At 42.3% G+C, this 1,108,443-nt stretch overlaps 3 protein-coding genes and 1 pseudogene across 7 annotated transcripts; 2 read left to right on the top strand and 2 right to left on the bottom strand.

Moving 5' to 3' along the window:
• The first annotated feature begins 41,224 nt into the window (after positions 1-41,224).
• LOC126184679 (UPF0587 protein v1g245604) lies at positions 41,225-172,426 on the top strand. 3 transcript variants are annotated; one of them, XM_049927168.1, is made up of 6 exons: positions 41,225-41,382; positions 71,933-71,987; positions 99,360-99,443; positions 126,114-126,252; positions 165,129-165,235; positions 172,243-172,425. In XM_049927168.1, exons 2-6 carry the CDS (start codon positions 71,982-71,984, stop codon positions 172,375-172,377), a joined length of 471 nt encoding a protein of 156 aa, XP_049783125.1. In that variant the 5' UTR covers positions 41,225-41,382; positions 71,933-71,981; the 3' UTR covers positions 172,378-172,425. The 3 variants fall into 3 exon arrangements, with proteins under 3 accessions (XP_049783125.1, XP_049783127.1, XP_049783126.1); XM_049927170.1 differs by lacking the exon at positions 99,360-99,443 and having other exon boundaries at positions 71,933-71,984; positions 172,243-172,426; XM_049927169.1 differs by lacking the exon at positions 99,360-99,443 and having other exon boundaries at positions 172,243-172,426.
• Positions 172,427-274,946: 102,520 nt separating this feature from the next.
• LOC126183357 (importin-9) lies at positions 274,947-423,745 on the bottom strand. The gene is made up of 19 exons (XM_049925268.1): positions 423,652-423,745; positions 422,676-422,810; positions 373,531-373,736; positions 373,092-373,322; positions 372,812-373,019; positions 369,275-369,433; positions 368,941-369,092; positions 356,656-356,754; positions 342,114-342,363; positions 341,659-341,806; positions 323,037-323,196; positions 317,978-318,056; positions 314,038-314,175; positions 312,434-312,573; positions 298,020-298,295; positions 297,350-297,516; positions 281,270-281,522; positions 278,386-278,476; positions 274,947-278,092 (listed from the first exon to the last, which is right to left on the bottom strand). Exons 2-19 carry the CDS (start codon positions 422,806-422,808, stop codon positions 277,908-277,910), a joined length of 3,075 nt encoding a protein of 1,024 aa, XP_049781225.1. The 5' UTR covers positions 422,809-422,810; positions 423,652-423,745; the 3' UTR covers positions 274,947-277,907.
• Positions 423,746-547,977: 124,232 nt separating this feature from the next.
• LOC126184933 (glycine receptor subunit alpha-2) lies at positions 547,978-1,024,904 on the bottom strand. 3 transcript variants are annotated; one of them, XM_049927604.1, is made up of 13 exons: positions 1,024,846-1,024,904; positions 941,450-941,536; positions 819,479-819,544; positions 732,531-732,681; positions 732,351-732,433; positions 718,299-718,442; positions 714,014-714,096; positions 706,180-706,314; positions 692,461-692,561; positions 669,735-669,895; positions 616,785-616,905; positions 606,376-606,477; positions 547,978-552,264 (listed from the first exon to the last, which is right to left on the bottom strand). In XM_049927604.1, the coding sequence occupies exons 2-13, from the start codon at positions 941,530-941,532 to the stop codon at positions 552,094-552,096; spliced, it is 1,401 nt and encodes a 466-aa protein (XP_049783561.1). In that variant the 5' UTR covers positions 941,533-941,536; positions 1,024,846-1,024,904; the 3' UTR covers positions 547,978-552,093. The 3 variants fall into 3 exon arrangements, with proteins under 3 accessions (XP_049783561.1, XP_049783564.1, XP_049783563.1); XM_049927607.1 differs by lacking the exon at positions 606,376-606,477; XM_049927606.1 differs by lacking the exon at positions 819,479-819,544.
• LOC126185902 (5S ribosomal RNA) lies at positions 765,377-765,494 on the top strand (annotated as a pseudogene).
• Positions 1,024,905-1,108,443: the final 83,539 nt, after the last annotated feature.

Below are 1,108,443 nucleotides of genomic sequence, written 5' to 3'. Positions count from 1 at the left end.
TCATTACGTTTGTGTGGGTGCGTTGGCATGAAGACATGGCGCGAGCGCTCTAGCCAATCACAGCGCTCGTGAATGGGGAGACTGGATGGAAGCGAGTTTGGGTCAAGAGTTGAGGGGAGTACGGTGCGGGACGCGACGAATGCACGGTTGCAGGAGAGACTTGGAGTGTGGAGCTGTTTGCGGTTGGTCACGGCAGATAGAAAAACTATAGAGTGCCGACTTGTGCACTTGTGAGATTTCCGTGGCTTCTACAGTGGAGACGTAGTGTGCATTTAGAAGTGAATATCTAGCGAACTACGTTGTCGTTCATACCTAATTATGTGTAGTAGGAATCTATTGTTTCCCTGTTATTTAACTCATATTTTATTTAATTGCTGGACCATCGACACCAATAAGTGTTTTGCAGAAATATACCGCATTCTCACAAGTACTTCTACTATCGTACTCATCATTTAAAGTCATTGAGATAGTACCTGCAGAATTTACTTAATTGCAATCTTTCGTTTATAAATTTATATGTTACTTTCATAATTCGCAATTTCTGAGTGATAGAAACCTTCAACCATTCGATTAATGAGTGTATTCTTATCATATACTGTAGACTCAGCAATAATTGGCCTCTAATGCGGCAACTACGTATCCCAGCCCCTAGATAACGAAACCAGCGAAAACTTTTAATATTTCAACTCTGAGTCGGAGGGTGCATAGTAATTTGAAAGCCAGCAAACCAGTCCGTCACAGGCCAAGCATTATGAGCAGGTGCTCGATCGCATTGAAAGATGCAATCGCCATTCCCGAATTGCTCTTCAACAGTGCGAAGCAAGAAGGTGCTTAAAACATCAATGTAGGCCTGTGCTGTGATAGTGCCACACAAAACAACACGAGGTGCAAGCCCCCTCAATGAAAAACACGATCACAGCATAACAAAACCGCCTCCGAATTTTACTGTTGGCTCTACACACGCTGGCAGATGACGTTCACCTGGCATTCGCCACAACCACACCCTGCAATCGGATCGCCACATTGTGTACCGTGATTCGTCACTCCATACAACGTTTTTCCACTGTTCAATCGTCCAGTGTTTATGCTAATTGCTCCAAGAAAGGTGTCGTTTGACATTTACCAGCGTGATGTGTGGCTTATGAGTAGCCGCTCGGCCATGAAATCCAAGTTTTCTCAACTCCTGCCTAACTGTCATAGTACTTGCAGTGGATCCTGATGCAGTGTGATGGTCTGGATAGATGTCTGCCTATTACACATTACAACCCTCTTCAACTGTCGGCTGTCTTTGTCAGTCAACAGACGAAGTCGGCGTGCACAATTTTATGCTGTATGTATCCCTTCACGTTTCCACTTCACTATCACATCGGAAACAATGGACCTAGGGTTGTTTGGGAGTGTGGAATTCTCGCATATGGACGTATGACACAAGTGACACCCAATCACCTGACGACGTTCGAGGTCCCTGAGTTTCGCAGAGCGTCCCATTCTGCTCTCTCATGATGTCTAATGACAACTGAGAATGCTGATATGGAGCACCTGGCATTAGGTGGCAGCACAATGCACCTAATATGAAAAACGTATGTTTTTGGGGGATCCGGATACTTTTGATCACATAGTGTATTTTATTCTGAAGTGACATTTTGTTGTAGTCGTGACTTTCGCTGAACGTTTTTGTACATCCTACTTTCATTGATCAGTTGACAAATTTCTTGCTAGCCAATGATTCTCCACAGGTACCTTTCTTGTAGCTATATTCTTCTGTTCATCTCTTGACACTAGAATTTTTAGATATTTGTGATATGGTCCCATAAAGTCACGAAAACTTATTATGTTAAGACAATGAGAAAAACCATATGGCAAATCAAGAATGAGCAAGAGAATATTGTGCTTGGAAATCTAAGAGATCAATTTAATTCAGAAATAGACAGAATAGAGATACTGTACGTTAACAGATGCGACTGAGTGACTGGAGTTATGCAAAGCAAAAGAAGCTCGATTACAAAAGAAAAGGTGTTGTGTTATGGGATTTATAAGGGCTACAGTGGATGACTAAGAATCAGAGTAACATTTGATGATTTATAAAAATCTAGTTTTACAGACAGAAGTTATCTCAATTCTAATTAATTTATTTAGTCATATATTGTGCTTCTAAGTGCCTCCATTGAGGAGAGCATTCATGCATGTAGAATGCGTTATTCCACATTAATATGTTCACTGCAGGCTTAACTCTGAGCTATTAACCTAGGTGACGGTAATTTGTAAGCGTGCATGTGGCATGATCCGAAGTTACACTCAAGAAAAATTTTGAAGTTAGTGTTCTGTACTTATGTAATACTAACAACCAATTTAACACACATTAGCGTCAGTAGCCCTTGAAATATGTGATAAACTTATAAGTGTCACAAGCATTACTTCAAACAATCTCAACAGCACCTCTGGTTCATTACCAATGCAGTGAAAGTACAATGTAAACAATAAGCAAACGCATATTGTTGGCGATGATGTCCGCCTGCTTACCTGAGTGGTAATGTGCTTGCCTTCCATGCAGCCGGCACAGGTTCGATTCCCAGCTGGATTGGAGATTTTCTCTGTTAGTGGACTGGGTGTTGTGTTGTCATCATTATCATTTCATCCTCATCACCGGCACGCGAGTTGACCATTGTGGTGTCGACTGAAATAAGACTTGCTTTCGCTGGCTGAACTTCCTCAGATGGGGCCTCCCAGCAAACAATGCTACACGATCATTTCTTTTTTTTTTTTTTTGTTTGGCAATGATGAAAACATTTTGCTTTGAAATGAACAACTGGCGAGTGGAGATGCAACAGGTTCTAAATGTTGAATTTCACATTTATCTGGAGAATAAAAATCAATACATCTTCTTTTTGTACATAGCTTACTGGTATCCCAAAAACTGAGGAAGTGTTCTGATACCACAGTATTATGCTGCCTACCTCATTACTGCAAATATTATTGAGACAAATTACAAATAAATAATTTTATAATTCGCTACCATATTTTAAGTCGTATTTTGCCAGTTTGATTCTGAATTTTGCTAATTTTGATGAAGGATCACTTACATGCACCTGCCTTTTCAACGGCTTGTGATCACCACACACAATAAATTTTCTTCTGCACACATAAGGTCGGTAGTGCTTTTTTGCCCATGCTATGGCTAGAAATTCTTACGTGAACGTACTATGTTCTATCTTGGTATGGTTCAATGTCCTGGATGCGAAGTGATAAATCTGTCCTAGTTCTTCTTGACTCAGAAGGGTACCAATCGCTTCCTTGCTCGCATCTGTGGTGATTATCATTTGCTTCTAGAAATCAGGATACTGTAAAATCGGTGAGTTTCCTATTTTGTCTTTAAATTACTGGAAGGCTACTTCCTGCTGTACTGACCACTCATAGTTCACTCCCGTCTTCACCAATTTATTACATATTTTTGATTATATGACTACAGACTCCTCCCATGAACCATGGACCTTGCCGTTGGTGGGGAGGCTTGTGTGCCTCAGCGATACAGATAGCCGTACCGTAGGTGCAACCACAATGGAGGGGTATCTGTTGAGAGGCCAGACAAACGTGTGGTTACTGAAGAGGGGCAGCAGCCTTTTCAGTAGTTGCAGGGGCAACAGTCTGGATGATTGACTGATCTGGCCTTGTAACACTAACCAAAACGGCCTTGCTGTGCTGATACAGCGAACGGTTGAAAGCAAGGTGAAACTACAACCGTAATTTTTCCCGAGGGCATGCAGCTCTACTGTATGGTTAATGATGATGGCATCCTCTTGGGTAAAATATGCCGGAGGTAAAATAGTCCCCCATTTGGATCTCCGGGCAGGGACTACTCAAGAGGACGTCGTTATTACGAAAAAGAAAACTGGCATTCTATGGATCAGAGCGTGGAATGTCACATCCCTTAATTGGGCAGGTAAGTTAGAAAATTTAAAAAGGGAAATGGATAGGTTAAAGTTAGATATAGTGGGAATTAGTGACGTTCGTTGGCAGGAGGAACAAGACTTTTGGTCAGGCGAATACAGGGTTATAAATACAAAATCAAATAGGGGTAATGCAGGAGTAGGTTTAATAATAAATTAGAAAATAGGAATGCGGGTAAGCTACTACAAACAGCATAGTGAACGCATTATTGTGGCCAAGATAGACACGAAGCCCACGCCTACTACAGCAGTACAAGTTTATATGCCAACTAGCTCTGCAGATGACGAAGAAACTGATGAAATGTATGATGAAATAAAAGAAATTATTCAAATAGTGAAGGGAGACGAAAATTTAATAGTCATGGGTGGCTGGAATTCGGTAGTAGGAAAAGGGAGAGAAGGAAATGTAGTAGATGAATATGGATTGGGGGTAAGAAATGAAAGAGGAAGGCGCCTGGTACAATTTTGCACAGGGCACAATTTAATCATAGCTAACACTTGGTTCAAGAATCATAAAAGAAGGTTGTATACATGGAAGAAGCCGGGAGATACTAACAGGTTTCAGATAGATTATATAATGGTAAGACAGAGATTTAGGAACCAGGTTTTAAATTGTAAGACATTTCCAGGGGAAGAGGTGGACTCCGACCACAGTCTATTGGTTATGAACTGTAGATTAAAACTGAAGAAACTGCAAAAAGGTGGGAATTTAAGAGATGGGACCTGGATAAACTGGCTAAACCAGAGGTTGTACAGAGTTTCAGGGAGAGCATCAGGCAACAATTGACAGGAATGGGGGAAAGAAATGCAGTAGAAGAAGAATGGGTAGCTTTGAGAGATGAAGTAGTGAAGGCAGCACAGGATCACATAGGTAAAAAGACGAGGGCAAGTAGAAATCCTTGGGTAACAGAAGAAATATTGAATTTAATTGATGAACGGAGAAAATATAAAAATGCAGTAAATGAAGCAGGCAAAAAGGAATACAAACGTCTCAAAAATGAGATTGACAGGAAGTGCAAAATGGGTAAGCAGGGATGGCTAGAGGACAAATGTAAGGATGTAGAGGCTTATCTCTCTAGGGGTAAGATAGATGCTGCCTACAGGAAAATTAAAGAGACCTTTGGAGAAAAGAGAGCCGCTTGTATGAATATCAAGAGATCAGGTGGAAACCCAGTTCTAAGCAAAGAAAGGAAAGCTGTAAGGTGGAAGGAGTATATAGATGGTCCATACAAGGGCGATGTATTTGAGGACAATATTATGGAAATGGAAGAGGATGTAGATGAAGCTGAAATGGGAGATATGATACTGCGTGAAGAGTTTGACGGAGCACTGAAATACCTAAGTCGAAACAAGGCCCTGGCAGTAGATAACATTCCATTAGAACTACTGACAGCCTTGGGAGAGCCAGTCCTAACAAAACTCTACCATCTGGTGAGCAAGATGTATGAGACAGGCGAAATACCCTCAGACTTCAAGAAGAATATAATAATTCCAATCCCAAAGAAAGCAGGTGTTGACAGACATGGAAATTACCGAACTATCAGTTTAATAAGTCACGGCTGCAAAATACTAACGCGAATTCTTTACAGACGAATGGAAAAACTAGTAGAAACCGACCTCCGGGAAGATCAATTTGGATTCCATAGAAATATTGTAACACGTGAGGCAATACTGACCCTATGACTTATCTTGGAAGCTAGATTAAGGAAAGGCAAACCTACGTTTCTAGCATTTGTAGACTTAGAGAAAGCTTTTGACAATGTTGACTGGAATACTCTCTTTCAGATTCTGAAATTGGCAGGGATAAAATATGGGGAACGAAATGCTATAAACAATTTGTACAGAAACCAAATGGCAGTTATAAGAGTTGGGGGGCATGAAAGGGAAGCAGTGGTTGGGAAGGGAGTGAGACAGGTTTGTAGCCTCTCCCCTATGTTATTCAATCTGTATATTGAGCAAGCAGTAAAGGAAACAAAAGAAAAATTCGGAATAGGTATTAAAATCCATGGAGAAGAAATAAAAACCTTGAGGTTCGCCGATGACATTGTAATTCTGTCAGAGACAGCAAAGGACTTGGAAGAGCAGTTGAACGGAATGGATAGCGTCTTGAAAGGAGGATATAAGATGAACATCAACAAAAGCAAAACGAGGATAATGGAATGTAGTCGAATTAAGTCTGGAGATGCTGAGGGTATTAGATTAGGAAATGAGACACTTAAAGTAGCAAAGGAGTTTTGCTATTTGGTGAGCAAAATAACTGATGGTGGTCGAAGTAGAGAGGATATAAAATGCAGACTTCCAATGCCAAGGAAAACGTTTCTGAAGAAGAGAAATTTGTTAACATCGAGTATAGATTTAAGTGTCAGGGGCCGGCCACGGTGGTCTAGCGGTTCTAGACGCTCAGTCCGGAACCGCGCGACTGCTACGGTCGCAGGTTCGAATCCTGCCTCGTGCATGGATGTGTGTGATGTCCTTAGGTTAGTCAGGTTTAAGTAGTTCTAAGTTCTAGGGGACTGATGACCACAGATGTTAAGTCCCATAGTGCTCAGAGCCATTTTTTAAGTGTCAGGAAGTCATTTCTGAAAGTATTTGTATGGAGTGTAGTCATGTATGGAAGTGAAACATGGACGATAAATAGTTTGGACAAGAAGAGAATAGAAGCTTTCGAAATGTGGTGCTACAGAAGAATGCTGAAGATTAGATGGGTAGATCACATAACTAATGAGGAGGTATTGAATAGGATTGGGGAGAAGATAAGTTTGTGGCTCAACTTGACTAGAAGAAGGGATCGATTGGTAGGACATGTTCTGAGGCGTCAAGGGATCACCAATTTAGCATTGGAGGGCAGCGTGGAGGGTAAAAATCGTAGAGGGAGACAAAGAGATGAATACACCAAGCAGATTCAAAAGGATATAGGTTGCAGTTGGTACTGGGAGATGAAGAAGCTTGCACAGGATAGAGTAGCATGGAGAGCTGCATTAAACCAGTCTCAGGACTGAAGACCACAACAACAACATGACTACAGAAATATATCAGTTTATTTAGTAGAATTCTAGTCAACGAAAACCATTTCTCATTATGCAAGTGAATAACAAAATTAATTTCAAGATAAAGATACTTTCAGTACTGATTTCTGTACATTACACAACTTAATTCCTGAATCAGATGCTGCAAAGTTTACTGCAAAGCACCCTGTGCTATTGAGGAAGAAATGGCGACATCATCAATAGATCTTTCTGTTTTGCAACTGATAAACATGAGTGATCTTCCAGATGAATAATGGCATCCCATACATGTTCCATGGTGTTTTTGTTGACATTTCTTCGTTCTTCTGTTTGAGTGCAAGTTTTTTTATACAGCTATCTGAGATGGATGTGTATGAGAGACTTCCCCACACTGCACTTGGGATCTTACAATCCTGCATTGATTACAATGATTCAGCTACTTCTTTAAAATCAAAGGAGTCAGTTGTACACGCAGCAATTACACGGACTGGGTTGACGGCTTCAACTGAATCAATGATCTTGTGTAAATATTGCAGCACAAAGGCCTTGCACATCTTTCTTCATTTCTCAGTAAGTAGTAAGTGGGTAGGATGAGCGCACTAGGACGTACTTCACTGATAAAACTCAATACACCCACGGACAATAAATATAAAAATTAAATAAATAAAAATAAATATAAAAATTTACTCTCATAATGAACTACTTTATATCTTAGCTAATAATTACCCTCTTCAAAAAATTGAAAACCCCATTAAATTTTAATCTATTGTAAGACGTATATTTCTACTGTCTATTGTCTAACCAAAATTTATGAAAGATGTTTATATTTTATTAATAGGATTAAGTAGGAATAATTAATATTTGTCATGTTGTAAATAATTGTGGTAGCAGGTAATGTCTGTACCAAAGTATTGTTGGCAAGAGAGACCGCACATTGATATAATTTTAAAAAGGGCGGGAGAGACCGCGTATGGATACATTTTAAGAAAAGAGCGAGAAAGACCGCGCATTGATACATTTTGTAATGGTAGCAGGGATTCTCTGCACCAGAAAGCATTGTTGGCAGGGGAGACCGCACTTTAGCGTTCGTAGGAAGTCAGTAGTAAGCGAGAACTGAAGCGAGTCGGTAGCAGGTCTGAAGCGAGAGTTTGAGAGGAGCGGTGTGCCTGCCAGCCACTAGCTATGATTTACAAGAGATTATAAACGGATGTACAGAGCCATCAGCTAACTATTATAATAAGAGGAATTAATATTATGGAATTAATTTTTTGGAGAAATGGAAGACCACTGAAGGTATGTTTGCGCATTGCTAGTTGTAAGATTATTGTAAAAAGTAAGTCTCATTTGAACGTTTGTAAAATCATTTTATTCAGAATACAATTAACTTTTGCCATCAATATTGCATTTCTAATTATAATCTATCCCAAACACCATCAACGTAAAAAACTTTGCAAAATTTTTATTGTTGTCAAGAAAAAGTTTAACTATGAATTACATAACTTCAGTCAAATTAATTAATGAATAACGTCAGCTTTGCTATTAAAGAATAACGTCAGCTTTGGTAATAAATACAGCCACTTATTATGAAAGCCCACCACCAGCTAATAGAGTATAGTAAAACAGAGTAAGTATATTCATGTCGCAGTTCAATGTAATAGTCAGATGGCGATCCACTAACAGTAGAAAAGGTAAGGAACAGTTTTTGGTTTTTGCAGGTAACAACTGAGGACCACGGTGATGACACATTCTATGTTTCGTCGAAATAATCAGCAAATCACTTTTAATAAGCAGCATTTAAATTTGTATGCGAAGATTGAGAAAGAGAATTAATTTCAAAGGGAAGATTTCATTTGTTATTATTAAGCAAGAGATAGAAATCCTAAGGGAAAGTTATTGTAGAAGGGAAGGTTGAGTAACAAAGGAGATATAGAGGAGACGGGAAGGTTTCACTATGTAAATATGACTAACGTGTTTGGTGAATTTAAATGTCACATTTTTGTTGATAGAAAAAATAAATCAAGAGAGAAACAAGTTGAATGTAATATTTGCAAAGAATACTTTAAATCATCTTTAAATATAGAACATTTCAGTAGTCAGGACCACACTGATAGTATTAATGAATTAAAGCAAATTTATGGGGAAGAAGGATATAAAAGAATATTTATAGTTATGATGAAACTGATATAGAAATATGGAAAGAAATAGAAAATTAAGATTCTCTCTTTTTATGACTGTAAAACACAGTTCATTTAATTTGCTAATAAATAAATTACCAAAAATATTACTAAATTACATTAGGGCCTATTCATTATTTTTAAAAGTTTCTCTCTTAATAAATAGTGATATGGAAGATAGAGAATACAATAAAAATCAACTAATAAATTTATATTATTGGTATAAGAAATGTGGTATTGATTTTATGTATATACTACAAGAGATAGAAAAAGTTGTTTTAATATCCATAAGGCAGCATATGATAATTTTGTAAAACTACTTTTTTATCATACCGAAATGAGAATTCTTTCCTAACCTGTTTGTTGACTAGATTTTTACAACCAATATCTATAGCAATCTGATTGTATTCTAATTTTATGTTTTCTTTCACTTAACTCTTGATTAACCTTATCATATTTTTGTCATTCAGCTTTTGAATATTCTTATAATTTAAAGTGATTCCCTTTATGTTCATCTCTGTATTTTATGGTTTTTCTCTTAACAATAACCTTTCGGGCCAGTTGAAGCCCAATCTGTATTCCAGTTATTTCCTAATTCATCAGTCCATTCGCCTAACAGAGAATCTGTTTCCACAGTAATTCCACCATTATCAGTATATACTATACCATATGTATCAAAATATGTAACAGATTCTCCTAAAGTATCTAACATATCATATAATGTAAGCCTTGCATTTGATGTAGTGAATGCAGCTGTAAAAATATTTGTAGCTGTATTATTTTCCATATAATAATCCTTGAAATTCAGCTTCATCTGAACCAATTTCACAATATATATAAATCACCTAGTAGATAGTGTCGGAAGTTCCATGTGGCTTGTCGTGGATGATGCTGTAGTATACCGAGAAGTTGCAGCATTAGAAAATTGCAGCCAAACGCAGGAAGATCTGCAGCAGATAGGGACTTGGTACAGGGAGTGGCAACTGACCCTTAACATAGACAAATGTAATGTTTTACGAATACATAGTAAGAAGGATCCTTTATTGTATGATTATACAGTATGATAGTGGAACAAACACTGGTAGCAGTTACTTCTGTAAAATATCTGGGTGTATGCATACATAACGATTTAAAGTGGAATGATAATATAAAATTAATTGTTGGTAAGGTGGGTGCCAGGTTGAGATTCATTGGGAGAGTGCTTAGAAAATGTAGTCCATCAACAATATAGTCCATCGGCTTACAAAACACTCGTTCGACCTATTCCTGAGTATCAGTGTGGGATTCGTATCAGGTCAGGTTGACAGAGGAGATAGAGAAGATCCAAAGAAGAGCGGCGCGTTTCGTCACAAGGTTATTTGGTAAGCGTGATAGTGTTACGGAGATGTTCAGCAAACTCAAGTGGCAGACTCTGCAAGAGAGGCGCTCTGCATCGCGGTGTACCTTGCTCGCCACGTTTCGAAATGGTGTGTTTCTGGATGAGGTATCGAATATATTGCTTCCCCCTACCTATACCTCCCGAGGAGATCACGAATGTAAAATTAGAGACATTCGAGCGCGCACGGACGCTTTCAGATAGTCGTTCTTCCCGCGAACCATACGCGACTTGAACAGAAAAGGGAGGTAATGAAAGTGGCACATGAAGTGCCCTCCGCCACACACCGTTGTGTGCCTTGCGGAGTATAAATGTAGAAGAAGATGTAGATCAACCATATTGTCATTAATAAAATTGATATCTATATTATATAATCAATCATCCACTAGTACCTCATAAAATCGCTGTAAATCTGTTACATATTCTGCTTGAATCATATTTTGATTTTGCCCCAATTTCCCCCATAATGAATTAAGACATATCTTCGTAACATCTCATTTTCCTGGATTTTCGGTTATTCTATCAGAATCTAAGTCAATATCTAATTCCTCTTTAACTGTTTGATATACTTTCCATCAGTTTCAAAATCATTTAGGCTGGTATCAAATTTTGTTTTCATAAAATCTTCGGTATAATTTTTAAACAACATGTTGCTTTTGTTTCAAAACCCCATATTTCATAGATATCTAAAATTTTATGTCCTTCCTCTACAGCTTTCTTCACTTCATCAGCATCCAAGTTTCAATAAAACCTCTTTCCTGATCATTGTGACTGAATTTTTTTTCTTGAGTACATTTGACACACAAAGCAAACAAGCGCTTTTCGTTTATTCTTACTGGAAAAACAGAATGATACAATCCTTTAAGTGACACTATTTTACATTTTATTATACCATACCATTTTTAGTTTAACATCTCCATCTACATATTTTCCTCAGAAGATGTTTGAGATAGAAGTCATAAAATAACATAATATGATAAAGACAACAAACGTCGATATATTTGATTTTTGTGCTGAAACCATCAGCTATAACTCTTAATTTTATCGCATTTGTTTGGCCATCATAAATTGCATCTCTTGGATTCCATGGTTTGAAAACTTATGGTAACTTTTTCAGTTTTTTAGACTTCTTATACTCTGAGGTGGTCAATCACATTCCCACATCTCCACTAAATTATATCCTTCATTTCCTATTTCAGCACTTCTTTTAAAAGTCTTTTGATAAAGGTCACTCATTGTTTCTTTATTTTTATTGTCAGTGCTCTCACTTTTAAAACATTTTTTTACAATTATGCCAAAAACAACCGTGATATTAACAAACAGTATTTGTTTCTTTATGAAATCCATCAACTTTTGCTACAGCTGTTTTTAGTTCTCCGCCATTAAGAGTATATGACATCTTACTGTAGTTTAAACTGTTTAACCAAACTATGGATTCTATACTATAATTTTCTTTTTTTCTTTATCCGATACAGTGGTTGTATTACAGGTAAATATTTAAACCTATAAATACTCATACAAACACCAGCTATTGTTAAATTACTGAATGGATCAATATCTCTAGAAAGTATTTTCTTAATTCCAAACAACCTCTTCTCAAAATATCTACATCAGAATTAAAGTACTCATTAATTTCTTTCTTCATTTTTAACTCTGAAGTTATGCCATTTGACAAACATTTTCCTATCTTTCGGCATCATAGCATTAACACAATTATATAGAGTATCTGGAATTGCTCGTATATAATTTTCATTTTCCTGTGTATTGAACAAATGTGGGAATTAGCTTTTCTTCAATTATTTCAAAATCAAATGTTTTTGGATAACTACTAAGAGGTCCTTGTTTAAAATTACTGCTATCTATAGTTTCGGCGGTAGCTCCGAGGATATATGGTCTCCCAAAAGTGCACAAAGAAGGGATGCAACCCATAGTTAGCAACATAGGTGCACCGACGTATCTTTTGGAACAGCACTTAGCGGGCGTGCTAAGACCTTATGTGGGGAAATGTGCGCACCATATCCGGAACTCCACGGACTTCATTGGCCGCCTGAAGGAGATGACAGTACAAGAATCAGACAGAATGGTCAGCTTCGATGTCGTCTCATTATTCACATGTGTCCCGCTGGAAGAGTCTCTCAACTTAATCAGTGAGAAATTCGGGCCTGAACTGACACAACTGTTCAGGCACGTGTTAACATCTACATACTTTGTCTTCAATGGTCAATACTATGAGCAGACCGACGGAGTAGCCATGGTGAGCCCGCTCTCCCCAGTGATGGCCAACCTGTTCATTGAGAGTTTCGAAGAGGAAGCACTGGAAGCTGCCGAACAGAAACCTGTATGCTTCTTTTGCTACGTGGACGACACGTTCGTCATCTGGCCACATGGACAGGAACTCCTACAGGTTTTTCTACAACATCTGAATTCGTTGCACAGTAGCATTCGGTTCACCATGGAGACCGAGAAAGATGGAAAACTACCCTTTCTTGATGTCCTAGTGGAACGTAGGTCTGACAGCTCACTGGATCACAGTGTGTACCGGAAGCCTACACACACTGACCTGTATCTACATGCCTCCAGCTGCCACCATCCGGCGCATCTTAATGAAATGCTCAACACCTTGGTACATAGAGCACACTCGATCTCTGATGAACGGAACTTTCCAACGGAACTCAAACATCTGGAGTCCGTGTTCCGAAAGAATGGGTATGGAAACCGACAAATCCAAAGGGCCTTCCGACAACAGAAGTGCAGCAAGAACCGAGATGAAGAACAGGCTCTGGCCTTTCTGCCGTTTGCTGGCAACATGTCGTCAAAAATAGGGAGACTGTTAAGGCGACACAAGATTGACACAGTCTTCCGACCACCAGCAAAGTTTCGTGACCTACTAGGAACGGCAAAAGATGACGTAGGGCTTAAGAATGCAGGCGTATACAAAATCCCGTGCTGCTGTGGCAAATCCTACATCGGCCAAACAGTTCGCACAGTCGAGGACCGATGCAAGAAACACGAACGTCACACCCGCTTACGCCAACCCAGCCATTCGGCCCTAGCAGAACATTGCATTGAAACGGGACGCACAGCGAATTTCGGAAAGACAAAAATCCTGACGGCCACAAGTGCCTACTGGGACAGTATCTACAAGGAGGCCATAGAAATTCGAGTAACAGATAACCTTATCAACAAGGACACCGGGTTTCAACTTAGCAAGGCCTGGAAACCATTATTAAACACCATCAAGGAGCTACGGCGAGAACGGACGCGGGATCCTTCCGCCACGGAGGACGGAGATGAACTGCGCCTACCATCGGACGTGGCTTCAGCTACCCCCACACCTCCCACCACGTGGCGCCTCGCTGGCCGTCCGTGCCGGAGTACAACTCGGGACACCGCGGGCATAAATACCACAGACACAGCGCAGACAGATCATTCCATCAGCACCACCTGATGATGGCGGAACGGTTATTCGCCGAAATATCGTGGAACTTCGATGATCGGATCCGGCTGGACACCCGAGAACCTTGGATACAGCGCATTCGCCGGGAGAGCCTCAGATCACACAAGAATGACACAGTTGATGAAAAAATGAGCAGAAAAAATATTTATGAACGTGCCCACTATAGAATTCGAATATATGTAATATATTTTTATTCGATATAAATGGAGTCAATCATAGGTCTTGCCAATAATAAGTTTGCATACAATGGTAAGCAAACATTTGTGATTATTGATGAAAATAATAATCCTTGGTTTGAAGCTAATGGTGTTGCTGAAATATTAGAGTATAAAGACACTGACTACGTGATTAGACAACATGTTGATAAAGAAGATAGAATTATATTTGAAAATTTAAACCCCAAAGCCACCTTGGCACTAAGAGGTAATGAAAAATCATCAATATTTCTCAATGGAACTGGTTTATATTCTTTAATTTTTAAATGGCAAAGCAAGAAGCAAAAGCATGCAGAAAATGGGTTACACGTGAAGTTTTACCAACAATTCATTAACATGGTGAATATAAGAATTGAAAAGAAATCAAATAAATTATTTACAAGAAAAATTGGATGAAAAAACCAATATAAAATTTGGAAGAAATAGTTAATATGGCTTTAGATGTGAGAAACAGAAGAAACAGAGAAATAAATGTCCTGTTATTTAATGTTGTTCCTCTAACTGAAGACCATAACTTAAGAATAATTTTTTTAAATTATTCTATAATCGAATGTGGTTATACTTACTATGTCATTAGAACACAAGGAAAAATTGGCAAAAATAATTTGCACACTATTCAAAATAGATATCCAAATTGTGAAAAGTGTTAAAACTGAATTATGTGCCTAATTCAATAAATTTATACCAAAGAATGAAAGAAACTTTAAGAATTGCTTGTCAACGCAATTATTTTAATATTTTGGATGACTATACACAAGAAGAATTTATTAATGACATAACATACAAAAAATTATGCATCACCTCAGTTCAAAGAGTTCTGAAACCTGTACAGTTGTACCACCATACAGCGAGACCTTCAGAGGTGGTGGTCCAAATTGTTGTACACACTGCTACCAGTAGCATGTCCACTTGCATTGACGTCTGCCTGTATTCGTCATGGCGTATTATCCACAAGGTCACCAAGCCACTGTTGGTCCAGATTGTCCCACACCTCAACGGCGATTCGGCGTACATCCCTCAGAGTGGTTGATGGTTCATGTCGTCCATAAACAGCCCTTTTCAATCTATCCCAGGCATGTACGATAGGATTCATGTATGGAGAAAATGCTGCCCAATCTAGTCGAGCGATGTTGTTATCCTGAAGGAATTCATTCACAAGATGTGCAAGACGGGGGTCGAGATGTCGTCCATTAAGACGAATGCCTCACCAATATGCTGCCAATATGGTTGCACTATCAATTGGAGGACGGCATTCATGTATTGCACAGTCGTTACGGCTCCTTCCACGACCACCAGCGGCGTATGTCGGCCCCACATAATGGCTTCCCAAAACAATAGGGAACTTCCACTTTGCTGCACTCACTGGACAGTGTGTCTAAAGTGTTAATCCTGACAGGGTTGCCTCCAAACACGTCTCCTACGATTGTCTGGTTGAAGGCATATTCGACATTCATTGGTGAAGAGAACATGGTGCCAATCCTGAGCGGTCCATTCTGTATGTTGTTGGGCCCATCTGTACCGCATTGCATTGTGTCAAGGTTGCAAAGATGGACCTCGCCATGGATGTCGGGAGTGAAGTTGCGCATCATGCAGCCTATTGTGCACAATTTGAGTCGTAACACGACCTTGGCTCTATATCCTTTTTCAAAAAGTCCTTTTAGTTTAATGATTCTAACTTGCTCTCCATTTTTCAATTCTGAGTCAGCTAAAGCAGACTGTGACATCGATTATCATTAGACACAACAGTAGCAGTTTTATAATTTTTTCAGTAACTTTCAATTATTTCATTTTTATTGTTGAATTTTTGTATTCTTGTATTCATAAACTAATTTCGAAACTAAAACATCCCATTTATAATATCCTTGAAGAGATAATTTCTTCCACATCTTTTCTTTATGTGTTCTGTTAAATCCTTCAGCAACAGATGATTTTAATTCTATAAAAGTTGAATAATGTTTAATATTATATTTTTGATTAGTTCTTTAAATTCTTTGTTTAAGAACTCTTTACAGTTATCTGTTTGAAAGGTTTTTTGGTTTTCTCGCTTTGGTGAGTGCAGTCTTGAGACTTCGTCTTGACTCAAATATTTTTTCTGAAGAATCAACGATATTTTTACTTGTTTTATCTGTAACTGGAGTAGCCCAAGCAAATTTGGGAAAAACCTCTATAACAGTTAATGAATATTTACATCCTTTGTTTATTTTTGAAATTCCTTTTGATTTTTCAGATTCCATTTCGACTAAATCATCTTGCCAAAAATCATCTATTCCAAAAGAAATGACATTTTTTCTCTTAAATTTTTTTCTTTGGTTTATGTAATTCATTAATAATTTCTTCACAAATATTAGAACGAGTGAGCAAATCACTCACTCCTTCACCTATAATTTTTTTATGAATTCAAACTTCTTACTTTTGTATACTTTGAAAAGACCTTCGATTCTGTCTTCCATACTCAGTTGTTAATCTGTGTGGAGTATGTGTTTGAGTAAATTTGTTACACTTCAAACAGTAGGTATGTTCATCCATTTATATAGATAATTTTTTTTAAATTTTTAATTTTAATAGGTTCATCCCAAAGATATCAGCACTTATGGACCTTTATCAATGCTCATGTCTAAACTATTATTAATTTGCGAATCTAGTGACTTAAGTTTCCTTTCTAGTGATCCTCTGTTGTTTAATGCTTGATGACGACTTGTTATCATGATATTTATTTCTTTATTACGATATTCTATGATACTGCGAAAAATACCATTTCTTTCCTTTAAATCTGTGGGAAACTTACTATATTCACTTGTTGAAATGAGGCCTTTAGTTCTTCTTTATTTACATAATTATTGAATTGTGTTACAAAAACATGCATATTAAGCTTTTGAAACAAGATCTGATATTTCCTTTTCTAAGTACTGTTTGGTAACTTCATCATAATCACTTATTGGATCTTTTACATCTACTATTCTGCTACCTTTAAAACCAATATACACTTCAGTTAATTTAAAAATGACACATACTTCTCTATAAAACTGTTTAGTTAAATTTCCTATTTTTGATTCTACATCAATTCCTTTAATTGATGCTAATTCTTCATTATTTTGTTTATTTATCTGGCAGCTATCAAAGCAGCCTTTAGATTGCGATTTATTTCCAAAAATGTCTATTTATTAAATTCAAAATATCATTAGACTTGTATATATCTGAGAGCAACTTCAACACAAATTTGCACAAATGGGCCCATATTACTTCATTAAAATTCTGAATTCGTTGTCCATTATACTATAGTTTTACTCACACTTTAACCAATTCTTTCGGAATATTTCCACAAAATGAATGAAATACAATTTTTTATCATTTTCTTATAATAACAAATGCAGTGACTACCAATATGTCAGACGTATCTAAATTTAGTATTAGACATTCATATTTTGTAGATTAAGTCATGATAATTCATCAATCACATTTACTCCACGAAAGTACTTAATTTTTGATTGATTATAAGTTTCTGTATATCAAAATCTGATAATGGTTTATTGTATTTTCTAAATATTTTTTTGTATTTTTTATGCCTTTTCCTTTTTCTCTCCATTGTTTTATTATGTCTTTTCTGTTCTTCCAATGCTGCCTCAGATTTTTTCTTGTTTATTTTTTTCATTTGGGATGGTGCTGAACCACCAGCAAGTGAAGCAATAGTTGTTAGATATGGTAATGCAATCAATACTATCGGAAGAAATCCACCTTTGTATTGTGTTAGTCCTTTACCTTCTTTCTTTTTGTTAGATTTTCGACAGTTTTTATCACAACAGGTACACCTAAAGCTATGAATAAACTATGGCAAGTTTTTCTCTCAATCTTTTTTTTACATGAATTAAAAAGTGATCAACACTGTGTAGTTTAACATTATTAGCTTGAATTTTATTGATTTGGGCTTAATTTTGCCACTAGGTAGCAAAGTGTAATCAATACTAAAATTATACATTTATATAGATAAAAAATTATAAGGATTAATACTTTTACACTCCCCAACCATTGTCATCCATTCCTAATCCAATTCCTAATTTTCACTTTCGAACATTATTTCTCTAACCACAGTTGCAGCAATTTTTCTCCTAAAGAAGCATCAGAAACATGCATTCTTTCTTTTGCAGCTAACAGAAGTTCTTTATCTGCATCGAGTCTTTTTTTCTGAATCTTTGCCATCTCTGTAAGTAATGTCATATTTTTTACACCCTTCATCTAGTGGAATTATCATTTTATCACCACATGCCAGTCATTTTTCTAGATTAGTAAAAGGTCCACAGTACAAATATCCTGGTAGATGCATCTTTGACATTGGTAAATTATTTAAAACCCAATTGACTAAACCTTTACTATACTTATCGCTTTTCCAAAATGAGTGTGGAACATTATTCAGAATTTAGATCAAATACGTAATTCTTTTTGGACTGTTGGTGATGAAATAACTAAGTTTATTTGTCACCATTTGCACGATTAGCACTTTTTCATTGTGGTAATTTTTATCCAGCTAAATCTTGTCTATGAATTACTGCTAATCTGTGAATTAATTGATGGACATCATTGATCCAGACATATTCACTGGTTTTTCTGAATATTTTTAATTAAACCTTCATCTGTTTTCTCATTTATACTTGAGTTTAATTCTGTCCCTAATTTCGGAAAATAGGCACCAACAATTTCTTTTATCAAACCACTATATTTAATACCTCTACTAGATTTTATTTTCTTTGGATTCTTTTAAGAATATAATGTCCCAAATGGTATAGTATATCTGCATAATTAGATAAATGGACAGCATTAAAATTTTTACCCTTATCTTTCACAGTAATCTGTTTCCTAGCTAAAGGATTCATCTGTCGCTGTACCTTAATATGTCCTATCACCAATTCCTAATTTATCCCCCATGAAGTCGACTGGTGATTTCCCAACAAATTTAAATGTGCCAGCAGGTCTTAATCCGAAAACTGCATCTTCACCATGCTTGATATATTCTAGGATTCTTTCACTTATATTTATTTTTCTAGCATCACTCCCCTTTATAGCACCATTAGTTTTTCTCTCTTCTTAATATTTCGTTAATAAATCTTGTACTTCTGATTTGCTTAAAGTATAGTCATGCTGTAGACTTTCGTGTTGATGAATATCATTAAATTCTTCTAAATGGTGGTGAGCATAATGAACCATTTGTTTTTCAACTTGCTTTTGAACCATTAGCAAGTATCTGTCGATTCCTTGTTTTACTTGTTCAGTAGCATAAATAACTGATTGAGCTTGTTTTTAAAATTTTTCATATTCCATTCTTGATTGGTTTTTCCATTATTTAAATTCCTCTTTTAATTGTTTCTTTACTTTTGTATTTTGTCTAGCTTTTTTAACAACTTCTGTGTGCATTTGGCAAACATTTATTAGACATGAAAAAAATTTAAAATAAACATTTTTAACATTAAGTATTTTGTGTTTTTTTTAAGTTTACTTTATGTCTAATGTTCATGACATTGTACAATAGATCTAAAAAATTTAAAAGAAAACGCATCTGATTATACATTTATCAAAGAAATGACCACCACATCATCTGCACTATCTGTAGCTTTGTAACTAGGACATGGGCGATTAGTATAATGTTTGTCAGTTTGGTTCTGTTTTTTCATATTCGATTATAAAATCAAGAGCTTCTTCAAATTCAATCATATGTTCATGTCAAATATCGTCACCATGGTTTAGCAGATGTGCAGGTCATCTTTTAAAGTACTCATTTAATAAGAATAAGAAAACCTTAACAAATCATAAGAAAGATTGGATTTTACAGCTGCACTAGCCCTCATTGTGTTTCCTTGTCATGTCTAGCATAAAAAAATCTGAACTGATCTTTCCAACATTTGCTACACATAGTCAGACTTTAAATCTCCACAAACAAAGTCATGATAGATGTGATGTAAATTTATATTATCCCATCTGAAAATATTTAAAAATTTAGATTATCTCTGACTAGTTGTTTTGATATTGATGAATATTCCTTTATATCTCCCTATAGTAAAATATTCGCTGAGTATATCTTACTTTTCAAGTATGAGGTCATCAAAAACTAGAACAGAATTATATTTACATTTGTCTACCAGCATAATTTCATCAGTATTTTCAATAAAAGTAGCAATTTTTTCGTTATGCTTATCTTCTATTTTGTCACATCTTTTTATAAATTCTCGATATTTCACCTGATCCAAACCTTTAGAATAAATGTACAAATGATTAATTGTTTTCCAGTTCAACCATTCTCTACCCAGAAAATAGTTGTCACTAATTAATGCAGTTTCTTCACAGCCACTTGTTCCTGTTATTGGACATTGAATAGAATTTGGTAAAAGCTTACTATGTTTATTGTTTGGTTTCTTCTCTCGAATTATTATTTTCATTCCCTGTCAGGTTTCATTTAATAACATAAAAATTTATTGATAAATGAGTAGATTATTACAATTGAGTGGTAAGTGTTCTGTCCTCAAAAAAAGGTAGACTATACCTATAAAAGACACCATTAGTAATGTTGCACAGGTTGGTTTTCATTCACTTTTGTAACCCCAAATATTACATCGAAAAATAATAAACTTTAATTAATGGAGAAACAATAGAGTTTCCTGTAGGTCAGAACAGTTTTGAAAACTTAGAAAAGTTTATTCATTCGAAAAATCCAAATATTCATATTACGGCAGATGAAATTTTAATTAGAATTGTGTTCAAAAGTGATTTAAAGTTATACATGGTTATAAAAGATAGTATTGATAGTATATTACAATTTAGTAACCAGATTCTTGGAGCTAATGAAAAGGCTGTTGCTAATAATGTACCTAAAATTATTCCATCTGAATTAATAAATATAAATTTTAATCCAGCTGATGGAATGTTCTTAAAACATAATGATCACTTTCACAGTGAAACTAATACTACTGCATCATTCAAGCCTAAAGTAAAATTTGGTTTACGAATAAGTCATGAACCATGTTATCCTGTATATATTCCGATTTTTCATCCTATTCAAGATTTAGAAACAATTATAACCAATGAAAATGACAATTTGACTGACTAATAATGCTTATGTAACAGTTCCTTTTTAGAAAAAACTTTACCAATATTATTCCCTGTGAATGAGAAGACCAAAAAAATTCAAATCACCCCAACAAGAACACGTAGATTAATGTAAATATTGGAGAAGTTGGGTTCATCCTAATCATACTCAGTCATACATGAGGTTTAGAATTATTGGAACCTATGGTACAGGTTATCCAACATATGACAGAAAATCCAATAAAAAATAAATTGATAACTAAGTGGCAATTTCATTGAGAGCATCACCATAAAGAAAGGAAAGAATAATTTATGTAGAATGGAACATCCATCCATTTTTTCCGCTATCGCTGTATGACTGCCTTTGACAGTAATTCGTGAGTTAATCCTTAATAGTGGAAAGATAAAAAGTAAGAATAATGAATTACTTTTTACACAAGATTTGTTTGGAGGTTTTTCAGAGATTACAAAGAAATAATGTGGGAAGGAGATTTAAAAGTAATTTTTGCTTGGAGTCAAAGTATTTGAAATGTTACTCTTACATGGGTTGATAAAACGATATTGGAGCTAAAATAAAAGATATTTCTCCAAAAGAAGGCAACATATTCACTGGTGCTAGAAGATGAAACAAAAAAATCCAAAAATTCGAATTTCTTCCTTTGAATCTCAAACAGTCGAAATTGCCAAATTATATGGAAAAAGAAATATTGAACTAGATATTATCAATTATTATAATTCCTCAGAATTTGATACCCCTTATTTTATTTTTGTTGTGTTTCAAACTAATAGAAAAAATATTCAGCTAATTGATTCTTCTTTATTTGATCATTAGGGAATATCTGTATAAAGAATAGACGAAATGTGGAATCTAGATCCACCAAACAATTATCTGAAAGTGTATGATACTTTGCTGGATTTTAAGAGAGTGGCTCAAATGAATTGTTATGTTAATGTAAATCCCTTCAGCTTTATTTAAAATTATCTTATGCATCTCATAAACATATCTAGAAGAATGAATGTGTTAGCCACATGGAAAACTACAATCAAATTAGTTGCCTCTTTTAATAACAAAATTCAGAAAGAATGAATTGCCTTCATAGTCATGTATAGCAAGAAAAATTTAACATATAATTCTTAGCATAGACTTTTTAATCTTATTGTAATTTTACTCTATATAATTGGAAGCTATGATGAAAAGCTTAATAATGCAAGCAATTCTAATTTGTTTAAAAATAGTAATGAGCTAAAAGTAAATGAATTGTATTACATTATGGGCTGGGAGTATTTAAAGACGAGATATGGGGAGAAAATTTGTATGGAACTTGATAGTAAATTTAAAATTATATTAGCAAACAGATATAATATATTAATTACTCGTTGCAGTATTCACTTTTTTGAAGAAGGTCATGTTAAGCTAAGATATAAAGGAATGAAGAAACTTAAAAATAATGATAATGAACTTCACAATCAGGAATTCTTTATGTCAGTAAATGTTTATATTTATTTTTATCATTTAATGTTTATTTTTATTAATTTAATTTTTAAATTTATTTTTTGTGGGTGGATTGAGTTTTCTCAGTGAAATACGTCCTAGTGCACTCAACTTACCCACTTACGTGTGTTATCTCTTCAAACCATCCAAGGTTAAATGGAAGTTTGAACACATCTGGAACCACTGCTTAGCACAAAGACCAAGCGCCAAATACAGCTCTCTGGAAACATTGACAATGTCAGCTATAAATCAAAATACCAGATAATCATGTGTAATTTACATTATTTCAAACATAATCCATAATAGTTTGGAATCTCTATGGTAATAGGGGGTTCCACTACACTTGCTCTGTTAAGTGCTCTTTTTATTTTGCTTTTTACCTTCAGTTGGTTCCTACTTTTTCACAATGTGTGTTTTATTATGAGATCTCATTCTCATATCCCTTTGAATTCCCACTAGAGGAAGTAGTCCCTGTATTGTTTTAATTCTATAATCATGCACCATCATTTTACTCCCCAAGTATATGTTGTGTAGGTAATGGAAATTGAAAAGAAGCATGTCCGTTATGTGCAGGTAAGGTTTTTTTGTATGTAGTTTTCCATTCACTGAAATAATGCGACAGTATGTGGTACTATCTATCAATCTCACACATTCGCATTGTATTAGTTGATGGGCAGTGGTTTTGAGACTATTTGCTGCTGTGAATTCGACACTTCTGACAATGTACTATAAACGGCTATGCAAATGTAACTAACCTCTCATCTATACTTGCTAAAAACGAATAATTGCTTTTACTTCACTCAGTTTTACAGGTATAGCTTCTTTAGGGATAAAAAATAGTACAGTGTAACTGGCTGGGAGACCCTGAAGCACAAATTTAGTCCCCTAATTGGAAATCTGTTTCCTATCATTCCCACCCACAGACACCTTTCCTTCATGAACTGTGACTTAAAGTTTGTGGGGATCTCACTACTGATGTATAATACACTGAAGAGCCACAGAAAATAGTGCACCTGCCTAATATCGTGTAGAGTCCCCACGAGCACACAGAAATGCCACAACACAACGTGGCATGGACTCGACTATTGTCTAAAGTACTGCTTGAGGAAATTGACACCATGAATCCTGCAGAGCTGTCCATAAATCCGTAAGAGTGTGAGGGGTGGAGATCTCTTCTGAACAGTACATTGTAAGGCATCCCAGATATTCTTGATAATGTTCATGTCCGGGGAATCTGATGGACAACAGAAGTGTTTAAACTCAGAAGAGTGTTCCTGGAGCCACTCTGTAGCAATTCTGGACGTGTGGGGTGTCGCATGGTCTGGCTGGAATTGCTTAAGTCCGTCAGAATGCACAAGGGACATGAATGGATTCCGGTGATCAGCCAAGACGCTTCCATACGTGTCACCTCTCAGAGTCGTATCAAGACATATCAGGGGTACCATATCACTCCAACTGGACATGCCCTACACCATTACAGAAACCTTCAACAACTTTAACAGTCCCCTGCTGATATTCAGAGTCCATGGATTCATGAGGTTTTCTCTATACCTGTACACGTCCATCTGCTTGACACAATTTGAAACAAGAGTGGTCTGATCAAGGAACATGTTTCCAGTCATCAACAGTGCAATGTCGGTGTTGATGAGCGCAGGCGAGGCATAAACCTTTGTGTCATTCAGTCATCAAGTGTACACGAGTGAACCTTCGGCTCTGAAAGCCCATATCGATAATGTTTCGTTGAATGGTTCGCATGCTGGCACTTGTTGACGGCTCAGCATTGAAATCTGCATCAATTTGCGGAAGGGTTGCACTTCTGTCAGATTGAACGATTCTCTTCAGTCGTCATTGGTCCCATTCTAGCAGGATTTTTTTCCGACAGCAGCAATTTCTGAGATTTGATGTTTTATCAGACTCTTGATATTCACAGTACACTCGTGAAATGCTCATGGGAAAATCTCCACTTCATCGCTACCTCGGAGATGCTGTGTCCCATCGCTTACACGCTGACTGTAACACCACGTTCAAACGCACTTAAATCATGATAACCTGCTAGTGTTGCAGCAGTAACCGATCTAACAACTGCGCCAGACACTTATTTTCCTGTATAGGCGTCGCCGACCGCAGCGCCATATTCTGTCTGTTTACATTTCTCTGCATTTGAATATGCATGCCTATATTAGTTTCTTTGGCGCTTCAGTGTATTAGAAAACAAGAGTCTTTGGCAGCAGTTTTAGCCTCCGACAGGGAGAATATCTGTGACTCGCTCAGTTCGTTGTTAAGAACTGCATCATGCACACACATTTCTTTGTATGTCCATGTTTAGTAGTAAAGTGTACGTTAATTGTATTTACCAGCGTTCTGCTTCTTCCTGTCAGCATTCCCACCTGGAATTTCCACACTGGCGTCCTGAAACAAACAGCAGCAAATGTTTTAATGTAATAAGTGTACTTCATAGTATTGTGTTTGCTTCGATAATGGAGCTGTCCTATGGTGATCACATTTACTTGGACACTTGGATATAACGCTGAATCTCACGGTGACTCTCACAATGTTAATTGCCACCCATAATGGCAGACATTATGCATGAAACACGAAATTGACGTTCTAACATGTTACACCATCGACTACAATGAACAATGTGCGCACAAACAATATGTAACTACTTTCGACCTCCTTGGGAATTTCGCTGATGAGTTCAATCTTTCCTCACACCAACAGGACAATATTCCGTCAACTACATCAGGTCTAGAAAGCATCATTTCATGTGGTTTTACCAGTCCATCCGTGTCAGGCACAAGAAAGTCAGATGGGCTATACCAAAGATTCTTGGGTTGCCATCCACATTGCGTGTGGTCCCAGGGATCTAATCCACCATCACTTTCAGACCACACGCTTCTCCACATCAACGAGAAAATTTCTGTGCAGCGTCTGTACAACTGAGTTTTCACCCTCAATTACTGTCCTTCGAATCGGAACACCCAGCAATATGGTTCACAATCATCGACTTCATACTATGCAACTGCAGCATATTAAATGATACTTCTAAATTCATGGCCGTATCAAGCAACATCGGGGAGCACGCCCATGTCAGCAGTGATGTCATACAAGCACCTTCAGCCTATGATGAATTTGATGCTGTGAAGGCAGCATCATTCCACTGATCCAGCAAGACACTATAGCTGTGATAAGTAATTTACAATACCGTACAACAGGACACCAGCTGAGTTTTGGAGACCTCTCCCTACATCAATCAACTCTACTCTTATGTCGGACATCATGCTACAGGCGCTTTGGCTCATCAAACTTCCTCCTCAGATACAAGATCTTGAACGAAAGTGAAATGATGAGATTCAGATTGGTCCTGGCTGACAGACTATGTGATCCTACAGCAATGGCAATACTCTGATATGACAGATAACAATGACCACCACCAGTACATTCCTGGTGGGACATGCTGCCCAAAGCCACGAGAAGCCAACTCGACCTGAGCGATTATGTAGACTTACAAGAGAGACATCTCTAGCCCCCACTGTGAACTTTGGCCAGCTGTGGCAGCATTGCCCATGACTGACAATAGCAATCCTCACATAGATGAGCCGACATCATTGCAGTTATGTTGCTTTCACGCTCGCTTGGGCCACTACTCCATATCATACAAGCACACAAACACAAGACATGGTCTGCAACAGGTGCTTCGCATTACTGCTCTCACTTAAGTATCGCTACAACTACAACATGTCACCCAAACTGGTTTTGCCCCATTTATGAGTGACAACTGTATGTGTTAGACGACTCAACAGATCAATATTTCCTCGTCAACACTGGCTCAGTAGTGGGGAGCATTTACAGAGAGGCACCAACAATGGAGTATATGACACCTACAGTCCAACTAAGCACATCACCTGATACACTCAAACTCTTTGGAGCTATCATGTGCACTGTGGGCCTTGGTGTGCATGACAAAATTTCAATAGCAGTTTCTGGTCACTGATGTTCAAGAACCGATCTTGGGTGCGGTTTTCTCTGCCAATTTAATCTCTCCCCAGGCCTAACACGAGGTATTCTCAAGCAATCTAGCAGTAGAAAGTTGGTACTACGTATCACTGACAGCACACCACCACATCCATAGGTAGTTCCAGAGGAGACTATTCTGAGAGTACTTCTCTCAGTCTCTACACATAACACCCATCTGCAACCACTTAATGACCATCACGCTTTAGAATATGAAATACTAAAGTAGATTGCAAATTAGGAAGAAGCGAAATACGTGAAGCTTAGGTGAACTGCACACCAAAATACTTTCATTGGGAGGTGAACTGTATGCTGTGCATTCTCACCTGCAGCACTTAAACTGGGAACAGCATCACTGTATCTAAATACCCAATGTGAACGAGACAGTACTTGCCATGACACCAGTGAATGACACAGATATACTGTTGGCACATACCTAAGCTCATGACTTGTCACAAATACAGGTCAGAATGGTGAACTTTTCTAACAGTGTGCATGCATCTCCGACATATCTTCCCCCCTCTCACATGTACATGAGACAACATGTGTGGTACTTAAAGAGAAAGGCATTACCTGGACACTGTGGTGAAAATTAATACTACACCATGTCTGCCAGTCTGTCACAAAGTATGGGGAGTTAAAACTGCGATCGACGAATTGTTCCAAGCTTTTGGCATAGTCAATCAGTCTCAGAGCTCACTGGGTTCGCCCATACACTTAGTTCCCAAGAAAGATTGAACATATAAATTCTGTATGATTATTGGGTCCTCAACACTCACACAGTAGCTGATAGTTACCAGACATGAAATACACAAGACTTTACTGACCCTTAGCATTTGCTTCTGTGTTTAGTATTCTAGACTGTAAAAAAACTTACCTGCAAATTCCCATAGCTACTATGAACATATCAAAAACAGTGATAAAAACAGCGTTTAGGCTCTATGAATTTTTGTTCATCCCTTACAATCTGAAAAACGCAGCCCAAACGCGACAACACTTCGCTGATAACATTCTCTTTAAATTTTCGTTCTGTTATGCATACCTGAAAGACATTTTAGTATTTTGGCGTCTCTGCAAGGACACAAAGTACATCTTCCTCACTTTTATCACCAGTGTAGTGATATATGACAACAAGTGCCAACTTCTACAATTAGAAGTAAAGTTTCTGGGACACTCTGTTACTCGAAATCGGATCTGACCAGTGACACAAAGCACGGAACTTATCCATCAGCTTACACAGTCAAGGAATTGTCATCAGATATGGCGATTTATTGGCATGATTAAATTAATTTCTACAGATGTCTCTTGCATAAAACGGCATCCATACAGGCATACTGACAGACGTGTTGTTTAGGAAAAACACATGCAGCAAGTAAGCTCTCACTTGGACCCCTGAAATGCAACAAGGATTCGATCAAATTTAGCTTATATCATGCTACAACGTTAGCTTAGCCAACCACTACAGCTTCCTTTCAATTAATCTGACATGAGTGACACTGCAGTCAGAGTTCCGCTTTAACAGATAGTGGCAGGTGAATAACAACGATTATGCTTCTTTTCACAGAAGATAACTGAGTCTCAACGTAAGTGCTCAGTTTATGATAGACAACTGCTCGCTGTGTTAAGGTAGTGTCGCACTTCAAGGATGACATCAAGGGTAGACTACCCACCACTTACATGGACCACTCACCACCGAAAGATTCCATACATAATCCACCAACATTCTGTTCACCACACTTTCCACCTCCTTAATTATGTTGCACAACTTACTGCTGACTTTCAGCATCTCAGGGGCACAGGTAATGCCATGGCTGATTACCTATTTTGAATAAATGCGCTATCAGTTGGCATCAAGTGCAACCATTTCCTCAAGATTCAAAATCGGGATACATAAATCTGCAATTTCCTACCAGATACCACGACTGGTTTGAAGTTTGAGCAGCACACTATCCCTTGATCCTTAACACATGTCTGGTGTGATGTGTAAAAACATTGCCTCCACCCACTAGTCCCACTCACTATGAGGAATCATAATATCGATAGTTTGCGTAGGCAGTCAGAACCAGGACACCTACTACTAAACTTGTTATGGACCGATTTGCTGGACAGATGTGAAGCGAGACTACAAGTCATGCATGCAAAACTACATGGCTTGCCAGTGTTGCAAGACTGGTCGACATACACATCCAAAATGTGGGCGAAATGAAATACCCTAAGGATATGTACATCTTGTCAACTATGACTTGGTCATCTCCCTACCATAGTCAGAGGATTTCCAGTATATTCTATCTGCAATCAATCGCATCACAGGCTGGGTTGCAGCAGCATCCTTGATAGACATAATGGCGGACACCGGTGAGAGAGCATTTGTACAACTGTTGATCTTGAGTTTTGGTAGCCCAGCATTCATCACTGCCAACGAAGGCCATGAATTTGAGTCCACATTATCCTCTGAACTATATAACATTTGCGGCGTCCAGGGCTTCCACAAGCTACCATTGATAGAGAAATGGTTTGGTGGAACGCTGGCACTCAACATTCAAAGCAGCACTTACGTGTCGTGGGGTTTCAGTGGACAAAGGCCTTACCCAGGATTCTTTCAGCTGTGCATTCCACATTCAAAGAAGATCTCCATGCCTCTTTGGTAGAGATTTTATATGGAAAGCTGTTTATAAGCCGATTGCGTCTCCCCAGTACAACCACCAACATTTATGGAGCTACCAGCGCTAATCCAGAGACTACGAATACTGTCACTCAAATCTCACAGCATAATACTAATTTTCGTTCACAACGCTTTGGTAGACTGTCAGTACATCATGTTACACGATGATACGATGAGACTAGCAATGCAACCACTATATTGTGGCCCACATCAGGTATTGAAATGGAGAGACAACACTTTGATATTTTAGTACACAGGGAAGCCACTGACACAAATTAAGAGACTCAACTTTTTTCGTGCCACAAAAAGTTCAACTTAATTCAACTTTCTTACGCCACTTTCCATCCACCACAGCTCCCAGGTGGCTCCATTTCGAAACACAAGCATTCTCACAGCCGGAAAGCAAATAATAATGTTGCCATATTTAACGAAAATATTGGTGGATTAAAGAAAAAAGTAGATTCTCACAAAGGTAAAGTAAAAAATAATGTTACCATTTTTCACCAAAATATTCCAGGATTGAAGAGTAAATTAGATGAGCTCCTGGTTTGTTTAGATGACATTGAATCTGATAATGTAATAGATATACTATGTGTGTCTGAGCATCACATTGTGTCTGATATGGAAAAGGTAAATATCAGTGGTTATAAACTAGCTGCACATATGAGTAGAGAGAATAAGGTGAGAGGAGGAGTTGCCATATATGTCAAAAGTTATCACTGTGTAAAAAGCTTAGATACAAAAAAGTTTAGTCTAGAGCAACATATAGAAGCATGTGCCTGTCTACTTAAACTGAAGGAGGGCTCTTTTATAATTGTAACAGTATATAGGTCCCCTTCAGGAAACTTTCATTTGTTCCATGTTGTGCTATCTGTCAGATAGGGGAAAGCAAATTATTATTTGTGGGGACTTCAGTCTTGATTCACTGAAGGAGGGTAATAGGAAGAATGACCTGGAAGTTTTGCTTGGTTCTTTCAATTTGACATCTGTCATTAATTTTCCTACTCGAGTAGTAAAGGACAGCAGCACATTGATAGATAACACTTTTTTAGACCAAGATAAGTTTAAAAACATAAATTCTTGTCCTGCTGGAAATGGCCTTTCTGATCATGGTGCTCAGCTAGTTACAGTATATGACATAGCTCCATTCAGTAATTCAAAACTACCCTCCAAAGTTGTATGTTCAATTAATGACTCAACAATTAGAAATTTCAGAGAAAATCTTCGTCAGTTAGACTGGGATGAGGTGTACAACGATTCCGATGCTAATTTAAAATACAACATATTTCATGATACACTTGTAAGAGAATTTGAAAACTGTTTCCCCAAGAAAGTAGTTAAATCTAATTATAAGAAACCATGCAAAAACTATGCCTTACTAAAAGAATAAAAATATCTTGTAAGCACAAAAGGGAACTGTATCTAACAACAGGAAAGAGTAATGACCCAGAAACAGCCAAATATTATAAACACTACTGTGCTACATTAAGAAAAGTTATTAAAAAGTCCAGAAGCATGTGCATCATGTCTGAGATTAATACCTCTGATAACAAAATCAAAACAATTTGGAATATTATTACAAGGGAGACAGAGCAACCAACAGTACAGGACGATGGCATTGCCATCAAAGCGAATGAAAACTTGGCAAACAACATTTTCAATAACCATTTTTTAAATGTTGTAGAGAAAATAGGATCTAAATGTTCATTAGAAGAAGCAAGGCAGTTAATGGAAGAGGCCTTACCCACACCATTTGATACAATTGAAATTCCACCCACCTCTCCTTCTGAAATTAGGAATATAATAAACTCTCTCAAGAATGAAAGCTCACATGGAATTAATGGCATTTCCAGCAGGATAATAAAAGCTTGTTCCCAAGAGGTAAATGAGATTCTTAGCCACATACGTAATAGCTCTCTGAAGCAGGGTATTTTCACAGATAGACTGAAGTATGCCATTGTTAAACCACTGTATAAAAAAGCGGATACATCTGATGTCAGTAACTACCGCCCAATCTCTCTTCTGACTGCCTTATCCAAAATTCTTGAAAAACTAATGTATTGTAGAGTAGCTTCACACCTTTGTAAAAATCAAGTTTTAACAAAATGTCAGTTTGGTTTCCAGAAAGGTTTTTCAACGGAAAATGCTATATATGCTTTCACTAATGAAATATTAAATGCTCTGAGTAACCGGAACTCACCTGTTGGGATTTTTTGTAATCTCCCAAAGGCTTTTGATTGTGTAAATCATGGAATACTTCTAGATAAGCTCAAGTACTGTGGTATGAATGGGACAGCGCTCAAATGGTTTAAATCATACCTAACTGGAAGAGCGCAGAAAGTTGAAATAATCAGTTCACATAATATGCAAAAAACTGCTGATTTCTCAAACTGGGGAACAATCAAGAATTGGGTGCTGCAAGGTTCCATCTTTGGTCCTTCGCTGTTCTTAGCATATGTTAATGACTTGCCATTCTATATTTACGAAGATGCAAAGCTGGTACTTTTTGCCGATGATACAAGTATAGCTATCACACCCAACAGACAAGAATTAACTGGTGAAATTGTAAATGATGTTTTTCAGAAAGTCATTAAGTGGTTCTCTGCAAATGGGCTCTCATTAAACTTTGACAAAACACAGTATATGCAGTTCCACACAGTAAATGGAATGACCCCATTAATAAATGTAGATTTCGATCAGAAATCGGGAGCTAAGGTAGAATATTCGAAATTTCTAGGTGAATGCATTGATGAGGGATTGAACTGGAAAAAACACACGGAGGATCTGCTGAAATGTTTGAGTTCAGCTACTTATGGTTGGTTGGTTGTTTGGGGAAGGAGACCAGACAGCGTGGTCATCGGTCTCATCGGATTAGGGAAGGATGGGGAAGGAAGTCGGCCGTGCCCTTTCAGAGGAACCATCCCGGCATTTGCCTGGAGTGATTTAGGGAAATCACGGAAAACCTAAATCAGGATGGCCAAACGTGGGATTGAACCATCGTCCTCCCGAATCCAGCTACTTATGCTATTAGAGTCATTGCAAATATTCGCGATATACATCTTAGTAAATTAGCTTACCACGCCTATTTTCACTCTCTGCTTTCTTATGACATCATATTCTGGGGTAACTCATCATTGGGTAAAAGAGTGTTCATTGCACAAAGGCGTGTAATCAGAGTAATTGCTGGAGCTCATTCAAGATCATCCTGCAGACACTTATTTAGAGAGTTAGAGATGTTCACTGTAGCCTCACAATATATATATATATATATATATATATATATATATATATATATATATATATATCATGGAGTAAATGTGCTGTGCTCCATTCGATTTCGGTGTTTTCATTTTATTACCGAAAAATGTCAAAGCAGTTGTCGGCAGGTACGCTTACGCAGATTTTGAAATTACAAGAACAACAACCTGTGTTTAATTTTCTGTAGCTGTATGAGTGTGTGTGTGTGTGTGTGTGTGTGTGTGTGTGTGTGTGTGTGTGTGTGTGTATGAGAGAGAGAGAGAGAGAGAGAGGGAGTGTATGTATGTATGTGTATATCTTTGCAAACCAATAATGTAGGCCTATACCATAATCCTGAAACATGTTTTGATGAATAAATAAATAAACTTAACATGTTACAAAAAAGCAAGTCGTGTAAAATTCGCGATTTGTGAGACCAAGCACTATATAAATTGTGAATTATGTATGGGAAATAGTCCAGGACTGTGATATGACTGTTAAACTGAAAATTAGTTGTTAGGTATGCCTACATTAAAAACTATATTAAGCTTCTTGGAAGACTGGCATGTCTGCAGATGATATTTTAATTCCAGCTGTTGTTTAGTTTGCCATACCAGACAGCATTTTCGTCTCTGAGTGTTATTTCTTTTGTACATGTGTTTATGGCTCTTGATATACCCATGCACTAAAAATATTTTCGGGTATAACGTTTGGCTTCGTCTTTCTTGTATTTAACTCTTGTCACAGCTCCAATGGCATAACCTGTACTATAACATTAAAACCCACTCATATATTTTCAGTTGATACCATGTTGAAAGTTGTCCAACGACACAGAATTTGTGTCATACTGTGTGGATGGTAGCTGAAAGTGCCACCACAGTAAGCCACAAGCATTGGCGTCGCATCTGTTGCATGCATGAGCCTGACTTCACTTTCAGATGTACTTTCTGGGCACTGTAATTTGTTTCCAGCATCTCCCATAAAATCTTGAAAATCTTTTCGGAACCCGTACATATACTATGGTGATGATGAATTCCCCAGTTGCTGATACCTTGGGTAATTTGTAATTTAGTGTGAACTTAAGACCAAAACGACCTCCAAGAATGAACCAAATTTTTTCTACTCCAGAGCAGGAAAATTTGCAGTATAGTAGGGCTACTTTCAACAAATGTGCAGACAACCAACCGCTCTACAAGCAACATGGTGAAACAAATTGTCTTCCTGCTCCCACACAGGATAAATGACCATCAGAATAGTGTTCTGGGAAGTAGTTGGGATGTACCTGCAGCTGGGAAAAAATATGAAGTAAAAATTTAGAAACGAATATAAATTTTTCTACTATAAGAATTTTACATCAAAATGTGCAGCATGTATAAAGCAAAAAGATGAGACTGAAGTCCCAGTAGCAACAGAATCACCATACACTTTTATTGTCGCAGAGCATGGGTTAAAAGAAAATGAAATTTTTGTTTACAACATAGAGTGCTGTGATAGGGCTATGAAAGTGGTAGTACTTCTGTAGATGTCAACATGAAGGTGTAGGAGTTGCAGAATATGTTACAATGCAGTGAGGGATTGCATACCATGGACAATAGACAACTGTACAGAAATGCTATTTGAATCAGTATCAGTACAACGTTCAAAGGTGGAAAAGCGTTTCATATTAGGGATATATATGTATATATCCCTATATATATAACAGCCTTGTCTCGCAGAACTTCTTGCTCTTTTAGAGAACAATTTACCTGACTGTTCTGTGATATATATATATATATATATATATATATATATATATATATATATATATATATATATATATATATCATAGAACAGTCAGGTAAATAGTTTTCTAAAAGAGCAAGAAGTTCTGCAAGACAAGGCTGTTAGGCAATTTGTATATATAATAGTTGCAAGTGATTTAAATATTAACTATCTGAAATAAAGCTGTTATTCAAGGAGTTTTAGTAATTTAATCTGTCCCCAGTAGCTGAGTGATCAGCGCGACAGAATGTCAATCATAAGGGCCCTGGTTCGATTTCCGGCTGGGTCGGAGATTTTCTCCGTATGGGGACTGGGTGTTGTGTTGTCCTAATCATCACCATTTCATCCCCATCGACGTGCAAGTCGCCGACACGGCGTCAAATTGAAAGACTTGCACCCGGCGAATGGTCTACCTGACGGAAGGCCCTAGTCACACGACATTTACACCACAGTAATTTAATCAATACTTACGATCTAAGTCTAGTAGTAAATAGCTCCACAAGGTGCAGTAAAGACACAGAGACATTAATAGATCATGTAATTACTAATATTCCACAATACAGACAAAAGTACAGGTCACAAACTCAGCATTTGCTGAACACCCTGAGGTATTAATAGTGATATCAGATGAGACAAAAAAAGCTTTGTGTTCTGCCTTATGGCAGGTCTTGCACAGGGGAAGCCTCATCAGGGAGGTCCACTGCATCAGCGTCTTGGGAAGTGATTCCAGCGGTGGTTTCCCATTGCCTTCCACTGATGGTGATGAAATGATAATGAGGACAACACAACAACCAGTCCCTGAGTGAATAAAATCTACGACCTAGCCGGGAATCGAACACGTGGCCCCTTGGCGATGAGATAGCAATGTCAGAAAATATCTTTTAAAAAATGTGATAAACAAAGCAAGAAAATCTATGGAGGCTACAAAGATTAATGCAATGTAAAGACTGAAGGTATATATACCAAACAGCAAACGTAAATAAGGAATGGGAATGATTCTCCAAAACATTATCCTACTGCATAGATCTTGCATGTCCATTAGTATGTAGGAATACAAATGTTAAGTGCAGTAGAAATTGGGTCACACCAAATGTAAAAAAAAAGAGGGAAGAGCTAAAAACTACGTATGAAAATCTTAGATGACTCCAATGCAAGCACAGTGTTATGCCTATATGGACAAGAAAAGAACATATAAGAAAATAATAAAGACACCTGATCTAATTACTACATAAGCAAAATAAAAACTTCTAATAACGTCACAAAGATAATATGGTCGCACATAAAGACACAGAGGGCGTAGGTATGAAAAACAGTGGGAACATAACTACAAAGAAAAATGGAAAAGAAATCAGGGACCTTAAAGAAGTCAGTAATCTTTTAAACCGACATTATGCTGTGGTAGTGGACAAAATCCATACTATGAACTGCTAATGAGATAAAAAGATTCTTCCTTCTGCCAATAAATGAACTGGAATTAGTAAAAACAGTACATGGATTAAAAACGAAAAAATATTGAGGGACTAGATGCTATATCTACTAGACTAATTAAATGCTGCCTGCGGTAGATGGTAAAGGCTCTGTTTCTCTCGTAAACTTAGCCATGGAAGAAGGAATTTCCAGTGTGTTTAAAAAGAGTAAGTGAACTCTATTCTCAAAGGAGGCAGCAAGGAAGATCCAGGTAATTACCAACCAATGATTATTACACCTGTCTGATCTAAAATAATAGAATGTATAATTAAAGATAGAATAGTAAATTTTATAGAAAAATGCAATACTTTGAATGATGCTCAGCAATGGTATAGAAAGGGGTCCATCCACAAATACAGCAATAGCTGAATTTGTAGAATGTGTAACTAAGGCACTATATAAATAAAAGAACCATTGTGGTAGGTTTCTCAGCCTTTCAAAAGCTTTTGACTGTGAGTGCCACAATACATTATTAAAAAAGCTTAAGTGTTATAAGTTTTCTGATATAAAGCAGAAAGCAGTTGATATCACAAAATCATTCATGGAAAATAGAGAACAGAGGGCAGATATAAAACAAAATGTCAACTATACTATTACAAATGTCTACCCAGGTTTTGAGTTCGTTAAATATGAAGTGTATGAAGGACCAGTGCTGGACCCACTACTTTTTATTTTACATGTGAATGATATATAAGTAGTGTTTCAGCAGATAACTTAAAGAAGCAAGCTACTCTAAATATGGAAAATGGAAACAACTGTTTCAGAGGAAGTAATCTTTTTACAGACACAAATAAAACCACTTGGATCTAAAAGAGACAGAAACTTATAAATTCCTGGGTGTGACAGTGGATAGGTACTTGACGTAGGAGAAGCATGTAAATAATATTTGTCGAACTTCAAGTATATTTATTACGAGAAAAATGTTAACGTTAATAGCCTGCTGTTGCTACCGAGCAGTTCTAGGCGATTCAGACTGGAACCGCGAGACCACAACAGTCGCAGGTTCGAATCCTGCCTCATGCATGGTTGTGTGTAATGTCCTTAGGTTAGTTAGGTTTAAGTAGTTCTAAGTTCTAGGGGACTGATGACCTCAGATGTTAAGTCCCATAGTGCTCAGTGCCATTTGAACGATTTGTTAATGTTAATAAACATTCAAACACTGGAAACAATGTACTATAGGATAATCCATTCGCAAATTTCATATTGTATCCTGGCCTGGGGAAATTCTGCATATGTACACATACAAAGAGTAGTAAAGCGACAAAAGAAGGCTGTAAGGTGAATAACAAATTTATCACCTAGATATCCCTGCAGAAATAAATACAGGGAACTAAATGTATTAACAGTAGAGTTACTATACATGAACGAAACAATTATTTGTGTAAAAAATAAGCATGCTGCAATGTTGAACAGAGATATGCATAACTATAAAACAAGAAACAAATATGATTATCATACTAAAGGAAGCCATTTCGAATTAACTGACAAAGAGGCTGTAAAAGCAGGATGTCTTACATACAACAGTTTACCAAATTATATAAAAATAATTGAAAACAGGTCTATTTTCAAAAGTACACTAAAATATCACTTGATTTAAACTTGTCCATGCGGTGTTAAATGATTCCTTGAAGCAAAAAAGTAATGTAACGTCTCATATGTAACTCTGAAAACATGTAGAAACTAATTTTAATCTTTAGTAATTATATATATATATATAAGCTTGTACATTATGAATTACCTCGAAGGAAACGGTGTATTGACACACAGTCAACAAGGGTTTAGAAAACATCGTTCCTGTGAAACACAACTAGCTCTTTATTCACATGAAGTGCTGAGTGCTATTGACAAGGGATTTCAGATCGATTCCATATTCCTAGATTTCCCGAAGGCTTTTGACACCGTACTACACAAGCGGCTCATAGTAAAATTGCCTGCTTATGGAATATCGTCTCAGTTATGTGACTGGATTTGCGATTTCCTGTCAGAGAGGTCACAGTTCGTAGTAACTGATGGAAAGTCATCGAGTAAAACAGAAGTGACTCCAGGCATACCCTTTGCTGTTCCTTACCTATATAAACGATTTGGGAGACAATCTGAGCTGTCATCTTCGGTTGTTTGCAGATGACGCCGTCGTTTACCGACTAATAAGTCATCAGAAGATCAAAACAAACTGCAAATCGATTTAGAAAAAATATCTGAATGGTGCGAAAAGTGGCAGTTGACCCTAAATAACGAAAAGTGTGAGGTCATTCACATGAGTGCTAAAAGGAAGTCGTTAAACTTCGGTTACACGATAAATCAGTCTAATCTAAAAGCCCTAAAGTCAACTAAATATCTAGGTATTACAATTACGAACAACTTAAAGTGGGAAGAACACAAAGAAAATGTTGTTTGGACGGCTAACCATATGCTGCGTTTCATTGGGAGGAGACTTAGAAAATCTAACAGACCTACTAAGGAGACTGCATACACTACGCTTGTCCATCCTCTTAGAATACTGCTGCATGGCGTGGGATCCTTACCAGGTAGGACTGACGGAGTACATCGAAAAAGGTCAAAGAAAGGCAGCACTTTTTGTATTATCGCGAAATATGGGAGAGAGTTCCACAGAAATAATACAGGATTTGGGCTGGAAAACATTAAAAGAAAGGCGTTTTTCGTTGCGCAGAATCTTCTCACGTAATTCCAATCACCAACTTTCTCCTCCAAATGCGAAAATGTTTTGTTGACACCGACCTACATAGGGTGGAACGATCACCACGAAAAAATGAGGGAAATCTGAGCTCGTACAGAAAGATATACGTGTTCATTCTTTCCGCGCGCTGTACAAAATTGGAATAATAGAGAATTGTGGAAGTGGTTCGATGAATCCTCTGCCAGGCACTAAAATGTGATTTGCAGAGTATTCATGTAGATGTAGATCTAGATGCTATTTTTGATGATACTGATATATGCATGTAGTTATGTATTTTTGAAACTTGTGATTTTTCAAAAATCATGTAAACTTGTCCAATAACATTGTACAGAATGGTTCACAGACATAAATAAATAAATAAATGAAAATATAACAGCTTTGCTCATTTATGTATCTGTCATCTACATGTACAAGGAAATGAAGGTTAAAAGGAAATTGAAACCATATTTATTCATTCAAATTTTTTACAAATAACACTTTATCCTTCATTGATAACTCTTGTGTTAGCTTATTTGAGACCCCCAAATGATATCTATGTGTAATCCACTTCAACATCCAGTATGTTTGAAACCATTTTTTTTGGCAATATTTCTATGATGTCTTGAGCTACAATCTGAGCAACAACATTGACACACACATGTAAATTTCAGATGGTACCACCTTGAATACAGTACCAGGTAAAAATCTGGTCGCCGATGTGCAAACTCATCTGATAAATCTCAGTTGACACCATATTAAAAACCGTACCACTAGAATTTTGATAGGACCGTGTGCAACAAGGAGCACACGGCACCACTGCCGCCATACCACTTGCTGTGGTGTGACTTCAATTACATGTTTAAACCCAGCCTAATGTCACAGTCGCGACTCTCACTGCTGTAAAAGTTGTTACCGTTTGACAGCTGGAGCGAGTGGCGAGAAAGGAGAACTTCAGATACGTCGTAAGAGTAGTGTTTCTTTTGCATCCCTTTCCTACGTGATTTACGAAATATTTGATTTATTTTTTTTCCTCCAAGTGTTTGTGTAATATCAGAAGGCATATATGATTCTAAAATGAGCGCAAGTAGGGATAAACCTCATGAATCCAGTGGCAAGTTACAGTACATTCGTGAAGTAACACTTGTGATGTTGGATAGAACTGCAGCTTACCACGTTGATATTAACGGAATATAAACACATAGATTCACACATAAGAAGCACAAACATGTACCTCTACATGCAGAAGGGATCGACGCCTCGTTTATCGTTCCATACTACTACGTTTTAGTCATTGTCACCTGTTGCCACAAGTACGACCTTCATCTTTATATTATTCTAAGTGGGACGAGCAACTGCCAAATACTGGGAGAAATATACTGTGAGTGTAAACCCCAAGTCCTCAAAGCCAATAAGACTGTCAGAAGTGCTATAAAATGTTAAATTTTCCATCAGAGATTTTTCATTGAATGACATATGCATTAGTTTATCAGTATCGGAGAAATTCTGTACCTTCTGCATTAAAAGATTGTCACTTATATTACATTTTATTTGTATGTCTTCCACATACGTTTGTAATGTACACACTGATGGAAACATAAAATATTCTGACAAAACCTTTATGCCTGACTGCTGTAATATAATAAATTTAGAGCAAACAGCTTAATTTTGTCTCTCCATCTTGCAGATGGCATGCTAATCTGGCTTAATAACAAGCCAAGGGCACCTTTCTTCAAATATTGGGATCCTATAGTCTTCAAAATTTGTTCGTAATTCTTCGGTTGATCCTTCTGATACAGTTTCTGTTGCTGTCCGTACTTAAAATGATAGTCACTTTCCTTGTCCCATTACAGTTTTGCACGAAGTCTAGCGATCTGCAAATTCTGATACTCCACTCGCGTTTTCTAAACACAGACAACTGCTTAATTTTAGCACTTCATCTTCAAAGCAGGCCTGTGTTGACGACTAGATGAACCTGGCACAGATATATGGAGAGTTGAACATTCTGTTTTTGTGCCTTAGGAGTGTTTTACACCTTTAGACGAATTATCGAACCTTTGTGTAAGTCTCCTCTTCATCGTCAGTTGAGGTGGCGTATTTGGAATGTCAAACAATGTGGTTAACTGCATTCCGCACGAGTTTATTATTGTCTGCGTTCACGAGCTGGTTTTGTTCGATGTGTAGCGGACAAAACTTAACATTATTATATAGGTAAGCATGGCCTTTTCCATAAGATCTTCTCCTCTGCTATTCACTAGCTGTTTTATAGTCCTAAAATGAAACATTTATCATCAATATACATGTAATTTGCAAGCGAATTCTGACGATGCAGTTTAGTGACATGATGCTATATACGTCTCAGGGTCCTTAGGATAAGTATAAAAAGACAGATGTGGTATCTTCTTTTTGTTATTGCTGCAATTTATTGCGCTACGGTACGCTCCTGTTCGTAAAAACCATTGTACAAACTAAAATAAACAAGTATTATTCGCTAAAGTTTTCACTATCGCACCGAACTCAACAGTTTAACTTACTGGCCGCTTGGAGCGCTTTTAGCGCAGTAAGCAACAAAATCGAGGCGAAGTGTCGCGACTGTTATGTCATCAAACTGTGCTAAAGTTAAGTGGCGCCACTTTAGTTAATGTGGGGAAAGCGGCATTTCTTTCGGGAATCGAAATATGATGATCTTTGACCAAGACGCTCAGTGTGACGGCACGGCAGTTGGCCACAGTTTGGCAGAGGAAGAGGTTGTGTGTATTTGAGTGGCTTAGTTGCCGGCGTCCCAAGCTTAGTAAAATCGCTCATTTTAGATGTGACAACCTTCTTACGTGCTTGTAAAGGTTAGTACTAACTGTTTTGCAAAGTTTATAGTGTCAACTGTAGTTGCTTTTTGTTTATGTGATTTGATGTAGTGTTGCATGCTATGGGTAGAGTGCATTTAGTGGGTTTCACGCAAAGAATCGTTGTATTGGTTACTTGTAATCGTTTGGTGTGTCAGATATTGTTGAATTTGTTCCTATGTGTTTTACTTGAAGAACATATGTCATTAAAGTTTGTTGCGATACTCTCTTCTGTTGTGAATAATACTATTTCGTTTTGTTGCCAGTGACTGCATATATCAAAAGTTCCTTGCGTATAACGTATGTCGTACACTGTAAGTGTGGAAGTTGTACCAGCTATTCTGTATGCTTTCTTGGTACAAGATGTCTTATGTGGATGACTAGTCAGAAAATTTGCTACTACTATCTAACTAAAATCCAATCTTTGCAGCAAATCGTGTCCCGATTGATGTTTTTAGTATGGTGTGAGTGTTTACGCGCATGACAATTTTTTGATTGTATACAGAAGAGGGTGTTTTTCATGAATTTGTTGGTTGCGTCATTAGTTCAGTTAATGATTAATTAAGGTGGTTTGCTATTGTTGAATTTGCCGTTGTTATATAACTAAAGTTTTCAACACTAGTTTTTGGAACGAGTTGGGGTTTCTTGATATTTCTAGACTTAGGTCACGTCAAGTTATCGATACCAATTTTTGGAGACAATTAAGGATTGGTGAACTTGTAAGCTACATTGGTCAAGTGAAATTTAAATACTAGTTTTTTTTTATGTGTGGAACTAGTTCGTTGTATTCTGTACTTCATCTATGTAGATAAAGTGAAATTACCGATACCAGTTCGTGTAGATTGGGATGTGGTGGTATAGTAGAGTTCAGTTTATCTACTTAAGGCAGTTGAAGTTGATGATAAAAATATTGTGAGTTTCGTGTAGTCCTGGCTTACTAGATTTTTCCTTAAGTTAGTGTTCGAGTATGTACTATGAATTAGAATTGCTGTATGTTTTGCTTGTCCCCACTCAAAATTCCGGATTCACCTGGTGGTCCCGTTCGTTTCGTGTTGTTCTGTGGATTATTTTGTATAATGGCATTTTCCCCACCTGCTCCTTGAATGTGTGACAACATGGTCACCATATTGCATCAGGGCGAATTGGCAATGTCTGCCACCTTGATGACAGTGGTCAAAGCTGTCGTACGGTATCGGGTGTTTAAGTTTTATCATCTGGTGTGACGATAGTTGTTGGCACTTCCCTGTATGCAGTAGAACATGTGAGTTACTGTATACAGTCTAAGCGCATTTGTGCACCACATTTGGTAAACCCAATGCAAAACCTGACACTTAGTGAGTGCACTGTGCAAGTACTGAACATCTGCAATATACGAGTACTGGTGGCCAACCATCAGAAGTGTATTTCAAGCAGCTGCAGGCGCAACTACAATGCCAGTACCAGCTGCTGAATGTACAGCTACAAGAGCAGTGGCAACTGGTGTACCACCAGCAAGATCTCCTCTGGGCGTAAGAGCAACAGCAAGTGGTGTTGGTTGCTGCGTTACACACAGGGTATACCAAAGTAGGCAGCAGATAGCACCTGAGAAGTACTACGCTGAAATTTCCTCAGGGCAGCAAACTTGTTTATAACTAAGCCATCAACAAAGTGTCACAATAGATGTGGGACCAGTCCCCGTAACAATTGACGGCACAAGTCTGCCACTGCCTGTGTGTAATGATAATGTCAGTGAGATGAAGTCACATTATGTGTGGCATCCAAGTGCGGAAGTGCAGTTTCTCTCTTTTAGGACCCAACTTACATGGACAGACTGCCCAGCCCTATGGTTAAATGCCACAAACCATTTCATCTCAACTGGTCACTGGCATAATACAGATGCAAGGAAATAAATCCACACTACAATAATCTTAGACAGCTGGACTGCCCTTTAAGGGAGTGATGTGGTCACGAAACTTCCCAGGCACAGACTTATACCAAGGGCAAAGAGAAGTGAAGTGACCTCATGACATTTTCGCTAATGCATATACAACGGGTAAATTATCTACCATACAAGGAGCTGGGAGATAGAAAATCCTCTTCATTGCTGTGTCGCTTTTTGGAGTGTTCAAAAATGTCTGATGAAGCTGTTTGCCCCCTGTGGCTGCCATGTGTGCCAGAAATGCACCACACGTTGCTGTCAGAGATTTGAGAACAGAAGTTTTTTGACCCATGACCCTGCTGTCAGCCCCCTCCCCATTGATACACACCAAAATCTACCAACTGAAGTTTAACAAGATTGTGGAAACAGGTCTTTTAAACATAATATTTAAGCCTTTCAAAGTGGGATGAATATTTCTACCTTAGATGTTTTGGAAGCAATGGATGTCAATGTAGATAACTGTAGGAAAAGGAAAAGAGATCCCCCCCCCCAAGGGCAAGCATGCCTTCAACAGCAACTTGACAAACAGTGGCAACATCCCTCCATAACAACCTACAGCTGGTGACATATCTGAACCTACACTTATGGAAAGCTTCTAAATGGCAATTTATTGTTATTGAATCCACCCACTCTATTATGGGCCTGTGGTTTCTTCCTATGACTTCTAGTTTCAGTTGTGGCGCAGTTATCCTGGGCTAACTCAGTGCAGGGTTCTGACTGTATTTTGTCACAGGACCACCTTTACTCTTGCTCTTCTTCACAGTATTTGTCACTATAATCAGTGGGTGTTCTAAGCCCCCCCCCCCCACACACCACTCAACAGTGCACCATATATGTACTACAGCAACCCCTCATGTCTTCCACCACAGAGCCATGCTCCTGACAAACATCAGTCCACCAATGTAGAATTCAGGGCTCGACAGAAGCGTCCGATCCCATGCATCTGCTTTGACCCGTGGCGTAAGGGTGTTGTCGTGTGTGACATCATGATGGCGCGGAGTTAGGTTTGTGAGTGTGGCGTGTTTGTAGATGTCGTCGTGTTGTGGTTTGTTGTGCTCTCTGGTGGTATGTTCAAGGTTTTCGTTTGTGTGGTGTAATGGGCTCAGTTTGCTTTCGCTCATTATTCAGAATTGTTCGAGTGTCGGCTGTGTTTGTGGTGTAATTCATTTCAGTGAGTTAACGATTTTGTGTGAAGGTTAATTTAGTGTTGTTCTCTGTACATTGTGTGGTAATTTTAGTAAAATTAATCTGTTGTTGTTTATGTTCACGAATGGATATGACGGATAAAATTAACAGTGCGCTGGTCAAGGGAAGTGTTTGATCCCAATGTGTGGCTGTGTATGTTGATATTGGTATCGAGAGATGTTTTTGAGCTATATAGGCCAAGGGAAGTGTTTGATCCTAACTTATGGGATCGGGAGCTGCTGTTGAGCTATATAGGTCAAGGGAAGTGTCCGATTCCAGATGATATTTTGTTTAGTGGTATTTGTGGAGTTTTGTGATGATGGTTTTTTATCATCGTTTTGTATGGTTTGTATGGGGGTGGGTGTCTAAATTTGTTTATATTTAGTTTGCCCCCACCCAAAAACACCCCATTTCCTGTGCTTGTCCCATTAGTGTCATTAGGCTTTTTGTGGAAAGTGTGTGTGTTCGTTTTTCGATGTATTTTCGTTCTCATAATTTGTACGTACCGACTTTATATGCGCCATATTGGAATCGTGGTTTATGGTCGTTTCGGCCATATTTGTGACGTCATGGGTCAAAGCAGACGTGCGGGATCAGACGCTTCCATATTTCCGAATTCAGCACAGTGGTCCAGGCAGCCATAGCATGACCATGTGAAAGCACATGGATGTCTCATTTGTAATTTGAAGCAAAGGTACCAGTCAGTGGGCAGACGTTGTTGTTATAGAGCACCGAATGCTCAAACACTTCGTAGCCTCTGTCTATGAGACACATTGGAGATTTTGTGTGTTATCTTTCTGTGCATATCTTTTTTCTCCGTGTTGGGCCTTGTCAGTGGCTATGACCAGATCCCAGTGGCTCCAGAGGACATACACTGAATGGTTATAACTACACCTGTTCGTACATGTCATACAGGCTGCATAATGCAACACCCTTTCCTAATGATGTGCTAAGGGCCTAGACTTCTGTTCCACATACATTGATGATGTACTGATGCCATCACCTTGGCCAGATCAACACAAATGTTGTATCTGAGTTGTTTTCTGCCACTTTATCAACTATGGAACTTCTCTGAATCCCACCAACCGTGCTGTTAGTGTTACAGAAACAATGTTTGTCAAATTTAAGATATCTGCTGCTAGCACATGCTCACCTCCAGAATAGTCATCGCCCTGAGTATGTATTTGGTTTCAACCTCAGTGCCAGAACTGCTTCCACCCCTAGACTTGATAAACTTTTACCATTGCTATATACCTCATGCTGTTGAAGTTCAGATGCCACACTACACAGCCCCTGATGGTCACACAGCTTTTGGTTTCACATGTCTCACACGGAATCATGATTCACAGGAGATGTTCAAAGCATGCCATGTAAGTACAACATAGGGTCTGCTGCTCACATCTTCTCCTTGTATTTTTGGAGTGCCAGATTGCAGATGCTTCAGCTCATTCTGTGAGTATGGTTTTGCGGCAGCATGGTCCTCCAAAAATGCTGGCAGTATAATGGTGCTTTTGGCCACCAATCTATACTGAGCTCCTAGCTGCCTATGGAGCCAGAAAATATTTCAGGCTGAAGTTCTCCACTATATACACCAACCATTGTCTGGTGATATTTGATTTTTTATAGCCCTTTAACAGCCATCAATCAGACCAGTTGAACCATCTGAATTTCATTACACATTTCACCACTGGCATTAGGCATGTCATTATTGCTGGAAATGTTTGCTAAACTCTTGTCAAGTTGGCAGCACATCTTAACCAATAGAACTCAATGGCCTCTCCGTGGTGCAGTGCAAGGGTCATGCTGCAAGGACCATCAGCCCTTCAATTGTAGTGAGTGCCACTGCCAGCTGCTGATGTAGCTGTGTGCTGCAATGAAGCTGCAGCCACCAATGGTTGTATTTAGCCACATCCGTATGTCACTGTGTATATGAGGTGTTGTATGGAAATAGTCATCTAAGCATATGCACTACAAGGGAACTGGTGAGAACACTTAGTATTGTGTGGTGTGCAGGAAGACTGCCACCATGGACCCTGTAGAGCATTCCCTGCAAAAAGTGCAAAGCAATGTCATGTATAGCCACCTCTTGGCAACTTGGTTACTACTGGCAGGTTTCGTACACCTGCATCTAGATATTGTCTACACCCTGCTTGTTTCTCTTAACTTCTTCACAGTGATGGACTGTCTTATTGGGTGGCTAGAACACTAAAAGCACAGGCAGTGGAGAGGATGACCCATGTCTCTTTATGTTCATTTGCATAGCACATTTCAGTTGTCTGGATCAGGTGACATCCGTCAAAGGTCAGCAATATTACATAGGGGTTTTCCATACTGTGGTGCAACTGTAAAGCATTCTCCTTGGAAAAATGACCACATCATATAGCATCTCATGGAATGGTAAAGAAAACTTTATTGTTCACTTAAAGGTGAGTTTACGCTTGTGCAACTTTTTGTGCCCACTAAATGCATGCAGCTGTTGCATGAAGAGCTAAGGAGGCACATACACTGGTGCAAAGTCACACATGCCTCTGATTTGTGTGCATCAGCCACTGTGCACTGGTGCAGGAGTTCCCCCATCCTAGATGTGGAGACAGGTGCAACAGTTGGGTGAATGTCTGCTGTTCTCCCTGTTCGGTGTTTTGTTTTACTACATCCTACAGTTAAAATTGATTTTTGCATGCATTCAAATTTGCCGTTGCTTTAGCACTTTGGCAAAGTGGTGTAATGGGAAACACGTGGAATTTGAACAGCATTATTGTGTATTTCCTTTTTTCTGATTGGTTGATTCCATGGATTGTAAAGACAGAGTGAAGCTAATTAACTGTCCAGTTTCTCACAAATAACCAGAATGTAACAAAGGCAAACCAGAACAAAAGAAACTTTTGTCCATCCTACTGATGAAAATGTGTTAAAAGGAGTGATTCTGGGGTCTTTGATGTGCCGAAGCTGTCTTGGTTGCTTTACAAGTTGCTTTCATTTAGTATTAATTTTTATTGGAGAGACCAAATAAAATAACACAGAAATCTCTACTGGAAGTATGCATTCATAAAATCCTTTGATTTGCAAATGTAAGTGTAAATACAACATCTAGTATCTGGCATTTCTTCATTGACCAGTAGCCAGTCCTTGTCTGTTGCAGATCCATATACTGCAGAAACTACTTCCCTCTATGTTCCACAAATTTCATCTATCATCACCTCTGGCTTCGCCAGAAAATTGAATTCATCACAGCAACAATAAAATGCCATGATGTTTCAGACTCTTTCTAATGCCTCAGTCTATGAGCTCGGGTTGATAGAAGAGTCTGATCCCACACTTCAGCTTTGACTCGTGACGTAAGGGTGTTGTCGTGTGTGACGTCATGACAGCGCGGAGTTTGGTTTGTGAGTGTGGTGTGTTTGTAGATGTCGTCGTGTTGTGGCTTGTTGTGCTCTCTGGTGGTATGTTCAAGGTTTTCGTTTGTGTGGTGTAATGGGCTTAGTTTGCTTTTGCTCATTATCCAGAATTTTTCGAGTGTCGGCTGTGTTTGTAGTGGAATTTGTTTCAGTGAGTTAACGATTTTGTGTGAAAGTTAATTTAGTGTTGTTCGCTGTACATCGTGTGGTAATTTTAGTAAAATTAATCGGTTGTTGTTTTTGTTCAGGAATGGATATGACGGATAAAATTAACAGAGTGCAGGTCAAGGGAAGTGTTTGATCCCAATGTGTGGCTGTGTATGTTGATATTGGTATCGGGAGATGTTTTTGAGCTATATAGGCCAACGGAAGTGTTTGATCCTAATGTATGGGATCGGGAGCTGCTGTTGAGCTATATAGGTCAAAGGCAGTATCCGATGCCAGATGATATTTTGTTTAGTGGTATTTGGGGAGTTTTGTGATGTCGGTTTCTTCTTTTTTGTCGTTTTGTGTGGTTTTGTATGGAGGTGGGTGTCTAAATTTGTTTATATTTAGTTTGCCCCCCCCCCTGCCGCCAAAAAAAAACACCCCATTTCCCACTCTTGTCCCGTTAGTGTCATTAGGCTTTTTGTGGAAAGTGTGTGTGTTCGTTTTTCGATGTATTTTCGTCCTCATAATGTGTACGTACTGACTTTATATGCGCCATATTGGAATCGTGGTTTATGGTCGTTTCCGCCATATTTGTGACTTCATGGGTCAAAGCAGACGTGCGGGATCGGACGCATCCGTATTTCCATGAGCTCTCAAAGTGCACCAAAAATACATATTCATAATATAAACAGAAGGTCATTATAACCATTTTTATTTGATGCTTGTTATTTTTCCCTCAATATAAAGTTATCTCCTGTTCAGAATTCATTATGATTCACATTTTAGGGAAATAAAATACACACAATGGCATATTCTTGAGGTATTCATTGTAAATGTTAAGTATATAGCAAGTGTTTCCCCAGAGTAAGCCGTATGTTTGCTAGTCCTCTCGCGGCTTTTAGGCAGTGTTCACATTGGCAGCTGGGCTGTGCCTTGCTGGCAACATTCAAGATGTTTACTATTTCTGATGTGATGTGAGGTGGCAGCCAGAGCAAGCTGATGAAGCTACACTTCAGCTTCTGCAGTAGACATTAGATGTCTCCAATCTGTTCTTATCAAAAGTGTCACTGCACAGGGGATTTTTTTATGAATGGTGGGGAAAAATTACAAGTATTGTACTGATACATGCAAAGTTTTTTATTATTAAAATAACATGTACATAGTCCATCTATTTTCATAGACTTGTAGCAATATGAAACTAAAGAGCGATATTTTCTTATGTCCTTTTATTATTTCAGTTAAAATGGTGAAATCAAAATGGGAAAAGTCTCAGATAAAAAAAAAAAAATAAAAAAAAAACCCCTTGCTAAAGTGAGATTAGCTGGTCCAGGGGGAACATCCATCAAAATGCAGTACCACTTGGCCTTGGCTGCACTAAACGAATTTCTTAAGACATTTTAATGCCAAGACCTCCTGTGTGCATAGTTACGTGTCAGTGGAAAGAGAACTAGTGAGCCAAATGGGATTATCTCAAGAAATTTCGCTTTTTAATCTGTCTTTCACAAAAGGGTCATTCTGAGAAGTCATTATTAGCTCCAGTCAATGAACCATTACCACTATCGTGTATCACATAATTATAAAAGAAGAAAAGATACTTGTAGCAGCTCAGGTATGAATTGGCTTTGGAGGCACACAGACTCCATCCAATATGATGACTCTTGTTCCTTTCCGAGGAGTCTCGGGAGTGCAGTGAATGCCCTCCTCCTTCAAGGACATTTGTAAAATTTAAAATACAAGCACTTATGTATAATGAATGGGACAGTTCTGTGAAAAGTTTTCCTTCAAAACAGTGTGTACTAATTCCTCTTGCTTTGTCATACACAATTGTTCTTTTGCTCTTGTACTCCTACGAAAATTTATGGTTTTGGAATTTTTCTTGATTGTGCTGCAGCAGATAGTGAGGTATACTACAGTTCAATGTGTAATATGGATAACTTTTTCACAAAAGTTGTTTAGTTCATGTCAGGGAAAAACATAGGTAAATGTTGGTTAGTGTTCATGAGATGAGTCCCTAACCCAATAAAACACTGAAGTCATTTTTCTGTAAGATGGGTCAAACTGGCCAGCAGTGAAGAGGTGGCTGCGCCTTTGTATCTGCTACTGTGTATGTCAGCTGTCTAAGGGTGGGAATACACCTCATGGTTTCATTTCTACTGGTTTGAACTGAATGAGAGTACAGTCCTAAACCTGAAAAAAATTTGCAGTGTGAGATCAGGTGATCCAAAGAGAAGGCCATTGAAAGTAAGTTCCACTAGGCCTTGGTTTCATCATGGATTTTCTACAAAAGTATTTTTTCTAAGAGCTGTGTACAGTTCTGTGAAGTTGAGATAGGTAATTCTCCAACTGATGGTATTGCATTCTCCCAGAAATACAAAAGCGAAGATATTGGAGAGAAAAACTTTGTGTATTTATCACTTTAGATGTAGAAGCAGCTGTAAATGTACTTCTGTTTCTGACATCTGTGTTTTTCATTCCAGCTAGAAAGCAATTAAATAGAATCTCAGGTTTTTATTATAGTCAACCCACGCCACAATCTCATCATACATTAATTTATTCTCTTCTAGTTTCATATATGAAATGTACATTCCACTTAATTCTAAGCTGTGGGCAAAAATTGCTTGTTTGCTATTTATGATGTGAGGTGTGGGCTGCTGTATGACCATAGTAGATGACTGCAATGTGATCAGTAGCTGCCAAGGGAAAAATTAATCTGTGTCTTCTGAACACAGATGGTTAAAATTGTATGCTAAACCTGCACAAATTGTCACCTTGCACTCCCAGCATTGATGCCCTTCAGTAACTCACATATACTTGTGAAAGAAAACAGTGTCACCACCATTTCAAACACACTTCTGTACTTTTAGCTGTATTTCACTTGCTGTAATGTGTGGGCTAAAAGTAGTGAACAGTAGGCTACATGCTATCACACTTTACCAATACAAGATTTGTAAATCAAGTACACGTGCTTGACAAATAGCATCATTTCATAATGACCATTACGAATTATAAAAAGGTAACTAGTTTAAGAAGCTAAGATCCCAAACTACCACATGTGAAAAAATCAGATTTTTAAACCAAATACTTTCCTCAAAATCGATTGAGAAATGTTATGCAGCTAAAAAATGGGGTCAACGGAAGCATCCGATTCCACCTGTCAGCTTTGACTCGTTACGTATGGCTGTTGTGGTGTGCGACATCACGACAGCGCGGAGTTTAGTTTGTGAGAGTGGCGTGTTTGTAGGTGTCGTTTTGATGTGATCGGTGGTGCTATCAGGTGGTGTGTTTGTGTGTTAGGTGATGTTTTTGGTTTAGTTTGCGTGTTTATAGGTGGTGTATTGTTGCGGTTGGTGGTTCTCTCTGGTGGTGTGTTTATGGGTAGCGTGTTATGTGGCGTATGGATTTCATTTGCGTGGTAGCATCGCACGTGTGTGGAATAGGTGGTGGCTGTGCTTTCAGTGGAATATTTTTCAGTGAGTTAACGAATTTGGTTTTGTTATGTCGACATTAATGTACTTTTTTTCTGTTCATCGTATGTTAATTTTGGTAAATTGCTTTATGTCTTTAGTAGGTATGGATATGACTGACAAGGTCAACAGTTTTTGGTTGTCGGTGATGATGTGGGACAGTGCGTTGTCTCTAATAAAATTTCTTCAGCTATTCGGCCTGTTGGCTGATGTGAAGTGTTCAGTGTCTCGTGAGGAAATGAGGCTTATTAAAGTTCCTGCATCTCGGACCAGGGACGGCTATATGTGGAGATGTAAGGATAACAGCTCAAGGGAAGTTTTTGATTCCAATTTTGATTTTCTAGATGTTTTTTTTTGTATAGGTTTAAGTGTGGTGATGGTGAAAATCTTATGTTACTTACTGTTTTTATAGAAAATTGGGAAAGGGTTTTCCTCCCTCCTTCAAGCAGTTGCGTGTCCTGGCCCAGTGCTAAAAACACTCAGGTGTGAATGGGATCACTTGGGCGCATGTGATGAGAAAGAGGTATGCACCTACATACTTGCCTCTAATTGCACAGGCACATGGTGACTAGGCACAAGTTACACAGATGTAAGTGCATCTTAAGCCTGGTATTATGCCTTGCAACTGGGTCTTGGGTTTACACACTCATTACTATTGCTGGGAACTCCATAGTGCAATGGAGGACTGTGAATGGTCTGTAGAAGGGTTAACTTTCAGCAAGTCCTTGTGATTGTTGAGTGAATTCTTCCTGCTGTCTGCCACACCTGGCCTGCACAACAACTGGGTTCATAACAAACCTGCAGATGATGATGGAATAATTGGGACCAACATTTGCCTTGCACCACTAGCAAACAAGCAACATTTATTTTTACAGACCCATCCATAATTAAACATTTTTGTGCCATGTAAAGTTTCAGAGCTGCCTTACCAAGACCCTTGCCTAGTTGCAGAATGGAGGGTGAAAACACTGATTTTCCAAGTAAAACTGACAAAGAGAATCCATGTTTTGCTCAGGGTAATCCAGCATATCTAAGTGCTGAAGATGCTGCTAAATCACTGGCTGCTACCACACAGGTCCTTGTTCATCTCCTCAACTTGGCCCACAACTACTAAAAACCCACACAGAGTAGCCATAGCAAACAACCAGAGAAAAGGGCTTAACTATGACATTGCAATCCAGTATGGATCTGCAGGCAGTAACGGAACATAAAATATATATATGATTTCAGAGACCCAAACTTCAACAGTAGGAAACCAGCAACACTGGGGCATAATTTTACCAAGTACTATGGGTGACTACCTGCAGGAAGAACTCTGCAGTATCACAACAGCATAGAATCTTCGAACCAAAAACTGTATGGAGTAGTTCACCTAGCGCCACCTGTATTTATCCCTGATCCAAAACACAGAAACTTTGCTTAACCTCATAAATTCCCTGCAAACATTAGTACTTGACATACTTTGCCAGCAGACGTATGACTGGAGGAACTTTATTTTTGTCACCATATCACCTCTGGTGGTGTGCAATGGTCTACTAGTGATTTTCCTTTTCAGATTCATTACTAATAACAGAAGAAAAGCAGAAATAGATTTTGCATTAATAACCTGCCAAACTAATAATCCCAAAGCTGAAAACAAATCTGTGACCAAAAAACTACTGAAACAACTCACTAACAAAGCTCCAAACACACAATTCCAACATGAATTACAGAAGTAGTATAAAACACCTGGCAGATAACACTTCACTGCACCAAACAGTTGAAAGCAACTTCAAAACATCAACATTCAACACTAGCTCGCACCAACACACATGACAGAATGCTCTGTTCAGACACAATCCGTTTCACATATGCTGCGCAACCATGATGTCACATGTATTGTTAACATCACAAGTTAAAGTTGGCAACCAGTACCACACATTTTGGTTGACCCAGCTAGGTGCAGGCTGGCATTCTTACCATAGCCAAGTAGGACCAGTACTTCCTAATAAATTCCTTACCCAATGTTTCCAGTTCCTTGTTTAAGAGTATGAAGTGCCAGGAGGTAAGTGTACTTCGAGGAAATTGTCTCTTATATTATTCGTGAATTGTATAAATGATCTGACATACAGTGTCATTAGCAGGTGATGCAGTTGTATACAGGTAAGTTACATCATCAGAAAATGTTGTGAAATTTACATGACTGACAGATGCTAGCTTGAACTGATCCTCAATGTGAGAAAATTTAATTTACTGCATATAAACATACAAAATATGTTCAGTTAAAGCTTCCTGATTGAGAGGTCATGCTCAGTATATAAAACTATTCCCCCACATTTAGTCTCTGTGGGAGGCGTCTTTGGAGATAAAACTGCAACTGTCGAAGATGTCTTGCAGTCAGAGACGAAACATCAGGGAATAGTTTCATATATCGACAACTGCCTTTCAGCCATGTTTTAAGTTTTAACTGAAGGAAACATCAGCCATGGAAGCATACAGTTGATGAAACAACCTTACTTACTCTTTTGGAAATTTCAAGAAATTGCCCCCCCCCCCCCCCCCCCACTGCTCCCTTAGCAGCAGTGGTATCAGTTGAGTGACCCAAGACAGGTGTCAACAATGGTCTCCTCACTGCCAATGTTGTTGACCTATCTGTAATATAGGGACAAGGGCGCATCTGATTTATATGGTGCTGTGCAACTCCCAATAGTAAGAATATTGTCCCTCTGGTCGTGACCTACAGCTAGAAAGTTCTTATAATTCTCCAAAAGTGGCAGCAGCAATTCTGGGACCAAACAGAGGAGCTGCACTGCCAAATTTGACTGGTGTTTGCAATACATTTATATTGGACTTTTGTGGTTAAATAATATTTCACAAAGGGTGCTCAGAAATGATCACTACTGAATTGCAACACATATTGTGCCTCAGTCACCTTATAAAGAAATTTACAAAGTCTGCAGCTTGTGGTCTCACGGTAGCGTTCTCGCTTCCCAAGCATGGGGTCCTGGGTTCGATTCCCAGTGGGGTCAGGGATTTTCACCTATCCCAAGATGACTGGGTGTTGTGTCGTCGTCGGCGTCGTCCTCCTCCTCCTCCTCCTCCTCCTCCTCATCATCATCATCATCCGTCCCCATTACAGTCGGAGGAAGGCAACGGCGAACCACCTCCATTAGGACCTTTCCTAGTCCGACGGTATGGGTCTCCTGCATCGTTCCCCTACGCTCTGTCCAGAAGCTTGGGACGTCATTTCCATTCACTCCAGATTAACCGTGTATCTGTGAGAGACGCCTGTGTGTGCAGGGGGTGTCAGGTGGCTGGTTTTTATTTGTGGACTTACGTGCCATGTCACATCTGTAAAATGTATGGACCAGGATGTTCATGACAGCTAGCCATATACAATGTACAAAGATATGGAAAATCAACACAAATGTGATAATTGGACTGCTGTCTGGGATGCGCAACTTGTGCAGAACTGGGAAATAGAGGGTTCACATCATGACATTGTTAGTTACTGGAAAATACAGGCATATACATTTCTCTGCAAACTGTAGTGGATGGGAGTGAGGAATAACAACTTCCATTGGAACATAAATGACAACTCCAATATCCCTCTTAGGAGAGGAAGAAGGGAGGAAAGTACATTGATGAATATGTGAGAGACAGTAGAGGAAGAAAGGTCCACGAATAGGCGGTGCCTTGGTCAAAAACCTGAAGGCTAGTAATAACAAGCACAGGTCACAGCAGCAGTACAAAATGTTAACTGTGGTAGTTGTATCCGCACTGTGGCATAATAAACTGTATGTCCATTGAGTAATGAAGACAATGGGTTGCTACTCAAGGTGAGAATAGTGAGACTTCTGTAACTTACGGACACTGTGTGTGTGTGTGTGTGTGTGTGTGTGTGTGTGTGTGTGTGTGTGGTGTGTGTGTGTGTGTGTGTGTGTGTGTGTGTGTGTCAGCCCACACAAGTACGTCATACTTGAGTGCATCTTCATATTTAAAAGTGACTGAAGCTCCAGCGCTCGCTCTGTTCTTTTAAAGCAGCAGACCACGCTACTGCACATGTGGCCACTGATACACAGGCCACCAGAGACGTTGATTGACAGCAAAGAGGTACAACATACGCGTGAAATTAGATCTATGGCTGCATGGTCCATCCACATGGTGATATTGATGTATCACTGTGAGATGCACCATCGGGATGACTTTGTGAGTTTGACGGAAAGTGCTGGAATCCATGATTTGTCCAAGCTGAGGCCCCTATCTCTATTAATTATATTCATCGCAAACTGAATTTCAGTTGCATCTTTCGCTACCGAGTGCCAGAAAGATGAAGTAGAGGCTGAAATTTTGACATTACCATACACCATAGTGTCCAGTGTCAACACAGAGCTCTGCCACTGCCGATTTATTAGGTTGTAAGAGCCAGATGTACCTGCGGTGCTCTGTGCCTATCTCATGGACTGTGTGTCGTCTGTCTGGTGTATGAACAGCCACATTCAGAGGGGATTTTGTAAACTCCAGACTTCTGAAGCACCAAATCATCTTTAACAGAACCCAGGAGGGTGAAAAATCATTTTCGCTTTGTGTTTTATGAGAATCCATCCTATTTTTGATGATAGGCTTCCAATGTATGGCCATAAAGTCATGGATTTAAAACGTTCTCTCTTCTGCATTCCTTATACCCTCTGCTGGTTTCATTTGCAGTGTGTTACATATCTACTGTGGAGAGTACCCATTGGCCTTAAAAAGTCTTCTAAAGTGTAGGAGCTCATACTCCAGACTGCTTTCATCAGCAATGTACCAGAGTTCTGAGAACACTCATCGTCTGCATAGGATGGTGGCGACTATTTGCACATAAATATAAATGTTGGGCCAGTATCTGATATACTGCATGTCCCAAGTGCTATCATCTTTGCATCCTACCAAAGCATCCAAAAATATGAATGCACTCAGCATTCTCGATTTCCATCATGAACTGAATTTGTCTATGGATGGAATTGTGATGATTTAAAAATTCTTTTAATTTATCTTCACCATGGGGTCACACTACAAATGTGTCATCAAAATAACTCCTAAATACTGTGGGCTTCAAGCTGCAGATGCCAGCGCCTTCTCCTCACTGCAGATGCCAGCGCCTTCTCCTCAAAGTCCTCCATAAAAAAGATACCCACCAAGGGCGACAAAGGACTTCCCATGGTGACACCATCAGTCTGCTCATAAAATTAGTTATAAAGTTAAAAAATATGTCGAGGTCAAAACATGTTGAAACAAAGCCGAAATCTCTCTATCAAAGATTTGCCAATGAGAAATTGTGATACTGAAAGAGGAACCTTTGTTAACGACGACACTACATCGGAACTGACTAGTGTACCAGAACTGTTCAGTTTGAGTGATTTTAGTTTGCCAATGAAGTCCATGGAGTTATGTATGTCATGAGCGCATATTCCTACCAGAGGCCTCAATAATGAGGATAAGTGTTTGGCACAGTCGTAGGTTGGCGAGCCAGTGTTGCTCACTATTAGATGCAGAGGAACACCATTCACATGGATCTTTGGAAGTCCATAAGGCATCGGAGTAACTGCACCACTTGGTTTTGAATCTTTGCACAACTTCTGGTGGAAAGGGTGAGTTGTTCGGGAGTGAATTCGTCTTCCTTACCACCTGGTTGGTGGGGTATTTACTGATCTTGATGTATGTGCTGTCACTCAGTAAATAGTTCATTTTATCACGATAGTCATCACGATGCACAAAAACAGTGGCATTACCTTTATCAGCTGGAAGAACTAGTTTCGGTATCCTAGCAGAGGTTATGTAATGCAGCCCCCTCTACCACAGATATGTTACCCTTTTGTGAGTGAACCTTCATAACTGCAAGTCAAATTTCACATCTTATTTCTTCTCCCGATTCCACAGAAAAAGGTCAAACAGCTTCTTCAACGGCACTGACGAATGCAGGTATTGGTAAACACTTTGACGTGGGTGCGAAGTTCAGTCCTTTACTTAAAACCGTCATTGTAGCATCATCTAAATCTTTATCCGTCATATTAATGACGGAGTGTCGAATAATAATTTCTTGCTGTGAAGACATCTCGTGCCGGCTAAAGTTTGCCGTCTGTCTCGATGTGGCTACGTCACGAACCCAGTCTGACTCGGCCCACATTATACCATCAATCCAGGTCCACGAGTTGTAGGGTAACTCCACAGATACCTTCAGATGCAGGCTGTAAAGTTCTTCAGAAGCCAGGTCCAGTTTTTGGTGGGTAAAGTGGATCCTCTCCTTACCGATAGCAGCACCAGCTTAAAATCCTACTTACGACAGTCAACCTAAATAAAATGTACTAACCTGGCTAACTTTGGAACTATGCCATGGTCATTGCACCTTAATAAGAAACTTAGAGTTCAGTAACCTCGCTCTCAACTGTCTTAACTTATCCAATCGGTGAACACGTAAAACCATCTCCTCTCCGAAGAGGCACTTCATGTGCATCTCCATAGTTTCGCAGCGCAGTGTCTGTTCCATAAAATTTTAGGCATGCAGCTACATAAACTACTACTACTACTACTACTACTACTACTACTTCTTCTTCTTCTTCTTCTTCTTCTTCTTCTTCTTCTAATATTTCAGCTGTATATTGTCCAGTCTTCTTCAGAGTGAGCCGAGGTGACTGATGCTCCAGCACTTGGTCCATCCTCTTAAATCGAGATGGTGGTTCTTCCAACTGATAAAGGTAATGCCACTGTTTTAATGTCTCATGATGACCGTCATGATAAAATGAATCGTTTACTGAGTGATAGCACATACCTCGAGATCAGTAAAGACTCCACTAACCAGGTGGTAAGGAAGACTGCTTCGCTTCTTTCCACCAGATGTGTGTGAAGACTGAAACCGAGTGGTGCGGTTCCTCCGAGGCTTTACGGGCTTCCCAAGATCCGTAAGAATGGTGTTCACCTGTGTCTGATAGCGAGTAACACTGGCTCTCCGACCTACGACTGTGACCTAGTGCCGTTATTAAGGCCTCTTGTGGGGAAAATGTGCTCATTGCATACGAACTCTGAGGACTTCATTGGCAAGCTAAAATCACTCAAACTGAACAGTTCTGATATGTTAGTCAGTTTTGATGTAGTGTCGTTGTTCACAAAGGATCCTCTTTCGGAATCATTCTCATTGGCAAAACCTTTGATAGAAAGATTTCAGCTTTGTTTGAACACGTTTTGACCTCGACATATTTTTTACTCGATAACAAATTTTATGAACGTACTGACGGTGTCACCGTGGGTAGTCCTTTGTTGCCCTCCGTGGGCGTATTTTTTATGGAGGACTTTGAGGAGAAGGTGCAGGAATCTGCAGCTTGAAGTCACAGTATTTTGGAGTTATTTTGATGACATATTTGTAATGTGCCCCCATAGTGAAGATAAATTAAAAGAACTTTAAATCATCCCAATTCCATCCCTAGACAAATTCAGTTCACGATGGAAATCAAAAAAGATGGGTGCATTCCATTTTTGGATGTTTTGGCAGGACACAAAGATGATTGCACTTTGGGACGTGCAGTATATCGGAAATTTACCCATTCGGATTTATATTTACGTGCAAATAGCTGCTACCGTGCTTCGCAGACGACGAGTGTTCTCGGAACTCTGGTACACAGAGCAGATGTCATTGCTGATGAAAGCAGTCTGGAGGGCGAGCTTCTACACTTGAGAAGTGTTTTTGAAGCAAACGGGTACTCTCCACAGCAGATATGTGAGGCACTCAAATGAAACCAGCAGTGGGCATAAGGAATGCAGAAAAAGATACAGAAAGTTTTAAATCTGTGGCTTTATGGCCATATGTTGGAAAATAGGATGGATTCTCAGCTAACACAAGGTGAAAGTAATTTTTTGCCCACCGCCAAAGACGACAGCACTCCTGGGTTCTGTTAAAGATGATTTGGTGCTTCGGAATCCTGGGGTTTAAAAGATTCCCTGTGAGTGTTGCTGTTAATTCATCGGACAGACGACACACAGTCCCAGAGAGATGCTCAGAGCACTGCAGGTACATCTGGCTCTTACAACCTAATAAACTGGTAGTGGCAGAGCACTGGATACTCTGTGGTGATATGATATGTCAAAATTTTAGCCTTGACTTCATCTTTCTGGCACTCAGTAGTGAAAGATACAACTGAAGTTTGGTTGGTGACGAATTTAATTAATAGAGATAGGGGCTTCAGCTTCGACAAATCATGAAATCCAGCACTTTCTGTCATAAACTTGCAAAGACATCGTGATGTTGCAGACCACAGTGATACATCAATATCACTGCGTGGATGGACCATGCAGCCATAGATCTAATTTCACGCATATGTTGTACCTCTTTGCTGACGATCAACTTCTCTGGCGGCTTGTGTATCAATGTGTAGTAGCACGGTCCGCTTGTTTAAAAGGACAGAGTAAGTGCTGGAGCATCTGTCACCTTGGCTCACTCTGAAGATGGCTGGACGATATGCAGTTGAAATATTAGAAGAAGTGAAATTTATGTGGCTGCACACTCAAAGTTTTATGGAACATGTCATACTTGCTTTAATACCCAATTAACTTCTTTCTTTGTGTAGTGTACACTTGACCTAGTCAGCAGAGCCCAGCAACACGAGCTCACAGCACATCTAAAGAAAACTACCGCAGCATTGATAAGACTCTCTAGGCCGTTCAGCAGATATGGGCATTGGTGGTCTATAGTGGGAAACAGTACACAATCTGCAATGGCTGTGCTTCCACTATAAGAACAAGGCTGGTATTTTTCATCACTTAACCAAGCATACAAAGGAATCAAGACTGGCTTCTGAATGTATTAAACGTGTTTGCGTGGTTATGTCATAAGCTATGACGTACTGGTGACTTCACCCTGTGCTTTAATGGCTGCTTGCTGAGCATCCTGGAAATGTTAAATGACACCTAGCCAATACATTAGCTGCCCAGTGGATTTTCTTGTTGATCTGACTGCAGTTTAATTAACCACCTGGGTGGTAGTGACTTGCCACTTATTTTGCTTTACATAAACTGTTTGTGGTGCTAAATAAGCACCTGAACGAACTCAAATACCAGTGGCTGGACTGTGGGCTCATCCTTGCCACCAACATTCTGTTACTCGCTCTTAACTTGTTTTAGTGAAGCTTTTGGAAGCAGAGGGGGGCAGCTGTTAGTTAACGGATTAACTGGTAAGTAAATCACAGCTCCCAGCTAGTGTTTTTCCTGTGGTCATCTACAGTGCTATCATAGGAGGTGATGAGAAAATGAATCAGATGTTTGTTTGAAGAGACAACAGACACAGTTTGACACTGTGTTGTAATATATTTTGTCATGTAGAGAAGAAGGTACATTAAAGTTTATCAATGTTCATGAATCTTGCAGAGTTCTTTATCTGAGAATATTACTGCATTTGTGATTGGAAAGTGAACTTTTTTTTAACTTGAAGGAAGACAGCTTCTGAGCCAAGATTGTATTTGCAATGCTTTTATTTATGATGACTGGTTTTGGTAAAACTGTTACCATCATCTGATCTGTGAATAATGTACGTACGTGTAAAATATTAAATTATGGAAAATAACATACAGTGTCATAAATATAATACATAGGGTGAATTATTATCAAATATTTCTTGGTAAAGGATAGTGCAAGTACCCGATAGAGCTATAAATGTAATCCATATATTAATTAACTGGATAACTGATGTAAGATGCATTGGCATGTCAAAGTTACAACCAGTATTTAAAAATGAGCCAAATGCATCCATGCCATATTAAAAGTCAGAGTACATCACTGATACAAGAATGCCACTGAACTGACATGTGGTGAAAGTTACTAGAAAACATGTTCACATTTATTGCTGCTAGAGATCACTTCTGTATTCATATCATTGTCAACTGCAGATATAAACATGTAATTTTAATAAAACGTGGTAACTGGTACACAATTATAAAATTATAGTAGTAGGTAAAAGCTAAAATATTTAACAATATTAGCGAATAGGTGTTAGTAGACACCACACTCGAGGCTGTAGCTATTAGAATCCAGGTGTCTGCTTTGGGAATGGTTTGCTGCTTATAAGGCTGGTATTACACTATCAAATTTCTTTGTCAAATATCCTTGTCAAAGAAATTTGATGGTTTAATAGGGAACTTTGTCAAATGTCGTCAGATATTTGATCAAATCTAGGGCCTCGCTGTAGATTTGATCAAAGAAGTCGCTTGTCTTCTGATCACTGCTGTGTGACAGGTTACTAAGTGGAGTGCTAGCATCGCTGCAGCGTTCTGTCATCTGTAGTGTTTTATAAACATTGCCATTAAATACAGTTGGTGTGTACTGACAACTACAAAATTAATAGAGATGTATGAAGCTGATGAGGCACTTTACAACGTGAGGCACCTTGAATAAAAAATAGATTAAGAAGATTGGAGACCTAACCTAATGAGACCTAACCTAACCTAAATCTCTCCTGTAGCAAGAAATAGGAGTGTTACAGTGAACCTGTCTTCTGCAGATATAGCAGTTCTTAAGTGAGTATTGTGCTTTGTGATATGGGGATACACTTCACTGAGCACACACAGAAATGTATGCTCATCCATTCTTAAGTAATTGATGTACGACTTGACGTCCTCCACAATAAGCTCACATAACAAGTTTTCTTGAATGCTTTTATCGTGTTGTCGTAAAACCCACGGCTTCATCCAGGTATGTTTCCTTTTTTCCCCCCCACTTCTCTTCCGCATGTGCGTACAGTGCAATTGTGGTACATGCAACTGCTGCAGTTAATAACAAGTTGTTGTTGTCAGCCATTCATCTTGAACTTTGATGAAAAATATGATGGCAGTGTAATACCCCTTTTTAGCGCCACGTCAAAGATCTTTGTCAAATATATATGACGAATATTTTATCACATCTTTGATCAAATCTTTTACAAAGAAAGTTGATAGTGTAATACCAGCTTAAGCTGCTTATGAACTTACAAGCCAGTTTCACAATATCCCCAAAATAGGACACTGAAGACATAGTACAAGAAACAGTGAATGTGACTACCCCTACAGTGCATAAAGTGATATCCTACTCATCTAGACCATGTTGATCCAAGACTGTACTGTGGTGATCTCAAGAAATAGCCAAGGCTATCAAAAACAAAGAACGTTCTGTGAGTAGTCTGATTTTTGTATAAATGACTGAGTAAAAGCGCGTTATTTAATGAAACGACAGAAACTGGACTGTTAGGAACAGTATACTGCTTCAGTGAATATGTACAACAGATGCCCAGGTGTTGGATCGTTTCCAATCTGGAATGTCTGGAGTTCTAGGCTGAAGAGTACTTCATACCAATCTTTTCTATATGGCCAAATTACTGGGAATATTCTATGCTGAAATGGCAGCTTCAAACAATTTTCACCCAATTTTACTCAACATATTTTAACCAAACATAGTATACAATCTTTTAACGTTTGACTGGTAAGACCAGTTTTACAGATTGGGAATTCAACAGTTCGTTAGCACAATGCAGGAATACCTCCCCAGGTGCAGAACCCATAAATAATGAAATGCTTCATGACCTTAGTGACTTTAGCAAAGTATCCTTTTGATGTTGAACGAGATTTGGGATGTGGGAGTTATACCTATGCAATGATAGAAAGTGGGAACAAGAAATTTGAGTTTTGAATGTCCAGATCCACAACCCCCTGTTGGACTTTTTTACTGCCAGTGATGCTTTTGCACATTGGCACCTCCACTTCCACATGGTGTCACCACATCTTATCTACATTACATGGGTGGGGCATCTGAGGTAACTTTCCACAGATATGAGTCTTGTTAAATGGAATACCTGCTGTTGTGGGACCAAATGTATCAGTGGCCTTGTATGTCACTGTCTTCTGCCTGTACTCACAAAACTTCATCTTTGATTGGCCATTCAGAAGACATGGATATGGGCCTATAATGATTGTGGGTATAGTTTTTAGCCTAGAAGTGTTAAATGATGATTGCTTTTTAGAAATGCTATTGGACTGTGAACTAACATGGTTACCTCACAAAGCACCTCAGGACCACCTGTATATGAAAATTAAACTCCGAACACTCCCTCAGAAAAACTTCTTGGGAGTGAGATCAACAGATTCTAGTATTATTTTTTATTTTAATCCAGTGAGAGTCACTTATGGGTCAGTGTAGGGTTACTAGACCCTGAGCACTGTAGTGGAGTCAGAATTGTGATTGGTGCTTTCTGCACGAACCCCAATTGTTGATGTCGTTTTAGCAACAGGCAGCCAATGTTTAAAGATATGCCACCAACCATTCCTAATTAATTATCCATGTTAGACAATGTTTCTCCAGAACCCCAAAATTCATTCCTAATTAATTGTGTGAAAACTGGACAGCAACTGTAAATGATATGCGTTTGGAGATCTTGTTCCCCATGACAATGTGCCTGCCTACACCCATAGAGGGCACACATCCTCCCCTGTGTTTTATTCCATGGACTGTAGTAAGAATAGATCTTCTATGTGGTGTCTAGGATCTCACAGACTCTAATATTCATTTCCATATGTTCTGTTTACTGTGAACATTTGGACTGAAGTGTCTGATAACCATTTTCTAAGACTTCTACTTTTGCAAGCATGCTTATCATTAGTCTGTAGTTTGCTGCACATGTTAAACTTCTGAATGCATTACTGCTTGACATTCACAAACACCTCTGGTTCTAGCATGATTGTACATTCCGGTGTTGATGTGTGGTTACAGATAACAGTTGACTTCAAGGTGCTCTGAATATGTTGAGCAGGATCTACTGCACGACAGGTGCATTAGTCTGATTTAACACCCCAGTGAAATTTTTCCATAGGTGATTTGTTACTTCAGTTTCCACTAGATCTGAGCTGATGGAACAATCCAGTGATTGTTCAAAGCATGAAATTAAATCCTGCCATGCTCAACAGCCTTGGATGGTCATTTTCCAGGAGGTACTGAGCAGGGCTAGACATTGTGGCATTTTTGTTTTCAAATGTTACATAATTAAGATTCCATTTTACAAAAAAGTAGTCAATAATTGAATTACTTAAAAGAAACATATCATAGACTCTGTACTTAATTTATGTTTGTGCTTACAGCTATATTTCTCCAGAAATTTGTATCGGAGTGAGGGATGGGCCAAGCATGACTTATGTAGTGCCATGTTTTGGATGGGAATGGGGTTTGTTGGAGGGAAAAGCAATAGATATTTTCAACTTAGAATAACAGGACAAATCAAACTGATTTGGTTCAGTTTATTCACAAAAAGAAAAGAAGTAAATGCATTTTAATGTTAAATCATGACTATAAACAGTAACCTACAAATCTTTTAGTGAAGACTTCTTTCTGGTGAAGTCATCAATAGTGCCATCACAATTTAATCATATTTGTAATTTCACGGACTAATGACCACAGCAGTTGAGTCCCATAGTGCTCAGAGCCATTTTGTAATTTCACATTCAATTTTCAGTACAAATAATACATAGTCGTCTTTACAAAACATTAATTTAGAGATAATTTTTAATTTTTTTCGGTCCTCCACACAGAAAATGATGTTTTCTCTAAAAGTTAGATATTGCCATTGACAGGTGCATTTTGAATGCAACCATAACATTCCAATATAATTGGTTTAGTTCTTTTTGTAGCCGAAATGACAAAAGCTTCAGTGGTGTTGGTTTCTCATCTTTGTTAATAGCACCTCCCAAATAAAATGCATTGCCAAAACATTCACTTCCTATGTGCATTTCCAAATAAGCTAAATACACACTTTGTATATGGCTTGCCTTCCATATTTTCAAAATGGCAGGCTTTTTTGTGACGAAGCGTCCTCGAAAAGTCGATTGCCAATCCAGGTCTTTTGGGTTCCCTTTCCTCTCGGTGCCATAGGCCCAGGCGTAACTACCCTGTGTGTAAACCCTGGTACTGAGTGTGTAATGAGACTGAAGACAAACTGTTTGCACACCTGTTGTAAACTTTTTTGGCCATGATTTTAATGAAATGTAATTCAAGTAAATTTCTTCTTGGTGTTTATTCTCAGAATCTCACAAATGTCACATGTATACGACTCCTAAACACCAGCTTCTAGTGACTTCTGCATAAGTAGTTTTTCTTACAGCTGTGTCCTGTGTCCTGTGTCCTTCAGTTTATATTGCTACTGATTCTGGCTTATATGGTTCAGTATTTGAGCACCTGTGAGAAGAGTGGTGTAGTCAACTTCCCCTAACTGGTCTTCCGCAGATTTTCTAGAGTCTTTAAATAAACGTTTGTTTCATAATCCTGTATCAGCTCCTATTCCAAACTAAGAAAAGTGAGCTGCTTCAAGCTGGATAAGCCCAAGCAATTGCCTCAGCAGCCAGGTGTCTTATGAGCCCATGAGCTTTTGTTGTAAGGATCCAGAAAATCTGAGGAAATATATTTCATGGAAGCTGATTGCACTTTGATTATGTAGCTGGTTCATGGGAAATGAATCAGATTACCCCAAAACCAGCATTATATGACTGGAACAACAGAATAATACAGCTGAAAGGAGAGTTGAAACTTCTTTGCAGATTAAGACTGTATGCCAGGCTGGTATTCGCACATGGGACCTTAGCTTTCACAGCCAGTTCTCGAGACCCCAAGATTTAGTCCTGGTGCAGCACACAGCTGTAATCTGGCAGGAAGCTTCAAATTGATGTACACACTGCTGCAGAGTGAAAACTGATTCTGGAAAGGAAAATTGTTTGTACAGTAACAAAATAGTGTGTTATATGTGGTTTATCATTCCTCAGTTTGCTGATGAGGTTCTGAAAAACCTGTTTACTTGCTGATAAAACATACAAAGCAGCAACATTAATAATAAGACCTGTAACTTTTCTGCCAGACATTTTTTCTATGAGGGGCAGTCAAATGAAAGCAAGACAGAAGGGAAAAAAGTAAGTCAATTGTTTATTACAAAGTCATGCCGGGAGGTAATGCCTGCAAACTTTATGTAAAAGCTCTTGGAGCTTTTTAAAGAAAACAAACACAATTAACATTCTACATCTTTATTCTTCATGTCTCCATATTTGCAGCCCTCTGATGCTAGAGGGCTCCAAATTTTATTGTTACAAGGCAGTCTGTAACTTAACTACATAGGCGTGCACCTCATTGTCTGAAGCAAATTGATGGCCATGAATGTCTTTCTTCAGGGCTCCAAAAATATGAAAATTGCATGGGGAGAGATTGGGACTGTATGGAGGTTGTGGAAGGGCTTCCCAGCGAAACTTCTGTGACAGTGGAAACAACCTTGGTGTTGTGTGTTGCTTGACCATGGCACTTAGTCCAGTCAGCGAAGGGAAACTTTTGTGCAATAATAGGAGGAAGTGTCAACATCACAATAAACATCTCCGCTGCTGCTGCTGCTGGTGGCGGTGTGTTTGTGTTTGTGTTTGTGTTTGTGTTTGTGTGGGTGGGTGGGTGGAGGGGGTGGGGGTGTTTAAAGGATTCTGTTTTATGTTTCACTTGAAAATAACGGCTGCTTGTGAACATGATTCCCAGTATAAAATTAAACTACATTAAATTTATTACAAAGAGGGTCCTATTAATTTTTTCTCTAGGACTAATAATTTTCACATTGCAGGTAGTGGAAAAATCATATATTATTAAAAATAGTGTTTGTTAAATGAAATGAGTTAAGAATAAATCTTAAATGTGTGTACCACATATTAAGTGCAGTGGAGCTGTGTTAAGGGATAGATTGTATTCTGGGGATGGAGGTAGAAGCATCAGGGAAGGTAGATTGCTGGCTTTTGCTCATGCACTCCCCTCCTTCATAGGTCTGTAAAATGAAGAGCAAGCAGGTGATTACAGACGCAACTACAAGGTGTTTCACAAAGTTATACTGACCCTCCACAGTGCACTTCATGAATAACTGGTGATGCAGTGCACAGAGTTCTCCGAGGAGGGGAGGGGGGGTTGTTAATTGCATTAGCACTGCAAGGAATACCAATGAGTTACTAATAATACTACTGTAGGAAATGCATGTGGACAGAATCTTCATAAACCTTTCCACACTGTTCTACACTGCTAGTGGGGAAATTGAGTCTGAGTCATCATTCTCCCACCACGAGTGCTGCTCACTTTTCATTTTGCAGACAGGCTATTCCACCCCAGCATTTCTTGCTAGTTCTCTTATGTGAATAGACAAAATAACTTCATTGAGCTCATGTTTACATAGTAGGGTTATTTTCAATTTATTGGATGAGAACTTATTTGCAGTCATTAAGTGAGCTTTCATATAGAATACATTTCTATAAACAGTGGCTGAGAAGTGTGTAACTTGTAGGTGTGGTGATGTCAGTGACCTTTGTAGTGTTGGCGGGAAAGGTATCATAGTCATTTAGTTGTTGAGTTAATGAATGACAAAAAACTTACTGCACGTCTTTCAACTGGTACTCTGCATAAATATCTTCCATTCAGGAAGCGCTGGCACTTGTAGAGTGGGCTGCAAGGAGTAGAGCCCCATACCACACAACCGCAGTGTATCTTTCAAGGTTGCTGTGAATATGTCTGATGGTATACGACTCTTTAGAACAGTAATCTGCTGTAATGCATTGCTTGACTTCTGTTGCAGAGGGAGACAATTTAAGCCTCTGGGCCTCTTCAGATGTTGGAAGAGCTTATACCAGGGTGACACATTCCATACCCTCAAGCAGTGCAAAGTATTCCGGACAGTGGTAGTGGAATCAATAAAATCAACATTGTCAAATACGTTTTAACAGCATGTTTCACTTAGGACAGGCTCTTCAGTATGGCAGTCAGTTAATGGCTCCAACTGTTAAAACATTTTTACGTAATAGCTCAGTTAACAACTGCAAATAAGTACTCACTTAATAATCTGAAAACAACTCCACTGTATGACCAGCTCAGTGATGTTATTTTGTCTACTTAAATAAGAGAACTGGACAGAAAATGACGGGGAGGTATAGTCTATCTGTAAAATGAAAACTGAGCAGCTCTCATAATGGGGAACTCACCTTTTACAGAAGAATGCTGCAGCTGCTGTACAAGGTGACTAAAAATCATTTTCGCTACTAGCAGTGTAGATCAGTGCGTAGAGTTTCACATAGATTCTGTCCATATGCGTTTCTTGCATTAGTATTAGTAACTTAAATCTGTATTCCATATAGTGTTAAGGACTTTAAGATACTTCCATCCCACCTACCGAAGTGGCACAGTGGTTAGCACACTGGACTCACATTTGGGAGGACGACAGTTGAAACCCGCATCTGGCCATCCTGATTTAGGGTTTCCGTGATTTCGCTAATTCGCTCCAGGAAAATGTCTGGATGGTCCATTTGAAAGGCCATGGGTGACTTCCTTCCCCATCTTTCCCAAATCCAATGGGACCAATGACCTCGTTGCTTGGTCCGCTCCACCCCTCAACCCCCTCCCCTGGGCATGTCTGCACACTCCATCGCCAGTGATTCATAAGGCGTGTTGTGGAGGATTCGTATAACTTTGTGAAGCACCTTGTAGTTGCTTATTGTGATGTCAGTGTGTAGAATCACATGATTGCTCTTCAGTGTGCATGACTGCAATCCGTTGACCTACCTTCCCTGACACTTCTACCCACCCTCCCTCCCTGCCCCTGCCTCCTCCACCCTGTTACACACTGAGAATAGAATTAATCCCTTAGTACGGCTTTACTGCACTTAGACATGATACACACATTTAAGATACTTCATTGTAAACATTGTTATACCATTAATACACTATTTTTAATAATCTGCAATTTTTCCATCACCTGCAATGCGGGAACTATTAGTCCTAGAGAAAAAAAAATGAGTTGGACCTTTTTTGTAGGGAATTTAATGTAATTTAATTTTGTACTGCTAAACATTTTCTCTATAAGCTGCAGTTATGAAGGTATTAAAGAAAAACATAGTGACCTTTAAATGGCCCCCACCACCATGCATGCATCCTTGCGGTGGGGATGTTTAATATGTTGTTGACATTACATACTACCACTGTACAAAATTTTGTGAGTAGGCGATTTTTTATCCCTTTTAGACCTTCATTTGGTCTTCATTGTCTAGGCTGTTAGAAAAGTGTCAGGTGCATGACATATTTTTCAGAACCAATGCTAGTTGGCATGGTGGTGGTCGTCCTGTTCAAATTATCTCATTACCTTTGAGCTCAGAATATGTTCTAAGATTCTTCAGCAGACAGAGGTCAAAAATATTGTACAAGAATTTTGTATATCGTTTCCGCAATCCTCCTTATGGGTGGATGTGATCTCTTCCAACTACTAGGCACTGTTATTTATTAGAGAAATCTGTGGTTGATCATAGTTAAAAGTGGGACTAATGCAGCCTTAAATTTTTTATAGACAGGGATTCTATCAAGTCCTAGAACATTATTTATTTTCAGCTGTTTCTTGACACTGCTGATACAAATAACTATTTCACTCATCTTTCCTGTAGTGTGAGAATTAAACTGAGGCAGTGCTCCTAGTTCCTTTGTAAAGATACATTTTCAAATGAAGTTAGCTGCTTTTGCTTTGGTACCCTAAATTTTCAGTTCCTGTCATCCTTGTGTATATGGACACCAAATCTTGTACTACTGACAGCCTTAATGTGTGACCAGAATTTACTTGGGTTTTGTGAGAAGGCTTCTGTAAGATTCTGCTACAATTGTTATTGAAGGCTTCATGCATTGACCTATTGACAGGCAAGTCTGTTTTGAGTGCCTCACTATCTGTAGCCCTATGCTTTATTTTACGCCTGTTATGCAGTAGTTTGTTTCCTTAGAAGTTTGTCTGCAGTGACTGTATACTGTGGAGAAACCTTCCCGTTATAAACTGTTCTACTAAGTACGTATCTATCCAGTGTATGGTCAACTATTGTTTTTAACTGGAGCCATTGTTTCTCTACATGCTTCTGTCTTGGACTGAAAGTTTGAAATTCTTCTTTGAGATATGAGATTGCTGCCTTTTTTGGAGTTTACTGAGCATACACAACTCTCTACATGTTTAGTTACTCTTTTGTACTTTGGTAATCATTGGTGCTACAACTGTCTCAATGTCATTGCAAACATCCTGCAAGAGGTCAGGTCTGTGTGTTGCCATTAGATCTAATATATTTCCGTAGTTTGTGGGGTTCTGAACCATCACTTCTAGGTAGTTTTCAGTGAAGGCATTTAGTAATGCCTCACAGGGTGTCTTGTCATGCTCACCACTAAAATTACTCCGATTGATTGTTGAACTATTAAAGTCTCCTCTGCTGAATACATTATGATTTGGAAACTTACACACTAGTAAACCGAGGTTACCTCTGAACTTTTCAGTTGCATCAGGATGTGAGTCTGGTGGTTGATAGAATCCATTGCCCGCCCGTGATACTGAATCTTGTCCAGACAATCTTGCATGCAGCTTCAATTTATGTCTCAGTGGATTTGAGTTAATTGTAGTCCACATATTTAATACATGTAAAATACATGTCCAACTAAACAGGGCTGAACAGACGGAAAAGCAGCAGAATTTTGAGAATAGCATTTTTTAAAAAATATTTACTGACTTAGATGTTCATTATCTTGTTAAGTATAAATAAAATAAACAAAATAGGGCCATTATTAATTTTTTTTGCTGTGTAGCAACACTATTGCATTCATTGACTTATTGAATATTTCAGGTTTTCCTTCATGTAGGCATGTATGGAACGTGAAAATTATTGGGTATCCATATGTGCTTTGTTGCTTGATGATGGTTTCTTAACTTAATATCAGTTTTCTGTAACAATTAATGATGCCTATGTCAGTACTGTAAACAGCACTGTCAGTACAAAGAATAGAAGAATGAAGGAGTAGGAGGAGGAGAAGGTTGGAAGAAAAAAAATGGTGCCGTATGTGGAATTTTCTGTTTTCATGGGCAACAAAGTTGTGCAGCAAAAGTACAGAAATGTTACCAGGAGTTTTGAATTACTTTATTACAATGTCATTTTATTGGCTGTGATGTCTACATATTCCTTCTACAAACATGGCAAAGCAGTTATGCAGATTCTTAGTTTGACTCATTGTGCAGTGTCCATATATTCCAGATGTAATCCCTTCAGGGTTACAATGATTAATGTACTCTGAAGAATCAGCAATTTTTTACATGCACATTGTATGTCAAATATATACTGGAGGATAAGCCAAGAATGTCTGAATACAGTACATACACTATAATATAAATACGAAACAACAAATATCATATCAAGAACTTGTATCGTTGCACACTTCCGTCCATGTCAAATTCAAAATTTGGCAACTGATAAAGAATCACTGTGGAAGTGTTCATAAATCTAATGTAGGTTGGTATTTTTAAATATAAATTTGTTCCTTGAGGGCATTGTGTGTGTGTGTGTGTGTGTGTGTGTGTGTGTGTGTGTGTGTGTGTGTGTGTGTGTGTGTACTACATCTATTTTTCTTTGTTTCAGATATTAAGATAATTCACCCCAAAGGCAGATATATATATTCTGAAGCAAAATGGTGGTAAGTACTAAAGAGCATGATTTTCATTTGTAAACATAATATAGGTAGCTAGTTGTCTGTGTAAGAGTGATATGTTTGTTAGAAGTTTGTGCTGTTGTGGTCTGCACCTTCCTGCACTCCAACAATCATCAAATTTTGCACTATGCACTTCAGTGTATAATGAACTCAAAATCTCTTCTCCCTCCTAGGACCCCTCTCCCCAGTGTGTCTCATTCCAGAAGACTCTCACCAGCACCTGGCTACGAGGTGCACCATCTATGTGCCCCCAAGGTCATCTGCTATCTTTCGGTTCCTGATCTTGCAGAAGCCTGTACTCCCCCTGTGCCCTGCTCTCCTCTACCTCAGAAGCTGAAGAAGCAGTAACATAGATCCCAAGACAAAGTGCCCCCAGTGGTGCCATCTCCCCCCACACAACCTGGGTCTGACATCTTGTTTATGGATGTCACCCCATCCTTGTCGGTGACAACAACTGACCAAGTGACCTGACCTCCTCCTCGGCTTCTCCATGTCTGCCTTGGACTCGCGCCACATGATCATCCAGTGGAACTGCAACGGATGCTACCGTCATCTACTAGAAATGCAACATCTTGTCTCCTCTTATTCTGCCTTCTGTCTCATTCTTCAAGAAATGCATTTCCGTGATGGCCACTCTCCAACTTTACATGGTTATCGGGCGTTCTGTTGGAACCGTGCTGTACCTGGAATAGCATGTGATGGCGTCTGCTCTTTGGTCCGCTCCAATGTCATTAGTGACTGGATCCCCCTGCGTACCACCTTGGAAGTAATAGAAGTTAGAGTGCAAACGACTCCAGCAATCACCATTTGCAATGTCTACCTCCATCCAGGTAGGCCACTTGATTATTTGCACTATCTACCGTAATCCAGCAACTCCCGCCCCGTTTCTCCTCCATGGGGACTTCAATGCCCACCAACCACTGTGGGGGAGTGTCACTTCAATGGGTAGGGGTATGCTAACCGACCATCTTACCACGGACCTCGATTTGTCTCCCTTCAATGATGGTTCCCCTACCCACTTCAGTACCGCTCATGGCACCTTCTTTGCTGTCAACCTCACGACCTCCTCCCCTGCCCTTGTGGCTTCCTTACATTGGTCATCCCATGATGATCTTTGTGACAGTGACCATTTTCCAGTGATACTATCGTTCCCCTGCTGCCCAGCAGACAGGCCCCCACGTTGGGCATTCTGCAGGGCCAATTGGCCTTTATACATGTCTGCTGTCCACTTTGACACCTCCCTCTCGAAATCCATTGATACAGTTGTGCAAGGCATCTCTGCTGCTCTTCCTCATGCTGCTTGCACTGCTGTCCCTCTATCCACAGGGCTCCCTGGTACCAAGGATGTCACCATCACTGTCACTGTCCCAGACTGCCAGTGGGTGCTGCAGCGATTTGACACCCTTCCCAGACCAACCTCCTCACATTTAAGTGTCTCCGTACTAAGGCGTGTTACCTCATTAAGTGGAGTAAAAACGAATGCTGGGAATGCTATGTTTCCTCCCTGGGGATGTATCCCTCTTCATCGCAGGTTTGGTCAAAGCTCCATAGCGTTTTGGGCCACCAGCAACAGTCAACTGTCCAGAGTCTGTGAACCTCTAAGGTGCTCTGTGCACTGATCCATTGGTCCTCGCGGAACACCTTGTGACACACTTTATGACGGCAACATCGTCTGCTTCCTACCCTCCTACCTTTCTTCAGCAGAAATGCAGAGTTTGAGCAGACCCCCCCCCCCCCCCCTCCATTTCTCCTGCACCATGTTGAACCCTATAATGCACCTTTCGCTGAATGGGATTTGGTGCAGGGTCTTAGCTCTTCACAAGACACAGCCACAGGGCCAGATTCCATTCACAATCAGATAATCCAACATTTGGACGTTCCCCAGAGGCAGCAGCTCCTCAGGGTCTTCAACCAAATCTGGCTCACAGGTGCTTTTCAATCACAATGGTGAGACAGTATAGCTATCCACATCCTTAAGCCCGGGAAAAACCCAACATCTTGAGACAGCTACCACCTCATTAGCCTTACGAATGTACTTCGTAAACTGCTCGAAAGGGTGGTCAACTTCATCTTATGTTGGGTACTGGAATCTTGGGGCGTTTTGTCTTCGTATCAGTGTGGCTTCTGGACAGTGCGATCTCCAACTGACCATAAACTCAGATTGAAATCAGCCATCTGACAGGCTTTTACTTGCTGCTGGCACCTTGTCGTAGTTTTCTTTGACCTACATAAGGCGTATGGCACGTGGCTTGGTGCCATCACATTTTAGTTACCCTCCATGACTGGGGCTTCTGTGCTCCCCTTCAGATTTTTATCCGCAGGTTTTTATCTTACCGGCTATTCTGGGTTCGAGTTGGCTCTTCACTCAGTGCCCCTCAGATTCAGGAGAATGGTATGTCACAGGGTTCTGTGCAAAGTGTCACACTCTTCCTCATTGCCATCAATGGGCTAGTGACCTTCGTTGGGCCTCTGGTTACCCCCGCATTGTACGTAGACAATTTTTGCATCTGGTGCAGCTCCTACTTGGTAGCGTCTGCTGAGCATGAGCTCAAAGGTGCCATCCGACGGGCCTCTGCGTGGGCCACTGCCCATGGTTTCCAGTTTTGTCCCTCCAAAATGTGGGTAATGCATTCATGTTGTCGACCCACATTACACACCGATCCAGAACTTTATTTAGGCAACCAGCTCCTCGATGTTGTAGCACAGTCCCATTTCTTGGGCCTTATTTTTGATAACAAGCTGATATGGCTGCCCCAAATTTGCCACCTAAAGGCTACATGCATGTGGAAGCTTAATGCTCTCCGCCTCCTGGCCCCCACATCTTGGGGGTGCAGACTGTTCCACTCTTCTCCATCTGGTCTTGTCCAGACTGGATTATGGTAGTCAGGTTTATGGCTCAGCAGCTCCTTCCACTTTCAAATGCCTTGACCCTGTCCAGCATTGTGGGGTGCGTCTGGCTATTGGTGCCTTTCGCACTAGGCCTGTTGATAGTCTCCTCACAGAAGCATTGATTCCCCCTCTACACATCCGATGGAGCCAACTCCTTGTCTCTTACGCAATCGCCATATGCCAGTTCCTTGACCATTCTGTGTACCCTGTGCTCTTCACCAATGAGAGATTTCTCCCTCCTCCTAGACGATGGATTAGGTCTGATCTATTCCAGGGTCCTAATGTCTCTGTTGCTCCTATGGTTTACCGGCATCTTATATGTGCCATCCTTGCAGAGTTCCAGGGTGCCACTATCTTTTACTCTTTTACACTGATGGTTCTAAGACTAATGATAAGGTGGGATACACTTTCATGTCTCCTACTGGCTTCGAGCACCATTTGTTGCCAGGATCATGTAGTGTGTTCACAGCTAAGCTTCTAGCCATTTCCAGGGCTCTCCTTTTTGTTTCTCAGGCCTCCCTCCACAGTGTTTTAATTTGTTCCGACTTCACTGGCAGCCTGAAGGCTATCAATCGATGCTATTCTTGTCACCCTTTGGTCTCTGCTATCCATGACCACCTCTCTCCCCTTGAACGTGCTGCCTGTTCAGTCATCTTTCTCTGGGTCCCAAGTCGTGGACATCCCACGACCGTTTGGCCAGACAAGCAGATACTTACTCCTTTTCCTTTCATGATTCCAGCTGCGGAGCTGCGGATATGCGGATCTACATCAAATCTCTCTTTGCCCAACAGTGGAATGCCATCTGGAGCACTAGTGCTCATAGTAATAAACTCTGCACAATCAAGGAGTCTACTGCAGTTTGGCACTCTTCTTTCCTCTCCTATTGGAAGGAGTCCACTGTTTTAAGCCGTTTACACATTCGTCATACCCGGCTCACCCATTGTTTCCTCCTACGGAACGACCCACCCCCACAATGTGGTTGTGGCACTAGACTGACGATATCTCACATATTGGTGGCATGTCCCCTTCTTTCAGCCCTTCGTGTTGAGTTTAGTCTTCCTACTTCCTTTAGTTTAATATTACCAGACGAACCACGGATGGTTGACCTGGTCCTCAGTTTACTATGTGAAAGTGGTTTTTATTTCCAGATACAAGGTTCTCCTTTAGTTTTGGAGCAGGGGCAGGTTGGTTGTGGTTGGGGGTTGGGACTTCTTTTGCAGTCTTCACAGTCTGTGCCCCATGACTGCTCCCCCCCCCCCCCTCCCTCCCCCCCCATCCTTTTCCAGTTTTTAGATTTGGTCTCAGCTTTCATGCTTTTACTGTGTGTGTTTAATGCTCATTATTTTATAATATGACTCCCCTGACTGAATCCGTCCAATTTTTGCAGACTCTTTCTTCTGTAACTCACCTTGGATTCACAGGACTGATGACCTCACCGTTCGGTCCCATACCCCTTTCAATTAATCAATCAAAATCTCTTCATATCATTAAAATAAACATCATATTTGCTTCTGAATCACAAAATATGGTAACTGTGACACAGGACTCAAAATGCTGGACTTGGTACTAGATGTCATGTTGTGTAACTTGTAATATACCACTTCAGTGCTGCATATTGAATGACTTGTCGTTAGACCATACATGTGACATTATGAAGTGAAGTGCGATGCATTAATGGACTTATTCACATACTGAGATACAACATTTTGTCTTGATGCTGGCTTCTTGTGTTTTTCAGAGACGTGATAATGTGTGTAGGCTGGGCCAGAATGTAGAAAATTAACTGATGTAAGGATTGTGAATGTGTGGTCAATCTTAAGTTAGGAAATGAAGTAAAACAACTAAAGCTTTTAAAGATTTATGTTATAACTCTTTGTGCATTGTGACACAATTTAGCTAATAACTCAAAGAATATGCCTGCTTTCTGCAGCCTCACAAAATGACTTGACCACCATTTACAACACCATTCTGCCAATCACAACCTCCTGCCAAGTCTGTTCGTGATCAAGAAGTACATAGATACTATACAAAGCAAGAAGTTTACATCCTTGTCAGAGACAGCGCTAGTACATATTTAACAAAATGTAATAGAATTGAATCTACAAAATTGTTGGTTAAAAACTACAGCTTTGTTTTAAAGACATGGAATATAAATATTTAATTTTAGTTGACATAGTTTTTGTATGAGCTTTTCTTTTTGTAAGTGGAGATATTGATACTCTATGGTTTTGTAAGATTCACAATGTATCTTAGGCTCAATTACATTACATAATGTATCCAGAATTCCATACAAATATTTGTGGGTGAGAGTGCTGTGATGTAAGAGGCCATTACTAAAAAAATTTTGTTTTTTGTTGGTGCAAAATAAATTAGAAATGTTGTCAAAACTAAGTGTTGCAAATGTTTACAGAGTGAATGGTGTTATCTTATAGCCTTGACTAACAGTCAGTTCTTTAGACTTCTCTTTTACCAGTAGTCATGGTCCATACTGGGGTACCCATTCTCTTTATCAGTCCACCATTGTATCTATCTGCTCAAGTAGGAATTAGCAGTCTTTCACTTCATTGTATCATTATCAGCTTGTCCTACAACATTTTTGTGGTATCTATAACACAGAACCAGGTTCTCCTCACACAGGACAAAACAGGTACATACTAAACAAACGACTGAGCTGGAAGTATAAGAATTAGTAGACAAATGGGTCAAAAAAAGTCGGGTAAAATTTCTCAGCAACAAAATAAGATCATCAGCAGTTATTTGAGAAACTGTTTTTTTATGTGAAGTCATGTGATTGAGAACATGTTCAAATAACAACCAAACAACCATAACAGTATATACATAAAATAAGAGAGAGCCAACCACTCACCTAAAGTAGATCACTGTCAAGTGCAAACATTCACAAACACAAGCAACCAAACACACATTCCCATGGCCACAGCAAGACTGGTCAGTCTGTTCATTTGCTAGAAAAAGAACTAGTACTTGAAAGATAGCGTGAATGCAGTTTTGTATTATGTGTTTCTGTGCTCCACACATCAATCTGCTATGAGTGAGTGGTTGCATTTCTTTTATTTTACACATTGCTCCAGTCAGGAATTTCCATTATTGTTATAAGTGTACATACATTTATATACAAGAAAATATCATCATGGAATATAAATTGTTGTTTATACCACTGTATAAACGGAGAGTCATAACAGTATACTAAAATATGTAAGTAACACATCATCTAATCATTTGTGTGTTTCACAGCATGTGTGTGTCTTTTTCATATGAAGTAAACTGAGACAAGATTTTCATACGTACTTTCTCAGCAATATCTACCTTCTCACCCCCCCCCCCCCCCCTTCCCAATACATTTTCCATAGAGTTTTGATATTACAGTAGACCATCATTATTTTGAAATCAGATAAACTGAGAACTTGGTTGACCCATACTAACTGTTTGGTCCTTGCTGAATTACATCGAAAAATACATCATTTAAACTGAATTTCAGGTAATTTGTACTACAAACTAAAATTTCCATGTCTGATATGCTGTGCTGTAATTTCGCAACAATGGGCGGATCGCTTGATTGCTGCTCATCTGTCACTTCCACAGCAGAAGATGCAAGGGCAGGGGAAGAGAGGGGTTGGTCAGCAGACAGCATGCAGCACGTGACATGCAACAATCCAGAGCAATCTGTGTGTCTGCTTGTGAAGAGTGAATGTGGTTTTTTTCCCCATCATTTACAGTACAGTGCTGAAACAGAAACGAGCTTGTAGTGGTCTGACATTAAAACAAGAGGAACAAGTTCTACATATGGTTGACCATGAAGAGACGACAGGTTGCAGAACAGTTCCAGATCCTGAAGTGTGCTCTCTCATCAATAATAAATTCAAGACAGAAAATAGCGGGAAATTGGGCAAGCTGTTCATTTAGTAACACTAGCAAGCACATGAGGCCAACCAAACCTGAAGTGGAGGATTCACTGTTTGAATGGTTCCAACACATGCCCTCACTTCAAATTCTATTTTACACCCCCATACTTAAAGAAAAGGCTCATGAAATCAACCAGAAAAAGGAAATTTCTGGGTTTGTGTGTTCTGAGGACTGGTTGTCGCATTTCCAGAGGCAGCATAAAATCAGTACTGTCAGTGTCCGTGGGGAGGCACATAGAGTAAACTTGGAAGATGCCAATGAGTTGTGGTGCGAATTTCAAGCTCTGTCATATGTATTACCCAAGGAATGTGGTTGATATGAATGAAGCTGGAGTTTTCTATAACTTGGTGCCTGGAAAAAGTCAAGGAAAACACAGTGAAGAGAGGCTGATGGTGGTCTTGTGTTGCAAATTCAGATGATACTAATTAGCTCAAACTAATAGTGATTGGAAAATACAGAAATCCGCATGTTGAAAACATCAGGCTATTCAGTCTGCCATGTCACTATGAGAATAACAAAGCTTGGATATGCAATCTCTCTTCCGTAGCTGTCTCCTGAAGGTTCAGTAACAAATGGCTGCAAGAAAGAGAGATATTTTGATAACTTTGGAACACTCTTTGGCACATCAAGTCAGTGACCAGGAACTTCCAAATATAGAAGTTGTCTTCTTACCAGTTAACACCACGAGGTGTCTGGAGCCATAGGTTAAGGGAATAATCACCTGAATGATGAGTAATTACGGATGTCAATGTGCTAAAGCTGCCAGCAGTGCCATCAAACTACCCAAGCTATCTCCAACATATCAGCTATATGGGATGAAGTTACAACAGACATTACTACTAACTAGAATGAGATTTTCACTCTGCAGCGGAGTGTGTGCTGATATGAAACTTCCTGGCAGATTAAAAGTGTGTTGGACCAAGACTCAAACTCGCGACCTTTGCCTTTCGCGGGCAAGTGCTCTACCACTTGAGCTACCCAAGCACGACTCATGCCCCGTCCTCACAACTTTACTTCTGCCAGTACCTCGCCTCCTACCTTCCAAACTTTTCTGCCAGGAAGTTTCATATCAGCATACACTCCAGTGCAGAGTGAAAATCTCATTCTGGAAAAATCCCCAAGGCTGTGGCTAAGCCATATCTTCGCAATATCCTTTCTTTCAGGAGTGCTAGTTCTGCAAGGTTCGCAGGAGAGCTTCTGTAAAGTTTGGAAGGTAGGAGGCGAGATACTGGCGGAAGTAAAGCTGTGAGGATGGGGCGTGAGTCGTGCTTGGGTAGCTCAGTTGGTAGAGCACTTGCCCGCGAAAGGCAAAGGTCCCGAGTTCGAGTTTCGGTCCAGCACATAGTTTTAATCTGCCAGGAAGTTTCATGACTAACTGTTTTAAGAAGTCCTGCGCAGCAACTGATAATGCCGGCGAAACTGAAGAGGAAGCTGACGATCCAACATCTGAACATACTCATAATGCAGAAACAATTTCATGTTCTGATGCTGCTCTTCTGAATGCTTACACCCGGTGAGTGTCCACTTGTCCTGACAACACTGAAGAATGGACACAGGAAGACAACATCTGTGTTGCTGAAGAACCCAACATCGGTTCTGTTGCTTATGTGCAGAATTTAATGATAATGCTTTACTGTCGTCTTCTGAGGAGAGACGTGAAGGTATGGCACTGCAACCCGGCATTGAAGTTGCAGTTGCTGTTCTCAAAAGATTGGCTGCCCTTTCTTATGTATCCATGGCAATTTAGACTGCTTTTTGTGTGGTATCTTGAGAGAATACCATATTATTTTGACCAACTGTTCAACAAACAATTAATGATTTTGTTTTCAAATTAATGTATAGAAGTAATTGTCAAGACTTTGCTGTAAACTAAAACATGTTCTGATCAAAACTTAGTGCTGTAAACAACAGTACATTAAAGTGTTTCTTAAGATTCACACTAATTCAGTGGGCACAATATTGCTCCACAATATGTATGTAATTGTATTATTGTGAGGGACACACAAATTTGACCTCCCCCCCCACACACACACAACAATTAAACAAAGGCCAGAAATACTGTTGCACATACACAGTATAGTTATTTTTATTTTTCGTAGAAGTCCTGCAGATAGTGCATCCTTATTTGTTGCTACCCATAACAAGATAAAATGAACTCAACAGCCATATATTTTTACAGAAAACCTCATTAATTCAAACTTTGTTAAACTGAATTGAATATTTTTCAGTCCCTTGAAATTGGGTTAAATGAAGGTCTGCTGAGATATAGCTTTAACACACATATTGTAATACATGTAACTAAATCCTAAGTATGTGTCTAAATGAATTGTCCCCCCTGTGGGTCCAGGGGTTAGAATAGGCCCGAGGTATTCCTGTGTGTCGTAAGAAGCGACTAAAAGGAGTTCCACACGTTTCGGACACCATGTGATGGTCCCCTGTAGGGTATGACCTCCATTCTTCAAAATTTTCCCGAAGAGTGAGCCAATTGGGGAAGGGAGCCTTACAAGGTCCATTGTGTCCATCGTGCATGGAGATCCTTAGCCCACTTTCTCATCCTCGCATTTCAGTCCCGCTCATTCTCATCTCTTGGGCGAGGACACCTTCCTTGGTGCGTTATCCACCAAGCACTATGCAGTGTCACTATATGCATGGACAATGACCATGGATTTATTTGCCCCTGATGCCCAGCACGGTAGCCAGTCCGTTGTGGTGGGGCTGCCATGTACCCTGTTGCTTGTAGCCCCCTGACCACACAGGCATTGCTCTGCTGATGCTTGCGCCGTTAACTCCCCACGTATGCCAAGGGCTAGATGCCCATCCGCCTGGAGCATCGGGACTCCTGGCAAAGGCCATCCTGCCAGGTGGCCTTCGCTGCAGCTGGGTGGCCGCCGTGGGGAGGGCCCCTGGTTGGAGTGGGTGGCATCAGGGCGGATGACACGTGATGAAGTGTAGTCCATCACCAGCAGTCTCTAAGCGATCACGAGCTCAATTTAACGCGCAGAAGTATGACCCCAAATCGTTCCCCTCCCTGGCCACACCATGGCAGGAACATCAGGCTAAGGATGGCAGTGGATCTTATTCGCCCCGGTACCTTGTATGCTCGAGAGCTGATGTGGAATCTTTCATTTTTGTTGAGCATTTAGAGGACAAGTTTGGTGAGGTGGAGGGCTTGTCCAAAATGATATCTGGGTCAGTCTTGATCCAAACAGCATCCTCTGCTCAGTCATGGATGTTACTCACTTGTGACAAGCTGAGGGTGTTTCTGTAACCATCATGCCCCATAAGAGCTTAAATACGCTTCAGGGTATCATATTTCACAGGGACCTTCTTTTGCAGTCTGATGATGAGCTGTGCGCCAATTTAGAGTGGCGAGGTGTACTTTTCGTGCGGCGAGTCCACCAGGGTGCGAGGGATTATGAGGTTGCCACTGGTGCCTCATCTTGGCCTTAGAGGGTGATACATTGGCCTAGAAGGTCAACGTGATGGTCTACCGCTGTGATGTAAAGCCCTATATCCCTCCCCAATGCGGTGCTTTAAGTGCTGGAAGTTCGGCCATATGTCTTCCCACTGTACTTCCAGCGTCACGTGTCGAGATTGTGGACGCTCATCACATCCCAATACACCATGTACCCTGCCTCCCATCTGGGTCAGCTGTGGAGAGCACCATTCGCCTTGCTCGCCAGACTGCAGGATTCTCCAGACAGAAAGGAAAATCATGGAGTACAAGACCCTGGCAGACTGACCTACACTGAGGCTAAGAAAAAATTTGAACGCCTCCATTCTGTGCGTATGACAACGTCTTACACCGCTGCTACAACAGTTCTGGCACCATCAGCTCCGCCAACCCAGGTCACCTCTCAGAGCTGGAACAACACACCTGCCCACTTGATGGTGGGGGGCATTTCCGTCCCTGTTGCTCCTGCACCACCTACTTCGGGAGCAACACCCCCCCCCCCCCCCCCCCCCCGCCCCCCAACCATCTAAGCCGGAGAAGCGTAAACCTTCTTCGGCTTCTCTCGCTAGGAATGGGTCCCTCGGGTCACTCACTTCCCAGGTTTCTTCTAGTGGGAAAGACGACACCCGCCAGTGGCTGAAGAGACCAAAAGCAGCTGGTCATAGCGCTTCACGCTCATCCTCAGTCCCGGAGACTGAGCTAGTGAAGTAGTCCTAGCTAGGGAAACCCAAGGAGCAGTGAGAGAAATCCAAAAAGAAAACCCCTAAGACCAAGGAAATAGCGGTGGCACCCACACCACTGCTACCTACAAGATCTGCGGCTGAGGGTGGGGTGGAGATTTTGGCGTCTGCTGAGGACCTAGATTTCGTTAGACCCTCAGACACAATGGATATAGACTGCTCAGGCAATAAATCAGTGGCAGCAGGTGACTCAGAGGCGTAAACTGCCTCATTGAATGTTCCATGCCTTCCCAGTCTCACGATGCCTTCTTCCAGTGGAATTGTGGCGGTTTTTTCCTCTGCCTGGCTGAGCTACGATAACTGTTAACTTTTACACCTACTATCTGCATTGCCCTCCAGGAAACGTGGTTCCCAGCACTGCAGACCCCTGCCCTCCGTGGCTATAAGGGATATTACAGGAACCGTAGCGACTATAATCGAGGGTCAGGTGGAATTTGTGTTTTATCTCCTGAACTCGGTCTGTAGTGAACCTGTGCCCCTTCAAACCCCTCTTGAAGGTGTGGCTGCCAGAATAAGGAAGATGCAGGAAATAACTGTCTGCAATGTATATCTTCCTCCAGATGGTGCAGTACCCATGAATGTATTAGCTGCACTGATTGATCAACTCCCTAAACCTTTCCTACTTCTGGGAGATTTTAATGCCCATAACCCCCTTGTGGGATGGTACAATGCTTACTGGCCGAGGCAGAGATGTCGAAACTTGACTGTCACAATTCTGCAGCTTAAATACTGGCGCCGCCACACATTTCAGTGTGGCTTATGGTAGTTACTCGGCCATTGATTTATCAATTTCCAGCCCAGGACTTCTCCCATCTATCCACTGGAGAGCACATGACGACCTGTGTGGTAGTGACCACTTCCCCATCTTCCTGTCACTGCCCCAGTGTCATGCACACAGACACCTGCCCCGATGGGCTTTGAACAAGTCGGACTGGGGAACTTCCACCTCTGCTGTCACTGATGAATCTCTCCCACACTGTAACATCGATGTGATGGTTGAGCAGCTGACTAGCACTATTGTTTCTGCAGCAGGAAAAGCGATCTCTTGCTCTTTAGGATGCCTGAGGCGTAAGGCAATCCCTTGGTGGTCGCCGGAAGTCGCAGAAGCAATTACAGAGTGTCGGCGAGCTCTACAGCGGCATAAGTGGCACCCTTCCCTGGAGCACCTCATAGCCTTTAAATGGCTCTGTGCCCATGTTCGCTACCTAATCAAACAAAGGAAAAAGGAGTGTTGGGAGAGATATGTCTCCACCATTGGGTGCCACACGTCACCTTCCCAAGTCTGGGCAAAGATCAGACTTCTTTTCTGGTACCTGGCCCCAACAGTTGTCTCTGGTATTATCATAAATGGCAAGTTATGTACTGACGCAATCGCGATTGCCGACCACTTTGTTCGAACCTCTGTGACGTAGAATTACCCCCAGCCTTTCACACACTCAAAACAGTCGCTGGAAGAGAATGTCTTCTCATTCACTACATGCTGCAGTGAATCCTGTAACGCCCCATTTACAGAGTGGGAGCTCCTCTGTGCCCTTGCACATTGCCCAGACATAGCTCCTGGGCCTGATCGGATCCACAGCCAGATGATTAAACATCTCTCATCCGACTACAAGCGACATCTTCTCATCATCTTCAACTGGATCTGTTGCGATGGTATCTTTCCATCGCAATGTCAGGAGAACACCATCATTCCGTTACTCAAACCCAGTAAAAACCCGCTTGATGTGAATAGCTATCGCCAACATTCTTTATAAGCTGCTGGAACGTATGGTATGTCGGCGGTTGGGTTGGGTCCTGGAGTCACGTGGGGTGCTGGCTCCATGTCAGGGCGGCTCCCGCCAGGGTCGCTCTGCCACTGATAATCTTGTGTCCATCGAGTCTGCCATCCGAACAGCCTTTTCCAGACAGCAACACCTGATTGCCACATTGTATGAGTAAGGTCTCTGGGGACCTCTCCCAAGTTTTATCCAAAACTTCCTGTCGCTCCGTACTTTCCGTGTCTAAATTGGTGACTCCCATAGTTCCATCCATATCCAGGAGAATGGAGTCCTGCAGAGCTCTGTATTGAGTGTGTGTCTATTTTTATTGGCCATTAACGGTCTAGCACCAGCTGTAGGGCCGTCTGTCCCACTTTCTCTGTATGCAGACGACTTCTGCATTTTGTACTGCTGCTCCAGTACTGTTGTTGCTGAGCGGCATCTCCAGGTAGCCGTCCACAAGGTGCAGTCATGGGCTCTAACCCATGGCTTCCAGTTTTCAGCTGGAAAGTCGTGTTTCATGCAGTTCTGTCGGTGTTGTACCATTCATCCGGAACCTGCACTTTACCTTGATGATGATCCCCTCACTGTAGTGGAGACATATCAATTCCTACAACTGGTTTTCGATGCTAGAGTGACTTGGCTCCCTCATTTTCATCAGCTTAAGCAGAAGTGCTGGCAGCACCTCAGTGCCCTCCGTTGCCTGAGCGATACCATTTGGGGTGCAGATCGCTGTATGCTGCTGCAGCAGCTCTACAGAGCCCTTGTCCAATCTCGAATTGACTATGGGAGTGTGCAGTGGCTGCAGTGTTTTCACTCCAGAGCTACCGGCCATATCTCGTGCTCTTGAGTACATCTGCTCATGCCCTGGCGAGTCATTTCTCCTGTGTTCTGACTCATTGAGCAGCCTACAAGCTATCGACCAGTGCTACCCTTGCCACCCTCTGGTAGCATCCATTCAGGATTCCATCTATGCCCTGGAACAGACCTGCTGTCCATGGTGTTTGTGTGGACCCCAGGACACATCGGAATCCCCGGCAACGAACTTGCCGACAGGCTGGCCTAACAGGCAACGTGGAATCTGCTTCCGGAGATAGGCATCTCCGAAGCTGACCTGCGTTCAGTCTTACACCGCAGGGTTTTGCGGCTTTGGGAGACAGAATGCCATAACAGTACGCACAACAAACTGCGTATCATTAAGGAGACTATGAATGTGTGGAAGTCTTCCATGCAGGCCTCTCGCAGGGAATTAGTTGTCATCTGCTGGCTCTGCATTGGCCATATGTGGCTAACGCATGGTTACCTGCTACATCGCGAGGGCCCACCTCAGTGTTGCTTTGACTCCCAAATGACAGTCATCCACCTCTTGCTGGACTGCCCACTTTTAGCCGCTCTGCAGCAGACTTTTAACTTTCCCAGCACCCTGCCTTCGGTGTTGGGCAACAATGCCTCCACATCAGCTTTAGTTTTACGTTTTATGTATGAGCGTGGGTTTTATACTTTTATGTAGGTTTAAGCACGCGTCCTTCGTCTCTCTGTGTCCTCCACCCTAATGCTTTTAGGGTGGAGGTTTTAATGTGTTGCAGAGTGGCTGGCTTTCCCTTTTTATTCTCGTGGTTGGCCAGCCACTGTAATCTGCTTTCATGTTTTACTCTCTTTTGTTTCTAGCGTCTCTCTGTTGTTTTCTTGTCCTCTTTTGTTCCTTTTAGTGTTCGTTGCCTTCCCTTCATTGTTGTGGCTTTTCCTTTCTTTCAGTTTTGTGTTATATGTTTTGTCCGTTTTATTCTCACACTTGTGGCATTGTTTTATTAGGAACAAGGGACCGATGACCTCGTAGTTTGGTCCTTTCTCCCACCTTTAAACCACCCAACCCACCATGAAAGTGGTTTCTACTCTTCTCTCTGATGTAGGGCGCATTTGCCTCATCAGCCATTTGAGAGATTGGAGGGATGCCCCGTTGCCTGCTGCAACCCAGGGGGCACATGGCTGCCTGTGCTCAGTGGTCCGACCTGGCTCCTGCCCATCCCACCTTTTTAATTCTTATTCTTTTATGTCTGATGTTGGTTTACCTTCCCGTCGTCATTGTTCTGTTTTGTGAGATTTTATCTTGTCCATGTAGCTAGTTTTCTTGTAGTAATGGGGGTGTGCAAGCACTAGTCAGAAGCAGATGATGTCTCTCCAGTCACATAATGTTTTCAGGGGCCTTGAGCTGCTTTCTGGCTGGGGCAATTCTCCCACCTTCACCCTTTCACTGATCTCTCCCTTCTACTTGCTTCTGTCTCTTGGTTTTCTTGATTTTCAGATGCAGTCAGGTTAATCACAATTTGTCTTTTGTGTTCTTCCTCTCTGGGGACTATTCCCAGCTTGATACAGATGACCTCATAGTTTGATCTCTTTAACCCCATCAACCAGTCCATCCATCCATCCAGTTTTTTAGAATATTCAGTGCTTACTGAGCCATTCTTCTAAAGGTACTAAAATTTTGTTAAGTATTACTACAACTAAATCGTCTGTGTATCTTTGGCAAAAGTAACCTCTAGTTTTTACTCTCTGAGTTCACTCACCACTAGGTTCCACAGTAGTGAGGACAAAACCCCTCCTTACAGACACCTTGTTGTTGCATTGATCAGTTTTTGCATTCATCATGGTAGCTTTTACCTTTCGTTTATTCATCATGGTCTTCGTCCACCTGCATATATGGTGGTCTTAATGCCATGCTCTTTTGCGGCTCAAACCATGGACTCAGAGGTTGTATTGTTAAAAGCTCACTCAATATACAGGAAGATGAAGAGAGCAATTTCCAGACAGTGTAGAGCTATTTCCAACTTCCCAACTAGTTACTACCCACCTTCCGCACGGAGCATGCCCATATCTCACCACTGACTTCTAGTATCAGTCGCACGCAGCTGACGTCAACGAGTGTATGGGCCTGAAGATGACATTGTTACAACGTTGAAACTAGTTGCCAAAATAAAATTGAAACCTTAAATACAGCTGGAGGAATTTCTTAATTTTTAATATAAATTTTACCAGCTGACGTCCCACTGTTCTCCATTTCAACTATGGATGTACGAAGATCCCAACAAGTTGGTGAGGGGCTGTTTGACATGATTTGCTTGGGTGATATGGATGTTGGTTTTCATGTAGAGGAATTTGTTAACCTCCTTTCCATAACGTGCACAGTAATCAATATTTTTTAATGTCCTTTGGAGGAAGGAGGACAGTCTGATCAGTCTCATATCCTTAGCCTTGGTATGGTCAGTTCTCCGTGGCTTCAGAATGGAACCTTCACTTTCCTCCAAGTAATAGGGGTGACTGTTGGTGCTGCTAGGCTGACTAAATAATCTGCATATGAATCTAATTAATCCCTCCCCTGCCTGTTGCAGTAGAGTCAAAAAGATCCATTCTGGGCCTGGTGACTTGAACAGATGAGAGCAACACATTCTCTGGCAGATGCCCAGTTCTCCCTTTGGTTACCAGTAAACCAGAACCTCCCAAGGACTGAATCTTGGTCTGTTAGCTGGCAGTGTGCATTGTGAGAAGGTGGTCTTGAGGAGCATACCCAGTGTCTCACATGCTGTCCTTGTATCCCCATCATCCTGTCTGGATTAGTTGTTATTTGAGGGAGGATTTTATGAAGTCGTGCAAGTAGATGTACCTTCCATCTCGTCACAGAATGCCTCTCAGGATGATAAGTTTGCTTGCTTAATTGCAAGGTTGTATTTGGTAAGGGCCTCCCAATATTTTGCCCTTTGTCCTATCCTACTTGCAACATTGATGGTCAATTGTATAAATATTGCTGACTGGAGACCAAATATGACATTAGATCAGAAATTGAACTGTGTTTGGGACTCAGCTCCATTATATAACACTAAAGTTGGATCCAGTGAAGCAGAGTCAGATTTGATCTTAAGTAGCACATAACATGCTTGGCAACACAGCTAAATTTGGCTATTGACACAATTATTGAGCTTCAATAGCAGATGTTTATTGTACATTGCAAATATGCAGCATTTATTATCAAAGGTGTCATGCTGTAACTATGGGAGCAAGTAAACAGAAAGAGAAGCAATCATCAAACTTTTCCCAATATGAGAGAGATTTGCTGCTGGAAATTGTGTTGGGCCAGTATAAAGATATAACTGAGTTGGGGGGGGGGGGGGGGGGGAGGCAGACCAGGTAGTCACTGTGGCCAACAAGGTAAAGGTGTGGAGAGAAGTTGCTGTTGACTTTCTCTCATAAGGCCGATACCTTTTGGACAGCTCTGCAATCTGTTGCTATGTCTGCTGTAAACAGATCACCAACCATTATTTCAAAGGTTCCTGTGGCATAAAATCTTAAGGTTAACTGCAGTATGCACATAGCAGTCAGTGGTTGGTTGGTTTTATCAGATTGCCGGCTGGAGTGGCCGAGCGGTTCTAGATGCTTCAGTCTGGAACCGCGCGACCGCTACGGTCGCAGATTCAAAACCTGCCTCGAGCATGGATGTGTGTGATGTCCTTAGGTTAGTTAGGTTTAAGTAGTTCTAAGTTCTAGGGGACTGATGACCTCAGATGTTAAGTCCCGTAGTGCTCAGAGCCATTTTTTTGGTTTTATCAGATAGTCTCTGAGCTTTAGTTGCAACTGCTCTAGAGCACTTTTCTCCAAACAAAACCTCAGCTTAAATGCCTTGTTATTTAAGTCCAAGAGTGGGTTCACCCTTTCACGGAACATGCAGGGAGCTCGTCATCATCATTCTCTGCGGACACATCTAGATGCTCACATATTTGTAAAGTAAAAGAAAGGAAACAATGTAAGTCACATTGAATAGTGTTACTGCACACAGAATTTTGTCCAACAGTGGTCCAGAATGCTTGGAAAATGGAGTTTGATATGATTTCAGTGGTATGGGATAGCATGGTAATGTTGTTATCATTATCTGTACAACCAGTAATGTATAGAAAGTAGTAAAAAATTTCAAGAATTGACATGGGTTCCTGATTTTCTGCACTGCATTCCGCAACCCAACCGCTGAGCCACCAAAATTAATGAAACAGAGTTATGTGGGTAGTTTATTTCAAAATACTTACATTTTATTTATCAGTGCACGTGGAATTGTAACAATTTAAAGACATATTCAGTACTAAAAATTTAATGCGAATTACATAGTTACTGCTACTCGTGCCAAAAGAGAATATATATAGGTGCTGTTGAATCATTATCGACTGCTGTCAAAATTCCCATAGTTAACTGTTGGCCGCAAATATTTTTGAATTTTCTTTTCTTACTCTGCTGGTAAATGCCTGTAAAATGCCTTTGAACTAATTACATAAATTATGAGTTGTCTCCCAAGAGGTGTTAAGAGATTATTTCAATTGGTATCTGCTAAAAACGGATGACATGAATCATAGCACCACTACACTGTAAACTGGCGGCAATTGGAGCTGAACCAGACTTTGAGCCACAAAATTTCACCAGTCAGCTGTGATCCAACTTCACAGTGATATGATCTAGAATTAACATTTATTCAATGAAGATTTCCAGGTTAACCTTGATCTAAGGTCATAAATGTTTTAACCTATTTTTAAATGCTTTATACAATTGGCCCTGAAAGGAGTTTTCTTATCTGCTTCCTTTACAATACCAGATTACTGTCCGACCAAGATATGTTCCCTTTTGTGCTGTATCCAAGATCTACTGGATTTCTTATGAGAGTTCTGACTTCAGATAAGCGCGAGTTCAGTTTTTCCTATATGAGTCTGTTTTCCTAGGATTCATCAACCTAAAACTTAATACACACATGATTAGATAAGGATGGCCCCAATGCCACTTGCTGTTGACTGATGCAATTATCCTTTAAGGTGAATCCAAAAGGTACATCAATTACTTCTTCCCTTCATGTATTCCTGAAGTGGATTTTCTACCTCGTAGTCAAGATATCAGAGTTGCTCTTGAATAGATAGTCAAATAAGTACTTACCTTTGCTGTTGGTGAATGAAATTCCATTCTTGACATAAATGCAAGTTCTGGAGCTTTTTCCCCCCAGCATAAATCAACTTACTTCCAGTTCCATTGAGACCTAATACTCCCCTTGATGGGTGTATATAGGGTTCCTGAATCAGGGCCAAGACCACCACCTTCCTAGAAGATGACTGGGCAGCAGTTGGCCCTGCAGGTTTGTCTGCACCAACTTGCCATCATGATCACTTTTGATGTCACTAAATATCCTGATGGTAACATGCGAGAACTCTACATACAGTTGTAGGTGCTGTTCTCGCATTGCACTCTGAGATTCTTCACCGACTTCCACCACAAAGGTTTGGCTGTCAGATACATCCTTGATTAGCCTAAAGTTCTCTATCAAGACCTGGTTCTGTGCTTGTACTGTCTTGCACAGAGTCTTTGGGGGAGCATCCTTAAGAAGTTCCGGTACCAAAATTGATACCTTTCCAGTCCTGAAAAGTTCAGCTACCTCCCTGACCAGCAGCTTCAGTCCTCCCACCGAGGTATCTTAGGCACCAAATCCTTAAGCCAATCCACTGCTCGCACCCCCTCACAGAGAAATATTAGAGCACCTATTTCCAGATAGACCCTCCTGAATTTGAATCCTGGTCTTGTCATCCTTCTCAGAGTCGTCTGAACTGTAGTTGCTCCTGCTGTGAGATGACAATGACCAGTGGATATCCCTATTTGATAACTACCATCCTGAAAAATGTAAATGCAGTGCTGTGGTTCTGTTTCCTTATTTTTTGCTTCAGTTTTTTCTGGATCCAATTATCCTGAGAAGTGGGAGTATTAGCCGACTCCCTTGTTCTCTTGTTCACTGTCTTGGAAGTAGAAAGGGGTGTGTGTAACCCCCTTCATTCTGAGACAGATTTCTGTTGTAGGGCTTAGGTCCAAGACTTTTTAATTCCCTCCACTTATCTTTAGGAATCCATCCTTTGCCTTGCTGTTCTTTTTGTTTTGCTCTCTGGGACTCACTACCTTAATGTAGCACTGACCTTGCAATGTGGAGAGGCTCGGATGTTCGTGTGATGCTGAGAGTTATTCCAGATCTAGTATGAACCAGATGTAGTGTGTCCCACAATGCCCTCTCTCTTCTACTTCAATTCCCACAGTTCTTCCCTAATTCGCCAGGTACCCCACCCAAGGTGCGATCCATGCAGCCTTGAACTCTGTTGGCCTCTGTGTTGTTAGCCTGATACATCCCCAATTCTTGCAGGATCAAAAAAGAGAAAACAGGAAACAAAACAAAAACTGAGGGACTTGACGAGCCCCCCAACGCTCAAGGATTTGGTTTTGAACTGACGAAAGCTGTTTCTGCAACTGGATCAGATGACAGATCAGTGCAAGAAGAGGAAATCATCACTGAGATGTTGGACCAGCTCAGGATCAAATAGTTGTTTGGGGTTCAGAGGACAAAACTTCTCAGATAAAAAAAGTTCCACTTAATACAGCATTATCAGCTGTGGCTGTTCAAATATGGACAATTATGGATTTCAAACTCCATAGTGCTTACATCCTTCCAGACAGGGAACTGATATATCAAGAGATATTTGGCCAAAGTCAATAAAATGGAGGGTACATGACGACCTCTGTGAGAGTGATTATTTCCAGATTGTCATGACCCTTCCTCATTGCTATCCAACAGAGTGCCTTTGATGATGAGTCCTCAAGAAATCCAGTTCGCACACTTACAGTGATGGTCTATTATCCCATGCTACTCCATTAAAGAATAGTGATGATTTATTGCAGGACACTACTTCAACACTAAAAACAGTAGAATTGACAATTCCCCTTTCTTTGAAAAAATCTCGTCAGAAAACATTCCCATGGTTCACACAGGAAACTGTTAAGGCAATCAAGGATAACATGTGGGTGCTCCAATTACATAAGTGTCACCTGTCGGTGGAAAATCTTATGCCTTTAAAAGCCTCTGTCCTAGGCACGTTAACTTATTAAACTCCAGAAGAAAGAATATTGGGAAAGGTTTATTGCTACCATAGGGCTTCTTGAAAGTGATGGGCCCAGTTGTGCCGTATTAGCTAGCAACCAGTAGTTCCCAGTATCCTCTCATAGAGCAATATCCATTCTGACTGTACTGTTATTGCAGAGCAGTTCGTGGTACGTGTCATTGAAGCTTCTGCATCCAACAGCTATGCCTCACTCCTCCATCTACGCAAAAGACAGGTAGAGGATAAGAACCTGCCCTACCCTACAATACAGGAGAAAGAAGTCACCGGGGTCTGTGCTAAGTGTGACCATTTGTATGTTGATGATTAATGGGCTTGTAGAGGCTGTGGGCCCTATGATCTCACCATACTTACATGTGGATAACTTGTGTGTTTACTGCAGTTTTTCAATCATCAGTACTGTATTGGTGAACACCAGTTGCAAGGTACCATCAGTCAAGTGCAGTCTTGGGCTCTCACCCTTGGTTCCAGTTTTCCACTGTGAGGACATGTGTTACACACTTACACTGACTTGGAATTGTTCATCCAAATCTGGAACTTTACCTTCGTAATGAACTGCTCAACGTAGTAAAGTCATAATATTTTTTTTCCAAGTTTTCTTGGAGGCTGGGTTGATTTGGCTGCCACATATATGAGGTGCATTCAAGTTCTAAGGCCTCCGATTTTTTTTCTCTGGACTGGAAAGAGATAGAAACATGCGCATTGTTTTAAAATGAGGCCGCGTTCATTGTCAATACGTCCCAGAGATGGCAGCAACGTACAGCAGATGGAATATTACCGCCAGCGGCGAGAATGAGAACTGTTTTAAATACTTAAAATGGCGACGTTTTCCTTACTTGAACAGCATGCAATCATTCGTTTTCTGAATTTGCGTTGTGTGAAACCAATTGAAATTCATCGACAGTTGAAGGAGACATGTGGTGATGGAGTTATGGATGTGTCGAAAGTGCATTCGTGGGTGCGACAGTTTAATGAAGGCAGAACATCGTGTGACAACAAACCGAAACAACCTCGGGCTCGCACAAGCCGGTCTGACGACATGATCGAGAAAGTGGAGAGAATTGTTTTGGGGGATCTCCGAATGACTGTTGAACAGATCGCCTCCAGAGTTGGCATTTCTGTGGGTTCTGTGCTCACAATCCTGCATGACGACCTGAAAATGCAAAAAGTGTCATCCAGGTGGGTGCCACAAATGCTGGCGGAAGACCACATGGCTGCCTGTGTGGCATGTTGCCAAGCAATGTTGAGGCGCAACGACAGCATGAATGGGACTTTCTTTTTGTCGGTTGTGACAATGGATGAGATGTGGATGCTATTTTTCAATCCAGAAACAAAGCGCCAGTCAGCTCAATGGAAGCACACAGATTCACCGCCACCAAAAAAATTTCGGGTAACCACCAGTGCTGAAAAAATGGTGTCCATGTTCTGGGACAGCAAGGGCGTAATCCTTACCCATTGCGTTCCAAAGGGCACTACGGTAACAGGTGCATCCTACGAAAATGTTTTGAAGAACAAATTCCTTCCTGCACTGCAACAAAAACATCAGGGAAGGGCTGCGCGTGTGTTGTTTCACCAAGACAATGCACCCGCACATCGAGCTAATGTTACTCAACAGTTTCTTCGTGATAACTTTGAAGTGATTCCTCATGCTCCCTACTCACCTGACCTGGCTCCTAGTGACTTTTGGCTTTTTCCAACAATGAAAGACACTCTCCGTGGCCGCACACTCACCAGCCGTGCTGCTATTGCGTCAGCGATTTTCCAGTGGTCAAAACAGACTCCTAAAGAAGCCTTCGCCGCTGCGATGGAATCATGGTGTCAGCGTTGTGAAAAATGTGTACGTCTGCAGGGCGATTACTTCGAGAAGTAACGCCAGTTTCATCGATTTCGGGTGAGTAGTTAATTAGAAAAAAAATCGGAGGCCTTAGAACTTGAATGCACCTCATATTCATCAGCTTAAAAATAAACTCAACCCATTTCACTGTCTCAGTCCCATCTCCTGAGGTGCAGCTCCATCCTCTTGCATGTCTACACAACATTATTCGTATCCCTACTGGATTATAGGCTTCTGGATTACAGGACAGTGGTCTTCTCAACATTACAGGCTAATGGACGTGATCTACAACTGCAGGATCTGGCTAAGATGAATCCTATGGGCAGCCTTTCTGTCAACACAGATCCATCCCTTATGGATCAGATGTCACCAATTAGTAATAAATTATGCCATATGTGACCATAGCTACCCTGAACACTCTGATCACCATATTCCTCTTGCTGACTGGGGGATTCACCTCTCACAAGGGTGGACCAGGCCTGGTGTTCTAACAGCAGTTTGTTTGGAGTCGTTTTGCTCTGACCTATACCTCTCTCCATTGAACCCTTTCATCAGGTTACCTTTTGTGAAAACCCTTTTCCTCCTCTGTGGTGTGTACCTCATCCAAAGATCCCTCTGGATATTTCCATTGCACAAAAATAAATGTTTGATTCCCTCAATGTTTCGGTGTTTGTTTTGAAAACCCTTCCCCTCCACTGTGGTGTGTACCTCATCCAAAGATCCCTCTGGATATTTCCATTGCACAAAAATAAATGTTAGATTCCCTCAATGTTTCGGTGTTTCTCTCAGTTCTTGGTGACAGACATCTATATTGACAGCTTAGAAAATGCCGATCACATTTGCTATACCTGGACACATTTTGGGTTCATGAATAATGCACACAACATTGTTTTCTTCTCCTCGAAGCCTTCAGTTATTAAAAGGAAAAACGTACTGATGGCCTTCATGTGTAGTCTCTTTTGACCCCACTAACAATTAATCAATTAATTAATCAAGCTGTATGCTTGGAATGCAGTAGTGTTTTTACAGCAGAATTAGAGGCCATTATCCAAGCTCTTCATTACATTTGTACTTGCATTTGCGAAAATTTCCTATCTGTAGTGACACTCTAAGCAGCCTGCAGGCCATAAGCCAATGGTATCTTGAGAACTCGTAGAGTTTTGACCGAATATTATCTTCTTTCCTGCTTACATGTCTACATGTTACTACAAGCTCAGTTATATTAATCTGCCCCCCCCCCCTGTCCCCCCATGTAGGGATTCTGGGACATGTCTTTTAGATCAGTTAGGGAAGGAAGATACTGAGATGGAAATTGTGGAGATTGGGATACCGGGAGCTGACGTGGTTGACTTGCTATGGCCGCTACAAACAAGCTAGGTACCATAAAAGGATTTTTGATTGCATAGTTATCTTCCCTTTGCTATTCTGGAAGGGAATCTACTGGCATCGTGGTGCCCCTCTTGTTGCTGGCCCACATCCTGTTAGTGCCCCAACTTCACTGATTTGCTGCAAACACTGAAGCTTGACAACTCTTTGTCTTTACTTATAGGTAGCGATGTTCAAGTGGCAGATCTGATATGTTTTATTTGAGAGAGTTGTTTATATGAGCTCATTCAAACTTGCCACCATGGTCTCTTTTTCCTTTTTTCCTGATTCTGTGATGTGAACATTCAGCCAGTATCATACTGTGACTGCCAGACAGGTGCAGAAGTTAAACTCCTGCCATAGACTAAATGAGGGCGTGGGGAGTTCTCTAACTGTTTCAGACCAGCACATCTTTCTTTATCTTTTGATATTTTCTGTCCTTCTCTCTACTTTTTACCAGGCTCTCTGCTTCAGATGATGCCCCAAAGATCAAATTGGCAGGCCATCGTTTTCTTCTCCTCGAAGCCTTTAGCCTTCAATTATTAAAAGGAAAAATGTACTGATGGCCTTCATGTGTAGTCTCTTTTGACCCCACTAAAAATTAATTAATTAATCAAGCTATATGCTTTGAGTGCACCCCTGTTGCAGATGCCATTTTTAAGGCTATGCATAGCAGTGCCACCTGTCGAAACTTGATGAAACCATAGGAGCTGAAGTAGGAATATTCCATGATGTCCCACAACAAATTCTTCTTTTTTCAACTAAAATTATCATAGAAAAAAATTGTTGCATCATTTATTGAACACCCCTCATAGTCAAGTTTGGTCTGCCCCATAGTAGTTATAAGTAAGTTTCTGGCATTTAGTTTGCTTCTGGGTAGTTTGCCAACTGTGTAAATTCATTTTAATATACGGGTGGATCATACTTTCTTCTCTTTTTTTAGCATGTTTTATGCACACACATAATCTGAGTCTAGCAAATAATTTTAATATCATGTTACCTGTTAATAAAAAGTACAGCTTTCACCAACCCAAAGGTTGGTTATAGTGCCACAGTGCTTTACTAGATGTGATCTTATTGGAAATGGTATTCCTTAGCCTTCCTCCAACTCTTGAGTTGTCTAACCCAGCCAGGTACAGGGAGACATACAGTTGAAGGTTGAGTCCAAACCACAGTGTAACTCAACATTTTCATATTAAGAAATACTGCCAGAAGTGAAAGAAATGATACATGACAAAATCCTAGGAATATCTGGGAACTGAACCAGAGGCCTGTGGATCGATAATGTGATCCTTAACCACTGGCCCACCAAACCTTAGTTTTTCTGTTTAAACCTGTCTCACTCAAAAGCAAAACACACACACACACACACACACACACACACACACACACACACACACACATATTTGGGCCACCCAGAAATCAAGTTTTCTTTTCTATTTTAGTTAACATTCTTATTCTTTCTCCAGGTGAATGTGAGGTTCGGTGTGCGACAAAGTTTCCCAGTGCCCAAAAGGTGGTGCTGATTGAAATTTATCAGCAGCTGTGTCAATTGTTCTGGTAAATGTAGTGAATAAACGAACAATACATCACTGGTGTAGGCAATTTTCTGTAGGTTGTCAGTGTCCACTTGAAAAGGGCTGTGGATGACTGTCCCTCATCAATGACGACCTTGCGAAGCTGGTGTGACAGCATGTTATGAAGAATGCTCACTCCACTAATATGGATATTGCCAGCCTTTTTGTGCAGGTATTGTGGTCCTTGTTAGATGAACTTGTCCCTAAGGTGCCAGATGACGCCAGTGATTTCCTCAACAGGATTGTCATGGGTGATGAGGTGTTGGTTGCTCATTTTATGCCAAAAACATAGAGGCAGTTGATGCCTTGGTGTCACAGTGGGTCTCCAGTTAACATGAAGTTCAAATAGACTGTCAGTGTGGAAAGTGATATGCCTGGTGCTCTGGGACAGGAAGGGCATTTTGCTCATTGCCTTCTGCCCAGTGTTGAAACAGTGAACACTAACCATTTTGCAAAACATTGCAGAAATTGCAGTGGGCTATTCAGAATGGGAGGCATGGAATGCTCAGCGCAGATGTCGTGTTGATCCACGAAAATGCTCGCCTACATACAGCTCGTCACGTGACAGTTGTCCTAAAGAAGTTTGTCTGGGAGCTGTCCAATTATCTACCATACAGTCCTGATATTGATCCCAGCATTTCCATCTTTCCTTGCACCTCAAGGACTTCTGTCCTCTTTGTCAGCATTTTTGCAATGCCAAAGAGATGAAAACATCTGTGAAACATTGGTTCCATTCGTAGTCAGCAGACTTCAAACAGGAATACGAAAGTTGATCCCACAATGACAAATGTCTTAGATCTGCTGGTGGTTGTGTTGAGAGAATACCTCAAATATGCTATATCTGTTGCCAGTGAAGTTTTACTAGTAGCTAGGTTGGAAACTTAATTTCTCTATGACCCTCATATATGCTGGTAGGTGAGAGGGAGATGTTCACTTTATGACAGTGTCTCAAGTGAAAAAGGACCAACAGGAATAATAAGGAAATAGCTTACATTCACCATAATTCTGGATCGAGAATGTCTTACAATGATAGGATGAGAAGAAACATGTCCATGGGGGAAGGGTGTAATGGTGTCTCCTTAGAGGTGACTTTCCATTGAGGCTGTCACTACTCTACCTGCCCACTTACTGTCTTCACAGTTTTTCCTGCCTAATCATAGTTTTGAATTGTGAACCAAAGAACCTCAGAAACTGTAAATTCAAGAATGAAATTACAGTGAAATCCAGACTGTTAGCTGCTTACAGGTGTTGATAAATATCAACGTGGGCAGTTGAAAATGTATACCTCAACTGGCACTCAAACCCAGGATCTCTTGCTTGCATGGCAGATGCTCTATCCAACTGAGCTATCAAGGACACAGAGGATAGTGCGACTGCAGGGACTTATCTCTGGCATGCTCCCCATGAGACCCCCATTTCCAACTTACTGTCCACTATACTCATTACTCGCAGCAGTCTGTCTACCGATTCCCATAAGAGTTTGAGCAATGTAAGTGGATCCACACTGAGAAAGATCGTTGGCCAGTAAGCATTATCTATATGAAGATGGTATCTACTTTATATTCTGTTAACTTGTTGTGTTTCAGAGATTGGTAATTTGGTGCTTTTCAAATATATACATAAAATTTAATTCTTGAATTGCGTGTATTTGTTCATAGTAAGGTACTCCGTGTCGGGGTTTTAAACAAGTGGGAATTTTCTATATGAAAGCTCACAAAATTGTAGAGATGGTAGTGCAGTAATCACTTTCCTTTTATTAAGAAAGAAAAGCAGTGTTAAGTTCTAAGATATTAATGTTAAAAAAATTTTCTTCATTGTGATATAACAATTGTACCTAGTCTTATTCTAATAAATTTCATCTTTTGCAGAGATTTAGTGTATATGTTAAAGCTGAAACTGAGAATGTGGAGACTTTGTTTTTCAATCCAGATGAGTATGTCTGGAATATAATGGTAAGTTTTTTTAAATATCTACACATCAATTATAGTTTACTTTGTAGAAGACCAGGGAATCAACATGTGTTCACTTGGTGTATCATAATTGAAAGTCCTGTGTGAAATATAAATAATGGAAGGAATAAAGGAAACAGCTTTTGATAGGATAGGATATGCCTTTGACAAGACTGGAATAGAATGTGCTTGGTGGGAATGTAGGACAGATTTCACACATAGGTTGTCCACAGAAATATGACTTATGTGGCAAGGAGTTAGGTTAGGTATGGCATAAGAATGGACCAGGATAGATTTTAGATTGGGTGGATTACAGAATAACACTTTAGAAAAAGTGGGAAGTTTAGTGGTAAGGATGTTCCTCACTTTAGGCATGAATATAGGTATTTGAAGCCCTAGTGAAGGATATCCCACTCTGGAGTTACACGGATAATGAGGGGAGGTGCTGCTTTGCTGCTGATTCATGGAGCTGGAGATACGAAAAGGGGCATGTGTGAATATGGCATGGGAGATCTGCTTGGGGACAAGGTTTCAAGGGTAATGCCTGTTTGTGATGACCTTCAGCATACTGGGTCAGGATTTTGCTTGTCATATCGCATGTGCAATATATAGTGCCCAGATGGTAATGGGAGAAACTTTGAAGTGTGGAAGGGATGGCCACTATCAAAATGAAGGCACTGTTGATGAAGTGTAGAAGGGATGGCCACTATCAAAATGGAGGCACTGTTGATGGTCAGTGAGCTAGATGTGGCAGTGATATTTATGGAATCATCAGTGAGGTATAGGTCATTGTTCAGGGAGATGACCCACAGGGCTGAGGAGGATTGCGTAAAGTGAGTGGGGGAGAAGGTGTTGAGGCTGTGGAGGAATGAGTCTCTTGGCCCTGCTTCCATACCATGAAGAAATCATTGTATCTGAACCATACAAGGGACTTAGGATCATGAGTGGGTAGGAAGGTATCCTCTAGATGGCCTACAAATAGGTTGCAATGCTTGTTCGCATGGCAGTGCCATGGGTTTGTGTATCTTCCCCTCAAAAGAGAAGCAGTTAGAAGTAAGAAAGTAGTGTGCCAGGTGTATAAGGGAGGAGGTGGTGGCTTAGGAGGTGGTAGAATGTTGGGAGAGATTGTGTTAGAGAACAGCAAGCACATAGGTATCTGGGATGTTGGTGTGTATGGAAGGATCGACACTGAGGTGTAGGGGTGTCAGATGGTAATAGGAATGATTGAGAGGCAATCATGGAAGTGGTTTGTCTATGGGAAGCCAGGCTGGAGGCAAGGAGTTAAGTACTCAACTACAATGAAGCATCCAGGATGGCTTGTATGTGGAAGAGTCAGACGTTGATGGATACTTTCTGTTAGGTAATCACAACAGTTCCTCATGTCAGTGATGAATCCTTTGTCTGCAGAGAGGATGACCAAATCAGGGTCTATCTTTAGATTGTTAATGGCTTTTCTTTCTTTAAAAAAGAGGTTTATGTTTCTGGGAAAGGATTTAGGAAGGAGGATGAGGCCATGTTGTAGGTAAGGAATTCCTATAAGGTAACCAGGGAGTGTGGAGGATCACAAGTGGGTTGAGTTATTAACTTAGAGAGCAAGTCTTAACCTTGGCTTTTTGTCAATTTTTGTTGGAGATTTGATGGTGAGGTCTTTGGTTAGGAGTGTCCTATTTCTATCCCACCACAGGCATATCCTACCCTATCAGAGGCAATGCCACATCTGAAAGCAATCACATCATATACCACCTCAATTGTAACTTTTGCTCAACCTTTCATAAAAACCTGAAAGAATAACTACTGTCAAAATGGAGTCAAGAGCAGAGTTGGCCACCCTGTGGTAGAGCATAATATGCATAAGTTGAGTGTCGTCCTTCTCCTCCTAGACTATTCCTCAATGCTATTGTCCGCAGCTCATGCTCTCGCGGTCGCATTCTTGCTTCCTGAACACGGGGTCCTGGGTTCGATTCCCGGTGGGGTCAGGGATTTTCACCTGCCTCGAGATGAGTTGGTGTTCGCGTTGTCCGCATCCTTTCATAATCATTCCTGAAAGTGGCAAGTTTGGACTGAGCAAAGGTTGGGAATTTGTACGGGAGCTGATAACCGCGCAGCTGAGTGCCCCACAAACCCATCATCATCATCATCATCATCATCATCATCATCCATGCTATTGTCTGTTACTTGCAACTCCCGTGGTAGTTTACTTGAATGTGAAAGTTGCAAAAGTGTGGTGAAAAAAATTAAAACATCAATTATTCCCTAATTTTGTAGCGTTTTTGACACTGTTCATATGACATTAGTAAAATGAATGGTACGAGGGTGAGTTAAATGAAAACCTTAAATATTTTTTTAAATATTATTTATTGTGCAGAAGTGGTACAAAGCTGTATCACTTTTCAACATAATCTCCCCCACGCTCAATGCAAGTCCCCCAGCATTTAAAAAGTGCATAACTTCCTTTAGAAAAAAATCCTTTTGGTAGTCCGTGCAACCACTCATGCACCACGTGGTGTACCTCTTCATCAGAACGGAACTTCTTTTCTCCCATTGTGTCTTCGAGTGGTCCAAACATATGGAAATCACTTGGGGCAAGGTCTGGTGAGTATGGTGGATGAGGAAGACACTCAAAACGCAGGTCTGTGATTGTTGCAACTGTTGTATGGGCAGTGTGGGGCCTTGCATTGTCATGTTGCAAAAGGACACCTGCTGACAGCAATCCACGTCGCTTTGATTTGATTGCAGGCTGCAGATGATTTTTTAGGGGATCTGTGTATGATGCACTGGTGACAGTGGTCCCTCAGGGCATGTAATGCTCCAAAATGACACCTTTTTCGTCCCAAAAGAGTCAGCATAACCTTCCTTACTGATGGTTCTCTGTCTCTCTCTCTCTCTCTCTTTTTCTCTCTTTTTCTGGTTGGTGGAAGTGAACCTAGTTTTCGTTCCCAGTAATGATTCTTGCAAGGAATCCATCACCTTCTCGTTCAAAGTGCCGAAGTAGTTCTTCACAAGCATCAACACGTTGTTCTCTCATTTCAGGCGTCAGTTGCCATCGAACCCATCTTGCAGACACTTTGTGAAACTGGAGCACATCATGCACAATGTGGTGTGCTGACCCATGACTAATCTGTAAACATGCTGCAATGTCATTCAGTGTCACTCGGCGGTTTTCCTTCACTATGGCTTCAACTGCTGCAATGTTCTGTAGAGTCACAACTTGTTGTGCCTGACCTGGATGAGCAGCATCTTCCACTGAAGTCACACCATTTGCAAACTTCCTACTCCGCTGCTGTGACAAACATGCATCACCGTACTGAAACTTCATTCATTGATGAATTTCAGTAGGTTTCATTACGCAAAAATGGAATAACAGAGTGCCGTTCTTCCCTGGTGCAAGTCGCAAGTGGGGTGGCCATCTTTATACTGGTGCTGCGACAGTATGTGTGCATGTGCACTATGCTGTCACCTGGAGGCCATTCTGCACGCTGTTTGTAGCACGCTTACGAACTTAAGAGTCAATGGCACGAAATTTCGATTTATTACAAATTTAAGGTTTTCATTTGATTCACCCTCATAGCAAGTATCATAATACGTTGTTGACAGTAACAAATAAAAATGCTCACATCGATATTCACCAAAAAGTTATCTCTGTATTGTTACCGCAAACTAGGTTACACATAAATAGGTTTGTTGGAATGACCAAGAATCTGAGTCCTATCATTACTCTATACTACCTTGTGATGTATCATTTCTGGGCCACACCTATCGGCTAGTGCTGGTCACTATTGTGAATGCCAGTGCTGGTTTTCATGTTTCTGGGGACAAGGGCTAGTCTCCAATCTGGACATAAGCCGGTCTTGCCTTAATCCAGCTAATCCAGAAAATGGCCGATTGAAGTGCCTACATTATGTTGTTGGAGGCTGATTGACCAAAGGATCTGCACATTAAAATAATTTTGTGGAGTGGTTTTGTAGCTCATGAAATACTCAGCTGGCGGCCCTCGCAAGGGTAGGATGAGCTGTGGGGCCATGTGGAGGTGGTATTGAGGTTTTCAAATTTTTACACAAATGAAGTTGGGAGGGAATGATCCTCAGCATTTGATATGATTGTTTTCCTGTTTTTGTGAGAATGGAAGCAACTTAATGCTGACAATTTGCTAGGTGGACACAAGTCTCATATTAGAATATGGAGACATCAGTTAGCTGGAGATACTGTTTGATAACATTGAGGTGCACTTTGCGAGGTCTCACAGAAGATGATAAATTCCATTTATTCCAGTGGAAACTTGTGGTGTTTTGGTGTGTGTCGTTCTTTCTTTTAATGTTAGACTGTTATCCAGTTTTGTTCGTGGATGACATATTATAAATCGGTTGTAGACAGTGCAGTGACTGTGGTGCTAGCTTTCCAATCAAGTGGTCAGATCTGAGATGGATTGCTACAGGGCGTTGATTAGTGATATAAAAAAAATGGATCATGTTAACTGTGTTTCATGGGTAGAAAGTCTGGCAACTCTTATTTAGCATGATAGAACGTGTGTGTGTGTGTGTGTGTGTGTGTGTGTGTGTTGGGGGGGGGGGGGGGTGGACAGTGAACAGATATAATGTGTGTCTGCCAAGAAATATTTAAGAGGGAATCTATGGAGAAATACATGGTGTGATTCATCTCACATGCCACATGGCACTAAGAGAAGAACCAGTTTTGCTGATAGGTTTGGAAGATCGCAGCTGGGAAGAAACCCAAAGCAATGAATATAGTGGCGAATGACCCCTGAAAAGATGGGCTAATTTCACCCAGAACTGGAAATAATAAATCGAGAGTACTAGTAATTACAGTCCTATTGCTTTTAGTTACAATTAAATGTATTTTGACAGTTAATGGTATTACTAAGACTTCAAGCATTAATATTTTAAGAAGTTGATATGCTGTCCTGTGTAGCTCTGTGTAAACTGCTTCTGAATGACATGGCTGAAAATAGACTAATTGTATTGTGGTTTGAGAGATATAATTGGAGGAAGGAAGCATGAAAATGGTGTTCTTCCTTGATGGAAAGCAGTCTCAAACCTGAGCCAAGGCAGTATTTGAAGAGTAGATATATACCAACAGTCAAGTTTATACTATTTCTTACCTTTAGTCATGTGTCTCTTTTTAATGTTGTCACCTTTTTAAGTTTTTGCATCTTTTTCACCCTTTTTTTGCTATTTTGGGAAGAAAATAAGTTATTTACTTTTGTTTCCAAGTTTCTGTATTTGTGTTCATTCATTTAACTTTTTGAAATACTCCAGTGATGAAAGTAGTTAAAATCTAACATTGCAGGCCTTCTGAAATTTGTGATAGTGTTCCTTTTTGATTTTCGAGGTTTTTTTATATTTTGTGCAACTGTTGTTATTCTCAAACAACAATGGAAATTACTGTACAAGTAATATTTAAAATAAAGGAAAGGCAACTACTAACCTATAGCTGACTGATGTGCGGCACATAGAAATATGCAACAGAAAACAGTATTTTTGATCTCTTCAAAGTTCTTGTTCTTGCTCTTTTTCTAGTGGAAGTACATACATTTACACACTCTGCTACACAGATACACTCAGAGCATGGCCACGGGTATGTATATTTGGGAGTGTGTGGTTGTGTGCGCACATGTGTGCTTTTACTAAAGAAAGAGCAAGAGCTCAAAAATATTATAAACACTGTTTCTGTTGTGTGTTTCTATGCACCTCACATCAGTCAGCCGTAGGTGAGTGGTTGCCTTTCCTTTATTTTTATTTTTTTATTTTTTTTTATTTTTTATTTTTTTTTAGATTCTAATTTTGCTGTGGTTATGAAACTGCTGCTGTTATACTCTGTTCTGTTTTGAAAATGAAACTTTTTGTGGTGGGAAAATACAAATTCTTTAGTTACTGGTACCTGAATTTATGCCTATATGTCGATGATCAATCTGTGTGCTTGAAATATGTGTAAAGTTGGCAGAATGTCACGCCAACCGTGTTTTAATTAAACAATGTAAAACCTTCATGTATTTTAGCTACAAAGTTTTTAAAAAACCTATGACGAAATAAATTATGTCCTGTTCCTCCATCCATCTAACATTAACAGTAGGTTTTGTAAGAAATTATAGTATGTTCCATAATTGTAAAACGAGTGCATAACTCGATGCTAACTAGTACAGTCACTGGATTGCAATGGCTCTGTACTCAGAACAGAAATCATATCTGTAATCCATTTATGCACCAAAACGACTACCAGTAGCGTGTAAACACTAGTTCACTGCTGTTGTTTAGTGCAAAAGTTACTAGTGATGGTGGAACGAACGTATGTATGTACAGACCTTGCTGTTTTACGATATATGGACATACATACTACTTAGCAGCGTTACAAATGTATATAACAGCAAATGATGACACACAAATCTGTCAGCTTGTATAAAGTAGACATGGCTTAAAGCCAAAACAAGTAAGTAAACATGGTTACATAGCTGCAGTTTTCGTTTTGTGTAATCGGCTGGATGTCAAAATACACAACGATTTTTGTGAAATATTGTATAAACATTTTGTATTTCAGCTGCACTTGTTATGGCCTAATGCCAAAATTGCAATAGTGGAAATAAAAAGTTTGAGTCACTGGTGTAAACATGTCTTTGAAGTAATGCAACACATTTCTTTCTGAAAGCAGGTGAGTTTTATTCAGGATTATGCCAGCTTACATGGGAACAGCCTACTGGTCAACATTGGAGCCAATATCTTACTGCATTAATAACCTCCCCATTATCCACATATTACTTCTCACAGAGTGCAACCATCATTGGCATTGGAGGAAGCGAGCTCCAGGCTGTAGAGAGGATGAGAAAGAACAGTCCAGTGAAGTTTTGTGAGCTCCTCCCGAATGTACAGACTTGTGTAAGGCCTTGCATTGCCAAGGAGAAACAGACATTTGTTTGCATTTTTGTGGTGACAAACACGCTGAAGTCATTCTTCAGTTTCCTGAGGGTAGCACAATGCACTTCACAAATGATAGTACCCACACATTCCACATTGTAGGAGTCACAGCTGTGCCAGGTGGGGTTGGCCGGTACACATGAGATCAGACAAGTTTGCACGGCCTTGTTGCTATGATGGCATGTGCTTCCCCCAATGATTCACCATGCTTTTGTTCACTGCCAGGTCTCTGTAGACATTCTGTAGGTGCCTGTGAATATCTGCTATGCTACAGTTCTCCACCATAAGAAACTTGGTGACAGCTCTCTGCTAGGAAAACACCTCCATTAAAGACACCATTTTGAAGGCTACATATAGTGCTGCCACCTGTCGGAAACTATTGGGGCTGAAGCGGGAATATTCCACCATGTCCCGCAGCAGATTCTACATTTTTCAACCAAAATTGGCTGAGAAAAAGATGTGTTGCATTACTTATTGAGTGCCCCTCTTACAATAAACAGAAAAAAGCAAAATTCATAAACTGTTCTAACTACATACAATATGTACGGTATATAGAAAATAATGGAGAATGTATCATTGAAACCTCATTACAGTGAGCAACCAGTCGAATGCAGTGTGAACACACACTGTTTCATCAAACGTACTGTTCATTCTGTGACACGACATTTAAAGACAGAAGCTAGTATCCATTTGCAAGAGTGGTCAATGGCACATGCATTTACATTTGTCATATCAAACGGAATTAAACATAATATTCAATAAAGAGTGTTAAAAACTAAAGTTATGGGTGATGTCAGCAACTGAATGGTCATAAAATATGGGAAGAGTATTGGAGAAGGTAAATAACTTAGTCTAAATGAGCAAGCAGGAAGCATAACTAAAGGTTAAAGGTGTACATCAATAAATTGTGAAATCACTTTGAAAAATATAAGATGCAAGGTAAAAAAGACAGTGGGAACATTGCAGTGCCAACAAGTTGACAGTGGCCAGTAGGATTCAGTTTCTTCAGGCATGTTCTAATTTCCTAGTGTCCTTCTCAGTTACTGATGTTTCGTGGAAGAGTGAATGTGGGCCATGAAGAAGCGGTCTCAGTGTCCTTCCAGTTTCGTATGAGAGAATATGATTTCTGATCACTCTTATTTCTGTATTCTGCTGCATAACAATTCAACACATATCAGCATTTTATCTCATTAAAGCAACTTCCCAGAATGTTAATAATTCTGACAAAAATTCACACTGTTGATTTAAAATCTGTTCTGGAGAGCTCTTTTCATTGCTGAAGATTTCCACTATCTCTAGCAAGTCAAGTAGTCTTCAATTAATTGCCACATATAGCACTTCCATATTCTGTTTTACATCTATATGCTTTAATTCAGGAGCTTGTGTTTTGGTCCAATGTTATTGACAGAGAGATTCTCAAGGTAGTGTTTACTTGAAAGCCTATTCTAACATTTTATTTTTTTGAAATAGTGCTTAACTTTTTGTGGCATTTTACCAGTATACATCATAGCAACATGCTTAGTTTTTGTTTCTTGGTTCCCATTTGTGAAATATTTACCTCAGTTTTTTCATTGTGATTCATTTATTTTTTAAAATATTTCCGTAAGTGTTAGTGACAGTGGAGATTTTGTAATGGTTCACTACAGCTATTTGTTTAAGTATAGCAAGTTCTTTATTTAATTTTGTTGTAATGGTGGGCATGCTAGGCGGCAAATCGTGGAGCTGACAGATGTTCATTTGTAGTGCTGAGAATGCCATCAGTGGGCATTTATTATAACACTGGTGCATGTGGGTTTTATGTAAAATCTGAAAACATTTATTTTTTTGGTTACAACCAAGTACAGGCTTTTAACAGTTACCACGCTCTTGTTCAAGAGTGAAGTTGATTTTAGGGTGCATAGAGCTCAAAGAGTGTATAATGTTATCTATGTCTGCTTCATTGCCTTTAAAGAGGAGAATTGCATTATCTATATATTCTCTATTATAAACAGGTTTCCTTTGTAAGTTATGCTAGCAGTTTTGAAAAACTCTCTTCTCCAGATAGCTGATGACTATTTTTGCTATTGTGCTGCTAAACTGTTTTCCGTTGTGAGACCCTCTTTCTTCTGATAGTTTTTTCCCATTATAGGTAAAATAATTGAAAGATAAAACCAGTTTTAAAATCTTAACTAGTTCAATTATTTCTTCACTATTCTTTTTCTGTGTGTTGATGGACTTCTTTTTATAATTTGAATAGTTTTTTGACTGGTACATTTTTGTAAAATTAGCAATGTGCAAAGATGCTAACATTGCATCATTTTGAATTTTATGTTCTCCATTGATTTATTAAACTTAAAGCTGTTTTCTTTCTTTTATGCTGAAAGATGGCTGATATGTGTGTTTACTTTTTAGCTTGTTTTTCAAAAGCCTGTTAAGTTTACAACATGGATATGTGATGTTATTCACTATATGATGAACAGATTTCTCTGGATTATGGATTTAAACATGAAACTTCCAGTCTGGAATCTGAAGGTTCATTACTGGAGTGTCCACATTTTCAGATTATGAAAGTAAAATGTTTGTTCTAGCTAAGTTTTTCTTAAGTCATTGTTTAATTTTTGTTTTGGATCTCTCTTTAACTTCAATAATGCCATTTTCAATGAACATTTTTATGTTTTCTGTGTGTATTTACTATCATAAACAATAAGTCGTGTTGCCTTCCTTGGCTATAGTGTTGATAGCTTTCTCTCTTCCTAGATTTTTATTAGGATTATTTAATGTATACATATAGTTACTTCTCAAGATGTTCATGTCGTGTTGTACTGTTTAGAATGTTTTTAACTTTGACTGCTGTTTTAGTTAAATTTATTCACCTTTGATCCATCTATGGCAACTTTTGTTTCTGATGATATCACTCTTTGTTTCTATTCAGTTTGGGAGTGATAATATATTGAAGACATTGACAGTGTCTGATAATTGCTCATTAATTTAATTTTTGTAACATTAACAACTCTGTCATTAAACTGATATTGATCGGTGTCATATTCATAAATTTTTTCCATTTGTCTAATAAAAAACTTTTGGTCAGAAGTGCTTCTATTTGGCTGAAAACTACCTTGGTATTTCCTGAGGATATTTTCAGCAAATTTTATTATCCTTTCATTCAGCACCCTGGAAAGTATCTTGTAGGCTGTATTCAATAAAGTTATGCCTATATAATTTTCACAAGGTAACTCTTCTCCTTTGTTACACATAGGGCATATTATTCAAGTTTTCCAGCTCGCAGGCATCCTTTCATTTTCCCACATTTTACTTATTATTGCATGTATTTCACATATTATGGGATGACTGCCGAATTTTATAAGTTTTGAACCTACCTCATCTTCACCAGGGACACAGTTATTTTTCAATTTGTGTATCACCAACTCCACCTCCTGCATTGTTGGTCTTGTTGCTTCTTCTTTCATCTTCTCTTGCCTCTATGTTCTCCTCCTTTTCTTGTGGATTTTCTGAATCCATGTCTGAGCTGGTATTGAGCACATCTTCAAAATATTCTGTCCCTCTCTGGAATATTTTTTGTTTGTCTCTGATTACCTTTACCATTTCTAATTTTACATTCATTTTGTGGTAGTTGAACATTTTTTCTCATCTCTCCTATTGCACAATAATTTTTTCTCATTTCATTCTGTTCCTTTAGTTCTTCTATTTCTTGAAATTTTGCTTCCAGCTGTTTATTTATCTTTTTCTTATGTATCCAGTGAGCATTAGGCATTAATTCTTTATACACATCCACATTTCTTCTTGTCTCTCTCAGTAGCATTCTCTGTCTTTCTGCTTTATATGTTCTGTTGCTAATCTACATTCATCATCAATACCTTTCCTTTCTTATCACAGTTATTTCTTCTGCTGCCTCTTTTGCCAATCTCTGGATCCTGTTTCATCTAATCTGATTTCCCACTGTTTCCTTGCTTTTTAATTTTTATAGCCTTTCTCAGCTTTTACAGCATAGTGGTCTGAATCACAGTTTGGATCCCCACAGCTCTATGTATTTATGACTGATGTGGCACTAACACATGATGTATTTGGTTCACTACTCCACTTATACTTGACATCCATGTTCCAAGATGAATTCTGTTACGTGGAAAACAGGTACTCATGATGACTAAATTATTTCTAGCAGAAAACTGACATAACATATCTTCACTCTCGTTTCTTTCTTCTTGTAATGTGTATCTCTCTGAGACTCTTCCACATTCATTTTGCCCAAAATGTGCATTAGTGTGTCCAAAAACTGGCAGTAGGTTGTAGTTTCATACTTTACTACTTGTACTTCTTAAGGTCTTCATAAGTCTTCTTTTATTCCTTCTTCTACTACCTCTGTTGGTGTGTAAGCTGTTGTTATATTCCTGAATATCCCATTTATTCTCTGTCTATTGAGTCTTTCATTTATAGATTTAAACTTCAAAATAATCTCTTTTATTGTTATAAAGCCTGTTCCAGATTGACATATATTTTTTTTGGTCCACTATACAGGTAAGAATACAGAGGTGTATCTTATCTGTCCTTGCACTTGCCATCTCACTTCTTGTAGTGTCACAATAGTGTACATAAAGTTCATGATCTCTTCAGCTATTTCTCCCATTTTTTTAGGTTTCAACATTGTTTGTATATTGCTAGTTGTTACAGCCAACCTTCTGTCCTATCTCTTTGCCGAAGTCACATTCTGTATGTTCCACCCATTATCCGAGGCTGTTGTTGTGGTTCCATTTATATATATATATATATATATATATATATATAAAGAAAGATGATGAGACTTACCAAACAAAAGCGCTGGCAGGTAGATAGACACACAAACATACACACAAAATTCTTGCTTTCGCAACCAACGGTTGCCTCATCAGGAAAGAGGGAAGGAGAGGGAAAGACAAAAGGATTTGGGTTTTAAGGGAGAGGGTAAGGAGCCATTCCAATCCCGGGAGAGGAAAGACTTACCTTAGGGGGAAAAAAGGACAGGTATACACTCGCGCGCGCGCGCGCACACACACACACATATCCATCCGCATATACACAGACACAAGCAGACATTGAAAAATTTTGGCCTTTACAAATGTCTGCTTGTGCCTGTGTATATGCGGATGGATATGTGTGTGTGTGCGAGTGTATACCTGTCCTTTTTTCCCCCTAAGGTAAGTCTTTCCGCTCCCGGGATTGGAATGACTCCTTACCCTCTCCCTTAAAACCCATATCCTTTTGTCTTTCCCTCTCCTTCCCTCTTTCCTGACGAGGCAACCGTTGGTTGCGAAAGCTAGAATTTTGTGTGTATGTTTGTGTTTGTTTGTGTGTCTATCGACCTGCCAGCGCTTTTGTTTGGTAAGTCTCATCATCTTTCTTTTTAAATATATTTTTCCCACGTGGAATGTTTCCCTCTATTATATATATATATATATATATATATATATATATATATATATATATATATATATATATATATAATTTTTTTTTTTACTGTATGGGGTTGTTGTCTAACTTTCCCTTCAGTTATTACTACAGACTCATAAACTTATACAACTGGTAAATTTGAGCCACTGTAAATTCTTTTACATACAAAAATTAAATAATAGCATGCATATTACAAATGGTGGGAGCAATGATTTTTTAAAGTCGTGTGTCGTACTGCTGCTGACTCAAAACTGTTTCTTCATAAACAATCAATAGATGACACTGCACTCGTGCACCTTTGTTCTGAGCTGCCTTCATTTAAATACAAGCAAATGATCTTTCCGTTTTGAATATGCCTCATATTACCAGGAAATTAAAATACCCAGACCGAGAAAGGTGTAGCCTATGATATATATACTGAAGAGCCAAAGAAACAGGTGCACCTGCGCCTAATATTGTGTAGGACCCCCGCAAGCATGTGGAAGTGCCAGAGTATGACATGGCATGGACTTGACTAATGTCTGTAGTAGTGCCGAAGGGAATTGACACCACGAATCTCGTGCGGCTGTCCATAAATCTGTAAGAGTACAACAGGGCGGAGATCTGTTCGGAACAGCACATTGCAAGGCATCCCAGAATGCTCAATAATGTTCATGTCTGGGAAGTTGAGAGCCCAGCAGAAGAGTTTAAACTTGGAAGACTGTTCCTGGAGCCACTCTGTAGCAATTAGGGTCGTGTAGAGAGTTGCACTGTCCTGCTGGAATTGCCCAAGTCTGTCAGAATTCGCAATGGACAGGAATGGATGCAGCATCATAATTCACGATAGGAGATGAGATTAGTTGTAGCTCATATGTGAAATGACCCTCTTGTCCCAGGATAAAGTATTTGGATGTCTTCTCTTCATTAACTGTTGTCATTTTTTTGTTTTTTCTTAACTTAAGTATATTGCCAGAAAAGCTTATTTAGGAGATGCTGTTCTTCTTTCTTTGGCACTATCAGCAATTACATTGTAAACATCAAGTAGATATACTTTTATTTCTTTAGATTATTATAGTGTTGAAAACAGTGTTTCTTAGAATGCTTTCATTAGCAGTACCCCCAAAACAGAACACCACAAATGAAAAAACAACGCAGCACTAATTTCAAAATGTAGACACCCACAGAAATTTCATCACCCACAAGTAACACACAATTTCTAATCAGGAAAGTCTACTGTGCAGAGAGACCATGCACAGTCACTAAAAAGCAATCTGAAAAAGCCATGAACCAATTGAGACCAGTGAACGTGTTCATTGCTAACATTAAAGAAACAGCACTTGTCACTAGAGCATGTAAAAAGGAACAAAAACTGCCAGTAGTAATGTCATCCTGAAGGAGAACATCCTTTCAGTGTATAATAAACAGGTGATAACTATGAAGTACTTGCAGTGATTATTATATAACCACCATTGATGCTTTGTTGATTAAAGCAAATGTGTCTGATGAATGAATTGCTTTTCAACTTACAGTACACTTAAGACAAACCAAAATGATAATACGAAGTTCACCAAGCTGGACATTGGGCAGATTTTTTATGCAGCGCATCACAGGAGGCGTAGTTTGTTTTTAATTTAGCTCCTGATGGTTTCATACTAACGATTCCTCTAGGCCAGTGGTTTTCAAACTTTTTCAGTCCATGGTTCCCTTGACCTGAATATAAACACCAGTGGCTCCTTTCACAGATGACACCCAACTTCAAATATGGGGGTAAATAAACTTAAGTTTAGAAAAATGTGAATAAGATTAGTTATTTGTTTATTAGCTGTTGACAGAACACATTTTAATATTATTACATCTTATACTTGCAACAAAATCAATGGGAAGAATGAGCCTGCTTCTTCATCATCAGTTTCTCAAATTTCAACCCAAGCTTGGAAATTGCAACTTATATATTTTTGGCACATTCATTTGTGATCTGTATTATGTGGTGACAACTGTCAATGTGGAAAAACCTACACCACATAAGTAGGATGTTACATGTTGTTTCTTTACTCAGGAAATAAACAAACAAAATCACTATTTTTATGAAACCCGTGTGACACCCCTACTGTGAGGTCGTGATTCCCCTGGGAGATGTGACACACAGTCTGAAAACCCCTGCTCTAGGCTATCAGAATGTTTATATGAGAATTGTTGAAATTTAATTGTTAGAACAGACTTGCAGCTGAACATGGCTCAGTGGGCAACACTGATATTAATTTCATCCCATCTTCTGACATACAGAATGAATTCTCAGTGGCTCTGATTGTTGTGTTGCATGCCTCGTTAAATTCACAAGGTGTTCAGGTGCACTCTGCAGTGGAGTGTGCACTGATATGAAACTTCCTGGCAGATTATAACTGTGGGCCAGACTAAGACTTTAACTCAGAACCTTTGCCGTTCGTGGGCAAGTGCTATAGCAGCTGGGCTACGCAAGCATGACTCATGACCCGTCTTCACAGCTTCACTTCTGTCAGTACCTCGTCTCCTACTTTCCAAACATCACAGAAGGTCTCCTATGAAACTTGCAGAACTAGCACTCCTGGAAGAATGTATACTGTGGAGACATGGCTTTGCCACAGTCTGGGGGATGTTTCCAACTGGTCCAACAGTTTGGCACTGGCCATTCATTATAGTTGATAGCTGGTAGGTTGTCATACCAATGTAAGATAGTCCTGTGATAGGACTGGAGTAGGTGGTGCTGGGTTGGTGCACTGGGCAGGCACTGCATCTGGGTCTTCCACATGGTTATAATTCCTGTGGCAGGGGACTGGGGGAGGGATGGACTAGGACGTTGTAGAGGTTGGGTGGGCAGTGGAACACCACTTTAGGAGGGGTTTGAAAGTGTCATCGGTAGGATGTACCTCATTTCAGGGCATAATGATAATCAAAGCCCTGACAAAGGGTGTGGTCCAGTTCTTCCACTCCAGGGTGGTGGTGGGGGACAAGGAGGGTGCCTGTTTGTCGTTAGTTCTTGGGATGGATGTGAGGATTTTGTGTGTGTGTGTGGGGGGGAGATATGGCACGAGAGATCTGTTTGTGAATTAGGACTGGAGGGTATTGCCTGTGTGCAAAGGCCATTGTGGGGCCTTTGGAATACTGAGAGAGGGAGTACTCATATACTGCAGATATGTCTATCATCGCTCTATGGGCTTCATCTTTTGATGTGGAAGGTTTGGCAGCTGTCAAAGTGCAGTTACTGTTAGTAATTGGTGGGTCTGATGTGGACCAAGGTGTGAACGGAGCTATCTGTAGTTTCAGCTGCTGGTTCCACTGATTTAACTGAAAATGGGAGACATTTTCATTATGTTGGGGTTCTGATGCCTTTGTGAGGTATGCAAGTGCCAAAATATAGGGCATTTCTCGCTTTTGGATAGCCCTCTAAACTGATCAAAATCTCAGACTTGTCGACTGGGAGTTCCTCATGTTACATATTATACAGAATATGATTCATACATCTCCTGTCAGCCCCACATCAGTACCTTGTGTGTCAATGGCCTTGTTGTGGTGGATGAACTGGTTCCTGTCAGATCAGCAAAGTTTAGCAATGTTGAGTGTGGCCAGTACTTGGATGGGTGATTGTGCGGGTATGTCACACGCTGTCAACCATTTTCCCTTTTGCTTTATAGCTGAAGGGAGAGGAGGGGTGGTGGTGCAAGGTCTATAATCACCAGTCCTTGCGTTATGTCCTGGATAAAACTCTAAAATCTCTCCACTGTGTCTCGTGAAATGAGGGCATGCGAAATGTTGGTGATCCATCCATCCTGTTAGGGATGTTAAGCTTGGTGGCCCCCTCTGTGCTATTTGAGAGTAGTAGTCTATTTGACAGCTCTTCAACATATAACACTCATACTTCATGAAGGAAAGGTGCTTAAGAGTACGAATGGTAGAAAACACCTTGCCAACACAGGCGCTTGAAGCTGCTCTTTGGGGTCTCCCAGCCTGTCATGCCAAATGACTTTTCTTCAGTATTTTGTGAGAGTTTTGACAGTGAAAGCTAATAATCATATCATGTTTTGGGGAGAGGTTGGGTGGTATGATAACACTGTTCTTAAAAAGAATTCTATTTCTGATAAAAAATATTGTGATCCTAGTTGTATTTTGAGTGCTGAATTGAAAAATGTTTTTGGTTTTTTTCTGTCAGGGATAGTTTATGAGTAATCACAATTTTATTTCTCTTTTCAGTTTCTGATATAGTGCAGCAAACGTGAGGTGAAATTCGACAAAGAAATGCACATCTTTATGATGTTATAAGTTCATCACATTAATGGAGGGTGGGATCTAACATATAACACAGTAACCTTTGTGTATACACTCTGAAGCATTTATTTGACATGATAATTTACAGAAAATTGACAAACAATGAGCCACTGCCTTGTAATGCACATCACTTTTTTCTCTTGTATTGTGAATCTTTCTTCTCTCAAATGATATTCCAGCAATAATCTGCTAACGTAGAAGGTACCCACTTCCCTTCATAGCGCCTTTCTATGGTAGAAATGTCTTTATGGAATCTTTCCCCATGTTCATCCGATACGTCACTACAACTCTCTGTGAAGTAGTCCAGATGAGAGTCCATCATATGTACCTTCAAAGACATATTGCACCTCAAATCCTGATATGCTTTGGTCATATCCTTCACCATTGCTTTGTAGTTAGTAGCTTTTCTTCTTACAAGGAAGTTTTCCGACACCATCTTGGAACAGTTCCATGCAGTTTTTTCTTTATCAGTTAAACGTGCTTCAAAATTTGCATCTTTCTGCAGCTCCCTGATTTGTGGGCCTTCAAGTACACCTTCCTTTATTTTTGCAGCTGAAAGACGGGAGAATTTGGTAGCTAGATATGCAGACCCACAGCCTGTTGGATCCATGGCCTTCACGAATTGTTTCATCAGGCCAAGTTTTATGTGAAGCGGTGGAAGTAGTATATATTCAGGAGCTATCAGACTTTCACGTTGTACATTCTTTTTGCCAACTTTCCATCTTCGCCTAGGCCATTTCTTTTTGACGTAGTGAGAATTTCAGTCTCGACTATCCCAATCGCAAAGAAAACAGGCATACTTTGTGTAGCCTTGTTGCATCCCCAGTACCATAGCAATTACCTTGAAATCTGCACATATTTTCCATTTGTGTTCAATGTATTTTAATGAATTTAGCATCCTTTGTACGAATTCATAATTCTTTTTTGTAAAACTAGCGTAAGCTACTGGAACAGAGGGTATTTTATTTCCGTTATGGAGCAAAACACACTTCAGACTTGTTTCTGATGCATCTATGAAAAGTCTCCACTCCTGTTACATATAAGTGAAGTTCAGCACTTCCATCAGGCCAGCAATGTCATTGCAAAATGTCAGTGCTTCGTCAGTTGAAAAATAAGAAATAAAGGCATGTTCTCTGTGCCCGAACACACTGATTTTAGTACTTTGGTGCAGTAGATTATACTCTGGTAATCTTGAACCAAGCAGCAGCGCCTTTTGTTTACTTAGTCCTAGATCACGTACTAAATCATTTAAATCTGCCTGTGTAAACAAATGTGGCGATGACTCACTTGTGCAGTGATATAAAGAATCATCATCTGTGATTTCTTCAGTACTATTTATTTCACTGTCACTCGGAATTTGACCTCGAGCTCTTGAAGGTACTAGAAGGTTGTCGGAAAGCTGCACTGGCATTCTCACTGAAGGCAGATCTGGGTAAACAATGTGCCTCTTCGATGTTTTGTTTGTAAAACCCTGAATTTTTGTTAGACAGAGATAACAATCAGTAACATGGTCCTTAGGCTCCCTCCACACCATGGGAACAGCAAACAATGCCACATTCTCTTTACCTTTCCACCACTGAATTAGTTTGCAGTAACATGTAGCCCAACAGAAATGTGGTGCCCATTCTTTATCTTGGTCTCCTACCTCTACTCCAAAGTAATGTTTGTATGCTTTCTTTATGACTGAAGAAATTTTCTTCCTATTTCTGGCAAAAGTGAACTTCCCACAGATGTAGCAGAAGTTGTCCGGCTTATATCGACATCCACGATGACGTGGCATTTCTGCAAATTTAAAAATACCACTTTGGTAATACACCTGTATTAAATTAATAGTAGGGAACTAGAGGAAAGCTGATGGGTAAAAACAAGCAGTCGTTTTACCTTCAGCACCAGGCTCAACCAGTTTACACACAGGAACTAAAAAATTCAACCATGCTCGGAAATATGACAGACAGTTACTTGTCAGCCAAAACACCTACTCGTTAAGACTGACACAAATTACGGCTAACACCACTGTTGTAAACTCGATGCACCTGCCCCTAGGAGGCGTGAAGCTTTACTGCCGACGCAGCGAACGGCTGTCGCCGTTCGAGTTAATGAGATGTTTCAGGTGGTCTTAATGACATAGGTGTGGCGGGGGATAACCTAATGATGTCTGATTCTTCCCACCTGCTGTTGCACAAGAAATTATCACGTTCTATCACTACTGGATGCGGCAACATACCCGTATTTCTCTATAACGTCTCTGTGTTTTCCATGAATTGTGAATATACATATATATACATATTACATAAACAGTATCCCTGACAACGATATTTTGTTTACATATTTGAATTTCCCACGGTAAAATGGCCTAGAAGCACATACTTTAATATCAGAAATAGAACCAATGTTGAACAGTGTAATTAGAAGAAGCTGGTCTTATCTGTTGGAGGTATCAGAATCCAGTAAATAACTAGCAGTTGTTACTTGTTAAAGTGAAAATAAATGATGTTTCTGTGGGAACTGGCAGATTTCATTTTCTCTGGTTGTTGGATTTTTTGTTTTTGAACTGTGATCCTGAAATTATTCTGTACTGAGAGTTTTAACCATTACAGGGCATCAGATGGGGGTGTTCATTGGAAACTGGTAGTGATGTGTGTGTTTCCGCTTCAATGGTAGGGAATTGGATCTTAACAAAATCAGCTTGCTACACAGCTGATTGTGGCATAGAAGTGATCTTTTGTTGTCATTTCACAGATGAAAACAAGGGTGGTGACCTTTATTTAAAGTAAAGTATTTGTAAATGCTGGTATGTTGGAATAGGCCACCATAATAAATTCCATGCATCTTTGTACCAAAATGTTAATCCATGACATAAACAATACTGTTGATAGATATTAGTATTTGTCACAAGCTGCAGAATGTCAATAACCTGAGGAAATGAGACTGATCTGGAATGTGATCTGCTATATAAATTTTGTGGGATGAACTGTGACACAATGCTGTTTCTTTGTGCAGACTGTGTTAGGTTTAAGTTTTCAAACAGTGAAGGTCCCGAGTTCGAGTCTCGGCCCGGCACACAGTTTTAATCTGACAGGAAAGTTTCAAAACACTGAAGTTGTTGGTGAACACCATCCTAGTTAGGCCAAAGATGATGGAAGGAGTCTGGCTGTTGTTAAAGGAACAATGCCGACATTCACTTCTGACCATCAGGCGAAACCTAAATAATCCTGCATCATGATGTGTAAACTTTGAATTTACATTACTCCCACCCCTCAATTAAATATGAGTCTTCAGTCTTATCTTCTTTTACTTGTGCCTTTGTCCCGTATCCACATTGGGTCAGCATGGTTTACTATTGGATTTGGCATGCTTAATGTAAGGGATGCCCTTCCTGTCAACACCTCGTTACTCACCCTCCTCCCCTTTCCCTCCACCTCTCTGGGACAGAATATGTGTACCTCAACTGTCTGCTTGTAGTGTTATTTATTTGACAGTGAGTACACATATTTTAAATATACACAAATCATGTAACTGAGGTGGGACTTCGGTACCAGCCCATTATTCATCTAGTTGGATGTGAGGAACTGGATCCTAAAACTGGATCCATACTGGCCAGCACACTGTCTCTCGTTGTAAATCTGCTGTGCAGATTTGATCTGGGTCCACTGCACCTCCCTGTCCCAGAAGAGGTGCAATAACATGCATAGCTATTCAGGTGGTGCAAGTCTTCTGTTCTGTCATTATTGAAGTTTCTCTGTATAATGGCTTATGAGAAATTAAGTGGCATCCTTTTAGTTACTATATGATTGATAATACGGTTTTCAATTTGAACAGCAGAAAGTTGTCTCCCTTCAACCTTATGAATTATTACAATGTGTGACAACAAATTTTCCAGCAAGGTGAGGTTTTTCATTGGTAAAGTGGTGGAGTGACAGACACGAGTACAACCATTAAAGTTTCACTACATTAATACTAGCTTCCTTCTGGTGAAGATTGGGGTAAGTAAGCATAAAAAGCCACAGAAAATCTATTCCTTGCTCCGTTTCAGTTCTGGCTTAGGCCCTGCCTTGGATGACATCACTCTTGATCAAACTTAAAACACGCAGAAAAATAGTTATCAGTGTACTGGAGACAAAGCATACCATATTTTACAGACTATAAGATGCACTTGAATTTTTAAGCAATTTTTTGAAAACGGTACCAATTTTATCATTTTTGTTATTAGACTACAAAGGCAGAATAAAAAAATCATAGTTTATAAAAGCAAAATGATCTTTAAAAACCACAAAAATCATCTGAACTCCTCCTCCTCCTCCTCCTCTTCCTCCTCCTCCTCCATCATCATTGTTGTGCCCTACATATATGAGGCACTGAGAGCACAAGTCGACCAAACCCGGGGAATTCAATATGGAGGAAATAGGCCTAATAAAAAGGACTCTCAAAGAATGTTTTTCCGTGATGCACTGCAGCCTTTTAACATGCATATGATGTAACTGTGGTTTTATTGAACAATATTCTGATATAGATACATTGCAAATGTTAATTATATAGTAGAATATTAGAAGTTTTGTTTTGGCTTAGTCCATTTTTGCTCTGAGCAGTTCAACATTCTCAATGACAGGTCCGTTAGTACGCTGATTATTCGTGCTGTTCATTGCACAAAGTCCATCACAGATTGCATGTGACAATAGGATACATTATTATTATTATTATTCTTTCTTTCTTTCTTTCTTTTCTCAGACATTATGTCTGGTCAAAAATGGAAAGTGACGCGGACCTTGATCAAGCGTGACTTCCTTTTAACTGTACGGTATATGTTATATTGCATTTAGGAACTTTCGGGTAGTTGAACATGTATCAATAATTACAGATTTCTGTAGTTGTATATATAAGTTTGGATGTAGTTGTATTGCATTGATGTACTGGTGGATATTGTGTGGTATGACTCCTGTAGTTGATAGTATAATTGGTATAATGTCAACTTTATCCTGATGCCACATGTCCTTGACTTCCTCAGCCAGTTGGATGTATTTTTCAATTTTTTCTCCTGTTTTATTATTATTATTATTATTATTATTATTATTATTATTATTATTATTATTATTATTATTATAATACATTGTATGCATTACATGTAACATTTTACGTTAGTAATTTTAAGTGCTATGTTGCATTTCAAAATCACCCACGGGGAATGTTTGTACAGCGTTTGATGACACTTTTAAATTTTTGTAAAATCATGATGATGTGGAGGTACATACGGAAGCAAACTGAGCAAATCCTTCTTTTTTGCTTCTGTCATCACATGTCCATTAGGATAAAGCAGTTCAAGATTGCTGATGCATGTGGATGTTCGTTCGGCCCCATCAATTTCCTGAAATGGCTCTTGGCTTGGGTTAGAGTATTTATACCATATTTTGAATCCGTTGGTTGCTTCAAACCACATCCACTGTGTGTTCAACCATTGTACTTTATAATTGCCACAAGATATTTTTCAATTCGTGACGTTTCTTTTGAGCTGTTTTGTTGAAAAGAAACACTCCGCATTCATATTGATTACCTTGAACGAATTCCTATTTGTATCACTCACTACCACATCATTCCAGTGTTCAGGAAGGTAAATATTAGGAAAATACTTTTTTCATTTCTGAATCGAGCAAAAAACCTGATCATAGGGCAGGTACGAGTGTCCGCTAACTGAAAGTTTATGGTATATTTCTTTCACAGAGAACTCTGAGCTGGTTACAATGTATTGTTACAGTACAGCAATTTTTACGTTTCTATTCTGGTCTCCACACTGATCAGAGTACATAATTAGTTTTTTAGTTCTGACAAAATTGCGTATGAAATACGGCAAACAAGAACCAATTTCTTGTGGCCCTCTTGACGCAATGGATTCATTCGACAGAAACATGTATGCATCATCATTGTGCATATTGTGGATGGCAAAGCAATATGTCCACAGCTGACGTTTGTAATAGCAAACTCCAGTTGAGATGAGCGGTGTAGGAAAATTTTTCATCAGATCAAATGTTATCACTGTAACGTTACCATCTGATTTGCTAAGCAAAGGATCACTCTGTAAACCTGCCCATGCATATTCACCTTTTGCTGATGGAATTCATGTTCTGCAATTGACTTCATTCTCTACATATCATTATCAGCAGCTGTTATTTTTACCTGCAAAGCATCACATGTTCGATAACGAGTTGGACACTGGTGGATGAAATGACAAATTGCAGTTTTCATAAAAAAATTTGCGGAAAATAAAATGGGAAACGGGCATTTGCTCCTCTGCACAGTACAGTGAATACATGATTGATAAATACATGATTGATAAATACATGATTGATAAATACATGATTGATAAATTTAAATCTGGTCCTAAATACTTTCTACCGTTATTTTTATGATGCGCATAATGGCTTTCATAAGTGGGAAATTTTTCTGTGAAATGTTTTACTACATCAACTTTGTGGGGAGGTGTTTTATTACCGGGTTCAGCTTTACCTCTACCATCGCAAGGAGGGGTTGCTTTTCCCCTTTTATTCTTGAGTACCCTATCAATTCTTCCAGCAGATATGGCTAAAGTGTTCTGAAAGAATCTTTTGCACACCCCAGTTTCACACCCATTTGAATTGAGCAAGTAATACAATTTTGTCTTCTCCCTGGGTGAATGTTGCTGACCTACGTAAGACCATGCTTTATCAACAACTTTAATCATGGTAAACAGGAAAGCCGACTGCAGGTCATGGCTGCCTAAATTATAAAACTCATTGAATACTTGTTCCTGCCGTTCTTCGTTGATGTTTTTGTGGCACTCATACCAGCACGAACACTCGCTGATTGTCCACAAGTCCTTTCAAGGTACAAGGTTACCCTTACGGTTGGCATACTCTTGACCTAGTGCTCTCCATTCTTTCCCAACGTTACGAAGCCATTTATCTTCGTTTCTAAGGTGCATCTTTCCTCGGCTCCATACCATGGCATCGTCGTTTGTCTCTGGCACGTCCTCTGAAAAAGTTGTTGCTGCAGCCGTGCTCGCTCAAGCTTCTCCTGGTGCTACCCTATCGAATGCAAACATCTCTGTAATAAAAATATCCACCCCTCAATGTAATATTAACTACATGACAGTAATGGTCAACGTGGGCATTGGTATCCACAGGCGAATCAATTGTGCAACACGACTCAGCGGGTGATAAAACATTGTTGTAACACACAACATTAAAAGTGATTGTTACTCGAGTACACAATATAGCAATAAATAAAGTATTGTTTGTATTTCATTGTGTTTTTGTATCGAAAATAACTTGCATTTTGTGAGCAGTCGCCGTTTGAGACACCTCTGTATATCTTCGCGTATTGAACACATTAGTGTACATTCGACAACGTTATCTGCAAACAAAAGAAAGGAACACAACAACAACTAACCTTGCAGTTGCTCATCAAGACTTTTTGCAGGGGCTTCCATGCTGAACAACTGGCATGCTCTACCACGTTGTTCCACACTGAATACACAAGTCCTTCGTTCGCTGGTGTCGCTTGCAGTGACAGTGGACAGAGAGCACAGAGCACAAATGCGCTATTACACATAGTCCACTCCTGCTCTCAACAGTGTCTATCTGCAGTTGAGTGCAACAGCAATGTGTATGTTGCTAAATGAGACAACCCTTCAGATAAACAAACAGATCAACAGGCATTGCATAATAATCGTATACTGTTAGCACATCATGTCAGTTCCTCAAATGCACAAAAAGTGAGGGTTAGTCTGCTTGTGCTCTCAGTGCCTCATATAAGATGGTCTTCACTGACATCGAGAGCGTTACTTGTGCCGTGCTTCTTGAAAGATTTAACAATAATGTCTCCTCTCACTCTAGACCATGACAGTTTTATCCACTGACACACTTCTTTGATTGTAGTTAATTTTAAAGCTCCCTTCAGTGTGACTTCATGTTTGGTTTCATGAATCATCCATTTGTTCCATTCCTCTCTCATGTACACTTTAAATGATTTATTTATTGAGACATCAAGAGGTTACAATTGTGAAGTAAGTTCTTCTGAAATAACAGCAAGCTCTTTATTTCCCTGTCTCAGTTTCTCTTTCACAGAATTTTTCAAATGATCAGTAGACTGATCTAGCACAAGAAGTGAACTCTTCTTCAATAAAGCACCTATCCATTTCTCCCACACTCTGTTAATCCATAATTTTATACCAGCCTCGTCCATCCAACCCTTCTCATGTATGTGAACACCATCACCTTGTGGTATTTGAGAAGGTTTTGGTATTGTTGAAAATGATCATTGGATTGAGTTTAATGCCATCAGCACAACATGAAAGGACAACAATGTAGTGAATTTTTTATGTCCACATGTTTGTATAGTTACAGTTTTAGCACTTTTATTGGCAACAGTTTTGTTGCTTGGCACATCAAATGTCAGAGGAGTTTCGTCCATTTTCGCTGTTTAGCATAGTTACACACTGGTTTTCTTTCGATTTTGAATAATAAAGCAATGAAAAGATAATATTTTCTCTTCATACTCTTGTTGCATTTTCTGAGATATTTTGGCTTTCATTCGCATGCTAAATCCATGGCGCTACATAAACCCCTGTAGCTAGAGCCAACTCTACCATTAAAGTCTGTTAAGTTCCACTGTAGCAGTAGCTTATGAATGTGTATTTGAATCATTTTTATTAATTCCAATGCCATATTGGCAGTTTTCTTGAATCCATTTCCGTGTGTCTTCTTTCAGTTTTGGCCATTTTGCATTCAGTTCTCTATTTGCACATTTACTCTCTCTCTCTCTCTCTCTCTCTCTCTCTCTCTCTCTCTCTCTCTCTCTCTCTCTCCACTAGCCTGTCAGTCTGTCAGTTGTGAGTGGTTTTTTCTGTTGGTGGGGCCCGAAATGCCACTCAGCTGCTGTTTCCATGATCTTCTACGTATGCTATTACTTTCAGTTTATAGCCTGCACCATATGAATACCTTTTATTTTTTTTCCATCACGAAACTAGCTACTAACAAAAATATTGTACTGTTCCTGATAGCACATAAGACAAATCACTTTTAATTCAAATTCAGTGGCACCTTAAACTGCAGTGACGCATCATAGGCTAGGCAGTGTTCTGGGTTTGTGGTGGTGGAGTGGGAGGAAGTCAGTGTTAGCAAGCTTGTAAATCCCGCAACTCGTGTTCGTTGAATTGGTGCTCTGCTGCTGCCAGTTGAATCCAATGTTGCCAGATAGAGATAGGTTTCCTGCAGCATGGAATATATGGCCATTTTTAAGACTGGTGGGAATTTTAAATCAAACACTGGACATTTTTGTTTTAATTTCGAATATAAGATGCACCTGAATTTTGAAGGCAATTTTTCGAAGGAAAAGGGTGCATCTTATAGTCCGTAAAATATGATAGTTTCCAAGTATCTACATAACTGACTTTTTTTAACTCGCGCTGTCATTGTATTACTTAATATTTTATGACTTAACAAGATGTTAGACTTTTTAATTGGAAACAAGAATGTATGAGGGATTAAAAACACATGAGTACCTCTTATCTGACAAAGCTTCATTTCTGTACATCATGTGGATCGTATTCTGTGGTCAACTACAGTTTGTGTCTATACAGTACCTTCTGTGGACAACATTGTGTTATGTTAACAAGTCTGGATTTTGTGTTTATTATGTAAGTGGAACTGACACAATTTTAAATGGCATTCTTTCTGCTGTAAGACATATAAAGAACTTTGTTTATATTGCCATTATATAATTTCCAATGCTAATGAAGGTAGTCACAAATAAATAAATTGGTGATTTAATATCCATTTCTTTTATACATGGGTGCTGTGTCTGTTAACATATGAAACTTCATTTTACTGTTTTCTTACTTTGGACACGTTTTGTTACATACATTATTAAACAGGACAACATAAGCACAGAGTTATGCTCCCTCAACTAGGAAACCATTCTTGTTACTGGTAGAGTTATATTACTACATAGTAATTTTTAAAATAATTTTCTAAGTGGATGAACCACTCTTCTTACGGTAGTAACTTCCAATTGTGTATTTCAGGTGAAGTGTGCTAATTGTAAAGAAGTATACGACAGCTGGCAGACATTATGTAAAAGTGTAACCAAACCACTACGTGTTGGAAGAGGATATGTTCACTACTCATCCAAGTGTAAATTTTGCAAGATGGAGAATAGTATCAGTAAGTGAGAGTATTCTGTTTCCAAGATAGCCATAAGAACAGTGTTCAGTGTCGTAGTGACTCTACAAGCTTTGGATTATTGTTAAATATGCAGTACTGTCATTAAGCACATACACAAATCCACAACACTATCCTAGCTTTCGAAATTAATGGTTCCATTCTTGGGTAGAGGAGAGTGAGATAGGTTGGGGAAGATGACACAGGAACGGCATGTCACTCAGACTTTCTGAGCCTATGGGACCTGCATTTTTGTCTTAACCTTCACCAAACAATTATTCTCTCCTCCCTGAGAATGAAACTATAAGTTCCAAAAGCTAAGATAGTGTGGTGTGTTTTTATAGTGCCTATTGGCAGTACTGATATTTTACCTCTGAAGGTAAGCAATGGCTGCCAGTTCTGTCTAGTAATGTTACAAGTAAATTTATTACTGTCTCCATGTGTGTCCCTTGTACTTTTAGATTAAAATCAGTTATGGAGTTTCTGAACAGATGAATAACAATTGCAGCACTTTGGTTTCTTATGATGTTAGTGCAATTGAGATGTTACACTCTAACCTTCCTTCTTGATTAATTTTGTTGGTTAATAATCCAAGACTCATAATTCTAGTGGAAATCTGGAATAGTGAAGGAAGGTTAAATATGGTGTATATTTGTGAGCCAGAGACAGTGAGAGGAAGAAGACAATGTGACTCTAATCATGAGACTTGGAAAAAATTATGGATTGAAGACAATATCTACCTTCACGAACTGGGAAAATGTCTGTGTAAAAGTCTGCCTGAACTGTTGAGGTTATCTATTAATCCAAAATAAAGTTACCACTCATTGAAGTCTGAAACAATGTACTCAAGCAAAGAATGTCTGCTGGTGTCACAACTCCTATTTTCTTGACACTGACATTTACTTCAGCTCTTAAACACCTGTTATACAGGTAAATACATTTGCACAAACTGAAACAAAGGAAGCTGGTACCAATACTTCTGAGTTTACTTCTGACAAAATTGTTGTCACAAAACTAATGGTAATAACTGCTAATGAAAATGTCTGCTAGTCTTTGTAATCCAACAGACAAACAGTTGTGCACTGCATCTCAACCAGCACAATCTATTTTCTCCATGAAAATGGAGAGATACAGGTAAGATTAAAAAGAAAGCAAATATCATAACATTCATGGTCTCTGACATAGAAAACTCTAGGATTTTCAAAGTGCTGATGACAGAATTACACAACTCGTTGACTTCGTATCGAATTGGAAGCAGTTGCCGTCCAGGTTCAATCGGACTCTGCGGTTATGGTTTACAGTCTCTATCTCCCTCATGACAGGACACCTACACCCGCTGCCCTGACTTCTCTCCTTCAGTGTCTACTCCCTACCTTCCTCCGCATCAGGATTTTAACACCCATCACCCCTTGTGGGGCAGTGCTTTATGTAGTTGGTGTGTAATTGTAAGCCAGTTTCTTGCAGACCACAACCTGCGCCTTCGGAATTATGGTTCCCCTATCTACTTAAGTGCCACTTACGGCACTTTCTCTGCCATAGATATTTTGCTCACTTCCCCTTCGGTTCTCCCTTCATTACACTGGTTACCCCAGTATGACCTCTGCTATAGTGAGCACTTCCCATTAATTCTCTGCACTATGACCTCTGTGATAGTGAGCACTTCCCATTAATTCTCTTGTTCCCTTCTCACCTCCTGATGGCCAGGTTATCATGCTGGGCTTTCCATTGCACTGTGATTCACTCCTATATATTTCCCACGTCATGTTTACCCACTCCTTGTCAGGTTCTATTGATGAATTCATCTGTGACATGCCTGATACAATTATTCGCACCACTGGCATTGCTGTCCCCCCACTCATCAGGCCCCTTTTGCTGCCAGCCAGTCCTGTGGTGGAGCATGGCCACAGCCATTGTCATCCGTGATCGCCATCAGGTTTGGCAGTGCCTTAAGGGACACCTGCCTGCTGCCTGTCTTATTACCTTTAAATGTCTTCACAGTGAAGCTTTTTAATCAAACAGAGCAAGGGTGTGTGTTGGGAATACTTTCTCCTCCCTTGGTTGTTCTGTCCCTTTGTCACGGGTATGGGCTACGATCCGCAATCTCCGAGGTTGCCAATGACACATCTTCCACCCTTGTCCTTGCTCTTTCGGGTGGCCTTTGTATGGGTCCATTGGTTCTCGCGAAACACTTGAGACCCATTTTGTCCAGCCACCGTCGTCCTCTGGAAACAGCAAGCTGAAGCTTCCCACTTTTGTTTCACCCCTTGTAACGCAGAATTCTACAATGAACCTTTTACCGAATGGGAACTTCTTCTGGTCCTCTCCTCTTTCCACGATTCTGCCACTGGCCCCAATTCCGTCCATAACCAGTGCCTCAACACCTCAATCCTCCACAACAACAATATCTCCCCTGGGTGTTCAACTATATTTGGCTCCAAGGCATTCCCCCCACCCTCAGTGGAGAGGCAGTATTGTGGTTCATGTCCTTAAGTCTGGTAAGGATCCATTGTCTCTTCATAGTTACTGGCCAGTTGCAAGTTTCATAAGGTCTGCGACAGCTTGGCACCATCAAATCTTTCTTACACTTAAGGAATGGGGTCTTCGAGGCCCCATCCCAATTTTTATTTGCCAGTTCTTCTCCCATTCAGAGTTCGGGATTAAGTGTCCTCCTTCTTCTCATCACTATTAATGGACTCATGGCCTCTGTCAGACAGTGGGTCACCCCTGCTCTGTGTATGGATGATTTCTGTATCTGGGCTAGTTCCTACTCGGTGACCTCTGTTTAGCAACTGCTCCAGGTTTTCATCATGCTTCTGTGAGGAAATACTAACCTGGTTTTTATCATGTTTCTGTGAGGAAATACTAACCTGGTTTTCAATCCCCCCTCCACCAAATCGTGGATGGTGCATTCCTGCTACCGTACTATGGTCCATTCTGTCCGGAGCTCTACCGCAACACCCAACGCCTGACCGTGGTCCCTTAGTTTTGTCTCTTGGGTCTTCTTTTTCATAAGAAGCTTACTTGGGTGCCCCCCATATCTGCTTCTGAAGATTGGCTGTCTCCATAAACTCAATGATGATCACTTCCTTGCCCACAACTTTTGTGGTTTGGATCATTCGACTCTTCTCTGCCTTTATCAGGCCTTAGTTCTGTCCTGTCTGTACTATGGTTGTGAAGTTTATGGCTTAGCTGTCCCTTCCACACAGCCCCTTTTGAACCTCATCCACCATCACGGTATCAGTTTACCCACCAGTGCCTCTCGCACTAGTGCTGTCGACAGTCCTCTGGTTGATGCTGGGATACCCAACCCCAACCCCTTCAGTTCATATGTTCCAGCTCCTGGCTTCCTATGTCTATGTCTATGCCTATGCCTATACTCTTTCCCTGATCACCCCTCTTATCCTATATTTTTCGCACTTTGGGAGGTGGATCACCAACTTCCCACCTTTGGGTGGCTTTACTAGTTGGGTTCCACTTCTCTTATCTCTGCCGCAATTTCCATCTTGCTTCTTTGTCCCATTCCTTATGTTTTCTCCCAGACACCCTCTCTTGGTTAATTCCTTAGCTGTGGATTCAGATGGATCTCTTCCTGGATCCGAAAGCCTCCATCGCTTAGGTAATGTTCCTTTGTTTGTTCCACCCTCTCCTACGGAAGTTTCAGGATGCGATTGTTTTTTACATTGATGGCTCTAAATCCACCAATGATGTAGGGTATGCCTGTTGGCATGGAACACAGTCTCTTGCTTGCCACGTGTAGGGTGTTTGCTTTGAAACTGATGGCCATCTATTTTGGCATCTACTTTATTAAATGGTCCTCCCTTACCCTAGTTTTTCCATTGTACGGACTCAGTGAGTGAACTTCAGGCGATTGCCCAGTGTTTTTCCCATCACCCCTTGGTCTGTGTCATCCATGACCTCACCTGTCTGGACCCTGCTGCTTGTCCAGTTGATTTCCTTTGGGTTCCCAGCCACGTGGGTATCCCAGATAATGAGCTTGCTGATTGTCTGGCTGGGAGGCAGCCACCTACCCCTCATTCTCTGCAACACTTACAGGGGTGGCTTTGTTGTTTCACATCAAATTCCTTCTGGCTCAGTCGTGGGGCACTATTGGAGGACCATGCCCTGTCTAATAAACTTTGTGCGTTCCAGGGGATTCCCACCCCATAGTGTTCTTCACTCTGCCTCTCCCATTGGGAACCTACAATCCTCTGCCTTCCCTTCTTTTTATTGGCCATACCTGGTGGACCCTTGGTTTTCACCCTGTAATGAGCCCCTGCTCCCCCTCCCCTCGTTTGTAGTTGCAGGGCGCGCCTCACTGTGATCCATATTTCACTGGACTGCCCCTGCCTTTTGGCCCTTTGCTTAAAGCATGCCCTCCCAACTTACTTGTACTGTGTTTTAGTGGACGATCCTCGCATGGTTTACATCCATTCTCAGTTTTCTTCATGAGTGGTTTGTCCTTCCAGATTTAAACACCTGAATTTCCTTCCAGAATTGGAGGCCCTCGGTTAGCATTTCCATTGGTTTGGGAGGACTTTGGCCTGTCCTCTATGCCAGTGAAGTTTTCTCCCAATGTTTTGTCGTCTTTTTTGCCTTTTTGTTTCCCCTTTTCTTGTGTCTTGGGTCGACGGCAGTTCTGGTGCCCAACATGTGTAGTGCCTTTGGGGTGCCCCGTTCTCTCTCTCTCTCTCCCCCCCCCTCTCCCCCCTCTCCCCCCTCTCCCCCCTCTCCCCCCCTCTCCCCCCCTCTCCCCCCCTCTCCCCTCTCTCCCCCCCTCTCCCCCTCTCTCCCCCCTCTCTCCCCCCTCTCTCCCCCCTCTCTCCCCCCCTCTCTCTCCCCCCTCTCTCTCTCCCCCCCCTCTCTCCCCCCCTCTCTCTCCCCCCTCTCTCTCCCCCCTCTCTCTCCCCCCTCTCTCTCCCCCCTCTCTCCCCCCCTCTCTCTCCCCCCTCTCTCTCCCCCCTCTCTCCCCCCCTCTCCCCCCCTCTCCCCCCTCTCTCTCCCCCCTCTCTCCCCCCTCTCTCCCCCCCTCTCTCTCCCCCCCCTCTCTCTCCCCTCTCTCTCCCCCCTCTCTCTCCCCCCTCTCTCTCCCCCCTCTCCCCTCTCCCCTCTCCCCCTTTCCCCCTCTCTCTCCCCCCTCTCTCTCCCCCCTCTCTCTCCCCCCTCTCTCTCCCCCCTCTCTCCCCCCTCTCTCTCCCCCCTCTCTCTCCCCCCTCTCTCTCCCCCCTCTCTCCCCCCTCTCCCCCTCTCTCTCCCCCCTCTCTCTCCCCCCTCTCTCTCCCCCCTCTCTCCCCCCTCTCTCTCCCCCCTCTCTCTCCCCCCTCTCTCCCCCCTCTCTCTCCCCCCTCTCTCTCCCCCCTCTCTCCCCCCTCTCTCCCCCCTCTCTCCCCCCCCTCTCTCCCCCCTCTCTCCCCTCCAGCCACCACAACATTCCTTTTGTCTATTTTTTCCTTTCCCATCGACTGGACTGTGCTGTTAGTGTTGTTCTTTCCTTTGCAAGCTGATACTCAAGCTGCTATTGGTTTATTTATCAACTATAGTTTTTGTTTTGAAGTTGAAGTTGTGTGTGAATTTGTGATTGAGATAACAAAAGCGAATTTTCAGACTGTGATTGTGATTTATTGGCCAATTCTACTGTACAATTCTACTGTACAGTGTAAGCATGTTGGCTGTATTTACAAATACTGTGTATGACTTTTCTAATGGAAACTGTAGTCTCCCCCTAAAATGAATTAGACGATAAGGTTCACTCAAATTTATGGCTATTGGATGAATGTAAGAAGGGTTAGGCACAGCAGTTATTCAGGAAGTTATTGTCTTAGCCGTGTGTCTAGACCAAATTATGCACTGCTTCTTTGGTGATTATCTTGAAATAAGTTTTTCAATCAAGTATAGTTTTGTTAATTCACTTGCAGGTAGTTTATAGTTTCTAATCAGATTCTTATTGAACAACCCTCAGCTTGCTTATTACAGATCCTCTTACTTTACAAAATACAGCCTCGACTATTTCATAGCAGACACTTATGCTTTTTCTTTTCACTTTTAAGCATTACATAGTACAGGATTAAACATTCAAAGTCCAAAAAAATGCTTCAAACGGTTTCTCATTGGTAGGTGTTGGAAAATCCTTAATTTATTCTATCTTTGCAGGGTCAGGAAGATCCCATCAAGTGTGATTGTGTATCCCAGAAACTTTGTAAGAATTCATTCAAATTAAGATGTACTTGAATTCAAAGTTTAACCAGCTACTAAATTTTTGGAAAATTTCTCAAAGTTCCTTTTAGGGTTCCTCCCACATCTTTCTGGCTACCAATATGCCATCCACTTACATACATTATAATTTTACTCAATAATTCTCCTCCCGACACACTGTCCAAAGTTCGATGTAAAGCTGACAGAGAGATTGTTAATCTGAATGGATATCTACGGTACCTACAGCATCTGCCTTCACTCAAGAAACTGGTATATTGATGAGATTCTAGCTCATAAAATTTTGACAGTCATAATTTGGTGAAAATGATGACCCTTTTCTCCTGGGTCCTATTCTGAACTGCTGCTTATTTCCCCATGCAGCATTAAGCTTATGTGTCTCTTGATTTGGCAGTCTTTGTTCATCATATTGTTCTTCACCATGAATTGGTCTGTTATCATTTTTATGATCTCACCAAGATTTTCATTGAAATTCATTGTTTCTGTTATCATTAACCTTAGGTTTCCGTGGTCTTCACACAGTTTTAGAGCACAACTTTCAGTTTAGTAACAAATTAAGTTTGTGGCCATCAAGGTCCCTGGACGCTACACCTTTAGTCTTTCAACCATCTACCATACTACCACGTAAAATGTTTACTATTCCTCCTGAAGCCCTCTGATAGCATGAAAGTAATAGTCTTAATCACTCTTTTTAGATATATAAAGCTAAACCATATTTACAATATCTCAACATCTACTGTATTCTTTGAGTGCAATGAGGATTTGCATAACTTTCATCATTCTCATTCTCATCAGGGAGGCATATTTTTACCAGAATAATTAGTTCTGATGTCCCTGACATGTTGACATTGTGGCAAAGACTATTTTATTCAGAGACAAGAACATAACACTAAGACAAAACAAATGAGTTAGCAGATAGACTTTCTAGTGATACAAATGGCTATAGTTAATTAAAAAGTGTAACATGTTAAATCTAAATTGAGAATTACTTCTTTCGTCCATTTAGCATGACAAATTTCATTACATTGCACATTAACTTATCAAGGACAATAATTATGAGTTCAACTTACGTTGCAGTGTGCTCCCTGCCGCCGTTGGATAAGCAGCTGCAGTAGCAAGTCATGTACTTCTAGCTCACTCATTTGTTACAAAGTTTAATTCTTAATTTCTGTGCGTGTTTTTGGTACTTGCGTTGTTTAATTCATAAATTTCGGGCGTATTATAGTATTTGAGAGTTGTAGCATCGCGTTTTAGTACCTGAATAGTGTAAAATCACGTAGTCTCCTACCGCCGCCGATCAGTGTGTCAGCAGTGCGCATGTAGCAGCATTTACTGCATTTACTAGGCAATCTTGTATTTAAATAACCGTTTAAATTTTGTGTCGATTCATTTGCGCTCTCTGTAGATTAGTTCAGACGTTCTTTGCACAACAGTTTTTAGCATGGATAGGGACTGCAACTGCTGTGTTCGGATGCAGGCTGAGTTGGCATCCCTTCGCTCCCAGCTTCAGGCAGTGCTGGCTTCGGTCACACAGCCTGAGGCTGTTGCCAATGGGCATCACTGTGGGGGTCCGGATGGGGGTTTGTCAGGGACAGCCAGCTCGTCCCACGCATCCCCCGATCGGACTACGACTGTGGTTGCCTGGGATACTGCCCACATTGAGGCTGATCGCTCACCTGTGGTAGAGTGGGAGGTCGTCTCAAGGTGTGGCAGGGGGCGAAAGACATTCCGGAGGGCTGAATGGAAGGCCTCTCCAGTTTGTCTGACGAACCGGTTTCAGGCTCTGTCTCAGGCTGATACTGATCTTCGGCCTGACATGGCTGCTTGTCCTGTTCCAGAGGTTGCCCCTCAGTCTGCAAGATCCGGGCGGTCGCAGAGGGTGGGCTTACTGGTAGTTGGGAGCTCCAACGTCAGGCGTGTAATGGGGCCCTTAGGGATATGGCAGCAAGAGAGGGGAAGAGAACCAATGTGCACTCTGTGTGCATACCGGGGGGAGTCATTCCAGATGTGGAAAGGGTTCTTCCGGATGCCATGAAGGGTACAGGGTGCACCCATCTGCAGGTGGTCGCTCATGTCGGCACCAATGATGTGTGTCGCTATGGATCGGAGGAAATCCTCTCTGGCTTCCGGCGGCTATCTGATTTGGTGAAGACTGCCAGTCTCGCTAGCGGGATGAAAGCAGAGCTCACCATCTGCAGCATCGTCGACAGGACTGACTGCGGACCTTTGGAACAGAGCCGAGTGGAGGGTCTGAATCAGAGGTTGAGACGGTTATGCGATGGTGTGGGCTGCAGATTCCTCGACTTGCGCCATAGGGTGGTGGGGTTTCGGGTTCCGCTGGATAGGTCAGGAGTCCACTACACGCAACAAGCGGCTACACTGGTAGCAGGGGTTATGTGGCGTGGGCTGGGCGGTTTTTTAGGGTAGATGGCCTCGGGCAAGTACAGAAAGGGCAACAGCCTCAACGGGTGTGGGGCAAAGTCAGGACATGCAGGGACCAAGCAGCAATCGGTATTTTAATTGTAAACTGTCGAAGCTGCATTGGTAAAGTACCGGAACTTCAAGCGCAGATAGAAAGCACCGAAACTGAAATCGTTATAGGTACAGAAAGCTGGTTGAAGCCAGAGATAAATTCTGCTGAAATTTTTACAAAGGTACAGACGGTGTTTAGAAAGGATAGATTGCATGCAACCGGTGGTGGAGTGTTCGTCGCTGTTAGTAGTAGTTTTTCCTGTAGTGAAGTAGAAGTGGATAGTTCCTGTGAATTATTATGGGTGGAGGTTACGCTCAACAACCGAGCTAGGTTAATAATTGGCTCCTTTTACCGACCTCCCAACTCAGCAGCATCTTGGGATGAAACACTTTCCCCACTACCTCATCTGTACTAGGACGTACAGTACACATTCACCACCACAAAGCCATTGTTTTTTGTAGAGAAAATTGACGACAAGTTTGGCGAAGTGAAGTCTTTCAGTAAGATGCGGCCGGGCTCTCTGCTGATTCAAGTTTCTTCTGCCGCCCAGTCTGCAGCTCTTAGTGCTTGTGATCGACTTTGCAATGCCCTGGTGCCTTTTATCTCCCCTCCAATCTCTGACTATGGTCCAGTGAGTGATTTTTCATAGGGACCTCATTCCGCAAACTGGTGAACTCCGGGCTAAACTGGAACATTTTGTTTGATGTGGGGAGAGGGTTCTCAAAGACAACCGCACTGATCTCGACACCTCCATTCTGGCTTTTGAGGGGCATACCCTCCTAGAGAAGGTCAAAGTTGTTTGCTACAGATGTGACATGAAGCTGTACGTCCCACCACCCATTGAGGGGCTTCCGGTGCTTGCGTTTTGGGTGTATGTATTCACTCTGTATGGCAGACCCTCTGTGTGGTGATTGTGGAAACCCACTTCATGAGGGAAGCCTCTGTGTTCTGCCACCTGTGTGTGTCAATTGTCATGACCGCCACACCCCTCGCTCGCCAGATTGCGGGGCTTACGAGAGAGAAAAGAAGATATATGAGTACAAGTCCCAGCATCGCCTGGCTTATGCTGAGGGTTGCCAAAAATATGAGACACTCCATCCAGTGTCACTTTCTTCAACTTTTGCCTCTGTTACATCCTTTCCCATTCCTACCTCTTCCTTACCCCAGTCCCATCCCCCTCTCCTGTCCCCCTCCCCTTCCCCCTCCCATACAGTTCCCTCCAGGAGCCACCCCCTCTCCCTGGCTGAAGAAGTACCCCCCTTCTTCGGTACCTACTGGTGATGGTCCCCCCCCCCCCCCCCAGGACCCCTTTTCTCGGCATCTCTCAGGCCAGAACTTACTACCACAGCTCGGCCATGAGACACACCATCTGTGCGCCCCAAGATCATCCGCTCTCTTTTGGTTCCGTATCTTGTGGACGCCTGTACTCCTTCTGTGCCCTGCCCTCCTCCACCTCCAAATGAGAAGAAGAAGAAACTTAAGTCCCAAGACAAGGCCACTCCCCCTTCTGCAGTGCTTCGGAAGGTGCCATCTCCCCCATCACAACCTTTGTCTGTCATCTTATTTATGGATCACCCCATCCTTGGAGGTGATGACCACTGACCGAGTGACATGACCGCCTCTGCTTCTTTGTCTAACCTGAACTCTCACCAGACAATAATCCAGTGGAATTCCAACGGATACTATCATCACCTATCGGAAATACAGTGTCTTGTTTCCTCGTATTCTGCGTTCTGTCTTGCTCTTCAAGAAATGCACTTCCATGATGACCACTCTCCAACATTTTGTGGTTATCAGGCATTTTGTCAGAACTTTTCTGGCCCCTACATTGCATCGGGGGGGGGGGGGGGGGGGGAGTGTGTGTGTGTGTGTGTGTGTGTGTGTGTGTGTGTGTGTACGCGCGCGCACTTTGGTTTGCTCCGATGTCATTAGTAACTGGATTTCCCTTCATACCAATCTGGAAGCAATAGTGGTTTGAGTGCAAACGACACTGGCAAAGACCATTTGCAATGTCTACCTCCATCCAGGTAAGCCACTTCGTTATGCTGAACTGTCTACCGTTATACAGAAACTCCTGCCCCGTTTCTCCTCATCGGGGACTTCAGTTCCCTCCATCCCCTGTGGGGCAGTGCCACTTCAGCAGGTAGGGGTCTCCTAATTGACCAACTTATTACAGATTTCAATTTGTGTCTCCTCAATAATGGTTCCCCTACCTTCTTGAGTGCTGCTCATGGCACTTTTACTGCTATCAGTCATTGAGTTTTGTGACAGTGACCACTTTCCCGTGATTCTGTCATTCCTCTACCACACCCAGGCCCCATCTTGGGCATTCTGCAGGGCCAGTTGGCCTTTATATAAGTTTGCTGTGCATTTTGAAACATCCCTCACAAATTGCATTGATGCGGTCGTGCAGGGTGCTCCTGCCACTATTCTTCATGCTGCTGGCACTGCTGTCACTGCTGTCCCCATATCCACAGGTGGTCCCCCTCATCGTTGGGTGTACCGTGGTGAACCAAGAACATAGCAGTTGATGTCCAGTACTGCCAACAGGGGCTGTTGCAATTTAAATGACACCCTTCACAGACCAACCTTCTCACTTTTAAGCATCTCCATGCTAAGGCTCGTTACCTTACTAAGCAGAGTAAAAAGCAATGCTGGGAGCACTATGTTTCCACACTGGGGATGTATGCCTCTTCATCGCAGGTTTGGCCCAAGCTCCGTAGCCTTCTAGGTCACCAGCGACAGTCAGCTGTCGAGACTGGTGCGCTGTGCACTGATCCATTGGTCATTGCAGAACACCCCGTGACACACTTTGCGACAGCTTCGTTGTCCTCTTCCTATCCCGCTGCCTTTCTCTAGCAGAAACGCCAAGTTGAACAGACCCCCCCCCCCTCCTTGTTTCAACCTGCACCATGCTGAACCCTATAATGAACCCTACATTGAATGGGAATTCTTGCAGGCTCAAACCTCTCCACATGACACAGCCCCGGGCCCGGATTCCATCCACAAACAGGTGATTCAACACTTGGATGTTACCCAAAGGCAGCACCTACTACCCCCTGCGGGTCCGGGGTTTAGAATAGTCCCAAGGTATTCCTGCCTGTCCTAAGAGGTGACTAAAAGGAGTCTCTCATATTTCGGCCTTTATGTGATGGTCCCCTGGAGGGTTTGACCTGCATTTTTTAAAATTTTCGTGCAGAGCAAGCCAATTGGGGAAGGGCACCTTACATGGTGCATCGTGTCCATCATGCACTGACACCTATCGCATCCTTCGTCAATGTGGATCTGCACTTATGCCCATTCTCCAATTGTTGGGCGAGGTCACCCTCCTGTGCAGTATCGTTTTCTACACTGATGATAATAGTGGACTTCAAAAATGGCTCTGAGCACTATGGGACTCAACTGCTGTGGTCATAAGTCAATAGTGGACTTGTTTGCTTGGTTGCACTTGAGAAAGTGAAAAGGCGAGGTGTACATTTCATTCAGTGTGTCCACCCGGGTCCAAGGGATAATCAGATTGCCACTGGTGCCTTCATCTTGGCATTCGAGGGTGATAAATTACCCAAGGTCAAGGTGATGGTCTACTTCTGTGATGTAAAACCCTATATCCCTCCCCCAGTGCGGTGCTTTAAATGATGGAAGTTTGGTCATATGTCTTTCCGCTGTACTTCTAGCGTCACATTTGGAGATTGTGGACGCCCATAACATCCCAATACTCCATGTGCCCCTCCTCCCATCTGTGTCAACTGTGGGGAGCTTGCCAGACTGCAAGATTCTCCAGAAAGAAAGGAAAATCATGGAGTACAAGACCCTAGACCGACTGACCTAGAATGAGGCTAATAGGAAATTTGAATGCTTACATCCTGTATGCATGACAGCGTCTTACGCTGCCACTACAACAGTTCTAGCCCCATCAGCTCCGCCAACCCTAGTCACCTCTCAGAGCCAGAAGACTACACCTGCCACCTTGGTGGTGAGGGGCAGTTCGCTCCTTGTTGCTCCTGCACCACCTAGTTCAGGAGCAACAACCCCCAACCATCGGGGACGTCCGTCCCCACTTCTAAGCCGGAGAAGCATACAACTTCCTCGGCTGCTCTCGCTAGGAAGGGGTCCCTTTGGTCACTCCCTTCCCAGGTTTTTGCTAGTGGGAGAGATGACACCCGCCATTGGCAGAAGAGCCCAAAAGCAGCTGATCGGAGGGCTTCACACTCATCCTCAGTCCCAGAGACTGAATTGGTGAAGTCCTCCCAGCCAGGGAAACCCAAGGAACAGCGAGAGAGATCCAAAAAGGAAGGTCCCCAAGACCAAAGGAATTGCAGTGGCACCCGCACCATAGCTACCTACAAGCTCTGCGGTTAAGAATGGGGTGGAGAGTTGGGTGTCCGCTGAGGACCTAGATCTCGCCAGACCCTCAGACACAATGGATATAGACTGCTCAGGCAAAAAGTATTGTGTCAGCAGGTGACCCTGAGGCGTAAACTGCCTCACTGAATGTTCCATGCCTCCCCAGTCTCACGATGACGTCATCCTCCTACCTACCTACACCTACATTCCTACCTACATTTATACTCCGCAGGCCACCCAACGGTGTGTGGCGGAGGGCACTTCACATGCCACTGTCATTACCTCCCTTTCCTGTTCCAGTCGCGTATGGTTCGGGGGAAGAACGACTGCCAGAAAGCCTCCATGGGCGCTCGAATCTTTCTAATTCCCCACTTCCCCATCTTCCTGCCACTGGCCTGGCATCAAGCCCATGACGCCTGCCCAGATGGGCTTTAAAGAAGGCGGACTAGCAAAGTTTCACCTCCGCTGTCACCGCTGAATCTCCCCTACACAGTATCGTCAATGTGATGGTTGAGCAGCTGACTAGCACAGTTGTTTCTGGTGCAGAAAATGCGATCCCTCTCTCTTTATCGTACCCCCGGTGAAAGACAGTCCCTTGGTGGTCGCTGGAAGTCACTGAGGCAATTAAGGAGCGTCTGCGAGCTCTACAGTGGTATAAGCGGCACCCTTCACTGGAGCACCTCATAGCCTTTAAACGACTCCGTGCTCGCATTCGCCAACTTATCAAATGACAGAAGCAGTTGTGTTGGGAGAGATATGTCTCGACCATTGGGTGCCATACATTACCTTCCCAAGTCTGGGGAAAAGATCAAACATCTTTTCAGGTAGAAGACCCCAACAGGTGTTCCCGGTTTTAACATAAATGGCGTGTTATCTACTGAAGCAAAAGCCATTGCTGAGCACTGTGCTTGAGCCTCTGTGTTGGAGAATTACCCCCGAGCCTTTCACACTCTCAGCCGGTGGCTGGAAGGGACAGTCCTCTCGTTTACTACATGCCACAGTGAACCCTATAATGCCGCATTTACAGAGTGGGAGCTCCTCAGTGCCCTTGCATATTGCCCTGACACAGCTCCTAGACCAGATTGGATCGACAGTTAGATTATTAAACATCTCTCATCTGATTACAAGGGAAAACTCATCATCATCTTCAACCGGATGTGGTGCAATGGTGTCTTTCCATCGCAGTGGCGGGAGAGCACCATCATTCCAGTGCTCAAACCTGGTAAAAAGCCAATTCATGTGGATAGCTATCGGCCCATCAGCCTCACCAACGTTCTTTGTAAGCTGCTGGAACATATAGTGTGTCGGCGGTTGGGTTGGGTCGGGTCCTGGAGTCACGTGGCCTACTGGCTCCATATCAGAGTGGCTTCCGCCAGGGTCGCTCTACCACTGATGGTCTTGTGTCTCTAGAGTCTGCCATTCGAACAGCCTTTTCCAGAGGCCAACACCTAGTTGCTGTCTCTTTTTGATTTACGAAAAGTGTATCACATGACCTGGCGACATCATATCCTTGCCACATTATACAGGTGGGATCTTTGAGGCCCACTCCCCATTTTTATCCAGAACTTCCTGTCGCTTCATACTTTCCGTATCCAAGTTGGTGCCTCCCATAGTTTCCCCCCATATCCAGGAGACTAGGGTTACTTAGGGCTCTGTATTGAGTGTGTGTCTATTTTTAGTGGCCATTAATGGTCTAGTAGCAGCTGTAGGGCCATCAGTCTCATCATCTCTGTATGCAGACAACTTCTACATTTCATAGTACTCCACCAGTACTGGTGTTACCGAGCAGTGCCTGCTGGGAGCCATCCACAAGGCGCAGTCTTGGGCTCTACCCCACGGTTTCCAGTTTTCGGCTGCAAAGTAATGTGTTATGCACTTTTGTCGGCATCGTACCATTCATTCAGAACAAGAACTTTACCTTAATGATGATCCTCTCACTGTAGTGAAGGCCTATTGATTCTCAGGACTGGTTTTACATGCCCGATTGACTTGACTTCCTCACCTTCGTCAGCTTAAGTGGAAGTGCTGGCAGCACCTCCACTGCCACTTCCTTTCGATTCTTGACAAGTACCGAGGCAACAGAGTTGTTTACACCGACAGCTCGATGACTGATGCTCACATCGGCTTTGCGTGTGTCCATGGAGGACATAATGAACAGCATTCCTTGCCCGATGGCTACAGTGTTTTCACTGCCGAGCTGGTGGCTATATCTCATGCTCTTGAGCACATCCGTTCATGCCATGGGGAGGCGTTTCTTCTGTGTACTGACCCCTTGAGCTACCTACAAGCCTCGACCAGTGCTACCATCATCCTCCTTTGATAGTGACCATCCAGGATTCCATCTATGCCCTGGAACAGTCCAGTCATTCAGTGCTGTTTATCTGGACCCCAGGTCACGTCGGAATCCCAGGCAACAAACTTGTTGACAGGCTGGCCGAACAGGCTACACGGGAACCACTTATGGAGATTGGTTTCTCTGCAACTGACTTGCATTCAGTACTATGCTGCAAGGTTTTGTGGCTTTGGGAAACGAAATGGCATAACCTCAGCATGCACAAACTGTGTGCCATTAAAGAGACTACGAATGTGTGGCAGTCCCCCGTGCAGGCCTCTCACAGGGACTCTGTGGTTCTCTGCCGGATCCGCATTGGCCACGCTTGGGTGACACACGGCTACCTCCTGCGCAATGATGACCCACCTCAGTGTTGGTGCATTACCCGGCTGACAGTGGCCCATATCTTGGTGAGCTGTCCTTTTTTGGCTGCCCTGCGATGGATTCTACAGTTACCGTACTTGTTGCCATTAATTTTAGTTGACAACGCCTCATCGGCTAATTTAGTTTTACGTTTTATACATGACAGTGGGTTTTATCATTCTATATAAGTTTTAGGGCATGTTGTTTGTCCCTTTGTGTTCTCCACTGTAATGCTTTTGGGGTGGATGTTTTAATGTGTCACAGAGTGGCTGGCTTTTCCTTTTTATTCTTGTGGTCGGCCAGCCACGGTCGTCTGCTCTCTTGCTTTTACCCCTTCTACCTGTTTCTTGCTTATCACTGTGGTTTTCTTTTCCTGTTTATGTCCATAGTAGTGTTCGGTTGCCCTTCCGTCGTTCTTCTGGTTCTTCCTTTCTCTTGTGATTGTGCTGTACGTCTCCTTTCTTTTCTTCTTTCCCTTGTGTAATTATTTTACTGGGAACAAGGGACCGATGACCTCGCAGTTTGGTCCCTTCCCCCGTCTTTTCAACCAACCAACCAACCTATCCCAAAGATGTCTTTCTCAAAAGGAAGGAATGCAATTGCCCTTTCTCCATATGGGAGTTGGGAAGGACAACATCCAGTATGCAGCATATTAGCATGTTAAAAATAAGTGAGGGGAAAAGAATGTAGGCATTGTTATGGTATGAAGTTTTGTCAGTTACAATAATACTTTCTGGTGACAAGTTAGGAATTATTTGCTTCATAATCAAGTTGAAAAAAGTTCATAATTCAGTTGGTCATAAATTGACCATGTACTGGTTAAAAACTCTGTAGTATTTCAAGTATTCGCCTCAATAATTCTGTAATTTCCACTGTCATGGTGGCTTCAATGTTGAGATTCTGCCATATTTTCTGAAAGTAACATTGCTGTCATCTTATGTTTAATAGATAAGGGAGAAACCTCTCTGCCTTACTTCTATTAATTTTATTGCTGTAATCAAGTATTTGCATTGTAAGTCGATTATACCAGTTTCCTCTACTACCATTTTTCATTAATTTCCACATCTCCTTCAGAGAAATCCCTTTCATGCAGTATCTTGTATAAAACATAACTCCGCTAAGGACTGGAGTCTGTTTTACAGCAAGAAGTAATTTTTGTGGATCACAGTCTCTTCATTAGGACTTGAGATAGTACCCAACAGTTCCTTTTATGTAAACTCTGTAGCACAAAGTACTAATTACATTAGAAATAATCGTATGCTCTCATTAGTACAACTAATTCATTATATGCACTGGTTGACAATAAAAGTTAAGCACCAAGAGGAGGAGGAGGAAAAGAAATGAAACTTCATGGGTTAAGAGGGCATGCGATATTATTTCCGTGATTACAAAATCAAACCAAAAGTACAAGAACTTGGCAGTATGAGCCCACTAATTAGTATGATGTTTCACCGGTTCTGGCCTTGATGCAGACACTGATTTGGCTGGGAAGGGTATCCTAAAGCAACTTTATCCTCTCCTGAGGAAAGCTGGCCCACAAATGTTGTAACTGGTCCTTGATATCCTGGATACTGGCACAGGGACAAGGTTGATGTCTGAGTTTGTCTCACACAAGTACCATTGGGAACAGATCTTGAGGCTCTTATTGGCAAGTGAGTCCCTCAGCATCATGCAGACAGTGCACAGAAACAAGTGTTACTTGTGGGCAAGCACTGTGCAGCTCGAAAATGTCACCACGATATTGTTGCACGAGGTGTAACACATGAGGATACAGGCTATCCATGGCATATCTTTATGCTTTTGTTCTGAGTAGTACAGAACTGTGACTGATGCAAACATGATGAGAGATGCCATTCATCAGCAGTCTATGCTTTCTGGTCACATCATTACTCCAAACTCAGCCTGTTGTGCTGTGGTGTAGCAGCAGCCTGCACTTGGGATGGTGATTCCCTAGTTCGGCTGCTGCTATTTTCCAAGCACTGGTGCAGCATGACACACAATGTTGCATCCATTACGGGTTCTCGGCTGGCAGGCACAGATGTGAAGAGACTACGATTTGCTTGGTGCATAATACGGCAATTGTCCCATGTGGTGGTCAGATGGGATCAGCTGGTACCTTGATGACAAATATGCCTACCCTCATGTTCCCATTCAGTACAACTTCAGGCCCTACTGTGTCTGGTAACAACACTAAATACGAACAAAACTATTACACGCTGGTGGCCATACTGTGTGTCCCAGAGAATTTCATTTACACACCGCCTGATGGTGCATTCATATACGAAGTTGACATCTGTGCACATGTTTTGGGGTGCATCACTTTTTTTGTCAGGCATTGTATATAAATGGAAGTAGCTGATTCCAGAAAGTAATGTAACAAGGACAAAAATATGATCCTATATAAATTGCCACATACTGCACTACTGATAGAAAGGGAAACAAATTCTTAACATGGCTGTATGGCAGCCATAGCATTTTTCTGGCAAAGGCCACATGTCTCAACATGATTGATGGTCATTCTTCATTTTACAGACATACTATATCACACTACCTGTTCTGTTCTAGTTACAGAATATCCTTCTTTTTAATTAATGTGCCAAACAAAATTACACAGTGGTTAAGGCTCTGGGCTCATATTTAGGAGCAGCAGGATTCAAACTTGGGTCCGGCTTGGTGCGGTGCACGCCATGTGATTGGTGGCAGTGTTAAACAGCAAGGGATGCCACACAGTCAAGAGCAGCTGGCCACAGCAACTTCTGTTGCTGTGTCACTTGTTACACTATGAAAATGGCCAAAACTGCAGTAGCAGCTTGATGGTGTTGTGAGATTGTTGTGGTAGTAGATGATTTGGTAGCATCATGCTGGATGCTATATCTTTGTGTGAGCAATCCGGTCTGTTTGCATACTGTAATTTAATTTTGTATTTTTGTTATAAGGTACAGCTTTTGTGCAGAAATGAGTAGCTTTGATGAGAGGACCAACTGTTTCTCATATTAACACTATGAAATTGCAGCTGCAAAGAAAAGAGGATGTTGTATCCATGACATCAATAAAAAGAGAAAGCTTAGGGAATATCATTGCATGTGTGTTGAACTAGTCTGTTATGAAGATAGGTTTTTGAGTATGCCTGCAACATCATGAGAATGTTTTGAGGATATGATATTGTTACAATATGCACTGGTGTGCAAGACTTCAGGACAAAACTAAGTTTCACATGATATATGTCACTCCCAACTATCATAGCTTGATGGTGAATATGGTCCATACATTGAAAGAACTGCTATAGTCTAGTAAAGAAGGCAACTGTAAGAAAAAACAGACAAACAGAAATGACCCTTTTATTCAAAGACAATAATTCCACTGAAGTCACTGCAATTCGTGATGGTCCCCTGGACATTACAAAAGATGGGACATGTTACTTGATAGGATGTTTGGTTACCACAGACAGCAGTACATGCTCTGCAATGTGCTGAATGCTGGTGACAAGGTTGGTGAAGAGTTCTTGTAGTAGGATGTTCCATTTCACCACCAGTGCAGTTGAGAGTGGCTTGATGGTTGTTGTTACATGAAGATGTGGTGAAAAGTGTGTCCACAACACATCCCACCAGACGTGTGCATTGAGCGTGTGCAATCCACCCAGGGCCGTAGCCATGACTGTTAGGCCTGCCTCGACTTGCAGTGCCAGGTCAGATGGTGGAGCTGCACTGAGACCCACTGGGCCATTTAGTGCTCTGCCAGAGCCCCCCCTCTGCCCAGATGCCCATATAGCTCACTGCTCGTCAAGTCCTGCACCTTCTAGGCACTACACTGTTGTGGGCACAAAACGAAATCTGTGAGGCCCATTTGCAAGCACATTTTTTTACTTCACACACATTATTCACCAATACAGTATTTCACCTCTGGTCTTATATTAAGTTACCTAATGGCTGTAACATAAGGAACAAGATGATTCCTTAAATCACCTCTGTTGCTTGTAATTGGTGAAGCAATATATTGTTATGTGTGTGTGAAAAAACTCTGTACTTTACAATACTGTGAAAATAGTTAATTTTTAAAAATGCGATCCTACTAATTAGCAAACTTTTTGCAATATTAAATGAAGAAATGGCAAGTATTTCAAAGTTTATATTGACACACACAGAAGTTAGAAGGTATGAAAAATTATATACCATTTTCTTAAAAGGGTCCAGCTATTTTAAGATTTATGGTTATATCAGTTTGATTGTACCAATGTATCAAACCTTTATTTTACTAACAGAGATTATACATCTCAACACGACTGTAACATGCCGCCACATGTGCATAATGTTCATTAACCACAGAAACAATTTGATGGAAAATCTAGAACTGAATATAATTATGCATGTAAAGACAAATCATTACTTGTCAAATAGAAAAGGTCCTGAGCCCATTACTCTGACCTCAGCCTTCACAGTTCAGTTATTAGCATCTCTGGGCTCAGATGCTGTGATTTTCTCCACTGACATACCTGTGTGTCACTTCTGTTTGTTATGTTTAATCTGCCCTAATTAAGACTAAAGGTGACCATTCTGTTTTGCAAAGAATCAGTGGTGTTTGTATGATGCCATCTACGAGTATCTTAAAAACCATAGAACCATTTAACAGCAACTATTTCATTCTCACGAACTGCAGTTAATCATGTTCAGTTTACTGTACTGTTAAACTTGTTATTGTTTAGGCTAACAAGGAGACCACCAACAAAATTAGCTTTTTGTAAAATATATATTTTTTAAATTTATGGCATGTGAAGTTCAGAACTCAAATATCCATTAACCAAAGCTATTCAGTGCAGCTGTCAAAAATTCTCGTGAAAATAGAGTTTGAAGTTTACTGGCTATCTATAATATCCATACGTAAAATCATTAATTTGACAAGTAGTTTGGCTCTGTGGCATGGTGCTCACCTGATACTTGCGTAGCCTGGATTTGATTCCTGGCAGATTTAAATTTTTAAATGAAGCTGCATGTTCCTTAACATTTCCATGAAGTGTAAAATACACAGAGGGAAAAAATTGAATTTTTTTTTCATTTAAACAATCTTGATTAAGAATCTTCTGTAAAAGATTGGTAATTGAGAATTTATATTTGCAATGAAAACTGCATTTTTGTGTGTGATATGTCATTAGAAATAAGATGATGTACATTTTTTAAAAAGACAGTTAAAAGTATTAATTAATACATATTTGATGAATTTTATATTTGAATGATGTAGGAATTGAAACTGAAGGGAGAAAATGAAAAAAAGCATGCAAAAAAAAAAAAAAAAGACACACGATCCAGCGATTACCTGTCTTGAGTGGTACCAGTTTTTTTCCATCATTATTTTATATTTCACAGAAATGCTTGTAGAACATGCAGCTTTGTTTAAAAATTTGAAGCCCCAGGGAAATGAAGCCATATCCCCTCCATGCAGTATGTGAGCGTTCTACCACAGAGCCACACTGCTTTTGAAATTAACCACCTTACTTAAGCAGGTTGAAAATGGTCGGAAAACTTCTAAGTCTAGCTCCTCAAGAATTTGTGAGAGTTTTATCGCAATTGATATACGAGTTCTTAACTTCACATACCATAAATATAAAAGGATACAAAAATCAGATTGTCATGCCGTCTTCTTGTAAGATTAGTTTACCTGTCTACACTGAGACTATTCTGTGTCCCATGTGAGTGGAAGGAATGAATCTGAGACCTACTAAAACGATTAGGTGCTTCATCATTAGTACTTCTGAAATCAAACACACCAGTGACAGCCTTAAACATAGAATCTTAGGTTGATGCATAATTTCATAGCATTTTTGTTTTAAATGTTGGTATTCTGGTTGCTGTGGGTTTGTTTATCATTCATTGCCTCTATCTGAGTTTACATATTGTCATTTGGAGATAGTGAGTGGAGCTGTGGATGCTGGAAAAGGGAGTGCCAGGTGAAAAAATTGGAACATTTCTGACATATTCTTCTGCTTGAGTTCAATAGAGGGGTGACAGCAGCAGAGCAGCCAGAAACATTTGCGCTATGGATTGGGATAATGCCATTGGACAGATCACGGCAAGAAAATGGTTTTCTCATTTTGAGGAGGATCATTTTGACTTTAGTGACTCTCCATGTTCAGGAAGACCTTTACGGATTGATGGTGATCATTTAAATGCATTAATCCACAAGGAGCCATGTCAGTGTACTCGAGAACTGGCACATGATAAACTGTGATCATTCCACCATTGTGCAACATTAGCATGCAGTGTGAAAGGTTCAAAAATCAGGTGTATGGTCTAAGCCAAAATCACAAAAATCAGCGGGTGGCCATATATGCATCTCTGGTTGCTCATCACCAGTTGGCTTGTGAACAACACTGACCATTCCTATACTATATTTTCACCGGTGTCAAGAAATGCTGTCTTCATGCTAACATAAGGAAAAGAAAGGAATGATTGAACCCAAACAAAGCTGAAGCTCACTGTACAAAGACCTGCATACATCCACAAAAGATAATGTTATGCATCTGGTGGAACAGCGACAGTGTGATGTTCTACGAATTGCTTCCCCAAGGTATAACCATCACTGTTGATATTCATTGTCAACAACTGAGACATCTTGCATACACAGTCTAAGAAAAATGAGCAGGAAGACTGGGTGAAGTGATGCTATCCATGATAATGCCCCGCATTCTCCTAGACTGACAAAAAACAGTAAACAGGAGTTGGGTTAGGAAGTTATTCTGCGCCCTCCATATTCACCTGATCCTGTGACCTCAGATTTTCAGCTTTTCCATACTCTGTCAAATAACCTTCAAGGAACTTCCTTTCCAAATGATAACACTGGCCCACAAAAAAACAGATTTTGAATGTTGCCTGCACTTCATGAGTCAATTCTGTCAATTCTTACTAATTTTGGGTTGAGCAAAACAAATATGATAATGAAAAACATTTTCCTTGGCTCTAGTTTCTGTGGTACAGTCTAGGTGGAAGATTTCACATTAAAGGATTAAGAGAAAAAGATACTTTTTAATTACATAGGCAAATAACATTGAAAGTGTATTTGAATTTTTAAAAATGGTAGTTACATTTTAAGAGTTCTAAATTGCTGTAAGAATACCTCACAGATGGTTCGGTGTGAAGAGAATCATGCGGTGGCTGCATGAGATCCTCATCTTTTAGCTTGCATCTTGTAATGGAGTTGTGGAGCATCCCTACTCAAAGACCAACAGTAACTCGCAAGCATTGCTTCATTCCAGTGGTCCCGATATCTTTGTTCCACAACAGAAATGTCCTAATGGAATCTTTCTCCATGTTCATCACTGACAGCTCCACAACTAGGAGGGAAAAAGTCTAGGTGGAAGTGGAGAAAATGAAGGGACATGTTGCATCCAAGGTTATGTTATTTTTGCAGGAGCACTGTCAGCAACTGAGCGTAGTTGTTGCCTAAAAATCCACAAACAATTCTCTGGAAGGTTTCCCAAGCTTCCTTTTCTTTCCTTCCAAAATTTTGTCAAATACAGGATCCTTTACAAGTTCTTGAATTTGTAGCCCAATAAAAATACCTATCTTCACTTAATTTTGGAAATTCCTCTCTTGTGTACTTATAGGCCCGTCCTCCTTGGTTCATACCTTCGACAAAATTTTTCATCAAACCCGGCTTGATATGCAGGGGTGGAAGAACAATATCTTTTGCGTCCACAAGAGGTTTGGCAGTGACATTTTTCTCACTAGGGTTAAGATTTCTTGCAGGCGAGTTTGCTTTAATATAACATGATTTCCTATCCATGCTGCCTCACATACATAAAAAGCTCAATGTTTTGTGTACCCCAGTTGCATTCCTAAGAGTATGGCAGTGACTTTTAGATCACCACAAATTTTCCATTTGTGTTCATGATATTGGGTTGAGTCCAAGAGGGCTGTCATATTTGCCTGTGTCTCCTTCATGTGAACTGCATGACCAACAGGAATAGAAGGAAGATTGCTGTTGTGAAGTAACACAGCTTTCAAACCCAGCTGGGAGAAGTCTATGAATAACTTCCATTCAGTTGGATCGTGGTTCAAATTCAAAAATCTCATCAAGCCATTAATGTCACAGCAAACAACAAGATTGTTTTTATTCTCCAGAAAGGAAGCAGTTTCATGTGACAGTTTTCTGTACTGTGAGACTGTGGCATCACTTTCGAGAAGATTCCATTGCTGTTGTCAAGACCCAAGAATTTCTGCCTTCTCCTTTGACAGATGAAGGTCTCTAATGAGATCACTCAATCCTTTTCCCTCAAAATGAGGGTCACGGGATGTGGGAGGCTTGTTTCATTTTTCTTCTTCTTGTTGTTGTTCCACACTGTCTTCATTTTCTACTTCGAACACACAATTTTTGGGTGGAGTGGGAACTGGTAAACTATCTGAATGTAGAGAGGGTCAATTAGCAGATCAAAAATTCAGATACTGAACTGTTCTTCTTTTCTCCCTAGACAATCCCACTTTAATAGGTGGAGTCGTGCAGAAATAGCAGTCATCTGCATAGTTTGTAGGCTCCCACCAAACCATAGCTGCAGCAAAAGCCATAGATTGTTTCTTATTTTTCAGCCAATCTTGCAGTGAAACTGAACATGCGTTGCAATATATATGTGGAGCCCAGGACTGATCCTGTTCCCCTACTTTCATAGTGAAATAATGATGATAGGCGATCTTCACAAGAGGCATCAGATTGCGTTTCTGTGAGGAAAACCACAAATGTAACAAAAATTACTCACCTTACTTACACATTTTCATGGCATTTTTACGAATTTTAGACTACAAAAGCACTCTCGAACCAGAAATTCTGCATTAGTTATATCAGAAACAATATGATACTCACAGTCATAGCAACAGTATCAATGTTTATGACTTATAAACAGATTCAGAGCGTTTGCATTGTATTGGACAGGTGTGCCAGCTCCGAATACACAATTTCCCACAAACTGAAAATGTTGACTATAAAAATGAAATGTCACTTTATCTTCAAAGCAAGAACTAATCTGTCATTTTTATGGTGATTTGTTTTTAATTCAGCAGATGGAAATATGTGAGAATTAACTATTTTTCAGCCCAAAACATTTTCATTGTTGGCCAGTGTAATTTGGTCCAAACATAGCTTGCCTCGAAACCATGAGATTTCTACAGTCTCAGAATGGAAGTGTTACCCCAGCATTGGTAGCTGTTGTGAATAGTGAAGGAGAGTATATTATTGATGATTAAAGTCTCTTTTATGTGTCTCTGTTGTGTATATTAAACTTATGGAAAAGTGCTACAAAATTATGCACCAACCCAATATTATCTAGAACAGTTGAAGTTTAAATTTCATGTGAGATGGGTCTGTCACATTTTGTCTGTAGTGAAGCAGTGAAAAGCCTGGAAAAAGAAACTATGGGAGCGTACAGTAACAGTATTAAAGAAAAATTAGCATGTCCAAAAGGAAAGGAATAGATATTTAAAAACTACTTAGAATTCAGAATTCTGATTGCACAAGCTGCAAAATACAGAGAATACTAAGAAAACTTCAGAGCCCTACTTATTTGACTTTTTCAAGATAGTTTCTGTTACACCACATATGTCTCTTCATCATTGAAAACCACCCATCAAACACTTTCTGTAAAGTGTCTTCTGACAGCTAAGCTTTTCACCATTAGGAAATCATTATTCATTGAGGTGGTTCAGATCTCCACTTGTGCACCCTGAGTTAGATTTTCCACTTTGTTTGGCCATTGCTGATTCCTTCCACCATATTTGGCAATCCGAGCTAGTTTTCTGTGTATAAGGAATTTGCTGTCAGTGGGATACTGAACCAAAACCATGCGTATTCCTGTAGAAAATTCCTATCCTTCAAGCTGAGTCATCATATGTGAAAAAGCATGGCAAACTTGCATGTGGAGAGAGAGAGAGAGAGAGAGAGAGAGAGAGAGAGAGAGAGAGAGAGAAAGTCAAAAATTGTAATGTTTAATTCAGGATGGAAGATCAGGCTCTAGTGTTTCATCTAAGACAAGCTCATTAGAGATGGTGCACAAGCCCAAATTAGATAATTATGGATCAACACCCACATTTCCTGTATTGTAGAGTTCCTGAAGTCTCGCATCAGTTGGCATAAACTGGATTTCTACTTCTCTCTCTCTCTCTCTTCTTTTTTTAGTTCCTCTTGGAGTTTTTATACATTGCACCCATTGTTGCAAACAGTACTGTGTGACTGAGCCCTGGTTGTGAGGCCAGAAAAAGAAGTCTGGGCAGGAGCCTCAGACATCAACATAAACAGCAGACGTTAGTTTCATGTGTGCTGCTGTGTTGTCACCACGTTTTTCCACATTGTTGAACCCAATCTCCCCATTGTGCATGTATGTACAGTAAAATCCTGGATCTAACCAGTCTGCCTGTCTAAGAGCATAAGTGCTTTTATTACAAACCTACTTCATTTGGATGGAGTAAATTGTTAAAAAAAAGTAATCACCCTTTGAACTACAATAGCCTTTTTTCGCTGGAAACCTCTGTGGAACACAATGTTTATTGCTACTATTACTAATTTTGAACAGACTTTAACCTTCAACACTGGCAGAACCTTGTCACTGAAGAGATTCATTCTGAAGATTATCACAGAATGCTATTGGAACATAATTAAGTCATAATATTAAGTATTAAGTTTTACACTTTGTAGTGCTTTGAGAATTTCGGAGTAAATTCTAAAAACACTTGTCTTTCCTTAGTCTTGAACACCTGATATTTGAAGTATGAGTGTGGAATAGTGGAAAAGTATCTACCACGCCACCAGTTTCTGTGGCTATGAGAAGACTCTAAGCATGGCAGTCGATCAGCGCCAACAAGTGTTTGCTGCTCGCACCATAGAAGCTGTATACAAAGTACAAGGAGCAATTACTTGTTATTTCTTGGTGGTGGAATAATTGTAATTGTTATAGACAAATGAAACAGAATTTGACTAACGACTCTTACTTAATCCTTGGTGTAGACTTGCTAGAAGCAAGACCTGTCTTTGATATTATAACTACACTTAATAGAGTGTAATGATTAACGACTCAGTTGACTTGCAAGAGTTTGAATGCTTATGTGATACTTGTGACGTTGTTCTGTGTGGAAATGAAAATATACCAGAACTGAACTCAAAGTATTATGAGAGTACCAAATTATTTCAAGAGCAGAGAGAGAGAGAGAGAGAGAGAGAGAGAGAGAGAGAGAATGAGAGAATGAATTGTTTAAACTCCTCTATCCAGCATTAGTTTTTCGGAGAAGAAAGTTGTGTAAATCGATGCAGCCGACTACCCAGAGAAGAGGGTTGGCTAAACATTTCAATTAAATCAACTGTCGTGAGAGTGGTATGAAGTTAGCAATCCAGTCTTGCATCACTTCTCGTGTCACCAAAACCGATTAGAACATGGCGAACAACATGGACAGGACACAAAGAAAGAGGAATTTTGAAACGAAATCAAGATAAGAAGATATTGTAAGTTGTCGTAGCAACCAGTAGTAACAAGACAGGGAAGTTGTTTCGCAGAGTCGGATTCTGCCTGAACGGTAAAAAGGATGAAAATTAATAAATACCATACAAGAGAAGGCGTAAGGAAGCTCTGAACATATTAGACCAAGAAGAGATACAACGAGATCTATTCGACAAGAAAGATCCAGTGTTGAGAGTAAGCAGCCCTCACACACATCGCGGGGAAGTGGACGTGGAAACTAGCCAACAACCAACGACACCGGCTCCAGCTGCCGATCACCAGTGCAGATTCTACATCTGCTAACTGACACAGATGCTGAAACCAACCTTCGACACTGCCAGCACCTGTGCTGTTCACCAGTGCAGATTACGCATCCGCTCACAAACGCAACTAGAACTCCATGCCACTTGAGCTCAAAGCAATAATTGTTTGAGTGTAAAGTTAAAGAAAGTGTTGAATAATTGAACTCTATTATGGATCAAGAACAGCAACTGGCTTCAGAACCAACCACAGCTATTAAAGTGAGTAGGGAAATGCTAGATTGGTCTGAAGTATTGAATTTAATTAAAACCAAGTGGGCAGATTCAGCAGCTGCAAATGCTCAAATGGCTACTTTAAGTGAAAAATTACATGCACAAGGTGAAGTTTTAAATTCTAAGTTGGATGCCTTAAATGATAAAGTGGAAAGTTTGTAATTAGATTTAAAGAATGAGTTAAGTAATTCCTTAACTATCCAGATGAATCAAATGTTTACTGACCGTAGCCAAAAGCAGCATGACCAATTTCAGAAGTTGGCTCAGAAGTTAGACTTTGATATTTATGGCAAATGTAATAATGTAGAAGCTGAACTTGGTGATAAGTTAGGATCCTTTCAAAGTGTATGCAGTGTTACATTTGATGCTGTAAAGCAGAGGTTGCATACCTTAAAAGAAAATGTGGAAAAAAGATAAATTAATACCTTTAGTCCAATCGCAAATCGCATGTGTTAGTACCCGACTGGATACCATGGAACGTGACTTTAAGGAGAAACTAGTCACTTCAGACTTAATAAATATAAGTAATCTGGAGGAACAGGTACAGGAAATAATCGACTGAAAAGTGGCTGCGAGGGTAACCTCTGAATAAGTTTCTCAAAATTTAGCTTCAGAACTTAATGATACTAAGAGAAATGTAGATTAACTATGTGAAGAATTCAAATTTATCCAGAATAGAGTAGAAAATAGAATAACTTTACCTGATGTTGTGTTATCGAGTAAAATGGTAATTGTTTTGCTGTGGGGAGACTTTCACACAAAATTTAATTTAGAAGTATTCGTCCGTAAGTAATCGAGTGAGGTTAATGTCAGATCCATGGGATCCGGGTGGAGTCACAACTGTCCATTCTGTGTTAACGAGCAGAGTGACGACCATCGGATCCCTAGTAGTTTTCGGTGTTTCTTCTGTGATAAAATTTTTCTGCACCGAATTCCCCCTACTTCTTACACTATCCCCCTACTTCTTACACTATCCTATTATCCATCGCTTACAGTTAATAGAGAAACATACCAGTGTGTAATTGTGATAATGTCACCCAAAACTGCTCCTGGTATGTGACTGAGTCGTCCTTGGTTGTTTGAGGATTGTGCCTGCTAAGTATTTTGAAGAAGTCATCCTCAGTTGTTAGAGGATTGTGCCCACTAAGAAAAGTGATTAAGTCATCCTCGGTTGTTTGAGAGTTGTGCCTGCTAGGAAATTTTGTGGCATTATCCATCCTCAGTTATATCAGGGGCACCCCTGCCTGTCTTCATGACTCATCCCACGACATGAGATGGGAATGGGTGCGCACATTGCCCCTGAGGTAAGATAGACTAAATTTGTCTAGCCAGCCAGTCTCTCCTGCCATCCATGTATAGTTAGGTCTTATTTTTGCCTAAGCTATTCTTTGAAAATAATCTCTTCTCCACTTTCTCTGTGCAAACCTCGGTGTAGGGGTCCTAAGAAACTGCAAAGGATATTAGATTAACAGAAGAAGTGATATTATATGAATAATTAAATAATTGTGATAATGTGATACATAATTTTATACTTAATACAGAATATTTTTTACATTTTATGAGATGTAATGCAGATGGGAGGGTTTGTATCGATTTTGAAAGGGGTGGGTAATGTAGGTACAGACATAACTAACACTAAACTCACACCACACCTTTCAAACAACCCTCGCAGATAAGTGTGACCGATTCTTCACCATTTGCCGTTCCGTAAGTGTTGCTAAGATTTTCTTCGGTGACCTCAAGGGTGAAGGTGGGAATGTCCGTTCTGTAGGAGATGATTTAACACCATACCTCCTCTGGCTTCTCACTAAAGTACCGATGAGGTAGGGATCCATGGGAAGGGTTTCCTGTCTTTGGGGCTATCTTCTTTCACTTCTTCAATCTTAGCAACCATTTCTACTTTTTCCTTTCTTACTTCTCATTTAAGTACCTTCCTATCTTTCCCGCTTTTCATATTAAACACTTCTGTCGCTGAAGGCCTTCTTGGTTTCCGAGGTTTCCAATAACCTACAACTTATTTCATATAAGCAGGCCGAAGAATCAGGATACATAGACACATTTACGCATACACACAATGAAACACGAAGACACAAACAATAAAAGGACAGATTGAAATGATGTAAGAACTGCCAAGGGTTGTAGGGGGAAAGCTATGTGTACATTAGAGATACATGCACACATTGTTCATGGTGACGGTTCTATGTCATACTGTATACATCTACTATGAAAAGTCTGTACCAGATATACATGAGGAGGAGGCTCAAAAGACATGAACACATTGTTGGTTCTACATCGCGTATCTGTATGTAAAGAAATATATTTAGATATGTAAAGACTACGATGATTTTATATCGTACATATACATAGATATGTAAGAAAGATAAACTACACATCAAGTACACCTGAGAAGGAAGCATGAGTAAATTAAGGAGAGCATAAGCTGGAGAGGAATAGATTGTGATAATTAGTAAGGATTGTCAGAGTAACAAATATTCTGATGACTTGTAGGATAGTGGGACTCTTATAACTTAAGTAAGCATATTGTAGATTGAATAATGTATGTAGGCATGAAGTATATGCTGGAAACATAGAAGTGATAAGTGAAGGGCAACTCTAGGGTATGAAATGAAGTATTAAGGAGTGAGTGTGAAAAGTGAAGTAGATTTTCAAATTTTCCAGAGAATATTTAATGATAGTGTACATAAAGATGCATACTAGGGCAATGAACCATGAGGCCTACTCAGGAAGGATAAAGGGGCACACCCAGTATTTATTGAATATAAAAGGCAGATAGGCGGACTGAAGGAAGGCTGACCTATACTGTGAAGACAGGGTCACCAAGAAGGGGATTGACCTGTACCATAGTAGAACAGGAAATTAGAGGGGCGTACCTACCGATACGGAAGGAGGGGGGACTCCCATAAGGTCAACCCATATGTAAGGTATAGGTACTGGCCCGAAAGGGAAAAATTACAGTATTGTGACAGAATTCACAGAATTTGATACGAATTATTCTGGTAAGTTTGGATTCTATAGACCACTAGCATTATTAGGTTTTAGGTGTGTCAAAAACAGTTTTATTTTGCCCAAAGTTCCTCCAGGCTACAGACTGATATAAATAATGGTACTTGTACGTACTGAGAAAACATAGTACGAAGTTTTAGAATAAAGGATGAAATATTCAGGTGTCCATGACACCCGGAGTTTATGATTGGAGTTAAGGTCAGTGTCCTCACAGTTCACAAGTAAAAGTAATACGGAATGACAGAAATATGCATATAAATCTATGTAGAAATTGAATATTTTTAAAATGTAGATTGTTATGATGTATGATATTAAGGTTCATATTGATTATGTATAAAATATCGCTTGTTCAGGCTGAGGGGAGGGATATGTAGCGCTTCGAGAATTTCGGAGTAAATTCTAGGAACATCTACATCTACATCTACATCTACATACATACTCCGCAATCCACCATACGGTGGGTACCTCGTACCACAACTAGCGTCTTCTCTCCCTGTTCCACTCCCAAACAGAATGAGGGAAAAATGACTGCCTATATGCCTCTGTATGAGCCCTAATCTCTCTTATCTTATCTTTGTGGTCTTTCCGCGAAATGTAAGTTGGCGGCAGTTAAATTGTACTTCAGTCAGCCTCAAATGCTGGTTCTCTAAATTTCCTCAGTAGTGATTCACGAAAAGAACACCTCTTTTCCTCTAGAGACTCCCACCCGAGTTCCTGAAGCTTTTCCGTAACACTCGCATGATGATCAAACCTACCAGTAACAAATCTAGCAGCCCGCCTCTGAATTGCTTCTATGTCCTCCCTCAATCTGACCTGATAGGGATCCCAAATGCCCGAGCAGTACTCAAGAATAGGTCGTATTAGTGTTTTATAAGCGGTCTCCTTTACAGATGAACCACATCTTCCCAAAATTCTACCAATGAACCGAAGTCGACTATCCGCCTTCCCCACAACTGCCATTACACGATTGTCCCATTTCATATCGCTCTGCATTCTTACACCCAAATATTTAATCGACATGACTATGTCAAGCGCTACACTACTAATGAAGTATTCAAACATTACAGGATTCTTTTTCCTATTCATCTGCATTAATTTAACATTTATCTATATTTAGAGTTAGCTACCATTCTTTACACCAATCACAAATCCTGTCCAAGTCATCTTGTATCCTCCTCCAGTCACTCAACAACGACACCTTCCCGTACACCACAGTGCCATCAGCAAACAGCCGCACATTGCTATCCACCCTATCCAAAAGATCATTTACGTAGATAGAAAACAACAGCAGACCTACCACACTTCCCTGCGGCACTCCAGATGATACCCTCACCTCCAATGAACACTCACCATTGAGGACAACGTACTGGGTTCTATTACTTAAGAAGTCTTCGAGCCACTCACATACTTGGGAACCAATCCTATATGCTCGTACCTTCGTTAGGAGTCTGCAGTGGGGCACCGAGTCAAACGCTTTCTGGAAGTCAAGGAGTATGGCATCCGTCTGATACTCTTCATCCATGGTTCACAAGATATCATGTGAAAAAAGGGCGAGTTGTGTTTCGCAGGAGCGATGCTTTCTAAAGCCGTGCTGATACATGGACAGCAACTTCTCTGTCTCAAGGAAATTCATTATATTCGAACTGAGAATATGTTCGAGAATCCTGCAACAAATCGATGTTAAGGATATTGGTCTGTAATATTGAGGATCCGTCCTTCTACCCTTCTTATATACAGGTGTCACCTGCGCTTTTTTCCAGTCGCTCGGGACTTTACGTTGGGCGAGAGATTCACGATAAATACAAGCTAAGTAAGGAGCCAATGCAGTAGAGTACTCTCTGTAAAACTGAATTGGAATCCCATCAGGACCTGGCAATTTATTTATTTTCAACCTATTCAGCTGCTTCATGACCCCAGGGATGTCTATCACTATGTCCTCCATACGGGAATCTGTACGAGACTCAAACGGCGGTATGTTTGTACGATCCTCCTGTGTGAAAGATTTCTCAAATGCTAAATTTAAATTTTCAATTTTCGTTTTGCTGTCTTCCGTTGCCAGGCCAGATTGATCAGTGAGTGACTGGATGGAAGCCTTCGACCCACTTACTGATTTTACGTAAGACCAGAATTTCCTAGGGTTTTCAGCAAGATCTTTTGCTAAGGTATGACGGTGGTAGTGGTTGAATGCTTCGCGCATCGCTCTTTTTACAGCAGCACGAATCTCTGCTAACTTTTGCATGTCCTCATTCTCCCGATCTTTCTTGTACCATGAGTGCAACTGCCTTTGCTACCTGAGCATTCTCCGAATTGCGCTGTTCAACCACAGGGAACGATGCTGCAAATAAGAGAGCTCTACTTGCTCCCCACGTGTGAGGCCAGTGGTCTTCACCAAATCCGCCAGCCGCCTGTACAAACTGAGGATCGCCTCAGAACCCAAGCGACAGGCATCATTGGTGCCGACGTGAGCAATTACTTGCAGATGACTCCACCCCGTATGCTCGATAGCCGCAGGCAAGGCCGCCTCCACATCTTGGATGAGGCCCCCCGGCAGACAAACCGAGTGCACGTTGGATTCCTTTCCATCCCTGTACGCTATTTCCCTGAGGGGCTCCATCACCCGCGTAATGTTGGAGCTCCCAATAACCAGCAAGCCCTTGCCCCCGTGTGCATGCTCGGGCCCTGCTGAAGGAGCGGCCACCTGCCCACTGACAGGATGAATGTGCAAGGCCAGCCGGAGCGACGCGAACACGTTGCAGTCCGCCACTCACCCTGAGGTGAGGGCGGCCCCAACGTGCCGGGTACACTAGAAGGTGCCTCGGCGGCTGAGTCAGCGGACGCACCAAGCGACACCTGGGGTGTCTCTAGCGACGCGCCAGACCCTCCGCCGTCACTGCACCTCGAGGCAGCAGCCTGAATGCGGCTGACCGTGGCCAACATCACGCTCAGCTCCTCGCAAACAGTGGCCAGTTCCTCCTGCGCCCGCTCGCAGCATGCACACACCCTATCCATCCTTCTGCTGATATCTAACGACTCCGCGAATTTATACTCTACAGCTATCAATAAGCAATATTACTCCTCTAACATATGAGAATATGCAAGGATTTTGTGTAATTAAATATGCAAGCTCACAAACACTCGGGAAGAAATTAAGAATCAAACTACAAAACAAATATGAAAGCTAAATATGCGACTCACTACTGCACTGCTGCTGCACTGATACTTCACCAGCGGCTGTCTTTCCTTCATCTTGAACACCTGATATTTGAAGTATGAGTGTGGAATAGTGGAAAAGAATCTACTGCCCCACCAGTTTGTGTGTACAGGTGGGAAGTTGGCTATGAGAAAACTGTAAGCGGGGCGGTTGATCGATGCCTGCAAGTGTTTGCTGCTTGCACCATAGAAGCTGTATGCAAAGTAGGAGTAATTAGTGTTATTCCTTGGTGATGGAATAATTGTAATCATTATAGACAAATGAGACAGGACTTGACTAGTGACTCTTACTTAATCCTTGGTGTATACTTGCTAGAAGCAAGACCTGTCTTTGATATTGTAACTATACGGTGCATGGTGGAGGGTACCATGTACCACTACTAGTTGTTTCCTTTCCTGTTCCACTCACAAATAGTGAGGAAAAAATAGATTCTAATGGTTAACGACACAGTTGACTTGCAAGAGTTTGAATGCGTATGTGAAACTTGTGACGTTGTTCTTTGTGGAAATGAAAATATACCAGAACTGAACTCAAAGTATTATGTGAGTACCAAATTATTTCAAGAGCAGAGAGATTGAGAGAGTCATTTAAATTCCTCTAACCAGCATTCTTTCTTCGGAGAAGAAAGTTGTGGAAATCGATGCAGCCGATTACCCACAGAAGAGGATCAGCTAAACATTTCAAGAAAATCAATTTACATGAGAGCAGTGTGAAGTTAGCAATCCAGTCTCTTGTTGCCAAAACCATTAGAACTTTTCATTAGAGAACTCGTCAGTTCTTGCCTGTTTATGTTTGTGTATATAGAAAATCAGTTGGTTTCATTACTATAAATGTCATCAAGTTTTATATTAAACATGTTATGATACAGGACAGAATTCATGCACTTTTATCTGGTTGGCACTTTTATACTGCTGTCAGATCATCAAATACATGGATCATCAAATAAATGGACTAAAATTGCATTGATCTCCATATAACATATTGCTATAGGGTACTTCTTTCCGTATTTCCAAAGACTTACTGTTTAAGTTTATTTGGATTCTAATGAGCTTTCAATTACATTTGATATATCTCTACATCTACATAGATACTCTGCATGCAAGCCACCATATGGTGCACGGTGGAGGGTACCATGTACCACTACTAGTTGTTTCCTTTCCTGTTCCACTCACAAATAGTGAGGAAGAAACGACTGTCTACATGACTCCATATGAGCCTTGTCATTTTCTTTCCTGTTCCACTCGCAAATAGAGTGAGGAAAAAACGACTGTCTATATGCCGTCATATGAGCCTTAATTTCTTATATCTTATCTTTGTGGTTTATACGCAATGTATGTTGGCGGCAGTAGAATCATTCAGCAGTCAGCTTCAAATACCAGTTCTGTAAATTTTCTCAATAGTGTTTCTCGAAAAGAACACTGCCTTCCCTCCAGGGATTCCCATTTGAATTCCTGAAGCATCTCCATCACACTTACGTGTTGTTTGAACCTACCAGTGCCAAGTCTAGCAGCCTGCCTCTGAATTCCTTTGATATCTTCCTTCAATCTGACCTGGTATGGATCCCAAACACTCGAGCAGTACTGAAGAGTAGGTCACACCAGTGTCATATATACGGTCTCCTTAACAGGTGAACCACTCTTTCCTAAAATTCTCCCAATAAATCAAAGTCGACCATTCATCTCCCCACCTCAGTTCTCACATGCTCGTTCCATCTTGCATCGCTTTGTAAAGTTATGCCCAGATATTTAAACAACTTGACTGTGTCAAGCAGGACACTAATAATACTGTACCTGAACATTACGTGTTTGATCTTTCTACTCACCCACATTAATTTACATTGTTCCACATTTAGGACTAGCTGTCATTAATCACCCCAACTGGAAATTTTGTCGAAAGCATTTTTGTTTGAAGGATAGACCAGTTTATTATGTGTGATGTTGTAAACAGTACAGGACTGCTACTCTGACGTTTAGAAGAGGAACCATCACAATTATTGTTGATGCCAAAAATTCTATCTTGATATCATCTGCATAGGAGGTACATAAATTTTATCTGTTTTTAACTTTTCTGATGTTAATTTCATGTACTGAAACACTGCATGACCAGGGAGGTTTGCTCCTTAGTTTGGTCCTCTGGAACTAGCCATGTAAAATAAAATAAAAGGTGAAAGAAATGTCCTGCATCAAAGATTTCCTCCTTATGACACTTCATTAATGAAATATAAATGTTCTTTATCTATGTAGAACATCACAATGAAGGCAGTTACTCTGGTAGACTGGTCTCTTGTTTGTGTTCCTTACGTTCCATGAAGAATCTTTTTAAAAACTGCAGTGGGCTAAGTGTAATACTAGCTTTAAAATGTTTGTGGTGTGTGAACATTGCTTTGAGGAGGGGTGAAAGAGGGGATCTCTCTTAGTGGTCATCTAACCACACAGGTCGAATGACTCTAAGATTCTTTTTATGATACAGTGAAACGTGGATGAGAGCGTTAAAGGGACTGAGATTTATTTTTCCTCACTTATATTTGGAAGTGAATTTGGACATAGATTAATGAAAACCTCTAAGTGTCTTAGTAAAGCTTAAAGGAGAAACATGAAGAGAGTATGTGTTTAAATGTAAAATACTGTAATAACTTATATGTAAGATGGTGTGCTTACTGTTAGAACTCTGTCAGCTTCCTATGCTTCTTTGTTTTGATATATCTGTATATTTGTAGGCTCTTCCCCTCTAAATGTGAATGTTTTATCTTACCTGGGAGCTAGTTGAAAAAGTTTGCCATCCAGACATTAAGTGTTGTCTGCATTGCAGGAGTGTACACTTTCTAAAGGCACTGGCTGGTCTTCACTTAACTGAGTACACATGCCATTCATGTGTTTCAATTTCACATGGGTTCTTTTTTTTTTTTTTTTTTAAGCAATGTATGTGCGCCCCCCCCCCCCCCTCCCCCTACTTTTCCCTGTAAACCGACCATTATTAGCTATAAAATTTGATACTCCCTGTTTTGTGAATTGTTAAGTTTTTCATCTGTGAGCAGGAATATTTTTATGAATTTTTTTTTCCAGTTTCAAGATACTTCTCAACATTAGGATATTTACTAACAGTCTCTAAGTATTTCGGTGTCCCTCGGAGAACCAAGACTTCATGGAACCTTTGTCTTTTACAGTCTTATAAAAGGTGGTTTGAGGCAAACCAAACTTTCCTAGTAACTCACTGTGCAGCTACACATCTTCAAATACATGCACATTTTATCACATAACAAAGGTAGTTTACTGTTTTGCTCAGACATCTTCAGATGAAACACACCTTCTTTACTAATTGACACTTGTCAACCAATTTGTCATTGTTTTCTGAAACGCTGACATAATGCAAAGATAAAAATGTTCTGCATAATGTTGCAAAGCAATGTGAAATGGAACAAGTGTGTAAGAACAGATGCAGGAAAGGCGAATGATCCACTTCAGTTTATTGAGAGAATTCTAGGAAAATGTAGTTTATCTGTAAAGAAGACTGCATACAGAACACTTCTGGAACTCATTTTTGAGAACAGCTAGATTGTTTGGGATCCCCAATAGGTCTGAGTAAAGGAAGACATTGAAGAAATTCAGATTTAAGCTGCTAGATTTTTACTGGTAAGTTCAATCAACATGTGAATATTACAGAATGCTCTACGAAATCAAGGGGAAACCTCTGAAGGGAAGAGGGCATTCTTTTTGTGAAACACTGTTGAGGAAGTTTAGAGAACCAGCATTTGTGACACTGCAGAATGATCCTACTGCCACCAACACATCTTATGTCAGGACTGCAAAGACAAGTTAACAGGAATCAAGGCTCATACAAAAGTGTACACAGCCATTTTTCACTCACTCTATTTGCAAGTGGAACAGGAAAGCGAGTGACTAACAGTGGTATGGGATACCCTCTGCAGTGCATCATATGGTGGCTGGCTGGATGGATGGATGTATGTAGATGTATGCAGAAACTAAAATTTATGTGTCTTTGTGTAACCTATCCAAGAACAATAGATTGCATTTCATAGTATGTGTACAAATAATCAATCACCTGCTTTATCCACATACTTATAATTTATCCAAATTTGTAGATATATAACAATGATAAGCTCAAAATTACAAATGAAGCATGTGTATGGATAAAGTTGGTGTCTTCCCACATTTCCTGAAAGTCACTCTTAATAATACAGGTTGAAGGACAGGTGATATCACTTGCAGAGATCTTTGTATTCCCTCTTAAAGGATTCAGGGGGTGATAATGATGGGACCCATTATTATAAGTGGGAGCAGAGTTTTCTCACATATCCTAGTTTGACTGTGTGTGTTTGCAAAAACTTTAGTTTCTATATTTGTGTGTAAATTAACATATTCACAGTGGCACTGCAAATTGTGTTTACTGCTGTGGGGTGGAACGTATAATCATACTTTCCTCCATCTGGCAATGCTACTTTTCCTGTTTCTTGCCATGGGGCAGTGGTCTTATTGAAACACTCAAGACTACTATTTCAGTATATTGAACTTATATTTTTAATCCAATGAGAGATCATATAATTTTACACTAAATTAATCAGAAATTATGTGACATCTCATTTGTTCAGAAAGTTCTCCATTGAAGGATCAAAAAAAAATTTTATTCAAACTTGTTTGTTGTGCCTAGCTGATAGGTAATACACCTGTTGTTGTATTGCTGGTAGCACAGTTAGTGGAATTGAGCATGAGCAACAGGAAGAGCTAGTGTGAGCCACCAGTGCTACTACACTCCAGTGTGAACGTGTTAATGCACAAATGATTTGTTAAGCTTATTTGTTCTGTAACACGTAGTTTAGGACTTGGATGGGTGGCCTCTGTGTATTATACCTGAATTATAAATCTGTCTCTGATTTCAATACTTAAATTGCATTTTTTTCTCTTTTGATTCAGTTATTATGGAGGACTCCATGAAGCCATATGATGGAAACAGAAATGATTTCCAGCCTATTGCTACGTTTGAGTGTCGTGGGATTGAATTGATTGGCATTAGACCAGGTGTAAGTACTTTTATTTAATTAAGTGCTAAGTTTAATGGGAGTAAATACGGTGCAGTTGTTAAAGAAAGCTACTCACTGTGTGGGGGGAAACGCTGAACAGTAGTACACCTGGCCCCCTCTTCAGTCCCACTTCTCCACCCTCACAGTGGTGCTGCATGCCAACTGGACTTTAAGAGGAAAGCAAGTTCAGCTACTTGTTCACTTCTCTATCTAATGTCTATATTGTGAGGGGTTCTCTGTACCTTTATATCACACACAGAATGTTCTATAACCGTGAAAATGACTACAAGGAATTCCTGAAAATTTCTTCAGTTCAGAGAATTGATATATCTTTCTGATTTTTTCACATACTGTATTGATTCATAGTACGGCGTACTTGTAAACTCCATGAAACATTCTGAAAAATGAGTACAGATCAATGGACAAGAACAATGTAACAAATGATACAGTATTTGAAAGATAAAGTCTCAAAGTTTTTTTTTTACACCCTTCATCACACAGCACACATCTAATCTGTAGTCCAGTTATGCCCATCCCTGACTCAGCATATAAAAAATGACAGTAAGAACAGCTGCTGCAATGTGGCGCCGGCCGGAGTGGCCGAGCGGTTCTAGGTGCTACAGTCTGGAACCGCACGACCGCTACGGTCGCAGGTTTGAATCCTGCCTCGGGTATGGATGTGCGTGATGTTCTTAGGTTAGTTAGGTTTAAATAGTTCTAAGTTCTAGGGGACTGATGACCTCAGAAGTTAGGTCCCATAGTGCTCAGAGCCATTTTTTGCAATGTGGTGTTGCAGGTCTAAGAGTTTCTGTGGTAGATGACCTGCAATTTATACAGCTTAATTCTTCAGGATTTTCCAGACTATTGGTTGGTGGATTTTCAGTTCTACACTAGCTCAATAGTAAAGTTTCTGTAACTTCACGACATCACATCCCACACACGGTCCGTTGTCTATTCTGACAAGCATGCTCGGCCTGAATTTTTTGTGTCACACAACCAGCTATCATCTTCGATATTCTTGTAGTACTTCACAATGCTATTTTAAACTGGTGGTGTCTTGTGAAACTTGCCATGAAAAACTCTTTACATATTCACTACCAATTGGCAGTGGGTAAATTCTAGCACACAGGAAGCTCTCCCTGCGTGGCTCACTGATATTTTCAGCAACTGTGCGTGGTGGAGCCCGTGCCAGGAGCTTTCCAAACTAACTTGCCATCACTGTGTTTGTCTTTCACATGCTGTATCATATACTGTGTTAAGTTTTACCATTTACCTATTCCAATTTTTAAAAATGTTTCATGGACTTCATGTACCTTGTATTTTATTACCCTATGGAAAAATTAAAATGAATGCATGCCTAAATACCCAACAGAATGACTGTTGTTTGCCTCAAAATTTACAGTGTTTTTGTATTTAAAGTTGAAGTTATATGATAGAGGAACAAAGAAAAATAAAAAGATTTTTGTTTTGTTTTCAACTTTATATATAAGGAATGAATGGGAAATTATTTTATCATCCAATAGTATCCATTTGACACCATGCTGGACAATATGGGGCGTCCCAAGAGAAATGGTCAGTATGCAGGGATATGACAGGAACGATCATTCAAAGCAAAAAAGTCTGGATGCTAAAAGCCATACCTCAAGATACATGAGCTCTTCGTCATCCTCAATACTGTAAAACAAACCTCTTCTACTGCAAGCTCTTTGCTTTCCATATTTTGAGAGGTGGTAGTATGGACCAAAACAAGGAAAAAAAGTCCAGTAAACATGGGCTAGAAAGTGCGTACCTTAAGAGCTATAAGGCATGCATTTGATAGTCCATCTTTAGTAGATTGTTTTCCTCTGAATGATATTTCCTGTCATCTCACTGAATATTGACCATTCCCCCTGGAACAATGGTTTCTCACCTAGATATGAGAAGAATAGAACTTTTCTGAGCTGTATATAACAAAACAAGACATCTGTAAATGAATTCCTTCAATATAAAAGTTTTAATATAAGAGTAATAGGTATTATAAAAATTGTTGGACTTCATAGTTTTTGAAAGTGGATATTGGGAAATATTAAGGTTACTGTAGATGAAGGCATGCTAAGTATTTGGGAACAAAGTATGTGGTGTGAAGAATCTCAAAATAAGATATGTGAAATGAAAGACATTGTTTTTACAGGCAGCTTTAGGTTGTGCAGTGGTTGCACTGAGAGATGTGACATTTTGGCAGCACCTTAAGAAATGTCTAGTGTCCTCATTTACCCTCTGGGATAGCCCTGGCTCATGGGTCTTGCTCCCCCCGCCTCCCCAGGGGGCTCACAACTCTTTTGTGAGTATGTGCTTGGCTACCATGGAACCCCAGCCTTCGCAGCATTACTTCGTTTCTGTGCATTCCTTCTCGGCCACAAAGCCCTTCGTCGTTGTGGAGAACATAGAAGACAATTTTGGGGGAATGGCAGCCATGTCTAAAATGAAAAGTGGGTCAGTTTTGATCAAAACAGTATCTCCTTCCCAGCCATGAGTGCTGCTCACTCGTAACAAGCTGAGTGACGTACCGGTGACTGTCACTCCTCATAATAGTCTAAATATGATTCAGGGCGTCATTTTCCACAGAGACTTCCTCGAGCAATCTGACGATTGCTACGCACCAAGTTGGAGTGATGGGGTATACAATTCGTACATCGTGTCCATCATAGGGGGCAAAGGACAGTAGGGTTGCTACTGGTGCCTTCAGGTGGGCCTTTGAAGGTGATTCATTTTCTGAATAGGTTGATGTAATGGTATACCAATCCTGTGGGGTCCTGCCCACTTGTCTTGTATAGGGTGACTAAAGGATCCTTTGTTCCCAGATTGCTATACAACAATTCAAACAAATAACATTAATAGTTATATTTCAATAATTTGACAATACTTAGCTTTGTATTTAGAACAACTGTCGCAAGTGATGGGTGACATGCAAACAGTAATGTTCTTCACTATAGACAAAGTCCAAACAAGCAATGGATATGGATGACTAATAACTGATATTGTAGCACTCTCTGCTAGTCTGTGGTAATACTGTCTGTGGTAATAATGTCCGGCCTAGGCTGGCAGGAGCGACGCTTATATTCACTTCAGCTAGATGCCGCTCTTATCGTGGTGACATCCTGGTCAGCACGCTATTGGCCGTCGTCGTCTCACCGCCTTCTCTGGTCTTGCATTCTTCTTCCCTGTTCCGGCACTTGTGGTTACGCTAGAACAAATGCAATCTGAAACTGTATGTTAACCCCCCCCCCCCCCCCCCCATGTGGTGCTTCAAGTGTTTGAAGTTCAAGTGTATGTCTTTGTGTTGCAACCCTAGCCACCATCTGTAGAGATTGTGGGCGACTTCTGCTTGAGAATGCTCCTTTCTCAGCCATTAATCTTTCCCTCTGCTGCCCTTGTCTTCTCCCCCCATCCACAATGACCTGTGTGGTAGTGACCACTTCTGATCTTCCTGTCACTCCCATGGACACCTGCCCAGATGGACTCTCAACAGTCACTGCTTTCGCTTCTGCTGTTGCCCTTGGCTCCCTGCTGCATGGAGATAATTTTTTGGACTGCTGATTCAGCAATTCCCTGCTCCTCGGGACCGCCCTGATGGAAGACAGTACCTTAGTGGTCATCAGAAATCGTAGATTCCATTAGACATAGGCGGGCTCTCTAGTGCCATTAACGGCACCCATCGATGGAGCATGTCATTGCCTTTAAGCGGCTCTGTGCCCGAGTCTGCCACCTAGTAAAGCAACGGAAGTGAGAATTCTGGGAACTGTAAGTTTCAACCATCAGACCCTGTAGCTCTCCTTTGTAGGTTCGGCCAAAGATCAACTGTGTCTACAGATACCAGACACCTGCAGATGTGCCTGGTATCCCCTTGAATGGCACTGTCTACACTGACACAGATGCCGTCACCAAAAATTTTGCTCTGCATTATGCTCAAGCCTCTGCATCTGAGAATTATCAACCTGCCTTTGATGTCCTGAAACAGTGGGTGGAGCGAAAGTAATTGCCTTTTACTACACACCACCAAGAGTCAAATAATGCTCCATTCAGCAAGTTGGAATTCGTCAGTCTTCTAGTACACTGCCCTGATACAGCCCCACAGCCCCAGGGCCACATCGAATCCACAACCAAATTCTGAAGCACCTATTAGTCTATTGTCAGCATCAAATTCCTGCTATCTTTAACTGTGTCTGGAGCAAGGGCGAGTTCCCATCACAGTGGTGAGAAAGCATCATCATCTCAGTACTGAAACTGGGCAAGCACCCTCGAGAGAGGGACAGTTATTGTCCTTTTAGTCTCACCAATATTCCCTGGAAGTTTCTTGAACATGTGATGAGCCGGCGGCTGTATTGTCTTCTTGCATCTAGGGGTTTTCTGGCTCAATCCCAGGGTGGTTTTCACCAAGGTCGTTGCAGTACTGATAATCTGATTTATGTATAGTCTGCCATCTGAATAGCTTTTGCCCGACATCAGCACCTTATAGCTGTCTTCTTTGAAATGCAATAAAGGCTTATGACACCACATGGTGATACCACATCCTCGCTACCTCAAATAAGTGAGATCTCCAGAGTCAGCTCTGGATTTTTATACAAAACTTCTTGTCTCATCATATTTTCTGTGTTCAGGTTGGTGCCTCCCACCGTCCTCCCCGTATCCAAGAGACTGGGTCCTGCAGGGCTCTGTACTAAGTGCCCCTCTTTGTAATAACAATCAATGGTCTAACAGTAGCTGCTGACTCCTCACTGCCACCCTCCCTGTACACTGATGACTTTTGACTCTGCTATTGCTCCTCTAACATGGGTGTTGCTAAACATTGACTGCAAGGTGCCATACAAAAGATGCAGGCATGGTCCTCCACCCATGGCTTTTGATTTTCAGCTGCCAAGACTCATGCCATGTGCTTCTGTCAGTATCTTACCTTTCACTGACAACCAGAACTTTACCTTGACAACCAACTTCTCAGTGTGGTGGGGACCGACTGCTTTTTAGGACTGGTCTTCAATGCTCGGTTGACGTAGGTTCCCCACATTCACCAGCTTAAGCAAAAGTTTTTTCTGCACCTTAGTACACTTCGCTGTCTGAGTGACACCAGCTGGGGTGCAGATTGCACTACCCATCTGCAGCTTTACAAAACCCTGATACAATGCCATCTTCATCCTGGGAGTGTGGTATTACAGTTTGGTATCACCCTCAGCATTGTAGATACTATATCAGATACGCCACTGTGGGGTTAGACTTACAGAAGGTGTCTTTTGAACTATTCCTGCGAACAGCTTACATGTGGAGGCTGGGTACTCTTCAATGGTTTGTCAATTATGCTACACATGTTCACAGCTCCCCTAAACATCTTAAATACCATCTGCTGTTTACAAACACAGAAATCCGTCTCCCGCAACAGCAGCCTAGATGAGGGATTATGATTGCAACCTGTCTCTGGTACCTCCTCACTGAATTCCAGTTGTTTTTTCTACCACTTCTCCTCCAGCCACATACATGTACACCTTGATGGTGCATCCCTTGGCCAAAGCTTTGTCTTGACCTATCACAAGGTCCAATCGGTCTTACGCCATCAAGTTTTAGGGATCTGGTATGTGGAATGGCACACTCTGACTTCACCAAACTAACTATGGGTGATAAAGGAGACTACGAATCTGCGGAGGTCCTCCATGCAGGCCCCTCACTAGGACTCTATCATCCTTTGCCGGCTCTGCATCAGCCACACTTGGCTGCCACATGTCCATGTCCTCCACTGTGAGGACCCACCCGCTTGGTTGTTGTGGTTACTGTTTGATGATTGTTCACATTTTGCTGACTGTCCCAACCTAGGTGCCCTGCGGCGGATGCTTAATCTCCCTGACTTGCTACTGCTGGTGTTAGGAAACAATGCCTCAGTGCTTACTCACGAAAGGGGCTTTTACCAGTCTGTTTAAGGGAGGGCCACATAGCTTTATCAGCCCATTGGCAGATCACTTTGTTGCCTCCTCTGCCCAGACTAGGCTGCAGGTCTTCGGGCATCGTAGTCCACCCTGGCCCTTGTGCATCTTTTATCTATCTGTGGTTCTCATGCTCTGTCTGCATTGCTAGTCTGTTCTAGACAATTTTTGAGTGGGGTGTGTCTGGTAAGTTGCAGGGAGGGGGGTGGGGTGTATTTCCCCTCATTGCACTCTTTCAGGGCTTGTGGCTGCTCTGCACTTGGGGCACCTTGCTTGCCTTTTTTGCTATATCTCCCTTTCGTCTTTTTTGCCCCTTATCTCGTCTACCGTGTTCTGAGACATCGACGGATCACCAATTTAGTATTGGAGGGCAGCGTGGAGGGTAAAAATTGTAGAGGGAGACCAAGAGATGAATACACTAAGCAGATTCAGAAGGATGTAGGCTGCAGTAGGTACTGGGAGATGAAGAAGCTTGCACAGGATAGAGTAGCATGGAGAGCTGCATCAAACCAGTCTCAGGACTGAAGACCACAACAACAACAACAACAACAACAACAACAACAACATCTCGTCTTTGTTGATCTTTGGTAGACCTTGGAATTTTCTTCCCGTGCGCTTTGTGCAGTAGGCCATCTCTAATGTACAGTTATGTAGACTTGTCTGTTCGAGGAAAAAGGGACTGATGACCTAGTGGTTTGGTCCCTTTAACCAACCAACCATGGGCCATGAAGAATATAATTTGCAAGGTTGTACTTGAACGATGTCTCAGAGTCGTACATTGGTGGTGGTAAGCACCCCTTAAGATGTTGAATTCCACTTGTGGGAGTTAATGTAAAAAACCATTGGGTTGTATAAAGTCATCCATTACTCTTAAGTGAGGCCTTCTGCTGTGTAGTTGCACAAAAAACCACTGTTATATTCATCTGAACATCATAGTAAATGAAAAATTCACAGTGAACATTAGCAGTCTTTGTATACACCGAACTTTTGTTGCCATATAATAAATTATGATACTGACATTTTTGTTGGAAAAATACTAATACATTGTGTGTTAACTTTCAGGGTGGTTGGATTGTAACAACAAAGAGGAATAATAGCACTTTTACTGATATCAATCTTGATGAAGATTATGTAGAATACAATGAAGAAGGTGTTTTAAGTATTTTGGATTTTGAGTGCCAAGTTAGAAGATCCTGAGTGAAATAAGTGTGTTATTATTGTACTGTGTTCAAATAAATTCTTAATATGTATTAAAAAACATTGATTTATCGTTTGTGTAGAGGAGATGTTGAGTCGCAGACAGGCACGGTGAAAAGACAGCTATACATTTAACCTTTCAGCCAAAAGGCCTCCTCCTAAAATAGGAAATATACACACAGGCCGTACTGTGACTGTGCCTGGTGAGAGCAGCAATCTGGCATGAGTAGTGGGGATAAGGAGGTGGCATCGAGTGATGGATAGCAGGATAGGTGTGGGGGAAAGGTGCAGGGCTGCTTGTGGAAGTATTCAGCAGCGTGGTGGGAACAAAGTGGGACTGATAGGTGCAGTCGGGACATTTGGGAGGGGCTGAGGGGTGAGGGTGGGAATGGAGAGAAAAGTATAGAAGGGGGAAAAACTAGTGTGTGCATTGGCATCATAGGAGGTTCTGTAGTTCTGGAATTGGAGCAGGGAAGGGGATAGATTGATGGAGGACAGGGACTAACGAAGGTTGAGGCCAGTGGTGTTACAAGAACATGGGAGATACTGCAGGGAGCACTCGCACCTGCACAGTTCAGAAAAGCTGGTGGTGGTAGGAATAATGGCACAGGCTGTGAAACAATAATTGAAGTGATGCACATCATGCTGGGCAGCATGCTTAACAACCAGGTGATCCAACTGTCTCCTGGTCACAGTTACGCAGTAGCCATTAATGTGGGCATACAGCTTGTTAGTTGTCATGCCCACGTAGAATGGCATAGTGGTTGCAACTTAGTTGTTGTTTCTTTACCACACAGTGCCCTGCTCATCTGTCGATGCCACCTGCCTTACACTGACATCCCCAATGCACATGTTCTTGCTGCTATTGAACTGTACCTTTCCCAATGCCCAACTGAGTCCAAACCTATGACCTCCTTCCTGGTCACCATGATCAACTAACTATATTCTCACCCACAGTTAATTCTCCTTTGAAGGCAATGCCTGCAAACAAATCTGTGGCACAGCAAAGTGCAGGTGCATGGCACCATTCTATGCCAACCTGTTCATGTGCCATCAAGGGGAATCCTTCCTCACCATCCAGAAGCCCAAACTCCTCACCTAGTTCAGATTAACTGATGACAGCTTGATGATATGGACCAAAGATGAGAATACCCTATCCACATTGCTCCAGGACCTCAACACCTTCTCCCCCATTTGCTTCCTCTGGTGCTCCTCAGTAAGCCATCTTCCTCAATGTTGACGACTGCCTCAAAGATGGCTACATCAGTAGCTCTGTCCCTATCAAACCTACCAACTGCCAGCAATACCTCCACTTTGACAGCTGCCACCCATTCTATATGAAGTCTCTTCTGTACAGGCAAGTCACCCATGGTCATCACATCTGTAATGATGAGCAGTCCCTCTCCAGATATACTAAGGTTCACATTGAGACATTCACAGATCGAAATTACTCTCTCAACCTTGTACAGAAACAGATCTCCCATGCATTGCCTGTCTAGTTGCCTCCCACATACCCACTGTCTGGCCACAAGCAGCACTTCTCTTGTGACTCAGTATCACCCAGGACTGGAGCGACTGAATCACATTCTCTGCCAGAGTTTAGACTACCTTTCGTCATGCCCTGAAATGAGGAATATCCTTCCCATCCCTCTCACAGTGGTATTCTGCCGCTTGCCAAACCTACGCAATATTCTTGTCCACCCCTACTCCAACCCTGCTCCCAACCCCATGCCTCATATCCCTGCAATGGACCTAGATGGAAGATTTGTCCCATACATTCTCCCACCACCACATACTCCAGTCTGGTCACAGACATCTCCTATCCCATCAAAGGCAGCACTACTTGTGGAAGTAGTCAACCAACAAGTTAAGTTTTCTGTCTGAATGGCCACCACCAGACTGTGGTGAAGATATAGCTGGTTCACCGAGTTTCTGAGCATGCTGCCCAACATGATGCACTTCACTTCAATGACTGCTTTACAACCTGTGCCATCTGAATCCTATCCTCCTACCAATATTAGGTTCTGAATCTGCTAGGTGGGAACTGTCCTTACAGTATATGGTACTTTCCCGTAACACTCCTGGCCTCAGCCTTCACTAGTCACTGTCCTTCACCTGCCTATCCCCAGCTGCAGCACTACACAGCCTCTTATTCCACCAACACATGTACTAGTCTTTTTCCCCTTTTTTCTTTTTCGGGAGACAGTGGCCATGTGCTTGTGTGAATGTGTGCGTCTTTCTATTTCAGAAGAAGGCTTTCTGACCAAAAGTGTAAATATATAGTAGTTTTTAGTGGTGAGTAACAATCTACCCTTTTTTGTAATATTATTGTTATTCCATCCTGGACTTCCCTTTTTTTAATTCATTCTTCACATGACTAGTTGCTGAAGATCTCAGATGTGCAGGAAACTTTGGTTCCTACATCATCACAAGCATTTAAAAATAATTTAGATAAAATATTCTATTCAGTTCGAACCTAAATATTAGTTAACATTACCTGAATTTTCCATTGTTGCTTGGCAGAACGTGAGAATATTCTTAGTGTTGTCAAAATTTGTTTTATTTTGTCATGAGCCCGCTTCCAGCATCTCCATCATCAGGTGGCAACTGTTGTCACCTGAAAATGGTCCTCCGGAACCGCGGGACTGCTACGGTCGCAGGTTTGAATCGTGCCTCGGGCATGTGTGTGTGTGATGTCCTTAGGTTAGTTAGGTTTAAGTAGTTCTAAGTTCTAGGGGACTTATGACCTAAGATGTTGAGTCCCATAGTGCTCAGAGCCATTTGAACCATTTGAAGATGGTCCAAGAAGCTGAAAGCCAGTTCGTAGCAAAATAAAAATAATTTTGCAGAACTGTAGGCAAGTGTTTTCTTTTTAATATCATATAAATTTTAGTATTTGTTAAAGTAGTATGCAATCCTCCCCTAATGTTCTGATTTCGTAGCCCAGCAACCACTTACTTACCAGAAAGAATTTTGCTCTGTAGCTGAGTGTATGCTGAATTGAATCTTTCTTTCAGATTAAAACTGTGTGCCAGATATGGGCTCGAACCCGAGATCTCTGCCTCCTGTGGGCAAGTGCTGTATTGAATGAGCTATACAAACACGACTCACGATCTACCCTAACAGCTTTACTTCTGCCTGTAGCTCATCTCCTACCTTCCAAACTTCATAGAAGTTATCCTGCATACCACTTATTTATCTCCACTACTATTTGTTACTATGGAAGAAATGTCAAAAAATTGTCCACACACCTATAACATATCTCCAATTCATACTTCATGTTGTTAGCAAATAAATACTTACTTCCTCACTACAGATTCTTAAAGCAAAAATGGACATGTATTGGAACGACAAAGATTCAGCTTCTATTGACAAATGTGATGCTGTACAAACACAAAATTATGATCCAGTACATACACTCTCAAAGTGTGCCCTGTACTCGGGAAAGGAAATTAAACTGACACCTACAAGGAGATACATCAGTAGATTCATTGCATTTATTATATCAATTTTTATCTGATCACATCAACCAAGTAACTAACCTATTACCCACTTAGATGCGCTTATGAGCCTGTCTGGGTCTCGGCTAGGTACAGCAGAGGACTGGAGGACCAAGAGCGCCCTGTTTGACTTGGCTAGCATGGGCACAGAGGGTGAGCTGTGCCAGATAAGGACAGGTACAATGCAGAAGGTGGGAGGGACGTGCACGCTGGTGGCAAAGTGACACTTTCCAACCACTGAAAATACCTTGGAGATATATGAGAAATACCAAAAACTTAATATAATGGGGACTCAAAGTATATGAGGGTATCAAATTGTGCATCTTAACTTCAAACCCCCCCACCCTTTCCCACGGGGCTCACATCTCTTTCGTGAGTACAGGCTTGGCACCATGGGCCCCTAGTCCTTGCAAGCCCAACTTTCCTTTTTTTGCTGCAATTCTGCCTTTCCATTGAATGGTCTTCTTAGTGATAGTTGTACTTGGATCTGGTTTGTGATGTTGGACACTAGCTTTCTTCGCTTCTGGTACTCTACAAATTTTCATTGCTAACTATATGGTTCCCTTGTTGTGTTTGACTTTCTAATCCTTTTCTAAATTTTACAGAAATGCAAATCATGCAGGGAAAGTCCCCAGTGTGGCGTAAATTCCTCCTTTTGTGCCTTTCTCTGTTTGCACCCATCCTTTCTCGCAAAAGTGCTATGCTCAAAACCCAGCATGGTAGCCATTCTGTTTTGGGGACGGGTGGGGGGTTGCATGTACTTGTTCATTGGTAGCCCTGTGACCACGCAGGGACCACACTGTTGGTGTCTGAGTTGGAAACTCCCCACACAAGCCTAGGAGTATGTGCCTGTCATGGCTGGGGCACAGGGACCACGGGCAATGGTTTACTGGCCAGGTAATGGTTGCTGTGGCTGGGTGGTGCTCACGGGGAGAGCCCCTGTTCAGAGTGGGTGGTACCATGAAGGAACAGTCGCACATGAAGTGAATTAAACTTAACTTTCTCTGGTGTTCACAAGGCCCCAGCAGTCTTTTCAGATGGAAGAGAGTATTACAATGCAGAGAGATATGACCCCATGATATTTCCTTCCGTGGCTACAGTGGGAAGAGGGACAAACCAGATGTATGGGAGTGAAAGAATTCACCTAGTACTTGGTACGTACTCAGACCAATTAGTATAGTTTTACTGCAGTGGAACCTTTGTTTGTCATCGAAAACATTGAAGACAGATTTGAGGAAGTTGAGTCTCTATAAAAAATGCAATATGGTTCACTGTTAAGTAAAACTTCCTTAGCTGACCAATCTACAGCTCTTCTAGCATGTGATTGTCTAGGTGACATACCTGTGACCATTGCACCACACAAATCTTTAAACATGGTTCAAGGAATCATCTTCCACAGAGATCTTATGCTCCAAACAGACAAGGAGCTCAACTAATCTCCAGCAGCTAGGCATACATTTTAGCAGTCATGTACAAAAAGGACTCAGTGATACAGGTGCCTTTATCTTATGATTTGAAGGGAATGTCCTCTCAGAGAAAGTTAAGATCACTGTGTAAAAGTGTGATGTGGAAACATATGTCACACCATCCATCAGGTGCTTTGGATGTTTATGCATATGTCATCCCATTGCACGATGGACACAAAATGCAGCAACTGTAGATGATCACTCTGTGAAGGTGGTCCCTGTGAACATCGACCTGCGTTCAACTGCGTGGAACATCAGCCTCAACATTCATCAATTTTCTCGGTTTTCAAGAGATAAAAGAAGATCCAGGAATACAAATCTGTAGACCACCTGTCATACTGAGGCATGTAAGAATCATGAACGCCCACATCCTATCTCTCCCCCCCCCCCCCCCCCCCACACACACACACACACACACACACACACACCTCAATCTTTCCCAACCCAGATGTCCCACCACCCTCCTCTCCCATTGTTCCTGCAGTGCCTTCTTTGGGAACCACTTTCTGCAACCGGCAGGGGAAGCGTTCTCCTTTATTGTTTACTGGTCACTGTCAGGATATCTCTCACTCTCTGGCAACACCGGACTGCATGCCCAGTGCCAAACAGTGGATAAAGGTAAGGTGACCATATTTTCTAGACTCAAATTCGGGACATTAACATATATCCTAGGCCCAAATCCCAGGACACATTAAAAATTTTGCAAAATAGGCTATATTTATTTATTTATTTATTATATGAGAAGAAGGCTTCAATTAAATGTAATAAATACAAAATATCAATTAAGTTTGTTACAAAGAAAAGCACATTTACATTGTATTAATACCTTCTAAGATGAATGAGTGTGATCAGGGCAACTGTATTTATCAGTGCTATGAATTTTCTTTATCAAGTCTGTAGTTTTCAACAACATATGAAAAAACTCGACACAAGTTTCATCATAATTTATTCTACTTACTAACATTGCTTTCATGGTTTCTACACCCAACTGTGTTTTGTCACTTGTCCATATATTGTTCATGTGGGAAAATACCCTTTCAGTAGCAGCATTAGTTCCAGGAAGGCAGAAAAGAAACTCCACTAGCTTGAGTACATTTGAGAATGGCACATGATTCTGGCTGAAATGAGAAATCATCTCAACCCATCTTTGACCTGGAACAGTGTTGTTAGCAGTCCATTCAATGATTTTCTCAGTGGTTACAAACTGTTTGACACTGACATACTCATCATACATTACATTTTCTGCAAACTGAACATATGGCACAGTTTCGCTAACTAGAGAAGAAGTTCTTTCAATGTCATCCCATACAGGTATTTGATTCAAGGTAACCCAATTGTAGCAGTCCAAGTTCTGGAAACTTTTTTCAGTCCACTTTTTTAAGTAGGATAGAGCAGTTTCATAGAAAAATAATACAGCACCATGAAAACTCTTTACCTCTGCTGGAAGCAGACCTACCTCTGTTTCAAGAGTTTCAAGAATTGTTTAACTCTTGAGGGAAGGAACTGGTCTTCAATTTTGGACTGCAATGTAGTTTTCAACTTACTAATACAGTCAGCCACTTCAAATATGGTGACATGAAATGATGAAGCCTGACTGTGAACAAAGTGTAGCCGTAGTTCAGACAAAGGATTTTCAAAGAAGTTTTGAAGTAACAATGGACACTTTTTTTCAGATTGGAAGTATGATTTTAGTGGTTTAAACATTTTGATGACTCGTTCAACAGCAGGCAACGGTGCCAACCATCTTGTTTGAGCATAACCCAAAATCATTGCAAAATCTGTTTCAACAAAGCTGCAAAAATCCTTCAGAGTTTCAACTCTCACAGTGTATGATTTGAAATACACAAATATTTTGGAAACTACTATTTCTATATCTACAGGCAAAATATCAGTAGCTGCTCGAACAGTATTATGCAGTATATGAGCAGCACAACCAACCCCTATCAGTCTATGACCGAGTTCCACTTGTAGTTTAGTAAAAACATTATTCTGACCTTTTGTTTCAGCACCTCCAAAATTGTAATTAGTGTTATCAGCACACAGTCCAACAACTTTTTCTTCTGGGCTGTTTTTTCTGAGGCAGTCTGTTAAATAGCCACTCACAATAGTAGATGTTTCCTCAGGCAACGATTCTTTCTGCAATTGTTCATTGAAGGAGCACTTGCACTTCTTTGAACTCATTCTTGCGAAGAAGTATTGTTATTGTTATTGATGAGGAAAAACAACTAAACTTATCAAACGTAATATAACATAACACGACGTGACACAAAATTCAATCTGATATAATATGGCGCACACAGATGACAAGTGGTAGTATTCTAGAGACCAGCATACACTGCATTGGCGACGTCAAAGTCAATGAGAGTGTATATTACTTTTCGTCTGCTCGAGTTACTTTGTATTTCGTCTGTATGTTTGCCATAAAACCTCCTCTGCCTCTTCCGTGGCTATCAGAAAATATGCAGATTTCTTCCTTCTTCTGTTCGAGTTATGGTTAGAACCATTTCGACCGCGTGAACGCGTTCAAGTGCGACTTTTTCCCAGTTGCCGTGGTATCTGACTGCTCATTAGTTGTTCAAACTGCGGCCAACACGTGTTTGCACAGTAGAAACAGTTTAACGGTTTCGACAATTTGTCGTACCCTCTTGTCAAAAAATTTCCCACCATAACTAAAACTAATAATAAAATATAATGATACAGGTGAAATGATGTCTAATTCGGGACAAATTGGGTCATGATTGTTAGTTTCGGGACAAACAGGTGTCCTGAATTACCTTTGAAAAAATTCAGGACACACACACAAAAATCGGGACTGTCCCGAAAAAAATGGGACGGATGGTCACCTTACTAAGGGAGGCACAGCCTGCGAGTCCCTGGGCTGTCTGCTCTTAATCTGTAACTGTGCTCAGTGTAGATAGTTCCTTGAATGAACCTTGCCCATCAATGGTTATGAAGAAACAGTAGAGTAAGAATTGGGATGAGGTGCCAGATCCCCCCACACTGTCAGATTCTGAGCTGATGTTTGTGGATGTGGTTCCATCCCTACTGGTGACAGGCAGTGACCCTGCAGCCTGACCGGTCCTCCTGGGCCCTTCATGCTTAACTTGGCTACCAGTCATGTGACCATTCAGTGGAATTGTAACATGTACTACTGTGACCTGCCAGAACACCACCATCTTCTCTTCTCTTCTTCTGTGGTTTGCAATGCTCTCCAAGAAACACACTGCACTGGTGACCATCCTCCAACACTCCATGGTTAGCATCTATTCTGTCAGAACTGTGCTGGTCCCAAGAGGGCATCAGAAGGGATCTGTGCTTCGGTTCATACAGATATCAGCGAATGCGTTCCCCTTCTTACCTCATTGGAGGCAATAGCAGTGTGGGTGCAAACCACCTCAGTGATTACCATTTGCAACATTTACTTACCTTCAGGCAGGCCACTTACTTACATAGAACTGACCGCATTAACTTGTAACCCACCTCCCCCCGTCTTTTTTTTTTCTCCTGCTTGGGGACTTCACTGAACACCACACCTGTGTGAAATACCACTTTGTTTGGTAGGGGTCTTCTAGTTGACCAGTTTCTCATAGACCACGATCTGTGCCTCCTCAGTGATGGTTCTACTACCCATTTCAGTGCCACCTGTGGCACATTTTCAACTGTTGATCTAACAATCTCTTCCCCTAATCGTATGGGTTTGCTACATTGGTCACTGTATGATGACCTTTGTGACTGTGACCACTTTCTGGTGATGCTGTCATTTCCTTGCCACGATCAGATAGACCAACTACCACATTGACCTCTTCACAGAACCAGCCGGCCTCTGCTGCTGCTACATTCACCACGTCTCTGGTGGACTGTGTTGATGAGGTTGTGCAAGGTGTCTCATACTTGGTAATCCACACTGCTGGGATTGCTATTCCTCTTTCTACAGGTTGCCCCACTGTCAGCCACTGCCATGGTGCACCAAGGATATTGCAGTAGCTATTAAGGATTACCAACAAGCCCTGCAATGATTCAAATGACATCCTTTGCAGACTGACCTTATCACTTTCAGGTGACTTTGTGCTAAGGCATAGTTTGTCTAATCAAAAGCAGTAAGAAAGACTGCTAGGGGGCACTATGTCTCCTGCCTGAGGACACACGCCTCTTCATCTCAGGTGTGCTACAAGCACTGTGGTCTTATGGGCTGTCAGTATTCCACAGCTGTTTTGGGTCTTGTGCTACAGGGTGGTCTTCGTACCGATTCTTCAGTTCTTGCAGAACACCTTGCGACCCACTTTGTGACAGCATTGGTGTCCTCTTCCTATCCAGTTACCTTTGCACTGCAAAAACAACAAGTTGAAGACATTCACTGGAAATTTCTTTAATCTTTTGCCTTGTCCCATGACACAGTCCCAATTCCTGATTCAATTCGCAATCAGATGGTCCATCTCCTGAATGTTCCCAAAAGGTAACATCCCCTCAGTGTCTTAAACTGCCTTTGGTTCCAAGGTCAAGATACCTTCCCCTTGGAATGAAGACATAGCATAGTTGTCCCAGTCCTTAAGCCAGGCAAGCACCCAATGTCTCCCAACAGTTACTGGCCGAATAGCCTGACCAAGATACTCTGTAAGCTGCGTGAAAGTATGGTTGCCCACAGATTATGCTTGATTCTTGAGTCACAGGCCCTTTTTCCTCCATGACCAGTGTGATTTCGGAGACAGCCATCTGCTTAAGTTGGAAACGGCAATCTGACATTGCACTCTGTTTTTACGTGCATAAGGCATTTGACACTACCTGGTTACTCACTGTCCGTGACTGTGACTTTTGAGGCCCTCTGCCAGTTTTTATCCCTCTGGTAGTTCCAGGTTAGTCGGCACTTCACTCTGCTCCCCACGGGTCCAAGAAAACAGCATTCCACAGGGCTCTGTGTTGAGTGTCACTCTCTTCCTCATCCCCATCGGTGTGCTAGTGACACCTGTTTAGCCATTGGTCACCCTTATATTGTCTGTTGATTTTTGGATTTAGTACAGCTCCCCCTTAGTAGCCTCTGCTGAACACCAGTTTCAACTTGCCATCCAGTGGGCCTCTGCATGGGCTCTTTCCCTGGTTTCCAGTTCTCTTCTACAAAAACACAGGTCATGTATTGTTGCCATTGTACTATGGTTCATCCTGACCTGGAGCTGCACTTAGGTATCCAACAATGTTGTAGCACAATCCCATTTCTAGGGCCTGCTTTTTTAAAAAGCTGATTTGGCTGCCCCATATTTGTCACCCAAACACTAGCAGCATACAGAAGCCTAATGTTCTCTGCTTATTTGCCCACTCGTTGTGGGGCACAGATTGTGCTACTCTTAGCCTTAGTTACCAGTCCCTGGTTTCGTCCTGACTGGACTCTGGTTGCCAAGTTTGTGGGTCAGTGGCTCATTAAGTTTTAAAACTGTTAGACCCAGTCCACTGTTGTGGCATGCATCTTGCTACTGGTGCCTTTCTAGTAAGTCCCATAGACACTCTCTGCCAAAGCATCTGTCTTCCCTCTTCAGATTCAATGGTACCAGCTCTTGGTCTCCTTTGCAATTGACATTTGACAGTTCCGTGATCATCCCACATATCCCGTTCTCTTCACACACAAAGGGTGTTGTCCTCCTGATCCCCACCCTCTGTGGTATTAGCAGTTGGAATTTGCCTCATTTAAGGTCTCTGTCTCCCCTCCCTGGACTGTGCTCTCCGAGTTTTCTTGTGCACTCCCCCTTGGATGGTGCCCAGGCCACATACTAGGATCAATCTCTTCTAAGGTTCTACAGTGTGTCACCCCCATGATCTTTCTGCATCTGTTATGTACAGTTCTTAAAGAGTTCCAGGTTGCTATCATCTCTCACACACGGCTGTAAAACTGTGGTATGCTTTTACATCTGCCGGGTTTCGGAAACATGTAGTGTCTAGACAGCAAAACTGACAGCCGTTAACAGAGCCCTCCATTTTATTAAACAGGCCTCCCTTAACTGCGTTTTAATATGTAGGACTCAATGAGCAGTCTCCAGGCTATTGACCAATGCTATTCTTGCCACCTTTTGGTCTCCACTATTCATGACCTTTACACTAACCTTTGTCATGCTCCATGCTCAGTTGTCTTTTTTCTGGGTTCCAAATCATGTGAGTATTCTGGGGAATGAACTGGCTGACCATCTGACTAGAGGAGCACTTACTTGCTCCCTGTTCATGTTGCCGAATCCAAGTGTGGACTTGAGGATGACCATGAGATCACTGCTCACTTGGAAATGGATCACCATCTGATGAGCTACTGCCCCATCTAGTAAATTCAGCACAATCAAGCAGCATGATGCTCTTCCTTCCACTTCTTCCAGAAGGAATCCACAGACCTATGTCATCTCTGCATCTGTCATACCAGGTTAACCTACAGTTTTCTTTTGTGTAATGAGCCATCCCCACATTGTACTTGTGGATTCTTACAAACAGTAGCTCACATCTGGGTGGAATGCCCCCCACCTTTCGGCCATCTATGTCAAGTGTCAACTTGTGGATACTTTGCCTCTCATAATGGGGAATGATTCACAAATGGTTGAACTTGTTCTCATTTTTCTCTGTGAATGTCCTTCATCTTGATTTTATTATTGACAGTACAAATGATGGCCATTATATTTTTAACCTTATCGCTTTTACTGTTATGAATCTCCTGACTGGATCAGAAAACAATTTTAGTGGACGACTCTACTTTCGGGTGCATAACTCGTGGTTTGAGGGACTGATGACCTTGTCGTTCAGTTCCTTACCTCCCCCAACTAACCAACCAACCTTGACTTCATGAGCTCTTTGCAGCATTGCACTTCACTACATGACCTAGAGTTCACAAGTAACACAGCATTTTGTAAACTATGATTTAACACACACCTTAGTTAAACTACTGGCAGACCAATGCAGCCACATCTTGGGTGGGTCAAAATGTAGCTTATAAATGCTATAAACACATAATAACTTGGTTATGCAAAAACATAAATAGTACCAGAGTAATGACATCTTTAATCAATACAATTTCATCAAATGAACTAGAGCTCAGAGTCGGTATGTGTTCCCTTATATTTTTCGCATTTCGTGAATTATGGTTTGTTTTAGCTCTAAATTACATTCATGTGCTGAAAAGGTAGACTGAGCCAGGCCATTATGTAAATTGGCCATGATTCAAATCTGATATGTGCTACCTATGAACTGAGTGAAACACAAGAAAGAGTAGAAGTTTGTGTACCTTTCGGATTGTGTAGTTGGAGTGATATGAGACCCCTGATAAGTCTAGATAAGACTCTGACAGGTGACACATAAGCATCCTGTCTGATCACCTGCATCCATTCATGTCCATTGTGCAGTCCGACGGACTTGGGCAATTACAGCAGGACAATGCAACACCCCACACGTACAGAATTGTTACGAGGGGATCCAGGAATGAACATTATTGAGCATATATTGGATGCCTTGCCATGTGCTGTTCAGAAGAGATCTCCACCCCCAAGTACTCTTACGGATTTATGGACAGCCCTGTAGGATTCATGGTGCCAATTTCCTCCAGTACTACTTCAGACATTAGTCAAGTCCATTCCATATCATGTTGCGGCACTTCTGTGTGATCACGAGGGCCCTACATGATGTTTAGTAGGTGCACCAGTTTCTTTGGCTCTTCAGTGTATTTCTTTGGTCTGTTCATTTTAAAGTAGTGCATGATGCCACCATCCACTGTTTTTATCAATAACTGCTGCAATATTCATGTTTGAATGATATGGAAGGTGGGGGAGTAATCAACATGAGAATACGCTTTCGTTTGATCTATATTATTGTATGAAATATGTGTACTTGTTGATGGTGATCATTTTAACAACAGTTCTGTAACCAATCATGAATATGATTAGTGTGGTCTGGTCTCCGCAGTTTAAAGTAGGTGGTGCTGAAGCACCTTGGGGTCATACGTTTTTGACCAGCAGTCATCCTGGCCAGCCACAGTGACAGTCAAAGTGACAAGGTTAAAGCAGCAGTCAGTCATTAGTCGGGAAGGATGAGTACCTTATGTTGTATTCATTTGCTACAGTGATGATTATACAGTACACTCGGGTGACTAAAGTCATAGGATACCTCCTAATATCATGTCAGACCACCTTTTGCCCACCATAGTGCAGCAACTTGATGTGGCATGAACTTAAGTCATTGGAAGTCCCTTGCAGAAATATTGAGCCCTGTTGTCTCTATAGCTGTCCATAACTGTGAAAGTGTTGCTGTTGCAGGATTTTGTGCATGTATTGACTTCTTGATTATGTCCTATAAATGTTTAATGGAATTCATGTTGGGTGATCTGGGTAGCCGATGATTTGCTCAAATTGTCCAGAATGTTCTTCAAATCAGTCACAAACAATTGTGGTCCAGTGACATGACATTGTTGTTTGGGAACATGAAGTCCATCATGGCTGCAGATGGTTTCCAAGGAGTGGAACATACAGTAACTATTTCCAGTCAGCTGGACCAGGGGACGCAGTCCATTCAGTGAAAGAATGTATTAAAATCAAAGGTAAAAATGTTAACACAGAATACAGTTTTTCAGTTGACTCTGTTAATAATGTACGAGGTGTGTTAGGAGAAAAGAAACTGGATATAAATGTTATAAGCATATGGATGTTAATTCTTGTTGGACTGAGTCAGAAGTAGTTGATCTGATACCAGTAGTAGTGAACTGGTTTTTAAAACAGAGCAAATAGGGAAGGATGAGATAAACAATGTGACAGGTTGGTTTGCTGAGAAAATTGCTTATGTAAATACTGATACATTTGGTGATACTGTGATAGAATATCAGATTGAATAGTGCAAGGGTTTTGAAACTGGCAATAAAATAATGGAGCTGGAATTAGTTAAAAATAATTTAAATAAGTTGACACTATGTACTCAGGTAGGCAGTGTTCAATTCATCTACTTACTATGTTTAACAGAATGGTGTTTTCGAGTAAGGCAATATTTAAAGACCTTATGGGTGGTGTTCTGTAACTGCAATTGCCTTGAAAAGTAATTATGGGATTTCAGCCAGTGATGCAAAACTGGGCTGGGAACCAGAGGGTAAAACAAAAACAAATGCTTAAAAGCCTCCAGAGGGCTTCTATTCCACATGAGTACATGTTTGGCAAGCACGGAGCCTCAAGCTGGTAGTGATTACTATTTTCCTGAATCACAGCCTACTTCTACCAATGTTGTTGTGGTTGTGGAATTTTGGAACACATATTATGTTAGAGTGTAATGACTTTTTCTGGAGACTAGAAATCTACTCTGTAGGAATCAGCATGGGTTTCGAGAAAGACGATCGTGTGAAATTCAGCTTGCGCTATTCTTCCACGAGACTCAGAGGGCCATAGACACGGGTTCCCAGGTAGACGCCGTGTTTCTTGACTTCCGCAAGGCATTTGATACAGTTCCCCACAGTCGTTTAATGAACGAAGTAAGAGCATATGGACTATCAGACCAATTGTGTCATTGTATTTAAGTGTTCCTAGATAACAGAATGCAGCTTGTCATTCTCAACGGAGAGAAGTCTTCCGAAGTGTGCCGCAGGGTAGTGTTGTAGGACCATTGCTATGCACTATATATATAAATGATCTTGTGGATAACATCGGAAGTTCACTGAGGCTTTTTGCGGATGATGCTGTAGTATATCAAGAGGTTGTAACAATGGAAAATTGTACGGAAATGCAGGAGGATCTATAACGAATTGATGCATGGTGCAGGGAATGGCAATTGAATCTCAATGTAGACAAGTGTAATGTGCTGTGAATACATAGAAAGAAAGATCCTTTATTGTTTAGCTATAATATAGCAGGTCAGCAGCTGGAAGCAGTTAATTCCATAAATTATCTGGCTGTAGGCATTAGGAGTGATTTAAAATGGAACGACCATATAAAATTAATCGTCAGTAAATCAGATGCCAGACTGAGATTCATTGGAAGAATCCTAAGGAAATGCAGTCCGAAAACAAAGGAAGTAGGTTACAGTACACTTATTCGCCCATTGCTTGAATACTGCTCACCAGTGTGGGATTCGTACCAGATAGGGTTGATAGAAGAGATAGAGAAGATCCAACGGAGAGCAGTGCGCTTCTTTACAGGATCATTTAGTAATCATGAAAGCGTTATGGAGATTATAGATAAACTCCAGCGGAAGACTCTGCAGGAGAGATGCTCAGTAGCTTGGTACGGGCTTTTGTTTAAGCTTTGAGAACAAACCTTCACCGAGGAGTCAAACAGTATATTGCTTCCTTCTATGTATATCTTGAGAAGAGACCATGAGGATAAAATCAGATTTATTAGAGCCCACACAGAGGCATACTGACAATCTTTCTTTCCACGAACAATACGAGACTGGAATGGAAGGGAGAACCGATAGAGGTACTCAAGGTACCCTCCGCCACACACTGTCAGGTGTCTTGCGGAGTATGGATGTAGATGTAGATGTTTATTATGAATATTCTCTGACTAGTATAAATCTTTAACCCAAAAATACCTGATTATGACAGCAACCTATAAGGGTCAGTCAAATGAAAATGAGGTGGGGTGGGGGGGAAGTAAGTGAAATCTGTTATTTCAAAAATAATCACCATAACTATCGATATGTTTATCCCACTGCAAGACAAGATGGTCAGAGCATTCATGGAAATGTATGCAGTTGCCTACAAAAATGGGATTGTACTGAGGCATGCACCTCTTCATCCGGAGCAAATTGATGTCCATGAATGTGGCTTCAGATGGAGAAGTGCGTGCCTGGGTACAATCGTGGTTATACTATGAGGAAGTCATGTAATAGTTTTCAATGTTGGGGACTGGTTACAGACATGGCCAATGGATGATTAGAAGGAATAAGAAGGTAAATTTGTGTAAATGTAAAAGTAAAGTATGATAGGATGATTATCTCAGCAAAATATATATATGTAATAATTATGAATGAGATACATCAAAGGGAAGTTCTCTAGATGTGTAACTAATGTACAATATAAGAGTATGCAATTATGGGGGTGAATTAAGATTTCAGGCCACTAGCAAGTTAGTAAAGCTAAACATAAACAAAAAACAAACACTGTCCAAACAGGCCTTGAAGAGCCAACAGTACTGACTGGGTGCTGTATCATCCCCATCCCTTAGGAATTACTAGATGCAGATACAGAGGGGCATATGGTCAGCACACCGCTCTCCTGGTCGTTGTTAGTTTCTGTGAATGGTGCCGCTACTTCTCCGTTGAGTAGCTTGTCAATTGGCTGAGTGCACCCCGCTTGCCGACAGCACTCGGTAGACCTAGACAGTGACCTATCCAAACGTTAGCGAAACCCAACAGCACTTAAGTGATCTGAAAACATAAACAAGAAGACAGTTGGAAAGACGCTGACGAAAAATAAATCACAACACCAAAAAAAGTAATATAAGAGTGATGAAATTCCAGGAATACTTTTGTCTAGGTAACATATTTAAGTGATTAACATTGCAAGATCACATGTTAAAGTAAGCGCAAGATAAGCCATTGCAAATGTGAAATGTTGGTTCATTAATAAATGGTGTAACTGCCAGAGTGTTGAATACAAGCGTGCAATCATGCATGCATTGTGTTGTACAGGTGCCAGATGTCAGTTTGTGGGATGGAGTTCCACACCTGTTGCATTTGGTCGGTCAGTACAGAGACGGTTAATATTGGCAGTGGATGATGCTGGAGTCGTCTGATGATGTCCTATATGTACTTGATTGGAGACAGATCTGGTGATCGAGCAGGCCAAGACAACATGTCGACACTATGAAAGCACGTTGTTACAACTGCAGTATGTGGGCTGGCGTTATTCTGTTGGAAACACCCCCTGGAATCCTATTCAGGAATGGCAGCGTGACAGGTCAAATCACCAGAGTAACATAAATTTTGCAGTCAGGGTGCGTCGGATAACCACGAGAGTGCTCCTGGTGTCATACGAAATCACACGCCAGACCATAATTCCAGGTGCAGATGCAGTGTGTCTTGCATGCAGACAGGTCGGTTGTAGGCACTCAACTGGCCTCCTCCTAACCAACACACAACCGTCACTGGCACCGAGGCAGAACCAGCTTTCATCAGAAAACAAAAAAACCTCCACCCTACCCACCAATGAGCTCTCCTTGACTCTACTGAAGTTGCAAATGGTGGTGGTTTGGGGGCGGTGAGTGCATGCTACTACAGGTCATATGGCTCGGAATTGTCCTTGAGGTAACCGACTTGCAACAATTCTTTGTGTCACTATGGTGCTAATTGATGCCCAAATTGCTGCTACAGATGAAGTACGATGCGCCAGATTCATACGCCGAACGTGATGGTCTTACCTCTCGGTAGTGCCACATGACCGTCAAGAGCCCAGTCTTCTTGCGACTGTACAATCTCGTGACCACTGCTGCCATCAGTCATGTACAGGTGCTACATACCTGCGAAGTCTTTCTACAGTATCGCAGAATGCAAACCTGATTTGCATTCTCGTAATGGCGTTACTACGAGGTGCATTCAAGTTCTAAGGCCACCGATTGTTTTTCTAATTAAGTACTCACCCGAAATCGATGAAACTGGCGTTACTTCTCGACGTAATCGCCCTGCAGACGTACAAATTTTTCTCAACGCTGACGCCAGGAATTTGTTCTTCAAAACATTTTCGTAGGATGCACCTGTTACCGTAGTGCCCTTTGGAACGCAATGGGTAAGAATTACGCCCTCGCTGTCCCAGAACATGGACACAATCATTTTTTCAGCACTGGCGGTTACCCGAAATTGTTTTGCTGGCGGTGAATCTGTGTGCTTCCATTGAGCTGACTGGCGCTTTGTTTCTGGATTGAAAAATGGCATCCACGTCTCATCCATTGTCACAACCGACAAAAAGAAAGTCCCATTCATGCTGTCGTTGTGCGTCAACATTGCTTGGCAACATGCCACACGGGCAGCCATGTGGTCTTCCGTCAGCATTTGTGGCACGTCGTCATGCAGTATTGTGTGCACAGAACCCACAGAAATGCCAACTCTGGAGGCGATCTGTTCAACAGTCATTCGGCGATCCCCCAAAACAATTCTCTCCACTTTCTTGATCATGTCGTCAGACCGGCTTGTACGAGCCCGAGGTTGTTTCGGTTTGTTGTCACACGATGTTCTGCCTTCATTAAACTGTCGCACCCACGAATGCACTTTCGACACATCCATAACTCCATCACCACATGTCTCCTTCAACTGTCGATGAATTTCAATTGGTTTCACACCACGCAAATTCAGAAAACGAATGATTGCACGCTGTTCAAGTAAGGAAAACGTCGCCATTTTAAGTATTTAAAACAGTTCTCATTCTCGCCGCTGGCGGTAAAATTCCATCTGCCGTACGGTGCTGCCATCTCTGGGACGTATTGACAATGAACACGGCCTCATTTTAAAACAATGCGCATGTTTCTATCTCTTTCCAGTCCGGAGAAAAAAAATTGGAGGCCTTAGAACTTGAATGCACCTCGTAGCGCCACTCTTATGTGACTGGCACAAAATCTGAATAGACGTCATCTTTCTGATGTAGAAACACGCCTACCAATTTTCGTTTATGTCGCACAACTCCTCCTTGGTGTTGTGATTTCTTTGTCCGTCAGTGTATAAGTGCACTGCTAAAGTCTTCATAGTTGCTTAAGGTAAAATTAAAAGATCTCAGTAAAGCAAAATGGATGAAATAACTTTGAACGCAAGCAAAAATGTGACAAAAGAAAAAAAAAGGTAGACTGAGAAAGTGGCAACAACTTGGAGAACACGATGTGTTTGTAGCACTCCAAATGTAAAACATTATTTTCAGTGTTTTTTTGTCGTATATTTGATGTGTGCCTAAGTGTTTCTTTCATTTACGTTAATAATATGCATCGCTTACAAAATAATGAGATGTCGTAAACATCGTTATCAATGCAAATGGAGTCCATAGTAATATTATCGGCACTTTAAGAACTTGTATTACGAAATTATAGCACGAAAAAAGTGAACTGAACATGCTAAAATTTCCGCGTGGTTGTGCGACCCTTACGGAAAAAGTAGGACAAATGTGAAATCCAATACCAGCAAGAAAAAAGAGCTAAATCGAAAAACTCTGAAAGTAATAAGCTTTGTTCACGAAAACTAATTTCAGGTACTTTCCATTGCCGATTGTGGAAGTGCAGTATGCAGTTCTTGTGAACAATATAAAAAGGAAAAGGACAATGTGAATAAGGCAGGAGAAGAAAATTTATCGATGCTGCCAAACAAGAAATCATGCATGAATATGTCCAGTGCAAATTTGGTGACCCAGAGATGTAATGAAGTGAAGTGTTCAATGAAACAATACAAAACGACCCTTTAACTATGAAGTCCAATAATAGCAAAATGTTCGTACTTTCAGACAGCCATGGCTGTGGGCTTGCAAATAAACTAAAAGAAAAAACTAATATATATATTCGTGTGGCATAATGAAACCAGGAAATGTTTTCCATTTGCAGAGGTAAAATATCTACACGATAAAGACATTGTCGTACTTCTGGGAGGCTGAAACGATGTATATCAAAATGAAACTCCGAGTACGCGTAATCTTAGGTCAGGTTCACACACAAATGGCGTGGCGCTGTAGTCCAGTCAAATGGTGATCAAAAAGACCAAACAGTAGAAAGTTTGTGGCATCGTGTGTGCCATATTTTAAATATGTGCGAGGATACTAAAGCGATTTTGTGTATATTTTGCAACGATGATACTATGGCTCTATTATATTAAGACGTGTTACAAAAACAGATCCGAGATTGGTAATTGCTGACCGAAACCGGTAGTCTAAGGGCCAAACATTTTGTGATTGTTGATAGAAATGAAAGAAATTTATTTTTTGTAGAAGCCATTTTTTTTGACAAACTTTCTATATTTTTCGAGGATGCTGATCCACATTTTTAAATCCCACCAAAATTTCGGCCCGGAATTATATTGAAACAGAAAAACCACTATTAAATGAAACTTTCTTGTGTTTTATGCTTATAACTAGGAAACAACGCACTTTTCGGCAAAGCTGAGTAGTTCTAAAAGTTAAGAGGATAAAATTTCGCACAAAGTATATCTTTGTGACTTTTTCTAGACCATTGGCATGTAGTGCGTGTTGAAGTTAAGATTTCAAAGCTGAGGAGGTGGGCACCTAAGGACTTATCCACTATCCCCGAGCCCTTATTGTACTTTGTTGCACAACCATTGCCGATTTCCATCTTCCAGTAGCGTGACGATGTTAATGGAGTGAGGAGTGGTTGGTTGTTGATACTTGCTGTGCTGGAGAGGTAAGAAGTTTGAGAGATGCCAATGACCTCTCCCCCTCCTGAGAGGGGGAAGGGAAATCCTGTGTGTCGGTCCCTAGTTCTTTACTCACACGAATGTGTATAGATGATGCTGTCGTTTATCGTCTAGTAAAGTCATCAGAAGATCGAAACAAATTGCAAAACGATTTAGAAAACTATATGTATGGTGCGAGAATTAACAATGGACCCTAATAATGAAAAACGTGAGGTTATCCACAAGAGTGCTAAAAGGAATCCGTTAAATTTCGGTTACAAATCAATCAAATCTAAAGGCCATAAATTAGATTCAGTTTTCGTTCCATGGGCCCAAAACATGAGGTGTGGATGTGGAACATGCCAGAAAGTATAACATAAAACATTTGAATATAATATTTACTACCCTGATCATTTGTCAGGAGATGGTCGAAATAGGTGAATACTATGTGGTAGACTGGAACTGCTAATATTTACAGTATTAGCACGCTGTCAGAATGAAACATTGTTATGCACTATTAACAAATTTATCGTACACAATATACCTAATCTTGACTGTTGTGATCAAGTGCTGTCAAAACTGAAATCGAACAGATAGTTTTACTTAGACTGGCTTAACAGTCTCTGTTACGATATTCATCTATGGAGCAGGAGGAGTTGCCTATCAAAAAGTCTTTCAAACTCTGTTTAAACCGTGCTTTATCTGAAACCAAGTTTTAATGGTTGCTGGCAATTTATAGAAAATGTGTGTTCCTGAATATTGGACCCCTTTTTGGACAAAGGTAAGTGTTTTTAGGTCTTTGTGTAGACTGGTCTTATTCCTAGTATTGATACTATGTATTGAGCTATTGGTTGGAAATAGAGATGTATTACTTGCCACAAATTTCATTAAGGAATAAATATACTGAGGTGCAGCGGTTTGAATACAAAGGTTCTCGAACAGGTTTCTACATGATCATCTTGAATTTATACCACAAATGATTCTTACCACATGCTTTCGCACCCTAAAAAGTTTTGCTCGTTTTGATGCGTTGCTCCAGAATATGATCCCATATTACATAACAGAAGGAAAGTAGGTAAGTTTTTTATATTTATATCTCCAACATTTGACATCATTCCTATGGCAAATACAGACTTGTTTAGGCACTTCAACAATTTTGTGATATGCCCCTCTGAACTGAATTTATTATCGAGTTGTAATCCCAGAAGTTTAACACTGTCAACCTCTTCGATCTGCATGTCTTCATATTCTATACACATGCTGGAAGTAAATCTCTTAAGGCGGGTCCACACTGAGCGCGCCGCGCCGCTGCAGCCCGCGCACTGCTGTAGCACAGAAGAATGCGCCGTCCGCGCCGCGCACTGTGGTTTCAGTTGGAGCGCGTGCACGTTTGAAGATGGAGCGAGCCAAGATTGTGAGTGCCGCATTTACTGTGCTGTACCATCAGTTAAGGAAGAAGAGGAAGAATCGTCGTCATTGGGTAACCCCAGTGTTAAAGAGTAGGGCATTGTACGGTGGAAATGATCTTTTCAGCGAACTACTTGCAGGCGACAGTGGACACTTCGACAGCTTTTATCGAATGTCTTTCGAAGACTTCGAATATCTGTTGAAAGTGATCGAACCAGACATAATGAAGAAAGACACACATTGTAGACGTGCTATATCTACCAATAACTTTGCGCTTTCTGGCAACTGGAGATTCAAAGTCTGATGTATCTGTTCAAAATATCTAAACAAAGTATATCAACGATTGTCATCGAAGTTTGCACCGCTCTCAATAATGCACTGAAACCCTTTGTGAAGGTAAGAAGTTGTTATTGTTCATTGTCGTTAAATGAAACCATCCTTTTCAAAGGATTTGTAGTTATTTGCATAGAGTTGTTACCTGTCCGAAGTCAAATGTGTACAAGGCAAAAGAGGTTGAGGGCTGATACCATTACATCAAAGAAAGTTCCTTACAAACAATTATTTATTGACTGCAGTTTTGTTATTCGTTACAAACTTATGTACGTAAATATCCGCATACAAATAAAAATGTCCGAACACGTTATTGTTAACAGAATGTGCTTAATGAAATTTATTTATGAAGCACTACAAAAAAGTATGTGATGGAGGTTCTTGAAGCAGAGCTGAATCTGGTAGACGGAGCGAGATAGTCATGTTGTTCATCGCTGCTGCTTCTACATCTACATCTACATTTATACTCCGCAAGCCACCCAACGGTGTGTGGCGGAGGGCACTTTACGTGCCACTGTCATTATCTCCCTTTCCTGTTCCAGTCGCGTATGGTTCGCGGGAAGAACGACTGTCTGAAAGCCTCTGTGCGCGCTCTAATCTCTCTAATTTTACATTCGTGATCTCCTCGGGAGGTATAAGTAGGGGGAAGCAATATATTCGATACCTCATCCAGAAACGCACCCTCTCGAAACCTGGCGAGCAAGCTACACCGCGATGCAGAGCGCCTCTCTTGCAGAGTCTGCCACTTGAGTTTGTTAAACATCTCCGTAACGCTATCACGGTTACCAAATAACCCTGTGACGAAACGCGCCGCTCTTCTTTGGATCTTCTCTATCTCCTCCGTCAACCCGATCTGGTACGGATCCCACACTGATGAGCAATACTCAAGTATAGGTCGAACGAGTGTTTTGTAAGCCACCTCCTTTGTTGATGTACTACATTTTCTAAGGACTCTCCCAATGAATCTCAACCTGGCACCCACCTTACCAACAATTAATTTTATATGATCATTCCACTTCAAATCGTTCCGCACGCATACTCCCAGATATTTTACAGAAGTAACTGCTACCAGTGTTTGTTCCGCTATCATATAATCATACAATAAAGGATCCTTCTTTCTATGTATTCGCAATACATTACATTTGTCTATGTTAAGGGTCAGTTGCCACTCCCTGCAACAAGTGCCTATCCGCTGCAGATCTTCCTGCATTTCGCTACAATTTTCTAATGCTGCAACTTCTCTGTATACTACAGCATCATCCGCGAAAAGCCGCATGGAACTTCCGACACTATCTACTAGGTCATTTATATATATTGTGAAAAGCAATGGTCCCATAACACTCCCCTGTGGCACGCCAGAGGTTACTTTAACGTCTGTAGATGTCTCTCCATTGAGAACAACATGCTGTGTTCTGTTTGCTAAAAACTCTTCAATCCAGCCACACAGCTGGTCTGATATTCCGTAGGCTCTTACTTTGTTTATCAGGCGACAGTGCGGAACTGTATCGAACGCGTTCCGGAAGTCAAGGAAAATGGCATCTACCTGGGAGCCTGTATCTAATATTTTCTGGGTTTCATGAACAAATAAAGCGAGTTGGGTTTCACACGATCGCTGTTTCCGGAATCCATGTTGATTCCTACATAGTAGATTCTGAGTTTCCAAAAACGACATGATACTCGAGCAAAAGACATGTTCTAAAATTCTACAACAGATCGACGTCAGAGAGATAGGTCTATAGTTTTGCGCATCTGCTCGACGACCCTTCTTGAAGACTGGGACTACCTGTGCTCTTTTCCAATCATTTGGAACCTTCTGTCCCTCTAGAGACTTGCGGTACACGGCTGTTAGAAGGGGGGCAAGTTCTTTCGCGTACTCTGTGTAGAATCGAATTGGTATCCCGTCAGGTCCAGTGGACTTTCCTCTGTTGAGTGATTCCAGTTGCTTTTCTATTCCTTGGACACTTACTTCAATGTCAGCCATTTTTTCGTTGGTGCGAGGATTTAGAGAAGGAACTGCAGTGCGGTCTTCCTCTGTGAAACAGCTTTGGAAAAAGGTGTTTAGTATTTCAGCTTTACGCTTGTCATCCTCTGTTTCAATGCCATCATCATCCCGGAGTGTCTGGACATGATGTTTCGAGCCACTTACTGATTTAACGTAAGACCAGAACTTCCTAGGATTTTCTGTCAAGTCGGTACCTAGTATTTTACTTTCGAATTCACTGAACGCTTCACGCATAGCCCTCCTTACGCTAACTTTGACATCGTTTAGCTTCTGTTTGTCTGAGAGGTTTTGGCTGCGTTTAAACTTGGAGTGAAGCTCTCTTTGCTTTCGCAGTAGTTTCCTAACTTTGTTGTTGTACCACGGTGGGTTTTTCCCGTCCCTCACAGTTTTGCTCGGCACGTACCTGTCTAAAACGCATTTTACGATTGCCTTGAACTTTTTCCATAAACACTCAACATTGTCAGTGTCGGAACAGAAATTTTCGTTTTGATCTGTTAGGTAGTCTGAAATCTGCCTTCTATTACTCTTGCTAAACAGATAAACCTTCCTCCCTTTTTTTATATTCCTATTAACTTCCATATTCAGGGATGCTGCAACGGCCTTATGATCACTGATTCCCTGTTCTGCACTTACAGAGTCGAAAAGTTCGGGTCTGTTTGTTACCAGTAGGTCCAAGATGTTATCTCCACGAGTCGGTTCTCTGTTTAATTGCTCGAGGTAATTTTCGGATAGTGCACTCAGTATAATGTCACTCGATGCTCTGTCCCTACCACCCGTCCTAAACATCTGAGTGTCCCAGTCTATATCTGGTAAATTGAAATCTCCACCTAAGACCATAACATGCTGAGAAAATTTATGTGAAATGTATTCCAAATTTTCTCTCAGTTCTGCCACTAATGCTGCTGAGTCGGGGGGTCGGTAAAAGGAGCCAATTATTAACCTAGCTCGGTTGTTGAGTGTAACCTCCACCCATAATAATTCACAGGAACTATCCACTTCTACTTCACTACAGGATAAACTACTACTAACAGCGACGAACACTCCACCACCGGTTGCATGCAATCTATCCTTGGTTGAGTAGGGACAACCGTTTGATGAGAAACGAGCACAGGTGACTGGGAGTGACTCGAAGGAGAAGTTGCGGAATAGAACTGCATTGGGGAGAGGAGTGGGTGGGGAACAGGACTGCTTTGGGGAGAACTATCTGATGTCAGATGATGTGCATACAAATCAGTCTCGGCATCGAAAATCAAATTGTTTATTCTGTGCATTAGCACTGATCGCCTGCGGATGTCAAATTTGCGGAGCTTCATTGCAATATGTTCCCCGAATATGGAACACTCGTTGGGACATACATTTCTCACACTTTCCAAAATGCCATAGGCCTTCATTAGCATTGGATCTTCTTTCTTCTTATGTTTACTGGCCGGTTTTTTTTGGGGACTGGAAAACCTTTCCCCTGTGCGCCATTCCTCCTCCTTTGTTAATAGGAGGTGACTCGCCAGGAAGCTCCAGAGTAGTGTCATTTAGATGTAATACTACTTCGGCGACATTTACCATAGAATCCTGTTGGCTTTATTCATCACCAGAACTCTGAAATGAAACATTAGGCTATAATGTATTAGGTTTGACAGTAAATGCCACAGCCAGAATTCTATTTCATTATGGTACAGTACGAAGTAATTTCTTTTCCTTTAATTCACTTATACGGCTAAATCGATTCTACAAGTAGCAATATTTCTTGGCGAACTCGGAAATTCCACTAGTGTGACAAGTACGGTTAAATTTGTGAACAATGGTCGATGGATTGATATCGGATGTTTTCTGAAGGCAGACATGATGCCATTGATTGTTAACAAACTCTTATTGCAATGTCACGACTGCAGTTTCGCCCGTAAGCCATCGTTAAGTTGAATTTCGAAATATGTTAAGTTATATCATTGTAACCGGCATGCACTTGTTCTGAGCATAAAATATTGCAATACGAATTTCATATATGGAATGAAAATTCTATGCAAAATGCAGGAATATGGCTTAACGCCCAAACTGCAGTTGTGACATGTTGTTGTTGTCTTCAGTCCTGAGACTGGTTTGATACAGCTCTCCATGCTACTCTATCCTGTGCAAGCTTCTTCATCTCCCAGTACCTACTGCAACCTACATCCTTCTGAATCTGCTTAGTGTATTCATCTCTTGGTCTCCCTCTACGATTTTTACCCTCCGCGCTGCCCTCCAATGCAAAATTTGTGATCCCATGATGCCTCAGAACATGTCCTACCAACCAGTCCCTTCTTCTTGTCAAGTTGTCACAAACTCCTCTTCTCCCCAATTCTATTCAATACCTCATTAGTTATGTGATCTACCCATCTAATCTTCAGCATTCTTCTGTAGCACCACATTTCGAAAGCTTCTATTCTCTTCTTGTCCAAACTATTTATCGTCCATGTTTCACTTCCATATATGGCTACACTCCATACAAATACTTTCAGAAACGACTTCCTGACACTTAAATCTATACTCGATGTTAACAAATTTCTCTTCTTCAGAAACGCTTTCCTTGCCATTGCCAGTCTACATTTTATATCCTCTCTACTTCGACCATCAGTTATTTTGTTCCCCAAATAGCAAAACTCCTTTACTACTTTGTGTCTCATTTCCTAATCTAATTCCATCAGCATCACCCGAATTAATTCGACTACATTCCATTATACTCGTTTTGCTTTTGTTGATGTTCATCTTATATCCTCCTTTCAAGACACTGTCCATTCCGTTCAACTGCTCTTCCAAGTCCTTTGCTGTCTCTGCCAGAATTACAATGTCATCGGCGAACCTCCTAGTTTTTATTTCTTCTCCATGGACTTTAATACCTACTCCGAATTTTTCTTTTGTTTCCTTTACTGCTTGCTCAATATAGAGATTGGATAACATTGGGGAGAGGCTAAAACCCTGTCTCACTCCCTTTGCAGCCGCTGCTTCCCTTTCATGCCCCTCGACTCATAACTGCCATCAGGTTTCTGTACAAATTGTAAATAGCCTTTCGCTCCCTGTATTTTACCCCTGCCACCTCTAGAATTTGAAAGAGATTATTCCAGTCAACATTATCAAAAACTTTCTCTACGTCTACAAATGCTAGAAATGTAGGTTTGCCTTTCCTTAATCAATTTTCTGAGATAAGTCATAGGGTCAGTATTGCCTCACGTGTTCCAACATTTCTGCGGAATCCAAACTGATCTTCCCCGAAGTCGGCTTCTACCAGTTTTTCCATTCGTCTGTAAATAATTCGTGTTTGTATTTTGCAGCTGTGACTTATTAAAGTGATAGTTCGGTAATTTTCACATCTGTCAACACCTGCTTTCTTTGGGATTGGAATTATTATATTCTTATATTTTGACTAAAGTTCAGTCTTGATCACACCATTTATGTTTTAATGATATAGGTAACCGGTTTCGGTTCTTTCTACAAAACCATCATCAGACCTGTGGATAAATTTTAAGAAATACTAGATACCAATCTTTAAATAAATGAAAGTGTCTAATGATGTCAAAATTTAACATAAAATAAAATTAATTATACCCATGGCTCCCTTAGGATGGTAGAGGGAGCTCTCCTCGCTGCTACGCAGTCAACTGATGGTTATGAGTGCTGAGCACGAGCTTAAATATGCAGAGGCTCCGCCTACTTCCTGTCACACTACTTCACAACTGCCAATCAGCGTTCATAATATGACGCCATCGACAAAGTATAAAAGTAGGAAATACACTAATAACATAAAATTGATTCATTTAAATGTCTGATTAACAGATAGTCAGTATGTGTACAGCTTATTTATATTTTGGATAAAAACAGTGAACTACGACGTGTAATAGTTGTGCCCTCTATGGGCAACCTTAATACTATTACAGTGTCAGTTACATCAAAGATGTGAAAGTCCTTGGCATTGTGGTATATATCGATTATACCGAGTCGCCTACATCACAATTGCATCTTTGTTGGATGCTGCAGAATCGTCTTATTTTAACTGTAGTTTTTATAGCAATATTCTTTATAGCAGTAGGGTAGCAGGCAAGAGTACGTTCCACATTATGTATATCTGAATAACTAATGAGACTGCTGATTAAATTTTTGAAAGTCGTCGATCTAAAAGTTTTTATAATAATCAATGTCAATTTAATAATTTTTTTATGTTGTGCAGCATATTTTACATACATTGCTTTTGCCATGGGTATAACCAGTCTTATATTTTTAAAAAACAAAAGAGTAGATGCTTTTATTATAAAATTTCGTCAAAAAAGTCGTAATAATATTTTTCGCGAAAATCTAATTGTTGATTGAGCAGCATTGATGATTTGGTTTTCAAATGCGCATATATCTCAATTTATTCTAGGATATTCACAAGTAAGCCTTTATTTGCATAATGAAGAACTTGTAAATTCTGCTCTACTGTCCCCTCAGCATGATTATTGAATACTATATGATGGCCGAATACAGACTTTGTTCGTGAGGTACCCGACGTATGTTCTTTGTACCTTACTGCAAAATTTCGACCTGTTTGGCTGATATATATTTTCTCACAGTCTCTACATTGGATCTTGTACACTCCTGATCTGGTAGATTTTCCATTATCTTTACTTACGGTATGTCTTAATTTTTGTTGTAAAGTATTGTCAGTTGTAAATGCTATTGTTATTCTAGAATTTTTGAATAAATTAGTAATTCTATCTTATATGTTTCTCATATATGTCATCTTCATATACACTCCTCAAAATGGAAAAAAGAACACATTGACACCGGTGTGTCAGACCCACCATACTTGCTCCGGACACTGCGAGAGGGCTGTACAAGCAATGATCACATGCACGGCACAGCGGACACACCAGGAACCGCGGTGTTAGCCGTCGAATGGCGCTAGCTGCGCAGCATTTGTGCACCGCCGCCGTCAGTGTCAGCCAGTTTGCCGTGGCATATGGAGCTCCATCGCAGTCTTTATCACTGGTAGCATGCCGCGACAGCGTGGACGTGAACCGTATGTGCAGTTGACGGACTTTGAGCGAGGGCGTATAGTGGGCATGCGGGAGGCCGGGTGGACGTACCGCCGAATTGCTCAACACGTGGGGCGTGAGGTCTCCACAGTACATCGATGTTGTCGCCAGTGGTCGGCGGAAGGTGCACGTGCCCGTCGACCTGGGACCGGACCGCAGCGACGCACGGATGCACGCTAAGACCGTAGGATCCTACGCAGTGCCGTAGGGGACCGCACCGCCACTTCCCAGCAAATTAGGGACACTGTTGCTCCTGGGGTATCGGCGAGGACCATTCGCAACCGTCTCCATGAAGCTGGGCTGCGGTCCCGCACACCGTTAGGCCGTCTTCCGCTCACGCCCCAACATCGTGCAGCCCGCCTCCAGAGGTGTCGCGACAGGCGTGAATGGAGGGACGAATGGAGACGTGTCGTCTTCAGCAATGAGAGTCGCTTCTGCCTTGGTGCCAATGATGGTCGTATGCGTGTTTGGCGCCGTGCAGGTGAGCGCCACAATCAGGACTGCATACGACTGAGGCACACAGGGCCAACACCCGGCCTCATGGTGTGGGGAGCGATCTCCTACACTGGCCGTACACCACTGGTGATCGTCGAGGGGACACTGAATAGTGCACGGTACATCCAAACCGTCATCGAACCCATCGTTCTACCATTCCTAGACCGGCAAGGGAACTTGCTGTTCCAACAGGACAATGCACGTCCGCATGTATCCCGTGCCACCCAACGTGCTCTAGAAGGTGTAAGTCAACTACCCTGGCCAGCAAGATCTCCGGATCTGTCCCCCATTGAGCATGTTTGGGACTGGATGAAGCGTCGTCTCACGCGGTCTGCATGTCCAGCACGAACGCTGGTCCAACTGAGGCGCCAGGTGGAAATGGCACGGCAAGCCGTTCCACAGGACTACATCCAGCATCTCTACGATCGTCTCCATGGGAGAATAGCAGCCTGCATTGCTGCGAAAGGTGGATATACACTGTACTAGTGCCGACATTGTGCATGCTCTGTTGCCTGTGTCTATGTGCCTGTGGTTCTGTCAGTGTGATCATGTGATGTATCTGACCCCAGGAATGTGTCAATGAAGTTTCCCCTTCCTGGGACAATGAATTCACGGTGTTCTTATTTCCAGGAGTGTATTTTGGATTACCTGTTATGGAGTACTTTGTGATTGTTGTACTTTATTAAAAATGATATCTACCTGTCGTGTGTCGAAAGAGATGGTTTTTGCAATTTGTTTTAAGATGGTCATTTCCTTTTTCATCTCATTAGCTTCTAGCGGTAATTTTAGTAATCGGTGTATCATAGACTTAAAAAATGCTTTTTTATACTTGTCAGGATGACATGATGTGGCATTAATAACAACATCAGTGGTTGTAGGTTTCCTGTATATGGTGAATAAATGTTTCCCATTGTTAATAGTTATAGTGAGATCTAGGTAGTTAACAGATTTTCGATTTTCATGCTCAGAGGTTGTACAGAGTTTCAGGGAGAGCATAAGGGAACAACTGACAGGAACGGGGGAAAGAAATACAGTAGAAGAAGAATGGGTAGCTTTGACGGATGAAGTAGTGAAGGCAGCAGAGGATCAAGTAGGTAAAAAGACGAGGGCTAGTAGAAATCCTTGGGTAACAGAAGAAATATTGAATTTAATTGATGAAAGGAGAAAATATAAAAATGCAGTAAATGAAGCAGGCAAAAAGGAATACAAACGTCTCAAAAATGAGATCGACAGGAAGTGCAAAATGGCTAAGCAGGGATGGCTAGAGGACAAATGTAAGGATGTAGAGGCTTATCTCACAATGGGGGTAAGATAGATACTGCCTACAGGAAAATTAAGGAGACCTTTGGAGATAAGAGAACCACTTGTATGAACATCAAGAGTTCAGATGGAAACCCAGTTCTAAGCAAAGAAGGGAAAGCAGAAAGGTGGAACGAGTATATAGAGCGTCTGTACAAGGGCGATTTACTTGAGGACAATATTATGGAAATGGAAGAGGATGTAGATGAAGATGAAATGGGAGATACGATACTGCGTGAAGAGTTTGACAGAGCACTGAAATACCTGAGTCGAAACAATGCCCCCGGAGTAGACAACATTCCATTGGAACTACTGACGGCCTTGGGAGAGCCAGTCCTGACAAAACTACCGTCTGGTGAGCAAGATGTATGAGACAGGCGAAATACCCTCAGACTTCAAGAAGAATATAATAATTCCAACCTCAAAGAAAGCAGGTGTTGACACATGTGAAAATTACCGAACAATCAGTTTAATAAGCCACAGCTGCAAAATACTAGCACGAATTCTTTACAGACGAATGGAAAAACTGGTAGAAGCCGACCTCGGGGAAGATCAGTTTGGATTCCATAGAAATACTGGAATACGTGGGGCAATACTGACATTACGACTTATCTTAGAAGAAAGATTAAGGAAAGGCAAACCTACGTTTGTAGCATTTGTAGACTTAGAGAAAGCTTTTGACAATGTTAACTGGAATACTCTCTTTCAAATTGTAAAGGTGGCAGGGATAAAATACAGGGAGCGAAAGGCTATTTACAATTTGTACAGAAACCCGATGGCAGTTATAAGAGTCAAGGGACATGAAAGGGAAGCAGTGGTTGGGAAGGGAGTAAGACAGGGTTGTAGCCTCTCCCTGATGTTATTCAATCTGTATATTGAGCAAGCAGTAAAGGAAACAAAAGAAAAATTCGGAGTATGTATTAAAATCCATGGAGAAGAAATAAAAACTTTGAGGTTCGCCGATGACATTGTAATTCTGTCAGAGACAGCAAAGGACTTGGAAGAGCAGTTGAAGGGAATGGATGGTGTCTTGAAGGGAGGATATAAGATAAACATCAACAAAAGCAAAACGAGGATAATGGAATGTAGTCGAATTAAGTCGGATGATGTTGAGGGTATCAGATTAGGAAATGAGACACTCAAAGTAGTAAAGGAGTTTTGCTATTTGGGGAGCAAAATAACTGATGATGGTCGAAGTAGAGAGGATATAAAATGTAGACTGGCAATGGCAAGGAAAGCGTTTCTGAAGAAGAGAAATTTGTTAACATCGAGTATAGATTTAAGTGTCAGGAAGTCATTTCTGAAAGTATTTGTATGGAGTGTAGCCATGTATGGAAGTGAAACATGGACGATAAATAGTTTGGACAAGAAGAGAATAGAAGCTTTCGAAATGTGGTGCTACAGAAGAATGCTCAAGATTAGATGGGTAGATCACATAACTAATGAGGAAGTATTGAATAGGATTTGGGAGAAGAGAAGTTTGTGGCACAACTTGACCAGAAGAAGGGATCGGTTGGTAGGACATGTTCTGAGGCATCAAGGGATCACCAATTTAGTATTGGAGGGCAGCATGGAGGGTAAAAATCGTAGGGGGAGACCAAGAGATAAATACACTAAGCAGATTCATAAGGATATAGGTTGCAGTAGGTACTGGGAGATGAAGAAGCTTGCACAGGATAGAGTAGCATGGAGAGCCGCATCAAACCAGTCTCAGGATTGAAGACCACAACAACAACAACAACAACAACAACAACAACATTGTATGCATGTATATCTTCATTTTTTAATAAGATATGTGAGTATCTATCAATATATTGTTTGATGAAAACTGATGTTTCGTAGATAAAAATGCAAGGAAGAGGAAGAACTGACAGTTTTTTTGAATATGGGTCTGCATGATATCTTATTGTTTACCCCTTCAATAATTCTTAATATTCTCTTTTGCATCCTGAAAAGTTTAATATTTGATGTTGCATTGTCCCAGAAGATTATGTCATATTTAATTACAGAATGCACGTAGGAGTAGTATACATTTAACAGGCTGGCTTTTCTGCAACAAGTTTTTAAGATCCTTATCATGTAGCAGGTTTTGCTTAGTTTTCTTTGCAAATATTCAATGTGTACGTCCCACTTTGTGTTGTTCTGGAGCCAGAGTCCCAGAAATTTTGTGCTGTCTACACTTTCAAGAACTCTATCTGTATGTTATGTTTGTATGTTTGGCTGGTGTCTTCCTTTTAGATTACAGAAGTTCAGGGCTACTGTCTTTTCTTTGCTTATAATTAGCTTGTTGTAGCTGAACCACTATTCTACACTGTTCATTGTTTGGTTAGCGGCGTCTTTTAGTTTTTCTTCTGTTTTACCACTAATGGAAATGAGCGTTTGGCGTCATTGGCCGGGAGGCCCCTCGCGGGGCAGGTCCGGCCGCCTTGGCGCAGGTCTTATTACATTCGGCGCCACATTGGGCGACCTGCACGCCAGATGGGGATGAAATGATGATGAACACAACACAACACCCAGTCCCTGAGCGGAGAAAATCTCCGACCCAGCCGGGAATCGAACCCAGGCCCGGAGGACGGCAATCCGTCACGCTGACCACTCAGCTACTGGGGCGGACTTTACCACTAATAAGGAAGGTTGTATCGTCTGCGAATTGGAGGGTAGTTTGGCAATACTTGTTGTACATAATATCATTGACATAGAGGAGAAACAGAATGGATCCTAATACTGATCCTTGAGGGGCGCCATCTTTCACATTTTCACATCCTGACTAGTAGTAGCTGATTTTGTTATGGTCAGTATATTGCATTTCAACCACCTGTTTGCGACCACATAGGTATGTTCTGAGCCACTCATTGGCTATACCTCTAATTCCTAATTGGTCAAGCTTCTGCAGTAGGGCATGATGGTCAATGACGTCAAAAGCTTTGGATAAATCAAAACATATGCACATCACTAACCCACTTGCATCCAGTTTAGTATAGATTTCGTTGAGAAATTCAAATATAGCACTTTCAGTCGAATAGCCTTTCCTGAAGGCACGCTGTAAGGGAGAGAGAATTTTATTTTTATTTAGGAAATCAGACAATCTCTTATAAAAAAAATTCTAATATTTTTGAAAATACAGGCAGTAGGACTATTGGTCTATAATTTGAAACACATTCTGGATTTCCTTTTTTAAGCAGTGGTTTCAGTTTTGCTGTTTTTAAGCATGAAGGGAAGGTTCCTGATACCAGTGAGCTGTTGCACAGGTGTGTCAAGGGTTCAGCTAAGGTAAGACAGCATTTTTTAATAACTGCATCTGGTATTCCATCGATTCCACATGAGTGCCCTGTTTTCAAGGTTTTGATAACTGATAAAATTTCTTCAGTATTTGTGGGTGAAAGGAACAATGATGTAGACACATTTCTCACAGTACTGGATGATGGAGGTGATATTTTGTTGTGTTCTTCCAGTCCACTCAGCAACTGTTCACTTACGTTTGCAAAATATTTGTTGTAGGTCACTGCAATTTTTGTTGGGCAAGAAATCATTTGTCCTTCATAACATAAGCTTATATTTTTATATTGTTTAGTTTCACTTGTTGTTTGATTTTTTATAACTTCGCATATAGCTTTAGATTTGTTTTTTGAATTTTCAATGTATTTGTCATTTGCCATTGATTTAGCTTTCCTCACAACATTTTTGAGGATGCTCTTGTAATTCTTCAGGTGCAAATTAAATTCATGAGGCATGTTCTGTGTCTTTCCTATATTGTGTAACCTTCTTTTCTCTGCACAAGAGTTTCTAATACCTGTTGTAATCCATTTGTTCTTTTTGAAGTTACGTTGAAATTTTTGTTTTTTTAATGGAAATGCAGCTTCAAAGTATGACATGAAGATTTCCATGAATTTTTCAAACTTTTTGTTAGTGTTTTCACAAGTATACACTTCATACCAGGTTTCTTCACTTAGTGTCTGTATAAAAATGTTTGTTTGTTTGTTAGTGAATCTTCTTGTTTCTTTTGCAAGTTCCTCCTTCTCATTTGTTTCACTTGGGGTGTGTAAAGCAATAAACTGTACATAGTGAACACTGAAGCCAGTATTAAGATTTCTGGCACAGAAATTGTGATTTACATTTGTGTTTATAAATATCTGATCAATTATTGAGCTAGTTGTTGGTGTAATTCTTGTAGGAGAATCTATGATGGTTTTTATGTTATATGTTTCCAGTAGGGCCATTAAGCTATGCTGGTCTTTTGAGAGTTCTTGAAAATCAATATTAAAATCTCCACATATGATCACTGCTTTGCTGAAGTTTTTTATAGTATTTAAAGGTGCTTCTAATTGAGGACAGAAATCATTTAAGTTCCCATCAGGGCTCCTATATACACAGATGATTATTAATTTTAATACAGAGAGTTCCACTGCGGACACTTCAAAAACTTTCTCTTCAGCTAACAGTTCAATGGGTTTTATGTTGCAATAATCAATGCCACTTTTAACAAATATACATGATCCTCCATGACTGAATGTAATTCTAGAGAATGATGATGAAAGATTGAAGTATGCAAGTTTTGTGACTGACATTGCATCTTTAGGCAGCCAGTGTTCAGTTATACACATTACAGAAGCATTATTTAGCTCATCAGTATATAACATTTCAAGTTCACTTAATTTGTTTAGCAATAATTCTGATGAATCAGCATGAAATTAAAAGATTTATTAGGCTTTGGCACATTGTTAGACTTTGGCATATTTAATTGATCACTTACCTTTATCTTGTCAATAGAAAATCATTCAGGTGAGCTGGAAGTACTGCTTTTCTTTTCCGGACTGCACTTATTCTTCTACTATCATCTGCAGCAGAATTTTCTTCTGTGTCTGGCTCCTCTGGTAGTTGTTCAGCTGCTCCGGTTGTTGATTCTGCTGCTGATCCTACTGTTGATAATATTGCTGCTGGTGTTAGAGCTGTGACTGCAGTTGGAGCTGTTACTGCATTCATTGTTGTTGCTGTGCCTGAATATTGGAGGCACCTTGTTTCTTCTTTTGTTGTTGTTGATGTTGGTGAGTGAGGTCTTGCTGGCATTGTTTCCTTCGAATATTGGGGGGAGGGTGGAATCCAGGATGATTTTGCTTTTGACTGTTTGATGCCTCTTGTTGATAATTTCTTTAATTTTTCCGACGAGAAGTTTCTTCCCCATGTTGTTGACGTGCAATCCATGTAATGTGTTGAATCTGCGTCCAATATCGTTAATATTTAGGAGTTCTACATTTCTGAAATGTTTGCAAAGTAATGAAATTTGTTGATTGGCATTGATTATTTCTTTATTTACGCATGACCAAGTCATTAAGTCGTGCTGATGTGGGATGTTCAGCACTAAAACATTTGTATGTGTCAGCTGCCATCAGCACCTTTTTAGTTCTTGTTTTGCTTTGTGAGTTTCGTTTTTGTACACGTCATTTGACCCACCAAATAGCACAACAAAGTCTTCAGAGGATAAGTCAGCAACGTCTGTGGATCGTACATGCTTGCAAACTTCCGACATAGAAGCACCAGGCTTTACGTAAGCGATTGTTTGAACACTGGACTTACCGTTCAGAGGGCGAGTAAATCCACTACCATGATTGTCTGCCATCACAACTACTTTTCTTCGTTTAGGTTTCTCTGCGTGTTTAGAAGGGCAGCTGGCGTTATAGCCAAAAAATTTAGTATCGGCGCTGGACAAACACTTGATATTTAAGTCACGCAAGTGTTCAGGTCTTTCAGTCTCATTTTCTTTCATAACAGTAATTGAGTTGTTAGGCATTCTTTTGGATGTATCACTCCGTGTATTTGTAGTTTCATATTCACATCGGAAATTAGTTTTATCACATACACTATGTGTCTTTATCTTGCACAGTTGATTGTAGAGTGAATCTGTTTGTAAACACGATATTAGGTTCATACAATAAGCTTCGTTGAGAATGAGGTACTTTGTTTTTCACTTTGCCTGGAATTTCGAGTTTATTGTGAGGAAAGTTTGCTGTAGGTTCACACTTTCTCGATGTACGTTTTTTTAATTCGCTCATCAGAATATTAATGATTAGTTGCAGATTACTTACACAATCATTTAACTTTCTGACTTCATCACTACAATTCGTGCACACACTGTTTTTATCGGTATAATTTTCACTTTTTTCGCATGAACACTATGTATATCATCACTAGCCGCCATCTTATATTTAGTGCAGTCAGTAGGGTACTAGCAAATACAGAAAAAAGGGAGTTCACCCATCATTATGAGCTGCTTCTGCTCAATCAGTTGCGCATTTTTATATGAAAGATAACATACTAAAAAACTTTTATTTTTTTATTTGATCCTTTTTTTACAACCTTCACATCACAGTTTAGTAAAGGGTCACCATCAATCTTGCAATCTCTATGCAGTTGAAAATGCTTGTCTCAATAGCTGTGCGTGGAAATACACTCATCATTCTGAAACACTGGTGGTAGCTTATGAAATTTGTGTGTAATATTACATAAAGTAGGCATCAGTTCTTTAGGAAACAGGTAGTAATCCAGTCCATCCAATTTATAGCACTCGTCCATAAGTTTCTTAGAAATTTCAAGAATCACCTTTCAACATATTTAGATCCAAGCCATTTGAATATGTAACATGTGTCAGCACCCTCCATCTTATCAAATCCGTAGTCTTTTAGCTGCATCTTCATCACATATTCTGATACAATTTGTTCAAGAATATATAGAATGACTGCACTCAGCAGGTTCACTGAATGTCCTGCAAACATCATTCTCCATTAACAGTGACTGGGCGAGATGCATTCATTAGCACACTAGACTCGCATTTGGAGGATGACAGTTCAAACCCGCGTCCGGCCATCCAGATTTGTTTTCTGTGATTTCTCTAAATCGTTTCAGGCAAATGCCAGGATGGTTCCTTTGAAAGGGTACAGCTGAATTCCTTCCCCACCCTTGACACCATCTGAGTTAGTGCTCCACCTCTAATGATCTCGATGTCGATGGGACGTTAAATCCAACTTCCTTTCAATTAACTGCGTGAATGGTTGACTCCAGTGTGCTGAAAGATGCTTCAGTGCTGAGAATTTGCAGTATAGATTTATCGCTTGTGTGTAAATTGGCGACTAAAACGATTATTCTCTTCCTATCGGATTAAGTCTCCAGTATCATGACCTTATTGATTGTTTGTCATTTGATGAACTGATTGTGATGCTCTCTGCGTGGTTCGTTTTAACTGCGTGTAATCAAAGATGTTATAGTTTACAGTTTTTGCAGTGTGTCACATTCTGCTGCGAATGTTGTATACGTTAATGGCGGCAAAATAGCTCTGTATCGGACGAGTAACAACCCTTAAAAGGGAGATGATGTTGAACCACTCGTCTCGGCTATCCTCTTCGATGCAGGCGATAAGTAAGTATTAGTCAGAATGGGGCTAGTAAAAAAAAAAGAGTGTGACCAGTGGCGGCTGCTGTACAACAGCACAAGAGCACCCTAAATTTTGACACCTTGCGGATTTATTGATTATTTTTCTTTGAATGGTGTTATACAATGTAGCTGCTGTAATCTGAAATACATGGCACTAAATCTACCGTGCTGTACTGTATGTTGTTCCTCTAGACTCGGTGAAACTTGGCATCTGGGTCTTGAGTACACCTTCACTTATGTATGTTTTAAGGAGCTTCTGCGCATGTGCAAGTGGCGTGACGTAATTGCCTTACGGGCCAAATAAATACGGATTTGATAAACAATGTGCACGGTTCACGGCGTGCACTGCTACCCCTTACCACTCAACTACAAGTTTACTTCAATGCCACAGGGTGGCAGCACACTTTTATCTATCTTCGCTTGGCATAAATCTTGCTAGGTGGTAGCATACTCTACAGATACGAGAATTCAGTCACTGTATAGTAAAATCAGATCGGACATCAGTATATGTAATAGTTATACTGATAGAAAAACCTATTTTATCGGAATCTGAATGAGACATAGTACGTTAAGTTTTGGATTTTATCATAGAGCAATCCATCTGAAGCGCTGAGAACCATAAAGCACATCATCGTCGATTGTGAGACTCTAGCATTTCTTGATGCTTCTGACATCTGTTAATCCTATGGTGAGTGAGTTTTATCTATGGTTCAAATGGCTCCGAGCACTATGGGACTTAACAGCTATGGTCATCAGTCCCCTAGAACTTAGAACTACTTAAACCTAACTAACCTAAGGACATCACACAACACCCAGGCATCACGAGGCAGAGAAAATCCCTGACCCCGCCGGGAATCGAACCCGGGAACCCGGGCGCGGGAAGCGAGAACGCTACCGCACGACCACGAGCTGCGGCCGAGTTTTATCTATACTGTAGGCCCACGTTGTATGTATATCTGAACATTTACAAAAAGCTGTCACACTGGTTTCTCTGATATTAACTTAAATATGGGGGTTCGAAGACGGCGTGCCTTTAAACCCTTATGGCTCTCAGCGTATCATTTGTATTTTAGTCAAGTGACCTTGTTGGCACATAGCACTACTTGAATTTAACCATTTCCGCAAACGGCGGTTTGTATTTGGAGTTGGTTGTCTACTGTGCAGGAATCGGCTTTCCTTTGGAGTGTCGACATGAACTCTGTTGAAACTGTATTAAGGGCTAATAGAAAAGAAAATTACCAGGAAAAGTTAGCTGCAAGTAAACTAGTGCATCTCAGACCAGATCTGTTGTCTGAAAAAGTGACGAAATCAAATAAGCATGAGTACAAACGAACATTTATCAAAGAAGTGTAAATAAGCGCAAGTTGTTATGCGTGTGCAACGTAAGAGTGCCTGATTTTTCAGCCCAGATGTTAATTCGTTAGCTAATATATGAACTGGGGATCTTGTACATTGGTCCCAAAAAATAAAAAGGCACGAAAACTGCCACTTACACAAAAATGCGAAACGAGATAGTAGCGAAACCTTAAACAGTATTTCGTTCTTGCCGTAAACTGTACTTAAATATGTGCAAGGCAGCAAAATTCCACAAAAAAATTCTTCCTTTTTTCAGACAAGTTATGCATGTTATTATTATTATTGTTTTATTATTGACAGCGGCTGAAGTTGCATAAATATGTTGATAAGCATACCAGTTAAACAGTAGATGCTATTAATTTCGCGCTCTCATATTTATCTGAATTTAAAAGTTTGTGAATCCCCAGAATGTATACCTACAGCCGACACTGACTGTGACTACACATGTATGAATATAAGGCACATTTCTTTGTCTTCCTGCAGGTGAGCCAAAACCATCAGATCTTACAATTACGTTATACGTCACCTACAGTTTAAAGAGTAAGAGCAGTATGTGTTTTATTCCTGTCTATAAAACCTTCTGTATGCCAACGTAATCCTGTAGCCATAGCCAGTGGACAAAACATCCTCGTCACAACGACTTCGCAGTAACCAAGTGGCCCTATAATGATACTGAGAGGAAGAAAATGAAGAAGAAGAAGAAGAAGAAGAAGAAGAAGAAAGGGTCACTCCTTTCCAGTTTCTAATTACTGACTCTTCAGATTGTGGAAAAACTACTTTGCTTTTCTATAACTGCTAACCCCCTCTGAGGGAGTCCACTTCGAGCATGTACAAATATTTTCAAAAACATCATATCATCCCAGATATCAACTATTGCAACAGATTCTACACAACATCGTTGGAGTAATGTAGCAGACATTCAGTGAAAGCAGGTATGTTCCCCCACCTGTAAAGGACAAACCATACACCGCTTTCATATTTGACGATGTCGCACTGGGGAGCCAGGATGAGATCTGAAAATACACTCCTGGAAATTGAAATAAGAACACCGTGAATTCATTGTCCCAGGAAGGGGAAACTTTATTGACACATTCCTGGGGTCAGATACATCACATGATCACACTGACAGAACCACAGGCACATAGACACAGGCAACAGAGCATGCACAATGTCGGCACTAGTACAGTGTATATCCACCTTTCGCAGCAATGCAGGCTGCTATTCTCCCATGGAGACGATCGTAGAGATGCTGGATGTAGTCCTGTGGAACGGCTTGCCATGCCATTTCCACCTGGCGCCTCAATTGGACCAGCGTTCGTGCTGGACGTGCAGACCGCGTGAGACGACGCTTCATCCAGTCCCAAACATGCTCAATGGGGGACAGATCCGGAGATCTTGCTGGCCAGGGTAGTTGACTTACACCTTCTAGAGCACGTTGGGTGGCACGGGATACATGCGGACGTGCATTGTCCTGTTGGAACATCAAGTTCCCTTGCCGGTCTAGGAATGGTAGAACGATGGGTTCGATGACGGTTTGGATGTACCGTGCACTATTCAGTGTCCCCTCGACGATCACCAGTGGTGTACGGCCAGTGTAGGAGATCGCTCCCCACACCATGATGCCGGGTGTTGGCCCTGTGTGCCTCGGTCGTATGCAGTCCTGATTGTGGCGCTCACCTGCACGGCGCCAAACACGCATACGACCATCATTGGCACCAAGGCAGAAGCGACTCTCATCGCTGAAGACGACACGTCTCCATTCGTCCCTCCATTCACGCCTGTCGCGACACCACTGGAGGCGGGCTGCACGATGTTATGGCGTGAGCGGAAGACGGCCTAACGGTGTGCGGGACCGTAGCCCAGCTTCATGGAGACGGTTGCGAATGGTCCTCGCCGATACCCCAGGAGCAACAGTGTCCCTAATTTGCTGGGAAGTGGCGGTGCGGTCCCCTACGGCACTGCGTAGGATCCTACGGTCTTGGCGTGCATCCGTGCGTCGCTGCGGTCCGGTCCCAGGTCGACGGGCACGTGCACCTTCCGCCGACCACTGGCAACAACATTGATGTACTGTGGAGACCTCACGCCCCACGTGTTGAGCAATTCGGCGGTACGTCCACCCGGCCTCCCGCATGCCCACTATACGCCCTCGCTCAAAGTCCGTCAACTGCACATACGGTTCACGTCCACGCTGTCGCGGCATGCTACCAGTGTTAAAGACTGCGATGGAGCTCCGTATGCCACGGCAAACTGGCTGACACTGACGGCGGCGGTGCACAAATGCTGCGCAGCTAGCGCCATTCGACGGCCAACACCGCGGTTCCTGGTGTGTCCGCTGTGCCGTGCGGGGATCATTGCTTGTACAGCCCTCTCGCAGTGTCCGGAGCAAGTATGGTGGGTCTGACACACCGGTGTCAATGTGTTCTGTTTTCCATTTCCAGGAGTGTAGTAAAGCCAATCAATGCCCTTAAATAGTACAAGGAGTCCCTTTACCAGTTTTCTGTTAGACACAATTTCTTCAGGTCTAGTTGTACCGAAAACTCTGTATCTCTTGCTCTCCTGTGCCATGCATGCGAAGATTAGATATGATGCAGTTTCTTCACCCCCATCACAGATCCTACATTTATGATCTTCTTCCATTATACCCCTTTGTATATAGGTGTTTTTTGAAATTCCCATGGCCGGTAATCAGTCCAGTCATGAGTTTAATCTCTTTCCTGTTCAATCCCAAGATTGCAGAGCTTCTTTTAAACAAAGCTTAGGCATAATTACCTTACCATGTTTTTGTTTATAGACCTTTGTCCAGTAATCTTATGTTCTGTTTACTAAGCCAGTCCTGTAGTTCTAGTCTGATCATATCCTTGGTAACTGTCACGACAGGTTCCGGTTCAATGAATGGAGTCGTTGACCCAATCCTGGCCAATCTGTCGGCTTGTTCATTGTCACAGATCCCTGAGCGGCCAGGGACCCACACTATTGCTTCCCCCTAGCTCCACCAGAGCCCTGTGGAATTTTGCAACAATTTTAGATCTCGTTGAAAGAGCTGCCAATGATTTGAGGGCCGCCTGGCTGTCTGAAGAGATGTAGTTGCTACAGTCCTTGTAGCACCTACACATATTCTCTTCACACATGCCCTGATTGCAGTAATTTCAGCTTGGAATACCGATGACAGTTTTCCTAGAGAAAACCCCGTACATCCCTATCCCAGCACTTTGGTCTGATTTCAACCCATCGGTGAACCAAAAAATGTCCCCAGTATGGTGTTGAACTGTTTTTTCCCACTGCTCCCTGATTCCAATTATTATATTGTAAGGATTATTGAAGCAGTTGGATGTTATTATATAGTCAGCTGGCATTTCCCCAGCCATTCCTATATTTACCTCATTGACTATCTTAGTGTGTGGTTCTGAATATCCCTATGAGATCCAGTTTTAAGTCTGTATGGACCAGCTGCTGTCTCTGTCTTGACTCAAAGGTGTAGTGGAGGCATGTCCAGCATGGTTTCCATCCCAGTGGTAGGTGTGCTACTAATTCCGCCTGTTATGGCTAAGCAGGCCAGTCTCTGCACCTTAGCAAGCACCTTAGCTGCAACCTGGTGTTGTACCTTCTTTCAACAAACTACGGCCCTGTAGGAAATCCTAGGCCTAAGCACCATGGTGTATCTGGGACTTAGGTCCCAGTTTTTGTCACAAGCCCTTCTGGTACTCACTAGAGTACCTTTCGCCTTGGAGCAGATGCTCTTATGTGAGGGGACCATGTTAGTTTCTCATGTAAGGTTGCCCCTAGGTATTTCACTATCCATTTCACAGGTAGAGTTTCATCAAAGAACTTTAGATTCCATCTTGAGTGTTGGATATGCCTCTTTGTGAGTGGGACCACAACAATCTTCTTAGGATTAACTCTTAGATCCTGTTTAATGCACCAGTCTTGCACAATGTCCAATGCACCATGTGCCATATTTCTAACTGTGTCAGTAAATTTGCGTCTCCTTGGCAAAAGCATTGTCTGGAATTTAGTTCCTTAATGAGATAGTTCACCACTAGATCCTACAATAAAGGGAACAGAACTCCTCCTTGTGCACAATGTCTAATGATGTTAATTACCTTTTCATTCATCATGGTAGCCTCTACCTTCCTTCCACTAAGCGTGGCCCTAGTCCACTTACATATAGTGGTCTCTAGGTCATGCACCTCAGCTGCCCTTACCATGGAATCGAAGGTTGTGTTACTGAAGGCCCCCTCGATGTCCAGGAAGATGCATAGGGCTATTTCTTGAAAGTGAAGTGCTTTCTCCACCCTCCCAACGAGTTGATGGAGAGGGAGAGCTGTCTCACATGATTTACCTGGTTGATATGTATGTTGGTTTGAATATAGAGGGGCCCTAATTAGCCTCCTCTCCCCAACATACATATTAATCGGTTTTTCCAATGTTTTAAGAATGAAGGAGGACAGACTGATTGGTCTCATATCCTTGGCCTTGGTACGATCTATTCTGCCTGGGTTTGGAATGAAGACAACCTTCACTGCCCTCCAGACATTGGGAATGGTTCGTACTGCTAGGCCAACCCTGAATAGCCTACATAGGACTCTTACGAGATGTTCTCCTGCCTGTTGCAGGAGAGCTGGAAAGACTACACATTCTGGTCTGTGTTATCTGCTAGAGCAGGGCTTCACAACATACGCGCTCGCGGAGCAAGCTGTGAGCAGCAAGGTGCGAGCATGGAGCAGCGCGAGCACGCTACCCCCACTACCGGACCAGAGCGGAGAGTCACGTGGGGCACACAACAGCTACCACCAGTCAATGTAAATCCGCGGCCACCTGCAGGGATATCACTCACGTATTATTACTGCGACAAATGAAACAAATAAAGGAGAATGGACAAAATCACAAGAAAAAATTTACCCAAAGAGCTTCGCATAACCATGGAACAGATTTTGACACATTTTGGGAGCGATATTCCAAGATCAGCAGCACAACCAGAAACGATCTCAAAAAAAAAGTGGACGATGCTTTCTATGCAGTCGAAAAGAAGACCGGAAAAGTTCCTTTGGATGCTGTGTCTGTTCAAAACCAGTGTGCAAGGACCATCGGAAAAATATTTGCCAAAGTTGCCATAACAGTTTAGTTTGAAAACGTTTGGTATATTCAAAATATCATCAAATTTTGAAAATAATTTATAAAATCTGTGTTTCCTTTCACTTGAGGAACTATTTTTTCGTAGTTGTTAGCTTTATACTTTTTACCAGTTTACATGTTATTTCCTTCAGTGATTCTTATGCCTTTTGATTTATTCTACTGTGTTTTGCAATGTCATAACACAAAGGGTAACTGAATGCAACAAATAAGTGCAGTGTCATATTTCTGTATATGACAACCATTCTACAATAAAATGCATTGATATTATAGTTATGATTTGCTTTGTCATATTATAAAACATAACTATACTTTGTAATAAATGTTTCATATTGTGTGATTATTACTTTATGTTACTCCAAACCTCTTTTGTGAAACAAATAATTCAGAAAAATGTGGGGTAAATTTTTACCCCACCTTGTTATTTATGCCTTGGGATTAGCACCTTGTTACTCTAAGGGTTAAATCCTCGATAAGGAATCCACTAGAGTTTGAGGAAGTAGCAGAGGCTGTTACCTCTGCCATAGTGACCTCATACCAGGACAACTGCACAATCACCAAGGAGTGCACAAATAGGGCTGTGCCCTGGTGGAACAATAACTTGGAAACGCAAAGAAAACAGAGACAAAGACTGTTTAACCTTGCGACCTGTAAAGGACAATGGGCGAAATATCGTGAGGCCCTTGTCAACTACAACACTGCAATTAGACAAGATCAACCAGCCCGAATGTCAATGACTTGAGAAAATTGCTTCGGCTGTTTGGGCCGCCATTATCCTTATACAAGACATACGCATTTATTCCTAATGCATCTAAAAGCCCATACATGTATCGCATTGTCCAGCACCTGGTTTTTCGTGCTGTGGTCTTGTTGTGGCATATTAAATCAAATACATCGACTCCCACTTTGTTATCATTGTAGAAAAGTACTATGTTCCATTTCTTTGTCTTCTCATCTATTTTACCTATCTCATGCATCGTTGATAAGAGAATAGCGCTTTTATTTGTCTTTGGAATGTATGACTCCAACATTTTTTCTCTCCTGTAAATGAATACAGATGAAGAAACTGGCCTATTCTTGGTTTGAAGCAGGGATTCAGGTATTTCTGGTTTATTCTTGCATAAGGTGCCAACCTTTGTCAACTTTTTGTCAGCCAGTTTGTCGGCTACTTCACAAGAAGCAAACCAGTTGTCCATTGTAATGTTTCAGTTGGTTCCATATACAGGTTCACATAATTTCATCACATAATATGTAGGAACTGAAACACATTTGTTCCTAGTCTCTTTCCCCAAATATGGAATTCCTGCATAAAAAATCATATGTCTTCGCTTCATATAATGAAATTATCTTTAGCCCATATTTGTCCAGCTTGCTTGGCAGATACATTTTGAATGGGCATCTGCCCCAGAAGTTAAGAAGTTTCTCGTCAATGGTTAGCAGGGCAGAGGGAGTGTACAATTATTGACTATATTTGTCAAACATACGCCATAAATCACGAAAGGCAGCTAACTTGTCTGCCGTTCTTCTTTGCAGTCTGGTATGTTGGTCATCAACTCTTAGATTATTGATCAAATTACTCGAATCGGTATTTTGTCATAACTCCTCGGAAAAATTCGGACCCGTATACTACAGACCACGCATCAGTACAATTCAGATGCGCATTTTTTAGAGCTCCACTCATAAAAAGTATACCAAATGAAGCTTTTATTTCGTTTTGGTTGGTATCTCCAATATACCACTGCGGTATGTGAATTTTTCCCTTGAAGTAGCAATTTTTTAGTTTGTGTACGTAACTATTAGTGAAACTATGTCACTAGTAAACAACAGTTCAAATAATTTCAGGGGAGACGTTTTGTTTATCGCCTTGCCTAGTGCACCAAGTGCATGTACCACTATATTCTTTGCTAGCACTCTCGACGCTTTTGTGTGAAAGGGATATGTGTTCCAACAATACCCATATTCCCCATATAAAATTGTCCTTCCTTCGTCTGATGAATCAACCTCAAATGGCGGTACATCGAATTCGTCATCCTCCTGGTCATCTGTGATATGACCGTCTTCAGGTTCACTCACGTTTTCGTCTGATTCACTGTAATGTACTGTACGTTTTCAGCCTCTTGACGCTCAAATTCTTTTATTATTTCATCTGGAGTTCTTAACAGTTCATGATAAGACATTTTCTACGCCTGCAAAATAAAGTACCACCTACTTTATAAACAATAAAATTTTACGTAAATAACAAGGTGGAGGTGATTTTTTACCCTGAACGCAAAATTTCACACTTTACCTGTTAAAGGAGCATGGAAAATAAAGCCTGAGAGATTATAGCCTCCTCAACGTGAACAACAATACTGTCTGGAAAGGTAAACAATGACTCCTGTCCGAGAAGCCAGTGGTACCAACATAGGATAAAAAATTATATCGACTGTGGTAATTTTTTACCCCACCTTGTTATTCTATGGTTAATTTCTGATAAGCTTATGACAAGGTCCCTCCTGTATGTCTCCCAGTCTGTTTTCCTGGGATTTTGATACGAATTTCCGATTTTTTATTCACATAAATGCTAGTATTGGTATGTTGAAGCATCAAAGTCACGCAATTCGTGATATACCAAGTCATTTTCTCTGTTTTAATGTTATAATATCTAGATTTAATAGTCTACTTTCAATTTGGTAAAGATTATACCACAATCCTGGTAACTTTGTACTGGTACAATGTTACCCTATGTTTGGCTAGAATCTGCAACTAGCTATCTCGATAAAGTAAAGAATAATTAGAATTCAAATTGCATCGTTGTAAACTCAAAGAATTATTTAACTGTTTGCAAATGAAACATTACACAGAAGCACATTATTTGTACTTACAATCACAAATTAAAAACACTGTGTCAGGAGTTCTCTTCGCAGCCAACATATTCAAAGAATAACAAGAAGCCAAAGAGCTTATAGGAAAGTGGAAAGACAGTCGAAATACGAACTAGAAATCCCAGAGGTAAAAACAGCGCTAATTTTGGTGTATAAGAACGCCAGTAGATGGCACACCAAGCATTTAAAACAAAAGTAGGAAGTGCTTCAAAGATACCCTGACTGGTAAAAAGTTACCCTGATTGACTGTAACACATGCTCCCCATCACTGGACAGAACTTCGAAAACCATTCCCGTCGAAAAGTCATATAACACGATGCACCACTCTCCGACAGCCATACCATATCTGACTGATCACGTTTAAATCACTTAGCCTATGTCTCTCTTGACTTTCTGACAACTCGACACAGTTATCTGCTGACACAATAAATGCACACCCGGATTTATTTTCGCCAGTCTTACGTTTCTCTGTCTCTCTCGCTTTCTCTTCCGGCACTCACGAGCTATAAGACCAAGCTCCTTGCAGTAAAAACACTCGGTACCTGATCTTGTTTTTCGTTCTTGTGAACTTTTGTTTTTGTCAGAATATCTTGCTTTTTCCTTTTGTCTGTTGATGGACATCACTGCAAATGCACCAATTTCTTCATCACTCATATTCAACTGGGGCTCTTCTTTGATGAGACGTTCCATCAAACTTTACACGTTTTGTTGTCTAGCTGGCACATTGTCCCAAGCTGTTTTAAAAGCGTTATATTTCGATGGTAATGACGCACTGACTTTCGCCACTACAGCTACATCTGAAACCTTTTCGTCAACATTTCTGAGTTGTAATGCTAAATTTTCAACTTAAGATACACGTGCAACTACAGAATCATTTGCATTCATCCGATATTCGTGAAAGCGTTGAATTATTGTAAGTTTGCTGGCTTCTGACCGTTGCTCATACTGATCTCAACTTGTTCCACATTTCGTGGGCTGTCTCACAAACCAACAGACTTCGCATTTGTGTATCGTCTACTGATGCGAAAATCAGAAACATACCTTTTGCATTTTCTTTTGTCCATGCTTTCAAGGCGGAATCGTCGTCTTTGTTAGGTTGATCTCGAGTACCAATTACAACATCGAAAATTCCGTAAGCATTTATGATTGCAGTTATCTGGAATTGCCATGTCTGTTAATTTTTCGCGTCCAGCTTTGAGATGTATTTTGAAAACACTTCAGCCATTGCAGATTTCTTTTCTCTTATTATCTTCCGAACACGTCACAGTCGGGATACCGAAAGTTTATATGAAATAACAACTTTCCTCACACAAACCAAGTGATGCCTTCGTCCATAATCTGATGCGGATAGTAGAGGTTTCTCAGTGATCTCCATACTAAGAGAGTAGTAGAGAGATCACTTAGGTTTGCTAAAGCTGCGTATGAACTTACTTTATTAATTAAAAAACTTGCTTTCTTTACAACGGCCGACTTTTCTCATGCATCAAAACAAGAATACTACTACTGCAGAGAAGACAAACAGCTGCGCTCACATAAATAAACTCTATGCACTTGTGGTCAGAATGTGAGCATAAACAGAACAAGAACTGCAAAGACACGCAAATGAAATTATGCAAAACATTTCCAACACATCTTCATGCACTTCTTACGAGCTCTCCTCCTTTCTAGATGCAGTCAATACTCAGAATGATGGTCCATGCTAGGCCAGGACGCCATTTTCGTCTACTGAGCTGCAGGGGTAGACGCCAATAATCGATCTGTTTCTTATATAATAGTAGTTCTTCTATTTTTTCTTGTCTCTAAATACTATCAATAACAGTGAAGCCATTGAAGGAGAATGGGGCCAAGCTAGGACTCCAGTCTCTTGCATCAGTTCACAGATCTGGATCCCCCCATCATAGACGAGTAGATACGTGAGTAGCGCTTCTTCTTCTTCTTCTTCTTCTTCTTCTTCTCCTTCTGCTGCAACACCTTTTCGTTGTACTTACATGCAGTGCTAATGACGTTCTATAATAGTAATAGTAATAATGATAATGATGATGGTGGTGGTGGTGATGATCTTGAAATGTTGATAAGAAGCAGCCACAGGCACGAGAACGATGCAAGATAACGATATATATGATGCAGATCGATGTATGAGTAACCACCACAAATCATTACTGCCATATGATTTGTTTCCTCATTCCTGACATCTTTACACACACAAGATACTTACCATTGTCCTTATATATTTTTTTCCTTACAGGATATCTGAAGGTCCCACCCAGAGGTAGGCTTCATCTAAAAACACCACTGCCTAACCCACCATTAATGCATGAAGCACAACCACCACCACCACCACCACCACCACCACCACCACTACATGTAAGGCCTTCATGGCTTGAGTACCCACGTATGGGCCTGGCGTGTTCTCACTCCGGTCGTCTATAACACCATCACCACGACTGGGTCAGTCATGCCTGCAGTCATCAGGATCAGGGCCATCTATGGCGCCATCCCCTCACCTGCAAAAGTCTAGTAATAAACACCAGCTGGCTAGTAGCTGCTCCTTCGCCAGTTGCTGGATGAGGTCAGTTGTATGCCAGCATTATGCTACTCGAAACGGAAACTCCCCATTGCATCACCCTCAGATTTAGTGCCATCCAAAGGCAGGCTAAGGGTGTGCACTGTGCAGACTCCATGGCTCTCATACTGATGATTACTTTGAGTGTCCCCTACCTGATGAGGATTCTTCTCGTTCTCCACATGTGGTGCACTGGATGAGCAGTCAGTTGCAAGACCATGAGCCACACACTATCTCACAGCTTACAACTGGTCTGTCACATGATGATACCAACGACTCATTTGTGAGGATGGCATCGATACTCACCCATACTGACACTATTTCCCTGTGTGATTGAGTGTGGTGTTTATTTACAAATAGTGTGTGTGTGTGTGTGGGGGGGGGGGATTATTTCTTCACCTGCTGCTAGCCGTTCCAGTATTATTAGTGTGTATACAGGGTGTCCCATTTATTTTGACCACCCTAAATAACTGTTTGTGCAGATACAAATTACAAAATGTTTCAAGCTAATGTTCTTCAGCCATCAGGGCGATATCAGTCAGCAGGACTGCCTTCATTGTAGCTTTGTTTTTGTTTTTTTAATGGCACCCTGTATTTTTTATTTGGTAATTCATTTCCTCTCCTAAAGACCTTTTCAAAAATGTGTCACAGTGTACCATTCACTAAAACACAACGTTATTAATTACATAACAGAACAATGAATCTGAGCCTGGGATCACAAACTCGTCCACTTGCTGAAGCTGTCAGAAAACAAATTAAAACCAAGTAAAAACATAACACAAAATTGACTATGACTCTCCTGTACCATTGCCCAGGAACAGAACATTCAAAGGTGCTCGAAGTGGTGACCCTGGATACCAATACACTGGTGCACTCGTTGAATGAAAAAATTATTTACCACTTCCAGTGTTGCCTGCTGAAGAGAATTACAAACAAGCACGATACATTCCTGCATGTCTTCTGGAGTTGTTGCAATATTGCGACAGACAATGTCTTTAATGCATCCCCAAAGAAAAAAGTCCAGAGGATTTAAATCAAGAGACCTATCAGGCCAAGTAGCTGTTCCTTCTTGACTAATCCATCTGGCAGGATACCTTCGGTCCAGAACATGATTTGCAGGAAAGGCATTACGTGTTGGACATCCATCATGTTGATACTACATAAGCATTCTGGTTCTTAGCAGCACTTCATCCAGAACAGGAGAAAGAATTCGTCTGAGGAAGTTGGCATACGCTGTGTCGTTTAGACTATCATTCATGAAATAGGGGACAATAATTGTAGTACCAAGCATCCCACACCAGATGTTAACTCTCCATTGACAATGATGTTCCACCTGTCTAAGCCATCATGGGTTGTCCCTGGACCAATAATGCATATTCCTTGTATTTACATGTCCTTTGTTTGAGAAGGAACATTCATCGGTAAATAGAACATTGGAGAAGAAGTTCGGGTAGGCGAGGATTTTCTGTTGTGCCCACTGACAGACCTGTACACGATTCTGGAAATCATTCTCATGCAATTCTTGATGTAGATGTACATGGTAAGGATGGAACCGGTGATGTGTAAGAATACGATATACACTGGTTTTAGGAATGCCAATCTCGTGTTTAAGCTGTCATGTGCTCACATGTTGATTCATTGCAACGGAAGCGAGAACAGGAGAACACTATCTTCGGCAACTTCGTTTGTGCGAGTGCTGCGACGATTCCATTGTCGTTGGATGAAACTTCCCATTTCTTGAAGTGCAACAACAAGACGAGACAACATCCATTGGGAAGGTGGGTTCTTCTCAGGATATTGCTCTGTACAGTTCCGCTAGCTGCGTAACAACAACAATAATACAAGAAATGTTACGTCAATGTAGTTTGTCGGAAGGACAGCCTTTACTGTATGCCTACTCTACACAACAGTATTTAAAAGGCCTAAACTACTGTACTAAATGTACCCATACATAAGAAAACAGTATTGCGATTACTGTTCTGCTAATTTACATTCCCCATAGATGTGTAGCATTTCTACCTTCTCTTCCTTGGTGTACATTCTGCTCACACAACTCTTCAACTGACGATGGTGACGAAATGATGGGTGTGCATTCTGCTTATCTTTACATTTGTCCTCTGTCAACGTCAGCACATGGATGTGTTCCATTATCCCAAGTACCTGCACTAAGTGCTGGGAGTGTCAATGTCAAAGTTGTGTTATGTAATTAATAACGTTGTGTTTCAGTAAATAGTACACTGTGATACACTTTTGAATAGGTCTTTAGGAGAAGAAATGAATTTCTGAATAAAAAATACAAGGTGCCATTTTAAAAAGTCATCGCACTGATCATATCTTTATTAAAAAAAAAAACAAAGCTACAACGAAGACAGTCATGCTGATTGATGTCCCACTGACGCCTATGGAACATTTGCTTGAAACATTTTGTAATTTGCATCTGGACAAACAGTTATTTAGGGTGGTCAAGATAAATGGGACACCCTGTACATAATTTCTTCACTCATCTCGCAGAACTTTTCTATGACAGAACATTACAAAGAATCGGTAATATTGCACCAGTGAAAAAATTCTCTCTAATATTGTGAAAGATGACAACTGTATCACAAAAAAAAGAAAAATAAAACAAAAAATTACCATGGGAAATGTAGTTTCCAGTTATATGAAATGTAACTAGCGATTATGAAAAATGTGTCTCTTGTCAATACTATCTGTCTCTGTAACTTCTAGTCACTATGAAAAAGAATTTCTACTCAATGCTTTGTATCGATCTTTGTGCGTAAGAGAATTATTACATACACACTGACAAAAAAAAATAGCAACACCAAGAAGGTGTTGTGTGATATAAACAAAAGTTGGTTGCATGTTTCTACATCTGAAAAACATGAAGTCTGCTCAGCTTTTGCACCAGTTATATAAGTATGGAGTTAGTAGTGCCACTGTAAGGATGCAAATCAGGTTTACTTTAAATACATGCTGTTACCTTTGACATTCGACGTGGTGAGTTAATGACAGTCAAGAATGCCTTTAAGATTATGGAGACAACATTATCAACACCTTTCTGAGTTTGAACAAAGTTGTGCAGTAGGGCTATGAGAAGCTGGATGAGTATTCAGTGATGTTCTACATCTACATCTACATCCATACTCCGCAAGCCACCTGACGAGTGTGGCGGAGGGTACCCTGAGTACCTCTGTCGGTTCTCCCTTCTATTCCAGTCTCTTATTGTTCGTGGAAAGAAGGATTGTCGGTATGCTTCTGTGTGGGCTCTATTCTCTCTGATTTTATCCTCATGGTCTCATCGCGAGATATACGTAGGAGGGAGCAATATACTGCTTGACTCTTCGGTGAAGGTATGTTCTCGAAACTTTAACAAAAGCCCGTACCGAGCTACTGAGCATCTCTCCTGCAGAGTCTTCCACTGGAGTTTATCTATCATCTCCGTAACGCTTTCGCGATTACTAAATGATCCTGTAACGAAGCGCGCTGCTCTCCGTTGCATCTTCTCTATCTCTTCTATCAACCCTATCTGGTACGGATCCCACACTGCTGAGCTGTATTCAAGCAGTGGGCGAACAAGCGTACTGTAACCTACTTCCTTTGTTTTCGGATTGCATTTCCTTAGTATTCTTCCAATGAATCTCAGTCTCGCATCTGCTTTACCGACGATCAACTTTATATCATCATTCCATTTTAAATAATTCCTAATGCGCACTCCCAGATAATTTATGGAATTAACTGCTTCCAGTTGCTGACTTACTATTTTGTAGCTAAATGATAAGGGATCTATCTTTCTATGTATTCGCAGCACATTACACTTGTCTACATTGAGATTCAATTGCCATTCCCTGCACCATGCGTCAATTCGTTGCAGATCCTCCTGCATTTAAGTACTATTTTCCATTCTTACAACCTCTCGATATACCACAGCATCATCTGCAAAAAGCCTCAGTGAACTTCCGATGTCATCCACAAGGTCATTTATGTATATTGTGAATAGCAACGGTCCTATGACACTCCCCTGCGGCACACCTGAAATCACTCTTACTTCGGAAGACTTCTCTCCATTGAGAATGACATGCTGCGTTCTGTTATCTAGGAACTCTTCAATCCAATCACACAATTGGTCTGATAGTCCATATGCTCTTACTTTGTTCATTAAACGACTGTGGGGAACTGTATCGAATGCCTTGCGGAAGTCAAGAAACACGGCATCTACCTGTGAACCCGTGTCTATGGCCCTCTGAGTCTCGTGGACGAATAGCGCGAGCTGGGTTTCACACGACCGTCTTTTTCGAAACCAATGCTGATTCCTACAGAGTAGATTTCTAGTCTCCGGAAAAGTCATTATACTCGAACATAATACGTGTTCCAAAATTCTACAACTGATCGACGTTAGAGATATAGGTCTATAGTTCTGCACATCTGTTCGACGTCCCTTCTTGAAAACGGGGATGACCTGTGCCCTTTTCCAATCCTTTGGAACGCTACGCTCATCTAGAGACCTACGGTACACCGCTGCAAGGAGGGGGGGGCGAGTTCCTTCGCGTACTCTGTGTAAAATCGAACTGGTATTCTTTTGAGCGATTTTAATAGTTTCTCTATCCATCTGTCGTCTATTTCGATATCTAGCATTTTGTCATCTGTACGACAATCTAGAGAAGGAACTACGGTGCAGTCTTCCTCTGTGAAACAGCTTTGGAAAAAGACATTTAGTATGTCGGCCTTTAGTCTGTCATTCTCTGTTGCAGTACCATTTTGGTCACAGAGTGTCTGGACATTTTGTTTTGATCCACCTACCGCTTTGACATAAGACCAAAATTTCTTAGGATTTTCTGCCAAGTCAGTACATAGAACTTTACTTTCGAATTCACTGAACGCCTCTCGCGTAGCCCTCCTCACACTACATTTCGCTTCGCGTAATTTTTGTTTGTCTGCAAGGCTTTGGCTAGGTTTATGTTTGCTGTGAAGTTCCCTTTGCTTCCGCAGCAGTTTTCTAACTCGGTTGTTGTACCACGGTGGCTCTTTTCCATCTCTTACGATCTTGCTTGGCACATACTCATCTAACGCATATTGTACGATGGTTTTGAACTTTGTCCACTGATCCTCAACACTATCTGTACTTGAGACAAAACTTTTGTGTTGAGCCAACAGGTACTCTGAAATCTGCTTTTTGTCACTTTTGCTAAACAGAAAAATCTTCCTACCTTTTTTAACATTTCTATTTACGGCTGAAATCATCGAGGCCGTAACTGCTTTATGATCGCTGATTCCCTTTTCTGCGTTAACTGTTTCAAAAAGTTCGGGTCTGTTTGTCACCAGAAGGTCTAATATGTTATCGCCACGAGTCGGTTTTCTGTTTAATGCTCAAGGTAGTTTTCAGATAAAGCACTTAAAAAAATTTCACTGGATTCTTTGTCCCTGCCACCCGTTATGAACGTTTGAGTCTCCCAGTCTATATCCGGCAAATTAAAATCTCCACCCAGGACTATAACATGGTGGGGAAATCTACTCGAAATATTTTCCAAATTATCCTTCAGGTGTTCAGCCACAACAGCTGCTGAGCCAGGGGGCCTATAGAGACATCCAATTACCATGTCTGAGTCTGCTTTAACCGTGACATTCACCCAAATTATTTCACATTTCGGATCTCCGTCAATTTCCTTCGATACTATTGCACTTCTTATCGCTATAAACACGCCTGCCCCTTCACTGTCCAGCCTGTCTCTGCGGTATACATTCCAATCCGAGTTTAGGATTTCATTACTGTTTACGTCTAGTTTCAGCCAACTTTCTGTCAAAAAAAATGGTTCAAATGGTTCTCAGCACTATGGGACTCAACTTCTGAGGTCATTAGTCCCCTAGAACTTAGAACTAGTTAAACCTAACTAACCTAAGGACATCACAAACATCCATGCCCGCGGCAGGATTCGAACCTGCGACCGTAGCAGTCTTGCGGTTCCAGACTGCAGCGCCTTTAACCGCACGGCCACTTCGGCCGGCTCAACTTTCTGTCCCTAGTACTATATGGGCGTTGTGATCGTTTATTAATGAGCAGTTCTGGGACCTTTCTATAGACGCTCCTGCAGTTTACTATTAGCACATTAATATTGTTATTCTCTGTTGCATTTTGCCTACTCCTACCTTGCCGCGTCTCAGGAGGCGTCTTGTCGGGCCTAGGGAGGGAATTCTCTAACCTTAAAAACCCCCATGTGCACTCCACACGTACTCCGCTACCGTTGTAGCCGCTTCTGGCGTGTAGTCCACGCCTGACCTATTCAGGGGGACCCTACATATCTCCACCCGATAGCGGAGGTTGAGAAATTTGTACCCCAGATCTCCGCAGAGTCGTCTGAGCCTCTGGTTTAAGCATTCTACTCGGCTCCAAACCAGAGGACCGCGATCGGTTCTGGGAACGATACTACAAATGGTTAGCACTGATTCCACCCCGCGAGCGAGGCTTTCCGCCTTCACCAATTCCGCCAACCGTCTGTACGAACTGAGGATGACCTCTGAACCCAGACGCCAGGAGTCATTGGTGCCGACATGAGCAACAATTTGCAGTCGGGTGCACCCAGTGCTCTCTATCGCCGCCGGCAGGGCCTCCTCCACATCTCGGATGAGAGCTCCCGGCAAGCAGACGGAGTGAACACTGGCCTTCTTCCCCGACCTTTCCGCTATTTCCCTAAGGGGCTCCATCACCCGCCTAACGTTGGAGCTCCCAATAACTAATAAACCCCTCCCCCCGTGTGCCTGCTCGGACCTTGCTGAAGGAGCAGCCACATGTCCACTCACAGGCAGAGCGGGCGATGCCACACGGCCAGCCTCCACATTTACCCTCCGCCTCATGCTCCGCGAAAGCCGCTGAACCCGCTACTCCCCTTGGGGAGAGGGTGGCCCAACCGCGCTCGGTACCTGCGAAGATGTCTCGACAGCAGGGACAGTGAGTGAAGCATGTAACACCTGGGGTGTACCATGCGACGCACCAGACTCCCCACTGCCGCTACACTCCGAGGCAGCAGCCTGAAGACGGCTGACCGCGGCCATCAACACGTTCAGCTGTTCGCGAACAGTGGCCAGCTCCTCCTGCGTCTGTATACAGCAGTCACACATCCTATCCATCCTAAGAAATCAATTTACTGTATAGAGTTAATCAACTTTTAACTAGACTCCTAATTCACTAAAGGCAGCTGATAGTTGACTAAACTGTGGTTACTAGACACTTCTTGTAGAATACAATGAAAATAGCACTACCTGTCTCTGGACTGTATTCAAAACTAACACTAGCACTACTGGCACTGTGGCTCACTAAAGGGACTCTCTCTGACTGTATTCAAAACAAACACGAAATCTATGGAACACTATTGCCGGCCGCGGTGGCCGTGCGGTTCTAGGCGCTCCAGTCTGGAGCCGCGCTGTTGCTACGGTCGCAGGTACGAATCCTGCCTCGGGCATGGGTGTAAGTGATGTCCTTAGGTTAGTTAGGTTTAAGTAGTTCTAAGTCTAGGGGACTGATGACCACAGCAGTTGAGTCCCATAGTGCTCAGAGCCATTTGAACCATTTTTGAACACTATTACTAGCACTCGACAATTAAAGCTTCCTAAAAGCAAAAACACACGGAAGAAGAAGTGACAAGTAAGACAAATACAGGTAATACTTAAATTAAGGTAGCTCGCTGCACAGCAGATGTGAAGCAGACGGCAGTTACGACGACACTGAAAGACTTGGCAGGAATTGTTTTGTGTGTTGCAATTTGTTTTCTGTCACTGTATTTCTAGTAAATAAACCAGGAAATTATTGTCAAATACATAATTCTCTTTTGCTCTTTTCATTTATAAAAAAAACTATCATATATTTCTTGGGTAGTACCACTGCATGTAAAATTGCATAGCCATTATAGAGAGTAGATTCAGTTGGTAATGGAGGCACACGCATTTTCTATCTTAGTGCAAGTACACACACTACTGACCGAGCTGCAACAGCATTGCATCTTTACTTGAATGAAAAAAAAATACAAATAATGTTTTTACAGGTTATTTACACTCCTGGAAATGGAAAAAAGAACACATTGACACCGGTGTGTCAGACCCACCATACTTGCTCCGGACACTGCGAGAGGGCTGTACAAGCAATGATCACACGCACGGCACAGCGCACACACCAAGAACCGCGGTGTTGGCCGTCGAATGGCGCTAGCTGCGCAGCATTTGTGCACCGCCGCCGTCAGTGTCAGCCAGTTTGCCGTGGCATACGGAGCTCCATCGCAGTCTTTAACACTGGTAGCATGCCGCGACAGCGCGGACGTGAACCGTATGTGCAGTTGACGGACTTTGAGCGAGGGCGTATAGTGGGCATGCGGGAGGCCGGGTGGACGTACCGCCGAATTGCTCAACACATGGGGCGTGAGGTCTCCACAGTACATCGATGTTGTCGCCAGTGGTCGGCGGAAGGTGCACGTGCCCGTCGACCTGGGACCGGACCGCAGCGACGCACGGATGCACGCCAAGACCGTAGCATCCTACGCAGTGCCGTAGGGGACCGCAGCGCCACTTCCCAGCAAATTAGGGACACTGTTGCTCCTGGGGTATCGGCGAGGATCATTCGCAACCGTCTCCATGAAGCTGGGCTACGGTCCCGCACACCGTTAGGCCGTCTTCCGCTCACGCCCCAACATCGTGCAGCCCGCCTCCAGTGGTGTCGCGACAGGCGTGAATGGAGGGACGAATGGAGACGTGTCGTCTTCAGCGATGAGAGTCGCTTCTGCCTTGGTGCCAATGATGGTCGTATGCGTGTTTGGCGCCGTGCAGGTGAGCGCCACAATCAGGACTGCATACGACCGAGGCACACAGGGCCAACACCCGGCATCATGGTGTGGGGAGCGATCTCCTACACTGGCCGTACACCACTGGTGATCGTCGAGGGGACACTGAATAGTGCACGGTACATCCAAACCGTCATCGAACCCATCGTTCTACCATTCCTAGACCGGCAAGGGAACTTGCTGTTCCAACAGGACAATGCACGTCCACATGTATCCCGTGCCACCCAACGTGCTCTAGAAGGTGTAAGTCAACTACCCTGGCCAGCAAGATCTCCGGATCTGTCCCCCATTGAGCATGTTTGGGACTGGATGAAGCGTCGTCTCACGCGGTCTGCACGTCCAGCACGAACGCTGGTCCAACTGAGGCGCCAGGTGGAAATGGCATGGCAAGCCGTTCCACAGGACTACATCCAGCATCTCTACGATCGTCTCCATGGGAGAATAGCAGCCTGCATTGCTGCGAAAGGTGGATATACACTGTACTAGTGCCGACATTGTGCATGCTCTGTTGCCTGTGTCTATGTGCCTGTGGTTCTGTCAGTGTGATCATGTGATGTATCTGACCCCAGGAATGTGTCAATAAAGTTTCCCCTTCCTGGGACAATGAATTCACGGTGTTCTTATTTCAATTTCCAGGAGTGTATTTTCTCTTTTAATTTTGGATAATGTTGTGGGGAAGATAAACATATATACAATGAAGCAACAAAGAAATTAGTATAGGCATGCGTATTCAAATAAAGAGATACGTAAACAGGCTGCAGTTGGCAATGCCTATTGTAACGGAACATATTAAAGGCTTTACTTTACCAAAGTATGCGATACCCTCCAAATTCAACCAGTTTAACGAGTATTTATGATTATAGAAAAGTTATTGTGTATGTTAACAATGATTGCATAACATGTCTGCATAAACAGTCAATCCATTAAATAATACTGAATAACTGACCCACACAAAAGTTTATATCACTTGATCACTGATACAGCAAATGTCATCATGTAGAAACACTAAGTTCATCTTAAATAATTAATATGAAGTACGAAAAATAGTGGCCAACTTAGGTATTTCGTATCTCCTTAAATAAAAATCACCCAGTGAAACCTATTTGTTCACTAGGAGCAGTTTCACTCAGTATTCACGAAATCAATCCTGTTTTAGACGAAAACCAATGTAATTCTTAATAATTCATGTTATTTACTTATTTATGCAAATTAGAGAAGTCAATTGACAAACTTCTAAAAAACGGCCTTTTTGTAACAAAGAATTATTCTGTCAAGTCCACAAATCTGTCTGTCATTTTAATAACATGTTCAATTATGTCACTCGATGCAAATTAATAACTTTTCTGCACAAATTATGATAACAGATGTACATGTGACTTGTAAACTATATCTCTTTTTAGTAGTTCTTTGACAATGTTATAAATACAAGCAGCAAGAATGGTCGGGAGGCAGTCGGAATGTCACTTTGGTAAAGTGTGTTTGTGTGTTATTGTTTGAGGTGGATAAACAATGCAAAGAACATGTAACGGAAGTACTACTTTGTGTTGAGTCATGGTCTTTGGTGGACAGTGGAATTAAGATGGCCACCGGAGTAATAAATATTTGAAGTTTACATATTTGTTGGTTTCGCTCGTTCTTTATCATCAAAAGCACATAAAAAACACGGGACCTCATGTTTATAACCCTAGACAACCAGATGTAGAGCCAGCATCAGCATCGAGAGACAGCAGCGATCCAGCAAGTATCAGCGATTACTACAACACAATGCATTTTAATGGCGCCAACCTAACATCAAGTGCTAACAAGCTCCGTAAATGGGAATGAAATAGTGCGATTATAGCAATTAGCAATATCTACGACCAGGCAACCATTACACTCTGTAAGACAACAAGTGTCTGGCACAGTTGTTAGATCAGTTACTGCTGCTACAATGGAAAGTTATCAAGATTTAAGTGCGTTTGAAAGCGGTATTACAGTCAGAGCACTAGCGATGGGACACAGCATCTCCGAGGTAGTGATGAAGTGGGAATTTTCCCATATGACCATTTCACGATTGTTCCAGGAATATCAGGAATCAGGTAAAACATCAAATCTCCGACACTGCTGCAGCCGGAAAAAGATCCTGCAAGAATGGGACCAATGACAACTGAAGAGAATTGTTCATCATGACGAAGTGCAACTCTTCCACAAATTGCTGCAGATTTCAATGCTGGGCCATCAGCAAGTGTCAGCATGCGAACCATTCAACGAAACATCATCGGTATGGGCTTTCAGAGCCAAAGGCCCACATATGTACCCTTGATGACTGCACAACACAAAACTTTATGCCTCACCTGGGCCCGTCAACGCCGGCATTGGACTGTTGATGACTGGAAACGTGATGCCTAATTGTACAATTCTCATGTCAAATTGTGTGCATGTATGGAGACAACCTCATGAATCCATGGACCCGGCATGTCCACAGGGGACTGTTCAAGCTGGTGGAGTCTCTGTAATGGTGTGGGGGTTGTGCAGTTGGAGTGATATGGTACCCCTGATATGTCTAGATACAACACTGACAGGTGACACATATGTAAGCATCCAGTCTCATCACCTGCATCCATTCATGTCCATTGTGCATTCTGATGGACTTGGGCAATTCCAGCAGGACAACGCAACACCCTACACATCCATAATTGCTACAGAGTGGCTCTAGGAACACTCTTCTGAGTTTAAACACTTTGGCCACCAAACTCCCCAGACATGAACATTATTGAGCACATCTGGGATGCCTTGCAACATGCTGTTCAGAAGGGATCTCGTTCCCCTCATACTCTTACAGATTTATGGACAGCCCTGCAGGATTCATGGAGTCATTTCCCTCCAGCACTTCTCCAGACATTAGCCGAGTCCATGACACATAGTGTTGCAGCACTTTTACGTGCCTGCGGTGGCCCTACACAATATTAGGCAGGTGTACCAATTTCTTTGGTTCTTCAGTGTATGAATGAATGCATGACTTTGCCTACATCAGGTAGTGGTGACTGACCATAGATTCTCCATACAGCACCACAACACATATCAAAGTTTTTTGTGAGTATATCCTAATCCGCAAACATAATCCCATGAACCAACACGGCCCAGGCAACTGAATTGCTGAACTGGCACAAACTAAGTTTCTGAATGTCATTGCCTGTAAATGGGTGTACTCTAACCTATCCTCATCATTGATAATTTTAATACTTTCGAGATAGTCATCAACACACACTGAGTGACAATGCAGTAACACAGGGGATACAGTCTGATTGGCAAATAGAGAAACTGTCTTTGAGAAATTCTCTCGTAACTGCCACCACTCATATGACAAAAAAAATAACATTCTTGACACTAAACCGAACATTTTTTAACACAATTAGAGTATGAAAATAATGACCTGACAACATGTACACAACTATATGTCTACTACCGCTCACATGATATTGTCCATAACAGCGAGTAGTAGCACTTTAATGTGTGTATTATGTCACTGTAGCTGCACAGGTGGTGGTACACAAATAGGTGATAGTGGTAACTCAGCCATAGAAGAAAAGTTATTTTATACTATCTGATGATAGTGGAACACTCCTGATGCTGCTGTGGTGGAGGCTCAAAGCTGAATGAAACAGGCTTGGGAACCTGTAGTCAACCAAATCAGGTAAATCAGGTAAATTCAGTGGAAAGCTGAATGGCTCCCATAAATCAGGTTTGTCAACTGCATTATCGTCAGCAGTCCAAGGAATTGTAGGGAAAAATTTCAAAAAAATTACCAAAAATAGCAAAACAACAATAACAACAGTAACAATTCGAAAGTAAAGTTCTATGTACTGACTTGGCAGAAAACCCTAAGAAATTTTGGTCTTACGTCAAAGCGGCAGGTGGATAAAAAAAAATGTCCAGACACACTGTGACCAAAATGGTACTGAAACAGAGGATGACAGACTAACGGCCGAAATACTAAATGTCTTTTTCCAAAGCTGTTTCACAGAGGAAGATTGCACAGTAGTTCCTTCCCTAGATTGTCACACAGATGACAAAATGGTAGATATCGCAATAGACGACAGAGGGATAGAGAAACTATTAAAATCGCTCAAAAGAGGAAAGGTCGCTGGACCTGATGGAATACCAGTTCGATTTTACACAGAGTACACGGAGAAACTTGCCCCCCTTCTTGCAGTGGTGTACCGTAGGTCTCTAGAAGAGCACAGCGTTCCAAAGGATTGGAAAAGGGCACAGGTCATCCCCGTTTTCAAGAAGGGACGTCGAACAGATGTGCAGAACTATAGACCTATATCTCTAACGACGATCAGTTGTAGAATTTTGGAACACGTATTGTGTTCGAGTATAATGACTTCTCTCGAGACTAGAAATCTACTCTGTAGGAATCTGCATGGGTTTCGAAGAAGACGATCGTGTGAAACCCAGCTCGTGCTATTCGTCCACGAGACTCAGAGGGCCATAGACACGGGTTCCCAGGTAAATGCTGTGTCTCTTGACTTCCTCAAGGCATTCGATACAGTTCCCCACAGTCGTTTAATGAACACAGTAAGAGCATATGGACTATCAGACCAATTGTGTGATTGGAGTGAAGAGTTCCTTGATAACAGAACGCAGCATGTCATTCTCAATGGAGAGAAGTCTTCCGAAGTAAGAGTGATTTCAGGTGCGCTGCAGGGGACTGTTGTAGGACCGTTGCTATTCACAATATACATAAATGACCTTGTGGATAACATAGGAAGTTCACTGAGGCTTTTTGCGGATAATGCTGTGGTATATCGAGAGGTTGTAACAATGGAAAATAGTACTTAAATGCAGGAGGACCTGCAACGAATTGACACATGGTGCAGGGAATGGCAATTGAATCTCAATGTAGACAAGTGTAATGTGCTGCGAATACACAGAAAGAAAGATCCCTTATCATTTAGCTACAATATAGCAGGTCGTCAACTGGAAGCAGTTAATTCTGTGAATTATCTGGGAGTAGGTACTAGGAGTAATTTAAAATGGAATGATCATATAAAGTTGATCGTCGGTAAAGTAGATTCCAGACAGATTCATTGGAAGAATCCTAAGGAAATGCAATTCGAAAACAAAAGAAGTAGGTTACAGTACACTTGTTCGCCCACTGCTTGAATATTGTTCACTAGTGTGGGATCCGTACCAGATAGGGTTGATAGAAGAAATAGAGAAGATCCAACGGAGAGCAGCGCGTTTCGTTACAGGATCATTTAGTAATTGCGAAAGCTTTACAGAGATGATAGACAAACTCCAGTGGAAGACTTCGCAGGAGAGACGCTCAGTAGCTCGGTATGGGCTTTTGTTGAAGTTTCGAGAACATACCTTCACTGAGGAGTCAAGCAGTATATTGCTCCCTCTTACGTATATCTCGCGAAGAGACCATGAGGATAAAATCAGAGAGATTAGAGCCCACACAGAGGCATACAGAAAATCTTTCTTTCCACAAACAAAACAAGACTGGAATAGAAGGGAGAACCGATAAAGGTACTCAAAGTATCCTCCGCCACACACCATCGGGACTAGGGCCTCCCGTTTGGTAGACCGTTCGCCAGGTGCAAATCTTTTGATTTGACGCTACTTCGGCGACTTGCGCGTTGATGTGGATGAAATGATGATGATTAGGACAACACAACACCCAGTCCCTGAGTGGAGAAAATCTCCGACCCAGCTGGGAATCGAACCTGGGCTCTTAGGATATTCTGTTGCGCTGACCACTCAGCTACCGGGGATGTACAGCTGGAGGGATTAACAATTACATTTGTATGAAACAGGCGATGTCTGCGATTTCTTTGTGAAACAGTTTGCTTTGTTTTATGCTCTTCAGTGGTGGTGGATGGTTTTTTACAATTCATAGTGGTCGCAATGTTGCTCCAATGAAGTGCAGAATAGAGATTACAGTCTCAAGATGATGTGAAGGAGCAGCGAAGGCAGTGGTGGGGGCATCATTTTTTTGCATTGAAAATAACCATCACTAAAAATTACAGTTATCACTTTATGCTTAGCATTGAACACCGGAATAAACATGCCAGCATCCTGGACATATTTACCATAATGCACCATGACAGTCCCTGACTATTAATTATAAACAAAACAAGCCTAAGTGGGCAGTTTGTTTACATATGGGCCATTAAATTAGGCTAGCCCAAGTGGCTGGTTTGATTACTTAAGAGAAAAATGCAACCCCCCCCCCCCCCAATTGTAGGAGAATTGGTACACACACATTATTTGTATTCATTCATATATATATATATAGAAGAAAAGTTGTTAATAAAAATCTCCAAGTTATTGACTGGTTTGCATGAAATTTTTACACGGTACTGATGGATAAAAAATAATTACTGCAGAGTAGGGAATATTTCAATAATACATAGGTGTAGGTAACTTATTTAAGTGATTAACATTGCAAGAACACAGGTTAATGTAAGTGCGAGATAAGCCACTGCAAATGTGAAATGCTAGTATGTTAATAACCAGTGTAACTGCCAGAATGTGAAATTTAAGCACGCAAACGTGCATGCATTGTGTTGTACAGGTGCTGGATGTGAGTCTGTGGGATGGAGTTCCATGTCTGCTGCACTTGGTCGGTCAATACGGAGACAGTTAATGTTGTCGTCTGATGATGTCCAATATGTGCTTGATTGGAGACAGATATGGTGATTCAACAGGCCAAGGCAACATGTCGATACTCTGTAGAGCATGTTGGGTCTCAACAGTAGTATGTGGGCCAATGTTATCCTGTTGGGAAACATCCCTTGGAATGCTGCTCGCGAATGGGAGCACAACAGGTCGAATCACCGGACTGACTAATAGTTTTGCAGTCACGTTGTGTGGGATAACCAAGAGAGTGCTCCTGCTGTCATACAGACTCACACACCAGATCATAACTCCATGTGCACGGCCAGTGTGTCTAGCACGCAGATATGTCGGTTGCCGGCCCTCAACTGGCCTCATCCTAACCGACACACATCCATCACTGCCGTCAAGGAGAACCCGCTTTCATCAGAAAGCTCAACAGACCTCTCATCTGCTCTTCAATAAGGTCTTCCTTGACACCATTGAAGTCACAAATGGTGGTGGTTTGGAGTCAGTGGAATGCACGCTACAGGGTGTATAGCTCAGAACTTTCCTTGAAGTAACCTTTTTGTAACAATTCATTGTGTCACTTCAGTGTGTCACTTCAGTGCCAAATACTGCTGGAATCACTGTTACAGATTCTAACAACCCTACCACAACAAAGGTCAGCATTTAATAAAGATTGTGGTGTTGCTCACGCTGCTAAATACTGCATTTTCGGGCAACATCAGTCATTATGTGGCCAGTGTCATTAGAGCACAGTTAATAAAGTCATTTCATGTAATAATAAAAAAACTAGGCACTCATCTTTTTGTGTTTCCCACGCTGGTCTCGTCGTAAAATCGTGGCTCAATTGTTGAAAATCTAGGTGGTTACGATTCCGAGCTCGGATGCAAAGAGGCCTAGGTTTTATTCTACTACATTCAAAAGTTTTGTAGATGCGCTTCACAAACCGTCCTCGAAGATTACACTTTTGCTGGACAACGGTGATGTAAAAAAAATAATCAGCACTCCGAAATTAAGTTACACTTCCTTTTAATTGCAATATCACGTAAACACAAAACATCACTTCACAATATAGAACATAATTGAAAACATCTTTCTCACAGTCACTGTTAAAGTTCACATTTTATAAGCAGACTACAATACGTGTCTTTCCAACATGACGTCCAAGACTCGACCTTCTCAAGGTCCGACTCTCTAACAAGTTAACAATTAACTAGACTTGGCCACTGTTTCTATGTTTCGATACAGTGTAGCGATACGTGAAACTGTTTCAGTGTTTCAGTGTTTCAGAATGGCTACGGTTCACTGTTTCGAAACAGTGGTGTTTCATTCCACCCCTGTGTCGGATAACTGGACCAGATTCGATCTCGAGCCAGACACAGAAACTGTATCGTCGTTTCAAAATAAGGCTGTTTCAGTCCACCTGTGCTTGGAACGGACTAATTGTATCGAAACAGTGATGTTTCATTCCCCTCTGTGTCGGACGAGATTCGGGCTCGGCACAGGTACTGACACACATTTAACATACCACTTCATGAAACACTTTCAAGAGTGTCGATATCTTTTTGACAAGCAATAGTATGAAGCTTAAGATATCCGAAAATAAAGCTTCGTTTCTAGCTGACTGTGATATTCCTCCCTGCCGCCGTTGGATAAGCAGCTGCAGCAGCAAGTCGTATACTCCTAGCTCACTCATTTGTTACATAGTTTAATTCTTAATTTCTTTGCGTGTTTTTGGTACTTGCATTGTTTAATTCATAAATTTCGGGCGTATTATAGTATTTGAGAGTTGTAGCATCGCGTTTTAGTACCCGAATAGTATAAAATCACGTAGTCTCCTTCCGCCGCCAAGCAGTGTGTCAGCATTACTGCATTTACTAGGCAATCTTGTATTTTAATAACCGTTTAAATTTTGTGTCGTTTTGTTTGCGCTCTCTGTAGATTAGTTCAGACGTTCTTTGCACAACAGTTTTTAGCATGGATAGGGACTGCAACTGCTGTGTTCGGATGCAGGCTGAGTTGGCATCCCTTCGCTCCCAGCTTCAGGCAGTGTTGGCTTCGGTCACACAGCTTGAAGCTGTTGCCAATGGGAATCACTGTGGGGGTCCGGATGGGGGTTTGTCGGGGACGACCAGCTCGTCCCACGCATTCCCCGATCGGACTACGACTGTGGTTGCCCGGGATACTGCCCGCATTGAGGCTGATCCCTCACCTGTGGTAGAGTGGGAGGTCGTCTCAAGGTGTGGCAGGGGGCGAAAGACATTCCGGAGGGCTGAACGGAAGGCCTCTCCAGTATGTCTGACGAACCGGTTTCAGGCTCTGTCTCAGGCTGATACTGATCTTCGGCCTGACATGGCTGCTTGTCCTGTTCCAGAGGTTGCCCCTCAGTCTGCAAGATCCGGGCAGTCGCAGAGGGTGGGCTTACTGGTAGTTGGGAGCTCCAACGTCAGGCGCGTAATGGGGCCCCTTAGGGATATGGCAGCAAGGGAGGGGAAGAAAACCAAAGTGCACTCCGTGTGCATACCGGGGGGAGTCATTCCAGATGAGGAAAGGGTCCTTCCGGATGCCATGAAGGGTACAGGGTGCACCCATCTGCAGGTGGTCGCTCATGTCGGCACCAATGATGTGTGTCGCTATGGATCGGAGGAAATCCTCTCTGGCTTCCGGCGGCTATCTGATTTGGTGAAGACTGCCAGTCTCGCTAGCGGGATGAAAGCAGAGCTCACCATCTGCAGCATCGTCGACAGGACTGACTGCGGACCTTTGGTACAGAGCCGAGTGGAGGGTCTGAATCAGAGGCTGAGACGGTTCTGCGACCGTGTGGGCTGCAGATTCCTCAACTTGCGCCATAGGGTGGTGGGGTTTCGGGTTCCGCTGGATAGGTCAGGAGTCCACTACACGCAACAAGCGGCTACACGGGTAGCAGGGGTTGTGTGGCGTGGGCTGGGCGGTTTTTTAGGTTAGATGGCCTCGGGCAAGTACAGAAAGGACAACAGCCTCAATGGGTGCGGGGCAAAGTCAGGACATGCGGGGACCAAGCAGCAATCGGTATTGTAATTGTAAACTGTCGAAGCTGCGTTGGTAAAGTACCGGAACTTCAAGCGCTGATAGAAAGCACCGAAGCTGAAATCGTTATAGGTACAGAAAGCCAGAGATAAATTCTGCCGAAATTTTTACAAAGGTACAGACGGTGTTTAGAAAGGATAGATTGCATGCAACCGGTGGTGGAGTGTTCGTCGCTGTTAGTAGTAGTTTTTCCTGTAGTGAAGTAGAAGTGGATAGTTCCTGTGAATTATTATGGGTGGAGGTTACACTCAACAACCGAGCTAGGTTAATAATTGGCTCCTTTTACCGCCCGCCCCCCCCCACCGACTCAGCAGCATTAGTGGAAGAACAACTGAGAGAAAATATGGAATACATTTCACATAAATTTTCTCAGCATGTTATGGTCTTAGGTGGAGATTTCAATTTACCAGATATAGACTGGGACACTCAGATGTTTAGGACGGGTGGTAGGGACAGAGCATCGAGTGACATTATACTGAGTGCACTATCCGAAAATTTCCTCGAGCAATTAAACAGAGAACCGACTCGTGGAGATAACATTTTGGATCTACTGATAACAAACAGACCCGAAATTTTCGACTCTGTAAGTGCAGAACAGGGAATCAGTGATCATAAGGCCATTGCAGCATCCCTGAATATGGAAGTTAATAGGAATATAAAAAAAGGGAGGAAGGTTTATCTGTTTAGCAAGAGTAATAGAAGGCAGATTTCAGACTACCTAACAGATCAAAACGAAAATTTCTGTTCCGACACTGACAATGTTGAATGTTTATGGAAAAAGTTCAAGGCAATCGTAAAATGCGTTTTAGACAGGTACGTGCCGAGTAAAACTGTGAGGGACGGGAAAAACCCACCGTGGTACAACAACAAAGTTAGGAAACTACTGCGAAAGCAAAGAGAGCTTCACTCCAAGTTTAAACGCAGCCAAAACCTCTCAGACAAACAGAAGCTAAACGATGTCAAAGTTAGCGTAAGGAGGGCTATGCGAGAAGCGTTCAGTGAATTCGAAAGTAAAATACTATGTACCGACTTGACAGAAAATCCTAGGAAGTTCTGGTCTTATGTTAAATCAGTAAGTGGCTCGAAACATCATGTCCAGACACTCCGGGATGATGATGGCATTGAAACAGAGGATGACACGCGTAAAGCTGAAATACTAAACACCTTTTTCCAAAGCTGTTTCACAGAGGAAGACTGCACTGCAGTTCCTTCTCTAAATCCTCGCACAAACGAAAAAATGGCTGACATCGAAATAAGTGTCCAAGGAATAGAAAAGCAGCTGGAATCACTCAACAGAGGAAAGTCCACTGGACCTGACGGGATACCAATTCAATTCTACACAGAGTACGCGAAAGAACTTGCCCCCCTTCTAACAGCCGTGTACCGCAAGTCTCTAGAGGAACAGAAGGTTCCAAATGATTGGAAAAGAGCACAGGTAGTCCCAGTCTTCAAGAAGGGTCGTCGAGCAGATGCGCAAAACTATAGACCTATATCTCTGACGTCGATCTGTTGTAGAATTTTAGAACATGTGTTTTGCTCGAGTATCATGTCGTTTTTGGAAACTCAGAATCTACTATGTAGGAATCAACATAGATTCCGGAAACAGCGATCGTGTGAGACCCAACTCGCTTTATTTGTTTATGAGGCCCAGAAAATATTAGATACAGGCTCCCAGGTAGATGCTATTTTTCTTGACTTCCGGAAGGCGTTCGATACAGTTCCGCCGTCGCATGATAAACAAAGTAAGAGCCTACGGAATATCAGACCAACTGTGTGGCTGGATTGAAGAGTTTTTAGCAAACAGAACACAGCATGTTGTTATCAACGGAGAGACGTCTACAGATATTAAAGTAACGTCTGGCGTGCCACAGGGGAGTGTTATGGGACCATTGCTTTTCACAATATATATAAATGACCTAGTAGATAGTGTCGGAAGTTCCATGCGGCTTTTCGCCGATGATGCTGTAGTATACAGAGAAGTTGCAGCATTAGTAAATTGTAGCGAAATGCAGGAAGATCTGCAGCGGATAGGCACTTGGTGCAGGGAGTGGCAACTGACCCTTAACATAGACAAATGTAATGTATTTCGAATACATAGTAAGAAGGATCCTTTATTGTATGATTATATGATAGCGGAACAAACACTGGTAGCAGTTACTTCTGCAAAATATCTGGGAGTATGCGTGCGGAACGATTTGAAGTGGAATGATCATATAAAATTAATTGTTGGTAAGGCGGGTACCAGGTTGAGATTCATTGGGAGAGTCCTTAGAGAATGTAGTCCATCAACAAAGGAGGTGGCTTACAAAACACTCGTTCGACCTATACTTGAGTATTGCTCATCAGTGTGGGATCCGTACCAGATCGGGTTGACGGAGGAGATAGAGAAGATCCAAAGAAGAGCGGCGCGTTTCGTCACAGGGTTATTTGGTAACCGTGATAGCGTTACGGAGATGTTTAACAAACTCAAGTGGCAGACTCTGCAAGAGAGGCGCTCTGCATCGCGGTGTAGCTTGCTCGCCAGGTTTCGAGAGCGTGCGTTTCTGGATGAGGTATCGAATATATTGCTTCCCCCTACTTATACCTCCCGAGGAGATCACGAATGTAAAATTAGAGAGATTAGAGCGCGCACGGAGGCTTTCAGACAGTCGTTCTTCCCTCGAACCATACGCGACTGGAACAGGAAAGGGAGGTAATGACAGTGGCACGTAAAGTGCCCTCCGCCACACACCGTTGGGTGGCTTGCGGAGTATAAATGTAGATGTAGATTCCAAATGGCGTTAACATCTGCTTTAACACTAACCAAACAATAAAGCAACGCATACTATTCACATTCAAAATAATAAATGTGTGAGTGGTTCAAGTTCAAGTTCAAATGGCTCTGAGCACTATGGGACTTAACTTCTGAGGTCATCAGTCCCCTAGAACTTAGAACTACTTAAACCTACCTAACCTAAGTACATCACACACATCCATACCCGAGACAGGATTCGAACCTGTGACCGTAGCGGTCGCGCAGTTCCTGACTGTAGCGCCTAGAACCGCTCAGCCACTCCGTCCGGCTAATAAATATGTGAAAATCATTCAGTTAAATTAGACTTTTTGATAACATACGCTTCTCTGTTCATGTACAGTAATCATATTAAGAAACGTAAGTCTACAACATTCTGAATAAAAAAAAAGGCGTAGAGTGACAGTTATTAGACATATACATAAATTTGATGTAGGTATAATTGCAAGCAATCTGTTTGACATATCACTGATAGTCTAATGGTGAACGGGAAGGACTAGTAAGCATGGTGAATTTATAGTAACGGTTCGAAACACCTTGAAAGACAATTATTTTCTGCTATATTTTGTTATTTATTCGAATTATTTGGCGTTATTTGTGAGTCTATAGTCACTGTGCCTATTATCCTCAATGATTCCCTTTGTGTGCGTGGAAATTAGCAGGATGGGTATATTACCCATACTAACGGAATGTGGGAATCCCAGTAGCATATCCGTTGTTTCTGCGGTTAGCGGTTTGCTCCCACCTCTCGTCCGTGGTGGCTCTTCTGTCTTCTGCTATGGCTGTCCACAGCCAATTGAAAAGTATGAAAGTCACACGACACGAAAGCAGCGCATTTGCTGCAGGAAATACGAAACTGCCAAGACGCCTAAGTGATAATTTCATACTTTCTGCGATATTATTAGCGCTTTCGCACCTCATTTGTGTTTATGTGGACATACTTATACAGTAGACAGTCAACATGATAAAATGTGTAGGTTTATTAGATTACAAAACACAAATTGTTTCACTGTTTCGAAACAGCGTATCGAAACATTACATTGTACTGTTTCATTTGTTTCGAAACAGTTACGTGTTTCAGTTTGCCCACCTCTACAACTAACTAATAATCGCTTACGCGCCCAAAAATCAGAAGTACGTCAAAGATCATAGTGACAAAAGAAAAAATACATATAAGAATAATATCATCGCAATATAAACATATCGACGTATCAAAAATGAAATCAAATCTGAATGTCGTCTCAGAAATATGTCAACTACTTTGCAGAAACACAGTAGAATATAGCTGGTATGGAGAGGTTCAGGTGAGGTGCCGTAATGGTTGCGTAATTCGAGTACCATTACAAGATGGAGTGTGATGCATCAGACCCATATGCCGAACACGGTGGTCTTCCCTCTCGGCAGTGCCACAGTCTTCTTGCGACCATACATTCTTGTGACCACAATTGCCAACAATGATGTACAGTGGCTACATTCCTGCCAAGTCTTTCTGCAATATCGAAGAAGGAACACCCGGCTTCTTGTAGCCCTATTACACGACCTCATTCGAACTCAGTGAGGTGCTGATAATGGCATCTTTGTTGTCTCGAAAGAGCTCTCGACTAACTGTAATCACTACATCGGTTCTCAAAGGTAACTAACGTTCACAACTGTTACGGCACGTATTTAAAGCAAACTTGATTTGCATTGTCGTAATGGTGTTATTAGTGCCCTCTTGTGTAACTGGGGTGAAATCTGAATAGACATCTTTCAGATGTAGAAACGTGCCTACCAGCTTTCGTTCACGTTGCATAACCCCTTCTTTGGTGTTGTGATTTTTTTTCCCCATCGGTGTATCTTCACACGGACATAGGCTAATTATTGCTTAAACAACAACGTATAGATTTTCTGTTAAAACTGACGGCGACTAAGGAAATGCTGTGCTGTTAAAATTCATTTTCTTTCTTGCAGTCAATTTTTACTACAGTAAAAGGGCTTTTCGATCATTGGAAACATTGTTTCTCCCATATATATTCTTTCTCCTTATATATAATTGTAAGCAAAGACTGTCTGAGAAGTGATGTGCTGTTTTGTATTCTTCCTTACACTCTGTTTTAACAAAAAACAGGAAAGTTGTCTTTATGGCTTATCGGCTTATAGTCAGAATATTACTTCACAATCTGAATCGTCTAAAACTTTGTAATCCTGCCCATTTGCGGATTACTACTATGTGGCATACTATCACTGAATCTACTAGCCTCATAGAGCCAGCAGAAAGAGAAGTCTCTTATGTTCCCATATAACAGTGTTCTGAACCAATTTACCTGTTATTTTAATTCACTTAGAGAGAGAGAGAGAGAGAGAGAGAGTTGTTCATTACCCTTCAGTATAAGATTCTGCCTGTAGCTTTCATACACTCTTCACCTTGTGGCCATTCAGACTCATTTGGATTTCTACCAATAGGCAAGAATAGGCAGTCACATAGGGTGACAATGTTTTAGGGGCACGAAAGGGCAGAAAAAATTAATTTCTAATCAAACAGTGAAAAAATTGAGCAAATGAGGAGAAAAAGTGAAAAATAGGAGAAATTAAAACACCAAATTGTTTTCAAAAGCATGCAGAACTGTTTCTTGGATAGTCTTCACTTACTTTGACAATAGTAGTCATTGCCTCTACCTACCTTCAGACTAAAGCAGCTACTGCTGCTCTACTGGGGCAGCTAATAAAGGTTGTAGAAATCTCAACAGAATATGCACACAAGGCATCATTTATTTATTTAATTGCAATAAAGTGGATGCTGAAAAATTTGAGATTTATTCCTCATTCTAAAAATATTTCAATGAAAACAGAAACGAAATAATACCATGATTATCCAGATGACCTAGTTTGATGCTTTCCCATGATTCCCATCAGTACAGCATAATTTCTAAATTGAAGGAAAAATTTATTCACACCAGAATATTGTCCATTTTCTTGCAATTAAATAAAATAAGTAATTGAGGCCAAAATTAGTTTGACTGGTCTATTCAGTTGAGTTATAGTTTAAAAATGTTCAGCACGTTCTTCTATTTCAGTTATTTTGGAAAATTTCAAAATGGAGGACAAAAAATAAGAAACTGAGGAAATTTGTTGTCCTCAATCAGTTTTAAAGGTATTGATGACAAAGCATGAAAACTGAGGACTAGCTGCAGAAAATGAGGACATCCAGTCATTTTAGTTTGATAATTAAAATGTAGTAGGAGATCTGGATTGTGGTGGTGGTGGTTGTTGTTGTTTGCGGATGGATATTGGGGAGACTCATGATAGTAAAAATACGATGGGGCATCATTTTCAGTTCTCGCCTAGGGTGGCAAAACACCCAGCAACATCCCCTGACAATATACAATCTTTTGCGCCACCCATGTAAGAGGTCTGAATCATTAATGAGAGTCTAGGCGTTTTATTAGCCTATCAGTTTACATTTCAATCTCTTTGCTAAAGAATTCAATTGCACTGCGAGTAACTGGGAATACATTGGTAGTACCTGCATACTTCAACCTCAAAGCATATTACAGAAACTTTTCCATTTCCCATAACTGTTAAATTGCTTCAATTAGATGTTGAACCATCCAGCCCACTTAACCCCCTAATCTAAGTAACTTTGATCATGGACTATTTGAATTTGTGACAATCACAGAATATCTCATTTGGCATCATCAAGGACTGCACTAAACCACACTTGTGTCATTGGTAATTGAGATTTACCTACAAACTTATCTAAGCATTTCATCATCTGAACTAATTACTTCATATCATGTACTCATCCGAGCTGCCCTATTTATACCAAGCCTGATCTATTACCTGAAGGTTCAATCTCTCTAAATTCTATTTATAGCCACCTCACAGTCATGGTGGATTATTCATGTCATATGATTAATGAACATCTCATATGAATTCATTCATCTTATTCAAACCCAGAAATGACATGCATAATATATGACACCACATCTGATGTGTTATTGTGTCTACTAGGCAGTCCAGCCATTTCTTTAAGAGCGCAGATTGTTCTATAACATAGATAATGTGTTTCCTTATAAAACTTGGCTGACCTCACATCACACTGAATAACTGTTATCACTGTACTTCTTATGTACAACTGCGCTGGTAAGCAGAAAAAACATCCATTTTATCCTACAATCTCTGACTCAATCCTGCATGCTGAGGAACCGATCAGGACCAGTATGCAATGTCCCCGGCTTGTTTAAGCCTCTGGTGTTTTTGCATTGACATGCTTATCCCTCAACCTGCCATATTACTCTGACTGGTTTGTGGTTTGTTGTTTAATGATTCACAGTGTGATATCATCACATCCACTTTCAAGCTACCAGCACAGCTAGAATACAATTTCAATGAAAGGCTTGAACTTTTTGTGTTACATTCACTGAAACTACCCTTGGGTGTACACACTCCTGACATCTGGTCGATGCCACTCAGTTGTACTGATGACCACCTGCTGCAATGGACAGAGACTCTCATTGTTCATGAAAAAGGAGAGATCAGTATGGATCATGCTACTGTGTATATTCATTAATATACAGCATGGTTATGAATAAACTTCTGCTACTTGGCCCTGGTGTAAAATGATTGATTGTAGGACTGAAACATTTGTGTGGACATGTGGAAGAGTAATAATGAATACATCATTGAAAGACACAATTTAATTTCCACATGAGGGGGTTACATTTATTAATTGCATACCAAGTATTGGAGGGCAGCGTGGAGGGTAAAAATCGTAGGGGGAGACCAATAGATGAATACACTAAGCAGATTCAGAAAGATGTAGGTTGCAGTAGGTACTGGGAGATGAAGAAGCTTGCACAGGATAGAGTAGCATGGAGAGCTGCATCAAACCAGTCTCAGGACTGAAGACCACAACAACAACAACCAAGTTTACATTCCAGGTTACAAACATTGCTCAATGTGATGACCACCTGCATCCGCATCTGCCTGGAACTGCACTCAAGATTGTTCTACTACCAGCTGAAACACCTGAGGTGGGAAACTGGCTATATCATCAACCTCCAACATGTATTAGTGTCCCATTGATGAATCCTCTCCTCCAGTAACTGCCAGAAATAATTCGGGTTCACACTGTTTAGAATGATCAACCAATGATTCAGTTTTCTTCAAATATGTTACGTAGTAAATGAGTGACCTCACAAGCAATTTGAGATGGAGTTCCATCATGCATCAAATCAAAGGAGCCAAAGTATGTCTCTCCTGTAGAGCTGGAATCACATGTTGGTGAACCATATCATAGTAATGTGTGCTGTTCACACTTCATGTCTTTGGTCATTGGGGTCTGAGTTTCTCAAAGAAAAACGGACTAATCATGAACTGCGCCATAATGCCACACCACACAGTGATGCGTTCACTACGCAGGGGAATTTCACAAACGCTCCTCGGTGGTGACAATCGCCAAATGTGACAATTATGAGTGTTCACTGCCCCAGTGAGTGTAAAGTGTGGTACACAAAATGTTCCACGCCCATGTCACAGATGAAACGTCTAAAATTTTTGTTGCACATTGAGAAGGAAACCTATAAAATGGCAATAATTGACTCATTAACACAATCACTCTATCTCACAGGCCTTAATACAATAGAAGGGGGGGGGGTTGAAAGGTGATATTCTTGGGATTAAAACAGAAGTAAAACCACAGAAGAGATCAAAGAAAGAAAAGCACAGGGAAATATGACTGGCTGACCTGTCAAAAAAACATGGATGAGTCAGTGAGCCAGTCACCCTGTTAACACATTAAGAATGTCTCCCTAAAATTCTCGGAGACAAGTTGGACACATCACAAAATCTTAAAACTCTAACCACATTCATTTCAGTTTCACTTAAAGCAGAGGGCAGATCTACTGGAAAATCTGCTGCTGCCCTCTGATCCAAAAATAAAACACAGTCTAGTAAAATGTGGCACTGTTATCTGTACACCACAAGCACCCCACATTGGAGGATCCTCTCAGAGCCTGAAGCCATGCTCCAGAGGACTGTGGCCTAAGCAGGACCTCATCGCGTCTTTGTGGCTGAAAAGCAGGACACCATTGCTGAACAGCAGGCTTTACTAGATGCAGCTTAGTATCAGCCACTTCCAGCCACTCACCTTCCCATCAATGGATCACTCTGTTCCTCAACAGTGAGACAGGTGTGTGCAGGGGGATGGCACACTGAACTAATTGAGGATCAAGAGACACCTCCTTGGCTGCTACATCCACCCTTTTATTCCCAGCAAGATCCATGTGCCCTGGCACTCAGGAGGAGGACACTTCCTTCCCCAGTTGTCATAGCTGCAGGAGGGCATCCTGGAGATCCTGAACTAGTTCATCAGCTGGATACAAGCACTGTCGAGACTGCAGGGCATTCAGGGAATTAGAACAGATGAGGAATTTAGCAGGCACGGCATACCTCACATGCTCCGGCGCCCTCAAGATTGCTGATAGTTGAGCTCAAATACAGTGGACTCTGGAATCAAGCAGATCGTGAGGACATGATCTGGAAAAGCAACAGAGCAAGCAATGGAGTCACCATTTTTAGATCCATCCATGAAGACAACAACGTAGCTGTGCTCATTTAAAAATGCCTAAAAATATTGCATTAAAAACAGAAGCAGGAGTGGGCCTCTGCAGTAACTAGGGCAGCAGTCAGTTAAAATCCTGGATTTGATCCTGTACATGCCCCACACCAAGGGAATCCAGCACACATTTTACATGGCTCCCAAATGACCTCATTGCTCATGGATGATTTATAAAGAGGCATTCCATAGCTGAACAAGCAATGGTATGCATGCTGGGGAAGTGGGAGTAGTGAGGAGTTTACACATCTGATACATCGTGAGAAACTGCCGCCAGATGGTAAGTGACGGTTCACCAGCCTCAGCACAGAGACTATGTATGGGACTGGTGCTGCAAGCGGCCATGGACAGCCTGATCCCCTCGTGGTGGATGGTGTCAATGACTCAGGTACAAAGCCAGGTGCGCGGGTGACCAAATGAGAGCCAGGTGCGCAGGTGACCAAATGAGAGCCAGGTGCGCAGGTGACCAAATGAGAGCCAGGTGCGCAGGTGACCAAATGAGAGCCAGGTGCGCAGGTGACCAAATGAGAGCCAGGTGCGCAGGTGACCAAATGAGAGCCAGGTGCGCAGGTGACCAAATGAGAGCCAGGTGCGCAGGTGACCAAATGAGAGCCAGGTGCGCAGGTGACCAAATGAGAGCCAGGTGCGCAGGTGACCAAATGAGAGCCAGGTGCGCAGGTGACCAAATGAGAGCCAGGTGCGCAGGTGACCAAATGAGAGCCAGGTGCGCAGGTGACCAAATGAGAGCCAGGTGCGCAGGTGACCAAATGAGAGCCAGGTGCGCAGGTGACCAAATGAGAGCCAGGTGCGCAGGTGACCAAATGAGAGCCAGGTGCGCAGGTGACCAAATGAGAGCCAGGTGCGCAGGTGACCAAATGAGAGCCAGGTGCGCAGGTGACCAAATGAGAGCCAGGTGCGCAGGTGACCAAATGAGAGCCAGGTGCGCAGGTGACCAAATGAGAGCCAGGTGCGCAGGTGACCAAATGAGAGCCAGGTGCGCAGGTGACCAAATGAGAGCCAGGTGCGCAGGTGACCAAATGAGAGCCAGGTGCGCAGGTGACCAAATGAGAGCCAGGTGCGCAGGTGACCAAATGAGAGCCAGGTGCGCAGGTGACCAAATGAGAGCCAGGTGCGCAGGTGACCAAATGAGAGCCAGGTGCGCAGGTGACCAAATGAGAGCCAGGTGCGCAGGTGACCAAATGAGAGCCAGGTGCGCAGGTGACCAAATGAGAGCCAGGTGCGCAGGTGACCAAATGAGAGCCAGGTGCGCAGGTGACCAAATGAGAGCCAGGTGCGCAGGTGACCAAATGAGAGCCAGGTGCGCAGGTGACCAAATGAGAGCCAGGTGCGCAGGTGACCAAATGAGAGCCAGGTGCGCAGGTGACCAAATGAGAGCCAGGTGCGCAGGTGACCAAATGAGAGCCAGGTGCGCAGGTGACCAAATGAGAGCCAGGTGCGCAGGTGACCAAATGAGAGCCAGGTGCGCAGGTGACCAAATGAGAGCCAGGTGCGCAGGTGACCAAATGAGAGCCAGGTGCGCAGGTGACCAAATGAGAGCCAGGTGCGCAGGTGACCAAATGAGAGCCAGGTGCGCAGGTGACCAAATGAGAGCCAGGTGCGCAGGTGACCAAATGAGAGCCAGGTGCGCAGGTGACCAAATGAGAGCCAGGTGCGCAGGTGACCAAATGAGAGCCAGGTGCGCAGGTGACCAAATGAGAGCCAGGTGCGCAGGTGACCAAATGAGAGCCAGGTGCGCAGGTGACCAAATGAGAGCCAGGTGCGCAGGTGACCAAATGAGAGCCAGGTACGCAGGTGACCAAATGAGAGCCAGGTACGCAGGTGACCAAATGAGAGCCAGGTACGCAGGTGACCAAATGAGAGCCAGGTACGCAGGTGACCAAATGAGAGCCAGGTACGCAGGTGACCAAATGAGAGCCAGGTACGCAGGTGACCAAATGAGAGCCAGGTACGCAGGTGACCAAATGAGAGCCAGGTACGCAGGTGACCAAATGAGAGCCAGGTACGCAGGTGACCAAATGAGAGCCAGGTACGCAGGTGACCAAATGAGAGCCAGGTACGCAGGTGACCAAATGAGAGCCAGGTACGCAGGTGACCAAATGAGAGCCAGGTACGCAGGTGACCAAATGAGAGCCAGGTACGCAGGTGACCAAATGAGAGCCAGGTACGCAGGTGACCAAATGAGAGCCAGGTACGCAGGTGACCAAATGAGAGCCAGGTACGCAGGTGACCAAATGAGAGCCAGGTACGCAGGTGACCAAATGAGAGCCAGGTACGCAGGTGACCAAATGAGAGCCAGGTACGCAGGTGACCAAATGAGAGCCAGGTACGCAGGTGACCAAATGAGAGCCAGGTACGCAGGTGACCAAATGAGAGCCAGGTACGCAGGTGACCAAATGAGAGCCAGGTACGCAGGTGACCAAATGAGAGCCAGGTACGCAGGTGACCAAATGAGAGCCAGGTACGCAGGTGACCAAATGAGAGCCAGGTACGCAGGTGACCAAATGAGAGCCAGGTACGCAGGTGACCAAATGAGAGCCAGGTACGCAGGTGACCAAATGAGAGCCAGGTACGCAGGTGACCAAATGAGAGCCAGGTACGCAGGTGACCAAATGAGAGCCAGGTACGCAGGTGACCAAATGAGAGCCAGGTACGCAGGTGACCAAATGAGAGCCAGGTACGCAGGTGACCAAATGAGAGCCAGGTACGCAGGTGACCAAATGAGAGCCAGGTACGCAGGTGACCAAATGAGAGCCAGGTACGCAGGTGACCAAATGAGAGCCAGGTACGCAGGTGACCAAATGAGAGCCAGGTACGCAGGTGACCAAATGAGAGCCAGGTACGCAGGTGACCAAATGAGAGCCAGGTACGCAGGTGACCAAATGAGAGCCAGGTACGCAGGTGACCAAATGAGAGCCAGGTACGCAGGTGACCAAATGAGAGCCAGGTACGCAGGTGACCAAATGAGAGCCAGGTACGCAGGTGACCAAATGAGAGCCAGGTACGCAGGTGACCAAATGAGAGCCAGGTACGCAGGTGACCAAATGAGAGCCAGGTACGCAGGTGACCAAATGAGAGCCAGGTACGCAGGTGACCAAATGAGAGCCAGGTACGCAGGTGACCAAATGAGAGCCAGGTACGCAGGTGACCAAATGAGAGCCAGGTACGCAGGTGACCAAATGAGAGCCAGGTACGGAGGTGACCAAATGAGAGCCAGGTACGGAGGTGACCAAATGAGAGCCAGGTACGGAGGTGACCAAATGAGAGCCAGGTACGGAGGTGACCAAATGAAAGCCAGGTACGGAGGTGACCAAATGAAAGCCAGGTACGGAGGTGACCAAATGAAAGCCAGGTACGGAGGTGACCAAATGAAAGCCAGGTACGTAGGTGACCAAATGAAAGCCCCATAAAACTGGAGCAGGTGCTTCCTGTCTGCTCCCCAAGACCTGTGGCTATGACACTTAAAAATGTTCAGTGCCTTCTGGGCCCTTGCCTTGAGGTCCTTCATGTGTGGTAACCATGACAGCTTGGAGTTGAAACTGAGGCCCAAAAACCACACAGAGTCTTTAAAAGGGAGAATAGTGTTCCACACCTGCAATTCAGGTAAATTAAAAATATGACAAAAACGATTAAAATAAACACACATGCACACCCACCCACACACTCTTCTCTGCAGAAAATGTAAAACCAGTCTTTGCAGCCCACTCCACCATCCTCTGCAGTGTAAGTTGCAACCATCAAGGTTGCTGTTGCAATACTGGATGATCAAAAGAAAGCTGCAAAATCGTCCATAAATAAGGAGCATTGTACAGGACTCCTTCCACAGGCGTGATAGTGTTGATGGCTGTGGAAAAGAGGCTAAAACTTAAAAAACTGTCCTAAGGAACATCATTCTCCTGCTCGAAACTATGTGACAGCACATCAACTCAGAACTGAAAAAGGTGCTGTGATAAAAAGGACCAAATAAAGAAGGGAAGAGAGCCACAGAAGCTCCACTGGTGGACCTGCCTTAGAACAAGGTGTCTCCAAATAGTATTGTACGCCTTATTGATATAAAAAAATATACCTACTCTGTCCTTCCCATTAGCGTTCTGCCACAGCGGAGAGATGGCAACAAAAGGGGGTGGGGGTCACTTGAGGGACTCACTGGTTCCCTCAGACGAATGTAAACATCCATACCGATGATGGTATGATCAATGATCATTGTCAGATCCATCAAACAGTGACAAGTTCACATGGGCTGATGGCTACAGAGCGGATCACTTTGGCCATTCGGTCTTTATCCCCAGCTTGGATTTTGGGGACGGTGGCAAGGCTGATGTCTCACAAACACTCTGCTGGATCTATTCCAATGTCTGCAGTGATGGTTTGCTATCTATGCTGACATTATGTTCGGTAACTTTCAGTGATAGGATGACCGGCAGTGCAGGCTGGCAGCTGCATTTACAAATGCAGGTAGATGAGCCCTGCTCAACCGTCATAGTCTGGGTGCTAACAATGATCCTATGGACACGCTGCTTCAACACTGATGCAAAAGGCTTGACAAAACTTGGTTGTTAAGTGGCCTTGAATTCCTTCTTCGCATCAGAGTCTGAAACATGTTGTATGGCTAATTTCCTGAATCTTCTTTTCTTCAGCAAAGACAGGAGCATCTCTGTTCCCAACCAGATTGGCCTGGGAGCAATTAATACACCTAGGTGGGGCAGTGCATTGAAAGCCTAGTTTGTGTGCCATGTTGCGCACATGTAGCCCGACTGTTACAACCGATAGTGGTGTGTGACCGAAGTGTTGGCACTTGAAGCAGCGCATTGGATTCGGGACATAAGGTCTAACCCTAAGGTGGAGAATCCTGCTGGAATACACCCCAACAACTTCGGCATATTGAATGTGAGAACAAATGATGTTGACGATTAGGACTTCAGTCGCTCTTGCTCTTTCCCATTCCTGTTGCAATTTTTTGTATGCATATCCACAATATCCTGGAATTTTATAACACCTTTAATGCTATCTAACCCAGTGTTCAACTCACTGTTGATGGGATATTCTCCAATAAGCTTAGCAGTGAACAGCTCCTGTACTTGGGGAGCCCTCAGTCTCCAGCAGAAGTGGGTCATTCCACAGCCTCTTGATGGATTTGAGTTGCCCTGCAAGTCCTTCAAGCTCTTTGTGGATATAAGAAGGCGATAATTTCTGAAAAGCACTGTCTACATGTTTCATGACAAAAATGTTATCTACCACAGGTTGTGGCCTATAACTATGATTACTATCATTGGCACTCAGAGATGACTCAGGTGGACTAGCCACACAAGGGCTCTTATGATTGTGGGTGTTAATACAACCCAACAGCCCACCTGAACTGCTACGATTAGAAACATGGGATTTAGACTTCATGGTGTTCCCATGAGCAGCTAGGGAAGAAAGTCCACCCAGACAGAGTCCCACTTGCCTGGGTAAGCGTTATACAACTGAGGTGCAGCAGGTTCCTCCTCAACAGCAATGTATCTCATCAGACTTCTTTTTTATAGAAGTTTTAGCATGCTCGCAATCTGGGTGGTTAATATTCTGTGACACACAACATTCCACCACTGCGACCATACGGTGGTCACTGGAGCATGCCCAAAACTTACAGCAACAGAGGACTGGCGGTGCTCACCAGTCCCCAGCTCAGGAACCCCAGTGTTGTCAAACCTGTACTCAGCAAACAAATGCTGAGCCTGAGGGGTTATTCAACAATTCGTGGTGCAATTGGCCATTGGGCTCTCCCAGGAGCAGTTTCCAAATCACTAATTAATTCAAACTTTTGAATTACACTCCTGGAAATTGAAATAAGAACACCGTGAATTCATTGTCCCAGGAAGGGGAAACTTTATTGACACATTCCTGGGGTCAGATACATCACATGATCACACTGACAGAACCACAGGCACATAGACACAGGCAACAGAGCATGCACAATGTCGGCACTAGTACAGTGTATATCCACCTTTCGCAGCAATGCAGGCTGCTATTCTCCCATGGAGACGATCGTAGAGATGCTGGATGTAGTCCTGTGGAACGGCTTGCCATGCCATTTCCACCTGGCGCCTCAGTTGGACCAGCGTTCGTGCTGGACGTGCAGACCGCGTGAGACGACGCTTCATCCAGTCCCAAACATGCTCAATGGGGGACAGATCCGGAGATCTTGCTGGCCAGGGTAGTTGACTTACACCTTCTAGAGCACGTTGGGTGGCACGGGATACATGCGGACGTGCATTGTCCTGTTGGAACAGCAAGTTCCCTTGCCGGTCTAGGAATGGTAGAACGATGGGTTCGATGACGGTTTGGATGTACCGTGCACTATTCAGTGTCCCCTCGACGATCACCAGTGGTGTACGGCCAGTGTAGGAGATCACTCCCCACACCATGATGCCGGGTGTTGGCCCCGTGTGCCTCGGTCGTATGCAGTCCTGATTGTGGCGGTCACCTGCACGGCGACAAACACGCATACGACCATCATTGGCACCAAGGCAGAAGCGACTCTCATCGCTGAAGACGACACGTCTCCATTCGTCCCTCCATTCACGCCTGTCGCGACACCACTGGAGGCGGGCTGCACGATGTTTGGGCGTGAGCGGAAGACCGCCTAACGGTGTGCGGGACCGTAGCCCAGCTTCATGGAGACGGTTGCGAATGGTCCTCGCCGATACCCCAGGAGCAACAGTGTCCCTAATTTGCTGGGAAGTGGCGGTGCGGTCCCCTACGGCACTGCGTAGGATCCTACGGTCTTGGCGTGCATCCGTGCGTCGCTGCGGTCCGGTCCCAGGTCGACGGGCACGTGCACCTTCCGCCGACCACTGGCGACAACATCGATGTACTGTGGAGACCTCACGCCCCATGTGTTGAGCAATTCGGCGGTACGTCCACCCGGCCTCCCGCATGCCCACTATACGCCCTCGCTCAAAGTCCGTCAACTGCACATACGGTTCACGTCCGCGCTGTCGCGGCATGCTACCAGTGTTAAAGACTGCGATGGAGCTCCGTATGCCACGGCAAACTGGCTGACAGTGACGGCGGCGGTGCACAAATGCTGCGCAGCTAGCGCCATTCGACGGCCAACACCGCGGTTCCTGGTGTGTCCGCTGTGCCGTGCGTGTGATCGTTGCTTGTACAGCCCTCTCGCAGTGTCCGGAGCAAGTATGGTGGGTCTGACACACCGGTGTCAATGTGTTCTTTTTTCCATTTCCAGGAGTGTATATTCAACACCAGTCTGGAAAGAGAATCTCTCTGTATTTCTTTAACGTGTCAATACTCGTGAAGAGCAGCAGCATTATTGCTGTTATTTTGGTTAAACAGCTTTACAAGTAAAGCCCTGCTCACCTTGTCCACCCATATTGACTGCAACTGTGATAGACATTGAAGCTTGTGTTTCAACCCTACCTCCTCATACCAGTGCTGGCACCTAATTGCACCAATACTACTAAAAAAGTAAATCTCGCATTGAACAGTCTGTACATCATTCATGTGAAGTAAGGTTAAATAGTTTTCTGTCTATAGTGGCTCAAGTAGTGGAAATTTAATTATAATCACCCTGTGCATTTTGACTAATGCTACCTAGCTCCACTTTTTCCTGAAGTAGCATTATGGCCCCTGTATTGGAAGGGCTGCTGTAAGTGGTTCAATAGGTTGTCTAAGGAAGTTGTACCCGAGTCTCAGCCACCAGGCAATTACAACCAGAGATGGACAATTAAAGGGAATAAGGCGTGGACCCTACCTTAGTTTTTCATGTTTAGCTGTAGTTTTTACCTATACAACTCTTTACAACAAAAGCAGACAGTGTTCCTACAGAAGTTGAATCTGAGTGCACCTCTTGTTAAAACTAGGACTGTATACACAGGTATACCTGTGAATGTGCTTGTGAATGTGAACTACTCTCTGCTGAAATGTTGATATCTGCACCAAAAACATTTACCTCGAACTTAAGCTGTAGTCTGTAACTTAACTGCTGTTATACTTGGAGTAATGTTTCTTTACGTAAATGACTAAATGTTAGTGTGTGTCTTGGGAAATACTACTAGACGGTAGATTATTTTGAGAAGCGATTAATGCAATACACTTTTTAAAAAATCACAATGTAACCATTTACATATACTTGTGGACATTGTTTAACACTTTCGCTGCGGCTGACGCTTGTAAGCATCACAAGAAGCCATGAGCCAGTGTGGTTGATGCTGATAAGCGTCTGCGCTCACTGTCTTGTTACTCAGTCTAGTTGCAGCGTCTAAGCTAGCATCAAAGCGTGTATACTTTTGTTTTGTGTGGTCAGTTATCGAACGTATATTGTTCATAATGGCGGTTATTGGACATTCCAATGTGAAAAGGAGCAGGAAAAGTGTTTCGCTTACTAATTTTTACACATTCGGGCGTCTATGATAAATGTAAACGGCTAATTCTATCACACCGGGAGCAAACATGCTATTAAATTGACGACCTCTATCAGTCAATCTTCAAAATGCGCATTTGAAGTAAATATAATTTCACATGAATCCAGTTTCCTTATTCCTTTCTTTGTTTCTTAAGAATATGCGTTTTGGAATACAAATTGTATTTTTTGTTACACTATCAACAAATCACGAGCATTTGAATGACGGCTGTGACCCCTACAGGTGTCAGGTAGCAAACAGACTTTAAAACATAACCAAAATACAGTCGAAGCTTATTCGAAGTAATGCATCTAATGTGTCATCATTAAGTCGGTATAGAACATGATCCTACAGATCTTACAAGGTCGTGACGTCAGCATGTAGCTCAGGTGTGCTTAGGAGTGTCGGCTCCGAGCGGTACCTGCCGTTTCAGTGTGTTACCAGCCCGCACTCGCACTTGCCGTGCCGCACTGCAGAGTTGCGCACCTGCACCAATGCCGCAGCGAAAGTGTTAATGATCAGTTTCTAGCTTAGGAGGCTTTCAGCCATATGGTAACAGACAATAACAGCAAAGACCTAGAGGTAGATAACTGTACTACTTATTAGTTCCACCCTCTTATTTTTAAAGTAACCATCAAAATGTAGCCACCGAATAACAGACCTTTTTCTAAATACAGTCCCTTGTTATTGTTTAAACACTCCAACTGGGCCCCACAATTTATGCCCACCAGAAGTGTTGCAGTTCCTGTGTCAGCCAATTTCTGAGGGAAGATCAGCTTGGCAAGGATCCCCTTACTGCCAGTGTCCGTGAATCCGTCTTGCCACAGCCGGTGGCCCCACAATACTCTGCCCTTGTTAGCCCAAACATATTGTAAGGCAATAACTGCAAGTAAAACTACCCTGTAACTACCACTGTCCCCTGAAGTATTCAAATGAGTATTGGAATATAATGCCCCTGCACACAATAATTGAGACAAAAACCACTTTCCCTTAACTAGTAAGGTCCCTTTCGTAGCACTACCTGTCCAAAGGAGCTTTCAATAAATCAGTTTTACAAAAGTGAATGCTCTACTCCTGCAGGAGGGGGGAGGGTTGCGCAGGAACCACCATTTTGGTGGGAGTAGAAATGAATAATTTAAAATCCGTTATTTTTTAAATTTTAAACTATGTTTTGAACTGATTGCTGTGAAGATCATTCACAGCTTGCCCATAGTTTCAGCACATGCTGCTGGCTGTAAGCATGGTTCCCGCAGTTGCAGACTGCTGACAGAGGGATGCCTTGGCATTGTGTTGGTCGCTGTCTTTGACCAATAGGAGTGAGGAGGAATCACATGGGATCTTTGAAATGGGTGGCTGAGAGCCATGGTAGAGACACCTTGCTCTCTCAGCTACTGACTTCGGAACTGCTAACATGTTTCTCTCCTGCTCTCCTACATTCCACTTCAAACAGAGAGAGACTTTTATAGGTGCACCGTCTGTATCCCTTTATGATGAATAAATACTGTATAGGATTTTCATCTGAGTTTTGTTGTCTCATTTGGAAATACAACTGCCCTGGATGCCCACCTGCTTGCTAGTCCATGTTCCTGCCTGAACAGTGTTTTAAATGTCCCTGGTCTGCTGCAATATGTGTGTGAAATCGCTGATGCAAGGAATAGTGAGAGTATTAAGAGAATCCTCCAATATCATTGCAAATACTGCAACAATGCAATTTTTAATAGCTTTCTGTCATCGTAATTTGAATTTACCTCGAGAGAGAGAGAGAGAGAGAGAGAGAGAGAGAGAGAGAGAGAGAGAGAGAGAGAAAGAGAAAGAGCCAGTGGGTGTCAATTTAGCCCAGCCTGTCAACGATAATGCCTTCACATCCCTCAGCTCAACATGCTCACCAGCAGATAATACCTTCACACTCCATCCAGTGACCACGAAAGAATTGAGCAGATTTTCTAGCCACAAGCAAGTAACAAGCCAGGCAACCATCATGTCAGTACCATTTCTGTTTATTTCCGGTAGTACTTTCCAAAGCAGGGCTGGTAGAACTTTGGTAGGAAATTGTGCATATTCTTTACCTGTTAATGTTTCTTCAAAGTAGTAAGAGCCGATCATGTTGTTCAAACAATCCTGCACCAAACATTCACACTCTACTGCCTCTGATGTTCAATTCACCCTGGGCAATATGGATCCTCACAGACTGAATAACACACACTAACATTCAAAGAATGCAAAGTCCAAGAGGGGACAGGTAAGTGTGGAGGACAGGGAATAGCGGCGGTTGAGGACAGGGAGGGTTATGGCAATGCAGCATATGTTGCAGGGAGAGTTCCTACCTGTGCAATTCAGAAGAGCTGGTGTAGGTATGTAGACTCCAAATGGTTCAAACTGAAGCATCAAACGAAGTGGAGCACATTGTGTTTTGCAGCATGTTCAGCAACTGTCTCTTCACTTCAGTTTGGCAGTATCTATTCATGTGGGCAGACAGCTTGTTACTTGTCATACCCATGTAGAAATTAGCACAGTGGTTGCAGTTTAGTTGTAGATCACACGGATGGCCGGCTGGATCAATGGGATCAAAGGGTTCTTAATCCTTTGCTGTCAAGCTGAGCTTAGCCTCTTGAGAGGAAGTAAACAGAAGGCAGATCCCAATGGACTTGACTGTATCCAAGAATCGTGAAAACCAGGAGATAGAAGCATGTAAAAGAGAGAGTGTGGTAAAAAGGGTGAATGGGGGAGAGTTGCCTCACCCTGGAGGCAGCTGGACATCTCTGGGACACATTATGCGACTGGAGAGACACCCTCTACTTATGACCAATACATCCACATTCTCCATTACCGTAAGGAAACTAACTACACAGACAACATGAAATCTCAGAAAAGAGGACAATGACAAGTCTGTCAACCAACGATAACTGTAAAAGAACAAGAAGAATTAAAAAGGTGGCAAGGGTAGGAGCTAGGCCAGACACTAAGCATGGGCACCCATGGGCCCCACAGGTTGGGCAGGCGATGTATCACCTCACCAATCCCTCAATTGGTTGACAAAACCAATGTGCCCTGCTGCTGAGAGAAATAGAAACCATCTTCACAGATAAAACATAAAACCAGATCATCAACTTTGATATCGTGTCAACAGGTTTATGGTTCACTATCAGGTGCCCAAATAATGGCAGTCCAGTAGAAAGTGGGCTACCATCAGAATGGTACCGCGCTCACAGTGAGGTAGACTCTCACATAGAATGTGACCATGGTACAGCCAACTGTGGCCAATGCGAAGTTGACAGAAAGGTAGATTCCCTGCAACTTGCATGAAGGGAAGACTGCTACATGGTCATGGTTCCCTTTACTGCTAGCAGTTTGTTCAGGAAAACCAGAGCATACAAAAATCCATGTTCAAAGCCTCCAACAATTGACAGCGTGAAGGGTACCAAAGGTCTGGTTCTGGTACTTCCATCTCTAAAGTTGCAATTCTTGGATCCCAACATGATCTGGGGTCCAAAGATGACTAACCATCCAGAAGATCCTGGATGGTCACAACTAATGGGTGTAAGAGCTACTTTCCAGTGCAAAAAACGTAACTGAAAGGTCAAGCAAAGGCCACCAGTTCTGCAGTGAATACACTGCATACATCTGGCAGGGAGTGTAGTTCATTGCACCTTGAATCTTTTTTTTTTTTTGTTATGGTTTTAGGGCGCAAAACTGCTAGGGTCATTAACACCCGGTCTATGACTTAGGAAACAGTAAAAAAACGAAAAAGGAAACTAGCAGCAATGGGAACAAAAGTCATAAAATTGGAGAAACAAAGCAGAAGGAAGGCTTAAAAATTCACTACAGAAGGGGGTTGGTTGTCCCAAAAAAAACTTCAAATAACTGACGACATTTCACTGGCACGAATGAACTCTAGAACGCGATCGAACGATCGCGTGTCAACTGCTAAAATTGACGATATATCAGGCGACAGCTGTAGACGGGCGCGTAATGGAGTAAAATAGGGGCACTCAATTAAAAGGTGTCTTACCGTCCACAACTGAGAGCAGTGGGGACAGAGTGGGGGAGGATCGCCGCTTAAAAGATGTCTATGGCTAAAAAGACAGTACCCTATCCGGAGTCTAGTTAAAATTACCTCCTCCCGACGACACGTTCGGGAGGAAGAGGTCCAAGTACAAGGAAGAGTTTTCACGTCCCGCAATTTATTTTGGGGAAGTGTCGACCAGTGCGCGTGCCATAAATGAACAACACGACGACATAAAACGCGCCGTAGATCGGCGACGGGAATCGATGGAATAGCTGGCCGAAGAAGAGAGACTGCAGCCTTGGCTGCAATATCGGCCGCCTCATTTCCGCAGATACCAACGTGTCCCGGGAGCCAGAGGAATGCCACCGAGACGCCCCCCAGGTGGAGCAAGCGCAGACAGTCCTAAATCTGGTGGACCAGAGGGTGAACAGGGTAAAGAGCTTGGAGACTGAGGAGAGAGCTGAGAGAATCGGAGCAGATAACGTACTGTATCCGCTGATGGCGGCGGATGTAGTGGACAGCCCGGAGAACAGCATTCAGCTCCGCAGTATAGACCGAACACTGGTCGGGAAGCCGAAAGTGATTTGGGGTGTCGCCAACAACATAGGCACTCCCTACACCTAACAGTGTTTTCGAGCCATCGGTGTAAATAAATGTGGCTTCCGTCATTTGTGCACATAGAGCAGCAAATGCCCGACAATAAACAAGTGAAGGGGTACCATCCTTGGGAAATCGACAAAGGTCACAGAGCAGGTAGATCCGGGGACGGAGCCAAGGCGGTGCTGTACCCCAAGTTGTCAAGAAGGTTGTAGGAAAGCGGAAGGAAAGAGAATGGAGCAGTCGACGGAAGCGGACTCCCGGTGGTAGTAGGGAGGAGGAGCGGCCTGCATACCCTACATCAAAGGAGGCGTCGAAAAATATGTCATGGGCTGGATTAGCAGGCATGGAAGACAGATGGCTGGCATAACGGCTCAGAAGGACTGCTCGCCGATTTGACAGCGGAGGTTCAGCAGTCTCAGCATAAAGGCTTTCCACAGGGCTGGTGTAAAAAGCTCCAGACACTAAACGTAATCCACGGTGGTGGATAGAGTCGAGACGTCGAAGAATAGACGGCCGAGCAGAGGAGTAGACTATGCTTCCATAGTCCAATTTCGAGCTCACTAAGGCGCGATAGAGGCGGAGAAGGACCACTCGGTCCGCTCCCGAGGACGTACCATTCAGGACACGGAGGGTGTTGAGGGATCGCAGACAGCGAGCCGAAAGATACGAAATGTGGGAGGACCAGCATAGTTTTTTGTCAAACATGAGACCCAAGAATTTAGCGACGTCCGAAAATGGAAGGTTGACAGGTCCTAGATGTAAGGAGGGTGGAAGAAACTCCTTACGTCGCCAAAAATTAACACAAACGGTCTTACTGGAAGAAAAACGGAAGCCGGTTTCGATGCTCCAAGAGTGGAGGCGATCGAGACATCCTTGAAGACGTCGTTCAAGAAAGTTGGTCCGTTGAGAGCTGTAGTAGATCGCAAAATCGTCCACAAAGAGGGAGCCCGAGACATCAGGAAGGAGACAATCCATAATTGGATTGATGGCAATGGCAAACAGTACAACACTCAGCACGGAGCCCTGGGGTACCCCGTTTTCTTGGGAGAAAGTACGGGAGAGAGTAGTGTTCACCCGCACCCTAAATGTGCGCTCTGCCATAAATTCGTGAAGAAAAAGGGGCAGCCGACCTCGAAAGCCCTAAGAGAACAGTGTGCGGAGGATACCTGTCCTCCAACAGGTATCGTATGCACTCTCCAGATCAAATATATTGCTACTGTTTGGCTTTTCCGGAGAAAATTATTCATGATATAAGTGGAGACAGCAACAAGATGGTCAACGGCAGAACGATGCTTTCGGAATCCGCATTGGGCAGGTGTTAAAAGACTGCGGGACTCCAGCCACCACGCTAGACGGTAATTCACCATACGCTCCAAAACTTTACAGACACTACTCGTGAGAGAAAAGGGGCGATAGCTAGAGGGGAGATTTTTTTATTGTTTTTGGTTTTAGGGCGTAAAACTTCTATGGTCATTAGCGCCCAGCCCATGACTTAAGACAGTAAAAAACCGAAATTGAAAACCAGCAGCAATGGGAACAAAGTCATAAAATTGGAGAAACTAAAAATAGAAGAAATGCTTAAAAATCCACTACAGAAAGGGGGTGGTTGTCCCCAAAAAAAGCTTCAAATGACTGACGTCATTTCACTGTCACTAATAAACTGGAGAACGCGGTGGGCTGAGCGCGTGTCATCTGCTAAAAATCAATGATAGATCAGGCGATGGCTGTAGACGGGAGCGTAACGGATTAAAATAGGGGCATTCAATTAAAAGGTGTCTTACCGTCCACAGCTGAAAGCAGTGGGGACAGAGTGGGGGAGGATCGCCGCTTAAAAGATGTCGATGGCTAAAAAGACAGTGCCCTATCCGGAGTCTAGCTAAAATTACCTCCTCCCGCCGACGCGTTCGGGAGGAAGAGGTCCAAGCGCAAGGAAGGGCTTTCACTTCCCGCAATTTATTACGGGAAAGTGTTGACCAATGCGCATGCCATAAATGAGCAACTTTGCGACATAAACCGCTCTGTAGATCGGTGAAGGGAAGCGACTGAATAGCTGGCCGAGGAAGAGAGACTGCAGCCTTGGCCGCTATATCGGCCGCCTCATTCCCACAGATACCAGCGTGTCCCGGGAGCCAGAGGAACGCCACCGAGACGCCCCCCAGGTGGAGCAAGCGCAGACAGTTCTGAATCCGGTGGACCAGAGGGTGCACAGGATAAAGAGCTTGGAGACTGAGGAGAGAGCTGAGAGAATCTGAGCAGATAACGTACTGTATCCGCTGATGGCGGCGGATGTAGTGGACAGCCCGGAGAACAGTGTAAAGCTCCGCAGTATAAACCGAACACTGGTCGGGAAGCCGAAAGCGATTTGGGGTGTCGCCAACAATATAGGCACTCCCTACACCTAACGATGTTTTCAAGCCGTCAGTGTAAATAAATGTGGCGTCCGTCTTTTGTGCACATAGAGCAGCAAATGCCCGACGATAAACAAGTGTAGGGGTACCATTCTTGGGAAATTGACAAAGGTCACGGAGCAGGCAGATCCAGGGACAGAGCCAAGGCGGTGCTGTACCCCAAGTTGTCAAGAATGTTTTACGAAAGCGGAAGGAAAGAGAATGGAGCAGTTGACGGAAGCGGACTCCCGGGGGTAGTAGGGAGGAGGAGCGGCCTGCATACCCTCCATCAAAGGAGGCGTCGAAAAAAAGGTCATGGGCTGGATTAGCAGGCATGCAAGACAGATGGCTAGCATAACGACTCAGGAGGACTGCTTGCCGATTGGACAGCGGAGGTTCAGCAGTCTCAGCATAAAGGCTTTCCACAGGGCTAGTGTAAAAAGCTCCAGACACTAAACATAATCCATGGTGGTGGATAGAGTCGAGACGCCGAAGAATAGACGGCCGAGCAGAGGAGTAGACTATGCTTCCATAATCCAATTTCGAGCGCACTAAGGCGCGATAGAGGCGGAGAAGGACCACTCGGTCCGCTCCCCAGGAGGTACCATTCAGGACACTGAGGGTGTTAAGCGATCGCAGACAGCGAGCCGAAAGATAGGAAACGTGGGAGGACCAGCACAGTTTTCTGTCAAACATAAGACCCAAGAATTTAGCGACGTCTGAAAACGGAAGGTTGACAGGACTTAGATGTAAGGAGGGCGGAAGAAACTCCTTACGTCGCCAAAAATTGACACAAACGGTCTTACTGGGTGAGAAACGGAAGCCGGTTTCGATGCTCCACGAGTGGAGGCGATCGAGACATCCTTGAAGACGTCGTTCAAGAAGGCTGGTCCGTTGAGAGCTGTAGTAGATCGCAAAATCGTCCACAAAGAGGGAGCCCGAGACATCAGGAAGGAGACAATCCATAATTGGATTTATGGCGATGGCAAACAGTACAACACTCAGCACGGATCCCTGGGGTACCCTGTTTTCTTGGGAGAAAGTACAGGAGAGAGTAGTGTTCACCCGCACCCTAAAAGTGCGCTCTGCCATAAATTCGCGAAGAAAAAGGGGCAGCCGGCCTCGAAAGCCCCAAGAGAACACTGTGCAGAGGATGCCTGTCCTCCAACAGGTATCGTATGCTCTCTCCAGATCAAAAAATATTGCTACCGTTTGGCGTTTCCGGAGAAAATTGTTCATGATATAAGTGGAGAGAGCAACAAGATGGTCAACTGCAGAACGATGCTTCCGAAATCCGCATTGGGCTGGTGTTAAAAGACTGCGGGATTCCAGCCACCAAGCTAAACGGTAATTCACCATACGCTCCAAAACCTTACAGACACTACTCGTGAGAGAAATGGGGCGATAGCTAGAGGGGAGATGTTTGTCCTTTCCAGGTTTCGGAACGGGAACGACAACAGCTTCCCGCCACCGTCTGGGAAAGGTACTGTCGGTCCAAATTCGATTATAAAGGCGAAGGAGGTAACGCAGACTATGGGTTGATAAATGCAGCAACATTTGGACATGGATACCATCCGGTCCTGGGGCGGAGGAGCGAGAAGAAGAGAGGGCATGTTGGAGTTCCCGCATGGAGAAAACAGTATTTTAGCTTTCGTGATTTTGAGAGGAGAAAGCAAGATGTCGCACTTCCGCTGCACGTTTCTTCGGGAGAAACGCTGGCGGGTAATTGGAAGAGCTCGAAATCTCAGCAAAGTGCTGACCCAACGAGATAGAAATTGCGACGGGGTCCACTATGGTATCATGCGCGATAGTGAGCCCAGAGACCGGGGAGAAACTAGGCGCGCCTGAGAACCGTCGAAGCCGACTCCAAACTTCCGAGGAGGGAGTGAAGGTGTTAAATGAGCTAATAAAGAATTTCCAGCTTGCCTTCTTGCTATCGCGGATGACGCGACGGCATCGCGCACGGAGTAGGATGGTGACGGAAAATGCGAAGAGCACGTCGCCGCTCACGTATTGCGTCACGGCATGCCTCGTTCCACCAAGGAACTGGGGGGCGCCGGGGCAATTCGGAGGTGCGTGGTATTGAACGTTCCGCAGCTGTAAGAATAACGTCGGTAATATGTGTGACCTCATCGTCGACGCTGGGAAAGGGACGATCATCGAATGTCGCTAGAGACGAAAAAAGTGTCCAATCGGCTTGGGCAAATTTCCAGCGTCGCGAGTGCATATATGGCAGTGGAGGCTGCAGTCTAAGGACACATGGAAAGTGGTCACTCGAGTGTGTATCATCAAGGGCGAACGATTCGAAGCGCCGAGCCAGCGGAACAGTACCAACCGCAAGGTCCAAATGAGATAAATGTGTCGTGGAGGCAGACAAAAATGTAGGGACCCCAGTGTTGAGGCAAACTAGATCCGCTTGGTGGAAGACGTTTAGCAATAGTGAGCCACGTGGACAAGGATGTGGAGATCCCCGAAGCGGGTGGTGGGCATTGATGTCCCCAACCAGCAAATAGGGGGGTGGAAGCTGACCAAGAGGATGAAGGAGATCAGCTCGTGCCATTGGTGTGGACGATGGAATGTATACAGTACAAAGAGAGAACGTGTATCCGGAAAGGGAAAGACGGACGGCGACAGCTTGGAAGGAAGTGTTTAAGGGGATTGGGTGATAATGGAGAGTATCATGGAGAAGAATCATGAGTCCTCCATGGGCTGGAGTGCCTGCAACAGAGGGGAGATCATATCGGACGGACTGAAAATGAGGGAGAACAAAGCGGTCATGGGGACGCAGCTTTGTTTCCTGAAGACAGAAGATGACCGGCGAGTAGGATCGTAAGAGGATCGACAATTCATCCCTATTGGCTCGAATGCCGTGGATATTCCAGTGGATAATGGACATGGGGTGAACAGAAAATGGAGGAATGTGACCGAAGTTGCTGTCAACTCAAAGACTGCTCGGAGCTAGCGACCGACAGCATGGAATGGCATTCAGCCTAAGGCAGAAGATCCTGATCCATAGGTTGGTCAGGAGCAGCTCCTGCCACCAGCGATCGGCCGGTTGACCGGCCACCAGCAGTGCGCCTCGGCGACACAGAAGACGGCCGAGGGCGATTTCCGCCAGGTGGTGCTGTAGATGGGACACGCCTTGGCAGAGAAGGAGAGGAACTGGGTTTCTTTTGAGCTTTCTTAGAAGTATGATGTTTAGATGAAGGAGGAACTGATGGTTGGGAAGTTGCGGTACGTAAAAACTCTTCACGAGTATGCTCTTTTTTGGAAGGCTTGGTGTCTGACTTTTGGGCTCGAGATTTAGCAGAACCCGATGAAGGGTGAGCCATAGAGTGGGCAGGCGAAAGTGGTGAGGTTGAACGGGCGATCTTTGCGCTGGCCGATCTGACGACCGTGGTACTAAAGGTGAGGTCGCAAGTCTGCGTGGCCGCCTCCTTTGTTGGCCGAGGAGAAGCAAGGACAGTGCTGTATTTTCCTGTCTGGGGCACGGTGGGCTGTCGACTGGCGAATAATTTTCGAGCACCAAAGGTCGACACCTTTTCCTTCGCTCTTCTTTCCTGGATGAGCTTTTCGTCCTTAAAAACGGGGCAATCTCGAGAGGAAGCAGCGTGGTCACCCATACAGTTGATGCAGCGAGGGGATGGAGGTGGACAAGCACCCTCATGGGCATCCTTGCCACACGTAACACATTTGGCCGGATTGGAACAGGACTGGCTGGTGTGATTGAACTGCTGACACCGATAGCAACGCGTAGGGTTTGGGACATAAGGGCGAACGGAAATTATCTCATAACCTGCTTTGATTTTCGATGGGAGTTGAACTTTGTCAAATGTCAAGAAGACAGTGCGGGTTGGAATGATGTTCGTGTCAACCCTTTTCATAACTCTATGAACAGCCGTTACGCCCTCGTCAGACAGGTAGTGCTGAATTTCTTCGTCAGATAATCCATCGAGGGAGCGTGTATAAACGACTCCATGCGAGGAATTTAAAGTGCAGTGCGCTTCAACCCGGACAGGGAAGGTGTGGAGCAGTGAAGCACGCAGCAATTTTTGTGCCTGGAGGGCACTGACTGTTTATAACAACAAGGTGCCATTCCGTAATCTGGAACAAGACTTTACAGGACCTGCAATTGCGTCAACACCTTTCTGAATAATGAAAGGGTTGACCGTGGAGAAGTCGTGACCTTCGTCAGACCGAGAAACAACAAGGAACTGTGGCAACGATGGAAGAACCATCTGTGGCTGAGACTCAGTATACTTACGCTTGTGAGCAGACATAGTGGAAGGTGAGGAAACGATTGCGGAAGAACCCCCCATGATTACCGGCGTCTCCGATGGCGCGCTCCTCCCTTGTGGGGGCCCTCTCTGAGGGCACTCCCGCCTTAGGTGATTGTTCACACCTCAGGTCACACCTCCCGACAAACTGACGGAGGGACCAATCGGCACTTTCGGAAGGTATCAGCTCGGGTAATCACCCCTCCCTGGGCCTGGCCGTTACCAGGGGGTACGTACGTGTCCTACCTGTCTACCCGGGGCGGGGAATTACGCGTTACCCCGTCACCAGCTACGCACAAAAATGCATGGGTCGGCCTTCAGACACGCACAGGGAGGAAGAAAGAGAAAGGAAAGGAAAGAGAAGAAGTCTCAAACGCCGCAGTGGAGAAAAGGGTAAAGAGAAGAGGTAAGGAAAAGAGAAGGACAAAGGAAGGAAGAAGACATACAAGCAAAGAAGGCGAAGAATGCGTTACATTTTCGAGCGTCCGTCTCCGGACGTAGGCACAAACCATACTCCCAGATGGGGAGAAAGGGAAGGAAAGAGCCAGAGGTGAGGGGAGGAGGGGCGAAGATAGGGGATGGGGGAGGATGCGGAAAGGGAAGGTATGCAGCCCAGAAAGGAAGGAAGGCCACATTAGCTCGGGGTCCCGTGCTCGCTACGCACGTATCCACGAAACAGTTGTGGACCCCCTGGGGGGCACCTTGAATCTGTGTGGGCAAAACCAGTTCATCTGTTGACTGTACAGCTGTCAATGTGTAACACTTCTGAACCTGGAAATGCATAAAGGAGGTAGAGACAGATCCAAGGGCAGAGTACACACCATGCTGACATACAAGATTGCTCTCTGACGAAAAGTGACAATGGGGGAAATGCTTCAGAGCAGAGAGAATGTATGCGGACTGTGAGAGTGAGAGTCCAGTCCTGTGCCTCTATTGTGGGAGGTGCATCTCCTTATCAGGAAACTTACACAGTAGTTTGGATCCTCAGGGGAGCAGTGAATGCGTATTACATGGTTGAGGAGCATTTGTTGGCACCTGACTTGTAGTGGGGTTCTAGCCTCCATGCGTAGGCTGTTCACAAGGCTCGACCAAAAGCCTCCCTGTCGCCTGTCAGACCCCACAGTGATGTATCAAGCCCAGCATCTACAATGCTGAAGGAATGCCGAGCCATGTACCAGGCTCCAGATCAGAACTTTGTAAAGTCACAAGTGTAGATCAGTCTGCACCCCTAGCTAGTGTCACTAAGGTAGTGTGACCAGCATGTTCACTTAAGCTGGCACTGATGGGGAAGCCATGTCAATTGAGCATTGAAGACCAGCCCCAAAAAGGGCTAACACCCTGCCACATTGAGCAATTGATCATTGAGGTAGAGCTCAGATTGCTGATGGATAGTACAACCTTGACAGAAGCATGTCTTGGTGGCTGAAAACCAGAAGCAATGGGTGAGAGCCCAAGACTAGGCCTTTTGTATGGCATCCTGTCTTAGGCATTCAGAAACACACTCCAGGACCAATAGTAAATGCAAAAATAGTCAGCATACCTGTAGAGTGACACTGTAGACCCCACAGCTGCAACTAGACCATTGATAACCACTAGAGAAAGATGGACAGTCAGTACTGAGCATTGTAGGACTCCAATATCCTGTATCTGGGGATACTCCAGGAAGTAACAACTTGAAGATGGAAAGTACAGTGTGACAATAAGTTCAGGGCAGAAATCAGGAGTGGCCCCCCAGAAACCCCCACCCGTATAGGGTAATGAAAGTGTGATGATACCATGTGGCATCTTGCAAGTGGTAGAAGACAGAAATAAAACAATATAAGGCGAAAAGTGATGAAATGGCAAACCAAACAGTCAGCAGTAGAGTGAGGCTGGTAGAAACTGTCCTTGGACTGAGCAAAAGACTCCAAGACTCAAGGTACAAACCAAACTGCCAGCTCACTATACATTCGAGCAACTTACATTTAACATTAATGAGACTAATTGGGTGATAGCTGTTCACCTCTAGGGCGTGTTTACCCTATTTCAGTACCAGGATGATCTCTCACCTTCTCGCCATTAAGATGAGAGCTCATCCTCACTTCAGATACAGTTAAAAATGACAAGGATATGACATGGGAAATCCATCTATAGGTGTTTGAGCATTCGTTTGTGGATGTAATCAGACATGGGAGACGTGTTACGGTAAAGGACTAGGAGAACGACTATTTCCGTCACTGCAGGGGGCATTATACATATTAGGTAGCATGTAGTGAAAGGTACATGAATTAGCTCCACCTGTATAGGAGGACAGTATAAAGGCTGACGACACTCAGGCACGGAGGCTCAAGCAAAATGTTTGGAGAGGATTTGGGTCAGTGCAGACACCACCATTCAGGGAGTCACCATGTGCTGAGGGTGTCAGCAGAGGAAAAGGTATGCTAGTCAGCAATGTTGAGAGCTCATATGGGTGAACACCCAGCCAAGTGATACTGAGGGAGGATAGGACAATCTGAAAATGATCACTGTCACACAGGTCATCATGGACTTTCCAACACACAGATAGAAGACCTGGGCTGCAAAGGGAAAGATAAATGAATCAATAAGAGCTCTGTGCCACAATGAAGTACGTAAAAATGAGGAAGGGTGCAGGGGAGTTTAAAAATCATTGCAGACAATGCATCCTGAGGCACTTCACTACCTGCAGGTAGACACACATTACAGGCGGTAAAATCCACAAAATGTGCCAGCCTCCAAAGCCATATCAAGTGACGTGTTCACAGGAGGCGAAGTCCAGAGCATACATGCAAAAACTGAGTGTCATAGTCAGCTAGATTCTTAAAATAGCCCCAACAGCTGTGGAGGATAGTGGTTCACAATGCTGGAAACCAGTCATTACAGTAGCTGAACATGCAGGGGCTGGTGATACGGGGACAATGGAACCTCTGTCTTTGAATTCGTCTTTTGTCCCTCTTCGACGATTTCTATGTATGCAAGGGCTTCTCCACCCTAGTTTCAGTGACAAAGGAGGAACACGAAGCTCTACGACCAGCAACCTATGGCTCATTCCACCACTGACTTTTAAAGATCAACAGAATCCTAGGAGGGGAGCATTCCAATGGAACCCTTCCTGATAATATGAGCACTGATGGGAGGCTGAACATATGGTTTCAGGTCTCACTGATACAGCCAGCATCACAGGGTAAGATTTGCTTTCAAAGGCCAAGATGAAGGCCCCAGTATCAACCCTATTACCATTTGGTCCCTGCTGGACTTGGATGAAATTCACACCCCTTCACTTCAAATTTGCACATAACTTGTCGTCAGTCTGTAAGAGGTGGTTGTATGGCAGACAATACCTTTACCATACTGAGGCTGTTACGGGGGTGACAGCTACAAGAGTGTCACCCAGACAGGCAAGCAGTACCCGTGACTGAGCGGGGATGCTTTACTAATCAGAATGGAGCCACTTTTGCTTTGAAATTGCTGCTACTTCCCAAATCTCTCCTTCAGGTGTTCAACAAAGAAAATATGCTTTGTGATCAAAAAGCAATCCGAGTCATTTCTAGAGCAAACTAAGTATTGTGGGGAGTACTTCTCCCTTGCCCCTTAATCTTATGTTCTGTCCACAGCATAGCCAGGGAAGGAAACATGGGAGAGGGGTGGGGATCGTATCTCTCCACAGGCACCAATACTGTGATCCCTGTGGGGTCATGGCGCTACCACTGCACAGGTACTTGAGGAACCTAGAAGTTAAGAGCAAATAAATATGAAGTTTAAGGGTTGCCAGTGACAGTGTGTCACTGAGAGCAAAAGATTTGGAATACTAGTTTAATGGAATGGACAGTGTTTCAAAAAAGTTGTCCACAAAACTAAAACACAGATAAATATACTCAATGCAGAGGGAAAAATATGAAATAAAAAACTGTAGAATAAATGAGAATGACCAGAGAGAATGGATAATGAAATTTTGTTGAAACATTTGTAAGGGCATGTGAAAGAGAAATTATGAATAAACCAATGAAAGAAATACATTTAAATTTCAATACAAGGGGGTAACATTTGTTAACTGCATACCATATTTACAATTCAGGTTACAATCCATTGCCCAGAGTGATGACCATTTGCATCCATGACAGCCTGGAGCTGCAGTAGAGACACCATTTCACAGCTCTTTTCAAACGGTGAACCATGGGGTTGTTCAGCTGGAGTGACACCGCTTGTGCACTCCTTGAAGATTGCACATTGCATCCAGCATTCTCAGCCCTGGCAATAGTAACGTGAACAATCTGTAATGCAATTGGCAGGTACAGAAGTGAACTGTGGCTGCGAACTACTTTCTGATTGTGTGTGCGAGGCACCGATTTTAATTCTCTGTCTTATAGTTTTGTTTGTATAGTTAACGTAGGAGCATGTCCAACAGCCAAACTTCATTTGCACTCTGCTACTACAAATTTGTGTGACTTCTGTTCAAATCATCAGCCTCTTACATCCGTACACCCATTAATAGCTTATGTCGAGTTTTCTATTTTGCACTTACCAGACTTCATGGGTTTATTATGCACAGTAGTTCTGTTTCAGAACATTAGCATAAACCATGAACTTCATACAAAAATTCTCACACCCCCATTAGGGATAAAGAGCTGAGAATGTCTTGCCAAAAACCACCGTTGAATACTAATTAACAAGCATTGGTGGAAATGGAATACAAGTCAAATTACTCTTCAGAATATGTTTTATTAATCTGCACATGAATATTAACACACGTGTTGTACCTATGCAAAATAGTTATGGAAATTAATATAGGAGAGGGTCTAAATATGAATGAAAAATGTCAGCTCTTTAAAAAGTTAATAAACTTTATTTTACTTTATGAAACTGAATATTAAAGCAAGACATAAGTGAATATAGTCTTTTAAAGTCACTGTATTACATATATGTGTGTATATATATATGTATATATATATATTCTAAAAAAATATTTGTTAAATCTCTTATAAACTGCTCTGGCTTTTCGATGACTCACATTTTCCTATAGACTAAATTATTCTTCGATTTACTCTCACAAAAATCTGATTACAATATATAATATGTCTGCATTATCATTTTTAAACACTTAACAGATTGCAAAGAGATTTCTTCATTAGAAGGCTTCAGGAACTTAACAAAAATTCAACCAGTATTCTGATAAATATAAAGGACACTGTGCCCTAATTCCTTCTCTGAAGGATTTTTTTTTTACATACCAGTATACCATTTAAAGTAAGTTTTAAGTATTGCTTTTCTTGGCTGCACATCAAACATAGTTAATGGTCTGACAACAGAAATGTGTAATACCATAAATCTGAAGTCAACTAATCTAATATCACATCAGATTACACCTCTTTATTAAATGGTCATGAAAGTAATAGAACCACAATGATAAATTATTCTTAAGTTCTCTACAAAGTGGGCCAAGAATGGTACAACAGTTACATTATAACCCTGAAGTCTGGTTTTCAAATGATATTTGGCCGTAGCACTTGGTTCAAAAGTTTAACGATCCTCTTCCTAACTCAAAAATATTAGAAACATTGAGCAAACCATGTAAAAAATATCAGGTAGTGCTCAAAAGTATTGAGAATTATTTTATTGCAAAACCAAATTGGACGAGTCTTTCCTCTCTATCACGGACTTTGCTTTTTGCTATTTCCCTGTATTTGTCAGATTGAAAATAAAAGAGGTAAGGGCACATTTATAGTCAAATTATGAGCCATCAGTTGAGACACATGAAAAGCAAATAGTGTCATCGTGTTTGCTCAATACTGCTTTGCCCGAGGCCCACGAACTTAGTGACGTCCAGCAGCAAGGGCATAATCAGTATCTTTACTAGGTTTGAACATGACAGCACTTAGGCACAGTCTTATTCAGTGTAGAATGCCCTTGCCTTCCTCTGACCTTTTAACCAACTCACCCAGCCAGTTGTGGGGAGGTAGGAAGCATTACAAATTCATGGAGCTATGAGCCCCAGTTCAACTGCAACTGACAACTTATTGCCAGATATGAAAGAAGCATTAAATAACAGAAAAAAATTCTAGGATCTAACACCAGACCTTTGGATTTGTAGGCTGGCACTTACAGAACCAAAGAAATGTTTAATTTTATGCAGAAGTTGCCAAATATTTTTAAAAAATCATTTTTCTTTATTTGGTTTATGGTGCACTGCCTAAGACAACAAGTGATACAACCACTCACATTTGATAACGATCGGGAAATGTGTTAATTATTGTAAGCTGCCATGATGATGATCATCATCACCCATCTGGGATGATCTAAAGAAGTCTGAAAAGATGGGAAAACATCAGACCAATCATAGCAGAAATTTATAATAGTAGTCCACATTCAGTCATGCAAAACAAAATGAGGACACGAGATTATTAAGATTAGCACCAAATGTGGCATACAGGAGATGAGATTTTTTTAAAAATTTTTGCTTATTCTGTAACTTTGCACAAGATGACATCCTAATATTGGTTATAAATAGCTTCATTTAAACTTACCTTCAGCATGAGCTGAAGGTTAAATTTTCACCGATTTTCAAACTAACATTAGTAAACTTCAGATTGTACAATTTTATGTCATTCCACTATTGCATTTGTTAAAGCTTACTACCTCTTACAATTTACGGATTGTAAACATTCAGCATCAAAAAGAGGCTGTTCTGATACCACACAAAATGGTCACCCTAAAATCTGGTACCACTTTAATTGCATATAAAAGCAAATCCTGAAAACCAACCATAGGATTACATTTCCTGTAACGTTTCAGATGTTGCAAACCAAAGGGAGATTATACAGTAAGATTAAGAGGCTCTAACGAACATACTGTTTAACTGCTTACTGCATGGTACATTAATTCACTAATTGTAATGATTTCATACACATGATACAAAAAAAGGAAGGAAAGTAATGGCATAAAATTGAGGTAAATTATAAATGCTCAGCATTTATGAACTGGGAAGACAAAACCACTCCCTCCCTCCACTACTTTATTCTGAACTCTTACACATTTAATCTCTCCTTTCTACTTGATTCTATAGACTGGGATAAATTTAGTTCATAAAAACAGAAACAAGCAACACACACACACACACACACACACACACACACACACACACACACACACACACACTTATGTTAAGGTATTGTCAACAATGAAATAATTACACCTAAGAACAGTTACACAAAGTCAATTCAGCCTTGTGTTCAGGAACCACCCCAGTACAGAGATTGAGGCATTTAGAACAACCATACAAAACTAAAGTTGTGATGGTTACATTAACATGTCAAGTGATTGATAACTGCAGCATCTTTCAAGTTGATTTAATACTGTAGTTTTCACATAACAGATGAAAAGGCCTCAATATTATCACTTTTGATGTCAGGACAACACCCTATTCAAGGCACCAGTCCTACACTAGCAATTATTTCTTACTTCAAAGCAGTCTCCATTTAATCCAACATTCAATATGCAGCATTGCTTGCCTTAGACATAATTTACAATTTAAAGAACTCACCAGTGCCTTAACAACCAGCATGCAATCATACAAAAATCCACATTTTCACCTTAACAACAGACAAATACAATTGTCATAAAAACTTATACAAAACACTACTTATACAAATGTTTTACAAAAGATTAAATTCATTTCAAAAATGTTTTCCAATTATGTCAGATAATGCAAGTGACTAGTAATATACTAGCAACTCCGAGGCACTCAATATATGCAAAATAATGCACATTTCTACTGTGATTGTGGTATATTAAGGCGATGTACTGACACTCTTCAGAATTTTTAGCTCATTTTCATTCAGGTGTTGTGAAAATACATGGAAGTACGGTTGATGTCCAAGGGAAATTAAGATGCCTGTGAGATGTCTTGTTAAGTCCACACGATATAGTGGGTCATTCAGTATATCAGGATCATCACAATCTGAATCTTCTGGTCCTGAGAGAAAAATAATAGTATGATCAGAATAGGTTTTTTCTTAAAATTCATCAATGAGTATGCTACTAATCATACAAAAATGGTTATAGGCATATGCTCTTTGTTTAAGGAAATTAACACAGTACAATGGTCATGAGTAAGTTATAAAACCACTACCTTTCTTTTAGATCCAAACCTTAAATTACTGAAGAGAAACCAAGAATTTACATCTTAACATTGAACGTTAACACTTTAGACTCCATCTTAACTTCACACACACACACACACACACACACACACACACACACACGTACCATCCGGAGAAGAATCCTCAAATGATTGAGACTGTTTGTCTTCACTGCCTCCTTGCTCGAATCCACTGTCATCTTCCCATTCTTCATCCGTCTAAAACAGTAATAGTAATAATAATAATAATAATAATAATAATAATAATAATTAAAAAATTAACAGTAGGCAAACTTATTTCTAAACTAAAACTTAGTAGGTGACAGCATGAGAAATGTTCATGTTCCTCTCAAACAAAATTTTACAAAAAGCCATATTGTTGCAATGCTTGGAAATAAAGCTATACACAGTATTAACCTATATAACTTTTACAACTGACTGCAGAAGAGAGGCCACGAAACAAAGAAGAAAATGTGTACCATTATTTATTCTTATTGAACAAAAGATTTGTCAGTACAGTTTGCACTCATACATGAATCTTTCAGCCTTTACAGGTGGATCACTGCATCTTCGCGAGAATAAATAAGTAGTGATCAGTGAAACATTCATGTCAATGGACACTGTATGTAAACATGCATAGATGTATGGATGTGACAGGGTAGCAAGAAAGAACAATAGAGTCTGGTCATGTCCATGGTCCTATGATGTTTGAAGTTGCTGAATTTGGTGGTGTTTTGTGGCGGACTGTTCAATGTGCCTACCAGCAGTGGTTTAACCCACGTGGACACAGAACACATCAAAATTGTGGTTGGAAAAAGATCCTGGCAGGTGCTGGAGACACATTTCACTTCTTGGGAATCAAAATTGCTTCCAAACCCAACTGAAATTGCTGCAGGCGGTGCATGAAAGTTAGCACAAGAACATTGCAATGCAAACTGCATGCAATGAATGTTTGGACTGTTACCATGAAGGCCAATGTTCACACAGGCCCATAAAGGTGTCAATCTTCAATGTGACAGAAATCATAGAACAATAACATTAGCTCACTGGCAGAACATAGTGTCATCTGACAAATCACATTTTTGCCTATATTCAAATGATGCACGTCATCGTGTGCACTGAAGGTGAAGTAGTGATGTTTGGTTTGAGGGGCACTCAACTGCGTGGTCATCAGCACCCGTACAAAGTCCCAATTTTTTCGTAGTCCAATGTAGCCACTTACACTAATGATGATGATGAAATGATGAGGACAACACAAACACCCAATCTCCAGGCAGAGAAAATCCCAACCCAGCCAGGAAATGAACCCAGGACCCCGTGATCCAGAGGTAGCAATGCTAGCCACTAGACCACGAGCTGCGGACTGAAGCTGAAGTGAAGCATTTTATCCTAAATGTGTGCAAGGTCAGGTTCAAGGTGGAGATGGGTCTGAAGTTTTGGGGGAAGTTTTGGGGGAAGTTTTTCTTATTCTAAATTGAGTCCATTCATTGAAATGATCACTAACATGAATGAGCATGTTTGAAAAGCAACACTGGGTCATTTGTCAACATCTGCATGATGAGTAGGCTATTGACACACCTATTTTTCAAGACAACAGCAAAGTTCATTGGGCTCAAAAAACTTTACTTTTATCTGAACACTCCCTCCCCTACCCTACTACATTTTGATATGCCTGCATCATCACCTGATTGTGGCTGGATTGAAGAGTTTTTAGCAAACAGAACACAGCATCATGTTCTCAATGGAGAGACGTCTACAGACAAAGTAACCTCTGGCGTACCACAGGGGAGTGTTATGAGACCATTGCTTTTCACAATATATATAAATGACCTGGTAGATAGTGTCTGATGTTCCATGCGGCTTTTCGCAGATGATGCTGTAGTATACAGAGAAGTTGCAGCATTAGAAAATTGCAGCGAAATGCAGGAAGATCTGCAGCGGATAGGCACTTGGTGCAGGGAGTGGCAACTGACCCTTAATATACACACAAACATAATGTATTGCGAATACATAGAAAGAAGGATCCTTTATTGTATGATTATATGACAGCGGAACACACACTGGTAGCAATTACTTCTGTAAAATATCTGGGAGTATGCATGCGGAACGATTTGAAGTGGAATGATCATATAAAATTAATTGTTGGTAAGGCGGATGCCAGGTTGAGATTCATTGGGAGAGTCCTTAGAAAATGTAGTCCATCAACAAAGGAGGTGGCTTACAAAACACTCGTTCGACCTATACTTGAGTATTGCTCATCAGTGTGGGATCCGTACCAGGTCGGGTTGACAGAGGAGATAGAGAAGATCCAAAGAAGAGCGGCGCGTTTCGTCACAGGGTTACTTGTTAAACATGATAGTGTTACGGAGATGTTTAGCAAACTCAAGTGGCAGACTCTGCAAGAGAGGCGCTCTGCATCGCGGTATAGCTTGCTGTCCACGTTTCGAGAGGGTGCGTTTCTGGATGAGGTATCAAATATATTGCTCCCCCTACTTATACCTCCCGAGGAGATCACGAATGTAAAATTAGAGAGATTCGAGCGCACACGGAGGCTTTCCGGCAGTCGTTCTTCCCACGAACCATACGCGACTGGAACAGGAAAGGGAAGTAATGACAGTGGCACTTAAAGTGCCCTACGCCACACACCGTTGGGTGGCTTGCGGAGTATAAATATAGATGTAGACTAACCACATAGAAAATCTGTAGGTCATGTTGGAACAACAAGTAAAATGCTGACATCAGCATCACCACAGTTTGATGGCACTTTGTGATGAAATCCTCAGCAAATGGTTTAAGCACATACCTGTGCAACCTTCTGGAAACCCTGACTTCCTGTTAGGTTATCAAGTCGAGGGGTGGAATTTCATGGTATTAAATGATACCTGTAATGATTCCTCAAGGGGTGACTAATTTTTTGTCTGGTGCACTTAACATGCTGTTAAGCAATTTTAAAAATTATATACACATTCCTTATTTCTACGTATGTCTTATCAGATAGAAACTTATACGTACCTCGTCATCAATTTCTGTCCTTGCAGCTTTGCTCTCCATTACATTGCTCACTTCATTCAACAAAATCTTAAAAATCTTTACAAGCAATGGTACAGATGTCCATTCGTTGAAATTGTTCTGCGCTTGTGACCTTGTTTTAACACCACCCAAATCATTTTGTACATATATCTGGTCACCTTTCACAATTATAGAGTTAAGCCGATCATCATTGTGGGAAACTCCATATTCCAAGAGTTTGCAAAGGGCTAGTGCACTGCAACATCAAACATGCTTAAAGATTATGGGATCTTTCAAAGTAAATTAAGTGACTGGAATTTTAAATATATTCTTAAATAACAAAATGAGGAAGTTCATCAGGAAGTGCTAGTGAGTATTTTCTAATCCAAATTCTAAGGAGGCAAAATAAATTTGAATATGAATGTCAAATCAGATTCAAAAGGTGAAATAACTACACTGTTGCCAATTATATCCATACGGACCACTTCAATCGTAGAAGATAACTTTTACAGTACAGCGGAGACCATAAAATACAGTCAAACTGCTTGTTGCCCAGAAGGAAACACAAAGGAAATGAATACCAAGGTTATAAACAGTGAAAGTGTGGCTGTGCAACACAAACACATAGTGGGCGATTATGAAATGGTAGTGGGGAAAAGACGTAAATGTGGAGGAGAACAAAGAATAAAGTGGTGGAAACTGAAAGAAGAGGTGTTGCGAGAAAAATTCAAGTAATCACTATTAAGAGATGAAATTACTGGAGGATGTACAGGAGTGGTGGAGTTATAATAGCAATGTAATTACAAAAGCTGGAAAAGATATGCTGGGTGTAACAGGAAAGGGACCACAAGAAGATAAGGAGACATGGTGGTAAAATGAGGAGGTTCAGAAAGTGGTAAAAGTGAAGAAAGATGCAAAAAACCAATGGGACTTAACAGGAAGACAGGAGGATAGGGAAGCCTACAAGACTGCAAAAAAGATGGCAAAAAGAACAGTGGCAAAAGCAAAGGCTGAGGCAATGGAAAGAGCTGGAAATAAGACAGGACAGCAGGCAACTCCTATGGACTGCTAAAGCAAGAGAAGGCAACCAAGGACATAAGCTCAATGAGGCAGATCAATGGTGTATCAGGTGTAGTATTACACGACCATGAGAAAATCCTGAATAGGTGGTGGGAGTACTTTGAAAGTCTATTTAATTAGGAATATAGTATGAGAGAAGTATGAGGATGGAGATATAAATGAGGGAATGACCCAAAGTAGGGAAGAAGTTGAACACGTGATGAAGAAAATGAAAAATGGGAAGGCCCTAAGGGGCATACCAAATCCCAAAAGAAGCATGGAAAAGTCTGGGAGAACAGGGAACTGATATTCTCTGGGGGATGTAATCCAAAAGTTCTGGAAAGGGGGAAAGAATTCTGCGTACTTTGAGAAGCAGTATACTGGTTCCCATATATAAGGGGATATCCAAAACTGTGGCAATTATAGAGGGATAAAACAGATGTACCACACAATGGAGATCTGGGCAAGGATAATTGAGAAGAGGTCGCATCTAGAAAGTGAAGTATGTGAAGAACTGTTTGGATTTATGCTGGGAAGAGAAACAACTGATGCAATATTTGCACGAAGGCAACTGATGGAGAGGCACAGAAGTACAAGCCAAGATCCATATGGCCTTTATCGATCTTGATAAGGCATATGACAGAGTGCCGAGGCAAAAGATGTGGAGAAGTCTGAGAAGTAAATGCTTGCCAGAAAAATATATCATGGTGGTAGAAGACATGTATGAAGGTGCAATGACATGTCAGGAGCAGTGCAGGTGCAACAAAGGCATTTCCAGTGAGAGTAGGACTACATCAGGGATCTGCTCTCAGCCCATTTCTCTTTGACCTTGTCATGGATGTACTCGTCAAAGATGTTAAGAAAGAGGTATCCTGGAGCATGATGTTTGCCGATGATGATTTAATCTGTATACACACCCAGGAGGCACTTCAAGACAAGCTTGAACAGTGGAGAAAAGCTCTAGAGGAAAAGGGAATGAGAATTAACAGGGTGAAAACAGGGTATATGTGTACAAAGGATGCCAAAGATCTATATCTTAACCTGCAAGGAGAACTGACACTGGTCAAGAAATTTAAATACCTAGGCTCTTACTTGCAAAGTGATGGAGGACTGGAGGCCGAAATACAGCACAGGATAAATAGTGGATGGATGAACTGCAGGAAACTGAGCGGAGTATTTTACAAGTCTGTGGTGAGTCCTGCGATGCTGTATAGCGCAGAAACTTTGCCAATTATAAAAGCCCAAGAGAAAAAGATGGAAGTGGCAGAAATGAGAATGTTAAGGTGGATGAGTGGGGTGACACGAAAGGATAGACTAAGGAATGAGAACATCAGGGGAACAGTGAAAGTGGGGCCCATCGGGAAGAAGATCCAAGAAAGTAGGCTAAGATGGTATGGACATGTGCAGAGACGGGGGGAGTACTACGTGGGGAGGAGAGTTAAAGACCGAGAAATCCAAGGATCAAGAGGAAGAGGAAGACCAAAACTGAGATGGAAAGACAAGGTAGCAGGGGACCCACGGGAGAAAGGATGGCTCAGAGAAGCACTGGATAGGCAGTTATGAAAGAGAAGGATCCAGCAAAGCAACGCCGACCCCACGTAACGTGAGAAATGGCCGAGATGATTGACTTTTTATAAGTGCTGATTTAAAACATTTTCTGGACATAACAACTGATAAATTCATCAATAGTTATTACTATTCTGATACAACTAGCAAATCACAATTTGGAAAAACTATGTGCTCACAATAAAGGGCACATCTGTACTTTAATGCAAGTGCTAATCAGAGCGCTTGACAACTACCCTCCGCTGGCTTATTAACTGTCAAGGAAATTATAGTGATTCAAAAATAGGGTCCTGAAGGATATATAACATGTTAAACATGAACTCTCAAGGCTGTTCAGGAACAAAATACTGTTGCTGATTTTCAAAAGAAATTATCAATTCTTGAAAGCTTAAACAGTGCTAGATAAAGAAAAAAAAAATTTCAGAGAAAGAACCATTACAGGTTTTCAGAAAGCAAATATTCCACTGAAATGATGGTAACCAGCATACCACACAAGAACTGGAGGATTCTTGAGTCAAGATGTACCGCGTGTGACAACTCTAGGGAGAAAAATTAGCTGTTAATTTTATTTTAGAAATTTTTAAGTGTTTTGTATTTGAGATTAAGGTTAGGCTGCATTTTGGAAACTACATGGGAGGCAACCCTCAAGGTCAGTCCATTAATTTTTTTGTCTAAGTTTCTGAGCCAGAGTATCGCAGTGTTTTGCAATAATACAGAATTTAACTGCAGACTATTTTATACAGTATTAGGGAATTCTTGCTTTGAAATGTAACAATGGGTACTCAGCCATAGGCTGCTTATGCTAATTTTATACTATGCTTATTTCAGGGGACAACAAAATAATAGTAACAAATACTAAATGACAGTGAATAGCACATAACTATAGCTGACAAGCCAAGGATATCTGAGCAGTCTGGTGCTCAGAATCTGTAATTACCATGTTTCTCTCTCTGTCAGCCGGACAAGGTAATTACTTCTCCCATGTGGATTTGAACTTGCTACTTTGAAGTCTAGTGCCAATGCACAAGCATAAATTAGCTATCTTAGCTACAAAGGTAAGCTGCATAGTGCTAGATACATAACACAATCACAAGTAGCCATATAATGCTATGAAAGTTTTTGGGAGGCTGTGCTGCATATATGACTGTTACAAAAATTGTTGGTGATCCAATGAGTCACACCTAGTTTTGTGCACATGAGCTCAGCTTGGCTGGCATATGTTTGATAACAGTCATATTTTTAAACTTCTTGGCAGATTAAAACTGTGTGCTGGACCGAGATTCGAACATGGGACCTTTGCCTTTCGCAGGGAAGTGCTCTACCAACTAGCTACTCTGCCTGGCACACAGTTTTAATCTGCCAGGAAGTTTCATATCAGTACACACACTGCTCCAGAGTGAAAATTTCATTCTGAGAACAGTCATATTTGATTGAAATGAAGTTTTAACAATGGTGAAGTCTGCCATCAATCAAGAAGCTTAACTACAAATACGTTGATTTTTTAATAAAAGAACAGAAATTTAAAGGAAGCAAAAAGTCTTCTATTATCTGTAAATATTTGCATAATTGGTGATTACTTTCACTACGTTGCAAGCTTCTGCAAGTTGGTAAAATTGAAAGATGGTAGTAACTATAGTGTGAATTTCACAAAATGTTTAGAAGACACATAACTAGTTTTTATACAGCACCGTTTTTAAGAAAGGCCATCCCAGTCAGCTTATCTAATTTAACTTTAGGATTCAAATTTCTAAACCTCCACCAGCTATACTCACAACTAGAAAAAGTAATTTTAGAATTTTCTGTGGAAGACAATATTTATAACAAAAAGAAATGAGTAATGCAGCTAACCTGCTCGAAGTGAAGTAGTTATCCAGATAATCAAAAATAAAAATCTTAAGACAACCAAGGCTGTAGCTCAGCCATTTTATCTAACAAATTTAATTTTGAACAGCAGTATTAAAAGGAGTATAAATTGAGACATATTCTTCCAGTTATATGACAAAATAATGCCGAGAATGTAAACCTACTTCAAATCTATACTGATTGTACTTTCATTTCTGTCATGCCACAATTGTTAATCAGGTACATTTAGTCAACAAAAAAATTATTCTGAAGATGCTGCACCAACTCTAATGAAGCTCAGTACTTGGCAGTTATTGTGGAACACATGAAGGAGCTTTTTTCTAGATGATAAAAGAAACAAATTCCTTCACAAATCTTATGCAATGACCACCATGAAAAAGTGGACAAAAAAAGCCTTGGAATTGGTACCTTTCCAATGAAGCATCTGTGAATGAAATAAGAAATGGGAGTGAGGTGCAGCCCACATGTGGTTAAGAAATTTTATGACTTATCACATTACACACCTATTGATTTTCTTTGAAACTGTGCAAACACGCCAAGAGTGTATGTTACTGCCACCTCTAATGGCAGCATCTTTGCTGTTGTGATTGGTCTCAGTCACGACACACACCCTGTTGCAACTGCAATGCAGCTGCTATGGTGAACTAAAACCATGTTGTAACATATTGAGAAAGTCACTAAAAAGCAATAATGATTCATGTTGAACACAATGTCGACAACAAAGGCATTAGAGATGGAATCAAACTCTAATTGGGGAAGTAAACTGGCCAACTCAAAGGAATGATCCCAGCAGTTGCCTTAAACAATTTAGGAAAAAATCACAGATAGCCGAAATGTGAGTGGCCAGAATGGGATCTTAACTGCAGTCCTTTCTCACAAGACTCCAGTGTCTTGCCACTGCATCACCTTCTTTAATAACAAGATCTTCAGAGATAGTGCATAAGCTCTGACAGAACAAGGATGAGGCAGTAAACTGGTTGCTGTCTCTCAATGGGATCACCCGGCCATTCACCAAAGTTATTCAGAGTTACAACTGGAAACACAAATATGGATTCTTACAAAGAGGATTGAACCTTTGTCCTCCAAACTTACTCAGTAATGCAACTGCTGTGTAAATTGCAAAAAGAAATCACTTTTTCAATGCAATTCACTGTACACTGACTGTTGTAAACCAATCCTGAATTTAGATTTTTTCGTACGTAACTAATTTTATTTTCTGTGTAGCAAGAGCACTGGCTTAAAATTCAGACAACTTAGTTACATTTGGAGAGATGATCATTATATAATACTAAATTTAATTCACCCGAGTAAGAGAAATTACCGATTTTACTAACACTAGCCCCAGACAGTTTTGATCAACTACAAAATGTGTTGGGGTAGGAGGTCAGAATGTCCTGCAGAAATCTGTGATACATCAGCCACATTATTCTTGGAGAATGCTCGTCTGCACCAATTAGAAATAGAAAGGTTATTGTGATAATAATAAAATAATGCATAAGCATCCATGGTAAGGTCCCATTTGACTTCATAATGCAGAGATATTACAACAGGAAATTGGTTGAAACCAGAAGTGAACAACAACAAAATCCTAAATTGTGACTGGAATATGTATCTTAAGGATAGGTTTGTCACCAATGGTAGTGGCGTATTTATAGCAGTAAAGACTTTGATACTATCAAACGTGGGTCAACAAGAATGGTAATTTGATGCTTTTACAGACAGCCTGGACCAGGAGCTGTAGCAGTAGACTGCTTCAGAAAGAGCTTGCAGAATATTATTGTTAATTTTTTCTGATTATGCTGTTTTAATGGGGGGGGGGGGGGGGGTGACCTCAACATGCCAGGCATAGACAGGTAGTCATACTATCAAAACTGGTGTCAAGGACAGGGTTTCCTGTGACATTTTCAATGTCCTGCCCAAAAATTACTTCAAACAGATGGACATATAATAACTCCTGAAGGTAACTCATAGAACACCTAACAGTAAACGTACCTGAAGTTCTCGAATTCATTAATATGGAGGAGGCTATCAGTGATCATAAGACAGTGTAGCATTTAATCATAAGGCAGTGTAGCATTTATGATTACAGATACTACAAGTAATGTCAAGAAAATTAAGAAAATATACAAATTGCAGAGTACCCAAGTAGTCAGCATTAAATATTAAGTGAGGAGGATATGGAGCAGTATGTTCTAAGCAACGTTTTGAAGGATGGGAGAGACCCATTCTGGTTTACCAGCTGTGTTAGAGAACTGCTACATAAAGAGCTTAGTCATGGATTCACAGGAAGTCACATTCTGGCTTGACAAACCAAAGCTGAACAAAGTGAAAATTAACCTAAGGAGAGCAATAAGAGAAGCATTCAAGGACTTTGCAAGTAAAATTTTGTCAATCAATCTGACTAAAAACCCTATGACATATCATTTTCCCCTCAGACACCAGGCAAGTGACTCAATTAAAATGCCTCCCCGTAAGGAAATGTACATAATGAATGTACGGGTGCAGGTTGTAGACACAGTTGACGACATGAGGAAGCATGAGTTTGGCCAGGGGATGTGCTCAGATAGCAAAATGATAAGGTGACCACTCACAATAAGTGGGAAATCTGAGGTCAAGTCCTGGTCAAGCACAAATTTTCATTGTCATTCCATTACAAAACTGATGGTTGTCCATATTTCAATTGAGAGTGCATTTCATGTAAAAACCTCAAGAGGTTTTGGGCTTATGTAAAATCAGTAAGCAGTTCGAAATCACCTATTCTGTGCCCATAATGGACAGAAAGACAATTCGGTCTTACAAAATTGTTTCACCACCAAAGATCTTAATATGGTTCTTCCTTCTAATCACTGGCAGATATTGGGAACTGATTGAACACTAGATAATAGCTAAAACTGCTTTGAAGTGGATAGGCATCAGGAAGATACCTGTAAGATTCTACAGAGCTCATGCAAAAGAATCTCTTTTCGAACTTTTGGAGCATATTTCACGATCAAGAACTTGACATTTTTGAAGAATGAAAATCTCCTATATAAAAATCAACATGGATTCCACAGGCAGAGATCTTCTGAAACTCAGTTTGCTCTCTTCATCCATGTGATCCATAATGCTGTAAGCATTAGTGCTTAGGTTGATGCCATGTTCCTCGAATTCAGACAGGTACTGGACACCATCCTGCACAACTGGTTAATTACAAAAAAGTATGGGCTAATTGACTATTAGACCAGTTTTATGACAGAATTGAAAGTTCCCTTCCAGACAGAACTTAAAACCTCATTCTTAATGGAACAAAAATGTAATTTCCAGACTATCCCAAAGAAGTATGACAGATAAATTACTGTTTACAATGAGAGGCAGCCAGCAGGGTAGGCAGCCAGTCGGTCTGTCAAGTCAGTGAGCAAGGTAGGTAGGTCGGTATGTAGGTTTAAAAGGGGGGGGGGGGGGGCAAACTGCTATGTCATTGGTCCCTTGTCCCAATTAAAAGAACTCCACAAGGGTGGGAGTAAAATAATTGAGACATACAAAACATAGCTGGAAGAAAGTAGAAAACCACGAGATTGACAGAAGGGCAACAAACACTAAAATGGACAAAATCGGACAAGAAAACCACAGAGACGCAAGAAACATGTAGAAGAGATCAAAACAAGAGAGCAGATTACCATGGCTGGCTGAACACAAGAATAAAGAGAAGACAGCCACTCTCAAACACATTAAAACCTCCACCCTATAAGTGCTAGGGTGGAGGGCACAGAGGGATAAAGGACATATGCTAAAACTTAGATCAAATGATAAAACCCACCCTCACGAATAAAACGTGAAACTAAAGCCAGTGTTGAGGCATTGTTTTCCCCCCAACACCGAAGGTATGGGGGCTGGGAAAGTTAGAAGTCCACAGAAGAGCGGCTGAAAGTAGGCAGTCCAGCAAGAGGTGGACGACCGTCATTTGTGAGCCACAGTGACATCGAGGTGGATCCTCACGACGAAGGAGGTAATCATGCATTAGCCACCTATGGCCAATGTGGAGCCGGCAGATGACAACAGATTCCCTGAGAGAGGCCTTCATGGAAGACTTCCACACATTCATAGTCTCCTTAATGACACGCAGTTTGTTGTGCGGACTGTTAGGCCATTCCATCTCCCAAAGCCGAAAAACCCTGCGGCATAAGACAGAACATAGGTCAGTTTTAGAAATGCCCATCTCCAGAAGCAGTTTCCTCATAGCCTGTTTGGGCAGCCTGTCGGCAAGTTCATTGCCTGGGATTACGACATGTCCTGGATGTCCTCACAAACACCACTGAATGACTGGACTGTTCCCAGGCATAAACAGACTCCTGAATGGATGCTACCAAAGGATGGCGAGGTTAATAGCTTGTAGCCTGCTCCAGGAGTCAGTACATAGGAGACTCGCCAGGGCATGAGCGGATGTGCTCAAGATCACGCGATATGGCCGCCAGCTCTGCAGTGAAAACTTTGCAGCCATCTGGCAAAGAGTGCTGTTCAATATGTCCTCCGTGGACATGCCAAAGCCTACGCGACCATCAACCATCACGCTATCTGTGTAAACCACTTCAGAGGCCCGATACATGTCGAGAATCTAGAGGAAGTGGTAGAGAGCCGCAGGGTTAACTGAGTCCTTCGGGCCATGCGAAAGGTCCAGAAGAATCTACGGCCTAGGTGTATACCATGGAGGTGTACGTGAATGGACTTCAAGGAGATGCGGTAATGGTAAGGACTCCAGTTCAGACAGAAGGGACAGGACGCAAACTGCAATCGTAAGCCCTGACTTGGGCCATGGGAGATGAACCGCCGTGGTTGGGAAAAGGAGACTGTAATTCGGATGTGCAGGAGAACTACAAACGTGTGCAACGTAACTGGTGAGCAGTTGTGCACACCTAACCTAACTTACAATGGAGGGACTCCTGCCTCCACCAGGACACTGGTCACCGGACTCTTTCTAAAAGCTCCCGTCGCTAGGCGAACACCGCAGTGGTGCACTGTGTCAAGTACACACAACGCTGAGGGTGCTGCTGAACTGTAAACCGGACTCCATAGTCAAGGCAGGATTGAACAAGAGCCCCATAAAGCAGCAGCAGCAGCATAGAGCAATCTGCACCCCAGTTGGTGTTGAGGGCGTGGATAGCATTGAGGTGCTGCCAGCACTTTTGCTTAAGCTGATGAAGGTGAGGTAGCCAAGCCAATCGGGCATCGAAAATCAGTCCTAAGAATAGGTATGTCTCCACTACAGTGAGTGGATCATCATTAAGTTAAAAGTTCTGGTTCTGGATGAACAGTGCGATGCCGACGGCAATACATGGGACACGACTTCGCGGCTGAAAACTGGAGACCATGGGCTAGACTACATGACTGTGCCTTGTAAATGGCTCCCTGTAGGTGCTGCTCTGCAACACCAGTACTAGAGGAGCAGTACAAAATGCAGAAGTTATCCACATAAAGAGAAGGTGAGACCAGCAGCCCTACAGCTGCTGCTAGACCATTAATAGCCACTAAAAATAGAAAGATACTCAATACGGAGCCTTGCGGAGTATGGGGGAACTATGGGATGCACTAACTTGGACACAAAGTATGGAGCAACAGGAAGTTCTGAATACAAATCAGCAGTGGTCTCAGAGACCCGACTCATACTACACTCCTGGAAATGGAAAAAAGAACACATTGACACCAGTGTGTCAGGCCCACCATACTTGCTCCGGACACTGCGAGAGGGCTGTACAAGCAATGATCACACGCACGGCACAGCGCACACACCAGGAACCGCGGTGTTGGCCGTCGAATGGCGCTAGCTGCGCAGCATTTGTGCACCCCCGCCGTCAGTGTCAGCCAGTTTGCCGTGGCATACGGAGCTCCATCGCAGTCTTTAACACTGGTAGCATGCCGCGACAGCATGGACGTGAACCGTATGTGCAGTTGACGGACTTTGAGCGAGGGCGTATAGTGGGCATGCGGGAGGCCGGGAGGACGTACCGCCGAATTGCTCAACACGTGGGGCGTGAGGTCTCCACAGTACATCGATGTTGTCGCCAGTGGTCGGCGGAAGGTGCACGTGCCCGTCGACCTGGGACCGGACCGCAGCGACGCACGGATGCACGCCAAGACCGTAGAATCCTACGCAGTGCCGTAGGGGACCGCACCGCCACTTCCCAGCAAATTAGGGACACTGTTGCTCCTGGGGTATCGGCGAGGACCATTCGCAACCGTCTCCATGAAGCTGGGCTACGGTCCCGCACACCGTTAGGCGGTCTTCCGCTCACGCCCCAACATCGTGCGCCCGCCTCCAGTGGTGTCGCGACAGGCGTGAATGGAGGGACGAATGGAGACGTGTCGTCTTCAGCGATGAGAGTCGCTTCTGCCTTGGTGCCAATGATGGTCGTATGCGTGTTTGGCGCCGTGCAGGTGAGCGCCACAATCAGGACTGCATACGACTGAGGCACACAGGGCCAACACCCGGCATCATGGTGTGGGGAGCGATCTCCTACACTGGCCGTACACCACTGGTGATCGTCGAGGGGACACTGAATAGTGCACGGTACATCCAAACCGTCATCGAACCCATCGTTCTACCATTCCTAGACCGGCAAGGGAACTTGCTGTTCCAACAGGACAATGCACGTCTGCATGTATCCCGTGCCACCCAACGTGCTCTAGAAGGTGTAAGTCAACTACCCTGGCCAGCAAGATCTCCGGATCTGTCCCCCATTGAGCATGTTTGGGACTGGATGAAGCGTCGTCTCACGCGGTCTGCACGTCCAGCACGAACGCTGGTCCAACTGAGGCGCCAGATGGAAATGGCATGGCAAGCCATTCTACAGGACTACATCCAACATCTCTACGATCGTCTCCATGGGAGAATAGCAGCCTGCATTGCTGCAAAAGGTGGATATACACTGTACTAGTGCCGACATTGTGCATGCTCTGTTGCCTGTGTCTATGTGCCTGTGGTTCTGTCAGTGTGATCATGTGATATATCTGACCCCAGGAATGTGTCAATAAAGTTTCCCCTTCCTGGGACAATGAATTCACGGTGTTCTTATTTCAATTTCCAGGAGTGTATGTGGCAAGGATATGATGTCACCAGTTTGTCTCTTATGCTTTATGTAAATAAAGAAAGACGGCAACCAGATGCTGGCTCTGGAAAAGGCTGTTCAGATGGCAGACTCAAGGGAGACAAGATAATCAGTGGTAGAGCGACCCTGGCAGAAGTCGTCCTGACACTCAAGTTGTCCACGTGACTCCAGGACCCAAACCAACTGATGACACACCATACGTTTCAGCAGCTTACAAAGAAAGTTGTTGAGGCTGATGGGCCGGTAGCTATCCACATCAAGTGGGTTTTGACTGGGTTTGAACACCGGAATGATGGTGCTCTCCCACCACTATGACGGAAAGACTCCATCGCACCAGGTCCGGTTGAACATGGCGAGAAGATGTCGCTTGTCAGACAAGATATGTTTAATCATCTGACTGTGGATCCAATCTGGCCCAGGAGCTGAGTCGGGGGCAATGTGCAAAGATGCTGAGGAGCTCACACTCTGTAAATGGGGCGTCATAGGGTTCACTGTGGCATGTAATGAACAAGAGGACTTTCCTCTCCATCCGCTATTTGAGGGCGAGAAGGAGTGGAGGGTAATTCTGCGATGCAGAGGCTCTAGCAGATTGCTCAGCAATTGCGTTTGTATCTTTAGATAACATGCCATTGATGTTAATGCCAGGGACATCTGTTGGGGTCTGGTACCCAAAGAGATCTGATCTTTGTCCAGACTTGGGAAAGTGACGTATGGCACCCAATAGTCGACACGTCGTCTTTTTATAAGCTGGCGAACGCGGGCATGAAGCCGCTTAAAGGCTATTACGTGCTCTAGAGAAGGGTGCCGCTTGTGTTGCTGTAAAGCTTGCAGACACTAATTGCCTCAGCGACTTCCGGCGACCACCAAGAGTGACTTTCGCCAGGGGCACCCTAAAGAACGAGCGATCACGATTTCCGCTGCAGAAACTATCGTCGTAGTGACCTGCTAAACATCGATGGCACCATGTGGGGGAGGTTCAGCAGTGACAGCAGAGGTGAAGGCTTAACCAGTCTGCCTTGTTTAAAGCCCATCTGGGTAGGCATCCATGGGTGTGACACGGGGGGAGTGACAGGAAGATGGGGAAGTGGTCACTACCCCACAGGTCGTTATGTGCTCTCCAGTGGACAGATGAGAGAAGGCCAGGAATGCAAACAGAGCTCAATGGCTGAATATGTGCCACGTGCCACACTGAAATGTGTGGGGGCATCTATTTAAGAGGCAGAGGTCAAGTCATGAGAGTAAATTTTTGACCTCCCTACTTCGGCCAATAAGCAGGACGCCACTCCACAAGGCGTTGTGTGTGTTAAAATCTCACAAAAGTAGGAAAGGTTTAGGGAGTTGGTTGATCAGTGCTGCCAATACGTTCAGGGAAGTGCACCATCTGGAGGAAGATATACATTGCAGACAGTTACTTCCTGCATTGTCCTTATCCTGACAGCCACAGCTTCAAGATGGGTTTGAAGGGGCACAGGTTCACTACATACTGAGTTCAGGACAGATGCAAACTCCACCTGACACTATTAGTTGCTATGGTTCCTGTAATATCCCTTACAGCCATGGAGGGCAGGGGTCCGCATTGCCGGGAATCAGGTTTCCTAGAGAGCACTGCAGAAAGCAGGTGTGAAGCTTAACAGTTGCCATATCTCAGCCAGTTGGTGGAAATCACTGCCACAATTCCACTGGAGGATTATGTGATCGTGAGACTGGGAACGCACGAAACACTCAATGAGGCGGTCTACACCTCAGGGTCACCAGCTGCTACCAGATGAGTACCTGTGTGATAGACATCCATTGTGTCTGAGGGCCCAGTGAGATCTAGGTCCTCAGCAGACGCCAGAATCTCCACCTCATGCTCTGACACACAGCTTGTAGGTAGTGGTGGTGTGGGTGCCACACAGTGCCTTGGTTCTTGGGGATCCTTCTTTTTAGGTTCATCTCGCTGCTCCATAGGTTTGTCCAGCTGGGAGGGCTTCACTGATTCAGTCTCAGAGACTTAAGAGGACCATGAAGCCCCACAACCAGCAACCTGTGGCTGCTTCAGCCACTAGCGGGTGTCAGCTTTGCCACTGGTAGGAACCTGGGAAAGGAGTGGCTGAAGGGATCCCTTCCTGGTGAGAGGAGCCGAAGAATATTTATACTTCAACTGAGAAGTGGGGACTGAAATCCCCAATGGTTTATGGGGTGGGGGGTGCTGCTCCTGAAGTAGGTTGTGCAGGAGCAACAGAGAGAGAAGTGCCCCCACCATCAAGGGGGCAGATGGAATCTGACAGCTCAGAGTCGACTGTATGCGGCAGAATGTAAGAGGGTAGAACCACTGTCACAGCAGCAGCGTAGGTTGACTTCATATGCACAGGATGTAGCCTCTCATTTTCTCATAGCCTCTGTGTAGGTCAGTCGGTCCAGGGTATTTTATTCCCTTATTTTTCTTTCTTTCTGGAGAATCCTACAGTCTGGAAAGCAAGGTGAATGGTGCTCTCCGCAGTTGACACAGATGGGAGGCGGGGCACGGGAGTATTGGGATGTGAAGGATATCCACAATACTGACAGTTGACGCTGGAAATACAGCGGGAAGACATATGGCCAAACTTGCAGCACTTCAAGCACCACATCAGGGGAGGCTTCATGTCTCAGTGGTAGATCATCACCCTGACCACCTTGGGTAATGTATCACCCTCGAAGGCCAAGATGACGGCACCGGTGGTTACCTGATTATCCCTTGGACGCTGGTGGACGCGCCAGGCAAAACTGACACTTTGCCACTCTAAATTGGCTTGCAGCTCATTGTCAGACTGCAAAAGAAGATCCCTGTGAAATATGATACCCTGGACCATATTTAAGCTCTTATGGGACATGATGGAAACACAAACATTCCCAGCTTGTAACAGGCGAGTAGTGCCTGTGACTAGGCAGAGGATGCTGTTTTGATCAAGACTGATCTTGACTGCATTTTGGACAAGCCCTCCACCTCCCCGAACTTGTTCTCTAAATGCTCCACAAAAAACTGATGTTTCATTGACAAGAAAAATTCCCCATCAACTTTCATACATATGAGGTACCGGGATGAATAAGCTTTGTTGCCATCCTTAGCCTGGCATTCCTCCCATGGTGCGCCCAGGGAGAGTGGGCGGGACGGGGTGAATGATTTCGGTTGTATTTCTTAGCATTGAAATTAGACCCTGACCGCTTAGAGACTGCTGGTGTTTGACCACCAGCAAGAGATTACGTACTACACTTAATGGCGTGTCACTCATCCTGATGCCACCCACTCCAACCAGGAGTCTTCCCCACGGGCACCACCCAGCCGCAGTAAAGGCCACCTGGCAGGATGGCCATTGCCAGGAGTCCCGATGCCACAGGGTGACAGGCATCTACTCCTTGACATACGTGGGGAGTTAACGGCACAGGCATCAGTGGAGCCATACCTGTGTAGTCAGGGGGCTACAACCAACTGGGTACATGGCGGCCCCATCACAATGGACTGTCTACCGTGCGGGATATCAGGTGCAAATGAGCTAAGAAATCGTCCATCATCATTGACAGCGCGGAATGCAATACTGCACAGAGGATGGAGGAAACCGCACCCAGGAGGGTGACCTCACTGAACAGCTGGGTAATGAGCAGAAGTGCAGATCCACATTGATGAAGGAAGCGAGGTCTCAGGGCATAATGGACACTATGCTTCACGTAAGGCGCCCTTTCCCAATTGGCTCGCTCTTCAGGAAAATTTTGAAAAATGGTGGTCAGAGCCTACAGGGAACCATCACAGAAAGGCCAAAATGGGAGACACTCCTTTTACTCACCTCTTACAACAGGCAGGAATACCTTGGCCCTATTCTAACCCCCAGACCTACAGGGGGCAAGGTAGGAATGTAGTCAGCGAGGTAGGGAGAGATCCAATGAGAAGTGGTGCGTTTCATCACAAGATCGTTTAATAAGTGCGAGTGTATTATGAAGATACTGAACACTAACTCCAGTGGCAGATGTTACAAGAGAAGTGTTGGTGCACCACAGAGGGGTTAGTATTGAATTTACGACAGTACATTTGGGGAAGAGTCTGACAACACATCTCTTTATCCCTCCCACAGACATCTTGAAAAAATGACCAAATGAGAAAATCTGAGAAGTTAAGGCTAATTCAGAGGCTTACCGACAGTCAGTCTTCTCACATGCCAATCGTGAGTGGAATAGGGAAAGAGGTAACAGACAGTAGTACCAGAAATACCCTCCAATATGCAGTCAGGTCACTTGCACATTATAGAAGTAGAATGGAACTGTAACACATCTAACATGGCAGCAATATGGTAACTGATCAGAAAGAAGACTTTCCTGTTTGAAAAATCTGATTAAATTATGCCCTTGCTTCCCTAGCTTATTTTATGAAACTTGAGCATAGTCTTCAGCAGTTAATTCTATGATGTTTTTCCTTTTTCACTGTGGTGCTTCACTTCTACAAACTTTTCGACTTATACTGTATTATGCAACTATTAACAAGACTAAACTAAGCACAATGTATTACCTCACTTTCACCTCATAGTCCCCACAGAAGTAACTGTGGCGGTAACTCCATTCTTCCAGCACATAATGTAATGCAGATTGTCCAGTTGGGCCAGGAACAGATGATAAAAAATTTAACACTGGTTCCAACTGATGATGGATGAGTTGTGCATATACCATAATAAGGCTCTGTAATGTAATTACCAAACATCAATAAGAGAGAGAGAGAGAGAGAGAGAGAGAGAGAGAGAGAGAGAGACAGACTTCCACTAAGGTACTTAAATTCATTCTATTAGTAGTTTCCTCATTACCTTTATTGCCAACTGAAATACGAGTTCTACACAATTTTGCTTGCCAAGGTGCAAGATATTAAACAAATAAGATTTAAATCCTTTGCGAAAACTATGCAATCTGTCATACTAACCCAATTAAGTTTGTCTTGTTGAATTGAGTGTAGCATGGGAAGCAAGAACTTTCTGGCAGGGTTTTATTTGAGAAAGACCTTTGCAGTACAACTTGTCAAACAGAACATCAATAACTAAGTAATGACCAAACCTTAGGGGAACTTGTCCCCTGCTATTGAAGTAACCCTTCATGTTTGCCTTTTTTCATTGCTTCTGGGGAAAGGCACCAGGTTGGTCATAGCAAAATACAATTTATGCTTATTAAAATGCTAGAACATTCATTCTTACCTGTATAACTGTTATTGATTCTGCTCTCTGCATTTTACTTAGGACAGCCTTCAAAATCAAATCTAGGTTTTCACCCAGAATATTTCCTGCTTTTGATATCAGAGTCACAACAAACTTTCCAACAGATGTTGCTGTGAACTCTGTAGAAGCAGGATTCAACAAAACAGCTGCTGTCTGTAGAAGGTAACCCAATCCAGTTTGCCCATCTGCATCTTGGTAATTGAAGACTTGATCAGGAGAGACAGATACATATGCCCTCAAACATTCTCCTCCATTCTGGAACAAAAGAAGCCAAAGTTCTTTAGTCCTTTAGTCTCTATAGCTCAGAGCCATCGACAACAGACTTATTTCATCCTTTTAAAAGCTTTGTACGTCTTATGAAGCACTTAAGGGAAGGTTTGCTAAAAATATGAGGTTAACTGACTGCCAATGGGGGAAAAAGGCACAAAATTAACAACAAAAACATGTACACTCATTAGCAAAACTGCTACTTTTCAGAGCCAGAGATTTCTTTGTAATATGAAAGTTATCTCAGAAAATAACTAGGAATTATTAATTCATCTAGCACGTAGATCACGGGTGATGCCACTGCAAGGCAAATGGGACTATGTAGTCAGGGCAACTACAACTCCAAAAAATGCATTCTGGAAATTAGGAAACTGCTTCAGCTGTATGGAAATTCTTTTTATTGGATTCTCACCAATTTTAGTAGCATTACAACCACATGTTCAGGTGAACATCTGGGTGTAAACACAATCATTATATTTACCCACCAACATAAGCATATAATGTTAAACAAGGGTCATAAGATTGGCAACTCTGGGGACATATGGAAGACCCAACATTCATCATCCTCTCCTCCCTACTGGGAAGCCTTGGTGCTTTTTAACTGTTTCTATTGCATGCGGTTGCATGGATATTTAGAATAAAAACTCAGAATTGTGAACAGTTCTCCAGTGGTGAACATGTTAGTTCACCACTGAAGTTTGCAACAACTGATGAGAAAAAGTTGACGTGTGTAAGTTAAGGGAAAAATGCACTGAAAATTGAAGAATAGATGATACCAGTGATTAGCAACAAAGGAAACTTGTATAAACTTTGCAATATGATCCAGATAACACCTCTGAGGCAGCTTTAATGAGCAGTAGAGATATGCATGTAGTTAATACCACCTCATCCAACCATTAATATTAATTAGTTATTATTCATCTTCAGCAGAAACTATACACCCCATTCTAGTATGCCCAGTAATGAAATATACTTGAGCATTAGGTATCAAACACAGATTATGGGTGTAAGTGAGAAAACAGAAGCCAGTGGAAATAAGAGACTATAGAGATAAAACTAAAAAGCTGCCTGTGGAAAAACAAATGGCAAGTGAAAATAGAAAGGAGATGGGATGAATTGAGGGGGTCGGCACAACAGTGGTCTAGCCCTTTCCAATACAGAAAATGAGATATTGGTGCCATCTGTTGTCTAGTGAGGTGAACTACCTTTCTATCATGTAGCATACACCAATATCACATCTTATATATTATTTAAAAGTCACCAATTTCTTCACTCTAACAAACTTATGTTTTGTTTGAGTGCAACATTGGTCCAACCTCAAACAGCCAATGAGAGGTCAGTATCTGGATCACATGTAATAACATTAACTTTGGCTGACATTAAGGGCGAGAGTGATTTCTCAAGCAATGAAAATAATGAAGAAACAGTGGAAAACTGTGGAAGGAAAAGGGCAAGGCATTTACATTCCTGGGACAGGAATGTAAAGACGAGGAAAAGAAATGCAGGAGAAGAATATGTACGGAGAACAGGCAAGAAAGTCCATCAACGTAAACAAGGCCCACCATGAGGTCGTCAATGTAAGTGTTATGCACATTTCAATGATTAACAATGATTAACAATGCGAAACAGTGTTCAAAAGGTTTTGGAATATGTGTGACTTTAGTTTACACAATGCATATATTGGTGGATGTGTGAAAGTAAACCTAGCAAAGAAAAGATATGGTGCAAGTGGAAATGAGAGCAAGAGACAACACACCCGTGATTGTTATATTTCGTTAGAGGGTAGTGATAAAAGAGTTTGCAAACAGGCATTCATATCTTTGGAATCAGTAATGGTAGACTTTCGAGGGCAGTTTCACAAAGACAGACTGAGGGAACACCAAAACAAGATGGTCACGGAAGACATGGAAATAGACCCAACAAAACTAGTGATCATCAGTCCAATTTAGTTGTAAATCATATTAATAGTTTTCCATTGCGTGGAAATCATTATTCGAGAGCTTCTGCTCCAAACAAAGTATTTGCCTGAAGGTCTTAATGCAGCTATGATGTATAAACTTTATGTTACTTTGATGAAACAGGAACATAATCCTGAAGATATTGTTAATGAGTATATTTACAGGGATATTTTAAATACAAAATTCAACTTCTCTTTTCCTCACCATCTACTGACACATGCAAGGTGTGCGATTCATTGCACTTAAAACTTTCACATGTGCAGGAAGATGTTGAAAAAGATAGCGTCCAAAAAGACATTTGTATCAATTAAAAGTGAAACAGGCATATAATAATCTAAAAACTGATACAGCTTATTCTAAAGACCACAGTTCTGTGACAGTGATAGCATTCGATTTACAACAAGCTCTTTCTACTCCCCTTCTACACACTAGTGGATTTTTCAACAAGAGACAGTTGTGGACTTATAACTTTTGTGTGCATGATTGTACTTCAGATGATGTGCACATGTATGTATGGCAAGAACATATTGCAGGACGGGGTGCTAATGAAATAATATAATGTTTAATTAAATATGCTTCTAACAATCTTCAAAATATTGATAAATTAATCGTGTATTCTAATAACTGTTTTGCTCAAAATAAGAATATATCCTTAGTATGCTTTTGATTGCAACTTATTCACAGACAATATGTTAAGGAAATAGTTCACAAGTATCTAGTATCAGGTCATAGCTATCTACCCTGTGATAGGGACTTTGGGCTCGCAGAGAAGAGAGAGAGATTGAAAAGATGTGTGTGTATACACCTGCTTGGTGGGTAGATCTTATAAAAAAATATACTAGGATAGGTAAAAGAAAATTTATTGTAACTGAACTGCAACAGGTTGACTTCATAAGTTCAAAGCCTTTAACTGATAATCATAAATTTACTGAGGATAAAGAACCTGTTGCTTTCAATCTCATTTCAATGCTGAAAGTCTCTGTTGAACAACCACGGAAATATTGTGTCAGGTATTGTTATTCAGATACTATAGAGCAAGGTGCTTGTATGAATATCGTTAAAGGACAAAGGAGAAAGAGGGTTGGGTTGTTTGGGGGAAGAGACCAAACAGCGAGGTCATCGGTCTCATCAGATTAGGGAAGGACGGGGAAGGAAGTCGGCCGTGCCCTTTCAAAGGAACCATACCGGCATTTGCCTATAGTGATTTAGGGAAATCACAGAAAACCTAAATCTGGATGGCCAGATGAGGGATTGAACCGTCGTCCTCCCGAATGCGAGTCCAGTGTGCTAACCACTGTGCCACCTCTCTCGGTGGAAAGGAGAAAGAATAAACACACCCTTAACTACAACATGTTCAGCTAGTACCAAAATATTCCCAACCCAGGCCAATAAACCCAAAGAAACAAATATATTAATGACCTTTTGAAATCTGTTCCATCCATTCACCGTTCATTTTATAGTAGTCTGGTATCTCAAAATAGAACTGAGGAAGATGAAAATATGCAACATATTGTGGAGAATGACAGTGAAGACATTTTTGATTATGTCTAGTAGGCCTACTGTGCAAGCTTGCTAAACACATACTGAAGAAGAAGAAGAAAGCTCTTGCTTGTAATGATAAGTTTATAATCTAATTATTTTACTGACATAACCACTTTGTGTAATGTATTGTTACTTTAAATTCATATTAAAACTTTTAAAACAACTACAGGGTTATTACAAATGATTGAAGCGATTTCACAGCTCTACAATAACTTTATTATTTGAGATATTTTCACAATGCTTTGCACACACATACAAAAACGCAAAAAGTTTTTTTAGGCAATCACAAATGTTCGATATGTGTCCCTTTAGTGATTCGGCAGACATCAAGCCGATAATCAAGTTCCTCCCAGACTCGGCGCAGCATGTCCCCATCAATGAGTTCGAAAACATCGTTGATGCGAGCTCGCAGTTCTGGCACGTTTCTTGGTAGAGGAGGTTTAAACACTGAATCTTTCACATAACCCCACAGAAAGAAATCGCATGGGATTAAGTCGGGAGAGCATGGAGACCATGACATGAATTGCTGATCATGATCTCCACCACGACCGATCCATCGGTTTTCCAATCTCCTGTTTAAGAAATGCCGAACATCATGATGTAAGTGCGGTGGGGCATCATCCTGTTGAAAGAGGAAGTCGGCGCTGTCGGTCTCCAGTTGTGGCATGAGCCAATTTTCCGCGGGCTACGCGTGAAACTTGCCTGCACGCGTTCAACCATTTCTTCACTCACTGCAGGCCGACCCGTTGATTTCCCCTTACAGAGGCATCCAGAAGCTTTAAACTGCGCATACCATCGCCGAATGGAGTCGACAGTTGGTGGATCTTTGTTGAACTTCGTCCTGAAGTGTCGCTGCACTGTTATGACTGATTTGAGTGCATTTCAAGCACGACGTACGCTTTCTCTGCTCCTGTCGCCATTTTGTCTCACTGCACTCTCGAGCACTCTGGCGGCAGAAACCTGAAGTGCGGCTTCAGCCGAACAAAACTTTATGAGTTTTTCTACGTATCTCTAGTGTGTCGTGGCCATATGTCCATGAATGGAGCTACAGTGAATTTATGAAATCGCTTCAATCATTTGTAATAGCCCTGTATTAGGATGAACATATGATTAATTACATTACATTACATTTATTCAAATAACATTTTCTCTTCTTTCTCATGTACACAAAAATGTCGGTGCAACAGTGGTCTAACCAAGAAAACTAGTTGCAGGTGCTTCATACAAACTGCACTATTTCTAAAACTAATTCACAAAAGACTTTATAACATTGCGGTTAAGTTAACCAATCATCATGGAATACACCACTACCAAAAAAATTGGGATTTCCAAATTCCAAGAAAAACTTCAATTTTATAAATTTGACCTTCTGTTTATTTCTTGAAAAAGTGGCTTAGACCACTGTTGCGCTGACCCCTCAATTGCTAAAGTTAAGGTTAACACTCTCCCCGTACACATTTTTGCTGCTGAAGACTCCCACAACTAGCAACTGCATAAAATTAAGCATATGGTAACTACTTCCTCATAGTAATTTTATACTCTACAACTATTACTTGAAATGCACACCAAAATACATGGATATTTGCACTAGAAACAGGATTGTTAAGCCAATGTTGTCAGAAAAGGAGCATGGATGGGGAGGGGGATCTCAGGACAAAGTTCTTAGTGTAGTTCTGATGCACTGATATTTTCATCATCTGGACAACCAGAGGGGTTGAACGCTAAAATACAAAGGAATTCAAACAATAATCACAGACTGGATTCACCTGTGTGCCACCTTCCTTAAGCCTGTTTTACACTAGACATAAGACACTCACAAGAAAGTAGTCCACTGCAGCACTCCATGCAATAGAACGTCCAACCACCAAAGTGTTTATACGGCAAGTGTGTCACGTCGTCTGCTTTACGTGTTTGCTGTGTTTGTTGACAACTTCCAGCACGTGAATTGATGGCTTTAGTTCACTTTCGAGACTGTCTGGTATTTTATGTCTAAGGAAACTACATTTATTTGCACTTTAGACAGTCACTATGATGCTGCATTTAATTGTTTTCATGCAGTTTGTATGGAACTATAAGTTGCTCACATTTGTAAATGGCCTCAAAGCTGTTTAAATACTTTCAGAAGACAAGGCTCAGAAAGGATTGAAGAAGATATCACCTTGGCTCTTATTAGCATAGTTGCGGCTTTCACCATAAAGAAAAAATCTGAAGAAAAATGCGGCAAAAAATAGAAGCTGCTGGGACCAGGAAAAGGACTGCTATTCCTTATTGATGAAGGAGCTGAGGCTGGAGGATCCACTACTGTATAAAATTTTGTAAGAATGGATGCAGCTTGTTTTGACAAGCTGTCATTCGTCATTGAGCCAAATATTCACCTGAGATACAGCATTAGGAGGGAAGCAATTTCGCCATGCAGATTGGCAAGACTAATTTTGTGTGTGTATTTTTTTTCATACGATTGTTTGATCAGTTATATTAACTGAAAATTTTCATATTTTATTCCTTTCTGGGTTAACAGTTACATTGTTATTCCTGGCAACTGGCAAATCTTACAAGAGCTTTTAGTTTGAGCATCGTACGTCAGTTTCGAGTCTGTCTAACCCGATAATAGACATATTCCTCAAAGAGTTACGGATTTCACGGCATAAGTATTTGAAAGCACTTGTTTCCTGTAACTTTCACTTCTTTCTTGCGGACTCCAACAACTGAGGAGTTGCTTATAATAGCAGCAACTTTTTATAAATTGTTTAACTGAGATAAAGCTTCAAATAATACTTACTGAAAATTGCAGATATTTCACGCATTAATTTTTGTGAGATGAAGAACATGCTGCACTACGTTTCACTGATCGGGAGCAAGATACACAATACACATAGAACATTGCCCCATTTGTCAACTGTGCTCCCCACTCTGTGTCTGCGTATGGGCAAAGCACCTACATTTGCATGAGAATAGGATCCATCCTATTCCGCCTTCTAGCAATTGTACGCGTAAATGTTGTGCAAAGAGTCTCATATACGTGGTAGGTGCCAGCAGAAATGGTGCATCACAGGTAATCTTGCAAGCTCACATGCCCCGTGTAGAATGGGCTTTAGTGTTACCAATCTTCCAGATGGTCAACTCTATACTACAGCCCATATCGGACCAATCAACTAATAGCAGTACTAGCACATCAACTGCACCTGTGCTTTCCTTGCTAAATTAAAACTCCCCCACATGGGGCACATGCGTCTCTTCAGGTGCATATTCATTGTGGAAATAAATTCCTCATACCACACACAACTTATTTACTACTGGATGCTCCTGAAAATAAGTGTCACACAGCAGTTTCCTTCCATAGTATATGTGTAACTCCTACATCATGATTTATTTTCTGAAATCTGTATCCAGAACAGCAATTTTTTTTATTGTTCCCAACTGTATCCTGGTCAGAGCCTGTACTGCTGCACTATCCACTTTTGTGGTGTATGGTTAATTTCCTTAGGACTGCCCTTTTTGGACCATGATTCACTTACCATATCTACTGTGGCTCTGCAAATAAGGTCTTTTTTAACAACTGGAGCCTAAAATGTTGCAACTGCTGTCATATCCAGCTGATTTATATACTATCTGTGAATTAAATACTGTTAACACAAAATTCTTTATTGCACACTGTATTCTGAACATTCCCACCTGAAATGCCCACAAGAATTTAAAGAACTTTTTTGCAACTTTTATGTGGTTCCCACCACCAACCCCCCCCCCCCCCCCCCAACGATCTTTGTCAGCTTCGGTTTTCCTCCCCCGTTTTCAGCAGTTTTCACTTTGCACATATTTTTCTCTTCTACTCATAGCAGTTTCATGCAACTGCTTTCCCTGCTACTGCTGCAATAGTTCAAATCAGTTACACAAAACTTTCCTGTGAAGCACCTGACTTGGGCCTGGTTAATTTATATACTAAATATTTTGAAGAGTACATTTCACGCACAACTATTCTATGTTTACTTTTTCAGTAAGTGAGTAAGACTTTGCTGATTTGGCCTCACTGTCTTAGCACCTCAATAGCTTTGAGATTACACGGACAGCACTCAAATATTACATAACCACTGCAGAAATTGAGACTGAAAATGCCTTTTACACATGATAAATAAATAGATTGCTGAGTATACCATTTCATTTACAAGAAATGGTGCCCTGAATTTCAAAAAGACACACTCTACTAGTACATCCCAAGGTTTCCTCGAATCATTCAAATACAGAGCTTTCAATACACACTAAAATCCGAGCTCATACATGATTATAAAGCTAATGAAAGCTACGATTTGGATTATATATTCTAAATACCATATTATATGAGGCCACTGAAAATTTTTTAATCATAATGTGTATTAGTTTATATTTAAGTTTGATGGAACTAATTTTCAAGCACCACGGAGAACTGATTTAGGTAAGCTGGGTTGGTTTTCCACAGATCACTACAAATCTTTCTGTGGCAAGGTGGTCTGGAAGTTGAAGGTAAGGGTGAGGATCCCACTGAGCCTAATAATTCTAATTGGAAGGTTCACTGCACTGACATGCAAGCTGCTGCTGCTGTAGCTCCACATCTACACACTTTAATGAAGCTGACAGCCACAATATATTCATTTATTATTTTCATACAATATATCATCAAGCTACCAAAACATCTATGAACAGTATACAAAGATCTGAAAACTGTAAATGAACTAATAAGATAAACTCCTAATGAAGGCACACAGTACATGACAAACTCAATTCACACTCTGCAGTAGTGCTGGTGCGATGCAACTGGAATCGTTATCACCTGGGTGGTTGTTGGTTTTTCCTATTGTACGAAAAATGTCTTCTAATATAAGTAGTTGGATTCAGGAAGACAGTATCGTAAGGAACAAAGTCTGAGGAATAAGATAGTTGAGTTTGTCAAAAATTAAACAGTGTGCATTGTCGAAAGGCATACCATGATGCAGCAACTACTTTTATATGATGCTTGGCTTCACAAAGTGGTCCTTTTTTGAAGATAAACATGTCCTGGTAAAAATGTTGATTTACTGTCTGTCCTTAACACAGAAGTCTTACCAGGAATCACATTTGTCTAATTTTTTTTTAATGATCATAATGTGCATATGATTTGCTCATTTTCACTTTTTTTCATTTTGTTGGAGTTAGTGTGGCGCTCCTCATCTTGGTGGATTTTCCCTCCAAATCACAACACAAAACCCTGTTTAATTACTATTAATGTGTTTTTCTTAGATGAGGAATACTTTAATCTGTGCAAGAAGATGGAGACATGTTACAAAAGATAGTGTTCCATCCTCAGTTGATTTACTGAAATATCAACAACGCTGTAAGTAATCCACTTGTTCCCAAGCATTCTTATAGTTACACACAGCACACAAAATTTGATTCCTAACATTTGGATATGTCATTCTGGTGCTATGTGGTTTATCTTAAACTGATGCTCCTGATGCTGAAAATTCCTTGAAACATCAAAATACTTCAACCTTTGACAAAATGCCCACTACAAGTGCCTGCACCCTTTCTCAAAGGCCTCGGCAGCAAACACACACCTCACAAAACACAGAAATTGCTAGCAGAACAAATTACTATATAATGTGATCTAGATCATATTGTTACAATAGTAAGTTGAGACTAAACCACAGCCAATGATAAGGCCAGTATTTCTGTTACGTCATTGTGTTCTTCCACTACCTGCTTTATTACTAAGCATTTGTCAACAAATGCTTTTTCTTAATCTCATTTCCTTCCCATATTCATCTGATGTAAAATTCCAGAAAATACTTTATGTACTGTATTCAGTAATGTGAATCACCTGTGAGCTCCATTTACTACAACTGGATTTCTTCAATAACATATTTGCCATAATGTTAGAACACTTCTGCTTTTCTGGCACATTGTATAAACACAGACGTCTCATATGACAATTCACTTGCTTATTGCAGTAACATGTATGGCTTTTCTACACTCCTGGAAATGGAAAAAAGAACATATTGACACCGGTGTGTCAGACCCACCATACTTGCTCCGGACACTGCGAGAGGGCTGTACAAGCAATGATCACACGCACGGCACAGCGGACACACCAGGAACCGCGGTGTTGGCCGTCGAATGGCGCTAGCTGCACAGCATTTGTGCACCGCCGCCGTCAGTGTCAGCCAGTTTGCCGTGGCATACGGAGCTCCATCGCAGTCTTTAACACTGGTAGCATGCCGCGACAGCGTGGACGTGAACCGTATGTGCAGTTGACGGACTTTGAGTGAGGGCGTATAGTGGGCATGCGGGAAGCCGGGTGGACGTACCGCCGAATTGCTCAACACGTGGGGCGTGAGGTCTCCACAGTACATCGATGTTGTCGCCAGTGGTCGGCGGAAGGTGCACGTGCCCGTCGACCTGGGACCGGACCGCAGCGACGCACGGATGCACGCCAAGACCGTAGGATCCTACGCAGTGCCGTAGGGGACCGCACCGCCACTTCCCAGCAAATTAGGGACACTGTTGCTCCTGGGGTATCGGCGAGGACCATTCGCAACCGTCTCCATGAAGCTGGGCTAATGTCCCGCACACCGTTAGGCCGTCTTCCGCTCACGCCCCAACATCGTGCAGCCTGCCTCCAGTGGTGTCGCGACAGGCGTGAATGGAGGGACGAATGGAGACGTGTCGTCTTCAGCGATGAGAGTCGCTTCTGCCTTGGTGCCAATGATGGTCGTATGCGTGTTTGGCGCCGTGCAGGTGAGCGCCACAATCAGGACTGCATACGACCGAGGCACACAGGGCCAACACCCGGCATCATGGTGTGGGGAGCGATCTCCTACACTGGCCGTACACCACTGGTGATCGTCGAGGGGACACTGAATAGTGCACGGTACATCCAAACCGTCATCGAACCCATCGTTCTACCATTCCTAGACCGGCAAGGGAACTTGCTGTTCCAACAGGACAATGCATGTCCGCATGTATCCCGTGCCACCCAACGTGCTCTAGAAGGTGTAAGTCAACTACCCTGGCCAGCAAGATCTCCGGATCTGTCCCCCATTGAGCATGTTTGGGACTGGATGAAGCGTCGTCTCACGCGGTCTGCACGTCCAGCACGAACGCTGGTCCAACTGAGGCGCCAGGTGGAAATGGCATGGCAAGCCGTTCCACAGAACTACATCCAGCATCTCTACGATCGTCTCCATGGGAGAATAGCAGCCTGCATTGCTGCGAAAGGTGGATATACACTGTACTAGTGCCGACATTGTGCATGCTCTGTTGCCTGTGTCTATGTGCCTGTGGTTCTGTCAGTGTGATCATGTGATGTATCTGACCCCAGGAATGTGTCAATAAATTTTCCCCTTCCTGGGACAATGAATTCACGGTGTTCTTATTTCAATTTCCAGGAGTGTATTTACAAAAGTCTTTAACAGCTACTACTCAACACCATGCGCACACACAAAATCCATCTCCGGTTCTACAAGAAGCCTTTCACTTCACAAACAGTAATTATCAATTTTTGTTGCCAAGCATTACCTTTATTCTGTATTGAATCTTGTTTTCTATAAATGTCATCTTTACGTCAATTTCACATGCTTCTTGGTGAACTGATTTCATTGATCACTTAGCAATCTCTTCTGTTGCCAGAGATCGTATTCCAGCTACCTTATTTGGCTTTTCGAGTTACCCTAAATCATTTAAGTCTGATATGAGGATGGTTCCTTTGCTTTGGCCACAGCCAATTCCTTCCCCATTCTGCCATCAACACAAACTCATGCTCATGAACTTTGATTTCAATTACTCTCAATTCTTCAAGAATTGAAAACCAACATGCTTGGTGTCATTTCTATCTGTACCTAAGATCAAATTCTTAGTCCTGCTCTTCTTCGCACAACTACATAGATACTTTTTTGATTAACGTTTTCTAAACTGTCCCACAAATCTTCAACATTTTCAGCAGTTATTTTATATAATATTTTGATGAAGTCTTTGACACTGTCAGTATTTGCAGGGCCAGTTTAAGGCACAAGTGATAAGTTACCACTTGAGATGCCCACCAACTTGAGAGGAGTGCTGAAGTGCAAGGTGTGTGTACTGTGCATATCACAATTAGTAGTGAAAACTGTTCCAGGTGAAAGTGAAGGAGGAAGATGCTAAACAAGGTGCTTCAGTGGAATAATGTTCTTTAACTGGTCCTGCCTGTTTTGCGACTAGCCTTGCAGAAGTTTAACATTTGCCCCTTCCCTGCCCTGCCCCAGTTGCTGTAATTTGGGTTTCTTTCTCAATTTTGAATAGATACTTATTTGTAATATTACCAGGAAATGACAATTTCTATGACAATCATCATACCATTATGTCTTTTACACATTGTTCTTCTTTAAAATAGTTTTATGACTATCAAACACATGTAATACCAAACATCAATTGTTTGTGATTCTTGAGTTTCTCCCGGCGTATTTGATAATCAAAATATCCATGGGTGTGCTGCCGGTCTATAGTGTCCAACAGGCATAATATTTCGGCGATCATACATGTCGTCATCAGGTGAACTGACGGACTGAGGTACTGTGAACGTGCTGGCACGGAGATCCGTACGCTATGGCTGCTAAGAGGGAACTGGGTTCGGTCGCAGTGGCGGCCGATTTAAATACCCTCCGCCCACGGCGCGCTCCCTCCGCTGTCCGCGCCGCAGTCGCGCGGTGGAACAGATTGTGACGGCGTCTGAGATGACGTCGGTGTGATGGCTCTGTCCGCCGTGGTCGTCACAACTATACGTTTGCTCGATTTACTCTTTATTAACCCACTCGCTGGTTCCCAAGCCTTGCTAAGATTATAGCCACAGTCACGGTTTATGAGGTCATCATTGGTGCGAATTTCGATGGCCTCTCTAACAACGCTGTCCCAGTATCTCGACGTCTGTACCAGAATCCTCGTGCGGTCATACTCCATGGCGTGATTTTCCGACAAACAATGTTCAGCGACCGCCGACTTGCTCGGATACATCAGTCGAGTGTGCCTCTGGTGTTCACGGCATCGATCCTCGACGGTACGCATCGTCTGACCAATATACGACTTGCCACATCGACACGGAATCTTTTACACGCTGGCCTTCCTCAAACTGAGGTCATCTTTGGCGCTCCCCACCAGTGCACGAGTTTTATTTGGACGACAAAACACAGTTCCGACCCGGTGTTTCTTCAGAATGCGGCCAATTTTCCCCGAGAGTGCGCCTGTGTATGGAATAAATGCAGTGCCTACCTCCTCCCTCGTGACTTCATCCATCTCAACAGGCTGTGCTGCAGTGGTTGGGCGGAGAGCACGTTGAATCTGCCACTCTGAGTACCCATTTTTTCGAAATACAGTTCTTGCTTTTTCCGTTACGTGGACGACATGTTCGTCATCTGGCCACATGGTATGGATAAACTCCTTGACTTCCTTACACATCTAAACTCCATACACCCCAACATCAAATTCACTATGGAGACTGAAACTGAGGGTAAATTACCTTTCCTTGACGTCTTTGTCAAGAGAAGGGCTAACGGCACCCTAGGTCATGGGGTGTATCGGAAGACAACGCACACTGATCTGTATTTGCACGCAGACAGCTGCCACCACCCTGGCACTAATGTATTTCATTATGTTCCAATTTTTAGTCAGGCACTGGTTGTGATGTTGCAGATTTTCTTCCACCAGTTTTTGTCTCTGTAGTTGGAATAGAAGCACATACAAAATTGACACATCAAAATTGTACCTCGCTCACTATAGTTTCACGAGATAAAGACTTTAGTATTACATGATTTTGTCACTCCATGCACAACCTTCAGCATGTAAATGCTGATTGTCAGTCTGGCTGCATCACCACTGAGTTATATTTGTATGTTTAATTACAACTCAGCTAAAATCATGTGCAGTCGTTAAGTAAGTCAGTCAGCGAATAACAAAGTTCTACGATAGCAGTATGTCAGACCATTTGTGTAAATTTCCAACTGAACATTTATTGAGTATGGACAATATATTATTATTGTCACTTGTTTTATTATGTTAGACTCAAAGTCTAGGAGACTTACAGAATGTTTGTTTTAACACCCCTATTTGAGCAGTGAAGAAGTACAGAGCTGATAACTAGTTCAGTGGTTGTACGAAAAGTTATTTAAAAATACTCCAACCTCCCAGCAATCAACAACTGGGCACTGGAAGACTATTTATGAGGCTCTTGTTCAAACAGTAAACTTACATCCTAAGCTGTGGTTAAGTCATATCTAGCCAAACTACGTATATAGGAAAGGCAAGCAGATATCCTGTTAAGATGTGTCACGGGTTATGTCTCGATAACAATCACAGATACCGCCCACGAAATCCAGTAAAATAATGATACTTTTCATAAACTATAATTTAAAAAAATCTAACAAAAACCAGCATTTAGTATCATTTGGAGGCACCACTGCTCAAATAAAATGTTGTACAAGTCATATGTGAGATGATAAACAATGAAATATGTACATAAGCATTACATAATAACAGAAAAGGCCATCACAATTTAAACAGATCCTGCACTGCCAGTGCAATATTTATGGCAATGCCATCGTTTTAAACAATATTTTAAGTTGCAGTCAAACAACCTCTGACCATCACACTGACCTGCATTATTGAATGATCACTGGTTTTTAAGATGCACTGTGCAGCAGCAGGAAAAGCTGTGTTTATTAATGCATCACTCAATGGTGGCTTTGAGTTCCTTACAATAGTCTGCAATGCATCCAAAGCATTTGCTGCAAGTCCTATAAAAGAATAGGCATTTCAAATGGTAAAAATGCAGTGTCCTTATTCTATCACTCATCCTCTACTTAAAATAAGGGAAAGACAACCACTCACCAATAACAGACCAATGCATGGAGCAGAGACTTAACATGAACCAGCAGTCACACTAGCTTTCAAGCTCTTTCTCCTCTTCAAGTGAAAGTGCGCACACACACACACACACACACACACACACACACACACACACACACACACAGGCTATTAATACTCTATTATCAAGTATTTATTAAGAAATCCATCATAGCTGCAGTACACATTTGGCAACTAGTTTGGAACCAGATGGTTCGCTCTCAAGCCTGGTCTACTGAGGCTACACTGTAAAGTGTCTGATCATAATAAGTAACATCACTGGCAATACATGCTTTATAAAATATTCACAGATGACTGTCACAATCAACATGTGCATATATTAAAGTTATGAAATATTGTTAACTCCATAACAGAATTAAGTTGTCCATTTTACGATGGACAAGCAGTTATTGGAAATTTATGAAAGGCATTGCAAATTAACAGGATGAGAGCTGTTCCTATAGAAATTTTGTTTGTATAGTGAATTTATTAAAGAGAGGCAATCTGTCCCCTCTTTCAGTGATTAAGCACATTACTACAAAAATACAACAAAGCAAAACTGTCATTGATAGCTTTCATCTCACATACAATGAAACATTATAATCTGCACACAAAGTAACCTTCAATGTGCATCACTATCCACTTCATTAAAATCAAATTTATTTCTTTGACAGAGTGAAGAATACATGCAGTACAGCACGTATTACTGACTTGACGGAAGACTGGACTACCAATATGTACTGAAATTGACAACTGTCAGAATGAGTTACCAAATTTGCATAAGAAACTATTGAAGGAAAAGCCATCTTTAAATCTATGCTTATTAGTAGTAACCATTAATTCATGAACAACCATCGAAGTCAGAAATTAATTTTCACATCTAGAATTATGTTCTCCTTGGCAGTGATAAAACAGAAGGGAATATCACAGACGTAACTCTGGAAATATTCAGCACAGGGCAAGGCAGGATGCTGCATAGCTGCAGCCCAGATGCAGGATACTTGCTGCAGGTGGACATTAGGCAGTAATGGCATAGCACTCTTTTAGGCATGGGCCAGTCAAGTCTTCTGGCAACCACAGGGTTCATTTGTTTGTCAGGACAAGATTTTATAAGCAAAAGGTTATGCAGAAAATAACCAAAACATTTTCTCACAATGGAAAAAAGAAACCATAACAGTATCTGAATTTTCCGTTATTGCTCGACAGAACTTAACACTGTATAGGAAACACTTTCCAGGTGATCTGAAAAAAATATTGTTTATGTATTATGCACATCAGGAAAGTCCTTCATATTTAATATTAAACTAAAAACTACATTTAAAGAAAATGATACCCAAGATTTTTTATGCACTCACCTGCAACTATCTTCTCCTGTGGTGCATTTAAAATGCTGACTAATGTAGGCACAAATCTTTGTTCCAATTTCACCAAGCTATCTGGACTCATTGAAAGTTCCCTGAATATATCTAAAGCCACATTAACTATTGAATGATCTGCAATTAGAAATGTAAATATAAACAACACATTTGAGTGGAAACAATGAGAATAAAGTTTGAACAGACCGATAGGGTGGCAATCTCTTAAATCAGACATGGGCCCCATAAAATGTAAGATTCCTGGCATATAATTTAACCCTTTGAGTACCAGTGGCTTCTGCCTGAAACCACCATTTTATTGCAAGACAGATGCATCTAGTGGTACACTAGAAATACTACTAGTTTAAAGCAATAAAGTAATAGCACAGTCTCTGATACACAACTGTAGGATATTGTTAAGTGTTTTTATTTTTAGTGGCCATAATGGGGAGGCAATTAACAGTGAATGCAAGTCTATTTAAAGTTATTGTAATGCACAGCTGACTTAGTACTACTGCTGTTACAAGTGGTTTTGAAACTAAACCACTGGATTAGTATGTACTTTTGATAAAGTTATTAAATTTTAGGCCTATTGTGGCTTGTTATTTAGGATTATAATTTGTTTTAGGCATTAAGAGTTATGGAATTTTCAAATGTGGGATTGTGTTGGGGAGAAATGCAAAACTGCTTTCAAATATAGCTCAGGAAATGAGAAGTGGCTGAAAACCATGTCCCAGTGGTTCCAAAATGAAACCACAACCTTGAAATAATTGTTTCCTTTTTGACAATTTCTCCTTTTGTTTATTGCTTACTACGATGATAAAGGCAAAATAAAAATTTGTATTTTTAAAAAACAGAACATTTGAACATTGTTACAAAATGCGCTGGATGGACACAATAGTATTCCGTATCTGAATGTAGACCCCAGAAACCACTTTACAGCGTGTGATGGAGGATACTTCTGGAACTACTGGGAACAAAGTAACGGAAGCTGCGTTGAGATTTCATGTTGCCATGTGTTGTTTACCGTTTACACCATACGAAAGACAACAGAAATTTGCATTGTGTGGAGCCAGAGTTGGCTGAGATGTGGAGTGGCATTCTGTGGCACTCAGCAATGAGCCTCGATTCTCTTTGTGGTAGACAGATCAATGCAAACGTATCAGTAGAAAACCTAGTAAAAGGTCACAGAAAACAGCATCTTTCATTACCCATACCTATCCAACTGCTGGAATCACGATATTTGGAATTATTGGATAAGACAACAAGACTGATTTGGTTACTGTTGAAGGGAGGCTGAATGTTTGCAGGCATGTGGTAAGAATGATAAATCTTATCATACACTTCACAACTGCAATACCACATGCCATATTCTGTCATGGTAGTTCACACCACCAATGCCTAGAGGAATAAATGGCTCCTTGATTGGCCTGTCCGGTCTTCTGTCAGCTACAGAGCATGACTGGCACGCAATGGAAATATATCTACTTTCCTAGCAGCTTTCAACCAGAAATGTTTATGAACAGACACAGCAAGTGTTTCAGGCTTGATAACAAATTTCTTAAGATTTTATTTTGACTTAACTCGTATGACAACAAATACAAGCATATTTTTGTGCCCATAGGGGTCACACCTCATATTGATGATTAAAATCATTTCTGAATGGAATGGGAATGTAATCATTTGGTACCCGTTATGGTAGGCTGTTCAAATGCTGCTCCCATGGGGCAAGAACACCCCTACCAACCTCTTATTGCACTTGTGAATAGGCACATGTACTGCAGACTACCTGTCAGAGGGCCTGACTGCACATGCTTCAGCTGCTTGGCCATCTCTCCCCATGTGCTCAGCCAAGGGAATATAATCTACTACTCTATGGCCCAGCTGCAAGACTGACTGCGTGTCAGCTGTTTGCTCACCTCTGCCAACTTGTGCCTGTGCCCATGCCCATGCCCATGCCCAGCTGCTCCTGGCTGCACATGTGAGCTGGAACGGTCTGCATTGTGGGAAGAATCTGTATCAAGCTTGACAAATATCAGACTTTGCTTCATAGTGTAACACTTTCCATGTCCTTTAGTGTATTATGATTGGGGTGTAGTTATCACTTGCAATGTATAATGGTGAAGTATTATTATAAGATGGTAAAACATCTAATGACATGTGGAACACCATCTTCTCTGTGCTTCAGTAAGTTGAAAATTATTGTATGCTTTATGCCAACCTTTTTTTAGCTATGATCTTCAAACAAATAAGCTCTGTGTTTATTCACTGCTACACATATTACCAAAGCAAAAAATGCTCCTTAAATGGATCACTGACTTTCATTTGAGACCGTATGGTGAATAACTTCAACTCTTACTCAAATACAGCTGTAGACATGTTTTCCTGTTACCACATTTTCATGTTGTGAAAATAATATTGTTAATATTTGTGACTTATGCTACTTTTGCATGTAAATGATTTTAGTGTAATTTTTTAAGTTCTGACCTTTAATTACAAGTGATCGCTACATGATATCAAATTGTTGGATTTTTCTAAGCCAGCTTTGTAAATTCTTGGCAACAATGAAGAAGTGACAAATACCTAAACTAATCGTGAAAATAGTATGACAGGTTTATTATGTAATGGTCTTATTTTCACAATATACAGCATAACAAAAACAATGTTATGTCAGAGTCCCCAGGGTGGATCATCTTTCATATCACCACTTCCAGTGTGTCCAACTACAACAACACGGAAATATCAAAAATGGACTAAGACTAGAATTGGTTTCATTACGATGTTGCTCAGAATTTTGCAACAGCTGTAAGCACAAGAGGAAGAATGGCATCATAATCTACCACCACCACCACCACCACCACCACCACCACCACCACCACCAATAATAATAATAATAATAATAATAATAATAATATCATTCCTTAGCAGTTTGAATATGGGAGAGAAGTTATGCAAATCAGCACAGATTTACAATACATTGCTTGTGTGAAACTCAGCTTACCCTTTTCTCACACAATATCCTGTGAACCACAGATGCAGGACAACAGGCAGATTTCATAGCCCTTGATTTCCCGAAAGCATTTGACACAGTGCCCCATGGAAGCCTCTTTAAGGGCACAGGGCACGGATTAGGTTCCCTGATACGTGAATGGCCTGAAGACTTCTCACATGGTAAAACCCAGTATGTTGTTCTCACAGGAAGTGTTCATTGGATACAAGGTTATTGTTAGAAGTGCCCAGGGAAGTGTGATAGGACCGCTAGTTCTCAATATACATATAATAGCGAACCCAGCAATGCTTCACAATTGCTAAATATGTATGGGAATTGGATATAAATCCGTATCTCCTCCTCCGCCCCTCTCTGAGCTTCGCCTTGTTCCCTTCTATTTTCTAATCTCCTCCTCCCTCTCCATCTCCATCTCTTTCATCCATTCCAATCCCTCCCCCCCCCCCCCCCCTCCGTCCCCTGCCCTTGAGCCTTGTATGTTGCTGTTGCAAACAAAACCTTGAAATCACCTGTGTCCAGCCAAATGTTTATTAGAGTAACGCGTAAAATTCTGAAGTAAACCAGTCGAGAACTTTGATATGTTTGCTAATGTGGTTTTCTCTTTATATAGTAAATACATATTTATACAGCAGATACATTAAAACATATGTAAACTAAATGTCTGTCTGAATGTTTCTAAGACTATGATGTAAAAACTAAGTTATCACACATGGTCTCCCCCCCTTACACACACACAAACACACACACACACAAAAACACAAAGGAAAAACTACATGACAATTTTTGTTAGTGTGCATATTGAATCTGTTAAACGACTTCATACTGTTTTTAACAGTTTTTTTTATGACTCAGTTTACATGTAAATATTCTCAGGTGTAACTACATGATTATTTTAAATACAGTAAATAATATACATTGAACTACTGTACTCACCAGAATTGTATTTCAGGAAAACTGCTATAGCCAGTGAAATAATTTTTCCACAACATGACACAGTAAACACTGGATCAATCTGCAAAATTACAACTGATTAAGTTAATATTCTCTACCTACATCTAATATGTATGTATCTATGGATAACTGAGTCCTTAAATTTCAAACAGCAGATTAGAGTAACTTGTAGCATTTGGCTACTCTAATGTAACTATTCATTAAAACAGTATATTATACCTGAAGACAATATGGATGAAATTCCACAACATGAACAAAAATGTATGCCTTTCAATAAAAATCTTATTTCTTCTATGACAAAAGAAAACACAAACACTGTGACACCATTTACACTGGTGCACTGACTTGCAGGAAGGAGCTAGCTATCACTGGACAATTGTCAATGGCTTGGTGCAATCATTCAAATACAAGGAAGAAGAGCTGTTGTGACTAAATGGGCAATTAGTTTCATTCTGTCATCTGATATTTCACTGACACCCAACAGAACAGCAAATAACACAATGTGTGACTATCTTCACATAACAAACCTCTAGGTATTATGACAATTACCCCACTGTCCACTAGGTCATCAATTAACAGAACAGTGATACTGTATTTAGCACAAAAAATGTGACTTGTGGACCTATATAGTGCTGCAAGAAGGGAATGTCTTATTTGACCAAAAGTTTTTCATATGTGAGAAACAATTTCATGTAACTTCTACATGAGTTTCAACTTTTATTCTATTGGTTTCTGGAGAAATCATCTTAAAGACTTGCCAACTGACAAGCAGACATGTTGGGTTGGGACATATGACAGTAACTTCCTACCCTATCTTCGCAGCCATTTGTGCAGTGCAATTAAGGATAACAGCTGGGGAATGGCATTCACCTACATAGCACCACACACTCTTTGATCAGGGCACTTCATATTTCAGAAAGATGGTAATTTGTTTTCAAAGGAACACTACTACCTATATCAAAATGCTTATTATAGCTGGAGGCATGAATTTTTTGATATTAGTAAAAGCATATGCTGGCCGCTTTTATGTCAAATTTCCTACTGATTTTATGAAGCAGTTTTTCATTTGGCCTTACAAAGCTGAGTAAACCCAAATCCAGACCTTTCCACCACAGAAAAGATGACACCACCAGGACCCCATTGTTAGTAGCCAGTATTGCTAACCCTTAGATCATGAAGGCAGCCTACTGCGGAAAATTTTTGGGGCAGACAGTACAACAGCATACCATCACTCTTTAAAGTGTCATGTGCTTTATAGGTTGTGTTCTCTTATGCTGACATCAAATGTCGTCGTCTTGTGGTGTCTATGACCTAAAAAACACACACACACACACACACACACACACACACACACTATATAAATAAATTTATGAAAGCCTATAATTCAACACCTTTCAAAATGACAAAAAACAATAGGTTATTAAGAAATGTTTGCCAATGGTACATGATACATGAGGTTCAGACTGTATTCTAACCGTAATTATGTACTTATTAAATGGCCATACAAGAGGGCTGTATAACACCAGTAAGTACTAATAATACATGTATTCTTGTTTACATGTCACTAATCTGCATTTCTTGCAAATTGCATATCATCTGTACACTGTTTTCACAATGGTGCTATTTTCACTAAACCATATACTGCATCTAACTTCCAACACAGGTCTTATCAGCATACACAATAAACTGGTCACCCTCAGGATACAACACACTAACAGTACGAGACTCAACCTCTTTTTGTGCTGATTCCATACAGTCAATTGGCACCACACATATTTCACAGACATTACTTGCAGAAGCAGTGCACAGTCACATGGCAGCACTGATAAAAGTTTTATATCACATACAGGGCTCCAAAGCAACCAATGTAATCTTTCACTGAAGTGACTAATAATTTGTCCAGTGAACATATGTTTCACTCCTCTTCAATGCAAATGACATTGTTTATCTCCTAAATAAATCTAGAGACTGCCATTCCAACAAGAGATCATGAGAGACAATCTTTGTTGAGAACAAATTTAAAATATTTTAAAAGCAGTTTAGCAGCACACAAACTATGCTATGGGAGAACAAAATGTATACATACAGCACCAAGACAAACTTCTAGGTAGCCTCTCCATCACCCAAAGATAGTTGGGTATTTGACTTAGTTTTTGCAGCAGCTTAACTGATGTTTGGTTTGTTGCCTTTCAGTACCTCCAGACACTAAAGTCTGTGAGCCATTTACATTTAAACTACTAAGCACTTTAGCCAAACAAGTCTGAAAGCATTCCAATACAGTAAGCCTCATTATGTTTCACTTGACACTCCTTATGTTAAGACTGAAGCATTTTTTAACACTGGACTTCACACAATATGGCAAAACAGTCAATTTCAAGGATAAAAGAGTGGGAGAAATGTGGGGTGGGGTGTTTCTATGAATGACTTCCTTATCACATTCAGATTTTCAGTAACTTGAGGTAATAAAAGTGTGGCCTCTGAGGATCCAGTTGTTCTGTTCAACACCACAATGAATATGAAGCAGAGTTGCAGAAGAATGTACAGTACAAATGTAGTTCAGCAGCTATCTGTGTGCATCTGCCTCTCCAGTCCCTAGACATGAGAGACCATAAGAGCATTATTACACAAGCTTGCAGCACACCCACTCAATTTTTTTTTTTTCACATGGTTTTGTTTAATTGCGAACAATGCACCTCAAGTTGCAGAAAATCTTGCATCAAACAGGGTCCAAGCCACAGAGGATTTAACTTTGTCACCTGATACTTCACTGCTGAGGCACTGCACCACACTGACACACACGAGGACTTAACTAATGAACAATGACAAGACAACTATGTAATCTACTGAAACTTTAAGCTTTACAGTCATAGCACAGTGATACCTCTAGGTACAGTACAGCATTTTATAATACCCAAGTAAAGCCCACACAAAGGGCAACAAAGTCTCCTGAAAGATCTCTTCATTTAAAGCCACCAGGTTCTTCATCGGTACCATTTTTGATGAAGATACAAATGCCGCAGTTGCACAGAAGTTTCTCAACTGAGAGCAACAAAAACACTTGAGGGTCATGCTCGTGCGGAAATTTGAGGATGGAGGTATTCCAAACACTACATGCAGAAGATGTGGATAAATTCACTGTGCATATTAGTATTTCCCAAGTTTATGAGTCTGACAATGTGACAATCTTCAGTGAGGGAATTTATGTGCTTGTTCTCTTTACTGGTCAAGGGGACAACTACAACATACATCCACAAACCAGGACGAGGGAAATCAGCAGCAGAGTGATACTCTAGTAGTTCTTCCAATTTCAATCCCACATTTGCCCTTTTTGACCATGCCTGCACAGTATGTGACGTCACATACTCTTTTTTGGCCAAGAAACAGGGAAATTACTAAATCTTACAGAGCACAGCCACACCTCAAACTGCAAGGTGTTGAATTTGTTAAACCCTCAGTGTCTCAAGACGTAAAAGTACAGGCAGGAGCTGATGTTGGCACTGGGGAATTCAAATTGTGCAACTTTGGATGACCTCAGGTATGACCTTTTTTTAAAGTCTACAAATCTTTCAAACCTGAAAGGCTAACCACCAACATCAGACGCAGCAAGGTGGCATTATTGCGATCCTACCATGAAGTGCAATCTTGGTCGGGAAAGAAAAGGGATCCATGCCAGTAGGGCTGCAAGAGAAACTTCTCATGGTTCTTTCCCACGACGATGACAAAGGATGTGGTACCACGCACGCTACTCAAGATGGTTTCCAGTGCATGCAAAACAGGATGAACAGCAGTATGTGGATGTTGCAAATCTGAACTGAACTGCTCCTTGATTTGCAGACAGTGTTGTGGGTTATCTTGCGAGAATGTCCCAGAAATTCAGCTCAAAGAGGATGAGGAAGAGGAAGAGATTGAAGATGTGTTTGAGGATGAGGAAATTGGTGAAGGTACCACAGTGGATCCTGAAGGTCGGACGCTGGTCTGGAGCCTGCCACAGTGTCCCAAACAACTTCAATGGAATTTAAATTTGATAAAATTTATAATTTCCAATATTTAAATTGTGTTTTTATATTAGCATGCCATTTTATTTGTTCATTAGTATAGATTTTTATATTATTCATACGTAAATACATATTAGCCCTTACTATGTACTTCATTTTTATTTTAGCAACCCACTCTTACCAATTAATGGATTAAAACACACATAATGAAGAAAATTAGAAATATACAAATAGAATACACGAATGTGGTCATGAAAGAGTCATCTTCCCACTGGAAATTTTATTTCACTGAATAACTTATAAAAAAAGAATGACCAACCAACAAAATGGAATTACTTTAGCTTTCAAGTTTATGAGCACCTAATAGTGCCTGAAACGGGAAAAAACAGATGCTTTTGTAACATGAAATTTTATGCTGTGCAACTTCGGTAACCTCTTATTCTTCATTTGGACTAGCCTTTTTGTTTTACAGGTGTTTGAACAGACTTTTTAATGAAGATGGTAAAAATGAATGAAATTTGAAAACTGATTGTCACCAAATGGCTGCACCAATTCTGACATTTAAGGAGGTCATTTGATGCAAAATTTATGGCTCTTTCATTTTGGTAATAGCAAAATTTTCAATAGGATGCATAATTTCCAAGTAATAGGCGAAAACCTGGAAACTGCCAAAATTTATTTTTTCTTTATTTATCAACAAAAAGTTATCCTGAGGGTTTTGGAGGTCGAGAACTTGCATTCTAAATACTCTCCACTGCATGCACAGGATAAAAAATAAAATCATCAACCTCATTTTTGCAAGCAAAAAGTACCCCATTACTGGACTAAAAATCTATGACTACTGTTTATATGAAGAGAGACTATTCTCTCACAGCCCCTATCAAAACAGCAATGAGAGAAAAATATAAACAGTGTCCCCATATTCATTAACAATTTTTTAAAACACACAATAGGAAGTGTTACTTTTTACATTTACGAATATTTGGTAATTTGAAAGTGAAGAAGGTTTTTGAAACAGTTTTGGAATAATAATCCCATTAACTTACTGAGAGAACTGTTGAAATTGTTTCCAATACCAAACACAGGAATTCAGTTGTATACTGGTTCACCATTACCAAAAGCCCATCCATAACTGCAGGCAAGACTGCTTTAAGACAATTAATATTCTGAGAATTCTTCAGATGTGTGCAGAACCCGTATACTGCCCTGAAATGAAAAATTAGGGTAGTAATCAACTGAGTTTTTATTTTAAAATACTTAATGACATACGCCTAAATTAATACACAATAACTGCACACGATTAGAAGTCCACATTCAGGCCATACATACAGTCATCAAAACAATAGGCATGTCCAATTCACCAATAGTTAATATAGCAAGTGATCATCTTTCATTTGCCCCTTATGCAAAATGTATGTTGGCAACAGGAGGATTGTTCTGCAGCCAGCTTCAAATGCCAGTTCTCTAAATTCTCAATACTGTTACTTGAAAAGAACATCGATCACCTTCCCTATAGAGATCCTTGAGTTCCCGAAGCATCAAAGTAACACCTGCATGTTGTTTGAACAACCAGCAACAAATATGGCAGCCCATCTCTGAACTGCTTCAATGTCTTCCTTTAATCTGACCTGGTACAGATCCCGAACACACTAGCAGCACTCAAGAACAGGTTGCAGAATCATTCTAAATGTGGTCACCTTCACAGATGAACCACATTTTCATAAAATTCTTATAATAAACTGAAGTTGGCCATTCGCCCTCCCTACCACAAGCCTCACATGCTCTATCCATTTTGTATCACTTTGCAACATTACACCCAGATATTAAAATGACATCTGAATATTATGGGTTTGTTTTTCCTACTAATTCACAGTAACTTATAATTTTTTTTTTACATTTAGAGCTAGCTGCCATTTATCACACTACCTAGAAATTTTATCTAAGTTGTCTTGTATCCCCCTGCAGTCACTTAGCACCACAATCTTCCTGTATAGCAGAGCATGATCAGCAAACTGCTGCAGACTGCCACTCACCCTGTTCGTCAGATCATTTTTTGTATATGGAGAACAACAGTGATTCTACCCCACTTCCCTGGGGTACTCACGATGACCATCATCCTCATCATCCTCATCATCCTCATGAGGAGAATGCACTGGGTTCTATTACCTAAGCAGTCTTCGAGCCACTCACATATCTGGGAACCTATTCCGTATGCTTGTACTTTCATTAACAGTCTGCAGTGGGATACCGTGCCAAACACTTTTCTGAAATCTAGTAGTATGGAATCTGCCTGCTGCTCTTCATCCATGGTTCACAGTGGATCTTTTGAGATAAGGGCAAGCTGGGTTTCACATGGGCAATGCTTTCTAAAACCCTGCCGATTCTTGGATGTATGACTTTTGGTCTCTAGGAAATTTATTATATTCAAACTCTGAATATGCTCTAGAATTCTGCAGCCGACAGGTTCGTTCTTTTACCCTTCTTATATAAAGGAGTCATTGAGCCTTTATTCCAGTCACTTGGGACTTTGCACTGGGTGAGACATTCACAATAAATGCAAGCTAAGTAAGGGGCCAAAGCTGTGGGGCACTCTTCGTAAAACTGAACTGAGATTCCATCCAGACCTGGAGACTTCCGTTTTCAACTCCTTCAATTTTTTCTCTACGTCAGCTATGCTTCTTGTTATATTGTACATTTGGGACTGTGCGATGGTCAAATGACAATGTGTTTGTATAATTCTCCTGCATGACCAATTTTATAATACAGAATTTAGAACTTTGGTTTTCATTTTGCTATTTTCAAATGCCACACCAGACTTTTCAACGAGTGACTGGATGGAAGCCTTAGACCCACTTAGCAATTTTACAGAAGACCAGAATTTTCTCAGGTTCTTGGCCCGATCTTTTGCTACAGTATGACTGTGGTGGTAGTTGTATGCTTTGCACATAGATCTTTTCACAGATGCACAAATCTCTACCAACCTTCGCCTGTCTTCATTTGCATGTTCTTTTGTGAATCAATTGTACAAGAACCTTTGCTTCCTCAGCATTTTCTGGAACTATATACTAAGCCACATGCTAGGTTAGAGGGTCTCGGAAAACAAAAAGGTCTTCAGTCTCAAAGGATGCAGGTTGAACACAGGAAGAACATAGATCCAGGAGCCATTGGTGTAACAGTTGTAAACTGTCGTCGCTGTGTTGAGAAAGTACCAGAGCTTCAAATACTAATAGGAAGCACCAATTCTCAAATCGCTATAGGTACTGAAGGCTGGCTAAAGCCGGAGATAACTTTAGCCAAAATTTTTGCAAAGAATCACACTGTGTTCAGGAAGGATACACTAAACACAGTTGGTCGTGGCATGTTTGTTGCTATTAGAAGTAGTTTATCTTTTAACAAAACTGAAGTAGATAGTTCCTGCAAGTTAGTATGGGCTGAGGTCATTCTTAGCAAACAAAATAAAATAATTGGATCCTCCTGCCGAGCTCCCAAATCAAGATGATACAACTGGTGAAAGGTTCAATGAAAACCAGAGTTTAATTTCAAACACATACCCAACTCATACAATTATAATTAGTGGTGACTTTCAATTTACCCTTGATATATTGGTGAAAATACATGTTTAAATCTGGAGGTACACACAAGACAACATCCAAAATTGTTCTACACAGTCTCTGGAAATTATTTCAAGCAGTTAGTTCATGAGCCCACGTGAATAGTAAACGGTTGTGAAAATACACTTGACCTCTTAGAAACAAATAATTCTGAGGTAATAATGAGCATATAAAAAAATATATTAAAAAAATAAAAATAATAAAAATTCTGCTTGACACCTTCCTGAGAGACAATCTCCACTTGTTCCAAATTAACAATGCAAGTGTTGCCCAGGTGTGGCTTGAATGCAAAGAAATAGTATCGACAGCAATTGAGAGATTTATACCAAATAACTTAAATGACAGAGCTGATCCCCTTGGTACACAAAATGTGTCAGAACACTAGCAGAAACGAAAAAAGCATGTCAAATTTAAATGACTGCAAAATCTCCAAAACTGGTGCTCTTTCACAGAAGCTTGAAATTCAGTACGGACATCAGTGTGAGATACTTATAACAGCTTCCACAACGAAACTTTTTGAAACCTGGCAGAAAATACAAAGAGATTCTTATTGTATGTAAAGTATGACAATGGCAAGACCCAATCAATGCCTTCTCTACACAATAGCAATGGAAATACTATTGATGACAGTGCTGCTAAAGCACAGTTACTAAACACAGCTTTCCAAAATTCCTTCACCACAAAAGATAAAGTAAATATTCTAGAATTAGAACCAAGAACAGCTGACAACATGAATAACTTAGAAGCAGATACCCTCTGAGAAATGAAGCAACTTCAATCACTTAATGAAAGCAAGTCTTCTAGTCCAGACTGTATACCAAATAGGTTCCTTTCAGTGTACACTGATGCAATAACTCCATACTCATTATATACAATTGCTCACTAGACAAAAGATTCATACCCAAAGACTGAAAGTTGCACACATTACACCAATATTCAAGAAAGACAGTATGAGTAAGCCACTACATTACAGGCCCATATAATTAATGTCGATATTCAGCAGGATTTTGGAGCATATATTGTGTTCGAACATGATAAATTACCTTGAAGAGAACCATCTACTGACACACAGTCAACAATGATTTATAAACATTGTTGTTAAACGACTAGCTCTTTAGTCACGTGAAATGTTGGGTGCTACTGACATGGGATTTCAAATTAATTCAATCTTTCTAGATTTCCAGAGAGACCCTGTACCACGCAAGTTGTTTGTATTGAAACTGTGGGCTTATAAACTGAAGTGCCAAAGAAACTGGTACACCTGCCTAATAGCATGTAGGTCCCCCACACACAAGAGCCGCAACACGACATGGCACGAACTCTACTAATGCCTGCAGTAGCGCTGGAGGGGACTGACACCATGAATCCTGCAAGGCTGTCAATAAATGCATAAGAGTATGATGGGATGGAGATCTTTTCTGAACAGCGCATTGCAAGGCATCCAAGATATGCTCAATAATGTTCATGTCTGGGGAGTTTGGTGGCCAGAAGAGTGTTCCTGGAGTTACTCTGAAGCAATTCAGGATGTGTGGGGTGTCTGTCCTGCTGGAATTGCCCAAGTCCACTGAAATGAACAATGGACATGAATGGATGCAGGTGGTCGGACAGGTCACTTATGTACGTGTCATCTGTCATAGTCTGATCTAGATGTATCGGGGATCCCATATCACTTCAACTGCACATGCCCCACACCATTACAGAGCATCTACCAGCTTGAAGTAATATGTTTCCAGTCATCAACAGTTCAATGTCAGTGTTGACGGGCCCAGGTGAGGTGTCAAGCTTTGTGTCGTGCAGTCCTCAAGGGTACACGAGTGGGCCTTCGTCTCCGAAAGCCATGAAATGCTTGTATGGGTAAATCCCCACTTCACTGCTACCTCGGAGATGCTGTGTCCCATCACTCATGCGCTGACTACACCACCACATTTAAACTCGCGAATCTTGATAACCTGTAATTGTAGCAGCAGAAACCTAACAACTGTACCAGACACTTGTTGTCTTATGTATGTGTTGCTGACCGCAGCACTGTATTCTGCCTGTTTATATAACTATGTATTTGAATATTCTTGACTATACCAGTTTCTTTGGCATTTCAGTGTATAATAATATCTCAGTCATGTGACTGGATTTGTCATTTCCTCTCAGAGGTGTCACAGTGCGTAGTAATTGACGGACAGTCATCAAGTAGAACAGAAGTGGTGTCTGGCATTCCCCAAGGTGGAGTTTTAGGCCCTCTGTTGTTCCATATCTATATGAACAATTTAGGAGACACACTGAGCAGCTGTCTTAGTTTGGTTGCAGATGATGATATTTATTGTCTACTAAAGTCATAAGAAGATCAAAATTACAAGATCATTGAGAAAACATACAGTAAAATCCCACTTTTACACTTTTCAAGTGACTTTAAGAAAATGCTGTATGATGAAGGAAAATGTAAAATGTGGGAAATTATGTTTTAAGCTGTAGAAGTTACATATAGGATACCCCCTTGCACTTTACATATGATGTGTACATAACAGGCATCAAAAGACTTGTCGGGGACTTTATTACCTACTAAAGGTTTATTATCTAATAAAAATGGCTGATGTAAATGGAACTGGTAACTGTCTGGGAAGTAGGAACATTTGATCCAATTTCATGTCAATCTATGGTTTTGAAAGTCCGCAGCTGTCGTTCATTATTTAAATAATGAAATACCGCACTAGTTACATTTTTTCATGCTTAGCACGACACTTTTAGGATTTCTTTTTCTTGCTGTCACGTGCAAATACATACATTGTGTGGTGTCTGAATATGTGTTATTCTGCATCTCTTCCACTGTAGTCTTCTTTTTGAGGTTATTAGGTACTGTGCCTCGTCAGTTGTGTAGGAACATTTAAGGCAACTTTATTTATAAACAATATTTTTAGCAAGCTGGTAGCATCATAAATATAATTAATTTACAATCCACTTGTACACCTCTTTCTAATGCTGAGGACTTTTACTATAACAGTGTAATGCACCTGCCCTCTTTAAATTTCTGAGGGAGAGCAACTTTAACAACCAATTTTGGGGTTGTCAGAAGGTAACAAACACAACATACAGTAATCTGAATAGGACTGCATATCAATTCTGCATAGAACTGTTATCTGCAGTGATTCCAGTGTGTTTCCATTTCACTGTTCAGACAACATGGGCTCTGACTAGAGTTTCTACAGAATAGGGAATAAACCGAACAGACACTGCCAAGGACATCCTGCTTTCAAACTAAGGTAAGTACATGCACACACAACATATGTAATATCAGTCTTCCAGAAGCAGTAGGATGGACAGTTCACTACAAGTTCCATTATTTTGGCTCATGTTAGAATGCTGAACAGCTTTGGAAACAGGTACAACTCCACCAACCTAAGATGTAACTTCAAACTGAATGGAAGTTGAGAGACTGGCACCCTTAGTGGATTGGAGTAAGGGCACTACGATATGTAACACATTCATTTGCAGAATTTGGCAACTGAAGTTAATTTTTGACCAATTAAATTCATCTACAGATATTCTTTCTTTAGGAAAGTAATCTGAATGGTATAGTTCGAAAGTAAACCATTTGCCACAGTTGCCCTATTCGGTGTGTAAAATTACAACATTATGAACAGTAACTCATCACTAGCATTCTGTTACACAACAATGAAGCATGAAAACATTACAAGATGTGTAATGAATTGCTAGAAACACTTTAGAACATACAACTGTATCAACACATTCTTTGTGTGGTTATTTATATGCACTGCTCCATCTGTAGAATTAACTTAAGTCCTATTATCTTGTCAATTATACTTCCTGCTATACTGAAAAACCTTTTGGTATTAATGGCTTGTGGACTGTGTCACCGAGTTAGGTTTGACAAGTTCCCTTACTGGAAATACATCTACATCGTGCTCCACAAGCCACCTAACGGGGATGTGGTGGAGAGTACTTCTGATACCACTAACCTACCATGTTCCGCGCATAAGTGGCATGTCGGAATAATGATTGTCAGTAAGCCTATGTTTCTTGAATGTTCTTGTCATTTAGCAAGATGCACGAGGGAGTAAGTAATACGTCGTCGGATTCTTCCCAGGAAGTTCTCTTGAAATTTCAATAGTAGACTGTGATGCACAATGTGTCTCTTGTATTGTCTGTCAGAGTTTGTTGAACATCAATGCACTTCTGCCAACTAAATGATCCCATGACGAAACTTGCCACTCTTTCACTGGATCTTTTCTATCCCTTCTATCAGTCGTACCTGGTGAGGTTCCATACTGATGAGCAGTACTCAAGAACTGGTTGAACAAGTGTCTTGGTAAGACACTTCCTTTGTGGATGAGTTACATTTTCTTAAGATTCTTCCTATAAATGTCTGGCATCTGTTTTTCCTACTACTTAATTTACGTGGTAATTCCACAGAAGATCACTAGAGATAGTTTCTCCAAGATGTTTTACAGTAGATACTGTTCCCAGCCATTTTCCATCAATAATTTAGTTGTATAGTAGTGGATGTCTTTTCCTATGTATATGCAATATGTTAAATTTACTTTTGTCAAGGTTCAACTGCCAGTCCCTTCACCATTCATCAATCCTCTACAGGTCATTGTGCAAATCTGTACTGGGGTCATTGAGCAAATCTTTACTGTCTTCTGGCATTGCTACTTTCTTAGTGCTGCATCATATACTAACAGTTTAAGAGCTTCTTATGCTTTCTACTAGAGAATTTACATATCGTAAACAGTAACAAGCCTATCTTATTTGGTTGGGATACTCCAGAAATTACCTTTATATCTGTAAATTTTGTTCCGTTAAGAGCCACATATTGAGTTATTAAGAGCCACATATTGAGTTATTAAGAGCCACATATTGAGTTATTAAGAGCCACATATTGAGTTATTAAGAGCCACATATTGAGTTATTAAGAGCCACATATTGAGTTATTAAGAGCCACATATTGAGTTATTAAGAGCCACATATTGAGTTATTAAGAGCCACATATTGAGTTATTAAGAGCCACATATTGAGTTATTAAGAGCCACATATTGAGTTATTAAGAGCCACATATTGAGTTATTAAGAGCCACATATTGAGTTATTAAGAGCCACATATTGAGTTATTAAGAGCCACATATTGAGTTATTAAGAGCCACATATTGAGTTATTAAGAGCCACATATTGAGTTATTAAGAGCCACATATTGAGTTATTAAGAGCCACATATTGAGTTATTAAGAGCCACATATTGAGTTATTAAGAGCCACATATTGAGTTATTAAGAGCCACATATTGAGTTATTAAGAGCCACATATTGAGTTATTAAGAGCCACATATTGAGTTCTATCTGCAAGGAAGTCTTGAATCCAGTCACAAATCTGGTCCAATACTCAGTATGCTCTCATTCTTTTCAGTAATTGCTAGTGCAGGAGAGTGTTTAATGCCTTCATGAAGGCAAGGATCATGACATCAACTTTAGTGCTTTGCCTACAGCACTATGGATCACATGGACAAACAGAGCAAGCCAAGTTTCACAGGATTACTGCCTGTGGAATGTAAATGTATTTTTTATAGAGGAGATTTCCATTCTCCAAAAGTATCAATTCTTGGAGTGTGAAACATGTTCTACAATCTTACAGCAGGTTGACAAAACTATAGGCCTTTACGTGCATCACTCACAGCTCTTTTTGACAGTGGCAATGACCTGCACTTTTTTCTATTTGCTAGGTACCCTTCATTGCTCCACTACCATCTCAATGTCCATATGACTGATTGATTGTTTTGTTTTAGGGTGCAAAAAACAAGTGAAGTCATACACGCCCAAGTCAAAACTAAGTAAAACTTAGGAGACATCTAAAGAAGGCACATGGAAAAAGGGCTAAAGAACACCATAAAAAATGGAGATCCAAAACTAAAAATTAAATGGCCTTCACCATATTGCTTCAGTGGATAAAAAGTAAAATGCAGGCTACAGCCCATGTGTCATTTGCTAAAATATCTCAAATCAGATGGCAAACCCAAGATGGAACGCAAATTATTTAAAAAAAGGGCATTCCAGCAGGTAGTGGCAGACAGTCAAAATTTAGGCACAATGCATACAAAGTGGTGGGGCAGCGTGTCGGGTTCCTTTCAGAGTAGGCAGACAATACCACCTTTCTTAGCAATCATACAACCGCTCACTTGACGAGAGGTCTGTTCCTAAAGACTGGAAAAGTAGCACAGGTCACACCAATATTCTAGAAAGTAAATAGGAGTAACCTATTGAATTACACACATATATCACTGACCTCAATTTGCAGCAGGATTTTAAGCGTTTACTGTACTCTAACATTATGAATCACCTTGAAGAAAATGACTAATTGATACATAACCAACACGGATTCAGAAAATATCGTTTTTGTGCAATACAGCTAGCTCTTTATTCCCATGAAGTAATGAGTGCTGTCGACAAAGGATCTCTGAGCGATTCCATATTCCTAGATTTCCAGAAGGCTTTTGATCCTGTTCCTCACAAGCGACTATTAATGAAATTGCGTGCATGTGGAGTATCGTCTCAGTTGTGTCACTGGATTCACGATTTCCTCTCTGAGAGGTCAGTTCGTAGTGATAGATGGTAAATCGAGTAGAACAGAAGTGATATCTGGTGCTCTGCAAGGTAGTGTCATAGGCCCTCTGCTGTTCCTGATTTACATAAATGATCTAGCCAATAATCTGAGTGGCCCCCTTATATTGTTTGCAGATGATACAGTAATTTACCGTCTAGTAAAATCAGACGATCAATTCCAATTACAAAATGATCTCGAGAGAATTTCTGTATGGTGCGAAAAGTGGCAATTAGAAATAAACAAAAGTGCGAGGTCATCCACATGGGTACTAAAAGAAATCCAATAAATTTTGGATATACAATAAATCGCACAAATCTAAGAGCTGTCAATTCAACTAAATACCAAGGAATTACAATTACGAGCAACTTAAGTTGGAAAGACCACATATATAATATTGTGGGGAAGGTGAAACAAAGACTGCACTTTGTTGGCAGAACACTTAGATGTGACAAACCCATTAAAGAGACAGCCTACATTACACTTTTCCGTCCTCTGCTGGAATATTGCTGCACGGTATGGGATCCTTACCAGGTAGGATTGACGGAGGACATAAAAAAGGTGCATAGAAGGGCAGCTCGTTTTGTGTTATCGCACAATAGGGGTGAGAGAGTCACTGATATGATATGCGAGTTGGGGTGGTAGTCACTGAAATAAAGGCGGTTTTATTTGCGGCGAGAGCTATTTACGAAATTTCAATCACCAACTTTCTCTGCCGAATGTGTAACCCACCTACGTAGGGAGAAATAATGATCATAAGAGAAATCGGAGCGCGGACAGAAAGATTTAGGTGATCCTTTTTCCCACGCGCCATTCGAGAGTGGAATGGTAGAGTGCCAGGCACTCACGTGTGAATTGCAGAGTAACCCTGTAGATGTAGATCTGCTGCACTAACGGATGAGCAGTGTACAGCGCACAGATACTTTGGAGGGCACTGACAGTCTGAGCAAATCACACAACTGGGAAGACTGTCACCGGATGTACTCCATGGCCTAATACAAGGCAAAAAGCTCGGCTGTGAATACTGAGGAGTGGGCCAGGAACTGATATCAAAAGACACAGGTGCCAATGATGAATGCACACCCGACTCCACTGTCAGTCCGAGAGCCATCAGTGTATACAAAGGTACTATCGGGTAAGGAATGCTGTTCAACATGGCAGCCGTGAATGTAAGCAAAGCCAATGCGACCATCGAGCCGTCTGTGTAAACAACTTCAGAGCCCCGGAACACGTCAACAATCGAGAGGAAGTGACAGCGAAGAGCTGCTGGGTTAACAGAGTCCTTAGGGTCATGTGAAAGGTCCAGGCAAAGCTACGGAAAAGGCGTACACCATGGAGGCATACGTGAACGGACTGCAAGTAGAGGTGGCAAAGGGAAGGACTCCAGTTCGGAGACAATGGCCTGCAAACAAACTGCAATCGTTAGCCCTGACCTGGGCCGCTGATGTGGGAAATGTACTGCCGCAGGTGGGAAAAGGAGACTGTAATTCGAATGCTCAGGAGAACAACGAATGTGTCTTGCATAACTAGTGAACAGTTGTGCACGTCTGACCTGCAATGGAGGGACCCCAGCCTCCCCAAGTACACTAGTCACTGGACTCATCCTCAAAGCTCCTGTCTCTAGTCTAACCCCGCAGTGGTGCACAGGGTCGAGTAAATGCAACACAGAGCACTGCCCAACCATAAACCACACTCATATAGTCAATTTGGGATTGGACAAGGGCTCTGTAGAACCGCAGCAGCACAGAGCAATCTGCACCCCAATTGGTGTCGCTCAGGCAACAGAGGGCATTGAAGTGCTGTCAGCACTTCTGCTTAAGCTGATGAAGATGAGGAAGCCAAGTCAATTGTGCATCGAAAACCAATCCTAAGAATCAATATGTCTCCACTACAGTGAGTGGATCGTCACGAGAAAGTTATGGGTCCGGATGAATGGTACGAAGCCAACAGAAGTGGATGACACACAACTCTGCGGCTGAAGATTGGAAGCCATGTGCTAGAGCCCATGACAGCACCTTGTGGATGGCTTACTGTAGGCGATGCTCAGCAACACCAGTACTGGAGCAGCAGTACGAAATTAAGAAGTCGTCCGCATATAGAGAAGGTGAGACAGAGGGCATGACAGCTGCTGCTAGACCATTAATGGCCACTAAAAATAGACACACACACACTCAGTACAAAGCTCTACAGGACTCCATTCTCATGGATATGGATGGAACTATGGAAGGCATCGCCTCTGACACGGAGAGTACGGAGCGACAGGAAGTTTTGGATTTTAATCAGGAGCGGGCTTCAGAGAGCCCACTTATACAATGTGGCAAGGATATGATGTCACCAGGTTGTGTCGTATGCTTTATGTAAGTAAAAAAGACGGTAACCACGTGTTGCTGCCTGTAAAACGCTGTTCGGATGGCAGACTCAAGTGACAAGAATATCAGTGGTGAGCGACCCTGGCAGAAGCCGCCCTGAAATGGAGCCAGTAGGCCATGTGACTCCAACACCCAACCCAACCGCCGACATACCATACATTCCAGCAGCTTTCAAAGAATGTTGGTAAGGCTGATGGGCTGATAGCTATCCACATGAAGTGGGTTTTAACAGGTTTGAGCACTGGAAAGATGGTGCTCTCCCACCACTGCGATGCGAAGATGCAATCGTGCCAGATTTGGTTAAAGATGAGAAGATGTCACTTGTAGTCAGATGAGAGATGTTTAATCATCTGGCTGTGGATCCGATCAGGCCCAGGAGCTGTGTCAGGGCAATATGCAAGGGCACTGAGGAGCTCCCATTCTGTAAATGGGGCATTATAGGATTCACTGTGGCATGTAGTGAATGAGAGGACATTCCCTTCCAGCCGCCGTTTGAGAGTGCCAAAGGCTGGGGGTTAATTCTCCAACGCAGAGGCTCGAGCAAAGTGCTCAGCTAAGTGCTCGGCAATTGCGTTTCCGTCGGTAGATAACACGCCATTTATGTTAACACCGGGAACAGCTTTTGGGGTCTGGTACCTGAAAAGATGTTTGATCTTTGTCCAGACTTGGGAACGTGACATATTGCACCCCATGGTAGACATGTATCTCTCTCAACACTCCTGCTTCTGTTGTTGGCGAACATTGGCATGGAGCCATTTAAAGGCTATTACATGCTCTACGGAAGGGTGCCACTTGTGTCGCTGCAGAGCTAGCTGATGCTCTAATTGCCTCAGCAACTTCGGCAACCAGCAAGGGACTTCCTTACGCCTTGGGCGCCCTAAAGAGCGAGGGAATGTGATTCCTGCTGCAGAAACAATTGTCACCCGCTCAACCACCACATTGACGTTACCGTGTGGGGGAGATTCAACAGTGACTGCAGAGGTTGAAGTTTCCCAGTCCGACTTGTTTAAAGCCCATATGGGCAGGCGTCCATTGGCCTAATGCCGGGGCAGTGACCAGAAGATGGGGAAGTGGTCACTACCACACAGGTCGTCATGTGCTCTCCTGTGGATAGATGGGAGAAGTCCTGGGCTGCAAACTGATAACTCAATGGCCGAGCAACTACCATGAGCCACACAGAGATGTGTCACAGCCCCAGTAAGTAACAGGCAGAGGTCGAATTGTGACAGTAAAGTTTCGACATTTCTGCCTCTAAGCATGGTACCACTTCACAAGGGACTATGGGCATTAAAATCTCCCAGATGTAGGAAAGGTTTAGGGAGTTGATCAATCAGTGCAGCTAATACATTCAGGGGTACTGCACCCTCTGAAGGAAGATATACATTGCAGACAGGTATTTCCTGCATCTTCCTTATTCTGAGAGCCACACCTTTGAGAGGGGTTTGAAGTGGCACAGGTTCACTACAGACCGAACTTAGAACATAAACACAAACTCCACTGACACTTTATTATAGTCTTTACGGTTCCTGTAATATCCCTTGTAACCGCATAGGGCACGTGTCCGCATTGCCGGGAACCTCGTTTCCTGGAGGGCAATGCAGACAGCAGGTGTAATGCTTGACAGTTGCTGTAGCTCAGCCAGGTAGTGGAAAAAACCACTGCAATTCCACTGGAGGATGACAATGTCCTGAGACTGGGAAGGCATGGAACATTCAGTGAGGCAGTTCACACCTCAGGGTCACCTGCTGCTACCAACTTATTGCCTGAGCAGGCTATATCCATTGTGTCCACGGGTCTGGCAAGATCTAGGTCCTGAACAGATACCAGAGCTTGTAGGTGCCACCACAACTTCTTTGGTCTTAGCAGTCTTCTTTTTCGATTTCTCTCTCTCTTCTCCTTGGGTTTCCCTGACTGGGAGGACTTCACTGGCTCAGCCTCCAGGACTGAGGATGAGTGTGAAGCCCTACAACCAGCTGCTGAAGACGACTTACGCTTCTCCGTCTAAGAAGTGGGGGACGGACGTCCCCGATGGTTTGGGGGGGGGGGGGGGGGGAGGGTGTTGCTCCCGAAGTAGGTGGTGCAGAAGCAACAGGGAGAGAAATGCCCCCCCCCAATCAAGGGGGCAGGTGTAGTAGTCTTCTGGCTCTGAGAGGTGACTGGGGTTGGCAGAACTGATGGTGCCAGAACTGTTGTAGTGGCAGCGTAATAAAATGTCCTATGTACTTTATGTATGGGTTCAAATTTTCTCTTAGCCTCAGTGTAGGTCAGTCAGTTCAGGGTCTTTTACTACATGATTTTCTTTTCTTTCTGGAGAATCCTGCAGCCTGGCAGGCAAGGTGAATGGTGGTCTCCACAGTTGACACAGATGAGAGGGGGGCACATGGAGTATTGGGATGTGATGGGCATCCACAATCTTTACTTGTGACGCTGGAAGTACAGCGGGAAGACTTCCAGTGCTTAAAGCACCGCATCGGGGTAGGGATATAGGGCTTGACGTCACAGTGGTAGACCATCAACTTTACCTCCTCAGGTAATGTCTCACCCTCTAAAGGTCAAGATGAAGGAACCAGTGGCGACATGATTATCCATCGGAACCCGGTGGACACAGCAGACGAAATGTACACCTCGCCACTCTAAATTGTCGCTCAGCTCATTGTCAGACTGCAAAAGAAGTTCCCTGTGAAATATGATACCCTGGACCATATTTTAGCTCTTCTGGGCCATGATGGTTACAGACACATCCCCCTGCTTGTCGCAAGCGAGTCATGTCCGTGACTGGGCAGAGGATGCTGTTTTGATCAAGACTGACCCAGATCTCATTTTGGACAAGCCCTCCACCTCCCCGAACTTGTCCTCTAAATGCTCAACATAAAACTGATGCTTCATTGTCATGAAAGATTCTGCACCAGCTCTCGAGCATACAAGGTACCAGGGCGAATAAGATCCGCTGCCATCCTTAGCCTGACGTTCCTCCCATGGTGTGGCCAGATGGGTAACGATTTGGGGTCATATTTTTGTGCATTGATTGAGCTCGTAAATGCTTAGAGACTGCTGGTGGTTCACCACCAGCAAGAGATGATGAAGCATACTTCATCGCATGTCATGCTCCCTGATGCCACCCACTCCAACCAGGGGCCCTCCCCACGAGTGCTACTCAGCTGCAGCAAAGGCCACTTTTCAGGATGGCCATCGCTGGAAGTCCCAATGCCCCAGGGAGATGAGCATCTGCCCCTTGGCATACGTGGCGAGTTAATAGCACAGGCATCATCAGCAGAGCGATCCCTGTGTGGTCAGGGGGGCTACAACCTACAGGGTACATGGTGGCACCACCACAACAGACTTGCTATCACACTGGATATCAGGTGCAAAGAAATCCATGGTCATTATCGACGCATATAGCGACACTGCATAGTGCATGGTGGAAAAAACACCCAGAAAGGTGTCCTTGCCCATGAGATGGAGAACGGGCAGGACTGGAATGCGATGACAAGAAAGTGGACTAAAGATCTCTATGCACGATGGACACGATGCACCATGTAAGACGTCTTTCCAAATTGGCTCACTCCTCAGGAAAATTTTGAAAAATGGAGGTCAAACGCTACAGAGGACCATCATATAAAGGTCGTGACGTGTGAAATTCCTTTTGGTAGCCTCTTACGTCAGGCAGCAATACCTCGGGCCTATTCTGACCCCTGGACCCACAGTGGGGGTGAATCCCGGTCTCAAGTTTTTATAGCATGACTCTTCCAATCTATGCCTGGCATGTTGAAGTCACCCCCTATTAAAACAGCATGACAAGGAAAATTATTAATGATGATCTATAAGTTCTCTCTCAAGCAACTATATAAGCCAACACAAAACAGCTTAAGAGGAAACATTATCTCTTCTGCAAACATCAGAAGTAATAAAACAGTTCCCAACCCAGAATAAATCAATTCCACTATTGCTGCTACAAATGGCAAGAATCTTCAACACACACTTTTGAAGCAAAAGTTGCATTTACAAAAATATTCATGCATTGGAACTAGAGTGAATTGTGAGAAGTACAAATCACTAGACGCTGATGCAAAACTGTTGTGTGTCAAGGAAAGTGCCTATTGTAATAAGAACAGACAACAGAAATATACACTCTTGATTTCAGCAATATAAGCTGCACATTTGAAAGTATTTCTTTATGATGAAATGGTAGCTTACAGCACTGAATCAGCGAGATTCAGCTGTTTCTTCACCAATTCTCTGTGTCCACTTACAATAAGCAGTCCGTACTAACAAAGCCCTGCAAAGAGAAAATAACTCTACTTGGCTCTTGAGTAATTTAGTAGACACTTATCTTAACAGTTAAATACACAGGTATAGTTTACTTTTCACCACATCATGCATTCTATGACCAGAGGTTGGCAGTAACAAGGGACTGTCCTGCCAATCCACTACTGGCTCATAGCCTCACCCTTTGCTGCACGCCCAAGTAGTGTCATCACCGAGCTGGCCTGAGAATATGCCACAATGACACCAGCAAATCTAATTGTGGCATTCACTCTTGAGCCTTTGCGGGTTTACTAGTTTGACACAGTAAGATTGTTTATGATGAATGTGCCTGTGTGACAGACTAGTGTCCAATACCATTTGCACTTGCATAAGAAAGCCAAGTAAACAATCTTTCTTACATATTTAGTGTGCTTCTAATTATTTTGCTATGTATCAGCACCCACTTATTACTAGGCATCTGGTCCTGGATGTACAACAACTGTCAATGAGACTACCCACAGGTATTCCAACTTTGGCCAGCACTTGCCTGTATTTTTTACTTTTCTGGTGTTAATTCAGTTTTTCAGCCACTCTGGACACTTTACATCGTAACTTTTGTGTTTAGTTACCATGGCTAGTTCTCCACAAGAACTGTTCATTACACAGATTGTTCAGTTTCAGACACAGCAGAGGCAGATTTTTGACGGAAATGACAAGACTGCTCACAGTGCAAGCTAACAAGTCACCTCCCGCAGCACAACTTGGAAATTTATGGTAAGGTCTTACAGGACCAAACTGCTGAGGTCATTGGTCCCTAAGCTTGCGCACTACTTAATCTAACTTAAACTTATGCAAAGGACAACACCCATGCCCATGCCAGAGAAAGGACTCTAACCTTTGACAGGGGGAGCCACACAGACCGTGACGACACCTTGGACCGCATGGCAACCCCATGCGGCCTCGCAGCACAGCCACAGCCACAGCCAGTAGCAGCACATCACATTGAAACTAAGAACAAGCAACCTTATTTTCTTGCAACAGTATGTGTCACTGTGCAGGCTTGCCAGCGAAATTTTCCCCACGTCCCACCCTCAAAGCATTCCTTGTGAGAATTACAAGCTGTGCTGCACAAATACTTTGATGAACAGATTTGGCATGGATTCTTTTGATTTGTTTGGTTTGCACATTCAAGACAATGTTCTCTCAGAACACTCTTGTGCCTATGGACAAGGTAGCTGAATTGTGTTGTGAATTTAGTGACTTTCAAGATGACCAAGGCAAATTTACTAACTTTGAGGTTCACATTACCATGAAAGACACACACACACACACACACACACACACACACACACACACACACACACACACACACACAACCGTCTTGCCAAGCATGGCCCATCCCTCACACTATCAGATCAGAACTCTTATCTTGGCAGAACATGTGATTTCCCCTGTAATAGCCAGCCAGTGGGCTTCACCTTAGTCATAATAAGGGAACCTTCAGGCAGGTTATGATTATGTGAAGATTTCAATGCAACAGTGTAAATCCATGGCTTGAGGACAAACTGTGTAGTTCATTTCATTTCCAAGACTGATCTTCATGATGCTTATTTGCAGCTTCCTTTGGATGAACAGCCCCAACAAGTTTTTGTTGTCAGCACCCATGTGGGGTTACTTTCTTTGAGGATGTTCTTCAGCAGTGCATCTGCAACTGCAATTTTTCCATATTATTCTTAAAGCCTTGAGCCAGACACTGAGCTCTAAAACAATGAAGGTGGCTGGCTATATGTGTGCTACTGTGAGTGGTCAACAACAGTGAAATTGCGAATAAGTAACAAGATGCTCAAATTCCACATCTCATAACAGAACATGGAAGTCTGAGGCTTGCTCACTCCGTAAAGCCGTACGAGTGACGATCTGTGAAAGATCTTATGACAGTACAATGCTGGTGCACATCTAACTGTTTTGGAGCACACTGTTCAGCACAAATTGTTCAACATGGGGCTCTGCAACAGATAGCCTGGGTGTTCCAACGATTACCCCACAAAATGGTCAATTACGACTACAGTGAGCATGGGATCAGATATCTGACTGAGTCATTGGAAACTTATCACCTCACTGGATGAGTCTTGTTTCTTGTTGCACCAGGTTAATGGTAGTGTTCAGACACTGTCATCCAAGTGAAAAGCTGCACCTCACCATAGACAGGCTAATGGGGCAGTTTTACGCTATTGGGGTATGTTCCCAAGTCTTCCATAGAACCTGCGGTAGCAAACAAAGGCACAATAACAGCTGTGGACACTACGAACATTATAGAGGACTACCTGAATGCCTTTACGCTTAAAGGCTTCCTCAACAGTGATGGCTTCTTCCAGGAAGACAACTGTGTGTCAAGGTCAAAATGGAGCAATAATGGATGGGGAGCATGATGGAGAACACATGATGATTTTACCACCAAATTCACCTGATTTGAACCCAATGACACACATCTACAAAGTATCTGGCACCAGCTCTGTGCGCTATAACAGTATCAATAACCAACATCGCCATATTTTGGAACCGGGTGACCACCAAAACCCGAAGAACTATGTTGTACCTGTATATTTAACGAAGAGGTGATATTTGCCAGCTGACTCACCCTCTGGCAGTGTCCAGCAATGTTATTTTTGCTGTGTTCAAGCAGGTACAATTAAAAAACTTGTAGTGGCATGCGATCACTGCAATGTTCAGAGTGTTAAGTGTCTTACACAGTTAACACTCAAGACATGTAATAATCACCTTTAGTATGTCAAGCATTAGACAGCTAGACATGACAAAGGACACAGCTACACATATTTATAACTTACCTGACAGCAGATATTCTTATTTGATGTGCCTGATTAGCCTGTAAACCATTGACAGTAGCTTGTAAGAACTGCTCAAGCAGAGTTGGTGACATCAATTTGGCATACGAACTTCCAACACACAGGCACCGCCCCAGCAGGTATGGAGAACCTAAAGAAATAAGCAGTCTTCATAAGACCATGGCATATGTGTCATCATAAATCAAGTGGTAACAAAAAATTTACTATTATACACAGTTGTGTTCAAAGAGGAATAGGTGCTACTGATGTACAGTTTTAATGAGGTTCTTTGATAGCCCTGAAAAAGGCACCAACTGTTTTATTGTGGTGGTGATAGAGAGTCTGATCAAGGTGAAAGGAGTATCTGGTGATGCTTTGTGAACATAGGCTATAACAGCAACTCCGACAAAACAGAAGTGCCAAGATTTTGAAATGTTAAACTATGTTAATGAACTTACCAGTTTGATTCATATCAGCAACGACGACGTTTTGTAAGAACCCACTGAAGTCAAAATGCAACTCTTCACCATGTTCCAGTTGCTCCATGACCGTTTCATGAGCTACTTCCAATGCACACATGCAAGCCTCATGGCTTTTCCACCAGCTGGAACTGTCCGTATTTCTTTCAGTCTCCAATGCTTGTAAATGTTTGGTCATAGCATGACTCAGTGCTCCAATACTTTTGGCTTCAAATTCTTCAAATATTGACTAGAAAATTGCAACAAGAAATATTAAACTCAAAGACTGCAACAAGAAATATTAAACTCAAAGACTGCAATAAAACAAAAGGAAAGGTATCAGTAGCTGATAGCTTGCATAACGGAAAGTAAACTACAGCAATGTTGAATTTGCATTTCACCCTACAACACAGGAAACTCTTATGTAAGTAGAACGCTGAATTCAAGCCATTTTCAAGTTTGCAATATTATGAGAAGGATAATTGCTACTCATCACATAGCATAGATACTGTGTTGTAGATAGGCACAACAAAAATACTGTCAGAAAGTGCAATTTTGGACAAAGACATCGTTGGTTGAAAGCTCACTTTCTGGCAGTCTTTTTGTTGTGTCTATTTGTGACTCAGCATCTCCACTATATGGTGAGTAGCAACTTTCTTTTTCGTCATACTGTTACATTCCATCCTGGATTTTCAATTGTTTCATTTACAGGTTTAATCAAAGGAGTAACAGCTACCCTATTACTAAAAAGGCAGCTTAAAAATGATAATCCAGTTATTCATTTACCATCACTTCTTACAAAAATTGTAATCCATGTCCTCAAGTAAGGGATGATACAAAATTTCATCTTTTGACTATGGGAGTCAATCTGAGTACACTAAAAAGAACTGCAATACATACTTTCTAACCACTGCATACACATTTAAACACTGGGAGTAGGAGATTTTTAAACACTCCCCAAAAAAATAATTTACTTAAAGATTGTGTAATTGTTTATCTTATACCCAGTTTAATTCTTGATTTATTCTTCGCCCTCTCTTCTCAAAATTCCCATCATGCATTTCTTCATTACTTGCTGAGAAACCTTCCATTTTTAATGGCATTTTTGCAGTGAAGTTTCATATATCATGGAGAGGGACTGATAATATACACTAATTGTAAACTTTCTATTTCCAACATTGGAAACAGTTATGAGGCCTATTCCACAGCCCAAAACAACCCAAGGTGATTTTCACTGTTATGTTTATTTCTTTTACTGTACATCCAGTTGTTTTCTTCAGATGCCTTACACAGAAGGAGTCAAAGTGAAACAACTTTATTGTTAATTTGCACAACTTTTTTCAGTAGGTTATTTATGCATTAAGGTCTTGTTGAAAGTGAATTTCCAGTGTAATTTCAAACTTGCTCTACTAAGTTGCTGTAATTCCAATTACTGTTCAATTTCACATTTGGTATGCAAATAATTTTGCATGTTACTTTTATACTACTTCTCTTCTAGCTATAATTTATTTCCTTTAAATTGTCATTGCCAAATGCCTTTCCTTTCTTCATATCCTGACTGGATATATGCAATTCATCAGAATTTATTTTCAGAATTTTGGTTTTTAACTAGATGTTTCTTATGTATCTCGAGCTACAGACACTTCACTTCACAAAATCTTCGGACATGTGTAATTTTCCGACTTATCATAAAATAAATTAACTGAAAAAGCGTCATCAACCCAACAAGTTTCGTTTCTCAATTTCCCTCCAAGAATAGTTTAATTTGGCATATTTTGCTTTGTTTCTGTAATTTTTTCTGCAAACCTCTTACCTGATCCATGATAGTTGTCTTTTCCACACAAGATTTCTCTCTTGCCTTCTGCATACTCAAAACAACTGTGTGTTCACATAAAAAACCTTTGTTAAATAACAAATGATACAAAAGAACCAAAGATGCTGAACTTTGTTTAGTACAGTATACCCTTTCTTCTAAAAGTAATTCATGATCTACATTTCTTATTTCCTGTCTGAGGAGTTCTTTTGCAAGTTGGCATCTGTTTTTAATCTACACCTAATGAATCTATGGTTAGTACATTCTCTTTACTTTAACTGACCTACTTGAAATGACTAACTGAGGTACTGGGTATTAAATAAATGGAGATAATGCAGTTTTCAGTCCAAAGATTGGTTTGATGCTGCTCTCTACGTTACTCTATCCTTTGCAAGCCTCCATCTCTAACTACTTCAACCTACATCTTTCTGAATCTTCTCACTGTATTATTCTACTTGTCTCCCTCTATTATTTTTAACCCCCCCCCCCCCCACACACAAACTTCTCTCCAGTAATAAATTGGTGATCCCTTGGTATCTCAGAGTGTATACAACCAACGAATCCCTTCTTCTGATCAAGTTGTACCACAAATTTCTTTGCTCCTATTTCTATTCAGTACCTCATTAACTATGTGATCTACCTCCCTAATCTTTAGCATTCTTCTGTAGCACCATACTTCGAAAGCTTCTATTCTCTTCTAGTCTTAAACTGTTCATCGCTAATGTTTCACTTCCACACACACACACACACACACACACACACACACACACACACACACACACACACACCAAAAAAAGTTTTGCATCATCCCAGTTCCTATAACTTAGGAAGACAGATGTTGACTGTGGATATTTTATTACAGACACACTCCCTTTGCCTGTTCAGAGATGTCACTAAATCCATATAAAGATGTAAACAACCATGCATGAGCAGCGACAGAGGGAAGGGGTCCGACAGCTGTTCCGTTCCAGTCATTCCACCACGCAGGAGGTACATGGCTCGTGTTGTCTGTAGTTCAACCATGCCTAGACAGTCAGTAACGCAGTTCGATCGCACACACTTTGTTACTTTGTGCCAGGAAGAGCTCTGAACAAGGGAAGTGTCCAGGCATCTGAGCGAAAAAAAGCGATGGTGTACGGACGTGGAGGAGATATAGAGAGAGACAGGAACTGTGGATGATATGCCTCACTCAGGCCACCCAAGGGCTACTACTGCAGTGGATGACCGCTACCTACAGATTATGGCTCAGAGGAACACTGACAGCAATGCCGCCATGTTGAATAATGCTTTTTGTGCAGCCACAGGATGTTGTGTTATGACTCAAACTGTGCGCAATAGGCTGCATGATGGCGGGCGAAGTTCACTCCCGACGTCCATGACGAAGCCCACCTTTGCAACCACGACACCATGCAGCGCGGTACAGATGGGCCCAACAACATGCCGAATGGACCGCTCAGGATTGGCAACACGATCTCTTCACCAATGAGTGAGTGTTGCATATGCCTTCAACCAGACAATCATCGGAGACATGTTTGGAGGGAACCTGGTCAGGCTGAACACCTTAAAGACACTGTCCAATGAGTGCAGGAAGGTGGAGGTTCCCTACTGTTTTGGGGTGGCACTATATGGGGCTGATGTACGCCACTGGTGGTCATTAAAGGCACTGTAACAGCTGTATGATACGTGAATGCCATCCTCCGACCAATAGTGCAACCATATTGGCAGCATAATGGCGAAGCATTGGTCTTCATGGATGACAATTCACACCCCCATCGTGCACATCTTGTGAATGACTTCCTTCAGGAAGTCACATCGCTCGACTAGAGTGGCCCGCATGTTCTACCCTATCAAGCATGCCTGGCATAGATTGAACAGGGCTGTTCATGGACGACGTGACCCAGCAGCCACTGAGGGATCTACACCAAATAGCCACTGAGGAGTGGAACAATTTGGTTGGTTGGGTGGTTGGTTGGTTGGTTGGTTGGTTTGTTTGTTTTTGTTAGTTTGGTCCCTTCTGCCCTCTTTTAAACAAAGAGGTCATCGGTCCCTTGTTCCTAACAAAACAATGCCACAAGTGTGAGAATAAAACGGACGAAACATATAACAAAACGGAAAGAAAGGAAAAGCCACAGGAACGAAGGGAAGGCAACGAACACTAAAAGGAACATAAGGGGACAAGAAAACAACAGACACTAGAAACAAAAGAGTAAAGCATGAAATCCGATTACAGTGGCTGGCCAATCATGAGAATAAAAAGGGAAAGCTAGCCACTCTGCAACACATTAAAACCTCCACCCTAAAAGCACTAGGGTGGAGGACACAGTGACAAAGCACATGCACTAAAACCTACATAGAAATATAAAACCCACTCTCACAGATAAAACGTAAAACTAAAGCTGCTGTGGAGGCATATTTGCCCAACACCGAAGGCAGGGTGCTGAGAAAGTTAAAAGTCTACCACAGAGCGGCTAAAACTGGGCAGCCCAGCAAGAGGTGGACGACTGATTTCGGATCCACAGCGACACTGAGGTAGGTCCTCGCAACGGAGTAGGTTACCATGCATTGGCCACGTATGGCCAACGTGGCGCCAGCAGAGGACAACTGATTCCCTGCGAGGGGCCTACATGGAAGACTTCCACACATTCATAGCCTCCTCAGTGACACGCAGTATGTTGTGCGTGCTGTTACGCCATTCTGTCTCCCAAAGCCGGAAAACCTTGGGGTGTAAGACAGAATGCAGGTCAACTTCGGAGATGCCTATCTCCAGAAATGGTTTCCACGTCACCTGTTCGCCAGCCTGTTGGCAAGTTTGCTGCCGAGGATTCCAACGTGTCCTGGGGTCCACACAAACACCAAGGAGCGGCGGGACTGTTCCAGGGCATAGATGGACTCCTGAATGGAGTCTACCACAGGGTGGTGAGGGTAGCACTGGTCGATAGTTCATAGGCTGCTCAGTCAGTACACAGGAGAAATGACTTCCCAGGGCATAAGCTGATGTACTCATGAGCACGAGATATGGCCATCAGTTCTGCAGTGGAAACACTACAGTCAACTGGCAAGGAGTACTACTCAATATGTCCTCCATTAACATATGCGAAGCCTATGCGACTATCAGCCATTGAGCCATGAGTGTAAACCACTTCAGAGCCCCGGAACACTTCAACACTCAAGAAGAAGCGACAGCGGAGAGCTGCAGGGTTAATGGAGTCCTTAGGGCCACACGAAAGGTCCAGGCAAAGCTGCGGACAAGGCGTACACCATGGAGGCATATGTGAACGGACCACAAGTAGAGGTAGTAAAGGGAAGGACTCCAGATTGGAGAGGAGGGACCGCACGCGAACCGCAATCGTTAGCCCCGACGCAGAGATGGATTGCAGCGGGCCGGAAAAGGAGACAGTAATTCGGATGCTCAGGGGAACTATGACTGACTGTGTGCTGTGTAACTGGCGAGCAGTTGACCAAGTCTGATCTGCAGTGGAGGGACACCAGCCTCCACCAGTACACTGGTCACCAGACTCGCCTAAAAGCTCCTGTCGCTAATCAGACCCTACAATGGTGCACAGGGTCAAGTAAATGCTATGCTGAAGGCGATGCCGAACCATAAACCACACTCCCATAGTCAATTCGGGATTGGATAAGGGCTCTGTAGAGCTGCAGCAGCGGACAGCGATCTGCTCCCCAACTGGTGTTGCTCAGGCAATGGAGGGCATTGAGGTGCTGCCAGCACTTCTGTTTAAGCTGACAAAGATGAGGGAGCCAAGTCAATGGAGCGTCTAAAACCAGCCCTAGGAATTTGTGTGTCTCCACTACAGTGAGTGGATCATCATTAACGTGAAGCGCGGGTTCTGGATGAATGGTACGACACTGACAGAAGTGCACAACACACAACTTTGTGGCTGAAAACTGGAAGCCGTGAGCTAGAGCCCCGGACTGCACCTTGTGGATGGCTCCCTGGAGGCGACGCTCAGCAACAGCAGCACTGGAGCAGCAGCACAAAATGCAGAAGTTGTCTGCATGCAGAGAAGGTGGGACAGACGTCCCTACAGCTGCTGCTAGACTGTTAATGGCCACTAAAAATAGTGAGACACTCAATACAGAGCAATGTGGGACTCCATTCTCCTGGATATGGCTGGAACTATGGGAGTCACCAACTTGGACATGGAAAATACAGTGACAGGAAGTTTTGGATAAAAATTTGGAGTGGTTCCCGGAGACCCCACTCACACAATGTGGCAAGCATGTGATGTCGCCAAGTTGTGTCGTATGCTTTAAGTAAGTCAAAAAAGACGGCAATGAGGAGTTGTCATCTGGAAAAGGCTGTTCAGATGGCAGACACTATAGACAAGTTTGTTTGTGGTAGAGCGACCTTGGCAGAAGCCGCCCTGACATGGAGCCAGCAAGCTGTATGACTCCATGACCCAACCCAACAGCCGAAATACCATACGTTCCAGCAGCTTATAAGGAATGTTGGTGAGGCTGATGGGCCAACAGGTATCCACATCAAGTGGGTTTTTACCGGGTTTGAGCACCGGGAAGATGGTGCTCTCCTGCCACTGCGATGGGAAGATGCAATCGTGCCAGATTTGGTTGAAGATGAGATGATGTCACTTGTAGTCAGATGAGAGATGTTTAAATCATCTGGTTGTGGATGCGATCATGCCCAGGAGCTCCCACTCAGTAAATGGGGTGTTATAGGGTTCACTGTGGCATGTAGTGAATGAGAGGACTTTCCTTTCCATCCACTATTGGAGGGTGAGAAAGGCTGTGGGGTAGTTCTCCGACACAGAGGCTCTAGCATAGCGCTCAGCAATCGCGTTTGCATCTGTACATAGCTCGTCGTTTATGGTAACACGGGGGACAGCTGTTGGGGCCTGGTACCCGAAAAGACATTTGGTTCTTGCCCAGACTTTGGACGGTGACGTGTTGCACCCAATGGTGGAGACATATCTCTCTTAAAACTCTTTTTTCCTTTGTTTGATAAGGTAGCAAACATGGGCACGGAGCCATTTAAAGGCTATGTGGCGCTCCAGGCAAAAGTGGCACTTATATCGCTTTAGAGCTCGCTGACGCTTCTTAATTGCTTCAGCAACTTCCAGCTACCACCAAGAGACTGCCTTATGCCTCGGGCACCCTAAAGAGCGAAGGATCGCCTTTCCTGCTGCAGAAACAATTGTAGTCACCTGCTCAACCATCACATCGATGTTACCGTGTGGGGGAGATTTAACAGTGACAGCAGAGGCCAAAATTTCCCAATCCGACTTGTTTAAAGCCCATATGGGAAGGTGTCCATGGGCCTAATGCCGCGGCAGTGACCGGAAGATGGGAAAGCTGTCACTACCACACAGGTCGTCACGTGCTCTCCAGTAGATAGATGAGAGAAGTCCTGGGCTGCAAATTGATAAATCAAAGACTGAGTAACTACCATGGGCCACACTGAAATGTGTGGCGGCCCCAGTATTTAAGAAGCAGAGTTCGAACTGAGACAGTAAATTTTCCACATCTCTGCATCGGCCAGTAACCACAGTGCCACCCTACAATGTGTTATGAGCGTTACCATCTCCCAGAAGTAGGAAAAGTTTAGGAAGTTGATCGATCAGTGCAGCTTATTCACTCAGAGGCACTGTACCATCTGGAGGAATAAATGCATTGCAGATAGTTATTTCCTGCATCGTCCGTATTCCGACAGTCACAGCTTCAAGAGGGGTTTGAAGGGGCACATGTTCACTACAGACAGAGTTTCGGTCATAAACACAAACTCCACCTGACACTTAAGAGTCGCTATGGATCCTGTAATATCCCTTATAACCGCATAGGGCAGGTGTCCGCATTGCTGGGAACCTCGTTTCCTGGAGGGCGATGCAGATAGCAGGTGTAAAGCTTAGCCAGGTGGTGGAAGAAACTGCCGCAATTCCACTGGAGGATGACATCTTAGACTGTCAAGGCATGAAACATTCAATGAGGCAATTTACACCTCAGAGTCAACTGCTGCCACCAACTTATTGCCTGAGCAGTCTATATGCATTGTGTCTGAGGGTCTGGCGGGATCTAGGTCGTCAGCGGACACCAAAATCTTGACCCCATCCTCAGGCGCAGAGCTTGTTGCTAGCAGTGGTGTGGGTGCCACTGCAATTTCCCTTGTCTTAGGTGTTTTCTTTTTGGATTTCTCTCGCGGCTCCTTGTGTTTCCCTGGCTGAGAGGACTTCACTGGCTCAGTTTCTGGGACTGAGGATGAGCGTGAAGCTCTCCGACCAGCTGCTTTTGAGCTCTTCAGCCATCTTTTCCACTGGCAGAAACCTGGGAAGAGAGTGACCCAAGGGAACCCTTCCTAGCGAGAGAATCCGAAAACGACCTACACTTCTCCAGCTTAGAAGTGGGGATGAACGTTCCTGATGGTTGGGGTGGGGCTTGCTCCTGAAGTAGGTGGTTGGGAGCAACAGCGAGGGAAATGCCCCCTACCACCAAGTGGGCAAGTGTAGTATTCCAGCTCTCTGAGGTGACCTGGGTTGGCAGAGCTGATGGTGCCAGAACTGTTGTAGCGACAGCGGAAGACGATGTCATACACGCAGGATGCAGGCATTCAAATTTTCTCTCAGCCTAAGTGCAGGTCAGTCGGTCCAGGGTCTTTTACTCCATGATTTTCCTTTCTTTCTGGAGAATCCTGCAGTCAGGCGAGCAAGGCAAATGATGCTCTCCACAGCTGACACAGATGGGAGATGGGGCACACGGAGTATTAGGATGTGATGGGCACCTGCTATCTCGGCATGTGATGCTGGAAGTACAGTGGGAAGACATACGACCGAACTTCCAGTACTTAAAGCACCACATCGGGGAGGGCTATAGGGCTTTAGATCACAGCGTTAGACCATCATCTTGATGGACAAGCCCTCCAACTCCTCTAACTTGTCCTCTGAATGCTCAGTTAAAAACTGATGCTTCATTGTTATGAAAGTTTACCAATCAGCTCTCTAACATACCGAGGTGAATAAGATCCGCTGCCATCCTTAGCCTGATGTTTCTCCCATGGTGGGGCCACAGATGGGAACGATTTGGGGTCTTACTTCTGTGCGTTGAATTGAGTTCATGATTGCTTAGAGACTGCTGGTGTTTTATCACCAGCAAGAGATGGACTATGCTTCATCGCGTGTCATCCACTCTGATGCCACCCACTCCGACCAGGGGCCTTCCCCACAAGTGCCACCCAGCCGCAGCAAAGACCACCTGGCAGGATGGCCATTGCTGAGAGTCCCAATGCCCCCGGTGGATGGGCATCTACCCCTTGGCATATATGGGGAGTTAACGGCGCAGGCATCAGCAGAGCTGATCCCTGTGTGGTCAGGGGGCTACAATCAACAGGGTACAAGGAGGCCCCACCACAACAGACTGTCTACCGTGCTGGATATCAGGTGCAAAGAAATCCAGGGTCACCATCGACACAGAAAACAACACTGCATAGGGCATGGTGGGAAACTCACACAGGAAGGGGCCTCGCCCAAGTGATGGAGAATGGGCAGGACTGCAACGCTACGACGAGAAAGTGGGCTACAGATCTCAATGCACGATGGACACGATGCACCATGTAAAGCACCCTTCCCCAATTGGCTCGCTCTTCGGGAAAATTTTGAAGAAAGGAGGTCAAACCCTACAGGGGACCATCACAAAGGCCAAAACATGTGAAACTCCTTTTAGTTGCCTCGTACGACAGGCAGGAATATCTCTGGCCTATTCTAACCCCCAGACCCACAAAGGGGTGGAACAATCTGAACCCATTGTGCCTCTAAGTTGTGGATAGTATGCCATGACGATGGCATGCACAATGCAAGAGGACGTGCTACTGGTTATTAGAGGTACTAGTGTGTACATCAATTTGAGCCACCAGCTCTGAAGGTCTCACTGTATGGTGGTACAACATGCAATGTGTGGTTTTCATGAGCAATTAAAAGGGCAGAAATGATGTTTATGTTGATCTCTATTCCAATTTTCTGTACAGATTCCGGAACTCTCAGAACCGAGGTGACAAAACTTTTTAATAATGTTAACAAATTTCTCAGTTTCTGAAATGTTTTTCTTGCCATAGTCAATCTACGTTTTGTATCTTCTACTTCGGTCATCAGTTATTTTCCTGCCCAAATAGAAAACTCATCTACTACTTTAAGTGTCAATTCCTTATTTAACTCCCTCAGTGTGTCACTTGACTTAATTTGACTACATTCAATTATCCTGATTTTGCTTTCGTTGATATCTTCTATCTTCTTTTCAAGACACTGTGCATCCCATTCAACTGCTCTTTCAAGTCCTTAGCTATCTGACAATTACAATGTCATTACAAAACTTAAGTTTTTATCTCTTTTTCCCTGCACTTAAATTCCTACCCCAAAATTTTCTTTGATTTCCCTTTACTGCTTGCTCGATGTACACACTGAATAAAATCAGGAATAGACTACAAGCCTGTCTCCGTTCTCAACCACTATTATTCTTTCATGCCCCTCAACTGTGGTAGCTGCTGTCTGATTTCTGTGTAAGTTGTACATAGACTTACTTACTTTGTATTTTACCCCTGCTACCCTCTGAATTTTGAACAGTATTCCAGTCAATATTGTCAAAGTTTTCTGTAAGTCTACAAATGCTATTAATGTAGGTTTGCCTTTCCTTAACCTATCTTCTATGAGAAGTCTAAGTATTGTGTCTCACGTTCCTACATTTCTCTGGAATCCAAACTGTTCTTTCCCGTAGACTACCATTTTTTCCGTTGTTCTGTAAAGAATTTGAGTTAACATTTCACCACAACCGTGACTTATTGAACTGATAGTTCAGCAATATTCTCACCTGTCAGTACCTGCTTTCATTGAGATTGGAATTATATTCTCCTTGAAGTCTGAGGGTATTCCACCTGCCTCATACATCTTCCAAGAGTTTTGTCAAGGCTGACTCTCCGAACATTGTCAACAGTTCTGAAGGAATATTGTCTACTCCCGGGGACTCGTTTCCACTTATTGCGAGAATAGTTTGACAGAACTCTGAATTACCTATCTTATCTCCCATCTCATCTTTATCAATATCATTCATTTCTGTGATACTGCCATCTAGTATGTCTCCCTTGAGTATACCCTCTATATACTCCTTCAGGTTTTCCTTCTTTCCTTAGGACTGGATTTGCATCTGAACACACTATATTCATATAGGTGGTTATTTTTTCTCCAATTGCAAATGTACGCGTGTTTGCCATTCTGGAAGGAGGCCTTTTGGCTGAAAGTTTAAATGTAAAGTAGTCTTTTCATTACACATTTTTGTGACTCAAAGAGTCCCCTCTGTGGTGAGTAGTGATTTCTCCTTTTTGTAATATTGTTATTCTAGCCAGAACTTTCTACTGTTTGATTTTATTTGGAAAATTATGTGAAGGTCAGTGCTGTGATGAAACAAAGAAAGTTGCTGATTCCATGCACAAGTACAAGCTGCAAGTGAAGATTAGTTTCCAAAGGCAATTCTTCAGACACAAAATGTGATATACTGAAACACAAAGGTCCAAATTTTAAGAAGGTAAGAGGTTTGTGATCAGAGATTTTATGAAAGGAATCTGATTTTAAATGATAATGTAAGTTAAGTACGAATCTACAGATTTTGCTTTTAGGCCTTAACACCACATGGAGTTACTGGTGGCTATAATCATTTAAAGAAACTTACCTAAATGTAGTTACAAAAGAACAAGGAAACTTTGTGATACTAATTTTAATTACCATGGAAACTAACAACTTGCCGAACTATACAGTCAGCAATCAAATTTTCTCTCTCTATAAATAACATGAATGATTATCATGTAATGTTGACATATGAGATGTGTTCAAAAAGAAACCGAACTTTTGCTATATCAGCTTTATTGCTTATTGTACAACTTTTTAAGCACTGTCCCCTTCAAAATAGTCCCTCTACTGTCAATACACCATTCTCATTGTCGCTTCATTTTGGAACATCTCCTGGAACACATTTTGTGGGATGGCACGCAGGTTTCTCATTGTGTTGTCCTGTATCTCCTCTATGGTTTGGAAACTGTCCTTTTGACGCGCTTTTCAGTTTGAGAAACAGGAAAAGTCTGTTGGGGGCTAGGTCAGGAAAATACAGTGAACGGGGCACAACAGGAATGTGGTTTTTGCTAGATAGCTGCAGACAAGGAGTGACGCGTGAGCTGGTGCATTGTCATGATACAACATCCAACTCTGGGTTTCCCATAATTCAGGCCTCTTCCTGCAGAGCATTCCTCATGTGCACAAGGATTCGCTGGTAGACTTACTTCCTGGTTTACCATTTGACCATGTGGCACACATTCAAGATGAATAATACCTTTGTAGTAAAAAACACAACCATCACCACCTTTATCTTTGACCAAATAATGCGTGATTTTTCGGACGAGGTGGCCCTTTGTCCACCCACTGCAACGACTGCATCTTCGTTTCAGCATCATAGTCTTACACCCATGTCTCATCACCTGTTATGTTCTTAATAAAGTTTTCATTGTCATTAACAGCAGAAACCAGTTCCTCACACATTTCAACATGGGTCTGTTTCTGATCTTCAGTCAACAAACGTGGTACAAATTTTGCACTGACGTGACATCAAGTTTTTCACTCAAAATTTGATGGCATGGTCCTATGCTGATGTCCACCACCTGAGCAACTTCCCAAACAGTTAAATGACTATTCCTGTGAATTGCAGCATGAAAGCTATCCAGATGGTCATCCTCTGTTGAATTTGAAGGACGTCCAGACTTTGAATCGTCACAGACTGACATTCTGCATTGTTGAAAACTTTTAAGCCATTCGTAGCATTGCATGTGTCTCTCACAGTCTTCTCCATATGCTTGGCTAAGCATTAGAGATGTCTCTTGTGAAAAGTCCTTCATTGCACTAATCTGACAAGCAGGCTGCACATGTGCTTACTTCAGCAGCCGAGGTTCACTTGTCCGAGCGACACGAGGCAAATGGCAGTTTGCTTTCTAAACCTGCCGCTAGGTGCGCTCAGCAGCCACAGTACACTCTTTTGGTTGGCGCGCTGTTTCTTTTGTGCAGCTATGGCCAGAAGGTAGAAGTTAAGGGACTGATGGACAAATTGGGTAGTAGGCACTGGCACTTCTTAAGCAGACAGTTCTTGAGGCAGGTTTATGACACTGCTCACAGGTGAGGAAGCAAGACCTGGTGGGCACTATAAACAAGTGTGGAGACTTGAGTAATCAGACAACACAGGGCACTGACATGCTATGAAAACCCCCATACACTTCAGTTACAACAGCTCCTAGCAACCTGTATGCGGGGCTGAAACGGGCTGGAACAGGAACACTGCACTTCTCCCCTACTTAGGGACTGCATCATAGACATAGGAGGAGTATGGATAAGGGACCCCAAAGGCTCAAGGCAAGCAGTCGTGTAGCCATTCTGCCTGGAACCAGAGAGAATGACTTAAGTTGCAGGTCAACCATGATGACTACCTGGAGATGGATTTCGGCAGTCAACTGGCCCATTGAATCAACCATCAAGTTCCACACTACAGACATGTCACAGCCGTGGTGAGGTGGGTCCAAAACTCTGCACTGCATGGATGCGTGAGCGGCCAGCCTTCACACTCTGGGTGAGATCGTGTGATGGACTGCAAGATGCCATCCACAAGGGCAGATGCATGACTCAAATGCCGTGTGTGGTTTACTGGAGCTGCTGAGGCCCAACTACAATGACTGCTTCTGGCTGTTATCCTTCGGCACTCTACATGGAGATCACAAGCTGTGCTTGAGAGAACAGCCAGCTGTGCTCAAGAGGACAGGTGCAGAGCTTCCAACTGTGCCGACACATGCTGCTGGCCACACTGCCTGGGTGAGGACAGAAGTCGTTATGTCACGGGAACAGAGTGGCTTTCCTTTTTTTCCTCTACACAGCTGACACATAGTAGCTAACAAGGTAATTCCCTAGTATAAAGTGTAATATATACCAATAACACAATGGAATTCTTATATGTTCTAAACTTATACATGTAATCTGTTATAAAAAATAGATACTACTTCAAATAAAAATAAATGCCACATTTTGAAGTCTACTTTTAACACTATCACCACAAATCTCTTAACTAACATGTCAGGTTTAATATTTACTGTTATTGTTGCCCAAACAATGTGAGAAAATTCAATGTTGACTGAATCTGTTTCATTTTTTACAACAGACTGGTGAGAAATTCATTAATTTAAATACAGGGTTATTCATCGGTACCTGTGGGGCTTCAGAAATCGACACTGCACAAAAATCACAAAACTTACAGATAGTAAATGGTTGTAGTCTCTGTCCAAGTTTTTAATCATTACAGGTGCTTAATGTGGGCACCATTTGACACCTAAATGGTTTATACGAGGCAGAAAACCTTGGGTGTGAAACTCTGAAGTTGCTGCTGCACAGGCAGGAATTATGACAGCAGCCCATTTTGGAAATCTGTTCACTCAGTTGCCAGTCTGCAAATGTGAATTCATTTGATGCATCAATATGAAGCAGATGATTTGTCTACATGTTCTGACATGCCTACACCCTAATGGTTCACTTTAATTACACCATGGTGTGTCTCATGACTAAACTTGGAAAGATATTCTATCCATTGATAAGAGTATTTTTTGTATGTGTCAGTTTTCGAGCAGTTGTCTCCTGAAACCCAGAGGTACTTGTGAAGTACTAATACTTTTGCACAACATTGAAACACCAAACTCACCCGTAGCAGATCCTTAGCTAATATCCGCACAGAGAATGTATAAGTGTGCTCATCCTCTTCATCGATATATCGCTCTGGCTTTTCAGTCCATCTCTTTGCCTGAATAAAGGGAAACATAAAACATCATATTTTCAAGCTTTTTTAGTAATTGATCTGGGTGTTCCATTGCTCCATAAGTGTGAGCTAGTCATTTTGATGTAGAACAAGTCAATACATATCACTACAGATACATATACAATGTGAAGATAGAACAGCGCAGTAGTAGAAATAGACATTATGAAAAATAGCACATTCCTAATGATTTTTCTTTTATCTTGTATTAAAATATAAGCAGATATTGAAAAAATTAAAGACCACCACCTCATATCCCTCATGTCAATGCTGCCCCTAATCTTAATTCTAATTCACTTCCATATGAAGTTTGTTTTACTGTGTCTTGTTAGTGAAACATTTCAGGGAAAAAAATGGTTTGGGAGTTATCTGTCTAGCATGGAAATGGACCATGGGGCAGTTTCAGTACAAAAATAGAACATTGTAAGGTGTTTACAATCCTGCATTAAAAAAATTACGCTTCTTTTACCCATTGTTTCAGGTTTTTGGTTCTTAAAATGGACTATTTTTTCCTTTATTTCTTCTAACATGTTTTGAATATCCTGTTTTGACTAAGTTCGCAACAGATACTCAGATGTGTAACACCTTTCAAAAGTGTTATAGTCCACATGCCTTCTATTGTTCACGAGTTGTCTTTTGCATTCTGTATTTGAATGAAAATAGGGAGAAAAAATGTTTCTGAAGAGGTAAACTAGCAAGTTATCAGGTTAACGAAGGCAAAGGAAACAGATTCCTATGAGATTAGGCGCATATGAAATAGGAGTTCATCAAACGATAAAATGTTATAATGAGTCTGCAACCTGTTCAGAGCAAGCTACACAAGATGGACAACATTTAGGCAGGATTGTAATTTACTTCAAATTTAACATCACGGTAGAAATGCCAGTGCCATATTGGCAGAATTTAAAGCATCCTTTAGTGGCATTACAATCACAACTCTCCCTGTTAATAACAGGTTAAATCAAGCTGGTCTAAAATCCCATGCAGTACACAAGCCATTACAGAGTGATTGTCACAAGAAAAGGTTTCAGATTTTGTAAAGAGATTAGGATGTACTGCAGATTTATGGGAATAAGCTGTGTTTTCTAATGAATGCCACTTAACTTTCCTCCTTGACACTAAGTTCTTATCAGAAGGACAATGGCAAATTTCTTCCTCCTTATGTTGCTCCAGCTGTGCAGCAAGGTGGTGAAGCTTTCACAATCTGGGGGTGTATAAATACCTGAAGGGCCAGGATATTGTAGGGTAGTAGATGACTGAATGAACAGTGTCAGATATTGTGAAGTCTTTAAGAAGGTTATGGTGCCATCTGCTGGGAGTCTGCTAAGTGAAAGCCTTTTTTAAAAAAGGCATTAAGATGCTGAGCTGCTTCCAAGGCCACCACACAGCTCTGACCTCACCATGGACTACCATATTGCCACACACTAAACCAAAAACTTAAATGATTTGAAATTGGCAGTCCATACACTGTGGAATCAAGTTTCTACGTAAAAGAGCAGGAAACTCATTTGGTCTATGCCAGACAGGGTTAGGGCTTGCTACAGGGCCTGTAAAGTACTAGAAACAACATAACACTTCTCAATGTATGATAAGTGTGTGTGTGTGTGTGTGTGTGTGTGTGTGGGGGGGGGGGGGGGGGGGGCGGGGGTTAACATTTTCAACATCCATTTTTTATAGTTCCTATTTAAGAACATTAGTATTCTGTCAGAAGTTTCCAATAACCATTTGTATAAAAAATCATTACATAAGAGACACAAAAACCTTTATCTTTCTTGATCTGAAGATTTGTTATGAGCTATTTACTCAGAAGGAAGATTAAACACTGTCCTGCAGATGGTGACATTAGAAACAGATATGAAACAAAGGTGATTTAGCAAATACCAACATTCAATTTTAAGTTATTTAGAGAATCAGAAAACTGAAATCTATATGGCTTGTTGGGACTTGGAGCCTGATCTTCCCAAATGAGAATCAACAGCTGCAAGTGTGCCACATCTGATGTGTTTGGAACATGTTGGTTGCATAAAGCTGTTAACTGTAAGGTTGGATTGACCACCACTGTAGCTCCCTAGCCATGGTTCTATTTGAATTAGTATGTCCTTTTCCTCCATTCCCTGAACTACACTCCTGGAAATTGAAATAAGAACACCGTGAATTCATTGTCCCAGGAAGGGGAAACTTTATTGACACATTCCTGGGGTCAGATACATCACATGATCACACTGACAGAACCACAGGCACATAGACACAGGCAACAGAGCATGCACAATGTCGGCACTAGTACAGTGTATATCCACCTTTCGCAGCAATGCAGGCTGCTATTCTCCCATGGAGACGATCGTAGAGATGCTGGATGTAGTCCTGTGGAACGGCTTGCCATGCCATTTCCACCTGGCGCCTCAGTTGGACCAGCGTTCGTGCTGGACGTGCAGACCGCGTGAGACGACGCTTCATCCAGTCCCAAACATGCTCAATGGGGGACAGATCCGGAGATCTTGCTGGCCAGGGTAGTTGACTTACACCTTCTAGAGCACGTTGGGTGGCACGGGATACAAGCAGACGTGCATTGTCCTGTTGGAACAGCAAGTTCCCTTGCCGGTCTAGGAATGGTAGAACGATGGGTTCGATGACGGTTTGGATGTACCGTGCACTATTCAGTGTCCCCTCGACGATCACCAGTGGTGTACGGCCAGTGTAGGAGATCGCTCCCCACACCATGATGCCGGGTGTTGGCCCTGTGTGCCTCGGTCGTATGCAGTCCTGATTGTGGCGCTCACCTGCACGGCGCCAAACACGCATACGACCATCATTGGCACCAAGGCAGAAGCGACTCTCATCGCTGAAGACGACACGTCTCCATTCGTCCCTCCATTCACGCCTGTCGCGACACCACTGGAGGCAGGCTGCACGATGTTGGGGCGTGAGCGGAAGACGGCCTAACGGTGTGCGGGACCATAGCCCAGCTTCATGGAGACGGTTGCGAATGGTCCTCGCCGATACCCCAGGAGCAACAGTGTCCCTAATTTGCTGGGAAGTGGCGGTGCGGTCCCCTACGGCACTGCGTAGGATCCTACGGTCTTGGCGTGCATCCGTGCGTCGCTGCGGTCCGGTCCGGTCCCAGGTCGACGGGCACGTGCACCTTCCGCCGACCACTGGCGACAACATCGATGTACTGTGGAGACCTCACGCCCCACGTGTTGAGCAATTCGGCGGTACGCCCACCCGGCCTCCCGCATGCCCACTATATGCCCTCGCTCAAAGTCCGTCAACTGCACATACGGTTCACGTCCACACTGTCGCGGCAAACTGGCTGACACTGACGGCGGCGTTGCACAAATGCTGCGCAGCTAGCGCCATTCGACGGCCAACACCGCAGTTCCTGGTGTGTCCGCTGTGCCGTGCGTGTGATCATTGCTTGTACAGCCCTCTCGCAGTGTCCGGAGCAAGTATGGTGGGTCTGACACACCGGTGTCAATGTGTTCTTTTTTCCATTTCCAGGAGTGTAGTTGATCTAGTTACAGAGGAACTAAAGTTTAACGTGACACCAATCCATGGTGCAACTTCGCATTTTTCACATATACAGATTATTGCCATAGGCAGAAAGAGTGATAAGATGTGGAAAAAATTCAAGGTTCGAATTTGGGTTTATTATCTGGTACTTTTATACTTTTATAAGTTGGTTCACTTCTAAAAGTCTTATCCAGCACACATTTTAGTCTACTGGTTGTCCTGAATTATAGTAGCAGATGTACAGGAAATGGATATTTTAGGTTCTATGGTATATATTTCATAAGCTGTGTGAAACTGCTAAAAATTAAACATTTCTTTAAAGTACAGAGTGCCCATAACTGAACACTGTGGAAAAAGAACATATTGTTCAAGATTACATCAAATTTGAGATGCATATTATTGACACAGATGGGAAACGTCATGGAGGTGAAGAGAGAGAGAGAGAGAGAGAGAGAGAGAGAGAGAGAGAGAGAGGGGGGGGGGTGGGATGGGCAGGGTGCTGTGAAAGTTAAAAATCTGCCACAGAGCGGCTAAAAGTGGGCAGTCCAGCAAGAGGTGGACGACTGTCATTTGGGAGCCACCGCGACACTGAGGTGGGTCCTCACGATGGAGTAGGTATCCATGCGTTAGCCACGTACAGCCACCTCTGAGCCCGGATCCAGCAGAGGACAACTGATTACCTGCGAGAGGCCCGCATGGAAGACTTCCACACATTCATAGTCACCTTAATGACACACAGTTTGTTATGCGTGCTGTTATGCCATTCCGTCTCCCAAAGCCGGAAAACCCTGGGGTGTAAGACAGAATGCAGGTCAGCTTCGGAGATGCCTATCTCCGGAAGCTGTTTCTGCATCACCTGTTTGGCCAGCCTGCCGGCAAAGTTCGTTGCCGGGGATTCCTACATGTCCTGGGGCCCCACACAAACACCACGGAGTGGCAGGACTGTTCCAGGGCATAGATGGACTCCTGAATGGACGCTACCAGAGGGTGGCAAGGGTAGCACTGATCGATAGCTTGTAGGCTACTCAGTGAGTCAGTACACAGGAGAAATGACTCACCAGGGCATGGGTGGATGTACTCAAGAGCACGAGATATAGCCACTAGCTCTGCAGTGAAAACACTGCTGCCAACTGGCAAGGAGTGCTGCTCAATATGTCCTCCATGAACATATGCGAAGCCTACGTAACCATCAGCCATTGAGCCGTCAGTGTAAATCACTTCAAAGCCCCGGAACATGTCAAGAATCGAGAGGAAGTGACAGCAGAAAGCAGCAGGGCTAACTGAGTGCTTAGGGCCATGAAAACAGTACAGAAAAAGCTGTGGCTGAGGCGTATGAATGGGCCACAAGCAAAGGTGGTAATTTGTTAATTTTTTTGTTCCATAACATTTCCCTCTGCATCAATAATGTGCTGCTCAAATTTGATATTATTCAATGTAGTGGTTCTCTTTGTACAGTGTTTTAAATTGAACTTTAATTATGGACACCATTTAAGTTCACAGCCGGAAAGTAGTTTCTGGTGAACTTTCAATTTGGAATTTAAGAAGCCCATCAATAACCTAATAAACAGTACAATGAGAATTTTGGTACAGTTTACTTAGTGTACATATTACAGGTATCTGGCACTACTTGGTACTTCTCTGGTTTATTAGGTCCATTTCAATTATGCTTGGTTTTTCTTTGAGTTACTCAGCATGGCACAAAATTTTCTTTAACAGTGCAATGTGATACCATTTTGTCCAGCATTTTTTTATTAGCCACAACTTTATTCTGTTCATGGTGGCAGTGATTTATCCCTAGCTCCTTGCTTGCAGTATAAAGGAGGTTCAAATGTCTTGTGGCTGTTGCCATGGGACATTCAAAAATAGGCAGCTAGCAACCTATTAAAATAAATGGTCATCAGTTCTACTTTGGAGACAAGGATGAGAATTCTCAATTTTTATTATGCATTTGCACAATGCCTGGGCACTGTGAATTTGCTACAGAACAACTTTACAATACCATGCAGAAAGGCTTTAAAGATTTTTTTGCACTGAAAGAGCAAAAAAATTACAATGATTAGCAGACAATTTGCACGAGATTCATTAATTTGTACATCCTTCGTGCTAAATTTGCATACTATGAAGTAGTTGGTATGAATAGTAAATTTTCTAACGTTGCACAGGTTATTACACTGCTGCTTTCAACAGTTTTTGATGGATCTGACTGAAGACTATGGAGACATTCCATGATGATGATGGAGCACTGAACAGCATTGTCATCAGCACCCTGTGAGGTGTCAGCAAACCCACTGTGGGGAGAAGGATACAGGGGAAGGAACGATGCCTTCCGCTGCAGTTGGAGTTACTTTAGGGATGAGCCCTGACAATTCAATTCACAGAGGTTCAAAACTCTGTGTTACACTGGTGTCTGAGGACGATGGGTAAATCTCCAACCAAACTGAGGGCTGCTCTGGTGTCAGTATATATGAAACACACATAGCTAGAACATACTAGACAATCTGGTACACTACAAACTTCACAGTGGTTTATTTCCTACTGTAGGAGGAAACCGCAGGCAACGTCCTACTGGAAGTCTGGTATGCAGCACTCCCTTTCATCGATGTGGTTAGCATTAAGCCCACTATGTCTGCATTGTCTGACTGCAGTATTTTTGTTAGCCAGTTCAATCATATGGTTTCCCACTTCCACATGATTCTGTCAGGCAATGAGTTGACAATGAGGCAGCACAAACTACAACAATGATCCTAAACACTTCTTTGAGAGTTGTCAACTATATCATTTCTGTGTATCCCGAAGTGTCCTGGTACCCAGCAAAAGACCACCTCCTTGCCTCACTGCTGGATGCACTGATACATGTCCCAGATGATCTGAATCATCTGTCTACTGGGTAGATTTCTGCTTTTAGTCCACAGAGTCAAATCTGACAAACACTGTATTGTCAAAAACCAATCAGGGAACACAGCTGAACAACCAATTGTAGCTGGGAGCCACCCATGCATATAATGATTAAACTGTTTTAAATACTTAAAACTGAAGAAACATTTATAAAAATGTAACCTGCGGTGAATATTTTTGTGCTTTGTCAACCTTAATATCACTCTGGACTTTTGATAACACCATGGCAGAAGTTTGTTCCATACCTGGCTGCATATTCGGAGGTCTGATACATCCAGACCCATAAGACAATCTGTAGCACATATCAGAAATGGCTTTGTCATATGCAACCAAATGGTGAATAGACAAAGTTTGAGTGAATTGCCACACTAAATGCCAATGGCAGACAGTGTAAATATTTTCAGCACCTGTCAAGGAGGCACTACCAAATTTGTAGTGGTGGTACACCATCCTCTGCACACAGCCTTGAACTGGGGTGGTTTGACAGGTTCCAGTTGATATCTTAATGTCCTCATGGTAGGTGATGTATAACATCTTTAAGTAGGACACACATGCTGATTCACAAACCACATTGCTGTAATGTAACTGCATAAACCCTACAAAACCACAAGAGACAGGACATGCCAACTCCCCACTTTTTGTTCACAGGTCTTTCAGGTGTGGTAGTCAGGTTAATTTTATGTCCAACAGACTGCCCACAACACACACACTGCCCTTAAAATTTAAAATATTGTCCCCCACTGTGAGCTCTGGTTGATTAAAACATCGACGTGTATGGTTAAAATTGACTCCAGTAGTCTCTCCGGTGAGAACTTAAAAACCAGTTTTATTCGTCAAATTTCCAGCCTCCTGATGGTCAACTGTAGTTGCCTCAATCATAAGATCGAAGGAAAAGTAGAATATTGCAAAGTTGTCCATAAACAAAGAACAGTGTTCCTGGCTGCAAAGATGTTGCCAGTGAGAGCTTCTCAAGCAGTGTCACACTGAGTATACTGTCTTGGGGTGGCACCATTCTTCTGAGCAATCAGACAGACAATGAATCAACAAAAGAGCAAAAAACGCGTTTCCCCTATGTAGGACTCAATGAGAAGTGGCAGACCTCCATGTAGTAACCAATCGAGAAGCTGGAACAGAACGTTTTTATCCCCAAGTGGCGTCCTTTTTTCAAGGACAAAAACACACTGACTAAATGGTTCCATCATAAGGAAGACTCCTGTACAGCTATCTCCAGTAGAACTAGAGTGTCAATGGTAAAACAGTAATCCCTGAAATCACACAGAGCAGCACTGATTATCTTGGAATTCGAGGAGCCAGAAGAGGCGGCAGTTATCATGCACTCTACAGTCTTAACCATACCGCTAGTAAGAGCTACACTCCAGTAACAGTTGGTATGATCCTTGCCTGGATTCCGTAAGGGAACTAATACTACCTCCTAAGTGATGGGATACTGGCCTTCGAACCACATCTGATTGACACAATATAGAAGCTGACCTTTGGTTCGAGAGCACAGACTATGTAGCATGGCATTCTAAATCTGATCTGGTCCTTGAGCAATGTGTCTGATTGCAGAAAGATCTGATACCAATTCCTACAAAGATGATTGTGAATCTTATTACATAAGAAGCAGGGCCTTCCCAGCTAGTTCTGGTGAATGCCTGGAACTAAGGTGTTTGTCAAAATGGTGCAGTGATGTTGAAAGTGTGCAGCTAAAACTTGAGACGTGTGTCAAGCCAAGTCCACCAAAGTTGCAAGGGGAGGTGTACTGCCTTGGCTGAAATCATCCTTGTTTCCTAAACTTGTTTAGTGGAAGCCGACTGATTAACGGTAGTTATGAATTCCTTCCCTTTATTACTCACCATACATTTGCTCTTGCAGTTCTGAGGACACTAATATTTTCTGCTTTTGGATGGTGTTTGAATTTCCACACAGCTGCACACCTAGCTTGGGTCAACGAGTGGTATTCTTCATTCCACCAACAGCAGGTCATCGTCTGAGGTGGTTGCTAGACTGGGGAACGCACTTTGTGGATCACAGGTAGTACATTCCACTATCTTAGTGTGTTCTACTGTCCCCTGGGCACTTCCCTGTTTGAAGACAACCTTCTTGCTGCTTTGCATCTAACTTGCCATTTGAAGCATCCACCTTTCAGTTCCCTGTCAATTATTCAGCAAGTGCATCCACACTAGAAACTGGAATACAAATCTATGGCCACTTCCCACTAAACAAACTGCAAAAGAATAGGAGAGCAGAATCAAAAGTCAATTGCTGAAGATGACCCTGCAGCTATAGAAAAATGTGTCATCTGACTAGAGTTCAAAGGCTTAATACCTTCTAGTCACTCAATGATTCAACCCACGGTGCATGTGGTAGTCTAGCCCCACAGCACACTGTGTGCACTGAAGTTGCCCATTATGAAGAATGGGCAAGAATTGCCTGGAAAAGCTCTGTTGGTGCATTTCATCCAGCAGATTGTGGGGTGGAGGGTATGAAGATCATACTGAATCTAGCAGTTGCGAGGACTTTAAACTGCAACTGCTTGTATGTCTGTGGAAAGAGGAACTGTACAGGAGTGATATCTGTAATCCTTTAGCATAGCCACCCCACCCATTGCCCTGTATCTGGTAAGATCATCCTTTCTGTGGGGGTGATAGCCCCTTAACATAAATGTGTCTGACCTTACAATTCATCTTTTAACATATGCAGAACAGTCTATTCAGGGCCAAGAGCTGTAATTTTTTCCAAATGTGATCAGAAACCATTTAATTTCCACTGCAGTAAAGTAGTCCCTGTGGGAGTCACTGATCAGTGACAGTTGCCCTAGCCTTCTACCTCGGCAATTGTGATTTACCCACTGTGTCAGCAATAACAGACAGGGCCTAGCCTAGTTCTCTGGATATCAATACTCTTAACATTAAAATCACCACTGGCAAGAGGGTGGCCACAGCCTAGATGGTTTAACTGCAACTTTCTTCAGTTTCTAACAGCTTTTTGTTTGGCATTTTTCCTCACCTTTGGAGGTACTGGTTGCACAGGTAGAGAGGATGGGTTACTGGACCTCTGATGGTGTGTGTTGGCATATGAATGAGGTCTGACTTCCTTTGCTAACTACCAAATGGTCTGAGCTGTGCACCTTTTCCCCACCACACAGGTACATTGCCAAGTCCATCCATTCATGCTCTGCTCCTAGGTCTGGATGTGTGTGTGGAGGCATCACTTTTGGTGACTGGCTTCTTAAGGACTAACACCAAAGAAATAGCCTCACCATGCGGAATGTGAAATTTCAGTTCCCGAGTCTTTTTCCCATTATAAACTCTGTGCTTCCTGCTCTACACTGGGTAATAAACAGAGCAGTTTATACATTTTAGAGGGAGTGTGGAATAGACACCTGATACTTAATGCCTGCAAGTACCATTACATGCCATAGTGGTATGACCAAATCTTTGACATTTAAAGCATTGCATTTGATTTGGGACAAATGGTCGAACTTTATGACAGATACAGCCTACAAGAACATGTTTGGGTAATTCAAGTGTTGAAGGTCAAAATGACATTTGCAGTTCTTTTCTATGCACTATTTACTTTCCTCAAAGTTTTGCACTTCCATGACACCCATGTTTTCCATTCTTCACACAATTATTCAGGGTGTATTTCGATTATATTGGAGCAAGTAAATTATTAAACCTATGCTGAAATTAAAGATGTTAGGCATTTTGGTTACTACAGAGTAATCATGTAATTCTTGGATCAGAGAAGTTTTGCCACTTACATGGCTCTCAACTACCAATGTTCCATTACACAGTTGTTTAATACTTTTTAAGGATCCAGTACTACCCTCCAACCTATTTTGGCCATATACAGGGTAGATGTTTCCAAAGACTCCCTCTTCTCTTGACAACTGACAGTATTATGGCAGACTGGTGCCAAATTACTATAATTTTGAAACTTCTCAGGCAGACTGACTATCTGAGCTCTGTTGGGTGGATGTAGATACTACCAGAGTGTGTACTAGAGATTGTTTTACCTCAACAGCCACCCACTCCATCACATAGCACACGTTTAGACTGAGGTGCTTTTTAGATACGTACCTTCCTCGTGGTCTAGGCAGTGAAGCCAACAGCCCCATTATCAGAAGAACAGAACGTTCCACTGTTGAACCTAATGATAGTCCCTGAAGTATACCCAGAGCTTATGGTAGAAGAGGTCTGGCAGCACTGGCAAGCCCCCAGCTCTGCAAACCAGAGTTCGCAATGCCTAGGGGAGGGGAAGTTGTTTTTGATCCGAGTTCTACACCATTTGCTGTTTCATTTTGCTACTGTCCCTTTGCATTTGTAAATTTAACTGATTGATCTGCAATGTAATTTTTATTTACAAAACATTCTATGTTAAAGCTATCCACGAGTTCTAAAAAGCTACCCTCTAGAAAGGCTTCTGCCTTTCCATAATGAGGCTGCACACGTGATATTAACCTTTCCATCAGCATGTGTGTGAAAGTTTTTTTTTCCTTTCTGAATACAAACCTTCATACAACATGACTACATGGCAACCTAAATGACAAAAGGCAAAACCGACTGTGCCTACCTGTGGGCCACCAGTACATGGCAGGTATAAATTTTGTCTTCAGCAACCCAAAAACTGTTACCCTGCTTTCACATTTTGCAAGTGTCTCTGAAAAAACGTAAAATGCAGGGAAATTGTAGCATATGGGCTATAATCCTTTAAGGAGTAAAAGTTACGTACATGATCCTCCTTGCATTTTTGTGGTTTATTTGTAATATAAGTATGCAACACACAATAAAATATTGTCAGGAACTTGGTTCTTATCCTATAATGGTTGCCTAAATTTGGTACGATCTTCAGCCGCTTACACTGAACAATTTGGTGTGCACAATATTGTTGGAGTAATGCTTTGTTTTTTATTTTTGTAAGCATATTCTCTAATACCAACAGTCATAAACTATATATTATTACTTTTCATAGTGAGTTTTACAGAGTTTCAGATTTTCTACTGTAGTATAATATGAAACCATGCCAGATGTACACTGCTCGAAGTTCCCTGCCTTGCCATCTAATGTGGCATGTTCGCAGTTTCCCCTCTTTCCACTTTCACACCTTCGTGTGGTTGCGGGGGCAGTGTGCAGTTAGGAGGGAGAGTGCTTCCCACATGTGCAGTTTAAAGCTCCAACTGGTTTCTACAATTTTCAATTTCTACTGAAAATTTAACTTTCTCATTTTACTGCTCATAATCACACAATTTTACAGTATAGAATTAAACACTTCTTTAAACAAGTGAAAATCGGCACTTTGTTAACATTTTCTCAACCAACAACTTAATGAAACTCATTCAGAAAGCAAAGGAAGAACTTCAAACACTCAAAACATGTTAGGAATTTAGTTATTGGTGGGTTTCTGTTTCTAATTTTATTCTTATTCCTCGAAAACAAATTTTTTCTTAAACCGGCATATGTTAAAACGAGATTTTCATAATATTGTTCTTATGTTAATGTCATTGGGAACAACAGAAATATCCATTAAAATGGATTCATTAACACGCATTTTTATTGTATTCACCACTGAAGCTGTAGCAAATATGAAGTCTGAACAAACAATATTACCTCCAAACCACTAAAATAAAAGTGGTTTCACACACCACATCTAAATCCAATTTATCTGTAGTTTATTTAAGCTTTTTGATTATTTTTATTTACAGGATTATACAACTTATAAAATGGAAACATATTGCACTGTTACAAATATTACAGCTATTCTTACCTGCTCATCAGTTATTTGTGTAAAGAGTATTAAATAGTAAATTAAATCTGCAAGAGCTGCCTTTACAGTGTCAGTGAACATCGAAATATCAGTGAGCATATCAATTAGCTCAAATGTGGAAAATATAACTGCATCAAATCCTATGCATTCTCCTGCAATTACAAAATTTATTATATTTAAATAATTAAATCAAATAATGATCAAAGCATTAACCAATACCACCACCAGCATTTTATATTACATTATCTTCAAAATGTCTTATTTATGAAACGGTAACTTATCAGATCTCTTACATTAAGTTAACTATGCTGAATAGCATATAGAAGTCACAAACCATCAGAGTCAACTGGTTCTTCCTTGAAATCCGAACAGGTGACGTAATCGCTTTTATACACATCAGCAGCCTGAATGAGTGTCTGCCATATGGGAGGAAGAATCTGTGGCATACAAGGAGCCATCTGCTTAGGCAGATGCTGCACAAGGAAGGTAATTGCTGGAAAGAAAGTTTTGCTTATAAAACCCTGAACCCATTTATTTCAAATTAATATTCATAGGAATTAAATTTAACAGACATACATACACCATTTCACACAAGTTGATGAGAAATGCACCTGATGTAGAACTATACTTCAAGAACCTCTATGACGACGACGATTATTATGATTTGGTTTGGTGGCACTCAACTGCGCGGTTATCAGCGCCCGTACAAATTCCCAGCCTTTGCTCAGCCCAATCTCACCACTTTCATGAATGAGGATGAAATGATGAGGACAACACAAACACCCAGTCATCTCGAAGCAGGTGAAAATCCCTGGCCCCGTCGGGAATTGAACCCGGGACCCCTTGCTCGGAAAGCGAGAACACGACCGCGAAGAACCTTGAAAACTTATACTTTTAAGACTTTTAGAGGGGAGTGAGCATGTAATATTTTGAATATGAATCTATGTTCAGAAACTTAGTTTCTGTTCTACGACTGTTTCAATTCAGATGTTTAACTCTTCCACTTCTGCTTGCGGAATTGTGTTAGACATGTCACAATACAAATATTAGGTAACAATTCAAAACGGAACTTAACAAAACATCTGTTCTCACATTTGTTTGTATTTACACTTAAACATTACGTGTTTACATTATTCCAAAACAAGGAACCAGCATACTGTACATACAGAACAGTACTGATGCTTTACAACCACAGCTTCATGTAGTTACCTCCAACATTGTTACAGACATTGTACCTGTGAAGCATATTCTGGAACACACACTCCACCCCATCTGGTCTCTCTTCAATTTCTAGTGTAGTGGCCAGAACTCATACCAGCAGATCTTCCTGTCTGCTATAGGAATCTTAAATTTTCCATAGGACGACATGACTGATGTATACGTCTTCCTGTCTATTCTACCGCATATCAGAACAAACAAACTACTCTGACTTTTTTCTGCCTCTGCAGATGTGGACACATTACACATCTGAATTGAAACTGTTGTAGAATGGAAACAAATTTCCAGACATTGGTTCCGATTCAAAGTATTATGTACTCATTCCTTTCCACAAGTCCTAGAAGTTTTGTAATTCGAATTTCTGAACACCCTGTACGAATGTATGAAGTCACAGGAAAGAAAAGAAACATGTACAAAATCTTACAAATAGCATCCCCACATTCACTTCAGTGAATCATCATGAACCTATTATAAATTGAACAAGATTTAAAATTATTGGACTGGGTATCCTGTGTAATCCAAGTTATGTTTTCTGAAACTGGAGTGGAGTATTTTAATGGTGCCAAAAAACAACTGACAAAGGTTCATTATTTAACTTTTAGAGAAGACATGCACAAACGTCTCTTCTCAAAGTTAAATAATGAACTTTTGTCAGTTGTTTTTTGACCATTACAATACTTCACTACGTGTGTGTGTGTGTGTGTGTGTGTGTGTGTGTGTGTAACTTTAAAGACTAAGTCCCACCCCACATCTACCAGTCTTACAAATTTAGAAGGGAGGAATGTCATGATTAACAGTACCTTCATGGTATTCCCTTTGTTTGCCTATTTGCAAAGCAGATGTTTTCAGACACAGGTGGCAAAAATAAAACTAGCGTACTTTGCTTCTCATTCCACAATGTCATACAGCATCATTTTATGGGGTAACTCTCCAAGCTTAAGGTTCTAGAACCTAAAAACATTAAGTGCAAACTATTTATGGTCTGAACCGAAGAATGTGCTGTGGAGACCTGTTAAAGAAACAAGGGATACTACTGCTTTCCAATATATTTTTCCTTAATGAAACTTGCCATTAAAAAATTTGGCTTTCTCGAACCAACAGCTCAGTTTATGGACTCAATACCAAAAATAAGAAAAATCTTCACAAAGCTCTAAAGTCACTTTGGCCCAGGAAAGTGTCCATTGTTCAGGAACACAGATTTTTAACAACTTGCCAGAAGCCACAGAATGTTGGAAGATCATGGATGGACTGTACCAGTATTCTGAGAAGGAAAGTTTCTACTCACCATATGGCGGAGATGCCGAGTCGCAGATAGGCACAACAAATAGATTTTCACACTTAAAGCTTTCGGCCAATGGCTTTTGTAAAAACAAAAACACACACACACACACACACACACACACACAAAAAACACACACACACACACACACACACACACACACACACACACAAAAAACACACACACACACACACACACACACACACAAAAAACACACACACACACACACACACACACACACACAAAAAACACACACACACACACACACACACAAAAAACACACACACACACACACACACACAAAAAACACACACACACACACACACACACAAAAAACACACACACACACACACACACACAAAAAACACACACACACAAAAAACACACACACACAAAAAACACACACACACAAAAAACACACACACACAAAAAACACACACACACAAAAAACACACACACACAAAAAAAACACACACACACAAAAAAAAAACACACACACACACACAAAAAAACACACACACACACACAAAAAAACACACACACACACACAAAAAAACACACACACACACACAAAAAAACACACACACACACACAAAAAAACACACACACACACACAAAAAAACACACACACACACACAAAAAAACACACACACACACAAAAAAACACACACACACACAAAAAAACACACACACACACAAAAAAACACACACACACACAAAAAAACACACACACACACAAAAAAACACACACACACACAAAAACACACACACACACACACAAAAACACACACAAAAAAACACACACAAAAACACACACACACAAAAACACACACACACACACACAAAAACACACACACACACACACAAAAACACACACACACACACACAAAAACACACACACACACACACAAAAACACACACACACACACACACAAAAACACACACACACACACACACACACACAAAAACACACACAAAAACACACACACACACACACAAAAACACACACACACACACACAAAAACACACACACACACACACACACAAAAACACACACACACACAAAAACACACACACACACACAAAAACACACACACAAAAACACACACACACACACACACACACACACACACACACACACACACACACACACACCTCTGCTGTCTCAGGCAACTGAAGCCACATTGGTTTCAGTTTTGTGCGTGCATGTGTGAGAGTATTGTTGGCAACGGCCATTGGCCGAAAGCTTTAAGCATGAAAATCTTTGTTGCAGGTGAGCAGCAACTTTCCTTCTCAGAATATTGTTACTATTGTTAGAAAAGGAACATTTACCAGCATCGTAAATTTGGAAACTAACATTTAATTTAGGTATACCTTTAATCACATCTGCTTTCAGTCCGGGATCTACAAAAGGCCCATAGTCAGTCTGGAGGGTTTCTGTGAATTTGTTGATATAGAGTGGTAGTACAGGCTGTAAAAGTGATTTTGACAATCCTTTATGATATTCTGATGTGGCACATATCATGTACGTGCAGTTTGAAAATATGCGAACTGCTCTTGACCTGGTTCTAGTGTTGTACCTCTGAAAGGTAAAACATCAGTTAGAATTTGATTTAAAGTACACACTGGCTACCAAACTCTAAAAACTACAAACCTGTTCATCTGAAAAAATGCGGTACATTTCAGACAACATTATAGGAGCAATTTGGGGTAATTGGCTATCTGACAGGTCATTTGCAAATTCATTTAGCACTTTCATAGCACCATGTACTGCCCAATCATCTCCTGACAAATAACTTATGAGCAACTCAAAAAGTTCCGGCCACTTCTCTGGCCAGTCCCACTGTGCTATGGCAGCTACAGCATATGCAACAGCACCATGAACCTGGAAATATCAATAAGCACTCTTTCAGTAAGCATAATTTAAAGAACATTGTGTGTGGCTTTTTAATTTTAGCGCATTGTGCACAGTATATAGGAAATAGTAGGGACACCAATGAAGGGAGTGAAAATTTTTTAAACTTCAGATATGAAATTTATCTAACTCAGTTTCTTAATGATGGCAGGACAGTTTCACTAGCAAATTATCTTACCTTGCTGCAAGGCTCCTTAAGGCCTTCAGGAAGTGCATGTCTAATAACAGCTTTTGCTTTCTCTGGAGTTTCTGGACAACGAAATTTTTCTGACAAATGACACCAATGTTCTTCAACATATTGTTTGAGCAATACCGAAGAAAGCTGCCTTATAGCTATATTAAGGTTCTTTTCCACAATAAATTCAGTGAGGTGAACACCAAACTCTGGAAAAATCAAACAGTTATTATTAAAAAGATTGAAAGCAAGCAAAACTTATTTCACAGGAGAGGAAAACAACTAAACAGGAAAATGTAATATTCAGAAATTAAGGCTGCAGAGCCTTTTGAGTATCATAGTTAAAAAGCTGATTCTAGTCTAACACTAATATGCAGACTTTACTCTCATCATTTCAGTCTAATCTCTACAGGTGTACACAAAGCAAAATCTGAATTTGGATTAATATGAGCAGAGTGGTTGGTTTTCAGTAACTATATGTATCTGCAGCCAAACCATGTAACATGACTGGAGGCACATAACTGAAATTTGACATAATTCCACATTGATCACTGATCTGGCTACAATCCTGACACCTCCCTGACATCTCCATAATTTGTTAACTACAGTGTTTCCAAAATATTCTTATACTAATTGAACTACATTATTTCACTAGCTCCATAATAGAAGAAAAAATAATGCAAGACATAAAGGTAACTATTACCATACGGTTGGGGCACTGAGTGGTCAGCATGAGCACAATACTGAAAACACAGCTGAGCTTTTGAGGACAACACTATTCAAAATCTCAGCTATGTTACCAGTCTTATGTGCCTTTTCAGTATGCTACATAACTATATATGGTGAGTTACCTTCACTCCTTGCATAATTTGAACGAAGTGATGGTACTGATCCCCCATGGTACACAAAACGGGTCAGATCACGGTTGCAGAAACAGCGAAGAAACGTGTAAAATTTGAAAGAACGCAAAATCCCCAAGACTGGCAAAGTTTTGCAGAAGTCGAAATATACCACGTACTGCAAAGCGAGATGCTTTCAATAATTTTTTTACAACGAAACTGTCTCGAAATCTGGCAAAAAACCCGTAAGAGATACCAGTGGCAAGACGACAATACCTTCACTGCACGATAACAACGGGGAAGTCATTGATGATAGTGCCACTAAAGCAGAGTTATTAAACACGATTTTCCAAAACTCCTTCACCAAAGAAGACAAAGTAAATATTCCTGAATTCCAATCAAGAACAACTGCCACAATGAGAAACATAGAAATAGATATCATCGGTGTCGCAAAGCGGCTTAAATCACTTAATAAAAGCAAGACTTCTGGTCCAGATTGTATAACAGTCAGGTTCCTCTCCGAGTATGCTGATACAATAGCTCCATATTCCCAATTATATACAGCCACTCGCTCACAGAAAGATCCATACCTAAAGACTGGAAAATTGCTGAAGTCACACCAACATCCAAAACGGGGGTCCCTTACTGTTCTTAATATATATTAACAACTTACCACTATGTTCACGAAGATGCAAAGCTAGTTCTTTTTGCTGATGATGCAAGAATTAGCAGAGGAAATTACAAATAAAGTCTTTAAGAAAATTATTAAGTGGTTCTCTGCAAATGGACTCACTCAATTTTGAGAAAACACAGTTTGTAAAATTCTGTACAGTAAATGACATAACACCATTGATAAATATAGACTATGAACGGAAGTCTGTTGCTAAGGCAGATAACTCAAAATTTCTGGGTGAGTGCATTTACGAGAAATTGAACTGGAAGAATACATAAATGATCTGCTGAATCTGATAGGTTCAGCTACTTATGCTATTAGGGTTATTGCAAATTTTTGTGGTAAACATATCAGTAAATTAGCCTACTATGTCTATTTTCATTCACTGCTTTCATCTGGCATCATATTTTGGGGCAATTTGTCTTTAAGAGAGAAAGTATTCATTGCCGAAAAGCGTGTAATCAAAATAATAGCTGGAGCCCACCCAAGATCACCTTGCAGACATTTATTTAAGGAACCCGGGATATTCACAGCACCTTCGCGATACATATATTCACTTATGAAATTTGTCATTAGTAACATCCCAATTCAAAAATAATAGTGAAGTGCATAGCTACAACACTAGAAGAAATGATGATAGTCACTATTCTGGATTAAATCTCACTCTGACACAGAAAGAGGTGAATTATACTGCCACTGAAAAAACTGGTCATTTTCCAAATAGTATTAAAAGTGACAGATAGCCAACCAAAATTACAAGCAAATTAAAATTTCTGAATGACAACTACTCCTACATGAATTGTTAGATTTGAAGTAGTAATTGAATATTTTGTGTAAAGAAAACATGTTAAAGTGACACGTTCCACATCACGAACAAACTGCGTGCCTATGGAATATTGCCTCAGTTGTGCGACTGGATTCATGATTTCCAGGCAGAAGGGTCACGGTTCTTCGTAACAGATGGGAAGTCATCAAGTAAAACAGAAATAATATCCGGCGTTCCCCGAGGAAGTGTTACAGGCCCTCTATTGTTCCTGATCTATATTGACGACATAGGAGATAATCTCAGTAGCCATCTTACGAGGGGCGTTTGAAAAATCCGTGCAAAGTCCGAGAGATGGCACCACCGGCACGTATCGAGGTCATGTTTAGTTAGTAGCATCTTTGGAAAGAACGCACACAAAGTTTCAGCCATATTGGTTCTTTGTGTTTGGCATTCCAGCGAACCAAGGAAGTCCAGCGAACCAAGGAAGTCCAGCGAACCAAGGAAGTCCAGCGAACCAAGGAAGTCCAGCGAACCAAGGAAGTCCAGCGAACCAAGGAAGTCCAGCGAACCAAGGAAGTCCAGCGAACCAAGGAAGTCCAGCGAACCAAGGAAGTCCAGCGAACCAAGGAAGTCCAGCGAACCAAGGAAGTCCAGCGAACCAAGGAAGTCCAGCGAACCAAGGAAGTCCAGCGAACCAAGGAAGTCCAGCGAACCAAGGAAGTCCAGCGAACCAAGGAAGTCCAGCGAACCAAGGAAGTCCAGCGAACCAAGGAAGTCCAGCGAACCAAGGAAGTCCAGCGAACCAAGGAAGTCCAGCGAACCAAGGAAGTCCAGCGAACCAAGGAAGTCCAGCGAACCAAGGAAGTCCAGCGAACCAAGGAAGTCCAGCGAACCAAGGAAGTCCAGCGAACCAAGGAAGTCCAGCGAACCAAGGAAGTCCAGCGAACCAAGGAAGTCCAGCGAACCAAGGAAGTCCAGCGAACCAAGGAAGTCCAGCGAACCAAGGAAGTCCAGCGAACCAAGGAAGTCCAGCGAACCAAGGAAGTCCAGCGAACCAAGGAAGTCCAGCGAACCAAGGAAGTCCAGCGAACCAAGGAAGTCCAGCGAACCAAGGAAGTCCAGCGAACCAAGGAAGTCCAGCGATTGTCAAAAAATAGACAAAGAAGAATTTCATGCGGCGATTAAACATTACTCTATGAAAGACAAAATGCCTCAGGAGACTAAAGAGAAGCTTGATAAATATTACGGTGACTGCACCTTCGATTAGAAAAGTTTAGAAGTCGTTTTAAAGTTTTCAGAGTGGCCGTATGGACACAAGTGATGCTGAACTTTCTGGACACCCTGTGGAGGTTACGACTCCAGAAATCATTGATAAAATACATGATACAGTGATGGATGACAGAAGAATGAAGGTGCATGAGATTGCTAACACTGGGCAACTCAAATGAACAGATACATAATATTTTGCATAAACATTTGGACATGAGAAAGCTATCTGCAAGATGGGTTCCACGATTGCTCACACTTGACCAAAAACTGAATCGTGTGAAGTGTTACAAGGGTGGTTTGCAGCTGTTCACAAAGAATCTGCAGGAATTTAAGCGTCATTTCATCACTGTGGATGAAACATGGATACATTACTATAATCCTGAGACCAAACAACAATCTAAAATAGGTTATCAAGGGAGAATCTGCATCAAAAACGGCGAAGACCAGTCCTTCAGCTGCAAAGGTTATGGCGACTGTCTTTTGGGATTCGCAAGGGATAATCCTCATCCACTATCCGGAAAAGGGTAAAACTATTACAGGTGCATATTATTCATCGTTATTTGACCATTTGAAAACTGAGCTGGAGTGGGGGGGGGGGGGGGGGGGGAGCAGGGGCAGGTGTATGCCAGCAATTGGACCGCAAAAAGTCCTTTTCCATCACGACAATGCACCAGCACACCCCTCAGCAGTTGTGGTTGCAAAATTAATGAAAATAGGATTCCAACTTCACATCCTCCCTATTCTCCAGACTTTGCTCCCTCTGTTCCCCAATTTGAAGAAATGGCTAGTGGAACAAAGATTTCATTCAAAAGAGGAGGTGATTGCAGCAACTAATAGCTATTTTGCAGACTTGGACAATTCCTATTATTCGGAAGGGATCAACAAATTAGAACAGCGTCGAGACGAAGTAAGTCTGAAAGGAGACTATGTCGAAGAATAAAAAAAAGGTTTACCCCAAACACATAAGTAGTTTTTATTTTTGCAGGGACTTTTCAAATGCCCCTCATAGATGGTTTGCAGATGATGCTATCATTTACCATCTTGTAAAGTCATCAGATGACCAAAACGAATTGCAAAATGATTTAGATAAGATATCTGTATGGTGCGAAAAGTGGCAATTGACCATGAATAAAGGAAAGTGCGAAGTTATTCACGAGTACTAGAAGAAATCTGCTAAATTTCAATTATGAGATAAGACATACAAATCTGAAGGCTGTGAATTCAACCAAATACTTAGGGATTACAATTACCCTAAATTGGAACTATGACATAGATAATGTTGTGGGTAGAGCCAACCAAAGACTGATCCATTGGCAGAACACTTAGAAGGTGCAACAGGTCTACTAAATAAACTGCTTACACCACGCTTGTCCACCCTATTCTGAAGTATTGCTGTGATGTGTGGGATCCACATCAGATGGGACTGACAGATGACATCAAGAAAGTACAAAGAAGGGCAGCTCGTTTTTATTATCGCGATGTAGGGGAGATAGTGCCACAGACATGACATGTGAATTGGAGTGGCAATAATTAAAACAAAGCCATTTTTTGTTGCGATGGGAACTTCTTGTGAAATTTCAATCACCAGTTTTCTCCTCCGATTGCGAAAACATTGTTGACACCCACCTACATAGTGAGAAAGGATCACGATAAAATAAGAGAAATCAGGGCTCACACAGAAAAATTTAAGTGCTCGTTTATCCCCGTTCTGTGTGAGATTGGAATGGTAGGGAGACAGCTTGAAGGTGTTCATTGAACCCTCTGCCAGGCACTTTATTGTGAATAGCAGAGTAATCACGTAGATGTAGGTAACACTGTGGGGTCATGTATCTCTGCATTTTCATATTCTTTTCCATCTGAAGAGACTGCTGAGGCCTTGTGCCCATCAGCAGATGAATATAATTCACTTCATGTGCAAATCTTCTGTGATAGTACCTCTTACTCCAAACAGGCTCTCCTCCATGTGCACCACTCAGCCACAGCAACAATTACTTGGCCACTAAACTGGTCCTGGAGTCACCATTCCCCAGCCACAATGGATAAATACTCCATGGCTTGCATGAGGAGTTTCCAGCTCATGAACCAAATTGCAAGCCCTGCATGGTCCTGGAGCTACCACCGTGCACGAATTTGACGATGCCCCCAGTGGAATGGCTACCATTCTGGGTTTTGGGCATAATACCTTTCCAAGATTGGAAGGGTACATAGAGGAAAGACACAGAAGGCGGAATATATGACACTGGGTAACCTCCTCCTACACAACCCACACTTCCGTAAAAATTTGGAGGAGGAGTAGCAGGTAAAACCCAAGACAGGGACCAATAGTTAAGAATGAAAAGTTGTAGGAAACTGGAAGGGAAGGAAACGAATCTGTAGTATCACAAACCAGATCCAAGCACAATCAGTATCAAGAAGATAATCCAACAGGAAGGCAGAGAGGGAAAAAGAATAGGAAGGCAGATTTGCAGTACAGGAAGGGAAGTAGTGCAGCAAGGTCTGGAGCTGCATGTAGCCAACCACATACATACAAAGAGACACGAGACCCTGTGGGGGAGGGTTTCAACGATGGGGAAGGGACTCAGTTGTTCTTTTCTGGTACTTGCCTGGAGCAATTTACAGAAATCACAGAAAACCTAATTCTGAATGACCAGACACCCGGGTCACAGTCACAGTTGGGTCTCAGCAGAATGACACTGTTGGGATAAGCATCAGAACAGAATCCCGAAAATTCAGATTTTTTTAAATTTTAATCAATGTGGTCTCAGTTGCAATCAACAGATACATTTGTTCTTCAACACAGAAACTGAATATTTAGGACATGTCAATGAAAAAACACACACACACACACACACACACACACACACACACACACACACACACACACTGGTGCCACCTGGGAATTATTTCCTCACGAAAATTTACACTAACTACAGCTAGTTCTTGGAAAACTGATTATGTTAAATTCATTCCAAACACAATGCGAATTACTGCTTCTGTGTGCTGCCTCTGGTGTAAAAATGTTCCTTTCCAACGGACTGGGGAATGGCAACCCACTACTTCAAAGGTTGAAAAATGCATGATTAGTCAACCACATTTTACTCATCGCGATCTGCACAAGCCAGTAGTGCTTTCAGTCAATTCATTGTAACATGGCATTGTGGCAGTCTTATCTCACAAGGCTGTAAACAATGAATGCCCCACAGCATGTGTGTCAAAAATGTTTAACAACCAAGTCAACAAGTCAGCTGGAAAAGGAAGCTTTAGTCTCCATATACAGTATCATGAAATTTCATCAATATCTGCATGCCACAAAATTTTTTCTTGTGACTTATAAGCCATTAAATGTCCTTTTCGTCAGGCTAAAGATGTTCCTGATAATACCCCACAGAAGCTACATTATTTCTTTCGAATTACCATTACGAAATACTTTAGTGTCCTACAGCACAGCATGCAAAAACAGACTGCCTCACTTATCCATGGACAATGATGGTGAATTAGATGCATCAAAAACTTCTTGTCTTCAAACTGAGCAGTGATTCACAGGCTCTTCAAATGTTTCCCATTGTTTATTGGCAGATCTCACAAACAACTGAATAGTTCAATAACCACAATTGCTCAAGTACTGCCATTCAGATGGATTCAGATTTATTAGTATGAAAATACCATGGGCAACACAACATTTCTCAAGAGAATGTATTCCTGCAGCCTTGCAGCAAAAGTTGTGTGTCTTTTACACAGACACTGGGGAATAGTTTAAACTAAGCAGCTAGTGCACCAGTATTGCAGATGGTTCAATTTTGATAAGTAGATTGAACAGTTGACTGCCTGCTCCCATGCATGCACAACGAGGCAGCTGTGCACCAATGATTTTGTATTTGGCCTCTATCTGACATCCTTGGAAATGCATCCCTGGATTGCATGTCTTATGCTGAGGCTCACCAAAAGTATGATACACTTCATCCAGTGTCACTATCTTCAACTTTTGCCTCTGTTACTTCGTTTCATCTTCCTACCTCTTCCTTACCGAGCCCCATTCCCCTCTCCCCTTTCTGGAAGACACCAAACCTAATGATTGTCTATACAGCTCCATTTTCTCCTCAACTGAATAGTGAGCTCACACTTTCAGATAGCCACACTTCGTGCATTGCATCTGAGGAAGAAATGCTTTTTTTTTTCTCTCCTTCTCAGCACCTTTCGCACTATACCTTTTCATGACACTTTGCCAGCAGAACTGTTACTCAGTCACTATCACTGCACTTTGCTGCTTGGCAGCACATTTTACATGGTTTGGTTGGTTGGTGTAGGATATAAAGGGACCAAACTACAAAGTCATCAGGCCCGTTTTCCTCATGCAAACACATCTTAAGGTGAAACAATTCCCAAAAGGAGTTGGGGAAAGTAAAACGGCGTAAAACTAGAAGGGAACCACACCAAAAGAAAAAGCGAAGGAAGTGAACGAACCGGGGAAAATGTATAGTGAAAGAAAAAGCAGAGGACGGTATTAAAATCATAGAGAAGATGGGCTGGACTGGCTAATCACAAGAGTAAAAAAGGATGAGCCAGCCACTCTGCAACACACTAAAATCTCCAGCCTAAACAATAACGCAAGATGGACACACATACGGAAAAGACGAACACCAAGGCAAACAAAATGCAAAGAAAGAGTGACAGAGGTAAAATCGAGGGAGGTTGCAGGCCTGGAAGGATGGCCAGCTGCCCACTCTCTGATTGTACAATAAAAAAACCCTCACAAAACAAAATTAAATCTGTTGTTGAGACATTGTCACCCAACACTGTAGGTATGTTTGTTGCTGAGAAGGTTGGAAGTCCACCACAGAGCAGCTAAAATTGGGCAATCCAATATGAGGTGGACAACAGTCATATGGGAGCCACAGTAACATCGAGGTGGGGCTTCGCGACAGAGGCGGTGACCATGTGCTAGCCAAGTATGTCCAATGCAGACCCGGCAGTCCCTGCAATTGGCTGGCATGGACGACCACCACATGTACGTTGTCTCCTTAATAACAAAGTTTATTCAGTGTACTGAGGGTGCACCATTCAGTATCCCAGATTCCGAAAACTTTATGGTGGAAAACCGATCGGAGATCAGTCTCGGGCAGGCCAATTCCCAGAGTTGGTTTACCAAAAGCCTATTTGGCCAGGCTGCCGGCAAGTTCATTGCCCAGTATCCAGACATGTCCTGGGGTCCAGAGAAAGGTCACTGAACGTCCACTGTTGCCAAGGGCACATACAGACTCCTGGATAGTCGTTACCAAAGTATGTCTGAGGGAAGCACTGGTAGAGAGCTTGTAGGCTCATTAAGGAGTCACTACAAATGACTAAGGACTCACCAGCACAGGAGTGGATATGCTTAAGAGCCCTCCTGAGAAGCCAAAGAAGGGGGAGGGGCTCCCAGATGGGAGGTCATGGGAACTGCAGGGGATGGGGAGGGGGAGGGGAGAGGGGAATGGGGCTCGGGTAAGGAAGAGGTAGGAGGAAGAAACTAAGTAACAGAGGCAAAAGTTGAAGATAGTGATACTGGATGGAGTGTGTCATACTTTTGGCAAGCCTCAGCATAAGGCAGGCAATCCAGGGACTTGTATTCTTGGATCTTCTTTTCTCTCTTGTAAGCTGGGAAATCTGGTGAGTGAGGGGAGCGGCAGTCAGCACAATTGACGCGCACAGGAGACAGAACACAAGGGCTTCCCCCATGGAGTGGGTGTCCACAGTCACCACACAGAGGGTCTGCCATGTAGCGGGAAGACATGCCCAAAACCCAATACCAAAAGCATCACATAGGTGGATGGATGGAGAGGTTTGTATGGGCACACGACAGTAAGGTCTTCAGCAACCGTGCAAAAACAGACTGAGACGGGTGTCAGGAAAACACCCAGATCAAGAAGAAAAAACAGAACATAAAGCACAGGGAATTAAGGTTGGAAAACTACGTGCATACTCACACCAAAGCATGGGATGAAGCACTGCATCAGTAGCAAAACAAATAGCACAGGAAGAAAGTGGTAGAAGTAGCTAAAACAACATGTGCCTGGCTGACCGCAAGGAAAAAAGGGAGGAGCCAGCCACTCTGCAACACACTAAAACCTCCAGCCTAAAAGTTTAGGTCAGATTCCACACACATCATGAAACTTTAAAACCCCAGATACACTGGTCTCATCAGCTAAAATAGAGAGCAGATCCTCAATTTTTGTTTCTGCACTTGCATCACAGTATAAAACACACTCTGTTAAAATGTGGCAGAGATTTGCACACCACAAGCATCATAAAACGGGCGATCCTCCTGCCGTAATAGAATGCTATGAATGAGAGGACAGTGCCCAACCTGAAGACACGTGTGAGCCACTTCATCCTGTCCGAGCAACTGGCAGGAGGAATGCCACAGCTGAGTTGATGACTTCACCAACAGCAGCCTACTGGTTGTCACCGCCAACCACTCTTCCTCCCACAACTGAATGCACTTCCTGTGGAGTGCAGAAACAACAGCCTGCAAGGGAACAGGGCTGTGCCACATCCTGCTCTCTACAGGCTTCCTTGGCAGCCAATCAGCCTGTTCATTGCCTCATATTCCAACATGACCTGGCATCCAGCAGAATGGCACCTGCATACCCCACCATTGGAGCAAGTATACTTGGTCATATATCAGCTGGACCAACTCCTCAGCTGGGTACAGATGTAACAATTTTAAGGCACTAAGGTAATCGGAGCAGATGAGTAACAGATTGCCCTGAATACAATACAACTGCTCCAGTGCCTTCGAGATCATGTGACGCTCCACTGCGAAAACAGTATATTCGTCGAGCAGGTGAATCCTGGTGACATGATCAGGGAACACTACAGAACAGCCAAGGGAATTCCCTTGTTTGGAGCCATCAGTGTAAACGACTGTTAAACTGTGATGCACATCTAAAATGTAAAAAACAGATTGGAACGTAAAATCTGGCGTACTATCTTTCTTAAAATCAGCAAAATCTAAAATAAGTCTGGATCTCTGGAGGAGCCAAGGTGGAAATGTGCTTCAACCTTGACGGGAAACATCAAGACCAGCCATATCCATCTCAAGAAGTCAATCCTGTGCGCAAATCCCATAGGACTCATTGCTCGTTGCCAGTTATGAAAAAGCCATGCCAGTGGAAGCTGAGCAATGGTATGGTATGGTCTGCAGGTGTGGACATATGCCTGGCACACTAAGTAGCTGTCGCCTTACATGAAGTGGCAGTTCACCAACCTCTGCACAGAGGCTTGGTATGGAGCTTGTTTTGAATGCCCCAGTGGCCAAACAAATGCCTTCATGGTGCAACACATCCAACATCTTTAAATAAGAAGGTCTTGCAGACCCATACACTATGCACCCATAAATGCCCTGTTAAACTGGATCAGATCAGTCCGGTCTGCTCCCTGTGTACTGTGGCTAAGGTCCCCAAGATGTGGTAACCATGAAAGCTTAGGAGTCTAATACGAGGCCCAAAAACCTCACTGTGTCTTTAAAAGTAAGGACAGTGTCCCTCATCCTCAACCCAGGAAAGATTAAAATTGAATGAGAATGGTGAAAAAGAACACACATGGACTTCTTGGTGGAAAACTGAAAACCACACTTCTGCACCCATTCATCCAAATGTCTAAGAGTGAGTTGCAATTGACACATTGTTGTGAGGCTTGAAGAAGAGCAAAACATAGAAGTCATCCACAAACAAAGAACACTGGACAGGACTTTTCACTATGGACATAATGCTAGTAGTAACCATGGCAAAGACAGTCACAGTTAAAACAATACCTTGAGGGACACCGTTCTCCTGCTCAAAGTGATCAGACAGGATGTCACCAACTATCTAAAATATTGTAATGAAAGGGAGTACTGAATAAAAATGGGAAGACAACCACGGAAACTCCATTCATGAAGTGCTCCAGGATGCCTCTAAGTAGTATCATAGGCCTTCTCTATGTCAAAAAATACATTGAGAAGGTGATGCCAGTGTAAAAGCTTGTTGTATAGCCACCTCCAGGAGGGCAAGGTAATCAAAGGTGGAGCAAAACCACCTGAACCCACACTGAAAGCGACTAAGGAGTTGCCGACACTAAGATCCAGACAAGGCTGTGGTTGACCATCTGCTCCTAGGTCTTCCCCATAAAACTATTGGGGGAAACGCTATGGTAACTACTTGGGCATGTGCAGTCATCTGCAGGTTTTAAAAGGGGAATTAAAACGGCCTCAAACCATGAGTCAGGAAAGTGAACAGACGCCCAACTGGCATTAAAAAGTGCGAGGAAGATACCTGTTCCACCTTATGAGGTGCTGCAGCATATTGTAATGGATTCTCTGATGACCAGGGGATGTGTCATGAGCCACAGACAATGCAGAATCCAGCTCCCACATAGGTTTTTTTTTTTTAGGGCACAAAACTTCTATGGTCATTAGCGCCCAGCCCGTGACTCAAGACAGTAAAAAACCGAAATTGAAAACCAGCAGCAATGGAAACAAAGTCATAAAATTGGAGAAACTAAAAATAGAAGAAATGCTTAAAAATCCACTACAGAAAGGGGGTGGTTGTCCCCAAAAAAAGCTTCAAATGACTGACGTCATTTCACTGTCACTAATAAACTGGAGAACGCGGTCGGCTGAGCGCGTGTCATCTGCTAAAAATCGATGATAGATCAGGCGATGGCTGTAGACGGGAGCATAACGGATTAAAATAGGGGCATTCAATTAAAAGGTGTCTTACCGTCCACAACTGAAAGCAGTGGGGACAGAGTGGGGGAGGATCGCCGCTTAAAAGATGTCGATGGCTAAAAAGACAGTGCCCTATCCGGAGTCTAGCTAAAATTACCTCCTCCCGACGACTCGTTCGGGAGGAAGAGGTCCAAGCGCAAGGAAGGGCTTGCACTTCCCGCAATTTATTACGGGAAAGTGTTGACCAATGCGCATGCCATAAATGAGCAACTTTGCGACATAAACCGCTCCGTAGATCGGTGAAGGGAAGCGAATGAATAGCTGGCCGAGGAAGAGAGACTGCAGCCTTGGCCGCTATATCGGCCGCCTCATTCCCACAGATACCAGCGTGTCCCGGGAGCCAGAGGAACGCCACCGAGACGCCCCCCAGGTGGAGCAAGCGCAGACAGTTCTGAATCCGGTGGACCAGAGGGTGCACAGGATAAAGAGCTTGGAGACTGAGGAGAGAGCTGAGAGAATCTGAGCAGATAACGTACTGTATCCGCTGATGGCAGCGGATGTAGTGGACAGCCCGGAGAACAGCGTGAAGCTCCGCAGTATAAACCGAACACTGGTCGGGAAGCCGAAAGCGATTTGGGGTGTCGCCAACAATATAGGCACTCCCTACACCTAACGATGTTTTCAAGCCGTCGGTGTAAATAAATGTGGCGTCCGTCTTTTGTGCACATAGAGCAGCAAATGCCCGACGATAAACAAGTGTAGGGGTATCATTCTTGGGAAATTGACAAAGGTCACGGAGCAGGCAGATCCGGGGACAGAGCCAAGGCGGTGCTGTACCCCAAGTTGTCAAGAATGTTTTACGAAAGCGGAAGGAAAGAGAATGGAGCAGTTGACGGAAGCGGACTCCCGGGGGTAGTAGGGAGGAGGAGCGGCCTGCATACCCTCCATCAAAGGAGGCGTCGAAAAAAAGGTCATGGGCTGGATTAGCAGGCATGCAAGACAGATGGCTAGCATAACGACTCAGGAGGACTGCTTGCCGATTGGACAGCGGAGGTTCAGCAGTCTCAGCATAAAGGCTTTCCACAGGGCTAGTGTAAAAAGCTCCAGACACTAAACGTAATCCACGGTGGTGGATAGAGTCGAGACGCCGAAGAATAGACGGCCGAGCAGAGGAGTAGACTATGCTTCCATAATCCAATTTCGAGCGCACTAAGGCGCGACAGAGGCGGAGAAGGACCACTCGGTCCGCTCCCCAGGAGGTACCATTCAGGACACTGAGGGTGTTAAGCGATCGCAGACAGCGAGCCGAAAGATAGGAAACGTGGGAGGACCAGCACAGTTCTCTGTCAAACATAAGACCCAAGAATTTAGCGACGTCTGAAAACGGAAGGTTGACAGGACCTAGATGTAAGGAGGGCGGAAGAAACTCATTACGTCACCAAAAATTGACACAAACGGTCTTACTGGGTGAGAAACAGAAGCCGGTTTCGATGCTCCACGAGTGGAGGCGATCGAGACATCCTTGAAGACGTCGTTCAAGAAGGCTGGTCCGTTGAGAGCTGTAGTAGATCGCAAAATCGTCCACAAAGAGGGAGCCCGAGACATCAGGAAGGAGACAATCCATAATTGGATTTATGGCGATGGCAAACAGTACAACACTCAGCACGGATCCCTGGGGTACCCTGTTTTCTTGGGAGAAAGTACGGGAGAGAGTAGTGTTCACCCGCACCCTAAAAGTGCGCTCTGCCATAAATTCGCGAAGAAAAAGGGGCAGCCGGCCTCGAAAGCCCCAAGAGAACAGTGTGCGGAGGATGCCTGTCCTCCAACAGGTATTGTATGCTCTCTCCAGATCAAAAAATATTGCTACCGTTTGGCGTTTCCGGAGAAAATTGTTCATGATATAAGTGGAGAGAGCAACAAGATGGTCAACTGCAGAACGATGCTTCCGAAATCCGCATTGGGCTGGTGTTAAAAGACTGCGGGATTCCAGCCACCAAGCTAAACGGTAATTCACCATACGCTCCAAAACCTTACAGACACTACTCGTGAGAGAAATGGGGCGATAGCTAGAGGGGAGATGTTTGTCCTTTCCAGGTTTCGGAACGGGAACGACAACAGCTTCCCGCCACCGTCTGGGAAAGGTACTGTCGGTCCAAATTCGATTATAAAGGCGAAGGAGGTAACGCAGACTATGGGTTGATAAATGCAGCAACATTTGGACATGGATACCATCCGGTCCTGGGGCGGAGGAGCGAGAAGAAGAGAGGGCATGTTGGAGTTCCCGCATGGAGAAAACAGTATTTTAGCTTTCATGATTTTGAGAGGAGAAAGCAAGATGTCGCACTTCCGCTGCACGTTTCTTCGGGAGAAACGCTGGCGGGTAATTGGAAGAGCTCGAAATCTCAGCAAAGTGCTGACCCAACGAGTTAGAAATTGCGACGGGGTCCACTATGGTATCATGCGCTATAGTGAGCCCAGAGACCGAGGAGAAACTAGGCGTGCCTGAGAACCATCGAAGCCGACTCCAAACTTCCGAGGAGGGAGTGAAGGTGTTAAATGAGCTAATAAAGAATTTCCAGCTTGCCTTCTTGCTATCGCGGATGACGCGACGGCATTGCGCACGGAGCTGCTTATAGCGGATACAGTTGGCCAAAGTAGGATGGTGACGGAAAATGCGAAGAGCACGTCGCCGCTCACGTATTGCGTCACGGCATGCCTCGTTCCACCAAGGAACTGGAGGGCGCTGGGGCAATTCGGAGGTGCGTGGTATTGAACGTTCCGCAGCTGTAAGAATAACATCGGTAACGTGTGTGACCTCATCGTCAACGCTGGGAAAGTGACGGTCATCCAATGTCGCTAGAGACGAAAAAAGTGTCCCATCGGCTTGGGCAAATTTCCAGCGTCGCGAGTGCATATATGGCAGTGGAGGCTGCAGTCTAAGGACACATGGAAAGTGGTCACTCGAGTGTGTATCATCAAGGGCGAACCATTCGAAGCGCCGAGCTAGTGGAACAGTACCGACCGCAAGGTCCAAATAAGAGAAATTTGTCGTGGAGGCAGACAAAAATGTGGGGACCCCAGTGTTGAGGCAAACTAGATCCGCTTGGTGGAAGACGTCTAGCAATAGAGAGCCACGTGGACAAGGATGTGGAGATCCCCAAAGCGGGTGGTGGGCATTGAAGTCCCGAACCAGCAAATAGAGGGGTGGAAGCTGACCAAGAAGATGAAGGAGATCAACTCGTGCCATTGGTGTGGATGATGGAATGTATACAGTACAAAGAGAGAACGTGTATCCAGAAAGGGAAAGACGGACGGCGACAGCTTGGAAGGAACTGTTTAAGGGGATTGGGTGACAATGGAGAGTATCATGGAGAAGAATCATGAGTCCTCCATGGGCTGGAGTGCCTTCAACAGAGGGGAGGTCATATCGGATGGACTGAAAATGAGGGAGAACAAAGCTGTCATGGGGACGGAGCTTTGTTTCCTGAAGACAGAAGATGACCGGCGAGTAAGATCGTAAGAGGACCGACAATTCATCCCGATTGGCTCGAATGCCGCGGATATTCCAGTGGATAATGGACATAGGGTGAACAGAAAATGGAGGAATGTGACCAAGGGTGCTGTCAACACGACTGCTCAGAGCTTGCAACCAACAGCATGGAATGGCATTCAGCCGAAGGCAGAAGATCTTGATCCATAGGTTGGTCAGGAGCAGCCCCTGCCACCAGCGATTGGCCGGTTGACCGGCCACCAGCAGTGCGCCTCGGCGACACAGAAGACAGCCGAGGGCGATTTCCGCCAGGTGGTGCTGTAGATGGGACACGCCTTGGCGGAGAAGGAGAGGAACTGGGTTTCTTTGTAGCCTTCTTGGAAGTATGATGTTTAGATGAAGGAGGAACTGATGGTTGTGAAGTTGCGGTACGTAAAAACTCTTCACGAGTATGCTCTTTTTTCGAAGACTTGGCGTCTGACTTGTGGGCTCAAGATTTAGCAGAACCCGATGAAGGGTGAGCCATGGAGTGGGCAGGCGAAAGTGGTGAGGTTGAACGGGCGATCTTTGCGCTGGCCGATCTGACGACCGTGGTACTAAAGGTGAGGTCGCAAGTCTGCGTGGCCGCCTCCTTTGTTGGCCGAGGAGAAGCAAGGACAGTGCTGTATTTTCTTGTCTGGGGCACAGTGGGCTGTCGACTGGCGAATAATTTTCGAGCACCAAAGGTCGACACCTTTTCCTTTGCTCTTCTTTCCTGGATGAGCTTTTCGTCCTTAAAAACGGGGCAATCTCGAGAGGAAGCAGCGTGGTCACCCATACAGTTGATGCAGCGAGGGGATGGAGGTGGACAAGCACCCTCATGGGCATCCTTGCCACACGTAACACATTTGGCCGGATTGGAACAGTACTGGCTGGTGTGATTGAACTGCTGACATCGATAGCAACGCGTAGGGTTTGGGACGTAAGGGCAAACGGAAATTATCTCATAGCCTGCTTTGATTTTCGATGGGAGTTGAACTTTGTCAAATGTCAAGAAGACAGTGCGGGTTGGAATGATGTTCGTGTCAACCCTTTTCATAACTCTATGAACAGCCGTTACGCCCTGGTCAGACAGGTAGTGCTGAATTTCTTCGTCAGACAAACCATCGAGGGAGCGTGTTTTTTTTTTGGTTTTAGGGCGCAGAACTTCAATGGTCATTAGCGCCCTGACTACTCTAAGAATGCACCGCGAGGCACAAGTTGACAACAACAACTAAAAGGGAAAACACAATGAAAGACAGACTGACAGGCATAGGATTAAAAAACAACATCATCAAATGTCCTTAGCGAGGTTTGTCAAATTGATAAAACAAAGAACACGAGCAGCTGCTCGTGGGTCATCCGCTAAAATGGCATCGAAAGTATTAGGCAGGTTAAGATCGAGGCGCAGTGTGTTAAGATCTGGACAGGACATTAAAATGTGTCTAACCGTCAGCAAGTGCCCACATGGGCAGAACGGCGCCTGCGCAGCCGTCAGCAGATGGTGATGGCTGAACCGGCAGTGTCCAATTCTTAATCGGGCTAAAACGACCTCCTCCCGCCGAGAAGGGCGTGAGGAGGACGTCCAAGCCACGGGAAGAGGTTTTAAGGCCCGAAGCTTGTTGTCTGTAAGTGCAGCCCAATCGGCATGCCACAGCGACACAATGCGCCGACAAATGACCCTGCTAAAATCGGACGAAGGGACACAACAAGAAGCTGTCCGAGGCTGGAGGACCGCAGCCTTGGCCGCGGCATCTGCAGCTTCGTTCCCAGGGATACCGACATGGCCAGGAACCCACATAAAGCTAACCGGAAAACCGACATCCACCAGCTGCTGAAGAGAGCGTTGGATCCGGTGTACGAAAGGGTGAACCGGGTACGGATCACTGAGGCTCTGGATGGCGCTCAGGGAATCTGAGCAGATGACATAAGCAGAATGTCGGTGGCGGCAGATTTAAAGAACAGCCTGGTAGAGGGCAAAGAGCTCAGCTGTGAAGACCGAACAATGGCCATGGAGCCGGTATTTGAAACTGTGCCCCGACAATAAAGGAACACCCGACCCCGTCATTGGTCTTAGAGCCATCTGTATACATGAAAGTCATGTTGATGAACTTCGAACGAAGTTCCAAAAAACGGGAGTGGTAGACCGAACCGGGGGTGACCTCTTTTGGGAACGAGCTGAGGTCAAGGTGAACGCGGACCTGAGCCTGGAGCCAAGGTGGCGTGCGGCTCTCGCCCACTCGAAAGGTTGCAGGGAGTGAAAAATTAAGGTGTTGAAGGAGGCGACGAAAGCGAACGCCAGGGGGTAGCAGGGCAGAGACATACAACCCGTATTGACGGTCAAGAGCGGCGTCAAAAAAGGAACGATAAGACGGATGGTCGGGCATTGACAGTAGCCGACAGGCATACCGACAAAGCAGTATATCGCGCCGGTAGGTGAGTGGCAATTCGCCAGCGTCAGCATGAAGACTCTCTACGGGACTGGTATAAAATGCTCCGATCGCAAGTCGTAAACCCCGATGTTGTATGGAGTTGAGGCGGCGTAAGATGGATGGCCGTGCAGAGGAGTATACGAAGCTCCCATAATCCAGCTTGGAGCGGACGATCGACCGATATAGAAGAAGGACGGTTCGATCCGCTCCCCACGACATACCACTGAGAACACTGAGGACATTTAAGGAACAGGTACAACGGGCGGCCAAATATGACACATGTGGAGACCAGCTAAGTTTCCTGTCAAATGTAAGGCCTAAAAATTTGGTTGTCTCCACGATTGGGAGAGCAACGGGACCGAGTCGTAAGGACGGTGGGAGAAACTCTTTGTAGCGCCAGAAGTTAATACAGACCGTCTTCTCAGCAGAAAAACGGAAGCCATTGGCGACACCCCAGGAGTAAAGACGGTCAAGAGAACGCTGAAGACAGCGCTCCAGGACACGTGTACACTGCGCGCTGCAATAGATGGTAAAATCGTCCACAAAAAGGGAGCCTGATACATCAGCTGGGAGGCAATCCATTATTGGATTGATCGCGATGGCGAAGAGAGCGACGCTCAAAACTGAGCCCTGTGGCACCCTATTCTCCTGGCGAAAGGTGTCTGACAGGACAGAACCCACACGTACCCTGAACTGTCGATCCATTAAAAAGGAACGAATAAAAAGAGGCAAGAAGTTATTCATAATGAAGGTCGACAATGTAACCAGATGGTCAACAGCAGAGCGGCGCCTACGAAATCCACATTGTACATTGGTAAGTAGGCGTCGAGACTCGAGCAGCCAAACCAATCTAGAGTTAACCATTCGCTCCATCACTTTACAGACACAGCTGGTAAGCGAGATAGGTTGATAACTGGAAGGCAAGTGCTTGTCCTTCCCCGGCTTAGGAATCGGGACAACAATAGACTCGCGCCAGCATGCGGGAACATGTCCCTCAATCCAGATGCGATTGTATGTACGAAGAAGAAAACCTTTACCCGCAGGAGAAAGGTTCTTCAGCATCTGAATATGAATAGAATCAGGCCCTGGAGCGGAGGACCGTGATCGGCCGAGTGCGGTTTCGAGTTCCCACATGGTGAATGGGGCATTATAACTTTCACAATTCGAGGAGCAGTAGTCAGGTGGCCTAGCCTCCTCTGCCTGTTTGCGGGGGAGGAAGGCAGGGTGGTAATGAGCGGAGCTCGAAACCTCTGCGAAAAAGCGGCCGAAGGCATTGGAGACAGCCTCAGGGGCCACAAGGACTTCATTCGCGATCTTCAAGCCAGAAACTGGGGAGTGGACCTTAGTGCCAGATAGCCGGCGCAGGCTACCCCAGACAACAGAAGGAGTAAAACTGTTGAAGGTGCTTGTGAAAGCAGCCCTGCTGGCTTTCTTGCTTTCTTTAATAATACGACGACACTGAGCATGTAATCGTTTATAATTAATACAATTCGCCACTGTAGGGTGGCGTTTAAAGGTGCGTAAAGCACGTCGACAAGCACGTAAAGCGTCTCTACATGCTGCGGTCCACCAGGGGACCGGTACGCGACTGGGGCACACAACTGTGTAGTCATCAGCACCCATACAAAGTCCCAATTCTTAAACAGTCCATTTTTTCACAATCCAATCTAGCCACTGTCACAAATGCTGATCATGTGATGGCAACACATACCCAGTGCCCGGGCAGAGAAAGCCCCCTACCCGGCCGGGAATCAAACCCGGGACCCCGAGATCCAGCAACACTAGCCACTAAACCACAACCTGCAGACATTGTGGGGCAAGATGATTGCTCCACGCATACCTCTTACTCCATCAGCTCTGGGGAAAGAGTCAGATGAAGCATCAGGTAAAATCACATTGACATGGTCACATGGTTAACCACTTTACCTGCTGTTGCTGCTTAATAGGAGCCTTTCGCAGTTTTGTGGGCTTTGGTGGAGCCGATGGAGTGGTAATGGCCATGCTGGGCTTCTGAACAGCCTCGGCTATTGGAGGTGCCAAGGGCTCGCCCAAGTTGGCCACAGTACCTTTGCTGTTCGTGTAAATCCTACACACTGCAACATTTGCTGCCTTGCAATTGCACTGACATGTAGGTGTTAGTACCAACACTTGTCACCTTCGTCTGCATGGAGGCATCTGCTTTTGTAGTAGGCTTCTGAACCATTGACACAAAAGATGTAGCAAATGTGGGAGGCTGCATGGACTTTTAGATCTTTTCGGTCTCACCATTGGGAATATGCTTGGTTGTTTTTATTTCCTGTACTTGTGTTCCTCTAAAAAGATTCGGCAGTCCCTACTCCAAACAGGGTGGTCTCTAGAGGAATTGATACATTTGGCTGGAGACGAGCAACAAACTCTATGATGAGCGGCCTCGAGCAGTTGCTTTGCCTTTTCATCTTAAGGTGGCATGCCCAAAATGCCAGCATTTAAAACAGCACATTGGGGTTGGGAAATAAAGCCTCACGTTAAGGCAAAGGAAGACAGCCTTAACATGCTCAGGAAGTTTTGTGCTACTGAAGGTCAGGATGAAGGAGTCAAATTTGATAAGATTGCAATCAACTGTCTTCATGATATGTTGCACATCAACTATACCTTCCAGAGCCCACTCACATTGCAATCCCTCCTTGGGAATGTCGACTAGATCCCTGCATGTGACAACACCTTTGCTATAATGCACTTCAGTGTCTACTGCATATTCCCAAGGTATTAAGCAGTTTGGAGGTTAGCTGCTTGCCGGGAATTTGAAGTTTCCATTAGCAGGGTCCCATTGCACAAGCACTTGACCCATTTTAAGGAGCCACAGATTCCCTCAAAATCTTTTTGTAAATAGAAGGGCGAAACCATCTGAAAACTTCCCTTCCTTCATTTCACTATGAGAAACATTCTGAGGACCAGCATGTATTCTGTTACTAGAGACTGTACTTTTGAATAAGTGCCGGATTCAGGGGGACTGACTACACGAGCCCTCTTATTAGACTGGGTGTTAGTACCTTCCAGTGGCCCACCCTTTCCACTGGGAGGAGGAGAGGAAGATTTTGGAGGATACATTTTCGTCCCACTAGCAGCTAGGGAAGCGAGGGTACACTCAGAGCCCCATGTGCCTGAGTAAGCCTTACACAACTGAGGTGCAGCAGGTTCCCCAGAGGTCCACCTTAACAGCCATACGTCTCATCAGCATGCAGCCCACCTTGAGACGGATTCTTTTTACAGAGGTTTATTCCATCCTCACGATCCGGGCAGTCAAGCCAAAACCTCAGTTCCGTAAGAGACAACGTTCCACAGCCGCACCACATGGTGGTCACTGAAGTGTGCCTAGAGCTTACGATGAAGGGGGACTGGCAGCACTTACCAGTACCCAGCTCAGTAACCCCAGGGTCGCCAAGCCCATACCCATAAAATGAATGCCGAGCGCCTGAGCGTCACATAGGTGGCAGGACATATCACTTCACATAACATCTGTAGCACATAACCTTGACCTTATCTGGGCGCGTATCTCCTCTAATGCCAGAATGAAGGTGCCGGTATCAGTGTGATTGTCTTTGCGACCCTTCTGCACACGTCGAACAAAATGAACACCACGCCACTACAGATTAGCCCAGAATTCCTAATCAGTTTGCAGGATGAGATCCCAATGAAATGACTTCCTGGACCATATTCAGATGTTGGTGCGGAGTAATAGACAGTGGGACATTGCCAAGACAATCACAGGCACGAAGAGCTGCGGATTGGGTGGCAGAAGCAGCTTATTATTAACAGGGAGACCGACAGCAAAGTCCTTTATATTTTACACAAAAAAGGCTTTGTGGCAGTGAATGTATCCCCATCCGTCTTAGTACAGATGAGTTAGTGGGGAAAGTTTCAAGATAGCAAACCTGGCCCTCCTCCCATGGTGGGGAAGGGGCATTCAATGATCCTTCACCATTCGAAAAGATGGCCATTTGAGAATGGCCAAATTTTTTCCAGCATGATACACTTCATGCGCCAAGTATCCGCCCTGACATCACCCACTCCAACCAGGGGCTCTCCCCATAGGCACGACCCTCCCACAGCAAGGGCCATCTGGCATAGCGGTGGTTGCTGGGATTTCTGATGCTCCAAGAAGGCAAGCAACCACTACTGGGAGGGAACAGCTCAGTTATCAGTAGTGTGATTCCTGTGATGTCATGGGGCTCAGCCATATGAGTACATAACAGCCCCACCACACGGACTGGCTACACGTGCTTGTGACATAGCAGTGTGGAAGGGTGCTACAGCAAGGGAAGGGAGAGGGGAAAAGGGGGAGTTGAATCCACACTAAGTGCTAGGGAGGGAGTTCTTCCCCAAATAACTCACACTAAAAACAGGAAATTTTGAAGCCGAGGTCAAACCTCAAGCAGGGACCTAAATGCCAAAAGGGATGAAAGAACAGGCAGAAGGAAAAAAAACTGCAAGCAATACAGGAAACGAGGTGGTTAGCCAGGTTGACAAAAATCAGGACACAGATAGGGGAAGGAGGTGGCAACAGGGAAGAAATGAGGGTTGGTTTAAAAAGGGGAGGGGGGGGGGGGGGAAGGGGACCAAACTGCAAGGTCATAGGTTCCTTGTTCCCAGTAAAATAATTTTACAATAGAAAGAAGAAAAATATTCACAGCGCAATAACAAATGAAAAGAAGAACCAGAAGGACAACCAACAATATTATGGACAAAAACTGGAAAAGAAAACTATAGAGAGAAGCAAGAAACACGAAGGGGTAAAAACAAGAGAGCAGATGACCGTGGCTGGCTGACCATGAGAATAAAAATGAAAAGCCAGATGCACTGTGACACATTAAAACATCCAGCCTAAAAGCATTAGAGTGGAGAACACAAAGGGACAAAGGACATGCCCTAAAACTTACATAGAATGATAAAACCCACTGTCACATATAAAACGTAAAACTAAATTAGTTGATGAGACGTTGTTAGCTAAAATTAATGGCAACAAGTCCAGTAACTGAAGAGTCCGTCACAGGGCAGCCAAAGGACAGCTCACCAAGATATGGGCCACTGTCAGCCGGGCACCACACCAACACTGAGGTGGGTCATCACAGCACAGGAGGTAGCTGCTGCAAGAGGCCCACATGGAGGACTTCCACAAATTCGTAGTCTCCTTAATGGCACACAGTTTGTTGTGCATGCTGAGGTTATGCCATTTTGTCTCCCAAAGCCACAAAACCTTGTGGCATAGTACTGAACACAGGTCAGATGCAGAGAAGCTGATCTCCATAAGCAGTTTCCGCGTAGCCTGTCGGCAAGTTCGTTGCCTGGGATTCTGACAAGGCTTGGGTTCAACGCAAACACCACTGAATGACCGGATCATTCCAGGGCATAGATGGACTCCTGGATAGCCGCTATCAAAGGATGACAAGGGTAGCACTGGTCAAGAGCTTGTAGGTTGCTCAAGGAGTCCGTACACAGCAGAAACGATTCCCGGGGCATGTACGGATATACTGCAGTGCACGAGAGACTGCCACCAGCTCTGCAGTGAATACACTGCAGCCATCGGGCAAGGAATGCTGTTCCAACTGGCCTCTGTGGACGTAAACGAAGACAACATGACCATCAGCCATCGAGCTGTCTCTGTAGACCACTACATTGCCTCTGTACTTGTCAAGAATTGAGAGGAAGTGACAGCGGAGAGCGGCGGGGTTAACGGAGTCCTTAGGGCCATGTGAAAGGTCCAGACGAAGCTGCGGCCTAGGTGTACACCATGGAGGTGTATGTGATTGGACCTGAAGTATAGGTGGTAAAGGCAAGGACTCCAGTTCAGAAAGAAGAACTGCAATTGGAAGCCCTGACCTGGGCCACCGATACGGGAGACGAACGGCTGTGGGTGAGGAAAAGGAGACTGATTCTGATGTGCAGAACTACAAACATGTGCTACATAACTTGCCAGCAGTTGTGCATGCCTAACCTGCAATGGAGGCACTCTGGTTTCCACAAGGACGCTGGTCACTGGACTCGTCCTAAAAGCTCCTGCCACTAGGCGAACACCACAGTGGTTCACTGGGTCGAGTAAATGAAACGCTGAGGGTGCCACCAAACCATAAAGCAGACTCCCATACTCAAGGCAGAATGGAACAAGGGCTCTGTAGAGCTGCAGCAGCGTAGATCGATCTGCACCCCAGTTGGTGTTGCTCAGGCAGTGGAGGGTACTGAGGTGCTGCCAGCACTTCCGCGTAAGCTGACAAAGGTGAGGAAGCCAAGTCACTCGGACATCGAAGACCAGACCTAAGAATCAATATGTCTACACTACAGAGAGTGGATCATCATTAAGGTAAAATTCTGGTTCTGGATGAACGGTACAACGCCGACAGAAGTGCATAACAGAACGACTTTGCAACCGAAAACTGGAAACCATGGGCTAGAGCTCATGACTGCACCTTGTGAATGGCTCCCTGTAGGCACTGCTCGGCAACACCACTACTGGTGGAGCACTATGAAATGCAGACGTCACCTGCATACAGTGAAGTTGAGACGAACAGCCCTACAGCTGCTGCTAGAACATTTATGGGCACTAGACAGAGAGACTAAATACAGAAACTTGCATGACCTCATTCTCCTGGATATGGCGGGGAACTATGGGAGGCACCAACTTAGACATGGAAAGTACGAAGCAACAGGAAATTCTGGATAAAAATCAGGAGTGGGCCTCAGACCCCATTCGTATAATGTGGCAAGGATATGTCACCAGGTCGTGTCATCGCTTTTCGTAAATCAAGAAGGACGGCGACCAGGTGTTGGCATCTGGAAAAGGCTATTTGGATGGCAGACTCTAGGGACATAAAATTATCTGTGGTAGAGCGACCCTGGCGGAAGCCTCCCTGACATGTACCCGACCCACACCAACCGCCGACACACCATACATTCCAGCAGCTTACGAAGAATGTTGGTGAGGCTGATAGCTATCCACATCAAGTGGGTTCTTACTGGGTTTGAGCAACAGCATGATAGTGCTCTCCCGCCATTGCGATGGAAAGATGCCATCGCACCATATCCAGCTGAAGATGAGGAGATTTCACTTGTAGGCAGATAAGAGATGTTTAATCATCTGGCTGTGGATCCGATCTGGTCCAGGAGCTGTGTCAGGGCAATGTGCAAGGGCACTGAGGAGCACCCACTCTGTAAATGGGGCGTTATAGGTTTCATTGTGGCTTGTAGTAAATTAAGACTTTCCCTTCCAGCCACCATTTGAGTGTGTGAAAGGCTGCGGGGTTATTCTCCGACAAGGGCTGGAGCATAGTGCTCAGCAATTGCGTTTGCGTCAGTAGGTAATACGCTGTTTATGTTAACACCGGGAACACCTGTTGGGGTCTAGTACCTGGAAAGACGTTTGATCTTTGCCCAGACTTGGAAAGGTGACGTATGGCACCCAATGGCCGAGGCCAGCACTCCTGCTTCCGTCGTTTGATAAGTTGGCGAACGCGGGCACTGAGTCATTTAAAGGCTATGAGGTGCTCTAGGGAAGGGTGCCACTTATGCCGCTGTAGAGCTCGCCCACACTCCTTAATTGCTTCAGCAACTTCTAGCTACCACCAAGAGACTGTATTTCACCCGGGGGAGGGGGGCACCCTAAAGAGCGAGGAATCTTGTTTTATGCCAAAGAAACGATTGTTGTAATCACCTGCTCCATCATCACATCCATGTTCCCGTGTGGGTGAGATTCAACGGTGACAGTGGAGGTGAAAGTTTCCCAGCCTGCCTTCTTTAAAGCCCATCTGGGCAGGCGTCCATGGGCTTGACACCGGGGCAGTGACAGGAAGATGGGGAAGTGGTCAATACCACACAGGTCGTTATGTGCTCTCCAGTGGATAGATGGGAGAAGTCCTGGGTTGCAAATTGATAAATCAATGGCCACATAACTACCTTGAGCCACATTGGAATGTGTGGCAGCCCCAGTATTTAAGAGGCAGAGGTCTAACTGAGACGGCAAAGTTTCAACATCTCTGCCAGTAAGCACAGTGCCACCCCCCACAAGGAGTTACGGACGTTAGAATCTCCCTAAAGTAGGAAAGGTTTAGGGAGTTGATCAATCAGTGCAGTTAATACATTCAGGTATACTACACTATCTGGAGGAAGATATACATTGCGGATAGTGATTTCCTGCGTCGTCCGTATTCCGACAGCCACAGCTTCAAGAGGGGTTTGATGGGGCACATATTCACTACAGACCGAGTTTAGGACATAAACGCAAACTCCACCTGACACTTTATTATAGTCACTACGGTTCCTGCAATACCCCTTATAGCTGCAGTGGGCAGGGGGCCGCATTGCCAAGAACCAGGTTTCCTGGAGGACAAGTCACCTGCTGTCACCGACTTTTTGCCTGAGCAGTCTATATCCATTTTGTCTGAGGGTCAGGCAAGATCTAGGTCATCGATGGATGCCAGAATCTCCACCTCGTCCACAGACACAGAGTTTGTAAATAGCAGTGGTGTGGGTGCCACCGCAACACCCTTGGTCTTGGGGACCTTTTTTTTTGATTTCTCTCGCTGTTGGTTGGTTGTTTGAGGTTTAAGGGACCAAACAGCAAGGTCATCAGTCCCTTGTTTCAAATGTGGTCCATTCCGCTAATGTGACATCTCAGGAAAGTCAGAACAATAAAAGGGAACAGGCTAAAAACGTAAAGGGGCAGTCATGTTGTCAATGGTAAAAACAAAACGAGGGAAGTCAGCAAGAGAACGAACCCAACACTATGCTGAAGCAGCATAGGCAAGACCACCTGTGACTTGAAAGGTACAACCGCTAGAATGTAGAAAGTACGTATGGGAATACAAGACTAACCAAGCCTTTAAAACAAAAAGGTAAAAACAGAGTAAAAGGGGAAGAAAAGAGGATTTCGGTCAGGGAGGTGAATCGGGAATATCCGAACACTGCTGACAGTGGGAGACACCCAAACACTCATCGCCCTGCCCCAATACCAGAGAGAGATGAAAAACCTTAAAACTGAGAATAAAAACCACTTTCCCGGAGGAAACCGAGAACCAGAGAGACCATCCGGGAATCGTCAGCCAACATCTAAGGTAAAGTGTGGGGGAGTCTGTACTTAGCACGCAGAGCCAAAAGAAGGGGGCATTCAACCAAAATGTGGGCTACCGACTGGAAGGCTCCACAACCACAAAGTGGGGGTGGCTCATCATGCAAAAGAAAACCATGGGTCAGCCTGCTATGGCCAATGCAGAGACGACACAGTGTGGTCGAGTCCTTTCTGGAGACGCGAAAGGAAGAACGCCACGGGCCTGGTGTCACCTTAATTGCACGAAGTTTATTGGACAGGGGAGTAGCCTCTCAAGAATTGGCCCATGACTGTGCGAAATGGAATTTGATGTGAAGCCGTAAATCCGCTGTAGGAGGGGTTACAGAAAACGAGGGTAAGTGACTGCTCCCCCAGCCAAACGATCAGCGAGTTCATTACCCGGGATACCCACATGGCCACGGACCCAAAGGAAGTCAATGGAACAAGCAGCACGGTGAATATCAGCGAGATGGTCATGGATGGCAGAGACCAAGGGATGGTGCGAAAAACACCGGTCAATAGCAAGAAGGCCACTCATCGAGTCCGTACATAACAAAACGCGGTTGTGTTGGGACTGTTTAATAAAGGTAAGAGCCTGGGTAATTGCCATCAATTCCGCAGTAAACACCCCACATGTAGGTGGCAGCAGATGATTTTCCGTTCCGACAGAGGACGTGAAGGCATACCCCACATGATCAGCAGATTTAGAGCCATCAGTGTAAAAAACAACAGCATCCCGAAACTCCCATAAAATTTGGCGGAAAAAGGAACGGAATACCACCGGGGGGATGGAATCTTTCGGACCTCGGCGGAGATCCATCCGAATTCGAGGCCGAGGAACTAACCAAGGGGGGGTGGAGGGGAGGGAGCGAGGAAGGCAGGACAAAGAAGGAAGCTGAAAATCACGGCAAAGAGACGCAAGGCGGAGCCCAACCGGTAAACCCGCCAGAGGGCGGGAGTCAGGTGGGCGACGTCCATGGTCTGGGAACAGGATAGAATAGGAAGGATGAGTGGGAGAGGAACGGATAGTGAGTGCATTAGACACCAGAAGCTGGGACCACCGAACAGAAAGGGGGGGATCCCAGCTTCAACCAGGAGACTATCAACAGGGCTAGTAGGGAAGGCACCGGTGGCCAAACGGATACCACGATGGTGGACTGGATCCAGCACGTGCAGTGTGGAAGGAGCAGCTGAACCATAAACCTGACAACCATAGTCCAAGTGAGACAGAACTAGAACACGATAAAGACAGAGAAGGAAGGAATGGTCTGCACCCCAAGAGGAGTGGGCAAGGAAGCGAAGGATATTGAGTTTACGGACACATCCTACCTTCAGATGTCTGATATGGGGCAGCCAAGTGAGCTTTTTTCAAAAAGAAGACCCAGGAAACGAAACTGTGGGACCACAGGCAATCGGTGGGCATCGAGATAGAGCTCTGGATCAGGGTGGATCGTAGTACGGCGACAGAAGTGGACCACCCACGATTTTAGAGGAGATAATTGGAACCCACGTGAGAGGGTACATGCAGAGGCACGCCGTATAGCTACCTGGAGCTGCCGCTCTGCAGATGCCATCGAAGAGGAACTAACCCAAATTTAGAAATCATCCACATACAGGGCAGGGGCGACCAAAGGACCAACAGAGGCCACAAGTCCATCGATAGCAATGAGGAAAAGGACACTCAAGACAGAACCCTGTGGAATGCCTGTCTCCTGGGTCCGTGGAGAACTAAAAACAGTACCAACTCTAACTCTGAATGACCGATGGAACAGGAACTGGCGGATAAAAATCGGGAGTGGGCCCCGAAGACACCACTGATGAAGGGTAAGTAAGATGTTATGGCACCAGGCCGTGTCATAGGCCTCGCGAAGGTCAAAAAACACTGCAACCAAATGGCGGACCTGGGAAAAAGCCTGCCGAACTGCGGATTCCAAGCGAAGTAAATGATCGATTGGAGACCGTCCCTTTCGAAAGCCACACTGGTAAGGGGACAATAGATCCCGAGATTCAAGAACCCAATTGAGCCGACGGGCTACTACCCATTCAAGTATCTTACAAACAACACTGGTCAAACTAATTGGCCGATAGCTGTCAACAGATAGGGGGTTCTTACCAGGCTTAAGGACAGGAACCACGATGCTATCCCTCCACTGAGAAGGGAAGTCACCCTGGAGCCAGATACAGTTAAACACCTGAAGATGATGTTGCCGTTGTGGAGCACTGAGATGTTGAAGCAGTTGGTTATGAATGGAATCTGGGCCGGGGCCGTATCATGAGAAGAAGAAAGTGCAGAAAGAAATTTCCATTCAGTAAAAGGTTCATTGTAAGATTCTGACTCACAAGGGGTAAAACATAAGGTGGAAGCTTCAGCCCACTGTTTCAGGTGAAGGAAAGCAGCTGGATAGGAGGCTGATGCTGAGGCCACTGCAAAATGAGTCGCAAGATGTTCTGCAAGAACTAATGGGTCTGTACAAGGGCCATCTGGGAGGTGAAGGCCTAGGAGGGTGGGCTGCCAATGGCAACCTTGGAGAGAGCGAAGTGTAGCCCATACCCGTGACAGAGGGACAGTAGAACCAAGGGAAGAAACAAATCGTTCCCAACATATCTGCTTGCTCTGTTTGATTAAATAACGGGCTTTAGCGTGGAGGCGTTTAAAGGTAGTAAGGCTGGCTACGGATGGGTGCCTCTTAAAGTGTTGCAAAGCTCGACAGCTCACGGATGGCAATGGCAATGGTCGTACTCCACCATGGGACTTGCTGGCGACAAAATGGTCCAGATGAGTGCGGGACAGCAAGGTTAGCAGCGCGAACAATCGCGTCAGACACGTCACGTAGGACGTCATCAATACAACCCGACAAAGAGGGAGAAAACACGACCTGTGCAGTGTATAGAGGCCAATCGGTGCGTTGGAAAGACCTACGAGGTAACCTGTCCATCGGGGAGCGGGAAGGGAGCGAGATAATCAACAGGAAATGGTCACTCCCCAAGGTCGTCGTGTGGCGACCAGTGTAATGAAGGGAGGAGAGATGGAGAAGAAAGAAAGATCAATGGCAGAAAAGGTACCATGACCAGCACTGAAATGAGTAGGGAAGCCATCATTAAGAAGGCACAAGTCGTGGTCTGCAATAAACAGGTCTATGAGAAGACCTCGTCTAGATGGAAAGGCACTGCCCCACAAGGGATGATGAGCATTAAAATCACCAAGGAGGAGGAAGGGAGGAGGAAGTTGCTGAAGAAGGGCAGTTAAGGCAGCAGGTGTAAAAGTCCTGTCAGGAGGGAGATAAAGATTGCAAACTGTGACCGCAGAGTCTAGGTGTACCCTAACAGCAACCGCTTTCAATCTAGTTTGGAGAGGAATCCACGTGCTAGCAATGTCTGTACGGACCAACGTACAAACACCACCAGAAGCCCGCAGGGGTCAGACCCGATTTCGACAGAAAACACGGAACCCACGGAGGGTCGGTGAGTAAGAATCAGTAAAATGAGATTCCTGGAGAACCACACAAGCTGCAGAGTAAGACGAAAGAAGGGATTTCAATTCCGGAAGGTGACGATAGTATCCATTACAATTCCATTGCAGAACCACAGAACGATGATTTAAATGGGAGCTGAACACGCTAAAGCCAGTCATACCGCCGGGTCCCCACCCATCACCGACAAGGAGGGGGGCGACATCCATGAACGACAGGTCAGAATCCGGTTGTGAAGTCGGGGAAGGGACCTCGGGTGACACCAGAGGCTCTGTCCCGGGACTTATGTTTCTTCTTCTTTTCAGACTGAGATCGAGGACGGCTGTGTGGCATAAAGGAGCCAGCTGCAGCAAGATCAGGAACAGAAAGAGACCAGGCAACCTGGAGGCCGACAGACCGCGGCTCTCGCAGTCGTCGCACGGCAGCAGACCTTTGGCCTGGAAGGTACCAGGAAGGGGCATCCCGGGAGAAGTGCCCTTGACCGGCAGACGCTGAAGGAGTGGGACACTTCTCCGGCTGGGGAGGGGGAGCAGCGCCCAGAGGAGAAGGTGTGGAAGCCGCAGGGGAGGGGGGGAGGAGAGGGGTCTGGGATGGGGTAAGGAAGGCGGAGGAAGGGGTGAAGATGTAACCAAGGGGTAACTAGATGTCATGGACACAGCGTGAAGACGTGTATATTTCTTACGGGCCTCTGTGTAGGTTAAACGATCGAGGGACTTATACTCCTGTATCTTCTTTTCCTTCTTATTTATATACTGGGCAATCTGGTGAACGTGGAGAATGACTACCATGACAATTTACACACACAGGAGGGGAAACACAGGGACTCCCCTCATGGAATGGACGTCCATAGTCACCACAGAGGGGCCTGTGAACAGCAGAAAGACTTGTGTCCAAAACGCAAGCACTTAAAACACATCATAAGAGATGGGATGTATGGCTTCACATCACATCGATAAACCATAATCTTAACTTTCTCAGGGAGGGTATCCCCTTCAAACGCCAGGATAAAGGCACCAGTATCAATGCAATTGTCTTTAGGACCTTCTGGACACGCCGAACAAAGTGAACACCCCACTGTCCGAGATTGTCCCGAAGTTCATCATCAGTTTGAAGGTCCCTGTGAAAAATCACACCTTTTACCATATTTAGAGACTGGTGGGGGGTAATGGACACAGGAATTGTGCCAAGATGGGTACAGGCACGAAGGGCCACAGATTGGGCAGCTGAAGCAGTTTTGATCAGCAACGAACCCGACCGCATCTTGCCCAGGGAGTCCACTTCGCCGAACTTTTCTTCAATGTGTTCCACAAAGAATAAAGGTTTGGTATTGGTGAAAGTATCTCCATCAGTCCTGGTGCAAACTAGATAACGGGGGAAAGGTTTCGTCCCTAGCCAACGGGCGTGACCCTCTTCCCACGGGGTAGCCATGGAAGGGAAGGCCGAAGGGGCAAGAGAAGAAGCACTTGAAGAATCAGTTCCACGCAGAGAGATGGCCGCAGAAGAACGGCCAGAGTTCTGGACCCGTATGCGTTTCATTTGCATAGCGTCCGCCCTGATACCACCCACTCCGATCAGGGGCTCTCCTCATGGGCGCCACCCAGCCACAGCAAGGGCCGTCTGGCACGGCAGCCATTGCCGGGAGTTCCGATGCTCCAGGATGACGAGCAACCACTCCAAGACATGCGTGAGGAGGTCACAGCTCAGTTGATCCCTGTGTGTTCAGGGGGCTCAACCAAAAGGGTACATAGCAACCCCACCACATGGGCTGGCTACCGTGCTGGCTATGCACCCTAGCATCAGACAACGACGTGAAAGAAAAGGTGGCATGTACTAGGAGGGCGCACGTCGGAGACACTAGGTAAGGTCCTCTTCCCCAAATGGCTCACACTACGGAGGAGAAATTTTGTAATGGAGGTCAAACCCCAGAGGGGGACCAAGGAATGCCGAAAGGAGGAGATGATTACGCAACAAAGCCGGATTGTAAAACCAACAGAACCAGGAGGATAGCGGGGGCCAACATAAGCAAGGACACCAAGAGAGTGAGGGGAAAGGGTGACGGGAAAGGAGCAAGGAGGGGAAAGGAGGGGAAGGGGAAGGAAATGCAGCCCTGCGGAGAAAGAAGGCAGCAATAGCTCAGAGCCCCGTGCTCGCCACGCACGTATCCACTAAAGAGTTGTGGACCTCCTGGGGGGGTCTCTCGCTGTTCCTTGGGTCTCCCTGGCTCAGATGACTTCACTGATTCAGTCTGCGGGACTGAGGATGAGTGTGAAACCCTGCAACCAACTGCTTTTCGGCCCTTCAGCCACTGGCAGTTGTCATCTTTCCCACTAGCAGAAATCTGGGAAGAGTGACTCATGGGACCCCTTCCTAGCGAGAGCAGCCCAAGAAGTTCTACGCATCTCCGGCTTACAAGTGGGGATGGATATCCGGACGGTTGGAAGGGTATTGCTCCTGAAGTAGGTGGTGCAGGAGCAACAGGGAGGGAAGTGCCCTCCACCATCAAGGGAGCAGGTGTAGTTCTCTGGCTCTGAGAGGTGACTGGGGTTGGCGGAGCTGATGGGGGCTAGAACTACTGTTGAGGAGACGTTACGACGATGTCATGCATACAGGATGTAGGTGTTCAAATTTCCTCTTTGCCTCAGTGTATGTCAGTCTGTCGAGAGCCTTGTACTCCATGATTTTCCTTTCTGGAGAATTCTGCAGTCTGGCGAACAAGGCGAATGGTGCTCTCCACTGTTGACACAGATGGGAGGCAGGGCACGTGGAGTATTGGGATGTGATGGGTATCCGTAATCTCGGCATGTGACACTAGGTACAGCGGGAAGACATATGGCCGAACTTCCAGCACTTAAAGCACTGCATTGTGAGAGGGATATAGGGTTTTACATCACAGCAGTAGACCATCACCTTGACCTTCTCGGGCAATGTATCACCCTCAAAGGCCAAGATGAAGGCACCGGTGGCAACCTGATTATCCCTCAGCCCCCTGGTGGACATGCCAAATGAAGTGTACACCTTGCCATTCTAAATTGGCATGCAGCTCACAGTCAGACTGCAAAAGAAGGTCCCTGTAATATATGATACCATGGACCATATTTTAACTCTTATGGGGCATGATGGTTACAGAAACATCCCCCAGCTTGTCCCAAATGAGTAAAGCCTGTGACTGGGCAGAGGATACTGTTTGGATAAATACTGACCCAGATCTCATTTCAGACAAGCCCTTCACCTCCCAAAACTTGTCCTCTAAATGCTCAACAAAAAACTGAGGTTTCCAAAATGAGATTTTCACTCTGCAGCAGAGTGTGCGCTGATATGAAACTTCCTGGCAGATTAAAACTGTGTGCCCGACTGAGACTCGAACTCGGGACCTTTGCCTTTCGCAGGCAAGTGCTCTACCAACTGAGCTACCGAAGCTCAGATGGTAGAGCACTTGCCCGCGAAAGGCAAAGGTCCCGAGTTCGAGTCTCGGTCGGGCACACAGTTTTAATCTGCCAGGAAGTTTCAAAAAACTGAGGCTTCATCGTCATGAAAGTTTCCCCATCAGCTCTCTAACATGAAAGGAATTGGGGTGAGTAAGAGCCGCTGCCATCCTTTGCCTGACATTCCTCCCATGGTGTGGCCTGGGAGAGCAACGATTTGGGGTCGTACTTCTGTGCATTGAATTGAGAGTGTGAATGCTTAGAGGCTGCTGGTGTTTGAACAACAGCAAGAGATAATGTACTATGCTTCATCGCATGTCATTCGCCCTAATGCCACCCATTCCGACCAGAGGCCCTCCCCACGGGTGCCACCCAGCCGCAGCAAAGGCCACCTGGCTGGACGGCCATTGTCAGGTCTGATGATCCAGAGGGATGGGCTTCTACTCCTCAGCATACATGGGGAGTTAATGGCACAGGCATCAGCAGAGCGATCCCTGTGTGGTCAGGGGCTACAACCAACAGGGTACATGGCGGCCCCACCACAACGGACAGGCTACAGTGCTGTTAATCAGGTGCAACCAAGCAAACAAGTCCACTGTCATCATCAGAGTAGATAACTATACTTCACAGTTGATGGAAAAATATGCACCCAGGAGGGTGACCTTGCCCAACAGCTGGAGAATGAGCAGAAGTGCAGATCCATGTCAAAGGATGATACGTGTCAGCACATGATGGACACAATGCACCATGTAAGCCGCCCTTCCGTAATTGGCTCACTCTTTGGGAAAATTTTGAAAAATGGAGGTCAAACCCTACAGCGGATCATCACAAAGGACAAAACGTGAGAGACTCCTTTTAGTAGCCTCTTACGACAGGCAGGAATACCTCCGGCCTATTCTAACCCCCGGACCCACAGGGGGGTGAAGGAGCGAGGATAGGGAGGGAAGGCAGGGTGAAGGTTGGTTGGTGGGATTTAAGGGACCAGACTACTAGGGCAATCAGTCAGATCCAGGTGTGAAGGATGGGGTCCAGCAACCACAATGCAGAAGGGGATGTCTAACTGTAAGCCAGGCTACCACGATCTAGATGGGACTGAATTAACACCTGGTACAGCCGTAGAAGGGTAGATCGATCGGCACCCCAGCTGGTGTGACTCAAGCAACTAAGAGCGTTAAGATGCCGCCAGCACGTTTAAGCTGCCAAATGAGGCAGCCAAGTCAACCGGGTATTGAAAACCAATCCCAAAAACCAATGCGTCTCCACCACAGCAAGAGGTTCGCCGTCAAGATAAAGCCATGGTTCAGGGTGAACAGTACGTCGCCAGCAGAAATGCGCAACGCAGGTCTTGGCAGCCGAAAACTGGAAGCCATGTGCTACAGCCCAAGACTGCACCTTTCGGATAGGACCCTGCAGCTGCCATTGAGCAGCTGCAATGCCAGTGGAGCTATAGTATAGGCAGAAGTAGTCAGCATACAAGTAAGATGAGACAGACGTTCCCACTGCCGCAGCGAGCCCATTAATTGTAATCAAAAAGAGGCAGACACTTAAGGCAGATCCTTGCAGTACCCCATTCTCCTGAACTCAGGTGGAACTATGAGATGCCACAACTTGCACAGGGAAGGAACAAAGCAACAGAATTTTGTATGAAAATTGGGAGTGGATCCCGAAGACCCCAACCATGAAGCGTAGAGAGGATGTGATGTCGACATGTCGTATCGTATACCTTCTGCACGTCAAAAAAGGTCGCGACCAGATGCTGACAACGGGCAAAGGCCGTACGGACGGCAGACTCCAGGCACACCAGATTATCGGCAGCAGAGCGGCCCTTACAGAATCCACCCTGAGATGGAGCCAGAAGGCCCCGAGACTCAAATAGCCAGCTCAACCTCTGGCTCACCACGCATTCAAGCAATTTGCAAAGAACGTTGGTGAGGTTAATGTGGCGGTAGCTGTCCACCTCCAGTGGGTTCTTGCAAAGTTTCACTACGGGGATTATGACACTTTCCCGCCATTGCGACAGGAACTGACCCTCAACCCAGATGTGGTTGAAAAGGTCTAGGAGGCGTCGCTGGCAATCCACCGAGAGGCGTTTGAGCATCTGACAGTGGATGCGATCTGGCCTGGGAGCCGTATCAGGGCAAGCGGCTAGGGCACTTTGGAATTCCCACTCACTGAACGGAGCATTGTACGATTCAGGGTGGTGCATGTGAAATGAAAGGCTCCGACGTTCCAACCGCTCTTTCAGGGAGTGGAAGGCCAGTGGGTAATTTGCAGAAGCGGAACTCTGAGCAAAATTCTCCGCTAAGCGGTTTGCTAAATTGTGTCGGAGTCAGTACAGACTGCTCCGTTCAGTGAAAGTGCAAGTACGCTGACGGGGGCCTGATAGCCATAGAGTCGCCTATCTTGGCCCAGACCTGCAATGGAGAGGTACGGATGCCAATGGTAGACACATATCTTTCCCAGCACACCTGCTTGTGTTGGCGAATGAGGCAGCAGACTCGCATACGGTGTTACAATGAGGGATGCTGCTTGTGACGCTGTAGTGCCCGCCTCAACAATCTCTGTGACCACCAAGGCAGTCATCTGCCAAGGAGACCCAAAAGAACACGGAATGGCAGATTCTGCAGCAGTAATGATGCCGGTGGTGACCGAGTGAACCACCACAACAATGGCGTCATTTGAAAGAGACTCAATAGTGGCAATGGAGGTGAACAAGTCCCAGTCAGCATTATTCATAGCCCATCTGCAGGGGTGCCCAGAGGAGTGACTCTGTGGCAGTGACAGAAAGATCGGAAATTGGTCACTACCGCCCAAGTTGTCACGCACACTCCATTGGACAGACGGTAATAGGCTAGGACTGCAGATCGCAAGGTCGATGGCCGAGTACGTGCCATGCGCCACACTGAAATGTGTGAAGGCACCATTACTTAAAAGAGGAAGGTCAAACTGTGCCAATACTTGCTCAACGATGCTGCCTCGGCCTGTTGCCACCAAGCCACCCCACAGAGGGTTATGGGCGCTGAAGTCGCCCAGTAACAGAAAAGGTGGCGGCAATTGGGCCATCAGCGCAGCCAAGACATGCTGTGGGACATCACCATCCAGTGGAAGAGAGACTGCAGACAGTAACAGCCTGAGGCGTCCACACCCGAACAGCGACAGCCTCTAAAGGTGTTTATGAAGGGACAGTCTCTTTGTAAAGGGAGTGAAGGATTTAGATGCAGACATCACCAGATACCCTCTCATAAGCTGCCCAGTTCCTATAATAACCCCGATAGCCACGAAGTACCGGGGTTCGCATCGCTGGAAACCAAGTTTCCTGAAGAGCAATGCAGAGGAAAGTGTGAAGGCTGATAAGTTGTCGGAGCTCAGCAAGATGGTGGAAAAAACCGCTGCTGTGTCACCTGCTGCCACTGTGAGTACCTGCGAGAGTGATATCCATTGCGTCAGAGTCCAGCGAGATCTAGGTCCTCAGTGGATGCCAGAATCTCTACCTCGCCCTCAGATGCAGAGCTTGCAGGTTGCGGTGGTGGGTGCCATCACAAGTTCCTTCGTCTTAGAGGTCTTCTTGGACTTTTCTCACTGTTCCTTGGGTTTCACTGGCTGGGAGGGCTTCACCAATTCAGTCTCTGGGATGGAGGAGGATCACGAAGCCCTACGACCAGCTGCTTGTGGACACTTATGCCACTGCCGGGCATCATCCTTTCCACTTGTTGAAACCTGGGAAGGGAGGGACCCAAGGGACCCCTTGTGAGTGCAAGGAGCCAAAGAAGTTAGACGCTTCTCTGGCTTACAAGCGGGGACGGAAGTCCCTGGTGGGTGGGTAGGTAGGGGGTGTTGCTCTCGAGGTAGGTGGCACAGCAGCAACATGGAGGGTAGAGACCCCCATGGGCAAGGGGGCATGTGGAGTTGTACAGCTCGGTGAGCCGACTGGAATTCATTGAACTGATGGGGCTATTATGGCTGTCATAGCTGCAGCATATGAGGAAGCCATTCTCTGTAAGATCCTACAGTCTGGCGAACAAAGTGAATGACGCTATCTGCAGTTGACACAGATGGAAGGCAGGGCACATGGAGTATTGGAATGTGATGGGCACCCGCAACCTTGACATGTGATGCTGGAAGTACAGTGGGAAGACATATGGCCGAACTTCCAACACTTGAAGCACCGCATCGGGGGAGGGATATAGGGCTTGACATTGCAGCAGTAGACAATCACCTTGACCTTCTCCGGTGATTTATCACCCTCTAAGGCCAAGATGAAGGCACCGGTAGCAATCTGATTATTCTCCGGACCCCGATGAACGCGCCGGACTAAATGAATACCTTGACACTACATTGGTGTGCAGCTCTTCATCAGACTGCAAAAGAAGGTCCCTATGGAAAATAAAAAAATAAAATAAAATAAACTCTTATGGGGTGTGATGGTAACTGAAATATACCCAAACTTGTCACAAGCAAGTAACTTTTGCGACTGGGCAGAGGGTGCCGTTTTTATCAATACTGACCCAGAGCACATTTTGGACAAGCCCTCCGCCTCCCCAAACTTGTCCTCTTAATGTTCTACAAAGAAATGAGGCTTTGTTGACATGAAAGACTCCCTATCAGCTCTCGTACAAACTAGGAACTGGGGCGAATAAATTTCACTGCCATCCTGAGCCTTATGCTCCTCCCACAGTGTGGCCAGGGAGGGGAACGATTTGGGATTGTGTTTCTGAGCGTAGAATTGAGCCTGAGAATGCTTAGAGATTGCCGACAGCTGGCCACCAGCAAGAGATGATGTACCACGCTTCATTGCGTCTCATCCACCCTGATGCCACCCACTCCGACCAAGGGCCCTCCCCACAGGCACCACCCAGTCTCAGCAAGGGCCACCTGGCAGGATGGCCATTGCTGGGAGTCCCGACGCCCCAGGGAGAGAGGCATCTACTCCTTTGCATACTTGGGGAGTTAACGGCACAGGCATCAGGAGAGCGATCCCTGTGTTGTCAGGTGACTACAACCAACAGGGTGCATGGCAGCCCCACCACAACGGACTGGCTACCGTGCTGGATATCAGGTGCACGGAAGTCCATGGTCATCTCCGCAAAAAGCGAAACTGCACAGTGCATGGTGGAAATCACACCCAGGAATGTATCCTTGTCCAAAAGATGGAGAACAAGCAGGATGGCAATGCGATGACAAGAAAGCTGGCTAAAGGCCTCAATGCACCATGTAAGGCGCCCTTCCCCAAGTGGCTCACTCTTTGGAAGAATTTGGAAATATGGAGGTCAAACCCAAGAGGGGACCATCACATATAGGCTGAAATGTTCGAGACTTTTTAGTTCAGTTGTATTGGCCCCACACTATCTTAAAGTAATCAGACTGAAGCATTCATTTTGGTTTACTTCAGCATGTAACTACACCCATACAAACATCGTTGAGTGGCATATTTTGCAAGTTATTACAAATTACTTAAGTCAACTTCAAAAGATAAAACTTTTCTTCTAATATGTGTAAAATTTGAGGGGGGAAATATTTTCAGTGATTTAAGTTTACTTAAATATCTTCACTGATTAAACAGTACTGACAACTCACTCTCAGAGCTAAAAATGGATGACTGATGTGGGACGAAATGCTCAATGGCAGTTATTTTATGCAATTGTAAATTTGTTTTATTGTGCTGCATGACAATACAAATAATGTTAATAGCTTTAAATCAAAATATAAGAAGATTATTGCTAAAATAAATTGACTAAATGTTTGTCTCTGTTCCGATAATAATGTTTCTAAAGCTCATTTTACAAGTAATGTTATTGTCAAAATCAACAACTTGTTATGCGTGCTTGGAAATAAGGTGTAAACCATTATTCTATTCTCTTGTTCACACTTAAGGGGAAGGTCTCCAATTCAGAATTCTTCCTACTTGGAATGTAAAATGGTTTCAAAATGTGGCACAGTGAAATTTATGCAAGACCTTGAGCAAACTGTTGTATCCTGTTAGCAGAGGCATGTAACAAAAGTCAGTGCCATGTATGAAAGTTACAACTGAGTGACTGGGAACATCAAGGTGTATGCTTACAGCATTGCAACACATTGTACCAGTTTCCTTCAAAATCCTGCTCAGCTACTTTGTTGAAGCTCTCCCCATCTGAAGTACACAGCAGAATTATTCTATGCACTTCCTTTGCTCTAAATGATTTTCTATTTTGGCAAAATTAGTATAAATTCATGGGATGGGGAGACTGCACAATGACAGGAGCTTTTCACACATCAGTCTCTGCTTGTAGCCCACAAATCCACTTATGCTTCCCTGGTACTTTAAAACTTTCCACTTAATCACCACCACACAGCATTGCATTAAATTTTTTTACATCTCCTCCACCCCCCACACCGTTAAACCATCTGAAAACTCTAGTGATTTCATATTTTCTGGCCCTATCCTCACTGCCACTATCTCATCCATAATAGTGATGAAAAGTAAGGGGGATATGGCACTTTTGCTTCAGCCCACTTTTTCTGTTCAAACTTCTTACTTTTACACAGCTTACACTTTCCTGGTACATTTACTTTATTCTCCTCACATTCAGCCCTTTACTGAAGCACTTCTCAGGTCTTGCTTCTTTATCATACAACTTAGTGTATGGGAACTCCATTACTAAGTCCATACCATATTCAGTGTCTCCTGTAGATGCCTTACACTAAAAAGAAAATAGATCTTCTGTTGACATTCCCAGTCTAAACTCATACTGTTACTCTCATTTCTCCTCCTACTCTGTTCCATACCCTTTTCCAGAATCTTCTCAAATGCCTTGGCAGCTTAACAGTTTCCTGCAATGTTTCTTAAAAATTGGCAGTATGATTTCTATAATCCACTCTACAGATGTGTATTCTTTTTATACTGTTCTGATGGCCAATAGAGCCACTTCGATCCAACAATGCAAAGTGCTCTCACCATCTCCATACTTACCTTCTCCAGTCCATGTGCTTTCCCTCTCTACCCTCTATCACATCTTCCACTTCTGCCCAGGTTATGTTTGTGTCAACTTTGTCTACATTTCCTGGCTCCTCACTTTCCTCTTCGATTATTGCCATTGGTGTTTAGCAACTCTTCAAAATATTTCTTCCACACCCTATTTATCTCCTGTACATTTTTAACTTCCTTTCATTCTTTATGTATCATCCTGGCATTTTCAATCATAACTTTCTTCTTAACCTTTACCATTCCTTTACTCCCCTCACTGTCATTTTTGTTTACTCTTCAGTTCATTCCCTGTTCTCTCCTGCTAAAACTCTCAGACAGTATTCCTTTCTTGCTTCCTCTGTTTTCAGCCAGTGTATTCCTTTCCTGCTTCCTCTGTTATCTCCTGAAACTATAAACAGAAAGCTTCTTTTCTTTGTAACTTCCCCTTCTTATCATTCAATGAAAGTTATTATTTTCACCTTTTCACTGGTTCACCTAAACACTTTCTGCTGCCACTGCCATCACTGTTTTGAACTTCCCATTCCTCCTCTACAGAGTTCATTTCATCCCTTGGTACATTGCTCTTATTTTTTGAAAGTTTGCTTTATATTTTTCTTCCTCCAAGTTTGTGACAATTACCCTCCTTTCCTGCCTTTTATTAACATCCATATAATAAAGATGCAGGTACTTTTAACTTCTAAATAGGTTATTAAAATGCGAGCCCTGTTGTAAATTCTCATTGTTATCCTCGTGAAGAGAGCCATTTTATTTGGTCAAGTGGCGACTGTTCACGTGTGTCATAACTTTCATTGTGCAATATAGCAGGGCAGGCCAGCCCAATAGTACAAATGGCCAATAAGGTGATTTGAAGGTGAGGTAAGCACCCTGGAGATTACTTTTACAGCTCCAGTGGTAGTACACAAGCTTGAAAGAAAAGGCTTAGTTTTACAGCCAGACCACCATCTCTGATGGATAAGAGGAATCAGTGTCCTAAAATAGTGCTACTTATTTCATTTAATGCAACACAATCCTCTTGGAAAATAAAAGATTGTTTGGACTTGACCTTTAGGGGCAATTTGTGAACAACTTCTTAAATGGAGGGAAAAAACAGTGTGGAGAGGAAAGGTAACCTCAAATGCCCAATGTGTCTTAAGCTCCCATCCACCCACACTATGAGATGGTACCAGTTGACAGATGTTGGCTGTCAGAATAACACTCGATTTTTCTTCCTCTTAGGCTAACCACTTTCAGATGAGGCATAAGTAGGCACAGTTGGAACCTGTCACTTGTCAACTACACTGATAATGAATGAGAAACACACTTTCATTCCTTGCAGATCTATCTGTAATAGCTTGACAGCTGAGAGATCAGGATAAAGCACCCTGAACTGATTGTACAAGTGGTGTACCCTGGTTAAAGCTAACAATTACTATGTTTTCCCTCAATGAGCTCTTATTTAAATCATGGCAGCAACTTAATGAGAGAATGTGCTATGGAAAATCTACGAACACTACCACAAACTTTGTGACAATACAAGACAGCACATAGCCCATACTTAAAAGACAACATAAGAAAATTAAAGTGCCTTTACAGTTACAGAAGGATCTATTTAGATACATTGAAATGAATGCTTAAATACAACACACTTCTACAATACTTCCCACTTGATACTATCTGGTTTAACTAGCTTTAAATGCTAGATGTAACCAGCACCACAATTTTTGCCAGGGCTTGGTTAAGTCATTTAGGGAAAGAGAGGAACTGACATAGCAGAGGTAACATTTGCGTGTACAGTTGATTGAGCCAGTTTTAGTCAGCATCTGCTATGGGGATCTCTGTTAAGGACATATTTTTTGCCACAGAAGGGAATGCTAATATGGACATCAGTTATTTCTGAGCATACATTTTCTTTTGCTGATGTGAGTTTTATCTGTTGTTTTCCTCAATGGTAGTCAATTCCAAACTGGATGATTGCCAAAATAGTTAAAACTTCTTTCCCTTTCATGCAAGAAATTTTAAACACAATTCTTATAATTTCACTTATGTAGGAGGAAACAATATAACAACTGTGTTGCACACCATAGCAAAATGTTTTGATATAATGTTTACAGATAATATAATAATGGCAACATTAACACAACCAACAAATGCTTACACAATTTTCAGAAGTAATATAAATTCCTTCAATATACACTGGTGTCCAAAACTGAAGTAACCTCAGGGCACCTATCAAACAGGGTAGTGTCTGCCAGGTAGTCCTACATCAATAACTGCTGCATACACAATCACAGACAATGCGTTATCACACTGAGAAGATGTCTAAAACACTCTGCAGTTGAGTGCCATAAGAAGGATGGAAGGAGGACAGTCACAAACTGATGTGGCCTGATGACTTAATAAGGATCATTCTGCTGTTTCTCGAATGTGGTGACAGTTTAGAGAGAAACTGTATCCTGAAGACCATGTCAGGGCTCACCACATGTGATGTCAGAAATATGTAAGGGCACAGAAGTACCACCTTTAGTACTGCACGGCAACTGGCATCTGACCTCACAGCATCCACTGGACATCTTGTCGAGGCAATCTGTGTACAGAAGACTTCATCAGAGTGCCTTTTATTGTCCGAGACCTGCTGTATGTGTACCTCTGATGCATCTTCACAGAAGGGTACATCTAGAGTGGAGTCATCAATGGTGCCCCTGGACAGCCTAAAAGTGGGCCAACGTTCTTTTTTTGAGACCCAAAAATTATGGGAAGAGAACAATATCAAGGAGGATCCCTAATGATGTGGGCAAAGATTATGTTAACCTCTCTTAAAACCTCTTAATGAAATTGTACGGGTGAATAAGCGAGTTAACTGCTGTCAGGTATCGTGATGAGATCTTGGGACCTCATGTATGGTGATTGTGAGGTGCTGTGGACCCAGACTTTGTACTTAAGGACAATAATGCTCAATCTAATACAGCATGGGTGCTTGATGCTTTCTTGGAAACTGAAGATATTGCATGTACTGTGAAGCCTGCTCACTCTCACGATTTCCATCCCATCAAGCATGTCTGGGATGCACTAGGGAGACTGGTGCATCACATCAGCATCCACCAACCACTAAGATTTGCAAGCAGCTCTGCAGGAAGACTGTGCATTATTGCTACAACAAATGATTGGTGACATTCACCATATGCCCAATCACTGTCTGGCACGTGTCTGCCAAATCTGTGACCTTAGAAAAACATTTTTGTCTACCATTACGCATGTTGCAAATGTTTACATTCTGTATTCTTTATACTGTTCCTACTGTACTATCACCTGTTAACACCATTTTGTGGCAAAATAAATACAACCTTGAAAAATCTCAGTTTACTGCACTAATTTTCAACACCAGTGTATTTATCAGCAACTTATCTGTTATTGCTCACAAATACGCAGCCTATAACAGCTGCATAACATTTTTGTTTAACAATTTGACACATATTGTTTACATTCTATATAGCCTAGAGAAGTAGCACATCACCAGAGACTGAAAAAGTAGTAAGCAATCTTCAATTTGACTAACATGCACCTTATTTATACAGCACATCTGAACCAAAATCAAAATCTCTGCAAAGTAAAACCGACATCCAACCAACGATTTACGCCAACTCTGAGCAGCTGTGAATGACGAAGCTGCTCATAGAGAGCAAAGGTAGTGCTGTTACGTAGTATATAAATTCAGCACTTTTTTATAAAACAAATATGTTTAGCAGAGCAATATTCTAAATGCTCACTGAGCTGTAAACACAATGGGTCAACATTATGTACTGGATGCCTCCTTGCATTTTTCAATGTAGCATGGATGTAAACATTAGGCTTCACTGCCAGTCAATTTACCACAACCAGATTTCCTCATTTCACATTTGTCAGATTCACCAACTCACAATAGAAAATATGAACACCAATTTGCCTGTGTCTTAGTGTCAAGCAGGTGAAGCTTGCACTAACAAGGGAACCTCCCCATCGCACCCCCCTCAGATTTAGTTATAATTTGGCACAGTGGATAGGCATTGAGAAACTGAACACAGATCAATTGAGTAAACAGGAAGAAGTTGTGTGGAACTATGAAAAAAATAAGCAAAATATAAAAACTGAGTAGTCCATGCGCAATATAGGCAACATCAAGGGTATTGTGTGCTCAGTAGCGCCGTGGTCACGTGGTTAGCGTGAGCAGCTGTGGAACGTAAGGTCGTTGGTTCAAATATTCCCTCGAGTGAAAAGTTTAATTTTTTATTTTGAGACAACTATCAAAGTTCAGGTACTCGCACATAATCAACTTCGCTCTCCAAAATTCCAGGACATGTTCAGATTTGCTTGGACATATGCAGGATTTGACAGTCTACATACGGAAAAATTTGAAAACGTTAAAAACATATGTTTTGACAGAGCATAGGGAAAACTGTGCGACTGTGAAACTGTTGCATTTATTTGTTGCAGTTTATGTGACAAACTATTATGTTTTCATCACTTTTTTGGGAGTGATTATCACATCCACAAGAATACCTAAATCGGGCAAGGTAGAAGAAACTTTTTACCCATTCGCCAAGTGTACAAATTAGGTGGGTCGACAACATATTCCTGTCATGTGACGCACATGCCGTCACCAGTGTCGTATAGAATATACCAGAAGTCTTTTCCTGTGGAGGAATCGGTTGACATATGACCTTGCGATCAAATGTTTTCTGTTCCCATTGGAGAGGTACGTCCTTTCGTCTACTAATCGCACGGTTTTGCGGTGCGGTCACAAAACACTGACACTAAACTTATTACAGTGAACAGAGACGTCAATGAATGAACGGACGGATCATAACTTTGCGAAAATAAAGAAAGTAAAAACTTTCACACGAGAGAAGACTTGAACCAAAGACCTTTCATTCCGCAGCTGCTCACGCTAACCACGGGACCACGGCGCTACGGAGCCACAGTATCCTTGATGTTGCCTATCTTGCTCATGAACTACTCAGTTTGTATATTTTGCTTATCTTTTTCATAGTTCCACACAACTTCTTCCTGTTTTCTTGATTGATCTGTGTTCAGTTTCTCAAGGCCTATCCACTGTGCCAACTTATAATTAAATCTGAGGGGTTGCGATGGGGAGGTTCCCTTGTAAGGAACACATCTAACAGGTGGTAACAAGTGTTATGCACAAGAATCTCGTGCAAATCAAAGACTAGGCTATATACTAGTGAAAACAAACAAAATGTTTTAAATTGAAACCATCACGTCATCATGAATAAAAAACATAACAGAATCAGGTCGACGGAAGTGTCCAATCCCATGCGTTGGCTTTGACCCGTGACTTAAGGGTGTTGTGTGTGACATGACGACACAGAGTTTGGTTTGTGAGTGTACGTGTTTGTAGATATCTTGTTGTGGTTTGTTGTGCTCTGGTGGTATGTTCAGGGTTTTCGTTTGTGTGGTGTAATTGGCTCAGTTTGCTTTTGCTCATTATCCAGAATTGTTCGAGTGTCTGGCTGTGTTTGTAGTGGAATTCGTTTCAGCGAGTTAACGATTTTGTGTGAAGGTTAATTTAGTGTTCGTTGTAGATTGTGTGGTAATTTTAGTAAAATTAATCTTTTTTTTTTCAGGAATGGATATGACTGATAAAATTAACAGTGCGCAGGTCAAGGGAAGTGTTCGATCCCAATGTGTGGCTGTGTATGTTGATATTGGTATCGGGAGATGTTATTGAGCTATATAGGACAAGGGAAGTGTCAGATTCCAGATGATATTGTGTTTAGTGTGTTTGGGGAGTTTTGTGATGTCTTGTTTTTTTCGTCGTTTTGTGTGGTTTTGTATGGGGGTGGGTGTCTAAATTTGTTTATATTTAGTTTGCCCCCACCCAAAAACACCCCATTTCCCACACTTGTCCCATTAGTGTCATTAGGCTTTTTTGTGGAAATTGTGTGCGTTTGTTTTTCGATGTATTTTCGTCCTCAATGTGTACATACAGACTTTATATGCGCCATATTCGACCGTGGTTTATGGTCGTTTCTGCCATATTTGTGACGTCATGGGTCAAAGCAGACGGGCGGGATCAGACGCTTCCGTATTTCCACAGAATCATTTACACCAAACATACACATCAAAAACTGCGAACAACCACCATCAAAATACATAAAATCCCAAGACAGGAAAGGAGCATCTCATCCACATACCACAAGTGCCCTTTCGGTGAAACTGTCTGGCCTAGTGCTTCCACACGCTCTTCACAGGCTAAGTACTGATAATGTTTCGTGCTGGCATCGACGATCTCTTCATAATTATGTTGTACAGAGGGAGGCGATATTTTAATTTTAACTACTGACAACACCTTTCACACGATTGTTTTGTTTATCTCCACTGCAGGATTTCATTTTAGTAAGTGACCGGAAGTTTTTGTGCTAGTAATACTTTGGAAATTTTCATGGTTACTTAAAGCTATACGTGTGTTTTTCTTCTATCTCAGTTATGGTGCTAAGTTTTTTGCTAATGAAGGTGTCTTCCTGTTCAGGTGTATTTTTGCTTCTGATGACTGTATATTTAGATATACCAAAACCGTGGTCAAGGATTTCAATAAATCATTATCCTGCAACTGTTTGGCTGTTATTTATCATGAAGACTCAACAGTTGTTGCTTCAGCCATGTTTAAAATTTTGAAATGCTGTAGCAGAATTGTTTTTCCTGACATCAAATTCTTTGGTTTCACAAACTAACAGACACAGTTCCAAACTCGAGAATGTAGACCTCTGGTAATGCTATAGGTGTCTGTTAATCTTTGTTTTGAAATGAAAGTACAAAAAATTATGGAAGTCGTAGCAGTTCAAGCCAAGCTTTCATAATCTGCAAATAAAGTAAACTGATTTTTAACTGTGGCATTAAAAACACTAATACTCCCTGCCACCCTTTGGTTACTTAGAACTACTTCATTGGCTACACAATGATATATTGCCAACCTATGCAAAATAGGGGAGTTAAGGTTGGACACACAATGCCTTTATTCTAGATTTAAACCCAAATTGTTCAGGAACAGTTATTGGATAATTGACTTCCAAGACTTTTCTGAAACGGCAAGTCAGTGTTCAATTGCGAAATTAAAGTGCATTTATAAAAAGTGTAATGTCACTTCTGTATTTGTTATACAGACTTTTCCTTTGCTGGTCATTACCACACTGGCTGGACAGCCTAAGAGGTAAATGCTAAACTACAAACCCAATGCTCAAGAGTTGGTGCTCTTATTTTTTTGCCTCTAATCCCTTATTTCACCTCAGGCAATGAATTGTCCATGTGAAAAATGTGGAGTTGCACCATGGCTCTGAGTTCCACATTAAAATATAGGCCCTCCTATAACAGCTAGGTCAGTAACGTTGGAAGGCAAGATGCATACCCCCCCTGACAGGACCGTGAATAGTCAAGCAATGTTGTGTTCAGGCCAACTTTCAGGTCGGTAGCTTTTACTACTACATTCCGTTGAGCACAAACTTAATTTCGACAGTTCATTAAACCTAACCAACTTCAAAATACAAGTCTTTTTCCTATTTTAAATACAAAGGTTTCAGCACTTATTAGACCTTATGAGTTTCATGTCATTTCTTAATATAGTTCATTTAAAATTTGATAAATTATGGTTTGACAACATGACATGAGCTAGTGTCATACTTCCCTCACGTCACACAAAATGCATTTCCTTGACATTTTCTATAAGCCATTATCTGTTTTACTTGGGATTTATTGTTACACACTAACAAAATGAACATGAGAAAATTTTTCGGACAACATTAAAATAACTGACACTGCTCCACCTCTTTAAAACAAATTGACTGACATTAATACATGTTGAAACTTTAACAACTTGGCAGACACATTTTAACTTTGCTCTATAAAATCACCTTCCTAACCTTTCATCTAAGAATGATAAGATCTGAGTGACAAACTGATGGCTCTAAAATGTTCCCAAACAACTAATTTTTTAGTCCTGTGGAAACAGGACAATCTAAAATTGTAAACATCACAGCACAGAATTCCTATGAACAAAAACTGCTACCCAGCAATTAACTATTTTACCTTCTGTTACTTCTAGGGCTTGTATCCTGTCTTCTGCAGCAGTTCTTACTTCTTGGTGTGGTGAAAGTATCCCCATAAGTGTATCATACAGGGCTTCTCTCAAAGACTTATTTGTTTCTGGACTGGCTGCCATCTCTTAAAGAAATTAACATCCATTAATAATTTCCGTTATTAATGACTGTACTCTACACACATTATTTCAATGAAAATTCTTAATGATAAGAGACAAACTGAACACAGTTTCATTCTTATTTTAAGCTATTACAGGCTGCAATATATATGGCAATGAATACAGGACTACTATTCTGAAATGCAGATGAATACCAAGATTTCAACGATCCATCCTCAAAGTCTATTCATTTCATTTCAATAACATGTGTACTAGATCACCCAAACTTTTTTCACACTCATAATTCTCTTCCCCCTTTTTACACAGCCAGCAACACTGAGGTACTACTTTGCACTCTTTCTGACTGTATAACCACTGAAGGTATCGCTTAATTTAGGAAGTTTTTGGATACAAATTTCATTTCCGATCGCAAGATAAAAACAATACACTGTAAACACTTTTGAGAAACAATTTCCATCTTAAATACTGTCAGACTCTAAAATAAACATTTCCGATCTAACACACTGGGGCAGCTATGCATTCATAAATAAGCAAGTTAGTTAGCCGACTGACAAATATCGAGCATAGCAGGCTTCTCGATGTTGCACAGCAGAGCATAAACGTTTACAACTGCATATCGGGTATATTTAATACTACAGCTATTTTCTAAAGTTTTGCTCCTTCGCGGTCATATGCTGAATTGCATATACTATCAGTAAAATTAGAAATACATTTTGGCGCCAACAAACAGAGTTCCGAGTTACTCTAATGTCGCGTACGAAATCAGCATATACGCTGATCACGCCACACCAGTAATTTCCATTTTCACAAACAATCGTAACTAACATACCAAACTTACTAAAGTACCTTTTTCTTTCCTCACACACCACGCGCACTTCCAACATTAAACAGCAAACAATCTTTCCCATACACTCAGACAGCGAATTTGGGTATACTCAGTTTGGCCAACATTCCAACATTCAATTTGCAAACTCACCGCAGTAGGCAGAGAGAGAGAGAGAGAGAGAGAGAGAGAGAGAGTTGCATGTTGTATGCACAAAAATAGTTACTGCTTACCGCTGTAATAATTAAGTTCACAAAATTGTGTTATTTTTTATCTATATTTGCAATTACGCAATTATATTTTGTATGATGAAACTTAAGTTATTGTTGTCTCCCTGCTGAGCAGTGATGACATGCTAGAAGAAGTGAAACCTACTACTCCCCATATTATAATACCGTTACTGGTAGTTAATATTCTGTGTCAAACTTAAATTAAGCAACAGCTCTTTCAACAGCAGCTCCGTTTCGATGATTTTTCCCCGTGGGAGTTGTAGCGTTGCTAGAGTTGTAACCACTCGTGAGCTCCGCGTTACTGTGTTACTCTTCTTTTTGATTAATGTACAGTCTGTCATTCATCCGGCTGCCGAAATACGTACTTTCACTGTAAAATTTTAGAAATCAAGTTGACAACGTCATGAATGGCACGATAATCTGATGCATAAACAGGAATAATGGTCCCACTACACTTCATCTTTGTTACGCCAAAGATTAATTGGGTCATTATTGGAATGTGTAACAGTTACCTGAGTAGCAAAATGTCACGTTGGCATAGCTCCCAACCGTATGGACATGTACCTACCCGTAGAGACGTTTGATTACTTTTCATAACATCTTGGGAAAAGTGTACAAATTAAAAATAACTGCACAGCCGATGTCAACAATAGTTAACCATTCCCTTCAAGAAGGTTATTTTCCAGACATACTTAAGAACGTATGGGAAACTATCGTCTAATGTCTCTTCTTCCATAACTATCAAAAATATTTGAAAAGGTAGTCACCATACAAATTCAAAATTTCATAAAAAATTAAAATAATTTCAAAAAATCATTATGGATTTCAAAAAGGCAAAACTACAGTATCCGCTGTAAACCATTTTGTAGGTAAAAGCAGCTTCTCTCTAGACAACAGACTGCATGCCACACGAATATTTTGTGGCCTATCCAAGGCCTTTGATAGTGTGAACCAATCCTTGCTACTTCGTAAACTGGAAAAATATGGAATTAGGGGCATTGTGTCAGAATAGTTTAAGCTCTACCTAACCAACTACGACAAAGAGTGGTTATATCCTCAAACAGAGGAACTTATACTTCAAAATGGAAAACCATTTCACAAGAAGTACCCCAAGGTTCTGTCTTAAGCCCTGTACAGACGAGGACATATCTTGTGCCACTAATGGGGCAATTAGATCATACAACTTCCTGTTCCAAGAGATGGCATGCCATCTAGCAGCTGCGTTTGTCCACACAATGACTGCAGATGGCGCAACAATATTTTAGAAAACGGCTGATGACCTGTGAATGGCAACTGTTGCTTATACAGTCACTAGCGCAGTAATATCTCGGTGACATCGGCGAAGAAATTTACTTTGGCATAATAGAAGATGATTGAGTAGACCTTGGATTTTCAGATCTGTCGACGGTGGTCCGGAATTGCACAGCCTATTACGCAGTGAACTGAGGTTGGAGGACAGGGAATCATACAAAAATTTTCTGAGAATGGGCGAGACGAAATTTTCGAAATTGCTTCGTTTAGTAGCTCCAAGAATAACGAAGCAAAACACAGCTATGCGAGACTGTATCTCAACTTCAAAGAGGTGAGTAGGTTCGTTTATATAAACCTACTAGGCTGCTGTATGTACAGTGCATACTTGTAAGCTCCAACTAATTCCATAAGTTCTAACACTGAGGTTTATGGCTACTGGAGATAGCTACAGAAGCCTAACGTTTTCATTCACAATACCTGTAAGCATGATATCCTCAATTATTCCTGAAACTTGTGACCCAATTTACCAGTGCTTGAAGGATTCATACATGAAGGTACGTTGATTTTGTTAAATTTCATGAGAACATGACCAAAATAAGTAAATGTAATAAAATTTTGGTCAGATGTGTTACTCTCAGAAAGAAAAATTTTTTGGGGGGTGAGTGTATTCTGGGTGCCTCTGCCACAACTTTTTGATGTAGTTTTATTTGTTATGTTTTGTTAGTGGGCAAACCCCTAGCATTCTATTTATTCTGCTAAATTCATTAGAAATAGCAACAAATTCTTTAAAGTGGAATTCTTAACCATTTTCAAAAAAATATGTGTTTCTGATCCAAACTTCATCTATACCAATGTACAGGCATTGTCACACATTTTTATAGTTTCATAGTTTGGCAATTATATTCGAAAAGTACCCCTACATTGTAAAGTGTATGTTCAAAATTGTTTCTCCCCTGCCTGCGGAATTTTCAGACAAAATTAGTGCACTTCATAATGCATAATTTTCAGTTGTTAGGGGAAAATGTGTGCAAAACATAGTGATTTCAGACTTTAAGATCATAATTGTGTATGGAAGTCACATTGACACATTCACATAACATTTTCTGTCTTACAGGTGCCAGTGAATGGAAACAAATATCAAAACAGTTCCAAGACATGTGCAACTTTTCAAATTGTCTTGGCACTTTAGATGGGGAGCATGTGGAATTCCAACCACCATGATGTATGGGATCATTTTACTACAATTACAAAGGAGGTAACAGCATTGTGTTACTGGCACTTGTTGATGCACAGTATAAATTTGCATATGTGAATGTAGGCTGCAATCGGAGGGTTAGTGATGAAGGGGAGTTCCAGAATAGTTCCTTCTGTGAAATTCTTACTGGTGCTGAAAATTTAATGAACATTCCTACACCAGAGATATTATCAGGAACTCCAACTGCAATGCCTTATATAGTCATAGCTGATGAAGCTTTTCACTTATCAGAGCATATAATGAAGCGATATAAGAGAAATCTCACACAGCAACAGAAAATATTTAGTTACTGTTTGAGAAGGGCAAGAAGAACTTCTGAAAATGATTTTGGAATATTGAGCAATAGGTTCAGAATTCTCCTTCAGAAAACGGAGCTACCTGTTGAAATTGTACAGAAAATCACATTGTCTATTTGTATGCAACATAATTTTCTTACTGGACATGTGAGAAGAATTATGTTGGACAACTGAAAAAGAAAGAAGACACAAATCACTGTCATCATTCTAGGAGAATGGCAACAAAACAATCTGAGGGGTATAGGAAGATGAGGTCAACACAGGTCAGTTAAAGAAGCTAGGAAAGTGAGAGACACTCTTCAGGAATATTTCAATGCTACTAGGTATGTACAGTGGCAGTGGGAATCTGTAAAAGAAATTCAGTACTGATAAAGCACCAAATATTGAAAGTAAGTAATGCTAATTATGACAAAAAAGTTAACATGGTATGCAGGACAGTGTATGATATGTATAAATTAACTTAGTTGGTATTAGCAATATATTTTGTAATTTCAGTTCGCTATAATTACAATCCACATTCAAAGTAAAGCACTGCATTTAACTTGTATGTTATAGATACTGAGCAATTACATTTTGATGAAAATAAAAAAATAAACATACTTGTTACTCAAAGAAATAAGCAGTCTTTTAACTCAAATAAAGAAATAAACAGTTTTGTTACTCAAAATAAACAAAGAAAAAGTCTTGTTACTCATTATTGCCCAGGTCTACCTCTTGTACAGCACAATGTATATTAAATATCTCTCTCTTAGTTTCCACCACCAGAGCTTTACTTTTTATTTGACATAGAGAAGCAGTTACATATGAACCAAATACTTCAACAACAGTGGGAGCAGTTTTTGGTTTATTTATGCTGGTCAGCATATTATCTGCTCCTTTGAAAATAGCATTTTCTTATTCATTGTGAGCACTTTTCCTTTTATCTGTTGTCTCTATGGCATATTTTATGGACCTTTCTCAAAGTCCCTGTTTTCAGCTGTCTATAATTGAAAAATCTTCAACAAAATCAATGAGAGACTTTAGTACCTCACTGACAAGACATTCATCCTGAAAAATGATGATAACAATTGTACACAGCTTGCAGTGTGTACTTTATATTTTTTGTGGTCGGATATTTATGGCCAATATGAGACACTGTGAAAGGGCATGGGCCATGAACTCAGCTTCACAACGTATTTAATTTTAAGTTACAAATGAGAAAAAATAAGGATATTACTGGGGTTCAAATCCACAATATTCGAACTGTAAAGTAAACACATCAGACAAGTAAGCTATTCATATGCATTGCATATTTGTTAGTATAATGTATCATGTGAAGTTTGCTGAGACAAACCAGTTATCAGTTAATTTTTTTACTTACTGTACTAACCGCAGAGGAAGTTGAAGGGTAAAAAATTGCTTGCTGTGACATAATTGTTTTTAGTGTAGTCTGTGCTTTCTTGTGCAAATTCAGCACTGCAAGTTTCTTTCCTTGCAAAAAAAAAGTTTCTTAAAATACCGACCATTGTTTCCTACACGCCAGCAGATCACATACCACTCTTTGTTGAGGCTCTTATTTTATTGAGTTCTGACACAAATGTCATATGTAAACTTCACTATAATTTCAGCATGAGACAGAAACCTAACCTCCTTCAATGAATCAACTATTTTGTCGAGTGAGTATTTCCTGGCGTGTTTGTTATGGTATGTGGGTGATTCTGTGTCATAAAGATATGTTTCATGTCTGTATGGCTGAATAAGAATTTCTATAGCTTCCTTAGACCACTCCATTATCACAAAGTGCACTACTGACAGGAAAAACAAACAGACATATGCACTCAAATGGCAGCCATATGGTGTGGAACATAGCTTTGTTAGGTTGCATGCCATTTACTAGCAGTGTGATGGCATGCCACCAGATGGCACGCAAGGTAACCATTCACATGAAGCAATTTACTAGCTATGCTAGTGATGGCGTAAGAAATGTCTCCGTCTGTACAGGGCTTTAGGTCCCATTCTGTTCCTGTTTTACATAAATGATCTACCACTTAACATTGAGTGTCAATAAGTTTCATTTGCAGATGACACGTCTGTAATCATTGAAAGTAACAGTATTGACCAAATTCCTCAAACTGTAGGAAATACTTTTGAAAAATTAGATTCCTGGTTTGATTTACATGGGTTAAAATTATACATGGAAAAGATTTGGCCAATGCAATTTAAAACAAAACAAGTAGTATTAAATGATATTCAAGTCAATTACAGGAACCAGGATTTGCAGGAAGCTAGCTGTGTGAAATTCCTAGGAATGCAACTGGATAAAAATCTATCATGGGGCTCGCATATACAGTACCTCACAAATAAATTAAATAGGTTAGAATTTTCAATGAGAAGTGGACATCACACTGTGAGTGAAGTGAATGTGGAGCACATACAAGAGACATTCATAAGGAGCTCAAAGAAGTCAGTGCTGCATGCATCCTGTGAACTCTAAATGGCTCCAATGACAATGTGGAAAGTCCTGCAACAGAAGCTGTCTATGAAACCATTCAAATTGGAGCTAGTGCAGAAGCTCAATGATGACAACAAAGACAAGCGTTTTGAGTTTTGTTTGCAGTTGCAACAATTGAATGTGGATGGGGATGGTATTGTTGATCACTTAATTTTTAGTGACAAAGCCACTTTTCACATTAATGAAAGTGAACAGGCAGTCGAATCTGGGGTACAAAGCATCCACCCAAATGCACTGAATTTGAGCATGATTCTCCAGAGGTAAATGTTTTTTGTGCCTTGTCATGTCCAAAACTGTACAGGCAATTCTTCTTCTTTGATAGCAGTGTCACTGGATATTCCTACTTCGACATGTTGCAGCAATGGCTGATGCCTCAAATGCAGTTCATGACAAGTATGAGGTGTGAGCTATATAGGTTCTTGTTACAACACTGACAAGGGAATGACCCAATCTGACCTGTTGGAACCTGCCCTGAGGTTTTTTTTATACAGGGAGAATACACCAGAAGAAACACTATGTCAATATTTTAACAGCTAACACAAATGGTAAATATTTTTTTAAAAATGTTGAAAATAGCTAAATTCATACCTTGTCAGATAGCTCAGTAATGTACATACCTGCAGCAGACAACCCATGTGCAACACTGCAAGAACATATAGTTGATTGACAGTGCATTGGTAAACAGGTAGCATGACACAATGCTATCTTTATTTCCAACGTGAATTTCAGTTTCCATTGATAGTTTCACTGACATGGCTGCTTACAGCTACTGTTTGCTAGAATTTGCAGTTTATTTAATATCCATAATAATTATCAGTGCCTCTGCAGTATTGCTAGGTGTTCGTTTGACTGATTGATTTATTCATCTGTAGAAAAATATACATTGTACAGATGTTGTCAAATGTCCAGTGTTTGCAATTCTAATTCTAGTTGACGAACTTCATTCCTTATGTGATTGTATATTTTGATGAAATACTGTTAAACATTTAGTTCCACTTACCATGGTGGTTTCGTCCTCTTTGTGCCTGATATTAAATAGTCATTCAGATGAGATGAAGGCACTATTTTCGCCTGCCTGTTACACTACACAGTTCACTTGCAGTTGTTTCCTCTTCTTTTGTCGTTGGTGTTTCTGTGTAATCTGCTGCTGTTGTTGCTGTGAGTGTAGATGGGCTTACAGTTGTTTCCCCTTCTTCTGCTGGAGGTGCTTCATGGTGCTCTACTCCTGTTGTTGTTGTTGTTGTGAATGCAGATGAGTATGCAGTGACAGCTTTCCCGTCCTCTGGATCAGCTGGTAAAGAAGAATTCTGCAGGCCTATGATGGCCTCAGCTCCTTGGCTGTGTACAATGCTTTGCATGTATTTTTTTCTGATGGCAGTGCAACATTGTCACAGTTCTCATTTCTGTGGTGAATACCTCCAGGAACACTTTAATTCTCTGACTGAGTAATGATTTGCTTCTTCTATACAGATGCATGCCATGTGCTATAAAGTGTTTTCTTCCCAGGTCATGTACGCTGAGGAAAGAAGCATTTGGATTGGACTGACAGATCTGTCTGCAAGTCATGTTGGCCTTTTGGATCTCTTTGTTTGTAACAGAAGATGTCATAAGATCATGCCTATGTGGTATGCCTATCACAATCCCTTTTTGATTGTCTATTTTACTCAATATGTCACTTAGAATTGTGGTTGCTATTTTGAGCACGTTTTTGTACACTTCATTTGCGTCACCTAGAATCACTAGTCACTGACTTTGTAATACACTACTTTTGTTATTGTAGTCCTTCAAGATTTCCTGCAAACCAGCTCCAGGTTTCATAAAGCTAGTAATACACTGAAGAGCCTAATACAGTGTAGGTCCCCACTGAGCACACAGAAGAGCTGCAACATGGTGTGGAATGGACTTGACTGATGTCTGAAGTAGTGGTGGAGGGAACTGACACCATGAATCCTGCAGGGCTATCCATAAATCCGTAAGAGTACGAAGGGGTGGGGATCTCTTCTGAACAGCTTGTTGCAAGGCATCCCAGATAAACTCATTAATTTTCATGTCTGGGGAGTTTTGTGGCCTGCAGAAGTGTTTAAACTCAGAAGAGTGTTCCTGGAGACACTCTGTAGCAATTATGGACGTGTGGGATGTTGCATTGTCCTGCTGGAATTGCCCAAGTCCGTCGGAATACACAATGGACATGAATGGATGCAGGTGATCAAACAGCATGCTTTCGTGTGTGTCACCTGTCAGAGTTGTATCTTGACACGTCAGGGGTACCATATCACTCCAACTGCACACGCCACACACCATTAGAGCCTCCACCAGCTTGAATAGTCCCATGCTGAGATGCAGGGTCCATGGATTCATGAGGTTTTCTCCATACCCATACACGTCCATCCGCTTAACACAATTTGAAATGAGACTTGTCTGACCAGGTAACATATTTCCAGTATCAACAGCCCAATGTCGACGTTGACGGGCCTAGGTGAGGCGTAAAGCTTTGTGTCATGCAGTCATCAAGGGTACACGAGTGGGTCTTAGGCTCCAAAAGCCAATATTAATTATATTTCGTTGAATGGTTCGAACGCTGACGCTTGTTGATGGCCGAGCACTGAAATCTGCAGCAATTTGCGGAAGGGTTGCACTTCTGTCAGGTTGAACGCTTCTCTTCAGTCGTCGTTGGTTCCGTTCATACAAGATTTTTTTCCGGCTACAGTGCTGTTGGAGATTTGATGTTTTACCGGATTCCTGATATTCACAGTACACTCGCGAAATGGTCGTATGGGAAAATCCACACTTAATCACTACCTTGGAGATGCTGTGTCTCATCGCTCGTGCGCCGACTGTAGCACCACGTTCAGAGTCACTTAAATCGTGATAACGTGCCACTGTACAAGCAGCAACGGATGTAACTACTGCGTCAGACGCTTGTCGTCTTATTAGACGTTGCCGACCACGTCGCCGTATTCTACCTGTTTCCATATCTCTGTATTTGAATATGCATGCCTATACCAGTTTCTTTGGCGCTTCAGCGTAATTGCATCTTGCTGGTAGCCAAGCATTACTGCAATTGAGTGTCAGCAAACAGAACTGTATTAGTATTATTTTTTGTCATTTGAGTGTTGTTGTTCGACGGTTTGTTTATCTTTCCTTCACGACAGTCGGATTCTAACGTACTGTGACCCAGCTGGTGCTTAAACGGTTTTGTTTTTTGCGACACAGTTTGATGCGCTTTATCTGATTCACAAACCCCAACAGTTTTAGGTTCGTCGACTAAATATAAGTTTCGGGCTCTGTTTCCTGAAAGCAGTTTCAGGCTTCTGAAATAGTTTAATATTTTGTATGTTTTGGCTGACTGTAAATCTGGGTATGTCTTCGATCTTGATGTGGTGATTTGCATCAGTATCTTACCATATTTTCGAGCCACGTGATGTGTTCTTTTGTTGTTTTCAAGTCTTCTTGCAATTCTTCTAGCACTTTTAAGTTCATGGTTACACATTTCAGTCGCGACTAAACGACCGTTGTACTTCGTACCACACGCACACGAGATATTTTGTTGGTCTATTTTAGCGAAGCAATGCGAGTGATACCATTTCTGCATAACTGTGAGTATTCTGACGCCACTTGACATGATTTTCTTGCATAGCATGCTAAATAATCTTTATTTATTCTATACGCGCCGCCATCTTGTTAACAATGGAGCTAAAAGTGAACTAATTTTCTTTGTGTCTTCTTCGTATATGTTTGCTAATAGCGCCTGTTTTCGTGCAGTTTCAAGAGTTTCACAGTAATGTGGTATCTATTTAATGTTTTCAACATCACAAAGATAAAATAGGAAGTGTGTATTTACATTTAGCGGCGTGCGGTTGCAGCTGTAGCGGTTCTTAAGTTCTGACAGATTTGTTAGATTAGATTAGATTAGATTTACTTTCATTCCAATTGATCCGTAGTGAGGAGGTCGTCCAGGATGTGGAACATGTCAAAAAAACAATACATGACAAATATTTACAACTAAAACAAATAAGCTAATGTAGCATTCCACAGGTCCCAAGTGGAATGATCGTCATTTTTTAATGAACACTAAGAGTCGTTTTACAATTACTAATGCACTGAATTTAAAATAAAAAAGTTATTTATTTATTTATAAGGTAATAAACATGTAATACAACTACTGTAATACTTATTTACAATAAACACATTACTGCACTGAAATGGTGCAGAAGTTAGATTATACTTACACACACACACACACACACACACACACACACACACGCACGCACACAGACACAGACACACAAATTTTCAGTGAACACATTACTGCACTGAAATTGTGCAGAAGTTATGTTGTACTTATATACAAATTAGTTGGTTTTACTAAGAAATTCATCAATGGAGTAGAAGGAGTTGGCCACCAATAAATCCTTTAGGCTTCTCTTAATCTGAATTTCATTGGTTGTTAAGCTTTTTATGGCTGCTGGCAAGTTATTGAAAATGTGTGTTCCTGAATAATGCACACCTTTTTGTACAAGACTAAGTGACTTTAAATCCTTGTGAAGATTATTCTTATTTCTAGTATTGATTCCATGAATTGAGCTGTTGGTTTGAAAAAGTGATATATTTTTAATGACAAATTTCATTAAGGAATAAATATATTGGGAAGCTGTAGTTAGTATCCCTAGTTCCCTAAACAGGCTTCTGCAGGATGTTCTTGAGTTCACACCACATATAACTCTTACTGCACGTTTTTGTGCCCGGAAAACTTTAGCTTGGCTTGATGAATTACCCCAAAAAATAATCCCATATAACATTATGGAATGAAAGTGAGCATAGTATGCCAGCTTTTTCATTTTTATATCCCCTATGTCTGACAAAATTCGCATTGCAAACAGAGATTTGTTAAGACGCTTCAGCAGTTCTGTGGTGTGCTCCTCCCAGTTGAATTTATTATCAAGCTGTAATCCCAAGAATTTAACACTGTCCACTTCTTCTATCTTCTTGTCATCGTATGTTAGACATATACTCTTGGGACACCCCTTACAAGTTCTGAACTGCATTTAGTGTGTTTTTTCAAAGTTTAGTGACAAAGAATTGGCTAGGAACCAGTGATTAATGTCCACAAATATTTTATTGGCTGATCTTTCTAAGACTACACTTGATTTGCTATTTATTGCAATGTTTGTATCATCGGCAAACAAAACAAACTTGGCATCTGGTAATGTTACTGATGAAAGGTCATTGATATACACAAGAAAAAGTAAGGGCCCCAAAATGGAACCTTGTGGGACCCCACATGTAATTAGTTCTTTGTTTCCTGCCAGAGATATAAGATTTGAACCATTTTGCAGCATTTCCTGTTGCGCTATAATATTCTAGTTTACTTAAAAGGATATTGTGATTTACACAGTCAAATGCCTTTGACAGATCACAAAATATACCAGTTGCCTGCAATTTTTTGTCTAATGAATTAAGCACATTTTCACTGTAAGTGTAGATAGCCTTCTCAATATCAGAACCTTTTAGAAATCCAAACTGTGACTTTGACAGTATGTTATTTGAGATAAGATGGTTATAAAGACGACTGTACATTACTTTTTCGAAAATTTTTGAGAATGCTGGCAACAGTGAAATTGGATGGAAATTTGATGCTATTTCTTTATCTCCCTTCTTAAACAGTGGCTTAACTTCAGCATATTTCAGCCATTCAGGAAATATTCCACTGATAAACGACTGGTTACACAAATAGCTTAATATGTTACTTAGCTCAGAATCACATTCTTTAATTAACTTTGTTGATATTTCATCATACCCACTAGAAGTTTTTGATTTTAAAGATTTTATGATGGACATTATTTCTGTTGGGGTAGTGAGGGTCAAATTCATATTATGGAAGTTACTTGAAATGTCTGGTCTAAGGTAATCCATAGCAGCATCTACCGAACCTGACAACCCCATCTTTTCAGTAACAGCTATAAAATGTTTGTTAAAAAGTTCTGCAACACTATACACATCTGTCACCAATGTATCATTTACTCTTAATGCTATTTGTTCCTCCTCATATCTGGTTCTACCGGTCTCCTCCTTCACTATATCCCACATTGTCTTTATTTTGTTATCTGATATGACTATCTTTTCCTTGTAATATATTTGCTTTGACATCCGTATTACAGTCTTTAATATTTTGCAGTATTTCTTATAATGTGCTATAGCATCAACATTGGAAATGTTTCGGATTGACAGATACAGTTTTGTTTTTGTTTTACAAGATACCCCTACTCCTCGAGTAATCCAGGGCTTCTTTGTAGACTTTGCTCTAACCTTGGTAAGTTTTGGGGGAAAGCAGTGTTCGAATAAGGTAAGCACTTTATTAGCAAAAATGTTATATTTTTCATTCATGCCATGAGCACTGTAAACATCAGTCCAGTGAATATCTCTGAGGAGTGTCCTAAAATAATCAATTTTTGGCTTACTGATTACCCTCTTGAGCTCAGATTTAACAGATTTTATATCCTGTTCAGTATTAACATTTAACAGAAGTAACTGCATGTCATGGTCTGAGAGGCCATTGACTATTGGTTTTGTAATATAATTTTGTTCATTGGACTTTTCTATAAAGATATTATCAATGGCTGTTTGTGAGCAAGTGGCTATCCTAGTGGGGAACTTTACTGTGGGAATTAAGTTGAATGATAGTGTTACTAACTCAAATAAGTTCTTATTGGGAGAGTCTTTAAGGAAATCTACATTGAAATCACCAGCAACCACTATTTCTTTGTTTTTGGTTGTTAAATGGGCCAGTACAGATTCAAGGTGGTTTACAAACAGATTAAAGTTACCTGCAGGTGCTCGATATACACTTAATATTATGAAAGATTTTTTGTGAAAATCTAATTCTGTTGCACATGCTTCCATATGCTGTTCTAGGCAAAATTTATGAATGTCTATGTTCTTAAATTTATGACAGTTCCTGATGAATGTGGCAACTCCTCCTTTCTCCATTTCTGATCTACAAAAGTGAGATGCTAACCTAAACCCTGTAACACTTAAAAGTTCTATACCAGTGGTCACATGATGTTCAGAGATGCAGATTATGTCAGCTGGGTTTGAAGACTCTAATTCATCTATGCAGATAGTTAATTCATTAATTTTATTTCTCAGTCCTCGATTTTATGCAATATTTTGATGCAATAAAGATAGCTGACATTTCACACTGACTGAGTTAAAATTGGGTGGAGTTAAAATATCTGCTGACAGTTGAAAATTCTTAGCCAATGGCTGTTTATGCTGATGTAATAAGGTGGAATTATGTTTTTTGATTTCTTTCTCAAACTGAAGGTTTGTCTCAGTTCTAACCTCTCTTAAAATTTGCTTTCTTTCTGTCCTCCCTACCCTAAAAAAGGGTCTTTTCTGAATCCTATAACCACTGGTATTTTACCACTCATGACAGTGCCTCCCCCCTTTAACTTTCCTGCTATTTCCCCAGCCAATTTACCCTTCCCCTTCCTGTTGAGGTGAAGGCCATGCTTAGTATAATCCCACCTACTGAGAGAATCAACATGAACCACACCAATATGTGACCCCGCACCCGACATGAGCAGCCGTTCCAGCTCCAAATTAACTCTCTTGACAGAAGAGTTCAAATGAGGTCGGTCATGGCGCCCAAGAACAGATACAAACTCAACACTAGTATACTTCGATGCTGATGCAATCTTCGCCAGGTCACACTCTATACTGTACCCAGGATCTCTGGCAGTACTGTTACCTGCCCCACCCACTATAACCACGGTGTCTTCCTTAGTGAAATCTTTGCAAAGTGATCCTAAATCCTCTGTCACCTGCTCCAGACCAGCACTAGGTTTAAAAAAATTGGTGACCTGGTATTCTGATCCTAGTACATCCTGCAAAAGTTGGCCAACCCCTCTTCCATGGGAACTACCTAACAACAACACTTTCTTTCTCTTTACTGATTTCCCTACATTCTTACTTTTCAATTTGCTGCTGAAAGTTTGTTGTGCCCTGTCTACACCTGCAACTGCTTGAGGCTCGCCAGCTTCTAACTGAAGCAACAGGTCAAATCTATTTTCCACATTCACCATAAAGCTGTCAGACAAAGTTCTAGGCCTGTTCCTCCTGTTGCCTGTTGCCACTTCCCACCTCTCTTTACCCTTCTCCCTCCTTAACCTGTCAAGATCTCCCCTGGCCTTGTCTAACTCAGCCTGAAGGGCGGCAATTTTCCCCTCCTGCTCCAGTATCTTCCTATCTCTACTACAAATCCTACAAAACCATTGATGAGTCTCATTTACTTCCCCTATTCCCACGCCACTACAGTCACCCACATGGAAAAAACTACAGCACCCATCACACCAAAGCCCCGACCTAACAATTCTACGGCAAGTCAAGCACTTTTCACTCATGATAAGCGTAATAGTTTATTAAGAATAAGTCAGTTAAATTACAGATAAACACGAAAATATGGTTACACAAATTTGGCCTACACGCAACTGTGTGTAAACAAAAACAAAAGTGCAAAGTTTCTGAAACAACAAGTTAAACTTTACGCTACTTTCCGGAAATGCTAGTTAAATAATGAAGAGGTACGCTAAGTTAAATTGCTGGAGAGAGCAAGGAACAACTAAACGAAATTCTATAGATTTGCTGCAGCAGAAAGTAAACAGAAAATACGACTGTACGGTCTTTTCGCGTTTTCTGCTATATTACGTAAAGAAAAATGAAACCTTTAATGGTACACTTAAACGGCACACTAATACACTTATTTACCACGTAATCAGTACTAATCTATATGTTTTATAATCTAAAATAAGTTATCTTTACGAGAACACCAAAACTCGCGCTAGTCGCCTGGCTGCAGGGCTGCCAACTCCACTTTGTACACTGTTATTCATTTATTAAATTTAGTAGTTTTCAACGGTGTATCGTGCTGTTTCTGTCGAAATAACGATTTAATAGACTTTGGGAAACTTTCACTCGCTGTGTGTTTTTAGAGATGTTTGTGCGCTGAAGTCATTTATTAAATTTTTAGTATGGCACTTTTCAGCAGACGTTTCTTTTTGTTTATAGTGAAATATTTCAGTAAAACTTTCGTTCGCTATGTTTAATTTCGTTGAGTGTTCAATTTTTTGCTTGAGTTTTTGGTTTTAGATAATAAATTGTGTGAAGTTGTTGTGGTATTGTTATTAGTTGTGGTTTAGTAGTATTAATAAAAGTCTTTTGTTGCTTAGTAGAGAGCGAAATTCAGTAACTGTTTAAATTTTACCATGAGTGAGAAGCGTAGGCTTTGTCGTAGGTGTCCGCCGCTCGTGGTCTCGCGGTAGCGTTCTCGCTTCCCGAGCACGGGGTCCCGGGTTCGATTCCCGGCGGGGTCAGGGATTTTCACCTGCCTCGAGATGACTGGGTGTTTGTGTTGTCCTCATCATTTCATCATCATCCAGGAAAGTGGCGAAATTGGACTGAGCAAAGGTTGGGAAATTGTACGGGCGCTGATAACCACGCAGTTGAGCGCCCCACAAACCAAACATCATCATCATCTTTGTCGTAGGTTTGTGAGTACTATGTTACGGTGTGAGATTTGTTCAAAGTATTTTCATTGGGGGCAATATAGTGGGGAAGCCAGAGGACATTCTATCGAGATCCCCTCCTGGAAATGTAGAATTTGTAAAAGAAATAAGTTGATAGAGGAGCAGTAGCATAAGATCTGTGCCCTTCAGGTGCAGTTACAAGACGCAAAGGAGGAACTAGACAGGTTGAGGACGTTGAAGGGCAATGGGGAATGGGAACTGGCAGTTGGTAAGAATGCACCTAGGAGGAGGAGATATGCAGACAGTTGTACTTTATGTATAACTAATAGATTTGACCAGCTGCCAGAGTTGAGTGGAATGGAGCCTCTTGTAGCTGTAGGTGTAGGAAACATGCAGCAGTCCTCAGCAGTTAGGAGGCCTAAGTCAGTTGCAAATTCTAACAGAAAGAAAAAGGTTCAGGTGCTAGGTAGTTCACATGGTAGAGCTGTGGACCTGCAGTTGCAGGAAGTTTTGGGGACTGAGTACCAGGTCACCAGCACTGTGAAGCCCAGTGTAGGATTGGCTCAGGTGACTGACAGCATGAGGGATTTATGTAGAAATTTTATGAGAGAGGATCAGGTAGTGACTGTGGGTGGAGCTAGGAATAGCCTTGATAGGGATGGAGAGTATGATGTAGGTGGTGACCTGGTAAAGATAGCTACTCAAACTGGTGGCATTAATGTGCACTTCGTGCAACTGTTTCAGTGTCATGACTGGCCACATCTTGATGCTGCTGTTAGATGTGTTAACATGATGCTGGAGAAGGTACTGGTGACGGAGGACATGGGTCACATTGTAGTGGTGCCAGCTGAGTCTATCAATAGATCGAGTTACACTAGGCATGGCAAGCACCTCAATAGGTGTGGGAAGGGGAGGCTGGCAAAGATTATAGGTGACAGTGCAGTGAGTGGTGGTGGGATCACTCATGGAAATATTCCTGTAGTAGTTGGTGTTAGAACAGCACCTTTTTTTAGATAGAAGTCAGGTGATAGGTATCCCTGCTTAAAGAAAGTCCCTCTAACAAAGGAATCACCTTCAGAGGTGGCCAGGTATCCAAGTAGTAAAGGAATTAGCATATTTTATCAAAATATAAGAGGTATTAGAGATAAAGTTAGTGAACTGCTTATAGGGCTAGATGCTGACTCTGACATTATTGGTATATTGGAGCATCACTTAAATAATTTGACGATTCAGAGGCTTCCTTTACCAGGATACAGATTAGCTTGCTGTTTTTCAAAGAGTTCTTTGCGAAGTGGGGGTGTGGCCAAGAGTGTAAAAAAAGTGTTCCATTTGATTCCGTAAGCATATCAAGGAACTGCACTGAACAAGTATTTGAATGTTGTGCAGGGGCAGTTGAATTTAGTGAAACTAAACTTCCAAATGTTGTTGTATATAGACCCCCTAACTCTGACTTCAGAGAATTCATGCTCAATCTAGGGAGGGTTGTTGGTTCACTTTATAGAAAGTACCAAAAATTAATTATATGTGGTGACTTCAATATTAATTTTGTATGTGATTGTGCATGGAAAAGGATGTTTGAAGATCTCCTAAATTCACATGATCTGATGCAGACTGTGTTTTTCCAACCAGGGTGCAGGGGAATAGCAGCACAGCCATAGACAATATTTTTATTCATTCTTCATTGCTAGATGGACATTCTGTTAGTAAAAGGGTGAATGGCCCTTCAGACTGTGGTGCACAAATTTTAAAACAAAGGTTTTTGTACTCAAACAAATTTTATATATAATTACAAACTATGTACAAAGGCTAATCCAACTGCAACTCTTGTTAAGGAACAAGAGTGGCAGGATGTTTACAGTGTTGATAACATAGATGACAAATATATTGCTTTCCTTAACACATTTCTCATGAACTTTGGAAGGTGCTTTCCATTAGGACGATTTAAACAGGGTACTAGCAGTAAAAGGCAGCCTGGGTGGTTGACTAGTGGGACAAGGATATCATGCAGACCAAAGTGAGAATTATATCAAAATGTTAGAAGTAGTCGCATTCAAGCTACAGTAGCCTATTCAAACAGTATTGTAAGGTACTTAAAATGTTATTAGGAAGGCAAAGAGTATGTGGCATGCAAATAGAATAGCTAATGCACAGGATAAATTTAAAGCCATGTGGTCAGTTGTGAAGGAAGTGTCTGGTCAGCAGCACAAGTCCGATGGTTTAAAGTCAGTTCGCAGTAAAAATATTTCTCTTACTGATAAATCAGATACATGTACAGTATTAAACAATCATTTTCTGAGCATTACTGGTGATCGAAATAAAAACTAAGTTTCTATATGGAATCATATAACTCTCTTGAAAAATGCGTTTCTGAGATTGATGTGTGAAATATTCCTCTGTGATTCTGGCAAGGGGGGAGATTGAGTCAACAATTAAATCACTGAAGACTAAGGACTCTCATGGATATGTTGGAATGCCTAGCAGAATATTAAAGTACTGTGCTGTACATGTTAGTCCAGTACTTACTCATATTTGCAATTTTTCCTTTAAGGGGGGACATGGACAAAATTGGTCAAAAATGACAAAAAATTTTTGCCACTAGCTAGTTCTGTAGCATGTTAGAAATACTGTCTCCAATTTTCACAGACTAATTCGAACGACAAATGATAAAAAAAGCTGTGGTGTTTGAATTGCTGCACAGCGCCACACCCACTTTTCTAGACGACACTCTTCTTGTTTATGATGTTTTATTACTTCCTGCTGTCATAAAAGGATCGGAAGAGTATAGAACCATGGAGGTAAAAATAAAGGCAGATGGCGCTATGTATCCCAGCCGTACTATGTTTTGAAGGCATGGGGGTGTGAATCGCCGCCATGACACTCTGACCCAAACATTGCCATTGTGCTGCATTTACAGCCGCTAATTGCACAATATACGTATGTAACGTCATCAAATTGGTTGTTTCAAAGGTATTGTTTAAAATAAAATCTCATAAAGGTGAAATCTCACGTTTCTTCTGATTAAAAATAATTTTTAGTGCAATATTACGAATAGCTAGTATATGCCAGTCTTGAATGTAAACGATACAAATTTCTTAATTTAGTAATAAACGTGCATCACAAACTTGGGTTCTTTCTTTGTTATTCTTACTATCATCTGTTACAACAATCCGATTGGACGAATCAGTTGCAGATTTACGAGAAGTGACAATGTCTTTTCCAATTTTCGTGACATACAAACCAATATGTCCAATTGTTTTTCAGAATGATGTATTGTAGCAGCTATTTACTAATGTGTAACAGACTGATTGCAGTTCTGACCACCACACATATTTCAAGAGGTAACCAAATGACCTGTCTTTGTTGTTAATTATTTAAACAATGAAGAAGCCGATAAAAAAGCCTGATAAAACGCCTCACTGTGAGTTAATGTTTAGCCAACGACTTGTCACATTGTGCACAACTTCATTCTATTGTCAAACGGAATAGAACTGTGGAGAATCCCAAGAAATATAAATTAGGAGTTTGTTATCCACAAACAAAGGTACCTTCAGTTTGGATGATATTGACCCTGAGGAAGAAAATAAAACTCTTTTCCATACAATTCATATACACATCAACAAATGCCCACGTTTCTTCTCTTAAGGTCTATGCACCAGCTCTAGTAAGAGGCTAGTGCACTTTTTTTTGGTAACCAACAAATCAATTGCGGCAGTAGCACTTGCTAAATGACATGTCTGTTAGGCAAGGCTGTATAACAGTGCTCCAATTTCCATCTGTTATGGGAGTCTAGTTATTGTTTCCTTACCTTAGTTTCCAATTTCTTATTTTCGTATGAAAGAGAGTTCTTAACAGGACAACAGTGTCCCAATGTTTTTAGGTAACTTAAGTATAAACCATTTTACATTGAGCTTTGTTTACATCGTTCCGTATTTTATAATTTTCAGTCTTTTAAATCCAATCCTTTCTTGTCAAGCTGACAGGTATTTATTGTGGTACAAAATGAAATGATGAAGGTATTAAGACAGGAATTATGGACCAAAACCTTATATCAGAGTTTGAGAAGTGTGGAATGTCTCAATAAGTAAGCAGAACCTTTGTTGCTTGCCAATGACAAAGTTTTGTTAACATTGAAACAAGGTTTTGTTTTGAAATCACTGTCCTAATAAAATTGTAGGCTATATATTCCTTATTCATTCATAAAAGTGTGGTAACTGGGAATGAAATAAAGCATAAACATTAGGTACTATATTCAGAATTTTATTCCAGCAAAAAAGATTATCTTTTCTGTTGTTATACACTTTTGTTGAATTGCTTGTTATTAGTAAACAATTATTACAATGTGACTGTTTTCAGTTAACTGCCTTTTTGCAAGATTGTGGAATTTAAAAACAACACAGTTTTCTGTATAAAAATATTATAAAATACTCCTCAACACTTAAATGTACTGAAAAATGTATGTCCATTATGAATCAGATTTCACCAGACAATAGAACTGAAACAATTACAGATGGGACTATGTAAGTAAACCATTTGTGCCCAAAGCTGTCTTGAGCCTGGGAGTTTTTCAATCCTAACTGGAAACAGTATTAGTGAAACTAAGCATCAAAAACCCAGTTGCATGAGCACTGCTACACAAGACCCTATTTAGATACTGGTAATTACACTGTGCTTACCTGATATTCCTCTGAAAAACCTTCAATGCTCTCAGCAGTATAGTGCCACAAAAACAAGATTAATCAAACCACCTTCAGAGAGACAGTGGAAAGGTAATTAGGCTACTAACAAAGAGATACAAAATATGGAATGTTCCAACACTTCTGCAAAACAACACTACTTGATTCCAATATCAGAAGCACAGAAAAAAGTTAAGTTCTCGCATGTAGCCACAGTTGCTATTGTTTATGATCATACATCAGTTACAATTTCATCTCATTGGAGTTATTTCTTTTCTTTTCTGATTCTGTTTTACAGTTGTCAAAAAGTGATTAAATATGTATGTGATTTTTTAAATATTTGATTAGAACTACTGTTTAAGACGCATTTTACATTATGATACATAATAATGTACATTGGCGTCTGTGAAGAAGATAGAAATTACGTACTTGCACCATTTATATTTTCCAAATTTTATTTACACAATACACCCAAAAATAGACTTAAGGGATTTATTTATCATTAAAATAAAGCTTTTCTGAATATACACTTCAGTTTTGACTTTTATAACGATGTGTCTGCCGAATATGAGGTGTGCAAACGTAGAAATTGCGCTCAAGCTCAGATTTTTTTTATCTTTGCAAATCCATGACTCAAAAGATTTTCCTTGTTTTCATGGCACCTGCCCTACGTTTGCTTTTGTTTTTCTGTATTTTGTAAATACAGTGTAAGGACTGGAATAGAAAGTGGTCATGTCCTTAAATATCCCTGAACATTCTGGTATAGTTTACCATTCTTTAACTGTTGTAGGCAGTCTCATTAATGTACATGTAATGAAGACTGTAATTATGCTACTTAGTATTAGAATGTTATGTTATGCAGGGATGTTTTGAAATCCAAGTAATATGCAGTAACTTGCCTAATGATATGTTGTGGTAGCTGCAGTGTATGTGGATTACATTATTCACTTCTGCTTGTGTTATTATGATTATAAATTTTGAAACTGTGTTTTGTGTGTAAGGCATGAATACTGTTCTGATAGGTGTCTCAGATTTTGTGCTGTATTAATATAATTAAGAAGCCAAAGAATTAGCTGACTACTTTACAATGGTACTTTAAAGTTAAGTGGTATATCATTTGTAGAATAACAAGTTTCACTTTCATCTTATTCTTTATCATTTTTGCATAAGTGGAAAACTGAGGAGATTTACTTTCCATTTTGGCTAATGTTTCCAGGTATACTGCAGTTGTTTTACATATTCCTACTTTCATCTTAGCATAATTAATGGGTCACATAATAGAATGAAAAATATAAATCCACAGTCACAAAGATAACTTTTATTACATATTTGCTTATCTGGTTTCAGAAGATCATGCCAAAGACAAATGGAAATTCATGAGAGACTGTTTCCCAAGATAACTGAAGTACAAACCAATATCATCAGGTGATGCAGCTAATGCGTGGAGTAGCAAGTGGTGTTATTTCCAGGCGTTAATGTTTCTGATGGACACAATGACACCAAGAGAGGCTGGAACAAATGTGGCACTTGAACGTCAACAATCACTGTCAATCACTGTACCAGAAACTGATCTTGGTGAAAGTATAGTTTTCGATGGCCACGTTAATTGTGTTGTGACCTAGGAGTTCCTGCCTAGCACAGAAGACCATATCTCTCTTCATGCCACATTACCATCTCCACCATCACTGACATGGTCAGCAAAGAGAAGACAGTCTGCTAGTTTTGAGAGAGAACTGCTTGAAATGGAAGCGAAAAAGATCAAAATTTTGGAGTCACAACCCGAATGTGAGGACAGGAAGTTTTTGTTTTCATTTGTACCTTATTGAACCACTAGAAAAATTAGAAGCAATGGGGCAGATAATTGATGTACTGAGAAGCAAAATTTCAAATAAAAAATAATACAAACAAGTGTCTGTAACCATATCTTGTATCCTGCCATTCTGGTTGCAGTGATTCAAGGCTGTGGATAGTAAGTACCAGTACAGTTTTTATTAGTGACATGTATCTGTTTTTAAATTGAGTGATTAATTTATACCACTTACCATTATAGCCTTTTTGTTTGCATTTTCATAGATGTGTACAAGCTCCTATTAGTAAGCATTCTCAGAATTTTGTTATGTGCTGTTGAAACAACGAGATACAGATCAAGTAGTATGAGACATACTTTAGTACTTTAGTGCCAGGAGTTATCCATTGTTTATCTTTCTGTTCTGTATTGCCCTTGTTTTGTTGTTAAAAAACGAGATTGGAGTTGTTCCTGGAATATATTTAAGAAAGAGTTAAAGTTACCATTAACATGCTTTATAAATTTCATCACTACATATTTCCATAACTTCTCTCTATGGTGATAGCCACTGTAAATGATACTGTTATATAACAGTTTTGGTATGATCAGTGCCTAAGTGGCCAGTAACTTTTATTGATAGCATTTGAATATCATCCTCAGATAAATGATTGACTATAGGTTTTACAGCTAAATAACTGAATGTTGTTGGATTTGAAACCAAATTGTCAGTAGCTGTTTCACAGTCTCATTCAATCATCATACAGAATGACACTGGGGAAAATAATACAAAGATGGACATGAACATTCTCATGAAATAAAAGCACTAACAGCTTTCTTCATTGATAAATATGTTTATGAAGATATATATTTATGCACTAGTTAGTAATGAAAACATTCAAGTATTATTTAAATGAAGTTTAATCCAAATTTCCATTTTGTACACTATTAAAATAATTACAAAATTCATTTCCAATGTTTGTTGCCTCTTGACATGAAGAATTTAACCTCACTGAGCTACAAATATTTGTTCCCACTTTTGACTTAGTGACTGTGTTAAATGTGGGGTCAACACCTTCTTTGTCAATAGTAATATTATGCAGAATAGTTGCTGCTTTCACAATGGCTACTGCATTGCCCACATCCGTTTCTATTGGTTTCAACAAGATTCTCCATTTTGAGGAGAGAATTCCAAATGAGCATTCAACAACTCTCCTTGCTCTTGAAAGCCTTTCATTAAAGACTGCCTTTTCAGCAGTTAAATTTCTTCCTGGGTATGGTATCATTAAGTATGACCCCAGTGGGAACGCTTCATCTCCAACAAACACATGTGGCACTTTCACATTCGAATTTGGCAGGAATGATTCCCCAGGCAAAATTATTTCATTTGATTCAATTGTCCTATGGAGTACTGAATTACTGAATAATCCAGCATCACTGTCTCTTCCGTATGCACCAACATCAAATACAGCAAATCTATATTTGGCATCCGTTACTGACAGCAGAACTACTGAAAAGTAATTTTTATAATTTTCCCAAATGTGGGGGACTGCGAATTCTGATGTATTTCCCATCTATACTGCCAATGCAATTTGCAAACTGCCATTTTTCCAGAAAGTCCTTTGCAGTATTGGCAAAATACTCTTCTGTTGGTTGTGGCATATGTAATGGTTGGAAATAAAACCACAGAGCTCTTGAGACTTCCTTCACAATATTTGCCACTGTTGTTTTGCCAACCGTAAAGGAATAGGAGAGATGGCGAAATGACACTCCCACTACATAATACCTGAAGGAAGAATAAATTTTTGTTTGTATACAGTTTTTGCTTTGCAAAAGTAGTATGTCTTAAATTGGAACAGGTAATCTATAATAATAGATTTCTCTACAGACACTTATTTCCTGTCAGCAAAAGGGTAATAAACTAGTATCATAAAGAGAAAAAGATGGGTGACTGGTGAGGTACACCAAACAACAAATAAATTGAATATGTATTAAGACCTTTCTAAGCAAAGAAACACTGATGCATATTATACTTTGTACAAAATAAAAGACAGATGACTGCAGTTTCAGCAGAGAAACAAAAACATTATTCATTAACATGGCAGTAGACAAAGGAGATAATTTCTCAAAAAGACTTACATTCCTTTATAAATGAAAAGTGAAAAAGTAACAAAAAGGGCAGAGGATAGCAAAAGTGATGTAGATCTTGTAGAAACAGCAAGTATCTTTAACAGATATTTTGTAACTGCAGCAGATGATTTGATAAAGTAAAGTAAGAGGGAGCACTACTAACTATTGAGTCTGTAAACTAGTATCTAGTACAAAACTATAATTTTTTAAATCAATGTGTGCATGTAGTGTTCAAAACTAAAAACGTGGAATGTATATATTAAATTCAATGGACACAGTTAAAGAAATAAAAAGCACAATTTTTTTATGAACTGTTATAGACAAGCATCTGATAGGGGAAGGACATATGTACTCTGTAAAAAGATAAACACACAATGGAAATTCCTGAATGGAATAATACATAAAATAATGGCTGATGGGTGGAGGATAGACACATACAAGGGAAAACAGTCTATGCCCCACACCTCAGTCATCTGTAGGAGAATGGTTGCCTTTCTTTATTTCATGTAAGGCAAAGACGCAGAGTTTCATGTAGAAAACAGTATACATTGTGGATGATAAAAGTTCTCAGGACAATGTACAGTGGACCTTTATTCCCACATCTGTCCTAGTCAGTTCACATATGAGGAAGTGTACAAGATACATGCTTACAAAGATTTAAAACTCAGAAAAGAGCAGTGAGGTGTATATACATAAAAATCAGAATATTTGTGCAATGAGAGTAAGTGATAAACTACTCCTACATAAAAATGTAGGCCTATGACTACATAAGAGGAAAGGAAAATTATTACGTAAGACAGCAAAATCTCAAACTGACAGCGACTTTTCCAGATTAAGCAAGAAAAAGTTTTTTTTATTAAGCTATCAAATCAATCAAGGAAGGAAAAGATTGAATTTTTTAACTGATTTAACTTTTATGGTGTGATAGAAAATGTGTAGTAACCTCATATGTGCCTGTAAAAAATAATCCTCTATTCTTCATTATACAGTGTGAGTCACCTAACATTACCGCTGGATATATTTCGTAAACCACATCAAATACTGACGAATCGATTCCACAGACCGAACGTGAGGAGAGGGGCTAGTGTAATTGGTTAATAAAAAGCATAAAAAATGCACGGAAGTATGTTTTTTAACACAAACCTAGGTTTTTTTAAATGGAACCCCGTTAGTTTTGTTAGCACATCTGAACATATAAACAAATACGTAATCAGTGCCGTTTGTTGCATTGTAAAATGTTAATTACATCCGGAGATATTGTAACCTAAAGTTGACGCTTGAGTACCACTCCTCCGCTGTTCGATCGTGTGTACCGGAGAGCACCGAATTACGTAGGGATCCAAAGGGAACGGTGATGGACCTTAGGTACAGAAGAGACTGGAACAGCACGTTACGTCCACATGCTAAGACCTTTCTATTGGTCTTTTTGACTGACGCACATGTACATTACCATGAGGGGTTTGGTACACGTACACACGTGGTTTCCGTTTTCAATTACGGAGTGGAATAGAGTGTGTCCCGACATGTCAGGCCAATAGATGTTCAATGTGGTGGCCATTATTTGCTGCACACAATTGCAATCTCTGGCGTAATGAATGTCGTACACGCCGCAGTACATCTGGTGTAATGTCGCCGCAGGCTGCCACAATACGTTGTTTCATATCCTCTGGGGTTGTAAGCACATCACGGTACACATTCTCCTTTAACGTACCCCACAGAAAGAAGTCCAGAGGTGTAAGATGAGGAGAACGGGCTGGCCAATTTATGCGTCCTCCACGTCCTATGAAACGCCCATCGAACATCCTGTCAAGGGTCAGCCTAGTGTTAATTGCGGAATGTGCAGGTGCACCATCATGCTGATACCACATACGTCGACGCGTTTCCAGTGGGACATTTTCGAGCAACGTTGGCAGATCATTCTGTAGAAACGCGATGTATGTTGCAGCTGTTTCGGCCCCTGCAATGAAGTGAGGACCAATGAGGTGGTCGCCAATGATTCCGCACCATACATTTACAGTCCACGGTCGCTGTCGCTCTACCTGTCTGAGCCAGCGAGGATTGTCCACGGACTAGTAATGCATGTTCCGTAGATTCACTGCCCAATGGTTTGTGAAACCCGCTTCATCGGTAAACAGGTAGAACTGCAACGCACTCTCTGTTAATGCCCATTGACAGAATTGTGCTCGATGATTAAAGTCATCAACATATAATTGCTGATGCAGCGACATATGAAACGGGTGAAAGCGGTGACGATGCAGTATGCGCATGGCACTGCTTTGACTCAGTCCACCGGCTCTCGCAATGTCCCGTGTACTCATGTGTGGATTCATGGCAACAGCAGATAACACACCAACTGCACCAGCTTCTTCTGTGACGGGCCTGTTACGGACACGTTTGCGTGCTACGACCATACCTGTTGCATACAGTTGGCGGTAGATGTTTTGCAATGTGCGGCACGTTGGATGCTCTCTGTCCGGGTACCGTTCTGCATACACCCTGCAGGCTTCCGCTGCATTTCGTCGACACTCGCCATAGATGAGTACCATCTCCGCCTTTTCAGAGTTCGAATACAACATGGTCACAATTCCTACAACACTACACTATCACAGACGTCTGGTAACACGGTGTACTACAATTGATCTGCGTGCGGAGACGAATGCAGAATAACAATAGCAGCGAGCGCTACATGCGGACACTGCGACAGCTAGACCAAACCACAATAGTGCACTACAGCCACACTCGTAAACATGGTCGTCATCGTAAACATGTCCCTGCAGATGCACACAACTGAACGTAGGAGGTTTCAAGCGTCAACTTTAGGTTACAATATCTCCGGATGTAATTAACATTTTACAATGCAACAAACGGCACTGATTACGTATTTGTTTATATGTTCAGATGTGCTAACAAAACTAACGTGGTTCCATTTAAAAAACTTAGGTTTGTGTTAAAAAACATACTTCCGTGCATTTTTGTATGGTTTGTATTAAACAATTACACTAGCCCCTCTCCTCACGTTCGGTCTGTGGAATCGGTTCGTCAGTATTTGATGTGGTTTACGAAATATATCCAGCGGTAACGTTAGGTGACTCACCCTGTATATAAACTGTAAAGTAACATGGTAAATGCAGTCAGAACAGAGATGTTCATCTGTCTTAATCTGTGTACCTATAAACTTGTATAACACATCCTACAAATTGGTTCAAATGGCTCTGAGCACTATGGGACTTAACATCTATGGTCATCAGTCCCCTAGAACTTAGAACTACTGAAACCTAACTAACCTAAGGACATCACGCAACACCCAGTCATCACGAGGCAGAGAAAATCCCAGACCCCGCCGGGAATCGAACCCGGGAACCCGGGCGTGGGAAGCGAGAACGCTATCGCACGACCACGAGCTGCGGACACACATCCTACACTCTTAACAGAAAATTGTAAGCTAGTGTCCACCGGCAGCACTGATTTGAAAGAAGTAAATCAGTAAAAAAACGTAAAGCAGAAATCTAATGCTACACAGCTCATGTTACATTTTGAAAGCACATACTAGTATGTGGTAGTAACTTACCTTAGTGCAATTATCAGCCTTTCTGCCATGCTTATTGGTCGCTGAAAGGTGGTGGTTGCATGCGAAATACACATCTTTAAACCACTGACGAGCTAATCGGAGGAATTTATGTTCATTCTCGTATATTCAAAAAAATTGTTTGGTGACCGTCGTAACTCACGATGTAAATGATGGGATTCGCCATGGAGACTCCTCGTTTTGTAGATTTCATGTACAGCGCTCCTTTGACGTCTTAATTTCCTAATTACAATTAATTTTGCTGCTGTACTTTCGAGGAACAACATCATTGTACGATTTGTGGGCGTCATGTTTCGGAAATAGCTGATGGAAGCTTGCGGCAAACGTCGCTCGCACGCAGGACATCCTAGCATGTCGCGCGAAGTAGCGAGTAGTAGCAGGAATGTCGCGAATCCGGCTGTCGCGCGCTGTCGGACGCTTCTGTCGCTCACGTAGGACACGGCCTTAGTAGATTCTTGTATGCTGCAACAAACTGGTGAGCAGTGGAGTTGTTATTACAACCACCACGACTTCGGATGGCACTAAAAAACATTTCCATGTGGTCCTGATAACATTTGCACAGAAGTAGGAACTTCAGTAGAGTAGCATCAGTTTGTGTTCTCACTAAATTGATATATATGTGTAAAACACTGGATATAAACACCAGGAATCCAATAAATCCTGTCTTTCTATTTGAGTCAACAATTTTGACTGACTGAGGATTTGGACCAACGGTGAGTTCCTTGATGTACCTCTGTGCCTTTAAAAGAAATCCTTCTACAGCACTAAAATTTGCTGTATTTAATGCCAGCTTGAAACCACTTTGTAAAAGTGTTCTGGAATTGCAGACACCAAAGAGATAGTTGAAAATGCGTATAAATGTTGCCTGTTCAAAACCCAGGAGTTTCATATCACAATAGTACTGCATGACATCTGTCACGGAATTGCTAAGCAGCTGAGTAGCCAGTTCCACATTGATTTTATTTAAAAAAAAATTAAGGTGACTGGCAATAATGTTGTTGCTGAGGTAGAACCCTTCCGTGACCTGCAATTTATGTAACATTTCCAAAAAGTGCCAAGAAATGACACCACCTTGCTCATCCCAAAGAAAAATTTTATCTCCTAAAGCATTGCTCACAAGTTTCAACATATATGGAGGGTCTAGGAAAAATGACATCTCATGATCATTCCCTTCAACTGAAAAAGTACTTCTCAAAGTTTCACAGTTGAGACTGCAGCCTAAATGTCTAGCCACTGACAAATTGCTAACTGGACCATCACATGTGAGTGAAACAACTTTCACACCACTTGAATTGGCAAGATCAATGCACTGTCTACCTACCTCGGCTTTTTGCTCACCAGTTATACCAGCAGTCTAGAAATACCCAACTGGGAGCTTCCAAGAAGCATTAATAGCCACAAGCATGAGTACAAATGCTTCTTTGGCAATGGGCAAATTATCTATGTCTACAGATAGCCCCATGTCAATATAACCACAATACCATGTACCATCAAATTCTACATGTTGCCTGATAGCAATTTCATCAACTACCAAGCTACATAGAGTCGGAAACTTTGTTTTGGAGTGACAAGTCTTTGCCTTAATTACCTTAAACGCCTCAGATGTGAGTCCAGACGCTCCTCCTACACACTGGTACCACTTCGTCAACGTTCTGTGGTGTGGCAAACATGTATTAAAACAGCACCTAACATAATTATACACCCTGTGGGAATAAAAATGCAGCGTCAAGGCAAAGGAGCGCATTTCTGGGCTGTATGTCCTAGGTACAGCCTGTGCATTAGCTTTCGCAGTTTGCTGCTGCAGCAAGTCTCTCTGCATTCCAGGTATGCTTTCTAGTATATTTAGCGAACTTTCATCCATAAGATGCTTGTCTTTCAGAACCTTAATGACAGCATTCAAAGAAGCCACTTTCTTCTTAAGTCGTCGCTTAGACTGCTGAAGAGTTTTAATTTGTTTTTTGTACTGTTCAGTTTTTGTTATGAGGTGTTCACCGTTCCTCTTCAGTTCAGCACTTTCAGAGGATGCCTGACTAAGTTCTTGTGGTCCTGCAGTGTACTTAGGAACAGGAGCAGGAACTACTTCATTCTGCACTCTACTGACGGTAGCCAAAGCTGAAGATGGAAAGGAAGAGCTCTCCTTCCACACTGGTGGTCTCCCTAAATAAAATAAACAGATGGAAAACATTAAGAACTGTGTTCTTTTTTAAATAGATTGTTGAAGGTGTTACAGTCTTTGTCATGAACAACATGTTACAGTCCACTAAATACTCCTATTCTTTGTCCTTTCCAGAAATATAAATTCTGAAACTTCCTGGCAGATTAAAACTGTGTGCCCGACCGAGACTCGAACTCGGGACCTTTGCCTTTCGCGGGCAAGTGCTCTACCAACTGAGCTACCGAAGCACGACTCACGCCCGGTCTCACAGCTTTACTTCTGCCAGTATCTCGTCTCCTACCTTCCAAACTTTACAGAAGCTCTCCTGCGAACCTTGCAGAACTAGCACTCCTGAAAGAAAGGATATTGCGGAGACATGGCTTAGCCACAGCCTGGGGGAGATTTCCAGAATGAGATTTTCACTCTGCAGCGGAGTGTGCGCTGATATGAAACTTCCTGGCAGATTAAAACTGTGTGCCCGACCGAGACTCGAACTCGGGACCTTTGCCTTTCGCGGGCAAGTGCTCTACCAACTGAGCTACCGAAGCACGACTCACGCCCGGTCTCACAGCTTTACTTCTGCCAGTATCTCGTCTCCTACCTTCCAAACTTTACAGAAGCTCTCCTGCGAACCTTGCAGAACTAGCACTCCTGAAAGAAAGGATATTGCGGAGACATGGCTTAGCCACAGCCTGGGGGAGATTTCCAGAATGAGATTTTCACTCTGCAGCGGAGTGTGCGCTGATATGAAACTTCCTGGCAGATTAAAACTGTGTGCCCGACCGAGACTCGAACTCGGGACCTTTGCCTTTCGCGGGCAAGTGCTGCAGAGTGAAAATCTCATTCTGGAAATCTCCCCCAGGCTGTGGCTAAGCCATGTCTCCGCAATATCCTTTCTTTCAGGAGTGCTAGTTCTGCAAGGTTCGCAGGAGAGCTTCTGTAAAGTTTGGAAGGTAGGAGACGAGATACTGGCAGAAGTAAAGCTGTGAGACCGGGCGTGAGTCGTGCTTCGGTAGCTCAGTTGGTAGAGCACTTGCCCGCGAAAGGCAAAGGTCCCGAGTTCGAGTCTCGGTCGGGCACACAGTTTTAATCTGCCAGGAAGTTTCATATCAGCGCACACTCCGCTGCAGAGTGAAAATCTCATTCTGAATATAAATTCTATTTTTCAGCATCTATTTATCTTGTTTATAAAATGCTCATCACTCTATCAAAAACCATTGTTGTGTTCAGCAGACAATTTGAGATTCCTCCTATGCGCGAAGCTACAGTTAATACACACTTAATGAAAAAATGTAAACTCTGAAAGTGTAAAATATTTCTACTGGGGTGTCTTGTTTAACTATCACACTGTTTTGCTGTTGGTACTGTCAGTTAACAAGCTGTTAATACAACTCGTCCAACAGTTGATGATATAAAATTGTGCATTATATCTAAATTTGCGTTAGTGGTTGGTGCATATCCAATGTTCCACAGTAGTGTATAATGTTAACAAGAAGGTAGTGCCAAAGCTTTTTAATCAGTAATGATATTTTTCAGTGGAGAATGTCAATTAATAGTGCATCAAACAAAAGAAATGTTCATTTGCTGCGCTTATCCCACATACACAGTCGTATTTAACACAGCCAAAGTGTTAATTTCTGTGACTTGACTAAATAATTATACCAGACAAACTTGTTCACCGTAAGTAGTCTCATAATCTAAATGGTGAACCTGAATTTTCTCCTCAAATATTATCTTGTGTGTGAAGGCTGATGCTCGTCAAAAAGGAGTTTCATAAATTAATTTCTACATGACAGTGTGGAGAACCAGATTATCTCTTTATAGCATACTGTGTAGATGCAGAAACTCTTCAGTGTTCCAGGAACTCCCCTCTTAAATTCTGTACACAGTATGAAATCATCCCTAGGCAAAAGCTATGTGTAAGGCGCTAATGAGGTGGAAAGTGAAATTAATTTATTCAAAGGACCTGAAGGAATCCTCCCACAATCAACATAGATAAGCAAACTTCTGCTGTATCAATTACTCCTAGAACATAACTACCATTAAGTAGCAAAGACAGTGCAATAAAAATGATGTGCAACACAGTACACCAGACAAAGTGAGATGCTCACAAACTACTGCCTTAAATCTTCACATAACTGATAAAATTTACTTCATATGTGTATTCAATTACTTCCGGAGTTATGACTGAATAATTGATACTGAAAACTAAGTTAGCTATACCCTCACTCCAAGGCCCCATAAATATACAGGGTGGTCCATTGATATTGACCGTGCCAAATATCTCACGAAATAAGCATCAAACGAAAAAACTACAAAGAACGAAACTCGTCTAGCTTGAAGGGGGAAACCAGATGGCGCTATGGTTGGTCCGCTAGATGACGCTGCCATAGGTCAAACGGATATCAACTGCGTTTTTTTAAAAATAGGAACCCCCATTTTTTATTACATAGTCGCGTAGTACGTAAAGAAATATGAATGTTTTAGTTGGACCACTTTTTTCACTTTGTGATATATGGCACTGTAATAGTCTCAAACGTATAAGTACGTGATATCACGTAACATTCCGCCAGTGTGGACGGTATTTGCTTCGTGATATATTACCTGTGTTAAAATGGACCATTTACCAATTGCGGAAAAGTTCGATATCGTGTTGATCAAAATGCCCAACGGGCGTGTGCTATGTATGCTGCTCGGTATCCTGGACGACATCATCCAAGTGTCCGGACCGTTTGCCGGATAGTTACGTTATTTAAGAAAACAGGAAGTGTTCAGCCACATGTGAAACGTCAACCACGACCTGCAACAAATGATGATGCCCAAGTAGGTGTTTTAGCTGCTGTCGCGGCTAATCCGCACATCAGTAGCAGACAAATTGCGCGAGAATCGGGAATCTCAAAAACGTCGGTGTCGAGAATGCTACATCAACATCGATTGCACCCGTACCATATTTCTATGCACCAGGAATTACATGGCGACGACTTTGAACGTCGTGTACAATTCTGCCACTGATCGCAAAAGAAATTACGGGACGGTGACAAATTTTTTGCACGCGTTCTATTTAGCGACGAAGTGTCATTCACCAACAGCGGTAACGTAAACCGGCATAATATGCACTATTGGGCAACGGAAACTTCACGATGGCGACAAGTGGAACATCAGCGACCTTGGCGGGTAAATGTATGGTGCAGCATTATGGGAGGAAGGATAATTGGCCCCCATTTTATTGATGGCAATCCAAATGGTGCAATGTATGCTGATTTCCTACGTAATGTTCTACCGATGTTACTACAAGATGTTTCACTGCATTACAGACTGGCGATGTACTTCCAACATGATGGATATCCGGCACATAGCTCGCGTGCAGTTGAAGCGGTATTGAATAGCATGTTTCATGACAAGTGGATTGGTTGTCGAAGCACCATACCATGGCCCGCACGTTCACCGGATCTGACGTCCACGGATTTCTTTCTGTGGGGAAAGTTGAAGGATATTTGCTATCGTGATCCACCAACAACGCCTGACAACATGCATCACCGCATTGTCAATGCTTGTGCGAACATTACAGAAGGCGAACTACTTGCTGTTGAGAGGAATGTCGTTACACGTATTGCCAAATGCATTGAGGTTGATGGACATCATTTTGAGCATTTATTGCATTAATGTGGTATTTACAGGTAATCACGCTGTAACAGCATGCGTTCTCAGAAATGAGAAGTTCACAAAGGTACATGTATCACATTGGAACAACGGAAATAAAATGTTCAAACGTACCTATGTTCTGTATTTTAATTTAAAAAACCTACCTGTTACCAACTGTTTGTCTAATATTGTGAGCCATATGTTTGTGACTATGACAGCGCCATCTATCACAAAGCGAAAAAAGTGGTCCAACTAAAACATTCATATTTCTTTACATACTACACGAATATGTAATAAAAATGGGGGTTCCTATTTAAAAAAACGCAGTTGATATCTGTTTGACCTATGGCAGCGCTGTGGTTGGCCCATTAGATTAGCGGGCCAACCACAGCGCCATCTGGTTTCCCCCTTTAAGCTAGACAAGTTTCGTTCTATGTTGTTTTTCGTTTGACGCTTATTTCGTGAGATATTTGGAACGGTAACTATGAATGGACCACCCTGTATAATGTTTGTGGTACGTACAGGAACATTTCAGTTATGTTACACTACTGTGAAACACTGTTCAATAACACCAATATCTAAAGAAATACATATATTGGTAAATCTACACAGTGTCCTGTTTAGGCCTATACTTTACGCCAGTTAAATTAATGTTAGCTTTTAATTTGGTACATGATGAAGACAGAAAGTGAATGACTCAGCACTTCAATTATCAGTGATACGTATGTATTATACTGAAACGTGAACTTGAAGTCAAAGAATTTAGATCTTTGAATTAACATACCTTTTGCAAATGTTTTAGGTGTGTAGGAAAAACTGATGGTACAGCATTTTATTTGAACTGTACGGTTGAAAGAAAAGTTCAGTCAATGTCCTCTTATCGAAAATGCTGAAAACTTATAGTGCTCCATTTAGACGCACAGCAATTCTTCCTCCTCATGGTATTCTCCCACAGAGCTTTCCGACTTCCATTTTTAGGAAATCTAAAATCATAAAAGAGAAAAATACGCTATAGTACAAGTAAAGAGGTTGTAAATGTTCGTTCACGATGAAGTTGTAATCACACTTATCGATATAACTTACACATGAAATGTTATTCCCTTCAGTTTTGCGTCACGATCAGAACGATTCGTACACCTGAACACCACACAAGTCACCATAATAGCGCAAAATCCTTCCTAAAACGAGCGACAAGCCTATGCACACAAGCTTACAGCAGCAATGTTTTGGTCGGATTAAGATGGCTACCCTCAGCTTGACATAGCTTCGCAGCTGTGACGTCGCGGCGTCTTTCTTTATTCTTACCATGGAGGAAGAATAAGGGGAGATGGCGCTACAGACTTACGCTGTAAGTTGTTTTGAAGCCAGTGGGCGGGGCCTGCCGCCATCTTGAATCCCCCAAAACATTAGCAGACGAGTGTTTACAATTGCTTCTTGTTCGTTATTTCTGTCTTGTGCACGCGATATTTATTTTATATAGTAAATGTTACACTGTTTTAGTGAACAACACAGCATAAGGAACGCAACTTCATACGTTTTTCTGGTCTTAAATGCGTATTCGATACAGTACTACGACACGAAAACATGACGCTTCTGGTCTCAGTACTGTAATTCCTTTTTGTTTATACACTTCGAATAACCGAGAAGAGAAGTATGTGCTATGAATAGCGTGCTTTCTTAATCCATTTCTATTCACTTTCATTGTGTTTGTGTCGATAATTGATAGAGCCAGAACTCCAAAAGCAATTATTGATAGTTTAGAGGCACCGATTTGCATTCGTTGCATTTTCAAGTCGAATGCAAATTTTAAATGTTCAAGTTTGCAAGAAACTTACCTTATTTCCTTTGGTGTCCCATAGATGTCTGCAGGGATGATATAAACAAGACAGCTGTCATGTCAACAAAGTGAAAGATTCGTTAAATTACGAAGTAAAAGAACGGAATTTAAGATTGTCAGGCCCATTGTAGTTTACATATCTGCTTTGTTCATAAACTGTACCTACCAAGTGACATTCAGTGTGGCAAATAACAGCAATTTACAGGGTAACACGACAACACAGTGATTAATATAATGATCTAAATAGCCTGGACTTAGATAGGAAATTTGCTTTAACAAATATATATTTAACCACTGTAACAGGTGTTTCGCACATTTTACTTAAGATTTAACTAACTACATGTAGTTACATTACTTTTATATTAAATTATCGAATTTTAAAACATTAGTCCCCATTTCCAGGATATTTCTTGCCAGGACTTTTCCGTTACTTGGGAATAACGAAACAATGAAAACCAAGTGTATTGCTCACCTCCAGATAGTTCTTCGTGTTGGATTGATAGGAAATCTTAAGTCTAATCACAGAAATAAAACCATACTGTATAACTTACAGTGCATCAGAATTTCAAGTATATATAAGAAAATAGCGCTTAAATAAGTCCACTTACGAATGAAACATGATTTGTTTAAACTTTAGACTACAATCAGAACGATTAGTACACCCATAAGCGACACAAGCTGGCGTTTTTTATCAAAACACTTCACAATTACACGGAATCAAACCACCAGAAGCGAATGTTTTGGGGTAGGTAACATGGCGGATCTTCACTTGGGTTGGCTTCAAGTTTGTGACGTCATGACAACTCCTCTTATTTTTACCTCCATGATTCTTACCTCCATGTATAGAACGGAGGATGCTAAGTTCACCGGACTTGGATACGATGTGACGTCATTATGACGTATACACGCTACATCGAAAACGATAGAAACCGTATATCGACTTTCGAGAGGTTGTGACAGGGTAGCGCTGTGCTCTGCACCATTCGTTGAAATGTGTTTTGCGTTCCTTGCGTTTAAATCGTGTATTGTACTGTGTTTGTGTCCTGTGCGTTGTTTTTCGTTTGCTCGTCTCTAATTATGTGTTCAGAATTCGAGAGACTAATGAGAGAAATCTGAAAGAGTTCAGCATCGATGACGACGGGCAATTGCGTGGTTACTGTGAATCTCAAGCAGAAATTGATGTACTTCTGACCCAGCTGAAGTGCGTCGGTTATTTGTACTCGGTGAGAAGAAGCACTCAGCAGCCAAAATCTTTAGATGCGTCAAGACACTAACCTTTCGTTAAGATTACATTGAGAAATCCACTTCCCCTCGTATTTCATCTCCGGTCGACGATTTTTCTTCAACAATGCCTCATATTTTTCTTTTTAAGTTCTAAATTCAATCATTCTACACACCAGTCATTACTGGACACTAAGGTACCTGTCTCTGCAGTCCGAGTGTAAAATTACTTGTAATTATGGTTGATAAAAGACTATCTTGGGATGGACATATAAATTACTTAGCTAACAAACTCGCACGAGTTCTGTTTCAGCTATATAAATTAAGAAAAAAAAAGTCAGCAAGAGTATGCTGCTACAATCTAATATGTACTGACAAGACCAATTCGATGAAACCATACTAAAATATTGATAATAAATAAATATTATTTTCGGCGTAAGCGTTCAATACAACAATCACACAATCTAATCTGGTCAGGACATAAGAAGACTTCAATTTTTTACGAAACGTGTTGTCCGTGGTGTTTTCAAGGCCACAGTCAGGAATATTTCTATTAATATCCAGCTCTTTTACTTTTATTTTGGCGAAATACATACACGCTGTCACACTCAGCTGTTATCAGAATCGCACATGTCAAAACAAACCACTAGCTGACGACAGTTTAGAATCTCGAACGTTCGTAAAAGTCGATAGGTGTGTTAATCGTCATAATGACGTCACATCATATCCAGGTTGGGTGAACTTAGCATCCTCTGTATAGAACGTTGTGTACCCGTTTACATCGTGTTATCATTGCCTTCCGCTAGCTATCTTTGGCAGCTGTTATTGTCTGTGGTGCAGAAATATAAACATTTCGGTTATGATGTTAGTGTTGAGAATTAAGACCGAGTTCAATTTTTTGTATGATTTACCGTTTAAAATACCAAGATATAAGGGTAAAGATTTTAAGAAAGTGTCGAAAGCTCGCCATTTACGTGTGAAAAAAAAGTTTCAGGAAGTGAGTGAAGATAATTCAGCCGAAGATAATTGTGAAGCTAAGACAACAAGCAGTTCACAGAAGAAATGGTTTTAGAAATGATTTAGAAATTATGTGTTCTATTATAAGAAATTAGCGTGCATGTGGTAACTGAGACAATAAATCTTTAAGATTATATGACAGCAATGACAGAGATGGTATTGTGTGTAATATGCACTACTTTTTCGCCAACTGTCAAACTGACATTCAATTCAAAACATCAACTGTTAAGAATTCGGTGTATGGACCCCACATAATATTCTGCTATGGGATGAGGTGTGTTGGTGTTGGAAGGGAAGGTAGCAATTTGTTTTGTGCAATAATGAATATGCTATCTCTGTCTGCTTTGTACTCAACACTAAACAATCATTATCTGAACGCCTTGGAAACAGAAAGCAATAACAGTTTGTCAGCAGCAGTGAAGCAGGCAGTTTTATTTAACGAATACATCCAGACAGACGTAAATGACCCTTTGTCTTCTACAGATCTATGCATTTCATGTGATAACACATGGATGAAAAGGCGCCACACCTCCCTACACGGTGTTTCATCAGTTATAAGTTTCAACATGCGAAAAGTTATGGATTTGCCGGTGATGTCCAAATATTGTACTATTTGTGCACGGAAGAAGACGTTAGACAATAATGAAAAATAGAGACAATGGCAAATAAAACAGAAAATAATTTGTAGCAAGAATTATGATGGTTCTAGTGGTGGCATGGAGCCAGCAGGAATGAAATTAGTATTTCATCAGTGCAAAATGAGGCAAGTAGTTAGATATTTGAAATATATTGGTGATGGAGATTTTAGTGCTTTGAAATCTGTTGTAGAAAGTAAGCCATATGGAAATGTATGCAACACTGAAAATCTAGAGTGTGTGGAGCACATTCAGAAGAGGATGGGCAGGAGACTTCTGAAACTGAAAAAAGAACAAAAAGGTGTAAAACTCAAAGATGCAAAGCCACTGGGTGGGCCACAAAGCCTGACTGACAAAGAGATCCACAATTTGTAAATATATTATGGCAAAGCAATAAGGCAAAACACTGGAGATTTGGAGGTAATGCAGAAGGCAGTGTGGGTAATATTTTTTCACAAGTTGTCAATTGATGAGAAACCAGTAGATGAATTGTGTGATATATCCTGGCGCAAAAATAAGCAGGCAGAAGCGAAAAACAAAACCTATGCACATAAACACATTCTTCTTGAAGTGGTCTTAAACACTATAAAGTCAACATACCAGTTTCTAGCTCATCCAGATTTGTAAAAGTAATGTACCCATGGTGGAACACAAAACCTGAATGAGAGCTTCAACAGTCTCATTTGGAAGAGATGCCAAAAAAAAAGCTCATCTACTGTTGTTGAAATTGCCACATATGATACATGTCTGTTGTTTAATTGTGGAAGAACTAGAAGAGTAAGGGCCTTTAGTGGACAAGGATTTGTTGCAGGTTGCTTCATCGAGAAGCTATTGAAGAAGATAGATACTGCACATGTTGCATGTTCGGAACTGTCTGTGAAGGATATAGCCAAAAGAGCGCGCCAGAAACATCAGATAAAAACGAAACAGGTACACGAAGAGCAAGAAGACCAAATGTATGGTTATGGTCAACATTAAGGTGCTAGTTTATGGTGTAAACCCTTGTAAAATATTTTATGTGCATTTCCAGGAACTTTCATTTTTCAGTGTTTAAGGAACATTTTCCCATGAACCATTGGAGACAGAAAAGTGAAATTTTCTGCAGGCTTTGTGCATAGTATAACACAACTTCCTGTGGTACAAGTTTTTTCTAAGTGTATTTCTATCAGAATTATTTACTTTTCTGTGAAACTGAAGTTGCTTTTTTCCATTTTTTAAAATAAATTGTAAGAGCTCTAAAAGTGATATTAGAAGACTGTTCCACACTTTTGCTTATTTGATTACTGAGAATTACCTACCACAATATGAAAGTTGTAAGTAAAGTAATTTTTGTGAAAATGTTCCTTATGTGAAGCATATGTTGCGGAAATTTCCAACAATGCCATGATCAAATTTTTTGGGAAAAATATTTGAAAAATTTCAGAATGTAACCCATAACATAATTATCTCACGTGCACAATTTTTGTCTATTATCTTTCAAACACAAAAAACTATGTCAGATAATGTAAACATGTCCATTTTCTCTTATGTATCCCCTTAAGGGGCTCCGGAACGCCCTATACTTGCAATGTTAAAATAACGCTTATAAATTACATCTTTCTTCACAAAGTATTTCAGGTAGGAAGTTGAACTATTTACAGATTATTTATTGGAATATGGGCTACAACTTAACACAGGGATTTTACAAAATTTTAGTTCAGTTATTAAAGATGATTTTTTTTCAATTGTAATGAAAATTCACAACATTTTTTTGCAATTTTTTATTTATATATTCAAAAATATACAGTTTTTTGGAAAAAGGCTATGTTAAATTATGCAGAAGGTACTGTGTAACATTTACTGGAAGTTTGAAACAAATAAATTTGGAAGATCCTTAGAAAACATGTAATTAGTATGAGAAAATAAAAGTTTTGGGAATCGAGCGACAAAGATTGGATTAACTTTTTAGTGCATTCCAGGTCCATAGGATGGATTATCTTCATCCTCTGCAAACTCCTCCTCCAGCTTCCTCTTGTTCCTCCTCCTGTTTACTCTTGCTTGTATTTCTAGACTCTTTACAGCCCTGTCTGCAGCCCGAAGGCATTCCTTGTCTAAAGCAAGTATCGCTTGTACCATGTTAGAACCTATCTTCATTCCCATACTTCTAAATACCTTGCACCTTACAATGTTGCCGTCATTGAAAGTCGAAACAGCATCATACACACCAAAGTGAAGTGTTTCTATTCCAACAAATACAGCCTTGGGGATTCTCGACCATATAATACTATTTACACTTTCATTGGGGTTTTGAGGTTTTCTGTGAATACACTTTTTCAACAGTTCAGGTGCTGCTAAGTCTCTGAAAATAGGTTTTATCACCTCCATTATTGCATGAGGCAGACTATGCTTATGAGTGTACACTTCACCAGTTAGCAATCCTTTGTTATATTTACACCAACTGTCTTCTTCTTTGGGACACAAGCTATGTTGGGGATTTTCATTGGTTGAAGAAGTATGAAAAGACTTTTAAGAAAAGGAGAAATGTTGGAAAGCCTTCAGAGGATTTCTAATAACTTTACTTTTACTCATTATTATACTTCAACAAAACAGAGACTCAAGAAATAGAATTAATTACGAATATTTTCGAGATAACGACAGAGTAAATAAACATGAAACAATCGTCAATCACACCAGCGATGTATATTGAACCATCACAGGTTAGCCACAACACATACTTTATCTCACATCACTAAAATGTACCTGATGAACACGGACGTTAATAATAACACCATTTGACAGCAGTTTAACAGCGCCACAGTGGGTCACGCCCATGTAGAACACATTTCAAAAAAAAAAATTAAAAATAGTTGTAGTCTTCGGAATTGAATAAATTATACAGGGTGATTCAAAAAGAATACCACAACTTTAGGAATTTAAAACTCTGCAACGACAAAAGGCAGAGCTAAGCACTATCTGTCGTCGAATTAAGGGAGCTATAAAGTTTCATTTAGTTGTACATTTGTTCGCTTGAGACGCTGTTGACTAGGCGTCAGCGTCAGTTGATGCTAAGATGGCGACCACTCAACAGAAAGCTTTTTGTGCTATTGAGTACGGCAGAAGTGAATCGACGACACTTGTTCAGCGTGCATTTCGAACGAAGTATGTTGTTAAACCTCCTGATATGTGGTGTATTAAACGTTGGTATAAACAGTTTACAGAGAATGGGTGTTTGTGCAAAGGGAAAAGTTCTGGACGGCCGAGAACGAGTGATGAAAATGTAGCACGCATCCAGCAAGCATTTGTTCGCAGCCCATGAAAATTGACTCGCAGAGCTAGCAGAGAGCTGCAAATTCCACAATCAACTGTATGGAGAGTCCCACGAAAAAGGTTAGTTATGAAACCTTATCGTCTGAAATTGGTTCAAGCACTGTCTGCAGCTGATTAGATTAAAAGAATCGATTTCTGTGATTTTATCCTTGCTCAAATGGAAACAGATGAATCTTTCGTTTCAAAGATTGTGTTTAGTGATGAAGCAACTTTCCACACTAACGGGAAAGTCAACTGTCACAATGTCTGTATATGGGGCACTGAGAATCCGCGGGAAACAACTCAGTATGAACGTGACTCGCCTAAGGTGAACGTTTTCTGTGCCATTTCAGCCAATAAAGTTTTTGGTCCCTTTTTCTTCGAAGGTGCTACTGTAACTGGACTACAGTATCTGGAGATGTTAGAGAATTGGCTGTTCCCTCAGCTCGAACAAGAAGCACAACAATTCATATTTCAGCAGGATGGAGCGTCACCACATTGGCACTTATCTGTCCGTAACTACCTGAACGTCAACTACCCGAGGCGATGGATCGGCCGCCAGGCAGCCCGTGACAGAGCACTTCATCACTGGCCTCCAAGAAGCCCTGATCTTACCCCCTGCGATTTTTTCTTATGGGGGTATGTTAAGGATATGGTGTTTCGGCCACCTCTCCCAGCCACCATTGATGATTTGGAACGAGAAATAACAGCAGCTATCCAAACTGTTACGCCTGATATGCTACAGAGAGTGTGGAACGAGTTGCCGTATCGGGTTGATATTACTCGAGTGTCTGGAGGGGGCCATATTGAACATCTATGAACTTGTTTTTGAGTGAAAAAAAACCTTTTTAAATACTCTTTGTAATGATGTATAACAGAAGGTTATATTATGTTTCTTTCATTAAATACACATTTTTAAAGTTGTGGTATTCTTTTTGAATCACCCTGTATATCTATTAAAAGGTAATAGTCTGCAGATTCAGAAAACGCAAAAAAGTAAAAATTGAACTTTTCATGATTTTGAGCCTTTCCGGAGCCACTTAAAGATGGTCAGTTTCCCGGAGGAGTAAAGGACTCTTTAGAAAAGCCACATTATGAAAAGGGAGAAAGGGATAATGTAGACAATTTTAGACATATTTCTATGCCATCAGTGTCTGCTAAGGTTATTGAAGAGCTGTGTGTGTAAGGATAATACATCATTTCATTTCACATAATTTGCTGTCAAATGTACAGTTTGGCTTTAGAAGTGATTTAACAAGTGAAAATGCTATATTCTCTTTTCTCTGTGAGGTACTGGATGGATTAAACAAAAGGTTTCGAACGCTAGGCATCTTTTTTGATTCAAATAAGGCATTTGACTGTGCTGATCACAAAATATTGCTCCAGAAGTAGTACCACTATGGAATAGGGGGAGTAGCCCACAATGGGTTTACCTATTACTTTAAAGACAGGCAGCAAAAGTCATTATTTGCAGTGTTTAGAATGACTGTAAAGTGGGATCTGAGTGGGACAAGATCAAGTGGGTGGTGCCCCAGGGATCAATGCTGGGGCCACTCCTGTTCCTTCTTTATATAAATGATATGCCCTCTAGTACTAGAGGCAATCGTAAAATATTTCTATTTGCTGATGACAGTAGCTTGGTAGTAAAGGACGTTGTGTGCAACGTTGACACTGTTTCAAATAGTGCAGTTCATGACATAAATTCATGACTTGTAGAAAAAAAACTAATTCTAAATCAAGTAAGACTCAGCTCTTTACAGTTAACAACAGAGTTCAACGAAGCACGGCATTCACAGAATGGGCATATGATTAGTGAAACTGAACAATTCAAATTACTAGGTCTTCAGAGAGATAGTGAACTATCATGGAAAGTCCACATTCAGAATCTTGTTCAAATACGTAAAGCTGCGATTTTTACTATTCAAACAATATCTGAAGTAAGTGATAGTTTGACATGAAAAGTAGTCTACTTGGCTTATTTTCATTCGCTTATGATGTATGGTATTATATTTTGGAGTAACTCTTCCTACTCTCAAAGCATATGTTTGGTTCAGTAGCAGGCAGTTTGGGCAATAAGTGGTGAGAGTTCGTGACACTCTTGTCGAACCCCGTTCATTAGTGTGGGTTTTCCGACATTGGTCTCTCAAGATATATGTTCTTTACTGTCATTTCTTGTTATCAATATCAGCTTATTCCCAAGAATAAGCAGCTTTCACACCAGGCAGAATTCTAATCTGTATCTGGATTGCTCTTCCTTGACCCTTGCACAGAAAGGTGTGCATTTTCAATAAGCTACCACAAGAATTAAGAAATCTTAGCAGTAGTCCAAGCTTTCAAATCAAGACTGAAGAGTTTACTCATGGGTCACACCTTCTATTTCATCAAGGAGTTTCTTGAAAAATTTAGCTGATTCCTGTGTTATACTGTTCATTGTGATTGCATAAACATATAGCTTGTCTTTTTTGGATTTGTAATTATTTTATTTACCTGTTACTACTTTTATGTTGTAATTTCTTGTCCTGACACATTCCATGACTGTGGAGATTTGCTCCTCAATTTGATCCTGCAGAACAAGACATGTAAAATAAAACATAAAAAAGAACGTGGCATGCAGTCGAAATCACCTACTTCTCCTGAAGACCTACATATGTGTTATTTATTAGTTAATTTCTGAGACATTCATTCGAATGATGTTCACATTTCCTTAGAAAACATGGAAACATTAGAAGAAAGAGGAAGTAACTCTAATGGTGCCATGAATTGTGGTTCAAACTATGATTGTTGAGCTAATTAATGTCAAGGGAAAAAATGCAGTACGTTCCTAGCCCAAAGAAAACATTGGCAGGAATGCTATAAGTAATACTATTACTATTTCAACATAGTTCATCGCTAATGGACAGACAGATTGCAATACATCTTAGCGATTATACATGAAAACCACCACTAAAACGGACAAAATGCGTTACACAACAGTAATGCTGAAAGCAATAGTTACAAACAACACTTAACAGCTCTTAAATGTTTCCAGTTTGTGGGTTCACACGTGATGGTATTGTATTGACCAGTCTACATTTCCACTTGTAGAGAATAATTCAGTTACAGAATATAGTTGCTGCTGGTTGAGGACAGGCATCAGCTGTGAACATCCTCAGTGGCAATATGTGAACATCAGGTGATAGGTGGTTGAAATTCGTCAGGTCTGCTTGTGAAAACTGTCTAGTGTCTTACTTGGTCTTTGAAATATCGATGTTGGCCTTATTTTCTGAGTCGTATTTGTGAATCTCTTTTCTCTTGTGGAACGATCCTTGTGTTTCATTTACACTGACGAGAGAGTTGGAAACGTACTGGCTAAATATTGTCTTTATTCCCAACTGCTTGAAAATAGGTCTGCAGTGGTCAAATTTCTTGCTGGAAGATACTATTTTTATGGCCTTCTTATGTAGGAGCAATATGTTTTTATTTCCAGTGGAGCGTCCTCACAGCAGCAATCCATATGTGATGTGGCTGTGGAAAAATGCAAAATATTTTGTGACGTAGAAGAAGGTGTAATTAGATGAATGGCGAACACTAACTTCACTTAACGAAGGTTTATTCAGCACTTGCACATACAAGAACCCGGAACGAAGTGGCTCCAGCCAAAACACATATGGTATATTTACTGTGACAGAACATTCTAGTACAAGGATTCTTGACATATGTGGATACTTCTAGAATGTACTCGAACAGAAAATAGAAATTAAAATTGTACAGTCCAGGTCAGTTTTGAACTCACCATCCTACCTGTAATAGTCCAGTACCATAACCATAACACCACAACTTCTTCTGCAACATTGTTCCCTTAATACGAGAACAGCATCTCACTGTTACGTCCTAGTCTGGGAACGAGTCATCAGTTCATTCCGGCTTTCGCTGTCGCTGCGGTCGGACGTGCTAGCTGCTTGCTCCGCATCGTCGGTGTCCTTGCCAGTGTTTACTGTATGCCGTTGTGTGTTTCTGTGTTCCGAGTTATTCACGTGTATTGTACTTTTTTGTGGTCATCCTTTTCGTCAGCAACTTGCCGATTTTGTACGGGATTCGGGCTTGATCGGATTCCCTACAGCTGCAGCGCCATGTCTACCACCATCCGGAAAAACAGCCTGGTTTTTGGCTTTGACAGGGATACTCGCCGAGTTCAACCGACCGCCCTCGAGATTCATGACTGGCTAACCGAGGTAATAGGTATCACTTATGATTTTATGCACACCACCCAGCTAGATTCTGATCGTTATTGCGTGTTTGTCAAGTTTCTCAGTCCAGTAGCAGTTGATCGACTTATTGAAAAAATCGGCAAACAAGTCCCTTTTGTTCATCGCGACGGCACCACTAGTATGGTTACTGTAACACGTGCCGATACCTCAATTCAGACAGTTAGAGTACTTAACTTGCCCATAGAGATTGACAATGCTAAAATTAAAGATGCACTTTCTGGGTTTGGTGAGGTTAAAGAAATTGTCAACGAAAAGTGGTCGTCTCGCTACAAATTACAATGTTTCAATGGGATTAGATCAGTGGACATGGAAGTAAAAATGAACATTCCTTCTCACATCGCGGTCGATGGTTATAAGGCTCACATTATATATTCTGGTCAGGCCCTCAACTGCCATTATCTGCAATGAATTAGGCCATATTCGCCAGGACTGCTCCCGCCGAGTTTTTGTCTTGAAAAATAGTCTCCAGCCGCGGCGTAGATTGACACTTAACGAGGTAATGGCAGTAGATTATTCTGGTTCTTCTGCACACCCTGATATTGATGCTCCCCAGGCAACTACCTCCGAGACCCCGCCTATAACCGCTGATGCGTTTCCACCACTCGTAGGACGGCAAACTGCTGCGCCAGTTTGTCTTGAAAGTGAATCTCAGCAAAAGAAAAGGCTGCTGGAACATAGTGATGAGCATTCAGATGAGGAAGTATCTCACAAGACTCCTGCAGCCCGGAAACCAAAACCATCAATCACGGAGGATTTAGTACCAGATGATGTTATGCGGGTCGACTTTGAAAAATGGTTCAAATGGCTCTGAGCACTATGGGACTTAACAGCTGTGGTCATCAGTCCCCTAGAACTTAGAACTACTTAAACCTAACTAACCTAAGGACATCCATGCCCGAGGCAGGATTCGAACCTGCGACCGTAGCAGTCGCGCGATTCCGGACTGCGCGCCTAGAACCGCGAGACCACCGCGGCCGGCTCGACTTTGTAGCCAGTGCGGATGGACTTGAGGGGATGCCGTATTCTGAGACCCACGTCATGAACAGGAACCTCCAATTTTGCGTGCCGCGCCCGAAATATTAGTTATGAAATTGTGAGGGAAGGATTCGGTGATGACAACAGCAAAGAACTCGGCGAAGCCCATCCCCCACAGTAGTAATTTCGCTGGTACAAGGTTTGTTCCGTGCTGTCCTCTTATCCGGTTATGGTTCGCAGCATTCACTGTGTCGTTTTTGCTCCAACCGACCTGTGATTCGCAGTGTATCACTTGTTATGGTCTTTACTTAGCTTCCTGATCCAATAATCCTCCCATGGCTGCTCACATTATACCTTTTTTAATCCTGCAGACGGCACTCTTGAGCTCCATGCCATCGTTTTGTTATACTTTTACATCTCATTATATGTATGCTACAGGCCTACACTATCACTTCCCTCAATATCAATAGGATTACGTCCGAGTTAAAACTTGCTTTATTAAAACAATTTTTGTTTGACTCTGGTACGGATATTGCCATTTTACGAGAGGTCGCAACATGGCAAATTAACATTCTCGGCTATGTTGCAATAATCAATTTCGCTCCCGAATTGAGTGCTGGCACAGCGATTTTAGTCAGGGAAGGAATACCTCTAACCGATGTCGAAAAGTTATACTTTGGACGGGGGATAGGCGTGAATATCATGGGCGTCAGTGTAATCAATCTGTATGCACCATCTGGAAGTTTTTTTAAGGAGGATATCATTTATTTATTGCGGAGAGACTCTCCGAACTTGATCATTGCAGGCGATTTTATTTGTGTATTACACCATAAAGATCAATCCCCAAATTTTAATTATTCCCATGAATTAAACTTTCTTGTCTCCCAAATGAAATTGAGCGACGCGTGGGAAGTTAAGCATCCCACGCTTGTGAAATACACGCACATTTCACATAATTCCAGCAGCAGGATTGATAGAATCTATATGTCGAGTCACATAGTAAAGAATTTGCTACAAGTGGAAATAATTCCAGTCAGCTTTTCTGACCACTGTAGTGTGAGTGCCTGCATACTCTTAGACCGGCAACCAACTCACTGGTTTAGGATTCAGTGGAGCATGAATGTCGGCCTTTTAACAGACGAAGAGCTCGAGGCCGAATTAAAGACAGCTTGGGAATTTTGCTTGCGCTCTGTACACAACTTTCTGAGTGTTTTGGAGTGGTGGACCCGCAAGGCGAAACCCAAATTACGGAAAGTAATTATATCTTACAATATAGAGAGATCGCGGGCAGTTCATCGTACAGTGGAATTTTACTACATGGTTTTACGGGACTTGTATGATCAGGCAGATGGCTCAGACAGACGATTGTCCGACATCAAGAAAATTAAAGCGACATTATTAAGCGTAATGAGAAAACAACTGGAGGGTCTTAAAATTAAGTCAAAAGCCAGATATGTCAGCGAGGACGAAACGGCTGCGTTATATCATCTGATTAAACACCGCAAGAACCGACGACGGATGTTCATGGACGAACTTAGATTAGAAAACGGTACTGTCCTCACTGTGCAAAACGAGATAATCAGAGAAATCCACAGGTATTACAGTGCCCTGTATGAGGCAGAAGCAACGCACGAGGACGACAATGTCAGCTTATTTTCGGCTTTTAGTCCAGATGACGTCTTTGAAATAATTCGCGGCTCCCCTAAAAGGAAATCGCCGGGCCCTGATGGTCTTCCGATCGAATTCTATCAACGATATTGGAGTATCATAGGTGATAAGTTGACACAAGCCGTTAACGACGTCCTGCGGGGAACGTTTGTACCACCAGAACTTAAAGAATGTAAAATCGTGTTGATTCCTAAAAATAAGGGATGTAAAAAGATTAACAACTTCCTGCCGATTTCTCTTCTTAATTCAGATTATAAGATTATTGCGAGAGCTTTAAACAAACGAATGATGCCGTTGACCGCAAACATAATTGGGCAACAGCAAACTTGTGGTTATAGGCGATCAATATTTCAGACTACAGCACAATATAGAGATATCGTCGCTCTGTCGTCAGCCAGCACCATTAATTGCGGCCTCCTTTTTGTCCATTTTTATAAAGCATTTGACCGTTTCAGCCATAAATACCTCTTCGAAACGATGCGGAGGCTTCCGGCAGGACTCCATCGCTGTCGTGCGCAATATGATCACTGGTCTGGCCGCCACGATCTCCGTCAACTGCCAGCTCACAAGACCAATTACCATCGCAAGGGGTGTCCCCCCAAGGAAGCCCCCTTTCCATGTTGCTCCTTGTCATCTCACTAGAACCATTGCTGCGGCTAGTACAAGAGCACATGACAGGCATAACGATCGCCGGGAAGCAAACTGCAGTTGGTGAATATGCTGATGATGTCGGCATCGTTGTGAGGAACAGGGAAGATGTAATTCAACTGGAGGCAGACCTCAGAAGCTATTGTTCCGCTTCTGGAGCAAAAATGAATGAAACTAAAAGCAAATTTATCCGTATAAGGAGACTTGACGGTGTCGGCCTAGAATGGGCTAACCATGTTACGGAACACAAATCTCTTGGGACGATACTGACGGTCCTCCCACAAAGGATGATAACGGCAAATTGGCGGGATGTCTCGCTCAAAGTCAAGGGTGCTTTAATAGATAACGTCCATCGCAGCATGGACCAATTTCAGAGGGTTAAATTTATAAATACATGTATCTTGTCGAGAGCATATTATGTGGCACAGGTCTTTCCACTCCTTACCGTCATAGCCAAACAGATAATGAGAAAGTTGACCAGTTTTCTGTGGCGGGGGGAAATATTTCGAGTTGACGTGAAGACTGTGACTCTCGACCCTCTGCATGGCGGTATGGGTCTAACCGACCAGAACGCCAAAGCAACGGCTTTGTACATTAAACGGATGACATCCTTAATCCAAAGCTACTCTGACACCTTTACGGCTAAGTTGTTTGAGGCAGTCGCACCGAAAAGCGTAGAACCGCCGATCAATGTGCAGACGATCGACTACCAGCTCTCCCACATCCGCACGTATTATCTGGAAAAGAACTACTTGAGTGAGGTCCTTCTCCAACATCGTCCCTTAACTGCCAATAACATTCTGCAGCACGGGAAACAATATGAGGGCAAGAACAAAATCGAACAAAAGCATACTGGTGTCAATTGGGATGTCCTGTGGGCGAACATCAGCAGCAGTGTACTTCTGTCCTTGGTCAGGTAGACGTGGTACAAAACGGTCAACAACATTATCAGCACAAATGAGCGCCTGCATGCGATTGGGCTAAGCGATACAGCCCATTGTCCAGATTGTCACCAAGTGGATACTGTTCTCCACAGATATACTTGCAGTCACCGCATGCGCAGTGGGCAATGGGTTCGTCAACAAGTCGCCCTTATAACTAGGACTTCTGAAAATAACATAAACACGAACTTACTGCACAGACCAGACGTCAAATATTTTCCGCCAACTAAAAATAATGCCGTCATGTGGCTGTTGGGTCACTATAAAAGTCATGTATTCAATCGGCTGACGGGCGACGATTACAGCGAATTTCTGTTACACATGGAAACGGAATATCTTAAAATTAAAAACTACGCGGATCACCGTCGCAAGTACGGTAATATGCTCCATATTGCATTCAATAGAACAGGGATTGGATAGCTCTTCGAGCTCTCAAACCTTAGCCCGTTTATGTATCAAGCGAATAGCCTGGCTCAAACAATCAATGTTCCTTTACAGTCAATGTGAGTGGTACCGGGTATGGGGGCGGCACCGTGGCCAGGCCTCAGACTAATTGACCCCTGACCTACTTACCGCCACCTGCCTGCCACACTCGTCGCGCGGACATTGTAGTGGCTTCAGCACTTATATAAGGAACAATAAAAAAGAAAAAAAGAAAGAAAAAAATTGAGCTACATGAAATTATTATTATTATTATTGTCATTATTACTGTTATTATTATTGATGCAGGATAAAAAAAAGGCGAGGTGGCAAAGCGGTTCTAAGCGCAAAAAAAAAAAAAAAAGTTCCGCATACTCCAACTCCCGATGACTGATGTTCTCCCTTGCGGTGATCTTCTTAAAACTTCCTTTGCCACTACGCTCTTCGTCACCTTTCTGCTTGTTGCCCGTCGCTGGAGCTTCGAATTTACCCTGGGTTGCAGGATTCTTATAGGGCTTCATTCGAGGATCGTGGACCGTATCTCTGATCTTTCATCGTATTGTGTCACAGTCGAAATCTTCAACTTCATAAGTAACATCAGACAACTTCTTATAACCCTATAAGGTCCAAAGCAACGCCTGAGGAGCTTCTCAGAGAGACCAACCTCCCAAACAGGAGTGAAGATCCAGACGAGGTCACTAGGCTGGTAGACAATAGGGTGGTGGCTCGCGTCATACTTTCGGCGATCGTTTTCGTGAGCCTGCAGAATGCGGAGTCGAGCTATCCGCCGAGCTTCCTCAGCTCTGGTTAACACCTGGCCGATGTAGTCGTCGTCCAATTCATCAGGATGTAACGGAAACACAGTGTCCATCGTCGTAGTCACCTCACACCCATGCACCAGGAAAAATAGCGTAAATACTGTGGTGTTTTGTTTGGCGGTGTTGTAGGCAAACATCACGAAAGATAGTACGTCATCCCAGTTGTTCTGCTCAACATTGACGAACACTGCTCACATGTTGGCCAAGGTCTTATTAAGGAGTTCAGTAAGCCCGTTAGTCTGCGGATGGTAGGCAGTCGTCATGTGATGAGTAATGTCGCACTGACACTTTATCTCTGTCACGAGATTCGATTGAAAAACTTTCCCTCGATCCGTAATTAGCGACCTTGGGCACCGTGTGTTAATACAATGTCTTCCACGTTGAATTTGGCTACCTCGAATGCTTCGGCTGTTTTCACGGCTTTGGTAATGGCATAGAGTGTCAGATAGTCAGTGCAAACAATAATCCATCTGTTGCCACTATCAGACGTTGGAAATCGTCCGAGGATGTCAGTTCCGACACGCTGGTGGAACTGGTATGAGTTGGCCAGGTGGTTTCTGAGGAACTGCCTTTCTCCTCTGGCAATCTCGATAGTGTGACACATAGTGACAAAAAAATGTTCAAATGTCTCTGAGCACTATGGGACTTAACTGCTACGGTCATCAGTCCCCTAGAACTTAGAACTACTTAAACCTAACTAACCTAAGGACAGCACACAACACCCAGCCATCACGAGGCAGAGAAAATCCCTGACCCCGCCGGGAATCGAACCCGGGAACCCGGGCGTGGGAAGCGAGAACGCTACCGCATGACCACGAGATGCGGGCACACATAGTGACAGACACTCCTAAATAAACCTGGCCAGAAAAATATCTTGTGGATCCTATCATATGTCTTAATAAATCCTAAATGTCCGGCCTCAGGTGTGTCATGGAATTTCTGTAGAACATCTAACGGCATGTGTTTAGGAATCACTGGTAGCCACCTCTTTCCAAACGGATCAAAGTTTTTCTTGCAAAGTAATCCATTAACTAGCTTAAATTGTCCTTCCACATCATCGAAAGCCATCGATGCCAGCACCTCCAAAAACTTGTATTGTTTGCTACTGGCATCGATGGCTTTACGCACCACTACACCTCATCCTTTCCTTGACTGATTCACAAAGTTGACATCCAACTGGACCATCAAACTTTGATGAAGATAGTGACTGTCTCGCTGCACTCCAGGATCTCTCTGCTGAGCAAAAGAAGGGCCCCAAGATACTCAAATTATGCTTGCCTTAAATCGGCCAGAGCATGTGAAAGGACAATTTAAGGTACTTAATGGATAAATTTGCAAGAAAAACTTTCCCTCGATCCGTAATTAACGAATTTGGGGCACCGTATATTAATACAATGTCTTCCATGATGAATTTGGCTACCTCGAATGCTTCGGCTGTTTTCACGGCTTTTGTAATGGCATAGCGTGTCAGATAACAGTGCAAAACAATAATCCATCTATTGCCACTAGAAGACGTTGGAAATCGTCTGAGGAGGTCAATTTCAACTGGCTGGAAAGGCATTTCGGCTGGTGGAATTGGTTTGAGTCGGCCAGTTGGTTTCTGAGGAACTGCCTTTCTCCTCTGGCACTTTTGACAGTGCGACACATAGTGACGGACACTCCCTATGAATTTTCCACCAGGACGGAAAACTAGGCCACGCACCCAGTTTGCGTGACCTAGTGAAGAGACAAATACCTAACTGACAGTCGAAGTTTTGAACTCACCACCCTCCCTACAATAGTCCAGTATCATAACCACTACACCACAGCTTCTTCTGCGACAATATTATGATTATGTAGTAATCTGTTATCAGACATTTGAACTTCTTGAGATGATAAATTACCCTTGAGAACTTAGAACACACACATGCAGTGTGTTTGATCCTCATTAGCTTATTGTCAGTTGTAATTCTCAGCAGTTTGAAAGTATTAACATTTGCTATGGCTCCACAGTCACCAAGGTTGCTTAATATTTTCTGGTTGTTACCTTAATATAATTTAATTTTATTTGCTTCAAACCACTTTTTGACTATTTCAAGCAAAATATCCATATCCTTTAGTCCTCAGCAGGGTTTCTACCCTTAATCATTAATGTTGGATCATCTGCAAAGAGCTGGCTATGACCATCACACCATAAGTAATTGAGAAATGTTATTTATAATCCGTCTTGATTGCAAAAAAATGTTTATTCACATGACTGGTTTCAGTTCCTCTAGAACCATCTTCAGACCTGTAACGATAATGATACTAATTTACTATTTCACAAATGCAAACCTTTTTCATCTTATCCAATCAACATCACATTTACTAGCACGTACCTGCAATTTGTGCTACACTTTCAAAATAATTTTTATCTCCTTTGTATAATAAAATAGAGTCGTCACTATATCTCATGTAATATACAATTTTCTCAGCGATATCAGGATTTTCATCAAACAATTCGTTTTCCAAGTGATTTACAAAAATGTCAGCCAGCGTCCCAGCTAAACTGTTCCGCATTGCCAACCCGTCTTCTGTTGATAAATTTTACCATTGAAAGTAACGCAATTGAACGATAAGACTTGTTCCAACATTTCCACTAGTTCAGTCACTTCCCCCAATGCCAATTTACCATGAGTGAGGAGATTGTTCTTAATGATCTCAATCGTTTCTTTTACGGGAATGTTTATGTGCAGATTGGTAATATGCAATGAAGCTAGTGACGCATCCTGAGGTATAACTATGTCTGTAATTTCGTCGGCAAATTCATAGCTGTTTCTAATGTTAAAAGTCGACGATATGTATATGCTGCCTTCAATCTGTTATTTAGCTCTTTATTTAATTTATAAACTGGGCTACAGGTATTACTGACGATTGGGCGAATCGATTTTTCAACCTTATGGAGCTTTATTTGTGACCTTAATTGGGGGATTTGACGATTCATTACTTTCAATTTAATCTTTTCCTCCTCCGTGAAGAGAAACACACTGTTATCTATTTGTTTCCTTATGTCTGTTTGAAATTTCCTGGTTGGATCTTTCTTGATCTCTACTATTCCGTTCTCCACAAGGAACTTTTGGTTTTCTCTATATAGTCTGTATCATGCATTAAAACCATAGTGCAGCCCTTATCTGCCATTGTGACGATATCCTTATGTGATTCTAACTTCTTATTCAAGCTCTTAAGAGTTAATGGTTCGTTTCTGTTCTTGTGAGCAGAATGCATTTAATCTATAATCGACTTCTTTACTTTAACTGCCGTGTTGGTCTGTTCGTATCTGTTCATATTTTCGATCTCACATGCATCTTTCACTTCTGCGACAGACTTTTTTATTGTATTTTAGTTAACTGCTGGATTTAGGTTATACTGCAGCCCTTTATTTAAAAGATTCTGCTCATCCTTTGTTAATTTTGTCTCAGTTAAGTTCACGACCCTCTCATAAAAGGTATGCAACTTTTTACGCGCCGTTTCGTAATCAATATTAAAATTTACACCTAGGTTAAAAAGCTTCTTCTGATGTCTGTTTAGAGTTAATTCTCACTCTCTGTCAATTCTGTTTTCAATCTCTCTGCATACATATGTGAACTGTAGTGGAGATAAAATGTTACCTAGAATCAAGTGAAGATTAAAAGCTTCCCTATTTAACTTGTCTTTCATTTTATATGCTTCTACAATTTGACTTTTAACCCATAATACTCCATTTTTACGTTCTGCTATTTGTGCTATGTATGACATATTCCTGATTTTTACTTTTGCGTAGTTAGGAGTAATCCCTGCATCTAAGCACGTTTTGTTAAATTTTATTTTCAAGTTTTCTTTCATTATCCTTGTCCTAATACTAAGAACTTCGTAATGTATCCCAAAGCCTGACGTGACACAAACTTCGCAAAAACAGACATAATGTCTGATGGGATAACCGCAATCGCTGGTTTTTCCGATGTTATTTATAATCTGTCTTGATTGCAAAAAATGTTTATTCACATGATCGGTTTCGGTTCCTCTAGAACCATCTTCAGATCTGTAACGATAATGGTACTAATTTACTATTTCACAAATCCAAACCTTTTTCATCTTATCCAACCAACATCAAATTTACCAGAACGTACCTGCAATTTCGGTTACAGGAGTAACCCGTCGATACACAGCAAACTTCACATGCTGCATCACATAAAATTGGTTGGCAGAATGCATGTCATTTATATTAATTATAAAATTATTACCGACAGGTGGCGTCTGGTACATTTGTTACATTACATATGCGCATAGTGTAGTAAGTAGATTTTTGTAATTTACTTTTATCTCTAAAAATACTTAATTAAAATCTGTAGATGTCAAGGTTAAAAACTGTGCTTGTCAATATTAAAATACACAGTAAAATTATCCTTTTTATACGATCTAAAAACAAAGGGCGATCTCTATATCCATGGCGCTGGTGTAGACTTCTTTTCCTCCATGGTTTGCTTCGGTGGTTTCCGCCATTTCGGTGTTGTGCCGCGATCCGCCCAGTCGTCTGACTTCCATCGCCGTGGGCAAGAGGGTCGCGCAGGAGGCCCCCGTCAACGACGCCAGGCGCTGCACGCATCTTACAGCTTCCCCACCATGCACCATCTCACAACCCTCGGCCTAGACCTCCACACGCAACAGTTGTCATCTCAGTAAGTCGTCATAAATACTAAAATAGGCGTTACGACTGACATTCGACAATGAGCGAAGTATTGGAAATACACCCTGCTCATGGTTGTGGCTCTGGAAATAGAAATATCGGTACCCATTCTTATGACTTGACATACTCTTCCCTTGCTATCACATCCATACCATCCTTATGACTGGACATAGTCATTTCCTTTGCACATATCGGAACACAAACACATACTTTATAAGCCTGATGCTCAAATGCGAACCTATCACGCACCCCCTACTACTAAGTATAATAATTCGTCAGTAACTGATCGCTGGCGATAAGAAATAATACTGAGAGAAAATCAGCCATGGGTGTACATGTCTCATAAGTTTTTCTTGTGAGTGCTACCACCGTGTCTTAGAAAGAGAGGTTTAATCGTCTTACAAACTGCCAGATGTTAAAAAACCCGATCCCAACAACTACTGTAGGTTACTGTCAGAAGCGGTCTTGGTTCTACAGGTGCATACAAGTATCCATGTTAAAAGCTATATCCGCTTTACAAATCGAGGTATGACATTACCTCTGAATGAAGTGGTTTTATGTCCAGACAAATACCATGTCGGCGATCGTTAGAGTGTATAGTATCAGACCAACAGTGCGCTTACACGTCGCCGACGGTGCAACCTCGTAATAAAATTACCCAATTTAAAAAGTGATTCATCTAAGGAACATGGTATGAAACCGGTATTTGCAAATCCCTCATGCCATTGCTGCTAGATATTTCTACAGTATTTGTAAAGCATTCTGTCCCATTTCAGAGGTTCGGTGATATATCCACTGGGCTATAGGCGATGGTTGATTGAGAAGGATTACAAACAGTAGATGGTGTGCTGATTGAGGTCGTAAGAAATGTAGACTAACTTTTCAGATCTCTAAGGCAACGCTATCCGCTAGAACTGCTGTCTGGGATTTGGAATCAAGTCTTTCCATTCAACCAAATACCTGCGTTCGATTCTATGGAGAAGTCACTTAATGATTACAGCCACAAGTGAATCATATTTCTGGCCTCTCATATCTCGAAACAAGTCACCTTTCTCGAACCTGTCTGCTACAGTAAAATTCCAATGTGGTTTAGGCAGTCGCTACACATCCTGTGTCTGCTGCCATTTCCGCAGGTTTGCGCATGCGATTGTTCCAGTTTAAGTCAGAACTGGGTAGAAGTAAGAAAAAGCCATATTCATCACGTCATGCAACCCATGTAGAAACAGAGCGACCTGAGTTAGTGCGAGAGGACTGTGTTTTGACCATTCAGGGGAAATGGGCGCATTGTGGCACGCCCCCAAACTAGATACAGATACTACAGATCAACTCCCATTCACATCTATCTCCCCAGCATGCTACCTTCGTTATTCTGCACCATCCATTGGAGAAAAACTATGAACTATAAAAGTTCAACTAACTTCATCCAATGGGGAACTAGGTCACATTTGTAACGCATCTCTCTCCTCCCATATATCGTAAACAAATACCGCATGCGTGCAGGTATCGAGCACATGTGACGATCCTAGATGCCCCCCTGTGGCCCTGTCTCGTTGTCTGAAACATTATTTTCTAACACGCTTTGTACACTGCCAAACATTTTATTTTTATGCCATGACTTCAAGGTCTGTGTCAAGTTCTAAACTGACATTAAGACGTTCAGATCTACAGCATCTCACAGACAACAAGGACATCACCCCAAGTACAGTTATCCAAGACATTGCACTGTGATGCGGTTGACGTCATTCAAGATGGGTGCTGTGACGTCAGCTCATGAGGCGAATACCGTTACCCAAGACGGCGGGAAAGCGCCACACCCCCCTGCCAAGCCCCCCTTGTGGGAAGTTTGAATTTTGGAGGAAAGATAGGTCAACTGGGCTACATCTACATTTAAACTCATCTGTCATAGTAATGGAATAGCTGATGGTTCTGCGTTCCATTTCGACTGATTCTTCATATTGCGCTCATGTACGCGATTACTGTTTTGGTGCTAGTAACACCCAGAAGGTATCACCCATGCATAAAACTCTTTTCCCAACTCAAACAAGCGTTGTCAGTCAGTCATTATATGATAACCAACAGCCTTGCAATGGATGGATGGGATGGAAAAGACACCGCCGCTGTACTGTAATAATAAGCATCGCAGTTGATAGTGCAAACGATTTTATGTGACAGCATGTTTCCCCAATTTCAGTATCATAGCTAAACCACCCCTTCTCTACTTTGTGCGTATCATTGCGAATGCAGATAGATGACTGTGCAGTACATCCGTTCATTGTTAATTCTCGAACACATAAATCATCAAAGCATACCAGACAGTACTCTACATATTTCTAAGACTTCAAGCAGAGTACATAATTTACGATCCATCTATATGTGCATGGGAGTCGTAGAGCATTCTCGCAGTCTTAGGAAAAAATTAGAGACTGAAATGCCTCCCCGCACTGTCTTTGACCAGCCCACCCTGCAGCACCGTTAACAATTCAATATGGAGCTGACCAGAAATAGACCGCTACATTCCATGTCTCGTGAATGAAAGGAGCTTACCGAGTCCTAACCCATTCAAGTGCACAAGATTTCCCCAGATGCACCCATGTCGAGAAGATTAGCACACCTTATCTGTGTACAGTGACAGATTTGAAAGTGTTGTGATGAAATAGCACAGGGTTAAGAAGAACAGGAAGCGGGTGAGTTTTATGCATGACGGAGCGCCAGACGGATGGAGTTCGAAGCATTTTACGTAAATCAACTATGCTATCAACTCTAAAGTACGGTTGTAGAGTCCAGTATTAGTACCTGGAAGGTAGTGGTAAGAGAGAACATAAACACCTGCACTCCTAAGGCTACAATGTTCTGCACTTAAAACAGGCTATAATGTTAGATCGCTTGAAAAATGGTTCAAATGGCTCTGAGCACTATGGGACTTAACTGCTACGGTCATCAGTCCCCTAGAACTTAGAACTACTTAAACCTAACTAACCTAAGGACAGCACACAACACCCAGCCATCACGAGGCAGAGAAAATCCCTGACCCCGCCGGGAATCGAACCCGGGAACCCGGGCGTGGGAAGCGAGAACGCTACCGCACGACCACGAGATGCGGGCAGATCGCTTGAGTTTCCGACCTATCAGTCATGTGGAATGCAGCGTTATGAATATTCCAATGTAAGAAATATATTTCCAGCGCATGACATACATCTTTCTTGCAGGTTTATCTACAATAAACTATGCTAACAAACTGTAAAACACTAGCTCTGTGTGATACATGGGCAATATAGCTTTCCAGATATGTATACCATCCACTGTCCACATCCGATCACGGTTCAGAAATTATACTATGCCCACATCAGTTCTATATAAAATGGTTGTCAATAACTCAGAATACCTCTTACAAGGAAACAGATAAACGCATAGCAGCGGTGTCCAACATGTGAAATTACAAGTCTTGCCGCCACTAACTCTGTAAACAGCACATCTGTCAAGCAGATGCATACACAGCGATTGCAGTGTATCACAAACACTTATCACTAACTTAGTTATGAAACTGAAGTATCGATTTTACACTTAACATGCGACTGGGGAATGGGCTACATCGCATTAATCTTCGTTCGTTTAGAGGAATGTGTCATGGTTCATCACACGTGAGATGGAAGTCCTCTGATGACTGAGAGGTTTACTGTTTACGATCGCAAGTAGACAGTGCTCTAAGACCCACACAAAAGAAGTGGTTATACACTCCTGGAAATTGAAATAAGAACACCGTGAATTCATTGTCCCAGGAAGGGGAAACTTTATTGACACATTCCTGGGGTCAGATACATCACATGATCACACTGACAGAACCACAGGCACATAGACACAGGCAACAGAGCATGCACAATGTCGGCACTAGTACAGTGTATATCCACCTTTCGCAGCAATGCAGGCTGCTATTCTCCCATGGAGACGATCGTAGAGATGCTGGATGTAGTCCTGTGGAACGGCTTGCCATGCCATTTCCACCTGGCGCCTCAGTTGGACCAGCGTTCGTGCTGGACGTGCAGACCGCGTGAGACGACGCTTCATCCAGTCCCAAACATGCTCAATGGGGGACAGATCCGGAGATCTTGCTGGCCAGGGTAGTTGACTTACACCTTCTAGAGCACGTTGGGTGGCACGGGATACATGCGGACGTGCATTGTCCTGTTGGAACAGCAAGTTCCCTTGCCGGTCTAGGAATGGTAGAACGATGGGTGCGATGACGGTTTGGATGTACCGTGCACTATGCTTTCATTATGAGTTTGCGAAAACTCATTTTGCAGATCCTAAATTACTTTATATTGATACAGATAGTTTCATCTATTGGGTGAAAAACTGCAATCCATATGAAGTAATGAGGTAACATGATAATGAATTCGACATGTCCTCATACACTGCCAATAATCTGTATAGTATTGTTCCACAGAACAAGAAGGTTATCAACCTTATGAAAGACGAGGTGAATGGATTGCCATTTGTTGAGTTTGTAGGTCTGTGATCAAAAATGTATGTGTATCACACACTGGAAGGTGTCATCCAGAGAGAAGCTAAGAGTGTGTGGCGTATGGCATGGAGAGCCCTCTCTATTGAAGACTGTTTGCAGTGCCTATATAGCAGTGTTCATGGTACTGCACTGCAGCTGCCACTGCAGTCTAAAATCGGCCTGTCGCATCATGACAAAAGAGGGTCATTTGTGATGACGGGATCAAACTCTCCTGTACTCACACTACTCACTTATAAGGTGTGGGGACTCTGATGGTGTAAGAGGGAGAGAATGAGTGAGAGTGAGAGTGTCTGCAGAGTAGTAGAATGACCCTTTTATTATAGTCTAAGTAAATTTGTGTGTGTGTGTGTGTGGTGTAAATATTTATTTACGTGTACTATGTACATGTTTATTACACACACTCACCATGTATGGAAAAATAAGAAAAAAATGATGTCTATGAACACCATGTGTGTGAAAAAAAGTAAAAAAAGTTAAAAAAAGCATAAACGAAGGTCACAAAGGTGGCATGAACTTCCATTTACTGGAGGTGTTCCATATATATATAGAACTGATGTGGGCATAGCATAATTTCCGAACCGTGATTGGATGTGGACAGTGGATGGTTTACATCTCTAGAAAGCTATATTGCCCGTGTATCACACAGTTAAAAAAGCATAAACGAATGTATATTTATATTTATTAAAAAATATAAACAAAAGATATTTGTACATTTATTTATTCATATGCAATGTATGTGCAGATATACACTCCTGGAAATGGAAAAAAGAACACATTGACACCGGTGTGTCAGACCCACCATACTTGCTCCGGACACTGCGAGAGGGCTGTACAAGCAATGATCACACGCACGGCATAGCGGACACACCAGGAACCACGGTGTTGGCCGTCGAATGGCGCTAGCTGCGCAGCATTTGTGCACCGCCGCCGTCAGTGTCAGCCAGTTTGCCGTGGCATACGGAGCTCCATCGCAGTCTTTAACACTGGTAGCATGCCGCGACAGCGTGGACGTGAACCGTATGTGCAGTTGACGGACTTTGAGCGAGGGCGTATAGTGGGCATGCGGGAGGCCGGGTGGACGTACCGCCGAATTGCTCAACACGTGGGGCGTGAGGTCTCCACAGTACATCGATGTTGTCGCCAGTGGTCGGCGGAAGATGCACGTGCCCGTTGACCTGGGACCGGACCGCAGCGACGCACGGATGCACGCCAAGACCGTAGGATCCTACGCAGTGCCGTAGGGGACCGCACCGCCACTTCCCAGCAAATTAGGGACACTGTTGCTCCTGGGGTATCGGCGAGGACCATTCGCAACCGTCTCCATGAAGCTGGGCTACGGTCCCGCACACCGTTAGGCCGTCTTCCGCTCACGCCCCAACATCGTGCAGCCCGCCTCCAGTGGTGTCGCGACAGGCATGAATGGAGGGACGAATGGAGACGTGTCGTCTTCAGCGATGAGAGTCGCTTCTGCCTTGGTGCCAATGATGGTCGTATGCGTGTTTGGCGCCGTGCAGGTGAGCGCCACAATCAGGACTGCATACGACCGAGGCACACAGGGCCAACACCCGGCATCATGGTGTGGGGAGCGATCTCCTACACTGGCTGTACACCACTGGTGATCGTCGAGGGGACACTGAATAGTGCACGGTACATCCAAACCGTCATCGAACCCATCGTTCTACCATTCCTAGACCGGCAAGGGAACTTGCTGTTCCAACAGGACAATGCACGTCCGCATGTATCCCGTGCCACCCAACGTGCTCTAGAAGGTGTAAGTCAACTACCCTGGCCAGCAAGATCTCCGGATCTGTCCCCCATTGAGCATGTTTGGGACTGGATGAAGCGTCGTCTCACGCGGTCTGCACGTCCAGCACGAACGCTGGTCCAACTGAGGCGCCAGGTGGAAATGGCATGGCAAGCCGTTCCACAGGACTACATCCAGCATCTCTACGATCGTCTCCATGGGAGAATAGCAGCCTGCATTGCTGCGAAAGGTGGATATACACTGTACTAGTGCCGACATTGTGCATGCTCTGTTGCCTGTGTCTATGTGCCTGTGGTTCTGTCAGTGTGATCATGTGATGTATCTGACCCCAGGAATGTGTCAATAAAGTTTCCCCTTCCTGGGACAATGAATTCACGGTGTTCTTATTTCAATTTCCAGGAGTGTATATACATATGGCGAGTCACTAACTATTGCCACCAAGAATAACTCCGAAAGTACGATAGGAGCTGAAAAGTTTGTGGGACAAAAGTTGCATGGGACAACAAGGCCATAATATGACGTTAGTTTTTTGTTGCTAGGTGGGGTCAAGTCAGAGTTTTGAAGGTCAACTTTGTTTTTTTTCAATGGGCTGCTATAGTTTGGTACTTATTTTCTGATAGCGGCTATCGAGACGAATCCAATGATGTGTAATTGTAAGGTCTTTAAAGGTCAACGAAGGTCACAAAGGTGGCATGAACTTCCATTTACTGGAGGTGTTCCAAGTGATGACCATTGGTATCAATGCAGTGCTGCAATCTTCTTATCATGGATTGAGTAGTATTCCTTATCACATCGGCACTTATCGAAGCACATGCTCTGAGAATTCTCTCTCGCATATCTTCAGGTGTATTTGCAACGTCTTTATAAACAATGTCTTTTACGAATCCCCACAAGAAAAAATCCAGAGACGTCAAGTCCGGCGAACGAGTCAGCCACGACACATCTCTTTTGCATCCAATCCAACGATTTGGGTATTTTCTCTCAAACTCATTACTAGCCACAAGCGAAAAATGTGCCGGACAGCCGGCCGTGGTGGCCAAGCGGTTAAAGGCGCTACAGTCTGGAACCGCGCGGCCGCTACGGTCGCAGGTTCGAATCCTGCCTCGGGCATGGATGTGTGTGACGTCCTTAGGTTAGTTAGGTTTAAGTAGTTGTAAGTTCTAGGGGACTGATGACCTTAGCAGTTAAGTCCCATAGTGCTCAGAGCCATTTGAACCATTTGTGCCAGACACCCATCGTGTTGATACCACATTCTGTTCCTTGTTCCTAAAGGTATTTCTTCCAATAACAGACCTAATGTTTCTTGCAGGAATTTGATGTACTTCCTACCATTAAGATTGCCTTCAGTGAAATAAGGGCCTATAATTCTGTCCTTGGAGGGCAACTTGCCACAGCCAACATGGATTTTCTGTTGCCCAATAATGCATGTTATGCAAATTAACATTTCCATGGTTTGTGAATGTAGCCTCGTCAGTAAATAAAATCAAATTAATAAAAGTAATCCCTCTGAATCTGAAGTTGAACCTATCGGCAGAATTCAATGCGACGCATACAATCCGTAGCAGTTAATTCTTAGTGGAGATTGATATGGTAAGAATGATATGTATAACGATGCAGAACGTGAGTAACACTACTCTGGCTCATGCCAGTTTCACTTGCGATTTGACTCGAACTAGCACAAGGATCTCGAACCACAGTAGCATGACTCACAATTTCCGTTTCCTCGTTAGCAACTTTCCTTTGTCGGATATGTTTCCGATGCGTTACAGATCCAGTTGTTCTCAATTTATCATACACATATATAAATGTATGACGTGTAGGGCGAGTGTGTTGAGGATATCTTTCAGCGTATAAGTCTCTAGCTCTCACTGAATTTCCTTGGCATTCTCCATAAATGAGAAGTATATTGACTTGTTCTTCGGAGGAATACATCATTCATATTGCGAAACCGTCGAATGGTGTTTACATGTCAATGGATGCTCCGTATTCGGCGAATATTTCCTACTTGCACGATATACGAGAGAGAACTGTCAGAGTATGTCCTTCGGTAAGTGCCAATGTGATAAGGAATACCACTCAATCCATGATAAGAAGATTGCAGAACTGCACTGATACCAATGGTCATCACTTCGAACACCTTCTGTAAATGGACGGTCATGCCACGTTTTTGACCTTTGTTGACCTTCAAAGACAGTGGATGGTTTACGTCTCTAGAAAGCTATATTGCCCGTGTATCACACAGTTAAAAAAGCAAAAAAGAATGTGTATTTATATTTATTGAAAAATATAAACAAAAGATATTTGTACATTTATTTATTCATATGCAATGTATGTGCAGATATATATACATATGGCGAGTCACTAACTATTGCCACCAAGAATAACTCCGAAAGTACGATAGGAGCTGAAAAGTTTGTGGGACAAAAGTTGCATGGGACAACAGGGCCATAATATTACGCATCATTGGATTAGTCTCGATAGCCGCTATCGGAAAATAAGTACCAAACTATAGCATTCCATTTAAAAAAACGACGTTGACCTTCATATCTCTGTCGCGACCTCACATAGCAACAAAAAACTAACGTCATATTATGTCCCCCGTTGTCCCATGCAACATTTGTCCCACAAACTTTTCAGCTACTATCATGCTTTCGGAGTTATTCTAGGTGGCAATAGTTGGTGACTCACTCTATATATATGCACCATGTGCGTCTTGTAAATAGAACAGTTCTTACGTTTTTCACATGCCGCTAACCACCCAAGCCAGTTTAGTTTTTAAGTGTATATATCCACATAGCTCACAGTCCATCAAATTATTGTAAAAATCTTTGCTTTTGCAGCTGTGGAAATTAGTTTCTAAGTGCAAACAGTTCATCAGAATTATTACAAAAGCTATGCTCCTGGGACTGAGGAATTTAGTAGCAGTAAAAGTACCTTCACATTAGTTTTTAGCATAGATTTACATATCTGGAAAAACTGGAAAGATTCTCATTCACTGCTACCGGAAAAAAATTGTACAAAAAATTCTCAACCAGTGTTACCATTATAGTACATAAGTTAAAAGTATCTCTGCATTGGAATAACAGAGTCAAATTGCACCGCAAGGACTATATTGTACCTCAAGAACTGAACTGTACCTCAAGAACTAAACTATAGTCGGAGGAACTGAATTGTAATCTCCAGCTCTATGTACATTCTACTTGTGTGAACTGAATAAACGAAAAAATTCGTTATCATACGTCTTTGTTATTGTTGTTGTTATGTATAAAAACCTATCCCCAATTGCATTATATATGTATATACAAAGGCTGTACATGGCAAAAATGACATTAGCTTTTCTGAAGATTAGTACTACGAAGGAGGTGATGTTTAAGATGGAAGGTAACAAAATATATGGAATGGTTGCATGGTATTACGCCTTTCGTGAAGCACGAATTGACTTATTGGATCAGGAGGCATGTGACCATTTCCGTTTCCAAAGACATAGCAAACATGTCTAAAATTATATCTCCTGTGTTTGAAGAAAACCGCATACATAGTATGTTGCTAAACTGAACTAAACTCCATCTGAACAGGCCTTGGAAGGTGCAATGGTACCGCGTCATGCACAGACCACAGGCATCACTGGATGCAGATATGGAGGGCATGTGGTCAGTACACCGCTCTCCTGGCCGTATGTCAGTTTACGAGACCAGAGCCGCTACTTCTCAATCAAGTAGCCCCTCAGTCTGCCTCACAAGGGCTGAGTGCAGCCCGCTTGCCAACAGCAGTCGGAAGACCGGATGGTCACCCATCCGAGTGCTAGCCCAGCCCGACAGAACTTAACTTCGGTGATATGATGGGAGCCGGTGTTACCACTGTGACAAGGCCTTTGGCATGTGGGTAAAACTGTATACTATCTAAGGGGGTACAGGGAGGGAAAAAAGTACACAGAGGTTGTGAGGTAAAAACTCATTTATATCTCATCCAACTTAAAACTAATTTTACATTTTCATAAGCAGGCCAGTAATACTATTTTCAATCATCTTCTTCTTGAGTCAACGGAGAGCAGGACACCCATAGAACCACAGATCTTGACTAACAGGAAACTTGAAGATTCGATGCATCCATGAGATCTTTTGCTTCCCCTTCATGTAGAAGATGGTATCCGTGTGGTCCAATAATCTAAGTGAAGTCACCATATCTTTATAGGGTATGCCAGGATCATCCTAGTGAATTCCATGTAGAAATGTGTTAACCACTTTGCACTCTTCCGTGTTTTAGCTCACTTCACATACTTGAATGATGTCAGTGATGCAATATTCACTGAGAATGTCTCTATTATTCCGGCATATTTGTGTGTGCTATGAATGCAACATCTTTAAATATGAACTGTCTATGCTCATCATCATAGAAACCCTGAGCATCTGCAACGAACTTCACACCTTGAGATACCATCGTGGAATGCTGTGGGTATGGCGCAATGCCTGTCCATATATATAGCTCATTGTACAACACCAGTGAGAGTGCAGTAGTTGATCACATCGACATGTAGAACTAGAGAATATGCTGCAGTGTGTTCTGGGAAATTTGCTGAAGGTTCAAATTTAATTCGAACATCTATATGTCCAGATTTAATTATCTCGTTCTTTTTTTCAGCAGTCTATCACGATGATTGGCGCCAGTTTCTTGAATTTCCGTGGACAGAATAGATATGCCTCCTTTTCACAGTATGAAGCACAGAACCACGTATACATGTCATATGCTAGACTATATTCATTTTCATTCCATTGCAGGTGTAAATTATCATATGGGTAGAATTCAGAGTTCAGGTAGACTCCTGCATTAGTGAACTTGCAGTTGTCGAATATAATGCGATTATTTCCCTTATTCCCTCTTCTTTTGGTCTGAAACGCAAGTATGATGAATCTATGCATCTATAGTTAAGAGTACGTTTTGATACACCAAATTTGTCTGCTTGCAGTCGGTAGCACTCGAAAATCTTCCATGAATGAAAAGATAGCGGTAAAAATACACTGGCATTCAGAACTTTTAAAAGCATGAAACGCTTCTCATCCAATACTAAGACGAGTGGCATTTTCCATATTTGTTCATTGATGGTGATCTCGTTCTCCTCTTGAGCTCCTTGAATGTATGAGTTGCACTCCATATCAGAATAAATTCCTGTTTAGCATTCAGAGAAATTTTTCGCGTGTGCTCGAAATATCCCATAAGCAATTTTAAAGGGATACACACCGTAAATCTATTGTACACTTCCATTGTTCTAACCGCTGGCTCGTCAGTGAACCATCCAGCATTTTCCAAATCTTTCAAATCCGAGGTAGAAGCAGAGACATACGTTTTAAGAGTTCACGCTATGCCTAAATTGCGTGTACGGTCTATATCGACCCTGTTAAGTTAATACCGTATCTCATCAAACAGGAATGCTAAAGCATTACATGTAAGGGTCGATGCGATTGTAGTAGTGCCATCCCTTTTCGTAAATGATCCATCAAGATATATAAAACTCTTGCATGGGAGGGTAACACGTTGTGTTCTTTGGTTTTATACTTCACATCCATCCCGTTCTCGTTGACAATACAGGGCTGCTGTGATCCCCTGACTGGTCGAAGCTCGCCGCCACCGCTTCTGGGTTTCTGCAGGTTCCAGATAGCTGCTGGTTCCGCTTTAGATGTAGCCGTACAATGATTTCCTCGCAGCGAAAATCGGCAAGTTGATTATACTGGTCCACAATACGCAGTTCCAGATAGTCCAAAGCCTGGACTATTACTGGGAGGTAAATAGCGTTGACAGGGGTCTCAACGATCTTATACCCTGTTTCCACTTGTGGGAATAACTCGTAAATTGCATGAATCAGTCTGTTGTTGATATAGGGGTCTGTTGCAATGTTACACTCAACAGGGATTGTACTGACAGGGAGTATATCCACTGACTGGTCGTATCTGTAGAATTTATTAGGATGCTTCTTCAAAACCTCTCCTTTTGTGGAACCTGGTGACCGTCCTATTGCTCCTTTCTGGTTAAAGTAAATCGTTGAACTAGCTGTCTTTATTTCAGATTTAAATGTATTGATGTTTGCACTTAGTGCAATCCCTTTTCCAGACCGTTTTAAAACTTCATTTAAATCGTCAATATCGTATGCACCCGGTTCTATTTCCACAATTTCTTTTTCACCATTAATTTCCAGATGATAATTATTCGGAAAACTGTTGTAAGTCTCCAGTCCAGTCAGCGCAATTCCCCACTCACCGTTGCTTAAATCATTGGGTGGGAAGTAATTCTCACGTAATACTGACGATTGTTCTTTTAAAGACAGAGTATACGACATTGTATCTGAACCGCGACTGATGGGTGGATGCTAATGCGTCTCCTTATATGTATGCTTCTTCCTAAATGTTACGAATGACATGATGCGCAGATGCTCGGGTTTTAAAGTCTTGGTAGCGATGAAAATTGTAGAACACACTTTTCTGTCGCTGAAGTATAGTTGTAAAGCTTCAGACGGTTGCAAGTCTCCAAATGAGTAGAAATGGTAGACGTTATTTGCATTTTTCTCAACGTACGCTACCCAGTGGATTCCTGGTCCCTGTGCGGCTGGTCCCGGCGCAGGTTCGTGTCCTCCCTCGGGCATGGGTGTGTGTGTTTGTCCTTAGGATAATTTAGGTTAAGTAGTGCGTAAGCTTAGGGACTGATGACCTTAGCAGTTAAGTCCCACAAGATTTCACACACATTTGAACATTTTTGATTCCTGGTCTTCTAGCAACGTATAAATTCACAATTCCACATTCTCAAGATTTCCACCTACACCATGTCATCAAAAGCATCCGGACACCCCCAAAACATACGTTTTTCATATTAGGTGCATTGTGCTGACACCTACTGCCAGGTATTCCATATCAGCGACCTCAGTAGTCATTAGACATCGCGAGAGAGCAGAATGGGGCGCTCCACGGAACTCACGGACTTCGAACGTGGTCAGGTGATTGGGCGTCACTTGTGTCATACGTCTGTACGCGAAATTTCCACACTCCTAAACATTCCTAGGTCCACTGTTTCCGATGTGATAGTGAAATGAAAACGTGAGGGGATACGTATAGCACAGAAGTGTACAGGCCAACCTCGTCTGTTGGCTGACAAAGACCGCCGACAGTTGAAGAGGGTCGTAATGTGTAATAGTCAGACCTCTATCCAGAACATCCCACAGGAATTCCAAACTGCATCAGGATCCACTGCAACTACTATGACAGTTAGGTGGTAGGTGAGAAAACTTGGATTTCATGGTCGAGCGGCTCCTCATAAGCCACACATCACGCCGGTAAATGCCAAACGACGCCTCGCTTGGTGTAAGGAACGTAAACATTGGACGATTGAACAGTGGAAAAACCTTGTGTGGAGAGACGAATCACGGCACACAATATGGCGATCCAATGGCAGGGTGTGAGTATGGCGAATGCCCGGTGAACGTCATCTGCCAGCGTGTGTAGTGCCAACAGTAAAATTCGGAACCAGTGGTGTTATGGTGTGGTCGTGTTTTTCAACCTACCTAGTATAGACTGAGATGTCTATGGATTCATTACAGGTGGTACAGACAAGCCGTCGTGTGAATTACTTTTGAACACATTATCCGAAAACTGTCGTGAGCAGCTAAATCGACAGCCAACGCGTAATGGAAATATTTTAGATCTGACCTCATCGACGGTGTCAGTGTTGAGACAGGGATTAGTGATCATGATGTTGTCATTACGACTATGGTTACGAAAGTTAAAAAGTCGCTCAAGAAGGCTAGGAGAGTATTCTTACTAGAAAGAGCAGATAAGCAGTTAGCATCCTACTTAGTAAATAAATCGACTTTATTTACTTCCGGTACGATGGACGTGGAAGAATTATGGGCAAATTTTAAACACATTGTAAATCACGCATTGGACAAGTATGTGCCGAAAAAGTGGGTTACGGACGGAAAAGACCCACCGTGGTTCAACAGCGCAGTTCGGAGAATGCTCAGGAAGCAAAGGCAGTTGCACTCGAGGTACAAGAAAGATCGGGAGAATGAGGACAGGCAAAAGTCAGTAGAAATTCATGCTGCTGTAAAAAGAGCGATGCGCGAAGCATTCAACCACTACCACCGTCATACCTTAGCAAAAGATCTTGCTGAAAACCCAAGGAAATTCTGGTCTTACGTAAAATCGGTAAGCGTTTCGAAGGCTTCCATCCAGTCACTCACTGATCAGTCTGGCCTGGCGACGGAGGACAGTAAAACGAAAGCTGAAGTTTTAAATTTAACAATTGAGTAATCTTTCACGCAGGAGGATCGTACAAACATACCGCCGTTTGAGTCCCGTACAGATTCCCGTATGGAGGACATAGTGATAGACATCCCTGGGGTTGTGAAGCAGCTGAATGGGTTGAAAATAAATAAATCACCAGGTCCTGATGGGATTCCAATTCGGTTTTGCAGAGAGTATTCTACTGCATTGGCTCCTTACTTAGCTTGCATTTATCGCGAATCTCTCGCCCAACGTAAAGTCCCAAGTGACTGGAAAAAAGCGCAGGTGACACCTGTATATAAGAAGGGTAGAAGGACGGATCCTCAAAATTACAGACCAATATCCTTAACATCGGTTTGTTGCAGGATTCTCGAACATATTCTCAGTTCGAATATAATGAATTTCCTTGAGACAGAGAAGTTGCTGTCCATGCATCAGCACGGCTTTAGAAAGCATCGCTCCTGCGAAACGCAACTCGCCCTTTTTTCACATGATATCTCGCGAACCATGGATGAAGGGTATCAGACGGATGCCATATTCCTTGACTTCCGGAAAGCGTTTGACTCGGTGTCCCAGTGCAGACTCCTAACTAAGGTACGAGCATATGGGATTGGTTCCCAAGTATGTGAGAAGCTCGAAGACTTCTTAAGTTATAGAACCCAGTACGTTGTCCTCGATGGTGAGTGTTCATCGGAGGTGAGGGTATCATCTGGAGTGCCCCAGGGAAGTGTGGTAGGTCCGCTGCTGTTTTCTATCTACATTAATGATCTTTTGGAGAGGGTGAATGGCAATGTGCAGCTGTTTGCTGATGATGCTGTGGTGTACGGGAAGGTGTCGTCGTTGAGTGACTGTAGGAGCATACAAGATGACTTGGACAGGATTTGTGATTGGTGTAAAGAATGGCAGCTAACTCTAAATATAGATAAATGTAAATTAATGCAGGTGAATAGGAAAAAGAATCCTGTAATGTTTGAATACTCCATTAGTAGTGTAGCGCTTGACACAGTCACGTCGATTAAATATTTGGGCGTAACATTGTAGAGCGATATGAAGTGGGACAAGCATGTAATGGCAATTGTGGGGAAGGCGGATAGTCGTCTTCGGTTCTTTGGTAGAATTTTGGGAGGATGTGGTTCATCTGTGAAGGAGACCGCTTATAAAACACTAATACGACCTATTCTTGAGTACTGCTCGAGCGTTTGGGATCCCTATCAGGTGGGATTGAGGGAGGACATAGAAGCAATTCAGAGGCGGGCTGCTAGATTTGTTACTGGTAGGTTTTATCATCACGCGAGTGTTACGGAAATGCTTCAGGAACTCGGGTGGGTGTCTCCAGAGGAAAGGAGGCCGTTCTTTTCGTGAATCGCTACTGAGGAAATAAGAGAGATTAGGGCTCGTACAGAGGCATATAGGCAGTCATTTTTCCCTTGTTCTGTTTGGCAGTGGAACAGGGAGAGAAGATGCTAGTTGTGGTACGAGGTAGCCTCCGCCACGCACCGTATGGTGGATTGCGGAGTATGTATGTAGATGTAGATGTAGAGGGGGCTTGCACCCCTTATTGTTTTGTCTGCACTATCACAACACAGGCCTGAATTGATGTTTTAAGCACCTTCTTGCTTCCCATTGTTGAAGAGCAATTTGGGGATCGCGATTACATCATTCAACACGATCGAGCTCCTGTTTATAATGCACGGCCTGTGGTGGAGTGGTTACACGACAATAACATCCCTGTAATGGACTGTCCTGCACAGAATACTGACCTGAATCCTATAGAACACCTTTGGGATATTTTGAACGTCGACTTCGTGCTAGGCCTCATCGACTGACATCGATACCTCTCCTCAGTGCAGCACTCCGCGAAGAATGGACTGCCATTCCCCAAGAAACACTCCAGCACCTGACTGAAAGTATGCCTGCAAGAGTGGAAGCTGTCATCAAGGCTAAGGGTGGGCCAACACCATCTTGAATTCCAGCGTTACCGATGGAGGAAGCTACGAACTCGTAAGTCATTTTCAGCCAGGTGTCCTTATACTTTTGATCACATAGTGTAGTCTTTGGTAATGTATCCGGCATAAACACACCACGAAATTTTGGAATGCTGAATATTTTCCTGACAAACTCAGATGTATCTGTAAGCGGTCTGTCCTGTAGAATAGCAAACTGTTTGTTTTTGTTATTTATGAAGAGGCCTAGTCCTTGCCTGCATGATTTCAGATGTAGTCCTTTTCCGATGTCTCCTGATTCCATACAGTCTTCTTGCTTGCTCTAGCTGTTCCTGAGAGTTCAGTGCGATCTTCCCTGTTCTGCAATAGCCGCAGCACCACCAGCCAATGAACCCACCGCTGAGAGACCTGCGAGGGCAGGAATGGGAAAGGGGATAATGCCACTGATGTCTTGGGCATCGACAGAACCCTGGATGATTTAACTGGTCCTTTATGCTTCAGGGAACTTTTAGCTGTCAGGATACAGTTTTTTAAACACCCCTTATTCTCATTCTTCTTTCTCTTCTTCATCGTTGTCTTCTTCTTCTTCAGTGCACAACGTGCAGGCAGGGGCTCCGACTTATACAGGGCTATTACAAATGATTGAAGCGATTTCATAAATTCACTGTAGCTCCATTCATTGACATATGGTCACGACACACTACAGATACGTAGAAAAACTCATAAAGTTTTGTTCGGCTGAAGCCGCACTTCAGGTTTCTGCCGCCAGGCCAGGAAGCGGGAGAATACAAGGTCTACCTGTCAGGAGTCAAAGCAGGAATAGCACAATGGGGTGTAGGGCTTTACATGGCCTCCACGCTCTCCCGACTTAACCCCATGCGATTTCTTTCTGTGGGGTTATGTGAAAGATTCAGTGTTTAATCCTCCTCTACCAAGAAACGTGCCAGAACTGCGAGCTCGCATCAACGATCCTTTCGAACTCATTGATGGGGACATGCTGCGCCGAGTGTGGGAGGAACTTGATTATCGGCTTGATGTCTGTCGAATCACTAAAGTGGCACAAATCGAACATTTGTGAATGCCTAAAAAAACTTTTTGAGTTTTTGTATGTGTGTGCAAAGCATTGTGAAAATATCTCAAATAATAAAGTTATTGTAGAGCTGTGAAATCGCTTCAATCATTTGTAATAACCCTGTAAAAAATATTGGGGGGGGGGGGGGCATTACTGGGGGTCTCGTCCCTGGAAATTTTCTACATTTTAGTTGAAAAAAAAGTGGGCTTTAAAGTTTTTTTAAAGCATTTTAGAGTCCTATGATCAACATTTGAACCTCGAAAACTGGACTCACGATAACTCGACACTCCGGGAAGCCTGATACATTTTTTGCCTTTGAAAAAAGAAACAAAACACAATCATGCACGGTATTCTTGTAAAAAGCTAATTTAATTTACAGTAACAATCATGCTTATAGACTATTACAGAGCAGTGAATATATAGTACTGAAAAGACTGAAATTATATTCAAATCAATCCTAAACTATCATTAAAAGAATAAAACATAAACTACTGCTGTCGCACAATAATATCACTTTGATTAATAAGTGAAACAACTAATTGAAGCTTACTTTGAATAAGGCTCAGGGTACATTATATACACTACTGGCCATTAAAATTGCTACACCAAGAAGAAATGCAGATGATAAACGGGTATTCATTGAACAAATATATTATACTAGAACTGACATGTGATTACATATTCACAGAATTTGGGTGCATAGATCCTGAGAAATCAGTACCCAGAACAACCACCTCTGGCCGTAATAACGTCCTTGATACGCCTGGGCATTGAGTCAAACAGAGCTTGGATGGCGTGTACAGGTACAGCTGCCCATGCAGCTTCAACACGATACCACAGTTCATCAAGAGTAGTGACTGGCGTATTGTGACGAGCCAGTTGCTCGGCCACCATTGACCAGACGTTTTCAGTTGGTGAGAGATCTGGAGAATGTGCTGGCCAGCGCAGCAGTCGAACGTTTTCTGTATCCAGAAAGGCCCATACAGGACCTGCAACATGTGGTCGTGCATTATCCCGTTGAAATGTAGGGTTTCGCAGGGATCGAATGAAGGGTAGAGCCACGGGTCGTAACACATCTGAAATGCAACGTCCACTGTTCAAAGTGCCGTCAATGTGAACAAGAGGTGACCGAGACGTGTAACCAATGGCACCCCATACCATCACGCCGGGTGATACACCAGTATGACGATGACGAATACACGCTTCCAATGTGTGTTTACCGCGATGTCGCCAAACACGGATGCGACCATCATGATACTGTAAACAGAATCACGTTTTGCCATTCGTGCACCCAGGTTCGTCGCTGAGTACACCATCGCAGGCGCTCCTGCCTGTGATGCAGCGTCAAGGGTAACTGCAGCCATGGTCTCCGAGCTGACAGTCCATGCTGCTGCAGACGTCGTCTAACTGTTCGTGCAGATGGTTGTTGCAAACGTCCCCATCTGTTGACTCAGGGATCGAGACGTGGCTGCAAGATCCGTTACAGCCATACGAATAACATGCCTGTCACCTCGACTGTTAGTGATACGAGGCCGTTGGGGTCCAGCACGGCGTTCCGTATTACCCTCTGAACCCACCGATTCTATATTCTGCTAACAGTCATTGGATCTCGAACAACGCGAGCAGCAATGTCGCGACACGATAAACCGCAATCGCGATAGGCTCCAATCCGACCTTTATCAAAGTCGGAAACGTGATGGTACGCATTTCTCATCCTTACACGAGGCATCACAACAATGTTTCACCAGGCAACGCCAGTCAACTGCTGTTTGTGTATGAGAAAACGTTTGGAGACTTTCCACATGTCAGCACGTTGTAGTTGTCGTCACCGGCGCCAACCTTGTGTGAATGCTCTGAAAAGCTAATCATTTGCATATCACAGCATCTTCTTCCTGTCGGTTAAATTTCGCGTCTGTAGCACGTCAACTTCGTGGTGTAGCAATTTTAATGGCCAGTAGTGTAAAAACAATATCTGAAAGTTATGCTTTAATAGAGTTAATAAAATTAATACAGTATACCTAATACTTCCCCCCCCCCCCCCCCCCCATGAACCATGGACCTGCCGTTGGTGGGCCTCAGCGATACAGATAGCCGTACCGTAGGTGCAACCACAACGGAGGGGCATCTGTTGAGAGGCCAGACAAACGTGTGGTTCCTGAAGAGGGGCAGCAGCCTTTTCAGTAGTTGCAAGGGCGACAGTCTGGATGACTGACAATGGTTCAAATGGCTCTGAGCACTATGGAACTTACCTTCTGAGATCATCAGTCCCCTAGAACTTAGAACTACTTAAACCTAACTAACCTAAGGACATCACACTCATCCATGCCCGAAGCAGGATTCGAACCTGCGACCGTAGCGGTCACGCGGTTCCAGACTGTAGCGCCTAGAAGCGCTTGGCCACACCGGCCGGCCTGACTGACTGATCTGGCTTTGTAACACTAACCAAAACGGCCTTGCTGTGCTGGTACTGCGAACGGCTGAACGCAAGGGGAAACTACAGCCGTAATTTTTCCCGAGGGCATGCAGCTTTACTGTATGGTTAAATGATGATGGCGTCGTCTTGGGTAAAATATTCCGGAGGTAAAATAGTCCCCCATTCGGATTTCCGGGCGGGGACTACTCAAGAGGATGTTATTATCAGGAGAAAGAAAACTGGCGTTCCACGGATCGGAGCGTGGAATGTCAGATCCCTTAATCGGGCAGGTAGGTTAGAAAATTTAAAAAGGGAAATGGATAGGTTAAAGTTAGATATAGTGGGAATTAGTGAAGTTCGGTGGCAGGAGGAACAAGACTTCTGGTCAGGTGACTACAGGGTTATAAACACAAAATCAAATAGGGGTAATGAAGGGGTAGGTTTAATAATGAATAAAAAATAGGAATGCGGCTAAGCTGCTACAAAAAGCATAGTGAACGCATTATTGTGGCCAAGATAGACTCGAAGCCCACGCCTACTACAGTAGTACAAGTTTATATGCAAACTAGCTCTGCAGATGATGAAGAAATTGATGAAATGTATGATGAAATAAAAGAAATTATTCAGATAGTGAAGAGAGGCGAAAATTTAATAGTCATGGGTGACTAGAATTCGTCAGTAGGAAAAGGGAGAGATGGTTCAAATGGCTCTGAGCACTATGGGACTCAACTGCTGTGGTCATAAGTCCCCTAGAACTTAGAACTACTTAAACCTAACTAACCTAAGGACAGCACACAACACCCAGCCATCACGAGGCAGAGAAAATCCCTGACCCCGCCGGGAATCGAACCCGGGAACCCGGGCGTGGGAAGCGAGAACGCTACCGCACGACCACGAGATGCGGGCAAAAAGGGAGAGAAGGAAACGTAGTAGATGAATATGGATTGGGGCTAAGAAATGAAAGAGGAAGCCGTCTGGTAGAGTTTTGCACAGAGCACAACTTAATCATAGCTAACACTTGGTTCAAGAATCATAAAAGAATGTTGTATACATGGAAGAAGCCTGGAGATACTGACAGGTTTCAGATAGATTACATAATGGTAAGACAGAGATTTAGGAACCAGGTTTTAAATTGTAAGACATTTCCAGGGGCAGATGTGGACTCTCACCACAATCTATTGGTTATGAACTGTAGATTAAAACTGAAGAAAAGGTGGGAATTTAAGGAGATGGGACCTGGATAAACTGACTAAACCAGAGGTTGTACAGAGTTTCAGGGAGAGCATAAGGGAACAATTGACAAGGAGGGGGAAAGAAATACAGTAGAAGAAGAATGGGTAGCTTTGAGGGATGAAGTAGTGAAGGCAGCAGAGGATCAAGTAGGTAAAAAGACGAGGGCTAGTAGAAATCCTTGGGTAACAGAAGAGATACTGAATTTAATTGATGAAAGGAGAAAATACAGAAATGCAGCAAGTGAAGCAGGCAAAGAGGAATACAAACGACTCAAAAATGAGATCGACAGGAAGTGCAAAATGGCTAAGCAGGGATGGCTAGAGGACAAATGTAACGATGTAGAGGCTTATCTCATTAGGGGTAAGATAGATACTGCCTACAGGAAAATTAAAGAGACCTTTGGCGAAAAGAGAACCACTTGTATGAATATCAAGAGCTCAGATGGAAACCCAGTTCTAAGCAAAGAAGGGAAAGCAGAAAGGTGGAAGGAGTATATAGAGGGTCTATACAAGGGCGATGTACTTGAGGACAATATTATGGAAATGGAAGAGGATGTAGATGAAGATGAATTGGGCGATATGATACTGCGTGAAGAGTTTGACAGGGCACTGAAAGACCTGAGTCGAAACAAGGCCCCGGGAGTAGACAACATTCCATTAGAAATACTGACAGCCTTGGGAGAGCCAGTCCTGACAAAACTCTACCATCTGGTGAGCAAGATGTATGATACAGGCGAAATGCCCTCAGACTTCAAGAAGAATATAATAATTCCAATCCCAAAGAAAGCAGGTGTTGACAGATGTGAAAATTACCGAACTATCAGTTTAATAAGTCACGGCTGCAAAATACTAACGCGAATTCTTTACAGACGAATGGAAAAACTAGTAGAAGCCGACCTCAGGGAAGATCAGTTTGGATTCCGTAGAAATGTTGGAACACGTGAGGCAATACTGACCCTACGACTTATCTTGGACGCCAGATTAAGGAAAGCCAAACCTACGTTTCTGGCATTTGTAGACTTAGAGAAAGCTTTTGACAATGTTGACTGGAATACTCTCTTTCAAATTCTGAAGGTGGCAGGGGTAAAATACAGGGAGCGAAAAGCTTTTTACAATCTGTACAGAAACCAGATGGCAGTTATAAGAGTCGAGGGACATGAAAGGGAAGCAGTGGTTGGGAAAGGAGTAAGACAGGGTTGTAGCCTCTCCCCGATGTTATTCAATCTCTATATTGAGCAAGCAGTGAAGGAAACAAAAGAAAAATTCGGAGTAGGTATTAAAATCCATGGAGAAGAAATAAAAACTTTGAGGTTCGCCGATGACATTGTAATTCTGTCAGAGACAGCAAAGGACTTGGAAGAGCAGTTGAACGGAATGGACAGTGTCTTGAAAGGAGGGTATAAGATGAACATCAACTAAAGCAAAACAAGGATAATGGAATGTAGTCGAATTAAGTAGGGTGATGCTGAAGGAATTAGATTAAGGAATGAGACACTTAAAGTAGTAAAGGAGTTTTGCTATTTGGGGAGCAAAATAACTGATGATGGTCGAATTAGAGAGGATATAAAATGTAGACTGGCAACGGCAAGGAAAGCATTTCTGAAGTAGAGAAATTTGTTAACATCGAGCATAGAGTTAAGTGTCAGGAAGTCGTTTCTGAAAGTATTTGTATGGAGTGTAGCCATGTATGGAAGTGAAACATGGACGATAAATAGTTTGGACAGGAAGAGAATAGAAGCTTTCGAAGTGTGGTGCTACAGAAGAATGCTTAAGATTAGATGGGTAGATCACATAACTAATGAGGACGTACTGAATAGGATTGGGGAGAAGAGAAGTTTGTGGCACAACTTGACTAGAAGAAGGGATCGGTTGGTAGGACATGTTATGAGGCATCAAGGGATCACCAATTTAGTATTGGAGGGAAGCGTGGAGGGTAAAAATCGTAGAGGGAGACCAAGAGATGAATACACTAAGCAGATTCAGAAGGATGAAGGCAAAGGTAGGTACTGGGAGATGAAGAAGCTTGCACAGGATAGAGTAGCATGGAGGGCTGCATCAAACCAATCTCAGGACTGAAGACCACAACAACAACAACAACAACAACCTAATACTTTCAGTCAAAAAGTATGTAAATAGCGGGTTTTAATTGCGTCTTACATCCTAAAAATGTATAAGTATTTGAAAATAACTAATACAGTACTATAGTAATATATTAATACAGTACTAAACTAGCACTAATATTTCGAAACTGAAAATTTAACATTATGTATGTATTTAATTCTCTAATTTATAAAGATTGTTAATGTTTTTAAGACCAGTTGTTTTTTATTAGTGATATCGGCTAACGTATTCAAATGTGAGCGCAGTCTCTCGATGTCTAGGTCATTTTTGAAAAACTCAGTTGATTTTTCCAAATATGTTTCACCTCTGTTTACTAAAAACAGGCAGTCTTGTTCAACTGCAATGACCTGTGTGAGTCCAGTTGAAGCAAACCACTCAGTAATGCAATACTGCACCGTTTCACAAACTTCAATGTCAATAGCTTTGTAGTATTCCTCTGGGGTTTTGAAACTGTGCCGTGAGCTGGCTTCGTTGTTTTCATACTTCTTTGGTATATTTTGATTTCGAGGAAACAAAGGATCATCAACTTGTGAAGGTTTTTCTTTTAAACACAATTCCCAAAGGTGTTCAAAACTATCACACCTTCCATTCAATATACAAAGCAAGTCCTCATATACTTTTTTCCAGATCAGCAACATTTAGATGAGGGCACTGAATGTTTTTTCATTGACATCCTCTACTGGGTCCATTGCATGGCAATAAAGAAGATGATTACTCTGATATTCTCATTTAAGTGCTTGGCAGAGGGTTCATCGAACCACAATCATACTCTCTCTCTACCATTGCACTCCCGAACAGCGCGCGGGGAAAACGAACACCTAAACCTTTCTGTTGGAGCTCCGATTTCTCTTATTTTATTTTGATGATCATTCCTACCTATGTAGGTTGGGCTCAACAAAATATTTTCGCATTCGGAAGAGAAAATTGGTGACTGAAATTTCGTAAATAGATCTCGCCGCGACGAAAAAGTCTTTGCTTTAATGACTTCCGTCCCAACTCGCGTATCATATCTGCCACACTCTCTCCCCTATTACGTGATAATACAAAACGAGCTGCCCTTTTTTGCACCCTGTCGATGTCCTCCGTCAATTCCACCTGGTAAGGATCCCACACTGCGCAGCAATATTCTAACAGAGGACGAACGAGTGTAGTGTAAGCTGTCTCTTTAGTGGACTTGTTGCATCTTCTAAGTGTCCTGCCAATGAAATGCAACCTTTGGCTCGCCTTCCTCACAATATTATCTATGTGGTCTTTCCAGCTGAAGTTGTTCGCCATTTTAACACCCAGGTACTTAGTTGAATTGACAGCCTTGAGAATTGTACTATTTATCGAGTAATCGAATTCCAACGGATTTCTTTTGGAACTCATGTGGATCACCTCACACTTCTCGTTATTTAGCGTCAACTGCCACCTGCCACACCATACAGCAATCTTTCCTAAATCACTTTGCAACTGATACTGGTCTTCGGATGACCTTACTAGACGGTAAATTACAGCATCATCTGCGGACAACCTAAGAGAACTGCTCAGATTGTCACCCAGGTCAGGTCGTTGGCGCTCTCACAGCGTATGCTTCTGGAAAGTCCCATCCTTTTGTTGAATTCCCTTACAGTGTTTATTAAGTCCTTGGCTAAAGCCATAATATCCCTGATAGACGTACGATGGCAGAGACTGTCTACAGCTGCCAAATCTAAACTGTGAGCAGTGCAGTGCACATAACGTGCTTTTGGTTGTACATCCAAAACTAACTTTTTCAGTCCTTTGAACTTACCTCTCATATTCTAGGCACCATCATAGCACTGTCCTCTTAAGTTATCCATTGATAAATCAAGATAAGCAAAAACCTCTTTTAAAATACTAAACAGAGTTTATGATTCAGTGTTGGGGGTCTCGTATAAGCCAATAAAGCCTTCGTTGATGATTAAGGAATCATCGACAGTTCGAATACAAAAGACACTTGTTCGTGAATTGAAGAATCAATTGTTTCGTCAACCATAATAGAAAAATGTTCAGTCTTCTTGATATAAGCCAATACCTTCCTCAACACAGACTTTCCTAGTAGAGCACTGATATCGTTTTGAATATCGTGGGACGTCCACTTATACCCTGAACGCCCTAACCAATCTTTAAACTCAGGTATGTCATTCTTTCGGAGTTCCACAATTGAAAAATATTTGAGTTTACATCTTCGTGCCCTCTAATTGCTAGTCCTTGCCGACATAGAAATTGCATGGTAATAAAAATTGTCTCAACAGCTAAACGGCCTTTCTTCATATCACTATCTAACTGTTCATTCAACTGGGATGCCACACTTTGATTAGTGATAGAATTTAGTTTCAGAACACCTTCTTTAAGCGTAAACGTATTTTCATGAAGACAGAAGTTTTCCAAAGCCTTTTTCCAGTTAGAAAACCCCACGGAAGTATATGCATCTTATTTCTTTGAAGAAAATTCTAATAGATTTTTAGCACCTCCGTCTTTGTAGGTTTTGCAAAAACTTTTTCGGTAGATGCTTCATATTCTAGCCATTTATATTTGATCAACCAAGACTTCTGAAATGATCTTCCCTTACCGGTTGTCCAGGTTTCAGCTGTGAACGGTTCTCGCCTGAAAACAATGAAGCAATTGACGACACAATAATTGTTGGAAGTTGACTTGCAGTACCATCAACTTCCAAGCGCGCCTTTATTATAACAAATTTATCCATTGCAATCTTAATTCACAATACAATAAGAGACTAAAGTAAATAAATATAGTATAGTTATATAAAATAGTCCACTAGACACTAAAGTCAGAACAATAAACACGTCTGCAGCATGCACAGAACCAAACTATCCACACTGAATGACTGCGACAGCAGTGTGGGCTTTATACAGGCGCGGCGTGGTAATGTGTTGAAGCGTCAAGGCGATGCGAGGTGGAGGGTTCCAGGCGCTTCTGCTCCAGTCTTTTTGATGTCGCAGCGGCCGCAGTGCTGGCCCACCTGCGCCAGACTTGACCCAAAGGTCCGCACACCGGGACAACTTCTAAGCGTGTCTGCTGCACCGTAACACTATCATGATTCACACCACTCGTTTTCAGTTAACCTGCTTACTACCATAATAATTATTTGTTTTAACTCATTACGGAATGTATTTTATAAAGGTAACTATCGTCTAATAAGGAAAATAAAAAACTCCAATATCATTTTGTGATTTTACAAAGTATAATATAACTAATAATTTTCTTAAATAGTTGGGCGGGGGGTCAGTCCCCCCGAAATGAATTTTTGAGTGGGCGTGGCCCCCTCAGGCCCCATGGAGTCGGCGCATGTGCGTGCAGGATTCATAATTTGCTTGAAATTCATTCATCATTCCTAAGCCCAATTTAATTTTACCATGCATGGTTTTATCAACTACAAATGCAGCAATGAGCTGTTTTATTCCATTATCCTTTATTCTGCATATCGCCTTGGCTTTATCAACTAAGATTCAAGATGCAGCGTGACGTTTTGGGAGATCTTTACGTTTGTCAAAAAAAAAAATGGTTCAAATGGCTCTGAGCACTATGGGACTCAACATCTTAGGTCATAAGTCCCCTAGAACTTAGAACTACTTAAACCTAACTAACCTAAGGACATCACACACACCCATGCCCGAGGCAGGATTCGAACCTGCGACCGTAGCAGTCCCGCGGTTCCGGACTGCAGCACCAGAACCGCTAGTCCACCGCGGCCGGCTTTACGTTTGTCGTATGCAGTGTCGTGTTCCCAATACGCCTAGTCAGGCAGGTTAATCCCCTTATCACCACGGGCCAAACGTGTCTGAAGCTTTGAACCACGTCCATAGTAGTTATATCCCAGAATGTGCAATTCCACTGGCAGTTTGTCTAGAATACCACCGCCTCCTATAATGCTTCTCGTATCATGCATTTTATGCTACTGTGCTAGTTGTGCTCTGTGCACTCGATTATGTAACAAATCATCAGCATCAGTCCAGCTGTTTAGTGTCGCGGGAAAATCAAGCCATTTTACTAGCGCTCTATTTGCCCGACGTCTTATGACTCTCTCCACAAGAAACACGTGTAGTTCTAAGCTATTCTGCATTTTATTGGTGTAAAAGCATCCCAAGATTTCAGTGCCATTGCTATCCTTCAAGATGTAAGTTCTGGGATTTCTTCTCTGCACCTTTGGAACTGTAAATATCTCTGTTGACCAGTTTGGTACGTTTGATTTCTCAAATGCTGTCTTTTGTTTTGAGATATGTACGCAATCACCTACCTTAAATTTCTGTTTACGTGGATTCAGCATTTTAATACGATATACACCATATATATGAGACCATTACCACAAACAATGATTGCTCTCATTTTTATTGTGCTATGTTTTGCTCGATTATACTGTGCAATTATTTCTGGGAGGATATCTGTCCATTTGTATGAGCCACAAAGATTAAAATGCATCCACATTCGACCTTTTATTGTTCTGTTTAGGCGTTCCACGATACTCGCCTTCAGGTGGGTGAAACCTGTGTAGTGATGTATTTCACACCGTTGCATCACAGCCTTGAAAGACCTATTGTAAAGCTCTCCATCGTGATCGGTTTGGAGGTTTTCAGGGCATCGATTCGTCCCTGTCAGCAACAAACGCTCAAACACATCCACGACGGTTCACCCCGTTTTTGTTTTAACAGCTCAAGCACAGACAAATCTGAACTATATACACTCCTGGAAATGGAAAAAAGAACACATTGACACCGGTGTGTCAGACCCACCATACTTGCTCCGGACACTGCGAGAGGGCTGTACAAGCAATGATCACACGCACGGCACAGCGGACACACCAGGAACCGCGGTGTTGGCCGTCGAATGGCGCTAGCTGCGCAGCATTTGTGCACCGCCGCCGTCAGTGTCAGCCAGTTTGCCGTGGCATACGGAGCTCCATCGCAGTCTTTAACACTGGTAGCATGCCGCGACAGCGTGGACGTGAACCGTATGTGCAGTTGACGGACTTTGAGCGAGGGCGTATAGTGGGCATGCGGGAGGCCGGGTGGACGTACCGCCGAATTGCTCAACACGTGGGGCGTGAGGTCTCCACAGTACATCGATGTTGTCGCCAGTGGTCGGCGGAAGGTGCACGTGCCCGTCGACCTGGGACCGGACCGCAGCGACGCACGGATGCACGCCAAGACCGTAGGATCCTACGCAGTGCCGTAGGGGACCGCACCGCCACTTCCCAGCAAATTAGGGACACTGTTACTCCTGGGGTATCGGCGAGGACCATTCGCAACCGTCTCCATGAAGCTGGGCTACGGTCCCGCACACCGTTAGGCCGTCTTCCGCTCACGCCCTAACATCGTGCAGCCCGCCTCCAGTGGTGTCGCGACAGGCGTGAATGGAGGGACGAATGGAGACGTGTCGTCTTCAGCGATGAGAGTCGCTTCTGCCTTGGTGCCAATGATGGTCGTAGGCGTGTTTGGCGCCGTGCAGGTGAGCGCCACAATCAGGACTGCATACGACCGAGGCACACATGGCCAACACCCGGCATCATGGTGTGGGGAGCGATCTCCTACACTGGCCGTACAGCACTGGTGATCGTCGAGGGGACACTGAATAGTGCACGGTACATCCAAACCGTCATCGAACCCATCGTTCTACCATTCCTAGACCGGCAAGGGAACTTGCTGTTCCAACAGGACAATGCACGTCCGCATGTATCCCATGCCACCCAACGTGCTCTAGAAGGTGTAAGTCAACTACCCTGGCCAGCAAGATCTCCGGATCTGTCCCCCATTGAGCATGTTTGGGACTGGATGAAGTGTCGTCTCACGCGGTCTGCACGTCCAGCACGAACGCTGGTCCAACTGAGGCGCCAGGTGGAAATGGCATGGCAAGCCGTTCCACAGGACTACATCCAGCATCTCTACGATCGTCTCCATGGGAGAATAGCAGCCTGCATTGCTGCGAAAGGTGGATATAGACTGTACTAGTGCCGACATTGTGCATGCTCTGTTGCCTGTGTCTATGTGCCTGTGGTTCTGTCAGTGTGATCATGTGATGTATCTGACCCCAGGAATGTGTCAATAAAGTTTCCCCTTCCTGGGACAATGAATTCACGGTGTTCTTATTTCAATTTCCAGGAGTGTATAAGTTACGATTAAAATATATTTGAATCCAATATTCTCATGTGAATATTCCCTCATATCTATAAGATCAACCTACCATAGGTCATCCATACCTTTAACCATAACATGCCCACGAGGGTATGTTCTGCGTGCTGGTTTGTGCAGTTCTCGAAATACTGTCTCCATAGTGATTCAGTTATGCCTCTCTCTCTAAACGCTGAAATTATTGAGACAACCTCATTCAAATGAGCCGTATTCCCACAGCAGCTGATGCCATGAGCAGTCGTTGTCGATCTATTATCTCATTTGCCGGCCGCGGTGGTCTAGCGGTTCTAGGCGCGCAGTCCGGAACCGCGCGACTGCTACGGTCGCAGGTTCGAATCCTGCCTCGGGCATGGATGTGTGTGATGTCCTTAGGTTAGTTAGGTTTAAGTAGTGCTAAGTTCTAGGGGACTGATGACCACAGATGTTAAGTCCCATAGTGCTCAGAGCCATTTGAACCATTTGAATTTATTATCTCATTTGGGTCGTCTTAGTATACAGGGTATCTTGACCACCCTAGATAACTGTTTGTCCAGATACAAATTACAAAATGTTTCGAGCAAATGTTTTTTAGCCGTCAGGCGGACGTCAATCAGCATGATTGCCTTCGCTGTAGCTTTTTTTTTTTTTTTTACAAAGATATGAACAGCGGTTTGACTTTTTTAAATGGCACCCAGTATTTTTTATTCGATAATTAATTTCCTCTCCTAAAGGCATATTCAAAAATGTATCACAGTGTACCATTCACTGAAACACAACGTTATTAACTACATAACACAACATTGATATTGACGCTCCCAGCGCTAAGTGCAGGTACTCGGGGTAACGGAACACATCTACTTGCTGACGTTGACAGAGGAGAAATGTAAACATAAGTAGAATGCACACCCGTCATTACGTCAACCATCGTCAATTGAAGAGTTGTGTGACTAGAATGTACACCAACGGAGAGAAGGTAGAAATGCTACTCATCGATGGGGTATCCGCAGCTCGTGGTCATGCGGTAGCGTTCTTGCTTCCCACACCCGGGTTGCCTGGTTCGATTCCCGGCGGGGTCAGGAATTTTCTCTGCCTCGTGATAACCGGGTGTTGTGTGCTGTCCTTAGGTTAGATGGGTTTAAGTAGCTCTAAGTTCTAGGGGACTGATGACCATAGATGTTAAGTCCCATAGTGCTCAGAGCCATTTGAACAATTTTTTTAATGGGGAATGTAACTTAGCAGAACAGTAATTGCAGTACTGTTTTCTTATGTACAGGGACATTTAGTACAGTAACTTAGTCCTTTTAAATACTGTTGTGTAGAGTAGGCATACAGTAAGCCCTGTCCTTCCTAAAAACTGCATCGAATAACGTTTCTTTTATTGTTGTTGTTGCTGAAGGTAGGCGAAATGCTACGCAGGCACCGCAACTCTACAGAGAGCGATATCCTGACAAGAACCCACCTTCCCGACGGATGTTTTCTCGTCGTGTTGCGACGCTTCAGGAAACGGGAAGTTTCAACTCACGACAACGCAATCGCCGTAACACTCGCACAGACGAAGCTGGCGAAGTTACTGTTCTCCCTTCCGTTGCTATGAATCCACATGTGAGCAAACGACAGCTTGAACACGAGATTGGCATTCCTAAAACCAGTCTACATCGTATTCTTACACGTCACTGGTTCCATCCTAACCATGTACACCTACATCAAAAATTGTTTGGAAATGATTTCCAGAATCGTGTACAGTTCTGTCAGTGGGCACAGCAGCAAATCCTCGCCAACCCGAACTTCTTCTCCAGTGGTCAATTGACCGATGAATGTTCCTTCTCAAACAAAGGACAGGTAAATACAAGGAACATACATTATTGGTCTAGCGATAACCCACGATGGCTTAGACCGGTCGGACATCAGCGTCAATGGAGAGTTAACGTCAGGTTTGGGATGCTTGGTAGTACAGTTATTGGCCCTTGTTTCGTCAATGGTAGTCTAAATGCCACAGCATATTCCGACTTCCTCAGACGAATTCTTTCTCCTCTTCTGGATGAAGTGCCGCTAAGAACCAGAATGCTTATGTGCTATCAACACGATGGATGTCCAGCACATGATGCCTTGCGTGCAAGTAGTGTTCTGAAGCGAAGGTATCGTACCAGATGGATTAGTCGAGGAGTAACAGTTACTTGGCCTGCTAGGTCTCCTCTAGACTTTTTTTCTTTGGGGATGCATTAAATACGTTGTCTATACCGATATTCCAACAACTCCAGAGGAAATGCAGGAACGTATCGTGCTTGCTTGTAATTCTCTTCAGCAGGCAACACTGGAAGCACTAAATAATTCTTTCATTCAACGGGTGCACCAGTGTATAGGTGTCCAGGGTCACCACTATGAGCAGCTTTGAATTTTCTACTCCTGAGCAATGGTACAGGAGAGTCAAAGTCAATTTCGTGTTATGTTTTTACTTGGTTTCATTTATTTTCCGACAACTCCAGTAAGTGGACGAGTTTGTGATTCCGGGCTCAAAGTCAAGGTTGCGTTTCAGTGAATGGTACACTGTGATACATTTTTGAATAGGTCATTAGGAGGGGAAATGAATTATCGAATAAAAAATACAAGGCCCCATTTAAAAAAGTCATACCGCTGCTCATATCTTTGTAAAAAACAAAGCTACAACGAAGGCAATCATGCTGATTGATGTTACCCTGACGGCTACAGAACATTGATTGAAACATTTTGTAAGATGCATCTCGACAAACAGTTATTTAGGGTGGTCAAGATAAATGGGACACCCTGTATATATTGAGGAGACTGAATGCTGACTCTTTCACGCTGAATGTCAATACCATCACTGCTATACCGAGAGTCTGTCTAATAATAATGGTTTTATAATGTCTCTGTATTTCGCACTGTGTTGGTTTCCTGCTTTCCTGCATACACTGGTCAATTGTAGTGTGTCACCATGCATCTCGAGATCTTTGGGTGAAAATATTACTGATTTTGAGGGTTTTAGGAAAATGAGATTCAGTTGACCTGGTGTTCTTTGCAGTTCCCTATCTCCTGTCTGTATTGTTTTTTCATTTAAAGTTATAGGCTGTGTGTCCAACATGTGTGGTTTTTCGCCACTGGCACCGAATGTTTTGTTAATTCTAGCATTGTTGTGATGGTTAATGAAACCGGCAATAGAATCATCGTCGTCGTTGTGTAATTTTGCAGAGAGTTCATCGAGAGATTCAGTAACTGGTTTAAACTTTCTCTCAGTGTCTGCTCTCGATCCAAATGTCCTAACCTCAGCAACCGTAACTTCTCTCGAACGGCCTTCCATGCAGCGATGACCTTATGCTTAGTTGACATCTTGCTATACAGGGTGAGTCACCTAATGTTACCGCTGGATATATTTCGTAAACCACATAAAATACTAACGAACCGATTCCACAGACCGAACGTGAGGAGAGGGGCTAGTGTAACTGTTTAATACAAACCATACAAAAATGCACGGAAGTATGTTTTTTAACACAAACCTACGTTTTTTTAAATGGAACCACATTAGTTTTGTTAGCACATCTGAACATATAAACAAATACGTAATAGGTGCCGTTTGTTGCATTGTAAAATGTTAATTACATCCGGAGATATTGTAACCTAAAGTTGACGCTTGAAACCTTCGACGTTCAGTTGCGTGTTGTAACAAACACGGGCCACGGTCGGCGAGCAGCATCTGCAGGGACATGTTTACGATGACGACCGTGTTTACGAGTGTGGCTGTAGTGCACTGTTGTGGTTTGGTCTAGCTGTCGCAGTGTCCGCATGTAGCGCTTGCTACTATTGTTATTCTGCATTCGTCTCCGCACGCAGACCAACTGTAGTACACCGTGTTACCAGACGTCTGTGATAGTGTAGTGTTGTAGGAACTGTGACCATGGTATATTCGAACTCTGAAAAGGCGGAGATGATACTCATCTACGGCGAGTGTCGACGAAATGCAGCTGAAGCCTGCAGGGTGTATGCAGAACGGTACCCGGATAGAGAGCATCCAACGTGCCGCACATTGCAAAACATCTACCGCCAACTGTACGCAGCAGGTATGGTCGTAGCACGCAAACGGGTCCGTAACAGGCCCGTCACAGGAGAAGCGGGTGCAGTTGATGTGTTAGCTGCTGTTGCTATGAGCCCACACATGAGTACACGGGACATTGCGAGAGCCGGTGGACTTGCGTTGCAGTTCTACCTGTTTACCGATGAAGCGGGTTTCACAAACCACGGGGCAGTGAATCTACGGAACATGCATTACTGGTCCGTGGACAATCCTCGCTGGCTCAGACAGGTAGAGCGACAGCGACCGTGGACTGTAAATGTATGGTGCGGAATCATTGGCGACCACCTCATTGGTCCTCACTTCATTGCAGGGGCCGAAACAGCTGCAACATACATCCCGTTTCTACAGAATGATCTGCCAACGTTGCTCGAAAATGTCCCACTGGAAACGCGTCGACGTATGTGGTATCAGCATGATGGTGCACCTGCACATTCCGCAATTAACACTAGGCTGACCCTTGACAGGATGTTCGACGGGCGTTTCATAGGACGTGGAGGACGCATAAATTGGCCAGCCCGTTCTCCTGATCTTACACCTCTGGACTTCTTTCTGTGGGGTACGTTAAAGGAGAATGTGTACCGTGATGTGCCTACAACCCCAGAGGATATGAAACAACGTATTTTGGCAGCCTGCGGCGACATTACACCAGATGTACTGCAGCGTGTACGACATTCATTACGCCAGAGATTGCAATTGTGAGCAGCAAATGATGGCCACCACATTGAACATCTATTGGCCTGACATGTCGGGACACACTCTATTCCACCCCGTAATTGAAAACGGAAACCACGTGTGTACGTGTACCTCACCCCTCATGGTAATGTACATGTGCGTCAGTGAAAAAGACCAATAAAAAGGTGTTAGCATGTGGATGTAATGTGCTGTTCCAGTCTCTTCTGTACCTAAGGTCTATCACCGTTCCCTTTGGATCCCTACGTAATTCCGTGCTCTCCGATACACACGATCGAACAGCGGAGGAGTGGTACTCAAGCGTCAACTTTAGGTTACAATATCTCCGGATGTAATTAACATTTTACAATGGAACAAACGGCACTGATTATGTATTTGTTTATATGTTCAGATATGCTAACAAAACTAACGGGGTTCCATTTAAAAAAACATAGGTTTATGTTAAAAAACACACTTCCATGCATTTTTTTGTGGTTTGTATTAACCAGTTACACTAGCCCCTCTCCTCACGTTCGGTCTGTGGAATCGATTCGTCAGTATTTTATGTGGTTTACGAAATATATCCAGCGGTAATGTTAGGTGACTCACCCTGTATACTAAGCGGGGTGGTTCACAGGCTGCACGTTACATACATTTCACTCAATCTTTACAGTTAAGTCATATACTTTCTTTTCAGTTCCATCAAGTTCTACAGCTAAGTCGTCTACTTTCTTTCTCTGAATGACGCGGGTATACGTCTCTAGTTCCTAAAGCCTAGCATCTAATTCATTGATCAGTCTCAGAAGGGTCTCAGCATACGTCTCTAGCTCTTTGCATTTACGTTCGAGAGACTGAAATTTTCCATCTATGTACAGACACATTCTTTGTCTATGCACACCTATCCTCTCATACTGAATGCCTGGCATACATGCGAACTTGTTCATGGTGTGATATACACTGACATACTCATCACTTTTTTCTGGAATTTCCGTCTACACCTACCGTCGTTCAGTTTTCTTGACTTATCATCCCTCACCAACTGTTTCAGAATTCTGCTATATGTCTGATTTAAATAAAATAAGTCGATACCCATATGGCGACCAAAATAGAAAGATCGTAGAATTTGATATTGGTTTTCCATAGCAACATCATCGAATACGAAGACCGTGTTTGGCTTTACTTTTTTTGGTGTGGAATTTGATTGCTTTGACTGAATGTCATGTATGTTACACCATCATCACCCAGCAGTACCTTTTGCAGTAGCTGGTACTTGTGTTGAAACAGCATTTTTGAAAATACACAAACATGCTCAAAACGGTCTCCATCCTGGAGTGTTAGTAGTGTCAGGAGAACATTTGTCTTGCTGCAGTTGGATGGGCTACAATTATCGCTCTAATGTTATCAGGGAGGAGTGCCACGTTCTTCTTCTTCTTCTTCTGGTCTTGTTCTGCACCATTACAGGGCCAGTCATTTACACCAAGTCATGATGCTTCACCCACCTGGCCATGATACAACTACATGTGGCTTTGGTGTGCAACGGTCTTTTATAGGAAAAATGAACGCTTGTGACAATAATAACTTTAGCGTAATCATCTTACCGAGAGAGCTATAATGGCTATACCTTACCTTATATAATGATGGGGTGGCTAAATAAGACAAACAACAAAGATTTGTGATTATATCTATTTTATTTACTTTTCAGCAATGATACATAGGCTGCTTTACATCAACAACAACCAAACAACTGATTCATTTCTTACAGTATTTCCCAAATAACTGTTTCTTGTATGCAGTAAATTTCTCTCCAACTGACGGTTGTTCCTTTAGCTTCTGTTGACACTGTATGGATGCACTGTTCTTAATCATCTGCATGCACACTACATGTACGGAGACAGTTCACAGTGTCTTTATACACAGCTTGAACAAATGGTAGCCCACAGTTCAGTCTTTCCAGCACAAGGGATATGCACCATCCATAGACTGAACAAGTTTGCAGCGGTGGAGTGTTGCAGATAAATTGATCGACCTCCATATCTCACGATGAGTGTCACACCATCATACAATGATGTTATAGAAAGCATCAGACCAGCGCAGTAAATGTCCAGAGATGGAGAATACTTGGAGGTTATCTGTTGGTCGATGTAGTGTTCTGCATAACACAGTTCATCCCATTCCAGCTCCATAAACCGCACTTTAACGATTCTCAATTAATTTTCAATCTCTAACACAACACACCAGACACTGTCCACTGATGCTTCTATGCCAATATTTAAGCGCTTTGAACTACTAGCTGTTAAATTATAAGTTGAAGTGAAAAGCGGTAGAGCACTGAGAGAGATGGGCAGCTTGTCACCCACCATATCAACACTCTGTTCTTACAGCAACACTGGAATATTCTGGGATGGTGCATACATGGAGACCAGTACTGACACGGAAAGCGTGGTGTAAGGCCCCGAGCACCGTTCTCCTGAGAATCAGGGACTGGCTGGGTGTCTAAATCACTGAGTGAGATGGATAATAGCAGCTTGTTGTCCTGCTCCGACATGCTGTTCAGGATCCACAGCGCTGCTACTGATGCTGATCCTGACAGGCCAGAGTTCGGTGCTAGTAACTACTAGCCGATGGTGGCTGCTGCTGGTCTAGACACCCCAGAGGCCGCTGAAGAAAGAAGAAGAAACAATAAGAATCCACAGACAACGACATGGAGTTGAACAAAGAAAGGGAACTTGACAAAGAAGACGAGGAGGAGGAAGAGGAGGAGGAGGAACCGCTACGTACGGTAGTTGAAGCAACAACAAGTAATGCACACTTACTTTTCTGCTTCTTCCCAGATGCACAGGCGGATGAGGGTCTCGACTGCTCTTACTGACGCTTCATAGTTCTTCTACTTCCAAAGACTGTCTGTGACCGTGAATGGTGAGCTATTGCACCCGTCCTATATTCCCGACGTCACGATCACGTGACAGGAAATTAATTACTCAATCAATTTATTGACTTCAGCAGTATTTCTGGCTCGATTCTAAGTCAGACATTTGCTCTGAGAGGAGATCTCACGTGTGGTGGTATCCGCATAGGGGTGGCTTGGGGGTTTACCAGGTGAACGCTGATTTGTTTGCAGTTCGGTCCCACCGCGACCGACGACGTGTGCAGGCCCGGCAGTGGCAGCTACAGGATGAGTCCGCTTGAGAGGGGAAGGTAGTGAGAGAGCGAGAGAGCATGTGCTTTGACAGGAATTTATCGGGTATCAAACGTCAAAGGGTTGGTGCCACCTGGCGCTTTTGTTCGGGCATTGGCGCGACACCTGGTCTGTCAGTCGCGGGGCCCGAGCGGACACCACTTGGACACCAGCGAGTGTAGCGGCCGCTGACAGACGCATTACTTTGAGGGACGCCGTGGAGCAAGCCCGTGTTCTTTGCGGGCCAGCAGGCGGCTTACGGTGGATGGCCCATGCTTCGTGATCGAAAGATTTTTAACAGTGTAATTACGTTTCATGACGATATTCCTTGCACGATGAGAATAAAAAAAACAGTCGATTTAATTACTTCTTTTCGATGTATTTTACAAGACCTGCATCTTCCCAAACAGCAGAGAATGATGACCAAGAGAGATTCAACCCCTGCAAAATGAGTTTCTTATAAATAAACAATATACCCTCTTCTAAGTAGTTAAATTTCCTGTCATGAGATCCTTCTCCTCCAGCCCAGACCCAACAATTTCCGGATGGGGGGGGGGGGGAAGGAGTGGAGGGGGAGAGGTGAGGGGAGGGATGGGGGATTTACCAGAGGGGGAGTGCGGTTAATTAATTGATCAATTTAATTCGTTAGTCAATCAAATTTGTAGAGTGAGAGGAGGCTATTCGAATAACTCAGGCCTGAAAGTGTATCTGTATCAGTGAGGGGGAGGGGGGAGGGTTGGAGGTTTCCTGAGGGATTGGGAGGAGGAGCGGTAGGGAGAGAGATGGGGGGGGGGAGCTTTCTCAGAAGGACGAATTGTTCCCAGAGGTCATAACCCTCTTAGCAGAACAATAGGCCATGTCAATCAAGAGACAACAGTAGGCTTGCCTCTGAATGGTACTTGCCACTGAATGTAGGCAACCTGCACTAACAAATCCTTTAGTTGACGCCATATGGATGTACTTGGCACAGAGTACACTGGAGCACATTGTAAATACTGTTTGTTATACTTAAAAAGGACTTAAATAGTCTTGCACTGGGTCAGACCCACGATCCATTCTGTAGTTGTACATCGTAGCCTCCAGCATGGTAAAACATTGGACTTTAGTCAAGGAGTACGTTAAAGCTCCTCATAGTCGCATGTCTGGACACTTTGTAAAAGCTAAAGCAGTGGTGGCTGCTGTGTAAGAGCAAAAGGGCATGTGAACTCCCTAACTTTTGACACATTGCGGATTTTTTTTTTTTGTATGCTGTTAAATGTAACTTAGATGCGGTAATCTGAAACACATGGCACCAAATCTACCACGCTATGCCACATTGCTACTCTAGACTTCGTGAAACTTGGCATCAGGGTGATGAGCACACTTTTAGTTGTGCTCACTTTTAGGAGCTTTTGCCCATGTGCAACTCACATGATATAATTGCCTTATAGGCCAAACACTACGGATTTGATAAATAATGTGAACAGTCACCTCGTGCACAGCTAGCCCTTGCCACTTAACTGCAAGTTTACGTCAAAGCCACCAGGTGGTAGCACACTGCAGCAGATTTTATCCCAGTTCACTTGGCATAAATCCCACTAGACAGTAGCACACTCCTCACGTATGCCAATTCACTCACTATACAGGGTGAAGGGAAATTCGCTCACTCGGGCTTCCCAGCGCAACTCCTCACATGCCAGCAACAAAAAAATGTCACAAAATTTCGTCTGGAGAGTACATCAGGCAGAAAAAGGGCATTAAAGAGTGGCAATCTGGCAACACTGTAACCACATATATATATATAAACTATTTCTGTCATGAGAAGGTACTTCTGCCGTACGATTGGTGCACGGGATAAAGTTTTGGGTTATCACTCAGGAGGTCGATGGTTCGATCCTGGGTGGCGGCGCATTTTTTTATTTGCTTATTTCATTCTGACATTTCATGCTGTAATATACACCGTTTCTTAAGTCACATGTATCATAAATGTACAAAATTCTAAAACGCTGAACATTACAAATATGTTGTTAGACAAATAAGATATAGACAGTTGAAACAAATGACCTGTCATAAGACAGAATAACTACAAAAACAATATCAATTTATAAATGCTAAAGATGATAGCATAGTACAATAACACAACATCTACTTGTCATTTATATTACATGTAATATGAGCGCTGAGATGTCGCACATTAGCAACCAGTGACAATAATAATGTCCACATTAATGACCTTATGACCATTACAACAGAAATACGTTGTCCTCAGGACAACGGATGCTCAAAGTGACCTCCCTGCACGTCCAAACATCGCACAAGCCGCTGGAACATACAGCTCTGGATCCTTCACAACAAAGCTGCGACCACAGTAACAAGAGCAGCAGGAACACGTGGTACCAATTCCTCCACATCTGTCGGCGGGGTAGAGTACATATGCTCCTTCAGGTGTCCCCACAGGAAGAAATCCAGGGGATTTATGTCAGGTGAACACGGTGCTCATACAACTGGACCTCCACGTCCGAGCCATTTCCCTAGAAGTGTTCAGTCCAAATACTATTGCACATTAATTCCAAAGTGTGGAGGTGAACCATCAAGTTGGAACCATATCCCCTGCTGAGCATGTAATGGAACATCTTGCAGTGCATCAGACAGAGAGTTTGAGAGGATTGCATAATAGCTTCGTGCAGTCAACCAGACAGGCAACATGAAGGGGCCTAAACACCTGTCGCCCAATATTCTGACCCAGACCTTGATACCAAAGTGAACTTGATATCAAGGGTCGCAGGTAATGTACAGGTTAACCTCACACCAACGGTGGCATTGTGCAAACTGAAGACACCCTCACGAGTGAATGCTGGTTCTTCTGACCATAGTACGGTGTTCATGAAGTCAGTTTTGTCTATGTTGGAATCATTCAGAGAATTGCATCTGCTGATGGTGATCCGCAGGATGCAGGTGTTTGCATGAAAGCATAACGATAGGGGGCAGCCTATGCTCGTGCAGTACATTAACGATCGTGCATTCCGATACACGCAGCTGCCTTGCTATGCTGTGTGTACTTTGCTGAGGTTCTTGGTCTATGACCTCCAGAATAGCTCCCTCAGTAGCTGGAGTACGGCGAGTCCGTGGACGGAGAGGACGTGACTCATGAAGGTGCAGCTCCAGACGACGAAACACATTTTTATCTGGATGGCGTCGATGAGGATATCTAGCAGCACACTAATCTGATGCTCTATTCTATTCTCTCTAAGCAATAAATCAAAATTTTAGTTCACAAATTCACTGCCATTGTCAGATCTAATTGATTTTATCTTTGCACCAATTCTTTTTCCTACCCAAGTTTTAAACTTACAGAAAAATTCAAATGTTTGATCTTTACTCTTGAGGAAGTAACAGAATGTCCTTCTGGAATAATTATCCACTAGTACCTACATGTACTTAGCCATACCATGTGACATTTGCTCCATGGGGCCACATAAATCCGTATGCACAAGGCCGAGCAACTCAGATGCCCGTTGCCCTCCAGTCTTAGGAAATGGGCATTTCGACATCTTACCTAGTACACAGGATTTGCACTTGTCAAGAGTTTCAGAGACACAACACTCCAACTTTATGCCACCACTCTGTAAACATAGCTTAAGTCCAGTGGCAACTCTAACATGACCAAGTCTACGGTGCGATAAGTCTTCAAGATTACTAAAATTTTTAACAGCGAAAGCATCCTCATCTGTCAACACAGGTTCAACTTTTTTTTAGTTTATAAATGCCATTTGACTCTGATCCAGAACAGAGTGTCTCACCACTTTTGATAATCTTACATCCATCTTTGTCAAAAACAACATTTATGCCTTTCTCGACTAAAGCAGAAACTGACAACAAATCAATCGCTAAGCCAGGGACAAGAATAACATTCCGTATTGGGGTTATATCTGGTGAATTGACAATAACATCACCTTTCCCTTCGCTCACTAATTGAACATTCTCAGCACATTTCACAATCTTTTGTTTGCTATTTTCAATTTCAAAATCTTTAAGCCCTTCCTTTCTTGATGTCATGTGTGACGAAGTTCCGGAATCAATGATCCTCGCATTTTGGTTAAAATCTGACATACCAAGCGCACAAAACAATGACTTTTCTGTTCCCTTTGATTCTTTCTTTGACGATTCTTGCTTCTGAGGACATTCAGGCTTGAAGTGAACGTACTACCAGCAAATGAAACATTTGACTTTCTTCTTTTTCTTGCTTGTCTTTTGAGAAACCTTGTTGTTATTTCATATAATTCTTTCTAAATAAGACACTATCACTGACATCTTTGTCCAACTTAAGGTATTCTTCCACACTACCATTCAGTAACTTTGCTTTGATATTTTCTGATGTGAAATTTTCGTCCGTTGTACTGGACTCTATATCCATCCGGTATGGTAAACAAACTTTTGGTAAACCTTTAAGTATAATCAGTCCAATTAGCCCATTATCAACTGGTTTGCCCATGCTCTGCAGTTTGTTGGCTACATCCAAAATGTGAGTAACGTAATTTTGAATATTTCCTTCGCATTTGGACGATGTAGTATCCGGCAGAACATCCCAGAGATTCATCCATCTGGTTTTATTCTTACCAGCAAGCAAGTTTATAGTATCCCAAGCTTCCTTTGCATTTGTTACGTTTTCCACGTGTGCATACAGAGATTTATCCACATGCAAAACAATACGTGTCCACCAATCTATATCCTCTGCATTTCTAGCAGTACTTGCACCTATGGTATAATCAAATATTTTCTCACACATAAGAATGAGTTTCATTGCGAACTTCCACGTGTTATAATCATCCTTGTTTCTCAGTTTGTCTCCCAATGGAGTATTGGTTTTTGTCAAACTTACATTTGAAGCCATTTTCAGACACTAGAATACGTGACTGATTTCTTCTGAAAAACGAGAGTCCAAATGCTGATGTAATAGACAAAACACAAATCAAAACAAGTATCATACACTACGTGGATACATAACCTAACACATTTCTTCAGTTATTTATCTTCCTACCCACACAACAGAGATAGTTCACTCCACAGATTTACCATTCTGGACCCATAACCTGTTAGCAAAACAAGGTTAGGCAATGAGAAAGATAAGTAACAGATTGTTTATAATACACTACTGGCCATTAAAAGTGCTACACCACGAAGATGACGTGCTACAGACGCGAAATTTAACCGACAGGAAGAAGATGCTGTGATATGCAAATGATTAGCTTTTCAGAGCATTCACACAAGGTTGGCGCCGGTGGCGACACCTACAACGTGCTGACATGAGAAAAGTTTCCAACCGATTTCTCATACACAAACAGCAGTTGACCGGCGTTGCCCAGTGAAATGCTGTTGTGATGCCTTGTGTAAGGAGGAGAGATGCGTACCATCACGTTTCCGACTTTGATAAAGGTCGGATTGTAGCCTATCGCGATTGTGGTTTATCGTATCGCGACATTGCTGCTCGCGTTGGTCGAGATCCAATGACTGTTAGCAGAATATGGAATCGGTGGGTTCAGGAGGGTAATACGGAACACCGTGATGGATCCCAACAGTCTCATATCACTAGCAGTCGAGATGACAGGCACCTTATCCGCATGGCTGTAGCGGATCGTACAACCACGTCTCGATCCCTGAGTCAACAGATGGGGACGTTCGCAAGACAACAACCATCTGCACGAACAGTTCGACGACGTTTGCAGCAGCATGGACTATCAGCTTGGAGACCATGGCTGCAGGTTACCCTTGACGGTGCATCACAAAAAGTGTTCAAATGTGTGTGAAATCTTATGGGACTTAACTGCTAAGGTTATCAGTCCCTAAGCTTACACACTACTTAACCTAAATTATCCTAAGGACAAACACACACACCCACTCAAACCTCCACCAAGACTGGCCGCACAGCCCAGGATTGCAGCGCCTTAGACCGCTTGGCTAAACCCTCGCGGCGCTGCATCACACACAGGAGCGCCTGCGATGGTGTACTCAACGACGAACCTGGGTGCACGAATCGCAAAACGTCATTTTTTCGGGTGAATCCAGGTTCTGTTTACAGTATCATGATGGTCACATCCGAGTTTGGTGACATCACGGTGAACGCACACTGGAAGCGTGTATTCGTCATCCCCATACTGGTGTATCATCCGGCGTGACGGTATGTGGTGCCATTGGTTACACATCTCGGTCATCTCTTGTTCGCATTGACGGCACTTTGAACAGTGGACGTTACATTTCAGATGCGTTACGACCCGTGGATCTACCCTTCATTCAAACCCTGTGAAACCCTAAATTTCAGCAGGATAATGCACGACCGCATGTTGCAGGTCCTGTACGAGCCTTTCTGGATACAAAAAATGTTCGACTGCTGCCCTGGCTTGAAAACGTCTGGTCAATGGTGGCCAATCAACTGGCTCGTCACAATACGCCAGCCACTACTCTTGATGAACTGTGGTATTGTGTTGAAGCTGCATGGGCAGCTGTACCTGTACACGCCATCCAAGCTCTGTTTGACTCAATGCCCAGGCGTATCAAGGCCGTTATTACGGCCAGAGGTGGTTGTTCTGCGTACTGATTTCTCAGGATCTATGCACCCAAACTGCGTGAAAATCTAATCACATGTCAGTTCTCGTATAATATATTTGTCCAATAAATACCCGTTTATCATCTGCATTTCTTCTTGGAGTAGCAATTTTAATGGTCAGTAGTGTACTGACCATGCTCTGATAACAACACATAACATGTACCGCACTTGAGAGAGAGAACATCGAGAGCAAAGATAGGCTACTCGTCATACTCGACATATACAAACAAAAGAACCAAGGGGCCAGATTACCAACATAACACAGATGTCTGCCTATTACACATTACGACCCTCTTCAACTGTCAGCGGTCTCTGTCAGTCAACAGGTGAGGTCGTCTTGTATGATTTTGCGCACTACGTGTCCTTTCACATATCCACTTCACTATCACATCGGAAACAGTGGCATGTTTAGGAGTGTGGAAACCTCACGTACAGATGTATGACACAAGTGACACCAAATGGGTAAAAATGTGGTTGATAGTTTTGAAAACAATTTAGAGATAGCTGCAGTCCAAAAATTTACAAACACAGAATGGTAAGGAATTTTATAATAAAGATTTTGAAGAATTGATGACAATACAGAATATTTATCGTTATTCAACTTTTACAGAATTAAAAGCAGCTGTCATTGAATGATGTAATAGAACACTCAAAGAAAAGATGTGGAAGAAATTTGGTTTTCAAGGAAATTATAAATAGATTGATTTAGTTTCAAAATTAGTTTATGGATACAACAATACAATACATCCAACAATAATAACGACAAAAATTGTAAAGCATGTCTAATGAAGAATCGATATTTAAAAATGGAGGTAAAGTTAGAATCAGTAAACTTAAAGGACTTTTTGCAAAAGTATATACTTCTAATGGATCAATAGAAATTTTTGAAACTGAACCTCTTATTCATTCCAATCCAGTCACATGCAAATTGAAAAATATCAAAGGACATTTTTATGATCGAGAACTATAGATGACAAAATATCCCAAAAATGGTTCAAATGGCTCTGAGCACTATGGAACTTGACTTCTGAGGTCATCAGTCCCCTAGAACTTAGAACTACTTAAACCTAACTAACCCAAGGACAACACACACATCTATGCCCAAGGCAGGATTCGAACCTGTGACCGTAGCGGTCGCAAGGTACCAGACTGTAACGCCTAGAACCGCTCAGCCACTGCAGCCGGCCAAAATATCCAGATGAATATCTTGTTGAAAAAGTATTGAGAATGAAAGGAGATAAAGTTTATGTTACATGGTTGGGATTTGATAACATTTGGGTACATAAAGACAAAATTATCCCATAAAAATTTTTCGATATAAATGGCAACATTTCTTTCTAACCATATGTTATCGTAATGACGAACATCGATGTATACATAAATCAGTTAACTGGTCAGAATGTGACTTATTTGTATTATGTGAAAGGTAATGAAATTTGTATTGTTTATGAATACTTGAGAAAACAGATTACCAATACTTAAAAGTTTTTAAAAATTCAGTGACGAATTTCCTTGGAATTACAACTGAGAAAAAAGTTTGATATTTTTGAAGGGGACGAAAGGAAGGGATTTATTTCTGAAACAGTTCATCATCAAAGTTAAAGTCGAGTAATCTCTTAAGCCTTTCCTCCTCCTGCAATATTAATTTTATTAATTCTGATTTTTGAATACTCTGTTGAGTGGTACTTAAGTAAATAAATTAGTGAAATCAAAGTGAACTAGAAATTAGAATATAAATGGAAAACTTGGTTTAGTTTGGAGAATCACATACTGGCACACAGCCGGCCGAAGAGCAGAGACAATGACCGTGAAGTCAGCAAGTTCCACATAAGCGGGCGCTGTCGATTCAACCGTCAGGGCATCGCCCGACCGGCTCACGTGTTTCTCAGTGGTCGCATGTGAGCAAAGGCCCTCACCTACATCCCAAGAGCCAATGACCGACGTTAAGAAGATTCTTCGAGAAGCTTTTCAACGTGACAGAAGAGGCAATGACCGGCTCACGTGTTTCTCAGTTGTCGTATGTGAGCAAAGGCCCTCGCCTACATTCCAAGAGCCAATGACCGACGTTAAGAAGAATCTTCGAGAATCTTTTCAACGTGACAGAAGAGGCAATGGCCGTGAAGTCGTTCACCTCCAGTAAACTGAAGTGAATAAATACGCGAGACGCAGTGGGCCCGAGAGATGTAGATGAAGATGTAGATGAAGACGAGAGGAAGACGAAGGCGAAGACGGAGACGGAGACGGAGACGAGCGACGAAGAAGACGAAGAAGAAGCGTAGCAGTTGTTTTAAGTTAGTTTCGGTGCTAAAGATCGTCAGGCAAGAAGAGACTACATCATGCACAGACGCACCGAGTCCGCCGCTGTAATAGAATAGCAAGCAGCAGCCTCAGTGCCAGAAGAAGAAGTTAAAAGGTATTTTGAAGTCTGATTTTACATACCCGGGTGACTCGTGAGGACGGGAAGGAGACGGCCTCACTTCAGCAGTCACCTGTGAGCTGGGATAAAGACCTGACAGCCGAAGACTGGCAAGCGGGAGTCCGTGGTTCGAGTCCGGGACACTGGTCTTCCCCCGCCGCGCCGCTCTGCTGGACGACGCACAACACACGCGGCCGCTTAGAGAAGAGAAACACTGGGACGCCACATTCAAGGTATCACCACCCGATGCACGACGTCGCTCGCAATAATTAAACAGGCCACCTCGCGCTGCGCGTCTCCGGTCAGCTGGGCGAGACGGCGACACGAGATACACACCGCTACGCGTAATCAGACGCCGCCGCCGCCGCTGCCGCAGCAGAAGGCTACGCAAACGACACGGCTGCCGCTCTCCGAACCAGAACGTCCAGTAAGATAACAGTTGTACGAAACTTTCAATAAAAGTTATCTTATGTATAAAATGATGTTTCATTCGACCTCATACCCGAGCCAAGGAAGAACCCACCCTGCCCACATTTTGTAAGAGAGAAAAGTTTATTTATTTAATATTTTCACCCAGACAGAATGCTTGAGAATGCTCATCCTGACAATTGACAGCATCAAAAGAGAAAACCCAGTTACATTGAGTGACAGAAGTGTCACATTTAGTAACACAGTTGTTACATTTGGTGTCAGAGAAAACCCCTTGGCTCAATATGAGGTGTGAATGACAGTCACTAACGGTCCACAGTTAGTATTGTTTAATGTGTGAAAGGATAGAGGTTTGCATAGCAGTCGTAATATTTTCTTTATTTAGAAGTGTATTCTCTCTCATAATTTTAAGAGTTTGTCGAAAATATTTAAACTTCTTTTTCATTCAGTGTGGTAAGATTGTGTAACTAACAGTTTGTAAAATGATGACACGAAATCGTACAAAGTCAGAGTCAGCACCACAAGCGGTTTCTACTGAGGAAGCTATTCAGAGCTTAGTTAATCAAATAGCACAGCTTAAAAATGATAATAATGCATTATTTAAACAGTTGTGTGAGGTTAGGCAAACCAGTTCAGCCCCTCCTACCCTAGATTCCTCAGCAGCAGCCTTGGTAACTCCTTTTTCAGGTAAACCTGGCGAAGACATAACAGCCTTTTTTGATGATTTAGTAGCAGCTGCAAAGTTAGGATCATGGTCAGATGAACAGCTCTTACAAATGACAAAGTTAAGATTGCTAGGAGAGGCTAAAGCACACGTATTATACCATGAAGAATTACGGAATGCTCCAACATTTGAGGAATTGATGAAAGGATTACTTAAACGTTTTCAAAAACAGAACAGCTGTAGATTTTATAGGGAACAGTTAAACACTATCACTCAGAGGCAAAACGAGTCATTAGAAAGCTTTGTAGATAGGATTAGAAAAGTTAATATTAACACCTATCAGTTGACAACTAGTGATGAAGCAAATAAAGTTATTTTACAAGAAGCAGAAGATAGAGCTCTAGATACATTTTTACGTGGGTTACCTCCTGAAACGTCCCGTCGTGTCAGGGCAGAGTTTCCTAAGAATTTAGCAGAAGCTGTATCTGTGGCGACAGCTTTTGAAGAAATTGACATTGCCACCAGATACAAGGAGAAGCGAAATGTATTTTCAGCAGGAGTACGATGTTTTAGGTGCAATCGACAGGGCCATATAGCAAAAAACTGCAGACAACCTAAATGCACTAATTGTCAAAGAATAGGTCACACATTCAAGGAATGCAGGTCTAAGAAAGTTTTTGGAAATAGAAATCAGTTAAACTCAAACGGGAATGTCGGAACCGCCGCCAGGCGTTCCCAGTAAAATTTCATGCCATTAAGGCGAATGTGAAGGCGGAATGCTGGTTATCTGCTACCATACGGGATAAAGAGGCAAGGATACTGGTGGATACAGGCGCAAACGTATCAATAGTGAGTAATGAATGTATTGGAGAAAAGAAATATGACCCTCCAAGGTATAGATTGAGTGGAGTAGGAGGAGGTACAGTGAAGTCATTAGGATGTACATCATTGATTTTCTATATTCACGGTGTACAATTTCAAGAAGATGTAGAAGTGGTAACAAAGATAACTGACGGGTACGACGCGATCCTAGGGTTGGATTTCCTGAATAAACATCACGCTAAAATTGACCTCAGACAGCAAACTGTAGAACTTAGCGGAATAGTATTTCAGCTAGGTGACACCGCTGCAAAGGGCCCTCTGCCGCAAGATTTCCCTAACCGGAAGGCGAAATCAACTACACTGCGTGCAACGTCCTTGAAGGTTGATTCGCGGGATCAGATACCATCTGGCTCAGGAAAACTTCTCTGGATGACCGTTGACCCCGAGGTACCTACAGATACAATATGTCTAATAGAGCCACTGGAGGAAAATGAGGAATTAGATGTATCACATTGTTTTGTACGTAGAAGTGTTGTACGGGTTCAAGACGTTGAGGGAGAAAGAAAAGTACCGGTACATATTGACAATTTCGGAGTGGAGGACAAAGAGTTGCAAAAGGGAATATTAGTAGCTACAGTCAGTACTTTTGAAGAAGAAGATTTTATTTGGTCAGATATTAATGATGGTCAGAAACCAGACGCCTATAAAACCGCATTGCGCCAGAAGATTGAGCATTTGAAAGGAAAGGATAGAGACACGATAGAAGCAGTTTTAGTTGAGTTTCAAGACTTATTTAATGCAGAAGGTCCACTTCCAGCAACAGATATCACACAGCATAGGATCCCAACAGGACATAGCCCCCCAGTTTATAGAAAGCCTTATAGAGTTGCGCATCACTTACTGCCAGTACTGGATGAATTTTTAGAACAGCACCTAAAAGATGGAATCATAGAATATTCTGATTCGCCTTATAATTCAAATATTGTAATTATTCCAAAGAAGTCTCCCGACGGTACGAAACGATATAGATTTTGTTGTGACTACAGACACCTTAACAAACAAACAATCTCAGATGTTTATCCTCTTCCAAACATTACAGATATCATTGACAGTTTAGGTAACAGTAAATACTTTTCAACAATCGATTTACGTAGCGGATATCATCAATTGGAAGTTGCACCTGAAGATAGGCATAAAACAGCATTTTCTACCCCTGCAGGCCACTGGCAATTTAAAAGAATGCCTTTCGGTTTGAAAAATGCACCAGCAACTTTTCAAAGACTACTCGATGGAGTATTGCGAGGACTAAAAACTCAGCAATGTTGTGTATATCTAGACGATATTATTGTATTCTCCAAAGACATTAATGAACATGCTGTGCGTCTGCGTAATGTTTTTCAGAGACTTAGAAAAGCTAAATTAACATTAAATATGGAAAAATGTAGTTTTGCATTGACAGAGGTTACATACCTAGGGCATGTCATTAGTGAAAAAGGAATTAGAACAGATCCTCGATTAATTTCGGCAGTTAAGGACTTCCCAACACCACAACGCGTTAAGGAGGTACAAAGTTTCATTGGTCTCGCATCGTATTACCGAAAATATGTTCAAAATTTTGCTGAAATTGCCCGACCCTTAACCCAATTATTGAAAAAGGGTGCAAAATTTCATTGGTCTGAAGATTGTGAATCAGCATTTCAAACCCTTAAAGATAAGCTAACACACAGTCCAGTATTAGCCTACCCAGATTATAACAAAGAATTTATTTTATCCTGTGACGCAAGTGGTCATTCAGTAGGAGTTGTTTTGAGTCAGAATATTAATGGCGCGGAACACCCCATAGCCTACGCTTCGAGACAACTAACAACAGCAGAAAGAAATTATTCCACAACAGAGAAAGAATTGTTAAGTGTTATTTATGGTATCAAATACTTTAAATGCTACTTGTATGGTAGGAAATTCAAGGTCATTACAGACCACGCAGCTTTAAAATGGTTGCTTGGGTTAAAGGATCCATCTAGTCGTCTCACGCGTTGGGCCCTATGTCTTTCCGAAATGGATTTCGAAGTTATCCACAAACCAGGCAAAAAACACACGAATGCAGATTGTCTAAGTCGGAAAATAGCACTTTTGGAAGCAACAGGCCGAGATACTGAGGACTGGAGAAAGGCACAAAATGAGGATACAGAATGCAAAAAATACGCAACTCAAAAACAATTTTGCTTTGAAGATGGTGTATTATGCCGTAAAACAAAACTTGGACCGCGAATTGTTGTTCCCCAACACCTTAGACAAGAAATAATGGCAGAGGCCCACGACCATATCCTTGCAGGACACGGTGGACAGCGGACAACCGAAAGACGTGTAGCAGAGCGATTTTGGTGGCAAACCAGAAAGCAGGATGTTGCGCAGTACGTTCGTAATTGCATTGCGTGCGCACAACGAGCTGAACTTTCTCGTTCAAAAATACCCTTACAGAGGCTCCCCGAGGCTTCATGTCCATTTCAAATCTGCGGAGTAGATCTCTACGGGCCATTTCATAAAACACCTGCTGGTAATAAATATGTTCTTACGATTATAGATCACTTTTCACGCTATCTAGCTATGGTGAGTCTCCCAGATCAGCAAGCAAATACAGTTGCCCAAGCTTTAGTTAACAACTGGATACTTAAATTTGGCGTACCTGAAGCTATTATCACAGATCAGGGATCTAATTTTATGTCTGAACTAATGAAACAGCTATGCCACTTACTAAAAATACGCAAATTACGCACAACTCCGTTACACCCTCAGTGCAACGGACGCACAGAAAGAGTTCATCGGACAATTGGCAAGATGCTTAGTTATTATATTAACGAACAACATTCTAATTGGGATACGTATTTACCAATAATCGTGTCGGTATACAACGCCAAAACGCATGAAGCAACTGGCATGTCACCTTATGAAGTGGTTTATGGGAGAAAAATGCCGTCCCCTTTTGATGTAATCAGGCAGAAAAACGGAAAAGTCGGAGAAACAGTAAGAGATTTCAGTCGAATGATGAAAGATGTATGGAAAAAGGTTCAAAAATCTAATACAAAGGCTTTGGAACGACAGGAAAGATTAGGTAATGCCCAAGCTAAATATCCAAATTACAAAATCGGTCAGTGGGTTATGCTTTCAGCTCCATACGTTGCGAAAGGAAAAACAAAGAAATTTGTAACAAACTACAGAGGTCCTTATCAAATTATTGAGATCACGTCACCAGTCAACGTTAAATTGCAACTGCCCACCAGAACTACTGTTGTGCATGTAAGTCGTTTAAAACCTTTTAAGGGCGCTCCAGATGTAATTCCTTCAACAATAGTGTCTGCTTTCCCGAAGGGTGGAGGAAGTACCCGAAAAGGAAAAAGAGTGGCCACGCCAGCACAACATACAGACATGGCACCATACGAGTACAATCTTCGACCAAGAGTGCGCATGTCCTAGTGGAATCTCAGTAGACTGTGGATAGTATACATATGTAAATAATTAATAAATGATAATGGTTTATTTTTTAAGAAAATAAAAGTTGAACGTAGATTGATGTAGATCTTGTAGTTAACAAAGTATTTCTTCTTTTTCTTGTTTTTGTTTTTACTAGGTTCGTAGGTCCATAACGATGTTGTTTGCTTTTTCAGAAAACGCCATGCAAGCATTTCCTGCACAAAACCTATCCTACCTCAATGACTCCCTTGACAGTTCCCTTCTGAAGCCATTAGATACGTTCATAAACTCACAGCAAGACAAAATTGATGCCAATGTTATGATGCAACATGTCTTAAAATTAAAAGGTGAACACAAAACAAAAATTATAATGCTAGGAACGGGTATATCTGGAACCTTTGTGTTGGTGTTTCTGCTTTGTACAGTTCTCTTTTATTTCAGACGAAAACATAAGTCAAATAATAATATACCACTTCATCAAATCCCTGTTAACTGGATACCACACTCTTAACTGATGTACTTCAATGGCTACTTTTGAGCATTAGTGTATTAATTTTGTTTATTGTACTTCATTCTTCACTAAACAGTCTCTTGTTAAAATAAACAATACTGTAGAATAGATATTCTTGCATTAGTATAGCGTAGATTAAACAGCTGTTGCTATGTAATTTTCTAAGTGAAAAATCTATTTTTTGTTTATTCATTCTCATCAAGATTTGTTACACTTATTATAACCATTTATGTGTGAACTATGTGATTCATGAGCGCACAGGGCTTTTATAAAGTGATACAGAATTTTCAACATACTTAATGTGACGCATGTGTAAGTCGAGAGTTTTCAGTGCTTGTGTTTTTTTTCCGTGTGAAGAGTGGAGGAATGTTGAGTAGTAAATTCGAGGGCGAATTTCTCCGAAGGGTGGAGGAATGTTGAGTGGTACTTAAGTAAATAAATTAGTGAAATCAAAGTGAACTAGAAATTAGAATATAAATGGAAAACTTGGTTTAGTTTGGAGAATCACATACTGGCACACAGCCGGCCGAAGAGCAGAGACAATGACCGTGAAGTCAGCAAGTTCCACATAAGCGGGCGCTGTCGATTCAACCGTCAGGGCATCGCCCGACCGGCTCACGTGTTTCTCAGTGGTCGCATGTGAGCAAAGGCCCTCACCTACATCCCAAGAGCCAATGACCGACGTTAAGAAGATTCTTCGAGAAGCTTTTCAACGTGACAGAAGAGGCAATGACCGGCTCACGTGTTTCTCAGTTGTCGTATGTGAGCAAAGGCCCTCGCCTACATTCCAAGAGCCAATGACCGACGTTAAGAAGAATCTTCGAGAATCTTTTCAACGTGACAGAAGAGGCAATGGCCGTGAAGTCGTTCACCTCCAGTAAACTGAAGTGAATAAATACGCGAGACGCAGTGGGCCCGAGAGATGTAGATGAAGATGTAGATGAAGACGAGAGGAAGACGAAGGCGAAGACGGAGACGGAGACGGAGACGAGCGACGAAGAAGACGAAGAAGAAGCGTAGCAGTTGTTTTAAGTTAGTTTCGGTGCTAAAGATCGTCAGGCAAGAAGAGACTACATCATGCACAGACGCACCGAGTCCGCCGCTGTAATAGAATAGCAAGCAGCAGCCTCAGTGCCAGAAGAAGAAGTTAAAAGGTATTTTGAAGTCTGATTTTACATACCCGGGTGACTCGTGAGGACGGGAAGGAGACGGCCTCACTTCAGCAGTCACCTGTGAGCTGGGATAAAGACCTGACAGCCGAAGACTGGCAAGCGGGAGTCCGTGGTTCGAGTCCGGGACACTGGTCTTCCCCCGCCGCGCCGCTCTGCTGGACGACGCACAACACACGCGGCCGCTTAGAGAAGAGAAACACTGGGACGCCACATTCAAGGTATCACCACCCGATGCACGACGTCGCTCGCAATAATTAAACAGGCCACCTCGCGCTGCGCGTCTCCGGTCAGCTGGGCGAGACGGCGACACGAGATACACACCGCTACGCGTAATCAGACGCCGCCGCCGCCGCTGCCGCAGCAGAAGGCTACGCAAACGACACGGCTGCCGCTCTCCGAACCAGAACGTCCAGTAAGATAACAGTTGTACGAAACTTTCAATAAAAGTTATCTTATGTATAAAATGATGTTTCATTCGACCTCATACCCGAGCCAAGGAAGAACCCACCCTGCCCACATTTTGTAAGAGAGAAAAGTTTATTTATTTAATATTTTCACCCAGACAGAATGCTTGAGAATGCTCATCCTGACAATTGACAGCATCAAAAGAGAAAACCCAGTTACATTTGATGTCAGAAGCCGTAGTAACTGTTACAACTCTTACTACCATTAATATACGAATTCCACAAATTTTATATACTTTTGCTATTTGTTTTAATTTGACAACTTTCTTCATCTCTGACTCTTTTTCTAATACCAATTTATGGTTTTTTATTAAATCCATTAGTTCCTCGCTACGATAGTTATGGTTTTTTCCTATCTTTAAAGTCTTTGCAACAGCCCAAAGTTGTTTTACATTTGACACTTCTATTTCCAAATTTTTAGTATATACAAGTTTCTTTGACTAGTTATGAGTTTGTAAGAAACCTCTTATGTTTAAATCTTTTGCTACTTCACACAATTCTAAATATTCTTTCTTTAAAAGTTCTTGGTCCTGTACAGATTTAATATTACAGCTCAATTTGGTGAAGATGTATTATATCATGAATCAATTCTTCTTGTCTATAGTCATCCAAAATACTAAAATATTTCAGATGTCAGATGATCCTCAAATTTTCTTTCATTCATTGGTATAAATTTATTGAGTTTGGATCATACTTAAATCTTAACAGTTCTTCACAGTTAGGATGACTATCTACAATTCCTTAAACTGTCTTTGTAAATTTCTTCTTTGTATTCTAATGATGTAATAATCATATTCACAGTCATCATCTAATAATTTTAAAAGAACAAACATATATCTCAAATTAATATCTTGAGTTGGTGTATCTACATTTATTTTATTTTTCTCATTACTTTATTGTTGTATTTGTTGATTTTGTTGTCCAGATTCGATGGCTAGTTGTTTAGCTTGAATAGTTTCACACTCTTTTCTATATTTACTAATAATAGAGAAGAAGATATGCTGTGAAAACTCCAGTAGATAATTTTATAATGAAGAATGCTTACAAAGTCACCGAGAAGTTTGTTATAGTATTATTATAGTCCAAGTTGTCCAAATTGTAATGAAGAAGGTTGTTATATAAATTGAGAATTCCAAGATTATTAGACAGGGTGTCCCATTTATCTTGACCTCCCTAAATAACTGTGTGTCCAGATATAAATTACAAAATGTTTCAAGCAGGCATTATTTAGCCATCAGGGGACATCAATCATGATGATTGCCTTCATTGTAGCTTTGTTTTTTCAAAGATGTTAGCAGTGGTATGACTTTTTTTAAATGGCACCCTGTATTTTTTATTCAATAATTCATATCCTCTCCTAAAATCATATTCAAAAATGTATCACAATGTAACATTCACTTAAACACAACATTATTAATTACATAACACAGCACTGACGATGAGGCTCCCAGCTTAACACAGCACTGACGATGATGGTCCCACCGCGTAGTACATGTACTCGGGGTAATGGAATACATACACGTGCAGAAGTTGACAGAGGACAAATGTAAACATAAGTAGAATGCACACCCATCATTACGTCAACCATCATCAGTTGAAGAATTGTGTGAGTAGAATGTACACCAACGAAGAGTAGGTAGAAATGCTACTCATCTATGGGGAATGTATCTTAGCGGAACAGTAATTGCAGTACTGTTTTCTTATGTACAGGTACATTTTATACAGTAATTTAGTCCTTGTAAATACTGTTGTGTGGGGTAGGCATACAGTAAACGCTGTCCTTCATAAAAACTGCATCGAATAACGTTTCTTTTATTGTTGTTGTTGCTATAGGTAGGCGAAATGCTACGCAGGCAGCGGAACTGTACAGTTAGCGATATCCTGACATGAACCCACCTTCCCGACGGATGTTTTCTCGTCTTGATGCGGCGCTTCAGGAAACGGGAAGTTTCAACTCACGACAACGCAATCGTCATATCACTCGCACAGACGAAGCTGAAAAAGTTACTGTTCTCGATTCCGTTGCTATGAATCCACATGTGAGCAAACGACAGCTTCAGCACTAGATTGGCATTCCTAAAACAAGTCTACATTGTATTCTTACACGTCACCGGTTCCATCCTTACCATGTACACCTACATCAAAAATTGTTTGGAAATGATTTCTAGAATCGTATACAGTTCTGTCAGTGGGCACAGCAGCAAATCCTTGCCAACCCGAATTTCTTCTCCAATGTTCTATTTACCGATGAATGTTCCTTCTCAAACAAAGGACAGGCAAATACAAGGAACATACATTATTGGTCCAGCGACAACCCCCGATTGCTTAGACAGGTGGAACGTCAGGATCAATGGAGAGTTAACTTCTGGTGTGGGATGCTTGGTACTACAATTATTGGCGCTTATTTCATCAATGGTAGTCTAAATGGCACAGCGTATGCCAATTTCCTAAGACGAATTCTTCCTCTTCTTCTGGATGAAGTGCCGCTAAGAACCAGAATGCTTATGTGGTATCAACACGATGAACGTCCAGCACATAAAGCCTTGTGTAGGCGTCGTGTTCTGAACCAAAGGTATCCTGCTAGATGGATTGGTCAAGGAGTAACAGTTACTTGGCCTGTTAGGTCTCCTGATTTAAATCTTCGGGACTTTTTTCTTTGGGGAAGCATGAAAGACGTTGTCTATAGCGAAATTCCAACAACTCCAGAGGACATGCAGGAAAGTATCGTGCTTGCTTGTAATTCTCTTCAGCAGGCAACACTAGAAGCAGTAAACAATTCTTTCATTCAATGAGTGCACCAGTTTATTGGTGCCCAGGGTCACCACTCTGAGCACCTTTGATTGTTCAACTCTTGGGCAATGATACAGGAGAGTCAAAGTGAATTTTGTGCTATGTTTTTACTTGGTGTCATTTGTTTTCTGACAACTCCAGCAAGTGGACGAGTTTGTGATCCCGGGCTCAAATTCAATGTTGTGTTATGTAATTAATAACGTTGTGATTCAGTGAATGGTACTCTGTGATACATTTTTAACAGGTCTTTTGGAGAGGAAATGAATTACCAGATAAAAAATACGGGATGCCATTTAAAAAAGTCATACCACTGTTCATATCTTTGTAAAAAACAATGCTACAACAAAGGCAATCATGCTGATTGGTGACCTCCTGATGGCTAAAGAATATTTGCTTTAAAAATTTTGTAATCTACATCTGGACAAACAGTTATTTAGGGCGGTCAAGATAAATAGGACACACTGTATATTCCAATGCTGGGAATGTGTAAAAATAGTTGCTGTCAAACTGTTTGAGTGTTGTGAATAAGGATTCCCTATGAGAGTGAATTGTATGTGTACAAAAAGATACATGTTGTTTAATTATGAAGCCCAACAAGGAACTGGTATGCATATTCCTAACCTCATAATAGCTCACAATGTTAAAGGAGATATGGTTTAAAAATTTAAGACAAATGATGGATTGTGTACGTGGATGATATCTGAAAAAGACAGGAATTATACATTCATAGCTTGCCATGCTAATGAATGTGATTCACAATTCATTTGGAAGAACTGTGTTGAAAATATAATAAAACCCTATACTGTCTACACAGGAACTAAGCTGATGTAATTGGTGGTAAAACAATTAGGTTAAAAAATTATAGATAGCAGTAATTTTGTGCAAGGTCCACTTAGTAGTGTTCCAAAAACATTTGATTTGAAAGAATTGAAGAAAGGATATTTTCCACATTTGTTCAATACACCAGAAAACGAAAATTACATAGGATCAATTCCAGATACTCGATATTATTGTGCTGACACTATGAAATTGAAGGCACTTCTCAAATAGCATAGACCTAGAGTTAAAAAAGTTGTGTGACCAATATGAAGAAATAAATTAATGAGTACTGTAATTCTGATGCAGATATATTCAGAAGAGGGAGTTTGGAATTTAGAAAACAATTTCTTGAGATAGCTAATATTGAGCCAGTCTGCAACTTTTTCCAGCTGCAGGTGTTTGTATTGCTATTTGCAGATCTAAATATTTATCTGAAAATACAATCGCTGTATTGGGTAAAATCAAAAAGAAAATTATAATAACGTATCTGTAGATTAGTTTATCAGTCTAAACGATCATAACATCTTGCATGCTCTTAATGATCGAGAATTAAAAATAGCTGGAGCAAAATTAGATGGATCTGATAAAGAGACTAGTACTGTTTATCAATACCATGCTTATTTTTTGTATAGTTCTAAAAACTGTTTTGAAAGTGAGACAATTAACAATAAAAATAAATAAACAATGGATGACCTTTATCAAAAAACTTTAACAAGAAGTACAGAAATACGAAGTTCAGGATATAATTTAGTGCAGATGTGGATATGTGATTGGCTTAACTCTCTAGACTATACGAAGCTTAAAATATTTAAACAGTTACCAGAAGTTGTTGAACCACTGAATCCAAAAGATGCTTTTTATGGTGGCCAAACAAATGCAATAAAATTATGAGCTAAAGCAGATGACGTTGACACAAACATAAAATATATTGTCATATTTAGTCTTTATCCTACTGTGCAATTTTATGATGTTTGTCCCGAACAACATCTGAGAAAAATATATAGATCAAGATGTTATTATAAAAATTGGTATGGGTTAATAAAATTTAAAGGAGTGGCACCTAAAGGACTGTATCACCCTGTTTTACCGGCAAGAATATATGAAAAACTGTTGTTTCCTTTTTGCGTCAAATCTGCTCAATTAGAAGTAAATAAATGCGATCACAATGATGAGGAAAGAAGTTTTATTGCAACTTGGACAACAGATGAAGTAAAGAAAGCTGTAGAAAAATCATATAAAATTTAAGATGTCTGGAAGTATGGAATTTTAAAACTAAAAGCAAAATGTTGTTTAAAAATTATGTGGAAGATTTTATGAAAATGAAATTAGAAGCAGTCCACATGATTTTGAAACTGATGAAGAGTATATGAAAACAGTTAAAAAGGGATTAAATATTGACTTCGATCATGATAGAATAATGGAAAATCTAAGAAATCGAGCTGATAGTAAGACACGTCCTAATTCATTATGGCGAAAACTTGAACGTAGGCAAAATATGAGTGAAACAAAATATGTAACAGATTTACAGCAATTTTATGAGATACTATTGGATAATCGATTAGATAATACAGTTATCAATTTTAAACATGTCAATATGATTCAGATGAAGTTCAGTTTCAAGGATTATAATGTAGAAAATAATACAACTACAAATACTTTTATAGCTGCATTCACTACACCAGATGCAAGGCTTAGATTTATGATATGTCAGATAAACTAAGAGGATTTGTTATAAATTTTGATACAGATAGTATATATTGATAATGGTGAAAATTCTGTGGAAACAGGTTGTATGTTAGGCAAATGGACTGATGAATTAGGAAATAACTTGGCTTCAACTGGCCTGAAAAGTTATTATTAGGAGAAAAAGATAAGAAAAAACAGAGATGAAAGTAAAGGGATTCACATTAAATTATAATAATATTCAAAAGCTGAACAGCACATCTATGATAAGGTTAATTGCGAGTGAAATGAAGAAAAAGATACAATTACAATACAGTCAAATGGCTAGAGACATTGATACTAAAAGTATAGCTAACAAAAAGACTAAGAAAGAATTCTTATGTCAGTATGATAAAAGGGTAGTTCCAGAAAATTATGATACACCGACTTATGGATATTGAAATAACTTTCCTATCTCTTGTAATGTACAAACAAAATCCATACCACATTTCTTATACCAATGATATAAATTAATTAATTGTTTTTTATTGTTTTCTCATTTACTAGTTATTAAGTGCGAAACTTTTAGAAATAATGAATAAGTTTTAATACGATTTTGTAAAATTTTTGGTAAATCATATATTGACAAATAGTAATGCACCTATTTGTTTTACAGTCATAAAAAAAGAATTTGAGTTTTCTATTTCCTATTCTTCATCTTTATAAATTTGCTTTAATATATTCATACTGTCAGTATGGTCCTGAATTCACAAATATTCTATAATTAAAAATGATTTAAAATGTTCATTGCACATTAGTCATATTTATATAGATTAAAAATGTAATGGGACTTTTAATTTTTTGAAGATAGTAATATAAAGGAATGAAGAAACTTGAAAATAATGATAACGAATTCTACGATGTGGAGTTCATTACATGAGTAAATTTTATATTTATTTTTATTGATGTAATTTTTATATTTATTTTGTGGTTGGATGGGGATTGCTTATTAAATAATCTCCAAGTGCGCTCAACCTACCCACTTACTACTACTAACTAACTGACAAGCGTTACATTCAACATTTCAGTGATATGTTCATCTTCAACGATGATAAAGCAAGAGCACATTGTTTCCACCTTATTTAGTCCTTCAAATCCTACATGTATAGAATATATACAAGGATATTGGACATGGTTACGTGTTTACAAGATAAAATACAGTTTGTGCTGTATTCCTAAGGACTAAATAGTGAAGTAATTTACCAAACTTTAGAGGCAACATACAAAGTAGAATACTCATAATGCATAAATATACCTTTAGTTTGCTTATGGATTTAATATGGTTAGGCAGATTATTGTAAATTTTTATCCCGGTATGTAGAGTGCCTTTTTGGCACAACAATGTTCTCACCTGTCTCATATGAAGGTCAGATTTTTGCCTTGTATTGTATGATTGCATATATCCATTTTTTAATAAGATATCTGGGTGTCTGTCAATATATTGTTTGATGAAAACTCATGTTTCATAGATAAAAAAGCAATGAAGAGGAAGAACTGACAGTTTTTTGAAAACGGGTCTGCATGATTTCGTAGTGTTTATCCCTTCAATAATTCTTAGTATTCTTTTTTTCATGCGGAAAAGTTTAATATTTGCTGTTGTATTTCCCCAGAAGATTATGCAATATGTAATTACAGAATACACATAGGAAAAGTATACATTTAACAGGCTGGCTTTGCTGCAACGAGGTTTTAAGATGCTTATCATGTAACAGGTTTTGCTTAGTTTTCTTTGCAAATATTCAATGTGTACCTTGCATTTTGTGTTGTTCTGGAGCCAGAGTTCCAGAAATTTTGTGCTGTCAACACTTTCAAGAACTCGGTCCCTAGGCTCTATTTGTATGTTTGGGTGGCGTCTTCATTTTAGATTATAGAACTTCACTGCTACTGTCTTTTCTTTGTTTATAATTAGCTTGTTAAAGCTGAACCACTGTTCTACACTGTTAATTGTTTGGATAGCGGAGTCTTTTAGTTTCTCTTTTCTTGTATGACTAATAAGGAAGCTTGTATTGTCTGAAAATTGGAGGGTAGTTTGGCAATACTTGTTGCAGATAAGATCATTGACATAGAGGAGAAACAGAATGGGTCCTATTACTGATCCTTGAGGGACGCCATATTTTACATATTCCCATCCTGAATAGTAGTAGCTGATCTTGTTATGGTCAGTATATTGCACTTCAACCACCCGTTTGCGACCACGTACGTATGTCCTGAGCCACTCATTGGATATACCTCTAATTCCTAATTGGTCAAGCTTCTGCAGTAGAGCATTATGGTCAATGACGTTAAAAGCTTTGGATAAATCAAGACATATGCCCATCACAAACTCACTCACATCCAGTTTAGTATAGATTTCATTAAGACATTCAAATATTGCACTTTCAGTTGAATAGCTTTCCTGAAACCATGCTGTGAGGGAGAGAGAATTTTATTTTAATTTAGGAAATAAGATAATCTCTTATAAAAAAAATTCTAAAATTTTTGAAAATACAGGCAGTAGGGCTATTGGTCTATAATTTGAAACATCTTCTGGATTTCCTTTTTTGAGCAGCGGTTTTAGTTTTTCTGTTTTTAAGCATGAAGGGAAGGTTCCTGATGCCAGTGAGCTGTTGCACAAGTGTGTCAAGGGTTCGTCTAACACAAGACAGCATTTTTTAATAATTGTATCTTGTATTCCATCAATCCCACATGAGTACTCTGTTCTTCCAAGAGGCAGGAATCAATGAAATTGAATGACTTGCAGTATCTGGTAACATTAATTCAAATGAACATGCTTGAAACCATTTGTAACAAGCACTACATCATCGTCCCATATTGAGTGGCCTCAAGAGAGCTGTTGTGATGGAGTGGAGCAGACTTGAGCAGCAATGTCATGACTACCTTGTGGATAGCATACTAAGTTGGGATCCAAACATATTACAATACATGGGGTGAGGCAATGCCCTATTGGATGTTACATAGCAGAGGATATTTTAAAACAGATTGCCTGTCTTCTGGTTGTTAGCTCTTTTTCCCATATTATGTACATTTTTTAATGTGTGTTCTATAATTTCCTGCTTCCCTTGAATCTAAGCATACTCTACTGTTACAGATATATTGGTGGTACAAAACTTTTCTTGATTAGTTTAGTGATACAATTAACAATTTTTATACCGTGTAAGTTATTCAGTTTTGTTTATGTGTTAGTTCACAGTTTTCAATAAACCACTTGAAAACTCAGTGCATAAAATTATTTAACTATGTACTCCAAGAATGACTGGTGCTTTAAATATAAACATTGTCCCTGAAAGTAGAAACAGTTTTGTAACACCAGGATCCCTAAGTTCCTTTAATTTATGGATGGAACAATACTCAACACCATCAGTGGACCTGTTCTTTGGATGGACAATTGCTATATTTTTGTTTGGTTGATAGCTGCTGCCATCTAGCTATGCTGACATACCAGTTGATAAACATGACACCATATTAATTGGAAAATTATGGGTTACAGTGAAGACATGATGTAAATGCATGAAGAAAATTGTGTTATTTGATGTAGCATCAGGTTCAAATTGGATAGTGTGTGGTCATAATATTGATTATTCCAGGGATACTTGGCTTATACCATTGGTTCATGAACCTTATGTACTTTTCATAGATATATTTAGATTTGTATTATTTGCTCTAACTACCACTGAACCACAGCTAGCTTCACTGGTCCATTCATGGAAAAACCATAAAATTACTTAAGCATGTCATCTGTACAAACAATATTCGAATTTATTTATTTTACTGGCAATAAATGCATGTAAGAGGCTGTTCCTGTCCCTGTGATAGGAACATAAAATATCATTTAAAATATAAATATCGCATGTTATAAATAATAACTGCAATTAAATATTTAACAAATGATATTATATTATTCTAGTACATTAAAATTATTCAAGCAAATTTAGTTAAAACAGTGTTAATTATATTTAGCACTACAATATTGATGACACCTGTACTTTTTAAATATGTTGGAACTTAGCAGTTGTATATTTAAATCGAAATAGTTTTCAAGTTTACCCAATAGAAACTCACTACAATTTTCAAGGCCTTGAAACTCATTTCATATGTAGCCTTTATTTTATGATTATTTAAAGTATATTTAAACTATTGTTTTGCAGTTTTCAAGATGCTGAAATACGAAATATGAAAAATGGAAGGCACAGAAAATGTAGTGAGCACTTGATATTGTGCAAAATGGTGATCTCCATTTGGATGCTGCTGCAAAGTGATATTTTGTTTCCAAAGCAACTAGTAAATGTCATCTGGATGGGAAAAATATGATTTGCTGTGGAGGATAAAAAAGTAATTGGAAACATTAGTGACCGGTCTTCTGAAGTGGAACAAGAAATATGTCAATATTTGACGCAATTACAAGAGTGTATATTTGTTACCCCACCTAAGAACTTATGAATGTTAGAATTTGAAGTTGCCAATAGAAACAATATACTGCACAGGTTCAACCATGAGGAAAAGATGGCTATCATGAAATTGTACTACAGTTGTATGAAGATGGATAAAGAATTCTCGTTGAGACAACCATAGGCCACATCCATGACTCATGCCACTGGATTCAAGTAAGTGAGAGCTGCAAATCTTTTTGAGATGCTAACAAACATAGTCGATGAGAACATGTTGAAGCACCTGCAAATTTTAGTGTTGATGAAACTTGACACCATACAGAAAACGGCAAGGAAAGTAATTGCTAAGAGGAGGAAACAACAAGTTGGATTCATCTCAAGTGGAGAGCATGGTGTTACAACAACTGATATTTGCTGCATCGATGCTGCTGGACAATACATATCACCGATCCTGATCTTCATGGGTGCTTTTGTGGACCTCCTGGCGCAGTCATTGCTTTCAGTGCATATAGTGGATGCCTAAGCAATGAATGGTTTGCGAAGTACCTGGAACATGCTATTGCAGAATATCTTTGAGGGAGCTTAAGGTTCATCTTATCCTGATGGTCCTTTAAGCACTGCATCTAGCTCAGAAGAATGGAGAGATCATGTTTGTCTTCCCTGACACACAATGTATAGACTCCAGCCTTTCTACAAACCTTTAAGCAGTTACTACATAGAGGAAAATGGAAAAATGGCTATGGACACATCCAGGATATCCAGTGACCCAGTTCCAAGTTTCAGCACTTTTTGGAAAAGCATATGTGAGGGTAACAACTGTAGAGGTGGCAGTTAATGGATTTGCTCATTCTGGTTTCTGACTGGTAGACAGAGATGTCTTTAAGGATCATCACTTTTCCACCTGTAATGCAGTACATTCCAGTCCATCCAATGAAGAGTTTCTAGTAGTGAGAGAGACAATACAACCACTGCCAACAGTGATGGAATGGGCATTAGGTTCAACATCATGCTTATAAACCTCAGCAAGACCACCAACAAACACAAAGGACATTGAAAAAAATACTGCTGGACCCAGTCACTTGGCTGTTCCTTTGGCAGACATTTCTGTTATTTCCAAAGCTGCCACGTCATTAAAGGCCACGCCAAGAAAGGCACACAAAAAGCAGTAATATTAACAAGTTCTTCATACAAGTATAAAATAGGACATACCACTAAACCTCCCTCTCACCTAATGATAAAGCTACCAATAGTGAGTCAAAAGAAACAGGTGAAAAGCAACAACACCAATGCCTGGTCTGTGAACTATGTCAAAATCAATCCATGGAAGATATGATTCAGTTAATGGCATGTAGCAAGTGGCTGCATGAAGACTGTGCCAGAGTGAGGAAGAATACTAAAATATGTTTTTGTTTTAATTGCAAATAGACTGTATCCATGTGTTATGGAAAAGAACTTAAACTAACTTATAGCTTGTACACAATTATACACAATAGCAATTATGTTATAAAGTAGCCTAAATTTCACTTAACTGCATAATAATGTCTGTTTAGAATTGTACTGCACTTCAATACTGATCTAATATAGTTCTCTTTATGTTCAGAATCAACATTTTCCCTTCATATTAAAATTAATTTGCACTTAGTCATCCTTTTATCTTCTTAATTATACTGTGTTTCCACATTCAAATCCACATAGCCATTGTATTCTCAAATAAGAGGTGTTTAATCATAAATTTTGGATATGCATCTAATGGTCTGTTAATGGAATTCAACTGGTCCATTGATGGAAACGGGTATCAATGAATGGACCTTTACAGAGAATAATTTAGCATTTTTTTTTCTGATGGTGTTAATGGTATTTACGGAATAACTATTATACATAACAATGAAGGTTACCTGAAAAATTCTGACGTTAAGTTTCACAATATTTGAAGCATTGGATTTTCTTCAGTTTGAGACAGAAGTTAACTGGTCTACTGATGATGTGGCAATGCAGTACAGTGCTTATGTGTCCACCATCCAGCTGTTTCAACAGATGTCAACAGCAAACCCCTGATTGGGCCATGACCAAAACTGGACCCAAGAGTTGGGGTCTCTCTACGCCTTGCTGCAGCTTGGGGTCTTTCCCAGAAAGGTATGCAGGGCAAAAGTGCCTCTGATCAGCACTTCCTGTGTGGATGCTGAGTGACACTTCTCTGTTTAAATGAGACAACATATCCTGAATGTTAATTCCAAATTGTTTGGTGTTACAAGAATGAACATTTGGTGGCTCCAGATAGGTGTGAGTGAAGCAAAGACAATGCTGGTGAGTCAGTACTGTATACTTTGGCCAAACTGTAAATGCTGCCACCTGCAAGCCTTATCAATAGCTAATTGCAGAGTACTACATTTACTCTTTATACAAACCAGGTTTTGCAGCTGATCCATACTCACTGGCAGCAACTTCATTTTCACAGCATACTTCCTCCGCCTCTGAGAATCACTTGTATTAATGTCTATGACCCGATGGACGATGCCTTACTTGCATTGCAATTATTATAGAGTAAATTCATACATGGCTTGTCCTTTTACCTGACTCTTTCTTTTGTGCCTCATGTACGTTATGGTATTAGTGTTTAACTGTATCTTCACAGACAATATGCCATTTCCCTTGTCACTGTAATGAGAGTATTTAATTGTATTGTTTGTGACGTGCGTCATTAAGCTTAGAGAAAATTCATCTGTGGTCATTTCATCCATCCCCTCTTGTATTACAAATGGACGATAGTGTTCTTCTGTCATGATAATGCTGCATGTGTTCATTCTGATCATAACTGTACCCCAAATTTGTCTAAATTATACAGACCAGCATGAGTGTGTTGTGTGTTCACAAGTTATAGATTACTTAGTGCTTTGTTGATAGGGTCATGTCTGATAAACGGTGTCCACACCTCAAACTACGAGTAGCCACTGTGCGTCACCTACCACAACTTATTTTCAGTTTGGCATCTGCCCTCTTTATTCCAAGTACAGACAGCCCCATGTAATACTACTTTATTTATTAATTTTATCCATCTTTCAGCATTAACAAGCAATCGATGTCATCAGAAGAATTACAGCTATTTATACATTATGTTTTACATAAAAAATTATTACATGGTAAAAATATAGCAGTGTTGTACACTATCAGCTTATAACTGCCTCTACACTCATATCTATACATAACAGTAAGGCTTTTTGCTGTGTTTCTGTAGTTGTGTCCAGTTCCAGTAAGGGAACTGTGATAGCATTTCTATGTCTATTATTATATTCTGCAGACCCAGTCCTGAGTGTGCCATTGTACAACACAAGTTGAGCTCACATATAGCAAAACAGTGAGGAACATATATCCCACAATGGCAACCTTACCCTACTCTCAGTTTATTTAATTAATTCCTACAAGTCCCCAAATTTCTACTTCATGTTTGAGGTAGCTTGTTAAGAACTTCTTTTCTGTAATAGAAAGTGGTAAATTCGAGACAGATATGTGTATTTCCTACCAGTTAAGTATCTTTATTCATTATGACACACTAGTGTATTAAGTAGTTGATATGAAGACAATTTTTATTTTTAGAGGAATTCCTGTAATACCAATGTAAGTATATTACAGTCCCTGAACAGTAATTACTATGATAAAACAATCTAATTACTTACTTTACAAGAATAATTACACTGATGACTATTAAAATTGTAACACCTGGAGGGGTATCCAGTAACAAAATTTTCCCTTATTGTGTGTATACATTGTAGGCAGAAGAATAAATGATTAAATCTGTAGGTAATATGGATGTATACAGGGTACAAAATTCGATACACAGAGCTTCCATCTTCACAGCAACAATGAATCTATCCTGGATGGGCAGTGAGTCAACCAGAACTTAGACAACAAATACGGATATGTCATTCTGTGCTGCAACCCTGTACCAGAATTCATCACTTTTAGTGGCTGGCAAAAGCAACAGATGAGCTCCTTCTTTACTAAGGTGTGTCAGAACAGCTGAGGCAACCCCACAGTTTTGTGTTATCTTAATACTTCTTGGCAGATTAAAGCTGCGTGTCAGACCAGAACGTGAGCCCAGAATCTTTTCATTTAGTGGGCAAATGCTCCACCAACTGAGAAATCCAGGCACGATTTTCAACCTGCTCTCACAGTTCTATTGTTGCCAGTACCTCGCTGCATCCATTCAAACTTCACAGAAGATTTTCTACACCTCTGATGGGACTAGCACTCTTGTAGGAAAGAGTACTGTGGAGAAATAGTTTAGTCACAACCTAGGAGAACAAATTTTTACTCTGCAGTAGAGTGTGTGCTGATTTAAAACCTTGTGGCAGATTATAAGTGTGTCTGGAAAAAATCCCCTAGGCTATGGCTAAGCCATTTCTATACAGTATCCCTTCTTTGAAGAGAGTTAGTACTGCAAGATATGTGGTATAATTTTGTGAAGTTTGGAAGGTAGGAGAGAGGTATTAGCATAAGTAGATCTGTGAGGGCAGGTCATGAGTCAGGAGAGCATTTCCAGAGTAAGGGTATGCGATGCAGCTATATGATCCTGCATGACCAAAGCATCTATATATCTGTCTATTACTTGCTGGCAATATGGCAATGAGTATATTTGTCTTGAACCCACATTCAGCTGCCAGTTGTGGAATCCTGACCAATGTGAGCAACAATATCATGGAATGATAAACTGCAGTCTTTGTCGGCCATGACACTGCTGCTATTAAATTCCAGCATGAGTAGGCAGATGTTTCTCCTTATTGCATATGCAGTTTCTGAATTAGAAACACACTGCATAATCTTTCCTTCTACACTGAATGTAGGTGGTGTTACCCCTATATACTTTGTGAAGTTCATTGAGACAATAATCATTTGCATGCCAAAGCAGGTAATAGACTTCATGCCAATTTGATGTTTTTTGCATGTCACCTTGATGGTGTTGCAATTTCAATGACCAGAAGTGTATTTTACTCATTGTTGGCCCATTTTCCATTAGTATTGCCTCATAAGACAGTATGGACTGTGAAAATACAAGCTATAATAATAGTGTTGTCTTAACATCAATAAAAAACATTTATAAATACAGATTAAGAAAACGTTATTGTGATGTAGCCCATCATCTACCTGAATAGTAACAGGTTATTTATCTCTAGAACTGTAACTTATCATTCATTTTGATTTGTGTGATATGAGTAGGGGACTGGGGATGGGGTAAGAGAAGGTATCACATGCACAACAGCTTTTTAGTTTTCGTAGCAGATGTTAATCATCCACACAGTGAAAATACTTGGTAAGCTCACAGAAAATGACATAACATGTCTTGTTAATCACTACCAAAAACTTCATAAACAACATGAAATGAAGTTTCTCTGTAGAGATTTCCCTATATCCAAGAAACAGAGAGGTTGTGGGTCTCTGTATATAAGTTATGTGCTTCTAGCCAATGTCATACACAAATAATAACAGTGTATAATTTGTTCTTCCAGAAAATAAATTTTAGTCATTGACAACATATATAAAAAAAGTACTCTTGTAGGTAAGGAAAAATTCATTAAATGTGACTTCTGCTGGTTTCAATTTATTATCATCTAGCTTGTACATACTTTCAGTTTATATTTATCTGTCTCACAGCTGCTGTTTCAGAAGATCATCTTGTTTTCGCTGCTATCTTTCTTTTTCTACTCAGCAATCCCCTGCATTTCTTTGATATATGAAAAGCATAATTTTTTATAATTTCTGCATAGCATACTTTTCAATAGTACATTTATTGTACTGTTTGCAATGATGCTTTCTACTTTTTAATTTAGCAAGATAGCTTCAGAAAATGTTTCTCATAATAAGCGAAAAAATAGAAATTATACATTTCTCATTTAGCACAAATTTTAAAACTTTTGTAACAAGCTTGATGTACAACATTGTTAAAGTCAGTTTTCATATTAACTGTAACTGTAAACATAACAGTCATATTGTGGAAAAAAAGACTTGAAAGTAAATGATATTAATGTAGTGACTTATGGTAAAGGTTAATTTGTTAACTGTGAAATAAATTAAATTTTCAGTGTTGCAGCTGATATCATTTGTACAGTCTTGGAGGAATATTATCTTGGAACACTTCTGTATGGATTCCAAATATCAAAGAGGAAATTTTATCACCATCACTATATTTATCTTTCCAGAAATTCTGAAAGTATGTTTATATATTTTGGATAAGATGTTTATTTACATAGAAATGATTGAGGAGGGATAAAGGTGAAGGAGTACACTGTTATTTGAAAGTGAATACAGAATTCTCTATTGCGAATTCTGACAACCAATGTTTTGAGCCTGTTCAATTTCTTTGAAGCACATGTGATATTTGTTTGAAGTTACAATTAGTCCAGTAAAAGTAAAGATACAAAGAGAAGAGAAGAATACGTGTGGCTTATTTAAACTGTGTAAGTGCTTTTGTGCATTGGATTGAACCATGACATCACATTGCGTAAAAGGATGGGAATTAATTATGTTGTGACTGGGATTGAGGGAATTATGTTAGGATACGGAATGCAGCTCATGTGTGTTGAAGAAAAGACTTGGTTGCCACCAAACTGTTATTTATAGTCCTTTATCTGATGGAGGGAAATTGTGTGTGCAGAATGAAAACTATAAATTATTTGTAGTTACAAGCAACAGTTAAAAATAAAGGATGATAATTTTTCATCAAAAGCCATTAATAATTTAAAGCATTTCTATTCATGTACATGTTTACACAGAAATTTTTATAACAAGTAATTTTTATAAGCAGTAAACTGGAAACATTTATTCAAGTTAAAAACTCTATATAACTTGGCAGACAGTTTCAGTAGTATTTAAGAATATTTTTCATTACAGTTTTTTTTTTAACTTCCTTCACCTTACGTGGTGTTGAGAGTTCTGTGTTGTCAAGTGTAAGAATATTTATTATTTTTATTGGCAACTGAGAGAACTGAATACAGTTCTGTACTGAACAAATGCAAAAGAAAAGATTAAATTAGTTACTCTTGTCTGATTTTTCAAGCTTACAAAATATGGTGACTGAGATGTAATCACTTTAATGCTTCTGCTGCAAGTACTTTGGTCTTTCAAAATATGAAGATCACTCATGAATAATGACACTTCTGTTGCATTAGCATTTACTGCAAAATTAGAAAAAAAATACTCAGGAACATTGAGTAAATTTTTAGAATGTGCATTATTATAACTCATTTCAAAGACATTTCAATGATAGAAAAAGTAGAGTTCATTTTAAAATTAAGCAAAATTCCCACACAATTATTGGAAAAATCCATACACACTGCCAGTCACATAGCATACTTTAAGATAAAAAATTCACTAACTGACTTGTAACACGATTTAAATATTTATACTTGGTATCACATTTTACAACAAAAGTTTTATATGACAAGGAAATTGCTCAGTTTTTGTGCTTGTAAAATAATATTGATTTGGATAGACTTGGATTTCCTGTTGTCTGTGGCCTTAATACTATGTCTTGACTGGAATTCAGCCTTCCCAGGAGTTAAACTACTGCTGCTTTTCTGTCTGAGTGCTTTAGCTGAATCAGATATGTTTGTAGAGGATTAGATAAAAGAGAAACATACATGGCTATGAGATCAATAACAGGCAATTTTCAGTATGGGACACACAATCTATATGGTCTGTAAAACTGAAGTAACATTTTATGTTCAAGTTTATGACTATTTTGCTGTACCACACTGTACTGCATTCATGTACATGTCCATTAAAATCAAGGTGATCTACGGAACTGTATTCTAATACCAAATAAGTTTTGTCAACCAATGAATTTTTCTAATGTGAAATATGAGCTCCAGGGAATGATGAATGGAATTTTCAAATTCATGTTACCTTACAGATAGCTTTAGTTCATTTATGAAGCGATACACATACAATGTATTTACCAAACACATTTTTCCAATGTTATAATTTCCACTCAGTGCTTTCTGTACAATATTTATGACACACTATCAACATGTACTGAAAACAATTCTACCTTACTAACATTTTAATCTGAAGATTTATATTTGCATAACAACTTATTCACATCTTTTGCTTGAGAATGTATACACTGGTTGATGTCCCATTCACATCTGTAATAGTAGCATCCATGACTCTTTTGTCCTTCCAAACCTAACTGTGGAGAAAGGACTGTCTAAAACACAAGTTATTTATTCACTTTCCTTTTTGATTACCAGCACAGAAAATGTGATGAAATTTGTTGATGATTTATTTTTTTATGAAATACAGTAATACCTTGAAGTCTATCACAAAGGCAACAGTCAGTCAAAATGTTCTGTCTCTCTGTGATTTAATGAGTATTTATTAGTGATTGATGAAAATGGTCACCATGAGCAGAATTTGGAAATACTCATAAGATTTTTATTATCTTTGAATCACCTATGCAACATTATATAAAATTATTCCAAAATGTTCTCCCTCTTTTTGATTTAGATAATGTCCACTAATAACTGGGGAGAATAATCTGTCTATGACAATGCTGGAAATACTAAATAAGAAAATTTTTTCACCAGGAAATTTTATATTAAAAATGCTCCTTACGCAGAATAAATATTTTTAAACATATATAAACAAGAAGACACACCAAACAACAAAATTTTGGAATGTTTTTTGTGACATTAATTGCAATTGTAAGTTGCAAACAGTTACCTACAGGGCCTATAACACTTGTAGCATGTGACATTGTACAGACTGCTACTATACAATAAATTTATGACCTCTTTTTCGTGTAGCTTCTTAGGAACTTAGTATTAAACATCCCATATTTTCTTTAAATTATGACATTTAGGTCCACTTATCCACTAAAATGGTCATTATGACTATTGTACCAGAGAACACTTACATTCCAACTATATTTTAACATTTTATTTATAGAAGTTTTTGTATCTCAAATACAGTTTCATTCCATCAGGTGCATTCTAGTAATCTGTACTAACATTCACATATAGCTAGTTGTGCATTTTTTATGAGTTCTGATTTATGTTATGAAGATATCTGTCACATAGCACCAGTATTAGCAAAAGTTAGTTGCGACAGAAAATTCTTGCAATCTGTGTGGTTAGTACAGGATTTACAAAAAGCATATTTGGTTGTATCACTGCATTGCAGTTCTTGTGATTGAACTAACCTCAGATTATACATTCATTAATTATTCATCTGATGTCTTGCAATTACATTTACTCACATTAACCAGACTGAAATTGAAGAAAAATTACTATTTGCAGTGCCAGAGCAGAAAGTTACTTCCATGTATAAATAGAAGCTTCTAAAAAATTTCTGACACTACATGATATGCACATTAGCTCTTTCCATTTTTTGGAGACTTGCTTTAACAAATCATATTTTAAATTGAAAATCAATAGACAGTTACAAGAACTCAGCAAACATAACCCAGTAAGTGCAATTTAAAATTGCAAACAGCAGAGGGAAAAATACTCGTGAGAATCGATCAATGTTGATGGCTCTAATCCTGTTCCTTTGAGCTGGAGATGGTCTTGGAGGTGCAGGTGGTTGCCCAGTCAAAAGCCGGGCATTCTCCTGTAACAAAAATGACCCTTTTGTTGAAATAACACTGCTACCAAAATTTCAGAGAAAGAAATTGACTATTTATTTTCTGTCATTCCCACTATTTTTTATAAGCTGTTTACTAAATGCTAAGTGAAGGGAACTTTGAAGATCATGGGAAAGTTTTGCTGCCCTACTTGTAGCTCTCACGTCAGAATAGGTGCAGATAATGTTCTACTTTTCATACACAAGTGGCAGCAAACTGGTGAGCTAGTAGCATAATACATAACTAATGATGTTCATTTATATATCACAGATTCCATCAAAGAACCTATATGGTGTATTGCTTGCACCTGAAATCAGTAGGCACTAAGGGAGAGGCTGCAAACGTATTTTTCTTTTGCTTTCTGTTTAAGAATGAATTAGTTACCAAAGCTATGGTAAGTCAATGTGACTTTCTTGTACTACTTTTCACTTCACTGGATATATTTAGGTATTTGTACTTGTTCAATTTTCTTGATATAGTTAAAGCAGCTGTCGAGAATGAACAAGAAACTGAATTTAGCAGAATCTCCTATAATCTTATCAAATCACTTGGATTTATAGTGCAGCAGTTTCAAGACAGTTGCTGTATTTCTAAAGGCTCATAATTTCAGTTCTGTCATAACCAGATTATATAATATACTAAACTTTCCAGAAAACTGTGGAGTGACAAAGGAGAATCTGATCAGTGTATCAAGGATAACACATAATAGTTCTCTTCTGAGTTCTATGTTTGAATGATAATGCTCAGATGCAATGGAACCTGGTAATACTGATTGTATATGTTGCAATCTTCTTTTTTGTTATCATTTTCATGGTCTGCTAATGATGAATAATTGCCCATCCATGGCTTTGCAGTTATTGTAAGTTTAATTTTGTGGTGAGGTGGTTGTCTTATTATCAGAAATGTCAATTATCCTAAGGGAGGAAACTTTTGTGTGCCATGTGCATCATTCATTTAAATGTTGCTCTTCAGAGATGGAGATGATGGAGATGGCAAATGGCTCAAACCTTGCCTAGACAAGTATGAAAAGCCTCCTTACATCTCTTAACTGAGGCTTTCTTACAGGCTTGAAAAACCCAAAAAACCTTGGTCAGAATGAGGATGTTGGAGGTCATACTCATCAGTGTATCTTACTGCTCCCTTGTATTCTAAAACTGCTGATAACTTTATTAACTACAACTCAGAGTATAACATCAGCACGGCCTTGGACCCAGCTCCCCACGTGCTTAAAGAAAAGTGGAAGTTAAAAATAAAGTTTGATTAACAAATTGCAAAGGTTGACCAGGAAGATGGATATGGGAATTGTGGTGTCACCGCCAGACACCACACTTGGTAGGTGGTAGCAGTCCGTTAGTAGACGTCGGTCCCGCGTGTCGCCACTGTCAGTGATTGCAGACCGAGCGCCACCACATGGCAGGTCTAGTCTAGAGAGACTCCCTAGCAATCGCCCCAGTTGTACAGCCGACATTGCTAGTGATGGTTCACTGTCTACCTACGCTCTCATTTGCAGAGATGACAGTTTAGCATAGCCATCAGCTACGTCATTTGCTATGACCTAGCAAAGTGCCATATTCAGTCACTATCATTACTAATGTATTCTGAACAGATAATATTGTGACTCATGTACCGTCAAGAGCGTTTGTCATGTTCCAGACCTCATGTCAGTATAGTTCTTCCCTCCTCACACCAGCCTGCGTGAGCTGAAATGCGTGCATTTCGGCCTCCTCTAGTAACACGGTGTTGGCTCTTCTGCCAACACAACAGGAATGTCAGAACCATGGTGTGAGCCTAGAACAGATTGTTTGAAATACTACTGTGGTGCTATGTAGGATTGAGGTTAACAACAACTGTGGTTCTTCCAAGTTTGTTAGTAAATATAACCTTATAAAATTTTCAGGCAACTTGTATTCTCTAATCTTAATACACTGCCAGAAAAAAATAAAATAAAAAATAAAATAGTACACTTGGAAAGGCAACATCAATTTTGATCTGATGATGGCATATGCCACCTTGGGGATAGTAGATGTACCAATAGTGGTTTCGTTTCAACATTGTCCACCAACAGATAACACAGTGACATAGCTGCAAGAGTGTCACATGTGTCTAACCATCAATAGCAAATGCTTACAGCCAGATGGCTAAGTGTGGTGCAAAAATATGAAGCAAGCAGGCAACCTTGGCACAGGGATGCACTTGTGCTTGCCACAGCCAACTGAGCGAGTTTGAAAATGGTCAAATTGTAGCCTTCCAAGTGGTAGGATAGTCCTATTGGAGAATTGTCACACAAGTTAGAGGCACTGCATCAGTTGTGCGGTGATGTTGACAACAGTGACCATGTGGTTCTGGATGTCCATGCAACACAGACAACTGCCAGGATTGTCATACTGTAAGGACAGCAGCGGCAGATAGTACAGCTACCACAGCACAGATAAAAGGGCTTGTGAGTCCAGACATGTCAACATGAATTGTTGCAAACTGGTTATTAACAATGGAACCACGAGTAAGCACAGCTCTATCCCACCTTCCACTTGTGCCACAGCACTGATGTGCACGGCTCAAATGGTGCCATCAAAAAATCACTAGGAAGATGGAATGGTGCACCGTGGTCTTCAGCGATGAAAGCACATTCTGCCTGCATGCAGAAGATGGTTCTTGGTGCGTACGATGTAGACCTGTCGAGTGCTGTTTCATAGAGTGCATTTGTCCAAGACACACTGGCCCAACCCTAGGTCTTATGGTCTGGAATATGACAAGCTGCAACTCTCATTCACTTTTGGTGTTTCTGGGGCGGACGATAACCAGCACTCAGTACATGCAGAACACTGTTAGACCAATTCTTTTGCTGTTCTTGCAACAGAAAAGTGATGTGTTGTTCCAGCAGCATAATTCTCATCGACGCACTGCCTGCGAAACTCAACATGCTCTGCAAGATGTGTGGAAACTTCTCTGGCCAGCACAATTACTGGGCTTGTCTGAAATCAAGCAGGTGTGGGATACAGTGTGACGAGAAGGGTCTCGTGTGAGTCATCAACTAAAAACCTTACAGAACTACACGAACAGGTCAAGCAGGCTCGGTGTAATGTATACCAGGACAATATTTGCCATCTGTACGGTCAACAGGATGCCAGAGTTGGTGTCTGCATTGCTGCCTGTGGAGGCTAACCCACATTCTAATATAGGTGTTTCAGCATGGACTGATACCTGGTACCTCAGAATCTCTTGTGCTATTGCTCTGTAAATGTGATAATTTCATATACTGCATATGCACTAAAGCAAGAATAAATATGGAATGAATTGGAGACCTCTAAATGGGTGTGCTAACTTTTTTTCACGGCAGTGTAGAAATCTCATTTTCTGTACTAAAAGCTTCAGTTCTGAAAGGGAAATAGTAATATTTTAGCTTAATGGGTTAAAAGAGAATCAGCAGGCTTATTTTAAAGCCATTTGTTTACTGTTCTGTGGAACATCATACCAGTCACATTGTAGCCCCACCGTGAACGCTGTTCTCAATCGTGAGATGAATTAGTTGATGATTGTAAGCTGCTGTAAATTGTCCTAATGACTGTGAAATGATTGAGAACTGTGGTGACTGGGTGCTTTGGGAGAGAAAGAGAGCAACTGAGAGTTGTATGCCAGAGATACCAAAGGTACCTGTCCTCTCCTGTGGATCATGTCTCCGCTACAGAAAGTGTGGGATCTGTCACTACTTGTCCACTTGACTATGAGTGGCATGCCAGTGCTAAGGCTATGTGCTCTGTATAGGGGAGACAGGAAGTAGGGAGGATTCAGGACATTATACCGATTCCTCAACCAACAAGATTGAGGTGCTGTCTTTCACTGAAACTGAAACAGACCCAATGAGACTCACTTCACCTATTGAGAAACGTGCTGTGGCTTGTGTCAGAAGTGGGCAAATGCAGAAGGATAGGGGTTTATTAATCATCGGCAGTTGAAAAGTATGGCAAATATTGGTAACCCTTAGGAAAATTGCAGGAAGGAATGAGAAGGAACTACAGGTGCTCTCAATATGTATGTCTGGGGCCTCATTCAGTGGGTTGAAGTGGCTATTCCAGCAGCTGTTGAGGGACTGGGGTGTAACCAACTACAGACTGAGGTACACACTGGTCACGTGGGCTTGGAGATCACATTTGGATCAATCCAGTACAGGCAGAGAAGGCCAGCTATGCATAGTGGAGTTTCAATTAAACTCACAATTTGCAGCATTGTCCCCAGGACTGATCATGGCCCCCTTGTTCCGAGCTGAGTGGAAGGATTGAACCAGAGACTTTGAAGGTTTTGTGGCAAGCGAGGCTGTGACTACCTGTGATTGCACAATAGGGGTGAGAACCGTAGGGTCCACCCAAATGGGTCAGGTGTGCACATATCAGAAGCTGCTACACAGGTGGCTGGCTGCTGCGTGTGGGGTACACACAGTTGTTTTTTTTTTTTTTTTTTTTTTGACATCAACTCTTCATCCAGTCCAGATAACAATAGCTGTAGGGGACCTGGAAGTGTCAGTATAAAATCCAAAGAAATGACCCCTATATGCAGGAGGATTAAAATGATAGTGATTAACTGCCAATGCATTCACAAGAAAGTTCCCAAGTTTGAAGTGCTCCTAAAAAGCTATTGAGCTTACATTATACTAGGCACGGAAAGCTGGTTTGCAGTGAGATATCATTAAATGTGGAGAATTGTGACAGATTTTCAGCTTTTCAGAAAATTTCCCCATTAATTTTACTTCCATGCTTCATGAAACTTTAAATACAACATCACCTAACACTGTGTTATAATGTACTTGGGCTCAGTTTTTGGAAAATTTTGGTTAAAAACATATCTGTGGTTTTAAAGACAGTTAATTGTGCTTTAATCTTCATCTAGTGCATTATGGAAGTGGAATGGGGCAGAGATTTGGCTTTTTGCCACTTTTGGGGAAATAACACTACAGGGTAGAGTAAGTAGAAAAATTGTTAGGTGTAGGCTATCATACACAAAGTTTTCCTGGTTTATGTTAACAACAGGACATTTTCTCAAAAGGAGAGAATTTTAATGCACTGTAACATGAAAAAATACCATGCTAACTTCCACTTATCAAACTTTTGTTGTTGTCAATGTTCTCTGACAATGTCGTGAACAGAAATCTTCCTCTTCTTATGCCTTGATACACATCAGTCCCCCATACAATATTATTGTACAGAACATCCTGGATACCAATTGTACAGAACATCCTGGATGCCAGAAGCCTGAGAAAAATGGTACATTGTCACTTCTTCCCTTCCTTTTTTCTTAGAAAATTTACTTTCATTGTCTTATCCTGTGGTGTTCTGATCATCTATTCTCCATAAAGTTTTGTATTTTGATCATTCTCTGTCTTCAGTATATGGCATTAGCATCTACCTGATTTTGATGAGTAAGGCTCTTCTAGATACACCCAGGCAAGTCACAGACTCCAGCTAATTCTCTCAAAATCGCATCCCATTGCAACATCACTGTTCCATTAGTGAGAAGGCTATCCAGCCCTCTACCCAACACTGGCTATGTAAAGAACTATCACAATGAGAAAAAAATAGCACATTAAATCACAAGTAGAAATTCACCACCATGCAGATGCTTATATCTAGATACTTTTACGAGTGGTACTGCTTCTATTCATTTGTGGTCAGTGGTATAATGGAACAGTAGCAGGTGTCTCTGGCTATTTTAAATTCAATAGTTACATTTATCTGTATCAGTTCCAACTCACACCAGTGTTCAGTCCTCTTCAAATCACCATAGCCTATTCATTTCACAATCCTTCTATATACAGGAACCTATATCTAAACACATATTCACAAACCACTGTACATTTCATGGTATGGACTATGTCATAGCAGTAGTATTGATTTATTTGTTCCTACTCCATACATATGGGTAAAGACAGAGTACTAACAAATGTCTGTATGCCTCTGAATCTACCCTGATATCATCTATGATCCCTACACCAGATATAGGACTTTGAATGGTCAAGGAAACCTTACTGCTACATCTTTAGTATATGAGGACTGCTAAAAGAAATTCAGGGACATAACACCCACAATTCATTGATACTGAAGCATTGTTTACAAATATCTCCTTGTACATATCTTAATCTCCTTTATCATAATCCTGTGATCACTACCCTAGAAATATGACAGTGTAATGGTGTCACAGTCTTTTTACACAGGATAGTGTTTTGTGAGACATGCATAATCTTTTTTTCAGATGGGGCGTACCTCCATAGTATGATTCTAACAGTGTCATAGAGATTCCAATACACTATTCATTCAATCATTTATACTGGTGCAGTAGCCTGACCCCTCTGCACACAGTTCAGAGCTATTGCAAGGGTAGGACAAGATTCTGGTTTCAATCACAGCATTATTAATTTTTCTCCCACACTCTATTCAAGACTGATCTGACCCTGATATAGTACCCCATCTAGAGCAGAGTATATCCACATGAGCAACACACATATGCATAGTGGTAGTTGTTTGTTTAGGAGTAGTCCTAGTACTTACAACTTATCTGATTACTGTACATCAGGAGCCAGATAACCAACAAGTACAAGCTAGACCAAATCAGTGTTGATGTTTCCTTCAACAACAGCAGTCACCTTAGTGCCTCTTACACTTCAGTGTGAATTGTAACGCCACAGTCTCTAGGTGACATGCCAATGGTATTTGCAGCCACTTGCCACCTACACTGTCACTTATTAGTGGGTGGATTACACCCCCTTAAAAACCCATGCAAATGTATTTGAGTGTTAGTTCTTAGTGTATAGGTCACTTCCCTTAAGATTTCACTAAATAAATATGAGATCTCCACATGTATTTTAGTTCAGCTCACTCCAGGTGGTTACTGCTAGGCATTTTACTGCAGTTAATGCTTCTGATAACTGTGTATGGGGTTTCTAACATCATTAATGTGCAATAGATTTAATTACATGCAGGTCACGACCAGTCTCACCACGGGTCTACCTGCCTTCTTCCAGATAATGCCACAAGCCACTGTACAGTGCCTGGCAGAGGGTGCATCACACCAATATTATCGATAATGCTTCCATCCTCTCTCATGCACTGATTGAGGAAAAAAAAAAAAAAAAAAAATTATTGTCTGTATACTTCCCTATGTACCCTGATACACCCTTACATTTCCAGGAGAAATACATTGTCTTTTCCAGAGATTTTGTTTTTCCTTTACATATTTGAATGGGGTATGCCAGCCTGTATGATACTAGCACCATCCATAGTGGAAGTATTGAGATGGAAATGTGCTATTTGCGATTTTGGTCACTCTGCCATTCTAAGATATTAACAAAAGTTCAATGCAAGATTGTGTACCTACTCTGACACGTTTTGGATGCAATAAATGTGGAATTCAAAACATACCAAAAACAATCATTTGTGAAATACTGACGTATAGTTTCCTGATGTCTGTGAGGCCTAGATGTTTCTAGAAACATCCCCCAGGCTCTGGCTAAGCCATGTCTCTGCAATATCCTTTCTTCCAGGAGTGCTAGTTCTGCAAGGTTCGCAGGAGAGCTTCTGTGAAGTTTGGAACGTAGGAGACGAGGTACTGGCGGAATTAAAGCTGTGAGGATGGGGCGTGACTCGTGCTTGGGTAGCTCAGTTGGTAGAGCACTTGCCTGCGAAAGGCAAAGGTCCCGAGTTCGAATGTTGGTGTGACACACAGTTTTAATCTGCCATGCCTGCAGAGTTGGAATTGTTTAGTCCTTTCATTGCTTTAGCTACTTCATCTTGTGAAACAGAACCAATGTACATTGATCCTCTACATGCACTTATTTTGTATTCATTTGCCTGGGTGCTCTTAAATTTTTATTGTAATGTACTATCAGCAACACCTGTGAAAAATTGTTAAATGTGTTGGCTACTTCTAAGGGGTTTGTTTCTCTTTTATTTTTTTGTGATAGTGTTATATTTTTGCAAGATTGTCTGTATTCTCCAGATCCTTTTTTGTATAACACTCCACATAGCCTTTGATTTATTAGCTGAATTATAAATGTATTCATCATTGTGCATTTTTTGCTGCTTTTATTACATTTCTTAATATTTTGGAGTATTTTTATGGTATGTACATACTTCGGGTGAGGAAATTTTTGAGTTACATATTTCATGAAGTAGGTGTTGTTTTCTTCTGTCACGAAACTCTTATTCCCCTTGTGATCCAACTTTTTGTTCTAGAGTTGCCCCATATTGTTACAGTGTTCAGTGGGAATGCAATTTGGAAGAAATTGGTTAATGCTTCAATGAAAGTGTAGAAATTTTCGTTTATATCGTTCATTTTCACAACTTCTGACCATTTTTCTTTCTGCAATAAAAAGCTGCTGAAGTAGTACATTATCCTGATTATAACTTCTACACGAGCTTCTTAAAGACATGCTTTTATGTTTAATATTTGAGCAAGATGATCACTAAAACCCACACTGAACATTTTTACTGAAGTCTTGTGTAGCCTAAACTGTTCTTGTCTAGAAATTGATCTAGAGCTGTTTGGCAAATTTCTATTACGGTACTCGTGTAGCTCATACTTCAGCCTCTAAATTATAGGATGTTGCAAGGTTCAAAAGGGTCTCTCTGTTTCCATGATTTGTGAGGAAATTGATATTGAAGTCACCACAGATTATCAAACCACAACCCATTTTATTTGCTTTATTTAATAATGACTCCATTCTGTTTAAGAAAGGTTCAAAATTTCCAGATGGTGATCGGTAAACAGTAATTTGTATAGCTGCAATTTGTATAGCTGCAATTTCATAATCCTTTTCGACATTTGTTCTAGTTAAGTCAGGTAGGATGATAAAATTTACATTTTCCTTTGTGTAGATTGCCACCCCACCCTGCTTCCTGCAGTAGTAAGAAGCCAAAATGAATTTGTTTATCTTCGTATTCTGGATTAACTCTGGGTTAAGCCAGTCCTCAGAAATGCGTAACACTGAGATATCTTCATGCTCATCTGTTAACAGTACGTTAATTTCATCGATCGTATTACGCAGGGACTGCACATTATGGTGATAAATATTTAGATCGGGCGTATTCACGATTTGATAATTGAGAGTCAAATTTACCGCGCCACATACCTTCAGTTTAAATTAGGATCGTCAGTAGTGTTGTATTTTCGTTCTTCTTCCTTGTTAATCTTGTTTTCCTCGCCGTTGTTGGAAGGATGTACAGGAAACTGATAGACTGTTCTATTCCTTAGAAGTCTTTCCTTAATTACTTCACTACCGCAATCACAAACAAACATTTTCCCTTCATAGTTCAAATGCATTCCATGCTTCGTGTACCGATTTCGATGCAGGTTACTTATATCCAGTACATCGCGCTTAGCGTATTGTGAACACAGTTTCCTTATTTTAATGTTTCTTTTCCGAATTTCTTTGTTTACACACGAACTATAAATTAGATCGTGCCTATGAGGCAGTATGGTAACTACTGTACTCCTGCATTTGTTAGCTTGTAAAAAATTTTGCAGCGTTTTCACGCAAACCTCTGCTTCATTTTTTGCCACATCTTTTTATCCCATTGTACAGACGATAAAGTCATTTTACTGCATAAATTTCGTCTGAGAGTTAGTGTGTGCAACATTTCAACATCCCGCCCTGGTTTCGCTACACTACGGTAGTCATTGCTATGTCGCGATTTTTCTCACAGCACATGCTGGATAGATTTCAGCCATGACCGTCTGTTAGTAATAGTACATTACTCTTTTCTCCTGATGATCCGTGTTCGTTGTTGAGATTTTTTGCAAAAAACACTATTCATTTCCAGGTCACTGAGTTTTACAGGTTCACAATCGTTTGGAGAGGGAGGATGCTAAGTTCACCCAACCTGGATATGATGTGACGTCATTATGACGTATATACGCTTTAGTCGATTAACACACCTATCGACGTTTACGAACGCTCGAGATTCTAAACTGTCGTCAGCTAGTGGTTTGTTTTGACACGTTCGATTCTGATAACAGCTCAGTGTGGCAGCGTATATGTATTTCGCCACAATAAAAGAGCTGGATATTAATAGAAATATTCCTGACCGTGGCCTTGAAAACACCAAGGACAACACGTTTCGTAAAAAAGTGAAGTCTTCTTATGTCCCGACCAGATTAGATTGTGTGATTGTTGTATTGAATGCTTACGCCGAAAATAATATTTATTTATTATCAATATTTTAGTATGGTTTCATCGAATTGGTCTTGTCAGTACATATTAGATTGTAGCAGCATACTCTTGCTGACTTTTTTTTTCTTAATTTATATAGCTGAAAGAGAACTCGTGCAAGTTTGTTAGTTAAGTAATTTATATGTCCATCCCAAGATAGTCTTTTATCAACCATAATTCCAAGTAATTTTACACTCGGACCGCAGAGACAGGTACCTTAGTGTCCAGTAATGACTGGTGTGTAGAATGATTGAATTTCGAACTTAAAAAGAAAAATATGAGGCATTGTTGAAGAAAAATCGTCAACCGGAGATTAAATACGAGGGGAAGTGGATTTCTCAATGTAATCTTAACGAAAGGTTAGTGTCTTGACACATCTAAAGATTTTGGCTGCTGAGTGCTTCTTCTCACCGAGTAAGAATAACCGACGCACTTCAGCTGGGTCAGAAGTACATCAATTTCTGCTTGAGATTCACAATAACCACGCAATTGTCGGTCGTCATCGATGCTGAACTCTTTTCAGCTTTTCTCTCATTAGTCTCTCGAATGCTAAACACATAATTAGAGACGAGCAACGAAAAACAACGCACAGGACACACACACAGTACAATACACGATTTGAACGCAAAACACATTTAAACGAATGGCGCAGAGCACAACCTCTCGAAAGTTCACAAAAGTCGAATAGTCGATATACGGTTTCTATCGTTTTCGATGTAGCGTGTATACGTCATAATGACGTCACATCGTATCCAAGTCCGGTGAACTTAGCATCCTCCTTTGGAGAGTCGTTATCACTGTCACTTGTTACCAAAACATGATATTTGTTTTTATCGGTAAAATAACAGTCTTAGCAAAGGTTGTTGTTCTCTCTGCAGTTGGAAAACTATCTTTATACGACACCTTCATCCACTCCGACGACTTATTACGTTTGACTTGCATCACTTCACTTATAGTGTTGGCTTCGATGGTAGATCCTGATTTTCTTTCTTGAGTGGATCAATATCGTCTTAAAGCACTGACTATGAATTGTAAGCTTGCAATTCGTTCTTTTAGCGTTGTTATTTCAGCGTTACAATTCTTACAAACTCCCTTTTTTAACTATTTCTCACGTTAGAATCACACACTTCTACACTCGCGGTCATCTTGTCAGCAGCCAACCCTAACAGACATTTGGAAATTGTTACACACATCTGCTTGCATTGCTCTGCTGAATGAATGGATATTTTCATTCATCATAAGCAAATTACATTTCAAAATCAGGAGGCAATCTACGTATATGCAAGCATATGGCATAGAAAACTGTAGTTTTAATGGACAGTTTGTTAATGGGGGGGAGGGAGTACCACACTCAGCATCATTGTACATTAATAACCATGACAGACCCATGAAAGACCTTTGTAAACTATATTTCACACATCAGATTCAATTGTTTCACTAGATGGCTGGGTATTTTGAGAGTAAGCGAATTACATTTTAAAATGAGAAGGGGGCTGTCTGCATGTACATGACATGGGAAACTGTAGTTTTAATGAACCATTTGTTAATGGTGGTGGTGGCGGTGGGGGGGAGGGGGGAGTACCACACACAGCATCACTGTACTTAAATAGCCTTCACAAATGCCTGAAAACTGTGCGACTGTGTTTAACTGTTTTTTGTATGTTTCGAATTCCACATTTATTACTTCCAAAACCTACTGGAATAGGTATACCATCTTGCATTGAACTTTCATAGATCTTAGAATGATTAAATGAGTGAAATCACAAACAGCACATACTCCCATTATCTTAAGCAAGATAATACCACAGATCTACTACTCTCCACTGTAACACATAGTGCTTCCTGCAGACCACGTATCCTCACAACAATCAGATACTTTAGAAATATGATCTGTGAGGACACTCAAGCTGTTGATTTTAATGTAGCAACACCAAAATGGTTCAAATGGCTCTGAGCACTATGGGACTTAACATCTGTTCAAATGGCTCTGAGCACTATGGGACTTAACATCTGTCCCCTAGAACTTAGAACTAATTAAACCTAACTAACCCAAGGACAACACGCACATCCATGCCCGAGGCAGGATTCGAACCTGCGACCGTAGCGGTCGCGCGGTTCCACACTGAAGCGCCTAGAACCGCTCGGCCACCATGGCCGGCCACGCATTAACCCATTTGTGGTTAAATGATACTTTACACTTTAATATCAATTCGACAGCTCAATATTACATAGTCACTGCCTACCAATCGTGTGAGTCCACATCTGTTTGTGTTATGTCGCTGATCTGCAAAGCAAAAGCATCATGTGGATGCTGCTAGAATAATGTAGGTTGGCATACCCCATTCGAACATGTAATGGACAAAAAAATCTCTGAGAAAGACGACATATTTCTCGTGGAATCATAAGTGTATATTAGAGTGCACTGGGAGGTATATAGGCAATCTTTATTTTTACTTGACAAGCGTGTGAGAGAGGGATGGAAGCATAATCGATAATATTGGTGCGGTGTACCTCCCCTCCCCCCCCCCATGCACTGTACAGTTGACCTGAACGTAATTAAATCTATTGCACATTAATAATACTAGAAATCCCGTGCACTGTCCTCGGAAGCATTAACTGCAGTAAATTGCATAGCAGTAACCATCTGGAGTGAGCTGAAGTAGAATGCATACTGTGGTCTCAAATTCATTTGCTGGAATCTTAAGCGAAGTAACCCAGACATTAAGAACTAACAGATTGGTGAGCTAACGCAGAAGAATAAGTCAGGCTCAAATGCATTTGCATGGATTTTTAAGGGGGTGTAATCCACCCATTAAGAAATGACCATGCAGGAGGAGAGTGGTTGCAAATCCCATTGGAGTGTCACCTACAGACTGTTGCATTACAAATCGGATTGAAATGTAAGAGGAGTTAAGATGGCTGCTGTTGCTGGAACATCAACACCGATTTGGTCCATCTTGTACCTGTTGACTCATTGGTTAATTAGCTCTCGATGTACGATAGTCGGATAAGTGTGTAAGTAGTGGGTTTGATTCCAGATAAATAACTACCACTATGCACATGCGTATTGCTCATGTGGATATATTCTGCTCTAGATGAGGTACTGTATCATGATCGATCCACTCTCGAATAGCGCGTGGGAGTAAAATGAATAGTGCCGTGATTAAATCCCAAACCTATCCCAGTACTTGCAGTGGCACTGAACCATGTGTGGAGGTGCGGGGCTGTTGCACCAATGTAAATTATTCAATGGATAATGTACTGGAAGCTCTGTGCTACTGTTAGAATCGTATTATGGAAGTATTGGCCATTGGAAAAAAACAATGTATTTCTCACAAAACACTATCCTGTCAACAAAGACGCTAACACCATCACGCTATAGTATTTCTAGCGTTGTGATCATAGGAGCATGATAAAGGAGATTAGAACACATACGGGGAGATATTTATCGATAAACTGTGGGTATTATGTCTCTGAATTTCTTTGTGCAGTTCTCGTATACTAAAGGTGTAGAAGACTTCCTTTGCCATTAAAAATCCTATAGCGATCATAGACGAGATTAAGATATATGCAGTGGTGTACAGACATTCATGTTTTCTAGATCATTACGCATGTAAGTGTGAATAGGAATGAAAAAATCGATAATACTGCTACGACATAGTCCACATGATGCACTGTACAGTAGTTTCTGGAATACGTATTCAGATGTAGGCTCCTATCGATAGAAGGTTTGTGAGACGGGTAGGCCATGGTAATCTGCAGAGGATTGAGGACTGGTGTGAGTTGGAGCTGATGTAGATAAATATAATTATTGAAATTGATATAGGCAAACATACCTCCTACTGTTCTATTATGCCGCTGACGAATTGTGAAAACTATCTGGACGTAAGTAGCTGCATGGTGGTGAATTTCTCCGTGTACGTTAGCGTGCAATTTTTCTCGTTGTGATAGCTCTCTACGTAGCCAGTGACGGGTTGAGGGCTAGACAGCCTTCTAACTAATGGAACAGTGCTGTAGCAACGTGACGGGATTTCGAGAGAATTGGCAGGGGTCTGTGATTTGGCTGGGGCTCTCTAGCCAGGCTTACTCGTCAAAATCAGGTCGATTTATGTCATACAGTGAAGACTAGAAAATTCGTGAGAATATGGGTGTAAGCGATACTCTGACAAAAGGGAAGTCGATGATCTCGTTACCGCTTCTTGTAAGTGTTGCGAGCGAACACATTACTCCCTCCCACATATTTCTCGCGAAGTGCCTACAGTGAGAGAAGTAGCGGCTGTACATGAACCGAGTGACGAATTTATCGAGGAAGTACAAAAATGTTCATGGAAAGAGACGAATACAGCTATATAAGTGCCTTAGGGATAAAGTAAATGGGAAGTGCAGGTGATATAGTAGCAGGAAACAATGTGAAGAAATCTAGAAAGAAACGATCATCGGAGGCGCTGACTCAGCTTATAGAAAAGTCAAAACAATCTTCGATGAAGCTGAAAGCAAGGTTAGTATCATTAAGAATGCAATGGGCATCTCACTGTTTAACGCAGAGGAAAGGGCGAATAGGTGAAAAGAGTACATTGAAGGGCTCAATGAGGGGAAGGACTTATGTGATGACGTGTTAGAAGAAGAAACATAAGGGACAGATAAAATTAAATCAGAGTTTCTAAAATCATTGTCCGCCTGCTTAGCTGGGTGGTAACGTGCTTGCCTCCCGGGCAGCGGGCCCGGGTCGATTTCCGGCCGGGTTGGAGATTTTCTCCCCTGAGGACTGGGTGTTGTGTTGTCCTCGTCATCATGTCATCCTTATTACCGGTGCGCAAGTCGCCCAATGCGGCGTCGACTAAAATAAGACTTGCCGAACTTCCCCAGATGGGACCTCCCGGCCAACGATGCTATACGCTCATTTCCATTTCTAAAATCATTAGGGGAAAAGGCGCCTAAAAGACTTCAAGTTGGTGTGCAGAATCTATGAGACTGGCGGCGAACAATCAGACTTTCGGAAAAATATCATCCACACAATTCCGAATACAGAAAGTGCAGACAGGTGTTAAATCAGTTTAACATCTCATGCATCTACACTGCTGACGAGCTTAATATATAGAAGAATGGAAAACGAAAATTGACGATCTGTGGCAACATGATTTCGATAATTCAGGACAAATTAGGTTATAGAGTCGGAAGAGGAGTACTGCCTCGCACGTAGGCGCAGAGGGGCATCGCATCGGCACGCAACCAGTCGCAACAGCCTACGCACAGTGCCTCTGTACTTACTTCCGCTGTGTGCGGAGGGTGGGGGAGGGCATTGTTCCTGCGAGTAGCTGTCGATCGAGGTGGTGCGACGTCACATTACACGCACATGTCTTGGGACACGCGATGCTTTGCAATGAAGACGCAGGGTGTTCCGCAGTGTGATAGGGGTTACTGTGCAGCGTATGGAAATTTTAATGTTTTTTTACATTTTTTAAAGAGCCACTGCGCTATGTTGTGCTTGTTTAAATATAGACACTGAAATTATTCGAATACCTTCCCAGCAGTTAACTCGCTCCAGTACTACATTGCGAACTATTAGTGACAGTTAGATGTGGCAGTTGGCTTCAGAAACATAAGACTCCGCCGGTCTAAAGCAGGCTTCGCGTTACTAAAATTCAGAACAGTGACACCAACTGGAGAGAAATACGGCTGTACGATAGGCACATCCAAAAAACACATAGGCGTGCTCTCTTCCGGCCTGGTGCGGGCCTCGCTACTTCATATACCCTTCTCTGTAGAAGCGTTCACGCCAAATTTTTTTTTTTTTTTTTTTTTTTTTTTTTTTTTACAGTTCCAGTACAGAGGGTACGGCGTTTAAATCCGGTCAAATGAAACTTTTTTAAAAGTAAATTTTCTGAAACAAAATACAAATGACAATGAAAATCCTTTTACATATAAATAGTTGTATCATTCAAGAGTAACATTACTCGATGTAACCCCATTCAGTCGCAATGACCTCTTCCAATCTTGTCCTGAAGCGATTGCACTCACTCCTTAAAACAGCGCTGTCCATTTTCGCGAATGCTGCTTCGACAGGGTGCATAGAGATGCGACATTAGGGTGCCTCGTCTTATTGGTAACTCTTTCGACTATGCTCCAAACATAGTACTGGAGGGGGTTCAAATCCGGGCTATTCGTGGACAGGAACTCCTTTCACCTTTTCTGAGAGCCAGTTTTGGTCTAAATGGCTCGTATGAGATCCTCCTCTGCCATCCGACGCATTGTTCACTCTCTGACATTCAATACTGACGCCAATTTCCTCAGCGATTGCCCCGGGTCCTCCGAAATCAGCTCCTGAGCCTTTTCGATGATTGCCGCTGTTCGTGACACGTGCTTTCTCGAATGAAGTTTCCTCGCCGGGTCAGCGGAACCTTCCCCAGACTTCTCCGAAGCACTATCTTGGCCACAATATCGTAAACCGTTAATCTCGGGTATCCGAAGAATCAAACTATTTTAGTGGGCGGCTCTTTGGTTGTACTCCATACTTATCCGTAACATCTCCGCCATTTTGAGGTTCTCATCGTGCACTAGATGCCTATGGCTTTCAAGAACGCCGATCGCGACCTCCTGTGGAACTACGCTATGGCGGGAAATTCAAACTGAAATTTGCCCGGATTTACGGGCCGCACCCTGTAATTGTGTAGTGTAAGGGGAACAGATAGTTGCATCATGCATAAAAAGTGCATAGGGATAAGTTCGTTTTTGAGCGAAACTTAGGTCTGGTGTGTATTTTCTTGTTCAATAAAAGTTTTTTAACGCTGAATATCATTGTAATTTATTAGATTACCGTGATGTGGTGATTGTTTGACCGATATTTTTACGTGTGTCTTCCTGCAAAATGTAGCCATTTGTGGGGTACTAGAAAGAAATTACTTAAACATTTAAAGCCACTCATGTTTATGTGCGTTTCCCAAAAATCGATAAAATGGCAGCGAAAACCATATTCATGTGCGTTATCTTAAAAAAAATCAGAGTATTTACATGTATCTTCCTAAAAAGTGGGGGAAAATAGTAGCAAAATCCTTATTTATGTGTATTTTCTTACAAAGTGGGGGGAATCAGTAAACGAGGAATGAAATGTGTGTGTTCTTAAAAAAATCGGTAAAAATTGGTCACGAAACTGTAAATAGCGTGGGATCCACATTAAGAATGACGCTAAGGACCAATGGTGATGGGGAAACGACCGATAGCAGCGAAGTTGGTGTGATGGGGGCATCATTTCTTCAGATCATAAATTATCATCACTAAAATGACAGTTACTACTTTAAGCTAAATGTATTGAACATTCAAGTAAAGATGAACCAACTAGGCAGCCATCTTGCCCATAAATTACGGTAATTATGATGACAGTTCAAAAAATTTCAAAGTTGTGGTAAGATCCTATGGGACCAAACTGCTGAGGTCATCGATCCCTAAGTTTACACACCACTTAATCTAACTTCAACGAACTTACGCTAAGGACAACAAACACACTAACGCCCGAGGGAGGTCTCGAACCTCCGATGGGGGGGAGCCGCGCGAACCGTGACAAGGTGCCCCAGACCGTCCGGCGTATCATGACAGTTATTGACCATTACATTACAAATAAGCAAAACATATGGCCAAGTGAACAGTTTATTTACATAAAGGTCATTAAATTATGCTAGTGCAAGTGACTGGTTTGTTTACTTATGAGAATACTGGGGTCTTTATGCTGAAACCCGTCTTTGCCCATTACTAGTGATACAAACATTAGTATCAGAGGTGTTGTAAAGCAGCTAAAATCGCTGAAATTGAACAAAAATCTAGTGCACGATGGAATCTCTGTCAGGTTCTGTAACGAATTAGTAGCTGAATTAGTGTCTCTTTAACTATTATCTACCGTAGATCCGTCGGACAGAAAAGCGCGCCCAGTAATTGGAACAAAGCACACCAGTCTACAAGAAGGACAGAAGAAGTGATTCACAAAAGTATCGTCTGATACCCTTGACATCCATCCATAGTAGAATCTCAGAACACATTATGAGCTGATACGTAATGAGGTATCACGAAAAAATTGGCCACCTCCATGACAACCATCATGGATTCCAAAAACATTGATCACGTGAAACCCAAGTTGCATTTTTCTCACATGACATCTTGAAAGCCATGACTCAAGGCTGTCAGGAACATGCAGTATTTCTCTATTTCCGAAAATCCTCGAAAACTTCAGTAACACATTTATGATTATTATCAGAAGTGCGATGCAGTATCAAACGAAATTTGTAACTGGATTGAAAATTTCTTAGCGGGGAGTACGCAGCCTGTTATCTTGGATGGAGAGTCATCGAAAGATGTAGAAATACACTGTGCGGTCAAAAGTATCCGGACACCTCCAACAACAAACGTTTTCCACATTAGGTGCATTGTGCTGCCACCTGCTGCCAGGTACTCCATATCAGCGACCTCAGTAGTCATTAGGTATCGTGAGTGAGCAGAATGGGGCGCTCTGCTCAACTCAAGGACTTCGAACGTGGTCAGGTGACTGGATGTCACACTTTCTCCGACGTGATAGTGAAGCGGAGATGTGAAGGGACACGTACATCAGAAAAGCGTACAGGCCGACCTCGTCTGTTGACTGACAAAGACCGCCGACTGTTGAAAAGGGTCGTAATGTATAATAGGCAGGCGTCTATCCAGACCATGACACAGGAATTCCAAACTGCATCAAGATCCACCACAAGTACTATGACAGTTAGGCGGGAGGTGAGAAAACTTGGATTTCATGGTCGAGCGGCCGCTCATTAGCCATACATTACGCCGGTAAATGCCAAACGACGCCTCGCTTGGTGTAAGGAACGTAAACATTGGACGATTGAACAGTGGAAAAACCTTGTGTGGAGAGGCGAATCACAGCACACAATATGGCGATCCGATGGCAGGGTGTGAGCATGGCGAATGCCCGGTGAACGTCATCTGCCAGCGTGTGTAGTGCCAACAGTAAAATCGGAAGGCGGTGGTGTTATGGTGTGGTCGTGTTTTTCATGGAGGTGGCTTGCACCCCTTGTTGTTTTGCGTGGCACTATCACAGCACAGGCCTACATTGATGTTTTAAGCACCATCTTGCTTCCCACTATTGAAGAGCAATTCGGGGATGGCGACTGCATCTTTCAACACGATCGGTTACCCGTTCATAATGCACGGTCTGTGGCGGAGTGGTTACTCGACAATAACATCCCTGTGATGGACTGGTCTGAACAGAGTCCTGACCTGAATCCTATAGAACACCTTTGGGATTGTTAGGAACGCCGACTTCGTTCCAGGCCTCACCGACCGCCGGCCGGAGTTGCCGAGCGGTTCTAGGCGCTACAGTCTGGAGCCGCGCGACCGCTATGGTCGCAGGTTCGAATCCTGCCTTGGGCATGGGTGTGTGTGATGTCCTTAGGTTAGTTAGGTTTAAGTAGTTCTAAGATCTAGGGGACTGATGGCCTCAGAAGTTAAGTCCCATAGTGCTCAGAGCCATTTGCACCTCACAAACCGACATCGATACTTCTCCTCAGTGCAGCACTCCGTGAAGAATGGGCTGCCATTCCTCAAGAATCCTTCCAGCACCTGATTGAAAGTAAGTCATTTTCAGCCAGGTGTCAGGATGCTTTTGATCACACAGTGTACCTTGGGTGTACCGCAGGGAATGGTACTGGGACGCTTGCTGTTTATGCTGAATCGTGATGACCTTGCAGACAGTATTAGTAGTACTTTTCGCAGATGATGAAGTGCAATCTGAAGAAAGCTGGACAAATATTCAGTCAGATTTTTATAATATTGCAACTTGCTGTAAATGTACAAAAATATAAAATTGTGAACTTTGAAAACGAAAAGCATAGTATTCTGTGATTAAAGTATCAAAGAGTCACAACTGGCAGCGGTCAACTCATAAAAATAGCTGGCTATAAAAATTTGAAACTGAGCGATCTCATAGGTTTAGTCATAAGTAAAGCAGGTGACAGATTGCGGTTCATTGGTAGAATACTAATGAAATGCAATCATTCTACAAGGCAGATTGTTTAACAATCACCCATGCGACCCATCGTAGAATATTGGTCCTGTGTGTGGGACTCGTACCAAATAGGTGTAACAAGAGATATAAAGAATTAATTTGGCAGACACTTGAAGATAAATGCAAACTCCTCTGAGAAATCCTAAATTCAGAGGTTTAAGGACCAGCTTTAAATGATGGCCGTAGGAATATGCTGCAACCCTTTACGTATCACGCCCATAGGGATCGTGACGTCAAGATTAGATTAATCAAAAAGTAATTTAGAGTGTCATTCTTTCCGCGCTCCAGAAGTAAACTGAATACGAAGAAACTCGAATAACTGGTACAGTGGGAAGCACTCTCTCCCATGGACTTCACAGTAGTTCGCGGAGTATGGATGTAGATACTGATGTAGAACTGTCTGCTCCAGCCTCCTGGCATCAGTTAATCAGTCATTCCGATGATACAATTCGGATCTGTTCACGGTTAATAGAGATTATATGTAGGAATTAAGTTTCACGAACGGAAACGAATGAAATCCATGAAAATGCAATGATATGAAATGAAATCAGCAAGGGCCATTCAGAAATGCAGTAATTGGAGTGTAATGGATATCTTGTGTCTGCTGAAAATTAGTGCCAGGCTATGATACAAATCCAGATTTCTTCTGTTCCCTCTCTGACTCAACGTAGCTTTGTCTAAGGAATAATCATGCATTGCGCTGCAGTTGGAATTGGCACAACTGCTAGGACGTCAAATGACGAGATGAACATCTAGAAAAGTATCGTATTTATTTACATGACATAGTAGTAATTTCTCCACACTATCTGATCAAAAGTATGAGAACACCCCTGTGTAATGCGGTATCGACCATTAGATGTCACGAGAGGTAAACCTGCCAGTATAAAGGGAGGAGCGGAGTATTCTGTTGTCGGTAGAGAAGCAGTGACAGCAGAATAGATCAGTCGGGAGAGCTCAGTGGCTTGGAACGTGGACCAGTCATTCGGTGTTGCTGTGTACCTACGACGAGAGCGCAGCAAGCGCCATAATCCGATTTCCCAGGAACTTCGCTCAGTGGAAGAAGAGTAAAATTAAGCGAACACGTGTTTCGTCTTATCCATAGATACTCGACCATTTCTGAAAAAACGACGGCCAAAGTTTTCGAGGTATTTTGGAGACATTTTCTGTGCCTTTTACAGTGCGATACCCTCAGAGGAAATGGTGTCTTAGTGGCTAACGACGCAGCTTATTAATTTTGCGCTCCGTGCTCGAAACCCGATTATTGTTTTTATTTACTTTATTTTATTTTTATTACATTCGTTTATGTATCCATAGCTGTAGAATGTGACTACACGAATGTTTCTTATCAAATTACGGGAGACAAGGGTGTTATATTAACTTTAAAATTACAACTGGATTTCACAATAAGTGACATACATTTCTTATACAGTGAAGAGTCAAAGAAACTGATACACCTGCCTAATATTGTGTAGGGCCCAAGGGAGCACGCAGAACTTCCGCAAAACGACGTGGCATGGACTCGACTAATGTCTGAAGCAGTTCTGGAGGGAACTGAAGCCATGAATCCAGCAGGGCTGTCTATAAATTCGTATGAGTACGAGGGGGTGGAGGTCTCTTCATAACAGCATTTACAAGGCATCCCAGATATGATCAATAATGTTCGTGTCTGGGGAGTTTGGTGGCCAGCGGAAGTGTTTAAACTCAGAAGAGTGTTCCTGGAGCCACTCTGTAATAATTATGGACATGTGGGTGTCGCATCGTCGTGCTGGAATTGTCCAACTTCGTCGAAATGCACAATGGACATGAATGAATGCAAGCGATCAGACAGGGTGCTTAAGTACGTGTCACCTGTCAGAGTCTCATCTAGACGTATTAGTCCCATATCACTCCAATTGCACCCACCCCACATCATTACAGAGCCTCCACCAGTTTGAACAGTCCCCTACTGACATGCAGAGTCCATGGATTCCTAAGGTTGTCTCCATACCAGTACACGTCCATCCGCTCGATACAATTTGAAACGAGACTCGTCCAACCAGGCAACATGTTTCCAGTCATCAACAGTCCGATATCGGTGTCGATGGGCCCAGGCGAGGCGTAAAGCTCTGTGTCGTGCAGTCGTCAAGAGTACGCAAGTGGGTCTTTGGCTCCGAAAGCCCATATCGATGATGTTTCGTTGAATGGTTCGCACGCTGACACTTGTTCATGGCCCAGCAATGAAATCTGCAGCCATTTGCGGAAGGGTTGCTCTTCCGTCGCGCTGAACGACTCTCTTCAGTCGTCGTTGGCCCCTTTCTTGCAGGATATTTTTCCAGCCGTAGCGATGTCAGAGATTTGATGTTTTATCGGATTCCTGATATTCACGTTAAACTCGTGAAATGGTCATACGGGAAAATCCCCACTTCATCGCTACCTCGAAGATGCTGTGTCCCTTTTCTTTTTGTGGCATGTTGTGTCCAAATAGTGCTCGCCTTGGGCGATTTTTTCTTCTGGAATGGCAAACTGTGAGAACTGGTTTCACTTTATTGTGTATTCGCTTGCAAAGGGACTGGGTTGTCTGTGGGTCCTTGAGTCCTTTCAGGGTGCTGGTTAGGTAGTCGTACGAGTGATTGGCAGCAACTATTTACATGTAAAACACCGAATAACTGAAGATTGCATCATCTTCGATGGTCCTGTGGGGGTGCATTAATGGCTCGAGGCACTTTGTATTTGTGCCAGTGTTGTGGTAGGGCTGGCCTACATTCGCAAGTTGGTGGACATTTCCCCGATACTCGTCTAATTTGTGAAAAAGACGAGTTGCACGGTCTTTTATCTTCTTAACGACGTATTTTTCTCCAGTCAGCTCTTGTGTTTCTCTCGTCCTGGCCCACCGTGGGTAGCCTAGGCTCCACATCAAAAACCTGTTTTGTAGTGGTTACAAACTGCGTATATTAGTCATATGTTGTTTCCCAAGACGTCGAACCGTACAGCAGGGAAGGTTGCACCGTTGCTCTATACAGTTTTAATTTCGTTGACGGGTTTAGATTCATGCTCGTGAAAAACGGCGTGAGTGCTCGGAGCATCTTCATAGTATTCAGTTTTCTATCTTGCGTATATGGGGGTAAGAGTCATCCCTTTATCCAGTATCACTCCTAGATATTTCGTCGCCGTAGTACAGGGTATTGGCTGTCCATTGATGGCAAGTCGCGTGCTTAGTTCCGGCCGTTTCTTCGTAAACAGTACTGCTGCAGTTTGGCTATAACACCACATTCAAACTCACTTAAATCTTGATAACCTACTATTTTTGCAGCAGTAACCGATCTAACTACTGCGCCAGACACTTGTTGTCTTATATACACCATGTGATCAAAAGTATCCGGGCACCTGGCGGAAAATGACTTACAAGCTCGTGGCGACCTCCATCGGTAATGCTGGAATTCAATATGGTGTTGGCCCACCATTAGCCTTGATGACAGCTTCCACCCTCGCAGGCATACTTTCAGTCAGGTGCTGGAAGGTTTCTTGGGGAATGGCAGCCCATTCTTCATGGAGTGCTGCACTGAAGAGGTATCGATGTCGGTCGGTAAGGCCTGGCACGAAGTCGGCGTTCCAAAACATCCCAAAGGTGTTCTATAGGATTCAGGTCAGGATTCCGTGCAGGTCAGTCCATTACAGGGATGTTATTGTCGTGTAACCACTCCGCTACAGGCCGTACATTATGAACAGGTCTTCGATCGTGTTGAAAGATGCAGTCGCCATCCCCGAATTACTCTTCAACAGTGGAAAGCAAGATGGTGCTTAAAACATCAATGTAGGCCTGTGCTGTGATAGTGCCACCTAAAACAACAAGGGGTGCAAGCCCCCTCCATGAAAAACACGACCACACCATAACACCACCGCCTCTGAATTTTACTGTTGGCACTACACACGCTAGCAGATGTTCACCGGGCATTCGCCATACTCACACCCTGCCATCGGATCGGCACATTGTGTGCCGTGATTGGTCAGTCCACACAAGATTTTTCCATTGTTCAATCGTCCAATGTTTACCTTCCTTACGCCAAACGAGGCGTCGTTTGTCTTTTACCGGCGTAATGTATGGCTTATGAGCAGCCGCTCGACCATGAAATCCAAGTTTTCTCACCTCCCGTCTAACTGTCATAGTTCTTGCGGTGGATCCTGATGCAGTTTGGAATTCCTGTGTGATGGTCTGGATAGATGTCCGCCTATTACACATTACGACCCTCTTCAACTGTCGGCGGTCTCTGTCAGTCAACAGACGAGGTCAGCCTGTACGCTTTTGTGATGTGTGTGTCCCTTCACATCTCCGCTTCACTATCACGTCGGAAACAGTGGGCCTAGGGATGTTTAGGAGTGTGGAAATCTCGCGTACAGACGTTTGACACAAGTGACAGACAATCACCTGACCACGTTCGACCGCTACGGTCGCAGGTTCGAATCCTGCCTCGGGCAAGGATGTGTGTGATGTCCTTAGGTTAGTTCGGTTTAAGTAGTTCTAAGTTCTAGGGGACTGATGACCACAGATGTTGAGTCCCATAGTGCTCAGAGCCATTTGAACCAACCACGTTCGAAGTCCTTGAGTTCCGCGGAGCACCCCATTCTGCTCTCTCACGATGTCTAATGACTACTGAGGTCGGTGATATGGAGTACCTGGCAGTAGGTGGCAGCATAATGCACCTAATATGAAAAACGTACGTTTTTGGTGGTGTCCGAATACTTTTAAACATATAGTGTAGGCGTTGCCGAAGGGAGTGCCGTATTCTGCCTGTTAAAATACATATCTCAGTATTTGAATACGCATGCCTATACCAGTTTCTTTGGCGTTTCAGTGTATAAGATATGTGTGAATGATGTTTTGAGGGGTTACAACTTTTTGAATTCTCATAGTCTGATATTTCATTTTCATACTAATTCTTATTTAATTCTTAAATTTAATTCACCTGTTTAATCTTCGGGAAGATTTGGTGCATTCGCTTGGGTGATACCGATCTTAGAAACATTCGAAATACAGATATTGAAAACACCACGAGCATCGCGCGAAGGCAGGTTTGCCGCAGTGAAATTTCTTCATATGAATTTCTCTCGCGAAAGAAATGTCGTTAACACTGGCGAAAATTTCGCGTATTGGAAATAATTTCGCGCCAAACCATGGATAATGGATCACTTTTCCGAAAGCTGGCGCTTGTAATTGACTATGAATCAAGATTCACTACAGGAATTTCACCGAGAATCATTTCGAATAATTTTCTCATTTTTAAAAATTCATTCATCTGTTATACAACTAGTTGACGAATAAGGTCAACGTTATATCAATATACACTGGAAAACGTTCGTATAGTAATCTTTTACAGACGTGGATATGTAAATGAAAAACAAAAATAAAAGTCATAATGAGGTTCCGAACACGGGGCGCAAAAATCAAGAAGCCGCGACGCTAACCACTGCGTCAGCGTTTCGTCTGACGATATCGAGTGGCAAAATGCACATAAAAGACCTGGAAAGTAACTTTGACCGTCGCTTTTTCAGAAACGGTCGAGTATCTGCAGATAAAGAGAGACATGTGTCTGCTTATTTTGACCCCTCTTCCACTGTGCGAAGTTTCTGGGGAGGCCATACCGAGTTCTGGTCTATTGCCGCCTAGATGGTGCTCACAGTATGGGACCGATAGAGAGCCTATACACATATAGGCTCTATAGGGACCGATGTTTCTTTCAATTACACAACTGTCAAAGCGTTAGATCCAACCGGCGTTAGTGATATCAGCTGCGCTGATACCTGGAACAATCTTCCTCTTCGCGGATACGATTATTTCCGGTAATAGCGGGGTAACAGCGACGCGCGGCCTCTTTCATCCGTTCACGTTGATTTGAGTTCCAATTCACATCTAACACAGTTCACGTCGAGTCACGTCTGATTGCCTACAAACCTACAGTTCCAGTCTACATCAGCCGACGTTGTCTTCATTTACCACCAACTAACAAGCCCCTAATTACGAGTAGTCATTGGACTGTTCAGCAGAAAGTGTCTATTAAAATTATTAGTCAGAAACGGAGCAGAGTACTGTCAAATACAGCAGTCCTGTTAACACGTTGAGATTACATAGTTATCATCAAAGTGTTGGGGTAGTCACTGTGTTACACTTTGAATATGGAGCCAGGCGTCTGTCAATGCTCAAAACTGAGTATTACTTACATAAACATTAAAAATGTTCATTATTTGACTTATTTTGTGTATGTTTTCGAGCCATGTGTTTACGTTAAGTTGTAAAGCGTGCTGGTCAGCCACCTTGCACAGCAAGTAAATATCTGTAGCTGCAAGTTCGCTTCCTGCTACCTGTGATGCTGGGCGTCACAAGGTTGTGATGAATACAACATCATGATTGGCGACGAGGCCACACAAGCCCACAGAATTATGACTGACGACGAGGAAAAAGCAGTAGCATTGCAAAAATCATGACTGGCGGCGAGGTAAAAACTGCGTTGTACACAGACGCTTACATAGCAAACTGGAAAATCTAGATTTCTAACGCTTTCTGCGACTGCTTTAATAATGAATTGTTTGTGTGGCAACGTTTTCATTGCGTGGCTCTTCGACAATTTTTTTGAAAATAAATGAACTGATAAATGGCTCTAAGCACTATGGGACTTAACATCTGAGGTCATCAGTCCCCTAGACTTAGAACTATTTAAATCTAACGCCATCACACACATCCATGCCCGAGGCAGGGTTCGAATCTGCGACCGTAGCAGCAGCGCGGTTCCGGACTGAAACGCCTAGAACAGCTCGGTCAGCACGGACGGCTTAAATGAATTGATAATCCCATTCTCTTTCCAGGAGGAATTTACAGAATTTTGTATACTGTTCTGAGTTAAATTTTTCAGATATAGCATAACTTCAAGGAGGTTAGCTGGAACCCATCGTCATTTTACTGCAGCAATTTTCCAGCGCTTAGGAAATCCTTGTGGCACGCATGCCCACACTGGAAGAGAATACGGAAACTTGTCAAGGACAAAGTAAGCTGCCGACGTCACTCTCTGCAGCGTTCGACCAGAAATTACAAAATTGGTTCAAATGGCTCTGAGCACTATAGGACTTAACTTCTGAGGTCATCGGTCCCCTAGAAGTTAGAACTACTTAAACATAACTAACTTAAGGACATCACACACATCCATGCCCGAGGCAGGATTCGAACCTGCAAACGTAGCGGTCGCGCGGTTCCAGACTGTAGCGCCTAGAACCGCTCCCAGAAATTACAGAATTACGTTGCAAGACTTGGGCAACATTGCGTCTCACACCGCGTATCAGGTGATGTAGAATGTAACACGTTTCTTATTGCCATTTCTGGCTATGATATTTATAAACTGGTCCAGAATTTATTTTCGGTGAGTATCCCAGTGCCTCTTCCCTATTCTAAAATAAGAATGAATTTGAAACATACTTCGAGTCACAGGTGCATGTTGCTACAGCCTGATCTAAATTTTTCGATGTTTTAAGAAACACATTTGAGGCTATAAAGAGCACTAGCAGGGCCTAGCTAGTGAGTGTAAATTCCAGTTCGAAAATAATCAATGTAAAAAGTCATGTGCAGATTCTCTAATTCGAGATATGCTAATCGTGCACTCGCCAGAAAATAAATTAAAGAAAGACCTCGTTAGATTACCTCATCGGACTTTGGACGGCTGTCCGTCATTACTTTGGGCACACGAACATACATAATATCGGCTGACGTGATATAGTGCAACGATGCTGATGTCTTTACATGGGTTCACAACTGCCACGGTCACGCCATCAGCGTGGCTATACGCAGAAAACACAGGGCGTACAGACACAAGCGTTCGTAAACAGGCCTAGCAATGCAAAAGCAAAATACTGTGCGTGCTATGGAGTTAACCTCGCGCGAGAAAGTTGTGTCTTCCGAAATGATAAATGCAATTACAGTCTGTAAATTGATGATGGATGGAGGAGAAAGGAAATGAAAGGGATAGAACTATTGATGTCAGTTGCAATGGGAATTTATGTGAAATCAGTGCCAACGAGTGAAAATGCGTGTTAGACTGGGATTCGAACTTGGGATCTGCCACTTACTATGCAGTTACGTTAACCAGCGCGCCACCGAGACACAGTGTTCGGCGCCTTTGCGCGGACCATCTGGACACGCCTCCACACTCCCACCTAGCGCCACCCATCCACGGTTCTCGTCCATGTCATCCATGCACGCTTCTTTGAGATTCCCGCAGGAGGTCGAAATTATTTGTGCTTCCGCACTGAAGGTGGTGGATTCATTGCCCATCGTGGCGAACCAATTATATGAATGCGTAGTGTCTGTCCCTTCAGAGACGTCCGAAAGAACAGGCACCACGCATTCATACAATGCAATTTTTGTCATTAGACAGGGCACACAGCAGCAATCTGCAGTACAAAGCACTTAAGTCAACAAAATCACTCAGTAATACAAAAGTGATATAGAATAAAAATTCGAATGGTGTTTACAACAGCCGGCCGTGGTGGCCAAGCGGTTAAAGGCGCTACAGTCTGGAACCGCGCGGTCGCTACGGTCGCAGGTTCGAATCCTGCCTCGGGCATGGATGTGTGTGATGTCCTTAGGTTAGTTAGGTTTAAGTAGTTCTAAGTTCTAGGGGACTGATGACCTTAGAAGTTAAGTCCCATAGTGCTCAGAGCCATTTGAACCATTTTCTTTGTTCACAACAAAACTGAATGCAATCTTTTCAGTGCATGAGAAAGTTTTAACTGTAAGATTTAAATTAACAAAGCGCCATATAACAAATTGACATGGTCATCAGGTTACCCTCCATTCAGAGGCTGTTTTACGCAGCGACTGTTATTGATTTGTAAATAATAGATATCAGCCATGAGTCGTCCTTTCGAAATTTTATTGGCAGATCTAGATTTCAGCTAGAAACTAGCCATTCTCAATGCACCATCATTTTTGATCAATATATGTAATGCTTGTTGGTCAATAAACTGATACCACAGGCCGAAAAAGATTCCGCTGCGTACGCGCCCCTGAAAAAAATAATACCTGGAGGTATCATATATGATACCTGGGGACTGAAGAGGATGAAGTTGATCGTCGGTAAAGCAGATGTCAGACTGAGATTCAGTGGAAGAATCCTAAGGAAATGCAATCCGAAAACAAAGAAAGTAGGTTACAGTACACTTGTTCGTCCACTGCTTGAATACTGCTCACCAGTGTGGGATCCGTACCAGATAGGGTTGATAGAAGAGATAGAGAAGATCCAACGGAGAGCAGTGCGCTTCGTTACAGGATCATTTAGTAATCGCGAAAGCGTTCCGGAGATGATAGATAAACTCCAGTGGAAGACTCTGCAGGAGAGACGCTCAGTAGCTCGGTACGGGCTTTTGTTGAAGTTTCGAAAACATACCTTCACCGAGCAGTCAAGCAGTATATTGCTCCCTCCTACGTATATCTCGCGAAGAGACCATGAGGATAAAATCAGAGAGATTAGAGCCCACACAGAGGTATACCGACAATCTTTCTTTCCACGAACAATACGAGACTGGAATAGAAGGGACAACCGAAGAGGTACTCAAAGTACCCTCCGCCACACACCGTGAGATGGCTTGTGAAGTATGGATGTAGATGTAGATGTAGACTGTTCAGTAAGTCACTACATATTAAAATGCTGTCAAATAAATAAAACAGAGGGCTCTGTTAATCGCCCAAGGTCGAGTATCAGGGGTTTGATGCCCCTCGTATGCAAAAAGAATGGGATACATTGAATGATCAGGGAATTATTGAATGGCAGTCGTATAGGAGACCAAGAGTTTGTTCTGTCAGAACCGAAGAGATGGGTCCCCTCTTCAGTAAGAAACTCGGGACTAGTCTGGAAGGTATCAGTGGCCAGTCACACGCCATGATAACGGACTGGATATAACACTATCAAAGCTGAAGGTGACTCTGAACCATAAATATGGCAACCACAGTCTAGCTGGTACAAGACCAAGGGCCTGATGATAATGGAGGAGAGTAGTGTGCTCAGCGCCCAAGAGGTGTGGGTAAGAAAGCAGACAGTGGCATGCTTCAGCATGCAGCTAGTCTTTAGTTGGCGAATATGGGGCAGCCAAGTCAGCTTTTTATCAAAAACGGGTCCCAAAAAACAGGGCTGTTCAATAGAGTCCAAATGGTTGGTACTCAAGTACAGATCTGAGTCAGGATGGACAGTATTATGGCAACAGACATGCATGACCCACGTTTTTAGAGGGAGAATTGGAAACCATGGGAACGTGTCCAGCAGGAGGCCCTCTGGAAGGCATCTTGGAGCTGGCATTAGCTGGCCACACACGAACGGATTTCCGCAGTGGGTTCGTTCGTGTGTGGTGGCTAATTGGCCAATTTTCGTAATTTAACCGCGGACCCAGGACTGCCGTGTAAGATCGACTGGCCGGGGGCCACAGGCGACGGATTTCAGGAGTGAATACTACAAGTACCTTGCACAATGCGGAGTTTTATATGCATTTTATTTGTTGCAGTACATTTTCACACTTTGAAAGTAGTTTATATCTTAGAGAGAAAGTATGAACGATGCTAGGACGGAAATTGTGGCAGTAGCGGGCTGTATGGGCCATGAAAAGTACAAGCAACATTTGATTGGCGCTCACTATAATGTTAGTTTATACAACTCATCCCACCCTCCATTTTATGCATCTTTTAAAAAGCTTACATCTTGCTGAGATTATTTCTAAAATTACTGAAGGTATTTTAAATACGTCTTTGCAACTGCAACAAAATGCGTATTTTTGTCACCAAATAAATTTCGTTTTACTGAAATAAAGCATATTTAGTGATCTGTATTGAAACGCATTTACATTCTGGCTTGCTTTCTGCATCTAAAAATAGTTCGTTACAAAAGATGTTAATGTTAATTAGGATATATTATGCCCGGTTTTTGCTCACATGAGGAAAAGCCGCCTGCTTGCACGTTCGTTAGGTATTCCCTTGTTTGGTACAGTTCTTTTTATAACACTTCGTTCCATAGATGGAATATTGTCCAGAAATGTTTCAACCCTCTGTTTGTACGCCCTGTTTTTTTTACATTCTTATTTGTGTAATGTTCCGTGTCAATTTTCACAAACAAGATATTTCACGCTAAAATTATATAAGGTTTTCAGCGTGGTCACTGGTCCATCTATACTTGCAGCAACTAAAACTTGTTGTCACTTGAAAAATGGTTCAAATGGCTCTGAGCGCTATGGGACTCAACATCTGAGGTCATAAGTCCCCTAGAACTTAGAACTACTTAAACCTAACTAACCTAAGGACATCACACACACCCATGCCCGAGGCAGGACTCGAACCTGCGACCGTAGCAGTCCCGCGGTTCCGGACTGCAGCGCCAGAACCGCTAGACCACCGCGGCCGGCTCTCACTTGAAAATAACTCACTCATTAGTGGCGAATTTCGAGTATCCCCTACATTTTTCTGGTTGTCATGTTAAAAGTGGATTTTTTTGGGACAACAAGGCGGAGTTTACACAAAGTCACCTCGCTAACATCGTGAAGCACCTGCAATTGCGATATAATCTTGAAACAGTGGTTTATTAAACGAGGAGCCTAGGACAAAACGGATTAAAAACTTACGAAAAAGCACATTCTTGGTTTGAAAATAAACGTTTAATTTTTTCACTAATCTTGTTGCAAAGCCACTCTAGCTCACAATTCACCAGGTATCCACGACTCTTAAAAAATTGTATCATTCCATTGCAAAAGTCCGCAGTCACTCGTATATCGCGGCAGATACGAAAGTTCCGCTTGTTTTCTATATGGAAAAACACTCTTCTCTTTGCGTGCTATCATTTTCCAAAATCTTTGTCGATATCTCAAATCATTTGTAAGATATGTGTGTGTTAGCAGTTTTTCATTCTAGATATATCACTGGCGCGAGCGATCGCAAATGTAACCTCCTCCAAGTCTAAAGGAAAATTCGGTATTTTAGCTTAAGTTCATATGCAGCAAATTCATACCACCCCTATTCTTCATTGCAAACTTTTCGACTTTCAGGCAATGGGTTACTTTTAAGCGAAATATCGCAATAACCATGATAATTACCGAAATGATTGGCATTTCATCATGAAACTGACATATAAAGCTTTAAGGATGAAAAAAACAACTGTTTTTACCAAATAGTTTCTTTAAAATTGTGTGAGAGAGACTGCAGGGAAGCCGAAGCGAGCGCGCTGTTCTGCTGGAGCAGTGCGCCACCCAATGGCTCGCTGAAAAACAAGGACGTGGCTGAACGAGACTCATCGCAGAAATCCGCTGATGTGTGTACTCAGAACTGTAGGTAACGGTCTTAAGGTTGTGCCTCCACTAATGCACATGGGGTGACTGCAGGTCTTCCAGAATCCACCGGAAATGTCCGTGGCCCGTCGCTAGAATCCGCAGTGGGTGAACAAGTGTACTGCAACCTACTTTCTTTGTTTTCGGATTGCATTTCCTTAGGATTCTTCCAATGAATCTCAGTCTGACATCTGCTTTTACCGCTTGTGTATGACCAGCTGCAAGCGGATCTTGAGCACCTTGAGTGGGGGCACCACCGTGAGACCGTTACCGACAGTTCTGTAAACTGCCGATCTGGCCTCACACAGGTACACACACGAGCGGATTTCTGCGCCGGGCCTCCTTTAAGAAGTCTGTGAGTTTTCGGCAAGCCGCTGGTTGACGCGTTACTCGGGAAAAACAGCGTCCTCATGTCGGCTATCTCGCAGTCTTTCTCACACGATTTTAAAGAAACTATTCGGTAAAAAAATGATTTTTATGTTAGTTATAGCGATGTTTAAGATTCGTCGATAGCTGGTGATTGGGAATTAGTTTGGCTTTGCAACAAGGTACATGAAGAAATTACAAGTTTATTTTTATTAGAGAAAGTGCTTTTTCGTAAGCTTTTGACCTGATTTGTTCTTAGTTCATCGTTAGTAAACCACTGTTCCAGGATTCTGTCGCAATTGCAACTACATTACGAAACAAGAGAACTATAGGAGATACCCGAAATTATCCACTGATGACCGAGTGGTTTTCAAGTGACAGTAAGTTTTAGATGCTGCAAGTATAGGTGGACCAATGACCACATCGAAAAGCTTATACAACTATAACTCGAACTACCTTGTTTGTGAAAACTGACACACGAATATTACACAAACAGGAACGCAAAAATAGGGTGTACAAAGAGAGGGTTGAAACATTTCCAGACAGTATTTCAGCTGTGGAACAAAGTGTTATAAACAGAACAGGGACAAACGAGGAAATACCTCAAAAACGGGCAAGCAGACGGCGTTTTCCGATATGAGCGAAAACCGGGCATAATGTATCTAACTAACATCAACATCTTTATTAATGAACTTTTTTAGATGCAGAAACCAAGCCAGAATGTAAATCTGTTTCAGTACAGACCACTAACGATGTTTTATTTCGATAAAATGAAACATGTTTGGTGAGAAAAAGACGCATTTTGTTGCAGTTGCAAAGTCGAATTTAAAATACCTTCAGTAATTTCAGAAATATTCTCAGACAGCTGTAGGCGTCGTAAAAGATGCGTAAAAGAGTGAGGGGGATGAGTGGTATAAACCGACACTATACTGAGCGCCAATAAAATGTTGCTTGTACTATGTTCATTATTGTAGACTTTTACCCATAACTGTGTTATGTCCATTACTTTACACATATTACGAATTACTGTACTTTACAAAGGATGCCCTCTTCCTAGCATAGTAAATCTTCATTATTCTCAGACGAATGCCAACGATTCTGAATCCTATCCGTACATCTAAAATGTTACCGTTCAGTAATCCATTTTTCACCCATTTTGTGCGATTTTTCTTTCGAGAGGCACTTGAGTATATAGCGTACAAGCTACGGTGTACAGCTGGTGTCTGATGTTCCAGCCACCGAACATTGCCCTGTGAGCTGCCGCCGTGCAGACGCCTGCAGCTGACTCGGCTCCACTGCACTGCGACATCGGCTCCGGTAACTATGGTGCTACGATCATCGAACACAACCGGCACTATCTCGCAACCGTGAATCCACGTGACGCCGGCCACTTCCTGATATCGATGTGCCAGTCGGCCTTTAGAGAACCGCCGCCTGCAGCTCTCTGCAGTCTGAATTCGAGTCTCACGGCGAGTCGGAACGATCCCGTGAATCTGAGAAAAATGACGAGTCTCCGATGCAGCGCAACAGGACCAAGACAGCGCTAGCACAACCACCAATTGTGACTGTGTCCGATTCCGGCCATACATGTGCCAGGGTAACCTATGGTGACTGACTGTGTGTCTTCTCTCGCAGTTTTCTGGAACTGAATTGATTGAGTGACAGTTCTTCTCATAGATAAGGACGATCTCTCACATTCCTTTCATGGAGGATCTGTTTTCTGTTATTCATGTTTTCTTGTTGCTTTCTTACAGAAATAAACTTCTATTGTTCAGTCTTCTTATTTTCAGCGTGCATCTACCCACAATCGTATACTTTAGTTGGCGTCAATAAGCTTTTCATACCTCTCGTGCCTTCGGAACTTCGTTCCAATATCTGTGCTCCACCAGGTTGCCCTCTCTCTGCATTTGTGTGCCTCTACGCACCCTTACCGACAATCTCCTGGTCTCATTTCCCGTACTCTATTCTCATGGCTTCTTTTGCCCCAGACCTTTCGCTTCTGCATTTTGTCCAATTACGGAGTCGTGAGCTACTTTGTTTGGGCCAACAATTCGCTCATTTCCTTCAGTGCATCTTGGGGGCGATTCCCCCACGTGCTACTGCTGGGACAACACGGCTTCTGTTTCACACTCGGCAATTCCTTTGCACCTCAGCGTTCCTCCGACGGCGCCTTGCCTATTCAACCCTGGCCAGGTGCAGGTTGCCACACCTCTACCCCTGCATCCTTCAGACTTTGACGCGGCCTTGGACTCTCGGCCCACCTTCCTGGCGGCACTAGGCCGCCTCATACACAGTTCCATTATTTTCATTGTTTCGCTCCTGGCCACCTCGTACCCTGGTCCCTCTGGGCCCTGGCCATTCGGCCTTTCGCATTCGCGCGTCCTGCGGTACTCTCTCGGACTCGTCCACCACGGCACTTTCTACCGTGGCCCCTGTGGTCCTGGCGTCTGCAGCTCCGCCATCTGCATCTCCTCTGTCCGCTCTGGCGCCCCTCGACGTGGCGCCTCCACCCAGTGTGGCGCCACTGGTTCTCGTTAATACCGTGCCCTTGCCACCCGGTCGTCTCTGCTACCGCTTCCGGTATCACCGGCTCCACCACAGTACCTGTCCCAGCCGATGTACCCCTCCATTCGACCCGCTCCTGGCATTCCGGTGTCCTCGGCACTTGCCCATTCCATATTCTTCCTTGCACCTTCTGTTGATGCCACGACTCACCCTTTTTCTATTTGCACAGCTCTGGGCCTGTCTCCTGTTGCTTTGTCTGTCGTCCCACCCTTGGTAGGGCCCTATCCGGTGCCGCCCCTGCTGATCTCCGCTCTCGGCTGTGGCCATCTCCGGCGGCCTCGCGGACTTCCCTGGCAGGGCTCTACCGTGCCTCGTCCTGCCACCTTCGGCGGCCTGGGTGCACCTCTCGATGACCGCTCTGCAAATTTTTCTCTTTGCAGGCCTCCTCCCGAACGACTTTCATCTGCTCAACGCCACACACCTTGCAGTCCCACTGCTGACGCCGGCGTCGCATTCCACGCTCGCTGCTCGCCTGCTGTGCACTACGCGTCAGCCACTTGCCCACCCGTGCCATCTCTGCGTGCACACTGCGCACTCCCTGTCCTCATTCCTCTCTGCTGGCCTGGTTTCATCCACATCCTCTGCGGCCTGTTTCCACCCTCGCATGTCTGCTTTCTCTGAAGCACTGGGTTTTCTTCCCAAAAGGACCTTTGCAGCGCACCACCCGCCCTCATCTTGACGCCAATCTGCGCCGTTCGACCCTGGTCGTGGTCCCGGCCGTGGCACCAGCCATCTCCTCCATCCTCCAGGATTATCTCTTCGCAGCAGCGCACTGGACTCATCTCTTTGCCTCACCCTAATTCTCCAGTCCACTTCTTGCAGGCACATGCGCAGTCTCCTTCATGTTGAAGAGAAGTACCATGTCCTTGGCTGTCAAACGCCACAACAACCACCTACCTTCAGAGGGAAGCGGAATGCTAAGTCGTTTCTCTCGCCCCCATGACGGCCACCATCTACGCATTGAGATGCCTTTGCCATCTCCCGCCGAAGGAAAGAGGGATACAGTGTATGGCTAGTGCCTGATGTTCCAGCCGCACACCACACAAGTCCTGTGGATTGCTGCCCTTTCAGACGCCTGCATCTGACGCAGCTCCACTGCATTGCAACATCTGCTGCGGTAACGTGGGCGCTACGATCACCAGGCACAGCCGACACTATCTAGCATCCACAAAGCCATGTGACGCCGGCCAATTCCAGGTATCCATATCCCTGCCGGCTTTCTAAGATCGCCGTCCGAAGATCTCCAGCAGTCTGAATCCGAGTCTCACGCCGAGTCTGAACTTGACCATGAAGCTGAGTGAAACAACGAGTCTTCGATACGGTGCAACAGGACCAAGACAATGCCAGTGCAACCACCGGTTGTGACGGCTACCAATTCTCATCGTGCCTATGGCACTGTAACCTATGGTAACAGACTGCGTGCCTTTTCTTACAATATTCTCATAGATCAGGACGATCTCTTTCATAGAGATACCGTTTTTTGTTGTTCAGGTTTTCTTGTTGGGATCTTATAAAAATAACCTTCTTCTGTTCAGTGCTAGCTTGGCATCTTTTGTTCTCTGTGCACACTATTCCCCAATGGGATACTTTACAAACAGCCAGTGACTACCACAATATTCTTTCTAACACCGTCCATACTTTTTATGAAAGACATAGACTACTGTCAAAGTGCGAAAATGTTATAGAATGAAGTAAATGCTATAAAACGCCGCACAGTGCAACGTACTTGCAGTTATAGACAGTCGCAACTTCTGAAACCCGTCGCCAGTAGCCTCTGGCCTGTCAGGTATGCACCACAGTCCTGGGTCCGCAGTTAAATCACGAAAATCCACACATTCCCTCCCCCGCCACCCCCACCCCCTCCACACACAAGAGAATGGACTCAGCCTGTGGACAGGTCGGATAGTCCGAATCCGATGTGTGGGGAGTGCACGTTTGTGAGAAACCACGGGTCCCAGATCGGCAGGCCAGATCCGCCAGAGATACCCGTGGCACTGGCCCGCAGTCGTGCCCGTCGCGGAAATCCGCTTTTGCGTGTCTTTTGACTGCATGTGTGCTCAACGGCGAGGTTATCAGCACCATGATAACATTCGGTACAGGGCCCTGTGGGCGGCCATTCTCTTGGACTCGTGGAGAGCTGAGTAAAGTTCCAACTCTAACCCGGAATAACCCGTGGGATACAAACTGACGAATAAAAATTTGTAGGGGACTTCGAAGGGGGCATGGACGATAAGTAAAATTTGATGGCACCAAACAGTGTCGTATGTCTTAAGTAAATCAAAGCAGACTGCAATGAGGTGTTGAAGTTTAGAAAAAGCCTAACGGATTGTCATTTTCAACTTAACCAGGTTGGGTAACCAGGATTTCAAGCAGTTTGGAGAGCACGTTGGTGAGGCTGATCGCTCGGTAGCTATCGAGAGACGTTGGGGCTTTGCCTGGGATAAGGATTGGGACGATGATACTATCTCGCCATTGCGAAAGGAAGACACCGTCGAAACAAATATGGCTGAAGACCCTGAGTGGATGTAGCCTTCGAGTAACATGCAGGTGTTGGATTATCTGACTACGAATTGAACCACGACCTGGGGCTGCATCGTGAGATGAGGCAAGAACTGAAGCAGTTCTCTGTCAGTGAAATGTTCATTGTATAACTCGGCTTCGCGGAGGCTGAAACGTAGGGGGATGTCTTTAATTTGTATTTCTGCAGTAGAAACATACACAGGTAAGGAGAGGAAGCCCATGCTGTCCCAAAGTCTGTCGCAAGGTGTTCGACTATTGGTGACGAGTTTACGAAGTGGAAACGTGAAAGAACAACCACAGCTAAACCGAGGCCAGGCAGTGCGAAGGTTGTAAAAACTCGTATGAAATCAGCAGAAGGAATCACTCGTGAATTTCAAAGTGTGAACAGCAGTCCAGATAGCACTATGACAGTGCGTAAGGATTTCAAAAGAAAGGGATACAGTGGTCGAGCAGCTCTTCGTAAGCAACACATTTATGATGTCAGTGCCACTGACGCGTGAGGTGGAGTAGCGAACAACGCCACTGGACAGTGGATGACTGCGAACGAATGATTTAAAATGATGAATCACGCTATAGCCTCTGGCAATCCGGTTGAGGAGCTGTGGTTTGGCGAATTCCTGGAGACGTCACCTGCCATCACCTCTAGTGACAATAGTGAACACTACATCTACATCTACATGGATACTCTGCAAATCACATTTAAGTGCCTGGCAGTGGGTTCATCGAACCACCTTCACAATTCTCTATTATTCCAATCTCGTATAGCGCGCGGAAGGAATGAACGCCTATATCTTTCCCTGCGAGCTCCGCTTTCCCTTATTTTGTCGTAGTGATCGTTCCTCCCTATGTAGGTCGGTGTCAACAAAATATTTTCGCATTCGGAGGAGAAAGTTGGTTATTGGAATTTCATTAGAAGATTCCGTCGCAACGAAAAACGCCTTTCGTTTAATGATGTTCAGCCCAAACCTGTATCATTTCTGTTACACTCTCTCCCATATTTCGCGATAATACAAAACGTGCTGCTCTTCTTTGAACTTTTTCGATGTACTCCGTCAGTTCTATGTGGTAATGATCCCACACCGCGCAGCAGTATCCTAAAAGAAGACAGACAAGCGTAGTGTAGGCAGTCTCCTTAGTAGATCTGTTACATTTTCTAAGTGTCCTGCCAATAAAATGCAGTCTTTGGTTAGCCTTCCCCACAACATTTTCTATGTGTTCTTTCCAATTGAAGTTGTTCGTAATTGTAATACCTAGGTATTTAGTTGATTTTACGGCTTTTAGATTATACCGATTTATCGTGTAACCGAAGTTTAACGAATTCCTTTTAGCACTTACGTGGATGACCTCACACTTTTCCTTCTTTAGGGTCAACTGCCAATTTTCGCACCATTCAGATATCTCTTCTAAATCGTTTTGCAATTTGCTTTGATCTTCTCATGACTTTATTAGTCGATAAACGACAGCGTCATCTACAAACAACCTAAGACGGCTTCTCAGATTGTCTCCCAAATTGTTTATACAGATAAGGAAGCAAAGGGCCTATAACACTACCTTGGGGAACGCCAGAAATCACTTCTGTTTTACTCGTTGATTTTCCGTCAATTACTACGAACTGTGCCGACGAAGTGGCCGTGCGGTTCTAGGCGCTGCAGTCTGGAACCGCGAGACCGCTACGGTCGCAGGTTCGAATCCTGCCTCGGGCATGGATGTGTGTGATGTTCTTAGGTTAGTTAGGTTTAACTAGTTGTAAGTTATAGGGGACTAATGACCTCAGAAGTTGAGTCCCATAGTGCTCAGAGCCATTTTTGAACTACGAACTGTGACCTCTCTGACAGGAAATCACAAATCCAGTCACACAACTGAGCACGCAATTTCACTACAAGCCGTTTGTGTTTTACAGTGTCAAAAGCCTTCCTGAAATCCAGAAATACGGAATCGATCTGAAATCCCTTGTCAATAGGACTCAACACTTCATGTGAATAAAGAGCTAGTTGTGTTTCACAGGAACGATGTTTTCTAAACTCATGATGACTGTGTGTCAATAGACAGTTTTCTTCGAGGTAATCCATAATGTTTGAACACAATATATGTTCCAAAATCCTGCTGCATATTGACGTTAACGATATGGGCCTGTAATTTAGTGGATTACTCCTACTACATTTCTTGAATATTGGTGTGACCTGTGCAACTTTCCAGTCTTTGGGTACGGATCTGTCGCCGAGCTGACGGTTGTATATGATTGTTCAGTATGGAGCTAATCCATCAACATACTACGAAAGGAACCTAATTGGTATACAGTCTGGACCAGAAGACTTGCTTTTGTTAAGTGATTTAAGTTGCTTCAATACTCTGAGGATATTTGCTTCTACGTTACTCATGTTGACAGCTGTTCTCGATTCGAATCCTGGAATATTTACTTCGTCTTCTTTTGTGAAGGCATTTCGGAAGGCTGCGTTTAGTCATTCTCCTTTGGCAGCACTGACTTCGATAGTATCTCCATTGCTATCGCGCAGAGAAAGCATTGATTGTTTCTTGCTGGTAAGATGCTTCACATACGACCAGAATCTCTTTGGATTTTCTGACAGGTTTCGAGACAAAGTTTCGTTGTGAAAACTGTTATAAGCATCTCGCATTGAAGTCCGCGCTAAATTTCGAGCTTCTGTAAGAGATCGCCAATCTTGGGGATTTTGCGTCAGTTTAAATTTGGCATGTTTGTTTCGTTGTTTCTGCAACAGTGTTCTAACCCGTGTTGTGTACCAAGGAAGATCAGCCCCGTCGTTTGTTAATTTATTTGAGATAAATCTCTCAACAGGTGCCGATACTATTTCTTTGAATTCAAGCCACATCTGGTCTACACTCATCTCGCTACGACAACCCTGTGTTCATAGTGGCAGGTCCGCCTCTCATTACATCTGCTGGTCAGTTATGTACTTCATAGAGGTGTGAGAATATTTATAATCGGATAGTGTAGTCCACTCATTCGCTGACCAAGAAAGGGTCTCGGTGCAAAGTTTTGAAGTTCTGAAAATTTCTTTTGAGTTTTTCCAAGAAGTACGAAAATATTCAAAGAATTAGTTTTCTTCTGAGTTATTCGACACAACTTAATAAAGATGAATTTCCGAGCAGCATAAATCTATGCTAAACCACGGAAGACTAAATTCTATACAATTTCTATCCTAATGATTTTCTACGTTGCAAACCGCTATGACGCGCATGGGAGAGGATACTTTTTTTGATACAAGACTTTGACTTTACAGTGTGATAAGCTTAACGAAATACGATCAACTCAATAAGAGTGGACAAGCAGTTTGGTACAGATGTTGAAGCTCTGCGCAACCGCGCAGAAACCGGCATGCAGCAATATTTTGGGCAGCATCACAAACGAAGACACACATCTACAGCTAACACCAGTGTGGAATACTTCCAACTGTATGACTTATTAGGATTTTTTGCCATTCTATTTATTATAGGAAGTGTGGAAAAAGAGGTGCCTAAAATGCCTCTGAGGACATCGTAATTATTTATGAATGAAGGAGGAAGTATTCCTATGCTTCGCGAATAGATCTTTTTACAAACGAGCGAATTTCTACTTACTTCTGTCTCTCGACATTTACGCATTCTTTCTTGAACTGAGCATGCAACACTCTCTGTTTCCTCAGCATTTTTGTTATTGAACGACGCTAGGTCTTTTCCGTTCTTAATCCAATAACTCGGTACATACCTCTCCCATTAAGAAAGATATCCATATTGGAGTTCCGTCTCGGAAATGTTGCCTTCCTAGGGAACGAAAAAGTCACCCTTCCAAGTTCCACGTCATAGGTGCGCATGTCTTCATATACCTCAAATGACTCTTGGTGCAGCGATACAGTTGCACACCAAAAAACACACGACAAAAGTTTACTCCTACAAATAATGGTTAACACCTCGAAGGGTGTTCAGTTGTAATGTGTGGCGCAGATCGCTGCTTGGCGGCAGAAGTAGTAAGTTGTCACTGGAACTAGTTCCAACCTATGAGATCTAACGATAGGTGGCAATCGTTGAGTAAGTGTTGTGCAACAGCCTTCAATCAGTTAATTTCATAACAACTACAGGACAGAAGCGTGAACATCTCTACAATTCGCTGTTACGAAATTCAGCTTATTATTGTCGGCAGTTAATGAGGTTGTCTTTCAATTTCTTCATAGTAAACAATGAGTTGCTAGTGAGCAGTGGTACATGTAGTTTACTTAGGATTTTGTGTACTGTGGGATGTAAAAGCATAGTGAACAGAATGAAAACAATGACTCATATTCATAAGTTTTTTATACTTCATAAACGAATGAAAACCGAAAATGGAAGTGAAGGTACCGAAAAATAAACTACCTGCAATGAAATATCACAAGAAGAGGGTTAAGTCAAACTCAGATATCTCTATAAAAAAACTACCAGTCATTGGACTGATGGAGAAAATATAGACCTAGCCAGTACCGCTGTTAGCTTCAAGAGCTTTGATGAAAAGTATAGTAACCTCCTGGTCAGTATTTCCGATGTCGGAAATTACGTTGAAAGAAAAGGAGTTTGATAATTTCCTAGGTATAAGATTTTATCGAGTCTATGGCAACCTGACCAAAATTATAATTTCAAGGATGACGGAGATAGCGTAAAGCGAAGATTTTGATAGGACTGGATGTCATTATATCCATCGCTGGTTTATTCCAACGCAGTTACGGGCGCGCTTGCTAAGTTGCGTGAGATTATCTGCTCATGTATAACTCACGGGAGTCATGATGCATTCATAAGCCGTCCATTTACCAATTTCAAAGAGTTTCACTTATCTGTAAAAATGAATATTAATTCCGAATGGCATAACGCTGCAGTTGAAAAGTCAAGTAACTTTGTTAATATTATAACAAACCGAACTAAGAGTGCACAACAACTAATCAGTTCTCATTGATTCTCTTGCGAAATTGCCGGCCGCAGTGGCCGTGCGGTTAAAGGCGCTGCAGTCTGGAACCGCAAGACCGCTACGGTCGCAGGTTCGAATCCTGCCTCGGGCATGGATGTTTGTGATGTCCTTAGGTTAGTTAGGTTTAACTAGTTCTAAGTTCTAGGGGACTAATGACCTCAGCAGTTGAGTCCCATAGTGCTCAGAGCCATTTTGAACCTCTTGCGAAATTAGTTCGACCTATTCGCACTAAGTTGAAATCAGTTGTTTCTTGCATATTGTTTCGTGCATTACATCACTTGCCTTTCAGAGGAAAAACAAATTCAAATGCTGTTTTTAATAATTTATTGCAGGTTAGCAAAGTCAGCTGACGAAACGTTACGACAACATTTTGAAAGTGCCCCTAAAATGCAATCTATATTTCTTTTCGAATCAAAAATGATTTATATTCTGAAACAAACTGTACTGTTCTACGTTATTCATTATCCTACATGTTGTACGTGAGCTTGAACACGATGTAGTTCCCACATAAATCGACTTGAAAATCAAAGTTGAAATTTGTGGCAATGTTCCAAAAGTGCAATATGTGGGAAATGTTGTGCGTAAGAAATTTTTGATGACAGGAAAAGAATTAACTGAAAGAATACGACTTACGATGCCACCAACCGGAAATAACTTAAATGATAGAAAAATGTGAAAACTGGAAATCAAAAAACGGGTTTCACTATAATTATACTGTCACCTTGTCTAAGTTTATAACATTGATCAGGTACTAAAAGTGCACTGTAGCAATCGATAGGAGAAAATGACCAGATCACAATGTCCTCAAAATTTCTAAATCACGTGTATGGTGAAAATGTTTTGCCCCTACGGACATAAAAACCAGCGGGCGACACTAAATGTTTGGAGAATAAAAGTGCAGGAAGATATCTTTTTGGAAATCAGACTGGGTTGGTCTTGCATTTAACTTTTTACTTTCCTCGGGAATAATAACGACAACTGGAAATTTTCTCTGGACGAACTGATGAATAAGATTGAAAGTGGCTATCGTCCAAACATAAAGCCTGTTAAAGCTCAGTTGCTTAGAATGCATGGAAGCAGTATACTGAATTCTACGAATATAAATAAGGCGCCAGTTCTGTGTATCAAAAGCACAGGCTACAAAAGCATCGGATTCCAGGTACTCGCCAACAATTCACAGTGGGAGGAACGTTTTCAAACAGTTCAGACAGTAGCTGCGACTAACGCCAAAGCCATAATTTATGGTTCCATACGTTACTAATAAATAATACCCATCATCGGATCGTTTTCTGAAAGTTCGCAGGGAGCTCATTCCAGACACTCCTTGTGCTTTCGTTAATAGCGTTGTATTGAGAAAAAACCGTGGGGACATTAAAAATGGAAGAAAAAGTCGATAGCTATTGGACATAATATTCTTTCTCCACAGAATATAGGTTTGGCATTACATATCTACAAAAAATGTAGTTCCTGAAAGTAAATTGATGTACTGGCCTTGACGTTCCTAGGATTTAGTTCAACTTACAAAGGAACTTCACACTGAGACGTCACCCATCATGAATCTCCCGCTGAACCTTCAAGACCAACACTTCTCTCAATGCAGATTTTATTGCTCGGAAATTTTATGTGCACAACATGGTTACGCTATCGGAAGCATTATTTGTAACAGTCTCAAAAGTATGATTGCTTCAAGATCAAAATATTCATTGAGCAAGAGACGTACAGCAAGCACAATTCATGGAACTTACGGAGTTGTTACGCAAAAATTTTCTGAGCAGAAAATGATGTGGAATTAGCAGTAATTGAACTACAAGACGATTGTAGTATTTATCCATCTTCAGATGCTACTGTTCCTTCGGAGTGTGACTTTTTGTGGCTTTGCAGTAAGAGCAAATACCTACCTGTGTGACAGATTCGTAGAGGAAATCAATGACGCTCTTCCTTGAGAAATAAACTTTGCAGGTTGCCAGCAGTTCATAAATGCTTATTCCAGTAACTACGACACATTAGTGACTGGTTTGTTGTATGTGTGGAAAAGACTGAAGAACTGCATCAGAGAATTTGTGTGGTAACATTTGATGGGCATTATACTTAAATTCCAGAGATATTCTTGCAAGTTGATACTGAGAAACCAAATTTTCAAATATTGTCTTAAGACTAGAAGGATTCCATCTCTGAATTTCTTTCATAGTAGTAACAACAATCATAATGGAGAAAGTGACCATTATACTTAAATGCCAGAGATATTCTTGCAAGTTGATATTGAGAAACCAAATTTTCAAATGTTGTCATAAGACTAGATGGATTCCATCTCTGAATTTCTTTCATGGTAGTAACAACTTTCATAATGGAGGAAGTGACCTGAAGAAACTGTTCAGTACCGATTACATCTTTTGAATACGTCTGGAGGAAGACGACCCTAGGGTGCTTTGCCATTCCATCTAGAAACTACTTTAATTTAAATATTTAGTTGCTATAATTTTGTATTTCTTCTTCACACAAAAAATAAAGTTATTAGTACATTATATAGATACATTTCATTTCGTATGTTATCCCTACAACTTTTTCCAATACTGGTACCTCATTTATCTTTGAGAAATTATTATTTTTTAAATGGTAAAGCCAGTCAATGAGTGAATTAAGTAGCGAGGAACAAGGTAAGCACTATTTTTATTGGATAAACGCCAAATTACAGTTTATCTTGCAACCAGAGCTATACTGAGGTGATCCTGTGTCTTTAGCAGAACTGAAAGCTGCCACCCTTAGGCCAACACCTCCCTTCCCTCACCCATAAAACTATTGTTCTGCAATTTTTAATGAAGAATATTGCACCAACAAATTAAATGTAGCATTGTAAAAAATAAACTACAAACTTAATAGACATTCTAAAATGTTTTAAATAAACAAAACTTCTATTTTGTTGTTTATGGTAGCTATTGTACATTAGTTTTAGTGTATTTGCTCCTCACTGATTATTACTAGCGTATAAGTTATTAGTTCGGAAAAGAGTAAAAAGGCTATGATTAACAGTAGAGAAAATATCCATTTACAGAAATGATTCTTATATTAAGTTTACTTTGTATTTCCTTGCTTTGAGCGAAGCCAGTACATTGACTATGTCATGGAAATCATGTTTTTTTACCTGTGACGTAGCCTGTGTATAAGGCAGATAAATCTGACACTGTGCTTTAACCAATACTCTACGTTAAGCAATTTTTTATCATTTTAATTCGCTGAAACGGCGTTCAAAATATGCTGCAGTCACTGGTATTGTCACAAATATACCCAAAGCTATGTTTAAATAACCTATACTTTCAAGAAACCATCAAAATGTCAAATGGGATGTCGTGAGCTTCTTTTATTCGGATATTTCATTTAGAAATTGAAAGCAGCTATTTCGGTAAATATCTCCACTAAAACAATGTTTGTTTTATACTTGGCGCCAAAATCAGCTGCCCATTTTTAAGCTAAGGTACGGAGCTTTCATTTCTGAGGGTTCCTGTCAAGAAGTTAATGTCAGATGACATGTCATGATACATTTGAGACCTGCTTTTCATTTCGTTCATTACTCTACAAAAATTTTAAACTACTCTAGCTCAAACCGTTTCTTAGCACGGATCAAGCGTCCCTCTCATGCAGCCATCTGCCCCGTCAGCTTCTTCCTCGTTGCACCCTTTTAACAGTGAAACTGCTTTGATAGATATAGAATCACAAACATTTGCCTGTGTTGGTGTGTTTCTGCACTCTTTCTTCACGGTGTTGTTTAATTTTTTTTCCAGACCAGACAGAAAATTCGATGTTATATCATGGACCTCAGTAGCATTCCTCCCTTGCAATGATATGCTACTACAGTCGAATTTTACTAGCACCCTACATCAGACCACAGCTCTAAGAGGCAGACAAATTCGTAATCAACTTCTCTGAGAAGTGTCATAGCACCTGTTGCTGTTTCAGCGGTGTATTTGTATCTGTTGGTCACATGCTGTAACATCTTGTTTAGCTAACGTACTATTGTAATTACACTACTGGCCATTAAAATTGCTACACCAAGAAGAAATGCAGATGATAAACGGGTATTCATTGGACAAATATACTAGAACTGACATGTGATTACATTTTCACACAATTTGGGTGCATAGATCCTGAGAAATCAGTACCCAGAATAACCACCTCTGGCCGTAATAACGGCCTTGATAGGCATGGGCATTGAGTCAAATAGAGTTTGGATGGTGTGTACAGGTACAGCTGCCCATGCAGCTTCAACACGATACCACAGTTTATCAAGAGTAATGACTGGCGTATTGTCACGAGCCAGTTGCTCGGCCACCATTGACCACACATTTTCAATTGGTGAGAGATCTGGAGAATGTGCTGGCCAGGCCAGCAGTCGAACATTTTCTATATCCAGAAAGGCCCGTATAGGACCTGCAACATGCGGTCGTGCATTATCCTGCTGAAATGTAGGGTTCCGCTGGGATCGAATGAAGGGTAGAGCCACGGGTCGTAACACATCTGAAATGTAACATCCACTGTTCAAAGTGCCGTCAATGCGAACAAGAGGTGACCGAGACGTGTAACCAATGGCACCCCATACCATCACGCTGGGTGATACGCCACTATGGCGATGACGAATACACGCTTCCAATGTGCGTTCACCGCGATGTCGCCAAACACGGATGATACCATCATGATGCTCTAAACGGAACCTGGATTCATCCGAAAAAATGACGTTTCGCTATTCGTGCACCCAGGTTCGTCGTTGAGTACACCATCGCAGGCGCTCCTGTCTCTGATGCAGCGTCAAGGGTGACCGAAGCCATGGTCTCCGAGCTGATAGTCCATGCTGCTGTAAACGTCGTCGAACTGTTCGTGCAGATGGTTGTTGTCTTGATAACGTCCCCATCTGTTGACTCAGGGATCGAGACGGGGCTGCACGATCCGTTACAGCCATGCGGATAAGATACCTGTCATCTCGACTGCTAGTGATACGAGGCCGTTGGGATCCAGCACGGCGTTCCGTATTACCCTCCTGAACCCACCGATTGCATATTCTGCTAACAGTCATTGGATCTCGACCAACACGAGCAGCAATGTCGCGATACGATAAACCGCAATCGCGATAGGCTACAATCCGACCTTTATCAAAGTCGGAAACGTGATGGTACGCATTTCTCCTCCTTACACGAGGCATCACAACAACGTTTCAACAGGCAACGACCGTCAACTGCTGTTTGTGTATGAGAAATTGGTTGGCAACTTTCCTCATATCAGCACGTTGTAGGTGTCGCCACTGGCGCCAACCTTGTGTGAATGCTCTGAAAAGCTAATCATTTGCATATCACAGCATCTTCTTCCTGTCGGTTAAATTTCGCGTCTGTAGCACGTCATCTTCGTGGTGTAGCGATTTTAATGGCAAGTAGTCTAAAAACAAGAATGATGAAAATTCCTGACTTAACCACAGGGTAATTTTTCTGCATAAGCTGTATGTAACGTAAGAGAGTATTGAAGGATTGCACAGTATAGTTAAATACTGAAGCCACTAAAGGTATCACTTACAGTCAGTCGTCTGGTAATCTCTTAGCTCCTTCCTCATCCGAATCCGAGAAATACATTTCAGTTCTGGAAGAGTCACCTGCTACGTTGTTAATGAGCCTACCAACATCAGAATTCACGGAGCCAACCAGGCGCAGCATTTTCTCTTCTTGTTTTATGACGAGCCGTTCTATATCCCAGCAAAAGTAAAAATGTAGCATTTGTATGATGTGCTCGATGCTGTGAAAATGATTGTTTTTCGTTTCTATGATACGTATCTACCTCTGCTGTACAAAACGATGGACAGAGTCCAAATAAAGAGGATTTGGTTTTTCATTTTTGCCTTAAAAATTAAAGTGTTATGTTTTCTTAATTTAAACAACTTTTATGAACACTCTTTCATAATACATCGATAATTATCATCATCTGTAGTATATACATCGCTGGGAAAACTTCCAAGCCGATTGTCTTCGTAAATTTATGAAAAACATTAAAAACAGCCTATTTATCGGCACTTTTTAACCGTGTTCCACGTTCGTGTTCCACTACGGAACAGAAAGTAGCCTCAGCCATTTTTATACTGCGCATTAACAGCGTGACAATCAGAGCTCAACGTTGCAGAGGCTGTGACTGTACACGATTTTTGAAATAAAAACTACGAAGCTAAAGCGTGATTAAGAAAAACGTTGATGGCAGTTAACACATTTGAATATCTTAAAGTTTCATTTAACATAACTTAGTGATAAGATACACTCCTGGAAATGGAAAAAAGAACACATTGACACCGGTGTGTCAGACCCACCATACTTGCTCCGGACACTGCGAGAGGGCTGTACAAGCAATGATCACACGCACGGCACAGCGGACACACCAGGAACCGCGGTGTTGGCCGTCGAATGGCGCTAGCTGCGCAGCATTTGTGCACCGCCGCCGTCAGTGTCAGCCAGTTTGCCGTGGCATACGGAGCTCCATCGCAGTCTTTAACACTGGTAGCATGCCGCGACAGCGTGGACGTGAACCGTATGTGCAGTTGACGGACTTTGAGCGAGGGCGTATAGTGGGCATGCGGGAGGCCGGGTGGACGTACCGCCGAATTGCTCAACACGTGGGGCGTGAGGTCTCCACAGTACATCGATGTTGTCGCCAGTGGTCGGCGGAAGGTGCACGTGCCCGTCGACCTGGGACCGGACCGCAGCGACGCACGGATGCACGCCAAGACCGTAGGATCCTACGCAGTGCCGTAGGGGACCGCACCGCCACTTCCCAGCAAATTAGGGACACTGTTGCTCCTGGGGTATCGGCGAGGACCATTCGCAACCGTCTCCATGAAGCTGGGCTACGGTCCCGCACACCGTGAGGCCGTATTCCGCTCACGCCCCAACATCGTGCAGCCCGCCTCCAGTGGTGTCGCGACAGGCGTGAATGGAGGGACGAATGGAGACGTGTCGTCTTCAGCGATGAGAGTCGCTTCTGCCTTGGTGCCAATGATGGTCGTATGCGTGTTTGGCGCCGTGCAGGTGAGCGCCACAATCAGGACTGCATACGACCGAGGCACACAGGGCCAACACCCGGCATCATGGTGTGGGGAGCGATCTCCTACACTAGCCGTACACCACTGGTGATCGTCGAGGGGACACTGAATAGTGCACGGTACATCCAAACCGTCATCAAACCCATCGTTCTACCATTCCTAGACCGGTAAGGGAACTTGCTGTTCCAACAGGACAATGCACGTCCGCATGTATCCCGTGCCACCCAACGTGCTCTAGAAGGTGTAAGTCAACTACCACGGCCAGCAAGATCTCCGGATCTGTCCCCCATTGAGCATGTTTGGGACTGGATGAAGCGTCGTCTCACGCGGTCTGCACGTTCAGCACGAACGCTGGTCCAACTGAGGCGCCAGGTGGAAATGGCATGGCAAGCCGTTCCACAGGACTACATCCAGCATCTCTACGATCGTCTCCATGGGAGAATAGCAGCCTGCATTGCTGCGAAAGGTGGATATACACTGTACTAGTGCCGACATTGTGCATGCTCTGTTGCCTGTGTCTATGTGCCTGTGGTTCTGTCAGTGTGATCATGTGATGTATCTGACCCCAGGAATGTGTCAATAAGGTTTCCCCTTCCTGGGACAATGAATTCACGATGTTCTTATTTCAATTTCCAGGAGTGTATGTAATACACAAGTAGTACCTATTTCCAAGAGTGTAAAAACACCTTCTGACCAATCTTTGCGTTTGTGTTTGTTTACTTATGATGAATGGATTATAGATGTGTCTCTTCTGCTGGCGTTCTCTGTCTGCCCGTGTCTTAAAAAACTCTTCCAGCGGCGACAGTGGAAGACTGTCGGTACACTCTTTCTTCAGACAATTTTTTTGTTTCGTTAGTGGCACGTGTCGTTATTTTACTTCTTTCAAAATGATATAACTTACAGAGTCATCAGAAACGGATACATTTATTGTCAGAAACAGAGCTTGGGCAGTTTATGAAACATCAGATGCAGAGTAACAATTAAGCAGTGTGTCTGAAACTTGTGTAGATACAGAGTAACTATCAAATAGTTCCTGTCATCCGCCGTTTGCTCCGCGCCATGATGCAGTAACAAGAACACTAGAGTGAGCCTGTATAATGAAGAATACTTAAAACTAGGGTTCATATGGTGTGGAGATGAAGGACGTCCTATGCCGGAGGGTGTGATATGTGAAGAAGAGCTTCCCAATGCAAGCATGGTACCGAATAAAGTGCTACGCCATATTTCAACAAAACACAAACATTTTCAGGGAAAAACTTTTGATTTTTTCAAAAAACTTCTAAGACAAAAGGATCAGCAGAGTTACTTGGTTATCAAGAAATTTAAAACCTCTGATAAAACTCATGAAGCTGGTTATCTCGTAACTGAGATTACTGCAAATAAAGCGCTGCCTCCTGTAATTGCGGAGAAAGCCATCATTCCACCTTGCTGTGCTATAGTGAAAACAATGTTTGGTCCTGAGTATGAACGTAATGTGAAAAAAATTCCCTTGGTGATATTACATTTGGAAGACCTATTCAGCGTATGTCTGAAAACATTGAACAATCTGTTAAAACTCGAGTTGATGAAACAAATTTAATGTTTACAATTCAGCTGGATGAACCTACCGATGTAGGTGGCTCAGCTCAGCTTGTTTTTGTAATGAATTTTCACTGATGATGAAAAAATAGCTGAACAGTATCCCTGTTGCAAGGTAATTCACTTAACCACCAAAGAGAAAGACATTTTTTAAGTAAGAAAACAGCGAATTTGTGATGGAAGAATTGTGTCGGCATATGTATAGATGGAGAACATCCAATGAACAGGTTCCATAAAAGAATCCATCACGCTTGCGAAACAACGAAACGAAAACTTGATTATTGCGCACTGCTTTGCACATAGTGAAGAGCTCATAGCAAAAACAATTGGAAAGGATTTGAGATCACTTATGGACAAGACTGTTAAAATGATGAATTGCGTTAAGGGCAGGCATCTCAAGTCAAGATTTTCTCCTCAAATATGTGAGGCGCTAGGAACACAACAATGTAACCTCCATCTTCATACAGAATTCTGCTGGTTATCCAGAGTGGGTATACTCAGTCTTGCGTATGAACTTAAGAAGGGAATGCTGAAATTATTTGAACAAGAATACAAAACTGACTTTTTGGATGCAATAAAGGACGAGCTCTGGAACACAAAGCTAGCTTTCTTTTCTGATTTATTTGAAATACTCAATAAGGCAAATGCTAGTCAACAAGGTAAGAGTGCAAATCTCCTTACCGCCACAAATAAAACTGCATCCTTAAAAGATAAAGTTGAGGTATGTCTGAGAAAAGCAAATGTAAACACTTTTTAAATGCTTCCATTGACATTTAAACATGCAGTTAGTAACAAAATATAACCACTGATTCACGATCATTTAGTGCAATTGAAAGAGTGGGTGATATGTCGCAACACAAGATATAAACCAGTATGACTGGATAAGAGATCCTTTCACGCATTTGTATATTTGGGAACATAACTTGTTGATTTATGCAACTTCTGGATTTCTAATCAGCAAGAATACCCTCATCTAATTAAAAGAGCATGCATTGTTTTGCTACGGTTTTCTACAACATATTCGTGTGAAAGTGTATTTTTTGTTATGACTAATATAAAAACAGGTAATGGTAGAAGTTTGAGAAAGTTAGATACGGAACTCGGTGTGTATTTTTCCTACACCAGAGCTAATATAAGATAGATTTGTAATGCTCTTCAAGCCCACGTGATGCAGTAAATTCATAATAGTATTGCAAAGGTTTGTATCTGTGAAAATGTGTCTAATGTCTAATTACACTGCTTTTAGATATAAAATATAAAAATTGATGTTGTTGATAATTCTTCCGGGTTATATGGCCGTGGTCCATGGAATTCTTCTATTCCTAACGTTTCGTCCAATACTACGTTGGACATCTTCAGAGGTATCGCTGGTCCTGCTGAGTCCTGCCGACTGACTCAGCGGGACCAGCGATACCTCTGAAGATGTCCAACGTAGTATTGGACGAAACGTTAGGAATAGAAGAATTCCATGGACCACGGCCATATAACCCGGAAGAATTATCAACAACAGTACTATCCGGTTGTGAAAGCCTTCATTGTATGAATAAAAATTGATATTCCTTTGTACTAACATTTGCTACAATAGAGTCTCTTTTATTAATATTAGTAAAAGGGTAGTTCGTGAAATTGTATGTATTAGAAAAAGAAGAAGAGACGCTAGCTCCAAGCGTAAGTAGCCTCACATGACATTAGTTGAGACTTGACAGCTAGCGTCTTCTCTTTTTCCAAGTGTTGTCCTGTTGTCACAGGAGTTAGTTTTGAAGCCTAAATAGCCTCAGCTGACATTTTTTGAGACTTAAAAGCTAGTTTATGAACTAAAATACATTTCAGGAAAATAAAGCTTGACTCACTGTAATTTCTGCTACATTATTTCCTATTTATTTACATCGCAGTGGCAACGTTCAACAAGGTGCACAACTGTCAATATAAACTTACAGTATATGCAGTGATCTTCTTGTGCTGTTCTTGATGTCCGCCTAGGTCAAGACTCAATGTTCTCTGTGACTGCCACGTTCCAGGCTGTGTTTGGCGTAGTGGACATTTCTCATTCTGTTCACGCCAACGGATTGAGCAAATGTGCGCTACAGCAGTCCCCCTACTTATCACGCTGCTAAAAAAATTCGTTATTACAATTTGATGTTATTGACATCACCCACGTTTCTGGTTATCCGTACAGGTTACCTGCACAGGTTTACTTACACAGTTGTGGCGTACATATGCTACGGAAACCGTGGAATGGGAATTTTCCAAATTCAGTTGCGTCCATAGCATCAACTGAGGAAAACTTGTTAGCTGTAGCAGGGTTTTTACTTGCTATTTTCTCCAATTTTGTGTAAGCTGCTTCACGCTTTGGTACTCCTTACTTTTTACATGCGATAAATAAGGTTCCTCACTGGTGTTGTTCCTTTTAAGATTTGACATGTGGACAAATGAGCACACTACCCCCAAAACAAATGACACTACTAACTGCACTACAGATTAGCACAACGAAAACAACAACAGAACTCACATTTGAACTTCTGACGTGCTGACGCGAAGACGTAGGGCGAACTGAGAGCTCTAGACCTGAAACTTGGGCAGGCGACTCGCAGCCCCGCTCCGGTCTGGACACCTGCACATGTACAAAGAATCGCATTTCGATTCTTCTGTGGTCGACTGTACAGTCGTGTACGCCTGCACACTTTTGTTGGTAGACACGCTCCGGTTCACCTTTACAGGTATACCGGAACGTGTGGGGGGACCTTAAGACCGCTTAACACTAGGCCACTAATTTAGTGAAGCGGCGAGTGACTTAAGGCTGATTCACGCTAGGCCAATAATTTGGTCAAATGACGAGTGATATAGTAAGTGAAAATATCTTAACAACATTATTTAGTAACGGTGGTAAGTGAAACGGTTTGAATAGTAGCATGTCAAGTAGCTCCCCCCATCCCAGCTCACTTACCACTAGCCCGCCGCTGGACACGTCTGAAAACAGTCTGTTTAGTACGCCGCATAACTGTCTACGTTTGTTCCGCTCTCTCCTTTCAATTATCTGTTTCTAGTGGATCAGCAACATGACTCGTTGGAGTGACGATACAGCGATTAAATTTGTTTCTCTTTACATACAACTGGAGTGCTTGTGGCACGTGAAATGTCCACTATACCAAATTGCACTGTGGTGACAAAAGTCATGGGATATCTCCTAATATCGTGTCGGACTTCCTTTTGCCAGGCATAATGCAGCTACTCGACTTGGACTCAACAAGTCGTTGGAAGTCCCAGCAGAAATACTGACCCATGCTGCTTCTACTGCCGTCCATAATTGAGAAAATCGAAGCAGGATAGTGTGCACGAACTGACCTCACAGTTATGTCCCATAAATATTCGATGGGATTTATGTTGGGAGATCTGAGTGGCAAATCATTCGCTCGAATTGTCCAGAATGTCCTTCAAACCAATTGCGAACAATTGTGGCCAATGACATGGCGCATTGTCTACCACGAACATTCTGTCGTTTAGAAACATGAAGACGAACATAAACATTTCGAGTCAGTGATCGGTTCAGGTGGACCAAAGGACATAGTAAATTCTATGTAAACCCAGCCCACACCATTATGGAGCCACCACCAGCTTGTACAGTGCCTTGTTGACAACTTGGCTCCTTGGCTTCGTGGGGTCTGCGCCACACTCGAATCTTACCATCAGATCTTACCAACTGAAATCAGGACTTATCTGACCAGATCACTGTTTTCCAGTCTAGGGTCCAACCGATATGTTCACGGGCCAACGAGAGGCGTTGCAGGCGAAGCGTGCTTTTAACAAGGACACTCGCGTCGTCTGTCCATTGCCATAGCCCATTAAAATTAAATTTCGCTGCACTGCCCTAACATACATTCGTCGTACGTCCCACACAAATTTCTGCCGCTGTTTCACGCAGTGTTGTTTGTCCGTTAACACTGGCAATTCTATGCAAACGCTGCTGCTCTCGGTCGTTAAGTGAAGGCCATCAGTCACTGTGTTGTCCGTGGTAAGAGGTAATGCCTGAAATTTTGTATTCTCGGCACATTATTGACACTGTCGATCTCGGAATATTGAATTCCCAATCAATTTTCGAAATGGAATGTCCCATGATTCTATCTCCAACTACCACTGAGCATTGAAAGTTTATTAACTCCCATTGTGCGGCCATCATCACTTCGGAAATCTTTATGCATGAATCACCAGACTACAAATGACAGCTCCGCCAATGCACTGCCCTTTTATACCTTGTGTACGCGATACTACACTGTATTTGTACCTCTGTATTTGTGCGCCGGCTGCGGTGGCCGAGCGGTTCTAGGCGCTTCAGTCCGGAACCGCGCGACTGCTACGGTCGCAGGTTCGAATCCTGCCTCGGGCATGGATGTGTGTGATGTCTTTAGGTTAGTTAGGTTTAAGTAGTTTTAAGTTCTAGGGGACTGATGACCTCATATGTGAAGTCCCATAGTGCTCAGAGCCATTTGAACCATTTTTTGTATTTGTGCATATCGTCAACCCGTGACTTTTGTCGTCTCAGTGTAAAATAGCCAACGCAGCCGCAATCACAGAGATGGGAAAGACGATGGGAGTAGCAGGGTTTCAGGAGAAGGAGATTGATCAGGAAATTAAAAGAAAATCAAAATCATCAGGCCAGTACTCAATTTCGAGCTCTTTCAGGAGCACATTGAATGCTCCGTGCCTCTTCAGCCAATCCATTTTCGTATCCACATTCTCTTTCTCTTCCTTATAGTTTCAATTTATTCTTCCACCTCTTCCAGTATAGCCATTTCTATAAGATGTTTAGCTTAGTTAGCCCTCTCTCTCCGAATAATGTTGCAATTCACACTCTACACCTTCCTACGCTTGACTACCAACTAAATCATGTGTGAACTTGAAATTTAGCCGTCACGTAGGGCTACTAAATCACTTGGTAAGTGACTAAATTACGGCCTAGTGTAAACCAGCCTTGTTAGTGACTTTGTTGAACTAGAGAACTGCAAGCAGGGAGAGTGCGTTCACAGACGGTTCCGTTGGTGGTCAAATGTCACTTGCTGTAGAGAATGATTCGCAGATCGATTGTAAATTATTAACACATACTGAAGCACAGCTTACGCTAGAAGAAGTGAAAGAAGAGATTAAAAATGTAAAGAAGAAAAAATCAGCACTAAAATTGGTTGGTCGAAGACATTTGCGTGGAGCTTCCATTGGGACAATGCACATTCCACAAGCACGTCTGTTTAACCTAAACAGTAACAGACTTAACCGTCGTAACATCACTTCAACGAGTCATGCTACCGGTCCACTACAAAACTATGACTGAAAAGAGAGAGAGAGAGAGTGGAATGAAAGTGCACAAACAATTCATTTCACTAAGCAGATGGTGTTCACACCTGTCCAAGAGCGTGCCAATAATTCAGTTGCGGCGGATGAAGTTTTTCGACTTGCTACTATCCAACTTACTGGACCAGTCCTTCTAAACCATTTTACTAAGCTACGAAACTGAGCAACGTTGTAGACACACGATTACGATTACTGGCCCAGTGTAAACCAGTCTTTAGAGACGCGACTCTGGCGATGGTTCCTCACGACACAAGCAGTAAAACGGTCACCATGTAGAATTAATCATCGTCAGAAGCCCCAAAGCCATGACAACCATGCTTCTTGCGTGGCTAGTAGCAACGGGCTGTACTGTCAAACTGAACCGGAGGAAATCTATATTTATACTGTCAATAAGTTGTCACCGTCAGAAAGGTCACATTGACAGCTCCTGGATAAATAATCATCAAATGAATGTTCGAATTGGTGATGTTTAAGTATAAAAGTTTGATATTCGAATGCTGTAGATCTACTGCGGTGACAGCCAAAGTCTTCTGTAGAGAACTACATCGGGCAGTAAGTCTGTAGCCGGTGCTAGTGTTCACTTGTACAGAAGCATTAAGCTTCAGATTTGCAAATATTGTTTCAGAGTATCAATATTCGTATGCAGTTGAGAAAGACGCAGTGACAACAGTAGTGTCGCTATTATATTGCTTAAATAGCAGACACTGTTACCCAGTCAACTATTTCATAAATAGAACTGCACTCCCCATTCTGCATACGTTTCATTGTATCATTCTAAGACCTTGAATCTTTATGTTTCCGTGCAGAAATGAACATAATAAATAGAATATAGCAGGTGAAAATACTTGTGGCCCATGTAAACACTCTGTACAAACGTGTATTGGAATAATTCAAACCACTTATAATGGCTCTTATAAACCACGTTGCAGGTTGCCCGCCACAAGAGTGTTATCACAGATCCCAGGTGGGCGGGGTTCTGCTTTAATTCATTATACAGTATCCAGAATCGCTCGTCACAATGCATCTGAGTTCATCTAAGAACATTACATCTACATCTACATCTACATCTACATTTATACTCCGCAAGCCACCCAACGGTGTGTGGCGGAGGGCACTTTACGTGCCACTGTCATTACCTCCCTTTCCTGTTCCAGTCGCGTATGATTCGCGGGAAGAACGACTGCCGGAAAGCCTCCGTGCGCGCTCGAATCTCTCTAATTTTACATTCGTGATCTCCTCGGGAGGTATAAGTAGGGGAAAGCAATATATTCGATACCTCATCCAGAAACGCACCCTCTCGACACCTGGCGAGCAAGCTACACCGCGATGCAGAGCGCCTCTCTTGCAGTGTCTGCCACTTGAATTCGCTAAACATCTCCGTAACGCTATCACGCGTACCAAATAACCCTGTGACGAAACGCGCCGCTCTTCTTTGTATCTTCTCTACCTCCTCCGTCAAGCCGACCTACTGTGCCTCATTGCAGTTTGTTGCTCAATTCACGACTGCAGTGTAGCACGGTTACCTCATGGACTTTGCCCAAGACGAAGTCCACCGCTCTACAGTCATTATGAAATGCTTTGTGGGAAACGTGGGTACATGGATGCACTACTGACAACGCAGATCTGAAGAAATCTGTGCATGAGCTTTCACAAGCTGCAACATTTTCGCAAATAAAACAGTGACCCGTATATAGAATAAATTTCCTTTACTTTCGTCTATAGTCACAAAATTTTTTTGTCATCAGATTATCTGTTTCGGTCTATAATGACCATCTTCAGATCTGCAGCAAAATATGGGAAACATAAATACATTAGCAGATTGTCTACAGCTCAAAACAATAAACAGACCATAATAAAAAGTACTACTGACATACATATGCATTTGTGCACCATTAAGTATGAAGAGGCATACCTGTTTTATAAAACAATATCCTAATGTACTGCAGCCATAGTGGCATCGTCAAATGTTAAATGAAAAGACCGCACCAGCATCGTAAAAATATATAAATAACAGCATATGCACGAGTCATGTTGTCAGCAGCACCACTGTTCAAAACAAACTGCCGTACAGTAGCCACAAGATGTTTGTGTTGTAGGTTCACCAGATGTCGCTACCGTAGGTATACACAAGTCTTCAATGATTAATTGAATAGCGTAAAATAGTAAAGGGGGGATACAATCGGTAAAATCTGTAATGGGCTTAAAAGGTATAAGAGGCATTACAGTAATAAAAATAGAACACGACAAAAGTTAGATTGTTAAAAAGAGGAAGAGTTGTTTATATATATTTGACGATGCTGGTGCTGATTTTGCATTTAACATTTGACGATGCCACTATAGCTGCAGGACATTAGGACATTGTTTTTATAAAACAGGTATGCCTCTTCATACTTAAAGGCGCACAAATGCATATGTGTCAGTAGTACTTTTTATTCTAGTCTATTTATTGTTTTAAGCTGTAGACAATCAGCTAATGTATTTATGTTTCCCATATTTTGCTGCAGATCTGAAGATGGTCATTATAGACCGAAACAGGTAATTTGTTGACAAAATATTTTGTGACCATAGATGTAAAGTAAAGGGATCAGTTCTTTTTCGCTAGTTGCAGTATGTACTGATCTACAGCTTTTGTGATGTGCACGCTCGCCTAACAACTGTTCCTGTCGTAACATCACCTTCCATCAGTTTTGACATCATTGCTTTCAACTCTGAAAACTACCACGGAATGTGTGGCAGATGATACATTTTGTACCAAATTCATTCTCCCTCGCAATCCGTTTGCAAACTGTCGACATCCCTCTGAATTAACTCGAATTTTCAAAACATTTCCATTGTGGTAATTACGTTACAGGAAGAGGGAGCTCCATCATCTAACACAAGTTGTCCGGAGATCGAGTGGCAGCTTTGAACTTATATGCACTGCTTTCGGTGTAAGTAGAAGGTTTAGACCTTTAGGACTGTGCTCAGGATACTATGTGGAAAACGCTCGAAAAAGTCAGAAAGCTTGTCACGAGAGACTGATATCAAAATAAAGAGAATCAAGCCTAAAGGTGGACTGAAAAAAAAAGTTTTCCGTGAAGATTATAAGTGGAAGATAAGGGAGACTTGGGAGCGTATGGCAATATACTCATGGGCAGCTATCCTCCAGTCCATCCACAAATGGTACGAGGAAGGGAAGAATTAAAAACTATGTGATGTATCGTCAACTGTATACTGTATAGAGGGTCGAGGTTTGTACCGCCTCAACTGAAACGAAGGAACTACCGTATTTGCGTAGCGTATTGATGCGAGACTATCTTTCGACCTTGAAATGCGTCTTATCTCTGTGAGGAATTTCATCAAAATCAGTCAGCTCAGAGGCAGTGGGTGAGCAGTTTACGACAGACGTATTCTTGCGGTCTTCCGGAAGACAAATACTGCGGAACTCCTGCGCAGTCACCTAGAAAACGACATGCAGATTCTTTCTGAACAGTGCAAGGAATGAATGGTAAAGTATGGCGACTGAAACGGATCCTACTCTGAAGTCGACCTCCATTGACGGGACATATTTGGATGGTACACAAATCTGCAGTATCGCTGTTGTGTGTGTAAGACCTCATACAGGACTTTTCCGGGAACGCAAGAACGTGTCTCTAGTACACTCTTCGTCCACTTTCAGTTGATGAAACTTGTCCAGGGTAAGGACAAAACTCAATGCTGAACTAATACATTACGAGAATTAGTTCGTTAGCAATGGAAGCAGTCTAGTTTCACTTATATCGAGGTAGTATACAGTGTGCAAAATTGTTGATCATTTAGAGGAGAAAAAAAGAAAAAAATTTGTGTGTGACAAAAATATTACAGGTGCACCGTTTTCCCGCTAGGAGTCCTTGAGGGGTTTGACGCTGGGCTTCCCTTACGGTAACCTTCACAGTTGTTTTCACTGCTTAGCATGCTGCATGTTGACGGCTACAGGTTGACGTAGTTATTCCGCCATCAACAGAGATTTGCCGTAAATGTATGGGTTGCCTTGTTCACGATCACCTGATTGGGCTGTATCTTCTGCCTTACACACACAGTGGAGAAATTGCTGTATCTTTCTCAGTGAAACACAGGTGCTACTGTAAATGTTGGAGAATGTCCCGTTAGCAGTCAGGCAACGACTATGGTTCCAGTATTAAGGGGCCCCATCACACTTTGGGTTGATGTCTGAGAAATTTTAGACAATGTTTTCCCCAACTGTTGTATTGGGAGGGGTGGGACAGTAACGTCGTCAACACGTTCTCCCGGTCTCATTCCTACGGATTTCTTTTTGTGGGGATAGATGAAGTGTTTGGTGTACGAGACACCAGCAGACACTCCAGGAGAGGAGGAGGGGTGGTGGTGTGAAGCTCCTTATCACCAGACATTGTGCCAATGTCCCGGATTAAATACCCAATCTCTCCGGAGTCTCTCATGGAGTGAGGGCGTGTGGCACTTCGATAGGAGTAGGCCACGAGCCGGCACAGAGTTTCACGGTCTCCCATCTCTCATCATCACACTACTTAAACGTGACATCACACTACACCCAACACACATTACAGTCATGTACAGTATCAGGTGCACTTAACACACAAATCTCACCCTTCGCGTAGCAAAGGTGCCAGCGTGCGCGAAGGACAGGGAAAACGTGTCCGAAAGAATAGACCCCAGTTTGATCCAGCAGACACTTTGCAAGCGGGCATTGATTGAAATCAATGAGGAAAGTTGAAAATTTGCGCCGGACCGGGATTCGAACCTAGGTCTCCTGCGTACAAGGCTGACACTGTCATCACTAAGCTATGCGGATACAGTGGACAGTGCAAGTGCACGGACTACACTGGCGTGTCTCCCGTCAGACCCTAATTCTCAACTAAACCATACAAAACGAACGTAATGTCCCTTGCCCATTATCCTCACTACTCGCAGTATTTCGCTAATTCTCGCAACAGTTCGAGCCTGGTATAAGGGTGAGGCATTTAAGGTGTCGTGGCCATTTTGCTCCGAAACGAATGGGAAAATCGAAAATGTTTTCCTACAAAATTTGCTCTACTTATAAGGGGACACCAGAAAGTAACCGTAATTCTTCCTGAAAATGCCATTCTCAATGTTTTTCAGGGTCAAATTACTTTTTTTAAATGGGATGGTGTATTTTCTTCCACGGAAATGCAAAGGGCATCCAATTTTGAGTATAAAGTTGTAGTACATTTATCTGCTAGGTGTTATAGGTGATCTGATATTGGACAAATAAGATAACAAGTGGTTTTCACACACTATGATTTCTCTCGCTCTATTTTTATTCTGTTATTGTATTCAATGAAGGGAATTTATTTGTTTATGTAATCTGGTTTGTTGATCTTTTCCTTGTATTCCCATAAGAAAAATGGTTCAAATGGCTCTGAGCACTATGGGACTTAACTTCTGAGGTCATCAGTCCCCTAGAACTTAGAACTACTTAAACCTAACTAACCTAAGGACATCACACACATCCATGCCCAAGGCAGGATTCGAACCTGCGACCGTAGTGGTCGCGCGGTTCCGGACTGTAGCGCCTCGAACCGCTCGGCCACTCCGGCCGGCTGTTCCCATAAGAATACTCATTTCTTTACAGGTTTGTTGACATCAGTACGAGTTTATCCAGTGCCAATTTAAACCTCATAAGAACATAACCTACTATTCTCAGCGAACTCCACTTCGTTTTGTAATCATGTACGTTCGATACACCTTTAATGAGAGAATCTATATGATTTACATGTATGGTGAAGCTCGTAAGAACTCTAAAGTAGCTTTCAACTTATACGGAGAATGATATCCTGGGACGAGACAGCCATCTCTAAGAAATTTTCAACGACTTGCGAACTTATTCATTGAATTGGAAGGTGTCGCACCAAGAAAACATAATGAAGAAACTGCTACTGCGGAAAATTCGGACGTCGCTGTTTTAGCTGCAGTTGCCGCTAATCCTCACGTAAGTTTCTGTCAATTGGAACGTGATTCGAGAATTTCGCGTAGGAGTGCTCTTTGAATACTTAAGTGTAATAAATTCCATCCATATCATTTAGTCTTCATCAGGTCCTTCATGAGGTTAATTTCCAGAAGGGTGTGGAATTTTGCCACTGAGTTCTATTAAAAATTAAAAATGGTTCGTTTTCAGACATTTTATCTTCTGACGAGGCAACATTCCCTAACGGGAATTTGAGCGTCAAAGGCAGCGGACCGTGAATTTTCGGTGTGGAATTCTGGGATTAGGTATCATTGGACCATGCTTCATTGAAGGTAAACTAAATAACTGGAAATACGGGAAGTTTTTGCACCAAGAACTTCCAGTGTTGTTTGAAGATGTGCCCCTTGTGAAACGGTATGCCATGTGGTATCAACACCATGTTTACCCATCCCATTAATTAGCTATAACTAGAGAAATACTAAACAGAGGTTATGCTGATCGATGGATAGGACGCAGAGGGCCTGTCCATTGGCTTGTTCGCTCGCAGGATCTCACGTCTCCAGATTTTTTTCTTATGGGGATACATTAAGGACAAAGTGTATCGAGATATGACAACCACACAGGAAAATATATGTCAACAAATTAGGATTGTCTGTGTAGGAATCAGTAAAGAAATATTGAGGCGTTTTCAACTGTCTTTTGAATCGTGTTTTCAGCAATTCATTGAAGTTAATGGCCGCAACTTTGTGCATTTACTAAACTGAAATTGTTTCTAATGTGAACATGAATTATGTTTGTGCGATGTACAAGTACTGTACGTATTGTATGTAAATGGATGTCAGTAAAGTCAAAGTTTGTGAAAACCATTTGCTGTCATATTTGTCCAATATAACATCACCTGTCTCCCCTAGTGGATAAATGTACTAACTTTTATACTCAACATTGAATGCCCTCTCCATTTCCGTGGAAGAAAAAACACCATTCCACTTAAAAAAAGTAGTTTTACCCCAAAAAACATTGAGAATGGTATTTTAAGGACGAGTTATGGTCACTCTCTTATGTCATCTTATGAGTACTGCAAATTTTTTGTGAAAACATTTTTGAGTTTCCCCTTCGTTTTGGAGCAACGTGGGCACGGCACTATAAATGCCACACCCTGTATGTGTATATGGTGTCTGCTCTTTTGGAAACGGGAAACGATGCACCTGTGACATTTTTATCACATAAAAAAGTTTCTTTCTGTCTCCTATAAAGATTCTAAAATATTTTACGCCTTATATGGCGGTGCAGATATAAAGACACTGTTTACTACCTGACGCTCACGGACTGAATGATACAATAGGCTGCAGCACTACAACTTGATGATTGCTTTCTCTGTCTCTGAGCTCCGTCAATAATCCTGCAGACATAAACGCGGTATGAGAAAAAAAGAACAGTCGAAGGCAGAGGGTGTGAATTTACCTTTTATTGGCGCTTTATCTGTTGCAAATGCTTTGCAAAGAGAATATCATTACTCTGAAGACTGTTGAACAGTTCGTGTTAAATTATAGGCAAAGCAAAAATGGCAAGCACATGTCAAGCGTCGAGATTCTGGGGATAAATAGACATGTGATCATTGAGAGCACAAGGGAACGTACCTTCGCTGCCAAGTCAAAAATTTTCTCTGCCTTGGCAGCTTCTGCTTGAGCCTTCGGACCGTCCGAGTCACCGAGTACTATATTGACGAGGCAGTACTCCATCAGCGCCATGAACACGAACCTACAACAAAACAGACATTTTCATGGAACAGACATGCATAATTATGGATATTACACTCTGAAAATCAGTTTTACAGGCTTTTGATTAAAGCAACAAAAATAACAACACATTATTATGTGTAAATTAACATAGCAAATAAGTGAAATAAATTTTGTTGAAGCAAGTAGTATTATTACCAGGCTGTTGGAGAAGATTTCCTTGTATGCTAAATGTTAACACGTCTGGTATCGCTACATACTTTGTCAGGTTGTGATGACATAATTTGTGATCCGCTGTCTCACAACGTGAGAGAATGCTATTCCATGCTACAGCATGTCATCATATATATATATATATATATATATATATATATATATATATATACAGGGTGTTTAAAAATGACCGGTATATTTGAAACGGCAATAAAAACTAAACGAGCAGCGATAGAAATACACGGTTTGTTGCAATATGCTTGGGACAACAGTACATTTTCAGGCAGACAAACTTTCGAAATTACAGTAGTTACAATTTTCAACAACAGATGGCGCTGCGGTCTGGGAAACTCTATAGTACGATATTTTCCACATATCCACCATGCGTAGCAATAATATGGCGTAGTCTCTGAATGAAATTACCCGAAACCTTCGACAACGTGTCTGGCGGAATGGCTTCACATGCAGATGAGATGTACTGCTTTAGCTGTTCAATTGTTTCCGGATTCTGGCGGTACACCTGGTCTTTCAAGTGTCCCCACAGAAAGAAGTCACAGGGGTTCATGTCTGGCGAATAGGGAGGCCAATCCACGCCGCCTCCTGTATGTTTCGGATAGCCCAAAGCAATCACACGATCATCGAAATATTCATTCAGGAAATTAAAGACGTCGGCCGTGCGATGTGGCCGGGCACCATCTTGCATAAACCACGAGGTGTTCGCAGTGTCGTCTAAGGCAGTTTGTACCGCCACAAATTCACGAAGAATGTCCAGATAGCGTGATGCAGTAATCGTTTCGGATCTGAAAAATGGGCCAATGATTCCTTTGGAAGAAATGGCGGCCCAGACCAGTACTTTTTGAGGATGCAGGGACGATGGGACTGCAACATGGGGCTTTTCGGTTCCCCATATGCACCAGTTCCGTTTATTGACGAAGCCGTCCAGGTAAAAATAAGCTTCGTCAGTAAACCAAATGCTGCCCACATGCATATCGCCGTCATCAATCCTGTGCACTGTATCGTTAGCGAATGTCTCTCGTGCAGCAATGGTAGCGGCTCTGAGGGGTTGCCGCATTTGAATTTTGTATGGATAGAGGTGTAAACTCTGGCGCATGAGACGATACGTGGACGTTGGCGTCATTTGGACCGCAGCTGCAACACGGCGAACGGAAACCCGAGGCCGCTCTTGGATCACCTGTTGCACTAGCTGCGCGTTGCCCTCTGTGGTTGCCGTACGCGGTCGCCCTACCTTTCCAGCACGTTCATCCGTCACGTTCCCAGTCCGTTGAAATTTTTCAAACAGATCCTTTATTGTATCGCTTTTCGGTCCTTTGGTTACATTAAACCTCCGTTGAAAACTTCGTCTTGTTGCAACAACACTGTGTTCTAGGCGTTGGAATTCCAACACCAGAAAAATCCTCTGTTCTAAGGAATAAACCATGTTGTCTACAGCACACTTGCACGTTGTGAACAGCACACGCTTACAGCAGAAAGACGACGTACAGAATGGCGCACCCACAGACTGCGTTGTCTTCTATATCTTTCACATCACTTGCAGCGCCATCTGTTGTTGAAAATTGTAACTACTGTAATTTCGAAAGTTTGTCCGCCTGAAAATGTACTGTTGTCCCAAGCATATTGCAACAAACGGTGTAGTTCTATCGCTGATCGTTTAGTTTTTATTGCCGTTTCAAATATACCGGTTATTTTTGAAACACCCTGTATATACATGCCGACATATATATATATATATATATATATATATATATATATATATATATATATATTCCTGGAAATGGAAAAAAGAACACACTGACACCGGTGTGTCAGACCCACCATACTTGCTCCGGACACTGCGAGAGGGCTGTACAAGCAATGATCACACGCACGGCACAGCGGACACACCAGGAACCGCGGTGTTGGCCGTCGAATGGCGCTAGCTGCGCAGCATTTGTGCACCGCCGCCGTCAGTGTCAGCCAGTTTGCCGTGCCATACGGAGCTCCATCGCAGTCTTTGCCGCGACAGCGTGGACGTGAACCATATGTGCAGTTGACGGACTTTGAGCGAGGACGTATAGTGGGCATGCGGGAGGCCGGGTGGACGTACCGCCGAATTGCTCAACACGTGGGGCGTGACGTCTCCACAGTACATCGATGTTGTCGCCAGTGGTCGGCGGAAGGTGCACGTGCCCGTCGACCTGGGACCGGACCGCAGTGACGCACGGATGCACGCCAAGACCGTAGGATCCTACGCAGTGCCGTAGGGGACCGCACCGCCACTTCCCAGCAAATTAGGGACACTGTTGCTCCTGGGGTATCGGCGAGGACCATTCGCAACCGTCTCCATGAAGCTGGGCTACGGTCCCGCACACCGTTAGGCCGTCTTCCGCTCACGCCCCAACATCGTGCAGCCCGCCTCCAGTGGTGTCGCGACAGGCGTGAATGGAGGGACGAATGGAGACGTGTCGTCTTCAGCGATGAGAGTCGCTTCTGCCTTGGTGCCAATGATGGTCGTATGCGTGTTTGGCGCCGTGCAGGTGAGCGCCACAATCAGGACTGCATACGACCGAGGCACACAGGGCCAACACCCGGCATCATGGTGTGGGGAGCGATCTCCTACACTGGCCGTACACCACTGGTGATCGTCGAGGGGACACTGAATAGTGCACGGTACAGCCAAACCGTCATCGAACCCATCGTTCTACCATTCCTAGACCGGCAAGGGAACTTGCTGTTCCAACAGGACAATGCACGTCCGCATGTATCCCGTGCCACCCAACGTGCTCTAGAAGGTGTAAGTCAACTACCCTGGCCAGCAAGATCTCCGGATCTGTTCCCCATTGAGCATGTTTGGGACTGGACGAAGCGTCGTCTCACGCGGTCTGCACGTCCAGCACGAACGCTGGTCCAACTGAGGCGCCAGGTGGAAATGGCATGGCAAGCCGTTCCACAGGACTACATCCAGCATCTCTACGATCGTCTCCATGGGAGAATAGCAGCATGCATTGCTGCGAAAGGTGAGTATACACTGTACTAGTGCCGACATTGTGCATGCTCTGTTGCCTGTGTCTGTGTGCCTGTGGTTCTGTCAGTGTGATCATGTGATGTATCTGACCCCAGGAATGTGTCAATAAAGTTTCCCCTTCCTGGGACAATGAATTCACGGTGTTCTTATTTCAATTTCCAGGAGTATATATATATATATATATGCCGAAATAAGAAACAGTCTATTTTACGTTTCCACCTGACACGAACTGCTAACAAAAACAACTTAGCAATGACAATTAAACCACCAATCATAATTTTATCCACTGATGTTATGACACAATGTCACGGTTTTTGCAAGCTAACGAGCAGGAGCTGACCGTTGTCTTAGCTTTTGTTATGCACAGAAAATTTTGTTTAGGACTGACACACCGGGAATCGAATACTGAGCATTCAGAAAACAAGTCCAGCGCTATTTTAAGACACCTTGTATCGCCCTATTTGCAACAATACGATGACGCCGTTTTTACCACCGACTGGTATGTGTGAGTAGCTTCTACTTCGACACTTGTGTTGTGCTTTGGTGCTCACTTAAAACGTTAATTCCGGGCGGCCTGTTCGCTCTGAGCTGCAACTGGTGTTCAGTAACGTGTTTAGTAAATGTTGATCAACCATTGCTCACGGGAGTTATGGCTCCGCAGATTGTTGCACGATATCCTCATCGTTGTAGTTTTGTCTTGTCAAATTATTGTAAACTACCATCATTTTCGGAATTTTATCTTTACGTTCTTCACAGATATAGGCCTATTTCTACGTTCCGGTATGAGTAACGGTACCTATGTCATTACAGTCATTCTTTCTTCTGCTTGTTGCTTTCGAATTCCTCAATTTTTCCTGTTGGTTAGTTTTGGCGGAACAGATAAGCGCTCGTAACAGTTACTATCATGCCCCAAATCTGCTGTCATCTATTATGCTTACATACGAGGGTAAGTCAATTATTATCCGCATTTTAGTTATATTTTTGTTTATTTTGGTAGTACTGTCGTTTTACTTTGATGACGCATTGCTTTGTTTATTTGTTGTTATATCTTTGCAATTTTCAAGCTGCTACGTTAGTTTCGTTATCGCTGCCGTGCTGTTAATCATGGCTGCTCCGTTGTCTATTTGCACCAAAGAAGAGCAACATTCAGTGATCCGTTTTTTGTGGTCGGAAGGCGTATCAGGGGCCGAAATTCATCGAACTCTTTCGGTACAGTACGGGAACAGTGTTTTGCCTCAACGGAGTGCTACGAATGGTTTGAAAAATTCCGAAATGGTGGCACAAGTGTTACGCACGATGAAGGAGCCGTAGGACCGTTTACCGCCACAAATGAAGAAACCATTGAGCGTTCATGTGAAATGATTCTCTTAGACGATTAACTATTGACGAAGTGGCACATCGTCTGCAAATTAGTCACGGTTCTGCCTACGAAATCATCCACAACAGACTAGGGTTTCATAAAATTAGTGCAAGATGGGTCCCAAAACAACTCACACAGTTGCATAAACAAACGCTCTTGGACATCTGCAAAAAACATTTGGATCGCTATGGTAACGAAGGGGACGACTTCTTAGAAAGGATCATTACCGGTGACGAAACATGGATCTACCATTACGAGCCGGAGAGTAAACAGTAGAGTATGGAATGGAAACATCCAAATTCGCCGTGCAAGAAGACGTTCAAGACCCAACCGTCTGCAGAAAAACAGATGCTTACGGTTTTTTGGGACGCACAAGGTCCAGTACTGGAACATTATGGAGAAAGGGGCACAACAATAAACAGTGTACATTATAGTGAGATGCTTACTGCTAGGCTCAAGCCTGCAATTCGAAGGAAACGCCGAGGATTGCTGTCAAAAGGTGTTGTGTTGTTGCACGACAATGCCTGTCTGCATACTGCTGTCCCCACTGCTGAAACGCTTCAGAAACTCAAATTTAAAGTACTGTATCATCCTCCATATAGTCCCGATCTTGCCCCTTTTGACTATCACTTGTTTGGTCCACTCAAAAAGGCATTAAGGGGCCGTCAATTTGCCTCGGACGAAGCAGCGAAAGAAGCTGTGAATTCCTGGCTCGCATCTCAACCGAGAACCTTAGAACCTTTGATGAGGGCATCAGGAAGCTTGTACAACGATGGACCAAGTGCGTTGAAACGCAAGGAGACTATGTCGAAACATGATGTTCCTGTAAATTTCCTACTTGATTACAATAAAATTTTATAGCTACTTTGCGGATAATAATTGATTTTCCCTCGTACATTTAGTGCCCCCTTCTTGTCCACTCTGAACGCTGAATCTCCTGTACTTTATTCAAGTTCCCTTTGCATGTCTTCATATTTGTCGGTGTTCTGGACAAACCGAGGACCACGAGTACTGGCACTGTTCTTTGTGAAATAATGATCCTCAGATGAACTCCTCTCTGCATTCTACATAGTGCTCTTATGTGTATGCACTGTTTAATTTGCACGCATACACAGTTGTTCCGAAACCTCTTGATACGCTGGGCCTCATCGATCGCCGTGTCATCCCCTGCACTGGATGGATGGATGTGGTATGGAGGGACATATGGTCAACACATCGCGCTTCCGGTCGTTGTCGTGTTCCTTGATCTTACAACCACTACTAATCGGTTAAATAGCTCCCCAATTGTCCTCACGAGGCAGAGTGCACCTCGTACCAGTCCTCCCACCATGGAATTCGAATGCAGGTCACCCAGGTATGGCAGTCAGCCGCGCTGACCATTCAGTAACGGAGGTGGACAATCTGGTGGCAGCACGAGTTTTATAGAACTCGATGGTAGCAATTTTCTAATCTGAGTAGATGCTTTTGAGCAGATATTTTCTATGCGTGTCTCGAACATGGTGATATCGAGGACTCCCTACCAAGGGCACTGGCGAAGAGAGAGTGTGCAAACTGGCAAAAATAAATAAATAAATAAATAGAAGGTAAGAAACACGGCTTAGAACTAACCGAAAGAGGTACGTGAGTGATCCTCCCTCTCGTGTTTTAACTTCTTTCCCTTGGACGCGCTTTTGTCACAGTCATTGTGTCCAGACAGCATCAGAAAGAAACGGCTACTACCCAACAAACGTCTATCACTACCAGGGATTTTATGTGGCAGCACTGCGCTTGGTTCACACAGTTGCCGCCTACGCAACTAGCTCATGTTCATCAATTGCGATATTGCTCTTATGAGGGCGATCTGAAATGTAATGTTCCCGAACTTTTTATGTGAAACCTATTAAAATATTTTACATAAAATAAATAAACTTTATTAACAATCTTCAACTTTATTCTTTGTGTATATATATTTATTTCTCAACAGAATAACTCTGGCAGACGGCTGCCAATGAGGGACCAGTTTGTTGATATCTTCACTGAAGAAAGTTCGACTTTTTTGATGCAGCCACAACCTCACCTTTGCTTGTACCACTTCAATACTATAAAAGTGAAGTTGTCGAACGTGTTCATTGAGTTTCGGAAAAATGAAAATCAGAAGGGGCCAAGTCAGGACTGTATAGTGGATGATCGATGCCAGTGAACCCAAGGCACTGGAATGTTGCAGATGTCGCAGCGATCGTGTGTGTTCCGATGTCTGGCATTGTCATGCTGTAGGACAGGGTGTTCCATATGTGGACGATCTCTTCTGTGGGAAGAAACTCGATTACAGCATGCTGTTTCCCACGCACCGACATATTACACGCTACAAACCGGAGCCCTCTAGTGGCAGAGGGTTGCACCTTGCGTCAGGGAAGCGGGAAAGTCGACCTAGTAATATGTGTGACATGTAATACCCAAGCCTGTCTTAAGAACAGAATGAAAAATTCAGAGGCGTTACTTTCCAGCAGGACCTGGTACTTTGCTACAGTATCGTAGGATCTCAATGGTCGGCGAGCGGCTGCTGAAGCAAATACGCTATTTGACTGAAGGCTTTCGATTTCTGCCGACCGAGGATTGGAGCCAGACTCTCCCGGCTAGATTTCTTCAAATTGTTGGATAGAACAATGAGTGGAATGGAAAACAGATCTCACATCTAACGCACCCTTTCGTCTCACTTTAATTTCCTGTCAGGAAATGGCTTAAATGAGAGCTCTTTGTGTTATCTTGAAAAACATGCAGTTGATTTTGGTGTCAAATGCAGCAGAGATATTGATACAGCGGAGCTAGTTAAACATAGCTGCCTTAAAATTCCAAGTGGAAAAGTCGATGAGTATTTATGCGACTACCGATTTGGATATTTTGAAGGTTCTTTAGAAGTATGAGTTAAGATATGAACAGTTAAAGATCTTCAGGGATATTTGTAACAATGCCTGTGACTGTAGCATGCTGTGAACGAATTTTCAGAAAATTAAATGTAAGATACTACTTAAGGTCGTATTGTGATGGGTTGTGACGACACAGTTAAATTGAAATTGCAATGTCTAACAAATGTTAAGGAAACCTCTATAACTATGTCAATAAGCACAAGTATAATGTCTGCGATAAATGTTCGTTGGAAGGAGAGAGTATTCTGTGAAACATTAATAAATTTGTGAAAAATAAAATACAGAATTGAATGTAAGTTATAAATGAACAGACTTTAACATTCTAAGGGTGTTAGAACATGTACTTAATTTAAACAAAATGAAATCATAAAGGTAGGGAATCCACTACGGATTTTCGACCGCCAGTCTTTTGGATGACTTTGGGGCGAGCACCACATGGGAGGAAAATAATAGGAAACCAGAGGCAGTTGCAGCTGAGCATTGATAGTGTACGTATTTGTATCGTGGCGTACCATGTCGGGCGATGTGAGCCTTAAGCAATAGCAATTTGTAGTGAAAGTGCTTAATATTTGGAGTGGCAGTGATTTATAGCTCCTTAAGTCGCCTCCAGTTTATTTTGTGTCAGATTGCAAGAACATCCGACTGGTTTTATGTGATGGAATATAGAGTCGATAATGCAGCAAGTTAACATGGTTACCACAAGTGTGTGGTAGTTAAAAATTAACTCCATCACTGGAGACGTGAAGAGCCTATCCAAATTTTCACACAGCAAGCAACAAATTCAACACCGATACGACTGCAACAAACAAGACAAGTCATTTTCGTATTAACAGCCTTAAGTAGTGCATCAGAATATCAGAATGTTACAGTCAACCCCATGGTTTGCCAAAGCTCTAATATGATTTTATTAAAAGTATTTGTTAGAATCATTGTCCCAAAGTTACATACCGATCCAAAGTCCCCTGTCCGTTTTGTTAAGTATAAATTTTGTGTCACTCTGTATGGTCAAAACATCTTAGTTAATTAATTTTGGTGTTATGACAATCTTGCAGTGTGATACAAAAGTAACTTCCAAGAATAACTGTTTACTTTCAGTTTGAAGACACAAGAAGTGTGGTCGCTTTGATATGTCATTGTAATGTTCAGTTTAAAGAGAGTTCTTAGCGTTAAATTTGCTTTTTTAGAATATTAACTTTACGTAATTATTTAAAGTAAAGATGGCAGCCATTGAGCCATGTAAAAATGTCAATCTGCATCGATCTTGGTTCCAAGTAAAATTGTTATCACGAAAGTCATTAACATAAATTTACTTCTGGTACATTTAAAGAAATATAGACTGAAATAAAGTATTGAAATTGCTACTTCAGGCCTGGCGACCAAAAAAATCTTCGTAGATATAGTTTTCTTTCAGTAGATCTGTTGTACGGTAAGGCTACATAGCTGCAAGCTGTTTGCTACAGGGGTGTGGATAAAACCAAATCCAAGTAGGTCATTATAAAGTGTTGAATGTGCAACAACTTGTGTGGTGTACCAGTCCCGAAAATCGAACCTCATTATCCACACCTCGCTTTGGAGAGAAGTTTAAAACATAACTGGATACCTTGCTAACAATAGTAGTCTATCAGGTAACATTTGTCAAAATTCGTGTTAGAGATTGTTGTTAATGTTAGTAAAAACAGTGTAATGTTGTGCAGTTTTAATGAAAATGCTCTAGTGGGTGAACTAAAAGCTGTATTTTTCTGAGAAACGACATGTATTCAGCGCAGGAAGTATGAAGGTCTTTCTTTTTTGTTAGGTGGTCCCGGTTGGTAGCGGCACAGAGTAACATATTTTTTGTCTGTGGTAGCGGTACACGCCCGAGGTGTCGTAAACCCGACCGCTAACCGGATTCACTTTCCGTAGCCCGCCCGACGCCATATTTCCACTTCTGGGGAGTTACAAAAATTATTCTGCACATTATTACTTCAATTTTAAGCAATATCAGCGGGTCATACAGCTAAATATTGTCATGTTCACAGTTAAAAAGCATTCCTTTTCCCTGTTACGTAACGTTAAAAACGGTTTGAACTCACGCGATTCTGACATTGAAAATACAAAGGTGAACCGATCACATGTGGAATCGACTGGTTCGGTTACAGGGTGAAGGCAGACTCAAATTCGCTGTCTTGTCGACAGAGTATGACACAGCTGCTAAACTTGGCTTCAACAAGAATCAATGAATTTGCTTCGCTCAACGCAAGGAAATGCAAAGTAAAATTATAATAAAAACCCAGCTACAGTAAAGGAGTATTTTCCCAACTCTTAATTATAGCCCTTTTTCTTTTATTTCTAATTGGTAATTTATGCAATATTAATACTTCATGGAGTACCAATAAATGTGGCCTTCATTAAATATCATACTAAAACCAGTGTACAGCAGTTGTCATAAAAAATAAGATCTAGATTTTGTTTTACTTTTAAATTTTTAGAATGTCTGTATAACTTGTAATTTATTTATTACAATGGTACATTTACTTCGTTATATGTAATATTGTATATCAACATAGTTCATTTAAGTAATATTTTCAATGGTACTTCATTTTGAATAGAACTATTAACAAAATTATAAAAAAAACCGAATCTGTGTAAAAAGTTTACAGAAATGAAGTTTTTCAGGTGAGGACGGGTGAGGGTTGCAGCTCTGGCGGGTATTCCTAGGGCACAGGATCACGATGATATGTGCCTTCAAGTTTTAACCCCATCTACAAAGATAGCCACATGCATATGCATTCTCTTCCTGATGACTGCAATTCTGTAGTTGTGTTTCTTGATTTCTGTGTTTCTTTCCCTATGTAATACAATATATAAAGCAGTACTAGAAGCCTATAAGCTCAAAAAAAGGCCAGACCTTAAATAAATAGAATGTTTAACTGTTAATGGAGATATTGACGTAATGATAAAAACCAATATGTTCAGTTATATGTATGGCACAACATACATATTGCTAAGAGACAAGACAAGAAAGAACACAACGATAAATATTCAAAATAATGCCAGTCTCGATCCTGCTATTCTGACATGAAACATGGATACTTACAAAAAGTGAGGTACAGATGGTGCAGTCCACTAAAGGAATTAAAACTATAAAGAATACTGATATAAGAGAAACTCAGACCTTAACTGCAATTGGGTACTGAAGTAAATCCAGTGGTGACAAGTGAAAATTTCTCTCAGACCTGAACTTGAAGTCGAATTTACCGCTTTACATGAGTGGTCACCTTAACTGTCTCAGCTATTCGAGCACACATTCCGTCCAACCCAAATTCTCAATTTGTCTTACACTCGACATGTAGTCTCCACTGTCCATTATCCTCACTGTTTGTAACTTCATCTGATTCCTACAAGTGTTTGAATATAGTGTGCATCCATACTGAAAGTATAAATATTTTACATCAGATTGTTATCGTATGGTGTCTGTTCTTTCGGACATGTCTGAAAGAATACTGTTTAATGTAAGGGAGTACAGAAAACATTGAAAGGAACTCGTTTAATGCATTGGTGGAAAGTTCTCGGCTTACTAGCCGGGTGGCAGTGTTCAGATACCATGACATTTCGAGGAGTCATACTCATCATCTTGTGGTGAACTATCGAGCGTTTTTTTTAACTTTTCATTTCCACATCTTAGGTAGGCAGCGGACTTTTTGAAGGCATACGGTTTTCCCTTTCCAGCCAAAGATATCCCTATATTTATGTTAGTGGAGCGTCCACCTCCCTCTACCTGAGTGTGGGCGTCAGGGTCTTGTCCATGTGACGGGCATGGAGGGGTGCAAAATGGCTCTGAGCACTATGGGACTCAACATCTGTGGTCATCAGTCCCCTAGAACTTAGAACTACTTAAACCTAACTAACCTAAGGACATCACACACATCCATGCCCGAGGCAGGATTCGAACCTGCGACCGTAGCGGTCATGCGGTTCCAGACTAACGCGCCTAGAACCGCCGGCCGGAGGGGTGCACTCGAACCTCCTGATCTACCTTGCGTGCTGGCCTCTGCTGGGCGCCCTCACGACATGTAGCGGCTAACGCGGAACAATAAGCCGGACTTTTTTCGATAACCTTCGTTCGTACTGACAAGAGGCGCATGGATCCTTATTTCTATGGCTACCTTATTAATGCTTTAACAAACGCCACTTGCTCAGCCCAGAAAATTAGTGTTTTCAAAATCAAGAGTATGTTCATCATTTACGCTCTGCTCTGCCACTTCTAATTTCTCTGTATGTCCAAGATGTACCCACCTGGTGTGTTTCTAGCAATTTTTATGGAGTACTTCCTTCAGACACTGTAGCTTGGTTGGGAGGCTTTCCGTATCAGAGATGAAGCGCCCTATGTACCAGAGTGGTTAGCACTGTATGCCTCTGTGCCGGATGGTGGCAGCTCGCTGCAAGCAGGTTCAGGTCTGTACGGGTCTTCTTCCTATAAATTGAATTACCTATCGCACCATCAGCCTTCTGCCTTATTAATAAATCCAAGAAAGGAAGACATCCATTCTCTCTTAGCTACATCATGGAAGTAATATTTTGATCGGTGCAGCCCCTGTTTTACATTTTCTCAGATCACAAAAGTATCATTTACATAGTGGAATAAGTGCTGGGGCTTAGGTGGGCTGTTCGAAGCGCCAACTCCACAAAGTATTCTATGTAGAGGATTTGAATCTCAAAGGCCAGTGAGGACCTCATTGCTACTCTATTTATTTGTTCATAACACTCCTCCTTGCCCTTGAAATTGAAGGAGGTAGTAGTGAGTACATGTTCAAGGGGTTTTACTGTTTGCAGTTCGAAGTGATGAGTGAGAAGTGACAAGGAGTCTTGAAGAGGTACTTTTTGAAGAATGATATAACACTGAAGCTCAAAAGCAGGTCGTATTTCTGTAGTTACATGCATTTAAGTGCTGTCATGAAACAAACCAAGTTCATCGCATGGTGACTGCAGTGTCCCACAAGTGTAGCTACTTATTAGGCTAGTCCATACGCCAGTGAGTTAATGGTATTGACATTTGGTCGCAAAGGTACCCCATCCTTGTGGATTTTGGGAAGTCTATACAGGTGTGGTGTGGCTGCTGCCCTAGGATACAGTCACCTCCTCATTTCCTTTGGTGGATTTGAACTTACGCAAAGCAACTGTTTTCTTTGCCATCGTCTTTGCTGGGTCCTTCTGTGCTTTTTGTAGGGTGGTTCTTGTAACAGCTGGCTAATTTTATCCTGGTAGTCGTCAGTACGCATTAGTACTATAGCATTATCTTTGTCTACAGACAGCTACGGAGCATCTCTTACTCCTGGAAGTGCAGAGGTGCTGTATGCGTGAATGTAGACTTTGAAGTCATTAAATAACACAAATCGGCTAATATAAGATTCAAGTTCAATGTGTGATGCTGCTCAGAGGAAGAGTCTGTATACTACATCCATTAAGGAAGGTTGGGCATCCCGTCGACATCGAGGTCATTAGCAATAGAGCACAAGCTCGGATGGTGTCAAGGATAGGAAAGGAAATCGGCCTTGCCGTTTCAAAGGAACCATCCTGGTATTTGCCGGGAGTAATTTAGGGAAATCACGGAAAATCTAAATCCGGCGGGCTGACGCAGATTTCAACGGCCAACCTCCCAAATGCGAGTCCAGTGACATATCTGTCAATTCGATCTGGTAAGAGTCTTAGGCTGATGAGCAAATCACATATTTTTTACGTAACATATCGAAAATCCTAAAAAGGTTATGCAAATAATAAGTAATTATAGAGTCGATGGGTATTTTTTACAACAGTATATTGACATTAGCATTGCATTTTGGAGCTGTGACTCACTTCAAAATATTACGGTATCTCTAGTAGCGTTAGAGTAGCACCTAACACACAAATCGAAAACATCAAAGTGAACAAGTCACATCACAGGATATTTTTTCCATAATGTCAATATATATTGTAATTTTTTTTTAGGAGTCATGACTGGAAATGGGTCTATGATCACATGATCAACTTATAATACACACACGGCAGTTTGTAAGGCTAGAGATATAGTTGAATGTATTTGTGGTGTCACCGCCAGACACCACACTTGCTAGGTGGTAGCTTTAAATCGGCCGCGGTCCATTAGTACATGTCGGACCCGCGTGTCGCCACTGTCAGTAACTGCAGACCGAGCGCCACCACACGGCAGGTCTAGAGAGGCGGACTAGCACTCGCCCCAGTTCTACGACGACTTTGCTAGCGACTACACTGACGAAGCCTTTCTCTCATTTGCCGAGAGACAGTTAGAATAGCCTTCAGCTAAGTCCATGACTACGACCTAGCAAGGCGCCATTAACCATATCTGGAGAGAGTCTCACTTGTATTAACAATAGCGATGTACCACAATGATGAAATAAAGTTAAGTATAACCTCAGCTACGCACTTTTCATTATAGCATTAATTACGTATCCTGTTCCAGAATTCACGCCAGTCGGCGTGAGTTGACGTGTGCCCTTTCGGTATCTCCGTCTTGTGTCTAGACTGTCTTGTCTAGACACAACATAAACTGGCGACGAGGATCAAAACGGATCTTGTTCTTTATACTTGCTCTGATTTGCTTGTGTCATGGCTTCGCCACAATCTCCAGATGTACTGTCCGAATTTTATCGCTTGCAGAATCAGCAGACGCAGGCGTTATTGGATGCCCTTGGACAGCTCGTCCAGGGTCAACGTGCGCTGCAAAACAATGCGGCCGCCGCCGCTTCATCGCTACCGCAGCCACAACACGCAGTTGCACCCCCGTTCCGTAATTTTCGTCCCGCCGACGAAAGCTGGACGGAGTGGTCACGCCAATTTGGATTCCATCTCGCAGCCTACAGAATTCAAGGTAATGAGCGGCAGTCGTTTTTGCTTTCGTCTGTAGGTGTGTCCACCTACCGTGTGATAGTGAAATTGTTTCCCCGACGCGACGTAGCAACTCTGTCCTACGAAGAAATTTTGTCTGCTTTAGATGCCTATTTCAAAGAAACAGTAAATGTCGTTGCAAAAAGGTATACGTTCTTTCGTACAAAACGTATGGCCGGTCAAACTAATCGGGAGTGGGTTGCAACTTTGCAAGGCCTTACTAGGGATTGTGCTTTTGAATGTGACTGTGGACTCCTTTATTCCGATACTATGGTGCGTGATGCAATTGCACAGAACGTTTCTGATGTTCGTATACGGGAACAGATTTTGAAACTAGTCAATCCCTCCCTTCAACGAGTGATAGACATATTGGATAGGCAAGACACACTTGACTTTGCTCAGGAATCATTTGCAACTTTGCCAGCTGTGTGTCGCATTAACCGGGCCGCCGGGCGCGCTGCACGGAACTGTAAACAGCCTTCGCGCACGTCCGCACCGCCTCGTGTGCCGCGCAAGCGAGCAAATGCAGTGCTGAAATCATGCCCGCGGTGTGCAACTAGACATTCGCGTGAAAATTGCCCATCACGCCAAGCTATTTGCTTTTTCTGTAATAAGAAAGGACATGTTCAAAGTGTTTGCCAGAAAATGCTTAGATCGGACACTACCAACCATTCCAGGCCCTTTGCTTCGTGCCAGAATCGAACCAAGGACACTCAGGCTCGGGAACCTTCGCCCATGGACATTCATGTAGTTAATGCCACTCCGCCCAGTGTTCCTCTCTCTAACTGTGACTGTGTTCGTCCCACAAAAAGTGTGCGTCGACGCCGACGGCAATCCCGTCACGTCGCAAGTGATTCTGTCCCAGTGTCTGTTCAAGTTGCACAAAACAGTCGCTCTTGTCGTCAGCAGGACAATAAACTTTTTGTAGATTTGGACTTTGCCGGACAAGTGATACCGTTCCAGCTCGATACCGGAGCTGCAGTTCCATTGCTCAATCGCGCCACGTACAAACAACTGGGCGCCCCTCCGTTGCGTGCCGCAAATGTTCAGTTACGTAGTTATTCAGGACAGCATATCCCTGTGTTAGGACAGTGCAGCCTTCTTGCAACATACAAGGGACAAACAAAACTTGTGTCATTTTACATTCTTCGTTCTTCTTCTGCAGTGAACTTGTTTGGTTTAGATTTATTTCAGTAATTTTCCTTTTGTTGTCCGGATGTCTTCCACGACGTCGTCTGCCACCATCCAAGCGTTGTCCGCTATCTTTTGCATTGAAGGTCTTACACAGACTATTGTTTCCGACAATGGCCCACAATTCGTGTCCGCGGAATTTCAGTCACTCTGCAAGGCCAATAGTATTCAACATCTGACATCCGCGCCGTTTTCGCCTCAGTCAAACGGTGCCGCTGAACGTTTGGTCCGGACTTTCAAGTCACAGATGTTGAAGTTGCAGGAGTCGCATTCTCGGCAGAACGCGTTGTTGCTCTTTTTGTCTTCGTATCGCTCTCAGCCCCGAGATGGTCGCTCGCCGGCTGGTCGCTCCATGGTCGTCCTCATCGAACCTTGATGTCTTTGCTGCATCCGCCGCATCAGGTTCCTGTGCAGCGGCAGACTACTGCTTTTGCTCCAGGCGACGTTGTATGCTATCGCAACTATCGCGGTTTACGGCGTTGGCTCGCAGGGCGCATTCTTCGCTGCCTCGGCCGCGCGATGTATTTGGTTTTGGGGGCCTCTGGTGAGGTGCGTCGGCATCTCAATCAGCTGCGCCTCTGTCGTCGCCTGGGTTCTGCCGCTCCCCGTCTGCTTTCAGCGACGGTGCCGTCCGGTCAGCGCCCTGGGGACCCATCTACTGGCTCGCCTCATCCCCAGGTGTTACCGACGATGCCTTCCATTTTGCCCCGTGGCGACGAGCCGCCGCCGACGCCGCCCGCAGTGGACGCTTCGCTGCAGCCGCCAACCGCCTCCCTGGGTCACGCGCCGCCGATCGCTTCCCGTGACCAGCTGTACTCCGCCATGGAACTCTTGCCCGCTCCGGACCGCATGGAGACATCGCGCGTCGGCTACCCCGACGCAATGGAGGTCGACCCTTCGGCCCCTCCTGTCTCATTACGGGCGCATACGCCGCATGTTGACGTGCACCCTGGACTAGTTTTCCAGGCGTTTCCTAGCTCCCCTCGGACCGAATGGCCGGGTGCGGGTGGCACAGTCTCGCCTGTTGTAAGGGTCCCCACCTCATCGCATACGTCCACATGGGGCCCTCCCCACGACGGGCGGAAGCCTTATAACACGACCGTTCGCCGATTTGCGGGGGAGGAGTGTGGTGTCACCGCCAGACACCACACTTGCTAGGTGGTAGCTTTAAATCGGCCGCGGCCCATTAGTACATGTCGGACCCGCGTGTCGCCACTGTCAGTAACTGCAGACCGAGCGCCACCACACGGCAGGTCTAGAGAGGCGGACTAGCACTCGCCCCAGTTGTACGACGACTTTGCTAGCGACTACACTGACGAAGCCTTTCTCTCATTTGCCGAGAGACAGTTAGAATAGCCTTCAGCTAAGTCCATGACTACGACCTAGCAAGGCGCCATTAACCATATCTGGAGAGAGTCTCACTTGTATTAACAATAGCGATGTACCACAATGATGGAATAAAGTTAAGTATAACCTCAGTACGTACTTTTCATTATAGCATTAATTACGTATCCTGTTCCAGAATTCGCGCCAGTCGGCGTGAGTTGACGTGTGCCCTTTCGGTATCTCCGCCTTGTGTCTAGACTGTCTTGTCTAGACACAACAGTATTAGTCTGCTATCTTGCAACTCAGTCTCCATCCCATCCTTAAGGGGAGTACGTACGTCCTATACCCACAGTGTTAAATTTCCAATATTGATGACCCATTATCTCAGAACCTGTGACAGATAGAGACCTGAAATTTTTGGGATGTATAGTATCACTCTTTTTCTGATTACTGAAGCAGAATCAAAATGTGCAAAATGGCTCTGAGCACTATGGGACTTAACATCTGTGGTCATCAGTCCCCTAGAACTTACAACAACTTAAACCTAACTAACCTAAGGACATCACACACATCCATGCCCGAGGCAGGATTCGAACCTGCGACCGTAGCGGTCACGTGGTTCCAGACTGAAGCGCCTAGAACCGCATGGCCACACTGGCCGGCTCAAAATGTACAGAGAAATAATTAGCTAGTTATGATTTTTTAAAAATGTTGTTCAATATTTTCTTTTAAAAGTCCACTTTTTCTTCCGTAAGTAAAAAACCGTTAGAGGTAGAGATGTTTTGGGAGGTTCAGTAGCTGCAGTATACTAAGTGGTAACATAGTGTAAAATTAGAGATATGTATCTGTAATAGTTCCTGAGATAATGGGTCAAATAATTTTAAAAATGTCATTTCCGGCAAATCAAGTTCAAACACTTTATTTGAGATTAACTTACACATGGAGGCATGCCAGCTTCTAGAAACAGCCAGGTCCATAATCAGCATTATCTGGATCCTGTTCTTGACTATCCTGCAAACCTAGAAGCTTCCTTCTTTTCCTGCCTCTTGCTTGTTTAGTCATTTCCTCTGCTGCACGCTCGGCTTTCATGATCCTAAGCCGATCCATTCGCTGAAACGCTTGCAGTGTGTTGGCACCTGGAGTGATACCAAGTTCCTCTAGTACCCCAATTTTTCCCTTTATACCATCATTAAACGTTATCACAGCATCACAAACACCCAAGCATAGAGTTTTCCTTCCTACAAAGACATTTTTTGGTTCAAAATGGCTCTGAGCACTATGGGACTTAACTGCTAAGGTCATCAGTCCCCTAGAACTTAGAACTACTTAAACCTAACTAACTTAAGGACGTCACACACATCCATGTCCGAGGCAGGATTCGAACCTGCGACCGAAGCGGTCGCGCGGTTCCAGACTGTAGCGCCTAGAACCGCTCGGCCACTCCGGACGGCGTTTTTTTTTTTTTTTTTGGATATGCGGGTCCAAATTACATTATTGAAAGACTCATTCGGGTTTTGTGTTCGACCATGAAGACATCTGGAAAGAAGGTCAGGATGAGCTAATTCTCTGTATATTGGTTTAATAGCTTCCATCACTGCAGGTGGTATGCTATTTTTGCGCCTAAATTGTTCCTCGCTACCCGCTGCCTGAGCTTTGCGGTACTTGCACCATGAATCAGCACCAGGTGGACAAAGACCATGTATAGGTGTATCATGAGTGGAAGATTTGTGGTAGAATGTAGCCCACACTGCTCGTTTCATCCCTTGTAGGTCATGAGTATTGTTTCGTATTGCCATTCCATAATAATGCTGGAGTTCATCAATGTTTTTGTCTGTAATACTTCCTTTACCATTTAGAGTCTTTCCATCTGATAACTTCTCTTTTCCTTTTGTCTGCTTCAATTTTCGGAGTCGTGTTCCCATCCGTTTTTGAACGTGGCCCACACATTCAATCTTAACAAACTACTTAATACCATAAGGTTGGCTTTCCACTACTGATTTGTAAGCTTTTGAATCACCATCCCCCAAGTACTCAGTGTAACACATACCTCTCTCCTGTTGTGAACGTCTGAACATAGAAACAACTGCAGTAGCCTCCATACCTTCACTAATTCCCTCGTAATTCTTACCACAATTTGTTTTATAGCTTTCACTTGTTTCATCAACTGATTTACACTGATGACAGTATTCAGTTAGCACTTCAATGTCTAAAACTTTACTTGTGTCAACACTAGTGACAATTGCAACTGCATTTTTTGATGTGTGACCTCTCTTCTGCCATGTGCCATCAACTACCACAGATAAGTCTGTTGCATTATTTAATTCTGCTGCTTCTTTAGCAGCAGCTTTCATAGAAGCAACAGCAACAGATTTGACACAGTCACCAATTACTTCTGTGTACTTACTTGATCTGGTTGGTGGGATTGGCAAATTCAGGGTTGCACATAATACTTCAGGTGCAGTCAATCCTTTCAATCCACCTCATTCCATACAGGAATCTAACATTGCTCTCAAACATGTCATTCTTGCACTTTTCAGAAGTCCAAAATGATGTCGAGATCCTGCAAACTTCGCACTGAATATCAAGTATGTTAGCCAATCCAGTCCTTGCAGATGAGCCCTCAGAGATGCTAATTTGCCCACCACAAACCTTACATGACACAGCATCTTTCAAAACTTGTCCTAACACACTCAAATCTAAAAGAACATTACCTAAACTATTTTGATCTTTGCCAATAAATAAATCCTCATGGTCTCCAAGTTTCCTCTTCGAAGCACTAGTAGGTGCGTCCTTATCACGGGTCTGTGAAAAATCTATTTTAGGATGAACACTGGATTCAGATTTTGTGATATGCTGATTTCCATGGAAACGTTGCTTCTTAAAACAATAACACACCAAACCACTATGTTTTCAGTTCAAAACTTATGAAACACGACAACCACAAAGTAAATAAACAAAATGCATGTGCTATACCGCCATTTCTGTTTACACAGTGCATCCAACCTCTTAACAAGAACATTAACATGATTTCAAGGAATAAATAGCTGAAAACCACAGCCTTCTAAACTGAATAGTTCAAGAGATAGAGATACTTACGCAAGTCAGTGCATAACGACCGGATAGTTTTACACATGCACTGTTAACTTTGAAATGATAAAAACTACACTTCCAATTGGAATTTTTCGACAAATAGTGCATCAAATTATTAGGGAGAGATCAAATATTAATGAGAGATAATAATCCGAAAATGTCACTTTTTGACCAATTCCGCCATACGTACTCCCCTTAAACATCTTGAACTTCGCACTTCCCAATGAATTTTTCTTCCACCATACGATGAGAATTACGAAATACTGCACATCCCCTTTTGAGATAATTATTACGCTTATGATCGGTAAATGTTAATTTGTCATACATCCTTCAACAAAGCACCGGAAAATCCGAATCAATAATCGGAATGTGATATGAAAGTGGTAAATAATTATTGATCAGATCGACTCAGGTAGGCGATGCATCACTTTCGGTTTGAAGTGCGTACTGCTATATGTATTAGCCAGGAATTTGTAACGATGGATGTGTAACCATGCTCTTCTGCACATTCCTTGTGCTTTATCTCCACTATAATAACATCATCTTACATCTGAAGGCTGCACAAATTAATAAACTCTTATGGAAGGGGTACTCTCGTTACTGCAGGGACGTCTGAAAATTCAAAATGTCTTATGTAAGTGATAAATAACTACAGATTAGATCGATCATCAGGGGTATTATTATGACTGCATATTGACATCAGCGCTACGTATAGTTTCAGGCAGTTGATCCAGTTTAACGACTGCTAGTTCCACATTATAGCAAAAATGTATATTTCCATTTTTAAATAATCCGCAGCGTCAACACTCACCAAGTAAAAATTCTCCTAGCGTTGCTAAGAAGCACAGTGTAAACAATTTCTCTCATAAATGGTACAGGATAGGAAATGGTAGAGAGAGAAATTCTCTTTATTTGAATGTGTGTGAAATATTATGGGACTTAACTGCTAAGGTCATCAGTCCCTAAGCTTACAAACTACTTAACCTAAATTATCCTAAGGACAAACACACACGCCCATGCCCGAGGGAGGACTCGAACCTCCGCCGGGACCAGCCGCACAGTCCGTGGCTGCAGCGCCTGAGACCGTTCGGCTAATCCCGCGCGGCTCTCTTTATTTATTTAAAAAATGAATGCACTTATAGTCATCTCCGTACACCTCTACAACTTGGCTGTCGAGAACCAAATGCCAGCAGCATCGGCGTGAGCTTAAGTGAGATACCAAATATTTCTGTCGTACTTGCTCACCCACAGGTACAGTAAATAATGCAGACAGCTGGACATAACCAACAGAGAATGCGGGAACAGCCTGGTTAACAGCAGCATACCAGAAAAACTTCTGGGAAGGTGATGTTTTTCCAGGATAATAACTGTAAATAATAAAAACATGCTTCCTAGTCTTGATTTGATAGGAAGTATCCACCCACAGTAATGTGGCTGATGAATTGGTTCGAAAAACAGTCAGCCACTCCCTTCCATCATTAAGAAATGCTCTGTTAGAACTGTGTTCTTGTAATGCGTATGCACCCCATGTTGTTGTTGTGGTCTTCAGTCCGAAGACTGGTTTGATGCAGCTCTCCATGCTACTCTATACTGTGCGAACCTGTTCATCTCCGAATAACTACTGCAACCTACATCCTTCTGAACCTGCTTGCTGTATTCATCTCTTGGTCTCCCTCTACGACTTTTTACCTTCCACACTTCATTCCAATACTAAGCTGGTGGTCCCATGATGTCTCAGAATGTGTCCTATCAACCCATCCCTTCTTTTCATCAAGTTGTGCAACACATTTCTTGCCTCCAAAACCTATTCAATACCTCATTAGTCATGTGATCTACCCATCTAATCTTCAACATTCTTTTGTAGCACCACATTTCGAAACCCTCAATTCTCTTTTTGTCTAAATCGTTTATTGGCCACATTTCACTTCCATATATGGCTACACTTCAGGCAAATACTTTAGAAAAAATTACTAACACTTAAATCTGTATTCGATGTTAGCAAATTTCTCTTCTTTATGAATGGGTTTCTTTCCATTGCCAGTCTACATCTTGTATCCTCTCTACTTCGGCCATCATCAGTTATTTTGCTGTCGAAATAGCAAAAGTCATCCACTACTTTTAGTGTCTTGTTCCTAATCTAATTCCATCAACACTGCCGGCCGATGTGGCCGTGCGGTTAAAGGCGCTGCAGTCTGGAACCGCAAGACCGCTACGGTCGCAGGTTCGAATCCTGCCTCGGGCATGGATGTTTGTGATGTCCTTAGGTTAGTTAGGTTTAACTAGTTCTAAGTTCTAGGGGACTAATGACCTCAGCAGTTGAGTCCCATAGTGCTCAGAGCCATTCCATCAACACTGCATGATTTAACACAACTACATTCAATCGCCATTGTTTATGCTCATCTAATAACCACCTTTCAAAACACTATCCATTCTGCTCATACTCTTCCAAGGCCTTTGCTGCCTCTGGCAGAATTGCAAGTCATCACAAAACTTCAAATTTTTCACTTCTTCTAGCTGAAATTTATTTTCTTCTCCAAATTTTTGTTTGGTTTTCTCTACTGCTTGATCAGTTTGTGGACTGAGTAATATCAGGAATAGGCTACAACACTGTCTCACTCCCTTCTCAACCACTGCTTCCCTTTCATGACCCTCGGCTCTTATAACTGCTGTCTCGTTTCTCTATAAGTTATAAATAGCCTTCAAAATGGTTCAAATGGCTCTGAGCACTATGGGACTTAACATCTGAGGCCATCAGTCCCCTAGAACTTAGAACTACTTAAATCTAACTGACCTAAGGACATCACACACATCCATGCCCGAGGCAGGATTCGAACCTGCGACTGTAGCAGTCGCGCGGTTCCGGACTGAAGCGCCTAGAACCGCTCGGCCACCGTGGCTGGCAAATAGCCTTCCACTCCCTGAGTTTTACCCCTGCTACCTTCAGGATTTCAAAGGGAGCATTCCAGTCAACATTGTCAAAAGCTTTCTCTAAGTCTACAAACGCTGTAAACGTAGCTTCGCCTTTCCTTAACCTAAATTCTAAGGTAAGTCATAGGGTCAGTACTGTCTTGAGTGTTCCTTCATTTCTCCGTAACCCAAACTGATCTTCCCTGAGATTGGCTTCTACCAGTTTTTTCATTCTTCTGTAAATAATTTGTGCTAGTATGTTGCAACCATCACTTGTTAAACTGATAGTTTGGTAGTATTCACACCTGTCAGCAGCTGCTTTCTTTGGAATTGGAATTATTACATTCTTATTAAATTTGAGGATATTTCGTCTGTCTCATACATCTTGCTCACCAGATGGAAGAGTTTTGTCGTGGAAGGCTCCCCCCCCCCCCCCAGTCCTGATGGAATATCGTCTGTTCCTGGGGCCTTGTTTCCGTTTAGATCTTTCAGAGCTCTGTCAAATTCTTCTCCCATCTCATCTTCATCTACGTCCACTTCCCTTTCTATGATATTGCTTGCAAGTTTATCTCCCGTGTGTAGACCCTCTATACACTCCTTCCACCTTCCAGCTTTCCCTTCTTTGCTTAGGACTGGTTTTCCATCTGAGCTCATGATATTCATTCAGCTGCTTGTCTGTTCCCCAAAGGCTTCTTTAATTTTCCTGTAGGCGGTATCTATTTTTTCCGTAGTGAAATATGCTTCTAAAGTCATACATTTGCCCTCTAACCATTCGTGCTTAGCCATTTTGCGCTTCCTGTCAGTATCATTTTTTAAAAGGTTGTATTCTGTTTCGCCTGCTTCATTTATTTCATTTTTGTATTTTGTACTTTCATCAATTAAATTCAGTATCTCTTGTGTTATCCATGGATTTCTACTAGCCCTTGTCTTTTTACCTATTTGAACCTCTACTGTCTTCACTATTTCATCTCTTAAAGCTATCAATTCGTCTTCTACTGTATTCCTTTCCACTCCTCTAGCTCACTGTTGCCTAACTGTCTCTCTGAAACTGTCAGCAACCTCAGCATTCCATACTGATTTAGAAATGTATTATGCTTACAGTGAATACAAAACCATCCAGGAGAGCAACACAGAATTCCAGAATACTACTGTCAGTAATCCTGTTTGGTAGAATTCTCCAGAAGACACGGGTTTAGCTCCCATGCCACTCTGTCTTAGTGATTGTAAATGTGTAGAACAAACACTGGAAGGCGTTCTAGCGGGGCAGCATGATCAGAATGTCCACCACCAACAACTGCTTTTTATTGACGATGATTCGTGATACAAGTAGCAAAAACCTTCAGTTAAAGGTGATGATGGCAACACTCCTAGTTACGTGATATTCTGGTCATACTTCCTAAATGTGATTGGACTTGCAATCCAATCACGCTATTTCGTGTGCACTGCGACATGGAAACCACAGGGCCATTGGGTGGGGTGTGGGTTGAGCAAGACAAGCAACATGCATGTGTTTTGTTTGTGTGCACAGTGTTACTCTACGCTTCAAAAATATATACTTAGCGGCAAGTATTTATTAAAGTATGAGCCCAGATGTCGACAAAGCAATGCAAAATGCCACTCGCAAATGAACAGTACAGCCCAAACCTGACAACCATATGGAAGAACATGACAATGCTACCCTAGCATAGAGAGTTATCATAATGTATAGATTGTATTGAGTATTGTGTGTATTTAAATGGGGGACCTAGAAATGATGGAGAGGATTCGTCCCACCATAGCCCTCATTGGTTCACAACTCCACAACATTCCACAGCAGTCCACCCACCCCACCGCCGCCCCACATCAAACCCAGGGATATTGTGCGGTTCGGCCCCCAGTGCGCCGCACCCCCTCCCCTCCCCTTTTGGGAACGTCTCATACCAGACGAGTGTAACCCCAAATGTTTGCGTGGTAGAGTAATTATGGTGTACGCATATGTGGAGACGGTGTTTGCGCAGCAGTTGCTGACATAGTGATGTATAGGTTACTTTGATATGATTTTAAGTAGAACTAAGACTTGTATTTTGATAAAATAATACACACAGTCTAGACCTAGGGCCTTAGTCCTGCTCTTGTGCACTCTCTGTAGTAGTAAACATCTCAGATTATATCATTTTACTCAAGCACACCGACAGAAGAAGTTTGCATAATGTATTTCCACGTTAAATAATTAAGCTTACAGAGATAGGTAACATTTTGCGTTAGACACCCACATATGAAAAACAATGTAGTTAATTATCTGTGTAGGTCACAAACGCCTGTAAGCAACGATAAAAGATGGTATGACTTTCGGTCATATCCTCTAAGTGTGGATGTACTTACACTGTTTTATGTGTATGTGGCGACATGGATACCACAAGGGGCCAAGCCTAGGGTGGATGTGATTTTTTTCTGATTGCCTGGTGTTATTCAACACACCATAATGCATACTGACGGACAAAAGTCAATTTAACACCGCACAGGTCTATGATGACACATCTTCGACTGCCTTTCTCCACTCGGCGTTAACTTTCCTCCAAAACACTCAATTGTATGTTGTGAATGCAGTAAATGTCCCACAACTGATACTTCCGGAGACAACAATAAAATTGGTTAAGAGTTTTTTTTTCTTAACAGTTATTTCTGGGCACATCTTACCATTCAAAGCCCTTAGAAGGTTTTGAGACGGTCTCTGACCACTCTGTATATACTCCGGATTATTTCCATATCTATTTATAGGGCTTTTGGTGATGTTGTAAACTTCTGTTGCAAGAGTTTATTTTGTGTTACATGGACTTTTATTCTTCCTGGGAGCACTGGCAGATCTCACCCACCATCAGTGAGCTAGTAGGATTGTGTCTGTCACTAAAGTTTTCCCAATATTCCCAGTATCTTCCGCACGTAGGGGGGAGTATAGAGGTTTCATCGCATTGCGCCACTTGTGCCCAAGTTTGAAGGAGACTCTGGACTAATTTTACCAATGGACACATAAGGATTGGTATCACTTCCTACTTGGAGGTTTTACGTGTCTTCTGCCTATGTGACACATTCACTAATAATAACGCAATAGTTGATATCTTGTTGTGGCAGATTATAGGGCTTGTTATTCTGCTTGGGAACTCTGGCTGACCGAGTCTGATCCTATCCATGCATACGCGCAAGTTTTGAAAGCAAGATGGCTGGGAAGCTGGATTCTGATTGGTCCATAGAGCGAAAGGAGGGAGGCAATGAATCTTATCTGCAATGCAGCCCACATATTTGCACCGACGTGTTGGGACCTGGTTGCCGTTACTACCGTGGCAGGGAGGGCCCTCGCTAAATGATTGATATAGCACAGGTGACTTTTGCGCCAGTCCCTGCCGCCGTTGGATAAGCTGCTGCAGCAGCAAGTCGTATACTCCTAGCTCACTCATTTGTTACATAGTTTAATTCTTAACTTCTTTGCGTGTTTTTGGTACTTGCATTGTTTAATTAATAAATTTCGGGCGTATTATAGTATTTGAGAGTTGTAGCATCGCGTTTTAGTACCTGAATAGTGTAAAATCGCGCAGTCTCCTTCCGCCGCCGAGCAGTGTGTCAGCAGTGCGCAAGTAGCAGCATTACTGCATTTACTAGGCAATCTTGTATTTTAATAACCGTTTAAATTTTGTGTCGATTTGTTTGCGCTCTCAGTAGATTAGTTCAGACGTTCTTTGCACAACAGTTTTTAGCATGGATAGGGACTGCAACTGCTGTGTTCGGATGCAGGCTGAGTTGGCATCCCTTCGCTCCCAGCTTCAGGCAGTGTTGGCTTCGGTCACACAGCTTGAGGCTGTTGCCAATGGGCATCACTGTGGGGGTCCGGATGGGGGTTTGCCGGGGACGGCCAGCTCGTCCCACGCATCCCCCGATCGGACTACGACTGTGGTTGCCCAGGATACTGCCCGCATTGAGGCTGATTCCTCACCTGTGGTAGAGTGGGAGGTCGTCTCAAGGTGTGGCAGGGGGCGAAAGACATTCCGGAGGGCTCAACGGAAGGCCTCTCCAGTTTGCCTGAGGAACCAGTTTCAGGCTCTGTCTCAGGCTGATACTGATCTTCAGCCTGACACGGCTGCTTGTCCTGTTCCAGAGGTTGCCCCTCAGTCTGCAAGATCCGGGCGGTCGCAGAGGGTGGGCTTACTGGTAAATGGGAGCTCCAACGTCAGGCGAGTAATGGGGCTACTTAGGGATATGGCAGCAAGAGAGGGGAAGAAAACCAATGTGCACTCCGTGTGCATACCGGGGGGAGTCATTCCAGATGTGGAAAGGGTCCTTCCGGATGCCATGAAGGGTACAGGGTGCACCCATCTGCAGGTGGTCGCTCATGTCGGCACCAATGATGTGTGTCGCTATGGATCGGTGGAAATCCTCTCTGGCTTCCGGCGGCTATCTGATTTGGTGAAGACTGCCAGTCTCGCTAGCGGGATGAAAGCAGAGCTCACCATCTGCAGCATCGTCGACAGGACTGACTGCGGACCTTTGGTACAGAGCCGAGTGGAGGGTCTGAATCAGAGGCTGAGACGGTTCTGCGACCGTGTGGGCTGCAGATTCCTCGACTTGCGCCACAGGGTGGTGGGGTTTCGGGTTCCGCTGGATAGGTCAGGAGTCCACTACACGCAACAAGCGGCTACACGGGTAGCAGGGGTTGTGTGGCGTGGGCTGGGCGGTTTTTTAGGTTAGATGGCCTTGGGCAAGTACAGAAAGGGCAACAGCCTCAACGGGTGTGGGGCAAAGTCAGGACATGCGGGGACCAAGCAGCAATCGGTATTGTAATTGTAAACTGTCGAAGCTGCGTTGGTAAAGTACCGGAACTTCAAGCGCTGATAGAAAGCACTGAAGCTGAAATCGTTATAGGTACAGAAAGCTGGCTGAAGCCAGAGATAAATTCTGCTGAAATTTTTACAAAGGCACAGACGGTGTTTAGAAAGGATAGATTGCATGCAACCGGTGGTGGAGTGTTCGTCGCTGTTAGTATTAGTATATCCTGTAGTGAAGTAGAAGTGGATAGTTCCTGTGAATTATTATGGGTGGAGGGTACACTCAACAACCGAGCTAGGTTAATAATTGGCTCCTTTTACCGACCTCCCGACTCAGCAGCATTAGTGGCAGAACAACTGAGAGAAAATTTGGAATACATTTCACATAAATTTTCTCAGCATGTTATAGTCTTAGGAGGAGATTTCAATTTACCAGATATAGAATGGGACACTCAGATGTTTAGGACGGGTGGTAGGGACAGAGCATCGAGTGACATTATACTGAGTGCACTATCCGAAAATTACCTCGAGCAATTAAACAGAGAACCGACTCGTGGGGATAACATCTTGGACCTACTGATAACAAACAGACCCGAACTTTTCGACTCTGTATGTGCAGAACAGGGAATCAGTGTTCATAAGGCCGTTGCAGCATCCCTGAATATGGAAGTTAATAGGAATACAAAAAAAGGGAGGAAGGTTTATCTGTTTAGCAAGAGTAATAGAAGGCAGATTTCAGACTACCTAACAGATCAAAACGAAAATTACTGTTCCGACACTGACAATGTTGAGTGTTTATGGAAAAAGTTCAAGGCAATCGTAAAATGCGTTTTAGACAGGTACGTGCCGAGTAAAACTGTGAGGGACGGGAAAAACCCACCGTGGTACAACAACAAAGTTAGGAAACTACTGCGAAAGCAAAGAGAGCTTCACTGCAAGTTTAAACGCAGCCAAAACCTCTCAGACAAACAGAAGTTAAACGATGTCAAAGTTAGCGTAAGGAGGGCTATGCGTGAAGCGTTCAGTGAATTCGAAAGTAAAATTCTATGTACCGATTTGACAGAAAATCCTAGGAAGTTCTGGTCTTACGTTAAATCAGTAAGTGGCTCGAAACAGCATATCCAGAAACTCTGGGATGATGAAGGCATTGAAACAGAGGATGACACGCGTAAAGCTGAAATACTAAACACCTTTTTCCAAAGCTGTTTCACAGAGGAGGACCGCACTGCAGTTCCTTCTCTAAATCCTCGCAAAAACGAAAAAATGGCTGACATCGAAATAAGTGTCCAAGGAATAGAAAAGCAACTGGAAACACTCAACAGAGGAAAGTCCACTGGACCTTACGGGATACCAATTCGATTCTACACAGAGTACGCGAAAGAACTTGCCCCCCTTCTAACAGCCGTGTACCGCAAGTCTCTAGAGGAACGGAAGGTACCAAATAATTGGAAAAGAGCACAGGTAGTCCCAGTATTCAAGAAGGGTCGTCGAGCTGATGCGCAAAACTATAGACCTATATGTCTGACGTCGATCTGTTGTAGAATTTTAGAACATGTTTTTTGCTCGAGTATCATGTCGTTTTTGGAAATCCAGAATCTACTATGTAGGAATCAACATGGATTCCGGAAACAGCGATCGTGTGAGACCCAACTCGCTTTATTTGTTCATGAGACCCAGAAAATATTAGATACAGGCTCCCAGGTAGATGCTATTTTTCTTGACTTCCGGAAGGCGTTCGATACAGTTACGCACTGTCGCCTGATAAACAAAGTAAGAGCCTACGGAATATCAGACCAGGTGTGTGGCTGGATTGAAGAGCTTTTAGCAAACAGAACACAGCATGTTGTTATCAATGGAGAGACGTCTACAGACGTTAAAGTAACCTCTGGCGTGCCACAGGGGAGTGTTATGGGACCATTGCTTTTCACAATATATATAAATGACCTAGTAGATAGTGTCGGAAGTTCCATGCGGCTTTTCGCGGATGATGCTGTAGTATACAGAGAAGTTGCAGCATTAGAAAATTGTAGCGAAATGCAGGAAGAACTGCAGCGGATAGGCACTTGGTGCAGGGAGTGGCAACTGACCCTTAACATTACAAATGTAATGTACTGCGAATACATAGAAAGAAGGATCCTTTATTGTATGAATATATGATAGCGGAACAAACACTGGTAGCAGTTACATCTGTAAAATATCTGGGAGTATGCGTGCGGAACGATTTGAAGTGGAATGATCATATAAAATTAATTGTTGGTAAGGCGGGTACCAGGTTGAGATTCATTGGGAGAGTCCTTAGAAAATGTAGTCCATCAACAAAGGAAGTGGCTTACAAAAACACTCGTTCGACCTATACTTGAGTATTGCTCATCAGTGTGGGATCCGTACCAGATCGGGTTGACGGAGGAGATAGAGAAGATCCAAAGAAGAGCGGCGCGTTTCGTCACAGGGTTATTTGGTAACCGTGATAGCGTTACGGAGATGTTTAACAAACTCAAGTGGCAGACTCTGCAAGAGAGGCGCTCTGCATCGCGGTGTAGCTTGCTCGCCAGGTTTCGAGAGGGTGCGTTTCTGGATGAGGTATCGAATATATTGCTTCCCCCTACTTATACCTCCCGAGGAGATCACGAATGTAAAATTAGAGAGATTAGAGCGCGCACGGAGGCTTTCAGACAGTCGTTTTTCCCGCGAACCATACGCGACTGGAAGAGGAAAGGGAGGTAATGACAGTGGCACGTAAAGTGCCCTCCGCTACACACCGTTGGGTGGCTTGTGGAGTATAAATGTAGATGTAAATGTAGATGTAGAATCAGGTCGGTCGCGTCTGAGATGATTACTCCTGAAATAATGCAATTTCTGGGCCATTACTGGGTTGGTGCAGTGTATTCACGTTCATACTGCAAGCATTGGTGGTCGAAGTGTGCTCAATCTTGCATGAGACTTACTTTTCGCTGGGGAGGGGGGGGGGGGGTGCTTCGAGATATTGGTCATCTCTTGAGGTGCGTATTTTATAGCGCTGTGCAAATTCTTATACACATATGATACACCTTTGACTGGAAATCGGTAGACTTCATAATTTTGCTATGAAATCATAAATTTACCACGATGTCATTATTTCCAACCACAGCTCGTTTTAACGCTTAAACTATGACATCAGACAATCTAGTAATGCAGAGGGAGCTCAGCAAAGGTTTACCTATCGTGGTGTGGCGTATCTTATATGTACGGTACCTTTGGTTGGAAATCGGTAAAACAGGTGCTTATAGAATTCGCTGTGATGTCATTAATTTTGTGGAATACGTCGCGATGTCATTATTTCTACCAACAGTGAAAAGTGTTCATTTCTAACACATACACTGTGATTTCACATGGACACCAGTAACGTACAGGATGATTATAATTAAAGTTTCGTTACTTCAGCAGGTGTAGATGGTAAAATATTTACCGAACAGGCACTCAACTTTGTTATTCAGACGGTATGTCACAGGATTTGCGTTGTTATTAGTGTTATTATCATGATTTGCTGTTAAATGCTGGTACTGATGCGGCGGTGTAAGACTGAAAAACAAGCATCAGTGTCCATTATAGTTGCAGACAGTCAATATGGGTCTTGACAAGGAGAGTGGGGCTTTACTCATAAAGCTGTTTTATGAAAACAACAGCAATAGTGCTGCTGCTCTTCACGAGTGTCGACGCATTAAAGGAATATGTAGAGGACTTCTTTCCCCACCAAGGTTAAAGAACATGACCTTGATCAATTGCCAGTGGTTCCCAGGGCGAGGAGAGCGGGGAGAGGGGGGGGGGGGTAACCTCGAATGTAAGTTGTCAAAGTGTGTATGTATCCTGACAATGGAAGTCCCTGTAAGTGACCCTGAGATAAGATTGTTATCTGCACTTCAGTGACCACTGAATAACTACTCATGTCTACACACGGGTCACGCATTTCCCATAAATTACAGGCCGGTGGTTTACAGGCTCGAAGCTAGTGCCTGATAGCATCTGAGATTCGTTTTATTGGGTTCAGATAAGATGAATTTGGAGGCGATGTCAACTGCATTTCACCTATCATGTTCCTCAAACCACTGTAGCACGATCCTGGACTGTGACGTGGACAGTTATCTTGGTGAACGGCGTCATCGCCATTGGGGAAGACATCAAGAATGATGGGATGCAGATGATCTGTAATAATGTTCATGTTGTCCTCAGTTGTCATCATGCATTTGATCACTATCGCATGTTCCATGAAAGATCAGGTGAATGATGTCAACAGCATAATACTGCCCCAAAGAACTTGTCTCTGTGGTACCGTGTATGTTCTGAGCAGCTGTTCCCCTGGATGATGACGTACACCATCGACCTGATGTAACAACAGACGTGGTTCATCACACCAGGTGACATACTTCCGTTGATCAAGAGGCCAATCTCGATGATCGGTACCTAATGCAATCATACTTGATGATGTCATTGTGTACACGTGTACTGCTGCGGAACCCCATTCTCAACAGTGCAGGCTGGACAGTGTGCTCCAGAACTCTTGTACCTGCATCAGAATTGTACTCTGCTGTCAGATGTGCCACAGGTCACTGGATATCTTATTTTACAAAGCAGGCAAGCCTCCGACCCCTATGTTATGTGATGAGGCGTGGAAGTCCCACATCTTGTCGGCCACTTGTGGTGTCCTTCAAACACTTTCCAAAGATGCTCACTACAGCTGCACGTGAACAGCCGACTAGCTTCAGCGTTACTGAAATGCTTATTCTCAGGCACTAAGCCCTAACAATTTGCTCACTGTCAGAGTCGCTTATGCCAGCGAGTTCCCCAATTAGCGACCCATATCGTCTGTAGAACGATCTCTGATTCATGTCTGTTCCAGTTACATATCTTCCTTTTCGCGTCACGTGCACGCAACGTCACCAGGCAGCATTCAGTTCTGCGGTGGGCAGAGGTCATAATGTTTTGGCTCATCAGTGTGTGTGTGTGTGTTTTTATGAACTGCTTTGTAAAATAAGATATCTGATGATCTGTGGCAGATCTGACGACAGAATACAATTCTGATGCAGGTACAAGAGGTTTGGATCACAGACAACAGACGTTTGTAAATGATGAAGTTATCTATAACGACGCACTGCCTGACGAAAGCTGCAGCCCAGTCAAATCTGATCATATTTCAAACTGCCGCAAACATAGTCCAGTTGCATTAAATATTCAGAGTAAAACTGTGCTCTTCAAAAGACGCAGAACATAGTATCTTATAAGTGCAATATCAATGAGTTACTAACAGCACCAGTCAAATTTTGGTTGCAACAATTTGTAGTGATGTGACAAAGATCGACAACATAGGTTCAGTTGTAGGGAAAGCAGGTGGCGGAGCTTCGTGGCTGATTGGTGGGATACTGGAAACATGTGGTAAGTCTACAAAGAAGACCGCTTGCAGAACACTTGTGCAGTCAGTCCTAGAATATTGCTGAAGTGTGAGGCATCCATCCCAAACAGAACTAAGAAGAGAACACCGAACGTATACAAAGAAGAACAACAAGAATGGTGACATGTGTGTTTCTCTTTTGGGAGAGCTTAACGGAAATACTGAAAAACGTCAGTAGGAAGATGTTTGAAGATATATTGGAAAGTATCCCGCAAAAACTTACTTTCAAAGTTTAAAGAACAAACTCAGTAAGGAATCAAGGAATGAATTACAACCCACGCCAAGAGAAGGTTATACTGCTTAAATGGCGCACTGAGGCGTTTAAGCAATCTTTCTTCCCTCCCCCTGTAAGTGAATGGAACTGCAAGAAGCCCTAATAAGAGGGACAATCGGAAGTTTCCATGCACTTCACAGTGCCTGGTAGAAATGACTTTAGACAGATGGAGACGTAGACAGTGGTGACAGACTGTGGCATGGACTCTAAAAGAGTAGTAGAGCAAAGCCATTTCTGGGACAATTTTGATAACAAATTGATACCAAATTAATTAAGCAAATTAAATAATTTATCAATTATCAATTAATTACCTCCACCCCCTGATGACATCATGGATTTTCCCTGATCAACATGTGGGTCCCTTCCACTTCCTAGGTTCAGAGACCAACTGACCTAGTTCACAACACACCAGAGTATGCTGTTTGTCACCCTCACTGCACCCTGCTTCTACTCCACCTCTCCTCCTCCACTTGCGACGGTGCTTCAGTCTGTGTTAACCTGCCAGATAGGACAGATCTAAGTCTTTATTTTGTATGATGTGTTCAATGGACGAGATTTCTGTGTCAGACAAGGAAGAGTTTGTAATCATGCAGCTGAGGACTGTCTCTATACCTACCTGCACTATGCTGGGAAAGCAATGATACTGGACAACATACAAAGAAGACGAATACGCTTCATGAGATAATGAAGGTGCAGCGGCATGTAGGTAAGTTATACTTTGCTACTCATTCTGATAAAAGTTTGTGCTGGAATGGAGACCATTCTAGACAAGTCCAGTCAGTCTTCTGAAGTACAAGAGGTGAGATGCTCTTTCATTCCAGCACAAACAGACATGTGTACAATTGCAGAGATGCTGGGGATGAGCAGGAATGATTTTAGTAAGTGTACTACTTGCAAGCAAGCAGCTGACGACTTTGATCATAGCTACCTACATGAAGATTGGAAAGATAGGATAATGGATGAGCCTAAGAAGGATAACACTTTTCAGCAAATAATGGTGATGCAATGGGATGAGGTGAAGATGCATTTCGCAACTCATACAGGTTACTGCTTGTTCTTGAATTATTTATCTTTTTTGAAATGCTAGGACAGGACGATGATGTGCTGTTTTCTAAACCACTCAGTGATCAATTCATCCAGCCTGTCTCTGACCCAAAGAAGCATGCAGGTGGCCCTACCCTACACAGTGCAGGTCAGCACTGGCTGCCAACATATAAGTCATTTCAGAAGAGTCTGATGCCACAACAAGAAGAACAAGGTGGAGATATTTTAGATGAGAAGCTACCAGTTCCACCTAGAACTCTAATGCTTTTTGCTTCCACATAAAATTTAATATGTACAGGTTCAAAATGTTTAAATATTGGTATACCAGCAGCTGTACAAGCCAATGACTGATGTGTGTTATAAGAAATTGAAAATGTCTATAAAAATGTTAAAGTGCATTTTACTGAGCAAGAAAGGGATGAAATGGAATGTGCTGAAGCCTATATCAATCAGCAAATGACCACCGAGTATTATCCAGCTCATACCCCACCAGAAATTAAGTGTGGTTCTCTGACTCCTTGAATTACAACAGTGTACAATAACTCAACAGTCCATGTGAAAGCAGGGAACATAATTACTATCTGCGACCCTCAACCATTACAAACATGTTCGGTCTAGGGATGGCATTATCATGTGTGTTGGAAAGACTGAACAGATGACTGCATTGTGTTAAAAGTGTGTATAAAGACATTGTTGACTATCTCTGAGTGAATAATGTGCATGCTGACAATTTACACCAATGTATCAATATAATGCCAAAAGAAACTAAAGGACAACCAATAAGTTTAAGAGAAATTCAAGCTGAATCCCACACATACAAGAAACCGCTAATTGGTCAATTCTGTACACAGCCAACACAAAGAAAGAACTTGTTTATTTTTCAGACGTGCTGCATGGGATGTGCGCGCACACACACACACACACACACACACACACACACACAAACACACACGCACACACACACGCACACACACACACACACACATACTGAAGAGCCAAAGAAACTAATATACCTGGTTAATATTGTGTGGGGCCCTTACAAGAATGCAGAAGTGCCGCAACACGATGTGGCATGGACTCAACTAATGTCAGGAGTAGTGCTGGAGGGAATTGTCACCATTCATCCTTAAGGCTGTCCATAAATCAGTAAGAGTATGAGGGGGTGGAAATCTCTTCTGAAAAGCACATTGCAAGGCATCCCCAGTATGCTCAATAATGCTTCAAGTCTCGGGAATTTGGTGGCCAGCGGAAGTGTTTAAACTCAGAAGAGTGTTGCTGGAGCCGGTCTGTAGCCATTCTGGATGTGTGGGGTGTCGCATTGTCCTGCTGGATTTCCCCAAGTTCGTCGGAATGCACAATGGACATGAATGGATGCAAGTGATCAGATCAGATGCTTACATACTTGTCACCTGTCATAGTCCTATCTAGACATATTAGGAGTCCCATATCACTCCAGCTACACCATTAAAGCGCCTTCACCAACTTGAAAAGTCCAGTGCTGACATGCAGGGTCCATGGATTGATGAGGTTGTCTCCATACCTGTACAGGTCCATCCACTCGATATAATTTGAACGAGACTCGTCTGACCAGGCAACATGTTTCCAGTCATCAACAGTCCAATATCAGTGTTGATGGGCCCAAGCGAGGCATAAATATCCATGTCATGCAGTCATCAAGGATACATGAGAGGGCCTTTGGCTCTGAAAGCCCATATCAATTATGTTTCGTTGAATACTATGCAAGCTGACACTTGTTGATGGCCCAGCATTGAAGTCTGCAGCAATTTGGGAATGGTTGCACTTCTGTAATGTTGAACGATTCTCTTCAGTCATCGTTGGTCTCACTCTTGCAGGAAGTTTTCCTGTCCGCAGTGAAGTCGGATATCTGATGTTTTATCGGATTCCTGAAATTCACGGTACACTCTTGAAATGATCATGCGGGAAAATCCCTACTTTATCACTACCTTTTATATGCTGTGTTCCATCGCTCATGTGCCGACTATAACACCACACTGAAACTCATTCAAATCTTAATAAGCTGCCATTGTACCAGTGAGAGGTGGCATGAGCCCCCTCTCATATTTCTATCTTACGGTTTTCCTCTCTAATTGCATGCAGTGAAAAGTCGCTATTACCTCACACGCAGACTTCCCACGGAGCGTCTCTCGTCACCCGGGTGGTCCGGTGACAGGCGGGCTCTGCTGATCTGGAAAGCGTTAAGCCGACGGGTGTGAGGAAGTCGAGTGAATGCTTTGCAGGCGCCGACATTGTCAAAAGACACGCCCGGAGGGGTCTGAAGTAGCGGCTGGGCTAGAGGTTCCGTTACTTCGCAGAAACTTAGCGAAAACACTTTCTGGCGGGCTACCAGCGAGGCGTGGGAATGACTTGTGTACCCAGGTAGTTGTGGCGGGAAAATTCCCGCGCTTTCTGCAAAATAGTAACTGTGATTGGCTTGCTCAGGGCATAGCTCCGTGACGTAGCAAAATCAGCGCAGAAATTGGCGCCAAGAATCTCCATTGGTGGAATGGTAGTGCTCCGGCAATAGAGTGGAATTTTCCGCCGGTTTTCGAGTTGCTGATTGGAACGTTTAACCACGGCCACTGTCGTGGGGGCGGGAATGTTGTGTGTTCGGCCTGTACGGGTGCTCTAAGTAGTCGGCTCTCGCCTTTCGGTCGAGGACGTCGAAGCAACCAGCCATCGCCTCCGGTACGCCAGATCGTGTTCTGGCAGTTAAGAAGACAGTTTGGTAATGTTTGTCCGCAGCACCGGCAGATAGGCATTTTCCTAGGTGATAATCAGAGCTCAGCAGAGCGCGCCTGTTCGTCTTTTTCTAACTTTGTTCTGTCTTGAGTAGCAGCAATTAATGTTGTGTTAGCTGTGTGTCTCTCTTAAGATTTGAGTGGCAAGGAATTGGCTCCACATACCACTTCGTCTTAAACCTCACAATCTAGTTTAGGGACAACTTCACCTTCATAGCGTTTGTTTGAGTATCCAATTTGAGCCAATTTGATGTATTATAAATGTTTCACGTGTTTTTGTTTATTATTTTGTGTTTAGTCTTAATAAATCATATTGTTATTTTGGACAGAACTTTCATTCTGTTAATCGGTAGAGCAACCCATCATTTCTCACTACGTTAATGAAACCTTCCTTTATTTAACTTATTTATCAAATTAAATTATTGCAGGTGTCAAACTCTTTTCTACTACACTTGCAGGGTTGATTACAGTCAGTTCGCGTATATTTTTAATCCATGTGCAACAGCAAAAGTCGGAGTTAGAATAGGGGGGCTTAGAGCATCATTTACATATGGAGATTCTATAAGAATTTAGTGTTAAATACACTGATTGCCCCGGCACCTTGCATAAAATGGCGACCCTTAGCCTCGGATCTTTCCTGTGAATCGCTGATAAGCAAGTATTATTAGTAGTAGGGACACTCAGTTTTTTTTGCTTAATTTTTTATTGATTAATACCCAAGTTTTTTTTCTGGTAGTTCCGCGTTTAGTTTTAAGTAGCGGCGCATGATTACAGTTTTAGTTTTCAGTGTATATATTTGTTTGATCATTGTTTTATGTGTTTCTTTGATGTGGTGTCCGCACCACATCACATTTCGTCGGGTTTGTGTGCACTTTCTGTACCATAACAAATCGTGCATGTAATTACAGCGTTGGAATGGCCTTGTAGAAATTTTATGTCTATGTGGAAAAATATATGAAGTAGATTATTTTTATTGTGCATCGTAGATAAATTCGTTTTTGATGAATGATCACGAGAAGTAAGGCACGACTATTATCCAGCGAAGCTAAAACAAAAGAGGATAGCATAATGGATAAGGGGCAATTTACTGACGGGGATAGGTTCGGAGATGAGAGGGGTACATTTTTAGCAGGACAGGACGACAGGGTCATTGATGAGGACGGTGATTTGGACGCGATATTAGAGCAACATCGTGGCCGTGATTATGATAGTGAGGTAGAGGATGAAACAGAGACAGGCACACAGGTCGACACGGTAGCAGAAGTTTATAGTCAAACGAACGAGAGCAGACAGAGGCCAGCTCGGTCACCTCAGAGCTATAGCGCCCAGGTGTCCAGAGTTACATCGCCCATGTGTGACGAGGATCAAAAAGATGACATTAACCCCATACTGAGTTTCCTACGGTCAATGAAAGAAGAAGCTGACGAACAGCGCAAGAAGGACACTCAAGCAATAATTTCGCATATGGGGGAAATTCTTGGGGAATTACAAACAATAAAGAAAGAATGTGGAGAAGCAAAACAAATGTCAATAGTAGCACAAAAAGTAGCAGGCCTAGCCAAAACGGCAGCAACAGGGGCAATGAAAATCGCAAAAGCAACTTCTCAACTCGCAGGGCGCTTGCGACGTGCGACACAAGCCCACTCAAAATCCCTAGCAGTCTTAAAAACTCAAGGTAAAGTTGCGGTTATTAACATCACGAAACGAATGAAAGAAGTAGAGTGTCGGATAGCAAAACTAGAGCGAAACGGGCACACGAGCACCGCGCGTTCGGATACGAATGATGGAGTACACAGAATTGCTTCTCCGAGGAAAAGCCCGCCGTGCTCTAGCCCAGTGACAGAGTGCGGAACTAACAATGCACACGCAGAAAGAGCGAGTAATAGCTCCAATAATTGTAGCCCACTTAGGAGAGTGAATTCGGAGTGCCACTTCCACTGTGATACAGAGGTAGCACATCACAGTTATCAGCAAGCTAGATCAGGACACTCAGAAGACGTGCAGGTATCGGAAACGAGTGACAACACCAGTGCGAGGATCGGTCAGGATTTTGATTAGAATCACTTCCTGTCGATACTAAAATTCCAGAAGTTCAAAGATAATGGAGGGTCGATGCATCCGAAGAGCTGGGTGATGCAGTTTACAAATTCATTACCGTCGTCATGGCCAACCCAGGCAAAATTAGAATTCATGTGTGGACAAATCGAAGGCCAAGCCGCGGAAAAGATGCGGGGTGTGGCAGCGACGTGTCGGACTTATGAGGAATTTGTTGGTGCATTCCTACGGACCTACTGGTCAAGGGAAACGCAAGACAGGATTAAAGAGGAAATAATATTTTGTCCTGAACTGGAAGTGTCCGGGCATAGGAGCGCAACCAAATTATTTGATGATTTACTCAAGAAGAATCAGTTTTTAGATAGTTCATATAGCAACGGAGATAATCATTAAAGTTTGCTTTTCCAAATTGCCAGTTAGGTATCAACAGACACTTGTCGGGAAGTGTGGATCTGACATAGAAGCATTCAAGAGTCTATTGCGCGAACTCGAAGTAGTCTTCGATAAACAAGACGCAAAGGACAGGAAGAAGGCACAAAATAACAAATACCACGGGACAGCAAGGGAAAACGACAACAGATCGCATAATCGCACTGGTCAGTTAGGAAACCAGGGTTACGGAAACCAAGGTTACGCTATTCAAGGTTATGGAAACCAGAGACACGGAAACCAGAACGTCAGGGAACAGGATCAATCTAGACAAGGAATCTGGGACAGGAGGAATAACGAACGGCAAAGCGACCGTAATTGGAGAGAGCGAAACCAAGGACAACAGGAGAACCAGGAGATTCAAATTAGACCTGCAAATCCTAATGCACGTCAGAGGAGGGGGAGTCTGACAAGGGATTGGCGCTAGTCCATAGGACTCCACCACATCTCTCACACAAAGAAGTTCGTGGAATAATAGTAGTTTAAGTGGTGTACATAATAGAATAGGCAAATATATGAACCTTTCTTCGGGGAACAATAATCGTTGCAGTAATAGATTAAGATTGTTAACGTATTAACACGCTGCGTTTTCTCGCATAAGAATTTACTGCTGCAAACTTTTTGTTTTGTTTATGTTCGCGACTTCCAATGTCGATGGAGTAGGAGACACTACCATTTCATGAGCAATGTTTTTGTCCTTTCCTGTCTGGTGTCCATGTTGAGGGATAATGATGGGTGAGGAGATGTCGCACAAACGGGCGCATACAAGAACGTGCTCTTAGAAGCGTTCTGAGAAGTCGTGATACGCTCCATAGCGGCCACAACCAGTTCGTGAGACGTTCATACCAATGCTTGCAGGCTCGCGTCAGTGCACTGCAAGATTGTGGTATATTGCGTGATTTCGAGGATGAATATGGGCAGTATAGTTTTTACAGTGATGCGCCAGCATCGTTGTCTTGCAAGTGGGGGTGAACCTGTGAGCGTTTGACTCCAATGGTGCCCTAGGGCCTAGACGGTAGAAATGCGGGCATAAAGCCTACCATGCCAATGTGCTGGTTGGGGATTTAGCGTGCTGCTTGTGACTGTCACAGATGAATAACCAAGGAATTATACTTGGAAATTCGTGACATACTGTGTAGCTGGTGTGTGGTGAGCGACGGAATCCTCAACAGGAACCAGTCCTGGCTTGGTCATATTACATTGCCTCTGGAAAGGTGTGCTCTGATCGCGAATACTGCATAACATAGAAAAAGAAGTTGCAACTATAAATTTATTGTCTTGTATAGCCATAGCTAACCCAGTCTCTGGAGTTTCAGTGAGTCGTAGTGAGAACTCGGAGGCCAAGTCGTAAGGCGCGCACATCACTGTCGTCAATAGCGGCGAGCAGCGAGACATCTCAGCATAACAGGAATTATGTAAGAGTGTTGTACAAGGTAAAAAAAATAGAGAGAGTACCATATACTAGGATAAATTAAACTTTAGGACTTTACAATAACTAGATCCTTAATATTGTGACGGTTTTCTACCACAAGTGTTTGGCGTGCGCCTGTTGGGATGCTATTTTTCAGGTCACCAAACCACAGACCCGAGATGGAGGGGCGACGAGCGAGAGAAATTAGAATAGTTGCATGTTCTTTATAGCACAGTAAAACTTAGACCTGCATAACAACATAATTTAATTAAAAGACATAGAATGTAGATCGTTGGCAAATGGTAGTTAATTCTTGAGCATGTCTACTGTCGAGCTACACTCCTGGAAATGGAAAAAAGAACACATTGACACCGGTGTGTCAGACCCACCATACTTGCTCCGGACACTGCGAGAGGGCTGTACAAACAATGATCACACGCACGGCACAGCGGACACACCAGGAACCGCGGTGTTGGCCGTCGAATGGCGCTAGCTGCGCAGCATTTGTGCACCGCCGCCGTCAGTGTCAGCCAGTTTGCCGTGACATACGGAGCTCCATCGCAGTCTTTAATACTGGTAGCATGCCGCGACAGCGTGGACGTGAACCGTACGTGCAGTTGACGGACTTTGAGCGAGGGCGTATAGTGGGCATGCGGGAGGCCGGGTGGACGTACCGCCGAATTGCTCAACACGTGGGGCGTGACGTCTCCACAGTACATCGATGTTGTCGCCAGTGGTCGGCGGAAGGTGCACGTGCCCGTCGACCTGGGACCGGACCGCAGCGACGCACGGATGCACGCCAAGACCGTAGGATCCTACGCAGTGCCGTAGGGGACCGCACCGCCACTTCCCAGCAAATTAGGGACACTGTTGCTCCTGGGGTATCGGCGAGGACCATTCGCAACCGTCTCCATGAAGCTGGGCTACGGTCCCGCACACCGTTAGGCCGTCTTCCGCTCACGCCCCAACATTGTGCAGCCCGCCTCCAGTGGTGTCGCGACAGGCGTGAATGGAGGGACGAATGGAGACGTGTCGTCTTCAGCGATGAGAGTCGCTTCTGCCTTGGTGCCAATGATGGTCGTATGCGTGGTTGGCGCCGTGCAGGTGAGCGCCACAATCAGGACTGCATATGACCGAGGCACACAGGGCCAACACCCGGCATCATGGTGTGGGGAGCGATCTCCTACACTGGCCGTACACCACTGGTGATCGTCGAGGGGACACTGAATAGTGCACGGTACATCCTAACTGTCATCGAACCCATCGTTCTACCATTCCTAAACCGGCAAGGGAACTTGCTGTTCCAACAGGATAGTGCACATCCGCATGTATCCCGTGCCACCCAACGTGCTCTAGAAGGTGTAAGTCAACTACCCTGGCCAGCAAAATCTCCGGATCTGTCCTCCATTGAGCATGTTTGGGACTGGATGAAGCGTCGTCTCACACGGTCTGCACGTCCAGCACGAACGCTGGTCCAACTGAGGCGCCAGGTGGAAATGGCATGGCAAGCCGTTCCACAGGACTACATCCAGCATCTCTACGATCGTCTCCATGGGAGAATAGCAGCCTGCATTGCTGCGAAAGGTGGATATACACTGTACTAGTGCCGACATTGTGCATGCTATGTTGCCTGTGTCTAGGTGCCTGTGGTTCTGTCAGTGTGATCATGTGATGTATCTGACCCCAGGAATGTGTCAATAAAGTTTCACCTGCCTGGGACAATGAATTCACGGTGTTCTTATTTCAATTTCCAGGAGTGTATATAATTCATAGTAATATTAGTGTGGGCCCGCACATTTAGTTGCTCATCCAATATAGCGTCACACACCATCTACAGTAGTGAGATCGGTCTCTACACTAAATATCAAGATAGATTATTTCCATGTATAGATTAGATACACCAAGATTTGGTTATAATGATAGCCGTAGATTGATAACTATAAAATTAAAATAAGAGTGTCTGAAATGACAGACCATAAATGTATCGTTATGTAAATTTATTATAACATAGAAGGTCATGGGAAAAAGTTAGGCATAAGATTTTTGTCAGAACTGTGCAGATGACGGGAATCGTGGCAATGCAGAGGCCAGGCGGAACAAAAACAAGAGGTCATCGGCTACCTGCAAGAAGGAGAGCGTCAGCGCGCCACCTGACGCGAAGGGTGCGAGAGCATCCGGTCCTACAAGCTGACAGTCACCGGGCCGTATACCTGAGGGATTAGGCGGCAGACAGCCCTCGCCGGGCCACAAGCGAAAGGGAGGCTGGCCGTTGACACTGACACGCTACCCACACGCGACAGCCTGCTAGCACTCCGGACGCGGCAGCCGTTTGGAGGGATTCCCTGCGGCAGACCACGTTGTCGTGAGTACACGAAGAAGATCACGTATCGTGTCAGAACCTGCGCCTCATGTGCCTCAGGACAGAAAGAGACGCTATATACTCACCTGTTTGGGTTTTTACAACTCACTAGCATTGGCCGATCTGCATACACAAAGCAGTATCGTGCCACACTAACAAATGTATGGTCTCATTTCTAACTTCTCCTCTCTATTAGAGAGCAGTTTTAGCAATCATCGCTCCTAGTTCGATCCTGTATGGATGACCTCACACACTTGTGGAGTCACTCCACGTGCCATCATCCCTCATCGAACTGCAATATTGGGAAATGTAAAGTACTGTCCAGCGAGAGAAGAGACCTAGACTAGTGATGTATCCCAACAAGTAGACCTCAGAGACAATTAATCGACGTGAGGAGAGCCTATCACTGTGTCTTCCTACCGTACTGCCGTGATCATATGCGTAGGTCTTGGTGCAATCTCAACAGAGTACTGCAGATGCTCCAGCACACCCTATTGCCGTTGCAACAACGTAGCAACAACATCCGACGTTTAGCCCTATGTGATGTCAGTACTGTGGAATTTGTGAAGTGCTTCGAATATTTCTAACAATGTGATTTAGTGCCTCATTCTCAGCACAGTCGTGAACTTTGTGCAATGTGCACACACAACTTGATGCCCCATGAACCTTGTTTTTTTTCTTAAATTTCTTTCTCTAGTGTTGTTTTTGTAATGTATGTTATACCTTGTATGTGTTTGTGTTTTACACTGTAATTCTTATTACAAATTACTGTATTGTTCTCCACACCATGTTTTTTTTGTATTTTGTATTTATTGTTGTGTGTATGGAAACAGTGTGCCTGAAGTCCCCATAAACTGAAGCAGATACCACCACTGACATTGTGAATGGACCATCAGTTCAGGGAACATTTTGTAAAGGTTATTCTTGCTGCAGGGAGACAGAATGAATCGGAGGTTGTAATTAGATTCTGAAAGCTCACAAAGAGATTGTTAACTTAAATAGTATCATGTGTGAGTGAGTTCAGGTTAGTTTAATGATTAAAATTGTTGTAACATTTTGGGCATTTAATTGTGGAGCACTCCAACTCTGATTGTAAAGAAAATTGCTCCATATTTGGCTCACATGCCCGGGCCATATTTAGAGAGTGAATGTCTGTGTGAATCGGTGTTTGGAAGGGGCTCCCTGGGTATGGATGTGTGATGTGAGTGTTAGTGTTCCATATTAAGAAGGTGAAGCTGGCTACATCATAAATAATCCTCCATCTATGAGCTGCATTTTTCAGTTGCAGTGATTTTCTTTATAGAGTGCAGTATGTGCAGCCAGTTTGCGAGATTGTTCTTGGGCGATTGACTCACTACCTTGCTCCTAAGTGAGCCAACCGCTCACCAATTACAATCTAAAATGGCTATGAGAGGTGGCATGAGCCCCCTCTCATTTTTCTATCTTACGGTTTTCCTCTCTAATTGCATGCAGTGAAAAGTCGCTATTCCCTCACACGTGGACTTCCCACGCAGCGTCTCTCGTCACCCGGGTGGACCGGTGACAGGCGGGCTCTGCTGATCTGGAAAGCGTTAAGCCGACGGGTGTGAGGAAGTCGAGTGAATGCTTTGCAGGCGCCGACATTGTCAAGAGACATGCCCGGAGGGGTCTGAAGTAGCGGCTGGGCTAGAGGTTCCATTACTTCGCAGAAACTTAGCGAAAACACTTTCTGGCGGGCTACCAGCGAGGCGTGGGAATGACTTGTGTACCCAGGCAGTTGTGGCGGGAAAATTCCCGCGCTTTCTGCAAAATAGTAACTGTGATTGGCTTGCTCAGGGCATAGCTCCGTGACGTAGCAAAATCAGCGCAGAAATTGGCGCCAAGAATCTCCATTGGTGGAATGGTAGTGCTCCGGCAATAGAGTGGAATTTTCCGCCGGTTTTCGAGTTGCTGATTGGAACGTTTAACCACGGCCACTGTCGTGGGGGCGGGAATGTTGTGTGTTCGGCCTGTATGGGTGCTCTAAGTAGTCGGCTCTCGCCTTTCGGTCGAGGACGTCGAAGCAACCAGCCATCGCCTCCGGTACGCCAGATCGTGTTCTGGCAGTTAAGAAGACAGTTTGGTAATGTTTGTCCAGAACACCGGCAGATAGGCATTTTCCTAGGTGATAATCAGAGCTCAGCAGAGCGCGCCTGTTCGTCTTTTTCTAACTTTGTTCTGTCTTGAGTAGCAGCAATTAATGTTGTGTTAGCTGTGTGTCTCTCTTAAGATTTGAGTGGCAAGGAATTGGCTCCACATACCACTTCGTCTTAAACCTCACAATCTAGTTTAGGGACAACTTCACCTTCATAGCGTTTGTTTGAGTATCCAATTTGAGCCAATTTGATGTATTATAAATGTTTCATGTGTTTTTGTTTATTATTTTGTGTTTAGTCTTAATAAATCATATTGTTATTTTGGACAGAACTTTCATTCTGTTAATCGGTAGAGCAACCCATCATTTCTCACTACGTTAATGAAACCTTCCTTTATTTAACTTATTTATCAAATTAAATTATTGCAGGTGTCAAACTCTTTTCTACTACACTTGCAGGGTTGATTACAGTCAGTTCGCGTATATTTTTAATCCATGTGCAACAGCAAAAGTCGGAGTTAGAATAGGGGGGCTTAGAGCATCATTTACATATGGAGATTCTATAAGAATTTAGTGTTAAATACACTGATTGCCCCGGCACCTCGCAGCGGCAGTAAAAGATCTAACAACTGCGCCAGATACTTGTTGTCTTTTACAGGCGTTGTCGACCACAGTGCGTTTTCTGCCTGATGTAACAATATTATGACAAGGATAGTTGCTACTCACCATATAGTGGAGATGCTGAGTTGCAGAAATGCACAACAAGAAGACTGGCACAAAATAAACTTTCAGCCAACAAAGCCTTTGTCAACAGTAGATGACAGACATACACATGCACTCATGCAACTCACACGCATGGTCATGTTCGTGTTATTTCTTACTTCATACCCCTGTCATTATGACGTAATCACGGTAGCTCAGTCAGTAAGACGATTGTGCTATAGTGGCTACACATATTATTAACATTATTACCCGTCCTTTTTTCCCCCTAAGGTAAGTCTTTCCACTCCCGGGATTGGAATGACTCCTTACGCTCTCCCTTAAAACCCAAATCCTTTCGTCTTTCCCTCTCCTTCCCTCTTTCCTGACGAGGCAACCGTTGGTTGCGAAAGCTAGAATTTTGTGTGTATGTTTGTGTTTGTTTGTGTGTCTATCGACGTGCCAGCGCTTTCGTTTGCTAAGTCAAATCATCTTTATATATATATATATATATATATATATATATATATATATATATATATATATATATATAGAGAGAGAGAGAGAGAGAGAGAGAGAGAGAGAGAGAAAGAAAGAGAGAGAGAAACTCCTGGAAGTTCTGTCCAGACCAAATGTCATCCAGTTTTCTTGATTTATCAATAACAAGAAACTTGTACACCTGTACTGTGTGTGATTCCAGCAATCTGCGCATATCTTTACAAAATCATTGAATGACATGTCAGTATCAACATGCGCCTGGTAGATGTGTTTTAAATTCAAATCGTCTTGGTTGAAAGCTATAATAATATTTGCAGTATCTGTTACCAACTCATTCAGGACTCTGGACTATGTCTGACTCAGACAACCTACGTCAACACCCATATGATGACCAAAACAGAAATATCATAGAATTTGATCTTGGTTTTCCACAAATCATTGTCAAATGCAAACACTTTGTTTGGCTTTACTTTTTCTGGTGGGGCGATTTGACTGCTTTGACTGAATCTTGTGTATATTACACCATCTACACCATGCAGTATCTTTTGCAGTAGCTGGTATTTTGGTTGGAAAATTGTTTTTGAAAACAAACAAACACGCTCAAAACAAGAGTCCATCTGGATGTATTAACAGCGACAAATGTACATTTGTTTTATCAAAGTAGTATGGACAAACAGTTATAGCTCTTATGTCATCAGGAAAGAGTCTTCCATTCTTCTTGTTCTTCTTCCAGTCTTCTTCCGCACAATCACAGGACCAGTCACTTATAACAAAGTCCTGATGCTTCACCCACTATACCATGATACCAACAATATAAGGTTTGCGTTGCCATAGGCTTTTATAGAAAAATGAACACTTATAATAATAATACGTGTAGTCACTGCAGAACAATACAGGGTGGTCAGAAAATGTGTGAAATGCTTGTAGGGATGTTACAGGGCAGGTTGTACTGAGACATAAATGTTAAGAAAGAAATTCGATACGTTGCTCCGTTTCCGAGTTATTTAGCATAGAATTTAGCCAATCGGGGCGTCGCGCGCTCGCATTCAAGCGGCCTGCCAGGGGCGGTGTTGCCCAACGAGTGCTTTGTCTCGTTAGCTGAAACCTGAATTTACTCACGCGACGATCTGTTTGGCTAACTTCAATCCTAAATAACTCGGAAACGGCGCAACGTATCGAATTTCTTTCTTAACATTTATGTCTCAGTACAACCTGCCCTCTAACATCCCTACAAGCATTTCACACATTTTCTGACCACCCTGTATATATAATTCAAAAATAATACATTGCGTGCAATACATCTGAAAAATTAACAGGTTCTTTCTTTGTGTTCACCATGTATAGAACTGACCTATTAACGGTTTCTTGCACATGTGGAATTCAGCTTGAATTTCTCTTAAACTTATTGGTTGTCCTTTAGTTTCTTTTGGCACTATATTGATACATTGGTGTAAATCGTCAGCATGCCTATTATTCATTCAGGGATGGTCTACAATGTATTTATACACACTTTTAACACAATGCAGCCATCTGTACAGTCTTTCGAACACACATGATAATACCCTCCCTAGACTGGACATGTTTGTAGTGGTGGAATGTCACAGATAAACGACTGAGTTCCATGATTTCTCATGGAGTGCTGAGTCATCATACACTGTTGTAATTAAAGGAGTTAGAAAATCACAGTTAATATCTGGTGGGGCACGAGGTGGATAATAATCGGTGGTCATTTGCTGATTGATATAGGCTTCAGTACATTTCATTTCATCACATTTGTGCCCAGTAAAGCGCACTTTCATATTTTTAGATACATTTTCAATTTCTAATAACACACCAGTCATTGGCTTGTACAGCTGCTAGTGTACTAATATTTAAAAGTTTTGAACATATAGATATTAAATTGCATATGGAAGCAAAAAGCATTAAAGTGCTAGGTGGAACTGGTAGCTTCTCATCTACAATATCTCCACATTGTTGTTCGTGGCATCAGACTCTTCTGAGATGGCTCATATGTTGGCAGCCAATACTGACCTGCACTGTGTAGGGTAGGCCCACCTGCACGCTTCTTTGAGTCAGAGACAGTCTGGATGTATTCATCACTGAGTGGTTTACACAACAGCACATCATTGTCCTGTCCTAGCATTTCAAAAAAGATGTGTAATTAAAGAACAAGCAGTAACCTGTATTAGTTGCGAAATGCATCTTCACCTCATCCCATTGCATCACCATTATTTACTGAAAAGTGTTCTTCTTCTTGTACTCATCCATATCTTATCTTTCCAATCTTCATGTAGGTGGCTATGGATGTATTCCTCAGCTGCATGCTTGCATATCGTACACTTATTAAAATCATTCCTGCTCATCCCCAGCATCTCCGCAATTATACACATGGATGCTTGTGCTGGAGTGGATGAGTGTCTTGCCTCTTGTTGTTTGGTCGGTTGATTTGAGGGGAGGGACCTGAACAGTGAGGTCATCAGTCCCTTTGGATTAGGGAAGGATGGGGAAGGAAGTCAGCTGTGCTCTTTCAAAGGAACCATCCCAGCATTTGCTTGAGGTGATTTAGGGAAATGACGGAAAACCTATATCAGGATTGCCAGATGTGGGTTTGAACCATCATGCTCCCAAATGTGAATCCAGTGTGCTAACCACTGCGCCACCTCACTTGGTCTTGTGTTTCAGAAGACTGAATGGACTTTTCTTGAATGGTCTAGAGTTCCAGCACACTCATTTATCAGCATGAGTTGCGAAGTATAACTTACCTTCAACCTGCTGCATCTTCATTATCTCATGAAGCGTATCTGTCTTCTTCATACATTCATCCAGTATCATCGCTTTCCAAGCATAGTGCAACTAGTTATGGACACAGTCCTCAGCTACATGATTACAGCTGATATAGCTGTTAAACTCTTTCTTGTCCAACACAGAAATCTCGTCCACTGAATATATCATATTCCGCTGCATGTCTGTTGAGGTAATAGGGATACATAAATGTTGACAGCTGTTTTTGATGCCTTCCTGGAAACGAGAACCATCTGCCTCTAAATTGGGATGGATCTGCGTTACAGGATGACAGAAAGTAGATGGAGTAAACGGTTGAGAAGGACTGTAACGAGGTATGATTTAATGGTAGACTGATGATGCATTCTAGAGAAAGATATATGTTGCTGCATATCATTTATCGCGCATTAAACCATTTTTTTCCATTGGTCTCTTGGGGTGAATCAGTTGTTTTGTATAATCTGCATTCGACTTGTATACAACTGCATGTTCTGTTTATTACTTAGCGCACTATCTGCTGTGATCATCAACAGCATACCTCTCAATACCACAGTCAGCAGATGACTTCCAACGCATATGTGATGAATCACGTCCACCAAACTGATGGGAAACCTATTTCGGCACCCTGCTCTAGACGAATTAAGATGTATGCGAAGTATTCCATTCCCTTGGCACACCTTGGACATAAACAGAGTCTTCGGCTTCATAACTGCTGTGATTCTATGTTAGTGACAGGGATTTGTGAGTTACTGCAGTCTCTATGTATACATTTGCTCGACGGATGTTGTGTGTGGAAGAGACTGTGTTCTGTTCACGGAGTTAGAGCAGGATGGCATGTAATTTCACATGTCAAAGACCGGTGCTATGCACTTGTCTGTTTCCTAATAAGACGTCTGTGTTTCGTGCATTTTCCGTTACTGATGATCAATTTATAGGACTGATGTGAGCATAGCATAGTTTTCAAACCATAATCAGATGTGAACAGCGGGCGCTATATACCTCTGGAAAAATTCATAGTTCGTGGATCACAAAGAATCTATATTTTTTCCATTGGTGTAGTAGGTAGTAGTTTTATTATCATAAAGTTTCTCAACATAGTGAGTGGGATAGAAAACTCGCAGGGTGAATGCATGTCAGGTGTTGGAAATAAACTTTCTGCATTGGACTATTAACAGTGTTTCAGTCCAAGCGACTAATGTATCAGGAATGACACTGCTTTAACATTATATAATGCTAAGTGCAGAACAATGTAGCCTTAGGAGTGTGTGTTTATGTTCTACAATCATTTCTATCTTCTCAGCACCTTAATGGTCTGTAATCCAAACACTACAACAATTCTATAGAATTGATAGCACAAGTGATTTACGTAAAATGTTTCACATTCCCTCTGTCTGGAGCTCCATTATTCCTAGATCATATATCTCCACAACACTCTCAAATGTATCAGGCTCACATCTACTATACACCAATAAGGAGTGATAAACTCATCAGCATGCAAGCAACTAGAGAGGTCGTGTGTAATTGGACAGGTGATGTGAATAAGCTTTTTACGAAACAGTCTTCGCAGAACGGCAGTTACAGTATTGAAATGAGAATGCCAGTTTACCTCACTAGCGTCGGCAGTACAAACTTGGAACATGCGATAGCAAAATATCCAAGTGTATTGATTACGTGGAACTCAGATCGTTCTATGGCACAGTACGAGTCATTTTTGCTCATATTAACATCTAAACAAGTACAGTCATGTCAAAGTATATTTGGATTTGTGACAATCTATACAAACTTAGACGATGGTAGATAATGACCAAAGCTGATGCCAGGCGACACATCATCGTTTCGCCTCATGTCAATAAGTAGGATGCTGTGACTGTTCCATTGCTGACTGTCTCAGAATTATGATTTTATCGTCGCTGATGACCACCTGGTCGTGATGTTTGGGTTTGGTTGTTTTTGTGTCGTGGAGAATATGGGGTTATTAATTGCCAGCGGATCCTAAACTATCCTGGTGTTGTGGTTTACGTCCCACGAGGCAGGTAGCGTAAATCATACGCCGCACAGCACAGCAGAATTGTGGCAGCTTAGAATTGTGAATTCGCATATGAGAAACTTTTTCTTTAATAATGACATGTTGAGAGGAAGGAGTTACGTTTGCGCGAGCTCCGTGAATCCTGATTCAAGCAATACTATTGTACACCTACAAAACAGGAGGACACTGGGGCTCAATAATATATTAGGACTTTACCGGATTTGTCTGCTGTTCATTTACAGGCGTTGTTGTCTTACAGTAATCCATTATCAGAGTTCATACGTTTAGAGACCAGTGTACTAGCAGCTGCACTGCAGGTAAGGTCAGGTAGGTTCAACAGCTCGAGGTTTTGCGGCTCGACCTCGAAGAGGTAGGACTAATAGGTATGTCTTTGATATAGATGAATCACACACTACTGTTAGGCTTCTTGTTACTGATACGGGTAGGTGGTTTGTGGTACGTTGTTGGTTGGGGTTAGATTTCAGTTATTTTCTCTCAATGTAAAGCAAAGTATTTTGATTCGATTAGCACCAAAAAGGTAAAATCAACTTAACACCAAATCAGCGTGTCCCGCAGCTCTGTAAACTTAAACTTCTTTTGTGGTTAAACTTTTTTTCTTACTTTTCTATGAGAGAAGCCATACTTCCATTTCACAGAGGATCGTTTTGACTCAGGTTGGTAGTCGTGAACCCATTACTCACCCACGGTAAATATTCGCTTTAGGAACTCGTCTCCTTCTTAATTGTAATGCATGAGGTACTCCATAACTGAGCCCACTCTGTTCCATTTGTACTCTGGGGTCGACCCAACGTTTACAAACACTACGAAAATTCAACTTCTTACGAATGAAGATTTATGCAGTTCCATGAGAGGAACGCAGGGCACACACCTGTTATCGATTGCCACACGACGATATCCACGGATCTTTCTTCCACGTGTTGCAATGAGACATCACTGGAAACCTCAACGGGGGGAACAGGATGCTCCTTATTTGCGAATCTTTATCGTCCTTTGTTGAATTCCTGTGTCCAATTCAACACAACTGTCTGTGAAAAACAGTTCTTGTCAAATACAGGACGAATTTCAAGAAGGCAGTCCCTGTGGCTAGTCCCTCAGCTCACAAACGTCGCACAGCTGCACGTTGTTCTAGTGGGGTACACTCCTTGAGCACTCCTGCCATCTTATCCAACCACAGGAGTGAAAGTTGTAAAACGGTAAACGGTATTCTGGAGTGAGTGACTTAGTTACTGACTCACCGTCGCGTATACTTAAATTTGTAAGGTAGCTTGCTACGTACACGGTGCACGCTGACATGAAGGCGTCGACTGCCTTGAGGTAGGACACAGGAGGCAGCGCCGCCTGCGACTTGGCGTGCTGCGTCGACAGCGTCAGCAGTGACGTCACTCCCAGCGTCACTCTGGCTGGTGCAGCCTCGGGCTTGATCCAGAACGACACCCACTGGAACAGACAAACAGCACACCATTACCTCTCAAATACAGCCCTAGAGTGATTGCAGAACAGGTTATCTATCAATTAGCTGATATCTTTTGTAATTGTTTAATAATGTGGTCACAATGTAGAATATCAGAGCTTACGGAAAGACAGGTATACCAGATTAAATTAAGCAACAAATTCAGCAGAAAATTAAGATCATAAGGACGTAGACAAAAGTCATTAGACCAAATTCAAAAGGTGTTGCTGATATGAGAAAGGGAAATTAAAATAATCTGAAATGGAACAAGGCAGTTATTGAAGATAAGGTGAGAGTTTTAAGCAAACTATAACAGGAACATGGCATAATGCGAGAACGCATATAATAAAAATATGGTACAGGAACTATTAAAATAATAAGCGTACAAACAAGAAGAAACAAACTTATCATGTGTAGATATCAGATTTCGTCAGCTGAGATGGCAGATGGCAAAGTAAATAACCACAGAGAGATAACTGTACATGCATTCAAAGATTTATTTAAATGTCTATCCGATTTAAGAAATGAATGGTTCAAATGGCTTTGAGCACTATGGGACTCAACTTCTGAGGTCATTAGTCCCCTAGAACTTAGAACTAGTTAAACCTAACTAACCTAAGGACATCACACACATCCATTACCGACGCAGGATTCGAACCTGCGACCATAGCGGTCTCGCGGTTCCAGACTGCAGCGCCTAGAACCCCACGAAGAAATGAATCAAAAACATGGATGATTAATAATGAATATAATAGCATTCTGGAAGTAACTCCAGATTACTTCTTCAAAAGCCACTCCAGTTATGAAGAGTGGAAAGGCACAAGGATGTGATGATGTTTCAATAGAAATAATTAAAGTGCAGGAAAATTGATATAAAGACAACTTGGAATATTTTTTACAGAATTTTTGCAGAGTAAAAAATATCCCCGAAGCCATAACTATACTGTAAGTACTCTGCTTCACAAGGCAGATGACGGGCATGACTTGACAGAAACTACAAACCTGTCGGCCTCTTCCCCTCATACATAATATAGTCGGTAAAAATATCCCAACCACGTAGAGAAATGATTTTAATTAGGCAAATCTACAAACTGGGTTTACAAGTGAATATAGTACACTGCACAATTTGCAGTTAGTGAACGCCCGAGATTCACTGATTTTTGAGAAAGCTTCCGAGAAATATCAACAATAGTTTGCACCACCATCCCAATAGGCACAAAATACTTATTCAACCTAATTAATATCAAGCTTCCATCAGATATTATAAAAATGGTAACAAATTCAAAAGTAAAACAGGAGTCTCAACGTAAGAGATTGCATATCAGCATATCTACTCTCAGCTGACCTATGAGAAGTCTTCAGATCCCTAAATTCGGAAAAAGAAGCTAGAGCACATGTAAATTTAACATAAAATCTGGCGGACGAAGAGTATTAGGAGCTACTGAACCTCAACCAATGTTTAGCGGAGATTTTTAATCAGAAGAAAAAAAATTTGCAAAGACAGTGTTAACAATAATAGAATATCTGACAGCGAAAAGGCTAAATATTTTGAACAGTGCCGTACCCGATTTCGTCCTTCAGAACTTGTGAACTCATGGCAGAGTATTTATCAAAATCTCAGCTGGAAGGAAGGCAGTTATATATATGACAGAACTGAATAACATTGAATGAAACTACGCGAGCCAACCGGTAAACTGAACGCAACCTGCCTTGGTTTGCTACCAAACTGCTGTAGCACCCATCATTCTCTGAAATGCTATTTTGCAATAATACTAACTCCGTAATTATGTTCCCATTATGCCCTCTCCTGTTGTTAGCGCTATATTAGTCTCAACAGTAGTTATCAATAGATTTTAGTTACTACTGACGTCTCTATTTTTCTTTTGTCCTAAAATTCTTTACTTGTAGCACCACTGTGATTATTGCTCTTTTCATTGTTTACATTACTTATGCATCTTCGTGATATATTTATGTTCATATATAATTAGAAAACTTAAGCCAGTGTAATTACAGTAATTTATAATTGAACTGTAGCTTTCTATGCTAATCTTGCAGTTATCAAGTTTCTGTATTTATGCTGGCAACATCGGCCCGGCCGATGATCCCACTTTTTCTTTCCACTAACTCCTCACCACGAATATTCCTTCTCCATTTCCCGTACCACTATAACACAAAAAACCTGAAATCTGAGATCTGTTGTCCTTCAGCTATAGTAAATTAGAAACATCGAGGACGCACGAAATCCTCGTCACTTCTGAACTATGCCGCCTGTGAGAAAAGCAGGTTTGACTTTACCTGTATGTAGTGGGAACATGTCAGACTGGCTTCTGCAGGCCTCCTGGTACCACCATGCATCAAAGCTGCTAGTAGCCCATTCTGATATGTAATCAGTGACCGCACATTACGAAAAACCGAGCTTTCTTTTGCATCAGCTAACCTGTCAAGCAGTCCTTCTTTCCAAAACGCTGTAAGACGTCATGGTCTCCTGGCCTTCATTGCTTACATATTCCGCTCTCACAATCATATACCGCACATCAAGACGCTTCATTCAAACCGAAACTCGATAAGATAAAGTCAATGTTGTATGAATTCATGTAAACGATATGCAAATAACAAGTAAGCGCACCGTGGTTGAAATACTCGAGGCTGGCGTACGCGCATACATTCCAGACACGACGGTCACAGGAGCTTTTAGTTTGGGAGAGGCAAACACCGCACACCAGGACGCCGGTCCCTTCAGAGGTTTTCAAAGGGAGGTATCTACGTCGGCCGGCGGCCGCCTGAGGAGCGGACAGCGTGTGCCTGTGTGAAAGGAAGAACGACCCCGTGTTTGGCTTAAAAGCAAATTCCGCTACATTGTGTGGGAGCGCCCAGCCTACGCATTCTTTACACATAGCACGCAGTTTCAGAGATTTTCACAGGGAGACAGCAAACGCCAAATGCCGATACTACAGATTTCCGGACTGGTCGCCTTAAAAGAAACGTCATTCTCCCGTTTTAGAAGAGCAATACTGATTGGCAGACGATATTTCTGACGCCTTGGACTGAAGGAGTAATGGAAGAGACCGAAAGATACACCCCTTCACGTCTGGCGTGGAGAGGGGCAGTTCCGTTGTCGCTCTTGGAGCGAGAACACGTAACTAGAGCATGCACGCTGGTACGTGTACTCAAAGAGCGAGGAACAAGTCTCTCCTCAGTACTTCACTGGGAGAGCACCACTGTCGAGAGGGAATCGTAGTGCGACTCTGTATTGAGTCCTTGCTATTAAGCATTGTTCACTGTGTTGGCTGCCACACTTATTGTGCAGTGTGAATGGACAGAGTTATAGTTAAACTCCTGCGAGCGGATTTTTTAGTGGCATCGTGGTGGACTGGTTATCTGACTGGTGTACCATGCCAGTAGTTAGACTAGGGGCGAATAGGAGTCCTTGACTTCATCAAGGTGCAGGGAGAGTTTGATTGGCGAAGGTCAATCCAGATAGAACAAGAGTTATCTTATTTGTCAGCAGCGAGCGGTGCAGACAGCAGTCATCACAGCTTACGGTATTGTGCGCTACAGCTCTTGCGAGCCCCATATTTCCTCCACAACAGTACCCATCACTGCATTTCACACGCGACAGCCTCAACCATACCTAGCAACATTCTAACAGATAATTATTCAAGTTGAGTAGGTGCGGCTCTCAGCCATTCTGCCAAGTCAATAACAATCTTAAACTTTGTATAGAAATTTCATTAGCGAATCCTTTCCTTGAGAGGTAACTTCACATTCCGAAAAGAACCAGGATATAACTTATTCAATTCATAACTAAAAGTGCCGTTGTGATTCCTCAGAATATTTGGAAAAATAAATAATAATTTTCGTTAGTCTCATGTTTTTCTTACACTAACTAGCACTACTCCAGTACCGAAGTATCCCACTGGTTATGTAAGAAATTTTGTGAATTTTTGTGTCATTTCCTTACAGTGGACGACTCCAGAAGATATTTATTGCTGAAAGTTTTTCAGGCATTTCTCTTCAGAACATTAGGAGCGTCTGTCTGACTTCTGTAGTAGTGTGGGGGTGGAAATTGCATCTTGCAGGAGCCACAGGGTATAGGGTACATCTCAGATTAATCCGTTGCACAGAACGACAGAATAGCAACCCCACGCTCACAATGTGACTGAAACATATTATCTGCATGTGTTGATTTTCTGGGATACACGTTTCTTAGGACTGACAGGCCAACCCAGCATGCTGGGAATGTCAATGTGTAAATAAGATTTGACCTGACAGACAATGTCTTAAGCACATTGAACTGCAACAAAGAAATGCAGGTGACAAAAGCCTCCAGGGACTCAAGTGCTCAGCTGGTGTCACTTATACAGACCCGTCACATTAATGTGACCACCACTCAAAAGCCTGAACAACCGATTTTTGCAATACGGACGAGCAAGAAGACAGTGAACGAGGTTCTGGAAGGTACTGACAGTGGCCTGAAGCCATGCCTGCTCCAGTGCCGTGGCCAGCTGCGCTATGTTCCACAGTTGAGGATGCGTGGTGCGAACACCCCTATCGAGGTGGTCCCGTAGACTATCCAGCCCAATTAGTGGCCAGAGAAGTACATCCCGATGCTCTTCGAGCCACGCATGTACACTGCAACCTGTGTTACATGTTGCATAGTTCTGCTGGTAGGTGCCATTGCGCTGAGGAGAAAACAGACTGAATGTAGGAGTGGACGTGGTTCCCAAGGATAGATGCATACTTATGTTAATCCATTCTGCCTTCCAGAAAGACGAGATCACCCAGGGAATGCCATGACGACATCCCCCAGACCATAACACTTTCTCTTCCGGGCTGGACCCTTCCAGCGGTTGTTGCAGGGCCGTGCACGCCAACAGCCATCTGTTCGATGGGGCGCAAAACGTGATTCATCTCAAAAGGGTACCTGTCGCCACTCAGTGGACGTCCACTTGCGGTACTGGCGTGCAACTTCCAGTTTTCATCGCCGATGAACAGCAGTCAGCATGAGTACATGAACCAGGCGCCTGCTGCGGAGGCCCATATTCGCCAACAGCAGCTGAATGGTCATTCAGGAGACACTGTTGGAAGCCCCTTGATTCATCTGGGCGGCCATTGGGTCAACAGTTGCGCGTCTATTCAACCGTACACATCTGCCCAGCCGTTGTTAATCCCTGGTTCACCACAGTTGCTCGGCAACAGTTTTTGATGGTGCGATTTTGTCATGCACGAAATGTTTAAACCCTTGACGCGGAAGCCAATGATCATGCCGTTTTGGACGTCAGACATATAGCTCCGTTTCTGCATTACAATGACTGCACTGTTTTTCGGAGTCCTCCGACATGCTTTATACACCCTTCACTGCTAGTGCTGCCATCTGTCGTCTGTGAGTGGTTATTGCACATTGACGTCGAACTTAGCCGGTGGTCACATTAATGTGACCGGACTGTCTATAACCGGCCGCGGTGTCCGAGCGGTTCTAGACGATTCACTCCGGAACCGCGCGACTGCTAAGGTCGCAGGTTCAAATCCTGCCTCGGGCATGGATGTGTGTAATGTCCTTAGGTTAGTTAGGTTTAAGTAGTTCTAAGTTCTAGGGAACTGATGACCTCAGATGTTAAGTCCCATAGTGCTCAGAGCCATTTGAACTGTCGCCATTTGGACTGTCTATAAGCCTCCATGAATCAGCACAATGTCTTTCTTTCAGTCGGAATTTCTTTAACTTCAGTGTCAACACGAGCTTATCATTCTTATGGGAAGGTTGTTGAGAGACAATCTATCCACAACGAACCTAAGAAGATGATTCAGTTCCAACAACTTGACTATTTGACACAGGAATCACGCATCTAAACTGTTGCAAATAACTGTTTGGTACGCTGACCTAGGTTTCGACACCTCGAAGGATTTCTTCATCAGAATGAAATTTTAAGAAACCGTAAAGTTAATTCGAGAAGGCAATGGCCAAAGCTCAGAGCAGATATCCAGTCACAAATTAAAATTAAACACGTTCCAGTCATCGACATGTATACCTTGTTAGGAATAACATGAACCTGAGTATTCTCCTACTACAAACCATACACATCCGCAGAGCACAGACACTCTCTTACAGACGTAATCTGAACGAGAAAGATTGATAAAGTAAGAGATATAGGACAAATCTCCGCTCGAGGCCTCTCAGCCCATAATGTAATAATTTTGGTCTACTCCTCACAGCCCTCAAAGTTCAAATTGCGTAACATAACTTGTAGGAACATTAAGCATACATTTTGTGACACTCTAATAACTGATTGTTCAGAAATTCAGAAATCCAGTGGCGTCAAATAATCAGAGCGCCTACAATTGATGGCATAATTCATGAACCTAGTGATAAGCTCATAACTCTCATCGACAAACACGTACCAGTATGTACAATATGTGTAAAAAAAAAACTCCTGCTCCTTGGTTGACAACTGACGTATGTCAAATGATGAACAACAGGAATGTTGCTCATGGGCGTTTCAAAGTAAATTCGAGACCGGAACGCTAAAAAAACTGGGAAGCACGGTAAAGCAGTGTCAAAAAGCAGGTACGCACGTCCCTTATGTGTGGCGATACAGTACCCACGATTCTATCTCCATCGTTCGTGTGTGGGAAACAGAAAAAATTTCTCAGGTATCAGCTGACAAACTGAATGCATTTTTCTCATCGTCAGTCAGTCCTTACGCTGTAAAGAAATATCGTGAGCAAGAATCCCCAAACTATATAACTTCCACAACACTAATCGTGAGGCCATAACGTTGACACTCGAGACTTCAGCAAAGCATCTGACACCAACTGTGACAAACTGTTCACAAAAATTGGACAGCTAAGATTTTAAGATAGTGCGCTGAAGTAGTTTGGAAGTTATTTGGAAAATGCACATTAATGTGTTGTCTGTGGGTGTGAAAAGTTGTCTTGGAAGTATATTCTCCCAGGAATGCCACAGGGGTCAATCCAAAGTTCACAATTGTTTTGCTTATATTTCACTGATATCTCGTTGGTTCAGAACACCTGCAAATATCATTTCTATGCCGACGACCTCCGGCTTTACATAAGTGGCAAACCTGAAGACATCAGTACTATGATCATCTAGATGAATTATGATTTCTCTTCAATATCAAGATGGAAACAAAACCTGGGACTTAAACTAAATGCGAAATGTGCCAAGTAGTTTTAGCACCCCATCAAAAATTGAGTATTTCTGAATTCCGTGAACTATTTGCTCCTCTTCTTTTAGATGAAATTTCAATACCTTGTCATATAGTGAAGACGTTTTGTGTAATTTTAGATGAGAATTTCAACTTGGCAGAAAATGCGGCCACTGCATGCAAAACGTCTTCCGCTTGATTCTATGTCCTTAAAAGTTTTAGAATATCTCTCCACATTCTGTGAAACGTAAATTTGTGCAATCACTCGTTCTACCGTAACTTCACTGTTGCGGTATAACACAATACTACAGAATGGCGAGAACATCAGACAGTTACTACTAATCGTGTATGCTTGTGACTAGGTTATCAGTGCGGCCTCTAGATTTAAAGGGAAACATATCTAAAGAAAGCAGGATTTAAGGGACGCAATTTAAAGGGCAGTGGGATAGTAAGATCCCATTCGTATCACTAGTGTCAGGTTACTCACATCGTCAATTTATATTCAAGGTGATCCCCACTCCCTTCCCTCTGGTAAACCATCGTGAATTGATCAAGGTCACCCAGGGGAACCTCTCACACACCTTAGGCAGTTGTGTTGCTTATATTCAGGGTCATGATGTAACTTGATACTGGCCATGTGATACAAAATTTGCGGGAAACCTCTCCTATTTCCCTATCTCTCTCAACTAATAGGAGCTGGAAACCTAATGGACCACTGAGGTTCGAGCTCCTCCTACCAGTTATCAACTCTATAACTAAATAAACTGTGTAGCCTCGTCAGTCGAGGTCTGTGCATCATGTGGAGAGTTTTGGGTTTGTTATATAAACATCCTTTAATGAAAGGAATGGTAATAAGAACAATGATATAACAGTAAACTTTATGGTTTAGTATTAACAATTTATTTTTCTGCAATACAATTTTATAATAATATGTTGTTATTTATTAAAATTTTTTTTTATTTTACTTACAAAGCTATCTGTTTCTAAATTATTTTAATACAGTTTCTGATAACATACCTCAAAGTGGTTCTTTTGGAAAGCTATTTTTTGTTATAAACAATAATTTTAATTTATTTGTTAATGTATTTACAAAGCCATTTTACTTAGATATATATACATTGGTTTTATTTGCAAAGCTATTTTTTCTGATGGCTTATGACTATCAGGTACAAGAACTGAAATAATATGTTTTCCATTTTGGTTCTATATACAATATTTACATTTTATTTCAATATATAGGGTATTTACATTTATGATGAATTGTTTCTATATACAGTATATATATGTGAAACGGGGACTAGCAGCAGCAGCAGCAGCAGCAGCAGCAGGCGAAGGGAAAATCCTCACACACACACACACACACACACACACACAGAGAGAGAGAGAGAGAGAGAGAGAGAGAGAGCTATGACAAGCTGTTCATCCAATTATTCTGCACTCACTCCCATATACACATAAACTACAGGGTGTTCCATTTATCTGATGACCGCCTGTGCGGTGTAGTAGATGCTGGGCGGCGAGCGCTCCATTGCCTGGCGATCAGATGCCGTAACGTCTGTCTACTGCTACGGTATGACATGACTACATTTAAAATATAAACAAAAAAAATTGTACTCATTCATGTCACGCAAGGAGATGCAGGAACTGTCTGCCATTATTTGGAACGCATTTCTGACATATACTCAAGAAATTATTAATCACACGATGTAATTCTCTCAGAGATATGGAATTAATTGATTCACAAATATTATCCTTGAGTTCCTCTGTCGTGTGATGATTTGTTGCGTACACTTTGTCCTTCAGTGTACCTCACAAATAAAAATCACACTGAGTTAAATCAGGACTTCTAGTGGACTGGATATTGTTACTAATCACACTTTCATTGGACACATCGAGAACTGCGTGCAGAGAAACATTGGTCGTATGAGCCCTTGACGAATCCGGCTGAAAAAATGCTAAGCTTTTTTTCTCTTTCACTCAGTTCATTAAAAAACTATCGCAAAATGTTTCGCACGTATCTTTCACTTGTAACTGTCTCATTAAAAAAATTGGACCTATTATTCTATCACCACTAGCTGCGCACCACACCCCTATTTTCTGATCATGAAGAGTTTCCTCATGAAGCACAACAGGTCTATCTGCGCTCCAATGTCGACAGCTTTGGGAAATAACATACCCGTGTAAATGGAACCAAGCCTCATCTGAAAGTAGAATGAGGTAAGGATCCATTTCACCGTCATACAAAACTTAACCGTCGCAGAACTTAACCCTGTGCGAATGATCACCAGGTCGAAGTTCTTGTACTGCTGGTACTTTATAGGGCCGTAGCCCAAGCAACTTAACACCTCTTTCTACAGAGGTGCTTGATATTTGTGTTTGCTGCGAAAGATGTCTAAGATATTTTTCAGAAGAATTTTCCAGGCGGTATGCTCTGTCATCGAGGCGGCCTTCTGTGCGCACTGTTCGTCGTTGTCTACACTGCTTCTCTTGAACACTTCCCGTTTCACGAAATTTATTCACTAATTTGTGAACTGAATCATGACTCGGAACTCTAACACCTAGAAACCTCTGTTCAAACATTCTCTGAGCAGCACGAGTGGACTCTGTGCACACATATGAATCATAAACAAACACTTGTGGTGGAATTTAATATTCGTTCCTGTCATTGTTGCATTCGCAAACTTCACTGTTGCACTCGTGATGCCTGTTTCACTGCTCGAATGACACTGGCTGACAAGGCGCGTATGTCTGTACGGCCTTCAGAGCAAAACCCACAAAAAAGAGGGGTATAGTGCTGTGTCGCGGGACCCATTCGACCGACAGGCTCGGCTTCCGTGGCCAGGCTGCAATACCTTGGGCAGGCAGTCATCAGATAAATGGAACACCCTGTATTTACAAATAAATACACACCAAACAATAGCGTAAGCATTGGAGAGCGCCGATCCCAGCCCTCCATACGGATCATTTATTGCCACGATCGGACAGCCCTACTTTCAGCTAAGTGCAGTATTGCCTCATCAGGTCTCGATTGAAAGATTACCTGGCGCACCATATGTGGAGCTGCGTCATCACCATTGAGTAGTTACGTCTTGTAGTCCTCGATGGTGAGGGATTATGAGGCCGTACAATGCACACCCTTCGCCCACCTCTGGGTATGGGTACATCTTCGATGTGAGCCACACGAACTCCACAATCTGTGAACCATTCGCCTCGTCTTTCAATAGGGCGATAACCTTCTTGTTTCATGGTATTATTCCAAAATTATTATCGGCCACATATCATGACGTGTCAAATTCTTCGTGTTTGTACCTAATTATGTCATACAGATTACAGCCTTCACCAAACAGAGAAACTGTCTTTATTCATACACAGTAGCTTGGGATCTGCGAAGTTTGGATTCACAAAATCGTAGTGCAATTGGTACACATGGAGTTTGGAGGGATCCAGAAAACACATAACGATACAGACAGGCTTTGTGAACAGCATGAAACGTTAGCCATCTCGACAGCGACTAGTCCTTCATTTAAGAAGGTGCCCCATTTGAAATTAGGTCTTATGACATAATCTCTTGCACCATAACTCCACCCATCCCACCAGTGCACTGAATGAATGTCGAGGTACCATCTAACATTTTCCATGGTTTTTCCGTAAATTGAATTATTCATTAACTTGTAAAAACCTTTTTGAAAATGACATGTTGCGAGTGCGCTCTGTTTGGTAGACGGTGTTTACATCAATGTACTCTTTCAACCAGCAATGCTGCATGAACGAGAACCCATGGGTGACACTAACAAGTTCCATCCCCAAACTGAGACACTGATGGAGTAGTCTGTAGAGGTGAATATAACGATACTTATTCTCCAGCCTTGTCAGCAGTTTCGGTATAGGACCATTTCGCAAGACTAGATGCTCCAGACACATCGGCAAGCCGCTGTGCTCGTCAGGTAAATGAGTGCGATATGCCAGTTCTACTTCCAGAACATATCCCTCACCAGCATCCGCAGCGACATCATGGATCTTTTCCTTCAGTCTGGTGATTTCTTCTGGACATCCACCGGAGCTCTCCAGATGGCAGACTTTGTTCTGTGGCATAATGATAGGGGTTGTTTACATCCAGGTGAAGGATGTAACTTATATCGTCAGATGGCCTGTACACCCTCCTCAATAATTCATGACGTTATTTATCTTTGGGTACCTGTGCACGCACTGAAAAAGTCAGACGCAAATGCCACATTATAAGAAGAGCGGCATATCGGCATTGGTCAGCAATTAAGTGCTGACCCAAGTTATTCTTGACATTGTGCTGTATCTGTGGTAGCAGAGACAAAACGCGAACGATATTCCTGAATTTGTTTTTAGTGGGGAAAATCAATAAACAAGATCATTGCTGATGTCGACAAAGTAGTCGAGACAAAAAAACAATGTAAGCAAGAAACGAAGTATGGATCCCGCTTTGGATCTTATAACAGAAGAATAACAAAATAAAATGTTTTCCTCAGAAGTCTATCGCTCGAGAAACTGCACCAAACAAAAGGCGGAAACAAAACAACTAGAGATTGGCGGGCACAGAATTACCAAACAGTTGTCCATGGAGGTCAGACCACTATCGCACGACACTCTCGAGTCACAGTCCGAAGCTACCACTCCTGACGATTACCAACAGATTACCAACAGACGAGGCGGGTGGATGTTGCTGCCGGAATGGCAGATCCCTACAAGTCTGGGCGACGTGCCAAAAGTGCCTCCTGGCCGGCGGTGCGCCGGCTTATAAGGCCGGTTAGCGGATGGATCTTCTGGGACTATTTTCTATCACTTGAGTGCTGTGGGAAAATAGTCTGATTGCTGATTGCGACCTCTGGCGCTGCGATGCTCGGTTAGCGGGCCATGGCGGCCGTTGGTTGCGACACGAGGCTGTGTTTTCGTCTCCCGCAGTGGCCTCAGTCGTACCATAAACTCTGCTCTGGTTTCACTCATTGTGATTAAGGCATCCCGCATCTCTGTTCTGTCATGCGGGACGCCGATGTCGCAAGCGGACGCGATACACGCTGCACTTTGTTTCCCACCAAAGCCCTGGTTCAGTGAAGTAGAAGGCAGGTTCCAAATAGTATGTGCACACGCATAAGCTCCCGAATTTCTCTAAAAATGTCTACGAGCTGGAATAGACAATTGTTCAAGCGTAATCTAGCATATTCTCCTAAGTTATGGATGCTGAATTCCTGCCAAACATTCACTGCGTGCTCACTCTCCGCAGCTGTTACGGCAGTGCTTGTTAGTTTACTGAGGAATGCGGTTATGTTGGGCATTGTGGTTTCGTGGCATCTCTCAATCGAATCCTGTTATTTTTATGGAAACACCCCCTTCTTCATTACAAGGTGAAACTCTGCATTATCAGGATATGCAGCTCTGGTGATATGCATGTTCTCGTGATGCATCGTCTCAGCAAGTTTCTGAAGAGAAGCATGCATGAAGCAAAGCGAATCCAGGAAGCAGACTTATTCTTGAAATGATTCTCTTGGAAAATGAAACGTGCTTTTCTACTACGTCAGGAATGACACTGACTTTATCATCCTTCAAACCGAAATCACCGAAGTGCTGTACGAGAAAGTAAGCATCATACTCACCAGAATTGTGCAAGAAGATAGGTATGTGGCAAGGCAGTGGTGCGGTGCAGAACTTTTCTGTTAGATGACAATCATTTCTACATCGAGTTTCCACTTCACTATCCAATGGCAGTCCACAAATATGACACTCAACTACCTGCTCATACAAGGCATCATTCTCTTGTGACACAGTCATAAGAACGTTGTTGTGATAAATTATATCAGCTTCCCACACAAGTTTTTGGAGCTCACCCGATTATTCCTAACATGTGATTGGAATCTATTGCAGCTGGAGTCATACGAGCAATGCAACTTGATATGGTGCCACATATTATAGGTACCAATCCATGAAAGTACTATAGAGGCCTTCACAACACGACACAGAATGTAGGAGGCACTCAAGGTCTGTATAAATTGTGAATGGACATCGCTCTTAGTGGTGGGTGTTCTTAAGCTTCAAGAACTTGTTAGCTTTGGTAGGCGTTTCCAGACACACTGGTTCTTGGTTTGAGCAGTCAATGAGGCATCTTTCAAGATACAAACACTTGGTGAATGAGCTGAGGCATCTACAGTAGAAATACCTTGCCCCTTGATTTTTTTACATTTGGGCGGAAATTAGGTGGACGTGCTTTTGATCCACTAATGGTGTGTCTTGTCACACAGGGAAAAGAACAACAAATCTTAATGTTTGGTGCACTGATCAGCTGATTTGTAAAATTAGAGGCATCCAGCTACTTATTGCTTAACTTCTTTGTTCTGAATAGTGTACTCATAGTCATATTCTGTCTTGCTATTATTAGTTCCCAGGATGTAAACGTGAACGAATAATCAGGGTTCCGCATCACGAACTTTGGTAGGTCCTAGAGGTTTGGTGGGAATGAGATGTCCTGACAATTGTATTGTCTGCGGGCATTGCATGTCTTGTAAGTACTAAGAAGCACTGCATTTGTAGGGTAATTTCTATTGCAAGTAGAGGTGACCATGCAAAGCAATATTCATCCCTCTCATTTAAATTGTGGTCGTTAATGCATGCTTTTATAGCGGCAATATCTTTTGGAAGAGGTATGAAACTGGACCTCCAATTATGTGGACGGCTTGTCAGAAGTTCCAAACACTTTGTGAGTGAATAACCTCACGATATCACATGAGTTCCCCTCCAAATAATGGCGCTGCTCATCTCTTCAGTAGCATCACTGCCTTCTTATGGGGTGGTCAGTCAGCTCACACTATAGAGCTATGTAGCACTCAATAGCAGGATTGTGCAGGTATTTGACAGTTTTGGGGAGCAGAGCATCCTTTCCAAAACCCCATTACAGCCGTCAAGAAAAGTGGCAGGATCTCAGTGACCCAGATTCGAGTTATCAATGCAGGTCTGTGCGACTGTGTCCCCAAAAGAACCAGCAACCACAGAGTAGTCAAATATGGCTGTGGGACTTACATGTTGATCCATAACACAGTGGGAAAGGATTCTGCTGCTGCTATGTAATATTGAAGTGGTATTCTATGTCCTATAGGTCCATGACAACTGGTAGATGGTCCAGGGCATGGTTGTGTTGGCAAATGAGCAGTCGTCGCGACAGCAATAATGATGAACCAAGCTGGGTGGTGCATGTAGGCATGGCAAATACACCATAGGTGAATTGGGACTGGGTGACGAACGCATAATCATCTTGTCGGGTTATGGAATACTTGTTGTTGCAGGTGCATCTCTGACTCTAGACATATCCATCACATCTGCAATAGAAGAAAAAGAAGGAGAAGTCAGTTATCAGGATGAAGCTATGACACACAAAAACATGAAAGATAAATCATTTTAAATACATACCTGTAGGATCAGTGGACTCAAATCTGGGTTACTTATTAGTCCCTGATGAACCATCATTTCCAATATAGCATTTCATTTCTGCTGATTCTATCAGTGCTGTTGTTGCTGCTGGCAAGTCTCAGACTGGAATGACTTCTCACACTGAAAAGACTTGTATTGATAGCCAAATACCACAGTCCTTTATTTATTTCAGCCAATGGAAAACAAGTATTCATGTCTCTAGTTTAGTGGTTTTAGGGATGATGTTGACTGCTTGTGGATGTGCGCAGGCCTCCGATATTTGACACCAGTTTCGCCAGTGTTTTTAATTATAGAATTATATTTCCATGCAGATGCATACACTGGCCTATCATACAAGCTTCACTCCCGCCATTCAAGAAATAAGAAGAATTCACTGTCACACTGAGACTACCTGTGCACCATGACCAGTATCAGCAGCACACTACCAATGCATTGGACGCCGCTCTCAGAGACTAATACAAACATTTTAGTAACAACCTTTAGCAGGTGTTCGCTAGTGCAGAAACCATCGATGTAACCACCAGTTGTCGCACAGAGTCTGTCAGGTGCAGCTTCCACAGTAATATTAATAATTGTAATGGATGGTGGTGACAATAACGTCTCGGTAAGGATTCATGAGAGCCTTGCAGACTGTCCAGTAGCACTGGGCAGCCGATATCATGCAGAGCCAACATACAGCTCAGTGGACGTTATCTGGCGATAAAGGAACATAACTGTATCGAGACGTTAATAGTCTCTGACGTGTGTTTAAAAAAATATAATAAAAACCCGAATGTTTTTATCAATAGCAGTCTGAAAGGGGCGTTTAAAAATCGTTCAGTGGTATTTTATGTGCACGAGTTCATGTAACTGATTTCCTCTTGAAACAATGAAAATTGTTGACACATGGAGAGTATTCTGCGCTATATCTCCATATGTCAAAATCAGTTTAGTTGATTATCCATATCGGTACAAAAAACGTATGAGTAAAGACTCTGTGTGTATGTGTGTGTGTGTGTGTGTGTGTCATGTAGTTTTTCGCTCCAGCCTGCTTCATCTACGATGTATTCGCCATGCCTCATGATATGATATTACAAGACATCACTGCAAATAATGATGTGATGAGATGCTCGTGGTCTTATTTAGGCACCGCTATTTTAGAAGCTTACTATACAACTATAGATGTCTGCACATTTCATTTATTTATTATGCATGATACTTATTAATTTTTTCTGTCATTGCAGATGAGATGGGGGCTGTACGAAGACATGGGCTTGTACCTGCAGCAGCTGACCTGACTGTGATGCATTTGACGCCCCAGATCGGTTTGTCGGCAATGTATGCGCCACACCCGCAAACACCACCATTGCAAGGTCCATCATGATCATCAGTGTGGTACAGGCTGATGACACAAGCTCATTTGTCGAAGCAGCCATGCCCTGGACCATCTCACAATTGTCATGAGCCTACACAACATCAGATATCACTTCAACATCGTTCTGGACTTAGCAGCCGCAGTACCCCAGTCCACTATGCTACAGATCACCACATAAGTCCTGCAGCTGCACTGGACAGCTCTGTGGTTGCTGGTTCTTTTGGGGACAGCATCTCACAAACCTGCATTGATAACTCAAATGTGGGCTACTGAGATCCTGCCACTTTTCTCAATGCGTGCCAGGACATTTTGGAAAGGACGTTCTACAGAATTGTCAATGACCTGCAGTACCCCATCATGTCATGTCACACCCCACTGAAAGAGAGCAATGATGCTCAAAAGGAGAAGAGCGCTGCCAAATTTGGGAAGGAACTCGTATGACATCACGGGGTATTCAATTGTAGACTGGTTCAGAACTTTTGTCAAGAGTGTAATACACGGTCCTTTTTCCAATATGCAGGAAAGAGACTTCATTCTTGGGGGTTCTTGGGGTTAGGTAAGAGACTCAGGCATGTACTCTACCTTCGTATATACTTGCATGTCTATGATACAACTAAGGGTGGGCCCAGTTTCAAACCTATTGCAAAAGATATTGCCACTAAAAAGCATGCAGTAATGTCAAGAACCTAGATGAGAGTGATGAATATTGCTTTGCATGGTCACTTCTGGCTTGCAATAGCAATTGCTTTACGAATGGAGTGCTTCTGAGTACTTAAATACAGCTAATCCCCAAAGGCATTACAATTTCCAAAGCATCTCATTCCCTGAAAAACTCCAAGACCTACCAAAATTCGAAGGCAGAACTGTGATTATTCGATTCGCGATTACACCCTGGAAGTTGATGTTAGCAAGCCAGAAGATTACCATAAGCACAATGTGCAGAACAAAGATGGTAAGAATTAAGTAGTTGCACGTCTATAGTTTTTCAAATTAGCTAACAGTGCCCCAAACACATAGGTTTGTTGCTCTTCTCTGAGTGTGACAAGACACACTACATGTGAGTCAAAAGCATGTCTGCTTAGTTTCTACCTAAATGTAAAAAAATAAGGGCAAGATACTTTGCCATAGATGCCTCAACTCGTTTACCAAGAGTGAGTATCTTGCTAGACATCTCACTGACTGCTTGAGCCAGGAACCGGTGAATGTGGAAATGCCTACCAAAGCTATAAAGCTTGTAAACCTTTAATATGCCCACCGCCAGGCGCAATGACTTGTACACAGACTTTGAGTACCACCTCCGGTGGTACATTGTGGAAGCGATTCCTCTGCTTCCATACCACCTTCACAGATTGGCTCATACAATACAGGGCATCATATCAAGTTATATGTTTACATGAATCCAGTTGTAACAAATTCTACTATATGTTTGGGACAATCCTTCTAGATGGTTTCTCACTGAGCTCGAAAATCTTGCATGGAAATTTGAGGGGATTTATCACAACAACATTCCTGTAACCTACTCACAGGAGAATGATGCCTTGTATGAGCAGACAGCTGAGTGTTATCTTTGTTGCCTGTCAGTGGATAGAGAAATGGAAACTCCATGTAGATACTATTGTCATCTAACAGGAAAGTTCTTCACCGCAGCCCCTAATGCATGCAACTTGAAGCACAACTGCTATGGCATATATCCACCTTCTTTCACAATTTGGGTGGGTATGATGTGTACTCTCTCACTCAACACCTGGGTGATTTCGGTTTGAAGGATGATAAAGCAGTGTTATTCCTAACATCGTTGAAAAGTAAATTTCTTTTGCCAGGAGAATCATTCCAAGAATAACTCTGCTTCCTGGATTCGCTTTGCTTCATATATGCTCCTCTTCAGAAACTTGATGAGATGATGCTTCGCGAGAACATGCTTATCGCCACAGTCATATATCCCAATAATTTTTCTATACAAATACCAGGATTCGAAGGAGAGACTACAAAAAACACATTAACTGACATAACCTCTTTCTCCAGTAAACTAATGGGCATTGCCATAATGGATGTGAAGCATGAGCACACAGTGAATGTTTGGCAGAAGTCTGGTAGCCCTACTGTAGGAGAATATGCTAGATTATGCATGAAAATGGATCTACACCAGCTCTTCAGAAATTCAGGAGTTAATGCCTGTGCACATATTATCTGGATCCTGCTTTCTGTTCCACTGCACCCGTGTTTTCATGGGGCACTATGTTAAGAACACTTGTCAGTACTGAATCGTTGAGTGATGCTGACATACTGCTCTTCTTTGTACTTAGGATTTGTGACAGACTTTGCCAGTGTGTGCACAGGTACACCAAGGTAGATAACATCACGTATTAGCGAGGAGGGTGTACGGACCATCTGATGATTTAAGTTACATCCTTCGATTGAAAGGGTGGGTAGACGTATGGCATACAACAAAGGCTACCATCTGGAGGGTTCCGATGGATGTCCAAAGAGGAGATCACCAGACTGAAGGGGTAGATCAATGATGAGGCTGTGCATGCTAGTAAGAGATATGTTCTGGAAGTAGAACTGGCATAGTCTGCCCAGTTGCATGACGAACACAGTGACTTGCCGATATGTTCCATGAAATGGTTCCATCCCAAAACTGTTGACAATGTTGGGGACTTAGAACTAACATGTCCTCCACACAAGAAAACACTATCATTATCTCAGGTTGGGGATGGAAATTTTTAGTGCCACCCATGGAATCTCCTAAAAGCAGGAATGCTGGTTGAAAGGGTGTATTGATGTTAACACCATAAAGTAGTCTCTGGTGACAGGTGACTTTGAAAAAGATTTTTAAAGTTAATGAACAATTCATTTTATACTCACACTATTCATTGGTGTGATTGACTGTGTGGGTGTGTATTTATTTGTGACCATTTGATATGTATATGTGAGTGTGTGCAGAACAGGTGGATGAAATGCTCACCATAGTTGTGTGTGTGCGAGCCTGAATACCTGCTTGGACGCCATGTGTTTATATGTTGTGTGTGTATGGAATATATATATATATATATATATATATATATATATATATATATATATATATATATAGCTTAATTTGGCGTAACGAAAGAATTGGTGCACATTTTCTGTCGATTTGATGCGTCTTTCTCGGATAATTCTAAATAAATCAAAAGTTCTTCCAGAATTTTACTTTTTTCGAGTTCGGTGCCATCTGTCAATCGTTTAAAAAATGTTTTAGACAAAACTTGTTTGCTTTTTTATGAATAATCCGAACCTGTAATAAAAAATGGGTGTTTCCATTTAAGATTTAAAAGTTGCCCCCCGCCCAACCCAAGGGGGTGGGGGTTGGAAGTCACGTGTAGTATCATTTGATATCTCCCTTTGAGCTTACGAACTTGTCTTACGCACTACGTTTACCCGATGTGTAGTTTTTTGTCGTACCCACTATTTTTACTCGATGTATAGTTTTAGAGATAATCTCATCCGAAACTTCAGATGTACCACCCTGTACACTGTTACTCCCTGTTTCACATGTATATTCTGTATACAGAAACAAATTATCAGAAATGAAATACTAGAAAATCAAAATAATGCATGTAGAAAGAAAGTGTAAATAATGTATGTGGAACAAAAATGGAATATGTAGTATTTAAGTTCTTGTATCTGATAGCCATAAGTCATCAGAAATTATAATAGCTTTTCAAATAAAACCAGTGTGTATATATGTAAGAAAAAGAAATGGTTGTGTAAATACATCAAATGCAAAAATTGAAAATTATCGTACATATGAAAAAATAGCTCTTTAGAAATACCGCTGTGAGATTTGTTGTCAGAAACAAACAGCTCGTAAGCAAAATAAAAAAAATGTTAATAAATAAAAACATATTATTATAAAATTGTTAATAGTAAACCATAAAGTTTACTGTTACATTATTTTTCTTATTTCCAAACCCTTTCACTATAGAATTATTGTTGATATAACTAATCCGAAACCTCTTCCCATGATGCACAGACCTTTGACTGAGGAGAATACACAGTTGAGCTAGTTATGGAGAATACTAAGGAGGAGGAGTGGGAGCTCGAATCTTATTGGTCCATTAGGTTTCCCACAATTTTATTGTGCTCCCGTTGATTGAGAGGGATAGGGGAATGGGAGAGGTTTTCACGCCAGTTTTATGTCACACGACCAGTACCGAGTTACGTCATGACCCTGAATATAAGTAGCACAATTGGTTGAGAAGTGTGGGTGTTCCCTGGGTGTCCTTTATCAATTCCCAATGGTTCGCCTATGGGAGGGGAATGGTGGGTCACCTTGAATATAAGTCGGCCAAGTGTGTAACCTAACACTGGATGTGTAATCTATCACCCCTTATCTTATCGCTGATAAGAATGGAATGTGCTCATACTGGCCTTTTAATGTTATGCCCCCTTAGCATTTTCCATGTGTGTTGTGAGTTGGCATACCGAGAGATGCTCAGCCTGAAAAAAAAAAAAAAAAAAAAAAAAAAAAAAAAAAAAAACTGATGCTCCGATAACCCAGAACCACTTTTATTCAGAAATCACTGGCCGAAGTAAACATGTACAACTTGGTAATAAGTTGGAAAAAATCGAAATGGTTTCTGAGGCTTTCTTGTGTGCAGCCTCTCTCTTCCACTGCTTGTTCCTTCTTCCTTCATGTTTCTGTCCAAGACGACCAGTGGCATAAATCTAAGCTAAACGCGTAAACGCATTCATGAGTAATTGGCCGCAGAGCTCTCTCTCTATCTATCTCTCTTTTCCCTCTCTCCAATATAGCAGCAATCTCAAATTAAGTTACTCATATACTCGTAAAATCAGCAGATTTCAGTCGTTACTTTTCATAACGTCTATCTAATGATAGTATACATCGTCTTATGTACATTGGTCCTTAAGACTTATGGACTAAAATAACTTTCGTATGATCTGTCACTGCCAAGCCACATACTGAATGAAACTTAGATCATACGTAGCCAAAACTACCGCAGTATAGCACAGAATGTAACTGAAAGAAATATGGAGAACGAGCATGCTAGATCATTTTCCAAATATCCTCTCATCCCAGACACCTCTTCACCTGAGCAGTTCAATGTGGTGACGCATTGTCATGCACAAAAACGAAATCAGGACTGAATGCACCCCTGAAAAGACGCACATGGGAAGGAGTATAATGTCACGATAACGTTGACCAGTGAGAGTTCCGTGTTCAAGGTTTGGAGGTCAGTAGGGGCGTACAACTGTGTAACAATATGTCTCCTCACATCATAACACCTGAACCACCAAAACGATTATGTTCGACATTGTTGGATGTACCCTCACATGGCGAGAGATGGGAACAGGTAATCACATAATGCAGGTGCATTTGGCTGAGCCTTGAGTTTTGTAGATGACAATGCGTGATTGCTTGGAACATCGCAGGTGGAGGAACTTTTGGATCAAGAGCATGTTCGGCAAATGGATTAGCCTGCCTGGTGCCCGAATTTAAACCCCATCGATCACATGACGGGTGTGTTTGGGAGACATATTGCAACATGTCTACATGCACTAGTGACCATCCAGAAGCTGTCAACAGCGCTGGTGGAACCCCTTCTGCAAGAACTCCTTAGAAAACTTGTGCCAGCATAGAGTGAACGTTGAAGGGCGTGCGTTGCCGTCCATGGTGATTTACACCCTATTAAGAATTAGATCCTGCCTTGCAAGGTCCTGGGAACCATTCTGAATTGCGGTGACTTGAGTGTAATTGTTGTCTTTGAATAAAAGTGTAATTTCTGTTTGTCTCATTGCGTATTTATTTTCCATTTTTTTCTGTACTTGGGTGTAGCAGTTATTCCTATGCATGGCCTACGTTTCATTGAACTATGTCACTTGGCAATGACACATCATGGGAAGTTACTTTCATCCTTAAGTTTTGCACACCAGCATATATAATAAATAACAGTTTTCAATTCGCTTCAAACTGAAAGAACTTCTGGGAAATTAGGTATTTTTAAACAACACAATCAAATCTCAAACAATCATGTATTTAAATTTATCTGTCATTTATATTCCTTCAGTAGACTGTGGCTATCAGCGGCCATGATACTGCTCTCGAGCCCTTGAATAAAACAAGTAAAATACACAAAACTACTTTGATCAGATTAAACATAATAATTTGAAGTCTGAAGAGATGTTCATGATTTGTGTGCTTTTGTATCCTATGAGGACGACGGTGCTATGGATTTCTCGTAACATTGTAGGTAAGGGAGATGGATGCAGGTGCAACTGGGGAGGAAGCAACATGAAAAAAAGAAAGCACGATGAATACTGGGAAGGGTCAAGAGATGAGAGGTAGGTGATATGAGATGGATAGGCTCGCAGTTATGTTGGGAAAAGCTAGACTGGAGCCGTTATTTGAACTGAAGGTGTACAGTAGATTATAACTGACAGGATTAGTAGATTTCAGAAATAATATCATAGTCTGAGAAGGAAAAACGATTGAAATTGCTCTGGGAAAGGACATGTAGTATGTGAAGATGTAACTCGATGCTAGAGTCGCATCAGTAGACAAGCAATTACAGCGTTTCATACTTACAGACATAATGACAATCAGGCAGGTTGGGATATACGTGTGGAATAGGTAGTATCCCAGGCGACGTTTGAGCACGAATACAACCTCCAGACAGGTGAAGTTACCTGAAATCAAACAAGATAGTTCTGCGATAGCTGTTTTTATATTTCTATTATGGGAATACGCACACGAAACGCTAAGTTGCGTAATAAAAATGGCGCCAGTAGCATATACATTGGTTAGAATTTTCCTTAGTAGTAAGCTCAACAAAAGTAGCATCAAGCAAATGTATAAGCTCCTGCATGGCAACAAAAATCTGTAAGGAGAGGTGGACAGAGTTCTGTTATTCCACCTCTGCATCATCACAGAATGAAGATCCAGTCTTGTGCTGTATGTTTTGTCACTGCAGCAAATCTATGACTGGAAACCAATGCTCACAGTTGGTATGATGTCTGTGGCAGCTGCAGCTCATCCATGTCAGACACATCATTTTGTAACACCAAAAAGTTACAGCTGTTGACACTATCGTGATATAAAACAGCCGAGAGATTCTGGATGACACTGCAGCAATAGTAAACTTTATCCACGGCTCAGCACACAAGATTATACATGATGTGCTCCAGTTTCACTTTGTGTCTACACCTTCACTTGAACGTCACCAACTTGACCTCATACATTGATCAGCCAGAACGTTATGAGACCGACCTACTATCGATAGAAACCCGTCCAGGATATAGCACCGTCATCTGGCGAGGAATGACTGCTAGTCAGACACACCCACGGTGTATGTAGTATCAGTGAGGGTCCTGCCCATGTGTAGAATGGGGGAGGTACGTGATCTATCTGAGTTTGACCGAAGTCAGATTGTGACGGCCTGTAGGTTCGGCATGAGCATTTCGGAAACTGCACGGCTTGTCTTGTGTTCGAGGAGTGCTGTGGTGAATGTCTTCAACACGTAGCGAAACTAAGGTGAAACCAATTCTAGACTTCGTGGTGCTGGGCAGCCATCCTTCATTACAGATGTCGGACGTAGTAGGCTGAGCAGACTGGTACAACAGGACAGGGGGCGAAGTGTGGCAGGGCTAACATCTGACTGTAATGTCAGGCAGAATACAAGTGTGTCTGAACACTCAGTGCACCTAACACTCCTAACGATGGGCCTCCACAGCTGATGACCCATGCATGTGCCAATTTTAACACCACAAGATCAGCAACTACGACTGAAATGGACAAGCGACCATCGGCAATGGACGTTGGTGCACTGGCAGAGCGTTGCATGGTCTCATTAATCCCTTTACCTTCTTCATCGTACTGATAGGAGGGCACGAAACCGTCGTCTTCCAGGAACGGCCGTATGATACTTGTACTGCAGGACAAAGACAAGCTGGCGGCGACTCGATTATGCTCGGGGACATTCATGTAGGCATCCGTGGGTCTAGTGGAGCTTGTGAAAGGCACAACGGCTGCCAAAGAGTATCGCACACTGGCTACAGGCCACGAAAACCCTTTCATGAGGATCATGTTTCCTCACAGCAGTGACGTGTTGCAACAAGATAATGCGCTATGCCACAAAGGCCAGGAGTGTGATGGAGGAACAGAGTGGCGAATCGTAACATAAAAATGTTCTAAGCAAAAATATGTGTGATACCAGCCATAGATTAAAGATTGTATACTTTGACACCATGATCAAAGCATGTTACCAATATCAAAACAGTATTTCACAAAACTTTTACTCACTGTGCAGTATTACATGCTCGGACATTAAGCAGCTGCAGTGGGATGAAGCGAGTGTAATCCAATGCGTGCGCGTACTTAAAAGCTACACTGTGATAGAAAGTGTCTGGCCACCTAACTGAAAATGACTTACAAGTTCATGAGCCCCCCCCCTCCCCCCCCCCCTCCCCATCGGTGATGCTGAAATTCAATATGGTTTTGGCCCACTCTTAGCCTTGATGACAACTTCCACTCTCGCAGGCATACACTCAATCAGGTGCTGGAAGGTTTGCCGGCCACTACGGCTGAGCGGTTCTAGGCGCTTCAGTGCGGAACCGCACTGCTACTACGGCAGCAGGTTCGAATCCTACCTCGGGCCGGGCATGGATGTGTGTGATGTCCTTAGGTTAGTTGGGTTTAAGTAGTTCTAAGTCTAGGGGACTGATGGCCTCAGATGTTAAGTCCCATAGTGCTTAGAGCCATTTGAATTTTGCTGGAAGATTTCATGGGTAATGGCAGACCATTCTTCACGGAGTGCTGCGCTGAGAAGAGGTATCGACGTCGGTCGGTGAGGCCTGGCACGAAGTCTGCGTTCCAAAACATCCCAAAGGTGACCTATAGGATTCAGGTCAGGACTCTGTGCAGGCCAGTCCATTGCAGGGATGTTATTGTCGTGTAACCACTCCGCTACAATCAGTGCATTATGAACAGGTGCTTGATCGTGTTGAAAGATCAGTGGGAAGCGAGAATGTGTTTAAAACATCAATGTAGGCCTGTGCTGTAATAGTGCCACGCAAAACAAAAAGGGGTGCAAGCGCTTTCCGTGAAAAGTACGACCATACTATAACGCCATCGTCTCCGAATTTTACTGTTGGCACTACACACGCTGGCAGATGACGTTCAACGGGCATTCGCCATACTTACACTGCCATCGGATAGCCACATTGTGTACCGTGATTCGTCACTCCACACAATGTTCAATTATCCAGTGCTTACGCTTCTTACACCAAGCGTCGTTTGGCATTTACCAGCCGCTCGACCATGAAAGCCGAGTTTTCTCACCTGCGTAACTGTCATAGTACTTGCAGTGGATCCTGATGCAGTTTGGGATTCCTGTGTGTTAGTTTAGATAGATGTCTGCCTATTACACAGTACGACCCTCTTCAACTTTCGGCGGTCTCTTTCAGTCAACAGACGAGGTCGGCCTGTACGCTTTTGTGCAGTACGTTTCCCTTCACGTTTCCACTTCACTATCACATCGGAAACAGTAGACCTAGGGATTTTAGGAGTATGAAAATATCGCTTACAGACTTGTGACACAAGTGACACCCAATCACTTGACCACGTTCGAACTCCATGAGTTCTGCGGAGCGCCCCATTCTCCTCTCTCACGATGTATTATGACTACTGAGGTCGCTGTAGCTGGCAGTAGGTGGTAGCGCAATGCACCTAATATGAAGAACGTATGTTTTTGGGGGTGTCTGGATACTTTTGATCACATAGTGTATATGTTCTGAAGGTCAAAACTGCGCACTGTCAGAGTTATGCCGCAAATTTTCGAGCGGGATCTATTACCTTACAGTTTCACATTTTCTCCTCAAAATATGAGGTCACGTTTGTAGTGGCATTTACTTAGCACTTATGTATGTTTGATAGTTTTCTCCACAGTTGTAGATATATTTCTCGAGAAGAGAGCACAATTTTAGTAGTTCTAACTAGTTTTGGTCTAAAAAGACTAGTTTTACATACAAAATAAAATGTTAGATCTGAAGTAGGTCTTATTAGAACAAAACTAGTGACAACTATGAAAACTATGTAGTTCTGAAGGTGAAAAGTTAAGCATAATTTTATTATTACATATTTTTTTATTAATTATGTAGTTGCTCACAGAATGGTGCTTCTGAAAGGCAGGCCACATCTAGAAACATCTTTTAGATTTTAATTGTCACACTTTTGTAATATTATTAGTATTCAGAAAAATTATTTACTGTCGCAGGAAGAAATGATACTTTTGCTATTAAAATTTTGAAACCGTGAGGGCACGCTGCAACAAAAGACAGGTTAACGTAAAGTGTACTACGTGCTTGGATATGGAAATAATAAGCATTTCAGCACAATTACACCAAGTAGTTAAGAGCAATACCATCTACATACTGCACACAACCTGCTCCAAAGAACCGGAACACCCTTATGTAATACGGAACTGATCACTAGATGTCAACAGAGGAGGACTCGCCATTATAATTGGAGGCGAGGAGTACTTTATTGTCAGAAGAGAAGCAGTAAGAGCGGAAACGGCTGTCAGGAGAACTCACTGACATCTAATGTGGGCTAGTCATTAGATTTTACCTGAGTAACAAATGCATCAGGGGTATTTCAGCCCTTATAAAGCTGCCCAAATCGACTGTTGGTGATGTGACTGAAGTGGAAAAGCGAAGAAACAACAACAGCTAAACAAAGAGAAGACGGACCTCATGTACTAAAGGACACAGGCCTTCGGGCATTGTAAAAAGCGCTAGAAGCCGGCCTCTGTGACCGAGTGGTTCTAGGCGCTTCAGCCCGGAACCGCGCTGCTGCTACGGTCGCAGGTTCGAATCCTGCCTCGGGCATGGATGTGTGTAATGTCCTTAGGTTAGTTAGGTTTAAGCAGCTTTAGGGAATGGTGACCTCAGATGTTAAGTCCCATAGTGCTTGAGCCATTTTAACCATTTGAAACGCTAGAAATCCGCAGAAGGAATCACTCATGAGTTCCGAAGTGTCGCCAGCACTCCTACTAGCACAATGTCTGTGGGTAAGGAGTTAAAAATAATGGCGTATAGTGGTCGAGCATCTCCTCAAAAGCCACAATTTTCTGTAGTCATTGGTAAGTGATGCTTAGCTAGTGTAAAGAGCGATGCCACTAGACAATGCATGACTGGAAACGATTGATTTGGAGTGATGAATCACGCTATACTCTCTGGGAATCCGATGGAAGTGTTTGGCTTTGGCGAATGCCTGGAGAACGTTACCTGCCTATAGGGAAATACGGAGGAGGTAGTATTACGACACGGGAGTGTTTTCGTGGTTAGGATGTGCTCCTCTTATTGTGCTTAAGAAAATGCTAAATGCAGAAAGATATAGACACATTTACAGGATCGTATACTATGTACAGCAGAGAAACAGTTCAGAGACGTTGATTGACTGTATCGGAATTACAATGCATCGCGTCATAAAGTAGCATCTGTGAGGCAAAGGTTTGTGGACAATAACATTCCTGAAATCGACTGGAGTGTCCAGAGTCCCGACCCCCGTCCAATGGAACACCATTGGGATGAATTAGAAAGTCGACTGCACTGCAGATCCCAGCGTCCAAAATCTCTACCTACTCTGGTTGCGGCACTTGTGGAATAATGGGCTGCCATTGCTCGACACACATTCAGACAGCTCACAGGAAGTGTTACCAGCAGAGTTCAAGTCGTCATAAGGGCGAAGGGTAGACACACCTCATATAACTGTCCAGTAATAGGTGTCCACACAGACATTCAGATGGTTTATATAAGGAAAGATTACGCAGCGGAGTTCTCATTCTGTAATGGCATTTGAATGTTGTTTTTTGACAGAAGAGCTTGTTATTCTTTATGTAAGAAACAGAAACGACGACCAACACGTGTCAAGAATCAAGAGCGTCAGTATGCTTTGTCATTTCGGAATGTTACTGCTCGAATTGGTCGGTGCTCCATATGAATGTGGAACGATAGGTACAGGAAGGCCATATGCAACGCCATGCAGTATCTCAATGGTCCCACACGACTAGCTTCAAAGAGGGCAGGCAGATTATTTGCTTGGCTCTACAGCATCATTCCGCTACCTCCATACCCCGAGTCAGGGAACGGGTTTGTTTACAGTAAGTCAAGTATGCTAATGGACAGATTAACGCCGATCATGGCTACGACTTCCCTTGACACTGTAGTAGCGAGGCGGTCGACTGGTGCCCTGACCAGAACGTTCTCCAGACCTCACAGTTATTTAAAATGTATATTATCATCGATGGCCGAGAAACTGGCAAACCATCACTCGCCAACTCCTACAGTTGACGAACTCTGTCATGTAGTTGAAGCAGTAAGAAACGAATTACCCATGTGTGCCAGCCGAGCTCGGTTCGACTTGATGCCCAGCCGGGACAGAGCCATTGTTGCTGCCCTGTGTATGAAATATTGCTCATTGTATCCCTCAACATAACAGTTTTAATCGTGTACTTATCCTACAACACTACATACACGCAATAAGTAAAATGTTCTTATTTTCTATTCTTCCTGGTTTTGTAATTTTAAGGGCTAGCAGTGTGCGTATTAGTTCTTTTGTACGACAACACTTTCATCGGAGTTGGCCAAATAGATGATGAATGTGAGATTCTAACGAATGCTAAGTCAACCACAGAATACTTCATTGGAAATGCTCGTAAGCATTTTGTAGTCCCATCTTTGTAAAGATACTACATTTCCACATTCATAGAAATGTTGTTATTTCCAAAATGATGTAAAGATATTTGGTATGTATATAGATGATATAAAGATTGAAAAAGCGCAAAATGGCTAAACAGGAATGGCTAGAGGACAAATGTAAGGCATTAGAAATATGTTTCACTAGGGGAAAGATATATACCACCTACAGGAAAATTAAATTAGCCTTTGGAGAAAAGAGAGCCAGCTGTATGAATATCAAGAGCTCAGATGGAAAACCAGTACTAAGCAAGGAATGGGAAGGTGAAAGCTGGAAGGAGTATACAGAGGATCTACACAAGGGAGATGAAATTGAAGGCAGTGTTATAGAAATAGAAAAGGATGTAGATGAAGATGTGATGGGAGATATACTGCGAGAAGAATTTGACAGAACACCGAAAGACTTAAGTCGAAACAAGGACCCCGCAATAGATGACATTCCCTTAGAACTACTGTTATCTTTGAGAAAGCCTGCCATGAAAAAACTATTCCATCTGGTGTGCAAGGTATACGAGGCAGGCAAAATACCCTCAGACTTGAAGAAGATCGTATTAATTTCAGTTGCAAAGGAAACAGATGCTGACATGTGTGAATAATACCGAAATAACAGTTTAGTACGTTACAGCTGCAAAATACTAACAGAAATTTCTTTATAGAGGAATGGAGAAATTGGTTGAAGATGACCTTGGGGAAAATCAGTTTGGATTCCCAAAAAAATGTAGGAACATGCGAGGCAGTACTGATCCTACACCTTTTCTTAGAAGGTAGGTTAAGGAAAGGCGAACCCTCACTTACAGCATTTGTAGACTTGGAGAAGGCTTTTGGCAATGTTGACTGGAATACTCTTTTTGAAATTCTGAAGGTAGTAGGGGTAAAAGGGAGGGAGCGAAAGGCTATTTACAACTTGTACAGGAACGAGACGACAATTACAAGAGTCGAAGGGCATGAGAAGGAAGCATTGGATGAGAAAGCAGTGAGAAAATGTTGTAACCTATCCTCGATATTACTCGATCTATACATTGATCAAGCAGTAAAGGGAACCAAAACAATTTGGAGAAGGAATTAAAGTACATCTGGAAGAAATAAAAACTTTGAGGTTTGCTGATGACATCGTAATTCTGTCAAAGGCTTTTAGGACTTGGAAGATCAGATGAATGGAAAGGATAGTGTTTTGAAGGGAGGATATTAAATGAACATCAACAAAAGCAAACAGGGATAATGGGGTGCAGCTGTATTAAATCAACTGAAGAAATAACGTTGGCAAACAAGATAAAAAAAGTAGTGGATGAGTTTTGCTATTTGGGCGGCAAAATAACTGATGATGACCGACATACAGAGGATGTAAAATGTAGACTGGCAATCACAACAAAAGCGTCACTGAAGAAGAGAAATTTGTAATATCGAATATAGATTTAAGTCTTATGAAGTTTTTTGTGAAGGTATTTGTCTGGAATGTAGCCATGTATGGAAGAGAAATATGGATAATAAATAGTTTAAACAAAAAGCGAATAGAGGCTTTTGAAATGTGGTGCTACAGAAAAAATGCTGAAGATCAAATGGGCGTTACTAATGAGTAGGTACTGAATAGTAATGAGGAGACAAGAAATTTGTGGCACAACTTGGTCAAAAGAAGGGATAGTTTGATAGGACACATTCTGATACTCCTACGGAACACTAATTTAGTATTCGAGGGAAGTGTGGGGAGCAAAAATAGTAGACGAAGACCGAAAGGTCAATACAGTAAGTAGATTCAGAAGGAAGTTGGTTGCAGTCATTATTCAGAGATGAAAAGGCTTGCACAGGAAAGAGTAGCATGAAGAGCTGCATCAAACCAGTCTTGAAACTGAAGACCAGAAGAACAACATAAACATATTACATTATTATGTATACACAGATATTATTTGCCAATTTCTGTAGATATCGGATGTGTTCGTGCATTGTAAAATTGCTTGAGCTGTTAAATTCTTGCTTCTTTAGGATAAAATAAACTTTTGAAATTGCTGAAAAAGCCGGCAGGAGTGGCCGAGCGGTTCTAGGCACTACAGTCTGGAACGGCGTGAGCGCTACGGTCGCAGGTTCGAATCCTGCCTCGGGCATGGATGTGTGTGATGTCCTTAGGTTAGTTAGGGTAAGTAGTTCTAAGTTCTAGGGGACTGATGACCTCGGATGTTAAGTCCCATAGTGCTCAGAGCCATTTTTTTTTTACGAAAAAACTGTGGCTGTTATAGTGTCTGTGGAGAACTTTTCTCTGTATAGCAATGTTTCTGGCTGTTCTAGCAAATCAAATTTTATATCATAATTTTCTCTATGGAGTCCAGTTAAGCTGTTGGCGATGTTTCCATTGTTGATGTCAGCCTGTATTTTGTTGTACATTTTGTTAATCGAGTTTACTGAGTACCTATTAGTCATTGCAGTTGGTTTGATGGTGCCAATTTCCTGTTCCTGAATAGACATGCGCTAATGAATGAAATTCACAACTGCCTAACTGTACCCCACACAGAAAATAATGGTAGAAAACTTGATCTGCTAGAACAACCAGATATACTGCTTCACAGAGAAAAATTTCACCAGAATATGTTAAGCGAACAAACTGATTTGATAGTCATATTTTTGCAGCAAAAATTTGTTTCTTCCTAAGAAAGCAAAAATTTAACAGTTGAAACCATTTTGCGATTTACAGTCACATCTAATACCTAGAGGAAAAATTTATTTGGTAAATGACATTTTGGTATAAATAATAATGAATTACCTTTATAATATCTTAGAAGTAACAACACCTGCATAAAAGTGGAAATCTAGCACCTTTACATTTACATATTCTTTGTATTGTTTCAATTTTGTTGAAAAAGCACTGTGAGACTAAAAGTGTTTATATGTATGTAAATATGTTTACACATACCATGCCTAAAACTGCGTAACTACTGCTGGAAACAGGAGGTAATACTTGTTTCTGGCTTAGGTTTGTGAAACTTGTAATCTCAGTGTGTCACCTTGTAATATACCAGAAGGAACATGTTTTGAAAAGTAATAAACAGAGTCCGCCAGAAAAATGTATACACACTTTAAGGAACGAAAAGTATTACTTGTGTGTTTATTTTACATTTAATAATTGATCAGACATGTTGTACAACCTCCAGTTTAGCACATGGCTACTTTAAATGTTCCAAATGTTCACCGTTGGCAGCTATACACATAACAGAACGACGAACGGTCTCCGCAACTACATCAGTCAATGTGACTGTGGCGATGGCTGCACATGTCGCTGTAATCTCCTGGTGAAGTTCCTCCAGCGTGCATAGCTTACGTCGATAGACGTTATCTTTCCCAGTTCCCCAAAAGCAAAAGTCCATAGGTGTTAGATCTGGCGAACGTGGAGGGAACTCAATGGGCCCTCTTCGTCCAATCCAATGCCCTGGAAAATTGTCATCCAGGAAAGCTCATATGGCTAGGTGGTAGTGTGGTGGCGCCCTGTCCTGTTGGTAGAAGACCTCTTCATCAGCTCTATAAAGCACACGTATACCTGGCAAAATTGATGTGCAGAACATTTCCAGGTAAACTTCTCCAGTGACAGTAGTATCAAAGAAAGAGGCTCCTACTAAGCCCCTAGATGACAGTCCACACCACACATGAACTCCTGGTAGATTGACCTCTTTATCCACATAAACATGCGGATTTTCTAGTGCCCAGTACAACCTGTTATGCCGATTAACCGTTACATTAAGTTTAAATTGTGCATTGTCACTCCACACTACCTTCGCCACAAATTGTTCGTCATCAGTACCATTTGCAAAATCGCATTTGGCTATCAGGATTGTTATCATTAGGTCGTGTCCTATGTGAGTGACAGAAGCGACCGACAGTGAGCGACTTCTGGATACGCGACACTCCAGCGACAAGCAGCAGCATCGGGTGAAAAGCTCGGATGTACTGGGTGCGAGCGACCTTGTCGAGCTACAAGATGGCTGCTAAGAGCCAACCAGCTGTTTCTATAAAACGGCGCCCCTAAACTGTACAATACTGTAGTTGGAGAGCAAGGCTACAAAATTAGGTTTACTTAAGAAAATAAAGCAAAAAGGAATGCTGTGCATGAAATTTACAAAGGTAGCAATCTCCATGGAGAATTTCGTAATTCATATCATCAGTTACGAAGATCACCAAACAAATTCTTCGAATACACGTGAATGAGCAGAGGAGCATTCGATTATCGCATCAATAAATTAAAGACGAATGGTTTTTTACACGATCAAGAACTTTTAACAGCCAATAAATGCTGAAGAATGACTGACTACGTTAAATACAGAGCTTGAGAACAGCATAAAACAAAAAATAAGGTCCTGGGATCGATCCCAGGCATGTATCACATTTTAACTGACTCAGTTACAATTCTGTATACTAAGTTTTATGTATACTGTTTATACTGCATCGACAAGTATATTTTTAAGGTCTTGCCAAAGTACTTGATCTGTAAGTGTGTACACACCTATCCCAGTATATCACACACATTAAATTCCTAATAAATTGCAGAGAACCGTGAAATTTTACAGATATTTGATGATTAAATTAATCTAAATAGTCTGTGAAAGTAAGGCATACAAAATATTTGAAAAGAAAGTCAAACGTTTTGTGAAATGATTTGTCTCGAAGTATGAAATAAAAAGTGTTAGGGAAACGTTTGGTGCACCTCATTGTCTATTCAAAGACACGTAGAACGTTTCTCTGATCTACTTATTTCTTTTACACAAATCATTTCATAAAATATTCGACCGATTACTTTCACTTTTTATTTTCACGTTTTATTCAGAAAGCATGATCTTACTGACTCCTCGTTTGCCTTCCTAACGTCTTCTGTTCTCGAAAATCCTTACTTTGGTACTTGATTCGAAGGAAGCCTTTTTGACATTTAAATACCGCACCAATGTATCTTTTTATGTGCAAAACAGCTAGGCCTTGAACACATGAAATTTTTGACACTTCATTTACATAGCTTGTCAACAGTTTTTTGTGAAATATTTCAATTTTTCTTCAACTCATTAATTAAGTTTTCGTTAATTATTCTTATTATTTCCAAGCAGTTAAATATTTTCACTAGATCTCACGCTGGTCTTTTTGATACCCCATTTATCTGTTCCTCTCTGTTTGTTTGGCTATGAAAATTCGGACAATACCTCATGTTATAATTTGTAGGGAGTCTTGTTTTCACTCTGCTCACGCGTTTACAAAAACTTGTCGAGTGTTAATCATACTATAAAATAGTCCTTTATGCGTGCTGTCATTTCCAAAAATTGTCGTTTCGATATCTTGAACCGATTATGAGATACGACGATTTTTACGACCACTTAGTTCCCGAAGCGCAGGAAAGGTTCGGACGCACCGCGAGAGACCTGTCCGCGGATATACTCGTAAGAAGCAATATCTCAAGAATGAAAAGAGATAAAACATCATGGCAGATTAAAACTGTGAGCCCGACCGAGACTCGATCTCGGGACACTTTGCCTTTCGCGGGCAAGTGCTCTACCATCTGAGCTACCGAAGCACGACTCACGCCCGGTCCTCACAGCTTTACTTCTGCCAGTATCCCGTCTCCTACCTTCCAAACTTTACAGAAGCTCTCCTGCGAACCTTGCAGAACTAGCACTCCTGAAAGAAAGGATATTGCGGTGACATGGCTTAGCCACAGCCTGGGGGAGGTTTCCAGAATGAGATTTTCACTCTGCAGCGGAGTGTGCGCTGATATGAAACTTCCTGGCAGATTAAAACTGTGTGCCGGACCGAGAGTCGAACTCGGGACTCGAACTCAGTTGGTGAGCACTTGCCCGCGAAAGGCAAACGTTTGAAAATATCACGTGTTCCATGGTAGAAGACCTTCCGTTTCAAAGTAAAAGAAGGCGCATGGTTGACGAAGTATGGCTTAAACTTTCACAAGCTATGCAATTAATGTTAAAAATATCCAGAATTTTACTCACCAAAAGAATCTGTAACTGAAGAGTTAACAATATCCTTCATATAGTTTTAATATATTATACTGTACTTAAATTTGTAGAACACGTAATATTAACAAACACTGCTCACGACTTCATATCTCAGAACAACAAAAACAACAGAAAATACGGGAACTGCTACTGTGGTCGCTAGTGCTTATTCCTTCATGTGATGCTAATATCGCTCACTGGATTGTAATACCGATCAGGAAACATGATATATTCCTCAGTACACTTTCTTCCATATACAGAACTTTCCCCTACTGTTTTCTCGTAGCATATCAGGGTACTGTAACCTTTTGCTAGATCATTGATGTGGGCTTGAATTGCCTCCAAACCGTTCTGAACTTCGTATTCTTGCAGCACCATAATTTATAACTCATGTTATTCTTCCTAATATTATTGCAGTTTAATCGTCGGCTGAAACGTTTATCATGGCGACTGTTTGACCATAACTTGTGCTAGTCTCTTATGGCTTTTCGATATCTTCCCAGCTGAAACCAACTTTCTTTCTTAGCGTTTTTTCCATTGTATGGGTTCTGTGATTTATCATCATATGGAAAATTTATCTTATTTATAATTTGTAAAAGGATACTACGCATTAAACTATACGAACATGGACATCTCTGCTCCATTCTGTACATATGTTAAGCTCCTATGAAAATAAGTGCCCCGGTAAGGCATACACAACCAGTTCAGGACACAGACTGTAAAAAATAAATGACATGGCAGAAAGCAGCGTTAGTTAGATGAAAATATTAATCCTTACATCCCTCTGTTAATTTGCTCCGCATGCGAGCGTCTGTGTAAAGAAAGCGCGATAAAATCATTTGTCTTTGAAAAAACCTAAGAGATATAATGCACATGTAAAACAGGACTTTGGCATAGGTCATTCCAGGATTCTTGCAGTGCACCACTCTGAAACCTATATCCTCAACTCAGCTGATTCTTACATATTCGCGCTGAAGAATATTCGTTCAGAAATGCCTGCGCATTTCATATCAAACTGTATTGAGCTCAAACGTGACTTAAAGAGGGATACAAACTCTATATTCAAAGGAAAGAACGAAAATAAATAAAGGTAGACAAAGATGCTTAAATATAAACTAAATTTCGCCTTTAGGAACACAAACTATTCCTTTAGAAGGTAGAGAGAAGAATGAACTGATGAGGTAATGGGTAACAGCGGTGAAAAGAGAGAGAATTCACCCGACGTTCCCCTCCCCCCAGAAAACACATTTCAAATACGAAAGGAAAGGTGTTGAAATAACGCCAAGATTTTATAAAAAAATTGTTACTCTTGCAACAGAACATCATTATGATAACGAAACAGAAAAACCGATGAGAAAATTGGGGATAACATTTAATATTAAACAATCACAAATATATCATCTATTATTACTATTCAAACAAAACTGAGCATATCTACAGAAAACTCTTTATCGATGGAATTTTGTAGCTGATGATCAACTACCTTCTCTAAGCATATGACGGGGACTTATAACTATTGGGAATGATATGAACCACAAACAAACCAGCAAATTTAGCAGAGTGTAACATGATGGGTTGCATACCTGTGGAGTAAACTTGAGTACAGTCTGCAGTGGAATTTTTTACTAGCTGCAGCTGGGGAAGTTCTATGTTCTCATCAACTACTAAAGGAACGTCAGGGTCCCACTGGAATATCATGTCGTCTGTAGTATGGGATACTGAAAAGAAAAACACAGAATTAAATATACATATGGTGCAATTAATGCGCTGCAGAGCAATAAATCAGTATTGAAGGCAACGCCAGTTTTGAGTGACTTGATATGTATCTTCATCGTTTTTACATATTAGGAATGACATTTGCGTGTGTGACGTATTTATCGGAACACAGATATTTTATTTTCATACATTTCACACATTTACTTGATGAAACAGGTGCATTTGGCACAGCATATTGTCATCTGTTACCAAAACCAGGAAGTAAGTATAAATAAAAATTTGCCTTTGAAATGCGTAATTATTTCGTTCCGTTTCATGACATTATAGTTTGCAGCCAATCTATAACTTCAGATTATGGCTTCGAACATTATGTTAGGCTTCGTCCAATACAGTTTAGTTAAATAATTATAATAGAATAACATTACGAATAACAATAATAATCATAATCATAATAATAATCATAATGTCACTTGAATTTTGGGCTAATGAAAATCATTACTGAAACATGAAGTGTGTACCTCCTGCAAGACAGCAACCTGCAAACCTACAACACAACGTTCTGCCGGTGCCTACGCTTCAGGCATCGCTCGCCACGACAGGCACAAGCGCCTGCGCTCGTTCCGCATGTGGGTAAATGTTCCGGACAACAAGATCAACAACATCAGTAACATACCGATCTGTTGTTCCCGGAGTCTCTGGCAGCACCAATTCCGCTGGCAGCACACAGTGCTTCCATGACCATGGCGCTACAACCGCGGGCACTGTTTCCCTGCAACATGTCACGTGCTAGCTACTAGCTCGCGCCGTATCCGTAAGTCACGACAGTATTGAGGCTGGCGCCCAACAACGGATTGGCAGTCTCGTGTCAGCTGTCGAGTCAATTATTCCTTTCAACTTCCTGGGCGAGGCGACGGATGCAGCTGCAGCCCACGGATCAGAAGCTCTCTAACGAATCATCATTGGCTAGTCGCCGAGAAATGTCTATATTCGAGTCCCTATAGATATTAGGTCAGCGACTTGACACTGGTCAGCCAGAATATTATGACCCCGACTTATTATCGATGTAAACCAGTCCAGGTGATAGCAGTGTCACTTGACTGCTACTCAGACACACCCACAGTGTACGTAGTATCAGTGAACGTGCTGTCCGTGTGTAGAATGGCGAAGGTACGTGATCTATTTGAGTTTGACTGAGGGCAGATCGTGATGGTCTAGAGGTTGGGCACGAGCTTTTCAAACTGCTCGATTTGTTGGGTGTCCGAGGGGTGCTGTGGTGAGTGTCTTCAGCATGTAGCAAGATCAAAGTGAAACCACGTCCAGAAGTCGTGGGCGTAGGCGGCCACCCCTCATTACAGATGTCAGAAGTAGTAGGCTGGGCAGACTGGTAAAACAGGACAGGCAGCGAACTGTGGCAGAACTAACATCAGACTTTAATGCTGGTCAGAGTACAAGTGTGTCTGAACACACAGTCCATCGAACACTCGTAAAGATGGGTCTTCGCAGCTGACGACCAATGCGTGTGCCAATGTTCACACCACACCATTGGCAACTATGACTGAACTGGGCATGTGACCATTGCCAATGGATGTTGGTGCGATGTCAGAGCATTGCGTGGTCTCATGAATCCCACTACTTTCTTCATCATGTCAATGGGAGAGCGCGGATCTGTCGTCTTCCAGGAAAACAGCTCCGTGACACCTGTAGTGTTGGCTAGAGAAACCGGTGGCAGCTCCATTATACTCTGGGGAACATTCACATGGGCACCCATGGGCCCAGTGGGGCTTGCACAAGGCACATGATGGCCTAGGAGTATCGTACACTGGTTGCAGACCACATACACGCCTTCATGATGATCATATTTCCTGATGGCAGTGGCATTTTTAACAAAATAATGCGCCATGACACCAGGTCAGGAGTGTGATAAAGTGGCTCGAGGATCACAGTGGGGAGTTCAGTGGGGAGTTCCAATTGATGTGCTGGCCACTGCACCTCGCCATATCTCAGTTGATCGAACACATCTGGGATATGACTGAATGTGGTCTCAGAGCTCATTGCCCCCCCTCCCAGCGACCTATCAAAGTCTCACTCCTTCCATGCCATCACACACCACCACTGTTACCATTTTATAACATTTTTGACAACCTTTGACTATATATTCTTTACTAAATTTTCTTTCAGATATGCCATCTTTTTGTATGTTGTATTGCATGTAACATTTATGATTTTTAGTACCTACTTCTAGACCACAGTTTCTATATATTTCAAAGTTATATGTATGTACTTTTGATGCCAAACAAATCTTTTACATTCTTCACATTTATAAGCTATTCACAAAATCCTTAGTGGTTGTTTAAGTACTCTTTGTTATAACAACATCTATTACATTTTTCACAATATATCTTATTTTCCATAGCATTGTGTTCTGTACCCTTTGAGTAATGTACATACTTTTATTTCTATCTTGCATTTATTTACCTTCTTGTTTTAATGCTGACATACTGTTAATTACATGAAAATGGTTGCAATTTTTATAAAGATATATTTCATTGCTTTCTCAGGAACCACTAAAAATAACTGAATAACATTTACTTGAATATCGAATAGTTGCTCAACGTTTTTAATATCGTTCAGAGTAAATATTTCTTCTTTGTACTCAGCTAATTGCTTCCATAATATCCTGGTTAACGTTTTTTGTAATTTGTTCTTTCTCCTTCCCTAATTTTCTTAATTTCACAAGTATATAGTTCTCTGTTTAAGATAAAATCTGTGCAATATATTAATGTAACTAGTATTACTCTAGGACAACACATGTTATCACTATTATTTTTTTTGTGTGCTAACACTGAAATTCATATTTGTGTGCGTCATTTTCTTAATTAAATGTAAATTCAAGTACTTATTTATGATATTCCTTTCTTTCCTCTACACCTCACCTGTCTAAAGCGTAATTAAGTTGTATTGATGCTATGTATCTCTTTATGATTATCTTCTATAGCACTATCATAAATTGCATTTCATTTATTGAATTGTGTTAGAATACTTTTGTATTCAGCATTTAGTTCTTCTTTGTTGACATAGTTGCTGAGCTGTGTTACAGTTCTTGTGTATTCAGGTTTTGTAACAAGACTAGCTAACTAATTTTCTAAATATTGTTTGGTTACTGCATCATAGCCATTTACAGGATTCATATCTACCAGTCTTGTGCATTTAAAATCAATATAACATTTAAATGGTTTCAAAATATCACTTATTTAATTTTGAAATTGCTTGATTACACTCTGTTTATACATCTACTAACGATTTTAATCCTGTGCACATATTATAAACATCAGTTCCATTATTGTTGAATTTTTAATCATTTTTGTTTTGTTTTTTATAATTTTTCTTCTCTGATATTTCACTGAAAATTTTCGGTTTTTGATTCCTATTCTTTTTTGATTTTTTCTAGCTTTATTTGCTCATAGATATTGGAGCTATCAATAGGCTGTGCCTTAGTTCCAAAAATATTCATTCATTAGATTCAAAATATTGGTATTATAATTATTTGACAACAGTATTAAAACAAATACACACAAATGGCCATGAATTACTTCATTTATGTTATATTCATTGTCTATTGCAGTATAGTTCACTTGAGCATAAATATTTAACCACTTCTTTAGGAATATATCCTCCAAATGAATCAAGCACAAATTTTTTATCTTTATTTTTGTAAAAACAGATCCAGTGTGAGGCAGCATGATCAGATGTGTCTAAATTAACTATTCTAGGTTCATATTTTCAAGGGTGATTAGCGACAGCTGAAGTAGTCTTATGACTACATCCAGGTAATTCATAAATCATAAAAAAACCACGAAAGTATTTGATTTTTAATTGTTTGGCAAGTTCTTCTGTATCAAAATTACTTAACGCATTAGGATACAACTGGATTATTTTTTGCAATTTTTTTTCCAGTGACAGCTTTCTTTTCCATTGCTAAATTAAGTCGTTTTTGTTTTTCGAACTCTGCATCACCTTTCTCTTGTCAATTACTGCTTCTACAATACCAGCTTTTCCACCAGCTAGCAAACCAATAGTTGGAAGATATGGTAATGCTGCCAATAATAAAGGAGGAAATTCTCCTTCATGGATTTTTAGCTCTGAACTTCCTTTCTTTTTTCTTAGGTATTCGATAACAAGTATACCTAATGTTATGAGTAAATTACTGCCAGTTTTTATCTCTCTTTCTTTTTTGTGCATCAGTTAAAAAATTACCAGTACTATGTAACTGATCATTATTGAGTTGAATTTTAATTGATTTTGGTTTGGTTTTGCCACTATGTAATAAAATATAATCAATGCTGAAGTTATTTATTTATACATAATGTACCACTCAAACCTCCCTCATTTCAATAAATCAGGAGAGAAAAACCACAGTAGATACGACAGTGAAAATGCACCACATTGTAGAGCATCTCAAAGAATTTATATTCCAGCGTCAGAAGTGCTAAGTATTGTCGTCAGAGTGCAACATGGTCGCATGAAGTGAAAAAGGCGACTCCACAGCAGCACATGCAAGCAGTAGTGTGGTTTGCAGAAGCAAAATCGCCGATTACTGTGCAAAGCAATTATCGTCGTTTGTATGAATGTGAACCACCTGATGTGAAAGCAATTAAGGAATGGAATAGGAAGTTTCTGGCAACAGGAAATGTTCTGAAACATTTTGGCAGTGCACGTTACTGAATTTTAGAAGAGACAGTGTAGTACATCAGACATACGTTTCTTAGAAGCCATTGTAAGTCAATTCATCAAGCATCTAGGCAACTTGATGTACCTTGATCAACATTGCATCGTGTAGTTCACCAGCCTCTTCGTATGTGTGCTTACAAAGTGGAAATTCTGCAACATCTGACACTGAACGACAAACCTCGCCAACAACAATTTGCTGCGGATAGGCTGTACTGTATTGATATGGATGCCAGCTTCCTGAGATGTTTATTCTCAGATGAGGCAACCTTTCATCTATAAGGAAGGACTAATAGGCATAATGCTGGGATTTGGGGTTTGCAAAATCTGCACGTTGTCATTGAACATGTTCGTGATAGCTCCAAACTAAACGTCTGGTATGGGGTAATGCACAAATGGTTCAAAGGGCTCTGAGCACTATGCGACTTAACTTATGAGGTCGTCAGTCGCCTAGAACTTAGAACTAATTAAACCTAACTAACCTAAGGACATCACACACATCCATGCCCGAGGCAGGATTCGAACCTGCGACCGTAGCGGTCACGCGGTTCCAGACTGAAGCGCCTAGAACCGCACGGCCAAACAGGCCGGTGGTAATGCACAACAGGATACATGGACCATTCTTCTTTGCGGAACAAACTGTGAATGGGTCAGTGTATCTGGACATGTTGAAGCAGTTTGTGTACCCTGAGATACAAGACTTGCAACCCAACATCATTTTTCAACAAGATGGAGCTCCGCTGCATTGGTCAACAGCTGTTCGCAATTTCCTAATTGTTGGATCGGACACGGAGGACCCATTGGGTGGCCACCACGTTCTTCCAACATTACACCGCTTGATTTCTTCATGTGGTGATACGTGAAGGACCACGTGTCTGCGACCAAAGTGGATGATATTCCTACGTTGCGACATCATATCAGGAATACCATTGCAACAATAATAGAGGAAATGTTACAAAGAACTTGGCAAGAAATTGAATATCTACTCGATATTCTTTGTGCTACAATTGGTTCACATGTAGAGGTGTATTGATGATAAATAAATAAATGTTTGGAGATGCTCTACAATGTGGTGCATTTTTAGTTGTCATACCTACTGTGTATTTTTTTTTTTTCATGGGCCTTTGAAATCAGGGAAGTTTAAGTGGGACACCCTGCACAGATAAAAAAATTTATAAGGATTAATATTTTTATAGTCCCCAGCTATTATCATTAACATCCAAACACACACATAATTTTCTCTTTCCATGTACTATTCCTCTAATTCCGTCTGGATTGTTGATACTAAAATTACTAAATTTTTTAACACTTGTGTTATTTCCAGTTTTTCATAATGATAGTTTTTATTTCCAGCTAGCTGTTCTTCATAAATAACTGCTAATCTATAGATTAAACCTCTAACATCATTCATCCAAATATATTCAACTGGTTTTCCTGTTTTTCGTCTTCACCATTTTTCTCGGGTGAAATTGATTCTGAATGTCTTAATTTCTGAAAATGAACATAACGAATTTCCATTATCACACTTTTACATTTATTACCTCTAATTGATTTTATTTTGTTTCGATTATTATCAGAATGTAATGCACCTGAATGACACAAAGAATCTGCGTAATCTGATATATCTCACCCGTCAAATTTTTCACCCATATCGTCCACAGTAATTTGGTTCTTAGTTAAAAGATTCATCAGTCCATCTGTTTCTCCATATTCTTTTTCACCAATTTTTAATTTATTTCCTTTGAATTCTACGGGTAAAGAACCAACAAATTTAAATGTACCTATAGGTCTTAATCGAAAATCTTCCTCCTGAGAAAAGTCTTAGCACAGGTGGTCTGTTATTGTTTTCTCTGTCTTTCGGACAATGTGTGAGGTGGATAATTGTATCATGTGAATTTTTCTGATGAATACTTTAATAATGTAATATTACGTTATTTCTGAAGGAAGGGAGAACGTAGAGCTTAGTGATAGCACACAACCCAAAATGGTGCCGCGTGGTCATCAGTCTCAACGATCTCGCCAGTCGGATAACACCGTCAACAAGTGTTTTATGATTCCTTCTGTTAGAGAGCGTGAAAAGCTTCAGAAATTAATACGGAACAATAGTCCTCAATCCAAATACGAATCAGTCATATCTAGTTAAAAAGTAACTGTAAGTCAGTAACAACTGCTGCGAAGCAGTTCTGTTAACTTGCAAAATTTAATGACACAAGTTAGCTGCTAACTCTTTTTCGTTGCATCGACGGCAGGAACCCGACAACTTTGTTTATTCGGGATAGATAAGGAGCTTTCAAAAATTATCCAAGACCTGCGAGTGGTTATTACTATTAGTTTACGGAATGACTACGTCAGGGCGAGATTATTACAGAGGATGTACAGATACTGGAAAAGGAATCGTATTGGAGGTTTTTTCCAGAATTTACTGAATTTGGTCCAAGGAGATTCCTGGGAACCTAAATCAGGATACCCGAACAAGGCTCTTAACTAACTGAAGAGCCAATTTATCGTCTACAAGCCAATGTTTTGTCGATGTCTTACCGAAATGGAGACTTTTTGACTAAATTCGAACATAAATTGTGAAAGGAAAAGTGAGTGAGTTATTGCCAATAATCCTCTTAGTGGTGTTTATATTTCGGCTGCAGCTGGTAGTTAAAAGAAGAGTATTCTAGTCTTCTTCTTCACTAATTTGTCAAGTTCGCGGATACGTACTGTCCCTGTAGTGAAGACGTTCACAAAATCTTAAAATGCACCCTCAAAACTCAGAATTACCAGTATTCTATGCTTGTAAATGCTTTAAATAAGATTTATGTGCAGGAGTATGGAGAAGTTGTGATCTTATGCATAAGTCTGACAGGTTATTTCTCGTCTTGGAAATCAAATAAGCTATATTTGAATCTCCACGTGAACATGTTTGCTACTCAAGTCAGTTTATGTAGTGTCATATATCACAAATATAAGTATAACGTATCAACTTACAACTTTCCATTTGCAGCTTACATTCTTGAGTGTCGTGCGGGTAAATCATAAAATTCATTGCACAGGACAATGTTAACGTTAACCTGAAAATGAATGAAAATGAATTAGTACTGTGAGTCAACACGATGTAGTGATAGAAAGCAGTGAAACATGATGTTAACAAAAAATTTCGGCATACTTAATATGGCAACTTTTAAGTTCTTTTACTGCTATGTGTATAATATATATACACAACAGTAAACAAATCGATATATTTTCGTGTTTCAAGAAAGAATGTGATAAAATTAACGAAATTACAAGAGGACCCACGTTATGCAACAAATGGAGTTAACTTGTTGTGTACAACTGTACCGACTTTCGTTTACCTATTTAGAATACATAAGATTTACAACTACAAACGGAAATCAAAACAAATAATTGTACCACAGAGGAAAGCTCAATTGGAAAATCTTCAGTCTAGCATCTGAACAATTTAGCAAAATACAGTTCTTATAAAACAAACTTAGCAACTATTGGCACTGGATTCGTTATCTGCTTGTATTCGGAGTTATCAGACTTCCTTAAGCAAACTGATTTTACTTTAAGTCACCTGTTTCTCAATCTTTGCGTCTTCTATGCTGAGTATGTACACATGTGCAGATACGAAATACATTAAAAAGACGTCACGTAACGTGCTTTTGATTTAGTTACTGATGAACAAATATTGCGTTTTGTAGCGCTGCTGAAATGAGGAGTTTTCCATTTTTGTTGCCGTACCTTTCACTATATCTACTTCTATTCCTTTGATATATTTCTGTGTGATCGCCATTTAAGCTGTTCATATCGGTATCTGCCTGTCTGGGAGTTGCCTCACGTATTAACGTCTACATCACGATCTTCTTGCGTGTTCAGCACAGTTATGTGGCTCTTTCATCGACTGTCTCAGATCCTAAGGGTTCTGTAGACAGCACTGATAACTATTTATATATTCGTTGTAACATTTTTATTGTGTATAATTCTCAATGTGTAAGAATTCTGCATGACGAATAACGAAGTAATTATAATTGGTTCTTTATCCACTAAGAATACAGGTAGACATAATCTTTAAGGTGCTTTCAAGACGACGAACACACACAGTAGTTTGTTCCGCATCGTTATTAAGAGACAAATTGGAGAAGAAACTCATAAGACGTATGCTTGATTTTTAAATGAATTCCCTGCTGCCCCTTCCCCCAGGAACCGCGGACCTTGCCGTGGTAGGGTGGCTTGCGTGGCTCAGCGATGCAGATAGCAGAACTGCAGGTGCAACCACAACGGATAGGTATCTACTGAGAGGCCAGACAGAAGTGTGGTTCCTAAAGAGGGGCAGCAGACTTTTCAGTAGTTGCAGGGGAGCAGTCTGGATGACTGACTGATATGGCCTTGTAACAGTAACCAACATGGCATTGCAGCTGTGCTTGTGGTACTGCGAAAGCAAGGGGCAGCGGGCTTTTCAGTAGTTGGCTGCAGAGGCAGCACTCTGGATGACTGACTGATCCGGCCATGCGACATCAACCAAATGGCTTTGCTGTGCTGTACTACAAACTGCTGAAAGCAAGGGGAAAATACAGCTCTTAATTTGAGAGCATGCAGCTCTATTATGTGATTAAAGGATGATGGCACCCTCTTGAGTAAAATATTCCGGAAGTGAAATAATCCCCCATTCGTATCTCTCAGGGGGCGGGGGGACTCTACTCAGGAGGATATCGTCATCAGGAAAAAGAAACTGTAAATCTACGGACCGGATTAGTTGAATGTTAGACCCCCTACTTTGGGCCGATAGGTTTGAAAATTGAAGAATGGAGATAGATAGGCTGATGAGATTTGTAAGGTTCGACTGTAGGACGAAAACGACATCTGGTCAGGTGAGTAGTGGGATATAAATGTAAAATCAAATAGGGTAATGTAGGAGTGGGTCTAATAGTGAATAAGAAAATAGGAATGCGGGTAAGCCACTACGGACAGCATAGTGAAGCATTATCATATCCAAGATTGACGTGAAGCGAACACTCACCACAGTAGTATAAGTTTATATGCCAGCTAGCTCCTCAGATAAAAGAAATTATTCAAATAGTTAAAGAAGGGGAAAATTTACACTACTGGCCATTAAAATTGCTACACCAAAAAGAAATTCAGATGATAAACAGGTATTCAATGGACAAATATATTATATTAGAACTGACATGTGATTATATTTTCGGGCAATTTGGGTGCATAGATCCTGAGAAATCAGTACCCAGAACAACCACCTCTGGCCGTAATAACGGCCTTGATACGCCTGGGCATTGAGTCAAACAGAGCTTGGATGGCGTGTACAGGTACAGCTGCCCATGCAGCTTCAACACGATACCACAGATCATCAAGTGTAGTGACTGGCGTATTGTGACGAGCCAGTTGCTCGGCCACCATTGACCAGACGTTTTCAATTGGTGAAAGATCTGGAGAAAGTGCTGTCCAGGGCAGCAGTCGAACATTTTCTGTATCCAGAAAGGCCCGTACAGGACCTGCAAAGGCGGTCGTGCATTATCCTGATGAAATGTAGGGTTTTGCAGGGCTCGAATGAAGGGTCATAACACATCTGAGCCACGGGTCCTAACACAGCTGAAATGTAATGCCCACTGTTCAAAGTGCCGCCAATGCGAACAAAAGGTGACTGAGACGTGTAACCAATGGCACCCCATACCATCACGCTGGGTGATACGCCAGTATGGCGATGATGAATACACGCTTCCAATGTGCGTTCACCGCGATGTCGCCAAACACGGATGCGACCATCATGATGCTGTAAACAGAACCTGGATTCATTCGAAAAAATGACGTTTCGCTATTCGTGCACCCAGGTTCGTCGTTGAATACACCATCGCAGGCGCTCCTGTCTCTGATGCAGCGTCAAGGGTAACCGCAGCCAAGGTTTCCGAGTTGATAGTCCATGCTGCTGTAAACGTCGTCGAACTGTTCGTGCAGATGGTTGTTGTCTTGATAACGTCCCCATCTGTTGACTCAGGGATCGAGACGTGGCTGCACGATCCGTTACAGCCATGCGGTTAAGATGCCTGTCATCTCGACTGCTAGTGATACGAGGCCGTTGGGATCCATCACGGCGTTCTGTACTACCCTCCTGAACCCACCGATTCCATATTATGCTAACAGTCATTGGATCTCGACCAACTCGAGCAGCAATGTCGCGATACGATAAACCGCAATCGCGATAGGCTACAATCCGACCTTTATCAAAGTCGGAAAGAAGATGGTACGCATTTCTCCTCCTTACACGAGACATCACAACAACGTTTCACCAGGCGACGCCGGTCAGCTGCTGTTTGTGTATGAGAAATCGGTTGGAAACTTTCCTCATGTCAGCATGTTTTAGGCGCCAACCTAATGTGAATGATCTGAAGCTACTCAGAGCTACTGTTATACTTGGGAGAGCCAATCACAAAAAAAGCTACTTACCTAGTATGCAAAATGTATGAGACAGGCGAAATACCCGAAGATTTAAGAAGAACGTAATCATTCCAATTCCAAACAAAGCAGGCGCTGACAGGTGTGAATATTACCGAAACATCAGTTTAATAAGTCATGGCTGCAAAATACTAACACGAATTATCTACATAAGAATAGAAAAACTGCTAGAAGCTGACCTCGGGAAAGATCAGTTTAGCTCCTGGAGAAATGAAGAAACACGAGAAGCAATACTGACCCTACGACTTATATTAGAAGATAGGTTAAATAAAGGCAAACCTCCGTATATAGCTTTTACAGATTTGGAGAAAGATTTTGACATGTCGATGGGGATACACTCTTTGGAATTCTGAAGGTAGCGAAAAGTTGTACACAACCTGTACAGAAAGCAGACGGCAGTTAGAAGAGTCGAGGGGGTGTGAAAGAAAAGCAAGAAAAGCAGGGGTTGGGAATGGAGTGAGACAGGGTTGTAGCCTCGTTAAAACTTATTAAAGAATCATACCTTCGTATAATTTTATTATAATTTTTAAAGTAGACTAATTCGACGACGATCTTGTAAAAAGTTGTATGTACACTTAAGCAAAAATAGTCCGTAATTTATATGATGACGGTCAACACAAAAAAATTATTTTTAAATATTGAGTGCAAACTGATATCAAAAATAATTTTTATTATATGTACTCTGTAGATGATGCAGTAACATCGTTCGAGCAAAAACATCGTAAATTACAAACTAATTAATAATTACTTTCATGGCTAGAGAAATATTTAAAAGTGTGAAAGGAAGAACTAAACTGTCACTCACTTTACCATGTAGAGAATAGTTTTGTCTTTATACAACCACATATAGTGATTAGGAATAGTCATTGTCTGGAACGTAACAGCTTTTGCGTTTTTGAAGAAAGAGTCTGGCCTCCACATGTTTTTCAGCCAGTCAACTTCCAGTAACCTGAAAAAAAATCAGAAATAATTGATTATGGGTTTCATGTTATAGTGGCGTAAATATTAGATTAATCTGATTCTTCTTGTGTGAAAATGTGTCAGATAGCCTCTCCAGGCCGGCCGGGGTGGCCGAGAGGTTCTAGACGCTACAGTCTGGAACCGCGCGACCGCTGCGGTCGCAGGTTCGAATCCTGCCTCGGGCATGGATGTGTGTGATGTCCTTAGGTTAGTTAGGTTTAAGTAGTTCTAAGTTCTAGGAGACTGATGACCTCAGATGTTGTCCCATAGTGCTCAGAGCCATTTGAACCATTTAGCCGCTCCACGGTGAAACGCATATTGCAAAGAAGCTGACGACAGAAGTGGGACAGTCAAATAAATTAAGAGTCGATTATGCTGAGATGGCAAATAATACGGCGTAATTTCCTCCTTCTCGATGATTGTAGGGTGCTGGATCCCCTGCAGAACAATCTCTGAACATGCAGAAATTTATGTGTATTTTAAAAAAAAGCATATACGTCAAAGTCGTATTGATATTTTAACAGAGTGGCCCAAATGACGGTTCTGTCGCAGTGCTCATCCACTCACGCAATAAGATTTAATATTTAATTTGCTTATCATATTTAAGTTCGTTTATTCTTGAATGAATTTTTCACTTTGCAGCGAAGTGTATTCTGATGTGAAACGTCCTGGCAGCATGTATGGTAGGAGATGAAGTACTGGCGGAAGTAAGGCTGTGAGAAAGGGTTGTCAGTCGTGCTTGGGTAGCTCAGTCGGTTGAGTAACTGCCCCTGAAACACAGACATCCCGAGTTCAAGTCTCGGTCGGATGCAGAGTTTCAATATACCAGGAAGTTTCTTGGTTATTGTTATTTGCATGTGTTAACTTATTCTAAAGTATTACGAAAGTATGATACTCTGAGAAGGAAATTGTTGTGGCACCAGGTCGCAACTTCAGTAAGATAGACTTCTCTCCAGCAACTGCGGGCAAACGCGACAATCTGCAGACCCAGGCGAAGGGAGTCCGCCAACGAATTCCAACGGACAGCTGCAGAGATGGTTAGCAGTGCGGAACTACTCGTGTTTCTCGTCACGCGTGACGTGGAACAAATAGTGTGGAGATGATAATTGCTGCGCGCTAGGATATATAATGAGGTGACAGAAGCCATGGAACAGCGATATTCACATATACAGATGGCGGCAGTATCGCGTACACGAAGTATAAAGGGTCAGTGTATTGGCGGAGCTGTTATTTGTACTCCGGCGGTTCATGTGAAAAGGTTTCCGACGTGATTTTGGCCCCACGGCGGGAATTAACAGGTTCGAACGCGGAATGGTAGTTGGAGATAGCCGCATGAGAAATCGTTAGAGAATTCAGTACTCCGAGTTCCACAGTGTCAAGAGTGTACCGAGAATAGCAAATTCCAGGCATTACCTGTCACCATGGACAACACAGTGGCCGACGGCCTTCACTTAACGACCGAGAACAGCGGCGTTTGCGCAGAGTTGTCAGTGCTAACAGACAAGCAATTCTGCGTAAGAAACAGCAGTTATCAATGTAGGACTTACGACGAACGTTTCCGGTGGACAGTGCGGCGAAATTTGGTGTTAATGGGCTGTGGCAAGTGTCGACCGACTCGAGTGTCTTTGCTAACAGCACGATATCGCCTACAGCGCCTCTTATTGGCTCGTGACCAAATCGTTTGGACCCTTGACGACTGGAAAACCGTGGCCTGGTCAGATGAGTCTCGATTTCAGTTGGTAAGAGCTGATGGCAGGGTTCAAATTTAACGCAGATCCCACGAAGTCATTGACCCAAGTCGTCAACAAGGCACTGTGTACACCGGTGGGGGCTCCATAATGGTGGGGGCAGTGTTTGCATGTAATGGACTGGGTCCTCTGGTGCAACTGAACCTATCATTGACTGGAAATGTTCGGCTATCAGGAGACCATCTGAACCCATTCATAGACTCCATGTTCTGAAACATGTCGCCAGGCCACAACTGTTCGCGATTGGTTTGAAGTACATTCTGGACAATTCGAGCGAATTGTTTGGCCACCCAGATCGCCTAACATGAATTCCATCGGACGTTTATGGGACGTAATCAAGAGGTCAGCTCGTACACAGTAACCTGCACCAGCAACACTTTCGCAATTATGGACGGCTACAGAGGCAGCATAGCTCAATATTTTTGCAGGGGACTTCCAACGACTTGTTAAGTCCGTGACACGTCGAATTGCCCCCGTGACGTTTTCAACAAGAGCCGGTTCCAGTTCTAGTCACAGTCATCGCTACAGCGCCAGTCACTGTAGTTCTTCGACATTGTCTATGCCGGATCGAGGACTGTGTTGTGTATCATTTACTCTGGGCCGCAGAACACGACTGTCACAGCCTATGAATATTGTAGAACGATCTTTTGGAGTTAAGTATTTGTATGTCACTGAAAAAATGTGTGTTTTGGGAACAGAACTGTAATCATTATCGTAGTTATGTTTACAGGTATGCGTACCCGATTTTTGGTTGGGAGTAGCTCTTCTGTTTACATTGTGTTTGTTGTTAACGTCTTACTTTGGCGATGAAGTGTAGCTACAAAAGAAATAATTATTTAATATTTTTGTTTCGTTACAAACTCTCTGGGGCTTCGTTTTCGTATTTAATTAGTGGGTGAAACCGTATGTTGTACCTGCTGTTTATAACACAATGTATATCCCACTATGAAACTTCCTGGCACATAAAAATGGGTGCCAGACCGAGACATGAACTCGGGGCCATTGCCTTTCACAGGCAAGTGCTCAACCGGGTCGTCAGTAGTGTCTGGGTAGTTCAGTCGGTGGAGCACTTGCTCACGATAGGCAAAGGTCCTCAGTTCGACTCTCGGTCTGGTACACAGCTAAAATCTGCCAGGAAGTTTCATATCAGCGCACACTCCGCTGCAGAGTGAAAATTCCAGTCCGTATACTGCAATAGGACCAAATTGTGCAATAGTGTTTCATTTTGCCAAAAATCTACCACTAGCCAAGTTACTGATATCTGTTGTTAACAGCTTTTTGTATGTGTCAATAGACAAAGTAACTCTCGTGGCGTATTTAATTATACAGTACTGAGTACAGAAAGGATCGTTAGCTTGCAATTGTTGAGCGCGGGTACTAGAATTCTTGGGCATGGGTGCACCGGCACTGGTAATTGCTGATTCTTACGGATGAACGAAGATAATAGTGGAATGAAGCCTAAGGGTGAAGAAGCTGATCAATTCCTATCTGAGAGTGAGCCAGAAGTTTGGATACTGGATAAGGGCAACGACCTGAGTAGACATCACGGTAATGAACAGAAAAAAGATTCGGGTAAAATAGGCGTTGTTGACGATAACGTTATGATACAGATATGGCAACAAGATTTAGCGGGCATTACTGGAAAGGAAATATATAATCGTAAGGCTGAAATGACAAGTATGGCCCGAAAGTTGTCTAATTTTAGGTCAGAACTTAAAACTCAAATGAAAATGAGTATAAACGAAGAGACTAAAGGCAAATGGAAACTACTAGACAAGGTAAAACAGGATCTGAATAGGTAGGGAGGAGAATGTGATCAAAAAATAGTCTGTCAAAGAAAAGACTTGGTGTTTCTTCCTTGTGCTGTTTGTATCTGCATTTCTTTTGCAGTCAAAACTAGGAAGGAAGTGGGAGAGAAAATTAGCATTTAGCTGTTGAAATTTGTTCCCGAGATGTATTGGGGGTATTGGGGGTACATGTACGTGCGGCGCTCAGAGGACGTTCCTAAGTTGCCCATAGTCCTGTTTCTGTCTTTTCCGAGTAGCAGTGTCTTACCTTCAGATGTTCTGTAGGCTACTGTTAGTACGTAAGGAAGAGCTTTAAACTGGACTATGGATTGCTGCAGCCAACGTACCACGTACCTATGCACTACAGACCGACTGTGGCTTTGGATGACCAAGAAATAATTGAGCCCACTATTTAGTTTGCTACTCGTATCACTTACAGTGAGTCTATGGAATAATTTGTTTATGTATCTTGTGGTTGTGTTTCCGTACTACTGTGATACGTGGACACCACCGTCCGAGTTTCATTGTCTGATAATGACAAGTAGGTCTCTGACGAGAGAAACTAATTAATGGTAAATAAGGATAGACTTGCACTTCAATGATAATGTTAAGCCACGTATGGGTTCGGGTGTAGTAAGAACTGCTCTCCGTTTGTGGTAAAGTATAGGGGGCGATCAAAAAGTTTCCGTTCGAAGGCCGTACAGTTGAGAATCGGTACGCTAGTCAGGCTAATTCACCTTGAGCATTGGGGCAATCATCTCACCGACGCATCAGGCTGACGATACCCGTTAGTTAAAACACCGCGTCCAGTTGCGTGAAGAAGTCCTTAACTGCCTGCTGCACATCCTCGTCCGACGTGAATCGTCGACTTTTCAACCCGTTTTTTAAGGGACTGAAGGCGTGATAATCTCTCACGGGCATTCATCAGGACTGTAGGGCGGGTGCTCGGTTGTCTCCCGCATGAGTTGGCGTAACTTCTGCTTACGACATTTGCGATATGAGGACGTGAGTTATAATGAATCAGTAGTATCCCTTTTCGAACTTCTCCCGGGTGATGATTTTCAACAGCCGTGTTGCCTCATTCTCCGATGAACGTCTGTCGGTGTTTGTGCTTCGGTAGCCTAGTAAATAATAGGAGCACGTTGCTCCTGTTTGCACGCATCTGGTAATATCGTCACCATAGTTCACGTTTCCGCATTTACCGCACGCTCGTCGAAAAGACACAAATGCTACACTAATCCCTTGCCTAAATGTCGGTGCTTATATACCCGCATCGGAGTTGACCTACGCTGCAGATGGGCTGCAGCAACGACCTCAAGCGGAAACTTTCTGACTGCCCCGTATAATACGGTAAATAAGGAGACCAATGATTTATTAAGTTTTTTTGTTTGTTAGTGTGGATGGGGAGTGAAATGAGAGGTGAATGATGTACTTGGTGACGTGAGTATGGAATGCATGAACTCAAAATAGTCATGTGTAGAGATATGGGCGTTTTGGAGGAATACATATTGGCACGGAGGAATCGTATGCGTGATTGGTGAATAGTAAGTGCTGAAACGCATATGTAGGGATGCTGTGTGTGCTTGACAACTTCAAGGGAATGAGTTTTTAATGTCAAGATCGCGAGAATGGTGGGAGTGTAACACAAACAATGGTATGGTTGGCACAATCGGAATCTGTGGGTGCAGACGACGAATTACTTCTCTTGAGCGCTGAATAAATGTTGCTCGTTTCTAGTGCTGCATGGCAGGAAGCAAACAGTATATGACGCTAGATAGAATAGGCAGAGAGATGGCCGCATATGGAGGGATTGTATGAGGCATGCGGTGATTCAAAAAAGCCACGACAGGAATGGTATGTTGTTTCAAGCGAAATGGCTAGGGCTATGAAAAGCTGTAAATTCAAAGATGGAAACCGAATCGGAAAAAGAGGTTCATTAGAGGTCTTCCCATGACCCAGAATGTTTTAAGATGAATTGACTGGATCTTCCCATTTGTTCAAAAATGGTTCAAATGGCTCTGAGTAATATGGGACTTAACATCTATGGTCATCAGTCCCCTAGAACTTAGAACTACTTAAACCTAACTAACCTAAGAACATCACACACATCCATGCCCGAGGCAGGATTCGAACCTGCGACCGTAGCAGTCGCGCGGCTCCGGACTGAGCGCCGAGAACCGCTAGACCACCGCGGCCGGCCTTCCCATTTGTGCTAGTCATAAAAAATACGTATATTTTAAGCACGCCGGAGCCGGAATCGAAGTATCCGTGTTTTGTGCTTTGCTCAGCCACAGCATTGGTGACACGGAATGAAAATTGTGACATGGTATTGAACTGAATCCATCGGTTAGTTTCATGTAACTTCATTCATTTTGTCGCTTGCGTGTCATATTTGTTGCGCCTTTATCGAATCTGCCATACCAGTTTTTACTCTGGCGAGACTGCACTAAATTTTGGAGAAAAGATGGAAAAAGTTATTTGTTTTCTTTCGTTTATCGGAATGGATACTACACTGTTCTTTATCCTGCATTCCATGAGTTTATGTCGTTGAATGATTGTGAAGGGGGAAAAAATAGGAGACAGAGAAGGGAATGGGCCTGACAAGGAGGGAAGAGCTAGGCACGGAGCTAGAGAATTGGTTGTTCATTTTAAACTCAACGAATCTCTCCCTCCTCTATTCGAAAAGAGGAACCGTTCTCTAGCTAGCGTCAGTTTAAACACGCCACAGAAGAGAGCAGGCGCTGACAAGGATGTAACAGATAGGTATAGGGTGACAGAGATGGTTGGACATTTCAACTCGACGGATCTCTCCCCGCCACCTTTTAATGCAGAGGAGCCGTTTCGCTAAGGACGGTTGTTATCAAACATTCCTGGCTGGGCTCGGTAAGTGTACAGAACTGCTTCTCTGAGCAGTCCTGTTTGGTCTTAGGAGGAAGGTATCAGAGTGTTAATTTTGTGATTTACCATTTTAATTTCGTTTCACTTCAGACTAATGATAACAGAGAAGTATTTGCTGATATTTAATCCATTTTGACGGCATTTTCGTGCGATTAGGAGAATGTAGTGAGGTAACCTATGATCATCGAAGTAGTCCATCGTAAGTGGGTAACTCTTTTGAACTTACTTATTGTCTGAGATCCTTCATTGCAACTTGTGTCAAATTAATCAATCTTGCGTATGAAAAGGCTTAGGCTGATTTCCTTGCGGTGGGTCTTCTGTTGCTCGCTGTAACGAGTTTCCGTGCTGGCGTCAATAACCAGTGTTTATTGGTGATTCTCACGCTACTACTTACAGCGACGATACAGTGCACGGAGCTCGGGATATTGGACAGAATGTGTCCCTATAGGATGGGAGAATTTCGGTACAACAGTAATTTTTCCAAATTTTTAAGAGTTTCGTGGGACTCCAGGTTTTCCTTCAAGTAGCGGACCCTCCCCACTACGTCATCACTGTACGTGGTCCACATACATTAATGTGACCACCTGTCAAGAGCCTGCGCTACATTTTGCATCGAGGACGTGCAGGAACGTGCGGACGTTCTGGAAGGCACCTACATGGATGTGTAGCTATACCGACCCCAGTGCCGTGGCGAGCTGCGGTAGGTTTCTCAGTGAAGATCCATGGGCGAACAGCCGGATGAATATGGTCTCACAGATTCTCGATTGGGTATAAAAACCAGAGAGTTTGGTGGCCAGGGGAGTACGGTAATTCATCCTGGTGCTCTTCGAACCACGCACTTACACTGCGAGCTGTGTGACACAGTGCATTGCCTGCTGGTAAATGCCGTCGTGCTGACGAAGGAGCAAACTGCATGAAGGGGTGGACATGGTCCCCAAGGATAGACACGTACTTGTTTTGTTCCACTGTAGCGTTCAGAATGACGAGGCCACCCATGGAATGCCACGAAAACATTCCCAAGACCATAACGCTCCCTCCTCTGGCCTGTACCCTTCCGACTATTGCTGCAGGGCTTTACACGGTACTGCCATCTGTCCAGAGGAGTATAAAACGTGATTCAGCTAAGAAGGCCACTTTTTGCCACCCAGCGGATGTCCAGTTGCGGTACTGGCGTGCAGATTCCAGCCTTCATCGCAGATGTACCGCTGTCAATATAGGTGCACGCATCAGGCGCGTGCTGCACATGCCTGTACACAGCAACGTTCGCTGATCGGCTGTTGGGGAGACTCTGTTAGTAGCCCCTTGGTTCATCTGGGCTATCAGCTACTCAAGAGTTGCACGTCTGTTTGCCCGCACACATCTCCTCAGCTGTTGTTCGCCCCTGTCATCTATGGCGCGTGGCCGAGCGGTTTTAGGCTCTTCAGTCCGGAACCGCGGGACTGCTACGGTCCTTTACAGCTATATTCCTTTATATTTCTGCCTCTGTTGCACTGACAATTTGGGTTACTGGTGACTAGTTTTGAACGTCTCAGTTCATTATCGAAATGATTAATAAAATAATTTTTTTACCTTTGGAACTGTTTGCAGCTGTTCAAAATGATGAACAAATGTTATTCCAGTAATCATTTCAGAATACCCAGGTATTGGTTCGATAGTGAACGGACACGATCGAAGCTAGTCACCATTATTACAAATTGTCAAGGTGACAGAGACAGAAAAATTAAGGTCGAATGCAGTTGCCACTGCTTTTTGATGTAGAAAACAGCCAAAGTTACAAGATTCAGTTCTTTTGTTTAATTAATGGCTAGTTTCAGGTTACCTGAACCCATTTACAAATCATCCAAACAGACAAAATGGTATATTTCGTAACAGCATGCAAATCATGTTAACATTGTACATACACGTACCTCAGAGTCTTGTGCATCAAATTCGTTAACCCAAGTTGCTTTCTCGTTATTAACCCAGCATGCTCGAAATCCATGCTGATACTTTTGCCAGTGCATTGTTGAAACTCTGCACCTTTACAGTCACTTAACCTAATTTAACTATTCATCTCCAGTGTTATGGCAGCAGTCAGAATACAGGCAACAGTTAATACAATTCTCTTTGTTATTATAAGTCATTTCATATCTGAAGACATGAAAAAAATATTGAAATCCACAAGCTGTGGTATAAGGTGATTTGTACACGAACTTGTAATTATTAATTCACATAATTATTGAATTTAATCTAATTGCTCCCACCCAGTAGCTAAGATTATTAGAAATGCCCTCCTGATTGTCGTAATGTACAGCTCCACAGTAACACGTAATTCAGTCTCAGGTACCTGCGACAAAAATTTTAGTTTGCACTGTCTTGTCATGTACTGTACATGACAAGACAGTGCAAACTAAAATTTTTGTCGCAGGTACCTGAGACTGAATTACGTGTTACTGTGGAGCTGTACATTACGACAATCAGGAGGGCATTTCTAATAATCTTAGCTACTGGGTGGGAGCAATTAGATTAAATTCAATAATTATGTGAATTAATAATTACAAGTTCGTGTACAAATCACCTTATACCACAGCTTGTGGATTTCAATATTTTTTTCATGTCTTCAGATATGAAATGACTTATAATAACAAAGAGAATTGTATTAACTGTTGCCTGTATTCTGACTGCTGCCATAACACTGGAGATGAATAGTTAAATTAGGTTAAGTGACTGTAAAGGTGCAGAGTTTCAACAATGCACTGGCAAAAGTATCAGCATGGATTTCGAGCATGCTGGGTTAATAACGAGAAAGCAACTTGGGTTATCGAATTTGATGCACAAGACTCTGAGGTACGTATATGTACAATGTTAACATGATTTGCATGCTGTTACGAAATATACCATTTTGTCTGTTTGGATGATTTGTAAATGGGTTCAGGTAACCTGAAACTAGCCTTTAATTAAACAAAAGAACTGAATCTTGTAACTTTGGCTATTTTCTACATCAAAAAGCAGTGGCAACTGCATTCGACCTTAATTTTTCTGTCTCTGTCACCTTGACAATTTGTAATAATGGTGACTAGCTTCGATCGTGTCCGTTCACTATCGAACCAATACCTGGGTATTCTGAAATGATTACTGGAATAACATTTGTTCATCACTTTGAACAGCTGCAAACAGTTCCAAAGGTAAAAAAATTATTTTATTAATCATTTCGATAATGAACTGAGACGTTCAAAACCAGTCACCAGTAACCTAAATTGTCAGTGCAACAGAGGCAGAAATATAAAGGAGTATAGCTGTAAAGGAATAAGAAATAATATTTCTACCTTTTCCAATGTCAGCTGGGCTACGCTGCAGCGCTCATCAGCGCATTCTATATGATTTTATATTCAAATGTGTTTTTTGATATTTAAGTTTGTTTATTCTTATTTGCATATGTTAATTTGTTGTAAGGCATTACGGAGTATGATACTCTGTCAAGGAAATAATTATTCCATATTTATATTTTGTTAGAAACTCTCTGGAGCTTGGCCTTTGTATTTAATTGGAGGCTAAAACTGTATGAATATATTGTGCCTGCTCTTTAGAATGGAATATTTGCTACAAAATCTCAAAAAAGGGTAGTACTGATACATTTAAACAGAAGGCTACTACTGAACATTTTATTTAAGCATGCTGTTAATATCCTTTTGTATGTATCAATAGTCTAAATTGTTAGCGTGGCATATTTATTTACACGGGAAGGAACAGAGAGGAGACTGTTAGCTTGCAACAGCCATTTTATGCATTTTCCTTAATGACTCCATACCCACTGTATGAGAGTACGGAAGCAATGGAGCAGTGCTGTACGTCTCTTGTCTGTAATAAATGACAATGAAGGGACAGAAATGGAGCCCCGTATGGAGGGTGAAATAACGTGAGGATCCCAGTCAATAAGAGGCCTCTCTGACTGAATAGCGCTTTGCCGACTTCCTCTGATCATTTAAAATCCACGTAAGTAATCGAATATGAATCAGCTACATATAAAGTGCTAAAATTAACACTGAGATATTTGAGAAATTTTTATGTGCGTAAACCTGCTACTCGAAATGTTGGCGAAGAAAGCGAACGTCACAGGAACGTGTGCCCCCTGATATCTCGACGATGAAATATACAAGTGGTTCCAAGTTTTTAATACCCATCTGAAAGATTCCTGACCTTCGTGGTGATATTAACGAAATTCATGCATCCTCAGAGTTTAGCTGTTCATAGGGTACTGTCTGAAGTGAAAATAGAATATATTTACCTAAAGAAAGTCGTTAATGGCCTCAACTGCATTAGTAAATTTATGTAACTTTTTTTAAAATTTTAATGCTGTCAGCTTCCGTAGATCTACACTCATGCTTGAAGTAGTATCACAAAGTACAATATTAAAATTTCGGGAAGTGAAACGGCTGTAAAAAGTCTTTCTCCTGTAAAAGTTTCAATTGATAACAAAATAACAGATTATGAGAAACATAAGCGAATTCTTGAATGTTAAATCAATAAGAAGTGGTGAATTTCAGTCAGACCACTACACTTATCCTCCTAAAATTAAGCTAAACTTTGTACCTAATGAAAGCCAAATAAAATTGAAAATTGTGAGAATATGTGACATAGGGATCCAGAGAGTAGTATAAGGAATAATACATAAATTGAACTTCGAAATTAAAATAAACCAACCTGGTAACTGTTATGAATGCTACAGACAGACTTCCTTATACTGTTCAAGAATGTTTTACGAGTGGCATTACAGAAGTTTTCTCTTGGCTTGTTACTGATTTATTGTATTTCCTAGAAGACTAAACTGAGAACGTCTAGGGAAAAAATCCTTCATTTGACCTCCCACAAAATGTACTGGTTATAATTTGTAGATTTGTCTGCTTTCAAGATGACAAATGTACTTTCAAGATGGCGAGGTACGGGCATACATTTGGTTCCATGTTAGGGAGCGCATAACTGATGTACACTGAAGTTATTGAATGACTGGTACAAGCCTACTTCGTGAAAGACAGTTCGTGTTCGGGATCGCAAATAAATAAAATTTTTAATATCTGACGATGACATTATAATCCTGAAAAGACGGCAAAGGGCTTGAAAGAGCAGGTGGACGGAATGGATAGTATTTTGAAAAAAGGTAGTGAGACGAACATCAATAAAGAATCAATTTAAATTAGGGGACGTCAACGGAGTTAGATTAGGAAATAAGTCACTAAGAATAGTATATCAATTTACCTATTTGAACAGCAAAATAAATGACATTAATCGAAGCAAAGGGGTATAAAATAAAGATTGGCAATGACAAGAAAAACTTTTCGAAAAATGAGAAACATGTTAACATTTAAATTTAAATGTAAGTATATTTTCGGAGCGTATACTGACGGAAATAAATAGCAGCACCAAGAAGGAGTTGCGTGACATAAACTGAAGTTGGTAGGCGTGCTTTTACATGTGAAAGATGATGTCTATTTCAGTTTCGCGCCAGTCGCATAAGAGTGGCGCTAGTAGCTCCTCTATGAGGATGCAAGTCAGGTTGGCTTTAAATGCAACGTTCGTGAGCGTTAATTACCTTTGAGACTGGACGTGCTGAGTTGATATTACTCAAGAATGTCTTTAAGACAAATACGCCGTTATCAACACCTCTTTGAGTTTAAACAAGGTCGTGTAATGGGGCTACGAGAAGCTGGATATTCCATCTGCGATACTGCAAAATGACTTGGCAAGACCGTAGCCACAAATTAATTTTTTGTGTTGCGATTTTTTTTCCGTCAGTGTATACTATTGATTTAGCAGCCATTATTACTTACAGTCCCGGGTTTTCTCAGACGATGTGGTTATCTATGAGGAAGTTTTACTTCATTAAAAATGTAGCAATACCCAGTAAAAATTGACAAAATATTAGCCTGGTGCAATTAGACTAGATATTAAACTCGTGCACTTCACGAAACGTAAAGGCTTCCGCTACGCAATTAATGATCACAACTAGAGGCAGTCATGTCATACTATTAACAAAATATAAGAAAGTTAAGCTGAACTATCACAAAGCTAAGTTGTAGGGAAAAAATTGCTTCGATTTATCTGTAGGGTACCGGGAAACAGTTCGTCTGCAGATCACTTTCAAAAAATGTATTACAGCTCACAGTGGAATATCATGTGGTATCCATATCATGTCGGACTAACAGAAGATATATAAAGAAGGACGAAATTCTGAAGAAATTCTTATATAGGAATCACTCTATGAAATCTTAGAAAATTCCAAGAATCAGTTGTGAAGGCGGAAACTATGAATATTCTCCAGCTGCATACCTACTGATGCCGTTGATACACCAAAGAAAAAAAAGTAGACTATAAAGAGCATGCAGTAGGAAGAAACCGTAACATGTGGTATCTTTGCGACACAATTTACAGTGATTCGCAGAAAGTATATGCAGATGTAGACTTCGACCGACTTCTTGTACGTTTTGGCTGTCTGTCCCTGTAGACACGACATTACGAGATTCAGAAAGAAATGAATAGTTTAGACCGTTATTTCTAATGCCAAAATCCACCTACCACGCTCCCAGAGAACTGATGTGTCATGTATATCAAGATAATATTACTCGCTAAGGAACGACTAAGACTACGGTTAACTGCATAAAACTGCGTAGCTAATACCTCTTAAAACCCTCTGAAAGTCTGTAGCTTTGTTTAATATCAGACATTTACACTTATTTAATTCCACTTGATTTCACTTAGTTTTTGGTGTGTTATTACTGCTATTGAAACCACAGGCGTAATACAACGCTGCGTTTTAAACCTTTTTCAAGTTCGATTTACGTAAAGTGAAACTGAAAAGTAATTTTATTTTTAATAAACCCGCCCGCATCTCGTGGTCGTGCGGTAGCGTTCTCGTTTCCCACGCCCGGGTTCCCGGGTTCGATTCCCGGCGGGGTCAGGGATTTTCTCTGCCTCGTGATGGCTGGGTGTTGTGTGCTGTCCTTAGGTTAGTTAGGTTTAAGTAGTTCTAAGTTCTAGGGGACTTATGACCACAGCAGTTGAGTCCCATAGTGCTCAGAGCCATTTGAACCATTTTTTTAATAAACCCAACTAAGCTTCTGCAGGTAACATGAAAGTGTTGAATAACCGTCTAACATATCGTCTAATTAACGGTAAATATCAGTTTTCCTGTCATGTTTCTGTATTATTCCGAAACAGATACAAAATCAAGCTGAAACCTTTAAGTTTCCTTTTTGCACATGACCTGAAAACACATATCCTTACAATTTTCTCTGTGCACTAACACTTGGAGCTATAATTATATGGCAACTGCAGGGCTGGTTGATAAATACTATAATGTATGACATCAGTTAACTGTGCTTCTGTGGACATTACAGGCTATTCTTAATCACGAAAGATTAGTGCAAAATGAGCAATAATTGAATAACTAAAATACTGGTGCACAAGTAAGAAGATAAATAAGACGTATACCTGTATTCTGATGTCATGTTCTCTGGTAAGCGTAAGCGGAAATCTTTCCATGTCTGAGCAAAAAATATGTCCGCCGCATACGTCTGAAACACACAGTATGTAAGTGCTTCAAAGTCAGTATAAAATATTTACGTCACAGAAAGATGTGAGGTATGTATACAAAAGAGATTTCTTAATTACCATAGCATTTTCGTCAATGGAATCCAGACCCATGACTGTAACGTGAAAATAAACGACTGTTGGGCTTCCATCCTTCTTCGGTGGTCGCATCTTATCGTACAGTTTCGGATCTTCTGGGAGAATGTCGTTAAATGTGAGGCTTGTTGACATTCTGAAAAATTAGGACACATTTATTCAAGCATTCTTCTAACTGTGGTATCATAACAAACAGTAATTTTCGTGAGCACAGGAAATTTGGAATTGCGTAAGGAAATTAGGATATCAGCGCTAAAAAGCTTAAATGTAATTATAGACTCTTTTCAGGGAATCACAGACCATGAGATTTAATTTATATTACATTACATCAGATCACCACACAGCCGGTTATATCATCTATTTAACACATTTTCTTCTTAAATATCCTAATCTATATCACATTTTTTCACTAGATTCAGTTGGAGATAGATGGACGTAAATCGAATGTACGCTATTCAAAGAATTCATCCCGCCATGTTCTGGAGCAATTTAGGGAAACAACGAAGAACCTAGAGAAGAAGAGCTGACGAGCATATGAACAGTGATCCTCTCAAATGTGGGAAAAAGGAAGATTATGGTTTCATATCCCGTCGAAGATGACGTAAGTAGAGACGGGGCTCCGTGGGTGAGCACGCGAGAGACACTATTCAGTCGAATGCCATCTTCCAGAATGCATTGTTCAGCATCATACCCTATGGAGCAGCATTAGGTGCCATAGTTAGTGGCGGCTGGAGATTGTAGAACCCGAAATGGTTCCCTTCTTTCAACGTATGCTTGGAACGTTCATGGAGGTACAGTCATGGAAATAAGTATTCATACAGAAGGTGGTGACAAAATACGATGGTGTGTTCAGATAGTAAATCATCCACAGCGCCTTACGAATAAGTACGATGAAGCCGGCCGCGGTGGTCTAGCGGTTCTAAGCGCTCAGTCCGGAACCGCGGGACTGCTACGGTCGCAGGTTCGAATCCTGCCTCGGGCATGGATGTGTGTGATGTCCTTAGGTTAGTTAGGTTTAAGTAGTTCTAAGTTCTAGGGGACTGATGACCACAGATGTTAAGTCCCATAGTGCTCAGAACCATTTGAACCATTTTTGAAGTACGATGATGTAGCGTCAGATAACCATGTTCTTGGTGATGAAGCTTCCCATATGCCATGAATCTATTCTGGGAAAATAAAAAATGTTACATTCCGCACGGCCTACGACAGGGCAAAATGTATTCATACAGCGGACTACTTTCAACCAAACAAACGGCTGACGCAGCCCCGGAGTGCATGCCACACTTGTGTAGTCGTGTGGCGGCCGTGAAGCAACAGCCCGTCGGCCGGGGTACCGTGGAACAGCAGAATGGGCCGCAAGGGGAAGGAAACTACCATTGAGGAACGAAACATCGTTGTCGCCTAATATCTTCGACACAAGTCGTATGCCGAAATCGCGAACATCATAGGACAAAGCCGAGCGACTGTGAAGTCTATTATTAAGCGATATAGGGGCAGACATGTAGTAATAAACAGTGAACGACACGGTCGTCCACAGAAGCTTACAACAAGAGAGACCAGAATGCTACTAATAATCATCAAGAAAAACCCGAAAACGACAGCGTCGGCACTACCCGCATATGTACATGACCACTTCCGAAAGGACATCACTCCAAGGGCAGTTCGTACCTTTCTCAATCGTTCGGGCTACAGAGCCAGGGTCCCGAGACGAAACCTCTACATCAGCAAAAAGAACAGGCAGTGGCGGATGGAATTCGCGAAACAGCATGTATCCAAGACAGCAGACTTCTGGGATACTGTATTGTTTAGTGATGGAAGCAAATTTAATATCGTGCACACTGATGGTAGGATCTTGGTCTCGGGAAGACCGTATACAGACCTCGACCGAAACAACATTCAACCCACGATGAAGCACGGAGGTGGTGGAGTTATGGTATGGGGCTGTATGTCAGCCTCCGGTGTCGGAAAATTAGTGTTTGTGGAAGGTACCATCGACAGGTTTGTGTATATGAACATTCTCAAACGGAACTTACAACAGAGTGTTGACGCCTTGGGTCTTCCTAGAAATTATTACTTCCAACGGGACAATGATCCCAAACATACGGCGCAAATTGTCCGGATGTGGTTGCTCTACAACACTCCACACTCTCTTAAAACACCAGCTCAGAGTCCGCACCTGAATCTCATCGAACACTTGTGGAGTGAGCTGGAAACACGAGTGAGAAAACACGATATCTGTAGTAAGGCCTCTTTGAAAGAGGCACTCCTTCGAGAATGGGAAGGTATCATGTCGGAAACTACAAGAAAATTGGTCCATTCCATGCCACGGAGGTTGCGAGATGTAATACATCGGAAGGGTATGCATACGAAGTATTAAACATGTTCTGGCTTTGTTAGAAGTGTCATTTTCTGTTGGTGTATGAATACTTAATTCCCAGCGCAGTAGAGAACTTGGCAGACGTTTTTGTATTTTGTTTTGTAAAGGGTTGCTCATTCTCGTTCTATATACCAGCATAGCTCCATTGGCGACTGGCCAATGTGTATAGTGCATATCCAATTAGTGTTTTTGGTTTCGTATTGTCAAGCACATGTCAAATATATTTCACATATATTTAATATATTTCACATGTATTTGTACACATACACTCCTGGAAATTGAAATAAGAACACCGTGAATTCATTGTCCCAGGAAGGGGAAACTTTATTGATACATTCCTGGGGTCAGATACATCACATGATCACACTGACAGAACCACAGGCACATAGACACAAGCAACAGAGCATGCACAATGTCGGCACTAGTACAGTGTATATCCAACTTTCGCAGCAATGCAGGCTGCTATTCTCCCATGGAGACGATCGTAGAGATGCTGGATGTAGTCCTGTGGAACGGCTTGCCATGCCATTTCCACCTGGCGCCTCAGTTGGACCAGCGTTCGTGCTGGACGTGCAGACCGCGTGAGACGACGCTTCATCCAGTCCCAAACATGCTCAATGGGGGACAGATCCGGAGATCTTGCTGGCCAGGGTAGTTGACTTACACCTTCTAGAGCACGTTGGGTGGCACGGAATACATGCGGACGTGCATTGTCCTGTTGGAACAGCAAGTTCCCTTGCCGGTCTAGGAATGGTAGAACGATGGGTTCGATGACGATTTGGATGTACCGTGCACTATTCAGTGTCCCCTCGACGATCACCAGTGGTGTACGGCCAGTGTAGGAGATCGCTCCCCACACCATGATGCCTAGTGTTGGCCCTGTGTGCCTCGGTCGTATGCAGTCCTGATTGTGGCGCTCACCTGCACGGCGCCATACACGCATACGACCATCATTGGCACCAAGGCAGAAGCGACTCTCATCGCTGAAGACGACACGTCTCCATTCGTCCCTCCATTCACGCCTGTCGCGACACCACTGGAGGCGGGCTGCACGATGTTGGGGCGTGAGCGGAAGACGGCCTAACGGTGTGCGGGACCGTAGCCCAGCTTCATGGAGACGGTTGCGAATGGTCCTCGCCGATACCCCAGGAGCAACAGTGTCCCTAATTTGCTGGGAAGTGGCGTTGCGGTCCCCTACGGCACTGCGTAGGATCCTACGGTCTTGGCGTGCATCCGTGCGTCGCTGCGGTCCGGTCCCAGGTCGATGGGCACGTGCACCTTCCGCCGACCACTGGCGACAGCATCGATGTACTGTGGAGACCTCACGCCCCACGTGTTGAGCAATTCGGCGGTACGTCCACCCGGCCTCCCGCATGCCCACTATACGCCCTCGCTCAAAGTCCGTCAACTGCACATACGGTTCACGTCCACGCTGTCGCGGCATGCTACCAGTGTTAAAGACTGCGATGGAGCTCCGTATGCCACGGCAAACTGGCTGACACTGACGGCGGCGGTGCACAAATGCTGCGCAGCTAGCGCCATTCGACGGCCAACACCGCGGTTCCTGGTGTGTCCGCTGTGCCGTGCTTGTACAGCCCTCTCGCAGTGTCCGGAGCAAGTATGGTGGGTCTGACACACCGGTGTCAGTGTGTTCTTTTTTCCATTTCCAGGAGTGTAGTTCAAATGGCTCTAAGCACTATGGGACTTAACATCTGAGGTCATCAGTCCCCTAGACTTAGAACTACTTAAACCTAACTAACCTAAGGACATCACACACAACCATGCCCGAGGCAGGATTCGAACCTGCACTCATAGCAGCAGCGCGGTTCCGGACTGAAGCGCCTAGAGCCGCTCGGTCACAGCGGCTGGCCCTAGAGTTTCCTGTTATCATTGATAACTGTGAAAGTTGTTTATGAGAAGCAGAAACATGTTTTATGTAAGCTCGACGACGTATTGAAGCGACGTTTGATATGCTTTGGTTTTACGGTTTTCTTTAAACTTTTTTTTTTTAGGATACTGCGTTTTCTAACACTACATGATAAATCTAATTTTTTTTACTACAACAGCCCTCTATTTCACGTCACAAATCAACAATACTCGAATAAAACTTGAGTTAAACATTGACAGTTTCCATTTTCCTATAAATACTGTTTATTTTTAAGTAACAGATAGGAGGATGAGTATGTAGAACAAAAATGTTCCTAAGGTTACATGCCCCTTTATGTACTCTCACTTAATTTCTAGACGGTTCACCGTTTCTAGATTCTAGGGAAATCTAGTAAGACACTGATAAAAAACAAAAATAAAGCGATCGAAATGAGGTAACGACCGATAAGTATGCAACACCTAACGAACAGGTAATACAGTTAAGATCTTAACTGACCCACTATACTAACAAAACTACCGTAGTATATGCTCACTTATAACAGTGTATGGTAGACTGCGGCAGTTTTACAACTCCAAGGAAAATAAAGCTGATGTAGAATGAATGTCGAAAATTCGTGGGAAGGTATTGTGATACGAGTCGGTTGTGGCCTGATGAAGGCTATACAGTGCCTTTGCCTTCCTACAGTCCTGGTAGACGTGAGTTTCTGAGGAACCACGTTAAAATCGCTTGCTGTGTGGCTCACAGAGACGACGAGACATCCTTCGTCAAAAATTTGTGGTCATCCTGTAGGGTGGTTTACACGTTTCGTAACACCGTCTCTGCAATACTGAAAATCCACGCTAGACGTGGCTGACCTCAGAAACCCTAATTACTGTGTAATCTCCGATACGCTATGACCCATGAGTTTAGCATCGATTACCAGCCCACGTCCAAAGTTTGTGAACTCGTGACGTGCCGCCTTGTTCACTGCGCAACTGTCTGCAACAGACTGCTCAGATATCGTGTCTGAACTCGCGCCATGCACAACGTCTATTCGCAAATTTCGGGTGTCTTACACGGGACAACTTTCTCCTGACTTTTGACCTCTTAGTTTATTTCCCAAAGCGATGCAACTCATCCGTGCGGTTTAATGATGCTAACATCAACCTGTGTATAATATTCCGGCGGTAAAATAGCCCCCGATGGGGACTACTCAGGAAGATTTTGTCATAAGAGAAAACAAATCTGGCGCTCTACAGAACTGACCGCGAACTCTTTGATCCTTATCGTATACATAGCATAGAGAACTTGAAAAGGGAAATGGATTATGTGAAGTTTGGTATTTCTGGAATCACTAAAATGCAGTGGCAGGATGAACAGAATTTTTGGTCTCGTGAGTAAATGGTATCAACACAAAATGAAATAAGGGTTATGTAGGAGCAGGTCTAAGATGAACTGGAAAATGGGAACGAGGAGGGTGAACCACTATGAACGGCGTGATGAGCGGATCATCGCAGACAAGATAAACACAAAGCCACAACCCATCCCAGTATTAGAAGTACGAATGATAGTCATAAGATTTCAGTTATCAGCTCAAAAAAATAAAGTTAGGCAATTAATGTTTTGTCTGTTTGCAGATATATGTACGCGGTCCTCGTACACACTGAAAACAGTGCGTCACAATATTGTTGCACGCCGCTAAACGAGTAGCTACTCTACCTGCAAACAGACAAAAATTAATTACGGCGCTGTTGACCTCACCGTTCAGTGCCCTATAACACCAATCGTATCACAAATTAATTACGGAACTTTATTTTTCGAAGTGATAATTAAAACTGTATGGCCACTTCTCATACACATGCCTAGTAGCTCCACAGCTGCTGCTGCTGCTGATGATGATGATGAGACTGAAAAACGTGTGATGTAATGAAGGAAGTTATTCAGTGAATTAAGAGAGATGAAAATTTAAATATGGTGACGGGTTGGAACTCGATAGTAGGAAAAAGGAACAGGTAAAATACTAGGTGAATGTGGACTGCAAAAAAGGATTGAAAGGGGAAGCCGCTTAGTAGAAGTTTGCACAGAGGATGACTTTGTCATTGCGAAAAATTGGTTTAAGATTATTATGATGTAAGGTTGTATGCGTGGAAGGCACCTGGGGACACTAGCAGGTTTCAGAGAGTTTGTACAGGGTGTTTCAAAGTTCTAGGTGTTATAGAGGGGACGTAATGGGGAAGGTTAAGATATTCATGTCTGGAAATGCACGATTTGTATGTAACTTACGTTGGAAGGTCCGATCGCTTTCAAATATCCTGTTTCATGGTACACACGGAGCGAAGACAATGAGCTGTGACGTGTGCTCTACAGACACCCATGGTACGGGCAATGTTTCGTGACGAGGGACGCCCTCTTTACAGTCGAAGTTGCTGCTCGTCCTTGGAGTCAGGACGCCCTCTTTACAGTCGAAGTTGCTGCTCGTCCTTGGAGTCAGTCAGCCTTCCAGTTTCTCGCAGGCGTTGTTGTAGTCGAACGTAAATGATATGTGATGTCACAATTACAACACGGACTGACGGTGGTGCTATCTTCACAGTTCGTGGGCGTACCGCGAAGCGGTAAATTTGAAAGTGATCAGATCTTTAAACTTATTTTGCATCCAAACGGCACATTTCTGGGCATGGAGTCATAACAACACCTTATCTACCAAGTCCCCTGTACAACCTCTAGAAGCTTGTAATAAGAATGCTGAAGTACTCTGTATAACTTATAGGCCGTGTTTTAAATATGCCAAACTTTTGCAGGAGGAGATATGGACTCTTAACATAATTTGCTAGTTGCGAAACTGGAGAAACGTAGGATATTAAGGAGATGGGAGAGGGGTAAGTTGAAACAACGAGAGGTTGTTGAGAGTTTCAAAGAGAGCAGCCTTACGCAACAACTGACAGAGATAGAGAAAATAAATACATCAGAAGACAAAAGGTTAGCTCTGATAAATGAAATAGTGAAGACAGTAAAGTATCAAACAGGCTCAAAGACAAGCCATAATTTGAATTTTTGGATAACACAGGAGATATTAAATTTAACTGAAGAAAGGAGTAAATTTAAAAATGCAGTACACGAAGCAGGCGAAAAGAAACACAGGCGTATAAATAATGAATCTGGCACAAGACGTAAATTGGACAACAGGAGAGGACATAGTTGAAATGTGAAGCTGTAGTAACAAGCAGGTCTTTAGTAATGATGGACGTCAAGCGTAAGAAAACTAAGCAGATCAGTGTGTCTCCGGTATTTATTGTTATTTAAATGAAGGAAGTATTACACGCAACATAAACTACAGTCTAAGAAACGCATTCTCTGCCTCGTGATGGCTGGGTGTTGTGTGCTGTCCTTAGGTTAGTTAGGTTTAAGTAGTTCTAACTTCTAGGGGACTTATGACCACAGCAGTTGAGTCCCATAGTGCTCAGAGCCATTTGAACCATTTTTAAGAAACACACACACACACACACAGACGGTGCAGCACAAAGGAATTATCCACATGGGACGGAAATCGGTAGATATGATGTACATGTACAGATCATTAGAGTTTCAACAATTTCGGAAAAATTGGATGGTTTATTTTAGATAAAGAGCCCGACGAATTGAGCAAGTCAATAAAGTGTTGGTCCACCTCTGGCCCTTCTGCAAGTAGTTATTCGACTTGGCATTGATTGACAGACTTGTTGGATGTTCTTCTGAGGGATATCGTTGCAAATTTTGTCCAACTGACGCGTTAGATAGTAAAATCCCACGTTGGTTGGAGGGTCTTGCCCATAACGCTCCGAACGTTCTCATTTGGGGAGAGATCCGGAACCTTGCTGGCCAAGGTAGGGTTTGACAAGTATGAAGGCGAACAGCGGCTTGACGTGAAGGGCAACAAAACGGGGCGTAGAATGTCGTCGATGTAGCACGATGTTGTAAGGGTGCCGAGGATGATAACCCAAGGGTTCCTGCTATGAAATGAAATGGCACCCCATCGGGTATTCCACTGCTGTTAATAATTGGTTCCTTTTACCTTTTACTGCCCCCCCCCCAACCGACTCAGATGATCCAGCTGCTGAACAGTTCAAAGACTACTTAAGTCTCGTTTCAAATAGGTGCCCCACTCATACAATTACAGTTGGTGGTGTCTTCAATCTAGCGAGACTGAATAGTACAACACCCAAACCACCAAAAATAAAGGCAAAATACATCTATTTAAAAAAGCAGATAAAAATTACTTGGCGCCTTCCTAAGAGACAGTTTCCACTCCTTACAGTTTGAATATGTAAGCGTAGACCAGATCTGGTTTGGATTCAGAGAAATAGTATGGACTGCAGTTGAGAAATACAGGGTGTCCGAAAAGTCTTTCCCTGATTACATAAATTGATAACTCAGGCTAGAAGTATGATACAAATACGAAACTTGTGTTGAATTGTTTACAACTATCAAAGTTTTTTTCCTGTTTTAGGTTCGCAGTACGTAAGTAGTGGATGAGGTGCAGTGCCCAAGAAGCCATGTTAACCAATCAGGAGAAGGCACAGTGTGTCCTGTGGTACCATGAGACACGATCACCAGCCACAGTGCAGAGACACTTCCAGACAACATTTGGAAGGAATCCACCTGATGTCAAGAGCATTAAAGCCTGATATGAGAAGTTCAAGAACACAGAATCGGTTGCTGACCTTCCGAGGTCTGGTCGACCAAGAACCTCAGCAGACAGGGTGGAAGCTGTAAGGCAGTCTTTTCTGCGAAGTCCGAAGAAATCGGTGCGCAGGGCCTCACGTGAATTACAGATGCCAAAAAGCTATCCCCATGACATTTTACACAAACGTTTATTGTTTCGTGCATACAAAGTGCAAATCGTTCAGGCCTTGTTGCCCAATGACTACACGTCGCTATGACTTTGCGGTCGAAATGCTATCACGTATTCAGGGCGATGATGGTTATCTCAGTTGAATTGCCTATTCCGTCGAAGCGACCTTTTTTGTCACTGGAGTAGTGAATCGCCATAATGTGCGCATTTGGGGTTCACAACCCCCTGGCGAGGTCATGGAATGCACCAGAGGCAGTCCAAAGGTGAATGTTTTTGTGCGTGCTATTGCACGATCGAATTATCGGGCCATTCTTCTTCGCTGAGGCTACCATCACATCTGCAGTGTATCTGGACATGTTGCAACTGTATGCTGTTCCTCAGCTGCTACAGTATCACCCCGATGTCTTGTTTCAGCAAGACGGTTCACCGCCTCATTGGGGTTTGGACGCCCGTGCCTATCTCGGTATGACCTTTCCTGGACGATGGATTGGTCGTGATGGGCCAACGGTTTGGCCTCCACGCTCTCCTGACATAACCCCATTAGACTTCTTATGTCAAGGACGAGGTCTACCGAACACGTGTACCAGATTTTGAAACCCTGCGGAAACGGATAACCACAGTCGTTGAATCGATCCCTCCAGTGATGTTGGCTAATCTGTGGACGGAAATTGAATATCGCCTAGATGTGCTACGTGCTACCAAGGGCGCTCATGTGGAAGTTTTCTGATGTGTGAAAAAAACTTTGATGGTTTGTAAACAATTAGACACCAATTTCATATCTGTATCTTACTTCTAGCCTGAGTTATCAATTTATATAATCAGGGAAAGACTTTTCGGACATCCTTTATATACCAAATAAATTATTAAGATATGATACTGATCCCCCGTGGTATACAAAACAGGTCAGAACACTGTTGCAGAAGCAACGAAAAAAGCATGTCAAATTTACAAGAACGCAAAATACCCAATATTGGCAAAGTTTTACAGAAGTTCGAAATTTAGCGTAACCTTCAATGCAAGATGCTTTTAATAGCTTCCATAACGAAACTCTGTCTTATAATCTGGCAGAAAGCCAGAAGAGATTCTGGTCGTATGTAAAGTACACCAGCGGCAAGACACAATCAATACCTCCACTCCGCGATAACAATGGTGATGTTACGATTGACAGTGCCCTTAAAGAAGAGTTATTCAACACGATTTTCTGAAATTCTTTCATCAAAGAAGACGAAGTAAATATTCCAGAATTCGAATCAAGAACTACTGCCCACATAAATAATTTACAAGTAGATATGCTCGGTGTAGTGAAGCAGCTTAAATCACTTAATTAAGGCGAGGTGTCCTGCCCAGATTCTATACTAGTCAGATTCCTTTCATAGTATGCTGATACAATAGCTCCATACTTACCAACCATATAAAACCGCTCCGTCATCGAAAAATCCGTACGTAAAGACTGGATAGTAGCACAAGTCACACCAGTACACAAGAAAGGAAATAGAAGTGCTCCGCTGAATTACAGACCCATATCGCTAACGTCGATTTGAAGTACAGTTTTGTAACTAAGTACACTGCGCTTGAACATTATGAATAACCTCGAAGAAAACGATTTATTGACAAGTAGCCAATATGGAGTCAGAAAATATCGTTCTTGTGAAACAAAATTAACTCTTTATTCTCGCGAAGTAATGAGTGCTATCGACATGGGATGTCACATTGATAACACATTTTTAGATTTTCAGTAGACTTTTGGGACCGTAACTCACAAGCGACTTCTAATCCAATTGCGTGCCTTTGAAGTATAGTATCAGCTGTGCGACTGGATTCGTGATTTACTATCAGAAAGCTCACAGTTCGTAGGAACTGACAGGAAGTCACCGAGCAAAACAGAAGTAATATCTGGGGTTCCCAAAGAAAGTGTTATAGGCCTCTGCTGTTTCTAATCTACATAGACGAATTAGGAGACAATCTTGGCAGCCTTTTGAGGTTGTAAAGTCGTCAGATGATCACAACAAATTGCAAGACGATTTAGACAAGATATCTGTATGGCCGAAAAGTGGCAGTTGACTATAAATAATGAAAAGTATGAAGTCACCTTCTTGAGTAGTAAAAGGAATCTGCTACATTTCGGTTACACGATAAATCACACAAACGTAAAGGCTGTAAATTCATTAAATACTTAGGGATTAACGTTACGCATAACTTAAATTGGAAAGGTGACATAATTAATGTTGTGGGGGAAAGCTGACCAAAGACTGCGAGTTATTGCCAGAACACTTAGAAAATGCAACAGGTCTAGCAAAGAGACGCCTACACTACGCTCATCCGCTCTCTTCTGGAGTACTACTATGGATGTGGAATCCACATCATATAGGATCGCCGGAGACATCGAAAAAGCTCGGAGACGGGTAACTTGTTTTGTATTATCCCGATATAGCGGAGAGAGGAGGATCTGCAAGGAATTGACGTATGGTTCAGGAAATGGCAATTGAATCTCAATGTAGACAAGTGTAATGTGCTGCGAATACATAGAAAGAAAGATCCTTTATCATTTAGCTACAATATAGCAGGTCATCAACTGAAATAAGTTAATTCCACAAATTATCTGGGAGTAGGCATTAGGAGTGATTTAAAATGGAATTACCATATAAAATTAATCGTCGGTAAAGCAGATGCCAGACTGAGATTCATTTGAAGAATCCTAAGGAAATGCAATCCGGAAACAAAGGAAGTAGGTTACAGCACACTTGTTCCATTAAGTTTCGGGTGTGCAGCCGCAAGAAATCTCCTTCTTCTTCTAATATTTCGGCTGTATAACATTCAGCCATCTTCAGAGTGAGCCGCAAGACTGCCGCTCCAGTTTTTTTTCTTTATTGTTATTTTTAAACCTGTTTACAGGCAGGCCAGCAGCAGCATACTACGCTGCTCTTTGGCCTCAGAGAAACACAAAACATACAAATGAAGACATTTAGAGAAAAAAACATGATGGACATAGAAACGGAGACAAACACTTTTTAAAATACATGGGGCCGTTCACGGGCGTAGAGTCCAAGATAAAATTTGGTCAGACACCTGGACACATACACAGACGAAGAGTGTCACACGTGAACGTAGGTGCACAAAACGAATAACACTGAACCACTGCACAAAACGACGGCACACACAGAAACACGAGGCGTTGATCTCCGGCGAGCGAAAGTTCACTAACCGTGTATGAGTCCGGGGACCTGCCAAGGGAGGGAGGGTGCCTAAAGGAAAGGACACAGGAAGTGTGGGGGGGGGGGGAGGATCAAAGTTGATAGGAGGGGTAGATGGAGGGGAGGAGGACATCATCAGGGAGGTGGAGCTGGCGGAAGCCACATTGGGAGAGGGTAAGGAGGGTGGAGAGATGGAGACCGGGCGGGACGTGGGAATACAGGCGCGGCAGCGGGCGGGGGTGGGAGAGGATGGGTGATACAAGCGGGTGAGGAGGATCGAGTTTGCAGGAGGTGTACAGGATCCGTATCCTTTCAAGGAAAAGGAGGAGGTGGGGGAAGGGGATGAGATCGTACAGGATCCGCGTGGGGGAGGGAAGACGGATGCGATAGGCGAGGCGGAGAGCATGCCGTTCAAGGATTTGGAGGGATTTATAAAATGTAGGGGGGGGGCGGAGATCCAGTCTGGATAGGGCGGATGAGAGATTTATAGGTGTGGAGGATGGTGGAGGCGTCCAGACCCCACGTGCGGCCGGAAAGGAGCTTGAGGAGACGGAGTCGGGAGCATGCCTTGACTTGGATTGTCCGGAGATGGGGAGTCCAGGAGAGGCGACGGTCGAGGATGACGCCAAGGTACTTAAGGGTGGGAGTGAGGGCAATAGGATGGCCATAGATGGTGAGATAGAAATCAAGGAGGCGGAAGGAAGGAGTGGTTTTGCCTACAATGATCGCCTGGGTTTTGGAGGGATTGACCTTGAGCAACCACTGGTTGCACCAAGCGGTGAACTAGTCAAGATGGGATTGGAGAAGGTGTTGGGAGCGCTGCAGGGTGGGGGCAAGGGCAAGGAAGGCGGTGGCATCGGCAAACTGGAGAAGGTGGACGGGGGGTGACGGCGGCGGCATGTCCGCCGTGTACAAAAGGTACAGAAGGGGGGAGAGGACGGAGCCTTGGGGCACACCGGCAGAGGGGAAAAAGGTGTAGGAATCCGTGTTATGGATGGTGACTTAGGAAGGACGGTGGAAGAGAAAAGAGCCCATCAGACAGACGTAGTTAACGGGAAGGGTGAAGGTTTGGAGCTTGAAGAGGAGACCGGAATGCCATACGCGGTCATAAGCACGTTCGAGGTCCAGGGAGAGGAAGATTGTGGAGCGATGGGAATTAAGCTGGTCGGAAAGGAGATGCGTGAGGTGAAGCAGAAGGTCGTCGGAAGAGAAGGACGGCCGAAAGCCACACTGGGTAATGGGAAGGAGGCGGTGTTGGCAGAGATGCTGGTGGATGCGTCGGGTGAGGATAGATTCCAGGACCTTGCTGAAGAACGAGGTAAGGCTTATGGGACGGTAGGAGGGGACGGCGGACGGCGGTTTGCCAGGTTTAAGGAACATCAGGATACGGGAGGTTTTCCACAGGTCGGGGTAGTAACCGGTGGACAGGACTACATTGTAGAGCCTGGCCAGAGAGGAGAGGAAAGAGACAGGAGCTTCACGAAGGTGACGGTAGGTGACATGATCGTGACCAGGAGCGGTGTTGCGTTTTGTGCGGAGTGTAGAAATAAGATCCTGTGTAGTGATAGGGGCATTGAGTTCCGTGTGTGCAATGTTGTCCAAGTACTGGAAACCAGGTGCGTGGGGAAGGACAGAGGTGTCAGTTCGATCGCGGACATCCGGGAAGAGGGAGTAATCGAACTGGGGATCATCGGGAATGGAAAACACATCAGAGAGGTAGGAGACAAAGTGATTGGTCTTACTAAGGGTGTCAGGGAAGGGGTGATCATCATGGAGAAGAGGATAGTAGGCGGAGAGTTTAGTTCTGGTAAGGCGACGGAAGGCTGACCAGAACTTGGACGAGTAGATAGGTAGGGTAGCATTTAAACAGGTGCATGTCTGTCACCAGCCCCAGCGTTTCTTAGCTGCGAGTAAATTACGAATGTGTCGCTGGAGTTGCCAGTGGCGTCGTAGTGTGTCCAGGTCACGCGAGTGGAGGAAGGCACGGTAGAGACGGTAGGATTCACTCAGGAGGAGGACGGCCTGTGGGGGTAAGGGAGGACGGTGGGGGTGGATGGCGACAGTAGGGACGTGGGCCTCCACGGCCTCAGACAAGGTCTGCTGGAGAAAGGAGGCAGCATGGGTTACATCATCAGGGTGGTGGTAGGTGAAGGGGTGGCTATCGACCTGGGTGGAGAGGGTATCCTGGTAGGCATTCCAGTTGGCACAGGAATAGTCACAGATGTACTTAGGGGGAGGGTCATTACGAGGGTCGGGGCGGGAGCGACGACCGTCGGAAACGGTGAGGAGGACAGGGAGATGGTCGCTACCAACAGGCTCCAGGACATCCACCGTTATGCAGCCAAGGAGGTTGGGGGAGGAAAGGATAACATCGGGAGTGGAGTTGGATTCGGGATGGGTGTGCTGGGGGATGGGGATGAGGTTGCCTTGAAGGGAGGAGAGGATCCGATGCCACCGCCGTAACTGGGCGGCGGAACGACTATGGATGTTGAGGTCGGTGGCGATCACGTAGGAGGAGAAGGTACGGTCGATGTGGGAGAGGAAGTCGAAGGGAATAGGGGCGTTAGGGCGGACATAGATGGTGGCGCAGGTGACGGTAAGGCCGGGGAAGAAGAGACTAAGAATCAGGTGTTTGGCGGGGTCGAGAAGGAGAGGTTGGAGCCGAACGGGGATCTGGCGGTGGTGACCAATGGCAACTCCGCCACGCGCAATCTGGAGGGGATTATTGGAGCAGTGAAGGAGGTAGGGCGAAGTGTGGATGGTGTGGTGGGGTTGGAGGAAGGTTTCATTGAGGAGGAAGGCATCCACACGGTGGGTGGCAAGGGTGTGTAGGAAGAGGTTCTTGTTGGCGGGAAGGGAGCGGATGTTGTTGAAAAGGATACGGTGTTGTCGCGCCATGACAGGGAAGGGTGCCAAGACGGGAGAAGGTGAAATGGGCCTGGTTGTTGGAGTAGGTGGCATACATTTTTAAGTGGAAAATGGAACGGGCAGCGAGGGAGACCTGTTGCAGGGTGTGAGGGCGCTGGAAAGGGTGGACGTTTTGTAGGACAATGGTGAGGAACCTGATGATGTCCTCAGGGGGGGGGAATTGCGAGGAGGGGTGGGGGCGTCCAGAGGATGGACAGGGACGGTGAGTTCAGGAGTGGTCGGAGGGGTCAGGCTTTACATTTTTGGGAGTAGGTGGGATGGGGGAGTTTGCAGGTATTGCAGGAGGGAGGGATTGAAGGTTAGGGCACTGCCGGAGGAAGTGCGCTTGCCTACAATGCGGGCAGGTGGAGTCTCGCGGCACTCAGCTGTTCGGTGTGCGTTTTAGTGCAGACACCTCTGGCAGTGCAGGGATTGAGGAGGGGAACGGGAGGGATCGACCTTATAGCGCTGGTTGAAGAGGAGGGCACCCTCCTTCAGGAGACGGTCAATGGAGGGGGCGTCCTCGGAGAAAACCCGCATAAGTCAGGTGGGGCCGGCCGAGTTGAAAGTGCAGCGGACCGCCCGCACCTCCAGCATGGGATGCGCCTTGAGCTCCGCCAACACCTCCTCCTCCGTGATCGATGGACTGAGCCGAGTGATCACGGTGGTGAGGGTCGGCGGGCGACGTGGGAGTTGGGGTTGGTGGGTAGGAGATGGAGAAGGAGCAGGTGTGAGGGAGGCGTTGGGGCCAAAACGGGTGATGGGGAGGCGGGAGAGGATGTCAATATGGAGTGTTGGGCTGGGGGAGGAGATGAGAATGGAATCCTGTCTGGGAGTGAGGAGAGAGATGGGGGCACCAGGGAAGTGTTGGCGGAGGAGGAGGGAGAGATTCCGGGCCTTGAGAAGGGAAGGATCGGGATGGGAGAGGAGGTATTTGTATAAAGAGGGGGGGGAGGAGGAGGAGGCGGCGGAGGGAGCAGCGCCAGGCGGGGAGACATCCATGGCAACCTGGGGGGGGGGGGAAGGAGGACGGGGCGGGACCTTTTTGGGAGCGGAGGAGGTGGTGGTGCCACTAGGGCGTTTAACGGCGGCAGAAGGGTGGGTGGTGACATGAGGGACAGGAGCTATAGGGAGGTGGTGGGAAGGGGCAGGTCCCGGCGTGGACGCAGCAGTCGGCGCCGGAGATGGTGACGGTGAAGGCGACGGCGACGGCGATGGTGGTGGCGGTGAAGGCGAAGGCGGTGGGGGAGAGTTGGGCATGGGCAGTGGCCCGACGGGCCACCACCCTAGCTGGAGCTGCAGTGACAGGCTGGGGGAGTGGGGGGAAAGGATCAGAGGGAGAGGAGCGGGAGGAAGAAGCTGGAGAGGGGGCGACAAAGAGCGAGGGCGAAGGGGGAGTGAGAAGAGGAGGGATGGGAAGAAGGGGGTGTGACTGGGCACATCATGTGATGGTGGTGGTGGCGGCGGAGGGGGAAGTATAAACTATGGCTGTGGTGGTAGTGGTAGTGGAGGTGGGGGCTGACATGACGACAGGGAGAAACAAAAATGCGCAGGACGAAAGGAAAGGATAAAACTGAGGACAGACGAAGACGAAGGAAGACGAAGACGAAGACGGATGAAGACGAAGACGGATGAAGACCAGAGTCCCACGCTGCTGGCGCTGGCGTTGACGCTGACGCTGACGCCGACGACGGCTGGCAGGAATGCCGCACCTGCTGCTGCTGCCGCGGACGGGGCCGGGGCCGGGGCCGCCGCTGCTGCTGCTGGAGGGTTGGCTGGAGGGCTGGCTGGCTGGCTGGACTGCTGCTGCTGCTGCTGGAGGGTAGGCTGGCTGGACCGCTGCTGCTGGAGGGCTGGCTGGCTGCTGCCGGCTGGACCGCTGCTGCCGCCCGGGACCGCTGCTGCTGCTGCTGCTGCACGGCTGCACTGCTGCTGCTCGGCGGGCTGGCTGGCTGGCTGGCACCTGAAAACCTAGCGCTTCGATTAGTGCTGGAACGGCACAATCGAAGGGCGGTATCCTTGCGGAGTACCGCCGGAGATGCCGCTCCAGTGATCGCTTCGTCCCTTTATACTGTTGTACCGCGCGACTGCGCATACGGCCACAGATGCAAATGCGCCAGAGACGTTGGTCGGCGGCAGAGACGTGCATAATGCGCGAGTTGTATCTATGACTCTGCAGTTGATCTTTGTTGGCATATCGATATATCACGGTGAGCTGCACTGTGACGACGTCCTTGCGAGTTTATCACAGCAAGTGCCGGATTCCAGGATTTATCAAGATTGAAACCACTATCTCTATTAATTAAGTTCGTCGTCAAGCGAATTTCAATTGCCTCCTTTACTATCGAGTCCCAAAAGGACGATGTAGTTGCCAAAATTTCGACGTTGTCATACAACATACTGTGACCATTATCAATACAGTGCTCTGCCACTGCCGACTTGTTAGGTTGTAAAAGTCGTGTGTACCTCTGGTGTTCTGTACATCTTTCTTGGACAGTACGAGTTGTTTGTCCGATGTAAGAAAGGCCACATTCACATGGAATTTTGTAAACTCCAGATTTTCGGAGCAGCAAATCATCTTTGACGGAGCCCACGAGTGCAGCTGTCTTAGGTGGAGGACGGAAAATCACTTTTACTTTGTGTCTACCGAGAGTGCGTCCTATTTTTGATGAGAGGCTACCCACATATGGCAGGAAGGCCATCGATTTAAAGGTTTCTTCGTCTTCTTCTGCTTTCTTTGTGGCCTCTTTCGATTTCATTTTCAACGCCCTCTGTATTTGTTGTGGAGAGTACCCATTGTCTTCAAACACTCTTTGTAAGTTGGAAAGTTCATCTTGCAGACTGCTTTCGTCAGAAATAATATGCGCTCTGTGAGTCAAAGTTCGGAGAACACTCATTGTCTGGGCAGGATGGTGGCAGCTATTTGCACGTAAATACAGATCGGTGTGTGTCGACTTCCTATACACTTCATGTCCCAAAGTGCCATCCTCTCTGCGCCGAACCAAAACATCCAAGAATGGAAGGCATCCCTCCTTTTCAGTTTCCATTATGAACTTTATTTGATCGTGGAGGGAGTTCAGATGTCTTAAGAAGTCTTGCAAGTTGTCTTCACCATGGGGCCAAACTACAAAGGTATCATCAACATACCTCCAACATACCGTGGGTTTCAAGTCAGCAGATTCAAGCGCCTTCTCCTCGAAGTCCTCCATAAATAAATTGGCCACCAGAGGAGATAAGGGACTACCCATGGCGACTCCGTCCGTCTGTTCAAAAAATTCGTTGTTAAATAAGAAATATGTGGAGGTCAGAACATGTTTAAATAAAGCTGAAATCTCTTTGTCTCGGGACAAATACCATGATAAAATGTACAATTTATTGAGTGATAGCATGTACCGGAAGATCAGGAGGGATCCCACTAATCGAATGGCGAAGAAAACTGTTTCGCTTCTGAATGATTCTCCCTTTCCACCAGAAGTTGTTCGGAGATTGAAACCAAGTGGTCCGGTGCTTCCTAGACTTTATGGTCTACCAAAGGTCCACAAGAAAGATGTTCCTCTACGCCCCATAGTGAGTAACATAGGCTCTCCGACCTATGACGTTGCCAAACATCTGGCATCATTGTCGAGGCCTCTTGTGGGAAAATGTACTCACCACATAAGAAAGTCGGCTGACTTCATTAGTAAACTGAAATCATTGAAAATGAACCCGTCTGATATATTAGTTAGTTCTGATGTGGTGGCTTTATTTACAAAGGTTCCCCTTCCAGAATCTCTACAACTTATTGAAAGAAGTTTTGACAAAGAGATTTCAGCTTTATTTAAACATGTTCTGAACTCCAGATATTTCTTATTTAACTTAGTGGAACAGTCTTTGCGCCGCCAAAACCTGAAGATTCACATACAGTACACTTGTTCGCCCACTGCTTGAATACTGCTCACCGGTGTGGGATCCGTACCAGATAGGGTTGATAGAAGAGATAGAGAAGATCCAACGGAGAGCAGCGTGCTTCGTTACAGGATCATTTAGTAATCGCGAAAGCGTTACGGAGATGATAGATAAACTCCAGTGGAAGACTCTGCAAGAGAGACGCCCGGTAGCTCGGTACGGGCTTTTGTTGAAGTTTCGAGAACATACCTTCACCGAGGAGTCAAGCAGTATATTGCTCCCTCCTACGTATATCTCGCGAAGAGACCACGAGGGTAAAATCAGAGACATTAGAGCCAACACAGAGGCATACCGAAAATCTTTCTTTACATGAACAATACGAGACTGGAATAGAAGGGAGAACCGATAGAGGTACTCAAGGTACCCTCCGCTACACACCGTCAGGTGGCTTGAGGAGCATGGATATAGATGTAGAGTGTCAAGGATATGATACGCGAGTTGGGGTGGTAATCATTACAAAAAAGGCGTTTTTGCCTCCGACAAGATCTTCTCATGAAATTTCAATTACCTACCTTCTATTCACAGTGTGAAAATATTTTGTCATCATCCATCTCCATGGGGAGAAATGATCATCATAATAAATTAAGAGAAATAAGTGCTCGTACAGAAAGATTTAAGTATTAGCTTATCCCGCGCGCTGTTCAAGAGTGGAATAGTAAAGAAATAGCTTGATGATGATGATGATGATGATGTTTGGTTTGTGGGGCGCTCAACTGCGTGGTTATCAGCGCCCGTACAATTTCCCAACCTTTGCTCAGTCCAATTTCACCACTTTCTTGGATGATGATGAAATGATGAGGACAACACAAACACCCAGTCATCTCGAGGCAGGTGAAAATCCCTGACCCCGCCGGGAATCGAACCCGGGGAAATAGCTTGAAGATGGTTCGACGAACCCTTGCCAGGCATTTAATTGTGAAATCCAAAGTAATCATGTAGATGTAGATGTAGGTGTAAATAAAACCCAGTCAGTGATAAGAGTCACATATGCCAGATGAAACTGTGTGAGCAAGTGGTAACTGAATAAAAAGATCTCTAGATCTTTTAGGAAAAAATGCCTCACATTGTAATTGTTCTAATTAATCACACAACTGCGTTCCCCATAGCCCCATCAAAGAAGAGAGTGTGCAACCGCTATGGCCCCCCTCCATGGTACTGTATGTGTATTTATAACGACTGCTGGCGTGCAACTCCGAAAACCACCTCTCCTGTAATACACGATACGCTACACTCTAAGTGGATTTATAAGTCTCATTTGTCTACAGTATCTCTTTGCAGTACCTGACTTAGCTTCCAAATTCCACTAACCTCAGCTACCTGTATCAAAGAACACAGTTTTTCCTGAGCTAGAATACATCGCTAGATTCATCAATACCCTCCCATTACCATCTCATTCTGTATTTATGCAGGTAGTATCAACAACCGCTCATTTTTGTGCGGTGTGTGTTCCAAATGGGCCGTCTATGCTGATTTAATAGCTTCATACTTAGCAATTACTTACAATCACGCGCTCTACAAAAGATCCGCACCTAAAGACTAGAAGGTTACACAGGCCTCACCAATACCCAAGAGAGTAAATAGGAGTAATACACTGGATCATAGAACCCTTTCACTGACGTCGTTTTGAAGTAGAATTTTGAACATTTACTGTGTTGGAGCACTGCGAATTACCTCGAAGAAAACGAGCTATTGACACATAGTCAGCACGGATTCAGAAAATGTCGTTCTTATTAAACACAACTAGTTGTTCATTCTTATGAAGGAACTGATGACGTCGATAGCGGATCTCAGATTGATTCCATATTTATGTATAAACGATTTAGGAGACACTCTGTGCAGCCCTTTAGACTGTTTGCAGATGGTGCTATCGTTTACCGTCTAGTTCAAAAATATGTGTGAAATCTTATGGGACTTAACTGCTAAGGTCATAAGTCCCTAAACTTACACACTACTTAACCTAAATTATCCTAAGGACAAACACACACAACCATGCCCGAGGGAGGACTCGAACCTCCGCCGCGACCAGCCGTACAGTCCATGACTGCAACGCCTCAGACCGCTCGGCTAAACCCTCGAGGCTTTTCATCTAGTAAAGCCATCATAATATCATGATTTACGTGGAGGATATAATTAAACTTCCGCTACGTGAGACACCTGTATAGGAACGATGTTCAGACTGTGTGCTGCAAGATTCGCGTTGTTAATAATGTTAGTGTCAAGACTTGCCATTAGGCGCCGGTACTGGTACGGCGACGTAGGGATGAAACCAGAGTGCAGGCAGTCAACATGGGTCTGGAAAAGCTGAGCAGGACTATATTCGAAGCCGGCCGGTGTGGCCGAGCGGTTCTAGGCGCTTCAGTCTGGAACCGCGCGCCTGCAACGGTCGCAGGTTCGAATCCTGCCTCGGGCATGGATGTGTGTGATGTCCTTAGGTTAGTTAGGTTTAAGTAGTTCTAAGTTCTAGGGGACTAATGACCTCAGTTGTTAAGTCCCATAGTGCTCAGAGCCATTTGAACTATATTCGTAAAGCCATTTCAACAAAACAACAGCAATAGTGATGCGCTCTTCGCGAGTGTAGGCGCATTAAAGGAATACGGAGAGGTTCTCTTTCCGCACCGGAGTTGAAGAACGTGATTCGGACGTTAGAATTAACTAGCGATTGGGGAACTGCTCTTTGGAGAAGCTGACGGCCAACTGCGCCATAAATTTTGGAAGAAGTTACTGTTTCCATGACTGAGAACTGTGGACGCAACGTGTGATCTTCAAGCAGTGACGAGCTGTGTCACGACAGCCGGCCGGAGTGGCCAAGCGGTTCTAGGCGCTACAGTCCGGAACCGCGAGACCGCTACGGTCGCAGGTTCGAATCCTGCCTCGGGCATGGATGTGTGTGATGTTCTCAGGTTAGTTAGGTTTAAGTAGTTCTAAGTTCTAGGGGACTAATGACCTCAGTTGTTAAGTCCCATAGTGCTCAGAGCCATTTGAACTATATTCGTAAAGCCGTTTCGTCAAAACAACAGCAATAGTGATGCGCTCTTCGCGAGTGTAGACGCATTAAAGGAATACGGAGAGGTTCTCTTTCCGCACCGGAGTTGAAGAACGTGATTCGGACGTTAGAATTAACTAGCGATTAGGGAACTGCTCTTTGGAGAAGCTGACGGCCAACTGTGCCATAAATTTTGGAAGAAGTTACTGTTTCCTTGACAGAACTGTGGACGCAACGTGCGATCTTCAAGCAGTGACGAGCTGTGTCACGACAGCAGGCCGGTTGGCCGAGCGGTTCTGGCGCTACAGTCTGGAAGCGCGCGACCGCTAGCTAGGTCGCAGGTTCGAATCCTGCCTCGGGCATGGATGTGTGTGATGTCCTCAGGTTAGTTAGGTTTAAGTAGTTCTAAGTTCTAGGGGACTGATGACCTTAGAAGTTAAGTCCCATAATGCTCAGAGCCATTTGAACTTTTTTTTTTGTGTCACGACAGCTGACCATTTCACGGTCCATCTTTTCGGAAAGTCCTGCGAACGATTGTGAACCGGTATCTCTAGTACGGTTCCACGCTGTCTTGAATGCAGTTCGTCGTCACACTGAGCACCGTTAGTAGCCTGGAATGTAAACATGGAATATAAGTCATCCAAATGAGTACTTAAGAAATCCCTTAAATTTCGCTTGCACGATAATTAATACAAATTAAACTCAATACCTAGAGAATAAAATAATGAATAATTTAAATTGGAACCATGGCATAGAAAATGTTACAGAGAAGGCGAACCAAAGTTTGCGTTTTATTGGCAGAACAGTTAGAGGATTCAAGATATCTACTAATGAGATTGCCTACGCTACACTTGTCCGTCGCTTGCTAGAGTACCGCTGCGCGGTGTGGGATCCTTGCCATATAGGATTACAGGACGTCGAAAACGTTCAAAGAACGGAACTTCGTTTTCTATTATCACGAAACGAGGAAGAGAGTATCAGGGAGATAATACACGAGTTGGGGTGGCAATCATTAAAACATAGACGTTTTTCGTTGCAGCGTGATCTTTTCACGAAATTTCATTCACAAAATTTCTCCTCTGTATAAGAAAATATTTTGTTGACATACACCTACATAGGGAGAAATAATCATCGTAATAAAGTAAGAGAAATCAAACCTCGCACGGAAAGATTTAAACGTCCAGTTTTCCCGCTTACTGTTCCAGAGTGGGACGGTAGAGGAATAGTCTGAAGATGCTTCGATGAACACTCTGCCAAACACTTAAGTGCCAACTGCACAGCAGTCATGTAGATGCAGATTTGATGGGGAACTGTAATGTTAATTTGAAATTTGTCCAAAGTAGTATGTAGAGCGTTGTGATCAACCAAACTATACTCTGGGTGCCTTGTTCATCCCTATTTAGAATACTGTTTACTTAATTCATTGCTAATATCACATCATATGTGTACGTCCTTTATTTCAAATCATTGAACAATCTCTTTTACAGGTTGTGTGTAAGACGACAACGAAGTTACAACTCTTTTAATGCGTCTTGCTGTCAAGTTGACATCACAGCAGCTGAGAAGAGTGCTCCACCTACCATCTTCTAAGGATGCCATGAGTCATATGATCGTCATGTGATATGACCGAAACGGGTAACGTATGTTCTTGTAGAATATCGCGAACGGTCGCATTACCAGTTGACTATCCGTGCACGACGCACAGCCACCCCCAATCTTCCATATGTCGTCAACCATGCGTCTATGATCCGTACTCGTGAATCCAATATATATATTCCCGTACAGGTCAGACGTTTACTTGAAATTTGTTGTTCTTATTCGCAAATGCGAATACATTTAATGTATTCTATAACGGCTGTAGTCGCCGCAGTGCATGTTCCTTTTGACAAGCGTGTATGTCCAAAGGAACTTTACATTGTAATCAAAATAACACAGGCACTGCAATATCGTATAATGCTTCAGGATGCCGGAGTTAGAGGGACAACGCCTGCCGCTAGCCCACCCTCTCATCAGCAAACATGTGTGTGTATGTGTATGTCTGTGTGTGTGTGTGTGTGTGTGTGTGTGTGCGCGCTCCACAGCGTGCAGCGATAATGACGCGGGTGTGGTCGCGTTCGACGCCGCCTAACTTCCTGACTGCTATCCAGCGCCGGCCGCAGTGGCCGAGCGGTTCTAGGCGTTTCAGTCTGAAACCGCGCGACCGCTACGGTCGCAGGTTCGAATCCTGCCTCGGGCATGGGTGTGTGATGTGATGTCCTTAAGTTATTTAGGTTTAAGTAGTTCTAAGTTCTAGGGGACTGATGACCTCAGATGTTAAGTCCCATAGCGCTCAGAGCCATCTGAAACATTTTCTGTCAAGTCTATTGCGTGGAGCTAAGTGAGCGTTATGACACTGTACATTGTCGCGTTTGCTGCCGAAGATATCTGTAACTTTGACGTTCTGTAGCGAAGTTAGATGAGGTCTCCAGACATGGATGCCTATCCTCAGTTTCCTCCTCAAGGCACCATTTACAACACTTTGAAGCTGGGCGGTTTATTTCTACTAGTCCATATATGGAGAGTGATCGTAGTGCGTATTCTAAGATAGAATGTTGTGACGTTTCAGGAAGAAAAGAAGATTCCCTCGAAAAATCACTACAGGCTCACCAAAAACAACTTGTGGGGAATGCAGCTTGCTATTTACTTAAACACGATATCTTGGAGACAGAAGATGTGTGCGGATAGGTAGATTCCACGTTGTCTTTTGTGTTTTAAGCTTCTCTTTCGCAGTCATCATAATACAAATAATATTTGTTATATACCGTCTCTCACGACTGTGATAAAAGACTTCTTTCGACCATACGGGTTTTGCTTTATTTCGAACTATCTCCAGCGGTCATCGTAACATTATGATTTTTCTTAGAAATCTGTTCGTCAAGATAGAAAACAGTTCCCATGTTTTGAATTACTACTATCGAATAGTATTAAATCACAATTACTCTTCACGATTTTTTGTTTCGTACTTCATTCTTAATGTTCTTCTATACGCAGGTGTTGGATTTTTAGCATACTGCACTTCACTGACACTAAATACATTATCGTTTCACGTTGTGTAGATTCGCTTTTGCGAGCTGTAGAAAACCAAAAACCGCAAAAGACGGTATATAACCCATAGGGTGGCCACAGAGTACCTTTACCATCTATAATCACCAGCATAAACAACTAAAATTAAATAAATAACATGAACAACAGTTTTTAGAGCCGTATTCTTGAAATATGAACCATTACTTGTCCAAAGTAGTACTATGTGCACCGTCGCTCACATGTGGCGACGTGCCTCGCACGTACTTTGAGTGCATCGTGGCTGCTACGGGCACCATAGGCTTCAAGCACATAGCAAATTGTTCTCACTGCTCGGATGAGTATTTGCCTGTATTCAAAATGTGAGACTTCGTGTCATTTACTGTGCCTCAAATGAAAATAGTTTTATGTAAGTGAAACGAAGATACATCCGATTCTGAAATTAGTTTTTCGGATATTTAATTTTTTCTATGAAAAAGAGCACTATTTTTGATTAGCATTTTTTCTTTGGTACGCAGTCTATTTCATTCGATTTCAAGAAAATTATTTGGTAAAAAAATTATCCTTTTGCTTATTAAAGTCTCGCATTGCCGCTGTAACTTTATCTTTTTTGTAATTGACATCAATCATAGAAAATAGATAACACAGTGCTGTCTGTAATAATGTTACTTTATGACGTGCCATCATATTTTAATCTTGTCACAATTTTGATTTCTTGGAAATTATCGTTTTCTGTGGTAGCTTATTAAATTGTGACAAAATTAAAATATGGCATTTTAATCTTGCCACAACTTTTGATTTTCTGTGGTAGCTTATTAAACTGTGGCAAGATTAAAATATCACAATTTAATCTTGTCACAATTTTTGATCTTCTTTACAATTATGGTTCCCTGTGGTAACATGTCAGAGCATGTATGACATTTGATACACCTGTGATAATTTTCCTGCCGTTGATGATGGTTCAACGGGTAGCAAAATAAAGTAACATTATTATAGACAGCATGGTGTTACGCATTTTCTAAAATTTTTACATGCTGTTGACCACCGCCTATGGAAGATAGTCACAATTAGTACGATCTCCGAAATTAAGTAACCCACCGTGTGTCTTTCGAAGGATTTGCAGCGAAATTAATGGATTTTTTTCAGCGGAATTCTATTTGGTTATGTCAGTTCAATACAAAATATAAATGACTACTAATGTTTTTTTTTTAAATAGTTTTCAATGCAACTTCCTTTTTTAAAAAATAAACAACCAACTGAAATCTGTTGCCGAAGTTCACGTAATAAGAAGCAGCTGGAAACAGACGGAAACAAATACACAATCAGAAATGAGCACTTTTACTAGAACAACCAGACATGATCCCAGGACTCAGTTCTGCTGGGGGTCTCAGTGTCCTCGTGATGTAAGGTGATTTTCAAAATACATTTTATCTTTGGCCACTGTGGTGGGGGAAGGGACTGAAACTGTTACATACGACCCCACCAAGTTCTTTTATTGTGTTCAGTTCGTAGTCTACTTCCAGTTTAGCTCATCCATTTCGAAAGCAGCTTTCACCCCTCCCTACGTCCTCTCCCAACAAATACAACAACAAATACTTTAGTTTTAACATCCCGTAGATGCCTAGGATTTTGGTAGTAACAATGTATATGAATTTTCATTTAATAATATTGATGATGATGATGAGGTCCCATACACTGAGGAGCGTAGGGGACGATGCAGGAGGCCCGCACCTCTGTACTAGGCAAGGTCCTAGTTAATATTAATTTCTCTAAATCAGTGCTTACTAGTCCATGTGGCTATAGAGTAACCTCAGAGAAATTGATGTCAGAGAAATACATCATTTTGAATGCGTATGTCCCGAGATTTAGGAAACATATCTGCTGCAACTGATGTAAGAACTACAACACAAACAAACTTCAACAACTCTGACAACTTTTTAATATACGCGATGTAAAATCAAATCGTGCTCTCTTCATTATTAGAACTTCACTCATTATTGTGAATGATACAGCAAAACTGCACGCGATGGTCATCCAAGTGTGTAAATTGGGTAAAATGTTGTTTGCTTCTGCCTTTTTCACCTACTTTTGGGTAAGGTGAATCTTCCTTTTTTTCTTCAGTGGAACGTCTTGGCTTTCTGTCTTGCCTTTAGCTGTCTGGAGTGTTTTTTATAGCCGGTCCATCTGTCAGGAATGAACCTGCAAAGTGGAATTACTTGCCATTTTCGAGACCGTTAGTTTTCATGCTATATTATCCACCATAAACTGACTAAAAAGCTGGGAAATTGACGTATTTAAAAATATGAATAGTTTCAGTAGGTCTGTGCCTGAGGACAAATAGCCAACGACTGTTTTCGTTCTGGTCTCGACTGCTGCCCACACAGGGCGATCCGCAACGTGAAACAGAAACTCTCGTTCCCGCATGTGATATTCAAATACTCGGGTTAGTTCTCGAGAGAACTGGAGACACGTTGCAATCGAGAACTTGCCATTTTTCGGTCATCGAATTGCCCAGCACAAGTCTAAGGTGACTTCAGGTGTGTATTTCCTGCCAGCTATCAGTCACTGCGCATTTCTACGGTTTCCAGTGGAAAGTGAGCTGATCATACTCTGGCTCGGTTGGCATCGAATTACACATCCCTTTTTGAGCGTGGACCGAACAGGAAAAAATAGAGGACTTGCCGCCTCTCGGTCGTCGGATTGCCCAGCATAAGCCTAAGGCGACCCCAGCTGTGTATTTCTCTCCAGCTATCTGTCACTGTGCCATTCTGCGGCTTCCCGTGGAGAGTGAGCTGATCGCAGTCTGGCTCGGTTGACAGCGAATTAGCCGACCGTTCTGGAGCGCGGCCCGAACAGGAGCGCCGGCGGCGAGCGCGGGGAGATGGCCGCGATACGGCACGCGCGCTCGAGAGCCGACGCCTGCGTCACAGCTTTCTTATTCACACGTCCCCCGCATGGCGAGCAAGCCGCCCTTTCGTCTCGAGATGCCGCGGCTGGCCACTGCGGGAGAGCGTACTCGAGTGCGTGCCGCAGTGCAGCTCTGGCCAGGACTCCACCACCCTGCAGCAGCCATTGCGACGTTCCTTCTGGGAAAACAACCGTATTAGAAAGTCGCTACGAATGCAAAGAGAGCTTCACTTAATCGAAGTCAAAGCATAGTTGACAAACAAAAGCTAAACCGAGCGAAAATGAGTTAAAGGAGAGCAATGCGAGAAACGTTCAGTGAATCTGAAAGTAGAAAGTGAATTCCTCCGGCCCACATTGTTTACGAATTTGGTCCCTTTGGGAGTATGCTGATAAAATAAATCTATTTCTAGCATTCATATACAACCGCTCGCTCGACGAAAGGTCTGCACCTAAAGACTGAGAAATTGCACAGGTTACAACAATACGCAAGAAGGGAAATAGAAGCAATCCGTTGAATTGCAGAGCCATATTACTGGCATTGATTTGCAGTCTGATTTTCGAACATATACACATGAATTTCCTTGGGCATAGTCAGCACGGATTTAGAAAATATTATTCTCATAAAGTAATGAGTGATATCGACAGGGGATCTCAAAGTGATTCCATATTTCTAGATTTGCTGAATATTGTGCTATCAGAATAGAGCAACGAATACTACAATTAGAAGCTTTGTATCACCAACGGAGACAACTACAAAAATATGCTCGGAGATTGTCGAAACTTCCTAAGTGAAAGGAAACAAGACTTTTTTTTCAAAATCTTCACGACATAGCACACATCATTGACTTGAAGATCTTTACAGTCGAAAAAGATAACCAGTTTTTGATCAATTGAAACGAGAACCAAGGTTCCCGCATGAAATCAATCTTTTGTTATTTGAGAAAGAGAAACTTCTGAGCGAACATTGGCAACCATTAACAGACCAGAGTGAAGCGAATATGAAAGTCAACATTTCATTAAACACGTGTTAATGTACTTAAAATGCAAATTTCATATGCCTATGTACCTGAAAATAAAATAAAATTAAAGTTAACTACTAGTTTAAACGAATATAAAAGTCAAAAATTCTTTAAACACCTATTACTGTACTTAAAAGGCAAATTTTATATGCATATGTATCTGAAAATAAAAGAGAATTGAAGTTCACTAGTAGTTTAAGGCTGATCCATCATCAAGGTGGATGGCGAAAGCCATATGTGTATTGAAAAGTTTGTGTTCCGTGATAAAGTTGAATTACGACCACAGGAAGGGTCTGCAGTTTGTTCTGTTCGTATTTTTCTTACCAGTATGTAAATCTAAGCATGATCTTGTGCCGCTTGAGAAGCCAAACCATCATATTTGGATTTCAGAATTCTTTCGAAACTTTCTATACGTATATCAGATCATCGATAGTGATACACCACGTGTGACTTTACAGAAACTGAAAAATCATTTATGGTTCCCGTATCCCGTTCTGACGCCTCGCTATTCTGAATCAAAGACGAAAAAATCAACCTTTGAATCAAAACCGAAAAAAAGTCACTACAATGAATCATTAAGCAGAATCAAAATACGAAAACATGTAAGGCTTCAAGTATGAATCGATCAAATTCAAAAAAGTATGACTAATATGACTTAACAGTTCCTTTCTAAGACAGTAAGAGTATCTTTAAACATATCATATTTGACTGACAAGTTCCTTAAGACAGGTTCTTCACAGTGACGTAAAAATGAAATCTCATGAACACTCTACACCTAGTTAGTAAACTAAAGGTTGTAATTTATCCAGCTCAGACAGGAGTCAGGCTCATGGAACACTGCAATAAATAATTAAAAAAACGGGTAACGGAAATTATAAATATTTCAGATAAGGTTCCTGGGCAAAAAGAGATTTAATTGAAGAACAAAGAGTAATTTTCTCGTCATATGTGCCTCAAATGGTAAGTAAATAGTACATTTATAGGCTGTATCATTAAAGGTAATGCAGCAATACGGTATTAATAATTAAGTTGCAAGAAAAAATATTTCGTTAAAAAGCTACTTCCGAACAATTGTTTTTAGATAAAAAATAAATACGGTATCCTGTCACTCTACGATTTTTTAAATGGAGAGGTACCGAAATACTGCACAACTCTTGTTTTTGTACTAAGATATCAAACTAGGTGGTACCACAAAGAAAAGAACCAACTTGAAAAATAAAAGCCTAAGTGTCATGTTATATTTTTGGAAGAAATGCGAAAATCGTTAAGTTTTATATAAACTTTCTTGCTCTAAAATTAAAAAATTATTAATTGTTATCTTAAACACTAGTTATTAAATCAGGCAGATGACAATCTATTAAAAAAAAGCAGTAATTGCTCATTTAATTGGTCAAAGAAAAGAAAACACCTTGCCTAGTGATAAAAATATGTACTACAGTTGACCAAAACAACGAAGAGATAAGCAGATATCTTTTTCTGTTGCCTGAAAAATATTTATATATTATACACAACTTAATTTTTATGTAAGTTATACAATTATAAAAGAGTTAAACTCCGGATGGCTTCCCAAAAAAGAACGAAACTGGCCGAGTTAGTCAGAGGCAGGAACGAGGAACTGAGCAGTTAGACCGAGGAAGGAGACCGGGGTGGGAACGAGACCGGCCAAAGTGAACTGTAAACGACCATTCCCGCGAAAGAGACCGACCGCGACTGCCGTGAACTGAGAACAATCGTAGGACCAATGGAGGTATGATGTCGAACCAGGAAGGAGGCGCTCGTGGCTGCGCAAAGCATGTAATCGGAACCGCATTGTCTCCCTAGCACGTAGGCAGATGCAGCAGTCTTCTTCCGAGACATTTTGAAAGCGGGGGACAACACAAAGATCCAATGAATACACTAAAGAGATAGATACCCACCTCTCACAATATTGGGCGTTTTATATGTATCCCTTCCGGCAATGCACTTTCTGCAAAAGGCATTGTGCGTTGGCCATCGAGTTCGTGGAAGGCAAGTGGAATAAGGAGAAACATGACGGTCGTGAAAGCTGCAACTTGGGAGTTCTGAAAAAGACAGCTAAGAAATGGCGGTCACTGACTGCTGTCCAAAATTTTTTCGAGAGATGACCCTGTATTGGTAGTTAAAAACACGAGGCTCTGGCGTATGCCTGCTTCCCTGTGATTCTCGGAATGGTGCAAACAGGACAGCGAACGATTAAGGGACGATTTTTATGCTGTGCACAGAGGAGGAATTTAACAACGTGTAAGAATTACACTATTGGATAGCGCCAAGCTAACTTTGTGCTCATCGGTTGGCGATGTTTGGAAAATTTGTGGTAAGGTTTTATGGGAGCAAACTACTTAGGTCATCGGTCCCTAAGCCTACACACTACTGAAGCTAACTTAAACTAATTTATGGAGAAAACACACACCCATGCCCGAGGGAGGACTCGAACCCCCGACGGGAGGAGCCGCACGGACCGTGGCAAGGCGCCCAAGACCGCGCGGCTACCCCGCACGGGTTGGCGATGTTGTTTCGACGACGACTCAGAGCAAAAATGGCTCTGAGCACTATGCGACTTAACTTATGAGGTCATCGGTCTCCTAGAACTTAGAACTAATTAAACCTAACTAACCTAAAGGCATCACACACATCCGTGCCCGAGGCAGGATTCGAACCTGCGACCGTAGCGCGACTCAGAGCAGAGCAAGCTGGGAGACTGATGCTTTTCATTGTCATGAAAGAACTCAGCCGAGTAGCAGGCAATCATTTTCGTATCAGCATCCTGACAGCAGATTTCATTGTGGTAGGAAACTTCATCCCAACGGCGCTCTGGTAACAGACGCCTTTGCGCAGACGTCCTTAGTGGCAGACTTACACACAGACAGAGTGAGTTCATTTGTAGAGCAAACTGGGGCGAAACATCCATCTGCAACACTCAGTATACTCGTCTACATGGAGATAAGTGAGAATATCTAGAAGCATTGGCTGGTTAGGGCTGAACTAAGTTAAATGTTTCACCCGCTTCATTAAAATTCATATGGCCTTTCACGGAAATTGGAAATTTGTGGTAAGTTCCTATGGGACCCAATTCGGAACCACGCTACTGCAGGTTCGAATCCTGCCTCGGGCATGGATGTGTGTGTTGTCCTTAGGTTAGTTAGGTTTAAGTAGTTCTAAGTCTAGGGGACTGATGACTTCAGATGCTAAGTCCCATAGTGCTTACAGCCATTTGAACCATTTTTCCTATGGGACCAAACTGCTGGGGTCATCGGTAGCTAGGCTTACACACTACTTAAACTAACTCATGCTAAGGACAATACACAGCCATGTTCGAGGGAGGGATCGAACCTCCGACGGGGGGAGCAGCGCGAACCGTGGCAAGGCGGCTAAGACCATGCGACTGGCTTTTCATGACTAAGCGGACAGGCACGGTTGCATGTGATCTCATTTTATATTTCTGTCACAACAATCCAACATTGGTTTCATTTCGCGGCTATCTTGCGCGGTATTAGTACTTCAGGAAGTTGATTTTCATTGAACCCGTTTTCTTCTTAAATTGTCTTTTTCATGCCTTTCTTTGCCCTTGATAATTATTTTCATGTCTCACTTCGATGTTTTGTTGTGTGCTCCCTTAGAAATCTTGCAATGTCCTTTATCGGTTTGTGCAAACTAAGAATCGTTAAAAGTATTGGAATTTATCTGGACCAAGCTTTTGATTTGTAATTAGTAACTACCTTTCACGCAGTTGGCAACGGCCTTACCACAGTGGATACACCGGTTCCCATCAGATCACCGAAGTTTAGCGCTTTCGGGCGTGGCCGGCACTAGGATGGGTGACCATCTGGGCCGTCATGCGCAGTTGCCATATTTCTGGGTGCACTCATCCTCGTGATGCCAATTGAGGAGCTACTCGACCGATAAGTAGCGGCTACGGTCAAAGAAAACCGTCATAACGACTGGGAGAGCAGTGTGCTGACCAGACGCTCCTCCTATCCTCATCCTCAGTTGAGGAGGGCACAAACCGGTATTTCGCAATGATCACTTAACACACACGTTCGTCTACGTCGTGACTTAGCAGATGATGTTCTTCCACTTTCCCTCTATACGGCATAAATCTTTGATACGGTGCCTCTTGAAACACTTTGGGTATCTTGGTTACGAAAGCACCCACCTTACGAATACCAACAATTTGACCACGTTCGAAGCATTCACTTACCTCCTGCATAATGCAGTCGCAACTACACAGAACACTGTCCCAGTCACGACTGGCACTTGTAATGTGTTGAGCAAAGGGCACAGGCTCCATTCGTGGTCAAATACAACAGCGTAACATGCAGGCTTGGATATCATCTGCATTTATGATCAAGCGTCCATTCCTCGCCGTATTTCCACATTTTTGTGCTACCCCTGTAGTTTGCGTGTCACACGATAAATAATAAATAACGAATGGTGTCAGCTTTTCTATTTTTCTAACGGTAACGAAACCGAGAGCTAAACTCGATATGAAAGTCTTAGTCGTTACATACACAATCGCGTAACATAGACAGGTGGCTTATGGCTTTCGACTTCTAAACGTCATCTTAAGGCAGCTAGATAGTCAAGCATCGAAGACATGACGATATGCAGCACGAGATCAGACATGCCTACCTGAGCTGAGACGTTGCAGTTAGACTGTCTCAAGTCGAAATCCATCGTAATTATGTCTATATAACGTGTGAGTGAGACCGAAATAAACAAAGCTTTGATGAAACGCAAACGATGTAACTGTTGATAACACAAGTTCAGCTCTCGAAACAGAAGTTGAATAGATAAACATAACATGTGACTATACATACGGTTACTTGAACTGATAAAAAGGTCTCAGACCCCACTGAAAACCCCGTCTAGACGCTGCAAGTGAATCAATTCCACTCTTAGCCATAACATACCGTGGATTCAGCACAGATACGAGGGCGTGGTGGAAAGTAATGATTCCGAAATTTCTTTATGTGAAAACTCTTACAGCTTTTTAAACAAAAGAAATGTCATTAACATTCTACATCTTTATTCTTCATGACTTAATATTTATTTCTCAACATAGTCACCCTGGCGACGAACACGTTTAACCCAACGAGAAAGCTGTGGCCGAGCGGTTCTAGGTGCTTCAGTCCGGAACCGCACCGCTGCTCCGGTTGCAGGTTCGAATCCTGCCTCGGGCATGGCTGTGTGTGAAGTCCTTAGGTTATAGGTTTAAGTAGTTCTAAGTCTAGGGGACTGATGACCTCAGATGTTAGAGCCTACGAGAAACTAGTTTGTTGATACCGTCACTGTAGAATGTTTGACGTTGTTGACCGAGTCACAACCTCACCTCTGATTGTACCGCCTCATCACTACCAAAGTGAAGTCCTCGAAGTTGTTTCTTAAGTTTTGAAACCGGATGGGGCGAAGTCGGGGCTGTGTGAGGATGATCTATGACAGTGAACCCAAGTCGTCGGATTGCAGCGGATGTGGCAGCGCTCGTGTGTTGTATGGCAATGTCGAGCTGAAGGAGTGGGCGCTCCTTGTTGCACGAACGTTGCGAACTCGAAACTTGGTTACAATACTCTACCCCTCACGCACCGACATAGTTACGTTACACATCGCCATGTTACACGGTACAATTCGGAGCCCTCTACTGGCAGAGGGCTGCAAATATGTAGATATGAAGAATAAAGATGCAGAATGTTAATGACGTATGTTTTATTTAAAGAGCTGTAAGAGTTTTCACACCAGAATTCGAAGACATTACTTTTCAGCATGCTCTCGTATGTGCCACTCAAGTTATACATTAATGATTCAGCGGATAGTATTAATTGCAATCTCAGTTTATTTCGCAGATTATGAAGTTATCATGAGAAAATTATATTCTATAAAAATTGCAGTAATACACTACTGGCCATTAAAATTGCTACACCACGAAGATGACGTGCTACAGACGCGAAATTTAACCAGCAGGAAGAAGATGCTGTGATATGCAAATGATTAGCTTTTCAGAGCATTCACACAAGGTTGGCGCCGATGGCGACACCTACAACGTGCTGACACGAGGAAAGTTTCCAACCGTTTCCTCATACACAAACAGCAGGTGACCGGCGTTGCCTGGTGAAACGTTGTTGTGATGCCTCGTGTAAGGAGGAGAAATGAGTACCATCACGTTTCCGACTTTGATAAATGTCCGATTGTAGCCTATCGCGATTGCGGTTTATCGTATCGCGACATTGCTGCTCGCGTTGGTCGAGATCCAATGACTGTTAGCAGAATATGGAATCGGTGGGTTCAGGAGGATAATATGGAACGCCGTGCTGGATCCCAACGGCCGCGTATCACTACCAGTCGAGATGACAGGTATCTTATCCGCATGGCTGTAACGGATCGTGCAGCCACGTCTCGATCCCTGAGTCAACAGATGAGGACGTTCGCAAGACAAAAACCATCTGCACGAACACTTCGACGACGTTTGCAGCAGCATGGACTACCAGCTCGGATACCATGGCTGCGGTTACCCTTGACGCCGCATCACAGATAGGATGTGTACTCAACGACGAATCTGGGTGCACGAATGGCAAAATGTCATTTTTTCGGATGAATCCAGGTTCTGTTTACAGCATCATGACGGTCGCATCCGCGTTTGGCGACTTCGCGGTGAACGCACATTGGAAGCGTGTATTCGTCATCGCCATACTGGCGTATCACCCGGCGTGATGGTATGGGGTGCCATTGGTTACAAGTCTCGGTCACCTCTTGTTCGCATTGATGGCACTTTGAACAGTGGACGTTACATTTCAGATGTGTTACGACCCGTGGCTCTACGCTTCATTCGATCCCTGCGAAACCCTACATTTGAGCAGGATAATGCACGACTGCATGTTGCAGGTCCTGTACGGGCCTTTCTGGATACAGAAAAAGTTCGACTGCTGCCCTGGCCAGCACATTCTCCAGATCTCTCTCCAACTGAAAACGTCTGGTCAATGGTGGCCGAGCGACTGGCTCGTCACAATGCGCCAGTCACTACTCTTAATGAACTGTGGTATCGTATTGAAGCTGCAAGGGCAGCTGTACCTGTACACGCCATCCAAGCTCTGTTTGACTTAATGCCCAGGCGTATCAAGGCCGTTATTACGGCCAGAGGTGGTTGTTCCAGGTACTGATTTCTCAGGATCTATGCACCCAAAATGCGTGAAAATGTTATCACATGTCAGTTCTAGTATAATATATTTGTCCAATGAATACCCGTTTATCATCTGCATTTCTTCTTGGTGTAGCATTTTTAATGGCCAGTAGTGTATATTCTGGGTCGCTGCATGACAGAAACTGGGCGGGTCACCATGTAGCGGGTGGAAACCAAGATCGATGGACATAAATGTAGTAGGGAGCGAACATTCCAACTACAAGTAACGGGACCTCCAAGCAAAACCTGGCAAGGTGCTCGTACTATGGGACAATGAAGAGTAGTGCAATTCTTGAAACGTGCAAACGTGGCGGTCTTTGTCTTCAGTATCAGCTACAGTTAGCATTTCATACGAATATTTGAAAATATGTTTATAGATAAGTGGAACGACTACATAAGCAGAATGGTACATAAAGAAAAGAGCAGACAGTGGTTATTGGTAGGCTATTGCAGTTTGTGCACAAAAGAGATTGCATACAAACCATTAGTATGACCTATACATGAATATGGGACCCGTACCAGTTCTGATTATTAACGGACATTGAGCGTATACAAAGAAGAGAGATCGAGTGATGACAGGCGGGTATAATGGCGAGACAGTAAAACAGAAATGTTACAGATTGCTAACTGACCGGCTCTCGATGAAACACGATATAAAAAGTAAGCAAATAACTGGTCGCCCAGAGGTTTACAAGGATTCACTCTTCCCATGCGCAATCCGTGAATGGGACGCTAAGAAACCTTAATACATGGTGCCCTCCGCCACACACTTCATAAATTTTGCTGAATAATGATGTGTATGTATTTTTTCGAACTATCAGTTTAATAAGTCACAGCTGCAAAATACTAACGCGAATTCTTTACAGACGAATGGAAAAACTGGTAGAAGCCGACCTCTGGGAAGATCAGTTTGGATTCCGTAGAAATGTTGGAACACGTGAGGCAATACTGACCTTACGACTTATCTTAGAAGAAAGATTAAGAAAAGGCAAACCTACGTTTCTAGCATTTGTAGACTTAGAGAAAGCTATTGACAATGTTAATTGGAATACTCTCTTTCAAATTCTGAAGGTGGCAGGGGTAAAATACAGGGAGCGAAAGGCTATTTACAGTTTGTACAGAAACCAGATGGCAGTTATAAGAGTCGAGGGGCATGAAAGGGAAGCAGTGGTTGGGAAAGGAGTAAGACAGGGTTGTAGCCTCTCCCCGATGTTATTCAATCTGTATATTGAGCAAGCAGTAAAGGAAACAAAAGAAAAATTCGGAGTAGGTATTAAAATTCATGGAGAAGAAGTAAAAACTTTGAGGTTCGCCGATGACATTGTAATTCTGTCAGAGACAGCAAAGGACTTGGAAGAGCAATTGAACGGAATGGACAGTGTCTTGAAAGGAGGATATAAGATGAACATCAACAAAAGCAAAACGAGGATAATGGAATGTAGTCAAATTAAGTCGGGTGATGCTGAGGGAATTAGATTAGGAAATGAGACACTTAAAGTAGTAAAGGAGTTTTGCTATTTGGGGAGTAAAATAACCGATGATGGTCGAAGTAGAGGGGATATAAAATGTAGACTGGCAATTGCAAGGAAAGCGTTTCTCAAGAAGAGGAATTTGTTAACATTGAGTATAGATTTAAGTGTCAGGAAGTCATTTCTGAAAGTATTTGTATGGAGTGTAGCCATGTATGGAAGTGAAACATGGACGATAACTAGTTTGGACAAGAAGAGAATAGAAGCTTTCGAAATGTGGTGCTACAGAAGAATGCTGAAGACAAAGTGGGTAGATCACGTAACTAATGAGGAAGTATTGAATAGGATTGGGGAGAAGAGAAGTTTGTGGCACAACTTGACTAGAAGAAGGGATCGGTTGGTAGGACATGTTTTGAGGCTCAAGGGATCACCAATTTTGTATTGGAGGGCAGTGTGGAGGGTAAAAATCGTAGAGGGAAACCAAGAGATGAATACACTAAGCAGATTCAGAAGGATGTAGGTTGCAGTACATACTGGGAGATGAAGAAGCTTGCACAGGATAGAGTAGCATGGAGAGCTGCATCAAACCAGTCTCAGGACTGAAGACCACAACAACAACAACATGTATTTTTTATTTTTTTATTTTGCATCCCTCAGCGAAGTGTAGCTGTTTTTCGGGACTGTGATTCCCGTAATTTGAAGCATCTACATTGTAACTAAATATTGTCACAACTTTTGTGGCAGCCAGGTATACTCGTTAATTATTTGTAATTTTTTGTTTTATGCTATCAGTCACATTTTAAGCTCATCACCAGGTTTTTATGCACACAGATGTTACTTAAAGATAAAATATCTTAGAATAATTTGACTTATAACTGTTTCGTTTACTGTTCTGCTGCTGGAATATTTGGGAGACGGGAGGGCTGTGGGTGGCCAGAAAGCGATGATCAGTGTTGTCCTTTGCTGGCATGGAGTCGTGCCTCCTTGTTATGATTGCCATCACAGCTTGTGCAGGATTCAGATCTTTTTGCATCAGTTGTTATGGTTTGAGAACCGTATGATACTCTTTTTACTTACCGGTTGTTCACTTACGATTTTTGACACCCAAAGCTTCATCTGCATCGTTGGTACACTTGCGGACCTGTTGTTTAACATTACAGAACTGCACTGCTTAATCTAATACTGTTTTTTGACATCGTTCGCTGTGGAGAACTTTCTCCTTAGATGTAAACAGTATAATTTTAAATAGAATATGTTGGCCTTGTAGCGTGTGGATGACTGTCGATAGTCGTTTCCAGCGATATTCGCGATACTGACAATCTGGTAGTCGTTTCTTTCACGCTGGCGCATCTGAAATCTGTTGAATGAGGACTAGTTTAAGGCAAAACATGCTTGAAGCGCGTTGCACTATGTCAAGTTAAACATAAAATAAATACATGTGACTGGTAGTGGAAAAATACAAATAATCATTCCACACAGTCACGGTTCGTAAACGTAGCCAGTACCGCTACAATGAATCACATACTCTCGGGCTATGTCGAACAGTAGCTCTTCTCAGAATACACCGAATAGAATCGTGAGGTGTAATAACTATTCCGTGCGATGTCATAAGAACAATGACGAATGTATAGTAAAAGCCAGAAAAGAATTTTCGAGCATCGCGATGCGGTGGGCGTGCAGCGCCGGGGTTGTCTGCAGGGCAGCCGGCTATTTATATTTTGTGCTGAGGCAGGGCGATGGCGATGCCAGCGGGGGCAGTCTTGTCACGAGGGATCCTCGACGCCCACGGCTCTCCACTTCGCGGGGCCTCGGCATAAGTCATCGCCAGTCGGTTGCCAGGGAGCAGTGACGCCTGCAAGACGGCCCAAACCATCATATGCTCGGGAAATAGCAACAATTTTATGTCAAGTGAACTGCGAGGAGAAACAAAAACTTTGAGTTTTTTCCAATGTCATTGCAGTTCTGTCAGAGCTCTTGGTAGAACTGCTAAACTGAATAGATACTGCCTTGAAAAAAATATTGTAAGATTAACATCAACAAAAGCAAAGCAAGGCTAAAAAACTGTAGTCGATTTCAATCAGGCGATGCTGACGATGGTATATTAGGAAATGATAAAATAAAAGTAGTAGATGAGTTTTGCTACCTGGGCAGCAAAATAAGTGATGACGGTCGAAGTAGAGAGCGTATAAAATGTAGCAAGAAAAAAATTTCTGAAAAAGAGAAATTTGTTAATATCTAATACAAATTTAAGTGTTAGGAAGTCTTTACTGAAGGTATTTGTCCGGGGTACAGAAGTTAAACGTGGACGGTAAGCAGTTCCAACAAGAAGGGAACGGAAGCTTTTGAAATGTGATGCTACAAAAGAATCTGAAGATTATATGGGTAGATCGAATAACTAATGAGAAGATATTGACTCTAACTGGAGAAAAACGAAATTTGTCGCGCAGTTTGACTAAAGGAAGGGATCGATTCTTAGGATCCATCATGAGGCATCAAAGAAGCAGAGGAGAAATGGTCCTATCGGAGCACAAAAAATATAAATATGCTCCTGTTTCAAAACTTCTGACAGAAACGTCAAGTGATAGAAGCAGTTTTCCGCTGATTCCCTTCTTTTTCCTGCTACAATATGGCATGTCACTCATATGAAAAGAACTTAATGCTTCAGCATAATTTTGATAATTTACTTATGTGAAAATGATATAATGCAAAACTAATTTTACACTAAAGACCGGATTTTACGTGCAGAAAAATTTCGCACGTGCTTCAATACTACAACATAGGCTGCCTAAAATCCTTCTAATGATAACGGAGACACTTTGCAGCATATTTCCCCGTACTACGTCACTTTATAAACTACGTTCTCGCCTCACGCCGGATTTTACGTGCGCGTTTTACGTGTTCAAGTAGGGTAATTTTGAAGCTATGTACCTCGGAAAGGAATTAAGATATAACGAAAATTTTCAGGGTTATTCGAGATGTAGATCTTGGGAATATATCGTAAAAATTTCAGCCATTTGCTGTGCATATCCGTTTTGGAATCCGTGGCTCGGTTTTGAAACTCAAAAACCATGTTTTTGGGGTGTTTTTTGATAACGAATAAATATTTTTGAAAACGGAAAGATGTCAGTTTGAGATAAATGCCTAGAGGGTATACTGTTAAAATCTAAGTAGTTTGCTGCTGTTAGTTATTGGGATATCCGCTGCGGACGGCAAAAATACAGTGAAAAACGCTTTTTTCGGATTGACTCAGGAACCACCTATGAACTAAATGATGCCTCCATAAGCCCCTTAGATCACATCTAATGCAAAACGAACGAACCGATTTGCTCAGTTTGCTTAAGTTGGAGGAATTTTCAAACTTGGAGCCTATACTGTAGGACAGTTATAGTACGACGATTGTTCTGTTGGATATACAAGTGGTCCCTTGGCCAAGAGTTATCCAAAACGCTTGACTCGACCGTCCAGTCACCAATACAACACTAGGTATGAGTTCCGGGAAAACTCCGCTTTTATGCGGGGTGTTGTGGAACATATTGGTAGCGTCTCCAGTCACATGCGTACCGATAATCAGTAAGAAAGTGCAGCGGGCAAAAATTGTTGTGGACGTTCTAGGAATGAATAAAGTGAGCAGGTTCAAATGGTATTGTTATTCAGTAGTGAAGAGGCTTGCACAGGGTAGAGTAGCATGGGGAGCTGCATCAAACCAGCCTTCGGACTGAAAATCACAAGCAGCTGCAGCAGCAAGTCGTATACTCCTAGCTCACTCATTTGTTACATAGTTTAATTCTTAATTTCTTTGCGTGTTTTTGGTACTTGCATTGTTTAATTCATAAATTTCGGGCGTATTATAGTATTTGAGAGTTGTAGCATCGCGTTTTAGTACCTGAATAGTGTAAATTCGCGTAGTCTCCTTCCGCCGCCGAGCAGTGTGTCAGCAGTGCACAAGTGGCAGCATTACTGCATTTACTAGGCAATTTCGTATTTTAATAACTGTTTAAATTTTGTGTCGATTTGTTTGCGCTCTCTGTAGATTACTTCAGACGTTCTTTGCACAACAGTTTTTAGCATGGATAGGGACTGCAACTGCTGTGTTCGGATGCAGGCTGAGTTGGCATCCCTTCGCTCCCAGCTTCAGGCAGTGTTGGCTTCGGTCACACAGCTTGAGGCTGTTGCCAATGGGCATCACTGTGGGGGTCCGGATGGGGGTTTGTCGGGGACGGCCAGCTCGTCCCACGCATCCCCCGATCGGGCTACGGCTGTGGTTGCCCGAGATACTGCCCGCATTGAGGCTGATCCCTCACCTGTGGTAGAGTGGGAGGTCGTCTCAAGGTGTGGCAGGGGGCGAAAGACATTCCAGAGGGCTGAACGGAAGGCCTCTCCAGTTTGTCTGACGAACCAGTTTCAGGCTCTGTCTCAGGCTGATACTGATCTTCGGCCTGACACGGCTGCTTATCCTGTTGCAGAGGTTGCCCCTCAGTCTGCAAGATCCGGGCAGTCGCAGAGGGTGGGCTTACTGGTAGTTGGGAGCTCCAACGTCAGGCGCGTAATGGGGCCCCTTAGGGATATGGCAGCAAGGGAGGGGAAGAAAACCAAAGTGCACTCCGTGTGCATAACGGGGGGAGTCATTCCAGATGTGGAAAGGGTCCTTCCGGATGCCATGAAGGGTACAGGGTGCACCCATCTGCAGGTGGTCGCTCATGTCGGCACCAATGATGTGTGTCGCTATGGATCGGAGGAAATCCTCTCTGGCTTCCGGCGGCTATCTGATTTGGTGAAGACTGCCAGTCTCGCTAGCGGGATGAAAGCAGAGCTCACCATCTGCAGCATCGTCGACAGGACTGACTGCGGACCTTTAGTACAGAGCCGAGTGGAGGGTCTGAATCAGAGGCTGAGACGGTTCTGCGACCGTGTGGGCTGCAGATTCCTCGACTTGCGCCATAGGGTGGTGGGGTTTCGGGTTCCGCTGGATAGGTCAGGAGTCCACTACACGCAACAAGCGGCTACACGGGTAGCAGAGGTTGTGTGGCGTGGGCTGGGCGTTTTTTTAGGTTAGATGGCCTTGGGCAAGTACAGAAAGGGCAACAGCCTCAACGGGTGCGGGGCAAAGTCAGGACATGCGGGGACCAAGCAGCAATCGGTATTGTAATTGTAAACTGTCGAAGCTGCGTTGGTAAAGTACCGGAACTTCAAGCGCTGATAGAAAGCACCGAAGCTGAAATCGTTATAGGTACAGAAAGCTGGCTGAAGCCAGAGATAAATTCTGCCGAAATTTTTACAAACGTACAGACGGTGTTTAGAAAGGATAGATTGCATGCAACCGGTGGTGGAGTGTTCGTCGCTGTTAGTAGTAGTTTATCCTGTAGTGAAGTAGAAGTGGATAGTTCCTGTGAATTATTATGGGTGGAGGTTACACTCAACAACCGAGCTAGGTTAATAATTGGCTCCTTTTACCGACCCCCCGACTCAGCAGCATTAGTGGCAGAACAACTGAGAGAAAATTTGAAATACATTTCACATAAATTTTCTCAGCATGTTATAGTCTTAGGTGGAGATTTCAATTTACCAGATATAGACTGGGACACTCAGATGTTTAGGACGGGTGGTAGGGACAGAGCATCGAGTGACATTATACTGAGTGCACTATCCGAAAATTACTTCGAGCAATTAAACAGAGAACCGACTCGTGGAGATAACATCTTGGACCTACTGATAACAAACAGACCCGAACTTTTCGACTCTGTAAGTGCAGAACTGGGAATAAGTGATCATAAGGCCGTTGCAGCATCCTTGAATATGGAAGTTAATAGGAATATAAAAAAAGGGAGGAAGGTTTATCTGTTTAGCAAGAGTAATAGAAGGCAGATTTCAGACTACCTAACAGATCAAAACGAAAATTTCTGTTCCGACACTGACAATGTTGAGTGTTTATGGAAAAAGTTCAAGGCAATCGTAAAATGCGTTTTAGACAGGTACGTGCCGAGTAAAACTGTGAGGGACGGGAAAAACCCACCGTGGTACAACAACAAAGTTAGGAAACTACTGCGAAAGCAAAGAGAGCTTCACTCCAAGTTTAAACGCAGCCAAAACCTCTCAGACAAACAGAAGCTAAACGATGTCAAAGTTAGCGTAAGGAGGGCTATGCGTGAAGCGTTCAGTGAATTCGAAAGTAAAATACTAGGTACCGACTTGACAGAAAATCCTAGGAAGTTCTGGTCTTACGTTAAATCAGTAAGTGGCTCGAAACATCATGTCCAGACACTCCGGGATGATGATGGCATTGAAACAGAGGATGACAAGCGTAAAGCTGAAATACTAAACACCTTTTTCCAAAGCTGTTTCACAGAGGAAGACCGTCCGCCGCTCGTGGTCTCGCGGTAGCGTTCTCGCTTCCCGAGCACGGGGTCCCGGGTTCGATTCCCGGCGGGGTCAGGGATTTTCACCTGCCTCGAGATGACTGGGTGTTTGTGTTGTCCTCATCATTTCATCATCATCCAGGAAAGTGGCGAAATTGGACTGAGCAAAGATTGGGTAATTGTACGGGCGCTGATAACCACGCAGTTGAGCGCCCCACAAACCAAACATCATCACAGAGGAAGACCGCACTGCGGTTCCTTCTCTAAATCCTCGCACAAACGAAAAAATGGCTGACATCGAAATAAGTGTCCAAGGAATAGAAAAGCAACTGGAATCACTCAACAGAGGAAAGTCCACTGGACCTTACGGGATACCAATTCGATTCTACACAGAGTACGCGAAAGAACTTGCCCCCCTTCTAACAGCCGTGTACCGCAAGTCTCTAGAGGAACGGAAGGTTCCAAATGATTGGAAAAGAGCACAGGTAGTCCCAGTCTTCAAGAAGGGTCGTCGAGCAGATGCGCAAAACTGTAGACCTATATCTCTGACGTCGGTCTGTTGTAGAATTTTAGAACATGTTTTTTGCTCGAATATCATGTCGTTTTTGGAAACTCAGAATCTACTATGTAGGAATCAACATGGATTCCGGAAACAGCGATCGTGTGAGACCCAACTCGCTTTATTTGTACATGAGACCCAGAAAATATTAGATACAGGCTCCCAGGTAGATGCTATTTTCCTTGACTTCCGGAAGGCATTCGATACAGTTCCGCACTGTCGCCTGATAAACAAAGTAAGAGCCTACGGAATATCAGACCAGCTGTGTGGCTGGATTGAAGAGTTCTTAGCAAACAGAACACAGCATGTTGTTATCAACGGAGAGACGTCTACAGACGTTAAAGTAACCTCTGGCGTGCCACAGGGGAGTGTTATGGGACCATTGCTTTTCACAATATATATAAATGACCTAGTAGATAGTGTCGGAAGTTCCATGCGGCTTTTCGCGGATGATGCTGTAGTATACAGAGAAGTTGCAGCATTAGAAAATTGTAGCGAAATGCAGGAAGATCTGCAGCGGATAGGCACTTGGTGCAGGGAGTGGCAACTGACCCTTAACATAGACAAATGTAATGTATTGCGAATACATAGAAAGAAGGATCCTTTATTGTATGATTATATGATAGCGGAACAAACACTGGTAGCAGTTACTTCTGTAAAATATCTGGGAGTATGCGTGCGGAACGATTTGAAGTGGAATGATCATATAAAACTAATTGTTGGTAAGGCGGGTACCAGGTTGAGATTCATTGGAAGAGTCCTTAGAAAATGTAGTCCATCAACAAAGGAGGTGGCTTACAAAACACTCGTTCGACCTATACTTGAGTATTGCTCATCAGTGTGGGATCCGTACCAGATCGGGTTGACGGAGGAGATAGAGAAGATTCAAAGAAGAGCGGCGCGTTTCGTCACAGGGTTATTTGGTAACCGTGATAGCGTTACGGAGATGTTTAACAAACTCAAGTGGCAGACTCTGCAAGAGAGGCGCTCTGCATCGCGGTGTAGCTTGCTCGCCAGGTTTCGAGAGGGTGCGTTTCTGGATGAGGTATCGAATATATTGCTTCCCCCTACTTATATCTCCCGAGGAGATCACGAATGTAAAATTAGAGAGATTAGAACGCGCACAGAGGCTTTCAGACAGTCGTTCTTCCCGCGAACCATACGCGACTGGAACAGGAAAGGGAGGTAATGACAGTGGCACGTAAAGTGCCCTCCACCACACACCGTTGGGTGGCTTGCGGAGTATAAATGTAGATGTAGATGTAGAACATCAGAATTAGATTCGTTGAAATGAAATAAGTAGATAATGGGAATGAAATTACGAGGAGATGTAGTGACATGAAATATCAGCGAATAGCGGACAGAAATGCTGAATTCGCATGGTAATAAGTATGTTGTGACTAACGAAAGTTGCTGTCAGTCCGGTATTCAAACTCGGATTTTATGTTTTTCAAGAGCAGTCGACTAAATTGTTAGGCTGTCTGAGCAGGCTGACTATACCTTTATTGTCACTGATGTTTCCGAATATTACAGCCTGAGACTTTCTAACGGGTTCTGTAAGAATAGCAGCACTGAGAGATGGAATCGCAGGATTATGGTTTACCATGACACGTAATACTATGTATCGATAGAATTATATTTGCTGATAAGCGGAAAGCAGCAAATTCTGGTACTTGTCCTGATCTGGCACAAATTTTCGTTACTCAGATCATTATCATTACCCTTCGTGTTCAAACTGCCTTACAGGTTACGCTGATATAATTTCATATCACTGTATCTTCATTGATTCTACATCTACATCCATACTCCGCAAGCCACCTGACGGTGTGTGGCGGAGGGTACCATGAGCACCTCTATCGGTTCTCCCTTCTACTCCAGCCTCGTATTGTTCGTGGAAAGAAAGATTGTCGGTATGTCTCTGTGTGGGCTCTAATCTCTCTGATTTTATACTCATGGTCTCTTCGCGAGATATACGTAGGAGGGAGCAATATACTGCTTGACTCCTCGGTGAAGGTATGTTCTCGAAATTTCAACAAAAGCCCGTACCGAGCTACTGAGCGTCTCTCATGCAGTCTTCCATTGGAGTTTATCTATCATCTCAGTAACGCTTTCGCGATTACTAAGTGATCCTGTAACGAAGCGCGCTGCTCTCCGTTGGATCTTCTCTATCTCTTCTATCAACCCTATCTGGTACGGGTCCCACACCGGTGAGCAGTATTCAAGCAGTGGGCGAACAAGTGTACTGTCACCTACTTCCTTTGTTTTCGGATTGCATTTCCTTAGGAATCTTCTAATGAATCTCAGTCTGGCATCTCCTTTACCGAAGATTAATTTTATATGGTCATTCCATTTTAAATCACTCCTAATGCCTACTCCCAGGTAATTTATGGAATTAACTGCTTCCAGTTGCTGACCTGCTATATTGTAGCTAAATGATAAAGGATCATCCCCATCATCTATTCATTTCAGCGAATCTAATTTAGTTGACCTATAATATTACTTGCAACATAGTAGGCGAAGTTCTCCACATTATGTTTCATCGTAAAAAGAGCGTTTCAGGATGAAACGCTACATCATGTGTAGACAGCAATAGCCAGTTGCTTTACTGACGTAGAACAAAGTTAGCTGAATTTATCTACCGTTACTTGCTAATGTTTCAGTACGAGTTTGTACACACCTGTGATATTGTCACGTCACCTTCACATCTAATTGCCGCAACAATGTTCTCCGTCTTCTTTCCAAGATCGTTCATAATTCGCCTTGTTTATTCTCCACTAAAACCGAGATGAGCACGGAGATTATTACGCTCCGGCTGTCAAATATGTGTGATTTTTGAACCCAATATTTTATTTTATAGATTCACGTTTTCTCCATCCCGTTTTCACCTGCACTAATCTTATGTTTCAGCCTTGCCCTGGTCTGTTATCCGTTATGAGGAAAGCGGGATTTTATGAAACAAAATGTCAAGATTGTGAGATGAAATATGTGGGTCAGACAGGAAAGAACTTTATACTATGGTTTAAAGAACATAATAATAAGGATAATTGTTTGTTGCCAGTAGTAAAGCACCTTAAGAATGAGCTGCATTCGTTAGGAAATATCACGGAGGCTTGAATATATTACATTTGGAAGAAAAAGGTTGACTGTTGTAAAATTTGGAGGAAACAGGGCTACTTTGCACTTTAAGAGGGGGGCGTGTCAACATATCAAACGAAAATTAGGCATTTCTTGGCCTATTTCAGCAATATTCTCGTGAAAAGTATCCACTAGCCTGACCTCATTACTAGTTACTGTTTTAATGTTTCCTGCTGGTAATTATCAGTGGATGCCAAAAGTAGCAACGAAGGAGAAAGGCCGGCCGGAGTGGCCGAGAAGTTCTAGGTGCTACAGTCTGGAACCGTGCGAGCGCCACGGTCGCAGGTTCGAATCCTGCCTCGGGCATGGACGTGTGTGATATCCTTAGGTTAGTTAGGTTTAAGTAGTTCTAAGTTCTAGGGGACTGATGACCTCAGAAGTTAAGTCCCATAGTGCTCAGAGCCATTTGAACCATTTTTTGAAGGAGAAAGAAAGTGTTTATGTTTTGTTATGACCTGATTTTGGTGTCGATAGCAGAACTGTTCGTGGCTATGATGCATAGGTAATAAGAACGTACAATCTTTGGTAGGTGATTGGGAGCTGACTTTAGGCTACAGTCGTAGTTCAGCGAGAGTGTTATGAGCCACCGTGAGATGCACACGAAAGAGTCTTACTGTATATGTTTGATAGTTTATGTTTGCCGCTTGCTTATTATACTGCACTGCAAAACTTAAGAATTAGATAGGTAAAGAAACATAACGTATTTACAAGTCGGTAGCAAAGACTGAAAGTGGGGAAGAATGTTGCCAGAAGCTGCACAGTCGTCCACTGTTGCGCCAAATGAGGCTGGCTGTGCAACCTGAGGCAGTTGAAGGAGCGGAAAAAGACAGTATGTGTCAATCAGGGAGCATTTACGATGCACTCTGGTGGTATTCTGCATTACAACATTGCCCGCATACATCATCTGGATGACCTCACACGCGAAAGAAACATCGGGAAACTGGAAGTGCGACAAGTGTAGCCCAGGAGTTCGGTATTATTCACATGGGGAGCGTTCTGAACCAGAGGCACTGCTGCCCGAAGGAGAGGAGATGGTCGGTAACGGACAGCTACTGCAAAATTTGTGCTTAATAGGAGAACAGCTTGGACTCTCTGAAGTAGAAAAATATTACACGCAACTATTAATTCCTTTCAAAGGTAGTATTCTCACGCCCGTCTCCACATATTTCGTATTTTATTCTGCAGCACACGTTAAAAAAAATTCTGAAACAAATTTTCCAAAAGAAACTGTTAAAGAAAAATATTTAAGAGTAATCATGTTTTCGTTAGTAATGCACACATCTTCTGTAAGAGTGACGTGTTTTTATTTAGAACTACTGAGCCAAACATGATGTAAGTAAACAGATACTGAAAATTAGCTTTTCTTAAGAATGCATCTGGCAGCAGTTGGGTATTTTTCTGCTCTCCATAGATGACTTATAAAATAAATAGTTTCTCGGTTCCATCTTTTGCGAGAATTTTGTTGTATCTTGGTTGAGAGTCATACCTCTTTTTGCACACAATAACTTTATTCTTTATTTTTCAGTTCCACTTTCGTAACCAGGGTTATCCTTGCATTTAGCAGGGTCTTTGCCAAGGAAGTCACTTCTGGTAGTAAATATCCTACTGAAATTTTTTGTAACAGGAGTTACAAAAGATGAGAACTCGCTGTTTATAGAGTAATAAATGTCACATTGAAGGTAACTGTACATATGTGATTGATTTTTTACTTCTCCCTCCTCTTCACTTTTGTCTCCTCGCAGCGTAACTTCCACCGTATTTGTCTTAACTGCTGTTGGAACATCGTCATAAAATGAGGATGGAGTCACAATTTTAGGATCTAAGTACTAGAGATAGATAGAAATTTTTTCGTAGCAGCCTTATTGATTTCTAGTTCACTATTCCGATATTGTATTAGTTCACCCTTGAATATAATACCGTGATACGGTGCTTCAGTTGTTTCTGATGATAGATGTCGGGCAAGAATGTAGGAGGTATTTGGAAAGTAAGGTCCGATCGGTCCCACAATGGAAACCACAGTGAAAATCAAAATTATTTTATTTACATAAGTAAGCTACACCTCCCAGCTACTTCTCCACACAGACACCGCTCTGACTGAGACATTTATAGTAGTAATACATCAATTTTCTAGTACCCTCGTCACAGAAGCAGCCGCCTGTACTTCCTGCAAATTCTCTACGCTGATCTGCAGCTTGTTGTCTTTGCCAAAATGTTGTCTCCATAGCCAGCGGCTCGTGTGAAGAGAGATGAAACCCAGAGGGAGCCAAGTCCAGGCTTTAAGGTGGGTGATCAAACACCTCCCATCGAAAATGCTGCAGTAGTCTCCTCATAGTCCCCGCAATGGGCGGCCGTGGATTGTCATGAAAAAGGAAAGAAGGGATTAAGTTGTGTGGGCTGCATGAAGTCAGGTGAAATCTCTCATTCTTGGCGGGAAACATTTTTAGGCATCTTTACGTGCTCTCTGTACGCTCAGAATTTCACCAAAAGAGCGACGTGACGCGATCGATGGTCATGCTAGAGACACTGTCCAACACATCTGTGCAAAGCTTCATCGGATTTTCACTGTGGTTTCCATTACGCGATCGACAGGAGCTTACTTTCCGAACTGCCTTCGTACATTTGAGCAAGGAAAGTATCTATCGTGGTTAAAGAGTTTTACTCTCCACGATATAATTGAAATTGATCTTGAAAGAGATCTTGAATGTGGAACTGCCATTGTCTCCCACAAAACATAACTTACTACTGATGGTATACGGAACGATATTCTTATCGCCGGAATGCCGCCAGTTAATTCCAAATGCTCTCGGTAATAAACTCGCTGTTATTTCTACATGGAAGGGCTGTATTCAAGAAATCCGGGATCGTCAGTGACATAACTGCTACCAGTTATGTGAACCTTCTCGTCGAATGTCATCAATGTTTCCATAAACTATGTGAAAAGCGCCGTGTCTAGACCATAAATTACACTCTGTGGGAGGGTCAAGCTCCATAAATTTAAATGTGATGACACCAATAGGTCACAATTAAAGTATTTTTCTAGAAATACAGGCACTGTTTAGTACAACAGGATTGCTTGCTGCTGTATCAGAAAAAAATACGTCCGAACGGGCCTCGGAAGGCCCAACGGTGCCGACCGAACGCCGTGTCGTCTTCAGCCGATAGGAGTAACTGGATGTGAATATGGAGGGGGCCTGTGGTCAGCACAGCGCCCCCGGTCGTTGTTAGTTTCTGTGACCGGAGCCTCGACTTTCCAGTCAAGTAGCTCCTCAATTGGCTTCACAAGGACGGAGTGCGACCCGCTTGCCAACAGTGCTCGTTAGATACGAACGGTCACCTATCCCCGTACCAGCCAAGCCCGACAGCGCTGAACTTCGGTGATCTGACGGGAACTGGTGTTATCACTGCGGCAAAGTCGTCTGAGTTATAACTAAGAGTGTAAGTTGCATCGTCTATACCCCAGGCCTCCAGTGCTTGGTTAAAAGGCATAGCTTGCAGCTATCCTGAAGACGTGATTTTGGGAGCTCGCAGTACATCTACGTCTACATGATTACCCTGCAGTTCACAATCAGATGCGTGGTACAGAGTTCATTGAACTACTTTCAAGCTGTTTCTCTAACATCCCACTTTCGAAAAATGAGCGGGAAAAACGGACACTTACATCTTTTTGTGCGAGCTCTGATTTCTTCTATTTCATTATGATAATCATTCCTCCCTATGCAGATAGGCGCCAACAAAATATTTTCACGCTGTGAGGAGAAAGTTGGTGATTGAAATTTCTTGAGAAGGTCCTTTGTTGTAATGGTTGACACCCCAATTCACGTATCATATCCGTGGCACCCTCTCCCCTAGTTCACGAGCTGACCTTCTTTGAAATTTTTCGATGTTCTCCGTCATTTCTATCTGCTGCAGACCCATACCGCACAGCAATACTGCAGAAGAGGGCGAATAAGCGTAGTATAAGCAGTCTCTTTAGCAAAACTGTTGCATTTTCTAAGTGTTCGGCCAATAAATCGTAGTCTTTGGTTTGATTTCCCCAGAATATGTATGTGATATTTCCAGTTTAAGTTGTTCCGTAATTGTAATCCCTAAGTATTAAGTTGAGTTTACAGTATTTAGATTTGTGTATTTTATCCCGTAGCCGAAATTTAGCGGTTTCCTGTTAGTACTCATGTGGATGACTTAACACTTTTCATTATTTAGAATCAGTTACCACTTTTCACACCATACGGATATGTTGTCTAAATCCTTTTTAAATTGGTTTTGATCATCAGACAACTTTATAAGACGGCAAGTGACAGCATAATCTGCAAAAAATCGTTTATGTTAATCGGGAACAGCAGAGGGACTATAACACTTCCTTGGGAAACGCCGGAAATTACTTCTGTTTTCCTCGACGACTTTCCGTCAGCTACTACGTACTGTGATCTTTCTGGCATGAAATTACGAATCCCGTCGCACAGCTGAGACGATACTACCTAGGCACGCAAATTGATTAGAAATCGCTTGTGAGGAACGGTGTCAAAATTTTTTTGGAAATCTAAAAATATGGATTCAATTTGACATCCCCTGTTGACAGCACTCATTACTTCGTGAAAGTAAAGAACTAGTTGTATTTCACAAGAACGATATTGGTTGTCTGCCAATAAATCGTTTTCATCGAGGTAACTCATGGTATATGTTCCAAAATCCTAGTGCAAATCGAAGTTAGCGATATGGGTATGTAATTCAGCGGATTAATCATATTTCCCTTCTTGGGCATTGATGTGACTTGTGCAATTTTCCAGTCTTTAGGTACGGATCTCTCGACGAGCGATCGGTTGTATTTGAGTGTTAAGTATGGAGCTATCGTATCAGCATACTTTGAAAGGAACCAGACTAATATACAATCTGGTCCGGAAGCTTTATTAAACGATTCCAGCTGCTTCTCTATACCGAAGGTATCCATTTCTAAGTTACTCATGTTGCATTTGTTCTTGATCCTGATTTTTTTATTGCCTTGACAAGTTACTACTATTGCTTGTCTATCATGCTTAGCAACACGTGTGAATTCTGAGAGCAACTTCCCATCCCAGCTCAGTTCTAATCCTTGATAGCCATTAATGTCGATTTGGCGCCTTATTTCTCTGTGTAGCTTGTATCTATATTTTTTCTTCGTTTATTTTTTTTTAGGCTTTGTAAAGTTCGATTTATTACCTGGTGTTCAGTATCACATCTGAAAGCTTCTGCAGCAGCCATTCGTATGTAAACCTCATTTCTATCACTGATTTTGCGTCTATTATCAATCTCAGAGTTACCGGGAGTAAAAATATGCAAAGCAAACTGTAGTTGCTGCGGTTATTGCCGTTGCCGACCTCTTCTGAATGACATCAAACGAGATTTGATTGTCTTCAGCAGCATCACTGTTTTCAAAGGTTGATGCTGAATGATCTGATTTTGATACACCAAGTTGATGAGTGATAAACGTTGTTCCATTACCTCATGAATCTTCTCTCTTCAGTTGAATTTCATTGGAACTGGCTTGAGTGATCTATCATCCTTGAGCTTTGGTTTTCGATGCACACCAATCATGTATACTGGTCACCTATTTTGTCACTGAATCATTAGGAAATAGGATATTCTTCCTCTTTTTTTCTCAATGAACTGTGTCACAAATATCGTCTATCACTAGCACAAAAATATCTCCTTTTTCCGTTTGTCTTGTCCGAAACTCTAGTAAAATATTTCTGTAACGCTTTTCATTCATCAAAGAGTTTGAAAAATTTATCAAAGCTGTAGTCTGTTCCTCTAGTATGAAAGCGTATTTTTTTTACTAATAAATGGCAACTTTTCTGTTCACCCAATGAAATAACTCTTTTGCAGATCTAACAAAAAAGAAATGGAGTAAAATTCACTGAAAGATGATTTTTGTGCTGTTTTTGCGGCCGTTCGAATCGTGCGACGTCCGGGAACTTGCAGCACGGAATCGGCGCTACTATCGACATGAATGGAGTAAACTTTCGTCTACTGACTACCAGATTAAATCTCCACGCCTTCTATTATGTTTGCTGGTGATGCGCAGGAAGGAATATTGTCAGTAACCGACTATACACGTCTTAATTTCACTAATTTTTCCTTTGTGGTCACTACACAAAGTACATGTAGGAAGAAGCAATCTGTTACTCTACTCTTATTAGAAGGCGGGCTCTCGAGATATTGAGACTATGTCCGTGGTGCGTAACACATTTCTCGTAGAGTCTCCCAACGTATCGAAATATTTCAAGTACTTTCGCTTCGAGGAAAGTAAAAACTATTTTGCATTATTACCCGTGTTGCACGTGTTTTTAATTCAAGCATGTGGTAAGGAACGTGCACGTTGCAGGCGTTAATCTTGACGAGAATAGAAAAACGCCTAAGGAATGCACTCGACGCCAGTATAACATGCCGACGTGCTGTGTGTACCCATCATCTGGATACGTGCGGACAGCGCAAGAACACATCATTAATGGGACAAGTTCCGGGTGAGGTGAGTCTTATATGTAGTTTCCACTACTGCTATACATTATACAAACAGAACAGTGGCACTTTTATACTTGGCAGTAGTAAAATTATAGTTTTTCAGAACTCTTGAAGCCTTTACCTATAAATCCACACGCTTGATGTAATTGATTTGACAACGAAATCTACAAGCGTTCTGCTACAGAAAGTACAATATTTTTGTCAGTTGGGAATGTTGTACATGTGTTGAACAATGATTGATCTGTAGTAATCTACGATACATTGGATGGAGCATTTATAGTCTTCTGAAACGAGAGGAGCGTCTCCTTTAAGGGTGCTCCTCTTGGGAAGAAGGCGCTAACTCTGGCCGGCCCCTGGAGACGGTGTTGCGTCGACATCGGCTGCGCGACTTCTTGTACTCGGTGACGTCACAGAGCAATTATCGCGGCGCTTAGGAGCGCCAAGTCGATAACAGCCTGCCCTGCCACGTTTTCTTTCCTGGGTGGTTTTCTATCAAACGGACGACACTTTATCAGTGCTATGATATGGCTAACAATGCCCGAGAGAAAGTTTTCTTATTTTGCTGACTACCGGAAGCACTCTCAAATAAATTCGAGTCATCTTTAAGAAGGAATTTAAGTTCATCGCTCGAGTTTGACTCCATCGTATGACAGTTCACAACGATAGTGCAAATAATATGTTTGATAATAACAGTCATCATCATCACTCCCCCGATCCGCCCAGACCGCTTCCCGAAGTCGGATAAGTGCACCCACCCCAGATCGAATCTGGCCGGCGCCATGGGGCGACAGCCGATGTGCTTGCCAGTCTGTATGTGGTTTTAGGCAGTTTCTCACCTCCTATTTGGTGAATACTGGGCTAATACCCAAGTCCCATCTCATTTACACGATTCGCAAACATTTAGAAAACATTCTCACACCCTTCACGTGAGAGAAAACTAAATGCAAACAATTTGGGTACACAATTTCCGTCCCAGAGAGGGGGGGGGGGGGGGGGGAAGGGATGGGGGATGGGGGCAGGGAGGGCATCCGGCCACCCTTTTCCGCTAAAATTGCCGACCCAAGAATAACATACCGACTCCATCAAAATATAGGAAAAAATCAGAAAAAAGATCGTCATCAATGCACTATTAGACGAGGCTTTCATATTGACTTTTCCATGCACCACCATCATCAGTTATACGCATCGTGTATATTTTCTTATATCACCCAACCACGTTCCATTAAGTCGCACCGAGAGAGACAACGAACTCCAATTCAGGAGTTTCTTCCCAGCACTGCCTGATATTAATCATGAATTTGATGTGTCATTTGATATATCTGTGGAAGAATAACCTACCGAGATATTGAGATTCTTCAGTGTGTGGTTAAATGATCGACCTTTTTTCTTTATTTTATAACGAAGAAGGTAATAAAAAAGTTACAAAGATATTCGGAAAGTTTCCCCTGATGTATGACTCACTACATAAGCTCACTGAACAAAATATAGGTTGCCCGCTAAAAAGAGCACACCGGTAATTATCGAGCGCTCTACATGGTGTAATGTAAAGGTGGTACCAGGCAGTCATCTGATTGCTGACGAAAGTCATCGCAAAGAAGTGGTGTGTGTGTGTGTGTGTGTGTGTGTGTGTGTGTGCCAGGCCCTTGAGGAGTCGACATGGAAAGCGACGGAATGGCAGAAAGAAATGTATGATACTTCACAGGAATGCAATTAGACTTTATTTTTCTATTTTTACGCCACTTAATGATGCCACTATGTCGTTGTCAACAAAGGATTGTGCACTTGACAGCACAAAACGTGGTAGTGACCGAAATTTGAATTACACGCCTGTTACCCAGGAACAAATCACATTAAAGGGTGTACAACACTCTCCATAAAAGTAAAAGACACTTGTAATTGTGCACATCAAATGAATTCGCAATTGCGAGTAAAGACTACCATCAGCTGTAGAACACAATGACGACAGTGAAAATTTGTTGCGGATCGGAACTCGAAGGCGGATTTCCCGCTCATCGCGATCTGTCGCCTTACCATTTGGCTATCCGTGCACGACTCACCAACCGACACAAACTTCCATATGTCGTCAATCATATGTCTACGACCTGTACTCGGACATCCGTTATGTATGTTCCCGTACAGATCAGACGTTGTCCTTAAAAGTCGCTTGCCCAGTACCAGCAGGTAAATACGATATTGCAGTGCCTGTGTAGGAACTTTGCATCGCAATCAGAATAACACAGGCACTGCAATATCGCCCTTGCAATTGTGAGTGTAGTAGAGGGACACTCAGCACAAAGCACGCACCCCCTTAAAAAACACAAGAAAATCCACTCTGTATTATTTCTAGGATTTCAGAAGCCGAAAAGGCACTTGAAGTCGTGAAAGGGAATCAAGGGCGAAGAAACAGTGAGAATTTCCTGAACATCGCAGCAGATAGTATAGGGAATTGGTAATTTAGTGGCGTACACAACAGACTGCTAAGTAGCTGTATGACGGCGGGATTCGGAACTAATACGATTTTCTGCAATTATTTTTATGTCTTACTGCGCTAATTTGTTTAATCTATAGAAAACGCAGAATTAACAGAACGAGCATTTCACAGTTCGGTCCTCAATAGGGCACAGATCGTGTGGCTTCTTCACCTCTTAATAACCCGTCCAAAGGCCTTCAATAACCATCCGCATACTGCAAGAAAGGAAGTTTACGAGGTGAATAACAACTCACTCATATTCTGCCACTTCCTCCCAGGCAGCTAGGGTGACGTGCCAAGCGTTATTGCCGGTTATTGGTGCTTTGTCAGTCCAATTTTCTCGCGTGGTCCTTTTTGTATCCGCTTATTCGTTTTCAAGGGCTGAGGTTTGGTGCAGAAGGAGGTAAGTCATGAAAATAAATCTCGTTCTGTTGCAGCTAAGCTGACATGAGACCGATCCTACTAAAAACAGATTAATCCCTCAGGATGTAGCACCGATAATGTGAGAATAATGGCCAGCATCAAACAGGATGTCTAAAACATGTCTATCCTGTGAAGCATTCCAAGACCACGGAACACATCCAGCCCCAAGCCGCTATAGACACACGGCCACTGCGAGATTTCTCGCGGTTATACGAGTTCGTGTTGAAAGGAACACGATTCAGCCTATATATTGGTACTTGACCATAATTCACCGTGGAAACTACTAGTTGGTCGGAAAATATTACATTCCGCCATTCGTGATGTATACACGGCCTGACAAAAAAGTAAAGTACCCAGAAGGGAAAGATGAGACTGGGAGCCCACTAATCAATATGACGTTATACCCCATCTGTCCTTGATGCATATGCGCTCATTCGGTTGGGAATGGAGTCATAAAGCCTTTGTATCGTCCCCTGAGGGACGATGGCGCTCAACTGTTGTTAGAGGCTGTTGATACCCGGACAGCGCTGACGTCCGAGCTGGTCCCACACATATTCCATCGGGGATAGATCTGGGGATCTTGCTGGCCACGGGAGTTTCTCAACATCACGCTGACAGTTCATAGAGATACGTGTCTTATGTGGACGAACATTTTCCTGTTGAAAAATGGCACGTCAATACTGTCGTATAAGAGGTAACGCATGAGGATACAGGATGTCCGTGGCGTACCGTTGTGTCCTCTGAGTTTCTTCAATCCCTATCAGCAGTGGCCTCAAGTCATACGCGATGGCCCCCGACATCATGACGCCAGGAGTAGCCCCGCTGTGACTCTCCAAAACATTAAGAGATTGAGATCCTCCCTAAGTAGACGCCATACTCGCCGACGATGGTACTCTGGAGTAGAGCACAGCCACGACTGATCGCTGAACAGAATGCGACGCCATTCGTGCTTCCCTTTCACGGCACCACTGAAAACGCAACCGTTTTTATTATGGTGTTAAAGGCAGACGACGCGTGGGACGGTAATTCCCTCGTCCAGCTGGTGCTAGTCTCTGACCAACGGTGGTGGAGGTCACGGAATATTGTTTTTGTATGATAGGAGCAGACGTTACAGAGCGGAACATTGATGACCAATATTCCTGTCCTCGTGTTTCCATGCAGTCCAGCATCGACCCACTAGCACATCCAAAGGCTCCACAAATCTGGATAATGCTCGATTCGACTAGCCAGTCGAGTGGAGACCCACAATGAGGCCCGTTTCAAAATCTGTCAGGTGATGATAACTTTATCTCATCTGTCCTTCACAGTCATCAGTCAACATCTGACGTTGTTCACGCCAATTATATACCCTAGAAGGGCTGGTAACACGAAAAACAGTAATGTATTATGGCGAAGCCGACCTCTGGGGCCGAGCGGTTCTAGGCGCTTTAGTACGGAACCGCGCTGCTGCTCCGGTCGCATGTTCGAATCCTGCCTCGGGCATGGATGTGTGTGATGTCCTTAGGTTAGTTAGGGCTAAATAGTTCTAAGTCTAGGGGACTGATGACCTCAGATGTTAAGTCTCATACTGCTTAGAGCCATTTTTGAGCACTCTGGCGGCTCTTCTACCGGTCAGACAATTGCACCTAGGATCGTTTACGTTTCCGCCGAAGATGTGCAAGTGCACGAAGTTATTATGCATTGACAGGCGACCATGTCGACGCCCAAGTCGCCGAAGTGGCGTCAAATCGAAAGACTTGCATCCGGAAAATGGACTACCCGACGGGAGGCCCTAGTCACACGACATTTACTTTTATTTAGCCGATCATGTATTCTGGGTGCTTCACTTTTTCTGTCAGGTAATGTGCTTTTCTTAGCAAACGCTAATCGGTTGAGTCGATGATGATCACGGAGCTTCCAGTGTGACGGCCGCACAGCTGCTTTGCAGTTCATCCTCCAGAAGCCGGCGCCGATCCGAGTCAACCGACCTGGGAAACGCAATAGCATGTCCCAATTGCACCGTGTTAAAAAGACTTTTTCATAATATAATAATGAGTTCATTGTCTTGGACTTGTGCTACACGCTAAAGTCCAGTTTCAACACACCTGCTGGACTCTCCAGTATCACGATATCGTTATATTCATCGTTGCGCAGCGTATCCAAGAACGCCACACGGTGCCCCAACCTCCGACTGTGCCAAATTCCCTTCTTCCACAAGAGCGATAACGCGGTCACGACAACTTGTTGACGATGAGGCACAGCTCGTGCATAAAGTGACTGGAAGCAAAGCGAGGTGGTTCATGTATCTGACCTTGAATCGTATACTGTCAATGAATATTATGAAACGAATATTGGGATGACAATAACTCGCCGAATTCGATTGTGAGTCAGTGTTGCACAATACTACCACCACATGCGCGGGTTATGTCTGACATGATAAGTCACTCCAGAAAGATGTTTCTCTGCTATAAAGGCGAACCTACAAGGACGTTAGGCAATTTAATGTCTCTGTATGATTTCATGCAGGGTTTATGACTTTAGGCCTTAGTTCTCGAAAAAGGTCGAGGTCAACCGTCATCAAGTTTGACCGCTTTACTGGATTAGAATGTGGAGCTCGAGCAGCGGTTACTTTTGGGTTCACATTGCCGCGCTAAAGCTTTTTCATTTTCGCATGGATAATTAAAAGTGTTTAATAAACACGGAGAAAACTTTGCGCAATATTTATAAGAATAATATAATAATATAGGTAACAACAAAAGCATGTGAGGTATAGTGAATCATAATGCATATCGTTTTGTATTATCACTCAGGCAGTCTCATACCATTAACTAATTACACATAGACATATTTTCAGGAACATGATCCAATTTTTTATCACGCAAAATAAATGAGTGCACACAGAGCTGTCTTTCATTCAATAAGCATGGTTTCCAGAACGAATTTTCACTCCGCAGTGGGTGTAAGCTGATTTGAAAACTCCTGGCAGAGTAAAACTGTGTGCCGGACCGGGACTCGAACCTGGGACTTTTGACCTTCACGGCTGTACTATTCAAGCACGAATCACGAGCTAAATCTCTGCAGTAAACTTCAGTTGGTAATAGTGAATACACCGTTCAACAAGCACAAGAGGAGGAGGTCTGCTTGAAATATGTCGGAGACATTGGAAATTACCAGCTCGGATACATCATGGGGAGAGACAGAATACGAAATAAGACACTGGATTTTAAGGTGTACCAAGAAGTGCATATAGACTCAGGCCACAATTTAGAAATGATAAGGAGTAGACTGAAGTTTAAGAGAATCGTCGGAAGAATCACCTTGGAAAGAAGTGGGATCTTGAAGAAATGAGGAACGATCATATACGTTTGATGTTGTCTGTGGCTGTAGATACTGCGATAATGAATGATACAGAAGGCAGGCAAGATAGGGGGATGGGCATATCTAAAAAAAGGCACTCATAGGTTTTGGTCAGGTAAACATAAATAGAAGGAAGATAACTATGAAGAAACCTTGGCTAACAGTAGAAATACTTCAATTGATCTGTGAAAGAAGGTGTTACATAACTGGTTAGTCACATGTCACTAAGCGATGATAAATAAATTCGTTACTGTTGTATTATCCTAAATTTTCTGGATCGAGGAACAGGGTTCTAGAGTTTGGAGTTCAAGCCAGTAAAATTCTCTTTTCCTGGAACTTGGTGAGAGAGGCCAGCTACAGGCCTTAGGCATTGGGTGGTCCAGTAGCGGATATGTGGGAGGTTTCCCCGAATTCTCCCGAGGATGGTGTAGCCATATGAGAAGGATGCTACAGGTAATCGTGACCCCAGGCCAGGGTACCGCAAAGGTCCTTTTCGGAGCTGTGCAAACTAAGATCCTTGGGGGGGGGGGGGGGGCTTAGCCAACGCCATTTTGCCATGCACAGCTTGGGAAACGAGCTGCGTCAGAGGCCCGTCCAGTGCCAACTTCTGGTCGTTTTACAGCAATAAGATAAGCACTAGTTGAGAAATTCTGCTGGCCTTCCTTGCATTTTGGAAGGTGTGAGAAAATTCTCTCTTGTCACGCTGGCAAAACTCGTGAAGCCTCCCCTCCAACCGGTGGCATTTAGGAGCGGTGAGGAGGGGGAGGAGGGGGGGGGGGGGTACGACATAGACAGAACACAACACTTGTTGGTGTTCGGGATCGCGGTGCGACTGTTCGTCGCAGAGATATCGAGAGGTGTCTGGCCCCAGCCTGACACTTCTTTCGCTGCTTTTTGTGTAAGTGTCGTGTTTAGCATTTGCGCTGTTTTCCCCCTGTGCATCTCACACTTTGCGAGTTTATTCCACAGCGTGAGGGTTTTTTTTATACTGGGATCGTGATTCGATCTTCACCAGCATTATTGCATTGCGAGCTACTCAGACTTCGAAAGTTCATTTGCTCGTTAAGCAGACGTCTTCCACATACCATTCAGGTGCTTTCTGTATTTACAGAGTGCTTTCGGAACAGAGAGACTTTTGTCTCCTTATTGATTAATGTAATTTTTTGTAATTCCACACTCATTAATTTTTTTCCTTGATAACGATACTTGTAACTGTAGTTTACCTCGATCTGCGGAACATTTTTGAAGATCAATAAACAATATCATCATCTTTATCCTACAATTGTCTGATGAGGCGACCCTTTAATCTTAATAAGTATCGTCAGTCGGTTTTATATGACTGAACTGTAGTCTTGCTGTGTCGATGTTCCGGTGTAAAACAGGTGCTGTTACCATGAACATTTTTGTTTAACCAGTAAAGTTACTTGCTCCATTTAATTTTTATGATTTTTTTATATTTTATTTTTGGTAATTATACTTCACTTGCGCTTACAATTAGCAGCAGTGAGTGATTATCATTGTCAATATCGTTCTGTTGTTTTGTGACCTACAAGGCGTAGAACTACTTGTTGAGTTAATCCTGTTTTGAGTTCACTAGTTCGGCTGGCAGCTATCTTGCACTTACTATTGCCGAACCCCGGTCGACTCACACGCACCAGCCATAACATTACAACATATAACAGCAATATTACAAAGTAATTATAAAAATTCCGTGGAAAATACACGAATACACAATGTAAACGTCTTACGAAAGACATAAATATGGAATGAAGGGAAACAAAGGCGAATTGGCTGCATGTAAAATGTGAAGAAAGCGAAAAAGAAATGGTCGTCGGAAGGACAGATTCAGCATACAGAAATGTCAAAAATCTTTCGGTAAATTACAACCAAATATTTGAATATTAATAGTGTACGAGTAATTTCGCTGTTAAATGTAGACGAGAGAGCTGGTAGGTGGAAACAATACCCTGAAGGCCTTTACTAGGGGGAAAACTATTTTCTAACGTGATAAAAAAAGAAATTAAAGTTGATTTGAAAGAAATAGGGGATCCAATTTTACAGTGAGAGTTCAACAAAGCTTTGGAAGGCTTGAAATCAAATAAAGCAGATGATATGGATAACATTCCTTCAGAATTTCTAAAATCATTCGGGGAAATGGCAAGTTGGTATTTAGAATCTATGAGACTGAAGGCAAACTATCAGACTCTCTGAAAAATATCACCCACACAATTCTGATGAGCAGGGGCAGATAAGTGAGGCAATTATCGCACAATCAGCTTAACACCTGTTGACAAGAATAACATACGGGAGAGCGGAAAAGAAAACTGAGGAGGTCTTAGGTGGCGATTTATTTGGCTTTGGAAAAGGTAAAGGCACCAGAGAGGCAGTTCTAAGGTGGTGCTTGATAATGAAAATAAGACTTAAGAAAAATCAAAACACTTCCAAAGAATCTGTCGACCTAGAAAAGGCGTTCTACAATACAAAATGGTGCAAACGTTCCAAATTCTCAGAAAAATAGGTGTGAGTTATGGAGGGAGACGAGTACTATACAATATGTGTAAGAACGAAGAAGGAACAATAAGAATGGAAGTCCAAATACGAAGTGCTCTGTTTAAAAAGGGAATAAGAAATGAGTGCAGTCTTTCCCCCCTTCGATGCAATCTTTACATCGAAGAAACAATAACGAAAATAAGAGATACATTCACGACTAGAATTAAAATTCGGGGTGAAAGAATATCGACGATAAGATTCGCTAATGACATACTTACCTTCAGTGAAACTGAGGTAGATAAGGGGCATAACTAGGCTGGGGTAATGTCTTGGGCTCGCGAGAATAAGGGGCCTACTGGAGACCAAAGGGAATAAAGGAAAAAAACAATAAGGACATATTAAAATGAACAATCGGGAAAAATAAGTAAATTCGATCAATAAAGTGACCCCTGTTTTGTTCGGTCCTAGTACTGGTCGACATGAGCAGATCACATACCACTTATACTGAACATGACAGATTTTCCCACTATAATGGCGTTCGAAATTCTGATAGAAATTGCTTCGTAAATTGCCCAAATGTTGCGTGGTTGATGAGAGGGACCTATGGTCGAAATTGACAGCGATACAGACCGTTCATCCAAAAAGTTCCGAGAGTGATTGTATTTTTGGCGTATTAGCGACGTCAGCGATTTAGCTACCGTGACGCCTTGAACTAAAAACTGTAAACAACAGATGTGCATTAGACTTTCGCTTGTGAGCAGGCAGTGTTGACTAGTGGACGTGCAACTGTAGCATGTCTACATCGCTGTGTCACAAATCTCAATGGAGCAATATGTCTAAAGCAAGTATTCAAGACAATCTCCAGGATGTTTTGAAGGATAGAAAAGGGTATGTAAAGTCTGCCCCACTCGTCTTAACTCCCATTCCAAAACAACGGCGCGTTAACGCTTGTCGTGATTTGAATGAAATGCAAAATGCAGACATTTAATTTGTGGAAAAATCATCATGGGTATTATTAATGCTCACCTACCACACAACGACAAAGTACAGAAATTTACATCACAGGTCGACAAATTGACGACGTAACCGACATTCAAGCCAATGTGAAGCGTGACTTGAACAACATCCCGAAGGAGGACTTTTCTGACAGTTTCATATTGTTGTATGAACGTTTTGTGCATTGTATGCAAGTGGGGTGATACTATGTAGAACACCTGAAGTACACCACTGGCCATTAAAATTGCTACACTAAGAAGAAATGCAGATGATAAACGGGTATTCATTAGACAAATATATTATACCAGAACTGACATGTGATTATATTTTCACGCAATTTGGGTGCACAGGTCCTGAGAAATCAGTACCCAGAACAACCACCTTTGGCCGTAATAACGGCCTTGATACGCCTGAGCATTGAGTCAAACAGAGCTTGGATGGCGTGTACAGGTACAGCTGCCCATGCAGCTTCAACACGATACCACAGTTCATCAAAAGTAGTGACTGGCGTATTGTGACGAGCCAGTTGCTCGGCCACCATTGACCAGACGTTTTCAGTTGGTGAAAGATCTGGAGAATGTGCTGGCCGGGGCAGCAGTCAAACATTTCTGTATCCAGAGAGGCCCGTACAGGACCTACAACATGCGGTCGTGCATTATCCTGCTCAAATGTAGGGTTTCGCAGAGATAGAATGAAGGGTAGAGCCACGGGTCGTAACACATCTGAAATGTAACGACCACTGTTCAAAGTGTCGTCAATGCGAACAAGAGGTGACCGAGACGTGTAACCAATGGCACCCTATACCATCGCGCCGGGTGATACGCCAGTATGGCGATGACGAATACACGCTTCCAATGTGCGTTCACCGCGATGTCGCCAAACACGGATGCGACCGTCATGATGCTGCAAACAGAACCTGGATTCATCCGAAAAAATGACGTTTTGCCATTCGTGCACCCAGGTTCGTCGTTGAGTACACCATCGCAGGCGCTCCTATCTGTGGTGCAGCGTCAAGGGTAACTGCAGCCATGGTCTCTGAGCTGATAGTCCATGCTGCTGCAAACGTCGTCGAACTGTTCGTGCAGATGGTTGTTGTCTTGCAAACGTCCCCATCTGTTGACTCAGGGATCGAGACGTGGCTGCACGATCCGTTACAGCCGTGCGGATAAGATGCCTGTCTTCTCGAAAAAATGGTTCAAATGGCTCTGAGCACTATGGGACTTAACATCTTAGGTCATCAGTCCCCTAGAACTTAGAACTACTTAAACCTAACTAACCTAAGGACATCACACAACACCCAGCCATCACGAGGCAGAGAAAATCCCTGACCCCGCCGGGAATCGAACCCGGGAACCCGGGCGTGGGAAGCGAGAACGCTACCGCCCTGTCTTCTCGACTGCTAGTGATACGCGGCCGTTGGGATCCAGCACGGCGTTCCGTATTACCCTCCTGAACCCACCGATTCCATATTCTGCTAACAGTCATTGGATCTCGACCAACGCGCGCAGCAATGTCGCGATACGATAAACCGCAATCGCGATAGGCTACAATCCGACCTTTATCAAAGTCGGAAACGTAAGGTACGCATTTCTCCTCCTTACACGAGGCATCACAACAACGTTTCACGAGGCAACGCTGGCCAACTGCTGTTTGTGTATGAGAAAACGGTTGGAAACGTTCCTCATGTCTGCACGTTGTAGGTGTCGCCACCGGCGCCAACCTTATGTGAATGCTCTGAAAAGCTAATCACTTGTATATCACAGCATCTTCTTTCTGTCGGTTAAATGTCGCGTCTGTTGCACGTCATCTTCGTGGTGTAGCAATTTTAATGGCCAGTAGTGTATTAAAACCACCATCTTTACTTTTCTCTGTTTTGTTTATCTAGTCTCGAAATTTTTAGGACTGACGCTCCTGTTTGGGGCCCTTAATGAACACGTCTTCAACGGAATTATTCGTGTGCCAGACCAATAGGCACACAACGGCGAAACAGGTCATGTGCAAATGATACTTACAGCTATATGTTACATACCATCGAAATGAAACACAGAGTTACGCATTGACGCCTAGAGTGTCACGCCTACTATGCACAGTAACGTTACGTCGCCGAAATTGGCAGCGACCTTTACCAATTCAGTAATAGAGGAAAGAGAAGCCAAGAAAATGTGGATTCACCGAACTGGGCGTGAGGATAGAACTTCTTTGACATAGAGACGATAAATTTAATTATTTGTCAGAATAAGCAACTATTTCAAATAGCAATTCATTTTGTTAATCGATAAACTTTGGAAGATGTGTGCGATGTAAAAGGCAAAAAAGTTTTCAGAGAAAAACTGATCCTAATGCGTGAAATTCCTCTATCATCCGTTACAAATTCTTACAAGAATGTATTATTTCTTATGATGTACGCATGGAAAACGAGTGTTTCAAGACAGCAAGGTCATATGTTCGACTAGTCGAACATTATCTATACAGGCATATACAGAAGTGCGCTTGACACGGAAACTTCGTGAATAGGTAATATGTAGTAGTGCGAGGCTCCCCTAAATACAAGATTTATAAAATTGAGGCTACTGTAAGTTAAACTACTTCAGACAAATGGAGTTAAATAGTCTGGATGACTGTTTGTAAAATCATATTCCTCTGAATATGCATATTCATTACACTTATACGCCTGTAATAATTTATTTTGTGCGTCTGCAAAAAGGTGCAGTCAATTTTACGACTGTGTTTTGGGAGCCAGAGACTGGCAGAACGCAAATGTTTGTTGACGGCTTACCCGCTGGCTGCTCTCGTTGCGCCGTACATTTACTGTATTTCATGGTTTTCTTGAGATGTTATTGACTAGTGACAGACACATTGATGTTTTCAGAAATCGTCTCTCGAGTTGATGCTAAGCAGCGGCATGGGCCATAACAGGGACGCCCGTATTGTTTGGAACTGCGTCACATTGCGATATATTGTTTACTCTTACAGGGCATGTGGAAAATAATCTTCGCATAACTAAAGAAACTATCCAACAACAACAAGTGTTAACAGCACTGATCTACCCTGACATATGTACAACCTACAGCAGTTGCAAAACTAGAGCGTTCTTTTTCCAAGCTAAAAATATGTAAAAAAATAATTTCTGTTGCCTGCGGTCCACAGTCAACACGAATTTCTTGGACATCGTCTTTCCACCATTGAGTGTAACGATTTATTTTCCAGTAGAGTTAACGGCGGAGAGATAATGTTCTTCAAAACATTTAAGAAACACTTACGTTTCACATAGAATAACAGTTATCTGCATAGGAGAAGGGCGGCACGTATAGTCACAGGACTGATTGAATGGAGAGCCAACGTAACAAAAATAATGAAAAACTTTAACTGACAAAAGTCAAAGCAAGAAACCCTTCATCTCGCAAGAATATGCAGCGAGGGACTACGTGTGGACGATGTTTTGTTGGCTTGAGAATGAGCTGCCGCCAGGACGAGGAGGAGGGTCTCCGTTTTAAGAACTTTCCCGGGGACTCCCATAACTGCAGTAGCAGAAACGACTGACAAAGTGTACCCTGAAACATTCAATTCCACATATGCAAGAGGAAGAAAATCAAATCACACAACGATCCGTGACAGGAAACTACACATGACACGGACAGTCAGTTGGCGAATTAACATGCTATGGGCTGGGATACACGTGAGAGTTTTTTCAGACAGTAGTCACAGAAATCTTCACGAGAGGTGAATTTTCGCTGGTAGTTACTGTATGATAGTTCCTTGCGAGTAATTCCCGTAAGTGTCTGAGAGTTTTGCGAGAGCAGACCAAGCGGTAATACACAGCAGGCTAAGAGTGTCTGGGCGAACTGAGTGATCACTCTTCGCGACATTTTTCTGTCGTAGTTCTGTGCGTGAAAGAAGAGGTTGCGATGAAAGATCGTCGGGGTGCAACCGCACTTCTGATTCTTTTTGTGGCAAAGAAAAACATAAACGACCGTGTTCGTGTTGAATAATAGAGCGGATTAGGCGGCGAGATGAATTTGGAATATGCAAGAATCTCATTGTATTGCCTGTGATGGAAAGTCCACAACAATATCGAAAGTTTACGAGAATGACAGAAGTGGGGATGGAAGTAATACTCTTTTATAGTTGGACGCAAAATTGCCACTCTAGATAATATTATGAGTAAATCCATTAATGTTAAAGACAGACTGCTGCTGACACAAATATTTCTAGTACCGACTACGTTTGCTCTCCTTAAAATTGGATAAATTAGAAAGTACTATGATATAACATTACATCAATTTCATCTTGATACAATAGAAGTTCAGAAGCCTAATAGGGCGGGTGTGTGATAAATGAAGCATTTCCAGACATACATTTATTTGAGCGTTTTTATTTGTATTGACTTAAGGAAACATTCGTAAATTCCTGAAGGTCTGTTCTTCAGCACCCAGTATAATAATGAGTAAATACCACGTCATATAAAGTTATAGATACAGCTGTATCATTTGAAGTTAAATGGCAATTTTCCGAATACCAAAACTGTGACTTTCACAAATAATTTCTCTTGTTCCTCTATTTAAATTAATCTGTGTTATAAAACTGCTTTGGCTGATTTCTTGTGTTGTGGTTTTCTAGTAAATTTCTTCTGTGGAGGCGTTGAAAATTATAGCCATTTCAGCCGACAAAATTTGTTTCTTATCTCAATTCCTGTAGTCCAGTAATAGTACGTTCCATAACGCAGGCATTTCCTCCTACAAACTAATTAAATGCACAACTTCGTCCTGAGTCTACTTTCTGGCAGCTTTGTTCTTTACTTTTTTCGCCGACACATCGCTGACATTCACTCACGGCGCATATGCATCGCGACAGCAGTCTAGTCTCAACTGTCCCGCCAGTACCGGTATACATTCATAGAGGGCGTAGCTGCCGTGTCAACGCGGCGCTGTGCACAGCGGGCTAGTGTGTCATCCACACTCACATATTAATGTAGGATCGAGTGTCTCCAGTGATAATTTTTTATTTCACTTGTTAATTCTATATAATATGTCTATGATGTTTTTATATGTTATTTGCTGCGTAGCATTGTTGAAGTCTAGAACTTTCGAAATTGGCTAACTGGTCGTGCTGTTCGTTTATGAGGTAAAACGGGTGATATCTTCGCTCGGAAACATGCCACGGCCACATATTATGGCTCGAAACACGTAGTTTCGTGCGTACTTTTATTTAATGTGTGCTTGAGTACGGCAAAATATATTACCAGGGTGTTGTAGTGTACAAACTGTGGAATACGGCACAAATCCGGGACGCAGTATGACCGCTTGGCACTCTCCGAGTACTGTCAACGCTCCTGACAATGCAGGTGTAGTTTTTCTTGTCTGAGAGTTAAGGCGAGCAGCTCTCGAGAGATGGAGGCTACCGTCTAACGAGAGGTGTACATTCGCAGAGAGCTGCTGCCTGAGCTCCCTCCACACTCTCGGAGACTGCCGCTGACACGTATTACTCGCAAAAGCTCTCTCAGTGTGAACTACTCTCACGTATGTACCTTGCTTAACATTAGTGCATTCCGCGGTGGAAAGTTATCGTAGGGACTGATTAATACCATAATATATGTTTAGAGGAAAGCATCTCACTGTCTGAGACGTCTCAGTGATGTTTAGACCAATCCTTGGAAACGTTAGTAGCCATCCGATACGAAGCAACATCTCGTGTTACTGGAGGAAGGAGATTCCCCTCTCCCCCCTCCCCCACAAAGAAGTCGGAGCGTGAAAGAGAGACGTTGGAGACATTACGAGGGCGACAGACTCAGGTAGATCATATCTGAGCGACCGATCGAGGGAAGAGTTGACGGTCGTCAAAGTGCGTCACGAACCGCTTGGTGCCTGCTGACGCAGACAATGGGCACCGACGTTGCAAGACTTCCGTCCATTCTAGTAATGTTGGGTCGACAGAGGTATTGTTGTCATCTGTGTTGTATCGCAGAACTTGGACAGTATACTAAGGAAAACATACAGGGTGAAATACAGAGCAGACAAATGAAAACCCAACAGGATTTGATGAACAACGAAAGAATTTTGCAGATTGGTATAGAAAATAAAAAACTGTAATAGGGATACACCTTGGCGGTTCTTTGTGGAAGTTAGCGGCCAGTTCTTCCCCGCTTTTGCTCAACTAAAGTAGATTGTCTTATAATAATGTCACATTCGGATAACGTTAAATCGTAACAAAACGACAATAGAAGAGAAACTGTGGTGCGTACTTCACTGAATTTGAGTCTAGCTTTTGAACTAAGCAGTACGAAACCAAGTATTTACCTTAAAACGGTCTGACACAGGCTGCTGAAAAGAACATTCCCTGATCATTGCGTCAGATACGGCAAGGGGTCTTAATTCTTCATCTACTACTTCTTAACCCAACAGTTTTGGGATTAACTTATATGAGACTGCTTTTGGTTCATCCTGGGATTCTTTCTTTTTGTGGAAATAGCTTTGCAAACAATGCACTCCGTCACTTGTAACACATACAAGCATCTTAGACTCTTTTTACTTACCATGTGACAATATCTCACTCAAAGGCATACAAGTCCAAAACGTTGGAGCTACGAAAGTAACTTTTGTCTATCATCAACCGTTTCAGTGAAACTATAAGACGCACATTAAACACCATTTAGAAAATTTTTTTGACGGTGTTGAGTAATGCACTCTCTGGAACTCTAAAGATTGGATTTGACTGGGTTCAGTTCTCGTTCCATAGACCCAAAAATGAGATGATTCTCGAGGGTATCGAACACGTCAGAAAGTATAACATAAAAAACATAGAAGATTAGAACATAATACTCACTTCCCTGATCATTTGTCAGGAGATGTATTCACATATCTTAATGTGAATACATTACAGTAAACTGAGATAAATAACAGCAAGCGGAAGTCTATCAGTAAATTGAACAGAAATGAGACTGGCGTTATAAGAGTCGAAGGAGATGAAAACGAGGCAATAATTCAGATAGGAGTCAGGCAGGATTGTAGCTTATCCTCCACGTTACTCAGTGTGTTCACAGAATAAGCAATAAAGGAATCAAATGAGAAATTAGAAACAGGTATTGAAATTCACGGGGAATATATAAAAACTTTAAGGATGGCCGTTGACACATCAAGGAGACGACAAAGGACTCACAAGGTAAGTTGAGTGAAGCGGATAGTCTGTGATTTGAACATCAACAAAATTAAAACGAGGTTCATGAACTGTAGTCAAATGAAATCATGTGATGGTGAACGAATTACTTGTAGACCAGGAAATGAAAGGCTAAAAGTAATAGACGAATTTTGCAATTTGAGCATCGAAATAACTGACGATGCCTGAAGTAGAGATAACGTAAGAAGTTTTTCGGAAATAGCAAAAAATTGTTCAAATGGCTCTGAGCGCTGTGGGACTTAACATCTGAGGTCATCAGTCCCCTAGAAGTTAGAACGACTTGTTGTTGTTGTTGTTGTTGTTGTGGTCTTCAGTCCTGAGACTGGTTTGATGCAGCTCTCCATGCTACTCTATCCTGTGCAAGCTCCTTCATCTCCCAGCACCTACTGCGACCTACATCCTTCTGAATCTGCTTCGTGTATTCATCTCTTGGTCTCCCTCTACGATTTTTAACCTCCACGCTGCCCTCCAGAACTAAATTGGTGATCCCTTGATGCCTCAGAACATGTCCTACCAACCGATCCCTTCTTCTAGACAAGTTGTGCCACAAATTTCTCTTCTTCCCAATTCTATTCAATTCCACCTCATTAGTTATGTGATCTACCCATCTAATCTTCAGCATTCTTCTGTAGCACCACATTTCGAAAGCTTCTATTCTCTTCTTGTCCAAACTATTTATCGTCCGTGTTTCACTTCAAAAATGGCTCTGAGCACTATGGGACTCAACTGCTGTGGTCATAAGTCCCCTAGAACTTAGAACTACTTAAACCTAACTAACCTAAGGACAGCACACAACACCCAGCCATCACGAGGCAGAGAAAATCCCTGACCCCGCCGGGAATCGAACCCGGGCGTGGGAAGCGAGAACGCTACCGGACGACCACGAGATGCGGGCTGTTTCACTTCCATACATGGCTACACTCCATACAAATACTTTCAGAAACGGCTTCCTGACACTTAAATCTATACTCGATGTTGACAAATTTCTCTTCTTCAGAAACGCTTTCCTTGCCAGTCTACATTTTATATCCTCTCTACTTCGACTATCATCAGTTATTTTGCTCCCCAAATAGCGAAACTCCTTTACTACTTTAAGTGTCTCATTTCCTAATCTAATCCCCGCAGCATCATCCGACTTAATTCGACTACATTCCATTATCCTTGTTTTACTTTTGTTGATGTTCATCTTATACCCTCCTTTCAAGACACTGTCCATTCCGTTCAACTGCTCTTCCAAGTCCTTTGCTGTTTCGCACAGAATTACAATGTCATCGGCGAACCTCAAAGTTTTTATTTCTTCTGCATGGATTTTAATACCTACTCCGAACTTTTCTTTCGTTTCCTTTACTGCTTGCTCAATATACAGATTGAATAGCATCGGGGAGAGGCTACAACCCTGTCCCACTCCCTTCCCAACCACTGCTTCCCTTCCATGTCCCTCTACTCTTATAACTGCCATCTGCTTTCTGTACAAATTGTAAATAGCCTTTCGCTCCCTGTATTTTACCCCTGCCATCTTCAGAATTTGAAAGAGAGTATTCCAGTCAATATTGTCAAAAGCTTTCTCTAAGTTTGCAAATGCTAGAAACGTAGGTTTGCCTTTCCTTAATCTTTCTTCTAAGATAAGTCGTAGTGTCAGTATTGCCTCACGTGTTCCAGCATTTCTACGGAATCCAAACTGATCTTCGCCGAGCTCGGCTTCTACCAGTTTTTCCATTCGTCTGTAAAGAATTCGCGTTAGTATTTTGCAGCTGTGACTTATTAAACTGATAGTTCGGTAATTTTCACATCTGTCAACACCTGCTTTCTTTGGGATTGGAATTATTATATTCTTCTTGAACTCTGAGGGAATTTCGCCTGTCTCATACATCTTGCTCACCAGATAGTAGAGTTTTGTCAGGACTGGCTCTCCCAAGGCTGTCAGTAGTTGTAATGGAATGTTGTCTACTCCCGGGGCCTTGTTTCGACTTAGGTCTTTCAGTGCTCTGTCAAACTCTTCGCGCAGTATCATATCTCCCATTTCATCTTCATCTACCTCCTCTTCCATTTCCATAATATTGTCCTCGAGAACATCGTCCCTGTATAGACCCTCTATATACTCCTTCCACCTTTCTGTTTCCCTTCTTTGCTTAGAACTGGGTTTCCATCTGAGCTCTTGATATTCATGCAAGTGGCTCTCTTTTCTCCAAAAGTCTCTTAATTTTCCTGTAAGCAGTATCTATCTTACCCCTCAGGAGATAAGCCTCTACATCCTTACATTTGTCCTCTAGCCATCCCTGCTTAGCCATTTTACACTTCCTGTCGATCTCATTTTTGAGACGTTTGTATTCATTTTTGCCTGCTTCACTTGCTGCATTTTTGTATTTTCTCCTTTCATCAATTAAATTCAGTATCTCTTCTGTTACCCAAGGATTTCTACTAGCCCTCGTCTTTTTACCTACTTGATCCTCTGCTGCCTTTACTATTTCATTCTTCAAAGCTACCCATTCTTCTTCTACTGTATTTCTTTCCCCCATTCCTGTCAATTGTTCCCTTATGCTCTGCCTGAAACTCTGTACAACCTCTGGTTCTTTCAGTTTATCCAGGTCCCATCTCCTTAAATTCCCACCTTTTTGCAGTTTCTTCAGTTTTAATCTACAGTTCACAACCAATAGATTGTGGTCAGAGTCCACATCTGCCCCTGAAATGTCTTACAATTTAAAATCTGGTTCCTAAATCTCTGTCTTACCATTATATAATCTATCTGAAACCTTATAGTATCTCCAGGGTTCTTCCATGTATACAACCTTCTTTCATGCTTCTTGAACCAAGTGTTAGCTATGATTAAGTTATGCTCTGTGCAAAATTCTATCAGGCGGCTTCCTCTTTCATTTCTTAGCCCCAATCCATATTCACCTACTACGTTTCCTTCTCTTCCTTTTCCTACTGTCGAACTCCAGTCACCCATGACTATTAAATTTTCGTCTCCCTTCACTACCTGAATAATTTCTTTTATCTCATCATACATTTCATCAATTTCTTCATCATCTGCACAGCTAGTTGGCATATAAACTTGTACTACTGTAGTAGGTGTGGGCTTCGTGTCTATCTTGGCCAAAATAATGCGTTCACTATGCTGTTTGTAGTAGCTTACCCGCATTCCTATTCTTTTTATTCATTATTAAACCCACTCCTGCATAACACCGATTTCATTTTGTATTTATAACCCTGTATTCACCTGACCAAAAGTCTTGTTCCTCCTGCCACCGAACTTCACTAATTCCCACTATATCTAACTTTAACCTATCCATTTCCCTTTTTAAATTTTCTAACCTACCTGCCCGATTAAGGGATCTGACATTCCACGCTCCGATCCGTAGAACGCCAGTTTTCTTTCTCCTGATAACGATGTCCTCTTGAGTGGTCCCCTCCCGGAGATCCGAATGGGGGACTATTTTACCTCCGGACTATTTTACCCAAGAGGACGCCATCATCATTTAATCATACAGTAAAGCTGCATGCCCTCGGAAAAATTACGGCCGTAATTTCCCCTTGCTTGTAGCCGTTCGCAGTACCAAAACAGCAAGGCCCTTTTGGTTAGTGTTACAGGGCCAGATCAGTCAATCATCCAGACTGTTGCCCCTGCAACTACTGAAAAGGCTGCTGCCCCTCTTCAGGAACCACACGTTTGTCTGGCCTCTCAACAGATACCCCTCCGTTGTGGTTGCACCTACAGTACGGCTATCTGTATCGTTGAGGCACGCAAGGCTCCCCACCAACGGGAAGGTCCGTGTTTCATGGGGGGGGGGGGGGGGGGTAGAACGACTTAAACCTAACTAACCTAAGGACATACACATCCATGTCCGAGGCAGGACTCGAACCTGCGACCGTAGCAGTCGCGCGGTTCCGGACTGAAGCACCTAGAACCACTCGAGCACAGCGGCCGGCCGCGTAAATAGCGAGTAAACATTTTTTTTCCGCTAAAGATATTGACATCGAATGCTGAAAACAGTCTTACATGAAAGTGAAAAGTGAAGCTGAATATTAGGTTTGTATACCGAGTAAATAATGACGAGTCATACGAGACGTGAAAAAACAATAAATTTGGTGATGGAGGAAAGCGTAAGAAGCAAAAATTGTAGATAGAGACGCCAAGGCCTACACCAGTAAGCAGGTCCAAATGGATGTAGGATGCCGTAATTGTGCAGATAAGAAGAGACTTGTACAAGATAGCTGCATCAAACCGGTCTATGAACTGCTGACGACAACTCTCGAAAAGTGTCCCAAAACTTTAGGCTTCAAATGGAGGCTTCAAATGGTTCTGAGCACTATGTGACTTAACATCTTAGGTCATCAGTCCCCTAGAACTTAGAACTACTTAAACCTAACTAACCTAAGGACATCACACACATCCATGCCCGAGGCAGGATTCGAACGTGCGACCGTAGCAGTCCCGCGGTTCCGGATTGCAGCGCCTAGAACCGCACGGCCAAAACTTTAGGAATAAAGTTATATAAACTTTTGAATATTTTGGAGTGCGCTATTCTGAGATAGAGAATCGTCGATCATCAATGAATATTTCAGCAGAAAAGGTCTCTAGTGAGCAACGCGCGTCTGTAAACTGATTAAGTTTCATAATAAACAGCTACCTCCTACATCGATGATGCTGACGTTGCCTTAGACAGTAATAAACGGTCATCTTTGATGCATCCACGGTGGAGATCACGACTCATCACATTTGACGACTGGTTGTTGAAGACGGAGCATTATTCGTTAAAGCAACCGCTGCGATGGCAGCAGTCGGGCAGCACTATACTTCAAATCTTCCGCTTGCAGTAATGTTTTTCAACATTCGTGGATGATATGACCCTAATCCTACTGACGAATCGAAAAGAAAATGATGTTAGAGAAACATAATGGTAAAACTGGATGGGAACATTAAAGTAATTCAGCAAGATTATAATATTTAAGAGGTTAGAATCAAACATTAATATAATTTGTCTTAGTAACTTAAAAAAAGATTTAGATATATTTCTATTACAGGGATGCTAGCTATAGACAGAATGAAAAGCACTACATTTTAAGTATGTTTTGTGAATTCATTGCGCAAAATTAGCATGAAAATAATCGTAAAACAACATTTAACATGCAGTTATCACAGCCATTTACACAGTACAGTTGCACTCGAATTACAGTCTACCAGTGTTGAGTCAAGATTCGAAAAAACTTCCGTAGCCTATTAACTAGACTGGGCGACTTCGTGAGATTTTCACACTTTTCACCTAAAAGCTGAGAGCAATTTTTAGGGCATTATTTTGTTTCTGGATATTTGAACCGCTGTTTGTGAAAACTGCACAAAAACAACATCCCAGCACATCAGTTTAGTGTATGTGTGCCAGGTTTCTGGAGATGATGAATTCTGTGAAGATGTCTCAGACTTCAAGATTACTTCTTGAGACATGCTGTAAGTTTATAGAGGCAAAGACGGCATTGTACGAGTATGACAGCATGACTGTAGCGATGTGCTCACCTTCAACAGAAGCGAGATTAAAACCTCTGTCCAGCCATTGAGATTTAGATTTTTCATGATTTTCCATAACATCTGAGGCTAGTGCCGGCATTGTTTTATTGGAATTGACGCGTCTTTTTTCTTTTTTTTTTTTTCCTTGATATTCTGTCCGAGACTGATGTTCTTCCCCATCGGCCTCGTCGTCGAGGGGAAATTAAAACCCAATATTCCTTCTTCCTTCGTTGGGCTGCGAGTAGATGGTTTATTACACTGCCAGAATGACAAATTTATTGTGAAACATAGAGCCATAGAGCCCTGTAAACACCGACAATAGTCTACAGAACTCGCATTCATACCAACGAAAGGCAGTATCGCAACTTTTAGTATCTGACCACTAATGAACATTCAGCGGAATTTGCATTTCTTCAGCGGCAATTGAACAAAATTACAGGTCACAGAATGCTCACATACAGTATTCGACGCCGAGTCCCACGAAGAGACTTCTCTGTTGGTCTTTCTATTATTTTTGTCCCATGTTTCGTCCTTGTGCAGAACTAGTAGAGAAAAAAGCCTCTATAGCCTGAATGTCCTTGACTTCATTATTTCTGGGTGCTGCAATTTCCACAAAGAGCAATATAACTACAAAAATTATTTTGGTTGAAGCATTAGGAAATAGAAGACAATAATTTCGTTTAACAATTTAAAATATTTGTTTAGGACAAATTATTGCCGATTTATTGTGCAGGTTGTACTAAATAGTGAAAGGCGTCCGGATTTTACGGACCTTACATGAGCTTGATCCATAATGACAGGACGATACAGTATGATATCCTCAGAAAATAATAATTACATTATATCAATAAAAGGCAATTGCAATTAATCTCATGTACCGAAAACTAACAAAACAATCTCTACCAACATGGACAATGGCATGGAAAAAACAAGTTAAAGTGAAATGCATTTTGGAGACGAACTGAGCAGGTGGTTAATGATCTCGTAAATTAGCAAGAGAACGGCGAGCTTCATCACAGGAAGGGATAAGGCCAGAACAATACATTATTCCTTTTAACGTAAATACGGCCGGGACCGAAGGTAAGTGGCTGCACGTCATTAACAGGGCTAGGCTGATACCCAGGAAGAAAATAAAAATGTATTCACCTCCAGCGAGATGGTGATTGGCTGAAGCCATACTTGGCGACGCAGACGCGACACAGTGGGGAGATCCCCATTATATAAAAGCATTTTGAGACCTTAAGGCTCTATCTCTCTCTCTGTCTCGTCTTGCGGCAGACCGCACAAGTGTGTTGAAATAAGCGAGGGCATTGAGAGCTTTGCTTTCTGCAAAGTGAGGACGATGCGCTTCACGTATTGTGGTGACAGATAGCAAAGCGGTAGTTAATTATTCCTGCAGGAATTTTTGCGGCCAAAGAAATTGTGGACGTCGCTCCAACCCATAGCGAGTGTGCAACAGCCATTATTTCGGCTATGGAAAGATTAACGTTCTACAGAACGCAGGAAAGTTGCGACTGAGCGAATTCAGTCAAGCCAAGAGTAGAGAATTAACGTTTCAGAAACAGCACGGAGACAACGCCGTTGCAGATGCTGCTTGGTAAAGTACCATCGCGGACAGGTCACTGTTAATGTTGAGTCTAGATTTTGCTCACTCCAACTTGCGTATGCTTTGACCATTGAATATCAAAAGCTAGAATACTAACCTGCCCTCACATTGCCACCCCAAAACACCAGTTAACCTCCACCTTGCTGGACTCGCTGGACAGTGTGTGTAAGGCGTTCAATCTGACCGGGTTGCCTCCAAACACGTATCTTATGATTGTTTGGTTGAAGGCATATGTGACACTCATTGGTGAAGAAATGGTTCAAATGGCTCTGAGCACTATGGGACTCAACATCTGAGGTCATAAGTCCCCTAAAACTTAGAACTACTTAAACCTAACTAACCTAAGGACACCACACACATCCATGCCCGAGGCAGGATTCGAACCTGCGACCGTATCGGTCACGCGGTTCCAGACTGTAGCGCCTAGAACCGCTCGGCCAGATCGGCCGGCCATTGGTGAAGAGAACGTGATGCAAATCCTGAGCAGTCCATTCGGAATGTTGCTGGGCCCATCTGTACCACGCTGCATGGTGTCGTGGTTACAAAGATGGACCTCGCCACAGACGTCGGTAGTGACGTTGCACGTCACGCAGCCTATTGTGCACAGTTTGAGTGATAACACGACGTCCTGTGGCTGCACGAAAAGCATTATTCAACATGGTGGCGTTGCTGTCAGGATTTCTCCAAGCCATAATCCGTAGGTAACGGTCATCCACATGCAGTAGTAGCCCTTGGGCGGCCTGAGTGAGGCATATCATCGACATTTCCCGTCTCTTTGTATCTCCTCCATGTCTGAACAACATCACACCTGGACACTTCCCTTGTAGAGAGCCCTTCGTGGCACAAAGTAACAATGTGGATGCTATCAAACCGTGGTATTGACTATCTAGGCATGGTTGAACTACAGACAACGCGAGCCGTGTACCTCCTTCCTGGTGGAATGACTGGAACTGATTGGCTGTCGGACCCCTTCTGTCTGATAGGTGCTGCTCGTACATGGTTGCTTACATATTTGGGTGGGTTTAGCGACATCTCTGAACAGTCAAAGGGACTGTGTCTGTGATACAATATCCCCAGTCAACGTCTATCTTCAGGAGTTCTGGGAACTGGGGTGATGCAAAACTTTTTTTGGTGTGTGTATGTGATTCTCATTAAGAGTCACTGGTGTGTTGCTGTCCAGCGCTATCTGTTGGCCAATTTTTGACTCTTCTTTGTTTCAATAAAAGTCCATATAATTTTAGGTATGGGTGTCAGTTTTTACCTCTGTGCCTACATTAATCCGTCAATTAGTGAATTTTGAAAAATTAATGGACTCTTGGGTCAGCCTATACATTAGAATTTAGTTCTATATAACAGTGTCTCCTAGATGAGTGATCAGCGCGTCTGCTGTGCGGAGGACCCTGTTTCAGTTCCCGGTACTGCCAGGACAATTTTCCTGAAGGAAGAATTGGAATGGGGTGCACTCAGCCACATGGCGTCAATTGAGGGGAAGTTTGAATGAGATATAGCGGGTCTAAGGCCTGGTAAGCTAACATTGGTCGGGAGAGCGATGTAATGATCCCATGCCTCTCCAAATAGCAACCAAATGACGCTATATGGCACAGGATAACACAGAGGCTTGTCAGCACAACGTAGTCATCTGGACCTGATCGCTAATCTGCTTTATTATTATGCACTGTATCAACCTTCAGGATCACATTTACTTCAGGTGCTTTTACATTGGTTTCGGACAACAGCTTCCAGGGAAAGTAACTTGCAGTTAAAGACAAAATATGTTGATCTGATACGATTGTCGTATCTCCGACCTTTGTATCTGCAAAGTGAGTGTACTAATGTATGCAAACTTAGCTTACCACTTAGCGCCCAAATGGACAAAACATCTGAACTGTCTTCTCAAGCCCAGGGTGTAAAACAGACATTCTAAGTAAATATGACCCTGGCCCTGTAAGGCAGCCAATATCAGGTGCGGTTCGTAACAAAAATCGTTAGAAATGCTGCTGTCACGTACCTAGAATGCATGAATGAATTGGTCATGGAAGGCGCCATAACGGCTGTACGGTACGTGAATGCCATCCTCCGACCGATAGTGCAACCATATCGGCAGCATATTGGTGAGGCATTCGTCTTCATGGACGACAATCGCACCCCCTTCGTGCACATCTTGGGAATGACTTCCTTCAGGATAACGACATCGCTCGACTAGAGTGGCCAGCATGTTCTCCAGACATGAACCCTAATGAACATGCCCGGGTCCGCAGCTCGTGGTCGTGCGGTAGCGTTCCCGCACCCGGGTTTCCGGGTTCGATTCCCGGCGGGGTCAGGGTTTTTCTCTGCCTCGTGATGACTGGGTGTTGTGTGCTGTCCTTAGGTTAGTTAGGTTTAAGTAGTTCTAAGTTCTAGGGGACTGATGACCTTAGATGTTAAGTCCCATAGTGCTCAGAGCCATTTGAACCATTTTTGAACATGCCTGGGATAGATTGAAAAGGGCTGTTTATGGACGACGTGACCCACCAACCACTCTGAGGGATCTACGCCGAATCGCCGTTGAGGAGTGGAACAATCTGGACCAACAGTGCTTTGATGAAATTGTGGATAGTATGCCACGAAGAATACAGGCAGGCGTCAATGCAAGAGGACGTACTATTGGGTATTAGAGGTACTGGTGTGTACAGCAATCTGGACCACCACCTGTGAAGATCACGCTCTATGGTGGAACAACATGCAATGTGTGATTTTCATGAGCAATAAAAAGGGCGGAAATGATGTTTATGTTGATCTCTATTCCAAATTTCTGTACAGGTTCCAGAACTGCCGGAACTGAGGTGAAGCAAAACTTTTTTTGATGTCTGCATAAAATTAACAGTAGTGAGAGGGGGAATCATATCATCCCTAGCTTGGCTGATAAACACCCGCTGGAAGGTACGACTTTTATGCAGGATGGTGCTCCATGTCATATTGCTACACGTGTGAAAGATCCCTTGCACACATCGTTTGATGAGGATCGCGTGCTGAACCGCCACGTCCGTCGTGCTTGGCCTCCCAGTTCCCCAGGCTCAATCAGTGTGATTATTGGTCTTGGAGTTACCTGAAGTCGCAAGCTCACCGCGATCATTCGACCTCATTAGAGATGCTCAAAGACAATATCTCACCATACTTACTGATATTCTGCACAGTACTGTTCAGATCATTGTCCCTCAATTGCAGGTGTTGCTGATGAATGACGGACGACATGTTGAGTATTTATTGTAAAGAACATTGTCTTTTCTAAAAATCAATCGTTATGCTACTTATTGTATCATATGAAGCACCTGCAGCCTGCACTTTTTTGGTTTCAAAAAAAACCCATGTCATTTCAAGCATGTGAGTCAATTTTTACCTCCCTACCTACCTCGTACATTATTCCGTGAAGTACTGAATTTTAAAAGTATAACGAACTTTTGGATCATTCGAATGTTGACCTATAGAATCGCGTTTCAAGATCTTCGTAAATATCATCAACACCCATATCTACATGTTCTATAAAGGCAATAGCACGGAATACTTTTGTGAAAAAGAGAAATATATTAACTTCGAATATAAATTGAAATATTACGTATTTTTGTGAAAGTATGTCTGGAGTGTAGCTTTGTGTGGAAGTTAACCATGAACATAAACAGTTCAGACAAGAGGACATAGAGGTTTTAATAATCTGCGGTTATAGAAGAATGTTGGGGATTAGACGGGTAGATCGGGTAACCACTGAAGAGGAACAGAATCTAGTTGAGAAGGAAAGATCTTTGTGATGCAACTTGGTCGAAAGTAGGGATAGATTGATAGGACACTTCCTGAGGCATCGATGATTAGTGAATCTGGTTATGGAGGGAAGTGTGAAGGGTAAAAATTGTAGAGAGAGGCAAGTGAAACATAAACGATAAACAGTTCAGACTAGAGGTCCTGATGGCTGTAGGTAGCAGAGATGAAGAGGTTAGCAGAACAGACTAGTACAGAGTGCCGCATCAAACCAGTTTGCGGACTTAAGACTACAGTAGCTACAAATCCATACTTACGGTCTACCGGTAGGTAGTTGGCGCCGCCAGATCGTCGAAGACTGCTCTCTATAAAGATGAGAATAATTTATAAATATTTCCGAAGGGCAAGTCTACGTTACATGATGAATGAATGACTAAAAACACTATTGACAGCATCGGTGTGGTAAAGCTGGTGCCCAAATTGGCCAATAAACGTACCACATCTTCGTGTTTTTATGCCTTTAATGCCAGATCAGTTGTTCTGAGGCAGTCTATTTTACCGTCGAATGGTTTTGTGGTGGTGCAGCGAGGGCAACATCAGCGAAACGGTGAGGAACGCCTGTCGCAAGACTGCTTTCGTTGCCTGGAGCTCTATGGCTGACAACCCTGTGTCCGGACTTTGGTCGGCCTTTGTTTCTCATTCGGGCTCTGACCTAGCCGTATCTGAACTCCACTGCGCGTTTCATTTCAATGCTCACGCTACTGGTTACTGTATTTGCAGTGTGGTTTCGGCCTGAACAACGAGGCTGACGACAATTCGCTTCTAGAGCCCACATGACCATTTAACAGACCTCTGCTAGTTCACGTGAGCTCCGCAGCTCGCTCGATTAGGCCACGTTCCAAGAATACGTCGATTGGCAGTAGCATGGGTGCATTGATCATGTGAACTAAGCAACTGAATTTACTCTGTATGCGTACAAACAAATACACTTGGTTTTCATATTTTTGTGTTGAGGATAAATTAAAAATTAAAAATATTTCCCATCCCCTGGTTGTGACCAATGTTTTCCGCAAGATTCCCTTAGTTCTCAGACCAATGCCAGAATTAGAAATCCCTTCCCAAAATAGACTCTAAGACACAAAAAAACGACACATCACGAAAGAATTATCCAAGTGGGACGGAAATCAGTAGAAATGATGTACATGTACAGACAAAGAAATGACTACAATGTCAGAAAAACTGGATGATTTATTCAAGAGAAAGAGTTTCACAAACTGAGCAACTCAATAATGTATTGATCCAACTCATCTCCTTTAGCAAGCAGGTATTTGGCTTGGCATTGATTGACAGAATTGTTGGATATTCTCCAGAGGGATATCGTAGCAAATTTTGTCCTGTTGACGCGTTAGATCGTCAAAATCTCGAGCTGGTTGGAGGGCCCTGCACATAATACATCAAACATTCTAATTTGGGGAGAAATCTGGCGACCTTGCTGACCAAGGTAGAGTTTGGCAAGAATGAAGACAAGCAAGAGAAACCCCTGCCATGTGAGCGCGCATTATAGTCTGAAATATAAGTCTGCGATGGCTAGCCATGTAGGTCACGAAATGGGGCATAAAGTAAAGTCGACGTACCGCTGTGCTGTAAAGGTGCTGCGGACGACAAACAAAGGACGAAAGGGAATTGCACCTCAGACCATCACTCCTGGTTGTCAAGCCGTATAGCGGGCGATAGGTTGGAATCCCACCATTGTCCGATAACCAGGAGTGATGGTGTGCGGTGTCATTTCTTTGCATAGTAGAACCCTTCTGGTTGTCATATGCGGTACCCTTACTGCACAGCGGTACGTCGACGATACTCTATGCCCCGTTTCGTTGACCTTCATGGCTAGTCATCCTGGAATTACATTTCAGCAAGATAAAATCCGCTCGCTCACGGCGGATCTTTCCCCAGTTGAGAACGTTTGGAGCATTATGGGCAGGACCTTCCCACCCAATTGTTATTTTGACGATCTAACGCGCCACTCGGGCAGAATTTGGCACGATATCGCTCAAACGAACGTCTAAAATCTCTATCAGTCAATTCCACCAGCCGAATAACTGCCTGCAAAAGAGCCAGACGTGGACCAATGCGTTATTTACTTGTTGACATTATGAAGCTCTTTTTTTTGAATAAATCATCCAATTTCTCGGAAATTGTAATAATTTATTTTTATATGTACATCACATCTACCGATTTCGGATAATTTCTTCGTGGTGCGTTTTTTTTTTATTTTTTTTTTTAAAGAATGTAGTACCTTTTGCGGTTCTTCTGTCTCTGTTTGGATGAAAAGACCGTGGCTCGACGATGAGTCAGCACTGAAACAGCTGGCTCTACCTTTAAGGGTAGAGAATGAAAAATGTATAGGCGGTCTCTGCGTGCGATAAACCAGATCGACGAGAGTTAAGAATGTCTTGTTGCCTTCGTGATGAAGAAGCTCTACGCACACCGTGGGAATTGCTGGACCATCGATTTGGATTTCGGTGGGACTTCTCTGTGACTGCTACTAGAAATCCTCTTGCGGCGTGATAGATGACTTCGCTTGGTATCTGCACTTCTCTCTCTGTGCTTCGATAATGGACTCTAACGTTACGCCCTCGGCGGGCGGTGATTGTGTACTCTTACATCTTCTGTGAACTGATCCGAGAGTACTTGCACTACGTCTCGCTGTTATTTTCGCACAATGTGTGTGTGTGTGTGTGTGTGTGTGTGTGTGTGTGTGTGTGTGTGTTTTATTGAAATGAATTTTTCTCCATACAACAACGTCTACAATCAGATGATAAATGATTCCGCAGGTGTTATCAAGCAGAAATTAATCATAAGTCGTACTGACAGCGGTTCTCACATTGACGATAATGACGAACCAAAAGCAGCTTTGATCTCTGTCGGTGGTTGGAACTGTAATATGCGATGAGGTCAAGCAGAATATTATGACTACAATGTTTAGGAGACAGCGTTCACAATAATACACCGCAGTTGAAAAGTCTAATAACGAACCATTCACATGATATTCTATTCCTTCTACAGTCTCCTTTAAAACAATGAATTTTCCAGTCCGTGCCATCGAACCGATCATGCAAGTGGCATCCCTTGTGTTTGGGAGTTTCCTCGAGATAAATGTTAGAAAAGAAAGGGAACGGATGGAGTATATTTGGCGGCCACGTGAGCACTGGAGGTTTACTGCTCTCCCTGTAGCTTCACTTCACGTCCGAAACATCAAAGTGACAAATTCTGGCAATGAGTGAATTTATTGTGCGGTGCACAGAAACGTCTGGATGGGAAGATTAGAATAACCGAGCAGCTCAAATAATTGCGATAACGAATCCAGTTCAGTTAACAAGATAAAGAGGCGTACTAAATCACAATTCAGATGTGAATTCAGCAGTATTCAGTATTTGCGGGCCATAGTGAACAACACAAGGAGTCGGAAGCATTCAAGAAAGGTGGATCCGAAGGAAAATTGTCGGACCCGAGAGGACGACAGATGGCGCGTAAAGGAAAACGAAATATGATGACTTTTCAGACATACTAAAAATGTTATAGTTACAACCGGAAAATCAAGGTCGAAATTTGCAAGACATTTTGCAAGAATGAACGAAAACAGATTGGTCGAAAATATTTTTCAGTAAACAGTAAAAAATGTAAATGTTGTGTGACTAGGTCCTCCCGGCGGATAGACCGTTCGCCAGGTGCAAGTCTTTCGATTTGACGCCACTTAGGCGACTTGCGTGTCGATGGGGATGAAATGATGATGATTAGGACAAAACAACACCCATTCCCTGAATGGAGAAAATCTCTGACCCAGCCGGGAATCGAACCCGAGCACTTAGGATTGACATTCCGTCGCGCTGACCACTATTTTTTTCAGTATAGTTCGTTGCGTTTCGTCTGTGCGGACGTCACATGGCGTCCGTTCAAGTTGATCCCTTTACTCACTTTTTTTTTATTACACAGGACAATCGGCCCTCTTACCGAACACGCTGAGCTACCGTGCCGGCACCACTCAGCTACCGGGGGCGGACTACTGAACAATAGTATTAATAGCAGACGCAAAGAGGGTAAAAGTGGTTCAGAAGCAAATTTATCGCGAGAGGAGTAAATAAAAAATCAACCATAGATACAGTGTCACGTTGAGCTTTGTGAGCAGCCTGCCATAAAACCGAACATTAATACATAGCTAGTCCTCCACTGGCAACTATAACACCGCGTGTATCATTTACAACACCAAAGAAACGTGTTGTTAGTATCAAACCCAGTGTGTGGTGAAGTATATCTCCCTTCAGATTTTTCGGTTCTTTGGCGGGTTCTGAGCTACGAGCGTAAATACCTACCGATATTACGTATTTTCATTAAGTGTTTCGCAATTATAGTTTTCAGCATTTTCCTCAGCAAACAGAATGTAACTAACGGTACCGATTTTCTTCTACCTGGCACCCTGTGTTAAGAAAACGCAAATAAACACCACTTTTGATACAAATATTTCATTATCGGTGCTAAATTGTATCCAAAAATATTCTTATAGTAATTCTGTTTACATTTAAAGCTGGAAACCATGCAGCAATACTTGGGGTTTAGAAAACACGTTTCAAAAAGCGCTTACTGAAACCACAGGAAGCACATGCCTAGGCAGCTGAACGAATCTTTAATAAATAAACGACATATCAATGGAGACTGCAGTGATACAGTGGCCATGGAGATGAAACTTACGTCATTTCTGCGACTTTTAACACAGATTACATTGGCTTCATCGACACACCAGAAGGCGAAACATGACCACTGTAACACGCCTTCAAACATAAAATCAACTACTTTTACTGTGCACCAAGTTACAGTGATGGATTAATTGGTCTAAGCAATGCATTTGACATGCAGACGTAAAATATGAAAGAGTACCTCTTCGTCTGCGGGGCCGAGGTTCTGTTGCACAGTATTGGACACTTCTTTGGGCAAGAAGGCGATCTGTACCGGGGGAATACAAAAATACGTATCAGGAATTCGCTCTCGCATATTCAGTATATCTGACACTAAGTACAGTGTGGTACATACAATGTGCAACAGCTACTGACATTGAAATAGTGCTATTAGGTCTGGTTAAGAAACATAAAATGCCCTATAGAATATGTCGTATGCAGTAGTGGAGAACGTGTTGATAGCGAAAGCCCTTAAATTGAAGTCATAATTTGGAGACTTCTGCACAAGTGAAAGTCTATTATAACAAACGATAGTATCATCTGGATTATCTACGAGTTACTGACCCACAAATCTCAGAACCTCGCATTGCTTGATGGGTTGCCTTTCTCCTCCACATAGATGCTCTTATAAATCTACATACGGCAGTTCCCTGGTACCACACGTATGCCTAATCGAATTACGATAATTTTAACGATACTCCATTTGCTGTTAGTATAAGTGTGTGAATTAACTGCTGCGCAGTGTTTTGTCTTAATCAGGTGTTATTTCGATAGAGAAAATGAATGACAAGGTATCATAACTCTCCCTTTCGGTTTCCGTAATTACCCAAATTTTCGAAACAGCCCGACACGAGTTTCACCTCTTTTAGTGTGTCGTGTGTGTGTGTGTGTGTGTGTGTGTGTGTCAGAGAGAGAGAGAGAGAGAGAGAGAGAGAGAGAGAGAGAGAGAAATTATCACAAATGTGACGGTTGCCTGTGTAATATCGGTCCACAATAGAAGAGTAGTAGTGAAGACGTAGCGTACCAGGCTTGAAAAGCTTGGAGTAATAAGAGTATGTTTCTGAAATTTTAAACGTAATGTAGCAGAAAACTTGTAGTGTTAAAATAATAGCTCCAATGGTCATGCAGCACAATTATGTATGTAATTGTTACCTAACTGCGAGCACATACGTACGAAAATTACGACTTTACTTGCCAGTTTATAATCCTATTTGTAGGAGTAATATTATTACCTTTACAAATAAGTAAAAGAAAACTTTAGATGGTTGATGAACGCAGCTATGAACGAGAGTTGATTGGGATTTCAGTACAGCACAGACAAAAGATACAACAAAGCGAAGCAGGAACAATTTTGCAACGACCTAATTTACTGACGAGAATAGTTAGTTTTACTGAAGCTGCAGGAACGTAGTAAAAGTAGAGTTTAATTTATAAAATCTTTTGGGAAAAGTTAAAGCTGAAACTGCTCGTATAGTGTAATGAGCAGCGTGCTGTTTTGTGAGACAGGTAGGTGAGCAAGACCCGAATGAAATCCACGCGACGTATTAACAAACGGTGGTGATTAACATCGGCCTCTCTCAGTGTGGCCTATAGGTGGTTTCCCGCGCTCGTATGGGCAAATGCTTGGCTGGTCTCTAAATTCCGCTTCAGAGAATATGATACAAAAGTATTTAAAATACGACAAAACACAGAACAAAATTTACACTATTCAAGAACAGATGGCACATGCAATCTTTCGTTAGGTTACCTTGACAGCTGATGTGTTAGAAACGGCAATCGGCCAACCAGTTAAATAACATTTTTTTTTTTAAATTGAGAAAGCTCGAAAGAACAGACACCGTACTAGAAGGGACTGACGTCAGGGAAAAGAAAAGTGGAGGGGACGGTAACTAAGGACGAACAGGGACACCAATTCCAGGACGTCAATGTAATTCAAAAGTGTGCAAGAGGAATGTCAGATATGCGCCGAAGAAATTATTATTTTTTGTTTTCAACAGCGAAATCGTATATTATGAAGAGCTTATGACAGCATTATTCATTTACTCAAATCTGTGAGCAAGAACAGAACTGTTTAAAAAGTACAGGCACTCAGGAAGTTGTGATTCTTCAGTTTCTCCCGGCGTATTTCTTGCTCGAACAGTCCACGGGTGTACTGCCGGTCCATAGCGTCCAGTATTACGACTGTATGGACCGGCAGTACACCCGTTGACTGTTCTAACTCAGAAAGTTGATTATCATCATCAATAATAATAAAATTAATAATTATTGTTGGATATTGAGGTTAAACAGGATGAGACTGCGTCTCTTGCTACAACATTAGGAGAGAATTTTACTTGCTAACGGCTGATTGATTAATAGACACGATTTTGTGTAAATTAATTTATTTTCAGTTTTGTTTAAAAACAACTTAACTCGTTCAACATAGGAAAGGTAACATGACATAATGAGCTGAACAGTAGATTCTGTATTGAATTTTATGAGGTTCTGGTCCTCTCTGCGAGCATTAGTTTAGCTTGCGTCGCTGAAACAACGGAGTGAGGCACGTGACAGGGGTAAGAAACAGTCGTTCTTGTCTAAGAGAAAAGTCGAAATGTCGAGACTCAGAACAACAGAGCTATCTCATTGACGTCAGTTTGTTGAAGAACTGTGGAACATATATTATGTTACCATGCGATGACTTTTCTGGACACTGAACAACATCTGTCTAGGAATCAACTTAGTTTCCGCAAACACCATTCATGCGAAACCATCTTGCTCTGTTCAGTCAATACATTCAGAATCAATGTATAGCCGCCCTCCGGTTGAGCAGTTTCTCGATTTCCGTGAAACTTTCGATACAGTTTCGCACCAAGACTTAATAAACAAAGTACGCGCATTTGGAACGTCCGAATAGATCATCATCATCATCAGTTTCCTGCTATATTAGCAGGTCCTTTGTCTCTCCATTTTCTGCGATCCATTGCTTCCTTCTTAAGGCTGCTGTATGTCGTACCGTCCATCATGTCATCCAGTATCTGAAGTCTCTTCCTTTCTACATAACCTTCTAAAATTGTTTTTATGATTATTACTCTATTTCAAAGCTTCCCGTGTACGTCACCAGTTGTTATTGTTTAGATATGTGGTCTGGACTAAGCAAGGATTGTAGCCTGTTGGAGCTCTCGCATATAACATCTAAATTTATATTAGACTAGTGAACCTGGAAATGCTTGGCAGTTGCTAAACGTTTATAGGAATTCTGTGTTGCTCGGAAGTACGATGCAATTTTCTTAGGATCTGCATGCATGCGCGAAGAAACACGCATTGCGGTAACTACAGGCATCACGAAATACAAGAAATGTATTCGCAATTGCGAGTATGGACAACCATCAGCTGTATAAAGGAATGACGACAACGAAAATTTGTGCCAAACCGGGACTCGAACCCGGATTTTCCGCTTATCGCGAACGGTTGCCTTACATGCTATCCGAGCACAAGTCGCGGGCAGAGCCAAACTTACATACGTCGTGAATCATGTGACTACAACCTGCACTCTACATTCATTATGTATAATCCCGTACAGTGGAGGCATTTTAATTGAAAGTCGCTTGCCCGGCGTCGGCGGATAAAAACGATATTGCAGTACCTATGTTGTTCAAAAGTACGATGCAAAGTTCCTCCGGACGTATATACAATATTGTATTTATCCGCCGACTCCGGGCAAGTGACTTTCAATTAAAATGACCCCCTGCACGGAATATACATAACGAGTACAGGTTGTAGACACGTGACTGACGACATACGGAAGTCAGGATCTGGCTGCCAGACGAGTTCGGAGAGCCTAATGGCTAAGGCTACCACTCGTGATTAGCGGGAAATTCGGGTTCGAGTCCCTGTCCGGAACAAATTTTCGTTGTCGTCATTACATCATTTCATGTGTGGGAATTGGATATACGTCCCAATCTTCTCCCTCCTGTCTCTGTCCATCTCCTTCTCGCCCTCACTCAGTTCATCATCTCCTCCCCCCCCCCCCCTCTCCTCTCACTGTCCATCTCCTGCTCTTCCCTCTTTGTCTCCACCTCCATCTCACCACTCTCTCTGTCCATATGTCAATTTCCTCTCCCCTCCCTCCACCTCTGTTCACCTCCTCTTTCCCCCTCTCTCTGACCGTGAGCCTTGTTTATTGTTATTTCCAACGAATCCTTGATTGCGAAACGAAGTCACTTAAATACTGATGGGACTGTTATTAATAGTCGATCGGCCTGTCGATTGTTTTTTCGTTCAGTTGTTTTTTTTTTTTTTTCAGTCGAATGAAACGACCGAATGAAATTAGTCGCAGCGACCGTGTCAGTTATATGAATGTTTCCCTCACTCACCGTGTTTGAGTGGTTTTATTCAGTGTGAGACAACCGACTGAAACAAGTCTCCGTCGGATTTTGCCGTTATATGATGCTTCCACTCACTCGCCGGGTTTGAGCGATTTTATTTAGATACTTTTTCAGTCTTTTCGATTATACATGAAAGATAACTATGGTTGACAACTTTTTCGAGACGAGTAAGTACCTTATTTCAAGGAAATGTGAATAAAAAGTATATTTCTAAAAATAAAATACATCCAAAATGTTTGTACTATATTTATTTACTGAAATACGAATTTTCGTGCTTGTGACATCAAATATCAATTTTTTGTTCGTTTTAAAAGTTTAATATCTGCTACTGCACTGTAAATTTACAAAAAGTGAACAATCACTTTTTAACATGTTTTTATTAGATCGGTCTATTGTCTGTTTTTTTTCGGTACATATTTTGCAATTGACTTTAAACTAGTTTCCCAATAAGTTAGAGACTTGAAACTTTCTACATAGCTCAGAACACGATGATACTGTAATATTAACCTGCTTTCGAGTCTCGTGTGTGGGGAAAATACTTTGTTTTTCGGTCGGCCTGTCTGTTCGACACATATTTTGCAACTGATTTTGAACTAGCTTCCCCATAATCTATATACTTGAAACTTTCAACTCAGTTCAGAACTTGATGACAATCCAATATTAGCTCGCTTTTTTTTTCTAGTGTGTCACGGAAAGTAGGTGCTTGGTGTCCCATGCTTTTTGTTCCAGTCACGAATGTTTCGGACTTAAGAACGGTTGCTGCTAAACTACCTTGTCAGCTCGATTCTTTCTGGTTTTTACATTCACCGTCTTCTCGTGAGATATGCCTAAAAGGAAGCAATATATTGATTGACTCATTTGAAGAGAAACTGAAATAAACCTGAAGTTTACCGTATGTCCGGCTGTAATCTCATGAAAATTTCATGCACACAAGAATAAAAGGCAAAAAATAACTATTTAAATAGAAAAACTTTTTAATATTCTCGGTTTTAAAACAGACTAATAAATATTAAATAATCTTTCCTAGCCTCATACAGATTCCTAACGCTATACAGATAGTCTTGAAAATTTGTGCCTGTAAATTTTTAATAGCTATGACACTAGCTGTAAAACTGAAAACGTGGAGCGTACGTATGTAGCTGGTGACGCAATTTTCTGTACAAAATATTTGCTCTCCAGGCAAATAAAAGACTGAATATTAAAATGTTTTTGCATTTGTGGATATCATCACACACTGCCTATAAAACGGAATGCAGACTGTCGCTAAAGCAAGGCTACGTTCCTTTCTCCTTTATATATCCTTAAGGGAATCATTTACGCTCGCCTTTGTACCCCTAACTAGGGCTGCAATACGTCCGGATTTCCCCGTATTGGTCCTGCGTAGAGAGTCGTGCTGGAGAGATTTTTAGACAACTGTTCGGGGTAAACCTGGATCTTTTTTCGTGCCTGTGGAAATTCGATTGATTCGAAATAAACATTAATTACAAGTAATTAAAGGAAGACATAACTATAGATAGTTTCTTCGTTTTATCCTATAAAAACGCAGCGGCAAGCACGCTTAGCCGCTCTCCCATGCTCCAAAATTGTCTTTACATCTTTGATCACGTATATTTTAGAAATGGGAATAGGTAGAAATGTCCGGTTTGCGGCATAATGTTCACACACACATAAAGCTGTTTTTTTCTTATTTTCCCACGTTAGTTATTGACTGATCACCCTCCAGCAGTCGACACAGTGTGTGGAATGGTTTGTAGAGACCATATCTGACACACAGGTCCTGCGGAACCCCATTACGTTTCTTTTCTTCGGGTGGGACTTGTACGAACTGTGAGCTCGCATCAGAGCAGCAATAGCACACTTTAAGGAGGACATCCTAGACCAGAAATGGAACTGGACTATCGCTTAGATCACCTGTGTGCCACAGACGGCGCACGCATTTAATCTGACCACCCGTCACCCCGTCCCCCCTTTATTTGTGACAGTCACGATTCTTCTAGCTCTGTTCTGAATTAATTCGAGACACCTATTTGTCCCGGATTTAACAATTATGAAACGATGTACCTCTAACTGTATCTTCAGTTCACCTGTATCGATATTCTGTTACTGAAAGAGTATTTTCCTAAATGAGTAATGTATGGAGCAGTGACAAAACACAGTTTGTTGTAGATACTATGAAAGCAATGTAAGTGACTAGAGTAAATTATTATGAAATTTGAGTTGAATGTTTTCATAAGGCTGTTGACGAATACAGACATGCTGAAGAAAATTTGTTGTTGTGGTCTTCAGTCCAAAGACTGGTTTGATGCAGCTCTCCATGCTACTCTATCCTGTGCAAGCTTCTTCATCTCCCAGTACCTACTGCAACCTACATCCTTCTGAATCTGCTTAGTGTATTCATCTCTTGGTCTCCCTCTACGATTTTTAGCCCCCACTCTGCCCTCCAATACTAAATTGGTGATCCCTCGATGCCTCAGAACATGTCCTACCAACCGATCCCTTCATCTACTCAAGCTCTTCTGCCCTCTTCTATTCAATACATCCTTATTAGTTATGTGATCTACCATCTAATCTTTATCATTCTTCTGTAGCACCACATTTCGAAAGCATCTATTCTCTTCTTGTCTGAACTATTTACCGTCCACGTTTCACTTCCATACATGGTTACACTCCATACAAATACTTTCAGAAACGGCTTCCTGACACTTAAATCTATACTCGATGTTAACAAATTTATCTTCTTCAGAAACGCTTTCCTTGTCATTACCAGTCTATATTTTATATCCTCTCTACTTCGGCCATCATCAGTTATTTTGCTCCCGAAATAGCAAAACTCATTTACTACTTTAAGTGTCTCATTTCCTAATATAATTCACTCAGCATCACACGATTTAATTCTATCCTCGTTTTGCTTTTGTTGATGTTCATCTTATATCCTCCTTTCAAGACACTGTCCATTCCGTTCAACTGCTCTTCCAGGACCTTTGCTGTTTCTCACAGAATTACAACGTCATCGGCGAAACTGAAAGTTTTTATTTCTTCTCCATGAATTTTAATTCCTACTCCGAATTTTTCTTTCGTTTCCTTTACTGCTTGCTCAATATACAGATTGAATAACATCGGGGACAGGCTACAATCCTGTCTCACTCCCTTCCCAACCACTGCTTCCCTTTCATGCCACTCGACTCTTATAACGGCCATCTGGTTTCTCTACAAATTGTAAATAGCCTTTCGCTCTCTGTATTTTACCCCTACCACTTTCAGAATTTGAAAGAGAGTATTCCAATAAACATTGTCAAAAGCTTTCTGTAAGTCTACAAATGCTAGAAACGTAGATTTGCCTTTCCTTAATCTATCTTCTAAGATAAGTTGTAGGGTCAGTATTGCCTCACGTGTTCCAATATTTCTCACGGGATCCAAACTGATCTTCACCGAGGTCGGCTACTACCAGTTTTTCCATTCGTCTGCAAAGAAGTCGTGTTAGTATTTTGCAGCCGTGACTTATTAAACTAATAGTTCGGTAATTTTCACATCTGTCAACACCTGCTTTCTTTGGGATTGGAATTATTATATTCTTCTTGAAGTTTGAGGGTCTATGGCGTATCTCATACATCTTGCTCGCCAGATGGTAGAGTTTTGTCAGGGCTGGCTCTCCCAAGGCTGTCAGTAGTTGTAATGGAATGTTGTCTACTCCCGGGGCCTTGTTTCGACTCAGGTCTTTCAGTGCTCTGTCAAACTCTTCACGCAGTATCATAAATCCAATTTCATCTTCATCTATATCCTCTTCTATTTCCATAATATTATCCTTAAGTACATCTCCCTTGTATAGACTCTCTATATACTCCTTCCACCTTTCTGCTTTCCCTTCTTTGCTTAGAACTGGGTTTCCATCTGAGCTCTTGATATTCATACAAGTGGTTCTCTTTTATCCAATTTTAACTTTCCTGTAGGCACTATGTATCTTACCCCTAGTGATATATGCTTCTACATCCTTACATTTGTTCTCTAGCCATCCCTGCTTAGCCATTTTGCTCTTCCTGTCGATCTCATTTTTGAGACGTCTGTATTCCTTTTCGCCTGCTTCATTTACTGCATTTTTATGTTTTCTCCTTTCATCAATTAAATTGAATATATCATCTGTTACCCAAGGATTTCTACTAGCCCTCGTCTTTTTACCTACTTGATCCTCTGTTGCCGTCACTATTTCATCTCTCAAAGTTACCCATTCTTCTTCTTCTTCTGTATTTCTTTCCCCCATTCAATTGTTCTCTAATGCTCTCCCTGAAACTCTCTACAACCACTGGTTCTGTCAGTTTATCCAGGTCCCATCTACTTAAATTCCCACCTTTTTGTAGTTTCTTCAGTTTTAGTCTACACTTCATAGCCAATAGATTGTCGTCAGCGTCCACATCTGCCCCTGGAAATGTCTTACAATTTAAAACCTGCTTCCTAAATCTCTGTCTTACCATTATATAATCTATCTGAAACTTTCCAGTATCTTCGGGTCTCTTCCATGTATACAACCTTCTATCATGATTCTTAAACCAAGTGTTAGCTATGATTAAGTTGTGCTCTGTGCAAAATTCTACCAGGCGGCTTCCTCTTTCATTCCTTACCCCCATTCCAAATTCACCTACTACGTTTTCTTCTCTTCCTTTTCCTACTGCCTAATTCCAGTCACCCATGACTATTAAATTTTCGTCTCGCTTCACTATCTGAATAATTTCTTTTATCTCATTATACATTGCATCACTCTCTTCGTCATCTGCACAGCTAGTTGGCATATAAACTTGTACTACTGTTGTAGAAGTGGGCTTCGTATCTATCTTGGCCACAATAATGCGTTCACTATGCTGTTTGTAGTAGCTTACCCGCATTCCTATTCTTTTTATTCATTATTAAACCCACTCCTGCATAACACCGATTTCATTTTGTATTTATAACCCTGTATTAACCTGACCAGAAGTCTTGTTCCTCCTGCCATCGAACTTCACTAATTCCCACTATATCTAACCTTAACCTCTCCATTTCCATTTTTAAATTTTCTAACCTACCTGCCCGATTAAGGGATCTGACATTCCACGCTCCGATCCGTAGAACGCCAGTTTTCTTTCTCCTGATAACGTTGTCCTCTTGAGTAGTCCCCGCCCGAAGATCCGAATGGGGGACTATTTTACCTCCGGAATATTTTACCCAAGAGGACGCCATCATCATTTAACCATACAGTAAAGCTGCATGCACTCGGGAAAAATTACGGCTTTAGTTTCCTCTTGCTTTCAGCCGTTCGCAGTTCCAGCACAGCAAGGCCGTTTTGGTTAGTTTTACAAGGCCAGATCAGTCAATCATCCAGATTGCCCCTGCAACTACTGAAAAGGCTGCTGCCCCTCTTCAGGAACCACAACCACACGTGTGTCTGGCCTCTCAACAGATACCCCTCCGTTATGGTTGCACCTTCTGTACGGCTATCTTATCGCTGAGGCACGCAAGCCTCCCCACCAACGGCAAGGTCCATGGTTCATGGGGCGAGGGAAGAAAATGTACAGCATTGATATACACTGTATGCCTGCTCGCACTCTTTTATCTTTGAAGGTACTAATGAAGTATAAATTAATGTACTTTTTGTAACAAGTTAAGGAGACAGTTTGCATTTATCACGTTCAGTTCAGACTCTTTTTGCATTATCAAACTTTTTAATGTGTCCCGAATCTGGCTCTAGAAAATATGGTCACCGTAACACACTAAACTCTGTTAAGTGGCTACTAGAACCTTAGTACGTATGAATATTATCCTGTAAACCGCACTTTTATTCTATCCCCATTTATGAAATACAATGAAGCACCAAAGAAACTAAGTGTCTGGCGAAGTGTTGTTAGATCAGTTACTGCTGCTGCAATGGCAGGTAATCCAGATTTAAGTAAGTTTGAACGTGGTGTCACAGTCGGCGTACGAGAGACGGGACACAGCATCTCAGAGGTAGCTATGAAGTGGGGATTTTCCTGGACGACCATTTCACGAGTCTACTGTGAATATCAGGAATTCGGTAAAATATCAAATCTCTGACATCGCTGCTACGGGAGAAACGATGATTGAAGAGAATCGTTCAACGCGACAGAAGTGCAACCCTTCCGCAAATTGCTGCAGATTTAATTGCTGGGCCATCGACAAGTGTCAGCGTGCGAACCATTCAACGAAACATTATCGTTCTGGGCTATCGGAGCCGAAGGCCTACTCGTGTACCCTTGATGATTGCACGACACAAAGCGGGTATGGAGACAGCCTCATGGAACCATGAACCCTTCATGTCAGCAGGGGACTGTTCAAGCTGGTGGAGGCTCTGCAATGGTGTGAGGCGTGTGCAGTTGAAGTGATATGGGACCCTTGATACGTTTAGATACGACTCTGACAGGTGACACATACGCAAGCATCCTGTCTGATCACCTGCATCCACTCATGCCCATTGTGAATTCCGACGGACTTGGGCAATTCCAGCAGGACAATGCAACACCCCACACGTCCCGAATTGCTACAGTGTGGCTCCAGGATCACTGTTCTGAGTTTAAACACCTCCGCTGGCTACCAAACACCCCAGACATGAACATTATTGAGGATATCTGGGATGCCTTGCAACGTGCTGTTCAGAAGAGATCTCCACCGCCTCGTACTCTCAAAGATTTATGGGCAGCCCTGCAGGATTCATGGTGTCAGTTTCCTCCAGAACTACTTCAGACATTAGTCGAGTCCATGCGACGTCGTGTTGCGGCACTTCTGCGTGCATGCGGGGGCCCTACACGATATTAGACAGGAGTACCTGTTTCTTTGGCTCTTCGGTGTAGAATCGATGGGTTAGTTTGCTCCTCTTTGAACTAAAATGTACAGCAGACCCCATTAACGGCAAATAGTTCTCGTGGCAGAAATAAGGCTCAAGTCATATCCGTCTACAAGACTGGTATAAAAAATGCCACCCAAAAAATTACCATTTACCATTTTTTATATATTCCTGTTATAGAACCTTAGACCATATTAAGAGCTCAAAGATTGTTAAGTATCTCCAACAGAGTGACCTCCTCCGTGCCTACCACCATGGATTCCGTGAACATCGGTCATGACGTTATGAAATCCATGGATCACTTCTGTCATATTGATGCAGTAATTCTTCACTTATGAAAAGTATTTGTCTCCGTACTACGCGCCCAACCACGAAAGGAAGACCATATGGTGTACCAAACCAAGTCTGTGACGGGATTGAGGACTTCTTGATACGCAGGACGTAGCATGTTATGTTGGAAGGATTGTCATTACCAGATGTAGAAATAAATTCAAGAGTGCACCAGGAAATCGTGTTGGAATCCTTGCTGTCGATGTTCTGTCTTACTGACCTGGCTAACAATATTCGTAGTAATATCGGAGAACGTAAATGAAAATGATGCATAAATCTACAAGAGGTTAAAAAGTATTCCATATTTTGAGAGGTGGTAGTACGGACCAAACCAAAGAAAGTCAATTAAACATGGGCGTCAAATGCATACCTTATGAGTCTTGAGCACCTGTATTTCTTCGCTACTGTGAAACACATTTGTTCTACTGCAGCTCTTCCCTATTATACATGGCCAATAGAATGCAGCAAGTAGATGAGTGCACATTATTATTTTCTGGATTTTTTTTAACATACAGAATATGGACTCGACGGTTGCTTCCATTTGACAAAACATAACGGATGATAATGTTACCATTTCCCTTTTGGAATAATAGGCTTCCATTATGCTGGTAATCGCAAAGATAAAACTACAATGTATAAGAGTTTCACAAGCGTAAGATCTAAAGTATGCGCAGCACTTGCAGAGAACTGTGAACCTAGTTAACAGTAACAACACTAACATTGTTGGACAGTAACAGAGGAACATATTCTCATTTTTACTGCCGTTCAGTAGGTATTTCGTATCAGCAAAGAGCTTGCAGTAGCAGAGATTCATAGCTCTTAAGATTTGCATTTTAGAGATTATATTTACTACTAATTTTTGTCATGTTTTGGTCCATATTACTATCTCTCAAAACATGGAATACTTTCTTTACACGCCATATAGTGAAGTACTATATGAAAAAGCTGCACAAATGTTCAGTTGGATCTTGATAATATTTCGAAGTGGATTAGCAACTTGCTTTAAATGATCAGAAACGTAAAACTGTGCGCGTTAGCGGAGATCGAGCACCTGTTGCAAGCGTTATTAAATGCAGTTTGTGTCGAATAACTGTTACTGATTCTCATTATATTACAGACAACTCACGTGGATAAATTTTAAACAGCCGGCCGGAGTGGCCGTGCGGTTATAGGCGCTACAGTCTGGAACCGCGTGACCGCTACGGTCGCAGGTTCGAATCCTGCCTCGGGCATGGATGTGTGTGATGTCCTTAGGTTAGTTAGGTTTAAGTAGTTCTAAGTTCTAGGGGACTGATGACCACAGTAGTTAAGTCCCATAGTGCTCAGAGCCATTTGAACCATTTTTTTTGATAAATTTTAAACAAGGATTTCAAAAACGTATGTTTTTAACAAACATAACAGTCGTCTGCGTGTGAACTATTGTTTCGTAATGTTTACTCGCTGCTAGCGTCCTGAACTGAATTTCAAATCTCTCAGGCCATGTGACGTTGTTAATGGCGATCCTGCCTTCGGGGAGAGCCCTTAGTGCTATTTGAGAGCATTAGGCTATATGCAGACGCCGTGCTTCCCCGCACTAGAGATACCATTTTATAACTGTTCGCAGCACTTTCCGAATGGTGGACCATGGAATGTTCAGCCGTTGTGACACAGCTCGTGCCCTGCTTAAAGCTTGCACTTTGCGTCTAACATTCTCAGTTATGGCAATAGCAACTTCTTGAACAATTTTAGGAGCAGTTGGCTATGGGTAAGCCCAGGAGCATTTCCCAAGTTGCGAGTTAATTGGAACCTCCAAATCATGTTCTTCAACCCCAGTGCGGGAAGAGGACCTCTCAGTATTCCTTTAATGCGTCGATACTCGCGAAGATCAGCAGAATTGTTGCTGTTGTTTTGACAAAACAGCTTTACGAGTAAAGCCCTGCTCACTTTGTCGAGAGGAATGTTAACTGTCTGCAACTGTAACATACTTATACATTGAGGCTTGTGTTTCAGCCCTATGTCACTATATCCGTACCGTCGTCTGACGGCAATCCATGACAGTAACACTGTTAACAACACAGATCCTGCAGCGCACAGTCTGAACACCATTCCTATAAAGCTGGGTACCCATACCGTAAATAGTTTTTCGTCTGCACTGGCTCAGACAGCGAAAGTTTAATTATAACCACCCTGTATTATTGTGGAACATCATTGCTATGCATTTCAGTTTTTAATATTCTATTTTCGTCCAACTACCGACGAAATATTCCGTAAATGTTATAAGAACGTACTTATTGATAGGATGCACTTATGTCTGTGATACGTCTCTTGCAACAGGGGCTCGGATACGGGAGTCAGAAAAACTTTCTAGTGTGTGTTTACCATTTCGGTGGACCAAAGCAAAACGTCAAATGTTAATTGGAAGCTAACCAGAAATGTTGAAACGTAACAGTATACTAGCAGGAATTTAGAAGGCCTAAAGGACAGAAGGTACGTAAAATATTTTACATACTTTATATGGTCGTAACTAATTCGGAGACTGAGACTTTATGGATAAGAACACAAATATCTGCGTCAGACTAATTTGGAAGTAAAGTACCTCGTATTGTAAGACTTTTTTCATTAGATTCAGTCGTATTGGTAACATTCCCTACTGTTCTTCGAATATACACAATTTAAAACCGCTGAAAAGTAGCGATTGTCGTTTTTATGAATACGACTAAGTTGAAAAGCTAGCTTGAAAAACTGAAAACTCACAAACACACACATACCCATATATATATTTTAATATGTGTGTCTCCTAATTTTCCTTAAAGACAAACAGGTCTGATTTCCCAGAAAGATATTCAACAGATTTTTAGCGCGCAGATCATAAAGGATTATGAAAACACATACTAGAACTGAAGTATAGAAATTCTTTGTTGCTGTTATGTGGAATGCTCATCAGTGCAGTTTAATTTAGTTGTCGCCGCTCTCAAAGATCATGAATACAGCTTGAACTACATATGATTTGGAGGTAAGAGTTTTGTTTTTCTTGAATTTTCGGAGTACTGCCAATGGTCATGTCATTCTAATAAAATGGCACACTCCGTATAATCAATACATTCCCATTTATAATGACATTAGCGAGTAAGGGCCTCTGATGATTCTAAACAGCACTGAATTCCCATAGATACTTGCATCGGAATAAGTTGCTCTGATTGCAAATCTCCTAAATAAAATGGAAGTTCAGTTCTTTATTGCGACATCTTAACCGATAGGCTGTATGATTCTTTGGAAACACTGGTGAACAATACACTAAAATCAAATATTTGTTTTACTTTGCACAGTTTATTAAGATGTATATCAGAGACCCTCGAAATGAAACAGTGCCTTGTGTAGATAGCATCTTTAAAGATGTACGACGTATATCTGAAAATTTTTTAGGCCTATAAGTAAAATGTAACTGTTAACGAATCCATTAATTTACACAGAAAACTAAGCGTGACTGTTCAGGTTCAACATTCCGTTCAGTATAGGAGGAGAGTTATAAATTTCTGTTAGTGTCCTCGAGTGTAACGGTTACTTAAATTTCCTTTTTATCCTTCCGATTCAATTTACTGCTTGCAACGATGATATATGAAGAGCCTACGGGAGAAAAAAACGAGGTGAGTCACATTATGTACATTTTTCAGGACAGGAAATTTAAGCTTTCCAGATTACCAAAAAAACTTAGAAAACTCCAGTCGAGTGTAACAAATAAATTATGATGCGAAGTACATTAGAGAAAAATAACCATACACGATAAAAAAGACAAAATATGCAAAGAAAGTATAGTGTTGCCACGAAAAGAAGGTGGTAAGTCCATCACTTTGGTTGGCTTTCGTCCCTTCTTTGTGTTTTTTTAGCTTTGTAAGTTTCTTTTTGTTCGTATTTGATTTGAATATGTTACGTGGTAGATAGGAATAGAAATTTCTTACGTCTTGACAACAAAACTATTTAAGTTCTTGAAGATGTGCATATTTCTCATAATATATTGGGTGGAGCTCTCAAAATATACCCCTATCATTAATTATTTGCAAAACAATCTTGATTTACTTTACAAAAAGTTTCATATTACAAAACACGTATCATTACATGCTCGATGAGCTATAAGAGTTCGTCATGTCCCTGCGGTTGATACTCATGCTCAACATCTAATTGTGTACCACCAGAACGTTCCAAATCTGTTAGTGTACAGGCTCTATTGTAAGTAATCCTGTATTTGAACAGCTTATCTTTCTTTAAAAACAGAACTTCTCTGAGCTGTCGCGTCTTGAAAGGACACTTCGGTTTGTAACAGGCTTTTAATAATGTCGCCAATGTCGTATGATTCCTTGTTGAACAGGGATACCTTTGTTAAGCCTTTTGTTATTCACTCTTTCAGTTTCAAAAGCATTAACCCAGACTTCTGGTAACTATGCATTAGTTTTATTTCTTATCAAATCAAAGTTTTTATCACATTCCATGTAAGAGTTTCCTCTTATTGGAAATGCCGTTTCGACACTATCTAATCTCTTAATGGTATGAACGACATAGTGAAGGTATAAGACTATCGCTTCGTTCTTATTCTTTCCTGAACACGAATCACAGAATATTTCAAGAACCCTTACTTTTTGATCAAGGATTTCACTCACAAAATTGTGTAAAAACTAATAACTTCATTCATCCCTTTTTTTCTCTACACCTCCAGTGTATGAATAAAATATTGATCACTGTTGGACATTTGAAGAGTGTTGAAAATGTAAAACGATAAGTGATGCTTGTAATAGACATTATTAGTGCCGATGTTTGGAAAGGTTAGGTTCTTTTGATAGTCCATGAATATTACTTCATTTTTTATCTTTTTACTTTCTTGCCTCACTTATCACATTCTTGAATAAAAATAAAACAGCCCTTAGCTCGACAACCTAGTCTTCTGTACTAAGTACTTAAATTTTATTTTTCACTTTTAACTTGTTTTGCAGAGATATTTTGTGAAAGCTTTTTATTCAAACCTTTTAACTCCGCTTGGAATTTGTCACATGTTAAGTACGTATCAGTGAGTTGATATCCAAATGATAAGTTGATTTTCCTGTTAAATATTTTCCGGTATGTCTCATATGCAACAGGATGTCCGGGGTATTTCACTTTGTATAAGTCATTGTATTTTTTTTATTGCTAACTCTTCTGGAATGTGAATTATATCTTTTCCTTGCCATTGTGGCTCTTTGTTCCCTTAAGGGGAGCTAATTGGTTTATAAAGGCTGTCTCGTTTTCTTTGGATAGTTTCCATGGTCAGTTAGCATGCATGCCTCTTTTGTCTTTGCGAGATATTGCAGCATCCATCATACTCGGCTGCATAGTCTGCTGTCTGCGCTTTGTCATTCCACGTAAAACAATGAAGGTCGCTTGAGCAATAGGAATTTCACTAATGGCATTATTTAATTTGATTCTTACAATGTATCGGAAAGAGATATCTCTGGCAGTGGAATCGGCATACCTTGGTTTTCTAAGAGTAATTACTGTCACAGAAATTAAGCTGGTAAAGCGGGGAGACTGATCATTCTAGTTACCTAAGAAATTAAAATTCTTGATAAGCTTTTCTCTTTCGTAGAGTCTGATTTGTCTGAAACACTCACACAATGAGCACTTGCAATTACTGCCTAACTCACAAGACAGTTGCCCTGAGGTCCCTACAAACATTAATCATTCTGTAATAACTTTTTCTCTTTTCAACTGATTGATTCACAGATTGCTTGTCACCTTCTTCTTGTGATGATCCCCACATTTTAAAAATCATAAGAGGATCACCGATTACGTTTGCAGTCACAACCAACTAACTTAACAGGTGCAATGTATGCAGTGGAAGCATATCTTGGACTTGTCCTATTCTTTCTGTGAGAAGACCGACTTAGAACGTTCTTTCTGTTACCACTAAAATTGAAACCATTTGTTTCTCGGTCACAATGTGCGTTTAACTCATTTCCTAATTAAATGGACTTAACTCCGTGGTGTCTCCATTTGTGCATTTATGTGGGATTGTCTGCGTGGAAGGAAATTGTTGTTTCTTTATTTCACTGAAATTCTTCAAATTTTAAGGATTTAGATTAAATAGGCCCTTATAGTCAGTATTCCTCGTTAAAATGGAGCACTTAAATCAACACACGAAATTTCGTACGCTCCAAAGATAAATGTATGTCCGTGGTATGCATGATGTACTGGGAGCAGGGAGGTAAGTGAAAAGGTAACCAGGAAATGCTACGTTATATGCAAACGGAGTTTTTTTGCCGAGCGTGCATAGTCATGTCATCAGCTTACTGAAACCCATTCTTTGGGATATTGCATGTTAACCTTGTAAACTGAAACCTTAAGCTACTCAACATGAATTAACAATGCATCATTTTCTCAGTTAGTTTTTGTATGGCAATAAATATTCTGTACTATTAATTCTCATCAAATTCACCATAATCTGTAAGCAAACTCCTATTTCTGTTAATCTACGGTCCTTTCTTAAATATTTCATATCTACGTCTATAGTTGCAAATATTCTGTAATCAGTGGTTCTAGCCTACAAAGATCCAACTGTAGCATTCTCTTATCTTCTAGGACGTCGCTCCGAAGAACAAAGAAAGTATTACAAAATTTTATCGTAGCTGTGCAGTATTTTTCTGTTTCATTTCAGTTTATGTCTAAAACCAACTTTCTTAACTTTCCTAACCTTTCGGTACCGAGTTTTTTTTACTAACAACACTCGAAGACGATTTGCAGCAGCAAATATAACACTGGTATCTGACTACCAGAGAGTTCTAGCTGACATATGCCAATGTTACATTACGGTACTTTCAACAACAGTATCACAATTTAATTGTGAAGGACTATGTTACATCAAATTCTGGAGTCATACGTAAGTATTTTTTTCTCTTGAGAGTTTTAGCAGCTTCTCGAATAGCACCTGTCTGAGTATTAAATAATACTTTGCCTTAAAAAAATAAAAAAAAATGAATACTAGTGTTCTCACTGCGCAAAGCCTGCCCACACAATTCATGGCAACATTTGATAGAGCTGTTATGTAAATATGTATTTCGATATCACTTTTAAAAGAAAACTCTGTTATGCTTTCGGTAAAAATTTGTGAATTGGTCTTTGCCGTGCAAATCTTTCAGATACCGTTAAGAAAACACTAGTAAAATATGAAAGAGGATGACACAAAAAAAAAATTATGAACCTAGCGCGCAAGTTCCGAAACTCTAGAAGTCTAGCTCTTTTTATAGATGACACCTGGATTTATTCCAAATAGTTAATCTATAATCTCAGGTGAACATTCATATTAATTGTGTTTTCGGTATTTGTGATAATTTTCTACAGTTAAACCTGATCAAACGTTCATATTGAACTGCCATAAGACCAGCTCATTACTTTTAGAAACTGTCTACTTACTGCAAGTAATAATTTACGCGTCCCATTCATAGTTTTCCGAGAAAGACTCAGTTGGAGGCAGACTAAACGTATCCTCCAAAATATTTTCCTTCTCGGGAGTAAACAACAGTGACACTAATAATAGCAGGAAAAGCGTTACGATGCAGATGTCATGCTATTAAAAATTCCTATTTTATATGAACCAAGTGGTACCGAGGTGTGTATATGGCACATGTTATTGAATGTGTGTCCCCCCTCCCTCCACGAATCTGACACGAACAGTAGCGTGTGTATCTGTATGTCATGTCCAAATGGAGAAGAATTAGAATGGGGAGATCTGTGGAGAGAAGAATATGATGAGGAGAGCAAGAGGACTGAGAAATGACTGAGAGATAAAAAAAAAAATTGAAAAAAAGTCAAATCTTTTGTGAAATGATTTGTCTAAAAGTACGTAATAAAACAGATTAGAGAGGCATTTGACGCGCCTATGAAAGATGCTCGAAATCATGTACAGCTTCTAAGATGCTCATACCACTGAGAGAAATTCCACCAAACAAGTGTCTTCGAGTACTCTGCAAAATTCTAAGATTTTAAGTTAAACACTGAACTTTAATTTCTCAATCGGCACCTCATATGTTGTACATGATTTAGAGCATAATTCAAATTCCCATCAAATGCTTCTCTAATCTGTTTTATTTCTTACATTTAGACAAACCATTTCACAAAAGATTTGACCATTTTTATTATTTTTTTATTTGACGTTTTGTACAGAAAACATGAAATGTAATATATTTAAACATCGATTGGTATGTTATTATTATTAATAGTATATAGATCACGAGAAAGCAGAAATGTTTCAAATGATGCTGTAATTTGATAATTTTCGACACTCCATTTATACAGTTATCAGCAGCTGTTTGTGAAGAATTTCATTTTTCCCCGAAAGCATTAATTAAGTATTTCTTAATTACCCTGATTATCTTCAAGCAATTAATTCTCTTTTGCAATAATAGGCCTTACGTTGGTCAATTTGATACCTCAATTTGTCAATTTCACACTCTTTGTTTGGCTACGAAAATTCGAACAAAAGGCTATTATGTTACTTCCTCAATGACTAATTAAGTTATTCTTAACGGCTGTGATTACTTTGAAGCAATTAAATATTATTTTGCAAAACTAAACTTTAGACTGGTCCATTTGGTACCAAACTTGTCCATTTCCCACCATTTCGTTTGGCTACGATAATTCGGACAAAAATCCGTTGAGTGAACATTTGAGCAGAAATAGGGGCAAGATAGAATTTACAGTACTATATAAAGTGAAGTCTGTAATAAATCGAGTACTTGCAGAAGACTTATCTGTACTGATGTCAATAGTTAATGACCGATTTGTTCAAAATTATAGGACATTTAACAGTAATGAGAGCTAACAATACGGCGAGTAAAAACTAGTGCTTGTGCAAACAACAGATGTATAAGAGGGTCGGTGTCGGTGCACTGTATTAAAGAAGCGACTGCTTACCTCGGAGATGGCATGGTGAACGACTGCAATCGGTGCAGGGGTATCAGCAGCCACAAACTGTTGCGTTATCTCCTTTGTTTCCTATTTCGAAAGCTGTATCGCTTCCCTCGTTTTATCTAAGGTGCATCTCTAGTAATACTAACAAGACTGTGCAAACTCAACAATTCTCAGCAGGAGTGAAGAGAAATGTTGACTGTGAAGGATTGTGTGCCACATGCCACGCCAAGGTGCTTCATGCAATTCACTAAATCTCAAGTCGTTGCTACTGAATCCGATCTATGGTATTTCCCTTCATCGGTGAACCCCAAACCTAAGTAAGTTTGTTGCTGAAAATCAATATAAGCGTTCTTACATTCCTTTATACACAACTGAGTAATGGAATCAGAGATAGCATCTGAGTTGGGGAGCAGGCGCTTCGATTGCCCCAGGGAATGAAAGACTTGTTTAGTGGAATACACGGTAGGATTCGCGCGATGAGTGCACAGTAGTAAGCCGCGACGCTGATTTCATAGTCAACTCTGCCACCACCCAATAGCTCGCCCTTTCTGTGCCTATTGTGTTGTCATTGCGATTTTGAGTGAATACAGAGTTATTTAAGTGAGTGTGAGTTCTTATTGATGATTGACGATTAAGTGCAGAGTTACACTACAGTTATCAGTGAATTAAGGAGTTTTGAGAATACAGGGTGCAGCGCTTAAATCCGCACAATTTCAATTTGAATTTCCCGCCATACCGTAGTACCGCCGGAGGTCGCGATTGCCATTCTTGAAAGCCATAGGCTAGAGATCCTGTACAGGCTTTCTACCATAGACGTCTAGTAAACAGTCAGAACCTCAAAATGGCCGAAATGTTACGGACAAGTGCGGAGTACAACCAGGGAACCGCGATTACCGAAAACCTTCGCGCTGGGCGTTCGCCCGCTGAAATAGTTCGATTGTTCGAGTATCCGAGATCAAGTGTTTACGATATTGTGGTCAAGTATAATACTTCGGAGAAGTCTGGGGAAGGTTCCGCTAATCCGGCGGGGAAACTCATTCGAGTAAACGCGTGTCACGAACTGCGGCAGTCATCGAAAAGGCTTAGGCGCTGATTTCGGAGGATTCGTGGCACGGCTGGTCCCCGCGGAGTATCGAGTCCTGGTGTGTGTGTTTGTCCTCAGGATAATTTAGGTTAACTAGTGTGTAATCTTAGGGACTGATGACCTTAGCAGTTAAGTCCTATAAGATTTCACACACATTTGAACATTTGATTCGGGGCAGTCGCTGAGGAAACTGGCATCAGTATTGAATGTCAGCGAGCGAATAATGCATCGGATGGCAGAGGAGGACCTAATACGAACCATTTAGTCTAAAAATGGCTCTAGAATAACGTTAACATGTTCTGGTCAAAGTAGTTGTGGCCCTCTAATAGAATAGCCTGGATTGAACCCCCTCGACTACTATGTTTGGAGCGTAGTCGAAAGAGTTACCAATAAGACGAAGCACCCTAATGTCGCATCTCTACTCACCGCTATCGAAGCATCATTCGCAAACATGGACAACGCTGTTTTAACGAGTGCGTGCGAACGCTTCAGGACAAGACTGGAAGCGGTAATTGCGGCTGAAGGGGGTTCCACTACTTATATGTAAAAGGATTTTCATTTGTGTTTCGTTTTAATAAATTTGCTTTTAAAGAAAGTTTCATTTGTCCTGATTTAAGCGCCGCACCCTGTATGTTTTGAATTGTTTACAGTGAAAAATAATGATCTGTTGCTTGATCGCATGTTGTACTTACCACTACAGACAACTAAATTGAGATGACAAAAATCATGGGATACCGATATGCACATATACAGATGGCGGTAGTATTGAGACAAGAGGGTATAAAAGGACAATGCATTAGCGGAGCTGTCATTTATACTCAGGTGACTACTGTGAAAAGGTTTCCGAGGTTATTATGGCCGCACGACGGGAATTAACAAACTATGAGCACGGAATGGTAGTTGGAGTTAGAAGCATGAGACATTCCATTTCGGAAATCGTTAGAGAATTCAATATTCCGAGATTCACAGCGTCAAGAGTCCTCAGCGGTTAGGAGGCCTAGGTTAGTTGCAAAGTCTAACAGAAAGAAGAAGGTTCTGCTGCTAGGTAGTTCGCACGTTAGAGGTGTGGGCCAGCAGTTGCAGGAAGTGTTGGGGAGTGAGTATCAGGTCACCAGCATTGTGAAGCCTAGTGCAGGGTTGGCTCAGGTGACTGACGGCATAAGGGAGTTATGTAGGAATTTTACAAAGGAGGATCAGGTAATGATAGTGGGTGGAGCAGGGAACAGTCTTGATAGGGACGGGGAATATGATGTACGTGGTGACCTGGTAAAGACAGCTACTCAAACTGGTGGCACTAATGTGCATTTCGTGCAACTGTTTCAGCGTCATGATCGGCCTCATCTTAATGCGGCTGTTAGGTGCGTTAACATGGGGCTGAAGAGGGCGCTGATGGCAGAGGGCATATAAGGGCTTATAAGTGAGTTGCATCATTTTTAGATTAAAGTCAGTTGATAGGTATACCTGCTTAAAGTAAGTCCCTCTAATTAAGGGCTCACCTTCAGAAGATGTCATGTTTCCAAGTAGAGAAGGAATTAGCATATTTCATCAAAATATAAGAGGTATTAAGATAAAATTAGTGAACTGCTTACAGATGTTGGCTCTGAAATTACTGGTATGTCGGAGAACCAGTTAAATAATTTGACAATTCAGAGGCTTCCTTTACCAGGATACAGATTAGCTGGCTGTTTTTCAAGGAGTTCCTTGCGGGATGGGGGAGTGGCAATGTACGTAAAATACAGTATTCCTTTTGAGTCCATAGACCTATCACGGCACCGCACCGTACAGATATTTGAATGTTGTACAGGGGCAGTTGAATTTAGCGAAACTAAACTTGTATTTATTGTTGTTTATAGGTCCCCTAACTCTGACTTCAGAACATTTCTGCTCAAGCTAGAGAGGGCTCTTGATTCACTTTGTAGGAAGTACCAGATATTAGTTATATGTGGCGACTTCAGTATAAATTTTGTGTATGATGGTGCAAGATAAAGGATGTAGATAGATCTCCTAAATTCATATGCTCTCATGCAGACTGTGTTTTTTCCAACTAGGGTGCAGGGGGACAGTAGCACAGCCATAGACAATATTTTCATTACTAGATGGGCATTCTGCTAGTAAAAGGGTGAATGGCCTTTCAGACCATGATGCACAAATTTTAACACTAAAAGGCTTTTGTACTCAAACAAATGCCACATATAATTATGTAGAAAGTTAATCCAACAGCAATAGAGATTTTTTTAAACCTTTTCAAGGAACAAGAGTGGCAGGATGTTTATAGTGCCGAGAACATAGATGATAAATATTTGTTAGTGAAGAATTCCCGGGGAACACCAATCCACACCCGCTTGTTGCTGCGCGTTTTGCTCTATGTCCTACTGTACGTACCATCTTTAGTCCGATCCCGATAGATTAATGCCTGCAGCATCCCTTGTGTATGTCACGTATGTCAATCTGATTAAGAGATCCGTCTCGTACTCTATACCCTGATATATTAACAGTGTAATCACGCAATTTCGTCATGAGTAAACGTTTCCCACACTTCTTCGCCGTTTCCTTGTCCTATTATTTTTAATGGAATCCGTAAGGAGAACACAATGATCATCAGATCCATAGAAGATGATAAGTAAAAGAATACTCGCTCCTAACTTCGTAACTATTATTTGAACTACTCACGTCGTTATTTTCTAATTGAGCCCGTATGCCTATCGTATATACAATCAGATCCTGAAGTCGTTATCCGTTGCGCTACAGATATTCGTGTACAATCATTTTATCGGCCTACACCTGCAAAATAATGCATTAAAGTCTTATCGACGGGCATATGAGCCAGCGAAGAGCGCACGCGTGAGACAGTACTGGCCACAACCGCAGGGCGGCAGGGCATAGCTAGTACTTACGTTTAGCAAGTGTCCCTGGGATTAATTTCTAATCCAATAAGAGGGCTCACATACGAAGGGAGTCTTTCAATGTCATAGTTCCTTAAAGAAAAACCGCTGGAAACGACTGCACGCAAGTTTCATCTCATTCTACAGGACCACATTCTTGTAAGAAATCATCTGTGTAAAAGATTAGATGACGCATCGTGTTTCGTGGTGGAAGGAAACGCTCAGTAAGTTGCTATCTTGACAACTGTGCAATACTGCCGAGGGGGTGGCGTAGCTGTCACTCGCATATGGTAGGAGCTAGCTTAACATCGGCAGCCCAGTTTCCGTGGTTCCTCTAAACTGCTTCCGGTATGATACCTTTGAAAATGTCAAAGCAGAATTACAAGGTTTTAAGTCCCATCTTTGTCTAAGCCGACATTATGCTCCATCTCTAATGAGGACAAACCAAATCTACCTTCCCTCTGTCCTTCCTTGTATTCTATTCTTACTGCCAATTGTTACGTCTGCCACAGATGGCCCCTTCCTGGCCGACTACACTCAAGACACCCCTGTGTACCATATAACATACACAAGCACTTGCAGGCGCAACCAAGAGGAAAACAATTCTTCAAACCAAACAGAACTTGGTAGAGACTACTGCGAACCTTTTTCTGCAGAGGTCGCCTCACAGATACCGGGAAAGTTGGAGTACTCTGCCGGCCTTCGCCGGCTTTATAAGGCCAGTGCAGCAGCAGTATAGCCAGTTCCTCGCCAAGCTAGGATCAGCTCCGACGGATCTCACCGACACTCTTGATGAATAGTCGTCTAGAAATTATTTGTTTTTGTGTGTGTATAGTGATCGTTCGAGAAGTGTACTTCAGTTTCAATAAACGCCATTATACTGAGTGTTCTGCAATACTGAGAATTCTCGAGTGTGTTTTGAAAAATTGTTTTCCTCTTGGTTGCGCCTGCAAGTGATTGTGTATGTTATATGGTACACAGGGGTGTCTTGAGTAGTCTGCCTGGCAGGGGCCGTCTGTGGCAGACGTAACACCAATCAAACTTGAGATTGTAACTACAGATTTTCGAGCAGATTATATACCGAGTTGTGTCTGCTTGAAAACAGGAGACCACGTGTTATAACCCTAAAATAATGGGATCTTCAACAAGAAACCGGTGACTGTTTTCTCCACTTTGTTATTTGCATAACTGAATATTCACCTCTACGATCTTCTGCAAATGATAAGCTCTTGCAGCCGTAGGATAATAAATATCGTTAAGATGCCTGAGAAACTTGCAAGCTATGGTTTGACAAACGGTTTATGAGTATGATGAGATGCACAGATTGTAGTATAGCTGCTTTATTGAAAATTTTTCCAAGCAGTGAAACATATTGTGGCTTAATGGGGATGTTCATGGAAAGCACGCACTATATAAAATATCCACGAAATCCACAATATTGAATGAAATTTTGTATCACGCTTTATATGAAAGTAACACATTTACTGTTAAGTTCCTTGAATTATATATATTTAACCTTTTTGTGTTGTTGTTGTGATCTTCAGTCCAAAGACTGGTTTGATGCAGCTCTCCGTGCTTCTCCTTCCTGTGCGAGCCTCTTCATCTCTGAGTTAACTACTGCACTCTACATCCTTCTGAATTTGCCTGCTGTATTAATCCCTTGGTCTTCCTCTACGATTTTTAACCCCCAATCTTCCCTCCAGGACCAAATTGGTGATACCTTGATGCCTCAGAACGTGTCCTACCAACCAATACCTTCTTCTAGTCAGGTTGTGCCACAAACTTCTCTTCTCCGAAACTGTATTCAGTACCTTCTCATTAGTTACGTGATCCTCCCATGTAATCTTCAGCATTCTTCTGTAGCGCCACATTTCGAAAACTTCGATTCTCTTCTTGTCTAAACTGTTTAGCGTCCATATTTCACTTCCACATATGGCTACACTCTATACAAATACTTTTCGAAAAGACTTCCTGACACTTAAATCTATACTCGATGTTAACAGATTTCTCATCTTCAGGAACGCTTTCCTTGCCATTGCCAGTCTACATTTTATATCCTCCCTACTTCTACCATAATCAGTTATTTTGCTGCCCAAACAGCAAAACTCATCTACTGCTTTAAGTGTCTCATTTCCTAATCTAATTCCCTCTGTATCTCCTGATTTAATTCGACTGCATGCCCTTATCCTCGTTTCGCTATTGTTGATATTCATTTTATGTCCTTCTCTAAAGACACTGTCCATCCTGTCCAACTGATCTTCCAAGTCCCTTGCTGTTTCTGACAGAATTACAGTGTCTCCGACAAAACTCAAAGTTTTTATTTCTTCTCCCTGGACTTTTAATTCCTACTCCAAGTTTTTCTTTTTTTTTTTCCTTTACTGCTTGCTCAATGTACAGGTTGAATAACATGCGGTATAGGCTACAGCCCTGTCTCACACGCTTCTCAACCACTGATTCCCTTTCCTGCCCCTCGACTCTTACAACTGCTGTCTGGTTTCTGTATAAATTGTAAATAGCCTTTCGCTCCCTGTATTTCACCCCTGCCATCTTCGGAAATTGAAAGAGAGTATTACAGGCGACATTGTCAAAAACTTTATCTAAATCTACAAATGCTATAAACGTAAGTTTCCCTTTCCTTGACATATCTTCTATGAGAAGTCGTTCTACGGAATCCAAACTGATCTTGCCCGAGGTCGGCTCCTGCTAGTTTTTGAATTATTCTGTAACGAATTCGTGATAGTATTTGGCAACCGTGGCTTGTTAAACTCATAGTTCGACGATTTTCACACCTGTCATTACACGATTTCTTTAGAACTGGAATTATTATACTCTTCTTGAAGTCTGAGAGTTTTTCAAAAAATGGCTCTGAGCACTATGGGACTTAACATCTATGGTCATCAGTCCCCTAGAACTTAGAACTACTTAAACCTAACTAACCTAAGGACAGCACACAACACCCAGCCATCACGAGGCAGAGAAAATCCCCGACCCCGCCGGGAATCGAACCCGGGAACCCGGGCGTGGGAAGCGAGAGAGAGTTTTTCGTCTTGTCTTATACATCTTCCTCACCAGATGGAGAATTTTGTCATGGCTGGCTCTTCCAAGGCTATCAGTAGTTGTAACGGAATATTGTCTACTCCTGGCTCCTTGTTTCTACTTAGATCTGTCAGTAATTTGCCAAATTCTTCACGCAGTATCATGTCTCTTATCTCATCTTCACATACGTCCTCTACCACTTCCATATTATTGCCCTTCCTTGTATAGACTCTCTGTATACTACTACTACCTTTCTGCTTTCTCTTCTTTGCTTAGGACTGGTTTTTCATTTGATCTCTTGATATTCATACAGATGGTTCTCTTTTCCCCAAAGGTGTCTTTAATTTTCCTGTAGGCAGCATCTATCTTACCCCAAGTGGTATATGCTTCTACATCCTTACATTTGTTCTCAAGCCATTCCTGCTTAATCATTTTGCACTTCCTGTCGATCTTTTTTTATGGAATGTAAAAATTTTATTTCCGGGAAATAATACAGGGTGAACATAAAGTCCGTGAACACTTTCAATTATTTATTGCACAACAACCAAACATTGTACAGGTATCATACACATGTCATTTTGAAGAGAAACTCTGAAAATTTTTTTCATGTATACCGCCATAGGGTAGTTTGGTAATTTGCCAATAGTCAGCGCTAATCGTAAACACGGCGAGTTCAGGTGCGGATCGAGCTTTCTGTGTGTTGGAGTTCTACAAAAACAAGTGTGCTACAGCTGTTCAGCGAATGTTTAGAACCATGTACGGTAAGAAACCACTAGCAAGGAAGGCCACTTACCACTGGCACAACAAATTCGTTACGATGGGTTGCTTGTGCCCGGCAGAGAGAAGCGGATGTCCCAGTGTGGGTGACGTGAATGTAAAGCTCGTACGAGAGACATTCATAAGGAGTCCAAAGAAATCGGTGCGTCGTGCATCCCGTGAACTCGAAATGACTCCAGTGACAGCGTGGAAAGTCCTGCAACAGAAGCTGTCTACGAAACCATTTCCATCTTGAAGTTCGTGGGTACCTGAACACGGAGCTGCCGCATCGATGGATCGGTCGTGCTACAGAAGGGAACAGCTGTTTCATGAAATGGCCTCCCCGATCACCAGATCTCACTCCTTGTGACTTTTTTCTGTGGGCACACATTAAAGATGTACCGTCTCTACTACGTGATGTAGCAGAGCTCCGGGAGAGAATACGGGGAACGACTGCCACAGTCGACGATGCCATGCGGTGAAGGGTATGGCAAGAATTCGATTACCGTATTGACGTCTGCCGGGTCACTCATGGTTCGCATATTGAATGTTTGTAAAAAAAAAAAAAAAAAAAAAAAAAAAAACTTTCAGAGTTTCTCTTCAAAATGCAGTATGTGTGATATCTGTACAATGTTTAGTTCTAGTGCAATAAATAACTGAAAGTGTTCCCGGACTTTTTTTACATCCTGGTACCTATTTGTCAGAAACTGTGAAGGGAATTCTATAAAATTTTCTCTGTTTAACGTCTGGTCATATAATAAGCTTCTCTGACGGGCATTTTTCAATATGTCAAATAGGAGAATTTTAATATTTTTTAATTATAATTCTGTAAGTATAATGCAAAATTCGTGCAAAATTCCAAGAACATTGCCATATATTTCAGCTTACATTCAGAATTTCAAAATTTACTCTTGAGATAATATTTACGGGCTTATAGAAATAAGTGCACAGAATTTCATAATTACGGGTTTCAGAAATTCTGAGAAGAAGACACATAAACTTTAAAAAACATATTTTTCAGGAAATGCAATCTAAATTTCAACTTAACGCTTTTTCTTTTGTCACTTCTTCGGAAGGCCCCAGATTTGTACTCAGGGTCCTCTTTCCCTTCAAGGCCTCTCTGCTGGTTTCTTGTTTTCTGTCTTCAATTGCAGAAAGGCACTGTAAATGTATTTTTCTCAAGATGTCTTGAATGAAATTGCCTATCTTAAAGCTCATTCTTTCTAACACATTCATCCTCCTTACGTTTCCTTCATTATATACAAGAACTTCATCGTAAGTTGCAATTCCGACAACTGTAGCAGATGAAAATGTTGTTTTACGACATTGTTTCCATACGAGTGAATTTAGAGACTCATTTGGATATTGCCATGAACACACTTTTTTAGAAGGCACAGATGATCTACAAAACCAAAGAGTTTATGTCACACCCTTCTAGATGTATCCTGTGCAAGTTTGCTTGAAAGTGATCCACGGAATTGTTCTTCACTGACCTAGTGTTGAAGTGTTTCTTCAAAAAGTGGGCGTGGCAGTAAGGTCGTGTCAAGCATTTAATTATTCTTTAGGCACTTCGGATGCCATTTCATTATTTAAACTTTGCAAACTTATTGTCCATGAGTTCTCCTAACACATGAGAAATAAATTGAAAATTGACATTTTTGGTCAATTTCAACGTAGATGTAGGATTATTTTACAGAAATTCAGTTAGTTACTAAACGCAGTTTTTATTTGGTATCAGACGATCTTTCCCCCGACTCAAATCTCATCGAGCACTTTGCTGATACGTTGGGGGGGGGGGGGGACGAGTTGCAGTACCTCCACATACACCACCTACCATCCAGCAGTTGTCAACAACGCTAGTAGAGGAATGGATCGCCCTACGACGAGAGCTCTTTACCAACCTTGTGGCCGGCCGCGGTGGCCGAGCAGTTCTAGGCGCTTCAGTCCGGAACCTCGCTGCTGCTACGGTCGCAGGTTCGAATCGTGCTTCGAGCATGGTTGTGTGTGATGTCCTTAGGTTAGTTAGGTTTAATTAGTTCTAAGTCTAGGGGACTGATGACCTCAGATGTTAAGTCCCATAGTGCTTCGAGCCATTTGAACCATTTGAAACTCTTTCGTTCGTGATAATGTTTTCAACTGTCGCAATAGTGTCTGGCGTGATGAAAATCCATACTCAACGCTCATCTCAGATAGAAGTAATTGTACAAGATCAGTTAATAGAGCTTAATCTGTTGCCATCCTGTTTGAAATACACTCCTGGAAATTGAAATAAGAACACCGTGAATTCATTGTCCCAGGAAGGGGAAACTTTATTGACACATTCCTGGGGTCAGATACATCACATGATCACACTGACAGAACCACAGGCACATAGACACAGGCAACAGAGCATGCACAATGTCGGCACTACTACAGTGTATATCCACCTTTCGCAGCAATGCAGGCTGCTATTCTCCCATGGAGACGATCGTAGAGATGCTGGATGTAGTCCTGTGGAACGGCTTGCCATGCCATTTCCACCTGGCGCCTCAGTTGGACCAGCGTTCGTGCTGGACGTGCAGACCGCGTGAGACGACGCTTCATCCAGTCCCAAACATGCTCAATGGGGGACAGATCCGGAGATCTTGCTGGCCAGGGTAGTTGACTTACACCTTCTAGAGTACGTTGGGTGGCACGGGATACATGCGGACGTGCATTGTCCTGTTGGAACAGCAAGTTCCCTTGCCGGTGTAGGAATGGTAGAACGATGGGTTCGATGACGGTTTGGATGTACCGTGCACTATTCAGTGTCCCCTCGACGATCACCAGTGGTGTACGGTCAGTGTAGGAGATCGCTCCCCACACCATGATGCCGGGTGTTGGCCCTGTGTGCCTCGGTCGTATGCAGTCCTGATTGTGGCGCTCACCTGCACGGCGCCAAACACGCATACGACCATCATTGGCACCAGGGCAGAAGCGACTCTCATCGCTGAAGACGACACGTCTCCATTCGTCCCTCCATTCACGCCTGTCGCGACACCACTGGAGGCGGGCTGCACGATGTTGGGGCGTGAGCGGAAGACGGCCTAACGGTGTGTGGGACCGTAGCCCAGCTTCATGGAGACGGTTGCGAATGGTCCTCGCCGATACCCCAGGAGCAACAGTGTCCCTAATTTGCTGGGAAGTGGCGGTGCGGTCCCCTACGGCACTGCGTAGGATCCTACGGTCTTGGCGTGCATCCGTGCGTCGCTGCGGTCCGGTCCCAGGTCGACGGGCACGTGCACCTTCCGCCGACCACTGGCGACAACATCGATGTACTGTGGAGACCTCACGCCCCACGTGTTGGAGCAATTCGGCGGTACGTCCACCCGGCCTCCCACATGCCCACTATACGCCCTCGCTCAAAGTCCGTCAACTGCACATACGGTTCACGTCCACGCTGTCGCGGCATGCTACCAGTGTTAAAGACTGCGATGGAGCTCCGTATGCCACGGCAAACTGGCTGACACTGACGGCGGCGGTGCACAAATGCTGCGCAGCTAGCGCCATTCGACGGCCAACACCGCGGTTCCTGGTGTGTCCGCTGTGCCGTGCGTGTGATCATTGCTTGTACAGCCCTCTCGCAGTGTCCGGAGCAAGTATGGTGGGTCTGACACACCGGTGTCAATGTGTTCTTTTTTCCATTTCCAGGAGTGTATGCGCGTTACATGTTATTCATTCGAGATGTGCAGCCGCAGTTGTTGAAGACTGCACTTCTGTGGGCACAATGACAACAGATTATCTCATCGTTGTGTTGGAAGGCCAGGTCCTGTCCCATAGCCAGCGCGATCGTCGAATCTCACTCCAGTTGATTTTTTCCTGGCGATCACATGAAGTCTTTGGTATGTGAAATCCCAATAGAAAGTAAAGAGTAGCTGTTGGTACTGTCTTAGCTGCCTATCTTGTTGTTCAGGAGACAACAGGGATATCTGAGAGCGGCAAAATTTTATGAGTTGGTATAACGCGTGTGTTGAGAGTGGCAGTCGTCTCTGAAAGAGATGTACTGCATTAGAACATTACTAGCTGCTATAGTGTGTGCTTCAGTTTTCTTAGGTCTGTCCATATTCGTTCCTTTTAATGTGTGTCAGGGCGCTGATGACCTCGATGTGGATCGCCCATAAACCCCAACACACACACACACACACACACACACACACACACACACACACACTAGCTGCTATAAACAAACACTGCATGGAGTTAGAACTCTTCTGTTGAAGAATACTACGCATATTGGTAAATTCACACTGAAGAATGAGAGAAACTGTTGTAGAAGGTCGCTGTCATGCCTCCAGAAGCGACTTACTGGACTATTTTTACGGTGGGAGACTTAACATTTGTATTTCCAACAGTAGTTCGTTAACAGAGGATACGATTTTACCACATTCAGTAGGAGCAATGGAAATCTGTTACTGCAAGGTAGCTCAGAAATTAGTGCCCAAGTCCATCGCTAAGAAACAGTAAAGACTGCCTTGCAGTTAGAAGCGGCCATGTCGTGCATCAAGGTAACTCGTTACAGTGGTTTTAAGAGTTGCTCCGGAGTGGGTTAGCGAGAAACTCGTGCCTCGAGTACAACAGCTCGTGTGCGATGCTACTCGAACATACGATATGTGACCAAAAATATCCGTAATCCCTTATTTAATGCGGAAATGACCAACAGATATCAGGAAAGGTGAACCCGCCAGTATAAAAGGAGGCAGAGGGTATTGTGTTGTCAGTAGATAAGCAGTAATTGAGAATAGGTCGGTCAGGAAAGGTCAGTGTCGTCAAAGTGGACAAATGGTTCAAATGGCTCTGAGCACTATGGGACTTAACATCTATGGTCATCAGTCCCCTAGAACTTAGAACGACTTACATCTAACTAACCTAAGGACAGCACACAACACCCAGTCATCACGAGGCAGAGAAAATCCCTGACCCCACCGGGAATCGAACCCGGGAACCCGGGCGTGGGAAGCGAGAACGCTACCGCACGACCAAAGTGGACAAGTCATTAGATGTCGCCTGAGGAACAAATCCGTCAGGTATACACTACTGGCCATTAAAATTGTTACACCACGAAGATGAAGTGCTGCAGACGCGAAATTTAACCGACAGGAAGAGGATGCTGTGATATGCAAATGATTAGCTTTTCGGAGCATTCACACAAGGTTGGCGCCGGTGGCGATACCTACAACGTGCTGACACGAGGAAAGTTTCCAACCGATTTCTCATACACAAACAGCAGTTGACCGGCGTTGCCTGGTGAAACGCTGTTGTGATGCCTCGTGTTAGGAGGAGAAATGCGTACCATTGGGTTTCCGACTTTGATAAAGGTCGGATTGTAGCCTATCGCGATTGCGGTTTATCGTATCGCGACATTGCTGCTCGCGTTGGTCGAGATCCAATGACTGTTAGCAGAATATGCAATCGGTGGGTTCAGGAGGGTAATACGGAACGCCGTGCTGGATCCCAACGGCCTCGTATCACTAACAGTCGAGATGACAGGTATCTTATCCGCATGGCTGTAACGGATCGTGCAGCCCCGTCTCGATCCCTGAGTCAACGGATGGCGACGTTTGCAAGACAACAACCATCGACGACGTTTGCAGCAGCATGGACTATCAGCTCGGAGACCATGGCTGCGGTTACCCTTGACGCTGCATAACAGACAGGAGCGCCTGCGATGGTGTACTCAACGACGAACCTGGGTGCTCGAATGGCAAAGCGTCATTTTTTCGGATGAATCCAGGCTCTGTGTACAGCATCATGATGGTCGCATCCGCGTTCGGCGACATCGCAGTGAAAGAACATTGGAAGCGTGTATTCGTCATCGCCATATTGGCGTATCACGCGGCGTGATGGTATGGGGTGCCACTGGTTACACGTCTCGGTCACCTCTCGTTCGCATTGACGGCACTTTGAACAGAGGACGTTACATTTCAGATGTGCTACGACCCGTGGCTCTACCCTTCATTCGATCCCTGCGAAACCCTATATTTCAGCAGGATAAAGCACGACCGCATGTTGCAGGTCCTGTACGAGCCTTTGTGGATACTGAAAATGCGCGACTGCTGCCCTGGCCAGCACATTCTCCAGATCTCTCACCAATTGAGAACGTCTGGTCAATGGCGGCCGAGCAACTGGCTCGTCACAATACGCCAGTCACTATTCTTGATGAACTGTGGTATCGTGTTGAAGCTGCATGAGCAGCTGTACCTGTACACGCCATCCTAGCTCTGTTTGACTCAATGCGCAGGCGTATCAAGACCGTTATTACGGCCAGAGGTGGTTGTTCTGGGTACTGATTTCTCAGGATCTATGCACCCAAACTGCGTGAAAATGTAATCACATGTCAGTTCTAGTATAATATATTTGTGCAATGAATACCCGTTTGTCATCTGCATTTCTTCTTGGTGTAGCAATTTTAATGGCCAGTAGTGTATTTCAAGCCGCCCATATCGACTGTTAGTGATCTGACTGTGAAGTGGGAAGTTGAATGAACAACCTCAGCTACACCAAGACCGAGCAGACATCGTGTACTGACGGACAGGGACCGACGAGTACTGTGGAGGGTGGTTGAAAAGATCGCATGAAATCAGCAAATGGAATCGTTCGTGAGTTGGTAAGTGCTACCAGCAGTCCAGCTAGCACACTGACTGTGCTGAGAGAGTTAAATAGAATGCGATACAACAGTGGAACGGCTCCTCATAAACCACACGTTGGTGCGACCCTTGAGATCGTGTAAGTAGCGACACATTGGAAGTGGATAACTGAAAGCATGTGATTTTCAGCAAAAAATCACAATCCGATGGAAGGATTTGCTTTTGTCGACTGCCTGGAGAATATTACCTGCCATCATGCGTAGTGTCAACAGTGAGGTACAAAGGAGGTGGTGTTGCGGTATGGTGCTGTTTTTCGTGGTTGAGATAGGGTCCCGTTACTGCACTAAGAAAACACTAAATGCGGAAGGTTAATAACACATTTTACACCAATGTGTACTACTAGCAGCAGAGGAACAGTTACGAGACGACAACTGATTGCATCAGCATTCAACGCATCCTGTCATAAGCATCATCTGTGAGGCAATGTGGACAATAATATTCATGAAATGTACAGGCCTGCTCAGTGTCCCGACCTGGACTCAGTGGAACACCTATGGGACCCCAGCGGCCGTCACTACCTGCTCTAGTTTCGTCTACTGAGGATCGTTGAGCTGCCATTCCTGCAGTCAGACAACGCAATTAAAGTGTCTCCCAACAGAGCTGATGCTGTCATAAAGGCGAACGGTGGATAAGCCCAATATTAACGTCCACTAAAAGGTGTCCTGACACTTTTGATCCTATAGGGCACTCATAATGGAACAGAAATCGGTGAAGTGTGATAATGAACGATCTGCAATGAAAACCGCGAGCATGATAAGTACACGTTTAAGGAACATATTATTTCACCATCATAATGCTTCGATCTTTGTATTTTCTTCTCATCTTACTTACAAACATCGCAGTATTAGAAAACAGCCGCACTTCGTTCGTTGATTACATGCTTAGAAGAAAAATTGTTGGGTGCTATAATCATACTTAACTTCAGAAGTTATTTCATCGATGCTCATTGGTATAAATTATATTCCTTAAGGCGCGATATACGAGTAACGCTTCCCATCCCGCTCTTTGGTACGGGACGTAACCCGCTGTACTACCAGTATCTCTGTCAACCTTTGTATGGAATTAAAAATTGTATTAATAAATTAGTATATTTATTCCCATAATGGGCCTATATGATACTTGATGGACAGCTACATCTGTAAATAAGAAACGTTATTCAAATTTTTGGATGAAATGAATGGATAACTTTCAGAAATTATCAAAATTTATTTTACGCTCCAGCTACCATTTTAACTTCTTCAACACGACATCTGGCGATGTTCTCAAATTCTCGTCCGTAATTGAGCTTTTTAGCTTCATGTAGAACTGAGATAACTCAAATCAGACGATGGGTGAAAGAATTTTTTTCACGACACTGTTCAGAAACTACGAGTCAGGCAGCAGCCGCCGGCCGAGCAACAGCAACAAACAGGTAAGCTACCGATTTTGTGACATTTTCTGAGTTTCTAACCGGGAGTGAATAATGTAGTTTCATATGTGTGCTTTGGTAGTTGAGTTCTTGAATGTCTGTGTGTTAATTTAATATTTACTGTACTTCAGACTATGCTGATGCAGTAGCTCCATACTTAACAATCACATACAACCTCTAGCTCGACGAAAGATCCGTACCCAAAGACGGGGATGTTGCACAGGTCACAATAGTATTCAAGAAAGGTGGTGGGAGTAATCCACTAAGTTACAGGCCCATATGATTAACTTCGATATGCAACAGGATTTTAGAATACATACTGTGTTCGAACATTATAATTTACCTAGAACACAACGGTCTAGTGGCACATAGTTAACACTGATTTAGAAAATATCGTTCTTGCAAAACACAACTAGCTCTTTACTCACACGAAGTGTTGAGTACTATCGACAAGGTATTTCAATTTGATTTCGTGTTTCTAGACGTCCAGAAGGCTTGTAATCAAATTGCGTGTTTGTAAGAATATCGTCTAAGTTATGCGACTGATTTCCTTCAGAGAGGTCACAGTTCATAGTAAATGAAGAAAAGACATCGATTAAAACAATCAATTTCTGGCTTTCCCCAAGGTAGTGTTATGGGCCTTCTGCTGTTCCTTATCTATGTAAACGATTTATGAGAGAATCTGAGCAACCGTCTTAGGATGCTTGTAGGTGATGCTGTCTTTTGCCGTCTAGTAAAGTCATCAAAAGATCAAAACTAATTGTAAAAGGATTTAGATAAGATACCTGCATAGTGTGAAAATTGTCAATTGACACTAAATAATTTAAAGTGTGAGGTCATCCACATGAGTGCTAAAAGGAATCCGTTAACTTCCGTTACAAGGTAAATCAGTCAGATCCAAAGGCCGTAAATTCAACTAAATACCTAGGAATTACAATTACGAACAACTTAAATTGGAAAGGAAACATAGAAAATGTTGTGGGGAAGGTGAAACAAAGACTGGGTTTTATTGGCAGAACACTTAGAAGATGCAACAGATTACCAAAGAAACTGCCTACTCCAAGCTTGTACGTCCTCTTTTGGAGTACTACTGCACAGTGTGCGATCCTTACCACACATGATTAACGGAGTACATCGAGAACGTTCAAAGAAGAGTGGCACTATCGAGAAATAGGGGAGAGAGTGTCACGGACATGATACAGGATTTGGGCTGGAAATCATGAAAACAAAGGCGTTTTTCGTTGTGGTGGGATCCTCTCACGAAATTTCAATCACCAACTTTCTCCTCCGAATGCGAAAATATTTTGCTGACGTCGACCTACTTAGGGAGAAACAATTACCACAATAAAACATGAGAAATCTTAGCTCGCACGGAAAGATGTAGGTGCTCGTTTTTTCCGTGTGCTGTTCGAGAGTGGAATAATGGAGAATTAATGTGAAATCGATGAACCTTCTGCCAGGCACTTAAGTGTGATTTGCAGAATAGCCGTGTAGATTTAGATGTAGGTGTGAAAATAAACTTAGGCGCCCTCAATTCAAATGGTTGTAAGGGCGAACCAGGATAACTTAACAAAAATTAAAAAACGTGGCTTGGGAACCTCGTTTGTCTAACGTCACTTGACGTAACCTTCCAATAAAGTTAAACAACTAGTAGTTTGAAATTATCCTGGCTGGAACTGCTCCGCTATATTACGGTTCTGTACATTACATTGTACGCCCCCTTTGTTAACTTTCGTTGGACGTCCTCCTTCGTCATCGTAGTAGTGAGACAAACAGCACTCGATTGTCAACGAACCTTACGAGTACAGTGGCAGATCGCAGACCCATGGCGCCTCATATCAGTCGCCGGCTATAGACCTATTTCACCTCGTGGCTGTGAGTATTCAACACGGTGGCGTCGACCGTAGGGGCGCGTCTGAAGGTTGAGATGAACGGCTCTATTTAGAACGAAACTAAAAATATTTGTGAGGCATTTCACATTTCTTTTACTTTCAAATTTTTGCGAAAGATGTATTTATAAGCGGCGATCAAAAAGGTTCCGTTCAAAGCGCGTACAATCCAGAATCGGCATGCCAATCAGGCAAAATCACCGTGAGCATTGTAACCATCATCCTACCAATGCACCAGGTTGAAGTTACCCGTTTGGTAAAACACCGAGCCCCACTACGTGAAGAACTCCGTAACTGCCCGATACACTTCCTCGTCCGACAGAAATCGTCGATCCAGCAAGGCCTTTTTTAAGGGACTGAAGACGTGATAATCGCATGGGAAAGATCAGGAGCGGGTGCTCTAGTGTTTCCCACTTAAGCTGGCGGTGACACTGTCCTCGCAGATTGACTGCCGTCTTGTATCGAATAGTGATCAGCGTTGAACTTGGCACACCATTCCACAACGATGGTTTTCGACAGACATGCTTCTCCATACACATTCTTCATTCTCCAAAGGATGTCTACAGGATGTCTCTCCTAAGAGTCGCCAGGCGCATTTTCTCTGGTTTTTCGGAACATATTTGCAATTTCGTTTTTGCACTGTGTAGCTGAAGTGTCGGTTTATTTCCTGTAACAAACAAAATGATTTCTAAAGCGGGTTTTTGCGCGCCCAATTGAAAGAGCGCTTCAAAATTAGTCTAGTCCGATACTCGTTTTATCGATATGCTTTATCAGGGAAGAATAACCAGTACTCTAACAGCGACAGCACAGCCCAGGTCCGCGCTGACTGTTACCGCCAAGCGTCCAGCGCTACTGAGTTGCTGCTGGATTGCTGTTTATTCTTCGTGTTCTCCCATCTCTGTTGACACATATCGGTAAAACGAATGTCGTACTAGACTAATTTGGGAGTGCTGTCTCGAACGGGCGCATAAAATTCAGATTTAAAAATAGTATTGTTTGTAATGGGAAGCAAATCGAGGCTTTATGTTGTTTCTGGGTGTCGCACGAAAGAAGTGACGTGCCATAATTGTTTGGGCTGTCTCCAGTTTCGCAACGCAAAACGAAATTGCAAATATCTGCTGAAACATCAGAGAAAACGAGCTTGGCTATCCGGAGGAGAAACACCCGGTATACCCGCATCGGAGTCGCCCTACGCTGCAGCAACGCCCTCTGACGGAAACTTTTGATTGCCCATTATATTTTATGTTTAGCGATACCGAGTTTTGACTATTATATGACCAGTGTCTTTATTGAGCCCTCCGTATTCTTAATGTAGATTCACCGCTCTGCACATAGGTGTAATTCAATAGAACAGCGTTTCCAGCAGACAGATACTGAAGACACCGCTATTCGTTAGCCACAAGAGGTGCCGTAACAGAGTGTGTGAGCGCGTCACAAGCATTGTTCGCAAATTGCGGCGTAATGAGCCTCCAGCAGAACACCGCCACGACAATAGCGAGCAACTGCTGGCAAACTTTTAATAGCCGCCACCACGCGCTGTTTGACGTGAATTGTGACTCGCCACTGGGAGAACCGTTTAAAGTCGGTCTACTTCTGTAGCAGGCGTCCAAGTCGCTGCTGATAGCTCTACACTAGAAGTCATTGGTTGGAACGTAACGGTAAGTAGCTGACGCTGTAGATTGTCATTGTAGACAGAATAATCAGTGCAGTTGTGGAAAGTGCCGTTGTTTTGTCGTTTCATTATCCTCGTGAAAGCTTAGAGGGCTGGAAGAAGTAAGTCACTGCTGGGCCATTCATCTGACAGTGTTCCCCGAAGCGAGGTACTCCCTATACGTCCTCGACGTGAAAATCCCAGCGGACATAGTCTTACCGCTGCTGGGCTTAGTACTGCAACGAATATATGGAGTCCAGCTGATTTTCGTCCCGCTGCACATGACTTTTTTGGCTGCACATACTGGCGTACATGCTTCATAAGTCGTACTGTTTCCATTTGAAGACTCCGCTGGTCTTTGTCATTGCGATTCGTACTTTGATGGCAGGCTATACTTGGCGCCTGAAGATGACGCTTTTTGGCGTCGAAACTGGTAGCATGTTTCCAGAATTGGGCTGTCTCCAGTTTCGCAACGCAAAACGAAATTGCAAATATCTGCTGAAACATCAGAGAAAACGCGCTTGGCTATTCTGAGGAGAGACACCCGGTATACTCGTATCGGAGTCGCGCTACGCTGCGTATACGCTGCAGCATGTTATGTATAAACGACGCTGGATTATAGTACAGCTGTTGGTTTCATCATTATTCTAGTACTTCATTTCCGGCTAATGCCCCACTGTCCTGGATGGATTACCAGAGGTATAGTGTCTCATGTCTCGATCTAGCTGCGATCAAATGTGGTGATACCATTGTTCGTGGTAGTCTTAAGGTGACAGCCAGTCACAACACTCGGTGTATGTACCAGTTACTAACTTCTTCCCATTCCCAAAATCAGAAAGGCTTAAAACGGAAGTGTTAGAAGAGGTGAAACAAAAACTGTCGAACACACGACGCACTGTTTCGTAAAAGAAACACTCTGATCTAACCGACAATGAATATGACATTCACATAGTAAGACTCAATCACTCGATCACGACGAAACTACAGAAAGAGAAAAGAAAAAAGGAATAGCACTCACATGTCAAGAAAAGGAAAAGCAAATAAACCAAATAAACTAAACTTATACATACAATACAGAACAATAAATGTATTCCAGTCACACTTATACAGCGAGGTGACAAAAGTTACGGGATACCTCGTAATATCGTGACGGATCTTCTTTTGCCCAGCGTAGTGAAGCAACTCGACGTGGCATGGACTCAACAAACTGTTGAAAGTTTCCTGCAGAAATATTAAGCCATGCTGCCTCTACAGCCTTCCATAATTGTGAAAGTGTTGCCGGTACAGGATTTTGTGCACGGACCGACAACTCTATTATGTCCCATAAACGTTCGGTGTGATTCATCATTGGCGATCTGGGCGGCCAAATCATTCGCTCGAATTGTCCAGAATGTTCTTCATACCAATCGTGAACAGTTGTGAGCAGGTGACATTTCATCTATAGAACTACAATCGTTCTTCGGGAACATGAAGCCAATGAATGGCTCCAAATGATCTCCAAGTAGCTGCACAGAACCATTTCCAGTCAATGATCAGTTCAGTTCGACCAAAGATCCCAGTCCGTTTCATGTAAACACAGCCCACACCATTATGGAGCCAACACCAGCTTGCACAGTGCCTCATTGACAACTTGGGTCCATGGTTTTGTGGAGTATGCGCCACACACGAAACCTAAAATCATCTCTTACCAGATGAAATCGGCACTAATCTGATCAGGCTACGGTTTTCCAGTCGTCTAGGGTCTAAATGATATGGTCACGAGCCCAGACGATGCGCTGCAGGCGATGTCGTGCTGTTTGCAAAGCCCTTCACGTCGGTTGTCTGCCGCCATCCATTAACGCCAAATTTCACCGGATTGTCCTAAAGGATTCGATCATAGTACGTCCCACATTGATGTCCGAGGTTATTTCAGGCATTGTTGCTTGTCTGTTGGCACTGACAACTCTACGCAAACGCCGCTGCTCTCGGTCGTTAAATGTAGGCCGTCGGCCACTGCGTTGTTCGTGGTGAGAGGTAACGTCTGAAATTTGGTACTCTCGGCACACGCTTGACACTGTGGATCTCGGAATATTGAATTCACTAACGATTTCTGAAATGGAATGTCCTATACGTTTAGGTCTAACTACAATTCCGCGTTCAGTCTGTCAGTTCCCGTCGTGCAGCCTCAATCACGTCGGAAAGCACTTCACATGACAGGTGAGTACAAATGACAGCTCCTCCAATGCACTGCCCTTTTATACCTTGTTTACGCTATACTAGTGCCATCTGTATATGTGCATATCGCTATCCCATGACTTTTGTCAAATGGTTCAAATGGCTCTGAGAACTATGGGACTCAACTGCTGTGGTCATAAGTCCCCTAGAACTTAGAACTACTTAAACCTAACTAACCTAAGGACAGCACACAACACCCAGCCATCACGAGGCAGAGAAAATCCCTGACCCCGCCGGGAATCGAACCCGGGAACCCGGGCGTGGGATGACTTTTGTCACCTCAGTATACACAGCAAAAGCAAAACAAGAAAACCAGCAGTCATATACTATTGAAACATGAGAAGAAATTCACTGTACTTGGGAATGACAGGAAAAAATTTAGAAGAACGATACAGAAATATATATGGATGCGAAAAGTGGCAATGATGAGAATTGTGAGGTCATTCATGTGATTTCTAAAAGGAATCCGGTAAACTCCGGTTACACGGCGAGGCACACGAATTGAAAGGCTGTCAGAGCAACTATAACTAAATACCTACGGATTGCAATAACGAACAACTTAAATTGGAACGATAAAATAGACAACCTTCTAGGGAAGGAGAACCAAAGACTGCCTTTTATCGACAGGACGCTTAGAAGATGCAACTGGACTATCAGACCAATTGTGTGTTTGGATTGAAGAGTTCCTAGATAGCAGAACGCAGCATGTCATTCTCAATTCAGAGAAGTCTTCCGAAGTGGGAGTGAATTCAGGTGTGCCGCAGAGAAGTGTCGTAGGACCGTTGTTATTCACAATATACATAAATGACCTTGTGGATGACATCGGAAGTTCACTGAGGCTTTTTGCGGATGATGCTGTGGTATATAGAGACGTTGTAACAATGGAAAATTGTACTGAAATGCAGGAGGATCTGCAGCGAATTGACGCATGGTACAGGGAATGGCAATTCAATCTCAATGTAGACAAGTGTAATGTGCTGCGAATACAAAGAAAGAAGGATTCTTTATCATTTAGCTACAATATAGCAGGTCAGCAACTGGAAGCAGTTAATTCCATAAATTATCTGGGAGTACGCATTAAGAGTGATTTAAAATGGAATGATCATATAAAGTTGATCGTCGGTAAAGCAGATGCCAGACTGAGATTCATTGGAAGAATCATAAGGAAATGCAATCCGAAAACGAAGGAAGTAGGTTACAGTACGCTTGTTCGCCCACTGCTTGAATACTGCTCAGCAGTGTGGGATCCGTACCAGATAGGGTTGATAGAAGAGATAGAGAAGATCCAACGGACAGCAGCGCGCTTCGTTACAGGATCATTTAGTAATCGCGAAAGCGTTACGGAGACGATCGATAAACTCCAGTGGAAGACTCTGCAGGAGAGACGCTCAGTAGCTCGGTACGGGCTTTTGTTGAAGTTTCGAGAACATACCTTCACCGAGGAGTCAAGCAGTATATTGCTCCCTCGTACGTATATCTCGCGAAGAGACCATGAGGATAAAATCAGAGATATTAGAGCCCACACAGAGGCATATCGACAATCCTTCTTTCCACGAACAATACGAGACTGGAATAGAAGGGAGAACCGATAGAGGTACTCAAGGTACCCTCCGCCACACACCGTCAGGTGGCTTGCGGAGTATGGATGTAGAAGTCCAGTAAGGAGATTGCCTACGCTCAGCTTGCTGGTCCTCTGGAGATTTGTGGTAAGTTCCTGTGGGACCAAACTGCTGAGGTCATCGGTCCCTAGGCTTACACACCACTTAATGTAACTTAAACTCACTTACGCTAAGGACAACACACGCACTCATGCCAGAGGGAGGACTCGAACCTCCAACTGGGAGAGCCATGCGAACCGTGGCAAGGCGCCCAAGAGCGTGCGGCTACCTAGCGCGGCTTGGTCCTCTGTAACAGTATTTCTGTGTAGTGTGGGATCCTTACCAGAAATAAATGACAAAGAACATTGAAAAAGCTCAAAGAAGCGCAACTCGTTCTGTATTACCGGGAAATAGGGGAGGGAGTGTCACGGACTGCTACGCGAGTTGGGGAGGCAGCGAGATCTCTTCACGAAATTTTAATCTCCAACTTCCGCCTTCGAACGCGAAAATAATTTGTTGACCTCCACCTGCAGAAGGAGAAATGGTCATCGTAATAAAATAAGAGACATCAGAGCTCGCACGGAAAGATTTAAGTGTTCGTTTTTTCTGCTCGAGAGTGGAACGGTAGAGGAGTAGTGTGAGAGTGGTTCGATGAGCCCTCTGCCAAAGAAATGCAGAGTGGTCATGTAGATAAGAATGTATCTACAAAAAATTTAATAAAGTATGGCCATATGCCACCAAATACAGACAAAATATGGAAGTCAACAAAGAAGCAACCGTAACAGAAAGGTATTCACAGAAGAACGTCTCTTGCACTGAATAAGAAAATATGAGGACATCAAAATTAATACAAGTAATAACTATTCACCATGTTTACCACAGAAACAATAACAATCTGAGAAACTGAACAAAGGAATACTGCAACAGTATTCAAGGCTCTTCACCATCTCCCAAAACAACACGCACACACACACACACACACACACACACACACACACACACACACACAGAGATTATGATAAAAATGTTATCGATTTACTTTCCCCCAGGTCCTCGTTTTGAGTGTCTGCCCCAACCAAGTGCAGACATACGCACACCAACACGATACACAAAATAAACTGAAATGAGTATAGCCACCAGAGCATTAACAAAAGACTACAGACGGATGTACCACAGCAATTAACAGCGCTACAGAAAGAACACAAGCGTTTAAAGACGGACTAGTAAAAGTAAATTGACAATATTGCAGTGTCCAAGACAGGTCACACTGGATGGTGCAGAACAACAAAATACAGTTCCACCGAGAACCAGACGTGAAGAAAGGATCACACGAAATCATAAGGGGAAACAACAAATGTTAAAAACTTCGAATAACTTGTCTCCTAAAAAGTAGTTTATGACCTTGTTGTGTGAAGAATATAATTATACAGCTTGTTATTTAGTTTATGGGTTGAAATGTTTGGTAACCTTGTGCGATATTTGGATACCTTGGCATTTTACAACGGCTTAAAAACTGTATGTGCGAACAGCCAGAAAGCGATGGAGAACGTGCTGTTCCTGATCCTCAGTCCGCAGGTCCACTACCCAGCTCGCCGCAACTGAAAGAAAATTTTCCGGCTCTCTAAGAATAAGGCAAAGCAGTCAGTAACCACGGCGATAAGTAAAAGTCTACTGTCGTTTAACTGATAACTATATTGTGCCTAAGTTTTACAACCACAAGCATCAGTTTTGAGAATCATTAAAAGATTGTCTTATCGTACTCAGCACTCAACACAGTAAAGAGACGATTTATACTCTTTATTCCTAATTGCGTAAAGTTAATTGCTCTGCTTAAAAAGTTGAGAATACTCTCGAACACTTGCTACGCGGTTTTCTATGATGTAGTGGGTGGCACACAAAACAGAACACTAGAAAGAAACACGGGCTTTCCAGAAAAATTCTTAATCCAAATAAGTTCATTTTGACAGAGTTTCACAAGATATATCACTCGAAAAAAACACAATAATGTCAGTCATTTTCAAAGCCATACGAGGCTGTCGTGGACAAAATCAAGGCCAATTCTGTAGCGGAGCGTGGCACCTTTCCGTATGACTGATAACAATTGAATAACCATTTGGTGCAGACACCTTGTTCTTTATACACGATCGGTGTGGACGACGAAGGAAGCACTCGCTCGAAAATCATTTCCAGCTTTGGCAGCAGTACCGAGTCAGCGCCCTTTATGGTTAGAAAATTATTTATATCGTTTTTAGTTGAAAAACTAACAACAATCCCTATTTCTCTCTAAGTCGGTCTAATTAGCCTGATAACTCTTAAATTTTGAACTTCAGAATACTTCAAACGGAACCGAGGGTTGATGGTGCCCTCTGAACTATCTCCCTTTTAATGTTTGCACCATTGTAACATTGCAATATTACTTTGAAACTTGGTACAGCTTCATTATTACATATATGAGATATAGTGCTGTCGTTCATACAGTGTAGGCTTTCACGACCGGTATTATATGATACAGGCTCTTTGTTAGCAGCTCACGGCATGCTACGCTCTGTTGGTCCTTGTCCGAGAGACTAGGAAAAATCAATAATTTATTCGCCACAGTAGCACCTGATTGGTTCCCGACACCCTGACAACAGAAAACTAAACTGCGACATAGAAATGGATTTAAAATGTACACTGCTGGTCATTAAAACTACAACACCGTGAAGATGATAAGGAAATCATTATATATCAGCACAACTGCACAAAGTAGTTAGGAATACTCTACATTCTGTACATAAGGAAAGACTACTGTTCGCGCAATCCAAGCTGACACTCAGTGCGGTGGCTGATTGAGGCGACCGTGAAGGCATTTCCCATTTACAATCGTTGCCTCATTAACTGCGCCAACTGTCAGCTTGGACTCCGCATGTAATATGCAGTGTAGTTCTCATTCGTAGCGGGGCGACCAAACTTGGAGCTTCCCACGAAGCGGCAGCAGGAACAGGGGCGCCATCAGTGGTGCGCCCAACATTAACACTGAACGCAGAGGTGATTCCACGTCGTTTTTGAGACACATTCCGGTTCTAATCACATCATCGGGACGCACGTAGCAGTCTGTGAAGGCTCTGAGGAGTAAAAACGTTGCAAAACTGCATTCCTGGTTCTCATTTGGATCCAGCGCTTGGTACTTTGTATACGGTACCATTGGGTATACAACACTGTCACATCTGGTTCGCTTAGCCCGTAATTTGGCCAGCAGACGTTACATTTCTGGCACGTTAAGGTTGGTGGCTTTGCCCTATCTTCAAGTCTCCATGACATTATCTTTCAACAAGATCACGCAAACTGCATTTTGCCGGTGCTCTTCTGTCCTACCTCGATGTACTGTAGAGGGTGTTCGATTGTTGTCCTGGCAGCATCTTCTCCATATCTCTCAGCCACTGAAAACATGTCATGGGTTTCAGATACTGGCACGTTATCACGCTGTAGCTAATACAGTACAACTCTGACATACAGTTGAAGCAATTTGGAATGGTACACCTGCATACGTCATCCAAGCTCACTTCAGTTTATTGTCCAGCCAGGTTAGAGTTTTTTTTATTTATTTCTTTGGCCTCCATGGTACGTACTCCTTTTAGGTGTCTAAAATACATGGTTGCAATGTATACTGAATTGTACGAAGAGATCATCTAAATGCATGTTTACTGATATAAGAGCTAAATTTGTTATAATTTTTTCCGTTAAAAATTGTTGACAAATATATTTAGAAGTAAATCAGATAGTTTGATTTAACAGTTCACTCCGTGGCTGAAATTTAATCATAATAAAGCCACAAAAATGAAATCTATATACCATTAAAACCTACCCATTTTCCCAATATTCTTAAGAAAATAGATATAGTTTACATAATGTTCCGACTCAGAATCACACTCACGTACCGGAGAACCGTAAATGTTGGTTAGATGTAGATGGAGAGGAAAGAAGGTGTAGCTGAAGCGGAGTTGAATGATGGTGGAAATCATTGATCGGTCCAAATGTGTTCTCGTAAGCCACAGCGCTGTGGCAATTCGAGGTTGTAACACCAAATAATAACCACCTTCGTTTGTTGGGACACGGTCCACAGATCTTGTCATTAATATTCTCCGTGGCTCTTGACCTTACGTTAGTAGGCTGAATACGGTGATTTCAAATCACGGGCAGTGCCTATAGGTGCAGCTTACATCGCTAATACGTGAACTTCCTCCTTATAGTGGATGCTAGAGTGTGAATACAGCCACTACAAATGGATTGTCTTGCCGCGCGAACAGGACAGGCGCTGGTGCGCGCGAAAGTTTTTAAAGTTGTACTTTCAGAACGTCATTACTGCGTGCTATTAGAATAATGGCCGAAATTTTCGCGCTGTTCCTGTTACTGGGTCTCATATTTTGCTTGTGTGCTTTTTTCTCCTTAAAATATGAGGTAAGCTTGGTGATGTTTCCCTGTTAGAACATTTCCACGTTGCCTGCATTTATCCAAAACAAGAAAGCAGGCTAATAAAGCTACTGCTCTAGCTGTAGCCTAATTCCTTATTTTTTTAATTGCAGACAGCCCGAAGACGTTCTAAGTTGCAGGACACGGGCTTTCCTCCCGGTACTGCAGGAGACTTTTGATGCGAGGACTGAATGCGGTGCACTCCGCCTCGTGATGCTGCTCGATCGCTGCACCAAGTCTGCTAATCCGACACTGGCCGGGAGAGCGGTGTGCTCACACCACGCCCCTCCGTACCGGATCCACGTGACCCCATTGGTTGATAGATGACACGCCAGTGGGTCGGGCTCTGATATACTGTCTGTGGCCAGAACGGATGTGCTTTCTTTCCTTTCCCTTGTCGACGCATCTGTTTTCGTTTGGTGGTCAAAAAAAGTTCACTCATATGTGGTAGTACAAAGTTTATTTAACAAGAGAGAATACGTCTTCTCCAACGTGGGTTTTGTTACAACGTAAGAATTAATCACTAAGTAATACACTACTGGCCATTAAAATTGCTACACCAAGAAGAAATGCAGATGATGAATGGGTATTAATTGGACAAATATATTATACTAGAACTGACAAGTATTACATTTTCAAGCAATTTGGGTGCATAGATCCCGAGAAATCAGTACCCAGAACAACCATCTCTGGCCGTAATAACGGCCTTGATACGCCTGGGCATTGAGTCAAACAGAGCTTGGATGGCGTGTACAGGTACAGCTGCCCATGCAGCTTCAACACGATACCACAGCTCATCAAGAGTAGTGACTGGCGTATTGTGACGAGCCAGTTGCTCGGCCACCATTGACCAGCCGTTTTCAATTGGTGAGAGATCTGGAGAATATGCTGGCCAGGGCAGCAGTCGAGCATTTTCTGTATCCACTAAGGCCCGTACAGGACCTGCAACATGCGGTCGTGCATTATCCTGCTGAAACATAGGGTTTCGCAGGGATCGAACGAAGGGTAGAGCCACGGGTCGTAACACATCTGAAATGTAACGTCCACTGTTCAAAGTGCCGTCAATGCGAACAAGAGGTGACCGAGACGTGTAACCAGTGGTACCCCATACCATCACGCCGGGTGATACGCCAGTATGGCGATGACGCATACGGGCTTCCAATGTGCGTTCACCGCGATGTCGCCAAACACGGATGCGACCATTATGCTGCTGTAAACAGAACCTGGATTCATCCGAAAAAATGACGTTTTGCCATTCGTGCACCCAGGTTCGTCGTTGAGTACACCATCGCAGGCGCTCCTGTCTGTGATGCAGCGTCAAGGGTAACCGCAGCCATGGTCTCCAAGCTGATAGTCCATGCTGCTGCAAACGTCGTCGAACTGTTCGTGCAGGTGGTTGTTGTCTTGCAAACGTCCCCATACTCAGGGATCGAGACGTGGCTGCACGATCCGTTACAGCCATGCGGATAAGATGCCTGTCATCTCGACTGGTAGTGATATGAGGCCGTTGGGATCCAGCACGGCGTTCCTTATTACCCTCCTGAACCCACCGATTCCATATTCTGCCAACAGTCACTGGATCTCGACCAACGCGAGCAGCAATGTCGCCATACGATAAACCGCAATCGCGATAGGCTACAATCCGACCTTTATCAAAGTCGGAAACGTTATGGTACTTATTTCTCCTCCTTACACGAGACATCACAACAACGTTTCACCAGGCATCGCCGGTCAACTGCTGTTTGTGTATGAGAAATCGGCTGGAAAATTTCCTCATGTCAGCACGTTGTAGATGTCGCCACCGGCGCCAACCTTGTGTGAATGTTCTGAAAAGCTAATCATTTGCACATCAGAGCATCTTCTTCCTGTCGGTTAAATTTCGTGTCTGTAGCAGGTCATCTTCGTGGTGCAGCAATTTCAATGGCCAGTAGTGTAAATATACTGCACACTACGCTATACAGAGTTTAAGTCCAGATGGGACAGATCAAAGTTAAAGCTTTTGTACTCGTAGACACGGTACGTATGGGTTATGTTGTTTGCTACCTGGGTAGGCGCAAGGCTTGCCCAGGGCGTCATCTTACCGCGATGATTCCATGCAACCGACTGGCACATACACACTGCTTCACTGCCATGACTTGCTTCACTGGTGGAGGTTCACATGGCCTCCTGGTACCAGTTCTATCCTATCTTGAGCGCTCCGAAGCGACCAGTGTGCTCTCTTAACCAATTATTAATACTTTGCCCAATGATAATTTTTGATGAGTATTGTGTTGATAAAGCATGAAGTAATGGCTTAATTCGAATCATATCAATCGTTTGTGGAAATGATGAGCTTTTTGCAAAAATATCCGGAAAATATTCTAAATGTGGGGGTAGAAGTTGGTAGCAGGCTAGTTTTACTCGATTTACGCCAACTTCACCGTTAGTGGAGATGAGGCTGTGCTAGCAGCGTTGCTTCTGTGAGTCAATACATTTCCATTTGTTTGTTGCCCCACAAGAGTTGTTTAATGTACGTCTCGTTTCAAGCGGTCTCGAGTACCACATGAAAACGAATGAGAACATCATTTTGACTTCTTCGACCGTTTCTGGAAACGTCCATGTTAAATAGTGTTTCCCATCACACATCAGAACACATTAGAGTGGTGGACGCATCACACCTGAGAGCTGGAACCCCTCACTGAATCATAACGTAACTAGCCAGAGCACCTCTCAGCTGGGATGTCTTTCCTGTCGCCACCTTTCAACATCATCACCTGACATTTTCCTTGATAATACCATCAAGATTGAGCTGCGTTGCCTCCTGTCGTCCGACCACTCGCCATTGGGCCGTTGAAATATTCGTACGAACTTTCAAGTCGCACATGATGAAGCTTGTTTGAAAAGTAGGATAAAGACAAACCGAATGAGGCATCAGTGTTTTAATCACAGTGGACTTGTATTCGAGAGGCTGGAAGCAAATACTGGGAGGGTTTCCACTATAAAGCTTGCCCCATTCTAGTTATACCAGGAATGTAAATATGTAAATGTCTGTATATGTGAATTTCTTTTTTTTGTTTTTTGTTGCTCTTAAATTTTAATACCAAGATATATCCTTTTAAAAAAAGATCTACAGATGAATAAACACACCAGTGCTACGGCTACAACGATTACAGTGCTTGATTAATCTTCGTCTCTTAGTACAGAGACACTCCACGTGATGCGAACATTAACGTCAGTTTTAAAGCCATTTGTGCATGCACAAGCCTAGGTTCGACAACAGTCGAATGATCTGGAGCTCATTTCAGAGTAAAAGTGTGGAACAAAGACACGTGTTACAGCACTAGTCATACAGCAGTTTGGCAATGTCATGTTTCAAACTGAATGTTCAGCTAGAGATGTAACACGACATAAAAATCAAATCATGCCACACTGCAGTCACATGCATATAGGCAGAACTCGTAGTCTGTTTTCTCATACAGAATCAGAAGACCTACACTGAAGGCCAAAGAACCTGGTACACTTGTCTAATATCACGCAGGGGCCCCGCGAGCACGCAGAAGTGCCGCAACAATGACGTGACATGGCCTCGACTAATGTCTGAAGTAGTGCTGGAGGGAACTGACACCATAGATCCTGCACGGCTGTCCATAAATCCGTAAGAGTACAATGGAGTGGAGATCTCTTCTGAACAGCACGTTGCAAGGTATCCCAGTTATCCTCAATTATGTTTATGTCTGAGGAGTTTGATGGCCAGTGGAAGAGTTTAAACTCAGAAGAGTGTTCCTGGAGCCACACTGTAGAAATTGTCCTGCTGGAATTGCCCAAGTCCGTCGGAATGCACAATGAACATGAATGGATGCAGACGGTCAGACAGGATGCTTACGTGCGTGTCACGTATCAGAGTCGTATCTAGACGTATCAGGGGTCCCATATCACTCCAACTGCACACGCCCCGTACCATTACGGAGCCTCTTCCAGCTTGAACAGTCCCCTGCTGACATGCAGGTTGTCTCAACACCTGTACACGTCCATCAGCTCGATACAATTTGAAATGAGACTCGTCTGACCAGGCAACATGTTTCCAGTCATCAACAGTCCGATGTCGGAGTTGATGGGCCCGGGCGAGGCGTAAAGCTTTGTGTCGTGCAGTCGTCAAGGGTACTCGAATGGACCTTCGGCTCCGAAAGCTCATAGCAGCGATATTTCATTGGATAGTGCGCACACTGACACTTATCAATGGCCCAGCATTGAAATCTATAGCAATTTGCCGAAGGGTTGCACATCTGTCACGTTGAACGGTTCTCTTCAGTCGTCGTTGGTCCCGTTCTTCTTCCGGCCGCAGCGATGTCGGAGATTTGATGCTTTACCGGATTCCTGGTATTTACGGTACACTCGTGATGCGGTCCCGCGGGAAAATTCCCACTTCGCCGCTATCTCGCAGGTGCTGTGTCCTATCGCTCGTGCGCCGACTATAACACCGGGTTCAAACTCACTTAAATCTTAATAATCTGCCACTGTAGCAGCAGTAACCGATGTAACAAGTGCGCTAAACACTTGTTGTCTTATGTAGGCGTAGCCGACAGCAGCGCCGCATTCTGCCTGTTTACATATTTCTGTATTTGAATACGCATCCCTATACTAGTTTCTTTGGAACTTCAGTGTATATGCAACTAGATATCTGACGTAGGCGGATGTTGACCCCTCCAGTACCTCCAGCACTGGGCCCTGCTGCATCCAACCAGCGACGAGCAGATGGACGTCGACATCGCACCTCCAACCTCAGACCAGCCTACAGTCATCGAAATGAGAAACATTTGACCAGTCACCCCCTTAGTGTGATTCTGCATGTGTTCGCACGGTGCCACAGGAGAATACCAGGGGAGCAACATACAAGCACCCACCAAATACAAACGCCGACAAGCAAGGAAGCAGAATGCTAATGAAGCCAGCCAGCTCCATCCTCTTCCTCCCCCACCGCCACCCTCCAGCCGACAGAGGAGGGATGTTGTGTACACGGCTCCAGATGTACACAGCAGCACTACAAGAGACTGCCACCACACAGGCGCAACCACTCGCCTGACGCCTCAGTTCCGAGCAGCAGCCTCCAGATAGCACTCGCTCTTCAGGACCACTTCTGATTGCACTACCACGTCCATCAGCGCATCGTATTCGTCGGCAAATAGTGCTGCCAGCTACCAGAGAGCGCTTGTAACCAGGGATTAGATTACTTCTGCCTAGTACTGTCGGACATGGAAATCCTTCAACGACAGGCAGAAAAGACTACGCTCTGCAGGTACTCTCCCAGTTTTAATCCTACAGTCATACAATACAGTTCGGTTCCTGCAGCCAATATAGTACTGTTCCATTCATAAGACTACATTCGCTATTTGCAGAGCAGTAGATACAGTTGAATAAGTGTCTGCATAATTACTTAAATCCTACACTGTCAAGATATATCCAAGTTATTTAGATTTCATTGTATTAGGTTGGTTGGTTGATTCAGGGGAGAGGACTAAACAGCGAGGTCACCGGTCCCATTGGATTGGGAAAGGATGGGGAAGGAAGTCGGCCGTGCCCGTTCCAAGGAACCATCCCGGCATTTGCCTGAAGCGATTTAGGAAAATCCGGGAAGACCTTGTCAGTTACAACATCCCAGAATTAGCGACGAGGAATTAAATTACATACTACTAACAAAAATTTCGCCAGTTCTCAACACTGACGATGAGAAAAACTGGAAACTGATAACAAAATTTAGGTCAGTACCCAACATTGGCAACGAGTTAAGTCAAGATTAACGATACATTTGTCAGTTTCTAGTATTGATAACAACGCAGAGCAAATCGGCAGTGTGTTCTAGTCAACAAGGGCGACGAGCGCAAAGAACTAATACTGGAGAAAAGATTCAGTTACAGAGAAGAGATTTTTATTCTCTCTTTTTTTATTGTTTTCTGGGTGCATGATTCATTTCATTGATTTTTATGCCAACACTGCGTGGTCTGTTATTATGTGCATATTACATCTTAAGATTGCGAATCAGTTCCCTTTTCAAGAAGATTTTTCTCAATTTTGTAAACCGTTATGAGCACATTTTTTATGCATGGCCTAACCGGAACTCAATGTTCTACAGTCATGCTACATTTGCTATAACCATTGACAACTCAGGTGGCTTTCTTAGATTAGATGAAAGTAAGGATGAAGGGCAGAAACAACCACTGCCATTCAAAATGTTGCGTCTGTCCTTCCCGACATACAATTAGAAAGTTGAGGCCTGAAAAAACCATGTTCAGGGTCTGGAGCAGCACTTCCTCACACCGAAAATAACAGGTGAAATGGAACGAAAATAGTTTTTATTAGTATATTCGTGTCCCTCTCTATTTCAGTTTCTCTAGAATTTGCCACCTACTTGTGAAGCTGTACTTCAAACCCATTCCGATATTAAAGAAAACTCGTGGACTATTTTGACTGCCAAATCCATGTCGCTGCTGTTATAGAATTTTCCGTCTTTCAGGAAGTCATATAAGAGCAGTAAAGTATGCATTATTCAATTACAGGGCCTCACTAGGGAATGTAAATTTCATTTTGAAAATGACCAATGTAAAAAATCTTATGCTGTTTCACTAATTCACGATTTTCTTATCTTGAAGTCCTCTGACAATAAATTAAAGAAGGGTTTGCTTAGTCTAACAAACCTATCTTTACAAGATTGACTGCCGTTAATTTGGTCATACATATAAACGCAGTCCGAAGATGCTGACTTACATTTATCAGCCAGAACATTATGAGCACCGACCTACTATCAATACAAACCAGTCCAGGCGGTAGCAGCGTCACCTGCCGAAAAATGACTGCTAATTAGACACACGCACCGTGCATATAATATCAGTGAGTGTGAGTGTAGAAAATGGGGTAGGCGTGCTATCTATCTGAGTGTGACCGAGGGCGTACTGCATGAGCATTTCGGAAACTGCACGACCTGTCGGGTGTTCGAGCAGAGCTGTGGTGAGTGTCGCCAATACAAGGTGAAACAAAGTCCAGACGTCGTGTGATTGGGTGGCCAATCTTCATTACAGATATGGGACGTCGTAGGCCGGACAGAGTGGTAAAATAGAACAGGCGGCGAAATGTGGCGGAACTAACACCAGACTTTAATGCTGGGTAGAAAACCAGTGTGTCTGAACACACAGTGCACCGAACACTCCTAACGATAGACCTCCGCAGCCGATGACCCATGCATGTGTCGATGTTAACAACATGACATCGACAACTACGACACTTTCTTCATCACGCCGATGGGCGAGCGCGAATACGTCGTCTTCCAGGTGAATAGCTCCTTGACGACAGTACTACAGGATGGAGACAAGCTGGCAGCGGCTCCATTTTGCTCTGGGGAACATTCACTTGAGCATCCACGGGCCCAGTGGAGTTCGTAAAAGGCACCATGATGGCCACGGAGTATCGTATACTGCTGGCAGACCACATACATCCCTTCATGACGATCACGTTCCCGACGGCAATGGCATTTCTCAACAAGCTAATGCGCCATATCACAAGGCCACGAGTATCATGAAGCGGTCATTCGTTAACAGTCTCCAATGTGATACGGTGTCAAAAGCTTTTCGGAAATATAGAAATATGGAATCTGCCTTTTGCCCTTCATCTAAAGCTCGCAGTATATCATGTGAGAAAATGGCAAGCTGAGTTTTGTACGAGAGATGCTTTCTAAAACCGTGCTGATTCGTGGACTTAGGCTTCTCGGTCTCCAGAAGGTTTATTATATTCGAACTGAGATGTGTTCAATGGTTCTGTAGCAAACTGGTGTTAGGGATATCGGTCTGTAATTCTGTTGGTCCGTTCTTTTACCTAGGAATGTTTCCTTGTAAGCTATGTGGCAAATATATCGTCGATCGTCTGGGTGTAAAAACTTCTTTGAGGTATGAGACGCGGTAGTAATCTTTGGCAGCGGGTTTCCGCCAGGAGCTAAACGAGCAGGAGTGATGCTTGGCCATCCGACCTTCTGGTTACATTCACATCACCCGACATGCAGGCCTGAAGATTGCTATGTAGTTGCAAGAATCACACAAAAAGCTGATCTGCGTAAGTAGGCCCACCCTCTGAACATCAAGCAGATTCTTGATTTGCTTACGAGATGTTATTTCACTATACTCCGGCCAAATCGTTGACGACGATACTTGCGTATACCATGGATTTTTGTGCCTTGTCTTCAATCAACGTGTCATGCACATTGTCGCTACAGCCACAGCAGCTCCCATCAGTAAGAGAAAAAGAAGGATAAAAAGAAGTTTTACTAACGTACCGGATAAACACCACCAACATTTTTACAATTCTGTACACTGTGATCGCGAGATGTAAATCAAGTCCCGCCAGACACATACAGCTATATAAACAACATACTATCAGTAATTAGCCCAACATTTTCGCAATCTGACATTCTGTGATCGCAGGATGTACGTGCAACTCCCTCCACATCCCTACCTCTATACATACAACATACTGTAATATTAGCCTAATGTTAACTGTCTACTTAACGAGGGATACGACATGAATTTGTTACAGATGTCAGATACACATACTGCGTAGGTTTCAGTTTCAGTGCTGCTCATACTGGGGTTCATCGAACCATCTTGGAATTCCTTGTATGCTCTACTAATTGGGTTGGGACAATTGTTAAGACGAGGAATGTCCATCACTCTCGAAGCGTGATGACTCCAGGAAATCATCATGACTCCAAAAACCATCATTGTTTGCCGTTTAGTCAAAATTACGGCCTCGGTGATGGGATGTATACGTATGGGAGTATTCCTGCACCCCTAGAGTTTCTGATGGACGGCGTCAGCGATGTCTCTGAAGCTGTTGACACCCCAATTGGCATTCCGATCATCCACCGCATCCATGTCGTTGGTATAAAAAGTTTCTCCAGTTCCACTGTCACATTTACAGCTTCCAGTTGTTCAGATGCCACATGATCAATTTTTGCCAATTTCTCAGAAACTGAGCATGGTTTTCAGTATATCAGGCACCTGTACATTTGTTCCAGTGTATTACTACATGTTTTGGAGTCTGCCGCCACATACAGCTTTAAGGCGTTTCAAGATACCTGTACTGGTGTTTATCTGGTGCATCTGAAGTCTTCACGCACATTGTGGAGCAGTTCAAGTACCCTGTGGACAGTGTTACCATTTCCAGTCTCTCTGTCATGCATCTAAATCTGTCACATGAGATGTGACATTCAGTAACTTCAATGATTCTCACCAGCTCGACTCTTATGAGGCCAGTATGACCCAGCATTGTAACTGACTAATTAACATGAATATCACATATGCTTTGCAATTTTGTTTCAGCTTTGTTACGATTACGTGATAATTAAGAGTGTAAACTTCGTACACTTTGCTAGGAGTGGAAAGTATTTGATTTCTCGCCAGAGCGTAGTGGATCCGGTGCGCTCAGCAGTCCTTTACGGCTAGCAGAAGGCTTTTCATGATATGTCAAAAACAGGGAAAGAGCGTCTCCTGGTTGGAAGACAGTTTTCGCGGAAATGGCCTAGTTTTCCGAAATTATTATTGTGGTTAGCCCCTAGCTCTAATCCGTTTGCCTCGGGCCTGTTTAGCCAGTCGACACAGCTTTCCCCTGAGAGTGATTGAGTGTGGTATCTGCCTTTCTGTCTGCACGTCAAAGAGGAATCATCTACCGGCGATTCCCTGTGGTTAGAAAATTCGTTGCCACCCTCTAAAATCACGTACAATCCAATCTAAAGTAATGCTACCACCAACATACAAGGTATAGACTGTGTTGATCAATGGAGACAGGTTGTTCGAAACCAGTACCAACCTCATGAATCGTAATAACGAATTTTGCAAGGTTTGATTGGGAAGTTTCTGCTGTTTTCCCCTATTTTTATGTAGAAAAGGAAATATTCGTTCGTCAGATCGCAGCAGCATTCAATCTACCCTTCAAGTGAAGCTTGGGAATTGCGGAGAGCCCAGGAGAGAATTTGTGTTGGAGAGGATTGGCCTCCGGCCTCTCGTGTGGTGCTAATTTGTGCCCTCTCGCTGTACTTGGAGAATGTAAATTTCACTCTGTCAACAGCGTAATCCATCCTCTGAGGAGCTCACATTTAACTCATTTCGTTATGCATCTTGAATGCTCAGTTATCTATTATAAATATTTGTCTCATTTATCTTGCTTTTTGGAGCTGCCCGGATGTGGAAGTCTTCATTTTTGCTTTGTGCAGTCTTTGAATTAAATGTGAGTTTAAATGTGAGTCCCACGGAGTTGAGAGCCATTTTATTTTAGTTTGCTGCAATTTTTAGAACTTTGCTCTGTGTTATTCATTGTCACTTGATTAGGTTAAATAGAAGTTTTATATTCTCGATCTGACTTACATTCTGAGATCCATGTTATACTACAACTTCCCTTTGTTTAGGCGACCCTTAAATTGTAAATATAGCAACCTGCGTTCCTAGGATGTGGAGAGTTTCCGTTGTGTGCAGTAGTCAAGCTTTATTTTTAAAGATAGAAGAGATACGGAGCCGGTAAAGACTGTCAAACGATCGCATATTTTTAGCAGGAGTAGTTGGTGTGCGAGCTACTGAGTCTTATTTCGACCTCTTCCAATTCTATTAATGGCGTCGCTGTTCATATTAATTTTGAAATGCGTCCCATGTAGGAACATCTTGCATGCTTAGCATTTAATATCAGCAGGCACTAAATCAGCTATTTATACGCCGGTATACGGCTCCTTTACAAAACGATCCATGTAATTTTAAACCGTTACATTCACTGAACATATTTCCAAACTGATCAGAAGTGCCTCGATTGTTAACGTCCTGTAAGGTCCTAGTTGGATTATTTTAGTAACTAGTATTTTTCTATAACCCTTCATTCTAGAAGCAGACTTCCCTGATGAGCTAAACGAGGGTTAAACTCCTCGCTATGGATTAAAGGAAAACATAAAAATAATTTACTTATCCCTAATTTTGTCTTAGATTATGTAATTAATACCGACCAAACCGGCTGCCAGTACCTATAGACGTACAACAGATCTCTCGCGGATCAAGGAGCAAAAATCTGTTTCAATAAGATCAGTCATTCCTTCACGGGACACTATACTGTAACTGTGTCAAGAAAAATATTCCCTTACATCTTCTTAAGTATGCAATAATCAGCCAGGAAATTTGGTCATATTGTTCAAAAAAGTACTGATAATCTGATTCACAAATTAAAAAAATGTAATGATGAGCTGCACGAAATCAGAGGAGTACACGAAAGTGCTGTACGAATTGTTTTTAAAATCTGTCATTCTTGCGTAAGTGAGAGGAAAAAAGTTTCTTCAGATTATTGTTTCGGGGGGAGGGCGGACTGATCAGATACTTTATGATAAAATCCTTGTAGTATGCACCTGCACAGTAAAAATTATCCCATCCGAATGTACTCCACTGTGCCAAACTCATGTCGCTAATTTTTACAGACAGATAAAAATTTTCAAAGATAATAGGAAATAGTCCCGACTTGCTACAGACTAATAGAAAAAACGCTTGGAGGGAAGATTCCGTACAGATACATTCCTTAAATTTTGGCACAATTTAATTCACCTGCTCTCACAGGCATGCTCAAGTACATGTGGTTAGCATCGAAGGTGATCGAAGAAAGAACAATCATTTTGAATCCAAACGAACTGTGTTTCCAGTATCGCTTCTGAGAAATCTACACACATCAAAAAAGTTTTGCATCACCTCGGTTCCGAGAGTTCCGGAACCTGTACAGAAAACTGGAATGAGATCAACATAAATATCATTTCTGCCCTTTTTATTGCTCATGAAAACCACACATTGCATGTTGTACCACCGTACAGCTAGAACTTCAGAGGTGATGGTCCAGATTGCTGTACACACCGGTACCTCTAATACCCAATAGCACGCCCTCTAGCATTGATGCATGTCTGTATTCGTCGTGGCATACTATCCACAAGTTCATCAAGGCACTGCTGGTCCAGATTGTCCCACTCCTTAACGGTGATTCGGCGTAGATCCCTCAGAGTAGTTGGTGGGTTATGTGGTGTCACCGCCAGACACCACACTTGCTAGGTGGTAGCCTTTAAATCGGCCGCGGTCCGTTAGTATACGTCGGACCCGCGTGTCGCCACTATCAGTGATTGCAGACCGAGCGCCGCCACACGGCAGGTCCAGAGAGACTTCCTAGCACTCGCCCCAGTTGTACAGCCGACTTTGCTAGCGATAGTTCACTGACAAAATACGCTCTCATTTGCCGAGACGATAGTTAGCATAGCCTTCAGCTACGTCATTTGCTACGACCTAGCAAGGCGCCATTACCAGTTACTATTGATGCTGTAAAACATGTACCGTCAAGAGCGATGTTCACCTATTGTGGATTAAAGTTAAGTATTCTACCAGTTACCTCCTTTTTTTCTGAAGTCTAAAATCCGTGTCCTGTTCCAGACCTCACGCCAGCCTGCGTGAGCTTAAACGCGTGCCTTTCGGCTTCCTGTCATAGTGGGTTGGCTGTCTTGCCAATCCACAACAGGTTACGTCGTCCATAAACAGCCCTTTTCAATCTGTCACAGGCATGTTCGATATGGTTCATGTCTGGAGAACATGCTGGGCACTCTAGTCGAACGATGTTGTTATCCTGAAGGAAGTCATTCGCAAGTTATGCTGTCGATATGGTTGCACTACTCGTCGGAGGATGGCATTCACGTATCGTACAGCCGTTACGGCGCCTTCCATGACCACCAGTGGCGTACGTGGGCCCCACATAATGCCACCCCAAAACAGCAGGGAACCTACACCTTGCTGCACTCGCTGGACAGTGTTTGTAAGGCGTTCAGCCTGACTGGGTTGCCTCCAAACACGTCACCGACTATTGTCTGGTTGAACGCATATGCGACACTCATCGGTGAAGAGAATGTGATGCCAATTCTGAGTGGTCCATTCGGCATGTTGTTGGCCCATCTGTACCATCTCTGAACAGTCAAAGGGACTGTCTGTGATACAATGTCCAGAGTCAACGTCTATCTTCAGGAGTTCTGAGAACCAGGGAGATGCAAAACATTTTTTGATGTGTCTATGTGGCTGCAAGGTTGTTGTGTTGTTGTCTTCAGTCCTGAGACTGGTTTGATGCAGCTCTCCATGCTACTCTATCCTGTGCAAGCTGCTTCATCTCCCAGTACCTACTGCAACCTACATCCTTCTGACTCTGCTTAGTGTATTCATCTCTTGGTCTCCCTCTACGATTTTTACCCTCCACGCTGCCCTCCAATGCTACATTTGTGATCCCTTGATGCCTCAGAACATGTCCTACCAACCGGTCCCTTCTTCTTGTCAAGTTGTGCCACAAACTCCTCTTCTCCCCAATTCTATTCATACCTCCTCATTAGTTGTGTGATCTACCCATCTAATCTTCAGCATTCTTCTGTAGCACCACATTTCGAAAGCTTCTGTTCTCTTCTTGTCCAAACTATTTATCGTCCATGTTTCACATCCATACATGGCTACACTCCATACAAATACTTTCAGAAACGACTTCCTGACACTTAAATCTATACTCGATGTTAACAAATTTCTCTTCTTCTGAAACGCTTTCCTTGCCATTGCCAGTCTACATTTTATATCCTCTCTACTTCGACCATCGTCAGTTATTTTGCTCCCCAAATAGCAAAACTCCTTTACTACTTTAAGTGTCTCGTTTCCTAATCTAATTCCCTCAGCATCACCCGACTTAATTCGACTACATTCCATTATCCTCGTTTTGTTGTTGTTGATGTTTATCTCATATCCTCCTTTCAAGACACTGTCCATTCCGTTCAACTGCTCTTCCAAGTCCTTTGCTGTCTCTGACAGAATTACAATGTCATTGGCAAACCTCAAAGTTTTTATTTCTTCTCCGTGGATTTTAATACCTACTCCGAATTTTTCTTTCGTTTCCTTTACTGCTTGCTCAACATACATATTGAATAACATCGGGGACAGGCTACAACCCTGTCTAACTCCCTTCCCAACCGCTGCTTCCCTTTCATCCCCCTTGACTCTTGTAACTGCCATCTGGTTCCTGTATAAATTGTAAATAGCCTTTCGCTCCCTGTATTTTACCCCTGCCACCTTCAGAATTTGAAAGAGAGTATTCCAGTCAACATTGTCAAAAGCTTTCTCTATGTCTACAAATGCTAGAAATGTAGGTTTGCCTTTCCTTAATCTATTTTCTAAGATATGTCGTAGGGTCAGTATTGCCTCACGTGTTCCAACATTTCTGCGGAATCCAAACTGATCTTCGCCGAGCTCGGCTTCTACCAGTTTTTCCATTCTTCTGTAAAGAATTCGCGTTAGTATTTTGCAGCTTTGAGTTATTAAACTGATAGTTCGGTAATTTTCACATCTGTCAACATCTGCTTTCTTTGGGATTGGAATTATTATATTCTTGTTGAAGTCTGAGGGTATTTCACCTGTCTCATGCATCTTGCTCACCAGATGGTAGAGTTTTGTCAGGACTGGCTCTCCCAAGGCCGTCAGTAGTTCCGATGGAATGTTGTCTACTCCCGGGGCCTTGTTTCGACTCAGGTCTTTCAGTGCTCTGTCAAACCCTTCACGCAGTATCATATCTCCCATTTCATCTTCATCTACCTCCTCTTCCATTTCCATAATATTGTCCTCAAGTACCTCGCCCTTGTATAGACCCTCTATATACTCCTTCCACCTTTCTGCTTTCCCTTCTTTGCTTAGAACTGGGTTTCCATCTGAGCTCTTGATATTCATACAAGTGGCTCTGTTTTCTCCAAAGGTCTGTTTAATTTTCCTGTAGGCAGTATCTATGTTACCCCTCAGGAGATAAGCCTCTACATCCTTACATTTGTCCTCTAGCCATCCCTGCTTAGCCATTTTACACTTCCTGTCGATCTCATTTTTGAGACGTTTGTATTCCTTTTTGCCTGCTTCGTTTACTGTGTTTTTATATTTTGTCCTTTCATCAATTAAATTCAATATTTCTTCTGTTACCCAAGGATTTCTACTAGCCCTTGTCTTTTTACCTACTTGATCCTCTGCTGCCTTCACTATTTCATCCCTCAAAGCTACCCATTCTTTTTCTACCGTATTTCTTTCCCACATTCCTGTCAATTGTTCCCTTACGTTCACCCTCACACTCTCTAGAACCTCTGGTTCTTTCAGTTTATCCAGGTCCCATCTCCTTAAATTCCCACCTTTTTGCAGTTTCTTCAGTTTTAATCTACAGTTCATAACCAACAGATTGAGGTCAGAATCCACATCTGCCCCTGGAAATGTCTTACAATTTAAAACCTGGTTCCATTATATAATCTATCTGATACCTTCTAGTATCTCCAGGATTCTTCCATGTATACAACCTTCTTTTATGATTCTTGAACCAAGTGATAGCTATGATTAAGTTATGCTCTGTGCAAAATTCTAGCAGACGGCTGCCTCTTTCATTTCTCTCCCCCAATCCATATTCACCCACTATGTTTCCTTCTCTCCCTTTTCCTACTCTCGAATTCCAGTCACCCAAGACTATTAAATTTTCGTTTCCCTTCACTACCTGAATAATTTCTTTTATCTCATCATACATTTCATCAATTTCTTCATCATCTGCAGAGTTAGTTGGCATATAAACTTGTACTACTGCAGTAGGCATGGGCTTCGTGTCTATCTTGGCCACAATAATGCGTTCACTATGCTGTTGGTAGTAGCTTACCCGCACTCCTATTTTTTTATTCATTATTAAACCTACTCCTGCATTACCCCCATATGATTTTGTATTTATCACCCTGAATTCACCTGACCAAAAGTCTTGTTCCTCCTGCCACCGAACTTCACTAATTCCCACTATATCTAACTTCAACCTATCCATTTAGCTTTCATTAAATGTGCGTGGTGCTTTACGAATTTGTGTTTCATTTGTTTCTACAACAAATACCATCCAGAATTCCATTCTAGCACAGAAAGCGATAAAAGCGATAGTAAGACGAAACTTTAATCTATTCTGTTACAAACGGACTATACATTTGAAGAAAGTTTGCTGTAGTCATTGCTTTATTAATGACATTACTACGGAGAAAATACATCGTGATATCGGATTTTTCACATGCAATGATTTCACAAAAAAAGTATTACACAACAAAATTCGGAAGAATTGTGCTTGTCTTTAATAGCCACACATAAAAAAGTATGCCGTTCGCAAGCCTGAAAGAAGAAGTAGTGAGTGTGAACTTGGTTACAGAGGGAAGTGGTGGCCAAGCTCACAACACAGAACACTGTACGGTAAAGGTACTTAATGTTTGGGTCCTTTCTTTTCCCTCCCGTGGCCTCATGGCACGTGACACAATTGTATTGCTGGAGTGCTACAAGCACCCAGCGTTAATTTGCGCCACACAAAGGAAAGGGCTGCCCGCAGTCGTGAAAGGGAGAAAGGAGGACGGCGCTGTGGTTGCAACTGTTTAATTAACGAGACGACTTCAACGTGTCACTCGTTGACAAATTATAAAAGTACTCGTTTCCAGTGCTGTTGCGTCCCGATTTGCAGGACAGGATTTATTCTTATATCTGAGCACCTACCTTTCCTTGTATGTCATAGGGGCCCTTAACCAAACAAAGACCTTTTTTTTATCATCTGACAATTCATAAATTTCATTTCAAAGTAGAATAACGCCTGTTTTCAAACGCTTATTCTTCATTACCTCGCTGGATGCAACCTGGCAGCTCGTGAGTATACATTCTGGGTGTTCACAAATTTTTAGATTCAGGTAAATTTGAGGCTGTGAAATTAATGGCATCTGCTATACAACAGTTATAGTTATCAACAAGTTTACAGCCACTGCGAATAATAATAACAACAGAAATAATAATAATAATAATATAATCCATAACTTATCTGACAAAAGAAAGCATTGTTTTTTTGGAATTTTGTTGTTTTGTACACAATCAAGCACAGTTTACGGAAATAACGAAATAATGTTAAGCTTTCGCAACTTCCCATTTCGCTTTTTTGTGTAAATGGGAGTTTTTGTGCTTGTCCATTTTTTCAGACAATTGTGCGAGATCCCTAACAGATGTATTAGTTCAAGAATTTACCTCTAGACTGAAAATCAAATATTGTTTCGCTGCACCTGCATAACGACTTGTACTAACTGTACACTTACTCGTTAAATGTTCGGTTGTAGTCGCGCTTAGTTGGTTTCGTCACTCTATAAATCAAAGGATCTGTTCTCATAGGCCCTAGTTCCTTTGCGGCTAAATTTTCCTGGTAATTTATTTTTCTGTTCCCAGAATGAGATTTTCACTCTGTAGCGGATTGTACACTGACATGAAACTTCTTGGCAGATTAAAGCTGTGTTGCGGACAGAGATTCTAACTTGGGACCTTTGCTTTTCGCGGGCAAGTGCTCTACCGACTGAGCTACTCAAGCACAACTCACGATCCGTTCTTCACAGCTCTACCTTTCTGTTAGTATTTAAAATAGATTAAACATAGTTCATCTTTACTCTGCACACGAAAGCCGGTTCCCGCACAGTTAACTACCAACGCCAGACACAAAGTGCCATTTGTGGAAATGATTTAACTCAAGCAGTAATGTCTACCAACATGGTCACTTGACTAGAATACAAAAACCATAATAGCCTAAAGCACACCGCTGTCGATCACAAATTTAAGTGAATTTCAGAGAAACTAATTATACAGCTTTTTTTTAATTTTCAGATATACAAGGCCTATAGTACAGATAAAACTGGCTCACCATAAGATCAATAGATTTCAGAAGCATGAATAAAAGCTACTATCTCACAATCGATGGTAATGGTCTTTCGGCTCTTATGATTCTCAGCGCCTCAAATGGATTACTGTGTGATAAACTTCGTAACTTAATATACTATAGCCCATTCAGAAACCCACAAAATAAGGTTACTGTCAGTACAGCTTTAACATATACCGACGCCCGATTTAATTTTACCACAGCATACAGTGAGTGAATCAGCATACCTCAGGAGTGTGCTATCACCTAGCAGGATTTATACCGAGCGAAAGGGGATAAAAGTCTGCGGCAGTCTGCTACCACGTGGTGACACTGACGTAAACTTCCAGTTGAGTGGTAAGGTCTAACTGTGCACATCGTGAACCATTCACGTTGTTCATCAAATTCGTATGGTTTTGGCCCGTAAAGCAATTACGTCACGAGAGTTGCGCATGCGAAAAAGGTTCCTTAAATCGTGCGCAACTGAAGGTGTGCTCGTGAAACTGATGCCAAGTTTCACGGAGGCTAGAGAAATAGTAGCGCGATAGATTTAAGTTCCGTATCTTTCATATTGATGTTAAGTATAAAATTAACAGCATTGGAAGAAAAATAACCAATAAATCCGCAAGATGTAGCAAGTTAACGTGTTCACGTGCTCCTACACAGCAGATACCACTGTATATACTGTATACAGAGCGAGTCACCTAACGTTACCGCTGGATATATTTCGTAAACCACATCAAATACTGACGAACCGATTCGACAGACCGAACGTGAGGAGAGGGGCTAGGGTAATTGTTTAATACAAACCATAAAAAAATGCACGGAAGTACGTTTTTTAACACAAACCTACGTTTTTTAAATGGAACCACGTTAGTTTTGTTAGCCCATCTGAACATATAAACAAATACGTAATCAGTGCCGTTTGTTGCATTGTAAAATGTTAATTACATCCGGAGATATTGTAACCTAAAGTTGACGCTTGAAACCTCCGACGTTCAGTTGCGTGTTGTAACAAACACGGGCCACGGTCGGCGAGCAGCATCTCCAGGGACATGTTTACGATGACGACCGTGTTTACGAGTGTGGCTGTAGTGCACTGTTGTGGTTTGGTCTAGCTGTCGCGGTGTCCGCATGTAGCGCTTGCTGCTATTGTTATTCTGCATTCGTCTCCGCGCGCAGACCAACTGTAGTACACCTTGTTACCAGACGTCTGTGATAGTGTAGTGTTGTAGGAAATGTGACCATGGTGTATTCGAACTCTGAAAAGGCGGAAATGATACTCATCTATGGCGAGTGTCGACGAAATGCAGCTGAAGCCTGCAGGGTGTATGCAGAACGGTACCCGGACGGAGAGCATCCAACGTGCCGCACATTGCAAAACATCTACCGCCAACTGTATGCAACAGGTATGGTCGTAGCACGCAAACGGGTCCGTAACAGGCCCGTCACAGGAGAAGCGGGTGCAGTTGGTGTGTTATCTGCGGTTGCCATGAACCCACACATGAGTACACGGGACATTGCGAGAGCCGGTGGACTGAGTCAAAGTAGTGTCATGCGCATACTGCATCGTCACCGCTTTCACCCGTTTCATGTGTCGCTACATCAGCAATTACATGGTGATGATTTTAATCATCGAGTGCAATTCTGTCAATGGGCATTAACAGAGAATGCGTTGCAGTTCTAACTGTTTACCGATGAAGCGGGTTTCACAAACCACGGGGCAGTGAATCTACGGAACATGCATTACTGGTCCGTGGACAATCCTCGCTGGCTCAGACAGGTAGAGCGACAGCGACCGTGGACTGTAAATGTATGGTGCGGAATCATTGGCGACCACCTCATTGGTCCTCACTTCATTGCAGGGGCCCAAACAGCTGCAACATACATCGCGTTTCTGCAGAATGATCTGCCAACGCTGCTCGAAAATGTCCCACTGGAAACGCGTCGACGTATGTGGTATCAGCATGATGGTGCACCTGCACATTCCGCAATTAACACTAGGCTGACCCTTGAGAGGATGTTCGACGGGCGTTTCATAGGACGTGGAGGACGCATAAATTGGCCAGCCCGTTGTCCTGATCTTACACCTCTGGAGTTCTTTCTGTGGGGTACGTTAAAGGAGAATGTGTACCGTGATGTGCCTACAACCCCAGAAGATATGAAACAACGTATTGTGGCAGCCTGCGGCGACATTACACCAGATGTACTGCGGCGTGTACGATATTCATTACGCCAGAGATTGCAATTGTGTGCAGCAAATGATGGCCACCACATTGAACATCTATTGGCCTGACATGTCGGGACACACACTATTCCACTCCGTAATTGAAAACGGAAACCACGTGGTAATGTACACGTGCGTCAGTGAAAAATACCAATAAAAAGGTGTTAGCGTGTGGACGTAATGTGCTGTTCCAGTCTCTTCTGTACCTAAGGTCCATCACCGTTCCCTTTGGATCCCTACGTAATTCGGTGCTCTCCGATACACACGATCGAACAGCGGTGGAGTGGTACTCAAGCGTCAACTTTAGGTTACAATATCTCCGGATGTAATTAACATTTTACAATGCAACAAACGGCACTGATTACGTATTTGTTTATATGTTCAGATGTGCTAACAAAACTAACGTGGTTCCATTTAAAAAAACGTAGGTTTGTGTTAAAAAACATACTGCCGTGCATTTTTTTATGGTTTGTATTAACCAATTACACTAGCCCCTCTCCTCACGTTCGGTCTGTGGAATCGATTCGTCAGTATTTGATGTGGTTTACGAAATATATCCAGCGGTAATGTTATGTGACTCACCGTGTATAGTGCTCCAGGAGCATTCTTCTGAGTTTAAAACATGTCTGCTGGCCACCAAGCTCTTCACTGTATATATATATATATATTACACTTTCTTCTACGTGACTATATATATATAATTATATATACAGGGTGTTACAGAAAGGTACGGCCAAACTTTCAGGAATCATTCCTCACGCACAAAGAAAGAAAATATGTTATGTGGACATGTGTCCGGAAACGCTTACTTTCCACGTTAGAGCTCATTTTATTACTTCTCTTCAAATCACATTAATCATGGAATGGAAACACACAGCAACAGAACGTACCAGCGTGACTTCACTTTGTTACAGGAAATGTTCAAAATGTCCTCCGTTAGCGAGGATACATGCATCCATCCTCCGTCGCATGGAATCCCTGATGCGCTGATGCAGCCCTGGAGAATGGCGTATTGTATCACTGCCGTCCACAATACGAGCACGAAGAGTCTCTACATTTGGTACCGGGGTTGCGTAGACAAGAGCTTTCAAATGCCCCCATAAATGAAAGTCAAGAGGGTTGAGGTCAGGAGAGCGTGGAGGCCATGGAATTGGTCCGCCTCTACCAATCCATCGGTCACCGAATCTTTTGTTGAGAAGCGTACGAACACTTCGACTGAAATGTGCAGGAGCTCCATCGTGCATGAACCACATGTTGTTTCGTACTTGTAAAGGCTCATGTTCTAGCAGCACAGGTAGAGTATCCCGTATGAAATCATGATAACGTGCTTCATTGAGCGTAGGTGGAAGAACATGGGGCCCAATCAAGACATCACCAACAATGCCTGCCCAAACGTTCACAGAAAATCTGTGTTGATGACGTGATTGCACAATTGCGTGCGGATTCTCGTCAGCCCACACATGTTGTTTGTGAAAATTTACAATTTGATCACGTTGGAATGAAGCCTCATCCGTAAAGAGAACATTGCACTGAAATGAGAATTGACACATTGTTGGATGAATCATTCGCAGAAGTGTACCCGTGGAGGCCAATCAGCTGCTGATAGTGCCTGCACACGCTGTACATTGTACGGAAACAACTGGTTCTCCCGTAGCCTCCATACAGTGACGTGGTCAATGTTACCTTGTACAGCAGCATCTTGTCTGACGCTGACATTAGGGTTATCGTCAACTGCACGAAGAATTGCCTCGTCCATTGCAGGTGTCCTCGTCGTTCTAGGTCTTCCCAGTCGCGAGTCGTAGGCTGGAATGTTCCGTGCTCCCTAAGACGCCGATCAATTGCTTCGAACGTCTTCCTGTCGGGACACCTTCGTTCTGGTAATGTGTCTCGATACAAACGTACCACGCCACGGCTATTGCCCCGTGCTAATCCATACATCAAATGGGCATCTGCCATCTCCGCATTTGTAAACATTGCACTGACTGCAAAACCACGTTCGTGATGAACACTAACCTGATGATGCTACGTACTGATGTGCTTGATGCTAGTACTGTAGAACAATGAGTCGCATGTCAACACAAGCACCGAAGTCAACATTACCTTCCTTCAATTGGGCCAACTGGCGGTGAATCGAGGAAGTAGAGTACATACTGACGAAACTAAAATGAGCTCTAACATGGAAATTAAGCGTTTCCAGACACATGTCCACATAACATCTTTTCTTTATTTGCGTGTGAGGAATGTTTCCTGAAAGTTTGGCCGTACCTTTTTGTAACACCCTGTATATATATATATATATATATATATATATATATATATATATATATATATATATATATAGTCACGTAGAAGAAAGTGTATGTCGAACAGACACTTCATTTAATGAAGGTTTATTCAGCACTTGCACATACAAGAGCGCGGAGCGAACTGCCTCCGGCCAGAACACATACAGTCTATACACAGCTACAGAACATTCCAGTACAATGATGCTTGACATTTGTGGATACTTCTAGAATGTACTCGAACCGAATATAGAAATTAAAACTGTACAGTCCAGGTGAGTTTTGAACTCACGACCCTCCACGCAATAGGTTTAGTATCAGAACCACTACACCGCGACGCTACTCAGCTTCTTCTACGACACTGCTCCCTCCATAAGAGAACAGCGTCTCGGTGTTACGTTCTCCTAGTCCGGGAACGAGTCATCGGACCTGTATATTCCAACTTCCGATGACTGATGCTCGCCCTGGCGGTGATCTTCTTAGGACTTCTTTTGCCGCTACGCTCTTCGTCACCTTTCCGCTTGTTTCCTGTCGCTGGAGCTTCGAATTTACCCTGGGCGGCAGGATCCTTGTAGGGCTTCATTCGGAGGAGGTGGACCGTATCTCTGATCTTTCGTCGTCTTGCGTCGGGGTCGAAATCTCCAACTTCATAAGTAACATCAGACAACTGTCTTACAACCTTATAAGGTCCAAAGTAGCCCCTGAGGAGCTTCTGAGAGAGGCCAACCTTCCGAACACGAGTGAAGATCCAGACGAGGTCTCCAGGCTGGTAGACAACAGGGCGGTGGCTCGCGTCATACCTCCGGCGATCGTTTTCTAGAGCCTGCAGCGTGCTGAGTCTAGCGAACTGCCGAGCTTCCTCAGCTCTGATTAACACCTGGGCAATGTAGTCGTCGTCCACGTCATCACGATGTAACGGAAACACAGTGTCCATCGTCGTAGTCGCCTGACGCCCATGCTCCAGGAAAAAGGACGTAAATCCCGTGGTGTCTTGTTTGGCGGTGTTGTAGGCAAACGTCACGAAAGGTAGAACCTCATTCCAGTTGCTTTGCTCAACACTGACGAACATTGATAGCACGTCGGCCAAGGTCTTATTAAGGCGTTCAGTAAAACCGTTAGTTTGCGGATGGTAGGCAGTCGTCATGTGATGAGTAATTTTTCACCGACGGGTTATCTCTGTCACAAGATTCGACTGAAAAACTTTCCCTCGATCTGTAATTAACGACCTTGGGACACCATGTTTTAATACAATGTCTTCCACGATGAATTTGGCTACCTCGGATGAGTCGGCTGTTTTCACGGTTTTTGTAATGGCATAGCGTGTCAGATAATCAGTGAAACCAATAATCCATCTATTGCCACTAGCAGACGTTGGAAATCGTCCGAGGAGGTCTATCCCAACTCGCTTGAAAGGCATTTCGGCTGGTGAATTTGGTATGAGTCGCCCAGGTGGTTTCTGAGGGACTGCCTTCCTCCTCTGGCACTCTCGACAGTGCGACACATAGTGTCGGACACTCCTAAATAAACCTGGCCAGAAAAATCTCTTGCAGATTCTATCGTGTGTCTTAATAAATCCTAAATGTCCGGCCTCAGGTGTGTCTTGGAATTTCTGTAGGACATCTAAGCGCATGTGTTTAGGAATCACTGGTAGCCACCACTTTCCAAACGGATCAAAGTTTTTCTTGCAAAGTAATCCACTAACTACATTAAATTGTCCTCTCACATCCTCTGACCGATTTAAGGCAAGCATAGATACCTTGGCGTCCTTCTGCTCAGCAGAGAGATCCTGGAGTGCAGCGAGACAGTCACTATTTTCATCAAAGTCTTGATGGTTTTGCACAGGGTTTCTTGAGAGACAGTCGACATCTTGGTGTTTTCTTCCACTTTTGTACACTATGGTAATGTCATACTCTTGAAGACGTAGTGCCCACCTGGCGAGTCGTCCTGTTGGATCCTTAAGACCTGTCAGCCCACAAAGTGAATGATGGTCTGTAAAAACTGTGAATGGCCTTCCATAGAGATATTGTCGAAATTTGCACATGGCCCGGATCACAGTACGACATTCTCTTTCTGTAGTTGAGTAGTTTCTCTCGGCTTTTGTAAGTGTCCTAGAAGCATAGGCTATAACCTTCTCTTTTCCATCCGAAATTTGCACCAGAACAGCACCGATCCGATACCCACTGGCATCTGTGTGTAGTTCTGTAGGTGCTCTCTCATCATACACACCAAGTACAGCGTCAGCCGTCAGAGATTTTCGCAGCACATCGAAAGAATCTTGTAGAGCACCATCCGAGATAAATTTAGCATCAGCTTTTAGCAACTCATGGAGTGACCTGGCTTTGATACAAAAGTCTTTGATAAAACGAAGGTAATAAGAACATAATACGAGGAAACTGCTAACATCTCTAATACTTTTGGGAATAGGAAATCCGTTTTACTCGTAGATCTCACTTTTTCTGGGTCTGGTCGCACACCTTCGTTTGACACAAGGTGTCCAAGTATTTTGATTTCTTTTGCTCCAAAGAGACACTTTATTGGATTAAGTTTCAGTCCGCCTTGTTGGAGACACTTAAAAACGGCCCTCAGTCTTTTTATATGTTCATCAAATGTCTTTGAGAACACTGTAATGTCATCTAAATAACAAAGACACATCGTCCACTTCAGGTGACGTAGAAGATTATCCATCACCCGTTCAAAAGTTGCTGGTGCATTACACAAACCAAAATTAGACAAATCGACGGTGAAGCACCGGATTCCTTCCTTAAACTCATATAGGGCCTCAGGGGTAATGAATGCAGTTTTCTCACGATCAGCCTTATCTATTTCGATTTGCCAGTATCCCGAGTACATGTCCATGGTTGAGAAAAACGTAGCCCCCTTCAGACAATCTAGTGTATCGTCAATTCATGGAATAGGGTAAACGTCCTTTTTAGTTATCTTATTAAGTTTCCTATAATCAACACAAAAGCGCCAACTGCCATCCTTCTTCCTGACGAGGACGACTGGTGACGACCATGGGCTCTGCGAAGGCTGAATGATGTCATTCTTCATCATTTTCTCTACCTCGTCGCGAATTATTCGACGTTCCGTTGCTGACACACAGTATGCTCTCTGGCTTCTTGGTTGATAGTCTCTAGTGCTAATCCGGTGCTTCACCGTCGATTTGTCTAATTTTCTCTTCACCTGTGGATTGAAGCATTCAGAGAACTCTTGAAAAATGGCAAGTAGGTTCTTCTGTTATTCCTTAGTGAGATCTGGTGATTTGTCTCATAGTGGTAGCGCTAATTTTGCCCACAGACTCGGCATTTGAGGTTTCTATGCCGCTCAGCTGTTCTTTAATTAACGGCTTAGTGTTTGCTATGCACATGCATCTTGGAAGGATCTGCGGTTCTCAGCGACAGTTACCTATCCACAATTCACCGAATCCGTTCTTAAACGAGACGACAGAGGCTGGGAAGACCAAGTTATTCTTCAGTGGTATGCTTCCCTTAAATTCCACTAAGAGATCCATGGGTTGATGCATGGCATGATACGTGACAGTTACCTTTCTAGCGCTGACTGCAAGAATGATCACTTCATTCAGCACACATATTCTCCACACTCTCGGATGCGCATCTTCCTGCGCACAGTATCTCATCTCGTCTAGCATAATCTTCGAGCGACCACAATCCATTATTGCCTGAGAAGCTTTCAAAAAGTCCCATCCGAGAATGACGTCATGACTACACTCTTGTAAGACGATGAATTCTAAAGGCTGTGTATGGCCACTTATACCCACACGAATGGTACCTCTTCCTGTAGATTTGACATATTTCCCATTAGCCACCTTCAGCAGGGATGTTTTGCTGTGGACGAATACCGTTTTCTGCAACTGGCGACGGTACTTCTCCGAAATTACTGAATATGATGCTCCAGAGTCCACAAGAGCTTGGGCTGGTCGGCCATCCATGAAGATATCGACGTAGTTTCCTGTCATTTTTGTAGTGATCGACGACGGAGGTTTTTCTCTTCGGCGGCCTCACCTCCAAGGAAGGTCGCACCCTTTAGTTTTCCAGGTTGCGGCGGCTAGGTGATCGGCTGGAGCTTCTAAACGGCGATGGAGACCTTGATCGGCGTGTTGGGGAGCGTCCTCTCCAGCTGCTAGCTTGTGGCGGTGGTGACCTACGTTGTCCTGCACCCACATCTTCTTGTTCATCTTCGTCGTCCCGGAGTTGGCGTCGGCTAAGGTCGGTCTGCTGTTTTCTGGTGTGGGCGTCATCAAATATCCGCCGCCTTTCTTGACAATAGGGCACCACGTGACCCGGTCGTCCGCAGTGGAAACATACTGGTTGGTTATCCTGGGTTCTCCAGACGTCAGTCTTCCTTGGTCCCCAAACAGGTTCCTCATGCGGCATTGCAGGAACGGAACTACGCCTGGGTCTCGACTTTTTCACCGTTTTAAAGGGAAATGAAGGACGAGAGATTGGGTTCAATGTCTGTTCCACTGCCTCCCTTATGACCCCTTTGCTCGCCGTGCAAATCAAGTGCCTTCTGAACTTCCTCTCTGACTATCTGACGAAGAACACATGTGAAATCAGTTGCTTCCTCCATCACAGACATCGATACGACATTTGGGAGCCGTTCAAACTTCTTGCGTGTAATTCTTTTTTGATGCATTTTATGAAGTCGTCTGCTGTCGAAACGTGATACATGTCCTTAGCAACACCCTTCATGAGACGTGCAACCTTGTCTTCCTCCTCCATTCTAGGATCCAGTATTTTACACAGCTCCAAGACGTCTTGAATGTAGGATGCTGTAGTTTCTCATGGGCGCTGTGCCCTGCACTTTAGTTTATCTTCAGCCTTGTGTGTCGCTGAAATACTTGCGCAGTTCCGCCTGGAATACTTCCCAGCTCGTGAACTTCTCCTCGTTGTTCTCATACCATTGCTTGGCAGTGCTCTCCAAGTAGAAAAATACGTTAGCCAAACAAACGGTGTCATCCCATTCCTTAAATTTGGCTATACGCTCATATACCTTCAGCCGCTTGTTTGGATCTTGGCCATCGTCACCAGAGAACCCGGAAGGATGTCTCATGTGGTAGCACACAGTTGCTATCATCGTAACGTCCTCTTCTTCTTCTGTCTCCGATAGATTGCGATCTGTTGAATATGGCTCGAACTCGGGTTTCTCGCCATGTAAACGGCGATTCTTCAGTGGCCCGATGGGAGCCACTGTGTCGTCGATGATGATGATGATGATGATGAAGTCGCATACTCCGTTACAGAGCGTAGGGGAACGATGCGGGAGGCCCACACCGCCGTACTAGGCAAGGTCCTAGTGGAGGTGGTTTGCCATTGCCTTCCTCCTACCGTAATGGGGATGAATGATGATGATGAAGACGATACAACAACACGTGTAGTCGATAATGTGCGCTATTACAAGTTCCAATACCCAGTGTCTCCTCCAGAATAATGTAACGTAGAGCCGGCCGAAGTGGCCGCGCGGTTCTGACGCTGCAGTCTGGAACCGCGAGACCGCTACGGTCGCAGGTTCGAATCCTGCCTCTGGCATGGATGTGTGTGATGTCCTTAGGTTAGTTAGGTTTAACTAGTTCTAAGTTCCAGGGGACTAATGACCTCAGCAGTTGAGTCCCATAGTGCTCAGAGCCATTTGAACCATTTTTTTTGTAACGTAGAAGAAGGTGCAATTAGAGGAATGACGCACTCTAACTGTACTAAACGAAGGCTTATTCGGCACTTGCACATACAAGAGCGCGGAGCGAACTGCCTCCGGCCAGAACACATACAGTATATATATAGCTACAGAACGTTCCAGTACAATGATGCGTGACATTTGTGTATATTTCTAGAATGTACTCGAACCGAATATAGAAATTAAAATTGTGCAGTACAGATGAGATATGGACATGAATGGATGCAGATGATCAAACAGGATGTTTACGTTCGTGTTACCTGTCAGAGTCGTATCTAGACGTTTCAGGGGTCCCCTATCACTCCAACTGTACACGCCCCACGCCATTACCGAGTCTCCTCCACCTTGAACAGTCCCCTGGTGACATGCATGGTCCATGGATTCATGAGGTTGTCTTAATTCATGTACAAATCCATCCGCTCGATACAATTTGAAACGAGACTCGTCCGACCAGGCAACATGTTTCCAGTCATCAATAGTCCAATGTCGGTGTTGCCGGGCCCAGGAGGGACGTAAAGTTTTGTGTCGTGCAGTCATCAATTGTGCACAAGTGGGCCTTCGGCTCCGAAAGTCCATATCGATGATATTTCATTGAATGGTTCGCATGCTGACACTTGTTGATGGCCCAGAATTGAAATCTGTAGCATTTTCCAGAAGGGTTGCACTTCTGTCACGTTGAGCGATTCTCTTCAGTCGTCGTTGGTTCCGTTCTTGCAGGATCTTTTTCCGGCCGCAGCGATGTCGGAGATTTGATGTTTTACCGTATTCCCGATATTCACGGTACAATCGTGAAATGGTCCTACGGGAAAATCCGCACTTCATCGCTACCTCTGAGATGCTGTGTTCCATCGCACGAGCGCCGACTGTAACACCACGTTCAAATTCACTTCAGTCTTGATAACCTGCCATTATAGCAACAGTAACCGATCTAACAATTGCGCCAGACGCTTGTTGTCTTATATAGGCGTTGCCGACCGCAGCGCCGTCTTCTGTTTGCTTACAAATCGCTGTATTTGAATAAACGTGCCTATACCAGTTTCTTTGGCGCTTCAGTATATCAAACAAAAGTTTTGCATCACTCCAGTTCCCAGAACTCCTGAAGATAGACGTGGACTGTGGTTATTGTATCACAGACGAAGCCCCTTTGACTGTACATAGATATCACTAAACTCGCACAAAGATGTAAAAAACCATGCATGAGCAGCGCCTATTAGACGGACGGGGTCCAACAGCCGATCAGTTCCAGTCATTCCACCAGGAAAGAGGTACACGGCTCGTGTTGTCTGTAGTTCAACCATGCCTAGACGGTCAATACCGCGGTTCGATCACGTCCACATTGTTACTTTGTGCCAGGAATGGTTCTCAACAAGGGAAGTGTCCAGGCGTCTAGGAGTGAACCAAAGCGATGTCGTTCGGACGTGGAGGAGACACAGAGAGACAGGAACTGTCGATGACATGCCTCGCTCAGGCCGCCAAAGGCTACTACTGCACTGCATGACCGCCACCTATGGATTATGGATCGGAGGAACCCTGACAACAACGCCACCAAGCTGAATAATGCTTTTCGTGCAGCCACAGGACGTCGTGTTACGACTCAAACTGTGCGCAATATGCTGCATGACGTGCAACTTCACTCCCGACGTCCGTGGCGAGGTTTATCTTTGCAACCACGACACCATGCAGCGTGGTACAGATGGGCCCAAAAACACGCCGAATGGACCGCTCAGAATTGGCATCACGTTCTCTTCACCGATGAGTGTTGCATATGCCTTCAACCAGACAATCGTCGGAGACCTGTTTGGAGGCAACCCGGTCACGACGAATACAGGCATGCATCAATGAAAGAGGACGTGCTATTGGGTATTAGAGGTGCCGGTGTGTACAGCAATCTGGATCACCATCTTTGAAGATCTCACTGTATGGTAGTGCAACACGCAATGTGTGTTTTTCATGAGCAATAAAAAGTTCAGAAATGATGTTCATGTCGATCTCTGTTCCAGTTTTCTGTACGGGTTCCGGAACTCTCGGAACCGAGGTGATGCGAATTTTTTTTGATGTATATGTATCTATTTGAATACCCTATATTAAAAAAAGTGTCGAATACTTTGAGAGGTGGTAATACTCATGGTGTAACGTTTATTGCCTGACTTAAAAGTCAGAAATGAAATTCGTTCTGATGTGGAGCTAAAATTAGTTATTGATACAGTAAGTTGCTGTTTGAATAGTATTCAAAAAATTTTCGACTGCTTTGAGAGGTGGTAATACTCATTGAAACTAGAAAAATAAGTTCAATATGCATGGGTCCGGAAGATCGTCAGAATAGCAGAACTGGCGGAAGAGGCAGGCTTTTATATAAAAGCACAAGACAAGAGTCTGTTCCCATAGTGGGCGGCTACAAAAGACGCCTGTTCCACATGTTGGTGGTGGTGGCGGCGCCATTTATAATTCTACGTTAAATGCTTGAATTTAAATCATGGAAACGTTCAACTAACTTTCCCCAAATTAAACTTTAACCTAAGATACGATGGTAAATTTCAAAAGGAAAACTACTCAACAAAGTAAGCAATCTTCCATAGCCAGGCATGGTGGTGCAACTAGGCCTTTGAATTCTGGAGAACCTAGAACCTCACGTAAGGAAGAGTTTGAGCTTCCTAGAATTTCTTCAAAGATTAGACCTAAGAAAAAACACATTGGGCATCTGAACATCAACACACTTATGAAAGCTAGAAAATTAAAATACCTAACTAACCCCTTCAATAAACGCAACATACTTATACTAGCACTTCAAGAAACAAGGTATCTACAGGAAAATAGAGTTGCGTCAGGTGGACACAGAATTTGCAAAAGAAAACCAGCTATTAGATATTCCAAAAATATGACTACGCAAGGGACGGCATTTATGGGCAAACAGCAACTTACTGTATCAATAACTAATTTTAGCTCCCCGTCAATATGAATTTCATTTCTGATTTTTAAGTCAGGCAATAAACGCTACACCATTGCACACTGAAGCGCCAAAGAAACTGGTATAGGCATGCGTAATCAAATACAGAAATATGAAAACAGACAGAAGACGGCGCTGCGGTCACGAACGCCTATGTAAGACAACAAGGATCTGGTGCAGTTGTTAGATCGGTTGTTGCTGCTACAATGGCAGGTTAACAAAATTTAAGTGAGTCAAACGTGGTGTTATAGTCGACGCACGTGCGATGGAACACAGCATCTCGGGGGTGTCGATGTAGTGGGAATTTTTCCGTACGACCGTTTCATGAGTGTATCGTGAATATCAGGAATCCGGTAAAACATTAAATCTCCGACATCGCTGCGGCCGGAAAGAGATCCTGCAAGAACGAGACCAACGACGACTGGAGAGAATCGTTCAAAGTGACAGAAGTCATGTTCAAATGTGTGTGAAACCTTATGGAACTTAACTGCTAAGGTCATCAGTCCCTAAGCTTACACACTACTTCACCTAAATTATCCTAAGGACAAACACACACACCCATGCCCGAGGGAGGACTCGAACCTCCGCCGGGACCAGCCGCACAGTCCATGACTGCAGCACCTGAGACCGCTCGGCTAATCCCGCGCGGCGCAACCCTTCTATAGATTGCTACAGATTTCAGTGCTCGGCCATCAACAAGCGTCAGCGGGCGAACCATTCAACGAAACATCATCGATATGGGCTTTCGGAGCCGAGAGGCCGCTCTTGTACCCTTGATGACTGCACGACACAAAGCTTTACGTCTCGCCTTCGCCTGGGAGTGGATGGACGTATACGTGTATGGAGACAACCTCATGAATCCATGGACGTTGCATGTCAGCAGGGGACTATTTAAGCTTGTGGAGACTCTGTAATGGTGTGGAACGTGTGCAGCTGGAGTGATATGGGACCCCTGATACTTCTAGATACGACTCTGACAGTTGATACGTACGTAAGCATCATGTCTGATTACCTGCATCCATTCATGCCCATTGTGCATTCCGACGGACTTGGGCAATTCCAGCAGGACAATGCAACACCCCACACGTCCAGCATTGCAACAGAGTTCTCTAGGAACACTCTTATGAGTTTAAACACTTCCGCTGGCCACCACATTCCCCAGGCATGAACATTCTTAAGCATATCTGGGATGCTTTGCAGCGTGCGGTTCAGAAGAGATCTCCACCCTGTCGTACTTTTATGGATCTATGAACAGCCCTGCAGCATTCATGGTGTCAGTTCTGTCCAGCACTACTTCAGAAATTCGTCGAGTCCATGCCACGTCGTGTTTTGGCACTTCTGCGTGCTCGCGGGGACCCTGTACTCGATATTACGCAGGTGTACCAGTTTCTTTGGCTCCTCAGTGTAAATGCACATGCACCTATCACCAACATAATAGAATAAACGTTGAAGAAGTGGAAGCTTTTTGGGAAATGCTAGAATGCGAAACATCCAAACTACCAAAAGAAAATATAATTTTAGTGGGATACTTTAATACAGAAGTTGGTAAAGAAAGAAAATTTAAATCAGTAGTTGGAGACTATCGAGCACATGAAAGAACAAAGAGAAATGAGGAAATGCTCATAGACTTTTGTAAATAATTTAACCTAAAATAATGACTACTTTTCTCAGGAAACTTGAAAGAAAGAAAAAAAATTGTGGGTATCACCTAATCCAGATCAAGGTGAACATCAAATACTCTATATGGCAATAACTACTGGGTATCACAAAGAAATATTGCATGTCAGAGTTAGGAAGGGCCTAAACATAGCCTGAGAATATTATCTAGCAGAAATAAAGACCAAATTTCAACCGAACAAACCTAAACCGAAACGAAAAAGATTTCCAAGAGTAAACACTAAATTTCTCACGCAAAATGGGGATAAATTCTGTGATATATTAAACACACGAAAAATGGGAGATAGGGAAGAAATTAAAGAAACAATGATAGCGTGAGTTAAAGAAATGGGACAACCACGAAGAATACCAAGTCACAGATGGTGGAATATGTTATGCGATGAAGCAATTGACAATCGATTGAGTGCATGGCAAAAATGAAATAGCAATAAGAAACGTGAGCATTGGGAGGACTTTAAAGATGAAACGAAAAAACGGCGAAAATCATCAGATCAGTGAAAAAAGTATGACAAATACAGACAAAAAGAAATAGATTCAGACTTTAAACGGAACAACACTAAGGACTTCTATAAAACTTTCAAAGATGTTTTGACAGAATTCCGGTCACCAAGCTTACATTTTAAAGATAAAAATGGAAACATGGGTTTAAGCAATAAAGAGAACTGTTAACTTTTAGCTGAATACTTTGAAAATCTATTAAATTGTGAAGAGTCTATTGACAGATTACAATTTCAAAAACCGCAAAATGAAAACCACCATCGGAGCCACCTGCAATATAGAAATATGAAAGATTATCAAGTCGCTGAAGAATAACAAGGCACCAGGAGAGGATAGTATAGTAGCAGGAATGTGGAAACTTGGGGGCTTATCCGCATGTCAGAAAATTCACAAGATAATTAACAACATTTGGACAAAAGGAATCATACCCAACGACTGGGAACAAGCACTGATCCATCCTCTCTACAGGAAATGAGATAGGACAGACACCAGTAACGTAGAAAATACTATCTAAAGCACTTCTAAGTAGATTAGAGGAACAAGTGGGATCTGATACAGGAGAGTACCAAGCAGGTTTTAGGACAGGTAGATCATGTGCAGAACAGATCGTTATTTAAAATCCATTTTGAGAGGGAGAGCTATACAAAAGAAGAACGCAGTAGTTACTTTCATAGACTTCAAGAAGGTTTACGACAAACACTAATTCAGATACTTTACGAATCAGGGATGGATGAAAATACCGGAAGACTTTTTGAACAAACGCTCACGGATACAACATCGAGAATTATCGAAATCTCTAAACCGTTCAAAATCAAAACAGGAGTTCGACAAGAAGACGGATTGTCTCCGATTCTCTTTAAGCTGGTTTTAGATAAAATAGTAAAAAATATGGGAAAACACATTAGAAAACAGAGGCATAAAAGGTATAAATACGAGACACGGAAGAACAAATCTGAAGTAAAACGCGACTGTTACGCATGATTTAGTCAACGATATTGCTGAAAAGACTGGTCTCAAAACATCTTATGAAAAAAGCCGACTATGTAGAACACAAACACAACAGGGAAAAACTTATGAAAAAAAGTGTGGAAAAATTAAAAGAGCTGAGAAATTTAAATACCTCGGGGGAATCAATCCAAGTCATCGCACTGGATAACACAACAAATATACAAAGAGTAAAAAAGCTAGAATTTGCGTACAAATTAACACGAAACTACTATAATAAGGAATATGTATTAGACATTATAAATCAATTGTTAGGACAAAATCAACAGGTGGAGCATAGTGCCTAGCATTAAATAAGAAAGGCGAACTAAGAGTTAGAAAAAAGAGAGAGGAAAATACTAAGAGAATTTCTAAGTTCTGGGGCAAACAATGAAAATATATGGATTAAAAGGGGAAGTAAAGATTTATATAAAAACACAGAAAAAAATCACAGATACTATGAGGAAGGGACGACTAAAGCTGTATGGACGTTTAAAAAGAATAGAAGAACCATGGATTACAAAGAACATTTTTAATTACGGCAATAAACTGAAGAAAACTGTATAATGGAGATAAGCAGTGAAGAAAGACACAAACAAAATATGTGTTGTAGAAGAAATACTATGTGACAAGAATCGCTTCCGCAACCTATGAAGAAGATAAATCAAAACCCCAACCGAAGAGAGTGTGGACAGACGATCAGAGACAAGCGTTTGGAGAGGGAATGAAGAAGTATTGGGAAGAACGGGAGAAAAAGAAACACAATAAGTCTTAAGTTATATGCGATCCATTCCCGGCCATATATATATATATATATATATATATATATATATATATATATATATATATATATATATATATATATATATAATCTACAGCTAGATATGTACTTCCATTTTCACATTTTCAATTTAGTTTGTTTATATATAACTAGCTGACAAACCTGGCATTGCCCGGGTACTCATTTTGTCGATTTTTTAAATCAGAAAAGGAAAGAAAAACGGACTGTGTTTGTAGTGTAATACCGAAAAAATTCGTTTCCATGTATTCGTGAAAACACCTTCGAATTATGAAACGGTTTCTGCGCGAATGCTTCTTGTGTCTACAACGCAATTTTGTAAACGTCTGAGTGGAAGCGCCTCCTCATAGCTCTACAGACGGCTATTATTTTCGCGTGCATCCGTCTGCGATACTCAGTTGAAAGCTATCAAAAGCGCTTCCAGGTGTCAGGCATTTCCTTAACTTGACTCGATTATAGGAGCGTCTAAGTAGTAAAGAATAAAATTATTAAAAATTCATGCGGCATTCGGTATTTTTTCACGCATCTCAGTGTTACTACGACACATCTCTTGAACTACACTCCTGGAAATGGAAAAAAGAACACATTGACACCGGTGTGTCAGACCCACCATACTTGCTCCGGACACTGCGAGAGGGCTGTACAAGCAATGATCACACGCACGGCACAGCGGACACACCAGGAACCGCGGTGTTGGCCGTCGAATGGCGCTAGCTGCGCAGCATTTGTGCACCGCCGCCGTCAGTGTCAGCCAGTTTGCCGTGGCATACGGAGCTCCATCGCAGTCTTTAACACTGGTAGCATGCCGCGACAGCGTGGACGTGAACCGTATGTGCAGCTGACGGACTTTGAGCGAGGGCGTATAGTGGGCATGCGGGAGGCCGGGTGGACGTACCGCCGAATTACTCAACACGTGGGGCGTGAGGTCTCCACAGTACATCGATGTTGTCGCCAGTGGTCGGCGGAAGGTGCACGTGCCCGTCGACCTGGGACCGGACCGCAGCGACGCACGGATGCACGCCAAGACCGTAGGATCCTACGCAGTGCCGTAGGCGACCACACCGCCACTTCCCAGCAAATTAGGGACACTGTTGCTCCTGGGGTATCGGCGAGGACCATTCGCAACCGTCTCCATGAAGCTGGGCTACGGTCCCGCACACCGTTAGGCCGTCTTCCGCTCACGCCCCAACATCGTGCAGCCCGCCTCCAGTGGTGTCGCGACAGGCGTGAATGGAGGGACGAATGGAGACGTGTCGTCTTCAGCGATGAGAGTCGCTTCTGCCTTGGTGCCAATGATGGTCGTATGCGTGTTTGGTGCCGTGCAGGTGAGCGCCACAATCAGGACTGCATACGACCGAAGCACACAGGGCCAACACCCGGCATCATGGTGTGGGGAGCGATCTCCTACACTGGCCGTACACCACTGGTGATCGTCGAGGGGACACTGAATAGTGCACGGTACATCCAAACCGTCATCGAACCCATAGTTCTACCATTCCTAGACCGGCAAGGGAACTTGCTGTTCCAACAGGACAATGCACGTCCGCATGTATCCCGTGCCACCCAACGTGCTCTAGAAGGTGTAAGTCAACTACCCTGGCCAGCAAGATCTCCGGATCTGTCCCCCATTGAGCATGTTTGGGACTGGATGAAGCGTCGTCTCACGCGGTCTGCACGTCCAGCACGAACGCTGGTCCAACTGAGGCGCCAGGTGGAAATGGCATGGCAAGCCGTTCCACAGGACTACATCCAGCATCTCTACGATCGTCTCCATGGGAGAACAGCAGCCTGCATTGCTGCGAAAGGTGGATATACACTGTACTAGTGCCGACATTGTGCATGCTCTGTTGCCTGTGTCTATGTGCCTGTGGTTCTGTCAGTGTGATCATGTGATGTATCTGACACCAGGAATGTGTCAATAAAGTTTCCCCTTCCTGGGACAATGAATTCACGGTGTTCTTATTTCAATTTCCAGGAGTGTATGTGTCGCACAGTTATATATTCGTGTAGGTACGTTCAGTGGCATATGTGGATACTATCTGCGAAATATGTTGTGAATAGAGTAAAAACTACAATAGGTGGGTGATTATTACCCTCTCCCCCCCCCCCCCGCGATTGTAGCCTGGCGGTAAGGAAGGGATATGTAAACCAAGTTTGGCTGAAATCGGTCCAGAGGTTTAGGAGGAGATATGGAACATACACAATACGCACATACGTAAACTTATTTTTATAAATGTGGCATTTTGTTTATATTACTCTCCTCCGTAGCCTAGGTCGCTAACGGCCACCTGTGCGGTGGCGCTCGACTCAGTGGTAAACTGGTTTGACTCCTGCTCGAGGAAGAAATTTTTGTTGCCACCATTTGGCCGGTAAGAGGGCGAGAGAGGGTGGCGTGAAGTAGCCGAACTGCAGACCGTCCTGCATTATATTCCATACCTCTCTCGTGAAGTGAGAGCACTGGTGATCATGATCCGTCCGTCATATGGGGATGTTAAGCTCGACAATCCTTTTGGCACTATTTGAGAGGAGTAGGCTATGTGCAGCCACTATTTTTTCACTCTCTCCCTTTTCTCGTCATTATCATACAACACAAACACCAAACCATATGCACGTCCATTACAGTCACCCATTGTTGTTGTTGTGGTCTTCAGTCCGAAGACTGGTTTGATGCAGCTCTCCATGCCACTCTATCCTGGGCAAGTCTCTTCATCTCCGAATAACTACTGCAACCTACATCTTACTGAATCTGCTTACTGTATTCACATCTTTGTCTCCCTCTACGATTTTTAGCCCCCACGCTTACCTCCAATACTAAATTGGTGCTCCCTTGATGTCCCGAAAGTGTCCTATCAACCGAACTCTTCTTTTGGTCAAGCTGTGCCACAAATTTCTTGTCTCCCCGGTTCTATTCAGTACCTACTCGTAATTATGCGATCTACCCATCTAATCTTCAGTATTCTTCTGTTGCACCACATTTCAAAAGCTTCTATTCTGTTCTTGTGTAAGCTGTTTATCGTCCATGTTTCACATCCATACATGGTTACACTCCGTACAAATACTTTTGGAAAAGAATTCCTTGCACTTCAATCAGTACTTGATGTTAAAAAATTTCTCTTCTTCAGAAACGCTTTTCTTATCATTACCAGTCTGCATTTTATATCCTCTCTACTTCGGCCATCATCAGTTATTTTACAGCTCAAATAGTAAAACTCATGTACTGGTTTAAGTGTCTCTTTTCTTAATCTAATTTCATCGGCGTTACCTGATTTAATTCGACTACATTCCATCATTCTTGTTCCGCTGTTGTTGATGTTCATCTTATATCCTCCTTTCAAGACACCATCAACTCCATTCAACTGCCCTTCCAAGTCCTTTGCTGTCTCTGATAGAATTACAATGTCATCGGCAAACCTTGAAGTTTTTATTTCTTCTCCCTGGGCTTTAATTTCTACTGCAAATTTTTCTTTTGTTTCCTTTACTGCTTGGTTAACGTACAGATTGAATAATATCGGAGATAGGCTACTACCCTGTCTCACTCCCTTCTCAACAACTGCTTTCCTTTTATGTCCCTCGACCCTTGTAACTGCCATCTGGTTTCTGCACAAGTTGTAAATAACCTTCCACCCCCTGTATTTTACCCCTTCCCTTAAGATTTCAAAGAAAGTATTCCAGTCAACATTGTGAAAAGCTTTCTCTATCTACAACTGCTATAAACATAGGTCTGTCTTTCCTCAAGCTATCTTCTAAGAGTTGTCGTAACGTCAGTACTGCCTCGCGTGATCCTACATTTCTCTTGAATCTAGACTGATCGTCCCAGAGGTCGGATTCTACCAGTTGTTTCATTCATCTGTAAAGAATTCGTGTTAGTATTTTGCAACCATGACTTATTAACTGAGGAATTATTATGTTCTTTATTAAATCTGAGGGTATTTCGCCTGACCCGTACATCTTGCTCACCAGATAGAAGCGTTTTGACATTTGACATGGCTGTTTCTCCCAAAGCTATCAGTAGTCCTTACGGAATCTCGTCTGCTCCCGGGGCCTTGTTTCGATTTAGGTCTTTCAGCGCTCTGTCAAATTCTTCACGCAGTATCATATCTCCCATCTCATCTTCATCTACGTTCTCTTCCATTTCTATAATATTGCCCTCAAGTACATCTCTGTTGTATAGACCCTCTATATACTTCTTCCAGCTTTCAGATTTCCCTTCTTTGCTTAGGACTAGTTTTCCATCCGAGCTCTTGATATTCATAAAGGTGGTACTCTTTTCTCCAAACGTCTCTTTAATTTTCCTGTAGGTGGTATCTATCTTTCACCTAGTGATATATGCTTCAAAATCCTTACATTTGGTCTCTAGTCACCGGCGCGTAGCCATTTTGCACTTCCTGTCAGTCTCATTTTTTAGACGTTTGTGTTCTCTTTCGCCTGCTATGTTTACCGCATTTTTGTATTTTTTCTGTTCATCAATTACATTCAATATCTCTTGTGCTTCCCAAGAATTTCTTCTAGCCCTCGTCTTTTTACCTATTTGATTCTCTGCAGCCATCACTATTTCATCTCTCAAAGCTGTCAATTCTTCTTCTACTGTACTCCTTTCGCCTGTTTCCTAATGTTCCTTCTGAAACTCTTAACAATCTCTGTTTCTTTCAATTCATCTGGGTCCTATATCCTTAATTTCCTGCATTTTTTCAATCTCAACCGTTTTAATCTATAGTTCATTACCAATAAATTGTGGTCAGAGTCCACAGCTGCCCCTGGAAATGTCTTACAATTTAAAATCTTGTTCCAAAATCGATGTCTTGCCACTATATAACCAATCTGAAACCTGCCGGTGTCTCCAGGTCTCTTCCACGTATACAGCCTTCTTTCATGATTATTAAACCAAGTGTTAGCCATTATTAAATTATGCTGTGCACAAATTTTACCAATCGGCTCCCTCTTTCGTTCCTTTCCCCCAGTCCTTATTCACCTACGATCTTTCCTTTTCTTCCATTTCCTACTATCGAATTCCAGTCCCTCATGACTAATAAATTTTCGTCTCCCTTAACTATGTGAATAATTTTTTTATCTGATCATACATTTCTTCAGTCTCTTCATCATCTGTGGAGCTAGTTGGCATATAAATTTGTACTATTGCGGTGGGTGATACCTTTGTGTCTATCTTGGCTACAATAATGCGTTCAAAATGCTGTTAATAGTTGCTCATCCGCGTTCCTATTTTCTTATTCATTATTAAACCTACTCCTCAATTACCCCTTTTTGATTTTATGTTTATAACCCTGTATTCACCTGACCAGAAGTTCTGTTCCTCCTGCCACCGAACTTCACTAATTCCCAGTATATCCAGCTTTAACCTATCCATTTCCTTTTTTAAATTTTCTAACCTACCTGCTCGATTAAGGTATCTGACATTCCACGCTCCGACCTGTAGAGCGCGTTTTCTTTCACCTGATAATGACATCCCCCTAAGTAGTTCCCGCCAGGGGATCAGAATGGTGGACTATTTTACCTCCGGAATATTTTACCCAAGAGGATGCCGTCATCATCATTTGACCATACAGTAGAGCTGCATGCCCTTGGGAAAAAATCACAGCCGTAGTTTCCCCTTGCTTTCAGCCATTCGCATTACCAGCACAGCAGTGCTGTTTTGATTGATGTTACAATGCCAGATCGGTCAATCATCCAGACTATTGCCCCTGCGACTACTGAAAAGGCTGCTGCCCCTCTTGAGGAACCACACGTTTGTTTGGCCTCAAAAGGTACCCCTCCGTTGTGGTTGCACCTACGGTATGGCTATCTGTATCGCTGAGGCACGCAAGCCTCCCAACCAGCGACCAGCGACAAGGTCCATGGTTCAGGGGGGGGAGGGGAGAAGGGGGGGGGAGGGTACAATCAACTACGCTCCACAAATACACATAAGACGCAACTCTCAAATATCCGCAGATGCCCCATTTCGTCTAGTGTAAACATACCCTGCACGAAAACAACTCTACAATCTACCTGAGGGGTAGTCGTTTGGCAAGCTGGATGCACCCCTTCACTCAGACTTCGACATACTCGTACTCATCATCGGCGCATACCAACGTGTTCTGTGAATCATTGGCCGAACACTCATTTTCCTATTTCTTTTTTTTTCTTTATTGTTATTTCATCCCCCTCCCCCACATGGGCGGTGAATGGGCTGTCAGAGGTTACAATTCACCATTCTTCAAAAAAAAAAATTTAAAAAATTTAAAACATATTAAAAATTTTACACAGCCTTAGAAAAATGGATGTTTTCACAAATACAGATGCACAGTTGCATAAGGTAAAAGATAAAAAGCAGGACATTGAGTAACCGAGCTGTATAAACAGATGAATGAAGTGATGAGTTTATGTAGAGTGGCAGGGATAGGAGTATCATGGGGTTTGTAGCACTTGGGGTTGTGCATATGAAGGGGTTATGTGAGTGGATGTTTGGTTGAGGGATCTGGGAGAGTGAAGAGGGATGCGGTACCGAACCAAGCATTAGGATGTGTGTGGAGGGGAGTAGTGAGAAAGGGAGCCAGAATAAGGTGGGGAGTCTCCTAGATCTGGTAGGATGGGTATACATCAGGGTGGATTTCGTGGTCGAGTAAGGGGAGGAGAATAAAGTTTCGTTGGGAGAGGATGTGGATCGTGCGGAGGTGTAGTGTTGTGGGGATGTGGTGGTAGAGGCGCGGCAGAGTATCACGATCAGAGAGCAGGAGGGAAACTAAGGGGTTGTTAGCGTCAAGTTTGCGGCAACGTAGGATATTCGGAGGTGTTCAGGATGGAAGAGTGGTGTGGGGAATTTGCAAAGTTGGTACCCGAGTCGGTTATGGGAGGGTGAGTGGATCCAAAAGGCTGGACTCAATGCGTTCATTTTCCTTCTTCTTTTCGTTGTTGTTGTTTTATCCTCCTATACTCAAACAGGCGGGGGATGCGCTGTCAGTAGTGTATTCAACCGGCTCTTCAGCCAAGAGATAAATAAACTAACAGAGCCGATGAAAAACACTAACATAATGGAGTTATTGATAAATAAATTTAAAAATTCCGAAGGAGAAATTTCTGAAAGTTTTTGTACATGAAACATAACTTTCTTCGTTGTTTCTTAAAACAGTAGTAATAAGGTAAAAAGATAAAAAATACATAATATTTTTTAAAATTAAAACATGAAGCAAAACACTGTCGCTAAAAAGAAGCACTTCACTGTCACTAAAAGTGGAAGGACCTGCCCTGGGATACTAGTCCATTGTTGAAGGGGAAAAAGTTGGTCGTTGAGTGGGGTAGGAGGATGGTGATATAAGAGTGGAGGACTGATGCGTAGTGTCGATAGGGCAGGAGTGGCTATTGGGGAACAAGAAGGGAGGAGTAGATGGGTTGAAATTTAAAGGGTAAAAGAGGAGAGAGAAAGAAATGGCTGGGGAAGAAAGGGGTAGGGAAATACGTGGAGGGGAGGGAGAGGGAGTCCTGATGATGTGTAATAGGTAGGGTGGATTTAAAGTTGACGATGGGTAAATGTCGGGATGGAGTTCAAGGTCTGTGACGGGGAGACGTTTGAAAGTCCTTTGGGAAAGTTTGAGGGGAGTACGTAGGTAAAGGGCTGGTGGGGTGTGTTGGTAGTGACGCAGTAGCGTACTAAGACTGGAAAGTTGAGGGTAAACTATAGGATTATTAGAATCGAGATTTAGGATTTTGTAGGTTGTTCGGAGGTGTTCAGTGTGAGTGAGGAAAGTGGAAATTTGTCGTTCTCCAGTGTCTCTGCATCGATGTCAGTCTGTGTGTCCTGTGACGTCTGGCGACCAGAAGTGCACGTGGTGGCTTCTGCTCCCTATAGAGAGCACGTGATTCAGGTTCTCACTGGTCCTCGTTATTAGTGAGCGAATTTTTCCGCTGTGACTCATCTATCTTCTGTTGCAGTCCAAGATCGTCGCCAACGACCTCTCTCACCAACACGAGTTACTGGCAAGCACTGTGGCATTTGACAGTCACGTAGATGAAAATGGTGTTATTGTAGCCTCGGAAACTTGGCGTCGCACTGAGTTGGCTTTGCTAAGTGGATGCGTACTTGGCTGGCGTCTCTACGTAGCTCATGCGGAATTGCTGAAACAGCGGAAACTTCTGTGTAAGCACTCGTCTTTTCAGCTTTGTGCGCTCTGCGGCGCTGACTATCCAAGTGAAGCTCTGGCTCCTTGTGTAATGGGAGAAGCAGTAGTTCAGGAATAAAATCGTTCCTCATTAAATACTTTCATGAATGTTTGTGTATGTGAATTCCTAAGGGACCAAACTGCTGAGATCATCGGTCCCTATACTTACACACTACTTTAACTAAAACTAACCTATGCTAAGACCAACATACAGACCCATGCCCGAGGGAATATTTAATTCGGTCTCCCGGAACCATTTCCTTGCGAAATATCGCAGAATGTTTATTCGCTCCAGTCACAGAACAAACTTCGAACAGGAAGATGCTGAGATCACGGAACAGCAAATCAACTAAAATCGCTCAACAGGGAAAGGCATCTGGACCTATGGAGTTCAGGCGAAAAACCGTGGTCCCCTTTTGCTTATGCCATTTGATTTATGAGTTCTAGCTCTGCTTACGGTTAGTTTACTATAATTCATGTCTCTTAGTATTAGATTAACGCTTCGGAGGCTAAAATATAATACGTATTTCTTCAATTACTTAAAAAGAGGATGAAAAACAAACATTGTTCACCAAACGTTCATGGTATGAGTATTAAGAAACAGCCTGCTTTCTCATCGCTTGGAGCTCCAGCTATCAAACGGAAATAGGATTTAACAGCAGTAAGTGTCCTGACTATTTGTGATAGATTGTGGCTGTACTCCAAAACTGTCATAAAAGATTAAGGTTATTCAGTTAATTTACGAAATAAACCTTTTTGGATGTATCTCAGACAGCATAATTTCCAACAAAACTGTTATTAAAATGTCGTTCCATAGATGAGCAAGGAACAGTTTGTTATGAAAGTGTCTGTGGAATTAAATACAAAATGCATTTACCATGTTCCGCGAATTGACGGATATCCTACACAGTTTCTTACAAACAGAACATAACACACCAATTGCATCACAATGTACTAAACACATAATTCATAAAAAAAAAGGAACACTGCTTCGGGCCACTATTGCATCACCTGTAGACACCTGAAACAGCCTCTCTTTTACTTCCTAAAATCGTTTCCCGCCAACAATGATGTCATCCTTCGTACAGTTCACTAACGAAGCCTCTTTTTCCTTAAAACTAAGAAACAGCTCCAGTGATACACTTTCCTACTGACCCAATGGCCTCACCTCGGTGTTCAGCAAAGTGTTCGAATCGATTCTCTCCTAACACTTGAATACATACATAAAATTGCACATATCCTTCTCAGTCAACCAGTTTGACTTATGTGCGAATTTCTTCTATGTCGGCGAACCATCCGCAGTTTTTGTGTTCCTCGAGAGCCTGTAAGGGCGTATAACATTTCGATCGGCTCTTCAAGTGCCAGATGTATGTACATCCATCTACCTATTTCAGCTTTATTGCATCTTTGCTCCAGTGTTGGCCATTTAAATTGCAACATAATGAAGGCAACAGGCAGCAAACATCCAACAGGCATTAAGATTACTACACGCTTGAATAGATAAACGATTAACACTTCAGCACACATGCACAAAGTTGGGAAGAGTAGCGCTATCTACATTGTGTGTATAAGGAAAGATTACGCTCTGGGTTTCTCATTCTCATATCCCATTACTCTGTTGCTTGTTTTTGGGAACACGTCTGAAGCACCAAGTACTGTGAGCAGGGCACCGTTGCGGCTGTCCTTGACGCAGCAGCAAAGAAAGTTGCACCGACAGTGTTGTTCCCAACAGGGGTGACACCACTTCATATTTGCAGGCGATTTCCCGGTTCTGTGAGCAGCATCAAGATGGCTGTATCCGTGCGTGGAGGCTTCAAGGAGATTAGACAACAGATTGGACGGACTGGAGATTGGACAGGTAATTTCGAAAACAGTCATTTCTGTTTTGACGTATTACGGCCGACGACTGTGATCCATCTTGACAGAGAGAGTGTTCTACAGTTGACGTGGCCTGCACTTTTCCCAGATCTCTCATCCATCGAAAACATCTGGTTTGGAGTTGCCGAGAGATTGGGACGCCACCACTACCCAGTCACTACTACTGATAAACTCTGGCATATAATTGAAGCAGGATGAAAAGACGTACCTGTACCTGTCATCCAAGCGCAGATCGGCTCGATGCACAGCCAGGTGAGAGCTGTTTCCCCTGCTAGAGGTGGCAGACATTTATGCAAAACTTCACACCATTTGTATCACAAATTACCCACCAGTTAAATCATGTGTTCTTCCTAGTATAATCTATGCGTGCAACAAGAAAACTGTCGCTACTCGCTATCCTTGTTAGTGTTGGGAATTTTAACGGCCAGCTCTTTATGCACATGAAGTAATTAGTGCTATCGACGGGGGATCTCCAATTTATTTCATATTTTTAGATTTCCGAAAGGCTTTTGACACTATTCCTCACAACCGACTTCTAACCAAATTGCATGTCTAAGGAGTATCGTCCAAGTTGTCGGACTAGATTTATGATTTCCTGTCAGTTAGGTCACAGTTTCTAGCAACTGACGGAAAGTCATCGACTACAACAGAAGTGATATCTGGCATTCCACAGGGAAATATTATATACCCTACGCTGTTTCTGATCTATACAATCGACCTAGGAGACAATCGGAGCAGCTCTCTCAAATTATTTGCAGATGATGCTGACATTTACCGTCTCTTAAAGTCATCAGATGATCAAAAACAATTTGCAAACTGATTTAGACAAAATATCTGTATTGTGCGAAAAAATGGCAACAGATTCTAAAAAAATGAAAAGTGTGAGGTTATGCCCATGAGTACTAAAAGGAATCCGTTAAATTTCGGTTATATGATAAAACACACAAATCTAAAGGCTGTAAATTCAACTAAATATTTAGGGATTACAATTACGACTAACTTAAATTCGAACTATCACACAGATAATGTTGTGGAGAAGACAAACTAAAGACTACTTTTTAATGGCAGAACAGAAGATTGAATAGGTCTACTGCAGAGATTGACTATTATATATTGTTCCATCCTCTTCTGAGTATTGCTGCGCGAAGTGGGACACGCTTCAAATAGCATTGACGGAGTACATCGAAAACGTTCAAAGAAGGGCACCTCGTTTTGTATTGTCGTCGAGACAGGGGAAAGTGTTCCACCGATATGAACTCGAACTTGGGTGGCAATCATTAAAACAAAGACGTTTTTGCGGCAGGATCATTTCATGAAATTTCAGCTACTTTCTCCTCCAAATGCGAAAATATTTGGTGGCACCCTCCTAAATAGCAAGAAATGATCAGTGTAATAAAATAAGGGAAAGCACAGTTCTCACGGAAAGATTTAAATGTTCGTTTTTCCGGCACGCTGTCCGGGACTGGAACGGTAGAAAATTAGCGTGAAGGTTGTTCGATGAACCCTCTGCCTGACACTTAATTGTGAATTGCAGAGTAGTCATGTTGATGTAGATTTTTTTTAGGCCATCCTTTGTCATAATAAAATACGAAGTCACATATCTTCCATCGTACAGCAAGTGTTGCCCGAAGCTCTGACCTCTGTCTTATATTTCCTTTACTGCGTCGATGCACTTAAACTGCTTCGTCCTATTTACCTCCTACAGTATTCCAATGACATGGATTTCCTATCCATAATCCCCCAACGATACTTAAACTCCATCTTAAGAAGTTTACCTCTTCGAGTATCCAATGCCCCACCTCCCCAAATCCCACGCAATATTTATAGGACGAACAAGCCACAGCCTCCGTCACCATTACTTCTACCTAATCATTTATGAGCATCCCCTCCAAAACATCTAGGACTAACCCTCGATTGTAAACTAACATGGAATCCTTACATACTAGCCATCCAACATTAAGTCAGTAATAGATTGAAACCACTAAGAGGCTGATGATAGTTTTACATGACAAATTAGTAAGGGAACAGGAGAGTAAAATTTTCTAAGTTCGAACAGCCGGAATTACTCAATCACAGGAAAGTGTCAACAGGTGCCAGCCGGGAAGCGTTAACATTTCAACACTGTTATTCGGTCAGGGAGACAACAACCTCTAAACTCTTGTGTGCGACTACGAACGATCTTAGTAGGACATTGTTAGAAGAGTACAGACCGAATTGCCTTTGTTACTCTCGCAACGTTACGTAAGATACACTTAGTAGGACGCAACATCGCCTAGCCAGAGTCTGACTCAGCAATAAAGACACTGTAACAAATTCGTTAAGCAAATGAAGCAGAACTGAAGATCGCTGACAACTCGAGAAGAGCAGAACCGATTCTGTCATTACGAATGGCGTAGTGGCGTCGTAGAGTGGAGTCTCTCCTCGACAACATAAATACTCCACCCCCACCAGCTTAAAGCTTTCGATCAGTAGGTTCGATGGCGTTTATGTCGTTCACACTCGATTCTCTGGTTATGCTAGGGTAACATGTTGTGTGTGAGATTGTCCTAGTGTTGGCCTTGCGATTGCTGTCTCACGAGGTCAGCGATCCTTAGCCGCACATCATGAAGTCCAGCATCCAGTAACGAAGTCAGCACAGCAGCCAGCACTGATGGGTAGTCCAGCGGTCTACCAACACGACTCCTGTCCAGGGCCGAAGCTGCCCTAAGACTCCAGCATCCCACGAATCTGATGACCTACCGTACTGGCGGGCGCATTCGACATCGCGGTCCACCTGCGGGGACAACATGGGCAGTGATCTAGGAAGTACTGTGTACTCCCCAAAACGATGTGTGAATCGAATACACACGTCGTGTTCACCGCCATCTCCAAGGACAACCGACAGGACGTGCCTACCTCGCCAGCGGGCGCGAAACTTCAGCACCGGGGTGTGATCGACTTCCACTCCGAGATGATGCAGCGTCCTCGGCAGCCGTGAGTCCACTGTTGGATTCAGCGTTTTCCTCTCGCGAATACGTAGACACCAGCTGTCGTAGAAGATACGGCAACGACTTGTGTTCTGAACAATAAATGGAATAACCGTGAATACTGTTTTATTGCGTCTAACGACGCCACACAGGTCGTCGGTCTGCATCCTGACAGAAAAGGAAGGGTTTCCAGCCCGGCAGTGGCTGAGCCCATAAGACGACGATGAATAAAATCTGGAAATGTTTGTTTTCCACGGAGCCTCCACACACGAATACATCCATCGTAATACGGTACTCAGAGACGTGACCCGTCCCACGTCTGAAGAGACGAAGTGGGCCGCTCCTACGTCCAGTGTTGTCGCTGTGTACACCATTGTCGACACGCATCCTTCTGCAACCACGTCAAGGAAATCCGCAATAATGGTCACTTTGTTGACTCTCCGTGGGCTCTTGACGTTGTCGCAGTCTCCGTGTGTATATTCCTGGAGAAGGTGCTGGCCAGGGCAACAGTCGAACACTCTCTGTCGGGGTAGGTCACGGTCATCGGCCATTATACGTCAGAGTAGCTATGGCTGTTCCTCACGTATACCACATTTTATTTTTAAATCCTTCGAAAACGGCGAAACGCCAGAATACGAATGGTTCTGTAAATGTTTACAAAAAATTGTGGTACGGCTATAGGGACTCCAGCCCACTTTCTTTACGTTCTAGTCCACATTGCTATCTTCGTGTGACCTAGGTCATTGACCACGAGATGAAGTCATTGACCTTTCGAAGACCTCATAAGACTAGTACCAGACCAGGACTCGAACGCAGATTTACAGCTTCTCATGAGGGATTACCTTAGCCACTTCAGGTATCGTGACAGGGTCCCTGACCGTCTCAAATTTCAACTTATGTCATGCAGCAATGTAGCATCCCTCGTCCATTAAACTCTCTACTCTCTTCTCGTAAATCCTGATTCCCGTAGGACCATCTCCAAATGGCCGAAGAAGCCTGCTTTGGGCAGAACAACAGAGCTGACACGCTAGTGTTTCCGTGTGAGCAGCGTGCGCTCGCCTTGCTTACATTCTGATGGCCGTTGCTTAGGTGCCGGGTTAGCGTCTACGATACATGTCAAACCGTTACCGTAAATCTACACCCCGATTTACTTTCTGCAACGACTATGCCCGACCCAAAGCACTCGAGGTGGAGTGTTTCTGCGAGATGAGGTCAGGATTCCGGCGATCGACATCATAAGAATTCTATATCATGTCCTAAATGGCGTCCGACAGGTCACCATTGACCTCCGAAGCCATGTCCCGTCCCATCTACATATCGGCGGATGCTGTGCAATAATTATATATGACGGCTAGCCTCATATCTGTTACGGGTGCGACAAAGAAGGTCACCTTAGATCCGAATTCCTACAACGGTGTATTACTCAACTTCAGCCGCCAACAGATCTCGCACGTCGCAAACTATGGTGCTACCGGTGACCTACGTCGCTGCTCTCGCTTCTCTTGCGACATCAGAACGACACCCGGACGCCACAACTAAGCCAGAAGGAAACAACGTTCTCCGAAATGTCGCAAGAGAAGGCGCCCAACCGTCTCCAGCCAAGAGAAGACGTTGTAGGTCGAAGACAAGGCCGCCATCGACCCGAACGGCACCCACGAAACCGCCAGGGCCGAAGGAGACTATGTAAGCACGGCATCATCCAGCAGTGTGCCTGCGCACCCCAAAGCACCGTGAAGACTCCGAGGTATTTAATGGAAATAGCACACCTCAGAAGATGACGATTCACCGGTTCCCGCTCCACGGCGTGGCTGAAATAGGAGGTCGGAGAGCAAGACCCGTATCAGGACCCTGCATCGTCGGCGCCTCTCCACTTTCTTCTGAACCACCTGGGACGAGAGGGATGAATTTCCACCACGTCATCTACGTCCTTCCGGTGACGCCACAGTGGATAAACCTCGAGCAGTCCGCCACCAGGCCTATCAGCACCAACAACACCCATTCAAATGTGAAATTCCGCCTTATGCAGGAGATGTTCTCGGATTCAGATACTGATATCGCCCTCCTGCAGGAAGTTCACTTGGCCACTCTCCCAGATATCAATGGGTATACGACCCAAGCCTCCGCACGTGTTCTCATGGGCCGTGGAGTCGCCATCTACATCTGCGAAGGGAATCCTGTCACCAATGTTACCTTCCTTCCATCAGCTCCGGGCTTGGAACCCACTGATATGGGAACACACTTCATTAATGTCTGTGCCCCATCGCGCAGCGACCAATAATATGAACAGGCCCAGTTTCATTCTGAGGCCATCGCCCCCCTGTTTTTAGGGTGATACGAACACTGCCTGCTAGGAGGTGATTTTAACTGCGTTCTCCACCCAAAAGATCAAGACCCCCACTATACCACATGCCAGGAACTACGTATAGTGGTGTGGGACCTCCTGCTCCACGATACCTGGGAAGTGTAACAAGGCGACCGTTATGGCCATACCTTACATACCAGTCATTCTGCAAGCCGTCTAGACCGGATATACGTCTCACAGGATCTTACATCTGTTATATGGGACGCCGAACGCTGGCCATTGGCCTTTTCCGACCACTGCACTTACATTTGCACATTTCTCCTTCCTCCCCAATCTGTCTGGCGCAGCCGTACGCCGTGGAAACTGAATACTTCTTATATGCATGACCCGGCTTTTCGCCAGCAAGTCAACGAGGCATGGGCAGCCGGCGAGCGACGTCTTCCCAGGTACCGCTCGATGTGTGGTGTGTGGTGGAGGGCACTTTACGTGCCATTGTCATTACCTCCCTTTTCTGTTCCAGTCGCGTATGGTTCTCGGGAAGAATGACTGTCTGAAAGCCTCCGCGCGCTCTCGAATCTCTCTAATTTTACATTCGTGATCTCCTCGGGAGGTATAAGTAGGGGGAAGCAATATATTCGATACCTCATCAAGAAACGCACCCTCTCGAAACCTGGCGAGCAAGCTACACCGCGATGCAGAGCGCCTCTCTTGCAGAGTCTGCCACTTGAGTTTGCTAAACATCTCGGTAACGCTATCACGGTTACCAAATAACCCTGTGACGAAACGCGCCGCTCTTCTTTGGATCTTCTCTATCTCATCCGTCAACCCGATCCGGTACGGATCCCACACTGATGAGCAATACTCAAGTATAGGTCGAACGAGTGTTTTGTAAGCCACCTCCCTTGTTGATGGACTACATTTTCTAAGGACTCTCCCAATGAATCTCAACCTGGTACCCGCCTTACCAACAATTAATTTTATATGATCATTCCACTTCAAATCGTTCCGCACGCATACTCCCAGATATTTTACAGAAGTAACTGCTACCAGTGTTTGTTCCGCTATCATATAATCATACAATAAAGGATCCTTCTTTCTATGTATTCTCAATACATTACATTTGTCTATGTTAAGGGTCAGTTGCCACTCCCTTCACCAAGTGCCTATCCGCTGCAGATCTTCCTGCATTTCGCTACAATTTTCTAATGCTGCAACTTCTCTGTATACTACAGCATCATCCGCGAAAAGCCGCATGGAACTTCCGACACTATCTACTAGGTCATTTATATATATATTGTGAAAACTAATGGTCCCATAACACTCCCCTGTGGCACGCCAGAGGTTACTTTAACGTCTGTAGACGTCTCTCCATTGATAACAACATGCTGTGTTCTGTTTGCTAAAAATTCTTCAATCCACCCACAAGGAGGCGGATACTTTAACAGTGGCGGTCACACAAGACGAAGTCGACGACGCAATCGATAACGGTGCAGTCAATAGATCGCCTACTATCGACGGCTTACCGATCGAGTTTTGTCGAGCCTTCTGGGGGCTCATGACACCACGATGGACGGCTGTGTTCCAAAAATTGATGGCATGTGACCAAGCAGTCCCACCCGCCTTTGTTGAGGGCATCACCATTCCGCTCCACAGACCACCTCGCGGCTCGACAGTCACGAACTATAGACTACTCACTCTACTCAACGCAGATTACAATATCTTCGCCTGTTTACTGGCGATGCGTCTCCGTATGATACTCCCTTGTGTCCTCTCCCAGGAGCAAACGACGCCTGGGGGACCGGTTAACATACGTAGTGCTACAGGAGAATGCCGCGACTTAACTGAGATGGCGGCGACCAGCAGAATCCGCTCAGCAGTCGTCACTATACATTTCGATGGCGCCTTCAACAAAGTACGCCACATTTTTTTGCTGTCAGTGACAGCCTATATGGGCGTCTCACCTCCCTTAATCGACGTCCTCCGGCGTCTTTACTGTGGTGCCAGTTCACAAATCCTATTCAATGTACGTTTGGCAGGGCCGGTTCCCATCCGCCGCTCCTCCTATTTGCTATTGCCCTAGACCTCATCATTGGGGGCCTGACGACCGAGCTCTCCGACACACCCTTCAACATAACACCTTTTGCTACTGGGAATACATTGGTGACGTCCTCCTCATCTGCTTCAGCTCCGAGATTCGAGCTGTCCTCGGACTGATTACTCATTATGGGGCTGCTGGGCAATGTGGTATCACATAGTCAACAGGAAATTTGCCGCAAAACAGCGACTGCACAACATTTCTTTGACGGATTCCCATCACTGTCTCCTTTGCCAGAAACTCGACACTGATGAGCACCGTCTAACCTGCGCATCTTCGGACGACGTCTGGAGATTCGTGCAGCAAATGACTGCCTGCTACATCCGAGTGCGATCGAACCAGATGCAATCGAACTACAAATGTCTCTATACCCGGAGGACACATATTTTCCAGCCTCCAAATATCATACAATTACGTGGTTCAACGGGTGGGTAGTCAGTTACCTATTTTGTGAGGGGCCAAAATGCCGCCTCAGCTTCTTGACCTATTTGCAAACAGCCCATGCGACGCTCGAACATACTCCAAGTTACCGACTTTTATTTGCCAACTATCTTCGAGGGATCTTTGTTAGACCTACACTTAATTGGGGAGTGCCGGGAGCTGGGGGCACCTTCCCCCTTCCGGCGGTGTCTGAGATTCATGCACCTATGACCGATATTACATCCGTCCTCCGTGGATGGTAGAGCGCGCTGTAAATGCGCCGATTTTTTTACCCAGTCTTTTTTTTTTTAATATAGGTGATGTCTGTTCCACATAATTTCGTAATAATAGTAAAAATTACAAATAAAAAATACATAAATAAAAAAGCCTCCCACTTTCCTATTTCCCTAGGCCCCACAGGGTTGGTAGCGGTAACGGGGCTCGGGATACGACCCCTGCCCACTCTGCCCTCTGAGCTCCCACCGGCCCATTCCTACACAAAAAAAGCGAGTAAGGCAATGGCTCAATATGGGTTCGAGTCCCGATCCGGCACACATTTTTAACTTTCGCTATTGCATTACCACGATGAACTGTGCGGCTAGCTGTCACGATTTCCCACGCATCCCTTCCGCTTTCCACCCCTTTCCTACATGTATGAACCAGAGGCGTCATCAAGAGTGATGTTTCTTCTGTCGGACATCCCTTACAGGACGGACACCACTCAGATATAAACATTTCTAAACATTCAGAAGTATTTGTCGCAAATTATTACGTAAACACACACACACACACACACACTCACCAACCTGCTCATGATTGGTGAAAGTTAACTGCATCATATGGAGATCAGAAGAGCTGTGTGATGCCATTTGTCATGTCTGGATTTGGCTTACTTCGCAGAAATCAGACATACATTGCGTAACAGAGAAAAGGAAAGCAGTGTGATGCTTTGTCAGCATCTTTGTCAAGTCTCTCCTTGTCTGACTCCGCAGAAATCAGACATACACAGACACCTACACCTCCATCTACACAGATACTCCGCAAACCACCGTACGGTGCGTGGCGGAGGGTACTCTGTACCACTAGTAGTCATTTCCTGTAATGTTCCACTCGCAAATGGAGCGAGGAAAAAACGACTGCCTATATGGGCCCGTATGAGCCTTAATTTACGCGCAGTGTATGTTGGCGGCAGTAAAATCATTCGGCAGTCAGCTTCAAATGCCGGTTCTCTATATTTTCTCAATAGTGTTCCTCGAAGAGAGCATCCTCTTCCATCCAGGAACTCCCATTTGAGTTCCGTAACACTTACGTGTTGTTCGAACCTACCGCCAACAAATCTTGCAGCCCGCCTTGACTGCTTGGATGTCATCCTTCAATCCGACCTGGTACGGACTCCAAACACTCGAGCAGTATTCAAGAATAGGTCGCACCTGCTTCCTATACGCGGTCTCCTTTACAGAAGAACCACACTTCCCTAAAATTCTCCCAAGAAACCGAAGTCGACGATTCGCCTTTCCTACCACAGTCGTCACATGCTCGTTCTATTTCATATTGCTTTGCAACGTTACGCCCGTCGGCAGCTCGTGGTCTAGTGGTTAGCGTTGCTACCTCTGGATCGCGGGGTCCCGGGTTAGATTCCTGGCCGGGCTGGGATTTTCTCTTCCCGGGGACTGGACGTTTGTGTTGTCCTCATCATAACATCATCATCCTCATCATTCGTGACAGTGGTTAGATTGGATTGTGAAAAAAACTGGACCGTAAAAAAAATTGGTACCATGTACGGGCGCCCCACAAACCAAACATCATCATCACCATCAACGTTACTCCCAGATACTTAAATCACGTGACAATGTCAAGCAGTACACTGCTAATGTTGTACCCGAACATTACAGGTTGCACAAGGTCTGCACCTTTTTGTCTCACTCCCTACACATACACTCTCTTACAAAGTAATATAGGAATTGTGTGCTTTTTCAAAACCCAATCATTTTACGAAAGATTTGTTTCCTTTTCGTTGTGCGACTTTTTCAACTAGATGTGTGGATGGATGGTTGACTTTTCGTAGTTCTGTGCTATAGAAACATGCTGTTACAGGTCGCGATTTGTAATCTCCTAACAGGTGAGTTCTTGGGTTCGTCTCCTGAACTTCTTGAACCTTGAATATCTCAAGAACCAGTTTGAAGTGAAGCCTTTCTCGAAAATTTGCTGATATTTATTGTTAAAATGTGAGTGAATTCCTAAGGGACCAAACTGCTTAGGTCCTTAGATTTACACACTACTTAAAACTAACCTATACTGAGAACAACACACATACTCATGTCCGAGGGAGGACTCGAACCTCCGGCGGGAGGGGACGCGCAGTGCGCGACATGGCGCCTCTAACTGCGCAGCCACTCCGCGCGGCCTGATGTTCATTAATTCTTACAAAATCCATAACATTGAATTTAGTTTTCTGGGGATCTATCGTGTTAATCTTATTATACACAGTAGACAAAAGGCTGTTATCTTCAACATCATCAGGTTTCGTATTAATTGTTTTATGTTTTGTGTGATTGTACTGACTGACTAGATCTTGCGCTATATTAGTCCATTTGAAAGAACCCTAAGCAGTGAAACAACTAAACACCTTTTCTTTAAGAATTCTGTTGAATCATTCCACATCGGAAGCTTCAAAGTTGGAAAACGGTGAGCAGTGATTAATCTTATGTCTCTAAACGGTTTGGAAGCCTATTATTTTTTCTGTTTATTTTTCTAACCGCATCTTCAACCTTAGTACCAGTTTTAGTCTTTAGGGCAGCGGTCCATTCATATTTGGAGTACACATCAGTTGCTGTTAACATTTCAGCTTTAATGGCTATTACAATAATGTCAGCAACAAGAGCAAGATCTCGTTAGGGTGTTGTATCAATAGTAAAACGTTTCTATATGTTATATATTACAGAGGGAAAGTGAAAAAACAAAAAACAAACCAAAACAATCTAAATATAAATTTTACTATAAAATAACATTACATTTCTTTGTTCAAGAAAAAGATCATCTTGATCATTGGCTTTCAGATGTAACTTTAACATAGAAAACACATTGCATTTCTTTGACTGTTTAAAAATAAGCTCCATTCCGCTCATTGGTATCATCTGGAAAATCTCGCAAGTGACAATCACGCCACCACTGAATTCGTTAACACAAAGTTTATGTCAGATCGCAGAAAGTGAGGGGCAGCCCTTGTCCACAATATTATGCACACCATTTGCTTGTAACAAGTCTTTAATCCACTTAAAGTGTTTAGAATCTGTAAATAATTCTTCCATTGCCGAACTGCATCTACCAGTCTTGAACGTCATTATAAACATTCTCTTCTTTTTCCTCTTTACCTTTTTTCTTTAATAAATATATTGACTTTAACGTCTTCGTCTTAGTCTGTCTTCTTCTTTTGGAATAGTTGTCCCAGTCTCTGAGAAACAGGTCTAATGGGAAGTTGAAGTGCATGCTTCTTGAATCAACTATTCAAACACGTTGGAGATTCAGGTGTGCATATTTTCTTCCTAAGCTCGGACCTGTTCATTTCAACTCTTTAATCTGATTTTCAACGTGCTGAAATGTATTTTAAGGTTTGCAGCAGCCTTTCAAACGACAAAACTTCATCAACAGCCTGTTTTGCCATTACAAATTTTCTGCAGTCCATTTTCTAACCATTTGAGGCATATAAATGGGTGCCATATGATGAATAGTGGTCAGTGGAGAATCATGATCAATGCATAATTATAATCAGTTAAGAATTATAATCAGTAGTGGACTATAGTCAGTTTACTGGGTGACTTTCCTTATCCTATATGTTTAAACTCCCTACAAACAACCATGTGATATGAAATGGGGCTTACACTGGTGTTACATAATCAATAGTAGCATGTTAACAGGAGACAGTTAATTGTGATCTGTACTATGGCTTCAAATACTCTTGCTCGTTTGGCACATTATGCCTCTTAAATACAGGAGACCGCTGCTGTGTCGACTTCAACCAATCCAGCCCTCACTGAAAACGTTGTGAACGTATAGTAAAAAAAAAAAAATCTGGTGCAACATTGATCACTGATCATTATCACTGACCACTGACCATCATTGATCACTGGTCTTAATTGATCACTGATCGTCATTGACCACTGATCATGACTGATGGCTAATCAGAATTGATCACTGACCATCATTGACCACTGATCATCATTCTCTCCACGTAGTAGTATGCTGGGTGATTCTCTGTTAACCATCACTCTCCACTGACCTTCATAACCTCCTCCGTCCCTAATAGTATGCAAGGTAATGCTGGTAAGATATTTTCACATCACTGTCAACTACTGTTCTGCCTCATCATTAATTTTAATCAGACATAGTGAAAACAACATCAAAACACCAACAGCCCTCTGATTTATACACAACTGTAAATTTCCTCTCTCTGTAATGCTTACTTTAGTGAGGCAACAACATTAAATGTTACAGAGGGAATACAGTTTTTTACTGTGTGACAGAGGAAGATGACAACCTTTCGTAGTGTCGTAGTGGTAGGTATTCTTATCATATTGCTACGCTCGCTAAATGCGCTTCAAGATGTATTGTGAACTGCGTTTTGTGATGATGTCATTTTTTACTTTGCTGATTCTCGGTGTGCTTCAGGCTGTAAGTTAGATCTGCACTAGTGCTCTAGACAAATTTAACGTCGTCATGGTGACTTATCATGACTCACCCAGATAGCCATGCGTATTCATGCGCTGCTTCTGAGATGTGGACGGTGCGCCAGCACGATATCGAAGCCGCCCCACGGATTAATGATGAGCGTCGGTGTTTTTATGCGTTTTCCCAAATCCCACTGGGTGATTACTAGACTGGTATCAAAGCCCCACCTTAGTTACACGATTCCCCACATATATAGCAAAACTTTCGCTCACTTTCACACGAATAACACTACAGGCAGACAGTTCGGGTACACACATTCCGTCCCAGGAGGTAACGAGTTGGCCACAGGAAGAGCATTCCGCCACTCCTTCAATTAACAATGCAAAACCCGTTCCTAATTATGCTGACCCTGCGCAGATGCGGGACAAAGACATAAGAAAAAGAAGAAGACGGTGACACATCACAGAACATGTATGTTTGCAAGCAGATAAACAGCTTTCACCATCTACCTTGAAAGACGGGTAGCACCCTGGAGCACGAAATTTTGAGAAAGATTTCAGTTAATTCTGGAAATTCAATATAACTCTCCCTGTGTTGCTGCTATTCTCTCGACTTACAAGACTCAGCGACTTGATCTACGTGTCCCATGCTGCATTATAGTTCAACACCCATTCCAGACCAAACATTTCGAAAATCTTTATGTTTGGTATAGGTGAACCTGTACTTTTACAACTTATATTTTCCTCAAAAACGATTTCGTGTATCTAATGTCTACAAGGTAAGCACAGAAGATCTTTTTCAGTCAAAACAGACGCATAGTGTCAGTATTTAATGTTGTTGCATCAGAAACTAATGCATTAACACAGGACTAGAAATTCCATTCAGCGAGAATTTAGCCTTTTCTTTTCCGTAATAAGTTGAACGTCAGCCACGCCACTGCATCTGCGTAGCAAGCTGTACGGTATCATATTCCTAATAAAACAAAAGGGAGACGTACGATTGTTGATGGGTCAGCTAAGTCATCAGATCTATGTGTCCTCGGCTTCTGTTTCTGGCGTGCAAAACAGGACATGGTGTACGCTGAACAATGAGAAAACGGTGACGAAACGAAAAATCGCATCAGGAGGGTCTTCTCTGCACTTTGGTCTAGGCTGGAAAACTGTCGAGAAAAGAACGGCGGATTTTTGAACGGCTACAGTGAGAGACTGACCCAATGAAATAGTAGTTAATTTTGGTTTCCTCTTTTGCTGCTTCCCTTTATCAAACTTTATCTTACTCTAAGCATTTGTTGGCTAATTTACTTTGACAATATTTAAGATTTTTATTTGTATTATGTGGACTGTTAAAGTAGCAAAATAAGCGCATCGTTGATTACTGAATAAAAATCAGTTACAGAGAATTGCTTCTGTAGCAACTAAATAATTTATTGGTTGTTTACCTGCCAGGAATTTCTCTCTAAATGTATAGTCTTGCCAGTCATTAAGCTCCGTAATTAAGTTAAATTAAAGGTGTTTCGTCGATTTTGTGCTTTGTTTTATTAGCTTGAAACCCTCGTAAAATTCAGTAGGTATATCGTGTTTAGATTATGAAAACAGAAATACCTGACTGTTCAGTGAAATCATCTTGAGAGTGATACTGTATTCAGCTGTATTAGTACTATGGCTTCGTGGATAATAGAGGGCTGCAACGCTCTATGTTTGCACACCAGCGATGATGTTGCAATCTGAGTCATTTTATGGAAACAAAATAGCAGCATCCGTGCCACCAGACCAGCTAGTTGCAGACGATGTTGTGCTGTCGATCCAGACAGGCTCGCAATCGTTGTAGTGCTCCAGTGTCGTGTGATCACTATGGACGAAACTGTAAGGTTCATTACGGCCATGCGGACAAAATGGTGCTCATTCCGTACTATGATCACATTCGAAGTGACTCAAACGTTGAAGGTGTGCACTTCGGCATTGATGAGGCATATTGGCAGTTGCTTTCATGCTATCATTTGGCGTGACACCGACGTCCCCATTACACACGAAAGCCTGCTGAAGGGCCGACGTCTACGCTCTCTCTGCCATCTTGGCCGCTTTTCTACACATCTTCATAGCTGACGTTAATCTGAGTCATTACTTCTGGGCTTTGTTTACACAAACGTTAGTTGATGTTGCACTGAAGAGTAGGTAGGTCACGGCCTTCTTTATTCGGCCGTTGCTTTCCATTTCAATTCTTTATAATGGACTCTTCTTCCTTCTATATGCTGTTAGCTTAGACTGTACTTCTGTTTCCTGCCTCTGGTTCCTAATTCAAGAGAAATTTCTTTGAAAATTAGTGGAGAAAAATGAACTGGTAGGAACTATGAAACTCGTTCTTCAAAAGATAACGCAAATATGGAAAACATATTTTTTCTCCTGTTCTGTAGCTTTTAAGCTTTTACACCCAGAATATGACTTCCACGCAGTTATCGTCGGAATTCTTGGCAAAATGTTATCAAGCCTCCAGCACTCAAAGCAGCTAGTTGTCCAGGAAGGTTGCAGAACTTACCTGTGCCTTTATTATGTGCCTGCTAGTTTACATCATTCTGCAAAAGTTGTTTGAGATGAGCCCAGCTGACCTCAGTGACGATTCATCGTCTTTTTTCTTACCTAGGTATGCTGAAGCCCGTTAAAACCCACCAAATGTGTACACCAATAGCTGATAAACTATTTGTCTTCCTCATTGTTAATGGCGTCATGTGTGCTTTTAGTTCCAGTAATATTCTTAACTTTGAAATGCAAGATCCTCAGACGTTTGGTTGTAAAAAGTGTTGAATACGTTTCCTAAGGTATTATCTTCCAAAACATATAAATAATGTGATGAAAACATCTGAAGATCCGTGATTATATCTACGAATGGTACTATGCCATAAAAAAAAGTGGGGAAGCCAGAATTTACAGCGAAATGCAATATCATCCCGCAAATGATCCACGCTTGGAGGAGTGGCATGCAGTTGGTCCTCATCATAAACAAACGTGAAATATTGCTCATGAGACAGTATACGGAAAGAGCCGTTATTGTCGATTCCAGTGCTGGTGATCAATCACCGGTAACAACCGCAACCGTAAGATGTCTAGGAGTACGCGTCTGGAGTGATTTGAAGTAGAACGACCATATAAAGGCAGATGACAGGCTAAGGATGGAAAAATCCGAAATGAATAATCCACATACGAAGGGGGAGTTAGCAGAACCTTCATTCGATCGCTTCTTGAGTTTTTTTTATCAATGTAGGACCTTTACAAGATTGAACTGAAACAAGTGACGAGATAGGGTTCTGTGATGGTTTCGTATAGTAACCGCGAGAGCCCGGTGGAAACACTCATCCAATTCCAATAACAGACACGTTAAAAAAGAAGCATTGTACGTACGTGAATATTTTTGTGCAACCATGAGGCGTAATACTGGCCGTCGCTGTGTTTCAAACGAATATACAATAGCAAAAAAAAGTTTAACTTCAATCAACTTCGTGTTACGGTATTAAATGGGCATACTTAGGGGAGGCTGGGAAGATTTGTGGTTACCAAAATATCAAATAAATTGAAGGAATGTTTCTAGAAATGATTAAGGGGTATTCCCAATACCATGAAAGGACCATGTAAGACATTTCCAGGGGCAGATATGGACTCTGACCACAATCTATTGGTTATGACCTGTAGATTAAAACTGAAGAAACTGCAAAAAGGTGGGAACTTAAGGAGATGGGACCTGGATAAACTGAAAGAACCAGAGGTTCTACAGAGTTTCAGGGAGAGCATAAGAGAACAATTGACAGGAATGGGGGAAAGAAATACAGTAGAATAAGAATGGGTAGCTTTGAGGGATGAAGTAGTGAAGGCAGCAGAGGATCAAGTAGGTAAAAAGACGAGGGCTAGTAGAAATCCTTGGGTAACAGAAGAAATATTGAATTTAATTGATGAAAGGAGAAAATATAAAAATGCAGTAAATGAAGCAGGCAAAAAGGAATACAAACATCTCAAAAATGAGATCGACAGGAAGTGTAAAATGGCTAAGCAGGGATGGCTAGAGGACAAATGTAAGGATGTAGAGGCGTATCTCACTAGGGGTAAGATAGATACTGCCTACAGGAAAATTAAAGAGACTTTTGGAGATAAGAGAACCACTAGTATGAACATCAAGAGCTCAGATGGAAACCCAGTTCTAAGCAAAGAAGGGAAAGCAGAAAGGTGGAAGGAGTATATAGAGGGTCTATACAAGGGCGATGCATTTGAGGACAATATTATGGAAATGGAAGAGGATGTAGATGAAGATGAAATGGGAGATACGATACTGCGTGAAGAGTTTGACAGAGCACTGGAAGACCTGAGTCGAAACAAGGCCCCCGGAGTAGACAACATTCCATTGGAACTACTGACGGCCTTGGGAGAGCCAGTCCTGACAAAACTCTACCATCTGGTGAGCAAGATGTATGAAACAGGCGAAATACCCTCAGACTTCAACAAGAATATAATAATTCCAATCCCAAAGAAAGCAGGTGTTGACAGATGTGAAAATTACCGAACAATCAGTTTAATAAGCCACAGCTGCAAAATACTAACACGAATTCTTTACAGACGAATGGAAAAACTAGTAGAAGCCGACCTCGGGGAAGATCAGTTTGGATTACGTAGAAATACTGGAACACGTGAGGCAATACTGACCTTACGACTTATCTTAGACGAAAGATTAAGGAAAGGCAAACCTACGTTTCTAGCATTTGTAGACTTTGAGAAAGCTTTTGACAATGTTGACTGGAATACTCTCTTTCAAATTCTAAAGGTGGCAGGGGTAAAATACAGGGAGCGAAAGGCTATTTACAATTTGTACAGAAACCAGATGGCAGTTATAAGAGTCGAGGGACATGAAAGGGAAGCAGTGGTTGGGAAGGGAGTAAGACAGGGTTGTAGCCTCTCCCCGATGTTATTCAATCTGTATATTGAGCAAGCAGTAAAGGAAACAAAAGAAAAATTCGGGGTAGGTATTAAAATCCATGGAGAAGAAATAAAAACTTTGAGGTTCGCCGATGACATTGTAATTCTGTCAGAGACAGCGAAGGACTTGGAAGAGCAGTTGAACAGAATGGATGGTGTCTTGAAGGGAGGATATAAGATGAACATCAACAAAAACAAAACGAGAATAATGGAATGTAGTCGAATTAAATCGGGTGATGTTGAGGGTATTAGATTAGGAAATGAGACACTTAAAGTAGTAAAGGAATTTTGCTATTTGGGGAGCAAAATAACTGCTGATGGTCGAAGTAGAGAGGATATAAAATGTAGACTGGCAATGGCAAGGAAAGCGTTTCTGAAGAAGAGAAATTTGTTAACATCGAGTATAGATTTAAGTGTCAGGGTGTCATTTCTGAAAGTATTTGTATGGAGTGTAGCCATGTATGGAAGTGAAACATGGACGGTAAATAGTTTGGACAAGAAGAGAATAGAAGCTTTCGAAATGTGGTGCTACAGAAGAATGCTGAAGATTAGATGGGTAGATCACATAACTAATGAGGAAGTATTGAATAGGATTGGGGAGAAGAGAAGTTTGTGGTACAACTTGACCAGAAGAAGGGATCGGTTGGTAGGACATGTTCTGAGGCATCAAGGGATCACCAATTTAGTACTGGAGGGCAGCGTGGAGGGTAATAATCGTAGGGGGAGACCAAGAGATGAATACACTAAGCAGATTCTGAAGGATGTAGGTTGCAGTAGGTACTGAGAGATGAAGAAGCTTGCACAGGATAGAGTAGCATGGAGAGCTGCATCAAACCAGTCTCAGGACTGAAGACCACAACAACAACAACAATGAAAGGAGCTGCGCACACAGGATGTTCCACAAATGTCGCGAAAGAATTGTCTTGAGGAACAAATCGAGGATAGGAACCTTGTCCAGAAACATCAGCCATGACACAACAGAGAGTCGAAGTTACAGGCGCCGGCGCTTGCCGCTAGGCCAACCCTTCAGCAGATAAAGGTCACTTTGCATGCTGACGCAGATTATTTTTCTCCTACATACGGAAAAACAATGGATATTTTAGAGGATCGCAGGAGAAAAATTAATTGCAGCTGGAAATACATACCTGACACATTCGTCCACTGAGGCCAAAGAGCACCGCATTCATAGGAGACAAGGCCTTTCTACACAGCAGCCAGGTTCATCTTCTCCACTGACGATCGTGACTATCAGTCACTATCGCTGAACAACAAGCAACGTTGGAGACGTTACGTCAGTTTACAAAGTCACGTTTGCTGCCGATGGGGTGGCCTAGCAGCATCAGTCCGCCGCTCGTGGTCTCGCGGTAGCGTTCTCGCTTCCCGAGCACGGGGTCCCGGGTTCGATTCCCGGCGGGGTCAGGGATTTTCACCTGCCTCGAGATGACTGAGTGTTTGTGTTGTCCTCATCATTTCATCATCATCCAGGAAAGTGGCGCAATTGGACTGAGCAAAGATTGGGTAATTGTACGGGCGCTGATAACCACGCTGTTGAGCGCCCCACAAACCAAACATCATCATCATCATCATAGCCTAGCAGCAGACGCTGGGGCCTATAACTTCAAGGCTCTGTAGCGTCATTGGATTTCCAGATACGGGTTCCTATCCTCAGTTTGGTCCTCAAGACACTGCCTACAAGCCCTCGAAGTTTGTCACAGAATTTCTAGGACATCCTGTGTAATAAGGCATGTTAGAAGAAAGGCATTCAATTTCAGGAGGATTATGATTGGCTGTTTGAGGAGGAGTAGGCGTCAGGCTGACCTCTGGACACAACTAGTCTGTACACCAACAGGACTACTTCCTAGCGAATGACCCATAGAGAAGAGATTGAGGTATTGTCTTGATATAACGCCTGCAGTATTGGTAAATTCGTTTGTAAGTGTACTTCACATTACTATGATTGGAGAGTACTTAATCTCAAGTGGAGGCGGGAGATGGATTTCAAATGGTGTTCCAGACTATTTTATTAATCATCAGCCAACTTCCGCTTTATGATGAGCCAAGAATATAGGTTCGTCAAACTCAACTCCGAGCGAGGTGTAGCATTTGGGACAAACTTTGGTTCACCTCCAGTCCTACCATCCTGTTTTAGGTTCCCTGTAGTTTCCCGAAATCGTATACTGCAATGCCGCAACTTTTCGTTTGAAAAGGACGTAATCGATTTCCTTCCCCGTCCTTTCACAATCCAAGCTTATGCTCCGTCTCTAATGGCCTAGTTTGCGTCGGGATGTTAAATTTTTATCTTCCTTTTTCTTGCAAATTCAATGCCAGTAGGAAAAGTGTACAACCTCGTACTGCGCCAATTCTTATGTATTGATGAATTACAATACAATGTCGGTCCAGGACATCCTTTTAATTTTGGTCTCAAGAAAGAGTTTTCTCATATCATTATCGTTTTCAAATATGTCACCCCAAAAAGCCAGAAAATAAATGTGTCTTGTAAAGTGTCAGTTGCCGAGAGAATGGAAATACGCCAAGAAATATTATCATCTGGAGAAAATCTGCAGTACCTAAATAAGTTTTACACAACTGCAACCAGTCACTTTTTTTTTCAATAATAATGCTTTATTACATGAACCGGTTTTCGAACCCTTTCAGGTTCATCTTCAGATGATTTCGGGAGGATCCGGGAAGTTACATCATTACTGGTAGTAGCATAATGCTGGGTGCTGGTTCTATGGCAGAAAGATGGGTCACATTTTAATGTATCGCCATGACTATAGCTTATCTGTCGATATGGATGTAAATTTAGTTTTTACTTACTGCGACAGTATAGGTGGCTTTTTTCGTATCTGTCTGCCAGTCGATATGGATGTAAATTTAGTTTTTACTTACTGCGACAGTATAGGCGGCTTTTTTCGTATCTGTCGCAGTAAGTAAAAACTAAATTTACATCCATATCGACAGATAAGCTATAGTCATGGCGATACATTAAAATGTGACCCATCTTTCTGCCATAGAACCAGCAACCAGCGTTATGCTACTACCAGTAATGATGTAACTTCTCGGATCCTCCCGAAATCATCTGGAGATGAACCTGAAAGGGTTCGAAAACCGGTTCATGTAATAAAGCATTATTATTGAAAAAAAGTGACTGGTTGCAGTTGTGTATAACTTATTTACATTCAATATACAGTCACGGTTCTAAAATATCCCTAATGGATAAGCATAATCTGCAGTACTCCTCATTTCAAATATATAGGTCTTCAACTGCACCTGATTAACCGTTTTGTTGTTTTATAAAGTCAGTATGAATTACGATATGTTACTTTTTATGTTAATATCTATTATTTTATAATGGATATCGTCACATTATTATTTCACGGTATGCTATGGATCAGTAAACGTTAACATCGCAACTTGTAGATATGGTGTGTGAAGATCTGCTTGACCTATATCTCTGAGCAAGAGCAGGGGAATTTTCTCCTGTGGCTGATACCATAGCTCTATTTTGTATTTGAATAAGACCTACTCAGACTCCTTCGTGAGGGGACAATGGAGTAAGGGAAGAATCCTCAGCATCTACACCTTTTATCTGAACTACCTTTATAAGGAACTTGAGGACCATGTGAACTACCAGGCTTCTGATGTTTGAATAATCCCTGTTTGTAGAATGTCCATTGGACTGCACGAAGTTATAAGAATTGTAAATTCACCTAACAGATGTGGTGACCACATAGATTTAACTTTTAATCGGCACTGCAGATTTACTCTACACTCTTTCACTGTCATATGTATTGATGCTATGGCATACAATATGATAGAAAGTAAACTTTCCCCATACCTAATTCGAAACTAGACATAGTTTATTCATTCGGAATGCTTCCTGTGTTTCTTGGCCAAGATATTAAACAGTAAACGTACTATACAGAAAAACATCGAAACCTTTCGGATTCGTAGGAAAAATTCTGAAAGATAAGGAAAATGGACTTGAATAGAACTTGACACAATTTATAAAATTTTCCAGTGGTTGTTAAGACTCATAATTGTCTTTTTTACAGTTTACGAACTTGCACTGATGTTCTAGTTTTCGCTAACTGTCTCACAGGTATAGAGAGATACACGCCTTTAAAATAAATCTCTTTGCACTGTTTGAAAGCGATCTACGCATTTCATCTTCATTTTTCAAAATAAAATAAGCAACTAACCAGCCAGAATTAAAAAACATTTGGTTGAGTCGTTAAACTCCATTATTTGACGTGTAAAGTCTTGTGATACAAAACATATACAAGCAGATGGAAATTACCAATGCGGCCCCAAATTTTGGGACAGTTGGCAATATTCATGTACTACTGCCGAAACTCTTAGGTTAAAAAAATAGGGCCATTCATCTCATTTTATTAATAAAAATTTAACTGATTATAATGAAACGAAAAATTAGACAACTTATAAATTTTAATCAGATATGAAAATGTAATAACTGTTTTTTGGTTACCATTTTTTTTTCATTTCCTAAAAATCTATAAAATTTTTAATTATTCTTTTTTAAAATCTAATAACTTTTATACTGTTCATTTTTAAAAATCTAACATAGTTAATTTTTCATTTTTAAAAATCTAGTGAAATATTTTATTATCATATTTTAAAAATGTAAAAGAAATTTTTATTTTTACATTTTAAAAAACTAATAATTTTTATTTTTAAAAATCCAATAAAATTCTTAACTTTAATTAATATAAATTTAATATTTAATGTATTTATGTTTTCTATTTAAAAAAGAAATCAATTATCTGTTCTTCGATTCCAAAGTTATATTCCCAGCCATCACAATATACTCTTAATCTCGTAACTTCAACAAAATTGGAAAACGTTTTGTAGATATCCTGAGTAATACATTTGATGTTTCTTTCACAATATTGTATGTTTCATGTTATTATTTTCGAATTATTCAAAAATTTTAAAAACACACTTTTATGCAGAATTACTTTTTATTTTTTTGTATAGTAGAAAATATTTTTATGTTTATTCAAATAAACATCTTTAGATGTCAGATTTTTATAAAATAAACCATTTAGGTCTTTCATATACTGACAATTTATACATTTTTAATTACATATTCTTCATCATTTTTTAGGTTTTCATCATTTTTAAATAATAATAATGTATTCCAATGTTCATTACTTGCAATTCGATTTAAAAGTTCATTGTAATAGTATTTAGAAACATTTTAGAAATAATTTGATTTTTAATATAATTAGTGATTTTTAATATAATTAAAAAACAAATTCTTTGCGTATGTGGAAGATATATATTTGATATTCATTTAAACAAAATCTACACATTGCTCTATAACCATGATTTGTATATTTCTGTGAAGTAAAATTATCAGCTATTTCTCAACCTCACAATTTTTACAAACCTTAGATCTGATGGTTTCCATTTCTATACGTCAAAATTTATTAGGAAAATAAAAAAATAAAAATTTCTTATAAAAAATTTCTGAAAAATTGGAATCATTAAATATAATGATAAACAATTACGAATAATTTTTTATAAAATGATCTTTTTACTTTATATAATAACATTATTTTTAGAAACCCTACTATCATGAGAATTAACAAAACCAAGCTATTTAACAAAAACTTTATCATTTTTCTTTTTATAACTTTTAAAATAAGATATATTGTTGTTCATATATTGTTCTTCAATTTCCTTTCTCTTCTTCTCCATCTAAAGATTTTAATTTATATGAGGTCTGTCTAAAAGGTACCTGAGCTTTGATTTTCCCGCGCAAAATAGAGACAATAATGTGCCACTGTACACAGTAAACGAAGAGACCTTTACGTGCATATGTGAATTTTGTCCCCGCCTTGAGCACGTCAGTTGCTGCCTGTCAATCGCTGAGTGAGGTGCTACGCAACATGTTCGTCGGATTACCGATTTTTCAAGATCACTGAACGTATTGAGCAAAGATACTGCATCAAATTTTGTCAAAAGTCTGGTGATTCTCAAAGCAAAACAATTCGTAAGATTCAGCAGGTGTTTGGAGAAGATGCATTGGGTGTAATACAAATTATGTAGTGGTTCGACCGATTACAAAATGGCCGCACATCAGCGGAGAGTGACCAGCGTTCTGGCAGGCCTCAAACTGCTTGGAGTGCAGCTGTTGTTGAGAGGGTGCAAAATTTGGCGATGACAAATCGTCGTCTGACTGTGCTGGAGACTGCCCAAGAGGTTAGAGTGAGTAAAGATTCTGCACAAGCAATTTTGCATCATGATTTGAACATGCACCGAGTGGCTGCGAAATTCGTGCTCAAGTTGTTGTCGCCAGAACAAAAAGACGTCCGTTTTGACGTTGCACAGGACCTTTTGACACCACCACACTGATCCTGGGTTTCTGACCACCGTGATAACTCGAGATGAGTCATGGGTGTATGAGTATGACCCAGAAACAAAAAGACAGTTCTCACAATGGAAGCATCCTGCGTCTCCAAGGCCAAAGAAAGTGCAGCAGGTGTGAAGCAAAATCAAGGTGATGCTGCCTGTCTTCTTTGATGTTTGTGGAATTGTGCATCACAAGTACGCACGAAAAGGACAAACAGTGTCAAAGGAGTACTGTCAAGCTGTTCTCTGGCGACACTGTGACTCAGTTCAGCGCAAAAGAAGAGACATGTGGACGGTGAAAACTGGCAACTGCATCACGACAACAACCCCGCACATTCATCCCACTTGATCCAAAATTTCTAGGCCAAACATGGAATTACAGCCGTTCGCCAACCTCACTACTCTCCAGACATGGCTGCTTGAGACTTTCTGGTTGTTTCCAAAATTGAAGACGCCACTGAAAGGATCCTGTTTTGAGAGTAGAGAAGATATAATGTGTAACATGACGACAGAGCTGAACACCATTCCGAGAGAAGACTTCCAGAGATGTTTCCATCACAGGAAGGATCCGTGGGATAAGTGTGTGCAAGCACAAGGAGCCAACTTTGAAGGTGATTAGGGTCCGAGCCCCATCAGTTATTCAAAATATTTTTTTTGGCCAAAGGTCAAATACTGTTTGGACAGGCCTCGTTATGATTGCATAACTCTTTCAATTTCGAAAATTTCTGTTGACCAATTAGTGTGCAGACTTTTTCAAAAATTCCCTTTAATGTACTTACTCTTGCTATATCACCTATTTTATATTTATGCTTAGTTTCTTCAAAATTTGCTACGTAAACAGTTTGTAACAATTTTTTTCGTTTTCTTTATTTACATCTTTTGATTTTATTTTTATTGTTGAATGTTTTGTACTATTATATTCGTCAATTAGTTTGGAAACGATATTGATCCATTTATAATTTCCTTGTAAATCAACATTGTCACATTTTTCTTTTAATATTCTATTAAAGACTTCAACAACAGATCCTTTTAATTCTCTAATAGTTGTATAATGATTAATTTTATATTTTTTTCTAAAATTCTTGAAAATCTTTGCTATAAAATTTTTGTCCATTACCTTTTTGTAAATTTTTTGGATGCCTTTATTTTAAAATTTTACAAAAGAATCAGTTACTTTTTACCTGTTATAACCTTACCTAGGACAGCCCAAGCGAATTTTGAAAAAAAACATCAATTATAGTCAATAAATATTAATATCCTTCATTTATTTTTGAAATTCCTTTTAAATTACCTGAATGCTCTCCTACTACATCAATTTGCCATAAATGATCTATACCAAAGAAATAACATTTCTGCTTGTAAAATTTTTTCTCATCAGTTTCTGTCATTAATTAATTATTTCTTCTCAAATATTATTATTAGACCATATTACAGCACCTACAAATTTTTTAACAAATTTACTTTTTTTACTACTAAACAGACATATTCTGTTCTTTGTTTTCTATTCCTTTCTTTTTATTCTATTTGGATTATGTGTGTCAGTCAATTTTTTATATTTTAGACACCAAATATGATTGTCTGGAAGGTGATTAATGTTATTCATTTATCTATGTAGAGAAATTATTAAATAATGGCTTAAATACAATAATTTTATAATTTTTAAATAAAATAATTATATAATTATTGAACTGAATAATGGCCATCCAGTAATGTATTTATTTTATTTTCTAAAACATATCTCTTATTACCATATGGACTCAGTACCTGTTCATTGGCTTCAATTTCATAAAGTTTGTGTTTCTCACTTTATATTAAATGCATTGTTCTCTATTGTTAAATAAATAATTTTTATAATCTCATAATCTTATTTTATTTTTAATAACACATATCTTCACTCCTTTTGATTTTTTCCCTTACTTATCACCAATTTTATATGCATATCTTTTCGCTCTTAAACCACAAAATTTTTCCGTTATTTTTCCTTCATGCTCATCTTTCATTTTTCCCAACACTTTTTATTTTGATGTATATTATAAATATTATTTTCTGGATAAACTATCAGTACCATGGTAATAAATTTTGATATTTCCTGAATATTTTGGTTACATAATATTGTAGTGGAAATCATTCATTAATTCTTTTGATAAATCAAGTACAACCATACCAATATAAATAAGTTGATTCCTCACTATTTGTTAATGTAAAAATTACTGAATATGAAATGAAAGAAATGAAATTTGTCCTCAAGAAATGTGGAAATAAGATCCATCAAATAATTTTTGAAAAGCTTATGATTCATTTGATGATTTTAAACGAATACACAATTAAAAGGAGATTGTGATATAAATCTATATAATTTCATTACGAATTATCCTATTTATATTGCAAATATGACTAAAAAATTTGAGACAAATAAAAAACAACTATAAAATTATGTGCTATTTCTACTGATAAAATTGCTAATAATACTTTAGCTTATATTATTTTTCCTGAAAAGAATTAATGTGATAATGTTCAAATATTCACATTCAGAGTCTTCGGTTATTGAATGGGGAAATTTTAAAACTAATATGCATGAAAAAATATAATCTTTCACTATTTTTGGTTCATTATAAATTTCATAAGACTGTTTCCTCATAATAATAACAATAATTTTCTATATTTCTTGCAGTAATAGATAAGAGAGAGTTTGATTTTTATCGCCTCATAATAATTCGCTATTTTTTATAGTCATAGAAAGGAGACAATTTGTTTTCTTTTCAGATTCTTTCCAAACATCTGTATCTGTTTCCTCATAACTATAAAATCCCAATATGTACCATTCTTCACAATAAACATCTACAAAATTATCAACACCATCATTATGTTCTATGCTTAAAGATGGCTTAAAACAATATTTATAAACATTACATTTAACTTGTTTCTCTCTTGGTTTTCTGTTCTTTCAACAAAATTATTTTTGTGTAAGTTAAATTTGTACCACATGGTCGTCATATTTTATTTTTAATAATTTATTACATTTTTAAAGAAAGAAAAACGAGATGAATGCTAGATTTCGGAGAGCTAATTTATACAACTTCTGTGTTTTATGCTATAATTTATAAGGAAATAAACCATACTATATTTTAAAAACTGAAAAATAAAAAAAATTATTAGATTTAAAAAAATGATAAATAATTACATTTTTGAAAATGAAAAATAAAAAGTATATTAGATTTTAAAAATGAAAACAAAGAAATTATTAGATTTAAAAAATAGAAGGTTTATTACATTTAAAAAAATGAAATACTGAAAAATTATAGTTTTAAAAATAAAAAAGGTTGTGACTATTTTTTATCTAAAATTTTAATTTTTTCTTGTGTGAGGTTTTAAATTTTTTCAATCATTTTAATATTTGGTTAAAATTTATAAGTGTTCTCACTTTATCTCATGTTATTCAGTTAAATTTTAATTCATAAATTGAGTTGAATGGCCCTATTCCTTTTACCAAAAGGTTTCTGGCAGCAGTAGATTAAAGCTGCTGCCTGCCCCAAAATTTTGGCTTATACAGTCTTTTGTAAGCAAACTGTCATAAACAATGGAGAAATGATAGTTCCTATCTTACATCTTTTTTTCATAATTGCAGAATGACTTGTACATGTAACACACAAGATAAATTTTCATCCCATTCCTTACCTGCCAAGGAAATGAGAATTTCATTACACTTATTATATGGCATTTACCTGTAAAGGAAACAGTATTCAGCGTGTCTTGCAAATGCTGTAGCTATTAAAGATCAGTCAGTCAACAGTACCTCTGGATCCAGCTTTACATAAAAGTGTCTTTCCTTCTCTGTGCCTTTTGTTTAAAGTCCCAGACAAAACAATGATTGAAAACTGTAATTGTTAAATGACATAACGTAATAATATTTCATTTCCGTAATAAAAACGTAAATCAAATAGCTAAGAGTAGTTGTAATTGAAACCAAACTTAAGATTCTTACATCACTGAGTTTATAATTCTAAAATCCTCCAGGTGTGCGTAGATAATTAGTGGTAATTCTACAAGGAGGGTGTATGTTCAACTGCTAACGATTCGTTCGAAAAACTGAAGTATCACTTCAAATAAAAAGACTGTGCTGGTGTTTAAATACCGCCTCAGATGTCTTCGTTTTCATTTCTTCCTATTTCCATTAAAGCAAGAAACGATTACTGTGTACTATGGTGTTTGCAAGACGAAGCTTGCAGGAGGACCATGGTTCATTGAAGTATGTATTAGGATTTTATCATAATATAATAGGAAGTGCTCCATTGCTGGAGGGAATAAACTGAAAAATATGTTCATATGTATGTTTTGAGAGTTACAGACCCTCCACATAAATTAGCTTAATGTAGTGTTGAGCAACCTAATATTTAACACAGATATAACACAAAATTTCCTTTGGCAAAGAATAGTTTTGTGTGTAATCTTACATGAATCAGGCAAATTCAGTAACTTCAGTCATCCCTATCTACAGAAGACAAATGTTTTTGGTGACTGATATCAACAGGCCTCTGAAAATGGTACGAATTCAATGTTGAAGAATATTAAAGAACAAGAACAAAAATTAGCTTGTATCTGATCCACAACCAAGACACCATATCTTAGCACAAATTACTTTCGCAAAAATTAATACTTCATCATGTCATTGCTGTGTGTGGGTAACTATGCTCTATGAAAAAGGTGTCAATAACCTTTGGGGTGAAAATTAACAGATGGTAGAAGATCCTAAACTTATTCCATTGAGGTAAGGAACTAAGGGTTGAATATGAATATTTATTTATTTATTTATTGGCATAAACAACTTAACCTAACAACAATGTAAGCTCATAGTAAATGTTCTAAGTAATAATTGATAGTCTCAATACATACAATACAACGGAATTTTATGTGTAAAATCATTTGATCTCATTGCTTCCACACTTATTATTTTTTTTAGTTCTCCACCAGTTCTTTGAATTTGGCATTTCAGAGGCAAGTCGACAGGTACTGTGAAATAATCTTTTCGATCACGATCCAACACCATCTCACCAAATTCTACTGTGTGAACAGTTCTTTCTAGTGGAACTCAGCCAGTTCTGGCGTAAGTCTATGCGAATGACAGATTTGCATTATGAACCATAAGCAGAGTAGAAACATATGCCTCTCATGTACTGCTCCTTCAAGACACTGTATTGCCCGAAATATTGATTTTCACCACATGTTTCTTATCTCAAAGTACTCAGCCTCGGATCCACCACCGTCCACATCATTGTTTATCCTACATGTTTGAGATACTTTGAGTAAATTAAAATCCAATATTTCTGGCTTGGTGAAAGCATCTATTTAGTGCATTATACATAAATGGGAACCGTGCAAAGTGCGTCCAGAACTTATATCCATTGTATATCCAGACTGAAAGTACGTGTGTAAACTACAGAGGTGCTGGTGAATGTGTGGTACTCACTCCTTGTAATCCCCAGCAGACACGGCGCCCAGCAGCAGCGCTAGCATCAGCCAAGGCAGCTGTCTCTCCCGCCCGGCCGCCATCTTCCTGCAACCGCAACCATCCTATGATCAACTTCAAGGAACCGAGGCAACGGCTATGGTTGTATATGTTGTGTATGAAGTACCAGTAGGCTGTGTCCATCTAACTTCAGAAGGTGCTAGGGGATTTCGTGAAGATGAGGGATTGCGGTTGTCTGTGTGTTTTCAGTGTGTAAGCGTCTGCTTGGTGTTTTTGTCTCTATGTTATTGGTCCCTAACGTGGCGCGTGAAGGTGTTTGTGAGAAGCTTCTGGTGGTTCGTGTCCTAAATTTTGAATGTGGGGCGAGGTTTGTGATGTTTCGTAAAATTTCGTGGATTCGTTCTGAATGAGTTTTTTAAATGGTGCGTTGCCATAAAAGGTCTCTTATGTGTGTGTTGGGGACATATCAGCCAGCATCGGAGCTGACACGAAAAACTTTGTTTATGAGGGGCTGCAGTCGTGTTAGTGCTGTGTCTGGCCGCATAGACCACACTTACGAACCATACAAGATGACTGGAAGTATAAGCTAGCGCTAGAGGAGGAGTTTGCATTGAACGGTTAATCCGTCACTTTTCACGAGAGGATGCAGCCTACAGAAAAGTGAGCAGCCTTTGTTCGCTGCAGTGGTGAGATACTTGTTACACGTTTGGCGTCCATCTATTTCAAGGCCAAGGTACGTTACTGAACTTCTCCAGATCAATTCTCTGGCGTCAATGGTGAGTTGACGATCAGGGAGCTTGATTTTGGGGATGAAATAGATCGTCTGGCACTTTGTGGGGTTGATCTTCATCTTCCATCGGTTACACCGCTGTGTAATCTTATCCAGGTGTTGTAGGTTGCGGTGTATGTGGAGGAATCTGCGACTACTTTTGCATATGGCAGTGTCATCGGAATAGAGAGCAGCCTCTCCGTCAGCCTGCTTCCGAATGTTATTTGTGTAGATGATATAAGGGACGAGACCAAAGCCGAGCCTAGCGGGACTCAAGCCGCAATCTGCCGTATCTGGCTGAACATGTTTCCGTTCCTTATGTAGAACTGCCGTCCTATAACGAAGAGTTAATGATCCAGATTATGTGTCCTGGGTGCCGTATTTGATCTAGCTTGTAAATTAGGCCATCGTGCCAGACGTAGTCAAATGTCTTCTCTATGTCCAGGAATAGTGTCCCTGTTGTTTCTCTCCTTGCCCTGGCCAGACAAATGTTATTCCACCATGCGGAGGGATTGTTGGATAGTGGAACGCTAAGCGCAGAATCCGAGGGGCAGCACGCCGCTCTCCCGGCCGTTGTCTGTTTTCATGACGAGGAGCCACCACTACTCGATCGCGTAGCTCCTCAGTTGGCATCACGAGGCTAACTGCATGCCGGGAGGTCAAAAGCGCATGGCGACCCGGATAGTCACCCACCCCAGAGCCGATCACGCCCAATCTCATCTAATGAGAACCGTTGTATTCACCGTGACGCGGTCCCTTACTACAACAAAAAAACGTCTGTTTGGGAACTAACATGTTGCTTTACTGTGCTGCCTTTTTCATGTGAGTTTGAAGAAACTCTTCGGTAAAGAAATTATTCTTTCCCTTATTAAAGTCTCACGTCGTCGTTTGATAATGAACTACTTGGCTTTACGTTATTGCTCATAGTTATTGTGATGTTCCGAAATGTGGTAAGGCATAGTACATTAACGTCTGCACTAATCCACCCCCCCCCCCCCAAAAAAAATGACAATTTTGTTCATTTGTATAGAAAATAAGTACTTTATTTTTTTTCTTTTCCAACAGAGATGAAAGAATTTCCGACAATTTAACACTGGAACTAATTTGAAACTCAAGCACTGCACTATTTTCATCAGAACTTATTTCCAAAATATTTTGTCCATTTGTGTTTTCGTAACCGTTATTGAAAAAGAATGGTATAAATCTTAGTGAAATTCTATTAGTGCGAAAATAAAATGCAAATGATCCGATATTTTTCATGTAACAAGTGACCTGTAGGGTCATTCTAAATGGCTCTGGTGTGCACTACACGTTAGAGACAGCTACTCAGATAGCTGGTGTGAGCTGCACACCTTCCAGCTGTCTCGAAATGAATACATAAAGGGAATCTTATACCAGTCTTACTGGAAAACAAGGGGATGGATAGCGATCACACACCCTTCTCGCCAAAGTAAACGACAAAGGCTGAATAATATTGAAATCTGGTGACTATGGTGGTCGGGGCCGGCGCGACAATTCATCCTCGTTCTCACAAAACTGGACGATGCGAGGACTGTGAACAGGAGCCTGTGGTCTTGGAGCACAACATCACCATTACGGAACAAATATCGTATCATGGGACAGACGTGATCATTCAAAATGATCACATATTCCCTGGAAGTACTGCAACCTTGCAGAGTAATCATTTTTACTCATGTTTTCACTTAATTATACGAGACTGGTACAGTAGTAGTAACACTAGCAGTAGCAGCAGCTTTATTCATCCATAGATCACTTTTACAAGGATACTGAACATGTCTTGGTATTACAATTTACGAACAACAAAAATAACGCAATTCATATACAGGTTGAATTGCCTAAAACTTGCACTGCATATATTGAGGAAACGGAAAGTGCTACTGATGTGCGGTTTTCCCAGAATGGATTGGTACTCAGGGGCTTGTATTGTTAGCCGATCAACATACTGTAGGCAATACTTAGGAAGTGTATTTTCTGTGCAAAAATACACTTTTCTAAATGCAACAATGCCTATTCACACTAACAGACTTAAAGTAGAATAAATTAGAATGTCAGTGAAGTTTGTTCAGGATTCTAGTGCGAATCGTTTACGAGATACCGTACTTCGAAAAGTTCCCCCGCCGACACTTGTGGTAACACACAGTAAAGAAGTGCGTACACTATGTGGATTCTGACCAGTAACGAGACAATTGACCATCACAGGTTGTGCCAAAGTGACAAGCGGCTGCGGCAATGCACGTTTCCAGTCTGGTATGGAACGACTGCAGCATACGTGCTAGCATTTCAGCGTAAATGTTCGGACAGGTTACAGTGATACGTCGTTGCTTATCATCGGGTGTAATTGGTATGTCCCTGTAGAAAGCGTCTTCCAGCTTTCCTCACAGAAAAAAGTCTACGGGCGTCAAATTCGGGGAATAGGTCAGCCAAGGTACAGGTCCACTGCGTCCAATCCAACGATTTGGAAACAATTCGTGAAGACACGCTATTTTCCTTCTAGTTTGCAGAGGAACGTCTTCTACATCCATGGAAGATGATCTGTTAGGAGACTGCGATAGTTGTGCGCGTTCAGTGTACTGTCTATGAAAATCGGGCCTATGAGCTGATGGTTTACTATCAAATGGTTCAAATGGCTCTGAGCAATATGCGACTTAACTTCTGAGGTCCTCAGTCGCCTAGAACTTAGAACTAATTAAACCTAACTAACCTAAGGACATCACACACATCCATGCCCGAGGAAGGATTCGAACCTGCGACCGTAGCGGTCGCTCGGTTCCAAACTGTAGCGCCTAGAACCGCACGGCCACTCCGGCCGGCGATGGTTTACTTTCCCACACTACACGTTTGCACTCCATGGACGCTGACATTCCACTTGACGAAGTGGCTTCGGCACTAAACAAGATGCATTAAACATCTGGAGTATCCAGTCTTAATGTACACGTACAGAAGTTAACGCTATTCTCATAATCGTTTCCAAGCTACTCTTGATGGAGAGAGATGTGAACAGGGATGGAATCTATGTCGATGGAGAATGCGTAGGACACTTGCCCACTCGTGGCACTTCCTCGTGCGATTGCGCGGGAACTGACCTGCGGATCAACTGCACCTGCAGCAAGAACATTAATTTCCCAACAAGAACGTTAACTTCCCCCACTTCTGCCGTCATTTGTTTCCTTCTGTTACGCTGTCCTTATGTTGCACTACCACTTTCACGTAACTGGTTGAAGAGGTTGATAAATAACTGCCGAGACGCTTGACATCTATTGGGATATCTTGCAGCATGCACCGTTCTTAATCATTTGCTTTTGAGTAGCATCTTCTGTGAGTATTTTTTGGGGTTGCATTCTAACACCTATGACTCTGTAACCAATAAAAATGGATCACATATTGTATGGAATATTTTATTCGAATTAGTCTATACTCGAGCCTCCTAAAACACTATTCCTTCTGAAACACCCTGTATATCGAGGACGACTAAATACACTATCTGACCAAAAGTAACTGCACGGTCCTATCTTCAATGTAATGTGTAAGTGACCACTAAATATCACGAGAGGCATATCCGCCAATATAAAAGGAGGAGGAGAGTGTTTTGTGGTGAGTAGAGAAGCAGTAACAATAGAACGGCTCGATCAGGAGGGCTCAGTTACTTCCAAAGTCATTCGATGTCGTATTCAACTTCCCATCCCGCTCTAAAGAAGAGGATGCCTACACAAGGTTTACCTGTGACCTAAGCTCACATATGCAGGCTGTAACAAAACAAATTTCGAAAGGTTGTAAAGGGTGCCTTGAAGAAGAAATGGAGGATCCGAATCCATGTCCAGAAACGGTATCCAACAGAGCGTCGACATTATAGCGGCCAACGCCTGAAGCCGGGCCATCCCTTCGACAGTAAACGAGAGCTCGCACCCTACCGCTCCTGAGGCTACTGCAATTAGGCGGGCTGTGTTGCTATGAGATATTCTGACGCGTTCGACGCCATCCAACGTCCCGGATTCCGCCAGTGTCATTGCGTGACGTTCCGCTTGCGTTCCTTCGGTCTACACTTTCACGACTGCTGCTGGAAAGAATACCTGTATCCTGCGGCTAATTACAGACCTTCTTAACAGAGCAGTTGAAGATCGTTGGGTCTGTCGTTAGGGAAGCACAAAATGGCAGCCCTCTCATCTGCCCACCTGAATTTTATCTGTGAGGAAACTTCAAACAAGAGATCTACAAGGAAGTACCTAATATTCTGAATACCTTAAATTTCGTGTATCACGTCCTGTAATGCGATACGTCCAGTTGAAATTCAATCGGGAGTATCGTCTTTCCGGAATCATTTTATAGCATGTACCAGTGCTCAGGATTAACGTTTTGAGACCTGATATCAATCGTAATTATAAATCAACCAACCATACCTTTGCTAAGAGTCTACTTGCATTTGGTGCAGTAGCGTCGGAGTTTGTGGGACCACTTCTTCTGACGATGGGATAGTGGTTTGCGGCGCTGTTACCTTGTCACAATTTGACCAAGCTCCACACATGTTCTGTCGTTGAAGTTATCTTCCAAGGTTATTTCAAATGCCACGGAAAAAGCACACAGTTCCACAAAAAAGTCGTGGTTATAGTTAGTCTGCTACCAAAACTTAAAATTAATTGCATACATCAGAAAATAAGCCATATTGTCTGCAATAACTTAGAGCCCATGTTCAGGATCTTGTTCAGAAACTAAATGCTGCTTTATTTACCATTAGAACAGTATCTGAAATAAGTGACATTTCAACACGAAAAGTAGTCTACTTCGCATATTTTCTTACGCTTATGTCGTATGGTATTATTTTTTGGGGTAACTCTTCTGATTCAAAAAGGGTATTTTTGGCTCAAAAACGGGCTGTTCGAGCTATATTGGTGTAAGTTCGAGAACCTCTTGTCGACCCCTATTCAATAGTCTGGGAATTCTGACATTGCCCTCACAGTATATATTTTCTTTAATGTCGTTTGTTGTTAGCAATATTAGCTTATTCCCAAGAGTTAGCAGCTTTCACTCAGTTAATACTAGGCAGAAATCAAATCTGCATGTGGAATGCACTTCCTTGTCTCTTATGCAGAAAGGAGTGCAGTATTCTGCTGCGTCCATTTTCAATACGCTACCACAAGAACTAAAAAATCTTAGCAGTAGCCCAAACACTTCTAAGTCCAAACTGAAGAGTTTCCTCATGGCTCACTCCTTCTATTCTGTCGAGGAGCTCCTGGAAGAGCTGAAAAATTAAGCAAATTCCTGTGTTACATTGTTGATTTTCTTTATTTAAACTTACGACTTGTCGCTTGAATATGTTTCTTATATTTCATTTTATCTGTTTCTACTATCGTGTTATAATTTCATGTATTGACTCGTTCCATGACCATGGAGACTTCTTCTTAATTTGGTCCCACGGAACAATAAATAAATTTTCAAAAATTAAAAAAAAAGAAATGGTTCAAATGGCTCTGAGCACTATGCGACTTAACTTCTGAGGTCATCAGTCGCCTAGAACTTAGAACTAATTAAACCTAACTAACCTAAGGACGCCACACACATCCATGCCCGAGGCAGGATTCGAACCTGCGACCGTAGCGGTCATGCGGTTCCAGACTGAAGCGCCTAGAACCGCACGGCCACACCGGCCGGCAAAAAAAGAGGAAAACTGCTATCGATGTACAATATGTGATCAAAAGCATCCGAACACCTATTAATGGAAATTAATTTAGAATGTGTTCACCTTCACCTTTATAACGCCTTTAACTCTGATAGGGACACTTTCAGTGAGGTGCCTGAATGTCTGTGGAGGAAATGCGGCCCAGTTTTCTTCCAACACCGAAACCGGAGAAGGTAGTGATGTCGGAGCATGTGGTCTAGACCGAAGTCGACGGTCATACTCGTCTCACAGGTGATCCGTCGAGTTCAGGTTGGGGCTCTGGACAGGCCAGACCATTCCAGGGGTATTACTGTCCACCAACCATTGCCTCTCAGATGTTGCTTTATGACAGTGTGTATTGTCATGTTGATACATACAACCATCGACTCCGAAATCTGCCTCTAATATACGCAGCACACAATGCTGTAAAATGTGTTCATATCCTTCTGCATTTAGCGTCTTCTTAAGCTCACCCTAACCACGAAAAACGTCCCCGTACCTTAATACCAGGTCCTCCCTACTTCACTGTTTCCGGTATACATGATACTAGGTAGCGCATTAAGGAATTCGCCAGCTCTAAATCGTTCCATCTTCTTGCCACAGGGTATATCGTGATTAACCACTCCACATCTTCTTGCCACACGGTATAACGTGATTTATCACTCCAAATCAGTCATTTCCAGTCACAGTCCAGTGCGTCACTCTTTACACATCTTGAAGACTACTGAAATCTGTGGTTTATGATGTGCTGCCTGACGGTTGTATCCCATTCTTTTTCACTCCCTACGCACAGTTATTGTGTTTGCGTGGCGGCTGATAGCACTCTGGAACGCATGAGTGATTCCTTCCGCTGATTTAATTCGATATTTACAACCATCCTACGCAATACTCGACGGCAGCTGTCCGCCACTACATGAAGTTTGCCTGGTCTTGGTTTAGCTGTGGTTGTTACTTCACGTTTTCACTTCTCAGTCACATCAACAACAGTCGTCTTGAGCAACTTTAGAAGTTTTGAAATATCCCTGATGGATGGTTACGCAGGTGGCATCTAGTGACTGCGACTCGCTCTGCTATTACTGCTTCTCTACTGAAAACGCCGTGCTCCTCGCCTCTTTCTGTATTGGAAGGTCCGCTTCTCGTGACATAGGAGTGTTCGGTTACTTTTGATCAGATAGTGTATTCAGTTCTCCTGTATATACAGGATGTTCCAGGAAGAATAGTAAATATTTTAGGAGGTGGTAGTAAAGACTAATTCGTATAAAACATCTCATGCAACGTGGGTTCCACTTTCATTGGTTCCAGAGATACAGCTGTTAGAACGCAACCCCAAAAAATACTCACAGAAGGTGTTGCTCAGAGTAGAATATTGAGTTCAAAGTAGACTTTCATAAATTCTATCTCCGACTTCTATGCACTTTCGAATTCTTTTGTAAACTGCACGTACAGCTCTCCTGAGGTAGTCTAGAGTTCTTTTATTGCGGCAAGACTATCCTTAAGGGGGGTAGGACGTCAAACGGGCCGACTTGGAGCAGGAGAGGCACCACAGGACATTTTAATTTCCACTGTCTATACTTCTACAAATAAATTCATAAAGCTTTGTCAACACGACCAGGAAGGATTCAGGATTCAAACTCATAGCAATGTAAGTTCAAAAGTATAACAAAATAAATTTTTTTTACGTGTGAAATTTTATCATTTCTTCACTTACTATTGGCTGCATTTGTTGCTATAGGTACACTTTTCTTCATACGTAAGAGAGATTCCTCGATGAATTTTGCACAGCATACAAACCATACCTACAGGTGTACGAAACTCTAGAATTTATTTAATTAATGAAAAAATGAATGAGCTGTTACATTTTAAACTTCATGTTTAGAAAAAACTCAAATTTTATGCTTAATTATCTTAGTTTTTAGCACAGTTTTTAATAGATTTGGGAAATTCTAGAGTCTCATGCACCTGTAAGTATGGTTTGTATGCTGTGGAAAATTCATCGAAGAATCTCCCTTACTTATGAAGAAAAGTGTACCTATAGCAACGAATGCAGCCAATAGTAAGTGAAAAAAATGATGAAATTTCACATGTAAAAAAATACATTTTGTTATATTTTTGAACTCCCACTGCTATGGGCGTGAATCCTGAACCCTTCCTGGTCATGCTGACAAAGTTTTATGAATTTATTTGTAAAAGTATAGACAGTGGAAATTAAAATGTCCTGTGGTGCCTCTCCTGCTGCAAGTCGGCCAGTTTGACGTCCTACCCCCCTTAATAGGTCTATCAATCCGTCTCCTGTGTTTACTTCTTCTTTGTACACTTCGCCCCTCGATCATCTCCACGGGCAAAAATCTAAATCAGTAAGGTCCGGAGACCTTGGTGGCGAAGATAGGTCTAGATAATGATTAGATTAAAATAGAATATTCGGCAGCCCCGGAATCCTGGAGCAACGTAAGAATCTTTGTAGTCAAAGGAACCTCTTCCAGTAAAACTGAAAACTCGTTTTCAAGGAAGTCTAGACACGTGGCCTTGTAAGACGATAACACACGACGCCTTATCAAGCTTTCTTGAAAACCTGGGTTTTCGACGAACCACTGATGTGAGTTGCGAGTTATGCTGATACCGTCACTAGTGAAACTGGCTTAATCAGTAAATAGTATTAATGACATCACTCGGTGATTTGCAATTAGCCAACGAAAAATTTCTGTTGTCTATCTTCGCCTACATACAACAGGTCTTGAATCCGCTGTTAATGATGTGGATAGAGGCCGTATATACGTAATGTCCACCATATTCTTATATGTACAAATAGATGTAGAAATTCTGCGTGTACTTGTTGAAGTTCTACTTTCTACTGACTGAGTAATTTCGTCTACTTCATCGACACTGTTCATTTACTCGTTCGGATGAAATGTGATTGTTGAGAACTGTAATCTAATTTTAGTCAAACGCTTATCAGATCCAAAGCATAATCAGTATAGGAGTTACTCAGGGTAGCATAATTAGGGCCAATACTGTTCCTGATACACATCAATGACTTTCCCAATAGTGATAGTCATGCAAAAAAAAAAAAACTTTCCCTTTGCTGACGACAGTAATATCAGTAATAAAAGTGACATCAGATACAAAGAAGAGAAATGCCATGAACTTCATTTTGAAGAGGCAAAATGAGACTACTAAATTAAATGTAAATGGCACCCCTATAGAATGCGTAAAACCGTTTCTAGGAATGAATCTTGATTCTCGGTTAAAGTAGTGTGATCACATAAAGATACTTGCAAACAGAATGTCATCAGCATATTATGTTCTTAAAGTCCTTTCATTAGCGTGCAATAGCCATTGCCTTTTTGTTACATACGATTCATACATAAGCTCAATTCTTAGCTGCGGAATGTTTTTATGGGGAGCAAATGCACAAAATATGTACACCATTTCCAAAAGTACAGAAAACAGGCATAAGAATAATAACCAAAAATAGTAGTCGAGTGTATTGTAAAGATCTGTTCAAAACACAGGGGATATGAGTAGATTTACTAGTCAGTTGTGCACATCAAAAATAGCATAGATAATTATTGCACAATTAGCTCTATCCATGACCATGCAACAGGAGTGGGACTGAACTTACATTTACCAAGAAAGAATAAACACAAAACTGAAAATACCATTTCCTACACACTTGCCCAAGGAGACTAAAGAGATTACAAAAACAAACTAATTTAAAAAGGCAGTTAAAAAGTACCTGCTAAAAATACATTCTGTACATGAAGGATTACTTAGATAACACAGAGTAGGGTTTTGGTAAAAAAGTGTAGCTCATATAAGTAATAATAACAACACTAATATAACATATATTATTTCACATAACACTTTCACATTATATTTTTAGTTCTTTTTCTATTTTCTGGGAAAACGTACTCCCAAAGCTATGGAATGTATACACTAACACCTTATCCTTTCTCTGAACTGAACATCTCACTCGTTATAGAGGTACGCTGGCTCAGTTTTTCAGGCTAGCAAATGGGAAGATGTGGTGCGCAAAATGGAAACCAGGCATCATCGCTATCAGCTGATAGTGTGTGTAGTGTCGTGTTATCAACAATGTGTGTACACCGATAAGCCAGAATATTATGACCTACTATTAACATGGACTCGTCCAGGGGCCGGCCGAGTGGACGAGCGGTTCTAGGCGCTACAGTCTGGAACCGCGCGACCGCTACGGTCGCAGGTTCGATTCCTGCCTTGGGCATGGATGTGTGTGATGTCCTTAGGTTAGTTAGATTTAAGTAGTTCTAAGTTCTAGGGGACTGATGACCTCAGAAGTTAAGTCCCATAATGCTCAGAGCCATTTGAACTAATTTTTGACTCGTCCAGGCGATAGCAGCATTACTTGGCGAGGAATGACTGCTAGTCAGACACACGCACGGTGCATGTAGTGTCAGTGAGCGTGTTGTCCGTGTGTAGAATGGGGAAGGCGTGCTATGTATCTGAGTTTGACCGAAGACGGGTTGTGATGGCCCGGGGGCCCAGCACCAGCGTTTCGGAAACTGCACGATTTGTCGGGCGTTAGAGGAGTGCTGTTGTGAGTGCCTACCACACGTGGCGAAACCAAGGTGAAACCACATCCAGACGTTGTGGGGTTGGGCGGCCACCCCTCATTACAGATGTCGGACGTCGAAGGTTAGGCCCAGTGGTAAAACAGGAAAGGGGGCGAACTTAACATCAAACCTTAACGCTGGGCAGAGTGCATGTGCGTCTGAACACACAGTGCACCGAACACTCCTAACGATGTGCCTTCACAGCCGACGACCCACGTATGCCCCAATGTTAACACCACAACATCGGCAACTACGACTGGAATGAGCAAGTGACCATCAGCTCTGGACGTCGGCTCAGTGGCAGAGCATTGTATGGTCTGACGAATCCCGATTCCTTCTTCATTATGCCGATGGAAGGGCGCGAATCCGTCATCCTCCAGGGAAACAGTTCCTTGATACATGTACTGACGGACGGAGACAAGCTGGCGGCGGCTCCATTATGCTCGGGAGTATTCACGTGAGCATCAATTGGTCCAGCGGAGCTCGTGCAAGGCACCGTGACGGCCAAAGAGTATCGTACACTGGTTGCAGAAGACGTACACCCGTTTAGACGATTATGCCATGTCACAGGACTAGGAGTCAGATGGAATGGTTCGAGGAATACAGTGGCGAGTTCCAATTGATGTGCTGGCCCCTCAGCCCGCTAGATCTGAGCCCGATCGAACACATTTGGAATGTCATTGAACGTGGCGTCAGCGCTTATCACCCCCTCCCCGGAATTTACGGGAATTAGGTGACTTATGTGTACAGGTGTGGTGCCAACTCTCTCCAGCGACCTACCAAGGCCTCATTGATTCCATGCCACGACGCGTTGTAGCTGTTATCCGTGCCGAAGGTGGGCATACCAGCTATCAGGCAGGTTGTCACAATGTTCTAGCTGATCAGTGCATAGTGGGTGTAGTGTGAGCAGTGACTAGGAGTGAGAAATGAACGAGGAGTGTATCACTAGTCTTTTACATTATTAAATAACTTCTTTGTGAAATAGTGACGTATGCTAGGAATAAATCGAATGAGGTAACAAGTTTTAAACAGACTGGTCTCGTATTCGGGAGGGCGGAAGCTCCAATCGTCATCCGGTCATCCTAATTTAGGTTTTCGGAGGTTTCTCTAAGTCAATTCAAGCACAGGCATGGATGGTTTCTACTATAATCCTACGGTCGACTATTGTCTCATCCTTGTCAAAATAGACCTGAAAGTATGTAAATGCCTGTATATATGAACTACGTTATGTTTGTTGTTCTTAAATTGCAATACCAAGACGTGTCAAAAACATTGTAAAAGAGATCTACGGATGAACAAAGCAGCTGCTGATACTACTATTACTACTACTACTACTACTACAACTACTACGATCGTACCAGTCTCACAGAGTTCAGTGAAAACACGAGCAGAAATTCACGAACCTGGTACTCTGTGGTTATGAAATGTTTTAATCGAATCAGCCTGTACTACTAACGCCTAAAACGTTTTCTGTTCTCCCTGAAACACCTAGTATTTTGCATTGCCTTTGGTTGACCTCTTAGCTGCCTAGCCCTGCTATTACAGGCAGTGCTACTCCCGCAAGGCATGTACAGGAACTTCTGTGAAGTTTGGAAGGTAGAAGATGAGGTACTACTGGAAGTAAAGCTGTGAGGCCGGGTTGTCAATCGTGCTCGGATAGCTCAGTCGGTAGAACACTTGCCTGCGAAAGGCAGAGGTCTCAGATTCGAGTACCTGTCCGGCAGACGGTTTTCATCTGTCAGGAAGTATAACCAAAGTACACGGAAAATTGAATTATAACAAAGAAAAAGGACATAAATGTAAATTATGTCATACTACGTATGTCTGTCTTCGTAGTTGTGTCAGCGTAGATGACTGCCATGTAGAGGACCCGTGTTCAGTTTCTGGTACTGTAAGGATTTTTCCTTGGTAGGAGGACTGGAACGGGGACCATTGAGCGCCGTGACGCAAGCTGACGAGCTACGTGAACGAGACGTAGTGGCTCAAACGTCAGCGAAACCGTCAACGGCCGGAAGGGTGGTGTGCAGACCCCACACTCCTCCATAGCGCATCCAGATAACATCATTGAATGACACGTTGGTAGGTCAGTCCTGATTGGCCAGTGTCGGAGATCATACCATAATAAAATACAACAAGAGAGGCTAAACCCCCACTAAAGAAAACTAGCTGAAAGCTATTTCAAATCACTGAACGTGGTATAAGTAGTATGGTCATTGTGGCTTGCAACTTTTGCATAATCTCAAAATTCGACCTTGAGTCGCTACTTTGACTAAACAAAACAAATTCATAGCAAAACAAATCATTTATTTTATTTATTCTTTCTAAAGAAGCAAAAAAAGGTAAAGAAGAAGATTATTTATTAATTTATTTACTTTATCCTTTATCACTGAAAGACCTGAGTCAAAACAAGGCCCCGGGAGTAGACAACATTCCATTAGAACTACTGATGGCCTCAGGAGAGCCAGTCATGACAAAACTCTACCATTTGGTGAGCACGATGTATGAGACAGGCGAAATACCCTCAGACTTTAAGAAGAATATAATAATTCCAATCCCAAAGAAAGCAGGTGTTGACAGATGTGAAAATTACCGAACTATCAGTTTAATAAGTCACAGCTGCAAAATACTAACGCGAATTCTTTACAGACGAATGGAAAAACTGGTAGAAGCCGACCTCGGGGAAGATCAGTTTGGATTCCGTAGAAATGTTGGAACACGTGAGGCAATACTGACCTTACGACTTATCTTGGAAGAAAGATTAAGAAAAGGCAAACCTACGTTTCTAGCATTTGTAGACTTAGAGAAAGCTTTTGACAATGTTGACTGGAATACTCTCTTTCAAATTCTGAAGGTGGCAGGGGTAAAATACAGGGAGCGAAAGGCTATTTTCAATTTGTACAGAAACCAGATGGCAGTTATAAGAGTCGAGGGGCATGAAAGGGAAGCAGTGGTTGGGAAAGGAGTGAGACAGGGTTGTAGCCTCTCCCCGATGTTATTCAATCTGTATATTGAGCAAGCAGTAAAGGAAACAAAAGAAAAATTCGGAGTAGGTATTAAAATTCATGGAGAAGAAGTAAAAACTTTGAGGTTCGCCGATGACATTGTAATTCTGTCAGAGACAGCAAAGGACTTGGAAGAGCAGTTGAACGGAATGGACAGTGTCTTGAAAGGAGGATATAAGATGAACATCAACAAAAGCAAAACGAGGATAATGGAATGTAGTCAAATTAAGTCGGGTGATGCTGAGGGAATTAGATTAGGAAATGAGACACTTAAAGTAGTAAAGGAGTTTTGCTATTTAGGGAGTAAAATAACCGATGATGGTCGAAGTAGAGAGGATATAAAATGTAGACTGGCAATGGCAAGGAAAGCGTTTCTCAAGAAGAGAAATTTGTTAACATCGAATATAGATTTAGGTGTCAGGAAGTCGTTTCTGAAAGTATTTGTATGGAGTGTAGCCATGTATGGAAGTGAGACATGGACGATAACTAGTTTGGACAAGAAGAGAATAGAAGCTTTCGAAATGTGGTGCTACAGAAGAATGCTGAAGATAAGGTGGGTAGATCACGTAACTAATGAGGAGGTATTGAATAGGATTGGGGAGAAGAGAAGTTTGTGGCACAACTTGACTAGAAGAAGGGATCGGTTGGTAGGACATGTTCTGAGGCATCGAGGGATCACAAATTTAGCATTGGAGGGCAGCGTGGAGGGTAAAAATCGTAGAGGGAGACCAAGAGATCAATACACTAAGCAGATTCAGAAGGATGTAGGTTGCAGTAGGTACTGGGAGATGAAGAAGCTTGCACAGGATAGAGTAGCATGGAGAGCTGCATCAAACCAGTCTCAGGACTGAAGACCACAACAACAACAACATCCTTTAAAGAAGACTCCTTTCATCATACGACGAAGAATTATTTAATTTCTCATAAAATTGAAACTATTTTGATTTTGGAATTAGAAACGCACAATTGAGCGTAAAGAATGGCTAGAGAGAAGGAAAGAGACTCTCAAATAAAAAGGAACTACTTGCATGTCCGATTACTGCATGGGAGATCGGTGCTCGACTTCAAGTGCGGGGGAGGGGGTTCTGAATTTTAAATCGCGATATGGTCCGAGTGTTGCAGGCAATGCTCAACTTCATGGACGAATTATAGATTTTCTGCATATTTTTGTAAATATTTACATCGACGAAAGCTGCATTCGAATTTCTTCCTCCTCAGCGACCTTAGAATATTTCAAGGAAGGAAAGAATATTAAGCTTTAATGACTCACCAAAGACTAGGTCATTAGAGGCTGAGCAGAAGTTCGTTATTCTCTGTCTCGGTAGCTGCGCGGTGAGTGTGGAGGATTCGTAACCAAAGGGGCCCCGGTTCGACTCCCGGTCGAGTCGGGGGCTTTCCCCACTCGGGATCCGGTTGTTGTGTTGTCTTTGCATTCGTATCATCATAACTGACATTATACTATTGTTATGCCTGTATCGGCAAGTCCCCAAAGCCAATAAAAAAAAGTTCGTTTTGGGGAGGGAAGGGGAAGAAAAGCAGCAGTGTCCTCATACGAACCGTCTCGGTAATTGCCTTGAGTGTTTCAGGGAAACCTAAACCCGGATGGATAGATGGTCAGTTGAATTACCGTCCTCGTAATTGCGAGTCGAGTGTTTTACCTCTGTGCCACATCGCTCGCACTGGACTCGCATTCGGGAGGACGACGGTTCAATCCCGCGTCCGGCCATCCTGATTTAGGTTTTCCGTGATTTCTCTAAATCACTCCAGGCACATGCCGGGATGGTTCCTCTGAAAGGGCACGGCCGACTTCCTTCCCCATCCTTCCCTAAACCGAAGAGACCGATGACCACACTGTCTGGTTTCCTTCCCCAAACAACCAACCAACCAACCACATCGCTCGGTGGCATGTTTTCAAAGTCACAACGGATCTATTATTGTTGCTGAAATTTTCCTATGAAAACAACTTAATTCGACAGCTTCGGCTACCTGCCCTCAATCATTGCCCTTCAGGAAACATTGTAAGCGCAAACATTGGCTAAATATGGATAATATACAATTTTACAAAACGTGGTTTGATCCAAGGATCTCTGTCTTACGGGCGAACACGCTTTCATTGCGTCATACCGCTAAAAACCGACAACAAATTACATAAATACAGTGAAGTCTCTTCGTTGTTTTGGTTTCTACCTTCCTATACCTAAAAGTTGGTGTTACATGTGACTCGTCTTGACACCGCACTGGCGATTGCAAGTCGCAATAAATGCGCCTTCCTTACGCGAGGCGTGGAACCGAATGCGGTTATGTGTTAAACGATAAATACGGTACACGCCAGCCAAAGCTATGTGTGACCGTAGTGTTAGTTAACGGTTACATCTGGCACCAACTACAAGGATTTTATTTCCTAAGGTCAATATTCGTAAATGACTCCATTACTGTCATTAATGATTCTCTAATAATGGCGAAGAAAATTTCGAAGGGCATCGTAGAGATATCAGCGAATTCAACAGCCCTCAACATCTTGAACCTAGACCTAAAGAAATATTATTACCTTGTCCTGCGCAGAATTTCGTTGACAAGATATTCAGACAAACAAAGCTTGAAACATCTGTAAGGCGTAAAAATTTCTGCCCCCAATTAGAAATTGAATGGGTATCCAAATTTCGAAATTCGGACTATAATACAGACTCAGTTCGTTCACACTTCATCAATGTCTTCAAAGTTTGTGTTGCTAAATTGTTTACCTCCCTGTCTTGTATGTTCATCTGACAAAGTAAATGTAAATCTACACAAGCAGTGAAAAAGCACGTAACTATTGTTTCAGCAAAACTTATGTTTGCGTTTATACTCCTATAAATTCTCTTGCAGTTAAGTGAAATTGTAGCACGGGACCACTGACGTCCTGTGGCCATGTGTCGTATTATAGAAGAAGTAGAAGAAGAATATCGTTTTTTTATAGGTGTTTAAGGCACCAGCGACCTGAAATTTTTAGAGCACACAATTTCTAATATAAAAACCACGAAATACGGCGCTTTCGATTCAGAAAGCTGAGCTTCAAACGGCGTCTGGTTTGTTCGTCCCGTATTAGAAGGTGATCTTTTACCCCACTGACTTACGTTTCGAAGCACGTCGAGAAAATTCAGTGTGCCTAGTTCCGTTCTTCACGCTTGGACAAAACTTCGCAACTTGAAATTCCACGTTATGTCACCACAAAACGGTTACGCGTCATACCTCTTGTGAGGATGGCTTTGATGTGAGGTATTGAGAATGTGACATCGAGATGCAGGAACAGAAGTGTCTTTTGCCCTACAAAGGCACTGACAGATTACATCCGCATTCTAATTACATTCACTTGTTATTTGACGTCTGCCACGTGCCATTACAATATCCGTCACCTGCCCGTTGATTAACGCTCGGCCAACTATGGGAGGTGGACGGAACGCCATGCTTCCCGCTACGGTCGGCGATAGGCAAACAGCCCTAGGGCAGGGCAGCTGCTAACACTGCAAGCGCACTGACGCTTTGTTGCGGCACATTGGCAACGGGGAACAGTTTGCGCGTGACGTTGCAAGCTCATACTGGAGGAACTCCCTACCAAGGCGTCATGTGTCAACACCCAAGTAGTTTTATGAAGCTACGGCAACACGTTGCCGGCTAAAAGTACAGACACCCTATCTAGTTTCGAAGTTTGAATCTTCTGATCGGTAGTCACAAGACAAATCAGCGCCTATATCCTGTCAAAGCGTAGTACATTACAGTGAAAAATTTTTTTCAGTCTTCCATTTGTTGTCTGTGACTCTAATTTCAGAAACCTTTAAACATTTTTATTGTTAGTTTCGCAACTACAATATTATTTTGTGCCAGTTTCAATATCCTTTTGTGTACCTGGCTTGTATAGATTGTTTGTGTTAGTAGTAACGGTATAGAGATCCTGGTGCAATTTGCGCTTAAGTGACCTTGAAAAGTGCAAGTGTTTGAGTGGATTGCTTACAATTAGTAGCGGTATCAATGACCTTTGACCTTTGACTATTGGCCTTCACCTCATGATGCTTGGGTAGCTCAGTTGGTAGAGCACTTGCCCGCGAAAGGCAAAGGTCCCGAGTTCGAGTCTCGATCCGCCACACAGTTTCCAGTGTGCTCCCTGCCGCCGTTGGATAAGCAGCTGCCAGCAACAAGTCGTATACTCTTAGCTCACTTATTTGTTACATAGTTTAATTCTTAATTTCTTTGCGTGTTTTTGGGTACTTGCATTGTTTCATTCATAAATTTCGGGCGTATTATAGTATTTGAGAATTGTAGCATCGCGTTTTAGTACCTGAATAGTGTAAAATCGCGTAGTCTCCTTCAGCCGCCGAGCAGGGTGTCAGCAGTGCGCAAGTACCAGCATTACTGCATATGCTAGGCAATCTTGTATTTTAATAACCGTTTAAATTTTGTGTCGAATTGTTTGTGCTCTCTGTGGATTAGTTCAGACGGTCATTGCACAACAGTTTGTAGCATGGATAGGGACTGCGACCGCTGTGTTCGGATGCGGGCCGAGTTGGCATCCCTTCGCTCCCAGCTTCAGGCAGTGTTGGCTTCGGTCACACAGCTTGCTGTTGCCAATGGGCATCACTGTGGGGGTCCGGATGGGGGTTTGTCGGGGACGGCCAGCTCGTCCCACGCATCCCCCGATCGGACTACGGCTGTGGTTGCCCGGGATACTGCCCACATTGAGGCTGACCCCTCACCTGTGGTAGAGTGGAAGGTCGTCTCGAGGTGTGGCAGGGGGCGAAAGACATTCCGGAGGGCTAAACGGAAGGCCTCTCCAGTTTGTCTGACGAACCAGTTTCAGGCTCTGTCTCCGGCTGATACTGATCTTCGGCCGGACATGGCTGCTTGTCCTTACTGGTAGTTGGGAGCTCCAACGTCAGGCGCATAATGGAGCCCCTTTGGGATATGGCAGCAAGAGAGGGGAAGAAAACCAATGTGCACTCCGTGTGCATACCGGGGCGAGTCATTCCAGATGTGGAAAAGGCCCTTCTGGATGCCATGAAGGGTACAGGGTGCACCCATCTGCAGGTGGTCGCTCATGTCGGCACCAGTGATGTGTGTCGCTATGGATTGGAGGAAATCCTCTCTGGCTTCCGGCGGCTATCTGATTTGGTGAAGACTGCCGGTCTCGCTAGCGGGATGAAAGCAGACCTCACCATCTGCAGCATCGTCGACAGGAATGACTGCGGACCTTTGGTACATAGCCGAGTGGAGGGTCTGAATGAGAGGCTGAGACGGTTCTGCGACCATGTGGGCTGCAGATTCCTCGACTTGCGCCATAGGGTGGTGGGGTTTCGGGTTCCGCTGTATAGGTCAGGAGTCCACTACACACAACAGGCGGCTACACGGATAGCGGGGGTTGTGTGGCGTGGATTGGGCGGTTTTTTTAGGTTAGACGCCCTCGGACAAGTACAGAAAGGGCAACAGCCTCAAAGGGTGCGGGGCAAAGTCAGGACATGCGGGGACCAAGCAGCAATTTGCCCAAGAAATTCACAGTGCCGTAGACACTGGCGAGCAGATTGATGCCGTATTCCTGGACTTCAGGAAGGCATTTGATACGGTTCCGCACTTACGTTTAGTGAAAAAAATATGAGCTTACGGAATATCGGACCAGGTTTGTGATTGGATTCAGGATTTCCTAGAAGAAAGAACACAACATGTCATTCTTAACGGTTCAAAATCTGCAGATGTAGAGGTAATTTCGGGAGTACCGCAAGGAAGCGTGATAGGACCTTTATTGTTTACAATATACATAAATGACTTAGTTGACAACATCGGTAGCTCCGTGAGGCTATTTGCAGATGACACGGTTGTCTACAAGAAAGTAGCAACATCAGAAGACTCGTACGTACTCCAGGAAGACCTGCAGAGGATTAATGCTTGGTGCGACAGCTGGCAGCTTTCCCTAAACGTAGATAAATGTAATATAATGCGCATAAATAGGGGCAGAAATCCATTCCAGTACGATTATGCCATAGGTGGTAAATCATTGGAAGCGGTAACGACCGTAAAATACTTAGGAGTTACTATCCGGAGCGATCTGAAGTGGAATGATCACATAAAACAAATAGTGGGAAAAGCAGGCGCCAGGTTGAGATTCATAGGAAGAATTCTAAGAAAATGTGACTCATCGACGAAAGAAGTAGCTTACAAAACGCTTGTTCGTCCGATTCTTGAGTATTGCTCATCAGTATGGGACCCTTACCAGGTTGGATTAATAGAAGAGATAGACATGATCCAGCGAAAAGCAGCGCGATTCGTCATGGGGACATTTAGTCAGCGCGAGAGCGTTACGGAGATGCTGAACAAGCTCCAGTGGCGGACACTTCAAGAAAGGCGTTACGCAATACGGAGAGGTTTATTATCGAAATTACGAGAGAGCACATTCCGGGAAGAGATGGGCAACATATTACTACCGCCCACATATATCTCGCGTAATGATCACAACGAAAAGATCCGAGAAATTAGAGCAAATACGGAGACTTACAAGCAGTCGTTCTTCCCACGCACAATTCGTGAATGGAACAGGGAAGGGGGGATCAGATAGTGGTACAATAAGTACCCTCCGCCACACACCGTAAGGTGGCTCACGGAGTATAGATGTAGATGTAGATGTAGATGTAGATGTAATTGTAAACTGTCGAAGCTGCATTGGTAAAGTACCGGAACTTAAAGCGCTGATAGAAAGCACCGAAGCTGAAATCGTCATAGGTATGGAAAGCTGGCTGAAGCCAGAGATAAATTCTGCCGAAATTTTTATAAGGGCACAGACGGTGTTTAGAAAGGATAGATTGCATGCAACCGGTGGTGGCGTGTTTGTCGCTGTTAGTAGTAGTTTATCCTGTAGTGAAGTAGAAGTGGATAGTTCCTGTGAATTATTATGGGTGGAGGTTACACTCAACAACCGAGCTAGGTTAATAATTGGATTCTTTTACCGACCTCCCGACTCAGCAGCATTAGTGGCAGAACAACTGAGAGAAAATCTGGAATATATTTCACATAAATTTTCTCAGCATGTTATAGTCTTAGGTAGAGATTTCAATTTACCAGATATAGACACTCAGATGTTTAGGACGGGTGGTAGGGACAGAGCATCGAGTGACATTATACTGAGTGCACTATCCGAAAATTAGCTCGAGCAATTAAACAGAGAACCGACTCGTGGAGATGACATCTTGGCCCTACTGATAACAAACAGACCCAAACTTTTCGTCTCTGTAAGCGCAGAACAGGGAATCAGTGATCATAAGGCCGTTGCATCATCCCTGAATATGGAAGTAAATAGGAATATAAAAAAAGGAGGAAGGTTTATCTGTTTAGCAAGAGTAATAGAAGGCAGATTTCAGACTACCTTACAGATCAAAACGAAACTTTTTGTTCCGACACTAACAATGTTGAGTGTTTATGGAAAAAGTTCATGGCAATCGTAAAATGCGTTTTAGACAGGTACGTGCCGAGTAAATCTGTGAGGGACGGGAAAAACCCACCGTGGTTCAACAACAAAGTTAGGAAACTACTGTGAAAGCAAAGAGAGCTTCACTGCAAGTTTAAATGCAGCCAAAACCTCTCAGACAAACAGAAGCAAAACGATGTCAAAGTTAGCGTAAGGAGGGCTATGCGTGAAGCGTTCCGTGAATTCGAAAGTAAAATTCTATGTACCGACTTGACAGAAAATCCTAGGAAGTTCTGGTCTTACGTTAAATCAGTAAGTGGCTCGAAACAGCATATCGAGACGCTCTGGGATGATGATGGCATTGAAACAGAGGATGACACGCGTAAAGCTGAAATACTAAAACTCTTTTTCCAAAGCTGTTTTACAGAGGAAGACCGCACTGCAGTTCCTTCTCTAAATCCTCGCACAAACGAAAAAATGGCTGACATCGAAATAAGTGTCCAAGGAATAGAAAAGCAACTGGAATCGCTCAACAGAGGAAAATCCACTGGACCTGACGGGATACCAATTCGATTCTACACAGAGTACGCGAAAGAACTTGCCCCCCTTCTAACAGCCGTGTACCGCAAGTCTGTAGAGGAACGGAAGGTTCCAAATGATTGGAAAAGAGCACAGGTAGCCCCAGTCTTCAAGAAGGGTCGTCGAGCAGATGCGCAAAACTATAGACCTATATCTCTGACATCGATCTGTTGTAGAATTTTAGAACATGTTTTTTGCTCGCGTGTCTGGAAACCCAGAATCTACTCTGTAGGAATCAAGATGGACTCCAGAAACAGCGATCGTGTGAGACCCAACTCGCTTTAATTGTTCATGAGACCCAGAAAATATTAGATACAGGCTCCCAGGTAGATGCCATTTTCCTTGACTTCCGGAAGGCGTTCGATACAGTTCCGCACTGTCGCCTGATAAACAGAGTAAGAGCCTACGGAATATCAGACCAGCTGTGTGGCTGGATTGAAGAGTTTTTAGCAAACATAACACAGCATGTTGTTCTCAATGGAGAGACGTCTACAGACGTTAAAGTTGCCTCTGGCGTGCCACAGGGGAGTTTTATGGGACCATTGCTTTTCACAATATATATAAATGACCTAGTAGATAGTGTCGAAAGTTCCATGCGTCTTTTCGCGGGTGATGCTGTAGTATACAGAGAAGTTGCAGCATTAGAAAATTGCAGCGAAATTCAGGAAGATCTGAAGCGGATAGGCACTTGGTGCAGGGAGTGGCAACTGACCCTTAACATAGACAAATGTAATGTATTGCGAATACATAGAAAGAAGGATCCTTTATTGTATCATTATATGAAAGCGGAACAAACACTGGTAGCAGTTACTTCTGTAAAATATTTGGGAGTATGCGTGCGGAACGATTTGAAGTGGAATGATCATATAAAATTAATTGTTGGTAAGGCGGGTGCCAGGTTGAGATTCATTGGAAGAGTCCTTAGAAAATGTAGTCCATTAACAAAGGAGGTGGCTTACAAAACACTCGTTCGACCTATACTTGAGTATTGCTCATCAGTGTGGGATCCGTACCAGGTCGGGTTGACTGAGGAGATAGAGAAGATCCAAAGAAGAGCGGCGCGTTTCGTCACAGGGCTATTTGGTAACCGTGATAGCGTTACTGAGATGTTTAGCAAACTCAAGTGGCAGACTCAGCAAGAGAGGCGCTCAGCGTCTCGGTGTAGCTTGCTATCCAGGTTTCGAGAGGGTGCGTTTCTGGGTGAGGTATCGAATATATTGCTTCCCCCTACTTATACCTCCCGAGGAGATCACGAATTTAAAATTAGAGAGATTCGAGCGCGCACGGAGGCTTTCCGACAGTCGTTCTGCCCGCGAACCATACGCGACTGGAACAGGAAAGGGAGGTAATGACAGTGGCACTTAAAGTGCCCTCCGCCACACACCGTTGGGTGGCTTGTGGAGTATAAATGTAGATGTAGATGTAGATGTAGAATGGCTCTACATGAAAAAAATTTTGTTTGGAAAAACAACTTACTTTATAATAAATTTTGTATGTAGCTGATTTTTTGTTTGAGTTTTCTACATTTTATATTTTTTTGAATATGACACAAAAAGATGTATTTTTTAAAAGCTGTGTGAAATAGAATAATAGAAAGAGATAGAGATAGAGAGAGAGAGACAGAGAGAGAGATAGAGAGAGAAAGAGAGAGTGAGTGAGTGATAGAGAGAGATGCAGTGAATGAGAGAGAGAGAGGGGGAGAGAGAAAGTATTGTTAGAGATCATAACACTTGACACATTAAATCGAGATATATGTGCATTTGTGTATGTATATCATGCATGTCTTTGTCCTTGGAGTCATTCCCAATGTTAAGCCAGAACTATGTATGTGTAGACTTTGACATTGGTATCACTTTAACATTACGTGAGAGGTATGTATGTATACGTAAATAATGTAACATGACACAGTTATATGTCGGAAATAATTCAGATCTTTGACTTCCTCGGAAATAACGAGACTTTCTATTTGAGGTTACGTAATATTTACAGCATATCTGGCGCCATTTTTTAATACTACACCCTTATTGGTTGAAAGAAGAGGAGAGGGGGTATAAAGCACACAATTGATCTACACTCCTGGAAATTGAAATAAGAACACCGTGAATTCATTGTCCCAGGAAGGGGAAACTTTATTGACACATTCCTGGGGTCAGATACATCACATGATCACACTGACAGAACCACAGGCACATAGACACAGGCAACAGAGCATGCACAATGTCGGCACTAGTACAGTGTATATCCACCTTTCGCAGCAATGCAGGCTGCTATTCTCCCATGGAGACGATCGTAGAGATGCTGGATGTAGTCCTGTGGAACGGCTTGCCATGCCATTTCCACCTGGCGCCTCAGTTGGACCAGCGTTCGTGCTGGACGTGCAGACCGCGTGAGACGACGCTTCATCCAGTCCCAAACATGCTCAATGGGGGACAGATCCGGAGATCTTGCTGGCCAGGGTAGTTGACTTACACCTTCTAGAGCACGTTGGGTGGCACGGGATACATGCGGACGTGCATTGTCCTGTTGGAACAGCAAGTTCCCTTGCCGGTCTAGGAATGGTAGAACGATGGGTTCGATGACGGTTTGGATGTACCGTGCACTATTCAGTGTCCCCTCGACGATCAGCAGTGGTGTACGGCCAGTGTAGGAGATCGCTCCCCACACCATGATGCCGGGTGTTGGCCCTGTGTGCCTCGGTCGTATGCAGTCCTGATTGTGGCGCTCACCTGCACGGCGCCAAACACGCATACGACCATCATTGGCACCAAGGCAGAAGCGACTCTCATCGCTGAAGACGACACGTCTCCATTCGTCCCTCCATTCACGCCTGTCGCGACACCACTGGAGGCGGGCTGCACGATGTTGGGGCGTGAGCGGAAGACGGCCTAACGGTGTGCGGGACCGTAGCCCAGCTTCATGGAGACGGTTGCGAATGGTCCTCGCCGATACCCCAGGAGCAACAGTGTCCCTAATTTGCTGGGAAGTGGCGGTGCGGTCCCCTACGGCACTGCGTAGGATCCTACGGTCTTGGCGTGCATCCGTGCGTCGCTGCGGTCCGGTCCCAGGTCGACGGGCACGTGCACCTTCCGCCGACCACTGGCGACAACATCGATGTACTGTGGAGACCTCACGCCCCACGTGTTGAGCAATTCGGCGGTACGTCCACCCGGCCTCCCGCTTGCCCACTATACGCCCTCGCTCAAAGTCCGTCAACTGCACATACGGTTCACGTCCACGCTGTCGCGGCATGCTACCAGTGTTAAAGACTGCGATGGAGCTCCGTATGCCACGGCAAACTGGCTGACACTGACGGCGACGGTGCACAAATGCTGCGCAGCTAGCGCCATTCGACGGCAAACACCGCGGTTCCTGGTGTGTCCGCTGTGCCGTGCGTGTGATCATTGCTTGTACAGCCCTCTCGCAAAGTCCGGAGCAAGTATGGTGGGTCTGACACACCGGTGTCAATGTGTTCTTTTTTCCATTTCCAGGAGTGTATTTCCGTCACTTTGGCTTTTTAACACAGCACTATATGATTGGTTGGAAAAAAGAGAAGGGGGATTATGAAGCACAGGATTGGTCTGTATGTAAGTAATATACATTGTCTTTCGTGAAAAGTGCAACACCGAGAAGGAATTACCCGAATAGTGCCACACTTGGTGGAAGTGGCGACGGGTGTGCAGGCAATACGTGATACGTTTTGCGGCGAGATGGGGTACACGTAGGCCGAGCAGAGCCAGCACACTCTGAGCGCTTGAAACCCATCATTCTGTGCTAAGAGACTGAAGCGCTCAGCCATCTTGCTTGTGAAGCCATTCAGACTTTCATAATGTATATGACAGTCAGAAAAGTTGATATGATATAAGTTTATGACGAATGCTGCCAAACTGTTAGGGTGTCGGTTGGGTTGAATGCAAAAATGGCATCCTGATCGTGCCTTACCCTCATGCTTCGTCTTTGAATACATTACAAAAAATTTCAAGATACGAGAAGTGTGAAGAATAAAATACACCAACCGAGAAGAACAGCATATGATTAGGAAATGAAACTGAAATTTCAGTGGCGGTAACACACAATTCACATGTCTCTACGAGTGGGATCAGCCTAAAGAGTCTTCTGCAAATACTGTATTTTATTCTTTCCCCGTTTCGCTCCACCAACAGCTACATGGCGATGACTTCAGAGGTCGGTCACAGTTCTCTGAATGTCCTCCGCGATAACTACTCATTTGAAAACACGCACTGGTTGAGGGAAGTGGCTAATCAGCGACCTTGCTCAGTCTACGGGTGGTGCGGACCTTCAGGAATCAGATCATTGGCCCCTGTTTTGTTAATTGGACTCTAAGTAGTCACGTGTCTCTACATTTCCCAAAAGATTTGCCGTCATAGTTTTTGGAAAACATCTCACTGGACGTAGGGCAATTCACGTGGAACCAAAATTAAAGAAGTACCCCCCATCCGCACAGGTAATTACAGACCATCTTAGCCCTGTGATGCACCATTTATTAATAAACGTGAGAATGTGGTTGAAATTGACTTCCCTTAGTACACCACGTTGACTAATGACATAAAATATATGAAATTTTATTCATTTTCTAATTTAAAACAAAAAAAAAATAGAGTGGTCTCCACTGAAGTGGACATTGTGCATTTGAAGGCCTCAGCCCAAATACAGTTGCCTGCTCTTCTTGAGTGGAAATGCTCGACGCAGTTAGCACACAACGGCTCCTTACATTTAGAACAAATGTATTTAGTCTTTCTTTTACACGCACTGTCGTGGCACCTATTCGCATTTTTGATATCCATTAGTTTTGTCCAATAATTTCTCTCATGGACTCGTACTTCATCGGCCGTTATGAAAAAGGGCCTCCTTTTCTTTGTTAGTTGTGTAGCTGATTGTCTCCTTCTCACTGCGGGGCATTTCAGGCTTCTCTATGTTTATGAGACTTCTAGCTACCAATACTCTGAAGGCAAGAAGTTGAATCGTATTCCCATCCTGCCTATGCACAAGCCAACAGTTTAGCACAGTCACATCAATGAGATGAAAGAAAATGCGTAAGTACCATCTCCTGTTTCATTGTCTATTGGCACATAATGCCAGTCATTGATCTAAGATGCCGAAACCTCCCATATGACTGTTGTATAACTGGACAGATAAGGGCCAGGTATACTGAGTATTTATTCTCCTTTTTACTCTAGCGTTCAACTTGGCATATCGGTTGGATAGCCGAACAAACTGAAGTAACGTGAACGGATGAATTATTATCAAACAGTTTAGTGATGGTAATGTCATTACGTTCTGAAATTTCGTTCACTTAAGCTCTGAAGTTGACAGAAATGACACAAGTGACCTCTCACTGGAAACACGCAGTGATAATCACTAAAATGTTTCAATAACCGTTTTTTAAATTCTGCACGTGGCTGGAGCAACAACCATAGAATGAAATCTTCTTGTACAAATAGTAAACAGCCAATCAGTTGCAAATTGGATGGATTACAAAAATATCTTCTTCAAAAGAAAAATAGGGACAACCTAAGCAAGCTAACAGTGATTTTTTTGTGGTAGGTTGGGGTACAACGTCACTGGTATTATTTTATTGGTGTGAGGGTAAAATTTTTCTATCGATCAAGGACAGCACTGCAATGACATCAGTGAAGTGCACGTTGAAGGTGTGGCGGTGGGACTCGAAGTTCCCTCCGACGGTGGATGCTAGTGGGCGCACCGTGGACGTTACATACTGAGAGGTCGTATCATGATGACACATTATTAGTCACCGTAACAGAGCTATCGTTAGCCATGGTCCGAATCTGAGTCCTCAGGATGGTAAGAGGAACAGGGTGGCGGTGCCAGCGCCGGGGAGTCGTGGTGCCAATGTGGTGTAAGCCAGTAACTCTGTCGCTCAGGGCGTCGACTTTGTCATAGAGACGCTTTGCCTTCTCTCGAATGGACGTCTTTAGAGTTATCATTTTTGTCTCCTCGTCGAGGGTAACAGCCCTCGTTAGTGGAGGAACATGCAGGCACCTTATTCTGCAGGCACTGGAGGGTCTCCATCCGAGAGGGCCATGCGGAGGAGTCATACGTGAGGGAACTCTCCGGTCTAGTCGGAGCTTGGTGTCTAAAGTCAGTTCCGTGCTGTTGAAGAGGCACAACGCTTTTATTAGCTTCTGTCCCTTTTGGGTGACGTATTCTGCATGTCGGTGGATGAGCAGTTTTTTATTCATCCGGACACCTAGACATTTGGTATCTGGGGTCCAGAGGACCCGGACACCTGCAGTAGTGATGTTGTGGTGGAGGATTGGGCGCCGTTTGGAGAACTAGACCGCCGTAGTTTTGGCGGCATTGAGGGCAATCTTGTTTGAACGATACCAGGTGACTGTTGCGTACACCTGCCTCTGGAGACGAGCAATGAGCTGGTCCGTGTTGCTGCTGGTCATATAGTCGGCGTATTGCGCCAAGTGGCGGTGTGGGAGGGTTGTCACATCATTAACATAACTGTGAAAACATGTAAAGATGTATACAAGGTGGTCCATTGATCGTGACCGGGCCAAATATCTCACGAAATAAGCATGAAACGAAAAAACTACAAAGAACGAAAGTTGTCTAGCTTGAAGGGGGAAACCAGATGGCGCTATGGTTGGCCCGCTAGATGGCGCTGCCATAGGTCAAACTGATATCAACTGCGTTTTTTAAATAGGAACCCCCATTTTTATTACATATTCGTGTAGTACGTAAAGAAATATGAATGTTTATTTGGACCACTTTTTTCGCTTTGTGACAGATGGCGCTGTAATAGTCACAAACATATGGCTCACAATTTTAGACGAACAGTTGGTAACAGGTAGGTTTTTAAAATTAAAATACAGAACGTAGGTACGTTTGAACATTTTATTTCGGTTGTTCCAATGTGATACATGTACCTTTGTGAACTTATAATTTCTGAGAACGCATGTTGTTACAGCGTGATTACCTGTAAATACCACATTGATGCAATAAATGCTCAAAATGATGTCCGTCAACCAATGCATTTGACAATACGGGTAACGAAATTCCTCTCAACAGCGAGTAGTTCGCCTTCCGTAATGTTCACACATGCATTGACAATGCGCTGACGCATGTTGTCAGGCGTTGTCGGTGGATGACGATAGCAAATATCCCTCAACTTTCCTCACGGAAAGAAATCCCGGGACGTCAGAGATCCGGTGAACGTGCGGGCCATGGTATGGTGCTTCGAAGACCAATCCATTTCTCATGAAATATGCTATTTAATACCGCTTCGACCGCACGTGAGCTATGTGCCAGACATCCATCATGTTGGCAGTACATCGCCATTCTGTCATGCAGTGAAACATCTTGTAGTAACATCGGTAGAACATTACGTAGGAAATCAGCATACATTGCACCATTTACATTGCCATCGATAAAATGGGGGCCAATTATCCTTCCTCCCATACTGCCGCACCATACATTAACCCGCCAAGGTCGGTGATGTTCCACTTGTCGCAGCCATCGTGGATTTTCCGTTGCCCAATAGTGCATATTATGCCAGTTTACGTTACCACTGTTGATGAATGACGCTTCGTCGCTAAACAGAACGCGTGCAAAAAATATGCCATCGTCCAGTAATTTCTCTTGTGCCCAGTGGCAGAACTGTACACGACGTTCAAAGTCGTCACCATGCAATTCCTGGTGCATATAAATATGGTACGGGTGCAATCGATGTTGATGTAGCATTCCCAACAGTGACGTTTTTGAGATTCCCGATTCTCGCGCAATTTGTCTGCTACTGATGTGCGGGTTAGCCGCGACAGCAGCTAAAACACCTACTTGGGCATCATCATTTGTTGCAGGTCGTGGGTGACGTTTCACATGCGGCTGAATACTTCCTGTTTCCTTAAATACCGTAATTATCCGACGAACGGTCCGGACACTTGGATGATGTCCAGGATACCGAGCAGCATACATAGCACACGCCCGTTGGGCATTTTGATCACAATAGCCATACATCAACACGATATCGACCTTTTCCGCAATTAGTAAACGGTCCATTTTAACACGGGTAATGTATCACGAAGCAAATACCGTCCGCACTGGCGGAATGTTACGTTATGCCAGGCACTTATGCGTTTGTGACTATTACAGCGCTATCTATCACGAAGCGAAAAAAGTGGTCCAACTAAAACATTCATTTTTCTTTACGTACTCACGAATATGTAATTAAAAATGGTGGTTCCTATTTAAAATAACGCAGTTGATATCCGCTTGACCTATGGCAGCGCCATCTAGCGGGCCAGCCATAGCACCATCTGGTTTGCCCCTTCAAGCTATATGAGTTTCGTTCTTTGTAGTTTTTTCGTTTGATGCTTATTTCGTGAGATATTTGGCCCGGTCACTATCAGTGGACCACCCTGTATACATACAGGCATTCTCATTGCGAATACAAATACATTTTCAGACTCACTGGATTACATGTTATGACAGAGGTACGTTAAAATATAAAATTTCACCTCCATATTAAATTAAAACATGCACAACGTGTTGTTGTCATGGTAAATCCTCATCAATGTACATCTAGCGCACTAGCGTCGCCTATACAACGCTTGCGCTAAGGAAAGCTTCTGGAATGAATAAATGACACACGAAGGGTGCACGATAGTTTTGACATTAAAAAACCATATCATATTTAGCTGTGCACATATTTAAAATTAACTACATCGCAACAAATAGTGAGTTACCATATAAATAACATCATAGTGGTGAAAACAAATTACTTAAAAACTGTATAGTGCAAATGTAAACAACAGTCAACTCTACCCCCATTCCTCTCCCCTTTCACCCTCACCCCCCCCTTTTCCCCGCTGAGGTTCCTTTTGAGAATTTTCAGGAAATTTTAACCCTATATGTATATATATAGGGTGGACGAAAATGGGAGAAAAATGGTGTCACGAAATTTTATCCCTGGATGGCTGATGCCAGTAGGAATCAAAATTGCTGATGTTGTGTAGGTCTACAACGCACAATTTTTAAACTACGGAAACTTGGGTCCACGCGCTCCGATTTGCCGTGGGATTGCCCTACTGCCGTTCGTCGGTTGACGGGTAGCGCTATGGTTGTCGGTTCGCTGCCCCAATGTGATACGCCCACGTGTCGAATAGGTCTTGCTGTTTGTCTCCACCTCACGTCAGAGGCATTCACACGTAAGCTTCTCTTAGGAGCACACACACGTCCCTACGATTTAGTCATACAGTAAGCATGGCGGCACAATATTCGTTTGAAGAACAACGAGATATGGTTTTTGTTTATGGACTAGCCGATAGTAATGCACATGAAGCTAGACGGTTGGATGAGAAGCAGGAGAAACAGTACCCAGCAAGACGCCACCCACGATCGCAAAATTTTGCAGCAATTCACCCGCGACCTGGCGAAACCGGCTCGTTAGCGGGATATGATGGTGATGCTGGAAGGCCTCGAACACGATGGGAGTGTCCGGCAACAGGGCAGCCCTCCGGCCAATCGGAGCGCGTGCCGCCAAGTTCTCGTAGTTTAAAAACTGTGTGTTGTAAACCTACACAAGATCAGTAATTTTGGTTCCTACTGGCATCAGCCATCCAGGGTTAAAATTTCGTGACACAATTTTTCTCCACCCTGTATATATAGGGTGATTGTTTTCACCGTTTACAAACTCTAGTTGATCTATGAGGGGATATGGAATATAAAAGATCTAATGAACTTATGTCCCCCGGCAGAGGTTCGAGTCCTCCCTCGGGCATGGGTGTGTGTGTTTGTCCTTAGGATAATTTAGGTTAAGTAGTGTGTAAGCTTAGGGACTGATGACCTTAGCAGTTAAGTCCCATAAGATTTCACACACATTTGAACATTTTGAACATTTGAACTTATGTCCGAAAATGTATGGTTTCCATGCTAGAGACCATTTATTCAATCATACTTTGTTACAGAGACTGTGGTCTAATACGCGCTGTACCATGCAGCCACAGTTACAGTATGCATGGTTTCCTCCTGGAGGGTGATATTGTTCCTCATGAGTCATGCCCCAGCGCCATCTCCTGCGATAGTAATTGGGAATGTTGTGTGCGATTCATTTCTCTTGCTGACTCACCTTCTAGTGGATGTGATACAGCGTTGCACACAATGGTTCCGTAGAATCTAGAGCTTGCCGACATGGTGTTTACTTACGGAAAGGCAAATCGCAAAGAGCGGCGGGCAGCAAGTTTGTACCAGGAGACCTATTCCCGCCGACAACAACCACAGCATTCAATGTTTGCGACCATGTTTCACCGTTTGTCTGAGACAGGATCGTTCCAGGAAGAAGGAAATCATGAAGAACGTATCCGAAATGTTCGGACACCAGATCTGGATGAGAAAATAACACTGTGGAAGGCGACCTCCGTGTCAGTGCCACATAGTTGGCCCGCCAGTACGGGGTAAGCCAGACGACCGCGTGGGACATTTTCCACAATTGTTACTATCCTTATCACTTACAGCGTGTGCAGGGCTTACTAGCAACAGACTTTCCTTATCGAGAGCAGTTTTGTCACTGGTTTCTTCACCAGGCAACCACGATTCCAGGAGTTGTGGTAATCTCTCCACCACCACTGTCTTCGTTAAATTCGCGTATATGGACTCGTTTGTTCCCAACTAAATCACAACAAACATTTTTGTCACGCTGTAAAAGAAGACGGTCATTTCCTCTGAATAACTCAACTCAGAAGTTTGTCTAGGAGTGCGAGATCGCAAGCGTACGACCTCGTTCGGGAACATCAGATGTGGTGGGGTTGCAACCGTAGTGCTAGTCCACACTGACTTCCTATGGTCGAGTCTATGTAAGAAGATCCCTTACAGCTAGCGGCACTATTGACCAGCTGCAAAGCGCAAAAGGCTGCAGGCCAAAGCAACAGATGTCTATGGAGCTGCGACAACACTGAAGAGTTATAGAGACGTTTAAAAATCGCGTTACGTGATTGATTGTGGCAGGTGCGCGAAGCTGCTGCGTCCAGCCCACTGTGACTGTATATCTCTTTATGCCGACTCGAGTTATATCCTTGTATGCCACATGCAGAGGGTACATTACACAAGTCTGTAGGCGCTGCGAGTGGCTAGTTATGCAGGTTCGGCAGGCACATCCCTGACGCACTGTTGGAGCAGAGTGAAGTCCTCCAGACGAAGTGTGGCACCGTTTAAATAAGTAAAGCTAATAGTCACACGCCCTATATTGATATAGTGTGCTTTAGATCCAAATCTGCTGATAAAGTTTTTGTGGCGATAAAAAAGGTACGGGCCAGCATCCTCCTAGATGCAGAGAGTACCTTAAACAATATATACATTCTCAATTGCATTTAACACTCGATGATATACCCAGAAGCCAAGGCGGTGCATACGCAGTGAGAGGTAAACATACTACACTGGAAACTGAAGAGCTAATGCAGTAGCTCTCAACCTTTCTGATACCATTGACACTGCGTGCAATCAGACAACAGCTAGCAGCTATTTCCCCCCCCCCCCTCCCCCCCCCCCCCCCGCAACCTTCCCCCCACTATCGTAAACATTAGTGCCTAACAAACCTTTAGAATTAAAAAAAAACTTTCTTTGAACACTTTCATTTTTAAAATAACTTAAGGTAAACGATATTTAGTTTTCAGGTGTTCTATTAAACCACTAACTACTGAGTCAGTAAAACAATCGCTTCTTTCTAATAACATTTTTAATAGAATGATGAAGCAATTATCACTGCATTGCGAGTGATACCTCAGATTCCTTCTCAGGAAAGAAATTTAACTATCCACATTGAGGGTAGACACGTGTTAGCAAACATGCTTCTTCTGTACCACTCATCTCCCTAGCGGCACTTGCTTCACCCGCTCCCTGCACACCCATTTAAGACCAAACAAATTAAAACGTGTGCACTATACTTAGGCCCATTATTTGTAAATCACTTGACTGCTGGTTTTCTTACATCGAAACTAAAAGAAATTATCACTGCCATTAATAACAATAATAATAATAATAATAATAATAATATAACGTATAGGCCATATAGCAAGGTAGTAGACATCAGATTGTTACCGTTGTGTTGTGTGTGCTGTCAGTTAGTTAGTTTATTGTTGCAAAGTGAATAACTGTGTGTTGCAGGAACTCTCTACAACTCCGAGAAGGGATTTCCAGGACATATTTAAGCATATGTGATGTATACAGGGTGTTACAAAAAGGTACGGCCAAACTTTCAGGAAACATTCCTCACACACAAAGAAAGAAAATATGTTATATGGACATGTGTCCGGAAACGCTTAATTTCCGTGTTAGAGCTCATGATAGTTTCGTCAGTATGTACTGTACTTCCTCGATTCACCGCCAGTTGGCCCAATTGAAGGAAGGTAATGTTGACTTCGGTGCTTGTGTTGACATGCGACTCATTGCTCTACAATACTAGCATCAAGCAGACATTGTTGGTGATGTCTTGATTGGGCCCCATGTTCTTCCACCTACGCTCAATGGAGCACGTTATCATGATTTCATAAGGGATACTCTACCTGTGCTGCTAGAACATGTGTCTTTACAAGTACGACACAACATGTGGTTCATGCACGATGGAGCTCCTGCACATTTCAGTCGAAGTGTTCGTACGCTTCTCAACAACAGATTCGGTGACCGATGGATTGGTAGAGGCGGACCAATTCCATGGCCTCCACGCTCTCCTGACCTCAACCCTCTTGACTTTCATTTATGGGGGCATTTGAAAGCTCTTGTCTATGCAACCCCGGTACCAAATGTAGAGACTCTTCGTGCTCGTATTGTGGACGGCTGTGATACAAAACGCCATTCTCCAGGGCTGCATCAGCGCATCAGGGATTCCATGCGACGGAGGATGGATGCATGTATCCTCGCTAACGGAGGACATTTTGAACATTTCCTGTAACAAAGTGTTTGAAGTCACGCTGGTACGTTCTGTTGCTGTGTGTTTCCATTCCATGATTAATGTGATTTGAAGAGAAGTAATAAAATGAGCTCTAACATGGAAAGTAAGCGTTTCCGGACACATGTCCACATATTATATTTTCTTTGTTTGTGTGTGAGGAATGTTTCCTGAAAGTTTGGCCGTACCTTTTTGTAACACCCTGTATATCTCATTTTTACTAAAGTAGATGCATGGTACACAGTGCAAAGTATACGTGTAATGAGTGGACTATGTGAGGAAGATATTCAGCCGGCCGCGGTGGTCTAGTGGTTCTGGCGCTGCAGTCCGGAACCGCGGGACTGCTACGGTCGCAGGTTCGAATCCTGCCTCGGGCATGGGTGTGTGTGATGTCCTTAGGTCAGTTAGGTTTAAGTAGTTCTAAGTTCTAGGGGACTTATGACGTAAGATGTTGAGTCCCATAGTGCTCAGAGCCATTTGAACCATTTTTGAAGATATTCATTCTATTCGTTTCACGAGCTGCAACCTCAACCGCTTTGAACCACACTTTGAAAAAAATGAAATTATAAATAGCTTATGTAATCAGTATTACAGTCTTACGAAATAGTGATAATAGTGAGGACATTTTCAAAACTTAGTTTCGTTACCGAAATACAATTAAATCATTGTGTTTTTACAAAATGGTTCAAATGGCTCTAAGCACTATGGGACTTTAACATCTGAGGTCATCAGTCCCCTAGATTTAGAACTACTTAAACCTAGCTAACCTAAGGACATCACACACATCCATGCTCAAGGCAGGATTAGAACTTGCGACCGTAGCAGCAGCACGGTTCCGGACTGAATCGCCTAGAACCGCTCGGCCACAGCGGCCGGTCTGTGTTTGTACACCTCAGAAAATACAGTTTACCTCTCAGGGGGTAATTACGCCCAGGTGGTAGTGGTAAGCTCCTATGGGACCAAACTGCTGAGCCCATCGGACCCTAGGCTTACACACTACTTAATCTAACTTAAACTAACTTATGCTAAGGGCAACACACATACCCATACCCGAGGAAGTACTGAAACCTCCGACTGGGGGGGGGGGGGGGGGGGGGGGAAGGGGCGGGGGTAGCAAGGAGCCTTAGACCATGCGGCCACCCGGTAATTACGCCCAGATTGGGAACCAATGAGCTAGGGTGCCACTTTTTGTAATAGTTTGTGACGCCTGTGATCACAACGGTTTTACGATTACATTATATTTCAGAGAACGATTAATTTCAAACAGCAAATTAAAGGCTACCCAGCCATTGACCTTCGTCTGTGCGAATGCGCACAGGTTGCCCAAACTCTTACGGGAATCGCCAAAGCGTGCGCGAGTAATGAGTGGTTGGGCAAATGTCTATAGGGTACAATACATATATAGAATTGTGGACAGTGGGGAATGTGTCTCACGGGAAGCGCGCAAGGGATAAGTCCCTGCAGTCGCGCTATTCCTCTGCGTCCTCGGTGTCTCAGATGGATAGAGCGTCTGCCATGTAAGCAGGAGATCCCGAGTTCGAGTCCCTGTCTGGGCACACATTTTCAGCTGTCCACATCGAGGTATATCAACAACACCTGTCGGCAGCTGAGGTTTTCAGTTAGTCATCATTTATTCCAGGGAAAAGCTGCACGGTCATCAACAGTAACTGCTCTTTCGAGAAGAAGTTACTGTCTTCGTATATAAATTACCTTTCATTTAAGGATCAGCCTATGCTGCAGTGAATACCAAGTTGCCTGCACTCATCATACATACATACCATCGTTGTAGTTTTCGACTAGGTCGGTGAGAAACACGAATACTGTGTGAACAGCAGCCCGCTAACTGGAATATGCATCTGTGTATATGATTAGGCGGATAAATTTAGAAACAGTTATTTATGAATATTAAAGAAATGCATCAGTGATCAAGGAAAAGGCCGAAATAAAAAACCTGGAGCAAATTGTCTACAATATTGTAACTCATGTACAATAAGAAGGTTAAATTATTTTACCAATCAATGGAACACCGCCATCTGAGGACATATTATCTCTGGGCCTTTTCAGGCGATGTGCCTGAGAAATAATTAAATTGGTCAACAGCATTTTTGTCACAAAGAATGTGAATGGTGTTCTTAGCTAAGTTGTGGTTATTGAATTCGAAAACGAAATCCGTTTTTGCTTATGGGGCTCAATTTTTGTGATACGGTACCTCTAACTATAAAACAACAAATATGTACAACTGTTGGCAAACAGTCTAAATATGTACAACAAATCCCATACATGATCCTCAGTTCCGACACTCACCGTCAGGGTACGAAGGAGGCCGGTGAGTCATGCTCACATTGCATCGCATCTCATTGTGTTTGTTGAATCAGACTCAGTAGTGAGAGAACCAGGAACTTTGGCAGTGAGGTGGTGTAGGTTCAGGAAAATTTATGTGTCATGTGAATTCAGAGGAAAAAATGCCTCATACGTGTATAAATAATCCAAATTCTTTCTGTTATGTCTGATGTGAGGTGAATCTGAACTCGCAAGAACAAAAACTTAAGCCTGTTGTAAAAATGCTACAAATTTCATTTTGGGTGCAAGGTTAGCGATAAACATATGACGTTTGACATGTGTTACACTCCTGACAGACTGGTTAAAAGGCTCACGTCACATGTTCAAATTTGTGTGAAATCCTAAGGGACCAAACTGCTGAGGTCATCGGTCTCTAGACTTACGCACTACTTAGACTAACTTATGCCAAGAACAACACACATACCCATGCCCGACGGAGGACTCGAACCTCCGGCGGGAGGACCCGCGCATCACATGTCCTCAAGTGTCCTCGCAGTTTTGGAGGGAACCAACCGATCACATAACAGACTGTTATTTCTATGCAACAAAAAATAAACGAACACGGAGACCGGTTTCAACACGAGATTTCTCAAACAGAAAAGCGTTATCAAGGCTACTGGATTTTTGTAATGTTGTCCGACTAGTGGTGGAACTTAGGGAGAGATGTGTGATGTGTGTCAAATCTTATGGGACTTAACTGCTAAGGCCATCAGTCCCTAAGCTTACACACTACTTAACCTAAATTATCCTAAGGACAAACACACACACATCCATGCTCGAGGGAGGACTCAAACCTCCGCCGGGATCAGCCGAGGAAGAGATGTTCGTAAGACGAAGTACTGCAGAAAATCGTGAAGAAAATATTATTAGATATGTTTATTCACTTTTCTTTAATCTTATGTTGCTCATTTCTTTGATTGATTTGGGTACTGAGATAGACTTCTTTGTTCTCCTTTTGCCAAACTCATGTAATGCTACACTACTGGCCATTAAAATTGCTACACCAAGAAGAAATGCAGATGATAAACGGGTATTCATTGGACAAATACATTATACTAGAACTGACATGTGATTACATTTTCACGCAACTCAGGTGTATAGATCCTGAGAAATCAGTACCCAGAACAACTACCTCTGGCCGTAATAACGGCCTTGATACGCCTGGGCATTGAGTCAAACAGAGCTTGGATGGCGTGTACAGGTACAGTTGCCCACGCAGCTTCAACACGATACCACAGTTCATCAAGAGTAGTGACTGGCGTATTGTGACGAGCCAGTTGCTTGGCCACCATTGACCAGACGTTTTCAGTTGGTGAGAGTTCTGGAGAATGTGCTAGGCAGGGCAGCAGTCGAACATTTTCTGTATCCAGAAAGGCCCGTACAGGACCTGCAACATGCGGTCGTGCATTATCCTGCTGAAATGTAGTGTTTCGCAGGGATCGAATGAAGGGTAGAGCCACGGGTCGTAACACATCTGAAATGTAACGTCCACTGTTCAAAGTACCGTCAACGTGAACAAGAGGTGACCGAGACGTGTAACCAATGGTACCCCATACCATCACGCCGGGTGATACGCCAGTATGGTAATGACGAATACACGCTTCCAATGTGCGTTCACCGCGATGTCGCCAAACACGGATCCGACGATCATGAGGCTGTAAACAGAAAAAATGACGTTTTGCCATTCGTGCACCTGTCTGTGATGCAGCGTCAAGGGTAACCACAGCCACGGTCTCCGAGCTGATAGTCCATGCTGCTGCAAATGTCGTCGAACTGTTCGTGCAGATGGTTGTTGTCTTGCAAGCGTCCCCATCTGTTGACTCAGGGATCGAGACGTGGCTGCACGATCCGTTACAGCCATGCGGATAAGATGCCTGTCATCTCGAATGCTAGTGATACGAGGCCGTTGGGATCCAGCACGGCGTTCCGTATTATCCTCCTGAAGCCACCAATTCCATATTCCGCTAACAGTCATTGGCTCTCGACCAACGCAAGCAGCAATGTCGCGATACGATAAACCGCAAACGCGATAGGCTACTATCCGACCTTTATCAAAGTCGGAAACGTGATGGTACGCATTTCTCCTCCTTACACGAGGCATCACAACAACGGTCAACTGCTGTTTGTGTATGAGAAATCGGCTGGAAACTTTCCTCATGTCAGCACGTTGTAGATGTAGCCACCGGCGCCAACCTTGTGTGAATGCTGTGAAAAGCTAATCATTTGCATATCACAGCATCTTCTTTCTGTCGGTTAAATTTCGCGTCTGTAGCACGTCATCTTCGTGGTGTAGCAATTTTAATGGCCAGTAGTGTATAATACAAAGGCTGACGTAAGCATTTACAGAAACTAGTATCACATGGAAACTGAGGCCGATACAGACATTCTGAAATTCGATCTGGATTCATGGACGAATAATCTTCCAGAAACAGCGTGTATTGTTTTTGTGACTGAAAAAGAATTGTGGACCAATGATTTATCAGTGTCAGTTTTGGTTTGAGACACAGATTTTATTTCCTTTTCAGTCTGAACCTATGGACTTAATCTTGTCATTGACACAACATTCCACGAGGGACATTGTATTCGAAGTTTGGCTTAGTCTACCGACCTGGAATGTGGACCTGTTTTTTCTTAATCCGCGTAAAGTGTACTATAGAGGATGTTGTAATCTGAGTCTACAGAGCCCGTTTTCAGGTTGGAAACGTTTCCACGACATAAGGCATTTTTTCCGACAGCATTTACGTTGAACTTGGAGGAAACTGGTGAGAGATCCCAGCAGGAGGTAGAACTTCTCAGGTTAGTGTCATTAGCAGCAGAAGAGGTGACCGATCAGAATGCAAGATTTTCGACTCGAAAACCAACCATTATGTTCCCGAAGCCTGACTGGCTGAAAGGCCTTAATGTTTAAACATTTTCGGGAGGTTCTGGGAGCCCGTGAAATCGGAGAGAGTTGGCCACCAGTGCCCCGGGTGTAGGAGGCAACTCATGCGGAACTGCTGAATTCCGATACTAAGCCATAGTGGTCGACAAACTTATTCTCGAATCACAGAAAGTTAGTAAGAACTTGTAAGTGCATTCTCGTGTGCGGACGTGGAATCCTGAGGAGTTTTTTCCGGTTTTGGTATGCGCATGTTTCGGTATGGTGATTGATATGCAGACGCCTCGTATTAGATCGAGGAGCTCTTAGCTAGCTGGCGATAGTGTTTTGTCGGAAAAGCGGACTTGGTGAGTTTCACTTACACAAACAAACAGCTTGAAAGCTCGAAGCGCTTTGTTTTTGGTGTACCTCTAGACGTCTACCTTGGTAGAGATTTCAGCGCAAGTTGCAAGGAGTTGGTATGTTGACTGTGAATGATGTAGGATTTCTTGTCCAGTGGCCGGATTTCGGATCTTGCTGAAAGCATTGCTACATGACATTTATTAGTGGCATATGACTATTGGCAATTTTAAGCCTGTCTGGACTGAGCACTATGGGACTTAACATCTATGGTCATCAGTCCCCTAGAACTTAGAACTACTTAAACCTAACTAACCTAAGGACAGCACACAACACCCAGTCATCACGAGGCAGAGAGAATCCCTGACCCCGCCGGGAATCGAACCCGGGAGCCCGGGCGTGGGAAGCGAGAACGCTACCGCACGATCTGGTAGGTCAAAGCGAAACTAGCGGACATTATTAAGACTGTTTTATAAGTGTGGTTGTGACGATAACTGATCCGGATCCGCCGATAAGCGATTCCTTGCTAATCAGTGGAGCAACAAGTGGCGTAATTTGTCTCGCATGGTGCCCACCTCTAGAAACTTGTTGATTCCGGCTGTGAACGAGGCAGAGACGAAAGAATGCTTCAAAGCGAGTGCTACCGAAGACGTACGACAGATGATCCGTTCCCGGTTTTCAGCATGCCACAGGTAATTAGTCGGCGCTCTAATGTAAGACTCGCTGCAACTTTGTGGCAAAGTGTTGTAGAAACTTCGATGTTAATTTTATGGCCGCAAACAGTACAGTTAGATGCGCTAGAAGTTGGATACCGTGAAATCTCTGTAAGAAAAGAAAATCTTTCACTGTGAACGTAAGACGTTAATGGCATTTTCATTTTGAATTAAGAACGCTAGCTAACATTATTACCGACTTTCTACTGTCGCATCTGTTAAGCGTTACCAGAATGAGCTGCCCTCTGAAAGAACTACACAAAGTAATGCTGCGCTAGTATTAGTCTTAGTCGTAGGAAAGGGGAATTTTGTTGAAAATTCAGTAAAGGCACGATTGGGTGCTGAAGTCTGGGGCCGCGGACAGTGTATGGTAATAGTCGGCAGCCAGTAGGCCAGGCAGAGTAAACATGGCGCGGAGATGCAGCGGCGTATTGCACGTACGATTAGTTTGGAGTGAAGCAACAGCAAGGCAGGGAACTGCAGCGTTGCTTTACATTATTGCGATGTCTGAGGCGAGGCAGTAGGCCAGAGCCGGGAGTGGCGATGTGTAAGTGGCTGACGTATGGGAATTTACCCCTGTCATAATTTCTGTCTCTCTCTGACACTACGTCAGAAGCGAGGGTAAAATCAATATACATAGTAAGGCACTTTTAAATCGAGGGGTGTGCCAGGTCGGTCGAGAGTCGGATCGGACCTGTGCTGGTCTGTGCTTGTAGGGACCACTCTGGCAGCGATGTTGTAAATATTCTGTGTAAAGCTGTACTTTGTTTCTATGTGCTTGTTCGGGCTGTATTCCGCCACCGGGGACACAACACCGGGGAGGGACGGAACGGCAGCCAGGGTACTTGGAGATTGCTCGGTCTGCCTGAAAGAGGGCAGTGGCAGCGGTCTGCAGTGGGTCCAGGATGGGCCACGCTTGCTTCCCACCTGGTGTACCGAAGTCCAGACGAGGCGTACGCTGCGGGAGGCGCAGCAGTGCTGACATGGCGTTGTGGTCGGCGGCGGGTGTTGCCATCCGGCAAGCACCACTAGCGGCAAGTGGCGGCATAGCATCAAGAAGGGGCAGGTTCGAGTCCGGTCCTGTCCTGGGAGCAGCAGTGGCCGAGGGCCACGGGCGACCAGTACATCCACCTTCGTCCCATGGTCGGACAGAGCTGGCCAAATGGGGCGGAGGGCGGCGAGGACCAGGGACTGCAGGAATCTGTGGAATTGCGGGCAGCTACACGGCACAAGACACAATGCATCGGCGGCTGACGACCGGGGCGAACGCGGCTGACTTCCATCGTCGGGCGACTTTGATGACCGCAGCAGTGGTGTTGGCAGTCCAGGAGTGCTGAGACGACCGACTCGCGGAACAGAGCGCCGACACTACGCTTCTGTAAACTCGCTGAATAAAGCTATTGAAGTTGCTCGGCCTCCTGACGAAATACGGAGTGGTGGGTCTTGGCTTCAGCTCAGCCATCTGGAGTCCCGGGTTCGACCATCGATGGTCCACAACAGGGGTGTCAGAAGTGGTGCCGGTTACAATGATGGTACCAGATTTCTGCTCCCACATCTTATGTCGAGCAAATAGTGTTGAGGTGTGACTGTGTAGAGGGGTAGTTGAGGTGTTTGGATGCGTTCGTGATGGGTGGTCGTACACTTCTTATTATGCCTTGTCTTTCAGGAAGTGTTCGTCCATACCAGCATAGGGATGAAAGCAGGACTATCACCTGTACACGAGTACGATGGGGATGGGTGAGTGACATTTGATTTATTGTTTATGTGTCATTCTTTTATGTTTTAAGGGGTAAGTGTCCATTAGGATGGACTTTTTGAAGGTGTCTTTTGTGACCGGAAAAGCCTATAGATTTATCTGAATTCAGGGGAAATGGGATACATGACGACATAGCCCCTAAGCGATGTAATTTTTGTAACCTGTCAGGCCACAGATTACCGTGTACAAAGTGGGTGCAAAGAGTTGTTTTATTTGTAACAGATTTGGACATTTGGCGCGTAAGTGTTCAGAATGTAGATGGGCGATGATTCGCTGCAAAAACTAAGTTTTAGGAGTAGAAGAGTGGAATTAATACTAACAGTAGAGCTATAAGCAAGAATGGTGGAAACATGCCAAGCAGCAGAGGCTGCGGCAGTGACTACGATGGAAGCTGTAGCCGCTCTAACTGAGAAAATTCGGGTATGGCACGGATAAAGGACAAAGAAAAATATGAAGAATTAGCAGGGAGATTTGAGGCATTGCAAGTAGGGGAATGGACGTCGGGTGAAAGTAAATTGCAGGTCAGTGAGTGTCATAGACCGTTTGAACCGGCAATCGCGGCATTGATTAACCACTTTTCGGGTAAAACAACGGAGGATGTGACGGTATTCCTTAATGACATTATCACAATGGCTGAGGCCAATGGGAGATCGGATGTTGTAATGTTGAGGGTGGCGATGTTATGCTTGATAGCGGATGCCAAGTCGTACGTACTGTACAATGAAACCTTGAACAATGTGGGGACGTTTGCATAGCTTGAGGCTGTGGGTTACGCCAGAGGTACCAAAAACGGAATAGTACCAGGTTTTTTCCGTAAAAATTAAGTGCGTTAGTTATGAGAAGAAATGAGACTGTGGAGGTTTTCTCAGACAGGATTCGAAATATGAATGCACAAACGTTCGAACTGTCACAGAATGGAGAGACGAATATAGTGCTGTTACAGGAGGCGAGAACAGGGCGTTAGATGTGTTTTTGCGGGGAGTACCGCCGGAGATGTCACGTCGGGTGAGAATGGAGAATCCCAGTGATCTTGCGGCAGCCCTAAGAATTGCCACATACTTAGATGAGGTAGATTATGCGACGCAGCAAAGGGTAGAGAATAAGTTCTGGCAGCGGAAATTAAGTGTTTTTGTTGTGGCCAGGTAGGGCATATTAGGAGGCAGTGTCAGCGTCAGTTGCGGTGTTACTCATGTGGGAAAATGGATCACCGGACAGTGAACTGCAGGAGTAAAAGTAACGGAAACCTCGGCGACAGCAGCCGTTAAACGAGAACGGGATTGCTTCAACTGTCGGAGGGCGGTCCCAGTGAAATTAGGTAATGCGCTTGTAGGTGCACAGACGGAATGCTGCTCATCAGGCTTGGTGAACGGAAGGGAACAGAGGTTTCTGGTTGACACGGGGCCATACGTGTCTGTTATTAGTCTAGACCTGGTTAACAGGAGAAGGCTTGAGCCCCCACTTTATAGGTTATGAGGGAGGGGGGGATAATAAATTGGAGTCATTGGGTACAATTTGTGATCGCAGGAACTAAGTTCAGTGATCAGGTAGAGGTATTACCATATGTGGGTGACGGGTATTCGGTGATTCTCGGACTGGACTTCCTTGACAAACATCGTGCGAAGATAGATCTTTGGCAAAAAACAGGGGAACTCAGTGGAACAATGTTTTGCATGGGGGAAACGGCTGCAAATGGACGAATGTCGCAAGACGCACTTAACGCGAAGGTGACGCCAGCTAAGCTGCTAACGGATTCATTAAAGGTCGACCAGCAGGATAACATACCGGCAGGTACAGGGAAGGTAGTCTGGGTTTCGGTAAATACGGACTTACCAACGGGGACATTGTACATGGTGGAGCCACTCTCGACTAATAAGGAGTTGGATAATGTGCACTGTTTTGTGCGGAGGAGTTTAGCTCATGCAAGTTATGTGGAAGGAGATTATAGGGTTCCTGTGAGTATAGATAACTTCGGCAGAGCGGATTTTAGCTTGTCGAAAGGGTTGTTATTGGCAACATTGGGGTTCTTTGATAAGATGACCTCGATAGGGAGGATTTAGAGGCGAGCCATGAGCAAAACGTCGATGTAGCGCAATTGAGGGGAAAATTACAGCATTTGCAGGGAGACGACAGGGTCGCGTTAGAGCAATTGTTATTGACATTTAGTGATTTATTCGGACATATGCCGTTCGGGTTGAAGAATGCACCTGCCACTTTTCAGCAATTATTAGATGGTATTTTAAGAGAATTGAAACAAAAGACATGTATGGTTTACCTAGAATGCATTATAGTATTTTCGGAGGATATACCAGAACATGTATCGCGCTTAAGAGAAGTCCTTAGAAGATTGCGGTTGGCACGGTTAACATTATGTTTAGAGAAAGGTAATTTTGCGCAGACGCAGGTCAAATATTTAGGTCATGTAATCAGTAAACAAGGGGTTCAAACCGATCCTCCGTTAACAGAGGCATTTCAAAATTTTCCGACACCACGTACAATGAAGCAATTACAATCGTATATTTGGTTATGTTCATATTATCGTAAATTTGTAAAGGATTTTGCTAAAATAGCTGAGCCGTTAACAAAGGTTTTAAAGAAAGGGGTTAAATTTCAATAGACGGAGGAATGCCAGCAAGCTTTCGATGAATTAAAAATGAGATTCGTTTCTGGTCCGGTGTTGGTGTTTCCGAATTTTGAAGAAGACTTCATCTTATCATGTGACGCTTCAAATGGCGCAATAGGATGTGTTCTGGGGCGAATGGTAAACGGACAGGAGCATCCGCTGGCGTATGCTTCCAGACAGTTAAATAGGGCAGAGGGGAATTATTCCACAACGGAAAAGGAGATGTTGTAACACGGTGGCCTCTAAAATTAAGTGAGTTTGACTTTGAAGAAATTCATAAGCCAGGGAAAAAAAAACACGGGAATGCAGATGCATTAAGTCTCAAGGTAGACAGACACATTAGAAGTAATGGGTAAAAGTGTCACGAAATGGCAAAGGGCACAAGCAGAGGACGAGGAGTGCCAGAGTTTTAGAACTCAACCACATTTCATTGTGGAGGGAAATTTGTGTTGTAGAGTTACCAGGTGCGAACCACGGGTAGTAGTACCAAAGCGTTTGAGAGAAGAAGTCTTAAAGCAGGGCCATGATCATGTGCTCTCGGGGCATGGTGGTCGTCGAGCAACGGGAAGACGAGTAGCAGAACGATTCTGGTGGCACACTTGGAGAAGGGATGTGAAACAATACGTAGCAAATTGTGTACCGTGTGCGCAGCGAGCGGATGTGATGCGCGCAAGAATTCCATTGCAACGGTTACCAGAGTCTTCGAAACCTTTCGAATGTATCGGGCTAGATACCTGCGCGCCATATGACAAAACACCGGCATGGAATCGTTACGTTTTAACTATAATTGTTCAATTTTCGCTGTTTCTAGCCATGATCGCAGTACCACACCAACAGGCAAGTATGGTAGCACAAGCTTTAGTCAATAACTGGTTATTGAAGTTTGGGGTGCCTGATCCCATAATTACGGATCAGGGAACGAACTTCATGTCCGAATTAATGACGCAGATGTGTAGGTTATTGAGAATTAAAAAATTACAGACCAGTCCATTTCATCCGCTGGCGAACGGGAGAACGAAACGAGTACATAAAACAATTTCAAAAATGCTAAGTTATTATGTGAATGGAAACCATGATAACTGTACGTTTATCTCCCATACGCGGTATCGAGTTATAACACCAAAATACATTCGGGGGTCGGAATGTCACCGTTCGAGGTGGTCTATGGAAGAAAGATGCCATCACCGTTTGACGTCCTATGCCCGAAATCGGGAGCTAAAGGAGACGCAGTTAGGGAATTTGCACGGACAATACGGGAAGTCTGGAAGAGGGTACAGAAGGCCAATACGAAAGCTCTGGAAAGGCAGGAAGAACAGAATAAACGGAAGGAACCTCTGTCATAGTACAGGGTAGGTCAATGGGTACTGATCGCGAATCCATATACACCTAAGGGAAAGACGAAAAAATTCTTGACGAAGTACCACGGACCATACCAGGTCGTGGTGATAACTTCACCTGTAAATGTTAAAGTGCAAATGCCAACAAAAACATCCGTTAAGTAGAGAAAAGCCTTTTAAAGGAATGGTGGTCGGATTACCTCAATTACCAGGAAGTGACCAAATTGCAGAGGGTAGGCAAAGCAAATGGAAGAAGAAAGTCGTGGCGGAGCGACAACAGCGCACGCGTAAAGTTCCGTAAGTGTTACGGTCACGGAGGGAGTAAATTATTATATGTGTAATATAATACGATATGTTTACATTTTGTGTTTTTGTGTCAAGGGATAATTTGCGTTTTTTTGTGTTTTGGTGGGTCGGATGATAGTTGCGTTTTTCTTGTTTGTTGTTTTAGTTTTTTTGTCATTGTATGGGGGAGACTTTTTTTTTTTTCAGGGAATCGATAGGGACGGAGTGAACTACCGGGAATTTTTGAGGATGTCGTATGATGTTGTATTGACTCGTAGTGGGAAGGGGTTGTGGAGATATCACCTATGCAGAAGCTAACATATTTGAACTCCACGTTAAATCCAGAGTTGTTGGAAACGTTGCATTCCTTGATTAATGCACAGGAAGGATTTATCACGGTTAATAAAGTACTGGAACGCGTTCGAATGTTACAACATCATCGCACCGACAGAATACTGCCAGTGAGCATTTCAGCCACAGGGCGTGCCGTTTTTCTATTTTTCTTGAGTATAGCTTTGTGGAGATTGTGGAAACGTGCACTAGCAGAAGAGGTGCCAACACATCCGTTGCCTATGGCATGGGTAACCAGTGTCAACAGTGTATAGGGGTAGAGTTAATGTTTTTATGTTCTCGTTAGTTTTAGTCTGTAGTACATAAGTTTTGTGAACAAGGTATGTTTACACAGCCACAGGCCACGACTGTTATATTTCGATTCGGGACGAATCTTGTTGAAAGAAGGGAGGTGAGCTGCGCTAGTATTGGTGTTAGTCGTAGGAAAGGGGAATTTTGTTGAAAATTCAGTAAAGGCACAGTTGGGCGATGAAGTCTGGGGCCACAAGCAGTGTGTGGTAATAGTCAGCATACAGTAAGCCAGACAAGGTAAACATGGTGCGGAGCTGCAGTGACGTATTGCACGTACGATTTGTTTGGAGTGAAGCAACAGCAAGGCAGGGAACTGTAGCATTGCTTTAAGTTGTTGCGATGTATGAGGCGAGGCAGTAGGCCAGAGGTGGGAGTTGCGATGTGTAAGTGGCTGACGTATGGGAATTTACCCCTGCCATAATTTCTGTCTTCTCTGACACTACTTCAGAAGCGAGGGTAAAATCAGTATAAATAGTCAAGCACTTTTAGCTTGAAGTGTGTGCCAGGTCAGTCAAGAGTCAGGTCGGACCTGCGCTGGTCTACCCTTATAGGGGCCAGTCTGGCAGCAATGTTGTAAATATTCTGCGTAAACCTGTACTTTGTTTCTATTTACTTGTCCGGGCTGTATTCCACCACCGGGGAGACAACACTGGGGCGGGACGGAACGGCAGCCAGGTACTTGGAGACTGCACGGTCTGCCTGAAAGAGGGCAGTGGCAGCGGTCTGCGGCGGCTCCAGGACGGGTCTCATTTGCTTCCCACCTGGCATACCGGGGTCCGGGCGAGGCGTACACTGTGGGAGGCGCAGCAGCACTGAAACGGCGTTAGGGTCGGTGGCGGGTTTTGCCATCTGGCAAGCACCACTAGTGACAAGTGGTAGCATAACATCTAGGACGGCACAGGTTCGAGTCCGGTCCTGTCCTGGGAGCATCAACAGCCGAGGGTCACGAGTGACCAGTACATCCACCTTTGTCCCATTGTCAGACAGAGCGAGCCAAATGGGGCGGAGGGTGGCGAGAACCAGGGACTGTAGCAGTCTCCGGAATTGTGGGCAGCTATGCGGCACAAGACACAATGCATCGGCGGGCAGCGACCGGGTCGAGCGCGGCTGACTTCCATCGTCGGGCGGCCTTGATGACCGCAGCAGTGGTGTTGGCAGTCCAGGAGTGCTGAGACAGACGGACTCGCAGAACAGCGTGCGGCTGGCGCGCTGACATTATGCTTCTGTAAACTAGCTGAATAAAGGAATACTTCTGAATACCGCTGCATCACTCTGCACTGCCCCTTGAAGCTATTGAACTTGCTCAGCCTCCTGACGTAATATGGCACAGTGGGTCTCGGCTTCAGCTCGGCCATCTGGAGTTCTGGGTTCGATCATCGATGGATCCGAACTTAACAAGAACTCAAGGGAGGTTTATAATGTTGGCCAGACGTGTACCTGCAAGATGAGCAAGCATGTATATCGGTGAGCCCAAACATGGTGTTATAAGCATCTTTTTGTGCTATGAATATACCAAGTTTCTCAAGAAAGTAATTTCTCCAAATTTTGCTATTTTTGCTGCTAGTTTTGGAAACAAATAAATCGACATCTTAACTTACTTTCCATAGATTCTCTCACTAGTACCTTATGTCATTATTTTCTGGGACAGTTCATCACTTTAGAGTAAAGCACTGATTGCACAAAAGCGAGAAGTGACAATAATATGAGGCAGCGACCCACAGTCAACTTGTAACCTCCACTTCGAGAATTGGTCATTGTAACTGCGCTTCCACTATACATATATCATCGTGATCAGTCAATTCAATCACTTGATGATATGGCCTCTTTGAGTTGGCATGCAGCACAGGACTCCCACAGTTTCTTCCATTTCTGCCAATCGAGCTTCCCGTTGCCAGTTGAATATACAGGGTGAGTCAGGAGGAAAAGTACATGCTTTGATGGGTGATACTACAGGTGACTGTGAACAAAAAACTTCTAATAAACATACGCCTTTTTCTTATCTGTCTCTGGATAAACCAATGAAAACAGATAGGAGAGGGAAACGTGCAGGTGACAGTAAATTAAGATTCTGTAAAGTTATTGTTTGTTTAATTGTGTACGTTTCCTTACAGGAGATGTTCAAACAGTCCACCGTCAACTTCAATGCATGTTGCTGCTCTTGTAGACAGATGTTGTGTCGCCGATCGGAGCTCAGTTTTACATTCCTTTACCTGGGCACAAGCATGTAAAATACGAGTGAGAAGTCCCTCTCTTGTGTCAACTCTGTGCTTGTATACGTCACTCTTCAGCCACCCCCACAAACAGTAATCCAGTGGGGTAAGATTGGATGACATCGGGGGCCAAACAAAGACTGCACAGCTACCGTTCCAACGACCAGGATACGTTAAGTTGAGATACTGTGTCACTGGCCATACGGAATGTGTAGGAGCTCCATCATGCTGAAAGTACATACAAGCTCGTGTTGCCAAAGGGATATCCTCCATATATTCTGGTAACACATTTTGAAGAAACTCAAGATACCATGTCCCAATAAGACGGTTATCTAAAACAGGATCGATGAGTTGGTCATCAATAATACCGCACCACACGTTGACTGAGAAACGTCGTTGAAAATTCGTTTCCACAGTAGCGTGCACATTTTCATTTGTCCATACATCAGAGTTGCACGTGTTTTTCATTCTGTTGCGGGTAGTGGTAGTAGTAGTAGTACCTTTATTAATTCGTAGATCTCTTTTTACAAGGATATAGGACATGTCAAAGTATTTACAAGTTTAGCCAAATTTAAAATAAGCTAATTCATTTACACATACTATACATTTACAGATTTCTAGTTAGAGACAATCATTAGACTTACTCCTTGTATACAATACCTTTTTTTACAAATAACTTATTAAATAATGTAATGACACACTGTTCACTCATATCTCACTATCACTCACTGCACACACTACACACACATTGTTTCATGACACTTCACTCACTACACACACACACACACACACACACACACACACACACACACACACAAACTGGTGATCTCTGGGCCATTATCTGTACCACAACTTCCCAATTGCTATCCTGAAAACCTGAGTCAGCATCCCTCTATAATGAGTGAGATATTGAGCTCAGAAAGAGGAAGAGATGTTAGTATTGTGCAATGCAGAGCTTGGGGATAAGTTTTTCTAGAAAAGGAAGAAAGAAGGAAAAACCACAGTGTGAAGATGTTTGTGGAAAGTTGGGTATTTTATAATCATACCTTCTCTTGTGATTCTTGAGTTTCTCCCGGCGTATTTGATAATCAAAATATCCACGGGTGTGCTGCCGGTCTATAGTGTCCAACGGGCACAATATTTCGGCGATCATATGTGTCGCCATCATCAGGTGAACTGACGGACTGAGCTCCTGTGAACGTGCCGGCACGGAGATCCGTACGCTATGGCTGCTCAGAAGGAACTGGGTTCGGTCGCGGCGGCGGCCGATTTAAATACCCTCCGCCCGCGGCGCGCTCCCTTCGCCGTCCGCGCCCCGCGCCACGGTCGCGCGGTGGAACAGATTGCGACGGCGTCTGAGATGACGTCGGTGTGATGGCTCTGTCCGCCGTGGTCGTCACAACTACACGTTTGCTAGATTTACTCTTGATTAACCCAATCGCTGGACCCAAGCCTTGCTAATATTATAGCCACTGTCACGGTTTATGAGGTCGTCATTGGTGCGAATTTCGATGGCCTCTCTAACAACGCTGTCCCAGTATCTCGACGTCTGTACCAGAATCCTCGTGCGGTCATACTCCATGGCGTGATTTTCCGACAAACAATGTTCAGCGACCGCCGACTTGCTCGGATACATCAGTCGAGTGTGCCTCTGGTGTTCACGGCATCGATCCTCGACGGTACGCATCGTCTGACCAATGTACGACTTGCCACATTGACACAGAAACTGGTACACGCCGGCCTTCCTCAAACCGAGGTCATCTTTGGCGCTCCCCACCAGTGCACGAGTTTTATTTGGAGGACAAAACACAGTTCCGACCGGGTGTTTCTTCAGAATGCGGGCGATTTTCCCCGAGAGTGCGCCTGTGTATGGAATAAATGCAGTGCCTACCTCCTTCCTCGTGATTTCATCCATCTCAACAGGTTGTGCTGTAGTGCTTGGGCGGAGATCACGTTGAATCTGCCACTCTGAGTACCCATTTTTTCGAAATACAGTTCTCAGGTGTTCCAATTCCTGGGGTAGACTCTCTGCGTCAGAGATAGTGCGCGCCCTATGTACTAGAGTTTAAGTACCACGCACACTGATCTGTATTTGCACGCAGACAGCTGCCACCACCCTTCACAGAGGAACGGGGTACTTAAAACTCTAGTACATAGGGCGCGCACTATCTCTGACGCAGAGAGTCTACCCCAGGAATTGGAACACCTGAGAACTGTATTTCGAAAAAAATGGGTACTCAGAGTGGCAGATTCAACGTGCTCTCCGCCCAACCACTGCAGCACAACCTGTTGAGATGGATGAAGTCACGAGGGAGGAGGTAGGCACTGCATTTATTCCATACACAGACGCACTCTCGGGGAAAATCGCCCGCATTCTGAAGAAACACCCGGTCGGAACTGTGTTTTGTCCTCCAAATAAAACTCGTGCACTGGTGGGGAGCGCCAAAGATGACCTCGGTTTGAGGAAGGCCGGCGTGTACCAGATTCCGTGTCAATGTGGCAAGTCGTACATTGGTCAGACGATGCGTACCGTCGAGGATCGATGCCGTGAACACCAGAGGCACACTCGACTGATGTATCCGAGCAAGTCGGCGGTCGCTGAACATTGTTTGTCGGAAAATCACGCCATGGAGTATGACCGCACGAGGATTCTGGTACAGACGTCGAGATACTGGGACAGCGTTGTTAGAGAGGCCATCGAAATTCGCACCAATGACGACCTCATAAACCGTGACAGTGGCTATTTAGCAAGGCTTGGGAACCAGCGATTGGGTTAATCAAGAGTAAATCTAGCAAACGTGTAGTTGTGACGACCACGGCGGACAGAGCCATCACACCGACGTCATCTCAGACGCCGTCGCAATCTGTTCCACCGCGCGACCGTGGCGCGGGGCGCGGACGGCGGAGGGAGCGCGCCGCGGGCGGAGGGTATTTAAATCGGCCGCCGCCGCGACCGAACCCAGTTCCCTCTGAGCAGCCATAGCGTACGGATCTCCGTGCCGGCACGTTCACAGGAGCTCAGTCTGTCAGTTCACCTGATGATGGCGACATGTATGATCGCCGAAATATTGTGCCCGTTGGACACTATAGACCGGCAGCACACCCGTGGATATTTTGAATACCTTCTCTTGTTGACAGTACTGGTAATATAACGTATGATGATAAACAGAAGGCCGAAATTCTAAACCTAGCTTTCAAAAACTCGTTTATGGTAGAGGACTGCAGCACCATTCCCCCTTTCAATTATCTAATAAACGCAAGGATGGCTGACATAGTGTTTAGTGTATCTGGGATTGTAAAACAGTTAAGATCCTTAGACGGCAGGGAGGCATCTGGCCCCGACGGTATCCACGTAAGGTTATATGTTGAGTAGGCTACAAATATAGCACCATTCTCATCCATCATCTATCAGAGATTATTGGAACAGCGGAAAGTTCCACGGGAAGAAGACCCAGGTCATAGAAATCTATAAAAAGGGTAGAAAATTGGATGCACATAATTACCGGCCAATTTCACTGACATCCATTTATTGTAGAATCATGGAACATAATGTGTGTTCGGACATAATTACCTTTCTAGACTCTGAGAAGCTCATCTGCAGAAACCAGCACGGTTTTAGGAAACAGCGGTCATGCGAGACACAGTTGGCCCTCTTTGTACATGATATACAACAGGCTCTAGATACCGGCTCCCAGGTTGATGGCATATTTCTCGACTTTGACTTTCCAAAGACGTTCGACTCAGTTCCGCACTGTCGCTTGCTCCAAAAAGTGCGCGCTTACGGTCTATCCGATGACATATGCGGTTGGATAGAAAGTTTTCTAACAGACAGAGAGCTGTATGTCGTCCTGAATGGGGTGACTTCAACAGAAACAAGCGTAACTTTGGGTGTGCCCCAGGACAGCGTGGTGGGTCCGCTTCTTTTTACGATTTGCATAAACGATCTTGTTGATGGTATTGACAGTGGCATTAGACTGTTTGCCGATGATGCTATAGTCTACAGGAAAGTAGTATCACACGAAAGTTGTGAACAAATCAATGAGGATTTACAGAAAATAAATGCGTGGTGTAATGACTGGCAGTTACCTCTCAATATTATAAGTGTAACCTACTGCGTATAACAAGGCGAAAATCCCCATTAATGTACAAGTACAAAATAAATGCCCAGTCTTTGGAAGGGGTAACATCCGTCAAGTAGCTGGGTGTGACTATTTGAAATGATCTCAAATGGAATGATCAGATTACACAAGTAACGGGCAAGGCGAACTCTAGATTGCGGTTTATTGGCAGAATCCTGAAGCGATGCAGTCCTTCAACAAAGGAAATTGCTTACAGTACGTTAGTTCGTCCAGTCTTAGAGTATTGTTCGTCTGAATTAAGTTTGAAGTTGGATACACTTGCAGATAGACAACGCGCTAAACGGAAGGGGGCTGCTCACTAAATTCCGAAATCCGATCTTCGCCGTGGATGTAGAACATGTACAGAGGGGTCCAAAAAATGTATCCACTGTTTAAAAGTCCATAACTGGCAAACTAATTGACAGAGTTGTCTCATCTTTGGTAGTGTAATAGTTTGTAGTTCCGGCAATCGCCACACAAGCGTTGTATTGCGTTGTTTTGTTTTGTCAGATGACAGTCGCCAGATAGTGTTTTGTTATTAGCTGCACCTAGTTACTCGAGTAAACATGGCTGGCGCAAGATGAAAGGAAATCAGTTTTGAAGTGGTATTTTAAGTACGAAAACATTAATGAGGTTCAACGGCAATGGCGAAATGAGTATCAAACAGAGCCACCGACACGTTTAACGATTCGTCGCATTCGACACAAATTTGAAGGCGAAGGCTGTGTTAAAGATGTACACAAACAACGATCTGGACGACCTGTAACAGTAACAAGTCCAACTAGCTCCCGTCGTGTGTTACAACAGTTCACTCGCTCACCACAGGAGTCTGTGAGACAGTATGCCCGTAAAACTGGAGTGAGTCGCTTAAGTGTTCGGTGAATTTTGAAGACAGCAAAGTGGAAGTGCTACATCCCACGATCGCTACACGCAATGAACGAGGACGACCCAGATCGTAGAATGGAGTACTGCGAGAGGTTTACTAACATGGTGCGCAACGATGAAGGGTTTGCAGAGATGATTGTGTGGTCTGATGAGGCACAGTTCAACCTCAATGGTACAGTAAATCGCCACAATTGCATCTACTGGGCCGCCTAAAATCCGAACGTCCATGTAGACAAAGCCGTGAATTTGCCAGGCGTAAATGTGTGGTGTGGGTTGTCTTACTGTGGCTTGATTGGGCCATTCTTCTTTGACGGCACAGTTACCGGTGAGGTGTACCTTCAGAAGCTTCAAACATCCATTTTACCTGCCATCCGAGACTTGTATGGAGACGGAAGAGTTTACTTTCAACAAGATGGTGCCCCAGCCCACTACCAAAATCGTGTTAGGTCGTATCTCGACGAAAATCTACCAGGAAGGTGGATAGGCCGAAGAGGTGCTGTGGAGTATCCACCACGTTCCCCAGACCTAACTCCTCTGGACTTTTACCAGTGGGGAACACTAAAGGACGTCATTTATCGACAAAAGCCATGCACATTGTATGAACTTCGAGAATCCATCGTACATTCATGTGCAAATCTCCAACTGAACACGTTGCAGTCAGTAGTTCGTGCTGCAGTTCGGCGGCATCGTTTGTGTGTGGATGTTAATGGTGACCATTTCGAACACCTACAGTGATATCTTTAAGTTAGACTTTAAGCTACACTTGCACCAAAAATGAGACAACTCCGTCAATTAGTTTGCAAGTTATGGACTTTTAAACAGTGGATACATTTTTTGGACCCCTCTCTATTACTACCACCAACTTCCAAATCGCGCAGTGATCACCATTCAAAGGTAAAGAAAATTAGAGCTCGTACTGAGGCGTTCAGACAGTCGTTTTTCCCTTTTACGATCCGCGAGTGGAATAGAGGGGGGGGGGGGGGGGGGGGGGGGAATTTGACTTTGGCGCGAATTGTGCCCTCCGCCGCACACCACTTGGTGGCTAGGGGAGTATATATGTAGGTGTAGATCATTATTATTATTTATTTGTATAACATTTTTTACCAAACCCCTACTCTGTTTCATCGAAGTAATCCTTCAATGTATAAAATGTATTGCATAACACGTACTTTTTAGTTGCCTTTTTAAATAAGTGCATTTTTGCAATTTCTTTTATCTGTTATTGTAATTTATTGTACAATTTTATTCCTTGGCTGAAAATACTGTTTTGTGTTTTATGTTTATTTTTTCTTGGCAAATGTAAGTTGAGGATAGCTCTTGCTCTATGGACATGGACTGAACTGGTTGTGCAGTAATTACCAATGTTATTTTTGATGTGTACAACTGACTAGTAAATGTATTCACACGGAGCAGTTAAAATCCCCAGTGTTTTGAACAGATCATTACAATGAGCTCGACTACCATTTTTGGTTATGATTCTTATGGCTCTTTTCTGGAGTTTGAAAATTGAGTTCATTTTTTGTGCATTTGTTCCCCAAAAAATAATTTCATAGCTAAGAATTGAGTGTACATATGAACAGTATGTAACTAAAAGACACTGCCTGTTACACACTAATGACAGGATTCTAAGGGCATAACATGCTGATGACATTCTATTTGCAAGTACCTTTGTGTGTTCACACCACTTCAACTGAGAATCAATATTCATTCCTAGAAATTTTGCATTTGTTACACAGTCTATAGAGGTGCCATCTACATTTAATTTAACATTGTAATTTTCCCTCTTCAAACTGAAATTCATGGCATTAGTTTTCTTTGTGTTCAATGTCACTTTATTGCTTATTGACCAGTCGTAAACTTCCTTGAGAGCTTCATTTGCTTTCTCTGCAAGGAGTTCTCTTGTTTTCTCAGTGACTGTACTATTGCCGTCATCAGCGAAGAGAATTTTTTTACCGTGAGTAACACTACTGGGAAAGTCATTGATGTATATCAGGAATAGTATTGGTCCTAATATGCTACTTTGCGGAACCCCTATATTAATGTATTTTGGTTCTGATAAGTGTTCTACTAAATGTTTAGATCTACTTGAAGTATGTGTTATCTCTACTCTTTGTACCATATCTGCTAGGTATGATCGAAACCAGTCATTAGCTACCCCTCTTATTCCTAATGTTTCTAATTTATTTAATAGAATCTTTTGGTCAACTGTATCAAACGCCTTAGAAAGATCCAAAAATATGCTTGTGACACACCCATATTTGTCAAGAGCATTAAGTACAACCTTTGTGAATTCTACTATGGCTGACTCCGTATTTTTGCCACTTCAGAAACCAAACTGTGATTCGCTTAAAAGGTTGCATTTATTCAGGTAATTCATTAATCTGTGTTTCATAATTGCTTCTATTATTTTTTAGAATGGTGACAGCAGGGAAATGGGCCGGTAATTTTCTATGTCTTCTGCATTACCTTTCTTAAGTAAAGGTACAACTCTTGCCTGTTTCAACTGCTCTGGAAATGACCCTGATGTGAAGGATTCATTTATTATATTTGTTAAGGGGCCTTGTATAATCTCTATGCATTGTTTCAGTACTCACATTGGTACTTTCTAAGCCTACTGACTTTTCATTTTTTAGTTTTTGAACAGTTTGATTGACTTCATTCTCTGTGGTTGGAAGTAGCATCATTGTTTTGGTGCAACATTATTTACAGGTGTTAAATTTGTTTGAGAGAATTTTTGCTGTAACCTCTCTGCAATACTTGAAAAATGCTCGTTTACATAGTTTGCTAAGTGCTGTGGATCATTTATTACCTTATTCCCGTCCCTTAGCAGTATGTTATTCTGCATTTCTTTGCCTCTCCCCGTTTCCTTTATTATAACATCTCAGACTGTTTTTCTTTTGTTCTGGCGGCGAGGTAGTATGACATGGGCATACAAAAACTGCCACAGCGTCTACAAAAATGGATCGACAGAAACGGTGATTATGTCGAAAAATGGCTAAATGTTCAAGCTGTAAACTGATGTAAACCATCGTAGAAATAAATAGGTCTATGTACTTATAAAAAATAGGAGACCTTATTTTTGGGATTACCCTCGTATTTGACGACCAAAAGCACCTGTGCTATGTCCTCAATACGTTGCAAGTGGCCGGCCGGAGTGGCCGTGCGGTTCTAGGCACTACAGTCTGGAGCCGAGCGACCGCTACGGTCGCAGGTTCGAATCCTGCCTCGGGCATGGATGTGTATGATGTCCTTAGGTTAGTTAGGTTTAATTAGTTCTAAGTTCTAGGCGACTGATGACCTCAGAAGTTAAGTCGCATAGTACTCAGAGCTATTTGAACCAGCCGTTGCAAGTGTCAGTCGTGGTCAGTACAGTGTTTTGTGTAGTTGTGAGTGCATTATGCCGCATCTATGTGAATTCGAACATGGGCAGTTTGTTGGTGCTCATGTGATGGGTGCTTCCGTAACCAACGTAGCCGGAAAAAAAATGTTCGAATTTGTGTGAAATCTTATGGGACTTAACTGCTAAGGACATCAGTCCCTAAGCTTACACACTACTTAACCTAAATTATCCTAAGGACAAACACACACACCCATGCCCAAGGGAGGACTCGAACCCCCGCCGGGACCAGCCGCACAGTCCATGAATGCAGCGCCCTTAGACCGCTCGGCTAATCACGCGCGGCCACGTAGCCGAAGTGTCTGGTGTTTCAAGAGGCGCCGTATCGAAGATTTACACCGCATACAGGTAAAGTGGAAACACATCAACCGCTGAGTCACAACGCGGAAGAAAAAGTGTGTTGAGTGGTAGTGACGGGTGTCATTGAAGAGGACTGTGACGAAAAATAAAAAGGCTACAGCAACAAAAGCCACGTTCTCAGTGATGACCTACAGGAATCAACAAGAAAAGGGTATAGGCATGCGTATTCAAATACAGAGATATGTAAACAGACGGAGTACGGCACTGCGGTCTGCAACGGCTATATAAAAAAAAAACAAGCGTCTGGAGCAGTTGTTAGATCGGTTACTGCCGCTACAATGGGAGGTTATCAAGATTCAAGTAGTGGTGTTATAGTCCGCGCATGAGCGATGGGACACAGCATCTTCGAGGTAGCGATGAAGTGGGGATTTTCCAGGATGACCATTTCACGAGTGTAAAACGTCAGATCTCCGACATCGCTGCGGCCGGAAAAAGATCCCTCAAGAACGGGACCAATGACGACTGAAGAGAATCGTTCAACGTGACAGAAGTGCAACCCTTCGGCAAATTGCTGCAGATTTCAATGCTGGGCCATCAACACGTGTCAGCGTGCGAACAATTCAACGAAACATCATCGATATGGGCTTTCAGAGCCGAAGGCCCACTCGTATACCCTCGATGATTGCACGATACAAAGCCTTACGCCTCGCCTGGGCCCGTCAGTACCGACATTGGACTGTTGATGACTGGAAACATGCTGCCTGGTCGGACGAGTCTTGTTTCAAATTGTGTCGAGCGGATGAATGTGTACAGGTATGGAGACAACCTCATGAAACCATGGACCCTGCATGTCAGCAGGGGACTGGTAAAGCTGGTGGGGGCCCTGTAATGGTGTGGGGCGTGTGCAGTTGGAGTGATATGGGACCCTGATATGTCTAAGTACGACTCTGACAGGTGACAAGTACGTAAGCATCCTGTCTGATCACCTGCATCCATTCATGTCCATTGTGCATTCCGATGGACTTGAGCAATTCCAGCAGAACAATGGGAACCCCCACATGTCCAGAACTGCTACGGAGTGGCTCCAGGAACATTCTTCTTTGTTTAAACACTTCCACCGGCCCCCAAACTGCCCAGACATGAACATTATTGAGCATATCTGGGATGCTTTGCAACGTGCTGTTCAGAAGAGATCTTCAGCCCCTCGTACGCTTATGGATTTATGTACAGCCCTGCAGGACTCATGGTGTCAGTTTCCTCCAGCACTACTTCAGTCATTAGTCTAATCCATGCCACGTCGTGTTGCGGCAGTTCTGAGTGCTTGCGGATGCCCTACACGATGTTACACAGTTGTACCAGTTTCTTTGACTCTTCCGTGATTATAAAAGTGCTTTCATATAGACATCACCTAGATTTTATGAAGGTTCCTTTCCAATGAGATACATGAAACACGGCCTCAGTGGTGACAGCCATCCAGTGTTGATAGAATTAGGAATTACAATCATTTCTAAGAGTAACCGTGAAGAACATAAAGGCCTGTGAATCTAGGAAGTGTGTGACAAAGCGTAATCAACAGTAGATAAATGAGGGAGGTACTGTAAGGTAACAAGAAATGTTTGAGAAGCTAAGATTATGACATTTTTAAGAATAATTAAACCTCAGAACAGAAAGAAAATAACATTGCTTATCAATCAAAAAACATCTAAGAAGATGCACAATATTGCTTTACTTTCATTACTTGAGATACCCTGTTGCTGCTGGTTGTCTGTTATCACTTGAATGGGCTGTTGACAACATAGATTGAGATATACTGCTAATTGAATTATAATATTAAGAAATTAGAGATAAGGCGTTCAGCAGCAGGAAAATAAATGTTGGTTTACATATTCACATATCGTAAAACAGGCTAACGTCAGACTGGGATAGCATCAGATGTGGTCCGTTCCTCAGAGGTCCACAACAGGTCAACATTTTCACCATATACAGGGTGTCCCTCCTGTGAATCGTCAAGAGCATTTCCTCTGGTGTTTCGGCAAATATTTACAGTCCCTTTGTGCCATGTGTAGCTGGAGTCAGCCCAAGCAAATACTGATCATCACGTCTTTCATGCTAAGCCCAGTGTCGACGCAAACTGTCGGCTTGTTTCCTATTACAAAGAATGTCATTTTTAGAGCTTTAACTTCACACGTCCATTAGATACAGCGCTCCCAGATTAATCTAGTGTGTTATATGTTTCATGGATGTGTATTAACAGGCACAGTAAAACACGAAAAATTAGCAGTACTCAAGCAGCGATAGAGCACCGCCTTGGCCCGAGCTGACTGCTACAGTCATGCAACAGCGCTACTGAATTACTGGTTATTTCTCGTGTTTTATCCTGCCTGTTAATACATATAGATAAAACAAACATCGCACTAGACTAATTTTGGATTGCGCTACTGAATAGGCACGTAAAACTTCCCGTTAATAATCATTTTGTTTTTAACGGGAAACAAACCGACGGTTTCTATTGACACGGGGACGTGGTGAGCATTATTTGTTCGAGCTGACTACAGCTACACATAGCAAAAATTAAATTTCAAATATCTGGTGAAACATCAGAGAAAATGCGCCTGACGACTCTTAGGAGGGACAAACGTATTATGCAAACGACTTGCCTTCAGTTGCAACAAATAACACTAAAGCTGCATTTTACAAATTCATTTTCAGTTTGAAAATAATCTTACGGTTTGTGGCGTAGGATACACAGTGTACCACAGTCGGTTTCTCCCGTCGTGTCCCACCAGCGAACGTAGCATGGGAAGAACGACTTCCGAATTCTTATGAAATTATCATCACGGGAAATTCGTGAGATAGATATGAGAGATTGTAATACTGATTTACTCTTCACGGGAGTATATTCTCGAAATTATGAAAATAATCCTCTTCTTGTTGCACAACATCTATCTTCAAGTAACTTCCACTGAAGCTGGGTAAGTATCTTTATGACGCCCTCGCTCTGACTTGACGGCTCGTGGTGAACTGCGCACCTTTCTTTTTAACTTTTCTATTTCCTTCAGTAACTTCGTTTCAAGGGTCCAAAAATGAGTATCAGTACTTAAGAATCGATGGAACTACTGTAAGGTGTCAGGCAAATCCAACACCTTCCATGAAAACCCTGACATGATAGCAAATCCGGCGTATGTCACACAGCTCCAAATAAATCCTGACATTAAATTAACCAAAGTAATACGATCAACGAGTGAACAAAGGGAATACCACAGACTAACACAAGAACGCCTAAATGCATGTCATACCTTCCCACCGTGAAACAGACGCAGTTCCGAGGGGAGAAACGAGAACAGAAGCCGAGAGCAGAATCGTGTAGGCTAGGAGGCCCTACGATAAGGGGCGGTCACCCACGTCGCCAGCTGACCGCCAAAACCACCCCCCAGCCCATATTAAAAGATAGAGCCCTCCAGAAGAACAGCATAGATCTTACGATAACACCAAAAGGGTCACACCAGCTGCAAGTTTTAGCGTGAGACTTCTTCGCGTCTCTGGCGCTGAAATCATTAAGTATTTGATTATATCATCACTAGTCTCACTGAACTCTTCTGAACTCTGCATGTCATGTGTGGTCTGGCGTCTCCTTACCAGCAACAGGTCCCAGGTTCAAACTAGTCAATTCCCTAAAAAACACGCTCAGAGCGTCGTTGCACGAAAGTGGTAGGGAGACACGACTTAGAACAAACAGACACCACGCAAAATGTTAGAGAATGGCGACTCTGCCAGGATGGTAAAATACCATGATTGAAGGTCGACCACATGCCCAACTAGGTCAGAAAAATATCCTGTTAAAAATTTTCGTAATAAATTTTTTTTTTGAAAGGCATAAATAGTTGAAAATAGTAGCTGCAGCGATAGATAGTAAGAAAGTATTCAATAGAAAGTTAGACATTCTAGCAGAGACTATAGCATAATTAAGTTAGGAAATTTAATATTGTTAGAATTAAGTTTTCTCTCCAATGCAAGCACACAGGTGGCGGATACATCGTTGACAAGTTGGTTCTGACCCAACAAGTAAGTGAATGGGTTGTCAGTCTTGGGTATAATAAGTGTCATGTCGTGTGAACATAATGTTTATGAAACGCGTGAGATCGTATGAGCGCATGTTGACGCGAAGTAGGGCGCGTGAATTGCTTTTAAAACAGAAAATAAGGGATTCGGAAAGATTAGCAATGGCAAATCGAGACATTGACCGAATTGAGGTAGAGACCCAGCATGAAGATGGACAGAGAATAGAGGACAGTACAACAGACGATGCAGTATCACGAGAAATAGGACAGATAATGCACCAGAACTAGGATAATGTACGCCACGGCATAGAAAACGTAGGTCAGCATACGGCAGAGGAGCAGGAAAGTAGAGAGACAGTCGATGAGGATTCTAACTTGCGTCTTGAATACGTAGAACCCATCGTACAAATAATCAGAGCTCCCTCACCACAGAGTACAAGAAATTCGAGCAGAAACGTGTCACCGCACAGTTCAATGCAATCAGTTGCAAACCAACACTTGGGCGAAAGTACAGAGCGTAGGACGTCGGAAGAAAACGCAATAGGACCCACCAATCTGGCAGAATTATTACAACAAATGATGGAAACCATGACAAGACAAAATAAAGAAATTGCGAACCAAATTAAAATTCAGAATGCAGAAACGACGAAACAAATTGCAGAAACCACGACACAAATGCGTGAGATTAAAGAACAAAACAAAAAAATTCAGTTACACCTAAGTCATATTGAAGCCGAGGCAATAGAATCTCGAGAAGTGATAGGAAACTTAGTAACAGGTCACAATCAATTGAGAACAGACATTGACAAGGTACAAGCGGACGTACAAACATTGCGTAATGTCATTCAGGACGAGATCAAAACATTAAGTAACAACACCCAGGGAGAAGCCAAGAAACTAGAGAAACAGATAAACGTAATTACTAGACAAGCAGCAGGTACAGCGCGTGAAATTGTTGAAAACATTGTGTTACACAAACGTATCACAAAAGCACCGCTGAAAATATATGATAATGGCATAGTCAAAATAGAAGCGCAAACGAAGCAACAATTTCAGAAATTGCGAACAGAGTTGTCGCAAACTATTGAAGAGCGTAGTGAACAGGATCGAACAAGCACTGAGTCTGCAACCACAGCCGTATCTGTAACAGCACCGGAAAAAACAAGCAATTAACGAATATATTACGCATTTGCGATTCCAATCACAGGCGGAAAGTAACATACGTGAAATCACACAGCCTGCACAGCAACAAACACGTTTCGAAATTCTTGATGAACAAACGGCACCAGAAACACATGCAGAACCACAAATGTATGTTTCAAGACAGTTTGGATCGTGCAATGAAGCGCCAAGGTTAGTCAGACAAGATACCGAACCAATATGTGACAATGGAAAGCCAGGTCGCGAGGAGTACAGTGCAATGCATTCAGCTACACGTTCACAACCGATGGAAGAAAATTATTGCGTACCACTCCAACGATACTACGCAAGGGTAGGTGAAAGTTACAGTGGAAAATATCCAATGGATCTACCACAACCGGAAAGAACGACGGGAGAAATGATCAGAAACAAAAGTGGCGAAGAATCGCGAATTTCATATGGAACCATGACGAAGTATGACGACGATCATTTCCTCACAGTCAGAAAATTTCACCACTTTCGAGAAGGAAACTCATTACATCCACGAACTTTTATTGATCAGTTCCGAGTAGGATTACCAGAACACTGGACGCTAGCACACAAATTAGACTATATGTGCACACATGTCAGGAACAGTTGCAGAAACCATGCAGAATGTTGCAGCGACATGCCGATCGTACGAAGAGTTCAGAGAGAAGTTTCTCTCACGATACTGGTCCAGCGAAGCACAGAACAGAGTGAAGTACAAATTATTACAGAACCCATATTTTGAAAATTCAGGAGAGAAGAGTCCCGTGAAATTTTTCGAAGTAATGGCAAAGAAAAATCAATGCTTAGATGTACCATACAGTGACGGAGAGTTGATTAAATTATGCGCGATGAAGTTACCATTGAAATACCAGCAATCATTAGTAGGTCGCAGAGGCAATGACGTCGAAGCATTTAAAGGAATTCTAAGGGAACTAGAGTTTATATTTTCGGAAGATGACGCAAGAAAAAGACGAAGCGAACATGAAAACGAAATCAAAAAGCAGTGGAATCCACAAGACACAGTACGAAGAAACAATAATTACGAACCACGTGATAACTTCGCACCAAGAAACGATAACAGATTTCAACAAAGAAACGGTTATGGATTTAGAAGAGAATATGGCAATAACTATAATTCACCCAGGAACGGCAACAACTATTACAGAGGGAGCAATGACAACCGGAACGGGTATTGGAGAACCAATAGACCGACAAATTATCAACAAAGAAACCAATATCAACAAGCGGAGCAAGAAAAGAGAATACAGATATAAGAGGTGGAAGTAAGACCACCAAACCCCGAAAAACGTTCGAATTGACAGCTAAGCGCCCATGCCAAAGAGAATGACGCACCGACCAAGGATAATTGCAGCACCTTGAACAGAGAAGTAAATACCTTATCACGAGAAGAGAAGAAGGAAGAAACAAAACCACAGGGACCAGATTAAACGAAGACAGGAAAATAACAATATCGTGTTGGGACGAAATTAACTGGGAGAATACTGACGAGGAAGATGAATTACCAGAGGCATGCACAACGAATGTAGGAGGAAAGGACGAAGTAATGAGTATGGCAGAGCTATTTGAGATGGAAACCAGGGAAAGCGAATTCAATGAGGATAATGCACAGTCGACAGAAGTTGAAAATAAATTACTAGTGGGCACACAATCCAACGTATATAATGAAGGAAGTTATGAAGCGATAATTAGAGCATTTAAATGCGATTATATGGAAATAGCGACGAAGAAGGAGAAGATAGACGAAGATGAGGAAAAAGTAGAGGATGTTGAAGAAAGTATAAATGAAGTAAGAAATAGAGAAGAGGAAATAAAGGAGAGAGAAGTAGCAGTCGAAACTTATCCTACAGAAAGTTCGAATTCACAAGGGAAATTTCTGAAAAGACTCATGTATGATTCAGTGGAGGATTCGTTGATGAAAGAAGAAGAAGAACAGAACCAACCCTTTCCAATTCAACCAATAGTGAAGGCCATGGTAAAGCATATCCCAGTCAATATTGTAATTGATAGCGGAAGTAAACTGACCGCGATCTCAGAAAATTTATTCATGCAGTGTAATGCCAATGAGGAATTGCCAGTTCTGAAAACACGTAAGATTAAAGTAAGAGGTCCTATTAGAAACAATGCTGCGGACGTTACGAAACAAACAAGGTTAACTCTTTCGTGCCAAGGTCAGAAGATCGAAGCCAACTTCGTGATTATACCTAAACTAACTGTAGATTTGATTATAGGTGCAAATTTTTAAAATGAGAGACGAGCGATAATAGATATGGGAAAAGGTAGCGTAACATTCGGGAATGTCACACTTCTCTTTGAGCAAAAGCTAAAATTAGAAGAAATACCAGTTATAAACAAACAATTAAGAATGATGTGAGATAAAGAGGATGAAGAATTAGAATGGTATGCACAAAAGGGGAAACGCCTCAACTCATGTTAGAAGTCCATAAAGAAATCGACGAAAAATTGCAAGAACTTCAAGGTATTTCGGAACACAGTAAAAGAGAATTAGAGGGTATTTTATGAGATAAAGCAGAGGTATTTTTACCTAATACTGACAGTCCTAAACACTTTCAGTACAAGTTTGAAGTAAAACAGCACAAACCATTTAGAGTGCCACCCTATACAATCCCATTAAGCTACAGGAATAACGTATTCCAGGAGATATCTAAAATGTTAGATGATGATATTATTGAACCAGTTACTTCCACATATAACAGCCCGCTCCATATTGTACAAAAACGAGATGGGAGCATCAGGTTAGTGCTTGATTCCAGACAGATCAACACAATCATAATCACTGAGACAGTACGCCCAGAAAAATTAGAGGAATTGATACAAAACTTCCACAGTGCTAAGATATTTTCATCAATTGATTTACGGAGTAGTTTCTGGCAAACAGAATTGGCCCCAGAATGTAGAAAATTTACAGAATTTATCGTATTCGGTAGATGTTACCAATTTAAACGATTGCCATTTGGTTTAAACATATCATCAGCAGCGTTTATTAGGGGATTTAATACTATACTCAGTCCTGAAATTTTACAAAAAATTACTTGTTATGTTGATGATGTGATTATAGCAGAACCCTCTTGGGAACATCACAACGACACATTAAATCAGTTTTTACAGATCATGAAAGAGCATGGGGTCACAGTAAATATAACAAAATCCAAATTTGGAAGGCGAGAGGTCAAATTTCTAGGACACATAATTTCAGAGAAAGGGGTAATGCCCGACCCAGAAAAACTAATGTCAATCAAAGAATTCTGTACTCCATATAATAAGAAAACTCTCAGAGGATTTCTAGGTCTCACCAGATTCTATAAAAAATTTATTTGGATCGACTCTCTCGCAACACCACGCCTATGTGCATTGACTGGAAAAAACACGCCATGGGTATGGGATCAACAAGCCAATGAAGAATTTTTAAAAGTGAAAAACGCACTAACAACAGCACCGATTTTAGCACATCCTGATCTAACACAAAAATTTTGTATGGCCACTGATAGCGCGAAAACACGTTTAGGAGTTATTTTATTCCAAGAATACGAACAGGCAGGGCTAAGATCATATAGAACAATTGCATTTGCCAGTCGTGTACTCACAAAAAGTGAGAAAAACTATTCAGTCACGGAGCTGGAAGCATTGGTCATTGTATGGGGCTTCCAACGTTTTCGATACTTCCTATTCGGAAGAAAAACAAAAGTATACACTGACCACAAAGCATTAGAATTTCTGTTATCCGCCAAACTAACTCAATGGAGGTTAGCCAAATGGATGTTAATACTACAAGAATTTGACTTCACTATTACACACATACCAGGACCAGCGAATGTATTAGCAGATGCTTTATCATGATGTCTACAGGGTGCATCCAATAACATAGGTTTGGAAGCAGCAGAAGACCAGTTTACAATGTACTATATGAAACAAGTACCTTTCGAAAACTACATTACGACAGCATTGAAAAAAAGAGGCAAAGAACAGGACAAGGATCCCGAAATACTAGGAATCAAACACAAGTGGAGAAGTAAGGATTTTCCAGACATTCGACAGCACTATCTCGTAAAAAACAATGTTTTATTTTTTAGATGAAATGTTACAACATATGAATAGTTAATTTATATCCCAGATGAACTAATTAATAAGTACATATGGTATATACATTTAAGTAATGGCCACTTTGGACCAAAGAAATGCTTTTTAAAAATAAAACAAACAAGCCATTTTCCTAATATGGAAAGATGAATTAGAACAGTATTAGTCAAATGAAAAAAATGTATGAGAGCTAAACACTTCACTTTCCAAACCAAACCACCGATGTATCCAATAATCGCTAAAAAATTAAAACAAATAGTTGCAGCAGATTTGATGGGGCCCCTCCCACGCACAAAAAATGGATATTTTTTCATATTTGTTGTTTTGGAACTTACTTCTAAATATGTTACCTTGACACCATTAAAACGGGCAACAGGTCTTACTATAAGTAAAGCATTTAGATAAGATTTTCTCAAACAAGTAGGTGGAGTGGAACAAATAATTTCGGATAATGGCCCACAATACAAATCAGTGCAATGGCAGAACACATTAAAACAACACAAAATAAAACCCATCTACATATCTAAGTACAAACCTAGTGTAAACCCAGCAGAGCGGTCTATGAAGGACATAGGCACTTTATGCCGATTATATGCAGGCAAAAGACACAACACTTGGGATATATACCTCAAAGATTTTCAAGAAGTACTAAATGAAATGCCACATAGCACTACACTACTACCTCCAGTTATTGTACTAAAGAAATTGAACCCCCAAACATAACCAGAGAAAATGTTAGATTTCCTATTGTACCACATAGACAGCACAAACAAGTCATAGCAACAGCACTCTCCAACATCAGAAAGGCAGCCATTAAAAGAAAAGAAAGAGGAGATAGAACAGCAATTAAAAGAACATTCTCAGTAGGCCAGAAAGTATTTGTAAAAACACACCATCTCTCCAGCAAACAGAAACACAAATACATAAGTTTTACGCTGCATACAAAGGACCTGTCATAATTAGCCGAATTGCTCATGATAGTGCTGTGGAACTAATGAACCCAAAAACAGGCAAAACCTTAGGACTTCACCATGTGAGCCATATCAAAAAATTTGAAGATTAATTTTATTACTGGTAAATAATCAGCACAATATTTCAAGATTATGTTGCAGATAAGATCGTCAGGAGAAAGAAGAATGAAGAGAGAGGAAGGTGGGAAAAAGAAAGTAGTTTCAATAAAAACAAAAACAAAAATAACACCAATAGTACCATAGATTAAGGTGAAGGCATAAAGCATAGATAGTCTAACAGCATGAAATATTAAAATGCTATACACCAGGACACTACACAAAAATAAAAAACGAATTTGAGGATTCTTGTAGAAGTTAAGACTCAAAATATCTTAGAATTGTAGCATGGAAAGGGCGCTGAAGTTTGTAAAGCTTTTTAAAAAGGCGTAAGACACTGTAGGTACTAGACATATGTTAGATGCATGTTAGTAAAACTTTTTGTAAGAAAAATTGTAAAAACTCCAGCAACAACCAGATGCAATGACCCACAAGTTGCAACGAGAGAAGTATCAAGAAAGAAAAGAACGTAATTAGCAAGACAAAAATTCCTACAAGACAGAAGCATCGAGAGAAGGGAAAGGATAGCGATACCAACAAAGTATCCGAAGTGGGCAGTAAATCTGCTGCTAAGCGGAACCACAGAGTGGCGGAACCCTGCTGGGACAGAACACGGAAGGCCAAGAGGGCCAAGAGGGTCCCGACTCAGCGGAGCGAGCAAAAAACGGCCCGACGAGAAGACCGCTTGGGCAAGCCACCACTGGCAGAAAATATGTGTAAAAGTCACTCTACTGCTTTTAAACAGCATGCTGATGCACGAAACTGAAGAAAACTTCCACAAAGTGGAACTGACACATTTTTATCAAACTGTTACTAAGAGGAGAACTTCAAAGCGACTAGTTATCAATAAATATTCCCATATCCTGCCCAGAGAAGAACCAAGAATCAAGTAAGCAGCAGAGAAAAAGCAGGAAGAACAGAAGTTGAAGATTCGCAAGATTGAGGCCAAGGAAGAAGATGGGTGAAGTATAGACGACATACCTTCCCAAATCCCTATCCTATCGTAATCTAGTCGTCTGCGAAGTATTACAATGAAAAACGACCGCTTTCAGCGACACATAACGATGACTTTCATGCATACAAAGCCAGTAAACCACGAGATTCTGCACTCACAGCTCCATTACATTATGGGACCTCCACAACAGCAACACACTAGCAAAGTCAACAAGGAACGACGAACGAAGCTGTAAATCAAATACTTGCCCACATCCATCTCGCTCAAGTCCATCACCTTCGTGCAAAAACATTCGCCAACCTCATGCTTAAACATTCATAGGATTGTGTGAATGTGTGAAATCAAATTATGTGATGTAGGAATTGTACAAAAGAAACATGTGAAAAACTAAATAAGTTAAGCACACCAGACAGCTAATAAACTACAAAATAACAGTCATTGACTATGGACTTAAGTAAAAAATAGACTATCGATAAAAATAATATAGTCCTCATAAAAATAAAAGAATAACTATACTTTACTTATTTTCTCCTTATAAAAACAAAGAATAAAAAATTATCTTCTTGGATGTTTCCATATTTTTAACATTTGTACCATTTGTTAGGATAATATCTCAATACTTGTGTATGTATATTTCTTTGTCAAAGAAGTTCTTGGAAATAATTGTTATTTGTTAGTGTAACAATATTGAAATGATTGTCTAGAAACAAAAACATTTTACTTAACTACTACATTTATTAAAAAAAACAATATTTCTAAGAAAATCGATGTGAAAGACTCCTCACTTTTGATAAAAAACTTCTTAAAAAACGAAATTCACACTTAAATAAAGAAAGAAAATAATTAAAAATTTATTAATGATAATAGCATAAAAATATTCTTCTGTTGTCAATATAAACATATTTTTGAGAATAATGTGGAAGAATATAAAAATATAAATTAGTAATACAAACTAGCATAGAACTAGAATAACGTGGCTGAACAGTAGGCAACAAAATTTAGATAAAGGAATAATTTTTGACTGACTTAGACAACGACTCAATCATTGCCTAACTTCAGTGCAAAAATTAAGTTTGAAGGGTCATGATATGTAAGGTGTCAGGCAAATCCAAAACCTTCCATGAAAACCCTGACATGATAGCAAATCCAGCAGTATGTCACATAGCTCCAAATAAATCCTGACATTAAATTAACCAAAGTAATACGATCAACGAGTGACCAAATGGAATACCACAGACTAACACAAGAACGCCTAAATGCATGTCATACCTTCCCACCATGAAACAGACGCAGTTCCGAGGGGAGAAACGAGAACAGAAGCCGAGAGCAGAATCGTGTAGGCTAGGAGGCCCTACGATAAGGGACGGACACCCACATCACCAGCTGACCGCCAAAACCACCCCCCAGCCCATGTTAAAAGATAGAGCCTTCCAGAAGAACAGTATAGATCTTATGATAACACTAAAAGGGCCATACCAGTTGCAAGTTTTCACGTGAGACTTTTTCGCGTCTGTTACGTTGCAAACGTTAAAAACATTGCCCCACCACGAAAAGTATAACGTTTCCCATTGGATAGACAGAATTTTTGTAGGTGGAGCTTAAGGTTAACATTGAGACCCTGATTGGTCAGTTGAAAACACAGCCAACTTCGGTAAATTGTAGTAAGGAGAAATTAGGAGAGAGTTGCTTCCGAGACGGCAAGGTGTGGAGCTGCGCCGCCCACCGCCCCTTGACGCTGCCTAAACACCGACAAGGTAATGAATGCACGCGATGCCGCATTTTTGAGTGCATAAGGCTTCACTCAGAACTGCAGAAGTCTCATCTGTTACATCCCCTTTTTACGTAATACTAGTGTCGATCATCAATTAAATCTCATGGTATTCACATTTGCTATGTGAAGTAAAAATCTGAAACGCGATGATCTATCTGTTATATAATTATTGAGAAGCCACATCATCCACTGTTCAAATGGTTCAAATGGCTCTGAGCACTATGGGACTTAACATCTGTGGTCATCAGTCCCCTAGAACTTAGAACTACTTAAACCTAACTAACCTAAGGACATCACACACATCCATGCCTGATGCAGGATTCGAACCTGCGACCGGAGCGTCAGCCACTGTAATTTACGACAAGTTAGATAAGTGATTAAAGATAATTGAGGGTCACTGTAGACCATTTTGATAGTTTTCTCTTTTGTGAAACTTAATTTAAACTTAGATTATAGATGTGATATGGCATAGGTCATCCTTCGATCCATTGTAGAACTTGGAAACCCATTCAGGGAATATTCGTTCACATTTTTGTTGAACGCGGTTGGTTTTTACCATCCTGTATTAAAACATTTCCTTTTATCAATAGTGCAATTTATACACGATGTTTTGTGAGTGGAATAAAATTTCCAATGGTAAACTTAACTGCTTTTTCGACGTTATTTTACCAGCTAACTAAAAATAGGAAAGCCTTGAACCCCTTCCACTAAATTTAGTTAGTATTAAGATTCCTTTACAGGGAGTGCAGTGGAGCTGACGCTGAAATCATTAAGTATTGGATTATATCATCGCTAGTCTCACTGAACTCATCTGAGCTCTACATGTCATGTGTGGTCTGGCGTCTCCTTACCAGCAACAGGTCCCAGGTTCAAACTAGTCAATTCCCTAAAAAACACGCTCAGAGTGTCGTTGCGTGAAAGTGGTAGGGAGACACGACTTAGAACAAACAGACACCACGCAGAATGTTAGACTACGTTTTGTAGGGTATCTTCATCATCAATGAATCGCATTTTATTAGAATTCTTCCATATAATCTGCATGGCATTCATCCGTCCTACCAATAGGTTATGTGGTTTTCCACCTTCAATCGCTGCCAACGCATATTTCTTGAGTTCCACGGTTGTTACTGCTCCCAATAATTGTTGTCAGTAGTGTATTCAGAGAATAATGGGCATTTTCGCATATTTGTGCAAATGACGAAACATTTATTTACGGTGAACTGCCAGTCTTTGTACCAACCGCCGACCCACTGCAGGCCTTTCTGCATTTCGTTACACTCTTCTGGCGTTGTGACGTCCCTACCTTCAGCGAGACCGACCTGTTTAGTTTTCAAAGGAAACTAGTGTAACTGATGACGATTCGGGTCACGATCTCAATAATGCAGCAAATTATGTTCTCGAGAGACGAAACTCTTTCTTTTCAGCTAATAGCTTGATTCTTACATGCAATGGTTATTTTAACACTGACATTCAGCTTCTCTGCAAAGTGACGCTACTCGTGAAACAGAAAACTCCAGAGTCTGACACCTTGGATAGATGAGAAGCTCTCGTGGCGGCCACATATTCTCGACTTTCTGGAAAAACTTATTTACAGTTAGTGTATTGTCCACAGTCCACTCAAACGTGTTTACTTCACATAATTTACTTACCATATTTTCATTTCTTGCTGTCATATGGAATAACATTTTGGAGAAACTCAGTTCAGGTGAACAGAATATTTGTACGAGGAGACTTCCAAACGTATATTATTATGACAGAAGGTGTAACTGCTACTGAATGCTGTACTCAGCTTCAAAATGACACAGATGTATAATGCTTTCTTTTTTCAATATATTCCCCAAGTCTCTGTAAACAATGGTCAGAACGTTCTAACAATCAGTCAATCAATTCCTCAACAATAGAAATACGCTCCATGGCCATGGAGCTATTTGAGAATCGCTGTGTGAACGCCCTCATCGTTGGAAAATTGTCGATTGCTGGGAATCAGTTTCTCGATTGTCGTCTGTGATCGATTGTTGTCTGTGGTCGATGTCGTTGGCCTTCCTTCCCGATCTTCATCACCCCCTTTGGTCAAACTGTTGGCACCGTTTCACTACGGTTGGTCGCGAAGTTATATTTGGTCCATATACTGCCAGGATTTCACGGCGAATATATATGCAATTTTGAGGTTTCATTACTGTGTGATAGCCAGTGTCCTTTAGTTGCGTACTATTCATATGTACACTTATATCACAGCCATGGCACTCTTTTTCTGGGGAACAAATGCACAAAGTATGAACACAGTTTTCAAACCGCAACAAATGCTCATAAGAATAATACAGTAACCAAAAGTAGTAGTCGAGCTCATTGAATGTGCCCAAAACACTGGGGTTTAACTGCATCGATTGAGTTTATTTACCAGTCAGCTGTGCACGTCAAAAGTGACAGTAATAATTACTGCAAAAAATAGCTCGCTCCATGACCATGGAACGAGATCTTGACTGAATTTACGTTCACCAAGCAAGAATAAACCTAAAACTCAAAACAGCATTTTCTACCAAAGAATAAAACTGTACAAGAAATTACCAAAACATGTTAAAGAAACAAATTTATTTAAAAGGGCAGTTAAAATGCCTATTAAGCAATACATTCTATACACCGAAGTATTACTTAGATAATACAGAGTATGAGTTTGGTAAAAAATATACACAAATAAATAATAATAACGACAATAAAATATCTATCATTTCCCGTAAAATTTCCACACTATATTTCGCCCCTCTCTTTTACTTTTCTGGAAAAACCTACTCCCAAAGCTATGCAATGTATAATACTAACATCTTATCCTCTTTCTGAACACAACATCTCAGTCGTTACAGAGGGACGCTGACTTAGTTTTTCAGGCGAGCAAATGGGAAGCTGCGCTACACAAAATAGTCCTGTCCTCAGCTGATAGTGTGAGCAGTGTGTGAAGCGTTATGAAACAATGTGTGTATAGTGTGTGTAGTGACGAGGAGTAAGAAATGAATGAAGTGCAGCAATAGTCTTTTACATTATTAAACAATTTATTTGAAAAACAGTATTGTACACTAGGGATAAACTGCATAAGCAGCACTGTTTTGAACAGAGTGGCCTTGTAGTCAGGTAGGTGGAAGCTCCAATCTTCTTTCTGCCAGCATGATTTAGATTTTCCGTGGTTTCCCTAAATTACTTCATAAAAATCCTGGAATGGTTCCTACTATAAGGCCACGGCTGACAACCTGTCCCATCCTTGTCATACTAGACCTGTAAGTAGGTAAATGTATGTATATGTGAACTACTTAATTTTTTCTGTTGAATTTTGATACCAAGACATGTCCAATATCCTTAAAGTGACCTGCTGATGAATGAAACTACTACTACTACTACTACTACTACAGTCCCGTGTACTTCAACTTAGGAGTACGTTTTCAGTTGCTGCGTCATTTCACTCCCAAAATGTAATGCCCCTGCTGTCCGTACCATAACAGAGCTGTGTCAGCAGGAAACCCAGGAACATGTAACGTCTACTGACAATCTGCAACTCATATGCAAAGGTCTTAGCAAGAGACGACATTTGTACCTTACTTTGTGAAGCCTTCTCGTAGATCATATGTAAACAGTAAGTGAATTAATTCACGAACCTCCGTACGGTTTTGTTTAACGACCTTGGGACACTTAGACTGACCTCCAAGTACATCTGTTTCCTTGGATATTTCTCATTAAGACGAGAATTTTTTGGAAGAAATAGCAGCATCCATCCTGGCGACAAAAAACGGAAGAACGATCATTTTATTGAAATCATTTTCTTCATTGCTGTTTCCAATAGAATACATACCTCAACAACATCAGCTATGAATAGGTTTTCACAAGAGCTGAATCCTGCTAGTGACAAACTGCAGCTTTCTGTATTATAATCAAAAGTTTTTGCTTTGGCATCTCGTATGTCCACTACAGGAACGTTTTAGGTAAGCACTGTATAAATTATCTTATAGCAAAATAATAGATGAAACGGTAAAGAGTAGTGTTCAAACAGCAATATTTTAGATCCGTTTGACTCTGTTATGTCTATTTAGAATCTCTGAAATACATTTCAAGCTACGGAAAACTGTTCTAACAAAGATGGTTGAAGCTTGATTATTTGGTTCAGACACCAAAGTTTGAGTTTCGCATCGTCTTTCCGAATAACTCCAGGAAAATTGCGGAACAGTTCTTACTAATATGCGAAGGCTGACAGCTTTTCTTTCCTTTTCCCTTTCCAATATTTGTAAAAAAAGTCCCAACGGCGTATGCTGTTATTATTATTATTATTATTATTATTATTATTACTAGTAGTAGTAGTAGTAGTATCGTTAATGGTGTAATTGTTGCTTTCTTTGTTATTTGAATCCTATAGTTTCTAAGTTTAGTGTTTTATTATGCTGATTATTTTTCTTTAAGTGGCTGCCAATTAGTCTGTTACGCGACTATTTTTATCGGAAACAGTCCGTAACATATGTAAAATCATAATTCAAAGACCCACTCGATCAGAATAATTAATTGCCATCGAGAAATGTTATGTATAATAGTGCTAGTGATTGTTGATAGCTGACTAATGTAAATTACTCTTCAATTACTCTTTTATTGGTATTTGCATGGCTTCTACAACTGAGACGACGTTCAAAGCAGACTGAGATGAGGGGCAGCACCATGGATAAACCAAATTAATTGTGATTTTTGTTTCATTTTATAGTCATTTAATTCCTAATTCATTATTTTGGAGGGTGTATAATGCACATATGTCTCAGCGTCAGGGCCCAATTTCTGCACCTCCAGCTTGAATCACACGGCTATATCCTAGCAAACCATACAAACAAACGAGACTCAAATAAATAGCCTGCAAAATGACCGGTTCCATATCATCTCAATAGAAATCGTGTGACATGTAACTAACTAAACAACTTTTTAAAAAATTCTGCAGCTGTTATGACTTATTCTGGGATATATTGAAGTTAACATAGAGATTCAGCAGTGACAAAAACACGTACCCTTGGTCAAATTGTGACAAGAAACAGCTGCAGTACATAAATACAAGTATTGTACAAGTACTTTGATACCAAATGTCTACTATTGCAGTTAGTTCCGGTATAAAAGTTGTCCCTAACCTTGGGGTCAGAATGTCAAAGGATTTTAAGCTGAATAATGTGGCATGATGAATTAACGGTCGGAAACAGAAATTTAGTCTTGTATTGACATTAACAATTTACACATTTTAGCGACAACTTCGGCCCACAGCAACCGTTCAATGTGTCGACCGCCAGTTTCAGTACAAGCACCACAACACAATCCACTGACAACTCAACTGTGCGTTGAAAATCAATGAAGTCCCAATGCTTGCATATGTTTTTTTTAATAACAGAGTGTGATTGTACCTTTGTCTCTAACAGAAATTTAGTTACTACACCATGACTCTCCACCCAGTGTACTTTGAATCGTGTACAACAAAAGCTAGAGCCCAGTAGAAATCTTCGGATAACACGCGAGATATTGAATGTAGCTGACAAAAGAAGAAAACAAAAGAATGCACCAAATCAAGAAGTCATGAGGAAAAACGAACAGGCCGGCTGCTGTGGACAAGCGGTTCTAGGCGCTTCAGTCCGGAACCACGCGGCTGCTATGGTCGCAGGTTCGAATCCTGCCTCGGGCATGGATGTGTGTGATGTCCTTACGTTAGTTAGGTTTAAGTAGTTCTAAGTCTAGGGAATTGATGACCTCAGATGTTAAGTCCCATAGTGCTTAGAGCCATTTGAACCATTTTTTTGAAAAACGAACGTCTATAGAATGAGACTGACTGGAAGTATTAAACGCCAAACCAGGAATGGTTAGAGGGAAAATTCAAAACTGTAGAAGAATGCCTGGCTATGGGGAAGAAAGATAGAAAGATGAAGTATGTGAGAGAAGATGGGAAACATAATTTGGCAGAGCATGGGAAGACTTCAGACGAAACAAGACACCCGGAGTAGACGGCATTCCCTTAGAATTATTGAAACTGTTGGGAGAACATACTATGACAAAAGTATCCTATCTGATATGCAATACACTATCTTATGTTACAAATCCATCCAGCCAGCGCATATTACAACCGTACATAAAATAAAACAAAGATTTTTGTATGAGCGACTAAACGCACTTGCTAGAATGTCGCAAATACTACATTTGCAGCTGCAACTTATTTAAGAGATTTAGTTTTTGCCTTTGTCGCTGACCTAAAACAAATGAGAATGTTATGAAACCAAACGTTTTGAATTTATAATATATAAAATAATACCAGTATCGAAATTATGGTGCAAATTGTGTAAATGAGAAATTCTTTAATTCCCTCATAGCTCGAAAGTTTCACAGAACTGAGTTTTTTCAGAGTAGACATTGTTTTGGCAAGCTTCAACATAATATATGGATAAAACATTGATAACCATAGATCATGAATTTAATTACATTTCTAAACTTTGAAGATATATTAAGCTCTTACAAACTGTTCATCATATTAAAATGTATTCGAACATATAGCGTAAAGTATATTCATTTTAGCGTGATTTATGCTCTTTCCCCCTTCCCCATGTTTAAGCTGGTCAGATATAACTTTACATTTTTTTCCGTGTCTTCTCTTACATGTATTGTTCGCTTTAACCCTTGCTCCCTCATCCTGGGGAGTAAAATGAGTTAGTAACAACAAGTAGCGCAGTCTAAGATATGTAAATGTCTGCGCAGTACTATTAATTTAATGTTCAAAAGTAGTACTAATGTGAAAAAATTGGAACGGAATGATTGTCCAGCTCAAATTAATTTGTCTCTGTCGGCTATACATATAACATAAAGTTATGCTTAGAAATGTGCACCAGATATTGCAAGTCGTTCGTAGTAGGCAGGGAATTGTTGCATCAAACTTAAGCATCTGCAGATTTTTAATTAAAATATATTGAAGTAACAGAGAATGGTATTTACAAAGTTTAGAAGTTTATTTGCAGTATGGATTTGCTAAATGCACTTGAAACAACTCGTAAGATAAATTCAACGTATGTTTAAGATGTACAACCAATGAATTTTTCATATTTCATTTAAATAACTCATACAAAGTTGAAACAGCTCTGGTATTTGAATGGTCATAGATACCTTAGATGACTCGGGTTAAAGGATTAAATAGTAAACTTAAAGGTTTACATCTTGTACCTCTGAAATAATGTTAAAATTACTGTATTGTCTTTATTCCTACCTTTATTCCTTGATAAGGAACTAAAGATTTAGAAACTAACTAAAAGTTATAGTCTCACATATTTCAGATTTATTTCTGAAACCACAGTTTATACCTCTGCAGAATCAAAGGAAGAAAGTAACCCAACAATAAAAATAGGTAATACGTAAATGATTTTATACATTATGCGTTCATTGTTCGAAAAGTACTAAGTGGTGTTTCAAATCCACAAATTAAGGTGAAGGCGGCTGACAGACAGTGGGACTTTGTGCACAGAAAATAAGAAGAATCATCTTTCGCAGTCCAATTTACCAGCCTATTCTTTTACTTCCCTTTAACTCACAATTATTAGGAAGCATGCAATCCGAAATGATAATCTTAGCAATGTTCTAAGAAAACTATGATGAAAAGTTGTGTGTGTTCCACGATAGACAGTCAGAGCTGTAAACGGTGTTCCTTCGTTAATACTCATTTCCATCAACACTAAAAAAGAAGAAAAGCTAGCAAGATAGACGCATCTGTTAATGAACGCTAAGTACAAATGAAGGACGGGCAACAAGTGCATCTGCGTTTATTCGCTAGCGGCTCGAAATTTCTCTGAAATTCAACCGATCATTACTACAGCTTCCATAAAAAACTTTTGATTGATAATTATAAACGAGTATCTGAAGGTTCACTGAACTGACGCGTAACAAGAGTAATTGAAATTCTGCTTAACTCATTTGTTAGCAATTTGATATGATGCATCAAAAATAAGAAAAAATAGTTTAGGTAACAGGATTGGCATATTTGCGATCAAAGCAGTTGAGCATAGTACGGTATAACTACTGACAGAAAATGATCAGATCATTTTATCCTGAATTACGGAAGGAATTTACGGAAGTTGATCTATAACGTGTACCATTTTAAAAAACATCATACTTTAACACTCTTGCCTAAATATTGTCTAATAGTGTACTGTTTTCACTAAGTGTGGATGTGTAATGCAGAGGAAACATGTTTCAGTTTTTGTAAAATGTAATTTTATTCAAGTAAATAACTTAATTTTACGTAAAGGTAATCACTATAGTAATTACAAAACAATTTTGGTTTAAATCTACCAAACCATTTGAAACTCGATTACTTCGTACTGGTAAAATCGCATGAGTGTTCACCATCAGAAGTTTTTCCTATTCTAGACCAAACGAATTGTACTGTTATTCGATATAAATTTTTAGCTCTCATTTGGGCTACCGTGAATTTCTTTGTGATACTTGTTGCTGCTATTACCACCACTCTCTGGCTCAGTTTTCTGTAATTACAATTATTGTTCCGAAATATATCTTCTCCCATCAGCAACTACTCCAATGAGCATCATACAAAAGTTATGGAAAAGGACTGGTTCATTGGACTTTTGAAAACATATGTTATTTTTCCCATATTATTCTTATGGTTATAACATTCGTGTATGCATGACGTTGACCAGTAATATTTTCTTTAAACGCACAATTTTTATTTTAGAAACCACCAGCCTGAAATAAGTTTCGTGTGCGTTGTTTTAGTTTCCTTATCATTTGCAGGTCATTATTCTTCAAAACACATACATTTGAAACCATGGAACACCAGCTGGAATTGTTTCATTTTTCACAGAATGTATGTGTGTTATATATCTGTCCTGTCACTTTAATAAAGAATGCCAGTATTGTGTACAGCTGCAACTGCACCGGGAAAGTAAACCAAATCGCTTACGAAAATCCACACCATAGTTATCTGGGTTTTCATTATACACTACACTACAAAACAAAGAATCAAAGTAACTAATTTCTCAAAGATAGTCGGTGCAACTACTTGGAATGCAAAGATATAAGCAATAGGTAAATAAGCCACAGTTAAATGAATAAAAGCATTATACCCATTTAGTGTATCACCATCAGCTACCAAATTTAGTACAAAATGCCCTTCAAAATTAAATATTTAGTATGTTACTATCTGTTGCTAAGTACAAAGTCTCTCATATCTGTAAGACATTAACGAACTGCAAGTAAATTATTTTATAAATTCATTGCGAAGATTAAATAGGAAGACTGGAGCCCATGAGAATATTTTAGGGTTGAGATTTTGGCTATCACATTCTTTAGCTTCGAAGAAGGTGGTACACTTACACAAAAATTTGAAATACATGTATAGTCTATCAAATTTTGTTCTCAAGCTCTACAGCAACTGTAAAACAATGTTGCAAATTCATAGCGTAGCAACAAGTGCTCAGTATTACATCCAAACGATTTAAATTAATATTTGTCCTTAGTAAGTTTGATTTCAACACTCTATCACGACTTCTTGAGAAAAAAGCAGCATACTCGTATATCCACTTCTACATTCCTTGAAAGTGCAGAACACAGCCAAACGACAATCGTTCTAATGTCTGCACTTTCCTAGGGATAATTTCTTCTCTTAATGGAGAACACCGAAAAATAAAGGAAATAGTGCCACAACATATGATATCTTCATCTAAAAAAATCCATTAATGTGCAAGGTTTCTGCTGGTGGAAAAATTAAAATGCTTCACAGAAATTTGCTAAAGAAAACACATAATAATCTTTACCTCTTGAACAGTTCAACGTAATGTTCCCCGTTGGCCACATGTGATATGATGTAGCATCTGTATGCGACAACCTATAACATGTACTGACGATCTAAACACTCGTTTTTCAGCCTAGATTGCCACAATACTATGAGAAAACGCTAACAGAACAACATCGTTTATCTAACGCTCTGCCAGATCTTCTGATAGGCCTTGTGAAAGTAATAATACTGATAGCAATAAAAAAAGGAATCCTGCAAAATCAATTTTGGCTGGAAGATTCTCATAGTTGGCATATACTTGTCTTCTGCACAGAAGGGACTCTACTTTCTACCTATTATTCCTCGTCAGACCACTGAGGGAGCGGTATTTGCTCCTCTACGTGCAATGAATGGAGTCTCCAAAGAAGTCAACGTAATTTGTACTGATTTCTCATAGTAGAGAAATAATATCTGCTAGTGACGAAAAGGCAAACATACGGGGAGAATTCTTTGTTGAAAATTTAATACAAATTTCACGTTTTGCTGCAATATGGAAGTCTGTGTGTATGCAGTTATTGCACATAAGTAAATAATGTCTCAAAGCCTATTTTGTCACGAGTTTCAAAATTATCTGCAGAAGACCACTCAAGTCGCGGAAATTATGATTGCATCAGAAACATGTACTCTTCGGCAGCGAACTGAAACAGAACGCTGTCCAATTTTAACTTCGTTTTGTGAAACGCAGGTTGTTACTTCCTCGCCAGTGACTGGGCGGATGCAACAATAAGGTAAAGGAACAGCTCGTGGCTCGTTGCTTTGTGAACTCAGCTCCGTTATCTCTATTTGCTCCTACTGAAAAAGGTTGTAATTCTGCAGTTATAAAGGGTAGGATGGGGACTAGAAACCTGTTCAGAGCATTCTGTTTGAAGACCATGGGCTTGTTAACTTGACCCAGGCGATTGTCTTGATATGTCCTTATGGATACCCAAGGCCGGTTTACAGTGTCTTCTTCTTCTCTCAGAGAAAAGTATCGCTTCTAATGACCTAGCCGTCAATGTGAATTTTGAGCACGGGCGTAAATAAGAGATACCCACGATTTAAGATATTGTGTCATTACTGGTGAATAAGCAGACAGTACGGGAGAAAACGCTGAGGAGTAATGGCGTGAGCTACTCTGGATGAAAAAAAATCGTACTGATATGTTTGCCAGCTTCAGAAGTACGCTTATTTGTATCCCAGGGCGTTTGTCATGTCGAACACTTTAATGCACCCATCATCTGACCTTCTCTACTAGATTACTATCCACGACGTCGGTTAAAGGCCGAAGCAAATCGGTGAAACCCGAAAAGACGCCTGTGTGCGCACTAAACGAGAGGGTGGACATCACCTCCCATCTGTGCTGCATCTCTCTGCACCATCTGTAAAACTTATCGGAGTTGGTGGTGGCATTTTTGGACTCGAACTGTTTAGGTGAAATTGACCGTAAATCCCAATAAATACGTAGTCGCTAATTTACTGACCTCTCCCGGACATGTCCAAATGGGTGTAGGCCGGAGACATTTAAGAGCGTCACACACGCTTAGCTGGTGTTTTGCTTTCAGAAAGGCGTGTTTTGCTTTCAGAAAGGCCCAGCGTCTAAAGAATCTTCGTTACAAAGCCTGTAAACTGAAGCGAGCGCTGGCTGGGTAGGACCAGTGGCGCCCCACGGCGGCCGTTACCTGTGCGGCTCGGCGGCTGCGGCGGCGGCGGCGGCGGTGGTGGCGTCCGCAGCGCGCGCTCGCTGCCTGCTGACTGGCGGCGCCGGCGACAGCGGCGGAGGCTGCGGCGGGGAGCGCCGATCAATCGTCAGTCAGCATCTCCAGCCGCTTACCGGGCTCTAACTGCCACTCGAGCCAGTTCCTCCGGCCGCCGGCTTTGTGGCCGCAGCCGCAGCCGCACCGCAGCCAGGTCAGCGAGCAACAAGCCCGCGCCCGCTATATTTGGCCGCCCGATGGCCTGCGACGCCCTCGAGCCTGGCACTGCCGCCGGACTTCCAATTTGCTCTTCCGGTGCTCCGGCCACTGCCGCTGGTGGCTACCGTCTCCGCGACACAGCCCGCAAACGAGGGAAGCCAGATGCGACACGACAAAATAACCCGAGCAACTCGGCAAATGGCAACGTGAACACGAACTCGTTTCCATTTTTTAACTCATTTTTAGTAGGTCTGTTCAGTAGAAGTGTTGCAGTTGCTTTTAACCAGCTTCCCTACGAGCCAGACACTTGAAATTTTAAAAATACCTCAGAAAAATGGCTCTGAGCACTATGGGACTCAACTGCTGAGGTCATTAGTCCCCTAGAACTTAGAACTAGTTAAACCTAACTAACCTAAGGACATCACAAACATCCATGCCCGAGGCAGGATTCGAACCTGCGACCGTAGCGGTCTTGCGCTTCCAGGCTGCAGCGCCTTTAACCGCACGGCCACTTCGGCCGGCCAAAAATACCTCAGAAATGGTTGACGATGTAGTATTAACTCGCCCTCTTCTCGGTCTGTTCGGTACGGTTGGGGGTGAACGAGGTCGGTAACGCCCGACATCTAGGCCGTCCTGTGGGACCAGCGTGTCGTGCGGGTAGTGTTAGAATGCATTCCACGTGGTATGTGAGCGGGCGGGCACCGATGAGGAGCGAGAGGCGGGAGAGAAGACGGATATCGCTTTCTCATTTGTGTGTCTATTCGGTACAAATTCTGTAATTGATATTAAGCTAACTTCCAAATGAGATAGGGACTGGAAATTTTAAACATAGCCCATAACTGGAACGCTATGCAATATTAACTAGCTTTCTCGCTTGGCATCTGACAAAGGGTACTTTGAAACTTCCTGGCAGATTAAAACTGTGTGCTGGACCGAGACTCGAACTCGGGACCTTCGCCTTTCGCGGGTAAGTGCTCTACCGACTGAGCTACCTGAGCACGACTAACAACTCCTCCTCACACCTTCAATTCTGCCAGTATCTCGTCTCCTACCTACCAGACTTCACAGAAGCTCTTCTGTGAACCTCACAGAATTAGCACTCCTGAAAGAAAGGATATTGCAGAGACATGGCTTAGCCACAGCCTGGGGGATGTTTCCAGAATGAGATTTTCACTCTGCAGCGGAGTGTGCGCTGTATGAATCTTCCTGGTAGATTAAAACTGTGTGCCAGACCGAGACTCGAACTCGGGACCTTTGTCTTTTGCAGGCAAGTGCTCTACCAACTGAGCTACCCAGTACTTTGTTTACCACTGTCGTTTCCTGATGAGGTAGATGCTTGAAAATTTCGACACAACTCCAAACTGTATGACAGTGCCACAGTGCAACATTAACTCACTTGTCTGGTGTGTGGTGGAGGGTACTTTGTGTGCCACTGCGATTTCCCTCTTTCCCTGTTTCGATTGCAAACTGTTCGTTGGAAGGCGGGTAAACCTCTGTGTGAGCTCTGATCTCCGTAACTTTGCCTTCGCGTTCTTTGCACGAGATGTACGTAGAAGGAAACAAGAGAGAAAAGAGAAACTGAAATAAACCTTAAATTTGCCACATGTTTCTATTGTAACCTCATCAGAATGTTTGAATTCAATTGAAAAAATTTCACACACACAAGGCTAAAAAGCAGAAAATAATTATTTAAATAAAAATAAACTTTTAACATACCACGTTCTTAAATCGGTCTGAGAAGTATAAAATAATAATTGCTTCTAGTCCCATACAGATTCCTAATCTCATGCAGATACTCCTGAAAATTTTTGGTTGTGAATGTGTGATAGCTATGAAAATACTTGTAAGATTTTAAAACAAAAAACGTTGGGCTTCTGCCATACATGACTGATGAATGAATACTTCACGTTAATAGTGCGCTATTTCCTAATTGATTTCAAATCAAATGGCTCTGAGCACTATGCGACTTAACTTATGAGATCATCAGTTGCCTAGAACTTAGAACTAATTAAACCTAACTAACCTAATAACATCACACACATCCATGCCCCAGGCAGGATTCTGACCTGCGACCGTAGCGGTCGCTCGGCTCCAGACTGTAGCGCCTAGAACCTCACGGCCACTACGGCCGGCTACTAATTGATGCATGAATAGTTCACTTCCTTACTATTATCTGTTGCATGTGCCCAACGTTTTTCGCTTTGAATCTTAGCTATTAAAAATTCATAATAAAACATTTTCAGGACTACCTGTTTGAGGTTAGGAATCTGTATTGGGGTAGGAGAAAATATTTTATACTTTTGGACCTATTTTAAAATGTAATACATTAAGGATTTATTTTTATTTAATCATTTTTCGTACTTCGGAGGGCTTCATCTCTTGTAGTGTACGTGTCTCTAATCGGTCGATACTTAACCATTCGTCAATCATTAACTATGGAGTTACCAATTAACTCAGATGGAAATCCCTGAAGGGGGAAACGATGTTCTTTTCTCAAAACACTGTCGACAACCGGTGTTTGAGGCGATTCTACCGCCGACAAGGTTCACTTCGCATAAGGATCCCGAAGACAAGATAAGAGAAACTACTGCTCGTTCGGAGGCATATAGACAGTCACATTTTCCTCGCTCAATTTGCGAGCGGTAGAGGAAACAGAATATTCTTGTTGTAACACAAGGTACTCTCCGCCATGCACCTTGTGGTGGCTTGCGGAGTATTTATGTATGTAGATATAGATGTAACTAATATTGCTCTTTTCTCAGAAGCTAGGTCCAAAAAAATTATCCAACTAAAGCCAACGAGCGATGAAAAAAGCAGTACTGTTCCCTATCGGCTACCTGCAGTATGTGCCCACGGGAAACCAGGCACAGCCCGCATCTCGTGGTCGTGCGGTAGCGTTCTCGCTTCCCACGCCCGGGTTCCCGGGTTCGATTCCCGGTGGGTCAGGGATTTTCTCTGCCTCGTGATGGCTGGGTGTTGTGTGATGTCCTTAGGTTAGTTAGGTTTAAGTAGTTCTAAGTTCTAGGGGACTGATGACCTAAGATGTTAAGTCCCATAGCGCTCAGAACCATTTTGAAACCACGCACAGGCAGCCCCATTTTACACTGGATCCACAGTCCTAATTTTCTACAGCTCTCTTCACGAAATTAGGCACACTGCGGGTACATCAACTGAGCCATATTTAGGGTAGTCCAAGAAGTTTCGAGACTGAATTAACAAGAAATAGAGAAACGTTAAGATGGTGGTTTTAATGGTTCAGGTGTTCTACATAACTTCCCCTCATGTGGGCACATGGCACAGAACGTGCGCACGGCGATGTGAAACTGTTAAAAAAGTCCTTTTTCAGAATGTTGTTCAACTCACACGTCAAATTGTCGTCAATATCGGTTGTGTTGTCAAAGAGTTGACCCTTCATGTGAATTCCTGCACTTTGTTGTTTTGTTGGAGGTTCGTCTTGATAACAACAAGTCTCGTCATTCGTGTTTACTTTTTCCAGAAAATAATTTAGTCGCGGCAGGCGCCCACGCATCGTTGTTTTTGTTCGGGAATCAAAGTGTGTGGGACAAACTTTGCACACACTTTTCTCTTTTTCAAAACATTCTGGAGAATGCTTTAACACTTGATCTAGAGACGCTGTCCATTATGTAGTTGTGGTATAACATCTTTGAAAACTACGGTCTCGCGTCCACTACTTAACACTACCTTCTCACAACGGCCTTGTTGAATGCACACCTAATGTGTACAGTTGTTAATTCAAGCTGCCACCGTAGTTACTGTCCTGACGTCACTTTTTATAAATAAAACAGGGTCGGCCGGTATGGCTGAGCGGTTCTAGGCGCTTCAGTCTCGAACCGCGCGAATGCTACGATCGCGGGTTAGAATCCTGCCTCAGGCATGGATGTGTGTGGTGTCCTTAGGTTAGTTAGGTTTAAGTAGTTCTAAGTTCTAGGGGACTGGTGACCTCAGATGTTAAGTCCCATAGTGCTCAGAGCCATTTGAACCATTTTTTGAACCAATAAAACAGGGAATCACCGATCATGTGGATTGGCGCAGCATGTTAGAGCGTGTGCCAAAAATTAAGTTAGCAATCAGCAGTAGTAATGAGTACTCAGTTGTACCCATACGGTGGAAGAATGAACAGCGCTCTGTACTAAGAGTTTATGTTAGAAAGCACAGTAGTAGGGAACAGTTAGTCCTAAGAGTGCGGTTGAGGAATAAACACTCTTGTGTGCTGTATAATATAAGGGTATGGCTATTTGGTGCTGTGAGTCTCAAGTCGACGCTATGTAACGTACAACTGGTGGAATAATGATCGCATGTTACGTCATATCCAGAGAAGAAGAAAGTGCACCTATTACGTGGTTCGTACAACATGGGACGATATTTATGATCTCCTTCAAAATGAGCACAAACTTCGTCATGTTCGTTTATCAAAGGCAAGGTTTAATCATTGTATGAATGTATTTATGCAACAGGCTGCAGATTCGAGTTGTAATTAATTTTGCGTATTATACAGAGAATCACGAATTCTGTCAGCTTTATGAGTTAAAGACTAGTCTGTTAAACCCATCATGCTCTCTGTATCTATGTGCGAATATATGTAATATACTTTGAATATTTGCTTCATTAACGATTTGATTACAAATGCTGCTGCACAGTACCAAAGCAAGTGTGCACCATTAAAGAGACTGTCTTTTAATGTATCATCAGGACAAATCTGAACGTTGAAAAACCTTAAGTTCTGTAGTGCCTTAATGAGCTTGCTTAAAATTGCTGAAGCAGAAAGATTCTGTGTTAGCACGATTGAGAACTATGTTGATTGTATGTGAAGTCAATTGTATTTGATTAAAGTTCAGTCAAAATATATTGTGTTTAAGTCCACACACTTTCATGTTTACAGTAAATGTGGTAGTTTGTTATCATTTAAAAACCATGCAATTAAACAATTAAGTGGTCGGCCGTTGTGGCCGAGCGGTTCTAGGCGCTTCAGTCTGGAACCGCGCGACCGCTACGGTCGCAGGTTCGAATCCTGCCTCGGGCATGGATGTGTGTGATGTCCTTAGGTTAGTTAGGTTTAAGTAGTTCTAAGTTCTAGGGGACTGATGGCCTCAGATGTTAAGTCCCATAGTGGGTAGAGCCATTTTTTGTTGATCCTCTGTCCCAAAGTCAACATTAAGAGTAGAGTAGTGAAGTGAACACAGTTTTACAGTTAGAAACAAATGAAATGTTTTTTTATTTTATTTTCAGTTAATATAGATATACATTTTGCATTTCACGTAAGTACTGTCATCGCTAATAACAGAGTGGTTTTAGATTTTCTTGCTAAATTCACATAGCTTAACCATTTTTGCAGTCACCTGTTTACTACCTTACCAAGTTCAAACAGGAACTTGTTTCCAAAGCTTCCACATTCTTAGATTTGCCATTAAAAACAATGATTCTGCTTTCTCAAATTTAATGCATAAGACCAATATTCAAATGATGTGTGGCTAAATGTTTCTTAATTCAAAGATTTAACAGCATTTCAAAATTACAAAACGTTCTATTGGCTTTTCTAATGATAAGCACTAGCTTCTGTCTTAGCTGTGTGTATTGTGCTGCCACAAACTGTGCTGATGTTAGAGGTCGAAAGTAGTGCTGTTTACTGACAGCCATAGTTCAATCTGTCATTGTGTCTTCACGAACTGATTGCCCATAATGTACGTTTGGATCATGGTTTAGATACAATGCAACTGTTTCAGTGAAGAGCAAGAGTGTTACTGTGTTAAACCTGAAGTGATTACAAGCACATTTTTCTTAAGTCAAATGATTTCATTAAAACAAACTTTTAAGGCGACCATTTATGTAATTAAAGTAAAGTAATCAACAAGTTCAGTCAATTACACAGCCTTTGTAGTCTTGAGAAGCTATTGTCACGGCAATTGCAAAAAGTTAAAAAACAGAAGTGCGGTTGTTACAGTTGTTATTGTAACTGGACGATATTAAATGAAGAGAAGTTCTTAAATTTGATTCCCAGTGAGAATACTAGTTCATACTACTTTGGATATCTTAAATGCTCACTAAGGAGAGAGAGAAAAAGAAAGAGAGAGAAAGAGAGGGAAAGAGCAAGGGCCATTACATAACACACAAAAAGGAAATTGCACACACCACATAGAAAATTACCTCACCAATAAATAAAACAAATTTAAGAAAATGTACAGAAGCATAAGGGTATCACACACATGCCGTCTGTTACCATCTAATCTGCCACGTGGAATAGTATTATACACATTCCTCATCAATAATAGTATGCAAAAAGAAAGCACTGCACATATTCCTCATATTATGTTCGCTATTCATACACAGAGAAAATCACATGTCAAATTCTGCTTAAACACATAAAATCCTAACATAATAACAATTGTATCAAAGACCACACAATGAAGCAGCGTGCTTACACAAGAAAATACCAACTAATTCACAAACAAAACACTTACTGTTCCGCACTGTACACAATATTAGAAAATACGGCAGCATCTGCACTTTCTCACACTGAAGACTGCTCTTCCTCACTTAACAAAACATGAAATTTATATCTAAGTTTCAACCAATTGCGTTTCAAATAACTTAATTGTAGTACCATATAAACTGAAATATGAGGCACTAAATGTTGAATATGTTTCAGCCTAAACTCACTAACTCCCAAGTACATTAGTTAGCACACCCTTCCTCTTGGTACCACCACAACAAATACCAGACACTGCTTCACACCCATCTCGCGACAAAAATAAACACATTTTAGGTTACGGAAAGTGTGTGGCCTCTTTCGGAACTTTACTCCTTGTTGCTACGGATGCCACAAAATAACTTTCATTGTTTTCAAACGGATGAGCAGTAATGGTGAACTCAACTTTCTTCTCTAATATTTTATTCATAGCTTCCTTACTTAATTCTGATTCACCTTCAGGGATGTTCCTGACATGTTCTCTACCCTGTTTACCTTGTTCCTCTTCAATCACATTGACACAGATATCATGCTGTTTATTTACTATAAATAATCCAGACATATTGTTTTCACTATGCTGATTCAATGATAGGAACATAGTGTCACATGTATTTGACTGTGACACAGACATAGATTTTTGATTTCGATTTATACTCCCCTCTATTTTACTAGTACCAGTGTCCCTCTGATTTTCAATACTTCTGTACTTTTTGTGATAAGTGATAATAACTACCGCAGTGGTTAGCACACTGGACTTGCATTCGGGAAGACAACGGTTCAAGCACACTTCCGGCCATCCTGATTTAGGTTTTCCGTGAGTTCCTTAAATCGCTTCAGGCAAATTCCAGGATGGTTCCTTTGAAAGGGCACGGCCGACGTCCTTCCCCATCCTTCCCTAATCCGATGGGACCGATGACCAGCTGACTGCCTCATTACACAACACACAAATGTAACAATTATGACTCAGATAACAGACAACGGAGAAATAATGTGCTCCCAGTCTCTCTGTATAGCACCACAATAGCGGAAACATTAAATAAAAGTAATAAATATTGGTCCTCACAACACAGCAGTCTACATAAAAGATCATAAATGGTTTAAGACAAGTCTTCAGGAACAAAGATTTCCAAAGGTTTACAAGTGAATAGAAAAATACTTCACCAAAGCACCTATACAGGGTGTTCCAGGAGGAATGGTCGATATCCATGGATGTGACAGGGAAGCTCATCTGATGCAAAACATTTAATATGGACATATGCCCTATTCTGATTGATTACGAACTACAACATATTTAACGTACATTTGTTTTTGGGTACTAGTGCGAAAGTATGTGTCATACTCACACAACCTCTTTGATGTTTTATTCTAGCCCGACCTACATATCTACGTACCTACGCCATCAGATTTTTGTTTGTAGGAATGGATGAAGTCTGAGGTGTACAGATGAAAGGTGAATATGCAAGATGAACTGCTTGGTCGTATCATGGACCCAGGTGACCCGCTTAGGGAACGTGCAGAGGCACTGAGACAAGCAACAAACACGGTCTTCCAAGAGTGTACAAATGCATTGAAGCTGACGGTAGGATATTCGAATATTTATTGTGAATTGTACAACAGCTGCAATGTGATGTGTACGATAATGCTTAGAGGTGAATGTGTTATAAAGACGAATTTTTCGATTGTTACTTTGCAAAGCACTTTTAGTAATTTTTACTAACAGTTGCACATGTGCAAGCCTATCAATGTATTGAATATTGCAGACAATAAATAGCAATGTACGTTAAATGTATTCTGTCTCGGAAAACGTTCAGTACAGGGTATAATGTGTCCATATGAAGTTTTGTACTTCAAATGATCGTTCCTGTCATATCCCAGAATACTGACCATTCCTCCTGAGGTATCATGTATTAACCACAAACTGCGTATAGTCAGTACTGATGAAAAAGAGTACTCAAAAACTGAACAGTGAAAACCCAAGAACACGTCATGTTTTATAAGGTCACAAAATGTTTTCTGAATCCAACACTCTCGTCAAAATGTTAGTCAGTCAGGAAAAATCATCAAAACGATCAATCACAATGTCTTCAGAATCTAAGAAACATGCAAAAATTATTGTACACTCCACTCTTGGAGATATCAGTACAGGTCTTCTACCAATCCACTGTCACAGAGAAACTTGCTGCAGTAAGCCCGAAAAACAAAAGAAATAAACTTTATCCAATAGAGTCAAGCCACCTGTTGGTAGCAGATAGACTGCATAATCACAGGAATAATCAATAACATAGACAAAATTACAATTAATCGATAATAAAATTCTCAGATATACATACCACATTATAAAGTACATTAGTTACCCTGAAATATCTCATAATCTCAAGTGGATAAAGAAACGTCATAGAGACACCATCAATATTCCCACAGATTCCTATCTACATATCTCATCTATAACTTCAGTTACATAAACTACAGGCCAAAAGGGTAAAAAAACCAATCCAACACAAAATCCAATTGGCACACACTCCACACTTTTAGCAAATATCCCTCAACTTCTCATAGAATCTCCAAAGAATCATCTGCCTTACAGAATTACAGTCAGTCAGTGTTCACACAACATTAACACTGCAAATTCTTAATAAATTCACCAGATTACTCAACCTTATTATCATTCAAGCTGCACAAAATCATTCACATCCACAGTAAAACCTCACTAAACTTGCAAACTGACTTCATCGTAAAATACGTATAGCTTTCAGTCTGTATTTACTCTCCCATGAAAGCCAACACCACCAACCTGTGCTCACTCTAAGGCGAAAATACTCGAAACCTGCTAAATTTGAGTAATCCAACAGACAAAAGCATGAAAAATAAACATAAAGCTTATCTTATCATTACTTCACTATTACCATGGCCTGATTGCTCAGAAACGCGCTAACAACTGACACTAACATACCAGCATGTCAGGTACAAAGTTTTTCACTGCAGAATATCGAAGATGAGCCGCCTGTGTAGCCAAGGTAACTAACACACAAACCTGTGAGGTGGCGTTCGACTCGGAGGTAAACCAATTCGAATCCTGATGGAGTATGAAATTTTCACTGCCAGTAGTTGGCCGACAAGGGAAGGAGAAATGGCGGCGAAAAGTTTACGATCACCAGTCTTTGCACCAATGTCCGTATTCAATTCTAAATCTCTCCACAGTGTCTTATGAAGTGAGGGTATGTGATATTGCTGATGGTTACCTGTCTGTCGGATGGGGATATTAAGCTGGCCGGCCCCCGTTCGTGCTTTACGATAGAAGTAGGCTATCTGCTGGCACCGGGTTTCATCCCTTCCCTTCATCCATGACAAAATTGTATAAGCTCTCACCACTGTCATCAACATAATAGGTCAGAGGAAGGCAACCGCAAACCACCTCACTGGGACCGTCCCATGAGCGGCAAAGCAGGATTTCTGCAGCTGTACTCATTCCCTGAGTATGGGACTATTTATTATACTGAAGATAATTCCCAGTTTCTACTAAATCATTTCACCGATATGTACTACACCTGTAGTATATCACATCATTCGCAAAAGCCAGAAAAATAAATTATTAAGGAATTGCACATAATCTCCACACAGTTTTTCAAAAACACAACATTTTTTTCTGATTGACTCAACTAAGTCAACACAAGGACAGCAAGTAAGCATGTAAAAGCTTGAACGCATGTACATCCTTTCTTCATCTAAAGTACTCAAAAAACAAAATAAAACATTAGAGTCTGATCACCTGAAGCTCCAAGCACACTAAATCAACAATAAAGTTTCAGACACTCAACGTTTAGGTCATGAAAGCAAGACGGTACATGAAGTAAAATGTTTTAATATATCCAATTGTGAAGCCTCAAATCACACTAACTGTATAGAAATAATTCAAAATCCACCGTCTAGTTCCACACAAATAGAATTTAAACTTATGAAGTGCCGCTACCATGTTATGGGCAAATCTATGAGAATATGTGGAGCAGTATTGCAGCAGGTACTAGTAGCCGGAGAGCACAGGATGTTGTCATTTCGGTTATAGCAACCGAGCCGTAGAATTAGTGTTAGACGGGCCAGGCTCGCTCGCTGAAACCTGCCAGTACAGCGGTAACGAACAGCACGGGCAAGAAGATTTCCCCTTCAGCAGGTTGCGGTGGATTTACTGGGAACGTGACTAGAAGAAGCGCCTTGGCATAACAGTTACACTGTTATCTTGTATAAGTAGCCATTATTTTTGTAACAGTTTCATTCACACCTCAGTTATCTACCAGGAAATGGGGTCTACGTCAGGCGCCGAGAGACATGGAGCCGCCAGTAGCAATCTCAAATTCGGATCTCCATTGCATTAGCAGCTTCCAGCAGTAAGTCCACACCCCGGACCTAGTGCCACAGCGCCGTAGGCCATCCGGGCGCACTCCGACAGTAGCTGAAATTCTGCCCAGGGGGCAACTGATTGTACCCCATGGGCAGCAGCCGTCTTCCATCACCGCAGTGGACGCGCCTTCGCGCTGAGCACCAACAACTACCCGCACGTAGTCATACACCACAGCAAGACTGCCGATCACCTTCGTGCACCACTGACGCCAGGTGTTTGTCACATGACTTGAGCAATGGAGTCGCATTCCACACACTGAGCACAGGCGTCAGCAAAGGAGGACACGTGTGTGTCGTGGCCTGGACTCAGCTGACACCTCATCAGATACCCGGCCCTCTTCCTATGCACTGGGGACGTTGTCACTACCATGCACCATCGCAGCACTGACGTACGAGTAGAAAATAAAATATTAATTTTGACAGTCGTATCATTCTGCTACCCCACCTCAACAGGCATGGGATCTAGGAGCGACCGTCTCCATAACTTGAGGATTACTTCGTGTAAGCCAGAGGAACCAGATGATCTCTCTGAGCTGCAGAGGGTAACTGCGAGGAACAGTACTTGGAGTCTGTTAGATGTTCACAGTGTAATTCGCTAGGACATTCTGGGTCCCGTGTATCTGTAACTTGTTTTACATGCCACTATTATGTCCATAGTCATGTTGCGAGGCAATGTAGGAAGTTCAGATGGTTAATGAAAAGGCATAAAATATAATTTTTTATTAATTTTTCGGTCTGTGAATTGTTGCGTGTTTTTACTGTGTGAGAAAGAGTGGTAAATGTGTTACAATAGCAGAGTCAGAGACACAAGGCGTATCGGAATCACAGGCATTGAGTTTCTTGACAGAAAAAGTAACGTAGTTATTGGCAGATAACACGGGGCTGCGGGGTCAAATTGCAGTTAAGGATGAGCGAATAGCAATGCTCCGGTCATCAGACCATGAGGTAAATCCAACCGCCTCTGGCCTAATCATTCCCTTGCTGGAAGGTCGTCTGAACGGCTGGTATGGGTGGTTGGTTGGTCAGATAGTTAGTTATTACGAGTGGCGATACTGCGTCTAGTGGGAGAGTCGAAATCCTTTGTAAGCTGTAGAGAAGACCTGAGGAACACGGAGACGTTCGAACTGTTGAAGCAGCGGCTTCTGTAGAGGTACAAGAATGGTTCAAATGGCTCTGAGCACTATGGGACTTAACAGCTGTGGTCATCAGTCCCCTAGAACTTAGAACTACTTAAACCTAACTAACGTAAGGACATCACACACATCCATGCCCGAGGCAGGATTCGAACCTGCGACCGTAGCAATCGCGCGGTTCCGGACTGCGCGCCTAGAACCGCGAGACCACCGCGGCCGGTGGTACAAGAATTAGAACAGCGCAAGGTTCTTTCGGGGACGATTGAGTACTGTTACAAAGAGGCATGGGGAAGCCATAGAGGATTTTGCTGATAGAATAAGGAAGGTGAATGTCCACACACATTGTTAGAGGAGAATCATCATTATCATCATTTTCTTTGGACCTTCGTCCCACTGCAACGCGGGGTCGGCCTTGTTACTATGGATTTGGCTATGTTAGTGTCAGAGGGTCGCCGGATGGCCTTCCTGTGCCCCTCCCCCCCCCCCCCCCCTCCCCAGGACGGAAGTAGTGACATAGTGTACCCCAGCTGTCTACGCTCCTGGAAATTGAAATAAGAACACCGTGAATTCATTGTCCCAGGAAGGGGAAACTTTATTGACACATTCCTGGGGTCAGATACATCACATGATCACACTGGCAGAACCACAGGCACATAGACACAGGCAACAGAGCATGCACAATGTCGGCACTAGTACAGTGTATATCCACCTTTCGCAGCAATGCAGGCTGCTATTCTCCCATGGAGACGACCGTAGAGATGCTGGATGTAGTCCTGTGGAACGGCTTGCCATGCCATTTCCACCTGGCGCCTCAGTTGGACCAGCGTTCGTGCTGGACGTGCAGACCGCGTGAGACGACGCTTCATGCAGTCCCAAACATGCTCAATGGGGGACAGATCCGGAGATCTTGCTGGCCAGGGTAGTTGACTTACACCTTCTAGAGCACGTTGGGTGGCACGGGATACATGCGGACGTGCATTGTCCTGTTGGAACAGCAAGTTCCCTTGCCGGTCTAGGAATGGTAGAACGATGGGTTCGATGACGGTTTGGATGTACCGTGCACTATTCAGTGTCCCCTCGACGATCACCAGTGGTGTACGGCCAGTGTAGGAGATCGCTCCCCACACCATGATGCCGGGTGTTGGCCCTGTGTGCCTCGGTCGTATGCAGTCCTGATTGTGGCGCTCACCTGCACGGCGCCAAACACGCATACGACCATCATTGACACCAAGGCAGAAGCGACTCTCATCGCTGAAGACGACACGTCTCCATTCGTCCCTCCATTCACGCCTGTCGCGACACCACTGGAGGCGGGCTGCACGATGTTGGGGCGTGAGCGGAAGACGGCCTAACGGTGTGCGGGACCGTAGCCCAGCTTCATGGAGACGGTTGCGAATGGTCCTCGCCGATACCCCAGGAGCAACAGCGTCCTTAATTTGCTGGGAAGTGGCGGTGCGGTCCCCTACGGCACTGCGTAGGATCCTACGGTCTTGGCGTGCATCCGTGCGTCGCTGCGGTCCGGTCCCAGGTCGACGGGCACGTGCACCTTCCGCCGACCACTGGCGACAACATCGATGTACTGTGGAGACCTCACGCCCCACGTGTTGAGCAATTCGGCGGTACGTCCACCCGGCCTCCCGCATGCCCACTATACGCCCTCGCTCAAAGTCCGTCAACTGCACATACGGTTCACGTCCACGCTGTCGCGGCATGCTACCAGCGTTAAAGACTGCGATGGAGCTCCGTATGCCACGGCAAACTGGCTGACACTGACGGCGGCGGTGCACAAATGCTGCGCAGCTAGCGCCATTCGACAACCAACACCGCGGTTCCTGGTGTGTCCGCTGTGCCGTGCGTGTGATCATTGCTTGTACAGCCCTCTCGCAGTGTCCGGAGCAAGTATGGTGGGTCTGACACACCAGTGTCAATGTGTTCTTTTTTCCATTTCCAGGAGTGTACATCTAGTGTAAGCCGTGAAGTAGGGCGAACGTGTTTTCAAGTGTCTACAAGTCATGTAACTGAGGCGGGACGTGGGGACCAGCCCGGTATTCACCTAGTGGGTTGCAGAAAACCGCCTAAAAACCATGTCCAGGCTGGTCAGCACACTGGCCCTCGTCGTTAATACGCCGGCTCCCTCGGCTAACCTGGCGGGTCATTGCTATAGGAGAATGATGAAGCAAATAAAATTCTGATGCAAGAATATGAGCAAACAGTGCTCGAAGATTTCCTAATAGGCTTACCACCAGATATGTTAAGAAGAGTGGGTACAGGTGCGCCTAAGGATCTCCATTCCGCTGTTAGGTAGCCAATGGAATGTGAGGAGATCAATATCACAACAGGGATATGTGATACGCGTGGACTGTTATCCACAAATGAAAAGTGTTACAGATGTGGACATATAGGGCACATGGAGAGGCAGTGCCACCATTCTCAGTGACATAGAGGTAATATGAATCAGCAGCAGAATTTTAACAACGGTAACAGGGGTGGGTATGTAGGAAATAAGCAGCCTTTAAACGCAAGAAGGAACCGAAAGTTCCTGTTACAGTTACATGCAGAGAGTACATATGCAGAGGTAGAATGTGCAATAGTAGGTGCTGCAGGAGGAATAAATTATACGTTTTTATTGCATACATGGGCGCATGTGTCAGTAGACAGTAGTGACCTACTGGGTCGGAGGCAATGGAACCTGCCACGCTATAGGTCTGCCGCTGGGGTCAGTGGAGATATGTTTTCAAATAGAGGCAGTTCGTTTTAAGCAGTGTGTAGAGGTAGTGCCTCATGTAAGCGAGGGTTACAGCGTGGTCCTTGAGTTAAAACTGTTGCATCAACATCATGCCAAAATTGACTTTCGGTGACGTGTAGTGGAACTTAGTGGAAAACATTTCAGCGAGGGGAAACTGTGACCAGAGTACAGCTGTCGTGACGTGCATCTGTCGTACTCAGCAATCCAATTAAACTGTGATCAAATACGCAAAGACTTGATTTGCATGATTCTGTGCCAGGTGGTACCAGAAAGTCGTCTGGGTGAGTGTGGATCCTGACTTATCTGTCCACATGTTACGTATTATCGAGCCGCTGGATGAAAATGATGTTCATTTCAACGAGTTGTTTTGTTAAAAAGAATGTTGTACGCATAGGGGAGAGAAATCCCGGGAAGGTTGTACATGTGAATCTAAATCATTTGGCACCAAAGACGTGAGTTGATAAAGGGAATGTTAGCAGCACGTTTGGACATTCCGGAGTACGAGGATTGGTGCATGTAGGGTGAAGGCAATGGACAGCCGCAGATAGCGACTACGACAGCATCGCTTGAAAAGATGGAGCATCTAAAGGGAGTAGAGCGAGTGAGGATGGGGGAGTTGTTGGAATTTGAGGACTTATTTTTTCCTCAGTCTCCAACTCCAGCAATGCTCGTTAGACAGCACTGAGTTTCAATGGAAAGTGAAACACTAGTGTACCAGAAATCATATCGGATTCCTCGATGTTTGCAAGCGATTATGGAGGAGCTTATCAACCAGAGAAGAGAGCAGTAATAGAAGAGAGCAGTAATCAATGGGGAGTGGGGGAGAGGAGGGTGCAGGAATTGTGTTTGTGCCTAAGAGGTCTATGGACAGTCATAAGAAGTTACCTTAATAGTGTAAAAGGTAGCGACAGATGTCCAGATGTCTACCCCATACTCAACATCACGGAGAAGACCATCCATATCTCGAGCCAGTGCCAATATTTATTCAACATCGATTTACTAAGGGACACCAACACTTGGCGGTGGTACCAAAGAATAGACAGTCGTTAAAACTGAAGAATTTTCGTGTGACGTTTCAGCGACTGACGGACTGAGTATTGACGGAACTGAAGCCTCGCCAGTGTCTAGTCTACCTGGATGATATAACTGTATTCTCGAAAGACATGGAGGAACATAGGCAACAGCTTAGAGAGGTATTAACGATATTTTGTACTCAACTATTCACAGAATAATCCCAGTCTGCATATGACTTAATATGGACAGAAGTATGACTTTATCCCCACAACGCTTCAAGCATACAAAATAATTGCTCGTCCTATTATATTCTGTAGCAATAATTACAGAACAAGCCATCCAGTTTCCTCTCAACATTATATCACCACGAAGTATCAGTTTATTGTACTAAACTGATTAGAATTCATTTGTATCCACAAATATTGACATGGTTATTAAATAACTGACACATAACTTTCACCTAACATAATTTTATGCATATAAGCATATTAGCACAACAATGTAAGTAACAAAATCACCAACATGAACAACAATCAATGCACTTAGCAATAATTCTCCTGCTGGAAGAAAGCAGATATCACAATCCTACCTTTTACATTTTGTAATAAATTTCTAATAATCACACAGCTCAGCCAAATATAATGGCGTATAAAAGTAAGAATTGTTAGTGAATCTGGATAATATGCACACTGATACTTGATCAGAAACAATCTTGGCGGATAAGCCAGTTGAAACCGTTTACACTGGCAGGATAAACTGAACGTTAATATTTTCTGTGTTATCCTAGAATCAGAAGATTCACAACAGGAAACTATCCTGGCAAAGAGTCACCAGTTGAATGTAGTCACTACATTTAAACTTTATCCTGTGCGTATATAACCATGTTATGACTCTGATTTTAATGCCGCAAAAACATTCCCCTTCGTATGAAATTCTCCCATAAATAAAAAATAACGCAATTTGCCTATTAAGAATGAATATGTGCAATGAACCAACTTTCTCATAGTGCGACGGAATAATAAAAGGGTATTTAACATAAGTCAAGTCAAGAAAATTGCAACCAAAAGCTTCAGCAGCTCAAATGCAACCTGTCAGTGCTGCTGTATCATTCCTCACACGAATGGCATGTGCAATGCAGATAAACCTCCACACTGATTCTATAACACCAAACCAAAGGAAACTGTCTCATTTACAAGCAAAGTCTCGAATTTTTCGTTGCTGCATAATTTGAGTATTGTAGATCAACTACAGCTCACACTCAACTTACTTAGCTGAAAGGTCCTTTTAAAGTTAAGAAATGTTGCTTCTGATTAAGGCAGTTCGTATCCTCTTATGATTGAATATACTGCGTTCAGTCATGGTTTTTTTTCATAAACAACAAATAAGTGAGCACATGTACACATGAACATAAAGATCAAAGGACTGGACCACATGTCTTTACAGACACAAAATGTACAACGAATAGAAAAAGAAACCCATACTCATACAAAGGTCTGTAATATTGTTTAATGATTGGGAAGGTAATGGGATAGGGAAGTAATGAAGTAAGTGACTCGTATGTGTGGATGACTGGAAAGAAATTATATATCGATCCCATGTGTTCTAACCAAGACGAGAATTCGAACAATGAACTAGCATTGCTCAGATGAACTACAACTGTGAAATACCTCATGAAAGTAAATCTGAAAAATTGCATAACATATATTTAAAATCCCCACTACCGGACATTGTGATTGAGGTAGATGAGCTGGCGTGGTTATTGTGGTGGTGCACGCAAAACTTAGTATGGGCAGACCTGCTGACTGAGGTGTTTACCAGCCGGTGTCAGTACGCCAGGTGTGGCAGTTCTAATGCGGAGGTCAACCTCTGTAAATCTCGCCTTGCACATCATGCCATCTGCCGTTTCTGTGTACATATCTCTATGCAGTTTCGGACTTTCTGCTTTCCCACAGATTGACTCGAATGGCGAGCCTTGCGAGATTCTGTTCCCAGACTTCTTGTCGCTCCAACGTCGGTGTGTACAATATCTTGTGTAGACAGTGTTATTTAGCGGTGTTGTCTCGCCTGTGCAGGTACGAGGGTCTCTCCAAAAGAAATGCACACTGTTTTTTTTAAAAATCCATCTTTTATTCTACACGATTGAAAATTTTACAGTGTGTAGATACATCCTTTAGGAACAATATTTTCATTGCTCCACATAATTTCCATCCCTCTCTACTGCCTTACGCCATCTTGGAACCAGCGCCTATATACCCGCATGGAAAAATTCTGTACCAACCTGTTGGAGCCACTGTTTGGCAGTGTGCACAAGGGAGTCATCATCTTCAAACCTTATTCCACGAAGAGAGTCTTTCAGTTTCCCAAAGAGATGATAGTCACGTGGAGCTAGGTCAGGACTGTAGGTCTTTTAAACCGACAGTATTTTGGCGGTACGTTGACGACACTTTTATAGTGTGGCCTCATGGTCTGGACCGTCTCCAAGAATTTTTACGTCACATGAACTCCGTACATGAAAACATAAAATTTACCATGGAGATAGAGAGAGATGGTTGTCTGCCATTTTTAGACGTCTTGGTACGACGGAAGAGTGATGGCACACTTGGTCACTCGGTGTACAGAAAGCCCACTCATACAGACCTGTATCTACAAGCTACTAGTTGCCACCATCCAGCACAAACAATGGGCGTTCTCAAAACCTTGGTCCACCGTGCCCGTACTATCTCTGACGCCGACAGTCTTCAAGCGGAACTGGAACACCTGCAAAAAGTATTTTTGAAAAATGGCTTTTCACCTAGGCAAGTGAACAGAGTGATGAAGACCTACAAACGACGGAACAAGGAAGAGGAAGAGGCCTTCAGGTCGACTGTTTATCTACCATTTATTGGGAATATTTCTTCACAGATAGGCAGAATATTGAGAAAGTATCAAGTGAGAGTCATCTTTCGCCCTCCTTCCAAAATTTCATCACTGGTGGGATCCGTTAAAGACGACCTGGGCCTGCGTAAACCAGATGTTTACAAAATTCCGTGTGAATGCGGCAAATCATATATAGGGCAAACAACACGAACTGTGCAGGAACGCATTGTGGAACACCAACGGCATACTCGCCTTCTCCAACCCACCAAGTCCGCAATCGCCGAACATTGTATTTCCACAGACCATTCCATGAATTACAACGACACAAAAATTTTGGCCCATACATCAAACTTTTGGAGCTCGATTATCAATGAATCTGTGGAAATAAGATTGTCTGACAACGAGACTCTCATCAATCGAGATAGCGGTTATCAGCTGAACTCTGCTTGGAATCCTGTTATAGAGAAACTTCGTAGTCGATGTAGTTATCTGCATAAAGATGGAAATCGACCTGACACCGATACGCCAGGCTTTCGCAGTGGAGGGCGCGAGGCGCAGCGCACGGAGCCGTTATGAACGCGCACGCTGAGCAGCGCATGCGCAATGTCACCTCAGAAGGCTTTAAATAGCGGAGCTCAGCGCGTACTCGCCAGTACTACTACAGCGGCATTCACCTGAAGATGGCCAGAAGACTCTGCGCCGAAATATCGTGGCAGGAAGTTACTGATATCCGGCAGTTCTCCCGTGTTTTTATGGAACAAACATAGGTCAGGACTGTAAGGCGGGTGTTTCAGTGTTGTCCATACGAGTTTTGTGATCGCTTCCATGGTTTTTTGACTGACATGTGGCCGTGCATTGTCGTGCAACAGCAAAACATCATGCTTTTGCCGATGTGGTCGAATACGATTCAGTCGAGCTTGAAGTTTCTTCAGTGTCGTCACATATGCATCAGAATTTATGGTGGTTCCACTTGGAATGATGTCCACAAGCAAGAGTCCTTCGGAATCGAAAAACACCGTAGCCCTAACTTTTCCAGCAGAAGGCGTGGTTTTGATTTTTTTTTTTTTCTTGGGTGAATTTGCATGATGCCACTCCATTGATTGCCTCTTCGTCTCTGGTGAAAAATGATGGAGCCATGTTTCATCACCTGTCACAATTCTTCCAAGAAATTCATCCCCACCATTCTCGTACTGTTCCAGAAGTTCGCTGCATTCCGTTTTTCTTGTTTCTTTGTGAGCCACTGTCAACATCCTGGGAACCCACCTGCCACAAACCTTTTTTAACGCCAACACTTTCAGTATTCTGCAAACACTTCCTTCCCATATCCCAACGTAGCGTGACAATTCGTTCACTGTGATGCGTCTGTCAGCAGTCACCAATTCGTTAACTCTGTGCACATTGCCTGGAGTGTGTGCAGTACGAGGCCTGCCGCTGCGAGGACAATCTTCAATATTGCTGTGCCCGCTTTCATCACGTAACTTGCTTGCCCACCGACTAACTGTACATCGATCGACAGCAATATCTCCATACACCTTTTTCAACCTCTTGTGGATGTTTCCCATTGTCTCTTTTTCACAGCATAGGAATTCTATGACAGCACGTTGCTTCTGACGAACGTCAAGTGTAGCAGCCATCTTGAAGACATGCTGTGACGACGCCACTCACGGGAACAGGTTGAACTAAGTTTGAAAACAAGCGGGAAGGATGTGGGAAGGATGTATCTACACACTGTAAAACTTTCACACATGCGGAACGAAAACTGCATTTTTACAAAAATAGTGTGCATTTCTTTTGGAGTGACCCTCGTACTAATGTGGCGACAAAGGACGTTCTTGCGTGTGTGACGCATCCGGTTTTTTTTTACCCTTTTCATACCGTTAATTTTGGGCCACCATGGACACTGCATTTCTAGGATGCTAGGAAGGACAGTTGCGCCTACAGAAGAAGCAGCAGCAGCATGAGCAAATGCAGGCGCTGTTAAATCAGAGTGTGGAACTGCTTACGGCCCATGCCACGCAGCTAGCAGAGGCTGTCACCTGTGCCATAGTGACCTCATATCAGGAATACTGCACAATCACCAGGAAGTGCACAAATAGGAGTGTCCCTTGGTGTTATAACAAACTGGGAATGCAAAGAAAACAGGTACAGATGAAACGTCCCCTTTGAACAATTTTACATGTGAAACGTCCACTTAGAACAATTATACAAGCCTGTGCTTAACCTGACACACAATATTATTTAGCGCAACGCAATCTGACTTTCAATAACCCCTACAAAACAATGGCCCTGACTAACTTTAACCTATACCTTTTACAAATCACTTACCTCACAAAAATCTTCGCTACTCAAGCTACTGCAAAACAGCGAGCGCCACTACTGCCAGCTAAATAAAAGATTCAAACTACTGAAGGTACTAACTACTGATAGGGATAGTTAGCAAATGAAAGATATTAATAGAGAACAAACAATGTATTTACCTTAATATTCATAATTGACATTCAGTCTTACAGATTATCAAAACTCCGCCATCTCTCTCCCCACGTCCACCACTGCTGGCGGCTCACCTCCAACTGCCCAACGCTATCTGCTGTTCACATCCAGCTATAGCAGTTCATGACAACAATGGCAGGCAACAATGCAAACTAGCCACATACTGCACACAGCACAGCCAGTGATTTTCATACAGAGAGCGCTACGTAACGTTGCCAATAAGAAAACATAAACAGCAAACTTACATAAAGAAAACATAAACAGCCTACTTACATAGCCCCCATGCTCCCCACAAAAAATTTTACATAATATTTTTGGGCAGTGGCCAATACATATTTGTTAAATTTTTTTTTTTTTACAATTACAAGAACATCGAAATCAAATGCACACAATTATTGATACAATGTTGGTCAGAAGCTAAAACTTTCTCACAGTCCATAGAGACAGTCCTGATCATTCATCATAATAGTAATTACAGTTTTTTTCACAAAGTCTCATTAGTAAAAGAAATTGCACACAGAAGTAGCGGATTTCCATGCAGTCTTGAAGAAGTAGTGTTGTCCTTCCAACGGAAAGACAGTGCTGACTCTTGACATGCTGACAGGTAATGGGCCACAACAGAGCAAACCCACAGCAGAGTCAGTCGACGTTTCGAAGAATATTGGTAGGTAGGTCATCACAGAGTAGACCCACTGTAGTCCTGGTAGAGAGTATTGGTGGGCCATCAAAGATGCAGACCCACTGCTGTCCTTGTAGAAATAATGGTACTGGTGAGTCAGCAAAGGTGTAGACTCACTGTAGTCCTTGTAGAGATAATGGTATTGGTGGGTCAGCAAAGGTGTAGACCCACTATAGTCCTTGTAGAAATGGCCAGCAGCCATCTGCTGCGACTGTGCAGGTGCACAATCACCATCGAAGAGTCTTGCAGAGTAGATAGCAAGTCCATAAACCACCACTTGTGCACTCACAAAGTTTTTGGAATTGTCCTTAGAACCAGCAATGCTGTTATCCAGTCCCTTGCTGAATTATTAAGACACGTGCAAACACTAACAGTCCCTACTTCTCACATATTGTCCACATACTATGACCAACAGAAACGTGTGCAGTGAAATGTAACGTACAAGTTACTTAATTAGATGAACTGGTGTCAATTACCATTTTATAACATGAGAATACAATTACAAAGGTACAAAATACATCATTAAAAACATAACAATACAGATAATATTTGTAGTGCAGGCTTTACAAAACAATAGAAATAAACATATACAACAGTGTTACAAGAATTATGACATGAGTACAAAAATAAAAGATCAGAATCACTTTTAAAATTCAACTTCACACATGAGCATTAAAACAAAACAGAATAAATAAAGTCTAAGCATCTTTACAAAGAAAATAACAGAGTATTAGAAAAATTCTACAACATAGCTCTCATCAGCTAAACACATAAAGACAGGAAAACACTAATACACAAGGGTACACAAACACATAGTGGGATAACACCAAAAGGAAAGGACAGGGTTCGTTTTCAATGTAACATTTGGTACTGCAGTCCACCCCACAACTTCATTCGATAGATCTTTCGTCTTATTTCAACATTTGTTTCCACCAAAAAATCCTATCCAAGCATGCTTTCTGTATTTATATGTTCACACATTGCTTACCTCATCATTTATTTCCAAGAAAATCCTACCTATACCTCGTTCGTGTATTCTATTCATATTTCTTTCAAAATAATTATTTCTGATTGTACAATAATCATTGGGGCCCAAATCTTTCTTCGCAATGCATTCTTTACCTATTCTCCATAGTCAGTTTCTTATATAGTCTACCCCCTCTTAAGCTAACTTAAATCTACTGAGCTCAGATATATATACCAAGGGACGAGGCAATGCAGCATCACAACAAATCAACACAAACAGAAATGACAAAAAATGCAAATTGGCAAAGCTAGCAGCATAAATTAGCAAAGCAAGTGCAATATTACAACTAATATAAGGCACTGTGCAGGAAACAAGAAAAACTAGCTTAGAAGAGTAACACAAAGTCAAATTCAGTAACACTATGCCTGACAAACAGCAGCAACTTATACCTAAACATGACATAGCGCAAGCAGAAAAAATATTACACTAAAGACGATAATGCAGACAAGGGAAATGTATATTCACATCTTAATGTCTATGTAATTAAAGTGGTGCACCACAACAACTGATTGTAACAAAAATATTACCATGTACTAGAAAAGAAAATTATGTGTTTTACTGTTGCTAGTTCCTTCTTATTGTTCTTTCCTTTCCAAGTGCTCCTTTTTTAAAGAATGTGGATCATAAAATAATTATTTAATAGATCTGTTGACAGAAAGAGTTCACATTAGCAAATGCATTTCATTTTATAAAAGCAATGCTGCAACACAGCTGGAAACCAGATATCAAATGAAATAAGCAATTACGCAAACCAAAGCATAAAAATGTCATTCAGTAGTCATGTGACATTTCATTTCATAAGTTAATTGCTCTCAACTCTCGTACAAAGACTCTTGTCATAATCAGGTGTGCAGATGTAAAAATATTTCTTGTCAATTCATAAGCATTTCAATAATTAGCACAAAGTGCGAGTAATCATATGTTTTTTAAGTAACGAGGGTGTCGCATTAGCGATGAAAGGCACGCCCTAATGGCTTGTTCTCCAGGTGTTTGACACAGCTGTGTGCCCACAACGCATTACAAAAATCATATGTTTTCAAGTAACGAGCGTGTCGCATTAGCGATGCCCTCTACAAAGGAATGTCATTAACAGGATTATAGGACTCTCTTTGTCCTTCTCTTCCACCTGTGCCTCTGGCACACCCTAATGGCTTTCTTTTCTACCTGAGCGTCTGAAAAGGCTTGTTCTCCTGGTGTCTGACACACCTGGGTGCCCACGTCGCATTATGTGCAGGTGGTCACTTAACTTTCTTACGGAAATATTTACGACAGCAGTTTCCGCTACAGTGACAGTCTCATATAAAAACATTTCACAGGTCAAGAATTTTATTGACATAAACATACCTCAACAGCATAATACACATCGTCGTCGTAAAAATAACATCATAACACCTCAGTCAAATGTCAAAAACGTCGTAGCTTCCTCCAATAATTTCAAAACCTAACAAAATTCTCTGCTCATGTCAAAAGTGTCATCTGCCTCCAACGTACTTTAAAAATCATGATCTCATACCAAATACATCATTCAAAGCTCTCATAGTATCACAATGGTTCCGAAAAAATATGAAGAGTTCACACAGTACAGACAAAATACAATTTCTTAAGTGTGAAATAATCCAACTCTGTAATTGCGTAAACATCTGTCACTGACGTAGTAAAAAGATGTTTGTTTCTCTGTTAAATTATCAGATAGGTGTGTAATTTATGTGTTAGAGAAATATGGTACCGATGTGTAAAGTTGTATAAGCAAATACCATATTAGCTAGGGCTCCTTGTGCTTGCCAAACACATGGTACACAAAGTAGGCGTGTACCCCCCTGAGGTTTGTTGTAATTATACCCTCAGGTGTTACAGATTACAGCAATGCAATGAAATGTATCACGAAAAACTTTCTTTGTAATTCAAAAATCTTTAAAAATAAATGTTTTAAGTACAAAATTAATCACTTAAATACGTGTCCTGTAGCGCTAAATGTGCGTCTTGCTGTAAGATAATCTCTGGGAAGTGTCGTAGTCATTGTCCTCCGAAAGCTAAGTTCTGCAGAAGTCAATGTACTTACCTCATGATAAACAAAGTGAAATGGTTTGCGTATAGATAACTTAGTTATTACGCTTATTGCCGTGATGAGGAAAGTACTGTGCTGTAACGTATTGTTGTCCTACGGAAAAGGCTGTCTCCTTGTAGCAATAGCACAAAAGTCACCACTAAAACATGTCTCACTTTATAGAAGAATTCAGAAAAACTGTGCAGATATAAAACAGATACACCGCAAAAGCAACATTGTAAATTGTCACTCATTAGTAACATCGTGATAAAATCGTGTAGCTGTCACATAAACTAACCACTGTGTCATCTGGCATTTCACAGAAAGCACCTCAAATCCAGAATCCACTCGTAAGCAAACCAAAATGTTGCATGTTAACAGTTTCTTAAGTCTGACAAATTGTACAAGTAGCGTGAAGTGAAAATTGCAAAGACTAAGTTAAAAAGCAGATTATCTGTCAATAAATGGTTTTACATGAGAAATGTGGTGCAATCTTTTACCCTTTGCTCTTCTCAGTACGCAGAGTTTCAACTTGAATGCAAGTATCATGCGGTATTCGTCCGTAAAGAATACGGGAATTTTGCTCAAGGTTAGCGTCAATGTTATTTTTCTCGGAGCCAGCCGGCGCACGCAGCTGCCTGCGGTGCGAGTCATTGTCTGTTTCTTTGTTGGCGCGCGCCGTTATTGGGATTAGGAGGCCTAACTTCCACAAATTCGCCTTGCCCAGAGGGCCCAGCTCTGTTTAAAGCTCGCCAGTTCTGATGAAGTTCAGGTCTGTCGTTACGATCATATCGCCTGTCGTCATGTCGGAAGTTTACATAGTTTCTTTCTTGTCGGTCACATGGTGGAGAATTTCTCCTTGAATCGTAACTACGCGCTGGACCGTTGCGTCTAAAGTTATTCTGTCTCCCTTGATAATAGTTATTTTGGGTCCCATATTGTCTGTTTCTCTGATTGTCTCTGTGATAGTCATTACCGCGGAAAGGTGATCTTTCCCTGTAACTATTACTCTGCCAGTGGTTATCATATGGGTGGTGTCTGTTTTGGTCACGATTTACGTTGTAAGAATAGGTTTGTCGTGGCCATTTATTGTTTCTGTCGTCACGGAATTGTGACGGATGTGACCTGTAATGATTGTTTTCCTGTTTTCGCATCCCGCGACTGTCTGTGTCAATTTCCAGTTCTTGTAACAATCCCTGAAAAGCTTCAATGTCGTCTTTGCAACGTCCTGCCAAAATAATATGTCGTAAATGTTCAGGCAGTTTGATTAAGCAAATGCGGATGAGTTCTGAGGGGCTGTATGGGTTTGATAGGTACTGATTCTTGTGCAACATGTCTTCAAAATATTTGACAAGACTGGAAAATTCAGATTGTTCAAAGTGTTTCATCATCATGATGCTATGTTTTACGCGATCTTGTGTAGCTTGTGACCAATATGCTGAGAGGAACGCATGGTAAAATTCTCCTTCACTGTGACAATCGTGAATGACCGATCGCATTCTTACAGCTGGTTCATTTTCTAAGTAGCCACACATAAATTCTAATCTGTGTTCTAATGACCAGTTGGGAGGAAAACAATCAGAGAATTGATGGAGCCACGCTTGTGGATGAATGTCGTTGGCAGAATTCTTAAATGTTTTGAATTTACGTGTAGTAATGAACAGCTTATAATCAAAATCATCGTGTCGGCGAGTAGCATATCGGTCATTGTTACGTCGTGTCGGCGGTTCCATCTCAAAATTCGGTGTACCTTGCCAATTTCTTTCATAATTACCGAAATGCCCTGTGCTATTATTTTGTGGCTTTTCCGTATTTCTAAGTTCCTCTTCCCGTGTTGGAGCGCGAGTATCCTCTGAAATATGTAATTCTTGTATTACCTGTGTCAACTGATCTTGTACTTCCCGGATTTCTCTTTTGTACTGTGTATTGATTTGATTTTGATTTTGTTTGAATTTTCTAATTTGTTCATACTCTTCTGTGTCAGTGAAGGCTATGGGTCTTGTGTCATTCAGATCATCATCTACCTTTGTAGATAAGTTAGTGACCTGATCCGAAAGTTCGGCTACTTTCTCTGATAATGAACTAATTTCCCCCATGTGTCTTTCTACTGTGTCCTTTAAGTTTTCCTGAGTTTTTGCAAGTTGCGTAACCGAATCGGTAGATGCAACTGAGTCCATTTTAGCTTGCAAGGTCTCATGATTTTCATGAACAATAGTTTGCAGCTCTTTTATGGCTGCTTCGTGATTCTGTAATGCATTCTCATGCCGCGAAAAAATAGGCTGAAAATGCTCACAAATTTGTGTTTTTACGTCATTACAGACTTTTTGGCATTTCGATTCAATGTTATGTAACTCAGTAGTTAGATCTTCACGTGTTTGTTCAAGTGTGGTGTCTAACTTCCGAAGATTTTGTTCCATTGTGTCTAACTTTTGAAGATTTTGTTCCACTGTGTCTAACTTTTTAAGATTTTGTTCCACTGTGTCTAACTTTTTAAGATTTTGTTCCACTGTGTCTAACTTTTTAAGATTTTGTTCCATTGTGTCTAACTTTTGAAGATTTTGTCCCATCTGTCTCTGATTTTGTTCCATTTGTTGCATTAGTTGTAATAACAATGCATTAGTGTCTGGAATCTGTTCCTCTACTCTTTTCGGCAGTGCATTTGCGCCGGCAACATTCACATTTTGACAAGCTGAAAATGTGTCTTGACTTATTTGAGAAAACGGTGAGGACGCAAAACCTGAATCTACAGTATTTGCAATATTGTGTCCTATCATTTCGGATTCCTGAGGCGAGCTGTTGCCGACCGACCGATCGATAATGCTTCCCTGTTCACTACCTGTTTGACTGTCTACGCCATTGTTTGACGTCCGCTCCATTTCCCTATGCACAGTTACCAAATTACTACTTTGAACATTAGTTAACTCATTACACAGTGGCGCTAACACATTGCTTTCGTCTTCACTGTCGTTTCTCAGTTTACTTTGGAGCCGAGTGTTACGTTTTTCACACGCCATTATTGTGACAATATTTCACACGATAACACAGAAAAACACAATTTGAAGAGCAAAAATAGGAGAACACATTAACATAGCACTGAAAATAATATCTAGTTAATTGCAGCTGCGAAATACTTGGTGCAAATCTACATGCATACCACAACTGTTTTACAGTACAACAATGAAAGACTGCAACTACAAAGGAGATTCTCTCTACAATTACGCGCTAGCTATAAACAAAAGCTACACTAAATACACAAACTACAAGAAAAAATCAGAAGATTCCAGTGAGGTATCCTAGGCTAAGGGTCGACATATGAAACGTCCCCTTTGAACAATTTTACATGTGAAACGTCCACTTAGAACAATTATACAAGCCTGTGCTTAACCTGACACACAATATTATTTAGCGCAACGCAATCTGACTTTCAATAACCCCTACAAAACAATGGCCCTGACTAACTTTAACCTATACCTTTTACAAATCACTTACCTCACAAAAATCTTCGCTACTCAAGCTACTGCAAAACAGCGAGCGCCACTACTGCCAGCTAAATAAAAGATTCAAACTACTGAAGGTACTAACTACTGATAGGGATAGTTAGCAAATGAAAGATATTAATAGAGAACAAACAATGTATTTACCTTAATATTCATAATTGACATTCAGTCTTACAGATTATCAAAACTCCGCCATCTCTCTCCCCACGTCCACCACTGCTGGCGGCTCACCTCCAACTGCCCAACGCTATCTGCTGTTCACATCCAGCTATAGCAGTTCATGACAACAATGGCAGGCAACAATGCAAACTAGCCACATACTGCACACAGCACAGCCAGTGATTTTCATACAGAGAGCGCTACGTAACGTTGCCAATAAGAAAACATAAACAGCAAACTTACATAAAGAAAACATAAACAGCCTACTTACACAGAGACTGTTTAATATTGCGAGACATAAACGACAATGGGCTAAATATCGTGAGGCCCTTGTCAATTACAATCTTGCAATTAGACAAGCAAAGGAGGCATCCTGGAAGACATTCTGTGAGGAAGTGGAGGGCACGGCTGCACAAGCCAGACTTCACAAGATTCTCACTAGAGTACCAACCAATCCATGAGGTACGTTGAGGAAGGAGGATGGGGATATACAAAGACAGCACATGTGATGCTGGAATTGCTCCTCAAAACTCACTTTCCTCAACATGTTCTGCCGGACAACACAGACCAGTAAGTGACCCCAGAGAGACAACGGTTCTCAGGCACTCGAAGAGAGGAGTGGGAGTCGGCCAAGAAGTGTGTGAACTTCAACAAAATCCAGTGGGCGGTGGGAATATTCCAACCGTTCAGGTCGCCCTGCCCAGATGGAGTTTTTCCAGCTCTCCTGCAACAGGCAGGAGGAAAACTCAAAAGAGTCCTATGCAGGCTATTCAGGGTTAGCCTAGCAGTAGGAATCATTCCCAATACTTGGAGGGCAGTGAAGGTTGTCTTCATTCCAAAGCCAGGGAGAATTGATCATACCAAGGCCAAGGATATGAGACCAATCAGTCTGTCCTCCTTCATTCTCAAAACATTGGAAAAACTGGTTAATGTATATGTTGTAGAGAGGAGGCTAAGTAGGTTCCCTCTACACCCGAACCAACACGCATACCAACCAGGTAAATCATGTGAGACAGTTTTCCACCAACTCGTTGGGAAGGTGGAAAAAGCACTTCACTTCCACGAAATAGCCCCTGCATCTTCCTGGATATCGAGGGGGCCTTCAGTAACACAACCTTCGATTCCATAGTAAGAACAGCAGAGGTGCATGGCCTGGGGAACACTATATGTAGGTGGACCAGGGCCATGCTTAGTGGAAGGGAGGTAGAAGCTACCCTGATGAATGAAAAGATGGTAATTAAGACCACTAGAGGCTGCCCACAAGGAGGAATTTTGTCTCCTCTATTATGGAATCTAGTGGTGAACGAACTCATTGAGGAACTAAGTTCTAGACAATGCTTCTGCCAAGGATACGCATATGACCTTGTCATAGTAATACTTTGCACTGACACAGTCAGGAATATGGCACAAGGAGGACTGGACATTGTGCAAAAATGGTGCATTAAACAGGATCTGAGAGTTAATCCTAACAAGAGCGTTGTGGTGCCATTTACGAAGAGACATATTCAACACAAAAGTTAGAATCTAAAGCTCTTCGATGAAACTCTACCCGTGAAGGGGATAGTGAAATATCCAGGGGTAATCTTGGATGAGAAACTAACTTGGACCCCTCACATTAAGAGCATCTGCTCCAAGGCAAAAAGTACTCTAGTGAGTACTACGAGGGCTTGTGACAAAAACTGAGGCCTAAGCCCCAGGTGTATGCACTGGATATGCACCACACTGGTTAACCCTAGGATTTCCAACAGGGCCGTAGTGTGATGGAAGAAGGTAGAACAGCGGGTTGCTGCTAAGGAGCTTGCTAAGGTGCAGAGATTGGCCTGCTTAGCCATAACGAGCGGAATTAGCAGCACACCAACCGCTGGAATGGAAGCCATGCTGGATATGCCTCCACTTCACCTTTGGGTCAAGATGGAGGCAGCAACTGGGGCACACAGACTTAAAACTGGCAAAAACTGGGTCTCATTCAGTTATCCAGAATCACGCACTAACATAGTGAGTGAGGTAAGTATAGGAATGGCTGGGGAAACGCCTGCCGACTATATAATAACTCCCAACTCCTTCGACAAGCTTTACAACATAATAACTAGAAGTAAGGAGCAGTGGGAAGAAACAGTTCGACACCGTACGGGGGACATCGTTTGGTTCACCGATGGGACGAAAACAGACCAAGGCGTTGGGACAGGGGTGTACGGGTTTCAGCCAAGACTGGAGAGCATCATCTCTCTAGGGAAACTGGCCTCTGTATTCCAAGCGAAAATTACTGCAATCAGGGCATGTGTGGAAGGGAATATGCGTAGGTGCTACAATGACCGTAGCATCTACATCGTGCTCGGCCTCCTGACGAAATACGGCGTGGTGGATCCCGGCTTCAGCTCGGCCATCTGGAGGCCCGGGTTCGACCATCGACATCCCGCAACACTATTCTGAATTTTTAGTTCGCTATGGTCCTAACATGTCGAAGCTGCAAGCTATCTGTATGCTCACCATTACTGTCAGTGCGATATGAGCAGATCGGTAACACCATATCAGGCTGGCATCAAATACGTCACTAAAACCACTCTGCCGAGGACTCGAACATTGGTACTTTGTTAATGGACTCAGCTGTTCCAGATGTGAGCGAAACTTGTGAAGTACCGATGCGTTCAGCGCCAAGTACAGAGACGAAGTCCCAAATTTCTAGTCACTGTAGGACTGACTCTCACTTATTCCCTCCAATAATCTCAGCAATCCATCCTCTTGAAGTTATACTTGTCTTTTTTTAACAACTTTTCCTGCCAGATGATGTGAAAGGTTAAAAACAAATATTCCCAATTTCTTCCCCAGTTTTGCTTAAAGCTTCGTACAATGTGTTACATTCTCTGACGTCACACCAATTTCACCAGTCTGTGCCCTCTCAAGCAGCAATTAACCTCGATTCACAGGCCGTGGTAAAAGCTAAAAAACTGTTTTCGAGGATTCCCGTCAACTGTGCGGTATCTTCTGAACCTTGACTATGTCAAAGATGTTTTGCCATGGCTTTTGGACAAACGAGAGACGTTTATCTGCTGAATGTACTTTTCTTAACACGGCCTGGACACCCACCTCCTGCCAGGCAGAGTTCCATCCTCTGGAACGGATGCTTTCAGCTCGGTCGTCCAAAGTGGGTACGTGCAATAAACTGCTAAATAGGCTGGGCGCCGACGGCGTGCCACCGTAGCGTCTCTCCTGTCCCGTGTTGTTAGTGCATCTCAGTACTACAGCTTACCCATAAAAGTGTTTGAAATAGCCAGCACCAGGTTACATTAGAGAATGTTAAAAATAAGAGACGAAATCAGAGCATACAACCATTGTAATCGTAATATCAGAAATTGAGTCCGGCTTCATGCAAAAACCTTGTTATACGTAAAATGTTATACGTAATACGTTAAACATATAACAAGGTGTTTTGCATCAAGGCGGACTCAGTTTCTGATATTACTGTTTTCTATGTGAACACGGACCAAATGGAAGAGTTCCAAGATAAAATCATTGTAATCATATGACTCCGTATCGTGTATAGTTGAACTATTTAGCAAATATTCCTGAAACTGGCCACAAAGCTTGCATTTTTTCAAATTCAGAGACATTTGCTACTCGTATACTTGTGAGTTTTGGGACCAAATAAATCAACATCTTAAAGTATTTGTCACATCGCTACTTACTGAAATCTTATGGCATATTTCCTGGGACAACCACTATTTGGTAAGAAAGTATTGATTCCACAAAAGCAAACAGTGATAGTAATACATGTTCATTAACATTCATCCTGTAGCAACCGCTTTGTGGAGTTAGGTATTATGCAACTGCTTCTACTCTGTCCGAACAAGCCTCGGAAGAGCCAACGGCAACGACCGATCGCCGTTGTCATTCGCAGTTGACAGGAGTCACGGAATGCAGATATGTAGGGGCATATGGTCAACACACCGCTCTCCCAGCCACAGTCAGTTTTCTCAGTCAAGCAACTCCTCAACTGGTCTCACAAGGGATGGGTGGACCATCTTGCACAACAGCGCTCAACAGACCCAGACGGTCACTCACCTAAGTGGGTTCTCTGATCTCACGGGAACCGTTGTTACCACTACAGGAAGGTGATCTGCACGTATTATGGGTAGCCGTTAAAATTGCAACACCAAGGACAGTAACAGTTTTTAAAAAATTAGTTGTTGTGCCTATACAATATAGTTGTAAGAATTCATGAATAACTTTGTGTGTGATTTGTGGGTATGCAGGACTGTAAATATTACGCACAGAGCTGCCACCTCTGACAGAAAAAGAAATGGCTCTAATTCTGCTGGGCATTGAGTTGAACTGAGCACGGATTTCAGATATGCATACGTAACTGGATGCTGCTTCAGCTCTATGCCAGCGTTCATCAATCGTAGTGGCTGGCGAGTGTTGACATGACAGTTTCTTGACAACACCTGGCCAGATACTTTTGATGAGTATGGGCTATGGAGAACGTGCTGGCTGGGGCATCATTTGAATATCCCCTGTATGAGATAAGTCAGGACAGCACAGGCAACATTGGATATTGCGTTATCTTGTCGAAAGGTGACATCACGGAGACCGCGAAGATGGGACACAACCACAACTTAACACACCATAAATGTAGCGGCTGATGTCGAAATTATCCACTGTACGAATGAGAGGGATCAGACTGCGTACCTAGTGGCAACCCATACCCTCACGCCAAGTGCTGCGCCTGTAGGAATGACGAATGCAGGCAGCCAATGTTCGTTCTAAAAACGGCTCTAAGCACTATGGGACTCAACATCTGAGGTCATAAGTCCCCTAGACTTAGAACTGCTTAAACCTGACTAACCTAAGGCCATCACACACATCCATGCCCCAGGCAGGATTCGAACCTGCGACCGTAGCAGCAGCGCCATTCCGGACTGAAGCGCCTAGAACCGCTCGGCCACAGCGGCCGGCAATGTTCGTTCTGCTAGGAACCTCTACACACCGGTATGACCATCATGATGCTGTACACAGAACCGGGGCTTGTCGGAAAAGATGACGAGCAGCCACTTCTGCATCCATTGTTGTCGTTGGGCACAACACTGCTGGCGTGCCTCTCTCTGTGTTACCACGTCGAGGGAGGTCGCAACAATGGTCACCATGATGACACTCTGTTGTCCTCCAGCCATCGTCGCGCTGTCCTTGTGGCCAACTTTCTAGGTGCAAAAACAAGCACATTTCCTGGTTCGAGGTACGTGACGTTGTTGTACGATCTTGCACCACTGTGTGAACAATGTGCCTGTCCTCACTGGCGTTAGATGCGTGGGGCCGTTGAGATAATATATGATGCTTAACTGGGCTCTCACGAACCCATCAAATTCATATTTCCACGACGTCGTGGGATACAGACCAACGCAAGCAGTAATAAATGATAAATCGCCATCTCGATAGACCACGAACCAGCCAGTCAAGAATTTCGACACATGTTTGTAGACATTCTTTCTTCTTACGTGAGACATAGTTCCATCTTATAAGCAAACCACGTTCATGTCCGATATCTGAGTAAGAAACTCGCTGCGTTAGCTTTTCATATACACGGGATGTATACACTAAGGCGAAAAAAGTTATGGAATACCTCCTAAAATCGTGTCAGACCTCATTTTACCCAGTGTAGTGCAGCACCTCGACGGTAGCATGGACTCAACAAGTCGTTGGAAGTCCCCTACAGAAATATTGAGCCAGGCTGTCTCTACAGCCGTCCATAATTGGGAATGTGTTTTCAATGCAGGATTTTGCGCACGAACTGACCTCCCAATTATGTCCCATAAATGTTCTATGGGATTCATGTCGGGCGATCTGCGTGGCCAAACCATTCGCTCGAATTATCTAGAATGATCTGCAAACCAGTTGTGAACAGCTGTGGCCTGGTGACGTGGCGCAAGTCATCCACAAAATGAAGTCCATGAAAGGCTGCAAATGGTCTCCAAGTACCAAACATAGCAATTTCCAGTCAATGATCGGTTCTGTTGGACCAGAGGATCCAGTCCATTCCAAATAAATACAGTCAACACCACTATGGAGCCATCACCAGCTTGTTCAGTGCCTTATTGACAACTTTGGTCCATGGCTTCGTGGGGTTTGCAACACATTCGAACCCTAACATCAGTTCTTACCAACTGAAATCAGGACTCTTATGACTAGGCCACGGTTTTCCGGTCGTGTAGTGTCCAACCGCTACGGTCACGAGTCCACGAGAGACGCTGCTGCCAATGACGTGCTGTTAGCAAAGGCACTCTCGTTGGTTGTCTGCTTCCATAGCCCATTAACGCCAAATTTCGCCGCACCGTCCTACGGGATACATTCGTCGTACGTCCCACATTGATTTCTGCGGTTATTTCACGCACTGCTGCTTGTCCGTTAGCATTGACATCTACACGTAAACGCCGCTGCTCTAGGTCGTTAAGTGAAGACCATCGGCCTCTGCGTTATCCGTGGTGAGAGGCAATGCCACAAGTGTGGTATTCTCGCCACACCCTTGACATTGTGGATCTCGGAATACTGAATTCCCTAAGGATTTCCGAAATGGAATGTCCGATGCATCTAGCTTCAACTACCATTCCGCATTCGAAGTCTGTTAATTTCTGTCGTGCGGTCATAATCACGCCGTAAACGTTTTCACACGGATCACCTGAGTGCAAATGACAGTTTCGCTAGTGCACTGCCCTTTTATGTCTTCTGTATGCGATACTACCACCATCTGTATGTGCGCATACCACAACCCCTTGACTTTTGTCACCTCACTGTATGACGTTACTGCCACCTACTTTGTGCGATTGTCCTGAACTGCTCGTCATCTGCATATCCAAGTATGTAGTTCGCTTCACACCAGTTTGATGTTTGTGGCATGCCACCGTCACGGTGTTGCAGATTTAATGGCCATCAGTGTATACTCGCTAGTGAAAAATGTCGTAAATATTCCATTGCAGTATGAGAAGAATAGTAATGGTGACAGCCACAACACTAGAAGAAAAAACTGACTTTGTTGCTTATTAGCGAAGCTGTTGTTCTACCAGAAAGAAGTTCAATATATAGCCACAAAAGTCTTTGATCACTTGAACAATAACATAAAATGTCTGATAGGTGCCGTAGCAAGTTTTTAAATCTGATTCGAAATTATTTCTCACGAATAGCTTCTGTTCTAGAGACCAATATTTAATTGAACACTGGTTACTGTAACTCTGACATCGCTGTACATACACTCCATCACGGGATTTGTTGTTGACAATGAAGATCCATTACGAAGGAACTGCAAAATTCATTCAGTGAACACTGGACGGAAGAACACCCACTAATAAATGATTTACACATTGTTTACAAACTGAATCGTACCACATAATTTTAATGTAAATCATGGAAATGATCTATGGAATATGTAACTAGGCCTACCTTTTTAATTTCTCTGGAGCAGGGTACACAGCCTGTACGAAATTAGTAGGTAACGTAGTTTCTTGTCGTTACTTGGACCATGCATCGCTTTTACATATAAGTGTCTGAGAACTAAATACACTTTTTACTGCAAAATCAGTTTCAGAATACGTGCGGCCAGGATAGACAGAAGCATATTAATTTGTTCTCTATGCTTCATTTTTATCTCATAAAGATGGCGATAGAGGGCGACGCTGGCTGACTGTGTGTGGCGTATAGGCTTTTGTCAAATAATTGCAGCCAAATAAAATAAAAGTTACGTCGCTTAGTAGAAAAACGAATTAACTTTATTAACGCACTTTACTTAGATAATCTGTTTTACGTTTGAATCCGCATCCACATTAAATTTCTTTAGAGAAGCCGTATTCCTTAGTGAGGCCTTTTTTGTTTGAAATAAACACTTTATTTCATTTGGGATTAGCTAATTTCGCGCCCCTGATTATCCTAAGTCCTGATATAAAGACAAAATTGTTGTGGTCAGTATTTTAAAATACAATGGAATGAACGCCTATCGTATTGTGAGTACACATGCTGAAGTATTTTAATGTGTTGTGTATGCTGGTGCGGTGACAACCACATATGGGTTGCAATTTTTTCCGTTCCAGACATCTGTAGAACCTTACACATGGGATTGTAAGATGTTATGCCATTCGACGGGAGTATGGCTTCCGTTATTACATGTACAGCGGAGGGACAAAAATATGGAAACAACAAAAACACGACACATCACCATGGCTAACACGCTGTAGGAAACTCATTGGGATTCAAAGCAGCTTCCATTCCTCTCGGAATGGATAGACATAGGCCCTGTATGGTTTCCAAGTGAATCTTAGACTATTTTTCCTGCAAAATAGTGTCAAGTTCAGGTAACGATGATGGAGATGGATAGTGATCAAACCCCCTTCTCTCCAAAGTAGACCACAAGGGCTCAATAACAACGAGGTATGATGACTGTCAGAGAGTCAGGCAGCAGTGATCGGCCGAGACAGACGCAGCAACAAGGAAGCAACCGATTTTGTGACTTTTACGAGTTCCTAACCAGGGGCAAATTATATAATTTCATCTGCGTGCTCTGATAGTTTAGTTTCTTGAGTTTCTGAGTGTTATTTTAATATCTAACAGCTACAGTTCTCGCGTTTTCGTTTACGTCGGAAAATAAACCGATTTTGTGACATATTACAAGTTCCTAAACAGGGGCGAATTATTTAGTCTCATCTGAGCGTTTCTGTAGTTGGCTTTCTGAATCTCTACGTATTAATCTAATTTATTAGACACAGTTTTGCGTTTTTGTCGGCGTCTACATTAGAGTTCCGCAGCACGTGCTGATTTATCTGGGTAGTGTAGTTTTCCACGTTCTTTAGTATGGATGGGGACTGTGATTGTTGTGTGCGAATGCGAGCAGAGTTGGTGACACTTCGCTCTCAGCTCCAAGCTGTGATGGCTTCGGTTACACAGTTTGAGGCTGCAGTGGATGGGCACCACTGTTGTGGACCGTCCGTGGGGATCCAATGGACGTCCATCACGTCCAAGTCCTCCAATCGGTCCTCAACGGTGGCCAGCCCAGTTACTGTTCTCACTGAGGTTGACACTTCACCTGTGGTCGTGTGGGAGGTCGCCTTGGGACGTGGCAGGCGGCGAAAGACTTCCCATGGGGGCGTACGCAAGGACTCTCCAGTTTGATAAAAAGGTTCCAGGTGCTGTCTGTGGCTGACACTATCACTCAGCCAGATACAGTCCTGTTTCAGAGGAAACCTCTCAAACTGCAAGATCTGGGCAATCACAGAGGGTGGGATTATTGATAGTTGGGAGCTCCAACGTTAGGCGCGCTATGGAGCCTCTTAGGGACATGGCTGCCAAGAAGGGGAAGGAAACCACTCCGTGTGCATACCAGGTGGGGTCATTCCAGACGTGGAACGGGTCCTTCCAGATGCGATGAAGAGCACTGGGTGCAGCCAACGGCAGGTGGTGGCTCACGTCGGTACCAATGATGTGTGTCACTTTGAATCGGAAGAGATTCTCTCTAGTTCAGAGCGGCTAACAGTAATGGTAAAAGCTGACAGTCTTGCTTGCGAGACGAAAGCAGACCTGACCATTTGCAGCATAACCGACAGGACCGATTGCGGACCTCTGGTACAGAGCCGAGTGGAGAGTCTGAACCAGAGGGTCAGACGGTTTTGCGACCATGTAGGCTTCAGATTCCTCGACTTGTGCCATAGGGCGGTTGGGTTTCGGGTTCTGCAGAACAGGTCAGGAGTCCACTACATGCAGGAGGCGGCTACAGGGGTAAAAGGGGCTGTGTGTCGTGAACTGAGCGGTTTTTTAGGTTAAAGGCTTTTGCGAAGAACCTAACGGTGTTCCGAAAGAATAGGCTAAACGCAGTTAGTGGTGGCGTGTTTGTTGTTGTTAGAAGTAGTTTACCTTGTAGTGAAATTGAAGTAGATAGTTCCTGAGAGTTACTATGGGCAGAGGTAATTCCTGGCAGCCGGAATAAAATAATAACGGGATTATTTTACTGACCTCCCAATTCAGATGATACAATTTCTGAAAGGTTCAAAGAAAACTTGAGTTTGATTTCAACCAATACCCGAGTCATACAATTATAGTTGGGGGTTAATATAATTTGCGCCCGATATACTGGCGAAAATACATTTTTAAATCCGGAGGTACGTACCCGTAAAACACCATTCGAAATAGTCCTAATCGCATTCTCTGAAAATTATTTGGAGCAGTTAGTTCATGAGCCCACGCGAATAGTAAACGGTTGTGAAAACACACATGACCTCTTAGCAACAAATAATCCTGAGCTAATAACGAGCATCAAAACGGATATAGGGATTAGTGAACACAGGGCTGTCTAGCGAGGCTGAATATTGTAAACCCCAAATCGTCCAAAAATAAACGAAAAACATACTTATTCAAACCAGCAGATAAAAATTCACTTGACGCCTTCCTATGAGACACTCTCCACTCACTCCAAATAAACAGTGTAAGTGTATCCCAGATGTGGCTTGAATTCAAAGAAATAGTATTGGCTGCAATTGAGAGATTTATACCAAATAAATTAACAAACGACGGAGCTGATCCTCCTTGGTACACAAAACGGGTCAGAACACTGCTGCAGAAGCAACGAAAAAAGCACGCCAAATTTAAATGGATGAAATATATCCAAGATTGGCGATCTTTAACAGCAGCTCGAGATGCGAGACTTCAATGCGAGATGCTTGTAATATACTCATGCTCATAAATTAAGGATAATGCTGCTACATGGTGAAACAACGCTCTGGTGGGCCATTTACGAGTTTAAATCTCCTCGGGGTATGACCAGTCGGTGTATTTGACCTGCGGTCGCCGCCCGGTCGCGCTGACAGCAGTCCACATACGCAGAGGTGTGTTGGAGCATGTCAGAGTACGGTGCAGCGAGTAAGCGTGCAGACGTTTTCAGGCGTGCTAATGGTGGCCGTGTGTTTAAAATGGCTGAAAGAACACATATTGATGACGTTATGAGGGGCAGAATACTAGGGCGATAGGAGGCTAGGCCGGCCGGAGAGGCCTAGCGGTTCTAGGCGCTTCAGTCTGGAACCGCGCGACCGCTACGGTCGCAGGTTCGAATCCTGCCTCGGGTATGGATATGTGTGATGTCCGTAGGTTAGTTAGGTTTAAGTAGTTCTAAGTTCTAGGGGACTGATGATCTCAGATGTTAAGTCCCATAGTGCTCAGAGCCATTTGAACCATTTTTTGACTGGAGGCTGGTCAAACACAGCAGGTCGTACCACAGGCCGTCGGTGTGCCACAAAGTGTGATCTGAAGATTATGGTAACGATTCCAGCAGACAGGAAACGTGTCCAGGCGCTACAGTACGGGGTATCCACACTGTACAACACCACAAGAAGACCGATATCTCACCATCAGTGCCCGCAGAAGGCCACGGGGTACTGCAGGTAGCTTTGCTCGGGACGTTATTGCAGCCACTGGAACAGTTGTCTCCAGACACACAGTCTACAGACGACTGAACATACATGGTTTATTCGCCCGGTGACCTGTAAGGTGCATTCCACTGAGCCCTGGTCACAGGGAAGCCCAAAACGCCTCATGTCAAGAACACAGTATGTGGTCATTGGAACAGTGGTCCCAGGTTTTGTTCACGGACGAGTCCAGGCATAGTCTGAACAGTGATTCTCGCCGGGTTTTCATCTGGCGTGAACCCGGAACCAGATACCAACCTCTTAATGTCCTTGAAAGGGACCTGTATGGAGGTCGTGCACGTACACCCCTGCATGTCTTCGAGCGAGGAATTGTAACAGGTCAGGTGTATCGGGGCGTCGTTCTTCACCAGTATGTCTGTCTTTTCAGGGGTGCAGTGGGTCCCACCTTCCTCCTGATGGATGATAACGCACAGCCCCGAAATTCCTTCCTCAAAGAAGACGAAGTAAATATTCCAGAATTCGAATCAAGAACAGCTGCCAACATGAGTGACGTAGAAGTAGATATCCTCGGAGTAGTGAAGCAACTTAAAACACTTAAGAAAAGCAAGTCTTGTGGTCCAGATTGTATACCAGTTAGGCTCCTTTCGGAGTGTGCCGATAGAGTAGCTCCACACTTAACAATCATATACAACCGTTGGCTCGACGAAAGATCCGTACCAAAAGACTGGAAAATTGGACAGGTCACACCAATATTCAAGAAAGGTAGTGGGAGTAAATCCACTAAATTACAGGCCCATATCATTAACTTCGGTATGCAGCAGGATTTTGGAACATAGCTTGTGTTCGAACATTATGAATTACCTCGAAGAAAACGGGTTATTGACACACATTCAACATGGATTTAGAAAACGTTGTTCTTGTGAAACACAACTAGCTCTTTATTCACGTGAAGTGCTGAGTGCTATTAACAAGGGAGTTCAAATTGATTCCGTATTTCTGGATTTCCAGATGGCTTCTGACACTGTACCACAAAAGCAGCTTGTAGTGAAATTGCGTGCTTATTGAATATCGTCACAGTTATGTGACTTGATTCGTGATTTCCTGTCAGAGAGGTCACAGTTCGTGGTAATTGACGTAAAGTCATCGAGTAAAACAGAAGTGATTTCTGGCGTGCCCCAAGGTAGTATTATAGGCCCTTTGCTGTTCCTTATCTATTTAAACGATTTAGGAGACAATCTGAGCAGCCGTCTTAGTTTGTTTGCAGATGATTCTGTCATTTATCGACTAGTAAAGCCATCAGAAAATCAAAACCAATTGCAAAACCGTTTAGAAAAGATATCGGTATGGTGCAAAAATTGGCAAGTGCTAAAAGGAATCCGTTAAACTTCGGTTACACGATAAATCAGTCAAATCTAATGGCCGTAAATTCAACTAAATATCTAGGAATAACAATTACGGAACACTTAAATGGAAAGAACACATAGAAAATGCTGTGGGGAATGCTAACCAAAGACTGCGTTTTATTGGCAGGACACATAGAAAATGTAACTGATCTGCTAAGGAGACTGCCTACACTGCGCTTTCCCGTCCTCTTTTAGAACACTACTGCGCGGTGTTGGATCCGTACCAGATAGTATTGACGGAGTACATCGAAAAAGTTCAAAGAAGGGCAGCACGTTTTGTATTATACCGAAATAGGGGAGAGAGTGTCAATGAAATGATACAGGATTTGAGGTGAACATCATTAAAACAAAGGCGTTTTTCGATGTGGCGAAATCTTCTCACGAAATTTCAATCACCAACTTTCTCCTCCGAATGCGAAAATATTTTGTTGACACCGACCTACATATTGAGAAACGATCAACATAATAAAGTAAGGGAAATCAGAGCTCTCACGGAAAGATGAAGGTGTTCGTTTCTTCCGCGTGCTGTACGAGATTGGAATAATAGAGAATTGTGCAGGTGGTTCGATGAACCCCCTGCCAGGCACTTACATGTGATTTGCAGAGCGTCCATGTAGATGTAGATGTACACTGTGGCGGCCAGGGGAGACGCAACAATTTGTTCCTGTGTTCATAAAACTGATCTTAGTCGATGCGAGCTTTGTGAACAAGGACCCTTATTTATTTTATTTAATCGTATGACTAGGGCTCTCCCGTTGGGCACACAGTTCGCCGGGTGTCGGTCTTTCAATTTGACGCCACTTCGGCGACCTGCAGTCGATGAGGACGATAGGATGATGATGAGGACAGCATAACACCCAGTCCCTGGGCGGAGAAAATTCCCCCATCCAGCCGGGAACCGAACCCGGGCCCAGAGGACTGACAATCCATCACGCTGACCATTCAGCTTCCGGAGGCGCACAACAAGTGCCTAGTCGTCTTGGAACACAGTATAACGGTTGCGGAACAATCATTGCGCGAAGGGATGGACCTTATCAACCAAAACTGTCACATAATCCTTCGCTCCCAATAGTGCGACCTTGTAGAGGAACGGGGGCTCATGGAATACCATGATATGGATGCCCAAATCATCACCGAATCTCCACCATGTTTCACTCTTAGGCCGTAAATTCGGCCATAAATTGAAAACAGTGAGAAACAAGACCCATCCGACCAAATGACTTTCTTCCATTGTTCCACAGTCCAGATTCTATGGCTTCGGCACTACATTTTCCAATTTTTTGCATCACTGATGAATGGTTTTGGAATTCCAGCTCGCCCTGCAATGTCCCGCTTATGGAGCTCCCTTCGTGTTATTTTGGTGCTGACGGGGTTCGTGAGTGCGACATTCAGTTCTGCAGTGACTTTTACACCTGCCGTCCCTTTATTTATCACTTCAGTCCCCTTCAATGACCGTCCGTCACGATCATTCAAAACACAATCTCGTCCGAATTTTGACTTTGCTGGTGATTTGCTTCCTCTTTCCCAGTATGTGGTATGGACCTTCGATACGGTTCCTGTTGAAGCATCAATCAATTCGGCTACCTTGGTTACAGAAACTCCCACCGTACGAGCACCAACAATTTGCGCACGTTCGACTTCGCTTAGCTCCGATATAACGCAGTCACAACTACATAAAACACTGTTCTGACCACGACTGACACTTGCAACATATTGAGGATATTGCACAGGTTCCATTAGAGGTTAAATACAACAGCGCAACCTGCTGCAGGTACTTTCAAGAATGCATTTCTCGCGGTGTTTCCATCTATATTTTTGTCAAAAAATGCTTCAAATGGCTCTGAGCACTATGGGACTTAACATCTGAGGTCATCAGTCCCCTAGAACTTAGAACTACTTAAACCAAACTTAGCTAAGGACATCACACACATCCATGCCCGAGGCAGGTTACGAATCTGCGACCGTAGCGGTCGCGCAGTTCCAGCCTGTAGCGCCTAGAACCGCTCGGTCACACCGGCCGGCTATATTTTTGTCCAGCTCCTGTAGTTCGTTCGACAGTGCTATATGGATCATGACACGGTGACAATTTGGAAGTTTCGTGCGATGTTCCTCTATAATTTCCAGACGGCCGTGGTGGCAGAGCGGTTCTAGGCGCTACAGTCTGGAACCGCGCGACCGCTACGGTCGCAGGTTCGAATCCTGCCTCGGGCATGGGTGTGTGTGATGTCCTTAGGTTAGTTAGGTTTAAGTAGTTCTAAGTTCTAGGGGACTGATGACCTCAGAAGTTAAGTCCCATAGTGCTCAGAACCATTTGAACCATTTGATAATGCCCAAGGGGGCGAAATTAGCAAATCGTAAATGAAATAATTGTTTATTTCAAATAAAATAAATAAAATGAAACAGCCTCACGCAGGAAAATGTCAGCTTCAGTAAGTTTACTTAGAGGTTCTTCCAGTTTGCTTCAGTGCGCAAGTGGGTAATCATAATAACTCCATTTGTACGTTTTAATTAAGTCTGTGCTAACAAGCTACCTTTTGTAGATTGGCTTCCACTCGTCTGCAACTACAGTCATAGCATTCGCGGCGTACTACCGCTCGTAAGAACTTGCAGCGTGGCAGAAAGGGAGTGAGGAATAAAGATTTGGACGGCGCGGCTTGGCGCGTACGTGGGTGAAACATTCCCTTCAACTATCGAGCGCCTTCTGTAGCTAATGTCTCGAGTGGAACAGCTCCCCACTGTGGAGGACTCTCAGCATACGCTAGAGCGCGCACGCCGCCGCCTCGGCTCCTTCTCGTTTCGCAATATTGAATCACACGTTCGTCTCCTCAGATGTGGGATACAAGTGTCATTAAAAACGAGAATTTTCGACTGTAAGCACGTCGGTCGCTCTCGGCAGATGCTGTGGAGAGAAATTCGCTTCTCCTTTCTCACTGGCGGCGCGCTGCGGCAGCAGTCTTGTTCACTCGCCCGGCTCGTAGCAGCGGATCCCCGCGAGCGGCAGCCGGGCCAGCCTATAACGGCGAAAACAAACAAATTCTTCTTGTCAGGAGTCTTCTGAAAAGAATGGTACGAGACATGACATACCTGGTAACTGTGAAAACTAAATTTCACAGATTCTGAATATCCCCCTTTTTTATCTTCTGGCAGTCTTATTGTGTACCACGCAAGCCTGCGAAGTCCACGTTTTAGGTCCAGCTGCTCTGATTTTGCGGTCACGATCACTTCACAACGTACTTGTGGGACGAGGTAATACGTTGCCTTACGTGGCACTGAACGTACGTAATCGGAATTTTAATTTTAAAACTCTGCGTGATGTACAACGTCTCTGTTGTAACGTCTGCCACTAGAATTCGATGAACAATTCCGTGACGCTCTTCAGTGAACCCGTGACAAAACTTGCAGCTCTTATTCAAATGTTCTGCATTTCTTTTATTAATACTACCTGTTCAGGGTCCAAACCTGTAGAGAAATGCCCAAAAGTCAGTCGATCGACGGTTTTGTAAGCTACTTCTTTATTAGTAAAATTGTTACTTTTGTTTATTTTAAGCACAAAGTGTTAATCCTTGCACTAATCGTCGCCGTTCAGCAGATTTTCTTCCACTTCACCGTAACTTTTAGGAGTTCTTACTTCCCCATACACAACAGCATCATTCACGAACAGTCTCATCGAGCTTCCAACGTAATCCACAAAGGTTTAAATACAAGCTAGCTGTTCCTGGTCACGCGTTGCTGTGACTCATCGTGGTTAAATGGAAAAGGAAGAAAACAGAAAGCATATGTTCCTGACATGTATTGGACTTGGATACATGTCCTAATCTCCTTCTCCCCGCCCCCCCCCCCCCCCCAGCCTCTGTCCATCTCCTCCTCCTTCCTCCTCTCTCTGTCCATCACCTTTTCCCTCCCTTTCTCTCTCCTCTCCATCTCCTCCTGCAGCCTCTCTGACCCCCTCTCTGTCCATCATCTCCTTCCACGTTTCTATGTCTATCTTCTCTTCCCCCTTCTTCCCATCTCCTTCTGAGCCTTCTTTCTGTCATCTCCTCCTTTCCACTTTCTGTCTCCATTTCATTCCACCCGTCTGTCCATCTCCTCTCCCTCCTCCCTCCCACTACTCTGACCTTGAGCCTTTTTGCCGGCCGCTGTGACCGACCGTTTCTAGGCGCTTCAGTCTGGAACCGCGCGACCACTACGGTCGCAGGTTCGAATCCTGCCTCGGGCATGGATGTGTGTGATGTCCTTACGTTAGTTAGGTTTAAATAGTTCTCAGTTCTAGGGGATTGATGACCTTAGATGTTGAGTCCCATAGAGCTCAGAGCCATTTATATAGATGTACGGCAGACAAAAATTTAGTCATCACCTGGACATAACACCCTAATGACACGTAACATCACGTCTAGCCTTGATAATGATCTCAGATCGACGAATAGTAGTGTCCACAAGTTTCTTCATGTATCCCACATCCATCTTGAGACATTAATTTATAGTTAAATCCATTAGTACTACCAATCTCCGGGGATGCTGACTGCAACGTTTCACCTGCGGTTCGCCGCGCGGAGTAGCCGCTCGGTTAGAGGCGCCATATCACTGACTGCGCGGCCCCTCCCGCCGGAGGTTAGTCCTCCCTCGGGCATGGGTGTGTGTGTTGTTCTTAGCATAGGTTAGTTTAAGTTAGTTTCAGTAGCGTGTAGGTCTACGGACCGATGACCTCAACAGTTTAGTCCCTTAACTCACACACATTTTTTTCACCTGCGCTTCCAAACAGTCGCAGACATTGTCTATGGGATTAAGATAGAGTGCTTTAACGGTTCATTTGAAGTGCGGTAGAGTGCCTGAGTTTTACTCATACGAGGAACGTATGCTTGCAGCTTTGTGTGGCAGCTTTTGTCTTCTACATCTACATCTACGTGATTACTCTGCTATTCACAATAAAGTGCCTGGCAGAGGGTTCAATGAACCACCTTCGTGCTGTCTCTCTACCGTTCCACACTCGAACGGCACGCGGGAAAAACGAGCACTTAAATTTTTCCGTGCGAGCCCTGATTTCTCTTATTTTATCGTGATGATCATTTCTCTCTATGTAGGTGGGTGTCAACAGAATGTTTTAGCAACCGGAGGAGAAAACTGGTGATTGAAATTTCATGAGAAGATCCCGTCGCAACGAAAAACGCCTTTGTTTTAATGATTGCCACTCCAATTCACGTATCATGTCTGTGACACTATCTTCCCTTTGTCGCGATAATACAAAACGAGCTGCCCTTCTTTGTACTTTTTCGATGTCATCCGTCAGTCCCACCTGATGCGGATCCCACACTGCACAGCAGTACTCTAGAATAGGGCGGACAAGCGTAGTGTAATCAGTCTCTTTGGTAGACCTGTTGCACCTTCTAAGTGTTCTGCCAATGAATCGCAGTCTTTGGTTTGCTCTACCCACAATATTATCTATGTGATCGTTCCAATTTAGGTTATTTGTAATTGGAATCTCTAAGTATTTAGTTGAATTTACAGCCCTCAGATTTGTGTGATTTATCGCGTAATCAAAATTTAGACGATTTCTTTTAGTACTCATGTGAATAACTTCGCACTTTTCTTTATTCAGGGTCAATTGCCACTTTTCGCACCATACAGATATCTTATCTAAACCATTTTGCAAGTCGTTTTGATCATCTGATGACTCTACAAGACGGTAAATGAAAGCATCATCCGCAAACAATCTAAGATGGCTATTCAGATTGTCTCCTATGTCGTTAATATAGATCAGGAACAATAGAGAGCCTATAACACTTCCTTGGGGAACGCCGGATATTACTTCTGTTTTACTCGATGACTTTCCGTCTATTACTACGAACTGTGACTTTTCTGACAGGAAATCACGAATCCAGTCGCACAATTGAGGCGATACTCCGTAGGCATGCAGTTTGATTAGAAGACGCTTGTGAGAAACAGTGTCGAAAGCCTTCTGGAAATCTAAAAATATGGAATCAATTTGACATACCCAGACGATAGCACTTATTACTTCATGAGTGTAAAGAGCTTGTTGTGTTTCACAAGAACGATATTTTCTGAATCCGTGCTGACTATATGTCAATAAATCGTTTTCTTCGAGGCACTTCATAATGTTCGAATACAGTATATGTTCTAAAACACTATTGCAAATCGACGTTAGTGATATAGGCCTGTAATTCAGCGGATTACTCCTACTTCCCTTTTTGAGTATTGGTGTGACTTGAGCAATTTTCCAGTCTTTAGGTACGTATCTTTCTGTTAGCGAGTGGTTGTAGATAATTGCTAAATATGGAGCTATTTTATCAGCATACTCTGAGAGGAACCTGACTGGTATACAATCTGGACCGGAGGCCTTCCGTTTATTAAGTGATATACACCGAGGATATCTACTTCTATGTTTCTCATTTGGCAGTTGTTCTTGATTGGAATTCAGGAATATTTACTTCGTCTTCTTTGGATGACAGATGTATCCGCAACATACTTAACATGAAGATACAGAAGAAAAACCGACATTTGTTCACCTAGAATGTTTAAGTAACATCCTGGTTCATGTTAACGGTAACCTGAATAAGTGGATCCAAGTCCTAGTACGAAAACCATCCTCAATACTTCACACGACCACCTACTGTCTGGACTTCACCCTCCGTACACAGCCGGTTAAAACCCACATTGGGACGTATGTTTCCCAGTGATTAATGACCTTTACCGTGGTATCCAACTCCTAATGTCCATCGCATATAGTTCCCTTCGCTATGTTGGCTCGGAAATCGGTCGAGATAGACCTGTATTCCCCGATAGCAGCAATTCCTGTTGGGTTTAACCGACTTTCATTTACAAGTCATGAACTCGTTTCTGGTCCCTGTTGTTTAGGATCTATTTACGACCACTCTTCTTTCATCGTGAAACATAGCTGTGAGTGGGACACCACTCATTGTAAACACAATGGACAGCCGTCGTTTAATTGGGCAACTCCAACACTGTGTGGTCATGGGCACGTCGAAACACGATAGCTCCTTGCTGCATTCTGCCATGACCCAACAACAACCCACCTATCCGCACAGATTCTGTACAACCGGCTGGCACATACACACCACTTCAGTGTCACGAATTACATCAGTGGTAGAGGGTCACATGACAGCATAGTGTCAGTTCTAAAGCGTCCACAGCTCTCCAAAGCAACCAATGTGCACCTTTAAGGGGATGACAAATATTTTGTGCGATGGCGTCGCAGACGTGTTCCACTAATTTGAGATCAGACGAATTTGGTGGCCAAGACATCAACGTTAGTTCACTATCACGCTCCTCAAACGACTGTAGCGCGATTCTGGCGTTGTAACACGAACAGTTATGTTGCTGGAAATTTGCCATCGCGGTGGGGAAGGCATCAAGCATACGGGATGTACGTGTACCAAAATGACATGGTAAGTGGTAAATCTGAAATTGCCATGGTGACTTTGATTACTACTACAGCTTCCATGGAATCCTAGGTGAATGTTCGCTACAGCATAACACTGCCACCACTGTCCTGTATCCGTGTTGCGGTGTATGTTTCGAAAACCTGGATGACGGTGTGTTCAGACACGATCGTCGTCCTGGTGTAGCAAGAAACATGATTCATCAGACCAGGCGACGCGTTTCCATTGATTTACGGTGCATTCTGGTTGATTCAGTGGCCATGGCTATCGTAATTGACGACATCGTTGGGGTAACATGGGAACTGTGAAGACAACAATGTGTGCTGAATAGTTTGCTCCGAAACACTTGTGGCGTCAGCCCTGTCACAGATCACCGTCTATTTTGCCTTGCAGAGTGAACAAGCTTCCGACCTCCACATTTTATGGTTGCATGGACATTCAACAATCTGTCACCTACTCCTTGTTTCAGTGTCCGTCAACCACGTCCCTTAGGTGTTTACAACTGTAGCACGCAAACAACCGACCAGTTTCGCCATTTGCGAGATGCTCGTTCGCAGACGCCGGGATATGACAAATTGTCCATTATCAGAGCCGCTTATGTCAGACAATTTCCGATTTTGCGTTCTTTATCGTCGCTACAGTGATACCAAATTCGTGTCTCTTCCGTTTATATACTCTTCTTAACGTGTCACGTGTATAGTGCTCGTAATGTGTGAGCTGATCAGTGCTTATGTATGTATACTGATTCTGATTGCCATGAAATGTAGAACACTCCATCCCCAAGGTCGTGTAGACTATACCGTATCATGGAATTATAGAGGGGAGTCAAATGAAAACCGAACATCAGTCACAACGGGACCGTGGAATGGTTCCATTCAAAAGTGATCACCACACACATTAAGACATTTATGCCATTGGGAGACGAGATGATCAACTCCCGTTTCGTGGAACACGGTTGGCCGCTGACGGATCCACAACTACATCTACCCTTACACTTCCTCGTTCGACTGAAACCGACGTCTGCGCATGTCTTTCTTCAGGTCATCAAAGAGGTGAAAATACACTGTAGGGGCTCTTTCCTTGTCGAGCTCCTTGATGTGTAACCACAATTAATGCGCAGCGCTGTGAAGACACTTCACAGAAACTGCGACGCGCCATAATGTCACAATGCCCAGGAATGACGCCGGATGGAATCTTCCTATTGCACGAGAACACCCGCCACCCCCACACTGCTAATCGGACAAAGACAACGCTTCAGCGATTTGGTTGTAAAACACTGCAACATTCTCGGTAAAGCTCAGATCTTCCACCGCGTGACATCCGTATATCACGACTGAAAAGACCATACATAGCTCCTTCTACAAGAATCTTTGTTGTTAAAGTTATGTCTCTACTCCTTAAAACATTCTCATTATTGGGAATTGCCTTTCTGTCAAGTAACAACTGTCTTTTGATTTCGTGGCTGCAGTCACGATCAGCCGAAATCTGCGAGTCAAGATAACTGAACACAGAAACTACCTCTATTGTCTTTCCTCCTATATGCCATGAAGTGGTAGGTGTAGTTACCATAATTTTAGTTTTCTTGACGTTCAGCATTAGACCATCCTTTGCACTTCCTTCTTCCCACGACACTGCAGGCACACTCTCGTTCTTTCGATAAAATTTTCCTCAATCCTTCGGCGTGCTTACACCGCTAGCTCTAAAATTACACACTAAATATCGACCTTGAGCTCTCGAAGTGATCGCGGTGTGTTGGCGCACACGTGAGATTTCATATACCGCACAGATCACATGGCGTCAAATCAAAATATCTGGGTGACCAGTTCACGTCACTGTTGCGAGAAATCACCCAGCCAGGGAACCTCTCGCGAAACAAATCCATTGTTGTAAACGAAGTGTGACAGGTTGTGCCATCTTGTTGAAACCAAACTTCTTCAGTATTCACACAATCCAGTTCCGACTACAAAAACTCTCTTGACATATTGTCGTAACGTTCGCCGTCCCCTGTTAATGCGTTTCCGGCGCCATCTTCGAAGAGATAATTACTCGTGGGTTTTCGTGCCCCAAATCCTGAAATTTTGCTTGTTCATGAAGCCATTCAACAGAACGTGATCCTCACCAGTTAACATTATATTCGCAATGAAATTATTGTCCGTTCTTTGTCTCACAGGTACCCAAGGACGTAGCCAGGATTTTGTTAAAGAGGAGGTCCGCTTTTTTTAAAGAGGCATGTTTTTCATTGATTCTGAAGATTTCCGTAAAAAACGATAAACTATTTTATTCGACGATGATCTCGGAGTTTTCACCAAGTGGATATATAATCTTGTTACTTATGAGTGGTGTATGTTGGCAAACCACTAAGAAACAGTCATGCTCCAATATCCCTTCACTCTCCACCGTCATTTTACACTCTTCTACTTTCAGTCTGGCTTTGAGCTGAGGAAGTAATTGTTATCAACAGGACTTTTGGAATAAAGAGAGCTCTGTTCGACAGAGAAACTACAGCAATTTTTGGTGGCGAAAATGTAAATGATCAGGAATTATTCAACTTTACACTTTCCCAAATTTTCTCATTTAAGAATGCGCCTGTCGTTTCTTGCAATGTAAAAGAGATCACTTCTTGTATTAAAGAATGCCTGGCAGACAAATACATAAGTGTAAATGAGGAGAACTTGGATTATTATTAATTTATCATTTGGCTTTTAGAGCTGGGAGTCTCTGAAGAGATGCTAGCTTCGCCTTCGATGCAACTCTGTTCATTGAAACAGAGGGGCTGCATCTTTGAAGGATTGTGATCTTTCAGGAAAGAAATGTATTCAGAAAGAATTGGCTGTGACCTGTACAAAGGCACCAACCGCGACATTTGTCTAAATTAAAATGAGAAACCACAAAAAACCATTTTCAATGTTTCTGGCGAATAGATTCAAACCACCTCGCATCCTGAATCCAGAATTGCTAGCTCAGCTGTTCAACACGCAGAGCTACCCCAGGTCTGTGGAGAACATGAAAAAAGTGGTTGTTTTACACTGTTTTAAAATAAAATAAAATGCATCGCAACGAAAGATTGCGCGGGATTAGCCGAGCGGTCTCAGGCGCTGCAGTCATGGACTCTGCGGCTGGTCCCGGGGAGGTTCGAGTCCTCCCTCGGGCAAGGGTGTGTGTGTTTGTCATTAGGATAATTTAGGTTAAGTAGTGTGTAAGCTTAGGGACTGATGACCTTAGCAGTTAAGTCCCGTAAGATTTCACACACATTTGAACATTTTGAACAACGAAATTCAGTTCAGACAATGCATATTTTTCCTTTAATTGCGCATGTTTAGTCATTTGACAGCGCTTGAATGCATCCGTATTTTAGGACTTAATTGCGCATTGAATTGTTGGCGTCTGTTATTATAATGTTACGTAAGCGTAAATATACACTCCTGGAAATGGAAAAAAGAACACATTGACACCGGTGTGTCAGACCCACCATACTTGCTCCGGACACTGCGAGAGGGCTGTACAAGCAATGATCACACGCACGGCACAGCGGACACACCAGGAACCGCGGTGTTGGCCGTCGAATGGCGCTAGCTGCGCAGCATTTGTGCACCGCCGCCGTCAGTGTCAGCCAGTTTGCCGTGGCATACGGAGCTCCATCGCAGTCTTTAACACTGGTAGCATGCCGCGACAGCGTGGACGTGAACCGTATGTGCAGTTGACGGACTTTGAGCGAGGGCGTATAGTGGGCATGCGGGAGGCCGGGTGGACGTACCGCCGAATTGCTCAACACGTGGGGCGTGAGGTCTCCACAGTACATCGATGTTGTCGCCAGTGGTCGGCGGAAGGTGCACGTGCCCGTCGACCTGGGACCGGATCGCAGCGACGCACGGATGCACGCCAAGACCGTAGGATCCTACGCAGTGCCGTAGGGGACCGCACCGCCACTTCCCAGAAAATTAGGGACACTGTTGCTCCTGGGGTATCGGCGAGGACCATTCGCAACCGTCTCCATGAAGCTGGACTACGGTCCCGCACACCGTTAGGCCGTCTTCCGCTCACGCCCCAACATCGTGCAGCCCGCCTCCAGTGGTGTCGCGACAGGCGTGAATGGAGGGACGAATGGAGACGTGTCGTCTTCAGCGATGAGAGTCGCTTCTGCCTTGGTGCCAATGATGGTCGTATGCGTGTTTGCGCCGTGCAGGTGAGCGCCACAATCAGGACTGCATACGACCGAGGCACACAGGGCCAACACCCGGCATCATGGTGTGGGGAGCGATCTCCTACACTGGCCGTACACCACTGGTGATCGTCGAGGGGACACTGAATAGTGCACGGTACATCCAAACCGTCATCGAACCCATCGTTCTACCATTCCTAGACCGGCAAGGGAACTTGCTGTTCCAACAGGACAATGCACGTCCGCATGTATCCCGTGCCACCCAACGTGCTCTAGAAGGTGTAAGTCAACTACCGTGGTCAGCAAGATCTCCGGATCTGTCCCCCATTGAGCATGTTTGGGACTGGATGAAGCGTCGTCTCACGTGGTCTGCACGTCCAGCACGAACGCTGGTCCAACTGAGGCGCCAGGTGGAAATGGCATGGCAAGCCGTTCCACAGGACTACATCCAGCATCTCTACGATCGTCTCCATGGGAGAATAGCAGCCTGCATTGCTGCGAAAGGTGGATATACACTGTACTAGTGCCGATATTGTGCATGCTCTGTTGCCTGTGTCTATGTGCCTGTGGTTCTGTCAGTGTGATCATGTGATGTATCTGACCCCAGGAATGTGTCAATAAAGTTTCCCCTTCCTAGGACAATGAATTCACGGTGTTCTTATTTCAATTTCCAGGAGTGTATTTTGGACGAACGGGGGAGGGGGGAAGAGGTATGCAGGGCATAGTCGGCTCGGATGAATTGAAGCAGCCCACGAAATAATCTTTTAGAAACGAACTGTAGAATGTACTGTCATCACATACCCCTTCCGCTCTCCACAAAGACTTCCCCATCGTTCCGTACCTGAAACGATTTTCATAACTGCGTACAGCCGGGATGACTAGATTGGGTGATATTTTATTATTTGGGCTACTAATGATAGAATATTGAGCTTTTTTTAAAAGAAATGCAACTATCGCCGTTTGAGCTACATTTTTGTTGATCAATCCGATTTTTGGGCGACACAGACAAATTCAAATGTATTTTATGCAATGATTTTAATTAAATGTTGTTTTTTATGATTTTTACCGCTCCACTGCCTTGTGAAATTTGAAGTATTGCAACACCAAAGTTCTACCAGCCTCCGAATAACCACTCCACTGTTGACATTAAACTGCTTCAGATAGGTTATTAATCCTTCCAGTTAAAAATATATACGCAGTACTATAATAGCTTCATAACCTATCTGAAGCAGTTTCATGTGAAGAGTGGAGTGGTTATTCGGAGGCTGGTAGAACTTTGGTGTTGCAATACTTCAATATTTCACAAGGCAGCGGAGCGGTGAAAATCATTACAAAACAATATTTAATTAAAATCACTGCATAAATATACACTTGAATTTTTCTGTGTCGCCCAATAATCAGATTGATCAACGAAAATGTAGCTCAAAATCTGTTTTCCTCGTCTTTTATCTTACAAACGTATCCACAATTATAAACTGTTACATCAGCACACAGCACAAAAACAATAAACAGCAGTACTTACATTAAATACAACTACAAATAACAACTGGACTGATTAGTAAACCAACAAATGAGCTCGAGGAAGATGAGCAACTGGTCTTGGCTAAAATAGGGATATAGGGATGAGTGCTATGGATGTCTCCACAGTTTAAATCTATGAAAAGTACGTATCCCTTTTCCATCTTATGAATGAAAACCTAAAATCTTTAAATTTCACTACACGGCAGACAGGTCATGTATATACACACATCAAAAAAGTTTTGCTTCACCTCGGTTCCGAGAGTTCCGGAATCTGTACAGAAAATTGGAATGGAGATCAACATAAACATCATTTCCGCCCTTTTTCCCTTTTTATTGCTCATGAGAAACATTCATTGCAAGTTGTACCACCATACAGGGAGACCTTCAGAGGTGATGGTCCAGATTGCTGTACACATCAGTACCTCTAATGCTCAGTAGCCCGTCCTCTTGCATTGATGCGTGCCTGTATTCGTCGTGGCATACTATCCACAATTTCATCAACGCACTGTTGGTCCAGATTGTCCCACACCTCAACAGCGATTCGGGGTAGATCCTTCAGAGTGGTTGGTGGGTCACGTCGTCCATAAACAGCCCTTTTCAGTCTATCCCAGGCATGTTCGATAGGGTTCATGTCTGGAGAACATGCTGGCCACTCTAGCCGAGCGATGTCGTTATCCTGAAGGAAGTCATTCACTAGATGTGCACGATGGGGGCGCGAATTGTCGTCCATGAAGACGAATGCCTCGCCAATATGCTGCGGATCGGGGAATGGCATTCATGTATCGTACAGCCAGTACGGCGCCTTCCATGACCACCAGCAGCGTACGTCGGCCCCCACTTAATGCCACCCCAGAAGAGCAGGGAACCCCCACCTTGCTGTACTCGCTGGGCAGTGTGTCTAAGGCGTTCAGCCTGACCGGGTTGCCTCCAAACACGTCTCCGACGATTGTCTGGTTGAAGCCACATGCGACACTCATCAGTGAAGAGAACGTGATGCCACTCCTGAGCGGTCCATTCGGCATGTTGTTGGGCCCATCTGTACGGCGCTGCATGGTGTCGTAGTTGCAAAGATGAACGTCGCCATGAACGTCAGGAGTAAAGTTGCGCATCATGCAGCCTATTGTGCACAGTTTGAGTCGTAACACGACGTCCTGTGCTTGCTCGAAAAGTATTATTGAACATGGTAGCGTTGCTGTGAGGGCCCTTGGGTGGCCTGAGCGAGGCGTGTTATCGACAGTTCCTGTCCCTCTGTATCTCCTCGATGTCCGAATTACATAGCTTTGTTTCACTCTGAGACACCTAGACGCTTCCCTTGTTGGGAGCCCTTCCTGTGATACAGCATCCACAGTCAACGCCTATCTTCAGGAATTCTGGGAACTGGGGTGATGCAAAACTTTTTTGATGTGTGCATAATTTGATGTAGGTGATAGGGGGGGGGGGGGGGGGAGGGTCCAGTTCCCCTTCGACCGACCCACCGCCACCGGCCCCCGCCTCTCGCTACGTCCTTGAGGCACCCAATGGGCAAATGCTGGGCACTTTTCGTGGTCATACTGCTTCAGCTCTTGTGTCAGTTGAATTTTATAGGCCCAAAGCTCTTTCAGAATTCGTCGCATGCTGGTTATGGATATATCCAGTTGTGGTAAAGGACGGAGAATAGATTTTACCGGACTTCAACAAAATTATCACTCACGGTGGCGATATTTTCCGCAAACCATTAACACAAGAACCCTGCGGCGGTTTAATGTCCGCAACCGAACCGGTTTTCTCAAATTTAACAATCAGCCTCATCAAATGGTTCAAATGGCTCTGAGCACTATGGGACTCAACTGCTGAGGTCATATGTCCCTTAGAACTTAGAACTACTTAAACCTAACTAACCTAAGGACATCACACACATCCATGCCCGAGGCAGGATTCGAACCTGCGACCGTAGCGGTCTCGCGGTTCCGGATTGTAGCGCCTAGAACCGCTTGGCCACTCCGGCCGGCTCAATTTCATCACATTCGACTTATTCGGTGTACTATGTTCATTGTGCAGGGTTTGCAAATAGTCTCTGCATAACGTTCACGATTTTTGTAATAAGTTTTCATTATGGCAACACGCTGCTCCGTCATATAGCACTCCATTACTAACTACAATCGTGCATAGTTCAGTGCTGCCAACTTACTAGAACAAAAGTGGGGAGAACCGTATGGTTTGTACCCCATTTGCTGCAGACACATTTTACTAGGATATTATTTCTTACTGCAACATTTTTGTCTTTATGCTCACAGTGTTTGTTGTGGGTGAGATATTTGTGTAAGATAACGCCTAGGGACATTAATGAACAAAATAAGAGCATATGGACTATCAGACCAATTGTGTGATTGGATTGAAGAGTTCCTAGATAACAGAACGCAGCCTGTCATTCTCAATGGAGAGAAGTCTTGCGAAGTAAGGGTGATTTCAGATGTGCCGCAGGGGACCGTCGTAGAACCGTTGCTATTCACAATATACATAAATGACCATGTGGATAACATCGGAAGTTCACTGAGGCTTTTTGCGGATGATGCTGTGGTATATCGAGAGGTTGTGACAATGGAAAATTGTACTGAAATGATGGAGGGTCTGCAGCGAATTGACGCATGGTGCAGGGAATGGCAATTGAATCTCAATGTAGACAAGTGTAATGTGCTGCGAATACACAGAAAGAAAGATCCCTTATCATTTAGCTACAATATAGCAGGTCAGCAACTAGAAGCAGTTAACTCCATAAATTATCTGGGAGTACGCATTAGGAGTGATTTAAAATGGAATGATCATATAAAGTTGATCGTCGGTAAAGCAGATGCCAGACTGAGATTCATTGGAAGAATCCTAAGGCAATGCAATCCGAAAACAAAGGAAGTAGGTTACAGTACGCTTGTTCGTCCACTGCTTGAATACTGCTCAGCAGTGTGGGATCCGTACCAGATAGGGTTGATAGAAGGGGTAGAGAAGATCCAACGGAGAGCAGCGCGCTTCGTTACAGGATGATTTAGTAATCACGAAAGCGTTACGGAGATGGTAGAGAAACTCCAGTGGATTACTCTGCAGGAGAGACGCTCAGTAGCTCGCTACGGGCTTTCGTTGAAGTTTCGAGAACATACCTTCACCGAGGAGTCAGGCAGTATATTGCTCCCTCCTACGTATATCTCGCGAAGGGACCATGAGGTTAAAATGAGAGAGATTAGAGCCCACACAGAGGCATACCAAAAATCCTTCTTTCCACGAACAATACGAGACTGGAATAGAAGGGAGAACCGATAGAGGTACTCAAGGTACCCTCCGCCACACACCGTCAGGTGGCTTGCGGAGTCTGGATGTAGATTTAGATGTAGGTTAGGGAATCAGAACCAGAAAAATAAAAAATGAAAAACTAAGCTTTTTCGTATTGCTGAAAATTTATGATTGGAACGATGCTATCTAATTTGTATACTGACATCCACCCAGAGCGAGATTTTGAATGTAGAGGAATGTATGATTTTGGTACCCATTGAACTCTGATGACAGAATAGGAGAACTTTTAGTGTTTCTCCATTGCAAAGAAAAATTAGTTGAGAAGGTAAATTATGTTAACGTCATGAATGGAAATATGTAGGATGTGGGCACATTACAACTTGTTGATGTATTAGCATGATGAACGGACAATGAATGCTTGTACGGCGGGTTGGGTAGGACTTCCATTTCATCGTTTCCAAGTATTTCTGTAACTTTCTCATACACTCAAGTCTGTATCTGCAGACGTCAAGTTACTGCCATCCTTCTGAAATTCTTTGAGGCCTTCGTACCTTAATGCGAAGGCCACAGATCGCTACAGGCACTTTACGTCAACAGGGAGAAGCAGGGAAAAATCGCGCCCCACGATAGGTTTCAAAATTACTGTACAGACCAGAGAAAACGGTGCCAGATCTGGAAGTGGTTAATAAAGCATAATCAGTGATTAATTAATTATCAGATCTACAGCTTTGCTTCTGTCGTTTTTTCTCGAATTTCGAGACTTACAAACAGTTTACGATTCAAATCATTGGTCATCGCTGGCCACTACTTTCACCTATCTGTCGAGCAGCATACGAATACCTCAGCGGAAGCACAGGGCATCTTTTAAGGAGACCCATGAACCGATCCAATTTTGCACTTGTTCATATTACCGGAAGTCCGTCCGCAGCTCGTGGTCGTGCGGTAGCGTTCTCGCTTCCCACGCCCGGGTTCCCGGGTTCGATTATTCCCGGCGGGGTCAGGGATTTTCTCTGCCTTGTGATGACTTGGTGTTGAGTGATGTCCTTAGGTTAGTTAGGTTTAAGTAGTTCTATGTTCTAGGGGACTGATGACCATAGATGTTAAGTCCCATAGTGCTCAGAGCCATTTGAACCATTTGAACCGGAAGTCCTGGTCAGCCAGCCCGTATGCCATAGATTGAAAAAGGTGGCAATCATAGTGATCAATGTATGGAGAATAAGGTGGGCGGGAAAGGACTTACCATCTCAGCGTTTCCAAGTATGTTCTGACCGACTGCGCTACATGGAGTCGAGCATTGTCATGCTGCAAAATTACCTTTTCATATCTATTGCTGTATTGTGTCCGTTTTTCTTTCGTCACTGGCCTCAAACGCGTTAGTTGCTTTCGATAACGATCTACTGTGATTGTTTCCGTCGGTTTCAGTAGCTTCGAAAACCTTCTCTCTTCCACCGCCATGCCGGTCTTTGACATCAAAATCACCGTTCTTTAACCATTGAAACCATTCTTTGCGTGTTCTTTCACTAACAGATGCATCACCATAAGTCTTAACCAGCATTTTGTGAGCCTCTCCTGCAAATTTCTTCATGTAAAATGATAAAACTAAAACTTCCCGCGAATGACAAGAACTGGGCTCGTAAGTATATTCAGTCGAGAAGAACTTTATGATGCAATTACGAATCGACTAATAGGTCGATTATACTAGAATGAAATTTTCACTCTACAGCGGAGTATGCGCTGATATGAAACGTCCTGGCAGATTAAAACTGTGTGTCGGGCCGAGACTCGAACTCGGGACCTTTGTCTTTCGCGGTTAAGTGTTCTACCAACTGAGCTACCCAAGCGCGACTCACGCCCCGTCCTCACAGCTCTAATTCCGCCAGTACCTCGTCTCCTACCTTCCTGTGAGGACGGGGCGTGGACATGGATGTGTGTGATGCCCTTAGGTTAGTTAGGTTTAAGTAGTTCTAAGTTCTAGGGGACTGATGACCACAGATGTTAAGTCCCATAGTGATCAGAGCCATTTGAACCAACCAAACTGCACTTACTTAAATAAAAAAAAAATTATTTTAAACGAAAAATAAAACGCTACTATGTTTCGCCCACTACTTAATCTCACTATCACCTATCCTGAGTTGTTAATTACATTTCTTTGGGGAAACGCTATATAGGATGGCTGAAGTAAGGCGCATCTGCAGCAATGCGCGTTGTATACTGGGGGATGTAGCAGGCAATAGTAGTCTCAGCAGAGCCGGACCTTTCACAGTATGACTACATTTGATGGTGTGCGACTCTTTGGTAAGGAAACGGACGTGACAGGGGGCTGGCGAAGTCTCCTTATGGTTTCTCAGACAGGACTAGGCAGAACTGACCAACAGCAAAAAGACGTATCACAATACCTCGTGCTTGATTCGCGCATGAAAGCAATCAAGGGAAGATCATTTAACTATAGCTGGACAGGACAGCTAAGAAGGGGACAATCTTCTTGAGCTGATGAATATTTCATTTGATTTACTGACGCAATGCTGGCTTCGAAAAAGGCAAAAGCGAGAGAAAAGGAGGGCTACAAGGAAACGGTGGATACCATAAAAATAAAATATAAGAAAATAAAAGACAAGGAGAAAAGTAGCTCAGTAAGTAGGTGCTACTCTAAACTGTGAAAGTGGGGTTCGATTGTTAGACGGTATTGAGAGCCTTTTTTCTGTCACGTATGGCGCCTTTCACCTCTGACAGTGCTTTGTTAATGTGAAAATTACATTATAAATGTAACCTTAGGAATCCATTTTTATCCATCAGGTATATAATTCACTGGATTTGTATCATACCTAGATTTCAGTCTTCGCCTATCAACACAATAATAAAGTAATAAGCTTACCAGAAAGTAATTATTTAAATAAAAATGAATTTTAATAGACCATTTTTAATAGAACTGAATAGTTAAAAGTATAAAATAATTTCTCTTAGCCCAATACAGATTCCTAACCTCATACAGACGGTCATGAAAATTTGTGGTTGTGAATTTTTAATAGCTACGAAGAGATTTGTAAGATTTAAAACGAAAAACGTGGTGCGCATGCCATAGATAATAGCAAGGAGGTGGATTATTGATACATCAGTTAGTAAGGAGTGTAGTAGTAAGGACGTGAACTATCATGTATCAGTTATGTATGGTAGCAGCCCCACGTTTTTCGTTTTATGTCTTGCAAATACTTTCATAGCTATTAAAAATTCACAATCACAAATTTTCAGGACTATCTATATGTGGTTAGGAATTTGTATTGGGATTGGAAAAAATTATTTTATCCTTTTTAGTTCGATTTAAGAACGTGTTATATTGGAACATTTTATTTAAATAATTATTTTGCGCTTCTTGGTCATGTGTGTTTCAATGTTTCAACTGATTTCAAATATTTTGATTAGATAAAAACAGAGACATATGGTAAATTCGATCATTATATTGCTTCCTCCAACACATATCTCTCAAAAAGACCGCAAAGGTAAAAATTAAAGAGATTCGAGCTCCCACAGAGGCTTATCACCAATCGTTCTTCTCGCAAACCATTCGCCAGTGGAATAGGAAAAAGGGGAAATGGCAGTGGCACATAAAGTAGCCTCTGCCACACACCAGACCAGAAAGCAATTTAATATTGCATCATTATTCAGTCTGACCTATGATGAAAGTCTGAAGTCTCTAGCTCATCGGGAAATGACATTGATAACAAAGTATCCTCCTTCAAACACCAGGCAAATAAGCGAGTTAATACTGCCTTCTCATCCAGTTCTGAGGTAAGTTTCAAATTTCCAGTCTCTAACTCTCTGGGAAATCAGTTCAAAATCAACTGCAAAATTTGTACCGAACAGAGAGACAGACAGGAACGCCACCTAATAAAAATGTAGTTAACCATCCTACTTCCACTATTTGCTGAGTACCACTGTGGTCATAAAGACCCCAAGTAATTTGTACAGGATCTGTTGCCAGTGTTTTAATGAACTAATATAAAAACATACATTACAGATGTTCAACGTACCAGTAATCGTTCTATTTTCATTTATGTTACATTCAATAAATAAACAAACAATTTAAATTGATGTCATATTGACCCCAGTGATATTCAACCATGAATTAATTTCAGTGTGTTGTAAATATAAAAATGTATAAAACATCAATGAATACAACTGACTAAGAGGAAAAAGTCATATTTTGAAAATAACAGTTTTGAAAACCAGGGAGATATATATTTCGATACATCATTTTGATCCAAACGCCATTATGAATTAAGGCACAACGGAACTGCATGCATGGGCTGCGAACAGGTATTGATTGCAGTCAATGGCAAAAGTTGAAAATTTGTGCAACAACGGGATTGGAACCTTAGTTGCCTGTTTACTAGGCAGATGCTTTAACACAATGAGCATTGTAACTGCACGGTCTAGCCTAGCAGGCCTCGGGTCAAACCCAAATTCTCAAGACATGTCCGAAAAAACAACACCACACACACACACACACACACACACACACACACACACACACACACACACATACTACCACGATTTGCTGCGTGTCACTGTGGTCATAAAGACGCCAAGTAATTTCCGCAGGATCTGTTGCTCGTATTTGAATGAAAATATATATAATCAATACGAGATGGCCAATGATCCCTACAGTGCAGATGCACACCAGACTCGAACTCTTATGGGAATCACCGAAATGCCGCGAGTAATGAGGCTAATGGGCAAGGGGCACCACATTAGTAGTGTGCTGTTGAGAATTTGACGCGAGACGTGCTAGGGTAGTCAGTGCAGTTGCCATGATCACTGTGTCCGCATGGCTCAGTGGTCAGAGCATCTGCCTAGTAAGCGGGACACTCATGTTCGAATCTCGATCCGGCACAAAACACTAACATACACCGAAGAGCCAAAGAAACTGGTACTCCTGCCTAATATCGTGTAGGGCCCCCGCGAGCACGCAGAACTCCCGCAACACGACGTGACATGGACTAGACTAATGCCAAAAGTAGTGCTGGAGGGAACTGACACACTGAATCCTGTTGGGCTGTCCTAATGTCTGGGGAGTTTGGTGGCCAGCGGAAGTGTTTAACTCAGAAGAGTATTCCTGGAGCCACTCTGTAGCAATTCTGGACGTGTAGGATGTCGCATTTCCCTGCTGGAATTGCCCAAGTCCGTTGGTATGCACAATGAACATGAATGGATGCGGGTGATGCTTACGTACGTGTCACCCGTCAGAGTCGTATCTAGACGTATCAGGGGTCCAATATCACTCCAATTGCACACGCCCCACACCATTACAGAGCCTCCACCAGCTTGAACAGTCCATGGATTCATGAGGTTGTCTCCATACCTGTACAGATCCATCCGACCGATACAATTTGAAAGGAGACTCGTTCAACCAGGCAACATGTTTCCAGTCATCAACGGTGCAATGTCGGTGTTGGCGGGCCCAGGTGATGTATAAAGTTTTGTGTCGTGTAGTCATCAGGAGTACAAAAGTGGGTCTTCGGCTCCAAAAGCCCATGTCGTTGATGATTCGTTGAATCGTTCGCACACTGACACTTGTTGATGGCCCAGCATTGGAATCTGCAACAATTTGCAGAAGGGTTGCACTTCTGTCACGTTCAACGATTCTCTTCAGTCGTCGTTGGTCCCGTTCTTGCAGTATCTTTTATCGGCCGCAGCGATTTCGGAGATATGACGTTTTACGCTCGTGAAATGATCATACGGGAAAATCCCCACTTCATTGCTGACTTGGAAATGCTGTGCCCTTCGCTCTTGCGTCGACTGTAACACCACGTAGAAACTCATTTAAATCTTGATTATCTGCCATCATAGCAGCAGTATCCGTTCTAACAACTGCGACAGACACTTGTTGTCTTATATAGGCATTGTCGGCCGCAGCACCGTATTCTGCTTGTTTACATATGTCTGTATATGAATACTCATGCCTATACCCGTTTCTTTGGCGCTTCAGTGTATATTTTCAATGTGTTTATGGTGTCAATATTTCCCTCGGTGGCACAGCTAGTGTTAAATAGTAGTCACCCCCTTAATCGAGCACACCGGTTGCACTGGAGCTCTGTATATGAAGAGCTGGTACCAGGCGGTCGTGTGACCCTCTAATCCTGACCTAAACTCTAACACTCCAGTGATGTGTACGTCCCAGACGATTACATGGGATTTGCGCAGTAAGACGTTTCCACGCAGAGACATCACAGAATGGCTGGAAAGAACTGTCGTGTTTGGACGGTCCCATTACCACACCTTAAATGAAGTTCCTCGACATTTTGGTGTATCAGTGCGGACTGTCCAGCTTGTCCACAAGGAATAATAGAAGCCGAAGACGAGTGTTTCAAAACGGAGTATCGGTTTTAAAACCGACAGGAATTGCTGCTGCCATGGAATGCAGGTCCGCATCAACGAGTTTCCGAGTATACGTTGAGAGGGAACTCATTGCGATGGAAATTTGGAGTCGGGTACCTCGCAAAAGGCTCATGTATTGGGGCAGAAATTGTTAGGTCAGGTGGCTATTTATGTAAACGATATACTGTTGGCAACTCCCAAATGGGAAGAACATATCGGTCTACTAGACAAGGTGCTAGAAGCTATAGAAAAAGGAGGTATGAAATTGAAGTTAGAGAAGACTGAGTGTGTTAGATGCAAAATAAAATCCTTGGACCATGAAATTGGCAGGGCAGGTATACTTCCTGATCCTTCCAAATGGTCAGTCATCGAAAAGTTTGAAGCGCCCAGAAATAAAAAGCAGCTTAGGCCAATGTTCGGTTCTACTCCAATTGTTAAAGAATAGTACCTCATGGGTTTGAACTGAAGAGTGCGAGTTCTGTTTTGAAGAATTAAAAAACTGTTTGATGAGTAGCCCGCTATTATACGATCCAGATTTTTCAAAACCCTTTTGCATGCCAGTTGACGCAAATGGTTACGAGATTGCAGTAGAGGTGTTTCAGACGGAAACAGAAGGCTAGCAAGGGATACATACAACAAACGCGTTTGCTAGTCGTTCTCTGCAACCTGCTAAGCGAAATTTTGGAACTCCGAATTAGAGGCACTGGCTACCGTGTTTGCTATGCAAAAGCTTGAACATTATTTGTTAGCTCACAAGGTGTATGTAGTGATCGCAAGGCACTTACGTTTTTAAAAAGTTGCAAATTTAGACATTCGACGCTAAAAAGGTGGGCTGTGTACTTTCAGCAGTTCGACCTTGAGATCAAATACGAGAGCTGTTTAATATTGAATGATCAATTTTTTTTCTACAACATACCATAACTTATCCTGTCCGCCCCCGGTAGCTGAGTGGTCAGCGCGACAGAATGTCGATCCTAAGGGCCCGGGTTCGATTCCCGGCTGGGTCGGAGATTTTCTCCGCTCAGGGACTGGGTGTAGTGTTGTTCTAATCATCATCATTTCATCCCCATCGACGCGCAAGTCGCCGAAGTGGCGTCCGATCGAAAGATTTGCACCCGGCGAACAGTCTACCCGACGGGAGGCTCTAGTCACACGACATTTTTTTTTATTACTCATCCTCATAATTTTGCTGCTCCTTGTCAAAGTTGTCTCCCATGAATGCGATGCACTCGTCCCAGCATTTCTGACAGTCTTTAAACACATGCTGGAAACCATTTTTAAGAGGTCCTTCAAAATCGCCTCCGCAGCCTTCACCACTGCTTCTGATGATTGATAATGCCTCCCACGAAGGCGTTTCTTCATGTTAGGGAGTAGAAAAAAGTCACATGGGGCTAAATCAGACTATAGGGAGGGTGAAGGATGCACCTAACGTTGATTTTTGTAAGATATTCAGCAACAATATTGGTAACATGCGGCCGCGCATTATCGTGGTGCAGCATGCAGTCTGCTTCACGGAAATGTGGTCTTTTGCGCCTGATATGGACTTGCAATGTTTTCAGGACATCCCTGTAGTATTGTCCAGCTGCTGATGTGTGTGCAGGTACAACATGCTGATAAACTATTCCATGAATATCAAAGAATGAGATGACCATAACTTTCCCAATAGAAGCAACCACTTTTGATTTTTTGGGGGTTGGTGATGAAGGATATTTCCACACTGAGCTTTGCTGTTTGCTCTCAGGATCAAAATGATGTAGCCTAATTTCATCAGCAGTGATTACATTTGAAAAAAAAACTCCGGATCTTCCTCTAACTTCAACTTAAACTGCATGTAGACCAGCACGTGGATGTCCTTTTGTTCGGGAATTAACAGTCTTGGAACCCATCGCGCACAAACACATATCATGTGTAATTTTTCTGTTACCAACGTGTAGATGGCACCCAATGAAATGTTCAGTTTCAGAAAGTGATATTAAGGTAATTCGTCGATCCTCTCTCACAATGACAGCAGCAGTGTTGATGCTTTCTTCCGTAAGAGCAGTAACTGGAGCACCGGGTCCACCTTAATTTGAAATTGATTGTCTCTCCTCTTTAAACATTTTATACCACCTTCGAGTTGTGCTGTAGGGAAAAACAGGCTCTCCATAGGCCTCCTGTAACATTGGATAGGCCTCATCTGAAGATTTGTTGAAACGAAAGCAGAATTTCAAAGACGCATATTGTTCCTCGCGTGATACCTCCATTACAGCGGTAGGCGATACTGAACATGTCTGACCCTGCCTGCCTCTCACAGGCGGGAACCAGGAGTCCCAACAATGAAACTACTATGGCGTGTTCGTTGCACATTAAGCTAACAGAATATCATAAGATTAAATTTTAGCGCGAGAAATTATGACCATAAAAAATTATGATCATTCTTTATTGAACAGCCCTCATACATACAAGGGAAGAACAATCTGGTAGCAGATGGGCTCCAAGAAGTGCAGAACTACGCAGGGAATCAAAAATTCCGCTAGCAGATAAGAATAAGATGTGCATTTTGGCCACACGCGAGGTCAAGGAGGAAAGTGACTTGAAGAAACTATGTAAAACTTAAGAAGTGAGCAAAATGACGATGATCAGTTGAGGTTAGTCAAAAGCCATTTAGGGGTACCTAATTATCCTGAAGTAGCGCAGTACTATTGCCTCCATACAGGAACTTTATTCCGAAGTAGGAAGTTAGATCCAGCAGAATGGGAAATATGTTTCCCATCGCAAGATGTGAATCTGCTTATAGGTTACGTGTGTCTATGACATGACCATTATGGAGCCAAGAAATGTATTGCTAAATTAAGTGAGAAGGTGATTTTCAACAACACGCTTCTTAGATTAGCAAGGTGGCTAGCAAAAAAATAGTTCAAATGGCTCCAAGCACTATGGGACTTAAAATAAAAAATGTGTGTGAAATCTTATGGGACTTAACTGCTAAGGTCATCAGTCCCTAAGCTTACACACTACTTAACCTAAATTATCCTAAGGACAAACACACACACCCATGCCCGAGGGAGGACTCGAACCTCTGCCGTGATCAGCCGCACAGTCATCAGTCCCCTAGACTTTAAAATTACTTAAACCTAACTAACCTAAGGACATCACACTCATCCATGCCCGAGGCAGGATTCGAACCTGCGACCGTAGCAGCCGCGTGGTTCCGGACTGAAGCGCCTAGAACCGCTCGACCACAGCGGCCGGCCGGTGGCTAGCATCCTGTTTTGTACGTCAGAAGAGCAGTAAATACGTGGGGGAGTTGGAAAATAAGTTTCCCCTGTCGACTGTGGTCAGAGTTGTGTGTGAAAGGAAAAAGAAGAGAATGAGACATTGAAGATAAGACATATCTCTATTTTTCTACATAATTTCCAAGTACATTGAGACATTTGTCTTACCGGTTTGTAAGCTTCAAAAAGCCATCCAGGAAAAAATCAGGGCGTTGCATACGGAAGAAGCGTTGAACGGCTTATTTGACGTCAGCATTGCTGCCAAAGCGCCTTCCGCCGAGAGTCTTCTTCAAAGCAGGAAACAGATGGAAGTCACTTGGTGCGAGATCCGTACTGTAAGGCGGATGGTGTACGCACTCCCAACGAAGAGTTGCAATATGGTTTTGCATTGCCGTCGCCGTGTGTGATCTCGCATTGTCATCCAACAGCAGAACGCCAGATCTGAGATGGCCAGGCCACTTTTTCCGAATCACCCCTCTCAATTTCGACAGAGTTGCACAGTATCGCGCAGCATTCATGGTTCCAGAAAGTCTAGCAGCAAAACTCCTTTGGCGTCCCAGAAAACGGTGGGTAGCACTTTACCTGCAGACGGAATGCTTTTGAACTTCTTTCGGACAGGTGATGACGAATGTTTCTACTCCATGGATGCGGCCTTCGATTCGGGAGGTGTAATGGTGGACCCACGTTTCATCCCCCGTCACAATCCGAAACAGAGGGTCATCGCCAGATTCATGGTAAAGCACGAGCTGTTCCAGGCAGAACACCATGCGTTGTTCCATGTGTGTCAGGGTCAGTTGGCGGGGCACCCATCGTGCTGACACCTTCCTGTATCGAAGAATGTCGTAGATGATCTTGTGAGCTAGCTCATGTCCGATTCCAAGTTCTGCCGTTACTCCGTCGATGGTGATACGCCGGTTCGCTTTAATCATGTCATCCACCTTCCTGACATTTGCATCTGTAGTGGCCGTGCGCGTCCGTCCAGGTCTCGGTATGTCCTGCACTTGCTGACGTCTATCACTGAATTGCTGGCACCATCTCCGCGCCATTTGCCGCGACATCACACCCGAACCGTGCACCTCAACAAGGCGGTTATGAATTCTGTGCATGATACTCCACGTGCCCATTCATAGCGGATAACAGCTCTCACTTCCGCCTTTGACCACGACTCCAACGCACCTTCTTCCATAGCTCCAGGAAAAGACCGAGCGGCTGACATCCACTTTGCGCTGGCACTGTGACAGCACCATCTGCTTGATCGCGGTCGACCTCTACCCAACGGTGTATCGGTGTCTTGCACGTGCGCGTTCACTTGCCGTGTCGTCTTTCGCCCATATCACACGACTCTGTCCACAGTCGACAGGGGAAACTACAAAGCAGGGAGATATGCACAATCTAGAACAAGATGAACCCCTGGAATTATGCGCAGCCGATCTTTTTGGCCCCTTCCCAACATCTAAAGGAGGATGTTCTTATGTTTTTGTAGTGATTGATAGGTTTAGCAAGTATGTCAAACTACATCCAGTGAAGAGAGCTAATGCCAAAACGCTGGTAGAGAAGCTGGAAAAGGGCTATTTTGCTAAAATTGGCGATCCTAAGAGTCTGTTATCGGTTAATGGTTGGCAGTTTGTATCTGAAAAATTTTAAGCATATCTAGAAAAGACAGGATCTCGACGTATTTTCCACAGGTAAATATGAGCGAGAGGGTTATGTGCGAGTTAAATAGGTTGTATAGAACTTATTGTGCCAGAAAGCATTCAACTTGGGCCAATCATATCAAAAACTTTGAAGAAATCATCAACAACCTTAAACATGACGCAACAGACTTTACTCCGTGTGAACTACTGTTTAGTCAGGAATCCCATGACATCATTTCAAACATGGTTGATTTTCCAGTCCTATCTCAGAGCTCTATTGGTGAAAAGAAAGCACGGGCTAGGGTAAACACACGTAAAAGTGTAGTGGACTGAAAAAGATGTCACGACGCAAAATTTTCTCCCATTAGTTTTAACGTTGGCTACCTAGTGTTAGTCAAAACAAAAGAAAAAATCTAAGAAAATTTCAGCGGAAACGAAGAAGTTTATCATGGACCATTCAGGATAATAGGTAAGCCTCATACAAACGCATACCGATTAGGAATACCCGAAAAGTAAGAGAGAACTAGGTCTACGAAACACTGTGGGTCTGGAGCCTTTCTAAATTGACAGTAATTGGATTCTGAAGGGAGTCTGCCACTCTTTGGAGGATACACAGTTTGGCGTACTATGCGGTCCCAGCTGGATGAAACTTTATTTCCCTTTCAAGTTTCATTTTCTTCTTCTGTCGTAACTATAATAAGTAAGGAATATATGCCTTCACTTAGTATATATGTTATTAGTTTGTAATATCTTCCTAGTAAGTAAGAATGATTCCCAAAAATGACTGTACCAAAATGATGACTTACAAGAAAATTTGATAGGTAGTTTGCAACAGTGAGCAAAAGAGACAGAAAAATAATGGCTAAAGTAAACAAAGAATAATTAAGATCCACAAAAGGATTATGACAACAAAATACAGATACTTTGCGTTACAGACGTAATGAAAGCTGAAAATTTGTAAAATCTGAAAGAACAAACTCTGCATAAATTGATAATTTTCATATTTGGAGCAAGGTTGGTAAGTGAGAGTAATAATATGGTGCCAACAGAGGCAAGCCAGAGCGTTTTGATATTAATTAAAGGAGATGTGAGAAAGTGGTGTGAAAATAACACAAAAAATATTTGTAAATAATGAGGTCAGTAGGCTGACGAAGATAAAAGGGAGAAAGAAGCGTCGAAATATGTAGAAAAGTGAAATATATGGATATATGAAAATAGTGAGGAATAGGAGTCATGAAGTCAATACGCTGACACATAAGGTAAAATGGTGGAAAATTGGTGTGTATTTCCCTGTACAAAAATGGGTTGAGAAACGTGTCATCTCGTTTAAGACGGGCGGTCAGTTAACAGGTAAATATTGATACATACAGACAACAATACAGTTAAACAAATGTGTTAAGAAATACAGATTGTAGAGTACTGGTATGTTACAATAGAAAGATCGTTTCTAATTATGTGTGTAAGACTGCAAAGTAATTGCTGTCGAGAAAATAACTCCTTAGAGATTACCAAGGTTACTCAACATTTTCTAAGTAACATCTAATGTAATAACGTAAATTGCAAACAAGCGCAAAATGTGAGTATTTTGAAAACCCATGTTGACTTTCAGAGCCTAATAGCTATGGTTTATAAAAAAATTGCAAATTTCGTGACTCAAGCTTACTATTGAGGTAACTAGTAAGAGTGAGCTAGAGTAATGTCACGATTTAATGAAGCAGCGTTTGCCAATAATCATTTTGAAAAAGTTACTAATAGTTTTCCAAATGATAAGTATTAAAAGGAAACATTCCTTCTGATAACTTCTCAATTAATTACTTAAATTATAGAATAAAATTAGAGTAGAAAATGGGTTTTGCCATAACATAGATATAAGTTGAGAACAGAACCTTAGACTATATTATTTGTCTCTCAAGGATATGGAGGCATCATCAGTCTACAAGCTGTTTTTGAGCAGCTCTGCCTTATATTTTCAGTGAAATGCATTCGTAAAGACACACACCACAGTACCTACAGTTGTCATTAAATGAGTGAGTACTGAAAAATTATAAAAGAGCGAAATGTTTTTGTATTTTTCTCTTTCAGGTAAAGACTGAAAATTCTAAACCACAAAATTAATTTTGTAATAATCGAAAACTTTATTTCATGTTCCTATGCTATTTTATGTACATTATTTGTAAAAATTCACCATGTTTCATTATATTATTATTATATTATTTCGCTATGTCACATATGTATATGTAACATAGTGAATGGTTAATTTTGTGGGTGAAATGTTAGGAAAATTTAGCAAAAATCAGTTTCATTCCAAAGAGGTCAGGCAGCGTAGCATAACTTGTTTATAATATTTTTGTTCAAAACTAAATTTTTGACAAAAATGAAGTGGGGGCGATGAGGCAAAACAAGTGATGTATCATTGTAAGAGGTACAGAGGCGAGCGAGTGTACCGGGGCTTACCCCAATTCACTACTACCAGCGCCACGTCGTCATAATGCCCCTGTTCTTAATATACAAAAGACTGCCCCATAATTTAAGAGTGAAATTAAGAATTAAAATAATTTTTGCAAATTTCGCCAGTGGATGCTTAAGTATATTATTATTAACACTGTAAATTCTCAGAATGATCAAATGAATATGTTAGGCAAAATATATGATCTTAAGAGAAAATAAGTGACGCTGAATAATAAAACTAGAAAGCTAAAAATTGGTCATAACATGCAAACGTATGTTATAATTAATAGCTACAAGTCTCGGTCTGAGTACAGTAATATTTTCGTTAAAATTGGCGCTTTTACGAAAAACTGAAGGCGCTAAATACACTCCTGGAAATGGAAAAAAGAACACATTGACACCGGTGTGTCAGACCCACCATACTTGCTCCGGACACTGCGAGAGGGCTGTACAAGCAATGATCACACGCACGGCACAGCGGACACACCAGGAACCGCGGTGTTGGCCGTCGAATGGCGCTAGCTGCGCAGCATTTGTGCACCGCCGCCGTCAGTGTCAGCCAGTTTGCCGTGGCATACGGAGCTCCATCGCAGTCTTTAACACTGGCAGCATGCCGCGACAGCGTGGACGTGAACCGTATGTGCAGTTGACAGACTTTGAGCGAGGGCGTATAGTGGGCATGCGGGAGGCCGGGTGGACGTACCGCCGAATTGCTCAACACGTGGGGCGTGAGGTCTCCACAGTACATCGATGTTGTCGCCAGTGGTCGGCGGAAGGTGCACGTGCCCGTCGACCTGGGACCGGACCACAGCGACGCACGGATGCACGCCAAGACCGTAGGATCCTACGCAGTGCCGTAGGGGACCGCACCGCCACTTCCCAGCAAATTAGGGACACTGTTGCTCCTGGGGTATCGGCGAGGACCATTCGCAACCGTCTCCATGAAGCTGGGCTACGGTCCCGCACACCGTTAGGCCGTCTTCCGCTCACGCCCCAACATCGTGCAGCCCGCCTCCAGTGGTGTCGCGACAGGCGTGAATGGAGGGACGAATGGAGACGTGTCGTCTTCAGCGATGAGAGTCGCTTCTGCCTTGGTGCCAATGATGGTCGTATGCGTGTTTGGCGCCGTGCAGGTGAGCGCCACAATCAGGACTGCATACGACCGAGGCACACAGGGCCAACACCCGGCATCATGGTGTGGGGAGCGATCTCCTACACTGGCCATACACCACTGGTGATCGTCGAGGGGACATTGAATAGTGCACGGTACATCCAAACCGTCATCGAACCCATCGTTCTACCATTCCTAGACCGGCAAGGGAACTTGCTGTTCCAACAGGACAATGCACGTCCGCATGTATCCCGTGCCGCCCAACGTGCTCTAGAAGGTGTAAGTCAACTACCCTGGCCAGCAAGGTCTCCGGATCTGTCCCCCATTGAGCATGTTTGGGACTGGATGAAGCGTCGTCTCACGCGGTCTGCACGTCCAGCACGAACGCTGGTCCAACTGAGGCGCCAGGTGGAAATGGCATGGCAAGCCGTTCCACAGGACTACATCTAGCATCTCTACGATCGTCTCCATGGGAGAATAGCAGCCTGCATTGCTGCGAAAGGTGGATATACACTGTACTAGTGCCGACATTGTGCATGCTCTGTTGCCTGTGTCTATGTGCCTGTGGTTCTGTCAGTGTGATCATGTGATGTATCTGACCCCAGGAATGTGTCAATAAAGTTTCCCCTTCCTGGGACAATGAATTCACGGTGTTCTTATTTCAATTTCCAGGAGTGTATTAGATTCACAAAGCTGAAAATTCCTTTGTAGCCCCAGTTTCGTATAAAAACATTAAATAGATGACACTAATAAGCTACCTCGATTAATTTTCAAGTTGTTTACTAAAAACCAAATTTGGAACAAAAACGTCCTTGGTCATAGTAGATTAAGTATCATTTGTATTTTTAATGGAAAATTCTAATTACAGCAATCGATTGCATTCGTGCAATAATACAACTATACCATGTTTCAAGACTGTATTGTAAATAACAATGATTAAAAGGAAGCTTAAAGTGGCCTTCAGAGGTCGCGTTCTACTGTCGGTTCAGTTCTAAATATTCTAACTGGCAAAACTTAAATGCCGTTGATCTAAAACTTCTTCAGTAACTAAAGCAAATTTAACCCTATTCATAAAAAAAAAAAAAACAGAAAAGACAGCAAATTGTTCAATGACAGAGATATTAATTAATACGCGTCCGAGAAAGTGGCCATTTAGTTGCTGTTACCTGTGCCTGGGGCAGTTGAGAGCAGATGTTCCGTTTGGCGGTCCGCTGCGACCATATGTAAATACATACAGGAAGGCAGTAACAACAGACACTTTGCACCAAGACATCAGACTTCGCTTGACAGTCAAATGCCTGCTTGGCGTTGTGCCTCGGATAACGTCAGAGCTGACCAGACTTGAATGTGTTTTCGGTAAAAGTAGGAAGTGAACTCGCCAGGACTGTACACTCGAGTCCTGCATGACCGAGTAAGCGAGCACAAATACGAGATGGGGCGAGCAAACTCTAACTGGATAGGCTGCCCGCAGTAGATCTTGTGACCGAGCATAGAAGCCGTGACCGAATACGTAGTACGTAACATCAAACACCAACCCCCATGAACCATGGACCTTGCCGTTAGTGGGGAGGCTTGCGTGCCTCATAGCGATACAGATGGCCGTACCGTTGGTGCAACCACAACGGAGGGTACCTGTTGAGAGGCCAGACAAACTTGTGGTTCCTGAAGAGGGGCAGCAGCCTTTTCAGTAGTTGCAGGGGCAACAGTCTGGATGATTGACTGATCTGGCCTTGCAACACTAACCAAAACGGCCTTGCTGTGCTGGTACTGCGAACGGCTGAAAGCAAGGGGAAACTACAGCCGTCATTTTTCCCGAGGGCATGCAGCTTTACTGTATGGTTAAATGATGATGGCGTCCTCTTGGGTAAAATATTCCGGAGGTAAAGTAGTCCCCCATTTGGATCTCCGGGCGGGGACTACTCAAGAGGATGTCGTTATCAGCAGAAAGAAAACTGGCGTTCTACGGATCGGAGCGTGGAATGTCAGATCCCTTAATCGGGCAGGTAGGTTAGAAAATTTAAAAAGGGAAATGGATAGGTTGAAGTTAGATATAGTGGGAATTAGTGAAGTTCGGTGGCAGGAGGAACAAGACGTTTGATCAGGTGAGTACAGAGTTATAAATACAAAATCAAATAGGGATAATGCAGGAGTAGGTTTAATAATGAATAAAAAAAATAGGAGTGCGGGTAAGCTACTACCAACAGCATAGTGAACGCATTATTGTGGCCAAGATAGACACGAAGCCCACACCTACTACAGTAGTACAAGTTTATATGCAAACTAGCTCTGCAGATGATGAATAAATTGATGAAATGTATGATGAGATAAAAGAAATTATTCAGGTAGTGAAGGGAGAGGAAAATTTAATAGTCATGGGTGACTGGAATTCGAGAGTAGGAAAAGGGAGAGAAGGAAACATATTGGGTGAATATGGACTGGGGGACAGAAATGAAAGAGGAAGCCGTCTGGTAGAATTTTGCACAGAGCATAACTTAATCATAGCTAACACTTGGTTCAAGAATCATAAAAGAAGGTTGTATACATGGAGGAATCCTGGAGATACTAGAACGTATCAGATAGATTATATAATGGTAAGACAGAGATTTAGGAACCAGGTTTTAAATTGTAAGACATTTCCAGGGGCAGATGTGGACTCTGACCACAATCTATTTTTTATGACCTGTAGATTAAAACTGAAGAAACTGCAAAAAGGTGGGAATTTAAGGAAATGGGACCTGGATAAACTGAAAGAACCAGAGGTTGTACAGAGTTTCACGGAGAGCATAAAAGAACAATTGACAGGAATGGGGGAAAGAAATACAGTAGAAAAAGAATGGGTAGCTCTGAGGGATGAAGTAGTGAAGGCAGCAGAGGATCAAGTTGGTAAAAAGATGAGGGCTAGTAGAAAACCTTGGGTAACAGAAAAAATATTGAATTTAATTGATGAAAGGAGAAAATATAAAAACGCAGTAAATGAAGCAGGCAAAAAGGAATACAAACGTCTCAAAAATGAGATCGACAGGAAGTGCAAAATGGCTAAGCAGGGATGGCTAGATGACAAATTTAAGGATGTAGAGGCTTGTCTCATGAGGGGTAAGATAGATACTGCCTACAGGAAAATTAAACAGACCTTTGGAGAAAACAGAGCCACTTGTATGAATATCAAGAGCTCAGATGGAAACCCAGTTCTAAGCAAAGAAGGGAAAACAGAAAGATGGAAGGAGTATATAGAGGGTCTATACAAGGGCGATGTACTTGAGGACAATATTATGGAAATGGAAGAGGATGTAGATGAAGATGAAATGGGAGATACGATACTGCGTGAAGAGTTTGACAGAGCACTGAAAGACATGAGTCGAAACAAAGCCCTGGGAGTAGACAACATTCTATTAGAACTACTGCCGGCCTTGGGAGAGCCGGTCCTGACAAAACTCTACCATCTGGTGAGTAAGATGTATGAGACAGGCGAAATACCCTCAGACTTCAACAAGAATATAATAATTCCAATCCCAAAGAAAGCGTGTGTTGACAGATGTGAAAATTACCGAACTATCAGATTAATAAGTCACAGCTGCAAAATACTAACGGGAATTCTTTACAGACGAATGGAAAAACTGGTAGAAGCCGACCTCGGCGAAGATCAGTTTGGATTCCGCAGAAATGTTGGAACACGTGAGGCAATACTGACCCTACAACTTATCTTAGAAAATAGATTAAGGAAAGGCAAACCTACATTTACAGCATTTGAAGACTTAGAGAAAGCTTTTGACAATGTTAACTGGAATACTCTCTTTCAAATTCTAAAGGTGGCAGGGTTAAAATACAGGGAGCAAAAGGCTATTTACAATTTGTACAGAAACCAGATGGCAGTTATAAGAGTCGAGGGGCATGAAAGGGAAGCAGCGGTTGGGAAGGGAGTGAGACAGGGTTGTAGCCTGTCCCAGATGTTATTCAATCTGTATATTGAGCAAGCAGTAAAGGAAACAAAAGAAAAATTTGGAGTAGGTATTAAAGTCCACGGAGAAGAAATAAAAACGTTAAGGTTCGCCGATGACATTGTAATTCTGTCAGAGACAGCAAAGGACTTGGAAGAGCTGTTGAACAGAATGGACAGTGTCTTGAAAGGAGGATATAAGATGAACATCAACAAAAGTAAAACGAGGATAATGGAATGTAGTCGAATTAAGTCGGGAGATGCTGAGGGAATTAGATTAGGAAATGAGACACTTAAAGTAGTAAAAGAGTTTTGCTATTTGGGGAGCAAAATAACTGACGATGGTCGAAGTAGAGAGGATATAAAATGTAGACTGGCAATGGCAAGGAAAGTGTTTCTGAAGAAGAGAAATTTGTTAACATCGAGTATAGATTTAAGTGTCAGGAAGTCGTTTCTGAAAGTATTTGTATGGAGTGTAGCCATGTATGGGAGTGATACATGGACGATAAATAGTTTGGACAAGAAGAGAATAGAAGCTTTTGAAATGTGGTGCTACAGAAGAATGCTGAAGATTAGATGGGTAGATAACATAACTAATGAGGAGGTATTGAATAGAATTGGGGAGAAAAGGAGTTTATGGCACAACTTGACAAGAAGAAGGGACCACCGGTTGGTGGGACATGTTCTGAGGCATCAAGGGATCACAAATTTAGCATTGGAGGGCAGCGTGGAGGGTAAAAATCGTAGACGGACACCAAGAGATGAATACGCTAAGCAGATTCAGAAGGATGTAGGTTGCAGTAAGTACGGGGAGATGAAGAAGCTTGCAGAGGATAGAGTAGCATGGAGAGCTGCATCAAACCAGTCTCAGGACTGAAGACAACAACAACAAACACATTATACGTGCCATTGTCCTTGTGAGACTGCAGCCAGTGCGGGCTTCTCATTTGTGGTGTAATCATGCAGCACGAGGAAGCCAGTACAGTAAGACGTAAGACTGAAACCAATGTTTACACATTGCAGAACGGGAAGGTCTAAAAAGTACATTTCTGTTGGTTATAGACGAAAACAGTGCGTCTACTGGGTATGTATCGTGCATGAACTCCTCCACATTATTGTGTTTCCAGTCGGGAACCACTCATTTAAAGAAACACAGTTGCAAGAAACCTTACAAAGATACAGCTCCTTCAGGGATACCGGCAGTAATAAAAAATAGTTTTACAGGAAAGTGTGTTGCAATGTGTGCCAAGGATATGAGACCTTTTAATGCTGTTTCCGGTGAAGGTTTCAGAGAACTAGACCAAGAATTAATATATGGCGCGGGATTAGCCGAGCGGTCAGGGGCGCAGCAGTCATGGACTGTGCGGCTGGTCCCGGCGGAGGTTCGAGTCCTCTCTCGGGCATGGGTGTGTGTGTTTGTCCTTAGGATAGTTTAGGTTAAGTAGTGTGTAAGCGTAGGGACTGATGACCTTAGCAGTTAAGATTTCACACACATTTGATTTTGAATTAATACATCTAGGTGCGCGTTATGGAGAAGTTAACGTGGCAGATGTCATGCCACATCCCTCTACTATATGCAGACATGTCAAAGAACAAGCTGATGCAATACGTAACAGCATAATGCCTTCTGTTATTGCGGAAGTTATTAATAAAACATGTGCCGCGACAATTGGTATGTGGGCTGATTCGCATAATCAGGTGCACTATTTGACGCTTACAACACAGATTGGTCTCTTGTGAACAATGTTTTATTTACAACAAAATTCCCGGACGTCAAGAAGACGGGAGTAAATATTATGAAAGAAATTGAAGAGAGGATGGCTGATTGGGACATTTTGCCGGACATGTTGCACAGTTTTGTTTTTGTCTCCGACCAGGGTGCCAATGCAATAAAGGCTTTGGAAAATCACGAAAGGATTCCTTGTGCTGCTCATTGTATAAACACAGCACTTAGCCATACTTTCGATGAAGATAAATTCTTGTTAAATCATGCCCCGAACATCGCATCAACAATAAATACTGCAAAATGCATTTTTCGGTACATTAAGAAAAGTGGCCCCTGCTCGTCTTTGAAATCATCGTTGAAACAAGAGGTCCGCACACGCTGGAACAGCTTGTACACTATGCTGGAATCCTTACACACTCAATATAACGAAGTTGCTGCTTTGCTGACGGAAAAGGGCTCCGCTTACAGATTGCAAGGATATGATAATGAGCTTGCAGGAAAAATTGCGCATTTTCTGAGACCATTTGAAGAGGCCACAGATGAATTAGAAGGCGAAAAAGAACCGACAATCCATTTAGTTCTTCTTTGGTTTCACAAACTGCAACAAATTTGAAGTGTCAATGACACTGTCAGGTGAGTAGTTACTGCAGTTGAAAGCACTGTTTCATTTTGACACAGGATCGATTTATAATTAACTAGCGAAAGTGATGTGTACTGACAGATATGTATTTTTTAACGGGAGATAAAAAGGATTAAAAATCGAGCCTTGACTTTCGTTTGTGAGAAGATTGTGATCACTTCAAGACATAAAATTGCTACGTTTCTTTGGCCGTCTTTCCGTGATCTTAAGATGCTTGAAATAAACGAAAAGCAGGAAATTCTTAGCAATGTGCGACAAATGTGTGCTACTTACGCAGGTACCACATGCAATCATTAACATAATCGTTTTTGAATTGTCAGTGGATAGTGTATTATAGAGGAACGGAAATGTTATAATTCGTATGATATTTCATTAACGTAAAACACCTCGTTTTTACGGGAACGTTTCGATGATTTCCACATCAGTTCTGTATTACTTGTCTCTTTTGTTTACTATCATAGATCCTTCAAGTACTGTGTCATCACTACCCAGAAACAGAGATCGTTTCAAGGAATGGAGGAACAACACATCATCCATAGCAGATGAAGTAGATCTCTACATTTTAATGCACCCCGGAGATGATGATGACATCTTAAAGTGGTGGAGCAGACATGAAACAGATCTACCAGGCCTGGCTGCAGTTGCACGACGTATTTTATGTATCCCAGCAACAAGCGCGCCTAGTGAAAGATGCTTTAGTAAAGCTGGCATGTTACTAACAAATCGCCGCAGCCAATTAAATCCGGAACGCGTTAGTGATTTACTGCTGATCAACAATAACTATAATTTTGTTTCTGTTGCAAACAAGTGAAAAATATGACAAGTTACGTCTGTAAACGTTTAATGTTCTTTGTATGCTTTCTTTATGAAGATGGTTGTCTTCTAGATTACAGGGACAGCACTTATTTAATGTTTCCTATTAATGAAAGGAAAAATATATCTTCTGTTTGGAAATGAGACTCGTCTTCTATCCGCGATTTATTGAAATATCATTTTACTTTCCAAGTGCTTTATGAATTTAGCTGTGTCACGTAACCGTTCTTGGAAACGTTACTTTTGTATTAAAAGAGAGAGAAAGAGAGAGAGAGGGCGAGCCGAGTGGCGTGGGTCCGGACACGAGCGGCTCGGTCCCCCCGTCAACAGGCGAGCCGTGACCGGTCAAACACTGAGCGTTGCAGCACTCTACTGTGCACCATCCCGGATCGCTTGGATTTCACGGAAGTAATTGTTTGTGTGCCGCCCGTAATGTTGACAAAATCGAGTGGCAAGTGGCGAGATTATTTTCCACTTTTAAAGCGAGCACTTGACTTAGGTGAGGGCGATAGATGATGTTCCTTGAACTTCCCGCAGAGGTCGCCTCTGAACTGTTAATAGTGCTGTTCCCTATAGCTCGTATTAGATAGAACACTAGGACTTATCTTTTGTGCGTGTGAAATTTTACAGAAGATATCAGTTAAAATTTAAAACTTTTATTTATATTCATATTTCCTGATCCCGCTGAGTCAACTGCAAGTACTAACATTTTCTTTCAGTGAGCGCAAGAGTAATATGGACTTGCAGACTGAAAATTATGGTCACTATGTTCTCCATCGCTCTCTGGCTGGCGGCAAAAACAGTTTTCAGACTCTTGTGAACGACGACGGTAGGTGTAAAACACGCACAGACAAATTAAGGGTCTTTTCATAACGACATAACGAAGTAACGACGATTTGGATATATACCCGCCGCCCCACACAACAGCAGTAGTACAATTTTACAAATCTCCCAGATCAGCTGATGAGCAGATTGAAAGGCAGCAGTAGGCAACGATTGACTGAAACAAGGGAAAGGAATACAACAGAAGACTAATGGGTAACTTTGAGAGATGAAATAGTGAACACAACAGCCGCGCGGAGTGGTCGCGCGGTTTGAGGCGCATGTGGCGGACTACGCGGCCCCTCCCGCCGGAGGTTCGAGTCCTCCCTCGGGCATGGGAGTGTGTTTGTTGTTCTAAGCATAAGTTAGTTTAAGCACTGTGTAACTCTAGGGACCGATGATCTCAGCAGTTTGGTCCCTTAGGAATTCACGCACATTTGAGCATTTGAACACAACACAGGATCAAATAGGCCAAAAGACAAAGCTCGGTAGAATTACTTGGTTAACACACGAGATATTGAATTTAAGCATCCAAAGGAGAGAATATAAAACTGCACTACATGAGGGGAAAATATAAAAAATGCAGTAAATGAAGGAGGCAAAGGGGAATACAGACATCTAAAAAAATGAGACTGAGAGAAATTTCAAAGAAGGGATTGTCATCAGAAAAACGTAATCCTGCAGAACCATGCATGAATATGGGAAAGATATACGCTGCCTACAAGACAACTAGCCGATATGAAGCAGGTGAAGGCTGAAACGTTGAATGAAAACATACGAGGACTATACTAGTGAATCTAAATTGAAGACAGTGTTATAGAAATGGAAGAGGAAGTAGTTGTACATGACACGGAAATGAGATACTGCGAGCAGAATTTGGCAGACCACTAAAAGATCTAAGACGAATAAGGTTCCCGGAATAGCCACCATTCCCTCATAATTGTTGAAATCCTTGGGAGAAACAACCATTACAGAATATTTCACCTAGTACTCAAGATACATGAGACAGGCAAAACACCCTCAAACATATACAAGAATGTAGTAAGCAAGGTACCAGATCTTGCTCACATGTGAGAATTTTACCGTACCATCTGTTAAATGAAATGATCGTAGGGAATTATTGTTCGACCAGCTGGTGCAAGTCTTTCTATTTCATGACTCCTCAGCGACTTGCGGAATAAGAAGCGAAATATTGAAATCATTTTCGACCTGGAAAGTTGATAAATAATTGCACTTATTCTATATTAACTGAAGCCAAAAAAAAGGCGTTAATAATATAATTGAGCTATAAAGTTCCTATTAAGGAAATGTAAACCCAATATGAAAGCTGCTAACTTTTTATATTAGCGGTTAAATTCCGCTAACAGTTCAAAAATTTATATAGTTTAAATAAAACATTACATTTTCACTGTAAAAACAATATAATCTATATTTATAAATACCTAAAAATAAAACCTCTCCTTAAGATCTTCAGTATCACGCTCTACTTATAAGCTATTTAGGTATAAGAAAAATAACACTACTTAAACAAATATTCAAAAAAATAAAACTTAAAAGATAAATCTTAAAATTTGAGTCATATCAACCCTGAATATAACTAATTAAATAAATAAACAAGCTACAAATACCTTGACCACCTAATAATCACCCCAACCATAATTAAAAGACTTTGATGAATAATGACCTAACTTTAAAGGCATATCTCTAAAAAATTTAGTTGAAAGGAAAGGTATAAATCATATACACACATCAAAAAAGGTTTTGCATCCCCCCGATTCCCAGAACTCCTGAAGATAGACGTTTATTGTGGAAATTGTATCACAGACACAGTCCCTTTGACTGTTCAGAGATGTCACTAAACCCGCCCAAAGATGTAAACAACCATGCATGAGCAGCGCCTATTAGACAGATGGGGTTCGACAGGCGATCAGTTCCAGTCATTCCACCAGGAAGGAGGTACACGGCTCGTATTGTCTGTAGTTCAACCATACCTAGACGGTCAGTACCGCGGTTTGATCGCGTCCAGTGCCTCGCTCAGGCCGCCCAAGGGCTACTACTGCAGTAGATGACTGCTACCCACGGATTATGGCTCGGGGGAACCCTGACAGCAACGCTACCATGTTGAATAATGCTTTTCGTGCAGCTACAGAACGTCGTCTCACGACTCAAACTGTGCGCAGTAGACTGCATGATGCGCAACTTTACTCCTGACGTTCATGCCGACGTCCATCTTTGCAAGCACGACACCATGCAGCGCCGTACAAATGGGCTCAACATCATGCCAAATGGACCGCTCAGGATTGGCATCACGTTCTCTTCACCGATGAGTGTCGCATATACCTTCAACCAAACAATCGTCGGAGACGTGTATAGAGGCAACCCGGTCAAGCTGAACGGCTTAGACACACTGTCCAGCGAGTGCAGCAAGGTGGAGGTTCCCTGCTGTTTTGAAGTGGCATTACGTGGGACCGACGTATGCCGCTTGTGGTCATGGAAGGCGCCGTAACGGCTGTACGATACGTGAATACCATCCTCAGACCTTTAGTGCAACCATATCGGCAGCATACTGCCGAGTCATTCGTCTTCATGGACGACAATTCGCGAACCCATCGCGCACATCTTGTGAACGACTTCGTTCAGGGCAACGATATCGCTCGACAAGATTGGCCAGCATGTTCTCCAGAAATGAACCCTATCGAACATGCCTGGGATAGACTGAAAAGAGCTGTTTATGGACGACGTGACCCACCAACCACCCTGAGGGATCTACGCGAAATCGCCGCTGAGGAGTGGGACAATCTGGACCAACAGTGCGTTGATGAAATTGTGGATAGTATGCCACGACGAATACAGGTATGCATCTATGCACGAGGAAGTGCTACTGGGTATTAGAGGTACCGGTGTGTACAGCAATCTGGACCACCATCTCTGAAGGTCTCGCTGTAC

Source organism: Schistocerca cancellata, chromosome 4 (assembly GCF_023864275.1).
Source record: "Schistocerca cancellata isolate TAMUIC-IGC-003103 chromosome 4, iqSchCanc2.1, whole genome shotgun sequence".
NCBI classification, from domain to species: domain Eukaryota; kingdom Metazoa; phylum Arthropoda; class Insecta; order Orthoptera; family Acrididae; genus Schistocerca; species Schistocerca cancellata.
This window is presented reverse-complemented; position numbering and strand designations above follow the sequence as displayed.

Bases quoted from the DNA above. Each gene is read 5' to 3' on its own strand.
- LOC126184933 (XM_049927604.1), bottom strand. From the start codon at position 941,532: ATGGCGGCCGGGCGGGAGAGACAGCTGCCTTGGCTGATGCTAGCGCTG. The intron at 616,906-669,734 runs GTACGTAGCAAG...GTTTTGTTGTAG, and splicing joins TTCATGTCAGCGTGCACCGT to GTTCGTGTTCATGGCGCTGA. The intron at 552,265-606,375 runs GTGAGTTCTGTT...TTTTTGTTACAG, and splicing joins AGCACGTCAGAAGTTCAAAT to GAGAATGCCCGGCTTTTGAC.
- LOC126183357 (XM_049925268.1), bottom strand. From the start codon at position 422,808: ATGGCAGCCAGTCCAGAAACAAATAAGTCTTTGAGAGAAGCCCTGTAT. The intron at 373,020-373,091 runs GTTTGTAGTTTT...TTTACCTTTCAG, and splicing joins GCATTTTTTCAGATGAACAG to AGGTACAACACTAGAACCAG. The intron at 341,807-342,113 runs GTAAGTTCATTA...TTATTTCTTTAG, and splicing joins TGCTGATATGAATCAAACTG to GTTCTCCATACCTGCTGGGG.
- LOC126184679 (XM_049927168.1), top strand. The intron at 126,253-165,128 runs GTAAGTGAGAGT...CTTTTGATTCAG, and splicing joins CAAGATGGAGAATAGTATCA to TTATTATGGAGGACTCCATG. The intron at 165,236-172,242 runs GTAAGTACTTTT...GTTAACTTTCAG, and splicing joins TGATTGGCATTAGACCAGGT to GGTGGTTGGATTGTAACAAC.